Source organism: Manis javanica, chromosome 13, assembly GCF_040802235.1.
Source record: "Manis javanica isolate MJ-LG chromosome 13, MJ_LKY, whole genome shotgun sequence".
NCBI classification, from domain to species: Eukaryota; Metazoa; Chordata; class Mammalia; order Pholidota; family Manidae; genus Manis; species Manis javanica.
The window spans coordinates 45250797-46404229 of NC_133168.1; the positions used below are offsets into that span (position 1 = coordinate 45250797).

Sequence of the window (1153433 nt, forward strand, 5' to 3'; positions counted from 1 at the left end):
CTAGATAAACATTCCACTCTGCTCATTCCTCTTCAGAAAATGAAATTTTTTTTTTGAGAGGGCATCTCTCATATTTATTGATCAAATGGTTAACAACAATAAAATTCTGTAGAGGGGACTCAATGCACAATCATTAATCAGCCCCAAGCCTAATTCTCAACAGTCTCCAATCTTCTGAAGCATAACGAGCAAGTTCTTACATGGTGAACAAATTCTTACATAGTGAATAAGTTCTTACATGGTGAACAGTGCAAGGGCAGTCAGTCATCACAGAAACAGAAAATGAAATTTTTTAAAAAATTAAATACTTTCTATTTTTTACCTGTTTTTGATAGTTGAAGGACTGGTAGAAAAGCAACTCAGGTATTTGCTGTATGGAGTTTAAATGTTATGTATTTCTTCTCCACAACAGTTAAGAAGAAATTAGTTTTACCTTTAATATGGAAAACTTAAATGAATCACTGCTTTTATGATCTGTCTTAACATTTTTTTTATACATTAATAAATCTGGGCTCTTTAATTTTCCAATTAATGTCTGAATAAAAATTTTCATGAGAACCAAAAACAACTCATGTTTAAAAGCCAGAATAAGAAAGGTGGTAATAGAAAAACTAATGTTCAGTGATGACCAAAAGTAGTTGACTACTTCAATTCTCAAACTTGACATTGTCTCCTAATAGCGAAGTCTTGTTTCAGGGAAGGTACACAGCTCATTGCAGTTTAGGAAATATTGAGAGTTAAAACTGGTTGTGGCACATAATGCTCATGTTGTACTAATAACTGTGTACATCCAGATGTGCAGCAGATGATCTCAGTTTGAGAATATTAAGCCTGTGGTAGATAAGTGAAAGTTATGCTATGGTAACTATATTTTCTACCAATCCTTTTAAAAAGGTGAATCCTACCAACACAATCATCGTAGGTGCTTCATGCATTTCATTTCAGGGGAAATTGATGGTAGAACCAAATTTTAACCTTGTACATTAACTCATTTCCATGCTGCTGGTGTCCCAGGGGTCCCAAATTGAACACCAGGGATTCTGGGTCCAGGATTCAGGCAAGTCTGGGTCTGTTCCGCAGGTGGAGATATGGCATGCCATGATCTTTATTCACGAAGGCCAGATGAATCCGTAAGGAGGAATTCATGGCAAGGAGAAGGGCTGAGAACTATGCGCAGCCTTCAGAAATTCCAGCAGTGACTTCTAGCTGTTTCAGCATCAAGGAAAGCCACTGCCCATGAACTGAAACCTGAGGGTTAAGGGGCAAAATGGTGGGCATTGCAAGAGCACATTCTTGGAACATCCATGACAAATGTGTGTGGGGAGGAAATCCCAAAACAATGGAAAGACCTTGAGGGGTTTGACTCTTAGTATGGAGATATATTTGCTTTGTGTCCATTATTGCTGCTCTGGTTTTATTCTTCCCGTTGTCACCTAGAAAACACAAGTTGCATTTATATCCCTTTTGAAAAAGAACAGAGGAGTAGTTATCAGATGGCATACACCAAAGGCACATACACGTGGGGTTCTTGTTCCTGCCTTTAAAATGATAAACATTAGACATACCATTTAGAAAAAACAGCAGTTACCAGGAAATCAATTAGCCAAGATGAAAAAAAAACACCTGAACAGCATTTAATCTTCAAATAAGAATTCTTCATTCTTGGGTCACACTGATGAATGAGGTGTCACTTAGATTGATTTAAATTGCAAATGAGCATCAGACACACATGATAAACATGTCCTTTGGTTTTACACTGCTTTCTTAGCATCGCCTTTCTAACACTTGTATCTGACCTGGAACATATTTTTGAACCACTCAATATCAATTTCAAGATTAAAAAATTCTACACACTTCACAGCCCTTCCTATTACATGAATGTGTAAATTCAATTCCCTCTCAAGATGAAAAAACAAGGGTTGGCTTCCCAAAATATGTTTTCATTGGCTTTAGGGAACTAAAACATACCAGTCTAGATGACTAATATTTCCTGTAAAATAAAGATAGATAAACACTTAATTAAGTTCTGGCTCAAATATAATTGTTACCTTGGAAACAGTTTGGGGAATAAATATGGTTACGCTAATGAAACTCCTCATGATTCCCACCACTGATCAGTTTATTAATTAGACCAGGTCATCCTCCTACCTTGTGCTACCCTTTTTGGAATATTTAAAGGGTTAAAAAAAGTTCCTAAGAGTACACTGAAAAGGAGGAAAACGGGATAAATCTTAAATTAGTTACTTTCGGCTCTCATAAGGATTCCAGTTGCAGGAATAGGTTAAAAGTGCTCTTTAGCTTATTTACGAATTTCAAATATCCTTCCTACCAGATTAGGCAGAAAACAGAAGAGTTGTATATACAGCGTTTTGAACTAAAAATTCCTAATGCAGTTTCTCTGAATTCCCTCTTTGGAGGATTCAAAACTGCATGTACCCAAGAGAAACAAGAGAAACCAAAATCCTACTAAGCAGCCGGCGTTTTTCTGGTTCCAGCTCTGAGTATAGAGTAGTTTCGTAGGAAGTCCCACTAACGCGTGGCCCGAAGGGCAGCCTGCCTGCTCTGGAGGGTTGTGTGGAGGCCGAGTGTGAAGTCTAGGCGCGAGAGCGCATCTCGGCTCTGAGATCACACCCACTCGGGGAGTGCGTGTGAGCGAGCGCGTGTGTACGTGTGGGGAGGTGTGCGCCGAAGGGGTGGGGTGGGGGCAGCGAGAAGGGCTCTAGGTGAAGCCGGAGGAGAGCGAGGTCGCCCGCCCGGGCCTCTCCCCCGGGGGCCGCGGTGGCTCGCCCGCACTCCGGCTGCCCCTCCCCGTGCGCGCCGCGGCGGCGCCACAGGCCCCTCGGTCCTTTGGCCACCGCCCTCCCGCCGCCCGTCCGGCGCGGCCCGCAGCGGGGACCGGCGATGGCGCGGGACTGACGGCCCCTGGCCCCGGACCCCTCTGCCCCGCGCGGGGGCTAGCGGGGGCGCCGGCGCCGCCCCGATCTGTATGTGGGGCGGGTGCCCTTGCGCCCGGAGCGAGCGGCCCTCGGCGCCCCCGAGGCTCTGCCCCGCCGCCCCGGAGGACGACCAGGAGGAGGAGGAGGAGCAGCGGGCCGGGCCGGGCTCCCCGCGCGCCCGGGGAGCACGGGCTCCCTGGAGGGAGCTCGGGGCGTCCCAGCCCCGGAGGAGGGACCCGGAAGCAGAAGCGGAGCCGCGAGGCTAGCCGAGCCGCTGCCCCCGCTGCCCGCCGGCGCCGGGTGGGGGTCCCGGCGGCTGGATGGGCAGCGGCGGCGCGGGCCGCGGGCGGCGATGGGCGAGGAGCAGAGCACGGTGAGCGGCGGCAGCGGATCCCAGGAGGCGCGGGCCCCCGCTGGCGGCGCCACGGGCCACCCGGAGCCCCCGAGGCCGCGGGGGGACAGCGCCGGGGCGCCCGGGCCGCGCGCCGCCTCCGCGGAGCCCAGCGGCGGGGGCTGCGGAAGCGACTTGGGCTTGGCGGACGCGAGCGCCGTGGAGCCCGCGAGGAGCGGGGGGGCCCCGGGCGGGAGGAAGAGCCCAGCACCAGGGCAGCCCGCGGGACTGGCGCTCACCGGGCCCCTCAACCCCCAGACTTTGCAACAGCAGCTGGAAGAGGAGAAGGAGGAAGCTGGGCACCGAGACGAGGGAGGGAATGAACAGCAGGAGGCGCCCCCCGGCGAGGAGCTGGAGCCCAAGGCCCGCGTCGGGGCGGCCGACGGGCTGGTCCTCGACGTGCTGGGTCAGCGGCGCCTGCCCCACGCCAAGGGGCAAGTCTTCTGCTCTGTGTTCTGCGTGGAGAAAGCCCTGCCTGAGGCCCCCACCGCGGAGCAGCTTTCGCCACCTGCATCGCCACCTCGGGCTCCGCCGGTGACGAACCCTCCCAGCTCCCCCTCCGCCTTTCCCAGCCCCCGGCTGTCCCTTCCAACGGATCTCCTGTCCCCCGACGGCGGCAGCATCGAGCTGGAGTTCTACCTGGCGCCCGAGCCGTTCTCCGTGCCCAGCCTATTAGGAGCTCCACCCTACTCTGGCCTGGGTGGGGTGGGGGATCCCTATGCGCCCCTCATGGTGCTGATGTGCCGGGTGTGCCTGGAAGACAAGCCGATCAAGCCCTTGCCCTGCTGCAAGAAGGCCGTGTGCGAGGAGTGCCTCAAAGTCTACCTGAGCTCTCAGGTAACCTCAGCCCCTGCCCCCGCTCCTGTCCCCGTACAGCATTCCGAATCACCGGTGAGGAAGCACAGCTCCCAGCCAGCCGCCTGCTCGCAGGCAGAGGTGATGAGACACCCTTGCGAAGGATCTCTCTCACTTTCTCACTTGTCCGTTGTTGCTGTGATATTATTATTTGTGTTTGTCCTCTATTGGGTAACTTGACTGGAATTTAATTCTGCTTGAGCTTCAGGCTTCGGCTGCCAACCATGGAAGGAAGAGGGTACAGTGACCTGCCCTCTGTGCATTTCTTTTAGTGAATTGCAAGGAAGAGTTCGCTCAAAGAGGAGGGCAATGATTGTGCCTCACAGGCCTGGTATCCCAGAAACTAACAAATAGTGGGCATTTATTTATATAACTAAATATGTATTGAGTTAGTGAAAAGAAGAGTTGGAATTAATATTTCAAGTCTCTAATAACTGAATTATTTATTTTGCTCCATTTATATATTCCAGAAAAGCGTAATTTATTTATTCCCTGGCCCTTGCCCACTTTTCAGTTTTATTTTTCCACAGTAAAGTTGAAGTACTTTTCCTCACTGAAGTTTTACGCCAGCAGAGTAATTTATTTCTTGAAGAGGGAACAAAACAGAATAAGCAAAACAAAGCAAGGCTAAGAGGTTTAGCAAAACAAGCCCTGGTTAAACTTTCTTCCTCAGCTCCTTATTTGAAAGCTCGTTGTTCCTTTCCTTGGAAAGCTTATGAGTGCAATAGACCTGGTTTACTTCACTGATGGTGAGTGTGTTTTTCCAGCAGTACTCAATCTTCTGTTTCTGCCAGTGTTTTGCACAATCTGGAATGCCCTTTGATCCAGAGTCTGGTTGTTGTAGGCCTATTCATCTTTCAGAAACCCTGGCTGTTCAGGTGCCAACTTTTCTGTGAAGCCTTACTTCACCCTCCAGCCACTGCTTATATGCTCTCAAAATACTTCTGCATGTCTTACATGCACTGAACTGGTTCCTTATATGTCTGTTTGCCTTGCTTGACTGTATGGACGAAGTCTTAGAGCCCCTGTGTCTGATTATTTCATGTTGAGTCCCTTTCCTGTAATAGTGTTTAATAATCTTGGCTGAAGCAAACTGAATAGGATTCCACAGTGTAGTTCCTCTGTGTTTTATGGCTAATCTATGCCTGTGTCTAGACTGAAAGTGTGTAGTGTGCCCAACTGAAAATGCAAAGGGAAATTTAGACAGAATGGAATGTTACACAAACAGTAACTTGGCTAAGATGGTTGAGATTATCCACACGCCTGTAAAAGACTATGATTTCTCTTTCATGCTTTATCCACAAACGTATTTAAAACCAGAGGCATGTCTGCTGCTCATTGTGGTAGTTTCTATGACATCACTGTCAAGCAGAGATTGGTGCCATCCATGTGCAAAGCCCTGTGGTGGGATTCAGACACTCTCAAAATATGGGCCCTGCTCCAATGAAGTCACTGAGAGCAGATGTGTACACAAGATCAATACAAAGTGGCATAAAATGAAATGTAAACAATAACAATAGTGGGTAATATTTAATGTTAAATGCTGTATATGAATACAGTGGGTTTAGAAGCTCAAGGGAGGTAGTTATTGTGGACTGGGGTCCTCTACAGGGCAGTTTGATTTCCTTAGGGTAGGCTTTTTCCTCAGAGAAGTTACATAGTATCTGAAGGTTGTCTGCAGGATTTATGATTGTATATTCTTGACCTACTTCCAATGTATTTCTCAGAACTTTCAGTAAAGAATTTAACTTCGTTTCAGTTCAGTAAAGGATTTTACTTTTTTTAAAATGATAACAACAAAAAGATGAGTCACACAAGCCAGGCTTGCTTCCACCTCAGGGCTTTTGCATTTGTTTCTTTGTGCCTGGAATATCCTACTCCATGTCCTCCCGTTTGCTTGCTTACCCCTCCCACTTCTCTGTTGTCTACCAAACGACCTCACTGACCATCCTTTTTAAAGTTGAGTCTCACCCCACTCTCCCAGTCTCCTTTCCCACATTTTATTTTCTCCGTGGTACTCTTGTATACCTAGGTTATTAATTTCCACGAAGACAAAAGTTTGCATATGATTTGTTCATGGTGTATCATTAGCACCTAGCACGTTGTCTGACATAAAACAGATGCTCAACTAACAGTTACTGAATTTATGAAGAACTAAGTGACAAAGAGAGGATGCAATTATCCCCAACAATCACAGCTGAAAAGTAATACTCTACTTGGGCTCTAAATTCCACTCTGAGCTTCTTGATATTTAGCACAAAAATTTAATACAAACAGAAGTAATAGATTTGCTGAGTTTGTTGTTTAACTTAGAAATAAAGAGTTTTTAGACAAACTTTTAGCTTATATGAAAATGACATTTTCTTTCAGTTGGATAGAAATATAGACTTGTGGTTGTAATATTTCTGATCTGCGTTCATTCTAAGGTCCTTTCCACTCAAAGGGTCTGCGTGTCCATGCCACTTACCCTCTCTGTGCCTTAATTGTCTCATCTATGAAAAAAGAATGGCAGACATGATCTGTAATGATCCACCAGTGATGAACTAAAATTCAGACTGCAGATGTTTTGTTGCCTTACTAAACCAGATCACAAGGGCACAGTAGTAGTTTCTTTCTCATTTAATAAGCTTTCTTACATTTGACAGAAACACATATGTCAAGCCTGAACTTGCAGGGCTCTTAAGACCTTTGAAATAAAATGTTGTATTTGAAATAAAAAGTCACCAGTGACTTTTCTCCATTTTTTGAGTTTGTGTCAAATAGTGCATTATTTAACATCTTCAAGGAAATGAAGCAGAGTCCCTGTTAAGCATTTTATACAAACATTAAAAATGCATACTCAGTGTGAGTTGGAATATTGCCTGGTTCGATTAATATTCTCCTAAAAGGAGACACTGAGTTCTTTGAAAGAAGATATGAACATGGAAAATGGGAACTTGGATTTTCAGGTGAGCCTTATTTCCTTTAGTGCCAGGTACTGAATATGTGGCAGAGGTTGATGGATAGATGTCATTATTTCCGTGTAGACATAGCAGTTTAGGTGGTGATTAAATAACTTCATACTATGGTTAAAAAATAGTAGTTTTATTTTTCAAAATATAATTCTTTTCCAGTTACCGCAGTGACAGGGGCTGCAGGCAACTCTTTGTGGAATGACTTTTAAGTACAATAGATACCATTCAGTTTCCGATCGCCACATTGAAGGGCAGAACTTAAAATTGATAAATTACAATCTTTGGCACTGCATAGGTGTTGACTTAGAGTCCTTAGAGCACCATGATAGAGGTAGTGGGAGTCATGCCGGTTATATCGCCTGGGTACCTACATCTTTGGTATGTAATTCTGGGAGAGCACTGCCCCATGACATAGGTATGCGTGAAGACCAGAGCCGAAGCACACAGCCCCAGGGATGTCTGCAGTTTCCTGCAGGTCACCCAGCCATTGTAAGTGTCGACCTTCTCAGCTGACTTGGCCTTCACCACAGTTTCCTAGAGGAAAGATTGTTGCCTTCTTTGTTTCAAAGAATGGTGGTCCACTCACTTCAGAAATCCTCCACAGATGTATTTTCTTTATGATTTTGGTTTCAGACAGTATAATCTGTAGAAATATGAAGTATTACTACTTAATACTTCAGGTAAGAAAGGAGAGAACTGGGTCTACTAAGGGCTTTCTAAAGGTCACAGCTGTTGTGGCTTTCCTTACTCTGCTTCACAGTGCTCATAATTTGCAGATGAATTTGAGTTGGAATGTATACACCTGTCAAATGAGTATTAATAGAGACAGGCAACACATTTCTTCTACAGATTGTGTACAAAACAGCTGCTAGGTGGTAATGTCCTAAAATGACTGTCTACTGTAGTCACCCTAGAATAAGTGACCTAGGGGTGAAAGCTTATGTATCCTATTATTAAACTCTGAGTCATGCAGGCCTTTATGGGTAAAAGTATAACCTACTTTGCTTTCTTTAAACTTTAAAGCAACCTGTATATTTTGGGGAACTATCATTCAGTGTGGAGTTTGAATGGTGCCATCTTCACACAGGTGAATTTACAGATCCTGTCATGCCAGGTGTGATTTTTTTAGCCCTGGAAATGTGAAGAATGAAACTGAAATCTGTTAAATCACTCTACACATTTGAAAAGTGAGAATTGAGGCCTATGTAAGCTTATTTTGTACACAGAATTTGCATATATGTTGCATGGTCACATGTACTGGGAGGGTATGACATTTGTTTTCATACTTTCCTGACTCATGCCCTTACTTTCCTCTTCTGTCACTCTAATAATTGCTTTTTCTTTCACTTTTCAAAATCTGATTTTAACTGCAATTGATTTCTGCAGAGGAATCCCCTGTCAAGGACTGAGCTCTTGGCCAGCAGGACCTGGTGTGGTGCTTGCCTGGATGCTTCCCTGCCCGACTTTTCCCCCTGTCAGGAGGTGGGGTGTTAAAGAGCAACCCTTCACCATGGTACACCACCTAAGAGATCTCAGATGACTTGACTAGTACTAGTACTGCTTACCCAAGGCTTCAGCTGAGACCTTGACAGTGGTGATTTTTCTTTTCTCCTAGAGCAGAGCTCAGCTTTTATACTTGAAGGCTATTTCTTACTCCTGATGTGAGAGACAGAAAAAGAACATTAGAACTTGAGTGCCCATCTTTTTGTGAAGCATTTGTGATGGGTGGTATAGATGGATACCTGAGCGGTAATTTCTTATGATTAACTTATTCATTTATTAGTATGCCATTTGTGCATTTAATGAACTTTTATTAAGTACTTGTATGCCCATTGCCATGAGATATCTATCAATGTATTAAATTCTCTCAGTGAGCCATTTTAGAAACTTGTTGGAAGTATTTCATCCCCTCCTTTATCTGGTGGCATAAATAAGCTTTCCTTTAAGTTGCCCAACAGCTGTGGGTCTCTTTTTCTCTTCTGCTTCCTTTCTGGGAGGATTGCATTAAACCAGATCTGGAATACCACCTAGCCTTTTAGTAAGCACATTGTAATTGCTCTTATTATGCTTAACCCAAAGTAATATATCCATTTTTTTTATCAGTACACATATTTCTCAGAGCTCTTTCTAATTGTTGGAAATATAGTATTAGTAAATATCTTGCTTCTTTCAAAGTATTTATTACCTTAATTTCAAAAGAAAACATAATTTTACTAAGTTCATTTTGAATAATTTATGACAATATGGCAAATCTTTAAAGTTGCAATACTTTTTGAAAAAATTATTTTGTTGAAATTCACTTTGTCAGAAGGGTGTTATATGATAAACTCAATGAACCTTTCTAAATCAGGTTCTGGCTTAAAATAAAAATTCATCATCTATAGGAAAATAATTCCTAGAATATATCATTCTCTTTCAGCCTTATCAGTATTATTTGCCCCATCAATTTTGAGGTAATTATATTTGAGTTTCTAAGTTTCCACAAATAAGAACAACCATTTATTATACATATTGTATGATTTAATTTTTTTAAATAGCTCTTACATACCAGGCACTGTTTTAGGAGTTGGAAATACAGAGAACTCAAACAGATAAAAGTCCCTGGTTACGTGGAGTTTATATAGTAGGCTGGGATAGACAAACACTTAAAAAGTAAATTATTTAGTACATTAGGAGATAAGAGCTATGAAGAAACAGAAAAGAAAAGTGTGATAAGAAATACTGGCAAGGGGGTTGCTCTTCATATATTCAAACTTTGTGGGAGTTTTTAGGGAGAGTTTGTTTTACAGGGTGACTTTTAAGTAAAGGTCTTGATGGCAGTGAGGGATGAGAACCCAAGGATATCCAAGGGAGTGGCACATCTGAAGTTGCAGGGACAGGACCCTGCTTGAGGGTGACAGGACCAAGAATGGCAAGGTGATCCGTGGGGCTGAAGCATAGGGAATGAGCTAGGGAGCTGTAAGAAGAAAACAGGAGTGGGCAAGTTGTTTGGATGGGACTGTACAACCAAAGAGAATTTGCATTTCCTCTGAGTGAGATGGGAAGCAATAAGATGGTTTGATCTAACCAGATGATATGATTTAGCCTTTAAAAGAGATTACTCTGGAGATACACTGTAGGATCAGGAATGGAAGTGTAAAGACATCAAGCTTAGAAGACTACACCAGTAATCTATAGGAGAGAGGATGTAGTTCAGACTAAGATGATAGAGGCAAATATGATTTGAACTGGTTGAATTTTGAAAATATTGTGAAGACAGAGCTGGCAGAATTTGCTGATGATTGGGTGTGGGACGAGAGAGAAAGGATGACTCAGGTTTGGAGACCAAGCAATTAGAAGAATGGTGTTGCTGTTTAATATGAAGGAATACTGTAGGAGGACTAGGTTTGGGGGAAATTAGGAGCTCGTGCTGTTTGAAAAGCCATTTAGACATTCATGGAGGGATGTTGAGTAGGCAGTTGGCGTCTGGCATTTAGAAGAGATCTGAATAGAAGATATGGATTTGAATGTTTGGGCATATAGATGATATTTAAAACCATGAGACTAGATGAGGTCCCTGGGGAAGTGATAGTAGATAGCGAAGGAGGATGGAGGAGTGAGTCTGGGCCCACAGGTGTTTAAAACTATTGGTCCTGGGATGTATGAAGGAACCAGCAAGGCATCTCAAAGGGTGTGGGCCGGTTACACAAGAAGAGAACCAAGGCAGAGTGGTTACCCAGAAGGCAAATCCGGTGTTTTACAAGGGACATCATCATCTTTGTCTAGTGCTTCTCATAGTTTCAGCAGGATGGGGATTGGAATTGACCTTCAGATTTCCCAACAAGGATTTGTAACCATGAACAGTGCTGTTTTCCTCGACATGCATGGGGCTGGCTTTCTGATTAGAGTAGATTTGAGAAAACAGGAATAGCTCCACGTCTGTACTGTAGGTAGTGGAATAGTATATAAGGAAACTCAAGGCAGGAGATTAAATTACCTGCCTCAAATCACACAGCCAAGAAATGGCAAAGGTGGGATTATATTCAGGTCCACTTGGGTCTAAAACCCATGGCCTACCACTAAAGGTAATAGCTAATAATTAAGAGAGACAGAGTACTCAAGGAACAAAAAGAAGTATGTTTCTGCATTTAATGCTCTGCATTTAATATTTATGAGCTAAAAGTATTTATTTTTCCATTAAGTTTATATCTGTGTTGTACAAAATTACAAGTTTTTCCTGTCCAAGAAGGAAAGGAAAATACATGTTTTGAGAAAGTGGAAGGCTCTTGTCCAGATCCAGAGAAAGGTTTCTACCAAACTCAGCCTCATCTTCATTTAGAAACATTAAGAGGAATTGAGTTTAGAAACTCTGAGGCTTGACTTACTGCCAAGTTTTAGTGGCAGCATACTCTTCTGTTTTCTTCCTAACTCTCTGGCCATGCCTTTTGTTTCCATTTGAGCTTTCTCTTATCTTACCATCCCTTAATGCTGGTGTCTGTATGGTTCTATTAGGAGAGGACCCTCTTTCTGCTCCTCTCTCACTTTGTATATTATTGGTGGGACCATCTCATGCACTACCACTGTGTCAAGTAATACCTCTGTGCTCTTGCCTTCCACATCTTTATCTTGAGCCCAGGCCACCTTTCTCTCCTTCAGTACCATATAGCTGTCTCTCCCATGGACATTTCTGCTTGACTGTTCCACCCAGAGCCACTTTAAACTTCTCAAAATTAAATCCCCTCCTCTTCCTTCCCACACCACTAATGCCTCACTGCTCCTCTGGGGTCTTTTTCCCATCTGTTGTAACCAGGTCAGACACTTGGGGGTCATTGTGTTCTTCCTCTTCCTCACCTTCCATATATAATTAATCACCAAATCCTTTCAATTTTGTCTCCTAAAAATATTTCTATATTCTTCTCTACTTTTCTCCATTTTTACTGGCATTTCCCTTTCTTAGGCCTCCACACTTCTCTCCTGGATTCCAGCCACAGCTTCCTACTTCATCCCAGGACCATTTCCAATCTCTTCTCCATACCACAGCTGAAGGGTTCTTTATAAGATGCCGGGCTGGACTTAGCACTCCCCTTCCTAGGCTTTCAATGTCTGCCTCTTGCTTTTAGAATAGACTCTAAGCATAGTTCTCATGTGCCTGAGTGATCCGACTCCTGTTTATCACTCCTGATTTCTTTCTCACCATATACCTGCCTAAGCCTACAACCATATTAAACTTCTTTTTGTTCCTTGAGTACTACGTCTTTCTTAATTATGAGCCTTTACGTTTAGTGGTAGGAGGTTCTGTCAAAGGGGAATCCACTGTCCCCCCTTATTCCCTCTGCTCTGTTTGCCTCTTTCACACTTACTCTTTCAGTCAGGGCAGCAGGCTTCTCACATGGAGGCGGGCTTCCCAGAGCCAGCTGTTCCTTAGGTAGTCCTTCCTCTGAGAATTTTTCTTGACCCCCTCTCCCCCAATATCTGAACTGAGCAGCCATCCAATATTCTTTGACAACCCTCTTTCCTCATGGTGAGATTCTTCTAATTTCACTGTATTAAATTGCCTGTTTCCTGCTCTCTACTCCCATTAGACTGTAAAGCTTGATGCATCTTTTTTGTTGATTAGTTTCTTAGCTCTTAGCATGTTGTAGGCATGGAATGAGTATTTGTGGAGTGGACTAATTAATTTTGTCCATAAATAAATAATACACTGGAGGCTGGTGTTGTCAATATGTAAAGTATTAGAATCGATAGCTAAAATGATATTTTGAAATGAAAACCTCAACAGTTCATTGCCTTGCTTAAAATCCTGTAAGACGTTGCCGTAGCTTTATATGAAATTCCCAGTTCATGACACTGCTGGTGAGGTATGACCTCTGCTCTCCTCTTCAGTCCCTTTCCCTTCACTACAGCTGTCTTCTCTCTGGCCATTGTATGCTTCCTCTGGTTAATTTCTCCTCATCCTTCAGATCTCAGCCTCCCTTAAGTCGCCAGACTGGATCAGTCCTGCTGTTAATGATGTTGGAGTCCTTTATCATCTGCCACCATTGTATTTTTATCTCCTTCTTTAATTATATGTTTATGTCATGATTTGATGTTTGATTCATTGTCTTCCTCTCCCCACTATTCTTTGAGCTGCATTTCTTTATTTTTTAGTTTAAGGAATTTTTATTACTGATATTGATATTGCTTATCTTTTAATTCTGGCATTTCTGTTTGAATCTTTTTTTTCTTTTTTTTTTGGTATCATTAACATAAAATCACATGGGCAATACCGTGGCCACCAAACTCCCCCCACCACCAAGTCCCCACCACACACCCCACCATAGTCACCATCCATCAGTGCAGCAAGAGGCCAAAGAGCCACCACCCATCCTGTCTGCACCACACTGCCCTCCCTGTGCCCCCCACCATGCCATGTGTACCAATCATAATGCCCCTTATTCTCCTTCTCTCTCCCTTCCCACCCACCCTCCCCAATCCCTTTTCCTTTGGTAACTGTTAGTCCATTCTTTGGTTTTGTGAGTTTGCTGTGGTTTTGTTCCTTCAGTTTTTGCTTTGTTTGTATGCTCCACAGACGATGGAAATCATTTGGTACTTGTCTTTCTCTGCCTGGCTTATTTCACTAAGCATAATATCCTCCCGCTCCAACCATGTTGCAAATGGTAGGATTTGCATTCTCTTATGGCTGAATAATATTCCTTTGTGTATATGTACCACATCTTCTTTATTCATTCATCTACTGATGGACACTTAGGTTGCTTCCATATCTTGGCTATTGTAAATAGTGTTGCAATAAACATAGGGGTGCATAGGTCTTTTTGAAACTGGGATCCTACATTCTTAGGGTAAATGCCTATGAGTGGAATTCCTGGGTCAAATGGTATTTCTATTTTTAGTTTTTTGAGGAACCTCCATACTGCGTTCCACAATGGTTGAACTAGTTTACATTCCCACCAACAGTGTAGGAGGGTTCCCCTTTCTCTGCATCCTCGCCAGCATTTGTTGTTCCTAGTCTTTTCTTTGTTGGCCATCCTAATTGGTATGAGGTGCTATCTCACTGTGGTTTTAATTTGCATTTTCCTGATAATTAGCGATGTGGAGCATCTTTCATGTGCCTGTTGGCCATCTGAATTTCTTCTTTGGAGAAGTGTCTGTTCATATCCTCTGCCCATTTTTCAATCGGGTTATTTGCTTTTTGGGTGTTGAGGTGTGTGAGTTCTTTATGTATTTTGAATGTTAACCCCTTGTCAGATATGTCATTTACAAATATACTCTCCCATACTGTAGGATGCCTTTTTGTTCTGCTGATGGTGTCCTTTGCTGTACAGAAGCTTTTTAGCATGATGTAGTCCCAATGTGTTCATTTTTTATTTTGTTTCTCTTTCCCAAGGAGATGCATTCAGGAAAAAGTTGCTCATCTTTATATTCAAGAGATTTTTGCCTATGTTTTCGTCTAAGAGTTTTATGTTTTCCTGACTTACATTCAGGTCTTTGATCCATTTTGAGTTTACTTTTATGTGTGGGGTTAGACAATAATCTAGTTTCATTCTCTTGCATGTAGCTGTCCAGTTTTGCCAACACCAGTTGTTGAAGAGGCTGTCATTTCCCCATTGTATATCCATGGCTCCTTTATCATATATGAATTGACCATTTATGTTTGGGTTTATATCTGGGCTCTTTAGTCTGTTCCATTGGTCTATGTGTCTGCTCTTGTACCAGTAACAGGTTGTCTTGATTACTGTGGCTTTGTAGTAGAGCTTGAAGTTGGGATGTGTATTCCCCCCCCCCCCACTTTATTCTTCCTTCTTAGGATTGCTTTTGCTATTTGGGGTCTTCTGTGGTTCCATATGAATTTTAGAACTATTTGCTCCTATTCATTGAAGAATGCTGTTTGGTATTTTGATAGGGATTACATTGAATCTGTAGGTTGCTTTAGGCAGGGTGACTTTTTGACAATATTAATTCTTCCTATCCATTAGCATGGGATGTGTGTTTCCATTTATTGGTATCTTCTTTAATTTCTTTCATGAGTTTCTTGTAGTTTTCAGAGTATACGTCTTTCACTTCCTTGGTTAGGTTTATTCCTAGGTATTTTTGAGCTGTTTTTATAACCAGCACTTAGCACGGAGCCAAGAATAACGTAAATACTCAGTAAGTATTTGTTAGAAAACTGAGTGAATGAGTGAAATTAAATTACAGTAAGTTTAGGTTTGTGGAAAAAATTAAGTAAATATTTGAACCTGAATTTTTGATATCTTATTCCACAATATATTTAAATTTTGAGTGCAGTTGAATGCTGTAGCCTGAGTCTTTATCCTTGCATCCCATCTATCACTGAAGTGCTTCTTTAATTATAAAACCTATTCTGGTTGCTATGCCTCCTGCTTAACACATTCTTCCAGAACCTAGGGGCTTAAGATAACCATCTTATTTTGATCATGACACGTGGGTCAGGAATTTGGGGAGGGCTCAGCTGGTCAGTTCACACTTGGGATTTCTCACGTGGCTGTAGTCAGATGTCAGCTCACTCACTCCCCTGGCAGCTGAGGCTGGCCGTTGTCAGGGAGCTCAGCTGTGCTGTCTGCAGGAGTGCCTACACCGGGCCTTGCCAGCATAGCCTCAGGACCGCAGGCTTCTTAACTGGAGGCTGGCTTCCCCCAGAGCCAGAGAGTCTCAGGGAGCCAGCTAGAAGCCACCTAATTTTTTTTTCTGTGCTAGCTTTGGAAGTCATTCAGCATCACTTGGGCAAAGCAGTCACAAGCCTGACCAGATTCAAGGGGAAGGAACTTAGACCCCAACTTTTTTTGTGCAAGTGTCAAAGAATTTGAGGCCGTATTTCTAAACCATACTGCTTTAGACAGAAATCAATAATGTTAAATATAGGTAGTAAGCCTTTTGATCTGAATTTTAATCTGTTTTTAAAAAATATTTCATGGCTTATCAATCATTTAAGTACATTTTTCCAACTTATATCATTATATTGATTAATATATTTCACTGTTGTGTTTCTACATGCTTTGTCTTTTAATAATTTAATAATAAAGTTGACTTAGTCTTAAAGTTTACAAAAAAGCCATTCTCTTTTAAAATGAAATATTTTAGATAATTCCATTGAAACTGCAGTATCTCAAGATCAAGGTCAACTGCTAATTATTCTGATTATTAACACCACTTAAAAGTATTCTATATAATTTCCTTTCCATTACATCAAAATTTTACCTTCAATAGTGATTAAAATATTGTTTGTAAAAGTTGAGTATCTTTCTGAATAAAAAGAGTTAATATAACAGATACTTCTGTAGTCCAAGCATGTTCTATACAAAAATAATATAATATCTAATGACACCTTAAAATTAACAACCCTAAATTAATCTTTGTTAAATTGGTCCGCCATTGGATTTTTATTGGTTATGGTATTGCAGTTTGTTTGGGTCATTTTATTATTTGATTAGTGTCATCTCAAATAGGTAACCATTTAAATTTCCAGAAGTATGTGTATTTTTCTCAGAAATCTCTTCCTGGTGGAGGACCTGTGTTCCCTCAAACAGAGGAGGATTATTGCTTTTACAATGTGCCTTTTCCCTCCTGGTTCAGATAACTAAATTCTAGGCTTATTCATTCATGTGAATGACTAATCCCTTTTTAAATCTTCCTAAGCTATTTACCTCAATAATATCCTCTACTGTAAGATTCAGAGGCTAATTATAGACTACCTAGCAAATTACTTCCCTTTTTATGTTGGTTCTTGCCTTATTTCCTCTCGTGATTATTGGCCATACTCAGTGTTCCTAAAGCTCATTAGCTCAGAGTTGTATGTGGCAAGTTAAATCCCCACACCCTTTTCCCCTGGTTGCTTACAGTTTTGAACAGCAGGGTAAACAAAACAGTTGCTTATAGTATTTCACCAGCATTTTGTTTCCTTTGATAATGCTATTTTTCCCAGTGTTCACAGTTTAGTGTATTAGTTTATGTCTAATTAGAGCTGTTGGATCAAATCAGAAGAAACTTTGATATGGCCTGATCTTGGTGGACCTCTTTTATGTGAACATATGACCTATATAGGGAAAGTGGGTTTCTTTACATAGTTCTGTAGAGAGTAGAGTTTTTAAAATTTTCTTCTCAGAGATGCCATTGATGGGATATAACAAGTGCAATGAAGAGTTCTCATTTAATCTTATTTTTAACTAGTTTTACTCTTAAATGTTTTTTTTCCTTGTGTTACCATATTCCTCTTCATGATTGTTTGTGAAAGGAACACTTTGAAAATAATAGCCTCCTAAAAATAAATATTCTGTGTGTCTGCTCTGTTGGTGCTTTATGTTAAAATTATGTGTGTGTATGTATGTATCAAGGACTCAAGATTATTTGTCTATCACAAGACTATTATTTGCTGATCTTAGTTTGTAATCATCTAAATATAGTAATTTATAGGTACATTTGTGTTTCGGGTGTAGTTTTAATCAGCAACAAAAATACCAAAAATTAATATCCATTAGGTTTACCTTTTCTTGTTTTTACTTTTTAATATGTCACTTTTTGGGTCATTGAGCCATCACTCTTAAGATGAAGGGTAGCTTAGAAGAAATGCTTGGAAAGGAAATACTTGAAAGAATAGTAATTTTTTCCCCAATACTTTTGCTTTTGTGTTTTCATTATTATTATTATTATTTTCAGTTTTTAGGATTTCTGAAAAATAATTTTTGAGATATGCTTTCCTTTTTAAAATCACTATCTTGACTATAGACTTGAAAAACTTGGAAACAGAATTTTTTCCTGCTTGAAAATCATCCAAATAAATTGTTTCAGAGTTTATTTTCTGATTAGTTGCAAGAAGAGTTGATTGGCATTAGGGAAGATGTGATTCTACTAACCGAGTTTCAGCAACAATCATTGAATAATTGGTAAATAAGACACAAAAATAAGCACCCTTGACCCTTGAACAATCCAGGGGTTAGTTCAGTTGTGACACCTAGCCAGTTGAAAATCCCATATAACTTCTGACTCCCCAAAAATTTAACTACTGATAGCCTACTGTTGATCAGAAGCCTTACTGATAAGACAGAGTCACTTAACATGTATTTTGTATGCTATATGTTTTACTATATCTTTACAATAAACTAGAGAAAAGAAAGTGTTATTAAGAAAATTATAAGGAAAATACATTGCAGTACTGTAGTTTTTATTGAAATAAATCTGCATACAAGTGGACCCTGCAATTCACACCCATGTTGTTCACCAGTCAGCTATATAATAATTTAGTAAGCACTGACAACAATATACTTTTTTGCTTCTCTGTATCTATATGAAGTGTTTCAGTAATGACAGTCATTAAAATAGTGTATCAAAATAAATTGCACGTAGACCTTAGAGGGCCAATATCACTAAATGCTGAACCAAGATTTTTAAAAATAAGGAAGCCAGTTCTAAAACATTGTTTTTAAAATTGAAAACGTTTTATTAGTGAAAGTAAGATATTTTGTATCATTAATTAATAAAATTAAATTTAAATTAAGATGCTAAAAAAAAGCACTGGAACTTTTGGATTGTTTCATTAAAATGTCCCTTTGGCAAATTATAATCTAGAGGAGTTGGACAGGGCCTTGTTGTTTTGTTCAGGGTGCTAATGAGGCCATGGTCAAGCAGGCTGGCTCCTTGCAGGCTGGCTAACGACATGCTGATCTATGGCCATAAACTACCCTGAACCCTGCATAGTCATATACCTAGGTGACTGCCTCTGATAATACGACTGTAGGTGAGACAAGATGGAAAAAATACTATTAACCTAATCACCACTTCTGGAAAAACAAATTGAAGCATATGTTCCAAAAGATTATTAGTGAATTGAAGAGATTTTTTATGTAGTCTTTTCCACTGGTCAAGACTTTGTTTCACTGTGGGCAAGTTATAGAAGATCTGTTCTCTAGTATTCAGTTGGTTTAAAGGAATCAAAGGGAATGGTTTTTTTTGCAGCCCTCTGCGTTCAAGAGGCCCCAAGTTGTACAACTTCAATATCAGCTACAGACTTTATTTTTCAAGCAGCATAGGATTAATCTCTGTTCAACTTGATTCTCTGTCATATTACATCTGTCTGGGATTGATTTGCTTGTTGGTTTGTTTGATTGGTTTTAATTGTTTCATTCCAGAGGCACCAGGTAAAAAGTCCCTAACCAAAACACACAAAAATCTTTTGAATAGGTGTCCATAATTGTTATTTTACTGATCATCATAATCAGTTTAGCAGAGAAATTGAGCTACCTATTTTTTTTTTTTGCAATTTTCTGTTTTTAGTCTTTCCTCAATTTATTCTCAACTGTTTATTTTCATCATTATTTAAAACAAACAGGAACTTTCACCTTCCCCTACCCACAGATAACAAAGGTCTTTCTGGTTGACTTTCAGTTCTTAGAGGAAGTTATTAGAATTCTTTGATAATTCTACTTAGTTCTTGTTCTTTGTAAAATTTGTTTTGATGACTGTCCTTTGTTCCCTCAGTTAATTCCTATCTAATTACTGGCTTCATCTCTCCTTTCTAACTCCTGTTTCCTAACTGTGCTCACCTTTGGTGTCACCACTACTTCCTCGACCTTAATGGGAAAGTCGCTGCGGTCATGACTTAACTGCACAAAGGCCATTTTGATTGTGGCTGTCCTTTGCTGTTTTAGTAAGAGTACATTGATAAAGTAACTACTTAAAGATTTGCCTTGTTAATTTTTAGATTTTATTTTATGCAGAGTAACTAAGCCCTCCACCCCCATACTTTCATTTGTTTATTTCATGGAGTCCTGAAGTGTTTTCTCTAATTATACTGTGTTATTGATCATAAAACCAGAAGCAATTCATTTGAAGTAATAAAATGTCATGTGATTTTTTTAAAATTTATGAGACAACCTCAAGTATTTATCTTTTTAATAATAAATTTGTTCTGTTTTCAGGTTGCCTAGATTTTAGAAGAACTTTAAGTCCTATATATTTGTATCATGACACGTTTTACAATTATCTATATAACATCACTGGATAAAAGTAATTTAAGGATCAGTAGGCTTCACTAAATTTAAAATATTTCAAGTTAGGTAGTGTGAACAGTTGCAGACCCTGGGTAGTTTCTAGAAATATTTTAATAAGTATAAAACAATTAAGAAAAATTAATTTAAAAATTGGACTTTATGTTTAGAACATTCTGTAAGTTCATAATAACTTATTTCAATTCTTTGCAAGGATTTAACTTTTTTCCTGCTATATTAATCTTCCCCTCAAGAATCAACTCATTTCAGAGTGAATTCAGTGTTTTTTTCTCTGTAAATGTGAATGGGATTTAATTTTTGGATCTCAACACTAACTTTTTCCTGAGAAGTACCTATTGTATTGAAAAATAAGAACTAGTTCATAAGGTAATACAAGATAATTTTCAATATTTATTTCACTTTATAGATACTTTGGTATTTTCTATAGCAAAAATGTAGTTGATACCTCATGGGAAAATTCCGTAGTCTAAACCTCACCACTGTCTGCCAAAAAAACTATTCCTGGGTTGCATTCTGTATAAGTAACACATTTTATGTAATAGTTTCTAACCATTGTTATCTTGTAGAGTATTTATCATTAATAATATGTTTCACATATGATGCTATAATAGGTACTACTTGGAAAAAAATTAAACAATTGCTGTACCTACACTCCAAAGGCTTTAGAAAATTCTTATGTGATATGAAACAATTGTTACCCAAGTCATCTTGGGTACCAACCTCACTGATAAATTTATAAGGAAAAAAATGTCAAAAGTTGATGATGTTATGGATATGAAAATAATTTACTCAGTTTTGGTGAGAAGAATGGAAGTGTATTTTCATTAAGCAAGTTCTTTGCATAAGATTGAAGAACTATAAAGGGAATTATTTATTTCTTTGGCTAGCAGGTTTGTTATCTGATGAGAAAACGGAAGAAGCATATGTAACTGTCATAGCAGAAAGGCTCCTTTTTAGGATGCTTCCTTTCAAAGGTAAAGAAGAGCTTTCTATATATTTCCTGTTAATCTTTCAGCCTCCACCCTCTCCCAAATATGGGTTCTTAGCTTGGTAGTTTTATCAGTTCATGGATTATCTTCAGAAGAGTTGTGAATGCCCTGAATTAATCAATGACTCCACTGATACAAGAACTTCTTTTACTTGCTCATTCAAAACAATTTTCCAACATCTATCCCTTCTCCCTCCAATTTCATGGATTGACAAACATTTTCAGTAGAGGACAAGATAGTATTTTGGGTTTTTGCAGGCCAAAAGGCAAAAGTAAAGCATTATTACAAAAAAACACACAAATTTCCACATATTTTTATTGACAAAATTGAAAATATAATAATAATAGAATATTTTTATTTTTAATACAATCTAATAAGCAAAATGTAATTCTTTCTTTTGGGAGAACATTTTGCCTAATTGGGCTAAAAGTTAGGGTTCCCTATCATCAATATTAATTGCAAATATTAATTGTAAATCAGTGCTGATCTGTTTGGAGATTTTACATATTTCATCTTTGAAACATCTTTTCACACAGATATCAGCCCACTAGCATATGTATATCATTACATTATTTGGAAGTCCTTTATGTGATTGTTAGATTTTTCTCTAATATTTGCCTCTTAAGGTGTCATTACATTTCAAATTAATTTCACCTCAAGGGTAGGTGGAAGCTCCTCAACTGCAGTTAAGTGGATTTTTAAAAACATCTTTATTGAAATGTATTTCACATATCATATAATACACCTATTTAACGTGTATGATTAAAAGTTATTTAGTATATTCACAAGGTTGTGAAATCATTACCTCTAATTTTAGAACCTTTTAGTTCCCTAGAGAAACCCTATACCATTAATTAGCAGTACTCTCACTGTTCTGCCATTAGCATACCCATACTCTCTGCCACTACCGCCCCCTGATCCTAAGAAACCACTAATCTACTTTCTGTCTGTACAGATATGCTTATTCTGGACATTTCATATAAATAGAATCATATAATATCTTGTCTTTTGTGGCTGACTTAAATAGATTTTGAAATATGGAAATTTCCATTGCACTGCGTCAAGTTCCAAAAAATGCTATTGGATTTGTAGTTTGAGCTCAGAAAGCATATCTGCTCTGAATTTGTGTCAGAATAGAGATCTTGTTTCTTGTTTTGTTTAGACAGTGTGAGAAGTTTATAAGGCACTGTGACATTATTTGTGACTCATATGTTGTCAGAATGATTTTACTACAGTGTAACTTCTGCATATATATATATACTATAGTTCCTATGATTTTAAGTCCAATTCATTTAATAAATATTATGGAGTTTTCAGCCAAAGCTAATTTCTAAAGACAGTTGAAGATAGTTCTTCACATTCAGAAAAATTTCAACCTGACCTGAGCACAAAAAACTGCAATTAAACTTAATGACTGCTAACCCATCAGACTGTTGTGTGGTATGACAAGTCAGGATATTCAGCTTCCACTCATGACAAAATTCAGAGTTATGGTTAAGACCATGAAAGTGACTAAATTTCACTGGTGACACTTCCTATTCAATAACGTGATAGATTTGAATATTTTTCATTAAGTTCCTGATGATGAATAACACAGTGTGTAATCATAGCCTTGAAACACTTAAAATTTTCACTAGCTTTGTAAATTTCTCAAACTAAGCCTTTTTCCAATCTACACTTTTTACGATCATCCATTATAACATATCTTAATAGATTCCACTTCAGGTTGTACCAAATTTGCATTTCATGAACTTCTTTGAAAAATCCTTACATTTAGTTATTCCATGCAGACTATTTATAGAGGGTAATTTTTCTATCACTTCAAGCTCAGCATAGACTTCTTAAATAAAATAGCAACAATTAAACAGTATCTGCGCATCTATTGACACATAAAAAGTCAAGGAAAATGACTTGAAATAATTTGTTTTGTTTTTATTTTTACTTAGATATTTTTTATTGAAGTAAAATTGACATAAAATTTCATACCAGTTTCAGGTATACATCACAGTGATTCAATATTTTTATACATTACGAAATGATTCCCATGATAAATTTAGTTACCGTCTGTAGCCATACAAGATTATTATGATTGACTATATTCCCTGTGCTGTACATTATATCTGCATGATTTATTTATTTTGTAATTAGAAGTTTGTACCTCTTAATCCCCTTCACCTATTTTGTCACCCTCTAAAACCTCCCTTTTCTGGTAACCAACAGTTTGTTTCCTGCATTTATGAGTCTTTTTCTTTTTTGTTTTGTTTGTTCATTTGTTTTGTTCTTTAGATTCTGTGTATAAGTGAAATCACATGGTATGTATTTGTCTTTGTCTGACTTATTTCACTTAGCATAATACCCTCTAGTTCCAACCATGTTCTAGCAAGTGACAAGATTTCATTCATTTTATGTCTGAGTAATATTCCATTTTTGTGTGTGTGTCGTCTTCTTTATCCATTAACCTATCTATGGACATTTACGTTGCTTCCATATCTGGCTATTGCAAATCATGCTGCAACAAACATAGGGGTGCATACATCTTTTAGATCAATGTTTTCTTTTCTCAATTTGCTGGATCATGTGGTAATTGTATTTTGAATTTTTTGAGGAAACTCCATATTGTTTTCCATTATGGCTGCACCAATTTACATTCCCACCGACAGTGTGTAAGGGTTCCCTTTTCGCCACCTCCTTACCAACACTTATTATTTTTTGCCTCATTTGATACTAGCCACTCTGACTGGTGTGAAGTGATATTGTAGTTTTCATTTGCATTTTCCTGATTAGTGATATTGAGCAACTTATGTGCCTGTTGGCCAACTGAATGTCCTTGTAAAAATGTCTATTCAAGTCCTCTGTCCATTTCTAGATGGATTTTTTGGGGGGGTTTGATATTAAATTCTGTCATTCTTTATATATTATGGATATTAACCCCTTATCAGATGTATGATTCACAAGTATCTCTCTATAGTTTGAAATCCTGGAGTCTGATACTTAGAGCTTTTTTTACTTTCTTAAGATTGGTTTTGCTATTCTGGGTCTTTTGTCATTCCATACAAATTTTAGGATTATTTGCTCTAGTTCTGTGAAAAATGTAATTGGTGTTTTGATAGGAATTACATTGAATCTGTAGATTGCTTTGGGTGGTATGGATATTTTAAAATATTAATTCTTCCAATCCATGAGAATGGAATGTTTTTCCATTTCCTTATGGCATCTTCAGTTTCTTTCATCAAGGTCTGTGGTTTTCAGAGTGCAGGTCTTTCACCTCCTTGATTAAATTTATTTCTCCATATTTTATTCTGTTTGATGTGATTACAAATGGGATTGTTTTCTTAATTTCTCTTTCTGATAGCTTGTTATTAGTGTATAGAAATACAACCAGTTTCTGTAAGTTAATTGTTTCCTGCAACTTCACTAAATTCATCTCTTAGGTCTAATAGTTTTTTGACAGAATTTCTAGGGTTTTCTAAATATAGTATGGTATCATCTGTAAATAATTACAGTTTTACTTTTTCCTTTCCAGTTTGGATGTCTTTTACTTATTTTCACTACTTAATTGCTCTGGCTAAGACTTCCAATACTACATCAAACAAAACTGGAAAGAGTCAGCATCCCTGTCTTATTCCTAATCTTAGAGTATGATGTTAGCTGTAGGTTTGTCATATATGGCCTTTGTGATGAGATATGTTCCTTTTCTACCTATTTTGTTCAGAGTTTTTATCTTATAAATGCATATTAAATTTTGTCAAATGCTTTTTCTACATCTATTGAGATAACCATACAACTTTATCCTTCATTCTGTTAATGTGGTGTATCGGCTTGACTGATTTGTGGATATCAAACCGTCTTGCATCTCTGGAATAAATCCCCCTAGATTTTGGGTTATGATCCTTTTAATATATTGTTGAATTTGTTTGCTAATATTTTCTTAGGATTTTTACATTTATGTTCATCAGGGATATTGGCTTGTAATGTGTATGTGTGTGTGTGTGTGGTCTTTGGTTTTGGTATAAGAGTAATGCTGGCTTCATAAAATGAATTTGGAAACATTCTTTCCTCTTCAATTTTTTGGAGTAATTTGAGAAGGATATCTACTAACTGGTTTTTAAATCTTTGTTGGCATTCACTTGTGAAGCAATCTGGTACCATACTTTTGATTTTGGTGAGTTAAAATTACTGATTTAATTTCGTTGCTTGTAATTGGTCTATTCATATTTTTTACTTCATGATTCAGTCATGGAAAGTGGTGTCTTCTAGAAATTTATCCTTTTTTTTTTCTAGGCTAGTTTGAGTTGACTTTTTTTATTGATTTTCCTTCCAATTTCCTCAATTTTTTTTGAGCAGTGTTCTTGCCAAAGACTAACAGTCTTAAAGTTTATTTTCCCTAGAAACATACCTTTTGCAGCTATAATATAACATAAGCTTCATTAACTTATGACTGGTAAACAGCTTTCTTTGCTTGTCTAACAAATATGCTATATGAGAACTTAACTTTGGTTGTAGCCTCCTTTAAGTTTTACATTTTGCAAAAAAAATTCTGCTGTGATAGGGTATTCTGTTTTAAATTTTCTGATTTTTCTGGCCAATGCTTTTCTATGAGGAATATTTTGATGAGTGTTTTGGCTGGTAATGTTGACATATATTGTGTTCTTTGAACATTGTTATGGTGTTATTAAAACAAACAAAATGCTTTGCCATCTAATTCAATAACAGAATAGTCTACATACACTCCACACTGTGCCTCCAAAGAATGACATTTGAAGTCCTTTATATCCTCTTTTGACCTATGCATTGGTAATAAAAAAAGCGTCATTATAGTAATATGTACAGCACTTCAAATGATGTCAGTTTATCAGTCTATCACTGTGATTCATTGTGTACTGAGCAATAGTGGGAATCAATTAAAATATCACAATGATCTCTTATTACATCTCAATTCTGCTGTTGTTGAACAAAAGTGGCCATAGACAGTGCATAAATGATAAGCATGGCTGTGTTCTAGTAAAGCTTTATTTGGAGACATTGAAATTTGAATTCAGTGTACTTTCATACATCATGAAATATTATTATTATTTTGGTTTTTCTCAACCATTTAGAAATAATAGAAATCACTCTCAGCTTGTGGGCTATACAAAACAATTAACAGGCCACATTTGAACTATGGACCAAATAGTTTGCTGAACTCTGTCCTATAGTGTTGATTTTCCCTTTATTGGCTGTTTCTCATCAATATACAAACCAGCTATTATTGCTCTTTTCTTTAAAAAAAAAAAAATAACAGCAAAATAAAGACAAATATAAACTTGCATGGCCACATTTTCTCTTGCAGCTAGTGTTCCTTTTCTCTGCTTTTCTTCAGTTGTTTCTAAAAGTTCTCTATACTCCCTATCTCTTATTGCCTTTCTTACATTGTCTGTTGAACACATTTTAATCAAGCATTGCATCTACCTCTCCACTGACACTGCTTTACTAAAGGTCACCAGTGACATTCATATTGCTTAATCTAATGGTTATTTTTGCTCTTACATTACTTGATTTCTCAACAGTTTTTGACATAATTGATCACTCCTTCCCTTTGAAACACTTTATTGTCTTTGCTTCATAGTCCCTTGGTTTGCTTCCTTGCACACTGGAGATATATATATAGTGTGTGTGTGTATGTGTGATTCTTTGTTATCTTCCCCTTTTGAGTTACTTTTTAACTTTTGATTTAACTCTAAACAGTCTTGATCCTCTTCTGTGTTTATGCTCAGTGCAGTTGCCATCTTATCCAATTTCTGGCAAATATTCTCTATATGCCATTGATTTTCTAATTTATATCAAGCTGAGGCTGTTCCATTGAACTCCAAACTAGTTTATCTATCTGTGTAATACATCTCCACTTGATGTGTAATAGGCATCTCAAATTTAGTATGTCAAAAATTCCTCTTTGTACAGATTTTCCTCTAAACCTGCTCTACCCTATTTTCCCCATCTCAGTTGATGGCTATACCATTTTTTCTGAGGCTTATACAAAAACTTCTGAATCAACTTTGACTATTTTCTTTCTGTCATGCCGCATTTGTACATTTCATGCACTATTATTGGCTCTACGTTTAAAATAGAGCCCAGAATCCAGCCACTTCTCATCATTCCCACTGCTATCACTGGGAACCAAGCCACTACCATTTCTGACCAGGAATCTGGCAGTACGATCTTAACTATTTCCCCTGCTTCTGCCCTGGTACCTGTACAATGGAATCAAAAGTGAAGCAGGAGGGATCATTTAGAAATGTAAGATCTGACATGTTACTCCTTTACAATGGCTCCTTAGAGTAAGGAGTGAAGACCTCAGCGGCCTGAAGGCCCCAGACGATCTATGGCCCTCTGCTCCTGGCTGTTTCCTTCCTGACCTCTCTGATTCCATCTCCCATTACTCCCACCATGGCTCACTCAGATCCAGCTTGCTGGGACACTTTGTTGAACATCATCCATATCAAGCGCTTACTCACATTAGGACCTTTGCAGTAGCTATTTACTTTCTATGGGTACATTCTTACCGTATTTATATGGCTAACTCCTATCTGAATCCAGTCCTTGCTCAAAGTCAGCTTTACCAGTATAAATGCTACCAACCCTCATTCCCTCACCGGCATCATTCATCCTTTCTTAATCTGCTCTATTTTTCCATAGCCTTATTATCTTCTAATAATTTGCAGTTTTATTTATTTATTGCACTTATTTTAATTGTCTTTCTCTCTCTGCAATATTATAAACCATGAAGATAAGGATTCCAGTCTGGTTTATTCATCACTGAAGCCTGAACGCTTGACATGTGGTAGGTACATAACAGATATTTGTTTTAAACATAATCCTGAATATGAGTTTGTAAATCATTTTTCTGGATCTAGAAGTTTAGAATTTTAGAAGTTACTGTAAACTGGAAGGGATTTTATATTAGCAGTAGTCTCTAGACCTGTGCTGATAGCCACATGGTACTGTTTAAATATAAATTTTAATTAATTAAAATTAAAGACAATTACAGATTCAGTTCCTTAGTCTCAGCAACAATTCAAATGCTCATGCAACCAGTGACCTCTGACAGGTAAAGTCACCACTGACTTTCATACTGCGTTCATATATATATGAAATATATATATATATATATATATATATATATATACACATATATATATATATATGGTCTATAGTAATAGAACTTCCCCATCATTGCAGAAAGTTCTATTGCACAGTGCTAACTCTGGGCCCTCGGGGTCAAGTGGATTCCCCAAGGTCATTCAATCTACTGGTTCAGAATAGGGATTGAATCCAGGTGGCCCAAATGATTGATGAAAATTATAAAGCAGTGCTTTTCATATGAAGGTGCTGGGGATCTTGTTAACATTGCAAATTCTGATTCAGTAGGTCTGGGATGGGGCCCACATTCTGCGTTTCTACCAAGCTCCAAGGACGTGCCAATGCTGCTAGTCTGGGGCCTCGCATTTGGAGTAGTAAGGCTGCAGAGCAATTCCTCTTGATGTTATTTTAATAGGACATTTATTCATTTTTATCACTAAGATTTTGTAATTAAGATAGTATTTCCTAAATAAAACTGGCTGGTGCCTTTAATGTTGGTCTCACACATGGCCACATATATCAAAACATGTTCCCTGGTCTTAGATGAAAGCTTCATGAATAATACACAGTCAAGTAGGGGAAAGCAAGAAACTGAGAGGCTATGGAACATCTTAGGAAAGTACCTGACATAAAATACTTTACATTCTTAATGTTGTGTAGGTGTAATATCATGTAATGGCTACTCTGCTGATTCTCTAGAGTGAAATAATGGATTATATTAGCTCATTCTGTTTTATATAATGAATAATGGGAGGAGGGGAGGCTTTTCTCATTGAAATTGGCATTTTTTGTTCTGAATTTGTATTTGGTTTTGGAAAATATGAAATTAACTTTTGAATGATAAAATTACATTGGGGTTTTCTAGTAACTTTGTAAGGAATAATTATTCAGCAGGATTTTTTTTTGCTGTATTATAATTTGTTGTCAAACTAACTCTAAAATACTTGGAAATTTCATAAACTTATCCTTACTTGCTAATAAAACTGAACAGCCTCTTTTACCTGAAACAATTTGTTTCTTTGATGATATCATACATAGTTAGATATCACAAAGCCATTGCTGTGAAGTCTTCTCAGTTCTCCAATCTAATAGAAGGTTGTTAATTTTATAGGATGAGAAACCAATATCATTGGCCCTACCTATACTAGGATTATTTGCAAACTTATAGAACATTATGGAATCATAAATATTATGTAACAGTGAACTTCAAAATGAAAAATGTACATGATATCATATGAACTTTCTTTTGCTTTGTACTGCTAGGCCAGTTATTCCTAAAGCTGACTTAACATCAGAAATGCATGAGACACCTATTAAAAATAGACTCCTGGGCCCAGCCCCAAGAAATTCTGATTCAGTAATTCTGGGATAGGGCTCACCAATCTGTATTTTTAATAAGTATCTTGAATTTTCTGGTTAAATTAATTAATATAAATAGAATGCTCAAAATAAAGTTATTTTATAATGCACTAATAAACACTAACTCTCCTCCTCTCCTCTTCCTTCTTTTTGTTATTAATATTAACACTATTGTCAAACTATTGTCAATAGCCCCTCTGTTGACCAACATAGTTAGTTCTTTTCTCTAATGGAAAGGCTGAGGAATATGTGAGAATAAGATTATTCCCTAATTGCACAAATATTTGTCAAGTGCCTTCTAGATGCTCCATGCACTATTCCAGGTCCTGGCAATGCAAAGATGAACGTACCATCTTTTGAAGCTGAGAAACTGCAGGCTAGACAGGTAGGCATATAAGGAAGAGCACTTGTCCTGCATTGTGATAAGTGCTACATTAGGGCTGGGTGCCTGGGTGCCGGGCTGCACACAGGAGGGATAGGTAGGTGTTTGGCAAGGGGTGGTTGGTAAAGCACATTGGGCCACAGGTGTGCTCCAAGGGTAAATAGAGGAAGTTAGCTGGATATAGAAAGAACTGAGTAGAGTGTTTTAAGTCTGAGAAAACTACATACAGGTGCAAGAGCATAGCTATCCATTGAATTAAAGTGGCTCAATGGAAGCAGGAGATACTGTAGAGAGGTAAATAGGAATCAGTCACAAAAAGCCCTGTAATCCAGGGCAAAGAATTTGGGCCTTCATCCTGCAGTCAGTGAGCAGTCATTGAAAGTCCTTGAAACAACAATGGTTGGCATTTTAGAAAACAAACCTTTATCCTAGAGTGTGGAGAGAAGATTGAAGAAAGGGAGGGGTTTATGATAGAAGGAAGAGGAAAGAGCAAGGCTGGAAAAAGGCGTAATTTTTAAATGTTAGTCTAGAGAAAAAAAATAGCATGTGCATTGTGTGTCTTATGAATCTATGTATGCATCTTCTTATTATGGAAAATTATAAACATACTGAAGGAAAGGACAGACTGGTGTAATCCCCATGTGCCCCTCATGCAACTACAACAGTTAGTGACTCATGACCAATTTTGTTCCATCTGTATGCCCACTCACTTCCCCACCTTTATTATTTTGAAGCAAATTCCTGATATAATTTTGCCTGCAAATATTTCAGTATGTATCTCTACAAAGTAAGGACTCTTTCTTTTTAACATAACCATAATATGTCACTACACCTAAACAACTGATTTCTTAATATTTTTATCTAGTCAGTGCTCTAATTTTCAAGTGCCTCATTAAGTGCCATAATTCAAATTTGTAAGTGAAACTACCAACAGTGCCCAGACTTCTGACTCCAAATCTATGAAATCACTCAGGTACATTTGCTGCTTCAAATTTAGATTAAAAAGTTAGTTACTAGCATGACTTAATGTCGCTAACAAAAATTTCTACAATCTGCTTTTAAATGTTTCCTGAAATTAATGTTTGCTGAACTGCCCAGTATGGCATTATACTCCCAATTATGCTTTCATCTTCTTAGGAGTAAGAATTGTACTTGAAAAACTGTACACTTGTTACTTGACTCTGAACTGTATAGGTCTGTGGCTGACTGCTGATGGCCACAGGGATTTGGAAGTCGCTGTCTGAAAGAGATAGCCTTGAGATAGTCGTAGAGTACAAGAATATTTGATGATCCCAGATGCTATTATTATGCAGAAAGGGAATCAGAAGTACTCAAATACTATCTAAGGAAAACATAAATTTCCATTAAGAAAGAACTGTAACAAGATTATTGCTAGTTTTTTATTGTATTTATAACCCTGAATAGGGGGATGTTTGTGGCTTGTTACTTGTACTTTTACTTCTTGAGTCACAATTTTTGTAAGAGGTAGTGTATATTTTATTGCCCGTCTCTAATCTCCTTTACAAAGTTTATTTTGTTAAGTATATATAATGGACTGTATATAATGTATAGTTAGAATTTCAAAAGCTGTAGTAAAATGAAAGCCTATACAGTCAGCACTATCTATGCCTGAGAGCTAGAGCAACAGCCTGCTATTGTTCCGTTCCATTCATTGTGGTGCCCTTCCACAACATATTCTGAACTCTCTGCTTCAGAGCTAATCAGCATCCTGGATTCTGTTGAATCATTCATTAATATATTATGTATGCATCCTTAAGCAGTATTGCTTATTTTTGCCTGTTTTCACCTTTACATACATGAAAACATATATTGTATATTCTCTTATGGCATGCATTTTTAAGTCAAAGTTAAATTTCTGAGATTCATCTGTATTGAAGTGTATGATGACAGTTTGGTCATTCTCCTTGCTGTTTGGTAGTTCATTGTATGAATATACCACAAGTTACTTTGACATTGGACTATTGATAAACAGTTGAATTGTTTCTCTTATTGTCGTTGGCTATTTCTGTTACAGGAAATGCACATATACAGGAATTTCTCCAGGTTTTATATCTGGGAAAGGTTTTGGTGAGTCATAAGATGTGCATCTTTAGCTTCACTTGGTATTGCCAAATTGTTTTTCAAAGTGATCAGGCCAGTTGATACTTGCTGTCAGAGCTGATGAAAGTTCTCACTGCTCCATAACCTCCGTGGTAGTTTGTAGACACTTTAAGTAAGTGTTTTTCAAATCTGGTGGGTATGAAGAAAATCTCATGGTTTAATGTATGCATTTCCCTCATTTGTAATGAGATGGAGCAGATTTGTTTGGATGAGTATGGTTCATTTAGTTTTCATTGCAGTGCTCTGTCATGTCTTTGGCACATTTTTGTTTGTCTCTTTGGTTGTCTCATCCTTGATTCATAAGAGTTCTACTTCTGTACTCAGGACACTAATTGGGAGTAATGTTTATTGCAATATCTTCTCCTTTGTCTGCACTTTTTACAATGTTATTTTGATGTTTTAATTCTCTTAATCCATTGCCACCTGAGTTCTGCCCCTACCATTCTACTGATAATGCTTTCTTCAAGGTAAGATCTATTATCAGAGGTAGGCAAGAGTGTTGTAGAGTCTGAAGCTTACACGATGTGCATGTATTCTTTTTATTTTTAACTTTTGGGTGATACATATACCCCTTTTATTTATTTATTTATCATTATTTATTTATTTATGTTATCATTAATATACAGTCACATGGGCAACATTGTGGTTACTAGATTCCCCCCACTATCAAGTTCCCCCCAAATACCCCATTACAGTCTTTCCAACAAGTATAGAGTTACTACTTGTTGCATGTGTTCTTTAAGACAAAGATTACTAAGGTGTGAAATATAAAAATCACATGCAAAAGAAAATGGTTAGAATGAAAAAAATCAAAAATTACAATTTTAAACAACTGACAAATACTACAAGTTACAATTTTAAAATATACATAACCGCCTTGTACGGTCTTCATATGACTTTTTATCTGTCTTTTACTACATACCCTTTACCTTTATATGATGAAGTTTTGTAATATAATCTTGGAAGACGTAATATGAAGAAAACCCATATTTTCCTCAAGTACTTAATTGTGATATGTTTTTAGTATTGATAGTTGGGATGTATGAAGCATATTACCTCCTCATGCAGACTTGTCTGTAGTATTCCTGTAAATTTATCTCCTACAAATGCATTCATACCAGTAAATTCCAAGTCATATTGTTCCTTTTGAAGAAGAAGTACAGTGTGTTTTTAATTGCTAAACTGATTGAAGAGAACTTCTGTTTTGACCTAGGCATAGAAAACAAAACCCTGCTTAAAATTTTTGTGTTTGACAACTACAAGGAGTTTTTATAGATAATTTATGGCTTCATATATTTCAAATCTTGTTTCTTCTCCATTATGCAAAATTTTACCCTGGGCTCTAGAGGACATGATCACTTTGTGACACAGTCCTTGTTCCTGGGTACCTAAATAGCATGACTCCAGGTGAGTCAGTACAGAAGGAAGTAAGAATTCCTGGAAGTCATTTCTACCCTGGGTCTCTACCGATTAGTGAGGCATATTCAAAATTGACTGCAGATCACATAGACATATGCCCCAAGCTCAGAATAATTATATCCCCAACTTCAGTTCTCCTCAGGCAAATCTGAAAAAACAAACAAAGCAATAAAAACACTCACTCATAGCTGCAATCACAACAACAGACAAACAATGGAGGAGAAATCAGAGTAGAAAGTGACAGAGGTCTTAACCAATTACAGCTAAAACATAGTATTTCTGCAAAAACATCTGACCAAATGAATACATTCCTGGACCTTGAAGGGATCCTGGGCGAGTGAGAGACCCTGACATTAGTCCCAGAGTAATGCTCGGTCTCCTGTCTGCTCACACTGAACTGCTCCTTGCTTGCTTTTATGTTCTCTTCAACTCAAGCTTTGTTACTTTCTTGCCCTATCTTGACCCTGCCTTCTCAATTAATATATTTCTCAATGATCTACTTTCAGACTTTTATTTTTCCAACCTGTAAGTATTCCTTTGGCCACATGGATCCCCTCACTTCAGCTGCTGCTTTTCTGAGGCATGGCTCCAGAATTTCTGTTTAGCCTTGAACTGTCTTGCAAGCTCCAGGGTCCTTTTCTGATTGTGAGTAGGGACACCTTCTAAGAGATGCTCCTCCTAGCATACCTTGTATTAAATATGTCCAGAAGGAAAGTTTTTATATTTTCTCCAGAATATTCACTACTTCATCCTTCTGTGTTCTTTTCCTTGTCACTGTCATCTACGTCCTCCTACTCAGCCTCAAATCCTGGTCATCTGACTGTAGCCTCATTTTTTCACACTCTGCTTTCCCCCTTTGGCCCTCCATTATCATCTTATGGATGACACCATAAAGGTAGGTCATGCTCATCTGCCTTTTTTCCCTCGGTCCCTTTCTCCTGTTTCAGATTTTGTAACAGATACAAACTGTCATGGAATGTGGACACGGGGAGTGAAGACTGATGCAACTAGAGTTTTCTTAAATGCAAATTGTAAATCTATAAACTCAGTGTCCCCAAATTCAAAATTCTCTAAATGCCATTTTTCCATGCACATTATTTTTTTATTAGTCATAGAACATATCCAGTTTATAGTAATTATCTGTCTAATGAGATTATAAGCACCTAGACAACTATAGGCCTGGAGTTGGCAATGCCTTACTTTTACTTCCAGGTTGAATTGAGTCCTTCAAATGTGCTTTTGGTGCCACTTTTGGTTTTCAAATATAAACATACCTGTTTATACCTTTACATAGAGACTAGAACCTGCAGTTGATTTATAGCAATATTTGATGTCAAATGCAACTTCATGTCTCAAGGTAACTTAGACCCTCTGATGAATGTACAAAACATGCTGCATATTATGGTGAAGACAAGCAGGGCCTGCTGGCTCTCTTTAGCTCTGGTTCTCAGTCTCCTAGTTGAGTCCTGAGAATGGGTGGTCTTGGGATACTTAATTTTAAATTTCCTCTTATAGGAACGCCATTCCATTCTTAGCCTGCTCGTGACCTCAGTGGCTAGCCACAGGTGCACAGGGAAGCTGGCGCTTGGCGCCGCCAAGGATTCTGTGCTTCCTCAGCTGATGTGCCCCGCAGATTTCTTCTCCAGTTTCACTGGATGCTTGCTGCCTTGTGAATACCTCAGAGTCTATCTCTTCTCTCATCTCTCCCACTTCTTTTAGAAAAATAGCAAATACGAATAGTCTTCTTTTTTTTTTTCCTTCCAAAGTTTGACACTGTAGTTCATACTCACTGATTTGTTTAGGGTGGTATTCCAGGAGAAGCACTATACTTAGCCAGAGCCTTAAACTATGTCTAGCAGCAAAGGCAGGCCAGCAGAACATCCCACAGGGCACCACATTTACCTAAGCTTGAATGTGGAGGGGAGCCCTGCAGGGCTGCTCTGAGCAGCGGAGGAAATGATAAAGACCGCCTTGGAATGTATGGAGCAGTATTAACTAAAACTGAGAAACATTCATTCCCCATTTAAAGGAAAAAATTGTCGTGGACTCCCTGCTGTTGACTTAACACTACAATGTACACAAATAGCCAGCCTTATCTTTCACATACTTTATGCTTAATCCTCTCACACAGTTCCATAGCTATAAAACTGAAACAAATTATAACATAGATCTCAACACCTGTACACAACCAATAACTTAACTACAAATTAACATGATCAGTTTAGTGTAATGAACATATTTTTTTTCCTAAAACTTAATCAGTGAAGAGGAATATTGTCCTTGTTCCTCTGCCCTTGGTCACGTGATGACAAGTCTCTCAAATCTTTCATTATTTAATATTTACTTTCTGCATTTACATCTCAGTTCCTTTCCCTTTAGCCCTTGCTAATTAGTACAGAACCTTCCCATGTTGTGTCATTATTTTGATCTTAAATCCATATTTTAATTTATTTGAGAATTTAGAAGCTAAAGACAATTTTCTATTTAAATGGTGGAAGACATGAATCATCACTTGAACTGGAGTTTTGTCTTTAAAAACTGGTTTTAGAATAAACAGTACGGTGGGGATCACTGTGTATTGGATGTTGGTTTGAGAAATACTAACATAATTTTGTAATACATGTGTTATATATAATATAATGTATAAGTGAAAGGCAGGATATTAGGGATGTCAGACAACAGTTGTAATCTGTTCACTGTCCGATTTATATGAATATAAATGCTGTAAAGAAAACTTCCTTATTATTTTTTGAAAAACACAACTGTTGATATTTTACATCCTTAGATTTCATTCTTTCATGATTTCCTAAGGAAATTTTGGTTCTTGCATTAATTGAGTATTCTGGGAAAACAGTACATTTCAGATTTGTATGCATACTGAGAAATAGATAATCTAGAATATATTTTATTTTAATATATTGGCTGAAATATGGAGTATCATCATGTTTTAAAGGGAATGGACATAACTTCATAATGCAATGCATTTTGAGGAAGTTTCTGTATTGCAGTTTGAGTCAGGCTTTGGAGTGCGGCAGCATGCTTCTTTAACAGGAAGAGATCCTGAGTGGATTACTGTAGCAGAGTAATTTTTTAAATCGAGTGAGCTTAAATCTTAGGTTTGAAGAGTCACATATTAAGCATTTCTTGTTCTTCCTTTGGTTTTTAATGATAAGCTATGAGGTGTTTCAAAAGTATAGAAGTATAATATATGAGAGCTACCATTGCACATAATTAAAAAATTCCAAACGACCTTGGAATATAGAGTACGAAATTTTCAGTCATCGACTCAGAGATTGCCTTTTGCTTATTGATTTGACATTTTGAATAATATTAATTTTTAATTGTCCATTGATTTCCCTACTGATTAATAATCACCTTTTGCTGATATATGAGACTTTTCTCATGAGGGAAATAAAAGAAGGCAAAAGTATTCTGAAGATGAGAATTCTTTTAAGGAAGGCTGAGTTCAGTATTTATGTGAAGTTTTCAATAAATGTTCTTGTATTCTTAATGTGTTTTCTTGCTTGTTATCCATATTTTGTGTGTTTAGTCTCTCCCTATACTCCACTCCTGCTGCCATATACTTTTAGAGGCTATGCCTTTGAGGTCAGTGGTAATAAAATTGTGATTTTTAGGTTTGTTGGACTTCACTTCAGAACTACAGAATGAAGGATCTGGTGAACGCTGGGACACATAGAATTCCATCTTTATGTTTCTACTTGTTAATATCTTACAAAATGATAGATAAAGATGTAGTAATATGTTTTGTCAATTAGTAATACAAATAAGACAATTGAAATAAATAGAAGTAAGTTAGCTTCTTCCTAATTGTTATTTGTAATTATGTTCTTTTAGTGTTAAAATATAAAGTTACAGTTTGAATCATAGTCATTACAATTAGGGATTATTGCTTCCTAGTCCAGAATTCACACACTTGTCTTGGTTTTCTCCTTTGCTTTTACAGTTCTGAACAAAGTATAGGATTTCTCCCTTGTGCTATAGGAATGCATTGTGATGGAACCCTCCATGCATCACTGTGTGGATTTTGTATTATTTGTGCTGACAGAGGGAAACAAAATGATAATCTGTTGATGCTGAGTGGTGTGATTCATAACAACGATAAGGTAAAAATGCCCAGCAGCTGAAGGACAAATGTCACACGCATCGGTTATCCCTGAGAGATGAGGGAGAATTCTGGGGCAGACCTCTAGAATTAGTTTCCATCAAGGCAGTGTGCACTAAGATAATTTTTGCAGGTATATTTTCAGTGCTTTTGTATTCTAAATATGAAATAAGATCTTTCATTACAGAAATTCTCACAAACTCCAAACAGATGGTCTACGTTGAATTATTTTGGTGGTGTTAGAGAGTCAAGTACTGGAACAAATAATAGTCCCCACAGTGGCATACTTTGCTTATCCCAACTAGGACAGCTTTGTCTAGTTGTTAGCTTCTTAATGAAATGAAGTGTCTGTCTGTCTGGTCTGTTGCTACTGTGAGGAAGCTTGTTTGGCTGCTGAGGAATTTAGCTGCCACTTTCCAGGCACTGGAAAAATGTGCTCATTGTGGATTAAGTAAACCATGACCTCAGGTTTTCTAATCCTCCTCCTCACAAACTTCATGATTTCTAACCGGCCCGAGTGGCTTTGGAGTACTGTTGTACTTTTGATTCCATCTCAGCATCTGATTGCTCTCTGGGCCCCACTGCATCTCCCTGGGGTACTTGGAAGAATTGCTTGCTTCTCTGTGCTTCGCTTTGGTTTCATTTCCTCATTTACTTCCAATCTGAATACCTTCCATCCAAAAGGTTATTATTTCTTTTGACATTATTTACTCTTACCCTATTTTCTTCTGTTACTTTCTGTTGTCAGCTTAACTCACGCCCTGGGCATTTTCTGTTGGAAGTCTTTCTGGGCCCTCCTCCCTCTTCTCGACACATGACTTTCGTGCTGGCTTATGAGACTCTAGATCCTTTGTTATAGTGGAATCTTCCCTATTACATTATTTTTATAACTAAGTACTTAATGTATATTGTGGGATCTATTTGGTGCTATTACATGTAGATGAAGGAGGCAGTCTCACTGGCTCTTTTAGGCAGAGGAGGCTATTCGTTCATTGTAATAGTTCTGGATCCACAGAATAAGGCAGACGTATCAGCTAAGTAGGAGCCACCAGGATGCTGTGGCATCTGGAAACCTTATTATAGGATAAAGAGAATGTGAAAAAATTTTTCTTTTTAATTGAAGAGATTAATTTGATAACAGTGGTGACCAAAGATGGAATGGACTCCCTTAGTAAGTAGTGTGTTTCCTGTCATTCTCTCTCTACAAGTTCACACGCACACACACACTTACACACACATACACTTATGTTCAGACATGTACACGTGGTAAGAATCAGATATGTGTGTATAGTAGGTGAGGTTTAAGATCCCGATTTTCAGCGTTGCAATCATATGATGTAGTGGTTGGTGCTGGCATTTAGTGCGTTGATCGGAATAAAGCAGAATCCTCATGTTTCATCTTTTTCTCTTACTTGAATATGTTTCTATATTTGTTACCAAAGTGTGAGGTCCACAGCTGGGATTGGCATTGGAGGATTTATACATTTTAAATCAATCTAAAATTCATTCTTACATATGATAAGTTTATTCATGTGTATAAGTTCAGGTTAGAAGCAGAATAGAACAGCTACATATTTCTATAATAGCTGATAAGAAAAGGAGGTTCGCATATCATAGTGGAAAACATCTCTGGCTCTGGAGTCAGAGGGATGTGGATTAACTCCCAGCTCTGCTGCTTGTTGGCTTGTGACCTTGGAAAAGTTATTTCACTTCCCTAAGCCTCAGGTTCCTCTTGTAAAAATGGAGATAGTAACTAGTACATAAGAAACACTCAACAATTAGTAGATAACATTATCATTATCATCACCATCCAAAGGTAATTTTAGCAAAGGAAAATTAAAATATTTATTGAGTGTCTGTGAGTAGCTATTGTCAAATCTCAGACTGCACCTGTTATTTTATGCTTTTAGTACTCAAATCTCTTGTTGAGATAAATGGCTTTTGGAGAAGAAACTGAGGTTCAGAGAAGTGAGAAGACCTGTCATGGAAACTCAGAATTAATTGATCCCAACTTCTATGTCTGGTTTGATGTTCTAGCAGCCAAATGATGTCACACTCTGCAAAACTCTGTGCTTGCAACACATGTTTTTAAGTTAGATTTTTGCTTCTAATCTTTTTTATTTAATGGTGAGTTAAAGTTTCTTTCTTTAAAATTCAGCACTCATCAAATAAGGTTATCTTTCTTAGAGGTAGTTTTGGATAAAATCAAGTAGGAAAGTTTCAGATAAATGTATAAGTAATCCAAAACCAGTTATTCAAAGAGACAAGACATACCAGTGACATTATTTCCCTTTAACTTAGGACCTGCCTCCAGCTGTATTTCTGTTCTTGAGGGACAGTCCTGGTGTGAACCTAAGAGTAGGCAGGCAGCTGGCGCAGGCACAGCAGTCATAACTGCATTTCCTCTCCTGCAGCCTCAGCTCCCAGCTATGCCAAAGTGCCTTTTCCTCTGTGCTCATCCCCAAACCACACCCACCAGCTCCCAGCCAGGTTCGTTTTCCTGTGACTGACGTGTCCCTGGTAAGAGGGTCAGGGGTGGAAGTTGAAAGGAGATAAGCAAAACAGTGAGGGCTCCACCCCTGGAGAGAATAAATGCCCAGCAAATTTAAGATAACGAAAATGATTTTCTTGCTTGGCTAGGAAATGTCCCCAAAGGCAGGCACAGAAGCATCCTAAGCCGTGATAGCATCACTGGAAGAAGAACAAAGCTCTTAGTGAGGTTCTGTGAGGGGCCTACTCTATTTTGTTGATCCTATTAGGTTCCTGCAAGTCTTTTGCAGAAAGGAGGAGGTAAAATTGTAAATGCATAAATATATGCAAAGGACACAGGTCACAGCTCATATTGAAATGTTAATTATGATTTATTTCTTAGAAAGTTAGTTTCATTACTTTATAGTCAAGCCAATATACAGGTTTTTTCAACAGTTGACAAAAGGGAGGAAATAGGTATTTTCTAAAGGCCTGTATGTGGGATTTATACCTGCAATAGAAAGGACTGATTTTGTACCCTCAGCCTTCAACCTGGTGCCTCAGGTCACTCAGAACTAAGTGTTTGAAGCTTCTTGAAAAATCAGCATATTGAGACATCAAAGGATAAAAAAAATTCCATGCAAAAATGTTGATTCTGCAATTTAAAGACAGATATATCTTGCATAACATAAGGGTACAAGGTGAAACTCTGTAGTGTTGAGAAAGCAGAAAGACTGGCTCTTTTGCAGGCAACATAGTAAGAAACTTGATCTCTGCAGGAAAATTTTTGGTGATAAAAGCAGATATCTGGATTGGGTTTCCATAATCACATGATGACTGGAAAGTGGTCATCACCTAAGCTTCTTATAACAGATCTTCAAAGAAAGCTTCCTTTGAAAATCTTTTGAAAGAATTGTTTTTCATAAATCCAAACATTTGAAATCTTGAAGAAAAATCTAATCTTCAAGCATTTTTAAGATGCAATACTCAAAATTCACATGCCATGTTACACTCTAAATATGAATTTGTTATTCTCTTTTAATCATATACAATAGAAGCTTTCAAGTATAGTTTGCTAGTTAATTAAATAGTTTTCTATAGAACATAAGGTATTTAAGCATAATTAGTAATTGAAGGAAATTATTATGAATGTGGCAAATTCAGACTTCATTTATATCACACTTTCTAGGAGTAGTGTTTAAAAGGCAGGTAAAGATGATTTATACTGTGTGCTATAGTCTGGAGAAATAGGGAAGAAAAGGTGTCCATTTATAAGGACCTAGTAATGGCATTAATTTAATAGATATTTTTTGAAGCACTCTTCCAGGCCCAAGAAAGTGCTGTCAAAGTCTGCATTATCTCCGTCAACTCCTGCACAAGATCAGAAGCCTGAGAATGCTGCCTGGGAGCTCCTACTTCATTAGAGAGGGCTTTTGCCCATAATGGTGTCATTTATGGTGTGAATGAAGGATTGAGCATAGAAGTACCATATCCCTTTATGTTGGAGATGTTTAAGTTTTATTTAATGAAAAGAATTCTGAAACGTTTTTCTGAAGATTCTAAAATTTACATTTTAACTGTGATATGGGATTTGACAAATTTCAGTTAGAGTTACCAAATACAAGTGGTTAGTAATACTCCACTCCTCACTACAGGGCTTAGGAAAAGAGCAAAGTGTATAACCTCACTAACCTAGCACAGTCACTAGCATGATATTGTCTTAGTATATATGTATTAGTTTTCTATATATCATGTAGGTGTAATTATTGTGTAGAAATGTCTATCCTTTTTTCACTTAGCTTTATTTCATGTTATTTTCCTAATTTGCTCAACAGACTTTATTATTAATTTTAATGGAATCATGTTATTCCACCAAATGAATATATAACGATTTAATATAGTCTATTAATTAAATTTATTTCTGGGTTTTGATTTTTATTATTAAAATTTAATTCAATAATGAACACTTTTGTATTTAGAGCTTTGTCAATTTTTGGACCTGGTCTGTTTGGGTAAGGGCAATTTGAATATCTATATATATTTGATATATATATATATATATATATCTTCATTTACATAAAATTAAATCCTAAATCGTTTTCTACTAATTCACCAATTTTATCTTCAACTTTGTTGAGCCTATGAATCAACTTGTCAGTTATTTCAATGACTATTATTTTCATCTAGAATTTCTATCTACTTCATTTTCACCTCTTTTTAAAATTTTCATGCAGTAGCCTTTTTCTCACCTAATAGTTTCTATTCTTCACTTTATCAATTTGAACAATTAAAACCTACTCATCCTAATGTCTTTTTCCATTTGATATGCTGTCCCCAGTACTTGGGTGCAGAAATCTCTTGTTTGTGGTAACTAAAGCTTTTCACATCTGGGTTTTCCTTGTTCTTAATCTTGTGCCTTGTTATGATTTTAGGCATTTTTACTGGGTTGTTTTCCAACAAACATCCCTGTGCTCCAGGTTAGAGAGTCATACTTACAAAGAAGTTAAGCATTAACCAATCCAGACCAGTTTCACTCAGAGTCCATGAATCGTAAGAGTCCTGTGAGTCTGGACATACCAGCCCTGAGCTCAATCCAGGCCTTAGTTTCCAGCTTTTTGGAATGGCTCATTTTCTACTCTTAGTGAAAGATGAAGGGAAGCCTCTTGCCCTTAGTAGGTTGTTGGTTAGTCCTAGAAATGGAGCAGGTGGCTCTGTGCATTTAGCTCAGGTCAAGATCTCCTTGTGATCAGATTCTTTCCCCTCTTTGAGTGCCCTCAGCTATTGCCATGTCTGGCTTTGGAGATCCCTCTTTCTTCTGGATTCTGGAGATTTCCCTTTCTTGGTTTCAAGCTTAATTAGGCAGCAAAAATGTTCTATTTTATTCAGTATTTTTATGTTTATGTCTGATGGGGAGATTTTTCCTATCAGCTCATATTATATAGAACTGAAGTCACCAAATTACTTTCCAGAAAAGGTTTACAGTTTACTATGTCACTAGCAATACACAAAACTATTAGTTTCTTCATAATGACAGTAACATTCAGTGTTATCATTTTAAATGTTTTTTTCCTGATTAAGTGGTTAAAAATGATATCTTATTACATGCAATTTTATATAACTTGTTCACAAAGAGCAAGGAAATAGGTATAGTATGCTTCCCAGAGCAGAGGTGTCAGAAATGTGCATATAGAATATTTATTCTTTGACCTTGCACCACTTTTTCTCTACTTATATTCATGGGTCTGTTGCTCGAATTCGTGTAAAGGCATGGGATAGGGAAATCAAGTTTGTTGTGTAACTAATTTTCTTCTCATCTACACTGACATGACAGTTCAAGAAAGGAATGAAGGTCAGTTATGCAGACAAAGAGGGTACATTCATTTTTGCAGCAGGAGCCCAGACATGTTTCTCACAGTCATGGCACCTGGATGGTAAATTTTTTTCACTTTCTTAGAAGCAGAAGTGATACTCATTCAGTTGATGCCATCTCTTTCCAGGAAGAATGAGAAGATGAGAGAGTAAGATGGAGAAAGGGAGAGGAAAAGAGTATCTGCTATAGAGAGCTGCATCCATGCAATAATGCATCATAAAGCCACAGGACTTTGGTTCAAGGCAGCTGATTATTTCACTGAATTATAACTAGATGTAGTCTTTCTCACTCTTTTCTTCCTTCCTTCCCTCCCTCCCCTGCCTTTCTTCTATCACATCTCTTGTGCTATTCCTTTGAAAAACATAGACACATTTTTTTAAGCCTTTGCTTTTCTAATTAGTGTCAGAGATGAACTGCTGACAAGCTTCATTCTCTCTCCATGTATATTCACTGGGATAAATTTCTGCAAAAACTGTTTATACCCTTGCAATTTTATTTCCAGTTGATCTTACTCATGTTGTATTATAGAATCTTTAAAAATATTCAGATCCCTGTATTATTCCACTTATTTCAGACTTAGTTTGCAAATAGGTTTTTTTGGTCTGTGTCTGTCTTCCTCCACCTTGTTTGGATGATGAAAAGGCAGCTCAGGATTCTTTTGCACTAAATCTCAGGGTCAGGCAGGTGTTCCGTCTGCAGGTCAGGCTTCCACAGAAAAAAAGAAGAAAGGGCAATGTTGGCTGGCCACCCTCAGGATGTACTGTGTGTCTTCTCTGTGTCTCATCCACTTTACATCATTTAAGTGAGCAACATTCTCTTAAATTATTTTCCTGGAGTGTTTGTGCCTTAAATGATTCACCTCTCACTTGAAGATGGTGTTACTAAGTAGCAGATACAGAGCTAGTAGTGTGACCAGAAATTATTTCCTCTTCAAATAGGAGCTGCCAGAACTTAGTAATTCACCATGTTTTTGTTTATTTTACTCAGGGCTTATTAGTAGTTAAATATGTCAGCTTTATTTACAATTGATTTTTCTTGTCATAGTGTGATAATTAAATATAATGTAAGGAAGAGTGGGAAGGAAGCTGGTGGCATGCAGAAACCTCCTCCCCAAACCACACATAACACAAAAATGTACCAAACGCAACCAATCCTGAAAGAGCAACCTGAAGACTGCAAAACAGACTCCTTACATCTGGGGAAAAGAGACCTTATAGAAAAGGGTAACGTAGCAAAGCCATGATCCAGCAGGACCCAAGCCCTCCCCACACTCCAGCTCATAGGCAGGAGGAAGAGAAACAGAGCAGGGAGGGAATAGAAGCCCAGGACTGCTAAACAACCCCCCTGGAGATCTGCTCTGGAGCATGAACTCACACTACATGGTGCTCTGGGGATTAGTGAGGTTGGGAAGCAAAGACAGGCAGAATACCCAGAGAGACTGAGATTCCAGCCACTTGGGGAGGACAGGTACCCACAATTGGCCACTCCAGGACAAAAGAAAAGCAGAAACTTTGAAAGACTTCCCAACAATGAGAAGGGTGATAAAGGAGCAAAGATTACACAGTTTGTTGCTCAGGAGAAAGGGCGGGTGGACAAAATCATCCTGGCATACTCAGCTCAGCATGTTGGGAACTTTCAGGTACTTCATATGCTCCATCCCCTTGGCTGGCAGTGCAACTCTGAGGTTCCCCAACTGTGATATACAGCCTGCCACTCCTTCCTCCCGGCAAGCACTGGTTGACACATCTGCTGCTCCTGCCATCATGCCAGGTCAGCTGGAGGGTGACCCGGCCTACAGCAGCTATGGGAGCATAATGAAGAGTCTCCTCCCTGCATGCTTAGCCCACTGGACCTGGCAGTGAAGTGAGCACTGCATCTGGGATGCAGGAAAGAGGTCTTTTTTGCCAGCAGGCACTGGCGCCGCTTGCATGTGACCCCCGACATCACTCTAGATGCTCAGTAGCTCCAGACAGTAGAGCTTCTGCACAGTAGAGGGCACCATCTACACAAAGTTATTATTCCATAGTCATCACTAGAAAAATGAAACAGCAAAAAAATTTTGGACAAAATATATTCAGCCAACACTAGAAAGAGGGCTAAGTGAAACTGAAATCACCAATCTTCTTGATAAAGATTTCAAAATAAAAATCATAAACATGCTCACAGAGCAACATAAAAATATTCAAGAACTTAGAAAGGACTTCAGGAAAGAGATAGAAACTTTGGAAAATACAGTATCTGAAATTAAACATACAATGGAGGGATTTAAAAGTAGATTAGATGAGGTAGAGGAGATGATAAATGAAATAGAAATTAAAGAACAGGAAAACAAAGAAGCTGAGACAGAGAGAGAAAAGGATCTCTAGGAATGAAAGAATAATAAGAGAACTATGTGATCAACCCAAATGGAACAATATTCACATTATAGGGGTACCAGAAGAAAAGAGAGGAAAAGGGACAGAAACTCACTTTTAGGAAATAATTGCTGAAAACTTCCCCAATCTGGGGAAGAAAATAATCTCTCAGGTCATGGAAATACAGAGATCTCCCAACACAAGGGACCCTAGAAAGACAACAACAAAATATATAATGATTAAAATGGCAAACATCAAGGACAAGGATAGAGTATTGAAAACAGTCAGGGAGAGAAAAAAGATCATATATAAAGGAAAGCCCATCAGGCTATCAGCAGACTTCTCAGCAGAACCCTTACAGGCCAGAAGGGAATGGCATGATAAGTTTAATGCAATGAAACAGAAGGGCCTTGAACCAAGAATACTCTATCTAGCAAGATTATCATTTAAATTTAAATCAGGGATTAAACAATTTCCAGATAAACAAAAGTTGAGGGAATTTACCTCCCCAAAAGCAGCTCTACAGTATATTTTAAAGGGACTGTTCTAGATGGAAGTGTTTCTATGGCTAAACAGCTGTCACCAGAGAAAATAAAAACACAGTAAAGGAAATAGACCTCAATTAATTACTAACGAAATGCAAAATTGAATCAACTACCCACAAAGTCAGTCAAGGGATACACAAAGAGTACAGAGTATGACATCTAACATATAAAGAGTGGAGGAGTAACAAGAAGAAGAAGGGGTGAAAAAAAACCTTTAAATTGTGTTTGAAATCACATAATAAGTGAGTTAAGATAGACTGTTAGATACTAAGGAAGCTGTCCTTGAACATTTGGTAACCACAAATTGAAAACCTGCAGTGGCAAAAAGTATGTATCTATTCATAATAACCTAAATGTATATGGTCTGAATGCACCAATAAAAGACATAGACTTACAGAATGGTGAAAAAACAAGATCCATCTATGTGGTGCCTACTAGAGACTCAAATCAAACCCAAAACATACACAGACTAAAAGTCAAGGAATGGAAAAAGATATTTCATGCAAATGATAGGGAGAAAAAAGCAGGATTAGCAGGACTTACATTGACAAAATAGATTTCAAAACAAAGAAAGTAACAAGAGACAAAGGAAGATATTGCATAATGATAAAAGGGTCAGTCCAACAAGAGGATATAATCATTATAAATATCGATGCACCCAACACAAGAGCACCTAAATATATGAAACAAATGCTAACAGAATTAAAGGGGGAAATAGAATTCAATGCATTCATATTTGGAGCCTTCAACACAACACTCACTCAAAAGGACAAGTTGACCACACAGAAAATAAGTAAGGAGACAGAGGCACTGAACAACACATTAGAACAGATGGACCTAGGAGACATCTGTAGAACAGTCCACCCAAAAGCAGCAGATACACATTCTTCTCAAGTGCACATGCAACATTTTCCAGAATAGATCACATACTAGGCCACAAAAAGAGCCTCAGAAAATTCAAGAAGATTGAAATTGTGCTAACCAGATTCTCAGACCACAAAAGGTATGAAACTAGAAATAAATTATACAAAGAAAACAAAAAGACCACAAACAATGGAGGTTTGAAAACATGCTCCTAAATAATCAATGGATCAATGCCCAATTAAAAACATACCTCAAACAATATATGGAGACAAATGAAAACAATTCAATACTCAAAACCTGTGGGATGCATTGAAGGCAGTTCTAAGAGGAAGTATGTAGCAATACAGGCTTACCTCAAGAAGAAGAACAATCCCAAATGAACAGTTTAAGCTCACAATTAATTAAACTAGAAAAAGAAGAACAAAGGAGACCTAAAGTCAGTAGAAGGAGGCACATAATAAAGATGAGAGCAGAAATAAATAAACTTGAGAAGAATAAAACAATAGAAATACTCAATGAACCCAGGAGCTGATTCTTCAAACAAATAAACAAAATAGGCAAACCCTATCCAGACATATCAAGAAAAAAAGAGTGTACACACAAAAATAGAATCAGAAATAAGAAAGAAAATATCACTACAGACACCACTGCGATAGAAAGAATTATTAGAGAATACTATGAAAAATTATATACTAACAAATTGGATAATCTAGAAGAAATGGACAATTTTCTAGAAAAATACAACCTTCCAAGACTGTCCCAGGAAAAAACAAAACCTGAACAGACCAATTACCAGTGGCTAAATTGATTTGGTAACCAAAAACTACCTAAGTACAAAGTCCATGGACCAGATGGCTTTACCGATGAATTTTATCAAACATTTAGAGAAGACCTAATACTCATCCTCCTTAAAGTTTTCCAAAAAGTAGAAGAGGAGAGAATACACCAAACTTATTCTATGAGGCCAGCATCACTCTAATACCAAAACCAGGCAAAGACACAGCAAGAAAAGAAAATTACAGACCAAAATCCCTGATAAACAATCAAACTTTCACTGTTTACAGATGATATGATATTTTACATAAAAAATTCTAAAGAATCCACCTCCAAACTACTAGATCTAATAACTGAATTCAGCAAAGTTGCAGGATACAAAATTAATTCACAGAAATCTGTTACATTCCTATATATGAATGATGAACTAGGAGAAACAAATCAAAAAAACAGCTCCAATTTCAATTGCATCGAAAAGAATAAAATACCTAGGAAAAAAACTAGCCATATACCTATGCTCTGAAAACTATAAGACACTCATTAGAGAAATTAAAGACACCAATAAATGGAAATACATCCTGTGCTCATGGATAGGAAGCATTAATATTATCAAAATGGCCATCCTGCTTAAAGCAATCTACAGATTCAATGCAATCCCTATCAAAATACCAATAGCATTCTTCAACGAACTAGAACAAACAGTTATAAAATTTATATCTAACCATAAAAGACCCCAAACAGCCAAAGCAATCCTGAGAATGAAGCACAAAGCTGGTGCGATTACACTTCCTAACTTCAAACTCTCCTACAAAGCCACAGTAATTAAAACAATTTGTTACTGGCACAAGAACAGACCCATACATCAATGGAATACAATAGAAAGTCCAGATATAAACACACACATATATGGCCAATTAATATGGGAGCCATGGATATACAATGGGGAAATGACAGCCTCTTCTACAATTGGTTTTGGCAAACTGGACAGCTACATGTAAGAGAATTAAACTGGATAATTGTCTAACTACATACACAAAAGGGAGCTCAGGAAGGGTCAAAGACCTGACTGTAAGTCATGAAATTATAAAACTCTTAAAAGAAAACATAGGCAAAAATCTCTTGAATATAAACATCAGCAACTTTTTCCTGAACATATCTGCTTGGGCAAGGGAAACAAAAGCAAAAATGACCAAATGGGACTACATCAAACTAAAAAGCTTCTGTATACAAAGAACACCATTAACAGAATGAAAAGGCATCCTACATAAATGCCTTTTCATATCTGATAAGGGCTTAACATCCAAAATATTTAAAGAGCTCACATGCCTCAACACCCAAAAAACAAATAACCCAATGAAAACATGGGCGGAGGATCTGAAGAGACACTTCTCCAAAGAAGAAACTCAGAAGGCCAACAGGCACAGGAAAAGATGCTCAACATCACTGTTCATCAGAGAAATGCAAATCTAAACCATAATAAAATATTACCTCACACCAGTTAGGATGGCCAACATAGAAAAGAATAGGAACAACAAATGCTGGCGAGGATGCGGAGGAAGGGGAACCCTCCCACACTGTTGTTGGGAATGTAAATTAGTTCAACCTTTGTGGAAAGCAATATGAAGGTTTTCAAAATACTAAAAATAGAAATAGCATTTGACCCAGGAGTTCCACTTCTAGGAATTTACCCTAAGAAAACAGGATCACAGATTCAAAAAGATATATGCACCTCTATGTTAATCGCAGCAGTATTTACAATAGCCAAGAAATGGAAGCAACCTAAGTGTCCATCAATAGATGAACAGAAAAAGAAGATGTGGTACATATACACAATGGAATATTATTTAGCCATAAGAAGAAAACAAACCCTACCTTTTGCAACAGTATAGGTGGAGGTAGAAGGTAATATACTCTGTGAAATAAGCCAGGCAGAGAAAGACAAGTACCAAATGATTTCACTGATTTTTGGAGTATAACAGCAAAGAAAAACTGAAGGAACAAAACAGCAGCAGACTCACAGAGTCCAAGAAGGTACTAGCAGTTACAAAAGGGGAGGTTTTGGGAGGGGGATGTGGATCGGGAGGGAGGGAGAAAAGGATTAAGGGATTTATAATTAGCACTCACAATATAGTTAGGTCATGGTGGAAGGCAGTACAGCATGGAGAAGACAAGTAATGACTCTATAGCATCTTACTACACTGATGGATGGTGACTGCAATGGGGTGTGGGGTGGGAACTTGATAATATGGGTGAATGTTGAAACCACAGTGTTGCTCATGTGAAACCTTCATAAGATTGTATATCAGTGACACCTTAATTTAAAAAAATTATCATCACAAAAGCAGTTTCTTTTTCTTAAATTCTAAAAGGTCCACTATTTTTATGGAAATAGTGAAAACTACGTGAAATTCAATGTGAAATAGTTTGCATCAGAAGAATATAAAGTGGCTACATGTTGGGTGTGGAAAGAAACAGTACAATGTATGGGCTGATGTGGCATCAAAAGTTATAATACTGCATTAAACAGCTGTGTTACTATAACTGTCTTCTAAATAAGCAGTTCATGATGTAGCTGAAGAGAACATTATGTTTTGCAGATTTGAATGCCTGTATGTACCAATGTGTATTCTTCTGATGCAAACTATTTCATATTGAATTTCACTTAGTTTTCACTATTTCCATAAAAAATAGTGGACCTTTTAGAATTTAAGAATAAGAAACTGCTTTTGTTTAAATATATAGTGGCTCTTAGACCCAGCTATCTAATGCCTTAAGCAAATTTTATAGAAAATGTTTTTTGTTTCTTCGCTCCTACCTCCCCCATTACATCACATATTAAATCAGGGACTCTGAGGGTCAGGCACCTTTAGTAGTCTCCCTGATGCTGCTGTACTTGGGTACAGCCGACTAGAGAGATGAGAAATGAGCTATGATCAGCCAGTTCCAAAGTCTTCCATGGTACCTAAAACTGGGCTGCTAGATTCATGATTTCAATTAAGATATGTCTCCAAAAGACAGGGGTAAAACTGAGTTATAACCTAGGAATGTTGACACACTAAGCTATTGGCATGCCAGACACATTCACACAGACTCTTTGGACCTAAATCACTTTATAAAAGCAATACTTTGAAGGTAGTACGGTGGTGGTGATAAAGGAAACATATCGAAGGAAGCTGAACACCAAAGACAAATTTTTCTTCAAATGTTGTCTAGGGTTTACTCCACAAAAAATTTAATCTTCAGAGACAGTAGAAAGCTAAAGACTAAAGACAAATACTGAGTGTAACTGGGCACTCACCTTCAGTGATACAGGTCATAAGTAATAGCCATCATTTATTGATTATCTGCTGTGTACCAGTCTGTCCTATTGTCTGTGATTCTTCAGTTTCTTGTCCTGAGTATCTGAGTCGTGTTAATTAACACCCTTCTTCATGTAATTACTAAAAAATTACTTAGGTAATATTATAAAGCTTCTGATGACATCATTAGTGTGGTTTCATCTTTCATTGAGTAAGATACAGAAGTTTTACACAAGAGAACAAGGAAACGTTCTGAAAAATCAGTTTCAATTTAAAAATTATTGCTTAGTAGGAACCAAGTATTATTTCTTTTATGATCTTTTTTCATATAGTTCTCTATCTGACGTTGCATTGTTTTTTTTTGTTTCATTAATCTACAATTACATGCAGAACATTATGTTTACTAGGCTCCCCCCTTCACCAAGTCCCCTGCACAAACCCCATTACAGTCACTGTCCATCAGTGTAGTAAGATGCTATAGAATCACCACTTGTCTTCTCTGTGTTGCACAGCCCGCCCCGTGCCCCCCAAACATTATACATGTTAATCATAATACCCCCTTATCCCTCCATACCCACCCATCCTCCCCAATCCCTTTCCCTTTGGTAACTGTTAGTTCATTCTTGGATTCTGTGATTCTGCTGCTGTTTGTCCCATCAGTTTTTTCTTTGTTCTTATACTCCACAGATGAGTGAAATCATTTGGTACTTGCCTTTCTCCACCTGACTTATTTTACTGAGCATAATACCCTCTAGCTCCATCCATGTTGTTGCAAATGGTAGGATTTGTTTTCTTCTTATGGCTGAATAGTATTCCATTGTGTATATGTACCACATCTTCTTTATTCATTCATCTACTGATGGACACAGGTTGCTTCCATTTCTTGGCTATTGTAAATAGTGCTGCGATAAACATAGGGGTGCATCTGTCTTTTTCAAACTGGGCTGCTGCATTCTTAGGGTAAATTCCTAGAAGTGGAATTCCTGGGTCAAATAGTATTTCTATTTTGAGCATTTCGAGGAACCTCCATATTGCTTTCCGCAATGGCTGAACTAATTTACACTCCCACCAGCAGTATAGGAAGATTCCCCTTTCTCCACAACCTTGCCAACATTTGTTGTTGTTTGTCTTTTGGATGGTGGTGATCCTTACTGGTGTGAGGTCATATCTCATTGTAGTTTTAATTTGCAGTTCTCTGATGACTAGTGATGTGGAGCATCTTTTCATGTGTCTGTTGGCCATCTGAATTTCGTCTTTGGAGAACTGTCTGTTCAGCTCCTCTGCCCCTTTTTTAATTGGATTATTTGCTTTTTGTTTGTTGAGGTGCATGAGGTGCATTTTTGTTGAATGTCAACCCTTTATTGGATCTTTCATTTATGAATATATTCTCCTGTACTGTAGGATACCTTTTTGTTCTATTGATGGTGTCCTTTGCTGTACAGAAGCTTTTCAGCTTGATACAGTCCCAGTTGTTCATTTTTGCTTTTCTTTCCCTTGCCCAGGGAGATATGTTCATGAAGAAGTCACTCATGTTTATGTCCAAGAGATTTTTGCCTGTTTTTCCTAAGAGTTTTATGGTTTCATGACTTACATTCAGGTCTTTGATCCATTTTGAGTTTACTTTTGCATATGGGGTTGGACAATAATCCAGTTTCATTCTCTTACATGTAGCTGTCCAGTTTTGCCAACACCAGTTGTTGAAGAGGCTGTTATTTCCCCATTGTATATCCATGGATCCTTTATCATATATTAACTGACCATATATGGTTGGGTTAACATCTGGACTCCTTATTCTGTTCCACTGGTCTAAGGGTCTATACTTGTGCCTGTACCAAATTGTATTGATTACTCTGGCTTTGCATCAGAGCTTGAAGTTGGGGAGCATAATTCCCCCAGTTTTATTCTTCCTTCTCAGGATTGCTTTAGCTATTCGGGGTCTTTCATGGTTCCATATGAATTTTAGAACTATTTGCTCTAGTTAATTGAAGAATGCTGTTGGTATTTTGATAGGGATTGCATTGAATCTGTTGATTGCTCTTGGCAGGATGGCCATTTTGATAATATTAATTCTTCCTATCCATGAGCACAGGATGTGTTTCCATTTACTGGTATCTTCTTTAATTTCTCTCATGAGGTCTTGTGGTTTTCAGAGTATAGGTCCTTCACTTTCTTGGTTAGTTTTATTCCTAGGTATTTTATTCTTTTTGATGCAATTGTGAATGGAATTGTTTTCCTGGTTTCTCTTTCTATTAGTTCATTTTTAGTATATAGGAAAGCCACAGATTTCTGTGTATTAATTTTGTATCCTACAACTTTGCTAAATTCTGATATTAGTTCTAGTATTTTTGGAGTGGAGTCTTTAGGGTTTTTTATGTACAATATCATGTCATCTGCAAATAGTGAAAATTTGACTTCTTCTTTACCTATCTGGATTCCTTGTATTTCTTTGTTTTGTCTAATTGCCATGGCTAGGATCTCCAGTACTATGTTAAATAACAATGGGGAGAGTGGGCATCCCTGTCTTGTTCCTGATCTTAGAGGAAAAGCTTTTAGCATCTCACTGTTTAGTATGATGTTGGCTGTGGTATTATCATATATGGCCTTTATTATGTTGAGGTACTTGCCCTCTATACCCATTTCGTTGAGAGTTTTTATCATGAATGGATGTTGAATTTTGTCGAATGCTTTTTCAGCATCTATGGAGATGATCATGTGATTTTTGTCCTTCTGTTTGTCTATGTGGTAGATGATGTTCATGGATTTTCGAATGTTGTACCATCCTTGCATCCCTGGGATGAATCCCACTTGGTCATGGTGTAGGATCTTCTTGAGGTATTTTTGAATTTGGTTTGCTAGTGTTTTGTTCAGTATTTTTGCATCTATATTCATCAGGAATATTGGTCTGTAATTTTCTTTTTTGGTGGGTTCTTTGCCTGGTTTTGGTATTAGGGTGATGCTGGCTTTATAGAATGAGTTTGGGAGTATTCCCTCCTCTTCTATTTTTTGGAATACTTTAAGGAGAATGGGTATTATGTCTTCTCTGTATGTCTGATAAAATTCCGAGGTAAATCCATCTGGCCCGGGGGTTTTGTTCTTGGGTAGTTTTTTGATTACCGCTTCAATTTCGTTGCTGGTAATTTGGTCTGTTTAGATTTTCTGTTTCTTTCTGGGCCATTCTTGGAAGGTTGTATTTTTCTAGGAAGTTATCCATTTCTCCTAGGTTTTCCAGCTTGTTAGCATATAGATTTTCATAGTATTCTCTGATAATTCTTTGTTTTTCTGTGGGGTCCATCATGATTTTTCCTTTCTTGTTTCTGATTCTCTTGATGTTTGTTGACTCTCTTTTTCTCTTAATAAGTCTGGCTAGAGGCTTATCTATTTCGTTTATTTTCTCAGAGAACCAGCTCTTGGTTTCACTGATTTTTTCTATGTTTGATTCTTCTCAATTTTATTTATTTCTTCTCTGATCTTTATTATACCCCTTCTTCTACTGACTTTAGGCCTCATTTGTTCTTCTTTTTCCAATTTTAATAATTTTGACTTTAGACTATTCATTTGGGATTGTTCTTCCTTCTTTAAATATGCTATATACTTTCCTCTGAAGACTGCTTTTGCTGCATCCCACAGAAGTTGGGGCTTTGTGTTGTTGTCATTTGTTTCCATATATTGCTTGATCCCTATTTTAAGTTGGTCGTTGATCCATTGATTATTTAGGACCATGTTGTTAAGCCTCCATGTGTTTGTGAGCCTTTTTGCTTTTTTTGTACAATTTATTTCTAGTTTTATACCTTTGTGGTCTGAAAAGTTGGTTGGTAGGATTTCAATCTTTTTGACTTTCCTGAGGCTCTTTTTGTGGCCTAGTATGTGGTCTATTCTGGAGAATTTTCCATGTGCACTTGAGAGTAGTGTGTATCCTGTTACATTTGGGTGTAGAGTTCTATGGATGTCTGTTAGGTCCATCTGTTCTAGTGTGTTGTTCAGTGCCTCTGTGTCCTTACTTATTTTCTGTCTGGTGGATCTGTCCTTTGGAGTGAGTGGTGTGATGAAGTCTCCTAAAATTAATGCATTGAATTCTATTTCCTCCTTTAATGCTGTTAGTATTTGTTTCACATATATTGGTGCTACTGTATTGGGTGCATATATATTTATAATGGTTATATCCTCTTGTTGGACTGACCCTTTTATCATTATGTAATGTCCTTCTTTGTCTCTTGTTACACTCTTTGTTTTGAAATCTATTTTGTCTGATACTAGTACTCCAACACCTGCTTTTTTCTCCTTGTTGTTTGCATGAAATATCTTTTTCTATCCCTTGACTTTTAGTCTGTGTATGTCTTTGGGTTTGAGGTAAGTCTTCTATAAGCAGCATATAGATGGGTCTTGCTTTTTTATCCATTCTATTACTCTGTGTCTTTTGATTGGTGCATACAGTCCATTTACATTTAGGGTGATTATTGAAAGATATGTACTTATTGGCATTGCAGGCTTCAGATTCATGGTTACCAAAGGTTCAAGGTTAGCTTCTTTACTATCTTACTGTCTAACTTAACTCACTTATTAAGCTATTATAAATACAGTCTGATGATTCTTTATTTCTCTCCCTTCTTATTCCTCCTCCTCCATTCTTTATATGTTATGTATTTTATTTTGTGCTCTTTTGTGTTTTCTTTGACTGCTTTTGTGGGTAGTTGATTTTATTTTTTGCCTTTAGTTAGTATTTGGTTGGTCTGCTTTCTTTGCTGTGGTTTTATTTCCTCTAGTGACATCTATTTAGCCTTAGGAGTGCTTCCATCTAGAGCAGTCCCTCTAGGATACCCTGTAGAGGTGGTTTGTGGGAGACAAATTCCCTCAACTTTTGCTTGTCTGGGAATTGTTTAATCCCTCCTTCATATTTAAATGATAATCGTGCTGGATACAGTATTCTTGCTTCAAGGCTCTTCTGTTTCATTACATTAAATATATCATGCCATTCTCATCTGGCCTGTAAGGTTTCTGTTGAGAAGTCTGATGATAGCCTGATGGGTTTTCCTTTGTAGGTGACCTTTTTTCTCCCTGGCTGCCTTTAATACTCTGTCCTTGTCCTTGAACTTTGCCATTTTAATTATTATGTGTCTTGGTGTTGTCCTCCTTAGGTCCCTTCTGTTGGGAGGTCTGTGTGCTTCCATGGTCTTAGCGACTATTCTTCCCCCAGTTTGGGGAACTTTTCAACAATTATTTCTTCAAATACACTTTCTATCCCATTTTCTCCCTCTTCTTCTGGTACCCCTGTAATGTGGATATTGTTCCATTTGGATTAGTCACACAGTTCTCTTAATATTCTTTCGTTACTGGAGATCCTTTTATCTCTCTCTGTGTCAGTCTCTCTGTATTCCTGTTCTCTGATTTCTATTCCATTAACAGCCTCGTGCACCTCGTCCATTCTGCTTTTAAGTCCTTCCAGAGATTTTTTTATTTCTGTATTCTCCCTCACAACTTTATCCATTAGCTCTTGCAGTTTTCTCTGCAGCTCCTTCAGCATGGTTATGACCTTTATTTTGAATTATTTTCCAGGAAGATTGGTTAAATCTATCTCCCCAGGTTCTCTCTCAGGGGATGTCTGGGTTATTCTTGTCTGTATCAAATTCTTCCACCTTTTCATGGCAATATAGGTAATCATAGGCAGTTGACATGTGTGCCAGCTGGGAGAACAAAGTCCCTTCCTGCTTGCCTAACCTTCCCTTTCTGTGAGAATAGCAACCCCTAGTAGCTTGTACTGGGCAGCTGCAAACCAACGGGGCCTCTGAGTCTGGCTGGGGCAGCTGCAGAGGAGGCCCTGCATGACTGCTGTGGCGTGGCTGGTCTCAGGCTCCTGCTCCACTATGGTGGGGCTGTGCTGGAGGGGGAATGGGTGGGAGGTTGTTTATTGCTGTAAGGGGCCTCAGAGCTGTGCTGCCGCCCAGAGTGTTAGGGTCTCTGGAGTTCCCTGGGATTCCCAGCTGATAGATGGCATGTGTTGGGACCCTTCCATCCAGCTGTGAGGCTCCTGTCCTTTAAGACTTTCAAAAAGCTCTCGCTTTTCTTTTGTCCTGGGGCGCCATCTTCGGGGACCCACTCGCATGTTTTACTGTTCCGTTTCCCTAATATTCAGCACAACATGCACTGTGTGTCTGCGTCCCGGTGTGGATGACTAGGGCTGGGTATTTAGCAGTCCTGGGCTCCCACTCCCTCCCCACTCTGACTCCTCTCCTCCCACAGGGGAGCTGGGGTGGGGGGCACATTTGGGTCCCGCCACGCTGTGGCTTGTATCATGGTGATATAGGTAGTCATAGGCAGTTGGCGTGTGTGTCAGCTGGGAGAACAAAGTCCCTTCCTGCTTGCACTCCCTTCTTCGTGAGGTGCAGAGTCCTCACAGGTATAGATGTAGCCTGGCTGTTGTGGTGTATGTTCTGGTCTCTCTTTTAGGAATAGTTGTATTTGTTGTATTTTCAAAAATATATATGGTTTTGGGAGGAGATTTCCGCTGCCCTACTCATGTCCCCATCTTGGATCCCTGTTGCATTGTTTTTCTTTCCTTTCTTCTTCCTCCTGTATATCTACTTCTATCAACTATAGTATTTAAAGAAATTCTTCCTGTTAGGATTTAAGCTTCTAGCCTTAGTTTTTTGGTGCTGAGTTCTTGTCCTATTCCTCTCTCTTCCTATGCATGTCAGTGGGAGTTAAAAGGATCATATCAGGAAATGCAGGACAGAGGTCATTTTTAAATCAAAAGCCACTTTCTCCTTTTAAAAGGGCACTCGTTGAACAACTATATATTGATTTTGATTAAATAAAAGAGATAATCAGAGATAGTTTAATGTCTAGTCCTTTAAAAGAGAAAACATACATAAAAGGAAGCAATAAGAAACTTCCAAGGAATAAGAAGGTAGTGAGAGATTCTAGGTGTTTCCACATATTTTAATTATATTTAAATTTGTATACTAAAATAGAAAGCATTATAAAGACCTGTCCTGGTAAGCATAACAGGATGAGGAGTTTTAAGTTTGAGTATTTGACAGAATTTGGGAAGATTTGCAAATTAACATTCACTGAAAAATGTAACTACAATGAATATGACATTGTACTCTATTGTATCTACAATGTGTTTTTATATATTGATTGTATTAACATTGCATATACCTATTATAGGTAGTGGTTCACAATTGTATATACAGCTTTTAGCCTTCTATTTAAACTACATTTTGAAAGTGATTATAATTTAACATAAGCCTCATTGATAAAGGTGTGTTTATAACTAGGGTATCTTACATATTCCTAAAAAGCATTAGTTTTATGTTTTACAAAAATTGATTCTATTCAGAATTTTCTAAGAATTTTTTCTCATATTTTTCCTTGGTAGCAATTAAAATTCTGTTCTACTTTTGTATGTATCATTAATATTTGAATAGATTAGAAGTAATGATTTGGTTTAGTTTCATTTTTGGTTTTATTGGCAAATCTATTATCATCTTTGAATTTCTTACTCATGTGCATTATATTTTGATGACTATATTGCACTTCTTTTTTATATGCCTGTTTCATACTCATTAAGTTGAAGGTATCCTTTCAGAGCTTTGAGTAAAATATCTTTGAACAACACATTCATTTGGGTAGTTTTTCAGGTATAGAACATTAAGTGTTTGTTTCTTGAAAACATTTCTAAAAGTTTATTCTTAAAGGCCCATAGAAAGAAAAGATAGAAAAATATTTTAAATAATCGATACTTAATTTTTATTTTTTCATTGGTTCTGCATATATTTATAGAACATTTATTATATACAACAAAACTGTTTGTGGTTCTAGGGATATAGCGTTAATCAAAGTGAGTCCTTGCTCAATTTTTGGAGCTTAGGTTCTAGTAAGAAGAACCTGATAATAAATATATATAACAGGAAGGTAGTGATAATGGTTATTGCTAGAAGAACAAAAACAGAGTAGGGATTGGTAAGGTAGGTGTACCTGTGTGTGCATGTGCTGTTTCTGAGAGTGTGGTAGGCTTCATGGATGTTGGATGGCTCAGAAGAGACATGGGTAAAGCTAGACAATGAGGCATGTGAACACCTGGAGGAGGAGCCCTCCAGGAAGAAGATGAGCAGGCACAAAAGTGCTGAGGCCAAAGCATACTTGGGCTAAATACATGTCTGGAAGTATTGGCTGTTTTTTAATGCAGGTTTATTCATTGCACAGCTCTGATTTGTCTGCCATATGTAATTCATATTAAATAATACAGTAAAACAAATGTACATTAATTCTGAGAGAAGGGATATAGCAAGAATATCTATGTACATTCACTGAATTTTAATCATTCAGTGTGTCATCTCACTGAAAAACAGGTGGAAAGAGCACAGGATTTTTTGTCCAGCAGATCAAAGTCCAAATCTCTGCTTGGCCTTTATTTACCTACTGGATAATGTTTATAAGGTAAATGGCATATAACAGCACCAGTAAGTAAAATCAATTCTTTTTTATTGCTATAAAATAGAAAATTAATTTGTGAAGTAAGTATAAACCCTAGAAATATAATACCCTCCAGGTTACATATGCAAGTTATTCTAAGTCAACCAGTCTCTACTTACAAAAGGAATTATATGTAAGAGTTCTACTCATCACTTATTTAAATGAGAACTGTCTCTGGACCAAATTCAAGACCAGTATGTTATACAATTGCAGAAGGCACTGTACACATAGACAGCTCCAGGTAGTACCATTCCTATTATATGCCCTGGATTTGGGCAGAATGGATGGCCCTGACTAACTTAACTGATCCCAGAATAGATTGGAAGCTCTTCTATGCTTTTATCAAAGTACCATTGTAGAGTAGATATTGTAGAGATTTTAAATAATAATGATAGTAATAACAAATAATTGAGTTTCTACTGCATTCCAGGCTCTATTCTAAATGTCCTGCATGGATTAGCTCACTGAATCCTTGGAAAAACTCTATGAGGTATGTACAGATGATCAAACTCAGGTACAGATAGAAAAATCAAATTATAATTTGTATACTACTTTCCCCTATTTAATATTGTGAAATTATTTGGTACAGCTATTAGTTGAACAGTATCCTTTCTGATGATGGAAGTAGGATGTGAGTTCCTCCCTATTTCTGATTGCATCATCCAACCATAGACAGATTCATCAGACTCCAGAGATAACTGGAGCCAGTTTTTGTCAGAAACAGTTCAAACACCAAACCCAAACCAAACTTATCCTATTGTTTTAGATGCTTCGCATTCTGATGGGCAAGTAGTAGACTTCCATTCTCCAGTGACTTATTCATTTCCCTAGAGTACCATTTTCTGAAGAACCCATTTCTGTAATGAAGGGAAATTACTTTTTTAATTAAAAATTCATACTATTTTGGTCAAGGTCCTCTTTTACATACTTTATAGTATAGTATTGATAGAGACTTTGTAATTGGCTGGATTGAACCTTTGAGCAAACCCAATGCTGCTCTTTGATAAAACCTGTTGGCCCTGTTCTTGGTATTGCTGAGGCCTCCTGAGCCCTGAGATGAACCAGTACTGCAGCTACATATATTTATCAGCCACATGTTTTCATCTTCACAGAAAGCCACCAAGTGCCATTTAAACACCTGCTGTCTGAAGCATATAGACTTTCATCTGACTCTTAGCAGCCACTTAGCAGTTTTCTTGACATGAATGTGTATGCTATCTAGTTTTTATTAGAAGGTCAGCAAAAATTGTTGTTTCCAGAAAAGGGAAAAACGGGACACATTAAGGTGTCCTGTCTGAAGTCCTATCTTCAGAAAACTACAAGCCTGGGCAGTGTTGGGAAGGAAGAAATTTCCTCTACTCCTTGAGATTCTTCTAGCTGGTCTAAAAATCAAATTGACATAAGACAGATTAACAGGAGGAAAAGTTTAATTAAACAGGTACAGGGAAGCCATAGACGTGGAAGAATGAGGTATATATGTCACCCTGAACCAAGGAGAAGGGAGTAGGGGTCTGAGACTTCGAAGGAAAAGGGAAATAATTCACAGGAATATGGAAAGAATAAATGTTTGGTAAACAAAATACTTGATGTGCCACATAGAAACCACAGAGTTCAGAGAGATTGTAACAGACATAGCCACATTCCTCCCTGTCTGCCACCCCTAGTTTACATTATAATACAGCTCTCTATCGTGAGAGCTCTCCTCCTGGAGGAGTTCCTCTGTCTAAATTCTTTTTAGTATTTGAGGGTGAGAGGTCGAAGTTTCTTTCTAAGTCTTTTGGGCCTTGATGATTTTCAGCTCGAAATGATCTGCGTGTCACAACAGCACATCCTGGTGTGGCCTGCCCTCCACCCCCACAGCAGCTTTACTTTACATCCTTGCAAAAACTCTCTTCACAGAATTAGTGTCAATTTTAAAAATAGCCATGTCCTAGATGTATCAGAGATCTTTTTTAAAAGTTCCTACAGCAATTTTATGAGTGTTCCTAAGAAAATAATCAGAATACACACACACACACACACACACACACACACACACACACAAATACTCATTGCTATGATATTCATCACTATATTATAAAATAGAGAAAACTTGGAAAACTGAATGATGAATGGCAGATGCTGGTTAAATGAGTAATAGGACATCCATATATGCAGACACTTTAAAAACATTTTAGAAAGGATATGTGGTTATAATAAGTGAAAGTGCAAGTTATTATAGTGTATAGAGTTTTATTATGGGTTATGTTTGTTCTCCTTGGTTCTTATCCTCAATGCAACAAAGACTTGAAAGGCAGAGACACAATAGTGAAGCAGAGCCAAGTTTTATTTGAATACACTCCAAGGGAGGAATGAGCCAAAGTCAAGGTACACATCCGCCCCAAACCTTTAGGGGAGGGTCTTCTATCAGGACCTAGCTGGGAGGCACTTCTTTGATTGACAGTGAAAGAAAAGGAGTGACACACAGCAGCAATTCACCGGAGAATTCCGCTTTATTAGGGAAAGGTGCTGGGTTATATAGGAAGGGGCATGAATTGATTGAGGTGTCACTTCTATGGGGCTGGTGGCTGTTGGCTAGGTGCTGGGATTGGGAGGGGGGCGAGAGGGGATTGAGCTTCAGGTGGCGCCGGCGGGAACCAAGGACCCCGAAGAGAAGCTGGAAGTTTGCCATCTTACTGGTGGGGGCCCTTCATTCCCCCCTTTCTCCTCTATGGGGTTGTGGACGTTGCTTTCTCTCTGGCTGCTTCCTGCTGAACGGGGGCAGAGAAGGGAGTGAGGGCTTGAGGACTGGGAGGAAAGGGTTGATAGGACTCCCCACAGTAAGGATGAGTAGATGTGGACTTCTTCAGGTTGGAAATCAATGAAGGTTCCCTATAACCATAGGTCGAGGACCTGTTGATTCCAATGGTGCCAAGAGGATATGGGTGTCAGGAGCCAGGCGTCTGCGGCCATTGTTTCCGGGAACAGTTTCCAGTGGAGAGAGAGGTCCATCTCAGCGTGTGGTGAGGAGGTCACGTGAGGGTGAGGGATCTTCTGTGGCCAGAAGCTGGTAGTTCCTGAGTAAAAGCTGGTTGAAAGCTTGATTAGAGATTTTTCTGACTTGGGATTTGATGAACTTTATTATACAGGGTAAGAAGAGACAGGCGAGGAGAATGATTATTATGGGGCCTGCAATGGGCCAGAGCCAGGTGAGGAGGGGGTTTGTTAGTATTGAAGAGAATGGGTTGGAATTGGAAGTAGAGTGGAGGCTGGAGGCAAGGTCGTTGAGTTTGGTAATGTCAGTTTCTACAATGCCAGATTCATTGATGTAATAGCAGCACTCCTCTTGAAGGAAGACGCAGGTGCTGCCCTTCTCGGCTGTAAGCAGATCTAAGGCCCACCGGTTTTGAAGGGTGACCTTAGTTAGCGAAGTGACCTGTCTTTGGAGAGAGGCTAGGGAATCGGCAGTGGATGTCAGGGCTCCCTCAAGTTTGGCGTTGAGATCTCTAACTGCCCGTAGAGAGTGACCCAAGGCTTCTCCCGAAAACCCTGCCCCAATGGCTGAGGTGGTCAAAGAGATACCGACCATGATGGGAAGGAAAGCAGCCCTTTTTGTGCACGAGGGCAAGGGAGGTTGGAGCTCAAGGAATTCTGCCATGCTGTAAAGTGTAAACTGTGGGATTAGGGTGACGAGAATGCAGGGTGTGCTGGAGTTGGGAGGCAGTGAAGTGCACTGGAGGGGGGTGGAGTTGGGCCTACACAGTGGTGGATGGTGAGATTATCTGTGTATTCTGGTTCCCATAGGGGTATGTCTGCCAGGGGGCAGAGGGGATGTCTTTCTGCATGGAGGGAGTAGTTGGAAATATTAAGGGGCACAGCGGCCAGCAGTGGGCGCTGTAGTGATGCGCACAAGAAACAATTGGTGGTGTTAAGGGTGTGGTTGAGAAAGATGGTGGTGTCCTGAATGAGCTGTAACGAAGAGTAGGAGAAATGGGAAGAGGGGCGGGGATAAAAAGATGAAGAGGCGCCGTCAAGAGTTTGGATAATGACTTTTTCGGAATGTCTGCTGTCTGATGCAACTTGAGAGATCTGGGAATGAGAGGGAACATACTTTTGAGAGATATGAAGGGTACCGTGGGGGGTCGAGGACCCCCCGTAGTAAACTGAGGCTGTGACTCTGGCAGCCCATCGAAAGTCTCAGGGATCTGGGATTGATAAGGAGAATGAGCCGTTGGGATATTTCATGAAACGGTTGGAGGAGTAATACTGTGGGTACTGGAAGTTACCTATGTAGTGAATGGCGCAAGACCAGTAGGGACATCTCCTGTAGGTGTCTGGCCATCGCCTGCAATAGGCTTGTTTTTGGTCATAGAGGAAGCAGAGGTAGGGAGAATAAGGGTAGCTGCTAGTGAACACTTCGGTGGAGGGAGGAAAGTGGAGGTATAAAGGCTCAGAGCAGCTTTTCAGAGGGCAGTCTGGTGTGGCAATGAGGGCAATAACTTTTGTTTGATGCTGTATGTAAGTCTCTCTGACTTTGAATCGCCATACAATGGAGGCCGGGGTGGTGGGGAAGACAATAGGAATGAGGAAAAAAAGAGAGAGAGAGCAGTAAAGGAGGAAAAAGTCATGATTCGGGTATGGATGGCAAAGGGGGTGAACGGGATTTTGGAGGAAAGAGGACAGTAAGGTCAGGAGTCTGGAGGGAGGGAGAGTCTGCAAACTTTTGTAGGTTAAGAGATCTTTTAGGTGATGTGGGGACAGAATGGGAAGGGGTGCCCTGAATGTCAGTTTATGAGCTTCTTTCTGCAAGAGCTGTCTAGCGGCTAATGCTCGTAGGCAGGGGGCCCATCTCCGAACTGTGGGGTCTAATTGCTTGGAGAGATAAGCTACTGGGGCAAAGGATGGGCCGTAATATTGGCCTAGGACTCCTAGAGCTTGACTGGACCTCTCATGAATGTATAATGAGAAGGGCTTCGACAAATCAGGAAGATGGAGAGCTGGGGCTTCTACAAGAGCTTGACGGAGCTTAATGAAGGAGTGTTGGGGTGAGGAGGATAGTGGTTCTTTAGGAGGGCCCTTGCTGAGGTCATATAGGGGTCTTGCCAACAGGGAGAAGTTAGGGATCTACGCTTTAAAATATCTAGCCAGGCCTAGAAAGGAAAGGATTTCTGTCTTGGTTTTGGGAACGGGCAGGTCAGAGAGGAGCCGTTTTCTGTCTAAGGTAATGGACTTTCTTTGTTGAGATAGGAGGAATCTGAGGTAAGTGACAGGAGGGGAAGAGATTTGAGCTTTGACGGGGGATACTCGGTGGAAGCTAGAAGGTTAAGTAGGGAGGCTGTGTCAAGTTGAGACTGTTCCCATGAGGGACTGCAGAGTAGAAGATTGTCCATGTATTATAATAAGGTGGACTTGGAGTGATCATGATGAAACTGTTTGAGGTCCTGAGCTAGGACCTGTCTAAAAATATGGGGACTATCTCGGAAGCTTTGTGGCAAAACTGTCCAAGTGAGTTGTTCAGAATGTCTTGTGTATGGGTCCGTCCAGGTGAAGATGAAAAAATCTTGGGAGCAGGGGTCTAGAGGGATAGAAAATGGGTCCTTGAGATCTAGGACTGAGAAGTGGGATGCTGAGGCTGTATGGATTTGGAACTAAGGGATGGATAGGGACAATGGCTATGTTGATGAGGCAAAGGTCTTGGACAAGGCAGAAAGTTCCGTTGGTTTTTTTTAACAGCTAATATGGGGGTATTAAATGGGGAGTGAGTGGGTCTGAGGTAATTTTTGTTTAAGAGATCTTGAATGATGGGTTGGAGGCCTCTGAGGGCTAAAGTGGTTAGGGGGTATTGGGCCTGACAGATATACTGAGAGGGGTCACATAATTTGATAGAGGCAGGGGGATATAGGGCCACGGAGGGGCTTGTATATGAGGGCAGAACCGGCGCTTTCATTGGGAAGAGGGGGGTCGTCAGCTATGAGGGCCACCAGAAAGGGAGTACTGGGGGCTGTGGAGTGGATATAGTTATGGAAACGTGGAGGAGGGAAAGGATGTCTCATCCTAGTAAAGGGATGGGACACTGGGGCATAACCAGGAAGGAGTGGGAGAAAGGTATGGGATTGTCTTGGATCGTGCATAAAAAGGGGGGGGTTTAATAGGAAAATCTGTTTACTTCCTACCCCGACTATAGAGTAATGGCTGGCGTGGTAGGGCCCCGGTATTCTCGCAAGACTGAGAAGGTAGCTCCTTTATCTAGGAGGAAGGAGATGGGGCGACTGTCTACTGTTAAAGTAACCCTGGGCTCCTGTTTGGTGATGGAAATGGTCGGGCAAGAAGCCCCCGGGCCCCATCAATCTTCTTCTGCCAGCCCCACTATGGCGGACTTAGGATGGGGGTTGTTCGTCCAGCCTCCCCTTCGGGTGGTTGGGCAATCAGACTCCCAGTGGCCCTTTTTGTGGCATCTGGGGCATGGGGTGGTAGAAGATCTGGGGGAGGGGCACGCCCTCGACCAATGTCCCTCTTTTCCACACTTGAAACAAGCTCCTGGGGGGGCTTGTTTGTAGAGGGGCGCCCAGGTTGTGGTTTTATCAGCCAGGCCAACATCTGGAAATTGGCATGATCAGCCTTTTGTTTACGGCGTTCTTTCTCCTCCTCCCGGTTATGGAAGACTTTAAAGGCCACTGTTAGGATCTCAGTCTGTGGGGTAGTGGGGCCCTGTTCTAACTTTTTGAGTTTAGCTTTAATGTCGGGGTAGCTTTGAGCTAGGAAGTATGTCATAAGGACATGTCTTCCTTCAGGTGTTTATGGGTCCAGGCTGCTATACTGTAATAGGGCTTGAGTGAGTCTGTCTAAGACCTCAGAGGGCGTTTCATCTCTCTTTTGAATTATGTCTTGGAGCTTTTGAAAACTGACTACTTTACTAGCTGCCTTTTTCAGACCTGCTATTAAGCAGGAGGCAAAAATATCTCGAGAGCGGAGACCTACGGTGGTGTTATAATTCCAGTGTGGGTCTTGTTCGGGGACAGCAGAGGGGCTAGGGGGATAGGTGGGGTCAGTCCTGTGGGTTTCGGTAGCGTGCGTTTGGGCGAAGTCCCAAACTCGTCTACGCTCTTCAGGGAGGAGAGTATTGGCCAGGAGCATGAAAATGTCATGATGCATGAGGCTGTAAGACTGGAGGGTCTATTGAAACTCCCTGATGTATGTCATGGGATCAGTGGAGAAGGAACTTAGGCATTTCTCTAGTTGGGCTAAATCTCTTAAATGCCTTTGGATCCTTCTATCTCTAGGAGGGGGGCGATAATTTTGGGAGGTTCTCGGGACTAAGTCTGAGGGGGACTGAAGGGTTCTGGCACAGTCTGTGGGGGAGTGATGTGGTCTAGCTGCGCCTATTTAAGCAGGTCTTGAAGTCCGGAAGGGGGGCAAAGAAAATAAAGATAGAATCAGACCCACGTGTTGCCAGCCTGCAGCCCAGCTGCTTGCCTCTGCTGCTTTAGTTGGGCTTGAACTCATGACTCTGAGGTTAAGAGTCCCATGTTCTACTAACTGAGCTACAGCAGGGCTCCAGTTAATTGCTTATGGAATGCATTGTTCTCTATTCCTGCCACATCAGCAAGTGGGGGAAGGGCATAGCTAGAAGCAGGGGCGGTGTTTCTACACATCTTCAAGGTCTCCCTATTTTCAGAGTGAGGAGTCTTGGCAAGATATGTTTTTGTGGACAGATAACTTCCAAGGACTGCACCGGTTGTTCTCTAGCTTGTGCTTTCCCATTCTGCGTTCAGACATGGGGGAAGGTGCTTTCTCATTCTCCCTACAAACATGTGAGAAGACAAAGGCGGTCCCTAACAGGGGAGAAATAGGTGATGAGGGCAAAGACGGAGGAGGCCCCCGGGACCTAGTTAAAGGGGGTTCTGAAGGGCTCAGGCTTAATCTGCGGGGGACGAAGGCAGAGGAGGTGAGATGGGGGAGGAGATGGTGGGGGAGGAAGGGAGAAGGGCTTTTGTAGGAGAAGAAGGGGAAGGGAGTGAACGGGAGGCTTCTGTGGGGGCTGTGGCTTGCAGGCTAGGAGAACTTGGGAGGGGGCAGGGAAAGGAGGAGGCAGAATGCTTTGATATAGGGAATCTCCTTCTATTTTTTCAGGTGCTGGCAGTAGTTAAAAAGATCACGAGTGATGTTAGGATCAAGAGTTCCACCTGCGGGCCATTGGTTGTTATTGTCTAGGGGGTGTGTCTGCCAATCTTGGGAGCAATATTTACAGAGAAGTTTTGGTTTTATATCAGGCGTCAAGGAGAGGGTAGCCAGATGCTTAAGCAGGCATTCAAGAGGTGAACTTTCAGGGAGGGATGAGGATGCTCCCATGACTAAAGGACAGAGAAGGAGACAAACAGGGGAAGATGAACGGAGATCCTCGGACTGGAAGCAGACCGCAAGGAGACAAAGGGCATCCCCAGTGATCCTTTGTGGTCTGCGGAAACTCGTATACAAGTCGGAATTTCTTAGGAAGTGTGGGTCGTCACCCAGACTTCCCTAAGAAGGCAGAGTGCCAGAGTCACGAGGTACCTAGCGCTAGGAGTTTTCGGTGGACGGAGCAGAAGGGGGGGGGGGGAGGGAGCTTTCTCATCCGCAAAGGAGTCACCTCGTTTATGGCTGTTGGAGGGGGTGCCTGAGAGTCAGCCGCCGTGAAGGCCTGAGGTGGGGATTTATGACTGTTGGAGGAGGGGCCTGAGGGTCCGCCGCAGCTGTGAAGGCCTAAGGCGGGGAGAGTTCCCTTCTCATCCCCGAGCGTCAGGGCCTTGCCGGACGATCACGGTCAATGGCACTGCGATAGCTCAGAGAAGAGTGGCCCACCCCGAGGAAATTTTGCTTAAAAAGTTTCAGCACTGATGGAAGGGATGGTGAATGCGTTTATGACTGTCGGTGGAGGGGCCTGAGCGTCCATCGCAGCCGTAAAGGCTTGAGGCGGCGATTTATGTCTGTTGGAGGAGGGGCCTGAGGGTCCGCCGCAGCTGTGAAGGCCTGAGGCGGGGAGAGTTCCCTCCTCGTCCCGGAGCATCAGGGCCTTGCCAGACGATCACGGTCAATTTCACTGCGATAGCTCGGGGAAGAGTGGCCCACTCCGGGGGGAAAACTTACCTAAAGGCCAGAGAAGAGTGGTGAGTGTGATGAGCCAGCGCCAGAAAAAGAGGACGAGGGCAAGCTGCTGCTGGTGTTGGGGAAAGACGGGGCCCAGTTGGGGTGTCCCGTCTCCCGGGTTTTGGCACCAATGAAAGGAAAGGAGCGACACATAGCAGCAATTCACCGGAGAGTTCCGCTTTATTAGGGAAAGGTGCTGGGTTATATAGGAAGGGGCATGAATTGATTGAGGTGTCACTTCTACGGGGCTGGTGGCTGTTGGCTAGGTGCTGGGATTGGTAGGGGGGCGAGAGGTGATTGGGCTTCAGGTGGCGCCGGCGGGAACCGAGGACCCCGAAGAGAAGCCGGAAGTTTGCCATCTTACTGGTGGGGACCCTTCAAGTAGTGAGAGGTTTAAATAAAAAGAAATTCTTAGGGAGTGATAAAGAGAAATATTTATTCACTTTTTAGAAGTGGTTACTGCATATTTCCCTTAATCAGGTTTTCTGATGAATTTTAACTATTTTGGGTTATACCAACCTTCTAACAGTACACAAACAATAGAATTAGAGTTTTTGTAAGTAAAACCACTAGCCGTTTCTAATGCTAGTTGTTGGAGGGTTTATGACAGGGTAGCATATAAGTATTTAAGAAAAGCTTTATATTCTTCATGGAGTGATGGGAAGAGGGCTCCTTACTTTGTGATTAGCATGAAGTTCAGAACCAAGAGTGATACTGTTTTATTTTAAATAATTTAAGTATTTAAATTTTAATTTAAATAATTAAATTAAGTAAAATTTAAGTATTTTAAATAATTTCTTAGTTAAGCCTTCTGCCTTACAATTGAGGAAAGTTACAATTATCTTTATTTTCATAATATCAAGTGACTTGCTGGAAATTCAGAAGGTACTGGTATTGAGTAAAGAATTAGAGATTTAGAATCTTTTTTTTCAGAATGCAGCTTAATTCATACTTCATTTTGATACAACAGAATGAGCTCATTGTATTATTACAAGGACAAATCCTGAATACAAAAATTTTCATTGAAAACATAACATCCTGTTTGCTTTCGCTGAAGGCTTTCCAAACACATTAACATTCACAAAACTTGACTTTTTAACTCACAAGAAGAATGAGAACAAGGGAAAAGACAACAGTGGACCAGAAATTTAGACCCGTTTTTAGAAAAAATATGAATGGAGGGATAGCTGATTTAACAAAGCTACTTGAAGCTGAAGATGATTTTAAAAAGGGATACCAACAAGAAATTTTTACAAAGAATAGCAACTAGAAACCAGCTGCTGCAGAGGCTTGTCTGCAGCAGAGAATCTCAGTCTTTGGACTACGAGGCACCAGATTATTTAGGAGATGTTGGTATGTTGTGGGACTGTAAGTAAAATGAGCTGAAAATCTGAATAAGGAAGGGAACCCCACCCCTCTCACCTTTCCCAACCGTGCATAGTTCAGTGATTACCTCTCTCCCAGAGTCATGGAGCCTGAAGGTTTAGCAGGCATGCAGCAGGCTCATTCTGATGTGGTAAAGCATTGCACTGAACGTAGGGACCTGTGGGCAGTTCCACCTACAGGATGACAAATACCCTAAAACCTGCTTGGCCACATACTCCAGCACAGGCATGAGACTGAAAGATTGCTCTCTGGAGAAAGTGTATAGCCCCAGAGAAAATACTTAAGGCTATTGACACTTGGTGATTTCCCAGCAAAGAGGCCAGCTTGCCGCTATTACAGCGATGCAGTCAGCCCTTGTGGCGGGCTCACAGGCTGCCTCACTCTGAAGTATGGGTTGCATGACACCTCTATGAGGATGTTCTCCACCAAAACAGGGAAAATGACATGCGATAGTAACATGGAATCCAGGAAGCTGTGGGCTTCAACAGAGGAGAAAGCAGTAGGCTTAGCACCAGTCCATGTTGGGACAGGACAGAGGGCTCCGGAAACGGTGAACTAAGAAAGAAGAAAAGGAATTTGATGGACTGGTTCATCTGATTATGTGGAAAATTATCTTCAGCAGAAGTTTATAATGCAATTGGAGAGTTTTAAGAAACATTAGTGATAGAGATATATAAAACTCAAAAATAAAAAAAAAACAAGGAAAATTTTAAGTCCTAGGAATGCAGTAGTTATATAAGAAATGAAATGTCATCATAATATATTGTTAGGCTTAGCAGTAAATAGTAAATATTAGTTCCAATATTCTAAATGCATATTATTAATTACCAAAACTTGTGCTGTAATTCTATTAGGAGAATGGAAATAAGTAAAATGGTGAGAAAGGTATGAGAGTTCTCAATTCAAATTTTGTATTATAGGAAGTCCATAAATAATCTCTAATATGGGAACATGAGCACATTCTTTAGAAATATAAAGGTAATAACGAAAGAAATAACTAAGAGTCAAAACTGTTTGCCTTTCAGGAACAGGGGTTATAGTTGGATGTCTGTTTTTATTATAATCTACCTTGTAAAAATCATTTGACTCTTTAAAATAATACACATATGTAATATCGCTAAAGAGAGTTGGCAATCATATTTTCATTTTTAAGTTGCCTAACAAGTACTGCTGTGATCCAGGGAAAATTACTCAACCTTTGAAAAACCTTAGTTGCATCATTTACAAAATGGGAATAATGTCAATAATTATAATAATAATATCTCATATGAATGTTATGAAGAGAAAAAATGCATACAAGGCACATAGTATAGTACTTGGTACATATTATTGATAGTGGGTTTTATTAATATTATTTTAATATTTTACTACAACTGTATTTGGCTCTCTAATCCTTTAAGTTTTTGATAGGCTGTGGGAAATTAGATGATACCTGGAAAGCACTTTGGTTTTACTTTATTACCTTTAAAGCCACAAGGGATAAGTTTTCAGCTAAAGATTGTATCATTAATACAGTTCTTACTTCTAAGGCCAGTGAATTATTTATTACAATTCTTTGTTTTGTTTTCTATTTTAAAGTCATAATTTGTATACTCTGTTATAAAGTAGGCTTTTAGCTTATATCTACTACTATTGCTAAACATTTAAAAATTTTAATTCTAAAGCAGATTTTCATGATTTCCACGTATAGAGATAACTCTTCCTTCTTGTCAAGTGCGTAGCACATTGTTAGTGCTCACTTGATGAGTAAGTGCACATAATGACTACAACTTGCTTTAACTAATTTGCAAATTGTGTTATGTATTTGGTAATGTAAAATTTTGGATATTTGTGGCTTTTTAATTTCTGTGCATGATTAATCTGGTTGTCAAAATCTATAACTGAGTACCCCTTACAGAGAAAACTATCAAGATATTTAGTACTAGTGTGGGTATTTGGGGACTACTTTTGTCACCAATTTTCTGTCTTGTATGCTTTCTTTGAGATATAATGGTAATAAAACATATTAGTTTCAGATATATGATATAATGACTCATAATTTATATGTATTTTGAAATAATCATAATACCAAACATTCAAAGAATAATTAATACCTATCCTTTTCAAAGTCTTCCAAAACATTTAAGAGGAGGGAATGCTTCCAGATTCATTTTATGAGGCCAGCATTGCACTGATGCCAAAACCAGACAAAGACACAGCAAAAAAGAAAATTGCAAGCCAGTATTCCTAATGAACATCGTTGCAAAAATCTTCAATGAAATATTAGCAGATCAAACTCAACACAATACATTAAAAAGATCATATATCACAATCAAGTGGGATTTATTACAGAGATGCAAGAATAGCCCAACACCCACAAATCAATCAATGTGATACACCACATTAACAAAATGAAAGATGTAATCATCAGATCATCTCAAGAGATGATGAAAAAGCATTTGACAAAATTCAACACCCATTTATGTTAAAAACAACGGAGTGACTCTACTAAAGCAAAGTCAACAAAAGCAAAAATACATGGGACAACATCAAACTGAAAAGCTTTTGCACAGCAAAGGAAATCATTAAGAAAATGAAAAGACAACCTACTTAATGGGAGGAAATATTTACAAATCATATATATGATAAGGGGTTAATATACTAAATATGTAAAGAACAATATGAATCAAAAGCAAATACCATAATCTAATTAAAAAATGGGAAGAGGATCTGAATAGACATTTTTTGAAAGAAGACACAAGACCAGTGGGTACATGAAAAGATGCTCATCACCACTACTCATCAGGGACATGCAAACCAAAACTACACTGAAATGCCACCTCATACCTGTTAGAGAATGGCCATCATAGAAAGACAAGAAATAACAGGCATTGGCAAGGACGTAGAGAAAAGGGGAACCTTTTGTACTGTTGGTGGGAATGTAAATTGGTGCAGCCATTATGAAAAACAGTATGGAGGTTCCTCAAAAATTTTAAAATAGGATTACCATATTAGCCAGCAATTCCACTACTAGATATTTATCTGAATAAAACAGAAACATTAATTCTAAAAGATATATGTAACTGTATGTTCATTACAGCATTATTTACAATAACCAAGATATGGAAACAACCTACGTGTCTATCAAGGGATGAATGGATAAAGAAAACGTGGTGTGTATATACAATAGAATACTACTCAGCCATAAAAAAGAAAGAAATCCTACCATTTGTGACAACATGGATGGGTGCCGAGGGAATTATGCTAAGTAAAATAAGTCAGACAAAAAAGGGCAAATACCATACAGTTTTACTTATATGTGAAATCTAAAAAATAAAACTCATCGATACACAGAATAGAATGGTGGTTGCTAAAGGAGGTGGGTTGGGGACCAGGTTAAATGGGTAAAGATGACTAAGGTGGTCAACTATACAAATTACAAATTATTTATAATTGTACATTTAGTTATATAGTAACTATATAATTGTATGTTAAGTATGTAACAATATATTAATACTAATATATAATAAATTATATTAAAATTCTGATTATAAAGTAAGTCCTGGAGATGTGTTATATAGAATAGTGATGATGGTCAATAATACTGTAGTGCATAGTTGAAAGTTGCCAAGAGAATAAATCCTAAAAGTTCTCCTCACAAGAAAAAAATTAGTAACTTTGTATGGTGACAGATGGTAATTATTCTTATTGTGGTGATTATTTTGCATTGTATACAAATATTGAATCACTGTGTTGTACACCCGAAACTAATAATTATATTAGTCCCTCAGCACTAAAAACTAATAAATAACATTCCTTTCCCTCAAAAAAAATTAAAAAGAATGCCAGCTAATAATAATAATAAATGTAGGGGGAACAGTAGAACTAGAAACTCTCCATTTCTCAATCCCCAATCAATGTCTGATTCATGAAAGAATCATCAATGGATTGTAAAACCATTGAGTTAACTGTTGTTGGGGAACAAAATATAGTTTTATGGTCAAATATAAATTACAGATTACATATTAATTATAAAGGGAAAATATTTGTTTACAATAGAGACCTGCCAGACATCACCATGACTAAGACTTATCATCACCAATTACGGGCCAAGAAATTATGTGCTTCTTGATCTGTCAAAGTGGGAAATACACATCGCCAAAAATGTTTAACTTGAACTTGATTATGGGGAGATAATGAACAATTTCAGAGTGTGGGACATTCTACAAAGCAACTGGCCTGAATTTCTCAAAATGTTAATAACAAATTATTTTTATAGAAACTGGAGGATTAAAGCAGATGAAAGAGAAATGATAACCAAATGAATTGTATGATCTTTGGTTGGAAGCTGAATAATTTTTAAAAATTGGGAAGAACATTTTGAGCAAGAAATGGGGAAATATAAATATGGAATGTCTATTAGGTAGAATTATGGTATCCATGCTGTTTCCTGATGAAATGATTATATTGTGATTGAGTAAAAGAATACTCCTGTAATTTTAAATGGTTAAGCAAAAAAGAAGAAAAAACTAAGGCAGGGTGGGAGGGTGTGTGGGAGAAAGAGAGAGAGAGATTCAGATGGAAGGAAATAATTTGAGAAGCAGATTATGCCATGCATTCTTTTTTCAAAAAAGTGCTTTAGTAAATTCCTTGCCAATTCAAAGACTTGCGGAAATTTTGATTTTGCAAAAGAAAGGGTGTGGAACTGAAGGCCGACTAGCATGTTTCCTAAAACGTGGGATAGATCTTAGCTCAATGTTTTGAAAATATGAAAAACTCTTTTCAAATAATACTAAGCCATCAAAATGAAAATCTCTGTAGGTTACTGATTCAGGTGGACATCCCTCTCTTTCCCTTTAGAATTGCCTGTTACCATCTGTTTATTGAGAAAAAAGCAACAAAAATCCTCTGCTAAAATAATATATATTAAAGTAACAATATATTGCCAAGTTTGCATATCAGGTCAGTCAAAGTTTGCTTCATAGCTCAGTCAGGATTTTGGAGAACTGCACACTAAACCTGGCCAAGGACCACACTGCTGCGAAGGCACCCCACCTCCTTCAAGAGGTCAAGTCCTGCTCTCTCTATGTTGTTCTTCACGCGCAGGGCTGCTGGTGAGTTTCCCGTGCTAGGCTTCCCGTCACCAGCAGGACTTTAGACAGAGCTGTTGATAAACTGCTACCAATGCAATTAAGAGACGCTCTCTGGCTTGGTGTCAGACATCTGCCAAAGCTTTGATTATTCTATTTCGGTTTATTTTGACAAACAAATGCTAAGTGTTTACTGTATGCAGGGCAGTATCCTGGTGCTCCCTAGGATATCAAGATAAACAAAATGTGGTATGTGCCTATGAGAAATAATATATAATACAGGGAAAAGAGAGTTTGAGACAGTTACATCAATATGTATTATTGACAGGTGGAGAATGAGAAGTGATTAAAGGGGCATACAAGCAATGCCGTGTGAGCATTTGGTATTCAGAGGTCCCGTGACTTTTGGAACTACCGTCCAGGTCTTTTTCAAAATGGAGGACTGGAGCCCAGGCAGCCAGATGGTTTGGGACATTTACAGAACTATGATTCATGGATGTGAGATCTGGTTGCACTTTTTTTTTAATTGCTCTGCTTTCTGATGTTAATTATTGTAACTAGGCTGCCAAGTAAACATCTGTTCAGGGTTGGATTCTGGATACAGGCTTGTTGCTTTGGCTCATCTTGCTGGAAACTATTCTTCACATGGAATATTATATAATTTCCATGAATACTGCCTGGTATATATAGAGCATCAAACTAGTATAGGTTGACACGTGGCTAGAAGATACACATCAAAGGAGAGAATAATAAATAAATACACTGATGTATATTAAAGCTCACAATAAATTTTTAAAAATTTAGACCACACACATTAAAGTAATAATATTGACATTTTTGCTTATCAAATTTAAGCAAAAGTTGTTGTGTTGTTTCAGTTTGTGTGCTTGTTTTAGGTATGGTAAATGGTTATTGTCAGTAAATAACAGCTTTTATAAAGCAGCTTGACAATGGGTGTCAACAGTCTTATAATAATCATGTACTTTGACTCCTTAATTCCAGTTCTGGGAATTTATCCTAAGGAAATCGTCTGAAATACAGAAAAAGCTTTATGCATAAACTGATTCATCACCACATTATTTATAATAGCATAAAAGTGGAAACAGCCTCCACAGGTTAATTGTAGCCTCTCTACATTCTGACATACACAACACTCAGGAATAATGATTACACTTGGCAATAACATGGAGACTACTTAGGTTAGGTTATGTGCAAAGGCAAGATACTGAAGTGAATTTAGAGTGAACATAAATAAATATAGTATATTCTAGAAGGAAATATATGAAAATGTTAGTATTGATCATATGTGCATGAGACAGCCTAATTTTCCCCCCTTTCTGTTTTCTAAATTTCTTTTACAAAACCATTTTTCAGCTGCAAAAACACAAGTGTCCCTAAGACTGCTATCAAACACCTCCCCACATTCCAGGTCCCCAGTATGGCTGATAACTGTTTTTCTGCCAGTTCTAGCAAGTGAGGCCCAAATGAAATCTGATTGATTTAGGGGAGGGAAATGTTTCTATTCTCCCTCAAAAAATGAGATTAATTCAAGAGGTAAAGTGTATATAGTTCCACTATATATGGTAAGGATCCAGTGAAATTTAGGTCAGCCAGTAGCACTTCTGATATATTGATATATACATTTTTATATATATACTCTTTAATCAGAACAGTTTAGGACCACTTTGAAGGAGCTGTATTAAGAAGAATGGGCTAACCAATGGAAAAGGCCAGAAGTGTTTTCTTCCTTATATCCTCGCCGTTTTCCTCTCAGTGAGCACATTGGGTACAACAGTTGAGCCTCTGACCAGCAGAGAATGTGGCTGTTCCCCTTAAGGGAGGATAGGCTTCTGGTCCGTGTGTAGTCTCTGCTCTGGTAGTTTTGACTGAACTTTTCTATATTCTTAGAATAACTGATCAGGGCCAATTTTGCTGTCAACACCTCTCGACTCCCAAAAACCATGAAAATAGTCTGGAATACAACATTAATTGCTCTACCTACAAAGCCACATCATACATTAGACAAAACAAACAAAAGCACATTTCCTCCCCTATGATAGATGCTATACTTGGGGTAATGTCCTCATGCTCCCCCTTATCATCTGTATCTCTGCTCCCTGCTTGACCCTTAACCTCTGTGGTTGGAGAACCATTACCTAATCATTATCCAGAAAACTAACAGCTGTATTAACCTCTTTTTGAATTTCAACAAATATTTATGAAGCACCTATTCTGTGCCAGGTGGTGAGCGAGGTATATGAGATGCAAAAATAAGCAAGGCACCGTTTCTGCCCTCAAAGAGTCTATTTGATAATGGAAAAGCATGCACTTACTCTGGAATGTGATAAATAAAATGACAGGAATAATCACAGGCTCCTACAGTTGATTAAGAATCACTTGAGGGATTAGGAAAGTTTTCTGAGAGGATCTGACATTGAAGTTAAAATCTGCAGAATTTAGGCAAGAAAAGTGTATGTGAAGAACATCCCAGGTCAAAGAAAGAGCATGTTCCAGAGTCAAAACACAACATGACTGGGACAGAGCCTGTATGTGTGTGGGGGCAGGTGGGGGTGTGTGGGGGGCATGGCAATAGGAAGTCCAGAAAAGTTGTCAAAGTGTGAATCAGGTCTTTATTTCTCACACTAGGGATTTCTCACATTATCTGAGCACAAGAGTATTATTGAAGTATTTTAATAAGTAGAGTATCATGATCAGATTCATGTTTTGCAAAGAGTACCTGGACTAACCTAATGGCAGTGGCAACCAAGAGATGTAAGTGGTTCTTTGAAGTGTGAATAAAGTAGAATTTTGTTGATTGGTTGAGAGAGAGAAGGCAGAAGAAAGTTGGGAGGAAATAATACTTTGTTTTCTGGTGTCTGTGCTCTTCACTATAATAAGGAACACAAAGTAAAGTGAGCTGTCAGGGTGAGATGGTGAGATGATAAGTTCAGTTGTAGACTGAGTTTGAGGTGTTTGCCTGGAGATGTCAGGTAGGGATCACACAAGCTCAGAGATACAGTCCGGAGGTTTACCTAGAGAAACTTTCAGCATAATGCATGGAATTGAAACCATGCAAGTGGAGGAGTAACACTCAGAAAGAGTACTCAATGAGAACAATCTGTTCTTGGAAGCTTGGAGACTTGGGAAGCTTTAAGGAATAGACACAGGAAAAACCCACAAAAGGGCCAGGAGGAGTACTGAGGGCCGAGAGAGTGTAATGTCCTAGCAGTCAGGAAGGAAGCAGTGGTCAACAGGGTCAGTACTGCAGAGGAGGGAAGTAAGATAAGGGTTCACAAGGACACTTAGTAACGAGAATGTCATTGTTAATTTTGTAGAGAGACTAAAGTGGAGGCATTAGACAGATAGCAGAGGGTTTTTAAATGTCAGTACAGAGACAAAACATTAAATAATTTAATCTTTCAATTAGGTTGGCTGGAAGTGGAAGAAGACGTAGAGACTAAGACGCATGGGGTCCTAATGATTTATTTTGCTTTGCCTTTATGATGGAAGAAACTTAAGTATGTTTATATGCTTGACGGTCTGAAGTACCAGAAAGAGTTGAGATCCTTGACACAGCAGGTAGAAATATTCATCTGGGGAAGCTTGGGACGTCCTGCTTTCTAGCGAAGAGGAAGGAAGGGATGCAAGAGAATTCACTTCCTTATGTGTGGGAAACAGAAGGTTGAAGGAGTTCTCATCTGACCATACTGAATTTTACCCTGTCAAGTGGGAGGTAAGGCTGTTGACTGCATGTGTGTCAGTCAGCTGGAAGGGAAGTTTGGGTGTGAGATCTTGAGGAGAGCAGTGAAAATTAGAAATGGTTCATACTTGAGGAAGGGCTGCCCAGATGGCCCCAGAGAAGGGCTGCTGCTCTGTGATGACAGCCCAGGTGAGCTTGGCAGCATTTGCTTGTCTATAGGACTGCCCCTGTAGAACAAGTATTAAGGCAGGACTGCTTATACTCATCAAAGTGTCATATTTAGAAAGGCATCGAGTGCTTTTGATGAACATCAAAGAATTCTCAGTGGCCACTGGCAATGTGGCATTATTCCAAGTGGCTAATTTTGCCAAGTCCAGTTGGGCCTGCAGGGGCAGAGTGACGGTGTGTCTAGGCTCTGGCAGTGACCAGGTCTGAATCAGAGCTTCAGTACTTTCATTCTGTGTGACTTTGGGCAAATTACTTATTTTTCTGTGCTTTGGAATCTTGGTAGGATCTTTATCTGGAAAAAACGAGGTGATTGATAGAAAGTGCTTAAAGCACTGTGACTACTAAGCATTCAGTAAATGTTAGCTGCTCTCATCATGATTCAGTTCACTGTGACAAACCATGTGATTCTCTATAGAGCAGGAACATGTCGTCAGCACTCCACTTTTCTGTGACAGAAAGAATGACAAAAGGCACCGTGTCTTCCTGTTTTGATAGGATAAAGCTAAAACAAATATTAAAAACCTTTCTCTGAAAAAATAAAATAGAAAGAATCAATGTTAGATGTTTATCATGGCAGTCTATTTAGTAGGCAGGTTTCCATAGTCAATCCCTAAACTCCCCAGGAATTGCCCTGCTTTCCTCGGTTATCCTTGACACCATGGAGGGCCAGGTGGGTGTTTGAATGATAGAACTGCCCAAATGTCTCCCTTACTGGATGAAAAAAATTAAAACAATTAAAAGAGAACCATGATGTACTAATAATACAGTAACATTACTTTCACATGCAAAGAGTAAGTATGTAGTAAATGAATTGTTGAATGATATGGCATCATTGGTAATATTGTTAATGAAATTTATAATTTGCCTATTTATATTTTTGGTCTGGTACCCTCTTTGGCCTGGCACTTATTTATGTATATGATGAAATCTAGCAACCTCTGCTACCTAAAAATGCACAGGTGAGCAACACACAAAAGATAACCTTAGGACCCAAGGTTAGGACCCTCCGATGTATATATACTCTATGTAACTCTGAAAGATGTCATTTTTAGGATTATGGCAAAATTTATTGTAATTAAGTACAAAGAAGAGATAAGAATATATAATAAAACTGGAAGTCATACTAATACAAAATAGCATTAGTACATATAAAGTATTTATGTTATATACAGACATATCTTGTTTTATTGAACTGCACTTTATTCCACTATGCAGATACTGTATTTTTTACAAATTGAAGGTTTGTAGCAACCCTTCATCATGCAAGTCTATTGGCACTATTTTTCCAACTTCACGTCTCTGTGTCACATTTTGGTAATTCTCACAAGATATCAAACTATTTCATTATTATTATCATTTGTTACTGTAATCAGTGATCTTTGAGGTTACTACTGTAATTGTTTTGGGATGCCATGCACCATGCCCATATAAGATGGCAAACTTAATATATGTCGGGTGTGTCCTGACTGTTCTACTGACTGGCCATTCCCGCATTTCTTTCCCTCTCTTCGGTTGTCCCTATTCCCTGAGACATGATACTGAAATTAGGCCAACTGATAACCCTACAATGTCTCTAAGTGTTCAAGTGAAAGGAAGAGATGCACATCTTTCACTTTAATCAAAAGCTAGAAATGATTAAGCTTAGTGAGGAAGGCATGTTGAAAGCCAAGGTAGGCCAGAAGATTCTGGCACCAAACAGCTGAGTTGTGAATACAAAGGAAAAGTTCTTGAAAGAAATTCAAAGTGCTGCTACATTGAACACTCAAATGATAAGAAAGCAAAACAGTCTGTGACTGATATGGAAGAAGTTTTAGTGGTCTGGATAGAAGATCAAACCAGCCACAGCATTCCTTTAAAGCAAAGCCTAATCCAGAGCAAGGCCCTAACTCTCTTTAATACTATGAAGGCTGAGAGAAGTGAAGAAGCTGCAGAAGAAAAGTTAGAATCTAGCAGAAGTTGGTTCATGAGGTTTAAGGAAAGAAGCATCTCCATAATATAAAAGTTCAAGATAAAGCAGCAGCTGCTGATATAGAAGCTATGACAATTACCCAGAAGATCTAACTAAAATAATTAATAAAGGTCGCTACATCAAACAACAGATTTTCAGTGTAGATGAAACAGCCTGTTGGAAGAAGACACCATATAGAACTTTAAAAGCTAAAGAGGAAAAGCTTGGCTTCAAAGTTTTAAAGGACACCCTGACTTTCTTGGTAGGAGCAAATGCAGCTGGTGACTTTAAGTTGAACTCACTGTTCATTTACCATTCCAAAAATCCTAGGACATTTAAGAATCATGCTAAATCTACTCTCCTCGTGCTGTATAAATGAAACAACACAGCCTAGATGACAGCACATCTGTTTGTAACATGGTTTGCTGAATATTTTAAGCCCACTGCTGAGACTTACTGCTCAGGAAAAAGATTCCTTCCAAAATATGGTGATGTAACTGGTCACCCAAGAACTTTGATGGAGATACACGAGATTCATGTTTTCATACCTGCTAATGCAACATCCATTCTGCTGCCCATGTATTTAAGAAATACATTTCATAAGATTATAGCTGCCATAGACAGTGATTCCTCTGATAGTTCTGGATGAAGTCAGTTGAAAACCTTCTGGAAAGGATTCATCACTCTAGATACCACTAAGAGCATTTGTGATTCATGAGAAGAAGTTAAAATATCAACATTAACATGAGTTTGGAAGTTTATACCAATCCTCATAGATGGCTTTGAGGAGTTCAAGGCCAGTGGAGAAAGTGCAGATGTAGTGGAAATAGTAAGAGAATTAGACTTAGAAGTGGAGCCTGAAGATGTGGCTGAATTGCTGTCATCTCATAATAAAACTTGAATGGATGAGGAGTTGCTTCTCATGGATGAGCAAAAACATGGTTTTTGAGATGGGATCTACTCCTGGTAAAGATGCTGTGAAGATTACTGGAATGACAACAAAGGATTTATATTATTCCAAAAACTTAGTTGATAAAGTAGTGTCAAGGGTTTGAAGGACTGACACCAATTTTGAAAGAAGTGCTACTGTGATCAAAGAGTGTCACGTGCTACAGAGAAATGGTTCATATAAAGAAGAGTCACCTGGGGCAGCAAACCTCATGGTTGTCTTATTTTAAGAAACTGCCACAGCCACCCTAACTTCCAGCACCCACCACCCTGATCAGCCAGCAGCCTTCAGTATCTAGGCAAGACCCTCCACCAGCAAAAGGATTATGACTCACTGAAAACTTAGACAGTGTTTAGCATTCTTTGGAGAGAAAGTATTTTTTAATTAAGGTATGTCCATTTTTTTTTAGACATAATGCTGAGACTACATTAAAATATAAACATAACTTGTATATGCATCAGGAAGCCAAAAAATCCATTTAACTCCCTTTATTGAAATATTCATTTTATGTGGTAGTCTAGAACTAAACCCACATTTCCGAGGTATGCCTCTATAGTATTTACATAGTATTATATAGTGTTACATAAATTTTATATGTGTGTGTGTGTGTGTGTATATATATATACTCTACATAAAAACATTTAAATTATATCATGTTCTCCCTTTACACTTTACCTATGTTTGACTTATAAGAGAAAGATATAGAAGTTTTTAAATAACTTGATTTTCAGTATTACTTATGAATATTTACTAAAATATTATGTATTCTATTTTCATATAGCTAACAGTATTCTAATATGGTCTCTATCTTACAGTCTTCCTATATACTTTATTTTAGCTAGTTTTCTTAAGTGAGCTGTTAATTCAATCAAAAACTTCACATTTGAAGTATCTCGATTCTAATGCATGAGCAATATTTCTCTTGTAGGTCCAGTCCAGAGGTTTTCTTGTTGTATTGCAGTTACCCAAAGAAATGAAAAGGCTTGGTTGAAACAGAGTAAGAATTTCTAAAATATGCTTGCAGTAAATCAAAACATTCAACACGGAGTATTCCAGTCCTTTTTCAGTCTAAATACAAAACTCTTCGGTAAGAGTTTATGATACATTCATTCACCATGCAAGTCTTTCTTGGACATTTCTTTATTTCGGTCCTACTTCTAAAAGAGATTGCTATACTCCCAGAATGAGATTTCTCCCCACTTTTGGAAGTATTAAAATTCAAACATCAAAAGAGAAGATAGTTTTTTAAAATATAAATATTATTTTTTCATATACAAATATACTTTTTGCTCCTGGGAGATATAAAGGAAAGTTTGATCATGCTACACTAAACAGTATTTTATATCTGGAAATAATGAATATAAGCCAAGAAGGAGAGAATTATATTTTTCTTTATTGAATCTAAACTCCAGGTAATGAACAAACTATTCCTAGAACTGGGTGAATGGTGCACAAAGACTCTTTGTTTTGGCATGAACAGGCCCTGTTGAAATTGCTCTTTTAAGTTAAAGAACTATGTTAACTTGATTTAACATCTAGGAAAGCACTGATGCTTGCCAATACTGAAAGAGTAAAACCTTTAGGAAAAAAAAACAAAACATTCACATGGTTATTAGTAAAATATAGAACGTGTATTTTTTAAAAGTGTCAAACTTGAACTACCTTCAAGTTTATAAGTAATATTGAAAGGAATGATTTTGTTCTATTTGTTAAATAGTTTTCAAGAGAGGTTTTGGATTTTTAAAAAACACTAATTTGACATCAGCTTTGTGGAAAGAACATTGCTTTCTGTGGATTAGCTGAGATGAGAGCAGCAACTGCATGGAGTGAGATGCCCAGAGGGCTTGGTTTACTGAGGACATGGCTGCTTTTTCCACTGCACACTACAGAGGCTAGACAAAGCCCAGAATCCACCAGTGCAGTGGTCTATTATATAAATCGAGACTACCGAGTGTATTCAAAACAAACTTAAAGTTCATAATTCAGTTTTGCTAAGTAGAATCGTACTCCTGTAATTCTCAGCATGGGTGTTTTCAAGACCAATCCAAAATGTTGGTTGCTGGTTTTGTTTTCAACTCTGAATCTGTCATCTACTGTAATTCAAGCAAAAAAACAAACAAACCTGTGCAATCAAAATTTTAGTAAAAATGGTTGAACACCACATAGGAAGAAAAAAAATCCCACAATCTGAAAAATTAATTTTTAGTGATCCTTTTTTCTTCCCTCTCTGCTCATGTCTTTTCACATATGCTTTTACTTACAATATATAAATACAGTCTTTATTATGTTTCCTTATCTAACATTATCAGATCCATCTTATGTATTGTTTTTCATATTTTTTTCTTTTTAAGAAATAAAACAGTCATAATCTCATTGCAATCCTTTTCATTTTGCATGGTTTAGCTAAAGTACCTCCTTTTCTGTGGAGAGTCAAAACCAGTTCTCCTTTGTGCTTCTCTGCTTGAACTGTGGGTATTTATGTCCATGTCTTTCTCCCCTGATAAACCAGAAACTACTTGAGTGTAGCAGTTTATCCATCTTTAAATTCTCCTCAGTAACTAGTGGAGTGCCTTGCCCATGGACGCACTGAATAAATATTGGAAATTGAATAAAAACTAATCCATAAATCATACACAGCAATGTGATTTAAAAAAAAGAAGTTAAAGTGAGGAAACACAGCAAGCCATCAGAGGAAGAAGTCAAGGAAAAGAGGAATAAAGTGGCAGTATTGACTTCTGATGAGGTAGAAGTAGAATTTAAGTGCAAAAAACAAACAGGAAGTCCATTTATGAAGTTGTGTTATAAGCCTTTATGCAGCAACCAATATTGTAATTAAGTATATAACCAAAAATATGTAAACTAGAAGTGCAAAGATATTTTTGGAAAAAATTATACTGAGCAATTTCAAGACTCCTCTTTCAGAATCAAATCAAGTATATAAATAATTACTGAGCCCACAAATGAATTGATTTAAACCATCAAAATTGATTTAATAGAAATCTATATAGAATCTTACATCTTGATTAGAGTGAAAAACTTTAACACCCAAGAATCATTTAAGAAAAGATATAATTAGCTAGAAGTAAAATCTTAATATTTTTTAAATGAAGATTTATAGTTCACTTACTTGGTTCATAATCAAGCAAAGTTGAAAATAAACATTAGGAAAAGTTACCAAAAATGTTTTAACTGCATAGAAATTAAGAAACACTTTAGGAGAAAGTGAAATAGATTATAAATTGCCTAGAAAATAATGAAAACAGAACATTTCAAACCAACATTTTTTGCACATAACAAAAACTTTTTTCATTACAAAAGAGTAAAAGGAAATAAAGGGACTAAGGAATCATCTTTAATAAACTAGAAAAAAAATAACAACATTAAGCAAAATCAGGAAGAGTATAATACTAAATATAAAAACCCAAAGAAAGGAAAACAAAAAGGTAAGAAAGCAAGAGAAAGGATAAGCAGACTCAAAAGTTAGTTATGTTAAGAAATAAAAGATTAATTCTTTTGGAAGCCTGATCTAATGATCAAATATAAGAAAGACAAGGTGAGAAAAATACACAAGATGAGAAAAGAGATAAAACCACAGAGAGAAAGAGGTAGAAAATAAGAGAATATTCAATCGCCACAGAGGTGAAACCCAGTGAAATAGGTGCTTTCTTGGAAGACATACTCTGTCTTCTTTCATAACTGGCCCATTCAAGTTTCCACTGCTCCTTAGGTTAATTTTGGTAATTTATAATTCCTGGGAGCTTGATTCTTTTCTTTTCCTTTCTTTCCATTTCACTGTGGTTGAGGATAATCCTGTTTCCCCCAGTGACCAGGTCACACCTGTATGATGACTTTGGTTTCTGGGTGCTACACTTTTACAAACCAACAAAACTAGGAAGAAGAAAAAAAATTCCATCAATGTGTGAGGAATAGTGAAAGAAGTGGAGATGTTTTCCCCATGAGAAAAGACTGACGGGATGTGATAGTTGTCTTCAGGTATTTGACAATCCCTTCCCAACAAGAGTGGTAAAACACATCCTTTAGGATCCAAGAGAGTATTAAAAATACCTTGTTGTGTACAGGGAGAAGTTTGGGGAAATACTGCATTACTCTTCTGTGCCAACATGACTGTTTTGCAATAATTTTCCCTGCATCTTATTCATCTTAAATGTGCCCACACTTGAAGCGATGGTACTAATCTACCTACTAATAAACCCTCAAAATCACTTATATTTCAATATTTCGCTTTCTTACCTCATTTTTCAGAGTTGTTAAAAGAATTTACTATGATTTATGGAAGGGCAGATTAGTTTTCCATAACTAAGCCACCAATGTCTTTTGCTTTTGTTTGTTCTAGGCATTTTGGGGATATTTAAGCATATTTTTGAAGGCCAAGGGAAATAAACCAATGAAGAGGGAGAGCTAGAAGTTATAAAAGGTTTCTTGTGGTTTCTGTAACATTTTAAAGTTTAAAGTTGTTCCTAGTCCCTGAAATTTTCACTTGTCCCTTTTTATTGAAATTAGACCTCTGGAAAAAAAAAGAAATATACATATATATATATATATATACACATTTGACTTCTCTCTATATGTATATGACTTCTCTCTCCCATGGAGTAATGCTAATTTTTACTCTGTGGACCTGGATTAACTAAAAAATTTCCAATGCCATTTCATGTCTAATACTGTGAACTGTGTACTTATATTTCCATAACTATGTATATTTCCATCCTTGATTAAATTTGTAAGAAAATGAGAGCACTTTTGATGTAAATGTGTAAGGTTTGTCTTTCTTAATGTACTTTAACATTCAGCCCTACTTACTGGCATACAGTATATTCAGGTAATTTGTAAATTTAATCATCTTCTTTTAAATATGTACTTTTGGAGAAAGAACACTGAATTATGAATGAGAATAATGAATTATAAATTATGAATGATTACAGAATTTTAAATGTTCTTCTCAAATAAGAAATAGGAATAAAAGAGCATTTAATTTATAAAATTAACTGTGAAATACTGCTTTCTAAATACCAAGGAAGATAAATATTAACAAACTTCTACTGAGCATTCTGTAACCATCAAGTACTGTTCCCAGTATTTTATGTGAATTAACTTATATGGTCTTCTAACAACTCAGTTTGGTTGGTATACTCCATCTGGATTTTAGACAAGTAGATGCTTGATGAAAGAGAGATTAAGGAATTAGTACTGAGGGACAGAGCCAATTTGAGTCTGTCATCTACTTTTTAAAATACTATACTCCTTAGCTTTTTTAGCTAAAGCCAAAACTTTGGAGAGCTCAAATGCAACTTCAGTCTTTCTGTAAGTTAAGCATATCTTATAATTACAGTTTTAGAGATAGTAGGAAATTCTAAAGGTGAATTGGTCCATTCTAAGAGCTGATTGTGTACATCTCTAGTTGTAGTATACTGGAATACTGGGAAGTTATTGAAAAACCATAAACAAAAAAACAAGGAAGCTCTTCATATCATATGTGATATAAAAATAACTCAACAGTATAGCTTTAAGTAAAGAAAGCAAGGTGAAATTATTTGGTCACATTTGGGTAAAAAGAAACAAGGCATTTTTTGTATATGCTTAAAGAGTTTGTTGAAGAAAACAGCAACCATTTGGTGGGTTGGATGGGGGAAAACAGTACAGTTATATAAGAAAGAATTGCTAATTTATATCTAGTTTGTACTTTCTGGTTTTTGAACCATGGGAATTTGTGACCTCATTGTAAAAACTGAATGAAACCTTAAGAATTTATACTTAAGTAGACAAGGAAACATGAAAGTTCTGGTGAGGGAAAGAGGAAAGAAGTTTAACATAAAGGGATGAGTGTTTGTACAAAAATACATTTGGCATGAACAGAAATGTAATACTGCATTAATGATACAGTTCTTGCCTTCACTATTTAAACATTACTTTGCTGACTCTTAAGTGCTAGAAGAACTCTGTAACCTCAAATTACATGTCACTGTGGTGCTCTTGGTCGTGTCCCTGACAACTGCATTTTCACATGTTTAATGGTCATTTGAACATCCTCTTTTGTGTATAGTGCCTTGACCATTTTTCTCTTGGGTTGGTTGCCTGCCTATTTCTTACTGATTTGGAAGGGTTCTTTACCTTTATTGTGAGTGAACCAAACCTTATCCTTTACATATTGCAATTATCTTCTCCCACGCTAGTTTGCAATTTCACTCTCTTAGCACTGTCTGTTGGTGAACAAAGGTTTAGTTTTACTTAGTCCAATTTATTTTAAAAATTTTATGGTGTTTTTAGTGTTATCTGTAAGTCATAAAGATATTCTTGAACATCTCTAGGAGGTTTATTGTTTTGGTTTTTACCATTACATCTAAAGTTTGGTTTGAGGTAGGAGTCAAGACAGGTTTTTTAAATGGATATTTAAGTGAGCCAGCACAATTTATTGAAAAGGCACCATCCTTCCTAATGCTCTATAGTGTCAACACCTCTCGTGTCCATATGTAAGTGGGTCTGTTCTGCACTCTTTCCTATTCTATTGTTCTATTATCTGTCATTATCCGTGTGCCATGTGGAACATCCTCGCTAACACTTGTTAATATATGATAAAGGAGCTGTGAATATACAATGGGAAAAAGACAGCCTCTTCAACATCCCTCCTACACTTTTGGTGGGAATGTAAATTGGTGTAGCCTCTATGGAAAGCAGTATGGAGGTCCCTTAAAAACCTGAAAATAGAAATACCACTCAACTCAGTAATCCCTAAAAAACTTCTAGGAATTTACCCAAAGAAGGCAAAATCCCGGATTCAAAAAGCTATATGCACCCTGTTTATTGCTGCCATTATTTAAAATAGCCAAGATATGGAAGCAACCAAAGTGTCCCATCAATAGATGAATGGATAAAGGAGAAGTGGTACATATATACAGTTAATATTATTCATCCATAAAAAATAAATCCTGCCATTTGCAGCAACATGGATGGACCTAGAACATATTATGCTACGTAAAATAAGTCAGGCAGAGAAAGACAAATACCATATGATTTCATTTATTTGTGGATCCTAAAAACAAAACAAAATAAAATGAACAAAATAGCAGTAGACTCATAGATACTGAGAAGTGGCTGGTGGTTAACATCTGAAAGAGTTTGTGGTGGATGGGTGAGGAAGTTGAGGGAGCTAAAAGGGAACAAAAATGCTCAATCTAATGTAAGTTGGTCATATGGATGGAAGTACAGCATGAAGAATATAGCCAATGATTCTGTAATATCTTTCTATGTTGACAGTAACTGCATTATTTGGGGTGAGGATTTAGTAATATGGGTTAGTTGAACTGCTGTGTTGTATACTTGAAAGCAATATAAGATTGTATATCAGTGATATTTCAATTTAAAAAGATATTATTTTTTAAATACCATTTTCAATTGCTTGCACATTGATGTTTGTATTTTCACCTATTCAGCAGACTTGCTAAATTTACTTACTAACTCTATTAGTTTATCTGCAGAATATTTTGGATTTTCTCTATATATAATTCTGCAATTCTGCAAGAAATGGGAGATTTTATATCTTCAGTTATACTTGTTTATTTTCATTTCTCTTTTTCTCTTCTTGCACTGTCTTTGAGCTCTAGTCAATGTTGAATAATGACACCAGTACATACTTGCCCCATTTCAGTCTCAAGAAGAAAACTCCCCAAATTCCATCATTGTGTATATTTACTATAGGTTTTCTGGTTGATAAACTTTATCAGATTAAGGAGGTTTTTCTCTCTTCCTAGTTTACTAACATGAAGGAATGTCGAAATTATAAAATACTTTTTCTATTAAAATAATTGAGATTATTGAAAAGATGGTGGCATAAGAGGTGAGACAGAGGCCTCCTCCTAAAACTACATATAATACAAAAATATAAATAATACAACTAATCTTGAAAGAGCAACAGGAAAGAAGACTGTGCTAGACTGCATACACCTGGAGAAAAGAACAGACCTCATGGAACAGGGTAACATACCAAAGCCGTGACCTTGTGGGACCCAAGCCCTTCCCCCACCACAGCTCACCTGTGGGAGGAAGACAAATGGATTGAGAAGGGAGGGGAGGCCTGGGAATGAAACTGAAAACCTAGCCCTGGAGATCTCCTCTGGGAGCACAAACCTACATTGTATGATTCTCTGGTGATTAGGGGGGATGGAAAGCTAAGACAGGCAGAGTAGCTGGAGAGACAGATTCCAGTCCCATGTGGAAAATGGATCCATATCTGGCTGCTCTGGGGCAAAAGAAAGGCCAGTAAGTCTGAGAGACTTACTAACAGTGAGAGGGCTGCTAAGGGGGTAAGGATTACACAGAGCTTACTGCTCAGGAGAAAGGAGAGGTAGACAAAATTGTCCAGGTGCACTCTGCCCAGGAGGTTGGGAACTTTCACAATCTTCAGGTGCTCTGGCCCCATGGCTGGCCACGCAGCTCCAAAGTCCCTCTCTGTGATACACAGTCTGCTATACCTTCCTCCCAGCCAGCCTGCACCAGGCTCGCAAATGGCCAAACCCTGACCTGGTGTCAGGCCAGCCAGAGGGAAGCCCCACCTACAGCAGCTACAAATGCAAAGCATAGGGGCTTTTACCTGTGTGCTCAGCCCACTGGTTCTGGCAGTGGAGACAGGCATATAAACCAGGAAGCAGGAAACAGCTCTTTCCTTCCCCCAGGCACCAACACTGCTCCCGTGTGACCCCCAACATTGCTGCAGGGGCTGAGGAAGCTCCAGAGAGTAAAGCTTCTGGGCACCAGAAGGTGCCACATTCAAATATGAAATGTCAAAGGAATCTGGTTCAAAGCAAAATCATACATACACTGGGCAAAGAGTCAAAGTAAACCAATCTCATGAATCTTTCTGAGAGAGATTTCAAAATAAAAATTATAAATATGTTCATGGAGGTACAGAAAAATATTCAATAACTCAGGAATTAATTCTGATCAGAGATGCAATCATTATGGAACACAGTATGTGAAAGGAATACACAATGGAAAGTTTTAAAAGCAGAGCAGATATGGTGGAGGAGAGGATAAATGAAGTAGAAATAAGAGAAGAGGAATACAAAGAAGCTGAAGCACAGAGAGCAAAAAGTATCTCTAAGCATGAAAGAATATTGAGAGAACTGTGTGACCAATCCAAATGGAATAATATTCACATTATAGAAGTACCAGAAGAATAAAAGAGAGAAAAAGGGATAGAAAATGTCTTTGAGGAGGTAGTAGCTGAAAACTTCACCAATCTGGTGAAGGAGATGGTATCTCAGGCCATGGAGGTGCACAGATCTCCCAGCACAAGGGACACAGGAAGACAACACCAAGACATATAATAATTAAAATGGCAAAGATCAAGGGTAAGGACCGAGAAAAAAGATCACACACAAAGAAAAACTCATCAGGCTATCATCAGACTTCTTACCAGAAACCTAACAAACCAGAAGGGAATGGCGTGATATATTTAATGCAATGAAGCAGAAGGGCCTCGAACAAAGAATACTTTATCCAGCAAGATTATCATTTAAATTTGAAGGAGGGATGAAACAATTCCCAGATAAGCAAAAGCTGAGAGAATTTACCTCCCACAAACCATCTCTACAGTGTATTTTGGAAGGACTGCTATAGATGGAAGTGTTCCTAAGGTTTAATAGCTGTATGAAAGGTAATAAAACCACAGTAAAGAAAGCAGAACAGTTAATTACTAAGCAAATGCAAAATTAAATCAACTAACTCAAAGTCAGTCAAGGGATAGATAAAGAGTACAGAATATGATACCTAATATATAGAGAATGGAGGAGGAAGAAAAAGGAGAGAAAAAAAGAACCTTTAGATTCTGTGGGTAATAGCATACTAAGTGAGTTAAGTTAGACTCTTAGATAGTAAGGAAGTTACCCTGGAACCTTTGGTAACCATGAATCTAAAGCCTGCAGTGGCAAGAAATACATACCTATCGATAACCACCCTAAATGTAAATGGTCTGGATGCACCAATCAAAAGACACAGAGTCACTGAATTGATAAAAAAAAACAAGACCCATCTATATGCTGCCTACAAGAGACTCACTTTAAACCCAAAGACATACACAAACTAAAAGTGAAGGGATGGAAAAAGATATTTCATGCAGCTAATAGGGAGAAAAAAGCAGGAGTTGCAGTACTTCTATCAGACAAAATAGACTTCAAAACAGAGAGTTATGAGACAAAGAAGTACATTACATAATGATAAAGGGGTCAGTCCCACAAGATGATATAACCATTATAAATATCTGTGCACCCAACACAGGAGCACCTACATATCTGAAACAAATACTAACAGAATTAAAAGGGGAAATAGAATTCAATGCATTCATTCTAGGAGACTTGAATACTCCACTCACTCCAAAGGACAGATCAACCAGACAGAAAATAAGTAGGGATGCAGAGGCACTGAACAAGACATTAGAACAGATGGACCTAACAGACATCTACAACCAAAAGCAGCAGAATACACATTCTTCTCAAGTGCACATGGAAAATTTTCAAAAATAGATCATATACTAGGCCACAAAAAGAGCCTTGGTAAATTCAAAAAGATTGAAATTGCACCAACCAGTTTCTCAGACCAGAAATATATGAAACTAGAAATAAACTACGCAAAAAAATGAAAAATCCCACAAACACCCAGAGGCTTCACAAAATGCTCCTAAATAATGAATGGGTCAATGACCAAATAAAAACAGATATCAAGCAACATATGAAGACTATTGACAACAAAAATTCAACACCGCAAAGTCTGTGGAATGCAGCGAAGGCCTTGCTAAGAGGAATATATATTGCAATACAGGCATACCTTAGGAAAGAAGAACAATCCCATATGAACAGTGTAAACTGACAATGAAACTAGAAAAAGAAGAACAAATGAGGCCCAAAGTCAGTAGAAGGAGGGACATAATAAAGATTAGAGCATAAATAAAGAAAAGCAAGAAGAATAAAAGAATAGAAAGAATCAATGAAAGCAAGAGCTGGTTCTTCAAAAAAAAAAAGTAGATAAACCATTAGCAAGACTTATCAAGAAAAAAAGAGAGTCTCACATGTAAACAGAATGAGAAATGAGAAAGGAAAAATCACTATGGACACCACAGAAATACAAAGAAATATTAGAGAATACTATGAAAAAATATATGCTAACAAACTGAATAACCTAGAAGAAATGGACAACTTTCCAGAAAAATACAATCTTCCAAGTCTGACCCAGAAAGAAATAGAATATCTGAACAGACCAATTACCAGCAATGTAGTTGAATTAGTAATTTAAAAACTACTGAGGAAAAAACCTGCACACCAGATGGCTTCACTGCTGAATTTTATCAAACATTTAGTAAAGACCTAATACCCATCTTCCTTAAAGTTTTCCAAAAAGTAGAAGAAGCAGGAATAATTCCAAAGTTATTCTATGAGGCAGGCATCACTAATACAAAAACCCGGCAAAGACACCCTGAAAAAAAGAAAATTACACACAAAAATGGACATAGATGCAAAAATACTCAACAAAATATTAGCAAGTTGCATTCAAAAATATATTAAAAAGATCATCCACCATGATCAAGTAGGATTTATTCCAGGAATGCAAGGATGGTACAATATCCAAAAATCCATCAACATCATCCACCACATCAATAAAAAGGACAAAAATGACATGATCATCTCCATAAATGCTGAAAAAGCATTTGACATCCATTCATGATAAAAACTCTCAACAAAATGGGTATAGTGGGCAAGTACCTCCGCATAGTAAAGGCCATATATGACAAACTCACAGCCAACATCATACTTAACAGTGAGAAGCTGAAAGCTTTTCCTTTAAGAGCAGAAACAAGACAAGGATGCCCACTCTCCCCACTTTTATTTAACATAGTTCTGGAGGTCCTAACCACAGCAATTAGACAACACAAAAAAATAAAGGGCATCCATATTGGTAAGGAAGAAGTTAAACTGTCACTGTTTGCAGATGACATGATATTGTACATAAAAAACCCTAAAGAATCCACTCCAGGACTACTAGAACTGATATTAGAATACAGCAAAGTTGCAGGATACAAAATTAATACACAGAAATCTTTTGTATTCCTATACACTAACGATGAACTAGTAGAAAGATAAGTCAGAAAAACAATTCCATTCACAATTGCATCAAAAATAATAAAGTATTTAGGAATAAACCTAACCAAGTAAATGAAACACCTATACTCTGAAAACTACAAGGCACTCATGAGAGAAATTAAGGAAGATGCCAATAAATGGAAACACATCCCGTGCTTGTGGATAGGAAAAATTAATATTGCTAAAATGGCCATCCTGTCAAAAGCAATCTATATATTCAATTCCTATCAAAATACCAACAGCATTCTTCAATGAACTAGAGCAAATAGTTCTAAAATTCATTTGGAACCATAAAAGACCCAGAATAGCCAAAGCAATCCTAAGAAGAATAAAGCTGGGGGGATCACGCTCCCCAACTTCAAGCTCTACTACAAAGCCACAGTAATCAAGACAATTTGGTACTGGCACAGGAACAGAACAGTAGATAATATACCATAGAGGAGCTATGGATATACAATGAGGAAATTACAGACTCTTCAACAACTGGTGTTGGCAAAACTGGACAGCTACATGCAAGAGAATGAAACTGGATTATTGTTTAACCCCATACACAAAAGTAAACTCGAAATGGATCAAAGACCTGAATGTAAGTCATAAAACCATAAAACTCTTAGAAGACAACATAGGCAAAAATCTCCTGAATATAAGCATGAGCAACTTCTTCCTGAATGCATCTCCTCAAGCAAGGGAAACAAAAACAAAAATGAACTCATGGGACTACCTCAAATAAAAACCTTCTGTACGGCAAAGGACACCATCAACAGAACAAAAAGGCATCCTGCGGTATGGGAGAATATATTTGTAAATGATATATCCGACAAGGGGTTAACATCCAAAATATATAAAGAAGTCACATGCCTCAACACCCAAAAAGCAAATAACCCGATTAAAAAATGGGTGGAGGACATGAAGAGACAATTTTCTAAAGAAGAAATTCTGATGGCCAACAGACACATGAAAAGATGCTCCACATCGTTAATCATCAGGGAAATGCAAAGTAAAACCACAATGAGATATCACCTCACACCAGTAAGGATGGCCATCATGGAAAAGACTAAGAACAAAAATGCTGGCGAGGATGTGGAGAAAGGGGAACTGCTGCTGGTGGGTGTATAAGCTAGTTCAACCATTGTGGAAAGCAATATGGAATTTCCTCAAAAAACTAAAAATAGAAATACCATTTGACCAGGGAATCCCACTCCTAGGAATTTATCCAAAGAATACAAATTCTCAGATTCAAAAAGACATATGCACCCCTATGTTTATCACAGCACTATTTACAATAGCCAAGATATGGAAGCAATCTTAAGTGTCCATCAGTAGACTAATGGATAAAGAAGAGGTGGTGCATATACAAAATGGAATACTATTCAGCCATAAGAAAGAAACACATCCTACCATTTGCAACAACATGGATGGAGTTGGGGGATATTATGCTCAGTGAAATAAGCCAGGTGGAGAAAGGCAAGTGCCAAATGATTTCCATCATTTGTGGAGTATAACAACAAAGCAAAACTTAAGGAACAGAAGAGCAGCAGACCCACAGACTACAAGAAGGGACTAGTGGTTACCAAAGGGAGGGGTTGTGGGAGAGCGGGTGGGGAGGGAAGTAGAAGGGTATTGAGCGGTATTATCTTTAGTACACATGGTGTGGGGGGTTACAGGGAAGACAGTGTAGCACAGAGAAGGCAAATAGTGAATCTGTGGCATCTTACTACACTGATGGACAGTGACTCCAATGGGGTATGTGTGGGGACTTGATAATATGGGTGAATGTAGTAACCACATTATTTTTCATGTGAAACTTCATAAGAGTGTTTATCAATAATACCTGAATAAAACATTTTTTTAAATAATTGATTTACCTCTTTTATTAATGTGTGTTATAGCGATTGATTTTTGGATGTTAAGCCAGTTTGGATTCTTGGAATAAACCCATTTTGGTCATGATCTATTATCTTTTTCTTTGATTTTTCAGTTTTCTTTGCTAATGTTTTGTTTAGAGCTTTTGCATCCATGTTTATGAAGAGATAGGTTAGTAATTTCGCATTCTTGCAATTACCTTAGTATTGTTAATTGAGTTCTCATTGTACTTAAAGAGAAAAATGTTAGGTTAAACAACAACTAAATAATTAATGAAATATTAGCTTTCTATTCAGTCATGCTGAATGTATTTTTCTGTGTACAATAACCCCTTTATGTTACTTAGACATTTTTCCTCTTTCCTCTTACCAGAACTTTCATGCTTCCTTGTCCATTTAAGTAAATTTGTAAAATTTTAATTCAGTGTTTTGAATGAGGTCATAAACTCTCATATTTGAAAGCTAGAAAGTATGAACTAGATATAAATTAGCAGGTCTTTCTCTTACAACTGCATTTTTTTCCTCACATCCATCCCACAAATGATTGCTGTTTCCTTCAACAAACTTTTTAAGCATATACAGGAAATGAATATATATATATATATATATATATATATATATATATATATATATATATATATAGTTGGTATCAGGATTATGAAGCCCTCATATAACAACTTTTCCCCCTATTATTTAATGTAGTTGTGTAATATTGATGTTATTTATCCTTAAATTTTCTTAAATTCTTTAATGTTTATGATTTATTTAAAATCTATTATTTATGTATTATATTTATAATATAAATGTATATTAATCACAACCTTGACTTAACACTGATCATTTTAGTATTACCACAAATGTTCTTCTTCAGATTGTGAACAAATTGAAGTATACATTATTAAATTATTACATTATTAAATTAATTTCAACTATACAACATAGTGATTCACTGGTTTTATTAAATGCTCACTGCAACTAGTGCAGTTACTGTCAACATAGATGTTACAGAATCATTGAGTATATTCTTCTTGCTGTACTACCATCCAGGTGGCCAGCTTGCATTATGATTATTTTTTGGGTCCCTTTATTCCTCTCACCCTCCCCACCCACCCAGCACTCCACCACCCCCCATGGTATCTACCAGTCACTTCTCAGTGTCTATGAGTCTAGTGCTATTTTGTTCATTTTATTTTGTTTTGTTTTTAGATCCCACAAATAAATGATATCATATGGTATTTGTCTTTCCCTGCCTGGCTTATTTCACTTAGTGTAATTCCCTCTAGGTACATCCATGTTGTCACAAGTGGCAGGATTTCTTTATTTTTATGGCTGAATAATATTCCATTGTGTAAATGTACCACTTCTCCTTTATCCATTCATCTATTGATGGACACTTTCATTGCTTCCATTTCTTGGCTATTGTAAATAATGGGGCCATAACATAGGGGTGCATATATCTTTTTCAATCAGAGAATTTGTTTTCTTCATGTAGATTCCTAGAAGTGGAATTATGGGGTCACAGGGTATTTCTATTTTTAGTTTTTTGAGGAACTTCCAACCTGCTTTCCATAGTGGCTGCACCAATTTACATTCCCACCAACAGTGTAGGCAGGTTCCCTGTTCTTCACATCCTTGCCAACACTTGGTATTTCATCTCAAATTCAGTGCATCTGGGGCTCAAGTTTTTATGTGGTTATGTCTTTTTTACTGTTACTTTTAGGATACTTTCATTGTGTTTAGTGCTTGGCACTTTTACTTGCTATGCTCAAGTGTGATTTTATTTGTAATTATCTTGCTTGGGGTTGAGATACTTTGAGGATGTTTGGCTAGATGTTCTTCATTAGTTTTTTGAAAAATTCAAAGGCATTAACACAATGCTCTGTAATAGCTGCTGAGTAATCAAAAAAGCTTATTTATCAGTAAAGCAGCCAAATTCCAATAATCACAGTTGATAAAGTTATGGGAAATCAATGAACTTGAAAATGAATCTACCTGTATGGTGCTCCACAAAATAATTAATGCACAAAAAGTCCTTAGAACAGTGTTAAGCATGTAGGAGGTGCTGTACATTTCATGATTGATGTTACTGCTTTTGTTGTGATAATTTCTTCTCTGCCATATTAACATGTTCCATTTATAAAGACATAGGAAATCTGAAATCCCTTAGAATCAAGTGATCAAAAGCCTGAGGCACCCTGTCAACTACTGTGACCAACTTTTAAAACCAAGGTCAAAGTCATAAACCATACACTTGATAAATTGAGCTTTGAAGTCCAAGGTCTATACTTTCTCTACCCTTTTCTTTGGAGGATTTAATTAATTAATCTGCCACTTTTCCAGAGGTTCCCCTCACCTGTGTCACTAAATTACTTCTAAGTTCTCCCTGGTGGCAAATTAACCATCTTGCTTGAGTGTTAAGTGGATAATAGTGTCTTACTGATGCCCGTGGAGATTGTTTCAGAGTTAAGTAATTCTGTCTTGCAAGAATAGACACGTTTTTGCTCAGAAGAATTGAATAGCATAGTTTTCAGCAATATAAATAAAGTGATATTAACACTGAACACAACAGAAACTTAAAATAACATTGTTTTAAGTATATTAAGTACACAAAATCCTGTGAACGTAAGTTACATGAGATGTAATTTAAACTGGTAAATTGATATTAAAGAATTACTGTCATTTTGGAAGATATTTGGCATCATGGTGGTTTTTTACAAGACTTATTTTCATTAGACCCATGCTGACATATTTATGAATGAAGTGACATTATGCCTGGTATTTGGCTCAAAGTAATAAGGAAGGGCTATACAGGGTCAGGGCTCAGAAAAAAACAAGACTGGTCAAGAGTTGATAATTGTTCAAGCTAGACAATGGGTACTTAAGGATTCTTACTACCAATTTGCCACCTTTTGTATATATCCCTAAGAAAAAAAATTTTTTAATTGTGTAAAACATAAAGTGAATTAGTACTGTACTACCCCAAATTGCTAGTAGACCCTCTCAATCCAAATCTAATTGCTGAATCCTGAAGTCCTGTGAAGGTAGAATTCATGGCTTAAGCTCCTTTCTGGACCTTTGTCTCCTTTACCTGTAGTATTGTAGGAGTTCAGCATATGCTTTTTGGATGAATTAATAATCTTTATTCTTGCTAGTATAATCTACAGTGAATCATTTGTAGCAAATATCACATATCTATGTAAACTATATTTTATTAAAAACTTCTCAGTAAGTAGCATCCATCCATCATTAGGTTATTCAAGCCATAAATGTAGAATCACCATGTTACATACCTTCCTTTACTTCATCCTCCACTGCTGGCCCATCCTCAAACTGGCCTGGTTCCACCACCAGAATGCACCCCATATCTGGTTATCTGCTGCTTCTCAAATTCGACTATCTGTCATCTACTGATGACATGTACAATGGTCAGATGCCACTGGTAATAGGGACAGGTACAACCGAGGGTCCTATTCTCCCATTCTCCGCTTGTGTCTTTTGCAGTCCATTCTCCAGGAAAAGCCTGAATGGTTTTGTTTTGTTTTATTTTTTATGTAAAGCAGGTTATGTCACGCCCCCTTATAAAACCAGTTAGTGATTCACATGAAACGTAGACTACAGTGCTTATCACAGCTGACAAGGCCTCTGTCTTCTGGTTCAGTTAGTATGTGTTCCATTCACTGAATGCAGATCCGTCAGGCATCATGTGCCCTAGGACCATTGTCCTTATTTCTTTTGCCTGCAGCCTCTTCCCCAAGTTCTCTGCATGACAGGCCCTTTTATTCTCAGTTCAAGTTGTCACCTCTTCAGAGATACCTTTCCTGATGTGTAGCTCCCACATGACTGATTACAACCTGCCTGGTTTTTTGCTTGTTTATCATACATTTCCTCAATATCCTCCAATAGAAGCTCCCTGTCTGTCTGTGTGTCTCTCTCCCTGCTCATCTCTCCAGGGTCCATCACAGTGCCTAACCTATAAAAATCACATTTCATTGAAATCTAAGATGTGATCAATTGTAGGAAGCGGTATTATATTATGTGCTATCAAGAAAATAAAAACACTGCAAATTAAACTATAGCCCGAGGCTAAAGACTATTGATTGTAAGACAACCTTGACTATTGAGATATTAAATTGTTGAAAAAATGCATCCTGGAGTTGATGAAATACTACCTTGTTGAGTAAATAAATGAATTCACTCTGCTTAATCAAAGATAGACATGTAACAGCCAAGAGTTCATAGGTCATGAGTAACATTTTATTAAGAAAAAGGTAAAGGGGACAGTGTTACTATGAAGTATGAGTAATTCAAATGATTGTATGAGTAATCATTCCAAACTGCCAGTTACTAGCTTACCAGCAATGATTCAAATTTTACAGGTCTTGAGTGGGCCAGAAAACTTGAACTCTCAGCAAACACTTCAAGAGACTCATGTGGTTGTCCTGGAAGTAGATTAAGGCCCTATACTGTAAAAGGAGGGAAGATGGGACAGACATAGATTGGGAGAGTTGGTAGTGGGAAGATGAGGGAATATGCTCATCTTGCTACTTTATTAAAATAAGAGATAATTTAGCTTAGTGTAGTGGGGTAGGAATTTTGGACCTTTCAGAAAGAAGAGGAGATATGGAACAGGCCAAATGCCAAGAGGATGAAAGTATAAGGAAATTGTATGTTCTACAGAAATGGAGTAGATCTCAGGCAGATTGGAGAAACACTGAAGAAGAAGTCAACGTACTTGGTCGGATGTAAGATGGTAGGTATCCCAGTGTGGTGTGGACGTGAACACCCACTGCTGGAGGAGTGACAAGACAACCTGCTCCCTTGAGCTGCCTTGATTGTTTTGGTTCCCAAACTACATTCCACTTTTAAAAGACATGAACATTTCTGCATGACTGTGAAATGACTGCCTCCATTGTTATTATTTATATAATTAAAATAAATATAGGTGAGGGAGGCCAGACTAAAACGCTGACCTGGGTGTAAACAATTCTGGCTTCTACCCTCTATAGTATATTGGTCCCCAATAAACAAGAGTCACTTGAGATTGCTCGCCTGAGTGTCTTCTCAGTGACATGGAAAGAAGTTATCTTTCGCATATGGAAAACAGAAGCTCCTAGATAGCTTCACACTCTGCCTTCAGACTGCTCTCAGTTCCTCTGTACAGCCATATCTTCCCATACTCATACATTGTGGTTCAGTCTAACTGCTTGTCTTTCTGTCCCTCTAAGGACTCCAGCTTTAAATTAGGTTGCCTGTACCTTAGGATAGCATGCATTTGATCAGTTGGGATGGGGGGAAAATGTGAGTATCCTTGCTGTAGTGTGATTTTATATAGTGCGTGCTTCCTTACAGTGCTCCAGGCCTTTGCCTGTGTTGTATCTTGTGTCTACTTGAGAGACTTTCACTCTTGTCTGGCTGAGTCCTCCTACTCTTAAGATCTTGCTTGAAAGCTTTGTCCCAAACCCTCTTCTGAACCTCTCAGGTGTGAGGTTACCAGGCCTCCCCCAGATCCTAACCTGAAAGTCTGTACTTACCTATCAGATGTATTCACCACTTGGTATCGTAATTACCCTGCAGTGACAGGCCCTTGCAAACCTTCAGCCTAACTCAGTACCTTGCTCAGACTCAGACTTGATAAATGTCCACAGGATGTTAAGAGAAGAAGCAATTATTAATTTTTAAAGTGTTTTGCCCATTTCATGAAGCCAATTTCTTAAAATGTCACATGTGGTTTTTGTCTCTTAAAAATCTGAGGACTTCTGTCTTGAGCTATAATTGAAAATAATTTATTATGAAACATAATTTAGGTTATAATAACAAGTGTGATAATAACTAACAAGGGTGATAATGATAGAAGTGTAATACTAACAGGTGAAATAATAAAATCTGATTCTTACAACTCAACACCAAAAACAAATAATCCAATTAAAAATGGATGGACTGGAATAAACATTTTTCCAAAGAAGACATACAGGTGGGCAACAGGCACAGGAAAAGATGCTCAACAGCACTAAAATGCAAATCAAAGCCACAATGAGATGTCACTTCATACCAGTCAGAGTGGTTAGTCCTAAAGAGACAGGAAATAAAAGTATTGGTGAGGATTTGGAGAAACATGAACCCTCATGTACCGGTGATGGGATTGTAAATTGGTGCAGCCACTATGGAAAACAGTATGGAGATTCCTTAAGAAATTAAAAATAGAAATACCATGTGATCCAGTAATTCCACCTCTAGGTATTTACCCGAAGAAAACAAGATGCTAATCTGTAAAGACACATGCACTCCTTTCTTCACTGCAGCATTATTTACAATAGCCAAGATATGGAAGCTACATAAGTGTCCATCAACAGATGAATGGGCAAAATAGATGTGGTACATACATATACACTAGACTATATGTGGTGCAAATATAGTCAGCCTTAAAAAAGAACAAAATCTTGTCATTTGGGACAACATGGATGGACTTAGAGGATATTATGCTAAGTGAAATTAGAGAGAAAAATGCAAATACCATATAATTTCACTTATATGTGGAATCTAAAAAACAAATGAACAAACAAACAAGAAACAGCTTCATAAATACAGAGGACAAACTGTTGGTTGCCAGATGGGAGGGGGAAAAAGAGGATGGGCAAAACAGGTGAAGGTCATTAAGGGGTACAAACTTCCAGTTATAAAATAAATAACACACAGGGATATAATACACAGCATAGGGAATATAACAAATAATATTGTAATAACTTTGTATGGTGACAGAAGGTGACTCCACTTATTGTGGTGATCATTTCATAATGTCAGATCACTGTGTGGTATACCTGAAATTAATGTAATGGTGTATGTCAACTATTCAATATAAAAGAGAGAATTCATTCTGGAGAAGGATGGCAGTGATAGTTGCATAACAACATGAATGCACTTAATGCCACAGAACTGTACACTTTTAAGTGTAATGACTAAAATGATAAATTCTGTTATGTATATTTTATTACAATTTTTAAAATAAAATACTCTTAATAGAACAAAATGTTTTAAAAGTCAAAAAATCTCATTGTAACTAGAAGCAGACTCATCAAAAAAAGCAGAAAAAATTTCTTGGGGCTAATATTTGGAAAACCTCTCTGAACCATGGTTTGCACAATAGTAGCATAAAATTATGCAGCAGTTGACTCTTTCAACAGGTCAGTACTACTAAGGAGTTTTATCCGAAGCCAGACTCTTTCATTTCATTATCAGTCTGGCCCCTGTCCTTTACTGGTATTAAATATGTCATGGTCATGATTCTTCAGCCTATAGCTTCTTAATAACCTTTCCTCGAGTCTGTGCCAGAGAAACAGCAAAGTTAAAAGAAAAGTTACTATGAGCTTAGGGTTTTTTTTTAATTGCTTTGTGGTGATGTTTTTCTTTTCCTAGGCCCTATAACTTTGCCACATTCCTCTTTGTCTTCACAATGGGCTTCTCTTATTAAGATCAACGTGTTTTGTGTTCTCGGAATGTCAAGTTCACCCAAGTGAGAAAGAAACGGTTTAACATTTGTTATTCGGAGCTCTCTTCACTATCGTCCTTTGCCACATTTTAACAGCAAAAAGAGGGGGTGATGCCATGAATATAAAGAACTCTTGTTCACTCCTTATTTTTGGTACTGCTTATTTCAAAACAGTTTATTTTATTCATCTTTTAAAATTTGGTTTTCTCCACACTTAGTACTTTGGCCTTATACTGTAGTCTGTAATGGTAGCCGTAACTAGACTCCCATGCCGATGCTGACTGTAGCATTCCAGTGTATCCTTCTGTTTCCTAATCTAACTCTGTGGTCCATTGAAGAAACTCATTTTATAAATTGCCTCAGTAGTCACCAAACCTCACATGGGATATTTTTTACACCACTGTGATTGGTTTAATTTTCTTACTGGTTCCTGTAATTCTGATAACCTAAGAACTGTATGTTTGTGTGTGTGTGTGTGTGTGTGTGTGTATGTGTGTGTGAGACCAGAGTCTCAGGTGAGTGTATATATGTATATACACACATACACTGTCAAAATCTTTTTTTTTTGTCCTTTTAAAGAGGTTAAATTTGCCCTAACTTCAGAGCTGAGGTTAAAAATCTAAAATACTTTTCCATCCCAGCTGTACCCTTAGTTGGCACATTGTCTGAATGCTTATTCACCCTGCAGTTTCCTGAATGATGGGATGATAATTTGCTTTGGTGAGCCTGTGGCTTAGGTCCACTTAAGTTCAGAAATATAAAGATGAGAATGCTTAAACACACTATAGATCATTTTGGAAGTATTACATAGTTAGTAATTATTTGGTACTGCCTAACGGAGGTACCAAAGTGATTGCCATTTATTATGTTGGGAATTATGAAAAATGACAGATAATTTTTTACAGTAATCATGACATAAGCAGTACTGTATGAAAAGAAGAAGGGAAACTTAATAACCAATGCTTGTTTTGTTTTGTTTTTTCTCTCCTGCCTGCTCTTTCACACAGGTACAACTTGGCCAAGTAGAAATCAAATGCCCTATCACAGAATGTTTTGAATTCCTGGAAGAAACAACGGTTATCTATAACTTAACACATGAAGATTCCATCAAGTATAAGTACTTCTTGGAACTTGGCCGCATTGATTCCAGCACCAAGCCATGTCCTCAGTGCAAGCACTTTACAACCTTCAAGAAAAAAGGACATATTCCCACCCCTTCCAGATCAGAAAGCAAATACAAAGTAAGTATGTTCACCAGAGCTGTGGGTTAGATGTCCCATGATGGGAGCAGCCGATTAGGCCGGCTTGTGCTGGGCATTCAGTGGGCTTCCTTGCCTTACCAGAATCTCAGGTGAGTGTATATTGGCTACAATTCTGAAAATTGTGGTTTGGGGAGGTTGATGATAAGAGAGCACTATTGAAGATTTAACTAAAGCTTTTCTTTGACTTTAACCATGTTTAAAATTGATCTAATACCTTAATTGAAAGGCTTATCTTTAAGGTATTTGTCATTATGATTACTAAATATTAAATTAATACTAAGAATTTTTTTTTAATTTTTGTATAAGCTTGATTTTTTCCAGTGGACCCAATGTGAGATTCCTCTGGCTCTGTCTATATAATAAGTGAAAACAGTATAAAATGCTATTCATTCATTTATGCAGCAAATTCAAAATACCAGTGGATGTTAGGCAGTGTAATAAATTTGGGGACAGAGAGGACAATGTGGCATAGTCCTTGTTCCAAAAATATCTAATCAAGGTGAGAGAAACATATGTTCTTAAATGACTTCAATATGAGTAGTCCAAAAACAAACAAAACCATGAAACCCAGTATGCTTGTGCTTTGAGAACACAGAAGAGGAATATGGGCTAGAATGTCAGGAGAGGCTTCACAGAGAAGATGCGGTCCCCAGGCAAATAAACAGGTGAACAGGAGAGAGCATTTCAGAGCAGGGGATGAGTAAGTGCTCAGACCCAGAGGCCGAGGCAGGCATGTTGGTAGAGCAAGTGGGGAAAAAGGAGGGAAGAGGCAGCCAGGCAGGTATTTAATAGCAGATCATGTCTAGTCTTTTATGCTGTGCTCAGTTTGAATTTGAGTCTGTGTGCATTACAGAAAGGGCCTACTGGCAGCATTAACAGAGGATGCAATAGGAGGGCAAGACTGAAGGCAGGAAAACCCAGGAGGGAGTAAAGCATTGGTTCCCAGCTCTGATTATGCCTTAGAATCCCCTGAAGATCTTTTAGACACACCAGTGCTCCAGGCCCACCCCAGAACAGTCATCTTGCAAATTTTTGAGCCTTACTAGGTGACTAATAAGCGGTAAAATTGGGAACCTTTGTGGTAAATGAAGCAGAAAACGATGAGGCTTGTGGCAGTAGTTTTCATCCTTGTCATTACAGCAGAATGGCAGGATGGAGTGGTTTCAAAGGCTGTTTGAAGTCATCTCCATTTAAGGTAAGTTTCTGCCTGTGCCTTGGAAGCAGTGGTCACTATGTTATTCATTCTGCAGCTTTGGGGGGATGGAATTCAGCAAGTATTTCCCTGCACAGTTGCAGTGATGAGCTAGAGTAAGTTAGTCAAAACCTCTTACTGAGCAATTAATCGGCCTTTGAAACTGCTTGACTCCCTTAGTTAATTTTTTTATTTTCCGTTTTTGTGCAGGCTAGTCTCTTTAAGGCATATGAATCAGAAAAAATACTTTTTTACTGTCTAAAAGGTGCATTTTTAAGGTTACACAATTGTACAACTAAAATAATAACCTCCCTATGATTTTACCTCTGTCCTCAAAGCAATAGAATACTTTCATTTGACTCCATATATTCTTACTGTTTTAAGTTATTTTTATTTCAATTATCTGTTATTGATGTCATCAGAAATTACTAGTTTTAGAAGAACTTGTTATTCCATAACTTAGGATATTTGATTTTTTCTAAATTATGTTTAGAGTTATATAATTTGTGTATATTATGTATTTATATAATTAATATATATATAATATGTATAAAAAAGACTACACTGTTTTGGACTTTGGCAATTAAAACATGTTTACATAATTGAATCAAAGTAGAAATGATTTTTTAAATATATTGTTCTTATGAAATGAGTAAAAAAATGAGTAATATAAGGTGCAATTATAGCAACAGTAAAATGTGATAGGTCTTATTTCATCCCAGATCACCAAAACATGTTGTGATGAGCATAATGTATCACAATGCACATGTATTAAGAGCAAAATAGGGAAAAGTTGAAAAATGTATGATCCTCTATTTGTTTAATTCTGAGTAAAGCAAGGGCACTCTGATAACTTTCCTCAGTGTCAGGATTCCTCCAGTGTCTATCAGTTGGGTTGTAGGAAAGAAGACAAGTAGAGAACAAATGGATCAAGGTCTCAAATCTAGTAAACTCTGTTTTATACTTTCTATGAGCAAATAAGAAAGAAATTTGCTTTGGTGAGAGGAGGAATTCAGTACAAAACAAATGGTGATCATGAGGCAGTTAAAATCCTTGAAAATGGATGAGGGTTGAAAATCTCAATAGTAAGTGAAAATATTAGGCATCTTTCAAGAAAAATAAAGCTACCAAATAATTTGGGAATGATTGTTGTTACTCTTTTTACTCTTGTAGAAGAGATCTTAGCAGAGAAGCTACATAATCCCCCTGTTCTATATTGTACAAAGTTCTAGGGAATAATTCAAACAATTCCTGAAGCATTGATTTTTACTATTTTGTAAGCCCCATCATTAAACTCCAAGCTCTTACATTACATTACTACGTGATTTCCATGCCCACACCTGTCTGGATGTTATGCTTAAGGAGATCACAGATACGGATATTCCAACCACTTGATGATTACACTATACCACCTGAAATGGAGATTAAGATCTTTGTTCTTTGCAGTGAACCAATGGATATTTTTAAGGTTTGCTTTATTTTTTTAAATGCAGTTTCCTGAATAACAGAAACCACTTTTAAATTAGTGTAGTTTATCATACCTTTAAGAGTGGTGGATTCAAGTACTAGAATGCAATAAATGGAATCATAAGGAAACAAAGAAAAGAGGTTACTACTAATGTCTAACATGTCTAAGCAACTTAAAATCTCTTCATAATAATGTTTACAGCCTAAAGTAGGTTTTCTATCTGTTGATAAAACCCTTATTCAATATTATAATTCAGTATTATCCTTTTAGAGTCATTGAGTTACAGTATATTGAAAATGCCACTCTTTAAGCATTTGTTATGGCTACTGTCAATTCAAAAGTACTTAACATAGAAAGTTAAAATTACTTCAAAATATTATAGCTATTTGATAGCAAACACTTGTGAGTGCATCTCAAATGAAATTTGAGATTTAAAATATAATATTTGGGGATTTCATTTGAATACGCTTTTGTAAATACCACTTGTTAAATGTTTTGTATTCAGCAGATGGAAAAGGGGTAAACAGTATGAACAAGCAGTAACAAGAACTCTTTAGTGCCAGTTTATCCTTGCAAGCCCTCACTCAACATCTTCCTTCTGGCAAAAGTTTGAGTAAATAGAGCTTTTCATTATGTTCTGAACTCCATCAAATTCATACTATATCAAGTAGAAAAAGTATATTTTTATACTGAGACAACCTTGCCTTTGATCAAATCCAGTCTTTCTCATTCATAATATTTGTCTTCCTGTCACTGAAATAGTCATGAGGCCAAAAAGGTTGACCATTCTCTTTCTACAGGTTGATTTCAATTTCCAATTGGGAATCTAACTTCTAACCTCAACAGATTCTGTAATTTATTAGTACAACTCCGACTACATATGAACACAGGGAACCAGTGAGTGATAGGAAAATAGAGATGTCAGTGTTGTGGCTTTAGTGGAGTTCATGTGATACCTGGAGATAGACATAGGATGAGCACCTGAAGATTTTCCTCACAGCAGTTACCACCTAGGGTTTTATGGTGTACCGTGTGGTTGACTGTTTAAAGCCTCTCCCACTGGTCTGTAGAAGGCCAGGTCCAGGCTTATTTACTGATGATACCATCCACCAAGCACTCTGTCTGTTAAAGCAGGCTCTCAAAATATATTTGTTGAAGGAGCTAATACATGGCCCAGTGCAAAATAACAAAGTGTATTGTAATAAATGTGGGTGGAAATGGGGAGAGAATAGGAAAAGAAAGGACAGGAGAAATTGGATAGGCTTCATTAAATGAAGAGTAATCTCATTAAATTAAATTAATGAGAGTAATCTCATTATACTAAAGCCTTAAAATGTTGAATTTGCCAAGCTGGAAAAAGTAGGTCAGAGCCCCGGCTTCCTGCTGGATTTAAACTCTGAGCCTGCCACATAGTAGCTCTGTAGCCTTGAGTACAGTTTCCACATCTTTTACTGGGGTTAGTAATATGACCTGTCATCGGAGTGCAGGAAGGATTAAACGAGATCACACATAGAAAGTGCGCAGCACATGCCTGACCATCCATAGTGCTCAAGACGTATAAGGAATTATTGTGCTCGCTATCATCATTAGGCAAGGGCTGTAGAATGAGCAACACTGAGTGACTGGGAAGGGGAGGGAGGAGTTAAGAATAGAAAGAATATCTATTATTCACCCCTCTCTCTGACCTGTCCAGTACCAGAAGGTCGTCTCTTTGGACTGCTTCTCCATATTCCCTTACCATCTTGATTTCTATCTGGGCTCAGCCAAGGGTTGGTACTGGCATGAGATAGGAGGATGGAAGGAGAGAATAGTAGAAGCATTACTTCTTCCTCTCCTCCTACTTCAGTGTAAAGCTCATACAGGAGCTGCGTTCTTCTGTGATGGTAGTTTCCCTCTGGGCGGTCCCTCCCCCATGTTTCTAACTCTCACTGGGTTCCAGAAACTTCTTTCCTCCCTTGTCTCTGTGACCCTAGGGGTAGCAATGGCCTCTCACTATTTCTGCCTCTGGGGGCCTGCCAATCCTTTGCTCAAATCTCAGCTGCACCTCTTCAGTTGTACTTCCAATAAACAGTTTTCATAAGCAAACAAGTAAATAAATAAAATGCCTAAGCTTCCTTCTAATAAGGATGATTTGGGAATCTTTTGCCCTGTATAAAAATGATTAAAGCCTTCCTGTGGAAGTGTAGTCAGCTTGCTGCTTTGCTCTTCGATTTTTCCCTGCCACCATCACTTTAAGTTGACAGTGTTCACAAACTGAGAATCAGATTGTGCATCAGCCAAGCAAGATCAGTTAAGTTTATGATGCAGAGTGATTTCTCTTGACATTAGTGCATCATTGATGTCAGAAGCCGATAGAAAACAAGTGTGGTTTTTTGAATGATTGTTGCTAGCATAGGTTTGTGAGGGAGGTAAAGAAGAAGTCATCTATCCTGTTTTAAAGAAGCCAGCTTAAACCAAGTGTGTGTTATATGTGTTACCTTTGAAAAAATGTTTAGCACTAGACTATGATACAGGCCTGCTAACTTTTATTAGGGTGCATTTCTCCCTCTAGTTACTAATGAGGTGCTGTGCTAAAGTTGCTTTTTGTTTACTTTCTTGATGCATAAATTAGCCACAATACTTTATACAGTGTTTATTTGTGCTTGAATTTCTAACATCCAAAACCAAATCTTGGAATTCATTTACTATTTTAGCCTACATCTGACCTTAGAAGAACTATAATAATTGTAATAATCTAGGCTCACAGCAATGATACATTGACCTGCAGTGGAATTGAGGACTGTTTTTTTTTCCCACTTCATTGTGTCATCCCTTGGATCTTCAGCCCAAGAGACAAGTTGAAGAACCATTTCTCTGCTGACCTGCTGAAGAGTGAATAAGAGGAAGCCAAGTCTGACATTCATTGTAAAATAGGCTGGAAGATGTAAGAACTGTGCCTCTCTCACCTACCATACTCGGTATTCCCATCTTGCCATATTTACACTCTCAGGTCTACAAGGGAACCTAATGCAGCAGTCTATATGTGAATAAATGCTCTCTACAAAATGCCTGCCAGGTGGCCATTAGACACTGATTGAACACTTCAGTTATTAAGGAACCTGGTGCTTTTAAATCATTCCCTTTCATTTTGAAATAATTCATTGTTATCTTCAGGTTGAGCTCTATCTTTCTCCTGCTTCCACCCCTTGACCATGGAGAATAGTCCCATTTCCTCATATGTGCTATGAAATTAGATGCCCCTTCTGCTGCTTTATGTGGGTAGATCTGTGAGATATTAGCCTTATTTTGTTGTGTTTAGAATAGGGTGACCTGTTGAAACAGGATGATGCCGTACTGCTCTGGCAAGTGAGTTAAAGCTACACAAATAAAGGCAGAACCTTCCAGTACCATTTATATTCACCTACGAAGAGGTAGGTCCTCACACAAGAAATAGACAGATTACTTCTCTGGGCCTTGCTTTCTAGGTTTAGAAAGAATCTGTAAATGCTTAATGGTGTTGCCAGGCAGTAGAAGTAAGATGGATTAGTATGAAACAGTGATTCTCAAATTAGGGAGAGAGGACTCTTCAAAGGACAAACCCCTATTCCCAACTTCTAACCTGCTGCCCTGGAAGAGCCTGCTCAGTGAAAAATAAAAGCTAGTATTGAAGTGAATATTTTATGTAATAAATTGTGTCTCGCATATGTGAAAAGAGCCTGAAACCAATGTGAAAAGAGCCTGGAAACCAATGTGAAGGAGACTGGTAAGGTTATTTATATGAATAACCACTGTATCTCCATATAAGTTATCTTGTCATGTATTACTCTCTGAATTTCTGTCCTCATTTGGTCCACAACCTTTAGGAGAATTTCTCTTTCATTTTCCTGCCTAGTTTCAACTATACTGTGAGAAATTAAGGGAAGGGTCACATGGCCACATTTAGACTGTGTTCAGGGAACAGTGCCTCATAAAGCCCATGTGTTACTGGCACTACATTCAGGGAGAGATTCCCCAACTAGGAGGTAGAATCTCAGGGAATAAGAATCAAGGTAAGAGTCAAGCCATGTTTTCCTATGTGAAGAATTTCCCTCCACTGGCACTCTTGCTTTAGGATCTGATCTTTTAAGGGAGCAGACAGTGCTACCCCAAAAGTATTTGAAGTCATGTATCAGACTTCTTTTCTCCTCTGTATAATACCTGCACTTCTTAACAATCTCCTCTTCAAGAAAACCATCATAAGTTGTTACAAAACTTTTTTTAATTGCAAGATATCCCTATTATTTACAGTGATCCATTTCTTTAGGACACACCCTAGTCTGACAGCCGGAAGTTTTACGTGTTTCATATACGGAGCTTCTGGACCACGGTGTATTTTGATAGAAACATCAGAAGTATAAGAACATTAATCTGAGACTAATTGGACCCTGTTTATTGGCCACTTCAGTAGGGCTTAGGGTTGAGCCAGCTAAAGTGACATTTCCGTTCAGGCTTCCCTTGAACACTTGCTGTTTCTCCAGTGCACTATGTGCTCCTCCACCTCCAGAGGCCCAGCTGGGTCCTCCGCCTGCAGCGTTGTCCCATCACTTGCTCCAGTGACAGTCCACTCACCTTTCAATGCCACATTCTCTCTGAACACTACCCTTCCAGCTTTCCTGGAAGCACCTTTTCCAAGGCACCCACTTGTTTGAGCTTCTTCTACTCCAGCAGTTCTCACATGGCTTTATAGCTCTTGGGTTTATATCTGCTTCCAATTAAATTTATTGAAGATAAGTATTTTCATTTTTTTATGTATCTAAAATCAGTATAGTCAGGACCTGCTACTTAAAGGTGATCAATAAATATTTGTTGAATGGGCAAATGAATTGATGAATATTTTTCATTATTGAATATTTTGTCTTAACCTGAAGTTGGAAAAATGTGTTAGCTGCTATTTGTGATGCTTCATTTACATATAGATGTTATTTGATATTTTGAGTTGAATAAGAATGATTCTGTGATTTATTTAAAATAATTATGTACATAGGAGTGTATAGAATATAGGCCAGAAAAGACTTATCTGTTAGTTTTTTGTTTTGAACTCTGTTTTTTATTTTGTGGATTATACCATTAGCTTGCAGCATGTAGTTTGGTTTAACTTGTCATCCGAGTGTCATTTAGCCCAGGTTTCTGGAAAAACTAAGGGAATTCAAAAGTCAAAAATGTAGTATAAAGTTCTTTTATCTTTCATGCATTCTGGGATAAGTTCATCAAGGTTCCTAACTCTGATAACTTTATTCTTGAAATACTAGCATCCCTGCCTCTTGTAGAAGAGTTTGCATGTTAATCAAGATGCTCTGCAAAATGTCATGTGGTAAAATATTTAGTAAACATCATCTGGTAATCTAAGGAGTAATAATAACTATCTCAGCCACTGGTCATAGATGAGATATATTTGTTTTCTTTGAATTCATTTAATGTTAGCCAATATATAATACTTGCTGTGTGCAAAATAATTCATTTTACAAATAACTTAACTACTTTGTGCACCTACCATATGCCAGACAGCCTTGGACCTCAGTGCACTTGTAGGCCATTAGGGAGATTAGACGTATGCATGTCTAATGTGAGTTCTACAAGAAAGTTCCTGAATCTGGTTGGGAGAGAAGGAAAGACACCTTCAGCAAGTAGCATTTAAAATTGCAGTAGGCAGATTGAACCTTCTCCGATTACAGGAGGCAGAGATGTTCTCTCTCGCAAGCCATCTCAGGGGATAAGCTTACTGTGTGGCTCCAGAGGAAGTAGGAAGGTCAGGACAGCAGTGTTGGCAGCCACCCAGGCAGGCCTCTCGGAGAACTGGGCCTCTGTAGCATGGGAGCCCTTGTTTGGTCTGTCCAGATGTGACTACCTGTTGTCCCTTCTCCAGTGACCTGCACTTGGTCACTCAGCTTTCCTCTGGTCATGCCTCCATAGCAAGGGGAAGAGAGTGTGTGTGTGTCCCCACATCCCTCAGGAGAGGAAGTCTGTCTCGGTGAGTCTCCATAGACCTTGAGCCACCTGCTGCATAAAGCTCACACCAGCCACCGCAGAGGCTGCTTGCCAGCCAGGCGATGCGTGTTTATCGCAGGGACTCATCCCTGGTGTAACCAGCTGTGGCCAGGGAAGTGGGGGTCCCAGGATAGAGAGCACCTGGGAACCTTGTGAAAATACAGACTTCGTTTCAGTAGGGCTGGGGTGTGACATGAGTTCTATGCTTCCAGCAAGCTCCCAGGCAATGATGATATTGTTGCTCCTCCAACCACACTGAGCAGCCAGGATACAAGATGGTGATCTCTGTGCGAATATACTTTCTCCGCAAGCAGGCACTCTGTGCGGGCATTTGTAGTTATGAGGTGGCATTTAATGCAGAGGAACAAGTTGAAAAGAGGAGGAAGATGTGGTGATGCTGTCTGTATGTGTTTTATGTAAGGCCGATTTTAAATACGGTAAGGTCAGAATGAATAAAGCACCTTCAGACAAAAAAAAGTCAGTACTGAAACAATTCAGGGGTAGTGTCTGAATAACAGGTCACTGGACTTGGTTGGCTGTTAGTCCTTTTATTATTTTAATCCACAGCAAAGCGATAGTTACCAGTGAGAGACAGGAGTATCATGCAAGTAATCAAGTGTTGACAGGCATTTGGGCTGAGATCTAGATGTTGGAAGTCAACCATGTAAACAGTGAGGGAAGAGTCTCCCATAGAGAAATCAGCAAGTAAATCCATCCAGAAAACTTCAGATTTAACTTTTACAAGATAGGGATCTGCTGACTTTTACAAGATAGGGTCTGAATTTAAATTACACCTTCACTTGAGAGCTTGCTGAAAAACCTTTCCACAGTTTGCCGCCAAGTCTGTGGTATTGGTAAGGCTTGGCAGTAGGCTCTCAGTAAGGCTTAGCCATTCATTATGGGAGATTAGGAGCCAGAGGCCCTGATATGGACACCAAGTATCAGGTTCTTTATCACCCCAATACCTTAGGAGAATCACACATTTCTAATTGTCTGCATTAGATGTGATAGCTCAGCACTTGGTCAGAGATCCTTGAGTCAGAGATCCTTGGGGTATGTGTGAGAAATAGAATTTATTGGCATTCTATTATAAACATACAAAATAAAGAAAGACAAATCAAATGACAAATCTTCTATGTCAAGTGAAAGACAAATATTTTCAACAAATGTACACATAGCTCCACATAGTGAAAATACAAAGACATCTTTCTGATAGTTTGCTGGGTATAGGCCACAGGCCCAGCATGCTGGTATATTTCTAACAGGATTCTTTGTGTTATTTTTGTGATTAATCTCCCTTGGATTAATACAAATCAGGAGTATCCATCTTTTTAGATGATGCTTGATAGCCAATACTGGCATAGCTGTTTGTTTACCAGTGTGGTTTTCATCTGAAGAAGCATTTCATTGAAGAAGTGGCTTTCGTTTTATAAAGTGAATGAAGCCATTGGTCAAAAGAGCAATGAAATGCCTGGGACATTGGCTGTCCAACAGAAAAGTGGATTTAAGGGCAGCAGCCTGCATGTGAGGCTTGGGGGCACGGTGAACCTTTGGGTTTTTCACTGTACTTCAAGCTGATGTTCATAAGGCCAAACTTATTGCCAGAATATCTCAAGTGTTAATTACAGTATAGTTTACAAAAAGCCAAATCATCCATGCCAAAGCAATTCTTTCCTCCTTTAGTAATAGAATAGTCATGTCTTACTGTAGTTTATGTACTGTAGAGGGGGAGATCCTTTAAACCTGGACAAATTATAACCTTTTAGCTAATTTCCCCAAGAATCACCATTCTTATACTTTTGGGCACTTCCAGTGTATCTACTAGTACTTAATATTACTTTTCTTTATACAGATCCAGTGTCCCACTTGCCAATTCGTCTGGTGTTTCAAGTGCCACTCTCCTTGGCATGAAGGTGTTAACTGCAAGGAGTACAAAAAAGGAGACAAATTGTTGCGTCACTGGGCCAGCGAAATTGAGCACGGGCAACGGAATGCCCAGAAGTGTCCAAAGTGCAAGGTGAGATAACCTTAGGAGGAAAGGAAAGAAGTGTGTGCATCTGGGTCTCACTGGACACTAATATTTATGATGTTGACGTGAATTATTTGTATAACTTTATTAATGCTGGTGTGGAGAAAAAGAATATTTGCTCCTTCATTTAGAAGAGTAATTATATTACATAACTCAATTGAAAAGTCTATATATAAACAATGTATATTATTATTTGCATTACATTTTGGAATTTAAGGAGGCTACATGTAAATATTGGTCTTAAACTTCAAAATTCTTATCTTCCATTTAAAAATGTAGATGCATATACAGGGAAAAGCTAGTATGAAAATGATGTAAAACCATTCTTTTCTAGTTTGCCACATGTGCTATAATCACTTCTCAATGAGGCAGGCTCTGAATCTTTATAAGCCTTTGCTTTGCTTTCCCTCGGCATTGCTTATCACTTTAGGATTACATTAAATTGATCATTTGCTTTGTGTAAATCAGGCAAAGTAGAAGCTAGTAGTTAAAATCAGAACTTAGGGATTTTATGAATCCCATTTTTTTTTTCATTTTTCTCTAGAGTATCATGCAAGTAATCAAGTGTTGACAGGCATCTGAGCTGAGATCTAGATGTGGGAAGTCAACCATGTAAACAGTGAGGGAAGAGTCTCCTTAGAGAAAGCAAGTAAATCCATCCAGAAAACTTCAGATTTGACTTTTACAAGATAGGGGTCTGCTGAAGTTTTAAACTTTTCTTTAAAGCTCATTTTAGAAAATTGTTTATGTGATATGTATACTCTACCATACGTAGTTTCCACTTTTGCCCAAATTTCTTTTTAGAAATCATATCTAAGGTGTGCCTAATTTTATTTTAAGAGAAATTCTGCAATTCCTTCCCAGAGACTTAACACCAGATAAATGATATTTGAATTATCCAAAAAAATTTTTATTAATTAGTTGTTGTAAATTGAATTTGAAGGTACAAGTATATTCTGAAACCTGTTAATGAACATGAATAAAATGCATAGATTCACTATACCAAGTTCACATACCATTTTATATGTATAGTAAGTAAAAGTGTTGCCTAAAATAACATTTTGCATTCTTAGCAAATGGAAGAAATTTGTGAAATAATATAGATGACCTGGTTCTCTTAAAAGTGATGTGCAAAGGTGTTTGAGCTAAAGCTTTCTTCATTTTTCTTGTGGAAGGCAAATTCATCCACAGTCACCCTTTTGATTATAGAGCTGTTTCAGATCACTGCTCAGAACACTTTCCATCCATCAATGAACAATGAGAAAATGAGGCCTTTACCTCTTTCTTTTGCCTTTTCAGTTTATTGAAAGCTACTGCTCAGTTTCAAAGTAAATAAAGGCCAGTAGGAATTTGGGAGTGCTGTTAAGTCATTCTATTTAACACTTTGTTCATAAGTATATTTTATATATCTCCCTGGAAAGCTGTAAAAACAATTACCAGTTAGCCTGGCTCTAAGACTGTATGCTGAAAGAACAATACTACAGCATTATATACTGGGGAAATACTGAATCAATTGAGGTACTACATAAAAACATGCAATCATTACTGTAATCCCTCAATCTGACATTAAAGGGATTCTAACACATGGAAAGAAAAAGCAGCCAACTGTAAGGAATTTACTGAATGCACTAACAACTTCCCCCAGTTTTAACAAATACAGATAAACAGTTAAGAGAAAGCATACATATTGGTTGCTTTGTAAAGTAATAGCTAAAAGGTTGGAGATTTAAAAGGAATTACCTTTTAAGTAGCTGAAAGGAAAGGAGTCAAGGAGCCATTTAATCAGTTTACAGGACTACCATGCAGCAGAAAATCTACTTTCTGGCGAGATTCAGGTTCCATAAAATTTATGTCAACTGAAGTCATATTTTATGACTTATTTTAAATAGAGTGATTTCAGTTTTCTTTTTCATTTAAGCTTGTGGCTTTAAAGCTATGCATTTTCTGAACTGTGTTTTTCTTTTTGGACCTTAAAATTATATTTTCCCACATGAAACATTTCTATTTTTATAATCGAAATCCATGAGGAGATATTACTTGATGATACACTATTTATTTTATACTCCAAGGCTTTATTTTCAATAAATAATCAATTAAAATTTATAAATATAAAAAAGGAAGATGCTAGGAGCTTGTGACAAAAAATTTCACACCGTGCTTCCAGGTGAACAATGCAAATATATATTTGCTTGTGAATATTTTCAATGATCATAATCAAATGCATTTAAAATTTTGTTATAACCAAAGTATACTTTTATTTTTGTACCCTGGGTAGGTACATTTGTTTGGATTGATTCATAATTTAAATAATTATTTGCTTTGTTTATATAGGTCACATAACATATGGTAGAAATTTGGAAAAGGTGTGGGGAGGTGGAAATTCATCCAGATTCCTGCTGTTCCAATATAGTCACTATTACCATGTCAGTGTGGTCTCCTCTGTCTGTCCCCTATTAAAGTAACTTTTTTTTTAAGTTCTGATTGTAGTATGCAGATAATATGCTATCCTTTCTTTTTCCACTTAACATGACATAGTTTTTAGAACATTTATTTTATTTTAATACCCACTTTTCCCAGTTCCTGGAGGGTTCCTCCAATTTCTTTATGCCCTCCAGGCAATATGTATTGTTTGGTATTAGTTGCCTGCCAACTCAGCACATGCAAAGCTGTGGGCAGGTGCCTAGCATGTCCCCTCAGAACTGCCTTCACCACATGTGTCCTCAGTCTGAACTCACCTGCAGTTCTGTAACCATAGACTGTGTGTTTGCAAGACTTCCTGCTGGAGAGCGAGCCAACCTCACCTGAACCCACACAGGAAGATGACTAGGGGACACGGTTAGAGATAGAGATTCACAAAATATATTCACAAAATATATTCAGGGATGGGAGAGTTGTACACAGTATGTACCTTTGTGGGTAGACACCTGTCTTACCAATGGGTTTCAGCACGGGACAAGTTCTCTATGGATTCAGTGTGACCAAGAAAATGGCAGCAAACGTTCTTTGGGGTGAAAGGATTTATTACCGGGCTTGTTCTCCTGGAGGTAGGTCAAGCGCTAGAGTCTCTGCCTCTGCCCAGAGTACTGGGCCAGCTCTCTATATAGCTCAATAATAGCTTATTGCCTACAGGTGTGGAAGCGGTATCCTAGCAACAGGACAGTTACATCATCAGGTGGTTTAAGTTCAGTGAGGATCCTGGCCATAGGAACCCCAACTTCCCCACAACACCCTATTCCCAAAGGGATTTAGGTTTGTTTCACTCTGATAGCCTTACCCCTGTATCCATCTATAATAGCGGAGTCTTGGGAAATGGCTCAAGGTTACCATAAATCAGTGAACATTCAGCCCCTGTGTCCACCAGAGCCAGAACACATTGTACATTCACAGGGGACCACTGGATAGGTATTTCAACATGTGGCCTTTCCCCTCAACCAAACCGTGTCCCCTAGTCATCTTCCTGTGTGGGTTCAGGTGAGGTTGGCTCGCTCTCCAGCAGGAAGTCTTGCAAACACACAGTCCGATCTTGTGCCTCTGTCTCTGGCCTCTGCCTCTTCGTTCTCAGTGGATGAAATTTCTGCTCTGGTTTCAGTATTGCCATAGCTCCAGTAAGATTCTATTTGACTTCCCATCTAATTTCCTTCTGTCTGCTCCTGCTCCTATTAAATCAATCCATATCTAGGTGCTTTTAACCTTCACAGGACCCTTTAAATTCTTCCTCTGAGTAGCAGACGTCATTTCTTTTTGTGCTTTCATTGATTAAGCCTCTCCCAAGTCTGCTACCATATTGGTAACCTCACTTGTGGGCCACTGTAAGTGAGGGGCAAGAATAGCCACTAGAGACCCAAAGAGGGATGTGGGAGCCATTTGAAGCATAGCATTTCTCATCTCTGCAGTAAAAGGCTCCTCATCTGTGCCAATATTCTCTGTACTATAGATGGCTTTTTTCATGCCTAGCTCCTGTAACACCTATTAGAGCTCAGCATACTTCTGCCATCTATCAGGGGAGGATGGTAAATCACCCTGATTGGGCAACACAGCATGAAGTGCAGCCATAAGGTAATTGAGGAAGGAGTGATTTCCTGAGGTCTGATGTGCATATTGTAATCTCTGCCTCAAGGCAGGCTGAACTGTCAGGGAAAATAGCTTTCCCATCTCTGATCCAGACAAAACAATTCCATCCCCTCCTATATTCCACAGATGCAGGAGCCAAGCTGATATTAACTCTGACAGCTTCTGCCTAAAATGGGAGCCCAAATTTACCAGCTCAGCCTGAGTATAGGGGTGGAGCATCGAATGCTCCACAACCTGCAGAGGGGGCTGCATCTCTCCTGGGAGAACCCTCAGTTGCTGTGTCTTTATTTTTTTTACAATCACCGGGTGTACTTTCAATAGAGGAGGGGTCAGTACCCCCAGCACCACCCCCTCATCCTTCCCCAGCTCCTTCACTTCTGGGGCTGATGGTACCTTTCTCTTCACCCTCCCATAAGGGCAGTCTGTTCTGTTCCTTGGTCAACAATGAATCCTCCCAACATCACCAATTGTCTTGCCAATGGTTTTCAGCTCAGGCAAGTTCATTATGGATTCAGTGATATCGAGGAATGATAAGGAATGTTCTTGGGTAAAAGAGCATATTACCTGGCTTTATTCTACTGGTGATAGATTGAACACTAGAATTACATCTGCATCCAACAGTCTGCAGGTCTGTAATCCTCCTTTGTCTCTGCCTCCATCCAGAGCACCAGGCAGAGCTCTTTATGTAGGACTCGGTCAGTAATAGCTGATTGCCTCGGTTGTGGCAGCAGTAGCCTAGCAGTAGGCCAATTACATCAAGTAGTTTAAGTTCAGGTGAGGATCCTGGCCATAGGAACTTCAAGGTTCCCCACAGGGTCTTTTCACTAGACACCAAATCTTGCTGCTGCTAAGTTTTCAAGAAAACTAAGTGCTCATATTGGTGAGCATTCAATGACTGTGCTTTTGTAAAATTTGCCTATCCTGGCAAGGCTTGATAATCTATTAATTCATTATTTTAATTGGTATTCCAAATAAACTATCTTTTCTTTCATTCACTCATAAATATCATTTCTCTTGTAATGAGTTGATACCTTTTCTCAAGTAGTAACACCAATTTAATATATCATATACTATTTTGAAGAAATTTGACTTATGCTGAGAAATTAAAATTATTATTTATAATTGTGTTTTGGAAGATAATTGGGATGAAAGTCACATTTTTTCCTTCCAAATATATCAAGATACTCATTCATAAGTATGATTTTTTAATGCTAAGGTAAAAATATGCAAACACTTCTGGAAATTATTTATAAATAGGCATTTTTATGAAAAATTAGTAACACAGTGTCTTACCAATGGGTTTCAGCCCTGGGCAAGTTCACTATTGATTCAATGTGACCAAAGAAAATCACAGTAAAATGTTCTTGGGGCGAAAGGGTTATACCCAACTTTATTTCCATGGTGGAAGGTCAATCACTAAAATCCCATTCACTCAGAGTGAGTCTGCACGCAGTGAGCCAGTTTCTGCCTCTGGGCCTCTCTGCCTGCACAGCCACCCTCTGGGCCTCTCTGATTTCTCTGGTGTTCTTGTGCAACCTCTGCCTGTGCTTCCCTCAGGAGTTTGTGTTTTTCCTTGATGGCCTTTTCTTCCTTCAGAGCACCTGGCAGCACTACTGGTATTCTTGTGCTGCCTTCTCTAGTTATCAATGCCATTTCCTTCTTCAGTGAATCCACAGCAGTTGGCAGCTTGCGTTCTCATGCCACCATTTCTTGCATCTTTTCAGGAGCATGTCCTTCTCTTCTGTAGACTTTTTTAATACTGTGAGAAGCAGCCAACCCACAGTCCCTGCTGCCTCACAGGCACTCTGTCTCTCAAAAGACCTACTTACTATGCCAGTTGCCACCTCTACTGCCTCATATATTACCTCCATTTGCCTCCAGTACTGGAATGGGGCACTGGAATGGGGCCCAGCCCTCTAGGAGTCAAGCCACCTCAGAACACATACCCTTTGGGGGACAATCCACTGTCTCCCCATTCACAGGGGCAGCCCGGTAAAGCATCCCTCCCATAAGGGCAGCCTGTCTTTTTCCTTGGTCAACAATGAATCCTGTCAACTATGTCAATTGTCTTGCCGTGTGTTTCAGCCCCAGGCAAGTTCACTATGGATTCAATGTGACCAAAGAAAATAACAGTAAAATGTTCTTGGGGTGAAAGGGTTATACTCAACTTTATTTCCATGGTGGAAGGTCAATCACTAAAATCCCATTCACTCAGAGTGAGTCTGGATGCAGCAAGCCAGTCTCTGCCTCTGGCCTCTCTACCCACATAGCCATCCTCTGGGCCTCTCTGCCTACACAGCCGTTCTCTGGGCCTCTGTCCTTGGCACTGCCACCAGTCCAGCCTCTGCTCTGCTCTCCTGCAGCCTTGCAGCCATGCTACCTTGTCACCCAGACCACCAGGTGGAGCTCTTTATATAGGGTCAATAGCAATGCATTGCCCACACTGTGTAGTGAGCTAGTCAACCAGGGCCAGGTGAGAATCCTGGCCACAGGAACTCTCATTTTATCCACACACAGTGAGATCAACTTTACTTGACCATTTTTATTTGAATCTCCATCTTGCCAATGGGTTTCAGCCCCAGGCAAGTTCACTATGGATTTAATGAGACCGAAAAATGACAATGGAACATTCTTGGGGCGAAAGGGTTTATACCCAACTTTATTCCCAAAGTGGCAGGTCAGTCATTAGAATCCCATCTACTCAGAACAAGTCTGCACACAGCAAGCCGGTCTCTGCCTCTGGGCCTCTCTACTCCTACAGCCATCTCAGTCTCTGTCCTCAGCACTGCCACCACTCCAGTCGCTGCTCTCCTGCAGCCATGCAGCTGTGCAGCCATGCTACCATGTTGTGCAGAGCACTGGATGGAGGTCTTTATACAGAGTCAATAGCAACATATTGCCCACACTTCTACAGTAAGCCAGATGACCAGGGCCAGGTGAGAATCCTGGCCATAGGAAACTTTACTTTATCCACAATCTCATTGTTTCTTAATTCACAGTATTCTTCAGTCACTTATTCTACACTGCTTTTTAATTTAAAAATTTGTTTCCTATTGTACATAAATTATTAACCTACAGAAAATATATATTAATTTTAAAATGTCTTTCTTAAACATAGTTAACACAAAACTAAATCTAGTACATGATTATTTTAAGTTAAATTTTAAAGTCAACAGGAGATTTAAACTTTATGTAGTTATTAGAATATTTGTTCAATTTCCATGTAAAATTCATTTTGATACTATGTCTCTGTGGGGAAACTTGAAGTTCCTATGACCAGGATCCTCACCTGACCCTAAACTAATTGATGATGTACCTGCCTGTTGCTAGGCTACTGCTTTTACACCTGTAGGCAATAAGCTAGTATTGACTGAGGCACTATATAAAAAGCTCTGCCCAGTGCTTTGGGTGGATATCACAGTGGAGGTAGATCATAGACCTGCAGACTGCTAGATGCAGATGTGATTCTAGTGTTTGACCTATTGCCAGGAGAACAAGCTGGGTAACAAACCCTTTGACCCCAAGAACCTTCCATCATCATTCCTCGGTCTCACTGAATCCACAGTGAACTTCCCCGGGCTGAAACCAATTGGCAAGACAGTTTTATAGCACAGATTAGAACTAAACTCTGAGTCAATAAAAAAAAGAACTACCAAGTCAAAGAAAATGCAAAGTGAGATACATTCCTAAAAATTAATAAACATAAGATAATACAACAGAAAACAAGTAAACACCATTGTAAGCAATTCCACATACACAATTTAAATTGTTATTGAAGCTTTTTGGAAATAGTATTGAGTCAAATAGTGAGTGCTTTTTTTTGTATTGTGGTAAAAAACATAAAATTTACCATCAACTATTTTTAAGTATAAATGGTGTTTTTTAAAATTTATGTGTTCATTTGAAAGCTTGAAATACACTATTCTAAAGTATAGAATACACTTAATAGCCATTTATTTGGCTGTTTATGATAGCATAACACATCAATAAATTAAAGAAAATAATCTATTTAATTATTTCCTTGTTTCCAGGAAGTGGCTACCACATAGTTTTATTGTTCAATGCATACTTTTTTAAGTCTTTTTACTTAAAGGAAATTTTTTAAAAATATTTATTTCAATTTATTAGTAAATGTGTGTCAGATAGTAGCAAAATCCCAGCTAGATGTTTCTATGGCCTGAATAATTTTAAATTTTAGAAGAATTAGAAATCTCTAACATTATTCTCTAATATTGTAATAAGCATCATTAGAAGTAAAAACACTTATGAAGCCTTAAAGAACGTGGGTGGGAACTTTTGTAAGAATGATTGATGATCCAGTCTTCTAGTTGTTCCTCAAAAGGGTTAATATTAGTCAATTAGTGTTAATTGTCTTAACCAGGTTTTGACTCTTAGCCACTGCCTGTCTTTCCTTTGTGGAGTTTTGAACTGTTAAAACCCCATTTTTCCAAAGGCCATATTTCTGCCTTCAGAGAATATTTTTTAACATATGTACTTTCAAAAGAGAGGTGGACACAACTCAGGCCCTTTTACCCAATCATTTGAAGCAAGCCAGGCTATAGCAAGTAGGAAATTCAAGTTAAGAAACAATTATATAAAGAAGGTAGTATGCAAAGGAAGCATTATCTCCTCAGAAATATTTCTGAAGAGGATGTTACAACTTGTCAACATTAGGTGGTATTGAATCCATGTGTGTCTGTTACATTAGTCTCTGATTTTTTTAAAGTTTTTAAATAGTTCATGACTAAAAATAAATAAAATCTAACAAGAGAACAGAAGGACTATAATTTCACAGCTTTCTGGAGCTGTTTGAACATCTCTAAGTACACAACCTCTAAGATTTAGCTGTTATATTTTTTCCTTCTTCATGTCGAAGTTAAATGTGAAATTCTGGGCTTACTAAAGCAAAGCTGGGGTTAGAATTTCTCAAAATGGGTTATACTTTTTTTGTTTGTTTTTGGAACAATAAAGGGGAATTCCTTAAACATCCACCCAATTACCTTCTTCCTTAATGTCAGATAAGAGAAACACTTGTATAAACACTTTGTAATCTAGTCACAGAGAACTAGATTGCATGCTGCTGGACCACCCTAACTTTCCTCTTGTACAAATAATCTTACATCTCTATTTAAAACATTTTGCAAGACATTGAATAGAGATAATTAATTAGGAAATTACTTATTTTCATAGGCTAATTTATAAGCAATAAATGATTTATGAGTTAATGGGTGATTATGTCATTTATTTTTTGCCAGGGTCAACATATTACCTATTGCTAGGTGGTAAGTCAGTCACTATTCTTTTTTTAAAAGAAATGCCAGGATATGAACAGGTTTTATTAATAAAAATGTCTTTGTACAATGCTCTTTCTTTGTTGTGTTAGCACAGTAACAATAATAATAATATTTATTGTCTAACGTATACTGGTATTTACTATATCAGTCTCCTTTGCAGTTTTCTGCATATATTATCTTACCAAATCCTCAATATGATACTAAGATGCAAAGTTCCAGTGTGTCATCCAGATCTTAATTTTAAGTGCCTTTCAATAAAACTTTAACATAGTACACAGTAATAATAAAATGATAGGCTCAGTAGCATTAGGTTATATTTGTTTTCTCATTTAATTCTCAGAGGAAAGTTGTGAGTCCCAATAAAAACCACAACATACTACCTCACACCTGTCAGAATGACTAATGTTAAGGCACTGTTCATGGGAATGTAAACTGGTACAGTCACTATAGAAAACAGTATGGAGTTTCCTCAAAAAATTTAAAATAGAAAAACTATATAATTCAGTAATTCTCTTCTGGGTATTTACCCAAAACAAACGAAAACACTAATTTGGAAAAATGTACAACACCCCTGTGTTTATTACAGCATTATTTGCAGTAGCCAAGATACAGAAACAACTTAAATGCCCATCAATAAATGAATCAATAAAGATGTATATACACACAATGAACTATTACTGAGACACGAAAAAGAATGAAATCTTGCCATTTGTGTCAACATGGATGAACCTAAAGGGAATTATGCTAAGTGAAATATGTCATAGAAAGATAGATACCCTGTGATTTCACTTATTGTGGAATTTAAAAAATAGGATGAACAAACGAAAACTAGAGATGGACTCATAAATACAGAGAACAAATTGATGGTTGCCAGAGGGGGTAGGGATGGATGAGTGAAATAGGTGAAGGGGATCAAGAGGTACAAACTTCTGATTATAAAATAAATAAGTCATGAGGATGAAAGGTACAGCACAGGAAATATAGTCAATAATATTGTAATGACTTTGTATAGTGACAGAAGGTAACTATAATTATCCTGGTGAGGATTTCACGAAGCACATAATTTTTGAATCACTCTGTTGTACACCTGAAACTAATATAATGTCAACCATACTTAAAATTTTAAAAAAAGCACAACAAAGTTGTGAGGAGGGGGTAATCACCATCATTTTAAGATGTAAAAACAGTTTCAGAGAGGTTAAGTCGACCAAAAAGGAGACAGGCAAGGGAAAAATGAATTATATTCATTCATAATTTATTGTGAATTTGGAATTAAGGGAAATTACTTGTCAGGATATTTCCCTTCGGATGTTTTATTATCAGAAATCCTCTTATAGGATGCTTTGGGCAGGAATATATTGATTCCGGAAAAATGATTAATTTGCTCCTATTCATATAAAATTAGCACAGAAGACGTGTGTTTTCTGTTTATAATGCGTAAATCTGGGCTCATCTGTCTGAGCTGTAGCTCTGTAGCCTGTGGTTGCTGAAGGAAGAACTTGGAGTATTAATGTGCATTCTTTCAGATAATCCTGCAATTATCTAGCACTTCACACACCACTACAAAAGCACATTAAGGGCTGATGACTGCTTTCAAATAGTGCCCATTCAGAAAGTTAAATGCCTTCTCCTTGACCACTGATTACCCATTTTAATGCTCCAGATTGCTTGAAATCTCTAAATTTGGAACGTTGGTCATCACTGCTCTGCTCTCTTGGTGTGCCAAAGTCTAGGCCTTATTTGTGAGAAGAGCTTGATTGCTCTATGGCAGATACTTTCTAGGATATAAACTGTTTTGCGTCCAATGCCCTATTTTTATGACAAATTATTTTAGTATTTGTTTACTATCCTGAGATTAAATTTATAATACAACTACACGTAACATTTCATGTAAAAATCAATATATTGTCCTAATTATAATATAAAATGGAAGTAAGTGAAAATAGAATAATATAATAATACATATTCAACATGTAAATGCTCAGGTACAATGACAATAAAAGACATAAAGAAACCATCAGAATTTTACATCTGTTTATAATGCAGAAGTTTGGATTTGGTTTTAAGAAACCCTGGAGCAAAGCTTAAATATTATCAGTACCTATCCTTTAGGAAGAGTTGTCTTTGTTGTATTTTCAAAAATATATGTGGCTTTGGGAGAAGATTTCCACTGCTCTACTCACGCTGCCATCTTGGCTCCACCTCAGTACCTGTCCTTTAGAGTTGACATTTTAAAATGAGAACAAAAGAAGTGTATTTGTGTGTATATATATATATGTGTGAGTGTGCATATGTATATATGTACTTCTGTTGCTAGAAAATTCAACATATGTTAAAATCATGCAAACCTATTTTGGCCTTGTGTATATGGAGTTCGACTCTAAATACAATCAATCTTCCCTCAATTTACATAGTAACTATATAACTAAAAATCCATTATCTATTAAAACCATGAAACAATTATTTTTTGTTTATAAAACCATGAAACAATTACTTTTTTATTTATATATAAAGTGGAATTAGGTCCTATATCAGATATTTATAAACAATTATATGACCAGAACCTGAATCGTTATTGTGTAGGGTGTCCCAAGCCTCAGAACAACCACTCTGACATCAGCTACTTTTGTGACAACCAGACATTCTCCACCAAGAAACATTCTGCAGCATCTCTGGGGGACTGGGAGCCCCTGTTGAGAGCCTCCGTTGTAGATGAAGCCTCCTGAGAAGGATGAAGTCAAGTGAGCTGGGTGAACCAGAGAATGTGGGAAGTGAAAAGCTGCCTGTTTCTCTGTGGAGACCGATGGGGCCAGTTTTACCTAAGGATCTAAAGCTTTCTTAGATGATTTGTTTATTCTCATTTATTTTCATTTCAAGTTTTAAGAGTTCCTTTTTCTTCTGCAGCAAACTCAACTTAGAATTCAAAGCAGGGAGCAAGTTTCACTGTACCCTCTGCCAATCAGTGGGCAGACCATAAAGGTTTGGGAACCTATGAGTAGAGATACATGTCCAATGCGTGTCGGCACTTGCCTTAATAGACTTCTCCAACACAATGTATTTTCTCTCCCCAAGATGGTTCTTCTCATCTCAGTAAGTGGGAACCCCAACCTTAGAGCTGCCCAGGTCAAGAATCTGTTATCATCCCAGCCTTTCTTTTTCTCACACTCCGCAAACTCTCAGTCATAAATTATAGAGTGTACCATCAGAGTATATTCAGAAGTTAACTTCATCTCAGCACCCCCACTCATTAGTCTGGTACAGTACATGGTCATCTTACTCTTACTAAGATTTCTGCAATCACCTCCTGACTAGTTTCTTGATCTTCATAGTGTTCCTACCCAGCGCCAGAACGAGGTTGTTAAACATAGTCATATTGCATCACCCCTTTTTGCTCAAAACCCCCCTTGGCTCCTGTCTCAAGAAGAGCAAAAGCTTGTCCTTATAATGATCATATGACCCATCACACTCTGGACATGCCTCTACCGCGTTATCCCTCTGATCTCGTCTATTTCTTTGACCCTCCTCCAGCCATACTGCCCTCCTTGCTGTGCTTCAGAAACATCAGGCATTTTACCTTCTCAGGGTCTCCATATTTGTTTTTCCCTTTGTCTGGAATATTCTTTCCCCAGATACCTGCACAGCCTGCTTTCTCCCTTCATGTCGTTGAGCAAAATTCAGCTCCTCATTACCACCTTTCCCTAGCTCAATAGGAAATATACCCATAATATGCTTCATTTTTTCTCCATAGTACCATATTACTTATCACTGTGTAAAATAGTATATTTATTTTGCAGCTGGTGAGAGCAGGGATATTTATCTATTTTGATCCTTGAGGTACCTTTAGCATTTAGAGAAGCTCTGGGCACTGTGAAGCACTAGAAAGAAATTGTTGAATGGACAAATGTCATTTTTCTTTCCTCCTTTTATGGATTATGTGTTCTGTTAAATGTGGTCCTTTTTCTCATGAAACTCACAAAGGAGGATACAAGTCATTACACAGACATTGATTTTAAAAAACTGCTGCATTTCAATAGGGTTTTGCATGAGTATTATAAGAGGGTTCATGGTAAAAGGGACATCCAATTCATCTTGGGGAATCCATGGAGAGCTAGGTTGTTGAGAGTTATTGGATTTATTTTGGTATGATGAAAGGTACCCAGGAATGGTAGTATTACAACTTAAAGTACAGGGGCACAAAGCCAGGAAATGTGTGCTGTGTACAGGAGCCACAAGCACTTTGTGGTTTCCCTAGAGGAGGAAGTGGTGAAAGGTGGGGCTGCAGAAACAAACAGTAGCCTAGGCTTTGCATACAATGTTAAGAAAGTTGGATTTTATCCTCCAGACTAAAAAGTTGTAAATGGGAATGGTGATAACAGACCTATATTTTAGCTTGGTTGCTATTGATTAGAGGAAGGTAGATAGACATCTTGAAGGAAATGACAGTATGCGCTAAGCTAAGTGGTCAAGAGGCTGAGAAAAGGAGAAGGATTAGCTAAGTATTTTGAGGTCAAAACTGTCTGACCTTGATGATTACTCAGCTGTGGAAGGTAATGAAGATAACCAGCAGATATTTAGCTCAAGTGTCTAAATGAGTGGTGATACCATCAACTGAGATAAAATAATGGAGATGGACCTAATTTTATTTTTTTATTGTTGGTCTAAGGGGCCGTGGCATAATGATGAACTTGGTTTTGCTCATTTGATTTTGAAATGGCTGGTAAAGCTTATAGGTGCATATGACCTGCAAATAGTGGCTACATGAATGTGCAACTCACAGGCCAGGTCCACAGTGGAAATGAAGATACGAGATCCAGTGGAGGGAAGTTGAAACAATCTGAATGTAGAAGAGATTACCCAAAGAGTATGTGTTAAGTGGTGAGTCATGGGTGGAATTTAGGGATATGTGAAGAAACAGGAATCTAAGAGAAGTAAGAGGAGCACCTGGAAAAAAAGGTGTCATTGAACCAAGAGTGTATCAAAGGTCAGAAGGAAATAGTTATTAACTGATGAATTGACACTGAGAGACACAATAACATAAGAAATAAAAACATGTTCATTGGATTTGGCAGTTAGAGAGTCAGGGATAATACTCACTTGTTCTTTATATTTATTGAGAACGTGCAATGCAACAGGATGTTGGCAAGTCCCTGTAACAAATTAACAAGATGTACATGATCTGAGTTCTTTTAGATCTTATCAAATGAGAGAGTAGAGGGCTTGAGCAGATGGACACAGATAATTAGTTTTAAAATGTGAAGTGAGAAATGATCTAACAGAGCTAGTACGGGTTACTTCTCACCTCATGGATACAGTGCCATGAATGTGCTGTGTTGGGAAGGTTCTTCTGGCCACCAGCTCCTCTGGTGAACTGTATTTTTTCCTTTATTTCCTTAGAGAATTTTCTTCAGGTCCTTAGACCAGATGAAGCTCCTCCTATTAAGCACTTTCTTCATGCCCTGTCCTCTTCCTTCACCACAGATGTCTAGCTTATGAGTATATATTTATCTGTATAATTGATGAATGTCTGTCTATACCTTCCACTACAGGCTCCTTAAGGGCAGGAGCCATGTCAGGTATTATCAATGAACTAATAAGTATTAGTTGTGTGAATAAGTGAGTGAACGTTTTCTGGAGAGAGAAAGCTGTTCTGGATGTTTCAGCAACATGGGGTTGCAGTCAACTCAGCAAGAACTGAGGGTTGAGGAGAGAGGATTAAAGATGGCAGCATGAGAGGTAAGACAGAGGCTTCCTCCTAAAACTGCATATAATACGAAAATACAATTAATGCAACTAATCCTCAAAGAGAAACAGGAAAGAGGACTGCCCCAAACTGCATATACCTGGAGAAAAGAATAAACCTCACGGAACAGGGTAACATGCTAAAGCCTTGGCCTGGTAGAACCCAAGCCCTTCCCTGACTCCAGCTCACTGGCGGGAGGAAAAGAAATGAAGCATGGAGGGAGTGGAGGCCTGGGACTGCTGAATACCTAACTCCGGAGATCTGCTCTGGGAGCACAAACCTACCCTTCATGGCGCTTGCATGGTACTCTCATGATTAGGGGGTTGGAAAGCTAAGACAGGCAAAATTCCTGGAGAGACTGAGATTCCAGCCGCTTCTGGAAAGCAGGAATTCATATGCGGCTGCTCTGGGACAAATAAAAAGGCATGCAGTTTGAGAGACTTCTTAACAGCAAGAGGCTGCTAAAGGGGCAAGGATTGCACAGAGCTTACTGCAAAGGACAGGCACACAAAATTGTCTGGATGCAATTTGCCCAGCAAGTTGGGAGTTTCCACGATCTTCAGGTGCTCCAGTTCCCTGGCTGGCTACACAGCTCCAAGGGCCCCCTCCATGATATGCAGCCTACTGCACCTTTCTCCCTGCCAGCCCCACCTAGCTCGCAAACCGGCAAACCCTATCCTGATGTTAGGCCAGCCAGAGGGAAGACCAATCTACAGCAACTACAAATGCAAGCACAGAGGCTTATACCAGGGTGCTCAGCCCACTGGTTCAGATAGTGGAGACAGGCATAGCAGCTAGGAAGCAGGAAACAGCTCTTTCTTCCCCCCAGGCACCAATACCGCTACCCTGCAACCCCTGACATTGCTTCAGGGGCCGAGCAGCTACAGGGAGTAGAGCTTCTGGGCACTAGAGGGCGCCATATACAAATATGAAATGCCAAAGAAACCTGGTTCAAAGTAAAATAATGAATACAACTCCTGAGAAAGATTCGAATGACATCGACCTCATGAATCTTCCTGAAAGGGATATCAAAATAAAAATCATTAACATGTTCATGGAGGTACAGAAAAATATTCAAGAACTCAGGAATGTATTATGGTCAGAGATCCAATCATTGAAGGGCACAGTGGAGGCTATTAAAAGCAGATTAGATACAGTGGAGGAGATTATAAATGAAATAGAAACTAGAGAAGAGGAATACAAAGAAGCTGAGGCACAGAGAGGTAAAAGGATCTCTAAGAATGAAAGAATATTAAGAGAACTCTGTGACCAATCCAAATGGAACAATATTCGCATTATAGGGGTACTGGAAGATGAAGAGAGAGAAAAAAGGATAGAAAGTGCCTTTGAGGAGGTAACTGCTGTAAACTTCCCCAATCTGGGGAAGAGGATAGTCTCTCAGGCCATGGAGGTGCACAGATCTCCCAACATAAGGGACCCAAGGAAGACAACATCAACACATATAGTAGTTAAAATGGCAAAGATCAAGGATAAGGACAGACTATTAAAAGCAGCCACAGTGAGAAATAAGATCACATACAAAGGAAAAGCCATCAGGCTACCATCAGACTTCTCAAAAGAAACCTTACAGGCCAGAAGGGAGTGGCATGATGGATTTAATGCAATAAAGTGGAAGGTCCTCAAACCAAGAATACTTTATCTGGCAAGATTATCATTTAAATTTGAAGGAGGGATGAAACAATTTCCAGATAAGCAAAAGCTGAGAGGATTTACGTCCCACAAACCATCTCTACAGTGTATTTTGGAGGGACTGCTATGGATGGAAATGTTCCTAAGGTTTAATAGCTGTCACCAGAGGTAACAAAACCACAGTAAAGAGAGTAGGACAGCTAATTACTAAGCAAATATAAAATCAAATTAACTATCTCCAAAGTCAATCAAGGGAGAGAGAAAGAGTACAGAATATGATTCATAACATACAAAGAATGGAGGAGGAAGGAAAAGGAGGAAAAAAACAGAACCTTTAGATTGTGTTTGTAATACCATATCAAGTGAGTTAAGTTAGACCCTTAGATAGTAAGGAAATTAACCTTGAACCTCTGGTAACCATGAATCTAAAGCCTGCAATGGCAATAAGTACATACTTATTAATTATCACCCTAAATATTAATGGACTAAATGCACCAATCAAAAGACATAGAGTCACTGAATGGATAAAAAAACAAGACCCATCTATATGCTGCCTATTAGAGACTCACTTTAAACCCAAAGACATACACAGACTAAAAGTAAAGGATGGAAAAAGATATTTCATGCAACTAATTGGGAGAAAAAAGCAGGAGTTGCAGTACTTGTATCAGACTAAATAGATTTCACAACAAAGAAAGTCACAAGAGACAAAGAAGGATATTACATAATGATAAAGGGGTCAATCCAACAAGAAGATAGATATAACCATTATAAATATCTATGCTCCCAGCACAGGAGCACCTACATATGTGAAACAAATACTAACTAAATTAAAAGGGGAAATAGAATGCAATGCATTCATTCTAGGAAACTTCAACACTCCACTCACTCTGAAGGACAGATCAACCAGACAGAAAATAAGTAAAGAGACAGAGGCACTGAACAACACATTAGAATACATGGACCTAACAGGCATCTACAGAACTCTACACTCAAAAGCAGCAGAATACACATTCTTGTAAGTGCACATAGAACATTTTCAAAAATAGATCATATGCTAGGCCACAAAAAGAGCCTCGGTGAATTCAAAAAGATTGAAATTATATCAACCAGTTTGTTTCAGACCACAGAGGTATGAAACTAGAAATAAATTATGCAAAGAAAATGAAATATCCCACAAACACCTGGAAGCATCACAACATGCTCCTAAATAAACAGTGGACCAATGACCAAATAAAAACAGAGATCAAGCAATATATGGACACAAATGACAACAATAATTCAACACCACAAAATCTGTGGGATGCAGCAAAAACTGTGCTAAGAGGAAAGTATATTGCAATACAGGTCTACCTCAAGAAAGAAGAACAATCCCATATAAGCAGTCTAAACTCACAATTAAGGAAACTAGAAAAAGAAGAACAAATGAGGCCTAAAGTCAGTAGAAGGAGGGACATAATAAAAATTAAAGCAGAAATAAATAAATCAAGACAAATAAAACAATAGAAAGAATCAGTGAAAGCAAGAGCTGTTTCTTCAAGAAAATAAATGAAATAGATAAACCCCTGGCCAGAATAATCAAGAGAAAAAGAGAGTCTACTCATATAAACAGAATCAAAAATGAGAAAGGAAAAATCACTATGGACACGACAGAAATACAAAGAATTATTAGAGAATACTATGAAAAATGATATGCTAACAAACTGGATAACCTAGAAGAAATGGACAACTTTCTAAAAAAATACAACCTTCCAAGGCTGACCAAGGAAGAAACAGAAAATCTGAACAGACCAATTACCAGCGGCTAAGTTGAACTGGTAATCAAAAATCTACCTAAGAACAAAAGCCCTGGACCAGATGGCTTCACCACTGAATTGTATCAAACATTTAGTGAAGACCTAATACCCATCCTCCTTAAAGTCTTCCAAATAGTAGAAGAAGAAGGAATACTTCCAAACTCATTCTATGAGGCCAAAACCAGGCAAAGACACCACAAAAAAAGAAAATTACAGACCAATATCCCTGATGAACATAGATGTAAAAATACTCAACAAAATATTAGCAAACCAAATTCAAAAACACATCTAAAAGATCATCCATCATGATCAAGTAGGATTTATTCCAGGGATGCAAGGATGATACAACATTCGAAAATCCATCAACATCACCCACCACATCAACAAAAAGGAGGACAAAAACCACATGACCATCTCCATAGATGCTGAAAAAGCATTTGACAAAATTCAACATCCATTCATGATAAAAACTCTATAAACAAAATGGGTATACAGGGCAAGTACCTCAACATAATAAAGGCCATATATGACAAACCCACAGCCAACATTATACTTAATAGGGAGAAGCTGAAAGCTTTTCCTTTAAGATTGGGAACAAGACAAGGATGCCCACTCTCCCCACTTCTATTAACATAGTACTGGAGGTCCTAGCCAAGGCAATCAGACAACACAAAGAAATAAAAGACATCCAGATTGGTAAGGAAGAAATTAAACTGTCCCTGTTTGCAGATGGCATGATATTGTACATAAAAAACCCTAAAGAATCCACTCCAAAACTACTAGATCTAATATCTGAATTCAGCAAAGTTGTAGTGTACAAAATTAATACACAGAAATCTGTTACATTCCTATACACTAACAATGAACTAGCAGAGAGAGAAATCAGGAAAACAATTCCAATCACAGTTGCATCAAAAAGAATAAAATACCTAGGAATAAACCTAACCAAGGAAGTAGAAGACCTATACTCTGAAAACTATAAGACACTCATGAGAGAAATTAAGGAAGATACCAATAAATGGAAACACATCCCATGCTCATGGATGGAAAGAATTAATATTGTCAAAATGGCTATCCTGCCTAAAGCAATCTACAGATTCAATGCAAATACTGTCAAAATACCAACAACATTCTTCAATGAACTAGAGAAAACCATTCTACAATTCATATGGAACCACAAAAGACCCCGAATAGCCAAAGCAATCCTGAGAAGGAAGAATAAAGTGTGGGGGACTACACTTCTCAACTTCAAGCTCTACTACAAAGCCACAGTAATCAAGACAATTTGGTACTGGCACAAGAATAGACTCATAGACCAATGGAACAGACTAGAGAGCCCAGATATAAACCCAACCATATATGGTCAATTAATATATGATAAAGTAGCTGTGGATATACAATGGGGAAATAACAGCCCCTTCAACAGCTGGTGTTGGCAAAACTGGACAGCTACATTCAAGAGAATGAAACTGGATTATTGTTTAACCTCATACACAAAAGTAAACTCGAAATGGATCAAAGACCTGAATGTAAGTAATGAAACCATAAAACTCTTAGAAGACAACATAGGCAGGTAATCCCACTCCTTAGAATTTACCCAAAGAATACAACTTCTCAGATTCAAAAAGACATATCTACCCCTATGTTTATTGCAGCACTTTTTTACAATAGCCAAGATATGGAAGCAACCTAAGTGTCCAGCAGTAGATGAATGAATAAAGAAGATGTGGTACATATACACAATGGAATGTAATTCGGCCATATGAAAGAAACAAATCCTACCATTTGCAACAACATGGAAGGAGCAAGAGGACATTATGCTCAGTGAAATAAGCTAGGTGGAGAAAGACAAATGCCAAATGATTTCCCTTATTTGTGGAGTATAACAATGAAGCAAAACTGAAGGAACAAAATAGCAGCAGACTCAGACTCCAAGAATGAACTAGTGGTTACCAAAGGGGAGGGGTGAGGGAGGGCGGTTGGGGAGGGAGGGAGAAGGGGATTGAGGGGTATTATGTTTAGTACACATGGTGTTGGGTATCACGGGGAGAACACTGTAACACAGAGAAGGCATATAGTGGATCTGTGGCATCTTGCTGCACTGATGGACAGTGACTGCATTGGGGTATGCGTGGGGATTTGATTATATGGGTAAATGTAGTAACCACATTGTTTTTTCATGTGAAACCTTCATAAGAGTCTGTATCAATCACATAAAAATTAATTAATTTATTAATTTAAAAAAATAAAAAAGAAGAAAAGAAGACAACATAGCAAATATCTCCTGAATATAAGCATGAGCAAATTCTTCCTGAATGCATCTCCTCGGGCAAGGGAAACAAAAGCAAAAATGAACTCATGGGACTACATCAATCTAAGAAGTGTCTGTATGGCAAAAGACACCATCAACAGAACAAGAAGGCATCCTACAGTATGGGAGAATATATTTGTAAATGACATATCCGACAAGGGGTTAACATCCAAAATATACAAAGAACTCACATGCCTCAACACCCAAAAATCAAATAACCTCATCAAAAAATGGGCAGAGGATATGAAGAGACAGTTCTCCAAAGAAGAAATTCAGATGGCTAACAGACACATGAAAAGATGCTCCACATCACTAATCATCAGGGAAATGCAAATTAAAACCACAATGAGATATCACTTCACACCATGGCCAGCATCGAAAAGGCTAAGAACAACAAATGCTCGCAAGGATGCGGAGAAAGGGGAACCCTCCTACACTGCTAGTGGGAATGTAAGCTAGTTCAACCATTGTGGAAAGCAATACGGAGGTTCCTCAAAAAACTAAAAATAGAAACAAGATTTGACCCAGGAATCCCACTCCTTGGAGTTCACCCAAAGAATACAAGTTCTCATATTCAAAAAGACATATGCACCCATATGTTTATCACAGCACTTTTTATAATAGCCAAGATATGGAAGCAACCTAAGTAAAGGTGCATCAGTAGATGAATGGATAAAGAAGAGGTGGTACATATACACAATGCAATACTATTCAGCCATAAGAAAGAAACAAATCCTACCATTTGCAACAGCATGGATGGAGCTAAAGGGTATTATGCTCAGTGAAATAAGCCAGGCAGAGAAAGACAAATGCCAAATGATTTCCCTCATTTGTGGAGTATAACAACGAAGCAAAACTGAAGGAACAAAATAACAGCAGACTCACACACTGCAAGAAGGGACTAGTGGTTAGGTTACCAAAGGGGAGGGGTGTGGGAGGGCGGGTGGGGAGGGAAGGAGAAGGGGATTGAGGGATATTATGTTTAGTACACATGGTGTGGGGGATCACAGGGAAAACGGTGTAGCACAGAGAAGGCAAACAGTGAATCTGTGGCATCTTACTTGGACAGTGACTGCATTGGGGTATGGGTGGGGACTTGATAATATGGGTAAATGTAGTAACCACATTGTTTTTTCATGTGAAACCTTCATAAGAGTGTATATCAATAATAATACCTTAATAAAAATTAAGAAAAGAACTGAGGGTTGAATATAAAAAAATGGTGTAAGAAATCTCAGAGAACAAGCCAGAAAGCAATTAATCCAATTTAGAACAGGAAATCAGTTGATTTCAACATCTTCCAAAAATAACAATGGCGTATTATAAATATATATAATATATAAATATATAAATGTTATATAGAAATATAAAAAATATATAATATTTAAACACACATATATATAACAAGCAATAAAATTTGTGTGGAGTTAAATATTAAGCAACATGATAAATTAGGTGGTTATTTCTACTCTCAATTAGGAAAAAAGAAAAACAATGAGAACTTTCAGGAGAAACAAACAAACAAAAAAAGACATGTAAGTTTCATTATGAGGTGTAAATCTGGCATCACTGAATAACTGAGAGTGAGCCGGGATTCACATTCACATTTTCTTGAATTTTACATTCACTTAATGAAGTGCTTTCTTAAATCATAGCCCCAGAAAGGTGCAGAGGGGTCTTAGAATCTCTGTTTTATTTTCACCCTATATATTATACATTTTATAGTTGGACAAGAATTCTAGGTGCATAATATTTTTTATTGGGTCTTTGTGTATATGTTTGCTGTTTAAAAATCACTATTTGTGGAGAACTGGTATAGTGAGCTAAGTAAAGAACTCACTAAAAATTCATTACTTCTGGCATTTTAAAAAACTTTCCTCCTAATTGTTGCTTCTAATCAGTTCTTCCCAATATCAAACTGTTGAGGCAAACAAACATATAAAAATACGTTTAAACATAAATAGAGTAAATTATTTATTGGTGACAATAATATATAACAGTTAACTTAGTTACAATTTTCTGCTTAAAGAATAAAATTAAGCCTTCATTTCTTGGTGAAAGTGGAGATAAATACACATAGGCAGATGTGTACTGTTTTAATTGTAAAATCATTGGATACTTAGCAGTACATTTGTTGTTACTCTTATACTTTATGATTAAGTAGAATCTATATAAAAACAAAAAGCTGAATTCTAGTTCTATGTTTTAGATACCTTTTGTTCATTTTATTTAAAAAATGTATACAACTTACAGAGGGCAGGTAAAATATGTTTGTGTATGTTTTTATGTGTATGGTTTTTATGATTAACCTTATTACAGGTATTGATATGTCCTGTGAAGAATGTCATAGGCTCACACATGGTCTGTCTTGTCATTTCTGTCTACTCTGATATAGACTTAATATCAGACGCTTATTATAAAGAAATACTGGCATATTCTCAGCATTTCATCTCATGACTTATAAGTGTAGAGAGGTATAAATAACATTCAATGTTTAAATATCCACCTCTTTAAGTATCAGGCATCCTTATTTATTATAGATGGAGAGAAGAAACCCAGTGAGTAATAACAAATGACATCTGTGGTTTATGAGCAATCAATTTAATCTAATGGATTAGGAGTCTCTCATCTGTCCTACCCCATCTCCATCTCATAAGTAAAAACAATTTTGATGATAAATTACATGAAAAATTAGTTTGTTTTTAGCAGAGTGAAACTGATAAATGTTTTAAGCTAGAATAAAAAATAAAGACAGCTTCACTGAGAATATGAACTTTACATCTACATAATTTAAACCTGAGTTTTAAGGCTCTGTGTTGTGAAAACAAAGATGGCATCATCCAAATGTGACCTTTAAAGACATATTCAGGGAACTCAATTAGCTTATGAAACTTACTATCCCTGGGGTGTTAGGAGTTCAAAATCACAACTTACTTAGCAAATGTGAAATGTAATGTCTCCTGTTGCACATTACTTTGCATTGTTACAATTCATTGTTCTGTGTCAAATTATAAAATATATATAATCAAGATATATTCACAATAGCATTAAAAGAAGCACTGTATCTTTGGCAGTTGATAAATTATTAAACCATTTTTCATTATTAAATTATCACCTTTATGTGTGTGAAATATTCAAATTAGTCAATAGAGCATTATAATCTTGCAATGTGCAAGGTTATCATAGAATATGGTCAGAGCTTAGAATTTTATCACTTCCTGGGCAGAAATACCATTGGACCAACAATACTCAAGTTGGCTACTGTGTTCAGAATATTATTTTAGAAATAAAGATGGTTAAAGGGGCTAGATATTCCAGTCTGTGGTTAAAAAACACTAGATATTCCAGTCTGTACTATTTAAATGAGATAATACATATGCCATATAAAGATTTTAGAACCCAGTGAAGAAATATTACAAGCATTTATAAAATGGCAGTGAAAATTATATGTGAAATTTTGAGGCAAAGAAACTGTCAGTGACAAGTTTAATTTAGTCGAACAAGTTACCTGTTAGAAAAAGTTTCAATACTGTTTTAAAGGAAGCATGTGAATTGGTCCCAAGGGTGGCTAAAATAAAGATTCAGGTATGCCCTGCCTGAGAAAGCAGACATGTTTTATCTGATTAGTGCGAAGTTTGTGCTGCAAATGATACTATTGACCCTCCGGTTTTATCTGTAAGTTATAATAAGAAGCTGCTTGGCATAATAAAGAACCAGACTTAAATCAAAATCCTTTCTTCATTCACTCCAGCAGATTACTTTTGGAGCTCTGGTTAAGAATGCCAGTTTCCTGTTGTGTTTTATGAGGTTTAGAGGTACTAATCCATGTACAATGCTTGGCACATAATGGTCTCTAAACAAATATTAGTCCCTTTCTCTTTATAGGTCACATACAACACTGTTCTATGTGACCAGGAAATTTGTTAAGCTTTATTATCTCCATTTTATGATCAAATACAATACACGGTCAAAGCTAATCGAACAGTGAAATAACCTTTATTTTCAGTGCTCAGCGCTTGTCTATGAACATGTTTTCTCCTAATTCTCAGGCGACTGAAAGAAGGATCAGAAATAGTGCAAGATCCAATAGGCTCTTTGGCCAACAATATTCCTTAACTCCACCTACTGTGCTCAGCGCGCATGGTCACAAGAATCATTCTTCAGAATCATTCACGGCAACAGACACGGCAGAGGAGAAGTGCTGGACTCGGAGAGAAATTGTCAGGAAGCTCAAAAGCTTAAACTTCAGAGACCCTCCCCTGTAGAAGTCTCTTCTTAGGCTTTGTATCTAACTTGTATTTATAATTTCATTCTTCTCCTTTAAGAGGGCACTTCAGATAAGGTAACCTCCAGCCTCATAAAACCTGGATCCACACTCTGATTGAACTGCCATGTTAAAGAAAAAAAAATTTCAATGTAATTAAATAGGTGAGTGGCCAATAGCAGGAAGAGCAAGTTTTGCTTCCATTGACCAAGTATTTGTTAGGAACCCTTGACCACAAGCCAGGCCTTTTCAATCTAGAAAGGTGTTCTCTAGTCTAGCATCAGTTTATGAATTAGCCATATAAATACGTGAGAATGGGGACCACCTGGCAGTTGAGGTGTGCACTGACATTGATGAGGTATTTGAATTCTCACATTTTTAGGTGGGTAAAGGGGAAGGGATATAGATGGACCAATCTGACTCAGTATGTGCCCAAAAAATGGATTAGGCACTGTACTGTACATACATGATCACATTTTTATTCTCATATAAGTGATATCATTTAAATTAAAGCTTGGGAGATGAGAAGTAGCCTCTGTTTATATAGCAAGTGGAGTCAGAATTTGAACACAGAGAGCTTCTTGAAATTGAAGTCCAAGTTCTTTCAAACTCCCTATGAGACTGACTCTTACCTGCCAAGAATTCAATCAGCCACTGGGAGATAATGGACTTGTAACCTGCAATCAACCTAATGATTTTGAAAACCTAACATCCTGCCAGCCACCTAGTAAACTTCCCTTTCCTAGTTCATTCAGTTAATCATTTATTAAATGCCTGCTGTGTGCCAATTACTGTGTTGCCTGTAATGTGCTACCCTCCAAGTAGTTATTACTTCTTCAAAATTGCCATCATTACCTAGAAACTCTACCAATAAATAGCTAGATGGATGCATGCATGCATGCATGGATTCTTAAACATATGTATTACTTAGATGAAACTTTCACCATCATTATGATTAATATCCGTTGTTCTTTTAAAAACAGCTTTGGAAGTCATTTTAAGATTCATGTTTATTCCTTTTAAGTTTAAAATTTTGACTAATTATAAAACTGAAATACTGCATATGGTTTGGAGTTAGCAACTTCAAATTTTTATTCTCAAAACTATAAAATAAGGTGATTATTTTGAAGTGCATAATTTTCTTCTCTCTCTACCTTTGAATTTCTTCTCTCTTCACATTAAAGGCCTTCTCATTTATATTTTACCCCATTTCCATGATCAGTATTCAAAAAATGAAAAAATGGAACACCACTAATCATTTGAAATATATAATTATAACTGCACTACTGCAGAAGCTCAGGAAACTACACTGTGTTTCAGGGGAAGGAGAGCGTGATTTCACATGAAATGCAAAGTGCACTGTGGCCAAGGCCTAACTGAAATGTACCCAGCAACCACTGGAGGGTTTGGCTCCCATGTTGCTTGTGAGGTTCCCAGTTGCATGAAACCGTTCACTGACACACTGGTCACAAAGCAAAGTCATGGGTAGAAACTCACAATAATCAAAATGGTATAGGCGTTTAAAATAAAATTTATAAGCAAAGAAATTAATTATAGATAAATCAATATACAAATACAAATAAATAAGAGTGACTGAGTGACTTGAATGCAATTAGGTGCCTACTCTCTAGTGAAATGGGAAGGCTGTCTCTGGTGATCCTGTTTCAATCACGTGAGCGTTTGACCATGTAAGCAAATATTTTTTTATTATAAAATAATGTTAAGTTCTTTTTCATAATTATTCACATAATGAACAAAGCAAGCACTTATTTGAGTGAAAGATGACTCCAATATAGTCCAGTGTCCATGAGGATTCTGAGTTAAGCACCCAGTTTTATCTCAGAGAGTAGTATCTTGACAGTAACATGGCCTCAGTGCTTGAGACAGTGACTACCACTTAGGGTCTGTGGTGGGCTGTTGAAGGGAAAATCCTTGTTACATTATACATGAAGCTGTATTTACATGTAACTTGACTGCAATAATAGAGGAATGTTGCACAGATGCACATTGACATTCCAGATGCACAGGTGTCATTCTAGAAACAGTTCTGTAACATATTTTCAAATGATATTGTGGTTGGAAACCAAAATGGTGTTGCAAATACACTCACAGCTGCTATCACTTTCTTCTGCAAAGGAAGATTTCTATTCCTTGATATTTATTCCAGGAAGTTTTGCATAATCCTTTCTTTTCAGGAATACTCTTCATCTCTTCTTATTTCCCAGGTTGCCTGTTCTTGCAGATCACAGCATAAACAAAATACACTTTCACAGCATTTTAAATTGCCTCCTAACCACTGAGTTAGGTGGATGTCTAGAAAGATAAGTGAGTTTTCTTTGGGATCTGTTCATTGATGTGTTAGCCAAAATAAGCCAGAAGCTTGAATACCTAAACTGTTACTGAGCTTCACCTGTGTTAAATAATTTGATACAAATATGATCTTGGAGAGTGTGACTATAAGCAGACTGACAGCCTCAGGAATGCTGTGTAAGGCTTTTATTAAAGTAAAACTGGAGTCATTCCATAACACTTACTAGATTTTACTTAGAGCATTTTTCATGACCTGTCCTTCCTTTTCCCTCTTCCGCCGATACAGATCCACATCCAGAGAACAGAAGGGTGTGACCATATGACCTGTTCACAATGTAACACTAATTTTTGTTATCGATGTGGGGAGAGATACCGCCAGCTCCGTTTCTTTGGAGACCACACATCAAACCTCAGTATATTTGGATGCAAATATCGCTACCTCCCAGAGAGACCTCATCTAAGGAGATTAGTGCGAGGGTCGGTCTGCGGTGAGTATCCAACACAATTTAGAGGAATCTTCTCTGGAAAGTAAGCAGTGACACTACAGCATAAAAATACAATACCTATGACAGTTCTGTGCACCTTCCAGATATTTTAGGGGACCTTTGCCCCAAAATAGACATAAGATATTCTCTCTCCCTTTGAGTTTAAAATGAAAAACTTAAGTGTGTTAGAGAAACACTACTTAAAGGAGCAAGCAGATTTTGTTTGAGAAACAAATGACTAATTGCACTGCAGAAATGTGAAGTCATTTAAATTTCTGAGACCTTATTGTAAGTCACTTGTTGAGAGAGACAGTGTCACGTTAATTTTTTGTATTGGCAATACTTGGCAGCAGGTCTTAACACATACCCTCTATTCATTCATGGAGGATGTGCAGCACAGTTCCAAAATTCACATGTTTCAGAGCCCCATAATGGAGTCCCATTATACCCATATAGTTTATAAGTCATTGTCTATATTTTATTGTATTAATAATTGTTATTAATAGCTAACAATTATTGAATGTCTAGCAAATGCCCTCATTGCATTTAAGCCTAAATTATATACCCAAGTGCAATGTCTTTTTGCATTGAATTTTCTACCTCCGTCTTCATCCTCAACAACACACAGTCTCGCACACAAACAAACATACACAGAGGTTCTTGCCCTGGCCTAATGCCACCACCTTTGTGTGATACATTGTTCTTCTGACCTAATATTTCTTCTTCCAATAGCTTCCTGCTCCTCTGGAATGTACCCGCTGTGCAAGTTTTCCTCTCTTTTTTTTTCATGATGCAGAACTCCATTAGTTCTTTCTCTGGCAGTTTTCTTCCTACATATTTAATATTTTTTTAACATCTACATTTCCTCTCTCTGCCTACTTTTGGCAAGTTACTTCATGAAAATCTCTTTATATCTCTTGTAGCCTCCATCACTTCATTACTATTATAAATGTGTCCTTCCACTAGACTCAGACAATGGTAATCAGAACAAAACTTGCACTGATGGTATATATCTATCAGGTAAAAAATAGAATATATGTCTTAAAATTCACTTTAAGCACCATCATTTTCTGAAATCTTGAGTGATCTCTAAAAATATCCTTACTGAACTTTATAATTACACATATATTCCACAGCCAATAATACTCAATATTGTCAAGATTGGCTCTAATGATTTTCAGTGTTTTACTGTTTATTTGCTTGTAATAGTTTATATTATAATTATATAACCAGTATTTACTGATTAGTTAAATAGACTTTGGAGGAATAGTTAGGGAATCTGACTCCTATTTATAAACAGTACTACCATGAAAAAACTAATTGCAAGTTAAGTTTTGAGCTGTAACCTATTTGTAAGTCTGTATGTACAGAAAGCAATCTAAAAACACAATACCTAACATTTTCTGCATTGTTAGTTCCTTTCTTTCTTTCTTCAGTGCCATTCTGTGGCAAGATGTTTCTACTTTTTATTGTAAATAATGTCTGATTTGAACATCAGTTTTTTTTCTTTTTTGTTTTTCTTTTTAATCATTCTTCAACAAGGGAAGCTATTTCCTGCTCTGTTTGTCCAATAACATTTCACATGCATCCTCCTTGGGTCCTGCCACGGTTCACTAGATGCCACTAGAATCGTCTTCTCAGGTCACACAATAGTTGAGTTATTTAACAACGTGCAGAATGGACAGTCCATAGACATTGTCAGCAGGGGAATATTTTCTCTATACAGTCTATTCGGTTTTACTTAAAAATTTTGTGGTGAGCTTTCTGTCAATGGTTTTCTTTTTGGTCTGTTTTGTACTCCATGTGTCAGGACCAACCTGACAAGTAAGGAGCAACTGGCTTTAAGAGAAGCTCTCCCTCCCACACCTTGTCCCACCTCCAGCACAGCTGCCTCTGTGTTCTATTACCAGTAACCCCAGGGTTCCCACATCTCCCATCCACACAAAAGGCAGGAAAAGCAGTTACGCTGTAATCCACAAACTTGTCTCCACCTGCCATAAGAGAGAAGATGGATTACAGCTAAGCTCTCCCACCTTCCGTTCTTGTGTGGTGCAGCCCACTTTGCTCCCTCGGTTTGGGATCACAGCCTCCAGATATCCCTGGACAGAGATAGAGACACGGCCTGCTCTTCTCTCCCAACTGGAGGATGGGAAACATGAGACCATGTGCCCAGCTACAGATCAGATGTCCTGCTTCTAGAAAATAAGGGAGAACTGAGATATGGGGATGAGTACCAGCAGACTCGTACATAGGGGCATCTCCCCATTAGGAAACAGCAAGATCATTCAATGAATGGTACTGGGAATAAAAGTTGACCAAGAGAAAATGCTTAATTTTCATATTTTTCTATACAAAAATTTTTTAAGTGTTAAAGCATAATATAATAAAGAAAACCCAGGTATTCAACTGATTTCTAGAGGGCAAATAGTTAATATGAACAAAAGCAATAGAGCCTCCTCTAAAAATCAATAACCAATTTTTTAAAAAAGGTGAAGAAGTCTGAAACCAGAATTAGGGAAATACCAATAATCAATAAACATGCTCAAGCATATTCAATGTTATTAGTAGTCAGAAGAATGTAAATTAAAATAAGATGAGATATTTTTGACTATTGATTAGTAAATATTTTGTCAAGTTAATACTAAATGCTGGACTTCCATACTCTACTGAATGAACTGGAAATTTTGTGCAGTTCGTTTGCAGAGAAATTTGATAGTAATATGAAGACATTTTAAAACATAACAAGTCTAAGCTGAGAATGGTTTATTTGCAAGTATAATTTAAAAAATCAAAAAATAAAAAATTAAGGGCAAGATTTAACTAAGACATATGGATATGATAGAATATTATTTCAGCTATTGAGAATGGTATTTTAAAAGAATTGTTAATGATCTAGGAATAAGAAAGAGCATGCATAATCCCCAAAGACAGTTTCAAAAGTAGACCTTAAGTTTATATTGAACATTGATTGCATGATTGCAATAAGTATATTGCTTTTCAAAGAGGGAGAGTGTGTATATAGTTCTTCAAATTCTGTGATGTTTTAGGGGAAAAAAAGGTATAGTTACTTTGCCATTACTTTCATTGCTTTTATGAAATACTGTTGATGATAATATAAAAAGGAAACATGAATGAACATATATATCCTAAACTAAACTCTTACACATAGCTTTAAGAATGTACTTAGTATAATTATTTTTGAGATTGAGTGTTATTTCGTTGGGTTCTGTTATTGGTAGAAAATATAAGTAAAATCCATGGTTAGACATTGCATCAAATGAACAGTAATTTTTTTAAACTAGATATTAAAAGTTGTGTTTTCTATCTGGTCATGGTGCCAAAGACCCTTTCCTTTTTTTTTTTAAATTTTTTATTAAGGTATTATTGATATACACTCTTATGAAGGTTCACATGAAAAAACAATGTGGTTACTACATTTACCCATATTATCAAGTCCTCACCCATACTCCAATGCAGTCACTGTCCATCAGTGTAGTAAGATGTCACAGATTCAGTTTGCCTTCTCTGTGCTACACTGTTTTCCCCGTGATCCCTCACACCATGTGTCCTAATCAAAATACACTTCCATCCCCTTCCTCCCTCCCCACCTGCCCTCCCACACCCTTCCTTTGGTAACCACTAGTCCCTTCTTGCAGTCTGTGAGTCGGCTGCTATTTTGTTCCTTCAGTTTTGCTTCGTTATACTCCACGAATGAGGGGAATCATTTAGCACTTGTCTTTCTCCACCTGACTTATGTCACTGAGCATAATACCCTCTAGCTCCATCCATATTGTTGCAAATGCAAAGACCCTTTGTTAAGAAGAGAAAAGTTTATGTTTTTCTGAAATTCCCGACAATGGCTGCATTATGTTTCTGTTTCTTTATGTAACTGGTTCTTTCAAATTACTCTCCTTAATTTGTGGAATGGTGTTGCTGGTTTATTCTTAAACAGCTATGTGATTCTACCACAAATCCCTCCATTTCTTCTTTATCTCTTGTTGTCGTTGGGTTGAGCCAGCTATACTGCTCTACCAGCTACACATGCCTTAAGATCAAGATTACTGTGTAACAAGATATTAACTACTTTTTTTGTACTAGAAACTTCAAATTCAGTGAGATTCCAATTGTAAATTACTCTCTGCTATGTTTATATGTAACTAAAGTTTATTATAATCGCCACCAAGCTACTCATTTAGAAAACAAAATGCTAGTTGATGCTATTTGACATCCTTAACAACATTTAGCCTTCTTATAAGTACTTCCTTTTAAATTTGTTAAATGAGTCACTGAAATAACCTTCAATACATTGTATTTTTCTAGTAACTCTGTCTAACAATAAATAGTATTGAAACATCCCATTTATATTGCTAATTTTCTTTAGACCCAGAAAGTAAATAAATTACTCTTCAGATGTGGGATTTAACAGAAGCTCTCTGTAGCACCTACTAGCTCTCCATTTTGTAAGCTAATTCTATTTTCTCCTGCCAACTCAGACTGTTACTCCTTTTTTAATCTTTCAGAATTTTCACAGTTGAAAATGAAGAGATCTAAAGGAAAAGCACAAAGATAAATGGTCCTGGTACAATAAAGTAAGCCAGGATAGCTTTGGAATTCTTTTGGTTATAAAGGATAAATGATTTGTGAGATATTTGACTAATATACCCAGGACTTTAGTGAAGTTACTGAATTTGCATATGTATATTTGTTCTGCACCTGATACATTTCCTTAGATGAAATACTACCTTAATTATAATCAGACTTCTTAAAAAAATAACATACACTCTAGTACTAAAAAGCATTGATGAAATTGTTTGGCAAATTAGTTTTAAAACTCTTTAAATGATTTTGCCTTTTTTTTTTTCCAGCTGGAAAATTATTTGTTGCACCTCTAATCCTAGTCTTGGGATTAGCACTAGGGGCCATAGCGGTTGTAATCGGTAAGAAGCACTTATTGTGTAACTGAGATTAGAATTCTCTGAATGCCATAGAGAGAATGTGAGTGTAAATGTAATAATGTGAGTGAGTTATTAAGTGGATATTGTATCTGTTCCATGTCTTCTTTAGACAGGATATCAGCATATGATTTATAGATTCAGAGGAGTGTGTTTCATATGGAAGAATTTGTATGACACTTTCAATCTATGAACACTTTGATTTATGTATCTTATAAAGCATTATTAACCCCCTTTCAACATCAAGGTTAGTACAACAGTTACTTTAGTGAAAGAGTCCAGTGGATTTTCCAATTCTGAATAAAGTTTAGAGCATCAAAGAAAAGAGGCCCTGGTATACCCTTGCGTGTTTGACTTGTTCAAGTGAAAGGGTGCTCCCTTTGATGTACATGAACACATTTACTCAGCATAAACTTGAGCACTGACAAATAGGAAATGCATCAGTGATTTGTATAGTTTTATTAACACAAGTATATTATATGTATTTTAAAGCAGTAGTTCTCTGACTGTAGCATGCTGGAGAATAGCCTTGAGGACTGGACAACTAGGTTCCTAGTTTTTACCCACAGTTTCTGAGTCAGTATGGTGGTAGGACCCTTGGATTTCTAGTTCTAAAAAGCTCCCAGGTAATGCTGATTCTGCTGGCCTAGAGACCACACTTTGAGAACCATTGCTTTAGAGAAATTTTAATTAAATGCTATAGATAAAGGTTGCTTTGATAATTGTCCCACATAGTAGATGGTATTTCTTTTTTTTCCTAACTATATAGCAAGTAATTTGTATGTGCAGGACAGATAGAATTCTAAAGCGGCTGACATTTAAAAGTCAGACTTTGTGAAGTGGGTACTATTATCTGCATTTGAGATGTGAGGAAATTAAGATTTATCAGGATCTTCTAAGTGGTAGAACTGGGAATCAGACTTGACATTTGGCTCCACAGGCCAGGTTCTTAAGTAATGATGCCATCCCACCCAAAACTGCAGTGTGAATAATCAATGTGCAAATGATATGACTAGAGGTAATAGAGAATACTTAAGCCTAAGGTTTGACATTTTGCTAGAAAACATTCCATATTCAAACTGGCATCACTGAAGTTGTTGAAAGGGGGAGAGAGAGCTAAGAGAGCTATAGAGAAATAGTAAAAAATAAAATCTCACTGAAGTAAATAAATTTCATAGCATCTTTCCTCTTCATTTTTGTATATTGCTAAATGATGATTATTTGTAAATAATTTACAAAATGAAAATTTGAAAGTGGGAAATTTTCAAATATATAAACCTAAATGCCTCTCCTCCTAATTAGCTTTCATCTTTTTTTATCCCCAGGTTTATTTGTATTTCCTATCTATTGCCTTTGTAAAAAACAGAGAAAACGATCACGGACAGGAATGCACTGGTAAAATGCAGATGATTTCATTTACTAAGCTGGTGCAGGTAGGAGCTATATGGAATGGTACAGCCATCGGAGTCACATCTTGAAAAACACTGAGAGGAACCTGCCGTCTCATCTCGCCATGAGTCTCTGCAGGCTGCACTGCCTCTGGCTCCAGGGTGCTCCCAGTATGGCATCCTGTCCTTTCCTTATACACATTGCTGCTTTTAAAACATGGTCACTTTCATAAACTATCAACATCTGTTATAATAATTCTGACCTTCTTAATGGTTCTTGGAAGAAAATATTTTAATTGAGAACCAGTTATCCTCAGAATCATCTGAGCGTGCCTGTGCTGGGCACTGCTTGGACTGTCTTTGTACCTGAACCTCCCACCAAGGCCCTCTTCTGAGGCTTGGTGCCAACAGCTGAAGTCCCGCCTGCACCAACGTGCAAGGCCACTTGTCAGAAGGTAAAGGCTTACTGTGTGCACCTGTGTTCACCTGTGGCCAAGCAGTATAATTCCTTCATCCTTCAGATACTATAATTGTCAAGAATTTCAGTGTCCAAAAGGGAACTAATGAAACTAATGAGAAGAATCATGAGTTACTGGTGTTTATGTGTAGGGATGTGAATGTGTGTATATTTGAACATCTGTATTAAGACTAGGTCCAATAACCTGTGCTTGTCAAATTCTATGCCTCTACTCTAGTTTTCCACATTTTCATAGACATGTTTAAAGTCGATTGTTCCTTTGTGGGCATAATTTGATGATGTGCTGAATTAAAGTCAATGTAGACAACAGGCAGTTTCAATGTTGATCCTTTCTATTTCTTGCTCTCTCTCTCTCTCTCTCTCCCCTTCTTTCTCTCTCACACACACACAGAAATCTGTACAGTGTCACCTCAAGGATTTTCAAACTGTATAAACTGACAAAACCAATAGGCTGCTTTTAGGAAATTCGCAAGATCTGAACATTCTTTTCACATTTCTTATATTTTGGCAAACATGCTTCACCATATGAATAAATCCTTTAGGCAGAATTAGTTAATTTAAATAACAAGTGTGCTTTAGAGGGAACTGCTTAAGACTTTAAACAAATCCTTATTCTTCTAATTTTTAACCAGCTTATAATTACAGATAATTCTGCTTTAGATCAAGGCTTGATTATTTAAAACCACAACTTTCACCATTGCTCTCTCTCTCTCTTTCTTATTTGTCCCCAGTTTTTCTAGTTTCAACATTGTTTTTCTTACGTTTACTGCTCAAATGCATAAAAATGTATTGCTATCTTCTTATGCAGGGGTAATTTGAAAACAAAACTTTTTGTGTTCATGGGTTTATCAAAAGTATAAACTGCTTTTGGAGAAGGAAACAAAAAAATGAAGGTGATAATTTCAGGAAGTTTTACCAATCTTTAACGTTAAGGAAAGAACAAGTAACTAAACTAGGTTATTCCTTTGTTTTCATTATAAATGTTCATCAGTTCATCAGTAGAATGGAAGTACAGACTCCTAGGAGTTTCCACTTGTCTCCAGATCCTTAAAATTAGCTATCTGCATAGATGTAGCATTTATATATCAGCAGCCTTTTCTGAACTGTAATAAATTATATAATAAAACATGCATTAACATGGATAGTTTATCTTGTTGGGTTCCATATAAAAAATATTTATGATTTTTATTTGACCTAAGAAGTCCATGATAGTGAAGTTTACTTGCATGGGCACTTCCATTTTTCTAAATAACACTCCGAATACCTATACTACAGCTTCTGGACTAGTCTATTTCTAGCCGGAGAAGGTTATGCCATTTATGATTTTGGAATGAAATATTTCTAAAGCATAACATAATACCAGGAAAAGTGATACTGTGGTTTCACAAATTCATACTTCCATTCATCCATCCATCCAACAAATATTTGCTGAGTGGCTCTTCAATGTGCTTTAGTAATAAAACTGAGAGAATGAGAATTTCTAGCCTAAATCCATGTAATTCTGTCATAAAAGTGCTTAATTTTTGTAAGTTTGTCTTTCTTAGACTTAGATGTTAATGATATGTGAATATAATAAATTCTAGTGGATATATTTATGTATATATGTGCATGTGTATATATATAAGCATATATATGCACATCATTTCTATATCTGCATGTGAATACATATGTCAGATACATATGTACCAACTGGTTAAATAATGTACTCTCTGGTCTTAGATAATCTGTTTTCTTAGGTTATTGTATCTGTTGTCTTTGGCCTACTCAGGGATTTTTATTCCTTTCTTTGAATAACTTATCTTTTGGAGATCTTTTTATATTATTTGGAAACGTTCCAATTTTCCAGTTACAAAGTGGTATCTGTTATCAGTGAAGGCTCTATCATCAATGCTTGAGATAGTATGCACAGTGCTGCACAGGATTTTCATTTTTCTATTGCATAGATTTTTTTAATTAGGGTGTGCGTTTTTCTCTTTCAGAGTTGGTGTATATTAGGCTCTTCCCTGCTAGTGACTTAAATTAATTATTTGTGAATTTTTTACTAAATATCATTAAGATCAGAAAAAGAGAGAAGAAAATTAAAAGGATTATTTATATGTTAGTGCCAACATTGAAGGTAAAACAATAGTAATAACTTTTGGGATAAATCCTAAAAACTACTTGAGAAGACAAAGCATGCACATACAATAAATATCTTCCTATTCAAGGCTTGTAATTTTTGTACATTTAATGTATATACTCAAAGAAATCAAACCATATAGAATTAGAAAGTATAAGCTCCTCTGCTTTATCCCTCCCCTTATTTTCTAGGGGTAACCACTGTTAATGGTTTGTTATGTGTCCTTCCAGACAATTTCTACAAATATACAAATAAGTGTGTGTCTGTGTGTATATTAGTTTTATACAAATAGAACAATAATCTACTGTCCTGTGACTATTTTTCATTTCATTATACATTGGTAGACACCTTTTCATAAGCGTTTAAATAGTTGTGTGGGGCTATACTTTAATTCATTTAATTAGTCCCCATTGAATGGATATCATGACTGTTTCCACTTCTCTGGTACACGGCATAAGTGAAGACCCTTTATATATATCTTTGTCACTTTATTGGAACATTCCAATAAGTTTTTAAAATTTGGTTTTATAAGATATTTATAATAAAATTTTAATGCATTTTCAGTGAATGAGATCATAGGAATAATGTGTTTGAGATCCTTTTCTTGGAGAATGAGAAAGATTGTGTAGAAGTGTGTAATTTTTAAGGAAAAGCATCTATTGCAGGATAATTTCACCCCTGCTTGATTAGCCAAATAAATACCTTGCCAAAACTTTAAAATATTTTATTCCAAAAATATAAGCTGCAATAGATGTCTATAAGATACATGAGAAAGATGCATTGATATTTAGATTACCTACTTTTACTTGAGGGATTTAAATGAAATAGCCAAATTGATAATGTTTGCCACAGTTTCTAAACCCTATCCATGTTCATGCATGTTGCACTACAAAGGAACTTAATTATGCCATTGTGAAAAGTAGGAAGCAATGTGTTGGCAATTGTGAATGATCACAATTATCCATAGGAAAGTTAATTTCACTATATGTAAGTTACAGTGGTTTGTTGGGATGCTAATAAATTTGGAATGCCCTGAAACCTTCATTTTATAGTGAATACCCCCCATAGATCCCTAAGAAATTCTGTATATGAAGTTAAGAAATGTAGAGGGGTCAAACCTTTTAGTACAAGCAACATCCTGTTGCCACCACCTTGATTTTCTGATAGGTGCTACTGTATCCTAAAGGTAGACCAGACAGAAAAACAGATAATTAACACCGGTCAGCTTACAACCTGATATCTTTAATTGTACTTACTCTGCTGTGGAATCAGTATTCAGTGGTGCCTGTCAGGAAACTACCCGTCCCTTGCCGCCCACCATCTCTTGAGTCCCAGGGCCCAAGTTGAACCTTTATCTTTCAATCCTACTGTCCAAATATATGGTCCACAACTCCCCTAAAATACCTTCAAAACACTGTAATATCTTCTAGTCCCAGTGACCCTCCCCAACTTCCAACTCCTCTGTTATTCTAAGTAGCTATTCTTCACTAAAAGAGGAGGAGAGAAGGAAGGGGTGACTAACTCACTCTGGCATCTGCAAATCATTAGCATTTCTCACTGATCTTTGTCAAATTAGAGTATAGCTGCCAAGACATTGATCTAGCTTCTCCCTTGTTAAACATTGCAGTTTTTAACATTGGACTTTTATGCCTGTTAAATTCATAATTATGAAAAAAAAAGTTAGTGGCTTAAATAACATTAATTGGTATACTTCATTAAATAAAAAAATAAAAAAATTCAATGCAAGAGCTATTTTATATTTTAATTTTATAAGCAAGCTACGCATATGCCTTAATGTGAGTCTTCCCATTAGATTATATGCCTATCTTCTCATTTTTGTAACTGAAATCTACCCCAACTATTGAAAATAATTATTCCTGTGGTCTTTATTGTTTTGTGTTAATGTCTATTATAAATATAGCCTTAAAATTTAATAATGCACTTTAAAATACTTGTGCCATTTAAGCAATTTGATTTTGACAAGAGTTAAACTGATTACATATATTTTGATGGAGATGGTAGAATAACAGTGTTAGCAAATATCTGTTACCTCTTGACATTTTGGAGGGTAATCAGAAGCTGGAAATTTGAAACAAGTAAAACATACCTGAAAAAAATGTAGCTGAGTTTCTGAAGTTATAGTAATCCTAGATCCTGGCATCAGCAGCTTAAATATAGCAAGTAATTGTAATTAATAAATGTTACCTAACAACCTAGCTGGAATCTTTGCTTAAAACTTAATTTCTATTGCAAATTTTTATCTGCATTTTCATTTTTTTATAAAATACATAAAAAATTCCACTGACTAGAAGCATAGTAAATCAAAACAATTACCAACAGCTAGTTTAGCATATTTTGTTTTTCAAATCATTGTAATTTAATCATGACATTTTCCTTACCTATGGAAAATAAGTTGCAAAATTCCCTTTTTAGTCTGTATACTTATAACAATTACTTTAGTAAAACCAAAATAATTTTTTAGAACCATTAAAATATGGTCTGAACAAAACCAGAGTTCCCAAATTGGGACATATTCAAGATCACCAGATATTATCTTTTCAGTGCAAACCAATGAAAGAAACTTTAAAAGAGAAATGCAGCAGAACTCCTTTGTACCTTCGGTTTTGAGGATAGAACTAAAACTTTTCATAGCCAACTGTTGTGTGGGACTTCTGTTGTATATCACTGTTGTGAGGCTGGAACTTTAGTCGACTTTATCTAAATCCAAGAAGCAGAGAGTCACAGTAGTGAGATTTACTGTTTATTTGGAGCATTAGCTGAAGCTTTCTTATATCACATACCTTAAAGATCGCCATGCATAGTGCCAGTTTTAGAAGCATGTAATTATGTGCATTCCAGACTGTATTCTTTTTTGGGGATAGAGAAGTGACTGTTTTGAGAATAACAATATGGACTTGAAAGATGGTTAATTCTTTTTAAAAAAACATATGCAGAAGATTGCCCCTGCCCTTTCTTTTGCCACTTACTTTTATCTTATAAAAGAAATTTCATTAGATATATTTAACTCTGCATCACTTAAAATATACAGTCTTATGAGCATAAAAAATATTTTTTTTGCTCTTCAGGGCTATCCCACATTTTTGCCACTCTGTTCCATCAAATATCTTTCTTCCCTGCTTGTGAAGTGATACTTATATACTTCAACATCAAGTTCCTGTTTTCATTTATATTTCCTAGTTATCTTTGCTTTTTTCCTCTTCATTCCCCTTCCTATCTGACCAAGTGTGTTACACCATTAACTCCTTTGATTCTAATTAAATGAAATTCAGACACACAACTAACTTAACCTGAGCTTATCGGCAAATTGAAATGTATCAGGAGTACCTGGAATGCTGTCCCTCTTCTTGATAGGAGGTGGAGAATCCTGTCCAGTCCTCTGACAAGAAGTAAAATGAATGAGAAGATGTCAGGTGCATCAGAGAGCCTAGTAATTCTCTAAAACCAAGCTTCAGAAATTGTTTCGCAAATATTGTAATTATTTTTTTTGCATATTAGTTGGAGAGAAAGCATGTGTGGACATTCATCCAACCTGACCCTGAGTCATTCATGAGTCATCCCAAATGGCCAAAGGTACAGTTTTTGGTCTGTGTTTCAGCAAAAAGTCCTACAGCTTGGACTTGGGGCTTGATTATATAATGTGGCATTTGTATATAAGACTCAATCATGGATTCATACTCTGTGAACATTATTAGACTTTTTGATAATCTAAAGTAAATCCAAATGAATGTAACTGATATTAGCCCTATTTCAGAAAACCTGTTTATCATTTGCAAATGTTACTTTTTCATTGATATTTAAATATAAGCCACGCTCAAGATATATTTAGTATAGGTTTAGTACATGGTATGGAAAAGTTCAAGGGAGAATCAAACTTGAGTAGTAAAGAGCCCAAGAAGTTGCTGAAATAATGCTGTTTCAGATTCTTCCTTGTAGCTGGCAGACTGTGCTGTTGATCACTGGCTCCCTGCAGAAGTTTTAGGTGTTCACCTCATACCCCAGCTAGGAAAATAGTCTCAATAACCCAGTCAAGTTCTTAAAAACAGTTTTTTTTCATTACCATACCACTTTCTCTATGCCCAAATATAGTTTTATTGTTTATATCGAGTAAATACTATCTAAATATTCAAAATGAACATCAATTTTTTTTCAGTTTATAGAAAATTACCATGCTTTATGTTCCTTTCTAAAGAAAGCTCTAGATAAAGTATCATGTTTTTTTTATCTGACTACAAACCCTTTTTTCAGACCCATTCTTTTTAAAGTTCCACATGGCAATAGCTTAATTTTGTTTTGATCATTTTCATCATATTTAAAATTCTGTAGATAGTATTGAAAAACATAACCAACCTTACAATTCATATGAAATGTAGATCAGTAATTGGTTTATATATATATATATATATATATATATATATATATATATATATATATACATGTATTACCATTTACCTTCAAAGGAGGAGCTGTTACAGATTTTAAAAATCAGAATTAATTAACAATCTTGTTGCTTATGAAGGCAATTATTAGCTTAGTAAGTAAATTCTGAGGAATCACAAATAGTTTTATGTAGACAAAACACAAAAACAGTGGCACTAAAATGTTACATTAACACATTATTCATTAAGGACCACAACAGTTAGTTATTTTGTTTCTATTTTAAATAAAATTGATTAGAACGTATGTTCATGATACAAATATATACATATACTTTTTACTATTGCAAAACTGTGGGACAATTAAATTATTCACATTCTCTTTTTTCACAAAGACTGCTAAGAGGAAAACATTTAGGTTTTAGTCTGTTATTACTGTCTAATCAGAAATTGCATTTGTAAGGAGTAATTGTCATCTATTTGAATTTCAGAATATATCCCATTTTACTTATATTCTCAAGAGCAAGAATAAATGCAAAGAAATCTCTTAATTTTCAAGAATGCCTTTCACTAGTAGAATGTACCAGATATTATCCATTGTTTTATTACATTACATATTTTTCATTTTCTGCAAAATTTGTAGCTCTTTTCCAAACAATATTTTTCATGTTTAAAATGAGCCTGGTTGAAAAGAGAGTTCCTTTACTTTTTCAATGATATTGGACAATATGTAATTTTATTTTTTAATTTTTCTACATTTCATTAGCCATACTATTTGGTATTCATAAAAGTGTTGAAGAGACCATTTTAGGTAAGAGGCAGGTAGAAATAAAGTAAGAAACAGACAATATTAACACTATATAGAAATCCCTGAAAGAAAATTAGAAAGGAAAAAAACAAATTCTGTTGAGATGAGAATGTTGGAAAATAAAGAGTATTTAAGACCCTCATTTTTTACATTTTAGTCAACTTATTTCCAAATAACTATTTCATGCTCTTGATTCCATGAACTGTGCTTTTAGCATAATATATAGTTTCCCCTACCATTTTAGTGTTTATACATTAATTACTGAAAAGAAAGGAAGAAATTATTGAATAAATGCCAGGGAAACTGGGTTTAATTCCATTTTCCAATAGCACTAATGTACAGACAGTTCTTTAACCTTCCATATGGTGCTTTGTGTGATGAGAGTTTATATAACATTTATATATGTTATTAGTGCCTTATTTTTTTCACTTTATTTCTTATCTAAAGAGCCATATATTTTTTGTGAGTGTTCCTTGGTCCCTCTATTTAAAGTCCTGCTGAGACCATGTATCTTCAAAGATGTATATAGGCTGTATTTGCTACCTTAATCCACAGTATTATCTCTAGGACAGCAGGTTAGTTAGCCAATCAATGTGTTTTTGTTAAATTCATTGTTCATTTTTAAAGCTAAAGGATATTAAACACCACAAATCAAAGCCATTGTAATTGATGTATTTGTAAGCCACACACACAAAAAGAATGCTGATCATTAAAGTTTAAATCAGGAGTTAGAGTGGCTATCTTTATATATAGCTAAAACTAGGACAAAAATATTCTGTAAAAAGCATTAAAAATCCAAGTAATTTTAAGGTACTTCAGGAATTTGATCAGTCTGCTACAACTTGTCTTTGGCAATACATTATCAGTAACCTAGTTCTACACAAATGCTGAAAAACCATGGTTTTTGATATTTACATGTAATTATTCATTCACAGTGGGCTTTTGGACATCAAGAAATTTTGTACAATATGTTAGTTTGTTCTTTTTGGTGTTTGTGTCTTATGTTAGCTTTATACAAAGAAGCTTGTTTTCTTGTATTCTTTGTGTACCATAGTATGTGATTCAACTCTTCCTGATGAATGTATGATGAATAGTTAAAATAAATCATGGGTTTAGAAAAGACAAAGACACAGGTTGTATATGCAAATATGTGTAAATATTGGACAAAGAAAAAAAAGAGGGAAAAAAATCTTCCTGCCAACAGATACATCCTGCTGGACAGGACCTGAAAATTAGTAGATCTTTTTTTTTTTAAGAAGTGAAATTTTTAAATCTATTACCTCAGTAATTTTCAGTGAATATATGTCAGTGTACTGCTCCTTCTTAGTAAATACAGTCTCACTTGCTGCTGGCGGTAAAAGCAACCCACGTGTCAGATCACACGAAGTTTAGGGGCAAGTCTTTGAAAAGATGGATACCTTGTGATATTCTGCAGTCTAATATTGGACTTTTCATTAATGTCCCTGTCACCTTTCACTGTGGTTGGGTTTTCTTTTTTGTCGTTTTGGTTGGTTGGTTTAGAATGGAAAGATAATCTTAATTATGAGATCTGAACTCATGGAAGACTACAACGATTGCTCACTCTGGATGAAAAGTATAAGGGGAATCAACTCTTTCAATTGTCGCTGTATGAGCTGTTGTATAGATTCCTGTGGAGTGCTGTGTACTCGCATGATGTGTGAGAAACATCATGGAGCGGCATCTAGCAATGCCTATTAAAGGTTTTTAAAAGAGAAGACTCTTGCCTTTTTTCTTGTATTTTTCTTGATTTGGAATTTAAAGAAATCACAGGGTAAAATTTGACAGCACCAATACACTACGCGACATAAGTAAACTTGGAGAAAGTTCTGGAAGTCATTTCGGAAATGACTAGATTCTAAAAATGGAGAAGCAGGAACGAACAGAAATTCATGGGTGTGTTTTACTTAGAAGGTGGATAGTGGTGCGTTGCTGTGGCATGTTTTGAAGAAAGCACACTGAACAGTGAAGATCAGTCTCTAGACAAAGGGGGCTGGACTGAAACAAGAGAAGTAAAAGCCACTAAAGCTAAATATAGATGACTACCCTTTAACTTAGTAATTCTTCTCCTAGCTCTCTAAAGAGGGAAATAAGGGCATTTATTGACCAAAGACATGTATAAGAATTCCCATCATCAGTAAATTGTATATTGGGGAAGGGGGGTTCTAGTTCAAATGGCAACACAGGAAGATACTAGCCATACCTATTAAGCTCACCTCCTCCTGCAGACACACCAAATCGACATCTATGTAGATTTACTCTGAAAAAAGAAACAACTTACTCTGAAAAAAGAAAATTAAAAACCGGTGGGGTGACTCCTTCACATCAGGCAGACAGGAGGGTAACCTCATCAGGAAAGGCTGAGCCAGACCTTGCCATAAACCCCACTCTGCAAGACAACCCACAATCATGAGGAACCCGAAAAACCACACTTCTGCCTGAGGCACAGAGGGTCTGCACCCCACATTGGGCACCCCAACATTTGTGACAGGAACCTAGACAGATGAGTCCCCAAACCATCTAGCTTTGAAGATCAGTGGGGCTCATTCCCATGAACCTCACGGGTTGTGGCAAAATGAGGAAGGTTCTTGAAGGGCTGAGCACAGACTCACCCCACCGGGGGGCACAGCTCTGAACCCACCCTTGAAAAGCACCTCAACTTGTCTGAAAGAGCCTCGTTCCCTAATTTTAGAGCATCGGTCTGCGGGGCGGGGGCCCGCTGGGACTCTGGGGCCACAGGCTGGCGGGCACCGTCTTCCTGCCCCCGCCGCCTTGTTAAAGCTGTCAGGCGCTGTCTTTCCCTGTTCCCTCTTCCGCAGGTGCCATCTGTACGCTCTACAGCGTCTGGTGCCATCGGGCATATGTGCTCTCTCTGCTGTGGTAAAGCCAGGGGGCACCATATTTTTTTCCCATACTTTAAAAAAAAATTTCCTTTTTCCATTTCCTTCTTTCTTTCTTTTACTTTTTTTCTTTTCCTTTTTTGTCCCCTTTTTTGGTAGGTGCCATCTTTGCACTCCCCCCTGCCTAACTCCAGCCACTGAGCACTACCCTCACTCTGTCCCTCTGCCACATTCCACACCACAGTATCTCCCGGAAGGGAGCTTCTGCGTGTGTCTGGGGGTCTTGTTTTTATGTCCGCTTGACCCAGTTTGTGTAGCTGCCACGCACTCTGGGCCAGGGTGCTGGGACCATAACAATCGGAGAGACAGCTCCCGACAGGCTATACCACTCCAAGGGCATTGCAAAGAGAGCTGCCTGCAACACACCCCCAGTCTTTCTGAGGAAAAGGCCTGTTTGCTTGTGTAGGAGCTTCAGCCTGAGGGGCAGGTTTCTTATTTGACATGCACACAAGGGCCTATGGAGGTGTTCTCAGGGAACAGGGCCAGTGGGAGCAGTCTTTGAGCTTTGACCTCTGCCTGCTAGAGCTCATTAGTATCTTCTAGAAAAGAGTTTATATTCTTGTCTGGTGCTGACTTTTCTGGCTGTGACCAGGGGACACCTGTACATACCAGGCTCTGGTGACCAAAGGGATTTATACTTGCAGGTCCCACAGGACTATCGCCAATGGAGAAAGTGTTCTTAAATACCTCCACTTCTGGGGCACAGCCAGGGGAAGCAGATCCAGTAGTTAATCTTTATGTGAAAGCAGGCTTTTAGCTTATCATAGCTAATAGAACATTTCTGGACATATTGTAACTAATAGGACATATCATAGCTGTCAGGACATTTCTGGAGGCCAGGGCTTCAAAACCGAAGTGTTGTTTCCTTCTGAAGGCTCTGAAGGGAATCTGTTTCATGTGTCTGCCCAGTTTCTAGTGGCTGCCAGCAAAACTCGGCATTCCTTTCCTTGTAGAACTTTCACTTGAGTCACCGGATCAAAGGCCCAGTCTTGTCTAGCGTGACCTTGTTATAGGCTGAATTATGTCCTCTAAATTCATATGTTGAATTCTTAACCCCCAGAACCTCAGAATGAGACTATATTTGGAAATAGGACTTTTAAAAAGGTAATTAATCCTAATTCAGTAGGAAAAATCACTGGAGCAACACGATGACATCCTGTGGCCTCTTTGTTAGCCCTGCAGAGACTAGTCTCCTAGGGTTACCAGATTGAATATGGGACGCTCAGTTAAATTTTAACTTCAGGTAAACAACAGTACTTCTAGTATAAATATGCCCCAAGTATTTTATTTATTGGAGATACGTAGGTGTGTGTGTGTAATAGATGTGTACACACACACATATATGTGCATGTGTGTATATACATATATATATTACACATCAGGCATAAAAGAAAAAACAGAAAGGACAGGTATTAGACACAAGCAGACAAAGCTACAAATTTAGGCTCTGCTTTTTAATTTAGCTCAGGGAACTGGGAAAATTACTTAACCTTTCTGTACTTCAAATTCCTCATCTGTGAAATGAGAATACACTTACCTCCCGGGAAGGTGGGATTTAAATGCCTGGCGTGCGGTGCCTCAGGAACTAGAACACAGCAGTCAATGGTTCCATACATATTTTTGAGGTAATGAAAGAACACTTTCCCTTTTTCCCTACATAGAATTCTCTGGAAGACTGAAACAGTTTCCAGGCATACCTAAAACAGGACCTCTGACAGCCCAAAGCACAATCTAAGGAGCACCCCAGGCTTCCATAAGAAAAGCCACTCCACATCCTCTGTTTCCCAGAAAAACCTAGTTCTAGGATGCAGGGTCATTCTTTCTCTGAGCTGTCTACCAGTTTGACACAGGCACTGTTTTCCTTCTAGAAAATGTGTGACCATGTGTAGGAGCTTTAGCCTGAGGGGTTAGCACCTCCTTACATTAAAACCAGAAAGTCACCTAGCCTGAGCAGCCTGGTTCCACATGTTGCACTGAAATTAAAAGTACCCTTCTACGTGTGAAAGTTATCCTGATTTAAATGAGTCTGAGCAGTTTTTAAATAGCAAGATAGGCAAACCCTATATCATTAGAAAATCACTTGAGTGGCACATTTATTTCCTAGAACTGGCATCAAATTTTCCTGGTCTTTTGCAGTATGCATTTTTTGTGTAATCAAGTGATAATAGTGACAAGTATCTAAAGAGTCTTATGTTATGGACATAAGACTGTTTCTTTTCAGATAGAAAAATCATTGTAAAAGAGACGACATTTTTTCTTGATGCTGCTATTGCAACTAGGGGATGTACCCTTGACTTGCATTCCTAACCAAAACCCTCACGTCTGGTAAACAAGTTGGTCTGGTGTAGTGAGAAGAAAATTGACTCATGAGTCAAAGGCCTCGATTCTACTACCTGCTGTGGGTGCTGTGGCCTTGGACCAGGGGTTCAGCCTGTCGGTAGTCAAGTTTCCCCCCTTGAACCAGCTCTCTAACATGCTATGCCACATTATATGGATAATAATATGTAATGACATCAAACTACAGCAATTAAAAAACCTCTTTCACAACTTTATAAAGTTAAATTTTGCTTGAACAGCTGCACAATGGGAATAAATATACTGTGGATACTGTTAGGACTGAAGGCCCACAGTAGCGTTCAATGAATGGTAACTCCCTTCTCCCTTCCCTCAAGTAAATCACGCCTGACCCAGAGAATGTTATGAACAATCACTGGGTTGTAACTGTGACCCTAAGTTAATACACTTCTTATCCTGGGCATTAAGTCAAATTAACACAATATCGGCTTGTCAAATTGGAATTTTGGTTTACCAGGTTACCCATGATTGCATACTTTAAAAGACATTTTAAGGGCTGTTTCCCTTAGCAGATCTATTATTTAAATTGGGCACAGGAAGTGCCAGTCTGAGGAGGACAGCCCCAAGAACTCACCCAGGCATTCCACGGAGGAGGTTGGATGATTTTCTCCCTCAGCCAGAGGCACAGAGGCCCTTTCAACACCCAGAAATAGATCTCCTATTGAGCCTCTGTTTATCTCCTCTGACCATAAAAAGCAGCTGGCCCTGCAGGAAAGGCTGGCGGCTGCAATTAACTCCGAGAGGCTGTAAGCAGGAATCCTGAGCAACAAGAATAAAGGCTGCTCAAAGAACTTTTGGAGTCATGTTGTTAGCTCATTGCTAGAACCATTCAGTTCCCCAAGGAAATCTGTGAACTAAACACCACACATCACTGTTAAGTTTCCTGTAACCACCAGAGGCACTCAGAATCATTCCATTATTCTCAACAGTTGTTTCATTGATGATGATTTTCATTGATCAATTGATTGATCCAGTTGTTCTCACCTTCTATCACTTTGTATGAAACTTTGCTCAATATTTAATTAACAGTAATTATGCAACTGTAATGCCGAACCAGAATTTTTTTTAAGGCCACTGGAGGCAGTAAGAGGTTTCCTTCCAAACATTCACATATCATTGTTCAACAATTTCCAGGTAATTAGGAGACAGCTTCAAACATCTCTCATATTTTTGCCAAGAGCACTTAAGAACACTACTATTAGTGCTTAACGTCTGTACAAGTGAATTAATAAAGATCTGGAAAATTGCAGTAATCTAATTCATTAGACACGTGTCCAGCAGCAGAAAGTATGAAGTACAACCAAATGACCATCTGAAACCTGTCCCTAGATAGCCATTGCAACTTAACTTGCTGCTGTAATTCTTAAATAAACCAAAAAAGGCCCAATTTAATCCAAAAACTTCTTTGAGGCTTTACAAATGGGCTTAAGGCTACTGGTAGCCATTTTTTATTATAAAATTCTAGTTCCTTGCACAATATTTTTATTTCATCTATTTTAAGTTTGTTTTGTAAAACAAAAGCAAATGTTCTGAAGAGTACTGGCTCTGCTGTGAGGCTTGAGGACCTCAAGCCCCCTGCAGCTGATCTTTCCCTGCTTTCAGAGCCACAGAAAGAAGGCAGGACAGGAAGTCATCGAGGGGAGAGAGCTGGAGAAGGAGAAGTGAATGAAAAGAGGAAATCTCAGCACAGAAATAGAAACTAATAACAAAAGAACCAAATGAAAAATTCAGCATTGAAAAATGCGTTATTTGAAAAAATTCACTAGATTAGTTCAAGAATATAACAGACAAAGCAGAGTAAAGAGTCAATAAACTTGAAGACAGATCAATAAAAATGATTCTATCTGAAAAACAGTAAGAAAAAGGATGGAAGAAAAATGGATAGTCTTGAAGATCTGTGGGACACTATCATAAGTTCTAACGTGTGTGTGTACTTGGAATCCCAGACAGAGGGGATCGGAAGATGGATTACCAAGGAACATGAAGAAACTTTTTGGATGTTCATTAAGTTCATTGTGGCAATGATTTATACGTAAGTAGAAATGCATTCAATTGTACAATTTAAATTTAAATATGAGTTTAATGTCAATTGTACTTTAATGGAATTGTTAATTTAAAAAAAATTTATATATACCCACAAAGAAAGAAGAAAAATAAATGTTCCTACACCCAAATAAGATTAGAGTGATTTTAATTTTTTTCTATATATTTTTATATTTTCTAAATTCTCATCATGTCTTTCTTTTGTGTACAAATTCTAGGTTTTAAAATTGGGAAAATGAAAATTATTTTTTCTAAATAAATAACTTAAACATAGTATTATTCATCTGGTTAATCAGAAATACCTATCTTACCATACTTAAACAGGCCAAACCTGAGCCAAAAATAATATAACCCAATCTATTACCCAGAGAAAGAGAATAGATTAAAATTACCTTCAAAGTTCATTATTAAGTATAGATATGAAAATCACTTAATTATACTTTTTTGTTATTATAATAGCATGACAATTGTTTCCATAACCATTTAAAAGAATATGTGTATTCTTAAACATATTACTTGCCCTATGTGACAATGAGAAATTGTTATTTTGTGAATACAGGAGACATACATAGCTCAGTGATTAAGTGGAGTTTTATTTCTCTTTGGTAATTTGCTGTTACATAAATCTTACATAGAAGAAGCCCAAGGCAATTGATTTTATATATTATTGTACTGCAAGTATTTTCTCCTTTTTAAAAGGCCCATTTGGATGTTATCACATAGCTATTTTTTTTCTTTAGTAGAAGTTTCAATCTAAGCTAAACAGTCTTCATTTGCAGTTAAACTAAAGAAATGGCAAATTAAGTATTTTGTAGACAAAAATTTAACCAATAACCTAGTCAGTGTTGTTCGTGGAAATTCCATTTCATCAAACCATTATCATCATATATCAGCTGTGCCCCCCAGAAAAAGCAGAATCCAAGATTAGATCTTGCTTGACAGTAATAGTTTATTTGGGGCTGTGAACCAAAGGAACAGGAGTGGCTGCGACAATGAAACAGGAAAAGTGGGAAAGTTCATCCAAGGTTGCACTGTCAGGGTCCTCTGAAGAGCCATGTAGGATGCGCCTCAGAACTGCTCAACCCGAAAACAGAGAGGAGATACTTATCCACCTGCCCTGATCTCTCTTAGATCTGCTCTGTGGTACAGTAACTCCCTTCACACCCAGCTGTCTCCAGAGGGCATCCAGTGAAGCAGAGGAGAACTCCCCAGATGGAATCTAAGGCAGGTGCTGCCAGGTTATGCTGGCTGGCGACTGATCGCCTCCATATGGCTGAATAAAAGGATGGGCTGAGGAAACGTTAAGAACACAAAAGGCGTCAGTACAAAGTTGTAGGGATAAATATACCAGCAATGAAGAGAAAGAAGTCGATTTCTTAGATGTTTTAGACAAGAAAAATTGTATTAGCCACACACACACAGACACACACCCATGCACGCACACATGTGCATGTCCTGGAGCTGGCTTCTATCAGCCTGTGAGAGTCAATTACGTTCATCTCTTCCAGACTCCATGTTCAGTAACTTCAAGTCAATAGTCTGAAATCAACAAAGATGGGAGGAGTGTTTACACTATAGAAACTGACAAACTCATAAACTAGAGAGTTTTGTTTTTTGGTTTTTTTGGAGGTAATAGAGCTGGTTTAGCAGTCTGCTACGTGTGTGTGTATGTGATGTGTGCCTATACATACTCACATTTGTAAGTGGTATTTTGGTCAAATAATAGAAATAAATCAAATTCTATAAAAAAAAATAGTTCCATAATAGAAACTAATGATAGGAGACTCTGTAAAGAAACAGACTTGAAAATTTGAGCAACATGTTAACGCCACCACTTACCAACCCATACCTAATTAGAGAAGAAAAAATAAAAACCTACTAGCACAGATAATAGTAATATTATAATTCTTGTAACTTATTATGGGGTGAATTTATGGGGTGAATTGTGTCCCCCAAAATTATATGTTGAAGTCCTAACCTCCAGCACCTCAGAATGTGACTATTTGGAAATAGGATCTTTAAATAGGTGATTAAAACAAGGTCACTAGGGTGGGCCCTAATCTACTATGACTGGTGTTCCTATGAGGAAAGGGCACTAGGTGGACACAGAGACACACAGAGGAAGACCAGTGAAGACCCAGGGAGGAAAGGGTCATCGGCTGAGGTAAGAGGCCTCAGTAGAAACCAACCCTGCCAACGCCTTGACTTCAGACTTCTGGCCTCCACAACTGTGAGAAAATAATTTTCTTTTGTTTAGGCCATCCTGTGGTACATTGTTATGACAGCCTTAGCAAACTGATAAGCCATTCCAGTTGTAAGTCAGTGTGACATCAAAGGGATAGTGCCTTCAGGGGACAGAGGGTGGACCTCAAGCCCCAGGCAGCCCTGGGGGGAAGGCCTGAGACAACTTCTACAGCCTGACTAGCGGTCTCATGAAAGTTCGCAGACATTCAAGGGGTGGGCCACACAGGAAGAGGAGCCTGCCAATACTTCCAAAGTTCCTCATTAGAAAACAAGTGTGTCATTAGGGAAATGCAAATCAAAGCCACAGTGAGACAGCACTAAACAACTGTTAGAATGCCAATCATCAAAAAGACAAGAAATAACAAGTATTGGTGAGATGTGAGGACAAGGCAACCTTTGTGCCCTGTCAGTGGGAATGTAAACTGGTACCTTTACATTCAGAGTATGGAAAATAGTATGGAGGTTCCTCAAAAAGTTAAAAATACTATATCAAAGAGATAGCTACAGCATTATTCAGAATAACCAAGACATGGAAACAGCCTAAGTTTCTAATGACAGATGAATGGATAAAGAAGTTGTGGTATATATATAAAATAGAATGTTATTCAGTCATAAGAAAGAAGGAAATCCTGCCATTCGCAACAACACAGCAGACCTTGAGGGCATTATACTAAATGAAATACATCAGAGAATGACAAATGTTGTATAATTTCACTTTTATGTGGAATCTAGAACAACAACTCATAGGAAAAGAAATCCAATTTGTGGTTGTTAACGGCATGGGGTGGGAGAGGGGAAATTGAATGAAGGTGATTAAAAGGTACAAACTTCCAGTTACCAGATAAATAAATACTAGGAATGTAACATATAGCATGGTGGCTATATAGTTAACACTGATGTATGGTATATTTGACAGTTGTTAAGAGAGTAAATACTGAGTTCTCACCTAAAGAAAAAAAGTAGTATTTCTTTTCCTTTTGTTTCTTTTTTTTTTTTTTTTTTTTTGATATTATGTCACAATACATGCAACTCAAATCATTATACTGGGCACCTTAAACATACAGTGTTCAATAAAACTGGGAAAACAAAAAAGGTGGGCTTTTAAAATTAAAACAAAGCCATTTAGGGCCTAAATTCAGACTACTGAACTCATCGTATTGTTTATAACTTCTTACAATTCGCAAGCTCTTACTTATAGCTTAGGATCCATAAGTGTCAATGAATTTAGAGGACCACCTGGTAACCACAGGTGGAAAGGATTGTCACAGGGAAGTATTTGTTCACAGACAAAAGGGAAGAACTTAAAGCCAACTATTTAATTCTATAATTATACTTGCTGTCAGAAACAAGGGCTATTCTATTTATGTTTTTCCCAAGCTATTCATTAGTAAAGTAAATATTTTAATGTAGGATGACTGCATTTTAAATTTCACAATTTAAATTTCTTTCATGATGTTTCTACTGTAATACAAACCAAAATGGAAGCCTCTTGTGGGAAACACTCTAGGTTCTTGTAAAATGCTCTTGGTGCCTCAATCAAGGGATAGTTATTAGAGCCATATTATAATTGTTATCCTGGAATCTGTCTTAGGTTCTTTCTCTCTCTCTTTTTAAATACAGCACCATATTGGTCCTGATACAAAGGTGTTTCATCTTTGCATTTCAAAAATAAACCAGTCATGTAACCAGCAATGGAAGTTGGTTTGAATTTATACTTACCTCATTACAAATCACTTTATATCCTGAAATAAGCTTCTAGTGTACATTGGTGAATTTACTTAGGTCTAGTGGCTTCATTGTTTTTTTCTGATAAATATACATAAGTAAAGAAATTCTTATTAGGTGAAGCACATGACTTTAACTTCCAAAGCTTGTGTCATCATTGTTATGGCTTATATATGATGATTCCTTTTGAAACTTTAACCTAACCACACTGCTATGTGCCTTACATGATTAATATATTAAATGGTATGTATTCTTTGCACCTGAAGAGAGCAAGAATAGATGAAGGGATAGAATTTATTCTAAGATCTTTGAAAAGTTGTTTGAGTTAGCTTCAGGCAGACTTGTCTCTACCAGTAACTGCCTTACCATGTAATCTTGGGCAAATTAATTAATCTCTCTAAGCCTCAGTTTCTTCATCTGTAAACAAAGAATGCAATGTAACCTAACTCACACGGTTTTGCAGATTGTAACAGATGACCTATATCAAAGCCTTAGCACAGTGCATGGAAGAATGTAAAAGTCTAGAGATAAAATCAAAACAACAATAAAGCATTGTCATTATCTGCAATAATCTCATCTATAAAATGGAGATCATAACAGCTCATTTTAAGGAATATTGTGAGGAATAAATGAGTTTATATACATAAATTGCCTAGCAAAATGTTTAAAAGGTAATCAAGTAATGATAGCTATTAATCGTCATTGGATTTGTTAACATTAAAATACGGTCATCTCTTACATGCATATGTTTTAAAGTGCTTATGATTTGGAGCCCTCTGGTGTTCACATTGGGCACTGTCATTTTGAAACTAAGTATTAAGCTAATTTAGATCAGTATTTCCTCAAGGTATTATCATTTGCATACTATTTTACCATGTCCAAAAGAGCTGGTTTTTAGATATTTTTATTTAAACTCATTTATTTATCAAGGTAATATCAATATATTTCCCAACCCAGTTTTTCTATCATTAGGATAAATGTAAAACCAGTATGTTTTAACATAGATTAAAATAAATACGTAACTATGAACATAGAAAATTTCAATTTAAGAAACAGCCAAAATCATATCTTACACAAACTTTGGGAAGCCTTATTTTATGTTGATAGATTTATAAAGTGTTAGGGAAGATTTCACAAAGGAAGCAGGTTTTTTAAAATTGAATCTTAAAGAATTATGACATTGCTCTGATGGAAAAAAGGACAAAGGACTTTCTCAACAGAGATTAAAGTACGTGGAAAGTCAGAGAATTGTGGAAATGTTGTGTCAGTACAGAAGCTGCAAGATGTTACAAATGCACCCCAGAGTGCAAGTGAGTCAATTGTCTGGAAGTGAGCAGTGCCTGAACAGAGGTGGGCCAGCCACACTGGGAAGGGCCCCTGTGTCATGCAGAAGGGACTCATTTCACATAAAGTCATCATTCACCAAGAATAGAATTCCATGAGTAAATGCTTCCCCTTAGTACCCTCTGAAATATGTATATATGTGTGTGTGGTGTCAAGTTCGGAAATGCTGAGTTAAACCAAGTTAAGCAGTTGCTTTTATTGCAGGAATTGCCATAGCACTGTAAACCTCTAAAAGTGCATTATAATATGCAGATTTCTCATGTGTTTGATCTTGGAGTAGTTTATATTTTTAAATGTTGTCCTGTTTGTTTTATTTGTTTTAGAAATTTTGAAAAATTTCTAAATTTCTAAACATGGCCCTAGGTTATGGAGAGTTCTTTTTTATAAAGATAGTAGTAACATGGTTAGATTTGTATTTTAGAAAGATGGCTGGTAACAGAATGTTGGCTGACTTAAGAGGAAAAAAAAACCTAGAGGCTGACAAATGAGTTAGATTATGGCTGAACCACTGATAATTCACATGTAGAAAACATATCACAGTCACTGCCTATGTGGTGAATTTTAAATTAGGAGAGCTAAAAATAGTTTTATGGTGTTACAGATTTAAAGACAGTAATTTATTCCTTAAAAGCAAAAAGAAGACTCATTAAATAAAGTAGTGGACCTTACTGGAAGAAATGACACAGCCTCAGAGACAGGAACTAATGTAAGTATAGACTTCTTAGAACAATCTAGAAATATCACATGCCAAGCAGAAATTAGTACAATGGCAAGCAAATCTGAGAAACAGCAAATAAAGAAAGTCATGATAATTGAAGAAAAGGTATAATGAATGTTCAGCAGCAACACACAAATTATAGAAAAAAAAATTCCCTTTTATTTGAATTATTGCATACTTTTAAATTCTCTTGTTGCTCTTGTTGTAAATGACAGATCTAGGTGCAATACTTCAGCCTACGAAATAGTAGAAATCAATTGTGAATCTTATCATTGTGAGTTACCAGCACCAGAGGATGTATGTATTAGTGCAGCAAAGTGTTCGGCAAAAGTGAGTTGGAAATAGGGAGAAATGGAATTTAAAAAATTGCAACAACATAGGAAGCAAAACTCCTTAAATACCTAAGAGGAGTGAAAAGGGAAGAAATCTTTTATCTATAAGACATTGAATTATTCAATCAGTTTGATAGTTCCTGTTTGCTTCCAAATTGATTTTTTTCATCAGCATTTAGAGTGGCTGCTATAATCATTTGACAGTTATGGGCAATAATTATGAATTTTCCTTACTGAACTGGTTTGAAATGTCATATTGCTTATGAGTTCCTGTAGCTTGTCAGTTTGTGCTAATTCTCTTCACTCTTCCAGTGAGTGCTTTAAACTGTTGACCCAGCTCATGAATAGAGCAGCATTTTTCTTACTCCTTTGAAAAAGACAGGTGATTGGTTAACAGATGTCAACTAAACAGATTGCTTAATGCAGAAGCTAAGTGTCCTAGCACAGATGTAATGTCAACGTATTTTCTTCTTTTTTTGAAATCTTTCATGGATATCATACAACATTTATTTAAAGGGAATTTAGTCCATAAACTTGGTTTTTAATTTATATTTTCACTGACCATTCCCTAATATTATAGAACCAACTTTGATGGTAATTTTTTAACTGTTCCCAAGAATGGAGGAAAATAAAATTAGAAGGTGGAGGCAGCCAGCCATCTTTGTTAAGAGCACAAGCTGAGGAATTTATCTGGGTTCATATCCCAGCTTCCCTGTTATTAGCTGTTTGACCTAAGCCATTTATATAATCTAACACTCAGTATCTTTGTAAAATGGGGATAATAATACCTACTTCCTTTAAAAAAGGATATTTTATGCACACATACATGTGTAGGATTTTTGTATTATTTTTGCACAGTCCAAATATAATTGTTCATACTTATTTAAGTCAATATTATCAATTTGATTTTTTATTATAAAACTAAAATTAAAACATGACCTCTAAAACTATAATGAAACCAACTATTAGTCCAGATTTTCCTTGGGTTCCCTATTTAATCTTATCTTTAGCCAATTTCCAGAATAAGCCCTCTGTTTCAGTGGGGCTGGTTTTAGCTCTCCAGCCTGCCCTCACCTACACCATCCTTGCACCTGTCTCTACGGTTTTCTCTGTCTCTTTAGACAGCCCTTCTTTCTCTCCACCAACAATCTCACCCACACAGATCTGACTGTGTGGTAGTCCTCTTACTTGTCCTTGGATACCTGCCAGACATTGCTGTTAATCTTACCACCAGGCACTGCTTTAACCTTCAAGGCATCCAGAACCGTGAAAGTATGAATTTCTGTTTTTTAAGCCACAAAGGTTATGGTAATTTGTGACAATAGCCACAGGAAATGAATACAATGATTAAGGAGCAAGAGATAATAAAAAATAAGGGAAATGAAACTTGCAGAAATGAAAAACATAACATTTACTACTATACATCTGTATTATAATTATATGGCATAATATAAATTTAAATTATGTAATCATGTAAATTTATAAATTATATAAACATAAGGAATAAAGATTATACACAGTTGAGAGAATTAGTGACCCACAGATAGAACTGGAGACAAATAGATGGCATATATAAAAGAAAGCTTAAAACACATGGAGGTTTGAGCATAGATTACTGTATAAAGCCAATATATAAAGTGATGGCAGAGAAGAGTAAAGAATTAGCATTTAAAATAATTAATAATTGAGAATTTCTCCAGACTTGATGGAAGAGTAGCATAGGAAATCCAAGCATAAAAATATTAAAAAATCCAAACATAGACAAATATTGAGAAACTACAGAACAAAACACCAAAGAGAAAGAGATTATTTTAAAAGCAGCCAGAATAAAAATAGAGATGTCTTACAAAGAAGTAAAATTAGTGTGATAGCTAGCTTTTCAATTGCAATGCAAGGTGTAAGACAATAAAATAATATTTTAATATGCTGAAAGAAATCAATTCCAACCTAAAATTGAATAGCAAACTCTTTCAGAAACCACTGATGAAGGGACTTCCAAAAGATGCACACATCCCAGAATATCTGAGATGCAAGAAAGTGAATTTAAAAAACAAGTGTATAATGATACAAAACAATAATATTGTTTAACCTGAGAGTTAAAAATAATATAATGGAACTGCCATAATGGGTCATAATTGTATATATGGTGGGCCAGCAGTGATAAAGCTTTCTAAATTTTTTGTATTATGCAAGAGGATAAAAGTATTGCCTAGCTTTAGACTTTTTAAAATATGCATGTTGAAATGTAAAGGATAATCACTAAAAGAATAGAATTATGGCATATATACTGAAACAATTACAAAGAAATACATAGACTATATGAAAAGATAAGATTCAAAACCAAAATCAGAGAATAAAATGCATACAATGAGATGATAGAAATAAATTAATATGCATAAGTAATAAAAATTAATTCCAAACTTATATAACCATGCTGGAATGTATAAATACGAAGTGCTCTCCAGCCGATTCTATGAGGGTAACATAACTTTAGTATTAATTACTGACAAAATATGATTTTTAAAAAGTTGTTCTGGATGGATATTGCCTATTAATTTTTTGCATCTCTACAAATATTTTTCTATGTCAGAAGCTAGAGGGGTAAAAATTATATTTCTCAGAGTTCATTACTGGTAGTGTACGGATGTGATTAAGTTTCCCCAATGAGATACTATCAAATGACTTTTAGAAGATGCAGGAGAGATGGAAGGCATCTTCCTTAAACTGTACTGTATTTCTGCTGGTTAGCAAGGTCCTATACACTACAGAAGTGTTTGAGTACACATTCTTCAGCTACAGGCTGATTCATTAGTGGTAACAGTTGCTCCAGAATTGGATAATGTAGCTTCAGTGATGGAGTCAAGGTGGTACACCCTTAATGGGACATTTAATTTTCTTTGGGAAGGCATTCCAAGAACCTCAGATAGAGCCTCCTCCTTTGGTATTCCCAATGACTTTGTAAGATCCTAATGCTCTATATCATATTCTTTCCTACTTTACTATCTTAAACTGTTTCTGTTTCCTAGCTGAACCCCGATTTATACCCAGATCAACTGCACTCATAAATATAGATGCAAATATTCTAAATGAAATAATATCAAACTAAGTTGAGTTTATCTCAAGGATGCAAGGATAGATTTACATTATAAAATGCATTAATATAATCCATTACATTTAAAGACTCAAGGAAAACTATAGTTATCTCACTAAATGTAGAAAAATCACTTGAAAAGAATTTAACATACATTCAAGATGGAAACCTAAGAAGACATGGAGTTGAAAGGAATTGCTACCAAAATCTTACTATAAATAACATCCTAAATGATTAAAAATTAGAAACATTGCTTTAAAATCAGAAAGAAGAGAAAATGTCCACATGTTTAATATTGTACAGAGAAGGTTTTAGAAGATAGGTATAGAAAGTGAGATAGATAAGAGAGATATAGGTGAATGATAGTTAAGCAGATCTATAGACAGACAGTTGTTTTTGAAGATTAGATGATTATATATTTAGAAAACCCAAAAGAATACAAAACAATCTTAAGAGAGTTTAGCAAGTTAAGTGCATGAAAAAAAATCAATATTATCCACTGCTTTTCTAAACATCAAAAAGCTGGAAGCTGTAATTTAAAAAGACACTTACTAACAGCAACAAAAAACACCAGGAGCTTGGAATGAATAAAACAAAAAAAATTCAAGTCCTTTATTAAGAATATGATAAGCTTTACAGAAAAGCATTACAGAAGACAGAATAATGGAGTTAGTTATTATGATCATATGAAAGGCAAAATATTGTTATTTAAAAGAAAATAATAAGAGTATATTTATAATTTCAATAGTGAATGTTTTCTCTTACTGAACAGAGAAACACATAAAGTAAATTAAATTGATCATCTCATTATATTAAAATTAGAATGCCTTTCAATTAAAAAAGAAAACAAGTGAAAAGAGAAGCTACAATGTAGGAGAAATATTTGCAATATATATAACTGACAAAGGATTAGTGCAAAGAATGCCCAAATCTAACCTGAAAATGAAAACAATTCAATAGAAAAGTAAACAAAAGACCTTAACAGGGAGGTACATTACAAAAGAGAAAACAGAATAGTCAGTAATCATATAAAAATATACTCTATCTTGTTATCCTATGTAATGCATATTAAGACTACAGTGAAATGTAATTTTATACCTACTATATTGGCAACACTGAAACATTCCATTTACATTTTAAAATGTTCATAAAAGTAAACAAATACTGGAGGCAGAGCCAGGATGGCAGCGTGAGTAGAGCAGTGGAAATCTCCTCCCAAAATCACATACATTTTTGAAAATACAACAAAGACAACTCTTCCTAAAAGAGAGACCAGAAGACACAGGACAACATCCAGACCACATCCACATCTGCAAGAACCCAGCACCTTGTGAAGGGGGTAAGATACAAGACCTGGCCCGGTGGGAACTGAGCACCCCACACCCCAGCTCCAGGCAGGAGGAGAGGAGTTGGAGCGGGGAGGGAGAGGAAGCCCAGGACTGCAAAATAGGCAGCCCTAGCCATCCACACCAGAGTGCAGACACAGTGCATACGTGGGGTCCTGGATACTAGGGAAACAGGATAGTAAGACCTGTGAGTGGGTCCCCACAGCTGGCGCCCTGCAGACAAAGAAAAGCGAGTGCTTTTTGGAAGCCTTAAAGGGACAGGGACCCCACCACTAGAAGGAAGCATCTGGGACACTTAGTCCAACAGCAGGGAATCTGGGGAACTCTGGGCACTATAAACCCCGGGCAGCAGGGAGAATGAAGGACCCTCACGGAGATAAATAGCCTCCCGGCTGATAACTCTCCAACACAGCTCCACCATAGGGGATAAGCAGCCCGAGGCATGCGACGCCCAGAGCAACAGTGGAGATAAACTCCATAGTGGCCGGGCAAGAATCAGAAGCTCCGTCTGCACGCAGCTGCCCAGCACAAACCACTAGAGGTCGCTGTTCTCCCAGGAGACGAAGGCTACAAACCAGCAAGAAGGGAAGTTCTTCCAGCTGTCACTCGTCCCAGCTCTGCAAACTATTTCTATCACCATGAAAAGGCAAAATTACAGGCAAACCAAGATCACAGAGACAACACCAGAGAAGGAGACAGACCTAACCAGTCATCCTGAAAAAGAATTCAAAATAAAAATTATAAACATGATGACAGAGATGCAGAGAAATATGCAAGAGCTAAGGGATGAAGTCCAGAGGGAGATCACAGATGCCAGAAAGGAGATTACAGAAGTGAAACAAACTCTGGAAGGATTTATAAGCAGAATGGATAAGATGCAAGAGGCCATTGATGGAATAGAAACCAGAGAACAGGAACACATACAACCTGACATAGAGAGAGATAAAAAGATCTCCAGGAATGAAACAATATTAAGAGAACAGTGTGACCAATCCAAAAGGAACAATATCCATATTATAGGGGTACCAGAAGAAGAAGAGAAAGAAAAAGGGATAGAAAGTGTCTTTGAAGAAATAATTGCTGAAAACTTACCCAAACTAGGGAAGGAAATAATTGAACAGACCATGGAAATACACAGAAATCCCAACAGAAAGGACCCAAGGAGGACAACACCAAGACATATAATAATAAAAATGGCAAAGATCAAGGACAAGGAAAGAGTTTGAAAGGCAGCTAGAAAGAAAAAGGTCACCTATAAAGGAAAACCCATCAGACTCTCATCAGACTTCTCAACAGAAACCTTACAGGCCAGAAGAGAATGGCATGATATATTTAATGCAATGAAACAGAAGGGCCTTGAACCAAGGATACTGTATCCAGCATGATTATCATTTAACTATGAAGGAGGGATTAAACAATTCCCAGACAAGCAAAAGTTGAGGGAATTTGCCTCACATAAACCACCTTTACAGGGTATTTTAGAGGGACTGTTCAACAAGGGAGCACTCCTAGGACTAAACAGATGTCACCAGAGAAAATAAAATTACAGCAAAGAAAGCAGACCAACTGAATACTAACTAAAGGCAAAAAATAAAGTCAACTACCCACTAAAAGCAGTAAAAGGAAACACAAAAGAGCACAGAATAAAACAACCAACATATAAAGAATGGTGAAGGAGGAATAAGAAGGGAGAGAAGAAAAGAATCTCCAGAGAGTGTATATAACAGCCCAATCAGCGAGCTAAGTTAGGCTAAGATACAAAAGAAGCTAACATTGAACCTTTGGTAACCATGAATCTAAAGCATGCAATGACAATAAGTACATATCTCTCAATAGTCACCCTAAATGTAAATGGACTGAATGCACCAATCAAAAGACACAAAGTAATAGAATGGATAAAAAAGCAAGACCCATCTATAAGCTGCTTACAAGAAACTCACCTCAAACCCAAAGACATGCACAGGCTAAAAGTCAAGGGATGGAAAAACATATTTCAGGCAAACAACAGAGAGAAGACAGCAGGGGTTACAGTACTAATAACAGACAAAATAGATTTCAAAACGAAGAAAGTAACAAGACATAAAGAAGGACATTACACAATGATAAAGTGCTCAGTCCAACAAGAGGATATAAACATTCTAAATATATATGGACCCAACACAGGAGCACCAGCATATGTGAAACAAATACTAACAGAACTAAAGGGGAAAATCGACTGCAATGCATTCATTTTAAGAGACTTCAACATGCCACTCACCCCAAAGGATAGATCCACTGGGCAGAAAATAAGTAAGGACAGGGAGGCACTGAACAACACACTAGAACAGATGGACGTAATAGACATCCATAGAACTCTACATCCAAAAGCAACAGGATACACATTCTTCTCAAGTGCACATGAAACATTCCCCAGAATAGACCACATACTAGCTCACATAAAGAGCTTCAGTAAATTCCAAAACATTGAAATTCTACTAACCAACTTTTCAGACCACAAAGGTATAAAACTAGAAATAAATTCTACAAGGAAAACAAAAAGACTCACAAACACATGGAGGCTTAACAACATGCTCCTAAATAATCAATGGATCAATGAACAAATTAAAATAGAGATCAAGGAATATATGGAAACAAATGACAACAACAACACAAAGCCCCAACTTCTGTGGGACGCAGCGAAAGCAGTCTTAAGAGGAAAGTATATAGAGGTCGAGGCACACTTAAAGAAGGAAGAACAATCCCAAATGAATAGTCTAACATCACAATGATCAAAACTGGAAAAAGAAGAACAAATGAGGCCTAAAGTCAGCAGAAGGAGGGACATAATAAAGATCAGAGAAGAAATAAACAAAATTGAGAAGAATAAAACAATACAAAAAATCAATGAAACCAAGAGCTGGTTCTTTGAGAAAATAAACAAAATAGATAAGCCTCTAGCCAGACTTATTAAGAGAAAAAGAGAACCAACACAAATCAACAGAATCAGAAATGAGAATGGAAAAATCACGACAGACTCCACAGAAATATAAAAGAATTATTAAAGACTACTATGAAAACCTATATGCTAACAAGTTGGGAAACCTAGAAGAAATGGACAACTTCCTAGAAAAATACAACCTTCCAAGACTGATCAAGGAAGAAACACAAAAGTTAAACAAAACAATTACGAGCAAAGAAATTGAAACAGTAATTAAAAAACTACCCAAGAAAAAACCCCCGAGCCAGGCGGATTAACCTCAGAATTTTATCAGACACACAGAGAAGACATAATACCCATTATCCTTAAAGTTTTCCAAAAAATAGGAGAGGAGGGAATACTCCCAAACTCATTCTATGAAGCCAACATCACCCTAATACGAAAACCAGGCAAAGACCCCACCAAAAAGAAAATTACAGGCCAATATCCCTGATGAATGTAGATGCAAAAATACACAATAAAATATTAGCAAACCGAATTCAAAAATATATCAAAAGGATCATACACCATGACCAAGTGGGATTCATCCCAGGGATGCAAGGATGGTACAACATTCGAAAATCCATCAACATCATCCACCACATCAACAAAAAGAAGGACAAAAACCATATGATCATCTCCATAGATGCTGAAAAAGCATTTGACAAAATTCAACATCCATTCATGATAAAAACTCTCAGCAAAATGGGTATAGAGGGCAAGTACCTCCACATAATAAAGGCCATATATGATAAACCCACAGCCAACATCATACTGAACAGTGAGAAGCTGAAAGCTTTTCCTCTGAGATCAGGAACAAGACAGGGATGCCAACTCTCCCCACTGTTATTTAACATAGTACTGGAGGTCCTAGCCATGGCAAGTAGACAAAACAAAGAAATACAAGGAATCCAGATTGTTAAAGAAGAAGTTAAACTGTCACTATTTGCAAATGACACAATATTATACATAAAAAACCCTAATAACTAAACTCCAAAACTACTAGAACTGATATCGGAATACAGCAAAGTTGCAGGATACAAAATTGACACACAGAAATCTGTGGCTTTCTTATACACTAACAATGAACCAATAGAAAGAGAAATCAGGAAAACAACTCCATTCACAATTCCTTCAAAAAGAATAAAATACCAAGGAATAAACCTAACCAAAGAAGTGAAAGACCTATACCCTGAAAACCACAAGACTCTCTTAAGAGAAACTAAAGGGGACACTAACAAATGGAAACTCATCCGATGCTCTTGGCTGGAAAGAATTAATATCATCAAAATGGACATCCTGCCCAAAGCAATATACAGATTTGATGCAATCCCTATCAAATTACCAGCAACATACTTCAATGAACTGGAACAAATAGTTCAAAAATTCATATGGAAACACCAAAGACCCCGAATAGCCAAAGCAATCCTGAGAAAGAAGAATAAAGTGGGGGGGATCTCACTCCCCAACTTCAAGCTCTACTACAAAGTCATAGTAATCAAGATAATTTGATACTGGCACAAGAACAGAGCCATAGACCAGTGGAAGAGATTAGAGACTCCAGACATTAACCCAAACATATATGGTGAATTAATATTTGATAAAGGAGCCATGGACATACAATGGGGAAATGACAGTCTCTTTAACAGATGATGCTGGCAAAACTGGACAGCTACATGTAAGAGAATGAAACTGGACCAGTGTCTAACCCCATACACAAAAGTAAGTTCGAAATGGATCAAAGACCTGAATGTAAGTCAAGAAACCATAAAACTCTTAGAAAAAAACATAGGCAAAAATCTCTTAGACATAAACATGAGTGAACATATCTCCCCGGGCAAGGAAAACAACAGCAAAAATGAACAAGTGGGACTATATTAAGCTGAAAAGCTTCTGTACAGCAAAGACACCATCAATAGAACAAAAAGGTACCCTACAGTATGGGAGAATATATTTGTAAGTGACAGATCTGATAAAGGCTTGACATCCAAAATATACAAAGAGCTCACCCACCTCAACAAACAAAAAACAAATAATCCAATTAAAAAATGGGCAGAGGAACTGAACAAACAGTTCTCCAAAAAAGAAATTCAGATGGCCAACAGACACATGAAAAGATGCTCCACATCGCTAGTTATCAGAGAAATACAAATTAAAACCACAATGAGATATCACCTCACACCAGTAAGGATGGCTACCATCCAAAAGACAAACAACAACAAATATTGGTGAGGTTGTGGAGAAAGGGGAAACCTCCTACACTGCTGGTGGGAATGTAAATTAGTTCAACCATTGTGGAAAGCAGTATGAAGGTTCCTCAAAATGCTCAAAATAGACTTACCATTAGACCCAGGAATTCCACTCCTAGGAATTTACCCTAAGAATGCAGCACTCCAGTTTGAAGAAGACAGATGCACCCCTATGTTTATCGCAGCACTATTTACAATAGCCAAGAATTGGAAGCAACCTAAGTGTCCATTAGTAGATGAATGGATAAAGAAGATGTGGTAGATACACACAATGGAATATTACTCAGCCATAAGAAGAAAACAAATCCTACCATTTGCAACAACATGGATGGAGCTAGAGGGTATTACGCTCAGTGAAATAAGCCAAGCAGAGAAAGAGAAATATCAAATGATTTCACTCATGTGGAGTATAAGAACAAAGGAAAAACTGAAGGAACAGAACAGCAGCAGAATCACAGAACCTAAGAATGGACTAACAGGTACCAAAGGAAAAGGGACTGGGAAGGATGGGTGGGTAGGGAGGGATAACAGGGGGGAGAAGAAAGGGTGGTATTATGATTAGCATGCATAATGTGGGGGGTGGCAGAAAGGGGGGTGCTGTGCAACACAGAGAAGACAAGTAGTGATTCTACAACATTTTGCTATGCTGATGGACAGTGACTGTAAAGGGGTTTCTGGGGGGGACCTGGTATAGGGGAGAGCCTAGTAAACATAATATTCTTCATGTAATTGTAGATTAATGATAACAAAAAGAAAAGAAAAAGAAAAGGGGGATTAACTCCCTGATAGGAGAAACTAACCACAAATCAACGATTAATGCATGCTTTACATATCCTTAATTTTGATCTCTTAAAGGGTGTCAGATGATCAGCTATGGAAGTACATTTTTCTGATAATATTCCTTTCTCTTAAAAAAAAGCAGTTCCTGTGTGGTGATCTCCAGTAAGTTCTTCACAATGGTACAAAGGGCATATCAAAGTGTGGGCAAAGGGTTTGTTTGTGTTTATACAGAGGATCAAAGCCTAATTTGGCTACCCAGAAAATGAATTAAGATACGATATGAAGAAAAACTTCCAATATCAACATCCTCTGGAAGAGTCATTCCAGAAGATGATCATCAAAAAACTTCAACAAAGATCCTGGTGCTATTGCAGTTGTAGCTGCATTCATCCCACCGGTCCTGGACTTGCCATTGGAATGAAGAAGGAGATATCTAAGCTGGTCTGTCCATACAGAAAAACAACAAATTTGACTGGATCTATACTGTCAAAAGTCAACCAAGAATTAGAAGAAGTGCAAGTTGCAGTGCTCCAAAATCGTGCAACTATAGACTATCTACTGTTAAAAGAACATATGGGATGTGAACAGTTCCCAGGAATGCGTTGTTTTAATTTGTATGATTTTTCTCAAACTATTCAAATTCAGTTAGACAATATCTATCATATCATAGATAAGTTTTCACAAATGCCTAGGGTGCCTAACTGGTTTTCTTGGTTTCACTGGAGGTGGCTGGTAATTGTAGGTCTGCTTTTGTTATGTAGCTGTATTACTATTATGTTAATGTATGTACGCAATTTAATTAGTAGTTTAAAACCTATACATGCTTATGTTACTCTATAAGAAGATATGTCGAAGAAATAATCAATCTTCCCATCTTTTCTTCCTTCTGCTACTTCTATAGCTTTTCTTCTTCCTTCCTAATTACAACCCTTAAGTAGAATTCGTGCCTCATATAGAAAATTACCAAGTATCATAATTCTTCCAAGTAGTAATGATACCTCAAGACAAATGCTGGGCATAGAAGCCACAGGGCATAAATCTGCAAAGAAGTAAAAAGCTAACCTTTTCAAAGAACATTGCTTCTCTCTCACTTACCAACTTTACATTTCCCTGTATGGCCCCAGAAGATGACTGGTTAGCCAGAGACGGGTAAGATTCCTCAAGGGAGGAACAACCTAAGACAGGCACAGTTGCAGGGGGGCCATCAGGTGAGAAATTGGGGATTAACAGAGGTGAGGCTTAGAACCTCACACCCCCTGTTTTGAGAGAAATCTTCTGCATCTGTGGATGTTTTGTTGCCCTTGTCTAGCTTGGATTAATACTTAGTCTATAGGCACAGACCTGATCATCTACATTTGCCCTCTTACAGCACTAAATTATGTTTTCTATCTTTATCTTGCATCTACCTACCACTTTAGCATTTTATTTAGAAAAAAATAATAATAATAAGGGAGAAATGTGGGGTTCACATATAAATCAAGTATAAAAATCAAATGAATTATCATATCTGAGTTGATTGTTTATAGTTCATGAAGTAAGAACTTGTTCACCGTGTAAGAACTTGTTTGTTATGCTTCAGAAGATTGGAGACTGTTGAGAATTAGGCTTGGGGTTGATTAATGATTGTGCATTGAGACCCCTATACAGAACTTTCTTGTTGTTAACAACCATTTGATCAATAAATATGAGAGATGCCCTCTCCAAAAAAAAAAAAAAAGAAGTAAACAAACACTGGTGAGGTTTGTGCAGGTCATTGTAAAGACCAATATTAATCATATTAGCCCATTCCACTGTATAGCCATTATAATTCACAGAGCATTTTTACATGTTGGAAAGGATGTGAAAGAATTCTTACACACTGCTAAGAGAGTATGAGAAGAAATGGAAACAATTTTTAAAGTAAATTAGTATTATGTTATCAAACTTAATATTTGATATCCTTTTTCCATTCCAAAGTATACATTTAAACAAAAATGTTACATAATTACACCAAAATGTTTTTTTTAATGTGCATAGTAGCCCTGGTTTATGATAGCAAAATAAAACAAATGAGATTTGAGGAGTTAATGGATACATAAATTATATTATGTACTTAGCCCAATGAAACTGACATGTGTTCCTTTCTTTAATATAATTTAAAAATGTAAATGTTTATTTTATGCATTGGAAAACGAATATGCATTCATTAAAGCACAATGGAAAAATTGAGAAACCAGGTCACTCATAGTCCCATAACTCAAACAACCATTACTAACTTGTATTTCCTTCAGTTTTTGAAAAACATTAATTCCCTAACTTTAAACCTGGTTGAACCACATTTTTTATACAATTTTTACCTTGGTGCTTTATTTGGAGAATGTTATATTCTTTTCCATGCTGCCATATGTTTTTAATTTTATTATCCACTCATTGGAATCATAATATTAAAAGACAGTGAGTGAACATATCATTTTATTTAATAATTCTCCCATAGTGGAACTTCTGGATTTAAAATATTTTTATAATAACTTTCCAGTAATAAATTTGTGTGCATAACTTTTTTCTGTGCTTAGAAATGACTGTAAGATGGATTATCATAAACAGGATCACTCAGTCAGTATTACTTATCAAAACAATTGTTTCAATTTACTCTCCCACCTTACCCATCTCAGGGAATGTTGGCATTGGGTTAGTAAGTGGGATCATACTGTTGTGAAATATAAAATTATAGTTTTGATGTTGTTGTTTCTAGTCTGTGTGAATGATTCCACCTCTCAACTAGTTGTGCAAGTTTGAAGTCTAGGAGTCATATATGATGCTTGCATTTCACTCATCTCACATACATAATCCAATACTGCATCTTACTGCTTTTACCTTCTAAATATTTCTCAAGTCTCTCCATGGCTTTCCATTTTCACAAATAATATCCTTCTCTCTTCTGATCTGTTTCCAACCTTGCAACCATCTTTTAAAAATCTTTTATTTAATCATGAAACATAAAAATAATTGTGAAAAGCACAAATGATAACATAAACCCTATGTGCTTGCTACTCAGTTTTATCATATTTTTATATTTTCACCAATGTTCTGCCATTTTTTAATAACACTTTACAGAAATTGTTGAAGCCCTGTGCACCTCTACGTGATCCCATTCCCGTCCTTTTCTATAGCTTGTCCTGAATGTTGTGCATCTCATTCTTAGATTTCTATTATACTATTGATAAATATACCTTTATCAATTTTATAAAACACTGTTTTGTGTGTTTTCAAATTTGCCTTTTCATGAACTTTGCCCATTTTTATTGGGTTAATATCTATTTATCTTGACTTGTAAGTAACTAAATTGTTCATCCTTGACATACATTCTAATGGTAAATGGTGGTTTTAGCTCTCTTCCCAGTTGTGTGCGTATGGGTGTGTACATACATAAACAACTGCACAGTATTTTAAAATTCTGTATATATTTTAAACCTGGTAGAACATTATTTTTCTTGTATTATACAGGCAATATTTATTTTGCTTCACCTCTCATATACACCATTTGGTTTTCACTCATTTGTGCATTTCTGACCTTCCATTCTAGATTTATTTTTTTCTTCCTGAATAATATCCTTTCCTAGTTCCTGAAAACTTGACCATCAACTCTTCTAGGCCAGTATAAGCTAGCTCCACTACTCTACTAGTTTCATTATTATATTTTCCAAAGTTGAGCCATCCATGGATTCCTGGGTTCAGCCTTGATCAGTAAGGTGATAAATACAAACATACACATTTAAATCTCTGTTGACTTTTCTTTGCCTTCATTTTATTTAGAACTTTTAACAATGATAGTAATTATTTTGCATAGTTCTCTTTCCTAGGACTGCCTTTTTTGGGTTTTGGCATCAAGGACATAGCTATACAAGGTCTTTTGGAGCTAGAGATGTCATCCCTTTTTCTAATGTTGTAAGTTATTTTCCATTTGGTTTATTTTTTATGGATAGAAGTCCTAATTTTTGAAGATAAATACAATCATCTTTCCCCTTATGATTTCTATAACATATAAATTTTGAAATTACTCCTCAAGCCTCAAAACTTACAAATATTCAATGACATTTTCTTCTGGCTTCTCTATTGTTTAAAAATATTTTATATTTTAGGGGTGGAGCCAAGATGGCAGCGTGAGTAGAGCAGTGGAAATCTCCCAAAACAACATACATTTATGAAAGTATAACAAAGACAACTCTTCCTAGAATAGAGACCAGAGGACACAGGACAACATCCAGACTACATCCTCACCTGCGAGAACCCAGCACCTCATGAAGGGGGTAAGATACAAGCCCCAGCCTGGCAGGACCTGAGCGCTCCTTCCCCCAGGTCCCAACAGGAGGAGAGGAGTTGGAGTGGGGAGGGAGAGGGAGCCCAGGACTGCTAAACACCCAGCCCCAGCCATCCGCACCAGAGCGCAGACACAGTGCATGCATGGGGTCCTGGATACTAGGGAAACAGGACAGCAAGACCAGTGAGTGGGTCTCTGAGGCCAGCACATTAGGACAAAGAAAAGCGAGAGAGTGGATTTTTTAAATTATTTATTTAATTTTTAAATTTTTTTGGCAAGTGCTTTCTGGAAGTCTTAAAGGGACAGGGACCCCAAAATCGGACAGAAGCAACCCAGGACACTTAGTACAGAGGCAGGGAATCTGGGGATCTATGGGCACTCTAACCCCCTAGGCAGCAGGGAGCACAGAGGCACCTCACGGAGATAAATAGCCTCCCAGCCACTCCTGCTCCAATGTGGCTCCACTATATTGGAGCAGGAGCCCGAGGCAGGCCACACGCACAGTAAATGCGGAGATAAACTCCATAGCAGCCGGGCAGGAATCAGAAGCCCGGTCTGCGCATAGCTGCCCAAAATAAGCCACTAGAGGTCACTGTTCTCCCAGGAAAGGAAGGCCACAAACCAACAAGAAGGGAAGTTCTTCCAGCTGTCACTCGTCCGAGCTCTGCAAACTTTCTATCACCATGAAAAGGCAAAATTACAGGCAAACCAAGATCACAGAGACAACACCAGAGAAGGAGACAGACCTAACCAGTCTTCCTGAAAAAGAATTCAAAATAAAAAATATAAACATGATGACAGAGATGCAGAGAAATATGCAAGAGCTAAGGGATGAAGTCTGGAGGGAGATGCCAGGAAGGAGATTACAGAAGTGAAACAAACTCTGGAAGGATTTATAAGCAGAATGGATAAGATGCAAGAGGCCATTGATGGAATAGAAACCAGAGAACAGGAACGCATAGAAGCTAACATAGAGAGAGATAAAAGGATCTGTAGGAATGAAACAATATTAAGAAACTGTGTGACCAATCCAAAAGGAACAATATCCATATTATAGGGGTACCAGAAGAAGAAGAGAGAGGAAAAGGGATAGAAAGTGTCTTTGAAGAAATAGTTGCTGAAAACTTACCCAAACTGGGGGAGGAAATAATCGAACAGACCACAGAAATACACAGAACTCCCAACAGAAAGGACCCAAGGAGGACAACACCAAGACACATAATAATAAAAATGGCAAAGATCAAGGACAAGGAAAGAGTTTTAAAGGCAGCTAGAGAGAAAAAGGTCAACTATAAAGGAAAACCCATCAGGCTCTCATCAGAGTTCTCAACAGAAACCTTACAGGCCAGAAGAGAATGGCATGATATATTTAATGCAATGAAACAGAAGGGCCTTGAACCAAGGATACTGTATCCAGCACGATTATCATTTAACTATGAAGGAGGGATTAAACAATTCCCAGACAAGCAAAAGTTGAGGGAATTTGCCTCCCACAAACCATTTCTACAGGGCATCTTACAGGGACTGCTCTAGATGGGAGCACTCCTAAAAAGAGCACAAAACAAATCACCCAACATATGAAGAAGGGAGGAGGAGGAATAAGAAGGGAGAGAAGAAAAGAATCTCCAAACAGTGTATATAACAGCTCAATAAGAGAGCTAAGTTAGGCAGTAAGATACTAAAGAAGCTAACCTTGAACCTTTGGAAACCACGAATTTAAAGCCTGCAATGGCAATAAGTACATATCTTTCAATAGTCACCCTAAATGTAAATGGACTGAATGCACCAATCAAAAGACACAGAGTAATAGAACGGATAAAGAAGCAAGACCCATCTATATGCTGCTTACAAGAAACTCACCTCAAACCCAAAGACATGCACAGGCTAAAAGTCAAGGGATGGAAAAACATATTTCAGGCAAACAACAGAGAGAAGACAGCAGGGGTTGCAGTACCAATATCAGACAAAATAGACTTCAAAACAAAGAAAGTAACAAGAGATAAAGAAGGACATTACATAATGATAAAGTGCTCAGTCCAACAAGAGGATATAAACATTCTAAATATATATGGACCCAACACAGGAGCACCAGCATATGTGAAACAAATACTAACAGAACTAAAGGGGGAAATCGACTGCAATGCATTCATTTTAAGAGACTTCAACATGCTACTCACCCCAAAGGATAGATCCACTGGGCAGAAAATAAGTAAGGACAGGGAGGCACTGAACAACACACTAGAACAGATGGACGTAATAGACATCCATAGAACTCTACATTCTAAAGCAACAGGATATACATCCTTCTCAAGTGCACATGGAACATTCTCCAGAATAGACCACATACTAGGCCACAAAAAAGAGCCTCAGTAAATTCCAAAAGATTGAAATTCTACCAACCAACTTTTCAGACCACAAAGGTATAAAACTAGAAACAAATTTTACAAAGAAAACAAAAAGACTCACAAACACATGGAGGCTTAACAACATGCTCCTAAATAATCAATGGATCAATGAACAAATTAAAATAGAGATCAAGGAATATATGGAAACAAATGACAACAACACAAAGCCCCAACTTCTGTGGGACGCAGCGAAAGCAGTCTTAAGAGGAAAGTATATAGAGGTCAAGGCACACTTAAAGAAGGAAGAACAATCCCAAATGAATAGTCTAACATCACAATGATCAAAACTGGAAAAAGAAGAACAAATGAGGCCTAAAGTCAGCAGAAGGAGGGACATAATAAAGATCAGAGAAGAAATAAACAAAATTGAGAAGAATAAAACAATACAAAAAATCAATGAAACCAAGAGCTGGTTCTTTGAGAAAATAAACAAAATAGATAAGCCTCTAGCCAGACTTATTAAGAGAAAAAGAGAACCAACACAAATCAACAGAATCAGAAATGAGAATGGAAAAATCACGACAGACTCCACAGGAATACAAAGAATTATTAAAGACTACTATGAAAACCTATATGTCAACAAGCTGAAAAACCTAGAAGAAATGGACAACTTCCTAGAAAAATACAACCTTCCAAGACTGATCAAGGAAGAAACACAAAAGTTAAACAAACCAATTATGAGCAAAGAAATTGAAACAGTAATCAAAAAACTACCCAAGAACAAAACCCCCGAGCCAGGTGGATTTACCTCGGAATTTTATCAGACACACAGAAGACATAATACCCATTCTCCTTAAAGTTTTCCAAAAAATAGGAGAGGAGGGAATATTCCCAAACTCATTCTATAAAGCACATCACCCTAATACGAAAACCAGGCAAAGACCCCACCAAAAAGAAAATTACAGGCCAATATCCCTGATGAATGTAGATGCAAAAATACACAATAAAATATTAGCAAACCGAATTCAAAAATATATCAAAAGGATCATACACCATGACCAAGTGGGATTCATCCCAGGGATGCAAGGATGGTACAACATTCGAAAATCCATCAACATCATCCACCACATCAACAAAAAGAAGGACAAAAACCACATGATCATCTCCATAGATGCTGAAAAAGCATTTGACAAAATTCAACATCCATTCATGAAAGAAACTCTCAGCAAAATGGGTATAGAGGGCAAATACCTCTACATAATAAAGGCCATATATAATAAAAACACAGCCAACATTATATTGAACAGCGAGAAGCTGAGAGCTTTTCCTCTGAGATCAGGAACAAGACAGGGATGCCCACTCTCCCCACTGTTATTTAACATAGTCCTGGAGGTCCTAGCCATGGCAATCAGACAAAACAAAGAAATACAAGGAATCCAGATTTTTAAGAAGAAGTTAAACTGTCACTATTTTCAGATGACGTGATATTATACATAAAAATCCCTAAAGACTCCACTCCAAAACTACTAGAACTGATATCGGAATACAGCAAAGTTGCAGGATACAAAATTAACACACAGAAATCAGAAATCTGTGGCTTTCCTATACACTAACAATGAACCAATAGAAAGAGAAATCAGGAAAACAACTCCATTCACAATTGCACCAGAAAGAATAAAATACCTAGGAATAAACCTAACAAAAGAAGTGAAAGACCTATACCCTGAAAACTACAAGACACTCTTAAAAGAAATTAAAGGGGACACTAACAAATGGAAACTCGTCCCATTCTTTGGCTAGGAAGAATTAATATCGTCAAAATGTCCATCCTGCCCAAAGCAATATACAGACTTGATGCAATCCCTATCAAATTACCAGCAACATTCTTCAACGAACTGGAACAAATAGTTCAAAAATTCATATGGAAACACCAAAGACCCCAAATAGCCAATCTGAGAAAGAAGAATAAAGTAGGGGGTATCTCACTCCCCAACTTCAAGCTCTACTACAAAGTCATAGTAATCAAGATAATTTGGTACTGGCACAAGAACAGAGCCACAGACCAGTGGAATGGATTAGAGACTCCAGACATTAACCCAAACATATATGGTCAATTAATATTTGATAAAGGAGCCATGGACATACAATGGGGAAATGACAGTCTCTTTAACAGATGATGCTGGCAAAACTGGACAGCTACATGTAGGAGAATGAAACTGGACCATTGTCTAACCCCATACACAAAAGTAAATTCAAAATGGATCAAAGACCTGAATGTATGTCATGAAACCATAAAACTCTTAGAGAAAAAAATAGGCAAAAACCTCTTAGACGTAAACACGAGTGACCTCTTCTTGAACATACCTCCCCGGGCAAGGAAAACAACAGCAAAAATGAACAAGTGGGACTATATTAAGCTGAAAAGCTTCTGTACAGCAAAAGACACCATCAATAGAACAAAAAGGTACCCTACAGTATGGGAGAATATATTTGTAAGTGACAGATCTGATAAAGGCTTGACGTCCAAAATATATAAAGCACTCACCCACCTCAACAAACAGAAGCAAATAATCCAATTAAAAGATGGGCAGAGGAACTGAACAGATAGTTCTCCAAAAAAGAAATACAGATGGCCAACAGACACATGAAAAGATGCTCCACATCGCTAATTATCAGAGAAATGCAAATTAAGACCACAATGAGGTATCACCTCACACCACTAAGGGTGGCTACCATCCAAAAGACAAACAACAACAAATGTTGGTGAGGTTGTGGAGAAAGGGGAACCCTCCTACACTGCTGGTGGGAGTGTAAATTAGTTCAACCATTGTGGAAAGCAGTATGAAGGTTCCTCAAAATGCTCAAAATAGACTTACCATTAGACCCAGGAATTCCACTTCTAGGAATTAACCCTAAGAATGCAGCACCCCAGTTTGAAAAAGACAGATGCACCCCTATGTTTATTGCAGAACTATTTACAATAGCCAAGAACTGGAAGCAACCTAAGTGTCCATCAGTAGATGAATGGATAAAGAAGATGTGGTACATATACACAATGGAATATTACTCAGCCATAAGAAGAAAACAAATCCTACCATTTGCAACAACGTGGATGGAGCTAGAGGGTATTACGCTCAGTGAAATAAGCCAAGCGGAGAAAGAGAAATACCAAATGATTTCACTCATCTGTGGAGTACAAGAACAAAGGAAAAACTGAAGGAAAAGAACAGCAGCAGAATCACAGAACCCAAGAATGGACTAACAGGTACCAAAGGAAAAGGGACTGGGGAGGATGGGTGGGTAGGGAGGAATAAGGGGGTGGAAGAAGAAAGGTGGTATTATGATTAGCATTCATAATGTGGGGGGTGGGATAAAGGGGAGGGCTGTGCAACACAGATAAGACAAGTAGTGATTCTACAACATTTTGCTATGCTGATGGACAGTGACTGTAAAGGGGTTTGTTGGGGGGACCTGGTATAGGGGAGAGCCTAGTAAACATAATATTCTTCATGTAATTGTAGATTAATGATACCAAAAAAAAAAGAGAAAGGAAAGGGAGATTATTACCTGATAGTATAAACTAACCACAAATCAATGATTAATGCATGCTTTAAATATCCTTAATTTTGATCATTTAAAGGGTGTCAGATGATCAGCTATGGAAATACATTTTTCTGATAATATTCCTTTTTCTTAAAAAAAAAAAAGCAGTTCCTGTTTGATGATCTCCAATAAGTTCTTCACAATGGTATAAAGGGCATATCAAAGTGTGGGCAAAGGGTTTGTTTGTGTTTATACAGAGGATCAAAGCCTAATTTGGCTACCCAGAAAAATGAATTAAGATACGGTATGAAGAACTTCCAACATAAACATTCTCTGTAAGAGTCATTCCAAAAGATGATCATCAATCTTCAACAATGATCCTGGCGCTGTTGCAGTTGTTGCTGCATTCATCCCACCGGTTCCTGGACTTGCCATTGGAATGAAGAAGAAGGTATCTAAAGTGGCCCGTGCATATAGTAAAACAACAAATTTGACTGGATCTATACTGTCAGAACTCAACCAAGAATTAGAAGAAGTGCAAGTTGCAGTGCTCCAAAATCGTGCAACTATAGACTATCAACTGTTAAAAGAACATATGGGATGTGAACAGTTCCCAGGAATGTGTTGTTTTAATTTGTCTGATTTTTCTCAAACTATTCAAATTCAGTTAGACAATATCCATCATATCATTGATAAGTTTTCACAAATGCCTAGGGTGCCTAACTGGTTTTCTTGGTTTCACTGGAGGTGGCTGGTAATTGTAGGTCTGCTTTTGTTATGTAGCTGTATTACTATTATGTTAATGTGTGTATGCAATTTAATTAGTAGTTTAAAACCTATACATGCTTATCTTACTCTACAAGAAGATATGTCAAAAAAATAATCAATCTTCCCATGTTTTCTTCTGCCCGCTACTTCTATAGCTTTTCTTCTTCCTTCCTAATTACAACCCTTAAGTAGAATTCGTGCCTCATATCGAAATTACTGAGTATCATAATTCCTCCAAGTGGTAAAGATACCTGAAGACAAATGCTGGGCATAGAAGCCACAGGGCATAAATCTGCAAAGAAGTAAAAAGCTAGCCTTTTCAAAGAATATTGCTTCTCTCTCACTTACCAACTTTATATTTCCCTGTATGGCCCCAGAAGAGGACTGGTTAGCCAGAGATGGGTAAGATTCTTCAAGGGAGGAACAACCTAAGACAGGCACAGTTGCAGGGAGGCCATCAGGTGAGAAATTGGGGATCAACAGAGGTGAGGCTTAGAACCTCACCCCCCCTGTTTTGGGAGAAATCTTCTGCATCTGTGGATGATTTGTTGCCCTTGTCTAGCCTGGATTAATACTTAGTCTATAGGCACAGACCTGATCATCTACATTTGCCCTCTTACAGCACTAAACTATGTTTTCTACCTTTATCTTGCATCTACCTACCACTTCAGCATTTTATTAAAAATAAAAATAATAATAATAAAAAAAATAATAATAATAAGGGAGAAATGTGGGATTCACATATAAATCAAGTATAAAAATAAAACAAATATTCATATTTGACCTGATTGTTTATAGTTCATAATGCGTGATCAAAACCAAAAGTTTCTGTGATGACTGCCCTTGCACTGTTCACCATGTAAGAACTTATTCACTATGTAAGAATTTGTTCACCATGTAAGAACTTGTTCGTTATGCTTCAGAAGATTGGTGACTGTTGAGAATTAGGCTTGGGGTTGATTAATGATTGTGCATTGAGTCCCCTATACAGAATTTTATTGTTGTTAACAACCATTTGATCAGTAAATATGAGATGCCCTCTCAAAAAAAAAATTTTATATTTTAATTTGTATGGCATTCTTTTGAAGCTAAAAGAATATATACATTGAAATTTTTCAAAGTTCATTTTTTAAGTTCATGTAAAGCAATGATAAAAATTCTTGGATTTTTTTCTTTTTAAAAACGAACTTGAAACTATGTTTTCTTTAGTTCTGGTAAAACCATTTCGCAGATTTTTCAGAATATAATATGATTGTTTTATGTTTCGCTACTTTTGAAAAGTTTTTAGATCAGTAACTCTGTATACATGAGCAACAAATAATATTTATAAACTTTTTATACATAGGATATGTGTTTGATGGGAGTTAGTGAATGAAAAATGTAGGTAATTCCTGAATTAATTTTGATTTAATAGTATATGGGATATATTTAGCTTATTTCCCATACAATTTTTGTCATCAATTTATTGCAGGGAAATTCCCTGGAGAAATAGATTTTTCCTCATTTATGGACAACTGACTACCAAAAAATAGTAACTGTTGAGAGACATTCTCTGCACAATTCTATAAGTGCGTTTTCCCTACAAGCTTTTATTCAAAAGTTTAAATATTAGAATATTAAATATTAAAACACTGAAATATTTGAAGAATTGAAGTTTACAGTGCTTTTAAGAATTTTTCAATTCCAAAATGATTCTTCTAAATAATTATTAATTATGAGTTTATTTTAATTTTCTTTCATAAATAAATTGGAATATTGGACACCATACGGCATTTCACATTAAAAATTAAGTTGCTTCATTACACTCGGTAGATTGTAACATCAAAAATTCATATTATTCATTTATTTACATCCCTAGCAGAGCAGACTTTGTGAGTGTGCTCTTAACTGAGACAGGTCTACCACCAGGCAGGTCCTTGAATTTGACATAAATTGGCTTAACAGAGCTTACTTTTGGTATGTTCTTATTGACAAACAGCACAGTTTTTACGATCACTTTTTATTGTCTTTCACGTTTATTTAAGACCCAGTTTTGATTATTTCAGAGTGTAAAAGTCACCTTGAAGTTTTAGAAAACAGCTATCATGGCCCCAAAACAATCCTTTGCCATTTTGCCGTGTTGCTCATGATCTGTCCTGTGACCGTGGACAATACATGTGTGTGTGCTGTCATCAAGATATCCCTCAGACTTCTGCTTAGCAAAATAAATGGGCCTCCTGGCTCTTATAACTGTCCTTAAGAACCTTATCAATAATCTTTGCGACATTCTACTTAATCTTTCTTTTATTTTTCAATGTCACTTATAAACAATGAAGCCAGAAAGGTACATTGTGTTTGAAAAGAATTGGGACAACACCTGACTTTCTGTTTTTGTTTTGCAAGAATGGTATTGTAATAACCATTCATCTGGAGGTCAAACTCTGGCAAGGGCAGCCATTGCAAGCACAGCCACTAACCACAAGAGCCCTCAATCAGCACTAATCAGCACTAAGCCATCCTGTAGCGGTAAAGAAACTGTGCCTTTGAGTAAATAATCAAAAGCCCTCTAAGGAATGAGAACGCTGAGTAATGAGGGGATTGACTTTGAGGTAGAGGTCTTCATCTTGTGCCATGTTGTATCTCTCTCTTGGAGTTCTCTTGTTTTCCATCACTCCTGCTGTGTCCTGTACCGGCCTCACTCTAGTTGACAAAACATTTTGTTTCTTTCCTTAGTGCAATTGAAAGAGTTGAACATTTTTTAAAGGAAACATAATAAACTCTAAACAAAAGAAAATAGCAAAAAATAAACAAAAGAGAAGCAAGTAGTCTGAAAACAGCTAATTTTGCAACTACAGGTTCTGGAATCCAAGGCAACCAAATGCTAACCATGGCATGACTGGTGCAAGCGTAAGCTTCTTTCTTCCCAGTGTCTCATATTCCTTGTGTCTGATAGTCACATTCCAACTTATAGACCATATAAATCTTCCCAATCTTCTTTGTACCCTTCTCTCAAGAAAAGAGATGGGGCTAAGAACACTGACCCTCTAATGTCAAGTGTATCCCTGGGCAGAACCAATAATCAGTTCAACCTCAAGAAAGAGAAAGAACTTCTAGTATTTTCCACATGCAGTTTTACAGAGTGATAGCCACATGAGTCATTCTGCATTATCTTGTTCTTCCCATCTCTCTTTGGGGATGAGGGAAAGCCCTTCTTAGTCTTTTCTTGGACAATAGTATCTGTTTAGGCAGCAGAGGAGGAATGACTAGTGACAACAGAAAGAGACACGAAAACTCCAAGAGCAGCTCTCTGTGGACGTGATGGGCCAGTCCCTCCCAGGCTAGGATCAGAGGGCAACCTTACACTGTAGGCCTTGCTATGTTATACAGAGTTACAGTTCCTATTCTTAATGATTCTGGATCTTCAAGAAAGAATTAAATCCATGGTTCTCACCTGGGGGCAACTTTGCCTTCCAAGAGATATTTGGAAAAGTCTGGAGGTATTTTTGATGGTTGCAACTAAGGAGTTGATACTGGGCATTTTGTGGGCAGAGGCCAAGGCTGCTCCTATATATCCTGCAACACAACAAAGAATTAGCAAGTAAAAAAATGTCAATAGTGTCACAGTTGAGAAGCCCTTGGAAAACTAATAACATTTTAAATATATTTTAGGGATTGATATTTAAAAATTATTATAAATTTTAAAGTTTTTAAGTTTAAAGAAGTAAACTTTAGTATTCATGTATACAGGAACCTCAGGGTACAATTAAATAACATGTCTTTTTTATAATGAAAAATAAAGTGCCTTTATCCTCTCAATTTTCTGAACATCCATGTATAATTTCTGGATCCAGGAAATATGTCTAGAAATTTTGGAGGAACTTAGAAAAAACAAAATGTGTCCACTAGGTTTTTGTAAAGGGTTTTATGTAGTATAACCAATTCATTAAGGAGTCATAAGTTTTTGGAGGGATAAACACAAAATACTGATGCTTTTCCAATAACCATTCCCTCAACTGGCTTGAAAATGGCTCCTTTACACACGGCTGGTCATGATTCATTAATTTTGGTTAGTTCTGGTTAGTAGAATAATCTTATGCTAGTATATGATTGTGGGTTAAATGGCAGAATTTCCAGAATCTCCCACCTGACCTTAGTCCATTTACACATGAATGAGTGTTGACTGCTACAGCCTCCTGTTGATCCAGGGCAAAGAGTGGAGAGAAAATTCTCTCCTTCCCTCCATTCCTGGTATGTGATTGGTCTGGCATCTGCCAGTCACCAAGGCCCATGGAGTTCCTCCTGGAACATGCGGATCAGAAGAGCAGAGCGTGAGTGGCGGCCAGAGAAGATGGACCGCGCAGGGCCTACCTAGTGATTCAGGCAAGCTGTGAGCAATAAAAAACTTTTTCTCCTAACCTATCTGTTCCCTTGACTTATTTCAGTTTCACCGGTTGAATAGGGGATTCACACCAGGCTGGGCATTGCAGTTGAAGTCTTGGGGCGATGTGAAGAGTGAAGAAGGAGGCGGGAGCCATCATGAAGGGTGCTCAAAAGAAGCTACTTTATTCTGCACAAAGCTGTACCTTTTCTACTGTGTTAGTGCTGATTTATGGTTAAGTAAGTAGTAAAAATGCACATGCATGTGGCCTTCATGGCCAGGTATCTGGCCTTCAAGGCTCTTACCTAGTTCTTTACTCATGAGTAAGAGAGCGGTGTTTTCACAGTTTACAGACAAGGCCAGACACTTCTGGGATGAAGCAGCAGACAGCTGTCCTCATAGAACAGTAGGGAGAGTTGGGAAGTGGGGGGCGGGGCTTTCCCCACACAGCCTTCTCCCCTGTAGCTACAGTGATCTGGGCTTCTCTGTTGCAAAGTAAACCTTTTCTCCCCTCTCTATCACTGCCTGGAAACTCAGTCTCTCTGTCTCTGTGTGCATGTGTGTGTGAATAATAAAGAAAAAGCTAGTCTAATTTTTGCCTTTCTTTCTAGGTACTAGCTTCTCTTTGTGGAGAGGAGGTGGGCATTGAGAGGAAGAGATAAATCATATGACTCCGTATTAACTGGGTGAGGCTGACTGACATGCAGGCTTCCCGGGACCCTGGCATACCCCAGCTGATGGCCTCATGCTGCATGACTCTGATGCTCCCATCTTGGCTTTCTACTTCGGTGGTCCTGGCAAGACTGTAGCCCACTAATCTCCGCTGGCTTTCACAGCAACTCTCTGACTGGTGGACATACATAGGAGTCATATTCCAATCCTCCCAAGGACTGGGAAGTTTGTGGAGTCCCAGTGCCCTCTCTGAGAGCACCTCACCAAACTCTGCCCCCCATTTCCTTTTGCCCTGCATAGTAGCATGAGTGGGAAATGCCAGCAGGTTCACCAGCCAGGGGAGGTCCACACAGACACTAACTGCCTCTCCCTCTGTGCAGCCCCTCCTGTCTTCCTGAGTGATTCGGTGGCATCCCTCCCTTCGCATGTGGAGCCTCTTCCTCCAGCACCCTGGGATGTTGGCTCACTCGCTGGTTTTCTCTTCCCTAATTCCACATCCCATATGGGGCTCAAGGGGAGTAACTCCTAGATGCTTTCTTACACCACTGGAGTGAGAAATTTAAGATACTCTGTCTCTAACATTTCTCAAAACTGTCTGGCCCTGAGTTCCCGATGGGACTGTCAAGGCCAGGTGCTCTTTGCCCTGATGAGGGTAGGGAAAGGAAGGGAGGGTAAGATACACATGTCTAAGCTCTCCTTCAAACTTCTCTTTCCTCTCAAACTCCCCTGGAAGCAGGGGCAAAAAAAATCCTTCCTCTGCCTTCTCACATTTCTTTCCATTATTTTCTGTTGAACTGAGTAGCAACTTTTAAATTTAAAAGCTGAGAATTTAGTAGCTTTCATCTTTGCTGTGGACAGTTTCTAGAGCAGTCCTTCTCAATCTTGGAAACACATCAGTACTACCTATGGAGATTAAAAAAAAATAAATCAAGTCAAAACATCTGGGGAGTGGGACCCAGGTATCAGAAATGTTAAATAGCCCTTGTGTAGTGATGAAGCATAAGAGGGCTGGGAACCCCTGGTCTGGAAACTTGGGCGCTCAGTGGGCTAAGGAGGGGGAGAAACCATCAATTAATATACCTCATATAGCATCCCACCACAAAATGAAGAAACCCAGCCAGAGAGAGGCTAAAAATTTTGCTTCTGGTTACACAGCTAGTTATTTTCAGTGTGAGAATCTCATGGAGCCCCAAAGCCCATGCCTTTATCTTGTACTTAGCACCCAGCACAGTCCCTGGCAGAGAGAAAATATTCAATAAATATTTCTGAGCATCAATATTTTATGATTATAAACAATGATAAAAGACATTAAGAGGGGCAGCAACTTAAAATTTTATAAATCAGGATAATGAGTCAGTGTTTAGATGAAGGTTAGATGACTCAGGCTGGAAACTCTTTATTTTTAGCTCCTTTTAACATCTGGCAGTCAACTTTAACCTGGTGTTTAATTTTCAGGGTAGAGGGGACCAGAACAGCTTAATAGAACCTAAAACTAATTTAATCACTGATTTTGATTTGTTACTTGGCACTCATGGTCACTATCACTAAAAAACATTTAAAAGCCCTATGACTGGTGTTCTATAGAGCAATTTTAACCTCAGTGATTATAAATCAGGGACATTTTCAACATAACAAAAGACCCTGTTGTGTTTATACAGGTGCCAGAAAATCATGAGTGCTCTTTCTTTCAAGCAAAAATGTAAGACTCCATTAATTTATTAGTCTAGACTGTGACAGTAACATGGATAAAACAGAACCTACTGGTTAGTTAATTGTTTATTCAGTGAATCTTTTTTGAGCTAGGAATTTGTATAAGTCTCTGAAATCAGGAAGAAGGAGACCCACACTTGACCCTGACAGACTTTAATATCTATAGTGTAAGAAAGAAAAAATATATCACTGAAAAAAATGGCAGACCATTCAAGACCAAATGTATATACATTTTATTTTACAGATGAAGATGTGAAGAAAAGGGGAGATAAGTGATGGCTAAAGACCTGAGGAGGTGAGACATGAGCTGGTACTTCTTCATCTCTGCCATGCTTTCTAGTCCCTTGCCAGGCCAGGCTTAGAACAGAACTGCAAGTTTCTAGTCTTTTCAATGAAAACAAGACTGCTTCATTCACCTGCAGGCATGGCCTATGGGTCTCAAATTAGAAAAGATATACACAGTTGATGCTTATTATTTGCAGATTCCGTATTTGTGAACTTGCCTCCTCACAAACACGTATTTGCGACACCACCGCCAACAGAAAGCTTTTCGTGGTCATCGCAGACGTGGGCGGAGCCTGAGAAGCGCACACCTTCCCGGCTGACGTCAAACAGGGCTAAGCTCTCCCTTCGTGTTCCAACTCTCTGTGAACAAGTGCCCTCTTCACAGACTACAAATACACCATTTTTGTACTTTTTGGGTGGTGATTTCACTCTTTATAATGGTCCACAAGCTAGGGAGAAAACATGTAAATTAAATAAGCTTAGTAAGTTTTATTCAGATGAGGTGCAGTACTGTTGGCCATGATCTCAGTGTTAATGCGGCAACAATATGTATTAACTAAGGTATCTAAACAGAGACAGACATAAAACAAGGTTATATATTGATCAGCTGGCAAACATATTAGGCTCAGAGCGTCACACGAGCCAAACTCTGTATTTCCCTAGGAGCAATGGTTTAGTATTGAAAGCCCACCCTCCTTCCTCTCTCCCTGGGTACCTGCCCTGGTACAAAGACTTCAGGGCCTACTTAGCTCCGCCAGGCACTTACTGGCCCGAGTACGCGCCCGGAGCCCAGAGGGGGAGTCCCCCGCCCGATGCGCCGAGCGGCCGGCAGGTGGCGCGCAGCGGCGGGCTCCTTCCCTCTGTGGTGTGGGCCAGGTGGACTGGAAGGGGCGGAGGTAACCACAAGCGGCCAGTGGAGGCCGCCCCGCGGGACCCCACCCCCTCCACGCAGCGCTCGCGACTCGCGTGCAGGGGAAGGCGCCAGCTGCGTTCAGAGCGGCACCACCACTGCCTGCCACTCTGCGAAGCGCTGCCGGGGCGGCCGCCGCGCTCAGTCCGAAGTCGGCCACCATGGAGGCGCAGGCACAAGGTGAGTGGTCGCCGATCGCCCTGAGGGGCAGGTCCTCCGGCGCGCAGAAACGCACTTTCCCTGCATTTCCTAACTTTGCTGTCCGGCGGAGTGGATCGGTGCTCTCCCCACGCGGCCGCAACTCTACTCCCACCTGCGCCTGGGGGGCGATTCCTGCTCCCCAAACTCAGGAATTGCTGTGGGGCTAGGGGCCAGTGAAGGAAACGTGAAGCGGAAAGGTCCCTCCGCAGGAAATGGGCCCACGCACTGCTCTACCTCTTTTACCAGATATTCGCCCCCTCATCCCCACCCTCACCCAGCTTCCCGAACCGCGCTGGTGCCCAAAAGACTTGTTGTGCAAGGTCCGGAATCCGCGTGGCGTTCCTCTTCCCTGGGGGGAGTAGGAGCAGCGCGACGCCTCTCCCCTCGGCGGCGGGCTCGCGGCCGGCCGCTCCCCAGGGCGGGCTGAGCTCGGCGCGCGCCTCGCAGCCGGCCGCGCGGGGACCTGCCTGCCGAGGCGAGGAGAGCGCTGCCCGCCCGCGGATCTCCAGCAAATCGACACCTGTGTCCACGGTCGGGAGGCGACCTCTGCCTCCCAGGCGCGCGGGGCGCCCGGCCGCGGGCGGGTCGCCTGCTGGAGGAGCCCGCGGCAGCTTCACAAAGGGCAGCCTCGTGTCTTGGGGTACATTCGGACCGGCGGTAGGGAAGCCCGATGGACTTGTGCGGGAATGGGAGTACACGAACTGTGGGAAGGAGCACTGTGGGAAGGTGGGAGATGTGCAGCGCATGTGTGGTGGGAAGGACCCTAATTTTGGAGTCTGTCCTGGGAGCAAAGCAAAGAAGGGATAGGATGCGGAGTTCAGCATTTTCCAGCTTTTCTAACAATCATCAACCGCCTTTCTTCCACACGGCAGGAAATTCTGTGATGACTTTAAAAATTTTTTAAAGCCCATTAAAAAAAAAAGGCAGAAGTTGATGACCCCATGCGCTCTCCATCTAGGGGCAGAGGCTTCGTGAATGAGCGGTCTGGCGACATGGGCCTGGAGCCACCCAACAGGTTGTTGCCAGGATTACAATTGTCTGAACGAATAGCCGGAATCATCCTAGTTCGTGCCGTCAGCCAACATCCTGAGCATAAAGCTGCCTCTTCCAGTATTTTTTCCCCATTATCTAAATAGGAAAGGAGAATTTCTCAGCCAAGGGGAGGTGTTGTCAAAATGAAAAGCGCTGTTCAGCCTGAACTGAATGAAGCTGGTGGGTACGACACTGGAGCTTTCCAGCCTGCCTTGCAAATTAAAATTATTTAAATGGCGACAGGGGCTGATCCCAGACTACTCAAAGAGGGAATTCTGGGGCCTAGGCATAGGTATATTTGAAAGCTTCCTAGGTGATTGTGTTACTCTGGTTGGAGAATAACTACAGCAGATAGAAGTGTTCTTAATTCTGAAGACATCTGAAGTACCGATCGGAACCACTGGTGTCACTGGCTTGCTTTACTTACGAAATTTACTTAACAGATATTCCAGTGCTTTACCTTGCCAAGCACTGTGCTAGGAAAAGCAAACAGACTTGATTTGTTCTTTGTGAAATTTACAGTAGAGGAAGAGACTGATTCATTTGAGTTTCTCGATCAGTAAAATGCAGCTGTGTTAATGATAGGAAAGAGGGCCATAGGAAGCAGGGAGAGCCTGAAAAGCTTTCCGTCTAGTAGGTGATAATCAGAACAGCAAAGATCACTTACTGGTGCCCCTGTTTCTGTTCTTTGTGTTTTGCATATGTTGACCCATTTCGTCTCACAGGTGTCTCATGAGAGAGGAAGTGTTCATTTTCCCATTCTCCAGAGAGGAAGCAAGCATAGGAAGTAAATTCCCTGTAACATTTCCAGGTAATGAGGAACAGAGTACATGCTGTGACTGCCCAGCCTCCCACTCAAAGCCTACCACTTTTATTTATTTATTTTTGCAGATAAAGCTGTGCATTTATTAGAAAACAAGAAAGATTATAAACATATTTAATGTTCTACTTATTCATTTTTATTGCAGTATCGTTGATGTGTACAACCTTACATGGGTTTCAAGTATACAACACAGCGGTTCAACAGTTACCCATATTATTAAATCCACAGCCCCTGTTGGTTACTATCTGTCAATACAGGAAGATGTTACAGAATCATTGAATCATTGACTGTTCTTTATGCTGTACTACTATCCCCATGACCAACTTATATTATATTTGAGAATTTTTGTGCCCCTTTGTGCCCCTCAACCTCCGCACCTACCCATCCCAACTCCTCTCCTGTGGCAATCACTCATGGTCACTTCTCAGTGTCTGTGAGTCTATTGTTATTTTGTTCATTTTGTTTTGATTTGTTTTTAAATTTCACAAGTAAGTGAAATCATATGGCATTTGTCTTTTTCTACCTGGCTTATTTCACTTAGCTTAGTACCCTCTAGGTCCATCCATGTTGTGGCGAATGGCAGTACTTCTTTTTTATGGCTGTATAATATTCCATTGTGTGTATGTACCACATCTTCTTTATCCATTCATCTGTTAATGGATGTTTAGGTTGCTTCCATAACTTGCAAAGCCTGTCACTTTTAGGGGAAAGAGGAAACTGAAGTCCCCTCCTTCCTCTCCCTTACCCCTTTCCTGCTCTCCTCCTTCCCCTCATGACTGGGTGGAACCTCAGTGGGTGGGGAGGACAAGTTAAAAGGCACATGAAGTTGCCCTGGGGAGACTTGGATTAGGGTGATGGCCAGCCAGGAGGAGAAAAGTGAACAGGTTTAAAAAATACTTAAGAAGAAAAGTCAAAGTGACTTGTATTGGATATGTAGGATGGTGGTATCTAGGATGACCACACTTAAGAGTTTTATTTAATGAAGAACTTAAAGTACTACAGAAATGAATATTTAGGAAGATAACATTCACAACTTAAATCCTCATTTCCCCAGTACTTTTAGTTCTTCATTTTCAGTCTTTTCTTTGTCATTTCATCAGCAGACATATTAAGCTCTTTAAGAATAAAACTTTTCATGAAATCTTTATATTAAATGGAAAATCTCTCTACTTGGCTTTTTTTTTCTGGCTAAATGAATTAATTACCTTGTAGATTCTAAGAAAGTCCTATGGTTTCCTAAGTGTGTCTCCATCATCAGCACAGTTTATTTTAAAATTATTCAGAATGGGGATGGCTTATCCTTCTGCCACTTGATATAGAGATAAGCAAAAATGAATGAAGTTAAGTAGGTAGCTACAGAAGGGATATCCCCTTCTATTTTCCAAGAGAACCACCCAGGTGCTGTGGACATGGTTTGCACACATTGCTCAGTAAGTGTAGCAGCAGGTCCCAGAAACTCTTCTGTAAGTGAAATCCTGCAAATATGTTTTTTGGCTTTGTAAAAGAGTAGATGACTTCCGGCAAAACAAGAAGGCATTCTGGGAAGTTGGTGGAACAGACAATGCAGAAGTGGAATTGTGAGCAGAGCAATTCACTGCGGAGGGGCTGTGGAACAGTGTGGACTGAGAAGCCCACAGAAGGCCAACATTTTTAGTTGCTTTCCTGATGCCAGGAATTTTACTTTAATAAAATTGGTATATTAGAGGATAATTTGGTTAGGATTATACCATTTTTCTGAATCATGGCAGTCCTTTAAAATAAAAAAAGTTCCTTTTTAAAATTTTAAACTTTTTAAAATTAAAAAATGATCTTTTTAAACTACCTTTCCGTATTTTATTAGCTTAAGAAATAACTGTTTTTGTCTTTCCCAAAGTCTTTAATGTTGATAGGAAAATTTTCTCTCCACTGAAAACTTGTTTAAAGTCAGATTAATAATTGTATTAGTTTTCTATGAATGGTAAACAAATTACTAAAATTCAGTGACTTAAAACAACAAAGTTTGTTCTCACGGTTCTGAGGCAAGAAGTCCCGAATCACTACCCCTGGACCGAAGTGAGGCTGTCAGCAGGGCTTCCCTTCTCTGGAGTCCCTAAGAGAGAATGCGTTCTTGCCTCTTGTGGTTTCTGGCGGCTGCTAGCGTTTTTCGGCTGCGTCATTCCAAACTCTGCCTTCATGGTGACATTGCCTTCTCTTCTAGCAAATCACTTTCTGCCTCTTACAAGAATGCTTGTGATTTCATTTAGAGCTCACTCAGATAATCCAAGATAATCTCCCCATCACAAGATCCTTAATTTAATCACATCTGCAAAACCCTTTTACCCATTGAAAGGTTACATTCACAGGTTCCAGGGAATAGGACCTGATATCTTCCTATATTCAGACAGTCCACTCAGGAGGATTTTCAGAAGTCCATGAATGACATAAAGTAATAAATTCTGAATAATCCTACCTGTTTGAATTCCATTCAAGTGAAAATGTCATATATACCTTCCATTATGCTTTGCTCACAGAACACTTATTTGTACTCATTTGTTCCAGGAAGAACTCCTGGCAGTTTATACTGATATAGCTCACACAGCAAGGTTATGTAAGTTACAAGTAGGTGAAAGAGAGTAAAGAGGGGTAAGAACAGAAAAATGAAACAAGGAATGAAGCTCTAGAAAAAGGAGAATAATTATATCCTTTTTCTTAATACTGCCTGGAAAACAAATTCTTGCTTTGTAAACAAAGTATGTTATTTTGTTACAAAGCAATAAAATAACCCCTCCTCTTGCCAAATAGCAACAGGTCAAATCACTTATATTGTCAGGATCAGAATATAGAAAAAGCTTATTTTGTAAATTTCAGGCTATATAATCATAAACCTCAAACTATAGGAGTTAGATGTTATACATTTGATTTATGGTTTTTAAAAATATTAAGAGTTTTTTTTGCTGTCTTCAAAGCTACTTCCTATAGCTTTTTTCCCTCTAAAAGTTTTTAAGTAGGTAGTGATGTATTCATTAGATGAAATCAATCATTTGCAGTAAATCTTACACTGTTGATTTAAATTTTTTATAAAATCTAATCATGCAAATGGTAGATATTATAGTACATTAGAATCTATTTTGAATTGCCTTCCCTGATATACTCCTTGTTAATATTCTGGGTAGGCATAATCTGAGAAGTTGCTTCAAAAAACTTATGAGCAAAGGAGTCCATTTTTGTGGCCTATGATAAAGATTTTGTACTTAGATGAAGTAAAAAAATACTTAAGCAAATATTGATTTTTTAAATAAATATTTCAACAAATATTTGATTACTGTAGTAATAACAAATATTCAACAGGCAATTACTATTGAGAGGCAACAAGGGATAGTGGTTGAGATTCCAGAATCAAGGCAAACTGCCTGAATTTTAAATGATAGAATTAAATAATAATATTTAATTATTATTATTAAATAATAATCACTTACTATTAATATGACCCTGGACAAGTTAGTTGATCTCTTTGGCCCTTGGTTTCCCCATGTAAAGTGAAGATAATAATAGGGCCTATATCATAGGATCATAATGGGGATGTGAAGAGTTAATACATACAAGGTTTTTGAAATAGTTCTCAGAGCATGGTAGATACTATGTAAATGTTTGCTGTTGCTTTTAGTAACATATATCAAGAACTTTACATGCATTATCTTATTTCAATCTTTATAATAACACCTGGGGATAGGTAACCCATCACTTTTTAGACTCTTTTTAAAGACAGGGAAACTGAAAGTCAGAAAAATTATGTGAGGGAGGCAGGACTCAACTCCAGGCCCATGTGAGTCCAGAGTGTGGGCTTCATCGCTACACGCCAGCATCCCGAGTATGTGCTGGGTAACATAAGCCAATGAGAAACAAAGATAAGTTTGATGTGGGTCATCTTTCCAGGGAGGGTAGCTGAGTCCTCCCTATGGGTGATGCACATAGAACTCACGGGATGACATATTTCCATCCCAATGGGAGTTTTTCAGTTCTAGAGTGCTAATTAGAACCAACTCACATTGAAGGTGATAACAATAATATTTTAGTGTTTTTTTTTAATGCGAGACACCATGTCATGCACTTTAAAGAAAACAGCATGTTATTTGATAAATACAAGAAGTCATGAGGAAGGTAATGTTATTTTCATTTTACAGATAAGAACAGTGAATAACAGAGTAGTTACACAAATTTCTCTAAGTCATGCTGCTTCAATTTTTGGAACCTGGATTTGAAATCAGAATGTTTGAGTTCATCCCTTGGGACTTTAATTACTATTTCACACACACCCTTAAATTGGTATGCATAAGACATCATTGTGCAAAGTAATATATTTTGCTTTTTGTTTTATACAGTTAAACGGGTTTTAAAAGAGCAGGATTTAAATGTACTGTGCATCCCATATAAGCACAGAGTGGAGGTCTGAGAATATGAATATGACCCAGAATTCCTGACGTCTGCAAGAATAAGCCCCAGGATACAGCACACTGGGGGATGAGTGCTCATGTATCAACAGCTTGCTGTTTTAGTTCTGTTTCTGAGGTGCATAATTCTATAAAAGTCACATGACATGTGATTCTTAAAACAGTATAGAATTTTATTACTAGCTGCAAGGAAAAGCTACCTAAGATGTGGAAATATTCAAATATATTATTCTACTTGGTGTTCATCCTTATCCAGTAATCTCAGGACTTTAAAATAAATAAAAGGCATAGGATCTATGTGCTTGTTTCCAGAATGTAAGATCTGTACTCTTTAGATTCTGGCTGATTCAGCCTCAGTCCCCAGCCTGGCTTGCTCTCCACACATGCAGATATTCACCATTTCGGCAGTTCTGGGACATGCCTAGTACCACTTTGAAGCCACCTCTTAAATTTACTGAGTTAGGATGCACTTAAGATCACATAAAGGGTGACCCCCATACTGTAGGTTTTCAAGCCTGTCATTCTACTTTTCATTGAATAAGAAATAATTTATTTACAATATAAATGTAATTTATTTAAAATACGTGCATTAAATTAAAGATCATCATTAATGCACCAGGGAAGACAGCAGAACATTTTAATGAATTTGAGCTGGTTAAAAGAAAGCTTTGGGTCCTCATGGAAAGATGAATTTTAAATAGTTTCTCACAGTATGAGTAGTTTATAAGTGTTGCATTTTGATACATAGGAAGTGAAATTCCCAGAATAAAACCACAAATCTCCAAGAATACCCCTTCATCACCAACATATTGCTTCCTTTTCAAAAGGCAGAAATCTGGTGCTTGCTGTTTGTGCTGTAGCCAGATAACATGTCATACACTGAAAATGTGTGTGCATGTTACACCTCCTCTCTAAACTTACCTGTGGTTATTTGTACCTTATACAAATTACATTTTCTCTGACTTGTATCTAAAATATGGACTCTTTCAACCCCTGGAAATAGGAAAATGCATTTTTCTTATAATTAGATATTTCTTTTGTCAATAATAGTAAGTGTTCCTGGAAGCAGAGTTGGTTCATTCAGAAGGAAAAGACCACTTGGGGTGAGAGGTGGTGGGAAGGCGTGTTTTCAGATGTGTCAGTTTCAGAGTCTCTTGTTAAATATTTGTTTTTCATTGGTTTCCACCCCACCCCTCTGCACATGAATGAGCTGAGAGTAGCAATAATGAGAGCTGAAAAGCAAATTGTCTCTAAATATTTGCCAACATTTTACATTCCAAAATGGATTCATTTCGACATGAAGACATCATGGAAAGTTACATGGAAAGATGGTTTCCCTGACTTAAGAGGACAGGCCAGGAGGAAAGTGGAATCTTTGGAACCTGGAATTTCTCTTTGATACTCCAGGGCCCTAGCTGGAGTTTCAAAATGTCCATGCTTCCTGCAAGTTTGTTTCAAATGATTAGAAGGCTCTTATGAACACTCAGCACTTTCTCCTCTTTTTCCCATTTACTGACAAGAAAAATGTCTGTTTATTGTGAGCCCGCTGGGTACCAGGCATGGTTCCAGTCATTTAGAAGGTACTCCATCAGGTTCCCCTAGCCCATTCTCAGTTATACCACTCCTGGAAGAAGGAAGCATATTCTGAGGTTTAGCACTTGCATTTTTTTTTTCACTTGGATAGTTTGGACAATATGTAGAAATAAGAATACACATTCAGAAATTTTTTGAAATACCGTCTTGCTGTTTTGAAATAAGTCTGCATGCAGAAGATGTGAGGGAAATATCTACCAGCCAGAAGGTAGGTGGTTACTTCATGGCCATGCTGAAGGTGTGCACATTATGGATTCCCTTGCATACAGGAGAAGAGCATCACCCCTCCTTTGCAGAAATTGTTTTGGCATCTACAAGGAGAAAGGTTTTGCCCTTACAAATAGGCAATCTAATACATTTGAAAGCAAATATTGTATTGAAAAAAAGGGAGGTCGGTTGAGTAACAGTAAACAGAGGTAAGGCATTCATCTGAAAAGAGGTTTAGATACACATTTGGAAAGTACTGGAGTCACAATATTGCCCCCGCAGCTGCTGTTGACTTAAATTCCCTTGATTATGTGAGGAGGCTGCTGAATGACTTCATTAAGAAATCTGAGCGAATAGCAGATCAGTGGTATCTAACCTACCATTTTATATCTTACTACCCCAAATCTTATAATAAGATACAAATATACCTTCTTACGACCTTTGCTAATGTAAGGTGTGAAACAAAATTCAGCTAAAGTACTTTGTTCTCTTGGTTTCCAAGACACCGACCTCTTTCTTTGTTTTTCTCTATTCACAAGCCCTGCCTTAGTCTGCTTTGCTTGTTATCTGCATTCACTCTCCTGGTGAGCTCCTCATGTCTCATGACTCACCCCACCTATACACTAGCAACTCCAAAATTTATTTTTCCAACCTGGACCTGGCTCCTTCAACTTCAGACTGCCCACTTGTTGTGTCTGTGTGAATGTCTAATAAGCATCTCGAACTTAACATGTCTAACATTGAAATTCTGATCTCCTTCCTCCACATTATCCTTACTTTTCCTGAAGTTATCCCCTTATCAGTAAGGGATGTAGAAGTCCAAAATCTGTCCCCCGACAGGTTTTTGTGTTTTTGTTTTTTACCCCACACTGTACACCATTTGCTGTCCATCATGCCGATTCTACTCACATGATATGCGTAGAGTTGAGCATCTTCCCACCTCTCTGCAATGTGCCCTGGTCCAGGCCGCCATCAGCTCTCAGCTGGGTTTGAGCAAAGTTTTCCAGCTGGTCTCCCTGCTTTGACCCTGGCCCATCTTCAGTCCATTCCCAGCATAGTAATGGGAGTGAGTTATCCTCTCAAAACATGTAGCATCAATGCCACTCCTCCCTTGAAACTGCAACAACTTCACATTTCACTCAGAATCAAAGTCAGAGTCCTTAACAGTGGCCAAAAGTAAGGACTCTGTGATCCGTTGGTCCCTCCACCCTGTTTCTTCCCTGACCTCATGCACACCTTGTTAATTTCCTTTGCTTCCCCTTCAGATCCTTAGAGCCCTTCAATTTATTAATGTCTCTGCACCAGAAATTCTTCCTCAGGTATCTCCCTGGCTTATGTCCTCATCCTCGTTGCCCTTAGACCTGGCAGCTGGACCCTTGTCAGGAGACGGTTCTCCATAGGTTTGTCAAATGTCTTCACAAAATGGTGTGTGCAAAGACATTAATACCTAATTTTCTTGACACTGCCTTTTCAAGGATGTTTTGCATAGCAGGCATCCTTGGAAGATGGAGACCTCTCCCCTAGGGGCAAGCTGATTTACTGTCCAGGATAATAAAAATCAGGTCTCCCTCCAATCCTATGTCAGGCAGACTTGCTAGCCCCTCCTATATAAAATTGGTGCTTCCTAATTTTGTTGTTACTTGACTGAGACTCACCTCTCCCTGTCAACAGGCAACACCTGTCTCTCATCACATCACCCTTTTGGAATTAGGACTTGGATCTAGTGCAGTGATGTTACTATGGCTACTGTTATTGCTGTGAGTAATTGTCTTTTTTCTGTGACCCAGAAGACTTGTATCTTCTGCCAGCGTCCGTGAAGCTGGCAGGCTAATTTGTTTGCTTGCAGGTAGGGTAAAATCTGACCCCTCACGATTCCTGACACTTTTTCTGAGCCATTAACTTTAGAGGGCCCCATTTTTGCCTTCTGTCTGAGCCTCATCTGGAGGAATAGTCTATGGGCCCACATAGAACCTATGTCTCCTCTTCTAGACCATGCACTGGATACCTGGGACTCTGGAATTCTCTACCCAGCAGTCCTCCGTGCAGGCAGACCATGCTGCCAGCATGACATTCCTAACCCCAAGAGACTGAGTGCTGGCAGTTTTAGGGGACGGTAGGGGAAGTAACTCAGATGTACAGGCTAGGGTTCTGGTTCTCAAAGTGTTATCCCTTGACTAGCACCATCAGCTTCACCTGGGTACTTGTTCAAAATGCTGAAGCAGAAGCTTTGGGGGTGGGCCACCTGTGTTTTTAACATACCCTCTAGATGCTTCTGCTGCACACTCATCTTTGAGAATTCTGGTGTTAACTCGCTGGGCTTGTTTGCCCACATACATGTACATAAAGTTCCCATTGGTGCTTGCAGTGGAGAGACTCCAGAGTGACTCCTGGTATTCACACCCTAGGATAATCCCTTCCCCCAGATTTTGGGCAGGACCTGTGACTTGCTTCTAAAACTAATAGAATATGACAGAAGTGATGGGATGGGACTCTTTTGATTATGTTACTTTAATAAGACTGTCTTAGCAGACTAGAGCCGAGACTCTCCTGGTAGTTGATGAAGGCAGTAGCTCTGCTGGAGAAGCTCACAGGGAAGGAATTGAGGGCAGCCTGTAGGAACTGTGAGTGTTTTCTAGGACCTGAGGACGGCAGCAAAAGCCTAGGCCTTCAATTCTATACCTCCCAGGAAATGAATTCTGCCAGCAACCTGAGTGAGCCTTGAAGCAGATTCTCCCCTAGTCAAAGCTCTACGTGGAGAATGCAGCCTGGCTGTCCCCTTGAATGCAGCTTTCTGAGACCCTGAGAGGAGACCCAGTTAAGTTGTTTCCGCTGCACAGACACTTGGAGATAATAAATGTGTGTTGTTTAAAGTGGCTAACTTTGTGGGGATTTGTGATGCATTGGCTGATACTGTGCAAAGTCTGGAGGAGAAGACGAGCTGAGGGCCCTCCCTGGTGCTCTTGCCTCAGGCGCTACACGTTAGTGATGATTCCGCCCTGGCTTCTGTGTAGCAGCTTGCCCGTCCCCTCACCACACACTATTTCCCTTCTCTAATTTTTGCCTTTCTTTCCAGCGCCTATCCCTCTCTCCCATGCCATGTATTTTGTAATCTCAAGCACCTTGTGCCTTTGTGTAGATGGGGGCGTGAGCTCACAGGGGACACCCAGGAAGGAGAAAGGGTCCTACCTCCTTGGTAGCCTACAGCCCCTCCCCCTTCTCCCCTTAATTCCAAGGCTGCACTGGCTCAGTCCCTTGAGGCAAAGGACTTTCCACTTGGAGTCAGGCATATGGTCCAAGGAGGGCTCTGGGTGTCCTCCCCAACATAAATTTAAATTGTTCTTGGAGTAGTTAGTTGCATTCTGTTGTTTCTGTCATTCACCCCCTTTTGAGAGGCAAGCTCATGTGGAGAGAAGGCCCTGGCCTGGGGGTAGGGGACCTGTGTTCTGGTTTGAGCTTTGCCACCCCTGTCATTCACCAGTCCATTCCTTCATTTGCTTACTTCTGACCTAAAGGGTTGGATCAGATGCCCTTGGAGGTCTTGACTAGCTCATTCTTAAGAATCTTGTTCAAATTCTTCCATATCATGTGTTGCTTTAAAGAAATATATATGTCTGCACGTATATATGAAGCTGCTGTTCCTTGAACTATGTTTGCTTCCATTTTTATGTGGAAAGTTTCAGCGAAGTTAGATATTTTCATTTTTGAATGTAATTCCTAAAATTTTACTCTGGATGCTGGTACTTCTCATTTAGAGAATGACTGTATACCGACATAAACTATTTCTCCAGCCTGAGGAGATAACTGTCATCATGTGGGGAGAAGTCAGAGGAAGACCATAGAAGAAAGGAAAATGAAGGTTCTGTTATATGAAGGGACTCTTGCCTACTGCTGGAGAGCATGGATATTGTTACATCTACAAAATGGTGAGAGTGGTGGCCACCCAATGGTTTTTTGATGATTGAATGAGATGATGCATGTGTGAAGTGCTTATGACAGCGTTGGGTACTGTTGTGGCAATTAGAAGGAAAAGAAAGATTTATCTATTAATTTCTTATGAAATATGCCTTGGGCAACCCCCTGTGCTGGGCTCTGCACAGATGTTTGGGGAAACAGGTGAATGAACTGAAGTCCTTTCTGTGTGAGCTTACCACCATTTTTTTTGGTGTAGCGCTTGGGTGTCAAGCTACTATCTTTAATGCATTCTTTTATCAGAAAATTCTTTGGGTTTTGTGCACCACCTACCCCAGAGTTAAAAATAGCTTTCTGAAACTAAGGAAAATGAGTAGGTTGAAAATAAAAATAAATACGTAAGTTAACATAATTTGGACAGCTGGCCTGTGTGCTAAGTTCTTTTCTGGAGCATAAATTTTACCTGCTAATGCACGCTGAAATATTGCTAACAAGAGCATAAGTATTTTAAATGATTGCCCTTTTGGTTCTTTTTTGTTTACTTGAATAAAAGTTAAAAGACAAGCATATCAAGCATGCAAAGCAATTTTCACTGTTTGGGTACATGCTGAGGATGAACAGGTTAAGTTTTTTGCTTAGTAAATCCTTGGGGGAAATGCTGGCAGTGCTTTTCAGTTAACAGATCTTATTTCTGTTCTCATGGGGACTGGACGTTGATTATTACAGTGTAGCCTTGTTGAAGGAATGCAAAGCCAGTGGAGAAAGGTATGCATTCTGGATGGCAGGACTTTGAAAAAATCCTGGTGTCTGTTGCCAAGCAGCATGCTTGAGACTTCTTAGTATTCTGAAAAGCTTCTAATGACAAATGCAGATTCCTGCTCTTGCTATTTTAGATACTTTAAAAAAAAATAAGGCACAAATGAAAACATTTAATATATGTGTATGCACATATATATATCTATTACATATATATATACACACATGCACACACACATATGACTCCATTGCTGTCTATCCCCTTCACTCTGCTCAATTTTTTTTCATAGCACTATGACATCTTGCTTGATTATTTGTTTTCTTTTTCCCCAATGAGCATTTAAGCTCTTTGAAGGTAGGGATTTTGACTGTTTTCTTTATTGTTATATTCCCACTGTCTAGAAAATGATTAGTTCATAGAAAGCACTCCATAAATACTTTTGGGGACAATGATGAATGAATCAATAGTATTAAATAGATAATATCGTATATGATCCTGGCAGGATGTGATGAGGGATGGACATTTCAACTTTTATAAATAATAAATGGTTTTAAAAATTTTATACTATCACTTTTCTTAAAAGCCACTCAAATGAAAGAAGCTAGGGTGATAGTAAGAGCTCTCAGTCCTCCTTCATTGCCATTACCTGTCATTCCCAAATGTTGAAATCCTGAAGACGATATTAAGCTTAGGAGCTGGTGTGTCAACATAAAATTAGAAGCTACAATAGAACTAAATGGCTCTTCTTAAGAAAAGGAGAGTGACAGGGCTCTGGAGAAGGTAAAGGGAACCATGGGAAGTGGAAAGGAAAGGGTTCCCAAAGACTGAAACCTGGAGGGACAAAAACAAGTAGACTGGGAGAGAGAACAAAACGCCTGGGGGCTGAGGGCAGCTTGGGACAAGAGATGCTTCTAATGATGTTTTCCTGGGAAATGCTATAAGCCACCTCCTAGGACTGTCAGGGTCAGATGTCCAAATGACCCATGTGCTTTGGGTGCCCATGTGTTTCTGGCTGTCCTGGTGCAAAGGTTCCATCAAGGTGGCAGAGGGCTGAGGAGAACCCTGCAGCCCACTCCCAGGGGAAGGGTCTGCCTGCACAGCTGATTTTCGATGCCGTTGAAAACCTTGCATCAGCAACATCTGTTCAAATTATTTTAACTAAACAGATGAAAATTTCATTTACAGAAATTGAAGCTACAGTAATCTGGCAGCATTTTCTTTTATAATGCACTTGTGGCCTGCTCCGCTTAGCTAGTTTATAGAGATTTATGAGAGAATATGTCTGTATCCTTTGTTGCTTGAAAACATTGTTCTACATGCTGCAAGTAGACTTTGAGTTAAACTTTTGAAACACTTGATTTCCTTCCCTGAATGTGCCACCTCCCTGTAGTCCTTGCCGATATCCTGCTAGGTTTGAAATATTAATGAATATGAATCCATTCATCTCCAAATTTTGCTGATTTTTCAGTGGAAAATATTTTCAGCTTTATTGAGAATTTAGGGCAGAGGAGATCTACAGAAAAGTAGGTGATGTGGGTATTCTCTCAGTTTTGTAGAACTCAAGATGAATTCTATAAGATGAATATTTGAGTTACCATTAGCTTTACATGAATGAAGTAGCATCATTTTTAAGTAAGCTGCCAGAAATTACTGTGTAATTTAAAAACATATCTTTCTTGTAAAATTAAATCTTAAACAGGTTTCATAATTTTGATCATCAGCTGCATGTGTAGGTTCTATGTAATTACTATCATTGTGCTACAGAACTATCTCTTGACATTCCTAAGAGATAGGATAAAGGCTGCTACTAACACATTAGCTTTTTGAGCTCTGGGATACATTCATCAACACAGTGGTGAAGTGCTCTCTTGACCAAGCTAGCTCACCATTGGACATTTTCCTGGACTCCCCATTTCCCAAACCCACTTTCTACTTTCCATGTAAAAGCATTAGCTCAGGTGGTTTCATCCACCTTAAATGCTTTTTCCCCATATTTTGACTTGTCATGTCCCACCCAACTACTAATGACTTCCCCGCTCCCCACTTTCCCACTGGAAGTAATCCCCTTTTCTTCTTTTAAATTTAAAATTCCTACAGCATTTTAAATCCCTTTCATGTCCTTCAGGAGCAGCAGCATAATTTAGAGTTGGGAGGGATGTAATAAATGATCTCACTCCATCTCCTCATTTTGTAGGTCAAAGCACTCCAAGAGATTAGGGGACAGAGCTGGTTTCCTGTAAGTGGGGGTGCTACAGCAAGAAGCTGGGTTTCTGCTTCACAGCCCTGCGACTCTCTCTGCTCCCGGCAGCCTCATTCATTAAAGTCAGATTCAGAAAACTTACACTTTTAAGTTCAGCTTGCAGATCTTACTCTATTTGTAACATTAGCAAGTGTTATTACTTCTAAAGGGATTTTAAATAATATGATATTAACTGATATTCAAATTTAGCTGAGATACTCAATTCCATATTTAAGTACTTCAATTTTCTAACTGGCCAAACTTCCCAAGTACTTAAATCTTACAAATGTAAAAATTGAATATACAAATATATTATCTAAAATTCTCTTCAGTTTCTAGTATTACTTACAAATTTAGTAGGGCTTCCACTTAAAAATCACATTTAAATCAGTTACCTAAGTAAAACATTTAAAATTGTAATTACAAGTCTGATAGTCTTTCAATATGACCAGACTCTCTCAAATGTAAGATAAAATGCCAAATATTCAGATGCCTTCCTACAGAAACACTAGTTCTATGGTTTTGGTTTTTCTCATTTCTTCATTCATCTGTTTTCTTCCTTCAGTGATTATCTAAAATATCTATGTGCCAGGCACTGTTCTAGGCTCTAGAAAACACGAGCAAAAAAAAAATGAAGATTTCTCCCCTCAGGAAGTTCATGTTGTAGGAAAGAGGCAAATAAAACAACACAAGTTAATAAAAGGTGTAGTATACTAGATGTAGGTAAGTGCTCAGGAAGCCAACAAATGGATGCAGTGGGGATGGGAAATGTGGGTAGGCAGCTGTGGGTAATGCTCTATCTCTTTGGGACTGTGCTGCAACAGACTCTACCAGTTGACTGAGCTTACTGCCTAGGAGAGGTATGGCATTCTGAGTACATTTGAGGGACCAGAGACTTGGGTTGGGACATTGCCTGGATGCCCACCAATGACCCTGGTGAATATAAAATTGCTGTGTCCACAGTTCTGTGACTTCTAAAAGGAATCCTGCAGCCCCCACGCCACTTGATTGGATTTTGTGTTTCGTTGGCTCTTACAAGGTGCCAGTGTGTTTTCCACCACCTGTAAAGACTTTTTATGTAACCCTGAATTCCTTTATATTCTTCAGACCTCTCAATCTGAACAAACATATGTAACTTAATTCTGACCTTCGCTCAAGGTTTTGTCCTGTAATCTGGACTCAACTTCCCAGTCTTCTGATCAATTTTAGCTCCCCAGGAGACAGTGAAATTCAAGAGGTAAAACACTGTCTTTAGCTCTGTTTTGTTTCCCATTTAGCATCATTTACTGTAGAGCACAGCAGGTTACTCAGGTAGACCCTCCATATATAAAGTTTAAGGGGGTGCAGTGCAGCCCAAAGACAGAGGACTTGCCCCTCTCAGCCTTCTCGTTGCAGGGATCTGTTCAGAAACTGGACTCCCTTGAATGTGAATAGGACTTACAGTCGTCCCCAAGTGCCTCAAAGTGCTTTGCAAACTAAGAACCACTATATGTAAATGCTAGGTTTCCTTAGTATTGTGGTTGAATGTTTATTTTAAAAATCGCTTAAAACATTTCACAAGCAGATGGTCCTTTTTCTGTTTAGATTTTACAATAATGTGAGTTGTACTACTGTTTTGTTTTTACAATGCTGGTAATTTTATGGTACCTGTTATATATTTAAGGCTGAAGTTCTTTTTCACAGGCTGGCTTCAGTGTAGTAGAATTATCTTTCATTTTTTTCCTCTCATTCTATGGTGATAACTTCTTTTTCCTATGTTTTCAATTTATCCACTCTGAAAACCAGTGATTTTTCTATGGATGGAAATGCTGAGAAGGCAGATTGTATTTAAAGCGAGTCTTTTCTGCAGGATACCATTGTTTGAGCATTCTAAGAAAAATTCAGATGCTTTTTAAGAGTCTGTATTGCTCGGAAGAGCAGCATTTTATGGGCAATCTGGTTGAGGGATGTTGTTCGAAAGCCATTTCAACGAGAAAAGTCACTTCTACTGCCTGAATCCACCACCAGAAAGAACTCTAAAGTCCATTCAGACACCACCTTGTCCTCACCTTTAACCCATAGCTCTGCTTACTGCTGTTTTTCATTTTGCTCTCTATCATGTGGGTAACTGTTACACTCAGTGTCTTTGTGGAATCATCAAAAGTCTCAGTTTCCCTCTGTTTTTTAAAGTAACTGCTGCACAAGCCCTATTTTACTTTGATGTAATTATTAGTTCATCACACAAGATGTCCTAAGCCAGTTTGTCTCCTTTATGGAAGGAAAGTGGAAGGAAGGAAAAGAAAGGCAGTCTTGTACTAATGCATTTTCAAAGACAGATTTATTTGGAAAGTGGGTCTTTTTCCAGAATTATCTACCACCTGCTCTGGTTAATCAGACACAGTGCCAAGCTTGGTTTATAACTTTTTTAATTGAGTACAGTTTAACTTTGAAGGTCCTGACATTCCTGACACATAAGAATTTGCAAATTAAATGTGGTACATAATTTTTAAATATATACATATGTATTTTAATATTTAATATTTAAAAATATATTTTAAGTGTTAATAGACGCACATACACACATATATATACACCCAGATGTTTCTTAATTAGAAAACAAAGAAGAGCTGTTAAAAAATGTAATTAATTTTTTAATTGAAGTATAATTGATATACAATATTATTTTGGTTTCAAATATAAAACACAGTGGTTCAAGTTACACATACATTATTAAATCCTCACCCCCAGTAGTGCAGTTTCTGTCTGTCAGCATAAATGTTACAGAACCATTAGCTATATTCTCCATGCTGCACTTCCATCCCAGTGACCAACTTATGTGATTTTTTGCCCCTTTATTCCCTTCCCTCTCCCCACCCACCCACCCACTGCAAGCCCTCCCCTGTGGTAACCACCAGTCACTTCTCAGGGTCTCTGAGTTAAATAAAGGAGAGTGTTAATTACCTCTGTTCCTGACAATTCAGCTTACAATTGAAACATGAAGTGGGTTTGTTTAATTAACATGTATATAAAACTGTACCCTGGTCCTTCTAATGATACATTTGGTATCAAAAGTGTTTTCTATTTACTTGGTCAGAATTCTTTTAAACAAGAAAAGAATCACACCAGTTCCCTGCTCTGGGAGCCCACAGAATTATAGCCAAATGAGTTGCTATTCCCAAAGCCTTTTATATTAGCAAACTGCCTTTCAATGCATCTAATTATTAGTATTCACAGTATTTTCTGTGGTGTGAGAGAGGATGGTGTTGCCCTTGTGCGATTACAAAGCTAGAACCAGAAGCGGGGGAAATAATGACTTAAAGTCTTCTTAGAAGGTGGGTTCAAACCTACAGTTAAAAGAACTAGAAAGGTGGAGAATCTGACAGCAGTGAACCAATAAATATGATATCATAATTTATTTATTTATACCCTTTAGTAATTAATTTGTAGTAGCTAATTAGCAAACTGGCAATATGAGATCTAAATGATTAGCAGAAGTAATGTTGCCAAGACCAAAATTCAGGAAGACAAAGAGGTCAGAATATAAGATACTTCTTCAGGAGCCCTGAGGTCTGTTACTGAGTTCTCTTGGTTATTCCTGTCTAAGATGCTCAAGAATTGTCTCAGCCAGGGTACAACAAAGAACTAACACAGTTGGGGAGTTTAACAGTAGTGTTGAGGCAAACTAGCAATTTTACCTTATGTACATGCTGTCTGTTTTCTAGGAAAAAAAAAGAGAAGAAACCAGACTGAGACTCAACCAGAGACATTGGATTTAAATATCAGACTAGCTATAGAATTTGGATATTTTATGCTAGCATCAAGGACAGACCTGAAAAGAAGTTAGCTATATTATGATAATACTAATCTACTGACAAACATATGGTGAACATCTTTTGTGTGCTAGGCCCTGTAGATTATGGAGATGCAATGATAAACTAGAACAGATGCTAACACGTGTCAGCACAAATAACTGAACATCCAGGCTTTATCAGGGTACCTTGACATGGTGTGAGCTACTGATCTTTGAATAGTTTCTCTCTTCTCTCAGGTTATCAAAGGTCAGGATTTTCCAGGAGAACTGGAGTGAGTCAGTATTGGATAGTGAACTGAATCCAGGGTCTAAGCATTAGGGAGATCCTGGGGGCAGTTGGGTCCCTGGTCCTTGGCAGGTGGACCAGGGACCACTCTCTCTTGGTGGCTCCCATCTAGATCACTCCTTTGGGGCAGTTTTTCCAGGCATGGCTGACTCTAAGACACTTCTGGCTTCTGGAGGCACTACTGCAATCCTCTGTAGCAGTATTTTCTGGAAACCAATGAAGCATAACAACAAGAACAACAAGAGTCCCTAGGAAGGCAGGTAGGTATAGATCCTGAGTCACTGCTTGGGGGCCTTTATTAAGCCAGTATTTATAGTGTCTATTACTTAGTTAGGCATTGTACTAACCAATTTTAACAGCAACTATACCTTCTCTAAGGCTGATATGCAAATATCAAGAGCACATGGAGGCACAGGAGAGATATGTCAATCAACCCTGAATAAATGCACAGTGCTGTGTCACTTTTGATCATGTATAAGCCAAGCTGCCTTCTTCCAGAGTCGTGAGCTGAAGTCGTGAGCAAAGTGCTGTAGGAGTTGCATTTTTAGAGAGTGAGATGGAAGAGAAGTGGCTCCCTCAGTAGTAGTCAGGGGAGGACTGTTGAGGGGGTGGTTTTTGAGAGTTGGTTGAAGGTAGAAAGGGAGGGAACCCACCATCTGGATGTGTGATGACATTTCAGGTGTTGCTTTTGGAATGCATGGGAAGGACATTAAATCTGGTTGAACAGCTGAGGGTGTCAGGATTGTAGGAACACTGGCTTGTGTGTCAGACGTCATCATCCCTACAATTTCCTCATCTCGGGACCCTGGACAACATAAGAGTAAACATTGCCAGGGAGGATCTTTTAATCAGATTAAGTGTCTTCTGTATCAAGAGTCCTTTTAGCTCTTGTGTTCTTTAATCTTCTCCAAAACACAGCTGTGCAGTAGGTGACTGTGTCTCTATATCATAGATAAGCAAATGGTAGCCTAGAGAATTTAACTTGTGCACCAAGTATTCAAAAATTACTGTATCTTTGTGTGTGTGTTTGTACACCAGATGTAAATGCACACACATATATATTGTGGGGATTAAGAATGCAAGGGCTGTTATTTTTTTAATATTTCATGCAATTACTGTGTTAAAAACTCTCTGGACAGCCAAAAAGACAAATTCTCCTGTTCTGAGGAATTGCCAAGAGAATCAATCCTTATATAATAAATATGAACAAAAAGAGTGTTTGGGAAAGCAATGTTAAAGATGCATGTATAACACTGAAGGCTCCAGAAGTTTCGAGGTGGCCAGCCTTGGTCAGAACTACACAGGAGAACCTCTTGGAGGGTAGAGCTTGGAGCTAGGTGTTGCACTTAGAAATGATGGGTTCAAATATTTGAAAGCAGCACAGATAGATGGAGAGTGCTGGTGAGGCTCCCTGCACAGACTGACGTGAACATTTCTCTGTGTGACTCCATTGGGAGATCCAAAGGAAAGTACATTTCGTATGGGAAAATATTTATAAAAATCTGTGAAGGTGACTGTAGAACAATCAGACAGGGAACAAGTTTTAGCAGCTTTTTTTTTTCCTGAAAAGCCCAATCCTGGCAGCTTGGTTGATCGATGTTAGGTCATTGTTAATAAATGATGATAGTGATTGGAAATGTGTAACTCAAGAGCTAAATAAACAAGGATTCTTGATACAGAAGACACTTATTGAAAGGAAAAATCTAAAACTGAAAATACTAAATTGTTATTATCTCATTAAAATCGGGGAGTTTTATGGGGAGAAAAGGGGAGTATATCATTCAGGGTCCAGTTGTAGAGGACACAGTCTACCCATCTCTTAACAGGAGCCATGTTAAATGGCCACGGAGTCGTAGTGTGGCTGAAGTAGTAGAACCTAGACTAGGCTTTCAAGGGCAGCTCTTAAAACGTCCCCGGAGCTGTGGCCTCATGTTGGTGCAGCCATGGTTTCTGTTAAGAAGCAGCTGGGATCAGGCAGTCACTGCCATCAGGATCTGGCTCAGCGCCAAGCTGCTGCTCCAGCCATTGGCTCCAGAGCTGTGCTGCACCTGCCCATCTGCACCAGCAGAATGACTGCATCACACCGTCAAGTGGGGACCTCAGCCATAGGAAGCTTATGCCTCCAAGACTGTGCTTGGTTGTGGAAACAGCAGGAGGGGATGAAGTGCAGCCCCTACCTTGCTGGTCTCTCTAATCTGCTGGGAAAGCTTCTGACTGACCAACCCCAAATAACATATGGCCCTCTAGTTCCAAGAGCATCAGCTTCTGGGACTTCGCAGTAGAGGCAAACAGCTCCTTACAGAGGGAATCCAGGTTCTTGTCTTGCAGGGGCAAAGGGGGAAGCAATGTAGGCATAACATATCTGGAAGGGAGAAATACTTGTTGGTATAAGAATGCAAACATTTGATTTTCTCACATTACCAGTATTAGGCATTTTGTTTTCAGAAGATTTCAATGTAAGTATTTGTGAAGGGAAGGCAACAATTTATAGAATTGAAAAAGTAGTAGAACTTTCAAATGAACAAGAGAGAAAAGGAATGAACTGAAATTACCAAACCAGAAAAATAGTAATGAGAGAGAAAACAATAAAGCAAATTTAAAATATAAAATAGGAAAAAAAATCAAATACACTTTTGTTACCTTAAAATGTAAAAGATCTAAATGCCCCTATGGAAAGAGAGAGACTGTTGGTATAAAAATAAAAGCATAGATGAGAGTTTCTATGAGAAATATACTTAAACAATATTTTTTAATGGTTAAGGGAAAGAAAGGGATAGGCAAAAATACACAGGGCACAGAGCAAACAAAATAAAAGCATGAGGAGCAATAGTTAGATTGGAAAGAAACACACACAAAAAACTGAAAAGAGGAACAATCTGTGAAATCATAAACTTCTATGCCTGACATAGTAGCTAGAAATATATAGTCCAAAGCTATGACAATTTCAGGAGAACTGTTAAATAGTTCAGTTTTATAGTGGTGTATTATAATAAGTGGATAGTAGATAATAGGTACAGACAGAAGGATCTTGAACAATCCAAATAAATTGACTTCATAGGATATATTCTAGAACTTTATATAGAACTTCACATTCTTTCCTTAGCTCCCTTGGTGCTATGAAACACTTAGAAAAATTACAGTGAATTAACTTAAAATATTCTGAAGAGCTTTTAGAGAACAAGTTCTTTAATTATTGTCCAACAAAATTAGAAATACATATTAAAACATAACACCAGTTTTTAACAACTTGGAAAGTAAGAAATACTTTAGGGCCAACGGCAAAATCAAAATGAAATTCTGAAGTATTTCAAAAACAGTGAAAAAGAAAATACTCTGAAATCTATGAGACACAAAGGAACTATGAATAAAAGATATTATTTCCAAAACTAGAAAAAATACACTGAGAGAGAACTGTAAAAGATGGAAGCAGAAATTAATTAAATAAAAAACAGCAATGAAAAAATTGTAGAGAGAATAAATCCCAAAGTTAATTTTTGGAATACCAACCCACTGTGAACCTATTTCTAGAAAAGAAGAAAGTTAGAAATGGAAAAAGAAATATAAAATACTGAAAAAAGATTAGAAGCTGGATAATACCATGTATAACTTTGATAATATAAATTTTAAACCTAGAGCAGGGATGTGCAAACTTTTTCTGTAAAGGGACACGTAGTAAATATTTTTGTGGCTTTATGGATCATATGATCTCTATCACAACTACTTTATTCTGTCAGTATAGCACAAAAGGAGCCATAGACATTTAAAAAAACAAATGGACATTTAAAAAACTATGATCCAATAAAACCATATTTACAGAAACAGACAATGGTTGGAATTTGGCCTGCAAGTCGTAGTTTGCTGACCCCTGGACCGGAGGAAGGATAGCAAAATATCAGCTACCAAAATTGATCCAAGGAGAACTTAAAACTTCAATAGATGAGTTAATAACTATATTTAATGTAAGTCCATTTAAAGTCCCAACAAAGATTTTGTAATTGTATGAAAGCCTCTTTAAGTACCTATAAAAAATAAAATGTGGAAGATTAGGCAAGACATTATGATAAAGACAACTGGGTCGCGGGGGACAGTCGCCTGTGGATGATTGACATATACTGTAAAGTCACTCTCACCCAAGCAGTATGGTACTGACACTATAGATAAATACCACAAAACAGAGTCGAGAATGGATCTTAGAATATTCTGGATTTTAATACATGTAATTTAGCGGGAAATATGCTTTATTTAATAGCAAGTGCTAGTACAATTTACTGTCTATTTGAAAAAAATTAAATTTGATTCTTATCCTATGCCTTACAAAATTCTATATGGATTAAAATCTTTACTATAAGAAATAATATTTAAAGCAAATATTACAAGAAAAATGAGATGACCATGTACAGTGTAACTGAGGAGACTTTTCAACCAAGAGAGGAAACACAGAAAGTGTAAAAGCAAAATAATAGACATTTTATCCTATATAAACTCAAAAAATGTTTGCGTGGCAAAAAAGCAATAGGCGGGAGAAAGAATTTCATCACATATAGCAGTTAATAGATTAATAGCAACTAAATATGAAAAAATTAATAATTTGATACAGAAAAATAGGCAATAGAAAAACAAGCAAATAATTTGAATGGACAATTTACAATAAAATCAATCCAGTTGCTGCAGCGGAGCTTAAATTATGCTAGGGAAATGCCTGTTTAAGTATTATACACCGTGGAAAGGCAAAAATTTAAAAGTATGATAATGACAATTGCTGAGAAGGTGGGGAAAGAAAATGCTTCTAAGTGTTGCTGGTGGAAGTGTGAATTACTTTAATCTTTTTGGAAAACAATGGGGCAACGGCTCTTCGAATTTAAAATTTTCTCTGGAATGTTTCGGAACTGAAACTGCCTTGTGTAATGATACATGCACAGAGATAGTCATTGTGGCACAGATTACAGTTAAGTACCTCCCAATCCAGAAAAAAGTGAAATAAATACATGTCTATCAAAAGGGCTATGTTTAAACACATTCAGGATTTGCTTATGCTGAAATATATGTCAGTCCCTTAAAAGAATTAGTTTTAGCTGCACCGTTTGCCATACATATTCATTTTGAATTGTTAATAATAGCAAGCTACACAAGGGAATATAAATATGGTGCCATTTTTGTTAAATAGTGCCAAAAAATGCATGTGTATGTATAATTATATATATATATATGTATGTGTACACACACATACATTGCGAAATAATAAAGTTTTGTGTTATCTTAAATATAGAAACTCTCCAATCTATTTTTATAATTCCTCTTACACCAAGGATTTTTATGGTGCTGAGGAACAAAGATACTTTAGCTGCAGGTTGCAGGGAGGAGTAAGAATTTAAGAATAATGAATAAGTATCTTGTTTGGGAAGTTTCTCTTGAGAAGCTGGCCAGGCTCTATGACAGTGTCACCTGTTGAATTAGATATCTCATAGTCATCTGAGAAGATTGCCCATTGCGCCAGAGCCTTCACAGCTGGGTAGATTTTGGGACAAGTTACCATAGCTGAGAAAACCAGTGACTCCGGTGGAAACTTTACATTGCCTCTCTCTGCTGTTAAGATATCTGGGTCATCAACTTGTTATCTAAGTGGAAAGGCACATTTTTATCCTTCAGTGGATCTGTCTTCTTCCTGTAATAGATGTTGATTCTTCTTTCCACAGCTGTGGTCTAAGTATAGCTAAACATGGCCTCACTCACCCCATTTAATACCACCCTTACCTTTTGGGGAGAGAGATTATATTGATAGTGTATAAAAATTTAGACATCATATTAAACAGTAAAATTAAATATCCTTCTTGGAAGTGTGTTTCAAACTTTTCCAACCTTGATACAGAGTAACAAATAAATTTCCTATTGCAATGTGTTATGTTGATGTGGGCATGAATATGTGTGTAAAAATGACTAACTGAAAGAAAATCTTATGAAATATTCCTTGTGCTTATGTGCATTCCTAATAATTTCTAGTCCATTTTAGTGTATTTTAGTTTACTTAAAAAATGCTAGTCACAGCCCATTAAGTTGACCTGGTGACCCACTAAATGGGGTAGTGACCTGCATGCAATTTGAAAAATATACTGCATCAAAGGACTCCTATCAAAACCAAATGCATGACATTCCATGGTTAGAAGATTTCCACTGGGCTGGCACTGAGGTCAAATCCAGACCAAAACATGCTTTGCTTCACTTAGTATATGCAAATAAAGTCAGCTTCTGTGGAAGACATTGTCATAGCTGGTTCCTTAAGGTAGTGCTAAGTCTTAGGCATAGCATTGAGAATCTTTCAGAGAATTATATTAAACTGGGGACAAATGCTTTTTTACTGCTGTGGCAGATGCCTTAGGTAAATGAGTTTTCTCCAACGACTGGGATAATCATGAGACAGTCATGTCATTTTGGTATAAATAGAAGGCATCTCAGTTGATTTCACCTCTGTCCTAAGCATTCTTGAGTAATCTTTCCCAATTAGACTTATATGCTCAAGTACATACAGAAAAATTCCCATACAAACTAAACAATAATTAAGTATATGCTTTTATAATAAATTACACCAGTTGGGCAAACTGTTAATTAACTCTTCTTTGGATCAGTAGAGATCAGTTGTACACACTGTTCCAAATATAAAATTTGTATGGGTCATAAGCACAGAGGAAGCTTATGTGCAGGCATTTAAAATGGAAGTGTTGGAAAACCTGACTCATACTTTGATTGCAAAGGAGAATGATGTGTGTTACATCTAACTGGATTTGGGAGCAAAGAATTTCAAAAAAGGCAGAAAATGGACTCTGCGTATGGCATCCTTCACAGTATACTAATTCAAGAAGTGTGTAAAAAATATTTTGTAGACATGCATTAGGGAAGAAAAGCTGTTATATCCTGCCATTAACTTTACTTTTTAATTTAACATTTTTTCCCTCATGATTAGCACTAGTGCCTTTGATTTTATGTTGTCAAAAGGTAGTTCATCACGTGGGCAAAGAGCAGAGATGAGGACTGGCGATGTCCTCATTGCGGCACTCTTCCATGAGACTCCTTTCACTGACTTGATCGCTGTTTCCTTTTTACTCTTAAGTAGTTCCAAATCTGACATTATAGTAACTTGACTTTGTTTCCTTGTTACATGAATATTTGAAATACACTGAGCCGCCTTTGCTTTCAAGTTATTGAATAAGCATCACAGAAATAAGAAGATGAAGTAAAAGCAATAGTAACACTATCTTACCATCGATGAAACACATACCAGAAAGGGTATACTGAGATACAGAAAGTCATATTATAGGTAGTCCTAAAATTCCCCTTTCCATTTTCCTTCCCTTATTAGAATTCTCTGTCAACATTGCAGTTTTGGGGTTAGGATAGAAAGGCAGTGTAGGTAGAGCTTGCTCCTAACACATTTGCCATTTCTTTTGATAGCTGAAAACAATCTCGAAGTAACTGAGAGTGTTAGGCTGGAAACAGTTTCTATGAACTATATTGGTCATAATTTGAAATATTTCTACCAGTGAAAGGTAAGAATTAATAGGCTTTTTCTGGCAAAAAATAAGACCAAACTTGTGGCCAGTCCCAAGTGGAGCAGACCTGCCCTGGTGCTCCATTTGCAGAATAAGTCCTAAGTTATCCCCTGAAAACAGTACTGAAGAAGGTGGCATGTGGGAGTCACTGCAACAGTCAACCAGATGACAACAAATCAGTGAGGCTGAGAGCAATCAGCATTACATCAGTATTCTTTAGAGTTTTAGGATATACTCTATAGATTCGCTTTTGCTATACCGAGGAAACAATATGGAATTATCCATTACTGTTGTCTCCACTCTCCTGACCGATAACACAGATTTGTAATGTATCATGTGATGCTCCATGGAATCTTAATATTATTTTGAATTCAGTTGTCTTCTGAACTATATAACATTTTCTCTAAAATTGAGTATTCCTCACTGACCTTGGAGTTTGGTTTTGTTCTTTGTGTGTGTGTGTGTGTGTGTTTGGTTATTTTATTCAAATTGTATTTTCTCCATTTCCTTATTCTCAGTAATATTCCTAGCCTTATTTCCTAGGGGATGATTTTGTGGAAGAACACACTATCCTTTGACACTTGCGTGTCACTTGTCTACTTGCTTGATGTGTTTCTCTGAGCAGACAGCAGTTTTTCCAAACTTCTTTCCTAAATGAAGGAGAGAAAGAAATGTCTTTTTCCAGGTTCCTTCAAAACAGGGATTTAATTCTTTTTCACATTCAAAAGGAAATGGTGAAGGAACAACGATGTGTTCAGAATTGGGTGAATGGCATATTATACCCTCTAACTGCAACAGTGTAGAGGAACCTACCCATTGTGAAGTATCACTGGTGCAACATTACAGATGCCCGAGAACATCCGGGTTTTCCATTTTGGCTGGCTCTTCACACATGTACTTTGTCAACACAGAGAAACAAGATGCAGATATTCCAAGTAGAAGACCAGATACACTCTGGTATCCCTCACTTCCTATCATCGGAGAAGAGAAAGAACCAAGTAAAGGAGGAAACGAATGACTCTGGGACATTTCAGTCCTCAGTGGCCTTTCGGTATCTGATTTTTTCTCCCTCTTCCCTCTGTTCATTGGACACCAACCTACCCTGTCATGGTAAACTATTATTATTATTTTAATAAGGTAAGTCCAAGAAAAATAAAAAAGAAACAGTATTCACGTGGTACAATAACATATGGAACTTTCTAGTCTAAGGCAGAAGCGAAGTAGAATCATAAAAGATTTGAACAGAATTAGGAGTGAAGGACCTCACACAGCTACTACATGATCCTCAGCTTTGCTGATCATTTCTGTAATGTACTATGGAAGGAGAAATTGATATCCTCTTGTCATTGTTCCCTCAAAACAAAGGTAGGAGAATAGTCAGAGGGGTTGACTTGACTCCAAGTGGAAATTTTTGTTTTCCTGATAAACCTGACTAGCACTCAGGACACCAGACTTTTAGCTCTAGGCATATGACTATCACCCCATCATACTGACACCTGCCCTTGATGCCAAGGGTTTCAGAACCCAGTTGATTCTAGCAGCATTAAGTTTTTGGGGGTCAATTTGTAGCAATCAAAATTTAAGAAAAAGGGAAAATCGTGCTTTCCTTTATCTGGCAGTGCCTCTGCAGGATCTCCAGATCTACGTGCTGGTAACTTGAAACATAGTGGGAGGAGACATGGACATGCAGAGTGATGTGATTCATTCAGACCTCCTCCCTTAAATGGAAAAAAACCCGGTGGCCACCACAGGTTGTGCTACTAGCACCCCAGGGGGAATAAAGAAAGAGTTGGTTTTTTTGCACAGCAGCACTTCACACTGAGTCTTCACTCCCATCTTCATTTCTAAGGATGTAAGCATCAACTTTTCCCCCTTTCTTAACTTGCCAGCTAGGTCTGAGTCTACCTTTATGAGAGTTGACAAAAACCCAGAAAGAAAAGAGGATATTAGTTGTGGTTCCAAACACCCACCAAGCGCTCTGCCATGGTCTGCCTTGGCGGTGGACCTGGGTCCGCACTGACCCCTGTGGGGCTCGCCTCCTGCATGCTCTGTACCTGACTCATCCACACAGCTTGTGGATAAAGCCACGTCCACATGTGGCCTATCACTCCAATGAGAGCTGGGTCTACCACAAGTGTCTCACCTGATTTCTTATAAGATTTTATTAGTATCCTTTCCTCCGTGCAAACATTTAATCATAAGGGCACTGACTGTACAGTTCAGCTCTGCTTGGCTGGTTGTTCGTAACAGTGTTGACATCTATTCATTATCCTTACATGTTTGACATTCGACATTGTACCCGACAGTTTACACAATTTAATCTCATTTAATCTTCTAAGCAATTGTTTGTGATAGTTACTATTATTTCTCTATTTTGTAGATGAAGAAAGTGAAGCTTAGAGAGCTAACTGAGATAAACCACGATTGTTCAGCTACTATTATGCTGCCAGGATTGGAGTCAGGTCCATCTTATTTCAAAGGCTGTATTCTTAAATGATACTGTGATTCTCAGTTTAGGGGGTGGGGCTTGGGGCTAAGGCCTATCTCCCAGTGGGGCGTGGCAGGAGGATTTAGGAAATATTTTTTAAGCTCTCATGTTTATATTTTCCTTTTCCTTTGTCATTCCCATTTCCCTCCTCCCTCCTACCTTGTCCCCTTCTTTCCCTATTGTGTTACGCTTTCCTGGGTAAGTGGGGTGGGAAGAGTGCCTGTCCTCACCATTGAAGGTCACTGCCACACTGAGTCACTGAGGGGGTATTCCATAGCCCTAGGAGTACTGTGATGGAAAAACAGCTGAGAACCAGTGGGCTGAAGGAGGGCTGGCAAATCCCCAGACTCTTCTGTGACTTCCTTTGTGATGAGTTCTCCCTGAGATGGCATAGCTTCAGGTGACACACACAGCCGCTGGGTGCCTTGTGTGTATGAAAGACATATGTCTATAAAAATATGGTATTTGTCTATAAAATGCAAATCTACATGGAAAATATGTAAAACATGCATGAGAACACATATACATGTGTGAGAAAATACATATGAAAAATACACATATTAGATTCTAAGTATATATTTCTTCTCCCAGGTCCTGCATCAGTGTCAGCAAGGCAGCAAAGCTGCTAGATGTTCATTAGGCAGCAGCCCTTCTGGGCCTTGCAGCTGGGGAGTTGGTGGGGATGAAGGCAATGTTGGCTCTCAAGGAACTCAATGCAAAGTGCTTGTGTTTTTCTTAAATAAGGAATAAGGATAACACTTGTAATTCAAGTCATAGATCCGTTCTCTCAGATCATCATGATTCAGAGAATTCTGTGGAAAAGTTCTGGAAAGTATGAAAAAAGCTAATACAAGGCCCCATGCTTTTTAGTCCCTAAGAACTGACTTGGGACCATCTTTGGAATTCAAACTTGTTTACTCAAATATAGGATTAATATTATGTGTGACTTTTTCTTTTACCTTGGCAACTCTAATTTAGAAACAATTAGAAATGGCAGTTGACATCAGGGAAAGATCTGGGAGAAATTCCAACTCTGGGTCTCATCATTTCTGGACTTTTTGTTTAAACATGCAAGGGCCATTTATAACAGCCTCTGAAGCCATCTTTCAGGTACATCGTAGTACCAGGAGAGTGGTGTTTTCTTCTGTAAGCATATACCTTATCCTGTCACCTTCCTGCTCTGAAGCCTCCTATGCTTCTCACTGCCTCTAGTCTCCTTTACATGGAATTCATGGCCTTCTGTGATCTAGCCCAAGTGTCCTTTTTGGTGCATTTCATACCACCTTCCCCTAGAACCCTAGCCTCTGCTCATGAAGCACCTCTTCTTTCTTTTACCATGTCTGACCTTTCCTGACTCTGATACTTTGCCTGTGTTCTTCTCTGCAGGATCTCCCTTCCCATATCTGTCAAAATTCTCTTATTTTGTTAAGACCAAATTCAAACAACATTATCTCTATGAAGTAGAATTACAGGATTAGCTCTTGGAATTAAACATTTCTAACTTGTGCTAAACATTGTCCAGACCTTGGCTAAAGTGTTTAATATATTCTGTCTTGATTTATAATTAGCTGGGTACACTGAGGATGTCTGCTGTGTTCTTCAAAGGTAAGAAGCATGTCATGCATTTTTTATATCACCCTTCAATGAAAGATTTTGTATAAAATGAGTAGTTTTTAAATAGTTTAACTTTAGATCCATAGAAAAGGTGTTTATATGAAATTCCATGATAATACAATACAAATAAGCATTGTCATCTTGAGTGTCTCTAATCAGCATTTCTGTTTTTTGATCCTTTGATGTACCAAGCAGATTTTAGTCTTCGGGCTTTTGAACTGCCTGTTGCCTCTTCCTGGAAATTTCTTTTCTTTTGGATTTTTACCTGCCAATTCCTTCTTGGGGCTTTCTCTGACTTCTCATTATTGGTCCTAGGTTGAGACAGAAGCCCTGTGTCCAGTGACTCTGTACCTGATGTCCCATAACATTTCCACAACCTGGTAACATGCTTATCTGCTCCTCTTGTGTCTCTTGAGCATCATGAGACTATAGGCCCTGTCTGCTCTGATAGTAATTATATTTCCAGGATCTAGAACAGTGCTGGACTCACAGTGGGGCCACCTACAGCATATTATATTATTTAAAATCAGTGTTTTCAATATCGGCTGCCCATCAGTGTCACCTGTGGGTCTTGAAAAAACATAGATGTGCAAGGTTGACCTCAAAGATTTCAACTCAGTTGGTCTGGAATGATGCCCTTAAATTTGGCTCTAAACATATGAATCATTGAAGACCGAGGAAACAAGGAGAAGTAAGCTTCCCGTAGTTTCCAAAGTTGTTGTTGTTTTTAAAACTTTCTGTATTTGATTTTACATCTTCATTTTCTACCCTTAAACCTTGTGGCTGTCACAGAGAGTACTAAGATAAAGCATTAATGTACATTGGCCACAGAAACATCTGGGGGCTGTTCCAAAGTTTTAATTACTGTTTCAGTAATAAAAGAGCTTAATGACACTTTTAATGTTGAAACAAGTTTGGGTTTGTTTGCCCTACAAATAAAGGACATATTAAATGTTTATCATCTGGGCTTCTGTCCAGTACAAGTCACCAAATTATTTTTAAGAAATATACCACATTAAATGCTTATTTTTCCATTAGCTTATATAAAGTACATGACATTGAACAAATTGAAATAGATGCTTATATTCTCCACAATATGCACTTGGGTGTTTTATCGGATTCCATTAAAACTGTATGACAAATTTCAGTGAAAGTAGAACGTTCCTTTTTTCTCATATTTGTATATTTAATATCAGAACCCAACGCGACCACTTAATCTCTGTGAACATCAGTTTTCTCGTATAAATGAGGGATAATGACGCCTAACCATAAAATCTAATGTGCGTTAAACCGCTGGCCTAGAGCCTGACCCATTGTGGCCACAGCGTTAGCTCGCACCAAGCAGCCACAGTTGTGGAAGTGCACGCAGAGCTCCCTCAGTGGTTCTCAGCACACGGTGTAGTTTTGCCCCGCAGGAGACGCTGGGCAATGTGTGCAGATAGTTTTACTTGGGGAAAAGAACATAATGGTGTCGAGCTGGCAGATGCCATGTGTGTTACTGATTATCCTGCAATGCCCAGGACGGTCTCCCACCACAAAGAATCCTCTGCCCCATATCTCAACCCCGTCAAATAGTGTTGGGGTTGAGAAACCCATCCAGCTAGAAGTCATGGTAAAAAGGGACAAGGCTGGCTGGTTTTTCTCATACTTAGTAAAAAGGACATGTTAATGTACCAACATTACTGACATCTTTTGGGGCTTAAGGAGACAAAGAGCCTAGAATCCAGACACTACTGTGAGAATAGAACTGATTCTGGTGAAAGAAACCTTTTCCTTGCTCTAAAGATATAAGTTTTGCTGTGTGTTTTCTTTTTTTTTTTTAATTTAAATAAGCAGTCTAACTAGTCAACTGACTTCTTGAACTACAGATTGAAAGATATAAAGCTGGGTTTTGTTGATTTTAATTTTTGCCAATCATACAGCCTAAAAAAAGTTTTGTTAGATTTGTGTGACTTCCTAAATAATTATTGATGTTGCCAAGACCCATAGGACTGTCAAGTGTTAAATTCTGTGTTTAGAAACTTATTTCAATGTACAAGAAACTCTAAAGGAAAAAGATACTAAATTTAGCTTGCCTTAAATATACAAGTAAAATGCACTAAAACTGAGCACTTATACCATAAAATAGCAGAAATCAGATATTGATGAAAATTTTTAGATGACTGAATACATAATGCTTTGGAGTCAGGGCAGTTTCTAAAGCTTGGCTCCCATTGTGTTTCTACAATGTTCCATTGTCAGGTGAAGTCTCATAGGCAATGGATTATCACCTTGCTGCCTGGATCAGGTCACCTGGGACACACTGGGGAGCCGGCCATCACTGCCGCGTTTTATCCGTGCTGGCAGTCTGTGTTAGACTTCTAAGGTAGCACATTTCTGAAGAAATATACATTTCAAAGCCACTGATTATTATTAAATCTCTTCTTTCAGTCATTTTACTTGCAGACTTTTGTTTTTCAGTTTTGTTTACCGTCTGGGAAGGATTTTAAAAGAGGACAAGGGCCCTTTCCTGCTTCTATGTTTAGCATGCCATAAATGCCACTAATAAATTCTTAAGATAGTTTGATCTTGTATTTTTTTTTCAATAGACCTACATTTAGTCATTGTTAAAAATATGTTGAAAATTGACTACATGTGTACAAAATTGTACTGGCCATAATCTGATTTAAATACATGTTTTCCTTGAAAAAATCTGCACTTGAAATACAAGAAATGTTTTCAGAAAATAGAGACAGAAGAAACATACAGTTTCTCAATGATTCGACATGACCTCCTTTTTAAATGTTCCTTAGTAGTCATTCATCTCCAGAGTGAGCAAAGGTGGTGTCTTTGTGGGTGGGGGACGGTCAAGCAGCTTCAGGTGACTTGCCATTGCAGTGGCATGTGAGCACTGTCTGAGAGACTGGGAGTACGGGAACAAATGTGGGTTGTTCCTGTCCCCGCCCAGCTGGTCTCCAAGACACCATCCCCTCAGCCACCTTCTGAAATCTGGGCCTACTTTGTCTATAGGTCCAGTTTGTGTATGTTAAGATTTACTCATTCCTATTCCTTCAGCCATTCTATATTTGAAATAAAATCGTCATTCATTGGCTTAGAAGAATGTGCCTCTGCCTCCTGCTGATAACAAAACTATAAGGTGATTTCATGTGTAAAGTGAATTAATGAATGGTTTATACATATACTGTACATATATTGCACTTTGGTGATGGCATTGAGAGTTGAAAAGACTTCTTTTTAGTCTGGTATTTGTAAAAATCTGTCATCTCTGAGTATGGAGTTTTGAAAAGTGGACTTTGATTTTGCTTTTTAATCGCAGTTTGTAAGACAGTTTCTCTTCCAAACCTGTGACACTCATGCTCAAAAAGAACTGACTGATCCAGCGATCTTCCTTGTTTTTTTCTGTTTTCTTGGGGATTTTTGGCAGGAGGTTTCAGTAATTCTCTGTGATTTCACAGGTTATAAAATTGTACATCATTTTCTTTCAACTGTATATTCACTTTTTCATAGTTTTGAGACCCTATTATATGCTACAAGTGTGCTAAGTGCTGGAGATTCACGCATGATTGAAGAACTCATAGGGAAGGACTACAAAGCACTTAAGTTCAGTGTGTTCTGTGCCAGATTGGAACCAGTGAGCACAGACATGTAAGAGACAGGAGAAAGCAGTTAATTGAGAGAAAAACTGCTCACAGGAACCATTTGATCTGGGCTTTGGGGCTGAAGCGAAGTTGGACATGTGAAGATGGTAGGAAAAAGCATGAATTGTCAGAGTAGCATGAGTAAAGGAGTAGGAGCCGAAAGTGCCCAGGGCTTGAAAATGACTGGTAAACTGGTGTGGTCGGCGAGTAGGATGCCTGAGAGAGAAGCACCGCAGGGCCGGTGTGGAGGGGCTCCACCTGACCTCGCAGCCCTGCTAAGGGGGCTGTGGTTTATATGGTATCTGGTGAACCGCTATCAAAGGCTCTATTGATGTTATAGACCAGCTTTGAGTGGAAAAGGTATGATTAGGGGCCCCAAGGAATCCCTCTAGAAAGATCAACACTTTTGTCTTAATATATGGTATATTTTAGAAAAATTGAAGAATATAGGAAAATAGTTCAAAGTAAATGAAAAACATTACCTGTAAATCCATTTGCCAGTAATAATTCATTTTTAGGATTTTTGTGGATTTCTACTAGTGTTTTTCTGTGTATAGAAAATAAATACTTTAATACAGTATTTAATACAAAATTTGAAACTACAGTGTTGTATATTTTGTTTAACATGATAGTTTGAACTTCTAATATTATATTTGTTTTTCTGGGAAATGATTTTTTTATGATGCGTAATGTTCCCTTGTGTGGATTTACCATTAAATATATAAACAATCCTCCATATTTAGATATTTAACATATCTCCCTTTTTTTGTTATCTTCAATATAGTTTGCTGATCATCACAGATAATACTGTTAAAGCCTAATCATACCACATCAGTATATTGTGTATTTGTTCACTAATTTTACTGACGGGACAGTGATAACAATACATGTGTTTGACTTGAATGAGAATAAGGCATTTACTTGGATGGTCATGAGACTAATTTGAGTTAGATGTCAGGAAGGTCTCCCTTATTATAGCAATTATGAGACAGTAGTTGCAATCATGGCCCTTCTGAACCTGGAGTCTCATTTTTCTGGATATTTTTGAAGTGAACAGCTGGGAGATAAGTATTGTCTTTCTTACGAGAACTAAGGTAGACTGTGTTTTATGTCTGTAACTAAGATTTTCAACTTCTGTAATCCTTTTAAATTTTATTTCCATTTAAAATGTAATATAAAATACAAACTTGGAAACATTTTAACAGTCACATGTGATCTTGGTCCATTCAGGCTGCTGTAACAGAAGTATCACAGACTGGGTGGCTCAGACAAGTACTGATTTCTCCCAGTTCTGGAGGCTTGGAAGTCCAGGGCTGAGGCGCTGCGCATGTCATGTTTTGTGAGAGCCCACTTCCTGCCTCATAAATGGTCATCTTACTGTGTCGTTATGGCAGAGAAAGGGCAAGAGCTCTTCCGGGGTCTCATTTAGAAGGGCCCTAATCCCATTTATTCCCATTTATGAGGTCTTCCTCTCCTAATCTCCTAATACTATCATGTGAGGGATTATGATTTCAACATAGGAATTTTGCAGAGACGCAAACATTCAGTCCATTGTACATGCTTATTGTAACCACTCAAGTAAAGCTGAGTATGTTAAACAGAGTTCATCTTTTCCTTGCCCAGTCTCACTCTTTTGCAGTAACCAACATGAACAATTCAGTATGTATCTTTTCTCATCTTTCTCTTTGATCATACAAACATGTGGACATTCATGTCGACATATAAAAGGCACTTTTGTTGAGCAGAGTATTATGTGCTGGTTATCATGCCCAAGTAAGTAAAACAGTGTGGAGCACACCCAAGGGAAGACTCCAAACCCTTCTGTCCATTGCATCTTGGAGTTGGAGTTGCCAAGGAAAACAACATGGTAGAGAACTGGATGGAACAGCACTTTACTTACATAGAGAAGAGACAGAGCAGGATCACCTGTGTTAAATTGTTTCCATAGTGTGCAAGATGTGTCATGGCTAAGCAGCTCTACTGGCAGCCCCCAGCTTTCTACCACTACCTATAACGGGAGACCCAACCGCACCCCTGGGAAGTCTGAAGTACTGAAAACTAAGGGCCATTGATGCAGGTGCCTTAAGTAGAACAGAAGAGCCCTCACTGAGCCTAAGATAGGGAAAAACAAACCCTTACAAGGTGATAAGCCAGCCAGGCTATGAGGGTTTTTTATCTCTTGCTAACGAAACATTCCAGGACCAAGCCCTTGCTTATTTGTACAAGTGGGGGGTCCAAAACTTCATGCATGAGACTGCCTTTCCCAACAATTTTTCCTCTTCTCTCCAAATGTATCCTGTAGATGTGATTCAGCAACTTGCTGTACACATTTAATGATATGCATTCCTATTCATTCAATACATGAGTGCAACAAACATTCCTCCTGGTCAGTCTATGTTTATCCAGTTCAGTATTTTTAATAACTGAAAAAGAGTACACAGTGTGGGCGTATTGTGCTTGTTTAAATTGTTGCCCTACTGATGGGCATCCAGGTTTTTGTAGTTTTCTACCACTACCAACACTTCTGTGGTAAGTTCCTCTTTTTCTGTCAGATTGATTCTCAAGAGTGAGGTGGCAGGGTGAAAGACTTCCCATCAGCTGGCACAGTCCAGAAGCCAGCAGTGTACTATAGGACCTATTTCTCCACAACTTTGCCAACACAGGCTTTTCTCCCAGCTCCGCACTTTTGCTAATTTCGTAGATGAAGAATGGTATCTTTGTGATTTTAATTTGCATGTTCCTTAATACTAGTAACGTTGTCCTTTCACATTTTATTTGGGCATTACATTTTCTTGTGTTTGACTTGCCTTCTTTTCTAATTCTTTCATAGTTTATTTTTGCTAAATATTTCATGATTCAGAAATATGTATTTCTCTCTCCTTTTGCATGTATTTTCCTTCTCACATTTCAGGAGAAAGATTTTCTCCTGGACATTGTCAGTAGCTGCTATTTGAAATACTGAAGATTTGATAAACGACACTGGGGAAATGAATGCTACCAAACTGATTGCTTAAACTCAAGGAACATTGCCCACACCTCTGCTGATGCATTTTGAATGATCAGGCATCTGAGTCTGGCTGCGGTGCCAATAGGCATGAATCCAGGCTGTATCCTGGCATCACTTTCTAACCCTCACTGGAGCCTTGACTAGAGAACTTCGTAAAGCTTGCGGCTCTCTGAGGAGGTCTTTCCTACTATTTCCCCCTTTCCTTAAGTGTGCCTTGGGGTAAAAAGTTACATTTTGTTCTGCTTGGTGTTTGTAATGATGTCTTCTATTACAGAGGGAATGAATTACTGTTTTCCTGAACTTGCCCTAAAGGATGCCCCGGCACTTTACAAAGACCAGTAAGCATTCAAGGAATGACTGGGGATAGGACTGTAGCCTGTCCCAGCGAAGTCACCACATGAACAGCTTGTGTCTGTCTCCCTGAGAGGTTGGGGGGAGATGAGAAATGGGTCCCAGAGCCCTTGACTGCAGCTTGAGTATCTCAGAACCAGTCACGACACAAATGAATGGAAAATCCCTTTCTCAAGTCTATTTCTGATGGTATGAAAAGGAGGAGGGGAGATGGAAGGAGAAAAGAGAAGGAATTTATTTCTTTAAAAAAAAAGAAAAAAAATGAATGTTTCTCTTTGTTAATTTATTAATCTCATTTATTACTTTGGAGTTTTCTTGTGTATAAATGAGACTGTTACCCTTCTTGCTCAAGGCAAACAACTAAGGCTGTGTATTAAATTAGGTTTATCATTTGTGAGGTTTGGCTTCATTTTCTAAATTCCATAGGAGGTACATTTGAGTGTGTATATTGGATGGGGGGCATTGTGAAATGAGGTGAGGATGCAGAGAAAAGAATGATTCAAAGGTTAATATAATTTACCTGTGTTTGGTTTTACCTCTATTCATTCCTGAAATAGTTTTATTTTTCCTCATGCAATGTAGGAGTTTATTCAGAGAAAGAAGTTCCTAGAGTCTATCCATCAGGAATGTTAGCTAGTTTTGTTTTTCTGTAACTATTTGATTAGTTTTTTTATTCACAAATTTGTGACTGCTGTTTTCTTATGACTTTATTTTGGGTTGTTTTGGTCTGAGTGGTAGATTTACCCAGTGTGTGTCTATTCTGTGTGTGTCAAACTGTGCCTTTCCAAAGGAGCAAATAATGGTTTGAAACATCCCAAATGCCTTAATCTTATACTTGAAATTTAGGTGATTGGGGCAGCTAAGATTTGTGATAAATATTCGACATCTTTTAATTGAAAATGGACTTGATGCTTTTCTCTGTAGTTTTGAGTGTGGTCACTGATATGCTCATAACCAGCAGCAGCCATTGGTGTGGATAAGGCCATGTGACCTCACATAGGGAATAAAAACCCAGGTCTGAGCAGCTCAGTCTTTGATTGTGATTCAAGTTGGCCCCACTGGAGTGAAGTTCAGAAGCTGTCTCCAGAGGAACACATCATCTGTAAGGAACTTAAGCTTTTCTGTTTTTCTGGCTTTCACTTTAGAAAACCTGATGTCTTCTAACTTGTCCTCTTGACCTATGTATAAAACAATGTTTTAAAATTTTTCTACAGTGTTGACAATTAACTAAAATTTTTTTATTGATATATTCTAAATAACATCAATTACTACAGCTCTGTCCTGATGACATGAAGAGACACCTTTCTACCACAGGTAGTTCCAGGTATATACCAGTTTTCAACTTGCTCAGATGTTGGATAAGATCCTGTTGTAGGCATCTTCTATTAACCACCTGCAGTTAACAGTCTAGGTCACCCATCCTGTTATGAAGATCCTAATTCATCTTAGTCTTTCTCAGTTTACTTGTAGCTTTTCCAAGGAAGTAGAGAGTTTCAATTCATTGTATTTGGGAACAGAAAGGCATAAACTCAGGCAGAACCTTGATAGAATGAAAGCTAGCTTCTGGCTTAATGTAATCCTTGAAGGGACTAGATATAGTAACAGCAGTGGAGTGGCCATACCAAATCAGTTGATACACCGATGTGTGCTGAGTGCTGCTTTTCTGTCACATGGTATTTGTTACTCCTGTCAGTGGCCATTGCATTACTTGTAAATCTTGGTCATTTTATCTTAAAAAATACAAAGAGGGAGATGCTCACTGGCTGAATATGAGATTTAATTTATAGGCATTTGAATGGTACATGTGTAAGGTCATGATAGCTAGTTAAATTATCCCACAAATATTTACTGAGCAAATATTGAAAGTAAATAAGGTACTTCATAATCCAGAGGAGAAGGACAGTGAATCATGCATTTAAAATATACCATTAGTGCTGCAGGATCTTCAAGTTACCTCCCTTTATTCTTCCCAATATTTTACCAAATAATCATTTGCTTTTCATTTGATTTTTTCAAGTAGATTTTGTTGTGAGGAAGTAAAGAGAACATAATTTTCCAGAAGATATTTGGTCTACCTGGCAAATCACTCCCCCAGAAGATTTGTTAGTACAAACTAGCACATAAAGAGGTTGATCACAATGTGAACTGGTGAAATGAAATTTCTGGACCTAATAAACCACAGATGACAGCTTAAAATGGGCATTTCTCAAAAATGCCAACCTGGAAATTCCTGCCTAATGGCTGGCTGGGTTTACACAATAATTGAGCCTGTGTCTTAATGCAATGGTATTTTCTGTACTTAGCCCAGTAAAATGATACCATGAAGGAAGTCACTCCCATGGCTTGGTGCAGTGCTACTGTAGCCATCTGGTGGGCAGATCCTATCCATTGCTCCAAATTCCCACAGCTCTTAATACCTTCAAGGAGCACTGTCAAGGCAGGGATTGGGCAAGAGCTCAGAGAATCTGTGGGTAACTCCTTGGGTAAATTGGGCCAGTTCTGGCCCTGACATTCATATCCCTGAAGATTAATAGGAGTCCTTATCAAACCTTAGAAACAGAAATAAAAATTTAGGTTTATGTGCATCTGTAATTGGTTTAAGCTCCTTGAAGACAGCCTGCTCTTTAGGGCCATGCACTACTTACTTAACTATTGGGTACTCTGTACTTTCTGTTATCCTTAGTATTCTTCTGGTAACCTCATCACTATGTAATGAATCTGAAAATTTTATATTAATGGTATGTTTCCTCTTGGAGTCAGAACATAGACATCTTGTACATATAGATGAATGAGAAATGGAAGAAGATATTTTCGTATATTGATTGATCTCTGTCTGTAATAGCATGTCACTTCCATCTTCAGCCAAAGTTAAGTTTTGGACAGTCACAAATTTTTCTTTATAAAGACTAGAGTCAGTTTTAACCAGTGTCTAGCTGAATGATCAAAGTAGCATATTAAAAAAAAGCGAAGAGATGGAGTATAAGAATTTAGTCTGCTACCACCTCAAAAGAATCTTCATATAAAATACTTCATAAAAAGCATAAAATCTTCCTTTATTCCAATCAGTTAGTGCACTCTCAGGCTGAGCATTACAGATATGACTTCTTTTTTTAGTTGCATTATTAAATGAAACCAAAGCTTTAGAAAACAATGCTATTAATAGTGGTGACTCATGTGTTCTTCATATTTTAAGTAGGACAATAAACTTTTAGAGGACAGTGTTTGAAATATTTTCTTCATAAATTTGTTTAACTATAATTATACCTAGTATTATATGTCTTAATGCAATTTATAATGCAAGTTGTAATTTAGCTTCTATATATAGTATTTAGAAACAATGTATATGTAGTAATATATACACATGTATATATGTATAAAATAATATGGATATATATATATAACAAAGTTAACACTTTAGATCAATTTAAGGCATACAACCTATTATTCTAGTGTTGGCAGGTTGGTAGGATATTCTCAGAAGGAAACTATGGAGAAAGAGGAGAGAGACTTTCAAGAGTGATAGAATAACACAAAAGCATTGTCCTAAATAGAATGTGACTAAGAGACACGGCATATGATAGCCTGGCTGGTTTCGAGGTTTTGGCAGGAACATCATAAGCAGGCTAGTTGGAATCATCACTTGCAGCCAGTCATGGAAGGTTTTGAATGCTAGTATAAAATTTTTCAAATTTAGCATGGAAGCTCTTCCATCTATTGAAGGTCTTTTGAACTGGGTTCTGACTTGATGAAAGTATTAGTTTGAGTGTTGTATAGATTTCATGGTTAGGAAAAAGGGTGCATGCAAGGAGATAAAATTTAGCTAAGACTTCAGCAGTCTAGTGGGTAGTGATAAAAGCCTAAATCACTGTCACAACAATGAAAATTAGAAGGATAAATATAACTGATAGTGAAAGGATACAGAAAGCATCATGAAAATTTGAGAGTTTGATTTTCTATCCTTGGGGATTAATTCAACAGACATTAGTTGAGCAATTACTGTATGAGAGTTATGGGGAGGTGTGGGAGGATTTTGGATGAAAGCCCAGTCTGGATTCTTCCCAGTGCTCAGCAGTGGGGAGGCTGCATTTATTAAAGCTACAGATCTTGGCCTTCAGTAACCTCAGTCTTGCTGAGAAGAGGTTTTGATGGAGGGTTTTCTGAGGAGGGATAGAAAGGCATGTTAGTTCCTGTCTGACCTCTGTGTAAGGTGTTGTGGTCATGTTGAAAAAAACATGAACTCTGGAACCTGATATATTTGCATTCAAATCTTAAGTCCACTACTCATCAATTGAAAAGTTGGATAAGTTATTTTACATTCTGAACCAGCATTTCTTCATTTGAAAAATAAGAAAATATCATCTATAGAAGATGATTATCCATAGGTGTCTTGTGTTTCTATCTTGCAAGCAGAGATGCTGATGGCCTTTTTTCTCTCTTCAAGCATATTTATAGGGAACAGCCTTGGAAAATAGAGATAGTATCTCTGCTTAGAGCAGAAGTCAGGTTTGCATGTCTGGTAGATGAAAGATAAAGTCTCCCTCCAGGGCAAGGGTCAGTCAGGTTTGCTTACTACCTATTTTAAAAGATTTGAAATTCTTGGGCTCTGGGTTCTTCAGCTGTGATTAATATTTTCCATCTAGGCCCCTCAATGTCACCCCCATTGGGACTTGGTGGCAAGGGGAACAAGCCTGAACATGATATTCATACTGTTTGCTGTGCTGTGAGCCTCTAATCCATGGGTCTTCTGCATTATCTTGGATACTGTAGCTGGCCAACTTGTCAGCTTGCAGCTGATAAATTCTGAAACCTTTTATCACCTGCCTAATGTATTTCTGGGTAAGATGAGACAAAATACAATATGTAACACATCAGACACTTAGCATGTGGTTAAAAAGAAAACATTATTCTACTTCTTCCCTTAAGAGAGTAATTGACCAATGGCTGAGAAAGTTCTCATAGGGATAGCAGCAACTAAACCCTTATTTTTAATATGGCTTCAGTGTCAGAGCAGATCCTCTGTCCTAATTTCAGGATATAATTTGGCATCTTTCAGAGAAAGGGACCTGAAAAAGTTTGAGAACAGAAGATTACCGTGCTGCCTGGTTGCAGATGAGGGTCTGGTGTCCCTCGCTAACTTCTGTTAAGGCCAGAAGATGTCATGGAGAGCAACAGTAGCAATTCTGTATGAATTTTACTAGATTGAGCCAGGGTTAAGGAGGGGTAAATGTGACTTACCTGATACGGTTATCTGTGAGAGAGGAAGACGGATTGCGGCCTGGGGAAGAGGAGAGAAACTGCCGTCTCCGAGAATGTCAGTCTGAAGGCAGGTGGAAGAAACTGCCCCTGTGAGAAGGGCTTACAATTTCCAGGAGGGACAGGCAGAGGAGGGAGCGTTACCCTTTCAGTCTCTTGCGCTTCTGTAGTCCCCTTTGCACACGAGTGTTACTTCCAGCTGACTGATCTTGGGTCACTGTTTTCAGAGACCTTTTCTCATCAGTAGCTCTAGGCACAGTTAGTGCACTGTGCTCTTAGCTGTGGTCTGCCCTGCATCACCATGCTAGGACATGCAGGGGTGCCAAGGTGAGCAGGCTGGCTTCCTGTCATTCAGTTGCTTGCATTCTACTGTGGGAGAAAAGAAATGTTGTCAAGTAGTCTAAAACAAGGCAGAAAGGTGTGAGTGCCTGAGAGTGGCACAGGCACTTGATAAGTGCTGCGGGCTGCCGAGACCAGTGCTGGCAGCAGTGCTGAGGGAGAGCCTGGATTCAGAGCCCTCGTAGTCTCCAGGGGCCCCTCCAACCCCTCACTCCAGGCCCTTTCATCTCCCTAAGAAGGGCCTATGCCAGTGAAGAGAGCCTTTACGTTCAGAGGGCAGGAATGAATAGGTAAGCCCTAGGCTGTAGCTCAAAGCCAGAAGAAGCCCGCCCACAGCCCTTGAGGGGAACTGCTGAGAACTTCCTTCAGAGTCTCAGAATCTTGTTTCTACCATGTACCTCTTCTCTGACAGAGCTTTACTTATTTCCCTGACACAACTGTGAACTTTGAAACTAGACTTCATCTGTGTCAGGCTTCTTGCAAAACAGACCAACTTGTTTTAGATCCTTGGCTGTGGGCTTTCCCCTAGTGACCCTGATGGACATCGACTTGGAGACACAGAGCCCTTGGGTGCCCACCTATGGCTTCATGACCCAATGGAACCATGGGCTTGTGCAGTCAGGAGGCCCTAACTGTGAAGGGCCTGGCATAGTGAGTTTGGCCCCAAACACTGGAGTAGAGAATGCTCATCTGTTATTTCTCAGGGCAGGAAAGATAACACAGCTCCTTAAGACAGGCCTACAGTTGTGGGGTCTGTGCCAGTCTTCTCCAGCGTGACTACTCAGGAAACTTCAGGCATGCAGTCTTATGCCACCTCCAGGAAACTCCTGGTTGGCCTCTTCAGAGAGATTCACTGTGGTTCCAGAGTGTCTCCAGCTCTTTTGGTTTAGCTAGAATCCCTGAGCTTTTCTCTCTGCATGTACAAGGATGTTTCCACATATCCTATGGAAAGGTCAAAGCTTAATAACCAGATCTGCCTTCAGAATCCAAATAGAGACTGTATCCCAGCAACTGGTAGTTACTGTGGCATCTGTCTCTGAGAATCTGAGTGCCTTGAAGAATGCTGCTGTGTGGAAAAGCTCGGGGGGGGATGGTGGGATAGCTCAGCTCCCTGACAGTGAAGGAGGCCGGGCTCAGAAAGCAAAGGAGATCGCCACTTAATGGGGTAGGTATGTTAGCCTCCTAAACCACTTACATCAGAGAAGATCTTAAAGACTGTACAAATGGCAGAGTGACTTAAGGTTTAGAGAATGCCCGTTTGGGGCAAAAATTATTTATCCAATTTTTAATTGATTTTGAGGTCATGGCAAGTCATTGAAATCATAGTGCTAAATTTGGTAGAACATTCTTTTACCTGAATTCTATAATATTATAATCTCTAATGCAGTTTATTTGTTTAAAAAAAAGATATTGAGACTAACTCAAATGAAAAATGAGGTTTATTTTCATTTTAAGGGTAAAGAGAAAAGCTCATGGAAAATTGGGAGAAGTCAGACAAACAGGACAGGCAGAATTATAAGTTCCATGAAACCAAAGACCTACACAGCACTCGGTAGATGTTCAGTAAATACCTGTTGAGTGAATGACCAAATGAACAAACACAGGACCTACGGTAGCTGTGAGGAAGATTTAGGCCTACATTCTGCTAGTACCCGACTTAACTACTCCACTAATCCATCTTTTGTCTCTTAATTAAAAATCAGGAAAGGATCCTAAAAGCTACCCCTGGGTTCAATGTGCATCCTAGTCTACTCAGCAATGGCCAAAAAGAGTAGGGCCAAAGGAACACAGAGCCCCTTTCTAGGTATCAGGAGGATGAAACAGGAAGGATAAGCAAAGTATGGCTGGGTGTTTATGTCTCTCTAGGGCAGTCACTTTGTGTGTGATTGCCTGTGACCAAGTACTGGTGTTACTTAGGGTGTCGATGTGAGTGGCTTGTTTCTGCAGTGAATTTTTTTTAACTCTTTGAGCACAGAATAATAGTTTCTATTTTCTTTTTTTCCTCAGAATTATTGTTATAAATGAGGTAAATTTTTATACTTATTTTTATAAATAATTCTCATCAAAGAAGAATGTCACTCAAGTATGACCAGAATGGAAACTAACGTGTGCTGATTATTAAATACCAGTGTTAACCTTAAAAATAAAACTGTCAATTATTTTTCTAGCAAGAATGGGTTTATTTGGGAATAGCAAAGAGTAGCAATTCAGGACATGCCAAGCTAAAGCAAAACCATAGTCAAGTTCTGAGAACAGAGAGGAATGCTCTTTTGTAGAGGAAAGGGCTGATTTGGGAGGGCTGTCCTAAGTAAAAAGTCCTTTGGAATAAACTGGGAGTTCTTTGTATCATGGCTTCTCATTGGCTTAGTTGTGACTAAATCTCATTGGCTGGCTGTTGTGGGCATGAGAGCTCCCCCAGCTGACCACCCCACTTTGATGGTGGGTTTCCCTTTCTTAGTTTTCACACCAGGCACTGTGCTAGGTGTTTTGCAAAACTATAACTCATGACAACTTACCTTTATGGGTAGGCATTATTATCCCTATTTTACAGATGAGAAGACCAAGTTTCAAATCTTCATAGTCACAAAGTTAGAAAGGGATAGATCTGGAATTCTTCCTGAAATTGGTTCTTTCCCAAAAGGTATACTCTTCCCAATATCATATATTCTTGCAATCACCTGATGAATCTTTAATCAAAATATTGAGGTAAATTCCCCAAGACAGAGCCTGGTCTCTTCCGTAAGCCCTTCATTAGTCAGCTGGAGGAAAAGAGGCCTGAGGAGTGTAGCCACCGGGGGAGTGTGCAGTTGTGGATTACAGGTGGGTTTGAGCAGTCCAGCTCTAGATACATGATGGGACCAGTTGGGGACCTTTGACATGGTCTGGTTCAAAGTGAGATGAAAAACAGATGAGAAGAGAAAGTTGTTTGAAAGAAAAAAGTCAATTACGAAACTGTGATCTTATTTATAGTTGTATGAATATACATATATATTAAATTTTATATATCTATGTATTAGGTTTTTCAAATAGAAGATTCCAAAGATTTTAAGATACCTGTTGTTTTATGTACCACTAAGAAAAAAATGCTTCTAATTTAAGACATCTTTGATTGTAAGAGACTTCCTTAACATTTCAGAGATGTTAAGATGTGGGGGGAAAAAAGTGCACTGCATTATATAGGAAAAGATCTGAAAAGTTGTGCATGAAGGTTTTATAGTGGTGATCTCTGGAAATCAGAGTATGATTTGTCTTTAATTATTGCTTGTCTCGATGTGCAAATGTCCGACAATGCCTCTCTCTCCCTGCTCCACTGGTCACACCGTTCTTGAAGACTAGAGATAAGTGATCCCACCCCTGGCAGAACCAGTCATATAATCTGTTGGCATGTCATGCTAGGGGTCAAGCCTGGGTTTTAGGATCTCGGAGTATTAGGTCCCCTTGTATTGTTCTTAGCAACTGAGGCCTTTGCTAAAACTCCGGGGCAACAGGATAAAACACATTTAAAGCTCTGTTAACTGTGCAGGTGAGTCGGTAATAGGCTAGATACAAGTTTTTGGTAAGTGAATGAGAAACAGTTAATAATAGAGGTGCATAAGAAATAATATTTGTTTTTTTGTGGTAGGTTTAGTAAATGTGCAAAAAGGATTCTTATAAATTTGTTTTATATCTTTAATTTCTACCCTCCAATTAGTATGTATTATTTTGCTGTGCACTTAAAGATAATCATAAATCCAACAGTAATGATGTTAGCTCAGCATTTTTTTCCCCTGAGGCACCAAATGGAGACATCTTGAAGTTTCATGTTAAAAGAGTCCCTGTGGTTATTTTTACCAAGCATCATGAAGAAAATATAATTAAGTAATAAATATTGCAGCTTTAAATTTATTATTAAAGCCAGGGTAAATTTTCAGTTAAGCAATTTTATTGCATTCTTTTATTAAGTCCTGTGATAAGTTTATATTGTCTTGGAAATACTCACTTTTCTTGATTTGCTTAGTTCTGTAGCCAGATTTATTGGTTAATACCTTAGTGTGGGTACACACACATATGCATGCAAGATTATTCATCTATTTAAGAGAAATTCTGTAACTTTTATATATTTGCCAGCAATGCAGGATATGGTCACTCATCTGAAATCATAGTTCCTAATCATTTTCACTCATAACTGTCTGCGCTGTTTCAGTCATATGCATGAAGCCATGGCCTAATCCACTGGAGTGCTTGACAGGATGCATTAAAAGTATGTTGATACTATTGGGTGATCTTGTTTCAAGGTTGAAGGAGGCACTTTAATCCAAAGCTCCTCTATTGATTTGTACTTGCCAACATATTGTTTTCGCTCCTTGTTATGGTATAAGAAAGGGCCTTGGAGTCAGCCTAAGTCTGAGCCCAGCAACTTAGGATGAGCCAGACCCTGAACGCAGGTCCCGCAAGTGAGGGTTCCCATCAGGAAGGGTAGGATGGGTGCACTTTGACTTCTCACTTGTATCTGGCTCAGTTTGCTGTGTCATTCAGCCCTGCATGTGGGACTTGAATGAGTCACGGCCAGTTGTAGGTATAGTGAAAGCAGGCATATGGTGGTAGCATTTGACAAATACTTTAAGATCTACTGGCTTCCCAAAGATTTCACTTGCCCATTGGAGAAGCACAGTTCCTGCAGTAGAGTCAGACCTGTGGCTGTTACCTCGATTAAAACGTCTACATGTTTTATTGCTTGTAAATGATAATAAAACAACCGTCTTTAGGTGCACAACACTCCTATAGTAAGATCACAAAATTTATCCATGCTATGTGCATATGTGTGCATATATGTGCTCCATTTTTTTTTGAAACTATACCTAATTTGGGTATGAACCCTTAGGCTTTGGATAGTGAAGAAGAAAAATAGGTTTAGTCCATTCCAATGCAAAATTTTTAAAGTCCTTTTAAATAATGTTCAATTCCTCAGTGAAATTACCCTGTAGCTCAGATTTCTCCATTGTCAGCTCCTTCTTTCCTGTCCCAGCTAAGGGGATATCTGGTATATGGAAACAGAAAGAGCCCATGTAATGCTGTGTATTTCCCACTGGCTTTCCAGGCAGCTGGGTGCATGACGTCCTTTGATGTTGCTCTTCCCTGCCAGTACTTGTGATCATGACTTCTGTAGCTGGATTTGGGCACAATAGCCCTTCCAAGCTGATTCAGCCTCACCTTGGCGCTCACTGGTGGCAGATTCTCTCCATCTCTTCCATCCAGATTTCTGGCCAGGACCAGTAATGACCAGCCCCTGCCACAGAGGCACCATTATTTGTCTTTCTTTTTTACTTTAGGCAGAATCTATTTTTAATTGTTTTGTCAAATCATAATAAATATGCAAAAGAATATTTACAAAATAAGTTTAAAGTGCAGAAAATACTCATTCACAGAAAGTCGGTGTCCCAGAAGTGGAGCATTACCACTGACCCTATAGAGACTTCTATGGGTTTCCCATTCCCATGTCCGCCCAGCCCCAAAGAAAACCATGGTGTTGAATTTTTAATCATAGCCTTGCTTTTCCTTACTATTCTATTCATAAGCAGTATTCTATTTAGTTTTGCATGTTTTTGGACTTCATTTAAGTGGAATTATACTTTACTCTTCTTCTGCAACTTGAGTTTTTCACTCAGTACCTTGTTTCCAAATCTTATCCACGTGGCATGCATAGCTGTAGTTCACTCATCTCGCTGTTACCATCTTCCAGGTGCAAACGCACTGTGATATACTTAGGCATTCTTGTATTCAAGGACCTTTGCATGACTTACAGTGTTTTGCTACCATGAAAGGTATTACTAATGACCTCAGGTACTCATGTATGAGTGTGTCAGGCAGATACATAGGCTTGGAAATCCTGAATTGTTGGGTGTGTGAATGTTCAACTTAACTATATGATGCTGAATTATTTTTCAAGTTATTTGATATCTGTCTTATTCTTGCCATCAGTGTAGGAAAATTCCTGTCTTCCACAGAGACATCAACATTCAGTGATGTCCGACTTCTAACTTTTTGCTAATCCAGTGGCTGTAAAATGATTCATTTGTATTTCCCTTAACATCAGCGAGGATGAGCATGTTTTCTTGGGTTTATTAACCATTGTGATTTCTCCCAATAACAAATCTGTTCAGGTCTTTTGGCCCATGTTTCTATTGGATTATTTCTACTTTTTAAATTGGTGTGCAGGGATTCTGTTTATTCTGGGAATTAATCTTTTCCTAATTATACCTGAAGGAGATATTTTCTTCCAATTAGTGGCTTATCTTTTCATTTTCCATATGGTGTGTTTGATGAAGAGGCATTCATAATCTTATCCATCCTTTCTTTCATGATTTGCCCTTTTCTGTGTCCTATTTAAGAAATCCTTTCCAACCCAGAGGTTCATAACTATAAATTCCTATATTGTCTTCTAAAATGTTTATGATTTAGTATCTATGAATGGTATAAAGGAGTCCAATATTATTGTTTTCAACATGGATAACTATTGGTTCCAGGACAGTTTATTAAAAGACCTTCCTTTCCTCACAGGTACATAAATGCCAGCTCCATCATCACTTAGGTTATAAATGAAGCTTCCACCTCTGTGTGGGCCTCTTTCCTGAGTCCTTCAGAGAACATGTGCATTTGAGTTGTCCAAGTGCTGAGGGTTCTACTAGAGAACCTCTTTATTCTTTTAAGAAGGCATTTCTCTGACATAACAAGTTGGAAGTTGTACTGCTGTTCCAAGGTCAGTCTGTGGCACAGTGATGTCATCCAGAACCCAGGCGCTTCTGCATTTTCCCTCTGCCAGTATCAGCATGTCTGTGCTGGTCCCTTACTGCTGCAGCTGCTCCTGGTTCTGTATCTGCATCTTTCCATATCTGTATCTGAAGTAGAAAAAAGGTCTTAGTACTCTCTCATTGGAGGTCCTTTGGAGCTCCCAGGTAGTGGGCATTCAGGTTACAAGCTCATACAGAGTCCCGGTCGGGATTATGAACTCGGGTTGTGAGCCAGTTTTTGTCCACTCAGTGCTGGGTATCAAGGCAGGCGGTTTGCCTTCAGAGCCCTGCAGACAGCAAAGGTATTTATTCCCAGTTCTGAGGGGGATAGCCCACTGGGGACACGGATTTATGTAAGGATCTCACTTTGAACTCTCCTTAGTGGCCCTGGGCTTTGTCCTCTGCCCCCTGCACCCCTTGGGACAGTGAAATTCCACAGCTGGAATTCATCCAGTGGTAATTGTTGAACAATGGAAACTTGTTTACACCTCTGGCTTCCCGCTTTCACGTAGTTTTTTTGATTTAGTGTTCTTTACTTTCTGGGTAGCTTATCACACATTTGCAAAGATGTTTTCCTCTGGAATTTTTGATTGTTTTTCAGTGAGAGGGTCAGTTGGTGTATCTAGTCTTCCATGCTGCGGAAATAAAAGTTGGCTGAACTTGTTTTAAAAGCTGCATTGTGTTTTGCCAATCTTGCCTAAAGGTTTGTTGGCGCGTGAACCACTGCAAGGACGAGATGAAGACACAGTAGCCAGTGCTGACTTCTCCAGCACGCTCTCTGAGGAGGAAAAAGAAGAGTTGAAGGCGGAGTTAGTTCAGGTATGTGTAGCAATCTTCTTACTGCTCTTTTTAGCTCTGGATCTTGAGAGTTATTGGTTTTCTATAAGTCCCATATTACAATTATGCTGTCTTTCATTTAATGAAATTTAACAAATGATACATTGCAGGGTGATTTGTTTTCCCAGTGTATTTTTGTAATGCTAACTGTTCATTACCCATTGGTTATATAGCAAAACAAATGGTTATGCTGCTTAAGCAGCAGTTGTAATTCATTGTAAATATGTACCTCTTATTCTTTTCACTATCATAATATTATGGGAACAACAAATCACACACTTGATGGAATACCTTCAAGACCTTGGTATCGGCACAAGCTCCATTTTAAGAGCAGTTCTTGTTTTAGGCCAGCAACTTAGCTTAACAAATACTTTGAATAAATTACAAAACAAATTTAATTTTGTAATGAAAGAGTCAGTCATAGAAGCTACTGAATTTATTACTTGTATAGTCTTTTGCAGAAGAATAAAGCTGTAGGGATAGAGACGAAAGCTGTGATGTAAGTACATTGGGTCATGTGTACGTGCTGCGGGCATGTGGGCCTAGAGGTCTGGAGGATGCCCGGCTCATCGTGAATACAGCTGTTCATTCAAGCCTTTTGTTTGTAGCTCCTCCAGCCCTTAAACACTTTGCTGAGGAGGGTTATGTTGTAGAAGGGAAGGGCTGGAGAAACGGAGCTGTCAAGCAGAATAAGCAGTTGGGCAAGGGGGAAGAGGCCCACATTCCTCTCCATTCTTTACTCTTAGCTCACAGGGCAGAAAGCTACTGGTCCAGCTGGAAGCAAGGCTCTGGCCTTTTGCACAGGCTGATGCAGCTTTGAACTCCAGCTTACGCTTACGTACCTTGTCCACTCTGGACTTGCCAAGTTCGCATGTTGACAGTGTGTGTTTATAATAGCTCATAATACTACTAAAGACTTTTCAGGTGCTTTCACAAGACACACCCTGAACTAACTTCATTATAAAATAGAAGAGCAGCTTGTTCTTCTGGTACACTCAGAAACCATTTCAGTTAGCACAGGGCCTCAAATCAAACAGTCTGTTTCTGTAGCTGTGTCCACCGTGGCCACTGAAGCAGAGCTGCCGAGTTTCGTTCAGACTGGCCCCACATACGAGAGAGCATAAGCCAGAGTTGGCCTTAACAGAGAATGTACAAGCTCCACATTTTAAGGCCCGGAATTCTCGTTCATGACCGGTTCATGTTAGTTGTGGTGTCCAGAATTTATATTCTGCAGACTGGTGTGAGGAAACTGATTCTAGCTATACTTTAATTCCTTCACTGTTGTAATCCAAGCTTGAGTTTAGACACAACCTGTAACAGATTAACTTTTATAAAATGCCTCGGTTATTTCTGGGTTCTCAGGTTACTGGATCACATGTATGTACATATATCAATGTATTTTTTTGTGTATTTTGAATTTTCTAAATGTTCAACAGTGAGAATGCATTACTTTCATAGTTACGGAAATCTTCATTCTAAATGGTTCACCCATGAATATAAAAAAAACCAACAGTGTTTCCAGAAATTCCTGCCTCATTTGGCCACATTAATAAAGCTTCCAGTGTGTCTCATTCCTAAGACTTTTTGAACCTGACTGTTGAAAGCAACAGCAAATTCCCTGTTACTGCTCAAGTTACGAGGATTCATGCTTTCATCCCTCAGTATGCATTATCCACCACATTCCCTGTCTCTTATTTCTGGATTCTTCAGAGCTGAATACTGGTATCTTGCCAAAGGCAGCCTCATGCCTTCAGAGGCACATGGACACAGCTGTATTCCCCAGGCCCAGGGGAAAAATAAAGGAAGTGTATCTTCGCTGTTTTCCCTCATCACATTTATATTTCTTCTCCCCCCACCTCAGGCCACCTCTGCTTTAGGCTTATTCTTTTCTTAAATCTGCTTTCCTTGCCCCTTCTACAAATGTATGCTGATGTATGTGTGCATTCTACCCCCAAATGAAGTTCTTTCCTATCGCACATGCATTCAGATCACCTCTGATGCTAGGGTGTAATTCTAACAAGGATGCACATTGTCATCTCAGCAGCCCCACGACTGGCCCTAGGCAGAGCTGAGACATCTTTTAGACAACTCAGCTTTGGTGCTTCAGCTCTCTGTAGACATTCTTCCCGGGCCTCTGGTCACAAGCTGCACCTCTCTGTGTTTGAAGGATGATCCTACTGGGTCTCTTAGCCACGTGACTAGCAGGATACCTCATAGCTCAGCCTATTAGATTGCCCTGGAGTCAGGCAATCAATTGCAGCTATGATCCAAAGCAAGACTTTTGTATGCAAGGGCTTCTGACTACTTTGCTTAAAGACGGTTCTTGGGGTATGTCAGGGGTCCAGTCTCCTCTTTGATACACTCTTCTTCCTAGTTTCCTCAGATCCTTCTACTGCCTTCCGGCTGTGCAGAATGCCTCCACACTGCTGTATCTTGCACTGTTTTTTTGGTTATATTCCTTGAGGATACCCTTAGACTTCAGGCACACTCATAACTCCATGCATGCATAGTGCCAACATACTGCTCTGTGCTTACCAGTTGTTGGCAATAGGAAGACCTGTCCTTATGGTGGAAAACATAAAATAAGGCAGTATTGTCCCAAAGCCTATGTCTAGACACAGTCTGAATTTCTAAAGAGGAATCTGTTTTTAACATAGTTCAGCCTTTAGTTTATTTTTGTGGTCAAGCAATATGTGTGTTTCTAAAAGTTCCTTCAGTGTGAGGCCTGCATCACCCCTGATCTGGTGCAGTTTTTTGTGCACAGATGGTGTCTAATGAACTTTATAATTAACTTAAATTATTTTTTAGCTTCAACAAATATTTATATTTGTAATACCAGAAATGGAATATGTTTTTATTTATTATCAATAATACAAAGAAATACTACTTTGTTTCAGATATTTTTCATATTAGCCTTATTACCAGCTACTCCTGACCATCTGAGGTCTGTACACATCTATTCTGTGGGCATTTTTTCTCTTCTCTCTCCCTTTTTAAATAAATGTGTTCATTATTTCTGTGCTGTTAACATCCCGCTCCTACTTTGATTTCACTAAGCTGCATTTTATGTTTAGTATTCCATAATGTGATTTGGCTTTTGAAAAGAATGAACTGTTGTCACTAGTACTGTAAATTTATGATCATATAACAATACTGCCAGTATCACCTAGACAAAATGACTCGAGAGAAATAGGCATTAGTAGGAGTAGGAAAAATACCAGACAGTATTGTCAGGCATGAAGAGCCTATTTTCAGGCTCCCTCCATCTCATTTTTGGGTCTTCCCTCGTCCTTTGGTGTATGGGTCCCCAAAAAGAACACACACAGTGCCCTCCAGGCACCTGTCTCTCGGACTTACAGAGAAGTGCCCTGGGCTCTTGACCTTTCTCTCTCAGTTCCTTCTTTCAAGACCTTTATTCTCCCTGGACTGATCTAGTGAATAACTAAAGTGTTCATAGCCAATCATGTCTTATTGTAACACCCCTCTGTATTAGGGTTTCTCCAGAGAAGTAGACAATAGGATATATATATGTATATAAAAAGAGATTTATTATAAGGAATTGGCTGATGTGATTGGATTATTGGATTGTACATACACACATATATCAGTATATTCTGAATTTTCTAAATGTTCAGCAGTAAGCATGCATTACTTTTATAATAAAGGAAAAATAAATTTTCAATCTTCTAACATAAATATATAGAAGCTAATTCATTTACCTAATTCAGATTTATATTTTTTACATTTTTATTGAGGTAAATTGATATGATGTAAAATTAACTACTTTAAAGTGAACAGTTCAGTGTCATTTAGTGCACCAGTGTTGTGTAACCACAAAGTCTACCTAGTTCCAAAACATTTCATCGTGCCAGAGGAAACCCTACACCTGTTAAGCAGTTGTTTCCCATTTCCCATTCTTCCCTGCAATCACCAGTCGCTGTTCTGTCTCCACTGATTTACCCATTCTGGATATTTCATATAAATGGAATCATATGATATGTGACCTTTTTTTGTTATGTCTTCTTTCACCTTAGCCTAGTGTTTTTAACATGTTGTATAATATCTAAATACTTAATTTCTTTTTATGGCTGCATAATATTCTATTTTGTGTATGTACTGCAATTTGGGCTCTTTTCACCTTTTGGCTATTGTTAGTAGTGCTGGTATGCATTTGCATATACTTGCATATATATGTATGACGTTGAGCACCTGTTCTCAGTTCTTTGGGGATTCTATCTAGGACTGGAATTGCTGGGTCATATACTAATTCTATGTTTAACTTTGTGAAAAACTTCCAGTCTGTTTTCCACAGTGGCTGAATTATTTTACGTTCTCACAGTAATGTATAAGTGTTCCAATTTCTCAATATATTCACTAATACTTCTTATGTTCTGGTTAACCCATATTTAAATTATCAAGTTTAAATATATAATCTTAGGCATAAATATTTATCCTGCCAGGAGGTCCTCAAGGAGTCAAGAAACCAAAGAACCATATATTAGTTTCCAATAAAGAAGTGGTTAAAATTAAAGGGGAAAGGATATATTAAATGCCTTAATTAAAGATTTACCTACATACCTCATTCCAAAAGGAATTTGACATGGTTTACAGAGGTACTTTACAATGTAGAGTTTCTATACTATGTGCATCACAATATCTGGGAAGCTTACCAAATAATGTATGTAATGTGATCCCACCAAATTTAAGACAGCAAGATCTCAGTGTATTAAAAGGGGCATGTATCTGAATCTGCATTTTAAATATGCCTTCTGATGACTTTTATGTTCTGAAATTGAGAACCACTGGTGTAACTAGACCAAAAAATCTCAGTCAACTGAGGGATTCTCACCATGATCATCAATTAAAGCACATGTGATTAAATGCCTTTCTTTTGTGGCAGGACTCTGCTCTATAGCAAGAGATGTGGTTGGCCATTTTCAGTCTTACAAATTAATATAATTAAAAAAATTTTTTTTTAACTTCTGGAGTTTGATAGATATTTTGGCTTTTATTTTGATCACTGATACATATACCGAAAGCTTTCAGAAGTGTGAGTCAAACTTCTTATTGAATTGCTGAGAATTTTATAATAGAAACTAAAAATAGACCCAATTGAATAATGGAGTTCATGGCTCCATTATTAGAAGTCTCTCCCATAAATGCCTTTTAACATGTGATTCAATTTTTAAAGTATTAAATGTGGGATTAATATTTCTTTCTTTAGGGTGATGTTTGGTAAATTGGTAACTTCAGTGTTTTTCTGAATCACTTTTGTGGGATCAAGAAGGATTTCACTGGAAAACTATGACTCCTTTGAATACTATCCCCCAATAACTAATGAATATCCTACTGCTTCCCCAGTTGTGAATGAATGGGGTTCCAAAGGTAGGAGGTTGGGAATATCAAGACGTTTAAGCCTCTTTCTCCATCTCTACATTTATAATTTATTCCTGCAAGTTAAAAAGTGCCCATTATTTTTGTTACACAGTGGAAAGTACAGTAATACCTGATATATCCAAAAGACCAAACTGCCAGTAATTTCAGTCACTCAAAACATATTATTGATCCAGAAGAAAACAGAAAAGGTCTTAATACAAAATAAAAGCATCGTCCATAGTAAGACAACTAAAGATACAGCCTTGATATCTTACTACACTGATGGACAGTGAATGCAATGGGGCATGGGGAAGACTCAATAATACGGGTAAATGTAATAACCACATTGTTTTTCATGTGAAACCTTCATAAGGGTGTATATCAATGATACCTTAATAAAAAAATTTACAAAAAGATATAGCCTTGAGAAATACTACGCATCATAGTGAATGCAGGCCACATTGACACAGATGAAAAAGTGGAATATAACATGGTAGCGAAAGAAAAAGCTTTCACTTTAAAGTAACAGTGTGTTCTCATTGAATGGAGAGATTATTAAAAGCATTATCCCTATTGGTTGTCCCAAAGTATACTTCTTTTGCAGTAGTGAGGATATTTCCTGAAGGCTCTTGCTCATCTAGAAAAGATAGGGTGCTGTTGATTAGAACATGTTTGAAGAATGTGTAATTCATTTAGAAAGACTTTAGGAAGATTTCCCTAAGCATAAAAAATATTCCATAGCATAAAAATGGTTAATGTTCAAGTACTAGGACATTTTCCTGATATTAAGAACTCCCAAGAGACTGTTGTTTTCTCCTGTGGTTTTTAAAATGGTTCTGATTCAGTATTTCTGTCTGTTTTGCCTAAGTGATAATTTGTGTATTTGAAGGTTCACAACACTACTCCTGTCTCTTCACCATTGATGTAAAGTCTTCCTTGCACTAACTAGTAAGAGGACTAATTTTTACAGAGGCACATGTCTCCCTTGGGATGCTTATCTAGCAGTAGTGTCTCCACTGACCCAGGGAGCACATTTACAAGATGACTGACAGGGTTAGTAATGCAAGTAGGTCAAAAGTAGAGTGACACTTTGAGTGTGAATGAGACACTGCTGCTCACTTTTTCATTTTTTTTTTTTAAATAAGAAATCTAGTAAAGTGTCAGGCTTCGTATTACCTCCGTGCATGTGGGATTCTAAAGCAGTAGTAATGATTCTCTTTTGACTTCACAAAGAAAGTCACAAGTATGTATACTTTTCAGAAAACAAAGGTGTAAATTCAAGCACTACTACCAGGGTAATATCATATAAAATACAACAGAATAAAACAGGGGAGTTGGAATCAAAGATTTTGTGGTGGTTCAAATTGATTTTCATGGGGTATGGCAAAATCACAGTCTATGCCCTTATCATTGCAGCTGTGTGTGGTTGGCAAAAAGCAAACAGTATTGACTAGTGACTCTTGAAAGGAAGTTGTTTATAAAATAAGACATATAGGACAAAACCAATTGTTTGTTAAAAAATTTTATCTGAACACAATTGCAGAAAAACATTTGGGAGAAAAGAAACCAAAAAATTAAGCGGTGGCTGTTTCTAGTAGATTACAGGTGATTTTTATTTTGTTTATATTTTGCTATATGAACTATATGAAGGAAGGATGAGTGTTTTTTTACAAGGAGCGGTGATTACTTTTATAATCATTAAAAGTTAAAAAATGTTATTCCTATTTTTAAATATTAGATTATAGCGCTACAAGATGTGTTTGCTATAGCCAAGCACAGAGCTGGGTGAACAAGAGGGGACAGAGGCTGCTTTGGAGCGCTGGTGTTTGTTTCTGCAGGTCTCACATCTTTCCCACCGTTTCCCATCCTATCTGTAGCTCGAAGACGAAATTACAACATTAAGACAAGTTTTATCAGCAAAAGAGAGGCATCTGGTTGAGATAAAACAAAAACTGGGCATGAACCTGATGAACGAATTAAAACAGAACTTCAGCAAAAGCTGGCATGACATGCAGACCACTACTGCGTGAGTATATTAACCAAAGTTTTAAAAATCATTTAGCCTGCTGCCTTTGCCTCTTTTATTTATTTATTTTCCATGAGGCTGATGTGGTCCTTGTGGCTTGGAGAAATAATTTCTCTAAAAGTCGAAGAAAGAAATATGAGTACTCATAAATGTGTTGTATTACGTGGACTCTAAAATAGCTTCATGACATAAAACTTGGTTCACCAAAATCCTGTTTTCACTCAGACTACTTTTGTGGGGTTGTATAGTTTACAGTTTTTTCTCTTTATTATGTCTTTTAAACATTTTGTTAATCCACGTTTTTCTTTATGTTCTCTCATAAAATGGACAGGTGCTGGTTTTTCCTCAGAATACTTGGCATTCACTACTATTTTGAGTTGCTGTAAAGAATGGTTGGCAGTTTTAGTCAGACTTTTTGGCCATTAATTTAAAAAGAAAAGCTTCTATGTCTCCTGTTTTGGGGATGTGCTTTTCATTCTTGCTATTTTAGGGAATATGTAGAGCTGAGTTAATGCCACATGAGATAACAGAAAATATGTATGTTGCTTTCTATCGCTGGTTCCTGACACAGAGCTCCTTAAAATCCTTGGAATTTCCTAAGTGATAAGAACTCTAGGGCATCTTTTATTCTAATATTTGGATTTTGACCCTGGTTCTGACACAGCTCCTAAAACCCTCGGAATTGCCAAGATGATGGCAGTATCCTTTGTTCTAGTGAGGCAACTCTTGGTGGGCTCCAGGATGGGGGCTGGTCATCAGAAAGAACAGGACATGATTGGAAGCTTGGAACTTTCAGCACACCTGCCACCCCACGCCCATCCTCCAGAGAAGGGAGAGAGGCTGGAAATACAGCTCGTGATGGATCGTGCCTATGTTAGGAGGCCTACATCAAAAATCCAAAAGCTGCAGGGATTCAGGGAGCTTCTGGATTGATGAACAAATACATGGAGGTGCTGGGAGGGTGGCACCAGGAGAGAAAGCAAGTCTCCACGCCCTCCAGTGTGGTCATGCTCTATCACATAGTAGGATGTTATAGAGTCATTAACTGTATTCTCTGTGCTGTACTACCCTCCCATGACTTTTCTATATTGTGATTGTGAATTATAGTGCCCCTTAATCCCCTTCTTCCTCCCAACCCAACCTCTCCAACCACCCCCAACCCCTCCCCATTGGTAACTACTAGTCTATGAGTCCACTGCTGTTCTGTTCCTTGTTTGGCTTTGTTGTTATGCTCCACAAATAAGTGAAGTCATTTGGTACTTGTCTTTCTCTGCCTGGCTTATTTCACTGAGCATAATACCCTCCAAATCCATCCATGTTGTTGCAAATGGCAGAACTTCTTTTCTTTTTATGGTTGAATAATATTTTGTTCTGTATATGTACCACCTCTTTTTTATCCATTCATCTATTAATGGACACTTAGTCTGCTTCCATAGCTTGGCTGTTGTAAATAGTGCTGTGATAAACATAGGGGTGCATATGTCTTTTCGGATCTCTTTGAGTAAATTCATAGGAGTGGAATTACTGGGTTAAATGGTATTTCTATTTTTAGTTTCTTGAGGAACCTGCATATTGCTTTCCACAATGGTTGAACTAATTTACATTCCTACTAACAGTAGGAGAGTTCCCCTTTCTCCGTATCCTTGCCAGCACTTGCTGTTTCTTGTCTTTGGATTTTGGCCATCCAAACTGGTGTGAAGTGATAGATCATTGTGGTTTTAATTTGCATGTCCCTGATGATTAGCAATGTGGAGCATCTCTTCATGTGCCTGTTGTCCATCCATATTTCTTCTTTGGAGATGTGTCTGTTCAAGTCCTGGATTAGTTTTGAAAGTACATGAAATTTAACTGTTGTGGTACTTTTCTAATGATGTAAAATATTTTACCTGCCAGGTGGTCTTGTACCAGAGGGAGGAAGGTGCCCGTATTATGATGTGATTTTTCTGCATTTTGTTCATTGGTGGGTAGGGGCTGATAGAGAAGCAGAGGTTTCCTATCTCTAGCACTAACCTTAGCCCCAAATTCCACCATCGAGAAATGTTTGTGTTATGTGTTTTTTTTACCCGTTTGGATGGTAAAGATGGTACACTCTTAATATTAAATAGGAATCAGTTTTCTCTTTGCTGGTACTTTTCTCCCAGGCATAGAGAGGCCTGGGAGTAGGAAGTTTCCAGGGACAGACAGAAGTTATTTCGGTTTTGCTGGCAGCCTGCTTTGCCTCTTGGCTCCTGAGAACGAGGGTCTAAGATCTTAGTGGAGGCGCCCTCTGTGCAAGGAGTTTGACAAGGAACCTGCAGTCTCCCACTGCCTCCCTCAATTTCCATATAGAGGGGAATGTTCTCTCCTGCATACCAGCCTGTCAGCCATGTCTGCCTCTTTGTTGGTCTACCCCAAGGGCTCATCCAGACAGGGTCAGGCACAGACCAGAGCAGGGCAGGATGGAGCCAGGCAGCCCAACAGTTTATCTCCAGAGGCTAACAACCTTCCCCAACCTGGTAACAGTTACAAAAGAAGATAAGAAACCATGTATTTTGTTGATGTTTATCAATTAAAAATATATATTGCACCATATAAGCAATCTCCTGAAAAGGTTAGCTGGATTTTAGGCACTCAATTAACTGAGCTTATCTGTCAGTTGTTTTAGTTTCTGTCTTTGCACTTCGGTGGCCTATACCAATTAATGGCCCTGATATCAGGAGGCTGAACACCTTCCAGTTCCCTGGGTCTGGTCGCCTCAGTATTTAATCCTGGCCTGAGGGCTTCCTGTTGCACTGATCCTTCTAGGGGGTAAGAACCAGGCGGGACCTTTCTGCGTGGCCTCCCTAATCACACTGCAAGAATAGGCTAACCAAATGGAGGGCAGGCCAGTCCTGGCTTTTCTGGAGGCAAAGAGGAGCAGGGACTGCCTGGCTAGAGGGGGCAAGTCTGCCCTAGGTCTGCCGGGGTTAGGGTGGGAGGTGGGGAAGTGAGGGGAGATATTCTTAGTCATCCTGGGACTAGGAGTTAGAGCAGGCAAGGTCAAGGGAGACCTGTAGCCTTTTTGCACATGAGAGAATATGAAGTTTCTGGTTTCCCCATGTTTGAAAACAAATTAGTTTTATAGTCAAGCAGTACACTTAGCATCAGGCTTTCTGTTGAGTGAATAGAACAGACTTATATTTCAGTGTTATGCAGTTTAAAGCCTAGTCAGGAAAACAGTGTTCTTTTTGTTTATTTTACAAATTATTACAAGTAGCCAGTTAAATTAAGTGTGAAAATTGATACGAAGGAAAATACAAAGTTTGTGGGGATGTAAAGCAGGAGACTGAGCCTTGCCTGGGTTTTCAGGGAAGGTTTCCCAAGGTAATAAATGGTAAGCAGAGTTGAATTTTAATCAAGACAGGAGAGCCGGGAGCTGCCTCCTAGAGGCACAGCCTGGGGAAGGATCTTCTCCCCAGGGAAGGAGGCATGCATTAATATTGTGGAGGTAGCAGGGAGAAGTGACAGGGGTCACGTTGCACAGGGCTTTGTGGCATTGTTACTTGAGTTATTCTTTATCCATAGGCAATAGAAAGCCATTTAAGAGGTTGTGGCAGTTTATTTACCCAGGTCTTAGTGAGCATCTGCTATTAGGCATTTTTACAAAGGGCTAATCTAAGTCCTTAGGATGTAGGGTTCAACAACACGGACAGAGTTCCTACTATGAGTGTTGAAAGAGAAAAGAGCAAGAAAAAGTAACCAAATATACAGATGAGGGTCAAGAGGTGCTGTGGTGAGAGTAGCACGAGGTAATGTGCCAGAGAGTGACTTGGAGGAGAGGACAGAAGCTGCTTTGATTGGCTCCCAGTCAGGGAAATCCTGTCCTGGGAGGTTACTTTGAGCTGACACTTGGATGACCAGAAAGATCCAGTCTTATAATGACTAAGTGGGAGCTTTCACTTTGAAAAAACATGTTGCTTCAAAGACCCTGAGGCAAGAACTAGTTCTGCAGGTTTCAGGAGCCCCAAATAACTGCTGTGTCTGGAATGTAGTGAGGAAACGGGATCAGAGGCTCGGGGACCCTCGGGCAATGTGGAGTGAAAGAAAAAGAGGGGATGCAAACTCAACAGTCCAAGCAGGTTTATTACTAAACCTGACAGGGATTCCTCTGTCCTGGCCAGCAGAACAAAGGAAAGGGGTCTCTAACAGACCAAGGGCTTTTTATGGTCAGGGTTTTTGGTGGGCTCTTTGAGGGGAGGGGTCAGAGGAAAGGTGGGCTTGTGGCTTGCTGACGTGTCCTCTGGAGAATGCTTGGAGAATGCTTGTAGCGTAGGTAAGATGACACACCTAGGTATCTCTGTGATGGTGGGTGAGCTTATTCGAAAGGTGGTACTCAGGTCTGGATTCTGTCATTCCTGGCTCTGAAAGGGTATAGGAAGACAGGTTGCTGTTCTTTTCTTGTCTATTTCCTGGTGAGAGAGGGTGATGAAGGTGATCTTCTGATATTTTGAAGCAGAAAAGCTATTTGGAGGTGTTCTTTATTAGTTGCTTGGGAGATGGCTACCATTTGATCCTGTAAAAATCTTCGGAATAGGTTACTTAAGCAGGGGAGGAAAAGAAGGAGGGTGATAAAGGCGAGTGGGGCCAGGAGGGGTAGAAGATAACCGAGGGTTGTTGAAGCTGAGACTGTATGACTTAGACTGGGCTGGGGAGAGAAGGGTTAGAGCCCAGTGGCTGAGAAGGTTTGAGAGGTTGTATGAGGAGTGTACCTGTAGGGGCTGGTGGAGGTCAGTTTTGGGGCTTCAGAGGTAAGGAGTGTAGCCTGATGCTAGGACATATAAACAGAGAGGCCAGCGTTTTATCACAAGGTCGAGTTGTTTGGACAAGTAGGCAACAGGGTGGAGGGAGTCCCCAGCTGATTGTGCAAGTAGCCCTAATGCTTATCCCTTTTTGCTGGTTAAGGAAAGAAAGATTTGTTAGGGTTAGGTAGAGTCAAAGCAGGTGCCTTGAGGAGTGCTGGCTTAACATCCTAGAAAAAAGCAGGAATTAAGTCTGTCTCTGGGACTCTTTCTTGGGGATTCCCATAGGAGGCCTCATAAAGGGGTTTTGCAGTGAGTGAGAAGGTAGCTAAGAAACTATGGAAAGGAATGAAGATCTTGCTTTGTGCTGGGGAAAGATAGATGATTAATAGCTTATTTTTGGAAGGTGGGTATGCAGCTAGTAGGGGTGAGGTCGAGACCAAGGTAAGTGACTTTCTGCTGTACCAGCTGAGCATTGTGTTCTGAGACACAGTATCCCTCGTCCCCCAGGAATCTAAGGAGGGAGATAGTGTGGGATATGAAATCATTTTTTGAGGTGCTGCAAAGCAAGAGGTCGTCGTCATATACTGGAGCAGGCAGCTAGGGGTGAGTTCGAGACATAGGAGGTCCTTCTGTAGTGCTTGGCCAAAGAAGTGGAACAATATAAAGGAGGAGTTTAGGCTGGTGTTTCTATTAAGCCTTTCATTCCAACAACTGAGAAAGAGGAAGGGAGCAAAGGTCCTGAGTATTCAGTAAGCACAGAGAGGTTGGCTCCCGTGTCGATCAGGAAAGGAACCTGACTTCCTGCCACCACCGTTACTCTGGGATCCGCTGGTGTCGTCGTGGAAGGGGCCTTGGGATCCAGGCCCTCTCATTCGGTTGCCGAAGACAAGACCAGTGAGGACCGCTAGGTCCTCTCTAGACGTTTCCCGTCACCTGGAGGGGAGAGAACTCAAGGGAGGAGCTGACTTGCCTAGAGGGCAATCAATTTTCCAGTGACCCCACTGTCTGTAGTTCAGACAGAGCTTTGTAGGAGGCCTGGGATTAGGGCAAGCTCTTGCCAGGTGGCCCTGACTGCCACAGCAGAAACAGTTGCTAGGGTTGTCAGTGTGGGATGGAACCTTTTGCAGGCTTGTCAGCGGGAGGTTGAACTAGGGAGGCCAGAATCTGATATTTGGCTTTAGCTTGTTTTTCTTTCTGAGTTTTTTATTCCCCATCCCAGTTGTTGAAAACTAAAGGCAAGGCCTACAAGCTCTTTCTGGGATGTTTGGGGCCCATTTTCTAATTTTTGGAGCTTTTTACGAATATCTGGGTGAGACTGGGAAATGAAGTGTAGGTGTAGGAGAATAAGGCCCTCAGGGGAGTTAGTGCTGGTGTTTGTGAATTTGATCAGGGCCTCTGAAAGGCAGTTTATAAAGAGGGCTGGGTTTTCATCTGCCCCTGGGTAATTCATAGTTGAATTTATCAGGGTTTTCTGAGAAGGACCCATCTTTTGTTTAATACGCTCCAGATCATTAATTGAAAAGAGACATGTACACAAATGGGCCTTTCAGTGCATGCTACCTCACAGAGGGGTAGGATAGGGCGAGAAGTAGTCTGGGGAGGTATTGGGTGGGAAGGAGAGTGCGAGAGCATGTTTGAGGCTGAGGTGGGGATTGGGTTAGAAGAGGCGCACTTGCTGGCAGATCTCAGAGAGGAGGGGGGGGGAGGGGTGCTGTGGGGAGCCGACAGTGGGGAGGGATTTGGACTTTGCTGGGGCTGCTGGTGGGGGAGGAGGAAGATAAGGTGGAGGGTAACAGAGGAGGGAAGGGCGGGTATAGGCACGATGTTGTCAGGGTAAGGGTAGGGTGTTTTTGTTCAGCAAGAACTTTAGAGGGTTTTTGTTCGGCTCTCACCTGAGCTCTTAGAGTCAGCAAAAGGTGTAGAGTATGCAAAAGGCATAAAGAGTGTTTTGGCCAGGCAAGCCTACCGGAAATCTGGGAGCCTTGTCTGGGGACAATAGGTAGGTCCCTGGGGAGACTACTAAACTAGTTAGGAACTATCATCTCCAGTTGCCTGGGCTGAGGCTGGCAGCTGTGAGAAAAAAAGAAGAGAAAAAAAAAAACCCTGCTGTGCTGAGAAAGGTTTTGGTCCTAGGCTATGTTTCTCCTGCAGGCTGCGGGCTAGGTCGGAGAGGTGGGCTCTCAGTGAGGGGGTCAGAGTTAAGTGGCAAACAAAGGAAGATTGCTCAGGGAGGGTGAAGGCTTGGATTTAGGGAACCTCTGACCATTTGTCAGTCGTCTGGAGGAAGTTACTAAGATCTCGGAGAATTTGGAAATAGAAATTGCCCTGAGCTGGCCAGAGTGACCCATTATTATTGAGGCCACATGGAAGTAGAGTAAAAGACCAGTTTTTTTGTTTGTTTGTTTAATGTCTCCTTTTAATCCCAATTGGGAAAGATTACCTAGGAGATTGCTGAGGGGGTGTCTCCCCATGTTTTTGAGGGAGAATTGCCCATTGTGGGAAGTTGAGAAAGGGTGGCTGGGGTTTGGGGATCAGGCTGGCAGGACCTCCCCCTGCAATTGTTTTCCCAACCAGAGGCTCCCGGAACTGGATTTCTCTGCACACCAAAAGGAAGCGTCCCCCCAGTCAGAGTGCAGGGGTCCCCTAATGGGGTTCTCAGCTGGAGAACAGAAAAGGGGACTCTCGGCACCAAGAGAAAGCCAATGAGAGGGCAAAATCTTACCCTCCTGGGAATTGCAGCCGGTGGTGGATGTGTAGATTGAGGCCTGGCAAGATGGCCCCTGGACTGGAGTTCACGAGGGGGTGTTGGATGAGGGAGGGAAGGGAAACGGGACGAGACACAAGAGGCTCTCAGAATCCAGGCATTAGCCCAGGACGAGCTGTCGCTGCCCACTGCTTCCTAGGCTGCAAAAGAGCCCCTGCTCTCGGCTCCTGCTCTTGGGTTTCAGCACCAAATGAAAGAAAAAAGGGGGGATAGATAAAAAGAGGGGATGTGAACTCAACAATCCAAGCAGGTTTATCGCTAAACCTGAGAGGGACCCCTCTGTCCTGGCCAGCAGAACAAAGGAGAAAGAGTCTCTAACAGGTCAAGAGGCTTTTTATGGCTTGGTTTTTCAGTGGGCTGTTTGGGGGGAGGGATCAGGGGAAAGGTGAGCTTGTGGCTTGCTGACATGTCCTCTGGAGAAGGCTTGTAGCCTCAGTAAGATGACACCTAGGTCTCTCTGTGATGGTGGGTGGGCTTATTCGAAAGTTGGTACTCAGGTCCGGATTCTATCAGGGAGGACCGGGAATTTTATTCCAAGGACTTTGTATGCCATTTGAGGAATTGACCTGCTGTAATTCACTCTGAGTACATTGTGTGATATAGATTGTGGAGAAGAGACAGTGGTGGAAACTGGAAAATCATTTATGAGACCATCACAGTAGTCCAGGTGGGTGATGATAGGGAGAGTCATGGACAGAGGGGACAGGATTTGGAGGTCGAACCAATGGGACCCCCTGGTGCTTTGGGGGTGGGGGATGAGGGAAATGGATAGAATGTGACTCGTCTTTCACTTGGGCTGCTGAGTGAATATTGGCACTGTTTATGGGAATGTGGGTATAGCATTGTGTTTAAGCCAGGTTAAGCTGTGATCTCCAAGTGCTTTGGTTGAAATCTAGGTTGATTTGATTCCCTGCATCCGTGAAATGAGATCCTATCAGTACCTATCCCCTAGGTAGTGAGAATTCAGTAAGTTAATATTCATAAAGCATGCAGAACAGCATCTGGAACTTTGTATGCCTGTTTGGTGTCCTAGGAATCAGGTCTGGTGGAGAGATCCAAGAATTCTGTTTTGGCTTGTCTACTTAAATACCCAGTAGAGAAGAAACAAGTTTATCTATTATGAGGGCAACTCGGAGGAGAAATCAGGGATGGATAAAGATGGACCTTTGGGAGTCATCTGCTTACTAATGTCATTGAAAGCTACAGGGCTAGATGAGATGTCCTCGAAGATTATTTAGTAAACACAGATGAGCCTGGACTCCTAACTGCTTTAGGAATGATGTGAACACTTCCTCTGTGAAGAAGAATCAACTCCTTTCTTAGGAGGGAGGTGTAGTCTATCAGCAACATAATTTCAGGAGAGCACCTTTCTCCCACCCTTTTTTTCTTGGCGGCTGAGGGAAGGGAAAATTATCACATGCTGGTGGTAGTGGTGGTGGCGGGGGTGATAACAGAACCGATTTTTCCTCTGAATTAATTAAATCTCTGCTGTTCACATCCATGTTACCCCTTCTAGGACACCATGTACACCTCATCTGATGGAAATTTTGATGTGAGGAAATGATGAGCTGGGGTAGGGGTAGGTTGGGTAGAATTAAATTCCAAAGCACCAAAAAGAATTTTCACTGCAAAAGGACTGCAGGTGATTCCCAAAGGCAATACTTTGCATACTGATTAAGTAATCATGACCTATTTAGCTTGATTTATAATGAAAAGAAAGTCTATGATATGTTAATGAAAGTTCTTGGCATATTTTCATCTGTGGTAGGATTCCAACTGGAATAGGACCAGAAGAGTAGGAATAATTACATAGCAGACTAAATTATCTCCTGTACAGAAAGATAACTATACAGTAGCAGGTCGAGAGATCATCTGTGTATGGAACTTGTTGTTGCCATTTTCATGTCATAGTTTTTAATGTGCCTTGATTTGAGAGAATCTAAAAACACACATAAAAAACTCCCCCATCCTTCTTTTTCTTTTTTCTGTCTCACTCTTTTCCTCTCCCTCCCTCCCTCCCTCCCTCCGTCCTTTCCTCCCTCCATCCTTTCTTCCCTCCCTCCCTCCTTCCTTCCTTCCTTCCTTCCTTCCTTCCTTCCTTCCTTCCCTCCCTCCTTCCTTCCCTCCCTCTCTCTCTTTTTGTTGTTGTTCTCTGCTGCTTCAAAGAGGAGTCACAGGGCAGGTAGGTGGCTTTGGGGTAGGGGTCACACTGGAGGAGACACTGAATTTCTTCTGTAGATAAAAGGAGCAGGAATTCAGAAATGCAGCATTGGGATGGGCCATTCAAACCGATGAGGTTCATTTTAGTGAGTGTTCGACCTTTGCTAACCCGTGAAACTCTCCTACTAATAACCCTCCCTGAGTTGTGTCACATACCACATGGTAGGTCTACAAGTGGAGAAAGCTTTTGGAAAGGAATTTAAACCATTTTTAGAAAGTTTAGTAACTTCATCTTACGTAAAGAGGAGTAAAACTCTAACATTCAGCACTTAAAAAAATGCACAGTGCTTGAAAATGGAAGTTTAGTTTATGATTTATTTACTCTTTGATTTTGTGCTTATATGACTTCCAGACCATTATAATCAGTAGTGATTATTATCTCTTCGTATGAGAATCCTGTTGTAACACTGCTGAGTTCGGAAATGTCCATAAAATTAAAGACCTAATTTAAAAAGATGACACAGCCATTCTTCCCCACAGTTGCCCATTCTTCTTAATCTTCCTGCTTTCATCCTATCATACAAGGCAGGTAATAGCTGCTGCTTTTCTAGATTTAGTTGTAATTCTGTCTTGATAACATGTGCAGAGAAACTGCAGAAGAAAATAAGCCTAAATATTTTTTGTACTTTTTCGTGAAATGCTGCATATGCAACCATTAAAGTAATAATCTCTTTTAAATACCATAATAGAATGTATATTTGTGCCATAAAATATCTTCTTGCAAAAAAGACTGTTGAAGTTTTTAATTTTTTCTTCTATTTGTATGGAAAGATGCTTTAATTCAAAATATTTTAGAAGATGACATGCTTTCTCCTCTTGATTTTCAAATTAGTAATACATGATAGCAAGAGGAAAAGCATGAAAAATCTACAGAATGCATTTTATTTGCCTTGCAGAGACCCTTACCTCTCACTACTTGTCAGTATGACAGCCAAACAGCTAACCTGCCCTGGCTACTGAATGATGCCCATTCCTTAAAGAAGATGTGATATATGCATATCACATTACATATATATATGTGTGTGTGTGTATATATATATATGTTGCATGTGCATATATAGTATATATGTAATATATATGTATATATGATGGAATATTATTCAGCTATGAGAAAGGACATCTCTGTGGCAATATGGATGGACCTTGAGGGCATTACTCTAAGTGAAAAAAATCAGACAGAGAAGGACAGATACTGTGTTGTATCACTTACATGTGGGTTCTAAGAAAAAGTCAAACTCTTGTATACAGAGAGTAGAAGGGTGGTTGCTGGGGGCTGGGGGTTGGGAGAAATAAGGAGTGGTTGGTAAAGTGCAAATTTTCAGTTATAAGATGAATAAAGCCTGAAGATCTAACATAAAATATGGTGACAACAGTTGATGACACTGTATTGTATAATTAAAATTTGCCAAGAAAGAGGAACATCAGTGTTCTCACCAAATATATATATATGCACATAAATCTGTGAGGTGATGGATGTGTTAATTAACTAGATGGGAAGAATCCTTTCACAGTGTATACTATACATATATCAAATCAGCATGATGTTCACTTAAAATATCTTACAATTTTATTTGTCAATTATTCCTCATTGAAGCTGAAAAAAAAAAAAGTATCCATTCCAGCCAAACTGAATCTCTGAGAAGTAAAACCTATTTTCCTGTTGACTTGCAGTGAAAAATAGGAAGTTCTTTTTTTCAAAACAAAAACTTTTCCCAGTAAGTAGTCTTCAGTGAGTAAATGCATATAAAGTATTCAGTCAATGTGAACTGCTGTTTGCTGTCACGGTTACTCCTTTGACAAAGAAGGTTCTTCAGCACTGGACCGGTGTTGGCCTTGGTGGGAAGTGCAGGTCCTGACGAAGCTGCCATTTGCTGGGATCGCTTTAGAGCACACAAGGATGGATTTCCTTCCGTGCACCTAAGGGCCTCCATCACGCCCCTCTAGAGTTAGAAATGTCACACTGGAGAGTCCTGACTTTGCTGAAGTCTCAGAATCAAACTGGACTCTGTTATCTTCCTCTGTCCTCATGGGGCTCTTGCTCTGGTTCATTCAGGTACTGGGGATACAATGATGGTGAACAAGATGTGAACCTTGCCTTAAGGAAGTTCAGGCGGGTCACAGAACAGATGTGAAAACTAATTGCAACACAGGAGAAATGTTTGCAAAAAGCTGTACCAAGGGGGTTGTGAGGAACACTGAGGAGATGCACGTAACACAGACTTCTTGAAGCATATGTACTCCTAATTTTCATGCCTCCTGATGGACAACAGCCTGAGGATATCTTGACTTTTGACTTCTATTTCAGGAAAATGCATTAGTCTCCTATTTTATAAATTATGTAGGTCATCAGTTGTATAACTTATTTAACTGAAAGTAAGAGATACTAGTATTCTAAAATGCTAAGTACCATTTCCATTTAAATTATAAGGTTGTCAAGTCATTCAGAAGATTGGTATTTAAGTTGTTCATTATTTGGATATTGTTGAAGATAATTTTATATAAGGTTGAAAACAGTTCTAAGTATTTTAGTACAGATACTGTACAAAATTCCATGGCAACAATAACTCCTTTATTGTTAAAGGGAGTAAAATGCAAATACTCCAACATCCTTAGAGGCTATTGTGGCCTGACCCGGCTCATGGGGTCCCTGGTTACTTTTTTCTGGGCAGTCACCTCCTCATGTATAACCCTCTCTCATTGCCTACCCCCTCGAAATCTCTTTCCTTCAGTTATTGGTCTCTATATAATGTATATATGCAATGACTATTCATTTCTTTCAAGAAATATGGTGGCTAACTTAGGGAAGAGGTGTAAAAATATGGGTAAGAATGTGCATCTTAGAATTCTTGAAATACAATACTGTTACTTCTTTCCATGATCACTGGTGCTATAGCCAGTTGACTGAACTCATCCTCAAATGTCTATTTTTTCCTGGGCAGCAAGATACTCTGATAGAAGGTAGGCACGCTGGTCCTGGCTTTAAAGAGCCACAACTCTTCTGAGCCTTAGCTCAATCATCTGTCATTTGAAGGAACTAAGTTCTAGTGTCTTTCAGATTTAACATTATGTAATTCTCAGAAATAAAGAGTTGGTCCTAAAAATCTCTCTTTAGCTCTCCTTTGAACTATCCATGTGGTTGAATTTTAACTTCAAAGTTTCACATAGATATAGAGTCGCGCTTTTCACAGTGAGGACATAAATGTCACTAATACATCATTAAAGTAGTCAGATGTCTGTATACACCCACCACACATTTTGATATAGAAGTGTGTTTAAAATACAATGTAGCTAACACTTACTGCTCCCTAAGTCTCTAGCTATTTTTAAATTAAACCATTGAATACAGAAAGTGCTCACAAGTTACCTCTTCTCAAAATCAAAGCATTCTCAAATACATAAACTACATGGAACAGTTCACAGAAAATCAAATATTTGTTCTGATTGTAAGAAGTGGCTGAAGAAATGCACGACCAACACAAGAAGGGATTTTCTAACTAGTACCCAGCTCCTGGTCACACAGAGGCCACAGAAATTGTGAAATATTTCTTTACTTTTCCTTTGTCACCTCTCAAGCCTTACAGAGTCAGTGCGGGTTGGTGCCAATGGACTTGCCTCCCTCCTCATTCCTCGATTCCCATTTCTACCCTTTCCCTTCCCCCCAGAGCCTAGCCCTATTCTATTGACAGCCATTGGCCAAAAGCCCCTGAGTCCTCAGCCCTGACTGGTCAGGGAAGGGTGGCTTTTACAGTCTTTCTAAGGATGCAGGCTTAGGTCTTTTTAATTCTTCAACGTGGAGCATTTACAACAAAACCCTTTTACTGCCAAATGAGATAGGATCACGGAGCAGAACCTCAAGGCAGAGGTCTTGTTGCAGTATGGGGCCTGGCACAGTTGAGGAGGCACAGTTTTCAGCAATAGTTGAGGAGGTCGGAGTGGCTGTAGCAGCGTGGGCAAGTAGGAAGAGGGGATGAGAGAGGGGTTAGTGAACCAGCTTGTGTGGGATCATCCTAAGGCCTGTCGCGTGGACTTTGACTTTTACTCCAAGGGCAGTGAGGAGCCGTGCAGGGGTGTGACACAGGAGTGGGATGCTCTGACTCCATGTTTTAATTGATCACTCGGGCTGCCCTGTTGAGAAGGGACTGTAGAGAGAGAAGGGTAGAGGTTGGGGGACTAGTTTGGAGACTGTTCATGTAGCCGGGTTAAATGATGATGGTGGATTGAACCAAGGTAGAATGCATGGAGGTGCTGAGAATGTATGATACCACATACATGCAAGTTATTCTAGGTCTATTTTGAAGGTTGAACCAACAGGTCTCTTGATGAATTGGGTATGGAGTGTGAAAGGAGTAGAGGGAACAAAGAAGATACTAAGTCTTCTATTTTGTGTTTTTACTGGGTTACTCTGTTTCCTTACCAATATGCATGAGGAACTTATGTGTAGAGAAAGGTTTTCCTTGGTATTTTTCAGAATTGTAATGTGAGTAGAAAGAGCCCTAAATTCCAGTCCATAGTGCAAGAACATGTTTCATCTGTACTTTGTACTGTTTCCTTCTATTCCATTGTGTACAGATTCCATGTTTTAGAGGTATTTTTCATAGGTCTGACTTCACAGCCCCATTCCTACTTTGTGAAAACTTTGTTGACATCCTAAAAATATAATACTAGATTAGGAAGTCCACTTTTTCCTTTATTTATTTGTAAATAAATCCTTTTCTTTTTAAGGCTAAAGCCACTGCCTTTAAATCTTTCTTTTAAAGACTTTCTAAGCCTCATCAATGCAAGCATTCAGTGCGTTCCTTTAGGACCGTTTTATAGCAAGTTTCTTCTGAAGAATTTTCAGCACAGGCCCTTTCAAGATCATCCTCAGTAAAATTTTGTAATAATGACTGATATTTTACTGTAACTACCTTATCACTGGTAACAAGTTTGGTGTTAATATTTTATTTCATGTGTAAACTAAAATTCCGTGGTTTCACATGATCAAACTGTCTTTTGCCCATGATTAAAAACTAAAATCATGTAGCAAAATGTAAAAATAAAATTATAATTTGAATAGGCTGATATTCTTGTGCCATCAAGGAAAATGACAGGAGGCAAACACCATAAAAGCTGTTCCTGCCGTTTGCCATCCACCTTCTTGCTTCTCATTTCCTGCTTGACCGAGAGCCATCTGGGGCCTCCCTACACGTCCTACCCACACAACTCTCTCCAGAGACACAAATTATCTCCTAGTGTCCAGATAAATGTTTGGCATTCACTCCCCTTGGTCTTTCCATATAGGAAATGTCTGTTTAGTAAATGAGTATTTGGTTTGGTTTTATGACCTAAACACTATATAATTTTTACATTTCCTGAAAAGCAGGCAGTGTGTAAATAAATAACATATGGTGCTGACAATATTATAGACTCACTCCTTCCTGCTAACAAAAAGAACAGAATAGAATTCCATATTGATAAAGTGATTTCAGCACCAAGGAAGACCAAGGGGCATGTTTTAAAGCATGTCTTTTGAGTCTGGGTGTATATTTAGGACTAGATGACTTGTGAGAGATGGAAGCGATGAAGGGATATGGGAAGTTCCTACACAACTGATTTCAGATGATATAAAGTCTCCTCAGAGATACCACATACATGCAAGTATTCTAGGCTAAACAGGTAGCCTTGGGGAAACTTAACCTGGGAGCAGCATATATTGAAAGATGATGATATGTACATTGTAAGAATTACTTTATGTTTAAAAAAAAACTATATGAAACTTTTGTTTTCAGTTTTGAAAATGACATAGAGCACTTAAGGTGTACCATATATGACTTGACTTACATATGTTACGAAATGCTGAGCAAAAATTTTGCTGATTTCTTTTTATTCCCTTAAGTTAGGTGCCTTTTGTTTCCCACTTAGTTAAATAAGTCTTAGCAATTTCTCAGCTCTATGAATACACTGCCATCCTTTCCATGACCATGCTTAAAACCTTAGGCCAGTCTTTCTGTGTTTATCTATCTGTCATTTATAACCTCCTGTCAAGTCTGACCTGTCCGTCTCTGTAATTCACCGCTTTTCTCTGTTCTTACTGCCACTTCTCCTAGTTCAGAGCCACAGAAGAGCATTGTCTTTGATCATACATTCATTCATCTAGTGTTTATTGAGTTTCTCCCAGAACCCTTTGCCAGACACAGGGGACACAAAGATGAATGGCTTCCTGGTCTTCAAGGAATCAGTCTAGTGGAGAGACATAAGCTTATGAATGGATATTGAAGTTCCTAAAACTGTTTTGAAATAAGTCATTATATTATCTTAAGATTTTGTGCCCTTCTCATTCCCAGGAGTAAGCATTAGAAAAATAAGTTAAATACTAGTTATATTTTGCCTTTTTCTGGTTAATTTTACCCACATTGGCAGTAATAATCTTAAATTTCCCTTTGAAGTACACATTCTAGAATTTCTGTGTTACCTTTTATGGGTAAAATTGTAGTATTTCCAGAATATCTTGCCTGGCTTTAGCACATCTGCATATCAATAGGCATTTGGAGGTGGAAAGAAGTGGCTTCAGTGCATTTGCATCATTCCTCAGGGGTGGAGAGAAATCCATCTCCATATCAACTGGGCAACAGAGGGCTTATCTGTGTACCTGAGAGGTGAGGGGAGTGTCGGTTTTGCTTCTGCTGGAGCAGGAACTAGAGAAGGACCCGGAGGACAGTTTGTAAGCTGTAAACGAATATTAACTTTATTTCTCCCTTTGACTGATTTCGGTTTTAGAGGTATTTTGCCCCTGGATTTCCTCTCCCCAGACCTACACCTTTAATGGCTATAGAGCTTTCATTGCCAGTGTCTCTTGGTAGAGTTAATACACTTATTTAAGAATAGCTCTTTACTTTTAGAGCAGTTCCACTATATGTGATTAAAAACCCAATCTGCACACTCAAATCTGTACTTGTATATATACATTTTTCCTGAATTCAGATGTAATGGTCTAACTTTCCCTCTGATGAGTGGCCACCAACCAGTCATCCCCAAACAATGAATAGAAGCAATTACTTCTGTAGGTCTTTTTTTTTTTTCCTAAATACACTTAGGAATTTTCAAAGAGAGAAGAACAGTGAATGTTCTATGGGCAATCATGATATGTAAACTGCATTACAATTGTTCCTTTTTACCTCTAGCTACAAGAAAACACATGAAACTCTGAGTCACGCTGGGCAGAAGGCAACTGCAGCTTTCAGCAACGTTGGGACGGCCATCAGCAGGAAGTTTGGGGACATGAGGTACTGTGGGCAAGAACCCTGGGAACTGTGCTCACACCAGAAAGCCCTTGGCTTTCTGGGAGAAGGGGAGCGTTATCTATCAGCTCGTCTTCCTAACATGTTGGAGGTTTTTACTGGGTTACATTTTATGTGGTTGGTAGTGATGGGTGACTGAGACAAATTTTTATATTTGGACGTTTGCTGCCTAAAAGTCAGCTTGGTAGGCCTGGGTCCAATGATGTCCTTTCCACTAGGACCCAACTGAGTAAGAATAGATAAACAGTGCCTTTTATCACTAGTAATGAAGGAAGATTTCAAAAGAATGCAATATATAACTGAATTTTAATCATTGTAATTTAAACAATATATTAAAATACGCATTCAGTGAAATATGCTTTGATAAACTAGGTTATATTTTAGTATACATCCATTTAGTATGTTTTTTCTATGCTAAATAGATACATATTTATTCTTCTATTCCCAAAAGGTACCATATGGTATATACTCCTGGTAATTTTTTTTCTTTACTTAGGCAATATATTGTGAATATGTTTATAAATGTTTATTACATGTTCATTTTTAGTGACTTTAATATTTTCTAGCATATAGCTGTAACAAAATTTTAAACAAGGTCTCTTGCACATATTGGTTATTTTCAGTATTCACTATTATGTAAAACTAGGGTGAACATCATAATTTTGAACTAAGAACCAAATGTCCTCACTATAGGTACTAGCAAAACAATGCAATATTGATGATTTTTATTTTTATATTTCATTGTAGGAAGTTTTCTAATACAGAGCCATTATTGTCATATTTTTTTGCTTATTTAAATACCTATTGTAGTTTATTTTGAATTTGGCTGATATACTTAGATTTTTCTTCATAGACCAATTTTACTTTTCTCTCTAGAAATCAAATTCATTTTTAAAAAACATTTCAAGGCTATTTTAAATTCCTTCTTTAAAAAAATCTGTGCATTACAAGTTATTTTTTGACTTTAAATTGCTGGATTGTGCCCAATCATGCACCATCTTAACAACTTGGCATTCATGAGACTAGAGTTAAGTGTACATGAATCTGAGTAACTTGTTTTATCTTCATATTTACTAATAATGCAATAATGAAAAGCAATTGAAATTCTTCAGAGGCCACATGTGACAAATAGGTACCTTCTGGATTATTATTGAACCCTAATTTTATTACAAATAAAGTTTGCAGTCATTTTAATGGCACTAAAACATTTATCTAAATTAATTAAATAATTCCTTTAAATAAGAAATACCCTATTACTTATTATATCCAATAAAATATATTTTGTTCTCCATATACTTAGTTGAAACCTTTCACTCGAACACTGGGAGCTCAGTGTAATGCTAGCATGCTGTTTCTCCAACTTTAGGGACTTGAAAAACACCTCTGAAACTTGTTTAAAATATGTATTTCCAGATTCCTCCTCTCTGAGATTGTGCCTCTGTAGGTCCTGGGTGGAATTTAGGAATCTGCATTTGTAACCAGCTCCCAGGTGATTCTACTTCAGGTGGTCAGGTTATGAGGAGGCCAGATGTACTAGCTCACCTGGGTGTTCTCAGTTACAAAATAGGAATAAAAGTAACAACAAGCATCTAGTTGATATAAAAGTAGCAGAAAAGAGCCTGCCATGTATTAAATACTCAATAAATGCTAGCTTTTATCTTTCCTAAGTGACTGAGTTACAAGGTGGCTGGCTGCACGTGATAGAAATTAGGGAAAGTCCGTTAGCGAGAATGCACTGTATTCCATAAAGACTCCTCATTTTTCTAAGTGGAAAACAATGAAGACTGTGTTTCACATATGTAATATGTTGACATATTCATGTTTATACACTAATTGGATATAATATCAAGGTTGTGCTAACTTCTTTTCCTTTTGTATCAATGTGGTATTGTTTTAGCCTAATGGATAACCCATTTCCCAAGAGTTCCAAACTTTTCATTAATTACTGCAATATATATATATATATAGAGAGGATACAACACTTTCATTCATAAACTGGCTAAAAATATTGGGAAGTGTAGCCTATGTTACTAGAGACTTACACATGGTCCTGTAATATTTTGTAGAGTTTGTAAAATTCAGAACTATATTTTCCTCAAACTATAACATCTTATGATATTTGCATATAAATGAAGATAATCCCTGTGAAAGCAACAAGTTTTACAAAGAATTTTTGGTTTTAAATTATGCTGGAACAAGGAATATATATGTCATATATGAAAATTGCTTAAGTTTAATATAATAAATATTCTTATGTGAGGAAAATTTAGTAAGTTTTTATTCAAATTAATTTGCCTATTTTAAAATAAAATGGGGAAATTTAAAAATTTTATTACAGACATTTTACTTTGAACCCCTTTTTGGCTTAAAACGTATTATATTCTATATTTTTGTAGTTACATTATAATATTCTTTTGTGCATTCTGGGGACAAATTTCTGAACTTGTTTGAATCAATAAAATTCAATACCTTTCAGTTTTTCTATAAAATAATTCCAATACTTACAGGCTTTGAAAGTCTAGAATTTGGGCCTTTGAAAGCCTAGAATGAAAAGCGTTGTTAAGATTTAATTTGTCTTATAAAAATAAGTAGTATTTCCCAAGCTAAGATCGCCATTTCTCTGGATCGTCATTAAGTGAAGTCCCCTTTGCTCGGGCACAGCATTGCTCTGTCTCCTTCTCCATTTTTAAAATAACACTGTTAAAAGCTGCCTAACTGAAATGTCTCCTGTGAGGTTAAAATGGGTCACATTTATGAAAGCATGAAGAACTGCACGCTGTTGGGATCATTTTGTACCAATAATGACATCATCTTGGAAACTTCTCGGTGAATTTGTTCAAATTGCATGTGATGATGTAGTGGAAATGGAAATCTTTGGAGAGGCATATAATTTTATTTGAGAGTCCAATACTCTCTCTATCCAAGAGAATAGTAGTTAGATGCACAACTTACAGCAGGTTGGTAAAGTGATTGTTACCACACATTAAAAAGTCAGTACACTCAGAAAAAGTCATGAGTGGAGTCACCTCATCCTTGATTCGGGGCGCTTGTAAAAGGGAACAGTGGGCAGTGTGGTCATGGCTTTGCATCCTGATACGCTAACTGTGCACCTGCTCTTCTTTCCTGTGCTGCCTGGGCTGCAGATCTCACTCCATCGGGTAAGCGCTGCCCACGGGCCCTGCCGGCCCCCTGGCCGCTCCCTTCCTTCCCAGAGCCCTCTGCTGCTTTCACACTGTGGGGGTGCCCCCGCCAAAAAACTAGAACTCTTTTCCTGAGAGTAGAGGGCGCCTAATGCATTTGATTTTATTTAAGCACATATTTGCTTCATTTCTGAATCATTTATTCCCATTTCACTTGCTGAGCAATCCCTTTGGAATCCCTTTTTCTGCATCATTCGTCCCCATATAAACAGTTTCTTAGAACTGAAAGAAGGGAAAAAGAAAGTGGAAACGGAGAGTCGTGTATTTTCATGAAATGTTTAGAAAGTAAAGTGGAGAGCAGAAAATTATTTTCTCTAGATTGTCATGTTTTTCTGAATGTCTTGTAACTGTTGCTCATACGGAGGATTCACCTTCAACTTCCTGTACCTTCTGAGGTTGAAAATAAGAAAGGTTTTCGGAAGAGCACGTCTGTGAGGAAATACACAGTTGTCAGCCCCAGAGCCCCAGTCCTCTGAATTAAGCCTTCTTTTAGCTGGAATCTTCACTATATACATTTTTTTTTTGAAATTTTTCCCTAGGTAAACTGTATTTAAAGAGATGAATAGCCTGATAATGCCGACAGACTTCTTTTAGAAACCGTTTTTTAATGTATTTTCTGAGGAAATGCTTTGTCTGTAGTTTCTAAGGTGACTGTCTAGGGTCTGCCGTAAGTATGACCCGCATTTCTTTGTCCTCTCCTTCCCCAGTTTTAATAAAGTGCTGCCCATACCAGTGACCTCAGGGGATACTGCTAGGCAAGGGTGAGATTGACAGGGTGAGAAGGCTGAAGCTCTTACAATTCTCAGAGATGTTACTAGATGTACTAGTACAGATGTACTAGAATGGATGCAGAAGTCCCTGCTGCCATGGTGGAGTGTGTGAACTGTGTTTGCCTGCCATATTTCCTTGAATATCATATGTGAACTGCATACATACCTCTGGAAAGTTTCTCTGCAGTAGAATGATAAGCTTTTACCTGCCTGGGTGCTGCCCTGCCTGTCCTACTGAACAGAAGGGAAGACAGAAGGAGTTGGACTGGAGAGGATGGCCAAGCTACTGGGCTGACCTGGCTGACCTGTGGGTCATGCTGTGCAGGTCAGACATTCTCATCAGATTTCCTGGCCTACGGGAAACCTTCAAGAAGCAAAATAATATGTACCCATGTGGACCATCTACTCTTCCTTTATATGCTTGGAAGTGACTGTGGCCCAACCTACCCAATGAAAACAAGTGTCATCTTGGTGGGCTGAGCAGGGAAGACTTCAGACAGTTGACACTGCTGTTTTAGAACTCTGAATGGGGAGTTTCTCATGTACTAACATTGTGCTGTCTTCTTTTTTCTTTCTTTTTTCCTTTAATCTGCTTTTGCCCTGAAGCTACTCCATTCGCCATTCCATAAGTATGCCTGCTATGAGGTAATGTGTGTCAATTTTACATAACGTTAATGCAGATTGTGTATGAAGCGTTACTTTCTTGATACTTAACTTTGTTTTTTCCCCTTTTATATGAAAGGAAGTGCCGTGACCAGCCTTAATCTGTTTTCTGATGGCCTTCGGGAGAAAAGGCTGACAATTCTACAGAATATGGTGTAATGCGTTTGGGCCTTTGACCAGACACACTGACTTAAATCCCAGCTCTCCCGGCTCATGGGACCTGAGACAGGTTTCTTAAATCTGTCTTAATCTCCATGCTCTTGTCCCTATATTAGGAGATAGAAGACCTATTCCATATGTTTGACATGAGATGTGAACAAAGTAACCTGTGTAAAGCAGTAACATAAGGCCTGGAACATTCCAAGCATACTTACAAAAGTGGAAATATATTTCTTATTTCAGTAGAATTAAGTGCAAGCCTGGGAGAAAGTTTCAAAGAAAGAATAGGAGACTAAGGGGGTTATAGTTCTAGAAAGGATATCATTAGGATTTTTTAAAGGTCGATATTAAGGTGAGGTGCCTAATGAACAAAGAAATGTCATTAAAATTACTGGCTGGATAAAAACTTCCGAGAAAGACATTCCCCATTCAAGTTTGCATAGCTTAGTGATAACAATCAGATAAAATCACATGAATAGTAATCAAGGATAGAGGAATGAGTGTTAGATTGGGAATCAGAAGATGCGGGTTGTAGCCCAGCTCTGCAAAGAACGAACTTTGCGGCCTTGGTAAAAATCACTTCAGTGATACCCATTTCATCAGATTTAAAATAAGAGGCTGGAAGCAGATGACCTACCTGCTCTTCTCGCTGTGTTTGTCTTGGGTTGCTATGGAGGTAGGGGAAAGGTCAGCCCCTGGGCCCTCCCCCACTTCAGTTAGAACTGTGCCCCTTCTGCTTCCTTGCTATTACCTAGTGTGGTATGAGTATGTTACAGAGGGGTTCTGTTACTCTGCATAGTCTGAGACCACTGAAGACAGATGCTTTCCAGTGTCATTGGCAGTGCTAAAAGTTTGTAGTTGTATATGACATGATTAAATCTGAGTAAATGGTTTCTCCCTGTTCTCCAGCATGCAATTTAGTGTAATTTAGAGGAATGTCTGCTTTATTATGTCTGATGATGTGACTTCTACTCTGGGGTTATTGGTTACTTTGGAAATTTAACCACAGTATTTCATTTCCCTAATTTGGTGGTAAACAGAAGCACACATTCAAGCTTGTTTGGTCCATCTTTGGATGACTTGCTCTCCGTGCATAAGAACACTCAAATGGAGTAGTGTAGCCTGTGGCTCTGAGCTCCTATACCTGTAAGCTTTTAAGGGTGGGTGTCCAAGGAAGGCTTGCCAAAAATTGACATGGTTTTGGTCTGTGAACAGGAATCAGTTGTCTATTGGCTTATGGGTCTTCAAGTGCAATTCTCATGAGCTTGCCTAAAATTAACTTAAAAAAATGATTTTACTCTTCTAACATGTACCTATGAACCCTTAGGCTGAACTGTCTGCCCATTGTAGTCCTGAGGATGTGGTCACTTGAGGATGTCAGGCAGTCATGTGTGCAGGCTTGGCCAAATAAAACCTGCAATGGAAGCAAGGTGCCAATAAGTGCATCCTTTTGATTCATTCAATTATAAGTTCAATTGTAGTATTTCATCGTGAAACAGAGGTGTGTTATAGGATTCCTCATAGGAATTTGACTCATGTTTGAAGCATATACAAGGCATGATGCCATACTTGGGCCCTCTGAAATCATAATTGTTAATTCATACAGCTTGAATGCGAATGCATTTCTCACCATCTGGAGTGTCAGTCTGAGGAGGCAATCCCTCACAAAGCCAAATTGATTCAAAAACATACTTCCTCTTGAAAATATTAGAACCATGCTTCACCCCACAACATATAATGAGGCTCATATTTTACAGCCATTCTCCCTTATGACAATTCTCCAGGCTGTTCCCCTCATTTTTATTTCTTCTGCACTCAAGAGAGACTAACAAGTGGCATATCAAATATAGTAACATTCAGTTGAATTATTTGACCTGAAAATGGTGGCCATTGTTGCTGACAGATGAACTGGATACAAGATTTAAGATACATTTTTACTTCAGTTCCTGTTTCTTTTGTTGAACTTGGTGATATCACTTTTAATGGTAATCATGTCATTAAATCATAATGTCATGTGGCCAATTCCAGTACAGGAAACAAAAAAGCACCAAATGGAGGAGTATCTACTGCTTAAAGCAACAAGATGGTATATAGATTATTTAACACAATGAATGAGTCACACATAAAATGTCAATAGACTGCAGAGTGTCTGGTAAGAGAACAAAGTTATAGCCCCTCTGGGAGGAAAAATAACATGTGCTCATATCATAACACTGTTTTGATCAAGCATTAGACAAGTAATGGGTATATTTCAACTTGAAATAATGAGAACATTGACTTTCAGAAAGACCACTTTATGGAAATTGACAATATGGTTACTTTTAAGGCATGGAAAAGGAAAAAAGTGTGAATCTTTTTTTTTTCCCCCTTGAGCTATTTCTTTCTCTTCTCACATTCACTGAACCAAATAACTTTAAAAATTCCAAGTGGAGAAGCTCAAACATGATATTCTTCAGGTAGACTTTCCATCGTTTCCAAAAAACTGGAGGTGGGAAAAGGAGCGTTGTGCTAGAAACAGTTAATTAGTAAATGAAAGGCTAAGCTCTCTCTCCTTCACTCACTGGAAATGATTTACAGCGCCCTAGAGAATGACTACAGTTACATCACTGCCAAGTTTATTATTATTTATCCTACAGTGACTATTTATTCTACAATTGAGTATCTCACTATGGTACTTAGCAGAATTCCCTGTCAGGTTCAGGTTATGGTTTCTGGATCTAACGTAGCAGAAGTGAAATATGTTTCACGACATGGTTGGAGCAGGTGGCAAACTGGCAGCACTGATGCAGAGATGACGTTTACAAATAAGAGCACAAAGCCCCACAGCATGGTTACTGAGACAGCCAGGTCTTCGGAGCTGATCTCTCTTTTTTTTGTTGTTATTTTAGGAATTCTCCTACTTTCAAATCATTTGAGGAGAGGGTTGAGACAACTGTCACAAGCCTTAAGGTACAGATGACATGAACTTTGTGTCATTGGGTCCATTGAATCTGGACAGCTTAGTCACCACTGCGGTTAGTTCCACAGGCAAGGCCACTTGTTTCCCCTGCAGCCAAGAAGGCAGATGAACAGAGGCCGGCAGTCCTTCACATTTAAATATAGTAATAAAAGTGGTATTGAATAGTGTTGCTGTCTCCTTTTAAAATTGTTTGCATGAACCATTTTGGGGGTGAATTGGTCATTAAAGGAAATTAGGGTCTATGTTCATCACTTTACTGGTTGGAACTCTTAATGCTATTCTCCAAAAAGTAGGTATGTGAGAGCAGATTGCGGGGGGATAGGGTAAACAATATGTGAATTCTGAATTTAGAGTGTGAGTGAAATTTAGTAACAGCCCAGTGCTCCTCTGGTTTGGACGTGACCAGCAAAAAGCAGCCTGCTCCATGTGTTGTTATACTGCCATCCACTACCCATCATCCACCTAGTCTTGTTAAGTCAACTCATGCACTGAGCACAAAATAGTATTGTTATCATGGAGGGGAAATAAGGCTGAGTCATAAAATGTACCATGTAATAATAATGCACTTGATCCTTGGGTTTAAACTGAAAATATGCCTGTTAACATGGTAGATGCTAAAAAATTTCATTGAATTTATTGTTTGAACATGGATAAGTTAATCTACAGGAAAAAAAAGAGTAAAAAGAAAATTAGTCTTAAAATGTATAGAACTTTTAAAGCAGGAAAAATCATTGAAACTACTAAGATTTTTTTTGAAGGTACCACCTGAACAATGACTTAATTACTTCTTGATGTCATTGGTACCATTATCACTATTTTGCATATAATCCATTTTTATATGTCCCTATTACTGGAAAAATTAGGAATACATATGGTCTTTAACCAGATCCAGAGCAGATCTATGCACATGCTGGTTATGTAGGTGCCTCTGAATCTCGAGCACCGTGCTCCTCTCACATGGGCTGTCTGCTGAGAGTCTGTGTGTAAGTCCTTTGCTAGAGGTCCCTGATGCTGTGACTGATTTTTACCTGGAGGATCTTTCCCCTTAGGGGAGGGTCTTTCACATAGTTTTCTACCTCTACTTTATGAGGCCTTTGATTAGGTTCTTATAGCCCAAGAGTAAATAATAGGTATTTTAACCTTTCTTTATATAGTGTATTTTCTGTATAGTATACTTTTGTGTTCTAAATCTTCTCTAACATTTCTATAACTTTCTTCAGTTATGGATCCTGATATGCACAGGACAATGACTCATGAATCAGTAAGGAGGGGGAAATTCCTTGCAAGTCTATGTGCTGCATGTCCATTCACATACTACTTTAAGTTGATTTTTAAAACACCACTTAAAGGGATCATATTAATATTTATGTTGTATTAGAAACAGTGTTCTGCTGCAAAGTGAGGTCCTCTCCATCTTCTCACACAATCTGACACACACCATGTGGCATTTGCACCCAATTGATTGGTCTTCTTTTATACCCAAATCTGGTGATAGCTTGATTTTCCATGAAAAACTTCCAATTCATCATAATTGTACAAAATTTAGTTCTTTCTGCCTACATTCTTGTAATCAGTGTATTATTTGATGACATCTCAGCTAGTTTCACATGAACACTTGAGCATAGTTCTGTTTCATCTAAAACAACAAACAAGCAAGCAAGCAGACCCAGAGCCAGCTCTTGTAAAACCATATTTGGTATATTCTGCCATGTTCCAGTGAATCATAAATAGCTACACCCTTCCAACCACTGGTCAAACAGACCATATTTGAGTATTCACCTACTCTTTGATGAACACATTGCATGGCCTGAATTAAAATCTTAATAGAAAAAGGCAAGATATTTTCTTTAGGTTCTGTCAACCAGCTGTTTTATTATGAGAGATTAGGAAACCCAATTTAGTAATTCAAATAATGTTATGCAAAGAACAATCGTAATTCTGGGGACAAATTCTTGGTCAGAAAAACCATGATGAAGGGAAGGGTCCAGGGGAAGTTCATTGTTCACATCTTTGCTTAGGCAGTAAGATTTCTTTTATTCTCCTCCCTTTTTTGCCAAATTGCTTTCTTTAAAATGGTTCCATCCTCCTTAATTTTTCTATTTTGACTTGAGGAAATCAAGAACTAGGAGAAAGAATGCAACAAAGCCCAAAAGGAAACATCAGTAACTGGGATTCACCTTATTCAATCCTGTGTGTGACTACTATTGCAGAAGAAAGTGCAAATAAAGAGGAGAATAGGAACTATTAGTAAAGTAGATTTACAATGAATTAATCTTGTTTCTCTTAGGGAAGAAATAAAGTGAAAAATCACGTAGTTGTAAGCAACCCCCCACTTCTTCCTAGTGCTAAGATAAAAGAGTGGAGGAGGGATCCTTTTCTTTGGGCTGGAGGTCCACAAACCAAGGCTGGTGGGCCAAATCTAGCTGGTGGCCTATTTTTGAATGGTCTGTGAGCCCAGAGTGTATGTTTTTTAATGGTTGGCAATAAGTCAAAGGAAGAATGATACTTGATGATGTTTGAAAATTAAATGAGATTCACAATCAGTGTCCATACACAGTCTTTTTGGAGCACAGCCTGGCTCAGTCACTTGTGCACTGTCTTTGGCTGCTTTCCACAACGGCTGCTTTGAGGATCTGTGACAGTAATTATGTGGTTCCCAAGCATAAAATATTTATTATCTGTCACTTTTCAGAACAAGTTTTCTGACCCCAAGCAGAGTGGAAACATTCAACTTAGTAACTGAACTTAAAGAGGCAGAGAAAGATGTTCTAATAATTGGAGAGAAGTGTTTGTTCTGCATTGACTGGGCTGCCTTTAAACCCTCATTCAGTTTTTTAAAGGATGAACCAGGCAGTAAGCAGACACATCCCCCAGGGTGGGTTATGTTCTTGTGAAAGGTCGCTTTGGTGACAGGAATAGGCAGCATTTTGGGAATTGCACCATTTTCTCTATACCTTTCTCTTCCTTGAAGTGTTTTTCCGTGTTACTAATGGTTAAAGGAAGATCAATGTGACCATTAGTAAAACTTGCATTATGCATTTGGACCATTAGATATTCTTTTGAAAGACTTTTTAATGACCGATTTTCAGAATACTTTAACCATATTAATTATAAATAGATTTTTTTCCTGATTCTATTTGTATTAGCCAACAGCAAATACACAAAAAGGGAGCCTCGTAAAACATTGTAACTTTGCATTTTAAGGGATATTCCTCCTTATAAAGGCAACTGCTTACAAAAATGTGAAAAGACTAGTGCTTACAATTTAACTCTCAGAGACCAATAGTCATGTTCAGTTGAGCAGCACTGCCTTTTCAAAAGATATTTGTCAGAAATCCAAATTGCCTTGCTTAATTCCAAATAGAAAAATCTAAGTTAAAGTCATTTAACGATGTTCATACATTTTTTAAATCAGGGAATTTATCTAAAATCTAGTTCTGTTTTCATTTCTACATCAGTTCTCTGGGTGAGTGGGTGGACAATGCAAATCCACGGATCCAGATATGCTCTTGAAGGGACTGAGATTCTTAGATGGAGGAGAATAGAGAATTGCTGAAGTTGTACAGGATTGAAGTTTTCGACTCCCATTACAGAACCAAGTATGAATGACATCTGCTACTCTGCTAAAGGAAATTAACCTCTCTGCAGCCTTTACTACATCTCCCTTCAAGAAAAATACAATTGCTGAAATTGAAAGTGATCAATCTTACAAAAACACTACAGAAATAATGAACTAACTGCGTTTTTGTGTGTCTGCACGTTTCAGACGAAAGTAGGCGGGACGAACCACGGCGGAGGCAGCTTTGAGGAGGTGCTCAGCTCCGCGGCCCAGGCCAGCGCGCAGAGCGCAGAGGGCGGCCCCCGGAGGGCCCAGGACGGGGAGCTGCAGTGCTAGGGCCGCCCGCGGCGCACACCCGGAGAGGAAGACCAAAATCCCACTGGGAAAAACACAGGCCTTGACCTTGTTCTTCAAATGGCCTCACCCAAAGTTTAATAGAATGATTTCCATTTGTATTTGTGTTGATGATGAACCACTTGACCATCACACCTCATTGACTGTCATCTTTTAAAATGCCCCCTCTTAAGCAGGTACGGTGGTTGGTCATAACCCTTATCTTTGTGTAATTCAAGATGTGTTTTCCCATCGTAGCTACTATTTGCTTTATTTGCTTAGACCCCTTTAAGATATGCATGTCTTTGAAGGCTAAGTGAACACCCCCTTTTAGTTTAGTGGGATCAAGGAGCTCTTTCTGACAGTCTCCAGCAATGGGTTGACCTGCTGCATCCAACTGCTTGTAATCACTCTTAACTCTATTAATGTATGTTTATTTAAGCAATTAAAATAATGGATTTTAAATGATGACTTTGAATTCTTAATTTAAGTCTTCAAGGCTGTTGATGACCTTAAAAGGTGGTAGCTATAATTCTGGAGCTGCTCTTTTAAATCAACTTCTGTGAATTTGATGAATAGGCGAGTGGATATTATTTAAGTAATTAGAACCTCAGCTATCCCAGTAAAATAATCTCCAATTCTAAAACGCTCTGATCTACATAGAGTAGTTGTTAGCTCAGGCAGGTAAGGGATATCCCCTGAAAAGAGGGTTGCCAGAAAATGGGAGAAGCAGAGTTCTGCAACCTCTTCCAGTTTACAAATTGCCACATGAATGAGAAAAGCATCATATTAATACAGATTGTTGCAGTAACTTTTATAACATCATCAGCTGCTCCTTCTAAATAAGGATGTACATTTGTTACTAGGTAGCAGAGATAAATTCTGTAGATACATTTTTTAAATGCACACAGAGTAGACCTACTAACTTAAAAAAAACAATTGAATATATATATTATCCTTATATATATTAGTATATTAAGAATTCATTTTTAAATTTCTAATTAAGCAGAAGTGGATATATGTGATATAGTGAAATAAAGTAAGTCTGAAAAATTCTGTTCACATTAATGGAGGACATTCCATACACCTAGCTGAAAATCAAGCTGGTTTAGGGCCACATAATCTCTGAGGCCTGAAGTCTTAGCAGAGGTCTTATGTGTAGGGCTATAAACTCGAACCAGAGTGGACAAAGAAGCCCTGCCAGTAGAAGCTTTGGCATTTTCCCTAATTATATTTCCTGCCTGTTGGTTGAAGCCAAACCCCATCCAGCTGGCCTGTGACTGTGTTGCTCGCCCACTGCTATGTGCTGACACCCAATCTCTCTGTGCCTAATCTGTTCTTGCCTGGTGTTTTTGGAATAGTCACCTTTTGAAAACTCACAGCCGCCACCTTTTTGACCACATTCAGCACACTGCATTGTACTGGAAAAGTAGTCAGGTTGCTATAAACAAGTACCTTCATTCACCAACCAATTTCTGCACACAGTGATCTCAGCCTTACCATCTGAAACATACTATTAAAATAGGATAAAAAAACAATCAAAAATTAGTATTAATAGTGCAACACTTCAAATATATTTCAGCTGTTTATTTTAAACCAGTTTTCAAAAATGCTAACTTAATCAGTTTTGTAGAGTATATTCATGTCACCTTTACTAACTGAAAAGGGTATTATCAGAGTGACATAATGGCCACTACATGGTAGTCTTTTCTCACTTTGTCCTAAGATGTGTGTGAATAAGTCATATCACTCTTTAAACGAATCAGTTGTTGGTAAGCGGGTAGTCTTAGCGTAGAGGTTTCATTTCCTCACTGCCTAATCACTCAAGAGCTGGCTATTTCTTACTGCAAATGTGCACGATCATTGTGGCTTGACTGGCTCCTCACTTTTCCTATTATGTTCAGCTGGGCTCAGTTCACATAGTTTGATGTGTTCTGCAAGTGCTCCAAGGTTTTCACATACGATGGCCATAACCTTTTATTAACAAAATGACTTCAGGTCAACACTACATGAAATTACTCCACAACAAATGTTATCTCAGTAATCGAGAGTTCCAGCATGAATTGTGATGACAAAGTAAACAGGCTTTTTAAAAAGCAAGCAATTCTGTAATTCAACAATTTGCCTCCTTTTAAGTGCTGTTGCTTTGATGGCAAATACTCATAAATTTATGCTGCAACTTTATAACTCACATCTCATAATTACTGTCTGTTGGTAGGTGATGTCAGCAAAGCAATCTGCTTTTTTACCCTAAATGACACATATTCTTATAAAGTTGTTGCTTGGACCATAGAAAACAGAACAAACTGCATGTTTTATTATGGAATGTCTTGACATGCTACGCCATGCACTGTAGTCAGCATGAGAACACTGGGAATCTAAGCTGCTCCGTCATAGTTCATTGTTACATAATTAGCTATCAGCTTGGAAGTTGTTGAACTTCAGTATAAAATGGTGCATAATGTTGTGAACTTTCACCACAACACTCACCTATTATAAAATTGGAGGGCAGCTGTGATAAAGGAAGATGGTGGTAAAGTTTAAAGTGATTTAAATAGAAAATGTAAAAATTTTTGAGTCTGGTATTCAAATATAATTTCAAAAGCTTAATGTTACTTTTGATCATCTCTATTTAAGAATGGTCAAATTCTTTATTCTACATTTCTGCCTGACTTTAGTTCATACCATACGGAGTATCTATCAAGGCAAAGCCAAGATTACATAATCATGTCTCCCAGAGAAATCATCCCTGGTTTCACTTTGAATATGAAGACTGGCAAATTTACTTAAATAAAAATGCTGTATACAAAGGATGCTTTTCTACAAGGCACTTCAGTCATTTATCTCAAAGCATGTATCACTAGACTGAGGTGAAGAGGTTGGACACTGTCAGAATCAACATTTTTTGAATACAAGGGTATTAAAAATTACCTAACAGCTGGTGAAATGCCAGTCCACAGGGAGAAGCAAAGAATTGCTTTTGGGAAAGAACCCCCACCCCACCACAGCCAGCCCAGGGATCCTGGCAGGGAAAACTGCCCCAAGGTGACCCCTCCTCCTCCTGTGCAGCCCAGGCTTCCATCCTCCTTTTTTGAGTGCAGTGGTTTCTCTTCTTCATTCTAAGGAGATAAGAATTCTTTTTTGTTCGGTTCAACCAAAGAATAATTACTCACTTTGCATCATAATAATAGGATGTTACTCAGAAGACCAATTCCAGGCAAGTAGCAGGTATCTGAGGAAAAACTTTAAGTGATAATGAGATATTTGTAGACATTGACCAATGAGTTCAGTAAATGTCTTCTGTATTTATCCTTCATTTTGTTGCTATGAAGTGGTATTTATAGTACCATTACATTTTCTATTTTTAAACATACCCCCTCAGTAAGGAAGGTTTAGGGTTAAATGTGAACCCTCATTTGGTAGGCAGATGGAAAACTGACATAATGATTAAATGACTAGTATTATTAAGTCTGCCTCAGTAGAGGCTTCCAAAGTGTCTCTGAATTTGTGAAAATTACAGCAGGCAGAAAATCCCAAATAAAACTCCAAAGCCACAGAAAATCTGGTTATAGATATTTTAATTTTATCTGGCGTTATTTTGTGTGCATGTTTTCATACCAGAAGACTCTGAAATACTGGTAGATTGTGTCCAAACTAACCATATCTCCAATAATAATCTGACTTTGCTGATTTTCAATCATTTACCATTTTCTAAATACTGTTGCAACGATGTGACAGTATTCTGATGCAGCGGCATTGCTCTTTCCAATGCAGAGCAGTTACATGTACACGTGTGAGTTGCTTCTAAAGAGATCATGCACTTTGCTTCCTGCAAATTGGGTATCCATGGATACTGCGGTTTCCAAAGAAACACTGCCTAGAATTCTCACCATGCCAGCCTAAAGGCCTTCAAATGAAAACTGACATTTGAATTAAAGGTACAGATATCATTTATTCCACACCAAAATACTGGGCAGGTTTACATGGATGGCCTTTTTTTCCTCACTGTTCAGTGGTTGTGCATCATTTCTTGTGCATCATTTAAAGGCAAGCAGGGTGGATTACTTACCCTTGGAAGGGAAATGGGGGAAGAAATGGGGCCTGAGTGTTCCCTACTTAAGGTCCAATGACCCCAGCAATACTCTTCTTACTATATATTTCTCACCTGGTGATCAGTGTTCTTATAATCAGGTCTTAAGTTCTGTACCCATCAGGGAAAAATGCACAGAGGAAGACAAGTGGCACTGGAGATTCATGCCCCAATTTATATCCTCAAATGACAAAAAGCACTAGGGGAAGAGGTGGAACCTGTTACCAGTTTACAAGTCTATGATCAGGGGCTAAAGCAGGTCCTCCTAAAATGAGAAATCTGTCTCCACAGAGTGATCATTTGAATAAAGCAGCATTTCATCTAAGGAGAGAATGCATTACAATACATTCTTTTTCCTGGGTCCTTGTAACTAAGCTGAAGAATCTGTTCTTAAAAGCAATCATAATTAAATTTTCCATCTTTCAATGGATACGGTTTTCAGAGATGTAGGTTATTAATTCAGAATAAGATGGTTTAACTATCTCCAATAAATATTCCAAAGTTTAGGGTTTTAAAGATGTATTTATTTAGTTGATAGAAAGTAAAGCCCCCCCAGCCACCACCACCAATGCCCCCAGTCTTCATCAATGGCGTTTTCATGGCCACATTCTGTTCCATGGCTTCTTTTATTGCCCAAATTACATCATGTTTTTTTGCTGGACTCCAAGCAACTGAAACTAAACAGACTCACATCTGGGGACATCAACAAACCAACAAAACACAGTACTATGAAAGGGAAAAATAAAACGTTTGTTACAGAAGTGCAGCAACATAGACATCTCAGCATCCTGGTTCACGGGGGGCACCGGAGGCTATGTTAGCATTTCTTTCTGCCTCAAGTTCAGATACAAGCTCTACTATTTCAGGGTGACTGAATTTTCCTGCAAGGCAAAGAAAAAGATATTGATGGCAGAATACATCAATTTCTCCAGCTTGATTCCAGGGCTCTTGGGCTTGATTCTATGATCCGGCCCATACTTCACTCCAGTGCAGAGTAATACAACTCCAGGTCCTGGAGAGTGGCCAAAGGGAACCACTAGGACCTTATTCTCTGTCACCCCAGATGCCACTGAGCATAAGGATAAGAACTGGGCAAAGATTAAGATTAAGCTGTCAATTAAGCTGAGTTGGGGGAAATGTCACCAGGCAGTGTCTGAATGCTTCTATCAAGAACTAGGGCGAAACTGGAAGGGCAGAGCCTGGATAGCTGGAAACACTCCCTGCCCATTCCACATGGAGGGGAACAGAGCACCTACATATAAAATAACCAGTAGGAAGACCAAGGAGTCTAGACTTTCCCAGGATGCAAACAAGAATGCAAACATGTCTTACAAATACCTCCACACTGAACCCTGCTCCTTAGCCCTCCCCAGATTTCTGCCCTGGGCAGCAAGCTCCAAGGTGTCCTATCTCAGGTCAGTGGCGGCTACCACAGGGGACTGTTAAACCCACTGCCTCTTCCCTGACTCTTCTCTTCCCGGTGCCTCCTGTTGCTTACCGCTTGTCCACATTCGACTGTTACATTTATTCCCTATCCTCAACCTCTTCTCTCAATGTTCCCTTCACTTTCTTGCCCTGGCTGACACCTGGCTCATTCTGAGGATACAGCTTTCCCTGCAGCCCTCTCATCCACTGACCTTTTTCTCTCAAGTGTGGCAATTACTCCCAGGCCTGGGCCTGTCCATGCTCCTAGCTGCTTCCAGGCCACCCTCTGCCCCACTGCGTAAAGGCCCTGCTGTCAGGCTACAGCGGCCATTCCACCACAATTGCTCTTATTGAAGACACCAGTTACTTCTGTGCTGCCAAATCTAGTGGCTACTCCTTCCCTCTTGAAAGTTTCTTCCCTTAGCTTTGGGGACCACTGCTCTTCTTCTCCCAAATCTATTACTCCCCCATCCTTCCCATCTCGTGGCGACTCCATTCTTGGTAGCTGCTCAGGCCAAAATCCCTGGGCTCCTCTCAAAAACAACAAACACACAAATCCTGTCAACTCTGTTCAAAACAGACCCATATCTGACCACTTTTTTCTTTTTCTCCCACTACCTCCCTGGTCTAAACCACAGATGTTTCTCAGTAGGATAGTACGACAGCCCCCAACCAGTCGCCCTGCTTCCACTGAAGTGACCTTTTCAAAATACAAGTCAGTCACAAAACATTAGTTTGGGCTTCCTATCCTCCAAGGGGGTCCCCATCTCACACAGAGCACACCCAACATCCCACGCTGGCCTGCAGGGCCCTGTGGCCTCAGCCCACATCTCCAGGGCCACCTCCCACCCTCTCTTCTCATCCACCCAACTAGCCATACAGCCTCCATGCTGCTCCTCAACATACTCGGTTTCAAAAGAGAAAAGACAGAAAAGGAGAACCTTAAATTGTAACTGAGTCAGAAAAATAAAAATAAAAGTAGTATCAAACTTAAGTCTTTAAGTCCCCTTCAAAATCCTCATAATGGTCACTGTCTACATCTTCATCCCTCTCTAATTAAATGTCTTTTTTTCACACATTATTGAGATAAGTAAGAAACCATTTCTTATGTCAGTTACACTATTTATATTTATAAACTATTTTAATAGTAAGTAATACACCAGAGTGGAAAGTGCAGTGGATTTTAATCTCAACTCAGCTATGGGCACATCACTTTCTAGGCTCAAGTTTCCTTCCTCAATAAAATGTGGAGTTTAAACTAGATAACCTTCCAGCTCCCACATTTTTTGATTCTACTAGCATTCTAATGTTTCATTTTATATTTTTCACTGTGAATGTATCAAAATAGAAGACAGCCATGTTAAAAGGAAAAGCACTACATAAATATTCCTTGTATGTTAGTCATATTAATGATGAAATATGCTACCTTGAAACACAATCATTGCTTATAAGATAGGATGGTGATCCTTTTCTGTCAAGAGTCAGAGAGTAAATATTTTAGACTTTGTGAACTATAGGATCTCTGTTGCCAACTACTTAACTCTGCTGCTATAGCACAAAAGCAGTATAGACAATACATAAAGAATGAGTGTGGCTACTTCAATAAAATTTTATTTACATAAACAAGCTGCAGGCCAGTTTGGCCTGTGGGCTATAGTTTACTGACCCCGGGTTATAATGCTATTCTACTTAACTGAAGTCAACATTTTTTAACACCACCCGTTAGGGACAGATGAGACAAGACGGGTCTTGGCCTCAAGCAGCTTACTATGGGGTGGTGAGTAAGTGCGGGCTTGGGAAGAGGCCCAGTGAGGAACATCATTAAGGAGAATGCAAGTCAGACTGAGAACACGATGGCATGCCACAGCTCGACTGCAGACCAAGCAAAAATGAAGGGAACACTTAGTTTTGACAGGGAGGATTAGGACAGGAAGCCAGAGATAGGAGAGGTCTTAACCTGCAGAGATTTTTAGGTCACTTCAAGTCAAGATTTTATTTTTTAGGAAGAGAAAAGGCACAAAGTTTTAAGAACAAAGATGTGATGATACTTGTATCTACAAAGGAGGAAGCCACAGACATGCAGGATGAACTAAAGAGCCTACCCGGTTAAGTGGGGAGGTTATAACAATGGTCCAGTACAGAAACAATGAGGGCCTTGTCAAGGGCAGAGGTAGCAGGGCTGGTGAAGAGAGAAGGAAAATCCAATCAACTTCCCTGCAGTGCAGATCATACTTTGGGGCCTAGACTGTGAGCTGGGAACCACCTCTACTGGGTGAGGCCACATGAGGGTCCAGAGAGGCCCCAGAAGGATGATCTCTAACAGCACTCTCAGGGGAGATGGAGGCCGGACTAAGCCCAAAGAGCAAACAGGGAGGAGAAGCATTTTAGTCCAGGGAGCAGCATGAACACCAGGGGACACTGGTGGCCGTGGATGTGAACCTGGCATTAGACTAGAACCCCGGGCAGCAGTGCTCTCCCACACCAGCCACTTCTCACTGGATCCTGCCGTCTTCTCTGTACACTGCTCCAGATGAAAGGGTCAGAATATAGAGTCACCAACAGAATGTTAGTCCCTACACTAGCAGTGAGCCCAGCTGAAATGATGCTTGTTGAAAACAGCATCGAGTACCTGCTGTGGAGTCATAGAAGTCCTGCAGTCGCCCGGGTTTCTGCTCAAGGTCCTCGTATTCGGATGCCTGAAGAATCATCTCACACTGATCCAGCTGCTTCACAAATTTGGCTTCTGCACTAGATTGGGCCTCATACTCCTTTAAAGAGACAATTGAAACAGCATGATTAGGCCTGCATGACAGGGTATTCCAGGAAAATTCTGATTCCAGTACTTGAAATCAAAAGTCACAGCTAAAACCACATTCTGTACTGGCCACATTTCTCCACCAAATAAAAACCCTTCAGAGAGGCACTTCACCTTTAATTTCACAGTTTAACATCAGCACTCCATGCAAGAAGGGTGTGCTCACAATTCCACCAGATGCCTCGAAACTCTCATTTGTTCAAATTGCCATTTCTAAGCATTTTTTCTTCCTGTTTAATATCTTGTCCTCAAGATAATTATTCTTCAGTCCACCTGACTGGTAGAGGTCTTTTTAATGTCAAGCTAATACTTTATCTTATGTTTCTCAAATTACTTCCTTCTCCATTTAATGTCAGGTTTCCTTTTAAAGTGAATTTCTAGCTCTCTTATTTAATTGTGGTTGCCATTTTACACTGAATCTCTGTCTTTACTTTCCAAACAGAGAGGATTTAATCAAGTCTCACTGGGTTAAAACTCTGGAGGACCAGTCAGGATCTATGAACTCTTCATGCGATAGTACATGTACATTTGTCGGTGGCAGGGAGGTGGTGAAGGCAGTGGATGGGGAAAAGCTTTTTTACCTTTCTTCCTCCCAGTGGCCCCGCCCTCCTCAGTGTACACCTGAGACAAGAAGCTACAGGAGGTCTGCTTCTTAGAGCACGACACCCGTCATACAACCATGAGTCCCAATTAATATGTATAGAATCATTCTTCTATTAGAAAACTGAAGTGCTCCTAAGTGGTTTCCCTGCAAAGTTCTTACGTATAATTAATTCCACCCAGATGTGTTCAGATAATGAACCTGTCATGCTTTCTTGGCAAGGTGATGTGATGCGAATCACTGAAGGTTTCTTGGCTTTTTATTATTATGCCTTACTCTTATAAAGGAAAGTATTTGGATTTCGTACAGCTTAAAATTATACAGGGAAATCATCTTAATATGAAACTCATTACATTTTATTTCATTTTAAAGGCACTTAAAAATAATTGCATTTTATTTAAATATTTTTCACATTTATAGTTATATGTTTATATTTCATAAATTCAAGTTCATTATTTAACAAAAAGAAATGGAATACTAGAAGGACAGCAGTCCAAAATTTTTCTCTGCTGTGAGAACTAAGATTTCAAGACCATTAGGAAATACTGTGTTTTATGAAAATTCTGATGAAATTACACATTTCTTTTAAAAATATAAATTGTTGGATTTTACCCCCCAAAATAATGGTATAGGCATTCCAATTTCACTTTCCAACAAGGAAGCAGGGCAGAGAGGAGAGTCCTACAGACAGCTCTAGAAGAAGGAGCCATGACATCTTTGGGGAACTTACTGCAAGTGGTTCCTAATGACAGGATGGAGACTTAAGTGCCAGGGGAAGAGGAGAGAGAAGACGCTGATGATGGAGGAGGAGCCAGCTCCTGCAGGGCCTTGTGGTTTATGCTAAGGGTTCTCAGCTCATGCTGCAGCTAATGGACATCCCTAAAAGGTTTCAAGCGAGAAGGGTCATGATCAGATTTGTATTTTAGAAAGATCCTTCCAGCTTCATGTGGAAAATGGCCAGACTGGAAGCCTGGTTCTCAGACTCTGTACCACTATCAGAGAAGTCAGGAAAATCTGGTCTGGCCTAACATCAAGGCAAGGAAGATGGGGAGAAGTGGGCAGACATGAGAAATGGTAAGGATGAAAAAGTGAACCAAAATGTGAAAGCGAATGAAAGGAAGAGTTGAAAATGACTTCTTAGTTTCTGGCTTGGGTAACTAAAGAGGGAGTAAAAGAGAAGAAACACAACAAAACACTGACAGAGCAAAGAAACAGCAAAACCAAAACCTCACAAACATTTATAACAAAAAGGAGGGACATAACATCACCATGAACAGCAAAATATACATGAGTTGGGACTAATCACCTCCAGCCATAAGCCCTGCATTAGAGCAGTGTCTGTCTGGGAAAAGGGACAGGGGAGCGACAGGGTCTGTCATACCTGAGAACAGGACAATCTCAAAATCTCAAATTTTAAAAACAGAGGGAAACACTGGGAGGGATCTTGCCTACTCCAGTACCAGCTGATAGAAGTCCAGCTCTGTGAATTCACCAATCTGACCTGCTGGGGGTCTTGTCCAGGACAGGGCCCCACATGAGGAGAAACTGCTGGAAGTGGAATCAAAATTGAGTAGGATAACGATAACAGAGATGAAGAAAAGTCCAGATAAAAGTGAAGAAGGGTTTGTTCCCACAAAGCCAGGATCTCTAAAAGCCAGCCCACTGTATTTTCTTAACACTACATTAAAGAAAACAAAAACAACAAAACAAAACAAAACAAAACAGAAAAGGAACCTCTGTGAAGTTAAAAAAAGCTATCTGAACCAAGTTTTTTTCTAAAAGTTCAGGAAAACTAATTGCGTATCAACATGAGCCACAGAAAGAGCAGAGGTCAGATCCCACACAAACTTACATCTCTTCCGAAAATTCAAATCAGAAAGACATTCTCATAATTTTAAAAAAGGATCAATTCTACAATAAATTATTTGAACAAGAACTAAGAGATATTAAGAAAATGGTAAGCCACAGACCATAAAAGAGATAAAAGAAAGGGTCATTTTAGAAATGAATGCTAAGCAATAAGGATGACAGGGATAGTTAAACATGATAAGCAATGTCTTAAAAAGAGAAATCAAAGTTGAAAAGGAGGTTAGTTTAAAAATAAAAAAGAAATGAAAAAGATATAAAGGATTTGAGAGAAAGCGACAAATATTGATGATAGACAAAGCAGAACCAACATACAGATATACAGGAGAAAAAGATATATAGGGGGAAGAGAAAGCCAAAGAAAAAGGAAAAACTATATTTAAGAAAATTTCTTGAAATCAAAAGAAATTTTTTAATTGAGTGTTGAAAATGCACACCACGTACCTAAGTAAGGATATTAACCCAGAATGACCTGCACCAAGACAGTCTAATAAAATTAGCATGTAAAAAAATTCCTCTGGCCACCTATGCAAAAAGGAGCACCTGATGTAGAAGGAAAGTAAAATTATGACCAGACAGTAACAACAATGCACGATGACAGAAGAAAATGGGAGATATTCAAGGAAACAAACTGGGAACCAAGGATTTTATAGCAAGTGAAACTGATCTTCAAGTATAAAAAATATGGAGCAACTATTAAAAAATAGGCAAGATTTAGAAAATGTCATTCCTGTGAGCTCTTCTTGAGGAACCTACTAAAGAACCAGCTTGGAACATGGGGAGAGACTAAGCTCTGGTGCTGAGTATCAACTACACAGCTACTTGTAGAACTAAGATTAAGTAAGATTTAAGAGAGGTTGTAGTATGTAATGGTTAAATATTTTGACAGTATAGATACAGTATAAATATTTTTAAAAAACAGGGAGAATGGAGCTAACACAGGCCAAACAACTTTATTAAGACTGTAAATTTCAGTAATCAGAATTGATAATGGTGGTTCTGAGATGGGGACATGTGCAAAGAACAATAAAGCCTATATAACCAGGATTCCTGATGGAGACAAAGGATATTTGACATAATACAGAAGAGGTTAAGTAAAAACCGTGTACTGAATCTGAATTGGAATGATGACTACGAACTCATAAGGCATTTTACATATACACAGATATCCTAGCTTAGCCCATCAAAAAGCACGGACAGAATAACCAACTCGGTAGCAATAAGCATACCTAGTGCCCAGATTGTGATCTTGAAATAGAACCTCCTATTTAAAAATAAAAAGCAGAGTAGGTTTGGCCAGAGCATGTTCAAGATGAGCGAGGCTGCAATACCCTGCCATTCCTGCTGTCAAGGAAGCAAATTCAGGTGTTTTTACCCCACTTTTCCTACATGAACTGCAATCAAAGAGCAGATGAGGAAGAATTATCTGCTAATATAGTTACTGCAACTATTAAATGAAAACAAAATAAAAACAGTATATTACTGTTCTGCAATCCCAAAGGATTAAAGGATATAAGCATCAAGAAAACCCAGACGCTACGCACCTCACTCTGAAAGGAAGCAACACCACCTCCAGCTTTACCCAGAGGACCCAGCCTCTGGATCCGACCTGAGAGAACAGGAGGACAGAGGTGCATGAACTGCATCATGCGTATGCAACTGGCGAACCCAACTATGGGATACTCTGTAAGGACAATGGTCTGGATTCATGAACAGGTAACTTGTAAGAAAAAGAAAGGGACTGGGCAGGGAGCAGGATTTACTCTCTTTAATCCATAGATTAAAAGAGACTTAGAAGACATACTAAGCTTTAGTAAATCAGCAAGATTAAACTAAAATATCTAGGAATGAACAATTGGGTGATAAAACTATGAAGAAATCCAAGTGATCACTATGAAAATCAGGGTAGTGGTTTCTTTCAGAGTAACAGAGGGGAGGAAGGTCGTGTTTCATGTTTCATTCAGAGCCTAGGAAAGGGGGTCTGGGGTGAATGGCAAAATCTTGATGGGGAGGTAGTTAAAAGGATGTTACCTTCTAATAACTCATTATGCTATCCATTGTTTTTATGTGGTTTTTCTATGTTTTATTTTTCAATAAAAAGTTTTTAAAAATGATAAAAATGGCTGAAGATAATGAGTATGACTGTGAACCTACTGAGTTGGACATTTAAGTGGAGCTGTCCGTTGGGCTGTTAGATTTATGAGTCTGGAGCTTAAAGGCAAGATTTTCAGGAGAATATATGGAATAATCAGCATGTGATCACTGAATCTCAGGAGTGTGTAGAGAGGGCCAAGAACACCGGCGTCAGAAAGAAACGGAGGCTCCGAGTTGGGCCAAGAAGAGGAGCACTTGAAGAAACCCGGAAAGAACAGTCAGAAAGGCACAAAGAAAATCAGGAATGAGCAATATCACAGCCCTGGGGAATGAAAAAACTTCAAGAACGAGTGGCAACATCTTCTCTGCAGCCAGGGTGTCAGGTGGCACGTGGGCAGAGAAGGGCGTGCTGGCTGGAGCCGCCCAGAGGCGGTCTGTGACTGCGCAAGCGCAGTGCGTGGGGGCCACGACACTGTGGGGGCGTGAGGAAGCAGTCAGGGAGTGTGGGCGATGCCTCACCTATTCGGTCGTGAAGGGAAGTAGAGAAATGTGGCATCCAGGAAGGTTTATTTCAAAATAGGGCATGTGACTATGTTTACAAGGTTTACAAAAAGCTGAGAAAGTTCCCATCCGAAAGCCTCTATTTTCTCCATGAAGGAGGAGAGAGTATTTGCTGTACAACTGGGAGAGAAGTGGCAAAGGAGTTGAAGAGAAGTTTGAAGAGAAGGACAGACAGCCGATGTTGGTCCAGAGAGATGACTGCCGGGTGCCACTGAGGAGGCACTGGCCACCCTGAGGCTCGGCAGAGCCTGGGGGCTGTCTGGGGCAGTGACTCGTGTCTCTGAGGCCAGGACAGGAGGGGAGGGTCCATCCCTACAAGCAGCACTCGGCAGCCTTCAGGTGGGCTTAGGGAAGACAAATAACTGAAATGACTCATATTGGGGTTTTGCGGAACAACAGGACAATGAATTCAAGTAGGTGAGAGATACAAGTTCTAAGTCCTGGAAAAGGGGGGCTCAAGGGAAGGGAAGCATGGAAAGGGGGGGAAGATGACACGTTTCCTCCTCCCCTTGGGGAAAGTGTGGCTGAGGGGCTTCGTTCACAGAAAGTTTATCTTTTGCATCTCCCACTATCCCACCTCCCAGCGACTCTCCCCAGGGCCGGATGCTTCTGTTGCCCTACATCAAACTCCCCCACCAAATACTGCACCTGTGCTCCAAAGGATAGAACAGCCAGACATTTTCGAAAGAGTACGTCTTAACCCAACCGTATTTCCAATGGGCTGAATGTCAGCCAACGAGGAGAGAAAATGTGGGGTGGGAACTAATCCAGGGCCGGCAGGTGTGCCAGGCATTTGGCGGGGTTTGGGGACAGCTTCTGCTATGCCTTGGGATTCAAAGGGATATTTCTTTAAAGAGAAATGCAGGTGGTCAAGTAGTCAACTTTCTGTGATACTTTGAGGAAAAAAATAAAAATGTTTTTCCTTGACTTGCAGAGAGTTGATTTCACACTTGCATAGAAAAAGATAAATTATAATCAAGGATATTTAATTGCTTCAAATAGATGTGACCCTCTGGGCTGATAGCTATATATAGTGGTGAATAGCTGTGATTAACATTTCAGAAACCAATCAACTGGCATTTTCTGTTTAACTAATACTATTCTAAGTTCTGGGCACAGAATGCCCATATTTAAAAGCAATATAAGAACACATGGACTGGAGACAAAGGAAAAACAGAGCTTACTATGTGTTAGGCAATATTCTAAGTGTTTTACCAATATTAATTAATATGATTTCCATACAACCCTATAAGTATATGGTTACTATTGCCATTTTATAGAAGAGGAAATTGAGGCACCGACAGATTCAGTAGTTGCCTGTGATCATATAGCTAGTAAGCAGGAGTCAGTATTTGAACCCTGAATATCTGATAATGAAGACCATGTACTAATATGGACATGAATTATTAAAATGCTTAAGTTAATATGAGAATCTATGTGCTGGATTGAATAGCGTTCCCCCAAAATTCATGTCAACCTGAAACTTATGAATGTCATCTTATATAATAGGGTGTTTGCAGATGAATCAATCAGATAAAGTTCTACTGGATTAGGATGGACCCTAATTCAATAACTTGATGTCCTTATAAAAAGAGGGACATTTGGGCAAGGTACTGACACAGGGAGAACCATCTGACCATGCAGGTGGACAATGGAGTGATGTGTCTACATGGCAAGGAGCGTTAAAGCTGGAAGTTTGCCAGAACCTAAGGAAAGGTGACAAGGACCCCTACTCAGAGAGCCTGGTCCCTGCCAACACTCCATTTTGGACTGCTGGCCTCCAGGACCGAGACAATAAATGTCTGTTGTTCTAAGGTACCCAAATTTGTGTTAATTTTATACAGCATCCCTAGGAAACTAAGAGAGTCTCTTGCTACTAAGAAGTAACTGACATGGCATCATGAACACAATAGAACTATAAATGCTTGTTCAATCAACCAACATACAGCACAAGCATGTAAAGGAACTGACAGACTGGGAGGGAGCCTCGTGGCCTAGCTTGGCCACGCACCAGCTAAGAGACCTAGGGCAAGGCAAGGAGCTTCAGCTCTTAGACTTCTTATCCAGAAAATGGGGTTTCTTTCAGTTTTAATTTACAAAATCCTAACAGATACAATAAAGAGCCAAAGCCAGAGTATAGAGATACTGACAAAATAGATTGAGAATATAATTAAGTAGCCACTGCACAGAACCAAAGGTATCAGACACAGAGAGAATAAGAGACACACACACTGAAAGAAAATTAGTCTGCTACTGTATAAAGTGCCACAAACTAGGTGACATAAGCACCAGAAATTCATCATCTCATAATTCTGGAGGCCAGACTTTGGAAATCAAGGTATTTGCGAAGTTAGTTCCCTCTGAGGGCTGAGAGAGAGGTATCTGATCCTGGCCTCTCTCCTGGGCTTGTAGATGGCCTTCCTCTGTACCCACCAGCATGTGTTGTGTACAAACGTACACACACACACGCACGCATACTCTTTACTTGAGAATAAACACTGAGTCCTACATAGTATACTCAGTCTGGACCTCTGGGACCCCTACTGACCTGAAGCAGCACTTCACTCATAGGGTGTGTGAACTGGTTAAGGAGGATTTAAGAGCCCTATCAAGTATTTTCTTTGAATACACTTATATAATTGTCTAAAAAATACATTGCTGCTTACTTATATGGTCCTCATTTTACCCCTCGAGCCCTTAATAGAAAAACAAAACGTGAATTCCTCAACGATTTCAAAATATGCAGAGATGAGGTTCCATGCCAGAGAGTAAAAACGCTCACTTTTCTTCTCTACATCAGTCTCTGACATCCCACAGTATTACCAATAAAGAAATTTAACCCATTTTTGTCTTCTAAGTTGCTGGTTGGCCTGGCAGCACCAATTCTAAAGAAGGACTGTCACACTCTAGGGTGGCCCTTGTGTACTTGTCCTCAGACCTTTTTTAACAAGCTTAATTATTTCAAACAGTAACTTTGACAAGATCATAGAACTGCTATCTGACTGGGTGTTAAAAGTTTTAATGTTCTGTGTTTTATATTTTTCTAAGTCCAAAGTCTAAGTAACTGCCATAGCATTTCCCTTTGAAAAATGCTGTTGTGAAGTGTAAATTTTGCAATAGCTTTACTGAGCCAGTTGTTGACAGCTAAGAAAATAATTTAACAGATAATGCCACAGTGTTTACGATAAATAAGAGGCACAAAGGTACAAATTCTTGTAAAAGGTTTTCATATTAGGAAGGTCTTTCCTCCTTAAGAGATAATACGTGGGATTTGTTTCATAAGCTCACAGGCCAGTTTTTTTCCTTTCTATATACGAAATGCAAATGTGGGTAAAATGAAGGTTCCTGTGGCCAGGATTCTCACCTGGCCCTGGTTGGCTAGCTCACTGCACATATGTGGGCAATACGTTGTTACTGACTCTATAAACAAAAAGCTCTGCTCAGTGCTCTGGGTGACACAGTGGCATGGCTGCAGGACTGCAGGGGAACAGAGCAGAGGCCAGAGTGGTGGCAGTGCCAAAGACAGACTGGGACGGCTGTGGGAGCAGAGAGGCCCAGAGGATGGTTGTGTGGGCAGAGAAGCCCAGAGGCGGAGTCCGGCTTGCTGCATGCAGACTCACTCTGGACGAGATTTTAGTGATCGACCTGCCACTGTGAAAATCAAGTTGCGTATAACCCTTTCACCTCAAGAACGTTCTACTATCATTTCTTTGGTAACTTGCTTGGGGCTGAAACCCACTGGCAAGACAGCAACCCAACTCCACTCCATTATTCCCCAACTCATAGTGTCCCAAGAGTTAACTTGGAAGTACACACTTTGGAAGAAGGGACCCTTTCTTCCTGTCGTACCTAGTAACAGATACCACCTAGCCAGGCTACAGCTAGACACATGCATTCTTTGCCAGATTAACTTTTCACAATTATTTGACAAGGTAAGTACTAAAGGCCTACAATCTCTCACTTGAAATTCTGAGGCCAGAACTGTTTGTTTTCAGCATTCTTTTGCTTTACATAAAAAGAATACGGTACATACAGTATATATTACAGGAAACCTCTAGTGGGGTCTAAGGCAAATCGGCTTACCAAACAGATGAATAAATTCTACATTAAAAAGTATTCATTTTCACACCAAGGGGATGAATGGGGACTCTAAATCGCCTCTTGGTGCCGCAGGTAAGATTGTGCTGCTGAATGAGGTCAGGTGAGGCCAGGTTTTTTGTTTTCTTTAAACTGGCTCTGTGAACTTTGTAGATTTCCTCATTGTGCCTAAGGCCCTGTGGGCTGCGTTACTCTCATTTTCTAGAAGAACTGGCTGACTGGAGCCAAGGAACTCACCCAGGGCAGGTAGCCAGGAAGTGGGATTCAAATCCAGGTCTCTCCGGCTGCAAGTCTCTGCTCTCTGCATCTCACCTTGTTGCCTTAAAAGGGTTATTTCATCCCAGCTAACAACAGAGATGGCAACACACTACAGAATCTGACCGCTGAGAAAATGGCATTTGTAGATAAATATCTGTTCAGGGTTTCAACCCTGGGCACTTCCCACCTTGTTCCCATCTTCCCAAGTCAAGGAAAACTGGAGCCAGCACAGGAGGCAGTGGGAAGGGAACTCTGCCAGTGTGAGGCTCAGGGGACAGCAAGGCTGTGGAAGAAGAGGGGAGGATCAGATCAGGATGGGAGAAAGGAGTAGGGCTCTGAAACACGTGAGAAGTGAGAGTGAGAGGCAGGGCCGTCCACGAGTGACGAGTGGGCCCAGCTCAGGAAAGGCCAGCGTGGACTGGAGGGATGTGGGAAACTAGAGGGCTCCCTCTTCACAAATGAAGAACAGCACTAGGAGTGCTGAGCAATGGAGCGCCCTGGCTCCCCTCTCCCTGCAGCCAGCCTGCCCCATAGTCCTCGTTGTCAGCGGCCCTAGGACGGGGCCCCTCTTCTGCGCTGGGCCTCATGGCTGCTACATCTCCTTGGCCTCCCTCAGCCCTAATACCAGTCCAAGCTTTCACAGATGGGCAACAGACTCAGAGAGGGGGGATGTGCCCAAGGTCACTGGGCCAGGAAGTTATGGGGGCCCATGTTCTTTTCAAGGACCAGAAATAGGCAGGTGGGTGGGTGTGGGGTTGGCAGGGTGTGGGATGAGAGCGAGGTATCAAGGAAATCCAGGGGCTGTGAGTCAAGATCCATACCAGGCATTATGGGGACAAGGCAAACGAGGAAATCGGAAGGAAGAAAAATTTTATTAGACATGAGAAATTCCTGCAGCAGCTGGGAGGTGAGAAATAGACACAAACCAGAAATAAAGATAGCTTAAGATAATCTCAGTCAACTAAAACACTGGTGAGCCTTATCCATCACATATACTTACTTGCCACAGTTCATAGAGCTCCTTTTTGAGATCCTCTGGGAGGAGCTGGGTTAGCTGCTTCATAGCTTCCTGTAATATCAAACCATTATTTTAATTATGTTCACATTTATCCTAGTTAACCACTTGTCTACAAAAGCCAAATAGCAGGCTCAAACTCTTACAAATAACTCCCAAAGGGAGGGGAAGTACTGGATAACATTTACGGCTCCCAAGGACGGCAGTCGTGTACATTAAACAGGACGTGTGTTTATTCACCTGGCCTTCAGTGAGCACTCTGTGGCCTGCAGCAGTGCAAACACAAGGGACAATGAGAAGGATGTGAGATGATGATAGATCAGAAGTGAGGCCAAGGATTTTATATATTGTCAATGGATCACAAGATTCCCACATAAATTTCACTCATAAGCATAGCAGAGTTCAAAACAATCTGACAGTAGGGAAGATAGGAAAGTAACACTGAATTACAAAGTGCAAAGAAATTTTTTGTATACTAAGATATTCACTTTCTACTGCTAGTATGTTTTTATTGCAAAATGTAAAGCTCTACACAAATGGGCAGTTATTGTCATTAACACAAAGGAAATTTCATAATAGCATTTTGTAGGCTCATGGACCCAACAGCTGAAAAGGGGTATTAAAGGGTAATTAGCCAAGCCAGCCGTATCGTATCTGAATGCTTCAATAGCACCACTGAACATTTCTTGCCTTTCCTGCATAAATACATCCAGTGGTGGGAACCCAGCTTGTCAAGAGGTGGCCCACATGAGCTTTATAAAGGCAGCACTAACAGAAAGCACATTCTTACATAAAGACGAAAATTGTTCTTCTAGTCTTCTACTATTCCTGGCCCCATCCCTCGTGCTTTCCTCCCTCACACCCAAACACAATGTTAAACAGGTGGACAGAGACCCAGGTGGCCAAAATTTCTGGGCTACAGTCATTGGTCCAAGGCTTGGCCATGTAACTCAAACCAACCACTCAGGAGCCAACTACTTGATATGTCCTGCAGAGGCCAGGAGGGAGAAGCCACAGGTAGAAGCCTGAAAGAGCCAAATCCCAAAGCAAAGCAAAGAAAATGAGAGAGTGCAGGGTGTTGTCCACATACATCTAGTCTCTAAAGTCCCAGGAGACACCCTCACTCCCATCCTTCTCTTCCTTCATTTCTGTGTTTCTCTAGCACATTAAAATACCACATTTTGGGGGCCTGAAGCCAGCAATTTTACTTTCAAATTCTTTCCCCATCCTCAATCTACGCCTCTTGATCTGCTTCAGTTCTTCTGACCAGAGGGCAGGCACCTCACACAGGATGCAGCTGTGAGAACCGTGTTTCAGCAAAGTGGTTTTATAGAAGTGGCAAAAGTCTCAAATAAAATCAAAATAACCAAATAGTGAGTTGAGAAAAACAATGAAAATAAATATGGGTATTTGTGTGTACATTTATTTATTACTGGGAGGGAAAAAATATTACAGAATACAACTACTTCCAGAGCAGACCGTACTTGCCAGGGTCAACACTGCTCTTGTAATAACACTACCATCTTGAATGGACAGTTCGCTGCATCAGACCACACCTCAGTGACATGAAATCTGGCCTTTTTTGTACCTGCATTCTCCTTTGTTTTGTTTTCATAAATCACAACAAAATACTTGAGAAAACACTTTGCACTTTTGAAAATTAAAGGTGTCCTTATAAATGGATTGCCTTTCTCTGCACTATTCCAGAAACACAAGTTTGCCCACTGCTTTTGTTTGAAAAGAATGAACTGAATAACGTACATACAGGTATATCAAAACCTAAACTTTTAGAACATAAACCTAAAAGTCTTGCTTTGACAAGGAATTATTTTCTTCCCTGTAAGGTGAGACACCAGCACCAAACAGTAATGGATGCGTGGTCTGACCGAGGTGCAATAGCACCTCCATCCCTCTAGATAATATTCCCATAAATGCAGCGTAAGACTGAATTGGCTTTTTGGAGATCACATTCAATTACTAACATATTAATAAGCTTCCTGTTGGCTAAAACCACCATGTCCTTTAAAAAAACAAAATAGATAACAAAACAAATATGTTGTTGATCTCTTCCTGAAATTCAGTAATGATTTTCTGGATCTCAACTCAGTGATATCATTTGCTATTATACAATGAGTACTGCATTTTGAGACCTCTTAGATCATCAGTATTCCCTGACTGGCAGCATATGACACAAAATCACGACTACCTTTTTAGGTGAACCCTCTGACACCAATTTCGCTAAGTGCAGGGAACATTGCTGAATATGCTAGACTTTCCCCTCCTTAGTAGTGAGCCCTGCCACTTCTACTTTTATACTGAGTCTCACCTTGTTCACACATAGATCTATAATGATAATTTTCCTAGCTTTTTCCTGTTACCAAAGCATGTCAAGAATCTGCCTTAAGTTCTGAGCTTGATAAGCTTTCAGCAAATGTCTTGTGTTGGCTTTGTGACAAGCACCCAGAGAGCATTATTCATCATTCACATGGCATTGGTGAGGCTGATCAACGAAGTAGTTAATTGCTAACTGTAGATTTAGATGGGGTTTGAAATCCGGATCACCAATTACTAGCTGTGGAACCCAGAGTAAGTTACTTAACCTCTTTGTTCCTCAGGCTTCTAATCTGTAAACCAAGGACAATAATGGCACCTACTGAAAGGACTGTTATGATGATGAAATAGTTAATATATATAAAATAAAGTGATTATCTGGCACATAAAAAGCACTCTATATAAAGTGTTCACTGTATTTTTTATTCTCTCCATTTTGCCATGTATTCTCCAATATATAGTTCTCCTTTAAACTTCTTTGTTCTTTAGTAACTTCTAACAGCTTTAACACTTGCAGATATATATACATACTATGTTTGCCTTCCGATTCAGTTTAAGTTTTTCCCTCTACAAAGGAATATAAACTCATATTGCTGTATTCCAGCTTCAAGTTCCGTACCACTAGTTCTGGATGATCCTTAAGAGACATTATTTACCAACTCAGTTTATAATATGAAGTTTATTTTATGTTTAGAAAGGGGGTCAGACTGTAACTACTGCTTTAGGCCCTTCAATTTTCTCTTCTATACTTTCATTCCCCCTTTCATCCTAACACCAACTCTCATCCAAAACAATTAGCCCTCCAGGTTTATCAAGTATTTTCCGCGCTCCCACTTCAGCTTAAAGCCTTCCTAATGCAGCTGGCAATCCTCTGGGCAAAGGTTGCTTCGTGGTTCTCATTATGTACATCCATCTCGAGCCAAGAAAGCTTCATTTAATTATCTTAATGCATGACTCAGACATCCAAGTCTTGTTCATAAACACCATCTACATAGAATTGTTCACCTCCCAGACCTTTCTCTCTGTCCCCAAATTGGAACCAGCAGCAGGAAGAGGCCATGGAGTATCAGCATCCCTAAGCTTTTGGTGTCTTGTTCATGAACATGAACTTGTGGTTCTTTAAGCTATTTCCCTGGTTCCTTCTGATTACAGCATCTACTCCCCTGTGAATCAGGAGGAGTGGGCAGTAACCAGGAGGTTTAATGAGGCTGGAAGTGTTTTCACCATTGCAAGATTCAGCGTGCAGGAAGGAGCAGCAGTCTGATTGTTCACCAGGGCTCTGTGCACCCCCAGAGGGCGTTACTAGTCAGGACGCAGCTCTTCACAAGACAGTATTCCATTTTCTCTCATCTCCAGGAGCTGGAGTGCCTTCCTATGGACTCTTTTTTTCTTCAGAAGGTTATGACTCCCTCCTCTGTGCAAGAAGCCTCAAATTGCTGTGTGCCCACATCGGGACGGTTGTCTCGTCCCTCCTCCTTCCTGTGTGTCACTCTTGGGTCTCTGATTACCCTGCACAGTTTCTCATCCACAAAGGTTGATCCAGATTCATCTTCAATGAAACTATCATTATCCACAAATGAGCTGTATAATTGAGTTTTTTCCTGTTCTTTTTCCAGATGTCATATGTCATTATTCAACATCCTATGGTTCAGGTCTAATTCCCTTCTGTAACTCAGTATCTTGAGTTAATTGGTTTCTTTCTGTATTAATTCTGCCAATCAATCTAGGATTTGTTTATTCATGACAGTCTAGACTTCTACAGAGAAAAATTTAGCTTCCTCCCTTTTTGCAGGCTGCTCTGATGCTCAGCCTGTATTCTGGACCTGTATTATGGCAGGAAAAACACACTCTTCCCTTGTTTCTAACATCTAGGATGTGTTGGAACCCCTAAACTGGTATTCTTTGCAGATCTTCCTGCCTGTAAGAGGGGCAAAAACGCTGTTGGCTACCTCCCCAGCTCTGAGAACAGCTATTTAAGCCCACCTGCCCTTTAAACCATCTTGACAAAGGGTTGGTTCACTTAGCAATTCAGGATGAGTTTCTCTGGCCTATAGTAAAAGCAGTGTGCAATAATCCCTGAATTGAGAATAGCCTTCCTGGGTTTTCCAGCCTCTGCTGCAAATACCTCTTCTTCTTTGATTTTAGGCTCTGAGTTTAGAGCCCAAATTGATACTGACTGACCATTTTATTTTTGTTTTGTCCATTTCGTACTACAACAAATATTTTTCTTTACTTGAAATTACTAAATTAAAGGACTAATTTAAAATTCACCAAATAATAATTATGGTAATGGTCATACTTGTGATTTCTGGAGCTTAACTACCATGGAGTATTCCTTCAAGTTCCAGATAGTTCCATTGTTCTAATGAAAGCCATACTATCTATGTCTGAATATAACACAGGGACAGGAAACTATATGCTGGGAGCAGGCATATTTTTCCATTCTAGTTTTAAAGAAGATTGAGAACAAGTAAGAACCAATTTGCTGCTTACTCCAGGAACTCCTTGCTTCTGGGAGGTAAGACTTCAAACCACCAAAGAGAGATCCTAATAGCACACACTAAGAGCTTACTCTTCAAGACCCTCTCTAAGACTCTGCCTCACCAGCTCCTGCCAACCTTAGGCTATTATGTCCTAAACTCTGTGTTCTCTCAACTGGTTACCCCTACTGTAAGATCCAACTAACCATCCTCCAGCTCAGGTCCTAAGACTCTGTTACTATGCCTTCCTGACCATCCCCTTCCTACATCATTACCAAGACGGTCCAGGTGGTGCTCTCCCTAACTGCAATCGGTCTGATCAACAGCCTTGCTTCGAGGCTTTTCCGGAAATCTCTTATGGAGTCAACAATCAACACTGACCTCTTCTCGCCTATGCTTCTCTTCTTTGGGGATGTTATCTGCTGGTGCTATGTCCCCAACGATGCATTCTGCCATATCGTGAACCAGGGCTAGGCGTACACATCTGACCAGGCAAGAAATGGTGAATAATTACACAGTTATATTCACTGCAAGTTCCTCCTCTATATTATTCTGAAGTTACATAATATATTTTTCTTTCTTTACCCTCACAGAGTACTTAAATGTAGTATTTTCTAAGGTAATTATATTCTGCAAACCTGCAATGATGCTGAATCACAACTACTAGTTAATATTCAACATAATAATTGTTATAATGAATTGTTATAATTGTTAGCATGAGTTTTTTTTTTTAAATGCTAGTTCCTCAAATCTCACTTTAAAAGATTGATAACTTTACAAAGCCAGGAGATGAATCTGGCTACAGCATTTACTTAGAGATACAAACTTCAGAAACAATCATTTCCCCAATAAACTAGTTAAGATGTCAAATAAGGCCCTTTATAGAGAAATGGGTGGAGCTGGACAGATCTACGTTCAACTATAGCAACCAACATTTATTAGCTGTGTGACCTTTGCCAAGTTACTTAATTTCTTTAAACAGTTTTGTAAGCTTTCATTTTATTATCTGTAAAAAAAAGAACAGTAATACTTCATAAGGTTGGTATGAAAAGTAAACTTGATAATTTACATTTCTGGCATATGCTGATCATTCAACAAATGGCTATGATTATTAGTGATAATGATTAGCGATTATTAGTGATAATGATTAGCGATCAGGATAATCATCTTCAAAATAACAAAGGCAGATAATGAGATAAATGCTCCAGAGGGCCAGCTTGTTTTTATGTTCCCATTATTACCAAAAATGGTAGAGGCCTAACAGCTTCCTTGTAGGTGTCCCTGCCTACAGTCTCTCTCTCGGGCTAGTCTTAAGTTCATTTCCATTCAACACCACGTTCATCTTGTACTGTTTGCCAAAATCTCAGCTCCACATCATCTGCAGAGTAACACAGCTCCTCAGACTCCCTGTTGAACTGTTGCTGCAATCATACGGTTTTACTTATCATTTGCAAAGTATACCTTTCCTTCCCCACCACCAGGGCTTTGGTGTCTATGCCATGCCCTTCCCTCTGCGTGCTGTCTTCTACTTCCCTACCTTGTCAACCCTTTAAAGCTCAATTCAGATTTCACCCCCAACATTAAGATCACTCAACAACAAGTGATCTCTCCTGTTAGTACACCTTGCTAATTCTCTAACGTATTTTGTGCCTTTTGTAGAAGCCACTTTGGGCCTCTGTAATTCATTTGACGTTTATATACCGTCTTATATTTCTGGCAAACTTTGTTCTGTGCTCCAAAAGCATTTTAAACACTTGCTAATTAACTCAAGCAGGAAGGATACCTCTTTCTCAGCTCTACTTTGCCAGTGCCATTCCAAAAAGCCACATCACAAATGGGTGCTACTATTCATAAAAGGAACTAGCTAAAAGCAAATAGAGCACTAATATCATGAGAGAATTTTAGATATGACACACTCTCCCTCATGGCCCTGGAGGCCTTAATACCACAGTGATGTTTCCTGGAGGCCAAGCGATACTTGTCAAGAGAAAATCCTGAGTGCAGTTTACCATACTGAAGCAATCAACACACATAGTTCTCCTTCCCACATCCTGAATCAGTATGGTTCACCTTAAATAATTTTTCTTGACACATAAAATAACCTACAAGAATTAGACACAGGCTTTAGCATGGAAAATGGTACACATCCCTATACCAAAGATCCTTACAAGCATCAAAGTTCATGTCAGCTTACCGGTCTTTGTTAAGATGGTCATCTTTGGTCAGCAGAGCCATAACTGCCATTCTGTACATGTGATCTGATACGCTCTCTGGCCTCTCAACATTTCTGTATACCCAGCCAGTCCGTGGGACTCTCTGATGAAAATGAGGAAGAGAAAGAAATTTATAAAAATACATGTTTTAACTGTCTGCTATGCTCTTCAAGAGAAGTCCAGGGTAGAGTGCACAGAAGTAGGGTTACTGTTTCAGAACATATTAAAAAATGCCTAACTGACCAAAATGATCAATATCTGGAATCAAATAAACCAGTGAGGCCAGAGAATGAGAAGGGATGATTCGCCAAGTATTCAGTAGGAAAGTCCAATAACCAAGTTAGTCTGCATTACTGATACATAAATTACAGAACATATACAAGTCCTTCAGCCATAAAACCAAACTGTCAACTATTTTATCTTTTATATTACAAGAGTTGGGACATTTTGCTTTCAGTCCCAACGAACACAAGTAGAAAACATTGTGGTGAAAGCTCTTAACTTATTGAATAAGTAACATACTTCCAAATTCTGAAGCAGGAAGGTTAAAGGCATTGCTAATTGTCACCACGAGTCCTGACTCTTCTCTTTATTCAGATCATGAGGTGACCTCGTGAGACTGCAATTTTCTCCTCAAAGTCCACCTTTCTAAAGTGTTGTATAAACAACAATGGTAGTGGCATTAAACAGTTAATGTGCTTTGAACTTAAGGAAATTCTGCAAAATCATTAAGTGGGCTGGGGTGGAGACGCACATGATGCAAAAACGGCGTGTACTATACAAGATTCTCTGTTAAAGAAATAAGTTTTGTTGTGTCCGGAAATAGCTGCGAGACAGATTTAAAGCACCCACTTAAAATCTGCCCGCCCATCCCCTGCTCCAGGCCCCACCCCAACCGCCCGGCTGCAAGGCCGCGAGCACCAACTGCACCAGGAGAGACGCGGGCCGGGCCGTGGCCCCGCACAGCACCGCGCCGGCGGCTGTCCGGGGGCCCCGCCGCGCACAGCCCCAGGCCGTGTAGACGTCGCCGGCCGGGGTCGGCCCCGCTGTCCGGCCGCGCCCTCCCCGCCGACGCGCTTTCTCCGCCTCCCGCCGAGCCGCGTGTCCGCCCACGGAGGCACCTTCCGGCTCAGTCCCTCGGCGGGAGGGCGGGGGCGGCCGGAGGCCGCAGCCCGGGGGGACCCCGCAGCCACGTCGGCCCGCGGCCGCCCGAGCCTTACCCCGCGCGCGGCCCGGCCTGCCACGAACGGCCGCTCACCTTCAGCTGCCCCACCAGCCGCAGGAACTGCAGCAGGTTTCGAGCCCCGCCGCCGCGCCGGGCCGCGGCGGAAGCCAGAGCCATGCGGCCTCCGATCCGGGCAGGGGCAGGGCGGAGCCGGCCGCGGGGCCGCAGCCTGACGCTCCACCCCTTCTCCGGCCCCTCCGCCTCCGCTCTCCGCCCTCTCCGGCCTCCGCTGCCCCGCGCTGGCGTTCGCAGGCCCCTCCGGCCGGTTTGCCACCTTCCTGCCTCAGTGGCTGCCCCTTGGGCATGACGCCGCCCGTGGCAGACGCGGTGTTTGGTGCGCACTAGGCACGCCTTAGTTGTTTGCTACACTCCACTGAATTCCAACAAACTTTTAAAGAGATTACAGTGGGGGGCGGGGTGGAGGTGGAGTGCTAAGCAGTACTGCACCAAAATCTTGTCTTTTAGCAGCTCAGCTTCTGATTGGGGGAACAGGATAAGGCACCCTACTTCAAGGTGGGTTATCTGTATAAGCATTTTAGCAGAGGCAGGAGGAAAAGTGAAGCAGGGATGACAAGTACTGGAAGGACTTTGGAGATAGCGGTAAACCGGCCAATTGGTTAAAACAATCCTGTGATAACATCACAACCTCCCCAACATCCCAAGTGCTGAAAAAGCCCCTGTGCCAAAAAGTTGGTCAGGATCTGCCTTAATTCCCTCAACAACCAATGGTGCCGATTTTTAAAGACATTTTAGGACCCCCTTCACTGAAGGACTCAGGCAGAAAGCGTTGTTGTCTGTATGAGGCAAGGAGGGAGTAGGGAGACCTGGAGGGGACTTGAAACAATGATTTTGGTTTGGGCCTGGGTGGTGGTGATGAAGGTGGTGAGAGGTTGTTGAATTTGGGGTGCAGTTTTAAGTTGAGATAACAGCATTTGTGACAGACCGGACATGAGAGTATGAGAGAGAGGAGTCAAGGATGACTCCGCAAATTTTGGTCTGACCAACCGGAAGGTTGGAGTTGCTTTTTACTGAGCTGGAGAAAACTCCAGAAACAGTAAACTGTGGGAAGGGGAGGAATCTGAAGTTTAAGACGTGCTTGAGATTTCCATTAGAAATCCTAGTAGAGATATAAATCTGGAGGTCAGGGTAAAGGTAAAAAAACTGTTTTATTGAAGTGTCGTTGATATGCAACCTGATGATGGTTTCACATAAGCAACATTGTGTTTTCAGCATTCACCCATATTACCAAATCCTCACCCTCTCTGTTGAGGTCACTGTGTATCAGCATGGTAAGATGCTGTAGAGTCATTACTTGTCTTCTTTCTGCTATACTGCCTTCCCCAGACCTACCTATATTGTGCCTACTAATTATAATGCACCTTAATCCCCATCACCCTTCCTCCCCACCCACCCTCTCCTTTGGTAACTGCTAGTCTTCTTGGAGTCTGTGAGCCTGCTGCTGTTTTGTTCCTTCAGTTTTTTTCTTTATTCTTATACTCCACATATAAGTGAAATCATTTGGCACTTGTCTTTCTCCGCCTGGCTTATTTCACTGAGCATAATACCCTCTAGCTCCATCCATGTTGTTGCAAATGGTAGGATTTGTTTTCTTTTTATGGCTGAATAATATTCCACTGTGTATAGCTGCCACATAGTGCTTTGATAAACATGAGTGCATGTGTCTTTTTGAATCAGGGCTCTTGTTTTTTTTCCAGTAAATTTCTAGGAGTGGAATTACTGGATCAAATGGTATTTCTATTTTTAGTTTTTTGAGGGACCTCCATATTGCTTTCCACATGGTTGAACTAATTTACATTCCCACCAACAGTGTAGGAGGGTTCCTGAGGAAAGTAAAAAATTTATTTAATTGTTATAGTAGGAAGATAGCCAGACAGGAGCAGGGAGGGGGTTGGGGACTTTGGCTGGTGTTTACATTTGGTTAGATACTTGTTTGTATTCTAAAGATTCCATGTAAACTGTTCTCATGGGATGTGGGGAGGGAGGGTATAGATACCAGACCTGCCAAAACTGACTTGTTCCAACATGGAGGAGACGTTGACTATGACTTCACCTCAAAATATATTATATGCTCATTAGCATACTGAGAATCACATCCCTTGTCACCATGACAGTTCCAAGGCAGATCATCTTAGGACAAAAAGAGGGTGTCACCCTATTTCCCAGAAACCCCCCCCCTTCCCCAAAACCCCACCTAACCTGATGAATATTCAACCCCTTCTTAAAACTCCAGCTATGAGACCATCCAATCCAAACCTGCTGTGCTGCTCACGTCTGGAACATGCCCACACTCCCTCCTTGACAGTGCACTTTGCTTTATTAAACTGCTCTTTGCTTGTACCTGCTCAACCTGCCCATGAATTCTTTCTGTATCAGAGTCAAGAACTCTCTCCCAGGTTGAAGGCTCACCTGTCACACAGGTATATCTCCCAGCATTTGATTGCTTGACAATAATCAATATAAAAGATGTTTTGTGAAACTGTGAAACTGGATGACACACTTGACTGGCAAGTGTGGATGAAAAGATGTCTAAAGCCTAAGTCCTAGAGCAACCCAACATTTAGAGTTTGGAAAACCAAGAAAAAGAATCAGTGAATAGGAAGACAACTAGGATGGTTGTGTCCTGGACACCAAATGAAGAAAATATTTCAAGAAAGAAGTAATGTGGTTGTCGTGTATTGGTTTGTTATGATTTCAGATTCACTTGTTTATGACAAAAATGAAACTATTTTTAAGAATAAAGTTATTTTGGTTAAGAATGAAGTAAACTGTAACAGGATATCATCATCTCATCTTGTTGAAAAGCACTCAGTAGATCAATGGGCTGACCATGTATTAAAAATGGTCAAGAAGATGGAATAGAAACTATTTTTATGGTGGTAGGTGGTGCTAAATTAAGGTTAGAGACAAAGTAATGAGGTCCCTTGGAAAACAGAAATAAAGAAAGTTCCAGTAGAATAAGAAAGATGAGGATGTTTGACTTGCAGAGGGATATAATGAGGAACATTCTAGAGATGGTGCCATGAAACATGGGACTGCAAGCCAGATGCTAAGTGCTCAGTGCAAGCTGTAATGCTTCCTTCTGGGTGGCTGTGTCCCCTGCTTTGTTAACAGTGCCTTGATTTCCTTTGAGCTCTTCCTCATTTATCCAGATTTTATTCAGTCTTCATGGGTATCTCTACTTGTCTGCAATTTTCTTTACAAAAGACTCTTGAATTCTCCTTGTGTAGTGCGCTATAAAGTATTTCTCCAGTTGCCTAAGTTATCAGGAGTTAGAAGGACATTAAGTTGCTGAAAAATTATGAGTTGGACATACATAGTTTTTTTTTAATAGATCCTATTTTAAATATGATAAGAGTTTTTAAGAGAATATTACTGTCTAAAAAATAGTTACGACAATTCAAAACATACTATCAACTTGTTTTTCAAAACTGTAAATATTCATCAGCCTTGACATAAAAAATACCAAGAATAAAGTGACTATAGTACATAGAATAATGGCCTCCCAAGAATGTGCAGGCACTAATCTCCAGAGCCTGTGAATATGTTATGTCACACCGCAAAGGGGAAAGACAGCAGTTGGAATTAAGTTTGCTAATCAGTAGAATTTTAAAAAGGGACATTATCTTACATTACCCAGATGGGCCAAATGTAATCATAATGGGCCTTAAGGTTGGCAGAGGGAGACAGAAGAATAAGTATCAGAGAGATGCCAAGAGAGCAAGACTCAACTGACCATTGCTGGCATTGAAGATGCAAGAGGTCATGAGCCAGTGAATGTGGGCAGCCCCTACAAGGTAGAAAAGGCAAGAAAATTAGATTTTCCTCTTGAGCTTCTAGAAAGGAATGCGGCCTGGCCAATACCTTTATTTTAGCCCTGGGGGCCCCAGTTTGGATTTCTGACTTCCAGACCTGTAAGATAAAACATTTGCACTGAGGTTAAGAAACCACAGTCCATAGGTCCAAAAAGAAAATGCTTGCAATTAAATTCTTCATGCTATTGACCAATTATAATTGGCAGGAAAGTGATACTATGTTTATATTTAAAAAGTGAAGAAATAAAGTAAACAAGTTTCACATGTAACCCCTCTTTTTTCAGTAGCATAGAAAAGCTTCCAATCTTGGCCTTGCCAGACACTCTGGAAAGATGAGGGGATTAGAGGAAGGCTTTGATCATTTATGAAACTAGATGAAAGCAGAGCACGTCAGCTCACAGAAGATAAATGCACAATATTAAGTCTGGGAGCAAAGGAACATCACAAAAAGAATGTTTGTTCAAGGGAAAGAGATTGGCTTTGTTCTATTTTGCCACTCTTGCCTGTGGTGCAGTACTGCAGTATAGCAGAAAAAGAGTACACATCACTTTCTCCAGAAAACCGGGACACCAGCTGCAGAGCCAGGTCAGCTTTCTGCTATGAGCAGCAGCCGAGGGAACCAAGTCTGTCGTGGCTAAGGGTGATTGATGGCCAAGACTTTGCCTAGAGTGATGTGCCTTCTGCCCAATTAACCTTAAGCAGAGCCAGTTTAGCTCAGAGCCATTTGCCATTAGTAGGTATGTTAGAGTCACCCCTGGACACATCTGGATTGCAGAATGGAGAGGGAAATAATCCCTTAAAGTTTTCTAGTTAACCCTCATATCTCCACAGATGACCGTCTTCAGTGGCTAAAGATTTTCATAATTATACAGGAATCTTTGGCTAGTCTGTCACCCCATCTTTGTCAAATGGGACAGGCTTGAACTTTAAGAATTCTTTTACTTTTCAGAAGTATGTATTTGACATTATGGAATATTTTTCACGTAGTTTTATCATGATGGTGATACTAAAGGGAAAGATTCTTGAAGGTAGTCACTGTCTGATCCATCTTTAATCCTCACAGCCTAAAACCTACCATGGCATTCCCCTAGATATGGTGACAAGAAAATGGTGGTGGGTGGGGGAAGGATGTAGAAAGGAGACCATCAGGAGTTTGTAGAGTGGCACAAATCAGGAGCTCAAAAATGTTAACTTAATGAACAAAACCCTTCTATTTGGGAGATGTTTCTCAACTTCTACCAAAAGAAATGTTGTTGTTCCAAGGGTCACAGCATTTCTACAAAGCAAGCGTATTCAGGAATGGGACATGCCCCTTCCCCTCCTGCATGCCCAGGTGCGGCTGGGGTGACAAGGAGTTGGGGAGAAAGTATATCACTGCCAGATGGCCCCTCCTGACTCCAGAGCCGAGACCTGTTTACCACCTACCACCAGAGCCAGAGCAACAGCCTGTTCTCTAACTTCCTGTGTCTTCCTATTCGTTCTTCATTTGAGCTTTTAAACTGCCTTTAAAACAGGAGCAGCAATGGACCTATATGTGCCCTCAACTGGTTCTAATTCTCTCCCAGGTCCATTCTCTCCCAATAAATGACACATTGTAGAAGGTGTTTTTTACAGCTTGACTTGTTAATAAAGCTTCTGTAACAAAAGAAACTTCTGTAACAAAAACTAACAGGGCAATCATGCTTAAAACACAAAACCCACAAAAATATGAGTTAAATAAACAGTGCTAACTATAAAAGGAGCTAGACCATCAAATTTTTCAAGTGCCTTCTAGTTCCAAAATTCTAACCTCTGCAACAAGATTCAACACAATGGAAGGATACACTGCTTCAGACCTAGACGATTTTTCCCCCCATTGCTGGAGTTAGTTTGTCTTCATAGATTCTACTATAAACACATAAATGAATAGTTGAATCTGATCATTTTCTCTTTCCAGGGATCCAGGACTGAATGTCTCTCAAGTACGGTACGAGTCCTCACTTCATGTCATGGTGAATAATGTTTAAATGGCAGTAACTGTCAGTAAGCTGAACTATCAGACAAAATATTCTTCCTAAAACGTTCGTGACTAACAATGAGCATTTTCTTCCTTCTTCAGATGGGGAAAGACTATTCTGAATGGAGATCAAGGCCACAGTTTAACTTCAAGTGTCAAGACTTATCCCTGATTCTTTTGTGATTGATTAATATGTTAGTTAACTGCTGACTAGTTGCTAATTAGCTGATTTATAAGCTCAGAGAGGATCTAACTATTAATGTGGAAGTAACAAGCAAAATAGTAAAGTGCTGCTGAACAGATTCGTGTGTGTTGTTCAGTATGGGTGAGATTGAAGGGTGTGGGAACTATCAGGGCGTTATCATGTTCTCAAAAAGACAAGAAGGAACAAATTGAACGCTCCTTGGGCAATTCACCACTGCTTACGAAGTCGCCACCTGTAGTATTAGGAGAAAACCACTAAGTGGCGCCATCGTACCGATGTTCTTTTTCGTCGGAGAGCTGAAGCAGCTGCGTCTTTATTTCGGACCATTTTTTGTTCTTTGGGCTCAGTGAAAGCTTTCTGCTCTCACCACACTTGCTGGTTTTTTCTGTATATCTCTTATCCTGTGTTTTTCTTTAGTTTTTGGAAATCTGAGCCAACACCTAGGACAAGCACAGAGATGATGGCCATCACGGTGGTAATAATCATAATCAACAACTTAAAGCAGAGAGGTACTTACAGTGATGTTTTATTGAAAGCTTATGTGTTAAGGGCTTTCCAGGTCTCATGGGAGCTCTGCAAGGGTGCCTTTATTTTATAAGCAAAGAAACTGACAGAGAATTGACGTTGTTCAGAGAATTGAAGCAACTTTCCCAACGATACTCAAAAAGTAGGAAATAGAGGTACAACATGAATCCAAGTTTACAGAATGTCAACATATTAATGATTTTTGGATCATTCTTGGAACTTAAATATTGGGTATAGTGAGAATACACACATCCCTCCATCAGGAGAGTTGAGGTGACTTCGGTTAATTCACAGGGCTACTAAGTGACAGACAGTGGATTTGAACCTCAAATTCTCATCCTGTAACCATTGCCTTTCTCCTGCAATAGCAACACCCTTTTATAGTAAATAATATAAGGTAAACTTCCTTCCATTGGTACTCAGAATACATTATCTCCAAAAGTCACTGTTAAAAGTCCAGCATTCTGTTTAGAAAAACTGTATGAACATCAAATAACATATATAAGCATATATTTTACGTCACTTAAAATTCCCAGAGTCTAGCCCTTATAAAGTTTGCTATCTAAAAGAGGAAACAGAGTAAAAATAGAGGAAATAGAGCACAAGTTACCTGTAATACAAATGAAAAAAAGTATATATGTTACTTATAAGTCCATGAAGTTTACAAAGGATCTGAGATTATTACAAAGGATCTGGGACATTTACTAAGTACAGAGTCAAGAACACATTCTGAGGTCAATTGTTCTCTTGGAGTAGAATTTTCCTGTAAGTGACATAGTTCTGAAGATGAGTGGGGAGGGCAGAATAAAAAGCAGATGTTCTTGGGCTTAGCCATCAAATTCATGAGTCCTTACTATGGATGATTTTGTTTCATAATACTTGAATTTGCTCTACGTCTTTTGATGTGAAATCTCAGCTAGAACTCTGTACATAAGTAAAGAAGACCTAAGTAAAATATTTTGAGGGTTAAGAGAACTATCCAAAATTCATAGAATCATAACAGCAAGAGCCAGGAATCTCATAATACTGATTAATACAAACTAAAGTTTATTTGTTGCAGGCTGGATATTCCACTTGGCACCTGGCATGAATCACTGTACTTAATTTTAATACAACCCAGTAAGATGTGCACTAAATTAATATTCCCTCAGGATGTTAAGTTTAGGCAGGTTCAGTGACTCAGCAGAGGGCACACAGCTAGCAAGTGGTGAGGCTGAGATTCTATCCAAATAAACAGATCAAAGAAACCAGCTTTTATCCTGTAAATGCACTGCCTCCACTTAAAATGCTACATGGCAGTGAGCAAATGCTCTGGCCATTGTAATACTAACTTAGATTTTATTTCCAAGTTTCAGAAACCTTTCAGGTATATTATTGGATTTGATGCTAACAACAATCCAATAAGAAAAGCAGTCTATATTTTCTCACTACCCATCAAGCCTCCACCCCTGCCGACACACACACTCCTTCACCAGGAGAGTTGAGGTGACTCGGGTTAAGTCACAGAACTGCTGAGTGGCAGATTGGATTTGCACCCAAAGTTCTCATCCTTAGCCCATTGCCTTTCTCATTCAGTATGAACACCCCTTAACAGTAATGATATAAGGTGAAATTTCTTCCGTTGCTACTCAGAATACATTATACCCCAAAGTCTCTGTTTAGAGTTAAGCATGCTATTTAGAAAAACTGTATGAACATCAAATAATACATAGAAGTATATGTTTTAAATCACTTAAAATTCCCTAGAAAGGAAGAAGAATGTAAAATGCTTTTCAAAAATTTTGCATGAATGATTTTAGAGATATATGCAATGATTTATATAATTCTATTAAGAATCAAAATCTGTGCTTTTTGTGTTATGAATAGAGAGATTTGTACTTCATTAATACGAGCAGAACATAATAAAAGTATACAGATTAAAACTATTCAGAAACAGCCTAAGATATCACAATGAGTTTTCATACAGTTCCAATTTTTTCTGTACTCTGTAAGCTAAAAATTTCTGTGAATCCAAGTGGGGGTAGTAACCCAAAGGAAAGGGCTCAAGGACAGTGGTCAGTGGGTGCAGAGTCAGCAGTAAAGTATATGAAGTCATGGGGCCACTCTGGACACCAGATTCCTCACTTGTAACAGGAGGAGCCTCAGAGACTTCTAAGAGCCCTTAAGTGCTAAGTAAGGCATAGTTCTTCATCTGAATAAAGTTTTGAGACTTGTTTTGTTCAGTAGAAGATCCAAAATTTTTAGGAATGACTGAGAAGTAGACTAGGAATTTTCCATTTGTCTTTTGCAAAAGTGAATTTGTAGATGGTGAAAAAAAACCCCAGAAAACCCAGCTTTTATTTTCAAAGCACAGGGTCACCACTTCCTGGGTGCTTCCATTAAAATGGGCATGATGTACAGTCTCAGGTACTTTGCCATTGTGTGTAGAAAAGGTGATTACTTTGGAAAAAGAAAATACTAGTGACAGTGCCTCTGACTCTGGCCCACAGAGGACACTTCCGTTTACTGATGAGAGGTGGCGCTCTTCACCAAAAGATCATCACAGCAACCTGATGGTTGGGCACGAGGTCTAACCACTGTATTACTTTCCTTTAATAGGCCACAGATGTTCAGTATAAGTGAATGTGGAGCATGGATATCCAAAAAGTGATTATCAAGGCACCAGATTCCCTTGGATGATAAACTTTATTCAGAGTCAAAAGAAGGAGAAAGAGAAGAAAGAGGGATAGGAGAAGGAGAAGAGGAGGTGGGGTAGAGAAAAATCTTAAAAGACTTCCAGTGTTTCAAGAAATGTGGGAATTCTCTTGGGCTGCTTTTAAGCTAATTTGAAATTTGGGGTTCCAACTTTGTGACAAAGAGGTGGGCATAGCTTTTGATTCTGTAGGTAGAAGGGATTGGGTGTTTAAGCTCTATAAGCCACAGCTCTGGTTTGATATGTTATCAGCATTCATACAGTGCCCTCGAGAGACCGTGTTCTTGGAGACTTTCAAAGGTACAAATGCTATTCTTAGTGAAAAACAAAAACAAAAACAAAAAAACTGAACTAGTATAAATAGAAATTAAAAACTTAGGATTTAATAAACAGTGGTTCAGATTGAACCCAACTCCCTGAAAGCAACGCACAAGGATTTGGCCCCTGGTTTAAACTGATGATATTACAGGGATGCATCTTTTTATACCCTTCAGGTAATGAATCTCTTCACGGTCATGAGACAGAAAGTGCTGGACTTTTCCCTTGGTCTGGAGCCAAGTTGGCTGTCTCTGTTAACCTCACAGGTCTGGACAAGTCCCCAGCTTATATACCAGGATCCCCAGTTTAGGCTCAAAGTCCTTTAAAGGTGGAGAGCTCACCATTTCATATGATAGCCCACCGTGGACAGTGCTTCTTATTAATCTTTCTACTTACATTAAAAAGAAATTTGTTTAAGGTTTTAAAGAATTTGTCACCAAAACAATTCTTCAGGAAGCATTTTGAGCATCTGCCACCTTTCAGGCCCAGTTAGGCTTTAGGAATCAAAAGATGAAGAATTAGGTATAGTTCAGCTGATCATGTGGAATTTATAATCCAATTTAATAGATCTCTCAGTTTTTTCCATCCTAACATTCCTCAGAACTAAGCCTCGGTCCCATGAATGACAGTGGCACTCTGCTGCAGGTACATCATCCTCTCAGCTGAGATAGGCCTGGAACCTGAAGGGTTCCCTAAGGGACGCTACCTCCCACCACACCCGCATCTAAGAATCTCTGCTCTAATGGTTCCCTTTTCCTGCAGAAGTCCAATCCTGCTCCAACAGGGCGGCAGTTCAAATTTTTGGAGACAACAGTCATCTCTCCTTCTCCCCACCCCAATCATTTCTTCTTCAGGAAACATGCCACAGAATTCAAACTATGATTATTTTTGAAGAAAAGATTGGCTAAAAAAAAAAATCTGTTGGTCTGTATCTGTGGAAAGGGGAACTGAACCCAGTCATCCAAACCAGCAGATGACGAGGGACAGAGGTGTTGAGCAGGGAGAAGCTGGAGCCACGTGCAGGGCCTGTGTGGGGCGGGGGTAGGCGCGGGGCCTGTCACCGGAACACAGTCTACAGGCCAAACGTGCGAGGAGCCTGGAGAAGAGAAGGGAGAGTGGATGGACTTACTGCCCCATCTGCTTGTCTTCTTTTGTTCTAAGGCACAACAGATTGTTCCTTGATGGGCATTAGAAATGAGGTAAAAGAAAGCACACTCTGTCCTGATTGGCAAAATTTAAGATTGAGAGAGAGAGAGAGAGAGAGAGAGAGAGAGAGAGAGAGAGAGAGAGAGGAAGAAGAAAAGACAAACTAAGATAAAAATCGTTCCAGCTTATATAGCTGGAATGTTTATAATGTAAAGAGACAGCTGCATTAAAGGATTACGCCCCACTGCCTGATTAACATCATTTGATCTTTTGCTATTGAAAAGACCCTGTGTGTTTTCAAAGGCAGTGGCCTTCTTAAATAAAACCAGGAGGCTGGGTTAGCAGAAAGCTGTTAAAAAACAACTCATTTTTTGTTTAGCAACCTTTTTGTCTTATCTGCTTGATAATCTTCAGTTTCCTTCTTTGTGTTATTGGGGGTCTGCATCTGAATCTGAAAATTGAGGCTCTGGAAGGTTTGATATGACAACAGAAAGCAAGAAATCATTAAGACCTGAATCAGTCAGATCAGACTTTCCCCAAGAGTATTATCTCAGGGGAGCCTCTTTTCCTGTTTTGTGCTGAGTTTATTTTTTTAATTCTTTACTCTCCACCCCCAATCACAATTTCAGCAAGAGAGATTAGCACATCGTTATACCATAACGTTTTTATGGTTTGCTTTCTACCTTGTTTATCAGCTTTCTGAAAGTTTCAAGTGACATTGGTACTCTTACGAGTTAGAGATTGATCGTCAGGAAGGCAAAATTTTCCATAAGCCGGCCTGGTGCAGCACGCTGGTGGGGGGAACAAGAGCATCTGCACAGCTGTGCTGTCATCCCAGGGTGGCCAGGCGAAAAGGTGGGAGGGCTTCTGGTCGTCTGCGAGGACCAAGCAGTCGTCATAACTAGTTCAGTCTCTGTGGCCCATTCAGCTCTTGGCATCACTGCCAAGCCAGCCAACAAAGGAGCATTGTAATCCTGACAGTTTCCCAGCATTGACTGGACAGGCGCAGACCACCAACCAGCTCCTTTCGCTTCTACTGTTCACAAGTGAGACCATGAATGGAAAAAAGTCAGTGGCAAAATCCCATATCCTGTTGAAGTCTGTGTGTGCATGCTTTTCGAGCAAGTGAGTTCTTCAAACTGGTTATCTTCATACCTGATTCCTTTTTCTTTTTTGCTTTCTTGTTTTTAAATACAATTAGTTTGAATGATAATGCCTAATCCTCATCACTGCCTACCAAAGATTAGGTTTGAGTTTTTCAAAAATTAGCAAAGGACATACAATACTTTGGAGAATGGGAAGTGTAATAAAAATGAAATGTCAGAAATGTAAAAAGATAAGTTGAGATAAGCTTCTAAGATAAGCTTCCAGCTAGTGCCAGAAGCCACTGTGATGCTTAAGGAATTGAATTTGGGGGTATAAGAACAGAGTTTTCAGTTATAAAATAGAATCATTTTAACTCAGTTTCAAATTTTGGATACACACCCAAAAGTCTGTCCTCTCTGTAGACCGAGCCAAGGACATCTCCAGCTCTGATTTTAAAAATAGCAGTAAGTAAAATAAAATATTTAAGAACAAAGTAAATTCAGAGATATGTATCGATTGAAAGTCAGGGGAGATTTTTAACAATCAGATAAAATGATCTTTTAATATGCTTCAATGGGAAATGTGGCATAATTTCACTTATTTAAATTCCCTTCCTTATAAGTACAAGTTACAATGTTCCATGAGATGTTATATTTACCGATCAGTTATCAAATACTCAAACAAATGATATCACTCCATTCTGGTGGGGGAATGTGGAGTGAGAATGTGGTGTTTACATTGGATCCATAGTTTTAGAAAGCAATGTAGCAGAACCTTAATAATAGTCTACTTCTTTGACACAGTTATACTACTTCTAAAATATATTTTATGTGTTTACACATTATGTACATACAGATACAATATTCTATTAAAGGAAGACTAGGAAAATAAATACAGTACTATTCATCAAAGCAAAAATAGAGAAAAAAGAAAAAAAGCTCCCAAACAAAATGAGAACAGTAGAGTTAATTATGCGGTTGTTAAACCTAAGTAAATCTACAGGGTGGGATACTATGTAGCTATTAAAATTGATATATCCAAAGATCCTTAACAATATGGTAGAATGCTTATGTAAATGTTAGGGTAATTCAATAACTGGTAATGATCTTAACATATGAACGTGCAATAAAATATTAATGGTCATTGTCTTGGTTGGTGGGATTTTGGTTGACTTTTCATTGTATATCTCAATATTTTCAGAATTATTGCCAAAGAGCATATGCCATTTTCTGTAATCAAAAAAAATTATTGAAAAAAATCCTTCTTTCTTCTGCTGTAAAAAAGGTCTAATAAAGACTGAATTTCCACTTTCCTTACTTTTAAGGTTTTTTTTTGTTTTGTTTTTTTTCCTTAAACACAGTACAAATGAATCAATACTTAACCAGTTACCAGGAGACCCTGCTGAGATCAGTTCTGATGTTGATTGGATTGACTTTCATTTCCTTTATTTCCTTCCCAATCCATCCCCAAAAGTATCCAACAGGTTAAGCAACAAAACCTGGGATGATTCTTCTCCTGTTACCCCAGTGTTTTTGCCTGTGGGCTTGTCTGAGGTGGGTCACCATGGACAGAGCTGCGTCAAGAGCTATGAAGAATCCAGCATGCTGGAGCCTGTGCACCGGGAGACAGGTGCTTTTATTGACAGCTAAGCCACAAGCTGCTCCTCATGGGAAGTCCAACCAAATGTCATAGGTATGAAACTGGTGATATCAGAGCTCTTTTGCTCTTTTGCTTCCATAGCCCAACAGTTTTTCACTTTTGTTCCATTGATAATATACAAGTTTTTTACTGCTAAATTCCAAGAGGACAGGAATGCACTCATTCAGCAGCAATCTTTGAACACCAATTGTTTTCTATGGGGCTATTTAGCCTGGTGGTTAAGAGCATAAGCTTTGGAGTTAGACCCAGATTGATAGCACTTGGCTTAGATGAAGGCAGGAAATGGATGGTATGTGGTGATCAGCACCAGGCTCCATATTTTAGAAATCCCTGTTTTGGATGTTGGCCTACCAAAGAGTATTGCAGGGTCAAGGGACATACTCCCACGGAGCCTGTGCTCCCTGCATCTGCCCTACCTTTTAGACCATCACCCAGATACCAGGGACCCTAGAATTTTCTGCCCAACAGCCCAAGTCAACTTCCAGTCTGCTCAGGCATCTTCTCAGTTCTGTTCTTCTAAAAGTGCACTGTCTTACAGAGGGATCACTCACAGGCTAATGGAGGTTGGGGGACCCAGGGGGCAGGCATATTTTGAATGTGTGAAAGGAGATTGGCTGCACAGACTGGTACAGAGGCATAGTGAGGATTGGGAATGTGTAACACAGTGCCTAGCATGCAGGGGATGCTCAGCAACAGTTCTATCTGAAATATTCCCTTAGTATCTTACTATGTGATATTTTCTGCTTTATTGTCTCTTTATTTATTTATTTAATTTTTTATTAAGGTATTATTGATATACACTCTCATGAAGGTTTCACATGAAAAAACAATGTGGTTACAACATTTACCCATATTATCAAGTCCCCACCCACACCCCAATGCAGTCACTGTCCATCAGTGCAGCAAGTTGCCAGAGATCCACTGTGTGCCTTCTCTGTGCTACACTGTTCTCCCTGTGATCCCCCACACCATGTGTACTAAACATAACACCCATCAATCTCCTTCTCTCTCCCTCCCCACCTGCCCTCCCACACCCCTCCTCTTTGGTAACCACTAGTTCATTCTTGGAGTCTCTGAGTCTGCTGTTATTTTGTTTCTTCAGTTTTGCTTCATTGGTATACTCCACAAATGAGGGAAATCATTTGGCACTTGTCTTTCTCTGCCTGGCTTATTTCACTGAGCATAATGTCCTCCAGCTCCATCCATGTTGTTGCAAATGGTAGGATTTGTTTCTTTCTTATGGCCGAATAGTATTCCATTGTGTATATGTACCACCTCTTCTTTATCCATTCATCTACTGATGGACAGTTACTTAGGTTGCTTCGGTATCTTGGCTATTGTAAATAGTGCTACAATAAACATATGGGTGCATATGTCTTTTTGAATCTGAGAAGTTGTATTCTTTTGGTAAATTCCAAGGAGTGGGATTCTCGGGTCAAATGGTATTTCTATTTTTAGTTTTTGAGGAACCTCCATATTGCTTTCCACAATGGTTAAACTAGCTTACATTCCCACCAGCAGTGTAGGAGGGTTCCCCTTTCTCTGCATCCTTGCCAGCATTTGTTGTTCTTAGTCTTTTCGATGCTGGCCATCCTTACTGGTGTGAGGTGATATCTCATTGTGGTTTTAATTTGCATTTCCCTGATTATTAGTGATGTGGAGCATCTTTTCATGTGTCTATTGGCCATCTGAATTTCTTCTTTGGAGAACTTTCTCTTCATATCCTCTGCCCATTTGTTAACTGGGTTATTTGCTTTTTGGGTGTTGAGGTGTGTAAGTTATTTATATATTTTGGATGTTAACCCCTTGTCAAAAGTGTCATTTACAAATGTATTCTCCCATACTGCAGGATGCCTTTTTGTTCTGTTGATGGTATCCTTTACAGTACAGAAACTTTTTTGTTTGATGTAGTCCCATGTGTTCATTTGTGCTTTTGTTTCCCTTGCTCAAGGAGATACATTCAGGAAGAAGTTGTTCATCCTTATATTCAGGAGATGTTTGCCTATGTCGTCTTCTTAGAGTTTTATGGTTTCATGACTTACATTCAAGTCTTTAATCCATTTTGAATTTACTTTTGTGTATGGGGTTAAACAGTAATCCAGTTTCATTCTCTTGCATGGAGCTGTCCAGTTTTGCCAACACCAGCTGTTGAAGAGGCTGTCAATTCCCCATTGTATGTCCATGGCTCCTTTGTCATATATTAATTGACCATATAATGTTGGGTTTATATCAGGGCTATCTGGTCTGTTCCATTGGTCTATGGCTCTGTTCTTGTGACAGTACCAAATTGTCTTGATTACTATGGCTTTATAGTAGAGCTTGAAGTTGGGGAGTGAGATCCCCCCTACTTTATTCTTCTTTCTCAGGATTGCTTTGGCTATTCGGGGTCTTTGGTGTTTCCATATGAATTTTAGAATGATTTTCTCTAGGTCATTGAAGAATGCTACTGGTATTTTTATAGGAATTGCATTGAATCTTTAGATTGCTTTAGGTAGGATGGCCATTTTGACAATATTAATTTTTTCCTTTCCATGAGCATGGAATGTGTTTCCATTTACTGGCATCTTTAATTTTTCTTATGAGTGTCTTGTAGTTTTCAGAGTATAGGTCTTTCACTTCCTTGGTTAGGTTTATTCCTAGGTATTTTATTCTTTCTGATGCAACTGTGAATGGAATTGTTTTCCTGATTTCTCTCCTGCTAGTTCATTGTTAGTGTATAGGAATGCCACAGATTTATGTGTATTAATTTTGTATCCTGCAACTTTGCTGAATTCAGGTTTTAGATCTATTAGTTTTGGAGTCGATTCTTTAGGGTTTTTTTTATGTACAATATCATGTCATCTGCAAACAGTTACAGTTTAACTTCTTCCTTACCAATCTGGATGCCTTTAATTTCTTTGTGTTTTCTGATTGCCATTGCTAGGACCTCCAGAACTATGTTGAATAAAAGTGGGGAAAGTGGGCATCCCTGTCTTGTTCCTGATCTTAAAGGAAAAGCTTTCAGTTTCTCGCTGTTAAGTATGATGTTGGGTGTGGGTTTGTCATATATGGCCTTTATTATGTTGAGGTACCTGCCCTCTATACCCATTTTGTTGAGAGTTTTTTATCCTGAATGGATGTTGAATTTTGTCAAATGCTTTTTCAGCATCTATGGAGATGATCATGTGGTTTTTGTCCTTCTTTTTGTTAATGTGGTGGATGATGTTGATGGATTTTCGAATGTTGTACCATCCTTGCATCCCTGGGGTGAATCCCACTTGGTCATGGTGTATGATCCTTTTGATGTATTTTTGAATTCGGTTTGCTAATATTTTGTTGAGTTTCTTTGCATCTACATTCATCAGGCATATTGGTCTGTAATTTTCTTTATTTGTGGTGTCTTTGCCTGGTTTTGGTATTAGTGTGATGCTGGCCTCATAGAGTGAGTTTGGAAGTGTTCCCTCTTTTCTACTCTTTGGAAAACTTTAAGGAGGATGAGTATTAGGTCTTCACTAAATGTTTGATAAAATTCAGTGGTGAAGCCATCTGGTCCAGGAATTTTGTTCTTAGGTAGGTTTTTGATTAACCGCTCAATTTCGTTGCTGGTAATTGGTCTGTTCAGATTTTCTGTTTCTTCCTTGGTCAGCCTTGGAAGGTTGTATTTTTATAGAAAGTTGTCCATTTCTTCTAGGTTATCTAGTTTGCTAGCATATAGTTTTTCATAGTATTCTCTAATAATTCTTTGTATTTTTGTGGTGTCCATAGTGATTTTTCCTTTCTCTTTTCTGATTCTGTTTATGTGTGCAGACTCTCTTTTTTTCTTGATAAGTCTGGGTAGGGGTTTATGTATTTTGTTTATTTTCTCGAAGAACCAGCTCTTGCTTTCATTGATTCTTTCTATTGTTTCATTCTTCTCAATTTTATTTATTTCTGCTCTTATCTTTATTATGTCCCTCCTTCTACTGACTTTGGTCCTCATTTGTTGTTCTTTTTCTAATTTCATTAATTGAGAGTTTAGACTGCTCATATGGGATTGTTCTTCTTTCCTGAGGTAGGCCTGTATTGCAATATAGTTTACCCTTAGCATGGCCTTGGCTGTGTCCCACAGATTTTGCAGTGTTGAATTATTGTTGTCATTTGTGTCCATATATTGTTTGTTCTCTGTTTTTATTTGGTCATTGATCCATTGGTTATTTAGGAGCATGTTGTGAAGCCTCCATGTGTTTGTGGGATTTTTCTTTTTCTTTCCATAATTTATTTCTAGTTACATACCTTTGTGGTCTGAGAAACTGGTTGATACAATTTCAATCTTTTTGAATTTACCAAGGCTTATTTTGTGGCCTAGTATATGATCTATTCTTGAAAATGTTCCATGTGCACTTGAAAAGAATGTGTATTCTGCTGCTTTTGGGTATAGAGTTCTGTAGATGTCTGTTAGGTCCATCTGTTCTAATGTATTGTTCAGTGCCTCTGTGTCCTTACTTATTTTCTGTCTGGTTGATCTGTCCTTTGGAGTGAGTGGAGTGTTGAAGTCTTCTAGAATGAATGCATGGCATTCTATTTCCCCTTTTAATTCAGTTAGTATTTGTTTCACATTTGTAGGTGCTCCTGTGTTGGGAGCATAGATATTTATAATGGTTATATCTTCTTGTTGGATTGACCCCTTTATCATTATGTAATGTCCTTCTTTATGTCTTGTGACTTTCTTTGTTTTGAAGTCTATTTTTTCTGATACAAGTACTGCAACTCCTGCTTTTTTCTATTAGTTGCATGAAATATCATTTTCCATCTCTTCACTTTTAGTCTTTGTATGTCTTTGGGTTTAAAGTGAGTCTCTTGTAGGCAGCAAATAGATGGGTCTTGTTTTTCTGCTTTATTATCTTACTACATGATATTATCAAGAGAGATAGATAAAAAAATTACCATGAGAATCCCAGCTTCTACGGAGGGACACTCTTAATTCTTGGTTTCCAAAATGGAATCTTTTTTTCAGTAACTTGGCTATCGTTGGCCCAATTCCAATACTCTGTATTCAAGCTAATTTTATTCCTCCCCTACTGGATAAACTATTCTTCACTTACCCCATAAAAACATCATGTTATACTTGTGAGACAAAATAGCTTCTGTGTTCTGCCACACATGGAAGAAACTGTTGTATTTCAATACATAGCATATTTCTCTGTGTGACTAATTTGAGTGCAGCACTAGGATTTGTTACAGTGAGGTATGAATTTAATTGAATGATACATCTGAATAATGATAGATTCTCTGTTAAATTGAACACGATCACAAGACACAGTCTCCTGGTAACTTATATGAGACAATTTTTTAAGGCATTATTTTGGTTGAGACTAAACAGATGTGAGCATTACTGAACTTACCTCTAGGTCACTGTATTCCCGAGCAGGTCATTTACCTTATCACTTTGACTTCTTTAATGCCAGAGGCCTGAGCATTCATGAAATGGCTTACCAATGTCCTACATTTATCCCATATAATTAAGAGGTGTGATTTTAAGATGAAGCTTTAAAACTGGAGAGAAAAATGTTGAGGATGGTTAGGAAGTCACTGTTCTCTTTTATCTCCTTTTCTCTGAGTTTAGCACTACTTAGTTCTAAAATCCCATTTTGGTGTTTGATTTAGAAATGTGAATTTCATTCCTGGAGATCACAGAGCATGGAATGGGTGGGAATGATTAAATAATAGTGGCAAATTTTCATAGGGGAATAGCAGCTTAGGACCTAAAGCATGGCTGAGAGCTCAACCAGCTCCCCTTTGAGAAATATTCCAAGAAATGTCATCACTTAAGCTAACCAATCCTAAAAACTCAGCTTTTAAGGACTTAAGCAAGAGACAACTCTCACCAAGAGACTTACCCTTTCCTACATTGTACCTGCTGGGGAGGAAGCTTGATATTGTGGATCAAGTGTTTATTCCTCAAGCCTTGTTTGTGCAGCCACTGTGTGCCAGGCACTGAACTTCAGTGGAGCTGTCCTCGGTGCAAGTGGAGTAGGCGGCTGACCTACCACAGCCTCTCCCGTACTGGAGGATTTATTGAATTGTTCCAGGTTCAGGTTGAGGTTATTCAGGTCTGCGACTTTTCCCTTCTGGCTTTACTCTCTAAACCCTGAGTCTGAAATGGTTTTCTTGCCCTAAATCTCCCCTGCTAGAGCAAAGCAGATAATTGAGGCACTTTGCAAGTCGTTCAGGACTAAAAGCTGCTTAGGAAAGAAAGTATCTGCATGAGTCAATGAAAAGTAGCTGTTTTATTTGACTGATTCTGAAAAATAATTTCAATTATTTGTCTTTTGATTTGTGTCTATTGAGATATAGTTTATATTTTTTTAAGTTATTAACTTAGTCTCTTTGCAAGGATTGGCAGTGAAAATAATTTACATTAGTTTATCATCTCATTTATTGCTATCATTTTGCATACTGGTTGCAGTCTTTTCTCCAAAGTGGACTCAACTTGGTGACTCCAGAATAGGATTCTTTACTATTATAAGGATCTAATTGGTATTCTATGTAATGATGTTCTGCATGGTTTCAGAATGCAATATCTTTTTACTCAAGGTGGGTCTCTTCACAGCTGATTAACTATGAACATAGAAGAAAAGTTTCTATTTTTAGTTTCTTCAGCAGATAGATATGCTTGGTAAATGGTAGGTGCTCAGTTGACTTCATACTTTACAAATATAGAAGGAATTATGGATACTGAGTAAATTGATTAGCAATTCAGTTAACTAACCAGCGAGTTAGGATCTAGTTAAAAGGACACCTGCTAATTTTGTAGTGCCCACCTTACAAAACTTGTGGTTAAAAGAAGGAGAGTGGAATAATAGCCTTCATAATGTTATTGTGAGGATTTGTTACTGTAATGAGTATAAATTGCTAAAATGCTTGAAACAAAATAAGTAACAAGAAAAAGAAACTGTAATTTTATTAAGAAATATATCATTTTGTGCTATACCTCATAAAAAGGAATATGAGTGGATTGTATGCACACTGCCTTCAAAAAATAAAGTCTCTCTAAAAAAACCCCAATGAACTTGTAAGGAAACTTGAATATTGAGATTTTAGCTTTCACTGAAGCTTTCAAGGCAGTGCAGCAGGAATTTGAAGTTTTGTTTAAATTTTGTGAGCGTTGCTATGCTTTGATGACCCAAAGAGGGAAGAATAGAGTCTACAAAGACCGAGCATTTCTTCTAGTTCTTCTAGTTCTCTTGGTGCTGTTATTCTCATTATTTTGTCTCAAAATTCTCATTTTTGATGGTTCTATTGCTTCACCTTAGAACTAATCAGTTATTATGATCTCCTGTCAAATCCTTTCTTTCTGCTCCCTTATTCACCACCATAATTGGTGTTTAGATCACTCTCACTTATGCTTTGACTATTGTAATAGTTCTCACTGCCTGCAGGTGCAGCTGGAAGCCCTTCCTCCACAATCCCTGTCCATGAGGAGTGGTGTGACCTGGTACCCAGGGATGGGACTGTACCTGGAGGACATGTGTTAAACAATCTCAGGAGATGCTTTTGCAACTGCTTGCTCTCATGTCTCTGATCACACTTCTCAGAGTACTCTTGCCTGACCATGAGAATGGGAGGCTAGGGAGGGTTAAGAATTGTGACTTCTTGGCACTTTCTGGTCTAAGCTCTAATCCTACCTGTAGTCAGCTAGACAGAATTCTCCACACAATCCATCCCTCTGGCTTCAAACAGGAGATATTTGTTAGGAGTCAAGACTCCATAGTATTCAAGGACATGCTTTTGCTTAGCCTGGTCCTTTGTCCATAACTTCTTGTGGGTCCAAAATAGTATTTGAGGATTCCAGCTCCTGACTCAATCATTTCTCTTAAATTCATTTATTTTTCCTCAGAGTCTCCAAATAGATATTCTATCGTTATTTAGCTCCTTTCTCAACTTTTCAGCCCAGATTATTATAATTTCTTGAACATGATTTACTGCTTACTCAACAAAATGTTTTACCTGCCATTGATTAAAGGTGAAAGACAATCACTTTTTGCATGGAATTCAGGCCCAAGCTTAACCTTTCAACTAATTTCAGAGTTGTCTCATCTTCCCCCTCCTATCATTGTGTATAGCTGGTATGACTCCCAACTTCCTCACACCACCACCACCACCACCACTACCACTACCCCTGCGTGAGCAAATCCACAGAGAGTGGAACATTGTGAATTAAGGACACAGACTCTAAAGCTGGGCTGCTTAGATTCAATTTCCAGCTCTGTCACCAACTCACTGTGTGAACCTTAGACAAGTTCCTAAACCTTGTACCTTGGGAAAAATAATAATGCCTACCTCACAGGTAATTCAGAGGATCAAATTCTTTAATGAATATGAAGTACTTTAGATAGCGCCTGTTGTATATAAGAGCTCAATAGCTGTTAGGTATTGCAATATTCTCCTCCTCTTCATCTATGTTCTTTAGTAGGTATTTATTAGATCCTGTCTTATGGAACTAGTTAATTTAATTGCTTTTTGTAAATATTGAACACACTCATAAATAGTATTTTTAGCATATGTGAGGAACAACTATAAAACCAACTAAATCTATCTCTGTGACCAGTCTTTGGAGATAGACTATTATTAACTTCCAGAGAGGCCCTTAAGTGTTCCTTTCAAATCTCACTCACTTTTGTCCTCATGCCTATAGGTAACTTCCAGACATTTTTCCTTAAATCAGTAGTAATTATCAATGTTAGTAATTCAACATATAGTTTCAAGTTTCTTTCAGGAAAGCTTTCTTGAATTATAGATTTTAGTATCTGTCCTCTCCATTATTTTTATTTTTTTCCTTGGGGGCTTCCACCTGCCTGTCTTCCATATCTTTTACATTTTCATGAGTCTTTTTTATTTCTTTTGAATTTCAAATTCCTTGTTTTTTAATTTTAAGATGCCTTTTTTTTACATAGTATGTATGTTTTAATACACATAAATATATTTTTAAAAATTAAAAACAAAATTAAGAGTGGAAAAAAAGGACCCTAGCATTCCAACACAATTATTTTTATGTTAACGTTTTCCCTTCCAGTTTGAGTTGACATGCACATTTTTATTTTTTATTTTTATTTATTTATTTATTTTTTTGGCCATTAAGGCAAGTTTTTATTTCAAGCAGTTCATCTTACATTTATTCTGTTCATCTTTTGCTTATTTGAAAATGATGTACTCGTGTCTGGACATCAGAAATCTTGCTCTGCTTCCTAAAAGAGATTTAAATTGAAGAAAGCTATTTTGAAGTTATGTTTTTATAATAACACATTTGGTGAGCACATTTGGTTAAGTTTTTTAAAAATTCAAATTTACTGTAGCAAGTGTTTTAAACTCATCTTTAGATTTTTTACTCAGTTATTGGTTAGGTATGGTTTTTTTTTTTTTTTTTGAGAGGAATCTCTCATATTTATTGATCAAATGGTTGTTAACAACAATAAAATTCAGTATAGGGGGGTCAACGCTCAATGTACAATCATTAATCCATCTCAAGCCTAATTCTTGTCAGTCTCCAATCTTCTGAAGCATAACGAACAAGTTCTTACATGGTGAACGAATTCTTACATAGTGAATAAATTCTTACATGGTGAACAGTACAAGGGCATTCATCACAGAAACTTTCGGTTTTGATCATGCATTATGACCTATAAACAATCAGGTCAAATATGAATATTCGTTTGATTTTTGTACTTGATTTATATGTTGATCCCACATTTCTCCTATTATTATTATTATTTTTATTTTTAATAAAATGCTGAAGTGGTAGGTAGATGCAAGATAAAGGTAGAAAACATAGTTTGGTGCTGTAAGAGGGCAAATGTAGATGATCAGATGATCAGGTGTGTGCCTATGGACTAAGTATTAATCCAGGCTAGACAAGGGCAGCAAAACATCCACGGATGCAGAAGATTTCTCTCAAAGCAGGGGGGGTGAGGTTCTGAGCCTCACCTCTGTTGATCCCCAAATTCTCACCTGATGGCTCCCCTGCGACTGTGCCTGTTTTAGGTTGTTCCTCCCTTGAGGAATCTTACCCGTCTCTGGGTAACCAGTCATCCTCCGGGGCCATACAGGGAAATGTAAAGTTGGTAAGTGAGAGAGAAGCCATATTGTTTGCAAAGGTTAGCTTTTTACTTCTTTGCAGATTTATGCCCTGTGGCTTCTATGCCCAGCACTTGTCTCGAAGTATCTTTACCACCTGGAGGAATTATGATACTCGGTAAATTCGATATGAGGCACGAATTCTATTTAAGGGTTGTAATTAGGAAGGAAGAAGAAAAGCTATAGATGTAGCATATGAAGGAAACATGGGAGGATTGATTATTTCTTTGACATATCTTCTTGTATAGTACCTTAAGTATGTATAGGTTTTAAACTACTAACTAATTTGCACACACATATTAACATAATAGGAATATGGTGACATAAACAAAGCAAATCTATAATTACCATCCATCTCCAGTGAAGCCAAGAAAACCATTTAGGCACCCTAGGCATTTGTGAAAATTTATCTATGATATGATGGATATTGTCCAACTGTACTTGAACCATCAGACAAATTAAAGCAGCCCATTTCTGGGATCTGTTCACATCCCATATGTTCTTTTAACCATAGATAGTCTATAGTCATGAGATTTTGGAGTGCTACAACTTGCACCCCTCCCAACTCCGGTCAAATTCGTTGTCTCACTGTATGCACATGCCAGCCTAGACATCTCCCTCCTCATTCCTATGGCAAGTCCAGGAGATGGTGGGCTGGATGCAGCCACAACTGCAGCATCGTCTGGATCCCTGTGGAGGATTTTTGATGATCATCCCCCGGCACAAGTCCTCCAGAGAGTGCTGATGCCGGAAGCTCCTCCTCATATCGTATCTTAGTTCATTTTCTGGGTATCCAAGCTAGGCCTTGATCTTCTGCATAGAAACAAACAGACCCTTTGCCCACACTTTGACATGCCCTCTATACCACTGTGCAGAACTCATTGGAGGTCAGCACACAGTAACTGCTTTTTTTTTTTTTTAATTAAGAGAAAGGAATATTATCAGAAAAGAGTACCTCCATAGCTGATCATCTGACACCCTTTAAGTGATCAACATTAAGGATATTTAAAGCATGCGTTGATCTTTGATTTACCAATAGTTTTATCCTGTTAAGGAGTAATCCCCCTTTTCTTTCTTTCTTTCTTTCTTTTTTTTTTTTTAAATTTTTAATCTACACTTACATGAAGAATACTATGTTTACTATGCTCTCCCCTATATCAGGTCCCCCCTAACAACCACATTACAGTTACTGTCCATCAGCTTAGCAAAATGTTGTAGAGTCACTACTTGTCCTCTCTGTGTTGTGCAGCCCACACTCCCCTTTCTCCCTCCCCGCCATGCATGCTAATCTTAATACCCCCCTTCTTCATCCCCCCCCTTATTCCTCCCTGCCCACCCATCCTCCCCAGTTCCTTTCCCTTTGGTACCTGTTAGTCCATTTTTGGGTTCTGTAATTCCACTGCTGTTTTGTTCCTTCAGTTTTTCCTTTGTTCCTATACTCCTCAGATGAGTGAAATCATTTGGTATTTCTCTTTCTCCGCTTGGCTTATTTCACTGAGCATAATACTCTCCAGTTCCATCCATGTTGCTGCAAATGGTTGGATTTTTCCACTTCTTATGGCTGAGTAGTATTCCATTGTGTATATGTACCACATCTTCTTTATCCATTCATCTACCGATGGACATTTAGGTTGCTTCCAATTCTTGGCTATTGTAAATAGTGCTGCGATAAACATAGGAGTGCATCTGTCTTTCTCAAACTTGATTGCTGCATTCTTAGGGTAAATTCCTAGGAGTGGAATTCCTGGGTCAAATGGTAGGTCTGTTTTGAGCATTTTGATGCACCTCCATACTGCTTTCCACAATGGTTGAACTAATTTACATTCCCACCAGCAGTGTAAGAGGGTTCCCCTTTCTCCACAGCCTCGCCAACATTTGTTGTTGTTTGTCTTTTGGATGGCAGCTATCCTTACTGGTGTGAGGTGATACCTCATTGTAGTTTTAATTTGCATTTCTCTGATAATTAGCGATGTGGAGCATCTTTTCATGTGTCTCTTGGCCATCTGTATTTCTTTTTTGGAGAACTGTCTGTTCAGTTCCTCTGCCCATTTTTTAATTGGGTTGTTTGTTTTTTGTTTGTTGAGGCTTGTGAGCTCTTTATATATTCTGGACGTCAAGCCTTTATCGGATCTGTCATTTTCAAATATATTCTCCCATACTGTAGGGTTCCTTTTTGTTCTATTGATGGTGTCTTTCGCTGTACAGAAGCTTTTCAGCTTAATGTAGTCCCACTTGCTCATTTTTGCTGTTGTTTTCCTTGCCCGGGGAGATATGTTCAAGAAGAGATCACTCATGTTTATGTCTAAGAGGTTTTTGCCTATGTTTTTTTCCAAGAGTTTAATGGTTTCATGACTTACATTCAGGTCTTTGATCCATTTTGAGTTTACCTTTGTATATGGGGTTAGACAATGGTCCAGTTTCATTCTCCTACATGTAGCTGTCCAGTTTTGCCAGCACCATCTGTTGAAGAGACTGTCATTTTGCCATTGTATGTCCATGGCTCCTTTATCAAATATTAATTGACCATATATGTTTGGGTTAATTTCTGGGGTCTCTAATCTGTTCCACTGGTCTGTGGCTCTGTTCTTGTGCCAGTACCAAATTGTCTTGATTACTATGGCTTTGTAGTAGAGCTTGAAGTTGGGGAGTGAGATCCCCCCTACTTTATTCTTCTTTTTCAGGATTGCTTTGGCTATTCGGGGTCTTTGGTGTTTCCATATGAATTTTTGAATTCTTTGTTCCAATTCATTGAAGAATGTTGCTGGTAATTTGAGAGGGATTGCATCAAATCTGTATATTGCTTTGGGCAGGATGGCCATTTTGACGATATTAATTCTTCCTAGCCATGAGCATGGGATGAGTTTCCATTTATTAGTGTCCCCTTTAATTTCTCTTAAGAGTGACTTGTAGTTTTCAGAGTATAAGTCTTTCTCTTCTTTGGTTAGGTTTATTCCTAGGTATTTTATTCTTTTTGATGCAATGGTGAGTGGAATTCTTTTCCTGATTTCTCTTTCTATTGATTCGTTGTTAGTGTATAGGAAAGCTACAGATTTCTGTGTGTTAATTTTGTATCCTGCAACTTTGCTGTATTCCAATATCAGTTCTAGTAGTTTTGGAGTGGAGTCTTTAGGCTTTTTTATGTACAGTATCATATCATCTGCAAATAGTGACAGTTTAACTTCTTCTTTACCAATCTGGATTCCTTGTATTTCTTTGTTTTGTCTGATTGCCATGGCTAGGACCTCCAGTACTATGTTAAATAACAGTGGGGAGAGTGGGCATCCCTGTCTGGTTCCCGATCTCAGAGGAAATGCTTTCAGCTTCTCGCTGTTCAGTATAATGCTGGCTGTGGGTTTATCATATATGGCCTTTATTATGTTGAGGTACTTGCCCTCTATTCCCATTTTGCTGAGAGTTTTTATCATGAATGGATGTTGAATTTTGTCAAATGCTTTTTCAGCATCTATGGAGATGATCATGTGGTTTTTGTCTTTCTTTTTGTTGATGTGGTGGATGATGTTGATGGATTTTCGAATGTTGTACCATCCTTGCATCCCTGGGATGAACCCCACTTGGTCATGGTGTATGATCCTTTTGATATACTGTTGAATTCTGTTTGCTAATATTTTATTGAGTATTTTTGCATCTACATTCATCAGGGATATTGGTCTGTAATTTTCTTTTTTGGTGGGGTCTTTGCCTGGTTTTGGTATTAGGGTGATGTTGGCCTCATAGAATGAGTTTGGGAGTATTCCCTCTTCTTCTATTTTGTGGAACACTTTAAGGAGAATGGGTATTATGTCTTCTCTGTGTGTCTGATAAAATTCCGAGGTAAATCCGTCCGGCCCCGGGGTTTTGTTCTTGGGTAGTTTTTTTATTACTGTTTCAATTTCTTTGCTTGTAATTGGTTTGTTTAACTTTTGTGTTTCTTCCTTGGTCAGTCTTGGGAGGTTGTATTTTTCTAGGAAGTTGTCCATTTCTTCTAGGTTTTCCAGCTTGTTGGCATATAGGTTTTCATAGTAGTCTTTAATAATTCTTTGTATTTCTGTGGAGTCTGTCGTGATTTTTCCATTCTCATTTCTGATTATGTTGATTTGTGTTGACTCTCTTTTTCTCTTAATAAGTTGGGCTAGAGGCTTATCTATTTTGTTTATTTTCTCAAAGAACCAGCTCTTGGTTTTGTTGATTTTTGCTATTGTTTTATTCTTCTCAATTTTGTTTATTTCTTCTCTGATCTTTATTATGTCCCTCCTTCTGCTGACTATAGGCCTCATTTGTTCTTCTTTTTCCAGTTTTAATAATTGTGATGTTAGACTATTCATTTGGGATTGTTCTTCCTTCTTCAAGTGTGCCTGGATTGCTATATACTTTCCTCTTAAGACTGCTTTCGCTGTATCCCACAGAAGTTGGGGCTTAGTGTTGTTGTTGTCATTTGTTTCTATATATTCCTTGATCTCTATTTTGATTTGTTCATTGATCCATTGATTATTTAGTAGCATGTTGTTAAGCCTCCATGTGTTTGTAAGATGCCTTTTTAATCTAATTCTTTAAAACATGTTTTATAGCAGCCTTATTGAATTTTTTTGAATTTCAAAATTCCTTGAATTATTTTAAAAATATTTTTAAGAGCTTTATTGAAATATAATTCATGGAATTTACCCATTTAAGGTGTGCGAGTCAGTGGTTTTTAATGTATTCACAAAGTTGTGCCATAATTATGACAAACAATTTTGGATTATTTCTTCATCCCCAAAAGAAATCCCATATCCAATAACAGTCACTCCCCACTTCCCCTAAGTCCCGTTAACTCACACAGCCCTTAGGCAACTACTGATTTACAAATCTAAAGATTTGCTCATTATGGACATTTCATATAAATGAAGTCATAAAATATGTGGTCTTGATAGTAGGTACAAGGAGGGAGCCAAGATGGCGGCATGAGTAGTTCAGCGGAAATCTCCTCCCCAAAACATATATATCTTTGAAAATACAACAAATACAACTATTCCTAAAAGAGACACCAGTGGGTACAGTATAACATCTGCGAGATGTTACATCTACATCTCATCTGCTAGAACTCAGCATCACACGAAGGGGGTAAAATACAAGCCGTGGCCCAGTGGGACCCGAATGCTCCCCCACCCCAGACCCCAGTGGAGGAAAAGAGTCAGAGTGGCAAGAGAGTGAAAGCCCAGGACTGCTAAACAACCAGCTCTAGAAATCCACATAGGGAGTGCAGACACACAGTGCATGGGGTGCTGGATATTAGAGAAACGGAAAAGCAAAATCTGCGAGCAGGTCCCTGCAACCAGTGCCCCTGGGACAAAAGAAAAGCGAGTGCTTTTTGCAAGTCTTAAAGGGACAGGGACCCCACAGCTGGACGAAGTCATCCTGGCACACTCAGCCCAGCACCTGGGAATCCCAGGGAACTCTAGGCGACCTAACCCCCTGGGTGGCAGTGCAGCTCTGAAGTCCCTCACGGTGATAAGCAGCCTGTCAGTTGTTCCCCTAACTGGCACGGACCCCAACACACCAGCTCAGTAGTGGGAGAGTAGCAGTGCGTGCTGGGGATGGGCCCAGGAGCGGCGCCATGGCAGTGGCCTGCGGCCGGCCCGCATGAGTCGGTGGTGGCAGTGACAGAGTGGCCCGCGCAAGCTCACAGCGGTGGTGCCAGAGGGAACCAGGAGAGGCCCACCTGCGCTGACAGTGGAGGTGACAAAGGGCCATGGGAGTGGCCCATGGGAGCTGGTGGTGGTGGCGGAGGAGAAGCCCAGGAGCAGCTGCACCCCCAGCAGCCACCCAGAATCTCAGCCCAGCACACAGCCGCCTGGGCCAGACCCAAAGGCCACTGCCAGCACACAGCTGCCTGGCAGGGGTGCTGCTTTCACAGGAGAGCACACTCAGCGTGTCTGCTACTCCCCACAGGGCTCTGCGCTGTTCTGATGGAAACCCTGCTCACAGTAGCTTAGGGGATTAACCCAGAGGCTGCTCCAGGGGTGCAGGTAACTGACACAGACAGCGGAGAAGGGCAAGGTGACCAGCAATCAGGAAAGGACTTTGTTTTCCCAGCTGACACATAGACTACCTGCCCACAGCTACCTCTATCACCATGCAAAGGCAGAAGAATTTAGTCCAGTACAAAATAGTCCAGACAACCACTGAGAGAGGACCTGGGGAGATAGACCTAACCAATCTCCCCCAAAAAGAATTCAAAATACAGGTCATAACCATGCTGATGGATCTGCAGAGAAATATGCAGTAGCTAAAGGAGCAAGTACAGAGAGAGAATACAGAAATAAAACAATCTCTGGAAGGGCTTAAGAGCAGACTGGATGAGGAGCAAGAGGCCCTTAATGGAATAGGAATCAGAGAATAGAAATGCAGAGAAGCTGATGCAGAGAAAGATAAAAGGATCTCCACGAATGAAAAAATATTAAGAGAACTGTGTGACTAATCCAAACAGAACAGTATTCTCATTATAAGGGTACCAGAAGAAGAAGAGAGAGAAAAAGGGATCAAAAGTGTCTTTGAAGAAATAATTTCTGAAAACTTCCCCAAACAGGGGTAGGAAATAGTTACTCAGACCACAGAAGCACACAGAACTCCCAACAGAAGGGACCCAAAGAGGACAACACCAAAACACATAATAATTAAAATGGCAAAGATCAGGAACAAGGACAGAGTATTAAAGGCAGTCAGAGAGAGAAAAAAGGTCACCTAGAAAGGAAAACCCATCAGGCTATCATCAGACTTCTCAACAGAAACATTACAGGCCAGAAGAGAATGGCATGATATATTTAATGCAATGAAACAGAAGAGCCTTGAACCAAGGATAATGTATCCAGCACGATTATCATTTAAATATGAAGGAGGGATTAAAAAATTCCCAGACAAGCAAAAGTTAAGGGAATTTGCCTCCCACAAACTACCTCTATAGGGTGTTTTAGAGGGACTGCTCTAGATGGGAGCACTCCTAAGGCTAAATAGACGTCACCAGAGAAAATAAAATCACAGCAAAGAAAGCAGACCAACCAAATACTAACTAAAGGCAAAAAGTAAAATCAACTACCCACAAAAACAGTCAAAGGAAACACTAAAGAGCACAGAACAAAACACCCAATATATGAAGAATGGAGGAGGAGGAATAATAAGGGAGAGAAACAAAGAATCATCAGACAGTGTTTATAATAGCTCAAAAGTGAGTTTAGTTAGACAGTAAAATAGCAAAGAAGCTAACCTTGAACCTTTGATAACCATGAACCTAAAGCCTGCAATGGCAATAAGTGCATATCTTTCAATAATCACCCTAAATGTAAATGGACTGAATGCACCAATCAAAAGACACAGAGTAATAGAATGGAGAAAAAAGCAAGACCCATCTATATGCTGCTTACAAGAGACTCACCTCAAACTCAAAGACATACACATACTAAAAGTCAAGGGATGGAAAAAGGTATTTTATGCAAATAATAGGGAGAAAAAAGCAGGTGTTGCAGTACTAGTATCAGACAAAATAGACTTCAAAACAAAGAAAGTAACAAGAGATAAAGAAGGACATTACATAATGATAAAGGGGTCAGTCCAACAAGAGGATATAACCATTATAAATATACATGCACCCAATACAGGAGCACCAGCATATGTGAAACAAATACCAAAAGAAATAAAGGAGGAATAGAATGCAATGCATTCATTTTGGGAACCTTCAACACACCATTCACTCCAAAGGATAGATCCACCAGACAGAAAATAAGTAAGGACTCAGAGGCACTGAACAACACACTAGAACAGATGGACCTAATAGACATCTATAGAACTCTACATCCAAAAGCAACAGGATATACATTCTTCTCAAGTGCACATGGCACATTCGCCAGAATAGACCACATACTAGCTCACAAAAAGAGCCTCAGTAAATTCTAAAAGATTTAATTCTACCAACCAACTTTTCAGACCACAAAGGTATAAAACTAGAAATAAATTGAACAAAGAAAACAAAAAGGCTCACAAACACATGGAGGCTTAACAACACGCTTCTAAATAGTCAATGGATCAACGACCAAATTAAAATGGAGATCCAGCAATTTATGGAAATAAATGACAACAACAACACAAAGCCCCAACTTCTGTGGAACGCAGTGAAAGCAGTCTTAAGAGGAAAGTATATAGCAATCCAGGCATATTTAAAGAAGAACAAACCCAAATGAATAGTCTAACATCATAATTATCAAAATAGGAAAAAGAAGAACAAATGAGGCCTAAGGTCAGCAGAAGGAGGGACATAATAAAGATCAGAGAAGAAATAAACAAAATTGTGAAGAATAAAACAATAGCAAAAATCAATGAAACTAAGAGATGGTTCTTTGAGAAAATAAACAAAATAGATAAGCCTCTAGCCAGACTTATTAAGAGAATAAGAGAATCAACACACATCAACAGAATCAGAAACAAGAAAGGAAACATCACAACAGACCCAACAGGAATACAAAGAATTATTAGAGACTACTGTGAAAACCTATATGCTAACAAGCTGGAAAACTTAGAAGAAATGGACAACTTCCTAGAAAAATACAATCTTCCAAGACTGATCAAGGAAGAAACACAAAATCTAAACAAACCAATTACCAGCAATGAAATTGAAGCAGTAATCAAAAAACTACCCAAGAACAAAACCCCTGGGTTGGATGGATTTACCTCAGAATTTTATCAGATATACAGAGAAGACATAATACCCATTCTCCTTAAAGTTTTCCAAAAAATAGAAGAGGAGGGAATACTCCCAAACTCATTCTATGCAGCCAACTTCACCCTAATACAAAAACAAGGCAAAGTCCCCACCAAAAAAAACTACAGACCAATATCCCTGATGACCATAGAGGCAAAAATACTCAACAAAATATTAGCAAACCAAATTCAAAAATACATGAAAAGGATCATACACCATGACCAAGTGGGATTCATCCCAGGGATGCAAGGATGGCACAACATTCGAAAATCCATCAACATCATCCACCACATCAACAAAAAGAAGGACAAAAACCACATGATCGTCTTCATAGATGCTGAAAAAGCATTTGACAAAATTCAACATCCATTCATGATAAAAACTCTCAACAAAATGGGTATAGAGGGCAGGTACCTCAACATAATAAAGGCCATATATGATAAACCCATAGCCAACATCATACTGAACAGCGAGAGGCTGAAAGCTTTTCCTCTGAGATCGGGAACAAGACAGGGATGCCCATTCTCCCCACTGTTATTCAACATAGTACTGGAGGTCCTAGCCATGGCATTTAGACAAAACAAAGAAATACAAGGAATCCAGATTGGTAAAGAAGTTAAACTGTCACTGTTTGCAGATGACATGATATTGTACATAAAAAACCCTAAAGACTGCACTCCAAAACTACTAGAACTGATATCGGAATACAGCGAAGTTGCAGGATACAAAATAAACACACAGAAATCTGTGGCTTTCCTATACACTAACAATGAACCAATAGAAAGAGAAATCAGGAAAACAATTCCATTCACAGTTGCATCAAAAAGAATAAAATACCTAGGAATAAACCAAACCAAGGAAGTGAAAGACCTATACCCTGAAAACTGCAAGACACTCTTAAGAGAAATTAAAGAGGATACTAACAAACGAAACTCATACCATGCTCCTGGCCAGGAAGAATTAATGTCATCAAAATGGCCATCCTGCCCAAAGCAATATACAGATTCGATGCAATCCCTATCAAATTACCAACAGCATTCTTCAATGAACTGGAACAAATAGTTCAAGAATTCATATGGAACCACCAAAGACCCCGAATAGCCGAAGCAATCCTGAGAAGGAAGAGTAAAGTGGGGGGATCTCACTCCCCAACTTCAAGCTCTACTACAAAGCCACAGTAATCAAGACAATTTGGTACTGGCACAAGAACAGACCCACAGACCAGTGGAACAGAATAGAGACTCCAGACATTAACCCAAACATATATGGTCATTTAATATATGATAAAGGAGCCATGGACATACAATGGGGAAATGACAGTCTCTTCAACAGATGGTGCTGGCAAAACTGGACAGCTACATATAAGAGAATGAAACTGGATCACTGTCTAACTCCATACACAAAAGTAAATTCAAAATGGTTCAAAGACCTAAATGTAAGTCATGAAACCATAAAACTCTTAGAAAAAAACATAGGCAAAAATCTCATGGATGTAAACATGAGTGACTTCTTCATGGACATATCTCCCCGGGCAAGGGAAACAAAAGCAAAAATGAACAAGTGAGACTATATTAAGCTGAAAAGCTTCTGTACAGCAAAGGACACCATCAATAGAACAAAAAAGTGTCTTACAGTATGGGAGAATATATTCATAAATGACAGATCCGATAAAGGGTTGACATCCAAAATATATAAAGAGCTCACGCACCTCAACAAACAAAAAGCAAATAATCTAATTCAAAAATGGGCAGAGGAGCTGAATAGACAATTTGCTAAAGAAGAAATTCAGATGGCCAACAGACACATGAAAAGATGCTCCACATGGCTAATCATTAGAGAAATGCAAATTAAAACCACAATGAGATATCACCTCACACCAATAAGGATCGTCAGTATCCAAAAGACAAACAACAACAAATGTTGGCAAGGTTGTGGAGAAAGGGGAACCCTGCTACACTGCTGGTGGAAATGTAAATTAGTTCAACCATTGTGGAAAGCAGTATGGAAGTTCCTCTAAGAGCTCAAAATAGAAATACCATTTGACCCAGGAATTCCACTTCTAGGAATTTACCCTAAGAATACAGCACTCCAGTTTGAAAAAGACAGATGCACCCCTATGTTTATCGCTGCACTATTTACAATATCCAAGAAATGGAAGCAACCTAAGTGTCCATCAGTAGATGAATGGATAAAGATGATGTGGTACATATACACAATGGAGTATTATTCAGTCATAAGGAGAAAACAAATCCTACCACTTGCAACAACATGGATGGAGTTAGAGGGTGTTATGCTCAGTGAAATAAGCCAGGCAGAGAAAGGCCAGTACCAAATGATTTCACTCATCTGTGGAGTATAAGAACAAAGAAAAACTGAAGGAACAAAACAGCAGCAGAATCACAGAACCCTAGAATGAACTAACAGTTACCAAAGGGGAAGGGACTGGGGAGAAAGGGAGGGAAGGGAGGGATAAGGGTGGGGAAAAAGAAAGTGGGCATTACGATTAGCATGTATAATGTGGGGGTTGGGCATGGGGAGGGTTGTACAACCAGAGAAGACAAGTAGTGATTCTACAGCATCTGACTATGCTGATGGACAGTGACTCTAATGGGGTTTGTGGGGGGTACGTGTTGAAGGGGGAGTCTATTTAACATAATGTTCTTCATTTAATTGTAGATTAATGATACCAATATAAAAAAATTATTAAAAAAGTATATGTGGTCTTTTGACACTGGCTCCTTAACAGTTAGCAAAAAGTTTTCAAGGTTCATCCATGTTATAGTATTTATGAGCACTTCATATGTTTTTATTGTTTGATAATATTCCATTTTATGGATATACAACATTTTATTGGTCCATTCATTTATCAATGATGGGTATTTTGGTTGATTCCATTTTTGTTTATTTTGCATATTGTTTCAATGAACGTTTGTAGCAGTTTTTGTATAGACACATATTTTCATTATGCTGGGATGTATACCTTGTCATGGAATTGCTGGGTCATATGGTAAATCCATACAATCTTTGGAGAAGCTATCCCACTGTATCCCAAAGTGACTTCATCCTTTTACATTTCCACCAGCAGTGAATAAAGATTTTAATTTTCCTACAACCTCACTAGCATTTGTTAATATCTGTCTATTTGATTATAGTGATCCTGGTGGATATAAAATGGTAGGTCATTGAGGTTGATTTTCATTTCCCTCATAGATAATGATGTTGAGTACCTTTTCATGTGTTTATTGGCCATTTGTATATATTTTTTGGAAAAATGCTTATTCAGATCCTCTGTCCATTTTTTATTGTATGTTGTCTTTTTGTATTGATTTGAAAAAATTCTTTATGTATTCTAGATACCTATCAGATATATGATCTGAGAATATTTATGTCATTCTGTGGGTTGTCTTTTCACTTTCTTGATAGCGTCCTTTGAAGCACAAAAGCTTTTAATTTTGTTGAAGTCAAGTTTATCTAGTTTTCTTCTGATGCTAGTGTTTTTGGCATCTTATCTGAGAAACCATGCCTGATCCAAGGTCCTCAAGATTTATGCCTTTATTTTCTTCTAGAACTTTTATAGCTTTATCTCTATCTGGGCTTTATAAAATCAATTTTGAGTTAATTTTGTTTATTGGGTGAGGTAGAGATCAAACTTGATTCTTTTGCAGAATGGATATCCAGCTGTCCCAGTATCATTTGCTGAAAAGCCTATTCTTTCCCCCATTGAATTGCCTTGAAATATCAATTGACTGTGAATGAGAAGGTTGATTCCTGGACTCTTTATTATATTCTGTTAATGTATATATTGATTCTGTATATATTCTTATGCCATTACCATACTTTCATGATTACTATAGCTTTCTGGGAGGTTTTGAAATCAAAAGTATGAGTCTTTTATATTTTTCTTTTTCAGGCTTTTTTTTTTTTTTTGGCAAGGGAGAGGAGGACCCTTCTGAGCTCCTTGCATTTTCATATGGATTTTAGAATCAGCTTGTCCATCTCTGCAAAGAAACCAGCTGGGATTTTGATATACATATTATTCTCATCAGTGTTATAGCTTTCAAAGTATAAAATGTGGACTTTAAAAAAAAATTATTTCTAAATATTTTATTCCTTTAAAGCTATTGTAAATGGAGTTATCTTCCTAACTTCATTTTCATATTGTCCATTGAAAATGACTATAAATGTAATTGATTTTTGTATATTGATTTGTGTCATACAACCTTGGTGAATGTGTTTATTAGTTCCAATGGTTTTTAGGTGGATTTCATAGGATTTTCTATAAGAACACATCATCTGAAGTAGAGATAGCTTTACTTCACTTTCAGTCTGGATGCCTTGTAGTTCATTTACTTGCCTAACTGCCCTGGCTAGACCTCCAGTACAATCTTGAGTAGAAGTGGTGAAAGAAAATACCTTTGTCTTGTTTCTCATTTTTGAGGAAAACCAATCAATCTTTCACTGGTAATTATGGTGTTAGTTGTGAGTTTTTCATAGATGTCCTTCATGGTGGAGAAAGTTCCATTCTATTTCTCATTTGTTGAGTTACCTCATTCCTGAAACATATTCTCTGTTTTTACTTGCTTTTACCTTCTCTAGTTTAATCTTAAATTACAATATTTTTCTTTCATTTCTAATTCCTTAATAATTCTGTCCCCTTTCTTTTCAAATTTTCCTTTTCTCCAGTCACACCATTTTTTAGTTTTCCCTAATTCTAATTTGTCATTCTTTATATCATCTATCACTGTCATTTCATCTAGATTACATCTAAGTATTAGATTACACTTTTTATCTTTTTGTGGGCATGTCTGTTTGACAAGTTTCTCTTGTTCATAGAGATGTTGCTTTGCTCCCCTCTTTCTCGCATTTCATAACTTTGTATCGGATTCCACTCTGGTATTTTTCTGATGCTACTTTTTAAAGGGAAATGAGTTTTCCACTATTTTTAGAGTTGTGGTGGTAGTTCTGGATAGGATAGCTTTTCTAGTTTGATGATTCTGTGCTCCCTCTTCTGTTTCTTTCATGACACTTATCTGGACCTTCTTTCCTTCCTGTTGCCACTGTGTGCCCCAGCTGGGTTCTTTCCCAGCAATTTCTTCTCACTGGGAAAGCCCCTGGAAGGTAGCTTTGGTGAGACTTTCCAGCGTCAGCTATTTTCTCAGATGGCTGTGGACCTCCACTGAGAGCTTGTTGGGCTTCCCCTATTATCAAAGCTGCCAGATGCTCTGCTGATTTCCCTCTGCTTCCTCCTGCCCTAAGGATGTTCCTGTGTGAGTCCGCTTTCCCCTTGTATTTTGGGGTTTGCAGGCGTACATTTTCATCTAGTCTGCCGCATGTGTTGCCCATGAGTTTCTGTTTTTTCTTATCATGGTTTCTCTGACTATTCTTTCTGGGGGATTCAAGAATATTTAAATACTGTATCTCTATCACTGCCATCTTTCCAGAATCCTTGTACAGTACATCATTTATAATCCTTTCTGATATGAAGCACATTATAAAACAAGTGAATAAATGAAACTTTAAGTTCACCTTCATATACTTTATAAGCCTTTATGCTACATGTAAATAATATACAGATATACTATAGTCAAAAGAGAAATATACCTATGCTTTTGTAGTTCCTGAAAAGCTGCTTGCTTATTAATTAGCTCTTTAAAGATGTGCTTTCCCCTACCTGTGTGTCCCTGAGTCCATCCAAAATGAAATAGAAAATGGTGTTTGGGGTCATACTGTGATTATATTCAGGGGCCTTTTACCAGTCTTTTCCAAGAGACTTAATGTCAATATCATAAATACAGACATATATGAATTATCTATAAGCTTCAATGTTTCCTTTATTGGGTGTATTCAAACTGAGTAGTGTACTCTGGTAACACTGTGTGTGAGTGTCAAGTAAGAATTAACCACTGGGCTTCTACATCCATTATATGCTCTGAGAAATGACATTTGCACATTGCTGCAACAGTCATTTTGCATTCACTCTGAGTCCAAGACAGGGTGATATTTTTCTGTCATTCTTTTACATAAAAAGTCATTCTCAATAGTTTTTTTTTGTGTGTGTGTAATATATTTTTCTATTTCTAGAGTAGCATTCAGTTTTTCTCACTGATTTTAATTAGTTTCCATCTGACCACATTTCTAATTTACTGTGATCACTTGGAATTCAGAATGTATCTTCAAAGGCAAAGGATAACAGTTTTGTCCCCTAGGTATTAATAATTAGGCTTATAGTCAATCATTCATCCTACTGATGAAGTAATTCAACAAAGTGGAATCAGAAGTGTTTAATTTTCTAAACTTAACCATGTATATTTGCAACTTAATTCCATACTGTTTCATGAAACCCTTTAATGGAATAGTTGTGACGTAATCATTAAGTTTGCTTTTGGAGTCTGTGTAGACAGTGCCCTGGCATGCATGTAATTGTTACTAGTCAATGCTGTGGAAGGAAGAGAGGTATGAAGGAAGGAAGGAAGGAGCTGTTATTTACTAGTACGTAGATGAGCATTAAGTGATAATATATTGGAGTCTGTGCAAAATGGACTAAGAAAAAAATTTAGGGCTTATTTTTTATTCTAATGCAGGAAAACACCAAGTGAAGGTACACAATATTTACTTGAGTAAACTACTTAAGAACTTTATGTTGTACAAACAAATGCAATATCAGCAAGTACCCCTCTGATGTGGGAGGGAGGGGCTGAGAAAATCAGATTTTTTTTCAACAGAAAAGTTCAAGGGTTAAAATTTTTCTTTTTTTATTATTAAAATTTTGCTTGTAATTTGGGAAACCCTGGGTAAAGATGTGTGGCAAAGATCAGATTAGGTTTGCCTTCCTACCCAATAACACAAGTAAAAGAACTATGTCCAGAAAAGAGCTTTGAGTGTGATTACTGGCAATGAATATGACTGAAACAAAAGGACGAGAAGTCTAAGATTTCTAAGATTTCAATTGAGCACAAAGAAATTCCACAAGATTACTGTAGATTGGTAGTGGGATTGCTTCTTCCATACTATCAATTTAAGTGGATTATGCAGATGTTCTTAAAGCTAACACATTATCAATTAAAAACAATTCCCTGGGATTCTTAGAGTTCCTGGGATTTGTTATTTTACAGCTCATCTTTGAAAAGGACTTAAAACTGTAATTGCTGTATCACACTGGAAATCTATCCCTGTCGTAAACACTAAGATAAGATTTTAATTTTCAATGGCTTTTGTTTATCAATGTTGCAGTATAGTCAAATCTGAGGATTCAAAGGCTTATTTTTATATACCTTGGGAGGCCAGAGAAGAATTTTATTTGATACATTGCTTTCATAAATCAGCAAGTTTATGTTCCCGTCCCCAACAGGAGCATTATCATAGGTATATTTTAAATAGAAATATTATATAAATATGTATGAGTCTATCTTCAGGCTTTTCAAAATGAAAAGCTCTAACATAACCTTATAGATTTTCAAGTTGGTGTGATATAATTTACTTCTCAACTCTCTTTCTACTTTACTTAATCATTGAGGTTTCAGTACTATTTAGCAAACTTGAATCTGCCACATGGCTTCCTTGCTGCATGTGCTGACTGTACAAGTATTTTAGACTCAAGTACTGTAGGTGACCAATATCTGGGTTTCCTGAGCAACCTGTATCTGTGCCCACCACCCATCATAGTTCCTCTCACACAGCTGTAAATGTGGTGTGGTTTTTCTCTTGCCACCTTGGGGCCATGACCAGTTTGTCAATTTCTATATCCCTTAGCCTAGGACTATTCCTGGAAGTGATGAGGCACTCAGTAAGTATTTATCAAATCAAATAAAATGTACACTTTATGGAATAATCTAGAACTTTCCTTCAGTAATGACCTTGGTTCTCATTATTTTATAAAATATGAAGAGTGATCTGTCTCTTTGAAACTGAAGACAATAAATTATAATATAAATATACAGAAAGAAGAAAACACTTCATGACTATAATGTGGTGGACACATTATTTGATGGTCTTTGTACAAGACACTCTTTGTAAACTGGTGTGAAGAATTTTTCATGAGTGTGTATCTTATGTCCTGACAAGTCATTGTGATGACATTAGGAAGGTGATAGGGCTAGCAGAATGACTCAAAAGTGAAACAGATATTGCTATAGGGGTATTTATTGAGTGACTCTAGAGAACGTCACAAATGGGTGAAATTGTTGTTCTTTTTCAGACAGACTTTACAGTGGTTTAATAATATGTTAGACTTGTCTTATTGTAGTCCCTGGGGTCAGAAAACCGGATGATCAAATTCACATCTTATTTCCTGGGTACTTTTTGTTAGATTATATCGAATAGCATAGCTACAGTAGTTTTTATGCCTGTATCACTGTCATTTTAATTTTGAAACTTGGCTTTAGACTCTTGAATGAGAAATAACTTAAATATGACAGCCTTAACAAACATAGCTGCCCATGACTATATCATGACAAATGCCTGTGATGGATTTGTTGTGCAATATGATTGTTTTCCTACCAAGTATCAAAACAGTAATCTGGCCAGTTTTTCCAGTCCTGAGCACAGAGAAACACAGATTGGGTAATGTTTTTATTAATTGAATTTCAGTAATGCTTTACCAGTTCTATGTAGTTTTACTCCTTCCCAGGACTAATAAAAAAAGGTGAAATATACATTTTGAACCAGTAGTTCCATCTTAGGGAATCTCTTCCGCAGTTGTAAAGGTGTGGAATGTGCATAAAGGCTTGTGATTAAGGAAGCTTCCTGGAGTATTACTGCAATGGTAGCAAACAGCAAATATCCTGACTGCCCATCTATCTGGCAGTGTTTATATAAATATGCTACAGTCATGCTATAGATCTGTATGTTTATAGACAAAATTAAAGATAAAAATAGAGTCATACTGTATATATCTTTCTCTCTTTTTTTTTAAAGATAGATCTTGGGCATCCCTCCAGGTTAAGAAATAGTTGTTTATTCTTTTGCATTCTTTTGCATTGATGTACCATATTTTATTAACTCATTAGGATGAGATTTGAGGGAAAGAAGATAGAGATTATTATTTTTTCCTTAAACATCTCTTTGACTTGTTATAATGATATATATCACTTTTGTTATATATCTAATAAAGTTTAGAATGTGATAGTAAGTGTTAATTCGAAGAGGCTGGTTTAAAGACAAAGATATTTAGAATTAACTCTGAACATGATGAACATTAAAGATGGTTAAACAGTTTGGTGACAAATTTAAGATGTGACCTTTGTTTTGAAGTCAGATCGAATAAAACATAATTAAAGACAGTGTCTCGGAGCTTACCACCTGTTTTCTTGAAGGAGTTTTATGGTTTCAGGTCTAACATTCAAGATTTTAACCTACTTTGAGTTCATTTTTGTGTATGGTATAAGATAGTAGTCTAGTTCGTTATTTTGCATGTAGCTGTCCAGTTTTCCCAATGCCATTTATTAAGGAGATTGTCCTTTCCCCATTGTATATTCTTGCCTCCTTTGTTGTAAATTAATTGACCATATATGTGTTATTTCTGGGTACTCTATTGTGTTCCATTGATATATGTGTCTATTTTTATGCCGCTACCATTACTGTTTTGTAATTTTGCAGCCACAGAGTGTGATGCCTCCAGTTTTGTTCCTTCTCAGGATTGTTTTGGCTCATCAGGTCTTTTGCTGTTCCATACAAATTTTAGGGTTGTTTTTTCTATTTCTGTGAAAAATGCCATTGGTATTTTGTTAGGTTTTGATTGAACTGAATCTGTATATTCCTTTGGGTAGTATAGAAATTTTAACAATATTAATCTTCCAATGCATGAGTACAGAATATATTTACAATTATCTGTGTTTCCTTTAATTTCTTTCATTAATGTCTTATAGTCTCCAATACAGGTCTTTCACCTCCGTGGTTAAATTTATACCTAGGTATTTTATTATTTTTGATGCATTTGTAATTGTTTTCTTAACTCCTCTTTCTGGTAGTTCATCATTAGTGTATAGAAATACAAAAGATTTTTGCATATTTGTTTGGTACCCTGCAACTTTACTGAAGTTTTTTTTATTAGTTCTAACAGGTTTTTGGTGGAGTCTTCATGGTTTTCTATACACAAATCTTGTTGTTTGCAAAAGTGATAGTTCTACTTCTTCTTTTCCAATTTGGAAGTTCAAAAAATTTTTCTTGTCTAATTGCTCTGGCTAGGACTTCCAATACAATGTTGAATGAAAGTGTCAACAATGAGCATCCTTGTCATACCATGGAAAATAGTATGGAGTTTCCCAAGACAATTAAAAGTAGAACTACCATATGATCTAGCAATTCTGCTTCTGGGTATTTACTCAAAGAAAACAAAAACACTAATTCAAAAAGATATATACACCCTATGCCTATTGCAGCATTATTTCCAATAGCCAAGATATAGAAATAACCGAAGTGTCCATCCACAGATGAATGGATAAAGAAAATGTGGTATATATACACAATGAAATACTACTCAGCCATAAAAAAGAACTCAATTTTGCCATTTCAATACCCTGGATGGACCTTGAGGATATTATGCTAAGTGAAATGAGTCAGAAAGAGAAAGGCAAACACTGTGATCATGGACTATAGAGCCAAACAAACAAAAAAGAACAGAATAAAACTCATGGATACAGAGAACAGAGTGGTGGTTGCAAAGGAGAAGGGACTTTGGAGAGTGGGTGAAATGGGTGAGGGGGTTGAGTAAAGAATTCCAGCTGTGAAATGAATATGTCTTGTGGCTGTGGTGTGCAGTACAGTGACTATAATCTATTGTCACTATAAACTATTGTAGTGCATATTTGAAGGTCGTGGAAGAGTTTATTTTGAAAGTTCTTATCACAAGAAAAACATTTTTTATGCCTTTATGATGACAGATGATGGTGACTAGACTTATTATGGTGATCATTTCACAGTGTATACAAGTGTTGAATCATTACACTGTATACTGGAAACTAATATGATGTTGTAAGCCAATTATACCTCAAGAAAAAAAAATTAAGATGTGACCACTAAGTAATGAATATGCTTCTTGTTTTTAATTTTCACAAACTAAACTCAAAAGTGTTTCTAAAAGAACAGTTCTATAAGGCCTTTAGGTAAATGCACTATCACTAGAATAAACACATGCTTCCAGCATCAAGGAAAATAATAATTTGAATAATTAAGTTCTACTGTTTAAAAAAAATTGGTCTCAAAACATTATGGTTACATTTACTATGCATCTGCATATGTGTGTATGTAGAGCGTGATCTTACTATATGTGAATTATAGCAGAAAAAGGAGAATGAATCCATACATGACATATTGACCAATAACACCCATCACTGAACAGCTAAATTATTCTAACTTACATTATTCTCTTACATTCTTTATTCATTATATTATTACATCTTTTTTCACTGTCATTGTTACTTATTACTTTGGCTAGGTAGTCTTGTGATTTTTCATTATTTGGATCTCATTTAAAAAATCATATTAACATACTTTCCCTTATCATCCTGTCCTTGTGAGACAAGCATTTTAAGTGCTACAAGGAGGTGCTGTTACTATTACAAAGGTTATTATAGGAAGGATAAAAGGGCCTGGCTGGGAACAGTAGCCCCATACACGAGAAAAAAATATTACACAGTTCCAGAAGCATTGTAACAAGAGTGGAGCATACATAAATGATCTCAGGTCACCAGATTACTGCAGAGAGCAGAAGGAAGCACATGAGCCCAAGTTCCCTCTATGGATATAAACTGGGAAGTACAGACGAATCTGCAGCATGGTGTACTAGGAGAGAACAGGGTGCAAACGTATCCTGTGACCTGGTTATCTACAGAACACTGGGACCGAGTCCAGCTACTTTGATCCTCTAGAGAAGCGAGATGGCTTCTTTGTGTAAAGCTAATTTAGTAGAGTTCATGGGGAGTACAGAGCTGGGTCCTACAGAAGGTTGCACAAGGACCTCACTGCAGGATACTCATGGGCCTGAGTGCATGACATTCTCCTAATCAGAAATTTTTTATCTTGCCTGTATGCTGTTTTTTCTTCCTGAGATGCCATTTTGTCACTCCCAGAACAATTCTAAGACTAATAATACAAATAATACCAATAATATACTGTGTTCTGGTAATTTAGGGGGTTCTGTGGCTGTTTCTGAAGTCAGAATATAAGCAGTAGTCTTTGTTCAAACAGTAGTCCTCTGTCCCCCCCAGCAGATGATACTGAGGTTGGAAATCCTTACAGCATTCCAGTGGAACCATTGTATCTTGGATGTGTCATTATGCCAAGGCCTAGGAGCTGTGGAACATATTATCTTACCAAGAAAGGCCTGCCTTATACTGGTTTGGCAAAAATGTTCTTCCTACTGAGAGTCCCAGAGTGTGCCTTTCAGAGTAATAGATTACGTTACCAACAGCCGTTATGACCTCAATGAAAGATGCATGCAGCCAAGAGCAGCTACATGTACTGTCAGTTAATTAGTGTTGGTATTCATTAAAAGTGGGAGTGAGAGCCCGGAAACAACCCATTACTCATTGTGAATGGAGTCATGGGACAGCATGAAAGCTATCCAGACAACCACTGAATGCAAGAACTAAGAGGCAGAATAGAGATCAGGAAATCAGTCACTGGTTATAGTTCTTTCCTCCAGGTACACACACTCACACAAACATGCACACTCCCACCCTGAGCCCGTGCTCACATGCATTTCTGTTGGCTCCCGTAGTTCCTGCTGGTCTGAAGTGTGTTCCCCGCAATGAAGGTATGTTGAAGTCTTAACTCCCAATGCCTGTGAATGATCTTATTTGGAAACAGGGTTTCTGTAGATGTAATAATTTGAGATGAAGGCATACTCAGTTTGAGCGGGGCCTAATCCAATACTAATGGTGTCTTTATAAGAAGAGAAAACAGAGAGACAAGGAGGAGGATGTCATGTGAAGACCCAGAGGGAAGCTGGCTGTGTGAAGACTGAGGCAGGGATCAGAGTGAGGCCACCACAAGCCAAGGAATGGCTGGGGCTCAGAGAGGTGAGGCAGGACACTCCCCAGAGGACACAGAGGGAGGGTGGCCCTGCCACACCTCCATCTCTGACTAGCATCCTCCAGAACTGTGGGACAACACATTTCTGCTGTTTCAGCCACCAGTTTGTGGTATTTTGTTATGACAGCTGTAGGAATCTAGTAGAGCTCATTTCTACAAAACGGGCACCCTTACACTCATGGCACACATGTTTGTATCTTCTGACACACTTTTACACTCATGTTGAGTCTCAGTTAAGACAATTTAACTAAAACACATCAGTTCATGCATGCCTAGTCCCATAAAATCAAGTCAGGCAGCCCTGTTTTGATTAAGTTGAAAGATGAGTCCAGAATTGCAAAGTGGACAACTCCTACTTTGTGAACTGCTTTGGAAATAAGGAAAATGTATACGTTTTGTTATGATTCACAACCCAGTAAACAGCTGTGATAGAAGCACATTGAAAATCTTTACGTAAAATAAATCTGTCTCATTGCTAACTTAGTTTTGGAACCCCGAAAATGTTGCCTATGAAGAAAGTAATTATTTTGGGAGCACTTAATGTGGGAATTTTTAACAAATATGAAATTCTGAGAGAAAAGAAGGTTGTCAGTGTTCATAGCAGACTTAAAATACATGATTTTCCTGTCATCACTGATCTTAAATGACTGTCTTAAATAAAGACCATTCCAATATTTTGCTTCTTTAAAATAATCTGTATGTTTTGCCTTTATACATATTTACTTCTTGCAATGGTCATGGTAGCTTGTATTTGTGTGTTAGACTCCATGGCAAGCATAAATAACACAAAGTAGTCCTTGTCACCAAAATTCATAGGCTATAGCTAGTGCTCCCCGATTCATACCTTCTGCCCACCATACCCACCATATTTTTTCTTTGAGCTCTTCACTTCTGAATCCAACTGTCTACTGCCACATCTTCATTCAGATATCTTAAAGGCATTCAGACTCATCATACAGGAAACAACACTTTTGATATTTTCTTGTCACTAATTCTCTTTCATGCTCCCTTTGATACCATTATTCACCCAGTATGAACAAAGTCAAAAACTTAGGCTTCAGGCTTAACATCTTCATCTCCCCACCACACTCCATCACTCCAACTTTATCTAATAAAACACAATTATTTATTTTAGCTCCTAAATAGCTCTGGAGTCTGTCCCAATTTCTCCATCTCCTCTACCAGTTGTTTAGTCCAGGAGATCAAGATCTTTCTTCTAGATTACGGCGGCAGCCTCCTAATGGCTGGAAGGGTAACAGGCACACTACCTGCACCCAGCCTCTTCTTTACACTACAGCCAGAAGGGTGTTTATGGAAAGCAAATCTACCAAGATGCTATCTGCCTGCTTAAATATACCCTGGTTTCCAAAAGCCCTTAAAGTAAATCCTGGAATTCTTAACTTGTTCTAGAAGCCCTGCAGGCTCATTTAAGTCTCAGTTTACCTTACTCACCTCATTCCTTATACTCCAAACATGGTCCCTTCTTACGGTGTAACAAAAGTGTTGTGTTTCTCCCATCACCAGGCATCTGCATCTATTGATTCTTTTGTCTAGAATCCTTTTCTCTCCTCTTCTCCTCCCTGAATTCTTCCAGTTAATTACCACTCATCATTCAGGATTCTGCTCAAACAGCATTTCTTCAGAAAAATCTTTCCTGACATCCTAGAACAGATTAGAGCCCTGATAATGTACATATTACTTCTTATTCATTCAACAGTTATTGATATTATTTCATACCAGGTGCTCTTCTAGACACTTGGCTCTATCACTGGATATGAAGACAATGCCTCTCTTCACATAAGCTTATGATATGGTTGGAGGAGATAATATACAAATAAATGAACAAGAAACCACCAGGTAGTGATAAGCTCAATGATAAAAATAGGACTGAGTGAGGCATTAGGCCTCTCTGAGAAAGTGACATCTAAGCTTCAACCTGAGGGTCTGTAAGGAGCTATGGATATGAAATTCCATGGGAAGAACCTTCACAACAGAGGCTTTAGTGGTGGAAGGAAGGTGAGAAGAGAAAGATGGCAAGGGTGCAGGTGGAAGGAGATTAGTTTATGCAGAACAGCTCATCTGGGGCAGGATTATGCAGGTCAAGGTATGGTGTTTGCACTTAATTTTGAGTCTAATGGGAAAGTGTTAAAGGGCTTTAAGCAAGGAAATGATTTGCTCTCATTTACATTTCCAAAAGATCACTCTGGCTAATATCTGTAGAAGGATTTTAGATATACAAGTATCCAAGTAGAGCTATCAGATGGGGCTACTGCAGAAGTCCAGGCAAAAAATAATGGTGGCTCAGACTAGGAGATTAGCCATGGAGTTGGAGAAAGACAGACACAGAAGATTTTACCTGGAAGTAGAAATTAGAGAATTGCTGATGGATTGGATATGGGGGATAAAGGAGAAAGAAAACTCAGGGATGACTTTTTGGTTAAACAACTAGATGAATGATAGTAGCCAATACTGAATAAGGGAAGCTGAGTAGGAGCAGGAATAGAGGTGCGGAAAAAGAGAATTCTGGCTTAGGCATGCCACATTTGAGATGTATGTTAGATGGCCGAGTAGCTGTGCCAGGTAGTCAGTGGTTTCTAAGAATTTGGAATTTAAGGGACAGGTGATTTCTGGAGTCACACATTGGAAACTATTAGCTTATGACCATAGGCCTACATGGAACATGAAGAAGGACCAGGATTAAGCTCTGGGACATAGCAGTAGGTAATTTTTTATCTTTTCATTGAGTATCCATGTATCCATATATAGTTTAAAAAGCCCAGGAATTTTCAAAAGAAATGAAGTTTTGGAGAGCAGGGAACAAGGAGAGATAGTTAAAATATAAACACAAATAATTTTCACTGGCAAGGCATTTTCAACTCAGCCTTGGGGTGTATATTTGTATAAACTCGTGTATGTGTACGCTTAAGGGTCAAGCTCCAGCACGTTCATTTAGGGTACCAGAGGCTTGCATCAAAATTCAGGCTGTATTCCATTTCTACAGCCTGATATCCAGATTACCCAGAATTACATCTTTATGCCATTAGACATCTAATGCAAAGTCATCAAAGCTTTTAGCTTTCCCCAGAGTTCCCCCTGGGAGGAATTTCTGCTGAGAGCCTGCAACTTAAACCTAATGCCTGCCAGGAATGAACCGTGGTACAAACTTCAGGGAGGGCTTCCGTTGTCAAAACAATAATAGCTCTAATTTTCTCTCCCTCTATATACAGGAAACGAACCCTTCCTTCCTGTCCTCTGTCCATAGCAGAAAATAGATAAGCCAAGCAGATGTCGATGGATGGCGGAGGAGTACGTGGGACTACAGCTGGAGAGAAAATAAGCGCCCGAGACAGTCTTGGGAGTGGGAGTGAGGGGCTGGTGGGGGAAGGTGGCAGAGCCGTGTGTCCTGATTTCTAGCGCGGGCAACACCCCTTTGCCTTTTTTCCTTTCCCTCCAACTCTCCGTCTCTTTCAAGCTCTTTCCTTCCACTGTGAGACATAAGAACTAAATATGGCCAGGGAAATCTCCAGCAGTCACGGTATTTTTAAACTCTTGTGCTCTCCTGTTTGCAGACTCATGTGACGCAGATGAACTGGATCCAGAGTTTCTCATGGGAATCCAGGATACTTCGCCACCACTGCCGGCTTGGGCTGCGTGGGCTTTTGGCCCTTGTTAATGCAGCCCCTGGGGTTTCATTTCACATCTTCAAGACTTGGAAAGCAGCAGACCCAGTGAGAGCACCAGGATTGTGCCAGGGAGGCTGTGTTTATGGTGCCTCCATGAAGGATGGCCACCGGGAGGCTGTGAAAACTCCTGCTCCGGCTGGAGGGCAGATTGCTGGGCATCTTAATGCTAACACAGCCACTGCAGGAGGAATTCGTTCCTGCGATGTTCTAAGAGCCCCTGCATGGGGAAGTCCTCGTTGCTGTTGCTGTTACTTTGTTTTGCTGTATTTGACATTATCCAGCTTTAGATATTAAATACGTGCCCTGTCCCTTCCCTTCCCATTAGCTTGACTGTTTCTAGTGATGGTTTGTTTCTCTTCCTGACACTCTCTGGGGTTCTTTTCTCCACTGAAAAGATGTTTCAAAATATCCAGGCATAGAAAATATGTTATCTTATTTAAGAAATAAATTTTTTTTTACAAGCAGTTTCTTCACAAGAATTAAAATGTATTTGGGGATGAAATGAAGATAGAGGAATCAGTCACGTAATTACTGAGTCAGAAAAGTACCCTTATCACAATGATGGAATAATGAAATTGTCACTGTGGCTGTTGTTCCTTGACTGAATGCTAAGTGTCGTTAGTTTTCTAAGTTATGCATTGTGTAACTCTGGGTATCACACTACATAGATTTAATTTAATATGATTTTCTGACAGGTGTAAGTGAAGTGTCTTGAAGGAGGGTTACCTTTTTCTGTTTTGTGCATAGTGACCTATAGACTAACACCCACTTGATTTTCTTATCACAGTTTACCTATTACAATCACTTTAATTTCCTGAGGGCTAATTTTGATTCAGATACTAGTATAAGCAGTGTTGTGCTCATAATCCAGCCCTGATAAAAAAAAAAAGCACTGTATTGTTGTGTTGGCCGATTTCCATGGTGTATATATTCCCCCGACAGTCAAGCTCAAGCTGCCAAAGTTCTTGAAACTGAATACTGGAACGGAGGAGAGATGATTACAATTGACTTTCTTGAGCTAGTATGAATCAGCCCCAGCATACCACTGGTAATAGGAATGAACTGGCATTAACTGCTTTGAGTATTAACAAGTGTTAGTTATTTTATAAAATGACAGTTTTATTATTCACTGTCATACAGATAAAGAAACTGAGGCAGGAGAAGTTATGTTACTTTGCCAAAGGTGAGAGAACCAGTAAGCAGTGGAGCCAGGCTTTGAGCCCCAGCAGCCTGGCAGCAGGGCACCATACTTAACCCCACACCATCCTGCAAGTGGTAGTGTGGGTGCTTAGGGAATGATTTCCAATTGAGGAAATGTCAATTTCAAGAATTATGTACTCCTTTAGACATTGTTTCCATTAAGGTTCCATCAGAGAGAGAACTAGTAATGTATGTATGTACTGTGTGACATGATGTATTGCAAAGAATTTGCTTACCTGATTGCGGTGGCCAGTTGGGCAAGTCTGAAGTCTGTAGGGAAGGCCACCAAGAAGGGCAGGCTAGAAAATCTTGAGCAGGAGCTGACACTGCAGTCCGCAAGTGGAATTTCTTCCTCAGGGAAGGTCTGTTCTCAGGGTCTTTCAACTAACTGAATCAGGCTCACGCAGATTATCTAGGATAATCTTCCTTACCTAAGGCAAACAGATTAAAGACTTTAATCATACATACAAAAATACGCTCACAGCAACATTTATATTCATGTTTGATTGAATAAGTGGGGATCATAGCCTGGCTAAATTGTTGTAAGTTTAATTGTATTTCTTAAAAAATAATGTTGAAGTCCGAACCCCTGGTATCTGTGCTTGTGACCTTATTTGGATGCAGGGTCTCTACAGTTGTGATCAAGGTAAGATGAGATTGTAATTGGAGTAGGGTTGGCCCTTAACTGAATATGACTGGTATCCTCATAAGAAAAGAATAGAAATTAGAACACAGAAGTATAGAGAGGTTGCCATGTGACAATGGAAGCAGTCGTTGGTGTGATAGATCTCAAGTCAAGGAATGCTGATTGCTGCAGACAACCTGAAGGCAGGAAGAGGTAAGGAAGGACCCTACCCTAGAGCCTTCAAAGAGGGTACAGCTCTCCAGAACCTAATTCCAGGCTTCTGGACTCCAGAACTGTGAGACAGTAAATTTCTGTTGTTTTAAGCCACCCACTTTGTGGTACCATTTTTATGGCAGCCATAGGAAACTAACCTAAGAAGGATCTTAAAAATAATACTAAATGATAATAAATTCAGGTAATGTCTACTTCATTAACATCTAAAACTTCATTTCTATTAAAAAAAAAAAAACTGGTATGCTTACCACAATTTTCTTGGGCAATCTCAGCAGTGACATCTTTGTGGATCCTCCTGGGTTTGACATGTGTCTATAAACTAATTTGAATATCTTTTCCCTCCCTATGTTTTATTAGTTTCAGGTATACAACATAGTGATTCAACATTTATATACATTATGAAGTGATCACCATGATAAATCTATTGAATAGTTTTTACTTAATTAAATATATGCTAGAAGTTATACACATTTCTATCAAAACAAACACTTGAGGAAATATTTCTCTTAAGCCAGTAAGATTGATATTGAAAAGAACTTATTTAGTAAGGTTCTGAAATAACTATTCATGGATAAATGAGGAATAAATTCATTCATTGTTCTCAGGGCCAGTTATTCATTCTTTGTACTTCTATTAGTCTAAAATATGCTTGTTAAGGGCTAAATATGATTTGGGGGAATAGTCATACTCATTGTCAGGTGTAGTGGGAAACCAAAATGGATTTCATTAATTTTTGCCTACAGCCTATAAACTGTTTCTGAGGGTCTTTCCAAAGAGAAGAACCAAAAAGATTTTCAGCAATCATAGTAGCATTAGAAGAAATGTATAGAAACATCTCACAAGGTGACATATTTGAATGTCACAGTCCTTTTGACACATAAATTTTGGCATAGCAGAGTTTTTTTGTTCATTGTGTAATTTTATAATCACACCCATAATGTCATTGCAGCAGGCCAAATTAATTACCATACTATTTGACATAATCCAGCTAAAAATATTTTACCTACAGCATTCTATACAGTTGTGCAAGACTGCATTAGATCGATTCCAAAGCCCGAGGCTCATTCACTCACAGACAATAATTGTAATGTTAAAATTCTTCCCACGTGTATAACAATCAAATTCCATCCTGCATGTTTAATGCCTTCCACTATATATAATCAAGTTTACTGAGTACTTGCTGTCTGTCAATAGATACTGTTATTCATCCCCATTTACGACATATGAGGAAGTAAGTACAACTAGGTAAAGTAACTTCCTAATCACACAACTAAGAAGAGGCAGAACTAGGACTCAATTCTAAGCAGTTGTTTTAATGTTCTTGGTATGTGAATAGCATGGAAATCACATTCAGCAGAATTTAAAGCATTCCTGTATTCATTTAAAAATAGTGTTCAGTCATTAGCATTAAACCAACATCTGTGGAGACTTTACTTGGTGAGTACACAGGTTGATTGTTTAAATGCAAAGTGAAAAATAAAAAGGATTTTATCCAATTAAAGGGCTAGCTAAAAGCTAACTAAAGCTGAAAACCTCACACACCTTTCATGCTTCATTTTAGTTGAGTGTCTACTATGTGCTGTCCCCAAGAACAGCAACACATTGATTGAAGGCCAGAGCAGCAATAAATTGGTAGACTGGGTGCTGAAGAGGGGCTGCCTCCACCTGAATTTCCTGGATGGGATGATTTCAGGACATAGAGTGCCTTTACTTCATAGATCCCAGGGCAGGGCCTTGCAAGACTTAGTCATGTGGATGGAGAGCCGGGTCCCCTTTCTCCAGCTAAGACTCCTTGGACTCATGACTCATTGTGTTTGGAAGGAAGTTAAGCAGCAGAACAACTGAAGAAGTTGGCTACTTGATATGCTGGGATACACTGAGGTTACAAGCATGACTGGTAACCATTTCTGTTTGTGTATTTCTTTGGTTCAATAGACGAGCCTATCAAACATTTTATTTCAGAAAAGGAGGGATAAAAGAAAGCCCCAGCAAGCTCTGGAAGTGGCCAGTTTTAGGACATTAGACATTCAGCTGACTTCCTCCCTATTTGATTCCTTACAAGCATATCTGCTTCAGAAACATGCCACATTACAGGGATGATACTAGAAACACTTGGACATATTTCAAATTGAGTTATCTTCATTCCTTTTTATTTGAATACACCATGAGAAAATTGAGCTCCAAAATGCTCCTCCTGGGTATGCCTTGACAAAGAGCATTCTTGTTTCCCTGCAGCCAAGAGGACTGTGAGAAAGGGCAAGCAGCGCCTGCTCTATTTTCAGGAGGAGCGCTCCACTGCAAGAGTGGGTTTTCTCATGGCTGTCAGTTGACAAGGGAATTCCCTGGGTCAAGCCTATAGTTAAATCAATTGCATGCCTATATGGGAAAAACTCTGCTTATCAAACTTCCAAGTGTAAATACATGAGTCTGGACTCTTTCACATACATTCAGGTATTCAGATTATTTCAGAATGTATTTTAAGATTATAGCCATTAAGTATTTTTAAAGCTTCTAAGGATAAATCAATTGCATACTTTTCAAAGACACTGAAAAATTAGTTACCACCCAGACTGTTTCTCTACATGTTATGGTTCATGCCCTTTAGATCTATGATGCTTCTTTTGACCATTACTTTTAGTTCCCATACTTAGAACTAATGGAGTCCCTGGGCCCTACTGGTATGCTCCTGCAGTGCTTAAATGTCTTGCTTTGTGACTGAATTTCCACTGGACTTAGAATCTGTCAACTTGCAAAAAATCCAATTTAAAATTTATTTAAAAGAAGATAACTGCTTTGACTGAATTAAATCTAGGGTAGATTTAATCTAGTCACTCCCTCAAAAATTGGCTACTGAATAACAATCATGTCTTAGTTGGCTGAGCTCCCATTTCCCCACCTTTCCATTGCTCTAGGCAAACCTGTTAAGCCATGGGCATCAAACATGTTCCTGGTCATCTCTGTGCTTTACCCAAATGTAGATTGTTGTCCCTCTTTACTCCTGTGGAGGAGGTGAATTAGAGAACCAGAGGCTCAAACTTTCCAGCACTCAGGGATGCCCACCTATGTTATATATTTTTATTTTAGGATATGTATAAATTAGGAGTAAGTTCAGCTACTTGAAACAGAGATCCACCTAGAGTGAATTAAACAGTTTAAGGGTGCATTACCTCACATTAAAAAAGCCCAGAGATATTGGGTACAGACTGGGATGGTAACCCTATAATAATATCAGGGACCCAGCTTCTTCTCTACTGCTGCTCTGCCATCAGTTCTCAAGCTCATGACAATGCTGACAGAACTACAGGCATTCACTTCACATTAGATGAAACACTAAGAAGAGAAGGAGTGCCCCTCTCTTCTAAAGAACTTTCTAAGGCTCTACACAGCATCTCCTTCTCCTTCTCATTACCCTGAATCTTGTCTCATGGCCACATCAGGGAAACTGGGAAATGTAGTTTTTTAGCTGAACACATTCAAGACTGTTACAAATGAAAAGGGGGAAAATGGCTATTAAAGGCTATGAGCGAGTTCCTGACACAAATAGTATTTAAACTAAAGTTATAGAAGAAAAGTTTTTTCACTCATTCAAATTTCAGTAAAGGAATATTCACTGGTTAAGACACTGACCTAGGCACTGGGGACTCAAATACCAAAATGGCACAGTTCCTGCCCTCAAAGATACTCTATAGTCTAAGGGAGAAGATAGTCATGTTCATGTCCATAGATGTCCACATAATAGAAGTAGGTATAGGTTTATGTGAGAATAATTAGCATAAGGTCCCTCCTCAGGCAAGGAGGAGAGAGAGAAAGGAAGAAGTCTCTACAAAAGCCATGAAAGAAAACTTTTGGGAAAGAAGAAGTAATCTTCAGTGACAATATGTTGGGCAGAGGTCAAATAAAGTACAGACAGAAAATGGGTTCATAAGGCTTGTTAACAAAGGTCTTCAGTGAGCTGGAGGAACACTTTCAGAGGTGTGGACCCAGGAAAACCAAGTGGGGTGGGTGTGAACGATTAGTGATGAAGCAGAGAAAATAAGACTCTTTTAAGAAACTTAGCTAGAAAGGGAAAAAGAGAAAGAAAATGGCAGTTAAAGAGGTCAGGGTAGGGAAAGGCTTTTAAGGATAGGAAAAATATGAAGGTATTTCAGTACTACCAAGAAAATGCAAAGAGAGAGAGAGAGTAAGCAAGAGACAAGAGACTTTAGTCTTTGAAATGGTGGAAATGAAAGTAAAATCTAATACCAAGGCAAGTAGTATGCAAGAACATGGTCATGAGGAACATGTCTAGAGACGATGTCTGTATTTTCTGTGAAGTAGAATTTACAGTTTTGAGATAGAGGATGAGAGCCATGGAGAAGGGCGATACCATTTCAAATAGCTCTGACTGGCGATGAGAATGGCAAGAGTGGACAAAGGAGGAGAAGGAAGAAGGGGGAAGTGCAGAAGGGTGTGCTGGGCAAGCCCTTCTCCCACACCGTCCTCAGCCATTAAGATCCTCACCAGAGAGGTAATTACTACCATTAGTTTCTTGTGTATTTTTCCAGAGTAGCTATACCAATACAAGGAAATGCCTGTATTTGTCCCTTCCCCTTTCTTTACATAATAGTGCATATAATACACAACATTCACCATATTTTGAGAACTTAAATATACACAGATGTCATACTAATCCCCAAATCTCCATCATTAACTCCTCTTTGTTCACTTATGACCAAGATGACCATAGTTCAGAGACGATAATTGTTTTGCTCAAGATCCATAGCTGATGAGTAGCAAAACAGGAAAAATGGATTCCAGAATCTAACATGAATCTGGTATTTAATATGCAACTGTATTCCCAACCAGAAATTAAATCCAAGAGAAAAATACACTTGGAAATTTAGCAGCAAAATGACTGACATAAATGCTCCAACTGTGCATTCAGGTATGAGAGCAACACCAAAAGTGAGACTGAGCAGAAAGAGCCAGTGAGGTAGATGGAAACTCGTGAGGAGGTGTAGCCCTGAGCCCTAGAGAGGACCGTTCCAGAAGGAGCATAGTGGTCAGCTGGGCCAAGTGCTGCTGCGAAGTTGAGGGAGAGGAGGCCAAAACAGCTTCCACCGGTTCTGACACCAAGGAGGTGACCAGCGGTTTTTGCAACGTGGATTCAGGAGATTGTCTAGGACAAAAGGCAGATAAAAGGAAGTGGAAAGTAAATAGTGGAGGAAAGGAGCTACCATGGATTGAATACTAAAAATTTTCCTCTGCAGGATCAGAGAAATGGGGCAGTGGCTGAATGAGTTTGTAGAGCAAATAAGGGTGCTGCTTCTCAAGACTGAAATTAACTGAGTATGTCCTGATGTGATGGGGCTTACCCCACACACGTTCCTCCAGGAAGGCTGACCTGAGTGTCTGTGTGCGGGTCTGGCACGCATCCTGCCTGCCTGAGATGCAGCTCGAGCACATCTCTCTCGAGTCTGTGCAACACTGAGATTGCAGGGAATGTAACAGCAAAATCAGGCTCTGGCTGTCACTCGGGAGTGGGTCTCTCCTGGGAGTGGGCAGCAGGTTAGGTTCCCACTTACTGAGCTTACAACATTCACAAAGTGTGGGTGCATGCATCTTTAGAAAAATATGATATATTTAGTTCAAAAGATAAGAAGGCAAACGTCCCCGCTCACTCCCCTCTGCCCCGAACCCCAAACACACTCGGTCTGATATTTGACTTGTGAAAAAGTAAAACATCCTCTTGGAAATTGTTCTTCAAAATGGAAAACATTTTGCTCTGGCTGGAAGGTGCCCTGGGTGGCACACACACTGTGCAATACATTCTCGAGATTTTCAATGTGAAGAGGGTGTGGTTACAAAGAGGGAGCTCATCACTGTAGAGTCCTAAACAAGCTTTTAACTCCAACGACGCCCAGAATGTTCACATGACACCTCTTACTAGCTTTGTTGGCTCCAAGAATGGATTCACCTCCTGCCTTCTCACGTGCTTTCTCTCCCGCAGCGGCAGCGTGTTGGCAGGGCTGTGTGAGGCTCATACCACTGCGCAGAGAGCCACCACACAGCCCTCGGCTTGTTCCTAGGACAGCAAGTACTACGTAAGCAGGGTGTCTCCTCCGAGCTGTGCACACTCGACTTCAGAGCCTGCTGGTGACCCGAGAGTGATTTCAGAAGGAAGGGCTGCCTGTCAGTTCTGAAGAAATGGTATCAAACAAACCAACTGCTCCCAGGCCTCTGGGTCAGCCCATTGTGTCCGTCACCACTCCAACAGCTGATTCTTCTGTCCTCTCTTACCATTGACTGGCAAGATTAGCACCACCAGCAGCAGGTGAGGGAAGATGTGGCCACAGTAGGGGCTGCGTGCTGACAAGGAGAGTGTGGGAGAGCTGCAAGTACCTCTCCATCCTCCTGGCTCGAATTAAATGACTTCCTTTTCTCGGGCTAAAGACAGGTCATGAGGGATAAAATTATCAACCCAGGAAAGAGATGATGTTTATAGCTTCTGCTACTTTTACGAAAATAGATGAAAGGAAAGATTGTTTTTTCCACTGTTGGTAGCCTGTGAACTTCCTCAACACAGTGCATAACTTGCTTCTTCTCCCAGAAATAGGAGAGCCTAGGGGACATTGTGTGTTACGACTGTTGGGTGTATTGTGCATAATGTTTACAAGGCAAAGCCTTCCAGTGTTGAAGGCTGTTTCACTGCAGCATCTTCCCTCACTCCGTCCTTCTCTCTCTCACTTTCTCTCTCTCTCTCTTTCTTTCTTTCTTTCCTTCCTTCCTTCCTTCCTTCCTTCCTTCCTTCCTTCCTTCCTTCCTTCCTTCCTTCCTTCCTTCCTTCCTTCCTTCCTTTCTTTCTTTCTTTCTTTCTTTCTTTTTCTTTTCTTTCTTTCTTTTCTTTCTCTCTTTTCTTTCCTCTTTTCTTTCTCTCTCTTCTTTTTTCTCTCTCTGTCTCTCTATCTTTTTCTTCTCTTTTTTTCTTTCCATCAGCTTTATGAGTTAAAATTTTCATTCCATAAAGTCACTCGTTTTAGGTATAATTTACAGAATTTTGCAACCATTACCACCATCCAATTTTAAAATATTTCCATTACCCCCAAAACAACCATTTCTGTCTATTAAGCAACCATTTCCCATTCCTGACTCTACACAACCACCCATCTAAATTCTGTATCTACTTACTTGCCTTTCCTGGATATTTTGTGTAAATGGAATCATACATTTGTTTGTTTGTGTCTGGTTTCTTTCATTTCATATGATGTGTTAAGTTCTATCCATGTTGTAGCATGTGTGAGCACTGAATTTCTTCTTGTTGCTGAATCGTATTTCATTGTATAGACACATCAAGCATATGGGCATACTGGTGGGTATGAAGTGGTGCTGCAGCCTTTCATTTTTTTTTTCCTTTCAGACACACTACTATTAACATTAATTACAGCATCTAATGAATCCATGGTTTCCCTGGATGTTTAACAAGGGAATAAGGGATTACTCCAGCTCCTAGGCAATTCCAGGCTTTGTTTTGATGTCCTTTAATCTTCACATACACATTTGTTTTCTCTAAATATGTCACTGGAATAGTTTTCTAAAGTAATAATAATTTCATAATAACAACTAATCTATAATACTATGAGGCAAGCACTATCTTAAGGGCTTTACATATTCATTCAAGCTTAATAATAACTCCATGATTTAGGTACTACTATTATCTCTATCTTACAGATGAGAAAACTGAGACAGAGAGAGGAAAAGTAACAAGGCCCAGGTTTCAAAGTTTATGAGTGGGGGAACTAGCTTAGGAGCTCAGCAGGCAGGCTCTGGAGCCCATGCTGACAATTATCAGAGGATACTGTTTCATCAATCAGCGCCACTCTTTTGAGTTATCAAATAGCTGCAGTTTTCTCCAACATATTTGAATGTTATCACAACTGACTGCAGCCTTACTTATAGGAGATGGATTTGGGGAACTGAGTCCTTCTGGTTGTCAAAGTACTACCTAGTTTTGCTAGCCTGGTGGGACACATTCAGAGATAAAGATATCAAATAAAATGAGGAGAAAATGATGACTTTAAAAGGGAAATGTTGTAAAAGGAATTATGCCTTTTAAAGATCAATCTTAATGAACAATTCATTTTTTTCTCTAATTCTCCTAAAGAAGAAGAAGGAAGGGGAAAAGAAGGATCAGTTTATCATGACTACCTTCTGGCTCCCATACAAGAAACATTCCTTATCTCCCATTAGAGCAGTACATATTGTGCATTTATGTTCTTCAGGACATCCATATGTAGAGCTGAGAAACAGACTATGCCCACCATCTGGTTTGTAACTCCAGAGCACTGGTAGATAGAATGCATGTCAGGTCTTCTCTGTACCAATTTTCAAGGCACATGGTAACCATGTTGAGATGTTCTGATCTGACTAATGCATCCAGAGGCCCTTCTGTTTTCCTTGCAAATAGGTGGGAGATGAGGCTTTGAAAAATGCAAGGTTTTTTAAAGCTGGTTTTAAAAAAACCTGATAAATTAGTTAAATTCAGTAATTCTAATTCTGTTTTTCCATGCCTGTATAATTTCCCCAAATGAGTCTTATGCTCATCTTGGGTCATTAATAAAAAATTTAAGTTGTTTTGATCATGTTCATGAGCCTGTGAGGAATTTCTTGAGCTTCCATACTCTTTTTATTAGTTTTCTTTATTTCTTTCTTTTTTTAAATGCTCATAGCAGCTTTTCTTGTAACAGCCAAAAACTAGGAAAACCCAAATATCCTTCGATGGGTGAATGGTTAAATAAATGATGGTATGTACATACAATGGAATACTACTCAGCAATAAAAGGAACAAACTATTGCTCTATGCAACAACTTGGGTGATTACAAGGGAATCATACTGAGTGGAAAAAATCCAGGGTTATATACTATAGGATTATATAGTTGCCAAGGGTTAGAAAAGACAGTAGGGAAGGACTACCTGTGAGTATGAAATGAGAGCAAAAGGGATTTTTAAAGATTATTAAAGATTATTTAAAGAAGATATTAAAGATTATTAAAGACCACTAATTTTCAGCCAGGTACATCTGCTTGCTATTTACTTAAGTTTTCATGGAGTTCTTTAAAATTTTGTCTGTCACTCCAAATAAATTGTTTAAAAATTCACTGGTTAAAAATGAATATTTCTCAATTAGTTCACAAGTTTTTGAATGTTTGTTTATCCTGAACTGATTTTAACATTTTTTACCTGTTTCCCTAGCTAATTAGCTGCAACATTTGTAAATTTAATTCTATTATTGATGCTTAACTGTGTGATTGCTTTACAAGAGTATGCATTTTAAATTCTTTTTATTTATTTTTTAGCTGAAATACAGTTGACATACAATATACATATTGGTTTCAGGTATACAACATAATGATTTGACAATTACATTACTAAATGCTTACCATGATAAGTGTAGTTGCCGTCTGTCAACATGCAAACATATTATAATATTATGACCATATTTCTTATGCTGCACATTCTTTTTATTTTTACACTCATGAAAGGAAAAATAAAATGTCTAATAGGGATGAAGTCCTCACTATTTTTACTGTGGTTCTTGATGGATATTGGTGAAAAGAGCATACATACTATAATTGTTTTCCTCATGTTGGAAAGAAAGCAGCCCTAGAAGAGCACTAGTATAATGTGCAAGAAAATGAATTCTGGTACAGTCATTCAATAGAATGCCATTCTGTCATTTTTTTATGAAAGCAAATTGCACATGCAATGTACATTTTGAAAGTGGAAAAGTTAAGTTGAAGAACAGCCTGTGTAGTGTGATTCTATTTGCATGCAAATGGTATATAAACATATGTCTTAGCTTACACAGAGGAACTGTTTGGAAGGATACACACCTGTTAACAGCAGCAGCCCTGGGGCACAGAATGAGGCATTTCATATAACACTCTGCTGTTTGATTGTACTAAAATGGGAATGCTTATTTATTATTAAATGAAATTCTGTGTTTCAAACTTACAGAGATATCTGTTTGAAGTTCAGCCTATCTGTTGAGTTCATGTATCTCTTCACACACTTCCGCTCATCATCAATGCACTGGGCTCGCTCTGTGGAGCATTCACGCAGCAGTGGGCTCTGAGACCACGATCATCACTCTAGCCCACTGGGCTGCCTTTGGCCTTTCTCCTTACCTGTCATTCATCTCTGACCTTCTAGCCCATATGGTACATTGACTCAGAAAGAATACTATTTAGGGTCAATGGGTTTGCAGTATCTTCTAGTTACAGTACATTTTGAAGAGAAACATACAGACTTTGTCCTAGATCAGACTTCAGGTAAGCAAATGAAGCCAAAAAGAGCATTTCTAGGAGGATTTCATGCTTGGGAAAGGTTGCTCGACTAATTCATATTGAAGCATATGTGTTTTTAACTATGCTTGTATTCAATAAAATCTAATAGCTGAAGAGGCTTTCAATATTCCCACATAGTTCTACTATGGGATTTAAGCAGACATTTTTGCTTATAGACCGTATTATAAACTCTTATTACTTGGGCTTTGTTAGTTCATTTGGCTTCTGCATAGCACTACTAAGCCCAATATTCCAATATTAGCTGTTCTCCTCAGTCTTTCCGTGACTACAGACTACACAAATGCTTGCCTTGGTCAAAAGTAGGTGTGGTGGGATGCATGCCAGGGTCAGCACTGGAAGGAGCCGGCACACAGATGCAGCTGTTCTCTTGGCACTTTAAAGAGTTCTTTATTTTACTTTAAGTAGGTCATTCATAAGCAAATAGTGTCAAAACATTATTGGGAACTTCATGGGCATTATCAAGGCTACATCAGTTAAGCAACTGATTATTTTGCCCGTCTTCTCTCCCAGGACATATCAGAGGAGATATACAAAGACAAGATATGTAGACAAATTACTAACAATGCATAATAATTTACCCAAGAGTGATACAAGTAAGTGTTAGGTGTCATATTTTCTCTGAGAAGCTAGCCAATCTTCTTAGTAAAAGGGATATTTTCCCTGAACTTTGAAGGACGGGCAAAGTTTCAAGAGAGAAGGGAAAGGTGTCTTGGATTGAGGACACAGTAGAGAGGCAGGAAAGGCATGAAGCATTTTCAGGGAATTTTTGATGGGTTACTTTTACTGAAGCAAGGAGTTTGAACAGAGTGGAGGCAAATAATGTTAAAGGCCTTGCAAAGCCTTAACTAGCCTACTAAAGAGTTGCACATTTTGCTCTAGAGAATAGGGAAATGTCTTTGAGAAGATCAGCATATGACAAAATGGCCGCAGCAGGCCCCCTGGAGAGGGGCGCAGATCTGGAGAGGGGGCGACAGTAGACCATGGCTACGACTCGGGCAGGAACGACACCGCCTGAGCAAGGACCAGGTCCGTAAAAACACCAAGGAAAAGATCACTGAAAATGGCACAAAGGGAGAAAGGAAAGCACTTCATAGCTTGTAGGATGTGCCAGGCAGGGCAGAGGGCAAACTCAGGACGACCTCAGATCTGCAGATCTGCAAGACTATGGTAATGTTTTTAATACAGTAAGTAAATTAGAGAAACCGACGACGGGAGAAAAGAGCAAGTTCTGTTTTTGATATGTCTTATTTTAAGTGACTGGAGAGTCACTTAAATTTCAGGAGGCATAGGCCAAATACACATTATGCATCCATTTTTTTTAAAAAATTTATTAAATTTCATTCACTCAGGGTCCTTCCTTCCCTTCCCATCCAGGAAAAGTGAGCATGAGTCACACTCTGAAAAGCTCCTGCCTGGAGGAAACTGCTGATTCTCCTTGTGTGGGGCCAGCTGTTTCCTCGCAGTCTGACAAACGAGGTAACTTGAAACTTCCAAAGGCGGCGCAGGCGTCTTTGTCTCTCCGCGCCAGGTAGGAGGGAGGGGGCCAGGCCGCCGCCCCGCGAGGTGGTTGCAGGCCCGCCCGCCTTATCTGCGGCCGCACTCGCCTCCCGCCGGCATTCCTGCTGCTTTCCGGTCCCACGGGACGGCTCTGAGACTCCCCTTCAGGGCCACGAACACGAGGCCGCCCGTACCGACAGCCAGCTTGCCTGCCGCCGCCCGCGGACACTCTTCTGGCAGGTGTTTTCAAAGTCCCGGGAGCGCCAGCGACCAAGCGCTCCCCGCCCCCCACCCCCCACGCCCCAGGGCTGGAGGAGAGCGGGTGGGCTGGGGCGCCCAGCTGCCGGCCTCTCCGGAGAACAATGCGTCTGTCACCCGTGAGTGATAGGGCGGCCAGGGCCGCCAGGGAGGCACAGGTCTGCCCGGCTCCCACCAGGCTGGCTGGTGCACCTCCCACAGCTCTTGGGCAAAGAGCCAGCGGCAGGGGCCTTGGCAGGTTCTTGACAAGGACAGCCCGGTTAAGGGGGATGCACAGGAGGAAGGGGAGCCGCCAGGCTGACTTGTGCCCTGAGGAGGCCCCCGGGATGGGACTGCACGGGCGGGGTGCAGCCCCTGCCTTCAGCCTCCCGGGTCTCCTGCCTTCCTTCAGCTGCCACGGGAGGGGATGGGGCACAAGGGCTAGTAAGCCCTTCAGCCACTGCGGGGAAGTCTGCCCGAGGGGGAGGTCGTGCTGCCTGATTATGGCGTGGCAATCCTGCTTGGGCTGTTCCTGGCTCCAGCCTGAACCTGTGCCCCTAACATCAGGCAGTCCCCTATGCTTACCCTGTCACTCAATTTCCCCTTTTCATCAATACTCCGATGCCCTCCAGGACATAAACCAGAGGTGAGGTAGCAAAATATCCGTGACTCCCACCACCTGGGAGAACGCTGGTGTTCTGACTGATAGATTTTAAAGAACTAGATCCTGTTCATTACGTTCAGTTGTGGAAATAAGCATACACACAATACACACATTAGTATACATTCTAATATTATCTCACATATATGTGTATTTACGAGTGAACTGTAGACAGTAATTTAGGATCAGATAAAACGAATAAACAAGACACATAACTAAATTAATCAGGGAAATGCATTTAGTTGTAGTCGTAAGATTATTTATGCTTTAGACACGGCCCCTCTAATATTTCCACTTTTGTTTAACAGTCACTAGGAACATTTCAATTCTCTTGAATCCAGGTCAACCTCACAAATCCTTTGTTCCTGGGATGGTGATGAGGTTACAAAGAAAATGCAACCTTCAGATCAAGGTTCCACAGTTAAGTTAGGGACAGAACTGAAATGGTCCCTAAGGGTCTGGATTCCCAGTTCAGTGCTCTGTTTAGTATAATCACATGACTTATGCATGACAGGATTCCACAACTAAATCACAATTCTCTAGAAGACAAGACTATGTCTTATATCTCTACATCTTCTCAAAACTGAGAACTATGCCTTGCATACAGTTGGTGCTGAATAACTGCTGCTACTGAACAAGCTGGTTTCCCTAAAATCCCAGAAGGAAAATGAGATGAACAAAGAGAAATAGGGATTCATTTAGTGTTACAAAGGGGGAAAGAAACCCATTACTCTACACAATACAAGTGAGGCTGAAGAAAGCAGCAGGCAACCCCTGTAAGTGGATAATAATGTAGGAATTCTGGTTGTATTAGCACCTGGTGTAATTCTCAGAGATGTATTCATGGCTGCATAAAGGTCATAAGTGAGCTCATATGAGGTAAGCTTTAAGAGAAGTCTAATAGATGATGATTTTGGAAAAAATCCTGGGAAAGAAAAAAAAACTTCTGGCTTAATTTTGCAGTTCTATTATTATAAGTAGGTCACAGATAAAAATGCCCTGTGTCCAGAGTATTCCGAAATAAAATGGTTGCCAGAAGGGGCTAAAAAATGCTATAAAATCATAACTCAGATAAGCGAGACTCTGACGGCTCTAATCAAGAAAACATAACTGCATCTTAAACTAGTTCCAGAGTGGAGGCAGTTGTGGCTCTGTTTGTAGCAGACAACGCTCAAGCTATGGCTCTGTCACCTCCTTGATGACACTGGACAAGTTATGTAGGGTCTGAGCTTCTTGTATTATCTAAAACATTGGGAGAATAGTAATAGCTACCTCCACTTCATCACAAAGTTGTGAAAACCTGTGAGACAGTATATTAAAGGATTATTTAAAATAATACATTTTCATAGGTAAATTATTTTCAAGGTCTTTTAGTATTTGGGCAAAAAAGCCCCACTGATATACTGTAACTTTCCTTTATTGTCATACAAAATCTGTGTCAGAACATGAAGACATTTTAAAAGATGTATGATATTAAATCATAAGTGATAAAGAAAAGACATGTGGTCTACATACATTCATGCTTTAAAAAAAAAAAACCTTATGGAAGAAATATTCTGCCTGCTAGCCACATGGAAAATCCTGTTTAGATGGGATTTTAAATGTTCTTCCTTTTTTAATTTAAAATTTTTTTCACATTTCTCTATACACATATAGTTAAACATAAAACTTATCTTTGGTTTCAATTAACTAGGTGTGTAGCAGCTTAAGAAGTTTTATTGCCTTCTGGAATGGCAGGATAAATAGATTTTAAAGGATCCTAGTGATTTTTCCTCTCAGGGGAGCAAAGGACTGGGGATAATGAGCTCAGAGATTCCCTTTACAGTGACTTTGAGTTGTTGCTACCATTTGAATAAGGACAGGGAAAGGGCATGGTGAAAAGAGGTGTTTCAACTTTCCCACTCAAAATTATGATGGGAGCATTGACTCTACTCAAAGGAAAAAACTGAGAACAGGGCAAGACAGCAAAATAACATTGGTGGATGATGGCAATTTCATCCTAAAAACTAAATAACCCGTGCAGCTCCTCTGAAGGAAACATGCAAATAGGCCTAAATTCAAAAGGAAACAGTGCAAATACACATTCAGAAATCCTAAGGAGACAGAAATATAGGAAGAAGTGGGTGTGTAGGTGGAAGGGACTGGTTAAGAGCTAGGAAAGGGAAAACAGGTGTTGGTTGTTGATTTGTTCTGTTTTTCAAAAGGGAAGAATTCCTAATGATTGTAAATAGGAGAATAAAGCACAGAGCCCCTGAGAAAACCAAGGTGAAGGTAAGAGTTTGGAGAACCAAAATATGAGGAATATGGAAATGTCTGAATGGAATAGACAAGACTTTTAAAAAGTGTAATGGAAAGCTGCTAAGATTAGAATGCCAAAGAATGGCGATTTATTCACAGAAGGTAGTGGTTTTGAGAAGACAACTGACACTAAATGTTCTTAGAACAAAAGAAAAAATGGAATCAAAACTTAAGAGAAAAGACAGCTAAAGTCATGTAAATTAGAAAATGGCGAAGTGATAGAAGAAATTATGTAGAAAAACTGCACATCATGGATCACTGTTTAATATGGTTTGGTTTCGTGGTATGTCTGCAGATTTGACATATTATATATATATATATATAAAAAGAGCAGCAAGTAGCTAATTACAATGGGGAGGAAAGGAAAAGACATCAATAAAACCAAATATAATTTAAAGATTTAAAAGAATTTTTGGATGGATTTAAATACTATTGAAGTTTTAAAAGTGGACTAGGTGTAAAAGGAAGAACACCAAAGCAACTTGTGAGTGATCATTTTAATCTAATGGTTATCAGATGTTAAGTGCATTTCTGCTCCAAGGCATTTAAAAAATATTCAAATAGTTAATATATAAAATTTTTGCTTTACAATCCATGCTTCTATGTAAATAATTGGGTTATTTTTTGTTGATACTGATATTTAAGCTATCATATATTGATTTTTTTTTGTATCATGGGGAAGATATCACAGGAAACTAAGAAAGCAGTTTTATGGAAAAGCTTTCTAAGCAATCAAAGGAAATAATGATAAATTAAAATTTTGTGCACTTGGTTTTTATTTGTACCTAAAATCCCAGGCCAAAGTGTCAGTTGTTACATTCCTGTTAAATTATTTACTTTACAGATCGATGAGTAAATTGATTTAAGTCCTGTTTTCCTACAATAACATGGATTGTTTTGAAAATCAAGTAAGTATTAAGCTTACAGGTGCTCTGAAAACATGCTCAGTCACTATGTGACAGGCTCACATCACAGCTCGTAGCCACTCTGTGCAATAATCTGCAAATGATAAAGACTTTACAGGGCAGACCCACATGGGTACTTGTAGAAAGGTCCCTGTCAGACACAGCAGGTGTCTGTGACATCTGAGAATGGGTTGGCAGAACTGACATGGTCAGTAGCTCAGGAAGCCAATTTATAGACCCAGAGGCAGGATCCTGTGGGTGACTGACAGGGCAGGTAGCCCTTGAGGCTTCCCCAAAGCAAATGGCCCTGGATAAAAAAGAACACCACTTAACCATGAACTGCTAAGTAGCTTTAAGGAGAAGAGAAATGCCAAGTGTGGAATGGAACTCCAAGACGACAGCTACTCCTGGGCAAAAAACAAGCCATTTAAAAAACACCAAGAAAAGACCTTTGAGACCACTGGGAAATGTTTCAACTTGAAATAAAACAAAAGAGTGAATTTAGCAAATAAGCATGGGGTGTAGAGATTCTCTTCTCAGGCTAGGGTTCTCAAAGCCTCATACGCATGTACACACTCACAAACACGGAATAAATGGGGAAGAACTCTCTTAGCTGGAGTAAGTAGCACTCATCTCTACAAAATGAAGTTTTAAAGCTGTAACTCCGGGGAAAATTATGTTCCCAGTCCCAGGCAAATTACCTTTGAAGCTGAAATCAGTCAAAGGGAGACATAAAGTGGGAGAAACCTGTTTATTGCTTACAAGCAGTCATCTACTTCTGCTTGCCCATGTCTCTCGCAATCTAGCTGCAAATAGTTACCCCACCGAACCTCTCCAGTCCAGATATGCCCTTGCTTCTCTGACCCTTGTAATCACCTATCACCTATTGATATAGAGATGGACTACTTCTCTCCACACCTTGGAAACATCTACTGATATGGAGATGCTCTAAGGCCAGGTGAGAGATTCTGGAAATATTGCAATTTTACCTGCACACAGTAACATTTAAAATTTGATTATCCGTCACCATTAAGGACATTTTAAAAAAAGCCTTTAGGAAACTGGCGGTAAGAAAGAAAAAAAAAGGTTTGCAGCAACTGTATCAACATCAGTAAAAACTCCACATAAGAATTACTTTATAGTTAAACCTGGTGTCTATTCCTATTACTAGGTCTCAGTGGATGCAAGAATGGCTACGGAGAAAGGAAATCCTCATTCTGCATGGTCTGCATTTGAATCTCCTATACTTCTGCACCTTGCCAATGTGTCAGATTGCTCTCAGTCTAGCTGGATTCCATCACAAAGATAAAGTCATTACTCAAGTTGAGGATAATATGAATAATAACAATAGCTAATACTTATCAGGCACTTATCACATTCTGAGCAGTGCTATCCTATTACATGCTTTCACTCCTTTAATCCTCACAATCCTATGAGGATCTATGCCCCAACATTTGAACATATCTGAAATCAGGGTGCATCTTACAGTGATGCATCACTGAGTTGTACTTTCTTAGTTGCATATAAATTAATGATGCATCTTACAGTCAATGAGGCCTCAGAATTGAGGACACATAGCACTTTCCAAATTTTACAGTTTCAAATTAAGGTTAGAGAGGTTGTGAAACTCATCCAGGGTCACATGACCAGTGGAACCCAGGCAGGCTGGTGCAGAGCAAGCACTAGAAGCCATTCTTGCCTCTGGAACCCTGAGTCCTTATCAGTCTCCATGGCCCCTTTTGGGGGAATCTCTCAAAGAAACACAGCTCTCCCTCAGGAATAAAGAAGTTCATACATTCTGCATTTAAACTCCCCTCTGAGTAATATGAAAATCTTCAACTCTAAAAACCTAAGATTAGGAAAGACCAGTCAAAATTATTTTGTTTAAAAATAAAGAAGAAAGAAAAAGACAGGGAAATGAACCCATAGTGAAATAATCACTCCTGAATTTGTCATATATATATATATATATATATATATATTTGGCTTTCAAAAACAAACATTTATTTCCTGTTTATATTATATGCCCTGTAGAGCTTGGCTTTGGCTTTGCTCCAGGTATTTTTTTTTTTGGTATCATTAACATACAATTACATGCACAACATCGTAGTCACCAGATTCCCCCCATTATCAAGTCCCCCCCACATACCCCATTACAGTCACTGTCCATCAGCATAGTAAGATGCTATAGAATCACTACTTGTCTTCTCTGTGCTAAACTGCCTTCCCCATGCCCCCCCTGCTATATTATTTGTGTTAATCATAATGCCCCTTATTCCCTTTCTCCCTCCCTTACCACACATCCTCTGCAGTCCCTTTCCTTTTGGTAACTGTTCGTACATTCTCGGGTTCTGTGAGTCTGCTGCTGTTTTGTTTCTTCAGTTTTTCTTTTGTTCTTTACCCCACAGATGAGTGAAATCATTTGGTTCTTATCTTTCTGTGCCTGGCTTATTTCACAGAGCATAATACCCTCTAGCTCCAACCATGTTGTTGCAAATGGTAGGATTTGTTTTCTTCTTATGGCTGAATAATATTCCATTGTGTATATGTACCACATCTTCTTTATCCATTTATCTACTGATGGACACTTAGATTGCTTCCATTTCTTGGCTTTGTAAATAGTGCAGTGATAAACATAGGGGTGCATATGTCTTTTTGAAACTGGGATCCTGCATTCTTAGGGTAAATTCCTAGAAGTGGAATTCCTGGGTCAAATGGTATTTCTATTTTTAGTTTTTTGAGGAACCTCCATACTGCTTTCCACAATGGTTGCATGAATTTACATTCCCCTTTCTTCACATCCTCACCAGCATTTGTTGTTTTTTGTCTTTTGGATGTTGGCCATTCTAACTGGTGTAAGGTGATATCTCATTGTGGTTTTAATTTTCATTTCTCTGATGATTAGTGATGTGGAGCATCCTTTCATGTGTCTGTTGGCCATCTGAATTTCTTCTTTGAAGAAGTGTCTGTTCATATCCTCTGCTCATTTTTTAATTGTATTATTTGCTTTTTGGTTGTTGAGACATTTGAGCTCTTTATGTATTTTGGATGTCAACCCCTTAACAGATATGTCATTTATGAAAATATTCTCCCATACTGTAGGATGCCTTCTTGTTCTACTGATGGTATTCTTTGCTGTACAGAAGCTTTTTAGTTTGATATAGTCCCACTTGTTCATTTTTCCTCTGTTTTCCTTGCCTGGGGAACATGTTGCCCATATGCCTGGGGAGATATGTTCATAAAGACGTTGCTCATGTTTGCATTCAAGAGTTTTGCCTATGTTCACTTCTAAGAGTTTTATGGTTTCATGATTTACATTCAGGTCTTTGATCCATTTCAAGTTTACTTTTGTGTATGGGGTTAGACAGTAATCCAGTTTCATTATCTTATATGTAGCTGTCCAGTTTTGCCAACACCAGTTGTTGAAGAGGCTGTCATTTCTCCATTGTATGTCCATGGCTCCTTTATCGTATATTAATTGGCCGTATATGTTTGGGTTAATGTCTGGAGTCTCTATTCTGTTCCACTGGTCTGTGGCTCTGTTCTTGTGCCAGTACCAAATTGTCTTGATTACTGTGGCTTTGTAGTAGAGCTTGAAGTTGGGGAGCGTGATCTCCCCCACTGTATTCTTCCTACTCAGGATTGCTTTGGCTATTTGGGGTCTTTGGTGGTTCCATAGGAATTTTTGAACTATTTGTTCCAGTTCATTGAAGAATGCTGTTGGTAATTTGATAGGGATTGCATTGAATCTGTATGTTGCTTTAGGCAGGATGGCCATTTTGACAATATTAATTCTTCCTACCCAAGAGGATGGGATGAATTTCCATTTATTAATTTCCTCTTTAATTTCTCTTAAGAGTGTCTTATAGTTTTCAGGGTACAGGTCTTTCAGTTCCTTGGTTTGGTTTATTCCTAGGTATTTTATTCTTTTGATGCAATTGTGAATGGAATTGTTTTCCTGGTTTCTCTTTTCACTGGTTCATCATTAGTGTATAGGAATGCAACAGATTTATGTGTATTAATTTTGTATCCTGCAACTTTGCTGAATTCTGATATTAGTTCTAGTAGTTTTGGATTGGAGTCTTTAGGGCTTTTTATGTACAATAACATGTCATCTGCAAATAGTGACAGTTGAACCTCTTCCTTATCAATCTGGATGCCTCTTATTTCTCTGTGTTGTCTGATTGCCGTGGCTAGGCCCTCCAGAACTATGTTGAATAAAAGTGGGGAAAGTGGGCATATTTGTTTTGTTTCTGATCTTAAGGGAAAAGGTTTCAGCCTCTTGCTGTTAAGTATGATGTTGGCTGTGGGTTTGTCATATATGGTCTTTATTATGTTGAGGTACTTGCCCTCTATACCCATTTTGTTGAGAGTTTTTATCATGAATAGATGTTGAATTTTGTCGAATGCTTTCTCAGCATCTATGGAGATGATCATGTAGTTTTTGTCCTTCTTGTTGTTGATGTGGTAGATGATGTTGATAGATTTTCAAATGTTGTACCATCTCTGCATCCCTGGGGTGAATCCCTCTTGATCATGGTGTATGATCCTCTTGATGTATTTTTAAATTCGGTTTGCTTATATTTTGTTGAGTATTTTGGCATCTATGTTCATTGGGGATATTGATCTGTAGTTTTCTTTTTTTGTGGTGTCTTTGCCTGGTTTTGGTATTGTAGTGATGCTCGCTTCACAGAATGAGTTTGGGAGTATTCCCTCCTCTTCTGTTTTTTGGAAAACTTTAAGGAGAATGGGTATTATGTCTTCTCTAAATGTTTGGTAAAATTCAGTGGTAAATCTATCTGATATGGCAGTTTTGTTCTTAGGTAGTGTTTTTATTACAGATTCAATTTCATTGCTGGTAATTGGTCTGTTTAGATTTTCTCTTTCTTCCTGGGTCAGTCTTGGAAGTTTGTATTTTTCTAGAAAGTTGTCCATTTCTTCTAGGTTATGCAGTTTATTAGAATATAGTTTTTCATAGTATTCTCTAATAATTCTTTGTATTTCTGTGGTGTCCATAGTGAGTTTTCCTTTCTCATATCTGATTCTGTTTATGTGTGTAGATTCCCCTTTTTTTAAATAAGTCTAGCTAGGGGTTTATCTGTTTTGTTTATTTTCTCAAAGAACCAGCTCTTGGTTTCATTAATTTTTTCTATTGTTTTATTCTTCTCAATTTTATTTATTTCTTCTCTAATCTTTTTTATGTCCCTCCTTCTACTGACTTTGGGCCTCATTTGTTCTTTTTCCAGTTTTAATAATTGTGAATTTAGATTATTCATTTACGATTGTTGTTCCTTCTTTAAATAGACCTGGATTGCTATATAATTTCCTCTTAAAACTGCTTTCACTGCATCCTGCAAAATTTGGGGCATTGTGCTGTTGTTGTCATTTGTCTTCATATATTGCTTGATCTCTGTTTGAATTTGGTCATTGATCCATTGATTATTTAGGAGCATGTCATTAAGCCTCCATGTGTTTGAGAGCCTTTTTGTTTTCTTTGTACAATTTATTTCTAGTTTTATACCTTTGTGATCTGAGAGGTTGGTTGGTAGAATTTCAATCCTTTTGAATTTACTGAGGCTCTTTTTGTGGCCTAGTATGTGGTCTATTCTGGAAAATGTTCCATGTGCACTTGAGAAGAATGTGTATCCTGCTGCTTTTATGTGGAATGTTCTATAGATGTCTGTTAGATCCATCTGTTCTAACATGTTGTTCAGTGCCTCTGTCTCCTTATTTTCTGTCTGACTGATCTGCCCTTTGGAGTGAGTCTTGTCTTGAAGTCTCCTAAAATGAATGCATTGCATTCTACTTCCTCCTTTAATTCTGTTAGTATTGTTTTCACATATGTCAGTGCTTCAGTGTTGGGTGCATAGATATTTATAATGGCTATATCCTCTTGTTGGACTGACCCCTTTATCATTACATAATGTTCTTCTTTGTCTGTTGTTACTTTCTTTGTTTTGATGTCTATTTTGTATGATACGAGTACTACAACCCTTCACTTTTAGTCTGTGTATGTCTTTTGGGTTTGAAGTGAGTGCCTTGTAGGCAGCATGTTTGATGGATTTTGGATTGAACAAGTTTCTTCTGCCTTTTCATGGTCATGGGAGTAGTCACTGGCGACTGGTGTGTGTATCAGCTGGGAGAACAAAGTCTCTTCCTGCTTGCCAGTTACCTTGCCTGTCTCCACTCTCTGTGTCAGTCAACCACACTCAGCAAGCAGCCTCTGGGTTAATCCCCTAAGGTGCCATGGGTGGTGTGGCCATAGAGATGGCCTGCGGTGCTGGTGGGGGTCACAGAGAAGTGGTGTGTGTTTTGCCTTGAGAACAAAGCCCCTTCCCAGTTTCCACACCTCTCACTGCTGTTTTTCTGGTCAACCGTGTGCAGGGAGAAGCCTCTGTTTTAAGCTGTGTGGTTGCTGTAGGTGGGGCTGCTCTCCAGCTGATCTGCAGCAATGGTGGGGACAGCTCGTTTGCTTGCATGTGCCAGTGTGGAGCAAGGAATGGCAGACTGCTTATTGCTGTGAAGGGCCTCAGAGCTGCATTGCCAACCAGGTGGATAGGGCACCTGAAGTTCCTTAAAGTTCCTAGCAGCCTGGGCTGAGTGTGCAAGGACGATTTTGTCCACCTGTTAAACCCGTGTCCATTTAAGACTTTTAAAGCACCTGCTTTTCTTTTGTCCCAGGGCCACTACCTGTGGGAACCTGTTTGCAGTCTTAGTCTCGGATTTTGCTTTTCTGCTCCTAAAATATCCAGAACACCATGTAATGTGTGTCTATGCTCCTGGGGCAGATTACTAGGGCTGGGTATTTCACAGTCCTGTACTTCCACTCCCTCTCCATTCTGGTTCTTTTCCTCTCGTAGGTGAGCTGGGAAGGGGTGAGTGCTCAAGTCCCACCGGGTCACGTCTTTGTATCTTACCCTTTTCCATGAGATTTTGGGTTCTTGCAGATGTAGCCTGGATGGTGACTGTATCTTCTGGTCAGTCTTTTAGGAATAGTTGTATTTACTGTATTTTCAAAATATATATGATTTTGGGAGGAGATTTCCACCACCCTACTCATGCTGCCATCTTTTCATGCTCTGGAATTTGTCATATTTCACTTAAATTCTATCTTCCAATTTGAAGAACTCAACTTTTAGACTAGCACACATTTGGTAATCAGAAAAAGACATTCATTTATTTAATCAACCTCCAAATGTTCATTTGTGTTTGAAATTGTAATGAATAACCAATAATAAAAATATGGATTGTTTTTTTGTTTTGTTTTGTTTTACATTTGTTTGTCCTTTTAACTGTAAATTAAGTGGATCAGACTTTTCTGTGATTTTGAGTTAAATTTAGAAAAAAATAAACAATGAGAACATAGTCACTATATTATAGAAAGCATTTGACTACTGGCATTATCTCTGGTAGCTCTCTTATTTATTTTGATTGTTAAATCACTTCATTAAGTGTCCCCGCAAATTCTGTAAAGTAACATCACTAATGAATAAATGCCTGCATGTTCACATTTGATGTTCCTGAAATTTAAAACAAAGAACTCATTGGATTCACTATTTTGTATTGTTTCATGTTAAAACCATTTATAGGGCAGTTATTTGTATTTCATAATAAACTTGTGATAAATTGCATAAATCAACCTTGCTACAATTTTAAACAAATTTTTACTTCTAACAAGCATGTGTATGCCTTAGCAAAAGGAATTTAGAAAGGAAACAGTGTAGATACTTACTCTGGCTTCTGTCTATTAGAAAACATTGGATGGATCCCTTTATTGATAATAAGCTTACAATATTGTTTTGAGGTTAACAGTTATACAGGCAATAATCATTTATTAATCCCTTGACATGCGTCAGGAGATAAGCTGGGCATCGATGTCCACAAGTGACTGGAACAGAGATCATGCCCTCCCTGGGCTCACAGTGCAGTAAATAGAAATACTGTAGGACATCATAGATGAAAAGCACACTATAGAAGTCAATTCCATCTACACTCAGTTGCGCATAGTTGCAGTTACTGTGACTTATTCTCAAACTGCCTATCCTTCCACAGCTTCACATCATTACCTCTTCTGAGAATCTGTAAATTACCCACTTGCTCTCTACTTCTTTGAGGCATTGTCACTTCTTTGGTGTATTAGTATCTTCACTGATTGATTGTGCTCACTACTTAACTGCCTAGCCACAGCTGCAAGGGAAGGACATTTAAAACTTATTTTTAAATACAATATGTTCAAATTTCAGTAAAAATGGATGTATAATCAACATGATGAGAGAAAAAAAATGGCCATTTCTATATTCATGCTTTACACTGCATTGGACTAAATGCAGTGTCCATTCCAAACTCCTCCGTGGGGAACAGTAAGGTATGGTAACTTTCTCACATTGTATTAGAACTAGTAATGTATTTGCTTGGTTTAAAAAATTCAAAAGGTATAAAGCATTTCAAAATATTAAAAAGGTACAAAGTGCATTCCCTAGCTGCCAGTAGCTACCCTAGCAGATGAAGCTTCCAGAGATATTTTATGCATATACAAGTAAATATCTTCTTTTTTCTCATTCACTCCTTTCTTTTCCTTCCTCTCTCTCTTATTTTAAACAGAATTAGCAAAATAAAACAATACTCATTGTTCTTTCCCTTGAAATTATTTTTATTTAACAATGTCTTTTGGGGATCTTTCTGCAGCAATATATGGTAAAGTTGGCCATTTTTTATAGCTATATGCTATTTTCCTGAATAAATACACACATATATTTAATAGTTCTCTCTTATGATAACTTTTACCATATGCCATTTCACTAATGCACAAGTATATTTATGAGAAAAATTCTTAAAGGTGGAAATGCTGAGTCAAAGGATATACCCAACTGGAACTTCAGTAGACTCTTGACCAACACAGGTTTGAAGTACACAGGTCCATTTATTATGTGGAAGTTTTTCAATGGATGTATTGGAAAATTTTATGGAGATTTGCAGCAATTTAAGAAAAAGTTTTTTTCCTCTAGCTTACTTTATTGTAAGAACATAGTGCATAATACATGCAACATACAAGACACTTATTAATTGGCTGTTTATGTCATTGATAAGGCTTCCTATCAAAAGTAACCTGTTAGTAGTTAAGTTTTTGGGGAATCAAAAAGTGTAGTGGGTTGGTGCAACTAACCCCTGAATTGTTCAAAGGAAAACTATATAATAAATATTGCTAAGCACCCAAAGATCATGTACTTAGTTTGATCATTAAAGAGTGCCTTGGGACTCCAGTTAAAATATTCAGCAATGACAATATCAGTATGATTTCTATAGTAACAAGAGTATCTGGTTTTCAGTTATTTTGTTATTTTCAAGTTATTCATGTTTGGTCTCTTTGCAGACATGATCAAAGGATATCTGCTAAGCACAAAAGTACAATGATACCTGGATAGTATAGGAAGATCTCACGATAATGGTTTAATCTTAAAGATACATAATTTGTATACAGAAATGCCTATTGTACTTCACTGTCTTCTTTCATCTTCTTGATCATTTTGGCCACTAATGTTCAAAACAAATCTGTCTTTAGTTCAGTTACTAAACTCTGTAGGATTTCTATAATGTTTTTGCATGCAGGAATTAGAGACAGTAACACAATTTAGCCTCTTGCTGTGGAAACCACAAATTTCTAAAGGGCATCGTGCCTGGACATCACTTCATAGAGAATATGCTCTGTCCCCTGGGTGCCTTGAAGACTGCCTGCATGACTTGCTACATCATGTGGCCTTTGACGGTAAACTTAAATTTAAACCAGAGACGAAGCAGGGTATTTTGCTGCTTAATGCTTGAAACCTTCCAATTTCTGTGACAGTGCTTTTTCTCACTATACCATCCCCATGGTTTGTCATCTAAGCATTCCTGGTGAAACCATTGTAAAAAGGTCAGCTTGCACCAGATCATTCAACATGGGCCAAGTGGTCCAAAGATTAACAAATTTGGCTTAAGAAAATAAGTGGCAAGAAAGAACATTGGTTGCCTATTTGTCATCAAAATTCTACCTTATGTGCAAGGATCATGGGAATCTGCCTGTTCACCTTGTGGTGACCAATTAGGTAAAAGAATCCCCCAATAAAGATGGTTTTGCGATGTTAGGTGGTGACTGGATAACGGTGTGCTGTGTAAGGAAAATGTGACTCCATATTTTCATGTGTTGCCTTGAAGAAGCGAAGGGAACACTTCCTTGGGAAGGAGTGGTTTCTCCTGCCTGAGAGAATTTCTTTGTCAGGAGAAGCCAATCCCTGAAGTTTATTTGATGTCTGGGAACCTGTAACATGGCAGTGAACTCCATGATTCATTGAGCAGTGAAATCAGCATCTGAATTTTCCCCTTCCTTCTCTTAGCCTGCTGCTTTGTTTCTTGATCAGCCAGGAAAGCCTCCTTCAAGGACACAGCTAATCTGGAAGTGATAAGACAGCCAAAGAGCTAGAAGGGCCAAGTTGTTTTAAATAAAAGGATGGCACTGCATGACTGCACACCTCATAGCCAACATTTTTTTAGCCGGATCTTGCAGCAACTTTGGGTTGAGGAACGTGAAAATGAGGGTCCATCTAGGCCTTGAGTCCCATGTGTAATGCAGAAGCCCAGGCTCCTTTGAATGGTTAATAGCTGCCAGGGCCAAAATAAAGGCTGAAGACAATCATCTCTACTCAGTGCTGACCTATGCAGAGAAACAAGAAAGGTGAGTAATGAATGTGATCACAGGAACCATTGAAAATAATAGGGAAGCAATAAGTCACTTGGAAAAACAATGGAAATGAAAATAATGGGAAATTATAAAAAAGAGGTGATGAATCTAAAATACATTAACAGGAGAATGAAAAGAAGGAAGTGGCTGTGATGGGACCAGAGGGGAGAGACTAATGAAAGATGGCCCCTCACAAGGAGCTAACAGCATAAAGGGGCCTGTGATGATAAGCCTGAAATGCGAGGTTATTTTGTTTTTTAAAACCAAGCAGTGAGCAAAATGCTTTGGCTTTTCAAAGATAAAAGGAATAAATGGAAGTAAATTGGTCCTTACTGTGACCCAGACCTCAGTCTCTCACAGGCAGCTGTCTGTTCACTGTACTAAAAACACTACAGCCCTTGCTATCAATAGAAGCTTCCAGCTGCTTAGGTGAAATGACAACAAAAGCACACAAATGAGTTTGCTGGCCCAGAGGAAGAGGGACGCACAACCTTTACCCTGGAGAAGTGTCTGGCTTCCCCCATGGAGTGGCTCACCTCTCCTTTTTGGACGAGGCAGAGGGGCGACGGAGTTGCACCTCTTGTTCTTTTCTCATGGCGTGTACGTGGGCCTATGCTGTTCAGGCTAACTTCTCATGCAAAAGGGGCTGATTTTGAGTCATTAGAAAATCACATATGGTTTTACTTTCAATAACATCTGGAAAGCAAGGGGTCAAATATTGTCTCAACAAGATGTCCTGGTGAACCCAGGGAAGGAGCAGATTGTTCTCTGGGAAATTAGTAGGGAGTGAAGTAATCAGGGCTTGATGTAAATATACTTTTAGTGAGTAATTAGAATAATGTTTCTTTTCCTTCACTCTCCTTCTCAAATTACCTCTAAGAAGAGAGGTAAGGACAGAAGAAATAGGAAAGGAGGGCAGAAGGAGCTACTGGAATGATCACAAGAATTTAAATAACATCACAACCTTCTAGTAAGAGCTGAAAGCTCTTTTGATCCCATTTAACTATGTGTCTTGTGTCTTGGTACTGAGTGGATTCTAATTAATATTTTATGTTTAGAGAATTTAGAAATAACTTCCATACATTCACAGTATTTTGTTTCTCAAGGCATCATAGTTTTTATTTAATTTCACATGATTTAATAACATAATCTTTGTCACATTTACACAAATGAAAATTGAGCTGGCAATAAAGAAAGCATATTCTTGTTATAATAGAAGCAGTTTATGACCAATTCCTATCCTCCTTAGAGTTGGCGCTGAGAAATGTGATAGCACCATAGAAAGATGAAGCAGGGATCTCTCCCTCCCTAAACATATAACAAGTTCCCTCAAGTCTAATCCCCCCAGCAAGGGATCCCACATTTTTCATTAATATAATACAAAAACATATGGTTAAGAAAAGAAAAAGAACATAAAGACATGAGTAGAAGAGCTACAAAATTCAAAGAAAACACATTCATAGCTCATACCCACATCTAACTGCCTCAGAAATTTCAATGAAAATCAGATGTGATTTTCAACATGTATTCTGTTTTTTAAAAAATATGAGTGAAATACAAGGGCTTCTCTGTGTAGTGGTAACAGAATTTTCTTTCCTTGGATGGAATTATAACTGCATAGGGTTATTGCAAGGATTAAAATTAGATAACATTTGAAAACTGCTAAAAAAACTACATACATTTATATACACAAATTATGAAAACAAATTTTTACTCTTCAGGAGATGTAGATATGGTTATAGAAGAGAAGAAATGATAGATTTATTTGACCCACATGTGTATCAGTCTTAAGACCTAAATTGAAAATTTTTTCTAAGAGAAAAAAAAATTCCTATGAGCCTTTTCTTTTTTAAGACTATGTTCTTTTTTTATCCCTAAAAGTAAATTCCAGAGAAAAGCAACCTGGTATTCATTTTGTCTGTGTGTCAGTAAAATACAAGTGGGAAGGCCCTGCCCATCAGTTTCCTAGGGCCTTAGGAAGCACTGGGATCAAGATTAAAGGATGGAAGGAGGGAAGGAAGGAGAGGGAAGGAACAGAGAGGGAAAGCCCAGCAAGCAAGACCCAACAAGCAAGTCAACCTTAGTTTGCTGCTCTCCTGCTCTCCACACTGCAGCCCAGCACCACAATTTGGGAGTAGCCTGTTTTTTAGTCTGAGGCTTTGACTTCCTTTCATCTTTCTGAATCTGAGCAAGTTCATCTTTAGAAAGTACTTAGGGACTGAGGACTGCAAAGACTCACCCTAAAGAAGACAAGATAAATGACAGGTTGGGGAAGGGTTTCTTTCTTTCTTTGGACTTCAGACCTTTGAGAACATTTTCACACTCATTTCTATTTAAAGCAAAATATAATTCTTTTACTGGAGTTGAAAACCAGAATCATGACATGAGCAGGTAAGAATATCTATTTTACATTCATCTGCATGTGATGGCAGAATGCCGGAGAGGAAGGAGGCCACCACCACCCCAACCTTGTTCTTCCGAAAGGCACAGTCATTCCTTTGATCAGCAACTATTTGTTGAGCACCTGTTTAGTGCCATGCATTCACTCTCCAGGCACTAGGGATACAGCAGTGAACAAAAAAGATAAAAATCTCCACTCTCAAAGAACTGACATCCTTTGGAGTGGGAGGTTGGATAGGAAACTGGAGATGATCTGAAACATCATTTCTTTGTCAGAGATTATTTGCTGTAAATATTCCTACACGTACTTATATAGGGTTAAATATAAGGGTAAGATATGAGATTTTTTAAAAGTTCTAGCATCATGAAAAATGTTTTAAAAATTCTGGAACATTTGAGAAAATTGGAATATATGCAAAACATAAGTTTTAGTAGTTCTAAAACAAATCTAGTATACTTGAAACCAATATAAGATTGCATACCAACTATAATTCAATAAAAAAATCCAAAATGATTTTGTTAGTTTGAAAAATAGAAATATGTATATATAATCTAGCTTTTTAAAAAAGTTTTTAATTTTTCATACTCATTGATTGAAGTCTCAAGTGAAACATGAGTAAGGAAGAAAAATATTTTTCTAAACTATTTCACAACAGAGTAGGCAGTTGGAGGAAAAAGTTCTTGAAAATATTTCCCCTTACTTTTCTAGCTTCATTTTTGTTATGTTCCCATAAAACCTATCCCAGCACCTTGCCTTTTGTAGTTTTTCAGTGAATATATGTTGCATAATTATTTTGTGAGTATAAGACAAATTCTTGATTCAGAGAGCACCTCCATTCATTTTAGGAAAAACACTGTATTGATTTGAAGGAGAAAACTATTATTATATGATTTAGAATGAACTCTAATCTTTTAATTCTCAGGAACCTAAACTTACTGTTAGGCCACTGTTTATAGCTTATTCAAAATTTATTGGCAATGATGACATTGTTTCATTTTATAATCCACTAAAAATGATAGTTACTATAAAATTCTCTCATTATTCAGTAACTCCAGAAACCCTACACTACTAAATTACTTCAAGTATGACTTGGTCTTATTTAGCATTATTTGAGAAATAAATGGTTTGCTTCATCAGTAGGTAGGACAAAGGGATAATGCTCTGGAAGGCACGAAAAAATCTGAGCAGAGCCAAAACCAAAGAGTAAACATAATCTTGAAGAAGCTATGATCAGAGGATGGGGTTTATTTTGTGGTCCAGGACGTGGAGTGTTAGGGGTCAGCCAAGGTTGATTACTAGGATCCAAGTGGAGGAAATGCTGGAAACATGGTTGAGAGATGGAGCAAAAAAATCTGTAACTGTAAGACTAACCCAGGAACTGAAGGCAGGCACACAGGATGCCACAGAAGTTAGGGGATGCTTCTTCAAACCAGCAGTGCTTTTAAGTACCTTGCCATGTCCTGCTATGCGTCATCATAAAGTCACTGCCTAACACCTGACTACTAAGTCTAATGGATTTTAGTTTGGGGAGGAAGTAGACATTTTTCCAAAGAATTGCCATTTGGTTCAATGAGATGAATGGTTTTAGTTATCTGTTGTTGTGTGACAAGGTAACCCCAAACTCGGCAGCTTAAAACAACAAATATTTACTAACTCATAGTTTCTGTGGGTTAAGAATCCAGGAGTAGTTTCACCGAGTGTCGCAGGATCACAAGGTTTCAATCAAGGGGTCAGCCAGGGAGAGTAGGAGAAGATCCGCTTCCGAGATCATGCTCCAGGCTGCGGGCAGCCCTCACGTCCTTGCTGGCTGCTGGCTGAATTCCTCTGCCCCTTGCCACGTGTGCCTTTCCATAGGGCAGCTCACAACATGGCAGCCAGGCTTCCCTCAGAGCAGGAGAGCAAGAGAGAATGAGTGGGTAAGATGGAAGTCATAGCCTTTCTAACCTAATCTCAAAGTGAAGCCACATCACTTTTTCACTACTTTATGTGTCAGAAGTGAGTTATTAGGTCCGGCCCCCGCTCAAGCAGTGGGGATTTTACAAGGGCATGAATGTCAGAAGGTGAGGATTACTGGCAGCCCGCTTGGAGGCTGACTACTACTCCACAAAGAAATCGATCCCGTTAGGAATTTTAGAACAGAGCAGACAACACTTGGTCATGCAAGGAACAGGTATTCACATGCCTGAGGTAGAAACTGATGTAATCTCAAAAATTATTTTCACCCCTTTGATTCTATTTGCTGTAATGAAATGGGTTCTTTCTATTTTTTTGGTCAGTTCTTACTGATACAGGATGGCAACTGAACCATTCTCTCCTCTATTGTCACACAGCAGCCTAAGTCTAAACTTTCTCTAAGCAGTATAACATAATGGTTAGGAGACAGATTGCTAAGCTCTGAATCCTAGCCCTTGATTTACTAGCTGTTTGATATGCCTCAATTTTGTCTTCTGAAAAATGGGGATAATACTTGTACCTAGGGTTGTCAGATGAATTGAGTTAAGTGCATAATGCAGACTCAAGTATGTATTATGTGATCAATGAACATGAGCTAACTAAAGAAATTTGACTTGTCCTCCAAGAGCAACTTTTTTAGAAAAAGGAAGTTGTTATTTTTTCATATGAATGCTTATATGGCAGTTACATAGACTCCTCTTTGCTGACTTCCTAAAATGAGTCTTTATCATATAGTCACACTTATAGTGGGGTGACTCAAACACCTTTAGCATTGTGGCCAAATAATATATTGTGAGTATAGAGTCAGCCAAGGAGATAGGGACTTCATCTTCTATGATATTTGAAGACTATATTAATCCCTTCACCCATTTATAATATGCTTATGTTTTAGAAATTATGTCTCAGATATTAATCTTTTTAATCTCCATAAAACAGCTAGAATTCAAATTGGAAAAATTTCTTTGATATCTTCTTAGTTGATTCTTTGTAATCCTAGGTATTTTTATTTTAAAAATGCTTATTCTAGAAAAATTAGAGAAGACAGTTAAAGTAAAAAAGAGGGATAAAGAAAAAGTAAAACGAAGAAGAAATACACTAATAATCCCAATACTGGTGGTCTATTCTTAGTTGTTTTTTAGAGCATTTGGCTTTTAACCTTAATAAAATATTTATTCAAAAAAAAAATTCACAGAGTAAACAAAAAGTAAATTAGTTAAAATTAAAAAAAGAAAAAAGAGAAGGAAAATACTCGTAACTCATATTCATAGAGAACCACGACTAACATACTTGAGTCTATTCTGGGCTATTTGTGTATAATATGTAATAATATTATACACATTATTTTGTAATTTGTCTTTTTTTCACTCAGAAGTACATTGTGAGCAAGTCAGTTTACTCTAAACAGAAGCAAACCAACAGGGGTTGGGGGAGGACCCTGTTTAGAATATGAAAACGAAGAAAGTTCATCGATTCAGAGAGGACAGGGAGACATGGAAAACAATAAGACTGGGAAAGAGATTTGAGAAGCAAAGGGGAGGAGTTATTTGGCGTCCCAGGAATTGTTGGATTGAACTTTTTTTTCCCCCCTGAAACATGCATATGACTGGAATAGCTGGCTCTTTGCCCTGGTCCAGGAAATCCAACCAGCATGGAAACCAGTGACAGACTTCTCATGCTTATATTTTATGCATTTGGTGACTACCATGTGCGAATAGAAGAGGGTCCTTGAGAGTACATTCTGGTGAACACCTAAAATACATACTTTCAGAATTCATCTGCATAAAGACCACAGAGATACTTCATTTGGGGACTGATATGAAAGAGCAAATACTCATAAAAAAATACCTTTCCTTCTAAAAATAACACCTCTTGAAACCCATATAATCAGCTAGTATGACATTTTGTCCAACCTGATTGGACATATCATTCTAATTCTAACCTACTTTTAAACTTGAGCACAATAATGTATTTTCTAACACTTTCAATGAAAAATAAAATAAATTATTAAAAAATAACCTAGGCGGGAGCCAAGATGGCGGCGTGAGTAGAGCAGTGGAAATCTCCTCCCAAAAACACATAGAGCTATGAAAATATAACAAAGAAAAATCTTCCTAAAATAGAGACCACAGGACACAGGACAACATCCAGACCACATCCACACCTGCAAGAACCCAGCGCCTTGTGAAGGGGGTAAGATACAAGCCCCAGCCCGGCGGGACCCGAGCGCCCCTCCCCCCGGCTCCCAGCGGGTGGAGAGAAACCGGAGCAGTTTTTTTTTTTGGCGAGCGCTTTTTGGAAGCCTTAGAGGGACGGGCCCCCGTTGCTGGGGAGGCAGGGTGGCGGGACCGGTGAGGAGGTGCCTGGGAACGGCGCCGGAGGACAAAGAATATCCCGCGTTTCTCCCTGCGAGACCTGGGGGCGGGTGCCTGAGACCGGTGCCTGAGGACGGAGGAGGTCGCGCGTTTTTCCCCTTTTTTTTTTCTCTTTTTGGCAAGCGCTTTTTGGAAGCCTTGAAGGGACGGGGACCCCAGTGCTAGGGAGGCACGGTGGCGGGACTGGTGAGCGGGTGGCTGGGACCGGCGCCTGAGGACAAAGAATATCCCCCGTTTTTCCCTGCGGGACCGGTGGGCGGGTGCCTGAGACCGGCACTTGAGGACAGAGGAAATCGCGCGTTTTTCCCCTTTTTTTTTTTCTCTTTTCTGCGAGTGCTTTTTGGAAGCCTAAAAGGGACAGGGAACCCGGTGCTAGGGAGGCAGGGCGGCGGGACTGGTGAGCGGGTGCCTGGGACCGGCACCTGAGGACAAAGAATATCCCGCATTTTTCCCTGTGGGACCGGTGGGTGGGTGCCTGAGACCAGCACCTGAGGACGGAAGAAATCGCGCGTTTTTCCCCTTTTTTTTCTCTCTTTTTGCCAAGTGCTTTTTGGAAGCCTTGAAGGGACAGGGACCCCGGTGCTAGGGAGGCAGGGCGGCGGGACTGGTGAGCGGGTGCGTGGGACCAGTGCCTGAGGACCAAGAATATTGAGCGTTCCTTCCCTGCGGGACCGGTGGGTGGGTGCTTTTTGGAAGCCTTGAAAGGACAGGGACCCTGGTGCTAGGGAGACAGGGCAGCAGGACCAGTGCGCGGGTGCCTGGGACCGGCACCTGAGGAAAAAAAAAAAAAATCGCGTGTTTTTTCTTTTTTTTTTCCTTTCTGTTCCCTCTCTCATTGTTGCTGTTGTTGTTTTGGTTTGGAGAGTGCTTTTTGGAAATCTTAAAGGGGCAGGACAGGTCACTTAGACCAGAAGCAGGGAATCTGGGGATCTCTGGGCACTCTAACCCCCTGGGCAGCAGGGAGCACAGAGGCCCCTTACGGAGATAAATAGTCTCCTGGCTGCTCCCCCTCTAACGAGGCTCCACCATTTTGGAGGAACAGCCCCAGCCAGGCCAAGCCCACAGCAACAGTGGAGATAAACCCCAAAGCAACTGGGCAGGAAGCAGAAGCCCTGTCTGCGCACAGCTGCCCAGCACAAGCCACTAGAGGTCGCTATTCTCCCAGGAAAAGGCTACAAACCAACAAGAAGGGAAGCTCTTCCAGCGGTCACTTGTACCAGCTCTGCAGACTATCTCTATCACCATGAAAAGGCAAAACTACAGGCAGACAAAGATCACAGAGACAACACCTGAGAAGGAGACAGACCTAACTAGTCCTCCTGAAAAAGAATTCAAAATAAAAATCATGAACATGCTGACAGAGATGCAGAAAAAAATGCAAGAGCAATGGGATGAGATGCAGAGAAAAATGCAAGAGCAGTGGGATGAGATGCAGAGAAAAATGCAAGAGCAGTGGGATGAAGTCCGGAAGGAGATCACAGATGTCAGGAAAGAGATCACAGAAGTGAAACAATCCCTGGAAGGATTTATAAGCAGAATGGATAAGATGCAAGAGGCCATTGAAGGAATAGAAGCCAGAGAACAGGAACGTATAGAAGCTGACATAGAGAGAGATAAAAGGATCTCCAGGAATGAAACAACACTAAGAGAAATATGTGACCAATACAAAAGGAAAAACATTCGTATTATAGGGATACCAGAAGAGGAAGAAAGAGGAAAAGGGATAGAAAGTGTCTTTGAAGAAATAATTGCTGAAAACTTCCCCAAACTGGGGGAGGAAATAATCGAACAGACCATGGAATTATACAGAACCCCCAACAGAAAGGATCCAAGGAGGACAACACCAAGACACATAATAATTAAAATGGCAAGGATCAAGGACAAGGAAAGAGTTTTAAAGGCAGCTAGAGAGAAAAAGGTCACCTATAAAGGAAAACCAATCAGGCTAACATCAGACTTCTCAACAGAAACCCTACAGGCCAGAAGAGAATGGCATGATATACTTAATGCAATGAAACAGAAGGGCCTTGAACCAAGGATACTGTATCCAGCACGACTATCATTTAAATATGATGGTGGGATCAAACAATTCCCAGACAAGCAAAAGCTGAGGGAATTTGCTTCCCACAAACCACCTCTACAGGGCATCCTACAGGGACTGCTCTAGATGGGAGCACCCCTAAAAAGAGCACAGAACAAAACACACAACATATGAAGAAGGGAGGAGGAGGAATAAGAAGGGAGAGAAGAAAAGACTCTCCAGACAGTGTATATAACAGCTCAATAAGCGAGCTAAGTTAGGCAGTAAGATACTAAAGAAGCTAACCTTGAACCTTTGGTAACCACGAATCTAAAGCCTGCAATGGCAATAAGTACATATCTTTCAATAGTCACCCTAAATGTAAATGGACTTAATGCACCAATCAAAAGACATAGAGTAATAGAATGGATAAAAAAGCAAGACCCATCTATATGCTGCTTACAAGAAACTCACCTTAAACCCAAAGATAAGCATAGACTAAAAGTCAAGGGATGGAAAAACATATTTCAGGCAAACAACAGTGAGAAGAAAGCAGGGGTTGCAGTACTAATATCAGACAAAATAGACTTCAAAACAAAGAAAGTAACAAGAGATAAAGAAGGCCACTACATAATGATAAAGGGCTTAGTCCAACAAGAGGATATAACCATTCTAAATATATATGCACCCAATACAGGAGCACCAGCATATGTGAAGCAAATACTAACAGAACTAAAGAGGGAAATAGACTGCAATGCATTCATTGTAGGAGACTTCAACACACCACTCACCCCAAAGGATAGATCCACCGGGCAGAAAATAAGTAAAGACACACAGGCACTGAACAACACACTAGAACAGATGGACCTAATAGACATCTATAGAACTTTACATCCAAAAGCAACAGGATATACATTCTTCTCAAGTGCACATGGAACATTCTCCAGAATAGACCACATACTAGCTCACAAAAAGAGCCTCAGTAAATTCCACAATATTGAAATTCTACCAACCAATTTTTCAGACCACAAAGGTATGAAAGTAGAAATAAATTCTACAAAGAAAACAAAAAGGCTCACAAACACATGGAGGCTTAACAACATGCTACTAAATAATCAATGGATCAATGAACAAATCAAAATAGAGATCAAGGAATATATAGAAACAAATGACAACAACAACACTAAGCCCCAACTTCTGTGGGATGCAGCGAAAGCAGTCTTAAGAGGAAAGTATATAGCAATCCAGGCACACTTGAAGAAGGAAGAACAATCCCAAATGAATAGTCTAACATCACAATTATTAAAACTGGAAAAAGAAGAACAAATGAGGCCTAAAGTCAGCAGAAGGAGGGACATAATAAAGATCAGAGAAGAAATAAACAAAATTGAGAAGAATAAAACAATAGCAAAAATCAACGAAACCAAGAGCTGGTTCTTTGAGAAAATAAACAAAATAGATAAGCCTCTAGCCCAACTTATTAAGAGAAAAAGAGAGTCAACACAAATCAACATAATCAGAAATGAGAATGGAAAAATCACGACAGACTCCACAGAAATACAAAGAATTATTAAAGACTACTATGAAAACCTATATGCCAACAAGCTGGAAAACCTAGAAGAAATGGACAACTTCCTAGAAAAATACAACCTCCCAAGACTGACCAAGGAAGAAACACAAAAGTTAAACAAACCAATTACAAGCAAAGAAATTGAAACAGTAATCAAAAAACTACCCAAGAACAAAACCCCGGGGCCGGACGGATTTACCTCGGAATTTTATCAGACACACAGAGAAGACATAATACCCATTCTCCTTAAAGTGTTCCACAAAATAGAAGAAGAGGGAATACTCCCAAACTCATTCTATGAAGCCAACATCACCCTAATACCAAAACCAGGCAAAGACCCCACCAAAAAAGAAAATTACAGACCAATATCCCTGATGAACGTAGATGCAAAAATACTCAATAAAATATTAGCAAACAGAATTCAACAGTATATCAAAAGGATCATACACCATGACCAAGTGGGGTTCATCCCAGGGATGCAAGGATGGTACAACATTCGAAAATCCATCAACATCATCCACCACATCAACAAAAAGAAAGACAAAAACCACATGATCATCTCCATAGATGCTGAAAAACCATTTGACAAAATTCAACATCCATTCATGATAAAAACTCTCAGCAAAATGGGAATAGAGGGCAAGTACCTCAACATAATAAAGGCCATATATGATAAACCCACAGCCAGCATTATACTGAACAGCGAGAAGCTGAAAGCATTTCCACTGAGATCGGGAACCAGACAGGGATGCCCACTCTCCCCACTGTTATTTAACATAGTACTGGAGGTCCTAGCCACGGCAATCAGACAAAACAAAGAAATACAAGGAATCCAGATTGGTAAAGAAGAAGTTAAACTGTCACTATTTGCAGATGATATGATACTGTACATAAAAAACCCTAAAGACTCCACTCCAAAACTACTAGAACTGATATCGGAATACAGCAAAGTTGCAGGATACAAAATCAACACACAGAAATCTGTAGCTTTCCTATACACTAACAACGAATCAATAGAAAGAGAAATCAGGAAAACAATTCCATTCACCATTGCATCAAAAAGAATAAAATACCTAGGAATAAACCTAACCAAGGAAGTGAAAGACTTATACTCTGAAAACTACAAGTCACTCTTAAGAGAAATTAAAGGGGACACTAATAAATGGAAACTCATCCCATGCTCATGGCTAGGAAGAATTAATATCGTCAAAATGGCCATCCTGCCGAAAGCAATATACAAATTTGATGCAATCCCTCTCAAATTACCAGCAACATTCTTCAATGAATTGGAACAAATAATTCAAAAATTCATATGGAAACACCAAAGACCCCGAATAGCCAAAGCAATCCTGAAAAAGAAGAATAAAGTAGGGGGGATCTCACTCCCCAACTTCAAGCTCTACTACAAAGCCATAGTAATCAAGACAATTTGGTACTGGCACAAGAACAGAGCCACAGACCAGTGGAACAGATTAGAGACCCCAGAAATTAACCCAAACATATATGGTCAATTAATATTTGATAAAGGAGCCATGGACATACAATGGCAAAATGACAGTCTCTTCAACAGATGGTGCTGGCAAAACTGGACAGCTACATGTAGGAGAATGAAACTGGACCATTGTCTAACCCCATATACAAAGGTAAACTCAAAATGGATCAAAGACCTGAATGTAAGTCATGAAACCATTAAACTCTTGGAAAAAAACATAGGCAAAAACCTCTTAGACATAAACATGAGTGATCTCTTCTTGAACATATCTCCCCGGGCAAGGAAAACAACAGCAAAAATGAGCAAGTGGGACTACATTAAGCTGAAAAGCTTCTGTACAGCGAAAGACACCATCAATAGAACAAAAAGGAACCCTACAGTATGGGAGAATATATTTGAAAATGACAGATCTGATAAAGGCTTGACGTCCAGAATATATAAAGAGCTCACACGCCTCAACAAACAAAAAACAAATAACCCAATTAAAAAATGGGCAGAGGAACTGAACAGACAGTTCTCCAAAAAAGAAATACAGATGGCCAAGAGACACATGAAAAGATGCTCCACATCGCTAATTATCAGAGAAATGCAAATTAAAACTACAATGAGGTATCACCTCACACCAGTAAGGATAGCTGCCATCCAAAAGACAAAGAACAACAAATGTTGGCGAGGCTGTGGAGAAAGGGGAACCCTCCTACACTGCTGGTGGGAATGTAAATTAGTTCAACCATTGTGGAAAGCAGTATGGAGGTGCATCAAAATGCTCAAAACAGACCTACCATTTGACCCAGGAATTCCACTCCTAGGAATTTACCCTAAGAACGCAGCAATCAAGTTTGAGAAAGACAGATGCACTCCTATGTTTATCGCAGCACTATTTACAATAGCCAAGAATTGGAAGCAACCTAAATGTCCATCTGTAGATGAATGGATAAAGAAGATGTGGTACATATACACAATGGAATACTACTCAGCCATAAGAAGTGGAAAAATCCAACCATTTGCAGCAACATGGATGGAGCTGGAGAGTATTATGCTCAGTGAAATAAGCCAAGCGGAGAAAGAGAAATACCAAATGATTTCACTCATCTGAGGAGTATAGGAACAAAGGAAAAACTGAAGGAACAAAACAGCAGCAGAATTACAGAACCCAAAAATGGACTAACAGGTACCAAAGGGAAAGGAACTGGGGAGGATGGGTGGGCAGGGAGGGATAAGGGGGGGGGAAGAAGAAGGGAGGTATTAAGATTAGCATGCATGGGGGGAGGGAGAAAGGGGAGGGTGGGCTGCACAACACAGAGAGGACAAGTAGTGACTCTACAACATTTTGCTAAGCTGATGGACAGTAACCGTAATGTGGTTGTTAGGGGGGACCTGATATAGGGGAGAGCATAGTAAACATAGTATTCTTCAGGTAAGTGTAGATTAAAAATTAAAAAAAAAAAGAAAGAAAGAAAGAAAGAAAAGGGGGATTACTCCTTAACAGGATAAAACTATTGGTAAATCAAAGATCAACGCATGCTTTAAATATCCTTAATGTTGATCACTTAAAGGGTGTCAGATGATCAGCTATGGAGGTACTCTTTTCTGATAATATTCCTTTCTCTTAATTAAAAAAAAAAAAAAAAAAAGCAGTTACTGTGTGCTGACCTCCAATGAGTTCTGCACAGTGGTATAGAGGGCATGTCAAAGTGTGGGCAAAGGGTCTGTTTGTTTCTACGTAGAAGATCAAGGCCTAGCTTGGATACCCAGAAAATGAACTAAGATACGATATGAGGAGGAGCTTCCGGCATCAGCACTCTCTGGAGGACTCGTGCCGGGGGATGATCATCAAAAAGCCTCCACAGGGATCCGGACGATGCTGCGGTTGTGGCTGCATCCAGCCCACCATCTCCTGGACTTGCCATGAGAAGGAGGAGGGAGATGTCTAGGCTGGCATGTGCATACAGTGAGACAACGAATTTGACTGGATCTGTACTGTTGGAACTCAACCAGGAGTTGGGAGGGGTGCAAGTTGTAGCACCCCAAAATCTCATGACTATAGACTATCTATGGTTAAAAAAACATATGGGATGTGAACAGATCCCAGAAATGGGCTGCTTTAATTTGTCTGATGGTTCAAGTACAGTTGGAAAATATCCATCATATCATAGATAAATTTTCACAAATGCCTAGGGTGCCTAAATGGTTTTCTTGGCTTCACTGGAGATGGCTGGTAATTATAGATTTGCTTTGTTTATGTCACCGTATTCCTATTATGTCAATATGTGTGTGCAAATTAGTTAGTAGTTTAAAACCTATACATACTTAAGGTACTATACAAGAAGATATGTCAAAGAAATAATCAATCCTCCCAAGTTTCCTTCATATGCTACATCTATAGCTTTTCTTCTTCCTTCCTAATTACAAACTTTAAATAGAATTCGTGCCTCATATCGAATTTACCGAGTATCATAATTCCTCCAGGTGGTAAAGATACCTCGAGACAAGTGCTGGGCATAGAAGCCACAGGGCATAAATCTGCAAAGAAGTAAAAAGCTAACCTTTGCAAACAATATGGCTTCTCTCTCACTTACCAACTTTACATTTCCCTGTATGGCCCCGGAAGATGACTGGTTAGCCAGAGACGGGTAAGATTCCTCAAGGGAGGAACAACCTAAGACAGGCACAGTCGCAGGGGGGCCATCAGGTGAGAATTTGGGGATCAACAGAGGTGAGGCTCAGAACCTCACCCCCCCTGCTTTGAGAGAAATCTTCTGCATCCGTGGATGTCTTGCTGCCCTTGTCTAGCCTGGATTAATACTTAGTCCATAGGCACACACCTGATCATCTGATCATCTACATTTGCCTTCTTACAGCACTAAACTATGTTTTCTACCTTTATCTTGCATCTACCTACCACTTCAGCATTTTATTAAAAATAAAAATAATAATAATAATAGGAGAAATGTGGGATCAACATATAAATCAAGTACAAAAATCAAATGAATATTCATATTTGACCTGATGGTTTATAGGTCATATTGCATGATCAAAACCGAAAGTTTCTGTGATGAATGCCCTTGTACTGTTCACCATGTAAGAATTTATTCACTCTGTAAGAATTCGTTCACCATGTAAGAACTTGTTCGTTATGCTTCAGAAGATTGGAGACTGACGAGAATTAGGCTTGAGATGGATTAATGATTGTACATTGAGCATTGACCCCCCTATACTGAATTTTATTGTTGTTAACAACCATTTGATCAATAAATATGAGAGATGCCCTCTCAAAAAAAAAAAAAAAAAAAAAAAAAAAAAAAAAAATAACCTAACATACACATTTGACAATTTAAATAGATTGGCTAAGAGGAAAAAACAGAAAAAAAATTCTCCAAAAGACTAATTTGAAGAATGAAAAAGAGATATTATTAAATATTTTACAGACTTTAAAGCAATAATGAGAGAATATTATAAACACTTCTATGTTCATAAATTCAACAACTGGAGAAGCTAACAGGCATGGGTTCTAATCAAAAGAGGTAAATGCATAGAAAGGAGGACATTTCTTCATCTTAGACCAGAAGAAAGTAAAAGGCAGAGGAAGACTAAAAGCCCAGAGATAACTGAAGGGTCCCATTTTGGATGACTTCTGGCAAAACTAAATAACAGATCATTGTCCTAGAATGAAGCAGGAACAGGGCTGGGGATAAAAGGGAAATAGGGATTAGTTTTTTAGTAGTTAAAACTAGATTTCCTCCTTTAATGGAGAAACAACTAATTATTGATATTACAAAAGAAACAAAAGAGGCACCTTTATATAATCCTTACACAGGATTAAAGAGGCAGAAGTTCTCATAATAACTGGATCTGGAAAACCTTACACATAGTCAAATCTTTACCAGTGATACGTAGCAAAATCTCTCATGATTTCTGACATCTAAGGAACATAGAATCATGTCACTGCAGCCTGCTTATTTTTCTGCTGAGACATTGTAGTTAGACGTTCAAATTTTATAATTCTATTCTGTTTCTGAAATGGTTTCTGAAGGATTTTTACAAACAAGGCAGTTTGTTAAAGAAGTCAGTGTCTGCTGAGAACTGACTGGTGGTTACCATGGAAGAGGGCCTGGAGTGGGAGGGTGGGGAGGGTAAGTGGGATAAAGGGGCACAAAACTTCTCATCATAAAATAAGTTGATCACGGGGATGGTAGTACAGCATGGAGATTATAGCCAGTGACTGTAACATCTTCCTATGTTGACAGTAACTGCACTACTGGGGATGAGGATTTAATAATAGGGTAACTGTTGAACCATTGTGGTGTATTCTTGAAAACAATATAAGATTGTGTATTAACAATGCTTCAATAAGAAAAAGAAAAGAAGTCAGTGTCTGGATGACGAAAGGAAAGCTAAAAAATTGTATTTTCTAAAAATCCAAGTAGCAGGTATATTTCCACCACTTGGTTGCAGCATTCCTAAATTCCTAGTTGCAGTGTATTTTACTTAATTGAATCTAAAGCTGGGAAGCACATTGCCTATCTCATTCAAGACCCTAACTTACAGATGAGAAAGTCACATAGCTTCTCTTAGCTCACAGATGTTAAGTAATTGGCACAAGTTCGAATAACTTATCAGTGACAGAGCCATAATTTAATAATCACATCATGCATATCTTTCATTAAGCATTCTGTGTCCTGTATTATGTTAAGTGCTTTAATGTCACAATAAACTCTGATGAGTAAACGGTATCAAAGAAGTTAAGTAAATTGCCAAGATAACCAACTAGTAAATGTCAGGGCCAGAATTTGATTCAAAGCCAGCCTGAGTCCAGAGTCTATGCTCCTATCCAATATGCAAATATCTTGTTTGCCCCATTTGTACTGTGTTTTTTTCCATTTCCATTGATAAAAATGAAAGCCAAGCCCTGTCGAAACTTGACTGATAGATTCGTAGGGAATAAAAATGGGTGAGATCAATAAAACAGCTTACATTTTGTACGTCAGCTTCTGACTCCAGAAAATCTAAAGGGGGTTTTAAAAAAAATAGGTTTTCCTCCTTGGTGGCCCTGCAATCCTATACTTCCTCTTTCTCAGGCTACTTTGCCTTAAAAAACTACACATCTGGGGTACTCATGGGCTCAGAGAACCAGATCTAAATCTTTTCCCACTCATAAATGGGCTCCCATAAGACCAGTGTTCTTCCAACTGAGGATTGTGACCTATTAGTGTACTATGAAATCAAGTCAGTGGGTCATAACTAATGTATTTTTTAAATTAAATGAAATGAAGTGCATTCTCTCTTTTACTATTCAACCCCACTAATATTTTAGGCTTGAAGGAGATTTTCTTTGATTCATATTGGGTGGCCTTGGGTAGAGGTATTTTCTGTTTTTTTAATTTTGCTTGAGTTAACATTCATTCCATATTTGGTTTACTGGAATCAGCATAAATTCTGACCAGAAAAAGTCCCTTGTAGAGTGTTCTTAAAAGAAGAGACCCATTTTCTTATGAGCTATTTATGCAATAATTAACTTAGGGTGTTGTGGTGGTCTTTCCAACTTTCTCCTTGCCAGGGTCCTAAGAAACTATGGGCTTTTCAGGTTAATCGCACCCAGGTTAATTCCTGCCTCCTTTGGGCAAGGCTGAGCAAGTGTCTCCTCAGAGCCTGGAGGGCTCTTTGAAGCCTCAGCTGCCAGAAAACATGGGGCTGGGAGGATGAGAATCAGCTGGAGTTCAAGTGTTAGTCCCTCCCCAAATGGAAAAACCACATTGAAATATTTGTCCTCTGTGCTTTGTTCCTAAAGCAAACAATATTTAGCTAAGTATGGTGTAAAGGGTTACCATTGGCCACAGCTGATAAATAAACTGGTAACCACAACGATGAAGGAGAAGTGGGGGTATTTTGTGGTCTTGGAGGGGAGTTGAAAGCTCTCTTTCAGTGGCGACAGGCTATGAAAGATGAAAATCATCAAAACAAGGAACTAAATCTTTTCTTAGATCAGAAACTTTGCTGGCTGCAATGGGGAGCAGTTTTTATTTTTGGATGATTGCTTATTAGCAGGTAGAGGAATCTGTCAAATAATTTTTCAGACAGATTAAAGGCAGAGGTATAGCTGAAGTCTCATTTTTTCTGATTTCATTTAAAATTGTAACTGAAAAAAGATATTTTGGGGCCCTAATAAAAATATAAAAATTAGTCAGATGACAAGATTTTCCTAACTAAAGCAAATTAAATGGGGACAAAATAAAAAAAAAAACAAGGTACTAAATAAGGGAAGGTGTGGGTTCACATAAATTTAAAACTTTACCTTTGTATAATAGTTCAAGTTAATCCAAAAGAATCCATTTTTCTACCTTTATATTGCAAGTCTTTCCTATTTACTAGGCTATTGGTTTTATAGGGTTTTGATGAGATTTGATTTAGAACTAGTGGCATACAGATTAGTGTTAAAAAATTATACCAATTTTTCACAGTGTATACTGATCAGGGGCTTATCTAAATATACATTTAGTTGTCTAAACAACAAAAATATAACTGTCAGTAATTTTATATCTTAACCATGTGTATCAGATGTGTTCAAAAAGAAAATTGAACCAGGAGGAAAAAGCTCATGAAGTTCCATTTATATTAAGTTTTTGAATCATTTGTAATTGAAATAGGATTGTGAACTACTTGTAACTGTGGTAATGTAGAATAGCATGACCATCCAAAATGACCAGAAAACACCTACAATGACACCTACAATACCCATAGCCTGCAGCAGTCTTAAATTTTTTTCTAGATGTAAGTAAAATGTTCAAGGTTCAAAGAGGAAAACTTAGTGTTCACTTTGTCCATATATAACTTTAATAATGTTATAGATTTATGTAATGGCTCCTTTCAGTCCTTCTTAGTCTCTGGATTTGAATATCTCATAATTTTTGTCTTTTTATTTATAAAAGTGTATATATAACATTTTGGTATATATTCTTTTAGTCTTTTTATATATATAACATTTACATATTTACATATGCTTTTTGCCTTACTAATTCCTTGGAATAAATTCCAGATGGCAAAATGCTGGGTCAAAGATATCTTCCCCATTGATTTAAGATACTTCATTTATTACATGCTAGGTTCTTATAGATTATGGTTAGCACCAGGTGTATATGTTCTGCTACATTCATCCATTCGCTGATTTCAGCACTGTATAAAATTCATATAGAATTTTAACATTTAATAAAGTAACTATTTTTTTGCAACAAATATTCTTGATGAAATTAATCTCTTTGGTTTTATAAAAAAGTTTTGAATAATTTTTAATGTTCCAAAACCATACAATTTTTTGGAGGGGAGTGGAATTTTTATTGGAATTCAGATAAACATATAAATTAATTTAGGAAGAATTAATATATTCTGTCCTTCTGGCATTATGATGCATTTCTTCATACAGCAAAACTTTTACATCTCAGTAAATATTTATGGTTTTCTTAACATAGGTCTCACATATTTCTTGATAAGGTATTACTAAGTTGTTTTACTATTAGATTATTAGATTTTTATTATGCTGCATATGTTTCTTATGCTTTATAACTGCTTATAAGTGACATGTAGCTTTATTAATTATTATCTTGGGTTTCTAAAGAGCAAACCATATTATCTACAAATTATGACTTATTCATGCATAACATTTATTAAGCATCTACTATGTGCCAGCCAAGCTTTTCAAGCACTGGGCACACAATAGGGGGAAAAGGGTAGATTATGAAGGTTTTATTTCTAACAGAAGAGACAGACTATAACCCAACTTAAAGTAACATACAAATTAGGATAGATGATGCTTAAGGCAAAGGAAAAACAGATTTATATAAATATATATTTATATCTATATATAAAATACCCAGGATGAGTAGTGCGATTTTAGACAGAGCAAAAGGCCCCACCAAGAAAGTGTCTTCTGAGTAAAGAAGTGGCAGTAAATCATGAAGTAGTGGTAAATGAGATTTTAGAAATATGTAATAAGGGATCAGATCAAGATGGGATAATAACTTGGACCAAACTATATCCTTAAAATGGGGATAATTGATTTAATACTTGAAATACTTTAAAGAGGTACTAGAAGGATTTTCTGATGCATTTCATGTGAAATATAAGAAAAAGAGGAATCAAGATGACTTTTGGTCTGAGCAGCTGGAAGGATAGGTGTTCATTAACTAAAATAGGAAAGAGTACAATCCACCTGGAAGAGATTTAGTGGATAGCATGAGGTAGGAGTCATTTTTAAAAGTATAAGGATCCAGTTGATTCAGCACAATTTACTGAAAGGACCCTTCTTTATACACTGTACTGCAGTGTTACTTTTGTCAAAATCAAGTGACCATAAATGTGTATTTGTCTCTTTCTATTTGTTTCCATTAACCTATTTTTCTATTCTTACACAAAACCCACCATCTTATTTTCTGTAAACCATAATAAGTCATAATATTTGGCAATGCGATTTCTCCAACTCTGTTCTTCTCGAAGATTACCTTTTATAACTTTATATTAAGTCTTATATATTCATAATAAATCTTAATATCCAACATGTCATTCTTTCAACATCAATTCCTCCTTGATGATTCCTCTTATAACTTAATAAATTTTAATAATCAGTAGTATAATTCCTTCTGTTCTGTACAACTTGTTAGTCTTATTCAATTTTGTAAAAATTTAGAAGCAGCGTATCACACTTGATATTTTTACTAGAATTATGTTGAATCTTGAAATCAGTCTGGAGATAATGAACATATTTACAATACTGAGTGTTTTAATCAAGAAAATATCTTTAATGGAGGAAATAATAGCATGTATTTGCACTCAGAATAATTAAGTAACCAGGGAAAAAGAATGATGCAAGATGGGAAAAATTGCTGGGGCAATGTTCTGGAGTGGGCAAACGGGGATGGGGTCTAGGGCCCATGCAGCATGATTGACCTCAGCTAAGAACAGGGCCTGTTTATTATACCAAGATAATAGAAGCAAGAATAAGTGATCACATATGCAGGTAAACTTACCTTGAGGGGACCTTGTAGAAATTCTCTCGATTTCTTCAGCTTAGTGAAACAGAAGCCTGGTAGCATTAAATATCATTATGTTGTTCTTGATTTTAATGAGAATGCCCCTCGTAGGTCATCATTAAGTATAAAGACAGCTATTTTGTCATCTTTTCAAAGTGTGTTTTCTAAGATTATCAGGAAAATGTGTCCTTTGTGCCTGTATCTTTTGAGATTGAGCTCCATTTAATTTACATATTTTTACTTTCTCTTGTTATGAAAATCATCTTCCATAAATTGAGTTTTTTAGCTTCTTTCAGGCCTCCTCTAGATCTGTTATGTTTCTTCTGATGTGTATCAATCAGGACAGCATACTCTAGTGTGAATTCACCAGGTTTTATGCAAGGAAAGGATAGGAGATATGAGGGAGGTGGTGGTGTGATTCTGCATCTTATTTACCCCAGACAATGCTGTTTAGCCTTTTTTGTCATGCCAGGATGTTGGTAGAGTCAGCAATGATTATGCTTGCAGCTAGTTAGAGTTTTCTTGGTAGCTTAGAGACAGTTCAATTCTTTTCCTCTAAAAAACGTTACCTTACAATTGCTCACACTGTCACATTTCTTTTCATTATGTACTTAAAAATTTTTTTCATGATTTTTGTCCTCAAACATAGACTTTCATTTCCTCACCAAAGTCCGCATTCTATAACACTTAATCAAGGTCAGAAAAGAAATTGCGTAAGAATTCCTAATGCCAGACTAAAATCAGGGTCAAAATTTGAAGAGTTAAGTCTAGGTTGTCAGAGTTTTTGCCAGTGACCCTAGTGAGTGATACGTACTGACAGGGTGGCTGGAGCAGAGCCCTGCTGGAGTGGCAGGCTCACACACACTTAAGAGGCAAGTGGACTGTTACGTCAACCGTTAGACAAAGATGCTGAGGCTAAGGTGGGAGCCATGGGTGTAGAAGCGGGTGGAGGGAGTGGAGGATGAGAACTGATGCCAAAGAAACAGGCAATGGGAGTAAGTGATAATTGAACTAAGAAATGAATGGGAAAAGAATGGGAGGTGAGATGAATCCAGGAACCAGAGAACAGATGAGGTAACATCAAGACCCAAATGGGCTTGTCTGATGAGAATGAGTCAGTCAGATACAGGGCCCATGAAAAATACAGAAGCCAAATTTGTCAGAAGAATCGAAGAGACTGGGATTTTCTTCATGAATTGTGTCACAGGTATGTTCCCTTTATGGAAATTCTAGCCAGTGCTCCCATGGCTAAAGTCCATTTCAAAGAACAAGGACTTTATACGTTACACCCATCAGTCCACAGATTAAGCATGGATATTTTCCTCCCTCTAACAGGACTCCTAAATATTGTTCAGTCTCCAATGATGATATGAGTCCTGAGATAAGTGAGTCTATCTTTTTAACACAGTCCTTTCTCCTATCACAAGCCATCTAATTGAACTTATGCTATCAGTTTCATTTTTTCCTACAATATGAGGAAAACTCTACTGGAAAGTGAGAAAATGAATGCCTCCATTCTTTCTTCCATTCTCCAAATGCTTTATTTTCATAAACAATAAAAGCAAATTTCCCACCCCAACTATAAGTATTTGAATTAGCAAATGTTTTTCCCTTTCATTTTTCAAAGTCTTTATGGTACAGACTGTGGTGTGTCTTAGACCAGAGGCATTCCTGTGCCAGACACTGGTTTGGCACACACAGTCTTCAGCTGTCAACTTGTCCACAAGGAGATCCAGGCACTTCTTGCTCCCATTCTGTTCTGGGTGTTACACCAGATGCCTTTACTTTTTGGAGAGCAAACTTGCATGAAGCATCAGTCCTAAACCCAATTGTGTGAGATGTGGAGTGAGTGGCCAGGTGTGACATTCCTTACAGCTTTCTCTCACCCAGCTGAAGACCTGAAGAAACCAGGCAGTAAATCTTACTTCAACGTGTGTACATGAAACACGTAAGTCAACATGTACATAAATCCTCAGGTGCATGTGATGTTTCACACTCTTTAACTTGAAAAAATACTTGTAAATGTGAAAACCCATTTAGAAACTTATAAAAATAATCAGGCACCAGTCTTGGTGAAATTCCAGGGAAATGAATCACTTGTTATCACTATTTCCCAAAATAATTGATATGTTAAAAAAAAAACCAACAGCTTACACTATAATTTTACTATCTCTATCACACCAATGAGAAGCTCTCATGGAAAACAAATATAATCCAGTGCTGATAGTAAAATTGATAGGTCTTGTGTTTGCCAGATAGACTGTCACACATTTTGGGGGCAATATAATATAAAATAAGAGGAACTTTGTGTGATACAACCAATCACTGTATGGATTCAAATACAGTTCAGGTTATGTTATATTTCCAAAACAGAAAATTGTTTACTTAGAACTGTGAAATAATACAATTTTCCTGGGAGGTGGCTCTATTCCTGCCACCATTAATGGTGGACTAAAGGTCTTTCACTGCACCAGAATCAGCCATGAAAGAGGCTGACCAGATGGTTTTCCATGAAATTTGTCCTAATAGTCTCTTCAAAGTTTTACTTGCTCTCAGTAACCTTTTTATCTTACTACCAGGCACTGAAATTCTTACCATTAGAATACTTTGTTTGCACTAAGGCTTATCTCCAGATTCTTAGAAATCACAGAATCATGGTAACAGAAGATGATCTCAAGGACTGTGGAAGTCTCAGATTTTATACTACTAGCACACTAACAAGTTAGCCACAGTTTCTTGGACACTGGCAGAAGTCAAGAGACTCTTGGGACATAGTCAAAGGATAGTTTGTTATTCATGGTCATAGCAGCAGCTAAAATATCAGCATTTGCTCTAGTTCTCTGAGACCCAGTTCCCACAAAGCAATGCAAAGAAGGCCATGTGACTCCTGAACATTCACAGGGAGGAAGGGAACCCAAATATTTTATAATGGGCAGCAATCTTGCCTGCTTTTTGCTATGAAAGAGACTCTATCTTTGATATACTAGATAATAAACAAACTTACCTTACTCTGGTAAGACACTGTGAAGGCAATTGTAATGTACATGTGTCTTTTCTACTATTTTCCTTCTGGAAACTTTCTTTGCATAATCTAATTATCTCCATTTTCTTCAACTATCCTGGTGACATTCTGTTAAATGCAGTCTAGTTTGTCTACTTTCTAAATATACTGGCTCCAAAAATATTTTAGGTGCAGTCTGAATAAAGAGCCCAAAGAAGAGTAGAATAGAAAACAACTTGTAACTCCTTTGTTTGCATACTGTACAGGCATGTTAACTTATTTAAAAGCTACTTCACACCTCTAATGATTAAGAATCAACAACCAACTCAACCAACTGAACTTCTAAGTCATTAATGCTGAACACCATCAGTCTTTCTGTTGCTTTAAATTATAGCCCTCCATATTTATCTCTGTAAAATTCAGTCTTAGATTTATTTCTTCTTAAAGTTTCTAAAAAATCTTTCAGATCCAGCAAACAAAATAAATTATTTTTCCCAGCCTCAAAACATCTGAAAATTTAATAAGTGAATTTTGTATAACTTAATCCGACTCTTCAATTAAAATGTGGAGGAGGACAGAACTGAGCATAGGGTCCTGCATATTCTATTAGAACCCCCCATTAGGGTTTCCTTGATGAATGCTCAGTTGTTTAGCAGGAGAATCTACTTATAAGCCTTCTTTCCCACTTTTTCTGGTTAAAAAGTTCTGATGGAAATCTTTAGACTACTACATTTCCAAATTCTATCTTTCTGTCAATTTTGCTAACTAAAGAAAAGAAGTTAGTACACTATGACGTGTCCTTACTGAATCCATGGTGGCACACGGTAGTCACTGCCTCATTTTCTCCATCATCTAGAATTATTATTTTATACATGTAAGATGTGTATTAATACAATGTGAAAGACATATAATTACTGTGTATATATAATTACAATAAAAATATATACTATTTACATATAATTGTATTATAAGTACATAAAATGTGTTACATGTAATTGTTATCATAATCATAAACATTATAAAATCACAATTCATAAATGTACATTTACATATAATTATATTACAATTACATATAACATATGTATGTATCTCATAACATGATTGTATATAATTATATAATATTTATATTTTTTATTTATTATTTATATTTATACATGTAATTATATTACATTGTAACATAGAATTATGTACTATATATTTATATATCATATAGTCCATGTAATTATAATGATTGTAATATTATATAATCATAATATACATTTACATGATAAATATATATGATAATTATATAAGTATATATTATATTAATATTTATTTTATATATATAAAATAATGAGCTTCTAAATGACAGGGAAAATGAGGTAGTGACCACTGTTTGTGACCATGGATTAAATAAGAACACATAATTTGGTAGACTAATCTAACCTGTTCTGAGTGTTAGTTATGTATTATATGTAATATATAAAAGTATTAATATATAGTATTATAAAATATTATATATTGTATATAATATATAATTAATACAATGTATAGTATTACAAAATACTATATATTGTATATAATATATACTTAATACAATAAAATATATAATATAACAACACTCAGAACATAGATTAGTTTACCTAATTATTTAGCTGCTACCTTTTTGAATGAGTTTTTACCATCAACATCAACATCAACAAACATTTAGTAAATTAAATACATGCTGTATGTTTCTCTATTCTGTGATTTGTCTTAAGGAATAACATAAAGAAAAACTTTCATTAGAAGAAGAAATTCCAGAAAGCATTCAAAGACTGGAGAGGACTAGGCAAATTAGTGAGAGGAAGGGCACAGTAAGGGAAATTTGCCAAAGTGGAAAGAAGAAATTGAGTGAGAACACATCATATTTAACCATTTTAATTCAAATCTAACCTGTCTTTTGAGAATTACACTATTTTTTTTTCTGGCCACATTACACTCCCTAAAATTACTCTCTCTACTATCATTTGTGTTCTTAAACTGTATCTTTATGTTATTGTTTCCATGTGTGTATCATTTCTGGTGCATAGTCCTGGAAGGCAAGGACCTTATCTCATTCTTTAGTATTTTGACCTCCTACAGCTCAAGGATATATGGATCATCTTATGTAATTGGTGATAATTTTGGAATTTAAAATTTCAACTTTGGGGTATTACAAAACAGAGACTATTAAAGCCAGAAGGATTCCTGGACACTGAGACCTAAAACTCTGAATGAGTTGCCCAAATCACACAAGTCTCTATGCATTCATTCACAGAAGTGCTTCCCTCTAATTCCATTTCTAGCATTGTCTTTCTTGGATATCCAAGATTTGTCTAAAATCTCTGTACAGGATACCTACAAGGCAGCAATGCCTAATATAGTCATTTGACTTGGTGGAACTATTTACATATTAAGAAAGGTACACTTTGATCCGAAAGTCTGGATAATGCCTTCTAAATCATGTGCTGGCATTTACATAGACACAGACATAAACATATTCATTCTTGAGAGTCAGTGGGTGTTTTTCCTCATATATTGATATTTAGGATCTGAGGGTATATATTTTGAAGGGTCTCTTTCTTAATTCTTTTTATTAGCAATTGGGATAGTGCCAAGAATCACAAACTGAAAGTCATCATTTCATTAAAATGACCCAAAGAAAAAATCAAATTGTTCTGTAGACCCAGGAAGGCATAGCTGTGATGTATTTATAAGCAGAACTAACCAGAAGATACAGTTTCTTTGATGACTGCACTGGTCTAAGCTCTCTCTAATATGACTCATGGAAACAACCAGTCGTTGTGGCAATGGCTTCACCAGCTGGACTTATAAAATCCCAAGGATCTCATATGTCAACCAGACCGCAGCCCTTCCCTGTCTTCCCACATAATGATCAAGATCTAGTGCATGCCTTCTACATGCACATATCAACTTGATTTATTTTAAAAATCATCCTTTACAAATCATTGTGAAGTTTTATTAGTTTATGTATTTTTAGAAATTTTCCAGGGGGGAAGGAACACCATAACATCCATCCTTTGCCCAAATCCCATCAGAAATTCTGGAAGTACACTATTAAGGACCCTATAATAGCTACTTTCTTTATGTTTACTATTCCAATTTTTAATTTGTAAGAAATATCCTGGATGATTTGTAAGTATAGCAACACAAAGAATATACTGTTGCAGGAATTTAGTAATGGTAGGTAACAGGGAAAAACATTCAAACATCTCAGCCTAGCTCTGTAACTTTTCTATCATGAAAATACCTGGATAGCCTTCTCTGGAGTTCCTATTCATAAACTTAGGATTTGTCATCTATTGTTCCAAGACCTATGCAAACAAGAACATATTTAAATGTGTTTTGAACTTTCTGGAGAAAATGATTCTGGACAAGTATGTCATTTTGGAATTGACTTTTTTTCCTTTCAGGAGGAAGAAAGAAGCCAAGCAGCTCTCAGTACTCAGAAACACAAAACACAAAAACAAACAAACAAACAAAACAGTGGGGCAAAGGCAGTGGCTGAAAGAGAAAAGCAAAAGAGACTGTGTCCTTATTTCATGAACAGAACTCCCTCCTACCTGGGGCCACATAGACCCCAGGACACCCTTAAGGCAATCAGGAAATGGGGAGCATGTCTCTGTGAGCTGTGCAGCTCAGTGCCTTATGTTACCCGGAGGCCAGTGTCTTCGTACAGATGTTCTGAAGGCTGCTCTTGCCTGCTGCATCTGGAAGTCCAGCTGCGGCAGTGACCAAACCATTTTCTAGGGCAGCCTACGTGGAAAGAGAAAAATTGAACCCAATTTTATTTTGATTACCATGGAACTTCTGTTTTCTCCTCAAGTTTTGATCAAGGGCCAACCAGATCTTACTTTAAAAATTAGAAAACACCCACGACCATGGGAAAAGCTTTTATATTCCAAGATAGGGCCTGAATCCCATCTTTTAAATAAACCATGTTATAAAACCTAGAAACTCCAAGTTTGTAATAACAGTGAGATTATAGGGGAGGTGGGAGGCATCTCAAAAATAATACAACAGTAGATGTTCATATATTTGGTTTAATGGATTAAAATATAAAAGATCAGGAAAATGTGCAAACTGAGCCTAGTTAAATTTTTGAAATCTTGTAAAATTCTCTTCATCTACTTTTATGAGTTTTCTCAACTTTTATTTGAATGATTTTCTAATTTTTGAAGTGTTGCATGGAAACAAAATCATTTAGTTTTTGATAATTATTTCCATAATTTGGAGTTCAATCATTTGGGTCATTTGTCTCATGTTGAAATGAAATATACTCCAGTAGTCTAACACAGACAAAATGTAAGTGTTCCTCAACTCATCATCTTGCAGCTACGCAGGTTCTCTACACATGATATAAAGAATCAGCAAACAATAGCAATGAGGACAGACATTAACCACTAGCTAATAAATCATTTCAAACTCCTACACCAAGCCTATCCCTACCCTGTTAACATATCCCTGGCAAATTTTAATCAAATTATTGAATCCAAGATTATATAATTACTAATACTAATTAGCATTACTCATAGATAAATATTACTCATAGTTAGCTGTAGTATATTTTTTTGTTTATAAGCTTTCATTTGCAAATCTAATTTGAACCACACAAAATCCCTCTCAAATACATTATCTGGATTCACATGTATTAGTCAGCTCAGGCTGCCGTAACAAAATACCACAGACTGAATGTCTTAAACAACACAAATTTATTTTGTCACAGCTCTGGAAACTAGAGGTCCAAGATCAAGGTGCCAACAGGGTTTGTTCCAGGTGAGAACTCTTCCTGGTTTTGAGATGGCTGCATTCTCCCCAGGTTCTCACACAGCCTTTGCTGGGGTGCGTGCGGAGACGGAGACCTCCCTAGCCTGTCTTCCTCTTCTTTTAATGCTTTCAGATTAGGGCTCATATGACCATACTTAACCTAAATTACCTCCTTAAAGACCCTATCTCCAGTGAAGTCACACTGGGGGTGAGGGCTTCAACATATGAACTTGAGTTGTGGGGGTATCGCATTTTGCATATGAGACAACAGAGTGCATACTAGAGCAGACTAAAGAAGTGAAGTGTGTGAGCCAGGGTTTATCCCAAATTTTTGATTCTCTGTTCCTGGCTTTTGTTCCATTCACTTGTGATGAGAAACAAAAACTTTATGTATGTAAAGAGCCCCTGGCTTTTCAGATACTGCAGAGGATGAGCTATAAAGAAAAAACAAAACCATAAGAGTTTAAAAAATAATTATGAAATTGATAAAGATTTTCTATAAACCTAAGGATCCAAAATGAAAAAAGATAAATCTAACTACCTAAAAACATTAAAGGCTTTTAAGACATAAAATAAATAAGAAACATGCATTTGCAAAAACACGAGAGACTGGAAAGACACCTAAGGATCCAAAATGAAAAAAGATAAATCTAACTACCTAAAAACATTAAAGGCTTTTAAGACATAAAATAAATAAGAAACATGCATTTGCAAAAACACGAGAGACTGGAAAGACATTTAAGGTGCATTTGACAGATGCAAGCTAATTTTCTTAATATACAAAGAATTTTTATAAATCACTCGTAAAAATATAACACTTCAAAAATTGAGGAAAGGACATGAATAGGCAGTTCATAGAAAAAAATGTAGGTGAACAAGATGCATATAAAAATAAGCTTACCTTCTCTTATAATTAAAGAGATGCACATTAAAATGACAAGACACCGTTTTCTACCTAACAGACCCACAGAGACAAAAATTGTTATTAGCAGGGATGTAGGAAAATTATCTTTTTATTATACACACAACTGGTGAAAATATAAATTAGTGCAATCCTAACAGAATGTAATTTGGAAGCATCTGTCAAAATAAAATAAAGATCCTTTCACCCAGCATTTCTACATCTGAGAACTGAAACTTCATAAACGATCTCACACATAGGGAAAGTTGAATATAAAAAAATATACAATATAACATTGTTTTGGTGTTAGTTGCTAGGACTGCCATAACAAAATGCCACACATTGGGTGGCTTAAACAACAGAAATTTATTTTTTCATAATTTTGGAGGCTAGGAGTCCAAGATCAATATTTTGGATCTCCATTGTCTTTTCTGAATTTTCCTAAGTTAAATACTCAGCCACTTGATAAATATTTGTTTTTAAAACGAATGAATAAGTGGAATGAAAATTGGTAGCTTTGTGCTCAAAGCATAAATCCCCTGACAATGTAAAAAAGATATCACACCCATGGTAGACTCTGCTTTCACAGTCATATTGGTAACTATAGAGAGCCATAACATTTTCATTATTCTCAAAAAGAATTTTCTGAGATTACAAAACATACACAGCTTAGTTAGTAACATTTATTCAAAACCATGAATCATAGGCCAATCCAAGAGAGGAGAGAAAATACTAGATATAAAGTTTGACCCCATGATAGCTGAGCCAGCAGGAGTATCTAAATTTCATCTAAATGAAACATATATGAATAGATGGATACATAAGATTACATATAACAAAGTTGCATAACAAAGTTAAAGTTTATGGAATAATGTGCATGAAAGCTGTGGTGGGGGAAGGAGGTCATTGGTGTGAATTGGGTGACCATATGACCATATTTTATGACCAAAATGAGGTGCTGATTAGACTTCAGAGCATGCCCACATTTACTGTTATCTCCCCTGTCTCCTCAACCCCATTGCAATCGTTTTCATCCACAGTTTCATTACAGATTTCTTAATTGCAACAATGAAAGTATTTCCATGTAGCAAACACATAGAGAATTCTCCCACAGGCAAAAAGATACAGGGGTACAGTTAATGTCTTTTTGGGTAATTGTTTGTATTTCATTGAGACCTTTGCCTAATTACCCTGTTCTACTCTTCAGCAAAATTTATTGTTGAATTTGTGTTCCTGGTTGTTAAATAGTAATTCTCCTTTGTGTCCTTTTAATGAACCACCACATATTTCTGTGATGGTAGGTGTTTTGGTCAAATACAGCATTCTGGAGAGATCATTGTTGATTGTAAGCACTGTATTTTAGCTTGGTCCTACAGAAAAGATATGGCAAGAGGAATATGATAATTAGGTCTATGCTAGATCTTAAGGTTGTGTATGGAAGGCTTGATGAATGTCTTTTTGGAAAGTGGCTACTTGCTGAAGAAATTTGCATGACATCTGTCAGGTGATCTTATCCAGCACCACTTAGAGGACTAAGGTGGCCATCACTGGCATCTCAGAGCCCTGAGTTAAAGTAGTTGGGGGAACAGTGTGCCAGCTGAGAAAGGATCTTATAAAGAGCATAAGATTGTGCAGGGAATGAGTACAAAGGAGTAGCTGACATTGCAGTGTTTCCAACCTATATCTAGAAGTTTTGAACTTGCCCTAGGAAGAAGTTACTATCTTTTAAATCTAAAAGTTTCCTCTGATCCTTTACCTGCTTTCATTTCACCTTCCATTTCACACATATTTAGAATGAGAAAGCAAAATAGATAAATCAAGAAGTCAGTCTTAACATATTATAATGTTGCAATTAAAACAATACTCTGAACATTCTTTTATATATGAAAATATAAATTATACAAAAATATGATAATGCTATATTCTAGAGTAAACTGAATATCAAACTTTAGAAAATGCTCATCAAACTGTAACTTCCCCTAAAATATAATTTCTTTATTCTTCTTTCAGAATTCTCTTTATATAGTATTGTCTTCTTTTACATTTTGATGTGCAGTCTTTTGTCATTTGCGACTAAGATCTCCCAACAGCCTTTTCAACTATTCCTATCCTAGTCTACTTCCTCTAGTTTCCTGTGTCTCCTCCTAGTTTATTTATGAAAGAAATGTTTTTTTCAGAACAACTGTGATCAGAATTGCATTATTTATACTTCAGACACCTCAAAATCTTTGGACTATGAAACAAGTACATAGACTAGATGTCTGTGGCCAACTGCATTGAGTCAGGCACTTAGGCATCTGATTTACTTTGTTAAATATATCATAAATAAAAAATAAACAAAAGAAAAACAGTTGTTACCTATAAAAAAATAAACAAAAGAAAAACAATTTTTACACCATGAAAAACATAGATCAACCTGTGATGCTTGATAAACAAAGCAAAGGAGTTTTGTTTTGTTGTTGTTTTAAACATTGGTTTGCTGGAAATAATTCTAAGAGGTCCTCTAGTTACTTTTTTTTCAGTCAAGACCTACTATTGATATTGCTAAATGACAGAGAAGTCTTACCCATAATCGCTTAGTCATCCTCACTTTGTTAACAATCTTATTCAGCAAAACAATTTTGCAGCATCTATTAAGCAACCCCCATGCTACTGGGACAGGGCTAACAAGGTGAAGAGAAGAGGGGAAACACGACATCCTCCCATGAGGAGATAGTTCAGCCAGGGAGCACTGACTTGGGGCTGGTCTCTAAGTGAGATGAGCAGACAAGAAGATGTACTGGTTCAAGGAAAATGGAAATAGTGACTTTAACAATGTTGAGTTTGAGGCCCTAATGAAGGAGCCAGCAGGCAGCTGGATGTGCAGACCTGGAGAAGTTCTGACCTAAAAAGATGGATAATAGAGTCACTGTCATAGGGGGCCACTGAAGCTGTGAGGGTAGGAAAGCCACACAAGAAGACCATGTGGAGTGAAAACCAGGCTTAGAACAGATTAAACAATTAAAAACCTAGCTGGCCACTGTTATTATTCTGATTGTCTTGGTTACCTACCTACATCTCTATCATCATTCTCTTAGTTTAAGAATCATCTTCACCTTCACACTTGATGAAGTAAAAATATGAACTTATAAACTCAAAGTTTTAAAAGTCCAGGTAGACTACCTTGAAGTTGGCTGGATCCAAGTGTTACAACACCATGGCCAGGAGTTGGCTTCTTCGTATCTTTCAGTTCTATCATCCTCCCAACTGGTTTCATTTCAAACAAGTTCTCTCTGTATGGATGTCTCCAGGAATTCCAAGTTTGTATTTTACCAGGATCAAACCCCAAAGAAAGAGAGCTTCTTATTCCCAAACATTCCAACGGAAGTCCCAGAACTGACTTTCATTAGACCCACTTGGGCTACATATTGTTTTTTAAACTCATAAGTTGTCCTGGTAGAGGAAAATCTTCTGATTGGTCAACTGAATGGCCGGGTTCCTCAGAGCTGGTCGTGAGGTCAGACCTACTGCTCCAGGACCAGGGTCCTTGGTCTTGTTGTGAGAAAGAATTCAAGAACGGACACAGAAAATCCACTGAGCACTAAGAGTTTATTTCGAGAATTCGAGTTTAGAGAAAGGAGAGAGTATGCCCCTGAGAGTTGGTGTGCAGGCAGACCCAGAGGCATTGCACAGAAGAAACATTAGGGAGCCTTTTTTATATGAAGGGAGGTGAATATTCACTAAGAGAGATTAGATTTCAAAGGGAACAGGTGGAGTCTTCCTAGAGTTCGGGCTTGCTCCACACTCACACACTCATGTTGGGCAGGGAGTTTTTTGACTATATTTGGTTCTCCTTGGAACTGTCATAGTGAGGGAGGTGTGATTTTTACTATGTTAATGAGTGTAAAGGTTTCTGGAGGTGAAGTCAGGGCCAACTTCTCCTCCATGTTGGAACCAGCCAGTTTTGGCCAGTCTATCACCTGTACCCCTACTCTCTATCCTATGGGAACAGCTTGAGCAGAATGTGTAGAATGTAAGCAAGCATCCGACTGAAGTCCCCCTCCCCCTTTCCTGCTCAAGTCCAACTATCTACCCACTCTAACACAACCATGCCATCAGGACCAAAAGAAGAGCAGGAATGGCTCCCCAGGGGAAAATCCGAAAGGGGAAAGGATATTGAACAGGCAAAAACTAGAGGTACCCTTTATCCCTTCCAAGTGTAAGGAATAGAAGGTAAATAAAACATAGTATCAGGAGGTGAGAGAGGTAGATGAGTGAGGAGACAAAGAGAAAGTGATGGGAACCCCAGGAAAAGTACATGTTAGGGAGTTTAGCCAGGGAAAGACACGTTTATATGTAAGCCTGCTTCTTTTGTTTTGCAAACTTCAGTGGAAATAAAGTCACTCTGGATTATGTAATTTATTATCTTTGATACTCTTGGAGACCATATTCAGTCAGAGGTGTGGGATTTTATTCTATAGGCCAAATAATACTGATTGCTTTAATCTGACTTCCAGGTTCATTTTTGATCATTTTAAACATTTCTGGACTCTATTCTAAATGTATCTCTAAATTTCTCAGGTTCTTAAATTTCATATTCCTGTGCTAGAATTATTGCTTTAGTAAAGGATCACCAGTGATAATAAATACATTATTCTAACTCCACACTCCAGATTTGTATATATGCTTTTAACAATACTTACCATGTTGAATTATATGAAACTTTTAATCTGTTCCCCTCTGAGTTTTCTTATAGCTCAACTTCACATCTCTGTTATGGAGGCAAAAAGAGAAAAAAGCATGAGCTGACAATATCTTCTAGGATCTACTAGATTAATTTTTAAACTAAACTCCCACTGCAGTGAAATCACTTCTGATTTGCCCATTTCAGTTTTTAATTTTTGGCCTTATAGCTATTAAGTTAAAGTTTCAAAATATTTAAATTACCCAATACATAAAGACAAAGACTATTGCTGCTATGCAAAAGGGTATAAACCTGTGAATTCAAAAGCTCTGGGGAAAACTTTTTAAAAACATTCTGTGATTAACTGAAATTTTGAAAATAGAACTTGGAACTTTGTAACTTGTCTTCCAGTCTGTATTTGCTACCATGCTCCATATCTAAACTGAATTTGTCAGTGAGCACCTAAGAACTGATTTAGGAATCGTAATGCACACAGCAGACCTTGTAGAGATACCAAAAGAGAACAGGACCAGGAGTTAAGAAACCTGGCTTTGAGATGCAACACTGCTTCCCATGTGACCTTAGAGAACTTACTCTCTCTGAAACTCAGCCTGTCCTTCTATAAAATGGAATAACCATTACCCAAGAATTGAGGCAGAAATTCAAAGACATAACAGAAATGAAACAGCTGGTACATAGTATTAACTCATCCAATGTTACTTATTCTTTCTTTTATACTTCTTCAAGGCTTTAGGCCAAATGCAGAGAGAGAGAAAATGTAATTACCTCCCTCAAGCAATTTATGATCCAGTTGGAAAGATTGTATATGAACTTTGAGTGATATTTTACAGGAAGTTAGAAAGAGGATTATCAGGGACAAGCATACTGATGCAGAGTTCATGTTGAGTATGGAATGTGAAGTAGGCCTTAAAGATGGAAGGGCTGCACTGTTGGGGTAAAGGGGGAGGATCCTACCCAAGTGGAATGAGCTGAAGGAAGGCAGAGGTGTGAAGAATTTAGCTGCATGCCCTTCCAGCATGAGAACATGATTCTTTCCCCAGGATCATTAGCAAATAAATAAATAACCATAAAAATGATCTATTTCTTTAGCAAATAAATAATGATAAAAATGATCTTTCTATTTCCTTGCACCCATGATGACTCACCAAGTCATGATTCAAGAGGAAGAAACTCATTTTCTTAAAAGCTATTCTTTCCTACCATTAATCAACAGAAGTGGATTATCAGAGAAAGCACTGAGTGTATTTCCTCTTTAAGCATAATCTGGGGAAATTCAAGTGGGTGTCCTGAGCTCATAGTTGTAGAGAGAGGTTTTATGAAGGATTTTTGAAACATGGGGAACATCTAGTCCAAACATTCTGGTTTTTAGCCTGAAAAAAATGGTACCTAAACATACAGAGTGACTTCTCCAACACTACCAACAAGTCAGATATGTAAAGACCTAAGGTAAAAACCCAGTTCCTCTTGGCTACTGAATTTCCTGTTCAGGAACACTGAACTCTAATCTAGTAATGGCTGGGTGAGTACTTATTCATTCATTCATTCAGCCATCCATTCAATGAATTTTTCCTGAGTGCCTGCTACTCAGTATAAGGAATAATATTATGTGGAAATATATGAAGACAATCCAAGTGAGTACAAACAGAGGCCATTTGTTTAGAATTTGCTATAGCAAAGGAGTAAGTCACCATCACTTGTGTCTAGTAGAGACTCCAAGGCATGCAGGGAATGAGAAAGTGAAAGCAGAAAGACTACAGATACACTCTGATTAGAGGTTGTTGGCATCGGGAAGCTGGAGGTGGGCTGAGTAGGACTGGGGCATCTATATGATAGGTTTGCTTTCTCTGGACTGTTCTGAGTTGGAAGTGAGAACAAAATTAGAGAAGATGGCAGTCATCCACCTCGCCTGACCACTCTCTGATCACTCTGGGCCATTCTGGATCAGGAGGTTGCAGTTGGACTTCCTGAACTGGTTGCTGCAGAGGCTGAGGGTCAGAGTTCCATTGTCATAGGTGGTCTGGCCATTGTCCATATTTATATTCAGTCACCTCTGTGCCCAAAAAGCTTTACTTCCTCTCATGGAGTTTACAGTCTACTAGGAAAGGAAGGTGATGAATAATTGCTCAACCAGGCCTTAGAAAATGATAGAAATGAAAGGTTTCTAGATGTGGAAGGAGATCCCTAATTGTGGGCCTGATGGATCTGAGGAGTCAGGGAGATTCCCAGAGCAACTCCTTCAAGCTGGGCCCCAAATATCAAGTAGAAGTTATTCAGAAGTAAAGAGTCAAAATGTTTTTATTAATAGTATTTGTGATGTTTATCAAATACATCTGTCAAGATATTGCATTCACTCAAAAAGAGTATTCGTTCCTTTCATCACTTACAAGTGATGGGAATCAAACAACTCAACACTTTATTTTTTGTCTCTCACAGCAACAAAATCAGAAGGGCTCTCATAGTGAGCGTCTATTGTGTCATTGTGTCTTAAAACAAAGCCCGATCCAGAAAACAGCCCCATTTACCAGGAGAATAGTATCCTGACCCTCCTTGGACTCAATGTCGTTAATCAAGTGTAAATTTAGCTCCCGGAAAGTCTCAAAAGAAAAGGAGAGACAGCCTGGCCCAGAGAGGACCAACTTTGGAGAGCCTCGCAGGCAAGGAAAATAACCGCCAAGTCGACTCGGGCGGCCTGTAAAAACAAACGGGGCTGATGAGCAGCGCGGCCACCAGGAAGCCCCCAGCAATCAGACGCAGCCGCGGTGTCTCCGGACAGCGCAGGGCCAGCGCCCCCGCAGAGCCTGTGGCTGTGGCTCGGCCGGCCTACTGCCGCCCTCCTGAGCCGCGCGGCTCAGGTAACACCCGGAGAGGCTGGGACAGGGAAGGGGAGGGTGGAAGCCCGGAAATTGCACAGATAAAGGGAAGACAAGCAGAGCTACTGTCCCTATCTACCCACTGATAACCTATAATGAGGGATGGAGAGAGGCTGGGGCAGGAACCAAGTCAGCAGGCTTGAAGTGGGGGCCGGGGCTTTGCAGGGGCACGTTAGTTCCAGCCTTACGAATCAAAGCTATTCCCACTTTTTGTTAAGTCAGAGGACCTCTGAATATCAATCTATTTTGTGGCCTTTACCATGAGTAGAAATAAATTTTATTTTTCAAATACATTTAAAAAATATTTTTTTAAAAGGCTACCTTGAATTTGGTAAACACTTACATGGATAAACAGTGGGTATGTGTAGCTGCCAAACAGGGCACAGCGCTCCCCATGTCTGCCCATCCCTTCAGGCTCCCAGAAAGGAAGCGCTGTGCTGAGTGACTGGAAGGAAAGGAAAGGAAAAAAGAGAAAAGGGAAACTAGCATTTATTAAATAGTGACTAGTTAACCATTCTTGGGTAGGAAAGGTGATATTCACTGACCCTCTTTTATAGAAGAGAAAACAGCCAAGTTGGAGAAATTCAGATACCTGCTGAGACAGGGACCATGGGCTTAGACAGAGTAGGGTGAGGGCCTCCCGGAAAAGCAGGGCGGAATATTTACAGTCAGAGCAATGTAACAATGGGCAAAGAAGTCCCTACTGAAACTCTGTGCTAAGCATTATACAAAGTCAAGGTCACACTAATTCTCTAGGGTAAAGATACAGACATCTTCAGTGAGATCAGTTAGAGGTCAAAAGGCAGGGAGCAACTTGGCCTGGAATGTTTGAGTGTTCTGCAAGGGTATCAGCATAACCTGTGACCCCGCTGTCAGCCCTAGCAATCAGACTAAGACCCAGCCCACCTTGAGGACAGGGCAGGTGGTACAAGTCCACACCCCTAAGCCTTTTTTTGATGTTCTCGAAAAATCCTGAAGTGCCTATAATACCCTCTAGACAATGCACCACTATGGGCTCTCTTGTCCCCTCCTGGCGTGAGCCAGGAGCTCTTTCCTCTCACTTTATTTCTAAATAAAAGTCTGTACCTTGTTCTCCTGCCTTGAGTGTTTGTGAAGCTCATTCTTCGGCTTTGTGAACAAGAACCCTGGCATTCACTGCCACCCGTCCTACTATTGTTACATGGGAGACCAGGGACTTTTAAAATTCACAGCACTCTCCACTTCCTATGATCCTATTTGCTAAATTAATTAAATGGGGAGGCAGTTAGACTAAGGTGGGTCTATTGCCTTAGCAGCCTAAAGAGCAAAAAATAAGGTTAAGAAATCAAAACCTAAGGACAGCCAATTACAGCCCACTAGGCTTTTTCAAATACGGCAACCACTTAGGCCATGACCAACCAAACCATGTCCTTGCTTCGCTTCTACCTCTTTAAAGTCCTTCTCTCTGCTTCTAAATACTTCCAGGTTGGTGCTGACTGATTCAAATCAATTTTTGCTCAAATAAACTCTTAAAATGTTTAATATGCCTCAGTTTATCTTTTAACATACTTACATCTGTCCAGTTTCACTGGGGGTGTATCAGGAGCTGGTTGCCCGCATCAGGTGCACATCGGTGAAGGAGCTGTGCACCTTGCCCCTGGTAGGACTTTGGGTCCCTTTATGTCCGAGGTGCTATTGGCAGGAGGCTGCCGTGATGAGTGACGGCAAGGGGTGGGTCTTCTCAGAGATAGAGGGTTCAGAACTGCCGTGTGAGCCGTAGACTGTAGAACTTTGGCTAAAAGGCACATTCAGTGATAACACTAAAGGATTTGAAATGTAATCTATTTTCTGTCAGCATCTGAGGACTTCTAAATCTTTTCACCCAGAACACTAGCTTTCAAATATGCTCAAATTCCTCCAAATCCTTCAGGGATCCTGAAGAGCAATGGGCAATCTAAGGGGCCCACTTCAGGCTGGAGACCCCATGCTCACTTTCACCAAAGGTACTTTTTGTTGGTTGGCCCATTTCACTTGTTGGATTGCCTTGATAGATTTTGTTGGAACAAAGTTGGCTCTGCCTTAAAAAAAAAAAAATTTAAAACCCCTATACTAAATAAATGTAATGCCTGGCAGGTGATGGGAAGATATTTGTTGGCTGAGTATAGATTATTTGAGCCACAAATGAGTCTTCTGGATCAATCATATTTAATTCTCACTTAAAATAACAACATGAGATAGTATTAGAAACAGGCGTTTTTATAGAAGATGAAACCAAGACATCATTAATTTGGCCCAAGCTGGGAGACTGAGCAAACCATGCTACTGTTGCCTGACCCATATGTGGGGTTCAGGAGATCCCTCGGGGCCAGCGGGTCTGTTACCTACCCAAGACACTCAACTCACATTTTCAACTTTGGAGTTGCTATTAGACCCTTAGATGGCCTTTTCAGTTGAAAACTAATGATCCTCATGGTCTCTTCCACTCTGAGAGAACAGGGCTATTGTAAGCCTCTGAGAAGCCATCTTTACCATGCACACAATCTCTAGGAGTTTCCCCTACCCCACACAGCTGCAGAAGTAGCTTTCTCAGACTTATTTGTTGACCCTGACAAGAGGAGAAACAGGACAGGTAAAATGCCCTGTAGGGGGAATATGACAGTGATGAGCAAAGAATGATGAAGCAGCAGCATGTTTCTCATCCAGGAGGAACAGCAATATCTACCATGTATTGAACCTTTACTAAGAACCAAGCACTCTGTGATTTACCCCTATGAAGTAGTTACGCTAACCACTTTACAAAGAGAGACTGTGGAGTAGTTAAAATACTAGAACAGCTCTCCATTTTAATTTGAAAAGCACCTGAGCACATTGCTGTGGTTCTAACTCCCTGGGTAATCTGGCTCACCCCTTATCTCTGTCCTGATAGTTCTCTTTGCACTCTCCCTGTTGCCAGCCCAGCTTCTGGGTTTTCTTCCCGTGCCTTGACTGGCCAGGATGACCTTGGGGCTTGCTGTCCTGCACCTGTCCCCACTCTCCATCTTTGCGTGGCTGGCTCCTTCACTCTTCTTGGGTTTCGACTCACCTGAGAGGCCTCAGTTGTCCACCTAATACAGCAGCCTGCCTTTCTGGGTCCTTCTCCATCTCACTTTCCTGTTTTATTTTGTACTTACTCTATTTTTATTATGTATTGACTGATTTTCATTCATTTCTAATTTATTTTTAAAGTCCTGACCACCAGTCTCTGAAGTTTACTTATTTGTTTCTTTCTTTATGTTTGTTTGCCTCCTCCATTTAAGGCAAGTGGCATGAGACTTCATGTTTAAGATTTCACGCCCAGCATTTTCATACATATTTGTTGAGTGAATAAGTGACTAACTGAATGTTAAATAGTTGATGCGAGGTCACACAGCTAGCGCAGGCTGAGCCAAGCCATTAATCCAGGTTTGTCTGCCTCTATTCTTAGGAAACTAACCTCTTAAAAAGTAGGTGCCAAGAGTGCTGGAATTCAAGATAGGATGATGCCAAGTGAAACAGCATTTCCCATTCCATAATATAACTGGGGCTAGAGCTGCCCACAGTCTGCAGCAGTGTTTCTCAAAGAGAGATATCAGTTCACTGGTATCAGAATCACCTGAAACACTATTAAAAGTGCAGCATTTCAGGCCCCCCTCAGACCTACTGAATCAGATTTGGAGGTGCTATCCAGGGGTTAGCTTTTTTAACAAGGCCTTTAGAAGTTTCTCATGGCTGTAAATTTTGAGAACCACAGGCTTAAAAAAGTAGTGGCTGCACTGCTTTGTTTCTTTGCACAGGTGATGTTATGTAGATATGCATCACACAGATAGATATATGTTTTTTGACCTGGGCAAACACCTAGTTCTCAGGACAACTCAGTCTTTTGGAGCAGGGACAAGATGGCCCTATCCTGGTAGGAATCTGGGCCCTGCATCTATGATACAGTCTTCTTCTCTATATCTTCTGCCCTTTAGTTTTTGCAGTCAGAGATGAATGTGTTTGTCTCTCTCTTCTGCAAATCATCATGGAACCAAGCCCTCTTTGGACAATGAATCTGATTAATGAAAGAAAAATTTCAATTCAGAGACTCTAAAGGTCTAGGTGAATTCTTAGAAGAACTGTATTTGGAATTCCTTTATTTCTCTTGGGAGCACATAGAAATCAATAGTCCAAATAAGAGGCATGGACATTTTTTTATCATTAAGAGACCAACTTAAGAAGTCTACAAGCCCTACAAATAATGACTGTTTTTCAACTACCTAAAATGTGCACTCGAAAGGCTTGCTGACTGATCTTGAGAGCCTACTGCCTTATGCTTTCTTAGCAGTGGTGAGTTACCTGCTCCACTTTGTTCCTTTAAAGTTTAGTTTACAAATAAAAATAAAGCAAAGCCCTTTTGTCTGTGGAGAATTATGCTACCAGATGGTATGATCTGAATGGCAGAGCTTTTTCTATGTAGCTCAGTGTTTAGACTGCAGGGTTGGAAAATCTTATATCAGAATTCCAGTCAGTTGACCTCAACAGCTTCCACTTTTAATTGACTGGGAGCACTGATTTTTGCCTAACTTGAAACCAGAGGGGAAAAAGAAGTTTCACCTGAAACTTGGCCCAGAATTCTTTGTGGTTTATCAATCATGAACACACACACCCAGGTTCAGTTAGTGTTCAGAACAAAAATTAGACAAGGAGAGTTTTGCTATGTTTTCAAAAAAAAGTGCTTACAGTTCTGACCAACACCCTGTGTTCTAAATATCAGAATGTACTCCTGGGCATTTGAACAAATGGGTGTATTTTAGAACAGAAAATCAGGCAGAAATCTTACATATCTCATCTGAATATTCTAGATTTGTTTGAAGGGTTTTGCTAGTGACTTTTAAAAGGACTTTTTAAAAATGCCTTGCTCTGACATGTTTTCTGCCCTCAACTGTATAGTTTTAGTATCTCTCCTTCACTCATCACGTTTTGGAAGAGGTTATTCATGTCTTTGCCATGTTCCAACCCTGATCCCTTCCTGGGACCCCTGAGCCCTCTTAAACCATGTATCCACTGGGTACTATTTTGGGTTGTAAGTGCAGAAAACCAAAGCCAAAGGACTTGAAAAATAAAATAGCTCCATTTTGTTGATATCCTCTCAGCTCTGCCCTGATGTCAACTTAGTTCTCACACCAGCTTTCCTGATGACAACAAAATGTCTTCCACCAATACCTGTGACTATGTGCTCCCTAATTTATGTCCACAGTCCATGAGATATAGATACATAAATTGATTTCCTTGCTTTTTTCACCTAACATCATGTCTGGGAAATCATTCCTAATTTTATATCTAAAGCTGCTTCACTCTTTTTTTAAGACTGTATGGTCCTCCAGTGTGTGGATAAGCCTTATATATGTAAGGAATCCCTTAATGATGGACCTTTAGATACTTCCTAATCTTTTGATATTGCAAGACTATTGCGCTGAATGTATTCATAAGTACATTTTTAGCACAAATGCCAGTATATCTCTAGGATAAACTCCTGGAAATAAAATTGCTAACTGAAAGAGTGCATGCATTTAAAATTTTCTTAATATTTCGGCATGGAAAATTTCAAACATATACAAAAATAGGAAGATTATAAAACATAGTGAGTGACACCCATGAGTGCATCTTCTGCCATCAATAGCACCTGTTCAACCTTGTTTCAGTCTCCTTTAGTTTTTTAAACATAATCAAATACCATGATCAAATGCATAATTCTTTAATATCATAAAAAAATACTCAAATGTCCCTGATTGTCTCATACTATTTTGTGCAGTTGATTGGAAGGAGAATTGCAAGAGATGGATATACAAAAATATATTAAGATCAAAATGAGTTTATAAAGATACACTTAAAAAACTCATCTGTGACTTTTGAAGGATGCATTTTTTAAATTTTCTAAGTACCATTACATGCTTCCTAAATAGAATGATAATTATAATCATTGTCATCATAAAAATCTCATCAAAAGTCAAGCAAATAAGGAGAATCTTATAGAGGAACCAAAACAATATGAAGAGTAAATTAAGTGGAATTTAAAGCTTTCTCAGCAGTTTAGGTGAAATAGGTATTACAAAATCTAGACTTCTCATTCTGTGAATAAATTCAGAAGATGGTAAATAATCTTGAGTACCAAGTGGGATTAATATATGCAGTTGGGAGTTGCTCAAATGCTATTATACACGAGCAATAATAAATAAATAAATAAATAAATAAATAAATAAATAAATAAATAAATAAATAATGAATACATTCCTGTAAGTTAAAATTCTTTTGCATTAATAGTACATTTTTTAATGTTGCTAGGCTGAGGGGGAGTTATGGTTATCTCTAGAGCTGTCAAACAATGGAAGGGAATTCTGTTTGAAGTGTTGAGCTGACTGAAAATTTTAAGCAGTTTTAATTTATCTGAATATTAACATCCAAGGAACTAAAAATCAGTGGGAAAATGTTCTACAATCTCTAAATTCCTTACAAACTTTAAATCTGTGATTCGCTAAGGATGAATATAATGACAGTAAGAATGTCTTTCATTTCACAGTAAGATCTTTGACGTTTTTACTAGTAGTCATAAAATCTTCGTTATGGGTCATCTGGAAATGAGATGGATTTTTATCATTTTTGAATAGTTTAAATAAAATTTTATTTTCTAGGTACTTAATGTGAAGGACAAAATTATCTACTGAGACTCCTCTTAACTCTGAGAGAGAAGTCTGAATCATTTAGGAAGGAGACTTCCTCTTCTTTCTCCTAAATAACTTGGTTATTGATTTTTGGAAGTTTCCTAATCTCCCCATGGGGAGAGACTTCATATATTTTATTCAAAGAAATTATAGAGAAATATAATTAACACTTTTAATTACAGAAAAGGATGGAGAGTGAGGGCAAAAAAAAGTTGAAAATGGAGGGAAAGAGAAGCAGGTAGAGTTCTGTGTTCATCAAAGCCTACACAAGGTGTGTTGTGAGGACGAGAAAATCACCAGGGAAGTGAAGGAGGGCTCAAGGAGTAAGGGTAAAATATGTTCTTACAGTTGCATCTTCATAAAATTTATGGGGGAAATTACAGAAGATTTTTAAATGGCTAAAAGAGATTACTGGATATCCTCTCCATGGGAAGGAATGTATGGGAATTGTCTAGTCCTACAGGGTTGGGTGCCTTTGTCTGTTGTTGACTCAGTTTATACAGCTCATAGAGAAAGAAGTTAACTTGTACAAAACTGCAAATGTTTCTGGCTAGAGCTATGTAAATGATTCTTGTTCAAGGCAATGCAAATGAATTTTCTCAGTGTGCTCATCAGTTCAGGCTGCTGTAACTGGCTACATTATACAACAGAAAACTAATTCTTTCACAGTCCTGAGGCTAGAAGTCTGAGATTGGAGTGCCAGTGCGGTCAGGTTCTGGTGAGGCATTCCCTCTGCAGCTTGCAGATAGATGGCCACCTGCTTACTGCATCCTCACATGAGAAGGGAGAGCATATATGTATCTCTGGTATCTCTTGCTCTTTTATAAGGACACCAGTTCTGTAAGATTTTTATGACCTCGTTTAACTTTAACCACCTCCTTAAATGCCACATACAGTCACAGGAAGGGTTTGGGTTTTAACATAAATTTGGGAGGTGAAGGCACAATTCTGTCCATAGCACTTAGGTAGATAATATATTATCTCTGCATGTCGAATCATCATTTAAACCATTTGTAACACTTTACCAGGTCCTTCAATGAATAATGATTTAAATAAAATACTTAATATGTGTTCTGTTTATATTTGTGTGTATCCTATCTCTTTCATAATACATTCTTTAACAAGAAGATCAGACTCCATTCTTAGATGGCAGCTCCTAAACTTATTGAAAAGAGAGGGACATTTTAAGCTGCTTTTACTTCCCAATTCACTGGAGTCACTTTCCTTGGCTGAGAGAACTCATCTGGCTTTTTTCTATAGCTTGTAGACTAGTTACTAATTAAAAAGCAGCTGGACAAAAACACTGAGATGTAGAAGTTCTTAGGCCTAGATCCAGGTCGACTCCTACACATCATACAACTTGATAAAGTCACTCAATCTCCTGGCCTTAGTTCCTTCATCAGTATAATAAACAGACTGGGATAAATGTTCTCTAATGTCTCTGCCAAATTTTAGAATGTGTTGGTTCCTAGATAAGTGCATATAAATGGTAGAAAGGGTGGGATTAGAGGAACGAAACTTTCCCACTTGCCCAGACGAAAAATATTCTAATAAAATATTCACCTTCAGGGATGTCTGCTTTCTCCACACCCTGCCAGGTAAGAATGGGTTTGGAAAGATTTTCTTTCTCTTCTCTACCCCCATTCCTTCACACAGCTGCTTCCTACCCTCTCTGAAGAAGTCACTAACTCCCTTTGTATTCAGGTTTCTCCATCTGTGAAATGTGAGGCTGAGTGCCCATCGGCCTCCCAGGGGTATTCTGTGTCCGACTCCATTACAGAGCATTCACTATGCTGAGCATTATCTACAGCCTAAGTTTGGCATTTCCTTCCGTTCCTTTCTTGATCATAATTTGATCCTAACTTCCTTGGTAGCCTCTCATCTTTACAATTTGTCAGTAGTTCTAATCCTGTTTTAACAAAATTTAGAACTATGGCGATCTAATGATGTCATTGATAATGAGGTGGGGACTGGCAGAGAGCCTTTTAAAAAAGTGTGTTCTAATAGTGAAGAAAAGAGTCTAAAAACAAACAACAAAAACCCACACATCCATAAAACAGGAAAAAGAGCCCATCAAAATAAAATAATTTACACAAGACAGAGTTGCCAGATAAAGAATAGGACACTGAGTTAAATTTGAATTTCAGATAAACAGAGAATAAATTTTAGCCTAAAGTATGTCCTAAGCAAGGGACATGTCCCACAACCACACTAAAAAAAAGTTCATTGTTTATCTGAAATTCAAATTTAACTGGATGTCCTATATTTATATTTATTAAATCTGGCAACCCTAACAAGCTTTCTGTTCAGCAACTTCTGTCTGAGATAAACTGAGGTTCTAGCGTGGCTGGGCTTTTTATAGTTCTTCAAATATTAAACAGAGAAATACTCCAAAGCTGACTGAGGGGAAGAGGTTGAAACTTCCCCATAGTTTTACTGTTAAAAAATATGTGGGAAAACAGTAGATACCATCGTGTTGAACTTTTAATGTTCATGGCTATTTGGTCCTAGAAAAACAAAAAACAGTTGGCATTCTGGGAGAAGTTGTAGCTCTTGTATATTTAGTAGAAACAGTGCAAGAATTTTCTAAAGGCTATACAAATTATTGTCTTTGAAGGATTCTGGAGACAGTATGGGAGGATACAGGCATTTTCACGAAGGCTTTGGTTTTAAAGCACAAAGTGCTGGGGATGACATTTCCCAATAGTGGGCACCACCTCTGGCCTCTCCATCGATGACCACATGGTAGCCCCACAGCAAAGGCCCGAGCAGGTCTCCTTCAGCACATATGCTCACTCATGTTCCCCACACCACCTGAGCTGTCACATCCATTGGTGGCATTTGTATGCACCCTCCATGGTAACATCAGGGCTGAACTATGAGGAATGTGAAATTCATTGACTAGTGTGACAGTTGGAGAATCAGTTTCTTCCTTTGCTTTGCAAAAACAGAAAGGCCTTTTCTGTAATGTTCTTCAGCAAACAGAATAATCAGGGAAAGATGCAAAGAAGTTGTTTCCTAGCCCAGAGCTACTCAAAGGATGCTCTGCTTTCTAGTGCTGGTCTGTGAAATACTTGTCACCATTCAGTGCCCAGAAAATTACAGAAATTGAAAATAAGCACTTAGAAACCTTATAGTTACCTCATAGGGTAATATCAACTCTGTCGAACCTAGTAATGAAAAATTGGGGCTAGCATTGTGTATATATATATATATATATATATATATATACACATATACATATATCACAGTTACTATAGTATCACAAAAGTATCAGTCATTATTAGACACTTTTCCACAAAAGTACCAGTCATGAAATTATCAGATACTTTTTCACAAAAATATCATATCAGTCATTTTAGGACAATCACATTGCCAAAGAGGAAAGGCACACTAATTTTGATGCCCTTTAAAACAAATAAGATAACTCTATGAATGGCTTAAATTAAAATTATTAAGCTTATCAATTCAGACTTTCAATAAATAGTAACTACAAACAAGGCACTTTGCTAGACACTACAGATAGAATAAAGAATAAGACAGATATAGTTCTCAGGTTCTCACTCTCACAGAGTACATACCAGGGAAGAAGACAGATAATAAAATCACAACAAAGTAAGTATGAAAACAGAAGATGGTATGAGAACACACTGTAAGAGACCCTGATCTGGTCAAAGATTCTGAGAAACACTTCCTAAGGAAATTGCATAAGTTCTATTATGTATACTAGCCTGAAATTGAGAGAAGAGATCTAGCTGAAGGTATACATGTGGAACCATTATTCAGAGATGTTTATTTAGGGCTCAGGAATGTATGAAATTGCCTAGGTGGAAGGTACCATGTGAAAAGAAGGGAAAACTGAACCTTAGAGGTCTAATAGCTAAAGATGAACCGCAAACCAGATGGAAGTAAAGAAGCAAAATGAGTGAGAAGAACTAAGGAGATTGTAGAGTGCCTGGAGCCAAAAAGAGGTTTGGAGACACAAGGAATGACATAAGATGTTAAATATTGTCAAGAGGTCAAACAAGAACTGAAAAATACGCATTGGATTTAGCAAAGTGAAAGCCGTGTTTTGGATGGAAGAGGGTCCTGTGAGCTGGTGTGGAGGTGGGGACGTTTCCAAAACCAGGTTGCAAGAACAAATAAGAAAAAGAACACAGTGATTATAAACAACTCTTTCTAGAAGTTTTTCTGTGGAATGGAGGACAATGTAGGACTGTGGAGGGAAATAGGGGGTAAAGAAAATTTTATCTTACTTTTAAGATGAGATAACAAATATAAATGCTGGATGTAAGGATGTTATAGAAAGCACAAGTTTGGAGATAACGAAGACAGTAGGGGTGAATCAATGGCAGACTGTAGGAGAGAGAATCCCTATGTGACTTAACTCTCATCCTTTTTCTAATTACAAATGCCTGTTCTCCACTAGTTTCTAAACCTCTTGAGGAGAGAGACCCCATTTCTGTGGTTCATCACTCTCTACTCAGCACCTGGGCTAGTGCTTGGACATTAAGATGCTCAGGAAATATTGAAGAGAACTGGACACCAGGAGAGGGTGTGTGTCTCTGACACATGGAGGGATACCTCCTCCTTTTTAATGAGAAGGCACTGAAGGAGGACTATGAAGAGGAAGGGAGAAATGAGGGAGTTTCCAACTAATGCCTTTTTTTTCTCTGTGAGATGAAACAGTAAAACAAGAACAGGAAGTTGGTAGGATAGAAGGCTTGAAGAAAATGATGATTTTTGACACTATTGTGAAACAAGATTTACAGATAGAGAACAAGTGAAGAGTAATACATGGCAGTGTGTGATGACACAACTGAGTTGTGCTATATGTACGTATATGGAGCATATTTCTTGGAGTAAAAACTGTCAAGGAGGTCAGAAAGGAAAAAACCTTCCCATTGACTCTGAAGATTGAATATAGGTCAAGAAGAAGGGACAGGACTATGGGATTAGGGGAACAGCCTGGGCACAGGCTCAGTGACAGAATTTGGCCTTTTGAAATCTACAAAAATAGCAGCTAAATTGAGCTGGAGTTCCTGTCAGGTGTTGAAATGAAAGAATTGGGGGTGAGGGGCAGAGAAAGGCAATAGAGGTTCATGAACCTCCTTAGCCATTTCATAAAAAGCTTGAATTGCCTTTAAAGTCTCCAACCTCATGCTAAACTCTTCTCATTTTAGATTCCCGCTGTCACCTTCCTTTCCTCTCTTCTGCTGTCCACCACTTTTTCAATCACTGCCTCATTTATTTTAGGACTTTGGCTCAGGTTTTCCTTCCTCTTCCAGTGCCTGGATTTGCTCTGGTGACCTCTATGCAGAGGGGACAGACTTCGATCTCCTCATCTCGAGGGACTGGCACCTTCACTTCATTTCCTCAATCCATCTTAATTGTTACACCTCTAGTCTTGCCAACTTAATTCTTAAATTTCAATATCCCACATTTTTAGTGTTACCTTAATATAAACCAATTAACGTAATTGAAATTCAAGATAAAATTGTTTCATATCACATTGCCTACTATAAAGAGTACTTTAATTTCTCCTTGATATCATTTACTCCTTATCCACACGTTCATCAATTTTTACATATATACCATAGTATTTACAACAGAGTTTCGTAAATTGTACTTGATCACTTAGCATTATATCAGAAGAATTTTTAAAAAATTTCTTGTCTATTGTTTTTCAACTTACAAATATCTTCCTTTCTACTGTACCTTCTCTGGAGGACCTTGAGTTAGCAGCTTAATATTCATACTTCTTCATGCTCCTATGAATTTATAAACACATTTATAAAGGGTTAGAGAATTTATTATTTTTATATAATTGGGATAATACTCTATATATTTCTCTGCAAATTAACAACACATTATGGACATCTCCCCAGGTCCACAAATATAAATTTAACTCATTTTTAAAAATAGCTGCATATTATCCTATAGAGTGGATATATCACAATGGATTTACTATTGTAGTACTGAAGTATATTCAAGTTATTTCTTCTTTTTATTTTGGATGTGACAAAAAATTCCAATAAATATCCTTATTATATATTTTTTCATATCACATTGGTGCTTTTATTTGCATAAAAGATTTCAGAGAGTAAGGTTTCTAGGTGAAAATATTTCTGTATTTTTAATTTTAATAAATATATCCAGATTATGTATTTAAAAAAGTATTGTTTTTCACATGCCCTCTCACTGACAACTAATTAGAGTACCTTTTCTTCCATATCTTTATCAGGCAATGGATATTATAATGTTTTAAATTTTTTGTTTATCAGTTAGATAAATGATATTTGCTTCAGTTAGATATGGTCAGCTCCGTGTAATAGACAATCCAACTAAAAGTAGTTGAAGCACTAAGGAATTTATTATCTCACATAACAAGCTCAGACGAAGTGTGGTTCAGAGTCAGTTGAGAAGCTCACAGATGTCATCAAAGATGGGGTATCGTCTGTGAGTCCACCTGCCATCCTCAGATGTTGGCAACGTTTCTCCTCAGGGCTTCAAAATGGCTGGAGCCATTCTATGAACCTCATGGGTAAGCATGTGTACTGGTGAAGAGGATCTTATTTCTCCCATATGATTCTATAGGTTAGTCTAGGAAGCCCCACGGGAGATATCCCCTCATTTATCATTGGCCAGGTTTGAGTCATGCATGACTAAAGTAATAAGGACACTGAGACCACCGTGAATGGCTTATACTAATGGTTCTCAAAGCACTGCTCCCAGACTAGCAACATGAGCACCAGCTGGAATTTTGTTAGAAATGCAAATTTTAAGACTTACCCAAAACCTAATGAATGAGAAATTTCAGGAGTGGAGTCCAGCAATCTATGTTTTAACAAATCCTGTAGATGATTGTGATATACACTAATGTTTGAGAACCATTGGCTTAATAATTTGTTCCCCAGGGCTGAGGAAGGGATTCAGTCTTTCTATCTGAAAAAAGAAAAAACATCTAAACAAAACTGATCTCTGTTAAAGGAGAAAGAAGAAAAAGGATAAGAGGAGAAGTATATGGCTCTTAAGTCAGCCCCAATGTTTTCCATAATATCGTACTGCTCTTTATTTTGTGTTTTCCTGCCTAATTTCACAACCTCCTGTCTTTCTACCTATTTCACTTTCTCCCTACTGGTATACCAGATGCAACTTTAAATTCAGTTTTCATAACCATTCTTTTTCTCTATTTTGGTCCCCTCCTGATCAATCTTTAACTAGACTCCTTTGTAATCACTTCAGCTACTTTCACCAGCAGCCCTTGTCTCTGGACTATTCACCACTCTGTACCTACATACTTTAAATCTTGCCTCAGTCCAGCAATGCGCCTTTTCTGCAACAGAGAAATAGCGAAGAAAATCATTCAACATTTGTTTCAAATCCCATGTGTTATTCTCAAATGCTGCTTGGAAATCTCACATCTTGGCTTTCTCTAGTTTCTCATGGTGACTATTCCTATTCCTCATTACTTTCATTTTGATTCTTGCCATACTACTGTTTTTTCTCTCTCAGAAAATACTCTTGTTTCTGTTTCATTGGGGGAAAAAAGAGGCCATATTGCATCTCCCCAGCTCCCTTCAAAAAACATATTTTCCCTACCTCCAACTCTGCCCTGCTCTACATAAAATACACATATGTCACATATGTACACGTGCACCACATACCAGTGAATGTATCCTCATCCCAACCTATCCCTGCTTTTTATTCTCCTTTCTCTGTGAAAGGTATTACTTCTCCTGCCTTCCTAGAGCTAACCTCCACATTCGTTTTTTGATTCAACTATGACTGCCTGTATTGGCTTCCTACTGCTGCTGTAACAAATGATCATAAGTTTAGGGCTCTAAAACAACACAAATCTATTCTCCTACAGTTCTGGACATAAAGGTCTGAAATAAATTTGGGCTAAAGTCAAGGTGTTGTCAGGGCTGGGTCCTTCTGGAGGTTTCAATTTGATTACCTATGAAAAGATGACCTTCAAATTTTTACTTTTGAGGAATGTCTATCCACCTGCTGAGAATCTCCACCTGTATGGCCTAAAGGTATCTTGAATCTGCCATGTCCAAAACCAAATGCCAAAATTGCTTTTCTCCTTCCTCTATTTTTTGGCTCTTTCATTGGAATCTGTCACCTAAATCAAGCTAGGGAATAATTTTAAATCTGTACTCTTACTCCCTACAATTAATTGTCTACTGTAGCAGATACAATGGCAGATATTTGCTTGCTCAATATCTATTCCAATCTTCTTCTACTGTTTCTTCTTGTACTAAAAGTCTTGAAAACAAAACAATGACATTTCTCAGATCCCTTGAAGCTACATCTTATTGTGATTTAGGTTCCACTAAGCATATATATTTGTGTAAGGCTTAATTAAAAATTGAGTTTAAAAGGAAGGGAAGCAGGACATTAAGTATCCTTTTTGCTGGTGTACATTGAAGTAACATTAAAATAGCATGATTCTTCCATTGGCTTCCAGAATCATCATATAGTTTTTAGGCTCAGAGCAAGAGAAGCAACTTTTTTGGCAGCCAGTTCTGTTGTGACACTGAAAAGTACTTCTGAAGTTCACTCTAGAATCTGATTCTTTAGCCCTTCCAAACATTCTGCAAGCCATTTATACTCTGCTAAAACAAAACAAAACAAAACAAAACAAATCACCCTTTGTGCTTAAAATGCCCAGTGTGGACTTTGTTCTCTGCAACTGAATCTGACAGATACAGCTACAAAACTGTATGGCTGTTTATTCTTAAATATATGTTAAGTTGGTTCATGCCTATCCATTGCCTTCTTTCAGGCCCTTAGCATTTCTTGTCTTGGCTACTGCAACAATCTTCTAATTGGAAGAACTAGTCATATCTCTACATATGCTTTGACTTCTTCTAAGATACTTCATCCATAGGGTTAAACACAAGGGTCTTTATTGTGGTAGATGAATTCCTTTTTTCTCAACTCTTTTCTGTTGGTGCAACCTCGCCTCCCACTGAGCTTCCAAGCTCCTTTAACACCCTGACCGTGAGGCTCCAAACACAACTCACTAGGTCAAGCCTGTGTGATTCCCAGTCTGTGTCCCACCTTGCAGATATTTAAGCTGCCTTCAAGGTCCGGCTCCACTATTTCCTTTGCTGTAAAGCTTTCCCTGACTCACTCTGACAGAGGTAGACCTCCTCTGTGCACTGCACTGTTATTTATCTGTTTCCACCTGTCTTCTTGAGGCTTCATTAATTTGGGGACCATTATTCACCTCTCTATTTCTGTGCTCATGCAGGACCTAATCCAGATAGTAGATATGCCCTCAGTAAACATTTGAATAATGAAAATACCAGTCACAGAAAGAGTGTAGTACAGGAGAGTGGCTGTCCAGCCTCCACTATCAATAAATATTTATTGAGAACCCCCTAAATTAGACCCTAGGGATATGAGGGTAAAAGACATTCTTTCTTATTTATTTATTTATTTATTTATTTATTTATTTATTTATTTATTTTAATTGAAGTATAGTTGATATGCAATATTATATTGGTTTCAAATATGCAACACAGTGATTCAACAGTTATACACACTACTAAATCTTCACCCCAACTAGTGCTGTTACTGACTATATTCTCTGTGTTGCACTTCCATCCTCCTGACCAACTTTTATTATAATTAACATTTTGTGCCTCTTTATCCCCCTCACCCAACCCACCTACCCACGCTAACCCCTCCCCTCAGTGTCTGTGAGTACACTGCTATTTGGTTCACTTTGTTCTGTTTTATTTTTAGATTCCACGTATAAGTGAAATCATACGGTATTTGTCTTTCTCTGCCTATGTCACTTAGCATAATACCCTCTAGGTCCATCCATGTTATTGTATATGGCAGGATTTCTTTCTTTTTTGTGGTTGAATAATATTCCTCGTGTATATGTACCACCTTTTCTTTATTCATTCATTCATTAATGGACACTTTGGTTGCTTCCATATCTTGGCTATTGTAAATAGTGCTGCAATAAACATAGGGGTGTATATGTCTTTTCAAAACAGAGGTTTTGTTTTCTTCTGGTAAATTCCTGGAAGTGGAGTTACTGGGTCATATGGTATTTCTACTTTTAATTTTTTAGGAACCCCATACTGCTTTCCATAGTGGATGCACCAATTTATATTCCCAGCAGTGTAGAAGGGTCTCTTTTCTCCACATCCTCGCCATCATTTCTTATTTCATAAAAGACATTCTTTCTTAGAACTTATAGTCTAGTTGGGGAGTTAGTTAAAGAACAAAATAATGAAAATTGGTAATATATCTCCTGGGAGAAGCAAACAAAGGGATGAAGAAGAACTGGGGATCTGAGATTACTGAAGGGAGTCTCAATTAGGGGGTACAAAATTAAATTTGTATGTATCCAGGGTCTAAAGAGAAAGCTCACTAGAAATTAAATTCTTTATAAGATTCCTTGCTGAATGCTCCAATCCTTGCCTTATTCCTTCAACAGTAGATTCACTGTCCTCACAGAGTAGATAACTTTCTCTAGCATTTCTTCAGAATGAAATTTCCTTCCTGACTCCCCAGGCTTCAATTACTCAGTCTAAAATAATGTCTTTGGGGCTTCTGTAGGACAGGCCATCATGGGGCTAAGTCAAGTCTTGGCCCTTTGGATTTCTCCGTGTCAGTGTAGATTATTCTTATGCCTCTTAGTGCTTGGTTGCTTAGTGGATGCTGATTAGATGGAGCTCTCACCTCCTTTCACTCTGTCTTTTTCAAACACACATACACACACTTATATCTACCAAGGCAAATATTAGTTCTTAGGGTTTAAATAAGGAAAAGAAACAGTTTCCTCAAAATCCTGCAACTTGCAAGATTGTCTCTCTCATAGTAAAGTTAAAACTTCCTATTGTCACTGAGCATCTTCTATGTCCCAGGCATATACTTCATGCTGGGGATACAGAAACAAGTTCCAAACAGCCCCTACTTTCCAACACTGAGTCTCATCTACCTCAGAAAATTCTTTTGCATCTCCAGCCTTTTCTATCTGCCTCTATTCCTTTGTCTGTCTTCTTTGCTTACCTGCAATGGCTTCCTCTGACTGTCCTAAGCTTGTGGTTCTGTTCTCATCCTTGTTACAATAGACCTCATTTTATTTTTAAAGTCTGTTTCCTCATCTAGACTATAAAGAGCTTATTTATAGTCTCTTTTCCACAATGATCCTCAAAAACTGAATCTTTTGCTCAGAAAAGACTTTTTGGACCAAGTGCGATAGGACATGCCTAAATTCTGCAGTCTATGAAAACTGTGTGGCACCATTTCTGTGTTCTCCTTAGGCCTTGTGACATTTATAACAACCACTGTGTCTTCTTTTGGCTTTCTAACACCAAATTGGAAATGGTTAATTTGGTGAAAGACACTATGAGTGCTAAATACATGTTAAATAAATAAATAAACAAATACACATACATACAGTTGACCCTTGAACAACACAAATTTGAACTGCATAGGTCCACTTACACATGGATATTTTCCAATAAGTAAAATACAGTACAGTAAATGAATTTTCTCTTCCTTATGACTTTCTTAATAACACTTTCTTTTTTCTAGCCTACTTTATTGTAAGGATACAGTATACAATACATATAACATACAAAATATGTGTTAATCGACTATGTTATCAGTAAGGTCAACAGTAGGCTATTAGTAGTTAAATTTTTGAAAGTCAACAGTTATATGTGGGTTTTCAGCTGCCCAGGGAAGTCAGCACCCGAAACCCCCAAGATGTTCAAGGGTCAACTGTAATGAATGAGGCTATCATAAAGTGAAAAATAAAATGAACAAGTATTTGAAAGCAGAATAAAAACCCTCCAAAGAGAAGTGACTCACCTATTCCAAATCTCCTAACAGGAGAAAAAGAACCCAGCATTTTGGTAGCGTCCTTCGTTTTTACCACTCCAAATATAAAATAAATATAGAGATCTAAATACGTGGCTAAAGAAGGCTACTAAAACTTGACTCAAATGCATTTGTACCAGAAATAACTGAACCTTTTGGCTTTCAGTTGTACAGAACCAGGTCTTATTCTTTTCCTAAAACAAGGTCTGTACATGGAGTTGCTAACTTTTGAGTCGTAGCTGGAGCCAATTTTGAATTTCCATTCATGTTATGATGCTTAATTATGGCTTAATAAATTAACACCATCAAATTAACCCTTTTTTGGAGATTTGAAAAATCCCAGATATACATACAGTCTTTAAGAAAAATCTCACCTAGTTGACAGTGTTCAAAGTCCTGACCTAACTCAAAATCTCTTTTCCACAAGGATCCACAGGGAAGACTGCATTGAGGGTAAGCTTTTAAGCCAAAGGCATCTGGGTATATTTGGATAAAAACCTAAAGAACTTTTCCCAAAGGGCAGTTCATACTCGTCTCTCCTTTTTGCCAATGTGATCACGCAGAACCCAGTGGGTTTCCAAGGCTAAAGGACCAGCCACAACTTCTCTGTAAGGCCAAGAGTACCATTGCCTGGCCACACCACCAAACTCAAGGGCGTGTCCTTTCAGGCTGAAAGCTGTGTTTGTCTTCCGATCCGCTGAGACCCGGGAGACAGAGCTGCTTTGACAACCGCCCTTTCTCTGAAGGGTCACCTGCTGCTTTGCCCAGGTCAAGGGAGGTCAGCTCCTCCAGAGGAATTTTTTTTAAAAGGAGGCAGGCGTGGGTCTGCCCATAAAAGGATCTCTTTGAGGGTGGAGGAAAAAAAAAAGCAATGCATTTTGTATTTCCAGTTAGACCCTCTGGAACGAGGCCGCCCGAGAACAGGCCTGTGAGCAGTTCTTCCTGGAGGAAGGCCAGCAGAGGCAGCGGGACGGTTTTCACAGGACCTCTGGCTGCCACCCCTCACCCTGAGGCAGCCCAGGCTGGAGCCAGGGAGGCACCTCCGGGCCCCGCCCCCACACCCATCCCCACCCCACCCGGGCCCCTGCTGAGCAGCTGCCTCTTGACAGGATCGAGTAATTTGGGGTCAAGAACAGGAAACCAGATTGACACAGACAAGCCAGATGAAAAACGGACATTTGCTGATGACCATATGGCGCCTTCACTCCTCTTGGCTGCCTTCCCTCGTTCTGAAGAAGTCAAGACATCCAGACACCCCCCCACCTTTCCCACACAACTGCCATTTAACTCAATATACCTGCTGCACGAGAATTCCGTCACATTTGACACCAGCAGCCGCCCGTGCGCCGTCCCTGGAGCTGCCGTTTCTGTCTCTGCCTCCTTCTCTTCCCCCTGGAGGCCTCAGGCACATTTAGTGAACAGCCAAGTGTGCTGGGCCTGAGCAGCGTGGGAAATCAGGGGCCGGCGCGTGGGCAGAGCCCAGGGGGCCAGAGGAGAGAGCCGCGAAGCCGCTGCAGGCTCACGCCTGGAGGAGCGAGCCCTGCTACCCGGCCAAAGCCCCCCGCGGAGGAGATGTGCTTCCCTTTCCTCTCTCCTGACCCCCACCCACAGCCCAGCATTTAAAAAACCTAGTTTGAGAGAATCTGCTATTTCAGAAACCAAAATAGTAAAAGAAATGTGAAATCAGAAAGAGCTTCCAGCCAGCCTTTCAGAGCCCTCTTGCTCCCAAATGGCTAGACCTCCCCTCCCCTCCCAAAGCTGTCTGAAATAGAACACTTTTCTTTACCACGCTGACTGATGCTTTTCAAGTTTCCACTTTCATATATAAAAACAAATGGGAATACCTCTAACAAAACCTGAAGGTGCCGCAAGATTTCGTGCGTCACTCTGGGGTCATGCTTTGTCTCCCCAGGGCAGCAATGCTATCTTGCTTTTCTCCAGACCCGGTTCAGATATCCCCTTCTCTGTAAAGCCTTCCAGGTGCCCTCAGATACCCCCTCCCCTCTGTACTCTAAGTACAACTACTATTTAGCTGTAATGAAGTTCTTTAGCTATGACCAGGGAAGCCTGGGTTTTGAGGCTCTTCTCCAGGTGCTGCAGCAGGGAAGTTTCCTGCCACCGGTAACCCAGTGACCCTACCGCCAGGCGCAGGCATTTGCTAGTGGCTGGAGGATGCTGAACCTAACAACTCAGTGGCTGGCACTCATATGTATGGCTGCACCTGAACAGCACTGTATAACAAGTCCCAAGCTGCCGGCCCTGCTCTGCCGCTACCAAGGGGCAGCATGCTCAAAGGCAGTGCACTCACTATCCTGGAGATTTGGGACCATGGGTTCCAGAGACAAGCCTGTGCAAGCAAATGCAGGAGGAAAACAAAAGACCTCCCCCCTCACTGGAGTTAGTTTCACTAACACTGCCTTTTGTGCCACCAAGTCTTTATTAGATTTGCTGGGTGTTTTGGAATTTGCACATGTTCTTATTGTTGTTTGTCGGAGCCTGGAGTGGTCTCGTCTCTCAGCTCTCTCATTCGTCAGAGGCTGATGGATGCCAGTTACTGCTTAGCCGCCGGTAGGACGGTCTTTGAGTGAACCACATCTGAAGGCGCTGGTACTGGTAAAGCATTTTTTTAGTTGAATAATGCAAGACAGTACATTTGGGGAGGTAGAAGGCATGCAGTGGGAGTTCAGAAGGAAGACAAAGAGGAAACAGACTGATGACTCTGGTGGGAACCAGGGTGGTATGCGGCGCCCCTCATATAGAGACAAAGATCCCAGCAAATTACCACAGTGCCAAACAGAGGGCCATCACAGACATAATGGAACCACAGCCCTCCTTGGCCCAACAATTAAGAAAAAAGTCACAGTAGATGCTTTGGTCATTTTCACCCAAGAGAGTTGAAAGACATGTTTAGATTCCTCTTAAAATGCAGTTCAAATATTTCTTAGGTAAAGAGATGGAGGATGCATACTTCCCAGGGCTGTAGTCACTATCTCAAGTGGTTGAGAGAGTCCCTTTCTGGACTTAATTATTACCCATTGCACTCTTACTTGTTAATTCCCCCAGTTCCTCAAATGCCACCTAGAAGTCTCCAAGTTGCTTAGACTTCTTCCCCCTTTAAATTCCAATTGCTTCTCAGCAAGCCTATCTCCAGCATGAGGGACCTCTGTGCAGCTCTTTGGAGCCTGCAGCTCTGCTGCTGGATGGTTGCTAAAGAGGTGGATTACAGCCCCCGTCTTTGCTGTTTCATTGGCTCATATGCAGCTGCATGACACCACCAGAGGAAGCGAGCTCTTGATGGACATGGTTTTGCACAAATTCCCTCATCAGTTGCTTGTTGTTTTAATGGAGAAATGGGGAAGGAAGGGTAAGGCTCATCTAGACTCTTCCATGCTGCAAAGCTGCCCGATAGCTTACAACAATACATTGCAGATGCCAAGGACCTCTCAGGCTATGGATGTATTGTAAGACTCTTCTGAGTTTGTTCTAAGTCCCCCTTCTCTCTTCCTCTCCATGCAGTACCTCAGTTATGAACCTGAGATTAGGCTGAAGACAGATCAGGAAGCGTCAAAGGTTACTTAGCCGGAACTCATACAGGGTGCTTAGACACTGCCGTAGGAAACAGTGTTCTTTCAAGCATCCAAATAAAAAGTACATGAAAAGGTTTATGAATGAAAGGATGTAAATTTCCTATAATAATGAGAAATCACCTCTGGAAAAATTCAAGTGGTTTTGACAATACAGGACAAAATATATACCTTAGACATATAATATTGCACTGGCAATCCACAGGACGCGCAGTATCCATGAACTTCCAAAGTGACACAGGGCTCCCCTCAAATACTGAAACTGGAAAAGTACAGAATATTTCTCAAAACAGAGCCTTGTGTTATAAAACTCTGTGGTAGTCTTCCTCAAAACAGTCCCCAAAAGGCTTAATATGACTTTGTGACATAGCAAAACCTAAAAGAAAAGAAACCATATAAAATCTGCAGAATCATTATATATAGTAGGAAGCCAATCTGAGACTGGGAATTTGCCCATGCTTAAAGCCATCCTCTGCCCTGAGACCCTGAGTTGTTCTATGCAACCTTCTGCCTCTGAGGTATCTCAGTGATAGCCATTCATTAATGTATTCATTTATTTCGAGAAATGTTTACTTGAGCACCAACTATTTTAGTGCACCATGCTAGACATTGTTGGATTCACAAAAGGCAGTAGTCATCTAAGATTTATTGAGCGACTACTAACCACTGTGGTAAGCGTTTCTCATGCATTTCTCACTTATTGCGGACAATCCTACCTGACGAAGCATTTTGTTGTTGTCGTTATTTCAACCTACAAATGAAGAAACTCAGACTTGGGCTGGCCAGTTTACTCATGGACACAAACCTATTAAGGAGTTTGTGTGGAATGTAAATCCAGGTGGTCTGACCCCAGAGCCCATGTTTTAACCACCACACAGCACTAAACAGAGGCATGAATGGCCCTCAGGAACTTATGGAGAAGGAACTAATGGAGGAGACAAAGCATGTCCGTGTGTAGATACACTACAAGGCATTGTGCAACAGGAGGTTGTGGGGCAGGACTAATCACTGGTGCCCAAGATAACTGTAGGTAGGTGCAGAGTGAGGTGGGATATGAGCTCTGTCTTGAAGGATAGGTGGTTTTGTCACTATCATTATCTCATGTCAGACCTGAAGAAAAAAGTAACTTGTGATTGTCCTGCTCTTTCTATGTCATGGAGTCCCTAGGGGTTCAGCTCATCACTGTGCTTCACCAAGTCTTTTGCCAAAACATTTTAAAAGACTCCTGAACTCCCTGCCTCTTTGGTTCCCAGAACTGCCAGATTGACTTAAGGCCAGGAATGCCTGTGCTCTGGAATTCTGCCTCCTGGCTTCCAATGCTTCTCATGGCTGAGCAGGATGACCCCAACTATACTCCCAGGTTACCAGTCCCTTCCCTTAGGAATTCACCATCCTGCAGGAGAGGAAGGTACCATTACACTGTAATTAGCATGCCGAGGGCACTGTGGGCTCTAGGTGAAGGGCAGAAGAAGACCTCACAGGACGTGTACCCAGCTCTGCTTGGAGAGGCGCAAATGGGAGAGTCTTCTAAGCAGAAGGTGCATTGTGGCAGTCATAGAGAAAACACACCATTTGATGAAAGGAAATAAAAAGAGAAGACATTGAGAAAAGACACCACAGAAGAAGGAGTGAAAAGGAGATAATGTAGTGTAGTAAGGTGGTCAAAAAGAAAAAATGTTTCAGGAAAGAAGTGCAGTGTCTAATACTGCAAGAAGGTAAATGAGAACATCAATGACAATGTATGGAATTTCTAGGACAGTAAATTGTAAACCTCATTAACTTCCCCCAGAGCAGGGTAGCCAGTAAGGGACTCTTATTTGCTCTGTTTGCTTTTGCCTTCCAAAAGTCATGCTGAAATCTCTTTGGCATGGTATTCGGAGATGGGGCCTGTGGCGGGTAGCTAGTGCAAGAGGGTGGAGCCCTTGAGAAGAGTTAACGCTTTTCCGAGAAGGGTCCTGAGAGAGCCTGCTCTTTCTCTCTCCCTGCTCTCCCCCATGTGAGGACAACACAGCAAGAAGGTGGCCACCTGCAAAGCTCTAAGAGAATTCAACTCTGTTGACACCCTGATTTTGGACCTTCCACCCTCCAGAACTGTGAGGCATTAATTTCTGTGGTTTAACCCACCTTAGACTGTGGTATCTTGTTATAGCAGCTTGACAAAGAGAAGGACTGAACTGGCATTTGAACCCAGGGAAGACTCCAAAACACACACTCTTTTAACATATTATTCTATGTTTCAGGGAAAATGGTGACTGGGCTTTGAAAACAGAAAGTGCAGTGTCACTAAAGAAGGAGGTGAAAGGCAGAGTGAGCGAGAAGGTGGGCTGACATAACTGCCGATGCCTGGGCAGAGGAGCTGGAAGCCCCCTGAGGAACGTGATACATGGCTCAATAGCCCTGGTGGTATTTTCATGCTCCCTTTTGTCATGACTTTAAAACTTTGTTGGCAGCTTTTTTGGAGAATCTTTCTTTTTATCTGATGCAAGCTTCACACTTTCTCTGAAACTTTTCAGCTAATCCTGAGGCTTGCTTTTGGTGCTAATTTCTTCTTTTACTATAGCCTCTTCAGACAGTCCATTTTGCTCCAATGGTAAGCATCCTCCCATTCACCTACCTACACATCATGCCTTTTGCTCCTTTCTGTTTCATTCTGGGAAACAAAATCAACAATCTAGCAGGAGATTTTAGTCATTTAGCATAGAATTTCTGGCTTGTAGCTCAGGGGGTTATAATTCTGCCTTTACGTTTGAATCAACCAGGAGCCTTTTTAAAAAATGCAGATTTCTGGTTCCCATCCCTGAATGAGAATCTCTGGAAATGGAGTCCAGATATCCCTGTTCTTAAAAGTTGTGCAGGTAAACCTATGTAACTGGCCTGGCACTTGTCCAGGGCCAACTGTTGGGAGCCATAGCTCTAGCTTCTGAGTCAGTCTTCTATTATTTAGACTCTTGTTTTCTGAGCTTTGAGAGCAAAGCAGAATCACTCTTAACCACGAATGTTTTATTACTATAGCTCTCTTGCTTAACAGAAGTCACCTCACGTGGCTTGGGAACACTGTTCTCCATCAGAGCACAGTGGGTTGACCCTGAATCTACTGCAATTTTAAAATCATATCATAATTATATTGTCTGTCTCCTACATTTCCCTTGTCTGGGGCCCAAATCTCTCCTCATTAAATTGTTCATGTTTTGTCTTAATCCAGAAAGGAGCACTGTTCCATCCTAGTTTATTCTTGCAGTCACTTGAAACCAAAGTTCAGCTGTCTTTGCCTTTATTCATTTAGTCTTTACTATCCTTCTGTTTCAGACTCACGTTCTTGACCCAAATGGTTGTCAATGTCCACTCTTTGTCTCTAAATTCACATTTTTTCTTCATCTGAGCTGTATATGGCTTATACTACCTTTAACAGGGGTAAGACTGGACCAATGGCTGTAGTACTGAACACTGGGATGGTGGAAGTCTGATAGGTGAGGAGGGGAAGCAGAATCACTGCATGAGTCTAGGGAGTCTAGAACTTTTAACTACTTTCTAGTGAGTGCTTTAGCCCATGCAAACGATGCTTTGAGGGTAAGGGCTTGGGTCCCTCCTTGCAGAGCTCTAGAGGGAGGGGTCAGAAATTGGGGTAGTTTCTTTGGGATTTAGGGGGTTGAAACGGAACCTTGAAAGCTTCACAGTGTTTAACATTTCTGTGGGATGGAGCTTGGACTGAATTCTGTAACTTCTGATGCTCAAAGAGGGATCTATGCAACACCCAGAAGAGGGAGGGCTGAGAAATGAGGAAATAAGCGGCTGACACTGTGAGGCAGGACTGTGCTCTGATGGAGAACAGGGGTCCCAATTAAGAGTTAGAAGCCCATGGCATTTCCAGAAAATACAAATTCCAGTTCCCTGTGAATGTGGTATGATGGTAGAAAGGTCTAGGGTCTGAGAGAAGCAAGGGAAGAGACTCCAGGGGAAGTAATGGAAATCCTTTGAAAATGTATTCACAAACTCCTACCTCCACACTTATGAGACCAGACTGTGGAAATGATTCTTGCTTTCAGCACATCAGTGGTCCTAAGATCAAATAAAACGAGGCTGAAAAATTGAAAAATTAAACATCTAAACTGAAAATGTTTCCTTTTTTCCTTTTAAGAAAATGCTTTATTTAATTCATTTAAATGGAACAGGGAATTCCAATATTCAACCACCACAATGGTCTTAATTTGTTAAAGATGTTTCTTCTTATGTTGGGGATCATCAGATTCAGGAATGTCAAAGCTAAACTAGGGCTTATTACAAAAATAAGAATTTCCCAATGACCTCCCCACTTCCTCTCCTTTTGGTTTCTTTATGAATGAACTCTTTGGTGAGCCAGACTGCAATGATGCTCTCAGAGCTCTTGATAATATGAAACTGAACCCCAGAATTAGTGTTCTCTAGTCTATAATAATTTTCCTCTTGGTATCTTAAAACTTCAGACCAAACCAGTAGATTGTTTCTATTTATTTAATAAGTGATGAGAGAGTCTTAACAGTTTATAATTTACTAGCAGAACTTATTTTTTACAAAAGATATTTATTTTAAAACTATAGTGAGAGTTAGTCGTATTAGTCAAGGAGAAAATTAGATTGAACACAGCTTTGCACACATTCAACAATTTGGGCAGTTCGGTTGTTCAAAAACAATGTAAACCCATGTAGCTGAAGACGAAATGTTTCTGGGCTATTTAGTGGTAAAGTCAAGGTTACCATTATCACAGATACAACTTCTGAAGAGAAATATCTGTGGACATAAAATGAATTTCTTGACATTCAGCAACACCTGCCTTCCCATCCCCAGTCAATTTCTAGCAGTCTTACAAATGGATGTCAGTAATCATGTACCAATAGCCAGGAACTCACAGCAGTGGATAATTAGAGGAAAGTTTTGCCCTACCACTATCCAGTAACTTGAAAAAATTTGTTTAAATTAAATGATTAAATGATATAATTAACTGGTATAATCAAGTAGATGGTTCTACTATAATCAGCAGATTATCTAATTACTATTGGTTTAATAGCATTTAGTGTCTACGATTATCAGATAAAATGTTTCAGTGACACTTAGAGTCTAAAAACATCAGCTAAAATTGTTCTGCTTTAGGCTGCATGTGAAAAATAGGATATGTGTGAAGGATACAATACATCTACATAACCAGGATATAAGCATCAGTAGGGCAAACCTCCTTCTGTCAATTCTTCTGTGTCAACTGGAAACTTTAAGTTAAAAGTACTGGCTGTTGCTAATTATCACTTGCTTCAGTTTCTTGTGGAAGTTCTTCAGTGTTAACATAGAATTATGCCCATATCTGTCTTGGACTAGAATAAATGGGTATTTCTGGAGCATATCTATATCTATGACTATCCAACTTTTTACACAGGCATGGTGATTTTCCCTTTACTCTCACTCCCTTCTTATTACATTTCCATGAGGTATGCATCTGTGTGTATGATAGGATATATTCCCTTAGCATCTGGCGATTGAGAGCAACAAAAGATGTCATGAAAAAGATTTTTTTAAAAAAGAAGCTAAAATTCAATTCCATTACGTTATTAAGAACACACGACATGACCAGCATTAATAATAGATGATGAGGAAAAAGAATGTGTAAGACAAAGCTCCTGCCCACAAGCAGTTCACCAAGTGGAAGTGCACATTCTTATACAATAGAGAAGTTAGTATGAGAAATAATAAAATAGTTACAAAGTCTTGGTTTCATGAGAAGATAATGGGAAGTACTATTTATTCCACCTGGCAATGTCAACAAGAGTATTTGGATACACAAAGAAGGGACAACTCCTAGCATCTCAGCATTGAAAGGAAGGTCATCTGGTCTAGGGGTTCCCATAGACCCCCCTCAGTAGAGCCAAAAAGTATTAAAAAAAATCAGGAGACATGCATCACATTGTACATTTTTATTTTGCCAGGAGTGGTCATTAAAACACATAATAGGCAATTGTCTAGGATCTATTGTTCTCACAACCTATTGCTACATAGCAAACTACCCCAGTATTTAATGGTTCATAGCAATAGCAATTTATTATTTCTTTCAATTTTCTAGGTTGCCTGAGAATGGATACCTCACATGGTGTCAGCTGGGATAGCTGGAAAATCAAAAGAACCTCACTCACACGTCAGCTTAGCAATTAGCTGGGGCTATCAGCCTGGGGCATTGCTTTCTCCTCCACAGGCACCACTCAGCATGGCTGCGTGGGCTTTCTCACCAGATGGTAGCTGACTCCAAGAGCAAGCACTCTGTGAAGGGAGAGTGGAAGTTGAAGATCTCTGAAATCCCAACCTCAAAAATTAAATAGCATCACTATTGCTGTGTTCTGTTGCTAAATACAGGCCATAGGGCTAGCCTAGCTTCAATGGGAGGAAAAATAAATTTAGCCTTTCAATGGGAGAGTGACAAAGTCACATTGCAAAAGGACATGTGGGAGGGGCACTATCATTATGGCCATGTTTGGAAACACTATCTACCACCTTTCATTTTTAAAAAGATAGGATATTTTAATACTGATATATTCAGAAGTACATAATCCCAGACTAAAAGATGATCATTTAAACCAAATAAATTGACCTCAGTGAAAAACACTATTTTGTTTATATTTTTCTCTAATCACTAAATACCAGAGGCAGATTTGTCAAGGACTGGCATGGGCTCAAAGACCAACCAAGGGCTGGAAGCCAGTTGTTTAGGACAGCAGCTTTCACACCTACTGACTGACTCACTAGAAATACATCTTACCAAACCTGTGAATGCACTCAAATACATAAAACAAATTGAAGTTTCACAAATGTTGCACTTCAAGTCGTTGCTCTTCTACTTTTTCCATTTCACTTAAAAAAAAATTGCTCTGTTAACATCCCACTAAATTAATTTCAAAATCAATGTGGTTTAAAAAAAAAAATTCTTAACTATTGCCACCATATTCTCTCTTTATCGAGCACCTTGAGGAATGACATGACTGTCTACCACGGAGGTCCTGATTAGCTTGAAAAGCTCCTTTTGTTAGAATATCGTCCTTTTAATTTTGGCAAAATTTCCTTCCTTTGGCTTCCATACATTCTTTTTAGGGGCCTTGTTTAATCCTTCTTCCACTTGAGAGATCTTCCAGTATTTGGGGAAAGTGGTCATAGGCCTCAAGTCAGCTTGCACTCAAGCTCATCACCTCCTGCTCCATCAGTTGATCTTCAGAGAACAGCATCCTCAGTTTCATAGGGAAAAGAACAAGAGAGGAGCTCTGAAGTCAGTCTGCTGGGACTTAAACATTGGCTCCGCCTCCTATTAGTTGTGTGGCTTTAAGGTACTCAACTTTTCATTGCCTCAGTTTCCCTGCTTGTAAACTGGAGTGTAATTATAATGCCTAGATCATGACTAAGAAGTTTAAATGAGAGATGAATTGCTTCTTGTGGGTAAAATGCTTAAAAAATTATTAGATATTATTTTTATACTTATTATTCTTTAGTTTTTCTATGTTTCATTTAATATTCCATTGGCACTCAAAATAGAATACCATATACTGTGCATTAAATATATATTATTTTGTATCTGTGAAATATTTAATGATGGATACCTAGCACTCGGTGTTTCCCATGTGATATGTTAAGTGCGGTATGGAAACAGTATCTCTTTTGTGTATGAGCATTCTATGCTTCTCTCAGTGCAGCTTAAGGTGCCATCGCTGTTATGGAGACACTTTTTGTTTTCACTTAAATTGAACTAATTGGTGTCCAAGATCCCTTGTTTTTCACACATTTCTGCTAAGCCAACTCTCCACTCTCCTATATTTGCACATTTGTTTTTCTGGACCCTGTTCATTTTTATCTTGTTAAATTCAGGCTGCTGCTAAAATCTGTTAAAATAATGTTATATTCTAATCCTGCTATCCAGTGAATTTCAAAATTTTTTGCCTCCATGTTGTCTGTAGAAACAATGAGTCAATCTTCTGTATCTTCACCTAAAATATCTTACATAGATAAATATATAAGAGAAACAGGATATGGCCAAAGCCCCCACAAGGCACCAGAAACACCCTTCAAGACACCAAATGGTCAGGAAAGATTCTCTATATCCAATATTTTGACCAACTGCTGCCACTGAAATGACTGGTTAGCAAACGTTATTCTCCTCTCTATCATTTTATAAGCTCTGATGAGAGATCTTGTTCTATGGCTTTTTTAGAGCTCAATCATACATCTTCCATGTTTCCCTGAAATAACATTCTGGTAATAACACCATCAGCAAAAGAAATAGAAGCATCTCTGGTACCATCAGAAGATGTGGTTCTGTCATCTGCTGGCTGAACCTCTGGATAAAATCCAATCCAGTTCCATGGTTCTGAGACTATTCACTGATCACCCGCCACGTATCTAAATGCCAATGTGACACCTCCACTTTTATGTTTAATAGTTATCTCAATATTTATATCTTTTTATTAGTTAGGCTAATTCTAGGAGGAGGGGGAAGACGGAGAGGAGAGAAACAAGAAACTGAAAACATCAGACCTTAATGCAACAGAGTTTTGTGTCTGGTTCGTGTAACTGTTTAATGCATGTGTTCGTGGATTGTTGGGGAACTTTCTTCCACATCGTGGGTCAGAGAACCAAGATCATTACTGCTTATGGCTCACTATTCCTAGAGCCTCAATGTCTTTGGCTTCCAGCTGAGGAAATGGAAAGAGAGCATGGAGAAGTCACCCCCATTTCTTAAAAGCCTTGACCAATAAGAAATACACGTCATTTTTACTCACATGGCACCAGGGAGACCAGACACATGGCTGTACTGAGGTGCATAGAGGATGGCAGAAAGTGGGCTCTGGAGGGACTACTGCCCTGATACATCGCTGCTCTGGATGGAGTGCAGATTCGCTGGACAGTGAGCTGTGTCTGCCAAAATGTTAAAACACACTCCGAATTGTGCCCCATTTCAAATCTGCCCTTTCTTTATTTAGTTTCTGATCTCAGTAAATTGTACCTTCAGTTCACCCATTGCCCTGGAAGCCTCTTGGAAATATCCTTAACCCTGTTCTCCTCTCCCTCTCCAGATCAAATCTATCATTAAATCTTGCTGACTATGCCATAAGAACATACTCAGAATCTGAGCACCTTTCATTTTCTCTGCTGTTAAACTCCTACTCTGAGCCTGTATTAGTTATTGCCACTTCTGAGCCTATGTTATTATTATTTTTATTATTATTATTATTATTATTTGTATCATTAATCTAGAATTACATGAAGAACACTATGTTTACTAGGCTCCCCCCTTCACAAGTTCCCCCAACATACCCCTTCACAGTCACTGTCCACCTGCGTAGGTAAGATGCTGTAAAATCACTACTTGTCTTCTCTGTGTTGCACAGTCCTCCCCGTGCCCCCCCCACACTATACATACTAATCGTAATGCCCTCTTTCTTTTTCCCTGCACTTACCCCTCCCTTCCCACCCATCCTCCCCAGTCCCTTTCCCTTTGGTAACTGTTAGTCCATTCTTGGGTTCTGTGATTCTGCTGCTGTTTTGTTCCTTCAGTTTTCCTTTGTTCTTTTACTCCACATATGAGTGAAATAATTTGGTACTTGTCTTTCTCTGCCTGGTTTATTTCACTGAGCATATACCCACTAGCTCCATCCATGTTGTTGCAAATGGTAGGATCTGTTTTTCTCTTATGGCTGAGTAATATTCTTTGTGTATATGTACCACAACTTCTTTATCCATTCATCTACTGATGGACATTTAGGTTGCTTCCATATCTTGACTATTGTAAATAGTGCAGCGATAAACATAGGGGTGCATCTGTCTTTTTCAAACTTGAGTGCTGCATTCTTAGGATAAATTCCTAAAAGTAGAATTTCTGGGTCAAATGGTATTTCTATTTTGAGCATTCTGAGGAACCTCCATACTGCTTTCCATAATGGCTGAACTAGCTTACATTCCCTCCAGCAGTGTAGGAGGGTTCCCCTTTCTCCACAACCTCGCCAACATTTGTTGTTCTTTGTCTTTTCAATGATGGCGATCCTTATTGGTGTGAGGTGATATCTCGTTGTGGTTTGAATTTGCATTTCTCTGATGATTAGCGATGTGGAGCATCTTTTCATGTGCCTGTTGGCCATCTGGATTTCTTCTTTAGAGAACTGTCTATTCAGCTCCTCTGCCCATTTTTTAATTGGATTATTTGCTTTTTTTTGTTGAGGTGTGTGAGCTCTTTATATATTTTGGATGTCAATCCTTTATCAGATCTGTCATTTATGAATATATTCTCCCATACTGTAGGATACTTTTTTGTTCTGTTGATGGTGTCCTTTGCTGTACAGAAGCTTTTTAGCTTGATATAGTCCCACTTGTTCATTTTTGCCTTTGTTTCCCTTGCCCAGGGAGATATGTTCATGAAGAAGTCACTCATGTTTATGTCCATGAGATTTTTGCCTGTTTTTTTCTAAGAGTTTTATGGTTTCATGACTTACATTCAGGTCTTTGATCCATTCCAAATTTACTTTTGTGTATGGGGTTAGAAAGTGATCCAGTTTCATTCTCTTACATGTAGCTGTCTAGTTTTGCCAGCACCATCTGTTGAAGAAACTGTCATTTCCCCATTGTATGTCCATGGCTCCTTTATCGTATATTAATTGGCCATATATGTTTGGGTTAATGTCTGGAGTCTCTATTCTGTTCCACTGGTCTGTGGGTCTGTTCTTGTGCCAGTACCAAATTGTCTTGATTACTGTGGCTTTGTAGTAGAGCTTGAAGTTGGGGAGCATGATCCCCCCAACTTTATTCTTCCTTCTCAGGATTGTTTTGGATATTTGTGGTCTTTGGAGGTTCGATATGAATTTTTGAACTATTTGTTCCAGTTCATTTAAGAATGCTCTTGGTAATTTGATCGGGATTGCATCAAATCTGTATATTGCTTTGGGCAGGATGGCCATTTTGACAATATTAATTCTTCCTAGTCAGGAGCATGGGATGAGTTTCCATTTGTTAGTGACCTCCTTAATTTCTCTTAAGAGTGTCTTGTAGTTTTCAGGGTATAGGTCTTTCACTTCCTTGGTTTGGTTTATTCCTAGGTATTTTATTCTTTTTGATGCAATTGTGAATGGAATTGTTTTCCTGATTTCTCTTTCTATTAGTTCATTGTTAGTGTATAGGAAAGCCACAGATTTCTGTGTGTTAATTTAGTATCCTGCAACTTCGCTGTATTCCGATATCAGTTCTAGTAGTTTTGGAGTGCAGTCTTTAGGGTTTTTTATGTACAATATCATGTCATCTGCAAACAGTGACAGTTTAACTTCTTCTTTACCAATCTGGATTCCTTGTATTTCTTTGTTTTGTCTAAATGCCATGGCTAGGACCTCCAGTACTATGTTGAATAACAGTGGGGAGAATGGGCATCCCTGTCTTGTTCCCGATCTCAGAGGAAAAGCTTTCAGCCTCTCGCTGTTCAGTATGATGTTGGCTATGGGTTTATCATATATGGCCTTTATTATGTTGAGGTACCTGCTCTCTGTACCCATTTTGTTGAGAGTTTTTATCATGAATGGATGTTGAATTTTGTCAAATGCTTTTTCAGCATCTATGGAGATGATCATGTGGTTTTTGTCCTTTTTGTTGATGTGGTGGATGATGTTGATGGATTTTCGAATGTTGTACCATCCTTGCATCCCTGGGATGAATCCCACTTGGTCATGGTGTATGATCCTCTTGATGTATTTTTGAATTCGGTTTGCTAATATTTTGTTGAGTATTTTTGCATTTACGTTCATCAGGGATATTGGTCTGTAGTTTTCTTTTTTGGTGGGGTCTTTGCCTGGTTTTGGTATTAGGGTGATGTTGGCTTCATAGAATGAGTTTGGGAGTATTCCCTCCTCTTCTATTTTTTGGAAAACTTTAACAAGAATGGGTATTATGTCTTCTCTGTATGTCTCATGAAATCCGAGGTAAATCCGTCCGGCCCCAGGGTTTTGTTCTTGGGTAGTTTTTTGATTACTGATTCAATTTTGTTGCTGGTAATTGGTCTGTTTAGATTTTCTGTTTCTTTCTGGGTCAGTCTTGGCAGGTTGTATTTTTCTAGGAAGTTGAGCATTTCTCCTAGGTTCTCCAGCTTGTTAGCATATAGGTTTTCATAGTATTCTCTAATAATTCTTTATATTTCTGTGGGGTCCATCGTGATTGTTCCTTTCTTATTTCTGATTCTGTTGATGTGTGTTGACTCTCTTTTTCTGTTAATAAGTCTGGCTAGAGGCTTATTTATTTTGTTTATTTTCTCGAAGAACCAGCTCTTGGTTTCATTGATTTTTTTCTATATTCTTCTCAATTTTATCTATTTCTTCTCTGATCTTTATTATGTCCCTCCTTCTGCTGACCTTAGGACTCATTTGCTCTTCTTTTTCCAATTTCGATAATTGTGACATTAGACTATTCTTTTGGGATTGTTCTTCCTTCTTTAAATATGCCTGGATTGCAATATACTTTCCTCTTAAGACCGCCTTTGCTGCATCCCACAGAAGTTGGGGCTTTGTGTTGTTGTTGTCATTTGTTTCCATATATTGCTGGATCTTCATTTTAATTTGGTCATTGATCCAATGATTATTTAGGAGCATGTTTTTAAGCCTCCATGTGTTTGTGAGCCTTTTTGCTTTCTTTGTTCAATTTATTTCTAGTTTTATACCTTTGTGGTCTGAAAAGTTGGTTGGTAGGATTTCAATATTTTGGAATTTACTGAGGCTCTTTTTGTGAGCTAGTATGTGGTCTATTCTGGAGAATGTTCCATGTGCACTTGAGAAGAATGTGTATCCTGTTGCTTTTGGATGTAGAGTTCTATAGATGTCTATTAGGTCCATCTGTTCTAGTGTGTTGTTCAGTGCCTCTGTGTCCTTACTTATTTCTGTCTGGTGGATCTGTCCTTTGGAGTGAGTGGTGTGTTGAAGTCTCCTAAAATGAATGCATTGCAGTCTATTTCTTCCTTTAATTCTGTTGGTATTTGTTTCACATATATTGGTGCTCCTGTATTGGGTGCATATATGTTTATAATGGTTATATGCTCTTGTTGGACTGAGCCCTTTATTATTATGTAATGTCCTTCTTTATCTCTTGTTATTTTCTTTATTTTGAAGTCTATTTTGTCTGATACTAGTATTGCAACACCTGCTTTTTTCTCCCTGTTGTTTGCATGAAATATCTTTTTCCATCCCTTGACTTTTAATCTGTGTATGTCTTTGGGTTTGAGGTGAGTCTCTTGTAAGCAGCATATAGATGGGTCTTGCTTTTTTATCCATTCTGTTACTCTGTGTCTTTTGATTGGTGTATTCAGTCGATTTACATTTAGGGTGATTATTGAAAGATACGTACGTATTGCCATTGCAGGCTTTAGATTCATGGTTACCAAAGGTTCAAGGTTAGCTTCTTTACTACCTTACTGTGTAACTTAACTCACTTATTGAGCTATTATAAACCCAGTCTGATGATTATTTCTCTCCCTTCTTATTCCTCCTCCTCCATTCTTCATATGTTGGGTGTTTTGTTCTGTGCTCCTTTGTGTTTCCTTTGACTGTTTTTGTGGGTAGTTGATTTTGCTTTTTGCCTTTAGTTAGTATTTGGTTGGTCTGCTTTCTTTGCTGTGATTTTATTTTCTCTGGTGACATCTATTTAGCCTTAGGAGTGCTCCCATCCAGAGCAGTCCATCTAAAATACCCTGTAGACATGGTTTGTGGGAGGCAAATTCCCTCAACTTTTGCTTGTCTGGGAATTGTTTAATCCCTCCTTCACATTTAAATGATAATCATGCTGGATACAGTATCCTTGGTTCAAGGCCCTTCTGTTTCATTGCATTAAATATATCATGCCATGATCTTCTGGCCTGTAAGGTTTCTGTTGAGAAGTCTGGTGATAGCCTGATGGGTTTTCCTTTCTAGGTGACCTTTTTTCTCTCTCTGGCTGCCTTTAATACTCTGTCCTTGTTCTTGATCTTTGCCATTTTAATTATTATGTGTCTTGGTGTTGTCCTCTTTGGGTCCCATCTCTCAGGAGTTCTGTGTGCCTCCATAGTCTGAGCAACTATTTCCTCCCCCAGTTTGGGGAAGTTCTCTGCAATTATTTCTTCAAAGACACTTTCTATCCCTTTTTCTCTCTCTTCTTCTTCTGGTACCCCTATAATGTGGATATTGTTCCTTTTGGATTGGTCACACAGTTCTCTTAATATTGTTTCATTCCTGGAGATCCTTTTATCTCTCTCTGCTTCAGCTTCTATGCGTTCCTGTTCTCTGGTTTCTATTCCATCAATGGCCTCTTGCATCTTATCCATTCTGCTTGTAAATCCCTCCAGAGATTGTTTCACTTCTGTAATCTCCCTCCAGACATCTGTGATCTCTCTCTGGACGTCATCCCTTAGCTCTTGCTTATTTCTCTGCAGCTCTGTCAGCATGTTTATGATTTTTATTTTGAATTCTTTTTCAGGGAGACTGGTTAGGTCTGTCTCTGCAGATCCTCTCTCAGGTGTTGTCTGAACTATCTTGGACTGGACTAAATTTTTTTGCCTTTTTCTTGCTGATAGCGGTGGCTGTAGGCAGGTTGTGGGTGTGTCAGCTGGGAGAAGAAAGTACTTTCCTGCTTGCTGGATGCCTTGCCCTTCTCCGCTGCCTGTGTCGGTTACCCGCACTCCTGGAGCAGCCAACCGGTTAGTCCCCTAAGCGGCTGCGGGCGGGTTCTCCATCAGAGCATCGCAGAGCCCTGCAGGGAGTGGCAGGCATGCTCCTCTGTGATAGCAGCACCCCTGCCGGATAGCTGTGTGCCAGCAGTGGCCTTTGTGTATGGCCCAGGTGGCTGTGCATTGGGCTGGGATTCCAGTTGGCTGCTGGGAGCACACCTGCTCCCTCTGGATCCCCTGCAGGTGTGCGCGGGGCTCTCCCGTGCAGGCCTCTACCATGCTCCTCTGGCTCCACTGCCACTGGTGCGCGTGAGCTGCATCCAGGCTGTTTGGTCACAGCCACTGTGGGCTCGCACAAGCCTCTCCTGGTCCCCTCTGGTACCATTGGGGCACGCGATCTGCTCTCGGTCCCTTCTGGTGCTGCCGCCCCCGGCACACGCTGCCACTCTCCTACTACTGGGCTGGTGTGTTGGGGTCCGCACCAGTTGGAGGAACGACTGACAGGCTGCTAAGTGCTGTGAGGGCCTTCAGAGCTGCGCTGCCTCCCCGGGGTTTAGGACACCTAAGGTTCCCCGGGATTCCCAGCTGCTGGCTAAGTCTGCCGGGACGACTTCGTCCAGCTGTGGGGTCCCTGTCTCTTTAGGACTTGCAGAAAGCAGTCACTTTTCTTTTGTCTCAGGGGTGCCGGTTGCGGGGACCTGCCCACAGGTTTTGCTTTTCCATTTCTCTAATATCCAGCACCCCGTGCACCTTGTGTCTGCGTTCCCGGTGAGGATTTCTAGAGCTGGTTGTTTAGCAGTCCTGGGCTTTCACTCCCTCCCTGTTCTGACTCCTTTCTTCCCACCGGGTTTTGGGGTGGGGGAGCATTCGTGTCCCGCCTGGCTGTGGTTGTATCTTACCCCCTTTGTGTGATGTTGAGTTCTCGCAGATGTAGATGTATCCTGGCTGTTGTACTGCATTCACTGGTGTCTCTTTTAGGAATAGTTGTATTTATTGTATTTTCATAAGTATATATGTTTTGGGGAGGAGATTTCCTCTGAACTACTCACGCTGCCATCTTCCCATGATCCTATGAGCCTGTTATTTTCATTATTTCCCTTATAGTTGCCTCCCAACAAGCATTTAGTGTTGTAGTGGTAAAGTGGGAAGAGGAGAAGCATTCTATATTCCTTTAATTTGATCTCAGTCTTTTGGTGAACCTGTGCCCCTTGGCTATGAACATCACAACTATTGATGGAAACTCTCCTAACCTCAGATGGGACAAGAAGGCTGGGGGGCTGAATTTAGATATTTCCCTTCCCCAGATGGGTAAGGTTCTGATAAAACCCTAGTTAAACTCTAGTAAAACAGTTTCTCTTGAGGACAATCCTTGTTAAGAAGAACTGAATGCTCTGGTGTATTTCAAAATGGTTCCTTTCCCTCTCTCCCTGCAGGAAGCACAAGGGGATTATTCTCTGATCTTCATGATGAGAACCTAGCAGAGCTCCAGGAAGTAAAAGTCACAAAATGTGGGGCTCCCTGGGAGTTTTTAACTCACCACCTTGTCTATAGCATGCCTCCAGCTATCCATCAATTACAGTTACATTTACTCACCAAGCCTCTACCTGTGGCTCCCAGTATTTCACACAGAAGTGGGTTTCTGCTCCAGTACATTATGATTCTCTGCATCTGCCTGTCCGTCTCTCCAATTTTGGAGACAGTAGTTTCCCCTGTGAATTCACGTCTTTGATGAAGTTAAGAAGAGTTACTCACTTTACAGCTTGTTCAAATCTTTACTTGTTAGGATGGAACATTGACTTTCAAGCTCCTTATGGGCCAGACTGGACACCAGAGGTCCTCCTGATTCATTTTTATGGCAGGTATCATCACTATCTGATAAATTAGTGGTAGCTTTTAATCCTTTTTTTCCCAGTCTCCCACACTGAAATGGAAGTCCCATGAGGGCAGGAAACTATTTTATTTTATTCACTATGGTCTCTGAACTCACAGCAGCACCTTGAACTTTTTTAGGTTTTCAACAAAGCAGGTGGTCAATTAAAGCTTTCTGAATGAATGAAAGAATGTCAATTTTTGCACTAATCCTAGTTAAGCCATATCAGTTTTGTGAGGAACCTCAATCAAAAGGTGGGGCTGGAAAAGCCTCATTCACAGATTTGCTGTGTGACTTAAGCTTGGTGAAGATTCAGTGTAAGGGCCAGGAACACACATGACCTGCAGCGGGTGTCTGTGTGGGGGGAGGCAGGTTTCTGGGCCTATTTGTTTCTCCTCATCCATTTCATCTGAATCATACATGCTGAAAAAGAGAAAAAGGACTTAGGCTCCAGACAGACCTGAAATTACCCTAACCTCCACAACTGACAAATAGGTTCAAGTGGGATAAGGTGTGGTAAATGTTTTGTTTGCTCATTTTAGATAATGTTCAAGAAAACCTTTTAATTTTAGAGTAGTTTTAGATTTATAGAAAAGTTGCAAAGATAGTACAGAGCATTTCAATACACCCTATACCACGCTTCTTCTGTTAATAGCATCTTATATTACTGTGGTGCATTTGTTAGAACTAGTGAGCCAGTGTTTATCTATTATTATTAACTAAGCTCCATTATTGGTTATTTCATTAGTTTTCCCCAAAGGTCCTTTTTCTGTCCCAGATATCATCTAGGATGTCACGTTACATTTAGTCATTATGTTTCTTGAGTTCCTCTGGACTATGACAGTTTCTCAGACTTGCCTTTTTTGTGATGACCTTGACATTTGGAGTTTGAGTAGTATTGGTCATGCATTTTGTAGGGTATCCCTCAGTTAGGATTTGTCTGATGGTGTTCTCATGATTAGACCAGGTTACAGGTTTTGGGGAGAGAGATCAGAGAGATAAAATGCTAATCTCAACACCTCATATATTACAGAGATGTATTATCAACATTATTTAATCACTTTTGATGTTACCCTTGATAACTTGGCTGAGATAGTGTTTACCACATTGCTCTATACTGTACTCTTTAGAAAAAAGTCACTAAATGTAATCTGCATTCAAAGAGTGGGGTGTTACCTGTTCCATCTCCTTGAGGGTGAAGTATCTGTACACATTATGTATAATTATTTTGTATAAATTTGTCCCTTCCTCCCTCCCTTCATTCAATCACATATTTAGACTGTGGGCCAGTGGATATTTATTTTACATTTTGCATTATAATCCAATGCAACTTTATTTTGATTCATTAATTATACCACCTTTGGCCTTTGAATAATCTTTATGTATATAGACTCCTATGTCTCTTTGACATACCCATGTCACTTTATGTTAACACTTCCTTATTTTCTGTCATTGTAAGATGATCCAGGTGTATTCCCTAACCAAGCCCTAGAACCAGTCATTCCTCCCAAGATCACTGATCCATTATATTGGAAAATGTATTAGAAGCCAAGATCTGGTTGGGGATTTTGCTCATTGATACTAGGATATAACTGTTTCTAGCTCCTCATAGTAGACAGATCTGGGAAATACAGGTATGTATACTAACCAAGTATATACACATATCTGTGATTCTTCCATTTGGTTCCATCAGTATCTACATTAAGCTAACCATGAGTTCATAACCATGTCTCCAACTCTAATCCACTACCACATGGTTTATTCTAGCATTGAATATAATATACCTAAAGACAAAACTCTAGCAACTGTGTGAGATTGGCTAATACAAGAAAAAACTGGAGACTATATAGGGGCCTCACTAACCCAAATGAGAAACTTCAGAGTCCTATTTTGAACAATCCCTTGAGACGCAATGAAGGAGGCCATTGTAAGACTAGTGTGACTTAGTGAGCATCTAACATGGCACAAGCAGACATTAAATAAATGCCCACTGTATGCACCGGCAATAAACAAAGAACTGGGGTAGATCCAAACTTAAGAGACCTTACCTTTTCTTCCATTTATGCATTGAACAAATATCTGTTGACAGCCTGCTCTGGAATAGGCACAGAACCGTGCTCTAGGGACGCAACATTGAACGAAACAGATGTGCTTCTTGCCCCTTGGGGCACTAGACCATAAATAAGGAGAGAAAGAAACAGTAAACAAATAAATACTTGTATAAGTATATGGTTGCAAAACGTGCGGAGGGCTGTGAAGGCAGAGAACATGAGAGAGATTAAAGGATGAAGTAATTGGGACTTACAATGTTCTTTGTTGCCCCTGAGAACAAGGGAACAACCTCAGTTTTAACAGACAGGTTTAGATTTGGGCATTCATAATGATAAAGGATGCTACCTGTTGGAGTGCCTTACCAAGGAGAAGTGGGATACTGTGTACTCTGCCTTTCTGAGAAAGGCTAATTGGAAGAGATGTGTTCCTTTATTAATCTTTTTACTACAAGTCATTTTCAGTTCTGCATTTCCAGGATGGGAGAGGGGCCCAGATGCCACTCTGGTGCCTGGGTTCTTCATGTGGTTTGTCTCTAGAAGCCTAAAAAACAAGCTCTTTATCCCCAGCATTTACAGGAATCTCAAACTGGGTTACATAAAAAGAGCAATTTATTTCCACGCAGCAGCACAGGAATAGAAATGGCAGTCTTATTTGCTGACAGGAAAACTTTGCCTAATGTCACTTATTACAAACAGAATGCCTTTTGTAAACGCCTCAACACACTTATTAAGTATATATCTCTGTGTTTTGAGAAAGTCTGGGAAGTGGTTTGGTAATTACAGCCCAGAGTTAACACAGTTTACCCCCACTTATTTAGCTCCAGTTTTCAGATTCCCACTGCTTCACTGGGACTCCTGTGGACCATTTTGCCCACATCTTTGCCTTCTTGCTACTTATCTTTCAAACCTAGCAATTATCAGTCTAACCTTCACTGCCACCATAGGGCCCAAGCCTCCTGACCTTAAAGACTTGCCAGGACTCAGCCTTAAAAGCCTCTAGTTCTTAGTTGCCTAACAGCTCTGTTCCCTACACTCAGATTGTGCAAACCTCATTCCAGAAAATCTCTCTCCCAAGCTGTGTGCAGCACGTACTTATTCATCATTTATTTAATGTATCCCTGCCCTCCATAGTTCTCTTTTTTGTCTTCACTGTCCTATACGGAACTCATGATTTTTTACCCACTCTGCTCTTACAAAGCACCCCACTGCTCTCGCTCTGTTTCTAAGCAGCCTGTTTACCTCTTGAGCCATCAGGGTTGAGATGCCTTCTCTGCCTTATCTGTGCTGTATCTAAATTCTACCCTGATTTTGCTGGAAGGCAGTTTGGCATAGTAGGTAAGGGTGTAGGATTTTAGGACAGACTTCTTTAGCTGGAATCCAGATTTGCTCTTAGCAGCTTGAAACCTGAGGCAAGTTTTACCTTCTCTGAGCTCAGTGTTCTCACTTGTATAATGGTAATAATGATAGTACCTATCTCAAAGTCATTGCGAGGATTTGCTAAGGTAATATGTAAAGTGCTTAGAACGATGCCATGTATGCCCTGGAGAAACATTAGCTACAATTAGTATCATAAGCATACACTTCCTAGGAGCAATGTGACTCCGTTGCTGTGGAAGCTCATTCTGTGTTAGACATACTGGATTTGAATTCCACTATCACCAACTCCTTGCTGTATGACGCCGGACACTTTCATCTCCCTCTGAGCATTGTTTTCCTCCTCTGAAAATCTAGATAGTAATAGTACTTTCCTCATAGAGTATTTGTGAAAATTCAAATGAGATAATGAATATAAAGTACACAACATGGATCCTGATAGATGGTTAAGAAAAAAAAAAATGAAATGAAAATTCTACAACTGAACAATGAAATTACAAAAAAGCAAGAACTCACTAGTTGGGTTTAAAGATTTGATACCATAAAAGAGAGAATTTTTGCATTAGAATATAACTCCAGGTTGAGAACACCTCCAGCTGGGAGCACAGTGAGAGGGAAGAACGGGATGTACCGAGAAGAATGTTAAAGCAGATGGGACACAGAGAAAAGGTCTAACACGCCTGTGTTTGCACTACCCAGTTAGATGGAAAAGAAGTTAAGGAAGATGTAATATTTGAGTAATTATCAAGCATTGCATATTAAATATTCATCACTTTCCCAAACTGATGAGAGGTGTCAAACCACTTCAGGAAGCTCTAGATATTCCAAGAAAGGTAAATACCAAGAAATTCGTACCTGGACATCAGAGTAAAACTGGAATAACAGGAACAGACACTTCAGTAAGTAGCCAGCAAAACGAAACATATACTTCTACAGGAACAACAATAAAATTTCTATTTGACTTTTCAACAGAAATTATAGAAGCCAACAGAATAGAATTGTATCTTTAAAATAAAATGCTAACCTAATATTCTATATTTGAAAAAAATATAAATCAAAATTGAAGGGAATGTAGTTTTCTGACAAATAAGAACAGAAAATTGTTATCAGTGCCCTCACACCAAAAATACAGTAATGGGAATTCTTTAGGGAGGAAGAAAATTATCCCATGTAGGAAATTCAAGATAGAATGAAATCAACTAATAATAACAAAATATTGGTATATGGAAATTTATTTTTAAGTTACAATAATCAGAGAGTAGAGTTATGACATAAGAATAGACAAATAATCCAATGGAAAAAAACAGAAAGCCCAGGAATAGAATATCCATGAACAGGTCTGCACATATACAGTCACTTGATTTATGACAAAGGGGCATGTTAAAGGTTGAATTGTGACCCCACAAAATATACATTGAGGTCCTAACTCCTGGCACCTCAGAGCGTGACTTGATTTGGGAAGGTGGAGGCTGCAGATGTAGTCAGTTCACACAAAGGCTTACGGGAGTATGGTGGGCCCTTAGTCTCTATACCGGTGTCCTTATAAGAGAGGCATTTGATCATAGACACAGACATGTGTGCGAGAAAACCATGTGATGAGCGAGTGTGAAGTGCTGCAGCTGCAAGCTAAGTAATGCCAAGGACACCAACAGACCACCCGGAGCTGGAAGGAGGCAAGGAAGGATCCTCTACTAAGGTGTCACAGGGAACATGGCCCAGCTGTCAACTTGACTTTGGACTTCTAATCTCCAGAATGGTGAGACAGTAAGTTTCTGTTGTTATACATCAAATGGCTATGGTTCTTTGTTAGGGCAGCCTTAGGAAACTCTTACAACACCACTGCAATGAAGTGAGAACAGTGACCTTCCTGCAAAGGGTGCTGGGTAAATTGAATATCCATATTTTTTGTTTAAATGTATCCTAATATCACACTAAAGAGGATAAGAATTTTACTAAAAAATTGTATCTTGATATTTTATGGATGAAAATATTCAAATGTCAATACATGAAAAAGTGCTTAATGTCTTACTTTTTGGAAAAATACAAACTGAGTTGCAATGAGATTCTACTGTATATCCTCCAGATTGGCTAAAATTCAAGATAAACCCAACATTAATATGCATGGATGGGGATGAGGAGTGACTGCAACTCTCATACACTGCTGGTAGAATTGAAACTGGTACATCCACCTTGGAAAACAATTAAGTGTGTCTACTAATACAGAACAAACATACATCCACTGAGCCACAAATTCCATTCCCAACAGAAATGCAAAATATATGTATTAAACAGCATGTGTAAGAAAGTTCATAGCTTCATTACTTGTAGTAAATAGTGAAAAAACAAACATAAAAGCCAAAGCCAACTGTCCATCAACAGTAGGATGGATTAGAGAATTGTGGTAATCTAGCAATAAAAATAAATGAAATAAAGCTACTTGAAGTCACAAGGATGACCATCAAAACATATTGATTAGAGATAAAAAAGCAGGTACAAAAGAATATATAATGCTTGATTCTAAATACATGAAATGCCTGAACAGGGCAATTAACTTATAATGATAGAACTCAAAATAATGATTATCTCAGGGAGGGTATTAATGATCTGAGGGGCCCAGAAAGGCTTCTGGGATACTGTCAATGTTCTATTATTTAATTTGGTTGGTAATGCCATGTCTGTGTTCCCTTTATAAAAATTCATTGAATAGTCAATGATTCTGTAACATCTCACTATGTTGATGGATAGTAACTGCACTAGAGAGGGTGAGGCTTTATCCCATGTAGGAAATTCAAGAATAACTCAGAGTCTGCTTGATTGACCTTATCCTTTGTACGAGTAAATGCATAGGGAAATGGAGCAACTTAAAAATATCTGTATTTTTTTTCTTGTTCTTTTTTGCAACTGGTAGCATGCTGAGGTGGGCAGACTTGCTTGAACCACTGTGTTGTATATTTGAAACCAACATAAGATTGTGTATCAATGATGCTTTAATAAAAAAAATTCATTAAACTGTGCCCTTATGATTTGTACTTTTATGTATATATGTGTTCAGAGATATTTACAAACACAATGCGGGTGTATTAATTATGTGTTACTCTGCAACAAATTACCTTAAAACAACAGCTTAAGATATTTATTCTATCGGTCAAGAGCCCAGGCATGGCTTTCTGGGTCCTCTGGCTCTCTCTGGGTCTCTCACAAGGTTACAGTCCTTTCAAAGCTCAAAGAGAAGGATCTGCATACTGGCTCACTCCTGGAGGTGTTGGCAAGCTTCAGTTCCTTGCAGGCTGTTGGCTGGAGGCCTGTGTTCCTCCTGAGCTGTAGGTCAGAGGACCCTCTCTATTCTTCGCCGTGTAGGCCAATCCATAAAGCATCTCTCAACATGACAACAGACTGTGCCACAAGAGAGAGTGCTAGCCTAAAGAATATCACAGTCCTTTGTAACCTAATTGTGGAAGTGACATCCCATCATTTTTTGTCATATTTTATTCATTAAAAGCAAGTCGTTAGGCCCATCTCACACGTAAGGGTGTGAGTGCTAGAAAGCAGGGGTCCTTAGAAGTTATTTTCCAAGTCTGCCCACCTCAGCATGCTACCAGTTGCAAAAAAGAACAAGAAAAAAAATACAGATATTTTTAAGTTGCTCCATTTCCCTATGCATTTTCTCGTACACAGGATAAGGTCAATCAAGCAGACTCTGAGTTAAATGGAAAATGCCTATTCCTGTTTCCTTTTGGTTGTGTAGATGGAGTGATTGTGATTTGTAAGTGACCACTGGTCTTCTTCCAAAATAAATTAAATTAAATTATATAAAGAAAAAATATCCCCACACACAAAAAAAAGGGTAGAATACTTTGTTTTAATGGGTTTTGAAGAGACTCTGCCCCAGTAACAAATGTTCTTAGTTATCCCACCACCCACTTGAAAAGCAACTGGCATTAGGGGAAATAACAGTGTTGTCTGGCCTATTGCAGGAAGCCTCATTTTAATGGAATGCACACATTACTGCAAAAGAGGGAAGAAGGGAAAGAAAATGAGAAAATGGCCTTCAACAACTGCTTTTAATGGAAATGCATGATGGTCCCTCAACCTCTTCTTCATGGTTTTAAGTCAATGATTCCCAGAGAGCATAGCTGAGGCGGCAGTAAAAAGACTTCATCTGAGAAAGCTGTGTGCAAGTTCTCTTCTTTGATGCCCGGTGAGGGAGAATGTTGCCATTGTGTGTGGGTTTTTGATATGTAGCTTTGAAAAGACTACTAAATCCTTCCATGAAAAGGTTGAGTATTGTGCTCTTTGCTGAGTAAAGAGAGTTGTTGTTTTTGAGTAAGACTGATATCCCACTCAAAAATTTCCCTTGTTCACGATTTGCTCTTTCCTCAGGAGGCACATAAATGTACCCTTTCTTTTGCATACATATATTTTTTTCTATGGAAGGCATGACTATCTGTTCTTTAACGGAAACAGAGACATCAGAATGAAAGGGGAAAAATCATGGAAATGCAGGTAACTTTTTTTAAGTTTGAGAAAAAATGAGGCAATTGATATGTCCTCTCATTAGGCTAGAGCTGATATACTGAAGTTGCAGATGTTGGAGGCTGGAGTCTGCAAAGACCATTTCATGCCAGATTCTTGCACTCCCAGGGCAAAAGAATCCAATGGAAAGTGCATGACCATGATCAAATGCAGAAATCCAGTTAACTGGACCTTTCAAATAACTGGGAACTTTTGGTGCTCAGCACTGCTAGGAAAATAGTAAGAAAGCGAATGAGAGCTGGGGATTGTTTAAACAGCACGCTGCATGCCACAGTCAGGAAAGGGACACTCCGGTTTTTGCGCTTCCCAAAGTCAGCTGAAAATCATAATTATCATGCAAGCTGTTTCAACCGTTGATTTCTACAGCCTCATCCAAATCTGTTAAATGCGAGTCTCTAGGAGTAAGGTGTGAGCATCTTCATTTGAAAAGAGCCATTCAGGTGAGGAGTTTGGACGTTGTGTTTTTATAGGGAGTGTGAACACACTGTCACAAGGGTTATATTTGTCCATGCAAAGCAGAGGCTTCCAGATTACAGTGATAATCTAGATTCAGAAGCTTTCCACCCAAGAGCTCCAGTAATCAAGGTAAAGTCAAAAATTTCAGTTGTGCAGATAATTGCCTGAATTTCTTATTTTATATACACAAAGTCCAGAGGAAAAAGGACACTCCTCATTTCCAACCTTTTGCTGAAAATTTCTTCCACAAATATGCTGCTGAATGACATTTTGTTATGTTAAAGATCCCTGTTTTCTACTTCTCACAGGATATATGTTAGTATTTGAACCATCTATTGAAGGGAACAATTAGACCTCCCTAATTACACTTTCCATACAGTTGTCATCTCTCAGTCTCCCATTTTCCAAATGAAAACAATCTGTCCCTCTCAGTTTTCCTTTTGTGCCAGGCAATTGGAAACAGGAGCAATCTTAACTTTCCCAGAAATGCTTACATTGCAGCCTTCAGACTTCAATCTCCAGGCCTCATAATAATCACAGCTGGCTGGATCCAGGCTTGGGTCTGCAGGCTGGGCCGGAGGAAACTCACTCCTTTTCCTTTCTCTCTCAGAAAAGGGAGAGCCACAAAAGTTTTAGGAAACCTGTCCAGGAACTACCATCAGAAGGATCTTCCTTTTCTCTAACCTAGATCACAACTGCATCAAGGAAAGCCCATCTCCTCTGGTTCCACTAAACAATGCTCATTTTCAAGAAATGCACACAGATCATTTAAACATAAGACAGCAGTGTTGCACCTGTTGATAAAGAAACTTCCTGGAAGCCTTTTTCCATGTTCATTCACCACTGTGTCTTCCTACCAACAGAATGTATTTTTTCAGTCAGTTTGAACAAAGTTATGTTCTGAGTCACTGTTAATCCAAACGCTAAGCAGCTTCACACCTCAGGCACTGATGAGTAATATGCTTCCATATCCAGCACATTAAAAAATCCAGATCAGCTTCTCTCACATTCAGCAGCTGCACCAACCTAAAAGTTACTGGCTGTTAGTGCCTCTGCTCAACTAAGAGGAACAGACAGAAGATGTAGGTAACAGACTACAGTCTTTGCAAAGCATTTTACTTGTGTCCTTGTGCCTGCTGTGATGGGAAAAGCCCAAGAACTTGGGAGTTTTGCAGATGCATTTGGAATCCCCACTTTGCCATCTCCTTGCTGTGTGACCATGAAGTAACTTTATCTTGCTAAATCTCATTTTCCTCATTTTAAAAATGGGAGTAGTACATCCAAATAAGTCTTAGTGTTTGTGAGGATACGGTTAGAAGATGAATGTGAAAGAGCTGTGTAGACTTCCAGGCATTGTCAGAGTATATGGAGTTGTAACTGACCACTTGTTTGGTCTCAGATCATGCTATGCTATACCTAACACTGGTGGACACACTGTTTTGTGTGATATACATATGTTTCAAGATTTCCTTAGCAAATTTTTCATGCATGAGTGATGCATTGAGTGATAAGCTTGGGACCTGAAGATATGGAAGTAAAAATAATCCACCACTTTATGAATATTTCTTTACTTAGCAGTATGTCCACAGTACGAACCCACCCTTGATTGATTATATTCATTAGACAAATATTTATTGAGTGCTTACTATAGGTGATGTGCTGTCCCAGATCATAGCAAGCATCAAGAATTTATGTAGATTATATGGTAAGTGGTGATAAATACAAATGGGGAAGATAGACAGTGTCCAGTTTTACTTCATGCAGGGCTATTATGGAAACCCTCTCTGATAATGTGGGGTTTGAGCAGATTCTTGAAGAAAAGTGCATGATACAGGAGAGGAGGAGAGGATACAGGAGAGGAGGAGAGGATAACAAGGCTATCAAGTAGAAGAGTTTAGAACAGAGGGAATGGCAAGTGCAAAGGTCTGAGGCAGGGGTACGCTTAGGATATCTGAAGAAGGGTGGGATGCCTGAGGTAGGAGCCCAGGAGGATGGGGGAAAGCGGTAGGAGGAGGGTCAGGGAAGCAGCTTGGGCCAAACTGCATAGGGCCAAATAAGACCTTGTCAGGACCTCGGTTTTTACTCTGTTAACATGAGAAACCACTTGGAGATTCTGAGCAAAGGAGTAACATGATCTGACTCAATGTGTAAAAGCACTCTGGCTGCTGTGTGGAGAATGTTTGGAAGCTGAAAGGATAGTTAGGATCCACTGCAGTGATCTAGGCGAGAGGTGATTGTGGCTTAGAATGGGGTGGCGGTGGAGGAGGTGATGAGAAAGTGTCAGGTTCTGGATGTCTTTTGAAGAACTGACAGGATTTGCAGATTGTCAATAGCCATGTGGTAGGAGAGGAGGAGAGGATAACAACTTGATTTAGCATTTTTTTGCCTGAGAACTGGAAGTTTGAATCTATAATTTACTAAATGGGAAGACTGCAAGTAGGCCTCCAAGGTGGAATGGAGAATCATGAGCTCCATTTTGGCCGTGTTGATTCTGAGATGCTTATCCATAGCCACATCATATACAATAGTAGTTAGACATGTAAGTATGGAGTTCAGAAGAGGGGTCTGGGTTGGATACAGGAATGTGAGGTCTTAAGCATTTGGATACCTGTAAACCCATAGAAGCCAGATGAAGTCACCTAGAGAATGAGTATAGACAGAGAAGAGATGTCCAAGTCCAAACATTTTTCCTTTTCTGTTTCTAAAATTCCACTTTGCTTTTAATCAAAAACCTGTAGAGAACCAGTGCTGTGTGCTCACAGGCTCCTCCGTGCATCATAAGACTTTCACGGTGCCGGCACAGCCCCAGCCTGCAAGCTTCTTCCCTACTTGTTAAGGTGTGCTCCGACTGACTGCCGCTGACTATTTTCTCAATCTTAACACACTCTCTCCTGCCTCTGCACCTTTGTTTGTCTTGTTTTTTCCACTGTAACTGGTCATCCACATTTCTGCCTATCGAAATACCACCATTTTCCCGAGGCCATGACAGATGGAGTGATTCCTATTGTTCCGCCACCAGATCTGACCTCTGACTCTCTCTCAGCACCCACTGTATTCACTGGGGCCCATGGCAGATATGGCTGACTAGATCACATGGCGCTCATGCTAGCCCTTGTTTGGACTGCCTTTTTGTGCTGAAGAAGCTGGAAAACTCAAAAACTACTAACCTCAGACTCCTCAGCTAGGGTTTCTACCAACGATCTAGTTTCCCAAGTAAACATCTGGGTTCACATGAGTCTTGGAAAGCAAAATGGCCATTGTCAGATAATTGCTACACCCAAGGAGGCACCTCATCCTTTGGAGGCAGCTGTGTAGAGTCTCTAGCGTCACCGGTACTGAGTAGAAGACAGAAAAGGCCACTACAGTGAGATTTTCACTGAACAGTTTTGTGGTGTGGTTGGACAGTTCTGCTGTATAGCATCCAACTTTGGCCTTTCTGGAAATTCTGTAAGCATCCTAATATTCTTTAATAAAACCTTTTATGCTTCAAAGTAGCTTGAGTGAATTCTGTTTTCTGTGGTTAAACATCCTGACCAATAAAATACCTTTCTTATTATGGCATACCATCCTGCCCTGCTGTATGGTTTACTGTACTTTTATTATTTTCTCTGGATTGTTTAGCTCCTTTAGGACAGGACATAACTGTGTCACACTCTCCCTTTGCACAGCACAGCACCTGTGTGTCAAGGGGCCCCAGGGTGCCACAGCAGAATCACAGGGGCGCTACCACTATTTTAACACAGTGATGTCTGTTGAGCACTGTGCAAACTGCTGCTGTTAAGTTGTTGCGACTTTTACTTTATCAATGGAAGTGCTTTTGCATGTTGTAAAAAAATTTACTGAGATGCTAAATGAATTATGAACCATGAAAGCTTGATAACTGTGTCCTGGGGGCTGAACAGAAATAAATGTTTGTCTCAGCTGTGCTGAGATGAGACTTGGGGAATAATCCTTCTCAGTTCAGGAATGAAAGGAAATCTGGCTCATGTGGAAAACAAGACAGAGAGAATCGAAAAACAGGACTTAATTTGGATTTAAATTGGGGAGCATCTCAAATACGGACTTCAATTTTGGTCAAAGATCACGGGAAATGCTCCAATTCCTGCAGCAGGCAGAGGATCCACTGCCCATCTTTGCATTAGTGAAACCATCTCCTGGAGTCGGCTTGCCAGCTCCCTCTGTATCATTAATGCCACAGCATTGTAGCCTTTCATTGGTGAAAATGAAGCCCAGAAAGGAGGTCAAATATAGGCAGACAGCCTAGCTGAGACTATGATGATGAAAGGCTGTGTTCTGATTGTTGGCATGCCAGCTTATATCTTTTGCCAAATGATATTTATACAGCTGAGAGGACTATGTTAGTTTTATGTTCCTTCTGCACAGGAGTCAGAGCCCATTCTCAAGAAAAGGAATGCATATGTTTCTCAATATCCAAATGAGCTCCCCACCCTCAGACCCTTAAGTGTCTAAACAGCACTACTTTGGCTAAGCTGGCGTGCTCCTCTCTGGCCAAAACTCTGATTAGAATCTAAACTTTAGATGATTATACTCCATAATCAGACTTGAACCATGTTGGGGTTTTGTAGCATGTGAATTCAGTTCATTATGGTAACTGAGGTGTACGATTCATCGGAAGGAGCTAGAGCTAGTGCAAGGAAACATTTTATCAGACAGTTTTCAACACAGCCAGAGTTTCCTCAGAGCTCGGAACTGTGGTCCAAACCTGGGACCTCATCTACCCAAAGCAGCAATTAGGTGGCTGAAAGGCAACCCACTAAGTCAGCTTGGATTTACCTCATGGAAATGTGAGTCAGCATTCCCAGGGAGGCAGTAGGCAGGCCTGTGGGGCTGAGAGTCCTTACAATGAGACTGTGAGGCATTGACAAGCGTCTTCTATTCCACAGAAAAAAGTAAAGTTACAAGCAAATTGTCCTATAATCAGAGGTCTCCAAAGATAAGAAAGTGGCATCTCTTAAAATCATCATTACAGAGCTCCCACTCTTTGTGTTTTTAAATATTTAATCTAACATCTATTTAAAACAGTGTAGTTCTTGGGAACAGAGCTTCAGAGAAGACAGTGGAGGGGGGGTCCTGGAAACAGAGTTTTAGTTATTTGGAAAAAAAGATGTGTCATCTTATAGTTATTCTTTTGTCTTCATCTTTGCAGAGCAGTGTAGAGTAGATGATGGCTGAGAATCTGGAGAAGGAAAAGCAATTGCTTGGTTTTCCTCCCCTTGAGAACCAAATTAAGGATTGCTTTTTGAGAGCCAAAATATTCTGCTTATACGGATGCTTGTCTGTGGAAAAAGAAGAAAATGATTCCTGGTGATCTATTTATCAGCTGTTTATCAGCTAAGAATGTCGCTAGGACAGAATCCCAAAGAAAAGCAGGACCAAAACATGCAAATGTTTACTGGGCAACCTTTTTGCCGAGATGGTGATCATACCTGTGTTGGTGATGCCTGCTGCTTCACAAGTGGCAGAGTTTCTCTTTACCTTGAAACACTGAAAGCAGCCAGACCTCAAATCATAAATAAAAAATTAGACATGCCTCCATGGCCCTTGAGAGGTCACTGAGTTAAACAATTTCGCACTTATTTTAACGTGAGGTCTTTGTGTCACGCCTTCACTTTCTCTTGCAGGGGATCACCCATTATTAGAGCAGGTTGAGAATGGAAAGGACTCTAGATGAGGAGTCATCAGACAGGTGGCCCATCTGGCACCGTCATTAACAAGGGTGTGACTGTGGGCACCTCAGTCCAACTTTCTGAAGCACAGTTCACTCCTCAGTAATGGGACAGGGCAAAATGAAAATGTTTTCTGGGATCTTTTCCAAACTGGACAATTTCTGATTTTAAGAATTTAAGAATTCCCTCTATTGGTCATTGTGCCCCTGGAGCAGCCTTTTTCCAGACACCCTCCTGTCTGTTAGCACTGTTTCTCCCCTCCACACATACAGCCACACACTAGACTCTGTACATTCTTGTTTAAAAGTCAAATCAAACTCACTGAGATGGTACCTGTAAATGATTCATCTCACCGTCAATTGAGCCTAACAGATGTCTTTAGATTTTTCTACAAGACCCCAAGACCAATAGTCCAGCTTACAAACTAAACCAACAATGTCAACTAAATGAACCAACCAGTTAAATCATTGAAGGAACAGGTGATTTGTTGATTTGATTAATCAATGTAGTGGCAATGGTTCAACCAGTCTCCCTGTACAGACAGCTTGTCTCAAAGTTAAAGAGCTGGGAGAAGACACCAGGCAGGGGGGTAGGCCCAGCTATGAGTCTTGACTGCACTATTTAGTAGTTGCATGGCCTTTTAGAAAAATTAACGTTATCTATCTGCAACTTCTTCAGATGTAAAATAAAGATGATATTATATAACTTAAAGGGTGGTATAAATGATGTGTGTCCAGTACTTGGCATAATACCAACTCATTTTCTTTCTTTCTTTCTTTCTTTTATATCCTACCAGGTTAAGAATTCCTTTTATGGCAATTCTGGTAAGTGGGCATGAAGGTTCTGGGAAAATTTCTCCAGGATAGAGTAACTCACTACGTGACAGCCACCCAGACAGCCAGATGAAGCTTAACAAGGGAAAAAGGCAAAAGCCTTCATTTGGATTCAAAATAGCAATTACAAAAATTTTAGGATAAAGAGAGACTTCCATTATCATTCAAACAAACAGGAAAAACAGGCTTACAGTGATCTCATCTTATTTCAGAGATGAAATTTTAGAATTGGCTGTGTGTGTACCTGAACAGTATTCTTCTCTTCAGTATCTGTGAAATCTGTAAACCAAGATGCTTCCAGAAACAGAGATCTCACTACCTCCTAATAAAGCTGTTCCACAGTTATGCAACCTTCACCACATTAGTACTAAGACCTTCTTGTTTATTCCTAATTTCCACTTGATGTCTTAACTCTTCTCTTTGGAGCAACTTAGAATGTTCATCCCTTCACCACATGCAGCCCATCACATACTTGAGGAAGAATATCATAGCTTCCAAAAAATCCACTCTTTCCCAAACAAAATTACCTAAACTTTTCCCTGCAAGACATCATTCTCTGTGACTCTTCCTTGGGAGATGGAGGGTCAGTGAGTAGAAGTGAGTCATTTGCATAGAGGAAAAAGTGAATGTGTGCTAAATCAAAGTGGCAAGATGCTGGGAAAGGTTTAATGTTTGGCACAGTATTGCTTATTTACCCTAAAAGGCATTCAGGTTTAAATAAAAATAAATAAAATAGTTCAATCCTACCTTAATTTATCCAAACCTGTATAGATTTCCATACATACCTTTAATTTCATGATGTGTGTACACACACACACACACACACACACATATCAAATATTGAAGACTGATTTGGGGTCTTTTTACAGGGGAAAAATTTTTTGAGCTCTTTCAGACCAAAATGGTAACACAAAACCAAATGTCTTCTGTAATAATTTTTCTTGCAACAGATTTGAACTGGCTCAAAGATCAGTTATAAAAAAGAGAAAACATCATTTGCTTGTGAAGCATTATCAAGTTAGAGGGCTCAAGAATAGATTCCACAAACTGTAAGTGTTGCAAGGTGGCTGAAAACTTTTCAGAAAACATGTGGCCTAAAATCTAAAGCCCAAATGTATTGCCTTAACATGCAGTAAGTGGCAGTGGCATGACCAGTGAGGAGAAACAGGACAGTGTTCTGAATAACCCCCTAAGCAGGAGTGTGGATGGGCATGCAGGGTCTCCCTGTCAAGTTGGGATGGCGCCATGGCTCTAGACCTTGCTTACTGGCTGACAATTTGTCCAGAGACAAAGCAGCAAATTTCCTTGGCTTCAGATTCTCCAAACACCCATGCTAAACACTGCTGATGGGCTGAGAAGCAGCAATGACCCTGGTCTAAGCAGAGAGCCCGATGCCCTCAGAGGTGCCACCACCTCAGCTCTGGGAGTGTGTCCACCCCTGGCCCAGCAGGTCCTCTTGGCCTCTGCAGAAACACCCACCTTGGGGTTTTCATTCTGGGTCTGTACCACTTTGTGTTGACATTCATTAATGCTCGAGTTTTTTGCTTTTTAAAAAAGTACAGATTTTAAAATAGACTAGCTATTTCACTTCAAGGAAATCTTAAAAAAGAAAAGAATGAAGGAAATCCAGTATAATCTGGGCCTTGAACACATGGCTTTCGATGCTGATGTTGGTGCACTGAGTTCTCCTCCTCCTTTCACATCCAACCCATCAAAGGATATGACCAAAGGTCTCTCCAGGAAAGCAAAACAAAATATATGTCACCTAGGAGAAGCTCCCTAAGATCACAAATTGTAATCAAGAAGTACCTGTTCCTGCTCCCTTTTTCCTCCTGTGCACAAATGCACCGAACTTCCAAAGTCTCCTGCTGAGCACAATGTTCTGAATCTCAGCCCAAAGATAAGTCATACTTCTTCTATTCCTGAAAATAATGATGTAAAATACCCAACATTTATTCAACAAATATTTATTAAGCATCTCCTATGTATCAGGAATTATTCTAAGTGCTGAGGATGCAGCTGTAGACAGAACAGAGAAAAATGTGCATATTGGAAATCAATACTAAAGAGAAAAGGGGAGAGGGTTATGAGGTGCTGGGTGGAGAGCACATAACCTCTCTGAGCAGATGGCTTTTGAGGAAACATCTGAAGGAAGTGAGGGATCTATCCAAGCAGGGGAGGAAATTTGATAACACAGGGAACAGTAAGTCTGGAGGACTGGTGGTGGCAGTGTGCCTAGAGGTTCAAGGACAAGGACACTGATGTGGCTGGAACAGAGCGAGCCAGGAAGACTGGGAAGAGATGGGGTCCCTGAGGACCGGATGATATGGGGCTTGGGGCTTGTAGGAAGGATTTGGGCTTTTACTCTGAATGAGATGTCCCGCCACTCGAGCCTTTTAAGCAGAGGAACGACAGGAACTGACCTATTTTTATGGAATTGCTCTGGCTACAGTGTTGAAAATACACTGAAGCTGGGCAATTTTGGAAGCTCCAGGTAGGAGGCACCTGGAATGATCCAAGTGAGATATGGTGGTGGTTCGGAGCAAGGCGGAGGACAGTGGGGGTGGCGGGAGGAGGTTGAATCCCGAGTAAAAGAATCAAGGATGACATCAAGGATTTGGGTCTGGGTAATTGAGGAATGGAGTTGCTACTAACTGGGACAGGAAAAGCAGCAAGAGTTTTAAAGTTGAAAGATAACATGAGCTCAGTTTTTAGACATGTTAAGGGTGAAAATCCTTCTAATCTATCCATTTTTTTTCTTGCTCTCTGATATAAGCTCCCTTTCTTTTACACACACACACACACACACACACACACACACACACACACACACACACACACACAGTTTTCTATGCAAACTCAGGTCTTGGGAGACCTTTGATCCTGAAGGAATCATCTCCTGCTGAATGATTTAATTCCAGGAGGTCCAGTTGTAGTGGTTCCATTGTCCTTGAACATGGAGATTTCTAAGTTTGAAGGCCAAGTGAGAAATGGCCTGGAATTTCTTTAACAATCAGCAGGAAGATTTCTTAGTTGCTTATCTTTTTATTACCAGTGGACAAACATCTGGGTTGTCAAACTACAGAAAGCCCAATGAGCCCCAGAGGAAATGTAAATTTCTGGCCATCAGTTCTGGATTATGTGGGATTCCCTGAAACCTGTAGGAGTGTCACAAGTAGAAGGGATGGAGACAGTCTACAAAACATGGAATAAAATTATTGCCAGGGAATCATCAGATATTATTAGGAGAGAACATCACTTATAATCCAATTCTTTCCTTATTCACCTAACCAACTATTCATTCAATAGACACCTTTAGAGAATTTACTAAGTGGCCAGCACTAGGATACAAAAATGAATATTGTGGCCCGATCTTTCTTTCAAGGAGCTCAAGCCAGCTGGGGAGCTGGGATATAAACCTAGCAATGTGACATGTGGTCAGAGAAGGATGTGAGACTATGTTGGCACTAGAAAGGCAAGAAGGACATACCTGCCTGGGCTGAGAGAGGAAGTGATGCTTGAACAGAGTGTACAGAAAGAGAGGATGTTCCCCAGGCAGGGCAGGGGAGAGGAAGCAAGTGGGGAGCACATTCCCTCAGATAGAACAGCCTGAACAAAGAGTGAAGCAGCAGGCACACTCTCAAGCTTGCAAATTAATCCACAGTAATGTGGCATAGGCGGCAATGGAGAGAGAAGGCCAGCTGTCAAAGGGTCTGGTTTGAAGGCAGTCTGGATTTACCCTATACACAGAGGGGGACCCTCAGGCAGGGAAATGGCATTTTAGAAAAATCACTCTAGGACAGGAGGCAAGGAAATGTCCAAGATACTGGACACGTACAAGACCTTGAGGACCTTGGAAGTCCTAAAGTCAAATACATTTTATAACTTTTATTCTGGTCAAATATACTATAGGTTTATTATGATGTTTCTCCTGAGCAAATTGACCAATGAGGATACTTACACAGTTGCATTTGCCTAGTATACTTGGCTGTTGTCTGTTTCCACTGTCACTGAATCAAACTTGAATGAAAAATTTTATGTTTGTCTTTCCTATATTTGAAAGATGTGTATGTGAAAAACAAAGAAATATTTTGAAGGTCTAGTCTCTCAGAATGCTTCTTTGATTCTAGAAGCTACTCAGTGTAATTCATCTACTTTGTTGCCTAAATTCATTTCAATGAATTTACATTTAGAGAAGACTTATATTAGCGATGAAAACAAAAATAAAGGGAAATTCAAGTTCTCCATTAATTTCATATGTATATTTGAGGTGTAGACAGGTCATTAAAGAGCCTTTATATTAGAATAACTGGTTTGGAAAATACCAGGTGAATATATAGTCCAACATTTCAAAGAATTGGAAAAAATTTTTTGCACTTATCTTAAAGGTCACTGAAAGACCTTAAATATGTCATAAACATTGCTAAAAATAGCAATAAACTTTTGGTGATTGATCTAGAGTAGGTATAAGCAGATACATGATAAATAAATAAGCAAAGCTCTTTAGATGCCTGAGACCCTCTAGAGTCGCTGAATTAGTGGTTTTCTCACAAACTAAGCAGCCAGCCTTTAAAGGCACCTTGGTGCAGGGCTCTGCTCTCAGTGGGCCTTGTCACCCACCAGTGGAGGGGTTCAGATAATTGGGAGGAAGTTGTCACTCTGGAGAAATGAGAAATGAATCTAGTCATCAGGCATTATTTCTCTTTTGTTGATTCACACTGCATCCAGCTTGTTCTCTCAATCATTGTGTCCTAAATCCTTTGAAACAAGATCTCCAATACCTTCTTACCAAGGTGGAAATGCCTATAAAGCCCTCAGGCATTTTAGAGACCTTTTTTATAGCTCCCTATTAAAACAATAAAAAATTAAAAACTGCTCACGTCTGACAAAGACAGCCTACTGCAGCGCACCACTGTTTCTCTTCTGATGTGCTCCTCATATGTATCTCTACATCGGTGGCCTGAGAAGGGGTTCCAAGCCCATTCTCTTCTCTCTAGGCAGTGAGGTGCCTCTGTCATGCCATCCTTCCTGCTTTTGCAAGAATTCTGAGATAGTTGGTGGGATGATTCGGAATGGAGGAGGAAAGAGGAATTCTAAGCAGGAGAACCTTTAATCTAAGCACCACTAGAGCCACTATCGACCTCAGTGTGCAAGGGAGAGGCCATCACAACTATTACTTCCTGTCTCTATAATCCTCCACTCACACAAGACAGATGAGTATAGGAACATTATGGGCCTGAGGATGCAGAGAAAACGTTCTCTTATTTTATTCCACCTAACTTACATTAATTTGAGCCTGTCAAAGGGAATATATGGATCATTTCAACAAAAACTATGGAGTTTGCTGAGTAAATCACAAATGTAATCAAGACAATAGGAAGAAAGAAATTAAGTGTTTTTGAAGCATCTTTTCAAAAAGTAAGTTAAAATATTAATATTAGTTAAAAATTTTTGAATACATATAATTTGCTCAACACATACATGTTAAGTACTTTGTTTACAGTTTCCCACTGAATCCTCAAACAGTCTGAGAGGTGAAGGACTTGTCCAGGAACATAAAGTCTATATATAGCAAAATTGGGATTCAAATGTAGGTCTCTCTATGCTCAATACAATATATGTCCCCCTGAATGTTATAATAATATTGTAGATCTTGAACAAATATTATTAATACTTTATAAATGATTCATATCATTATACATTCTTGAAAGTGAGACAACTGTTTTCATTTTTAAATGAATGTAATCTGGGATTTTCACCACTTCAGACTATTCCATTTCATTATGTATAATTTGTATGACTCTACCATAAAATGCACATGTGCTTTCCAAAACCCAGAAAGAAAAATAACTAATTTCCAGAAAAGCAGTCCAAAAATTAGTATTATCTTGTTTTTCTTTAAATTGTATTCCATTCGTTCTAATAGCCAACTAAGATTCAATGCCCAAATAGTCACAGTGAAGCGTAAAATATTGTAACAGGAAATAAAGTAGACAGGATTTCTGCTCCCTAGAAGTTTAAAATCTAAAATGCCATGTGGACACACACCAATTCACAGAAGAGGAAACCACACACCCCACTGTGCAAGAAGCAAGTGCATGGAGTGATAAATGCACACATCAGCACACAAATGATCCCTAAATTGAACATCTAAGTTTTCATTGTCTAGGACATTGTACCAAAAAGCAGAGCAATTCTCACTCAGATCTGGGAGGATCTAAGAAAAAAGGAAAGTGAGAGATAACTTTTCCCAGTAGAGAGACTGCTGGGTGAAGCCTGGGAATGGCTCAGATGAAAGAGTGGGTCCGTTGGGCAGAACGAGATGGAGCGAATGCGGAGGAGATAGGTCTGGGCAAAGTGAAGGAGCATGAAGTTAGGGAAGGGATCTGTTACAGACCCCAGGGATCAGATAAAGGTCCCATAATAGGGCTCGAGCCGCCTGGCCTACATAGAGAGCTCCCAACTGAAGGCTGCAACAGATTTCAAAGGGTACGATAACAGGGAGTGGGCGGTAAAGGCCTCGGCCTGATTCTATCATTCGGACCGTCAGGTCTGAGGTGGATACAGTGGGCCAGTGAGAAGAAAGTGGCCACGGTCAGGTCTGAAGGCTAGTTACTCAGGAAATAAAACCCATTTGTCCACGTAATGTCACTTCTTCAGATGAAAAGGACAGAATTCAAATCTACACTAAGACCCCTTTCTGATTTATTTAGATGTTGAGGCAGTACCTCCTGGCATAAAGTAGGGCAAAAGTATGGAGATGGAAGGGAAGTGTGGTTAGGGAGGAAGGAAGGCTAGATTGCAAAGGGCTGAGGTTTAGTGTAGAACCTGATATAAAATATACCCATGACTATATTTTATTCTCTGCACTGTGTTCCTTGGTGGTATTCTATGTCCATTCTGATGAATGAAAAACATTCAGACCCCACCTCCAAGCCATTACTATTAGCAAACTCTATTTCTTTATTCTGCTTCTTTATAAAAGTTCATGGATTCAGTCTGTACCACATTTGCATTTGTTTCCACATTACTTTAACAACATCTTCTGTGGTTAGGAGGTAAGGATATGGGGCCAGACATGCCTTGGTTGAAATTCTGCTCGGCTCCTTACTAGCTGGTGAGGAGGAACTTAATGCCTCTAAGTCTCAGTGTCCTCAGCTGTTAAAGGGGATGATGATAATATCTACCCGCATGGTGGTTTTAGGGATTAAGTAAGACAATGTATGTGAAGCACCTAATAAAGTGCTGGCAAGCCACAAATGCTCAAAGAATATCACAGATTGTAGTAATTTTCTCTCTGTTTTCTATCCAGAAGAACTTCAAACTTCTTAAAAGTAAGCTCAAAGTTTATGCTGCATCAGCAAGATGCTAAACCTGTCTTCCACAAATAGTGGGGGAATTGAGAAATAAAAAATACTGTGACTATGTTTTTGCTCCCCAGCAAAGACAGTAAGTGATTCTGTACATCACTCATGCAGCAACAAATACCCAGTTACATTTTTGACTGAATGGATTGTTGGCTTCTGAGAGAAGAGATTTAGAAAGTGCTATAGATTCAGAAGTTTAAAAGAATTAGGACTCCTGGACAGCTTGCAGAGGTGTGGTGATGTTTGATATCTAGTTGGTCATCCCCGTTTTCCTTCTTCTCTTACTTCACTGTGGCAATGGTCTATTTTAGATAGCTTTTCATCTGACCTGCTAATAAGTTCAAGCACTTTCATCTCAATAAACTCAATTTTTAATAACAGGGTCCTGTTTTGAATATATAGCACTGGGCTCTCATTCCTGGCGGGTAATGAATCCCTGTCTGTGACCTGCCTAGGACTCTAGTAAATCTTTGTGAGCCTTACCACAATGGTTTGGTTCAGTATATTCCTCCACGATTGAATACATTAAAACCGAAACAAAACACTGTCATACATGGAAGAGTTCATAAAATCCAGTCCATGAAAGAGAGTCAGCAATCTGTCCAAGTCACGTCCCGGGCTTTTTGTTTTTCAGACTTTCCCAGAACATTGGCTCTATGTTAATAGAGACACTGTACATAAAACTCAGAAAGGAAGGGGTCGGTTAGTCTACAGGAGACCAGAACCTAGAATGCCGCCCACACCTCTGTGAAATACCAAACTTGCTAAATCTGCTATTGTCAGCGGGGATCATATGGCTGATAAAAATCACAGGGCTCTAAAGTATGCATACTCAGCCCTCTGGGGTTATTACTAAATAGGCCTGTGAAGGTGTGTTTTTGCTTTTTGCATGAACTACAAGGGCAAATGCACCAAAAAACAGTCATTTGCAAACATATTCTTTTGCCCTCTGGGTGATGCATTATTATTATTTTTTTAATGGAAGATGAAAGAATTTGAAGTTCTGTGTAAGAATAGTTATCCTCATTTGCTTACTTTTTTTCAGAATTATCACTTCATATGCTTATTTAGTGTTATTAGCTATATTTTTAAGCAAAATGATATAGCTGTAGAACTAGAAACTTCTTAAGAAGGGAAATTGATACTTAGAAAATTTTAAGTGATCAATTCAAAGCCCTGCAGCCAGTGAGAGTTAGATGTAAGATTAGGACCCTGTTTTCCCTCTTTCAAATGCAGTGTCTACACCCTGCCAAGTAGCCCAACTTCAAAAGCAGAGAAATTAGGGTGTCCCCACATGCCCTGAACTCTCACATTCCTCAAATCGGTATAAACCAACCCCATGCCCTTCTTTCAAGTATTTCCTACCTTATCCTGAACACCTCAGGTTGTATAAGGAAATCGGAGGGACTTCAAACAATTTCAGCACATTTCATCAATACAGAAAACAATTTCAGCACATTTCATCAATACAGCTAAAAAACAAGACTTCTCATGCAACTGTAGTATAAAAGCACAGATATTCTAAAGGCAAAAAATATTAACAATGTATCATGATCCCTCCTGGTCTATGTGAGTACCACTCTCCATCAAAGGCCCAAGCCAGAAGCAAGAGTGGAGCAGCAAGTGTAAGGGAGAACCTCGCAGTGTGACGGGGTAGAGAGAGCGCTATGGGAGAACGGAAGAGGGGTGCTAAATTGAGGTCCTGGAAAGCTTGCTGCAATGGATGATGAGGATCTAAAGACGAGTAAGAGTTAGCCAGAGCAAGGGCTGATTGGGGAAAGCACCCCATTCACAACCAAGTCTGACTGTTATTCCACCACTAACTAGCTGAAGGCCCTTGAGCAACTTACATAATCCCCTGAGCTTCCCTGTCCTTCTCTGAAAATGGAGATATCAATAGTAAACACCCAAAAAGTTTTGTAAGGTTTCAATCAACACATAGATGTAATATTCTTATGAAAAGCATTGGGTACATAGTAGATATTCCATAAATTTTAGCTATGATGTTGATGATGATGGACTAGTATGTTCAAAGAATCAAAACAGAGGTAAAAATTGCATAGCTTGTTCCTGAATGTTCCAGGAAAAGCAAATACTTCAGACAATCAGGAGCAAAGAGGATGAATGTAACTAAAGTGAACTGTACTTACCTCTCCCAGCTGTGGTATAGGCTAAAAATTGTGTATATCACTGTCGCGACCCTTCAGGGACCGAAGCAACACGCCCAAGGTCTTGATTCTTCTCTAGGCTTTATTGTCTAATCTCTCGCGGTGGTTACAGCAGTTGTCGGGAAGCTCTTCTCCCTCCCAGCGGGCTCCCTTATATTCAGTCACCCAACCAATCCGGGACAGTATCATGCGTGACCTTTAAGCGGATAGGTGTCATGCGCCACTCTAAGCGGGCAGCATGAGCTGTGCACGGGTACGGAAGTCTGCTGGGCCAATCCCCAACAGGAAAGAGGGGAAAGGGTGGTGAGCAGGAAATGGACGCCATCTTCTCCAGCTGGTGACGAGGCTAAAATACCAGGTCTTAGAACTACCACTGGGCAAGGGAGCTGCGGTGGATCAGCCCCGGGACCAAGCCCTGGCCAGGTGCCTGGCCCTCACAATCACTCCAACTAACATAGCTGAGTACCCCTTAAAGCTGTTTCCCTTCAAAGGGTTGATGGTGGGTTCATGGCAGCCTCATTTGAAGGTATGTGTGGATTAGGGCAGCCAATCTCAGAGTAGAGAAAAGATTTAAGTGCTAAGAGAAAGGTGAAGTGGAGCCCAGGAAGTGGCAGGGATGGTCAGCCAGAGCTGGATTTAGACAAGTGGCCCCGCACCTGGGAGTAGTACTATAATAGGTTTATGGCCCCAAAATTTCCAGGAGCACTGGTCCACAGAATTTCCTCAGGAGCATCATTTGAAGGATCTGAAGTTCTAGGGCTCAGAACACTAGCTGCGGCTCTTGACTTGGGAACGGCCCTTCTGGGCAGACTGCCCATGGACTGACTGACACTCCCAGGCTTGCTGTGTCTCAGGCCTGGGGCCATCCACGAGTGGGATCTTTGGTCCAGGGAGGTTCAAGTTCTGGAATGCTTATGACAGTTTGACTAAATGGAGTTGATTATAATTATCTGTGGCATGGGCATGTCAGTTTACTAAAGAGAGATGGTTTTGCTTCTAATACAGAAAAATAAGTAGTTTATAAACTGAGGTGAAATAACTTTTTCCAGGTTTCACAGCAAACCTAGGCAGAATTTGGCCTAAAAGGCATACATCTTACCCTCAACCATCTCAGAGCTATGGGGACTGTCCTTTAACAAGAGAAAATGACAAGTCCAAATGACTTAAACAAGCATCTTCGGAGAAATCAACAAGATTCCCAAGTTTCCAATATTAGGTGTGCAGCCATCTGCTATAAACCGCATGTTGTGTCTCCCCAAAGCTCATATGCTGCAACGTGATCCCCGATGTGACAGTGCTGGAGGGAGAGCCTTTGGGAAGTGATCAGGTCATGAGTATGGGGTCCTCATGGATGGGATTAGTGCCCTCAAGAAAGAAACCCCAGAGAGCTCCCTAGACTTCTTTGTGCCATGTGAGGACACAGGGAAAAGAGGGCCGTCTCTGAAGCAGGAAGTGGGCTCTCATCAGACACCAAATCCACTAGTGTGTTGATTTTGGGCTGTAAGAAACTGAGAAATTAGCATTTGTTGTTTAAGGCACACCGTCTAAGGTATTTTGCTTGAACCAATGAAAATATGATCTGTGTTAGAAACAACAAAATGCCATGTGACTGGAATGCTCTTATATCCTCTCTGAATCTCATGTATGGAAGGATCCTGAACCCTCAGGAATGCGTGGATGCCAGCAGAGCCCTTCCACTGAGACCCATCTCCTCTCACATTCCAGGCAGAGGGGAGTTTACAAGCGCCCTTTCCTCCTCTGCTTCCCTCTGCTCCTCATCGCACCCCCGTCTCTTACAGGGTGGCTGAGACTCCCCAATCCTGCTTTATCTTAAATTTAAAACATATTCCCCACCTGTTTGCCCCATACAGGAATTTTGTGCTTGCTGGACTGCAGGTATTGTATTGAGCCATTTTCATTTAATGGACAGGATGTGTTCAGAGCAGTCTAGTGCATTATGTAAAAGCCTTTATTAATCACTCCATAGTGCCACAGTGACAGGCATTCAGTGCCCAAAGCAAATACTGCAAACCAAGAACCTTAATATAGAGGTGGGTATAAAATTATAATAGCCAAGTGGCAAGTCCTCGGTGCATTTAGAAGATCACAAGAGCATAAAAAGAGCTTCTGGTACCTCTCTAATTGTTTTTAAATTTTTATTTATGGTCATATTAAGCAGTTCTCTGAGAGCTCAAGCCATTTAAATTATGGTGATTCTTTCTGAGGGCTTTTAACCATAAGGAAATTGGGAATTAGTCCCTTTGCAGAGGACACAGAGGTGCCTGAGTATTTCTTACCAGGCAGTGTTCTTTCAAATGTGCTGAGTGGACAAGTGATCAACAGTTTGCAACCTTTAGTGTGCCTCAGGACCTCCTGATGAGCTTAATACACTCAGAACACTGAGCCCACTCCTAGAATTTCTGATGCAGTAAGTCTAGGGCACAGCCTGAAAAATCTGGATTTCTAGCATATTCCCTGGTAATGCTGATGCTACTGGTCTGGGAACAATACTTTGAAAACCACTAGTAGGGAATATACTTTATCTAAATGTACCAAGCCATCTGTTGGATAGGGTTTAAAATTGAAAAGGATATGGGTCTTCCAAGAAGCACCCCAGTCCCTCCACACTCTTCTAATTAGATGCTGCTAGTGAAAAGTATCCAGTGTGTGTTCCCCATCATTACCATGGAATAACATGTAATACATAGAGGGGCTGTGCCAAGTAATTGCATTAAGATGTGAATCCAGCAAAAATTTTTCTGGACCATTCAGGGAAATTAGAAGATAATCACATTTAATTTCCAAGCAAGCCGAGTGATGTTTTCCTCTAATAAATCTACACCTCAATATATCCCATTGTAGAATGAGGAAGGAATAACTATGTATAATTTTGACAATGAAGGAGGTTTCCCTTCTGCCTAAACTCTGAGGTCTCTTGATTTCATTTCAGCCTATCCTTCTTTACCAATAGATCATGATTCTTCCCAAAACAACTTTTATTACATAAGTACTTCTAATATAACATACCTCAGGATGTTCCCTCAGGAAAATTTCTTTTTACATTTGTTAATTCTCAGTCTTAGGTAATTGATTAAAGTTCCTATCTTGTTTGTACTGAAATTCACTAATTCTTTAGACATTTATTTTGAAATAATTTCAAAAACACGAAAAAAGTTGCAAGTATGGTATAAAGAACTCCCATATAACCTAACATGCAAATAAATGGAGTGTTAACGTTTTATCACTCTCTCATTTGATATATACTGGTGCTGTGGATTAAGTGCCTGTGTCCCACAAATTCTTATGTTGAAACCCTAATTCCCAGTGTGGCTGTATTTGGAGATGGGGGGTCTGTAGGGAAGTAATTGAGGTTAAATGAGGTCATAACTGTGGGGCCCTGATCCAATACGATTAGTGTCCTTGTGAGCAGAGACGTCAGACAGCTGTCACTTTCTCCATATGGCCATCGGGGAGCATATTGAAAAGGCAGCAGTTTTCAAGCCAGGAAAGAGTTCTCACCAGAACCTGACTATGCTGACACCCTCATCTCAGACTTGCAGTCTCCAGAACTGTAAGAAAATAAGTTTCTGCTATTGCAAGCCACTCGGTGTGTGATGTTTTGTTATGGCAGCTCAAGAAGACGAAGAAAACTGGCATCTTACCCTTGTCTCTACCTATGTTTATGTCCTGGTCTATGTCTCTGTCTATTCTATGTCATCTACTTCTATCTGTAATGAAGAAAACTCACAAGTTTCTATCAATACCACAAATTCTAATCCAAGGTCTATTCTGCCTTCTCTCTTTCCATGTTTGTAAATTTAATCTGCAACAGTGAGGCACCTGGCTCACATTATCCTCCATATAGTTAGTTATTTGCTCAGTCCCCTGTGTATAACCAATACCCCGGCCGCAAAGCCTAAGGCCTCAGTGCTGGCTCTCCTGACCACAGTGAGGTGGGTTACCTCCTTGCTCCACTCTAGCCAACATCAAACTAATCCTCAGTCCTGGACACAGCTTTCATAAAAGATGTAAGATTTTAAACTTAAATTTAAAGAATGTGACTAGTTTTACATTTTAAATTCATTTTTTTTTTAGATAAGTATTTTTTATTGAAGGGTAGTTGACACACAGTATTAGATTAGTTTCAGGTGTACAACACAGTGATTCAACATTTATATACATGATAATTCTAGGTACCAGCTATCACCATACCAAGTTGTTACAATATTTTGACTATATTCCTTATCCTATACATTACATCCCAGTTACTTATTTATTTTACAATTGGAAGTGTGTACTTTTTTTTTTTGTGAGGGCATCTCTCATATTTATTGATCAAATGGTTGTTAACCACAGTAAAATTCTGTATAGGGGGGTCAATGCTCAATGCACAATCATTAATCCACCCCAAGCCTAATTGTTGTCAGTCTCCAATCTTCTGAAGCTTAACGAACAAGCTCTTACATGGAGAACAAATTCTTACATAGTGAATTAGTTACATGGTGAACATTACAAGGGCAGTCATCACAGAAGCTTTTGGTTTTGATCATGCATTATGAACTATAAACAGTCAGTTCAAATATGAATATTCATTTGATTTTTATACTTGATTTATATGTGGATACCACATTTCTCTCTTTATTATTATTATTTTTAATAAAATGCTGAAGTGGTAGGTAGATACAAGATAAAGGTAGAAAACACAGTTTAGTGTTGTAAGAGAGCAACATTTTAAATTCATTTTAACTTTTTCTAATCCTCCCAATTGTGTATATTACATAAATTTCAGTAGTCATGTTTTTTTTCAATATGAGAAAATTCACCATTGTATTTTTCATTGTGAGGAATTATACTCATAAGATCCATTTGAGGGACTGGCAACTATGACAGAAATACATTGGAGCCATTTTTAATCTCTTGTAAATTATCATATCTACATTTAACAATTTTAGTCTGATATTGAATACTGATTTTTAAAAATTAAGTGAAATTTAAAAATAAATTCAAATATATAAAAATAGGAGAGTAGCTATGGTCAGAAGAAATGACAGATGGTGAAATAGTGGATCAAATAATGGAAAAAAATAACCATCTCTTCTTTCAAGGTAGTTACAGAAACTCGCTTCTCCTGTATTGAAAAAGTATGCTTCTTGTTAACAGTTGAAAACTTGTGAATTCTGATACTATCTCACTTTGAACAAGTGCATATTAGGCCAACAGGGCTGTAAAAAATCCATTTTACCCAGCACAGTGATATTTTAATTTATTCTATGTTTCTGAGTAATATATGGCAATAACATAGAGTGAATTAATCCCATGTGCTTGGACAAGTTGGACTTGTCCTATTGATTATTTTCTCCAACTCTAAAATTTTCTATGCTGTACATATAATTGAACATGTAAGTGCCACTATACAAGCTTGTCCCAAAACCTAAAATACATAATATGAATATGCATTTCATCATTCAGCTTGATAGACTCACCAAATTTCAGTTTCCTTTTTAATATTTGCCCCCTTCTGGATCAAGTCATTTAATCAACCTTTACAAATATATTTAAAAAAAAATTTTTTTTGATCTCAGCAAACCCAGATACTCTCAGAAGCATATAATTAGAAGATGCATGTATAAGGCAATTCATGGGTTTTATGGGAGAGAAGGTCTAGGAAATGAATCTAAAATAATGATCAACCCTTGAGTTTACAGTCTAACTGGGAAACTAAGAGATAAGAATTTGGAAATGAGCTCTATGGTGAAGTATTAGGTTGGTGGTGAACTGAAGTCCCACAGCTATTGAGAAAAGTGTAATGTGGCGATCTAGTTTGGCTTTCGAGCTGGCTGGGACATGGGGAAGATTTAGGCTTCAGAGGAGAGAGGGGCTGGGGGAAAAGTGAAGCACTAGAAGCAAGAATGAGATGCTCTCAGAGCAAAGGATTTTGTTAGGGAATCTAGAGAAGTAAGAGTAACAGAAATCTAGGGAACAGAAAACTCATTTCACTAATTTTCAGGAATATGTGATTTGACATCTGATTATGTTAACGAAATAATAATATAGGAAAGAGTATTGGAAAATACTGAGTCCTACAGTAGTTCTCAACCTTTTAATAACCAAGAACCCATTTTATTATCTCTTTTGCAAATTCCTGCCATGTTACATTTGACCGTAATTTCTCATCTTCCTGGAAAGTAACGTGATTGTTCAAAAGTGTTTTTTTTTTTTAATCCTTCAAAAGCAAAGAATTTTGCCACCTTAGTTATTCTGAGCAGTTTTATCATGACACAAACTCCAACTTTATTAAGCTTTTTGAAATATTAAGAATATTTTGAGGATTCTCATTGTTCATGGACTCTAAGAAGTTGGAAAGTTATCTACTTTAATAATTCCATTTTATAGATAAGGAAATAAGAGGCTCAGAGAGGTTAAGTAACTTACTCAAGGTCACACAGTCCTTGATGGCTGTCACAGAACTACCTCATAGTCTTGACAATAATTCAGAACACCTTCCTTTATCTTTCTTCTTAGCTGAGAGCTTTTTTATATTCTAGTTTGTATTCTTTCTTTTCATTTATGGCATTAATTCTTACCCCAAAAGATTTAAAACTCTTTGAGAAAATGGAATGTCATCTACTTTTTTGAATAATAATAATAGCAGTATGTGTGAATTATCCCTAAACAATAGACTCAATACTGAAAGCTTTTCAGACATCTAACAACTCTGTAAGACAGGTACTATCAGTCTCACTTTACACATACAGAATCTGAGCTTTATGAACGTTAGTTGCTAAAAATCACATGTGTAGTAAAGACCAGAACAGAGGTTCAACCCCAGGCATGGCTTTCTTCAAAGCTTTTGTTCTGTCTACCTAGCTAAGCTGCCTTAGAAGGTAGTCACTGAAATATTTCGACATTCCCTAACTTAGTTGGAGGGCTGAGTCCTATGATTTTTTTGAGGTCCCTTACAATGCCTTGTTTTAGAGAGAATAAGTTTAAAAATTTTTTTAAAAAGCATGCATATTTGTTTTCTGATATCAAAAGGTACTACAGAATTTACTAAATTTATCAACAGTTTCCACTTTTCTATTTTTAAAAGACAGTTGGAAATAATACTGAATCAGGGAATTTCACGTTTCATAAAATGTTAAGCATTCATTTTATCATTTATTTCTTTTCATCAGTTCTGTCCTTTACAGGCAATACTCCCAGCAGCAAAAATATCCTTACTTACTTGGAATTCTTCTGTTCATCTGCAAAGCCTACTGGGTAATATTGGACATCTTTAAGAACCATGTCACTTCTCTTGAGGTGTTAATGGTCACCAGCCAGGAGCAAGGTAGCCAGGGCTGGGGCCTGGGCCACCACAGGGAGAGCAGAAAACCTTGCAGAGATGCCTGACCCTTCCAAGTAGGCAGGTTTATAGCATTAGTTGACACTGAAATGATAGTAAACATTGGGCTGGAGAGAAGGGAGAACATCAAAACTGTGTGGGCAGGAGCGAAAGCCATTTGCAAATGCAGAGTTGTTTTGGCCAGAGAAATGCCAACTGAGAAACTAGTGGTGCCCGCATGCATTTAATTGAATGCAGAGAATTTAATCCTGAGACACCTTGTGGTGGAACGCACTCTGTTTCCTGCCAGATCTGGCAGTGCCCTGTTCTACTATTGTCTCATCCTGGGGAGGGAGGAGCTTCAGGGGCAGGGGTCACCTCTGCCTTACTCCAGGAGTTGCCATTAGTGCTGTAGAGGCCAGATCCACAGTTCCAAAATCCTCTCTCACAATTATTGATGCATCCTCTAAAGCAAACTTTTTTCTTTCTTTTCTGTTTTTTACTTTTGTTTCTAACATTTGCTTTAAATATGCTACACTGTGTAGTGGTTTTAACCCTAGTCATGCATTAAAATCTTTCTTCTGCATTCTTGGACTTTTTCAACCACATGAATTTATTATTTAAAAAAAAATCACTCCAGGGCTCTGAAATTTTAATTTAATTGGTCTGGAATGGGGCCTGGGCATCAGTATTTTTAAGCTCCCCAGTTAGTCCTAATGTGCAGCCTAATGTGACTCTCAGTCTGGGATCCCCAGGGGTCCTCAGGAACTACGTTGAGTATTTCAAAAGGACTGAGGACAGCCATATATTTTACCCATGATCAACTTCCTCCGGGTTCACACTGTCTCTTTGCTCTTGGCTGAACTAAATCAACACCTTACAGAAAAAGCTTATCATTTTCTGATGAGAAACTGACTAGCAGTTTCCAAAATAAAATAAAAATGGAAAATTCATTATTCATTTACAAATACAGTTTTTAAATAGATAAAACCTTTCAAAACATAGTCAATCATGGGAGAAAATAAAACAGATACTTTCAGATGAAAATGTTGGGAAGCAATCAAGCAATCTTGGGAGGTTATCTTTTAAAGGAATTAAATTTAGCCTTTGAACACACAACAGATAAATGAAAGGCATACCAGAAAGGTGCTGGGAGGCAGGGGGGGAGCCTTTTAGGGGGTTTTCTATTTATCCTGATTGATGTGCACTCAGATATGCAAAGGATAAAGGGGGTGAACCTTGTCTCTGATCCACTTACATTGTCTTGCTGTGGGAAGTAGCACAGCACGCACGACACCCCCCACCCGTCCCCCTCCCCCGCCCCTCCATCACCCCAGGTCGTGTCTATCAATCCCATTAGGACCAGACCCTTCAAGACCTGTCTGAGAAAAATCACAGAGGGAAGTACTAGAGATTATTTCTATTGTCTGCCAAGTTGGTCTCTTGCTATCATCAGGAAATGTTTAACATAAGTGAATCTTTAATTAACTTCAAAAAGTGCCTGTGCTCCATGTCAGCTATGTAAACATGGCAGAACAAAAGTCACTAATGTTTGGCAAGAGGAGTTTTCAAAACATCAGTTAGAAAGAGTTGGGATGGCTGATGAACAGCCCCTTGGCAGCAGGAATAAATTGAGTGCTAATTATGAGTATCCCTCTTACTTCAACAAGTATTTGTTCATGATTATACACTGGAGAGGTGAAATCAAGCACATTTCTTTTGTTGTTGTATTTCATTTGTCCATATTTTCAATAAATATTTAAAGAGAATATACCATGTGCTAGACACTGTTTCAGACACTAGAAATTGAGAACTGAGCAAAATAAATAAAATTCTTATCCCCATGAAACTTAGGTCCTAAAAGGGACTGTACAGCTCAGAAGTCACTACCAGTCAAGAGGAGTGCCTAGCAAAGGAGCTCTTACTTGAAATTTTATTAAAACAGTTGTAATTTAGACTTCTAAAAAAAAACATGCATCCTTTGAATATACAAAACTAAAGCATTGTTCTCAGCCCTTCACAAGAATATTATTAATTCACAGCTTCCCATAGTTTGAGTTGATTTAATCAAAACTAACAGAGGAAAACAGAATTTTATGTTCTTAGGTTCTCTACCCACAAGCCAGCAGTTACCGGCCAGGAGCTTGAGTCATTCAAGCACAGCTTGCTTCTTTGGAGATGATAAGCAAGACAATGCACTGTGTTTATGGACTTCGAGGCGAGAAAATAAAGAAAAGCACTCTTAGGAAACCTGAAAAGAGTTTGCAGACCAGTGAAGTAATTTAATGAACAGCGACATTACAATCAGATAGTTACAGGTAATAAATATTTGCTGAATATTTCACAGGGCAGCTAGATTCCATAGATAGGATGACATTGTGTCCCTTAAGACCTTAGTACTTTGTATGTACAATTGTACTGCATAGGATACATTTCAGGTCTCACTTTCAATTGGTAATCCCTTGAAAAAAATTTGTATAATGTGTCTATGGCTGAGTGTAAAATTATCTTGGGTAAAGCTTCTGTGAGAGTATTGAGGCAAATGCTAATTGCGCCACCTTCTTGGCTGAGTGTTTTTTGAGGAGCAGTTATAAAGCCAGAGAAAATGGTTGAGAGTCGCAAAGCATTCTAGCAGCTGAAACCCTAGTCTTGAGATAAGAGCTACCTTGCCTTAAATGCAGTGAATGGCAGCCTGGGGACAAAGAGTTAATGTGAAGAAGTGCAACCAAAACTTCTTCAGAAGGCCCCACACCATCGCCACATTGTTTGCGTATTTAGAAACATAGTTTTCCAAGAGTATGGGCTTTACAAGGAAAGCTAAACGTTCACTTTACAATGGGGGTATCATGAAGAACTATTAAGAAATTGGGAATGCTTTTTCTTAAACAAACCTTCTTCCATTTAAAATTTTACTTTCAAGGGAAGAAAATATACATGTTTTTATGCTTTAAGAACTGATGTAATGTAAATAATAAAAATATTTGGTCAAAAAATAATAGAAGCTTACAAATTTGGCAAAAAACAAGGTAAATGGAATGGGGAACCCTCCTACACTGCTGGTGGGAATGTAAATTAGCTCAACCATTGTGGAAAGCAATATGGAGGTTCCTCAAAAAGCTCAAAATAGAAATACCATTTGACCCAGGAATCCCACTTCTAGGAATTTACCCTATGAATGCAGCAGCCCAACTTGAAAAAGACAGATGCACCCCTATGTTTATCGCAGCACTATTTACAATAGCCAAGAAATGGAAGCAACCTAAGTGTCCATCAATAGATGAATGGATAAAGAAGATGTGGTACATATACACAATGGAATATTATGCAGCCATAAGAAGAAAACATATCCTACCATTTGCAACAACATGGATGGAGCTAGAAGGTATTATGCTCAGTGAAACAGGCCGGGCAGAGAAAGACAAGTACCAAATGATCTCACTCATCTGTGGAGTATAAGAACAAAGGAAAAACTGAAGGAACAAAACAGCAGCAGAATCACAGAACCCAAGAAAGGACTAACAGTTACCAAAGGGACTGGGGAGGATGGGTGGGAAGGGAGGGAGAAGGGGAGGGAGTAGAAAGGGGGCCTTACAATTAGCATGTATAATGTCGGGGGTGGGGGCATGGGGAGGGCTGTACAACACAGAGAATACAAGTAGTGATTTTACAGCATCTCACTATGCTGATGGACAGTGACTAATGGGGTATGTTTTGGGGGGGACTTGGTGAAGGGGGGAGTCGTAAACATAATGTTCCTCAAAAAAAAAAAGTTAAAAATATTGAATGGTTAAAGAGGGAAAAAAAAAAACAAGGAAAATGGCTTTCAAGTGTCTACACACAGAAATGTTAGGCAAGTGTACCAAAAAATGTACCTGGATACTTTGGAAATACCCAATCTCACTGTTCTCATGTTAACAAATAAATGTCTAAGCTGGGTGTCCTTCAGAATAATAAATATCTAGGATATTTTATCCCTTATGTGGATAAAAATTAACATTGATCATGTTAAAGCATGAAAAGGGTTGGCAGAGAAAATACAGGACACCGAATACTGTATGGATATACTTACACTAAACAGATTTTTGCTGTTTATCTGAAACTCAAATATAACTAGACATTCTGTATTTTTGGTTGCTAAATCTGGCAACCCTAAAAGAACGCATCCAAATTAAAAAGAAAGTTACTAAAACTTTTGAAACATGTGAAGAAAATATTCAGCTAAACTGTCTCCATAAATGCTCTTAAGGTGCTATGAACTGAATTGCATCTCCCAAATTCATATGCTGAAGCCCTAACCCCCAGTGTGGCTGTATTCAAAGATAAAGCTTTTAGGAGATAATTAAGGCTAATTGAGGCCATAAAGGTGGGGCCCTAATGCCACAGAATTGTCGGAGCTATAAGAAGAAAAAGAGTCACCTCTCTCTCTCCATGCACATGCACCGAGGAAAGCCACGTGAACACGGAACAAGGTGGCCGTCTAAGGTCAGGGAGAGAGCCATTACCAGCCCCCAAGCATGCTGGCACCCTGATCTCCAGCTTCACCCTCCAGACTGTGAGAAAATAAACTTCTGTTGCTTAAGTCACCCAGTCTATGGTATTTTGCCATGTTAACTCAAGCTAAGACACAAAACCCACAACACTTCCCCTTTGCAATTGTCAACACACTTATAATTACAGTAATTTCAGGATTTCCCTAGCAGATCATAATCTCCATGATGGCCCGGAGGGCGGAGAGCAGCTGGCTTGTCTTTTGCTGTATGCATAGTACGATATGCATGCTTGTCTTTTTCTGTATCCAGAGGCACGAGAGCATGGTGCCTCTGGCTAATAATAGGGGCTAAGTAAATATCTGTTGACTAAATGACTATTGAATGAATTAAGAAACTAGAAAGAATAGACAGAAATATGTGTTCACTACAGTGTTATTTATAATAATAATGAAAAATGAAGAAAAATCTGAATGTCCAAAAATAGGGGAATGTTTAATTAAATCAGTGAAAGTACAATCATATAATATCTCATGTAGTAAAAAGGGTCTTATGAATATTATTGTTAAAAGCATGATAAAATTCACATAAAATCCTGTTGAGTGAAAAATAGGATCTATATGTATCTGTATACTGCAAACACAAAGAAGGGAATGTTTGGAAGTAAATGTAATTGTTAAGAGTGGCTGTCTTCAGATAGCAGAACTAGATTAATTCTTTCCTTATGATTTTTCCGTACTTTACCAGCTTGCTACAAGAATCATGATTATATTTTAATCAGAAAGAAAATTAGCAGTCATTTGGCATGATTTATACAGATTGAAAACATGCCCTTTGCAAAATTTTACAGCAAGGAAAGCAAAGCTGAGTTGGTCAAAATCGTTATTAGTGCGGGGCTTAGAAGAAACATTGGAAAAACACCTCAGTATTGAGACTAAACCAAATAAACACCAGTCATTCATTGAGTATATGCAGTAATTCCCTTTTCCAAAGTCCTCAGCCTCCTAAAGCCCCTTTGTCAGTATCACACGCTTACACATTAGGGCCTACTTTGCTGTTGAGTTTACCTGGGTGGCTTGAGCACCATGCCTTTACCCTTATACTAAGCAAGTCTCTCCTAGTTCATCTGTCATTGAAAAAAATCATTTATAGAATCTGTGGTCTGAGGGAGACTTTCCCAAGGATTAAATTGTGAGTATACCTAGAATTCAGGGAGCTTCTAATTTTACTTTCAGAATGTTAATACCTTTGAGACACTTGGAGAGAATTAAGAGATACAAGAACTATTGATGAATTTCTTTTGTATCATATATATTATTTGGAGGATATTGTTTGACAAGAGTCCTAGAGTTGTCTTTACATTTATTGGAGTGTAAGGATTTACAAATATGGAAAAACATATTCTTGCAATGGAAATAATTTGCCCCTTAGGGTGTATTTTATTTCATTTTTTTGTTTGGGGTATTCTTATTGTTTTGTAGGACTTCACTGTCTTTCAGCCCCCGAAAGATGAAGTGCTGTACACATACAGCATATTATTACTTCATTCATTATTCTATTGTTTTATAATTGTTTGTGAAAGTTCAAATCAACAGGCACTCATTGAATACCTGCTATCTAGAAGGCACTGTCCTAGGTTTGGGCAATATAAAGATAAATTGAGATGAACCTCTCTAGCTGCTCTGGAGAGATCTTTGCCCTAGTAAGGGACACAGTCCTGTAAACAGACAATGTCATTATTTATAAGGACTAAGAAAAACCAGTTAGCAGGGATTTGGGAAAGACAGGAAAGACACTGTAATGGATGCCACTTCTTCAGCCTGGTGTACCCAACTCCCAGCTGCTTAGTGTTGGCTATTAGAGGATCACAGCTGCCCTTTTCTCTGAAGTCTTTCCTTTGATAATATGGCAACTTCCTCTCCTGGGGGAGGTGGCACCAGCATTGGTGAGAAACTCAGTAGTGGCTGTCCTCTGTAGATTATGATTGATGAGAGGAGATTCTACTACAGAACTGCTCCCTGATAGAATTAGGGATGAAAGGATCTCAGAATAGCAGAGACCAGATGACAGCCCAGAAGCAGGGTGGGCACAGCAGGTGGATTCTGTTCATAGGGACTTATGGAGCGTGGTGTTCCTAGGAAGAGGCTGACGGGCAAGCAATAAGGGTCTTGCTTAACATATATCAATCAAAATATATCATGAATAAATGAGCAGAAGACTAAGGTATGCCACCTCAATGGAAAATCATGATTCCTACTCAGTTTACATGCCTGATGTAGTTCTCAGACTCACAACCTGTTGCTTGAAGTTTCAATGAGAAAGGATCTTGCAACACAATGGAAAGTGTATACAGGAGTGATTCCTCCAGTCTTTCTGCAGAGGAGCCTATGGCCATTTACTCAGGTAAACAAACACTGGGAAAAGTGAGCTGTGAATCAGGAAGTTGACTATGATATATGAGGATTCAAAGTATCATCATGAATCCTCCTTTTAGAGAAGGGCTATATGTGGGTCAGGAATTTTAGCCCAGGTCTATCTCAAAGTGAGTCCACAGGGTCCATTAACCCATGCTGTGAAAAACTAAGTGAATATCTCTGAAATTTCCAAGATATTATATCAAAAACAATACCATATCCTACCGGGGAAAGGATGGATGGATCACGGTCTCCATCAACTCCATTTAATTCACCAGCAATGACATGACTGAAAAGAATGACTCAGCCAGTTAATGTCAATCAAACTCTGAACACCACCTCCATGACTAACAAGGTCTTGGAAAGTGTGTTACAGGATGGAATGAATTTCATGTGAGAAACAACCGGCTATGAATGGTACAAGGCATAGAGTATTGTAGATGTTGTAGTGCCCTTCCAAGGTCCCTTTTTTCCAGGTCAGAGCACTTGTCTCACAGCTACTGTTTGTTTGCTAATAGCTCACAGCTTCCGCTTACCTGGAAAATTGTCCTTGACCAAATAAGATTTACCTCTTCTGAAAGGTAATACAACCCCCTTCACATGAGCAACCTGCAGTCAATGACTGATTGACACCGGCAACAAAAGGCTGACCCAAAGGTGTGGTGCAATTACGCTCCAGAGCTCTCTGTGGGATCAGACTAAAGATGGCTCCACCTGAGACTAGGTGTTTTGTTTAGCTCTTTACCTGCCCTATGCTACTTCCTCACTCTTTTTCCAAAAAGGACTCCCTCAATAAATCATATGCACCAGAATTCTCATCTCCAGCTCTGCTGCTAGCAAACATGACCCGAGATAGAACTTCAGCTAGTTCTTGTTGCCAAGAACTTTTTAAAGGCAGTGCCTAATATGGGACTTAAAGTATTAAAAAGTAGAAAAAGTCAGAAATGGACATTAGTTCATGTATTGGCTTTAATATTATTGTGCTTAGCCTTCTCCCATTGAGGATGAGACTTTTCAAAGATGATACAGTTCCAACTGGTACTCATAATGGTAATCTGGAATTTATTTTTCAGTTAATTGCAGTAAAATCCATTGTGTAGAATCATCTTTCAGCATGAGAAGAGAAAAATGATCATTTCTTTTTGTGAAATATACACTAATTAATTTCTCTATTTATTTAAAAACTTTCTGAACACTACTTTTAGCCAAGCAGTGTGTTACCTGTTAAGAGACACAAGAAGGAACCTGACTGTTTCCTGCCCTTTCAGAGCACAAACTCTAGGATTATATCTGAGACTTCCTCAGTTTGTCTGGGATGGTGAGAGCAGGGTATGCCTCTGGGCACAGAAGGGAGAAAAATGGTGACTCTCTGAGGGGTGGAGGTGGAGGGGGGGGTGATAGTTTTCCCAAGTACATGAACCATTTGTAGAGAATTTCAAACAGTTACCAAAACCAAATAGAAGTCAGTGTGCCATGTCTGGCAGTCCTAAACAATGGTGCTGTTAATGCTCATTCTTACCCCTATGTCACTGAAGAGAATCCCAATATAATTGCCCTTTGGCGTCTGGTGAAAACCCATTTCCTGGGTTCATGGACAACCATTTTGCTGTGTCCTCACATGTTGGAAGAGCTCCCTGGGGTCCTTTTCCTAAGGACCCTAATCCCAGTCATGCTTTAGTCCTTGCCCAACCTTAGGGGGTCACAAGAGCTTTGGTCACCACTTTAACAGTGGTTGGAAGGAAGGGTTTACAGCAACTTGTTTTAAAATTACCTTAAGAGTCTCCATTCCTGAGTGCCTCCTGGGGAAAGCTGAGACGGTTAGTTACGGTTAAGACTCGATTTTGTGCCAGGCTGGGGTGGGGTGTGCGGGAGGGGTTGGATCAGCACACAGTGAATTTGTCTCATTATAAGCTTGTATATTGTATCAAGAGTGAGGAGCTTTGGAGAATGTATAAAGGAATAAATGAAAAAGGGGAACAAAACCAAACCCCTTCTGTAACTCAAAGGAACTTGACTTCTGTGGGCTCTGAGAGAAGAGTTGATCTCGTAACCTGTGCTGTCAGAGATATGTTGCTTATTCTGTCAGGGAGAGTCAACAGGCCAGCTGTTCATTCCTAGGGATTTAGAGGTAGTCACTGGCTTAGATTTTACCATTAAAAAGATAATTAAGGTGCTCAACAACTACAGATTGTTCTGTAGTTATAGGGACTTCTTCCTGTTCAGCAAGCTTACATAACAAGGCTATGAGTTTTAATACCTTTAATTCTTTACTGAAGAATTAAAATTCTCCCATTGCACAAGTCATCAGAATGGGATAGAAAATGAGGAACGACCAATCGGGTTGTTTTTCAACAGTGAAATTTATTATGCTGTAATTTGGTACAGTATTATACTCAATTAAGAAACACTTAAATAATATGGATTATATTTATATTTTGGGTAAATTTTTATACATTCAACTTTTCTTCAGAAGCATCAGAGTGAGAACAAAGGGAAATGAGAAGATTATTTGGGAAAACTTAATACTGACCTGCAAATACTACATGACTATCCAATACTATAGCCAGTAACCATGTGTAGCTAGTTAAATCAATGAAAATTGAACTAGACTAAAATTTCAGTTGATTGTATGCTCTAGCCACAATTCGGAAAATATTTTTTATTCTGAAATAATTGAAGGCTCACAAAGAAGTTGCAGAAATAGTAGAGAGTTCCCATGTACTCTTTACTGTGTCTTCCCCAATAATGTCTAACATAACTATAGTATAATTACCAAAGCTAGCAAATCAGTGTTGTTAGCATACTATTTAAAGTAAATGACAGGGATTATTCTGATTTTTACTGGTTTAATGTGCACTTTTTGGAGGGCGTATAGATCTATGAAATTGTCTGTTATCACATATAGTAGATAGGTCTGTGTAACCATGATTAGGATTAAGATTTAAAATTGTTTCATGACCCCTTCATGGTCACACCTGCCCCCAAACCGTAACACTTGGTAACTGCTGAGGTGTTGTTCAACAGTATAATTTTGTTATTTCAAGAATGTTATATATGTGGACCTATATATTATATAACATTTAGAGAACGGCTTTTTATCATGCAGCATAATGCCCTGGAATTCTATCAGGTTGTTGCATGTATCAACAGTTCTTTATCCTGGGTAGTATTCCATTATATGGATGTCTTAGTCCATCTGGGTTGCTGCAACACAATGCCATAGACTGGGTGGTTTACAAACAGCAGAAATTTATTTCTCACAGTTTGGGAGTCTGGGAATTCCAAGGTCAAAGTGCCTGCAGATTTGGTGTCTGGTGAAAACCCATTTCCTGGGTTCATGGACAACCATTTTGCTGTGTCCTCACATGTTGGAAAAGCTCCCTGGGGTCCTTTTCCTAAGGACCCTAATCCCAGTCATGCTCCACCTCATGACTTAATACTTCCCAAAGGCACACCTCCAACTATCTCCTTCACACTGGAGATTAGGATTTAACATAAGAATTGGGGAGTGGGAGTCACAAACATTGTCTACAGCAATGGATATAACACAGTGTATCTTTATCCATCCGCCAGCTGAGATTCATTCCAGCTGTTCTCTTTTTAACTCTTACAAGCAAAGCTACTATGAACATTCATGTTTAGTTTTGTGTTGATTTTCTGTCTAGGGGTTTATTAATTGCTGATTTATCTGTTAATTGAAAACCCCACCTATAATTGTGGGTTGTCTAGTTCTCCCTTCAGTTTTGTCAGTTTTTGTTTTATCTTTTAAGGTTCTGTTGCTTAGATAGAGCATATACATATTTAGGAGTGTCATCTGTTCTTGGTTAATTGACCCTTTTTATAATTCTATAATGCCTTTTCTTGTCCTTTTTTTTCCTTTGCTTTGAAGTCCACTTTGTCTGATATTAATATAGACATACCAACTATCTTTTGATTAATGTTTGCATAATAGATTTTTTTTCCATTCCTGTATTTTTAAGTTACCTGTATAACACCTATATTTAAGGTGAGTTTCTTGTAGACAGCACAGAGTTGGATAACTTTTTAAATTCATTTTGCCAGTCTCTGTCTTTTAATTGGTATGTTTACATCATTAACTTTTAAAGCAATTATCAATATGTTAGAATTTAGGCTTCCTGTTTTATTATTTGTTTTCTGTTTGTTCCCACTGTTTTTTGCTTGTGTCTTCCGTTTCATACCTTCCCGTGGGTTTGTGGACATTTTGTCAGGGTTCCATTCTAACTTACCTATAGTGACTTTATCTCTCTCTTCATATAGTTTATAATACATATAATCAACTTGTTACCATCTATAACTACCCATATTTTGCCATTCCAAGTAGAATGTAGAAATCTTATCATCAGTCAAATCTCTACTCTCCCCATTTATGATATAGTTGTAAATGTTATTCCCACATACATTGGGCAACATGTCAGACCATGTTATCATTTTTAATCATCAAATATTTTTAATTTAAGAGAAAAATGATAGTTTATTGTATTTTCTTCTGCTGCTGTTCTTATTCTTCTGCTGTTCTTTCTTTATTCTTGATGTTCTTTCTTTATCATTTCTTTTATGTTTGAAAATTTTCCATTAGCAATTCTTTTGGAGCAAGTCTGTTGGTGACATATTCTCGCATTTTCTTTCATCAAAGAATGTTACTACTTCACCTGCATTACTACAGGATATTGTTTGGATATAGAATTCTGAGTTATAGTCTTTGTTTTTCAATCACTTGAATAATGTTGTGCCTCTTCCTTCTGGCCTCCATGGCTTCTGGGAAGAAACCCATTGTCTTTAAAGTCACTAATCCCCTATCAGTCAATTTTTTCCTGGCTCATTTTAAGATCTTTTTCCTTTGTTTTTAGTTTCTAGAAATCTGATTATTAGTTGTCTAGATGTGGATTTATTTAGGTTTATTCTGCTTGAAGTTTGCTGAGCTTATTGAATCTGTAGGTTTATGTCTTTCACTAAATTTGGGAAATTTTCAATCATTATTTCTTCAAATATTTTGTGGGCTCTCACTCTTTCTCATTTCCTTGTGGGACTCCAATGACATAAATTTTTGATCTTTTGTTATTGTCCTATAGGTCTCTGAAGTTCTGTTTATTTTTTCAAGCGATTGTATATCTTTTGTTCAGAATATATATTTTTAATTGCTATACCTTCAAGTTCTTCTGTTATTTCCATTCTGCTATAGAGCCCATTTAGTTTTTCATTTCAGATACTGCATTTTTCTGTTCTAAAATTTCTTTATTCTTTATATCTCCTATTTCTTTGCTGAGATTTTCTCTTTTTTCCCATGAATTTCAAAAGCATTTGCAATTGCTTACTGGAGTATTTTTATGACAGGTGCTTTAAAACTTTGTCATTTAATTCTAACCTCTGAGTCATCTTGCATTGCACATGTTATTGTCTTTTCTCATTTGAGTTAGGGTTTTCCTGGTTCTGGGGTATAATGAATGACTTTAGATTTTGAGTATTATGTTCAAAGAACCTGATTTCTTTTTTAAGATCATACATTTTACCAGGCAGTCAACCCTGAACAAGTCTTGACTCACTTTTGTAGACTGTGGTTTGAATGGCAATTTAGTTTAAAAACCTTTGATCTGCCACCTGTGTTCTTCGCAGAGTCCAGTCTGAAAACTGAGCGGTATTGCTCACTGCAGTTCAGTTCTCTAAGTTTTCACTATGTTTCTTTTGGTAGATTTCATGCACATGAGCCATTTTTCTGAGAGGAGGCAAGCAATCCAGGACTTCAGTCATAGAATTAAAGGATTCCTTTTTCTAGCTTGCTTTTCTCCATAATTCTTCCCAACTCTCTATTTTGTTGTTGTTGCTTAGTGCCACCATAGCCACATTTTAAGCCCTCAGTAGCCACATATGACTAGTGAGTTCTGTATTGGACAGTGCAGATAGAAAAAGTTCCATCATCGTAGGAAATTCTATTATATAGGGCTAGTACAGATGAAAACCTTTCTTTCCCCAAGTTTAAATCATTCCTGTTTCTTATAATGATGATAAATTATAGAAAGAAACAGAAGTCATAAAAACAGATAATGAGGGTGAGAAAAAGGGGGTAAAATTGTAATATTCCAGAATATTTCACCTGGCTTTAGTGCATCTCCGTATTAACAGGGGCTCCTAAGGGGTGGAGAGAAGTAGTTCATCTTCATATCAATGGGTAATTTCCTGGGCAACCAAGGGATTATCTGAACCTGAGAGATTGGAGGGAGGCCTGCTTGCTTCTGCCAGAGCAAGAGAGAGAAATGGCCCCCAGACTGCAGTTTGTAAGCAATAAAGAGGTTTTAAACTTTATTTCTCCCTTCAATGGATTTCAGTTTCAGATAGGTATTTTGCCCCAGAATTTCCTCTCCCTGGAGTTACAGAAAGAAAGATGAATTTTTAAGCCTGAACATTTTTTAAACAGTGGTAACAAGAAAAGATAACAGAGAGACATTGAAATTACCCAAATGGAATAAATCTTAGTCAAAAAAGCAGCACAAGCTCCTAAGCACAGGCCCTTTGTGATATTTCTGGTGCTTAAATGTCATATGTGCAGAGACCAGGATGTCTTCTGAAAGTTGTGTTTCTAAACGGTAGGTGTGGGCTTCAGTTGTCATTCCCTTACCTCATTCTTTGTAGTAAGAGAGATATTTACTATCAGAATCTTAGAGAGCGAAGTCCACTTTAAAATAATGTGGAATTAAAATACTACTTCCAAATAATGTTGACACCAAAAATACACACTTGGGTATGGCAAGGCTAGCCTCCTTGCCAATTTTAGACTTGTGCAAGCTAATCAAGCCCCCACAGGATTCCAGTTACCAGATTCTCCCTCCTGCCGAGGCCCTGAGGAGGAGGCAACTCTGTGCTTTTCTGGTTGCTGAGGAAGAAACATTGTGGATCTCTGCCCTTGTTCATCCTTCAGTTTTTGGACAAGAGAGAGAACTCAGATGTTGTCCTGACACCAGGACTAGTGCAGAAACAAAGGCAATTCATAACCTCAGGCTACAGGAGAAGAGATAAACTTTAGGCAGGGAATTGAAACTAGAGATCTGAGCAGTAGAGAAAGAGGTCATCTAAAAGGCAGTTGAGGGAGTGGATTAAAGAAATGAGTACCAAGGTACTTGTAGGTCAGGGGAGATTTGGGATAATCTCATAAAGGTAAAGTTCCTTTCTAGAGAATTTCTGGAGCAGATATTAAGGGATAGAAATGGGATGGGGCAAAAATTGCTTTTTTCAGAGCAATCCAGATGAGACAGGGACCATGGGCTTAGACGGAGTAGGGTGAGGGCCTCTGGAAAAAGCAAGGCAAGATATTTACAGTCAAAGCAATGTAAAAATGTAAAGTCCCTATTGAAAATCTGTGTTCAGCATTATGCAAAGTCAAGGTCACACTAATTCTCTAGGGTAAAGATACTAGACTAGAAATATAGACATCTTCACTGAGATCAGGTCAAGGTCAAAAGGCCAGGAGCAACTTGGCCTGGAATGTTTGAGTGTTCCACAAGGGTATGTCAGCATAATCTGTGACTTCACTGTAAACAGCCCTAGCAAACGGACAATAACCCAGCCCACCTTGAGGGCAGGGCAGGTGGTACAAGTCCACACCCTAAACCCTCAGTTCCCCAAAGTTCCTCAACTGCCTATAAATCCCCTAGACAACGCACTACCCTGGGCTCCCTTGTCCCCTCCTGTCATGATCTAGGAGCTCTTTCCTCTCACTTTATTTCTAAATAAAAGCCTCTCCCCGGCTCTCCTACCTTGGGTGTTTGTGAAGCTCATTCTTCGACTTCGCAAACAAGAACCCCAGCATCACAGACACTAGTTTCTCCTCATAGAATTTCTCAAAACTATGGTTGTTCTAGTACACAACTCAGAACAAATTTCCTGGAAAGAAAAATGTTTAAAAAGGTGCTCTTTGTTCTTATACCTTATGCCAAAATTTCTCTAAAATTCTCAAATTTCATCTCTGTGCTTCTCTACCCTTAGCATCAGGGCATAAGTGACATAGCAAGCATTATATTTGATATGTGTATATTTTCACTACCAACATAGTATTTAAAACAGAATTCAATCTAATTATTCAAAGAACAAGTTTCCAATCCAAATATGATTGAAGAAAAGGGAATACAACCACACAGAAGTGGAAGAGATAGACTAAGCCGAGGTGAAAACTAATAGTATTATTGGTCTTCTCATTAACAGTCATAATAAGAAACTTAACAATAGTTTCCAGGATCAACAGAGTTGTTTTCCAAAATGATGTCAGGATGGGAGTCACAGGAAACCAGAAGGGATTCTTATTTTATCATTTAGTAATTCCATTACCCTGGAAAAATGACCTAAGCTCTCAGCATCAAAAAAATGAAAGTAATCATAATGCCTATCTTGCAAATTCATTATTAGGATTAAATGAGATAGTGCATGTAAGGCACTTAGCATAACATCTGTCACAAAATTGGCACATACTGAATGTGACCTTTCATCCTTTCTCTCTGACTTGTGATGCCATCATTTCTGTTGATGTGTCTGCTCATGCCAGGAGGGGACAAAAGAGCCCAGGGTGGTGCGTTGTCTAGGGGATTTATAGGCAGTTGAGGAACTTTTGGGAACTGAGGGTTAGGGTATGGACTTGTACCACCTGCCCTGCCCTCAAGGTGGGCTGAGTTATTATCTGTTTGCTAGGGCTGTTTACAGTGAAGTCACGGGTTCTGCTGAGATACCCTTGTGGAACACTCAAACATTTCTCCAGTCCTGCATCCATGCTGCTATCCAGGGCCCTCTTCTCTTCTTCTGGGCTCCCTATTCTCTTGCATACAATCCCAACTACTATAATAATTATGTGTTTTTTAATGGGCATTGTTTCAATTAATTAACATGATATATTTAAATAACATGCCTAATAAAGTAATAGAGTTCACCACCAACTTTTTGACTCCTGCAGTTTCCTCATTTGTCCAGTAGGTCTGCTAGTGAATGGTTGCTTCAAATTTACTGGACTAACTCAGTGTTCAAGTTTATTTTACAGTGTTTATCTTTATTCCCAATTATTCTAACCCACAGAAAAAAAGCAAGGCCCTTAATAAAATGGAGCATGAAGTTTCAATTTTCATATGAGTCACACTTGTGAATAGTGTATTCTTTTGTCTTGGGCCAGTGCATGTTGCAAATCAAAAGGAAATGGAAAGAGTTCTGTGCACGTAAACAGCTGGAGCACAGTGTTAGGTCGATAGTATGGAAGAACCTGAAGCTTTTCTTTCTGTCTGTGTAGAGAAGAAAACTAAGGAGCATCATTTTACACCCATGGGAAGGTTTTACTGGTTTATAAACATGACAAACCTTTCTTAATATTGGTGCTTTGAACTTGCAGAGTGCCTTTCAGCAGTGGATTCCAAAGCACTTCGCTGACAATAAGCCCCAGGACCCTCGAGACAGAGGCATTATTTCCATTTCATAGTTAGGGAAAGAGATGCAAGGAGTGACTTGCTCCAGAACCCAGGAAAAGTCCCAGCCAAGCTAGTATCTCAGAACTCAGACCAAATCTAATCTCCAGGTTTCTTTTGCCCCCACATGATTATTTTATACAGGAAAACAATGATTTCAAACGTATATTCACTTACGGATAATAATAAAGATAAATCCCTTTCCACCTGTTTTAACAAGTTTTTGAAATTTTGCTTATTTTTACATTGGCAGGATTTTCAGATGATTAGCTCTTGGTGTCTTTTATTTTAAGTGTCTTAAGGAGGGGATGAGAGAGTTCGGATAACCAAGGCTATTTCCACTGCTTTGTCACTAAGTTCAGTCTCTTCGGATGGTGACCCATGGGAACTATTCCAATTCTGAGAAAGGTAAATATGTTGGTTTTAACCTGGTCTTGGAGTAGGGGTTGGGAATGGCTTCAAAATGCAAAATGGCAGAATTTATATCAGGTCATTTGGGTCCTGATGCAAGAAGATCCCATGAATATTTATGAACATCTGCAGAGAAGTACAGATGGGGATAATCTTTGAAAGAGAAAATGATGCTCCATTCATAAAAGCAAAGAAAAAGTGCAGGATAAGTCCACTGGAAGAAGGGGCGATAGAGGAAAGTCAAGATTGAGAAATGAAAAGTGAATCGGTAAGGCTGATATAACCAGGGCTAACTTGCAAACAGATTTCAGGGGAGATAAATAACCTCGCAGGAACAAGGAGAATCAATGAGAATAGGCAAGTTGGTGCTGGGGCAAGGAGGATCAATAGGTGGTGGTGTGTTGCGAGGAAAACAATAGTATACACTAATGTCCTAGATACTAAGATAAAATGAAATATATCCCTAGTTTCTAGATGGGAATTTGTATCTATTTAATTGTCTAATGTAGGTGCAACAGATCAAAAAATAACTGTAGATCATCATTAATATAAAGACCAACATTTCAACTATCAAGACTATAACTGGACTAATAATTTAACATCATTACCCATGCAGAGAACTGCTCTAATAAGGCTTTCTCATTCCCCCCATCCCATCCTACCCTCAAAGGCACAAAAACTTTTTGAGACAAAATAGAGTCTCCATCCAGTCTTCATCATCTAAGGGAAGCATCAACTTTGGTGGCTGGTAAGTCACTCCCTGTTTCTTCTTTCTTTCCCTTGTAAGATCTGGAAACAGGAAGGGGATGATATTTATTCCTTGGTGTTCACAGAACAGTGGTGGACACTAAGGCTGTATTCTACTCTGAAAGTTGGCCACAGCAAGCAAACATTCCCGCAGAGTATCTATAAAGCTGGTGCTTTCATTTTTGAACATCCAAGTTATTTTTCTTGTGATTTTTAAAGAATTAAAGGTGAATTGGCATTTTGGTTAAAGGAGAAATAAGCCCCACGGAGCCAGAAGAGTCCATGAGACCCTTGTCCAGATATATGCATGATTTGGAGTCTGAGGAGGGGGGAATGCAATTTGATAATGTTTTTACAAAGGGCCTTATGCATAAAATGAGTAAAATAGGGAGACAATCTTACTTGCACTTCTGTTCAATACTCAGTTGTATCATGGAACACTTGTGTCTGTGTCATTATACAAACTCATATTTGGGGTTTAAGTGTCCATTTGATACAGAAACAAGAAAAATAGCATAGTTTTGAGCAGATCTTCTATAGCACTTTGGCTCCTTTCTTCTCCATGGCCTTCCTCTTGGAGAAAATCAGACATTGAGCCATGGTCCCCATACTTGTTTAACAGCACTCTATGCCCAGCACATACGCAGACAATACATTATCTTACTAGCATATTTCTTTCATATAATTATTTTATAGCATTGACATATTATGAAATTAGTCACTGAGCACCATCAGTATTTTGGTTTAGACAACAGTTTGAAATCACCCTTAGTAGTTCACTTTGTCATTGTTTTGTTTTGGTTGCACAGGATTGAGAAAAAGCCGAATTTAACCACATAACTCTTTAGAAATGGTGAAACTTTTTCACAGCTCTGCTTGCAATCTCACTGCATGCTTCAAGAGTGAGTTGAGGAGGGACATTTCATTTCAAAAACTGTATGACCAACAGTATGTAGCAACTGTTCATTCTTTCTCACAAATGTGAAAGCTGGAACAGAAGCACCGACATCTACAGTAAGTATCCCAAACTGTATCAAACAAAATAGCTTGTTATTTATTTTTGTACAGCTGTGCAGCTATATTTGGAACAGAGCTGACCCCAGTACAACTGATGTTCTGAGCAGATCCCCAGGCCTGCCGTGGTGTGTCACCAAGCCCCACATTCACACAACCCAGTAGTGTAGTTGGATGGTTTAAATGAGAACACATGAGCAACCCTGAATTTTTAAGAGGACAGGTAAGCAGCATTACATTCCTAATCAATAGCACATTGAGGAGAAGTAAAACTATTTTCAGAGAAGGCAGGAGAAGCTGTATACTGAATCCACACAAACATGAGTTAACCTGAGATCACAAGTTAAGGCATCAGTGGTATTGAAAGAGTTAAAACTTCGTATACAGTGCATTGACTATGCATGCCATTTATTTTTTCAAATAGTTAAAGTACATGTCTAGAATATAATCCAAATCAAATGTGTGTGACTCCCTGAATCACTTTGTAGAATTCTTGTATTTGGCACAGTGCCCAGCACAGAATTAGTTATAAATATTCGTTGACTGGATAGTAAATTCTAGTTTGAAAATTCACTCCTGTAATATAGCAAAAGCTTCTCAAGACTCCCTCTGCCTCTCAGATGGAGGAAGGTAGAAAACTAAGTTGTTCTGTGGTTATCTGCCTTTGGTACTTAATCTCCTTTAAACCCTCGCTCATGACTGCTTTACAAGAGTGGTTTCCACATGTGTGTCTGCAGGTCTGTAAAGGAGGTCTGATGATCCCAACATCACAGCTCAAAATATCAAAACAAAATAATACTTACCAGGGTCTATGAATGAGTAAGGTATGGAAGTGAGATTCAGACCATAGGATCCCCAAACCCACGCTTCCTGTACGCCACCTCTGCCTTTGGCCCTCTCCTCTTCTCCCTCCATTTCCTATTTTTCTTTCAAGCTGAGAACACTACGTATAATTTAAAGCCTACTTGGATTTGGGTATTAGTCAAAAAAAACTATCATGTCTACAAATCGCACTTGTTCATGTATAAAGAATTGAAATAATAATGCTTATTGTTTATACTATATATACACTATGTAATAGAAGTTAAAATATATAATATAGTGTATCTACCTATCATGTGTATAGAATAAGTTTCTTAAGGCTTGGCATAAGGTGCATCTCTTACCAGATGAAGGAATTTCACAATAAGAGCTTTCCTATTCAGAAGAGAACATTTTATTCTTTCCTCTGAAATTTTTCCTTAAAGAAGTTGCTTGAATGTTTTCTTACCCTAGAAAATGGAGAGTGTACTAACCAAATAAATGTAGAGTATTAAAATTGCCCCACTGATAATTTTGCTAAACCTCTGAAAAGTCATTTCTGTTGCCTACATAAGACCGGAGACAATTGTCAAGGATCAGGGTTTCTCAGCACACAAAGTAGGCTTTGTCCAGTGGATGTTTTCGTTGGGCTTTTTCTCCTCCATAGAGTGGTAACAAAAGTATAACTTTCCCATTTTTGTCCCTGAGATGGGGTTTTGAAAACTATTGAGGGCAATTTTGTGCCTTATCTAAGCCTCTCCTGATGGGTCACTTAGGAGGGAAAGCCCCGCTTCTCTGCTCCCCGGAAGGAAGGAGGGGCCACAGCGGGGACAAGCAGCAGTTCTCTGCTTAAAGGGATCTGGCACGTTTGCATAAAGGAAGATGTTTATCCCTGTTTATAGCACATCCCTTCCCCCTTTATAATTCCCACGGCCAATGTTACTTTTTATAGCACATCTGACTGTCTGGGAAGGAACCACGTTTTCCATGCCTTCAAAAGCAAAGGGAAGGGTGAGAAACCTTCCATAATGCTATCTGTGGAAGAATTTCTGCCTTGCAGAATTTACAAAGCAGGAAGACTGTGTGTGTTCATTCAAGCACATACATGCAGTATATATGATGTGAAGCATATATGTGCAGCATATGTGACAGGAAGAATCAAAAGCTTTTTCTTTACATACTCTTGCAACCTCTTTGCTATATTGAATACATTGTCAAATGAATATTAATTTTTAATAATGAGTTGATTCAAAATTATATTCTCATGTTATTCTTTGTGATATAGTAAATTGGGAGCCTCCCCCTGTCTTTGAGCTTTAAAAATATCCATGGAAAACATCAAAATTCCTGTGACCAACTTTTACTTTTATCATTGACATTCTGATTTCAGTAGAAAAAGAAAGGAAACTTGCAAGCAGAATTGAATTTTAAGAGGATGCAGGGTATCTTTTAGAAAGATTTTCTTAATTATTTGGATTAATCTTTACTTTCAACTCCAGATAAGAAATAGGATATCCCATATGGAGGATCTGTAGCATGAAGGGAATTTTTTGCCAACCAGGAAAGGCTCCCAGGGTCTGAGTTATTAAAGTTAAATTTATTGGTGATTATGTTTATTTCCTGTATAAAATGAAACTTCAAAACAAACACTTGAAAAAGTCAGAAGTGAATTAAATGTCATAGTTTTTGTAAATGTAAAAGAAGTGGCCATTTTCAAAGGGCCTCCTAACTTGGCAGATTGAATAAAATGAATGTGAGATCTTACTGTTAGCCCCTGACAAATGCTGACACAGTTGTAGACAGACAGACAGATACACACACACACACACACACACACACACACACACACACACACACACTGTTCAAGAGAAATAATAGATAAACTGCCAGGAGGTATGTAGCTTAAATTCCATCAAGGGGCTCTTATGACATGATAAACCAAGTGACTAGAGTTTGACTACTTGAGGCTGTCCCTACACCTTCTGGATGGTATTAATTCCATGTACTTCTCTGTAGCCCTTCCTAATTGGTTAACATGTGTGAGATGCTATGCATAACGGAATCACTTAACCATCTGCATCTCACACAGGCCATTTCAAATGCAAAATAAAAATTCTCCTGAGAAGAAGAGAAGCCAGCAACTGGCTCCACCTTACAGTAATACAGTATTTTGCCTTCTCCAGGACACTGTGACAAATCAAAACAGAGAGGAGCAAGGCTGCTGCCTCAGCAGTCCCACCTCTGGAAGAAGGGCCAGGTACACTGAATAAGCTGCATGCTGCAGACAGGGCCTTGGTCTGTATGTGGAATTTTAAGTTTGGGTAAAACTAAAAGCCAGGGCTTCTGCAAGTATACAAACTGGTTTCTTCTTATACAATAGATCTCCAAAAAGTTCAGCTGTAACAAAAGTGACCTAACACCAGAGGAAACATTTATCCAAATCTGCACTGGTCACCCATCAGAATCCTCACTCCTTCTGGTGGTTAGAAAATACTAAAATCAGTGGCCTGCCATGAAGGTACCACAATCAGCCAGTTTGTTGAACTTTTTCACTTTTCAGTTTGTTTGTTACAGTGCTATGTGAATGCAACTGGAACCCACGGTCATCTTGATAGCAAATCCAATCAAAAGGATGTTCCAATACTATACAATGAATATGGTATACACGTAATGCTCATTCCTTATTCAAGCCTAATACATCGAAAGAGCACTGGACACTGATATGCACATGAGGCCAGGCATGTTTCCATGTGTCTCCGAATCAATGACCTGCCCATACTTAGTTGTAGTGTTCAGAGACCTCAGCACAATCCTGGCAGCTCCGAGGACATGCTCATAGAGGTCTGTTTTCTAGAAACTGTGTGAATTTAATTATCTGGGTGCTTGTTTTCTTTGGGTGTGGTGATTGGAAAAGGTGTGAGAGAAAGGGTGATGTTCTTAGTAAAGAGGATTGGAAGTTACCAGGAAATACGTAGGTGCACATGATAAGACAGGGTGATAAAGTCAGACTACTTTGTATAATCAACTGTAAGAGGGCCATCATTACTCCTAAAAAGTAGACTTCTAGAATGAATATATCTTTGCGCCACCTCCATCCCAATCATCTCGTGTCCTTAGTGAAAATGCCCCTTCTTCCTGCAACACCATTTCCATCCTCCTTGCCTGACTGACTCCAAATGATTCTTGTCTGAACTCAGAACTGCTCTAAGATGGGGACTATTTCACTGATATCACCAGGGCTTAGCAGAAGGTCTAGCAGATATTCATGTTGAATTAATTAATGCTGATTTTAAGAAAGTGGAATTTCATATGAGTCACAACTAACTCTGAAATAGTTTATATCATGTGTTCATATATCAGGTGGGTCTGAGAACAGCATATTGTCTGATGGCCTGAGCACCTGAGCCAGTGCTTACCTCTGTTCATAGATAAGGGAAAGGGAACTAATGTCCAGCAGGCACTAACTATGTGCTAGGTCTGATGATGGGTGCCCCACTAGTGTCTCAGGTTAACCTCACTAACCCACTAGAGAGAACAACTGTTAGCCACTATGGAGCCAAGCTAGCAGAAGCTCCAGGTGGTTAGGTTGCATACCCAATTTCTCAGAGCTACAAAGTAGCTAAAGAAAGATGAATTACACCCAAGTGGCCCTCTGGCCACTGTTACAAGTTGGTTGGATTTTATCCATAATGAAAGTATTTCATTTATCCTGGACCTTCCCTAGAAATTAAGATAAAACCTGAGGGAAGTTCTCTATATAACCCATCTCCTGGGTTTTCCAGTTAGGCAGACAGGCTATTCAAAAGTGGCCATTTCCAAAGCAATGCTTAGAGCAGATGGGAAGGGAGCCCCCTTTACCTGGAACTCATTCATCCCTCGCTGGGCCCAGGCCAAGCCTGAAAGGCCACAGGGTGACTCTAGTAGAGCTCCAAGTTTTAGGCAGATAGCTAAAGTCTGGGACAGAGCCTAGATCCCACATGCAGGCTGGAGTTTCATGGTCAAAGGCCTGTCACTCTGTAAAGGAATAAAGAAACCAATAAAGGAGCCACAGGCCATTTTCTAAGATGTTCGGAGAAAAGAGAAAACAGGTTAGTGGCCATGAATAGAGGAAAAATAAAAGATATCTTTTCTAGAGATGTGTATGTATGGATGCATGCTTAATTCTAGGGACCCAATACAGAACAAAATTAAGTCTCTTTGAAATAAGTTCTTCCTCTGGTTAAAGCTCCCTGTTTGAGGAGTGTGTAGCTGCATAGTTCATTTATACTTGACACGTTTGCTGACTATTTCAGAGGTCCTGACATTTACATAGCTAAGATCCCTCAGGGATCAAATGGGAGGAGAAGCATGACAGCCCGGGACCATGCATTCTATCAGGTCTCCCTCCTTAAGATGAGATCTTCCGGGTACAGAGCAAAGTTTTATATCCCATTGCAATTACATCTCTCCTTTACTATTTTATGAAAATGAAATAAAAAGGCTGATATGAATTATAAAAGGAAGCAGTCTAAACCTTAATTAATATTGATAATGGCTCTTGAATGATACCGAAATTTTTCTTTAAAAATTGGGATTTTAGGTTTGTATTTGTGCCCTTAGGGTATGAATATATTTAGGATACAACTTGCTCCTTTTCAGAAACACACCTTACACCAAACTCTGAGACTCACTCTGCTTACTGGTTTTTCCATGCACATTTGTTTTTTATCACACATGCTTTTTTGAAGCTTTCCAACTATATTTACACAGGGTTGGGGGAAGCAGTAAGCAGTTGCATGGCATGGGAAAATACACCAAATTCTGTAGTGTTTTAACAGGAACTTCACCTGCCAAAGAAAACTGAGTGGAGTGAAATGTTTACTGGCCGGTCGCTGGTCAAGTGGGAAGAGAGATGCTATCCTCCTTCCCACCTCAAGGGGAACCATTGGATTAATGAGGAGCTGACATATAGGAGTGCCTTCCCCATTCTTAACACCCAACTCTCTTTTAAAATTTCATAGTCTCCTTCTAAAACCACTTTCTGTGTCACAGAAGAATTGCAGGCCACATTTTCCTCATCCAGGATGACTCACCCAAAGCAGGGCCTGTGGGATATTTTTTTAGTAAACAGTGTTTGCCTCCATCCTAAGGCTCTGCTAAGCAACACTCAGAATTGGCCAGCAAGGGGCAAAGCTCCCGAAGGCAGCACAGGATTGTTCCAGTTCCAGCCTACAGCACTGGCTTTCCCTTACCCGCCTCCCCACCTCTGGAGAGGGAGTGTATGTATCCATCATAGGCAGGCTTGGCAATGTCCCTCTTCCTTGCATTGACTACAGAACTGACCAAATCCCCCCAAATTCCCTCTGCCTGAATGCTTTTCCCTCCATTCCATCATGCTGCTGCCCAAATATCACTTAGCTATCAGAAAGGCCTTCCCTGACATCCCACATAGAAGAGGACCCACTGACACGAGTTCTCCCGGCCTTACCCTGCATTGTTCATTCTTATAACCCCAGCTTGTTGCATTTGCTTGTTGGCTGCTTTTTCCCTGTTGGAATGTCAGCTCCCTGTGGGCAGGACTTTGCATTTTTTTGTTCAATGCCATATCCCCCAAGGCCTCGAACAATCTCAGGACATTATTAAATTATTATTTTTTTATTTATTTAACTCTAAGGTAATCATATAGTATAAATGAATTGTAACTTAATTATGAATTATGAATTAAAATAGGACACCTCTAAGAGATTTGTCTTACAAATCAATTGATGAATGGTAAAAGGCCTTCACCAAGAGTTTCAGCAATGGTTCAGGCCATTATTGAACTTTTGTGGTATGTTGTCCTGAAACTGTGTGTGTGACCTGGAGGCAGGGCATTATAGCACAGGATCTGGTTGACTTCTTCCAGGCTTGAGGGAGTCTAGGGTGGGTAAGTGATGGGTGAAAAGGTAACATCCCCACAAACTCTGGCCCAATAGCAGGTTTAAAGTCCTTCATCTGCAAACAAAACCCTCTAGGAATGGTTCCATTTGACTTTCCAGCCTTCTCACAGCTGACCCTTATAAAACATAAGTCTGAACTGCATGGGTCTACTTATACACACATTAGTTTTTTCTAAATATATTGGAAAATGTTTTGTAGGTATGCAATAATTTGTAAAAGCATTCTCTCTCTAGCCTACTTTACTGTAAAAATACAGTACATAATATATATAACATACAAAATATGTGTTAATCAGCTGTTTATGTTATCTATATGGCTTCTAGTCAACAGTAGGCTGTTAGTTAAGTTTTGGGGGAGTCAAAATTATATGTGGATTTTTCCACTGTATGGGGGTCAGCACCCTTAACCTCTGCATTGTTCAAGGTACGTTCTCAGTCAAAGTGGGTCACTTTCTGTTAGGTGTGTTTACCCTACTGTTGTGCTCTATTTACAATATTTTGTTTGCTCTCAAAATGTTCTTTCTACTCTTCCTGGCCTTCCTGGCAACCCTTGCCTGTCACCACACTCAAATCTCATCTTGCCCACCCTCAAGGCCTCCTCTGTGAAACACGCCTTTGCAGAGCTCTTCTCACACACCCACCATCATAGTCATCACGACCACCCTGACTGAAAGGAAGCTCACCTCTCTCTTCTCACTGTTTGAGATCCTCATCTCTGACTGCAGTAATACTCTTTACCAGGCATTTGGGTTTGGGTTGGCTGTTGTGTTGTTGTCAGCTTATTTATTTGTTCTTGTATGAGCCTTAGCTTTGCAATTAGACCCAGCAGCAGTTTTCCTAGTTTTTATTTATCTGCCTCTACCCAGTTCCCATACCCAAAGCATTTCTAGTTCACAGAGATTCTCAGCTGCAGGGAACACATCTCAAGGTGGGGAGGAGCAGAGATGAGGGTAGCAAGCATCTGAGTCTATGGTGGGAAAGAGTGTATATAGGCTAAAAGAATTCCCCATCTCTGCCATCCCATCTGCAATTTCTGACATCCCAGAAACCTCCCAACACTTGAGATTCACCATATTAGACTAGAAACAGCTTGTGTATTATTTACCATTGCTGCTACACTTTCTAGCACAGTGCCTTGAATACACTGGTTGCAGAAAAAAATGTCTGACAAATGCATAAATATATGCATAAAAGCCTTTCTGTTCCCTTGCACCTAGCACCAACAGGATCCCAGGTTTGAAACACACATCCTTAAGGCAAGCTATAAAACATCTTCACCTTTAATCCTTATCCCCCACCCTAGTGTCACCCACACCCACTGACTAAGCATTTATCTTGGGGCCCAAAATGCCATTTGCTTGTTGATCAAAGGCTCTGGGAATGGACAGCAGGAGTAGAATAGAATGGCAGCTGCACTCAGATACTGCCCACACCCTTCCTGTTTGCATCAGCCCACCCTAGGGGCTATTATATTTTCAGAAGGCTAAGCAGAGCCGCTCCTTCCGTGGTTCTTGCAGACATTTTGTGGGTCTGAAGTGGTAGCCCCTAGCCCATGGAGTCTGCTTTCAGCATTTCATTGTCCCTAGGCAAGACGCAGATAGCAGGCCAGACGCTCCTTTCCCCTTTCCTGGGATTCTGATAAGGCAGTGAAAACAGTTCTCTATTTTCCTGCACAATAGCTGAGTTAGAAGAATGGGGTGGAGCATAAGTGATAACCAGCCAGATTTGTTGCTTTGTGAAAAGAAAGGTAGTGGGGAGGGCATGAGGGAAGCCTGAAAGCTTTGAGTTTTTGGTCCCGGTTGTACAAGTCAGCCACCCTCCAAGGACAATGTCCCTTTTCCAGCTTTATAGCCTTATTTCAGTTCTGTAAGGGAAAATGCTGCCCTTGGGTCAGAGGGCCACAAGTATCTCCTCCTGAGGTTGGCTGGGCCACCTGGGAGTCTCTCATGTGACCTACTTAACCAAAGTGTAGGTTGCGGGTTTGAATTAAGGGAGAGGGTGGAAAACAAGAATGTCTTCTTGTACATTTAACCCATTCCAATCACATTTCTTACCCTTCTGAACTCACCCGCTTGGTCAATTTCATCTCAAGATGCATGTAGGCCAATGTGGGGAGCTTCATCAATTCCACATGATCTTGGTTTACCCTAAACTTAATTTCGCCCCTGATCAGGGGCTCTTTAAGTAGACAAAATATTTTGGAGTTTCCAAGTTATTTTGCAAGAGGAATCCTTCAAGATATAGTTGGTGTTTGGTACACACTGGTAAAGAAACATGGTGAAGCAATAGGGAATTACCGTGTCCATCTGGAACTGAAAAAATGAGAGGAAGCTCAGAAATAGGACTTGAAGAAAAACGTTTCTTATGGGAGCACACTGTCTTTGAGGCTGATGCTGCCTTTCCTCTGCTGCCACTTGCTCTCAGACATGGTGCAGTTGATGGAACCCTCAGGCTTCATTTTCTTTGTCAGAAAATAAGGTAGTTTCTGTGAGGCCAATTTAAAGAAGGTCTAGGGTAGAGTCTCAATATTGGTACTGTTTTTAAAAGCAACCAAGAGGGATGGCTATATGAGTGTATACATATATCAAAATTCATCAAATTGTATATACTAACATTTGTGCATTTTATTGTATGTACTTCTATCTAAAAAGGTTTAAAAATTTCTGAAAAAATTAAAAGAAACAAAAATAAAAAAATAAAAGCAACCAGTGGTTCTAAAGCACACGTAGGGGGGAGAATCAGTGAGTAAGATAATCTCTAAGGTATCTGAGGGTTCTAAAGTGTTATAGTTCATTGTTTAGGGTCCAAGTATCTCTATTTTTAAAAATTTAGGTATAATTGATACATAACATTGTATTAGTTTCAGGTGTACAACTTAAAGCTTTTTGTATATATTATGAAATGATCATCACAATAAGTCTAGTTAACATCCATCACCACCAAGTTTCTCTTGTAATCCTTCTATCATTACATAAGGACCTGATTCACAGCCCCTTACTGGCCCCCACATCTTTCTGAAATGGATGGAGAGAGAAATTGAGCAGCTGGGTGTTGCTTCTTCTCCCACTCTGGGACATAATAGGCGGTGCATTTGCTCAATCACCCAGGGATCTGATTTCACAAAGCATGCACATTTGGAGGGCTCCTGGGGAATTAAAGCAGTGCCATATTCATGAGCTGAACTTACCCAAGAAAAATATAAAACTCCCCTGAGATAGCAGCAGTGTAGAGAAGAGGACATGGCAATATGAGCAACCCCACTAGGCAATTTAGACTTTAATCCATTTTTCGCTTTGTAAAAAGCAACACTGAACAAATGCAACCTAATCAGTTGCCACCTGGAATGTGCCTCCTCCACTGTCCTTGAGGAAGCACTTGATTGCCTTCAGAAATCTCATTATACTCACTTCCGGCTTCCTATATTGCAATATAAATCATTCTTGCAACCACTCCGTTCCTCTCTGCCTCCTTGCATCAAGCTCCCTGGACTGAGTTTCCAGGCTCCCTACTCCTGTCATCACCCAAAACTTGCTCATCTTCCCCCAGGGAGGCTCTGCCACCTGGGGTCTCTTGGTGACAACTGCCTAGGGAATTACCAACAATTCTCAAGTGGTTCTAAAGTCAAGTGTGCAGCTATATAAACAGAAAAGGAACCAGCAACATAAAATTAGGTAAAATGTCAAATATCTCCTACAGATGGAATAATTAGACAATAAAAGCAAAAAATAAATATGATTATGTTAACTCAGATCTTTAGATAAAAATCTCAGGAATTGGAAAGGATTCTATTAGCCATACAGGCTAATTCCCAAAGGATGCTCTTTTTAACATCATCAGCATGTGGCCATCCAGGATCCAACTAAACATCCAGGGATAGAGTTCACTTTCTCACAAGACACCCCATTTCAGTTTGGATCTATTTTAATTAAAATCCAATTGAATTCAAATACCAAATTGGAAGCACTGTGAGTAATAGTACAGCCCTGAAGAAAACATCAGGTCATGACACAAAAAGAGGAAAAACATAAATTGGGGAGGAGGGTTGTAGAATGCGTAACGGTAGTCTGAGCTATTATTTATGATTTTCCCTTGGAATCATTTTGAAAATTCCACATTCACATTGCCTTTGCATATCCCTACCTAGATAATGAATATTTCTGTTCAGCAGCTTCTGCTGTTAGATTTAAAAAAAATTGATGCAGATAAAATATCTCAAAGAAAAAAATTGATACAAACCTCTTCCTAAAGTGAGATTTTTTAAAAATACGGAATTTGTTCTTTGAAGCTCCAGCTATTTAGTAAACATTAGTTCATTTTTGTATTTCAATTAATTAGATGTGAAGGATAAGTAGGGACTATCATAATTATCTCTGCTCTCCCCAAATTCTAGACTGATATAATTGCAAGAACACTGATATAAATATGTGTAGCAAATATACAGAAGTAATCGGAGTAATAGAGTACCATTTTAGACCTACCTGATCCTTAAAAACAAAGTTTTAAGTCAAGATTCTGTTAAATAATGTAGATGAAGAAAGAGAAGAACTTATTGAGGGGTAAAATTTGCTCTTTGGGATTAATTCCAGATCTTAATGCATGGATTTTACTCTTTCAACCTGAAAATACTAGCTGTGTTAATCGAGATAGATATCTCATGCACAGATTGTTTTCAGTATAAACCAAGATGGGTTTATTTTCAAGTGCAATGGGTCAATGTAATGCTCTGAAATTATTTTATTTTGCAGGATAGAAAAGAAAATAATAATAATAATAATAATAATAACAATACATTCACAGGGCATTCACTATAGGCCTGGGAAAGTACTGAGAAATTATTATGCTATTTATTATAGCTATATATCATATATATATATATGAGTTTATTTGTTATAGCTAATAAATACTATCTCATTTAAAGAAATCTGCATGATTTGCTTTATCCAACCACTTTCCAGGTACTAGAAAACTGAATTAATATCCACCTAGCTTTTCAGAGACATTATATAAATGTGGCACTTGAAACTTCTGAGTCACATCTATAATCTCTTTACAGTCCTTTGTGGTAGACAGGGCTGATACTGATAAAATGAAGATGTGGTGGTGAAAATGCCTAATGACAACCAAATATGGACTAGCAGAGCTAAAAATAGAAGCTAAGTCCTACTCTGTCTTCCATCCTTATTTATAAAATGAGGAAAACTTGACGGTTGTTTTCAATTTTCTTTTTAGTTTCAAAATCCCTACCCTATAAATCTTTGCCCAAGACTAAGAGATAAGCAGCTTGACTAACTTCCAGAACATTTAGAAAAGAGTGCCATGTCCATCAGCTTTCTGTCAAATCTAGACTCATCTTCACTTTTACAGATCTGGAAATGAGTCCTAATTTTAGAGATTCACTTTAATTTAACCAAACTAGCATTGCTGTACATGCTCAGAGGGTTTGAGAGGTAAATGGGCTCAAGTTCCCAAGTATCCTAAGTATCCTTTGGAAAAATAAGAAAGAGAACACCAACTGGTAGAAACAGAGAGGTCTTCAATAAGTGCAGTGAATATGAGATGATGTGCAGGGGCTGCTCTTCAGTCTAATGAATGAAAATAACTTTTTTGCAAGGCTGAATTCTGCAGGTGAACTCTGTAAGTTTTGAGAACTACGTCAGAGAAGCATATCCTAAGGAAAAGCTTCATCTGTTTGGTTGGCTCTACATTATCCTTGGTGTCCATCCAGTACTCAGCTCAGAGATGAAAGTCAATGTGTTTTTGTGTTTTTTAATGATTGAATGAATGAGTAAATCAGAAATTAATTTTACAAATCAATAGTGTTATAAATGTATCTATCCACCTGCTCAACAAATTTTTATTGAATATAACTCTGGACACCACCCCTCTCCATGTGGAGTTTGTAATTGAATGAAAGGGACACCCATTAACTAATCACACAATTACTTTGTGACTCCAGTGGTGATTTTCCCTTCCACTCCCTCTGTCTCACACCCATTTTCAGGTCATCTAGTTGACCACTACCCCTTAAGCTGAGGGGCTCCTTCTTGCCCCACCATGGGCCATGGGCCACAACTTCTCTGGGTGCTGTTTACTGAGGACCCCTATACAATCTCCTCCTCCAGGACCCATGAGTGGATGGAACAGTATGAGATAGGCTTCACCCCCATGTGCTGCTCCATCTCTTCCATTCTCCAATCCTAACCCACAAAAAATGTATGGGTACGTACATACCACTGACCAGTTAGGCAAAATTAAGAGGAATCACAAATCACAAACTATATGCTAAATATGGCTCAACTCAAGGGGAGATCACCCCAAAAGTGAAACCCTCTCCATGGGGGTGAACTTGTTCTGAACCACATCCTCCTGGGCTCAACTAGTGCACCCTTTCACTAGGAGAGCCCCTTCTTCAAGTCTCCATCTACCTTTTTGGACACCATGGACAGGGCATACATGTTTTTATTAATTAGAAATACATTTAGAAAACAGCAATAGCCATGGAAAAAAACAGTGAATGTAAAAATGTGTTGTCTTTCTTTCTGGTGGCTTAGGAGGAGGGCAGTGGAGATTATAGGGCAGCTCTAGCCATCACTATCCACACAAACTACCCTTGGAGCTGCCTCTGGCTGAATCATTTCCCCTGGGGGTGGGGGAGGAAGACTTCTCAGGCTAATTCCTCAGGAATGGAAATGATAGGATTCTCCAGACAGTGGCCCTATTCCTAACATGCTACCCCCAAAATAGGGAGTAGGCAGAAGGGATTCCTATTGCTCTGTCAGAAAACTTCCTGGCCCCTTTCTGGGAGAAAGTTCTGGAAGAACGACCAAATGAATGCTGCAAGTGGCCAAGAGGGTCAGCAGGGAGGGCCCAGCATGAGAAGCCTGAGAACAGGAAGGCTGTACTTGGCAGCAATAGCACAGACTGGGAGATCCATTAACTTGATGTCCTGTGCCTTTCCTGAGTACCTAAGTGCAGGTGCTGGGCTGGGGTCATGGAGCTAAGCCATGGGCATGGACGAGTAACAGAAGGAAAGCATGTAGCCCCTCTTATAAGGATGTCTACCTTATATACAGGAGAAGGAGCAACTGAGGCAGGGATCCATCCTGGAGAAACCAGCTCCTGAACCAAAGAGGATTGAGCAAGCTTGCAGCATCAGTTAGAAATGCTGGGATTCCACCTTTGGGCAAGAAGAGAACTACAGAGCAGGCAACCCCAGAAATTAGCCTCAGTTCCAGGACAGGAGCCTTGCAGTGTATTGTCCCTGTCGTGTTATACAGGAAGGGAGAAGGAGAGGCAGGCAGGGGCCAGGCAGCTTGCTCCGGACTCCCACAGGATCGGGGGCCCTTCACGGAGACTCTAAACCCAGAGCGCTAGTCCGTTCTTAGGTTTCCTTCTTGGCCTCTCCGCCGCCTCCGACTTCAGGAGCCCCCAGTGACGTGGTCACCGAAGTGCCACAGGCGCCAAGGTCCTGGCTCCGCCGCTCTGGCAGCAGCCCCTGCCCTGACCACATTCTCCCCGGGGCCCAGTGCCTGCTTTCTCCGGCTTTACCTTTGTTTTCCTAGTCTGTCCCTCCCCAGGCTTGTTTGTGTTAAGAAACCTCTCTCTGTTTCCTGTGTCTCTGTCATTTCCTCCCATTCCGATCTACCCGGTGACACTGAGGGCCATTGTTTTTCTTTCTAACCACATGCTAGTCTCTGGGAATGGCCAGGAGGTGCGGGACAATGTGGAGGAAGGCAGGTCAGCCGGAGCTGTGTTGGAACCTCTCTCACGCACCAGAATAACACAGTAAACTGGTGGGAGCGGTGTTTGCTTGTCAGCTAGGGAAGAAAGAAACTCAGTATCAGGAGACAGCTTCTTGCCGATTCATCCTCAGACACTATCTAAATGAAGGTAAAGGACGTTCCCAGAAGCCAAGACTGGGGAGGTCTGATCGGGTTGATAACTATTTTTGGGAAAGGAAGCCATGCCTGTCCCATTAAATTTCTGTTTTTTTGGCCTTTTCTTGCTACTTTTAAATTAACTAAAATATCAACTGAACCTTATTTAAAGGGAAGTTAAACAGAGATCTGAAACCAGGCACTGGACACAGGGATGCAGAGTGAACCCACTTAAGACTGGATTTCCCTGTGGTTTTATTCAATGCTCCCTTTGACCATCTCACTATTCAACCAGCCTGCATTGCAGTGTAAGGTAAATGACTAGGTTCTCCTGGCAAGTTTACATCAGACAGGTTCTCACAGGAGCTTGGATGCTGGGCTGAAAAGGCCATTGGCCCAGGGAAAGAGGAATGGGAGGTCTTTTTATTTACCATGGGAATGCTGATGCCTGGATATGCATCGATTTCCAAATACAGAAGGAAGGAACACTGGCTGTCTCCCACCAAAAGACTAAGGGACACATTGGCTTAGTTTTGTAACCCAGGGCTTTTATTATTTTTTTTAGCTTAATTTCAACAAAGTGAAGTGAGCAAGATTTGATGTAGCACTTCAGCTTGGTTTTCCTAAGAGATGTATTGAAAAACACTGTTGGACGGTCACCTAGCAGGAGTTTATGGTACTATTTTGGTAGCATTTGTTCCGTTAAACTTTCATGGTTTTTGCCAGCTCCTTTCATTATACTTTTCTCACCAGTTATGACACTAAAGGTCACTCATCAAAGGGATTTTGTTTATTTCAAGTTTTAAAGGGCAACATGGTTGCCAGGAACATGTAAACATCCAGGTTTCTGTTAGAAGAGAAGAAAGTCATAAAGCAAATGTAATAGAAACATATCAAGTTTCCTTATTTCAAGCAAAGTTTGTGTTTTTCATTAAAGGATTTAAGCATGTTCCTGTGGCACCCCCGTGCTGCAAAGCAGCCAATCTGGGGACACAATTTAAATATCTGTCAACTAGTCTCCTTTTACAATTTAAGAAAATAACAGGCCCTACTCTTTAGGACCAGAAGCAAATTTAAGTTGGAATATCCTTTTCAGGGACCCTTTACCCCAAAAATCAAATTAGTAAAAGTAATTTTAGAGGAAACATTCTATTAAAAGTAGAGGGACATTCTTTTTAAAAAATGGGGAGATATTTCTTTCTCAAAGATTCTTTTACTGTTAGGATTAAATTTTACTCTGTACTTGGGTTTAAAACTAACTCTAGAACATTCTAAAATATTTAAGGATGAAATGAAATGGTTTTCAAGTTTTGCTTTAAAATAAAAAAGAGGTGGTTAGTGGAGTTTATATGAAATAAGACTGGTAAAGAGTTAAAAGGTCTAGGGATGATGGGTACAGGAGGGTTCATTATAGTATTCTTTCTACTTTTGCATGTTTCAACTAATCTATAATAACAATTTACAAAATAAAAAAGAATAGTGGCAGGTACAAATAAATGTGTTTTCCTGTATAGAAAATTAATGTTATTATATCTTTATTTAGTTTCTTTAATCAATTAACTTTACTACCATGCCACTCTGATGCTGACTTTTGCAAAGGTCCGATGTATTGAAACTGTTGGAAATCTAGAAATATGAGCAGGTAAACCATTTTTCAGATGTCCAATGAAAGAAATGTAAATCACATCACTTCATGCTTGACATTATTAACTCAGTTAACTGTCCAGTCTGAATAGTTTCCATTCCAGACCCTCTATATGCTCCTTCTTAGAGTTGGGGTGGCCTCTTCCTTCAAAGATTTCCTTAGAGGTCTGTGGTAATAATACCTGGAGTGTCGATTATTTTCATTACTTTTTATATTTCTAACTAGAATAAGATTTTATAAGGAAAATCTGAGAAATATTGGTGAATCTGAGAAGTATTGGTGAATCAGTCTGAGAAATGGATTTTTCCACCTCTGGCTCTAGAACAAGCAAGGACACACAAACTTAGTTGGGAGGGCTTCACCATTTGCTTCAGTGGGGGGAGGTCTTTTTATGAAAAGATAAAGCTGAGAAAAAAGAAAGGCCATTCTGCTTCCAAAGACAGTTCTTGAGCCACGCAAATTTGATGTTCTGGGACTGTCACACATCTCAGACCTGTCAGTGTTCCTTCTCAGTGTGGCTGAGGAAACAGTCTTATGAAACAAGATTTCTCCGTCACGGGTTTACCTGTTGCTTTCTGCAACATCTCCTTCCCCAGGTATTTCATTTCCCCCCGTTTATCTATTTTACCCAAACTACATTTATATACACATATGCAAAGCAAGCATAAAATAATGAATCGTTGAGATAATTTTCTCATTTTCAAAGCGCCCCGTGACGTGATCCTCAAAACTTCTGTAGTCTGCAAATACTGCATAGGAAAGTAAGTTGGGATCCTGGCCCAGAGTCACTTAATCAGTCTCATTATGCAGTTCCAGATGAGGAGTAGGCAACCTGACTCAATATTGTTGTAATTAAACATTTATGGTATTTAGAGTTTGTCCTCCCAGATGAGATTCAACAGCCATCCTTTGGCATTGCATGGGGAAACAACTAACTTTGGTGTGCACTGTATTTATATCTCAGGCCATTAGAGAGACAAGCTGTCCACTAAACTGAGCAGAAATAGAAAAGAATCCCTGCCTCTGCGTGGGTTAAATAAAGATCAGAAGTTACAGCCTCAAAGGACTGAATGGACCTCTCCCCAGACACTCATTCTATTTATCTAGAATCTTAATCCCAGTCTGCACCTTTTGATCAGGCAAGCTCCAGACCAAGGATGACTTATTGGAGGGGCTGGAATTTGCACTGTGTCCTATGCACTCCGTCTTACTGGCCACTTGTAGGCTGGATTATGGGACTAACACTTCAACACTCACAAGTGGATGTCTGGGAGAGGCTCATGGTGTCCATTACAGGCGAGGTGCCATGAGTCAAGTGGGAGGTCAAGCAGAACACACCAGAAGGCCTCCCGCAGCTTCTGTGGCTCTTTCCAGCTCTCCATGTTAACAGAAACATCCTCCCTCATTCACTACCCAGCAGCAGGTTAATTTTTCTCTTGAATGTAGGCACAAAACTGAGTCTCTGAGTCTTCCTTCCCTTCGGCACATCCTTTCCTTTTCAAAGTGGTCTTGTCCTGCTGGGTCACTGGCTTCCCGTTTCACCCTAGGTGGCGGTTCCCACCTGTGCAACAAGCTGGTCCAGGTCTTCTAATCTTCCAGTCCGCCTGGATTCTCTGTTATCAACCTGTAGGCCTGCTGTCTCCAAGGGCCTGCTTGCAGGGACAGCAATAGCTCCCAGGTCCTTTCAGTTGTTCAAGTTAAACTGGATAATTACTAAGATTAATTAGTACTGTCTTTCCAATCTGATTTTCCCATCATATGTGCCCCAAACCCTAATTTAGAGCCACCCTTAGTGAAAAATTGTAAGAGAAAAGATACATAAACCTCCTCTCAACCTTGTCCCTCAGGTCCCTACCTCTCCCACAACTCCTACAGCAGCAGAAGCCCCTCACCGTGAACCCCACCTGCCATCCTTGCATAGCTTCTTCTCCAGAACTTTCTTTCCACCTACCAGAGTATCAGAAGTTATTTTTCCTTTCATGGTATTCCTTTCTGTCCCATCCCAGTGAATGGTGGTATGGAGAACAAGTTTAGAATACTAATTAGCAGAAACATGTTAATAAACATGACTAAATGGTGTGATACCTTCTGTTAGTATTTTAACAGTGATTTAAACAAAAGAAATGTTTTTATGAATTTTAATAAAACATAAGAAATTTTATGAATTTTAATTCATAAAATCATAAAAAATTTCAATTGCATAAATGTTTTTAAGAATTTTCAAGTACCAGGGAGATGACTGGCCCAATAAATGCATTATTTTTTAGGGGTAAAGGTTCCTTTCCTGTCATCTCTTTCTGTGATCATACCCAGCCCTTGCTCTATGGGTCAATCCCCTGATTTGTTTACCATCAACTTTTCCTAAGGTCACACATTGTCTACCCTCCGGTCAGCTGGAGCTCACACCTCCAGACCAGATGGCTGTCATTAGTGCTGCTGTTTACCTGGGGTGGCAGGACGATACCCAGGAAGAGCCTGGCTTTGGAATCAAATGGACTAGGTTTCCAAGTCCCACCCAAGTTTCCAGGCCCAAGTCCACCACCTGTTAGCTTGGTGATCTTGGTAAGTTATTAACTCCCCTGAGCCTTCAGTGTCCTCATCTGTAAAATGGGAACTTGTCACTTTCAAGTTGAACAAACTAAATTAGACAACACATATCGTTGTTTAATGAAGCAATTTTCTTTAACGCTAGTTCCAGTCGTTCTCTGAGACACAGTTTTTGAACATAAATGTCATCTAACAACTGCAGTAAATATGGGTTAATCTGATTGTTGTTTAACTTCTCATTTTTCACTAATAATTGCTTCATTCAACACTGTAGAACCAACAAATAACAGCATACCTATTGACTTTAGGTGCTAGAAAACTCAGGAAGATACTGAGATTGTTTGAAATTCAATTTTTGGCATATTCTGGACTACTTGGTGTCTTCATGGGGAGCTTAAAAATAAATGGAAAAGATGTGGCAAGTGAAAAAGTGGAATGTCTTAATAACATTCTTCCTGCTGAGGACAGGAATTGCCTTCACATTCAAATTTTCAGTATAAAAGCTAGTATAGCTTTTAAATAGCATAAACAGTGGGGTTTCAACCTGTCCCTTGAGAATATTCTGTAAGATAGCAAGGCTCACTGTTAGGAAGACTTTCCAAACAACACACCTAAATTTTCCCTGCTTCTTTACAATTCCAGAGGGTCCTAAAATATCCTTGAATGCCTGATGTGCTGATATGTAGTATTTCTGTGTAAAAGCAGTTATCTAAGCACACCTTGGAAAAAGATAACATTTGCTAATTTTTAAAGCTTATAGGAAGGAAAATATATTTGATGAAAGCTGTACTACTCTAATACTAGTGATTGTTGTCCTTCACACAATGTCTCACAATTTAACTCTATCAATTTCTCTTTTAGAAAGTTTATGCTTTCCATCAAAAAGTCAAAACTTTTCTGCTTCCTGGACTGGGAAAGGCGATGCCAATATTTTCTTTATTTCATCTTGACTCACTTGTAAATCCCTGGCATGCTAGTTTACTTAGAAAATTTAAAATGACAGTAAAAAGGGGAATATTATTTATTACCCCCAATTTAGAGTGGAGGATTCAAGACCCCATGACATTCTGGATGTGCCCAAAGTTGTCCAGACATCAGTGGCAGAACTGAGATCCAAACCCCAGTAGAGCTGATACCACTCTGGATTTACCGAAGTTGGCAGCATGGACTGGCCTCAAGGGAGCCAGTCACCTTTTGTTGTTCACTTCACCTGAACCCTTCCAGAATGTGCTGTTGTCACACATGGTGTCAAGTGGGAGAGTGAGAGATAGAGCAGTACACACACGCTTGCCAGAAACCAGCATGCCAGAGGGTACACCCTCCAGGAGTAAGGGTTGACTTCTGTGTCTCTGTCCTTACAGAACCTGGTCTCCGCATCTATGCTTCAGCTGGAAAAGCCAACACGTAAGTTCTTCCTTTCCCATGTGCTCTTTCCCATAGGCTCCCCCTTCAGGCTTCATTCACTTTTGGTAACCCTCATACCTCTTTTCCCTCACTCAAGAAATCACAACTAGTCTTTTTTTTCAAAGTTGTTCACTGTCCATTCCTTTATTTCTACTCCTGATGCCTCCACCCTGGTCCTGTGTTTTATTTCATATCTAGGTTCTTGCAACAAGATCTGAACTGCTTCCTTAGTTTCCAGAACCCCACTAGCACTACCCTGAACACAGAGATAAACTCACAAGCACACCTCCCAGCAGATTTCCTATGGTGCATCCAGATTGCTTGGCCCAAAGTCCTGCTGGTGTGGTGGAAAGATGAGTGGGGTCACGATGTGTGGGGTCAAAGGACCTGGTTCTAGTACTGGTTCTCCCACTGACTAGTTTTTTGAGTTTGGCTGAGTTATAGAAAGGTTTAAGTGAAAAGCTAAAATATAATAAATAATAAATCAAGTGAAGTGGGTGCCCAAGGCTCCTATCAGAATAGCCCAATCTGCTAATTTTCCATTAACTGCACTACCTAAGTCCATTCTTTGCCCTGCTCCATGCCCTGGAGGGCTGACCCCTTGGACAAGTATCACTGGATTCCCTTCAGTCAATGGGAGGCAGAAAGAGATGGGAGCAAGGGAGGAAAGAAAGTGGGGAATTTGTTCCCTGCTGACTCCCTCCTGGGGGGCAGACTGCTGTGAGATTCCAGCACTCATTGCACTCCAGTAACATGATCCCCTCCCACTGCCTTCTCAGACCTCAGAGTGATGCAGTCCCCGAAATGTGGTTTCCAGACCAGCAGCATCAGCATCATCTGGAAACTTGTTAGAAATGCACACTGCCAGGCCCCACCCAGATTTACTGAGTGAGAAACTTAGAGGGTGGGATCTAGTGATCTGTGTTTTAAAAAAGCTCTCCGGATTCTGATGCCTAATAAAATTTGAGAGCTACTGCCCTAGAGGAGAGTGTAGGGCCTGAGTCTGATTCATAGGTCGGGGGGTGTGGCCCAACACGGTGCATTTCTAATGCTTCCCAAGTAAAGCCTGAAAGTAAGGTCCTGAAAATACAATTTAAGAACTGCCGTTAGATCACCTGCCAAGCAGCCCTCATCCTAGTAAGAAAAAGCAAACCTTCGCTCACTTGTAGATCTTTCAGTGAGTTTACCTGGAGTAGCTGCTGTCTGAGGTGATACCAGTTCTCTTTGAGACCTCACATTCCCCAACATCCCTACACACACACACACACACACACACAGAACTACAGGCATAGAAGAAGAGTTAAATGTCAGTGTGGTATAGAAGAATTGCAAAATTTACTCTTGAAGGAGACCCAGCTCATTAGCTGAAGGAATTATGAGACCTTGAAGATTTTTACAAACAGTGTATAAGTTTGCCAGGGCTGCTAAAACAAATACCACAGACAGGGTGGCTAGACCAAGAGAAATTTATTTCTCACAGTTCTGGAGATTGGAAGCCTGGGATCAAGCTGTTACCAGGGCTGACTACATTCTGATGCCTCTCTACTTGGCTTGTAGATGACTGACTGTCTTCTCTCAGTCCTCACAGGGTCTTTCCTCTGTGAGTGCCTGTGTCCTAATCTTCCCTTGTTATAATACCAGTCATACTGGATGAGAACTCATCTATAATACCTCATCTTACCTTAACTATCTCTTTAAATATCCTCTCTCCAAATACAATCACATTCTGAGGTATTAAGTCTTAGGACTTGAACGTATGACTTTTGGGTTGACTCAGTTCAGTTCATAACAAGCAGGATCTTCGAAAACATGGGTAGAAATATATGGGCCCAAGGAATACAAAATATAAGATTGGATGGGATCAAATGTATTGATCTGTATACACTCACCTAAGTCTAACAGAGTGGGTCTCAATCTTGGGAGCATATTAGAATGACCTTTAAACAACACTGATGATGCTGGGGTCAAACCCCAGAGATTCTGACTTAACTTTTCTGGGGTGCAGCCTGGGCATCAGGAATTTTTTAATTCTCCCTGTTGTTTCTAAAGTTGAAAATCTCTGCAGAATAGTTTCCTTAACTGGTCAATTGAACCAGCAAATAAGGCTGAAATATCACAACTGCCTTTGGAAGAACAAGGAATCCAAAAGCTTGGAAAGGTGGGAGTGCTGGAGTGGATCTATTATATACAACCTGCCCAAACACCTCCATGCTGTCCCATACCTGGTCCCACTGCAGAAGATCCATATGATGTTCTCCCAATTAAAAAATGCCTTGGTGAGAGAAAGCTCTACCGTAGGAAACTCTAAAGATGCAGATCAGGGGGGATGCTGCTGTGGAACTGGGACCTGATTTCAATGGCAATAATGGAATCCTGGTGTGGAGACTTGGAGGGAGTAGTTACCATTATAAGCTGCTGAGACAGGGAGATGTGATCATAGTGTCAGACTTGGAGGAATCTGGGGGTGACTTATTGATCACAGGGTCCTTAGGAATGGGGAAGATGGGCAGTTTACTAGGGTACTGATTGATTCACATATCTGAAAAAACTCTAAGTTTAATCAGCAGGAACCAGACTAGTTTACTTGGAGAAAACTCTACATGTATAGATGCCACCCCCACCACTGTCCCTATCAGCTACACCAGATAGGAATGCAAAGGTCCTCACAGGGTCTTTCCTCTGTGAGTGCCTGTGTCCTATTCCTCTCTTGTACTGCAAAGGAAGAAGAGTGGGTATTTTTTTAAATAGTATCAAAGTGACACTGTTATGTCCTAGCCTTTCCAACCCCTCCTAGGTTGAGAATGAATGGATTAAGTGGTTTTTATAGTGGGCCTTCTTAGGCCTAAGACTTTGGGTAGAGAGGGCGCTGAGTTTCTCAAAATCAGAAACCATCTCTCATCTCTTTGAGAGTGTGTACACACTGAATATACAAAGACACAATAGACACTGCTAAAGTTAACTAAAATCGACCTGAGAGAGAGCCTTTATCAATTAACATTTTTAGTTGCAAGAAACACAAGCTGTGACTAACTTAAGCAAAAGAAAGGAGTTTGCTGAAAAAACTCCTGAAGAGCTCACAGATTGGAAGGGAAGGCTAACCATGCAGCTGGGAGGGGCAGGAACTAGGGCAGTGAGGATCCCCTGCACTGGAGCTAGTGGACCCCTTGCACACTGCTGCCCCTCCAACAGCCTTCAGTACCTGCGTGTTTGCAGGTCCCAATTCCCGGGAGGCAGTCTTTGCGGGAGGCTTGGCCTACCCCTGTGTTCCCAGCTACGGTGGGGGCAGGGGCACAACAAAGTCCCGTGCGATGGGGAGAGGACATTTCCCCAAGGAGATGAAGAACAGAAGAAAAGTAATAGTTGCCTATCGCAATGGTCAATAGCTTTTCTATCTGATTGTCTGTATAATCGACTTCTTGACTCACCATTGATATGTCATCTTATTATCTGGTTGACAAATGATTTTCACATATATTATCTCTAATCTAATCTCATTTTAAAACTCCTAAATTAGGTTTTTTTTATTCCCCTTTTATGAAACTGGTTCTAAGAAAAGATGTCAGAACTGAAATCCAGATCCTCTAATTACAAACTCCAAGTTCTTTTGTTATGTAACTCTATTCCCTTTAAAATATGTTAAAATTTAATTAAAATTTAATTATAAGTTAAAATATATATTTTGGAATCAGGTGTGGATCAATTTGGATTCTGTGTATACAGAACTTTTCCAAACTACAAATGTTCCCTAATGATCTGAGCAATGAGTAGATACTACTTCAAGATCATAATATGCTAGGTTTTATTTAATTAAATTCAGTGGATTCACTTAAGCACAGAGGATTATGCCTCAGAGCTAGGAAATCAAATATATATGAGATCCAGTCTCTGTGCTCACATAGTTCAAGTTAGGTCACCTAAATAAACAGAAGCAGACATTCAATAAATAAGTACAATAGAGATGGTTTAGGAACATTGTATTTTATTTGTCTATTTACTTAGATTCCCTAGACACCAGACCTCTTGGGGGTCAGGGATCCTGTCTTTTTAGCATTCCCAGCACTGATTGCAGTGTCTGGGACAGTGTAGATTCTCAATAAATATTTCTAGAATAAATAAATTAGTGAATTCATGAAAAAAAGTGTAATGGAAACTCAATTGAAAGAAGGATTGTTTTCATATCTGTATTAAGGAATGCTACATTTTGACAAGTGATAGGGTAAGTTTTTAAAGAATCTGTGAACATAACTTATCTGCTGGCTGAGTTATGCCTTGTAAGCATGCATACAGGATGTACAGGCCTCATGCAGAGGGACCTTCTTTGTCCTAGAGAAAAGTACTTATGCATTGTTTCCTCACAGCAAATAGATACTTCTGTTTAACTAATAGATCTCCAAAAAGTAGACTTAGTTTAGTTCTTTAAGACCTGCTTCAAATCTCCTCACAACCACTACTTTTTAATCTGCACCTCCTCCAAACACTACCACAGTCCTAATTTTCTCAAACTGTCAATCTGTACCATGTAAATTGCCCATTCTAGGCACTGTTTTATCATTTTTTTCTCATTTAATGTACACTTATTCATTTATTTGTGTAATAGTCTACTAAGTGTAGAACCATCTACAGGGTTTGCTCTGTGATTTGGACCTACAGCCCTCCATCTGAAATGTACAAGGCCTCCATCATTTCTAAGCTCAATACTTACCCCCAGAACTAATATGTTGTTCATCAGACAGTCAACAGAATGCTTGCCATCTGACAAACTAAACCGAAAATAACTGCTCTCCTAGAAGTTAGTTACAAGGACAACTACTGTCTTGGTTTGAGTCAAGCATAGGCCCCAGATGATCCATCCACTCTAATGTGTTAAGGTGCCAAAGGAACAAAACTCCGGAAGCAACAGGATGATTGAGAGTCACTTGAAATACTCTGATATCTTATTTGAGGTCACCAGTTGGAAAAAGGGATTCTTGAAATACCTAGATCTAGAAAGCTTGGGAGTCCCACCTATGGTATCCAGAAACCAAATCCAAAAACTTAATTTTGTGCTACACAAATTAAGCTGCTGTTTTGGACACACTTTGAAGGAAAACATCTTTGGTGGCCAGTCTAAACATTTGTCTCTCAACTCAGAGTTCCTATTTGCTCCTAGACCAAAATATGCATCCCAAATTGCATACAAAGCTGTTAATACACCCAAAATAGCCATGGAGGAATAGTCTTCAGAAGCATGTCCAAAGGCACATGTACAAGCAAAGCCCTTTGGCCACTTTGCAAAACATGTAAAGTATCATCCTTAACTCAAAACATATGGAAGGAGCCTTTCACTTCCTGGGGAAGCACCAGGCTTCTACTGGTATCACTGGGAAAGCTCTGCCACAGGAGAGGCTCAAGGGGAAGACGCCGTGGTCTGTGGGAAGCACACGGGTGGTCCATCTCCTCTCTCATTGCCCCATGTCTCAGCAATGGGATTGCCACCTCAGTTGGCATGAGTTGGTACCTGACATTGCCTAATGAAACTTGGAAACTACTCTATTCTCATCATTCAGATGTAAACTTTCTCATGTGGGAGATTGGGGCCAGGTAAGGTCCATTAATTAATTATTAATAAAAATGTAATTCCTTAAATAAATAAAACTTTCAGCCTCAAGATTGTAAGCCCCAGATTTTCCATAAAGATGAGAGAATGAAGTAAGTGTTCTGTTAATTGTTCTGTTAACTCCACTTGCACAAAGTTGTGTATATTCCATATTGACCACCAACTTCAAAAATTTAGAAGACAATATGGTCACCTTGTATTAAAATCACAGAGAGCAAAACCATTCTTAATTCAGAAGTGCCTCAGAATGTAATGTGCCTCAGGGTCACCATTAAATATGTCGTTTTTAAGAGCTGTAGAAGAATAAACTTACTCCCCACAACCTACCCTGGGATATACACTTTTAAACAAATTCTTCATGTTAAGTGAAATACTTGTGATTTATTTCTTTCTCATAAAATGGAGCTCAGTATATGGAAAACAAATCCTATTGGTTTGAATGTGGGAATCTGGATGCAGGAAGTTAGATTCCCAAGTCCAGATATAATCAGCCTTTTTTCTGTACATGTTTTTACATGGTTGAAAAGACTGCATGGAAAAATTATATTCTTTTTTCATTTAACAGTCTCTCTACTATGAGCATTTTTACATGTCATTGAAGTCCTTTATTAACAAATTATAATTGCTATATAATATTACAGCAAGTAGATAAGTTAGAATGCATGTCCCATTTTTTGACATTTAATTAAATTGTTTCTCATTTAGGTATTATAGTGTTGTGATAATTACAATGTGCTAATCTTTGTTCATTTCCTTAAATAATTTTCTAGAAGTGAAATAATGACCAAAGTGTTTGGTTCTCAGATGTTAAGTAAAGGTATTGTGCTGATCATTTCACAATATATACATATATCAAATCATTTCATTTTCACCTTAAACTTCTGTAGTATGTCAATTATATCTCAATAAAACTGGAAAAAAAGACCAAAATGTTTGGTTACTGATATATATATTCTCCCCACAAGTTTACCAATTTATTCTTTCTCTCTATAAAATATATGATATAAATAAATATATGTGACATGCTTATATATAAGCAATTTATATATAAATGAGTGCATATTAAATACACATATGTAAAATTTTCCTAAATATGTACTAATTTATTCTCCATTAGCAGTATTTGAAGTGTTCCTCTTACCACCATCATCAGCATTGAAAATTCATTTAATTGATCTATTTTATTTCAAGTTTCAGTCATTCCCCTCTCTCTCCTGCTGGTTTGTCTTGTCAAATCCCTCAATCTCTCATTGATTACCTGGTTGCATTGTTCTAAATTCAACCTTTGAAAAAAAAAATGTTATAAACCTACAACATACTATTATGAAGTTATATTGTCTTTCTGCAATAAGACAGGGTTATTCTTGTAATTCTATATGGTTGGGGAAGGATGTTGTCACATAGATGGTACCCAAAAGCTCTCAGCTTCTCTCCGATATGTTTAAAACATGGCAAGTCAAGATGGTACACTTAAGTACTTTCTGCAGGAGGGATATATTTGGGTTTTCATGACGCTTAGAAAGTCTATCTGAAAATCCACATTGCTTTTCAAATTACTATATTCAAATATTGTAAGACCAAAAAAGGAGACATAAAAAGCCCAACAAAAAACGTTAAGTAAATTTGTTTTCTCTTTTTATTTGAATGGATATCTCAACAAAGGAAAACTCTCTGTCAAACTGAAGAGGACAGAGCTGTATATCTGCTTTGCTCCCTTCTCAATGTCCAGGCCCCCTGAATGGTGGAGGGCTGTTTCAAAAGGCAATGAAGAAAAGGTTCTGGAGATGAATGGTAGTGGTGGTTATACAATAATGTGAATGTATTTAATGCCACAGAACTGCACACTTAAAAATAATTAAAATGATACCCCCCCAAAAAGCAAGGGAGGCTCTTTCTTCTTTGCTTCTCTTGAGCCTCCCACAGTCTGTTAACCAACCCATGTGAATATGCCACAGCTTGCTAGCTGCTGCTGGGTGTGAGAGGGTGAGGGACCAGGTGGGCTTCAAATTATCTGAAGACACTGGTTCAGAAACTCTGCCCCGGAAATTAGCAGCAATGTGAGTACAGATGTTCCTCAACTTACAATGAGGTTACATCCCAATAGACCCACCATAAGTTGAAAATATCATAAATCAAAAATGCATTTGATACGCCTAACCTGCTGAACATCACCACTCTGCCTCGCCTGCCTTCAGTGTGCTAGAACACTGGCATTAGCCTACCATTGGGCAAGATCATCTAACGCAAAGCCTACTTTATAATGAAGTGTTGAACATCTTATGTAATGTATCAAGTACTGGACTGAAAGTGAAAAACAATAGTTGTATGGGTCGAGCACGGTTGTAAGCGTGTCGGTTATTTACCCTTGAGATGGTGGGGCTGACTGGGAGCTGCGGTTAGCTGCCACTGCCCAACATCACCAGCGAGGATTGTACTGCATACGGCTAGCCGGGGGAAAGGACAACATTCAAGGATGGTTTCTACCGAAAGCATATCGCTTTCACACCACCATCAAGTAGAAGATTGTAAGTCGGTGACCATGTACAGATGTGAATGAATATATTTGAAAGAAGAATACCCAAAGAGTAGCAGTTACTTCTTTACTACTGCTTGGTAGACTGGGAGACAAGTTTCATGTCCTGACTATAGGCAAAGTCACTATAAATTCCAAAATGGGCAAATTTCTGGAAATGTAGTGTAAAAATTGAAACTAAAAAAATGAATCATTTACAGAGATGAAAACAGTAATTGTATTTCAATTATATAAATAAAGCAAATGATGCAAAAGAGTCTAAAATGCAGAGTTCAACTTTTTAGAAAGATCTATTTAACAAAAAACCTTGTTTTGTTTTTACAAATAATGTCCATTCCCACCTTCTCCATAAGAAGCCCACAAAACTCAACTTACTTTTTGGTAGAAAAGTAAATAAAATGACTTTTCAAAATTATTACAATGTTATAATAGTTCTAAGATTATGTTAAAGAATTAAAGAACCATTTTAATAAAGAAAAATTAAAACAGTAAAAAATTTACTTAAGATCTAAGAGAGGCTAAAATGGCTGGAGCACTTATTCAGCCAAGTGCTTACCAGTATTTACCCTTCATTCTTTATATAGTCCCACCATTGCCCCATTTTACAGATAGGGAAACAAGAGCGAGAGAGTTTGACAACTTACCCAAGGCCTGAAATTAGCTGTGATGCTCTTAACCTGTGGACAGTGCTGCCTCGCCACACTGTGTCCAGAATCACACCCTGTGCCTAAGATGTCTGAAACCTGAAAGGAGAAAATCGTGGGTGAATTTGAGCCTTAAAAGTGTGTGCTGGCTTTTGCAAGCCTTATAAGCACCTCTTAGAAAAATGACCATAATTCATTTCTAAAGAAAGTTAAAAAGCGAGCTGGTTTATCTTCTCCTGCCCTCAGTTTTGGGCAGCTAATTAAACAATTGCCATGCCTTCAGATTTAGCTCATGATTCAAATAGTTTCCTGGAGGCATTAGTTGGGCTCTCACTGAGGAGTGGTGAAGGAAAGAGTGCTTGACTAAAGGCTTGGTCCAGGAAGGCATCCTTCTCTGCATGCTTGCATCAGGGACACGGTTACTTTCCAGCCTAGCACACTGCTGTTGGGATGATAATGTGGAGGGTGTGCTGTACAAAGTGAAGTTCATCCTTTTCAGATCCTGCCCATTCGAGAGGCCAGAGCCCTTAGCAGACCCTATTTCCTGTGTTTTGAAAGTCTGTTCTTTGCCCCTGCCCACCCCTGCCTGCCACCACCAGCCCCAGGCTTCCTGCCCCTGGTATAAGCCTAGAGAGGAATTAGTGAAGTCGTCAAACTTCTACTTGCTGCATACAACAAAGGCAAGCACGGGATTTCTTTAGGGAGTGAAGAGGGCCAAAGAATAGCTTCACACTGGAGCCATCTGCAAATGTTTGGAGACTCAGACCAAATCTGCTTGGGAAGGAGGGCTGGGGCGTTGATAATGTATCAGTGCTCTGTGCTACTCAGCTAAACAAGCAAGCACCCTTGGGAAAGCAGCCAGCATCCTTTCACCTTTCCTCGGACAGAGAGCCACTGACAGCACATCCTCCCCAACGCTAATGACTCAAGGCTGACCATTAATGGCCAAGTTATTTACTTATTTCCTGAGTTTCCATCTTTAGGACCTCTTCCACATCCATAAAACAAAAAATCTTTATGCTATATTTATTTCCAATAAAGTGTTCCAATGTCAATATGGAAATCATGACTCCAGTAGTGGACAGAGTGTGGCCAGCTATCACGGATTCAGGTTCTTTCTACATAAGCAAACATGAGCAACAGAAAGAACACTGAGACTTCCGGGCCTCGCCGTTAGCAGAAGCTGATCGCAGAACTCCCACAGGTTCACATCTGGAAAAAGGAGACAATGCTCCTAGCTCTGCTTTTTCCACCTGGGTGCTGCACAATCAAATAAAATAATGTAAATAACAGTGTAATGGAAAGTGCTGTGTAAAGGATCCATCTAGGGCTATATGAGTAATAAGCTATTAGCATCTTACCAAGGTGATTAAGGAGGTGCTCTGCTTATAGGAAAACTAGACAATGACTTCTTAAGGCTGTTTCCTTAAGATCTCATAGTTCTGTAGTTAAGCAAATGAAAATAAACTTTGACATTTAATGCAGTAAGATTGTCATATTCAATGAGCCCACAGTAGCTCAGGCCAGCCCACAGTGTTCACATACCCCTCCAAACACATTGCCCATGCTATTTACACGATTCACAAGGAAATTAATCACATGTTACTTAATGGTGTAATCAGTTGTTATTTGTCTCTGTTTTTAATGTTATTTTGTGCATACAAATATATGTCTCATTAAATTCTCCTAAAGTCTACTTGGAAAGATGAGATGTCAGAACAATTTAATGAGCTTGTTGTGCATGTTAAATGAGATTATATATATCAAGGATGTAGTATGGAATCTAGCACATAGTAAGAGCTCAATAAATAGTACTTAGTATTTTCTTTCAGAGGACCTAACCTAGATTTAGGTCCAGAGTATACAAGTTAATGATTAACCACGGCAAGAAGAAAATACAACGCTGTGGAATATTGTTTGAAAACTCCTTTGAGCAATAATCACAGAGGACTTAAAAACAAAACTGCAAGCCCTCTATGAAATGACATTCCCAATTGCACAAAAATATTTAAGAGTCAAGAGGGGGTGGTGATGATAAACATAGGCTTTGGAATCAGACAGACCCTGGATTGAATGTGACAACTCTCACTAGATAGAAGACCTTGTATTATATCATAATTCTATCAACTCCAAATGAGAATGATAATATATGCCTCAGCATTGTAAGTAAGAATGAAAGGAATCAATGTCTGAGAAAAACTAACACAGGACCAAATAGTAGTGGTTACTCTTATTATTGAGAGCCCAGCAATTTTGTATGGGTAGTCTGTTAGGACAGACATTAACATATCTACAAAGAAAGAGAAATGAGAACTTGGTCTGACAATCTGTTACTCCACCAACCCAATCTTCACACTTTGAGAATTTAAAAAAACACATAGCATATATATGAACATGCGTAATGCATATATTTTTCTGGAAAAAAAAGTTTGAAATTCTAGAAAATGTATGTTTGGTTTTTGAAAAGTTTGTCTTTCTGGTTTAGACAGAGATTGGATTAGTGGCCATCAGGGAAATGCAAGTCTAACCACAATGAGATACCATGTACCCATTAGGATGACTATAATAAAAAAGACAGACAATAACAAATGGTGAGGATGTAGAGGACATTTTGGAGCCCTCACTTACCACTGGTGGGAATGTAAAATGAAGCAGCTGCTTTGTAAAACTGACTGGCCAGTTCTCAAAATTTTAAGAGTTACCATTAGATTTAGCATTAAAGTTACCATATAACCCAGCAATTCCACTCTTAGGAATATACTCAAAAGAAATAAAACATATGTCTATACAAAAACTTGTACACGGATGTTCATAGCAGCAACATCAGTAATAGCCAAAACAGTGGAAATTATCCAATTTCCATCAATTGATCAATGGTTAAACAAAATGTCATGTAGGGATGAATCTTGGAAATATTATGCCAAGTGACAGAAGCCAGTCACAAAAGGCCACCATATCATGTGAGTCCATTTATAAGAAATGCTCAGAGTAAGCAAATTCACAGACAGAAAATATGTTAGTGTTGGCTCAGGCTGGGGAGTCCAGGAGTAAATAGGGAATGATTGCTGGTAGGTACAGGATTCCTTCTGAGGTGGCAAAAATGTTTGAAAATGATTGTGCAATAACTGTCCAAATCTGTGAACATACTTAAAAAACTACTGAATTGTATACCTAAGTGGATGATTATTATTTAGATAATAAATTTATAAAATAAATAAATGTTGCATAATAAAGAATGCTACTTAATTCTAATACCAAAAGAAGATGACTTGTGGTAATTTAAAACTTTCAAAAAAGTATATCTATGAATCTTTGCTCAAAAGAAAGAGTTTTTAAGATTGAAATATCTTCAACATCCACATTTATTTCATTCACAGGGCCCATGTTTAATTTCTTCCTCTGTTAAATTTGTATTTGATTTTATTTTAGAGGATGTGATATGCCTCTTACATTTAGGATTTGGTTCTTGCTTTACCTTTTTGAAAAAGACTTTTTTCAATGTGACTAGGAAATATTTAGTAGCAGTTGAAACTACACCTAAAAACAATCAAGGTTGAAAGTAGATTTGAAATCAAAATAATTTTATGTCACTCATTCTTCATTAAAGTTGTTTAAAAAAAATAAAAGCAATTTTCAAAACAGTCTATTAAAACAAAGATAACTTCAAATTTTAAAATTCTGCCAAAATCCAATACTTGTTTGAATTACCCCATATTATATGTGTTTCAAACTGTTTCAGATTTCTTCAATCTGTCCAGTGTTTACCTTGCTGCATTCTAGAAAACAAATTAGAGGAAATAAACCATTTAAGCAAAGAATCACACAGTTAATACTAAGAAGTACATGTGTTTCATCCTACAACTTCAAAAAAATATTCAGTTGTTTAAAATGTACTGAGAATTCTGTGAATTGAACACATTCTTATGCACTGTGCTTTATTCTCTCACCTTATTTAGAAAGCTGGGCTGGAAAAAATTCACATTTATATGTGAGGAATTTTCCTAACACTTGCTTTTGATTAAGGACCCAGATCACAAAGCATCAGCTAACATGGATTTACATGGAGCTTTAGAAAATAGGTTGACTTTCAAAGAGGTGATACTTTTCCAAATGAATCATAAAGTCTTTAAAGGTCAACAAAAAGATAGAAATTTCAGATTTTTCTCCCACCACAATAATTTGGCATATTTTAAGTATTTTTGTAGTCATAGTACTATAGAAATCTGGAAGTCATTTTGATTTTAAAAGTTAACATTTTCATAGACTCATAAGCACAGAGAACAGACTGGAGGTTCCCAGCGGGAAGGAGTGTTGGGGGGTGGGTGATACAGGTAAAGGGGGAAAAATATTTTTTCTTCTTCAAACATTTCATGAGAAAATTTTTTAGATATGTCATTGTGGGATTTGATATCTTAATCTAGGCAATAGTTACATGAGTGTGTATATATGTCAAAATTCATATATACACACTCATATACTCATACAAAATTCATATATACACACCAAGCTATAGACTAAGATTTGTGCATGGTATTGTATGTACCTTGATATAAGAGATTCTCAAAAAATAAAAATGAAAGTTAACACTTTAGTTTCTAAGTGTCAATTAAAAACTATGGTTAATATTTCATTTTATTTAGAGTTGTTACACTGAACACTAATAAGGTAGTGATAATGGAAAGTACAAAAATACCAACTAGGTACAGCTTAATTCCATATTGCTGTATGCATTATATACAAGGAAAATTTATTGAATATATACAACATATTTAAAAATTGCCATAATGCTATCCACATATTTTTCAAAGACAAAAAACCAACTGTTCAAAAATCTAACTGAAACCTCGTTTCACACATGCTCTTCAAAGAAATCAAATTGGAGTTCTCAAATTATTTAGATAAACTGATTTATAATTACCAAATGGAAATAGAGCTGAGATGCATTTCTTTTAAAAGCATAAAAAAGCCCACAGTTGTATTTATTATTTAAGCATTTTTTCCTAGCAATAAAGTTAGGGCCAAGCAATGTCAGTGGAATGAATTATTTTAACAGATGTAAAGGCCTTGACGACAGTTATTTTCCAGGTCTAGGGTCCCACAATCACATCTCTGAAAGATTTTTTACATGAAGTGTTTGAAGAAGTGGTGGACGTGTCACTGATCTCTGAGGTCCATTCTGGGTCTCCTTTATGGCAGGGGTGGGGCAAATAGGGGAGAAGAAAAGGTGATGCTGATAAGAGAATCTGAACCAAATGTTGTCGCATGCTAGAAATGATTAGATGCCCTTGTCATAGAGCTGTTGCAGAGGTCCGGGGTGAAAGAGGGGAACAAGAGGTCAAGTGTGGGCACATGAGTTAAGCAAAAAAGTTTGTGCTGGGTAGTGGAGGGAAAATGAATCCTTAATCTGCTCTTAAATCCTCTCTCCTTTTCCTTTTTAAATATCCTTTGGTCCTGCAATGGAGAGAATGGAGGTGGCTCTTGATGTTATTTATTAACACATATCAGGTTTAGCTACACAATATGTTTATAATTAAAATAAAAGCTTTAGCAAGAATATTCTGTTCTTTTCCTTTGAGATGTTCAGAGCATGGGCTTGGGGCATGGCTACTGAACTGGCCTTCATTATGCAAAGCCTATTTTTAAATGTCCACATCTTATCACCATAGTTACTTTTTGATGGGAAACATATCTTACACATCCATTCAATAACTATGCATCGGTACCTGCTAGATGCCAGGCCCTGTTCTAGACAGTGAACAAACAGAACAAAATCCTTATTCTCATGTTTACAAAATAGTAGCAAAAGCAGGCATTAAACAAAATTAAATGAGTAATTTGGGTGTCATGTTTCATTGACTTTTTAACACATACTTCGGAACATATTTTAACATATATGGATTAGTATACATTTTAAAATTGGTGGTGAAGCAAATGTCATTTTGTTATTTTTTCTTTATGGTGAGCCCTATATAATAATACCAACCTTCAGTGATAGGTTTTAGGATTTAACAAAATACATTAAAGTATTAGAAATTGATAAATACTTTCAGAGAAGAAGAGCAGACACTGGGATATCATAATTTTTAATAGGTGATTTGAACAGTCTCACTGAAAAGGTGTCCTGGAGCCCAGGCATAAAAGGCAGAGAACCAGCCACTAAGAGAATTTCAGGAAGAGGAGACTGCGAACGCCAGTGCCCTGAGACAGGAGGGTGCTGGGTCATGCTCTTGGAAATGCAAGACCAGTGTGCCTGGAACTGGACAGCGATGAGGACAGCAGGAGTATAGGGTTAAGTCAGACACATTACAAGGAAGCCAGGCTTGAGCAGGCCTTGCAGACCATTGTGAGGCCTTTGGCTTTGACTCTGTGATGGAGCCATTGGTGGGTTCAGAGCAAACGTGATATAAACTATAAGTAAAAGGTAAAGAAGCTGGCTGCTGTGCTGAGAATAGACAGACCTAAGGGGATAATCCAGGTGGAAACAAAGAGGCCAATTAAAAAACTGCTGTACTATGTATGCCAAGTAAACCATGACCGTGACTAACACCTGTGCAGGTGTGAGATTTTGAATAAACAGACTGACAAGATTTGTGAGGTTTGAGAGAGGAAATAAGCCACGGATGACCCCAAGGTTTTGGCCTGAAAAACTGTTACCATTAGTTATTCTGATTGTAAACCAGAGATTACTCATATTAAATAAACAAGTTTACAACTCAATAGAAACTGGTGCATTCAAAACTAAAAATTTGAAATAGGCACATGAAAAGACACTCCACACTGCTAATCATCAGAGAAATGCAACTTAAAACCACAATGAGATACCACCTCACACCGGTGAGGATCGCCAACATCCAACAGAAAGAAACAGCAAATGCTGACAAGGATGTGGAGAAAGGGGAACCTTCCTACACTGTTGGTGGGAATGTAAATTAGTTCAACCATTGTGGAAAGTAATATGGAGGTTTCTCAAAAAACTAAAAATACAAATACCATTTGACCCAGGAATTCCACTCCTAGGAATTTATCCAAAGAAATCAAGATCCCTGATTCAAAAAGACATATGCACCCCTGTGTTTATTGTAGTACCATTTACAATAGCCAAGAAATGGAAGCAACCTAAGTGTCCATCAGTAGATGAATAGATACAGAAGATGTGGTACCTACACATAGTGGAATATTATTCAGCCATAAAAAGAAAACAAATCCTACTATTTGCAACAACATGGATGGAGCTGGAGGTAAAATGCTAAGTGAAATAACCCCAGAAGTGAAAGACAAGTACCAAATTATTTCCCTCATTTGTGGAGTATAACAACAAAGCAAACAGCAGTTACAAAACAGCAGCAGACTCACAGACTCCAAAAAGGGAATAGCAGTTACCAAAGGGAAAGGGATGGGGGAGTAGGTGGGGGAGAGATAAGGGGATTGAGGGGCATTATAATTATCACTCACAATATAGGTAGGTCACGGGGAAGGCAGTACAGCACAGAGAAGCATGTAATGACTCTATAGCGCCTTACTGCACTGATAGACAGTCACTGCAATGGGGGGGTGGTGATGAGTTTAAACCATAACGTTGTTCATGTAAAACCTTCATAAGATTGTATATCAATGATACTTTAATTTAAAAAAAACACTAAATCTCTGAAGTAGTAATGACTGTAAGAGTTCTGGCACTGCAATACATGAGTGCCTTACCAAAGAGGGGGAAGATGGACAGAGGGCAAGAATAAAGGGGAATTAGCTTCATTATACAAAGTGGTTCTTGTACATTATCTCATTTAATCCCAATAACCAGTACACAGTGCTGGGATTACTCTCCCCTTTTCACAAGTAGGGAAATTAGGCTTTAGGTTGGTTAAGTAACTTACCATGTTTGCATAGCTAAGTTTATCCTTGAGAGCTCTCTGCTTGGAATGGCTGCAATTCTTTAACCAAGCTTTCAAACCAGGTATCCTACTCTTTCAGTTTTCTCACAGCTTCCAGTTCTTCTCTACTTTGCTCTTCCAGAGGAATTAAGGGACTTTTTACCCCCTGCAGATCAGTGGGAGAATATTCCAGTAGGTACCACATAGCGTTCCAAAAGGATCCTTTAGCTGATGTGCTTCAGTGTCTCAGGAGTGTCTAATATTTCACCAAGCAAACTTCCTGTCCACCCAGGGCACAAGCCTTTATTCAACACCTACCTGTCTTCTATACTTTGTTTATTTCCCAGTACTCTCCCTCCAGATATTCTAATAGCCTTTGCCCACATTACCAATCACCATCAGATTCTCAAACCTGTATGATACCATGTCCCATCTAGCAGTGACACAGGAGGTCTTCAAGTAGTGATACTTGCCCTTAGATGGGGAACCCACTCCAAACAGACATACAGAGTCTAGAGTAGAATGAAGAGTGAGGGCTTTGTGTCAGCTAGAAATTTGTTCAGATCCGAGTTTCTGACACTTTTTGGCTCCATGTGGCCTAACTTTTTGAACTTCAATTTCTTTATCACTTAAAAAGCAGAAAATTGTAACTGTGTTACAGTGTTGTGAGAATTAAATAGGACAGTTTGTAGAGCTCCTAGTATAGGGTTTGATACTAGGAAACACTTCCTATACATAAACTATTACGATCCTGGCTCCTCTCCCAAGTAATGCAGTAGTAGGGGACATATACCATGCCCTGTGAGTACCCGGATTGCAGTGGGATCTCTACCTTCAAAATCCCACATTTAGTTTTCCAATACTGCTTTTCCTCTTAGAAAGCTAAGGCTGTGTACTTTTTTCCTTTATCTATGGCCACTCAGCCCAGCCGGTGAAATGTAACTAAGTGGAGGTGAAGTCATGAGTGAACAAAGCAGCAGGTAGTGTTGGAAAAACCAGCACTGCTGGAAAACGGGGGTAAAACCCACATGGGGACTGGTCACACCACCTCTATTTGCTCATCAGCCCTTTGACCCATGGATTAGAACCCAAACTTCTGAGAATGAGCTAGTCCTGTTTGTGGCTTCTAACAACTATTGTCAGTTACATAAACATCTGTTTTGTAGTTAGAGATTTCAAAAAAAGACAGATTCCCTACTCTCCTCAATGTTTCCCACGTGGTTGATTCCCACATGAATGTCATTGTTGCTGTCGTTATTTCATGAAGGTGATCTTTTAGGAGTCAATTCTCTTATTCCATGCTCCTGGGTCATCAGTGTTAAACCAAGGACACAGGGAAAAGCAGCCCAGAATGGAGCCACCTCCCTGCCATCTGTTGTCTGTGCTGACCTACAGGTTGAGCACTTATTAGCACCTCTTTCTGCCAGAAGTCTTAGTTAACAAGATGTCCTATGGGCTCCTCAGTCTCAGTGTGTCTAAAACAAACATCCCTGTCACCCCTGCCTGCTCCTGCTCTGGTGTTCAAAGCCCGGATTCAGATGTGCTCATCGCAGAACCCTGGGCCATCATAGCAAATCAGGCTTTGCATCTTGTGGATTCAGTGATTCTCTTTTGAAATATCCAAACTACTTGCTTGTCTTCATGCTCACTGCCTCATCACCACTCAACTGGCATACTGCAATTGCAATGTCCAGTCTCTCCATACCCAACTATCTCAGTGGGCAGAAACTATCATTCTAGCCCTGATTTAAACCCAGGCTTTCTGTACCCACCACAGTCAAAAACTACCATACTGTCCAATACAGTAGCCACCAGCCACAAGTGGCTACTGAACACTTGAAACATTGCCAGTCTGGTGTACTATCAATATAAAATGTGCTTTTAAGTGTAAAAGACACATCAGACATCAGAGGCTTGGTATGAAAATAAGAATATAAAATATTTCATTAATTTTTATGCTAATCACATGTTGAAATGACAACACTAGGGCAGTATTTGAGGTTAAATAAAATGTATCATTAAAATCAACTTCACTTGTTCCCTTTTGCTTTTTTATTGTAGCTACTAGAAAAATTACAATTACATTTGCTGCTTGCATCAAAGCTCAGTTTCTCAGTGCTACACTTGTACCAAGTCCTTCCCAATAAACAGCTATTCTTTCTTTCTCCCTGAAACTTCCTTCATGAAGTCAACTCCTACTCATTCAAGATTTAATTAAAATATCACTTCTGTGAAGAATTTTTTACCTTTCCCTTTGTAAGTCCTTGTAGCACTCTAACTGATTAAACATTTATGTAGAAATTTATTTCTTGAATGTCTGTCTCCCTGCCTCACCTGAGGGTTTCAGCCCCAGGCAGGCTCACTATGGATTCAGTGAGACTGAGAATTGACAGCAGAATGTTCTTGGGGAAAAGGGTTTATAGCTGGCTTTACACTCAGGGCAGTAGGTTGAACACTAGGATCACGCCTGCATCCAGCAGTCTCCAGGTCTGTAATCCATCTCTGTTTCAGCCTTCGCCCAGAGCACCAAATGGAACTCTTTATATTGTGACTTAGTCAATAATAACTTATTGCCTACTGGTGTGGAAGCATTAGCCTTGCAGTAGGCCAACCACATCATCAAGTTGTTTAGGCTCAGGTGAGGACCCTGGCCACAGGAACTTCCATTTTCCCCACACTCCCTCACTAGACTGCAAGGTCCAAAAAAGAAGAGATCAAACTTTGTTTTAATTCCTTACTGATCTTATAAATCTTCTTTAATATCTGGGAGACATAATAAGTATTCAATAAATTCTACTTAAAAAAATGAATGAATGGGACATTCTGATTCCCCTCCCAGGTATTATTGATGGTCTGAGCAATAAACTAATCTTCCATTCCCCATCTGGAACTGTTGAGACAGAATGTATGAAGCAAAGATGGTCTCTCTCTAGCTCCCCATTTCCCTCTTCACCAGTGAGGTTCAGTGGGAAGCTGAGTCTCTATCCCAAATAGTGTTACCATAAAACCATGTGATGTTGTGGTCAATGTATATAAAGGAAACTGTATTTAAAAAGTAGGTAGCTTATGGCAGTGGAAACAAGCACAGCTGCAGGGAAGCAGGAAACAGCTCTTTCCTCCCCCCAGGCACCAGTGCCACCTCCCTGCGACCCCTGACATCACTCCAGGGGCTGAGAAGCTCCAGAGAGTAGAGATTCTGGGCACTAGAGGGTGCCACATACAAATATGAAACATCAAAGGAACCTGGTTCAAACCAAAATCCCACAAACACCAGAAAAAGGGCCAAGTGAAACCGAATTCATCAATCTTCCTGAAAGAGATTTCAAAATAAAAATCATAAACATGCTCAGGGAGGTACAGAAAAATATTCAAGAACTCAGGGTCAAAATTAGGACAGAGATTCAATCATTAAGAAATTCCATATCTGAAATGAAACATACAATGGAGGGATTTAAAAGCAGATTAGATATAGTAGAAGAGACGATAAATGGAATAGAAATTAGAGAAGAGGAACACAAAGAAGCTGAGGCACAGAGAGAAAAAGGATCTCTAGGAATGAAAGAATATTGAGAGAACTGTGTGACCAATCCAAATGGAACAATATTCACATTATAGGGGTACCTGAAGAAGAAGAGAGAGCAAAAGGGATAGAAAGTGTCTTTGAGGTGGTAATTGCTGAAAACTTCCCCAATATGGGGAAGGAGATAGTATATTAGGCCATGGAGGTGCACAGATCTTCCAACACAAGGGACCCAAGGAAGACAACACCAAGACATATAATAATAATTAAAATGACAAAGATCAAAACAAGGACAGAGTATTTAAAGCATTTAGTGAGAGATAAAAGATCACCAACAAAGGGAAACTCAACAGGCTATCATCAGACTTCTCAGCAGAAACCTTACAGGCCAGAAGGGAGTGGCATGATATATTCAATGCAATGAAACAGAAGGACCTCGAACCAAGAATACTCTACCCAGAAAGATTATCATTTGAATTTGAAGGAGGGATTAAACAATTCCCAGATAAGCAAAAGTTGAGGGAATTTACCTCCCACAAACTGCCTCTACAGTGTATTTTGGAGAGACTGCTATACATGGAAGTGTTCCTATGGCTAAATAGCTGTCACCAGAGGTAATAAAACCACAGAAAAGAAAGTAGAACAATTAATTACTAAGCAGATGCAAAATCAGGTCAACTACCCCCAAAGTCAATCAAGAGATAGACAAAAAGTACAGAATATGATACTTAATATATAAAGAATGGAATAGGAAAGAAAAAGAGGGAAAAAAAAGAACCTTTAGATTGTGTTTGTAATAGCATACTAAATGAGTTAAATTAGACTGTTAGATAGTAAGAGAATTACCCTTGAACCTTTGGTAACCACGAATCTAAAGCCTGCAATGGCAATAAGTATATACCTAATGATAATCACCCTAAATGTAAATGGTCTGAATGCACCAATCAAAAGACATAGAGTCACTGAATGGATAAAAAAACAAGCCCTGTCTATATGCTGCCTACAAGACACTCACTTCAAACCCAAAGACATACACAGACTAAAAGTGAAGGGGTGGAAAAGGATATTTTATGCAACTAATAGGGAGAAAAGAGAGGAGTTGCAGTAGTTGTATCAGACAAAATGGACTTCAAAACAAAGAAAGTCGCAAGAGACAAAGAAGGACATTACATAACGATAAAGGGGTCAGGCCAACAAGAAGATATAACCATTATAAATATCTATGCTCCCAACATAGGAGCACCTACATATATCAAACAAATACTAACAGAATTAAAGGGGGGAATGGAATGCAATGCATTCATTTTAGGAGACTTCAACACACACTCACTCCAAAGGACAGATCCACCAGACAGAAAATAAGTAAGGAGACAGAGGCATTGAACAACATATTAGAATGCAGAGAAAGGGGAACCCTCCTACACTGTGGTGGGAATGTAAACTAGTTCAACCACTGTGGAAAGCAGTATTAAGTTCCTCAAAAAAAACTAAAAATAGAAATACCATTTGACCTGAGAATCCCACCCCTAGGAATTTACCCAAAGAAAACAACTTCTCAGATTCAAAAAGACATATGCACTTCTATGTTTATCGCAGCACTATTTACAATAGCCAAGATATGGAAGCAACCTAAGTGTCTATCAGTAGATGAATGGATAAAGAAGATGTGGTACATATACATAATGGAATACTGTTCAGCCATAAGAAGAAAACAAATCCTACCATTTGCAACAATATGATGGAGCTAGAAGATATTACGCTCAGTGAAACAAGCCAGGCAGAGAAAGACAAGTACCAAATGATTTCCCTCATTTGTGGAGTATAACAATGAAGCAAAACTTAAGGAACAAAATAGCAGCAGACTCCCAGAACCCAAGAAGGGACTAGCGGTTACCAAAGGGGAGGGTTGGGGGAGGGCAGGTGGGGAGGGAGGGAGAAGGGGATTGTGTGGTATCATGATTAGTGCACATGGTATGTGTGGGGTCACTGGGAAGACAGTTTAGCACAGAGAAGAAAAGTAGTGACTCTGTGGCATCTTACTATGCTGATGGACAGTGACTGCAGTGGGGTATGGTGGGTGGACTTAATAATAAGGGTGAATGTAGTAACCACATTGTTTTTCTTGTGAAACCTTCATGAGAGTGTATATCAATGATATCTTAATTAAGAAAAAAGTAGGTAGTAAAATAGAAGTTACCACCTGTAGACTGTGATAAATTACATATGCCTATTGTAATACAAAGAACAACCATTGTATACTCCACTATACATCTCCAAACACTACAAATAAATCAAGATGAAATGAATGAATGAATGGAAATTGGTTCTCAGGAATATTTAATTTCAGAAAACCTTGCTTTCAACAAAAAATATTGCATATAAATTTTTTAAACCCATCATAATTACATGTGACAATGATTAGAAGATTTTTTTTGTAAATCACTGAACAGATGATTAAAATTTTTAATCATGAAAAAGTATAAAATCAGTGTAAATAAAAAATGAAATCAACCTGTGACTAAAGCAGAAAGGGTGGTCATTTCATCAGCAGGATGATGTCCTGATGCCATCATTTCATTCATGTTACTATAGTTTTTAAATTTACTGACTCTTAACTTGATCCAAAGCAGCTGTTTTCCCACACAGTCTTATCTTTTTCAGCATGGAAAATAAAATGGGGTTAAAAATGCAACCGGATACAGCCCAAATCTCAGAGAAGCTTTGGGTTCAAAGAGCGTATGTGCAGCACCAGAAGCTCATAAGCTCATAAGTTTGGTTTGAAGGCAGGATTCTCTTGTTCTTTCAATACCGAAGTCATTAGAACAAGGTGGAGGGCTGCTGCACACAGACATCTCCACAGAGAGCCAATGCCTGACCTCCCTCATCATCCTTGGCCAGGAGGAACTCTTCAAAGTGAGGTCAGCTCTGCTGCTGGCTCACCCAGTGACTTCTGGTCCAAGTGGACAGACAAAGGGACACTGCCTCTTAGAAGATCGAAGTCCCAGCTTTACTCACTGCTCCTCTTGACCCTCCTGCTATAGAGGCTGATGGGGTGGATAATGAGGGATGGGGAAGAAAAGAGGAAGGGCATTTTAGCACAATGCAAATCAGGGCTAGGTCCCCAGGAAATGCTTCTTTGCTGAGGTATCACTGGCCAGGTAGCTAAAATGTAACTGGTATTTGCCTTTAGAAAAACCAGCTTGGAGAGAATGCAGGGTTGCCACAGGCTATAAGATGAACAGAAATTTAATCTGGAGAGGGGCTCCAACAGACAGAACTGCTCTTTTAAGGTCTCTCCTCCCTGCAGAAGCCTCTGACTCCCTCTTCACAGTTGTCAAAGCAGATGTCAGAAGGAGGAGTGGGGGCACCTGGGCCAGTCCATGTTTCTCAGAGGAACTTGCTTTCTGCTGCGTTGACATCATTCAACAACTTTCAAGCCTCCAGGTTGGGGATGTTGGCCACTCCGACCCTTGGATCTGTACTAGTACCCATCATCCCGGTTTGCCCCAGGCATGCCTTCCTCTGTTTTAGCATTGAAGTTCCCATTGCCAGGGAGTCCCTCATTCAGGGAAAACCAGGACAGATGGTCACCCTAGCTGTGGAAACAGCAAGATTTTACAATTGACTCTGCTGTTTGTGGAAGGTGAGTATAGTGAATATTTTCCCTCACCCCAGAACTGTGAATGTGACCTGATTTGGAAAAAAAGTCTTTGCAGATGTGATCAAAGACCCTGAGATCCTTCTGGATTTAGGGCCGGTCCTCCATCCAATGACAGATATCTTTACAAGAGACAGAAAAGGAGAGGACACAGGCACACACAGGAGAAGGCATGCGAACACAGGCAGAGGTTGGAGTAATCCTAACACTTGCCAGAAGCTCAAAGAAGGAAGGAACAGAATCTACTCTAGAGTGTTTGGAGGGAGCACACTTTGATTTGGGGGCTTCTGGTCTCCAGAACTGTGAGAGAATAAATTGCTATTGTTTTAAGCTACCTAGTGTGTAGTAATTTGTTACAGCAACCAAGGAAACTAGGACAGAGAGCCTGGTGCTTGGGCGTCTCCCCTGAGGCTATGACAAATTTAGATTTTTCTGTGAAGACACTGGATGGCTAACAGGTAAAGCAGATAAAAATATGCTGTCAACTAGGCCGAGAAACAGCATTAAGATGACTCCTTAGGAATCACCAAGAAGTTTAGCAGATTGACTTTTTTCATAAACTGGTTACATACAAATTTGCCTTAGAGTAAATTAATACTGACCTCCCTCCAACACATACACAAAGATATATATCCCCTCAGAACAACAACACATCGACTGGGTCTCATATTTTTACCCAGTGTAGGTATAGTCTGATTTTTCATTTTAAAATTTTCACCCAAGAATTAAATTTCCCAAGGTAAGTTCCCAAAATTAGAAACTCTTTTTGCATCTATTGCCAAAAGATTCCAGCTTTCTAATAATGTGGCACATTTGGGAAGGGGATTGACTGTGACATTGGAGTCATAGTCCTGGCTCTGGTGTTCAGGACAGGTGATCTCGAACAAGGCACTTTGTCTCTTTAGTCCCGTTTTTTATCGCATGAAATCTGGGGATTCAAATACATGATTTCAAAAAGCTTTTCTTATTTTAGCATTCAAGAGATATGGGTCAATAGCCAGATTTTAAATACTTAAAAATATCTTATTACCACCTTAAAAAATCTTCTCTCCATATGAAGAATTACATATGAATGGCTCTGGGCAAACCTACTTTTGTTTCAGATGAAGGCATCTCCTGATTTTGTTTCCTTATGTACCTACATACCTTTCTTTATGTATTTTTTCAACAGAATGAGAAGGGCCAGAACACTTTATTGAGCAAAGCATTATGCTGAAGTCATTACAATTTATTATCATTGAAAGCCTATAAAGGCTCCAATTGAGAAGGCAGAGGGAAAATGCACGAAATACATGAAAGCTGCAATAAAGGACATGCCCGCTTGAAAGGTACCAAGAGTCTCTTCTGAAGCGGGAAGGATCAGGGTGACCAGGAAGTGCATACTAGGACAAAACCCCCCAAAGTTTCTCCAGGTCATCTAGCTCCACCCTGAGCCTCACCCCGCTTCTGTCCCCTTCCAGCCCTGCACAGCTCTCAGAGGTGGTGGAGCAGGCCAGCTGGCCCACCCCTCTGGTGTGAGCTTGCTTTCACTGGACAGACTTTTCTGCCTCCACAAAGTGATATACAGTGCCTTGCCCTCAGAGAAACGGCATGTTATATGACCAGCAAATTGTATTCCCAGCTCCAGCTGGTTCATTTTCCTTTCTGGACACCCAACTACAAATTTTCAGTACTGGTGCACCTGCTTTATATAAGAGACAATAAATTAAGAATTCTCAATACACCATTATAAACCCACTTCTCCCACAAAACTCTATTTGCTTGAAGTAACAGATCATTGAATTCCATAGCCAGAAGTAATGTCTAACTTTGGTCCTGAATTCCAGCATACTTAAATTCTGTCACTAGTAACCAGAGCAATGATCCAATGTGACATATGACGGCTCATCCTTTTATCACTTTTCTTTCCACATTTCTCATTTGGATGACTGTTGTAAAATGGCAAAACACCAATAGGTAAATAAAAAATAAAAAGGAAAAGGGAGTGAGGAGGAAGAGAAATAAAGTTCCTGGATAATCTGCAACCTGATTAATTAATCCCTGAATAATCAAGATCTAAAGCTACAGGAAGCCCAACAGTGATAGAAAGAGGGAAATGAGCTAGTCACAGTACAACTGCAGAGGCCAACAGGCCCTGTGCAGGCAACCTTCTCAGCACCACAGACTGACTATTCTGACATCTACCATGGATCATGGATTCTGAGGAACAAAATTCACATTAGGAAAGCAAATGGGGGACTAAGAAACAACCCCTTCCTCAGGTAACTGGCTGTCCATAATTACAGACATCACTGAAGAGAGGAAATAAAACTGAAAATCACCACAGAAGCTGCCAAAACCCCAGCCAGACTAAAACAAAGTCAGATGGCATGGAAGTCTTACATCCCTGAATGAAAAATGACTAAATAAAACCAAATTTTGTCCCACAAGAAGAACGGGTAAAACTCTAAACCAATTAGAGAGACTCCATCATGATCAAATATGAGACACATAATTATTACGTGGAACAGTAAACATTTTAATTATATAACTAGATACAAATGTAAGGTTTTTGTTTTCTTGTTTTTGTTATGCCTTTATTTTTCTGCTTTCATGGTCAGCAGCCTAATGGAGTGATTTAATTACCTCAGAGTCAGTCAGTTAAGCTCCCTGTCTGAAAACTGCCTTTTCACAATGCCCTGGACTGACCTTAAGTGAAACTCAAGCTCACCCTTTGTGCCCAGGGCTTTCCTGACAACAAAAGAGGTATTGGTTCTCCTTTCCCCGCATACCAGCCCTGGGCACACTTCCCAGAGCCGCCCCCTCCTCCCTAAGTCTCCTTCCTCTACCCATTCCCGGCCCCCATTCTACCCTCCAGCTCAGTCCCCATCCCCAAACCCCCACACACAGGGAAAGGGATGCCACATCTGCCAGCTTGTTCCTCTCGCCAACACAGAACAGGAGTGTGGGGATTGTGCTGTATTTTTAGGCACATAAAATCCCTATCTTCGCATTGCAGTGCCATATGTAAGAAGAGGAATCAGAAACACTGCCTGGTGGAATGGGCTGGGCAACCACATGGACTGCTAGAAGACAGACAATTAGACTAGAAGCCTTCAGATTCCTCTCCTTTGATTCAGATCTGGGTTAACGAAGGAGCAATACCTTCTACAGAAATGGTCATTAATGGATAGCGATGGATTTCTCTAGTGTATCTTCACTGGCTTTTTCGCCATAAGCCACACTGCACATGACCCAAACCAAAGTCAGGGCGCATCTGAGAGCTACCTGATTCTTTGAGGGTGAGAACAACGTTCAGGATCTTCTGCCTCCATTCTGCACACAAGACCAATCCCCTCCCTCTCAATTACTATGTTGGTGCATTCAAAATCTCTGTTAGGAGCTCTGGGCACAAATCTTGAGTAATTATGCTTTCCAAAAGTAGTGATAAATCATAATATTGAAAAGCTCATGGAAAAGAGTACCATGGGTCGGGGGGGAGGTGGAGAAAGGCATCATCAACACTTTTTCTTCAATTGTTAAATATTGGTTATTCCTTGAAGTGCTTACTTTTTAGTTCAATATACTTTCTGTTTCTATGGCTTAAGGCCTACAAAAAATATCTAACATAATGGGACTTAACAAATAGATACTGAAATTTCCTAATTAAGACCCTTTTGTGTTCAAAAATGAATACACTGCATAACGATTTAAGGGTATCCTTTGATAACCCTGAAACATGATCCCACAAATAGAAACCCTGGGAACAGATTCTATGGCAGTTTGACCCTGCCATGATACTAAAACATTCCCAGTAACAGAATTTTGTAGGCTGTTTCAACAATTGCCTCCTCCGTAACTGCTACAAATTCCTTTTATAACTTACTTCATAGAAAAAGCTGTCAGCAGGTGTACATGTTCATTATCATTGGGAGCTCCTAATGCAGGGTTCAGTATGCTTACAGATGAAAGCACAAAATTTTGCTTTTCAAGGAGGTCTGCAGCATTGGCTTGTGGAGGCTGACTCGCGGTGGTGGCTTAGTTTCTTCTCTCCATAAAAGGATCCTGGTGCACGCGTTGCTCTCAGAGGGAGATGATGATTAGAAATGGGCATGATGATTGAGCAATGCGCTAGCCTGAACTGGTGGTCTTTGGCATGGAGAGAAGGGCAGCCGTAACAGACAGATATGGCATTCTTACTGCAGAAGATGAGCAGGATGATCAACACACTATTAAGATCTGATAAAAAAAGAAGTAACGGATTTAAGCTTATAGCATAGGATAATTGGGTTCACAAAGTGAAATAAAAGTCTGTATTTCTGTGCAAATTTTATAAGTGATTTATGAAAGCTGTAGAATCTATTTCTACACATTTTTAAATGGATTTTTACTCCATTAATGTGAATATAACAGAATAACAGCAGCATGAATTTCCAGGGACACTTGCAACACAATTGTTTTATTTCAGTTAAATGGCTTAAAATGACAGAAAGAGTTCAAGACTATTTATATTCAAATAGTCTCAAACAAATACGGCCATTTCCAATTGCATTTGAATTGTGATTGCAGTACTGGAGAACAGTTATTTTGTACTTAATCAGTAATAAACTGTTGAGCTGTTTAAAAATTAGCTATTTAACCCAATACAGTATGGCTTTCTGATAAGAATCTACTTACACATACTTAGCTCCAAATATCCAAACACATAGCAATCCCTTCCTACCAATGCTGCTCTACATGCACCTGTTGCCTCTACTCTTTCAGTTGGATAAGGCTTTGGAAGGATTTCCAGCAGGTACAAAATATGCTGAAATCAGGCAGTGCCTTGATCTAAAGAGATAGGACTTTGAGGTCTTTGATCACCTTTACAAAGGACTCAAGGTTAAAGGAGATGTTGGTTTTGCAATTAGCATGCTTACTTTTGTAAAAATCAAGGAATAAATAAATATGCAGGTAATAAAGCAGTATTGAAATGATCAGCAATCGGACTCTACTGTCTCATCTCCCTTCTCAGTCTCACTCACTCCCTTCCTCTTCCACAACCCCTACCAGCCATTCTAGTCTTGCTAGCCTTCCCTGTAAGGAACTTGCTGGCTTTCCCTGATTACACCCAGCCCCTTGCTCCTGCCTGATATTGCTCAGGCTGGTTCCCCTGCCTGGAAGACCATCCATCCCTTCCTTTACATGATGAAATTGCATTCATCCTCTAACACCCAGCTTAGCATCACATCCTCTGTAAAGTTGCCTTTGACCGCTCTTGTGGCCAGCCGACCTGAGGCCAGTAGAGCACATCACTTCTGTCCTGTGTCCCCAGATTCTGGGATCCCCTTTCTCTTATAATACCTTTCCCATGCCAGACTCCTTAAAACTAAGTCCATTTCTCATTTCCATCTGTTTCCCATAGACTTCCCTAAAGGCTAGAACATGGGAGAGCTCAAAAACATGGCTGAGATGTGATAAAAAGCATCTAGCTTACTTCTTTCAGTCACTACCCGTACAAATAAAATAGCCCGTTGCTGCCATTAATAGTCTCAGCAGGATCCTAAACTGTGGATGGGGCTGGCAAGAATGTCATGGGGCACTAGGACCCAGCATATCAACTAGGGGTTTAAGAAAGGACTCTGGTACAAGCAAAGAATCAGATAGCCAGAAAGGAAATACAAAACAAGGGTGAAATGGGGCCAGAGACAAGGCAAAAGCAAGTAGAGAGGAGGCACCTGGAAATCACCTCCAATCTTTTTGGATTGCTAGACAAGACTAACATCAGATCTCACCAGCTAACGACAAAGCTTCCTTCCTCAAGGAGACTGGCTCATCCTTCATCTGAACCTACAGAAGGAGGCATCCATGATTTCTGCTGAGATAGAAAATCATGGAGACTATTTTACAATGAGAGGTTGTTGATAGTGTCTCCAATATGACAAACATTATCTCACCATATACCAAGTCAGTCAGACCACATCTGGAGTGGTGTTTGGTCCTGCTATATTGTATGGGGTCATTTCAACAGGCTTAGAAGCTGTTTTGCTAAAGTAAAAGATGTATCTACATAACACTGACCCCTGGTCAGAATAATGAAATGCTCTTTAACCATGAGTCCAAGGCAGGCATCAGAGTGATTTTTACCACCTTATCAGGTTTGTTGTTAACATTGAGATTGATGATTTGTACCTAGTCTTGGTGAGAACTTAGTTGGCTTTACTCATGTGCGTGGTTACACAGCAAGAAATATGCTTATGTGACCAGTATATAAGGCACTCGAGTCAAGAATCCATTCTGGGCTCCCAGGTTCCTAAATGTTCTGTGCACATGTTGGTTCCTGATCCAAAAAGCGAGCATGTCTAGAATGACCTTACAAAAGGGAGGATAATTAGAATCTGGCCCAGACTGTCCAGCCCCTTCTTGTGGCAACCTTTGGCTGTGATAGGTATCTTCATTTTAATCTTATTGCTATTTTGTACCTTTCTGCATGCAATAGAGAGTAGATTCATGAACATTGTTGTTTGGGGTCCTGTGAATCTTCTTTAGCAATAAACTCTGTGGCTGTCACCATTATCATACCTGGCAACCCAATTTTAATAGGAATTGAATCCAAAGATGAAGGCCAAAATGTAGAACAACCAGAAACCATGTTACATAATGAAAAATTGAAAGAAGTAGAAAAGCCTCATTTAGAAAAAAAGATTTGAAGAATTGTAATATGGGATAGGGTTTTGTCTCTGTCTCTTCCAAATCTAAGATTGCATTATTAATTTTCACATATCCCTAGAAAGCAAAACAAAGCAAGTAGAATAATATTATTTAGAGGCATTTAAATGTGAGAATGAATTATCTATTAATGTTGGGGCTATTTGAACTGGAATTGGCTTCTTTGTAAGGTTGAAAGTTCCGTGTCTCCGGAATGTTTACGACTGGATGACATTTTCAAGTATGAATAGATAATACTATGTCTTCCTTTTGAGATTAGACACTCTATTTTCTACATTCCCATATTCAATGCTATTATAATTTTAAGATTTGTGAGTATAGATAAGAGTCCCTATTATAATGACATCAAGATTCATTAATGTTATTCACAGTACCCATAAAAAATTACTTTCATTCCGTATGTCTGAATTCACTGTGCACTGTGTATACTAGGCCCCACCCCCCAAACTTACAGCAGAGGTGAGCATCTAAGATTCAACTTACTACTAAAAAGCTGTCTTATTTTCTCACTGATTTTCTTGAGATTAAAATGAGAGTGCAAAAGGGAAACTGTAACTGAGAATCTCCACTACCTCTTGGGTGGCTGTTAGCATGACGCATCCAGGACACATGGCAATGTAAGGGAGAGTGTCCGGCACATGCCAGGCACTGAGGGGAGAAACAGTTGCCTGCCAGAAAAAGCCACCTTTGCACCACCCTGCACCTAGGGCCCTGGGGTACAGCCTGGTTCTGTGCGGAGCACACCAGATGGACCCATTAGGTCCAAGCACAGATAAACAGACAGGAGGCACAAAAGAAGACAGCCCTGCTGGCGGGCGTGAGGCTTCCCGAGGTGGAGAAGTGCTGTCACCTCCCTCCCTTGTGCAATGGTCCTAGGGGCTGTAGGCGGGAGGGCAAGGGCAGAGGTGGGGATCAGCCAGCAGCTGGAGATCCGGAGATTTGCAGGGTGGTGGGTGGGGAAGCAAACAGGACTGGAGCCTGAGTAACTAGGACCTGAGGACATTTTGAAAAGGCCAGAGAGGATGATGGGTCCTAAAACAAGGCCAGGTCACAGGAATATTCCACGTGGATGCATCCGGGGAGGGTGAGATTCTTGAAGAGGGGACACAGCTGTTCCCAGCTTGGCAGAGCAAGGGAGGGAGGGCGCAGGTGCCAAGCGAGTTCTGCGGCCATCGCCCACCCTTCCCACTCCCACAGTAGTACAGGAAAAAGGCTGGGACCTTTTTCCTCAGAACTACTTCTAAATAAATTACAGTTGGCCCAGTAGGTTTCCATTTCATTTAAAAAGATAGACCTCATGTCCAGGAGCCTGCTTGAAAAACCCCTCTACACAAGGCCTCAATGCAAGTACTACCTCTTTAAAGGACTCAGGGAAAGAAACAGGCAGCCCCGCACTCCCCAAACCTCCACTCCCCCACTGGGGCATCACGATCCATCCGTGGTCTAACAGTGCATAAATAACCAAAGAGGACACCTTCCTCATCTTGCTTAAGCCAGTGAGGTGTATATATCTTTAACAGATCCAAGACACATCTCAAACTGAGAGTGTAATTTCATGGTAATAACTTGTTTAAAGTGTTGCTGATTGCTTCCTATTTCTCCCCTGCTAATGACGTTTGCACCTTTCCAGTGTTCTTTTTGTATGGGCTGCTCTGGCAATGACCCTACAGGAGGCTGTTTGGACAACACAGGGCCTTTCAACAGGCTGCTAGGAACTACACTGGACACTCCTGAGATCTGAAAAGTCACTTTCCTATAGATTCAAACATTTTTGGAAAAAAGTTTTTTTTTCACCCTCGCCCAATATATCACTCCCTCACCATTACTGCTACACCTATAGTGTATACAGTCAGGGGGCAACTGAAAGCTCATTTGCTGTTCATAAATTTCCTGGTGACTGAAACCACTGAGAGAAAGGTGGTGTGGAGTGCCTCAATATATAGCATATAAAAGAATACATCTCGTGTAGTCTAGAAGTCCAGCGCGGAATGTCTTGGAAAGTGTGTTAGCAGTCAGAGAGTCATGTTAATGAGTCATGTTTTAATCTCTATTTTTAAAGCAACTCGTGTTTGCCAACACTGGCAAAGCATTTTCTTTCCCTATTGGCAATGGCCTCAAATTTGAATGATGAAGTAGCTTTTTCCATACTTTATGGAGAAAAATAAATAGCATGTTCCTTATGTCACCAGGGAATGTAATGCACGAAAACGCCTGGGAGTAAGGGACACACACAGCAAGTTAGCAGCGCTGTGTTCTAACCCATCGTTCAGCCTGTCTTCTCTTTTGGTTTCAACCAGTCCGTTTTCCCAATTACTCACCTTCTTCCAGCCATTGCTTTTTGGGCTCCCTGCGCACTCACCTCACTTGACTGCTATCAGAGGCAGGGCAATCCTGGGATCAGAGAAGTGGACAGACAGCAAACACCCCGGGCTATGTAGGGTCAGGTACCCATTCACCTGACCAAATTCGCTATTTCAGCCCAAAGGTGAGTGATCCAAGATATTTCACATGCGTCAGCAGCCACTATGACAACCCAGGCTTTGAATCACAAGGCAGTAGCAAACCCACCTAAAGTAAGAGATACCTGAAACCAGACCCAGGAAATACGTGTGCAGGAGGCAGGGAATTCGATCCACACTGCTAGTTAACAGCTCAGGCAAGTCCTAACTTCAAAAAGAGAGTGTTCCCAACCTTCAAGTCTATCATCCCAAAATGTAACATGGGGAGAGTTTTCCAGAGTTGTCACGTCAAGATTCCTTTCTACACTTTTTGGTTCACTTTCAGGAAAACCTTCTTGTCAGGGTCCAGTGCATTCCTGCTGCTATATCCTTCCTGTTAGGAAAGAAAGAAACTTTCATAGTCTCAGTCTCTGGAGAAGTTCATCACCCCAGTTTGTTCCATACTAATCATGGATCAACGTCATCATGTGTAGGTTTCATTCATTCGTTCATTCTTCTAGCAAACATAGGTACAATGCCTACTGTGTCCCACAGTGTTCAAGGTGCTTGAGGTACATCAATGATCCCTGCCTTCCTGGCACTTTTCTTCCAGTGGTGAGTGGGAGGGACAAGACCCCTGTAAGTAGGGTGCTTCCTATGTAGAGTCAGTAAGCGATATTGAACAATTGACTAGGGTAAGAGCATGGACAGGCAAGCTGCAGGACTAAGGTAGTCATCAGACTGGATCTTATCAAGCAGAGATGTTTGAGGCAAGTCCTAAAGGAGTTGAAGGAGTTTTCCAAGCTCCAAGGCATCTGGGAGAGAGTATTAAGGACCAGCCAGAGCAAATGCCCTGTGACCAGAGCAGGCCAAGTGTGACCCTGGAGCAATAAGGAAGCCACTGGGGCAGGATCTGAGGAAAATGGGCAGGGTGGTAAGCAAGGAGGTCAGAAAGGTGACAAGGGCTTCACAGGCCTTGGATTTTATTCAGTGCAAAGTGGAGAATCATCTGAAAGTTTTTGAGTAAGGAGTTGAAGGACCTTCTATTTTAAAAGGATCTCTCCGGCTGCCCTTTTGAAAACAGACTTTGTGTATGTGTGTGTGTGTGTGTTGGAGGGAGGGCAGGAAGAAGCAGGGAAAGGAGTTAGGAGTCTATTTAATCCAAGCAAGCGATGTTGGCTGCTCCACCAGTGTGGTAGCAGCAGAGATGATACAAAGGAATCCGAGTCTGGAAATACTCCAAAAGCAGCGCTGGCCAGATTTCCTGATGGGCTAATGGTGAGATGAGAGTGAAAGAGGAGTCAGTGATGACAGTTTTTTGACCTAATCAGCTATAAAGATGGAGTTTCCATCACTAGAGATAGGGAAGACAGCAGGTGGCAGAAATTGGATTGAGATCAGAAGTTTAGTTAAAATACATTGAGTTTAATAAATTTCATCATTTAATAATGACTGTAATATATTACAGTAATATCACATGCTATCCTATTGTTTTACAGATTGTAACCATTGAAGTTTGTCCCTTTTGCATGACTAAAGTCACAGGAAGATTAAAGCTGAAAAGCAGCTTAGGATCTGCAGACAGTGATTCTATGGACTGATCTTATCAGTAAGTTAAGAAAGTACACTATCTTATTTTGGAGGAAAGCATTGGATATTAGACAAACTCCATACTTGAGGAAATTGACCCGCTTGTTCTGATGAAAGTGATTTCTTCATCCCCTCAGTTGCCCTGCCAGCCTCACACTGGATTTTCTGTGCATGGAGCGTAGTGCAGATAATGACAACATGCCACTGCTCATGGTTGTGGCTCTTTGGGAAAGCCTACAAAAGCTGCCAGACCCAGAACACAGAGAAATAGGGACTTCTCCTAAAAACTAATAGTTTCCATACTAAATTAGTCTATACTTACATCTGAAGTAGTAGGAGCAAAAAGGTTTCATCGGTCAAACAGTGTTGTTGGAGGTAAAATATATAGAAAGTCTGGGAACTCAAGCAAGAAACTCTATAGGGTGGGTAATTTTTGTGAGGCTACAAGCAGGATGAGCAAAGAAAATAGCTAGCCATTCTGCCTCTTCAGCACATGGGTCTCATCTTAACCAAATTTGGAAATTAGATCTGGGCTGTTACTGCTCAGGGAGTGAACTCACTGAAATGGCAGTGGTGTCCCCACTGGGTGTTATTCCTAGGACAAAGGACCATAGAGTTACTTCTTTTTCTCTGTTCTTCTCTGCAAAACAATGGCTCCAATAAAATAGATAATTAATTCTTGTCAAGTGAAGAAGAAACTAATGACTCTTTTGACTCCAGAAATTAAATGGAATTTCACTGCTGCATTATATAAACAACTGGATAACTGGCTTTAAGAAGAGAGACCTAACAATTCTGCAGCTCAAGGAGCCAAGAAATGTATTCCCCTCTTATGTAATAACTCCAAGGTCTGCATTTCAGGCCAGCAGGCAACTCTGATCCTTGGCCATTCAGGAACCCAGGCTGATGGCAGGTCTGCCATATTCCAAAGGAGGTGTTTGGGGTCACAATTCCTGGAGGAAATGGGAGAGTAGAAGTTCAAGGCCAGGGAGTTCCTCTTAAGCAAGTTGTGCACTTCATTTCTGCTCACCTCTGTTGGCAGGAGCCAAGACACATGACCAACCCTTGCTGTAAGGGGTGGCCTGCTAGCTTTAGCTCTATTACTAAGGAAGAAGAGGAGGATGCAGTTTGGAAGGACACTCAGCTGTTTCCACCCCAGTGGCATTCTTCACTGTAAGGTGGGCTGGGTACTCAGCTACAAGGAAGGGAAGACACTTGTCTGAAGAAAACTGCTCTGTAAAACTGGCTTTTTGACCCTATTACGACCCCAGCTTTCCTAACCTCAGTAGAATTATGAAAAGGGCACATATTCCCCAAAATTCATATTATTGGGGAGTTTAAGAATTTTACCTTAAACCGTCTAGCTCAAATACCAAATCTCAGACTCTAGGATTCCATGATACCAATTTATTTGGACACTTGACCAGTATTGGGGTCTGTAGCTTGGGTAACCAAAATAAGTTTCTTAGATATATCAGGAGAAACTACACACATACACAATAGCTACACCAACACTAACAAACATACCTACTAACCTTTTGCTGGAAAACTTGCCATTTTTATACTACTTGAATGACACAGCTAATAAGTTTGAGGTCACTCGACCATGTACTATGGACTAGCAAAGGCTCCAATTTAACCAATAGTCTGAGAACAACCAAGGTTAACAAAACACTTGGAAACCTTTACTGGAGAAAAGGTTAACTTGTAGTAATTGCTAAGCTTTATTGAGTGTTTACTACATGCTAGCATTTTATATCTGTCAACTCATCCTAACCCTCAAAACTGGCCTGTAAAATCAGTATGAAGATGTGGAAACCAAAGCTCAGAGAGGTACCTTCCCTAGAATCTCATAAGTAATGACTAATTGAGCCAGAATATTAATACTTTCTGACTGTAAAATCTATGCTTTTCCCTTTACACTACTCTAACTATTCCAGCAGTAATTTGTGTTTGAGACACAAGCAGAGACCAAAATGCATATAATAAATTGGGATTATCCTGTGGCCCCAAGGTTAGATTATTCTGGGTGGTTCTAGTAGAGCCAGAAAAGGGGGAAGACACTGGAAAGTAGATTGAGGTTGAGAAGGGACAAGAGCTTTACAACATCCGGCTGACTGATGGTGTCAGCTGCCAACATGGCAGTGAGTTCCCCAGGGCTGGGGATATTCATGCAGAGGCTTGGACGGTGTTCATCTGAGTTTCTTCCAATGGAAAGTAAATTTGGTGACTTCTAAGGTCACTTCCAATTCTGTGGTTCCTCCGCTCTAACTTCCAATGCATAAGATGTCATTTTGCTGTCTTTGAAATTTTTGACTTACTTAGGATAATCACAATTTTGGCTCTACAGACTTAGATAACCTATTACCTGTTTTCTGAATCCACTTTAATTCCTGTCATGATGGCAGAATATAATATAAGAAACAGCAGAGCATATAGGTTGAAAGTTCATTTTTAATCAGGTAATTGGCACAGTGACTCTAAAACTTATCATTTAATGTGTCATTTAAGATCTGCAACCTTCCGTTTCCCCAACTGTGTAAGGGAGTAATTAAGTCTTTTCTTACCAGAATATAGTAAGGACTCATAAATGATTATTATTTTTATAAATAACAACATAGAATTCAGAGAACATTAGAAAATCTCAACCACACCTTTCATCCCAGAATTCTTGCTCTACTTTGGTAAGACACCATCTGTAAGTGGAAGCCAACCACATGCACAACCTACCACCTCCCTGCTGTAGTGTTTGGCTAATTGTTTGGTGAGAACCCAAAGTTTACTGCCTTCTCCTCATGTGCTGCAGTAGTGATCATGGCGAGGCAGAAGGGCTGCCATCCTTGCTGCATGCAACCAGTAAACATGAAAAGCAGGCAAGATCTTTCTCATGTATCACTTCTCTCAGAGAACAGGTGTGCGAAGTCTGGCCTGGAGTGAATAGAACCTAAAGCTAACTCACAAGGTATACCTGGAATAAACTTCATGCAACCTGCTCTAGATTTTGGGAGACAAGTTGATGTAAAGTCAAGGAGAAGAGTTAAATACTGAGGAAGACTGACAGAACATTATAGTTTTGTGGAAGGTGTAAGAATATGCTTTAATAAGTATGCATATTTTAAAATTGTCCCTGTCCTATATTTTTGTTTTGTTTCATTTGCCTAAGACATTGAATTTTACATGCATATATATATTAAGTTTCATAATTCACATGTTAAATATATTTGTTCTGTTGATATACACACATTTGAATCATTGGAAACTTTAACAGAACATTTTCTAGGTACCATGTTTGATAAGTGATATGTCTCTTATCTTTGATGGGCTAGGAACTATTTCAGTACTTTATATGCATTGATTCATTTAATCTGCAAATAGTTTATGAGGAAGATACTTTTATAATCCTTTCTTGTAGATGAGGAAGCATGCACAGGGAGGTGAAGTAGTTTGCCCTGGATCACACAGCTAGTCAGCTACAGGATCTGAAACCAGGCAATCTGCCTCCAGAAACTACACCCTAATTATTATTTCTGGTTGTCTGATTCTGACCAAGTCCCAGGGAAATCTCAGCCAAGGTGAGCCACCCCTGAAAGGTGCAGCTGGACAGAGGTTCCAGAGGACCACAGCTGGCTGTGGATTTGCAGCAGGCTGACGTACAGTGTGCACTGACCACGCCTCATAGCTCCTCCGGGTGACTTTCCATATACTGACTAGTGTTTATATATTTGGTTTCCCCAGCTGCAAGTCACAGCTGCTCATCTGTCAGGTACATTACCATTATGTCCATAAATGACAGCCTCCATTACCGTATTGAGCTCTAACCAGGCCCACCTCTCTCCTTGATAATGGTGCCTTGTAGCAGTATGGATGCTGGGTCTGAATCCTGTTTCCACAACTCACCACTTGTATAACTTTGGCCTTGTGACCTTACCTCCTTGAGCCTCATATTCACATTTGTAGCCAGAAGGTAAGACTTACAGATTGCAAGGGTTTAAGGTAATAAATGTAAAGCATACAGCCAATTCCCCTTCCCCGTAATGCCTAACATTTGAACTCTATTCATTCCTTATTTCTGAGCTGGATTTTCTTCTTGCCATATAAGAATGTTGGAAACATACAGATAACAGCAATTTAATTTTACTTTCCCTTATTTATTAAAGTTGAAATATTACTATTTTGGAAGAGTCATCACTTCTCAGCAAAGACATTCCTTGATGATGCTGGAATGTCTTCACGAGTGGTATCATGATGCTCTGTTCAAAATCTCTCTTCCGTAAGTTTAAAAAACTGATTATTTTAAAAACAACTTAAAAATTGATTTTTTAAATTATAGTTAAATGCACATAACATAAAATGTAACATATTAGCCATTTTTAAGTGTACAGTAGGGTTAAATACATTCACACAGTTGTGCAACCAATCTCCAGAATGCTTTGTATCTTGTAACACTGAAACTCTATAGCCATGAAACAACTTCCCATTCTCTCTTCCAACCCCTGGCAACCACCCTTCTACTTTCTGTCTCTAGGACTTTGACCAGTCTAAGTGCTTCATGTAAGGGGAATCCCACAGTATTTGTCTTTTTATAACTGGCCTACTTCAATTAGCAAAATATCCTCAAGCTTCATCCATGTTGTAGCTTGTTTCAGCATTTTCTTCCTTTGTAAGGTTGAATAATATTCCAATGTGTACATATAGCACATTTTCTTTATCTACTCATCTGTCAATGAATACTTGGGATATTTCCACTTTGCACTATTTATGCGTATGCTGCTGTGAACATAGATATAAAAGTATCTCTTTGAGACCCTGCTTTTAATTCTTTGGGGTATACACCCAGTGGAATTTTTATTTTTGAGAAACTGCCATGCTGTTTTCCATAGCAATTACATGATTTTACATTTCTACCAACAGTTTGCAAGGGTTCTGCTCTCTTTACATCTTCACCAACACTTGTTGTTTTCTGGTCTCGTTGATAATAGCATCATAGTGAATGTGAGACAGTATCTCAGTGTGGCTTTGATTTCCATTTCCCTAATGACTAGTGATGCTGACCATCTTTTCATGTACTTCTTGGCAGTTTGTATATATTCTTTGGAGAAATGTCTATTCAAGTTCTTCGTCCATTGTTTAATCAGCTTGATTTTTCTGCTGTGGATGATGTGTAGGAGTTCTTTATATGTTCTGGATATTATCTTCTCAAAGATGACTTGCAAATACTTTCTCACACTCTGTGGACTTCCTTTTACTCTGTTTGCTTCTGTCCTTTAATCTTACAGAGTTTTTAATTTTGATGTAGTCCAATGTATCTATTTTTCTTTTTGGTGCCTATGCTTTTGATGTCGTATCCATGTATAAACTGATATGTTATGCAGAAGGCTAATAAGACAATCACTACCTCTTTGCAGGCTGTCTCAGAATCTAAAACCTTTGCCACAAACATTCCCAGGGGAGCTTTGTGGAACTGTGAGTAAATAAACAGAACAAACCCTGTCACAGGAGCACCACTGAGGCTAGTAGGCATAAAATTGGAACCCCTTGTTTGTTTATTCGGCAGCCTGTGCCTGGAAGCCAGAGTGCACTGAGCTCTCGGGATTGTGCTTGAGAAGTACCTGCTGCTCAGCCTGCCTGCTGTCACAAGCCAGACAGGCAGCCCATGTGGAGGGTCATGTGTCAGTGAGTAATCACCAAGAAAAGCAACTCTCTGAAGGGCTGATCAACACATCAGGGGCAGGACACATCACAGGGACATGTGGATGCGTTTGCGTGTGTGTGCGCATTTTAAGTACCTATTATGATCTGTCAAACATGATCAAGTGTCTTTAATTAAGTGCCTGGGCCAGTCTGTATGCACACATGTGCAACTGTTCATTTCTACCCACTTGTAACTTGATAAACATTTTCTATGGAATTGCATTTTAATTTATTTACCTAAGCAAGTAAATAAAATACATGTTGAAAGAATTTTTCCTCTTTTGCCCACTCTTGGAATTCCAGTAAACATTTGTATATTTCATATACATCCTCATATATGCATACACACACTCTGTCCAATTATTCATGCTGCCAAATTAGAATTTAGAATCTAGAGGGAGGTGAACAGTCACTTAACTGTCCAATATCTTCAGTGAATTTTGTGTGTTTCAAATGCTCTGGCTAGTATTTGAAAGAATGTATTATGTCTAACACTACTTCTCTTAATTTTTAATTCTTTGTATATTTCAGCATGAATTTAATCCATCTGATTCTTTTACTCTAAACTCATCAAAGTGGTACTTGGTAATTGATGTTTGATGTCCAGAGTGGCTTGTGGGGTTTTAGGTCATAAAGATTCCCTCCTGCATGCCCATCTGCCCTTCCCCTCCCATCCCCACAGCACTAGCTATACTCAAGAGGTTATATTTTATTTACCTGACATAGTTTCAAATGACCAGAAATGTGTACTTGAGCAAATGTCAAAGCTGTCCACCTTCTATAGTCACGATTTGGGAGTGTAATAAAGTGCAAGGCCCTGAGGGCTGTGTGTGCTCAGCGGGGCCCAGCTGCTCGGGAGGCAAGACCACACACTCCCTGTTGTCCCTGGCTTTGGGTCTGTATGCACAGTGATGTCCTGAGACACTGCTCTCCATGACGGCTACAACTGCTCCCATGCACACAGCGCACACACACGCAGACATAAATGGGCCCCAAGACAAAGAGATGCATGCAATCTTTCTACGATTACTTCAAAACAAGCTCTTAACTCAATAAAGCCTTCCTGTGTCAGGAAAACAGCACACTCCACTACTCATACTTTCACAAATTCTACCAGTAGGAAACTTGGTACCATCTTTTAAGCCTTGGTGCTTCTGTAAGTCGTTTGAAGACCAAAGAATGCTTAAATACTTCACATGAGAAGAAAGGTCAGTCTATTGTTTCAAAAAACATGGCAGAATTTTAGCACCAGATGTGGTCTTTAGGATCACATAATCTTTAAAATGTCAGCTGTTCACGTTTCTTAGAATAGTAACTTGTCCGTTTTGTTACTGTATTTGTTCTTTCTTTTAAACATTTAGTGACATATGGACATGGCCTGAGTGGGCTCTTCCATTCACTCAATAAACATTTACTGACCACCTACATGTGTCAGACACTCTGCTAGGCCCCGGGGCTTTCAGAAGGCAAGCCTGTCCTTGAAAGAAATACCATGCCCTCCCTGCCTGTTGAAAGCTCAGCACTCACAGTCCTTTCTCTGCAGACACTGTGCCCTCGTGAGCCAGCTTCATGCGTACACACACAGGGACAAAGCACATGAGAGATGAAGGGCTGCCTAGCCATCAGTCACAAATGCCTTATAAAGAGTCTCTTAAGCTTAAAACCATTCTTCTTTCACAATATCAAAGACCAAATGAATGAACATTTGTATAAACTGTGGTACTCTAAATAATCACAGTGCATCGCCCTCTCAACCTTCTATGCATTGAACAGTTTACTGGTACTTCTACATCGTAATGTGAAGGTGGAATCTTGAGAAGGGAGAAAGTAGTAGTCCATACTGGCAACTCTGACCTTACGGTACTTCTTTTACTTTCTGGAAATAGAAAGCTTCTGCTTTTTGAACATTTTCTAGCTCTCCCATCTCCCTAACAACTTCATTCTACTGTCATACCATAAAGGAAAAAGTTTCAGACTACTAATTCAGTGAGGTCATCTGAATTTTTAGGTCCTTGAATAGGAATCATACTGTGAAAAGAATGAGCCTAGCTCAAATCAGACATGCTGAGAGCTTATCTTGCCAGGACATAGGCTCCCCTGTGGGTGGAGGAGATGACCATCACTGCCTTTTTCCCTTCTCCACTGAGTCAAGCAGATGTGGTTAGTCACTGTGCAAGAGAATGTGTGGACATGTAAGTATTTGTGGTTGCCAGGTCCAAATCAGTCAGGCAGTAAATTCCCTGGGAGCCCCATTAGACACTACATTTTGCATTCACCCACCAAATGGGTGCACATGCCCCTTAATCTGTCTTCCTGCAGGAGGGCTTCCCTGGCACCATGTAGTCCGAACTTGAGGCCAGCCTCTCCCTGGAGCACCGTTCTGTGAGTTATAGCCTGCAGCATGGGGGCTGAATGGAAAACAGCCTCCAGAAACTCAACTGGAAGGGCTGACCGGAATTCAGCCTGACGCTGAGAATGGCAGGAAAGCTTCTATTATTCTACTTCATTCTATCTGCTGTGAGGCAGCTCGGCGCCTGGAGTCTGACCGAGCTTAACTCATTTCCCTGGATTTCCGAGTCACAGCCACAGTGCCTACTAAAGCCAAATACCTCACTCCTGAGGCTCACTACATTTCCTGATATAGGATGCACTTGCCTGTCTCCTGGTGACCTTAAACACTAATAAAGGAGTCATAATATGACCTAGACAAGACTTGGAAGTCAACCAGAATGCCAGTGATTGACGGGAGTGCTTTCAGTTTATCTACTGTTTGTCCTGACACTCTGGCATGGTTCTTTTTATTATGATTGCGGGCGGGGGAGGCTTAAAAATACACTGCAGGCGTCACTCTCCACATCGGTGAAGGTTAATCCGAAGGTGTGGCAAAAGAAACTCTGTGTTACATACAGACTGGAAGCCCACAGGCTCCAGCTACGATTTTTCTTTCTCTTCCCCCAGCTTGTTGGAAGGATGGCATTGGCACTTTGGAAACAATTCTCAAATGTGAATTGCCCAATGCTGCTCCCGGGGTTAGAACAGCAAACACTCTCGCTGACTTTCTGCGTGGCTGACTGCTTTGGTCATGTCTGCTTGCCCTCCCCCAAATGCTGCTATCAAAGTGAGTAGCATTTCTGCAGAAAGATCATGAATTCACGGTCCCACCCTTTCTTCTTTTAGTCTTTATATATTTCTTCCTAAATAAGATAAATGTCTGATCAAAAAAAAAGATCAAATGTCTGATGCATGATGTGGATCTATAATTAAAATATATACTCACATTGCAAATCAGTTCTGAGGGGGATGACTGGAGTCATAGCTCCCATTTGTTGCTTGTCATGTTCAGTGTCTTTCAACTCAAATTCCTCTTTTTTGAAGGCGGCTTTTTATATTTCCACTACTCCTCTCTCTGTCTAGTTAGTACATTTAGATTCAGCTGGTCAACTTATATCAAACCAGACTGGGCACAGAGGCAGGCTACCCAAACGTTGGTTGCCCTTTTGTATTTGGAAAGTGTCCACTAACTAGTCAACAAGCAGGGAGTTCTTTTGAAACCCGCCCTGGGAGTTTCAGTTTTCCATCCCCAGGGACGAGTGGCCTAATATATCATGACCAGAATTGTCATCCTATATGAGCAAAAGCAATTGGGGTCAGACACTCCACCCAGGGAAGCAGGGTCAGACCAGAACAGCATGGTTATCCTCTATGATAGCTGCCTCAGCAGAAAAGCTCTGCAAACATCCTGGTTTCTGGGCTAACCTGCCAGGGGTTTACTTCTTACTAAGCCCTTCCTGAACTTGTTTATATGCTAATCCTCTGCTACATCTTGGAGTAATGGACTTTTAATTTTAATACGTACTGTGTGTTAAGTTTTTCTATTATCACCTTATCTTTCTCTCTTTCTATTTTACGATGTACATCTGGATTTGGTAATTTGATGAGTAAGTTATTCTAATAATTTCCTTCAACTTATATATTTCTAATGTTATTTCCTTTTAGCACTTATATTTCTATGTTGAAGAATTCCATAATCTGTTCTATTAGATTCAGATTTAACTAATACTTTTGAGTTCCCACTATGTGCTGGGTACTGTGGTAGATTCTTTCTTAACAGTAATAATAATAATAATAATAATGATACCACCTAATATTTATTATGAGCTTACTGTATGCTAGGCATTGCTGAAACACTTTTGGTAAATTATCTTATTTAATTCTTACAAGAATCCTATGAGAAGATTTATCTCATTTACTCTGAATAACCTTACGGATTTATACTGTGATCCTTACTATACAGATGGTAAGTCTAAGGCTCAGAGAGTTTTAAGCACTTTGCTCAAGGCCAAGGACCAAAAACCAAGATTCATACCTAGATCCTTATCTTTCTATAGCAGCTTTCATCCCACTTAGCTACCTTGCATAAAACCATAAAAAACTAGTTTTAATTCTATTGGATGCTTGCCTCACCTAACTAATCCTTAGACCTGGGTTGTTCCTAACATATTATATAGATATTTTGAAAGGAAATTTCTGAATTGTTCTTCTATTGGTCTATTGTAGATTGATGCTAACACAGAGAAGTTAACCTGATACAGTCTCTGAACACAATGTAATTGTAGAAGAGCAGATCCAGCCATCAAATACACAATATGGTGCAAATATACTTTAATTCTCATCAACTAGCAGTTTGTAAATTCCATGTTCTACACAAACAGTTAATACAAAACCATGGTTAATACCTCAGGAACTTACTTTAATACATTTGCTATGTTTGATTACTCACACTTTGTTTATGGGAATGTCATACTATATTAGTGATCTTCTACTGACAGGAAATTCTCCATAAAATAATCTGGAACAAGAAATTGAAATGAAATCTTTAGAATTATTTAAATATGTGCATGTTCAAAGGACTTCTTTCACTTTCCTTTAAATTCACACCTGTTTCCTTAATCCGTTCTTTTAAATGCTCATTTTCTATCCTTTTAATCCCCCTTGAACACCCTCCAAATTCTGTTTCTCAAGCTGTGGATCCCAGAAATGGTCACAAGTTACCAACATTGACTAAGACACAGAGACAAAGATTCTTATGGTATCTCCTTGTATTCTGAATTCCCCATATTGTGCTTAACAAAGCGTTATACTCTAATATGTTGCCTCTTTACACTAAAAAGTAATCTCCCCATCAAAAATGTAGATGAAAATTTACAAGTGCATAGTCTAGATTTCTTCTTGAATTAGACTACTTTGCCTTTCCCACTTAATCTCAAATCTGGGTAGCTTTTATTTTTGCCTGCCCATCAGTGTGGAGGCAACTGCGTGCTTTATGTTTGCTCTGTTCCCGTTTTAGATTTTCACTTTAATCATGATCCCAAGATCATAACCTATAGAATAAATATTTCCCAGGATACCACAGGAAACTAGTAATAATGCCCCTCTCTGAGTTCATCATAGCCCAGTCCCCAAATGTAGCTTGTGCAAATTTCAAATGGAAATAACATTATCTGCAAGGTGCTATCCACTTCTTTCTTAAATCAACAAGTTCCTAACAAATTTGATGTCATCTGAGAAGGAGAAAATTGGGCATGGAAACCTGATCACTTCAATCACACAACCAGCCTTGCCTCAATGCACAAGGTTCCCCCAGTTGTTCTTGTGGAGGAAGAGAGCAGGGGTGATCAGCTGCCCGTGGAGCTGTGCTGTCCTGTGGTATCAGTGGTGCACACCCTTGAACTTACAAGAGTTTGTCTTCTTCCAAGTGGCTGATTCAGACACAGTCCTGTCTTTTTCTTTCTTATTTTTTTATTAAGGTATCATTGATACACACTTATGAAGGTTTTACATGTAAAACATTGTGGTTACTATATTCACCCATATTATCAAGTCTCCCCCATATCCCACTGAAGTCACTGTCCATCAGTGAAGATGCCACAGTTACTATTTGTCTTCTCTGTGCTACACTGCCTTCCCTGTGACACTACACATACCACCTGTCCTAATCATGATACCCCTCAATCCCCTTCTCCCTCCCTCCCCACCCACTTTCCCCCACCCATCCACTTCGGTAACCGTTGGTCCCTTCTGGAGTCTGTGAGTCTGCTGCTGTTTTGTTCCTTCAGTTTTGCTCACAGTCTTGTCTTTTTAAAAATAAATGCATCAGGATGAAAGCACTAAAGTCATTTGTAAAATCACCACTGCAATGTTGCCTGGTTATTTCTTCACAGCTAGTTATCCCCCAAATAAAAATTTTCACTAGCATTTCATCAGTCACATTAATTGAAATGCTAAGCTAAATATTTTGCCATCTTTACATGCATTGAGAACTAATAAGTTGATTTCTACTTTTGATTTTATAAATCTATGTGAAATAGTTATATTTCTTGGTCTTGGTTATATGCATTACAATGATCAGAGACTATTAAGCCACGGTAATGTACAATAATTATTTCAGCTTTAGCCATAAAGATCATTCCAAGGATAAATTGAGATTTTCTATAGATTTGTAATCATTAATGCATATGATATAGAAATATCTTTTTTGATTTTCAAATTACTGAAGCCACCTTGGGCCTCCTGTCACTTCAGTTTTTGCAAATGCTCGATTATTGTTGCATTTGTTTCAGACTGTGGTTCATGAAAAGGGTACATTTTTTCCAGGTAAGGAGAGGTTTATACATTATATTTCTCCCAAAGCTTAGTATCAGCAGTGAGAGTTCCACATTTTTCCAGAAAAACTGTGTGTGACCTAAAAGAAGTTTCAGAGATTATCTACATGAGTATTGCTCAGATTATGCTCTGAGGAGTCCTACAGGCTTCTCAACCACACCTGAGCAGAGGGCCAAGGACACAAGTCAGGGTCAGCTGGAATAGGGGAGGGCTGGAGACAGCTGCACAGTCTGAGGCCCTCAACCAGAGCAGGCTCCAAGTTTGATCCTTTCTACTCATTGGAATTCTGCATAAAGTTTCACTTGAAGAAAGATTCATGTGCTCCCAGGAATATGAATAATATTGTGCATAATAAAAAAGACAAAACCTAATGGACAAATGCCTCAATTTTGTAAGCAAGGACTTGAGTTTAGAGAGAATAAATGATTTGCTCAAGGTAACACAGCCATTAAAAATTGGGTTGAATTAGGGATTGCTAAAACTTTAAAGGGTATGTTTAATTGAATCACTATTTATCAAAGGCCAGCAAAATGTAAGGTACTGTGCTAGGTCTCCAAGGAATAAAGAAAATAACCTACAACCCTAGGTAGAAATCTAGTACAAAATGCTAAAGAAAAAACACTAAAGATCACCCCACCCAACCTACTTGTTTTAAGGGCTTAACAGTCTTCTCAAAGCAATGTTTCAAGTAAAAGGATCAGAACAGGAATCTGACTCTTCCTGCTTCAATTATACTGCACTTTCCACTATGCCAGGGCACCCCAAATTTTGTTCATGAACACCTCCTCTCTCAGGATGACCCTCCACTTAGAAATCCAACTGAATATTTGCATTTAAAAGGTCTTAAAAGTCCTACAGTTAAGAAAATGTGCTGAAATGACAGTTCCAATAATTACCATTCATGCTGTATTTGCTTCCCAAAGAACACAATTTGAGAAACTCTGCACTATACTTCTCCTCTAGACTTTACTAGATTTGACACTGAACTCTAGTGGGATCTTCTTTTAAAAACCTCATTTCCATGGTTTAGTGATAAATGAGGCTTTAGAAACATCATCTCAGTGATGTGTTAGATCATATAGTTAGATATATTCTTTATATGCACATATTTGAATGTTACAGAAAATACTGTGGATATATGTCCAGATAAGTGTGAAATAAATGCAATATACGAAGTGCTAACAATGCATTGTTTTAGTTTAATATCATTTCATACTTGTTCGTGTCTGACACAGAATCCCAATGCATATTTATCTTCTTCCTAAATATAATGCATGCATTATAATTCACTGGGAATACTGAATTAATTTTAATAAGGTAAGGATTGGAGACTACCTCTGCCCAGTTTTCAGAGATAAAATGACTTACCTGCAAAACGAAAATCAGTTTGCTTGTCTTATAAACACATTTATCTTGGTGCATTTTGTTTAGGACAGTATGCTAAAAATAAAAAGGAATAAATAGCAAATTTCCCCCCCAAATTATCAGGCAAGGTGCACCAAACCAAAATAATACTGTAAATCTTGGGAGAGAACCTGTTCTTGCAAGATTTGTCAACCAATTTTTCAAGATCAAAAGTGTTTATATAAGCTCATGAAATCTTGGATCCTTTCCCAGACTAAGCCTCCAACACTTCTGAGGTTGGCCCATCACCAATATTTATAGTATTCCTGGCATTTCATGGGATGGATTCATAGGTCTCTATGATAGGCAGGCTTCTTAATATAAAGGAGTGCTGGAACAATTTGCTATGTGTGAAAGGCAGTCAGACTGCACTGGCATTTTGCATCAGGAAGGAAATGATTTGCAGGTACCATGAACCTGTTGTATCTTGTCAGCTTTGTTAGCTGAGAACATCATTCAGGAACCATTAGTGCACAGAGGCCCATGCTGCCCACCTGACAAGCACTCCTTGCCAAGTGATTTGAGTCCTGTGTTTAGGCAATGTTCCTTCCTGTAGTATTACCTTTCCTTACTGGAAGCTTTCAGAAACAGGATCTTCAGTATGCAGATTCACTAACCCTTTATAATAAGACCTAATGTAGTTCCTTACACTTAGTAGGCCTTTATAATAATAACTTTCAACAAATTCACGCACTCACCCAAGTTAGAACACGTAAGCTAACAGTAAATCCTGAGCTCTCTAGTAACACAGACCCCTAATGATTGATTATCTACAGTGACTTTCTTTTCCACAGTCGGGTCATTCTTAATAATGTTTCTAAAGATTGCATAATTATTGAACTTTGATTGCCAATGGCCATAGGTGCTCTTTTACCCACCAAAGTAGGATTCTCCCCTAAAATCATTGTTATTTGATCCCTTCTAAGAAATCCATTCCCCTGGATAATAAGGGTTCATACCTGCAACATTATGCTCAAGGCTCTCTAACCTCAAAAGTTTTCACTTGCAATCAGGTGTAAGATGCTGTTAGAAATGACAGAGATAGTGAGATAGGGGTCCTGCTCTAAAACAGCTTCAATCTCACAGTAGAAACAAGACAAACACAAATACAGGCAGTGACACTTATAAATCATCAATTAGTGGAATTTGATAGTGCTACTATAGGAGTGAGGATTTGGGGGCTTACTGGAAGATTGATAATTGAATGTGTCCATCTGCCCTTTGGACAATGACGATATAAACAAGTAGACATCCTCATTCAACATAAGATTTAAAGCTGAAATCGAGGCTCAGCCCTGTGCCCCAGCTTCTTCCAGCTCTTGCCTCACTGTCCTCCTTCCTGAAACATGTGTGCTTTCTCCTCCATCATCCCAGCAGTGCCCCAGGCCTTACCTTTCCTTTCACCAACCTCATCCAGCCTAACTTGCCATAGGAACTTGACCTTTTGCCCCCCCACCCCCAGTCCTGCAGCAGGATTAGAAAGGGACCAATTTAACAGGAGAGTGAGGCAGTGAGTGCACCCATAACAGTAACCCCAACAAGGGTGCTCTTCCCCCAGCTGGTCACCACATGTATTAATGTGGTTGATAACTTACAACTTGCAGTCCTGCAACATGTAGCAGGCTTAGACTACTTGCAAGGCAGCTGCCAGGCAACCTGGGAACAGCTCTTAGCAGAGAAACATTTCAGGTGGTGAGCAAGAGTCCAGCCCTATCAGAATATGTCCTGTGAGGCAAGGCTGCCGGTTGACAGGAATAATTACAAGGGCTGCCTAACTGCCATGGCAAGAGAAACTTCACCCAAGTGTTTTCAGGTAACTGCTAGCCCTGGCCTGGCTGCCTTCCATGGGCCCCACAGCACACGGCCCCGTGTGAAGTGGATGTTTTACAGCAAGTTACAGCAGCGCAACTGTTTGCACTAGAACTTACCCAGGTATGCCAGACAGCTGTGCCAAAGCATGCCTTACTGTTGCATTAATTCAAAAGCAACCCACAGAAAAAAAACATTTGACCCTGACTGCCAGTTTCAGTCATTATCAGGAACTGATTACTAAACTCAATTAATAAAATGTTTCTGAGTACCAACTATGTGTTTGACCCAGGAAATAAAGGAGGTATGGACCCTAACTCAAAGATAGGGACATTACCCCAACCCTTAAGCTATATCCTATTTAGAATGGACACATACACATGAACACATACATACACACACACACACACACACACACACACTCCAATGGTAAGTGCAAAAATAGAAATAAGTAAGAACTAAAAGAGACAGATTATTTCTGGCTCAGACAGGCTTCCCAAAGGTGATGGTATTAGAACTGAACTTTGTAGGATAAACAGAAATTCTCCAGGCAGAAAAGAGAGGGAAAAGGTCCAACAGATAGAGGGAACATAATGCTCCAAAGTGTGAAAATATGCAGTGGTGGGAAACAAATGAGTAGATCAAATTTATTGAGGGTAAATCTTGAGCAGATGAGTCTGGGTGAGCAGTTCCTGCTTGCAGACCCCTAGATGCCAAGCTAGAAATCATACCCCATACAGCACAGTGGGGAGATATTACAGGGCTATGCAGGGTGTGATGTGATCAGGTTTGTTCTAAAAGTTCGCTCTGGCAGGCCCTGCTGGAGGAGGACACTAAAGATAGCTCAAAGACCATTGTCACAGTCTGGGCATGAGAAAGTGAGGGCCTCCACTGACGATGTTGAGGAAAGAATAGTTCTGCCTGTGGGCTCACAAACACTGCAATGGTGCACTCATTCCTTCTGCAGCCAGACTTTGGGTTTTGATGTGCATTGATTTGTTACTGAGTAAAGACCATCATGGTCTCAGAAGGAAGTATTACTAGAAGAATACTAAAATGATAGAATGGTAGAATAATATTTAAATTGAAAAAATCCTAACATGTCTATTCCACTCACTCATTTTACCAACAAGTTAGTTAGTTGGTAACTAATGGCAAATTGCAGTCTGGCAGCCAGATCCCCAGCCAATGAGACAGTGAGTAGTTTTGTAGGGTACTGTTATGGATGAATTGTATCCCCCAAAAGACATGTTGAAGTCTAACCTCCAGTACCTATGAATGTGACATTATTTGGCAATAGAATCTTTGCAGATGTACCCAAGATGAGGTCATTAGCATGGGCCTTAATCCAAAAGGACTGGTGACCTTACAAGAAGGAGATAGCTAAGTGATGGCATAAAAACACAGGAAGAAAGCCATGTGAAGATGGAGATTAAAGGTATTCAGCTGCAAGCCACCTAAGGCCAAGGACAGATGGCCACTGCCAGTATTTAGGATGAGGCTAGGAAGACTCTATCCAGAATCTCAAAGGGAGCATGCCCCTACAACACCTTGATTTCAGACTTCTAGCCTAAATAACTATGAGAAAATAAATCTTTGTTGTTTTAAAGGACCTGTCTGTAGTGCTTTATATGACAGCCCTATAAGACCAACACAGATTTGGTGAAGGTTTAAATGTTTTGCATATGCATATCTCTATGCTTAGAAAAAGTCCCCTCTTGAATAGCTTCAAAGATAATGCTTAATGTAGACCTGCATTTTAAAAAAATAATAAAACTATAAGCATTACACCCTATAAAGGGCTTTGGTTTAATGGTAAATCTCATGTTCACAATGAAAAGATTTTAGCAACTAAAATTTGAGTATACTTTATAAGCCATTTAATCCCTTATCATTTAATCTTTACATCAGTTCCAGGGGGTGAGAAGACAGTTCATTGTCCCAAAGTTGCCAAGTGTTGGAGTCAAAGCCAAATTACAAAACTTCTAGCTCCAAATCTGGTGCTCTACCCTGCATCCTGCCCCATTGGTGGCTTTAGTATCTTCTCTCTGGTGAGAACCATTCAGGAGAAGCTGAGGTTTTAAATGGGGATAATATCTGCCCTGGGATTGCTTATGTATGTGCTAAGAAGAGTTGTCTTGAACTATTAGGGCCAGTGCCAGCAAGCAGTTCTAATCCCAGGAAAGAAATGCTACTGATATAATGAAATAATGTAAATAGTCTAATTCATTCCGACAAACGTTCATATTCAGAGCATTTGGGAGTAGACCAGAAAAAGCCTATAAAATGACATATTGTTGCATCTCCTCCCCAGCTGTCTCCTGAGTTGGAAGAAATAAGCTTTTCTTAGAGGAGGAACATTTATAGCCTTGAAAACCAGAACCAGCTCAACTTCTAGACAAACTGGGCCTACTCTTGTCTGAAGCATCATCCTATCTCAATTCTCATTGTGGGATTTTATGATTGGTAAGGAAAATCATGCCTTGGGTAAGTGACACATTCAGGTTTTGTTATTTTTACTTTGGAGTTTTCATTCATTCATTTGTTTTTGAGCCACTGGAGATCTTGTTTAGGTAATTGCAGGGAGACAAATAATTGACCAACAATTAAAAAGAAGAGTAGGAATCAATTCCTGGAAAATAATGTGATGTATGGACCCCAAAATGCCATTCATCATAAATGGGCTAACAGTGTTATGGTAAATGCAGCTGTGTCTTGTATCTGGCCTCATTTGGGGACAGGGGAAGGAGAAAGAGGAATGAAGCCTCTTTACTTGTATAGATCAGTGAAAGACAGCAGCTTTCTAATAACAATCCAGGGGATCTTTATTAAAGTAGCAGGAGAGTGTGACATCCAGTCTCAGCTAGGAGGAGACCTTGGCACAACACCAGCAAAGCATTGTGTTCCTAGATTCTACAATGCACAGAGTCATGCTCTATTTGTTTATGTCCTGAAAGTACTTAAAAGTCAAGGATAGAGACTCAAAGTTCAATCTCATCCTTTCATGTTTCTGACTGGACTGAAGGCACGTACGTACATGACCAATCCCCCATCCAAGCCATAAGTGTGTGGACTGTTTCATCACAGGACAGACACCAGAAACACAGCAAATAATGTCTGTCTTCACATCTGTACTAAAGTGTTTCTCCACGGGAGTTGTGGTTCCAGGTGTGTTAAAGTGTTCTCCAGACTAAGGATATTTGTGCAGACTATGAAGAGTTTGGGTTACAGCTTTGAATGAACTTCTTACACGCTCACATAGCCTTCTCTACCCTTCCTCAACTCAGGTCCTTCAATGAAAGTCAGGTCAGTCATGTTACAGTATAACTGGGAGGAACCTCCAAATTCTTCGGTCACCCTGGAATTTCATGAATCCTTCATTATTTTAAATAAAGAAGTCATGAGTTGCATATTGAAAGTCTTTTTCTTTCCTTTTCCCTTTTTTGAGGGGAAGTAATGGATTTTTCATTTTAATGTTTATTGTAACAGGGCTTGGATTTGCCCTATAGTTTTTAAAGTAACAATTGCCATTCCCCACCCAGTATCCCCACATACTTGCAACTGTTTATAAAGATTTTATTCAAAAATTCCTAAGAGACTGAGCAGTTTCATAGGGATAATTGAGAAGCAACAATTTATGCCCCACAGGTTTAATGCAGATAGATTTTTGTGGTTTTAAGAGTTAAATCTCCAGAACCCCCACCTCTTTACATCTGTCCCCACTTTGGAGAGAGACTCCAACCTTGGGCTGTGCAGAGCTGTCCCTGAATGCGTGCCCACAGCTGACCCCAGCAGCACCACACACAGCTTTTGACTTTCCGCCCTGGGAGCTCCTCTGCCCAGATTTCCGGGAGAAGGGCAAGCCTGCCCGCTTCCCTGCTGCCCCAGAGCTGTGAGTGACCTCCCAGAAGCACAAAGCAACTGGCAGAGCAGTTGCTGTGAGGTCTGAGACTCCCCCAGCGCTGAAGCGGTTAACTGGTAGGACGACCCAGAGAAAGAAAAATAGACTGAGAACTGCCCTGTGCTGGAGGAGGGCTAGAAAACGAGGCTGTCGCTGTTGTTTTCATTGTGTGCACTCTAATCAGGGAGAGTAAGAACAATGATGCATGTAATGCTGATTTTGGACCGCGTCCATGCAGCTTTTCCCAGGCTAGACAGCCTTGGGAACCACTGATAGAGTGGCACACCAGGGGCACAGCCTCAATCACCAAGCCCAGGGCAGGGCAGCCTTTTCTGTGGATAAAATATGTGAGGGATGACAAGAATCTTCCCAGCATGGGAAGTGGCAGTAACGAAAAAATACACAACAGGGGAAAGCTGTGATGGTTTTGCATCTCGCAGCCTGGCCACGGGGACATGATATTTGAGAGATAAGAGACTTTTCCTCCTACCCACCCCATCCCATTTTTCTTTTTTGTTTGTTTGTTTCCCTTTTTGCATTCAACTTGCCCTCCCTTTCTTCTCCACTCCCCTCCCCCAAACTCCCTCCAGCACACTTTGAAGCAGAGATGAAAGCCCTGAGCTGCGGCTGCTGGCACCAAGCAAGCTCAGGGAGATGACTCAAGTGTGCTTTAGTGTAAGATGTTGTACTTTCCTCCCAAGGAAAGGGGGGAAAAAAGCAGCTTGAAACAATGCATTGCATTTTGCTGGAGAGCATAGTTTATATATCTAGGACTCAAATGTGGTCCTAATTTTTCAAAGCTTTTGTCTTCAAGGATAAGGGAACAGCTAAAATGTGGCATCCTCCCTCAAAGTGGATGCATATAACTGCAAGGGTTGTAGAGTGGCATTGTTTAGTAAAATAAAACAAGAAAGAGGCACAAATCAAGCACGTGAGCTTCTTAGTATTGATACAGCAGCAGACTGTAACTTTCTCAAGTGTTGTTGAAACAGCTCCCTTCCTTTTAAATAGCACGTTCAAGCTATGCTTTATTAAATAATTTTGAAGGAATGACTTTCACACATTTAGTTAGTTATTCAGTTATCAGATTTCACAAATGAAGATTCAAGACACCCAGTTAAATCTGAATTTCAGTTAAATAATATTACATTTTTAGTATGTGTGCCATGAAATATTTGGGATAAACTTATGCTAAAATTGTACTTGCTATTTATCTGAAATTTAAATGTAACCAGGTGTTCTATATTATATCTGGCAACTCAATTTGTTTATGACAGTTTTTAAATCTATTCAGCCTGAAGAGCTTTGTTACGTGAATTTATTTGACATTCATCAATTTGAACATAAAAACAGTCAACACACCATTCTCACTGAAACACAGACTGCCTGTATGTAAGACCTTTCCATGCTCCTGTCCATTCATTCCCTAAATATATACACATATACACAACACCCTGTACTACCCCACCTCCCCATCCACCCATTCACATATATCCCTTAGAGGTTTGAAAAGGATTCTATGTATGTGTTTTTCCCTCAGAGGAAGAACTGGCTAATATGTTGCTTAGAGCAATAGGTCATTATTTATAATCAAGTCCTATCATGGAATGTGCATATAGCTCCCACTTGGCCGTTACTTAAAACTGTAGCTATTTTGTCAAATAGCAATAGCTCAGGAGATCTAAATGAGGCACATTTATTTTTGGTTAAAATATTTCCCTCAATGTACCTGCTCAATGCCCTGAAACATAGGATTATTATTTTAATGTTACTTTTTAAAAATGCACTTATAGACATAAAATCAACCCAAAGGAACTAGTTCAAAAGCTCAGCTTACTTGGTCCTGGATGTTGTTTGCAAACTGCTCATGTCCAGAACAGGACCCCACATGATCTTGTGTTCACTTAAACTTGGTCAAAGTTAAAGGCATGGGATTTTTGCCTCTCATAGCTGCTATCCCTGAACATAACCTTTGAGGTTGGTGAGCTACCAATTCATGGGGATTGAAGAGGAGACTAAAAGAAAAACTAAGCCTGTGTGGAGGACAGCCCTGGGGGAAAAGACTCCAAGTGGTTTGAGGTCTCTATATGTATGTGAATTTAAATGGTGCACAGATAAGTGATGAAAGTTGCATTTAAATCTGTAGCTGAGAGATTGTTGGGTGTCATCCAGAGAGTCAGGTCTCCTTTGGACAACCATTTTTTTCCGTTCTATACTAATATTATCATTTTGATTAGGCAAAAAATTACTTTGTTAGAAGAAGTGGTTCCTATTAATCAGTTTTTCAGTGTAACACTTCTGTTTCCTCTTAAACCAGCACCAGAAAAGGATTTAGGCAGAAATTTCCTGAATATCAGCATACTTTTTAAGAAAAGTATGAAGTTTCATACACTTGATAGACTTGAACTCAGATAACTTTTACACAATCCTAGATAGCATTAATGACCTTTAATCATCCAATTTTCCAAACATAATTAAGACAATGTCCTTAAGTGAACTCAGAAATTTACTTTATTTATTAAAAAAAGAATGGAAGAAACATAGTTATTCACTTTATCCCATGATACACTCATCTATGCTCATTCCCATCTCTACCCCTATTATACAGAATGAGGACATGGGCACCCAGTGAATCCAGGTACACATTTATCAGTGAAATAGCATGATGTTTGAAAGTCTGGAGAATTCCATCTAGTTTCAAATCTGATGCTAATAACTACATAAACTTAGACAAGTCTGCTTTCCATTCCTGGCCAAAAGACTGAGAAATAAAAAGATGCTTAATTTCTTTGAAAAACGAGAATGTAAAACCAGCTGCTCAAAAATTCCTTCTTATTCTGAAATTCTGATTCTGTATCATTTCCATCAATAGGGCCTACTTTCTACTCCAAGTAGCAAAAGGCAGCGATTGCACCAATTATTGCACTTAATTAAACATATTTTATGCACTTAATTAAACTTTTTTAATGGTAATGGCTTATTTTTGGAAAACTTACACCCAAACAGAACACACTTTTGAATAGAATCACAGAGAAGCACATACAGAGGAGTGAACTTGTCAACTATTAGGGCTAGAAATCCACTACTTAGGGAAATAAGAATTTGTGAATATTGCACTTTGGACACTGAATTTTCAAATAAGCATAACTCGTGTATATAAATGGGTACCTATTCCAACAGATGGTGTGCGATTTGTAGGCATCACAAACACAAACATTTTAGCTGCACTGGAATACAGACACCCAGAGAAAACACATGATTTTTTTAAGACAGCAAATGACACTATCATTGCTTTCAGCAGCATAATCAAATATAAAAGGACTTGCATCAATTACAGGATTGATATGCCATATGGAAAATGCAGTTCTTCTAAGAAAAAATGCAAAATATGGAGACTGGGAACCAGGAACCAATCAAGGGAATATCTGAAAAATGAAACAAGCATTTAGTTTGCTGATTAGAACCAGTACCCACGGATTATTGTGGAAAAATCACTGAAATCATCCATAGGGTTTAGGGAGAATAAAAATGACAACCTGGATAAAGGGATAGTGGGAGAAACTGCACAACAAAAGCACCATGAAGGAGCTCTTAGAGTCCTGACATCTCTTCTGCAGAACGGCAAGCCTCCTTTCCTCCCTCTGCAGCTGCCTGGCAAATGGAAGCAGCCAGGTTCTGCTCAGTCTTCCCAAATTCAGACTTCAGAGAGCTGGAGGCAGAGTGATAGCCAAGGAGGGATGCACTCTTTCTCTCTTCCTACAGATCTCCTCTTTTTCTGACATGTCATTCCAAAGACCTTTTACAACAAAATCACATAAAGCGGCGTATACCAAGTTATGATGCATGACTTTACTGCTGCCAGAACTTCGCTGGGATTAAAGCTTTTACTTGCTTATGCATTTTACCCAAGTATTTGTTTGGAGGAATAAATAGAGTTTGTTGTATAGCACACATGGTTTATTTTACATTTGTTTTCTTATTTTGTTTATTATTTTTAAGAATTAACCATGTTGTCTTGCCAATGGGTTTCAGCCCCAGGCAAGTTCATTATGGATTCAGTGTGACCAAAGAAATGACAGTAGAACGTTGTTGGGATGAAAGGGTTTATTACCCTTTTTGTTTTCCCAAGGATAGGTCAAGCACTAGCGTCTCTGCCTCCGCACAGAGTACCAGGCCAGCTCGCATGTAGTGCAATAATAGCTTATTGCCTAAAGGTGTGGAAGCAGCAGCCTAGCAACAGGCCAGTTACATCATCAAGTGGTTTAAGTTCAGTTAGGTTCCTGGCCATAGGAACCCCAATTTCCCCACACATGTCCTCTAAAATATAAATAGAAACCGAGAGCCTGTCTATAATAGTTTCTCTCTCCAATACTAAATTTTCTACACTCAAAGCTAAAGCTTTCAAATATTCTTTTTCATTTGGCTGAATTATTATTCAAGTTGGTTTCCTGTTGCCAACTGTCTCTCAATATGCAGAAAATGTACTCAATATTTCACCTAAGATGGCTATAAAAAGTCCATCAGTGGATCCCACTTCCTCACTGATTTCCATGTCAAAAACTTAGAACACTGGTTTGTCTCTTTTAAAGGGAGTGAAAAGGTGACTCCTAAGGGCTTGCCCAAGCTCCACCTAGCCAGGCAGGAGGACAGCAGAAGCAAAACGGCCCTACAGGTGTTTATAAAAGAGCCTCAAAGTTTCTCTCCTAAAAAGGAGACTGAATACCATGCACTTGGGACACGGACCTGACTCAGATGAAAAAGTTTCCTTTTTCTCTAAGAACCTGAAAATCATTCTGACCACCATAAGATGAATATTGTAGATACCCCACCCCACCCTCCTACATGTTGGCAAGAAGTGAAAGGACCTGGGACACACATGCCACCAGCACTGTCCTCTCCCTCCTTGGGAGGCTGAGAGGCAAACAGGCGTCATGTCTAGCTTGCTTTATCTCAGACTATAGTCCCAGAGGAAAAATAATTTGTTCTCTTAATTAGTAACTATTTAATGACTACTAAGTGAGCACATGTTATGTACCAGAAACCATGCCAGGCAGATACAATGGTGAGCAAAGCAAATGTGGCCAGGGCCATCAAGAAGCTCATAGTCCAGTAAGAGAGCTATTGTTAGCCAACTGATCACTCAAATACATGGATAATTTAAAATTGGTAATTGCTGTGAAGAGGTATTAGAGACTGTCACGAGGCTAGCATTAGCCCTGATTACTGGGTGGAATGAGGGGCACATCAATTAGCTGAAAAACCTCCTCCAAAACTCTGCCCAGCACGAATTTAGTAAAGCGCATCTACTCAGTACTTATAAACTTCTGTCACAACCCAGTAACACAAAATATTAATTTCTTTCATTTCCACACATGGGAGGGATTGATACATTTTGTATGGTATCAGTTTCTTTCTAATCTGACATTCCCAGCTCCCACAAACAGTGTTGTCTACATTACAACAGCCTTGTCTGTTCCCAAGTCCTGAAATACACTTCATTGGAAGATTCTCTTCAGCTTTAGAAAGTTGCCCTCTTTATTTTTATGTGAATGGGATGATTTAAAACCTTCTGAATTGCCATTGTACATGCTTGTGACATTTGTAAACTAACAAATCTTTAAAATCAATTTTAAGAACTGGAAGAATAACCATTCAGTCCAGAAGATAAAAGATCCAAAGTAGCAAACTGTGAAATTTCATGTATATTAGTAAACACTTTTTTCTCTTTATCATGTGGGAAAATGGGTGATAATAGATGCCAAAATATTTGCTTCTTTGAGATTATAGAAGCTTTCAGTGACTTTAAAGCTCTTCGCCTCTGTTTCATACCTTTTAAACATGTAAATGAATTTAGTTCCACCATCTTCTCAGGTGTATCACAAACTTTTTTCAAAACTTATTAATGATAATGATGGTAGTGCTACCATCATTAATTTTTTCCAAACTCTAGCACAAAACATTAACAACAACAACAAAATTATTGCTGCTACTGGTAACAGCAGTCATAAACTCTGCCATTTGTTGACTGTGTGATCTTGGGCAGGTAACTTACTTTCCCCATGTGTAAAAAGACTGAATTAAGAGCTATCTTACAAAATTATTATCAAGGGTAAGGATAACCTGTGAAAATTGTCTGGAACTTATAAACATTCCATGAATTGCCAAAGATGGTAGTGATTTTTATAAGATTCAGGTAGTTTAACTTAGCATCCAGGTTATGCAATTTCAAATAACTGGAAAAAAACAGAATCCCATATGTAAATCATATCATGAAAATAAGAAAGCATCAACAAAATAATTTTTCATAAAGTGGGTAGAACATTCAACTATGTAGTTAGCAAAGTTAAGAAGTTCCTACCTGAAGCTATACTGCTCAGGTAGAACGAAACAACTGAGCTCTGAGAATGAGACAAACAGAAATAGACTTAAAATTACAACCAGAAAGATTTCTGGTTGTGAGACATCAGAGGTGGAGGCAAAACAAGACCGAGGCATCCCCTTGGTGGTTCAGTGAGTGGAAGTTCTGAGTTTGGTTAGCCGGCAGCTCACCAGAAGACTAGGTGAAAGAGGAAGAACTAGAGAATCCATCAGGGTCCCAATGACCCACTGGAAGTTGTCCTTTACATCTAAAAATGAAGTTAGGCCCAAATAAGAAGGACTAGTATTGGATGCCACAATGCTGCATGTGGTTATCATTTGATCCAATAGAATAATCTTTTCTCCTAGCTTGTGGGAGTTGCTGCTACCAACGTAAGTTTCCCATGATTAAGTCAATCAGAGAAGAGGGCAGAGCTACTATGACTGGTTTTATTCTTACTCACTTTTCAAAGGACATCTGTCCCAAAGGACAGTATGCTTTGTAAGATAGTTCAGTTTGGGTTGCTAAATGGTCAAAACTAGTTAAAGTTATTTTCAGAAACCATGATTCTGCCTTTTTGCAATGTAACCCCCTAACACATTCTGCATTTGGTAAATAGATACCAGTTTCTTTAAAATTGTGTGTTGTTTATTACTTAAAATGACCTACAAAGATAGCCCACTGGAAATATCAAGCAGATTTCTAATAATTTAGAAGCAAATGCTTCCTGATTTAATCACTTGGGGGAAACTACCAAATTTTCATTTTCTAAACAAAACTTAAAGCTATTTCTGTTGCAATTGTGTAACATATGGTATGCATACAGAATTCTTTAAATAGGATTAGGTTAATCCATAGCCTTAACATTAAAAAAAAATCTGACTCTTAGCAGCATGGTATCCAAATGTGTGAGAAAGACATACAAATGGTCCTCGCCACCATGACATGCTTAAGGAGTATGTATCAAGCACTTGAATCTCAACTAGATGCCATGGGTTTGCATATTTTAATATGTCTTTTCTTAGGAAACCTGTTTTTCTGAGGAATTTACAAATTGGCAATGAGGCATTATCAAAATTCAAAAAGTATGTGTATATACATATTCACTTTATATATATATATATATTAAGTATATGTATATATGATTCATGTGTGTGTCTGTCTTAAAACCCAATTCTAAGAAAACAAACAACCCAATTCAAAAAATGGACAAAAGGTTGGAGCAGACACTTTACTAAAGACTTATGCATAGCCAATAAGCACATGGAAACAAGGTTCACATCATTCATCATTAGGGAAATGCGAATTAAAACCACAGAGATACCACTACACCCCTCTAAGGACAAAAATTAGAAAAACTGACCATACCAACTATTGATGAGAACATAGAGGAACTGGAACCTCATACACCTGTGTTGGTGAAAATGTAAAACAGTACAACTGCTTTAGAAAACAAGGTCTCTTGATCAATCCATGAGAATGAGTCTGGGAGGAATGTTAAAGGCTCCACAGTAGCACACCGCAGACTTCCAGGGAGCACCACTCAGTCTGTGTGCACGGTCCATGTAAAAAACATAATCTGGGGGGCCATATGTGGCATATCCTACTAAGGAAGTTGGTTTTGAGGTGAGGACTCAGACATCGCTGGGAGTAAGGTGGGGGTGGGTGAGAACAATACATTTGAAAGCTGAACAAGGAAGACCATTCTTGAGGTGTGTAAAATCAGTTTTGCCTGCTGACTGTTGCTTAAAAGTTACTAGAAATGAAACGAAGGAATGTGTGATTTTAAATAGGCAGGTACCAGTGACATTCACCTCCAAAGCTGGCAATAAGGAATGGACAGGCTCATTCAATAATATTAGCCAACAGTGGATTTAAAAAAGAAGAAAATGAGATCAAATAAGTAAATTTCAATTAAGTGACATTGACCTTCAGAAGATACTGAGGGCCATAGAAGAGTATAGCAAATAATTTTGTAGGGATAAGGACACGGTTAGTGCACATAGAGAGGTTGTGAGTAAAACTGCAATATTTCCAGAATCTCTCACCTGGCCTTAGTGCATCTCCATATCTATTGTTAATTACAAGGGGAAGTGAAGGCATATCTGGACCGGAGAGGTTGGGTGGGGCCACTTTTTGCAGCTGGGTCACAAGAGACACCGGCCAGCAGAAGTAGACAACTGCTTGTAAACAGTAAATGAGTTTCTCCCACTTTGTTTCTCCCTTTGACTGATTTTGGTTCAAAGGTATTTTGCCCTGAGGCAGGAAGGAGGCCTCAATGAAACTAAGACTCTTGGGCATCTGTCTGCTGTATGTTGATTTCCTGTAGTGGGAAAGCTAACAATTAACAGGACAAAAATAATAGCTGCCATGTTTTGATACTTCGTTAACTGCAGGATTTGCTACTCAGCATTAAACACTCTCATATTAACCCAATGTAATCTTTACAACAACCAAATGAGATAAATATTATTGTTCCCATTTTATAGAGGAGGACATCAAAGGTTGCACTTAATGAAACTTGCCCACTGATGCACTGCAGGGAAGGGGAGGAGTAGGGACTTTTACTCAGGTCAAACTACTCTTCCATTTATCCAAAACAGAGACCAGGAATATAAAGTTCCATTCTACAAAAACAGTAAATAATATGATTACAAAACTTCTACTTAGGAATTAATCATCACAAGTTAACAGAAAGAGAAAAGGACAGAAGAGAAGAGTAAAAAGTGGAGAACACTTAGCAGTCTGTATGCATGACACTTGTCACATGTCACAGTTCTCCAGACTCAATCCAAGACAGCGGGGTAAATGGTCACTGTTTAATCTGCCTTCCAAAAGGATTTGCAATGCTTTCTAAATACAGAAGCAGCGTTTTTTTTTTTAACTTCAAATTGCACTTTTGAAATGAGGTTTTATTTTTCCCAGAAACCCTGGAAATTTTGCATGGATGAGAAGGAATGACATAAGCTTCACATTTTACTTTACAAAGAAATGATTACAATGCTTCTTAACTCAGGACTCACATTAGAATCACCTGAGATACCAATACCAGGGCCTTATTCCAGATCAGTGACATTAGAATCTCTATAGGGTGGGCCTGGCATCATCATATGTTTTAAATGGCTCAAATGTTTCTAATGTGCAGCCATGTTTGGGCACAGAGTTGGGAACCTTGTGGATCACAACTAATTTATTTAACGAGTATCCCACAAATCATATGATATTACTATGTGATGGCCTCATTTCTGTCTTTGAAAACTTTCAACTGCCTCATCCTTCTGTTCCTAAATTCCTGTCCCTGTCTCATTTAAGGGGAGACCAACTCTTCCCAGGTTTCTCCCACAACCTACCTCTTTAAATAATGACATGGGACTCTAGATCACAGTTCAAGTATCCTGCCTTGGGAAGAGGAAGCAAGGGCCATGAGAGGGAGTTGGGTGGGTGGGCTCTGCCAAAAACAGGCCACATGACAGTTTCTCAGGTGTTTGGTTTTAAAGTAGCATCTTTGTAAAAGCTCAGGAAGGAAACATACATGTATAATATCTGCACCAACATAATGTCCAGAATTTTTCAAGGTTCCAAAGGTAAGTCAAAACACTGAAAGGTCCTTCTGTTTCTACTTTATCAGAAAATACTTGACATCATTCAACACTGAAAGTGATTTGAGGTTTGCTTTCTCCATTTCTCGCACCCCATGCACCCACACAGCATGTACTTCACACTGCGGCTGGGTGCAATGGGACTAGGTAACAATAAGAAAACTCTGGTACAAATCTAGCCTCTTACACAAGTAATTATGTTACCAGCAGCAATTCCACAGTGACCTGTAGAATTGGGGAGTGATAATACAAATGCTACTTACCTCTGGTACTAAGTCAAAGAGGAAATAACACATATGAAAGCATTTTATATGGAACCTCTATATATGCAAATTGTTTTCATTGGTTTTTTTTTTTTGCATTTGCATTACATGGGTTTCAGCAGTCCACCTTTAGGCAGGAATGAGGCTAAACCTCCTGCCATCCTTAGACTAAGTGGAGCCAACTTTTGACAGCTTCCCACTGGCCTGCTGCCAGGTACTGTGGCATCCTCAGTCTTGCCTTGTGCCCCCAGACCAGTGGAATGACTAAAATAAAATGTAGGTGATCTCATAAAAAAAGAGAGAGAGAAATTCAATTATAACACTAAAAACCATCATTAACAAGAGAAGAGCATAAGAGAGGAAGAAAGGAACAGAGAGGAGCTAAAAAAAAAACAGGCAGAAAACAATAAACTGGCTATATGTACATATTTACCAATAATCACCTTAAACATAAATGGACTGAATGCACCTATCAGGAGACATAGAGTAGCAGAATGGATAAAGAAACAAGACCTATCTATATGCTGCTTACAGGAGACTGACTCATTTCAGACCCAAAGACATACACAGACTAAAAGTGAAAGGATGGAAAAGATATTTCATGCAAATAATAGTTAAGAAAAAAGCAGGATTAGCAGTACTTATATTAGACAAGATTGATTTCAAAACAAAGAAAATAACAAGAGACAAAGAAGGACATTACATTATAATAAAGGGGTCAGTCCAACAAGAGGATGTAACCATTGTGAATATCTATGTACTCAACATAGGAGCACCTAAATATGTAAAACAAATACTAACAGAATTAAAGGGGAAAATAGATTGCAACACATTAATTTTAAGGGACTTAATACACCACTTGCATCAATAGACAGATCAATCAGACAGAAAATAAACAAGGAAACAGAGGCACTGACCAATACATTAGATCAGATGCACCTAACATATTATCTACAGAACACTCCACCCAAAAGCAGCAGGATACTCATTTTTCTCAAGTGTACATGGAATGGTCTCCAGAATAGATCACATACTAGGTCAGGAGAAGAGCCTCAATAAATTCAAAAAGATCGAAATTGTATCAAGCAGTTTCTCAGACCACAATGGTATGAAACTAGAAATAAATTACACAAAGAAAACAAAAAAACCTACAAATACATGAAGGCTAAACAACATGCTTTCTAAATTATCAATGGATCAGTGAACAAATTAAAACAGAAATCAAACAATATCTGGAGACAAATGAAAACAAAAACACAACAGCCCAAAATATGTGGGAGGTGGTAAAGGCAGTTCTAAGAGGAACGTACATAGGCTTATCTCAATATAGGCTTATCTCAAGAAACAAGAACAATCCCAAATAAACAGTATAAAAACACAACTGAGGTGTAGGTGATCTCATCTTCATCTTCCACTTGGGACACTGGCTTGATTCAACATTTGCAATTATTGAGAATCATATGTCCTCGGTGACAGGGCACTCTCAACTTACTTTATTTATCAAAATCATAAAGCACTTTTTAAAGAAAAATACTTACATTTTCTTATATTCTGCAAACAGACACACACAGACTCTCGGGTACACTCAGCAGCCTTTGTAGGGCTCTTCATTATTTTGGTACATTGTTAAGCCCATGAGGAACATTTTTTCTACCTCCTAAAAGAAATTTGAGAATTAAGATAATAAATGAGAGAATTCATACTCTTTCTTGAATTAGCCAGATCACAAGTTAAACGATTCTGACAAAGTGGATGGACCATCTTCTGCACTGCCCAATATGGTAGTTACTACCCACATGTGGGTATTGAGCATTTGAGAAGTGGCTAGTCCAAATTGAGATGCATTATATACCAGATTTCTAACAGCTAGTTCCCAAAATCCAAAAATACAAAATATCTCAATAATTTTATATTGCTTACATGTTGAAATGGTAGTATTCTGGACTATCAGATTAAATGAAATATATTACTAAAATTAATTTCATCATCCTGGTTTTTGCTTTTTTTGAATGTGCCTACCAGACAATTTTAAATTACATATGTGGCTTGCATTATATTATATTGTACAGCACTGATCTAGATTTTTGTTTTACCCTCAAGAAAACTACTACTCATACTTTTCCAGTTGCCTCTACAATGTCCAATAGTGCTTGTAGTCTTAAGGATACAATCATAAACAGGAGGAACTAATAGGAAAATTCACATTCAGATGTTACTGGTTATATGTATGTATGTTTCTGCCAGTAGACCTAAGAGGAAAAGACTTCCTCAGCTGCACTGGTAGCTCAAAATAAGAGCTATTCAACAGCTAGAGCAGTAGTGTAGAATAGCAATCAGCACCAGCAGCATCTGGGAACACTTGAGCAACACAAAGTCTCCAGCCGCACCCAGATCCTACTGAATCAGAAACTGGGGGGAAGTGAAAGCTGTGCTTTGATAAGACCCCTGGATGACTCTAAGGCATGCTAAAATTTAAGAACCATTGTTATAGACAACTTAAGGCCTGAGATAGGGATTTCCCAGATCCAGTATGCTCAGTATTACCAAACACACTAGCTTTGTCTAATAGTTGTAACTTTTTGTCAACAGACCACACAGTCCAGGCAGAACAAACAAAGACTTAAAGTGAGATCAACTTCCATCAGTTTAACAAATCATAGTCCTATTGCTACCAAGTTGAGAGGTCATTTTTTGTTAAATTTAAAATAATATCTTGCACATAATACTCAATATCTATTTGATTATGAATTGCCTTTCAATATGTTCAGACATTGTAAGACATGAAATCATGAAACTCTTGAAGAAAACAGGCAGAAATCTCTTGAACATCAGCATGAGTAATTTTTTTCTGGATATGACTCTCCAGGAGAGGGAAACAAAAGCAAAAATAAACAAGTGGACTATATCAAACTAAAAAGCTTCTGCACAGCAAAGGAAACCATAAATAAAATGAAAAGGCAACCTACTATATAGGAATATATTTGAAAATCATATGTATGACAAGAGTCTATTACCCAAAAAATATAAAGAACTCATACAACTCAATACCCAAAAAAAACGAAAAACAAAAAACAAATAACCCAATTAAAAAATGCACAGAGGACCTGAAAAGACATTTTTCCAAAGAAATACAAGTGGCAAATAAGAACATGAAAAGATGGTCCCCATTGCTAATCATCAGGGATATGCAAATTAAAACCACAATAAGATATCACCTCACACCTGTTAGAATGGTCACTATCCAAAAGACAAGAAACAAGTGTTGGTGAGGATGTGGAGAAATGGGAACCCTCCTATACTGTTGGTAGGAATGTAAATTGGTGTAGCCACTATGGAAAACAATATATGGATATTCCTCAAAAAACTAAAAATAAAAATCCATTCGAGCCAGTAATTCCACTTCTAGAAATTTTGCTAAGGAGAACAAAATCAATGATTTGAAAAGATATATGCACCCCTATGTTCATTGCTGCATTATTTACAATAGCCAAGATATGGAAGCAACCAAAGTGTCTATCCATACATAGATAAATGGATAAAGAAGTGGTATATATATATAATGGAATATTATTCAGACATAAAAAAGAAAGAAATCTTGCCATTTGCAACAACATGGATGGACCTAGAGGGCATTATGCTAAGTGAAATAAGTCAGGCAGAGAAAGACAAATGCCATATGACTTCACTTACATTTGGAATCTAAAAACAAAACACAGTAAATGAACAAAACAGAAATAGACTCAGACATTTAGAAGTGCTGGTGATTACCATGCCATGGGGGATGGCTGGGACGGATGGGTAAAATAAGTGAAGGGGATAAAGAGTCACAAAATCTCAATTACAGTGTAAATTAAGTCATGGGGATGAAAGTACAGCATGGACAATATAGTCAATAATTCTGTAACATCTTTCTACACTAACAGATAGTAACTACACTACTTGGGTGAACGTTTAATAATGTAGATAACTGTTAAATCAGGTATGTTGTATTCTTGAAACTAATTGACTATACTTTAATTTTTTTAAGTGTCAGATATTTTATAAGTGAACACAGAAAAAAATTGCATTAAATGTTGTGCTAGACACTGTTGGTGACCCTCGCAGATCACCTTACTATCCAGTGTGCCCATTCTCCTAGCTGTTTCCAGTGGTGAGCTAAACGCTTAGACCTGGTGTATTCTTCAGGGACTTGCTCTGAGCTGACTGGTGCCACTTCACTGGGAACATTGGGATGTTGCACCACCACAGTCACCACTATAACCACTGTCATCACTTTCACCACCATCACCACCACCATTACCACCACCACACCCGTAGGTGACCAATAACTAACTGTTAGGAAGATATGAAATCCTGGACCCTCTCCCCCAGCCAGGCACAAAAACACATATACATGAAATTTTGCATGAATTCTCAGAAATTCTGTTAGCTTTCCAAAGTAAATTCTAGATTCCAAGTACCAAACTTGTAGATTATAGCAATATGACCCCATCATTTAAAGGATTGCAAATTGCTTGCATTTAGTGCTGCTAAATGAGTGCTAACAATATTTTAAATTCCTGGATTGTTCTTCTGTGTTTATAATATGGGGCAAAGTACCCTACCAGTGCACCCAGAGGCAGGCTTCTCAGTCTCTTCTCCCAGGCTCTGCAGACCATCCTTTCCTGAGATTCTGTCTACCCACAGTGTCCAAAAGCTGAGCTAGACACCAGGAAGCCAAGATGATTCACAGTGATCTCAGCCCACCCCAACCCCAAAGGAGGCAGACTCCAAATCACAGAGGCCCAGTTTTAATGCTATTTGTAATTAATACTACCTCCCTCCTCCCTATTACCATCTAAAACATAACAAAAGTCTCATCTCTTCAATCTCTCGTCTCCATACTACTCTCTGCTTCCTGTCTTCTCTCTGATCTTTCACAGTCTTCCACTCCTCCCTCTGGATCCTCCATAATGAGATAAACTGTAGCTTTTTACTGAGTACTCATTTCCTTCACTCTTTTTTGCCTGAACTGAAACAGGACTTTTCTTTCAGACACAGAGTAGAGCAGATGCCTCTATCTGTGTCCCATGCTCCATGGACCAGGAGGCCAGGTCAGTAGGAAAACTGACTTATTTTGTTTGCCCAGAGCAGCACTACCCTCACCTTCTGGCATATTCCTTCCCCTACCAGATCCCTCACCTCATTGTTCAAAAAGAAGCTGTACCTTCATCATTTATTTTAGGAAATTTCATTATGTATCTACTACTGAGGAGATGATTTAAAATTTTCAGCTGATAAAATAGAAAACAGATAACTTTCAGCTGATAAAATAGAAAACAGATCAATATAGCTGCACTAAGTCAGGCTTCCTAGGAGCAGACCCTGAGCCGGGGATCCAGTTATACCTGACTTATTGTGGGGACATTCTCAGGAAACTCCTGTAAGGGAGGAGGTAAAGACGTCTGGGGAAGGAGGTGAGCTAAACAAGGATGTGGTCCTTGCCTGATCATGGGCAGATAGGCCTGTGGTTTAAATGTCACCGCAGAGTTCTCCCACCTTAAGGCAGAAAGGGGGCCACACACCATTCAAGGTGTTGGATATATAGCAATAAACCAAAAATCCCTACTCCCATGAGGCTGCCATTCTCCTGGGGGAGGCAAGATAAACAAATATATATGTCAGGAGGTAACACATGTTATGAAGAAATAGGCAGGAGAGGCTAGAAATGAGATGGGCAAGAGGCATTGCTTTGGAGAGATGGTCAGGGAAGCCCTCTCTGGGTGGTGCTGTGTATATAGAGACTTACAAGAAGGCAGGGATTGAATCATACAGGCACCTGGAGGGAAGCATTCCTGTGGAATGGCAGAGGCAGAGGTGCTGAACCAAGAGTACATTCGATACATTCAAGGAAAGGCAGGAATGGGGACATAGTTGAAGATCTGGCAGGGAATCTGATAAGTGAAACCTACAGGCCATAGCAAGAACTTGAGTTTTATTCTAAAGACAGTCTGATAAGTCCTACCTCCCTGGACACAGTAATTGGTCTAGGACTGGACTATTGATCCTAACTGGACCAATCATAGCATTGCCCATCCTTGGCCACATTGTTAGAGCCAACAATGGGCACCTAACTGGGCTGTACTGGAGTTCTCCCCTGAAATTTTGCACATTAGAGCTAAGAAAAGAGGGAGAATTCTTCTTATATGGCAAAGCTGAAAAATATGAGCTGGCATATTTTTCAGCCTAAAGGTGAAGAGATGCAAAATGAGTAGTAGAGAAAGATAGGGCCCTTGGTGGGACATCCCAGATTCCAGCCATCCAGGGGCAGTTCTAACCACCTCGCCTCATTGGGGCCACATTTACCAATGAATTCCCCCTTGGTCTGAACTGATTGGATTTTAATTCCCATCACTTGGAAGTCATCATTCTCCTAACTCCTGGTGTCCCTCCAAACTTAATCCTTATCTCACCAGGAAGGAAAAATAGCCACCTGCTTATGCCATCCATTGATAGCACATACCATTTTTTTCTTATTACTTATTACTATTACCTACAGACTTCCCAGAAGGGTGCAGCATGAAAGTACCAGAGGACACTCTTTGATGTCTAGCCATGTAGACTAAAAATATATTAATTTTTTTCTTAAACCTTGCTTGGCTTTTCGTCACTTGCCGTGGAGACTCTACAAATAACTAATTCAAGAACTTTTACCTGTGCTGGGCCAACTGCCTTCAATTTCTCTGAGTAAATATTACATATATGTTTTATTTCATACCAATATATATTTATTACTTATATCTCCTCAAGCTTTTTCATACTTCAAGCATGCTCATGTTTCTAATTATTTACCATCCACACTGTCTACAACTTCTTAAAAAAATTAAAGCACATATATAGATATGCTTCCATCTTAAAAATTCTATTTCCTTCCTCTCTCCTTTCCTTCCCTCTGCTTTCAGAGAATGAGCTCTCCTATATACCAAAACTCCACCCAGTGTTAACTCAGTTCCCTCCCTGCCCTTACCATATTTCCCTGAGAAATCCTGTCTCAAGCCTAACTCTTCATTCTCTAAACAGGCTCCTTTTCCTCAGCCTAAAAGCATATTTTCAGCCTAAAAGTGAAGAGATGCAAAATGAGTTACAGAGAAAGATAGGGCCTTTGGTGGGACATCCCAGATTCCAACATTACCTTAATTCTAGAACAGGTGGTCCTCTGTGGTAGCAGCATATCCAGACTTCCATTCTATTTGGGACGATGAGATTGAACTTGTGATGCTGGAGTTTACTTAAGATTTCTGATATAGAACACTTCAGGGGAATAACGTTACAGGGTCTGGCCAAGCAAAGAGTTCACTCAAGTAAGGTAAAGATGGAAAAAATGTGAACTAGGAAGCCCAGGAAGTGTGAAGCCAGAATATTCCTATTTCTATCACCTAGAAAAGCTACTTCCCTTTATGCTATGTCCTCCAAACTTTCATCCCCCAGTTTATAGATCTGGTCTACCCATCTTCACATGTGAGCTCACTTACATCTCACCTACGAGACTATCTAGCTATAAACTGGTAACTGAAAAATTTTATCCAGACCAGATCTCTTCCCACAGCTTCAGGAACTTCAATACCTCCTTATATCTCAATATGTCAATTTATATGCCAGAGTCAACATATCTACAATTGAACTCACCATCTTTCTCTCATTTCAAACCTGCTCTTCCTCCTTATATTCCTTACTTCACTTACTGCAATCCACCTAGTCACCCAGGCTGGCCAACCATTTTCCAGTCCTGCTAATTGACTTTCTAAATATTTCTCAGACTTCATGCCTGCCTTTCCACCTCATCACCCAGACCACTGCAGTAACCATCTAAAGCAGGCCCCCCTCGGGTCCACCCTCCACTGTGGCGATAATCTCCTAACCAAATGCAGATGTGACCCTACTGCACTCTGCCACAAAGGTGTCAATGTTTTACGGATCTAACTGAGACTAAATAAATGTTTCTGGTCATACTGAGTTTTACCAATTATTAGGCACTAGTGATTGTCAAATCAAATGGAAGCTTTTTTTTCCTTCTGGCCAGTTTGTCACCCATAGTACCTTTTTCCTCCATTAGAATGCCTGACTATGTCCAGCTCTTGTCCATCAATGGTTGACAGTGTTTTCGTTTCTTTCAACTTTCAGTTATTCATCCCTCTGTCCATAAAGTTTAATGAACACATCAATTTAGAAATGAAGGAATGGGTTAGCAAAGCAATGGAATCATATGAATGTAAGGTATGAGATTAAGATCAATATGAAATATCTGGGGGTGAGAAGGCCTACACTCCAGCATGCTTGGCCCTAGCCAAACACAACTTCCCATGAAAACCCCCAAAACACTTGAAAAGTTTCCAGAAAATGGATTGAAACGTCTCTGCTGACTTCAAAGGGCTGTTTAAAATGTTTTGATGAGCTATGTGTAAATGAACATGCAGATTAAATTTCCTTCTAAGTCCACATGCTCTTAAAACATTGAGGGGAAAGTACTCTGCCAAACATGCTCTGGATTTGTCTGAACTCAAAGCAGTTTTCAATATTTAACAAACCTAAATGTGGCAGGGTTCACCCATCCCTTCCTCAGTCTCCTTCCTAATTCAAAACATGGTCACCAGTCAGCAAGTGTCAGTAAGAAAGGGAAACATGCAGGGGATGAAAATAAATGGAGACTGCTCTTCTGTTTATCTAAAGGATAAGATGACTGTCTTAGAGCTATGGAAGCTAGTTTCCTTCTTTGGATTTTTGATCAATTATTTAATCACTAAGTGTATATTTTTATTAAAGTATCATTGATATAAAATCCTATAATGGTATCACATAAATAGCACTCTGGTTTCAATATTCACCCATATTATCAAGTCCTCACCACCTCAACTGGAATCACTGCATATCAGAGTAGTAAGATGCTCTAGAGTCATTACTTGTCTTCTCTGTGTTGTACTATCTTCCCTGTGACCTACCTATATTGTGTGATAATTATAATACCCCTCAATCCCCTTCTCCCTCCCTCCCTACCCAGCTTCCCCAACCCCTTTCCTTTGGTAACCACTCGTCCCTTCTTGGAGTCAGTCAGTCTGCTCCTTTGTTCCTTTAGTTTTGCTTTGCCATTATACTCCACAAATGAGTGAGGTCATTTGGTACTTGTCTTTCACTACCTGACTTATTTCACTGAGCATAATACCCTCTAGTTACATCCGTCTTGTTGCAAATGGTAGGATTTGTTTTCTTTTCATGGCTGAATAATATTCCATTGTGTATAAGTATGACATTTTCTTTATCCATTCATCTATTGATAGACACTTCAGTTGTTTCCATATCTTGGCTATTGCAAATAGTGCAGCAATAAATTAGGGGTGCATATGTCTTTTTAAATCAGGGATCTTGTTTTCTTCAGGTCATTCCTAGGAGTTGAATTAATGGGTCAAATGGTATTTCTATTTTTTAGTTTTTTGAGGAACCTCCATATTGCTTTCCATAATGGTTGAACTAATTTACATTCCCACAACAGTGTAGGAGGGTTCCCCTTTCTCCACATCCTTGCCAGCATTTGTTGTTTCTTGTATTTTGTATGTTGGCCATCCTCACCGGTGTGAGGTGATAGCTCATAGTGCTTTTAATTTGCATTTCCCTGGTGATTAGTGATGTGGAGCATCTTTCCATGTGCCTGTTGGCCATCTGAATTTCTTCCTTGGAAAAGTGTCTATTCAGATACTCTGCCCGTTTTTTAATTGGATTATTTGTTTTCTGGGTGTTGAGGCATATGAGTTCTTTAAATATTTTGAATTTTAAGTCCTTAATCAGATAAATGATTTACAAATATATTTTCCCATATTGTAGGATGCTTTTTTGTTCTACTAATGGTGTCCTTTGCAGTACAGAAGCTTCTTAGTTTGATGTAGTCCCACTTGTTCATTTTTTATTTTGTTTTCCTTGCCCAAGGAGATGTGCTCAGGAAAATATTGTTCAGCTTATATTCAAGAGATTTTTTGTTTTCTTATGTTTTCTTCTAAGAGTTTTACAGTTTCATGACATACATTCAGGTATTTGATCCATTTTGAGTTCACTTTTGTGTATGGAGTTAGACAATAATTTGGTTTCATTCTCTTACTTGTAGCTATCCAGTTTTGCCAACACCATTTGTTGAAGAGAGTATCTTTTCCCCATTGACTATTCATGGCTCCTTTATCATATATCAATTGACAATATATACTTGGGTTTATATCTGGGCTCTCTATTCTGTTCCATTGATCTATGGATCTGTTCTTGTACCAGTACCAAATTGTTTGGATTAGTGTGGCTTTTTAATAGGGCTTGAAATTAGAAAGCATAATCCCCCAGCTTTGTTCTTCTTTCTCAGGATTACTTTGGCTATTCAGGGTCTTTTGTGGTTCCATATGAATTTTAGAACTATTTGTTCTGGTTTGTTGAAGAATGTTGTTGGTATTTTGATAAGGATTGCATTGAATCTGTAGGTTGCTTTAGGCAGGATGGCCATTTTGACAATATTAACTCTTCCTACCCAAGAGCATGGGATGTATTTCCATTTATTGGTGTCTTCTTTAATTTCTCTCATGAGTGTCTTGTAGTTCTCAGATTATAGGTCTTTCACCTCCTTAGTTAGGTTGACTCCTCAGTATTTTATTCTTTTTGATGCACTTGTAAATGGAGTTGTTATCCTGATTGCTCTTTCTGCTAATTCATTGTAAGTATATAGGAATGCAACAGATTTCTGCGTATTAATTTTGTATTCTGCAACTTTGCTGAATTCAGTTATTAGTTCTAATAGTTTTCTGGTGGTGCCTTCAAAGTTTTCTATGTATAATATCATGCTGTCTGCAAACAGTGAGAATTTAACTTCTTCCTTACCAATCTGGATGCCTTATATCTTTTTGTGTTGTCTGATTGTCCTGGCTAGGACCTCCAGTACCATGTTGAATAAAAGTGGGGAGCGTGGGCATCCTTGTCTTGTTCCTGATCTTAGAGGAAAATCTCTCAGGTTTTGCTGCTAATTATGATGTTGGCTTTGGGTTTGTTGTAGACAGCCTTTATTATGTTGAAGTACTTACCCTTTATACCCATTTTGTTGAGAGTTTTATCATGAATGGATGCTGAATTTTCAACAATTGTATTTTTGAGCACCTACTGCATACTATGCACCATAAGGGAATCAAAGAGTTGTGTGTCTATTCCCTTGAGTTTCCTGAGAGATAGTAAAATCCTTTCTTTTGCAATATTAAATATGGCACCACTCCCTGGAGGACAGTTATCAAGTGCATACAAACCATGGGAAAAATGGAGTAGGAGGAACAAGAAATGTTCACATTTCCTACAGAGAAAGAAATGGACACACTCTGGCTTATGTACTGCTGGATACTGCTGGATAGCTGAAGGGCTGGTGTCCTCAACCTAGTGTCCTGCCCAGCACCTGCTGGTCCTGCATGTTCTGGATCTCAGTATCTCACTTTTCTGGCTGGAGCATCCCAGCTTGTCACTGGAGTTATTAAAAGTTCAGGTTGCTATTCACTGTTGAATGCCTCAAATGGAGAACACCTAGCTTGGACATTCCCTTTGTCAGCATAAAGTTTTGTGAAAAAACCAAGACAAGCTTAATTTGCTGTTTTCTAGCTTTAAAAAATTATCAGCTCCCCCATGTTGACAAGATATGCTCAAAAGCCTCTATCCAAGCTCTTGGACTCAGGTTTTAGGAGACTGCCTGATTCAGACATGGTTGCTACTAGTTAATATTTTATTGTTTCTAAGTCCTTCCACATTTTCCTGATGGGAAATAAAATGTGATTGTCTCACTATCACCCAAGACAGACTCACAAAAGAGAGCAGGACAGCTGAGTGACTATCCTCAAAATCTTCAAAAGAGAAAGAGAGATTACAGGATATGGAGCCCTTTGATTATAGACATTATGAGAGCAAGGACTTCACATTCTATTTCTTTTTCATGCTTCCCTCTAATGCCTAATTTTAAAAAAAACCCCATCCATTAACTAACAAAATTGTCCAACACTAAAATCAAGCTAAATGAGGGAAGGGCAATGTAGTGGAAGAAACTGAGGGAGTGGAGTCCCAGAGGGAAGACTCCCTGGTGACTAAATACAACCTTTTCACCTTCTCTTGGTATGTACTTTGTTAGGCATTTTTAGCAAGGTAAGAAATGAGAACATTCCCCACTTGAATGATGAAACACATTTAACTCCAAATCTCTAACAATCCTTGGACAGATCAAAAACAAAAATGACAAGAGAATGAATGAAGGGAAAAGGACTGTGTTCTAGAAGAAAAAGAGGGTTTTGGTGTGGTTTGTTCCTATCAGTTCTTTCTTCAGCCATTATCGCAACAGCAATTGAGTTACATTAGACACTGTGAGAATGAATTGTGATGCTGGCAGAAGTCTCATGTTAGAGAAACACTTACCTAAATCAAGGGTTAAAAAAAAGCTTAACAAGAAGGAAAATGCAAAATGCACACCAAAAAAAATCCCTTTCAGAATGTGAAGGCTTTATTATGTCCATTTTGAGTGGCGTTGCTTCTATGCCACAAATTCCGAGGTTATATGCTGAATTCTCAATTTTTGACCCGCTTTTGAGTTTCAGAACAAAGACCAAATCAGATTTTGCCAGAACATAAATTGCATCCCAGGAGTAAATCAGGCACCTCTGGAAGCAGCCTTGACTTTTTTAGGCCACCAGGACCACTGTAACTGAATTACTGCTTCCTTGGAATAAGTAGACTCTTGTCTTGATCTGAAAGAGCTAATTCAGTCTCTTAAAGGGTCAAAACTAGTATTTTTTTAATATATGGGAAGCCTGTGGTTCAGCAAGATGTGTCATAGTGCTTTACCTGTGGTTCCTTCAGTTCATGTTGGATCAAAGCCAGTCTGGTGGCCAGAGAATGGGATATAAACCTGTAGTCGAGTCCAGGACTTCATTGATGGATATATTCCTGAAAGATCAGTCCTGTCTCTCTCTTCATGCCTCATTACTTATCTGTTAAATGCAGCAGTCCTGAGTGGAACAAGGGGAGATAAGCAAGCAGGCAGATGACCAGAAGTTCTGGCCCTTGTGCAGTAAGGCTATTAGCTGTGGTCAAAATAGCATGAAGACACAGCTGATCCACAGAACAATAGCTAAGAGCCGTCTCCTTTCCTAACTTAGCCCAACCTTGATCACAGAAATGTGGTATGGTTAATTTTCTGGTTGAATAAAGATTCATAAGCACTACATATATACTTAGAAAAATACTAAACAAATCAAGAAAAAACAATTTATATATATATATATATATACTTATTTATTAAGTAATTAAAGTTTCTAGAGAAAAATTTAATATCCCTAACACTTATAAATAATAAACACCTTCAAGTATCACCACAATAAAAAAGAATATAAAAAGCAATAGGATACACTAAATAATACAATAAAATTTTTGGATAAGAGTTACATGTTGAGTGTTTAACATATTCCAGAAATTACTTTAAGCACTTGGTATTTTAAATATCTTATTTGTTCATCACATGGAAATACATATTCTCAGAATAACAAACCTTGAGAGCATCTGGAGAATAGTGACCCTGAGTCCTTTATTTTTATTCTTCATATTATATCTCATTTGTAAACATTTTTACTTGGAAAACATAAAAAACACAAAAGAGACATTCATGATTCCACAACTTAATCCCTACCCTGAAAAGTTACATAAAATCAGATACTAAAGCACACCTCTTTCACACCACCACCCTGAAACAGTTTGGGGTGGTCTCTTTCTGACTTTTCCTATGTTTATAAACTATCTCTACACTGAGAAAGAGAGAGAAAGAGGGATTCTCTTTCTTCATGTTCTCCCCTTTTTTTTTCGTAAGTGCTTTTGCAGTTTTTAATAAATCCTTAACATATTTGAGATAAACAACCATAGAAACTCTTCACTGTTTTTAATGGTTGTGTAGTATTTAAGTGTATTACAGACTGTAAACTAGTCAGTCCTTCCTGTATTGATGGACAGCTAAATTCCTTTCTACTTTTTTCTATCACAACCTAAAATAAGATGAAAAATCTTACATACATATGCATTTTCTAATTCTTCTAGGCTCTGGAGCAGATGGTGAACAGGGAGATAGATCAAATACCTCCCATTTTGCTCACAAAGGAACTGATGCACCCAGTCTTGGACCACAGAGACTAGCTTGATGTAAACTGGAGGCTCCAGAAATTAGGGAAATTAAAAATCAAGGACACACGTTTCACACCAAGAGTTAATGAAGTGCTTAGCATGATACGTGTTGCTAACAAAGCCTTGTTACAGCAGGACTTTGGACAGAGTGGGAGGCTAATCCCAGGTCCTAATCCAATGCAAGACCAGCCAGGGTGGAAGCATGGAGCTGGGCCTATGGTCTGATTACAGCCCTTGAGGATAGAGGACGGGGAGGGCCTGCAATTCAGACCAGAAGAGAACTTTACAGGAGGTCAAAGCAGAAGAGGCCCAGCCCCTAGCAGCGGCTGAAGGTTACAGATAAGAACATGCTCCGAGGTGTTTTGAGTTATTGCCTGTGACCCCTCTCCTTTGTCCCCAAACCTTCGATGGAAGCTGCTACACACCAAAGCCTGTGGTACCAGTACCTCGGGGAACAGAGCTAGAGAAGGATCATCCCAAGTTCTAGGAGTGGCAAAGGCAGCAGAGGCCAGGGGTAGGTGTTGGAGAGGGAAGCAATAGCCAAGAAGCAAGCTGGTGCCTGGCCAGATCCAGAGCAGAAGAGATCAGACTGTTACCCGAATATACTGGAGGAAAGAGGCTTGCAAGAGGGAGGCAGAGTCCAGACCCTTTGCTTTCCTGAAAAAGGGACTGGGATTGCCCCTACAGCACTGGCACAGACGCAGATGTGTAGCCCTGTAATCTTAAATCTTTTTCATTTCATTAAATGTACCAGCAATACATTCACCTCAAAATCTCAGAGCAACTTTAAGAGGATTTTTAGTCACTCATTCCTTGCCAACACAGATCTTAAACTTTACTTACCACATCCCTGTGCTAGCTCCAACAACTGGCTGCCAGTCCTTCCCCCGTCCACTAGCCCCTCACTCATGCTCTGCCCCATCTGCCACGAAGCCTGCCTCCTGGTGGCCCTGAGCCACAGCTGCCTCCTGCCATCTGCCAAGTGTTCCTAGCAGCAGTCCCTGCCCATTGGGCATGGAGGTAGGAGGACGGGAAGGCGAGGACTTCTTTGTCCCTCTCCTGGATCTCTTGTTCTCTCCCTCTCTGTCTCTCTGTCTCTGTCTCTGTTCCTGTCTCCCTCTCTCTCTGTTGTCCCTGTCTAGTCATAAAACAAAACTCATTTCTCTTTAGATCCTCCAATAGCTCTCTAGGCTCATATTACTCAGGAAAATATTGCCCATCAGGCTTTGATGTAGTGAAAAGACAGAGAAAGAAACTGGTGAATTCTCTAGGGAACACCATGTCCAAAACTAAGATTCTTGCAGTTAATCCTTCCATATGTCCTTGCTAACAAATATTGCAGTAAGTAATCACACCACTCCTTTGGGCTTAGTCGAAGAACCCAGAGAATATTATCTCCAATTCCCTCATGACCACCACCAGAAAAAAGCTTGCTTTTCTGATACTCTGATTTTCTTATAGCATAGAAAGAACAGCTCACTGGCTTTGTCTTGCTCATCTTTTATTCATTAAGAGTCCAGATTTAGGGTGTAGTACTGCACTCCTGCTCTCGTAAGATCACTGTCACACGGAGCAGGATGTCTGGACTGCACACTGCAGGTCGTGGGCTACTGGGCAATGACTGGCTGCCAGGAAAATAAAACTGTTTGTGAAATGAGAGGACTTGGAGGAGGTAATTTGGCAGACTAGAAAGTGGACAGATTCTCTCCTCTTGACTGTCAGTTTCCTTGTCACATGGACAGAATCACATCCAGCAGAAGAGTAAATCGGTGATGTTTGCAACATGAGCAGAAAATACCTGACCCATGAAGGGTGCTGAGGAGTGTGGGCATTCATTGCTTGGGCCTGTGAAGCTCTGAGACTTGTGGCAGTTTACCACATTCTTATCCTTCCATCTCACCAGGATTATGACTGTTTGATAAACATTTACAGAATTACAGACAAGCGCTGTGGTTTCAAGTAAGAAATGAATAATAGAGAGACAGAGATGCGTGTGACACTCATTGGTGTCTTCTATGCCCCAGCACAGTACTGGAAGCTTCATGTAGCGTCTTCATTTGAGTTCCTTGGAAACTGATTTTGAGACAGAGAACTGCATTGCAGAACATTTATTGGGGCGTGTTCTTGGGCGATACACCTGGGAGGAAAAAAGGAGGCTAGTATCATGCCGAGAGAGAAGCTGATCCACAACGAAGTAGCAGCTGAAACTTCAGCTTCTTATATGGAAAACTTTGGAGCTAAAATGCCTTCAGAGTTACTCCAATGAGATCAGGGCAGAAGTTTGGGTGTCCACATAAGCCAGTCATTGGCCAGAGACTACCCTCTGGGAGGGAATAAATATAACCTTGGTTGAGGCAGTTCCATGCCACTGAGGGCAACTCCCATAGGGGCACAGACGTGAGCCCTCAGCAGTCAATATTCCCAGCACTTGGGTGCTTGATTCCCATGCGTCATTCCTAAAGAGGGGATCACGGCAGAAGGCCATAATATCCACTATAGTCTCTGCCTTGTACCATTCAGATCCACTTGCTCCTCCCATCTGGGAACACCTTGCCCAGTTTCTGGCTGATCTTATTTCCTGGGACCTTTCAGAAAGGACAGGGGGTGAACCAAGCCACTGTTGCTGCAGCCAACCTCAAAGCTGTAACTGACGGTCAGCATTCCTCCCCCATCTTCCATTCAATATTCCTCTCACTCTCAACTAGTATTTCTGCTGGTCTAGGCAACCTGCCTGGTAATGGTGACCCAGACCCTCATCCCTGTTCACCACGTTCATGGCTGATATGCCTGTCCATTTACTGTTTCAGCTGGGCATGGGGGCACCAAACATTCTTCCCTGCATTCACTGACAGCAGCCCTTTCATCTCCTGATCGTCAAGGTCAATTACTCCTGCCAATTACTCTTTTCTGTTGACCTATTGGCAAAAGGAAACTGAAAGGACCAGATGTCAGCCATGGCTTCAAGTTCATGGTACTTCTACTGTGCCCTGCTGGAAAAATTCTCTCTCTGGGAGCTAGGACCTCTAGACCCACAGGGTCTAGAGATTGCAGGTTACATTTTGGAGGATGGTGCCCCAACCTCAGAGAATATTTTCTCTAGGGGAGCACCTCACTTAGGTATTTAAATGGCTATCACACCACTCTATCAGGTCAGCAGCTTCTAAGTGTGATGGGATCTTCATTTTAAAGAATGAGCTGCATTTTCCAGTAAGCAACTTGTTACTACTGATATATCATAATAACTAAAGTCCATAGTTTACCTAAAGGTTCACTCTTGATGTATGTTCTGTGGTTTGGGACAAAAGTATAATGATGTTTACCAATCATTATAGTATCATACAGACTAGTTTTACTGCCCTAACAATCCTCTGTGCTCTGCCTGCTCATTCCCACCCCCACCAACACCTGGCAAACACTGACTGTTTTACTGTCTCCATAGTTTTGTCTTTTCCAGAACGTCATATAGTTGGAATTCTACGGTATGTGATCTTCTCAGATTGGCTTCTTTCCTTTAGTAATGTACATTTAAGGTTCCTCCATGTCTCTCATGGCTTGGTAGCTCATTTCTTTTCAGGGTTGAATAATGTTCCATTGTCTGGATGTACTGCACTTTATCTATCCATTCACCTACTGAAAGACATCCTGCTGGCTTCCAGGTTGGTTGTGGCAGTTATGAAAACAATTTCTATAAAAATCCACATACAGGTTTTTTTGTGGGTATAAGTTTTCCTTTGGGCAAATACCAAGGAGCACGATTGCTGGGTTGCACATAAAAGATTTGATTGTTGTCATTTGTCTGATTGCCAGAAAGAGAAGAAAGGGTACATCTTAGTGTGAGGGGAACAAGCCTTCCCCTCATTGCTGAGGTTTCTGCATGATCTTCAAGCAAAGTAGACCAAGTCTCTTCTAATAAGGGAAAATAGATCATTCTTGCAAGCCCAGCAAAGTGAGAGGAATTGGGGATTTCAAAATTCAGAACTGCATTTATCCAGATAGCCATAGCTCAAGTCTCAGAATTCCATTCCTCTCCTAGTTAGGCCCTAAAATTGGCTGAGAAAACCTGCTAGAATGTGAGTCCAACCATCTTGAAGCTCCACTACTCTTATGATTAATTCCTAAATGTGGTCCTCCTCTCTGCCCTCCAATTGCAAGAAATTAGCATTTCCCTAAATGCTGCCAAAGAGGCCCTGTAATTTTAATATTCAGCTTTGAATTGGTAATTAGTCACCTTAAGCCTGTCATTAGTCCTCTTAGATGAATCAGTGGTGCTCGGCAACAGCCATCCAATTCCAAAGTCCCTATGGTTACAGTTTCTGTCCTACTTTTCAATACCAGCCACTATATTTTACCAGCCAGTATATTCCTCCTTCACAATATCACAATCCAATTTCACACTAGTGAAAATTTTAAGAGTTACACCAGCACAACATGGTAGGAACTGTATACATTCCACTTACAAGTGGTAATAGGGTCCTCATTGCCATTCAGCCAGCAAGGGATTCTTCTCTTAGAGTCTATTTCCTGTAACCATCCCTCATGCAAACGCCCTTCTACTAGGTTCCCTAGAAACAATCTCTGAAAATGGAATGTTACATGCAGATTTTTTTCAGGAATATTCTTGGGAAAGACCTGTCAGGAAGTAAAAGAGGTAGGATTGGACAGAGGGAGAACCCTATCCATGAAGTTACATGTGAGCTTCATCAGATTTCTACTCTGAGCTCTAGAACTGGGATGGCCCTTCAGAGTTATGTTAAAATGAAGCAAGGGGGACAGGCCTATGGATCCTTACAGAAGCCAAGCTTGGTTGCAGGTCACCATTTGGGAGATGTCACCTTGGGTGAGACAGTTCTCTGCTGCTGAGGGCAACTCCCAGTGACAAGAACAACTTGGGGCCATTAGCAGCTGTCACTCTTAGGAGCTGAGATGGAGAAGGGGATCTTGGGAGAGCTTTACAGCATTCACTACACATACATTATCTCCATCACACCCAAGGGCGACCAATAGTTTCAATCCTAATTGCTATCCATGCCTCCAGGACAGTCTGGTTTTTTTTGTGCATTACTGAGGAAGAATGGAGGCTCAGGGAAATTATGGTTTTGCCAGAGGTAAAATGAGTTAGGGACGGAGGCAGCAGGATCAGGAAGACACGTCAGGTAGGCCACTGTGACTATCAAGGAAGTGGCGGAGTCACGGTTTTCAGCTGAAGGATCTGAACTGTATATAGGAAGTCTTTAGAAGAACTTCAGCATTTGGAGACTAAAAGTCTCAAGAAGCCCATTGTCACAGCAGCAATGGAGGGCTCTGACACAATTTCTCAGACTCCTGCAAGAGGGCTTCTGCTTGCTTCTAAGGGGAAGCAGCTCCGGCCAAGTCTCCCAACTCCCATCCTTCCAGAACAGACTTATCATGAAAGGGCCCCTGCTGGCCTCTGTCTAGAACTCTCCACTGTCCATCTTCTGACAGTACCATGTGGCCTCATGCCTGCAGGGTGCCAAGGGAGAATGCCAAATATCTAGGACTCTCCAGTCTCAGACTCCACCTTGTTTTCTCCTTATCTTCTCAGTATTGGGCAGACATCATGGTCATGGTCAAAGTCAGTGACATCAGCCACAGTTCTTAGTCTGGGAAAATGTTTGCAACATTACGTATTGCTTCACTATTGTCTAGTGAGGTACCTTGGGAGAGAGCCACAGATATTGCCACAAGTGTTACCAGATACTCCTTCAAAGCATAAAAATGTGAATTAGTCCAAGAGTTTGCTAGAGATCCAGTTTAGTGGCCAGGCTCCACTTCCAAATCATTGTGGTCAGTTCATTTAGCTGATGTTAATGAGGCTCAGAACCACTGGTTTTTTTGTAGTGTAGACCAGTTAGCCTTGCTGTAGTCCATATTCCCGAATCCAGGTAGCTTGGTCCCAGATACAGACTGGGTCATTGGGGAACAGAATAGGCTGTGGATGGACTGCAAGGGAAGGTCAGAGTCCAGATATCACCCCCCTGATAGCAGGCCAATGGTGTTGACCTCCAGAGAGAAGGAAAATTACTGTGAGGGACTGTGAGTCCCTAATAATTATTTGTGAAATTAATGGGCAAGTTCCTGAAATGGAGTATTCTTCTCTGCATGTCACATGTCTGCCCACAGCTTCTCTGTTTCCATGTTGAATCAGAAATTGATTCTGAGCAGAGTTTTTCCTCCACTTCATCCACTGGCAAAAACATATCATGTCTCAGCACACCAGGGGACAGCCGGGGACCTGCTGGGGAGCGTGAGCTGGAGCAGTCCCTATGACAGCATGTGCCACTTTGCCTTAATAAAAATTACCAAACTGAAAACAGATGACAGCCACAGATGCTGAGAAACCGAGACATATAAACAGTTTCCTTTTCTTGGGGCCATTTTTTTCTCATTTGGTTGGTCTTCTTGTTGACCAGTTGGGTGTGTGTGTTGCCCATGTGTTAATGAAAACTGTGGGAGGCTCTTGGCCCAGTGCTGTGCAAGAGGCTGTAGCCTGAAGGAAAAGCTCCCTGGGACACTGACCAGACTTGATTAAATGGCAGGGTGGTCTGCTCTAGAAGAATCCACTTCACACAGGGGGCCTCCTTTGATTATTTCTACTTTTGTCATCAGAAGGAAACATGGGAATCTGGTCTATTTTCCTGTGTGGTACCAGTTCCCCTGTCTTGCACTCTTTCCCCTTAGGTCACCCTATCAGTCAACAATATTTATAAAAACCTTGTCATAGGCAGAATGCCAGCATTAGCTTCCATGAAATGCAAAGAAATATGCAAAATGATTCTGGCGTTTGAGAAGCATATGGACTAGTATAGGAGAAACCACCCAGAAGCATGATGCATCCCGAGATTTTGTGACAGCAGCAGCAAACCACAGTGTAAGAGGTCACTGTACATTGGAAACCAATGAAGCACAGGCAAAAACAGAGTTGGGCAGCATTCAGGGAAACAGGTCTCCCAGAAGAGGTAAGCTTTGAAGAAATCATTGGTAATATCTCCATGTACTATATCCCAAGTGGCAAATAATCCAAATTATCAAGCTCTTTGATTCTACCTTCAAATGACCCAAGGTTTGTGTCATTTTTCAAACCTGCTTTTCCTACCAACAACACCAAGCCATAAAGCACTTTGCTCCTGTAATTATTTTAATTGGCTCTCCTATGTCCAGCCTCTCTTTCATTTCATCTCTTTAATGTACAATTGGCAGATTTTCTTTGTAAAATTTAATAACTTCCATTAAATAATTGGCCTGCTCAAGAACCAGTAATGACTCCATAGTATTCTTAGGGGCAAGTATCAGGACTAGAGAATCCAGGTAGAATCTACATGTAAGTCAGCACGTAATAGCTAAACAGTATTGAATAGTATTATAAAATTATTGTTATTATTTAAGTAAATGTTTAGTAAACTTTATGTACTTATTTTCATAGAGTTGGTTTCATCATTCATAGAGAACTGAGTCCTGAATTAAGAGAATCCCTTCAAGCCATGAATCTAAATCAAGTAGAAGTAAACAAAATTTAGAATCATTAGTCTAATATAGAGAGTGGGAAAAAAGTAAGACATACTGCTCAAGTCTAGATGTACCATCCTTTACAAAGATAACCACCACCTAGAGGGTAAACTGATAAACCAACAAGCAGGGAAATTCTCAGGCTAAAAAGAGCTAATATTTCACTTAACATAATCCATTAACTTCTCTAGCATAGCAAGTGACACCATATTCTTTTCATCCTGGAAATTTTTTTCACTTGATTTTCTCAGAGATAGAAGCAAATCCTCCTAAGAATTCCTAGTGTCAAATGAACTAATCAAATCAAGAAGAGTCCATAAACTAAAAAGAGCTGGAAATTTTTTTTTAATGCAATACTTAAGAAAACTAAAATAATTAAAACAGTGTGGTATGGGCTCATAAACAGACAATCAAATTAATGAAACAAAATACATAAAGTAAAAAAATAGATCTTAGTCACCTCTAAGAATTTAGGATATATGACATTTTAAACCAGTGATGAAAAGATGGTTCTCAGATGAAAAGGTAGCCACCTTGGGGATAAGAAATTCTTGTTTTCCCCCTTCACCTCTAATTTCAAAACAAAGTTCAAATAAATATAAGATTTAATATATTAAAAAATGAAACAACAAAAGTTGAGAAGAAAATATGCAAAACATATTTGGGAACAAAATGGAGGGGTAACTATTTTAGAAAACAGTGTGTTAGTTCCTCAAGAAGTTAAACATAGATGCCACAGGACCCTAGGGATGGGTATCCAAAAGAATTAAAACTATGTGGTCACCACAAAAACATTCATGTGTGTGAATGTTTATAGAAGTATTATTTAGGCAGTATTATGTATAGGCAAAAAGTGAAAGAAAATATCCTAAGGTCTATTAACTGATGACTGTGTAAACAACTTACACACAATGGTATATCCATACACTGGAATATTATTTGGTCATAAAAAGTAATAGAATACTTACACATACTAGATTGATAAACCTTGCAAACAAAATGCTAAGTGAAAGAACTACTGATACATGCAACAGCTTGGAAGGATCTTCAGATATTTATCCTGAGTGAAAAAAAGCCAGTCTCAAAAGATTACATATTGTATGATTCCATTTATGTAACATTCTTAAAGCAACAAAATTTTAGAAACAGAGAACAGATTTGTGGTTGCCAGGAGTTAAGGATGAGCTGGAGGTGGGAGGGAAGTGGTACAGAGACAAGAGAGTAACTTGAGGGATCCACTGTGGTAATGGAAATGTTCTGTGTCTACATTGTATCAATGTCAATATCCTGGTTATGGTATTGTACTAGAAATGTGCAAGATGCTGTCATTAGTAGAAACAGTAAATGTACATGGGATCTCTCTGCATTATTTCTTACAACTGCAGACAAATCTATAATTATCTCAAAATAAAAAGTTTAATTAAAAAAGCAGAAGTTGGAGAAGTCACTACATATGACAATGAAACACAGCTGTAAAAGAAAGATTGATAAATTTGACTTTATAAAAATAATTTTTTAAAAATCTATATAGCAAGCATCATGTAGGTATAGAGTAATCAACAAACAAAAACCTGGGGAAATTTTGGTAAGGAATATCAAACACAAACCGTGTTTACCTAACATAAATTTCCTTTAATTCCTCACTAAAATAATCCCAATTTTGCTTTAGATTGCCATGTGTTTCCCCAGCCTCCTTTGCAGCTAGGGGTGAGCATAAGACACAATCAAGCCTATAAAACATAACCAATGTCTCTTGGGAAGCTCCCTCTTATAAAAAGACAAAGTATGGCAAAAAGGGTCTTCCTGCCCAGAACTTGTTCTCAGTAGCTAGTGGAGCAGGGCCATTTGAGATGTGAGGGTGCAGGCCATTTACTAAAATATAAAAAGATCTCACCAGTATAGTTGATTTTCCTCCATATTCAGAGATTTATCCTGAGTGAAAAAAAGCCAGTCTCAAAAGATTACATACTGTATGATTCTCTCCATAGAGAGAAAGAGACTATCTAAGAAGCTGTTTTCTGTCTATTCCAAGAAAAGTTTTATGCCTTTCCTGTACACTTAGCACCCATCTAAGCAATCAGCTTTCCTTCAGTTTTCCCTTTTATACTTCAGACGGCCTGAAAGAAAGAACTAGCCATGTATGGCATTTGTCAGGTGACCCACCCAGGCGGGCCCTTCCCTGGAGGGCACACATCTCTTCTGGTCCCTGTCTTTCTAGCACTCTGAGCTCTGATCCTTGGGAAACTTCTCATCGCCTGTAAAACGCTCATTCCGCACTTCCCTGGGCAATATAGCTCATTTCATATTCACATCAAACAGATTTGAGATTTCTAAAATCCTAGCCAATATCAGAATGGGTTATTGTTTTGTAAACTGAAACATAACAAAGTTTTAGAAATATACAAATCAGTCTTATGGATTTAAATCTGGAAAGAAATTAGAAACAACCTGTATTTTAAAGAGAGAAATGTAGCCTAATCAGGTCACTCAGAAAGTCTGCAGCAGGGTCAAAAGAAGATTTTTTTGTCTATGCTATTTTCTGTTAACAAGCTATTAAACACTTTTTATTTTTAAGTGTGTATCTTCACTTTGGACTCATAATAGAAACACCAAGCACGACTTCACAAGGCAATAGGAAATCTCTTTCACACCTCAAATGAACCCCAAAGTACAACTTTCAGATTTTGATAAATATATTAAGCATATTTTTGGTTTTTCAATTTATTTTAATCAATATTACCATGTTAACTTCCTCCTTTAATTATATGATTTATAATAAAATGTTATTTTAAGTTATTTATAAATAACTTAATTATTTATAATTATAATTATAATTATTTATAATTAATTATAAATGTTATTTATAATAAAATGTTGTTTTAAGTTATTTTTATTGCATAAGTGAAACCTTTCATATTGTCATATTATCCTATATTGGTAGTATCTGTGGGTTTCTGGTATCTTTGAGATCTAAGGTAATTTATAGGAAAATATAAGCTACACTGAAAAATTCATATGGTAGTTAACTCTTCCAGAAGCTGAAAAAGGCAAAGGAAGAAATGCCTGTAAATAAAAGCAAATCTACAGTCTTAGTGTGCACTACTGATTTTTTTTCTGAGTCTAGGCAAATGGAGGAGCCAATGTCAGCTGAAAGAACTAGATACAATATTACAGCCCCTAATCCCTTTGCTGAAATCCACGTGGCCGTATATATTTGAAATCTCAGAATTTTGAGATTTACAAAGGTAAAAAGCACATCTGTTACATATTACATAACAAGCCAGCAGAGTCTGGCACTGTTCCCTATAATCAAACACATTAATATTTCTGCAGCAAAAAGCATGAATATTCACACTAAGTGAAGTAAATAAGACTATAAATAAACTCACTTCAGTTCAAGTCAGGCTTTTTACTAAACGTGTTCAAATCAATTCATTTTGCCATCAAATAGAGTGTGGGGGAAAAACCTACTTCTTTTTTTTTCAAAATTTATATTTCAGAGTTGTGTCTGAAGGATTATGGACCTAACATATTGCCATTAAAAATAATCTTGTTTTGAGAGCCTCCATATAATTAACTTGCTAAGCAATTCTATATTTTTGCATCTCTGAGTTTTGAAAAGCATAAAACGTTTAGGCATCTGTGTTTTTTTGTTTGCTTAATTTGGGAGCTCTTTAACGAGAGACTAGCACATACTTCACTTTGAACAGTGAATGTGCTTGATAATCAAATAATGCTTTCTATGTGCTTTGGAGGCTGGCTGTCTATTCTTGTCAAAGAGATGATCATTCCAGAATTGATGTGTTTTGTAAGTAAGAATTTCTTACAGTGTGCTTCTCTGTATAGTGTAAAGCAGCAAAAGGCAGACCAAAGTGTGTAATCTGTAACTATGAAGTAGCAGGCGTGGTTTATCAACATTCTCTTTGGTTTTTGGGGAGTGATCACACACACACACACACACACACACACACACACACACACACACACACCATGCTGATCTCAAGTTCTCAGAATGCAGCTATTGTAAATATTGTTACTTGTCATGGGAGCTTCTGACTTTTCTGACATAACCACTGATTTTTAAATCCCTTCCTTTTTCTAGGGCTGTGATAACATGCACCTCATTTTATTTGTGTAGCATTGTATTAGTAACTTATTCAATCATTGTAGCTAAGTGTTATAATTATTTCATAATCTGGCATTTTAAAAAACAATGTTGTTTTCAAATTAAATGACTCAGGGTTTGAATGACAGTATGAGCTAAAAATATGACTCCAAAGAGTTTCTCATCTTCTAGCTAAAAGGTCGCTAAAAACTCTAGGAGACTGACCTTCTTTCACTTTGAACATCAGAAATAAATCCTTATATTGTATAAGCCTAGTGGATTTTGAAAAATTATCCTACATATGTAACAGATTTCCAGCAATGTCAACCTCATTTGAGACACTGAATTTTGTAATGTAAATACAGAAAGTACAATTTAGAGTTGGAAAGAAATCTGGAGGTCCACCCCTTCTTGCACAAGTAAGAGAACTGCAGACAAGCAAGGTGGGAAACTTTCACAACATACGTTCTCAAAGGTGAGAAGATCAGGTAATTAGACCATTTCAGGAGACCTCTCCATTGAAAGCCTCAGATGTGAGTTGAATTTGGTCTGGCTTAGCTATTGGAAAAAACAGTAACACATGGAGAGGCCCCCTTGCCACTCTAGTCAACACAAACATCAACTTAAATGAAGTATACGGATTACTGTTTTCAGAGCTGTTGCCATGGCGTTGTGTCCTATGAGAGAGGAAACACTGAAATGACTGATTTAAAATTTCTAACTCTATGATCTGCTTAATAAGGACAACCGCTGTTGCTGGTTTGAAATGATCATGGTGTCACCATTCAGAGCTCAATGGATCTCAAAATGCCAGAAACTTGACATGGTCTGTTTTTCATGTTCCATTCCCAAGTTAAGCTTAATATTGAACACAAGAATATCCTACTCTTCATAGGCATTTTCCCTTGCCTGTCAACAGAGAGGCAAATGTTTAACAGTGACTACCTGGTGGGAGAAGATGGAACATCCTCTAGATTGAAACATTGCTTCTAAAAGTATCAGCATTTTAAGAATTCTATTGTTATTTTTTAAGTATTTTTATTTTGAAAGAATTTTAAATGTACATAAAAAATAATAAAAATAAGAATAAGGAATCTCTATATATCTATTACCTGTGTATGCTAGTTGTTTAAATTGTTTATATCTTTGCCATTTGTTGTATCTTTCTCTCTCTCCCAGTCATTTGAGAGTAAGTTGGAGACATCAAGTCCTTTTACCTCTAAACTTTTTACTGTACACTTCCTAAGAGCAAGGACACTATATAACTATAGTACATGTATTAAACTCAGGAAATTTAACATAGACACCATGTATTAACTAATTGCAGTTACCTTTAAAAAAATTAAGTGCTGATTTTATATGCTTTCTTCAAGTCTAGTTTTAAAGTGATCATGGTTTTTAAGAGTGACTTTTCAGTTGATTGGTCAACCAATCCCTTTTCCAATCAGCATGCCTAAAAAGTTATAATTTAAGTAGCATCCAGAAGTTGGTGCATGTGCAGACTTACATATAACTGTGCACTCTAAGAATGCTTTGTCAGTCCTGGGCCAGCCACTACAACTAATACCCAGTAACGAACTCCATCATAGGAAGAAGAGCTGTATAGTCACATGTGGGCTAAACCTTGTTGACTCCCTGGAGATCTGTTGCTTAATACTTGACTTTTCTGCTCATAATATAAAAGTAGGCAAAATTAAATAAGAAGGATAGAAATTAAGTAAGTAGGGAACATATGAAGAGTCTGACTTATCGGGAGTGCTGAGTTTCTCAACTAAGAGAGAAATTTCAATCTGGGGACTCAGTAATTCTCTTTCTCAAATTCATTCCAGCATTCACTGACTCCAGATTTTGGTTTTTTTTACTACTGTGTTTTTCAATTTTAAACTCTGCAGTTCCTGGGGGTGACCCATTCATCAAATACTTTACCCTTCAAATTATTACTTAAAAGATGCCTAGAATTAGTCATTGATATAATCCCAGCAGCAGTATTTTTATTTATATCCTGTTTTACTTAAAAATTAATTTGTGAATGCTAAGATACATAAAATATGCAAGAAAAGTAAACTTAAAAAATAATGAATTAAAGGAAAAAATGTGACAAGAAGTGAAGCTAGGACACCATGGAAAGTTCCCTCCCCAGCCTGAACTTGAGCATATAATAGGTAGGTACTCAATAATTATAGACTGATAATGAAACACAAACATTTATTGAGTGTTTTTCATGTACTAGATCCTTTCTCTAAGGGCAAAAAAAAGCATTATTTCATTTAATCTTCATATTCATCTCTGTGGGAAGTTCTAATTATCATCCCCATTGCTCAGATGCTTACCCTGAGTGTCAAACGAGCTAACTTGTAGATAGTGGCAAAGCTGGGCAACAAGGCCAGATAGTCTTAACTCCTGGAAGTTTAACTACTATACCATGCAGCCTCCAAAATTAACCCTTATAATTGCGTCTAGTGAAAAACTTGGTAGAGGACAGAGAAAGAAGTCCATCTCAGCATCCCTCAGCTCTGCCAAATGAATGAAAGGATGAAGGTAGGCCTTATAACATCAACCAAGAAACAGACTTAGCTATTACGATTCACAGTCTTTCAGTAAAAAGCAAACAACTTCTTGGGTGAAGCATATATGGATATTTGTAATTTACTGGTACAAACAGGATTAAAGGACAAAAAGGAAATCCTAACAGTGAAAGCACTGAGTGTATAGATAAACATAACCAATCACATGTTTTTCTTTAATTATGGAGAAGTCAAACAAATATTAAAATAGAATAACACAATGAACCCACATATACCCATCACCCAATCAACCATCATCAAACTCATGGCAAATCTTATTTCTTCTGGACTCATCCTTTCCCCTCACTTTCTACCCCAAGTATATGATTTGAAGCAAATCTCAAGCATACAGTTTCATTCATTAATATTTCATTGTGGATCTCTTAAAAATAAGTTGTATATTTTCTTAACCACAATACCATGACTACATCTGAAAACATAATGATAATTCCTTAACAGCTGCTTGGTGTTTAAATTTGCAATCATCTCTTGAATTGCATCATTTTTTAAACGTTTGTTTTCTTGTTTGAGTCAGAATGTAGATAATCCACACATTGCAATTTATAACCACTTCTTTTTAACACAGAGAAATGAGTTGATTTCACTGTACTTTATAATAGAAAGTACATTAGCCCAGGATAAGAAGTCACGTGGTAAAAGATGTAGGTTCAGGTCCAGTCTCATCCGCTTGACTTAGAACAAGTCACGTTCCCTATGTCTGTAAAAGGAAGTGAGTGGAAAGACAATTTCCAGAGTCTCCTTTGGTGAGATAATGACATGTCAGACCATTCTAATTTATGAATGAAAGGTTCAAGACAAGAGAGTTAAATGAACCACTGACTCAGACTTACAATAGAAAAATTTATTTGTTATAATTCATCAACTCATTCATAAATAATACCTTAAGAATCTTCAAGGAACATCCCTCAAGTTACTTGGAGCTCTGTAGTTTGTTCCTCTTCAGTGACTAATTTCCACCATAAGTTTTAGAGGCCCAATGCTGTACCACCTTGAGTATAATCAAAACTGTTTAAAGAACCCACTATTTGTTTGTTTGGCTTCTGTTTTTGTTTTCTTAATAGAAGTATAACTGACATACTATTATGTTAGTGCCAAGCTTACAACATAGTGATTCAACATTTATATACATTACAAATGCTCACCCCAAAAAGTCTAGTTATCTGTCACTCTACCAATATTACAAAATTATTTGCTATATTCCCCATGCTGTACCTCTCATACCTGTGATTATTTATTTTATAACTGGAAGTTTGTGCCTCTTGATCCCCTTTACCTATTTCACCCATCTCTCAACCACCCTTCCCTCTGGCAGTGATCAGTTTGTTCTCTGTATTCATGAGTCTGTTTCTGGTTTTTGTTTGTTTATTTACTTGCTTACTTTTTGTTTTGTTTTGTTTTGTAGCTTCTACATAAAAGTGAAATTATATGGCATTTGTCTTTCTCTGTCTGACTTATTTCATTTAGCAAATACCTTTTAGTTCCACCCATGTTGTCACAAATGGCAAGATCTCCTTCTTTTTAATGGCCAAGTAATATTCCATTATGTATATGTATCACATCTTCTTTATCCATTCATCTATCGACAGGCACTTAGGTTGTCTCTATGTCTTTGCTATTATAAATAATTGTGCAATAAACACAGGGGTGCATATATCTTTTCAAATCGGTGATTTTGTTTTCTTCAGGTAAATACCCAGAAGTGGAATTACTGTATAATATAGCAGTTTTATTTTTAATTTTTGAGGAACTTGCATACTGTTTTCCATGTGGCTGTACCAGTTTATATTCCCACCAACAGTGCATGAGGGTTCCCTTTAAAGAACCCATTACTTTGGTTATTCTGTATACAAATAGTGTTTAGTTTCAGCCTTTACAATCAAGCTCTTTCCCTGAAGCTAGCCTATCCAGATGGTAAAGATGAGATGGAGAAGAAAAGGCAAGAGAAATACTTATTGAAGCCATTGTTCTTATTCTTATTCTTATCCTTATTCTTATTCTTATTTTGGGGGTTATCTTATTTAATCCCCAGGGAGGTTAGGTGAAATGGCAGAACAGGAATCTGAATCTAATATCACTATTTCAAAACTGGTGCTCTGTTATTGTTTAGAAAACAGAAATATTGGTCTTACCTTCAGAACAATGTTGTGAGGATTAAATCAAAAACAGAGAAATAATTTTTAAATGCCCTGTAAACCATAAAGTGCTATTCTCACATAGGGCAGAGTACATGGTCTAAGCAGTATTTTACTAGTAACTTTTAAGATACCCAGACTTAACATTGGCAAACAAGACGTACATGGTTGCCTCTGTGGGTTACCAGATAGAGTCCTGAAAAATAAATGGAGGTACCCTTCAGTTCCAATTCTTTCTCCCTTCTATACATATCTCCATCTACAAGCAACTGTCCTGAAACACATCTATTGTCTTTCCACTTTCCCCAGGATTGCCCAGTGCTATAGAGAAAAAGGGCTCCATCAATTGTTACACACAGACAACTAAGCATATAGCATGAGACACCCAGGAAGTACTTTTCAAAATACTTGATTGCATTAAAATCATCACCCTTCTCTTTCCCTATAAATTGAATTCCTACACAAACAGCAAGCAAGCTGCCATAAAATTTCAGAGTCCATGTGGCAAACCCAGCCTTATGCATGGATTTCTGTACTATGAGTGAAGGGTATTGTCAGATTTGAACTGTCCCCAGAGAAACTGGGACACCAAGCACAATTGGAGACAGGAGCAGCACATGGCGACCTGTGGTGTTCATTCTAAATGGATGACACATGAACTTCAAAGAGCATTTTACAATGCACTGCATAAAAGAATTCAAGTCAGGGGTGGCTGGAATCGAAAGACAAAACAAACATTTCCATTTGCTAGGTAGGGAGTGAACCAATTGCAGTGAGCCCCCCCCCCTCTTTAAAATCAGGGCCTGGAGTAAAAACTGTAGTGAACATGCAGAGCTCATTACTGCGCTTCCTAGTAAAGTGGACAAAAAGCATATTTCTGAAATGATGTTTATTACCATATCGTGTATTCTCTTAAGAGGTTGAACAGCTGCTGTCTAACCACGGCCTTAATGGAAAGCAAATTTAGGACTTTGGAAGCTTTTGGTGGTGTTGGGGGTTGTGGGGCTGGCAGAGAGGGAGGGTTTCCTTTCTTTCTCTCTTTTTTTCCTTCCTCCTTTATTGTTTTCTGTAATTTTGTAAAGATTTTAATACTAAATTATAGACTGGGTTACCTAACTGAAACAGTGTGCAAGCCTCAGGTAAACCAAGATATAAAAAAGGCTAGAGTTCATGTATAGATGAGGAGTTTTATTTGCCAAATTATCAAATAACTAATGGCTCCCATGCACTGACCTCAAGAGATACGGTGTTGACCATCCTAACAGAAAGGAAGGGGAATTGTGTTTCTATAGAACTTCCTGAAATTCGCTGAACACAGAGTCTGCAGACTCATTTTGCAAGCTCACAGACACACAGTATCATCACTAAGTAAAACTTTACAGCTTAATTTCTCATCCCATTCAATACATAGAGATGTTTTGGACAGGAGTCTGCTGGATTCTCAGTGCTAACCAAAAACAACCTGCTCAGAGTATGCAACAAAGATTCAACAACCCAAGCCAAAAACAGACACACCCAAGTCCATAAATGTCACGACACCCAACAGAAGAGCAGCCAGGTGACAAGTGTAGTAGCCAGGTGATACTGCACTGTGCTGGGGAAACAGCAAAATCTCTCTGAGTGGATGATAGGCACAGTGGGGACAGCAAAAGAGCTTTTCTGCTGATATGATGCCACATGGTCAACACAGGTCCTTTTCTGCTGATATGATGCCACATGGTCAACACAAGGAGACGTGGCAGTCCAGAAGTCCCAAAAATGTTATTTAAAGTACAGAATTTCAACTATACCTCAATAAAGCTGGGAAAAATTACAATTTTTTTAATTAAAAAAAGGGAGAAATACTAGTTCACCAACACACATATACACAAATTCAACTTAAAATAAAAAGCAAGTATATCATTTCAATCTCCACTCCCAGGACTGAATTTGGATTTCTTAAGCACTAATTCTATAAGCTTAGAAATAAGATGGAAAGTCAAAACAAAGCAAGGAATATACAAACTTTGTATTATTAAAAGAAGGCTCTCAGGGAAAATCAGCGCTTTGACTCAGAATAATTCTTCATGTTACTACAGGTGATTGGTGGCTACCATTAAAGTGAGAGTGTATTTGGTATGAACTGGATGTTATACAATTTTGGGGAAACTGATTGAGCCTCCCCATACTGTGGAACTTTCCAGATTCATCCCATTTCCTGATTTCTGATGATTGGTTCTCATCGTCCAACTGTAAAAGTTTGGATCATCCCAGTTACATTTTGTAGTTTCAAGAGGCTGAGCACATCTGTAGCACAGCAGTGAACATTGCAGACCTCAAAGGAAAGTCATCCACATGAGATCCATGATGTGTGTTTCCAATGTCAAGTGCAATTACTTTTTAAATGGATACTGGGATTTTAGGAGCATTCACCCAAGGCTTTCACTGGAGATTGTCTGAGTGATGATTTCAGCTCTGTTCATGAAGGGCAGATGTCCGGACCTTCTATCCACTCACTTCTGGAACAACCTGACACCCATCCCAGTCTGCTCAGCACATATGGACAAGGATATCGAGTCTATGCCTGTTCATAATCATCGCAAAAATAGGAGGCCACTGGGAGGGAGATACACTGAGAAACATCCTCCCTTACTTTACACCATGATTAATATTTTCTTAATTGCCCTTTGAAACGTACAGATTTTAGGTATAATGGGTATCAGAGCATAGCTATGTCATTGTTCATCTGCTATAACCATACATGGCATTTCACTGAGGTCTTCGTTAAACAGAAGTCTCATTTATACTGAATGCAGATGAGTCCATTTCTGTTGTCTATTTCATCATCCTGAAATTCAGAAACGGTTTAGTTCTTTTCCTTTCTCTGCCCTCATAGAGGAATCATTTCATTCACATGTGGATGTTTTTAGATTACTAATATTAGAGTTAAGAGGCTTGCCCTAAAAGTAATCATAAATGGTTTGTTGTCCACTTGGGACCATGTAGTCAAGATCAGAGCTTGAGTCTGAGCAGAATTCAGATATATTGGGGTATGTGTGGCCAAGTGGTGGAGAAGGACTCTTGGAGGCCATTTGCCTGTGGCCCATGGCATCTCCTGGGGGCACACACCACCAGGGCGGGGAGGCAGGGGCTCTGGCCAGAGGGAAGGAATGGTTCTGGCATATTTGCTCCCTTCCACCCCAACACCCACCCTGCCCAACCCTGAAGCAAGAAAACTATAAATGGATGGCAGAGAGTTCTTTCTCTAAAAACTGTAAAATTCTGAATCAGAAAGGGTTGTTTTAAAACTCCTCTAACCACATATAACACAGCACTTTCCCCAATCACCGTAAGCACTCCATAGCTGGGCACCACAGGGTCTCAGAGCATCCATGACGATACCAAGCAGAGCAGGTGGAGCCTGGAAAGAGCTGGGGTAGGGATAATGGGAAATTCATGGACAGCACCCCCAGAACTTGAACCTACATTATAGGGAGAGGGAGGAGACAAACCTCAGCAAGTGAAGAACAGAGACAGCAAAATCCAAGCTGTGACATATTACAACCCATCCACACTCACAGGTGGTGAGGCTGTTTAAGACCTGTTTACACTAGTTCATGCTCTGTAGGGAGTCTGCCTTGTCCCTAAACAATCAAGATATTGATCAGTGAAATTGGTAACAGGAAAAAAATATACTCCTTAAATTCAAGGTTGGAATTCAGGATTAAGGTTCAAAACAACCATAGGGAATTAGCCATGGTCCTACTACATATATCCGGAACTCAATGCCACTATATGGTGAGTGAGTAGATTGGTTAAGGGTTACAGGTTTTCAAGGTGCTCTGTAGAAAAGGCTGTATGAGAAATATAAATATGAATGAATGAAGGGTGAAGCAAACCTGTGCTCCAGGTGATCTTCTGGTAAGATTCTGGTTCTTGGAGGTGGTAAAAGTTCATCCCATAATTTACCTGGCCTGAAATGAAGCACCTTAGGTATGTTACTGGTGCTAATTTCAAATATAAATTTAAAATGGTAAAATAAGAAGAAGAACTGAGAGGAAATAGTGTGGGATTTAGGACTGTTTTACCAAAAGAAAGAAGAATTAATCTGAATTAAATAGCCCACTTCAAGTATTGTATATAAATGATTATCTGACAAAAGAGTAGATCAATTGACACATAACTCTGCTGTTTTTAGAATTAATTTAATTCAGTTTGACATGTACTGAGTACAGTGTAAAAACTCTGCATTGGACTGAGACTGCTCAAGTTTGTTAGATATTTATGTTATATAAAAAGAAAGGATTTCTGTGTATGTATGTCTTTAGGCAGAGAAACAGGTTGTGAGGGAACAAAATGATGTAGGACCTTTTGGTGATTTTTAAAATAAATATCCTCCTGTCTATAGAATGTACCTATTTGGAAAAAGGGGAATCTACTATATTAGCTTTCATCTAATCTAAAAATTAAAAGAAAAATTCTATTTGGACCTCTCTGAATAAACTGTAATTACATAACCTAAAACTTTAGATTTCCGCCAACATGTATGGTGGTGTGTGGCCACTTTCACCCTTTCATTAAGGAAAGCAGATTCTGGAATGAAGGAGCTCTCTTGCTACAGTCAGTAATAGAAACAACAGTGGACTTGGTGACAGAGGGCCTAAATTAGCATCCTGGCCCTGCCTCTAGGCAGCCAGGTGACTGCAAGCAAATTATATTCACATATATAAAGTTATGATATATAATTATAAATCTCTCCAAGTTTCATTTCTTGCACATATGAAATGCAGATATTGGTAACAACCGTCTCTCAAGAGATTATTCTAAAAATTAAACAGCTCCTAGAATATAAGCTTTCAGCACCTAGATCCCTGCTTAGCACGGATCAATAAGTGATCTAATATACTTATTACCATAATTGCAACAACAACAAAAAAAAGGAAACTGACAAACCTCCTTGATCTCAACTGCACTTCTGCAAACACAGCATTTTTCTCCAGGATCTTACAAGAATGTGCAATAGGCAAGCTTCCTACTGGAGCTGTAATCATAATCATTCTGGTTACTCCTATCACAGGTAGCATTTGTTGAAACTGACTATGTGCTAAGTGCTTCACATGCTTATCTCATTTAATCCTCAGAACAATGCTGGGAGGCAAGCAAAATCACTGGCCTTGCTTTTACCCAGGGGACAGGGAAGCTAAAAGACATTAAGTAACTTTTGTGAAGTCTCACAGTCATTTAGTGGTGGAGCTCAGAATGAGAATGCAGGCAGCAGAATCCAGAGCCCATGATCATTAGAAAGGGCAAGAGTCTGGAGCAGAGATGCCAAGGTTTGAGACCAGAGCTGCCCCTTACAAATATGAAAATACGAACCTAAACTAAACTCTTCCCAGCCTAAATAATCATATTCAAGAAAAATAAATCCTACCTTGCAAAGTTATTGTGATGACCAAATAAATTACTGTAGTTTACTTCCTTATCAACTTTGTGTGAGTAGGACCATGTCCTATCAAATATTTAAATCCTGAGTACCTAGCATATATAGAGATTTAGGACACTGTCAGACAAACAGAATTTAATAGGAAATTCTTTTGTCTAAACAGAATTCTATTGTATAAATAGAATTTCTGTTGGATAAAGTAGTACCTACAAATTGCTTTTTTACTATAAATTACTTTAAATTCCAATAATCATAATGATCGACAATTTTACCATATGGACCAAGAGCCTCCAAATTGTAGAATCTAAGTGATTTCTAAACTCTTCCAATGAACCTTAAATCCTTTACAATACAAAGGTGACTCTGAACACCATTGCCTATGTAATCCTGACCTAGGCCTTATAATAGGAGACAAAAAGCTGGTCACCCTAATGATCAACAGATGATTTCAGAAATGAGCTTTTTTTTTTCAAGGAAGTAGTTGAAAAATCATTAGAAAAACATTCAAAATGTGGTCAACAGCGGGGACCCAGCATGAGGCTTGAAGCAAACAGTGGAATCTTTAGAAGGCTGTTTTGTGTTCTTGAGGTCAGGGGAGCAGACACAAAGCCTGCTGCAGCCCTAAGCCGCCACAGTAGCCAGGAGCACTCCTGCAGCCATCTTGGGCTTGGCAGGACAAAGGATAATAATAAGAAAACAAGGAAAGTGATATTGCCCATAATATAAATATCACAACCATGGGCCGTATCAGTCATGATATCTCAGTTACTTAAAATAAGTGATCTGCAAAGTATCATTTGTCTAAGTCTCCTGTTCTGAGATGAGAACGTGAAACTTTGGCTAATGATAGCCTGAGGCAGCGTGTCCTAAAAAGTATGGGTCATCTACGGTGATGCAGCAGGAGGTCCATCATGAGGTTTTGCTTCTCGGAGCATGCAGCCAGTCTTCTGAGGGCTTGGCAAAATCTAGAAAAGATCCAGCCCCTGACCATTCTGCTTATGTGAATAAATATTCCAAGAAAGACAATCTTAGCTCTTCAGAGGTAATTTGGCATGTGGTTTCACTTGTAAGTCCATTAGTATCAGTCAATTCTTTCTCTTAAAAATTTCTCTCATGATACTCTGAACACAAAATAGGGTAGATTTGGAGGGAAAAATCTTTATCTGGGCCAGAAATTCCTGAACTGAAGTGTTACTTTAAAAGGGGGCAAAGGGTTACACTGGATTCACTTTCACACCGTGTCTTCTGTGGAAATAACTAGAATATGTATCAGTGTGTGTGTGAGTGTGTGCTGGCAGAGAGAATACCAGCCTAGGAATCAGGTCCCTGAGGTTCTGTTCCTGGCTCCAGTCAGCTCTTTTCAATTTCTTCATCCATAATAGTCATCACATCCATCATTCCAAACTGGACATGGAATATTCCATGCACTCCCAAATAGGTTACCTCATTTGAGCCCCTCATTATTATCCCCATTTTGTAAACTAAAAAAACTTGTTTCACAAGGAGCCAGCTGCTAGATGCAGAGAAAAGCAAATAGGATGTGGAGTAAGAAGACCAGGCTGCCCACATTTACAGTTGTTTGATCTCTAGTTTAACTTTTACTCCAAGTGCATCCTGGCACACCGTATAAATACAGACTCTGCTTCCTTCTCTCCCATGCTCAAGGACATGAACCTCTCAAGTGTTGAGGCTAGAGTTCAAATTCATATCTGTTGATTTAAAAGTCAATAAAAAATCATTCTTAGTTCAGCAGAGGAGGTGACAAAGTCTTCCCTGGACAGGAAGGTGACTCACAGTGCCAAGAATAGAGACTAGAGAGAGCTCAGAAGCAAGGAACCAGCAAGAGACTGAATCCTGCCCTAGGTGGTCCTTCTCACTTCCAATGAGTCCTGGTATAACAGCCTTCAAGACACTACTTATAAAGCACAGCATTTTTTGCATCTCCTTTTGATTATAAGAGCATCTCTAGATGCTGAATATGGAGCAGCAGGGATTTGCAGAGACTTAGATTAAGGATGTTTATTACTCTAAAATATATTCAGAACATAAATTACATAGGTCATTTCATAGGAACAGCATCTCCCCAGGTAAAGAAACATTCCATCTATGGAAATAACAAAATGAAAGTAATAACTGTTAATAATAAAAAAAAAAGTATCAGCTGTAGTTACATCACACTTATGGAACTACTGTTAACATTTTGGTACATTTACATCCAGTCTTTTTCGATGCATATGTATAGTATATTTGCTATATATAAATAGAGCATATTATACATGTGAAACTGGATCATGCTGTTTACACAGCTTTGTACTCTGCTCTTCCAAATTAACTTGTCTGTTAATGAAATTTTTCAGATTCTGATCCCCTATTGTTGGATATGTTGGTTATTTCCAATTTTTTTACCACCATAATCAATGCTGCAGTGAGCATCCTGGTACATAAACTTGGCAAAGCCTTTTTCAACTTTGAGGAAGATATTCTAGGTAACTTTAGGACATTTTATGAGTGTTTACTATGTGCTAAACTTTGTGCAGCAGTTTATGAGGATTACCTTAATCCTGTCCAGAATCTTATGAGATAATCTATAATTAATAGTCCCTTTTAAAGATGAAAAAACTGAGTAGAAGAGAGATAAGTAACTTGCCCAAGTTCACACAGATATAATAGAGCCAGGATTCAAATATATCTAATCTGCCTCCGGATCCTTGACTTTTAATAAGAATGTTGCCAGACTTGCCATGTCTTCTATCATTCTCCCTCCTTGAATGAGGACTTCCTTCCATGTCATCTGTGGTATACAGGGCTGTCCAGTTAGAGAGTCCACCTGGGACAACTTGGGAAGATTCAGGAATCTGGAGTTGCCCTTGGATTGCTCTGGGCTCAGAGTGCCATCCACACATAACCACCGGGCCTGGGAGGGGCACCCAATGGCCCCTGAGTCCATCTTTCTAACAACAGAAAGGAAAAGTCTGTAGGCTCTTCCCCTAAAGTCCACTTTTCATCTTATTACATAAGAACATGTCTTTCTTTGCTAAATTTATCTTTCTCCTGTTTTTACAACATGACTTTGTCATCATCAAGCATATCACAAATTTGACCTGTGAAGGTTAAGTCTATTGAGGAAACGCACAAGAGTTTTAGAATTTGTTTCTGGGGAAAAAACCAAGAATTACTGAAGTTATGAGTAAGTTTTTAATGACAGCCCACTTGCTATAAAAATTAGACTTTTGTTATATGCTCATATATAAGGAAAGATGCAAACAAAATATGGTAGAGGGAATCCCAAAAAGCAACCTTGCAATCTCTTGAACTGAGCACAGGACGTGTACAGGCAAGTACACAACAAGAAAGGGGTTTTCATAGGTGTAGTCTCAAAGGTAGGAAACAGCATGAAGCCCCCTAGAGGGAGGCTTGGTACAAAGGCAGTGCCTGGAGTTAATGGGATACAGCTGAAGGAGAGAAATCTCGAGATGAGTATCAGAGACTTCCTGGCGGTGAGAACTGCTGGATTAGAGAATGGCCTCCCCAGGGAAGGACGGGAAGCTCTCTCACTCAGGACACTGGAGACGCGACAGAGCAAAACAGGAAGGGGCACACTGAAGGAAGAAAGCCTGCACTAACAGAGGGTGAACTGGGTAACCTGCAAGGCCTTTTATATCTGGAGCAACTTTGATTACAGTAATATAATCCTTCAGGGATGTAGGGAAGGCTGTAGGGGATGGGGTGCTTTAAATTTTTGAGTGAACTTAATTCTGATGGAAGGTGCTAGACTGACATCCTAAGACACAAAAGCTCTCTATTCACCTATACAACCTTGATGGAGATAGATTTCCCCATGGGCTTCACCAAATGTGTCCCCAGTCCAGGCATTAAAGGAAAAAGAAAGCTGTGTCCTTTCACCCCTGACTCCTAGCTTCTCCTCCTGGCCTCACAACAACAAAAGGGTTGTTAGTATTAAACAGTGATCCTTAGACTGAATCCCTTGCTTCCTCTGCCTCACCCCTGAAAACCATAATGCTACATTTTGAAGGGACCATATAGAATTTTTTAAAGCATCCATCTGTGAAGCATTAAAATAAGCAAACTATCTTTCAAAGGATTGTGTGTGACAGCAAGCCTTGGTCTCCCTTATTCTTTCTTACATAGACAGATCTAAAGGAAAATGGATGGTAGATGAATTTGGGTATAATTCCTACATTCCCTCTGCTTTTAGTCTTGAACAGGAGCTTTTAATGTAGTTTCTTCTTCCCTTCCCCTTCTTCTTTATCTACCATCCCCTTCCACACCTTTCCTTCCAGAGAATACTTTTTGTCCTTCTTTAAATTTGTTTGGAATATTCCAGAATAGGGGATCTCAGTTATAGGAAGTTGAAGTACCTTCACCCACCAGATCCTGTGCCAGTTAATTCAGATCTCTTGTGCTCTCTCATGTATCTCTCCTGAGCTGCTTGCTTCTTATTTTCTTTCCTTGAGTTTTTTTGCACAAGTAACCTCAAAGTGCTGGCAAAGTTCTGCACATAATCCAAACAATAACATTCATCCCGAGACCCAGCTCTTTGATCTTCTTTGCAAAGTATGTGTAAATTTGGTTGTTTTGTTTTCTGTATCTCTCTACTGCCCAAGCTCAGACATCACCAGCAGAACCACATGGTTACCCATATCCCTAGTATAGGAAGCCTTGATGTCACTATGTTTTATACAGATATTTTATCTGCTTCTCTACAGGCTGTTTGAGTGGAATGCATGCTGCCTTTTCATTGTACATCAGGCTGTGTAGACCTGACCAGTTATGCTTCTCATCCATATGGATGTGAATCTCAGAGAAGCAAAACCTTCAATTTAAGTAAGAGTGTAGGAGGTGTGATCAAACTTCCTCTGGGTCTCAGGACTGATCTCAGCGATATTACCTGAGGCATAAAAGAAAAATCCAGTTTCAACTGCCCCCCATTTCCGGTAGTGATTGTTAACAAATTCCCTGCGTGTTCCAGCAACGAACATATTCAATTACTAATTTCCTATAGAAAGTTTCTCTGGGTGAAAACAAAGCCTGACATGTGGCCCCACAAGGGTTCAGATGGTGTCCTAGCCAATGCTTGCCCCAGAGGTTGGAACTTGTTTTTCCCCTCTGTTTAACTAATCAAACGAACATCTACTCAATAAGAGAGGGAGCCGAATTCATCAGGAAGTAGTTGTTACCTTTGATTTCCTGCTCCTTCATTGCAGACAAAAGCCTGCTATATAGTTACCTCCAATTGTGGTATGGTGTGCATTGCAGACCACAAGGTAGATGAGTAATGAATCCTGTGAGTATCTGCATGACCTGACCCAAGACCCACTCCCCAGTAGGCAGACAACCTGGAGCCTATAAACACATTGTTTTTAAGTTGGTGAAAAGCAATTTTAAAAAACTAGAAAAATAGAACACAATGACTTTCCAATGAAGAGTGATTATTTTCATGTCTAATAAGAATAAAGTGATTCAACACATGCAATGCCCAAGGGTAACACATGGTCAAATATAAGAAATGCACCTCAGTGAATGATTATTTCCCTATACCGACTTACTGCCAAAAGGTCTCCAGCTTCAGGACTTATGCATCTCCACACCTAAACCAGCTAGCCAGAGAAAGTTTCCTTGAGAAAGTGCCTGATGTAAACTTGTAATATAGTAGAACTATGATAACCTCTGGATGACCTCTGGAATAATTGTATCACTCTATCTGCAGACACTCAGCACACTGACTCCCTTGTACTTCCAACATTGCAGCTGAATTATCACTTGGTTAGTTAGTCCTTCAATCCTTGAACAGGAGTGCAATTTGCCAAGGGCTTTGTTTGAACTACAAGACCACACCTTCCCCAAGGTGTAGCACCATGCGTATAGTCTGTGCACTGTCAGTCCATGATCTCTAACACATGTGCCAGGGGGGCCATGGCCTTGCATGTCTATGTTTATTCCACTGGTCATGGCATGGCTAAGGTAGTGTCGTAGGTCTTTTACACAGGGATCAAGTTCTTGTCCAAAAGGAGCTGATGTCTTTATATTCAAACATTTTCATGTGATTTTCATTTTCCTTTTAACTCCCTCATAAGAAGACTTCCCATTCAACTGGATCTCTTCATAGTAAAGAAGCTCTTATTCTGAACAAATAAAGTCATAGGTCTGTTGTCCCAGAACCACTTCACATCCATTTACTGAACCCATGTCAATTTTAACCCTATTCCAATATAACTTGGAATGCCAGGGCCAGTTCTGGACATGAGGGAAATAGGTTCTCTCAAAGCCTTCTTGATTTGAACTCTGATTAAAGGCATCCATAAAATCTCATCCATAAGCCTCCAAAGACACCACCTGCCCCACGTCTTAATTTGAAATTTCTTCCAATGGAAGCCCAAGCATAACAAGAAGGTCATGGTTAAAATGTTCATAGCGACAGTTCACTTGTCCTCTCCCATTAGTGACAAACTTAACAATCCCCTTACTCCACCCATAGTTTTTGCATGTTATTTCACAGAAATAGCTTTTAAATTTTGTTTTATTTTATAGAAGTATCTTTCAAACTTGTTTTTTGGAACACTCAAAGGATACACAGACACATACACACACAGATACACAGAGAGTCTTCCCTTCTTTTTAAAGCCACTTAGTAGCTTAAAACAACCATTATATTTTGCTCATAGTTTTTTGGGGAGAACTTGGCCAGGTGGTTCATCTCTGATCCCCATGACATCCTTGTAGGGTAGCTAGAAATGAAGATTTCTCTTCTATGATGATTCTTCACTCTAATATCTGGTGCCTCCATGCTCCTTAGTCTATCTCCACATAGTACCTCTAAGATCTCTCCATGTGGCTGGGACTCTTCACAGATGATGTTCTTGAGATGTGCTTCTTGCATAGGAGCTTAGAGTTACAAGAGAGGTCATCCCCAAAGACCCAAATGGAAGCTGTAAGGTTTCTTATGATGGAGCCTGAGAAACTCCTGAATATCACTTCTGACCCATTCTATTTATTAAGCAATTCACTAAAGCCAGTCCAGTCTCAGGGGAGAGGAGAGGTAGACTCCACCTCTTGACAGGGCAATGACATACAGGAAAGGAGGGAATCAGTGGTGGCCATCTTGAATATGAACTAGTGCAGAGAGAATGCCATACTTTCTCTGTAGAACCACACTTTTCCACAAAGGTGTGAAAGCAGTGTTCTCTGTTCCTCAGTATCTTACAAAGTTTTATTTAAGAAGAACTTTTTTTTCACATGTACTCCATTTATTCATAGAATTCAGATGTAAATCCATGAGAGACTGGACTTGGATATCTATATGAGTGACAGACCCTATGCTTTACTTACAAACTCCTCCCTGTTAATAATGTGTTATAGAACCAAGTTGTCTGTTGAACTTGTTCTTCCCTCAGGATAAATTCTCCTTCAGGATGGTCCTCAATTCCCTCAAACTTCTGGAAAGTCCATTTTGCCATGTCACTAAACATACCTAGACATTACAGACTCCAAAGGTGACTACAGTCTGGGCTCAAGCTGAGACTCCTGCTATACAAGTTAGCCCAGCACAGATTCTGGCACATAGGAAATGGCCAATAAGTGTTAGTTCCAGCAGCCCCCTCCCTTCTCTGACTGTGTACTAAGACTTATGTTAAATATTGGACTGTGATTCCCACTGACAAATGATAAACATGATGCTCAGAAAAGTAAAGAGGTCTGTCCAGGTTCATAGAACGAATATGTCATTGATTGAATCTTGAGCCCAGGTCTTCTGATGCTCGCCTAGAGTCCTTTCAGCCCACCAAGGTTTACCAGAGTACATTTACTCCTTGAATTTGAAGGCATAAAATAAAGAACTGATTCTTCAGTGGAAAGGAATACAACCGTAAGAAAAATGGGGTGCCAGAGTTGGTTGAGACAGTCACTAAAATAGAAGTAGTGTGCCATAAAAATCACACCACACACTCACCAGTTTTCTCTAGAGCCAACTTTACTATATTCCCCAGAAATATTATTCCAGAGGATTTACTCTTACAAACATATACAAAGGGTGTTTTTGTGTGTGTTCAGGAGAAAGTATTAGTGACTTCAAATAATTTTTAGTCTTGTGCTGCCCACTCCAACTCCCTTTTAATCCCTCACATCCTGCTTATAGTTAATGGAATGCAGAATTCCATCTAGCCCTGCTCTGCAGATCTCCCAGCAGAATGTCACTGCTGTGTATCAGTTACTAGGTGTGGGTTTCCTCTTGCAGCAGCTTGTCTGCCTTCCCAAGGATGAAATGAAGATATCCCCAAGGAGAGAACCCAGCATCATTGCCTCTTGCCTGGTCAGCTTCCACAGACGCCAGTGGCAGCCTTTGCTTCCAGAAACAACAAGCTGCGTCTCCACAACAAAGGCAGCAGAGGCTGTAATGGGCAGTCTTCAGCTCTGTCATTTAATCAAGACCTTTTCCTGAGCCTTGCCCCAGCACCCTAAGCCTCTGGTCTTTGGTGGCCCAGGTGTGTGGCATACTCTTACAGGTGAGCAGACAAGACCAGTGTAGGCTCTCCTCTCCTGGACTCACCAGATCCCTGCGACTATGATGAATAAAAGTTACTTTCTTTACTGAAATAGCAGAACATCTGCCAAGAGGGCAAGTGACCTTAGGCTACAACCATATATATCACTTTTGTGGGCAAAATGTATAAAAATTGGCCAGAACCACGGCATTTTTACACTATCCTGGAGCAAGAAATAAATGAGAGCTTTAAATTCTGGGATGACTTTATTTTAAATTATAACTATACTCATTAAAGTATACTGTCCTTATTAAAAATATTCATGTCAAAATTTTAGAGATGGGTGATAATTTTGTCCTTGAATTAATTTAACTGTTCCTTCCTAGGAAAATAAGCTCAGTAGGATCTGGTATAACAAAGTAGCTCCAATTATATAGACAATGTATTTAACATTAGCATCACCAAAGCAGGAAGGAGCAAAAGGAGAACAACTATATTATGTTCACCTATTGCAAATAGATCATAAAACACCAATTGCATTCAATCCACTGTATGAATTTTTGAAATTGTAAGTACTCATAAAAAATTTAGAAAAATAAACAAAAAAGAGAAAACTAAAATCACCTAGTCAAACAACCTTGCCATAACCATTGCAAATACCTTGGAATATAAATTCTTTAAGATTTTGCCATATATGTGTGTGTGTATGTGTATGTAAGATCTTTTTAACAAAATTGAGAACCTTGCATGCTGTAATTTCCTATCTACACCTAACAGAACATGAATGTCTTTCCATATTAATAAACATACATCTACACTTCAATATATCATCCCACTTTAATTACAAGGGAGAAAATGTGCCTTTAAATTAAAGACCTTTACCAGTCAAGCTTAGCTTTGTCGATAATGCAATTGCCTGATATTATGTGCCTCCTGAGACAAGGTACACATATCATTTATAAAGTGTTCTTGCCTGAAAAGTTTAACCTGAATCTAATCGTGAAGAAACCCATCAACCCAAATGTGGGGCCTTCTGTTCAAAGGCTGAACTTTACAAAGGAATCAATGTCATGGAAATAGGGAGGAACAATGTTAAGGCTGAGGGAAACTACGGATTTATAAGAGCCTATGCCATGAATCAATCGTCATTGAAATTTGGATCAGAAGAAAAGAATGATAAAGAATTGTCTAGGACAATTTAAGTATATTTGTGAATGATGTCATTGAACTGGTGATATTCTTAGGTGTGGTAATGATGTTGTGAAAGAGCACACTTTTATTCCTGGGAGAGGCATGCTGAATTACTAAGAGGTAAAATTTCATGGTATTAGTAGTGTAATTTCAGAAGAGTTAGCAAAAGGGAAGAATGGGCATATATGTATTACAGAGAGAGAGGGAGAAGAGAAGGTATGGCCAGTTGTTAACACATATTCATTCATTGCACAATTCTTTCAACTTTTCTGTGGGTTTGAAATGTTTATAGTATGATACACATATTTTTATTCCATCATATTTAATAATAAAATGTGATTCTGTTATATGGATACAATAGTCTATTTAATAAGTTCCTGACTTTCAACGCTTCATTTATTCCAACTTTGAACTAATCAGAACAAATTTCAAAGGCGATTCTTATAGTTGATTATTTGCACATCTTATCATTTATTTAGATAAATTCCCAGAAGTGATTGTTCAAACGAGGCTATGGACATTATTTTTTAAGTTTTTGGTACTACTATTTACAACTCAACTGTTTGATTCAGCCCTGAATATTTTATGTGGCACTCAAGCCCCATGACCTAAAAAGTCTCTTCAAAATAATTAAATTTGTCAAATGATTAGACTTCTAATGCTGGTACTCAATATCCTGGGTTATTTATTAAAATCAGTGCTCTCACTCTTGACAACACTTAGTAACTTTCTGTGCATAACCATGGACAATTGCATCTCTACCCAAAACTGCTTTAGTTGTAACCTCAAGTCATCTTATAGCACTTAGTCACCTTTCCTGCACTCTCCTTACAATCTAATAATGTCTGTTTTAATTATTGGCAGCAACACATCTTTGGTCCTTGTCCCCAACAAATGCAGCACTTCCCTGGCCCTACCAGCGCTGAACCACCCAGCCATGCACCCTGTGTGAGACAACCTCTCTGGAGGAGACAGAGTCTTGAGTGTGGTCCTAGAGTGATCACAGCCTTAGCCACTGTCTCCAAGATTCCCCTCCCAACACTCACTTTGTGGCACACCCATCACTGTAGTAATACTTATTAAGCAGCCCAAACTTGACCCATCTGAAAGCAGTTCCCAACAGCTTTGGTCTGTTGAACAAGACATGCTTACAGTTGCAACACATTCAGATGCAGCTAATTCACTTGTTCTCTCTCTCTCTTTCTCCTCTCTCATGTACACACATACTCTCTCTCTCTCTCTCTCTCTCTCTCTCTCTCTCTCTCTCTCTCTCTCTCTCTCTCTCCCTACACTTGAGCATGAGTAGAATATTTTCCAGGATCTCACTTTGGTTAAGTGGCCAAGAAGGAAAGGAGAGTTAAGAAAAATAGACATAATCCTTTAATGCAGTGTATTTTCTGACACCGGAAGTGAAATAGCCAACCTAAGAAGCCAAGTGAATGCTGTTTTAGCTGGATCCCTTTCAAATAATAATAATCAAGAAACTTTCAAATAACTAAAATAAAGTTACCATTTATGGAAGTGATGACATAAACTCCTGCCTGCTTCATACTTCTTACAAGCTGCATGATCAATATGTTCTAATGTGATACCCAAGCCCAGATCATGTTGACTAATAACAGAGAGTTCATCCAAAGAAAATAGATAACGAGTTCTATTGAAACTCTTAATCTCTTTCCAGAGCAATTATTTTTCTTAGGAGCTCATGGGAGTTACCCTCTTTGTGGTAGTTTTGGGTGCTCCTTCCACACTGAAAACACCCTGATCCTGGCTCTTCCTTTGACTCACGTGGTCCAACCCATCACCTGCTCAACGTGGAGCCATAGTTGGATGTTCCTGAGGGGGACCCAGGGGACAGGAGCACCCAGGAAATGTGGATCCCAGAAAGGTGGGCACCTGCCCAGACTCTTTAACCTCAGGCAAATCTCATAACCTCTCAGGACCACAGATTCCACATTCATGCTCTAGCCACTCTTAACTCAAACCCGCAATGCTCCTGTGGAGTAGGTGGAAAATTCTAAACTGCAAAAGCTCTACAAGTTTCATTATTTTGATATAAATTAATTCAAAGGAGAGTACTTAGTACACTAAGATGGTTATCTGGTCTGTTATTAAGAAAAGATCTGCTAACAGAAGTCCTAAGAACTCTTATTTGAGATGACCATTAAGCCATGAGTAAAAAAAAAGAAAATTTTAGTGCCAAAGGAAACTGAAAATTTTATTAATAAAAAATAATTTTAACAAAGATGTGCTATTGTCTGTATTACACAAAACCAACATATATGCACTTGAGATACTTTTAAAGATCTCAGAGGCATATTTATTTTACCTCTTAGGAGAGCATTCAATGAGAAAACATATTCTGGAGCTGTTTGCAAGGGTGATGTATTATCTGGATGTGACCATGGGTCTAAAAGGACCGTGGCAGGAACAGTCCCCATTTAGAAGCAATAATAGGACTGTGGCAGGAACAGCCCCCACTTAGAAGCTATGTGACTTGGGACACTTTATCACTCCGAGCCTGTTTCTTTATCTGCACAACAGGGATATAAATCCTTTCTTTGTGTATCCTGTGACTGATTTTTATTCAGAAGAGAAATCCTCACCCCAATGTGGAATATCACTCAGACTACTCCAGCTCCAGAACCCCCCATAGGAATAGAGTCAAAGCCCTTACTACAAAAGCATCATAATTCAGCTTCCTGTCTAATTCTGCTTTTCTTACCCTTCCAAGGTGTTCTTACCAAAAGCACTTCCCAGCACACCTACTGTACCTGAATCTCAGAGTTTCAGAGCTGCCTCCAGGTGTGTCACACACCTCTCCCATAAACATGGGGGAGATATGCGTCATAGATGTTTATGTGCTGACTATACTTTCTAGAGGGCATCAAAACCAGGATAAGCTACAAGAAAACCTTGGCAGTCTGATTTCCAGCTCCGTCATCACCTTCTTTGGCTAAGGGATCTTGACTAGAGCAACTTAAGAAGATATATGACAGAGTCTGCTATCAATTGATGGTCTTCACATGCAGAAGCAATTTCAGTGTTTACTCTTTTCTCTAGATTCCACTTCCTTTTCCATTCTTGCTTTCTCTTCCAAATACACAAAATGTGTGTGATCTGATTTTAGTGTATCCTCACAATTGACTCACTGTCAAACTTCTGCCGTTTCACGCCTGACTCTGGCAACACTTGATATGGCATTCAAGCTCTATATCCCATAATCAATCCAATCTTATCACTGTCTTGATACTCAACTAAAGACAGAGCTACCCAGCACAGAGAATGGGAAGACTTCAAGGATGATTTCAGTTGGCTCGAGAAACAAGGGCCTCACACACTAATTATGAATTCATTTTTCAAAAGAATACCTAAGAACTCCCTATTGGCATATAAAACCCTTTATCTGGAAGTGGAGTCTTTAGGACTGTACCGAGTCTCCCATTTTACTGTGAGTTTACATCTATTTTTCTCTGGAGTCTGGTTCTATCAGCTGCCCAAGAAAATTACAGAAATGTATCAAAGATGTTGCTAAGGTCCATCTTCACCATGGCTTCTACATCCCTGAAGATTCCAAGTGCCTCAGTCAATTAGGGGACAGCAGACGGTGACCATGCGACCTGTGCCACAGCTGCTGACCGTGTTGCAGCCCAGCCCTGGATTTCAAGATAAAAGTGAAAGCCAAGCATGAAGATGAAGGGGGGCCCTTGACAATGCTCATCTTGGCACAACGGGGCCTTAGAAACCCACACTTTGCCAACTGAGCTCTCTAGTTGTGGAGTTCAATAACTACACAGATAAAATGCTAGTAGATTCAGTCTATTTTTAAAAGGGCGTGGAATACATAAACTTTTAAATAAAGGCCATAATGGTATGATCTTCATTTTCAAAGTGCCTTATTTTTCGAACTGGCTTATTTTTCCTTCTGTTCTTGCCATACCAAAGGAAGTTTGTCCAACCATGAAGAGCTCACTTCATGACTGAGTGAGATCCATCCAAGAAGCCATACTTTGGACAGTGTAATGGTGGTTATAAATATCTTGTGATTTTCCTCATAACTCTAAACAAAGAAATTCCAATGTTTTCATGTTTTCTAGCTTGGGTTTTTGTTTGTTTGCTTTTGTTTTTTCTGATTTGAATTAGTGTCTCTCTCAACATATTTCTTAGGAGGTCAAGATTTTTTATTATTTCTAGGTAATAACAAAAGAAACATAAGGGTACTTAAGGGAATAAGTTACTAATTTTTATGTTGTGTACAAGTCATGGCACTGCAGTTACTTTCTGCCTCTTTGTGTGGCTTAGTTTCCTAATTTGGCAGTGTTACATGATAGTAAGTAATCAAGCAAAAAACAATGGCTTTAGTGTGGTTTGAATAGGACTAAGGAGCCATTATTACAGTGTTTGAAATCACCTCATAATCAAGATCAAAACTAGCATGTGATTAACTGAGCTAAGGGAAATTTAAAAAGATGAATTTTTATCAGTGATAAGTTTAAACTGTATCTGGGTCTCCTGAATTTAGATGGAACCTGACTGAAAATAAACATTCCAGAACAGTTCAATTACATTTTGCTTCTAGTTAGGCCAGTAATGAGTATGAAACTTTTCCTGAATTTCTCTCTAAATCCTATCTATGCAATTCATAAAGTGTTAAAAATTAAGTAAATATTATATAGTCTTTTGCATTTGAAAGATTTAAATTTCCTATTCCTGCTAATATCATTTAATGCTACATCAATATTTTTAAATAATAACATTGTTTTGGTGAATGGAATTTTGTGCCTTTAGCTATTTTTAATTAGGAAGAAATTAAAGGAAAAAGGCTTGAAATAATCTTTATTTTCCCAAACACTGCTGTAATTGCATATTTGAAAATACATGTTTTTAATATGCAATTACAGCAGCAATCCAACTTGGGTGAATTAGGGTGAGTTCTAGAAATATTTCAAAACTTTTTGAAATGGATATGATAATTTATAGTATATGTTTCTTCATGACTGCTATTAAAGTATTTCTCTAGGGCAGAGCTATAGAAAAATAGGTTAAGAAAGTTTAAAATAGAATTGAAAAACCTTTTTAAAATGCTATCTGTAGCTAGAATTCAGTGTTGTATAATTGTGCATCTAGGAACTAAAGCTACCACAGTAAGAGAGGCATAGCAAGAGAGAGGCAATATGGTAGACCAGAAAGAGCACTGAAACAGGAGTCAGGGACATGGAGCCAAGACAAAGGACCTTGCCATGAACAAGTTATGAAAGCCAGCTAAGTCACTTAACTATTCTGCCTTGGTTTCCCATGAGTATCAAGGCCTCTTCCTTTCCCAACTCTCTGCAATTCCAATTTATTTGACAAGCCTTACTGAGAGCCTATTAAATGCAAATTGGCTTTGTAGAGATAATTTGTTACAATGCCCTTGTTTGACATGGAGCCAATACCCCAAATTACATGCTTCTATTAACACCTCACTTCTCACGTCATCTCCTTTTAATCTTCAAAATAGTGCTCTTCAGCCAGACAGATCAAGCGTCAATCACCAAGGTCAATTTTGAACGAGTAAACTGAGCCACAGAACAACTGAGTGGCTCGTCCAGCACCAGCACAGCTAGTACCAGAACTAGCTCAAAAATTCAGGTCTCCTGAGTCCAAAACAATGACCTCTCTACTTGAGCTCTCTTTGAACAAATAAAAGTACCTGGCCAAATCACTGCCCTCTTGTTTCTTTCCCATAGAACAGTGTACATCAGCTGTCCACATGTTTTAGGAAAGCTGCTGACAGTTACTTGCACAGGACTTGAGATCAGGGCCGTGGTGTGCTCCCAGCCTCTCCGCCAATATCCCAGGTGACCTGGGCCTACTTAGTGACCCACCGACAGAATAAAGATCTACACCCCTGAAGACTCTCCTGGCATTAGGTTGCCTTGCTGCCTGGGTGACTTGTGAGGGGAAATGTGTACATAGTCCTTGAACTCATGAAACAAGGGTGGATAAAAGCAATAAACTTTATAAATGAGCCCCTACCAAAGCTTTTCAAAAGAAAAGGTGAGATTCCCAATCCTTGCTTTCTTAAACCATTTTTGATGAACATCTTTTGTTTCTCAAGGAGACGATAAGGTCATTAAGACCATCCTTATGCTTGTTTCCATATTATGTTCCCCAACTGGCAGAACTGCCGTCAGATTTCTGGAGACATTGTGGGGAGAGTAATAATAGGAGACTTGCAAATGCTTTAGGAGGTATTAAAATACGGTGTGTGCTTTCATATACTGAAAATTTCAAAAACATCAAACGTTTTTTGTAGCAAAAGGCTTCAACAGGGAAATTATCTAGAATCTAAATTCAAGCCAAGGTTTATTCCCAGAACTCAACTCACACGTTCAGCCTATTTCGATCACGCTCTTCTTAGGCCCCCTTCTTCAGCTCCAAATGGGGAAACTGATCAAACGCATTCTGCACATACCACTGAGCCCACAGACTCAGCCTCCCAGCTGCAGCACTAACCTCACAAATTCCCAGACCATCTCCAGTTTCCAGAAGGGGAGGGGCTTTCTTGCCGGGAGGAATACCCCAGACACACCCACTGTTCTCAGCTTGCCTGACTTCTGCATCTCTGTCTCACACTCACTGACATGATTTTTCTGTCAAATGAGACTGTTGGACAAAAAGGACTTCTGTTTAATACTAATAGACAAAACTTCACTTCATAACTCTTCTACTTCCCTCCCCAAATAAAAATGTCATCTTCATATTCAATACTGTGTTACAATAGTTGCCTGTGTCTCAGTTGAGGTCCTGACAGTGATGAGGTGCCAGGGCATCATCAGGTTTTCAGTTAGGAAAAAAAAAAGTTGGCTTTATGTCATCTGTATATGAAGATTTTGGCAGATGAAAAAGTCAGAAACGCTGCCAATGAGGCAAATGTTTAATCTTGGAGAAAGCGCTTCACACGAACACAGTTGACGTAGAGGAAAGGGAACCACAAAAACAACAGAGCAATAACATTAAAGACTGGTTTACACACACCAAAAGAAAAGGAAATTCAGAGCTGACTTCCATATCCCTTCTTATAATTCATCACAACAGGATGAAATATGCAGATGGTGTTTCCGCTATAGAATGGGAAAAAGCATAAATTTCAAGATCAGATGAATCAAATGAAGTAAAATGTCTGGTTAGTTTCTGCACCTTGATAGTTATCTCCATTTAAGGTTTGTGTAATAGTTTATAACAATTAATCTTCCCATTTCATAGCTGAGGAAAGCAAGATCCAGGCCAATAAAGTAATTCCTTCAAACACAGAAAATCAGAACCAAAAATTGAGTTGCAACTTTTTTTTCACAGCCTGTTAAAATAGTCACTTTCTGGATAGCATGCTTTTCTCAAAAAGAAATTGGCTTTTATTTAAAAGCATTCAATTAGTCAAATAAATTTACTATAAGGCAGGTCATTGTAACAGTACTCTGAACAATGTATGTTTTAAATCAAATTTTATTTCATTTGTAATAATGTGAAAATTACTTGATATTTCTTTCTAGAGAGAAAGCCTTCTAGAGCCAATGAGTGAATTATTTTGTAAGGCATAATCATAACTAATTTTTCTGAGAATATTTTTTTACTTCCTTTTCAGTAAGACTTAAAATCATAAAACATTGACCTAAATCTCTAATATAGGAAAACAGCTTAAATATGTCTGATAAAATTCACATCTATTTAAACAAGGTTTTGTATGTATATGTTAGGAGTTTCATTTGGTTTGTCTTAAGTGATGTTTAAATTTCTACCTTGATAAAATTTGAGGGACCATCCCCCATCCACCCCAAGATTCTCTCTGTCCCTTTTTCTATTGAATTTGTTATAACCAGAATCTGAATTTTTTTAACCAACCCACCAAAAGTTATATCCATAGAAAGTGTACTGAAGTCAGAGCTCCCAGGATCCAAGTCTGACTTGGAGAGATATTCAGCCAGAGTGGCTAGATGCGGAACAGCTGGAAGATCAGGAGGTAAGTCCCCCATATGAAACAGGGCAAGCCAGTAAAGGAGGGAGAAAAAAGGGTGCGGATGATGAAAAGATGCTGAAGTTCCCATTGCAGTGGAGCCAGATCACTGCGTGTGGCACAAAAGAATCAGCCATGCAGGGACAAACAGGTCCAAACAAATAACACTGCAGGAAAGAAAGTCACGTGAAGGTCAATAAATGTTCACGTGAAAAATTTTTTAAATTACTGCTGACTCTCAACGCATAATTAACTTTAAAAGACATTTTTAAAATAAAAAGAAGAAAACCAAAAGAATTCACTATAAGCAGACATGCATCAAAAGAATTCTGAAGGTATGTGTAGAGAAAATAAAAGTTCTTACGGTCAGGATTCTATGACCCTGGACTGCTTGCTCACTACACACATGAGGGAAATACATTATTGTTGCCTCTGTATTAAAAAGCTCTGTCCAGGTCTCTGGGCTGCAGGGCTGCAGGAGAGCAGAGGCTGAAGTTGTGGCAGCGCCAAGGACAGAGACTGAGAAGGCTGCAGGGAAAGAGAGGCCTGGGGGCAGAAACCGACTTGCTGCAGGCAGACTCACTTTGAGTGGATGGGATTCTAGTGATTGACCTGCCACCGCGGGAATAAAGTTGGGTATAACTCTTTCACTCTAAGAATGTTCGATTGCCGTTTTTTGGTCTCACCGAATCAAGAGTGAACTTGCCCAAGGCTGAAACCCATTGACGAGACAGTGTTCTTCAGACAAAAGGACAATGGTCTCAGATGGAAAGATGAAGATACAAGAAGAGCATTAAAAAATGGTATGTTGGTTCACCTAAATACAAAGTGACTTTATAAAATAATAATAAAAATGGCAGACTGAAGCTCAAACCTCAAAATATCATGGGATGCAGGGAACATGATAAAACTGAAAGGACTCTCAAGAAGGATGATAATGAGAGAACCTAGGACGATAGTTACACTGGAAGGAGAAAGTTAAGATTGGAACAATGTGACTCAAGGGACAGGCCCACGTTGAAGAGTTTGTAATCATATCTCCTTTTAGTTATGAGTTGAGAATGCCTGGCTGAGCCAGCCCAGACTTTTATCTCTACTTGCTTTGTCATGACTACTTCCTGAATACGTTAGTGCTCTGACTCCATGCCTTGCATTCTAAAACAACTGAAGACACTTAGTTCACTGCACCGAAGTATTCTGCTTTGACCTGCTCTTGAGAGTTGTAGGTAAGCTTAGAAGCCTAGTAGCAATTATTAGCTGTCTTGCCAATGGGTTTCAGCCCCGGGCAAGTTCACTATGAATTCAATGTGATCAAAGAAATGACAGTAGAAAGTTCTTGGGGTGAAAGGGTTACACCCAACTTTATTTCCATAGTAGCAGCTCAATCAACAGAATGCCATTTACTCAGAGCAAGTCTGCATGCAGCAAGCCAGTCTCTGACTCTGGGCCCACACAGCCGTCCCAGTCTCTGTCCTCAGCACTGCCACCAGTCCAGCCTCTGCCCTCCTGCAGCCTTGCATCTGTGCCACTGTGTCGTCCAGAGCACTGGGGCAGGGCTGTTTATATAGAGTCAATAACGACATAATTGCATACACATGTTTAGTGAGCTAGCCAACCAGGGCCAGGTGAGAATCTTGGCCACAGGAACCTTCACTTTATCCACATTAGCTTAAAAGGAAAAATAAATAAATAAATAAAGAGCAACTCCCTCCTCTACCATTTTCCTATTAGATATCTAGAACCTAGCCTACAACACAGTCCTGCTTGATGGCCCAACTCCAGTGTGCCAGCCCAAAGTTTCCCAAGATTCGCTCAAAATCTTGCCCAAAGACTTCTCTAGATAAGAGGTCTTGAAAACTTGCAGGGACACTGACATCAGATTGTGACCATACAGCTCTGTTCATTCATCTTCTTCCAGAAGATTCTATCTCACAGAAATATTATCTTTTCCCTACAAGGCTAGGCAATGCTTACTACCGAGTTTTCCAAAATTAAATAATATATTATGTAGGGATATATATGTCACCAGCAAATCTATTAAGAAGTGTAATAGAATGATCAAAATAAGGCAAAATGATGGTCACCTCTGGGTGCAGGAAAAAGATGTAATGGAGGGGATCACAAAGGCTTTTAAGGTACTCAAAATATTTTTATTTCTTATAAAATGTCATGCATGATGAATAGTCAAGTGTTAATTTTAGTATAATTTTTACATTGTTCCTATAAATTCTATACACAATCAAAATAGAAGAAGTAAGAACAGTCACTTAGCTGCTTTATGTCCAATTCCTCTCACCAACCCAAACTTACAGTACTTAGTGTTGCCCTGCCCCTGTCTAGTATCTTCCATGATAGTCCAAACCAGCACCATTTTCTGCTTGGAATATTAAGTAATTTATCTAATTTATCTCTCTGCTTCTACCCCTGTCCCCCTACATTGTATTTTTCATATAAAATCAAGAGTGACACTCTTAAAACCCACATTGGATCTTGTCACTGCTCTGCTCAAAACTTCCAAGTCTCCCATCCAACTCAAAGAAAACTGGGAGTTCTCACCATGGCTGTAAGGTACTAAATGGCCTCACCCTGCTATCTCTTTGCTTTTGTGTGTTGACTTACCTCTTCCAACTCCAATCTCACTAGCCACCTTGTCATTCCTTGAATTCACCCAGCACACTCTTACATCAGTCTTGTTCTTCCATAGCTCATGTTTTGCTTTCTCCAGATTTCGGATTTATGACTCCTTATCAGAAAGGCTTTCCCTAATCATACATTCTTTTTAAATATTATTCCCCTGACCTGCCTTATTTTTCTTCTTAGGATGTATTAACACAGGACTCATGTATTTATTTACTTATTTCTTTATTACATTCCTCCTATAACTAGACCATCATCACTATAAGGTCAGAAACTTTGCCGGCTTTGTTCCCTGTTGAATAGTGCTTGGCAACACAGTAGGAGTCCTCTTAATAGTTGACCAAAGGATCATCCTTTATTTATCTACCTTTTAATCTCAGCCAAATTTCCTAAGAAGTCCTAGGCTTACTAGATTTCCTTGCTCTCCACTCAAGTTTTTCCAAATGATCACTGAAAGTAGAAAAATAGTATGTCAAATCAGTCAAAAATTTAGGCAAAAATTGCAAATTCACAAGAGTAAGGGACTATAAGGACACTGGTGAACTTGAAAAACCCAAATCTAGATTATGTGGTTAAGAATAAAAATAGAGTACAAAAACATAACTGCAGAAAATAAATACAACTATAAGCTATGCAGGAAATGTGTGAGTGACTTTAGTTTAAATCTACATCTCTAGGGAAAGAGGCCATTTAACTTATAGAAGAGGAAAAGACATACCCTCAGCTAGGCACAGCCAAGCAAAGTGACTATGAAAATTACTATATTTAAGTGACTCTGAAAATAAGGAGGAAGAGCAAGGAAGAGTATTTGAGATTTAAATTACTAAAAATTTTAATGCTTTTAATTGAAATCATAGACTACTGAAAACAGAGTGAATTTTAAGAAAAGGATTCACAACCATATTGGGGAAAAAAATCAAAGTTAATGCTATTTCAAAAATTTGTGTTTCATCTGTTTTTTGTGGGGTGTCTTTTTTTTTCCCAGAAGAAAAAGTTCATCCCTAAATTGGAATTAGTTGGCTTTTGCTAGCCAAAAGATCTTACTTCTATGTTCTCTTGAAAACAAACCAGCAAGCAAAAAAAAAAAAAACAACTATCAACTCAGACTAACAGGTGACAATAATTGAAAACTGTTTTTAAGGATAAAATCTTTAGACATAATATGGCTGGATTGCAAGAGTAGTTAATACCTTGATTACTTTTCCACTACACTTCATTATTTCGACATGGGTTAGTCTGAATTTTATCCTTTATCTGATGTTTTAAAAATTTAGATTTTCCATTAGGAACATAAATCCATTATCATTATTCAGCCACATTTATTCTCCATGTCATTTCTGTTCAAGATTTTTTAAATATTGACCATATGAAATTTTCCCTTTCAGGAAAATTGGACAAATGTCTTTTTGCATCTTTACACTAGAAGGATCATTTTATAGAATTAGTAGGAACAAGGTTTTATATATGTATGTATATACACACACACACACACACAGATACCATTATATATATACACATATACCATTACATATATATATACCATACATACATACATATATATATATATACCATTTACGAAACAGCTTCTGGTTGCTACTGGGCTTTAGTAGAGATGAACGCCTGATTGTGAGTCAAGAAACCTTAACTTTATCCTGCCTCTAGCAATAACTAATAGCTCTATCACTCCGGAAAGTCATTTGATCTCTGCGTATCTCAGTTTTTCTCATCTGTAAGAGGGCTAGAAAAGGACTAAAGTGGGCTCTAGGATTAAAATTATGAGTCCATAAATATAAAATTATGAGTCCATATATTATATGAATCTATATATCATCTGGCATGATTTGATGCATTCCTTACCTGAGTCTATACAATTATAAACATGTATGCCCCTAATAACAGAGCCCCAAAATATACTGAACAAAACATATCAGGACTAAAGGGAGAAATTCAACCATAATAATTGAAGGCTTTAATATTTCAGTTTGGATAGAACAACTAGACAGAAGATCAGCAAGGAAATAGAAGTCTTGAACAACATTATAGACAAACTAGACTTGACATAGCTAGAGAACATTCCATCTAATAATAGTAAAATGTACATTCTTCTCAAGTACAGATGCACCTTCTCCAGGATAGACTGGGTATAAGGCCATAAAACAAGTCTCAATAAATGTAAAATAACTGAAATCACACAAAGCATGTTCTCTGGCCACAAAGAAGTAAACTGGAATTCAATAACAAAAGGAAATTTGAGAACGTTATAAATATGTGGAAATTAGACAACACATTCCAACTATCCAATGAGGTGGAGAAAAATCACAAGAGAAATTAGAAAATATTTGAGATCTATTAAAACAGAAAAACAATATACCAAAGTGTACGGGATACAGTGAAAATAGTGCTCAGAAGGAAAGAGGAAAGATCTCAAATCAGTAACTTACACTTTTACCTTAAGAAACTAGAAAAGGAAAAATAAATTAAACCCAGAGCAAGCAAAATGAAGGAAATAACAAATAGTAATGGGAAAATGAATAAAATAGAGAATTAAAAAATAGAGGTTACTCAGCAAAATGGGTATAGAGGGCAAGTACCTCAACATAATAAAGGCCATATATGATAAACCCACAGCCAACATCATACTGAACAGCGAGAGGCTGAAAGCTTTTCCTGTGAGATCGGTAACAAGACAGGGATGCCCACTCTCCCCACTGTTATTTAACATAGTACTGGAGGTCCTAGCCACGGCAATTAGACAACACAAAGAAATACAAGGAATCCAGATTGGTAAAGAAGAAGTTAAACTGTCACTATTTGCAGATGACATGACATTGTACATAAAAAACCCTAAAGACTCCACTCCAAAACTGCTAGAACTGATATCAGAATATAGCAAAGTTGCAGGAAACAAAATTAACACACAGAAATCTGTGGCTTTCCTATACACTAACAATGAACCAACAGAAAGAGAAATCAGGAAAACAACTCCATTCACAATTGCATCAAAAAGAATAAAATACCTAGGAATAAACCTAACCAAAGAAGTGAAATACCTATACCCTAAAAACTACAAAACACTCTTAAGAGAAATTAAAGTGGACACTAACAATTGGAAACTCATCCCATGCTCTTGGCTAGGAAGAATTAATATCGTCAAAATGGCCATCCTGCCCAAAGCAATATACAGATTTGATGCAATTCCTATCAAATTACCAGCAACATTCTTCAAAAACTCATATGGAGACACCAAAGACCCCGAATAGCCAAAGCAATCCTGAGAAGGAAGAATAAAGTGAGGGGGATCTCACTCCCCAACTTCAAGCTCTACTACAAAGCCACAGTAATCAAGACAATTTGGTACTGGCACAAGAATAGAGCCACAGACCAGTGGAACAGATTAGAGACTCCAGACATTAACCCAAACATATATGGCCAATTAATATTTGATAAAGGAGCCATGGACATACAATGGGGAAATGACAGTCTATTCAACAGATGGTGCTGGCAAAACTGGACCACTGTCTAACCCCATACACAAAAGTAAATTCAAAATGGATCAAAGACCTGAATGTAAGTCATGAAACCATAAAACTCTTAGAAAAAAACATAGGCAAAAATCTCTTAGACATAACCATGAGTGACCTCTTCTTGAACATTTCTCCCTGGGCAAGGAAAACAACAGCAAAAATGAACAAGTGGGACTATATTAAGCTGAAAAGCTTCTGTACAGCAAAAGACACCATCAATAGAACAAAAAGGAACCCTACAGTATGGGAGAATATATTTGTAAATGACACATCCAATAAAGGCTTGATGTCCAAAATATATAAAGAGCTCACACTCCTCAACAAACAAAAATCAAATAATCCAATTAAAAAATGGGCAGAGGAACTGAAAAGACAGTTCTCCAAAAAAGAAATACATATGGCCAACAGACACATGAAAAGATGCTCCACATCACTAATTATCAGAGAAATGCAAATTAAAACCACAATGAGATATCACCTCACACCAGTAAGGATGGCTTCCATCCAAAAGACAAACAACAACAGATGTTGGCAAGGTTGTGGAGAAAGGGGAACCCTCCTACACTGCTGGTGGGAATGTAAATTAGTTCAACCATTGTGGAAAGCAGTATGGAGGTTCCTCAAAATGCTCAAAATAGACTTAACTATTTGACCCAGGAATTCCACTCCTAGGAATTTACCCTAAGAATGCAGCACTCCAGTTTGAAAAAGACAGATGCACCCCTATGTTTATTGCAGCACTATTTACAATAGCCAAGAACTGGAAGCAACCTAAGTGTCCATCAGTAGATGAATGGATAAAGAAGATGTGGTACATATACACAATGGAACATTATTCAGCCATAAGAAGAGAACCGATCCTGCCATTTGCAGCAACATGGATTGAGCTGGAGGGTGTTGTGCTCAGTGAAATAAGCTAAGCAGAGAGAGAGAAATACCAGATGATTTCACTCATCAGTGGATTGTAGGAGTGGGGGAAGGGCTGAAGGAGCAAAACAGCGGTGGAATCACAGAGCCCTAGAATGGACTAACAAATGATCAATTTTTTTTTAATTTAAAAAAAAAGAAAAAAAAACAGAGGTTACCAACAAAACCAAAAGTTGGTTCTGTGAAAACATGAACAAAATTGACAAACCTTTAGGTGCAGTCACCAAGATAAAAAGAAAAGACTCAAATTACTGAAATCAGGAATGAAAAAGGTGAACCCTGTTATCAGTCTTACAGAAATAAAAAGGATTATAAGAAAACACTATGAATAATTGTATGCCAACACATGAAAGACCTAGATGAAACGGACAAATTCCTAGAAAGACAGTCTACCTAAATTCAGTCAAGAAGAACTGGATAATCTGAAAGGACCTATAACAAATCAAAAAGTTGAATTAATAATCAAAAACTTTGAAGAAAATATCAGAACCAAATGTCTTCACCAGTGAATTCTACCAAATGTTTAAAGAAGTAATATGAATCCTTCCCAAACTCTTCCAAAAATAGAAAGAAGTGCTTCCTACATCATTCTATGAGGGCAGTATTAACCTGATACCAAAACCAGAAAAGCTACCACAAGAAAGCTATGGAACAATAGCTCATCCTTCCAAATACAGATCCAAAAGTTCTCAACAAAATACTGGCAAACTGAGTTCAACAACACATAAAAACGATTATACACCATGACCAAGTGGGATTTATCTGAGAAATGTAAGATTGGTTTAGTATATCAGAATAAATCAATGTAAGACACCATATAATAGAATAAGGGACAAGAAGCACGTGATCACTCAGACACAGAAAAACATTTGACAAAATCCAAGACTCTTTCATGATAAAGAAAAAACAAAAAACCCACCCAACAAGCTAGGAATAGAAAGGAACTTCCTCAACCTGATAAACAGCATCTATTAAAAACCCACAATTAATCTCATATGTAATTGTAAAAGACTGAAAGCTTTCCCCTTAAAGTCAAGAATGAAACAAAGGTATCCACTCTTGCCACTTGTATTCAACATTGTATTGGAGATTCTAACCAGGGCAATCAGACAAGAGAAAGAAATACAAGGCATCTAGGCTGTAAAGGAAGAAGTAAAACTATCAATACTTGTAGATGACATGATCTTGTATGTAGAAAATCCTAAGAAATCCACCTACAAAGAAACTTATTAGAGGTAATAAATGATTTTATCAAGGTTGCAGAATACAAGTTCAATGTACAAAAATCAATCATATTCTATACATTTGTAATATACAATCTAAAAATGAAATTAAGAAAACAATTCCACTTATAAAACCATTAGAAAGAGTAAAACACTTAGGAATAAATTGAATAAAAGAAGTATAAAATGTACACACTGAAAAATACAAAATATGATAGAAAAAAATTAAAAGTACCCAAATAAATGGAAAGATATTCTGTGTTTATGGATTGGAAAACTTAATATTGCTAAGATAGAAACATTCCCCAAATTAATTTGCAGATTCAGCACAATCCTTTTCAAAATCTCAGCTACATTTTCTGCAGATATTGACAAGCTGATCCCAAATTCATATGGAAATTCAAGAAACTCATAATATCCAAAACAATCTTGAAAAAGTATAACCAAGTTGGAGGATTCACACTTCCCAATTTCAAAACCACAGTACTTAACCACAGGCTACAGTGGTGAAGACTGAGTGGTACTGGCATACGGATAGACATATAGAACAATAGAGTAGAATTAAGAGCCCAGAAATAAGCCTATACATTAGTTATCAGTTGATTTTGACAAGGTGCCAGGATCACTGAATGGGGGAAAGAACAGACTTTTCAATGTATTGTGCTGGAACAACTGGATACCCAAATTTAGAAGAATGAAGTTGGAACCCTATTTAAAAAACATACAAAAATTAATTCAAAATGGATCAAAGGCCCAAATGTAAGTCTTAAAACTATCAAACTCTTAGAAGAAAACATGGGACTAAATCTTCACACTATTGGATTAAGCGATAATTTCCTAGATATGACACCAAAACCACAAATAACAAAGAAAAAAATAAACTGGACTTCATCAAAATTAAAAATTTTTTGCTTCAGAGGACATTATCAAAAAGTGAAAAGATAAACCACAAGATAGGAGAAAATATTTACAGATGACGTATCTAAAAAGGATCTAGTTTCTAGAATATATAAAGAATTTTTACAACTCAACATTGAAAGACAACCCAACTGATAGATGAGCAAAGGATTTGAATAAACACTTCTCCAGAAAATACAGGCATACTTCCTGTTACTGCATTTCTCTTCATAGGGCTGCACAGATACTGTTTTTACAAAGTGAAGGTTTGTGGCAACCCTGCATTGAGCACCAAAAGTCTATAGGCCCCATTTTCCCACAGCATTTGTTCATTTCATGTCTGCATCACATTTTGTTAATTTTCACAATATTTCAAACTTTTTTCATTATTATTATATTTGTTATGATGATCTGTGATCAGTGATTATGACTCACTGATAGCCCAGATAATACATTAGCAGATTTTAGCAATGAAGTAAATTTTTAAATTAAGATATGTAGATGTTTTTAGACATAATATCAGTGTATACTTAGTAGACTACAGTATTGAGTAAGCATAACTTTTAGATGCATTGGGAAATCAAAAAATTCATTTGACTCTCTTTATCACAATATTCATTTTCTTGTGGGGTAAATTTCATATGTGAATTAAACTTCAATTTAAAAAATCAGAATCTGAGAGTAATAAGTTATATAAAATGCCCATATTGTGGGGCATACTCTACTGTTACAGGACACAGGTAAAGTGAAAAAGGACAGGTAGAGGTATATTGCTAGGAAAATGAACAAAATCAACATTTTTTTCCTTCAGGAAGCAATTTTCTTATGTATCCATGACAAGGAGGTTAGTGACTATTTCCAGAACTCATGTAGACTTGTGAAAAATGAACCCTAGTGCTTAGATATACCATTTGTGGTTTTACGACCAAGAAATGCAAGGTGTTTAATTCCTAAATCACACTTTTTAATTAAGCAAACAAAAGTCATGGGATAGTTATATTTAATTTAAAATCTGTGCCCCTCCTCAGTGAGGCCCTTCAGCCAAAGATGTGCTATGACATTTTCCCCTGTCCTAGTTAGCATGGACTTCTGGGCTGAGAGAAAAGAGCAGATCACTAAAAAAGAGAAAGTAAATTTATATTCGAAAAGTCTCTACTTGGATTTTAAAAAATGAAACTTCCAGCAGTTTTATATTTTTACTATAGAGGAAGTACATACCATTTCAGGATAGTCTCACCTCCAAAAAGGAAGGGAGGAAAAAGCAATGGGAAGGGGGCAGAGAGTGGAGGCGGGTGTCTATCTTTAACATGATGTCATTAGAAAAAGACAGAGCTAAAGCAAAGTGTTTACATTTGTTTAATTTTAATAACATATATAGGCATCTGTTATTTTAGTGTCTTAACTTTTCAATATGTTTGAAATATTTCAGAACTTAGAAACTATTTTTAAATTATTTGATATTAAAAATATATTTGCCACTGCAACAATATTTTCTCAACATAAACACATTTTTTATGCTTTATTTTATTTTTTAAACATTTTCTGGTCGTAGTTAATAATAACCGAGTACTGCTGGCAGAAAGTCCTTAAAAATATATTCCGTCAGTCACGAAACATTTATTCAGGCCCTAGCATCGCACCATGTGCCAAGTGCTATGACAGGGGCTCATGAGACAAAGATAAGAAAGACACAGTCTGTGTCCTCAAAAAGCTCTTGCTCATAGGTAATTAAGAGCACTGAGTGGATAATCCCAATACAATTTGGGAAGTGCTATGACAGATATATGCACAGGACCCACAGACTCGGGGAAGACAGTGACAAAACAAAATCGATCACATGTACTTTCCAAATTTCCCTGATGTGTTGACAAATACTGGCTACATCAACCTGGGGGGAAGGGAAGAAGAAGACAACAAAAAAGTGTTTATTTTATCTAGCATGGTGACACAACCCACCAAATGTAGGCTATAAACTGTACATTTTTCTCCTGGTAATTTTTAAAGCTTTAATTTTACACAGTTATTTTACTCAAATGCACTTAGCCAACTATGAAATTTTTGCATACTTGTACTAGGGAAACTTTTAAGGCTAATGTCTATTTTTACTACATGGAAATCATCATATCTGAATTATTTCATTAAATCTTCATAATATCTCTGGGAGGTAGGCTGTTATTATTCCCATTTTACAGATGAGAAGACTGAGCCTCCAAGCAACTACAAAATTTGCCTGTGTTTGCAATTCCAGTTAAACAGAACCCTTAGCCATCTCTTCATGCTACATCAGTGTCAGTTACAGAAGAGAAAAATAAAAGATCCATAGAGCCCTCTGTTAGCACAGAGAATATTTTCATCATGATGTTTGAAATTCCATCCAATTTTTAAGATTAAAAAAAGCCCTTGAAATTATTTGGCTTATTATATCTCAGTAACAGAATGCTTGTATGTCTAATTCTTAACTTGCAGAGTGTCCACAGGGAAGCCAACTAACAGCATTGGTTTTCCACTCTAGTAGGACAACTGGATTTGGTTCTGCTCCGTTCAAGTGGTCTGCTCACAACTCTTAACAGGATGATGACTGATGTTAAGAAAGAGACCTTATTGAGACCTACTGGCTGCTTTATAAAGAAAACCCAGAGGGATCCCATTCCTTCGTGGTGCTGGGACTAGGGGGACACAGATAGTGCCATTAGCAGCCAGCAGGGTGTAACAAAAAAAGGACAGAAAGAAAAGGCACGTATTGTTTAATAGAGATCAGCTGCCAAAAAGACACTTATCAGAAGCCCTTTGTTCCCAGGGCTGGGAGGATTTGCCACAGACTCAGCACACAAGAACGCAATAAGCATCACACAGATGGAAAACACATCAAAAACCACAAGGAGCCCAAGAGGCCGGGGAGAGAGCCACCTACGAAGGGGAGCGCAGAAGGGTGATTGTCCCAAGCGCTCGCCAGCGTCACACCATGCCAGACTCTCCCGAGACAACAGCTTCAGGGCTGCCACACACAGAACTGTTGCTATTTAAATGAAGTCTGAAAGAAAGGGCCGAGCTAAAGTATTTTTCTTTTTTTAATGGGTTTTAGCTCAGGTCTGAGCTAAGTGGGCTCCTGTGTTCCCCAGTGACCCAGCCACCTGAAAGGCTACACGCCCACGGGGACCCTTCCCCAACCCATCAAGTGTGGGAACAAATTTGGTTGATTCTCTTCCAGAGGGATCTTGGCAATCACACAGCAGGTTGTGCCTCCCACACAAAAGCGGTTCCTTGTATTCCAGTGACCTTTGCTTCGACCCTTTGCTTCCACCTCTGCTTGCCTTCCTCCGACACTGTGTTATATATGGCACTGCTCTGTGGGCCTCACAGACTTCTTCCGTTCCTTATTATTTGACTGAGACTACGGGTCACAATAATGACAGTGACAGTCCTCAAAGAGGCCAGGCTGGGGGGGGCATCCAACTCCCTGACACTTTACTTCATTAGAAACAGAACAAAAAGCAGGAATTCTAACTGGGTGTCCTGGCTTTGAAGTTTACTTAGCTTCTCTCTTTTCCTTTTTTTTAAGAACACAAACAGAAGGCTAATTTCGCAAGAGTTTCTGAAAGCAACAATCAAATAGTAAATTACCTAAACAAAGTGACCTATTTACTTGTAGGGACAAATACAGAGCTAAAAAAGTATAAAAGCACTCTGTATGAAAGTGCATGTATCAATGTTAGTTAAAAATTGAACTAAATAAATTTAGTTTACATTCTTTATTTAAAATTCTGAGAACTACCAAGGATAACTAAGGTCAATTTTAGGTTTAGCTTCTTAATTTGTATGGAAAAGCCATAATTCAGAAAATGATGCTTAGCATGGTCAACAATCTCAGGGAAAATAGGACCCCTGAGTTTAGGGTTTCTTACAAATACAGCTGTTCTGTAATGGCTTAGGATTCCATGTGGTTGTGATATTTCTAGAAGGAAGGACTAAGTCAATCCTGATGAAACTTTAAAAGATGCCACCAAGTCTAAATGTTTCAACGTCAACACTTCGACTGCTAAATCATTCCCTCTGTTTTAAAGGAGTGATTATTTGATTGGCAATGGAGGTGGAGAGAAATCCTTCACCAGTAATGCATGTGGGCACATCATCTCCATGATTACATATGAAAGAGGATGGGATCTGGGGAAAGACTCCTGATTCATTCAGACACACAAATCATCCAAAGGAGGGGGCTACCCTGTTTTCTCTTGAACTCTAGTAGGAATTTCCCATGCCATAATTGTATTTGTTATAGTACAATGATCAAAGTCAATAAATTCCTCCATCTATGCCCATTCAAGGAAACCATATGGCATGACTAGGAGAGTCGCATGTAAGACTGGTTTGTCATATACATGATTAAATACCCATGGGGGAAAGGAACATTGCGGAGAACTAAAACATTTAAAAGAAGAGACTATAAAACAATGAGCTCCAAGAGACACGTGGATATATATTCTACTTAAAACCTAAAGTGGTGGTCTATACAGAAAACACACTGCAATATGATCATGAGAGGAAAAGAGGACAAATTCCTAAAAACAGTAGGTGATTTTGCTCATCATCTGTGTACATAGAACCATTTAGGGCTGCATCACAAGTCAGGGGTTCTGGGAGACAGATATGTCGATTCTGAAATCCATTGATTATCAGACAATCTTATTATCCAGTGTTCTCTTGGACTGCAAGGAAATGTTTACCATTTAGTAAAAAACAATGAGCTAGTATTTTCTTCCCTTTCAGACTGATGAAGATCAGAAAGTTTGCTAATAATTCCCAGAACTGGTGTAGACACAAAGAAACATACACTGTTGGAGAAAGTAAGATTTTAGAAATCATCTTTGACTATAGTCATCAAGACTTTTAATTTGCAAAACAATGGCCTCATAATTACATGGCTAAGAATTACAGAACAGGCACAAGATACCCATGTGTTATATGCCCATGAGTATCCACTGCAGCATTTTTCTTTTGTTTTAGCAGAACTTCAAAGAAATCTGAATATCTAGCAATACAGAAACAGACACATGAAATAGAATAATCCATTCAACAGAAAAATATGCATTCAGTAAGTTAAATAAATTACCTGTTTCAGTGTCCAAGATTTTAAGTCATAGAATATGAGTCCCCTTGTGTAAAACAAAGAAAGAGAGGGAGGGAGGAAGGAAGCAAGGAAGGAAAGAAAGAAGAGAAAGGGGAAAATTTTAAGTATAGGCATACCTGATAATGTTGCTTATAACAAACAAAAGTAACATAGAAAATTTCTGAAAATTTACATTAGAAACAGATTTTAGTAATATACTCCAAAAGAGGGAATTTGAAGAGGAAAGGAACTTCATTTTTCATTTCATATTCTTTGTTCTATTTGACTTTTTTCTCTTAAATAAGCATGTAAACTTACATAATTTTTTTAACTAACTTTTTTTAAGACATATCTGCAGCTCAGTTTTCTCTTTTTTCTAATAAACCTTTATTGAAGAATAATTTATATACAATAAAATCCATTGATTTTAAGTGAGCAATTCAGTGAGTTATGAAAAATGTGTACAGTCATATAACTACCATCATAATCATGATAGAGAATATATTGCCATCACCCCTAAAATTTGCTCCTACCCCTTTGCTACCAATCCTGTAACCCTATTCCTGGGTCTCAGAAACCACCAATCTGCTTTCTATCACCAGTTTTTCTTTTTCTAGAATTTCATGTAACATAATCATGTAAAATGGAATTTTGCATCTGGCTTTTTTCACTTAGCATAACACTTTGACGAGTCATCTATGTCATATTTATCAGTAGTTTGTTCCTTTTTATTGCTGATTAATATTCCATTGAGTGTATATATCAAAATTCATTAATCCATTCACCAACTAATGGACATTTGGCTTCATTCCAATTATTGACTATTACAAATAAAGCTGCTCTTAGTATTCAAGCACAAGTCTTTCTGTGGACATATGTTTTCATTTTTCCTTGATAAGTACCTAGTAGTGGCATTGCTGTGAAATAGGCTGATTTCACTGATTTTTTTCTATTTTCCTCTTTCTCTTTCATTGATTGCTAAACTTTACTATTTCCTCCCTCTGCTTACTTGGTGTTTAATTTTCTCTTCTTTTCTAGTTTCTTATGGTGGAAGCTTAAATCAGAGATTGCAGAACTTTTTCCTGTCTCTAATAGAAATTAATGCTTTAAATTTCCATCTAAGTACTGCTTTCACTGCATCCCACACATTTTGGTATGCTGCGACTTCATTTTTATTCAGTTAAAATAATTTCTAATTTTCTTCATAACTTTGTCTTTGGCCCATGTTTTTCTTTAATTGTTGTTTAAGTTTCAAATATTTGAAAACTTCTCAAATAGATACCTTTCATTTATTGATTTCCAGTTCAAAGCCATGGTGATGAAAAAACATATTTGTATAATTTCATTTTTTTAAATTTATTGAGATTTGGTGTATGTTCCAGAATATGGCCTACCTTGGTGGCTAATCCATGTGCACTTGAAAGGAATATTCATTCTGCTATTGTTGAATGAATTGTTCTATAAAGGTCAATTAGGTTAATTTGGCTGACAGTATTGTTTAGTCTTTCCCTCATAAATTTTTCTGTTTACTTATTGTATCTACAAAGAGGGTAATCAAAATCTCCAACAATAAATGTTTGTCTAGTTCCCATTTAATTTCTGTCAGATTCATTTCATTTGTTTTGCAGCTCTTTTATTACATGCATTATTTTATTACATACATTTAGGCTTGTTAAGTCATCATAATGAATTTACCTTTTCATCATTATGAAATATCCCTATTTATCCCAGGCATATTCCTTATTATGAAATTTACTTTGATAGTAATATAGCAAATCCAACTTTGTTTTGATGAGTGTACACATAGAATATCTTTTTATGTCTTTTCACCTTTATACTATCTGTGGCTTTATATTTAAAGTGGGTTTCTTATGGATGGCATATAGTTAGTTGAGTCTTAATTTTTTTTATCCAATATGACAATCTTTGACTTTCAATTGGAGTATTTAGACCTACAGTGTACAATATGACTGCCACTGTCCACATGTGGCTATTGAGCACTTGAAAGATGGCTACTAAAATTGAGATGTACTCTAATTATAAAATACACACAAGATTTTGAAGACTTAGTCTTACATGAAAACAAAACAGAAACTATCTCAGTTATTTATCTCATTGCATATTGAAATGTTATTATTGTAGATGCTTTGGGTTAAATGAAATTATCAAAATTAATTGCACATTTTGTTCATTATGTCACTAGTAGAAAAATGTATATATGTGCCTCGTATTATTTTTCCATTTAACCAAACTAATTTAGACAATTTATGTTTAATATTATCAATGTGGTTGGGTTCAAGTTTACTATGTGAATTTTTTGGGACTCTTATTTCTTAGGTTCACAGCAAATATAGGAGAAGATACAGAGATTTCCTTTATATCTCCTGCCTCCCTACACACACGCAGTCTCCTCCATTATCACCATCACTCACCAAAGTGGTGTATTTGTCATGATTGATGAACCAACATTGACTCATCATAATTGCCCAAAGCCTATCATTTACCTAGGGTTCAGTCTAGGGATTATATGTTCTATAAATATAGACAAAGGTATAATAACATGTATCCATCTAATGATCATTATCATTAGATAATCTATCATCATTATATTATTGTACTTTTACTGCCTAAAAAATCCTCTGTGCTCTGCCTTTTTAGCCTTCTTCAGCCTCAACCCTCGAAACAACTGGGTTTTTTTTTTTGCTGTCTCCATAGTTTTGTCTTTTCCAGAATGTCATATAATTGGAATCACACAGTATGTAGCCTTTTCACATTGGCTTCTTTCACTTAGTAACATGCATTCAAGGTTCTTTTTTATCTTCATGGCTTGATAGTTCATTTCTCGTTAGAGCTGAATAATATACCATTATCTAGACATACCACAATTTTTATCCACACACCTACTGAGGGACATGTTTTCCAAGTTTTGGCAATTGTGAATAAAGCTGCCATAAACATTATGAGGAGACTCTCATGTGAACGTAAGTTTTCGATTCTTTATGGTAAATACCAAGAGTGTGATTGCTGGATCATATGGTAGGAGTATGTTTAGTTTTTTAAGAAACCAGCAACTATCTTCTGAAGTGACCATACTATTTTGTATTCCCAGTAGCAATGATTAGAATTCCTGTTGTTCCACATCTTCCCCAGCATTTCCTTTTGTCAATGTTCCAGATTTTCATCATTCCAATAGGTAGGTAATGGTATCTCATTGTTTTAATCCACATTTTCCTGATGATGACATAAGATGTGGAGCATCTTTTTATATGCCTAATTGCTATTGGTATTTTTTCTTTGGTGTGGTGTCTTTTAAGGTCTTTGGATCATTTTCAATCAGGATGTTCTCTTTTAGTTGTGTTATGTGAGTTCTTTGTGTATTTTGGATAATAGTTCTCTATCAGATATCTCTTTTGCAAATATTTTCTCCCAGTCTGTGGCTTCTCTTTTCATTTTCTTGACATTGTCTTTCACAGAGCATAAAAATTTCATTTAATCTTAATGAAATCCAATTTATCAATTATTTCTTTCATGGGTCATGCTTTTGGCGGTGTATCTAAAAAGTGATTACTAAATTCAAAGTTATCTAGCCTTTTGCCTAATTGTACTTCCTTTGCTCCTTCATCAAATGCCAGTTGACTATATTTGTGTGGATCTATTTCTGGGCTGTTTTATTCTGTTCCTTTTATCTCTTCTCTTCCTTAGCCAATACCTTACTGCTTGATTACTGAGCCTTAAAGTAAGTCTTGAAGTTGGGTAGCATCATTCTCCAATTTTGTTTTTGGCTATTTGGGGTCCTTTTCCTCTCCATATAAATTAGAAGCAATTTGTCAATATCCACAAATAACTTGCTGGGATTTTTATTGGGATTGTATTGAATCTATAGAACAATGTGGGAAGAACTGACATCTTGACTAATATTGAATTTTCCTATCCATAAGCATGGAATATTTCTCCATTTATTTAGTTTTTCTTTGATTTCGATCTGTATACATTTTATTTCCTTTTCTTGCCTTATTGCCTTAGGAAGGGTTTCCAGTACATGTTGAAAAGGAGAGGTGAGAGGCAACATCCTTACCTTGTTCCTGATCTTAGTGAGAAAGCTTCCAGTTTATACACCATTATGTATAATATTCACTATAGGCTATTTGTAGCTTTTATCAAATTGAGAAAAAGTTCCTCGATTCCCTGTTTACTGAGAGTTTTTATCATGAATGGTTTACTATATTAAAATGTATTTCTTTTTGTCCCATCTGTTTTTTTCTTTTTTTTATTTGTCTTTAACTGCCTCTCTTCAGATTCACTGAAGATCATTTTACTTTATTTTCTCTCCTCTATTGACTTATTAACTATACCCCTTAATTTTTTTAGAGGATCCTCTAGAGTTGGCAATATACACTTATAATTTATCATAATCTACCTTCAAATAATATTTACTTCATGCATATTGTAAGAACCTTAAAACAGTAGGCTCTTTTATTTATACTCTCTTGCCCTTTATACTATAACTATACTTTTTACCTTTATATGTTATAAATCCCACAATACATTGTTAATTATTTTTGTTTAAACAGTTATGTTTTTTAAGGTTCACATACTTTTTTTTTCAGAATAATTCTACTTCTAGAAACCTATCCTAAAGATTTAACTAAACGCATTCAAAGTATATTCATTGGAATAGTATTCATTAAAGTAAAAATATGACAACCTAATAATGATCTACAGTAAGGGAATTTTTAAATTATTTTATATCCTTACAGAGAAATATTAGATAGCTCTTAATGTATATGTTGAAAGACATTCAAGGACACAAAAAAATGCTTATGATATAAAGTTAAGTGAAAATAAGCAGACACCTCCTTGAACTGCAACTCTGTGCTCTTAGTTCAGCCTATCACCCAGGCTCCATTTGGATTCCCTTCTCTGGGCTGCAGCCTGGAAATTCTCCCAAGCAGGACCCTGGGGAAATCACAGAGTTCTCCTCATCATTCCCCTTCTCTCAAGAATCACTCTCTTGAATGGCCTATTGACTATGTCTGAAAACCATGGCATCACATATTTTCTCTGGTTTTCTAATTGTTTAAGGTGGGATGTATACAGATCTCTGTAATAGACAAAGATTGATAATTTGTAAATAACAGGAATATAAAATACAGATAACACCAAAACTCTCTGAATATATTTTACTTTTTATGAAATTTCAAAATCTTAGATTGTTTCCTGGTCATCTTTCTAAGAATCACGTATCACATATTATAGTTCTGCCAAATGACATTGAATATATACAAGCTTTTGAGAGAGAATATTGCATCTTCACTTCAAATCTCACTGTAAGCCAACATCTACCTACAGCCACTACAACTCTCGATTTTCACATTCTTTGAAGTGCTGATTATGTTCTGCTTGCTCATCAGATCCATCTTCGGTGCTTCTCTGCTTTTTTCTGTCTTCCAGTTAGGTTTAACCAAGAGAAGGCCCTGGGAGGAGAGCCAAGGGTGGGAAGAGACAGTGATCCTATCCATATACATCCTTTTCCATCCCATGATTTGGAAACAGCTGCATTCCTCTAGTTATGGCCAGAGCTCCTAAAAGCAGTTCCTTCCCTGTGGCTTCAAAACCAGCCAGGTTCCAATAACACCACTCTCTCTCCTAGGTTCTTCAAGTCTAGGGATGAAAATGGTTTGGCTTTCTGTCACTGCTAGTTCCTGCGTGTATCACTTTCCCTTGTTTTTGTTTTTGTTTTGCCTGCTTACACTGTTGTAAACAACCTCTTTATTAAATATTCTTGGGTTAATCTTTTAGTGGGTCATTCATTTCCTGCTGGGGTCTCTACAACTTCAGGCCACACTATTAATGCTCCATCTCTGAAATCACACAACCTTCCAGTCTCTGACTACAGCTTCCTGTCCTTTCAGTTCTTCACTTCCCTCCCTCTCCTGCTTCTCCCAATCTTTCAGCATCTTTCTGGCTTCATTTCCTTCTCAATTCAGCCTAGATTCAATAGTCCTGTCATGTCACCAACTTTTATGTCACCACTTTTTAATGGTTCTCTTCATTTCCAAGATATCTGACTCCTCAGTTTTGCAGTCATGGTTTTAAAAATACTCTGGGTCTTTATCTATAAAATGAAGAGTTGGATATCCTCATCTCTACACAGGATAACCATTGCCCAACTGGATCGCTTGTGAGGGTGAAAAAGAGAACTATTAATTAGTACACCAGGACAACAAGACAGTCTCCCAAAAACTGGGCATGTGACTATCTATCTCTACAGACTCTTCCATCTCTAGAATGCTATGGTTATATTACACACATTAAAACCAGAAAATCGACCTCCATTTCTTTTTCTGGAATCATGGGCTTGCAGCTAAAAAGATGTTCTACTTAGTGAACACAACACAATACACGGAAAAAGATAAGAAATCAAAGGTAAAGAAGTGGAGGCTGAGAAACATAAAGAGAGCACAAGAAGAAGAGTTGGACTAGTAAATGTTCTTTCCAAATCTCAGGGTTATAAACAGTGGCCCTCAAGGAAAGGCCCTGCTTTTTCTAACGAGCAAGTGGAAATGAACGCACAGAATAAACTACCCATCTGGGTATAAATGGAAAGCCTGGTGCCCTTTTGCCTTCTTGCCTCTTCTATCCTATTTTCAGTTTTCAGTCCCCGACCCACAGATACCCGTGCTCTGCCCTGTGTGCTGCTCGTATCCCAGGACAAAAAGGCTCCTCTGCTGGCCGGGCACAGTCACCGTGGTGGCTGGGGGTCGTGAACTCCCAAGCTGTGGGTCTTGGCACAGTTCCATGCCTTATCTGCATCCTGGTGCAAATCAGTCCCTTTATCTAATTAGCAGCCTTATAAATAGCCACCTGCCCCAGAGCTTAACCATTAAAGATGCAATATTGGCTGAATAGCTTGAGACAAGTGGTGAGGATAACAGAAAACTGAAAGCTGATCTTAGTGAGGCCCTTTCTCTCCTGGCTACAGGCACCTGCACGCCCTGGCCCACCCACAGAGCAGGAGTTCAAAAGGAGGCCAAGAACAAATCGCTTCTGTCTTTTCAAGGCTCACCTTGAGTGAGTCTCCTGATCCAGTAGCCTCCCAGGAGCTGGGCCTGCTGAACTCTGCCTACAGGACCTGCATGACCATTCCTGTTCAGGTGCCCAGCTGTCCCCTGCCTCAAAGCTTCCTCTCTGAAGCATCCAGTCCCGTTTCTGTCTCTGGAACTTACCCATCTGCCCTGGCCTGCTGCAGTCTACACCCTGGTCCTGATACATTAGAACTAGCTACTGATTTGTTTGAAAGACTGGATTCTTTCTAACTTGTTTAAATGCTAAAGCTTTCTTGTGCTAATGAGACCATACTCTAAACTCATATTACCCAGGTGTTAGGTTCAGAACACTTCCAAAAAAACGGACTAAGGACAAAAAACAAAATTATTTTTATTCAGCATTCAGTACATAGAAACAATTATCTCCCTATATTCATTCTGCAGATACTGATGAGTCTAGAATTTTAAAAAGTTGAAACCAATGCATTCTGAAGGCGTAAAATGTGGTGAATCTGGCTTTTGCATCCTGAGCTGAATTTCAGAAATGATACCAAGAGCTGGAGGTAGATGAGGGTACCAGGATGACAGAGGTGTTCAGCCACCATGTTACAGGGGATTTTGTGGTGCCACTTTTGAGTGTTTCTGTCTGTTATGAAATTCAAATAGGATTTCAAGGCAGTCATCCACTGTGAACTTCTGGAATTAAAACAGACTGAAAATGCACCCAGTATTCTCCTTTGTTCTGAGGAATATTTGTTCCACATGTACAGAACAAGCACAGGTCTCACTGTAATTTTATTGTCATGTCATGATTTCAAAGTTTCTTACTTTCTATTATTGTGCTATGTATTTATACATCCAACAGAAACCTATCAAACTGGAAATAATTAGCCATGCTCTACTGGCAGTGGTCAAGTATAAAAACTACAGAAAAAGACTTAAAGGAAGGAAATTTCTGTTAAGTCTTTTCATTCATTCTTTTTGTTAGCACAAGCTATGATGCATTTCATTTTGTTCCACAATTCATTTCATTATCAGATTAGTCACTCCGGTTTGAAATGATAATAAGCAATAGGGTTTCTCCTACTTCCTTCGACAGGCTATTCCAGAGGCTAGCAGATCTGACTGATACAGGCTTCTTGATATTCAAATATAGTCTCTTTTCTTGAAGTTTCCATTGTTCCTAGTTATTAATTTATATTTTTAAATAAAATATCTTCAGGGTCTCTGCAAAGAAGTCAGTGTTCTGAATTTGTGCAAGCAAAAATGAAGCCAGGCTTACATTGCCACCCTGCCCACTATGATTCCCCAAGCCATTCCAGGAACAACCAGATTAAATTGCTGAGCTCTGAACCAAAGCCTAATGGCTGTTATTTAGGTTTCTTTTGAGAATGGGAGAGATTACAAACTTGAAAATAAGAGCAACTTTTGTTGAAACTTCCACTTTTCTTCTCTAGCCCTCTTGAGTAGGGGTCACCAATGAATTGCCACTGTATTCCACACAGATTGAAATATTCCTATGCGCATTGATCTCTTTGACCACTTCTAATGATTCTTACCTGGTGTTCAATTATAATCTTATTAAACAAAAGTGTTCAGTACTTAAGGAGGTGATGACTTTTTGGTACATAATAACCTGTTTAATGTCTGGTTTCTCTTCAGATTTTAAACTCCATAAAGGCAGGGACAGTTCATTTCTCAATCACCACTCCATCCCTGTGAACAGATGCTTCTTACAGGGAGGAAGTGTGCAATGGCCACTTTATTGTGTAGAAACTATGACAATGACTAAGTTAAAATTCTATGGCTCTTGAAAATTACAAAGTAGGATTTATAGTCCCAGTGATTTCTTAATAATATAACTATATTATCATCAATTAATGAGATAAAAACAGTGTTGGGGCTTCAAAAAACAATGGAAAAGATATATTTGCTGAACCTGTAACTCTAAAAATTAAAGAAAATAGAAATTTCCTAAACAAACATATCATTGAAAGGATACCCAATTTGAAACTTGTTGAGTTATTCAGAGGAAGTATGTAAGCCTAAAATGCATCCTTCAGAAACACCTGAGATAAATAGTGATTTCTCAGTTACAAGGCATTTGGGATGTAGCTTTTGACTTAACGACAACTTTCCTAACTAGAACAATTTATCATTATGATGAATAAATACAGAATCACTTGTTTTTTCTCCAAACAGTCTCATCTTTCTTCTCTGCAAACACCACAGAGGACACACAGAGGGCAGGAGTGCAAAGGAGGTCTGCAATTTGGAAATGGCCCAAGACAAACTGAAATTTTCTGAAGATACATTAAACTGTCAGCAAAGAGCTCCATACCCAGAGCTTCAACTACGGGAAAACCCCACAGCATGCTACAGTCACTGGTTCCATAAGCTGTTTTAGAGAAGAGGGCAGAAAACAAGGGGTTATTCACATGATTAAAATGTGTCCACCTAAGCCCTGATAAAACTTCCTCATGAGTAGAAAATTGGAATTATTTCCCTTTTTCATCCCAAATTAAGTACGCATTCCCCTGAGCAGCTCAGCCTCTAGAGCACTTGCTGGACCAATACAGATACCCACATCTGCTCTGAGACCTGCAGTACAAGGTCCTGCCTCCAGCCTAAAAGAACATCCCAGGAAAGTGACATCTAAGATCTGGGACTGCAAGATGGTTACTGCAAGTAAGCAGTTGGCCCCAATTCTTCCTGAAGCTTCTCCTTACATAGACATCCTAGCTAGTGGTGTAGAATCCCTGGCAGAAGTGTGGAGACAGCAGAGGTTGGAGACAAAGAAAGCCAACTGCTCAAGATTGTCCCATCTCCCCTTATTGTAGGGTGACTAAGCCAGAAAACAGAAGGTAGGTGAGAACTATCTACCCTCACATGCCTATTAAGCTCCTAAGGAGTAATTCTCTGGTGACTATATTGACTTATATATTTATATTTATGCCTTAGGAACATGAAAGTTAAGATGGTGGCATTACATAGAAAATAAAGAACAGATGAGGCCATAGAGTTGAACAACTTTAGTCACCAGGGTTCATTCTAGTTTCTGCTTAGCTAGTGTGTGAATATAAGCAACTTAATTCACTTCTCTTGAAACAATTTCCTCATATTCTAAATGAGACAGATGAGGCCAAAATTTTCTAAGATTACTTCTGGCTTTATAATTATACAGTTCTCTGTCCTAAGTAATGAATTTCTATGAATGTTATATGTAAGCCAAATAGAAAACTATGCTGTAGGATATTTGATAATGATAAAGAATCATGAGGGAAGTGTGTTAGTGAGAATTTGCTTCTCTTTTCTAGTCATCCTGCAGGAATTCATGAAACAATAGGATGTTTTAATATATAGGAATGTCTGCTGAGCTAAAGGGTACAGGCTTCCTAGACATGAGTTGTAACCAAGAAAATAAAACTCAAGAAGAAAATAGAAGCATTAGGAAATTTTTACTAGGAAGGAACAAATATAAGCAGCAGGGGTTGGGAAAATGAACAAAAGTAAATTTATAGGAAACAGAGAACTGAATAGCTCTGAAATAAATGTGAGGGTCCAGATATATCTGAGAAAATGTTTCATGGTCAAAACAAAGGACAGAAAATTGACTCAAGCCCACCATGATGCCCATAAGCAGGAAAGCCCTTCAGCTAGGGCTGTAGGCAATCAAAATTTTTAAAAAAGAAAAGTAGTCAGAGGTAACCATTAATATTTCAGATGGAACTATTTCTCCTTGAGCAAAGGGACTATGTCTTTTTTATCTACTTGTTTCCCTCACTTAACCCAGGTTCTGGCACCCTGTGGGAGACACAGAGATGTGCCACCCAGTTGCCCATTCAAGGAAAGACTTGCTGCCCAGCAGCTGGGAGTGTGGTCAGCCTCCAGCTGTCAGCTGAGTCAAGGTTGGCCTCAGCTATAGACCTGAGGTCATGCTTTTTTGGAAGCCTGAATCCAGTACAAGCAAGAAGAGAGGAAGTGGTACTGAAGGGTAAAGGCCTAACAGCTCTGGTGGGCAGTTCTGACTCCACAGCTCCCTGCCAAGTGAGCTGAGGTTTTGTCAGCCCTGCTTTGCAATTTGACTTGTCTCTTGGTCCAGTTCTGTTTCCACCCCCTTCTTTTCACAGATGTTGATCCCTTCATAAACCTCTTGGACTCCAAATTTCCTCTCAGCATCTGCTTCCAAAGAACATAACCTGCAACACACCCATTATATATTCAATAAATATTTAATGAATGAATTAAAAATTCCTTTCCCCCAAAAATGTTCCCATTAAGACAAATATTAATTCCTTTGTCTTAGTGCTTCTGCTCTTGTAAACACTTATGAGGTAATTAGCATGTTTCACTTATTGTTAACTACTGTAAAGGAAGCCCTGAGGGCACATTCTGATAGGAAGAAAAGAAGAGAAAGCAGGAGAGCAATGGTCAAAAAGCATGGAGAATTAAGTTCCTGGATCCAGTCCTCATTCTACCATTTGCTAGATGTGTGCCCTTGGACAAACACCTCAGAGGGCTGTTTTGAGAATTAAATGAGTTAAAATGTAAAAATGTTTTGGCTAGTGAATGGCATGAAGTAGAGCACCCAATGCCTATTAACTATTTCTATTTCTAACTTCATATTTTTGCTATCGAGCAGGCCTAGCCATATGTAGACATTAAATATCAAGTCAGGAAAGATGAAGAATGACAAGAATAAGTGAATGAATACAAGCACTACTAATAATACAGTCAGAATTATATAATTTATTGTAACACATTCACCTTCAATCTAGTCTGGGAAATGGGTTTTTATAATCTCTTGCATATATTTACATCACTTGAATTACCACATTGCTTTATAATTACCTGTTTTTGTATCTATTTCCCCCCTCACTTCACCATTGTAAGATCCTCAAGGGTAAGATATTTCAACGCATGAATCCTTCTGTCCCCTTTCCTTTATCTATTCACTTATTTCTTCATTCATTAAACAAATAGTAAGCACATGTCATGTATCAGACACTGCTTTTTGGCAATAAAACAGCAAACAAAAGTTCCTGCTCTCTGAGAGCCTACAGCCTACATGCTGGTGGATTACAATAATAAATAAACAAATAGTCACTATGTTGTCTAATGAAAGGTGCTATAAAGAATTACCCAATGGTGAACTCAGAGTGGATTTTCAGCAAATGTTGAATTAACTCATTTAACCAAGAGAAAAAAGAAATAAGAGCCAAAGGCCAATAAAAGACATTGTAATTGTTCTTTCTGCTCAACTCAGAATGGAAGAGCTATGTAGGACACAGATGGCTGGGACAGAAGACACTCACTATATCTTTTGCAGTTCAACTACTCAGAAGCTAAGCAAAGTAAAACTAATGCAGAAGAGCAGGGGAATCTTGGAGGTCACTTAAAGGTGAACATTATTTCCTTATTTATGTTACCTGGGTGCGGCTTGCATGTAAATTTTCACCCTCAAAAATTTTTCGCCCCTGTGATTATAGAAAGATTCCATTATACTAGCAGAAAAGCAGCTCAAATTTTCAATGACCCTATTAATTATCATTATCATCACGATCATCATCATTACCATAACAGGCAAACATTATATACCTATTTAAGTCACCATAATGCTATAGTCACCCTTATCATTCTCCTGTCTATATCATCGTTTTGAATACATCCTTAAGACAAAATGAAAATGGCACCTTCACTGTCACATGCAATGATTTACAAATTCAACTTCTCCTTGGTTAACTGAAGGACAATCTCTTCTACAAATGAATAGCCAAATAACACTAAATTGCTTCAATATACTTTGATCTCTTCTTATAAATACCTTGATCAATGTAAGCTTCTCACTTCTCCCTTAATGTCTCTCCTGTAAGTATGGCCTTAAAATCTGAAGACAGTTTGGCAAAATTCAGGGCACTTTTTTCTATTCAGAAAATCTTACAGGTTTTACATTAGACTGTCTTATCCAAAGTAGTTTTTTTATGTGTATAAACAAAGCAGATGAGATTAGAAGGAAACAGCACCCTAAAGACTGCGCACCACCATTACTGCTTTGTTCCCCTGTTGGAACAATGGATAGTAATGCTCTTCATCATCATATTCACCCTTTGAAGTCCTGTCCAACTCCCTGAATCCACCCTCCACCATGACCACACTATCACCCTTCTGCCATTCCCTATCCACCCAACATTTCTTTCCACCAATACACATTTTTGCTACCACTTCTGATACCAGGTTTTGAAAGGAGAAAATGATAAACAACTTCCTAATTCTGTACTCTCATTTAAAGTCTCTCCCCTTTTCCACTGGTTCTTACTCACCATATCTCCAGCTCACCTCTGACCTCCACTGCTCCCCAGCCATTTCATTGCTAACTTGGCCTGCGTCAGAGGAATGATTCATAGAATCATAAAACTCAGGGTGGAAGAGATCTTAAAGGTCAGCTAATTCAACCACTCAGCTAAGTGGAAAAACCAGCTCTTATTTTCATTCTTTCTTCCCGGACTTCCCAAACTCAATTGCAAACATAAGAACAGTGTGTCTAGCTGTTATGAATGCCCTTTTTTGGGTATCTTTTTAAAACCAAGGTAGATGCCTCTCTTGCTGAGATAGTTTAGGTAGAGTCCTATCAACAGTAGACAATGGCTTACAAATGAGGAAACCTACAATCTTTTTAATACAGAGCTGGTCACTCTTTCAAAAAGTGTTTTTGAAGGTGAGCATATTTATTTCAATTACTCCATTTATTCCATAGGACCACTAAATACTCTTCTCAGAAAACATAAATAGACAATTCATCAAGAAAAGATTTAAAAATGGTCAATAAACATATTAAAATGTAATCAGCTTCATTCATAATAAGATAAATAAATGTCAATTAAAATTGCAAAGACATAATATTTCCCTTCTATCATATGGTAAAATTTTAAAACAGGCATCATACATTTCCAGTGGGTGTGTACAGAACCTTTATGGATGGGGATTTGGAATATCTAACAGAACTACATGTGTGTTTACCTTTTGACCCAGCAATCCCACTTTCAGGAATTTACCCTGAAAATATAGCACCAAAAATATAAAAATATATCTGTACAATATTATTCAGATTATTCATCATAGTATTGTTTATAATTTTTAAATATTGGAAGCAACCTAAATGCCCATATAGAGGAGAGCAGTTGAGTAAATGATGGCACATCCACACAGTGGAGTACTATATAGTGGAAAGAAAGGATGTGCACCATCTCTAGGAGCCAATGCAGAGTGCTCTCCAGGATAAATTGTTAAATGAAAAAAGATACCTACAGTAAGTTATTTTTGTGTAAGAAAGAAGAGAAATTTAGAAAATACGCAAGTATCCACTCATTTGTGCACAAAGAAACGCAGGCAGGATAAAATGGAAACCCACAAGACTGAATGCTTCATATACTTGTGAACACAAGGAAGGAGGAGGATAAAAAATGGAATATAAACAAATGAGCCAGTTTGAGGGGGTCAGACGGGTGAATTTACTCAAATCACTTTTAAGTAGAATAGTTGGACTATATACCTTCAGACTAAACACAGAAAGAAGTATTAACAATTATTGAAGCCCAATCAGCAGGATTTTTTTTTTCTCATAGATATCTATAGGTTAAAATTCTGAAACTGCTTTCTGTATATTTTAGGATTAAGCAAATAAGTAAACATGTTGTGGTCAATGGAAGCCAGACTTCTCATTCACTGACAGAGATACAAATGTGGAAATGAGGAAAATCTGAATGATCCCTGTGACATTTCCCAGCTCTGTCTGCTGAGAAGGCCTTGGAGCAATGACACCCATTCTCCTCTTACAAAACAAAACAAGTCTGGGGCAGGGAAAGTACAGCTTGAGTCTGGAATATCTTTTCAGGGCAGAAAGTAAGAAAGTGCTCTAAGAATGATGTAGGGACATATCAAAAGGACAAAGAAGCCAGCTTGAAACGCTACTCAGTAATTAAATCTTAGAAATCTAAGCATCAAAATTATGATGGTAACTTATTATCACCCACTGAATAAAATAAGAATCCATGAGTCTATAGTGATATACATACACATATGAAGAGAAAGCTCTTCCTTATGGTACAAAACTAATTAATCAATGTGAAAGAAATGATGGACTTGAAAAGTCACCATTTAGCATCATTGAAATAGCTGATTCCGCTAAGAATAATTAATGGATGCTAAACTACTATGTAAAAATTGATGAGTAACAAAATCTCAAAGTCTCTCCCATAAGATACTTAATTACCTTGATAAAAACAGTAACTTTTCAATGGAGAAATCTGGCAGACAACATCTTATCCAAATGATCAAATATCATCAGTAATGGTGCACATTGACATCATATGCCCCCTGATAGGAAACAGTGAAAAGGATACAGCACCTCTTCTGTGGAATTATTGATGAAAATGCATAACCTAAATCTAATCATAAAGGAAACATCAGACAAATTTAAATATACTTCAAAAATGTCTGTGTCAGAAAATACGAAGCAATATTGAAGAAATTGTTCCAGGTTAAAGAAGACTAAACAGAATGTAATGTGAGATCTGGCAGGTTGTTTTGCTTTTGTGTTTGCTTGTCTGTGTTTTATAAAGGGAATTACTTAGACAATTTGAAAACTCTGTTTCTTAAATAATAGTTATGCATTAATGTTCAGTTTCTGATTTTGATTATCACACTGAGGCATCATATCTGCAACTTCAAATTTTTATCTTTTTGAGAATCTGAGTGAAGAGCATAGGGGAATCCTTTGTAATATTCTTGCAACTTTTCCGTAAGTCTGAAAATATGTCAAAATAAAACATATAAGGAAAAAGACTATTACCCTCATGTAGTTGATCCCTCCATTCCTTTTGGTCATTTACCATATGCTCCTCCTCTGCTTCATCCTACGTTCCATTCTGTGGGGTCTTCCACCCACTCCTCCTGGTAACAAAATTGAGAGTTAGGGTGGAGTGAGCAGCCTTTTGATTCTTCAAACTCTCAGATGTAAAAAGTAGACATGCTTTTTTGTTGCTTCCATTTACCAAAACCATCCTTCACACAGAGCTGTAGTTGTTATAGGTACATATGCTCCTCTCATTATGTCACCTATGTGACTGCAAGAATACAATGTAGGACATTTGGGCCAATTCCAATTCAGAAGGCCTTTATGGAAAAAGTAGTAGTTACCAAGTTTTATGGGTACATTCTACAGATATCAAAGCTAAAGGAAATGCTCCTCTCATGGAACAGTGTTCTCAGGAAAGAAAAATGTGGTAAGTGCTTATAATAATAGCACTTATAATTGATTTATATACTTTGTGTCAAGGTAACCCAAAGGACAGCACAACTAACCTCATAGAAGTTGATAATTAAGTCATAGAAGCAACAGACGAAAAAGCTATAAAGGACTCTTAAGCTAATTGCCTTTGTCAGACCAACATCTTAAATCTTGTCTGTGGTATTCCTGACTGGTGAGCATGGAAAGGGATGTAGTGTCATCTCTGTGCCATGGAACTAACTCCAAGGCAGGGTCAGGGAAAAGACAGGGAACTGAGGCTGGAGAGAGGTGACCAGACCAGCAGATCTAGCCTTCTACCTCCATCCACCCAGAGTGCCCCCACTTTATCTTCAAAATACAGACTTGCCACATAATATTTAATTTGATAAAAGTTATTGGTGCTAAAAAAAATGAACTGAGCATGAATTTTAGCATATGATCTCTCGTATTGATGTGAGTGAGCAAGTGTTTCCAACTGGAATGTAATTCCCAATACCTGGCATCTAGGTAGGTATACAAAAAAATTGCTCAATAGGCTCTGCTAACAAGAGTTGGCTTATGTAAAAGGATAATTATTGCTGCAACATTCATAAGGGGGAACACTGATATGACTTAAACATCAACAAATGGTTAGATAAATGCTAAGCTGAGCCTTATTTTGAATGTTACGAAGGGATTTTTTTAAGGAGGTAGATTTATATGTGCTCATATAGACAATTGTCCCAGATACACTGTCAACTGTAAATATAATTTTATTAGCATTACAATGCTAGTGAAGTGTGAATCTTGATTTACAAACACTCATACACAAGAAAGGTGATTTTTAAAAATAACAAACTTTATTTTTTAACCTTATTTTTATGTGGTAACAAAAAATTAATTCCTAATAGTACATTTGAGCTCCAGGAGGGCTTATCTAGAGCCAAGATGTGGCTGAAGAGACATCTTGTCCTTCTATCAATACTGGTATCCTCGGATCCATTCTCATCCATCTCTCATCCATCTTAGGATCATGCCAGTTATTTCTGCGTCCTCCCCTTCCCGGGTCTGGTTCTTCCAGCTATTTCCATGCTCTTCCCAAGAGTCATTCCTTTCATGCTAGGCTGTAGGAAATTCTGAGGGACTGTGTAGAGTCAACTGGGGCTAGACACACTCCACTGGTATTTCTTCTGCTCCCAGGGCCTTGCCGTACCCCCTGCCTTCAAATTCCCTAGACCTGCTTTAGTCCTGTCTCTTCCCTACCAAGCTCACCTGGGTTGGGGAGACGGGGCAAAGGACCCTCTTTCTCAGGAACCCTCAAGAAATGACACTTCATACAGTTGTGTGATTTTGAACACTTCACAAAGATACTTGTTTGGGCATGAACAGGACTGAAATCTAGAAAGTCAGACCCTTGGCATGGGGCCAAGGCTGCTGGAAGTGGGGGCTTCTGTCTTTCTACAAAGGTGCTGTCAGCCATCTAAGCCACTGCCCCTGGGGAAGACCCGTGCAACAAGGCAGTTTATTGTAATTCATTCACCAAAACGTAGCCTTTTTCTAATTTTCAGAAAGAAACAGCATAAGCTGCCACAGGTCCTTTCTTCCTCTCTGCAACTTTTTCTTTTCCCAAGAATTGAAATCTTTTTTATCTAGTCTTGAAATCTCTCAGACTTCTTCTGGCTTATCATATATTCTCCCAAATCTCTTTCTTTCCCTGTATCATCTTCTATTCTCACAAAGGACAGAAACTCAAAAACTTGAGACTCAAAAGTTGTTGACTCTTTTTTATTATTGCATCCAGTTGGGTCACCTTTTCCCTGAGGCAATGAGTGCAGAATGTGCTAGCTGATGGAATGGGTGAAAGGCCCAGACCACCAGGAAATACAATGGGGAAGAAAAGAAAAAAACCTCAGTTAATATTTCAAAATGTCATCTGCCATTGTGTGTGCTTAGTCTAGTTCTGGAAGGCTACATACCTCCCTAAATGGTTAGCAGTAATTCCCCTTAGGAGTGCTTTGGATATGAGACTTCTATTCTTTGCTATATCAGTTTCTGCATTTGAATTGTTTTATAAGGAGCTTATGGACTTCTGCAAATTTTTTTTGAAAGACAAACTTTTCTAAAACTGGAAAAAAGGAATGTTCCTGTGTACTTTCAGTGATGGTATTCAGAATTATAACCTGTTAGCCCTCCCTTCTCATGAGTGTTTCATGGTACACCTACCCCTCTACAGTAGGGTTAATCTGTGTTTAAGCTCTTGCACATTGTTTAAATGCTGACATCAGTGTGAGTTATGGGAATGGCAGTATTAACTGATGGAAACAATATGGATTAAAAAGACTATAATTTGCATAATTTAATATGATTTACCTCCCAGGTGGGGCTACAAAGCATCCCATGACTGGAATATGGATTTCCCACTTCCTTTCACAGATGACAAAGGGCCGACACTTAACACATAATAAGAGTGAATCCCAAAGGGAAAAGGTGGCCCAAAGTAACAGAGCTGCGAGAGCTGGGAGAGCTGGGATTGAAGCTCCAGGCCTGCAGATGTCAGGCCAGTGCTCTTTCTGTGCAGAACATGTGTTCTCAGTTTGGGCTACTTCTCTCCTTTAATGAATACAGTGAGAATGGTGAGCAGAGGCGGATTTATGTGAATGAAGTGTAAGCTTCAGACACCTCGTTTGCATGGGCCCTTCTAAGATCCTGGGAGGACTGTAGTATTGGGTTCATAACGGCACATGATTTTGTAAAATGTGCAAAGTAATATTTCTTTTCAGAGCAATTGGTTAAGTTCACTGTCTCTTTCCACTGCAGCTTCCCCTCACCCTAGGTGGCACCGGGTGGCCATATGCTTTTTTAGGGAGAAGTAAGGGGCAGTTGATTAAGCTGCAGATACATACAGCTTCAGTACATTGTCATATATTTACATGGTTCACAGTTACTTCCATGAAAGCTATTGCCAGCTATCCCAAGGTGGGATAGAATCTAAGAACACCCTTGCAGCCCCCTGTGTCAACTCTCCTGGTCTCCTGACACAAAGGGCCAGAGGTTGATCCCTACATAGCTTGGCTCTGACAGGATGTGGTGGTGGGCAGAAAAGGTTGAAATGTATGGAGCCAGAAGCTAAGCTGCAGAAAATTCTTCCAATCATCGAGTGCATAAAATTTTAACAGAAGATTTGGTTCTCATGAATATCTAATCAAAACAGATGTTTTCTCTTGTCAGGAATATACTTGAGAATGCAGGATATACAATTATAAAAGCTTCCCATTTCTCACTGTTTATGGCAATTGTGTGAAATGAAATTTACCAAAATTGCTAGGTTTGAAGGGAATAGATCTGTAACTACAACAATTCAACAACGTAACAAGAGGTTACCCAATTTGACAACAATTATAAAAATGTACATATTAACTAATAATGATGGGGCTAAAATTTTATAAATTATCTGTAACTTTTGTAAAATATTCAGTCAACCCTCAATTATCTTTTTGTTCTCTCCACAGAACATAAAATTAATATTTATTAAAGAACCAAAGAGTATACAGCCAAACAGTATTTTTTGAAACTATTATAAAGATGTGACAATTAATTTAAAAATTGCTCCTTTTCAATTTTTTTGGTATTTGAGGCTCTATGGACTTTTTAAAATGTGTAATTTGTGTTATCTCTTTGTACCAAATTTGTATTCTTTTTATGAAACAGGGCCCCTTAAATTGTATGTGCTTTAGGAAGCCATTAAACCCAGATTCACCCCTGATGGTGAGCATAGTTTCAGGTTTTCTTTTGAAGCTTGCTTCCAGCAGCTCCTCTGAACCTTGCATTTTACTGACTTCCCATCCCACTTTCCTCTATTTCTCCTCTCCCTCAGCCTTAAAGGTAACATACACAGTAGCCTTCCCAAGATACCTTGTCAGAATTAATTGTTCTTTTTTCAGTTTCTATGGCAGCTGGTATTTGCCTCTGTCATCATACTGATCATAATCTGCCCTGAACTAATTTATTTATAAAATACATATTGAGGACCAGCTGTATGCTGGGTGCCATGCTGAGTCTCAGTGCCTCCCTTAGACCAGGCTTTGTCTGGGCTCCTGTATTCTTGGAGGCCCTCCAGCCACACCCCTCCAAATGGGCTTAGGGTATGCAAGGTCAAGGGGACATGCTCACCCAGATCATATCCTGGTTACCTAGGATTCCAGGATACCTTGGTTAAATCCACACTGAGTCTGCTTCTGTGTGGGCCTCCTTCCTTGGTCCTCCAGAGAGCCAATTTGCCTCTGGGCTACTCCCTCCTAGGGCCACAGGAAGCTGTTATTGCAGTGGAGGAAAGAGGAGAGGGTACAGAGCTTGAATGAAAAGCTGGAGTGTCCATGAACGTACACGTGATCCCACAAACGTAGGAGTTGTAATGGGACAAGTTAACAGTGCCAATTGTATTCATGCCCCAGATTCCACAAATGACAGCTATGGGTCTATTAACACTTTGGTTGGAATTCTCTATCTTGTTTTTATCCCAGAGGTTCCTGAACTTTCAGTGCTTTAATTTTTTATTGTTGCTGTAATTTTTTGTCATGACATAATTGGGACAAAAGAAATGCCTAACAGTTCCATTTATTAAGTAATTAGGTCTAAACAACTAAATAGTAGTGAATCATGTGGTGTCTGATTATTTACCTCAAAAACAACGTCCTGCAGCTATCCTGTGAATTTGCCAGAGACCTATGGTTCCTCAGTGCAGAGTTTGAGAACTGTGGTTTTATCCACTAGATTATGAGCTTCTTTGGAAAAGATGTGTGTCGTTCATCACGGCAAATTGTATTTTCCAAACATCACCACATTTCCAGCCCCACATGCTTTTCTAGAAACTTACCACTCCCTCAATGAAATATGAAGTCACTTCTTTTCCCCTTGAATTTGGAGGGCTTGGTGACTCACTTGTCATCAGAAGGATGCAGCAGCAAGGACACTGCATGACTTTCAAGTCCAGGTCATAAAAGGTGATACGGATGCTACCTTGTTAGCCAGAACATTCTCTCTGAGCTGCCATGTAAGCAGCCCAACTGCCTTGAGGCCATCATGCTATAAGGAAGCCCAAACGAGCCCACTCAGAGAGACCACATAGATGGGCCCTGAAGCTGCTTAGAGTCCTTAGCTCTTCCAGCCTCCTGCTCTTCCTGCACCAACCACTATTCGAGTGCAACCCTACGAGACCCAGTGTGATAACCGCTCATCTGAGCGCTTCCTGAACTCCTGTCCCAGAGAACCTGTGATCATAAGAAAAGGCCTGCCGTTATCTTAAGCCATCAACTTGTGGCTAATGCGTGGCAGTTTGGGGTGATTTCTTAGGTAGCAATAGTAATTGAAAAACTTTTTTTTTTTATGCCTTGACAGCACAGTATTTTGAATATTTTGGAAGGTCAATAAATGTTCATGAAACTGAATGGAAAAAAAGAAAATCTCAAAGTACTAGTGATTAATCTAAACTTCAGATGATGAGAAGAACAAAATTATAGTTGCCTATATTGAAAATAATCGAACTCTGGTTAGATGTATACTGATGTATACTGATGCCAAAGCAAACCTTAAACACCAGGGTTTGAGTATTTTTAGAGTTTTCATAAATCCCTTAGGTGAGTCTGTTTCCTTGCCTTTTGTTTTTGTCCCCTGACAACAAAGGGTAGGAAAAGAATTCTAAATACTCATTTGCAAACTCACTATATCATGAGGTCACCACAGGGATATGCTGAATTATCAAAACCAGTTAATTGAGGATTTTAATTAGTCAATTCAGATTAAGCAAGGTACTACTATAATTGGTTGATTCCAAAGGCAGCCATCTGTTCCCTTTGTATTAATATTATGTCATGTAGAGTCTTGCAAGGAGAAGAATTTGTCAAGTAGAAATTATCTTAACATTAGTAAAAGGTGAATGCTTACAAAATAAAAGGAAAGTGCTAAGGGGGCAAATAGGAGAAAAGAAAAGAAAAAGCCTAGGAAGAAAGGAAACAGTCCAATTATTTGGTATGTTAAGAGAATAAAACTGAATTTAACCTTAAACATCTGTTTGTGCCTAGTGTTGTTTTTCACTGGAGTGGAGGGAGGTAATTAAAATGCCATGTAGCTGCTTGCCTTGTATGCATTTGTAAGCATAATTCAAACTCTTATGAATTTGCCCTCTCAAAGAAATAGCTGATTAGAGAAACAGAACAAAACCTCTTTGATCCCTCTTGTGATACAACCAGGTCATGAGAAGCAGAATTCCAAATATATTCTGTTTTGGATGACTCTTCATGGAAAATCTGACTTAAAACCAATGCAGAATATAAAGCTAAAGATTTGATGCCATGATAAAGCAACTCTGCAAAGGTTACACATGGACATTTTTTTAACATGACTATTTTTTTCTAACTTCCTTTTGAACAGTACCTAAAATGTACAAAGATAAATGCTGGGTGTGTATAAAGCTAGAAGAATTGCTTGTGTCATGCAAAACAACCCATAGCATCTTGGGTTCTTGGGGAGGAAATAAAGGACACTTAGGAGTGTCTGACAAACTGCAACCTGTTTTTCAAGTAGTTTTTGTAATCTAAAATACATTAATGTAATTTTGCCTTCTGGTCAGAGGAAAACTTTCATGCTTTTGGAATGAGTTGTGCCTCTCTCTAAAAGCAAAAACTTAATCAAAATATTTTGTGGAGAATCTAGTATATTTTAATATTCACCTGTAAGATAATACTATTAGGATATGTCTCAGTGAAGGTTTTCTTACACAGAACAGGTAACCACATATAAACCAGTTTAAAAAACAAAAGGGACCTAATGGCATGTATAACTGTGAGGTTCAGAGTAAGGACTGGCTCAGGAGAGGGCCAGGGCTCTGCTGTTCTGCCATTGTCTTGGTGTTGTCGTTTTCCGTAATGTTGTCTTCAGACTTCCCTCGTTATTCCAAACAAGTCTACCAGGAAGGTGGGTTTAATGTGTTCTCGCTCACATCTCTCATTGCTCATTGACTGAACTTCCCCTGTACCAATCCTTGGGGACTGGCACACACCCACACATAAGCCTATAGCAAGCAGAAGGGGAATGTTCTGTACTAATTCAGGGCCCACCCCTGGCCTGGAGTCAGTTCAGTCCCGCCACAATTAATGGCTACAAGACAATGCTGAGGGGTGGCTCTCAAAAGGAAAATCTGAATGCTGCACAAGAAAGGACAGAAAAGGGGTAATGGACACTGGGAAGAGAATTACCGTTCACTATGCCTAATTGCTATTAGCTGTCACAGCAGCTCTGTTTTCTGGATAAGTATAACTATGGGCAAGTATAAGATTTTTGCCAGAAAAAATAATCTTTCTAAATGTTTTTAAAAATGCAGGAATACATCTCCTCAGGCAAGGGAAATAAAAGCAAAAATGAACAAATGAGACTACATCAAGTTAAAAAGCTTCTGTACAGCAAAGGACAACATCAGTAGAACAAAAAGTCATCCTACAGTGTGGGAGAACATATTTGTAAACAACATATCTGACAAGGGGTTAACATCCAAAATATATGAAGAACTCACATGCTTCAACAGCCAAAAAAGCAAATAACCCTATTAAAAAAATGGGCGGAGGATATGAACAGACAATTCTCCAAAGAAGAAATTCAGATTGCCAACAGGCACATGAAAAGATGCTCCACATTGCTAATTATCAAGGAAATGCAAATTAAAACCACAATGAGATATCACCTCACACCAGTTAGGATGGCCAACATCCAAAAGACTAGGAACAACAAATGCTGGTGAGGATGTGGAGAAAGGGGAACCCTCCTACACTGCTGGTGGGAATGTAAATTAATTCAACCATTCTGGAAAGCAATATGGAGGTACCTCAAAAAACTAAAAATAGAAATACCATTTGACTCAGGAATTCCACTCCTAGGAATATGCCCAAGATAAACAAGTCCTCAGGTTCAAAAAAACATATGCACCCCTATGTTTATTGCAGCACTATTTACAATAGCCAAGATATGGAAGCAACCTAAGTGTCTATCAGGAGATGAATGGATAAAGATGCAGTACATATACACAATGGAATACTCTTCAGCCATAAGAAGAAAACAAATCCTACCATTTGCAACAACATGGATGGAGCTAAAGGGTATGCTCAGTGAAATAAGCCAGGTGGAGAAAGACAAGTATCAAATGATTTCCCTCATTTGTGGAGTATAACAATGAAGCAAAACTGAAGGAACAAAACAGCAGGAGACTCACAGACTCCAAGAAGGGACTAACAGTTACCAAAAGGAAGGGATGGGGGAAGGTGAGTGGAGAGGGAGGGAGAAGGGGATTGAGGGGTATTATGATTAGTACACATGGCGTGGAGGGCGTCACGGAGAAGACAGTGTAGCACAGAGAAGACAAGTAGTGACTGTGGCATAATACACTGATGGACAGTGACTTCAGTGTGGTATAGGGGGGACTTGATAATATGGGTGAATGTAGTAACTAACCACAATGTTTATCATGTAAAACCTTCAGAAGAGTGTATATCAATGATACCTTAATAAAAAAATTTTTTTAAATTGCAGGAATAATGAATTTTCCAGAAACAAATCAAAGAATCAAATTAGGAGGATTTTCACCAAGGAAAATGGTTATGGAAGTGGTTCTGATTGATTTAACAAATACTGAGTGCTTACACGTACCAGGGGCCATGCTGTATTCTGGACACCAAAGATCTCTTCATTAATTTTTATACACTAATTCGACATTGTCAAAAAAAATGACCTATCAAAATAAAAAGCTATTAAGTTGTTCCTCATTTTAAAGAGTAATCAGACACATATATTATAAGAAATCCTATAAGTTTAAAAATGACCAGTACTGAACCTTTGAAGATAGCTGACATTTTTATTAGTCCATTCAGTATCAATGTGATATGAATAAATAAATAACATTATTTCTGGTAGGTCAAAAACGCATTAACTAAAGATTTAAATAAATAATATGTATGTGATTCCTTTTAGGTTTTTAGAAATAAAAGAAGGATAGAATATATCCTTGGTTACCGCTGTGAATTACTCATGATAGAAGGGTCCCATATCAAGAACAATGATGAAAATACAACAAAAAGTATAATAAATTAGTCATAGGGATGAAAGTACAGCATAGGGAATATAGTCAATAATATTATAGTCGTATCTTTGTATAGTGATGGATGGTAACTGCACTTTCTGTTGTGAGCATTTAGTAATAGACATAATTGTCAAGTCACTCTGTTGTATACCTGAAACCATGATAATATTGTATATCAAGTATATTTTATATAGCTGAAGGGGAGCCAGTTAATAAATAACTTTTGCAGACCAAAAAAGAAAAAGTGGACACTGTATATGTGTAAATCATATAAATGCTATATACTATTGCTATTAACTTTAAAGCTCAGTTCTCCTCTAGCAGTAGGGTATAATCTGATGAAGGGCTCCCAAATTTCTTATTTGCCATTTAATTCCCTTCAGGAGTCAGATCGAACCACCCTGACTGAATCTGACCTCAACCTAAAGCTGTTTCTTCATCACATGACATTGAGCAACTCAACCCCAGAACTCTGAGTGCCACTGGGTGTGTGGTATACAGAATGAACCTTAAGAATTAGATTCTTTGGCATTCAAGGGACTCATGCCACTCACAAATTTCTCTCTAACAAAGAATAGCCTGTATTTTATACATTAGTTGAAAACCTGGCAGAAGGGCACACAGGGCCAGCTGAGCACAAAGCTGACTTCGTATCAGCAATGAATGCATGCTGAGCACCCACTTCCCACTTTCCGTATTTCCATCTTGCCCCCACAATGCCAACTTCTGTTCAGAAGATCATTTTTACTGAACACTTAACCTCCCACAAAGTGATAGTGTGTAAGATTTATATAATTAATGTTTGTAAGGGACTGTTATAGCCTTGTCTGAAAGATGTTTTGGAAGAGGACGGGATTGTTGATACTGTGATGTTCTGGATTCCTTATCCTTATCAAGACTGCTTCTGTGAGGAAAAGCTACATAAATGATAGGTGGGACCACTTTTATTCAGCACAGTTACAGGTAGCAAAACACTGCTACAGGGCTCAGGCAAGAATATGTCCCTGGGCAACATCAACTTTATAACCATGTATCCTGTCAATCCCTAAGAATGCAGTCATAATACTTTATAGACCAGGGATAATGTTAATTCTATCCTGCTTATTACAGGGTGCTTCATACTGGAAAAGTTCAAGGTACTCTGCAAGCACCATAACTTAGCAAAGCATGAAATGAAAGCTACACATAGGAAAATTGAGGCATTTTGACAAATTAAAACATTATCTTTATTCAGTCATTAACCAAGAGGGGTTGACATTCAGTGCTACAAATACTTTCTCCCATACAGACTACTTTTGTTGTTATTTAGGAAATGAAGGAAAAGGAAATTGACCCTCACTGAGTGTATACAATGGACCATATATTGCTAGGAGGCTTCACATTATTTATCTTATTTGATCTTTGAAACAACTCACTTAGTATATATATTTTACAGTTGAGGAGACTAGGCTTAGAGGAAAAATTAAGATGGTGAGATGGCATAGGCTACTAAGTAACAGAGCCAAGAATTTAAGCCAGGTCTGCTGGATTACAGAGCTCTTCCCACTATACATATAACAGTAGAAAAATAAACACCACCAATCTAATTATTTCTCTCTTCTAGGAGCTTGTCCTAACCTTTGCAAAGAACACAAGGAAGATAGATTTTTACAATAAATTATTCCTAGAAAACCTATGAAGCTGTTGAATATCATGCCATCCCTCATTTCTCTTTTCCATCCCTGACCTGTGGACTAGAGTGCATAGTTTTGCATTTGATTATTTACAGGAAGTCTCTAATTTAAAATAGTACTTGATTCACACCTACCCACTGCTAATCAGACACATAAACCACTTCTAACACTTCCACCATCACTGGAGACAGTAACATCTTTACTATGGTAGGAATTCCAAAAGGAGAGAAAATTAATGGATTCATCTGTGAAAACAGAGAAAATTCCTGACAAAATAGGAATGCCTTACAATAGTGTGTATGGACAGGCAGACTCAACAAGCTCACCAGTAACTCAAAAATACATTACCCTTATGCAGAGGGAAATTTAAAAAATACTTTGTTATACTATTGGAATTTTTTTGAAAGTTCATAAATATCCTTTTCCTAAAATATGCATTCCACCAAAAGGGCTAAGAGGTATCTAACATTTGCAGACAATTCAGGTTGTTTCTCCAAAATCTCTATGAGATCAGCTACACTCGGGAAGTGTCTGTTTTTATTAGAGAATGAAGATAGAAACAGCTAACTTTGAAGTATGGGCAGCATGAGGGAAGGAGAGGTTCAAGGATCAGTGTGCAATGCTTGGTTTGGGCCAGCATGTGGGCACTCAGTACTAGTAACCTGGGGAGAGAGGACTGAAAGAATCAAAGGTACATAGAAAGGAACATGAGAGGAATGTTAAGAGGACATTAGGGGACTTGGGGGAGGTGCTTGACAAAATGATCCTAAAATTCTTCCTCAAGTATAAATATAAGGGACACCACCAACTGATGAATGGATATTAAAAATGTGGTATTACGTACAACAGAATATTATTCAGCAATAAAAAGGAATGAAGTTCTGATAGATGCTACATGGATGAACCTTGAAAACATTATGCTGAGTGAAATAAGCCAAACATAAAAGATATTATGACTTTTCACTTATATAAAATAACTAGAATAGTCAAATTCATTGAGAAAGTAGATTAGAGGTTACCAGGGCTGGCAGGGGAAGGATTATAGGATGTTATTGTTTAATAGGCAAAGAGTTTCTGCTTGAGGTGATGAAAATTTTTAGAAATGGTGGTGATGTTTGCACAACATTGCAAATATAATTAATGCCCCTGAACTGTACACTTAAAAAATGAATAAAATGACTTTTTGTTATACATGTTATACCACAATTTAAAAAAGAGTAAATAAAAAATAGAAGAGACAAGTCAGAATAAATTAAAGGATAAAGCAAGAGGAATGAAATTACTCTTTGCCTTACTAATTATTAAAATGCATTGTTTTACAATTATATATAATTAAAACAGTGAGATACTGGCACAGAAGCAAATAAATAAATGGTATCAAATAGAAAGTCTACAAGGAGACCTGATTATGTACATATGGATTTGGTAGGCAATGAAGGTGGAATTTAAGTCAGTAAAAAAGTAATGTATGAGCACCAACAGTCAATTCTGAGACAATTATTAAGCCACTTGAAAAGGGAGCTGCCTCCTGAAGCAGGAATTCTGCCAGCTTTCTGCACCAATTATTCCCCAAGAAAAAGAGTGATACCTGGTACATTGTAGGCATGAAGCTGATGTTTGTTGAATGAACACTTGTTCATTCCTATATAACAAAATATACCCAAATAAATTATAGATTGAATAAAGATTTCTTTAAATGGGAAAAACATTAAGTACTGATAAACTTGAAAAAGGTTAAAACCTCTATACATACACTTCAAAAGGTGCATAAATAAGATTTAAAAGAAAATGATAAAACCAAATATATATGTATACTTGTAATATGTGAGACAAATATCATTTCTTGATTTATAATTAGCACTTACAACTCAGTAATAAAAAGACAACTACCTCAAAAGAAAATTAAGTATAACAGTCACCTAACATTACAAATAGCCAATAAGACAATGAAAAAAATTACATCATTAATAATTTTTAAAAACTAAAATTAAAATGATAGATATTATTTCACCCATCAAGTTGGCAAATATCAAACTTTCTAGTGTTAGTGATGATTTAGGGAAATGAGTATTGTCACACATTGCTGGTAGGGATATATAAACTGGTCCAACAGTTCTGAAAGGTAATTTGGCAGGAAGTATTTAAAATATGAATACCATGGGGCTACCTGATTCTATTTCTAATAATTTACACTAAAAATAATTTAAAACATGCACACATTTTTTACATTTCAGCATTGTTCATAATAGGAAAAAAGAGTAAACATTTAAATGCCTAAGAAGGAATAGTTAATAAATTTATGATACATCCATACCAAAGAATACTATACTATCAGAAAAAAAGATGACAGACTATTTAATAAAATGGGGAAATGGTTATTATATTTAGTTTAAAAAACAGCTTACTAAAGAGTATTAGGTAAAATGATCCCATCTTTTGTGAAAAGGAAAAAATATTAAAACTGCAAGGATAATCATCAAAGCACTAATGATTGTCTTTGATTATCAGATTAAATGGCAATTGGAGTGTTGTTACTTCTCACACAATTTACTAATTTCTCTGCAGTGAACATTTATTGCTATATACTATTAAAGCAATAAAACATGCTTTTGACTTTAAATAAAGAAACAAAAAGTAACAGGGAAATTGGTCCCCTGTTCTCAGGACCCATGATTAGTTCATTAGCTATAATATCTGTCTCTTCCATGTATCAAGCATGTTACTAAACACTTAACACCTATTATTTTATTTGATCCTTACCCTTTTATTAGGTATCATTAACCCCAAAGATGAGATACTGGGTTCAAAATGAAAAGTGAGCTCCAGGCAATGAAGTTAGTGACAGAGCTAGGAATGGCCTCTGTGATGTCTGATGTCAGAGCTTATGTTCTTAACCACAACCTTTCCTGGGACCTGTTGTGAAGTAGTTAGGCTTTTTAGGGTAGACCCAAAAAACAAACCAGTATATATTGCAAAGTTTCTATTAGAAAATGTTTTGGTACTCCAAATGACACTTATAAGAGGTCTTTGAGAAACAAATTTTTCTTGAACTGTTCATCACTTTTATGTGTTTGCACTGTCTGTGTCTGCTGCAATCTTGGAGGCAATATCCAGTAATAGGTAAGAACACAAGCCCAGAAGTACATTTCCTGGGTCAAACATGACTCTACCCCTTAATACTCATAGAACCTCGGACAGTTACCTTACTGGGTCTGATTCCTCAACAGGAGAATGAAAATAATTGTCCTACCTCAAGGAGTTCTGGTGAGGATTAATAAACTAATTAATCCACATAGTACTTGGTTAACTAAGTGTCTGACACACAGCATGCACTTGATAAATGGCAGCTATTCCAATCATTAAAGTATTCTCTGGATAGTAAATTCCCCAAGGCCAAAAATCATGTGGTATATAGCTTTTGATTTCCCTAAAGAGCTCAGTAGATGATTGATCAATGGATTGAAGCTGAATGTCAAGTAATACCCAATGGGAAATCTTAGGAAAACTGTTAAGTTTTCTGCTCTTATCAGTAAGTGCCCAGCTTATTAACCTTTGTTCACTACTAGGAGCCTTATTTTATTCTTTTCTGCAATGAAGTGACCAAAAGAAAATCTGTATTTTAAGGCCATCTTGAATTTTCTTGTAAATATTTCTGCCTCTTATTGAATATTTAAGTGCAAGTTACTTTAATTTCAACAAGGCCTTTCAGGGAAGGATGCAACTTTATGAGTCTAAAAATATAAGCCACCTGAATTGTACATCCTAGATGTTTATTTATGGCATCCTGTATAAAAATAACTGTAAACTCTTTTAGCAAGCAAGTAGCAGGAAAGAATCATGACTCAATCTTTCACTTAAAATATTTAATCTGGATAAAGCTGAGATAGCAGTGTTCATGTACTAACTGTCACTTTGAGATCAATGCAGCTGAAGCTCTCACTTTAGAAAGTTCTTTTAATCCTTGAGCCTAAAACTGGGTGCTGATTTTAATTATGACATGATAGTTTTTTAAAAAAAATCTGTAAATATTGATGTGCAAGTCCTTGCATCATTCTGTGAATAGTTCACAAAACAGCAGGTGAACATGTTCTTTCTTCTAAATTGAGTCATTTGACCCAAGGAACAAATAAACCCAAGGAATCCAGGTAAAAGCTATGAGTTCCCCAAGACTGAGTTAACAGTCTTACCTGACAGTGTTCGTCTAGTGGCTAAATGACTTGCACTAAGAAACAAAGAATATCAAAAATTCCACTTAAAAAGACAAATTGTCCTGGAATATTTCTTTTATGTAAGGTTTTCAATTCAAATTAGTGATGACAACTGAAACAAGGAAGAAACCTGGTTGGATCAATCAAATGTATCATGTTTCTGAACATACCACTTCTCTTAAAAAACTCTAATGACTCTCAAATTACTTCAAAAGAAGACACCCAAACTGGCATGCCACTTTCTCCATGATTTGGCTACAGTCTAATTAATTTTTCCAAGACAATTCTCTCCCTTCTCCCTTTCTTTTTCTTTTTCTTTTTCTTTCTTTCTTTCTCTCTCTCTCTCTCTCTCTCTCTCTCTCTCTTTCTTTCTTTCTTTCTTTCTTTCTTTCTTTCTTTCTTTCTTTTTTTTTTTCTTTCTTTCTTTCTTTTTTTTTTTCTTTCTTTCTTTTTTCTTTCTTTCTTTTTCTTTCTTTCTTTTTTTCTTTCTCTCTCTCTCTCTCTCTCTCTCTTTTTTCTTTCTTTCTTCCTTCCTTCCTTCCTTCTCCCTCCCTCTCCTTCTTTCTTTCTTTCTTTCTTTCTTTCTTTCTTTCTTTCTTTCTTTCTTTCTTTCTTTCTTTCTTTCTTTCTTTCTTTCTTTTTCTTTCTTTCTTACTTACTTACTTACTTACTTACTTACTTACTTACTTACTTACTTACTTACTTACTTACTTATCTTTCACTCCAACTAAGGATCCCCTATCTTTCCCTAAGCATCACCTGCACTCTTCAGCCTTCATGTGTCTTTGCATATGCTGATCCCTCTCCAAGAAAGTGTATTTAAGATTGTAGCTATTCTGGACATCCTTCAAGGCTCTGCTCAAAAGTCACTATTTCCTTTAATTCCATGATTATATCAAAGGATATCTAAGGGGTTAAACACACACCCCTTTCTCACAATGTTTAACAGCAATACAAAGACATCCCAATTAACATGATGATACCTAACTAAAGAGTGTGCTTGGTATAGAAAAGGAAATTGATGTCAGAAATCCTTGGGCCACCCAACCCTTCTAACAGGACTGTTGTGTCTAATCCTTACACAAAAATGTTTGAGCTGTCACCTTTGAATCTCTTCCTAAAAATTAATCTTCTCTCTCTTTATGCCCATACCATGCAGTCTTCTTTTAACTTTGGCCTTAAATAAATCCCATCTTGTTTAACAGTTGTTTGTGTTAGACTCCTATATTATTTCCTCTACTATTTCCTGAGGACAGGGAAGTCTTGTTCACCAGGTATCACCCACACTGCTTAACAGGGAACACTGCTCAAAAGAGGTGTTCAATATTTTAAGTGGCCTGAAAATGAGAACCAACAAAGAGAGGCACAGTCTGAAAAAAATCAGGCCATGATTAATAAGTCAGTCTTGTTACTTTCAAGGACACATACTAACAGTTCTGATAGTGATCTCTGTCCATAATCACTTTGGTTTCATTTTTAGATAATTTTTCCACCACAGTTCTATTCATTTAGTCCCCACTGTGATGTTCTCAACATTATTAGTTCTCAAACTACATTTTTGAAATGAGAACAGTGTTTCATTGCTAAAATTAAAATGGAATTCTTTACTGAATTCACACTCCAAAAATAGTAATTTATCATTAGAATTCTTCAGTTTTTTATTTTGCTGACTCTTTTGTTTGTTATCTCAACCAGAATCTTTGTACACAAGTATACAGGTAGTTAACTTATCAGTATTTCATGGGTTCATGCAAAGGGAACATGTTCTACCTGTGCACCAGAATCATCTCCCAACCCTTTAATCTTATTTCCTTTGCACCAAGAATTTCAAAATATTAAATTGCCCTTTTCTAAGGGTCTACATTTTAAAAATTGCATAAACATTTTAAGTTAGATAATAGAATAGACAAAAGATGAGACAGTTCAGTATCTAAAATAAAATAAACTGAAATACCATGAATGCAATTTTCAGAAAAAAAGAAAATACACTTAAAAATTGTAAAATTTACAAACTCCATTTACAAAAATGGTGGTTTAATTACAAAACACAGAATTTTCCTGTCTGATTTGAGCTACTGGCCTGTGCCAGATATTACCATTGCCTTTTATATATTAGCAATCAAGTCATGTCAATTAAACTTTCATTTTGTGTCTTTTATAGCTGTCTATGTATAGATACTTCTATTTGTAGATATACCCATAAATAGCCACACACATCATATATATCAGTTTTCTATTTTCTATTCATATCTTGAGCTTCCATTTTGTAGACTTGACTAATGCTCCTGTTAAGACTGTTATTCTAGAAAAATCCTGATAGCCAGCCTTGACAAGTAAATCCTGTAGTGCTGTGAGTTTTGATCCATGATTAAATAATGCTCTGGAATTCTCAGATTGAAAGTGCCATGAAAAAACATAGTGTGCCTTTTGTACACATTCAAGGCATAGTACACAGCCCTTCTCCATGCTGCAGCTGGGTATGGCTGCTCTGCTAAGTACTACGATGTTTTCTTTACAAAGATACTGTATTCCCTGAATAGTTATACAAGTACTCTAAGAACTGCTATTTTTCTCTAAAGTATAAATTTAATAGAAATGCAATAAATTATTGCATAAGACATATCTTTTAGGCTAATGTTTCCAATGTATGATTACATTATTAAATTCTTTTGAAGGCTAAAGTCAGAGAAAAACAAACTTCTAGGCTGTGCCTTTCATCCAACAGATAACAAGAATTAGTTAAATTTTTATCTGCTGGAACTAATACAACCCTCTCTAGGAGAAAAAAAAAGACTTGCTATTTCTCTATTTCTTGTAAAATATGTACTTCAATAGGTTTGCAAAACATGAAGGTCCAAAAATAGCCTGTATTTTTTTTCCACTGAAAATCTAAAATTAGCAACTTATTTCCAATCTGTGAGGGTTTCCCCCTCAAAAAAGGCATCTATCAATTTAAAAAGCAGATAAGGGTATAAATGAGCACATATCTAACAATAATGTACTAGAAAAGTGTTAAGAAAATACAGATGTTATTTGCATTCCAGTGGGAATTACTTTTAGTCTTAAAAATTTCCACAGCACTTGACATTTCTATAGAAACCTGTGGAGCATCTCTCTTTCTTTCACTTTCATCAAGTAATGCCAGCCAACCAGATTCAGGAATCTTTTACATCTTTTCTCTAAAACCGAAAGCAGAAACTTTCCTATGGAGAATCCACATTTTTGTAACTCTTCGAGGCACTGGTCCTATTAATGTCAATTAGTTAATCTTGATAGCTTACTAGACCACTTATTCAGCTATCCGAAGATAAACTATTGTCTTCATTTATGTATGTTACTGTCATGTTATCATTAATATGCTTAGGGGAGAATTTTAGACAAAATTATTGCTTTAAATAAAATAAAAATGTAAATGTCTTTGAACAAGGCAATCGTGTAGTGTTTTTAGAGTGCAACAACGGGATAAAGTTTTTCTTTTTTCAAAAACAATGTGCTTCCTCTTTTCTGATTATAAGAATCAGAAAAATCACTGTTTCTCTTTCTGACTTGGCTGCCAGGAAGCTTAGGGCTAAACTAAGGGCTCATTCACAGTCAAGACTTTCCTGTTCATATTTAAGCATATTTTCATTTTTTCATGATTTTTTTAGCTCATATTTGCTTATTTCTATTTTATTATGCCAATGTCATCGAAATTCTATATGCATAGTAAAAAGCAAGGAGTTCACTGATTTCAGTTAAGAAATTAATTCCAATACTGTATACCCAGTACATGCCAGGCACTATTCTACAGGATAAGGATGTAGCTACAAAATTATTTTCATGAAAGAAGTTAATATCCTTAAAGGGGGTGGGAGGGAATCTATCATTCAAACCAACTTCAAGAAAACAAAAGTTTAAAAGAATTTCCTTAAAAGAAAAGACTGCCTACATCAATTTACCCTCAGAGAAGTTAATATAGTGAGTGTAGTTATCTTTTGACTGTTGCTTACAGGAATATGGAAAACTGATTACTTAATTACATAACCTCTTCTCAAGGGTCCAGCAGTAAAAGCAGACTTCATCCTTGGGCATGTACTAAGCACTAAGAACACCACTCATGAAATAAAAGCTTTTAAATAAATCACCCCTTAATAACAGATGAATTTAAACATTCTAACTTCTAAGAAATGGAGTTTTGGGCTTAGATTTCCTACTTCAGAGTTTCTGATCAAATAAGTACATCTATTGGGTACAGGCAAGAGATATGATGCACTTTGTGTGGCTGATCAAGCAAAAATACTTGTTAACTGGTAAAGTAGTTCCCTTTATAGATGACTTTAGAGTTAGTGGGCCTAAATGGGTCCTCGCTTTCAGCTTTGTTTTGCTTTACTAGCTTGCAAATATGTTGTATAGGGACCCTGGGTTGGCCTGCCTGCTGCTGCCTCATGTTGGAAAGGTAGTGAAATTTACAAGGATCTTGCCCTTGGCCTCCACTCTCAGGGTGCAGCATTCTCACACACTTTAAAGCGTTGCCAGCTCACAAGAGCCTTGCAGTCAGGGAAAAGACAGCCCAAGAGGCTGCCCACAGATGCACGTGCTTGACGTGCTTGTCACCTGCCCCAGTAATTGTCAATAAACTAGCTCTTCTCAGGGCAACCTGCTTGTCTTCCTTTTGCAAGAGAAAACTGGGTAAATAATTATATTATTTCAGATAGGGCAAAATATGGGACTTTTCAATTTGAGCTATGTGCAGTTAGGCTTCTCAGAATGCCATAAAGGTCTTTAAATAGTACGGCTGCCTGTATTTCACAGAGAAGCTAAGTTAAAATGTCTTTAGAGTGTCATGCCTTGGTGACTTTCTAAGAGAAGCCAAACACTAGGGTGACACTTTTTAAGTAATTGTAAGCAGCATCTCAAAGTATTCAAGAGAAACCACAAACAACAAAACTGTAACAATTGATCTTGAAAAAATCAGAGTGTTCTAATGAAGGGAAAAGCAGACCGACAAGAATGAAAAGACCCCAGGTTAGATCCCAAAATGCTGCAAGGAGAAATTTAGAATTACAGCAAAGTAATCACTTGATTAACTTATGCAACAAAACTCAAAGATTATGGGACAAGAATAGTCAAGATAGCCAAATTTATAAATACAGGTGCAAAAAGTGTAACTTTACATTAAATCGGTCGGGGAAGATTTGAGGAGGGGTATCAGGACCTGAGTCTGACGTTTCCAGATCTAGGCATTGGAATCTCACTTTCACGCCTTAAGCACAGAATTAAATCACTTGCGAGATGACCAATTTCAACTTCGGGAAAGCAGCCGATTCTCCCCTCCGTTCCCTTTAGATTCGTTGTCCTGGGCTTTCTTCCCTAATGGCATTTCGTTTCCTAACGGCATTTTGTTTCGTACCTTTTGGTCCAATTGTCTCATTGTACAAATCTTTGAAAAGGAGGAACTGCGGTTTGCTCTGAGCAGACATTTTTTCTTCTGCCCGGGCTCTTGGTAAACCCAACTTTCGATGAAAAGGATTGAGCTGAGGTGCGATGAGGCTTGAAATCCCGCGGTTCTCTCATTCTTTTCTTTCTCTCCTCCTCCACCAGCCCTCCACCTCCCCCACTCCCCGACAATCCACAGTCGTTTTTTTGTATGCTGCGCGTTTTAAAGAGCTTACTCCCTCTGCTTTTCCCTCCGACCCGAGAGACATTTTCAGTGGCAGACAGACCAGACAAGGCGCCTAACCAGCGTATAGGCAAATCGATATTTGAGGGGAATAAAAGACACAATCGAAAAATCTCATGCTGCCTAGTTGCGATTAAGTTTGGCAGATAAGTATGTCACTGTATTATTCTGATAGTGTTCAAAACGCCGAGGACTTCTGCCCTCTGCATTCTTGTTTATTTAACAGACATACAGAGTTTACCATATACCGGCACGGTTCTAAAACGCTTTTCAAATATGACCCCCTTGGCTTAAAAATATTTTTAAGCGATATTAAACCCGCGTGTGCTTTTGGAACGTCCCTGCTATATTTTTCTTTATAAAATGGTACAATGGTTAAGTATTCAAAGACAAATATGGAAACTATAACCAATGGCTACTTTATTGCAAGCAAACCATTTCCCTCTTCGCAGTTTTTCGCTGTTATTGTAATCAAACACACTAGTAAAATGAGAAGGAGTTTTTCTTTCTTTCAATCACGATCTCAGGTTTTGCCTCCGGCTTTTGCTTTAATTCGCTCTCGTGTCAAAAGTTAATTGCACCTGTAGGCATCCGCTTTCAAACTACGTGCAGCCCTAGCATAAAGTTGTTAGGTTTGAATATGCGCCAGGCCGGCTGAGGCGCGTACACCTGTGGCCTGTGTGGAGTGGCCCCAGGCAAGTCAGCCTTGGAGGTGGGCTGCGCAACCCGCGCTTCGGCTCGTCACTCCTAGGGCTGCAGGGACCCGGCGCCGGGTGGCGTCGGACAAGATCGGAAGCCTGGGATGCCGCTGGCTCAGCTCTGCCCAGGGCGCTCAGCGCGGCGGAGCAGCGGTCGCGCAGAGGCTCGGAGACACGCGCTGAGGCCGAAGCCAACTGGGGAGTCACCGCCCCCTACGGGCCCGACATCCTGAGCTGACCCTGTCCAGCCCTTCCAGGCCCCGCCCGGCCTCGCCGTCTGTGTGCTTTGCCCGGAGTTTAGTTTCAGAAGTTAGGATGGAGCGTTTCGGGTTTCTGTTCACACGGTTCTTGCAGGCACCGCGGTGGGGACCGCACAAAAGAGATGTGGGCTTGTGGGGAAGGGGTTTTGTGTTTTAATGAGGGCTTAACACGCGGGCAGCAAGTCCTTCCCGCTCTAACCCTGCCAATCCCTGCTCGAGCTGGATTCTTCACGTCGCATCGTTTGCTCTTCTCCCCGCCCCGCGCGGTTCTTGTCCAGCAAGAGACTGGAGGCCCTAAGCAGATCCCCCCAAAATATTAATCAGCCAGTAGCGGAGGGCTGTAGTGATTCACAGACGCCCCTTTCTCAGAGGCTTTTCTCCACCACGCACGGAGCTATTCCGGCGCAACAAGTCTCGGGCTCGACCTCAACCAATCTGCCCGCCTCTCTGTACCACATCGCCGGGGCTGGTAGCAGAAAGCGTCTCCCCTACTCGGTCTGTTTAGTTCCTGCCCTCTCAGAGGCACCCCAGAATAGCTTGTTCAAAAATATCGCAGGGCTTGGAGAGAAAGAGTAGCTTGAAAACATGTTTTAGAATTTTTACAACCTACGTTGTGCAATGTACTAAAGACTGGACATGAAGTCGTACTTTAGAAAACAAATTCAATTTCCCAGCGCGATTTTTCACGTCCGAGATTCTAATTCACTCTACCGCTGCGACTGCACACAGGAGGGGAAGTGGAGAGCTGCTATGATCTGGATAATCCAAGCCCGAAACACTCAAATTTGCGGGACTAGGAAAACTGTCCCAAATACCTAGACCATTGCTATAGTTTTTCCTGACGCCAAAGTACAAAACTCCAGCCCACCCTCTAGTCAGCGGGAACTACTATCCATAGTCCCTGTAGCCAAATGGAAATAACTGATCATAGCAAATCGAACATAGTATGGTGATCGACCTCAGATCCTCCGACCGCCAACAGTTAAGTACCTGGTCGGGGAAACTCATGTCCTTTTCTGTCCACAGAGTAGTCTCAGGAGATACCAGAGAGAAGCGCAACTTTAAGGTTTTCAGAGGACTAACGTGACCGTCAGGGTCAACCAGTCAGCAGTTTTGATCCAGACAAGGGACAGCTGAGTGGGGCGGTTAGGTTAAGCCACGGCGCCTGCCGACGTCACACACTTTGCTCACACTCAGCCACGCGTTTGGGGTTATTCTTTAAACTCAAGACAGAAACTTTACCGGAGACAGCAGGGGGTGAGGAAACTCGAGGTCCAGAGCACGCCCCTGCACGCCCTCCTCAGCGCGCCCTCCCCTGTGCGCCCGTGCCCGCGCCCGCGCCCACTCCCTGCCGGAGTTAGCAACCTCGCGCTCACTCTCGCAACGGCTTCTTCCATCTGGAGCGCCGCTCCTGGGCCCCAGGTGCGCGCAGCGTTCCCACGCCTCGGGGGCAGCCTCGCAGCGGACATTGGAGAGCGCGGCCCCGCCCCTCCGCCCAGCCAATCGCGGGCTACGCCGACCCCGAGGAGGCGGTGCGCGGAGGGGCGGCGGGGGCGCGAGCGCAGGAGGCGGGCGAGGTGGCCCCGCCCGCGCCGGGGGTGTGGCCGGCGCCTGTTCTTGCCGCAGAGCGGGACTGCGGCGTGGGAAAGAGCCGCGAGGAGCAGAGCGTGCCGCCGCCGGAGCCGCGCCTGCCCAGGCCGGGGGAGCAAGAGTCGGAGGGAGGAAGGCAGCCTGGGAGGGCGCTGTGTCCCGCTCGGCGTCCGTGGCTACGGCCGGGTTGCGCCCCGCGCCGCCTTGGCCGTGATGAAGCGCCCTTGCGAGGAGACGACCTCCGAGAGCGACATGGACGAGACCATAGACGTGGGGAGCGAGAACAATTACTCCGGGTGAGCACGGGCTTGGCGGGAACTGCCTGGAACCGAGACGTCGGGAAGCTTTGTGCACTAGTCTCCTTGGAAATTCCGAGAGTCCTCTCGGCGGCTTCCTAACCGACCGGGGAAACTTTTGCCTGAGACACTTTGAGTGGTGGGCTCACGGAGCGTGCGTTGGGGTAGGGCGACGGTTGTCGATTTTCACTCTAGGGGTGGGGCGGAGAGGACGAGGTACGCAGCTGAAAGAGTCAGGAGTTGGCGAGGGAGGGTCCCTGGCTGTCAGCGTTGGGCGCACGGACGGGCACGTCCCGGCGACCGGCGACGTCCCTGCCACCGAAACTGCATCGCGGAGCACTTTCAGAATGCGCCAGGCGAAGAAAAAAACAGCTGGTTTTTTATTTTTAAGGAGACTATAAAAATATGGCTTGCTTTTGGGAGAAATTAAAACAGTGATCGATGTCAAGGCAAGTAGCTTTCCAGGTTTACCGTTTGTGAGCTGGATGACGGGAGAGTAAATGACAGATACAAGGACCTTTTGGGGGCATAGATCAGTCTTTTTGGCTACTTGTTCTTAAGTCTGGAAAAGATCGGTGTCGTGATTACAGAAGCCAGACCTCCACTTCTGAGTGACAGAGGGAGATTACCGAGGCATTTTAGTCCCAAGGCGGGTCAAATGATAATTGCTTCTAATTGGCATCCCCAGCAGTCCCTTAATTATTTATCTGCACCTGCCACTCAAAGAGGAAAATTTTTACTACGTCTGGAAAATTGGTTTTCCTTCAATATTCTTAATCCTGATAGTACAAACCAAAGCGTGAAGTCAGCAAGAGAAAAATACTTACAGAACCTTTGCTTGCAGAGTGTCTTCTAAATTAAAGTGTTGTCGTGTCATGTTAAAAAATGAGATCTGTAAAACAGAAGCTGTCAAGTGAAAGGCGAAACCACTTGAGAAGGAATAGGGATGAGAGGGACAGCTAATTCAGAAATAAGATTCAGAGTGAGAAGGTGAGGTAACAAGATCCTGGGTGTGTACAACTTTTCTGAAATGGAAGAGAACAACTAACAGGAACCTGGAGAATTTGAGAGAACAGACAGAAGCATACATAGTCTACCAGAATTGTGAAGAGAAACGTATGCAAACTAGAAAGAGTCATAAAAATAATAAGTGACAAAATAATGGTTTGCTGGAACTTTCAACGTAGTAAACCCATTAGTAAACTCAGAGTGGATCATAGCTCTTAGAGGTTGAAGCTTCATTGGGAAGCTGAAAGGTGCCTCCAGTTTCATCTACTGAGTAAAACATTTCCCTAGTAGTTCATCTAATTTAAATTTTCCTATCATTGGCATATTTAATTTGGGCCTTTTTTTAAAAAAGATGAGTATACAAAACATTAAATCTGTTATTTTTTTCATGTTCTGAAATACGACTAAGTGAAGTTTTGAAACAGCAAGTTAACGTCTGTTTAAAGATTGTGTCTAGGGACAGGTTTAACCTGTGATGACTATATAATCTGTCTGATAGTGGTGCCAAACTTGGCCCTTATTTTACAATTGCTTTGCTTTGTTCAGTGTATCTGATGGAGAGAGGAGGAGGGATGCTATTCCGTGTTAGGTGACTTTGAAGCAACATTTACAAGTGGAATTAGGAAATACTAGTTAGTGTCTAACTTCTTACCCAGATGGCCCCTAACTTTTTCACTGGTAGACTCAAAGTTGAAGGATGTTTTTGCCAATGTTTTGGCATCCGAATTACTCATTAAAATTAAAAGAAAACAAAAAAGCATCATTCTTACCTGAAAAGAGATATAAGAGCTGAAAGCAAAGTATATTAAGAGACAAGCATAATTAGGAATAAAATACCGGCCTGAACTATAAAATCACTCTGAATATTTAATAGATGCCATCAAATACCCAGAAGAAACCATTGTTATGCTAATACAGCACCTGACTTACTCTTCCTATTTCATAGGCAAAGTACTAGCTCTGTAATTAGATCGAATTCTCCAACAACAGCATCTCAGATTATGGCAAGAAAGAAAAGGAGAGGGGTATGTGATTTTTTTTTTCTTTTTATTTCATGTAATCCAGCCTGAAGTGTAACAGTTTGTACTTTTCCATTATGAGTAATTTTTATCATTTGTGTAATTATAAACTTTTGTTATTATATTGCTTTCTTTGGGATAGATAATAGAGAAAAGGCGTCGAGATCGGATAAATAACAGTTTATCTGAGTTGAGACGACTGGTGCCAACCGCTTTTGAAAAGCAAGTAAGCTACCCTCATCCTTGACCACCCCCCACCAAAAAGCTTAAAAAATGTGATTCTCTCATCTGGGAATGTGGGTTCTTGTTAAAGCTCATTAAAATAATGGTATATGTGCTCTGATCTGGCACAAAGCAGCTATTTCAATAAAATGCTTTGTTGTGGCAAAACTATTAAAAACATAATCCATCATGAAGTTGAAAAACATTTCCATTCTTCAGCTTATTTTGCCCTTAAGGGTAACAGTGTTCATGCTTTCTCTGTTCTTTCTATGAATACCAGTAGTGGTTTTGTTTAAAACCAAGCTATACGTAGTATTCTTAAAAAAAAAAAAAAGGTATATGTGAAATTTCATTTTTGTCTCAAACTATTTTTTTAAAGTGAGCTTTTTATTTTAAAAGTAACTAAAGCCCAGAAAGTAGTCTCTAGTTCTATTTTCTAAAAAATAATTATAATAAAATTTATTTGTGAAGCTACTTGGTTTCATTTTTAATACCTGAGTTAACAGAATGATGTTCAACTTGTGCTTATCTTTTTGGAAGTTTCGTAAAAATCAAACTAACCATAAATCCCTCTTTTCAGAATTCAAATTATCTAGTGGTTTTGTACACTTAGAAAAGGTTTTGTACACTTAGAAAAGCAGGAAACCAAATGTTTTAAGTCTTTCTTTGTCATTTTGGAAAAGTTGTGTTTCTCCTCCTACCACGATGTCTAAAGGCACAGATTTCTAAAAGCACCCTCAAAAAATACAGCTTCATACCCTTGTTGAAAATACTTCCAATTCAAATATGGTATAAAAGAGCAGTTGTTTGTTTATTCTATTTTATTGCTTACTTCATGAATCACAAACATAAAGCAAGCCCTACCCAAGCCCTTAGAAATTATCCACCAACTGCAATTTTATTAGTCACTTTCACTGAAACTACTATACATCTTCATGGAAAAGTTGAACAATGACAGAATTCAAAATGTAATATGCCACTGATTATACATTTTTTAGAGAAAAAACCCACATTCTATACGCTGCAACTGTTTTTGATAATCTAAATGCAATATGGAAAGTATAGTTTTGATTAGGAGCGTTTTTCAGTGACAATAGGTGGAAAGTGAAAATATCACTAATCAATGATGTTTTGTTTTGAGTACGGAAATGTCTAAAGTTAGGAGGAACAGTTTGGTGACTTTTTATTTCCCTTGGTTTGTTAGATTTTTTTTTCTTTAATATCTACTTAATACTTAAAAGCGAAACTCAATTGTTTGGCAGTTAGTTACCACGAACACAGGCTTTCCCTGTGTGGGTAACTTTCCTACCAACCCTAGTGAGCTGGCCCTCTCACAGTATGATTAGAAGAGGGTGCATTCGAGCAGTTTAAATAACTCTGGCATTCTCACCATGTACTTGGGTGCTGAGAATTTTTACGAAACAAGTAAAGCATAGGAACCTGAAATAAACTTCAGTTTCCTTTTCAAAAGAACATACTGATTTAATTATTTAGCTCTTCCAGGAAATTAGAAGTCACCCACTACCCCCTAAGACTGTTTGAGGTGGTACATTAATATTCTAATTGGTTTCCAGAGGTTGCCTTGTTTTAAAAAGGGCAGACATAAAAATATATTCCCAAGGCAATTTTATTAAGAACTATTTTTAAGGGTTCAAATATCCTTAAAAGTGTTATCTGATGCTTACTAGATAAGCAGTAAGTTGGACTTTCTTGTTTATGATTTTGGAATTCACAGTGACACCTGCTGGTAATTTTTTTGGGGAAAAATCCTTTAAAGTCCCTTTTTTATTTTTGGTTCTGCTTACCAGTGATATAGCATGAATTACCTCAAAGGCTTATTAAAATTTTCTATTTTTGGAAAAATCTACTTCTAACAATAATTTGCTAAGATCCTATCTCCTTAGCCTCCAAAGTTGGATTTAATTAATCAAGACTTCAGCATAATGGACTATTGGATGTTCCCTAATAAAGTATATTATTAACCACAGTAGAGATTGGATGCAAAGTTTAAGATTTTTACAACTGTAGTAGTTCTGTGGGAGTGATTGTAGGAGTATAATTATTCTTATAATTGGAAAATTCATTATGCCTTTTAGTCTTTAAAAGCTAAAATAGCCAGTATCTGTCATTAGGTGTAACATAATAGTGTTTTCCTGTCAAATTTGGAAAGAATTCAGTTACTTTAATTAAAAAAGTAAAACTTAAAACTTTCTAGTGAGACAGAAAATTGAAAATTCAGTTTAAAATGTTTCAAATTAGTTTCCGTGGGGCTTATAAGACTTCATTATTTATTTATTCAGGGATCTGCAAAATTAGAAAAAGCTGAAATATTGCAAATGACAGTGGATCATCTGAAGATGCTTCAGGCAACCGGGGGTAAAGGTAAGTAGGAGACTTTTATTTTTCCCCCCTTTCAACCTTTTTCTTTTCATTTTTTACCCCCAAGATTATAGGAAAGTTATAGTTGAACAGTTCTCTATCAAGCTAAGATAGGTTGCCAATAAAGCCGTGGAAATCAATGCTAATGGCAGGATTGAACTCGTGGGAAAGAACTTCTGGAACAAAAGAAGCACTTGACCCTGAGCTTGTGTTTGCTTTCATAATACTGCGGGAGGAAGGCTTCATTCACAGCAGCCTAGTCAGAGGTTTGTTTGGGACTTCAGAAGCACATGCTGGGATCTGTACAGAAAGACAAAACAAACACAAACACCCAAACATAAACAGGAGGTTAGAGGCAATCTTTTTCTCTTCCTCTTTCCCTTCCCCTGAGCCCTTCCCCCCATTCAGTCAGAGGTAGGACTCAATATAATGCAGCTATTCCAAAGGAAGTAACTATGATCATTTTCACTGTGTATTGATATTTTGGTTGGTCTGAGATTTAGACCAGACAGAGCATTTGAAGTACAGGTAGTGACTCTCTGTACTGGAAACCATTGATGGAGCAGAGTCGTTCTTACGGAGAGCAGACAGGAGCACGTGCCTACGCCTAGTGCCCTGGATAGGTGTCTTCAGTACTGGATAGTGATTTAAGGAAGAATCGTCTAGAGGGTCAGGGACAGACCCACACCAACATGCTAAAAATAGGCTTGAGATTCTGAAAGCTGTAATAGCCATTCAGATTTCATTATTCCCTCTTTTCACAGCCACTGAGATTGGATCTTGTGCTTTTGTATCTTTTTCACCCTTCATGCAGGCCTTTGTTAATCATCCTAGCGAAGGGTGGTACTCAGTATATTTGACAGCTAGGTAAGGAGACAGTACCAGGAGAGGCTAAGTGCTGCGACGACACCCTGCAGGCTTCTCTGTGCTCAGCGTTAGTGTTCTGCTGCATCATAGCAGAGTTTGCCCTAGATCAGGGCATGGGCAAGGCATTGAAAGGAAGTAGCTGTTTACTAATTGCTATGGAAGAATTTTAGTATTTAACTCCAGGATGGCATACTATTCAGCACCTGTGGAATATCGGCCCTGACCCTCACTCTTCTACCTGTGTCAGGTCAGAAGTGATCATTGTAAAGGGAAACCCACATGGTATAACTTAACCTTAGTTGCACCTTCTCAAAAAACCATCCTGAGTGAGTATGGAATTGTGATTTTCACTCATTAAAATATAGCATTCAGTGTAGGATGCAAACATTCTTATGTAATAGCAGAGAGAACTGGATGAAATCATAGAAGCTGAGGATCCAGCCCAGCTTGGCCACTCTCTCACCTTTTACCCAAGTCAAAGTGCTGCACTGAGGTCTATATTATCACTCTGAGGTCTGATGGCCCCTCCAGTCCCATGATTTCATCCGTACACCTGCCAGCTCAGGATATTAGGAGACTGACTGAGTTAGTTATGGTGCAAGAAAATTGTTTGATTGCTTTACTTCTTGGCATTGTTAGCCCCAAGGCTAAGTGTTCTTATCAGGGTTTCACATATTTGGCATCAGCTGTACTTCTAAAGAGAAATATAGCTCATATGCCTTATTATAAAAACTAAGTTCCATCTCAGTTGCTATTCCTGGCTACCTGAACAGTCCTAAAATTAGTCTCAGAATATTTTTAAGCAGACATTTCCAAGCAAGCTTCACACAAGTCATCATCGCCTGACTGCTAGGTTATTACAGAGGTCATCATGCAAGAGAATGTGAAGGCCTTGAAGAAGGGGTGGGCAGTATAGGACCAACACCTGCTATGGGGCCTTATACTATAGTGGTGAAGGGTGTAGAGTCTGTAGTTCAACTGCCAGTTTCAAGTCTTGGCTCTGCCATTTATTAGCTCTGTGACCCTAGATAAATTACTAAGCCTTCTTGAGCCCCAGTATCCTCATTTATAAAATGAGGACAGTGATAGTGTCCACCTCACAAGTTTATAAGTTTATTCCCTTAAAGCCATAGAGCAGTGATGGTACAGAGGAAGTGGCATGAACCCAAGTGCTGTTATTTTTGGCCCAAGATCCATTCACAGAAGACAGCAGCTCGTTATCGCTTCCCTGTGCATACAGCAGTGTAATAGGTATTACATGATTTATATTCCATAGTATGCAACAGAAGACTCAGCCTTATACAATGACATAAATAGTTAGCAAACCACAAATTTCAATTACTTGGTGCTCACTCATGAAAATCCTTGGAAACTCCTGGATTTCCAATTCTGTTGGTCTATTATTTACAATCTTAGTATTGCAGTAGTTTCTAGAGAGGATTTAGTAGAGCAACGTAAATTTCTAAATCCCTCTAGGATTATAGACCCTGTCTTCTCTGGTGGTTACCTGTGTCCTCCTCTCATGAAAGTCAGAAGCCTGCAAAGCCCCACAGAGAACCCTGAGGACTGTTATGTGGAATCTTTCTTTGGAGGCATCTTTTTCAGGAAGAGCTTTCTCTCCTAATCCCAGGGGACCTGTTGCTAATTATGCTGAAGTCCAGGGATGGTAACAGTTTTTGTTCCTCAACTTCTACACTTCATGATATTCTCTTACCAGCTTTGTGCTGTTGTTGCTTGTTGAATGGTATATATTTTTGCTCCAGTGTTTTTTGACTTCGAAATTTCTGCTGGAATTCTAGCTTTTGGACTTTGAATATTGTGACTGCTGTTTTTCAGAGTGCTTTGATCACAGAATAAGATAGTCTAATTTTTAACAGATGATAAATGAAACAGGTAATGCTTTGATCTGTAAAAACATAAAAAAGATAATGTGTAAATACCTTAGATTAAAATAACCTTGTTTGAACATGATATTTTTGCTTTATGTACACCCACATCCCCAAACTGAGTACACTTAACTTTTAATGTGAAAATTGCTTTTAAAATCAGTTGGAAATGTGACAGAATCTGAAAAGGACAAGTTTGTACAAATTAGAAGCCAGCCATTCAAAGTGGTGAGATTTCCCAAATGTCTGATTATTATTTTATACCCTAAATTAGCACTGATTAATAATCAGACATTACTATTTTCTATTTTAATGTATTCTCATTGGATAAAAAAGGTTCTTATAAATGTGACTCAGCTCCAACCATTTTTATGGCAGTAACGTTAGGTATGAGGGTTCATACATACACACTGACAAAATTGATACACATGTTTTCTTGGGTGGATGCCAGGAAAAGGCAAGCTAACCAATGAAGGAAATTTATTCAGAACTTAAGAAAACTTAGTTGTAGAAATCTCTTATGAGTAAAGTAGTCTTATATGACAGAAAAATAAGATGTTTATTTTTATAAATATCTATGTTTACTGCTGCATTATTATATCTATGTTTATTGCTGCATTTTTTATAATAGCCAAGATACGGAAGCAACTAAAATGCCCATAAGTAGATGAAATGATAAAGAAGATGTGGTACATATACACAATAGAATATTATTATGCCATAAAAAAGAAAGAAATCCTGCCATTTGCAACAACATGGATGGACCTAGAGGGAATTATGCTCAGTGAATAAGCCAGATGGAGAATATGCCATATGATTTCACTTATTTGTGGAATATAAAAACAAAACAAAATGAACAAAATAGCAGTAGATTCATAAAAACACTGAGAAGTGACTCATGTTTACCATGGGGGAGGGAGGTAAAAGGGTACACAAATTCTCAATCATAGTATAAGTTGGTCACAGGGATGGTAGAACAGCATGGAGAATAGAGCCAGTGATTCTGTAACATCTTCCTATGTTGACAAATAGTTAACTGCACTAGTAGGGGTGAGGATTTAGTAATATGGGTAACTGTTGAACCACTGTTTGAACCACTGTGGTTTTACATACTTAAAACCAATACAAGGTTATATGTCAATGATATGTCAATAAAAAAACTAAGTTAAAGAAAATAACAATTTTCATATTAGTAGCCAATATTTTAAAAAATCATTGTTTTAATTTTTTTCATACAAAGCAATGACAAGATGTTTTCACTTTGTTCATAAGAAACACTGAGAGTCAAGAAACATTTATGAATTTATTAAGAGACTGTAGCACATTTTTAAAGAAGGTCCTCAAGCTGCTAAGATGTACTTCACGTGTCTGCTACAACTGCTCAAAGAGTTAGGGTGTCTCAGATAAGCCTTTGACTCTCCAATACATGTGACAGAGACAGAGAGACTGGCCCTCTGTATTAACTGTGAAAAAGTTTAGTAGGGCATTTCACCATCTACATACAAAGGGAGAAACACCTTTTTTTTTTCTGGAAGTGTTTGAAACATGGATGTTCTTAGTTTTTTTCCCCACTGTGATGTGTGGTTGCAAGAACAACTTAGTATACATAGCATTACTAGAGTTGCTACACATATGAATTGCAAAGTATACTTTATTCTATAAAAATTACAACTGCAAGTACCTGGCAATGTGTTCAGAAAGGATGGTCATTGGACCTAAATCTCACGAAGGGCAGAGTGGGACATGGTTGTTGGGTACTCTGACTAACTGTACTGTTTTCTCCCTCACTCTCTCTCCGGTCGCCCACCTTGCTAAAACCCCCATTTAGGCTACTTTGACGCACATGCTCTTGCCATGGATTTCATGAGCATTGGATTCCGAGAGTGCTTAACAGAAGTGGCACGGTACCTGAGCTCCGTGGAAGGCCTGGACTCCTCCGACCCCTTGCGGGTGCGACTGGTCTCGCATCTCAGCACGTGTGCCTCGCAGCGGGAGGCGGCGGCCATGACGTCCTCTCTGGCCCACCACCACCACCCGCTACACCCGCACCACTGGGCGGCGGCCTTCCACCACCTTCCCGCAGCCCTGCTCCAGCCCAATGGACTCCACGCCTCCGAGTCAGTGCCTTGTCGCCTCTCCACAACTTCAGAAGTGCCTCCTGCCCATGGGTCCACTCTCCTCACCGCCACATTTGCCCATACAGATTCTGCCCTTCGGATGCCATCAACAGGCAGTGTCACCCCCTGCGTGCCACCACTCTCCACCTCTCTCTTGTCGCTCTCAGCCACTGTCCACGCAGCAGCGGCCGCAGCCACTGCAGCCGCACACAGCTTCCCTCTGTCCTTTGCGGGGGCGTTCCCCATGCTCCCGCCAAGTGCTGCAGCCGCGGTGGCAGCCGCTACGGCCATCAGCCCACCCTTATCCGTATCAGCCACGTCCAGTCCTCAGCAGACAAGCAGTGGAACAAACAGTAAACCTTACCGACCCTGGGGGACAGAAGTGGGAGCTTTTTAAGTTTTCACTGACTTTTTGCAATAGTACCTGAATGCCCTTCATTTCAAAGTCAGCTTAAAACTTCTGCACCCTGAAAGTAGCCATGTAGATGTCCACAGATCCACAAAGGAACAATAAAGCTATTTGAGACATAAACCTCACAAGTGGAGATATGGTATCTTTTTTCTCTTGTATTGTTTAAGGCAGCTTGGTAATTGACATCAGCAACTTCTGAAATCTTCACGCTTGTCTCCATTTAGAAGTTTCTTGGATAATAAATGGACTGTCCCATGTACAGGGTGTCAGTATGTCTAAACTGGGGAAGAAAAATGCCCTGACTGAATTCTCTTGAAACTAGATGGATCACAAATGAGTGTTTCATAAGTACCTGAGCTAGTGAAGTTTTTTTCTGAACATGTAAAATTGCGCAAGTAAAGAAACGTGTTCAGGTTCGGTTAAGAAAGGAAAAGGACAGAAGTCTTGGATTATGTTGTAAACATTTTCATTCAGTGCCAGAGAAGAATACTCTAGGCCAAATACAACAGGTATTTCTAGGCCAAAAGGATTGCTGAAAATAATTTTCAAGTTGAAAGACCTAGTTTTATCTTAATTTGCTTTCTTTGTGCAGACTTGCCAAGTGGTACAGACTTAGCAATACATTGGTATAAGCAATTACTCCCATCAGTGCTCAGTTTAGTAAGTATTTCTGCCCTGCCTGCAAGCCCCAGGCACTTTTCACTGCTCAAAATTGGGTGCTGCTTTATATAAACCTTACATTTACAGAGTGTGCCTACAAGCAGTTGCCTACTCTGCACCCACCAGAAGCTCTTTGATTCATGCCAACCTGAAAACTCTACAGTTTGTAAATGTTTTGGTTAATTTATTGTCTCATTTAGACTATTTTTATTATGTATTTATCGTCTTCATTTTTTTTTGATAATGTGTAATATCTATTCTTGTCACCTTTTGGGGAAATGCTGCATTTCTGGAGGTGGTAAGACAGGGAGAGAGCATTGGAAAGAGAAAAGCAACAATTTTTAAATGTTCTTTGTTAAGTTCATGATTGCGTATGATCCCAAATAGAGATGAATATATGCAATGGGATGTACATAGATTATTTTTGTTCATGCCTAGACTAGTGCTACATAATGGTGTTTTTTTATTTTGTTTCATGACAAAATAATCTCTTAAATACATTGAAATTGAGCACATGAGATTTATGTTTGAAAGAAAGACACAGCATGTATTATGCACTTCATTTCTCTGCTGTGTGGAGAAAGCAATAAACATGAGAATGTTAAACATTATGCAAGTTATACTTTTAAATATTTGTTTGAAATTACTGTACCTAGCCTTTTTTTGCATTACTTTGTAACCTCTTTCTATGCAAAAGTATACGTATCACTAATTAAATGAAATCCTTTTTTGACTATTTTTATGCGGGTGAGTTGCTTTACAGAATGGCAAATTGACAGGAATGTCAAGCAAGGCCTTCCTTCACTGACAAATTTAAGCCATGGCTTTTCTTTTTCTCTTTCAAAAATCACTTGATATAACTCACAGCTTTCTTGAAAATAACATTTATCTGAGCTTGTAAATCAACTAAGCATAGCCAGGTATGACATTTGGAGGCAGGAAGTGATCAGTTTCTTCTGCCTTTTATTCTTAACCATGATTCTAGGAAAAGTGCAAATACATGCACTCCAAATAATAGTATACTGAACATAGAATAAGCTAGAATGTGTCATACAGTTTGCAATTCAAAAACACCTGTAGAGTGTTTTTAAAACATCACATACATACATGATAGGTGTATGCTTGCTTCCTGATGATAAATCCTCTAGCTACCTCAATGAAAATTTCTTTTGATGCTGTAGAAATTATGCAGATACTCCTCCTTCATCAATGAAGCTTAAAAGATTTTCTGAGTTCTTGAACCTACTGGGCCAAACGTGAAGAGAAGAATGTTTTTATTAAGCATATCACTTATGCTCAAAGTTAAAGGATAAACTGGGAAGCTTCTTATTTTTGAAAAATGAATTATATAGTTTAATTTCTTCTGTCTGTAAGTAGGTTAAAAAAAATGAGCAAAACCAAATCACTTTGTTTCTCCTGTCTATAAGCTTTGTGGTTATAGCTTCCATTAGCTCTGATACAATTAGGTAACAAATAGGAAAATAGATTTGGTAGTATTTGAAGTTTGCTTTTCAGTTATAATTTGTATACAACAGGCATAGAAATAATTTTTATTTTAAAATCATCTTGGCCTAACAGTTGATTCTGTGCATATTGTCAGTGTTCAAAGAACTTAATTTCCTTTTTTGGAATGTAAACTGTTAAGAGATCAGAATTTTAGAGGGGTTTTATGTATTTTAAGATAAATATTATTCCTTTTTCCTTTCCTCCTTTTCTGATTCTTTCTGTGTTTTTCTTACTTTTTTCCTTCCCAGTTAAATAGAGGTTGTTATTTTTCAACGTAATTGATTAAAATATTTGCAAACCAACTTGTCACATAATTGCTAAGGGTTGTCAGAGTTCCTAGAGATAATCATTCTCAGTAAAGGACTGAAAAGTCATTTCAAGTTAATTGGTCCTTGTTCAATGTTTCACATCATCAGCTTTTAACATCACATTTCACAGTGTTAAAAAAACAAAGTTAAACTAAGTAAAATGAAAACATCAAATTGACTTCATTCAGTGATTCACAAGTCAGGCGGCATCCCATCTAGCAAATAGCAAGTTACTGTGAGAAGTTACACAAAATGGAAGGCCTTTATAGGTGGAAGGGGGCAGAAAAAAGACATTTCTAACAAAAAGTAGATTGCTTCAAGCCAGGTCACCTTCCTTTGGGGGAAGAGTAGGGGCCAGCCAGGTAGATTACCTCATGAGTGCTGACCAGGTAATTCTAGGTTGACTGGTTAAAGGTCACGTGCCTGGGAGAAGCTGAAATTACTATTAGGTTACCTGTTAAATCTTGGTTTGCTGATGTGGGGCTTAGCACAAGGGACTTCATTTTGGGCCTGTTGCTTCTTTTGAACCAGTTTCTATTAAGTTTACCACTGAGTTTTCCATCTCTGATCCATTGTTTCATAGAAGTGTTGTTCCACTTTTAAGTGTAACAATTTTCATGTTTGCTACTGAAATAAAAAACTCTTACGGCTCGAGGGAGAAGAACTTTTTAGGGTTTGATTTTCTGCGGACTTTTATTTGTAAGAAAGGTAGTCCCAAAATTAATTCAAAGGGTTTTTGGTGGAATAAAAGGAAAAAGGGGACATTTTTAGACATTTGGTTTTCCCCAAATGTTAAAAGCTGTATGTATGCATTGTGTTAGAAATGATTAAAGAAGACAACGTAGGTGATACAAACTTTTTTTAACACTTCATGAAAAGTGGGCAATCTCCTTGTAGAGAACTACAAAATGAGGGTGAAAGGCAGGAAGCTTTTATAGGCTAAAGAATAAAGAACAAGGAAGAGAAAAAAATAGAAAATATCTGATTGGCTGGGGCCACAAAGGAATACTTGTTTGGCATAAGAAGGCCCAGAGTTGGCTTGGCATTAGGGATTGGCTGACTGGATATACTGTTTCTGGGCAAGTGGAGCCTTTATAGGGATGTGAAAATTATCTAAGGTTCTGTTTGCAGATAGGGCACCCTGAGGAGGAACAACTCCATCTTGGCCTAGAAATTCATATCAGCACTAAACAGAACACAATTTTGTATTTTCAAGAAGTTTTTATTGAATAACTATTGTGTGCCCAGCACAGTGCTGTATATGTCAGGTTTCAAATGGTGTGTAGTTACACGTGTAAATGTGATCTTACAACTGGCAGGCATAGGTATGACTGCCACCCTTGCTGTTCATAGGGTCCCTCAAAAGGAGGAGGTGCCCAGAGAGTGAGGAAAGCGTTTCTGGGACTGGCTGGGCATGATTCTTGCTCTCCTTGGGATCTTTTGCTATCCAATATATATGATATTTCCTATCACATTTGAAGAAACATCAGGGGCATTTAAAGTGATGTTGAAACATAAAAAGTCCAAATGTTAACTAAAGTGATAGCTCTAACGATGTAAATGTACATGTGTGTTACCAATCTCAATGAGGCCTTTTGGATTATCTTCCTTACATATACAACCTGTTCCTTCTGCCAATCGTTAATACAAAACAAGAGTAACCACCTTAGGTAACATCATCACAAAGCATATGATTTTAGAACTCTGTTTCCATAAGCCTGAGACGTCATCAGTTGCAAGGTATACTCTTGATTTGAGGTCCGTTTTTAAGGAAAAGAACTACCACAGCATAACTTTACACATTGATCATAAGGCATCCCAACTTTCAGAGTATAAAAATGAGAAAGTAATCTTAGATTTGAGGCAATCCTATGACATAATTCTGTACTTGAATGTGATTTAGAAATCCATAGCTAGAGATGTACATAGACTAAAATGTGGCTGATTGAGCTTACTTTAAAAGTATCTCATCAGGATAGGGTCCTAGTCAAGTCAAAGAATCTGGATTGACTTTGTAACCATAATGATCTAAAGATAGATGTTTTTTAAGCTTTTCATGTTTTTATTGCCCAATAGGATTATTGCTAGTTCTACATTTTACTGAAGAATGAAGTTTGACTTCCCCTTGTAATTCTTTTAAGATCTAAGCAATAACTGAGATGGTGAATATTTCAGCAAGTACAACAAAGCATTTCAGCAAATGTGACATCATAAAGTGTGACTATAGCTCATATTCTTTGGAAGGATAAGTCTTTGAACTTGGATGGCAGATCTTAAACAGAAGAAAAGCCCCCTAGATTACAGACGCAACCTTGTATGAGGGGCCAGAAGCACCTGAGAAATGGCTCTCTAGGTACCAGACAGCACTTTTTCCCTCGCTTCTAACTTCAAAGGAACAGACAGGATTGGGGTTGGTCAGAGAATCCAGTCCTCTGCTGTAACTGACAGAACCAATACCCACTGTAAGTTACAAATCTGACAAAGGAAAAAAAATGTAATACTATCAACACTGCTCAATTATTCTCTCTGCTAAGCTTTGTGCTTAAGTGTGTGAAGTCTGTTATCTCACTTTAGGCTCATAACTATCCTATAGAGAATATTATCTTTACATATTAGGAATTGGAGAATAAGAGGTTAATTGTACAAGGTCATATGTAGCAGGTTGAGCTATGACTCAACCCATGCCTGTCTGATTCCTAAATCCATTACATGGACCTGCAGGCTGTGGCTTTGGGCACTGTGTTTTTGGACTCAGACTCATTCAGACTAACCGAGAATATTACAGCCTGTCTGGGTTCACTTTGAATTACTGACGAGTAAATCTGTCTAGAGGATTAGCATAAAAATGCCTACCATCTCACAATGAATGTATGAAAGAATGAAAAAAAATAATAACTCCACTTTATTCTATCATATAACATAAAAGGAAATTATCTCGGCAGTTCCCTGTAACTTTCAACTTTTAAGCAGGTCACATCTAACTTACTTAATCAGTGAACTTAGCTTCTGTAAAGGCTACCAGAGACTCTTCTATAATTTTATTCAAGCTGATTGACACAGGGGAGGCAAGATGGTGAAGTATTTTAAGACTAGTAAATTTAGTTTGAAAAAAAATTCACAGTCCTCCATTGGATGTAAAAGGTAAGAGTTATTTTTTTGAGGGAAGAATACTAGATTATTCTGAAAGCTTACAAATTCCAGGGCCATCATGTCATAAAATAACATTCTTCATTTAGCCTATGAAGATCTTGCCCAGTAAGCCATTCACTTTAACAATTCTCATTTTCAGGAAGGACTTTTTAACTAACCTAAGTTCCTCAGCCTACAGTTAAGCATGTTTTCTAATAGCAGCTAACAGTTTATATGTATATAATTTTTCAGAAATGTTATAACCAGAGACATTTTTATGTGCCTCTAAGATCTTAGTCTTCTGAAAACTGAATATTTTGTTTCCTTGACTTCTACTGTCATTCTATTAGTGTGTAGGAATGAAGAGATTTATGCACATAAAATAGTATATGCATGTAATAGAATGCCTCAGGCTTCTTTTTCAAAGGATAGAAAGAGGTTGAGTATCTTTGGCAAGTTAACTCTAAAGTTTCTTGTATTAAGTTTGCACTGTGATAGTTTTGTGTTTTCCTTGTAATGAAAAAAAATGTCACATTTTTCTCATGAGGGAGAAAATATACTTTGCAAAGAATGGCAATTATTAGTCATAATGTTTCACTTCTTTAAGTGGGGTGATAAATTTTAAATTGCTCGTAAACTCCTAAAACAATTGTCTTACTGAGTTAACCCCTCCTTTCCTGATTATAAGCCATCAAGCTGAATGTTATTTACTATACTCTAAAACTCTGCTTCCGAGATCCTTCATCACTTTTTTTAAAACCTTTTCCTTTAATCACAGAGAACGTGAAGGGTTGTTTTTTTTTTCCTGCTAAAACAATGTAACCAGAGCTTTGTGTCACTGCATTGTGTAGACTTTCTCCTGAACTAGCAACAGCAGACCTGTTCTCTGTCTAAGCCAGCCTGTCTTAGCACACCTTCTTTAAATAGGCTTCCCTTGGCGTCCAGCAAGACGATGGAGGTGTGCTCACAGTCAGGAGGGCACACACAGAGGCACACAGGCCATATTTTACTATCCTCATAACACATTTCTCTATCAGAGTCACAAACCACCTCCTAAGCAGGAACAAAGTCTGTCACATTTTTTGTCCCACAGAAAGCCACTGTTAGATTTATTTTATTATTTTGACATCCTCCTGACAGCAGACAGATAAGCAAAGCATAGTACAAATGCATGGGTGTAGTGACATCATCAAAATTCTCATAAAAATGGCCGGATGTGGTACCATCCACAAAGTCCAGAACCTGGCGACCGCCATCAGAGGAAGGCACGGCCAAGCTCAGTGCATAAGCATTGCCTGTGGTGACAAACATCCTCCACTGTTGCAGTATGGATGCTGAGGAGGCTTGATGGGCCATTGTGTCCCCTGTCAAGGTGAGCAACCCCCACCAAAGATCCATGAGTCCATTGCTGCTAAATCATTAAGCAGGTATAAGGTGCATGTGTTGCACCAAGAAAACAGACTTAAACACCAACTTCCTCCTGACTATGACTATCATGGGAACGGGTCTCAGCAATAAACCCATGAATTATCTGACCCACACTGACCAGTTCTCACAAGAGGGCTACAGCTTTGATGTGACAGTGAAGCCCCAAGTAGGCCCAAGAGCAGGAGCCACAGACAAAACAACACAGGAGCAATAACTCAATAAAATGCATTTAGCCACTTCTTCAAACACCAAGGTCTGGCAGGCGGCTTCCTTGCCCTGAGTATCAGGACCAAAGTTCACCACTGTTTGTCTTCAGGATGTGACATAGTGAGAGAAGTGGTGAAAGTTACTTGACTAATTGTTCCTTTTAAATAAATTGCTTAGGAGTGAAAATGCTGTAAGCCCATCATCTACTGATACAGCAAAGACATGTTAACAAGAGGTTTGCTTAATGACAGTACAATTCACATCCACATTCAGGATAATGTATATTTAAATTGTTAAATCTATTAAGCAGTTTTGCTTGTTTAAAGATGTGGGAGTTTATTAAAATTCCTGGTATGTGACTGACCACTTATAAATAACTTGAAACCGATTGATAATTCTAGTGAATTTATCTCTCCTCAATGCTTATAAGTCATTTTTAAAAATCTCAGCCTTTCACTGAGTATAATTAAATAGTGTGATGACTAAAAGGATAAGTTCGGAAATCAGATCTGGATACATTTTAAGATGTATTAACTGTGAAACTTTGGACAGATTACTGAATCTACATAAGTTTTCCTTTTATCTAATTAGTAAAATAGGATTTAAAAAAAAACAAAACCTGTTTTCTGAGGATTTTCTGAAGATTAAATGGGATAATGTTAAGATCTGGCACATAGTATACTATATCAATAAATTATAGTGTAACTTATTCAAATCTATTTAAAATGTAAGATCCAAAATAAATCTTACTCAGTCCATTCACACACCTTTATTCAAATACATACCAAGGTGGTCCCTCAACATCTGTTCTCTTTATATTAAATTAGTAGCATGTACATATTTCTTTTTATGAATATATTTATGAATTTACACAATTTTATAGTTAGAAGAACATAATTTAGACCTTCATAAGAACACATTTTAAGAACATAACATAGTGCTTCATTTTGCAGATGAAAAAAACTGAGGCCCAGCCAGGTTAGACAATCTTTGCCCCAGTAAATTACTGCAGATCTCCTGATTTCCAATACTCTGTTCTTACTGAAACAGCATAACTGTAAACATTTTCTTTCATATCTTTTACATTTTAGGTACCAAAGGTTTTTAACTTTTTGTGAATGAACTAAATAGGTCCCTTTCTTTAAGATAAAACATTGTGTTTCCTGTCTTCACAATGCTTTGTAGTCTAATTCAAAATAAATGCAATGGAGTCATGTTTCTTTGAAGGAAAAAATCTTCCTTCAAAGGAATCTAATGAATATGCCTGATATTGGAATTATATGTTTTTAAATGATGTCCTCCACTGGCAAAAAGCTAATCACATGTAAGTGAAGAATTGTGCCACTCTAGCACTTAAGGAAGAATCTTTCATCTCCACTAATAAAGCAACTGCCTCCACAGGGACTGAGCTTAGGCTTTTAGCTGCTGTTACATTCATCCTTCTTTCTGTAGCTTCCTAGTACTATTAGTAAAAAGATCAAATTCTTAACCCCAGGCTCCAAAGCCATGCCAGATCTGTTCCCTGCCCACTTCTAGTCCTCTCCTCTCCTTTCTCTACTACCTCTGACTTGCCATTCAGCCATCCTGGCTTTCAGCCCCTGGTATTCTTGCTCTCTCCTGCTATCCAAGGTCTTGCACATGTTCCTTCTACTTACAATATTCTCTCCTTTTTACCCAGGCAATTCATCTTCATTTTTCAGCTCTCAACAGATGAATCACTCCTCTAACATCTCCAACTGGTTCAAAATTTACTGTGGCATCCCATGAACCACACACTTCTCCTTTATGGAATCTTTTAGTTGCAATTTAAATTTGTGATTATGTAATTATTGCCTGTCTTTAATTCTAAACTGAAAGCAAATGATGACTATTTTTCTGTTCATCTTTATGTCTCCAGGGCCTCTTTGCCCTGTGCTGGTACAGCAGGGAAGCTCAACAAATAAAAAATACTTGTAGACATTGATACTTGTAGACATTGTAGAATGCATACAAGAATGTGTTACTGACTGAGGAATGGATGGATAAATGTCATATCCTGGGCCTGCTTACTGGTCATATTACATTCATTTGAATTGCTTCCCTCCAAATTTAATCTGATAGCACAGTATATATGCAAGCAAAATCAAGCACATTGAAGAAATGAGAAGAAGCTAAAAGAAAAAAAAAGTCCTCTGCTGCTCCCTATGAATACAAAATAACTAGAATTTAAATTAATTCTGCCCAACATTTACAAAGCAAGTAGGGATTACTTAATCAGATTAAATGTGGGAATAAAATGCATGAGACAAGGATGCCACCTTGTGGTTTATTTTTGGATTTATCATTTTCGAAATGCCTGAAACCTGTACTTTAGGAGAGCACCATTATAAGTTAAGGCAAGAGAGAGGAGTGGAATTTTGCTCAACTAAATATTGCTTGCATGCCATTTTACCAAAGAGTTTACTCAAACATTTAATTTGTTCCTTTTTGTATTTTATTTTAATTAAATATTGAATTGGTAAAGAAAAATAGTATAAAATACAAATAAATTATAAATAATCAAACGAGAACACTTGTGTACACCCAGTTTAGCACTACCAGTACTTTAAAAGACCTCTCTTCCGTATGCTTCTTGCCAAATCCTTGCTTCGTCTTCTCCATTAGCCAGGAATAACCACAGTCTCTTTTATTTATAGTTTATCACCTATGTATATACCAATAAATATATAAATATATAAAATACAATATTTTAAATTCAGCATTTTAAACTTCATATAAAATGAGTTCATTCTGTATTAGATTTGCTTTTTAAATTAAATAGTATTTTGGGGGGATTCATAATGTTAATAAAAGGAGCTGAAATCTGTTTTCACTACTCTGCAGTATTTCGTTGTATGACTATACTACAATATATTTAGCCACTCTACTCTTGTTTGACATTTGGGTTGCTCCAGTTTAGTTCTATTATGATGGTTCTGTTGTGAACCTTCCTCTATAGAGCTGGTACACCCATTCAGGGATTTCCCAGGGGTTAAATTGCTTAATACGGGAAGCTCCAACTTTACTAGATAATGTCAAATTGTTTTCCAAAGTTATTTTATTGCATCAATTTACACTCCAACCATTAGCGTGTAAGAGTTGCCTGTATCCTTGCCAACACTTGACATTGTTAGATTTTTTTTTCATTTTTGCCACTTTAATGGGTGTAAACAAAATCCCTTTTGTTTTAATTTGCATTTCCTGATTATGAAAGAAGTTGAGTCTCTTTTCAAAGGTTTATGGGTTACTCAACATTTCTGTGAGAAGTGCCAGTTCTAGTCCTTTGCATCATTCTTTCATTTATCCACTTGAGTCATATGAATTGCTGTTATGTGCCAAGTACTGTGTTGGCAAGAGGATACAGGATGAATATGCCGTCATGGAGCTCTTGGCTTACTATTACTATACTGCCTTCAGGGATCATACTAATTATCAAAACAAAAAAAAGAAACAGGCACTATTTTTGCACTTATATGATTATCACTTTGCAAAGCAGAAGTATATTTTATAACTCTGACCTCAAGGAACTTATAAAACCATAACTTATACAAAACAAAGCAATAATATAAAATACTATGTATTAAGTTATGTGTGTTGTGTGTGTGTGTGTATTTAAAATTGAAATTCAGGGGATGTAATAAGCAGAATAAAAGCTAATTGATCCAATAGATCTCTAGTTTAAATTTAAATTGTTATCATGTAACTAGTGTAAAAATATTTTTTCTACAGCCTACTCACTAAAGGAGTTAGATTGAAAAAGAAACATTTTAAGTCAATAAAATAATGGAGATGTAGCAAATATCATTTTAAGTAAATAAAAATTGAACTGAAGAAAAAAATACTCCCATATATCAACATGCTTATCCATAAATGCCAACATACTGTATTTTCTGTTGAACTTACTTCTAAATTAAAAGTTTTATACATCTTTCTGCAGAATCTGGTAGTCCTCAATAAGCAGCCACTGGGGCTGACATTCAGCAAACATATAATGAATAAAATTCAACTGCACATGTGAAAGAGAACCAGAAATGTCATATAATTCCTCCTTGCTTTGTCACCCTGTTTGTAAAGACTACTCTAAAGAAAATGCTGTAGTGTCCTCTGAAAATTTGTAGTGTGGAAGTCTTAAAGAATACAAGATTTGGGTTTTTGGGTAAATCCAGGTTGGAATCCTGGCTCCTCCACATACTTGTGTGATTTTAAGTAAGTTATATAAACTACGTGAGTTTGTGTTTCCTAAACTACAAAACAAGGTAAAGTTTTATAGTTGATGCCCTTATTGCAGATAAAAGTGCTTAGTTTAGTGTTTGGCATCTAAAGAACTCAGTAAGAGATAGACATTATTCAGAATGATTCAGCTTCTTTTTTTACTTATTCTTCTCTCATAGAAATATAGAGCTGTGGTTCAAACAAAATCACATTATGAGGGGTTTAATATGTACATGATTGTCCTCTAGTGAAATCCTAATGATGCTGGGGTTCTTGTACACGAAGCCAAAGAATGAGCTCCACAAACACTCAAGGTAGGAGAGCAAGGTACAGGTATTCTCCCTGAGATACCAGCATCTTGGTCTGGTGGCATATGAAACAAAGCCACCTGCTCAGCCCCCAAGGTGGGTTGAGGTATTATTTGCTAAGGAGTAAGTTAAGAATTTCTAACTTCTTAACTTCTTGGGTATTAAAATGCAATCTTATCTTTAAGGTGATCCTTTTTGCCTTTTACTGTGTTGTTGACGGCTGGGTCTGCATGCTAAATTACTTTGCCCAGTTTGCAAAATCGAAACTTCATCAGATCTGAAGGAGGAAAGACAGCACATACGCCTGGGCCTTTTAGCATGTTAAAGTGAATCTTACACATGATTATAAATGATTAGCATAACATAAACATGTGCTACTCTTCTTAATCTGGAAAATATTAACTGATCTCACTGAAGAATGACTCTAGAGTTGAATGTTTAACACAGAGTTTTAGTAGGGGGTTTCCTTGCATGTAGTTGCATTGCTGTGACTGCAAATATCCTGCCTTGCTTTTTCTGGAGGCCCTCAACCTACTCTGACTACACCCATGGTCCCTGTCTCACTAACAATCTACTTCTTGGTTTTATTGATTATGTAATCCATTCATTCAGAACCAATGTATGTCAAGCACTGTACTAGATGTTGGAGGAAGTCCTTCCCTTCCTTGTTCCCCACCCTTCCTTACTCTCAGGCATCCTTACAGTTTTAGTATATGTTAGCCCAACCCTGGATGAATGACAATTTTGTATTTAAAATAAAATAATTTGAAAAGTCCAGAAAAATATTCTTGTTATGCAGCAATTAACCTTTGCTTTCTTTTGTGCAGGGAAAATATTTTCTACTCCCTTATCTTTAAGGAACCTCTTCATATGTATATTTCTGCAAAACAGTCCTTCAGTATTTCCCAGTTCTTCATAAGCACGGAAGGGAGCACTATATTCTGGCTCTACAAGCAGCAACTCTGTGTGTAGGTAATGTGATACATTGTTGTGTCTAACTGACCGTATTATTCTAAAAAAGTGTGCTTTGATTAAGAAAAACAATAGAACAGTAAAACACAGTAAGAATGATACTGAAACCAAATAAATTAAAATTCCATTAAAAAAATTAAAGAAGACAAAACTGAAAGTTTCTGTGATATGACTGCCCTTGTACTGTTCACCATGTAAGAACTTATTCACTATGTAAGAATTTGTTCACCATGTAAGAACTTGTTCATTATGCTTCAGAAGATTGGAGACTGTTGAGAATTAGGCTTGGGGTTGATTAATGATTGTGCATTGAGTCCCCTATACAGAATTTTATTGTTGTTAACTACCATTTGATCAATAAATATGAGAGATGCCCTCTCAAAAAAAAAATTAAACAAGAGAAATGTACAGTATGCTGTTAATGACTCTACTGCAATCTCCAAACTCTTTCTCTGACTTCCTTGAGACTGTTTTGTCCTGTCTTTCTTCCTTCAGACTTTTCTCCTTTGTCCTCCACTAGCCAGAGCCAAGACTGCAAACTTGGCTCTTTTTAATGCTATAATCAATCTCTTGGTGAGCATTTCACCCTGGAGGCTTCAGTTTTTACCTCAGAACTGTATCTCCTCCAAATCTGTCATCATTAGTGAACAATTTCACCCCCTATACTGGACACCTTCCTTTGGATGATCCTTCTTCAGTCCAAATGCAAATGCAACATGGCTCCCTGCTTTGCCTCTCTCCCAGTCAGCACCCTTACCAAATTAATAGGCCAGAGTCAAAACTTTAATCATTTTCTCCTTTAATGCCTGTTCAGCTCTGACAGACAGTCTTATTGCTCTTTGCCTGGCCCTACGACAGTGACTGATATGGAATGAATGTCATAAATGTTTTCTAAATTGGTAAATAAAATGAATGAATGAATAAGTGACAATACTGAAGCATGCAGTGGAGGCTATTAGCATCTCAGTTGTACAGATAAAGATCCAGAGGCCCAAAGAAGCTGAGTCTGCTTTCCCAAGCTAATGCAATTGATATTAGCCATCAGCATTAATTCAGTCTCTGGCTCCTCAGCAAGAATGTCTCTTTTGCTTTCCTAAGACCTTTTTTTCTTCTCCTTATTTGCCCTTCCTTGTTATTTAGCTCTTAAGTTTGTTGTCTCTTTCTCACAGTGGTCTAGACCCTCAGCACCTTGAATCATGTTGATAACAGTGGCCTCAGAGACCACCTTGCTTACTGTGGTCTGGCTTCCCCCAGTCTACTCTGCACCCAATAGGCGTTTTTTCACCCTCGCCTTCACTTAATGACCTTCATCTTCACCTTGACATTTTTTACAATATCCCATTCTCTTTACTGTACTTCTTTCTTGAATTTCTTCTCTGTTTATAACTTCTCTCACTGCTACTTTGCTGTTTCCTTTTTAGTTATTGTACCTCTCCCCATTCTGTTCTGTTAGATTTTCACTTGGGTTTATTCTTTAGTCTTCTGTCCTTTTTTTTTTTTTTTTTACAGATTTTCCTTTCGAGAGTGTTTCAAACATCTCAAACTTCTAAGCCAATAGCTCTAAAATCTATAGCTTTAATTCTAAATTCCATCCTGTATCTCCAGTCACTATTTGGCTGTGCTACCTCTGTGGGAATCCAACTGAACTTACTTTCTGGGCCCAATCTGTTTCCTTGCCTCAGCCTCCCATTACTTTTCACACCACTTCAACTTTACTAACCAGACAGAACACAAATTATGGACTCATTACTGATTCTGCCCTATTCTTAACCCTCTATCATATCAGATACTAAGGCTTCTTGTGTTCTGTTTGTCACTACTTAGATTGTCTTACAGTCCTCCATAACCTGGCACCAACCTGTCTGACCTGGCCCCATGCTGCTACTCCCTAGGCCAGGTCCCCTTCTATCAACCTAATGGAGTCATCCTTGTTGCAGACACCAGGCCTTGGTCCTCCTATATCCCCATAGATGAAAAGCCCATTCTCTCTACTCAGGCTTTCCAGATCCTACTAGCCTTTAACTTAGCTTGGGAAGCAGATTTCAAGTTCTGTTTTCATTCTCATGCCCACTTCCTCTAACTTGCCTTACCACATTTTTTTTTTTTTTTACAGATTTTCCTTTCCTTTACTTTGAAGTGCCCACCACATAGCAAATAGTAAATGCCTATTTTTTGTTAATGGCAATAACAATATTGAATATATTTCTGTCTTAATTCCTCAATGAAAGATTCCTTAAATCCTAGGGTCACATCTTCTTTCCTCAGCCCTTCTGGACCACTAATACATACTCATCATTTTCCCCCTCCAGACCACTCTTAGCACAGCCAGAAGGAAAGTACAACAAAGCCATTTTAGTTATAAGCAAGTTTTCAGTCCATTTCTATGCTATTGTGAAATTTCAGATTTAAAATGAAATGGTCAAAAACCCCACAGTTCAAAAAATGTTAAAGGTTAGGATGTTTTTGAAATTTCAGGATTAAAAAAAAATTAATGTCTATATAGCACTATTTCTTTTCTCTTTGACTCCAGCATTTCCATATTTTCTTTCTCCACAGTCCTACTTTGCCCTGACTGTAAGATTTCCTAATGATACTTAACTTCATATTTTGAGATGCCTATATGGTTTACCTACTGGGAATTGACATGCTTGATGCAATAAATTTGCCATATTTGTGTGAATCTCTTAGATAAAAAAACATAACTCATAGAATAATTAAAATTGGACTCTTAAGAGATAACATAATCAGTCGGTTACTTGGTAATTAACCAACAACATATTTCAAAAGAGATCTTAGATTGAAAAAGGAGAACAGGATAAGAACAGTCCCAGTATACACAATCTACAAAGTACATAATGTGAATATATAGAACTTGGTTCTAAGAATGATACAAAGTAGGTATAATCCCTTCTATAGTTATTTTCCTCCTTTTGTTAGTTAAACACAGTTCAAGAGTAAACAGCCTTTAAGAAATTAATGCTTGTCTACACATCGAAAATATCTTAAAAAGCTGGGAAGTGCAACTTTGAAGTGGCTTAAGTTTTTGGACAAATGTATTTATTTAAGAATACAATCTGGGATGTTTGTGTTGTTTATTTGATTGTAAATAATATCTGTAAGTAGGTATGGCATGTTTTAAATCTTGGATGAAGTAACATCTTAAAATTAACTGGATTTTTATGATGCAAAAAAAAGGCAACAGCCATAAAAGAAAAAAAGCTTGTTCCCTGACCGGGAATCGAACCCGGGCCGCGGCGGTGAGAGCGCCGAATCCTAACCACTAGACCACCAGGGAGGTTAAGGATATGTCTTCTTGAGTTCTATTTGTTTCCTTAAAACAGGCTATATAAACCTGGCCAATAGAAAATAAGATTGTTACCTCTAGGCTCCACCCATTGCTCCTGTTCTTGGCTTCAAACTGTTCTAAATTAAGGCAAATTCTCGTATCTTCCAACCAAGCTCCGCAGAGATTCTTAAGGAAAAAAGCTGGACTCTCTAACTCCAATCCTCTTCCGAGAGTCATGCTGGAATAATTACTTGCCATGCAAATGTCTAGACCTATACGAATGTTAAAGTACTGATCAGAACCTTGTAGTTTGCTTTACTTTCTGAATCATGTAGGTGCTCTTTCTAAATCTAACTGCTATTTCTCTTTTCCTCTCAGGCAGATGTTAAATCCAACTAAACATTTTAGTAAATGTAACGACACATTGCCACTGGCCGAGAGCATTTCACTTTGCAGAGCTGAGTGAAACGTCCTCGGCATCGAGCACTTGCTCTGTAAATGAGAGTGAGGAAGGACCTTGTGACTTTGCAGGACGCGACTATTTATCTATCTATCTATCTATCTATCTATCTATCTATCTATCTATCTATCTATCTATCATCGATCGTTCAATCTATCATGATGATTACTTATTTGGGGATCAGGCCAATGAAGCTGAGAGCTGTGGGAGATGTAAAGAACCAGGGCATCTGCACCCGAATTCAAACCCACCGTGTTTACATTATCTTCATATTGTTCAGGGTTATTATCCAGGCAATTGCTTCACCTCTTCCCATTCTGTAGGAGACACGGCCAGGAAATGATGCAATTATCAAAGGAATCAAGAAACATTACAGCCCAGCCTGAACTCAAAAAGCCTCATGAAATACGAGCAGGAGGCAACAGGATGTAACTCAGCTTTGGAAGTACCAACTGGTTGAACAAATGTAACCCAAGAGACCCCTCTCAGCAGCAAGATGGAAGGAGGCTTAAGTAAAACAAATATAAATTTGTAATGAATTTGCTTACAACGTCCGATGCCACTCTGAATTACAGCGGTCATCCATCATCACAGAATTTATGTGAGCCTGTGCTTGAGTATTGTTTGTTTTTAGCAACTCGGAGATGGATTTTAGGTTATTGATAGAATTTGTCTAAATCGTTTAGACATATGCAAGTAGGAAGATTAAAAAGACATTAAAACTAATAAATAAAAATGGAAAAATCACCAGAAGAAATCTCTAAATTTAATTATATTTTAGATAGGATACACACCTTTTCCCTATATCAAGGAATTTTTAGGAAATGGAGTTCAGTAGGTGGAGCTCTTACTTCTCGATTGGGGGTTACTAGGGCTTAGCGTTGGAGTGTATGGTTTTGAATAAGAAGATAAAGCAGATATAAATTTTAAAATTATTTTAAGTTTTAACAGGTTTAAACACAATATTGTACAAAAAATACAAAACATACAGTGAAAACCGCCATCCCTCTCTTATCCTCTGATCACTCATCTCTTCTTGCCAGAGGCACTGGTGTTGTTCTTCTGTACCCTCCTTTGTATATGTATGCATATACAAAGTAATATCTATTTTTCCCCCAAATTTTTATCTTGACACTTTCCAAACCTACAGAAAGTTGGAAGTATAGGAAAATGAACACAACATATACCCTTCATCTAGATCTGTGCTGTTGGATTTAGTAGCATCTACAACATGTGTCTATTGTGCATTGAAATGTGGCTAGTGAGAATTTAGATGTTCTATAAGTGGTGAAATCATACTGGATTTTTAAGCCTTAGTGTGAAAAAAAAGAATGTAAAATATCTCAATTTTTATGCTGATTACATTTTTAAATGATAATTGAATATATTGGATTAAAATATTATTAAAATTAATTTCACTTTCTTTTTACTTTTTACTTTTTTAATGTAGCTACTAGAATATTTAAAATTATATATGTGGCTTGCACTATATTTCTATTTTACACTTCTGATCTAGATTTACCAGTTATTAATATTAGGCCATATTTAGTTTCGCTTGATCTATTATTCTGAACCATTTGAGGTTAGTTGCACATATAATGGTACTTAACTTCAAAATACTTTATTATATATTTCCTAAGAACAAGCAATACAATTATCACACTTAGAAATTTAAATTTAATACAATATTATTTATTATGTAGTTAATAGTCAAATTTTCCAGTTGTCCAAATAACACTTTTTATCCTTTTTCTTTTATCCAGGATCCACTTAAGGATTATACATCACATTTACTTATGTTTCTGTAGTCTCCTTCCTGTAATCTGAAATAGCTGCCCAATCTTTTTTTTCTTTTTCAACATTGACCTGTTTGAATAGTGGGGGACTGTTCTTTCAGAAAGTCTCTCAATTTAGGTAAATTTTTCATTGGACAGGAAACTCACCTTAAGTGATGTTTCCTTTTCAGGGCATTACATTAGAATGTACATAATGCTGATGTATTTTGCATTATCTCCACTGGTGAATGTTGCAGGCAGAAAAATGGCCCGCGTGGAGATGTTCCCTGTCTAATCTCCAGAACATGAGAATATGTTATTTCACATGGCAATGGTAACTTTGCAGATGTGATTAAATTAAGGATTTTGAGACTGAGATTATCTGGGGTTATCAGTGTGGGCCCCAAATCATCACAAGGGTCCTCATACATGAAAAAGAGAGGCAGGACAATTAGTGTCCTCATGATGTGATCTGAAGAAACCTAACCTGTCATTGCTGGCTTTGAAGATGGAAGAAGGGGATCCTGAACCAAGGAATGCAAATGCCTCTCAAAGCTGAAAAAATTAAGGAAACTGATTGTCCCCTAGCGCCTCCAGAAGGAAAACAACCCGGCCAACCCCTCGATTTTAGCCCCCTGAGACCCATGTCAGATTTCTGGACGACAGAACTGTAAGACAGTAACTATGTGTTGTTTTAGGTCACTAAGTTTCTGGTAATTTTTATAGCAGCAATAGGAAACTAATAAGTTTGATTGTTTGGGGAAGGTGTCAACCATATTTTGTTATTTTACACTTGTGATAAACAAGTATCAAAAAAAGCTAATACCACTCAAGGAAGTAATATTTCAAGAATGTATGAATCTTCTGTTCCTTAGCAAACTTTCACCCCATGATTTCAGCATCCACTGATGATCCTTGCCTGAAGCAGTTATTACTATGGTGATTGCAAAATGGTGATATTTTAATTTTATTATTGTCATGTAAAGAGGTTTCCTTCCTCTCCTCCCTCTTTTTATTCTCCATATAATTTTTAAATATCAGTTTGGACTTACATTCTTTTGTTTGTTTTTGGGATTTTATTCAGCGTGCTACAATCTATTACTGTCATTATTCATTGAATGCAGAATTGTCCCAAATTTGGCCAGAAGAGGTCCCTCTAAGATGATTCCTGTAGTCTTTTCACAAGTCCCTATAAATTTTTAAGCAGTACTTTACTTTCTGGCACAAGATGCTCCAGGCACACCCTGCGCTTTATAAATTGATTTAGGGAGAATTAACATCTTTATGCATATGTCTTTTCTTTTTAAATTAATTTTTAAAAATAAATTTTTACACAAAGAGGGGCATATTTTGCGTACTCTTCTGTGATTTTTTTTAAATTAATATTTTTGGAAGAATGTCCACTCTTTACATAAGGAGTTTTCTCATTATTTTTCATAATTGCCTGGCATTCTATTGTAGAGATATTTTATAAAAGCACTTTTATATCATTGGTCATTTAGACTATTCCAACATTTTGCTGTTATCAAAGTACTACAACACATAACCTTGGCACAACATAATTTAGCACTTAGTTTTTATCGGTTTCCCACAATTGACTCACCTTACAGAGTGCCAATTTCTGATTTGAAAATGTTGTTATATACTAGAAAAAAAATCACAGAATACCATTCAAATTCAGTAATAGTTCTAATTTGTTGACAATTTGATTTTTCAATTTGATTTCAGCCTGACTCAGCTACTCTCCTTCTGTTCATTAATTAGTTTTATTCGCTGAACAAATATTTACTGACTAGCATGTCAGGCGTTAAGTTAGGTACCAAAGATACAAGGTGAATAAAACAGGATCCGTAACCTTGAAGCTTAGTCTAATAGGGTTCAAGTAAGTAAGTAATTACAGTATAGTAGAATAGCTGATAGTAGAAGAAATGCATGACTATACTTTAATGTTTATTTAATGGATTAAAAATACATCATTCATGACATACTTTGCTGATGGGAATGTAAAAAGATACAGCCACTCTGGAAAATAGTTTTGTAGTTTCTTATAAAACTAAAAGTGCTCTTACCATATGACCCATCAATTGTACTCTTGGGCACTTAACCCAGAGAAATGAAAATTTATATTCACACAAAATATATACACAAATGTTTATAGCAGCCTTATTTAGTCCCAAACAGAAACAACCGAAATATCCTTAAAATGGGTGAATGGTTAAACTGTGGTACCTCCCTATGGAATAAATTTCAAAAAAGGAACAAACTATTGATACACAGAACAACTTGGATGGATCCCAAGGGAATTATGCTGAGTGAAGAGAAAAAAGCCAATCCAAAAAGTTACATATTGTGTGATTCCATTTACATAGTATTTTTAAATTATAAAGATGTGAACAGATTAGTAATGACAGGAAATAGAGATTTGGTGAGAGTAGGATGGATGTGACTATAAAGGGGCAGGTTGTGGGAGCTTTGCAGTGACAGAACAGTCCTGTATCTAATTGTGGTGGGGGGCAGAAGAATTTATACAGATGATAAAATTGCATAAAAGATACACAGACACAAGTATATGTAAAACTGGTGAAATGTGAATAACCTCTAAAGATCATACCAATATCAATTTTCTGGTTTTGATATTATACTTTACTTATGCAAGATGATACCATTGGGGGAAAAACTGGGTGACAGGGATGGGAGGAAACCCAGGACTTACCTGTACATTTTTTTGCAACTTTTTGTGAATACATGATTATTTCCTTTGAAAAACTCACTTTTTAGCTCACTGTAAATTTCTTTCACCTAATAAACCCAAACAATACCCACCACTTAATGTCACTTTAAATTTAGGGATTCATTTAAATTATATCTTAGCACCAGTGTCTCAGTACCCACTTATTTGAATAAGTTTTTCAGAAAATGTATTTCAAAAGTTTTTCAAAAAATATGTAATGAATTCTAAAGCTATTGAACAGACTATTTTTAGCAAAAATAAGACAGCAGAAACTGTCCAGGAATAGAATTAACTGTGAATAATAGAAAAAGGCAAAATTATTGAGCGTAAGCTAAATTATCAGTCGGAAGTTCTACATGTTCACAGCACCCAAACAACAATCTGTTTTTATCTATGTTACTATTTCTTTCTTAATGCACTCTGGCAGGCTCCTCCTTTCAGATAACAAGGAGATTTCTACCTCCTCTTTAGACTTTATAACGAGCAGAGAGAAGCACTGAACCTAGGCCCATTCATAAAAGGACCTATTTACATTCTTCTCAAACCCAAGATTGAATGTATGACATGCTGAACCAAAGACCCCAGTTATGAAAATGAGTCCCTGACTTCAACACTATTAGATAGTGAACTCTATTCTGCCTCTCTAGGTACGGGATGGCTACCTACAGAGCTCCACAGATGTCATCATTATTTGCCTCCTGTGGAACTTTTATGTCTCAAATCAGCCTAAGTCAGGTGTGTGAAAGGTGTTTTTCCTTGTGCTAGAAAAAGGATAGGTTTAGCCACTAGAGTGAGCTTTCTTGGTGCTAGTAAACTAAACTCATCCCCCAATCATAAATCTCCTTTCCAACACTTTACGGAGAAAAATTGCTAAGAAGATTCAATCCTTTGTGTGGTTGTGAGCTCATTGTTACGCAGGGAGCCTTTCATTTTGGCCAAGTGTTACAACAGTATTTGCCAGTGTTCCTGGAATTCCAGTTCCATGAGAGATTACCAATGTTGTGTTTAAAAACAGACATACTACTGGCCATATTTTCATTACATATTATCTTTCAGTAGACATGTAAGAAAAATAGTGAACAAATTTGCAGTAACAGTTTCTATTGTTTGGTGACATTTCTCAGAGCCATGGAATTTCTCCCCAAGCCTTCCAGGAGCCTGCTTGCAAGAACACCTGATGCCTGAAACTCAGGGATCCAGTTGCCTTCCACTGGTCCAATCCTTGTCCTCTGGAGCAAGAAGTAGGAGGGCAAATGCAGGACCCTCTTTTCTTCCTTCAAGGGCTGAAGGGGTCTCTGTTTCTTTATATGTACCCCAAAGCTTCCTCATACAGGGTTCTTTATCCCAGAAAAAGTGAGATGACAGTAAATTGCCCTGTAAGAGCCTTAACCATTCAACAGAGATAGAAAGGTCAGTTTTCATAACAGAGGCCCCCATATGCACAAAGTCAGTGGAGCATTATAATTTTTTTATTCACCAAGCACCATCTATTAGCCAGTTACAGTGAGGAGGCTAGGGATGAAATTTTAAAAAAACCTTTATTACAATAATGTGTATTATTACAGTAATAGCTAACTTTTCTTGAAAGTCGCATGCTAGACTTCAGCCTAAGCATCATTTATGGATTATCTCATTTAATTCCTTTATCCATGCTGTAAAGTTGGTACTGTTATCATCCCCTTTCACAGACAAAGCAACAGAGGTTAAGTAATTTACCTAAAGTCAGCATATGGTGAAGCTGCAGTCTGAATTCTTAAAATTTACCATAGTCTTAAGAAGTACACATTCTAATGAGGTTTGATCTATAGTGCATTAAGATTTCCCAAATTATTTTATTTATTACATATTATCTCCCAAGAGCAGCATTGTCCAGAAGAATTTTCTGCAGTAATGACAATGTTATATTCTTCACTGTCCAAAAGAGTAGTTACTAACCACATGTGGCTCTTCAGCACTTGAAATGTGGTAGTGGAATGAAAAACCATTTTTAATTTGGTTTAAATTTAAATGGTCACACGTGGCTTGTGTGTGCTGTACTGGACAGCACAGACCTAGAGGATAAGGAAATGGTTTTATTTCCTCTGATTTCTTCATAAAGACAAGGCGTGGTCAAATCAATAAATGCTGAGTTAATGAGAATGAATGAAGAATGTTTAAGGGGGGATTTTCTCCTCCTCTAAGCTGGGAGCAGAAATCTTTATTATATTGGGATTTTCACTGTAATAAGATGTTTTAATAAGCATATAATACAGCATGCAGTCCTAGAGGAGTTCATGAAAATAGCTGGGGATCCTTAAATTTCATGCAATGTTTTTGAAAGGTTGCAAACATTTTGTAACCAATGGCTACTACTTTTAAGATATACTGTTATATCTTTAATTTAAAAAATCACTAATTTGCTTCTTGACAAAACATGGGGTTCACAGAAAAACAAAAGGGGACTTCTGGTGGCAAAAAGGCAGAAACCCTCAAGAATTGCAACTCAAAGCATATTTTCTGCAGAAACTACATTCTAAGGCAGACCTCTTCATTAATTTTGTTTAGGTGAGCAACTGCCAAATCCTCATTAAGTGACTTCATTCTATCACTTACACAAATACATTCCTATAATCGAGTTATTCTGAATTTGGGCAAAATATCATGAAAAATATAGGTAGCTTTTGAAAATAAACTGGGGGTCTAGATCAGTCAGAGTGCCTGGAAATGGCCAAGTCATGTGCTTGTGTTTCCTGACCCCTACCCAGTGCAGAGCCTACCCTGTTCCACACAGGACCTCCACTTTGCTTAAAAGAACTTATCTCAAAAAGTCTTAGCGGTTTTATCACAGTTTGTACTGTTATGGAACATGTCTTCTCTTTGCCTGTTTTTAATCAATTAGCCTGAGACTTCAAAATCATGAAAGCACTCATCAAAGAAGTGTGAGAGTGGCTCAGTTGCTCTGGAGATCCCAAGCCATGAACCCAAACGAAATCAGCTCTTAATATTTTAGGAGCCTAATTTCCCCTTGACTGTATTTTGCGAACAACACAATGCCTAATGAAAAAAGAAAAATACTCAATTCTTCATTCAAACCGAAAAGATGTCAATCTGAGGCCCAACTTGATACAAGCTCAGCACAGAATTGGGCAATTACTCCGTTATTTTGCAAGACAGTGACCACTTAAACTGAAATACCAAAGCCACCACCGCTAAAATTCTTTGCTCTACCTTCATGAGAGGCTGTGACAGCATCAGCAGCCCAAGGAAGGCCACTATCTAGTGTGCCAGTGTGGATGGTCTCTGACACACCAGTGTTATCTATCAGACCAGCTGCAGGCTCTGCCTTGGGGTTTTCTGTTAGGGAAAACCTCACGGCCAAAACCTCCGAGTCATCTTGCAGTGCTGATCATGGGACCGTAGAGGCAACAGCTCCAAGTAGGGACGGGGAGCTCCCAAGTAGGGACGGGAAGCTCCCAGGCACTGCCCTACTGCTGATGCAAATCCTCCCAACCTCGGCTCTCTCGGGTCTCTGCCAAAGGACGGCCTGCAGGGCCCAATGGCTACGTCCCTATTGTTGTAATGATTGCAGCTTGGCAGCATCCTGGATGCCGAGTCCGGGACGGGAGCAGGAGTGGGAGGAGATGGTGGGCCACTTTGCGAAACGCAACGCCGGAAAGGACTGAACGATGAATTTACTGTGGCCAGTGGTCCCTGAGCTGGAAGGGAACTTGAGGCCTTAGAGCTCGGAGAGACACTCTGTAACTCCAGCTCTGCTCGCAAAGCCCTACTTCCCACTTACGGTGGTGACCACGGACGGCCAGCCGTAGGGGAGCGAGACGCCCCAGGCGAGGTAAGAACACCCTTGCAGGTTCTACCGCCTGGCGTCCGGCCGCCGGGGTGGCAACGCGCTCGCTCGTGGGAGGCGTCACAATGGGCCGAGGCCTTCGGAGGCCGCGCGCGCGCGCTCTCTCCGGGGCGGAGTCGCCGCGCCCGGGTTGCGGCTGTGCTGGAACAGCGGAGGCTGCAGCAGCCGGGGGTGGCAGGGTGCCCAGCCTGCCAGCTCGGAGGTCGCTCGGGCGGCGAGAATGCCGCGGTTGCAGCCCAAGCCGCAAAGCAGGGCCGCCGAGCTCCCCGGCTCCCGCCGCGGCTGAGGGGCGCCGAGCGTCGGGCAGAGCTGGAGGCGGGCGCCTGCCCTGCGTCGCGCCACCCGCAGCTCCCCGCCTCCGGCCGGCCAGTGATCTGCCGCGGTCGATGCACTGACAGCGAACGCAGCTGCAGGGCTGGCAAAGCGCCGAGCTTGGGGAGAGGCCTGAGGAGTCCCGGCTGCGGCTGCGTCCACTAGCTCCCGACGCGGATCCCCGGGGCCGCGCGCCTCGGCGCTCCTCCTCCTGCCGCTGCTCCTCCTCGGCGCCCGGTCCTCTCCCGACCCCTCCTTCCGCCCACCCCAGAGGATGCGCTGCCCCGCCCCGGGCAGCAGAGGCCACAGTTCCCAGAAATGCGTGCGCGCGATCCCCTTCTCGCGGACCCAAGGAGCCGGCGCCCCCGCCCTGTAGGTAGGTGGGTGAGGCGGGGACCAGCCCCCGCGCGCGCTGCGGCTGATGCTGCCGCTGGGGAGGGGCAGGGGGCAGGGGCCAGGCCCCGCCAAACTCGCCTCCCGCCGGGGTTTGGTGGGGCGCAGAGGTGTGCTAATGGCGCTGGGCGCCAGCCCCCTGTTCACCTGACAGCCTCTCCTGGCGACGGGTGGCGAAGGAGAGCTTCACCCTTCCCTACCCCACCTCTGGACCCGGCGGGGCGAGCGCTGCGGGCGGGGGTGGGGAGGACCAGTTGGCCTTTGGCTCGTGTGTGTGTTTTTTGGGGGGGGGGGGGCACCGTTGGATTTTCAGCAGCTCAGGTATAAATACGCCACGGTGTTTTTCGACTGGACAAGCAGATGCGTTCTTCCTGTTTTAGCCAAACGTGTAGCCACGAAAAGCGTTATTTTAGCGGCATATAAAAAGTCGCTGTGGATTTGTGTATTTAAGAGCTGGCTGGCTGACTGGTATTTAAAATTGATGGCCCAAACCCTTAGAGTCAACATTTTGGGGTCACTTCTAGGGTCCTTCTAGAAGTCTTATTAGTCCGGAGATAGATGAGGCTACTTGGAAGCCTCCAGTTTACGTGAAGAGATGTGTTAACAGTGGCAAGTTTGATACAGGTGTCGGAGTTGATATCTGCTGGAAGGATGCACCAAATTGGCCAGCAGAGGCAGCTTTGGGCATATTTTAGCTTCCAACTAGGTGTTAACAGTTTGTATTTCTGAGAAACTGGTTATGAGTTATTTCTTGTCCAAGTGTAAAGTTCAAACATCAGAGTTTTTGGCAAGATTATTCACAGGCTATCATTTAAAATTTTTTTTATATTAAGCAATAAGGTTTAAAGTTCTGGAAAGTGGATTATTGTAAGCTCCAGTTCTATATCAACCTGTTAAGGTTTAGAGTTTTGGAAAATAAACTGGTGTAAGCTCTGTGAGGACATTCTTCGCCTTGTTCAATCTGCAATCCCCTGCCTCTGATGCATAATGGACTGTCATTACTTGTTTGTTGAATGAACTGTGTTCCACGCTTCATCTAAAGACAATACAGGATTAAAATGTATTTGTCCTGTGGCTATTGACATTTAATTGGATATTAAAAATTGCTTCTTTGTGTAGTCAAATACTGTTATCTTAACATCTAAATTTGAATTTTGACATTTTTTAGGACCATATATGCCATATATACTATATCCTTCTCTATTTTGTTATTAAATGAAGTAATTGTCCCCAACTCCTGTATAAATTCATTTCATGTCTGAGCTTACAGATTTTCCAATCTCATTGTTAATAAATTCATTTCAATTAAACTTAATTTTAAAAAGTGCTATTCATGTTTAAAAGAAAATTCCAAGTTACTCCAGAGGTAACAATGATTTGGTTAATATGTGACATATTAACTCATTTTAGAGTTGAGTTGTGGTTCATCTAATTAGTGTATTTTATTATAGGTAAAGGAAAAAATAAAACATTAAGTGTTCAAGATTCAAAATATATGGTATAATACGCATTTTCAACTGTATGGGTTTTCCTCAATATATAAATATCAATTTCCAAATTTGACAGGGTGGTGGTATAATCAGTGGTTTGGAAGACTCAGTGCCTTTCTGCTTTTACATTTTATGGTATCTTGAAAATATCAAGGTTAACTGCATCACATTTCATTTGCTTTATTTTTACACTATGATATTTCCTGTTCAGATTTTTTATTTTTCTGTTATGTAAGTTGTTGGAGTCAGTATTAATCTCTCTTCAATCATAATTTTGCTTAACAAAATTACCCGAGAGTCATCCACTCATTTATTTTCTTTCTCTCCTTTCTTTCATTCCTTTTTTGTCATTTAAATACCTCTTCACCATGCTGAGTATGTATTACCCCCAAAGACTTACTTTCACAAAACTGTAGTAAGCCTTAGTTTCTCTATTGCTTCTCCAGCCTACTTGGATACTTCCTAGATGGTGAGGAAATAACACTTCCATGTAAAAGGTAATATGATGGGGAGAGCAAAAAGAGGGGCAGTTTATGAAAAATATGTTGGGATTTAGTAAAACTAAAGTTTCCCCATGAAATAAAGATAATTACATTTTATACATTTTAAATTTGTTATAAGGGATATTGAGCACGTAATTTACTTTGTTCTTCCTTGATTGCTTTAAACTTCTCAAAAGAGCTTTCTCCTATGGTTATAGTAAACTTTTTACTTTGCTATAGGTCATAAATACTTATTTGTTCATTTGACAAGTAGAAGTTGAGCACTTAGGCTGTGCTGGTGCTCTTGGCCTTGAAATTGAGCAAATCAGAGCAGCTTTCTAATCTTTCTGATCTCAAAATGAGAGAGGCATTTTTGTGTGTGTGTCCTGCTTGCAAATGTTCAGTGTGTCTGTGATTGGGTGACTCACTACCTGGATTCTGTCTGGTGAGCCCCCAGCAGCCCGCCTCCACATGCACCACTGGAATGCAAGTCCAAGACCTGAATTTACTCTATCTTATCTTTATATATCTTCCCCAAGTTCTGTAGCTGAAACCTCTTTTTCTTCCTTGCTAAGTGTTATTTACTGTCCTTTCTTTATTCCAGCCCATAATTTTTGTTGCTGTTTATATCCCAGTAGGATCCACTCAGTTCACAGCTTTTAGAACCAAAATTGTTATGATTGTGGAAAATACATAGAAAAGAAATTTGTATAATCTTGAATTTCAAATTGAAGAAAATTTCAAATTGAAGAAAATTTCTTGTGTACTAATTTCCCCTCAACAAGGGTATAGAATGCCTTTGTTTCTGCACATGCCAGAAAATATGATTTGTCTGCTTATAAAGTTGATCAGAAGCTTAATTGAGGAAAATGATATTTACAAAGGGTTGGCAGAACAAAGGCCATGACATTCACCCATTCCCCTCCAATTCTAGGTGTTAGACCAGGAGTCCAGCCAGATCATCAGAACTATGTACTTTGGTTATGTTGTTTCATATCCATTCATCCATCTCCCTGAGTTGTGCTTACACTGAGGGATTCTATTAATAATGACAGTCACAGGAAACTTACTGATACATTACTTAAGAGATATTATTAAAAGACCATGTTCCCTTCTACAGTTCCTGTTTGAAGACCCATGCAAGAAATTCCATTCAGTTCTAAATACCAAAGAAAACTTTACTTCCCCTAAACAATTATTGTGTGTCTTTTTTTCATCATGCAAAACTAGACTCAGATAATTGATTATATTTCCCTTTCTGATTTGACAACTAGGAAAAACAGAGTCAAATTTCCAACTCAATTTTAATAACCCTATAAAACCCATGACCTAATATTGATGTTCTAACTTTCCATTTGATCTTGAGTTTCTGTTCTACCTTGTTTTTCTTGATTCTAATTTTTATCTAATTATATTTTCCCACTTTATTGAATTTAATATTTTAAGCTGAGTCACATCCTTTGTTCAGTAAGGCATAATATACAACATAAAACCTATAAATGAAAACGTGCAAAATCGATCTCTGGACACATGTTTTTGATTAACACTGGTACCATTAAATATGTTTTGAACAAGAATTGCAAGTTTAGTTTATTTGAGCTTACATAGCCAAATGGAAAACAATGTTACATGGTTTTGCAAAACTGAATTGCACTTATTTTTAACTATTAAACTTTGACCACTTATTACTTATTTAAAATTGGTAACACCACTCAACTTAAATCAATTCATTCCATATAATAAAAACAAGTCATCTTCAAAGGGCTGGTAGCCTAAACTAGCTTAACACTTACAACACCAGATCTCACATCTGACCTCTTACACATCAGTAATTTATTTTGTTCATCTTTGTTTTAATACATAAGATATAGATTATTCTTTGAGCCTCTCTTATTTACCATAAAATTTAGAAGATTGAGCCCCGTAAGTTGATCAACCAGACTTTCTTCATTATGGTGTTTTCATAACTACCTGCTGAGTTGCTTGAATTTAACCAGGTAAATAGCTATTTACATCTATATGATGGCAAGTTCAATTTGATATATTTACCACCCAGGTCAACAGAGAGAGTGCCTTTCTCAAGGGTCATTCATGGGTGCAATCGAGGAGCCTTTGGTGTAAAAATAACCTGAATTCAAAGTGCAATTTGAAACATTGGAGGGAGCTTGGAGGCAGATGTGGGCAAATTTTTACAAAAAGGCAGTTCTATAACATGAGGGCATTCTGATAACCTCCATGTCTTTTTAAAGAGAAATTATTTTTAGAGTAGGCAGTATCTTCATGTGATTCAAAAGACAAAAGGATTCCTTCTCATCCTCTTTCCCTAATTACTTGCTCTTCCTATCCCGTGGCAAGCAGTGTTACCAGTTAATTGAGACTCCTCCAGTGACGTTTTATGTATATACAAGCAAATATGAACATTCAGCCTGCTGGATTTATTGCCTCACCATTTATTTAGTTCCCTTCTCTCCATTCCCCCTGCCCTTGTTTGATTCCCCAGATGCTTTGGACTGTTGCCTACATTTTACTTTCATTCCACATTTCAACCAGTCGTCCTTTTTAAACTTCCTTCTTCAGACCTTCCAAAGATTTCCATTCTGCAAAGGAAGGAATCCACCATGAATCCTAGTCTGGTCTCTTGGACCCTGAGGAATCCATCCCTTGCCCCCTACCCCTCCCTATCATGTATTTGGCTCACAATTGTTCTTAACTCATTCCCTCTACCCCCCACCCCAACCAAATCATGGACCCTTTTAAAAATCTGATGAAAGTGTGCAGTCTCATCACACACCACAGACACCATCTTGCCTCCATGCCCTTGTTTATGGATCCCAAGTTAATCTTTTCTATGTTAGCCATACAAAACTGATGGTCACTTTCTGCACATGCATAGCATATGATTTTTCTTCTCCATGCTTCCTCTACTTAGAACACTATGTCCTCCTATTTTCATTAGCAAGGCCATTCATAATTGAGATGCCATAAACTCATGGAGCCTACTACATGTAATTTAGTGTTCCAAGTAGGTTTCCCTAGTGGGAACAGCCATTTCTCATAAACAGCAAGATTGCCTTTCTAGTAAAAATTGACTATGATTTTGGATAGCCTGCTGAAATTGGTTAAAAGAAAAAAAAAACCCAAGTTGAAGGGTTTTTTTTAACCATTCATCCCTCTTCTACTCTCCCCTCTCCACTAATAGGATACATGTCTATATCATTTTCTTTAGCATCTCTGCCTTACTTCACTAATTCTCTCTCAAGCACTGTGTTAACACTCATTGAAAATAACTTTCATATTTATTGTGGCCCACATCTGGGAGGGTGTCTTTTATTCCTGCACCCCGTTTGCCTCTGTAGTTGTAATACAATGCAGCAAAAGCCTTCTAATAGGGTACTACTGAAGTTTAGCGGTCTAATAGGAGATAAGGTTACTCTTAAGAAATTAAAAGTATTAAACATTGACCCTGATATGTGACATGAACCATCTAGAGAGAGTTCCATGCTGATAAGTGATTCCAAAGTAGGTGAATGAGGTATTTTTAATTCCAAGCCAAGTAAACAGAGGGTGCCTAGATGCTCAGTTTTATTGCAAAGTATCTGTCATAAGGTAATTTGCTGTTGACTGATTAACAGAGGATTTATAGTAAGAATTTGAAGTTTTTGTTCAGCCCTGTTCATGTGCAATCCTCTGATTTGTGGGCAATTCTGACCACTAACCAGGTATGCTGTGTAGAATAGGAAAATTTCATGAGATGGCTCTGTGTGAGTTCCCTCAAGATTTTTCATTGTCTGTCTAATTCTGACCTCACTAAGCAAGCATGAGATTTACTGATTTGTTGCCCCAGGCATATTGATACCAGGATTTGAGGGTGTCTTGAGTATAATTAAGAAATATTCCAGCCACTAGATAGTGGGATAAAGTACAATTTCAGGCTTTCAGTCTGTGGGGAGGACCTGTAACAGTTGAGCCCTCAGCCCTAGGTCCTGGTGATTCCCCCAAGGAACTGCCGGCCTGTAGGGTCCCACTGAAACAGCTCTTGACAACTCTCTAGTATCTCCAGTCACAGCACCTATCCAATTCAAGGTAGTCTGTCTGAACTCTTTAAAAAGCATTCTAGTAAGGAATAGTAGTCCATTCAGGCTGCTACAAAATACCGTAGACTGGATAGCTTATAAACAGTGAAATTTATTGCTTACAGTTCTGGAGACTGGAAGTCCTGGAGGGTGCCAGCATGGTCGAGCTGTGCTGAAGGCCCTCCTCCAGGTCACTGACTTTTCACTGTGTCTGCACGCAGTAGCAGGAGATAGGGAGCTCTCTGTGGCCTCTTTTATGAGGGCACTAACCCCGTCACAAGGGCTTTGCCCTCATGACTTAATCACTACCCAAAGGCTGCCCCCAATACCATCGCTTTGGCATTTGTTTTTTGACGTGTGAATTTCGGGGGTGTGCAGAACACAGACCTTCATTCTACAGCAGGAATGGAAAAATTGACAAAACAGGAAGTACACATGGCTAAGACATGAAAAAATATTCAACTTCATTTGCATCAAAGGAATGCAGATTTTAATTAGATTTTAAAAGTCCATAGCAATGCCAGCAAAGTGGAGGTTGGGTCGTATTCCTTTGTCGTGGATGGCCAGAGGGCATGTTGGTGTACCTCAGAAGGAAAGCAGTTTAGCTTATAGAATCCCTTCGCACCAGTGATTTTTATCCTTTGAGTACATCCTAAGAAACTCGGGCTTAATTTCAATGATAAACACATTGTCTCTGGGAGACAGGTGTATGGTCTTAACTCCTCTGAGGGTTAAGGGGTTAAGAACACGAATGCTGTAAGCAGTTGCCTGGCTTGGGGTCCTGGTCCACCATTTACCAGCTTTATGAATTTGGGCAAGTTAATTTCTCCTTGGTTTTCTCATCTGTAAAATGAAGATAGTGGTATCTACCTCCTACATTGTATTGAGAATTAGTTAATATGTGTAAAATATTTGGAATCCTGTCACGGAATAAGCAACTATAAAAGTATTAGTTATTATCAAGGGTGGTACTGTGAAAATTTGAGACAGATCCAACAAGGAAGTAATTTTTTAAAGTGATAACACACCAAACTGTATGTACACAAAGATCCTAGTTTTATTTTAAAATGCACCTGCATAGGAAAAAAGACAGGACAGTGACAAAATACCAAAGCATTTTTCTCCATTGATGGGAGCATAGGTAATTTCTATTTTCCCAGTTTTAGTTGTTATCCATATGTGTTACAGTGAAGAAATTATTAAAATTAATGTTACAGGATTCTTATATTCTCACCATTTCTTTGCAAAATGCATATTCATTTTGACATATTTTACTTCCTTCTTGCAAAGCTATGAATATTTCACTTCCCCAACAAATTTACCCACATACCATCTGCTTGGTATTTTCCTGTATTTAGCTTGCTTGTTTTGTGTATACATCAGCCTCAAGGCTAGTTCTTCAAGAAAAAGTAGAACCAAGTGAAATGGTTTATGGGATTTCTGTAGTGGTGGTTCTCTTGGAAGTTTAAGCCAGAGTGTGCTGCTTAGGTGATAGTGGTACTGTATCCTCGCCAGGTTCAGGCACTCAGTCTTATTATCTTCCACTCCCCACCTGCATGAACTCAGCACAACAGCCAGGCGAGAATCCTCAGTAGCCCTCACACATGGGGTAATTCCTCCCTCCAGGCCTGGGCTGCCTTCTCTATGTGAAATTTCCTTGCACATTTTTTCCTTTACAGCCAATATTCTGTAACAGATTGATACCTAATTCCATGAACACTTTCCAAGACTCTACCCCTGATTGTAGCTCTTTTAGCACTTCACTATTTGTACCATCTATTAAACACTGGCTTGTTTTATGGCTTAGGAGCTCGTAGGTAAGTTGATAGGACTTGTGTTTTATCTTCTCCTATGTCCTTCAGTTTTCTAGCACAGTGGTGTCCACCTACAAGCACATGGAACAGGAAGACTGAATGTTGTGTTGATAACATTCTTAAGAGATGATGCATGAGTTTTCTATTCCCATTTTTCCCTTTGCTCATCTGTCAAGATATGAATGTTGCATCATTTGGTTCTTTTAGTCATAGGTATTTGCCTGAAAATTTAATAATAAGTTCTCATTCCTAAAGCCTAAAAACTACAGGGTCAATTGCATAGGACACCATATTTAGCAAATGCATTTACAATTGGGGTCTAATAGTATACAAATGAATCCTAGTTGCAAGGACATCTGTGTCATCAACTGTAAAATACTGCTTGTTTGATCAAGAGAATTTCATGAATTTGCCAGAGAATGTGTTTAAAGTTCATTAAGTGCGTTAGATTCTCATAGATCTTGCATTTCCTGGAGAGGGCCAAATCCTAGGAAATGTTTTCACATATCTGCTCTGTAGTCTATGGAAACCGCTGGTTTCCCAGCCAGGGTTCATGTGCCCCATGAGGATATGGGAAGAAATCGTTATAATGTTTGTATCTTTTCATGACTTTTGTTTTATAATGAAATATGTTAGTGCAGAAGACATGTTTTCTAATTCAGTAAAAAATATTCAATTTAGGATTTCAGGCTCAGATACTTTGATTGATGTGGAATATAACTTTTAAAACTGGAGACCACTAATCTAAATAAATAAACCGAAACAAAAGAACATATTATTCCACAATCTGAGTCATTTTCTGTTAGATATATAGCCATAACAACTCAAAAATCAACTTATTAAATATAAATTCTTGCCCAGCCTAAACTAGTAATTGTAATGTGTGTGGGTGCATGCATGCTCATGCATGTAAAATGTAAGACACATTCCCTGCCTTAGAGAGCTTAAGTCTGATTGGAGGAAATGTGGGCATGAGGAGTAATTAATTAGAAAATGGTACAAGAGAGCATAAGTGTGTGTGGGAAACCTGGCAGTATGACTTTATTAGGCTAAAATCACTGAAGTGTGCTGAGAGTAGCGTAATACATGGTGATGTTACATTCCCAGAATATTTCAAAACCCCTTTTATGTTAAGATTTTTCGTAGACAATCAGATCAGCTCTTAGTTCACCTACTCAAATAAGCAGTGCTTGAATTATCTCCTGGGTACAGATGTTAACTGTGTGAGCTTTCTGCTCTAATAATCAGAATAGTGTTTACCAATGCTCACAAATACATGCCCACATTTCCTTTAAATTATAAGAAAAGTGGCAGAATAGACATGATGGGAAAGTAATATAACATTTTTGATGCAGTATCCTTTTGGAACAGTGAGAGTATATAAAATTTAAAATAAGTGCATTAGTTTCCTAGGGCTGCTCTGACAAAAGAACCACCAACTGAGTAGCTTAAAACAATAGAAATTCATTGTCTCACAGTTCCTGAGGCTAGAAGCCTAAAATCAAGTGTCAGCCAGGTCATGATCTCTCTGAAACCTTTGGAGTAATCCTTCCTTGCCTTGTCTGGCATTGAGTGACTTGCTGGCTGTTCTTGACATTCCCTGACTTGCAGCTGCATGACTGGGGTCCTGCTTCTCCCATCTTGTAGTGTTCTCCCTGTGTGTCTCTGTCTTCAACACGGCCGTCTTCTTATCAGGACTCCAGTCACATTGGATTAGAGGCCCACTACACTCCAGTATGACTTCATCTTAATTAATTACATCTGCAGTGACCTTCTTTCCAAAAAGGTCACATTCGGGAATATGTTGGATACAAGGTCAACATTTTTGGGGGGATGACACAGTTCCACCCATAACAGTAAGTTATATCAAAGTTGATAGATCGATATACCAAGATATGCAAAAGTCACCCTTGGTGTCAAATGATGCCTTCTTATAGCTAAACTTCCAAAGCCATGCATATTGGTTATGGGGTGTATGACAGCTGGAAGGAAAGTCAGCTGTCTTGGCTATGTGTGTTAATTGCCTGCTTCTGTCTCTGGGCTTTGGTATTCTAGGCCTTGGTAGAATTATTCTTAGAGACAACAATGTATACTATGTGGCTGTGATTTTTCTGGTAAAAATCCACAAAGTAGTTTGTGGATCAGGATATTTCTTAGGGTGTATGGGATGTTTTTTGTTCTGATAATGCTGCACAACAGCCTCCAAATGTTAATGGCTTAGAACCACAAATACTTATTTCACATTCATGAATCAGCAGGTTGACTACAGTTTGGCTACTCTTGGCTGGGTCTGGCGGGGCTGGGCTGGACTCCAAAACTGGAGTAGGAGTTCAGATCTGTTCCACATGTCTTTGTCCTGGGACCTGGAATAAAAAAGGAGAAGCAGCTACCTGGAACATACTCTTCTGGTGCAGAGCAGAAACTTCTCAGGCCTCTTCTTAGAGCCTGAAGTTGAAATAGGTCCACTTAATCCTCTGTCTCTTGGTCAGAACAAGCCACATGGCCAAGTGGGCCGAGATGTGCAATTGGCCCTGACCAACACAGGTCTGAGCGCTCAGCTCCACTTACATGCAGATTTTTTTTCAATAAATATATTGTAATTATTTTTTGGATATTTGCAGCAATTTGAAAGAACATTTACTTTTCTCTAGCTTACTTTATTGTAAGAATATAGTATATAATACATACACAGAAATGTGTTAGTTGACTGTTTATGTTATCTGTAAGGTTTCTGGTCAACAGAAGGCTATTAGTAGTTAAGTTTTTGGAGAGTCAAAAGTTGTGTGCAGATGTTTGATTGCACAGGGGTCAGCAACCCTAACGCCCATTTCCCACTGCCCTTGTTGTTCAAGAGTTACCTGTACACTCTGCCTGCTACTGCAAAGGTGGCATAGCAAAGGGTGTGGGTATGTAAGTCCCTTTCAGGAAAAGAGTGCATAATTGAGAACAGCAATCCAGTCCACCAAAGGGTTGTTTTCTTCTGGGTTCTACAAGAACTTTTATGTTGAGAAACTTAATAAACCTTTAAAAGAAAACATATTTAAACCATAGACTTGGTTTCCTAACCCAGTCTCCTGGAAAATTATAGTTGGAGATCATGTAAGTAACATTTGTTCCCAAGAAGAGGTCATAGTACTTCCCAGTGATGATTTAATTTTGTGTTAGGCCGATTGCCTGCCCCTTACACACTACTCATTATGCCTTCTTCCTGAACCCGCCTTTGTGTATTTACCCATTTTAGTCTATACTAACCAAAGCACTATGTGCCCATTCTGTCCTTACCTCAGACATCTGAGGCAGAATCTGGTGGTCCTCTTAAGTGTGCTCTGCGAGGGAACATTTTCATTAAGACTAAAACTACTTCTGGTTTACAGATGGGATTGTTGATTGCATAGCACTATTGAAATGTAACCATGAATGGTTGGTTGTTTTTGGTATTGTCCCCTTCAAACACCTTCCCTACCGTGCTGGCCCAGGCGACCTGGCCCTTTTCTTTCCATTAGCACTTCTCTGTGCATAACACATTTTGGCATTACTTTTTATCATATCCTTTTTTTCTGGTGGTTTTATTTATGTAAATTTTATCTTGTCAGATACAAAAGTTTGTATGAGCACCGTTAGTCCTTTTTAATTTATAGATTTTGGATAAATAGTACCATGGTAGGCATGAAACAGGTTCTTAGGAAATGCATGCTGAATTGAAGAGATAGCTTGTAAATATGTGACAAGGCACTATTTTGGAATAAGTATAATTTGTTTATTGCCACCTGTACTCTTTATGTCAATAGATACACTGAAAGTACATTAAAAAGAGTGTTAATTCAACTATTTTTTATTTTGCATTTTTACAAGGATGAGTATGTGCCAGTATATTTTGAAAATGCATTCAATTCCAAGTGCAATCCACAAGAGACCAAAGAAGCCTGTGGCATTTCCTAAGTGAAATGGTAGCTCACCTGATAGAGTGAACTTTGTGTCTCTTAGTAGTCTCAAAAGACATTCAAATTTAATTCTTGAAAATAGTGTTTGCAGCCCTCATACTACATGTTCTTTGGAAAGGCATTCCACTTATTATATCTTATCCATCAAGTTCTATTGGTTTTGTTTACATCAATTAGCTCTAATTCAGACCCATCAAATAGTCACCTCTTACCAAATAAAGTAATAAAAGTAAAAAATTAGTAAGTTACTATTACTTACACTTATTTCTGTCCTAAAATTGGAGGAGTTGGAACATAGTGCAAGACCAGTGTGCTTGCAATAGTGGTGACTCTGCAAGGCCTTGGGGGACTGAGTTCTGTTCCAGTAGAGAAATTGTAGGAGAGTAGAGTTTATTCCTTTTGGGCCAGGGGTGGAAGACATCCGTGAAAAAAAAACGTACAGACCAGAGATCCTAGGATTTTAGCAGTGAGTCTGTTTGATGGTATTAAAATGAATTTCAGAAGTCATTGAGGACAAACTTTCACCTATTTCTTTCTTGATGCTATTTGGACCCTGCCACCTTTAGATTCATCCTAGAGGTCATCTGAAGTGATATTGTAGTGCTGGAGCAATAATAGGGCTATCCTCAGAAACCCTCTATGGGTAATGCAGGCATCAGATTTTTACCAGCTCTTGTGAGCATAGCCAATAAGTTGTGATTGATGGTGAGAAAGACCAGGTTTTCTCTAGCCGTTGAGAAATGAAATCAGCAAAGTAGACTGTTCTGTTTTCATTGCCTCCAATAATTTTCTGCATGACTGCATATTTTCCCCCTCCAGTCTTTGTATTGAGGTAGAAAACTGTTCAAAACAGAATTCCTATACCCTTATGAGTATTAATGACAGAGTACATGCAATATACTCAAAATTTCTGGTAGAATTTGTATAGAATCATAATTTTTAGTTCTAAGGGGGACCTAAAATTTTAGTCCCTAGCAAAAAGGAACTTTTATAATTTAAAAATCAATAAATTTTTTAAAAAGATCTAAATTTCCTATATTCACTAATTCCATTTTCACTGGAAAAATAATTGGATTAGCAGATTACGTTCCAAAACAACAGAAACAAAAAAATAGCCAACTATTAAAGGGAAATATGTCTGGCATATTTAAAGTTATATCATTGCTTCAGTTCTTAAAACTTAAGAGCTATTTAATTTAATTTAGTGAATTAAGGGACCGTGCTTTCCAGTTAGCTCCTTAAAAATCTAATTCAGTACAATGAATATTACTTGAATGCATGGACATGTTCATGGCAACATGTTTATTAATGAATAGTAATGGGTGACCTGAATACAGTTCAGAGTTTACATCTGAAAGGATAATGTCCAGAAGGTGATGTTCACCCTCTTATTTGTTTTAATGGTGGGTACATTTAGGAGGAACCAGGCAGCTGAAGTGAAAGTTCTGTGCAGTAATACAGCCTAGCATTAGAGGCCATTATTAGTGGTTCTGACTTTGGCATAAGACATAGTTGATCATTCTGACTTTTATGGCTGCTTGACCTGAAATAAGTTCTTTAGCCTTTCTAAACTTCAGATTCTTTATCTGAAGAGGATTAAGAATATGAACTCCCTTATGTAGTCATAAAGATTAAACAGTGTGTTAACAGCATTGAACAAAAAAATTTGTGCATATGATTAGTGTTCAACAGATATTTAACTCTTGCTGCCTGCTGTCATCTTTATATTCCCCAGAACTACCTAGCTTGAGTTAGTTCACTATATGATTTTTCTGTTTGGAGCAGATTTGAATCTAGCTGTCCAGGTGTTGAATGTAGGGATAATTTTCATTGCTTATGTGGGTTTGTTGAACTCTCTCTCAGTGGATAGAATTTTCTGTTCCATGAGGCATTAGACTCCATAGTCGCCTTTTGAATACACTGAATCTCTACAGCAGGCCTTTTTTACTGATAAGGGAACTGAGGGCTAGAGAAATTGTGTAACTTGCCCAAGGCCACTACATACCTTGGAGATGCTGGAGTTTAGATTCTAGCAGACCTGATCAGCTTTAAAGGTAACAGGGGTCGAAGGAGTTAGTCAGGTGAAGCACAAGGTGTCTTGGAAACTGAGAACTTCTCATGTGTAAAGTTTAGAAAACTCAACTTTGAAGGAAATTTTGAAATTAAAAAATGTTAGTTAAAAAAATTATTTAAAATGTGAGTTTAACCATAGAGCTTTTCTTGCCTCTGTAACAGCAGTGAGTATCCACCAGCAGGGTGAGTTTGGTTGGCACAGGGTTTCGGGAAGCACTGCCAGCATTTAGTTGTGGGTAAGCAGAGGTGCCAAAGTGCTGGGGTGAGTGGTCCTAGACAAAGGAGAATTATCCCCTCTGCTTGGGAATTTCATGTCTTCTGTAGAACCTGTATGAATATTTATTGGGATATTCCAAAGAAAGGGATTTGTTCTACATTACCTTGGATAGAATACCTGTTTGATGAGTATTTCTAGCACTAGTTTTTATTCTAGTTTTATTCCAGTGTTCCATGCACATTACCCAGCACCTCTCATTCCCTCATATCTGTTTTCACTTTCCTGTACTTCTCATTTGTAGAAAATAGTTTCTGATCCTATAGCTTAACTTGTCCTAAGTCTTTCATTATGTCTTCTAGTGAGCTTGTGCCTGAGAACTTAGTGAAATACTTGTTATAAATCGCTTTTCTTTGTTGGTATTATATTGACTTTTAAAACCTAAGAACTTACATATTGAAATACCTGTTACCAGTTACTTCTCTTTTGGCATTATATTGATTGCACAAAATTAAGGGTGTCAGATATATTATCTGTGAACTTCATTTCAGTATTATAAAGGCCATAAGATAATTATGTATTTATTTAGCTGAGGGGTGTTGATTTTGATAAGGTTGAGAACTGCTAGTCTACAGCAATCTCATGAAGTGGTGGTTCAGCTTGTGCTCAATCACTTTTGGAGACTAGGAAGCCACTCTATCTGGAGATAGCTCTTTGTGTCTGTCTGTAAGGCAGTTCTTCCTTATGTTGGGCCAAGACCCCTCTCCCTCTCTAATGCCTGGTGTTAGGTATACTCCCTGAAGGTCGATTGGGCCTAAGTCCTACCAGATAACATCCTTGAGGTATTTGAAAATAGCTCTTATTTCATCCGAAGTCTTTCCAGACTAAGCCTGACCATCTCCTTTGACTAATTTCTTAAAATTTCATTTTAGGTCACTTAACCATCCTGGTACTCTAATTTCCTTACATTTCTCCTATAGTGTGAGATCTAGAATTAAATGTCATCTTGATATATCATTACCCTCAAAAAGGGTGGGACAGACCCTCAGAATTTTTTTTATTCTGGGCTGATTGCATTAGTGGGTTTTTCTGGGAGGGGTGGGGCATACCACTGGGTGTATGGATCTTACTGTCACCTAACACTGCAAATCATACTCACTTATGCTAATGCTGAGCTCTGCTTCTCTCATTCCTTAGCACCTCACCCACATGTAGCACCTGAGATTCAAGTGGTGTAAATTCTACCTTTCTATAGACAGCTGAGTTCTGCCTAAATCCAAATGCTCCTACCCAGAAGTTATTTATCCCTCCAGAAGTCCAATAAGGAGGCTCCTATTTTCATTAAAGTCAATGGTAAATTTACTGATGAGGAGAGAAGCTAATAATGAATACTGCATTAGCTATTAATATCCTCCCTCCAGGTTGTGGATGGAGGTCAGCTCCCAGCTCCTGGTTGAGGTCAGTCAGTTGGTCATCATGTACCTTTGGTACAGTGGTTCAGTGCTTTCCTTTGCCCATCTATTCCAGAAGCATCCATCCATGTCCAGCCCCCATTTCTCCATGTTATCTAAAAGTAGATCAGGAGAAATGTATCAAATGTTTTTTAAGTACAGTTACACTGTATTTACCTCATTTCCTTGATGCACTAGAAGAGTAACTATGTCCAAGATGAAAATTTAGGTCACACTAATATTCCTAAACCACCATTCTCTGAGCTTTCTCTCCTCTACCAGCCCTGTACTCCAGCCATACTGCTCAGGCATCCCTCAGCACCACACATTTCTTCCCAATGGCTGCACATCCTCATTCAGCTTGATAAGCCCAATTTTTCCTGCATTCATCACCTGTGAAGCTTCCCGGACACTCCTTCCTTCCTCATTGCTTCCCCTCTGTGCTCTGCCAAGAGCAGAGCACCCATCACGTACTTTGCCAGATACTAAGTTTCAGTTGCCTGACAGACCTGAGCTTCCTGGCCCATACAATTGCTATCTTTACCTTTCTATCTCCAGCAGAGTCCTTGGTCCATGGTAGATGCTTCAACAACAAATGTGTTTGTTGTTCTGCTGAATGGTTGGTTTTCTGTGAACATTCTGGATCTCAGGGTTCACTGCCTCTTTGGCCGGGTCCTTACCCACCTGCCTTTAATTATCATTTCTAAAGTTTTATTGGGGATCTATGTGATATGCTCCAGTGTGTATGTTGCACAATCTGTTTTCTAATTTCTAATCTGTTGAAAATTGAAATGTATATTTGCCTGTTGTCAGGCTTCTGGCACTTTCCACATCTTTAGTAATTCCTGACCCACCCAGTGACTTTAGAAATCTCATTTGCACACTCTTTTAATAAAACTTGTAGAATGACCTAGCTAGCCCACAGATGGGTCTTCACTTAGAGGATCTAGGACCTTTGATGAAGTCTTTGCTCATCTTACATAAGAAAACACAGAAGCTCACATTTGTTTAATTCTTTTCAGATTTAATTTTAGTTCCCTAAGTGAAGAATAATGGAATAAAAGTTGATGAGTTTTTTCCCATCATTTTATCATCCATTGGCTTCATCCCATTTTCCCAAGTAGTTGGCCGCTGGCCTCTCCTTGATCATCACCTTGTTCCAGGCATAACTTTTTAGCTCTTTGTTGCCATTAAGTGCTTTTTTCTGTTGTTTTGTTTTTGTGATACACATTTGTTTTTGGGAGGCCTTATCTCCTGGAAGTTCCCCTTACATGTTTATGGTGTACTTTTTTTGTATCTGTTTCTATGTCTTGCTTCCTAGGTTTCATTTTAGAGGGTATTTGAATTTCTGGCCTTGGTTAACAATGAAATTTCAGTAACCTTCCTTTGTTCTGATGATAGTGTGGCTTAGAGAAAGACTGAACACGTGTGATATTTCTTCACATGCAGAGTGTTTTCTAGGAGGAAGTGTCTGGATAGAAAGGTAAATTTTGGTCTGTTCCGTAAGTGGGTGAACCTAATGTGACCAAGCCTCAAAGCATGTTCTTGTCATTAATTCATTTGTATAATAGGGAAACATGTTGCTGGGAAAACAGTTGATGGATATTATGGGTACACTGGCATCTTTCTAGTCTGAACTGGTTATACCTGAAAGTACAGTTGGTGGGAGCTGCAGTGTGTTAGGTGGGAAGCTATGAAGCCACCCTGGGCTGTGGGTCCATACTGGTTTAATGTTGTTAGGGAATGTCTGTGATAGCTCTTAAGTTCTTCCTAAGTGGTGCCCTGGTCTCCAGCAGGGAACACTTCACTGGTAATACAGAAAGTACTTTCACTTCAACACAGCACTTAAGAGGTAAGGGTTTTGTATGTGCTTCTTTTATTTGAACAATGAACTGAATTTAGGTTTAAACTGACTATCCTGATTTAAGATTGCAAAAAGAAAAATTTAGGTAGACGATTCATCTTGTGCTCCCTCATAAAATTCTTTTTTGGTCTGTAATGTACAGTAAATGCAGGAGACTCTGGTAATTCAGTGTTTGGATGATTCTCGAGTTAATCAATGTGAGGAAAAGTCAACATTAAAAGAAAGAAGGGCTTTTAGGAAGTCCATTATGACCACTTTAATGGAAAATGTAGTTCCCATTAGAGATTGATTTAAGTAAGGAACTCTGGTTCTTCACTGAAGCATGAAGGCTGCTGTATGGTGCTCTGTGCAAATCATTTTTAGAGCATCCTTTGCTCATCTCTTTCCAGTTAATCTGTTGGTGTGTCTAGACCTGAAGGGACTGCATCTGTCTTGTTGAAGGAATATGAAAATTCCCCCAAATTTAAAAGAAAGATTAGTATGCTTCTTATTTATCAAATAGAATATGAACAGGAAGAAAAGCTTTGCCAGTTCCAAACAGACACAGCAGCACCAGATGTCAGTTCTTGGAGCATTTTATCTTTTTCTCTTGTGTTTATTTTTGCCAATATTTTTCCACTAGAACCAAATATTAGTTTCGGACTCAGCTTGCAATATAAAAATTTTCCAATTAGGTTGTTATGACTTCATTTTTATTCATGAGGGGAAATCTAATAAACAGATCATTATATATGGTGGCATGCAGGAGAAGAACTTTAAAATAAACCACCTGGCCCGGGACAGGGTGCAGGCCTGGAATTCTAATAATTTCTGGAGTCGGAGAGAGGCTGGCTTGAGTCTGCATCCCTGATCACCAAATAACTCTCAACTTGGGAGAGGTCCTTGGATTTATATCAGTTTTCCATATGCTTGACTTTACCCCAAGTCTGGATTCATTCCTTGATTAGCTTTTATGTGGAGTTTTTGCCTCCTTCTGTGTTAGGCAATAGCGAAGTATTAGGAAAATGTGTAACATGGTGGGTTTTGACTTGAAGGAACTTTCAGTTTCTTGAGCTGAGGAGGCTACGTGAAGTGACATTGTCACACTGTGTATGATGAGTGATAGGTGACATGCGAAATGATCTAAGGGAGAGAAAGAAAGAGGGTGGTCAGGGAAGGCTTTAAAGTAGAACTGGGCCTTGTGCTGAATCCAACCAGAAGCAGAAGCATAGCACAGTTACTTCAAGCTTGGAAAAAGAGTAAGGATTAAGGTGCAGAGTGGGAAGAGCCCAGTGATTCAGACCACAGCGTGAGGCTGAGCTCATGAGAATTAGATACTCAGCCACCGTCTTTTCTTTTTCTTCTTTCTTGCATCCCTCACCCTGACTCTTGAGTGAGTGCTACCTTAATTCACTGAGGCACGGCTTCTGACCCCAATGCTCCATGGATCCCGTCCTGTTGGGGGTCTTCGTGATCCCATCACCCAGCAGCCATGAATGTTGGTTTGAACCTGCAGAATCTAGCTGAGGCATTGGATGCTGTTGATTCCATACTGTTTTTTTCTAGCTCATCTCCAAAATGCTTCCCAGCTCCACAGGTTATTGAAAGGCAGTGAAGTGTATGCCAAAGTGGATTTCAATTCCTGCTCCACCATAGCTGGTGCTGTGAACTAGGAAAATTAATGTCTCTCAGCCTCAGTTTAATGGAAATAAGGACACCTAACTCATAATCTGGTTGTAAGGATTTAAAGAGAGAACATGTGGATACTATGTTGAAATAAATGTCTTATGGGCAGACATCACGGTTGCTTCCTGTTTCCTATCTGGCAGCAACTCTGTCCTTGCCTGAATGTGCCTTGTCCTGTTAGTGTCCATACCTATGCTCAGGTGTTCCTGCTTTCTAGAGTGCTGTCTCTCCTCTTTACCACTTTTTCTGAAAGATTTACTTCATCCCTCTGAAAGATTTAGCTCCTCCATCAAAATTGAATTTTGTGTCTCCTGGGTTCTTGGTAGTAGTCTTCGGACATTTCCAACTTACTACCCAACATTTTAGTTATTTGCATGTCTTATTTTCCCTACTTCTCCATAAGTGCCTTGAGGGCAGAGCCCAGGTCAGGGACACGGAGACAAACTACTGAGAGCTGATAATGTATCCCCCATTATGTTCATACAGGGCCTTGTATATAGTTGTCATGCTTCCAGGGTGTTCTCATCATTGTATTGGCTTTTTTTTTTCCTCTTAATTATCCACACAAGCTGATGATTTCTGAATCTTTTTCCCTCACTGCACTCCTGTGCTTTAGATGAATTCAGATGTCTGGTGAATGTCTCCGGCTGACAGTCTATCCCATGGGCACCTCAAAGGCAACGTGGCCAAAACTGATCTTTCATCTGTTTGTGCTCCCACGTCCCCCACATAGTCTTCCCCCTTTGTGCAGATTGTATCATATCTGTGGTATCTCAGTCTACACAGCCCCTGAAGCAGACATATGGAGGGAATTCTTTATTTCTTCCTTTTGCATCTTATCTACATTGAATGAGTGACCAAATGTCAACTCATTTGCTTCCTAAATATTTCTTGAAGTCATTCCCCCTTTTTCTATGTCACATCCCACTGCCTGGATGTGGGCCCTCCCCTCTCAACTAGTTTTGCTGTAATTTCCTTCTAATATATCTACCTCACCCTGTTCTCAGGCTCCTCAAGTCCATCATTTGCAATCTGTGTGTGTCACACTCCCTCATGTAAAACCCTGTGGTGGCTTCCTTCCATGTATATCAGGGAAGAGAAAATTAGTTTTATTTCATGGTGATAGGTTTGGTAACATCTCCTGGGGGAGGTTGCTTTCAGGTTCAGCTTGATTGCTTAGTGATGTCCAACAGTGGCACAGTGAAGGGGGAGGGCAGCACGCAAAACAAAGGAGGATTAAGTTCAAGCTCATTAGTGTGACATAAAAGGTCTCCCATGACCCTAATCCTGCCCCTACTGTTGCCCTGCTTCACATTTAATCCTGGAGCCACAGGGACATAGCATGTTGTCTTGCTTTGGTTCAGGCTGGGCCTGCTGCCCTGTGCTCTTTAACTAGGCAGCCCATACTTATCCTTCAAGCCTTGGTGTGTGGTGGGGAAGGGATGGAGTGGATCTGCATAAGGCTGAGTGTTCTTCCTTTGGCTCTGGTGGCACTTGTGCATCCTCCATTAATCGTAAATCCCGTGTCTCCTCACAGAGACAGTAAATTTCAGTAGGGCAAATCTCCTGTCTAATTTTTATTTGGTCTCTGATACCACATTATTTTTCATGTAATATGTATTGTGAATTAAATTGTTTATTGAACTGAAATGAATGAGTGAATAATTCTGATTGATGAACATTCTTTGCTTTGATAGCCTTTCCCTGTAAAAAGACAGGTTTTAGGAAAGGTTTATGTTCTGTAGAACACTAGTGCATCAGGCATTAGGTAGACATTAGAAATTTTTGAGCAGGGGAGTGGCACGATAAAAGTGGTATTTAAGGAAGATTGACCTGAAGACAAGCTTTTATTATAGGTTTAAACTGCTCCTGGGAAACACATGTGAGGTAGCAGGGGTGCAGAGAAGCAGAGGCAAGCACATAAACCCATTTTGAAGAATACCTTACTGAGGGTTTGTACTTTCATTTCCACATTTGCTCAAGTGGGATGTGCTTGCCGGCATATTTCAGAAAATAAAATAGAACACTGATGTTATTTTTAAAGAAAGAACACTCTTGTAAAACACCTAAGTGATCCATTTTTCATAATTATGTATGAGACATATTTGCTATTAATTACTTGAAAAAAGTGGATTATATGAATTCAAAACTTGTTTTTAAATTAGTTTTGCATAGCTGGCTTAACATCTTGCAAGGCCAGTGGTTTTCATTTTATTACTTTTGAAATAATTATTAATTATGAAGAAAAAACTTCAGTTTAGTTTTCCAGCTGCCTTCTTTTATTTTATAGTTTCACATTTCCGTTCTCATTGTAGGCTTTCCCCCCCATGAGCATTTGTATTTTGTATCTGACTCACGTGGCTGTGTTTACTGGTTAGTTTATCTTCCATTTGTTGTAGGCCATGTAGCTCCACTCTGCTTTATTCTTCATATTGGCCATTATAAACCTTTTAATTACCAGTCACTTTGTTATTTTATTACAGGGTTATGACTCATTGATAAAAGAAGAACTTTTTCAAATACATTGCATTTTTGATGGTGTATTATGGATACCAAGGAAGAGAAGAAGGAACGGAAACAAAGTTATTTTGCTCGGTAAGCATCTGCTTTGCAAATTATTATCAGTACTTCAAAAAAGTGTTTGAGGGGACTTTGTCCTCAAATGTTGCTTGGCATTTTATTGTTTTGTGACTGTTCATAAGCAGAGCAGGTAGCCAGTCCTTTTCTTACTTACATGAGACCAATAACATTTGGTTCTTCTCTATTTTGACAGTTCCCCCAGGCCGGTGCTGCTCAGGGAATCTAGCTGCCCCTATCCACTGCAGTTTACTCAGAATCTCACATTCAGCAACCAGCATTGGATTTTAAATACCAAATGCTTAGTTCTTGCTGTCCTGTAGCTTAATTGGTTTAGCTGTAACTAAAAATCTATGACATGTTTAAAGCTTATTACCTTGTGGGGGAGTATGTTACTAAAAAGAATTTTTGTAGGTAGGTGAATGGGTGAAATTCTAATCATTGGAGCCCATGTCATTTTTAAAGCTTGAACTGATCCAACACAGATATATTGTTGATATCAGAATGGTCTTCATTTAGTATATGATCAGTTACATTTATGGATTTAAGTATCTATGTGACAGCTGCCCATTAATCATTATGAATGATCTGCTAAAACATTTATTAATCATTTTAAAGGTGGAATATTTTTAAACTCAGAGAACATAGGCTTAAAATCATCAGTATGGTCTTGTAAATTGAAATACTTCTTAAGAACTGAATGTTGACTCACCACATACCCAGCCTCCAATCTTTGCTCATTAAAGTTACATTTCCTGTTTTACAAATATTAGCTTTAGAAACTGAGAAGCAGTGTTTTCTGTTGAAATTTTTATCCAGAAATTAAGCTAGGTTATAGATTGTTAATGATGAAATGAAGGAAATAAACATTTAAAAACTACTGTGTGCCTGTTATTTTATTTATCTTTACAATAAACCTATGAGATAGGTTTTTCCCCTGTTTTACCAATGAGGTAACTAAGACTCAGAAACTTAAGTACTTTGTCCATTTCATACAGTGTAAGAGTCAGTATTCAAATATAGGATTGTCTCTGAAGGGCATGCTGCAACTAGTAAGCCATGAATAAGAGTTTTTGGAAAGCAAGGGTTAAACCACTAATTGTAGTGAAATGTTTTCCAGTATTAGGATTTCAGCAAGTAGTAATATTGGAGAAAGAAAAAATCAGACATCTAATGGGGGAAATGTTGGAAAGAGGACACTTAGAATAAATAAGAACTGTATCATGATTTTTTTAAATGTTTTATTATGAGGTAATTGTCAGTTCACATGTCATTGTAAGAAGTAATACAGAGAGATATCCTATGCTCTTTACCCAGTTTCTCATAATGGTAACACCTTATATAACTATCCTGTAATATCACAACTAGGAATGGACATTGGTATAATCCACTAGCATTATTCAGATTTCACCAGGTTTATAAACACTCTTTTGTGTGTTTGTGTGTATTTAGTTCTATGTATTTTATCACACTTGTAGATTTATGTGGCCATCATCACAATCAAAATACAGATAACTCCATGAAAAAGCTCCCATGTGCTACCCTTTTGTAGCCATATTCACTGCCTTTCCTCTACCTGCTATTTCTGAAAACCACTAATCTATTCTCAATCTCTAATCTGTCACTTCAAAAAGATTATATAAATGGAATCATATAGTATGTAACCTTCTGAGGTTAGATTTTTTCACTTAGGACAATTCCCTTCATGTCTTACTCCATCTGGACTGCTCTAACAAAATACCTCACACTTGAGTGCCTTTTAAACCACACATTTATTTCTCAGTTCTGGAGGCTGGAGGTCCAAGATTAGGTGCCATCAGGGTCTGTGTCTGGTAAGAGCCTGTTTCCTGGTTCAGATAAGGCTGTCTTACAGCTTGTAACTTCACATGGTGGAAGGGACAAAGGAGTTCTCTCAGAACTCTTTTATAAGTGCGTAAGTCTCATTCATGAGACTCCATACTCATGAGACTCAACACTCATGACCTGATCACCTCCCACAAGCCCACCTCCTAATACCATCACCCTGGGCATTAGGTTTCAAACATTCAGGCCATAGCACTTGAGGTCTGTCCAAGATGTTGCATGTATTGATAGTGTGTTCCTTTTTATTGCTGAGAAGCATTCCATGGTATAAATGTACCACAATTTTTTAACTATTTACCCATTGAAGGACATTTGGGGTTTTTCCAGTTTGGAGCTATTATAAATAAAGCTGCTAGGATCATTTGTATACAAGTTTTTATATGAATATATATTTTAATTTTCTGGGATATATTCCCAAGAGTGGAATTGCTGGGTCAAATGATAAGTGCATGTTTAATTTTAAAACAAACTGCCAGAGTCTTACAGTGGCTGGACCATTTTCTATTCCTTCTCATCAGCAATGTATAAATGATCCAGTTTCTCCACATCCTCATCAGTATTTGGTATTGTCAGTCTTTATTTTAGCTGTTCTGTAGGTGTGTAGTGATGTCTCATTGCGGTTCAATTTGTATTTCTTCAATGAGTAAAGAAGTTGAACATCTTTTTATTTCTTATTCGCCATCAGTCTTCTTCAGTGCACTGTCTTTTCATGTCTTTTGCTTGTTTTCTAATTGGATTGTTTTACTGTTGAGTTCCAAGAGTTCTTTATACATTCTAGGTACTAGTTCTTTGATATTTGATGAATATTTTCTCCCAGCTTATATAGCTTTTCTTTTCATCTCTTTCATAGTGTCTTTTGCAAACCAAAAGTTTTCATTTTGATGCAATTCAACTTACTAGATTTTCCTCTTATGCATAGTACTTTCGGTGTCAAGCCTAAAAACTCTTCCTCCAGCTTTGATCCTGAGGATTTTCTTTTTCTTTTTTATTTCTGTAAGTTTTATAGTATTGTTTTTTATATTTAAGTAAGTTATTTACCTTGAATTGATTTTTATATAAGATGTGAGTTTAAGTCAAGGTTTTTTGTTTTGGGTTTTGGCTTTGCATAGTGATTTTGGCCCTACAGTGATTTCAAAAACTGTGGTAGTGCCTTCTCAGTCTGAATCCAAATTGATTCCAGTAGTAAGAGTAGCTGGTGTTTCATGAGCAACTTGCTCAAAGTTACTTCTTGTTCCTAAGTAGTGAAGGGGGCCCCTTAAACTGAGAATGTAAGATGAAACTGTTCTGGAAGAACAGCATGGTTTTTCAGTTTAGAAATGTAAATTTTAATAGTTTTGGTTACCTTGACCGCTTATGAAAAGTATTTTTATCATGAAAAGGAAAACATACACAAAGATTAAGTGTGACCTGAGGAGCATAAGGATAGCAGGCCAAGGACAAATCAGTGGTACTCGTATTATAGTAAGTCAACATGATTTAGTTACTAGGAAATGAGGGAGAGAGATTGAAAGAGAGATAGAAAGAGAATAAATAAATGTGTAGTTTAGCTGTTGCAGTGCAATGGCAGCCAAAAATGTCAAGCTATTAAAACAAAAAGCAAACCAGAAAAACCCTCTATTGTTGGAAATGAGGCAGCAAAAGTTATAAATCTTTTCAAATACTTTCGACTAAAATTTCCAACAGGACTTATTTGAAAACCAATTTCTGACAACATAGGGTCAATTTCTCTGGAGCAGTGTGCATAAGGGCAGTCCAAGCAAGATTTCCAGAGAGAGGTATAGAGGCAGGTCAAGGAGAAGGACAAATTGATGCAGTTACCCATTTGACACAGATCTCTACTAGTGTGCAGAGGAAATCAAAAGATAAATTTGTCCTGATTTCTGCCTGCCATTATAATGTGTCTGAAACCCTAAAAATTATATTTTAAACTCTGTTCTCTCCTCTGCCCCTATCCCTTTCCCCTTCCATGTAAGTAGCCCCTTTTTACTTGGTACACTATCTCACCATGTGGTTTCATAAACATTGCATGATTGTATGTGATAAATAATCCTTTATCTCCTGTGTCGATGTCTGCCACTTCCCCCACTGAATTTAACATTAAAGGAAAGTTTCACAGACCCTGTTTTAATAATTTTACATTGAAATTAGTGATTTGAGAATCACCCTATACTTCCTTTCTTCTACTTTATCTTGAAATATGCCTGTGTAACTATGTCTATAAATATAACTGTGTAAATATGTCAGTGGAAGGGTGAATTAGCATTGTTACTAGATGGATTTATTCTAGATGAGCCCTAAGGAGTTTTCAGGCTCTCTTGGCTGTGGCCCACCTGGTTATCAGGATCTTCAGTGTTATTTTGTACCAGTTGTTTATTCCAGATGGAAGGAGTCATGAGACCTTTTCCCATGCTTTTGCAAAAAACTTGTACATACAAAATTAGTATATTATATATGTATGCATTAATTCTTTGATAGTCAACAGGTCTTGAAACCAACTGACAATCTGAATTATTAAAGCAAATTATACTGCCTGTACTCTCTTCTGGAGTGATCATTATTCATGACAGACCCTGCTCCCTCTTCCTTCCCTTGTAGTTAGAATGCATGTATTTTCTTCAGTAATACTACATAGGGCTCTTCTCCCATGCTCATATTGACATTATTTGACTTTTGTACAATTGAGAACCTATTTAATGATTTTTGTATAGCTCTCTTTATGTGTTTAAAAATTCTTTAAAAACATATTTTTCAGGATCAAAGGTTAATTCAGGATATTAAGAATATATTTTTAGTTAACCCCAAATGGTATTTTGCAGGAGATGTTCTTTTCTCCTGTGATAAGGTCTGGTAAGGCCTGTGCGTGGACACTGAGTGAGAGACTCATCAGCGGACTGTGTGTCGTTCACATAGGTCTCTTCCTGAGACTTGCTGGCCTCTCCGTCTCTTTCCTGCTTATCAGGAAAAGCAGAACTGCCATAGCCCCCGACTCTTTTTACCCTCCCCCTTCAGACCCAGTCTCCTCAGTACAGAGGAGAAAGATGCTCTTCTTTACCCCGCTACCCCCAACCCCAAGGGTGCAGAGTGTATAATGCGTCCTAACTCTGCTCCCACTCCTCTGACCCCTCCCGTGTCCCTGGCAGTTCTTCAGCCCTGAACCTCTCACCTATCAACACAACACTGAGTGTTTGAAGACCACTCCAGTGTACAACCTTGGCCAAGTTTTCTAAATTTCACCTTGCATTTCTTCAGTTGTTAAGTATGGCTAATAGTGACCCTCTAACAAGATGGTTTCAAAGAAAGTACCATCCTGGTCCAGGAAGCTGCACAAATGGGGCACAGCAGGGAGGGCCACTGCTGAGCCAAGGCTAGGCCTTGTCCACACTGATTGAGATTGGACCCCTTCTTCTGGGAAGATGATCTGGTGTCTTAAATTTGAACCCACTGGATGGCCTTTTCATTAAGTACACATACTAAATGGCATGTCTCTTGTTCAAACCAAACCAAACCAAGATAGCTGTGAAGATTGAAGTAACACATACAGAGTGCCTGGCACAGAGAGCACTCAGTCACTCGTGACCTTAGCTTTTATGCTCACCTGTATCTTTATCTTCACCTAAAAGAATCATCCTCTTAATACCCCACGCCCTTCCTATTACTGTTGCTATTATTCACATCAGGAGGCAGGAGCAATTAGAGCAATCCAAAGTGGATTCATACAGTTTGGCAAAGATGCATTGTGGTGAGTACAGCTGGGTTCCGGAATACCGTGAAGTGGAATTAAACAGTATAAGGGGCTTGAAGAATTCTCAGGCACTCTTTTATTTAACATTAGGGCCTGAAACCCATGAGGTGAAATTGTCAGTGATGTGCTGGCCCCATACCATGGCATTTTATTTATATATATGTACATATATAAAGTTTATATAAGCTCTGTATATTATATAAATATGCAATTATATGTATTATATATCTAACTAGTAAATGGAGCCGAACCTCTGGTGTTGCTTGGTGCACTCTCATGCCTCAGGTTGGTGTGCCAGAGACAGACCCCTCGGCCCTCAGCGTGGCAGGACAGGGTAGTCAGAGACCTGGGCTGGTCACCTTAGCTGTGAGCAGACTCTTAATCAGGATGCAGTGTATTATCCTTTTCTGGGCCTGCATTGATGTAAATAGATTGGGAGAACTGGTCCAAATGATAGGCATACCAAGCCTCTGATATAAAAGAATTTCACCCTCAAATGTGATTTCACTGCTATGGAGATTTAGATTCAAGGTGATTGGATAAACTTCAGGAAGGTGTAGCAGCATTTGACCCCAGCTCTGTCCTCCATCCAGAGCCTATGCTTTGCAGTGCTACCCAGGCAGTGTGATAACTTAGTGGCAGAGTGGCGCCTGTGGCATACAGCTTTCCTGAACTGCTGCTACTCAGAGTGTGCTGAGTCAACTTCTGTGGGCAGTCCTGGCAGCTTAACATTAATTGACACCATTGTAAATTAATTCTCAGAAATGCATCCTGAATTCTCTGTGGCCTTTTGAAAAACAAATTTGTTTATAACTTGAAGACATGCACACCACATTTTGTCAACTTCATCCATCCAAATAATATCAGAGTGTTCGCCAACCTGGACAGTAGGAAACCTGTCTGTGCCCCACCTATGTAGGTCAGGGTTTTGTGTTAGTGATCCACTTTACTCAGTAGGATTGTGTCTTGTTTAAAAAGAGTAATTGCCTGTAATACAAATGAGTGCAGAATTACACTTGGACAGAAAACCTCAGCTTTCCCTCTTGGCCAAGTACAAAGTCTAAGTTCCACAGGAAGGTGTCCCCTGTGCCTCTGGCTGATTGATGTCAGCTCTGCTGAGGACAAAGGGAGTGCTCCCCCTCCCCTGCCCCACCGAGGCAGTCTTTGAACCTTAGGAGAGTGCTCTCGCTTTGTAGGATTCCCGTGGCTAGGAATGAACATGCCACATGGGTGGAGTGCTATGGTGCGAACTTTTGCCCTTCCTTTGATTAATAGTCTGTAGATTGTTTTTTCCTGCTGGCAATGGGCCATTAGAGAAGAACTTTTATATGTCCAAGATTTGAGGAGAAACTTTATTACCAGTTGTTGGATTCAGATATTTGCAGGTTTTAATTGAGTTACACAGAAAGCAAATAGAACTGTTTTAAGTGCCTGGTATATGTTAACTGTATACCTAATTAACATTTGGTTAATATTTTATACTCTGTTTTGCTATGTCTACTGATTCTAATAAAAGTTAATAATAGTAGCATTTGTTCGGCCTTTACAATTTCATGTGCATTATCTCACTTTACCCTCATACTGATCCTGTGATAGTTATAAATGCAGATGATGAATCTATAGTTCAGAAAGTTAAATTAGTTGCCTCAATTCACTTAGCCTTTAAATGGCAGGTCTGAGCCCTGAATCTCAGTCTGCGTTGTCTATGTCTGATTATTTTTCTTTATTCCATGTTGTCTCAGTTTACATTGCATTAAGTATTAATTTTTACTTTGTCTCAGAAGGGGATTAGAGCATGTTCTTAGTGTTATAATGTGATAATTGGAAAAAATTATATATGAGTTTCAAAGTAGAATGTTTTAGTTGACCTTATTGTAAACTATATTTGATTTCAATTTCTAAGAACTGTCCTAAATGACTGTTGTTGTTACTAGGGACACGTGCTTGTAGTGATCCATATAGCACTGCCCAAGGACACTCTTGTGTGTGATCTTTGTAGCTCTTGTTTATGTGTTAATAGTCAATCTCTCCCATAGTGGGCCTTCTGGAGGGTGGGGCTCTGCAGTAGTTCAGTGCTCCTTCCATGAGCCTTCTTAAATAGTGGCTGACATATAGCAAGTGGTAAGTATTTTTTGACCAACTGACAGACTAAGACTATTCAAAACATTAAAATATTTTTAAGTTAAATAAAGCATAAAAGTAAATAAAAGAAAATATTTTAAAATATTTGAAATGATTAACTATTTAAAAAATATTTTTACCTAAGCATAGTTGGTATGCAATATTATACTGGTTTCAGATGTGCAACATAGTGATTTGACAATAAGTATAGTTTCCATCTGTCATGATACAAAAATATTGCAATATTATTTACTGTATTCCCAGTGCTGTACTTTCATCACCATGATTATTTTATTTTATATTTAGAAGTTTGTACCTCTTGACCCCCTTTACCTATTTTGCCCATCCTCCCACCCTTCTCCTCTGTTGTAAACACTGGTCTGTCTTCTGTGTCTGTGAGTCTATTTCTGTTGTGCTTGTTCATTTGTTTATTTTAGATTACACATATTAGTGAAACCATATGGTATTTGTCTTTCTTTGACTTATTTCATATAATGTAATACCCTTTAGGTCCATCTATGTTGTCACAAATGGCAAGTTCTTTTTGGATAATATTCCTTTGTGTATATGCACCACATCATTATTGATTCATCTATCAGTGGACATTTAGGTTGCTTGTATATTGGCTGTTGTAAATAATGCCACGATGAACATAGGAGAGCATTATGTCTTCAGATTAGGACTTTGTTTTCTTAAGGTAAATTCCCAGAAGTCAGATTACTGGGTTGTATGGTATTTCTGTTTTTAGTTTTTTGTGAAATATCCATACTGCTTTCCATAGTGGCTACATCAATTTACGTTCCCACCAACAGTGTACAAGGTTTCCCTTCTCCACATCCTCACGAACACTTATTTCTTGCTTTTTGATAATAGCCATTCTGACTGGAGTGAGGTGATATCTCTTTATGGTTTTCAGTTCATTTCCCTGATGATCAGTGATGTTGAACATCTCCCCATGTGCCTGTTGGTCATCTGTGTGTCTTCTTTGGAAAAATGTCTATTCAGGTCTTCTGCCCATTTTTCACTTATTTGTTTTTTTTGGTGTTGAGTTATATGAGTTCTTTATATATCTTGGATATTAGCCCCTTATTGGATATATTATTTGCAAATTTATTCTGCCATTCAGTAGGTTGTCTTTTCATTTTGTTGATGGTTTTCTTTGCTGTGTAGAAGTTTTTTAGTTTGATATAGTCCCACTTGTTTATTTTTGCTTTTGTTTCCCTTAGCTGGGGAGACATATATAGAAAAAAATTACTAATGCTGATGTTGGAGAATTTACTGCCTATGTTTTCTTGTAGGACTTTTATGCTTTGGGGTCTTATGCTTAGGTCTTCAATCCATTCCACATTTATTTTATGTATGATGTAAGACAGTGATCCAGTTTCATTCTTTTGTATGTAGCTGTCCACTTTTTCCAGCACCACTTATTGAAGAAACTCTTTTCCCCATTGTATGTTCTTGCTTCCTTTGTCATATATTAATTTACCAAGTAAGTGTGGGCTTATTTCTGAGCTTTCTATTCTGTTACTTTGATCTATTTATCTGTTTTTGTGCCAGTACCATATTGTTTTGACTACTGTAACTTTGCAGCATAGTTTGAAATCCAGGCACATGGTATCTCCAGCTTTGTTCTTTCTCAAAATTGCGTTAGCTCTTCAGAGTCTTTTGTGGTTCTATACAACTTTTATAATGATTTGCTGTAGTTTTGCTGTAGTTCTGTGAAAAATGCCTTTGTTATTTTAATAGAGGTTGTATTGAATATGTTGATTGCTTTGGTTAGTATGGCCATTTTAGCAGTAATAATTCTTCCTATCAATGAGCATGGAATATCTTTCCAGGTGGAAGACCTGTATTCTGAAAACTATAAGACATTGATGAAAGAAATCTTGACATTTGCAACAACATGTATGAACCTAGGGAGTACTATTACAAATGAAGTAAGCCAGAGAAAGGCAAATACCATATGACTTCCCTTATAGGTGGACTATAAAAAAAAAAAAACAAAGCCACTATTTCCTTATTAATTTTTTCTGTGGGTAATCCATTCATTTACATAGATGAGGTGCTAAAGTCTCCTATTATTATTGTATCACTGTCAGTTTCTCCCTTTATGTCCTCCCACTTCATATATTTAGGTGTTGCTCCATTGGGTGGGTAGGCATTTACAACTGTTGTATCTTTTTGCTAGATTGAGCCCTTTATCACTATGTAATGTCTTTCTTTGTCTCTTATTACAGTCTTTGTTTTAAAGTCTATTTTGTCTGTTATACCTACTGTTACCCCAGCTTTTTTCATTTCCATTTGTACAGAGTATCTTTTTCCATCCTTTCATTTTTAGTCTATTTGTGTCTTTAGGTCTGAAGTGAGTCTCTTATAGACAGCATATGGATGGGTCTTGTTTTTTTATCCATTGAATCACCCTATGTCGTTTGATTGGAGCATTTAGTCCATTTACATTTAGAGTAATTATTGATATGTATATACTTATTGCCATTTTGTAAAACATCTTTATGTAGAATATAAATGATTTATGAGGCTTAATTGGTATCACTACAAATTGTTCCATTTTCAGCAATTTCATTAATCTTTAAAAAGACTAAGAATAATTTAGAACCATTTCCTGTGAAAAAGCTGCATGTGTCTTATTTGAAAATATTACTAATTGCTAATTAAACTCTTGAATGAGCTGTTAAGGCTTATGTTTCCTATTTCCTTGGTTGAATTCAGATCAGCAACCTATAAGGGAACATTTCCATATTGCTTGTCATTCATTAATGGGAAAAAAAATCTATGGTCAAGCTTGTATGCTAATGTTTTTTGTTTGTTTGTTTGTTTTTGTTTTGAGAGGGCATTTCTCATATTTATTGATCAAATGGTTGTTAACAACAATAAAATTCTGTATAGGGGGGTCAATGCTCAATGCACACTCATTAATCCATTTCAAGCCTAATTCTCGTCAGTCTCCAATCTTCTGAAGCATAACAAACAAGTTCTTACATGGTGAACAAATTCTTACATAGTGAATGAGTTCTTACATGGTGAACAGTACAAGGGCATTCATCACGGAAACTTTCAGTTTTGATCATGCATCATGAACTATAAACAATCAAGTCAGATATGATTATTCATTTGATTTTTATACTGGATTTATATGTGAATCCCATATTTCTCCCTTATTTTTTTTTCCAGATATGATTATTCGTTTGCTTTTTTTTTTTTTGAGAGGGCATCTCTCATATTTATTGATCAAATGGTTGTTAACAACAATAAAATTCTGTATAGGGGGGTCAATGCTCAATGCACAATCATTAATCCATCTCAAGCCTAATTCTCATCAGTCTCCAATCTTCTGAAGCATAATGAACAAGTTCTTACATGGTGAACGAATTCTTACATAGTGAATCAGTTCTTACATGGTGAACAGTACAAGGGCATTCATCACAGAAACTTTCGGTTTTGATCACGCATTATGAATTATAAACAATCAGGTCAAATATGAATATTCGTTTGAATTTTATACTTGATTTATATGTGGATCCCACATTTCTCCCTTTATTATTATTATTTTTTTATTTTTAATAAAATGCTGAAGTGGTAGGTACATGCAAAATAAAGGTAGAAAACATAGTTTAGTGTTGTAAGAGAGCAATTGTAGATGATCAGGTGTGTGCCTGTAGACTATGTGTTAATCCAAGCTAGACAAGGGCATTAAAACATCCACGGATGCAGAAGATTTCTCTCAAAACAGGGGGGGTGAGATTCTAAGCCGCACCACTGTTGATCCCCAATTTCTCACCTGATGGCCCTCCTGCGACTGCCTGTCTTAGGTTGTTCCTCCCTTGAGGAATCTTACCCGTCTCTGGCTAACCGTCATCTTCCGGGGCCATACAGGGAGATGTAAAGTTGGTAAGTGAGAGAGAAGCCATATTGTTTGAAAAGGTTAGCTTTTTACTTCTTTGCATATTTATGCCCTGTGGCTTCTATGCCCAGCACTTGTCTCGAGGTATCTTTACCACCTGGAGGAATTATGATGCTCGGTAAATTTGATATGAGGCACGAATTCTATTTAAGGGTTTTAATTAGGAAGGAAGAAGAAAAGCTATAGAGGTAGCATATGGAAGAAAACATGGGAGGATTGATTATTTCTTTGACATATCTTCTTGTAGAGTACCTTAAGCATGTATAGGCTTTAAACTACTAACTAACTTGCGCACACATATTAACATAATAGGAATACGGTGACATAAACTAAGCAAATCTATAATTACCAGCCATCTCCAGTGAAGCCAAGAAAACCAGTTAGGCACCCTAGGCATTTGTGAGAATTTGTCTATAATATGTTGGATATTGTCCAACTGTACTTGAACAGTCTGAGGGAAATCAGACAAATTAAAGCAACCCATTTCTGGAATCTGTTCACATCCCATATGTTCTTTTAACTGTAGATAGTCTATAGTCGTAAGATTTTGGAGTGCTACACCTTGCACCCCTCCCAACTCCTGGTTGAGTTCCAACAGTACAGATCCGGTCAAATTCATTGTCTCACTGTATGCACATGCCAGCCTAGACATCTTCCTCCTCATTCCAATGGCAAGTCCAGGAAACGGTGGGATGGACGCAGCCACAACCGCAGCATTGCCCGGATCCCTGTGGAGGCTTTTTGATGATCATCCCCCGGCATGAGTCCTCCAGAGAGTGCTGATGCCGGAAGCTCCTCGTCATATCATATCTTAGTTCATTTTCTGGGTAGCCAAGCTAGGCCTTGATCTTCTGCATAAAAACAAACAGACCGTTTGCCCACACTTTGACAAGCCCTCTATACCACTGTGTAGAACTCATTGGAGGTCAGCACACAGGAACTGCTTTTTTTTTTTAAATTTATTTTTATTTAAAGAAAGGAATATTATCAGAAAGGAGTACCTCTATAACCGATCATCTGACACCCTTTAAGTGATCAACATTAAGGATATTTAAAGCATGCGTTAATCTTTGATTTACCAATAGTTTTATCCTATCAAGGAGTAATCCCCCTTTTCTTTCTCTTTCTTTTTTTTTAATCTTTAATCTACACTTACATGAAGAAATCTATGTTTACTATGCTCTCCCCTATACCAAGTCCCCCCTAAAAAAACACATTACAGTCACTATCCATCAGCATAGCAAAATGTTGTAGAATCACTACTCGTCCTCTCTGTGTTGTACAGCCCTCCCTCCCCTTTCTCCCTCCCCCCCATGCATGCTAATCTTAATACCCCCTTTCTTCTTCCCCCCTCTTTTCCCTCCCTGCCCACCCATCCTCCCCAGTTCCTTTCCCTTTGGTACCTGTTAGTCCATTTTTGGTTTCCGTAATTCCGCTGCTGTTTTGTTCTTTCAGTTTTTCCTTTGTTCTTATACTCATCAGATGAGTGAAATCATTTGGTATTTCTCTTTCTCCGCTTGGCTTATTTCACTGAGCATAATACTCTCCAGCTCCATCCATGTTGCTGCAAATGGTAGGATTTTCCCTCTTCTTATGGCTGAGTAGTATTCCATTGTGTATATGTACCACATCTTCTTTATCCATTCATCTACCGATGGACATTTAGGTTGCTTCCAATTCTTGGCTATTGTAAATAGTGCTGCGATAAACATAGGAGTGCATCTGTCTTTCTCAAACTTGATTGCTGCATTCTTAGGGTAAATTCCTAGCAGTGGAATTCCTGGGTCAAATGGTAGGTCTGTTTTGAGCATTTTGATGAACCTCCATACTGCTTTCCACAATGGTTGAAATAATTTACATTCCCACCAGCAGTGTAGGAGGGTTCCCCTTTCTCCACAGCCTCGCCAACATTTGTTGTTGTTTGTCTTTTGGATGTCAGCCTTCCTTACTGGTGTGTGGTGATACCTCATTGTAGTTTTAATTTGCATTTCTCTGATAATTAGCGATGTGGAGCATCTTTTCATGTGTCTGTTGGCCATCTGTATTTCTTTTTTAGAGAACTGTCTGTTCAGTTCCTCTGCCCATTCTTTAATTGGGTTATTTGTTTTTTGTTTGTTGAGGCGTGTGAGCTCTTTATATATTCTGGACGTCAAGCCTTTATCAGATCTGTCATTTTCAAATATATTCTCCCATACTGTAGGGTTCCTTTTTGTTCTATTGATGGTGTCTTTCACTGTACAGAAGCTTTTCAGCTTAATGTAGTCCCATTTACTCATTTTTGCTGTTGTTTTCCTTGCCCGGGGAGATATGTTCAAGAAGAGGTCACTCATGTTTATGTCTAAGAGGTTTTTGCTTATGTTTTTTTCCAAGAGTTTAATGGTTTCATGACTTACATTCAGGTCTTTGATCCATTTTGAGTTTACCTTTGTATATGGGGTTAGACAATGGTCCAGTTTATTTCTCCTACATGTAGCTGTCCAGTTTTGCCAGCACCATCTGTTGAAGAGACTGTCATTTTCCCGTTGTATATGTCCATGGCTCCTTTATCAAATATTAATTGACCATATATGTTTGGGTTAATGTCTGGAGTCTCTAATCTGTTCCACTGGTCTGTGGTTCTGTTCTTGTGCCAGTACCAAATTGTCTTGATTACTATGGCTTTGTAGTAGAGCCTGAAGTTGGGGAGTGAGATCCCCCCTACTTTATTCTTCTTTTTCAGGATTGCTTTGGCTATTCGGGGTCTTTGGTGTTTCCATATGAATTTTTCAATTATTTGTTCCAATTCATTGAAGAATGTTGCTGGTAATTTGATAGGGATTGCATCAAATCTGTATATTGCTTTGGGCAGGATGGCCATTTTGACGATATTAATTCTTCCTAGCCATGAGCATGGGATGAGTTTCCATTTGTTAGTGTCCCCTTTAATTTCTCTTAAGAGTGTCTTGTAGTTTTCAGGGTATAGGTCTTTCTCTTCTTTGGTTAGGTTTATTCTTAGGTATTTTATTCTTTTTGATGCAATTGTGAATGGAATTGTTTTCCTGATTTCTCTTTCTATTGCTTCATTGTTAGTGTATAGGAAAGCTACAGATTTCTCTGTGTTAATTTTGTATCCTGCAACTTTGCTATACTCCGATATCAGTTCTAGTAGTTTTGGAGTGGAGTCTTTAGGGTTTTTTATGTACAGTATCATATCATCTGCAAATAGTGACAGTTTAACCTCTTCTTTACCAGTCTGGATTCCTTGTATTTCTTTGTTTTGTCTGATTGCCGTGGCTAGGACCTCCAGTACTATGTTAAATAACAGTGGGGAGAGTGGGCATCCCTGTCTGGTTCCCGATCTCAGAGGAAATGCTTTCAGCCTCTCGCTGTTCAGTATGATGTTGGCTATGGGTTTATCATATATGGCCTTTATTATGTTGAGGTACCTGCCCTCTATACCCATTTTGTTGAGAGTTTTTATCATGAATGGATGTTGAATTTTGTCAAATGCTTTTTCAGCATCTATGGAGACGATCATGTGATTTTTGTCTTTCTTTTTGTTGATGTGGTGGATGATGTTGACGGATTTTCGAATGTTGTACCATCCTTGCATCCCTGGGATGAATCCCACTTGGTCATGTTGTATGATCCTTTTGATATACTGTTGAATTCTGTTTGCTAATATTTTATTGAGTATTTTTGCGTCTTCATACATCAGGGATATTGGTCTGTAGTTTTCTTTTTTGGTGGGGTCTTTGCCTGGTTTTGGTATTAGGGTGATGTTGGCTTCATAGAATGAGTTTGGGAGTATTCCCTCCTCTTCCATTTTTTGGAACACTTTAAGGAGAATGGGTATTATATCTTCTCTGTGTGTCTGATAAAATTCCGACGTAAATCCGTCCAGCACTGGGGTTTTGTTCTTGGGTAGTTTTTTATTACCGTTTCAATTTCTTTGCTTGCAATTGGTTTGTTTAACTTTTGTGTTTCTTCCTTGGTCAGTCTTGGGAGGTTATATTTTTCTAGGAAGTTGTCCATTTCTTCTAAGTTTTCCAGCTTGTTGGCATATAGGTTTTCATAGTAGTCTTTAGTAATTCTTTGTATTTCTGTGGCGTCTGTCGTAATTATTCCGTTCTCATTTCTGATGCTGTTGATTTGTGTTGATTCTCTTTTTCTCTTAATAAGTTTGGCTAGAGCCTTATCTATTTTGTTTATTTTCTCAAAGAACCAGCTCTTGGTATCATTGATTTTTGCTATTGTTTTATTCTTCTCAATTTTGTTTATTTCTTCTCTGATCTTTATTATGTCCTTCCTTCTGCTGACTTTAGGCCTCATTTGTTCTTCTTTTTCCAGTTTCGATAATTGTGATGTTAGACTATTCATTTGGGATTGTTCTTCCTTCTTCAAGTGTGCCTGGATCGCTATGTACTTACCTCTTAAGACTGCTTTCGCTGCATCCCACAGATGTTGGGGCTTTGTGTTGTTGTTATTTGTTTCTATATATTCCTTGATCTCTATTTTGATTTGTTCATTGATCCATTGATTATTTAGAAGCATGTTGTTAAGCCTCCATGTGTTTGTCAGCCTTTTTGTTTTCTTTGTAGAATTTATTTCTAGTTTTATACCTTTGTGGTCTGAAAAATTGGTTGGTAGAATTTCAATATTTTGGAATTTACTGAGGCTTTTTTTGTGAGCTAGTATGTGGTCTATTCTGGAGAATGTTCCATGTGCACTTGAGAAGAATGTATATCCTGTTGCTTTTGGATGTAGAGTTCTATAGATGTCTATTAGGTCCATCTGTTCTAGTGTGTTGTACAGTGCCTGTGTGTCCTGTCTTATTTTCTGCCCTGTGAATCTATCCTTTGGGGTGAGTGGTTTGTTGAAGTCTCCTAAAATGAATGCATTGCAGTCTATTTCCCTGTTTAGTTCTGTTAGTATTTGTTTCACAAATGCTGGTGCTCCTGTGTTGGGTGCATATATATTTAGAATGGTTATATCCTCTTGTCGGACTGAGCCCTTTATCATTATGTAGTGTCCTTCTTTATCTCTTGTTACTTTCTTTGTTTTGAAGTCTATTTTGTCTGATATTAGTACTGCAACCCCTGCTTTCTTTTCACTGTTGTTTGCCTGAAATATGTTTTTCCATCCCTTGACTTTTAGTCTGTGCCTGTCTTTGGGTTTGAGGTGAGTTTCTTGTAAGCAGCATATAGATGGGTTTTGCTTTTTTATCCATTCTATCACTCTGTGTCTTTTAATTGGTGCATTAAGTCCGTTTACATTTAGGGTGACTATTGAGAGATATGTACTTATTGCCATTGCAGGCTTTAGATTCGTGGTTACCAAAGGTTCAAGGTTAGCTTCTTTAGTATCTTACTGCCTCATTTAGCTCGCGTATTGAGCTGTTATATACACTGTCTGGAGATTCTTTTCTTCTCTCCCTTCTTATTCCTCCTCCTCCTCCATTCTTCATATGTTGTTTGTTTTGTTCTGTGCTCTTTTTAGGAGTGCTCCCATCTAGAGAAGTCCCTGTAAGATGCCCTGTAGAAGTGGTTTGTGGGAAGCAAATTCCCTCAGCTTTTGCTTGTCTGGGAATTGTTTAATCCCGCCATCATATTTAAATGATAGTCATGCTGGATACAGTATCCTTGGTTCAAGGCCCTTCTGTTTCATTGCATTAAATATATCATGCCATTCTCTTCTGGCCTGTAGTGTTTCTCTCGAGAAGTCTGATGTTAGCCTGATGGGTTTTTCTTTATAGGTGACCTTTTTTCTCTCTCTGGCTGCCTTTAAAACTCTTTCCTTGTTCTTGATCCTTGCCATTTTAATCATTATGTGTCTTGGTCTTGTCCTCCTTGTATCCTTTCTGTTGGGGGTTCTGTGTATTTCTGTGGTCTGTTTGATTATTTCCTCCCCCAGTTTGGGGATGTTTTCAGCAATTATTTCTTCAAAGAGACTTTCTATCCCTTTTCCTCTTTCTTCTTCTTCTGGTACCCCTATAATATGAATATTATTCCTTTTGGATTGGTCACATAGTTCTCTTAGTGTTGTTTCATTCCTGGAGATGCTTTTGTCTCTCTCTATGTCAGCTTCTATACATTCCTGTTCTCTGGTTTCTATTCCTTCAATGGCCTCTTGCATCTTACCCATTCTGCTTATAAATCCTTCCAGGGTTTGTTTCACTTCTGTGATCTCCTTCCTGACATCTGTGATCTCCCTCCGGACTTCATCCCATTGCTCTTGCATTTTTCTCTGCATCTCTGTCAGCATGTTCATGATTTTTATTTTGAATTCTTTTTCAGGAGGACTGGTTAGGTCTGTCTCCTTCTCAGGTGTTGTCTCTGTGATCTTTGCCTGTAGTTTTGCCTTTTCATGGTGATAGAGATAGTTTGCAGAGCTGGTACGAGTGACAGCTGGGAGAGCTTTCCTTCTTGTTGGTTTGTGGCCTTCCTCTCCTGGGAGAATAGTGACCTCTAGTGGCTTATACTTGGCAGCTGTGCCCAGACAGGGCTTCAGCTACCTGCCCAGTTGGTTTGGAGTTTATCTTTGCTGTTGCTGTGGGCGTGGCTTGGCTGGGGTGCTCCTCCAAAATGGTGGAGCCCTGTTGGAGGGGGAGCAGCCGGGAGGCTATTTGTCTCCATAAGGGGCCTCTGTGCTCCCTGTTGCCCAGGGGGTTAGAGTGCCCAAAGATCTCCAGATTCCCTGCCTCTGGGCTATGTGTCCTGTCCTGCCCCTTTAAGACTTCCAAAAAGCACTCTCCAAACCAAAACAACAACAGCAACAACGAAAGAGAAGAAAAAAAAAAAAAGGGAAAGACGCGTGATTTTCTTTGTCCTCAGGCGCCGGTCTCAGGCACCCACTCACCAATCTTGCTGCCCTGTTTCCCTAGTATTGGGGTCCCTGTCCCTTTAAGGCTTCAAAAAGCACTCGCTAAAAACAAAGGGAAAAACGCGCAATTTTCTTTGTCCTCAGGCGCTGGTCTCAGGCACCCGCTCACCGGTCTTGCTGCCCTGTTTCCCTAGTGTTTGGGTCCCTGTCCCTTTAAGGCTTCCAAAAAGCACTCACCAAAAAAAAAAAAAGGGAAAAACGCACAATTTTCTTTGTCCTCAGGTGCCGGTCTCAAGCACCCGCTCACCGATCTTGCTGCCCTGTTTTCCCTAGTATTGGGGTCCCTGTCCGTTTAAGGCTTCCAATAAGCACTCACCAAAAAAAAAAAAACCACTCCCGTTTCTTCTCCGGCATCAGCCTCAGGCACCCGCTCACCGGTCCTGCTGCCCTGTTTCCCTAGTATCCAGGACCCCACGCATGCACTGTGTCTGCGCTCTGGTCCGGAATCCTGGGGCTGGGTGTTCAGCAGTCCTGGGCTCTCTCTCCCTCCCTGCTGACTCCTCTCCACCAGCCAGGGGCTGGGGGGAGGGGTGCTCGTGTCCCGCCGGGCCGGGGCTTGTATCTTACCCCCTTCGTGAGGTGCTGGGTTCTCGCAGGTGTGGATATGGTCTGGATGTGGTCTGGATGTTGTCCTGTGTCCTCTGGTCTCTATTTTAGGAAGAGTTGTCTTTATTATATTTTCATAGATATACGTGGTTTTGGGAGGAGATTTCTGCTGCTCTACTCACGCTGCCATCCTGGCTCCCAGACCTGCTAATGTTTTTTAACTGTAGAATTAGATACTTATAAACATCTAGATGTTAATAGACTCATGTTATTTGCTTCATTTTTAAGGAACAGGAAGAGTTACTTAATTGAATTCCATGTAGAATACTGCTTTTCAATCCATAGGTTACAGCCCTTTGGGGTGTCATGAAATCAATTTAGTGGATAGGAACCAGCATTTTTTTAAATGGGCTAGAATAGAATAGATTAGTCTGGACCAAGCTAGACTGAATAGAAAATATCTGAGTGTGTTATAAGCAGTCAGAATAAATTACATTTCATGAAAATTTTGTTTTAAACATTTATTAGTATGTATATCTTGAATCAAAACTTAAAATTATTATTTTTTATTGTGGGCCACAATCAAAAAGTGACTCAGTGATTTAAAGGAGTTAGGTATAATAGGAATGAGGTTAAACAAATATCTTTGAAAATTATTTATCTAACACATTAACAAATTGTTCAAAGACAGCTCTACAAAAATACCTATTATATAAATAGAAATGTACTTTCCTACAGTACAGTGTAATGAATCCCTATAAAACTAATTTCAGGGATCAATGACGTGAATGAGTCTCTATAACCTGAAATCACAGGCTGATTCGGGCTGCCCCAGATTTTGGAGTGAGACCCAGTGAAGCTGTAACCTAATGAACCACCACATAGAACTACTGTGGTCACAAAGCTTGAGCAACTTTTGTTTATTAGCTTCTTGTACGTTTCTTCTCTGTAGAACTCCTTAGTAGCTGTGGGGCCTTGGGTATAATTTTCCTTTCTTTAAAATGAGAGTAATAATAATAATACCTAGCTTATAAGATGGTTGAGAGGACTGACTGACTTAAAATATATACAGTCTTTAAGCATTAATAAAAACTAAGCACTAATAAATTTTAATATACAAGCATGCCTAGAAGGAATACAGGAATAAGTAAGAAAAAGTAAGAATACATACAGAGGCACAAAATTTTATGTAAATTCTCAGGGAGTTTATATATCCCTTGGAACTTGTCCATGAACAAGCTCTGGTCACAGCGTTCAGTGGAAGACCCAGGGCTCCAGATTCCCAAGGTACAGAAAAGACTGAAGCACATGGAAAGTAAATGATTTAAGCTGCCCCCTCCTTTTTTAATTTTGTTGCTGATAGTTGAGGGAGACTACAGCTGAACTGATTCCTGAATTTGGTCTTAAACCTGGCACTGTATCTTGAGATACTTTTGTCTCATGTTTGAAACTTCTAATTGTTGGTGGTGCAAAGACTCTTCAGCAAGAAAAAATTGACTTCTCAACCAGAAAATACTTTGTGCTCACAGCTCTGAAGTTTTATACCTCATGCTTATAGTCCATCTGTTGGTGATTTTAGTTGAAATTTTCTTTTCCCCCAAAACTTATATCTGAAAATTCCAACAATCCTCACCCCCTCTACCCTCATAAGTCAATTGTTAATTGAATATCCTCCCACGCATCTTCCTAGATTAGTCTTCCCGAGACAGTTCAGATACGTCACTGCTGCATCCCAAATTCTTCTCTCCAGTTCGAAGTTCTGCACAATATGGCTCATTCCTACTTTCCTGGGTGTTTTTCCATCTTTGATTTTCTGTACATTTTGTACACTCCTTATATAATGAACTTTCATTATGCAGATAGCTGCTTTTCACTCTCCTCTCCTTATCTATAGCAATGTCAAAACCATCACTCTGGCAAACCTATCCTTATTTGTGACCCTGTGTCCTTGAGGCCTTTCCTATTTCATTAAATCTCCACCCACCCCCCACCCCCCACTCTCTTTCTCTCTCTCTCTCTCTCTCTCTGTCTTACACACACACACACACACACACACACACACACACACACACACACACACACACACGCAGCTACCTGTGCCCGCCCTTGCCACTGGACTCCATGAGCCCTGCTAGGCTTCCTCAGGGCTGCTCTTGGGGCCCATCATATGGTCTGTCTTTGGATATACCCAGTAAACTCATTTTCTCTGCCTTATTTATTGTTATTGTCAGTTCTTTTTCATTTTTATGTTCCTCACAAGGTCTGACTTTGTTCCCTGCACCTAACAGTCACTCACTGTGAATGATAGCTAACATTTGCTGAACATTTATAATGTGACAGATTTATTTGCATACTCATGTCTTATAATTACCCCATGAAGTAGGTCCTCTTATCATACTAATCACAGATAAAAGATGCTAACCTTTATTACAGATGTTATGTAATTTGTCCAAGGTCACATAACGCTGACGTGGCAGATCCAGGAGTCAACCCCACTGTGCCTGGGCCTCACCTTGCCTGCTCTTTAATCACGTGTGCTGTTTTCTTCATTTAACTGTTTTGAATTGCATTTTGTAGAACCTTATCAGTTATCCATACAAAGGTGCGACCCACTGTTCTAAATAATTAAATGTATTTACGTACTAAACTTGTATTTTCTGATTTTCAGTGCAAAGATATTCTTAGGAACTTCAGAACAAACTAGGGAATCTCTGCTCTTTCAAGGAAGCTTTGAAAGTTCCTACCTACCAACAAAAATGTCAGCTGTCTCCTGACTTTCCTTGTCATTTTTCGAATGTGGCAAGAATTCCCCTGTTATTTCCTCTCTAGATTCAGAATTGGAGACTGTAACAGCTGAAATTCTTCTAGTTTGGGCATTTTGGTTGTAAAGGTAATAGCCTTGTTGGTGCTTGAATGGGGCATGTGTTCATGCATTTTTACTTTCCTTTTCCTTCACATACCATTTCAAACAAAGTTTGTATAAACAAAATGGTTAATGTCCCATTTTTTTCTGTGTTCATTTTGTGATATATTATATCTGAATGTGCAGTAGCCCTGCCTACTTGTTTTAGCTTTTTGCTTCTTACATAAATGAAACTGGTAGTGAAAAGGTAACAGGTCAGGTTTAAGGACACCTGGCAGTCCATGGTTTGCAAATGTGATTCAGCACCAAACAAAGTGGACTGATACGTCAGTATGACTATAGAGCATGAATCCAGGTGTCCTAGAGACAAGAAGGGAAGATGAGTTAGTTGGATCGGGGGATCTCCTGGCTCTCTTCCCAAAGCAAGACAGAATCTAGCATCTTCCTAGGCAGACATAGTTAAGAGCAAGAGGGAGGCCTTAATAGTTCCGTTACTAGACCTGTCCAATTGATTTCACTTGAAGAAGAATCAAAGATTACTTTGAGGTGGGGTTGTCATGGACTGAAATGAGAATCATAGTTTGATGGTTGTTAGACAAGACTTGTTTAGATATAAACAAAGAATATGAAGTAAATATTGAAGAACAAGAATAAGAATAAGAATAAGAATAAGAATAGAGATTACATCAAAATTTTAAAGTGGTGTATCCATGGATATGTGACAGACCAAAATATGATCATGTAAACTTAGGGAACAGTTAAATTAGAGGCCAGTTCTTCATGCTTTTAATATTCTTTTCTATACTGAAAAAAAAAGAAACCTGATCATATTTCTGAATCATGCTATGGTGTTTAAAAAGTCCAGTCTGCACTTTTATTTTCAAGAACACATCTTTTATACACAGCAGAGTAGATGCAAAATTGATTAATTCCAGTTTTGGATAGGTGTCCTGATTTAAATCAAATGACTGTTATGGATGATCTGAGCTAAGTCATTAGTCATTCTATTAATCTTTCATGTGAGTGTGAGAATATGTTACTGGTGATTATGACTACCATCGTGCATGGTTGTCACAGTTTAGAGCTAAAAGAGATTTTGGTTTAGAGGTTGCATAATATATCATTGAAAGCAGATGAATTTTGATATTTTAGATTGATTTTGTTAGCACAGCAGAAAGCTGAATGGTAATTTGGTTATTTCATTTTCAGAAGGTAATTGAAGCAGATGCTGGTGAGGCTCCATTTCAATGACTCCATCAGCTTTTTTTTTTTTTAAGTGGAGAGGTATTTCCTTTTTATTTTGCTAAATCAACTACTTTCACTTCAGTAGAGAATAAGATATTTTTTAAGCACATCTCTGAGCTTATATACTTAGGATTTCAGGATGTTTTTCTTTAATAAGAATAGATGTATTAAATGAAATAAGATACACACTGTATATATGTAAACATGTATTTTTATGAGTATATGGATATTTAAAATACAGAGATCAGTTATACAAATACACATATATTTATTTTATATTTAAGTGCAGTTTGTACTGTCTTAAAACATTATTGAAAGTTTAAAATTGTAAAATTAATTGAGTTACAAACCTAATATATGTAATCTTTGCTTTCTTCTTTTTATTTTTAATGTATAGAAAAACCTTTCTGTGATTTTGAGTAAATAGCTATTTTGGTTTTTACGTTATCTGATGCAAGTAAGATACTAGAGACATCTCCCAGTTCTTTGACTTAGTCAAATGTATGACTTTAATATAATGTTTATCCTTGGATTTTAAATGTATTATTGTGTGATAGGGAGAAACTTCTGCATTGCTTATATCTTAGACCTTATGTGCCTATACACATTAAGCACCAAAGGTTGAGTGGTGAACACAACTGTGGGCCTTGCTCTGATGAAGATGACTTTTTAGCTCTTATGGGGATTACTTTTCACAAAGTCATTAAACAAGGAAATACATAAATGCACATGTCATTAGAAATTGCAGTGTTTGCAATGAGGGAAAAATAACAGGATGTTATAAAAGAACTGCAAGGGCAGTGCCCTCTTTAGGCAGGAGTGATGTCTGTGGGAGACCTCTGGAGAAAAATGGTATTTAAACCAATCCAGGATCAAGCAGGAGTTAACCAGATGATCTGTGTGTTTAGGAGAAGGGCTAAGGAGGAAGGAAAGGAGGTGACTGTTCTAACTCTAGGGGATACACTTAGACTCAAAGACTTAAAGTGTGAAAAAGCTTGGCAGATTCCTGGATCTGCAAGGAGGTCAGTGTGGCTGAAACTGAGGGATTTTAGGGAGGAGAGCATGAGAAGGGTGGAGGGGTAGGCTGGGGCCAGTCATGCTGGGGTTTGTGGCCACGGCTAGGAATTTGAATTAAGTAAGTAGAGGGATGGAGGTGCCATTAAATGAAATGGAAAAACCATAAAAATAATGGTTTTGAGAGGGAATCTAAAGAACAGAAGTTTGGATGTGTTAAGTTTGCAACACCAATGAAACATCCCAGTAGAAGTACTAGTGTGCAGTTGCTTATGTCTCTCTGGAGTGAAAACAGAGTGGTCTGGGCTGGGATAGAAGTGGAAGAATTGATGGAATGTATGAGATCATTTAGGAAGAGAATGTATGTAAAGTGAAAAGAGAATAGCTAAGGAATGGGGAACAGAATTAGATAATTCCTTTCTTCAGTGGTCTAGTAGGTGAGATCCAGAAAAGGTGGAATCACTGCTCTAAATTCCAAGGGAAGAGGGCAAGAATTTTATGAAGAAAATGATCAGCAATTTTGAAAGCAGTAAGAGGTAAATTAAGGTGAGGACTGAAAAGTTTCCATTATGTTTAGCCAACTTGGAGGTCACTGATGATTCAATAAAAGCAGTTTCAGTGCAGTGATGGGAGATGCCAGTTTAATGTAAATGGTAAGTAAGAGAATGGAGACAGAGCTTCTGGGCAATTCTTCTGGGAACCTGGCTAGGAAGGGGAGCCAAAAATTAGGCCATGGCATTAGGGAGATGTGAAGGTCAAGGAAAAATAAGCTTTTAAAGATGGAAGAAGAGAAGATATAAGAGCATGTTTATCAGCTAATGGGAATGATCCATCGGAGGTGGATGTCCCTCAGAGAGGCCAGCTAGATGACTGACCCTTATGAAAAGTAGTGAGGTTATTAGCAGAGCAGTAAGCAGGAGATGAGCCATACCAGGTCCATCCAGGGCCTATAACCTGTTGCAGAATTTTGCTGTGTATATTGGTGGCACTGTCCCCATCACTTCCCAAATAGTGATATTTTCCTCTTTTTGACAGGCAAGGAGACAAGCTTGGGGTGATTTAGTAATTTCTGTTACACAGCTAGTAGATGTTGAAGCCAGTATTTCTTTCTTGTGTCCAATTCCAGTTGTGTACAATAGATGTACAAATCTAGAATTAGAATACCTCGGTGATATTAACTGTTTCCTTACTGATACAATTTTTAAAAAATAAGCTGTAAGTGGCCAGATTTAAAATATTAGTGTTTCAATAAAATTATCTTAAGTGAGCATCAATTGTTTATGTTTGTTTTGAATGAAGAAAGCTAATCTTAATGCTGTGGGCAGTGATATCTGTTTAGGAACTTGATGTACAATACAGTAAGTTTGATGAGAACAGCTAGTTGGGCCTGTTGTACTATCCTCTTTATGTACAGAAACAAGCTGCTAGCAAATATTCCTGGATTTAAACAGTGTTCAGTGAGTGGTTGTGTCTGTACAGCTCTGATAACAGCTGGTAAATTTCTTTTCCTGCAGTCAGAATTCTGAGTATCTCCATGACCTTTGTAAGCACAGTATTCTGCAATGACTAAATTTTATAGGCTCTAAGAGTAGGTCTGGGATGGAGAAGCAACAGGTAATACAGTAATTAGGTAATGCCTGTGGGCCTGGAAGAAATGATATTTTAGAAAGAAAAGACAGCATTTCCTTTACTAGGTGTCAAGTTCATGTTAAGTTGATACTTCATTTTTCTTCTTTAACTCATCTTCTTCATACAGGCACCATGCCTAACCTCAGAAACAAAATCTTACAGTTGAAAGACAGAGGTCATCCGGGCTACCACACCATGGCCAGAATCTCTGTTGTGTCTGACAAATAGGCTTTTTCCAACCTGGGTATGAACTTTTCCAGCTACAGGGATGTCAAAAGGACTCACAAGGCTACTTTCAAGCTTTTCTTGAAAAGGTCTCATGAGTGGAAAATTATTTTTAATTTGTCTTGTTAAAATGTATTTCCTTTCCACATATTCTACTTATTCCCAGTTACTTAGGATCCACATAGGATATATCAGATCCCTTCTTTCATATGTTTTTGTCACATGTGTTGGAAGACATCATCATGTTCTCCCTGAACCTTTTCTTTTCCAGGCTGAATATCCTAGGATTCTAAATCTCTCCACCTAAGACAGATTCTTCACCATCTTGGTGTGGTATGATAATGCATTTATAGGAATATTACTTACATTACAACAATGTAACTGTTATTTATTGACAACAGTTATATATACATATTGGGGGAAATGTATGTTTCCTTGTGAATTGGAATTTTAACTTTGCTTATTTGTTTTCCATACATTCTAATTTTCCAGGAATTTTGGGGCCTGATTTTTTTCCACTTTTCTTTAAATTAAGGTATCGTTGATATACAATCTTATGAAGGTTTTCCATGAGCAACATTATGGTTTCAACATTTATCCATAATATCGAGATCCCCCACCCCACCCCACTGTAGTCACAGTCCATCAGTGTAGTAATATGCCACAGAGTCACTACTTGTCTTCTCTGTGCTACACTGTCTTCCCCGTGACCCCTTCCACACCATGTGAACTAATCATAATGCCTCTCAATCCCCTTCTCCCTCCCTCCCCACCCACCCTCACCCACCCCTCCCCTTTGGTAACCACTAGTCCCTTCTTGAAGTCTGTGAGTCTGCTGCTATTTTCTTCCTTCAGTTTTGCTTCTTTGTTACACTCCACTAATGAGGGAAATCATTTGGTATTTGTCTTTCTCTGCCTGACTTATTTCACTGAGCATAATACCCTCTAGCTCCATCCATGTTGTTGCAAATGGGAAGATTTATTTGTTTCTTATGGCTGAATAGTATTCCATTATGTATATGTACCACATCTTCTTTATCCATTCATTTACTGGACACTTAGGTTGCTTCCATTATCTTGGCTATTTTAAATAGTGCTGCAATAAACATAGGGGTGCATATGTCTTTTTGAATCTGAGAACTTGTTTTCTTCGGGCAAATTCCTAGGAGTGGAATTCCTAGGTCAGATGGTATTTCTATTTTTAGTTTTTTGAGGAACCTCTGTATTGCTTTCCAGGACAGTTGAACTAATTTAAATTCCCACCAACAGTGTAGGAGAGTTCCCCTTTCTCCGCATCCTCTCTAGCATTTGTTCTTTCTGTCTTTTGGATGTTGGCCATCCTCACTAGTGTGAGATGATATCTCACTGTGGTTTTTATTTGCATTTCCCTGATAATTAGCTATGTGGAACATGTATTTATGTGCCTGTTAGCCATCGGAATTTCTTCTTTGGAGAAGTGTCTGTTCAGATGCCTGATTTTTAACATCAAACATATTAGCTATCCTTCCCAGCTTGGGTCATGAATAGCATGCCTTCTATGTCCTTATCCAAGTAGTTAATAAAAATGCTGAAATTGAGAGCTTTATACATTTTGGCACATTAGTAACCATCAGTAGATTAAATAATTATCTTTAAGTCTTTCACCTTGCTAAAAAACAACTTGTTCTAGTTCACTTAACCAATTTCTCTAGCCCAGTTGTCTCCATCTTACTCTGAAGAAGGTAGTGACAGATATTTTCAAAGGCCTTAGTGAAATCTTAATATACTACCTCCTGTGACATGCCCATCAATATGCCAAATCTAGCAGCACTATTAAACAAGAAAATTATGTTTGTTTATATCACTCACTTTAGTGTGCCCATGGAGGCTCTACCAGTCAATAATTCATCTTCACTTAATCACAGATAATTTGTTTAATATCTGTCAGTTTATTTTTCTGGGAGTCTGTATCAAGCTGCTCAGTGTGTCGTTTGTAGAACCTAGGTTTTTTGGATTTTTTTTCCTTTTGAAAACTAGGATTTTTTTTCTACTTCCAATCTCTCTCTCCATGCTTCTTCAGAGATTACTCGTAATGGTACTACAACTCAGGGGTTGCTCCTTATAGGGTTAGAGACTTCATCCTGGCTTACCCTTTTTTTCTTAGCCCTGATGCTTCATCCTTTGAGTTTTCCAGTTAGTCTCTGGCAGAGCTGCAGAATAGGATTGGACCAGCTCTACTTGCTCTCTCTTATAAGTTAACATCACTCTGTGTGCCATAGACAGTGAGCCTATTGCTTCTTGCCTGCTAATCCTCTCAACATCCCTAAAATGTCCTTGTTACCTTTTCCGTTGCATTGTTTACCAACATCTGCTCATTCTGAGCTCCAGCTTTCCTATGTTCTTATGGGTACCTGTCATTTGTTTGCTGCTTTTTGAGCATTAGTATGTGCCTTTCTCTTACATATGTCCTTTGGAAACTTGAGTTTATCAGGACACTTTTGTGTCTTGAGATGCTTTCTACTTTGCCTCTTCAACCACTCCTTTGTGATAGAGTGAACAGAATTTGTTTTGGAAGGACATACTATCCCTCTTTAGCCAGTTTCTTTTTAGACTCTGGCCATGGGATCATATTCATCAGTGAACTTCTGTAGTAGTGTATGGTCTGGTGTAATACAGGATGCTTGTGCAGTAGTAACAATGGGATAAGTATTGTAAACAAGGTGACTGCCAAGTGCTAAGGGTGTGGGCACAAGAGGTGACTGTCCGGAAGAGCCTGTGCATCATTGCAATTGAAGTGACGTGGGCTGCCTTCAGATGCCATAAAGAGAGAATGAAGGAGGGGAATTGCACACACAGGGATACTGTGTGCAGATGCACAGACATGTAAAAGTGTATGGGACTTGCATGTGACCAAAACGATAGAGAGATTCCATATATTCTTTCAGAGAAGCCTAGCATGTGGATCAGTTCTTTTGCACTATCTGCTGCATACTTCCATATCTTTTTTTGATTACCATCACTTTCTTCATCTGGAGGGTATGGGGAAAACATCATTGAAGACCCAAATCCATGAGATTCCTATCCAGAACTTCAGAATTGCTAAGAGTCATTTCAGGTTTCCTAGACCATGTGTCTAGACAAGTTACTCTTGATTGATGATTTTGATAACTCTTAGGAAGTTCTTTGTCACTTTGTCAACTTGTATACTAACCCTAACTAACCCTACCAGGGCAAACTTTGGTTGCATTCATTCCCCCTGACAACAAGGAGCTACCAAGTACTTTTCTTTTAAGTATTAAATGAATCAAAAAATAATTACTAAATTATTTTTATTACTTGCCAGGCAAAAGAACACACACCAGTTCACTGGTCGTGCTAATTAAGGATTGAAGTTTGCACCATAGACAGGAGGAATGAGTCCATAGCCTGTGAATGATTGGTTTCAACCAGTCCTATTTTTCACTGGTCAGTAAAGAGCCTTCAATTATGGCCTATAAGCAAAGATGTTCAAAGTTCATAGTTTTTTTTAAATTCATCTTTGACTGGTGGGCTGTTCAAAATTCACAAACAATTTGTAGTGAAACTCAGTACCAGGTTTATCTCCTCAGGTAGAGCTGCTAGGATTGGGAAGTTTTTTGAAAGGACTTAGGAAGAATGGCTACGATCTCTCAACTGCTTTCATTGTTTCCTGTGGCCAGGCTGGCCCGCTCTCACGTCTGTAGAACGTTGCCACACTGCTGTGGCCCAGCATGGCATGGTCTCTGAGCCTTCTTTTGCTCTGCCACATGTTTCTACCCACCAAAACTTACTGGTTTCAGTTTCTCTCTGGAGCTTCAGAATAATTTTCTTACTTATATCCTACGTAAATTATTTTCCAACTTCTAGAAACTGTGTTTAATGAAACATTAATTTTTTTCAAAATTAAGTTTATTGTTCATTTGAGGTCATAATTTTAAGTGATACTCATAATTTAAACCTCAATGAAGAGAAAAAGAGAAATTAAGGAAAAAGCAGAAACTAGGAAAGAGAAATGTACTTTTAGTGAAAATCATATACACACACACACACACACACACACACACACACACACACACACCATTTAGTTGTCTAGGCAGACAACTGAAACTTTTAGAAGAAATGAAGGAGACTGGTTTTTTGTGTCAATCAGAGTAGAGGCAGGAGATGTTCTGGGGGCTTTAGTCCATCCTCTGGTGCCACTGTCATCAGCACTTCCCACATGCCACCCCAAATAAACAAGCAGTCCTAATACAAGGAGTCGGCCTGCTTGGCAAATGTAGCTTTAAGACAAGGTCCCAAGTCTTCCCTTATCCCTCCAAAACTAGTTCTGTCCCACTTCCTTCTGGGGAGAAATTATAAAGTGGCTACTAAATACCTCTTTCCCTCTGTCTTTTCCTTCCTTTTTAATGGTTCTACAAAATTGTTTCCTCTGAAAAATAGTAATGGACATTAAAAAAAAACTGACATGTTAAGCTATGAAGTTGCACTATTTTTGAAAAATCATAATGCACACAAAAATATTTTGATAGGCAGATAATTGAGAAATGATGAAGAATCTTTAAAAATAAGATGTACTTTGATACATAGTGGGAGAGTATAAACATGTGGGTGGCTTATTTTTGTTTTTGATAAATGCAAATGTTTAGCTTTAACCATGAAAAGCTCTCATGAAACACTTATCTTTGTGTTTGAAGCCATCACTAGATAAAATCAAAGTGACTTAAAAATATAAATAATACTTATTAAATACATGTGGACATAGTAGAGTTAGTCCTCTACAGCTATAAGAAAATTCTAAGAAATTTCACACAAAGACTTTAGTTTTCTAAATAATTAATCCCCATATGATTTATACTTATTTAGTTGTTTATTATTTATTGACATTTAGGCTAGAAAATATCTTAAAAACAACTTGGGCTTAATTATTGGTAGAGAGGAGTTACTGAGCCTTGAGGAGTTGTTAATCAGAGTTACTTAGTGTCTAGTTAGGGCATCATTCATTCATTCAGCAAACATGTATTTTACTTCTGGTGTGTATTCTAGATACTGTGCTAAGCATTGGATATGTAGTGATGATAAGACAGAGACATTGGCTGTTCCCTCCTGGAGCTTGCATTCTAATGGAGGAACCAGATATTAAACAGCTAATTACAGTAGTAATGCTTCAATCCCACTACATGTAAGTGCTACAAAGGAGAAGTAGATGGCAGCATAGAGACTTAGCAGGAGGACCTGACCAATTCTGAGGATCAGGGAAGGCTTTCATGAGGAAGTAACATTTAACCTGCTCTCTGAGGGATGATAGGAATAGCTAGGTAAAGGGTAATGGGGTTCATTCTTGGCAGAGGGAGCAGCATGTATAAAGGTCGAGGGTAAAATCAATAAGAAATAGCGACGGTAGAATGTGGAGATAGAGAGGGAGCAGGATCCTGGGTCCAGGTTTCCACTTGAACAGCTGAGTGGACTGAGGTACTCCAGTAAGCAAGGTGATACCTCAGGGAGATGCAGGCAGGCAAATGACAGGCTTGTTTGGGGTCATCTTGCATTTGGTGTGTTTGTGCAAAGGGCACATGGAGTGGTGGAATTGGTGACTGGTAAGCAGGGGAGGAGCTCAGAGCATACTTCTGAACTGGGGTGTGAAGTTGAGACTCATCAATTTAGGAATAAAAATGGCCAAGGGGCCTGCTGAGAAGACAGTGTGAAGAGAGAACTCCCAGCCCTGCTCCATCCCTAATCTTCCCTGTGCAGTAAGCACATCTACCCAGCAGTTGAAACCCCAAATCTGAGAGTTGGTTTTTACTCTTTTTCTTCCCTCACTTTCCACACCTAATCCATTAGCAAACCCTACTGACTTCACCTCCAGAACATACCTAAATCTTTCCACATCATCTCCTAATTACTACCATCTCTCTTCTGGATCACTACTGTGCTTTAACTGGTCTTCCAGGTTCCATCCTTGCCCTTTGCAATCTGTTCTCCAGAGTTGAGCCAGAAAAGAACTTTTAAAACATTAGGTCATCTCATCCTCAGGATTAAATCTTTGAGTGGCTTCTCACAGCCCCTGAAGTAAAATCTAAGTTCTTGACCCTGGTATAAAGCCATGTATTTCAGCCTCTGCCAGCCTCTCTGATCTTTTATCACTGTTTACTGGACACTACCTCCTAGCCGCCGGTGGCCTTCCTCCCTGCATATAAACACAGGGAGACTGAGAGGTTTCAACAGGAGGAGGGTTTGGTGTCAAGAAAGCCAGATGACTTCTGGTCAGCAGTGCTCACTGCAGCTGAAGAGTCAAGGAAGGTCAGAATCAGAGACTGTCCCCTGAACCCTCCTAGTCCCTGACCCACTGCGCCCCCCATCGCTGCTGCTCCCTGTGTGGGGCACTTCTGAAAGTCAGCTGCTCAGGGACTGCGGCTCCCTGGGATGAACGTGCAGTCCTGTGCCAGTAAGGAGCTTGTCATCCTCACTGTGCAAGGGAATGACACACTGAAGCGTTATTCTTGTTCAAACGACAAGTAGAGAATAGACCCACCGAAGTGTAAGGGAGAAAGAATACATTTCCACTGATGGCAGGGGCCTACCCTTTTCTCATGATTTAAAACAATAGTAAGTGATAATGATAAGAAATTCAAACAGTGTGAAACAATGTAGCATAAATGATTTTAAAAGTCTTCTGACATTCTTTTTTCCTCCTCTCCTGCAATTTCTAATCCCCAAAGGTAATCTGGGTGATAGGATCATATCTATCCTTTCAGAAATATTCGTGCATATAGGATCCTGTTTTCTCCCCCAGCCCCATAACTAGACTCTTACTGGTCTTTAACTTCCTTTTTTTTTCTTACTGCTGTAAATAGACATTTTTAAGATGACTCCTTATTTTTTGCTGTTACAATGTTGCATTGAATTGTACTCTCTCTATATATATCTTTGTGTTTTTGTGCAAACATTTCTGTAAAATAAATCCTAGCAGTGATCAAAGCCTATTATGCAGTTAAACTTTGGATCGTTATTCCAAATTGCCCTCTGAAAATCATGCCCCGGCTTGCACTCCTACAAACTGTGTTTTGTGGGATGTTTCCGTTCTGCTGTAAGACACATACTTTGAGCAAGTTGCTACTTCAGTGATGTGATGATCTGTGCCAGCTTCTCCTTCCTCCTTTCTTCCATTTCCTGTCTTTTTGCCTTTCTTCTCTCATTTTCTGCCTCCCTTTCTTATTTTTCTTGTTTCTCTCCTTCATTCCTTTCTTTTTTCTGTTCCTCTTTTTCTCCCATTTTCCCTCCCTCCCTTTGTTTTTCAAGCCATCCATCCATCAGTATTTACTAAGATGCTGTTCACACCCTGGAGAGTGTAGTGTTCTGTAACAGCTCTAAGGAGCTCATGGTATCTGGAGAGAGAGGACCCCAGAGTTCCACGCCTTCCTGCTCAAGCCCCAAGTGAGATACTGCAGGCACTGAGCCGTATGTTCATTTGAGAGCAGCTAGTATACTGAGAGTGCAGACTGTTTTGTGTGGGGAGTAATGAAAAGTACTGGAAGCATTTAGCCTGGAGAAGAAAAAACTTGATGGGGTGGGCATGCCGTCTGCCTTACATCATGAAGGGGCTGCCTTGAGGAGCAGAATTCTTAGTTCTCTGGGATAGTAAGGAGGAGACAAACCTACGGATCGGAAATTTCCAGGCAAATTCTGGCATTCAGCAGAACAAAGAATTTTACGAATGCCGTTTATTTATTTATAATAATTGTTTTCTGTGTCAGTTAGTGCTCCTTATGATACAAGAAGAATAAAACCTCAGAGAGTAGGCATGCCGTTAAGAACAGCGGGCTTTGGGGCTCGTGCACTGCCTGCCTCAGCTCTGCCCCTCCTCATTCTCAGACCCCACAGTGAGCTCTGGGGGTGGTTCTGGACTCTCACTGTGAGGGTATGAGAAGACTGCTGTAGCTCCTGCCTCTGAGTTGCCGGGGGAGGAAAGAGCAAGAGTGTTTTCTGGTAGCTTATTCATTTGTCCAGCTTGGTGTCGCTCTACTGGGACTGAAGTGAGAAGTCCCACGTGGGAAAGGTTGTACAGGAGGAGGAGCACACAGTGGCCAGTGGTCTGCTGTGCTCACCAGGTCATGCTGAACAGGAACAGCAGGTTTTCCTGCTCTGGCAAGTGGGACAGTTCACCGGTCAGCCTTGGGGCAGCCACCAGTTCTGTGCTGGGTGGCCCACTTACCACTGACCTGACCGCATTGACCTCCTGGGAGCTGCACTTCTCTAGCAGCCCATTTTCTGATGTCATAGGTTTGCAGACCTAGGGATTAATTTATGGGTTGAGTAACTGCAGGTCCATTTGGCAAATTAGGAGTTTCTTTGGAAATACAGTACAATTTTTTTTAAAAATGGCAGGCTTTAATTCTATTTTCTTTGGCTAATACATAGCTAGTAACCAGAACCATGGACTTGTCTGAGCCCTGGTCTTTGGATGGAGATAGAACTTGGCTTGGGAATTTTGGTCTCTTAGCAGTGGGCTGATGCTCAGCCCATCTACCTTGCCTCCAGAGCACTATCCTCTCGGTCTCTGCTTTAGGGCAATAAAAACCAGTGACCTGAGGTGGGGAGGCACTGTTTATTTGCCTCTGATGAGCCCTGGACTATGTTCTAACTGCATCAGAGCAGTGGAGCCATCATCCTGTGTGTCTGGCAGAGGGAATAACTGGAGGTGTTTGGGAGGGGTCCGAAGAAGCTCATTCTCTTACCCATCCTCAAGACAGTGAAGTCCCCTACTTTCCTTGCACTAATTTTAGTGTAAGGCAGATAATTTAGCTTTTCCACCTTTGCCAGACTCCAGGTTACCAGGCTCTTAGCTGTTGCAAGCCACAAGCAAAGGTTTTCTTTTACCAGACAGTTTCATCTGGCTCTACTTTCAGAATATCAGTTACAGCCCAAAAGCTTGTCTCTTTCTTGTAAGATCTTACTAATAGCTGAAAGAAATAGGTAGGTCACTGCAGAATTCTAGAAATTCTCTTAGGCCCCTAAGAATGAAGTCCTTATGACACATGGTCTGGTTTTAGGACACAACAGTCATCCATTTGATTATCCCATGACAAAGGTGCCCTCAGTGCTTTGATTGACCCGAGTCAAGTATTTCATCCCTGGAGCTGGAGTGGATCCCTACCCAGATAAGGTATGACAAGTGGGGGGAGGATATATTTATTGAAAAATTGTCCTTGATGTCAGACTAGGAGGAAAAGATGATAGGCCAGAAAAAGTCAACTATAGCTCTCTATAGTACGTCCAACACTGACCTACGTGTTGAGGTTAGTTTTTAAAAAGAAGAATGATCTATGTTGCGTCTCAGTGAGTTTCTAGGCAATTGGAGTGTTTTGAGAGTCTGCAGATACAGTAGTTGATTTCATCATTGGCTGATTTGATGAGGTAATTGTTAAGGAGCTTGTTACCATATGGTTATGTTTTATAACTTATTCTACTTAGAAAGCAAAAGCTAATTTGTTTATTAGCTTAGTTATACAATTAATCATTGTATCATCTTAAATTATAATTCTTTCACCATTTTAGAATTTTCGATACTGTGACAGCTTTATGTAGAATTCTTAAAACCCAATTCAGTGTTTTCTTTAACTTCACAATTCCCCTAAAACAATATCTGAATACAGAAGAATTAATATATTGATGGAAGAATGCCTTATGTTTTGTGTGCATGGTAGTCTTACTAGGGATATAATAGTTGATAAATGCTAAATTTTAGTTTTTGCCTGTGCCACTGTGAAATTGTAATGTATACGTGAGTTAAATACTGAGTCTTGCTTTTTAATAACTGGAGCTTCATTGCCCTAATTCATATAAACAGCAATAAAACTTTCCTTCCTTTGACTTCCATTTGAACTGTAGCTAATATACTCCCTGCAGAGAATCTCAGTAATAGTTAAAAACATATTTTCCCTCATCTTATAAAATATTGTTATCATTACATTTTTGTTTTCAGAAGGCTTCTTTAATCTCAGCCAAAATGCAGTCCAGCTGAGTTTTTTCATGGCTTAATCCAAGAACATGGAAATCCACAGGAAATTTGGATGATTATTGTTCCAATATTATAAAGGTTTAAAATAGTTTTATAATGTGTATTAAAATTAAAAGGAATTTCTAAGATCAGAACATTTAAGACTATAAAAATAATTGCAGATCTATGAAAAATTACTTTGCCTTTTTTCAACAAGTATTAAAAAATCAAAAAGAAAGTGTAATCAAATCTAAGTGTAAGTTTCTTGGTAAAGATTGTTATTGAAGATGGTGATTTGAATGCCCAGTTAAGGGCATGTAATGAACTCTGTTGCAACTCTTTGTGCCAAGAGCATATTAGAGATGAAGAATTCATGATAGAAAGTCCACTTTATTTGGTGGAAATGGGCAGGTGTTCAAATGGTGGGGACATTGTTAGGTCTCAGAGTAGTCATCCTCCTCAAAACAGCTATGTTATTCTGTAAATTAGTAGATTGGTGTTGGGTAGAGTTTGATTTCTGTCAGTATAAGAGACATTTCAGAGATCAGTCCCTTTATTCTATGTGACCTGGTCAGAGTCAAGGATTTTATCAATTTGTGAACTTTGACACAAAACACTTAGACTACTTTATCATTCCAGGACTGAAGTTTGTTAAATTTCTTGTTTATTCATTCATTTATTCACCCATTCATGTCCCACCTTATTCTACAAAGACTTGAGGCACTTTATAAAAACTATACATATATTATCCATATATAACCAGACTTTGGCTCATTTTGGCCAAGTCCCAGCATTGTCACATTCAAAGAAGTAATTATGACAGAGAAAGTCATTGAAAATAATTTAAATATTTACTTCACCTTTCAGAAAACATCTGAGAGGGGAGTGAATGCATTATATATAATAGAACTTTTTTTTAAATTATCTTTCCTCAATCTCTCTGACCTTTTACATGGCTATCAGCTATTTCCCCAAGCTCTCTCCTTCTTGAAACCTATACGAAAGCCCTCCCCAAATCCACTCAGTGTATTTCCTCATATCCTTACCTTTACCATTCCTTCTCTCTTCTTCTTTAGATATCTGTTCTATTTCCTCTCCCACTATATGTCCCTCTCTCCTCCTGATTCATTTCTCACATTTGTGTTAATAATCCCAGAACCAGAGAAAGGAACAAAACTCAGAATCAAACCCAGAGCCTCTGTTAGGAGGCATATCAAGAAATGAGGTTGAGATCATCCAGATGTTAACATGTTTCTCTTTGTTACCTTTATAAAACAATTGTAAAATACTAAAAATGGAAAGTTCAGACCAGGGAACATACAAATTGGGATGAAACTGGGACACCAAACTGCATGTTGTTGGTTGTATATTTGACTCAGAACTACTTCCATCATCAATGTTATAAAAGGACTTCTTTCCATAATTCTCCCTGTTCTTCATGGTAGAGCATATACTCATTTCTCAGGTGACAGAGCACTTCCTTGCCCTTAACTCTCAAATTATGTGGAACTTCACATCCTACATAAAAAGATTATATATGATAAATCTTTTTATAAAAATTATCTTTCCTCAATCTCTCTGACCTTTAAAACTACTAAAAAATGTAGTCGTAATGTCTTTAACAACATCCATAAAGGCAATTTATTGCAACAAAGGTGCTTAGAGAGGATGTGATGCCAGTAGATGACTCAGGAAAGAAATTCTGCAGTTGGCCAACACAGTATGGACTAAGACTGCAGCCTTCCGATGGTCTGAATTGAGCCAAGAATAAAACTTTATGCTGTCTGTAGCAAAAACTGCAGACACTGACCTCAGAGACCAAAGTGGTGACATAAACAAGTAGAGGATAGGTGGTAGCTGCCAGCCTGAGGTGCAGGGCACTGCAGGGAAGGAAAAGGCTGGCAGCTGGAGAGCACTTGTCCTTCTGAAGGAGAGAAGCTGCTGCTGCTCTGCTCTGTCCTGCTTTTCCTTGTGGGAACCCAGACCAGTGCTATTTTGTCTTCTTATTCTTCAGGTGAGCTTGAAAGCCAGATTTTTATGTGCTGTGTTTCCATTTTAAAGGTTCATCATTCAGTCATTTCAATTTTTAAAAAATGCTTGTGGGCCAAACAGAACAGGCCAGCAGGCATTCAGTCATCCATCTCTAATCGGAGAAAAAGGTAGCCTACATATTTTTGCACAAGTCTTTATCAGCCTAACATCCAGCTTCACTGTTGTACTCAAGATTGGTTCTCTGACAAAGTCTAGAATCTGGCATTCTCTGATTCCCCAATACCAACTGAGCCCATTCAGTTCCAACACTAGTGTCGGATGCTGTAGGTTTTAGTGCTCAATCCCTCAAGAGTGCCCTTACTCAGATGCCAGTCTACTGATCCAGGATCCCCAGTACACCCATTTTTCTGTCCTACTTGGCTACAAATTTGGGAGTTCTCATGATCCCTCCTCAGGCTAGACAATTCACATGAACAACTCACAGGACTCAAGAAAACACTTCATTTACATTTACCAGTTTATTATAAAAGACACAACTCTGGAACAGCCCAGGGGAAGAGATATGTAGGGCAAAGAATAAGGGTGGGGGTGTGCAGAGCTTCCGTGCTTTTCCTGGGCATGCCACCCTCCCAGCACCTCAGTGTGTCCAACCCAGAGACTCTCTATATGCTGTCACTTAGGGTTTTAATGAAGGCTCCATTGTATAGACATAATTGATGAGGTCATTGGTCAGTAGTGATAGAACTAGATCCCCAGCCTATCTCCTTCCCCCAGAGGTCTTGGGGTGGAGCTAAAAGTTCCCAGCTTCTCATCCAGGCTTGTTTCTGGTGACCAGTGCCTACCCTGAAACTATCTAGGCTCCTCACACATACAGCAGGAGTCATCTCATTGGCATACAAAAGATACTCTTGCCATTTAGGAGATTCCAAGTGTGTTAGCTCTGTGCTAAGAACTGGGGAAGGACCAAATACTAATTTTTTGTTACGCCACAGGTGGGGTTTTTTTGGTTAGTTAATACCAAACTCGTATACTTGGGAGATGACCACCGATGGGGGTTTTTGAAGAGCTGGACCAAGACTGCTATGTGGTGGGATGGTCATCACCCTAGAAATGGGCTTTCATAAATTGAAGGCAAAGCCAGGATGTTCCTTCAAAATCTATTTTTGGTACACTTACACTTGAGTGAATTGCTCCAGAGTTCTGCACACTTTTTCAAGAGCAACATTTTAGAGTCAGTATTATTAGTCTCCCACAACCTGAATCCTAGTTCTGAGCAATGTGCCTTCCCAAGATATGGCCAGTACATATCAATTAGAAAAAATACCTTTCAGACATTGAATGGACATATTGAATGTAACCAATTAAATTGAGAGCATTTGCCATAATGATTTTTAAAATATTATATCTGACATTACATTATTCTTTCTGAAAGTACTTGTAATATCAGGATGAGTGATGTGGCCACTTCTAATTTATGACATTGAAATAACATCATAAAAGGTTACATTTATAGGTGTGTATCTAAAATGGTTCAAAACCAGTTAAAATTATTAGAATATATTTTAAAAGTTGGAAGGAGAGAAGTTGAGTTAAAAGTATTTTGTAATTTTTTTGCCACTCATAATTGTTTTCTGTTAGCAAGCCATTTAAGCTGATCATAAATGTTACATTTAATTCACTAGACTTTCAGGAGAGTATTAATTTATATGCTGATGGTTTATAAACTGATTGTTTTCATGACTGTATTTTTTTAGTCTTTATATTCCTCCTTGTTTCTATAGTTTAAGCAGTTAACAGGAAATTAGGTTAAAATCTGAGAACAAAATCCCTGGCATTGTGTTTCTGCTTGAAAAATCTTAAGGTAGCTATGCTTTAATTAGTTGCTTATTTTGCTCAAATAACTTCAAGAAATCAAAATATTTGTTTCGCCAGATGAATTGTATCCCTGAAATATACTGCTGATATACTGAAATATGTGTGTCACTGAAATATATACTAATGCTATTTCCTGTAAAAGTCATTGGAGAGTCAGAGCATATGATACATTTTGAGTAAAAAAATATTTTTTAGAAAATTAATTGACCAAAAGAGAAAAGATTTCAGGGAATACTAAGAAGGCCCTCTAATTAAATATATATTTTTTATTTATTTATTAATTAGAATATATTCTAATTAAATATTTCTTTAGCTTTGTAAGTGATCATAAACATTGAATCATTGATTTTGATGATGATTAAAGTGATCAGATATAAAAATGAGATTGAGCCCTTCAGAAATCCTACCTGTTAAAATTTTCCTTCCAATACCCCACCTCTAAGAGACTGTTTTGGAGTCACCCACATAAAATGAAAGTTCATGTCTGTGACATTTCCGTTGCATCTTGAAATTTCAGGATAGTTCTGAATAAACTTTTTGGTTTTTCTTTAGCAATATGTGCTTATTACCGGTCACTGCCATCAGTGAACTTCTTCAGGTAACAGACAATACATGGCATTGACCTAGTAAGGATTTGGACATGGGAAACCCTGCAATGATAAAATGCTCAGTTTACAATTATTTATAACACAAATGCTAATTTAGCCAGTGTGGTAGACTGAAGAATGACCCTCCAAGTTATCCAGCCCTGATCCCTGGCCTCGTGTATGTTACCTTATATGGCAAAAGAGACCTTGAATGTAGGATGAAGAATGTTGAGATGGGCAGATTATCCAGTATTATCTGGGTAGGTTTCTAAATACAATCTCATTGTCCATATGAGGAGGAGGCAGAGGGAGATTTGAGAAGGCAGTGTGTCATTGAAACCAGATTCTGTGCAGCTAGATTTGAAGATGGAGGAAAGGACCCAAGGATGCAGCCCTAGAAGCTGGTAAATGCATAGAGGGAGCCTCCACAGGGAGTGTGGCCCTGCATTTGATTTCTGACTTCTGAACTCCAGAACAGTAAGTATAAATGTGTGTTATTTTAAGCTGCCAAGTTTGTGGTAATTTGTTGCAGTAGTTGCCGGAAACTAATACTTGCCAGTTAGTTCAATTATATCAAGTTGAATAAACCACATGCCTAATACCACTGTAAAGCAAAAGGGAATTTAAAAACTTCCAAAACTTTGTCCGCTCTTTACATTTCTTTTTGCAGATTTTGGTTAGCTTGTGTGTTGCTGTGTTTATCAGTTTATTCTTGACTGATTAGCAGTAAAGTTCATCACAGTTACAGGAGTTTGCTAATTACTCTTGGGTCAAGACAGTTCTCTTACCACCTGGAAAAACTTCCCTTTTCTGGCTCCCTTCCTCTGTTTGTAGTAAGGTGTATCTATTACCATTGTTTGTGCTACTGATTTCCCAGTAACTTTTTCAGGCTGTGACTCAGCATCCTGATTTTTAGAAAAGGGAGCCAGTCTTCCACATGGGCAATCTATATATGCAACAAAAGCCTGTCTTGTTTCATAAACACAAGGCAAACAGTCTACACCATAAACATCCACTTTGGGACAGTGGCATCATCATCCTGGTACTGAGGGGAGCACCTAATGTTCTCTGAAATGTCCCGTATGAACCCACCCCAAGGCTCCTCTGAAAGTGTGACATTGCACTTGAATTACGAGTCCCCTAAGGTCAGCTATCCTCATCACTGTTTTAATAGCACAGAGAAATCCTAAAAGGGGAAAATTTTTGTGTTTTTGTCCCTGATTGGCATTCTATTTAGCGGTCTTTGTTAGAATGCCATTGCTTCTCAAGGCTAAGGGATAGTCCTTTTTGTGTATGTGTGTTCACCTGTACTGATAGACTGTTAGTTACTGAACTCAAAGCCAAAGGATCTCTTTGTCCTCCTGTGTTGGTTCTTTGTTACCAGAGTATTTCCATTGATTACTGATGAATTCTCTTGTTGGGGTGGGAAATTCCCCCAAAATTAGATAAAGTGAAAAAAAGAATGCATATCTTAAAAAGGTAGCACTCGAATCAGACAATAACTACAGATATTTCCAGTGATTACTCCTAAATTTTGTTTGACCGTAATCCCAAGAGAGAATTTTTATCAGGTTTTTTTTTTTTTAACTATTTTTCCCCTCTGGTTTTGTTTGATATTTTTGGCATATATCGTAGTTGGGAATTGACAGTGGATAGTGAAAACTGCCCTTTTGTGAAAACAGAAAATCAAATGAAATAGTAGAAGTGATGTTCTTCTAAAAATAATAAATAGATTTGTACTGGAGACTAAATTCATAGCAGAGTTAAATAAAATTAATATTTTTGTATACAGTGAGAAAAATGTGAACATATAGTTATAATAATATCTACAATTTATCAGAAATCTTCTTTGTCGTGTCACACTGCTTTACATATTCATTTTCTCAGATCTTGAGAAATTATGAAGTAATGACAACAGCTGCAACACGACACTTCGGGTTCTAGAGCTGTTACTGGAAACCAGATGCAGATTGTATTTGATAGTAAAAGTAAGCTTTCTGTGTGTGCTCATCAGTTTATTCATCATGAAAGACCATTTCAGACTACTATTTCAAGAACAAAGAACCTGAGGCTTAGATTTAGTAATTTACCCAGGGATATATACATAAGGTGGAAAAATGAGGATTCTAATGCAGATGTTTCTGGCCCACAGATTTGAGCTCATCTGTGGTAACACCCCCATTTTCCCAAGTCTGGAAATGGCAAGAGTTAGCTTTAGGCAACCAGAAAAAAACATAGACTCTGAAGGTCAGAACAGTAGAATGTCAAGGTTGCGGTGGAACAAACAGACCAGCCTTGTGTGATAAGGAAGGGAGTTGGGGCTGCATTACAGGAATTCACTGTGATAGCTGGGCCCATGGGAAAAATAAACCAGTGGCAGAGAGATTAAGTGAAATGTTGCCACAGCTGAAGATTTAAAAATGTATTGGCCTTATAATTTCAAAAGAAATATAAGCTTACTGTACAAAAAATTCAATACTAAATTATATAAATGTAAAGTAACAGTTGCTCCTCTTCTCTTTTTCCTACCAAACCACCATTTTCTCACATCTGTGTATCTAAATCTCTGTGTGTGTGTGTGTGTGTGTGTGTGTGTGTGTGTGTCTAATAGTTGGTTTGGGAGGGTTTTACTTTATTTTTTGTTTTATTCCACAAAAATAATGTCACACTATAATACTTTTCATAACTTTTTTCATGAAACAGTATTACTTCGGCATCTTTTAGGTTAGTAGTCTTATTTACCTACAGGGAAAATTTTGAGTAGAAGTAGTTGAATTAAAGAAGACTGTATTGAGGGGGTAGGCAAAATGGGTTAAGGTGGTCAAGGTACAGACTTAAAGTTATAAAGAAAGTCCTAGGGATGTAATGGAGCATGGTGACTATGGTTAATAGTACTATATTGTGTATCTAAAAGTTATTAGGAAAGTAGATCATCTTAAAAGTGCTCAACACAAGAAAAAGAAAATTTGTAACTGTGTGATAGTGGATGTTAGCTGGCCTCCTGTGATCATTTCACATTATTTACATATATTGAATCATTTACAAAAACAAATACAATATTGCATATCAATTATATCTTAAAAAAATGCATAGCTGTCTTGTGGTTTTCAAGTCAGAACTTAGCCCTCACCTGCTTGAATACTTCCAGTGATGGGGAGTTCACAACTTTGTGAAGTAGCCAGTTCCATTATTGGATTGCTCTGTTAGAAAGTCATAGTGAACTAAAGTTGGTGACTTTATGACTTTCATTCATATGCTCTCTGAAGTTCCACTGACTAAATCTCATCCCCTCTTCACTATAACTGGATATATTGAGAAACAAAAGGGTATGCTTAAGGATATTTTTTAAAAAAACTAAACTAAAAGCAGACAAAAAATTAACAAAAAGAAGAGTATATTGCCCCCATGGTAAGTCCATTTTGACATTTTCTGTTTTTCTGTTAGCTGCCAATTGTAAAGCAGCGCTTTCTTGTCTCTCTCTTTTTTAAACATCCTATGTATAGGAATGGTGCCTATACAATGGTCCGTATGTGAATGGTTCTGTCTTGGTCTTTGAACTTTTCCAGGGCTGGAAGTTCTGCAGTTGGAGGAAAATATACTCTGCTGAGAGGAAGCACAGGGACATGCAGACTCTTGGGAAGGTTTAGTTTGGATTTAATTAATTTTTTTAAATGTTTATTTTTACCTTAAAACAGCTTTAGCACTTTTCTTAATCTCAGCCAAGTTTAAATTGTTTGAGCCAGACAGGACCTTGAAAATCATGTTCGCCTCTTGTTTTTATTTACTTTAGAAGCCCTGGAGAGTTTATCGTATTTCCAAAGAAAGTCACAGCTGATTACACAGAGAGCCCAGCCAAGAACCTGAATCTTTCCTTCCTGTAACTGTGTTCCCCAGTTGAAGCCCACTAGATTGCCAGACAGTTCTCTCCTGAATAGCTCATAGAATTTCCAAAGTCCAGTGAATTTTATTTTAAAGTCAAGTATACATATATACCATAGAACTCCTCAGGACAAGATCTGGGAGGCCCTGTGGCCACTGGTTCAATATAGCTTAGCGAATTCCTACTGCACCACTTAACTATGCTCTGTGACCTTGGGAAATGGCCCTAATTTTCCTCAGCCTTCCTTTTCTTATCTGTAACATGGAGATAAGATTGCCTACCTCATTGGGCTTTTGTGAGGATAAGATAATATTTGTAAAGTACATAGCAATGTAGGCTCCTGGTTCATTAGTCAACTCAACAGTATTTGCCCTTATAATTAAGCACTCAGATTTTCATAATTCTTTTCAAAAAGTAAAACTGAATTTTTAAAATTTGACTGTATGTAAATGTTGAATTATTCTTATAGTAGGAAGAAGACTTCAAGGGCTAAATAACTTAAATATTTTGACTAGTAATATGTGATATAAAATCCAAAAGGTATAAAAAGAACACAATGAAAAATAATTTTTCTTACTCTCTCTTTCCCCTGAGCTACTAACTTTCGTTTGCTGGAAACTTACTTTACCAATTTTTTAGTGTGCCATGGAGACATATTCTATGCATAAATTCAGTAAGTTTTAAATATTAAATGATCTTTATCTTCACTCTTCTCCCTAGTCTTTTCCTAGTAGGGCAGATAGTCGAATCAGTAGCTAGAGGTCAGTACTGTCCAGGTGTTTGTTCTGTGTTGTTGGACCAACTAGTACATGAGTATATTGAGCAATTTAATGTGGCTCTTACATCTTACAACTGAAGAACTGAATTTTAAATTTTTACTTAATTTTAATTATATTAATGACCACAGGTGACTGGCTAGCGATCCTATATTGGACAGTGCCATGCTAGATATAAAGTTTATGTCTATAGTGCTTTTTACAGAAACACATGGACCTCAAATTGTGGAATTAAAGAATTTTAGATATTTATGAGTTATATTAATTCAACTTAAAAGAATCATATTAAGTCTATAGTTTTTTGTTTTTATTTTTTTATTTTGGTATCATTAATATACAATTACATGAGCAACATGGTGGTTACTAGATTCCCCCCTTTATCAAGTCCCCACCACATATCCCATTACAGTCACAGTCCATCAGCATAGTAAGATGCTATAGAGTCACTACTTGTCTTCTCTGTGCTATACTGCCTTCCCCATGCTCCCCTTACGTTATGTGCACTAATCATAATGCCCCTTAATCCCCTTCTCCCTCCCTCCCCACATGCCCTCCTCATCCCCTTTCCCTTTGGTAACTGTTAGTCCATTCTGGGTTCTGTGAGTCTGCTGCTGTTTTGTTCCTTCAGTTTTTGCTTTGTTCTTATGCTCCACAGATGAGTGAAATCATTTGGTACTTGTCTTTCTCCACCTGGCTTATTTCACTGAGCATAATACCCTCTAGCTCCATCCATGTTGTTGCAAATGGATTTGTTTTCTTCTTATGGCTGAATAATATTCCATTGTGTATATGTACCACATCTCCTTTATCCATTCATCTACTAATGAACACAGGTTGCTTCCATTTCTTGGCTATTATAAATAGTGCTGCAATAAATATAGGGGTGCATCTGTCTTTTTCAAACTGGGATTCTGCATTCTTAGGGTAAACTCCTAGGAGGGGAATTCCTGGCTCAAATGGTATTCATATTTTTAGTTTTTTGGGGAATATCCATACTGCTTTCCACAGTTGTTGAACTAGTTTACATTCCCACCTGTGGTGTAGGAGGGTTTCCCTTTCTCTGCATCCTCGCCAGCATTTATTGTTCCCATTCTTTTCTAGGTTGGCTATCCTAACTGGTGTGAGGTGATACCTCATTGTGGTTTTCATTTGCATTTCCCTGATAATTAGTGATGTGGAGCATCTTTTCATGTGCCTGTTGGCCATCTGAATTTCTTAAAGAAGTCTATAGTTTTTAATACATTTTTAATTGTATGTAGCTAATATATTTTCTTTTTAAATCAAGTATCTAAATAAAGGAGATGGGCAGTTCTTTTGGCTAACATGCTGTTAATCAAGAAAGCTGTAAAACCACACATTCATAGGAAAGCACTGGCTAGGAGAGATCTCAACCAAGTCACAACTAGCCTCATTTAGCCATTCATTCATTCAAGAAATACTTATTGAGTATCCCATGTTTACCATGCATAGGCCCTCAGTGCAGTATTGAATAAAACTAGACCAAATGGCTGCCATCATGCAGCTTTCCATGCAATGCAGATGAAAGTCTCCTCTCATCATTTGGTCCATTTTGTGTTTCATTCCCTTGGTTGTCAGCAAGCAGCAGAAGAGACCTCAGCAGAAACAAAGAAAGGAACTTGCTCAAGGCCCTGGCTTTGATTGCTGCCAGTACCCTGGACTTAACTTCCTTTAGTAAAGGAAAAAGCTTCAGAAGAACAGTTTTCATCCAGCTACTGAAGATGGCTTTCTTTAGCAAGCCACCTTATTTATTTCTTCAGTCTCCTAACTCTGAGTTGAGATACTAGTAGGGAAGAAATGAGGTGTTCATGTGACCTACAAGTGCACACAATTTTAATGTAAGAAAGCCAAGAGATTCCAGAATAAGCCCTTTAATATCCCTTTATGGGAAAGTACAAATAAGCTCAGAATCCTGACAGTGAGCCACACTGCCTCATCTTCTGCACTGAGAGATGATCTGAATAGTATAACTCCTCCTGTCTTCTGGCTTTCACATTATCCTCTTAAAACAATGATTGCTTCTTAAGGCTGCATTGCATTTAAGTTTTATTCTTTTGTACTTTTTTGCATTTTCAAAATTTTCTAGTATGAATGTGTGTTGTTTTCACAATAAAATGAAGAATAATTAAACTGTAATAAAATAGTCCTATCAGAGAGATGGTAAAAGCCTGAAATGATTCAGTGGGAGCAGAGGAGAAGGTAATTTTGAGAGGAGAAAATTCAGGAAATAGAATTGGCAGGGCTTGATTATAATAGTGAGAGAAGATTGAAAAATAAAACACTTATTTTATGTAATTGTGATCTCTTTTTTTATTTTTAAAAAAACACCTTGATTTTGAACTAACTTTAGATTTAACAGAAAAGTAGCAAAAATAGTACAGAGCGTTTCCTTATCTCCTGTACTTGATTGCTCATGTTAACGTCTTTCATAGCCACATTGCAGTTGTCAGAACCAGAGATTTACCTTCTGTGCAATGCTATTTTTTATTTGTTTGCCTCTTCACTTTTTGTGATTTTAATGAAGTATCATTGTTATACAATCTTATATTGGTTTCAGGGATACAACACAGTGGTTCAACAGTTACCTCATATTAGTAAATCCTCACCACTAGTGCAGTTACTATCTGTCAACATAGGAAGATGTTACAGAATCATTGGCTGTATTCTCTGTGCTGTACTACCATCCCTGTGACTACCTTATATTATGATTGAGAATTTTTGTGCCCCTTTTGTCCCCCATCACCCTCCCACCCACTCACTCCAACCCCTCCCACATGGTAACCATCAGTCCCTTCACAGTGTCTATCAGTCTACTGCTATTTTGTTCATTTTGTTTTCTTAATATTTTTAGGTTCGACAAAGAAGTGAAATTGTATGGTAGTTGTCTTTCTCCATCTGGCTTATTTCAGTCAGCCTAATACCCTCTAGGTCCATCCATGTTGTTGCAAATGGCAGGATTTCTTTCTTTTTTACTTCGGCAGACAAATTAGGACCAAAAAGGCCCTCCCACAAAACTGGTGTTATAAAGAATTTGAATACAAATAATATTCCATTGTGTGTATGTACCACTTCTTCTTTATCTACTCATCTGTACTGATGGACACTTAGGTTGCTTCCCTATCTTGACTATTGGAAATAAGGTGGTGATAAACATAGGGGAACATATATCCTTTTGAATCAGGGGTTTTGTTTTCTTCAGGCAAATTTCCAGAAGTGGAATTACTGGGTCATATGGTATTTCTATTCTTAGTTTTTTGAGGAACCTTCATACTGCTTTCCACAGTGGCTGCACCAATTTATATATTTTCACCAACAGTGTAGGAGGGTTGCCATTTCTCCACATCCTTGCCAGCACTTGTTATTTCTTGTCTTTTGGATAGTGGCCATTCTAACTTGTGTCAGGTGATAGCTTATTGTGATTTTGATTTGTATTTCCCTGATGATTAGCAATGTGGGACATCATTTCATGTGCCTATTGGCCATTGTGATCTCTTTTAAAGAAAGATAAATGCTGCATGATGAAATACAGGTGAATTTTTTTAACATGTATTTATAGCAGTCATGTTAAATATGTCTCATTATCTTGAATTACTCATCTGTTTAAGATGATTTGTCAGGTTTTTTTTTAGCTCAAGTGTATATTTGGGATCATTAAAAAATCTTAGGTGAAAGAAGGGGAGTTGATTTTCTTATATAACCTGTTGTTTTCAGTTAACCTTAATTTAGTGATAAAAAACCCTATTGTGAGCATGCCCTGATAGATACTGACTTGACAAAGAAAAGAGAAGCCTGAAAAGATAAAAGCCTTAAAAAGGAATATTTGAAGAGCATTAATTATACAATATTTCTCAGGCTGGCAGTTATTCCCTCTTAGAAAAGGTGTTGAAAATATATTCCCAGGCTCTGAAGGAAGTGTTTTACAGTTCTGAAGGGCTTCCAGAACTCATATATGATTTCCAGTTATAAGATCAATATGATGGGAACATCATATTGATAACCTGTAGAGAAATAAATTGTCAGGAGTAAGCACCCTAGCCAAAACAAAAGATGTAGCTGACTATAAAATTATTGGAGTATTAAATTGTACTGTTTTCTGTTAAACAGATTTGTAATTGCTGTTGTCTAGGTTTTTTTATATATACAACAATGATGTGGCTATATGCGTTGACAATGATGGTCTGTGTGTAAAAGGGGAAAAATGAATAAAACAATGTATCCCATTTTGTTACTTTCACATGTGAAAATCAGTCTCTAATGAGATGTCCCTGAACAGTACTGCTGTTCATCAGAACATGTGCCCTAGATCTGAGTAAGTTTAATTATCATGGGGACACTGAAATGAGGCCATTTAAATCAATTTAAAGGGAAATATTCAGAAGATTAAGAAACAGCTTATCTCAGGCTGCATAGATGTCTCTTACTCCTATAAGAAATCATTTTTGGAATGGACAGTAAGGTTCATTTCAAGCATGTTTTTGAAAGCCCGTATATCAGAACATACCAGCCATTGCCAGCCTTTTGAATGCAGAGATCAACTCTTTGCCTAGACCTCTCTAAGCAAAGTGCTGATCTCTGATTAGATCTAGGTTACTGCATATTAATTTCAGCCTCAAATAGTAATCTTGATGAAGAGAGAAATTTTTTTTATTAGGAGCATTATCTGACTCAATATTGCAAAGAGCCACCTACTCTTTCACCAGATTAAAACAGTTTAGAATCAAGATAGAATGTAAAAATGTGTTTATGGAATTTAATTCCTTTTTATGAGTCTCCAATTTTATCTAGTCTGTATTTTTTTTAACAAGTAAACATGAAAAGACAGCTAAACTAAGAGATGCCAAGTATATTCATCTGCAGTTTTTTCCAACTGTCCTTTCTCCTAGTCCATATACTTAACAGGTAATGAAAATCTAAGAAAGTGGCTGCCAGTGTTCAATGAATAACAGCCTAGCTGAAATATTTTCTTAAAATATGAGACCTTCATCTCAAAAGCTGAATATGTTATATATCTTACCATACTTAGTTCTCATGTCATTGTATGATCATATTAAGGAAAATCTTACTATTTCTGTTTCTGTTTGTATATATAATATGGTGGCATATATTATCTCAGTTGATCATAATAAAAGACCTGTTAGGTAGCAAAGCCTCAGCAAGGGACCTCTCCAGACTGTTAAATTGATTTGTCCAATATCACAGAGCAAAGCAGCACAAAATCAAACCTTAGTCCCTTTATTTTCCTACAGTCATCTCATTTTTCTCCCCAAACATTTATTTATCTTGCCCACCATAAAATTGTGTAGTTTATCAAGAGAGCAAAGGAAACAGGCATGTGTCAGAGATAGCTGACAGTGCCTAGGGGGAAATGGAGGGGAAGAGGATCCTCATTTTTAAAAATTTTCATGAGTAGACTGCCATGTATAATAGAGGCCCAGACCCTTGTTCTTGAGGTCTGGTCAGATAAAAACATTCTTCAGAAAAACTAGTAAGTACAGAGTGACACATCAAGTACATACATCAGCTGGAAGAGACTTTGTGTTGCTGGGTTTCAGTGAAGTATGATAAACTTCATCTCTTTAACATTTTGGGAGTAAGGAATTGAAAACATCAAATATGTTAACTAATGTGTCTGCCATTACTAATCATAATGATAACTACATATTGTCGTTGTGGTATGCTCTTCCTTCAGTACTACTATTACATGTGGAAAGAAAAGGATTACTCAGACCTGAACCGTTCCACACCTTTCCAAGCCTTTACACTCAGCACAAGAGACAAGTATAAAGGACTGATCTTTTTACATATGTTCCTGCCCATTCAGACCAAAGTATCACTGAAAATCACTCTTTTTAAAATAAAATGTAATGCTCCAAGCATGGCATTATAGTAGGGTAGCTGTATATATTGATTAAAAATACTCAGCGTGTAATAGCCATGTAAGAATCTAGTTTTTTCTCAGGCTTAGAGCATTTCCCGATAATTTTTTGAGACACAAATACTGAAATATAAAATTCAAGAAAGGCTATATAGGTCTCCACATAAAGATTTTTAAATGATTAGGAAAGAAAAAAAAGGAAAATGTAAGTAATATAAAGAAAGTGTTTTTCTATCAGTTCATTAGTTTTTCAATATCCAACAGAGTGAAATTAATATAATCCTTCCTAACACATCATTTGCAAATGTTTTTCCTTTTTTCCCCCTCATTCCTAGATTGAAAAAGAAAAAACAAGCTAAGCAAAATGCAGAGACAGCCTCAGCTACTGCTCCAAGGGCTCATACTGGAAAAGAAGATCCTAATACAGTCATTTTAGAACAAGAGAAGTGCAACATTGCTGGGGAAGAGGAATATGTTACTGATGAGAAAAAAAAGAGAAAAAATAATCAGTTAAAGGAGATCAGGCGTACAGAACTAAAGAGATATTATAGTATTGGTGAGTATTGGTGGCAGTACTGCAGCATTTTCATTTTAAAATTCCACAATAATTTTTAAAAGACTGATTTGTAACTGGTCATACTAATAATAGTAAGAGTTTAATAAACTCTTGGAGCTAATAAGCACATGGAGCTATTATGTTCCATGTACGTAATCTTGTATAGAGGAATGACAGCAAAATAATGTTGATTTGTCTTGCTTAACTTTGTGTTCCCAGTGTCTAGCGCAGTGCCTAACACATAGTGTGTGCTAATAGTTATCAATGAATGGTCACTTACCCTGTATGATAATGTTTTTCTTAATGTGTATAGATATATGCATAAAAACGATAGAAATGCCTGCACTGCTTGGCATCAGCTGGACAATAGAAAGTGTAAGAGACATGGCCTTGTATCTATCAGTTTGAAAAAAAAAAAAAGACTTGGAAATTTTAGGTAAGGAAGTTTTTCAAATGATTATATGTTTCTCAGAAGAGTCTTTACATCTGAAACTGCAGTAGCAAAAGTGGGGTCTAGCATGATGGAAGCAATAATCCTGCTTTATGTGGGTCATCAATCATCTCACACCTGGTGCTCCTGTCACATGCAAGAATGTTCAGAAACAAACACAAAGAAAGGGGACCAGTCATCAGAACTCGACGTGGCATACAGGTTACAGGACACTCAAATCACTAGCATAAGACAGAAGCTTGAGGGTTTCTCCGGGAATGGACTGCAGTACAGTGTACATGCGTGGTTTCACAGGGACTTGTTCACAGGGCCCCAGACTTGGTCCCAGTTTATGCCAAAGTTATTGGGGAACAGATCTTGTCTCCCTGTTTAAAATAACTGTCTAGCAGTGCTCATCAAAGGTAAAATGGGCTGCCACTGGGGTGGCAATAAGTGTGCTTTGCTGGCATTGCTCCCACTGGGGCAGGTGAGACATCTGCAGCACAGCAAGTGTGGTTCCTAGTGGTCCAGTACTAGGCTGTGCTGAGTACATCATGTATTGCATGGCTTGATGGATGCTTCTGATCTCAAGCCATTCAGTATTTAATAAAACGCTGTAACTGTCACCCTATTGAAAGAAACTTGTATGTGATTAATACACTTCCCCTTAACATTTAAAGGGGTTGAGTATTATCCCTTACTCCCCAGAAGAGGAAGAAGATTAAGGAAAATAGCATATCACATCTTCTTTTACATATGATTTGTACATGTTGGCCATTTGAAAATGGTGTGGTTTTTATAAGCCGTGCAGTTTAAAATACTGTCTTTTTTCATCTTTACTTGAAATGTAGTTGAGTAAGAAGTACTTTAAAGTGGAAACATTTTACTCTGCACTTTTTCCCTGAAGGAGGCTGATAAGAGTCCTGTCCACTGAGGTTTCTTTTTAGGCATGATGCTGTACTAACTGTGGACACTGCATTAGGATAGTGTTGCATTCTGTTACATGTGTAACTCTTTGAGTCTATAGTTCCACAATACTCTTCACTCTTACTCTTACCTAACTTTCACATGACTTCACAAAATCAGTTCAGTCATCATTTCTTCCAGAAAGCCCTCCCTGTCCCTGGCCTGCTCCTTAGACTTCCCTTCTGCTTGTCATCATGGATTTACTTATCTGCTTCCTATTTATTATTTATAGACTGTCATGACTTGGACCCTCTATTATTAGCTTTTTGTAGTATCTGTGTTACAGATGCTCTTTAAGTGTGCATTGAGTGGGTAGATTAATATGTAGATTAATGAATACTCTTGTTTGAATTTCATGAAAATCCTGGAAGGATATAGGTGTCAGTACAATAGTGGGGTCAGAATTATCTTGTGACTTTATTTGGGGGCAGCAAGAGATGCCTTCATAGCTTTTCATCTTCTCTCAAGAATGGCAATGGTAACAACTGGTTTGCACCATTTCCTTAGGAGCATCCAGTACTTGTATAAAACCACTAGGTGGGCCATTGAGTTCCAGGATTCCTTGTCCCTTTTCATACATAACTCTAGCTGACACACCTGTTGGCAGGTTTGCTTGATCTCATAGGGCTGACCTGGCATATTCCCGAGTCCGATAAGGATGTTGTTCTGTACCACTAGGTGGCGATTGAGACCTCAAGTCAGAGCAATTCCAGTTCTTCACTGCTTCTTTTGGTGGCTCTACTCTGGGGACAAGAGATGTTAAAATGGGAGCGTCTTGTCAGCTACACTAAGGATTTGGACTTTATCCTGCAGTTAGTGGGCTTTTGGGGCATCTCCGTTAATCTGTTTTAAAATGATGAATCTGAGGACAGTGGGTGGCCATGAGTCTGAAGGCAGGTTGTGCTGATTGGAGACTTGGGCAGAGGAAAGAGGACACCCTAAGGATAAATTTTGCTCACAGAAACAGCAGTGTTTGGTGACCAGTGTAGTGTGTAGGGGGAAAAAAACAGTCAAGAATTGACAAACTAGAAAACTCAAGAAGGAAGGTAACGAATTTGAAGTTGAAGATGTTTTTGAGGTGCCAGATGGATTTGTGTAGGGGGGCCTAGGTTGCAGGTGAATGGCCCAGAAATTGGTGCTTTTAAGGTATAAGGTAAATCCATACATGTAAAAGAAGTAATCCAGGAAATGCACTGAGTCAAAACCAAAAGTTAATGGATCAAAAATAATAATGAATTATTAGAAAAACAAACTGGAAGGATGTCTTGCCAATGGGTTTCGGCCCCTGGGCAAGTTCGCTATAGATTCAATGTGACCAAAGAACATGACAGCAAACGTTCTTTGGGGTGAAAGGGTTCATTACCTGGTTTATTCTCCCGGTGGTAGGTCGAGCACTAGCGTCTCTGCCTTTGCCCAGAGCACTGGGCCGAGCTCTCTATATAGCGCAATAATAGCTTATTGCCTAAAGGTGTGGAAGTGGTAGCCTAGCAACAAGCCAATTACATGATCAGGTGGTTTAAGTTCAGTGAGGATCCTGGCCATAGGAACCCCAACTTCCCACACTACTCCTCCAGGATTCTCACTTTACAATCAACACACTTTCAATTTTCTGCAGTGGTCCCTGTGTGAGAAAGCTGGAGCACTGTAACCAGATTCCACAACAGCAACAGAGGATAACAACAACTTAGAGATAATAACAAAAATTAAGATACAACACCATAGCATGGTCCATAAGTGGACTGACCATCCCTGCAGACTATTGGTATCTGACTTTAGTCTAGATTTTAACAAGCCATTGTGCCTCTCTATCTTGCCTGCTGTGGTAGGATTGTATGGCACATGAAACTACCATTTGATTCCCACCTGTTGCACCCATTCTTGCAGTGTATGTCCAGTAAAATGGGTGCCCCGATCACTCTAAATTACCTGTGGTCGGCCATAGGCATCAAAGAGACACTCCAGGCCTCTTTTGGTCATCTGCTGGTCTGCACAATGGGTAGGAAAAGCAACCAGACATCCAGTAGCTGTGTCCACACAAGTTATGGCATGCTGATATCCTTCTGACACATGTAGAGGCCCAGTAGTCAATCTGCCATCTGACGAGGGGTATCAGGCCCTTAGCTATTGTCCCATGTTGCTGTATAACTTGGTGTAAGTCCCTTTTGGAGCACATGTCACACTCCTGCCGGGCTCTACTAACTTCTTCAAAGGTCAAAGGCAAGCCCCATCGACAGGCTATAGCCCACATTGTCTTTTACCTGACATGCAACAAATGCTGATGTAACTATTGGGCTATATCAGAGGCAGGCTTTCCTTCTAACCAACATATCTGGGCCAATTTATCTGCTTCATCATTTCCTGTGGATGCCAGTGGTAAATGACCTGTCACATGGTATACTGTAATTATTTTAGTCTGACCACAGACCCATAAATCTTGCCACAGTTCTTGTCCCCAAAGGGGTCAGTGACCAACCAGCCAGTTAGCATGGTAGCAGGTTGGTAGCCACAGGGTCAAGCCCTGATAGACAGCCCAGCTATCGGTGCACACAACTGTAGGGGAGGGCTACTGGCTGATCACAAGCCCCATGGCCTGCAACTCTGCCCACTGGCTGCTCTTTCCCTCACCATCTTCCATCCATATATATTGTCTGAGTCTAAGGATGAAAAGCTATGGTCCTCCATTTTTGGGGGCTTCCCATGGCCAGAGCGGTCTGTGTACCATGCATCTTTGGGTATAGGGGCTCTTCCCTTCCAACAGGAACTCTGTTACTAATGGCTCAAAAGCAAGTTCTTCCTGCTTTTCACTAGTATATGTCACTGGCCCCAATAAGTGTTGGAGTTCTTCACTCAAGGGCCTATTACAGAGGGTACTAAACTGCTGTAGGTAAGCACCCCACTTGGCCAGTGTGGGCATTTGTGCCACACGACTCCTTGGCTTTTGGGTCCAATCTTGTATGCACCCCAAGATGGGATAGGTGGTTATTACCTTTATCGGGCCATTCCAGTGATGGGTTTTGTAGCCAGCAAGGCGTGATACACGGCAGGCAGTTGTTTCTCTATCAAAGTGTATCGTACCTCTGCCTCTTTCCAGAGTTGTGACCCGAATCAAATAGGTTGGCGAGTTTGTTCAAGCCACTGCCAGAGACCCAAGCTATAACCATCTTCAGTCACATGAACATACAGCTCACAGGGCCTTAATGGCTTTATCACACTGAAGACCTTCAAGGCCATGACTGCCCATTTTGCTATAGTAAAGACAGATGCACATGTCTCATCCCAGTCCCATCTGATGCTCTTTCGTATCAACTGGTATAATTGCTTCAGAATTTGTGCCAAGTGTGGGATAAACACTCTCCGGTAGCCTGGAAGACCCAGAAACTCCTGTAGCAATACTATAGTTGTAGGGACAGGAAAAGCCTGGACTTTATCTATAACTGCTTCTGATATAACTTTGGTCTTACCTGACCAGACGACCCCCAAGAATGTGACAGACAAACCAGGTCCCTGAACCTTGGTACTGTTCACAGCCCATCCTTTCTCCTGTAGATGTTGTAGCAGTCTAGGTGCTGCACCTTCTAGATCTGAAAGAGAATGGATGTGAGCATGACATCATCAGTATAATGGTACAGCTGCACCATTGGCAGTTTCTTCCATGTAGCCAAGTCCTGGGCTACAAGTCCGTGACAGATGGGGCTGTGGAGGTATCCCTGTGGAAGGACGGTGAAAGTCCATTGCTGTCCTTCCTATGTGAAGGCAAACTGTTCCTGACTTTCCTGCTCAATGTCAATGGAAAAGAAGGCATTAGCAAGATCTACCACATAATGGTATGTTCCTAGTTCACGGCTGAGGGTATCCATCAGGTCTGCAATAGAGGGGACAGCAGCATGCATAGGGGGTATGACTTTATTCAGTTCTCTGTAATCTGCAGTCATATGCCAGGAGTCATCTGGCTTTTTTACTGGCCATGCTGGGGAACTGAAAGGACTATGGGTGGGCTTTATAATACCCACCTTTTCCAGCTCCTGGAGAGTTTCTCCAATCTCTTTATGCCCTCCAAGCACTTTGTATTTTTTGGTATTAGTCAACCAGCAAGGCACAGGCAAAGCTATGGGTGGGTGCCTAGCATGTCCCCTCAGAACAGCCCTCACCACACATACTCTCAGTCTGAACTCACCTGCAGTGGTCTGCAGCCATAAACCCTGCAGGATATCAATACCCAAAATATACTCAGGGATAGAAGATATCTGCACAGTATACTCTTTTGGGGGTAGATGCCCTATTCCCAAAAGGATTTGGGCTTGTTTCACTCTGATAGCCTTCCCCCTGTATCCATCTATGATAGTGGGGGTCCCAGGGAACCACTCAGGTTTACAATGAATCAGTGAACATTCAGCCTGTGTCCACCAGAGCCAGAACACTAATGTTCACTGGGGACCAGTGGATAGCTATTTTAACATGTGGCCCCAGTCCCCTCCTGGTCCCTCAGAGCAGGTACCTCAACCTTCCCCTCAGTCAAACCATGTTCCCCAATCATCTTCCTGTGCGGGCTCAAGTGAGGTTGGCTTGCTCTCCAGCAGGAAGTCTTGCAAACAAACAGTACGGACTTGTGGCTCTGTCTCTGACCTCTGCCTCTTTGGTCTTAATGGCTGGAACTGCTGCTCTGGTTTCAGCTGTTGCCATAGCCCTAGTAAGATCCTATTTAACTTCCCATCTGATTTTCTTCCATCTACTCCTGCCCACAGTAAATCAGTCTACATCTGGATTCTCATAACCTTCATGGGGCCCTTTAAATTCTTCTTCTGAGTAGCAGACCTTATTTCTTTCCATGTTCTCATTACTTCAGCCTCTTCTAAGTCTCCTACTGTATGTGTCACCTCGCTGATGGGATGCCCTAAGTGAGGGGAAAGAATGGCCACAAGAGACCCAAGGAGGGGTGTGGGAGCCTTTTGAAGCACAATATTTCTCATCCCAGTAGTGAAAATCTCTTCATCTGGGCCATAATTCTCTGGACCTTGGATGACATTTCTTATGCCTAGCTCTCATAACACCTGTTGGAGCTCAGCATACATCTGCCATCTAACAGGAGAAGACGGTAGATCACCCTGATTGGACCACACAGCAGGAAGTGCAGACATAAGCCAATCAAGGAGGGAGTGACTCCCTGGGGTCTGATGTGCATTTTGTAATCGCTGCCCCAAGGCGGGCTGCACTGTCAGGGAAACCAGCTTTCCCATCTCTGATCCCTACAGAACAATTCCATCCACCCCTAAGTCCCACAGACGCAGGAGCCAAGCTGATATTGACACCAAGGGCTTCTGCCTAAACTGGGAGCCCAAATCCACCAGCTCAGCCTGAGTATAGGGGTGGACCATAGAGCGCTCCACCACCTGGGGAGGGGGCTGCTCCTCTCCTTGGGGAACTTTCAGCTGCTGAGTCTTTATTTTCTTTATAACCATTGGGTGTGCTTTCAATACAGAAGGGGTCAGTGCCTCTGGCACCACCCCTTCATCCTTCCTCAGCTCCTCCATTTCTGGGGCTGATGGCACCTTTCTCTCCCCTCCCCTGAGTGCCTCTGCTACAACCTTTACCTTTTCTACTGTGCCTCACAGCAATGCTAGCTCAGTCTTCAGCAGCTCTCTTACCTTCACCTCAATGCTTTGCAGCTGGTGTTCTCTTGCCACCTCTGCCTGTGCTTCCTTCAGGAGTTAGTCTTTTTCCTTGATGGCCTTTTCCTCCTTCAGAGCCCCTGGCAGCACTGCCATCTCATTATATAAGTAATCTGTTACCTCTTCAATGGCACCTTGCTGCTGGCCTTCTTGTGTTGCCTCCTCCCACATCAGTGCCACTTCCTTCTTCAGGGAATCCACAGAATTTTGAAGCTCATGTTCTTGTGCCACCATTTCTTGGGTCTTTTCAGGAGCACGTCCTTCTCTTCTGTAGACTTTTTTAATACTGTGAGAAGCAGCCAACCCACAGTCCCTACTGCCTCACGGGCACTCTGTCTCTCAAAAGACCTTCTTACTATATCAAGGGCCACACCTACAGCCTCAGGTGTCACCTCCACTTGCCTCCAGTCCTGGGGTGGGGCCCAGTCCTGTAGGAGGCAGCCAACTCAGACCACATATCCATTGGGGGACAGTCCACTGTCTCCCCATTCACAGAGGCAGCCCACTGAAGCACCCTTTCCTTAAGAGCAGCCTATCTTTTTCCTTGGTCAACAATGAACTCTGCCGACTTTGCCAATTGTCTTGCCAGTGGGTTTCAGCCCTGGGCAAGTTCGCTATGGATTCAATGTGACCAAAGAAACTGATAGCAAATGTTCTTTGGAGTGAAAGGGTTTATTACCCGGCTTGTTCTCCCGGCGGTAGGTCGAGCACTAGCTTCTCTCCCTCCGCCCAGAGCACAGGCAGAGCTCTCTATATAGCACAATAATAGCTTATTGCCTCAAGGTGTGGAAGCAGTAGCGTAGCAACAGGCCAGTTACATCATCAGGTGGTTTAAGTTCAATGAGGATCCTGGCCATAGGAACCCCAACTTCCCCACAAAGGATCTATAACATGATGTTGATAATTGTTTTCATGGGGTACAGAAATTGCAAGAGCGTTTTGTTTTCTTCATTTTTAGCATACTACACATTTTGTAATTATTTTTAATATTAATCAAAATATGGGAACTGAGTAATAAACCAAAGGACTTTTGCAAAAGAACATTAGACAAATGTAAAGTTCTATAATCAATATAAAGGCAAGTAATTATTTTCTGTAGGTATCTATTCCACATCTGTAACATTACCTATCTCATCTGAGGAAGTATATTTTGACAAAATAATGTTTTTATCTGTGCCTCATGTAAACTTTGGTTAAGAATGCTTTGCTATCTCCTGTTAGAAGAATGTAACAGTTGAGATACTGGTAAAAGATATTATGGAAAGATTGAGTCACCTCATTGTAACAAGGTGGTGCCAATTCTAAAAATGTTTAGTTTAGTTTTGTTTTTGAGGGGAGGAGGAGAAAGGAAGTGGAGTGATTGTATCGAGGCAGATGGCATCAGATAAATCTAGATCCATCTCCTAATATAGCACCTGGCATACCATAAGCATCCAAAAGAAGCTTCTAGAATAAGTGAACCCAACCCCTCTGTGCTTGTACTTGTATGTTCTGATAGACTGAACTCCCTTTTCACTTATTCTATTTATTTATATAAACTCTTAAGGAACTGTTTGATAATAATGCATCTTAATGTATGTTTCAAAATTAGCTATTAAGTTATAGTTAAATTTGACACAAATATATTGAAATGTTTATATATGTATCAAAAATGTTTGGTCCTTATTACAGTATCAAAATATATTAACTGGTATGCATTATGTCACAAAATTCTTTTATATTAAAGGAATACATTATTCCTTAATCTTAGAATAGTGCACATTTTTTGCTTCTGTGTAAGTGGAGATAGGAATGGGAATTTTGCAAATGTGGACTATATCTCAATGGGTAAGTTCTTCAATTGAAACATGTATGCAAGTGTCAGATATGAAAGAAATGGAGAAATTTCATAAATATGGGAGGCAACCCTAAATTGGAACAAAATATATTATTATGGCTTTGTAGTATTTTAATACAAAACATAAATGCTAAGAATCCTGAATGATAAAGTAGATATTTTAAGAGAATTGGGAGGTTACTTCAACAAAAGAAAACACTATGTTCTAAGAGTATGGCCAGTTTTGTGATTACTACAAAGATTGATTTAGAGCAAACCTCTGCAGTGTGAGGAATAAATTGAGTTTTTCAGTAATAAATTTGTATTCCCTATATTAATCATTTCAACTCATAGTTTTCTCTCCTTAAGCCAAAAAAACCTTAAGAATAAAATACTGAATTAAATCCTCTACTCTCCTTAGTTAGGCTTTTTGGTTTTGCTAGAACATTAAAGTAACTAACTACTGAGTTATTTTCCACAATGGCAACCCTGACACTTTCCTTACATGGATTATTTTTTCTTAGGGTTTTTTAACTACATGTGTGAAGATTTCCTATCTGTCACTTACCTTTGTTCCACATGGCAAGTTCAGAAGCCATGGCTATGTTATTTTGATAGGTTAATCCCCAAACATAAAAGTAGGTCAAGCCACAACACAAAATAACTTTGATCTTCTGTTCAAAAGTAGTGATCATTCTGGTACTTCAGAGCTCAAAGAATCACAGGATATAAGGATTAAATGGACTTTAATGTGAAAGAGGATATCAAGAACCCAGTTAATGCTTTGATTTTTAAATCAGTATATAAAGATTTGAGGAACCTGGATATAAAATAATTGAAATTGTTAGGATGGAAATAATTAGGGCTGTGCTTTAAGGGGCCATCAAGAAAGTCAGATTGTTTAAGTGAAGTCATGCCATGAAAACTAGGTGGTAACAGTACAAACCTAATGATTGTCCTCAGAAGGTACCAGAGTGTTGCAGAAGCAATGAAGTGGTAAGAAAGAAGATGACAGATATGGGAGGCATGGGTGAAGAGTGTTTTTTGGAACATTATATGTACCTCCCTTTATTCAAGCTTCCATTTATAATACTTTAGTAAATCTTTTTCTTCATATATATATTATCCCTTATCTTGTTATATTTATTCCTACATATTTTCTAGTTTGACACCATTATACCTGGAACTTTTCCAAATACATTTTTATCACAAGTATAAAAGACTATTACATCTGGCACCTTTAATGAACAATTTTATAATTTCTGGTTATTTGTATATGTTGGTTCTTTAGGTAGACAATTCATCTGACAATCAAATTTTCATTTAATTAAGTTTGAATACTTTAAACTCTTAATTGTTGCTTTGACTAGATTCTCAAACAAAGCTGAGCATAAACCACGATAGTTGAAATCCTTGTTTGTATATTGGTATGTTTTACTTTAAATATTTGCTTTTGGTTTCTGATACTTTTAATATTTGTTTTTGGTTTCTGATCTAAGAGCTCATCTGTTTACTCAGGTATGCTTTAGGAAAGGTTAGAATAGTGCTTAATTTCTAAGGAGGCCATTGGTGAACAAGTGCACCTGGAGTGCATTCTGCACAGGTGTTACCTTATGGTGCTCGGAAGGGGGGCCTCCAGTGAGTGCCCGGGATCCCCTCTTCATCCTCAGGGTTTCCAAACTGTCTCCATTATGTTTGTAGTGTTTCTGCTTTCATCTCCACTACAGAGTTCATTTTTATGCCCTTAAGTACTTGTGGTTTAGCCTTGCATCACATTAGGTTAGCCTCTTTGTTGTAATTTAGTTGAGTAGAAGATACTGTGCCCAACAGCCTTAAAAGCTTTGCTGGAATTGCTCTTAGGCACTTGTCTTGCACAGAACAACAAGAATAAAGGGAATAGAGTGGAACTCTTGCACTGCTGTGGGTATCTCTCCCACTGCATACCCCAGAACCTCTCTTCTAGGAAGCTGGGGTGGAGGTCTCACGAGGGCCTGAGCTCAGGCTGCATGTAGGTCACTAATGAGCGACTGTGGACCTGGATGTGATATCGGGAAGTCGTTCAGTTTACATTCTTACAAGGGAATTGCTTTTGATATATACCCTTTAGGGTTCCATTGCTTTTTCAGAAGCATATTTCTGATGAATATCAAAGAGTAACTGAAAGATCTTCATAATATTAAGAAGTTCCCTCCTATTCTTAGTTTTCTAACAGTGGGGGATTTATTTAAATTTTGTTCTTTTTTTAAATAAACTAATGGCTGTTTAACTTTATCATATGCTTTTTAAAGGCACCAAAGTGATCAGATATGGTTTTTCTTTAAATAATTCATAATCATCTATCATATTAATGTTATATAACTCCAATATTTCTGGAATGAAACCTTTTTGCTTATGGTTTGTAATTCTTTTAATATTCCACTCTATTCAGATTGCTGTTTACTTATGTTGACTGCATTATTATCAATAATAATAGCATTTGTTAAGCACTTACTTGGTGCCACACTCTGAGATAAATACCGTGTCCATCATATCACTTAATCAACATTATGAGATAGTTCTTCATTTTATAGAGAAAGACACAGAGACACAGACATTTTCAAGTAACTTTGTTAACTTGAGAATGAGAATGTGTCAGAGTTGCTAGTTGAACCTAGCTCATTTTACCCCCAAACCAAATTATAATTCCAAAAATGTTTGGTGACATAAGAGAGGCAGCACATGACCTGATTTTATTGTTAATGTCATCAAACCGTGATTGCCAATGCATCAGCTCCCAGAATAGTGATATCTCTGTCGTTGGAAATAGGTTTTCCTGTTTATAAGTCACAGTGCTGCTTTCTTAGAAAGATCTAGAAAGACATAGACAATTTTTACCTCTCTGGATCCCCCTTATATAGATGCCATGGAAACTGGAAACTGTTCTCCCCCTTAAGACACGGTGTTGAGTATCCTGTGAGATTTGTCTCCTGTACCCCATTCAGATGGTCTTACGCTAGAGATGGAAGAAAGGGAGAGCGTGGTTGTTCAAGGGAAGTGAGGGAAAAGGGGACACACATAGTAAGTCTAAGCCAGTGCAGAGTTGACCCTGATATAATTTGAAAACCTGGAAAGTTCTGTTTGTGCTTATTCACATAATTGATAACAGAAAAAAGGCTATATACTGTCTTTTCTTTCCTTCCTGTATCTGTGTAGAGGTTATGGAATCAAGACCCGGGGAATTCACAGTGTCTGTTGTTTCTGTTTTCAAGTACGATAATGTATAATGTCCACTGTCCTGACTTCCCCCGGTCCCCAGTGGTTTGTGGCAGGAGCCAGATGCTCAGGTTTAGAGACATTGGTATTGCCGCATTCTTGGTGGTTTTTCTCAGAACCAGAAGTATAAAAGAATAAGTTTGTGTTTATGTTTAATATAAGCCACTAAATTCATGGTAATTTGTCACGGTAGCAATAGGAAACACCACCTCATGCCATTTTCCTAACTCAGCATCCCAGCGCTCCTCACCTGCAGGCTGGCTTCAGCTGCCCTGCTCATGCCAGCAGCCCCACTGGCCGCCAGTAGAGTAGGGTGCTTGCTCACTCCTCACACGGTCTGTCACCCTGTGCTGAGCCCCCCGACCCCTGGTGAGCCCTTGTTGTTTCTTCTTACTGCTGCTTTCAACATTCACATTATTGGAACCTTCTCTTTGCCACAGTAACTTTTCCAAATTTTACAACCCTTTAGCCCATACATTTTAGCAAATGACCTTATCCCTACGTTTCTGATGAGGTTAACACCATCTGTCTTGAGATCACTCCAGTTTCACCACAGGAACTGTTATCCATTACCAGTTACCAGGTTTCCATCTCTTATCTACTGTGCAGCACTTGACAGCGTCAATACAGCCTTCCTTTAACTTTTTGCCGTGGCCTCTACGACATGACGCTCACTTCCTGGACTTTCAGCCCCCCACGCTCATCAGCCTTGCTGCTTCTTACCCCTTCCTTGGGTTCTGTCCTCCAGCCTCAGATCTTACGATTCAGTCCCCTGGCATTTGTGACCTCATGTGAGACTTCACAGATCACCACTGCAAAGGAATCCTCCCCTTTCAGCCTTCATGCCCCTCTGGGCATCCTCCTGAACATCAGCTTCTTTTGGCCTCAGTGCACTGAGGGAGAGGAGTCTCCTTTCAGTTAGCTTGTATGTAGGCTTTCCTCAGATGCAGGAGCCAGAAGCCTTGTGCTCCAGACACTCATAACCCTCCTGTGGGAGCAGCGAGGGAGGAAGGGGGTTGAGGGTCCACAGGGGTTCCCCCTCCCCATTTCAGCCCCCACCTCCAGGATCTATGAGACCCGAGGTGGGCGAGGCTAAAGGGCCTATGTTGCATCCCCTAGGGTTTTTGTCGTTTTTTTCATAGCTGCTCCCTCATTGGTTTGGGAAAAACTGGCTCTAAAGACTTCTTTTCAGAGTGGGAGCAAATAGGAGGTTCAGTGGCTTTGCTCTGAATGGCTTCGGAGGAACACCTGCCAACTTTCCCCTCCAGCAGGAGGTACTTTGACATCATTTACTTCAGGTTCCTGTAAGTGGGAAGTTGGGGGGCAGCGTTAGAATTGGGGTAAGTAAAAAGGGTCTAAGGAGGCCTAAAGCTGAAAGTAGACTTATCAGTGTCACTGGGGGACAGTTCCAGATAGTTCCATGCTTAGTTAGCATGGTCATGATCTCCACTTGAAACACTGGAATCGCAGCCAACCACCCTTTCCCGAGGCCTCAGCCTCCTCTGCAGGGCCAAAACCTCCCCAGTGCTTTGTGGACTATGTGCCGCAGAGCCCTTCTAGTAAGGTCCACAGGACTCCATTGAATTGTTACACATAGTTCACCATCTTATAACTTACAGCAAAAAGATATGTAGGAAGCAGTAAGAAACCTTATTTTGTGCTATAATGACTGAAGACATTAAATTAGGTCCTTGGAATTTACCAATTCTGTGCTTTCTAGACTGAGTCCACTGTAAAACACATTGTTAAGTTTGTGGCTTTAATGGTGTGATACAATTTTCTGGTGTGATGTTCCATCAGTGAAAATGTTGCCTGGCATCAAGTTGGTCAGGCTCATTGATCTATATTGGGAAGTTCATTCAAGCATATACACCAGGTGTCATATTATGGCACATTATATTCAAAAATGAGTATATCATGGTCCTTACCTCAAGAATTTAAAATCTTAGACTCTGGAGGGAAGACTTTTTTTGATCCTTTTAATATTACCATCTGTGACATTGTTCTGGCCTATCCACCTATGTCAAAGGAAAGTAATTTAATTTTTGTACTAATTCGGGTGTATTTAGTTATGTTTATCCTGAACGGTTCAGCCAGCACCCAGTCTTCTTTCACAGCTGGGCAATATAGAACCTCATGACTTGGTGGCTTGGAACAGTGCCCCCTCTGGGACCAGGGATAATTATACACAGCTTACAGAAGGGCATGGATCAGAAGCTGCCACCAATAGGAAAGGAGATTAGGCTCTAGAATAGGAAGCACCTACAAAAGGATGTGAAGAGACTGTTCTCAAAGCAAGAAGACCTAAAGTTACAACTTTTTATGCTGACAATGAGAAAGGCAGGAGTGCAGGGCAAAGAGAGTGGAGCTGAGATATTAAAAGGAGTGAATGCCAGTTAGCGCATAAGAATTATAAAATACCATGATGGAGTTTTTCAGTAGTCTATGTAGAATCTCCCAATCTACAGAATCTGGAGATCTGGAGATCTAAACGACATAATCAGTAGTCTCATCTTCCTGAAGTAATTTAGATATGGCTACCTGAGGTAAGGAGGGGATTTTTTCATAGTCTAGAGAGATCTTCAGAGTCTTGCAGTTCTATGAAGAGATCTGATTGAACCTACAAATAACTAGGAAGGGACTCTAATGGCAGCATCTATTGTTTTCTTTTGTTGTTTTTTAATATTAAATAATGTAAAAAAAAATCTCAAAAGCAGGTAAACTCCATGTAAATTAACTATTTTCACATTTTTGAGTTACCTTCCAGTTCTCATCAGTATGCCCATATTTGTTATGTAAATGCAGTGATACTGCTGATCTGGGGGGTGGGGTATGGGGGGATGTAGGAACTCAGAGTGCTGAGTCAATCATACTTCTCATCAGTTCATGGTATGTCATCACTGGTCAGAGCTGAGCTCCTTGTTAATTATTCATTAATTCCCTTTTATACTCATTCGCCACTCCCATTTGTCTTCCTACTTCACACCATTTTACAGTGTTCAATGTGTACAGGTTTTTATTTGGATATGGCCTTGAAAAATGTGTGTGGTTGTGTGTATCTCTTTTAAATATACATAATATTGTTCTGTACATACCAATCTGTTTCTTGCTGTAAACATGTTGCAGTGTATATTTCCTGCTTATTTTTAATTACTACCTAGTATCCCAGAGCACATCTACTTCATTTTGCTTTCTCTCCAGCACCCCACTGACACAGATGATGCTGTTAGGTACACCCTCTATAAGTCACTCTATGCTCTACATAAAGCACATACCTCCTGGGGAAGGATGTATAAATGTGAGTTCAATTGCTGAGTGATATGGGCTCTGTAGACTTAATTTGCTGGAATGACTGTACCAGTTTACATTCCTAGTAGTTCACATGTCTGCCAACCCTAGAATTATCCATCATTCTGATTATTTTTTTGCCATGCTAATAGGTATAAAATGATACCTTGTCTTAATTTGCTTTTTTTTCTGATCACATACAAATTAGTTAATTCAGTTTTATATTTTTTGTTACTTAAAGTATTGTAATTATCCATTGTAATATTTCTCTCTGGTTTCCAAGATCTGGGTTGCTATATTAAGATGTATTTAACAAGAACAAATAGGTTGACTTACAGATAGCTGCCAAACTATTAGGTTGACCAATTTTGACTTATAAAAACAGCAAAACCTATAGTGCAACTTAATATGTTGTTGCACATATAGGTTTTTCCAGGGTTTTATGATTATAAATAATATTCTAGTAACCATATGCTGTGACACATAGCAGTTTAATTTTTTGTTTTTTTCCTTGGTAAACTTACTCTTAGGAATTTATCCTGAGTCAAAGAATGAACAATGTTATGGCTATTCTTACATACTGACAGATCATTTCCTCATGGATGTATTGATCTACATTATATATCATTTATATCAGGATTGTACTAGTTTTACTCTAACTTCACCATACATTAATTATCATTGAAACTATCACTTTAATAACTTTAAAATTTTACCTCATTGTTATTTGTACTGTTTGGTTACAGTTAACATTAGTCATTTATTCAGGTGTTCACTGATGAAATATATGTTTTTTTAGGAATATGGTCTATTTGTGCCCTTGGTCCATTTTTCTATTAGTGTTTTGTTTTTTAGTCAATTTGAAAGTGAATTTTAACAAACTGTAGATTACTCTGGCCTCCAATCCTGAAAATGAAATTTTCATTTACATATATTTTGTTCTTCAGATGACAATCAAAACAAGGCACATGATAAAAAAGAGAAGAAGATGGTGGTTCAGAAGCCACACGGTACCATGGAATACACTGTAAGTATAAACATTTGTTAATACTGGACTGACATGTTTCCCCCTGACACATCCTGCCTCTGCGCTGCACTCCTCTTGTGTACCCATTAAATAATGGAGCTTCTGAAGTCCTGCTTTAGGTCATCTCTCTTCCCTCCATATTTTTTCCCTGGGCAATCTCATATAAACCTGTGACTTGAATGACTTATGGTATGCCAGTGAGGACCAATTTGAGGTCTCTGTACCGGATAGGCTTTCTGAGTTCCAAAACCATAGATTCAGTTGCCTATTCAACATACCTACCTAGACCTTCATGTCTGGTCTTTTTTCTAGAAACAATGGCTCCATCATCCACACATTTCTACAACCCAGAACCTTCTTTCCATGATAATCCATGTTCATTCTTACCTTCTGACCATCCACCAATTCATTTTACTGTCTCATAAAATCATGTTCCTTTAAATAATTTATCTCAGCTTAACATTTTTTATGCAATAGTGTGATGGTTATTTTAATGTCTGTCTTGTCCCTTGATTCATCTTCCCATGGAGAGAGACTAGACCCCTTCTTGGCCAACATTGTATTTGTGGTGCTACTATCAGTAGATGAGTAATTCTGTGCCTGTGTCCATTATTGCACGTCCACATTATGTTCCATGTGCTTATCTCTCTCACTATACCATGAGCTCCTGGAGGCCAGAGTTATGTCTATTTATCCTAGGTCTGGCATAAAGCAGGCACTCAATTATGGATGTGTTTTAATTCAGTTTGAATAACATTATTGAGGAGTGTTCTCTAACTTCTAAAAGGAACTGAAGTGCTGTTTGCCACTGTCTGGTTGTTTTCCTCATATGTATTCATTCTCTACTCGTTATTTGTGTGCCATGCCAGGCTCTATATCAGGCAAGCAGCAAGGCCGGATCCCTCCCTGGCATGTTTGTTAGAATGGTAAATCTCCTCCAGGCCTCTGTAGCAGCACATTGAAGAGCTCTGGCATGGGCATTTCATGCTCAGTGCTCTGAGAACATGTCTAGGCATCTTTCTGTGGTTCAGAGGCCTCCTAGTCCTTTCCAGAAAGTTCAGGGTGATTATATATCTCACGTTATCACTGTCTATAACATGTTTGTGATCTCCTCAATAACTGGCACAATGCCTCACCTCATAGCAGGTATGCGAGGAGTATTGAATTGTCGTCATACAATATTAATTCTAAAGCCATGCATGTATCCAGGAGTATGATTCACAAGCTCCTCCAAGAAAATGAGGTATGTTGTTTGCTAGGAGATGCTTCACACACATACTTAACAATGTAATAAGAATAAAAATCAACCCCCATATTAATTGATATAAAGAGGTGATCAACTTAACAATACAGATATGTCTTCCTGTTTGAGATATATGTTATGGGGATTAGTTTTCCTTGGCAAGTTATTTTGTGTACTTGTCATTGGAAATAAAAGTGATTCATAACTTTGCATTTAGAGAACCATGCTAGGTAGCACTTACCAGATTGCTTATATTGCTGCACAGCTGTGGATGTTCAAGCATTCTGTTTAATATCAAGCATTTAATTGATACCAGTTTCCCTCCTGGGGCCTGGGGCTTGGTTCTTATATTTACATATCAACTCTAGATTATTTCCCTGAGCTCCCTATGTACAGTATCTTATACAAGTTTTTTTCATTAAAACCATGAAGCAAATTTATTGTGAAGTAAGTGCTCTAAAAGAAAATACAGTTGTTTCTGTTTGGTGGATAAAGAAACTGAGACACAGAGCAGTTAAGCCAATGGCCCAAAGTCACACAGCAAGTCGCAGATCTGGAATCCAGATCCAACAGTCTGGCTCTGGTCTAGTCTGCATTCTCATTAATCTGTATCCTGAACTGACACTAAACCCTGGACTGGATTTATGTAAATCTAATGCTAGAAAAGAATATATAAAAATACTTGTCTAATTTTTAGTAGAGATGATTTTGCCCAATGTAGAGGTAGGGGCATATGTTGTTAAGTTTTTAGTGATTTTTTAAAAAATATATGTATTTATATCCTAATCTGTTCTAGAAATGCTTTGAGGTAATTTTAGTGTAATCTGTAACTCATCCGGTTTTGATACTAAGGGCAGTCGTGGGTTTAGTTCAACATCTGTATCTTTTTACCAGTCCATAGCCTCCTGCAGCCCCCTCAAATCTCCACCTAATTAAAGGCTCACCTGGTGGAGTCAGTTCTGCTTATACAGACAGCCACAGCCTTGACCCAGGTCTATAGAAGGGATCTGCTCAGTAAAGTTCACCAGAGTGACCCTGTACAGGTAGTCTGTCCTGGGGCACTGACCTCACAAGGGGCCGCAGGCTTCTTTTGAATGGAGCTTTTTTACTCTGAAGTTTCACATGACATCTTCTCACTGTCCTCTTTATTCCTATTTCTCCTCTATTAGAAAAGAAACATATGCACCTCAGATATACATTCCAAGTTCTATAAATTTAGAGAACATTAATTTGGCTGATCATTGGAAATTGCCATTTTAATGACAGTGAACAATTATTGGTTGCTAATCTGAATTTCTTTCAGAGTTCCTTGCCCTTTACCATATTCATTTGTCAAATATTTGAGTGCCTTCTATGTGTTGAGCACTGTGCTGAGATTGGGGAAAACAGCTATTAATAGGCCACCATCCAGGAGCCTATAGTGCAGTGAAGAGACAGGCAAACAGAAGAGTGAGAGTTCCACTTCCCCTTTCAGTGGGCACTGTATGTATGTTTTATTTCTTTTCTACTTACAGTTTGTTATACCTTTGGGCCTCTACTCCACACTCCCAAGCTGTGCCAAAGTTAGTTTAGAAGTCTATTAGTGGACAGTGAAATTTGAAGATAAGGGAGCCCAGAAGTGAATTGCATTTAAGACTTTGCTTTTATGTGGATTTATTAAGAACTGAGAAATGGTTAGGATGGCCAACATCCAAAAGACAAACAACAACAAATGTTGGCGAGGATGTGGAGAAAGGAGAACCCTCCTACACTGCTGGTAGGAATGTAAACTAGTTCAACCATTGTGGAAAGCAGTATGGAGGTTCCTCAAAAAACTCAAAATAGAAATACCATTTGACCCAGGAATTCCACTCCTAGGAATTTACCCTAAGAATGAAGCAGCCCAGTTTGAAAAAGATAGATGCACCCCTATGTTTATCACAGCACTATTTACAATAGCCAAGAAATGGAAGCAACCTAAGTGTCTATCAGTAGATGAAAGGATAAAGAAGATGTGGTACATATATACAATGGAGTATTATTTAGCCATAAGAAAAAAACGAATCCTACCATTTGCAATAACATGGATGGAGCTAGAGGGTATTATGCTCAGTGAAATAAGCCAGGTAGAGAAAGACAAGTATCAAATGATTTCACTCATCTGTGGAGTACAACAACAAAGAGAAAAATGAAGGAACAAAACAGCAGCAGACTCAGAGAACCCAAGAATGGACTAACAGTTACCAAAGGGAAAGGGACTGGAGAGGATGAGTGGGGAGGGAGGGATAAGGGGGAAAAGGGGGAAAAGGGATATTACAATTAGCACATATAATGTAGGGGCTTGGGGACACGGAGAAGGCAGTATATACAGAGAAGACAACTAGTGATTCTATAGCATCTTACTACACTGATGGACAGTGACTGTAATGGGGTATATGGGGGGGACTTGATAGTAGGGGGAGTCTAGTAACCATAATGTTGTTCAATTAATTGTATATTAACAGTATCAAAATAGATATATATAGATAAATGTAAAAAAAAGAACTGAGAAATGAATTCAATTTCTTTTTCATAGTATGTATGTATGGAGCTATTTTTCATTCACTCATTTCACCAACTGATTGATGTTATCCAGCAAAAGGAAGTCCACTTTGTTTTTGGCTTTTTGCTTTATATTTTTAATCTTGTTTGTTTGATTATTCTAGGCTGGAAGCCAGGACACCCTGAACTCCATAGCACTGAAGTTTAACATCACTCCCAATAAGTTAGTGGAACTGAATAAACTTTTCACACATACTATTGTTCCAGGCCAGGTAATTATTTTCTTGTTGAATATTGCTATAGAAATTTTACATTTCTCTTATAGTGCCATTTTTAATGCCTTACTGTTAATGTAGTAGGTTATCATTAGTGGTAATGTGCATTTGTTCAGTCTTTCCTCTCCTGTAGATCCAAGAATTCTGACAGCTTATGCAATGCTCAGAGAGGAATGCTTTGCAAGTCATTAACATAATTTACTTAACTGTCATTGGTTTATATTATAAATGTTCCCAAAGGACATCAAGACAAGTTAATTTAATGTGACTTTTTTTCCCTGTAGAATATCACATAGATGTTCTTAGAATGCTTAATTTAGAGTTGTAGGTTTCAATTTAGTCTATTCCTGGAATATAGTATAGCCATCATTTTATTTTAAATTAGTCAGAATCTTTGTCATTTTTGTTTTGGTTTGATACCATGACAAAAATAGTTAATTTGGCCATAGGCAGAGACATTCAGGAGGACCATCTAGAAAAGGCCACACAAATTTTTTCCCAGGTTTTTGATGCTTCATTTGTTAAACTGAAGGAAATTGAAAATTGGGTCCTTCTGCCAGTTGGTTATTCCAGCAAAACTTTTGTAGCATTTTCTACATAATAACATTCTTATATTTTTACTATAAAACTACGTTTAGCTAATAAATGTAAATGACCCAGTCATTGGTGGCTCCTAGCTGAGGCCAAGTTTCAAGTCCTACCCATAGAATTACTCCATTGCCACGAGCACATTATGGTTCCATTGTTGACTTACTCAAGGATTTTCCTGCATCTCTATGTTATGGTGACATTTAATTCTTTTACAATAGATGCAGCTACTTATATGTACAGATTCATTCAGGAAATGGGATACTGTTCTTTGCATTTTGTCTAAGGGCAGCTCATGAAGGCAGGAGGCCATAAATTGGCCAGTTTGTATTACTGGGCATTTAGTATAAAGGTTTTTATCAAAAAGACAAATTCATATACCCAATAATCAGGGGAAATATGCATAAAATTTTTAAAAAATCAATTTTCATCTTTAGGAAAATTAGTTGTTGATTTCGATTGCCTTTCCGGGTTTCTTAAAAGCTGGGGTATTGCTGTACCTGAACATAGCAGGGAACCTAGGCATGTATTTACTAACTCAAAGCTAAAGATTATAGTTGCTGGAACTTAGTAAAATAATTTAGGGTAATTCATTATTTCTTTTACTATATCCATAAACAAAGTTTTGGTATTGGATCAAGGTCCAGTAGCCAATAGGAAGTGTAAGGACTCTTTTAATACCATCCTACTGTAATGGTAAATATGTCAGAAATAGGAGCCCCAAAGCTTTTGTTGGGATTGGCCTGTAGGAGCTGTTTGACTTGGGCAAGTCACTTCCTTTTTTGAACCTCAGTTTCCTAATCCCTGAAATTAGGGATTGGGCCACATTCTCTTGGACCTCCCCTCTTGCCTTTGCTGTGCTGTCCAGCCCTTGTATAATTAAACACTCACGTGCTATTAGCTATCCCAGGACCCAGCTGCAATCATGGTTTTGCTTGCAAAGAGAAGGAACCAAGAGGAATGAAATTAGTGGAGGAGCTTTTCAAAAATGGTAGATGCCATTTTGCTGTCAGAGATTTTTAAATGCTCTGTCTTGGTACATGAAGTGGATCTGGTAAGTCAAAACTGGTTCTATCTGCATTTGTTCCAGAAAATGTGAGACTCACCCTTGTAGAGACTGACTTGATGGTCCTTTTAAGGTAGGAAAGGAAATTGGTATGGCTGAGTGGTGACCATGTGTAAGAGACGATTGTCTGAGGACATTACCTGACAGCTTATGGCACTAAAATCTTACTCTAGATGTTTTGCTGCTTTAAAAACCAAAAACAGCCCAGTTTGGAAAAGATAGCTGCACCCCTATGTTTATTGCAGCACTATTTACAATAGCCAAGAAATGGAAGCAACCTAAATGTCCATCAGTAGATGAATGGATAAAGAAGATGTGGTACATATACACAATAGAATATTATTCAGCCATAAGAAGAAAACAAATCCTACCATTTGCAACAACATGGATGGAGCTAGAGGGTACTATGCTCAGTGAAATAAACCAGGCAAGGAAAGACAAATACCAAATGATTTCACTCATATGTGGAGTATAACAAAGAAAAAACTGAAGGAACAAAACAGCAGCAGACTCACAGAACCCAAGAATGGACTAACAGTTACCAAAGGGAAAAGGACTGGGGAGGATGAGTGGGAAGGGAGGGATAAGGGGGAAGGAGGAAGAAAGGGGGCATTATGATTAGCATGTATAATGGGGGGAGGGCACCGGGAGGGCTGTGCAACACAGAGAAGACAAGTAGTGATTCTACAGCATCTTACTATGCTGATGGACAGTGACTGTAATGGGGTTTGTTGGGGGGACTTGGTGATGGGGAGAGTCTAGTAAACATAATGTTTCTCATGTAATTATAGATTAATGATACCAAAAAATATAATAATAATAAAAATAATAATCAGAAACAGTAACAGACAAATTTAAAAAACAGAAATATAAAAATTATTTTAGGAGTTCCTGAGTTTGGCTATTAGTTCAGATATTTAGAACAAATTTGAAGGCATATGCAAAGAGTGTACTTTCTCAGGTAGCTTATCTTAAGCACACTCAGAAGTGACTTGTGTGTGTGTGGTTTAAAATGTTTTTATATTCATAGGGCACAAGCCTAGAAAAATGTCTAGGCTGAAATAACAACAGCTTTGTTTGATGGTACAGAACTGTCGGACTTCAAATCCCCCATTTGCCATGTGTTGCAACAGACCTGGAGTTCTTTTCTGAAGTTAATAGGAAAACTTCACCCCTCCCCATGACCCAGGCCCATTTTCATGTTGAGGTAGCACATGTCTGGCTTAGCTTCCCAGCTCTCCATGGTCATCTCTGCCTCTAGTGCAGTGAACTGTTAAAGCATAGGAATTACCTCTTGGATTTGACACCTAGAACATGTCCGGCAATAGAATCTCAACCGTGTTACCTAATACTTTTCAAGAGCTCAGGTGCAAAAAAAATATGAGTGGACAATTGCTTGGAAGAAATGTCATCCATCTCATTCCTCTAGTCTAAATATATAAGATAAATAAGAGAGCTGTTTACCAAGACAGCATCATTTTAGTGCTCTGTAAATTGCTTTTACGGAACTCTAAACTTTTTTCATTTGCCACAGAACCATACTGAAGATGTTCCAAAGAACAGTCCTCCCAAACTGACTATTGTATTACTATCAGTGTGTCCTCAAGAACAGGTATTTCAATGCAGGACACATTTTTTTATAAGACTTCATGGAAGAATATTTGTATTTTGGAGAAACTGGTTTTGTTTTTATCTTATGGAAGTTGTATTCTACTCACTAATGGTATCTATCCCTCTGATTTGGTTATTTAGAAACTCAGAACCAATTTTATGGCCCACCTCTCACCAGGTGTTTGGTGACTTGGGACTCTGTATATTCAGTACTAATCAGTCCTGAACTTAATTTCTCCCTGATGTTTATTTTCCTACCTTTATCATAATGTTTTGTTGTGGCCTCCAAGTTTTTTTCTGTATTAAAGAGAGATTTACATAATTAAAGTTAAAACAGAGAGATGGTTGGAAAGATGAGAGTAACATATAAGTTGTTACATGATTAGTTCTGTATTCTCTGTTTTATAACATTAAAGGTGGTTATTTTAAGATTGTATTTTATATACGCCAAAATGTAGCAGGTCTCATCTAAAGAGTGTTGAATGACAGGATCATAATCATATTTAGGGAACTAGGACATTTTGCAGAAGGAGGCAATTTGGAGGATTTTAATTTTTGTTTTTCGATAACCCAGACAGTGATGGAAGAGGAAGCAATGGGAGCATTGACATTAATGTGTACAGTTTATCATATCAAGACCTTACTTCATTAGCACTCAGGGTCTGCTCAGAGTTAGCAAGCCTGGATTTGTTCCATTTCTTCCAGACACAAGAGTTATGTTTAGAAGCATGCCCTGCTGGTCTCTCTTCTATTCCTTTTTACTATTAGTACCCTTCCCTGGAAGGCTCTTCCCTCCCTACCCAAATCCCTTTTGGTGAGTTCCTGCAGCTTCTACAGGTATATTCCGTACCTTTGCACTGCACACACTCATATTGTTGATTATTGTTTCATGGATTAGTCTAGAAGGCCCCAAGTTGCTTATGAGTTCCATGAAAGCCAACGAGGTCTTAGTCATGCACCTAGCATTATGTTGATGTCGACAGTAACTGCTTTAAACACTGTTGAGTGGTTTGCCTGATTCTTGGTACTCACATAGCCTCTCTTTCCATTCTCAGGTTCTTTTTGTGCCAGATGCCAACTTTCCTTCCAGTACCTTACGGTTATCATCCAGTCCTGGTGCTACTGTCTCTCCTTCATCCTCAGATGCAGAATATGATAAATTGCCTGTATGTATGTTGTTTATGCACTGAAGTTCATGTTTATACAAAACATTTTTGAGTTGTAGAATTCTGCATGTTATTGTTCATGGGATTTCACCTGAAATTTCCCCAAAGGACTTGGGTAAGGGAATTGTCTTCAATTGAAAGAATGTATCCAATCCAGAAGAAACCTGTTAACATTGAAGGTCTCAAGGCAAAAATGCATGCCTTGTTTACATGAAAGTATGAAGGTAAACTCTCAAACTGGTCATTTATTTATACAACTTTTACTCCTTTTTCTAAAGGGAATTTGAAACCATAAATCAAATGTGAATTTGTTCAGTTAGGTTATGTTCTAAAGACATTTTATAAGTCATTTTTCTGGTTTCATACATAGGCGATTTAAAAAAATCCTAGTTTGATTTGGATACTTATTGTTATATTTGCGATACTGTTGAAGGACATTTGCCTTTTTTATGTTAAACAGAAATAGGTCATTTACAGAGAGCGTATGTAACTTGATTTACATAAATGATTTGTTTTGAAAAAGTGCTTCTATTTGATTTTGGAAAATTTTGCTTTCTAAAGGATGCTGACTTAGCAAGAAAGGCATTAAAACCCATTGAAAGAGTCTTATCATCCACGTCTGAAGAAGATGAGCCAGGCGTGGTAAAATTTTTAAAAATGAATTGTCGATACTTCACTGATGGAAAGGTATATGGCAATGTAATTTGTTTCCTTTTCTTGGACTCTATGGAAAACTAAACTAGGTTCCACATTACTGAATGCAGGCTACATTCAAATACCTCACCCAAAGTTTCAGCTTAAGATTTCACAAGTGTCCATTTGTTTTTCCTGTTGGATTCCTTATAGAAGGAAATGTGATCATTGAGTGGAAATGTTATTCTTTGTTGACCTTGGATTTATCATTTTATCTCAGTTCTTGGCTTATAAGTTGTTAAGGAGACAGTATAGTATGTGTTTAAGAACAAATTCTGGAGTCAGACTCTCTGCTGCTGGAGATGCTGGCATTAAACATGTCTAATAGGTTGTGTGTTTAGTTTTTGGGTTGTTTGGTTATATACAAAGAACAAATCCAACGTGTAATAAATCTCTAAAGCAGGGGTTATCTTAAAATATAATAAATTCCTGTGCTCATAAGAGAGACTTCATACCAGGTTCCAAAAGATAGGAAAATGTTATTGATATGCAGTATGACTTTTGCAACCAAGAATAAGTAATACCTGAAATGCAAAACTTCTTGCAAAGATGATCACTTAAGTAATTAAGAGTATCAAAATAAATTATTTACCTAAAGGGAGTCATCTGTATCATGCTATCTCTGGCAGATAATATCCCTGTGGCCATCAAGGTCTATAATGTAAATTGACCCAGCTCCAGGCTTTTAAGTTCTGCCAAACTACTGGTTTTCAATTTTAAATCCCATAGTTCAGCTGTTTACTTCTGGCTGCAAAAAAATGGCATATTCCTACTTGCGCCTAATTTGCTGGAGGTGGGCTTTCTAAACGTTCTAGGAATGGATATTAGGATTGTTCTTTGGCACCATCACTCCAGGACACCTGCTGCCTAAGCACGGTGCCATGGACATGTGGTGAACGTGCTGAGTGAACTGTAAAGCACCCAGTTCTCGATCAAGAAAGCACTTGAGAGGCCCCTCTCATCTTACAGCCAGGGCATTGGGGAATCTGAGACATATATGTGTAACCCAAGATCCCACCCTAATTTGCAGCAGCTGGGCCAGAAGCAAGCTCGGTTGACTGCCATAACTGAGAAAAGTCTATTTTCACAGCCTCACAAATCATACCCCGCATTGCCTATTTTTCCAGCCCTCTTGAAAGGGATGTGATTATCATATAAGATATTATGGTTCACTGAAATCAATAGAATGGCAGCGTACGCTCATCCAAGCTGCTGTAGTGGTTGCATTTCCACCTGTGGTGATTCTGTCCTGTCCCTCTCTCCTGCAGGGTGTGGTCGGAGGCGTCATGATTGTCACCCCTAACAACATCATGTTTGACCCTCACAAGTCCGATCCCCTGGTCATTGAAAATGGGTGTGAAGAGTATGGCCTCATTTGCCCCATGGAAGAGGTCGTTTCCATTGCCCTCTACAATGACATTTCCCACATGAAGATCAAAGATGCCTTGCCATCGTAAGAGACCTTTCTTTGTTTACTAGGAAAAAAGGGGGTGTTGAGAGTATTAAATACAGTTAAAAAGCAAAAGTGTTGGCAGGAGTGAGAGATTGTGTAGAGGTGAATTTGAAGGTGGAAGATTTGTACACTAAATTCAAGAAATAGAGAAATGAGAGGAAATGAAAATAGTAAAGTTAATGACAGGGAAAAGTTGAACATATAAAAATGAAAGGAGAAAAGCAAAAAAACCACATAAAAATGGTATTTGTTTAGCTTCTTTTTCTGAAAGCAATGCTTGTTCTTAATACATGTATAAAAGATGAAGTTTCTATGAAAACATTTGATTACCAGTGGGAGAACAGTCTTTCTCTCTCAGTTTAGTTGTTAAACAGAATTATGCGCTTCTACATTCAAATTCTAGGATCAGCAGTCTTTCCAACTCATGTCTTCCCTTAATCCTGCATGAAGGAAATTTGAGTGGACAGTGCAGAGGTCACTGCCCCTGTAGCCAGATACTTTAGGTGATGAGTAAATGGGGAGTAAGACTGGTTTGCTTTTTCTCTGAACTGTAGGTGAGTATTGCTTTCGTCATGATTATATTTGCCTTGTAAAACTGAAGACTGGGGTTTTTTGGGGTTTTTTTTATAAAAGAGAAGGAAGCTCCCCATGAAGAAAGAGAAATAGGGTTAAGAAAGCTCAGATCAGTTCACTTCTGAGGATAATCTGAGTCTGTCATTTTGTCAGTGTTTCTGTTTCCCTACATATGCTAGCACTAAAAATCTTTAGCAACCCTCAGGGATGGGGAAGTAGAGGCAAAGCAGGGAGTCCCAATGGTACACAGGGAAACTAGTTCTTGGGACTCACACAAAGAAGGGAAGGTAACTAGAGAATGAACCCAGACAGAGTCCTTAGGCATTTACCCTGGCAGGTCCTCCTAAACTCTTAAAGTCCTTTACATCTGACCCACTTGGCCCTTACCCAAGTCCAAGCCAAGGAAACCACCACCAGAGCATAGACACTGAAGTGGTTTCTAAATTCTGCCACAAGTGCCCAAGTAAGGGGTTCAGGAGGCCACGTGGCAGGCCAGCAACCGTGCATCATGATAAGGTTGTAGCCACACTGACTGGGTTTCCCCAGCTCTGCCCCTAATGGCTCCATGACCTGCATGAGCTACTCAATCCCAAGCCTGTTTTCTTCTCTGTAAAATGGAATTGATAGTGTTCTTCAGCTTACAGAGCTGTTATAAGAATTAAATGTATTGACATACCAAAACCCATAGAAAATAGCCTGATGCCCAGTAAGTGTAGGCTGTTATTTGAACCTTTAATTCATATCTGAAATGCTGTTCACTGTTCTGTGGGAATCTTGTTATCCTTGTGGACTGAGGCTTCTGATGCATCTTAGTGCCTCTTGTGTGGCGGATATGTGAAAGTGAGTGGGCCATGGCCCCTGCCCAGACACATAGACAGAAGTGGTAATTCAGTGGCACTGTACACATAGAAGTACACAGAGCATTTCATGAGAACCCGGGTGAGGAAGTGTGCAACTGCTATGGAATGTTAGATGGAGGCAGAGAAAAAGAGGTGAGGAAAGGAGTAGTTTTGGAAAGAAGGAATGAATATTGGGTTTTCTGCGATGAGAGGAAAGATAAGAATAGGTAAAGATGTAGTTCCTTTTGGAAGTGGGTGGCCAGGCATTACGGGCATTCTTACCCAATGATGGCTGCTAATGGAGTAGTGCTATTGCCTATCTTCAGCTTAGGATGTTAAGTATCCTTTTTAATAATAGAAAGGGAAGATAGAACCTTTCTTGACAGAAACGTTTCATTGTGAGATTGTCTGAGCTCTGGAAGACAGTTTTAATGCTGTAGCTGGAGGGAGAGAGAAGCATTAAGAACTGGCTCCTTACATGCTGAGTTTCTTTCAGAGTCGTGCCCTATTCCTGCTTTGGTTGCAGATGTAGAAAGACTGTTCAATCTCATGAACAATATATGTACCAGTGAACAAGATAGAATCTGTGAGCAGAATCAGTGTGAAATGAACTTAGTATGACTTCAGAATTCCATCAATTGTTTAGAAGTTAAAAATCGCTTTAAATTTCATTCCTAAAAGTTGAATGGTAAAACAAGAAGTACAAATTGTCTAGCTGCAATATACAAATACTTTTTAAAAGTGTGTGTGTGTGTGTATGTGTGTGTGTGTGTGTGTGTGTGTGTGTGTGTGTGTGTGTAAAATTTCTCCATCCTCACCCTCAGACTTGGTATTTTTTTCTGTATTTTTTATCACTCCAACTGCCACAGAGAATAGGAAGAGAACAACTGAAGAGATCATTGATCATCATTAAGAATCTGGCTGAGTCTAGAAAACATTAACAATCGGGCCAGTTGACACCTCTGTGTACTCGGCCCCATGGTGCTTGGCAGCTGCAGTGCAGAAGAAACAGATGGCTAAATAAATCCCAGCTTGGATTAGATACAAACAAGAAGGGAAGGGCAGACATGGTAATATAGGAGGCTGATTAGAGTACAGATATGTTCTTTGTGAGGGTCAAGCTAGGTAAAGAAAGAAGAGATGAGAAAGGGGCTTGGAATTTCATAGAAGAAAGTTTTGCTTATTAACCAAGTATGTGAAGAGCTGTTTCTTTGTTGGACTTATTATAGTCTTTAATATGCCAAATTAGATTTGGGGTCCTAAAATGGCAATTATGCCACATTACATTAACTTATTTGACTCTGGGATTTATTATCTCCTGGGATGCTAGTGTTGGGTAGAACATTTTTACGACTGCAGGTTCCTGCAGAACAGACACTTGTCACAGTAGTTTTAGAGCATAGGGCATTAGGGGCTTACTGAATGCTTATTGAATTGAAATTAATTATGCATTAAAGAGGCTTTTTAAAGCATTTATCAGAGGCTAACTGTTATGTATGCTGTTATTTTCTATTGGATAAAGCATGGCTGTTCCATGTAAGTGATTTATTTACAAAATAACTTTGGGGGGACAATCTTGTAACTTAGAACTTCCTGGTACTTTGTTGTTTTATTGTCATTAATTATTTCAAAGCCAGAATAATAAAGTATTACCTGAACATGATGTAGCCTTTTTAGAAAATAAAATTATTTTTGAAGTCTGAAAAATGTTAGTTTTATAAAGGGTTTTTATCTCTGTTTTAACCTAGTTTCAATAGTAAGGTAAGTGAAAATATGGGTTGCTCAAGGTATTTCCAGTCATAGTTTAAAAAGTATGTTTCTTGACCATTTATATTAAACTTTGGAAAACATGTTTAATCAATATTTTTGTATAATTGAAATCTGGGTAGTAAATCATCTGTTAGTAAGGAAAAATAACTGACTGTAGCCCGGGACAGTACATTTCACCCAATAAACCAGTTGCTCATTGTCATAAAGTAAAATGATACTGTTATAAAATGAAAGGGTTAAGAAATTAAACCTAAGAAATTTAAGTATTATAAGAGCTTATTTGATTTACTTTTCTATAAATTTTTAACAAAATAGAGCAGGTGCTATATGTCTACAATAATAGTGGAAGCTTATTCTTGCATATCTCTCAGGAGTAGAATGATGTCTGTTAATGGAAGCATCAGATCTTAAGCCATGAGACTCAAAATTAGGGTTTGGGGTCAGTCACTTTAGAGAGCTTAGTTAACTGAGTAGCTACTCAGTCAGTGAGTCATTCAGAATTGATGCAGTTGGTTTTTATTCTATTTTATAAAAAGGAAAGGCTTTGACTATTCAAGGTATTTTAATCCTAGTACTAAAATATTTCCTTTCTTTCATGAATATCAGAAATATCATTTCATCATTAAAAATCTAGTGGGTAACATCTCCACTTTCATAAATGGCTTCAAAAATCATTCATGTACTTCTAGTAGGATATGCAACTTTCATGGTTCTTTGTTTTACCACTTCTTACACTTGATTTGTGTTTCATTTTGAAGTCAGTTTCTTGTTTTCATTTCCTGATTCTGAAATCATTTGAACATAAATTTAAGTTGCAATATATTTATGTTTTAGTTTTTGGTTGGGTTTTATTTTGGTCTTTGCCTTTCCTCCATTTTGTTTTTGGTTTTGTTTTAACAGTCCATGTGCACCCACCATTTTTCCCCCAACAGTGACCTACCTCAGGATCTTTGTCCTCTGTACAGGCCTGGAGAATGGGAAGACCTGGCTTCAGAAAAGGATATCAACCCATTCAGTAAGTTCAAATCTCTCAACAAGGAAAAACGGCAGCAGAATGGAGAGAGGACCATCATTTCAGATTCCGAATTAACAAGCACTTTGGAGAAGTCAACAGAGTACACACATATGAAGCCCCCAGACAGCTCTGTGTCAGTCAGTTTAAAGAAACTGGAATCCTCTACTGAGGCAACCGATGGTTCTCCCAGAGTGACCAAGGTCTGCAAGGAGCTTTCTGATACTCACACTGCATTTGAATCTATAGCCAAAGAAAATTCCCTTTTAGGGGAAGATGATGACTTCGTTGACTTGGAAGAACTTTCTTTTCAAACTGATAGTGGACTAGACAAAATAGACCCCTCAAAGGAGTGCCTTTCTCTTGACATGGAAGAGCTAAGGAAGGCTAAGTCACAAATAGTCGCCTCTGCCACAGAAATGCAGGTGCAGTCGGCCCTGAATTTGTCAGGACCCGAGAGTGATGCTGAACTGAAGGGGGCCCTGGATTTAGAAACGTGTGAGAAGCAAGATATAATGCCAGAGGTGGGCAAACAGTCTGGTTCCCCAGAAAGCCAGGTGGAAAACACACTGCATATACATGAAGATTTAGATAAAGTTAAACTGATTGAATATTACCTTAATAAGAACAAAGAAGGGCCACCGTTATCTGAAAATTTGCAGAGGGCAGAATTAAGTGATGGCAGAAGTATTGGGCAAGTGGGAATAGACATCACCCTTAGTAGTTCTCTTCCCCAGGCAGGTGATGCCCCAACTGAGGGCAATAAAGAGCCAGATAAAACGTGGGTGAAAGACAGAGCACCCCTCCCACTGCAACTGGCCTCTTCTACAGAAGAAAATAGGAGTAAGGAATCTCTAGACTTCTCTTCGGAACCTACGTTGGACAACAACTGTGAGGGTGCACAAATGGATAATAAATCTGAAATTCAATTATGGCTATTAAAGAGAATTCAGGTACCCATTGAAGGTAAGTTATTTTTCTTTAATATCTTTATATTCTGTCATCTGGTTGGCTTTCTGAAACTTGCACATGCATTAGCAAACATAGTACAATTACTTGAGAACAATGTTTTCTCAATAGAGCTTATCTTTACCTGATACATTAATTGGGAAAAAAATTAAGTATGCTATGTATTTTGGAACTTGAACTATGACATAGATGACATTTTGAAAGTAATTTGCTTTTCTTTTACTCTTTCAAGTAACTCCCCTTTTTACCATGAACTTCTAAATCTAAAGGAGTTTGAAATGTTTTTGTAGATAACTCAGTTCTAAACTGAGTTGCCATATGGTGTGATCGAATCCTGGGCTGCCATCCTATGCATTCTTGTGAATTGTCACAACTTCCCACTATTTGCTATTGTGTTGTTTTTTATGCTGTTTCCAGGATGTAGCATCTCATGTGATGTGGAACACCCTGAAACTTTCAAAGCTTTTTCCTTTTGTGCTAAAGAGGGTCTGAAAATTCTAATTAGTCCTCTAACATGATGGTGATGTATGTTTCTGCCATATGTTTTGACTTGCTATCACCAAGAGGGGACCAGATACTATTCTTTGTATGTTGATAGACATCATTAACACCAATATTGTCAATATTGAGGAAGATTTTTTTCATGTGTGATTTAGATATACTTCCTTCAAAAGAAGAGAAAAGCAAGACTCCACCCATGTTTCTGTGCATTAAAGTAGGAAAACCAATGAGAAAATCCTTTGCCACTCACACTGCAGCCATGGTTCAGCAGTATGGCAAACGAAAAAAGCAACCAGAATACTGGTTTGCTGTTCCTCGGGAGAGGTGAGTGTGGGCTAAAATGGAAAATGCTGGGCAATGAGATTCTAATTGCATCTCATTTTTTTTTTAATCTTAAAATACTTATTCTTGAATAAGAGATTTCTCTTAATTTTACATTTTAAAATGTGTAGAAAGGTATTTTTTGAGTAGCTTTCTGCTGAAGGGTGGTTTCGGTATTGCAAATTTGAGGTCATCTTCATGCTGAACTGCTTTTATAAGTTTCTACCAAAGTGGAATTTTAAATGAAGGAAGATTTATACATTCTCAGGTGCCAGTAATTAGAAGTGCTTTTCTGTTAATAAAGAAGGAATATCATGGAGTGATTCCAAACCCCTCTAAGTGCAGTAGAGAGGCATGATTGTCATTTTTAAAGTGCTAATATTCTGGGTAACTAAAGATTGCTTTGGCCTTATGGAGGGAGTGTGACTCCCTATGATAGCATCATAAGAAGTGTACCCCAAGATCACTTGGGTGGGTTCTAGGGGCTGTGCACATCTAAGGAGATTTGTATTTTTAAACTGCCAAAAAAGCAGTTTTATTGGTTATATTGTAATCTAGGATAGCAGGGAGAGTGGCATAGAAATTCTTCATTAGTACATTCAAAGGACATCTTACAATAAAAATAATTAAGAAATACTATTTTTAGAAAAAATTATGTTTTCCTTTTGTATGTGTGGTAGAAGAAAAATGTCTTTACAGAGGCCTCACAATTCATTTTCAAAATGGCAAAAACCCCACACACATTTCTCTTCTTCCCACCTAGTCATCGAACATCATCATCTGAGCAGACCTTTTGGCTAACGGACCTGCTGAGAACAGTACACTCAGCAAGCTATTAATTTTGATAGTTTCTTTTCCCTGTGTTAGACACAAACCCACATTAGCATGGTTGTTAAATGTAATTTATGTTAGGTTTATGTGATATACTCCTCTACCTATTCCTATAACCCCCTCCATACCTCACTGAAACTTTAAACTAGGGATATGGAGGAGATAAAACAGAAAATGTATCTTTTATTATTTAAAAATATTTTAACAGAAGCAATATGAATTTCTGAAGCTCTGTTCAAATCCGAGTTCTGGAATCAAATTTCACATTGGACATTACCTTAGGGATGTAAGCCAATTGCTAATTTTTTAGGCAAGGAAAATAGCACTGAAACTTTCAACCACACTGTGGGTAATGTGGACTTTCCGGGTCCACCAGAAAAATGACTTATCAATATGTCACTTTTTCTCTGGGAAAACTGTTTATAATGTAAATAAATTGTTTTTTTGTGTCTGTTGTTATCTTTAATGATACCATGTGCACCAAGGACCATTCTAGAATAAGTATAGCAGTCCCACATGTACAGTTATCTTAGTGTCATTCTTTAACCCAGAAGAAATCTGTGATGCTGAAATAGTGCTTCTCTTTGACCTCTTACACGAAGTTTTTGTGAACTTTTTAAAGAAGGTCACTTGTTGAATTCCACTATATTTTATCTTATAGTGTCTGTGACTTGCCTTTGGTTAACCTGACATAATTAGTTTTCTTTCTTGAGCTAATTATTAATCAACCAAGGATTTTCTGGGAAGCATTATATCTCAATGTGTTAATGATAGATTCTTTTGTATAGATGTTAGGAACTTTTTCTTTAATTCTTCCTTTATAGATTTTTTTATGTAGGTGTTAAGAATCTTTTAATTTCTCTTTAAAGTATTTCCCTGTCTATGTATCCTAACGGAGGCCACATTTTAGTTTAAGGTTGGAAAAGATGGAGCAGTCCTACAGTTAATTCCCATCCAGAACTCCAAATGCACAGTAAGAAATAAGAAATCATTATTTATGAAAATCTTTCAGACATAAGGTTCAATAAAGTCCTTAAGGAGCTAAGAAGTGGCATACAGTGTTTTCCTCACTCTGAAGATAATTTCTGGACTCCCTTGGTAATCAAACTGAGCATTTTTTCTTGCCTTTGTTTACCAGATCCTTACATCCATTAGAGTTTCAGCAGCAGAGTGAAGTCAGGGTGGCAGTGGCTCCCTTTCTAGGTTAGAGTGACCTCTCATAGATTTTCAGGATGTGACTGCTTACTCACTGGTAGGTCTCTGTCTCTTAATGCACCAGTGCCCCTTGTCACAGGAGATTAGTATTTTGATACTGCCATAAACTCACAACTGTGTTTTGCTGTTCTTCTCTATTATCCTATACTTGTTTAAAGTGTTTCTTTTTCTCCTTTTTTGTTGTCATGTACCAAAACATCCCTTCTTCATTTACAGTGTGCTCTATGGCTTCATTAATGCTATCCCAAATGAACAGTTTACAAAGTAAGAAAATGGTGAGTGTGGAAGGCAGGGGGAAGCAGTGATGGGAACCTCCACATAGACTCTATTTATCTGCTTTGTTTTTGTTTTTTATGTTTTTTCCCTGGTAATCCTTGGTCTTAAATTTTAGATACTAGAAATTAGAGCTGTGAAGTAGTTAAAAACTGCCTAAGTACTTCAAAATAGTTTTGTTTAACTTGGTTGAAGTTTTCAGAAGGGCTGAGACCTTCACGAACCTAGGAGAGCTGGTGGTTTCTTGCACACCTGTGCACCACTACCTGAGACGTGTGCACATTTACTGAGGATTAAGTGCATGTCAAGCTTCAAACGCCCCCCCCAACCAAGCTCCATTGCAGTTCGCAGAATTAGGTACTTATTTTGCATCAGCAAAGGATAACAGTGTGGTGCTTGGGTGATTTGTGAAGTGCTCAGAGGTTGATTTATAAACCTGAGACATCCAGGCTCTTCCTAGTCCCACTCTTGGTGCTAATTCAAACATGCAGACCACGTATCATTTCACCTTATTCCAGTCATCTCGAACAGGAGTTCTCTTCCTTGGCACGATTGATATTTTGGACTGCATGGTTCTTTGTGTGAGGGGATGTCCTCTGTGTTGTAGCACATTTAGCAGCTTCCATGGCCTCTCCCCATGAGTGGCCAGTAGCACCTCCCCAGTTGTGACAACCAAATGTGTCTCTGGACGTTGCCAAATGTCCTCTGAGACAAAATCACTTCACATGAAAAACCGCTGGTCAAGTATTGGACCATTTGACCCAGGCCTATACACCATTCTGAAAGTGATTGTGAGCCATACCAGCCAAATAATGTAGGCATTCGACTACCTAACACTTGTTTGTACTTGATTATATTTGTAGCATTTACACATCTGCAAATACTTTGTTTCCTTTACTAAACCCTATTTCTTTGGCAGATAATTTCATTAAAATTTTTTTAAACTTATAATTAATCTATAGTTTTATATCTGTAGAAGCAACACCACTGCACCTAAAGAGATATTTTATCTGGAGGTAGTCCTAAAATGATAAGAGTATACAAACAGCAAGGTTGATGGTATTGGCAAGCATTTATTTTTGCACCTTCACTTTGCACAGGCTTATGCTAGAAGCTTTTGGAAATTCAGGAAGACAATACATGCCCTGTCCTGGAAGAGGCATAGCATCTTAGGCTGCCCTGCTCTGGCCAGTAGAATAATGAGCCACAGAATCAGGCAGTGATGGAGGAGAATCCTGAGGAACTGTGGGCTCTAGAGTGGGACACTTTATCCAGTTGGAATATAATTTGTTAATTTAAAAAATGAGTCACTGTATTAAGTAACTAGATCATATGTGAACAAACACTTATTAAGAGTGCATACGTCTGGGCGCAGGTACTGGACTAGTTTTAGATAAATAAGACAGGGACTCTACACTGAGGAGCTTAGGAAAAGCTGTTGAAATTGTGCCTAGCACTTTCTAGAGACAATCTATGTGATTGTATTCTATAGATTTGGATACTGTTCTATGTAAGAAATATAGTTGCCTTTTGTTTTACTTAATATTAAGAGATTTCCTTTTTTAGAAGGAATAATTCCTGTTCAAATTCAAACTCCTCATCTCTTAATTATTTATGGTCTCAGTCTCTGAAATGTTTTATAATAATTGACTTCATATTATCCAGCTTTTAAAATAAGTTGGTAATGGAATTCAATAGCAGGAATTATGTAGAATTTGCTAAGTCATGCATAAATGGTAAATCCAAGCTGAATTAATTGTTTAGTGTAATTTGTGTATTAAGTAAGCTAATAAGAGGAAGGTTACTAAGGGGAGAGGAAGAGCCTGTGGGCAAGTAAAAAAATTTTTTTAATTTGAAAATAATTATGCCAAGATAATTTTAATAGCACTCAAACACACAGACATGTTTTCTGGGGGAAGGGGAGCAGAATCTTTTGCAATTTACTTTTTTCCCCATTTAATATGTTCGGCACATTTTCCATGTCAAATAGTGTGTTATTATATGTATATAAACTATATAGTTAGCACTACTGTTAAGTTCTCTTATTGATTTAATCATGCTCCTGCTTTATGTATTAGGTTGTTCTAAATTTTTTGCCATTATAAGCAGTGCTATTTAAGCATGTTTGTAAAATTGTTCAGATAGTCAAGTCAAAAGGGCACATGAATGTGTGTGCCAATTTATACACCCAGTATAAGAGTGCCCTTTTCCCCACAGGCTGACAAATCTAAGTAGTAGGAGTCTTTATGTTTATCAGTTTGGCTGATAAAAAAGGAAGCAAATATAGCTTTGAAATGTTTTATTTTAAAGTTGAGTAAGTGCTTGTTACATAACAGTTGTTTGCTATAAAGTAAGTTCAGTAGTACCCTGAGGGTTTTTATTCTGCATGAATCCTTTAATAATAAAAAAATTGCTTATACCGTGATATACAAATATATATATATACTTAATAAAAATTACTTAAAATACCATGTTTGTCTAATCAGCTTCTAATCAAGATCAGCAATCCCTTTGAATTATATTAGATGTATTTTGTGCCTGCCCACATTCAGAATAAATTCATCATGTACTAAGTTGATTCTGTTTTAGAAAACGTATTTTCCTTCATAATGTCAAGGATAATGGAAATTCCCAAGAACTTTATTAATAGTTGGGTTTTTTGTACTTTCAAAATTGAAATGAGTAATGCATTCACAGCATGTGGGTATTTAAAAGTTGTTTTTTAACAGGTGCCATCCGTGTCATACATGTATTTCCCAGAGCCAATTTCTGTGAGAATAGTAATACTTCCTGTAATATATGTGTGGCCTACAGAGTTATCCATGGTCACCTTCCCTCCACACAGTCAAGACCTTTTAGAAAGGGTGCCTTTTCTTTAGGCCAACATTTCCCCCAGAGAGACTCAATGGGAAGGTCTTCCCATGGCCAAGTAATAGGTATTTCATAGTTAACTAAATTCTGTAGGTAGTTTTCACCTCTATCTGGAGTACAGCCTTATGCTCATAGTTGTTATTCTCTTAACTGAAATACTCTCTTTACAAAAATTTCTTAGTTTTACTTTCTGTTCTCTACCATTTTTCCTGGTACCAGTATAATAGAATGTAATTGATTTTTTTAAATGTATCTTTAATTACATTTTAATTCTGTGAGATTACTTGGATATCCATATGTATATTTACATACTATTATAGTTTTATCTGTTGGTTTTAAATTCTTTACTTTAATAAATGCAATTTGGAATTTATTTACCTTTTTCACATTTCTGATAGGAGCAGCCATACATATGAAAACTAGGTATGTAACCTTTCAGCCATCAAAACCATAGTGTATGGTTAGGGGTGACTGACTAATGGCAGATTCTAGGCAGGATCTACCCTTTATCTATCTTTGTATCTTTTATCTTTCAGAAATGTTCACACTTTGTTTTGAAATAATTAGTGTAAAGCCTGAAAATAATGAGTCCTGAGCTTTCCATGATGTGCCATTTATCTGAAATCTTAGTCATTTTAAACTATGGGTCTAAGCTGCCTTGGACCCTGATATAATTCCAGCAGCTAAATTGCAACTTTATAAAATGCATCAGATTATTCTGATTGAACACATTCCTTAGAGATGATGCTCCAGTGATATCTTTACCACCCAGAGCAGGATCACCACTTTTTTTTTTTTTTAGATAATTATTTTTTATTGAAGGGTAGTTGACACACAGTATTACATTAGTTTCACGTGTACAACACAGTGATTGAACATTTATATACATGATAATTCTAGGTACCAGCTATCACCATACCAAGTTGTTACAATATTTTGACTGTATTCCTTATGCTATACATTACATCCCGGTTACTTATTTATTTTACAATTGAAGTGTGTATTTTTTATTTATTTTTTTTTGTTTGGGCATCTCTCCTATTTATTGATCAAATGGTTGTTAACAACAATAAAATTCTGTATAGGGGACTCAATGCTCAATGTATAATCATTAATCCACCCCAAGCCTAATTTTCGTCAGTCTCCAATCTTCTGAAGCATAACGAACAAGTTCTTACATGGAGAACAAATTCTTACATAGTGAATAAGTTACATGGTGAATAGTACAAGGGCAGTCATCACAGAAACTTTCGGTTTTGATCATGCATTATGAACTATAAACAGTTCAAATATAAATATTCGTTTGATTTTTATACTTGATTTATATGTGGATACCACATTTCTCTCTTTATTATTATTATTTTTAATAAAATGCTGAAGTGGTAGGTAGATGCAAGATAAAGGTAGAAAACATAGTTTAGTGTTGTAAGAGAGCAAATGTAGATGATCAGGTGTGTGCCTGTAGACTATGTGTTAATCCAAGCTAGACAAGGGCAATAAAACATCCACGGATTCAGCAGATTTCTCTCAGAATAGGGGGGGTGAGGTTCTAAGCCTCACCTCTGTTGATCCTCAATTTCTCACCTGATGGTCCCCCTGCGACTGTGCCTGTCTTAGGTTGTTCCTCCCTTGAGGAATCTCACCCGTCTCTGGCTAACCAGTCATCTTCCGGGGCCATACAGGGAAATGTAAAGTTGGTAAGTGAGAGAGAAGCCTTATTGTTTGAAAAGGTTAGTTTTTTACTTCTTTGCATATTTATGCCCTGTGGCTTCTATGCCCAGCATTTGTCTTGAGGTATCTTTACCACTTGAAAGAATTGTGATACACGGTAAATTCGATATGAGGCACGAATTCTATTTATGGGTTGTAATTAGGAAGGAAGAAAAAAAGCTATAGAAGTAGCAGGCGGAAGAAAACATGGGAAGATTGATTATTTCTTTGACATATCTTCTTGTAGAGTAACATAAGCATGTATAGGTTTTAAACTACTAATTAAATTGTGCACACACATTAACATAATAGGAATACAGTTACATAACCAAAGCATACCTATAATTACCAGCCATCTCCAGTGAACCCAAGAAAACCAGTTAGGCACCTTAGGCATTTGTGAAAACTTATCTATAATATGGTGGATATTGTCCAACTGAACTTGAACAGTCTGAGAGAAATCAGACAAATTAAAACAACCCATTCCTGGGGACTGTTCACATCCTGTATATTCTTTTAACAGTAAATAGTCTGTAGTTGTAAGATTTTGGAGCGCTATAATTTGCCCTCCTCCTAATTCTTGGTTGAGTTCCAACAGTGTAGATCCAGTCAAATTTGTTGTTTTACTGGTATGCACAGGCCAGCTTAGATATCTCCTTCTTCATTCCCATGGCAAGTCCAGGAACTGGTGGGATGAGTGCATCTACACCTGTAGCAGCGTGTGGATCTTTGTTGGGGTTTTTTGATGATCATCTTCTGGCATGAGTCTTCCACAGAGTGCTGATGTTGGAAGTTCTTTTTCATATTGTATCTTAGTTCATTTTCAGGGTAGCCAAATTAGGCTTTGATCCTCTGTATAAGCACAAACAAACCCTTTGCCTACACTTTTATATGCCCTTTATACCATTATGTAGAACTCATTGGAGGTCACCACACAGGAACTGCTTTTTTTGTTTTGTTTTGTTTTGTTATCATTAATCTACACTTACATGATGAATATTATGTTTACTAGGCTCTCCCTTATACCAGGTTCCCCCTATAAACCCCTTTACAGTCACTGTCCATCAGCATAGCAAAGTGTTGTAGAGTCACTACTTGTCTTCTCTGTGTTGCACAGCCCTCCCCTTTCTCCCACTCCCCCATGCATGCTAATCTTAATACCCCCATTCTTCTTCCCCCCTATCCCTCCCTACCCACCCATCCTCCTCAGTCCCTTTCCCTTTGGTACCTGTTAGTCCATTCTTGAGTTCTGTGATTCTGCTGCTGTTTTGTTCCTTCAGTTTTTCCTTTGTTCTTATACTCCACAGATGAGTGAAATCATTTGGTATTTCTCTATCTCCGCTTGGCTTATTTCACTGAGCATAATACCCTCCATCTCCATCCATGTTGCTGCAAATGGTAGGATTTGCCCTTTTCTTATGGCTGAGTAGTATTCCATTATGTATATGTACCACATCTTCTTTATCCATTCATCTATCGATGGACATTTAGGTTGCTTCCAATTCTTGGCTATTGTAAATAGTGCTGCGATAAACATAGGGGTGCATCTGTCTTTCTCAAACTTGATTGCTGCGTTCTTAGGGTAAATTCCTAGGAGTGGAATTCCTGGGTCAAATGGTAAGTCTGTTTCGAGCATTTTGATGTACCTCCATACTGCTTTCCACAATGGTTGAACTAATTTACATTCCCACCAGCAGTGTAGGAGGGTTCCCCTTTCTCCACAGCCTCACCAACATTTTTTGTTGTTTGTCTTTTGGATGGCAGCCATCCTTACTGGTGTGAGGTGATACCTCATTGTAGTTTTAATTTGCATTTCTCTGATAATTAGCGATGTGGAGCATCTTTTCATGTGTCTCTTGGCCATCTGTATTTCTTTTTTAGAGAACTGTCTGTTCAGTTCCTCTGCCCATTTTTTAATTGGGTTATTTGTTTTTTGTTTGTTGAGGCATGTGAGCTCTTTATATATTCTGGACGTCAAGCCTTTATCGGATCTGTCATTTTCAAATATATTCTCCCATACTGTAGGGTTCCTTTTTGTTCTATTGATGGTGTCTTTTGCTGTACAGAAGCTTTTCAGCGTAATATAGTCCCACTTGTTCATTTTTGCTGTTGTTTTCCTTGCCTGTGGAGATATGTTCAAGAAGAGGTCACTCATGTTTATGTTAAGAGGTTTTTGCCTATGTTTTTTTCCAAGAGTTTAATGGTTTCATGACTTACATTCAGGTCTTTGATCCATTTTGAGTTTACTTTTGTATATGGCGTTAGGCAATGGTCCAGTTTCATTCTCCTACATGTAGCTGTCCAGTTTTGCCAGCACCATCTGTTGAAGAGACTGTCATTTCGCCATTGTATGTCCATGGCTCCTTTATCAAATATTAATTGACCATATATGTCTGGGTTAATGTCTCGATTCTCTAGTCTGTTCCATTGGTCTGTGGCTCTGTTCTTGTGCCAGTACCAAATTGTCTTGATTACTATGGCTTTATAGTAGAGCTTGAAGTTGGGGAGTGAGATTCCCCCTACTTTATTCTTCTTTTTCAGGATTGCTTTGGCTATTCAGGGTCTTTGGTGTTTTCATATGAATTTTTGAATTATTTGTTCCAGTTCATTGAAGAATGTTGCTGGTAGTTTTATAGGGATTGCATCAAATCTGTATATTGCTTTGGGCAGGATGGCCATTTTGACTATTTTAATTCTTCCTAGCCAAGAGCATGGGATGAGTTTCCATTTGTTAGTGTCCCCTTTAATTTCTCTTAAGAGTGACTTGTAGTTTTCAGAGTATAAGTCTTTCACTTCTTTGGTTAGGTTTATTCCTAGGTATTTTATTTTTTTTGATGCAATTATGAATGGAGTTGTTTTCCTGATTTCTCTTTCTGTTGGTTCATTGTTAGTGTATAGGAAAGCCACAGATTTCTGTGTGTTGATTTTGTATCCTGCAACTTTGCTGTATTCTGATATCAGTTCTAGTAGTTTTGGGGTGGAGTCTTTAGGGTAGGATCGCCACTTTTAAAACCTCAAAGGGGAATAACAAATTAACTCACCAGGCCAACTATCAATTTCCCCAGTTCTGCGTCAGAGATACCCAAGAGGGCAGGCATGGTGCTCAGTTGGTGCCCTTCTTAACTCTGTCCTAAACATGGTACTTTAGATGGTACTTTGCCTAGGTTTTCTCACTTTATTAATACTCATGATAGTTCTGTGAGGCATGTGGTGGTATTTCCTATTTTATAAATGAGGAAAGTGGGACACAATTGTTTTCAACACTCAGATTCGCAAATAAAAAATCCAGAATTTATACTCAAATCCATTTGACTTCAAATCTCTCTCCTAAGCAGACACCAGAGCAGGCTGAAACTATATTAATCTTACCCTGTATTAATTGTACTCTGTATTTGGGCAGACATATCCCTGAAATGGGGGGTGGGAGAGGGATACTCAAAGAAAAGTCATTTCCTGGCTCGTGAAGGAATGAGCATTCTGCAGCATCTCCCTTTTGTTCACCTCCTTGGATGTTGCTAACCCACTCTCCATCTGGCTAGGTGCAGCTCAGCGATTATAGGGAGAGGCTGTGACTCATACTCAATGGATGATACTCCATGGGGGCTCATTAATTGAATTAAGGTGGTCTAATCATTGTATGGAAATAAAGGATGACTAAAATATCCTTTCTCTGATAATAGATGTTTTAACTTAGTTGCAAGCTAATTCTACTATTGGCTCATTATTAGAATTAACTTTTATGTGTTACAGTGGTTATCTGGCCAAAAACAAGCCAACACAGAAAAAATTCCACCTTCTGAAGCCAGTATCACAAGGTCCAAGGTACCTTATTTCACATGACTCCTACCGTAAACACAGTACCTTGAATCTAAGCTGCCACTTACTATTCTCTAGTTCCTCCCTTTAAAATGTATTTTGGACCTTATGGCCACAATAATCTTCTAAATAGACATTTTTATCGTGTCATATTGCCACAGAAAAAATATCTTAAGCCCTCAGGATTAAAGTCTAAGCCCCTTCTTCATTTTTAGAAGCCCTTTGCAGACTGGCCTACCTTTCTAGTTTTTCCTGATGTGCCTGAATCTGCAGCTTTACCGAGATTGGTCACTTTACGGGCTTTGTCCTGTAAATCTAGGATCTTTCTAACTTGGATCCTTTTAAAACTGCTGTGTTCCTGAACTTGGGTGGTTCCTCACTCTCCTCTATGTGTGCAAATCTGTTCCCCCAAACAGCTCACCCTACAGTGATTTCTCCCTACACTAGCAATTACGGTCCTTTCCCAGTCTACACCTGATTGGTAAGCACCTCACAGGCACAGAGGCATTGAGGGAGGAATCAAAGTCTGGCACCTTTTCCCGTACAGAAGCAATCTGAGTTTCTAAATTCAGAAAGGTTGACTAAAGCCTGTGCAGGAATGTATTCTTTTTCTCAGATAAGAAACTCTAAAGATAGCATAGAATTCATGGCTTAGATCAATGGGGGCCAAACTTAGCTTTGTACTAAAACCACCTAAGAGCCTGTAAGCATACCGAGTACCCAGCCAGGAACTTCCCTGAACATCTTGATGCTTTGGATTTGGGTTAGAATGCTAGGATCTATTAGGCAGCCTCCATATTGTGATAATCAAAGGGGCATTATTTTGTTCTTATTTAACATTCTGTAGCATTTGACATCACTGACCATCATCCATTTCTTTGACACCCTCTTCCCTTCTATCAACCCTTCCCAGTCTTTTCTTCCCGTTTCCTCATTAAATGGTACCCCTTAAATGACCTCTCCTCACTATATATACAATTGCCTGCACCTGATTATTTCTTTCTCATATGCCAGTCATTTCCAGCTATCTTCAGTCTAGAACTTTTCTACTCAACCCCAAACACATACATCTAGTAGTCTTCAATGTTAGAATTGATCCATGAATCAAAGTCAAGACAGATCAAGCCCTAAATAGGGTTTCTTATTTCCACCTTTGTCCCTGCCACTGTCCCCACAGCTCCGGCCTCCTGTTCCTCCATCATAGTAACTGGTACCACCAGCCATTCAGTACCCAAAGCCAGAATGTGGGCCTAATCTCACACTTCTCAGTCATCTCCCTATACTGGTCAAACAATCACCATGTCCAGCTTATTCTATCCATTCAACATCCTTAGGATCTCTTGCTCCCATTCTGCCCCTTCAGTGGACAGCTGGCCATGTTTCCATGTTAAGAATGTGAATCAGATTTTTTGGCTGGCTTGCTTGGGATGCCCGACATCCCCCAGTTACCTGCCCACTGAAATGCATGTAAAAGTTTAAATGTTACCTTTCAGAAATATTCCATGTCTGGTTTAGATGTACTGTACTCCTGCCTCTGTCATAGCACTTCACTCTTGTATGGATGTGGACTACTTGTGGCTTTTTTCCTATTGGACACACCTTCTGAGGACAGAGACCAAGTCTTAAAAACATAGTGTCCTCATAACAGCGTAGGTGTGCTACATAATATACTCCAAAATGTTAGTTGGATGCATGAACAAATTAGCCTATAGACTCATAGATAAAAATGTTTAAAAACTTATTCTTTATAGTTAAAATGATGCATAGATTTTATATATTTAGAAAAATGCAAAACAAAAAGAAGGGGGAAAGCTCATAGTTCATTACACAAAGTTAACTACAATTTATTTTCATTTTTGTAGCCTGTTGGCCTTTTTTCCTATGCATGGATTAATAATTGTGTGTGTGTGTGTTCATACACACATATACATACAAACACATTCACTATTTTATAAACTACTTTTACTTAAAAGTATCTTTCTCAGACATTTAAAATCCTATGCATGCATTTAGTGAGCATGCATTACTTTTCTAATGAGAAGTAAATTCATAAGAAAGAAAATTGATTTTCTTATTAACTTTAATACAATGGGAAGACATCCAAATCCTAAGGACCCTGAAGACTAAACTCTTAAGAGCATTTTCCTTACAGAAAAAAAAAGGAATTAAAGGAATCACAAACTGACCTAGTTTTCTAGCATGAAATTTTTTATCATAGTTAATGCTGAATTTTCTGATCAAAAGTCACCTTGCTTTTAATAGGATCAGGGCTAAATGAAATCTTTAATGACTGTTAGCGCCAAGACACTTGAATAGTCTTTAAAGTACTTTGCTTTCTACAGCAGCTTAGACTGTGGTTAGCCAAAACAGGTTTATTTCAGAATACAAACCCCCCAAAGCAAACCAGTGCACTCTGCTCTTATGTATGTCTGAAGGTAAAAATGTGATTAATAAAGAAAAAACAGAAAAGGTCTCTAAACAATCCCTGAAGAAATTATCTTCTCTTTGTATTTATCGCAAGTTTTAAGTTTTGGAAAACTACTGAACCAAATATGAGTTATAGGATTACTAGTCATTTATGTCAATATTGTCACTTCTTTCTTTAAATACCTTACAAGGTTTTGAAGTGATACTGCTTCCTCTCATTCTTTTCCTGGTCATTTTACCTTTTGTTTCATCAACTTAAAAGTTCTAGAAATTCATCATCAACTTCGGAGGCACCCTACTAGGCAGCCATCCTTCAATAATTTCAGTAACCTACTTTGGCAAATGCCTTGAGTTAATCAGTGACTAAGAGCCAGACCTAAGCTCAAGAAAAAAAATCCGCCCCTTTGTAAGTGAGCTCTTCACTGTGGTGGCTGTGTTTCCTGTGGGAGGAGTGAGCGCCAACACTTTAGAGGATAGCTTGTGGCCTGTTTCTACTGCAGGATAATCAATCCCTGCCCATGGGTGCTGCACACAGTGTTTGGGAGTAAGTATGCAGAAACAGTAATTATTGCAAGCCTGAATGCCTGCAGGAGCCAAACAGAAATGGAGGGTGGAAAGCTCAGGGGCCAGTGTTACCACCTGCTCTAGGGAACAGCTGGGGCGAGCTCTCTCTGTACCTCCAACTAAACGTTGCTGTGTGGGAACATGAGCCTGGTGTTACCCATCTTCCCATCTTTTTCAAAGAAGTTGAAATATGGATTATGTGTGTCAGATCTCCCCAGTTTGTGAGTATTAGCCACTGTTTAATTAAAAAAATAATAGGAGTCCAAAAAGAATGTATCTGCTTCTGAGTCTGAGCTATCGGCTGCCTGCCGCAGGCCTCCAGTGTTGACATTAATATAAACTTCTGGCTTTTACTTATTTTTGAGCAATCCTGTTTATAATTGTAACTGTTATTTTGGCCAATGATTCTTAAAAGAAACTTCCTATTGTTTTTGGTGAACCAAACAAAGAAGTATATTTAGATGGTACTTTGTAAATAAAGGTTTCTTTTTATAGACACACTGAGACCATTAAGGATGGGCATTACATCAGGGGATTACTAACCCTTGGTTTTGTTCAGAGTTGCAGAGTACTGAGGGGACCTTACAGGGCAAGGAACTTACTTTTTTCATATACGGACCTCTGGTCAGGCCACTGAGGTAGGTTTTAAAAGATGATACCTTTCTAGGAGCAGCCTCTATGGTCAAGAGTACTTTGCACCGCTGGGCTTCTGTGGCTGGGTTCAGAATGAAGCCTGGGGAGGTTTTAGACTGAAGTGCATTGGAATACCTTTAACTTACAGTTAACAATACAAGTGAGCAGTGGGGCTGCATATATATTTATGTCAGTACTCTCATAGTCACATTCTCTCCCCTTCCCTTTGCCTTATTATTTTCCATTCTCTGTGCCATAATGTAGTCTGAAGTATGTTTTTAATGTAATAGCTATTAAATTATTTAATACTTTCTGCTTATGATTTTTAAATCAAGTGGGTGGCTTGGGGATGATACTAGGCTGTGTCTAGTATAGCCCTAGTTTCTTTTCCTGCCAGTCTCGTGACCTTTGCTAAGACAAGAATGCCGTAGCCGCTTCTGGGTTGTTTTGATCAAATTTGCTGGCTTATGTGGTGGCAAGATTGTAGATCACATGATGGAAGGAAATTTCTTAAAAATTTGCCTAGAAGCAGAGTGAATTTCCTTATACATTTAGGCACCTACATGAGGAGCTAGGTTTTCTCATCTTGATTTCAGAATCTCAGAGAGATTAAGGAACTTCCTCAAAGCCTCCATCTGGAAATACGGGAAACCAGTTTGGAAGTTCAGTTTTTAACTTAGACGTGTACTTTTTTTTCTTTTCCTTTTTTACCTTTATTTCACAACTATGTTTTTTTAAAAAAAGAAAAAGAGCAAGAGTAAATAAAATCCCACCGTAACTAGTAGTCCTTTTGAATAAAATAGATTATAATTGTACCTAAAGCCTATATACCTAAAGTGTGAATCACAGAAGGTTTTGTTCCATGCATCAACCCAGATTTTTTTCATCAGGTTTTATATCCTCTAGCTCTTCAGCTTTGTCAGTGACGGGCTTTCATGAAACTGGAAAACCAGGACAGCTGGAGGGACCATAAAAGAAATGGTAAAGCATAGTAGTGGAGACCACGACCTGACCTGAGGTTGACCCTCCACCTCTAGCATACTGTGCGGCCTCGGGCAAGTTAGGTAATCTGTGTAAACATCTGTTTCTTCTTCCATTAAATAGGAATGGTAATTAGAGTGGCTACCTCCTGGGGTATTATGAGAAAAAAATGAGCTTATCCCCTCACTAAGTGTAAGTTAGCTGTTGCTATTACTTTGTCTCCTACACTCTGCAGTGCTTTGTTGCCTTTGGGGTAAGGCTTCTGCCTTCCAAGAACCTGTCATTTACCTTGGAATTTCTTTTTCAGGGTTGACAACATTTTTTGCTAAATGGGGATTTTTATCTTAAATATGATGTCTCCTCTGGGGTGACTCCCTCAAGGAGCCTTATGTGGACAATAAAGACCTTTGAGGTTTATGAAGAAAGCTAATTAAGCCAAATGTGCCATTAGACAGAAAACACAAAGCCCAGGTGCTGGGTTTTGGTACTAACTGCTGCTGGCTGGGTCGGAACTAGTTTGGTGCCTGGAGGAGTGCGTATGGCAAGCTTGTCCCCACATCCACTGGCACTTTATCACCTCTTGGCTGGATCACTGTTGTAGCCCTCTCAAGAAAACCTTTGTTTCCAGCCAGTCCTATCTTTTCCTGTCCTTCCCTACTTGGCTGCACACCAGTCATTCTAAACTGGATTTAGCCTGGCCTTTCCCTGCAGAAGCCCTGGGTGTCACCTCCCCAGTGTCTGCTGTGGTGCGTCTCAGGCTCCAGACATTCCCACACAGCCTTCACAAATATCCGTGTATCTGTGAAACATCTGTCCTGCTGGTTACTTCATAGTTGTCTTTAAAGTTAGACTTAAATCATTCTTGTTTTCTAGCCTTTTCCTGAGCAGCAATGTCTGTGAAATCAGGAACATAATGTTAGTTGTATTAACTACTAAAGTTCTTTAAATGAGTGTGTAACTATTAATATATGTCCATCTTTGTACCCCCTGAAGTCACAGGAGCTGTCCCTGGCATACTTTGGGAAACAGGGGTCTTGGAATAAGGTCCAAGCCTTTTTATCTTGCATCCAGGATGTTCTGTGAACCAGGGACCCAGCCCCCAGGTTTTTCATTTTCACCTCTTGTCATCCCATTAAGCAAAAAAAATAAATCTCACTCTTTCATCCCTCCTGTCAGGAAGCCTCCCCTGCCTGGTGAGTTCCTGTTCAACACATCCAGCTCAGGTGCCCGCTGGCTTCTATCACTGTGTTGTTGACACTGTGTTAGGATTTGTTGTTGACTCCCCACAACCTTCGCACTCTAGGGCAGATCCTGGATCTCCTGCATCTCGGCAGCCCTGTCCCTGTTATAGAAGGCTCTGCCAGAACTCACCTGTGACTTGATTGCATTGCCCTTCTTCCTCTGCCGTATCCAGTTTGACCTCCTTCCAGTATCAGCCTGCTCTTAAAATGCCATCTTTATGCATGGGTTCCCTCTGGCAGAATCCCATTCCCCTTCCTCCTGGTACTGACTCTGCCTGCTCCCTCAGCACTCAGTTAACAGTGGCCCTGGGCAAGGCTTCCCTGACCCCAGCCTGAGATGATTCTCCCCTGGATTTACCTCTGTCATCACTCTTCTTAAAAAGTAATAATAAAGGAGACAGAAAAGAGGAGCAGCATGAGCACAGAGGCCAGAATGGATGTTGGAGCAAAGATGCAGGAGCACATGGCTGGAACACAGAGTACATTTTAGGGAATGGCACACATAAAGCTCTCAGGCACCCCCAAGGGCAATTAGCCCTAAAACCTACAAAGATATTAGGGAAGTATTTTACACAGCTGGGCAAAGTGATCAGATTTGCATTTTATAAGTTCATCTCTGCCTCTGCCATGTCTCCTTGGCTTCCTTCCAGAACCACTTCTGCTTTCTCCTTAAATATTAACCCTTTTCTAGAACCCACTACTTGACCCAGTTCCCTGCTCACTATGCCACACCTATTGCTTCAGGACCAGTTAGCAGCCCACGTGGTGATAATTACTGATAATTGTGTCTGCTCGGCCTCTGGCCGGAAGATAGTGCTCTGAGGCAGATGAGGCCCAGAAGTTCTGTGACTCTTCAGAAGCCACAGGGTGACTCACTGAGTGAGTTTCAAAAAAGCCATCAATGAGCTTTTACAGATCAAGACAAATGACCGCCAAATTCTGTTGAATTTGAAAGAATTTTTGGAGAATATCAACTCTCCATAAATCTGAGGCAGTTTAATAATGGGCATTACTACAAGGTTAATAAAATCAGAAAGAAAGAATTCAGAAATGAAAAGGAGTTGAAAATATGCTAACCCTCAATGTTAACAATATACTCTGGAAGGAAAATAAGGTACAGGAAGGGAGTTTTAGGAAGAAACAAAATTCAGAGGCTTTGATTTTTTTTTTAAGGATATGGAGTTGCGAGTAGGTTTACAGGAGTCCCACAAGGAGTAGGACTGTCAAAAGTACAGAGAGGAGAGTTAGTGTGGATAAAGTGAAGGTTTCTATAGCCAGGATTCTCACCTGGCCCTGGTTGGCTAGCTCCCTACACACGTGTGGGCAGTACATTGCTATTGATTCTGCATAAAGAGCTCTGCCCAGTGCTCTGGGTGACATTGTGGCATGGCTGTTGCAAAGCTGCAGGGCTGCAGAGCTGCAGGAGAGCAGAGACTGGAGTGGTGGCAGTGCCGAGGACAGAGACTGGGGACGGTGGCAGGGGCAGAGAGGCCCAGAGGCAGAGACCGGCTTGCTGCGTGCAGACTCGCTCTGAGTGGACGGGATTCTAGTGACTGACCTGCCACCATGGGAATAAAGTTGGGTATAAACCTTTTCACCCCAAGAATGTTCCACTGTCATTTTTCAGTCTCATTGAATCCAAAGTGAACTTCCCCGGGGCTGAAACCCATTGGCAAAACAGTTAGGATGGGTAGAAGAGGAGTTCCTTCTTCTGAAGAGAAAGGTCACTCAGAGGGAAGGCAGAGGGAAGTGCATTATTTGAACAGTGTGTTGGGGAGCTTTCCATTCAGAGATGGAGACAGGCAGGAGAGCAAGGTTGAGAACTGAGAAAACAGAGGTCTGAACAGTGACTGAGAGGGTAGTAATGGAAGGAAGCTGGAGGTGAGCAGGGAGCCCTACCAGGGAGGGTGTTCCTAGCCAAGCTGAGGTGCTTTTGATTTTTATTGGATCCGTTAAGTACGAATAAGCAAACCCAGCAGCATCTGTCATCATCATCGTAGAGAGAAGAGTTAGAAAGATAATTGTTCAGTTTCTGTGGGAAGGTGTTTGAAGGGCAGCTTTGCTGCTTGTGTGCTTCTAGGAGGCGCCAGTAAGGTGAGATGGAAAGATTGGCCTCGCAGCCTGTGAACCCAAGAGGGCGCTCATGGCTGGGGAAGGAGGAGGGGTGGAGGTCAAGGTGAGAGCAGAGCCAGTACAGGCTAGAGGAAGGAGTGGGCGAGGCAGCGGCAGAGAGCCAAGGAGGGGAATTTTCAGAACTTGAAGCCTGTTTCCAGAGGGTTGACTTCTGGGAACTAACTGCCAGGAAAACCCAGTTAGCCAAAAAGAACCATTCCAAGAATTAGGTTAAATAAACTTAAAGTTACAGCCACTCTAATGTAGAAGGAAAAACAATGAAGTCACATCGTCTTCCTCTCTCCTTCCAATTAAGTAGTAAATATAATATAAACAAAGGACAGAGAATTGAGCAGATGTAGAGCTCGAAAGAGGGATATTGATTCCTTCCACTCTGTCTTCAGGAGCCTAAAAGGTAATCTGATTGGTTCCAAGTGAACTTTAACTTTCCCTTGTGCAACAGGCCATTTCCTCATCCCGCTGCTTTTCTCTCAGAGGCGCAGTACGAAGGCCTTCTCTACAGGAGAGAATGAGGGGGTTTTATGTGGGGGGCTGTTGTTGAGGGAAATCAGGGTATGTCAATGCCCCAAATGTCTGAGAGAAGAGACATGATCGCTTCCAGTCGGGGTGCCCTACTGCAGAACATTCTCTTAAGGTTTCCCATCCCACCTCAGCTGAGGCTCCCCAAAGCTGGGCTGACTGGCTGACTGCCCAGGTAGAGCCCACCACCTGAGAGAGGAGGGAGGCCATTCAGGGCCCTGCCTTGCCTGCTGTAGCCAGTGGAAAACTGCTCCCAGAAACAGTTGAGGTGGGGTGGCTCATGGTGCTCCCCAAGCACAGACCACAAATGCTGTGATGCTACTGATGGAAGGTGTAGGAGGGGAATGGGCACGGGCAGCATGTGCCCTAAGGGCTACCCAGGGCATCTCACTAACATTACGTTTCATTTATAAAACCCAAAGCCAAGGAGGTAGGTGACCTATACTGTAAGACCACCGACTGTGGACAGGTACAAAAATGTCCTGTCCCCTGTGGAGTTCAGAATTCATAAAAAAGAGGCAGTCAGCTCTGACTGGAACATTTCCAGGGATTGGGTGTTTGGGCACATTATTCAATATGCTAAGTCTCAGTTTCCCTATCTATAAATTGGGCATGTAATACTTGTGCAATGTAGGAAACTTGAGGCAGGGAGTCCCATCTTTTCTTTTTAGGTAGCTGATGTTTTATCAACATTTCTTATAAGGTCAGTTCTCTCTTTAAAATTAAAATTTTTATGACTCTAAACCTGTTTTCCATGGTATTTTGAGAACACTTTTCTCTTCCTTTCTAGATACTTCTTCCTGTGGTAAGTCTAACAAGCACAGATCTTACCCAGTTTGAAGGGCTGGCCCTGGCTACTCTTGGCCCACCCCTGGCTGCTACAGAGTTAAGCCACTCACTCTGGCCACAGACACCCAGAGGCTTCATTCACCACTCACCAGAAACTTGGCAATCCCAGGAGAGGAGGCTTGGGCTAAAGCCCCCTTATGTGGAATTCCAAGATTCCTGCCCCAGACTGAGATATTTCTTATAGTACATACAGGCAAGAATGGTTTATGCCAAAACTGACCCCCTTCCCCAACCGTATTCCACTTGCTGTAGCTCCTAAGGAACCCACACATAGACATATGAAATACATAGCCAATTCCTTCCATACTATGCTCACAGTGGCAGGTGGTTTGGTCTAAGTTTTCCCATCAGCAGCACACCATGCCCAAATTAACCTCCTAAAATAATCGTGGCATTCATATGAATCCCAGGTCATCAGTCTATCCCAGACAATTCCCTCTACCCCCTTGAAGAGTTTTTTCAAGGGTTTAAGGAAAAGGTGTTGTCCTTTCAATGGGTGAACCTCTGTTTAGGGCCACCTTAATTCATCAGAGATGCTCTAATAATCTTGAACTTTGGGAGAGAAGAGTAGTAGGAATGATATTTCTCCTTCCCAAGGAAATCTTCCCTCTCACCTGTCTTCCATGCCATGGGAATGAGTTGTCTTCATCAGGCAGGGCAGTCGAGTTACATCCTCCTCCAGAATAATAGTAAATTCTACTCTCTTTGCATCTACATAACAAAAGACTGCTCAAACAGTCTCCCCAAGCAACTTAATCCTCATCACCAAAAAGTGACCAATGATTACTAAGAAAAGATCTCTCCTTAAAATCTTTATTGACCTGCAGTTTTCACAATTTACATTTCCTTATAATATCTAAGAAGAAATGAGATCTTAACTCCAAACCTGTACCTCATCCCTCGTTCCCTTGCAGTCTTGCACAGGGTTATATGTCAGCATGAGCTTGTAGCATTTCTTGGAATGCTACTTCAGTGTTCATGCTTTACAGTGACTTCACTTATGAGGGTGAAATGTTAGAGGACAAGAGAGCAGTCCGTCATATAAAGTGGTCCAAAAGGTGATAAAAATGTGTCTGTCATGACCAGGAAGTTAACTGGGCAACAATCAGAAATCAGTGTGGAATAAGGGGAGGACTTTGTTGCATGGCCGAAAGAACACTGGTTGCTGCCTCAGGAGATCTGGTCCAGGCCGTGATGCTGATAGTATAGACTTCAGAGGTCCCATTATCTAAGGAGAGTTTGTTGGATTAAATGATATACTATATCCCCACCAGGTCTAATATTTCATGAGGTAAGCTCTGGGAGAGCAGGTCACTGGCACATAGTGGGTTCCCAGGGAGTATTGTTGAAGAAGCAATGCCCTCCAGCAAGGGACCACCAAGAACAAACCACCTGAAGTTGAACAAGTTGGACTGATGTGTTGCAACCAAGAGGAGCCCACACCATGGGACCATGGAGCATCTCACGAAGAGGGTGCTAGAAGGGAGTTAACAGGCTTAGGAGGAGTTCTAGAAGGTGGGACTTTGCTCTAGATTGGATGCTGTCAGGAAGCAGGGTCTTGTGATTGGGTATCTAAATCTTATCTAGAAGGAAGGAAGACTGGAGAGGCTAATGTGTAACTGGTAAAGAAGCAGTCATTCTTATTAGATTAGAGGAATGTTTGGTCTCATGTTTGTGTCTGGACAGTGTCCATGTTTTTGTTTGTGTTCAGATACGAGAACCTCAGAGTGCTTTTATTTTTATCTTGACTCATCATGGTAACAGAGTGGCTTTGTCTGATACTGATTCTCTGAGAAGTTGTATGTAATCAACAGGGCTTAGCTATGAGTGCCAGACCAGCTCCTGGCAACACTGGCACCTATCTGATTAGGACCAGGCTAGCTCCCAGGTACCAGGGACTGCTTTTCTCTTTCTCCCAAGTCAGCTAGCCAACAGTTAGTTAGGAAGCCATTTTATCTGAGTGCATATGCCTGTAATGAATGTCTCCCTTTCCAAAAATTGGAGCAGAGCATATTTGATTCTCAACTCTATTACAAAATACAATTAAGATGGAATAAATCTTAACTGCTAGAAAATTGAGAGAGTTAGAATTGTATACTTATTAAACTTCTCTGGAGTAATGATTTATTTCATTTTCTTCTTGGTCTAAGTTAATTTTTAATGGGAAATTTCATAGTACATGGTAAAAATAGTTCAGAGATTCAAAAGAATATACACATTGCTAGGGGAAAGCAAAAAATGAAATCATCCTTTAAAAGTGCAACATGGTACTATATATATCAAAATTATAAGTGAATTGCCCCTTTGGCAGGACAGTCCCACCCCTGGGAATATATCCTACAGCTGTACCTATACATGTGAGAGATGATTCATGTATGAAGTTACTCATTATAGCATCATTTATAACAGCACAATCTTGGAAACAGCCCAAGTGTCCAGCAATAGAGGACTTTGTATGGTAAACTACATAGTACGGTAAGTACTGTATAGTTATAAAAGAAAGAATGAGGAAGTCATCTCTTAATGTGGAAAGATATCCATGATATATCATTATATGAAAGAAGCAAAATAAAGAATAGTACTATATTTTGTAGAAATGGAAGACAAACAGAATATATATTCATGTATATCTACATAAGTAACACTACAAAAACAAAAAAATAAAAGTGATCAACTGTAGGAGAAAAGGGTGGGTACAGAACGTGGTGGACAGGGATATAAGGGAGAAGAAAACTTATTTGCTCTCTTTTTGATGCTTGAGTCATAAAATGTACTACCTATTCCTAAACTAAAATAACTTAGAAAAAGATATATATGATATAAAACATGTATTTCTCTAGAGGCGACCATGTTGATCAGTTTCTCATACAGCCTTTCACAGTAGCCCATTGAATTAGTCGAGGATTTCCAGAGAAACAGAACCCGTAGGGTGTGTGTGTGGAGACAGAGAGAGAATAAAAGATTCAAGGAACTGGCTTTCATGGCTGTGGGGACTCGCAAGTCTGAATTCTTCAGGGTAGGCTGACAAGCTGAGGACCCAGAGAAGAGATGACATTAGGGTGTCAGGTCTGAAGGCCATCTGGAGACGGATTTCCTTCTTGCTCAGGGGACCTCAGTCTTTTTCTCTGAGGGCCTTCTGACTGATCGGATGAGGCCCACCCACATTATGGAGAATAATCAGCTTTACTGAAAGTCTGCTGATTTTAAGTGTTGATCATATCTAAAAAATAACCTTCACAGCAACATCTAGTATTTGACCAAGGCCAAGCCAAGTTGACATATAAAACTAACTGTCACATCCATATACAGTTCTAATACTTTCATCTATTCTTGTAAAAAATAGAAATAGCCTATCATACACTCATCTGTGTGCCTTGTCTTGGGTGACAACTCTCCATGTTTTGAAGGGGTAGGAGAAATCTCAAAGGAAATATACCTTTGTAGTATATGAAAATTGGTAATTCTGTATTATGGAACAAGAGGATGATTAATATAAAAAGGGAAGCAACAGTTTAGAAACACATTCGATAGTGGTTAATGTTTGTATTCGATAAAGGCTCCCACAGATTAAACAGAACATTGATTCCACAATCACAAAGAGCTAGTTCACAAAAAAAAAGAAAAGAAAAAGCCAGGAAGAAACATTTGAAAAATGTTCAATCCACTAACATTAAAAGAAATGCAAAGTGAGATAATAAACTCATTTTTTTTAAAAGGGAAGAACAAGATCGTTATGAAACTTAGACGTAAATTGCAGTGCTGGTGTCAGAGTAAACTAGTTAGCCTTTCAAAAGCAGTTTGGCAGGATGAATCACATGCTATAAAATCATGCCCTTTGGCCCAATAATCCCTTTTCTGGGAACTTATCTTGAGGAAATAATTGAGAAGATGGTAAAAGGCAGAGACCGTGAAGATGTTCATTGTAACATTATTTGTATGAAGAAATGAAAACAAGCTAAGTATCCTGAGAACAAAGGAATACAGAATTATGGTGTATTATTTTCATACAGTAAAATCAGTACAAAGACTAGGAAGATGGCCAATGTGCATTATTTAATGTTACATATAATAAATGATTCTGTCTTGGCTGTGGTGACAATGAAAAGAAAACTGTATACATTTGGACAAGAACAGACAGGATAATGGAAACCGAAAAACAATTTGATATCCATTGGAATGTCAGTTGTAGGTGACATTTCTTTTGGGTTTTAGTTCTATGAATATTTGTCTTAGTCCATTCGTGCTGCTATAACAGAATACCATAGAAAGGATGGTTTATAAACAACAGAAATATATTAATCACAATTCTAAAGGCTGGGAAGTCCAAGATCAAGATGATTGTCTGGTGAACGCCTGCTTCTTGGTTCTTACATGGATGTCTTTTCACTGTGTCCTCACCTGGTGAAAGGGGGCTAACTAGCTCTGTGGGGTCTCGTAAAGGCACTGATCCCAGTCAGGAAGACTCTACCTTCATAACGTAAGTGCTTCCCAAAGGTCCTACCTCCAGATACCATCACATTGGGAATTAGATTTCAATATATGAATTTTGGATGGATACCAACATTCAAGCTCTGGCAATACTGTTTGGATAATTTTATGTCATTATAAGTTTTTTAAAAGCAATACATTAGTATTGTCCCAGGCTTGAACTGGAATCTGAAAAGTATTTTGTAATTAGAAAAGACTTAGGAATCCTTTGATTTTACTTTTCACTCCCCACTGCCCCTTAATGGTTGCAGAAGTGAAATCCATGGTCAGGGAGCTTGTGACTCTCATGCCTGAGGGGATATTGTAAGTGCCAGAACCAAGAGATACCCTTCTCTGCTTGCCAACTAGCCATTTCTCTACTGATTAAGCCTGGAGAAATGTTTCAAAACCTTCCGATGTTAAGTATGTATAAGAGAACAGAAAAACTGCAAAGAAACTACGTTCCTGTGTCAATAAAATTAGGTCTTTTTCTAATATTAAAACATAGCTAGTATTATTCACTTTGTAGTTGTTAAAGGTGTTTATTCCACTACAGTCATGCTTCAGTCTATATAAAGGCCCACTGGAGTATTGTTTATCTGTGTTCCCAGCTAAGGCTTCAAAGAAGTTTTTTTTTTCTAAAGAATGTAAGTGTTCAATAAATTAAGACCTAATGAGAAAAAAACATCTGGGGTCAATATTTCATTGTATTTTTCAGTTTTATGTCCCATCTCTTGATCTTTTCCTCAGAAAGACAGTTTCTCAGTGTCTGTGAACATATGCTTTTATTTGTTGACCTCTTTTCTGAGTTTGGAATGCTTTAGTAAAGATCATCTTCACAGTGTGAAATTTCTCAATCAGCAAAATGAGTTTACCAAGCAGGAAGAAGATGGGTTTTACGTACCCAAAGCCCACTGATGCCTGCCAGGTGTGCAGATTTGTTGTTAACTCCTATGATGAACATGTTTTGCAGGGTGGATCACTTGTACACCTTCTTTGTTCAATGGTCTCCTGACGTCTATGGGAAAGATGCCAAAGAGCAAGGCTTTGTGGTGGTTGAAAAGGAAGAACTGAATATGATCGACAATTTCTTCAGTGAGCCGACCACCAAGAGCTGGGAGGTGAGTATGTAAAAGAGAGCTAGACCATCATGGCCCTTAAAATACAGTATGCAGTCAAAATATTTTGTTTCCAGATTGCAAGAACTTCCTGGCTGGCAAGAAGTTAGATTTTCTGTGCACCTTTGAAGTTAACTGGGGGAAATAACCTTATTCTTCTGTTCAAAGCTAGTTATGTATGTCAGCATACCCTCACCACCACCACCAGGTCATTTCACTCCCCTTTTTTAAAATTGCTGCTGGGGACCCTTTACATACAGAATGAAATTCAAGTTCTTTCATTTGTCTTGAAAAGCCCTTTTTCATTTTTTTGAGCACTTAACAAGCCCTTCCCATGTTAGAGGCACAATGGATGAACTAAATAGAATTTTGCATTAAGGAGTATAGATAAATCATTGCTATAAAATGAGATAATTGCTATTGTAGGTGAAGTGCCAAGTGCTGTAGGAGCATATAGGCAGGCACCTGAATGGAGCCAAGCATATCAAGGAAAGCTGTCCAGAGGGAGGGATCTGAGCTGAAATCAGAAGAAATGGGTAGTATAGGCAGGTAGGGTGGAGTGGGACATGGACCATGTTCTGGTCAAAGAGAGAAGTCTGTGCAGAGGAATGATCCAGGGGAGAAACAGTGTGTGTGGAGCATTTGATGAACCAACAAAATTGCAGTGAGGCTGGACCATAGAGTGCAAAGATGAGGCATGGCCAGAAGCAAAGCTGGAGAAATAAGCAAGGACAGGACCTTTGGTCATGAAGGACCTGGGAACCATGTGTTGGAGTTTGGTTATTTTCCTAAGGAAAGCTGGAAGGTACTGAGCTGTTTTGTGCCTGGAGAAGTATATGCAGATATGCATTTCAGAGGGCTCTCCCTTGCTGGCAGATGTTCAGTAGATTGGGGTTGGACAATACTTGAGGCTTGAAGACCCCCTGGGAGGCTATTGCTGTAATCAGTGTTGTGAGATAACAGTTGCTGAAAGAATGGCAGTGAGGATAGAAAGAACTAAGTCCTTTGAAAGATAGTTAGAAGGTGGAATACACAGATTTTGTGAGTAATTAATTACATGTGGAAAGTAAAGAAAATGTTTCAAGAGGTGGGTAATGGTCAAAAACGACTAATGCAGATTAGTCAAATGATTAAGAACTGAGGTATGCCTTTCTGGATTTAAAACCAAAGTTGGTGACTGACAAAAGCAGTTTCATTAAAGTGATAGGTTCAAAATTGGATACCAATGTTTCAAAGAATGAGTGGGAGATGTGTAAGTGGAGCTAGTAAAGATGGGCAAAGAACTCAAATATGGTTTTAAGGAATAAAAATGAGATGGATAGCTGTGAAAAATGGTAAGGTTGGAGAAGATGTCCCCTCTTGTGGGAGAGACTTTAACCTTTTGGATGATGTCATCAGAAACTATACCAATATAGTAGAAGGTAAAAAAGAGAAGGGAATGGGAATAATCAGGAGAGTGGATCCCTGATAATCCATAGGGATGTGGGTCACGGATAGCACTGGCCTCAGATATAAGGTTGGGCTATAGAAAAGAACAAGATGTGTGCAAATAAAATGTCGATTCAGTTGTGGTAAATCATGTCATTTCCATTCTGATAGTTCCTTTGCAACAGAAGTAGGGAGCATCACTTAGAAGTGAAGGAGGAGTTATAGGAATATGAAGAAGGTATGAAATGGCAGCTGTGGAAACAAGGAAGGACATTAAAGAACTGCACTAGGATGGCAGCTGGGTGTTGAAGGCCCTGTTGGGGTCTGTCGGCGGACATTGTAGTGGCATATGGCAGCCACAGCCTCGTGAGGAAGGGGTGACCAGGTGTGCAGAGGCCTGTGCCTCGGATCTAACCCCTCCTGGAGTGCCAGGCCCTTTGGTGTGTGTTTGTGCTCCCTCTGCCCTCTCTCCATCGCTGCCCCTAGACAGATGTGTGGCACTTGGGTGTGCCCACACACAGTTTTCTGTGGTCCAGCTGGTTTGTCCCCTCTGTGATGCTTGCAGCCAGAGTTCACTCCTGTCCTCCCACAGCTCATGGTTCATAGCTCTAGTATGTTGCCCAACAATTTACTTGTTACATGTTTGTTTCCCCATAGTTCATAAGCAGCTGTGTAAAACCATGGTTTGAAGATATTTAAGCCTGTTTACTGGTTCTGCCTCCCTTGGCTTTTTATAGCAGTTCTGTTTTTTACTTTTTGTCTTCCTGTCTTTAGATGGTCTTTCGGAGTCAGCTTTGATCATTCTTTCTTTCTTTCTTGGTGTTCCTGGGAGTTTATCCCCAACTCTCTTCTTTCTCATCTGTTGGATGAGCTCATTACTCTTGTGGTTTACACTGCTGACTCCCACATCTGCCTCCCTCACACACCCCTCCCTCACACACTGCTGCACTAGCTCATGGATGCCCCCCAGGCCCTCCACAAGGCAGAGATGGTGTGGCATTGGTGTTCCTGCTAAGGGACCCAGGAGTCTCAAGTCTTGTCCTCAATAATCATCCCTGCCCAAGAGGCCCCCTTGAGATATGTGCACAGAGGAAGCAAAGCCAGGAAAGGTTCATTTTCTTTCTGAGGTTGTGGCCTCTTGCCCTAATATGGAGATGCAGAGAGAAGGTTTAGATTGCACTGGGGACTTAATTCTTTCCTGATGAGACCTGGATATCTTGAGCTGAAGCAATCCTGTTCAAGGCCTCTTCTGCCTCTTTCTGCTAATCCCAACCTTGCATCTCAGCTCTTGACAATTCCAGTGGGAGAAGACACCACACCTACCAGCACCAGAGAAAAAGGAGCTGAAGAGGTATACAGAGAGAAAAAGGATCTAGACGACAGTAGAGTGGAATTGGGTAGTCAGCCCTGGGCCTTCTCTGACTGAGCCACTGAGTACCTTCTACTACTAGAAGGTAGTCCTCAGAGCTGTAGTAGAAGAAGAAGAGAAGGAATGGAGGAGGAGAAAGAGGCAGATTGCCCTGTTCCAAGCTCCTAATGCTTCTTCTGACCTCAGCACACATGGGAAGAAAAGATAACTAGAGACAGAGGTGACTGGACTGTTCAGGCCACCTTAACCCTGTTTTCCTGCCATGTGGAAGAGAGTCTGAAAGTGCCGTGAGCAGGAGGATGCTCCCTCCTGTGCTGCAGCAAGCCCTGCTCACCACGCTTCCCTGAAAGCCGGCACTCCAGCCGCACTACCCGCCTCATGGGTGGGGAGGAGAAACCTGCAGTCCCCTAGAAGCTAGAAGGTGTCTGATCCATGGCATGTCCAAAACAACACCACATTTTCCCCCAAAGCTTGCTTCCCCTCAGATATCGGTGATGCCCCAAATGCTAGATATTCTCCCAAATTCTCTTCCTTAGTCATCCTATCTACTCAGTCATCTCCAGCTGGAATATTGTTGGTTCTGATCTTACACTGCACAGGGACCTCTGGTCCCCTCCGTCACCACTGCCCTAGTCAGCCTGTCTGCTCCCTTCACTGGAAATCCCAAGGGCACCTCCAGTCCCAACCCAACCACCAACCCTGCTCCCGTAAGCAATCTTTGGATAAGCTTTATCTTCTAATTTTATAAAAGTAATAACTGCTTGTGATAGGAAACTTGTGAACTACAGAAAAGTACAATACAGAATATGTAAGAATAATACCTGACTACATTTAACACATTTACATTTTCTTAAACTCCTTTCTTCTATTTTATTTTAGGGTATTTTCTTCGGGGTAGAGGTGCAGAGGGTATTGAGTCTTGCTTTTTATTTCTGCAAAATGTATAGTTTTCTATCTGGCTTTTCTCACCTGACATCTTGTGAGGATTGTGTCATATTAAAGATTCTTAAGCCTCATTCTAATGGTTGTATAATATTTTAAATCTCAATTATAATTTATTTAGCAATTCCCCACTGTTAGGAATCATGTTGGTTCATGTTTTTCACAAGAATGAGATGATCTGTAATTCTTATTATTCTCTTAGTTTCCTGGAAGTGAAATTACTTGGTGCAAGGTACTAATCTTTTAAGGCTCCTAATTTTTTATATAAAAAGACAACTTACCAGTAGAAAATATTATTATTTTTCCTTTCTAAAAATTTTTGCAAATTTGAAAGTTCAGAAATAACATATTTGCCTTTTTATTTCCTTGATTACTATTGATGATAGAACGAATACATGAATAAATATTATATATAAAAAATATATATGTCATTTGTGTTTTTTCTTCTTTGTGATGCCCACTCGTTTCCTTAGCCCATTTTCCTAAAGGAATCTCAATAGTTTTATCATAATCTTAATCTTAATAATTATAGTCTCATAATCATAATTGGAATAGTTTTAGCTCTTTATGATTAAGGATATTTATTCTTTGTCTCCTATATTTTTGACAGGCTTTTCCCAATTGACTATTACCCTTTTAATTTTATTTATGGTTTTTGTTTGGTTTTTGCCTGTAGTGTTTTTATGTATAGGTGGCCCTGTAGTATCAATTTCAACTCTTCAATCTACAGTTGATTTATTGATATATGATAGGTAATACTTTTAAGTTTTTTAACACTAATGATTTATGATGTATCTGTCATATTTAAAGGTCTTATATATGTTCTGTGCTATTTTAACTTGTTTGAATAGCACAAGCATGATGTTACACTCCATGTCTGAAAACCTCACTGGCTCCCCATTGCCTATAGCAATCATTTCCCACCTGGCCAATCATCAAGAGCGCCACTTGGTGAATTTTTTTTAAACTAACTTCTAGATCCTTACCACTAGAGAAATTAATTCAGTAGATATGAGGGAAGAATGTCAGACTATTTTTAAAAGCTACTAGATGATTTTGAAAATCAGGTTTAGAAACACTGGCCGGTAGTGTAAATTCTAAGCCCCTTTGTGGCACCAATACTCTTAATTTCATCTACTTCTGCTCCCTCCCCGTCTCTCTACCTCTTGCTCTCTATTCTCAAGCCATAGTGAACCTAGAACACGTATCTTGCTCCTGCTGAACCCTCCACCTGGACATCTCTCCACACCCAGCCTCTGCTCTCAAACTGAAGTCCTATCTCCTCTGAGAATTAACCATCTCAAAGCTCTCTAGATGGCCCCAACCTCCTTTGAGCTGCTACTATTAGCATTTGTATTACATGGAATGGCATCCATTTATTTACAAATGTATCTCCTAACCCACTTGAGACTACAGATGGCTTTGTGTGCGGGCCTGGCAAAGCATCTGGCACTTGCCATTATATAGAAAGCACTCAACAAATAGCTGTCATGAAGTGCCAGGTACTGAAGAGAATGCTGTCTCACTGGCACAGAATCTAAGTGATTCTGCCCCAGGTTGTACCCAGGCTCTTGCATGGAGAAGTTCTGCCTGACTGGTGTGGTCACTAAGAATCTGCCGGAGAGCTCGCTGGGACTGGACCCCAGTATGAGCTATGCAGCAGCACTCTGTCTGACCCCTCAACAGTACCCGCAACCAAAAGGCCATTCAGGATCCGGAATAGTCACAAGAAGATCACAGAGAAGTGATCCAGTGGTGATCTTCCCAACTCCTTAACAGCTGATCTGGGAGGCAGAGGGAGACCCATCATGCTTTCACTCATTACAATTAATATTCTAAAAAGTAAGAAAGTAAATATTTGCCAGCTCTTCTGAGAAACTGAATCTAAAGTAACATTTTTCTAAGCCTCTGATAAACCCGGATGTTCTCACATCCTTTTCAGTTCCCCCTACCCAACAAACACGACAAGATACTGAAGTGAAATACCATTGTTCTGAGAATAACGAACCTACCTCCGGGAAAAGCTCCTTTTCACCCTTCAGGCTGATGTCAGAGAACAAACGTAAAGTTTAAAGTGGAGGTTTAATTTTAGAGAAGGTCCTGAAAAAAAACCCTGAAAGGGCAGGGCTAGAAAAGCCAGCTTGGCCCTAAGGACAATTAGGAAGAAAAGTATAAGAAAAACAAAAACAATACGGTTTTGTTGTACTGTTAGGAAACCACCGTTTCAAAGGTGAAAGTGTCGTCTTACTGTCTCGCAGCTATGCCTGGCAGGAAGTGTGTGTTTGCTCGGAATCCTAATTTGGGCGTGTTCCTGTAGAAATGTTGAACTCCTAAGGGAAACAGAAACTCAATCATGCAGGAAACTAGATACAGCAAAAACAGTTGTAGCTCAGTGTTGCTATAAGTAACAGTGGTGTGGAGGCCGATAAAGAAAAAAACCTGTTCCTCATTAGAAAGCAAGCCGACAGCTCTCTCTCTATTACCATGAGAGTCCGAAGATTACCCTTGAACATTCAGATTTTCTATTGTGCCAGACCGGACCAAGAGCCTTTTGTAAAGGTATGTTGGAGTTTCTGAGAGTTAATAAGGTGCTGGTGAGTCCTCAGAGATCTGCCACTCAGAATGTTTTGAAATGCTTCCTAATTAGAAAAGATTGTACTGACATTTCAACAAGAGCAGTTATTTTATTTGTTTCGATGGGGTTTGCTCCTTTCCTCTGGAGTCAAAAATCCATATTTGATATTTTTCATTTCACAGCCTATTTTGTACATGAGTTAAATGTAGAGTTCACCAAAAACATGTGCTTTATTGAATATACTTAAGGTGCTGGATTTGTGATTCTTTGACAGTGTGTTAAGTAAATGCACTTTGAGAAGATGGTATAATTTATACACTAATTTGCATATCTGTACATCTGGCTGAGATGATGGCTGGTGTCTATCACTGTGCATTTTGGAAATTGAGAAGTGCATTATCTGACAGCTTTCACTAGATGTAACTTAAATGGTTTTTCTGTAAAATGCTGAAGTCATTAATACTGATACCCAAATACTGGTGAATTAGTCACTACATATATATACCTCCTTCAATCTCAGAATAATGCAGCCATTTATCCAGACTTTAGGAGGGCCTGCAAAGAGATTTTTAAGGTGAAATTGACTTTGGTAGTATATCTTACAATGAAATAAGAAATGTGTACAACATCCTGTTACTCAGTTTTGAAGCATGGACTAAGTTGATGGTTTTTGAATTAATGCATAAAGAATCATAACCTAATCGTAATAGAGAATAACGCTTGTGTCTGTGGTGTTGCTCCTGGTAGATGTTACCATTTGTTATTTCTATCAGGGTTGGTTACTAGTTGCACAGCGCTGAGAGAAAACATTAGGAGTCTTGGTTATAAAACTATTCTTGTATTTCCAATTACCTTATTTATAGAAAACTTACAGGTCGATCTCTGATTCGTCACTTAGCAATTCAAATTCAGATACAGACGAAAGGAGAATAATTTAGGAAATGTCAAGGGGATGTAAGATACTTGTGGAGTTATTGTATAATTCTCACTTGGTGACTGAGCAATCAGCAGTAGTAGCAAAAGTGGAAAACCTGTGACTTTAGTTGTCACATAATAGGTGCTTCAGCTAGACTGTGTTAAATTCTGCATTTTTTTTCTCAAATTGAAATTGAAATTAGCCATTTCCCCAAAGTCCTGGTTCAATTCATGTTCTGCTGCTAGAACTCCACCTGTTAGGGGCAACTGTGTAACAGGTCATTTTTTAGTAGGTGAAGGAAAAGCAAATATGCCTTTTTTCACGGCTTGTTTCCCCCACTTCAGATCATCACCGTTGAGGAGGCCAAGCGCAGGAAGAGCACCTGCAGCTACTATGAAGACGATGACGAGGCGGCCCTGCCAGTCCTGCAGCCCCACAGTGCACTCCTGGAGAACATGCACATTGAGCAGGTGAGTTCTTGCTGGGCACACAGGATGGGCATATTCCAGGCCTCAAAGAGCATCTCCCATCCCTGACTGAATTGGCTCTTCTCATCAGGGGAAAAGCAGATGTAAGTCTTAAAGAAAGAGCACAGCAACCTAACCAAGGCCAGCGTCCCTCTCCCTGTTAGCATGAGGTTATGATAACATTCCCTGCCATCTTCTCAGGGGTGTAAGGATTTGGCCAGACACTACATCCATCTCCCAAACCTGAATGAAAAGCTGTTTCTCGTCTTCAAAACAATTTCATTTTATTGAGGTACATACCATAAAACACACAAGTCTTAGTGTACTCCTCGATGAATTTTGACATGTGTATGTACCCCTTTAACTCTCACCAGATCACGATATCAAATATTCTCACTAGTTTTCCCCTCCTTCACCTGTTTCACCCAACCTCCCAGCCCCGTCTCCTGCGGCAACCATCAGTCTGTTCTTTGTGTTTATGAGTCTGTTTCTGTTCTGTTTGTTTTGCAAAACAGTTTTTAAGTGTCTTACCATAGTGCTAACACATTCAAAATGATCCAGATTTATCCTAGTGATTATTGCAGAGTTCCAATGGTTTTAATTTACCAAGCTTAATAAGAGTCATATAGTAAATACACTTCATTTGTTTTATGACAACTGCATATGACTAAGAGTAATTTTCCTTTTTCTATAATTTTCTTTCTTCACTTAATGTTTTTTGAAAATCTGTTACTTCAGTTTTATGAGATATTATAATGTGCTGTATTTCAACTTAAGTAAGGAATCTCTTGCACTTCTCCACTTCTCCCATCAGTCTACTTAAAAATTTGAATTTCAGAAACTTTAAAGAAACATCACATTCACCTCCCTCAGTTTACAAATAAGTCTCAGGTCCAGGAAAGCCAAGAGACTTGACCAAGCAGAGATGGGGTTCATGCTGAAACTAGAGCTGATATTAAGCTTTCTGAAGGTTTCAGCATTTCATAGCCTCCTTTGTTAGTATTTTTGAAGAGATATACATTATTGATATTTATGGCAGCCCAGTTTAAGCTAAACATTAATGTAGGTGACAGATACAAATGAGATGAGGGTAGAGAACATCTGACTTAGTATAAACCACCTGTGTTTTCTTGTTGTTATTACTTCTGGAGGAAGCTGCAGTTGTCAATAACAACTCTGATCCTATGAACAAGAACAACTGGAGAAATGTGAACTGCTTGGTGAAAGGTTGAAGTGTGAAGGGGAGAGCATGTGTCTAGTTCATACCCCTCTATCAAGCCAGGTGCTGTATCTCCAAATAGGGGCCAAGTGATGCCTTGGTTGGGCCCCTGAGAGGGTGGTTGCCCTGTGTGGCATCTTGGCCAAGGTAAACACCGTCAAGCCATGACTTCCCCTTCCCTTTCTTGATTTATGGTGGCAAATGTTTGCCAGAGTAATGGAGAGCAATAGGTAAGAAGTGTGATTTTGAATTTGAGTGCCAGGTACTTTTATGCTGCAAATTCATCAGTGATCTGTGGATGAACTGTATTTTTACATCTCCATCTTTGGATTTGTAGCTGGCCCGTCGCCTTCCAGCAAGGGTGCAAGGGTATCCATGGAGACTTGCATACAGCACATTAGAGCACGGAACCAGCTTGAAGACACTCTATCGGAAGTCGGCATCACTAGACAGTCCTGTCCTACTGGTCATCAAAGATATGGATAATCAGGTGAGACCTATTCATCTCATAGAAAACATTTTTTAATGAAGATTTTCTAACTTGCACAACAGTAGAGACTCTAGTACAATGAACTCCCATCACCCAGATGCCACAGTTCGGACTTCGCCACATGTATGTTATATGTCTTTCTTTCCTTTGTTGGTTTATCTTTGCTGAAGTATTTTGAAATAAATCCCAATTATTATGTTATTCATCCATACACACTTAAGAATGCATGCCTAAAACAAGAAAATGGAACTTGTCTCCAAATCCAGTCATATTCTAAGGAATTTTCTTCCTGTGCACACCATACAGTGAGAAGCTATAATGGTCATCTACAATCTAAAGCTGAGAAGTTGGAGAAAAGGCAAATCTTGATTGAGAGATAGTTGCAGAAAGAAGTTCTGGTGCCATACCAAAACTTTGTCCAGGTGGCTGAAGCAGTGCCCATAAACCTTGCCTGTGTGGCTGCTGAGATGCAGAGCATCTGTGGTGTGCTGTACCTGAAGGGTCCCATTATTAGGAAAAAGCAGGATATGCTCTGTGCCATTGCTTATTGCACTTATGCTTGTGTTATAGTTGGTCTGGGAAGCACTGGTGAGATCTAGGTATTACCCTTATCTACCCTACACTAGTACTTCTTCCCTCTGTCAGCTTGGAGTGTGAGTGAAATCTGTCTGACTGTTTTTCATATTCTATCCAGTCAGGTTTCTGCTTCACAAAAGGAAGTCATCTTTTAAGTCTGCTCTTTATTCATTTCATTTTGGTCTGTGTTATAGCAAGAAGAAATTCCTTTAAAATTTTAAGACGTAGGTATCATTCTTTTCTCTTTGTGACACTGAGGCAGGTTTTACTCAACCACCATTCATTTATGCATCCATTCAGAAAATGTATAATGAATGCCTGTTAAGTGTGGGGCACTATTAGGCATTGGAGACCTTGCTATGAAGCCATATGATTGGAATCATTTTAAAGGAAATAGATCTTTGTTGTCATAATCTGTCTTGGGAAAAATTAGCAGAGCAGTGGGGGTGCTGAAGGTACTGACTTTTTCAATCATGATCTTTTCTGGGACTTCACTGCAGTATAATTATAGATGATGAGTTGTGGGGAGTAGTTTAACTATTATCATCACTCTCATTATTTCCTGATTGATGACACTTTATTAAATCCTGAGCCAACCCAAATAGTGAGTAGAGTCAAGTTAAAAGTTAAAATAATAATAACAAAGGTTTAAATGGAATTACTTGGGAAGTTATTGAAATATTTGAGAAGCTGGGTACCAAGTTTTAGATGAGATATGGCTAGATGGTTTTAGGCCACAAACACAAACTCTAACAAGTATAGATTAGTTCTCCTTTTAATTCACGAAAAGATATCAAACTTGTTGGGGAATGGATTGGCAGCACAGAGCAGGTATTGATGAAGCACAGATTCACCCAGCTTCCTGTCAGTAGATAAGTAAATGAGGCCTATAACTGAAGGTTACACTATTTATGAGAAGCTGTAGTCTTAATTGAATTTGCTGCCCTGGAGGCACTTGTGCTGTTTGAAGACACCTGGATACTAATTCTGCTTTCCCCACCCTATATACCCACAAGGCAAGAATGTGGCTTTGCTGTGTTTGAGAACATGATAGAACAACACCTGTAAATTTATCTGGAAATGAATTATGTAAAATTCAAATAGTAAAGTATTATAATATGGAGAATGGCAGCACTGAGGAGCTCTGCAGAATCTATCCTCAGTGAAATAACCGTAACTGGTGGAAATTAGGAAAACAACAATCGCTTAAAGTTTCTGGAAAGTGTCCTAAGGGCATACAACAAGTGATGAAACCTTTATTTAAAACAATCTAATAAAGCTCAGTAATAACACTGAGAATCTGTGGCACTTGAAACACAACTGTTCCGTCCCCTGCAGCCCCCAGTTCACTGACAGAAGCTCTGCTCTGGACACATGTGAACAAGAAGATGGGGCGTTCTCTCCCCTCCAGCTCCCAGGCAAGAGTGAGGATATACCCCCCTCTAGGAGCAAGTCCCAGCACCTCTTATAATCTATAGCAGAAGATCTGTATTTCAGCTAAATTCCAGGCAAGTGTGGCCTAGAGGTAGGGGGCTCTCTTCTCTACCCAGCCCCTACCCACAGGGCAGATACTCTACCTTAGGCTGGCAGGCAAGAATATAGGGGTCTCTAATTCCCTTGCCACAGCTCTTAGGGCAGAAGTTCTATGCCAGATGAGGCAAGTCAAGACCAGCAGCTCCTGCCTCTGCCCAACACCCTGCTCCTAAAACAAGATTGTTTCTCTGAACGGAGCAGGACACTGTGTAGCCCCCAGCTCCAGAGCAGAGCCACTTGTTCCTAACTCTGTGAGAAGAGGCGGATAAAACATAGAGTCTGCTCACCTCCTCCCATAGAAAAACCATATGTAGAAAGTTACAGTTCCATATATACAAAGGTCTGAAAAATACCTGAAGACTCACAGAATAGTTCTTCCGCAACACAGGACAAAAAGAAAAAAGCCACATGGAGCTGGGAAGGAAGGGCAGAGAAGCTGTCTTGCCAGGATGCACCTTGCCCCTGAGGTGGCCTACAAAAGGGAAGAATATCACACACAGCTCTTCTCTGGAGAGTAAGGGGTTTGAGTCCCCCACTGGGCACCCTAGTCTACACCACAAAAGAAGCCGCTAAAATGACTGGATTCCAAAGCCGGTGAGGCTAATGTCTGGGTGAGCAGAAGGCTGCAGGAATCCAAGAACCCGCTCATGAAGGGCTTGTGTAGACTTACTTGCTGTGAGTCCCACTACTGTGGTAGTAGCTTCAGAAGTGCCTATGCAAGGTATGAAGGAGATTGGTTGACTAGTCTTAGGGAGTTTATTGAGGGCAGGGATCTGTTGGGGAGCTCTCTGGGAACAGAAGTGCTGATGGGTGCCATTGTTTTTATGGTCCTTCCTTGCTGGCCTGATGCTGTGGGGTGCCATTTTTGGAAATTTCCTTTTTTTGGTGCTGCTCACCCCCCTCAGCCTTCTCCTGTGGCCCTGCCCCGCCAGACTTGGCCCAGTGCTCATCTACCTTGGCCCCTGCCCTGCCATACCAGGTGCTCAGGCTTGCCCCAGCCTGGCATTCATCAACTACGGCCCCTGACTCACCAGACCCAGTACACTGGCTCATCCTGGATAGGCACTCATCCACTGTGGCTCTCACTCCACCTCATTCAGTGGTTGGCTTTACCCAGCCCAGGCCCCCTCCACCACAGCCTCCAGCCCCTGCCATGTTGTGGTCTTTAACCACCATGGCCTCCACCCCACCAGACCTGGTACTACTTGTAAAAGTAATGGTGAATGTTAAAAGACAAAAGAAGTAAAATTAACTAAAACTATAATAATTAAGGGATGCATAAAATAAAAAATATAAAATGTGACTTCAAAAATACAGAATGTTGAGTGGGGTAAAAATGTAAGGTTTTAGAAAATGTTCAAATTTTATTTGCTTAAAAGAGACATATATGCTGTATGTCAACCTTAGGGTAACCATAAAGCAAAATCCATAGCAAATACACAAAAGAAAATAAGAAAGACTTTTAAACATAACACTAAAGAAAGCCATCAAACCACAAGGGAAGAGAGAAAAAGATAAAGAAAGGAATAAAGAGGAATTATGCAAACAGCTAGAAAACAACAGACAAAATGGCAATAAGTACATACCTGTCAATATACTTTAAATGTAAATGAACTAAACTCTCCAATCAGAAGACATAGAGTGGTTGAGTGGATAAGAAAACAAGACCCATCTCTGTGTTGCCTATAAGAAACTCACTTCAGAAGTAAAGACACACACAGATTGAAAGTGAAGGGATGGAGAGATTCCGTGCAAATGAAAATGAAAAGACTGGTGTAGATATACTCATATCAAATGAAATAGACTTTAAAACAAAGACTATAATGAAAGACAAAGAAGGGCATTACATAATGACAAAAGAATCAATCCAGCAAGAAAATATATTTATAAATATAGATGTACAAAAATACATAAAGCAAGTATTAATGGACCTAAAGGGAAAAATTGACAGCAATATAATAACAGTAGGGGAATTTAAGACCCCACTTACATCAATGGTTAGATCAACCAGACAGAAAATCAATCAGGACACTTTTTATCTTAATACATTAGACCAGATGGACTTAATAGACATATATAGAACATCCTATCCAAAAGCAGCATAATATACATCTGTTCAAGTGCACATGGAACATTCTGAAGGACAGATCATGTTAGACTACAAGACAAGTCTTAATAAATTCAAGAATATTGAAATCCTATCACCATCTTCTCCAAACACAATGGTATTACACTAGAAATCAATTACAAAGAAAACAGGAAAAAGAAACACAGAACTGTGGAGCTTAAACAGCATGCTACTGAACAACCAATGGGTCATCAAAGAAAACAAAGAAGAAATTAGAAAATACAAAGAGACAAATGAAAACAGAAATATGACATACCAAAATCTGTGGGATGCAGCAAAAGGAGTTCTAAGAGGGAAGTTCATAGCAATACAGGCCTACCTCAAGATAAAAGGAAAACTCAGTCTAACCTTACAACTAAAAGAACTAGAAAAAGAAACACAAACAAAGCTCTAAGTTAGTAAAAGAAAGGCAGTGATAAAGATCAGAGCAGAAATAAATAAAATGGAAAAGATCAATAAAACCAGGAGCTGGTTTTTTGAAAAGGTAAAGCTGACAAACCTTTAGCTAAACTCACCAAGAAAGAGAGGGCTCAAGTTATTCAGAAATAGGAGAAAAGTTATAAGTGATACTACAAAACAAAGAATTATAAAAGACTACTACTACAAACAATGATATGCTAACAAACTGGACAACCTAGAAGAAATGGACAGATTCCTAGAAATACATAATATTCTAAACTGAATCATGAAGAAATGGAAAATCTGAATAGACTAATCACTAGTAAAGATAATGAATCAGTAATCAAAACCTCCCAACGAACAAAATTCCAGGACCAAATGGCTTCACTGGTGAGATCTACCAAACATTCAAAGAATATAGTAACCTTCTCAAACTCTTCCAAAAAATTGAAGAGGAAGGAACTCTTCCAAACTCATTTTGTGAGACAAGCATTACTTTGATACCAAAACCAGACTAGGACACCACAAAAAAAGAAAATTACAGGTCAATATCCTTAATGATCATAGATGCAAAAGTGCTCAATGAATTATTCAACAGTACATTAAAATGATGTACACCACTATCAAATGGGATTCCAGGGATGCAAGTATGTTCAACATCTGCAAACCAATCAACATGATACACCATGTTAACAAAGTGAACAATAAAAACCATACTATCTCAATAGATGCAGAAAAAGCATTTGACAAAATTCAGCATTCATTTATGATGAAAAACTCTCAGCAAAGTTGGTAGAGGGAACATACCTCAATATAATACAAGGCCTTATGTAACAATGACTCGACTGGAATCTCTTCTACTTTTATTCAACAGTATACTGGAATTCCTGGCCACAGCAATTAGGCAAGAAAAAGAAATAAAAGGCATCCAAATCAGAAAAAAAATGTAAACTGTCACTATTTGCAGATGCCATGATACTATATATTGAAAACCATAGAGAATCCACCAAAAACTGTTAGAACTAATACATGACTTAGTAAAGCTGTATGATATAAAATCAATCTGCAGAAATCAGTAGCATTTCTATACAGTAAAAATGAACTATCAGAAAGATAAATTAAGAAAACAGTCCCATTTACAATTGCATCAAAAAGATTAATATACCTTGGAATAAATTTAACCTAGGAAGTGAAAGACCTATGCACTGAAACCTGTAGGAAACAGAAGGAAACAGAAGACAAAAATAAATGGAAAGATATTTCATGTTCATTGATAATAAGAATCAATGTTGTTAAAATGTCCATACTACCCAAAGTAATCTACAGATTCAGTGCAATCCCTATCAAAATTCTAATGGCATTTTTCACAGAACTAGATTAAAAAATTTGTATGAAACTATAAAAGATCTTGAACAGCCAAATCAACCTTGAGAACGAACAAATCTAGTGGTATCACACTCCCTAACTTCAATCTATATTATAAAACTATAGTAATCAAAACACTGTGGTATTGGCATAAAAATAGACCCAGACCAATGGAACAGAATTCAGATTCCAAAAATAAACTCACATTTACAGACAATTTATGACAAAGAACCAAGACCATTCAATGAAGAAAGGACAATCTCTTTAATAAATGGTGTTGGAAAAACTGTACAGATACATGCAAAAAAGTGAAACTAGACCACTGTCTGACACTATCCACAAAACTTAGCTCAAATTGGATTAAATGCTTGAATGTAAGACCTGAAACCATAAAATTCCTAAAAGAAAACAGGCAGTATGCTCCTCAACATCACTCTTAGCAAATGTTTTTTGAATCTGATGTCGAAGACAAGGGAAACAAAAGCAAAATAAACAAATGGAACTATATCGAACTAAAAAGCTCTGCCCAGTGAAGGAAACCATCATCAAAGTGAAAAGGCATCCTACTAAATGGGATAAGATTTTTACAAACCTTACATCCAGCAAGGAGTTAATATGCAAAATATATAAAGGACTCATACAACTTAACAAAAAAAGAAACAAGCAACACAATCAAAAAATGGTCAGAGGATCTCAGTAGACATTTTTCCGAAGATATACAGATGGCCAACAGGCATGAAAAGATGTTCAGTATCACTAATCACCAGGGAAATGCAAATGAAAACTACAATGAGATATCATCTTATACCAGTTAGATTGGCTATTATCAGAAAGGCAAAATAACAAGTATTAGGGAGAATGTGAGAAAAGGGACCCCTCATATACTATTGGTGGGAATGTAAACTGGTGCAGCCACTATGGAAAGCAGTATGGAGATTTCTCAAAAAGTTGAGAATAGAAATAACATACAACCCAGCTATTCCACTTCTGGTCATTTACTGAAGAATTTCAAAACACTAATTTGAAAAGATATATTCACCCTGATGTTCATAGCAGAGTCATAGCATAGTACATAGCATAGTACAATAACCAAGATACAGAAACAACCTAAATGTCTATTGATGGATGAATGAATAAAGCCGATGTGGTATACATACACACTGAAATACTCAGCCATAAAAATAAAGAAATTTTGCCATTTGCAACAATACAGATGGACCTTGAGGATGTTATTTTAAGTGAAATAAGTCAGAAGGAGAAAGACAAAAGCAGTATTATTTCACTCATATGCGGAGTCTAAACAAAAAAACAAATGAAACAAAACAAAAACTCATAGATACAAAGAATAGATTGATGGTTACCAGCAGGGTAAGGGGTGAAGGGGTGATGAGGGAATGGATGACAGAACTCAAATTATGCTGAGGGCTGCTAGCTAGGCTTTTGGAGATGATCACTTTGTAATGGGAACAGATGCCAATTATAATGTACAACCGAAACTTATATAATGTTATATATCAATTTTATCTAAAAAAAATTTTAAGTCTTTTCTAATATATTTGGAGAAAAAAAAAAAGACATAGAGCTCTGAAGCTCCCCCAAAGGAACTGACGTTATTTAGAAGAGTATGGGGAAATTCAGGCTGAAGGGCACTCTAGAAAACAATGAAAATTTTTGTGGTAAACAATTAAGAGGAGGCTTGTATCTCCATGAAGGCAGTAAACTAAACTTTAGACCATCTAGTTTATGAGCGAGAACCAGAGAAAGAGCCAGAGCCAGCTAAGGAGAGCCTCCTGGAGTCATAGACTGACCAAAGAAACTACCCCTGCAAAGGGCCCAATTATAATCAAATCAGACTGTAGAATAATTTATATATTATAAGGCATTGTGGAAAATAACAGAACAATCACCAGGCAATTAATAAAGTCTGATTTTAATTAATAAATGGTGTTGGAAAACCTGTTCAATTCCAGTGAGGTATAGAAATGTTGCTCCTGTACTGTTCTATTACATCTTTCTTTCTGTGGTAATTTTGTTACACATACTATATTAACATATATTACCAACCCAACAGTAAGTTGTTAATGATTACTACTTTATATAACATTTTTCTACTAAAGGATATGTGAGAAGTAAAGCAAATATACATTTGTAGGTTTTCTTATATTAACCTTTCTTTGACCACTTCTGGGTGTCTTAATTTATTCTGGTGGAGTCCTTTGTTCTGTTATTGCTGTATATATTAAATTTTTATATTGTATAGATTTAATACCATCAGCACATATTATGTAATTTCTAAATAAATTGATAGAAAAAAAGAAAACAGACAATTTCTTACATAACCACAACGCTATATACCTAGCAAAACTAACAGTAATTCTGTAGTATCATGCAATCCCCATTCCTAAAACAGATTTCCATGATTGCTAAGAAAATTTTAGCTAAGAAAGACTATATTAGACTCCTGCAAAGGGCTAGAGCATATGGATGGCTTTTCTCACTGATCAAAAAGGGACCCACTTTCTTCTACCCATGTCTACTGCCTTTCTTGTCATGTTTTAGCACATCCTTTTAAAAATAGGTGGCTATCTCATTGTATTTTAGTTTCTTTACTTCAGGATCACCAAAAGAAGGGAAGTTAACTTTTGATGTTTTAGTTTGTTCTTAGCAGCTCTAGGGAAAGGCTTGGTAGTAGGAAGCACAGAGAACTTTGGTTAGAAAGAGTTTCCAGACTTTTACTCTGCCTAATTTTTAGTATTTCAAGTTGCCAGCAACTGAGTGTAATTTGTGAAAAAGAATTTCCACAATGATTATAATCTAAAATACTTTTGAAAAATTATAAAACTCTTTTCCAGATAACCTCCATTTAAAGCAATGTTAAGTGGGACTTGAAGTAGAAGTATATTAGGATCACTTAGAGACATTTTCAAAACATATATGCTCAGTCTTGCCAACTCTCATCCCTGTAAGTACTGATCAGGAAACTGAGGCAGTGGACATGCATATTCTTAAAAATATGCACTTTCCAATCCCCAAAACAAGAAAAAATTGAAAAAATCATTGATTCAGATACATTTAAATTGCCTTTAATGTCCACAGTATTGTGGAATTGTTACTTTTTTCTTGAAAGCCATTTCAAACTATATTGAATCAATTATGTCAAAGAAATGGTGTTAATAAGCATATTGAGAATTCATTTTTACAAATCAATAGAAAGAAAAATTTATTTTCCCTAGGGAAATACTGACCACGATTCCACTTGTAAAACACAAGAGATGATCTTGTTCTCTTGAACACTCATTTCTGTGTACAAGATGCATCTTACTGTTTAATGTTCCCAATATGTCATCTGTATTCACAAAAGGAAATTTGTGAAGTCTTTTAAAATTGGAACAACGGTTGGCCTTTGACAAATAAGTTCTCTGAGCCACTTGAGTTCCAGTTAGAACTGGAGACATTTTATGTATGTTTGTTGGTGGTTTTTTTTATTTAAGAGCTCCAAGTTAGTAATGATCTTTGCTAAAAGACGTATACCTCTCTGAACAGAACATGAGATCTCAGGACAGGATTGTGTTAAAAATATTTCAGCCTTTCTTTGGGAGATTTAGGTTAAAAAATAGATAATGTTTCTGTCTTCTTTTGACAGATTTTTGGAGCATATGCAACTCATCCTTTCAAGTTTAGTGACCACTATTATGGCACAGGCGAAACTTTCCTCTACACATTTAGCCCTAACTTCAAGGTATGGAGGTGGGGGAAATACCCAAACTGCCAGTGTCACAGCGTGAAGAGTATCAGCGGGGTTGGAGGTGGGAGGTGGGGGGCTGTCATTGGAGCAACAGGCTTACTGTAGCCTGGACTCCTCTGGCCTGGGTCAGCACCATGTGACTTGTAGCACACAGACTGCTCTGGGTCCCTCCCGGCACCCTGGAAACTGCTCTTTTGGGTGGTCTCAGATATCGGGATGGATTGCAGGTCAGAGCCAACATGTGCCTAAGGGGTCTTTCCTGCTTCATAACCCCTTTGGAGACGGCCTCCTTGTGTAGAAAAGGTGTGGCAGTCAGAAGCTGCCTCAGTTAGTGGGTAGTTCCCTTCCACACGGAGGTACTATCCTAATATTCCTTCTTTGCTAATTCTCCAGATTAAAATGTTATATTCTGTCTTGTATTTCTACCCTAAGGTCTTTAAGTGGAGTGGAGAAAACTCATACTTTATCAATGGAGACATAAGTTCTTTGGAGCTTGGAGGTGGAGGGTAAGGTTTCTGGTTGTTGTTATTAATTTGCTACTTGACCTGAGAGGGTCTGTTTTGACCCAGGTAACCATAACCTTTATGTCCAGTGATTTTAGCTAGTCCATGAGCTTAGATTAATTAGGACAGTGGCCTAACACATGTCCCTAAGAATCAAAGATAAAATGACTTAGGTGTCTAAATGAGGGACTGCTACTACTTGTCTTCTAGGTATGACAGGTTATTTAAATTAAATAAAGGAAATGTAGCCCTTCTTTTACAAGCAGGTTAGTGTGTTATCTGTCTACTTATAAAGGAAAGAGGATGAGGCAAGGGAAGACAGAAAGTGTGCCACAAACAATTGAAATGTTTTCACCTTTTTGGGGCTTTTTTTAACCTTTTCAGGGGCCGATTTGGTTTATGGCTAGATGCTGATTTATACCATGGACGAAGCAACTCCTGCAGCACTTTCAATAATGATATCCTTTCCAAAAAGGAAGACTTCATAGTTCAGGACCTCGAGGTATGGACATTCGAGTGAAATTCAGACTGCCTTAAAATATAACATTAAAAGACTGGGTTCAATCAGGCCTCCTAAAACTGGCTGCAAGATGAAGCTCCAGCTGAGACTGCCTCATCCTACCATAATACTTTCTTTCTGCCATCATCTCAGAGCATGATCACATTGCAGAGAGATTCGGAAAGGTACAGGTGGACGGCAGGCAATGAAGAAAGAAATCTGAAGTCCAGATTGTTGGAACACTTTATACTTCCGCTTCCTTCCAGTCCATGCAGTGAGGAATCAGAATATTTATAGATGTATGAGTTGAATGCAATTTTTATTTTTGGTAACTGTGAAAAAAAATACTGTGGAAATATATACATGCCCTGTATATTTATCAACATAATTTTCATTACCAAATTGTACAGCATACTGTTGTTTGCCATGGAAAAGGTTAGTCTCATTTAGAAAAAATGAGAGTGCATAGCACAAAGGGAATGAATAATTTTTTCAAACCTGTTTTATTTATTATTTCTAATATTGTCTGAAATGTGTTGGCAGTTATTTTCTTTTAATGTGTCAAATCTTGAAACAAAGAAATGTATACATTTTGTGCTATGTTTTGGCACCAAACCTACTTGTTTGATATAGTTTTATATTGAATTTTTTTTGCCCTGATTGTTTAGGGTGATAGGTCTTACGCAGCATATGTATGCATAATTCTGAATTTTTAAAAACACCTTACCATTGTTCATTGATTTGACTATTACAGGCCAGCTTCCATTTAGTCATTAAAAAGACTTTGAAGTCATTAAAAATAGTTTTACCCACTCTGAACATAATTGTGTAAACAAGAATAAGCCATTTCTCACCATCGTAAGTTGATCTTTACATGAATGGACACGTTTATGAGCCTAGATTTAGAAAAAGCCCTGCTTTCAAAAAGAAAATGTTTTGTTTCTTATAAAGTTGTGTGTCTTAATAACAAAACTTTATTTTCATAGTGTTTTTGGCATAATTTTCCCCAAGTTTTTACATAATGAACAGCCTCTATTTTAAGATGGACTAAGTGTTTTAATTTCTGCATATTTTATATCAAATGAAGAGTGTCAAATTAGCCCAATTGTCTTGGTTTCTAGATTATTTTATTTAAGAAAAAGCAATGCAAACAAATGCATTCATACAAAAATTGGAATAAAAAATAAAACCTATTTTTTAACACCAACCCATTTTCACATCATAAAATACTTTTTCTTAAAAAAAAGAAAATAAAACCTCCTTAAAAAGTTACCATTATTGATTGCCGAACTTTCATGAAAGCCAAAGACTGCTAATGGAAAAAATTTTCAAGTAATAGCCAAAGCTAAGAAGTGGTCTATCATAAATTTTATATTCCTAGTGTTCTCTGAAAGGAAAAATTAACAAGTAATATTTATATACCTACATTTAAAAAAAATAAAACCATTCCTAGAATGTTAACCGTAAAATGGTAGAATATTCGCTTTAGATTATTCTCTTATTTTAGAGTACCTATAAAAGAAAATAAATTGCCAAGTGGCGTCCTGTCAGATCAACAATGATTTTACTCCACTCACATTCCAAGCAAGTTTAAAGGAATGATATAAAATCTTAAATCTGTAACTTGGGTGTGCATTCACCCAGTTTCTCCTATTGAGAATTCTTGATTAACAGCATATTGGCAGTTTAACCTTAATCTGCTTGTTAAATAATGTGTTGGTGTGAGATACCAGTAATGTCTCATGATGGTCACGTTCGCCATTTATGCCATTTGCAACTATATGCTATTAACAAACAAATGGCGATTTTGCATATAGTTCACTCCTGCCTAGTTTAGTCCATGATATTATACTTGTGAGAGCATATCCAGATGCTGTGTTCTCTATTTAAAACAGTATTGTCCAATCAGAAATGTGTGCCCCTTCATTTATGGATACTAAATATATGTAATGCAGTGCTAGCCCAATATTTTCAATAAAGAATTTATGCATTCAGTGTGATTTTTCTTTCCCAAGGATTCATTCAACAGGTACCTGTTGAATGCTAGCTAGTTTTTTCACTTGTGTGAAGGGATAATGAAATATCCAAGACTAAATATTAGGTCCAGTGCTTACGTTTTTATTGCTGTCTTGGAAATTCCCTCTTTGTTCCCTGTAGCCACCCCCTCATTCTCTCATCAGTTCATGAAAACTACTGTTATAGTTAGTAAAGACAACTCTTTGTTCTACCAGTTTTCTGTTCTTAATCCTTCTAGCTGTTGTTTGAAGAGCAACCTCCTCTTTTAACATCTCACTCTTGACTTACTTCCTAATTTCTATGAGAAACACCTTTCCTTTGATCAGTTTTCATGATCTTAGACATCCTGTGTCCTGGTCCCTAAAGATGTAGACTTTTTACAGTCTTCATTGCTTCTCAATTTCTCAGTTCATGAGTCTACATCAAAGGTTTGGGTGAGGAGACAGCCGAATGAATGTCTCTGTTGAACCAGACTATGTTGAAAATGATTTAGATATATCTCCATACTGAACTAGTGTGAGAAATATTATTGCCCTTCATTTGATTTCCCTTTCCTTTATTACTTTTCAGGGTTTAAAGGTATGTGAAACAGGACTAATAAAGACCTTTTGAGGAAGGCACTGAAAATCTCTTAAACCAGAAAAAGAAACTAAGAACTTTCCTTTTGAGGAAGGCACTGAGAATATCTTAAACCAGAAAAATATTCTTAAGATGCCTAACCTGTTTTTACCAGTATAATCAGATAAGAAAAGGAGGGCAGAAGTCAAAGGAAGTCCCAGAAACTCAAAGTTGGCCACACTTGGGCAAGTATCAAAAGTGGCCTTTGACCACTTCTTCCTGCCCAATCAGGTCACACACACTTTCTCAATCACACACCCTAACCTCAGAGCATCACATCCTCTTCTCCTGTCTCCTTGCCTGTGACCATTACCCATAATCACCCCATGGTGTCTTTACTGAGAAAATTAGGCTTTACAATTCACACCAGAATCTAAGGCCTTTCTGCCTTGCGTTCATTTCAAATCTCAAGTTATTCAGAATAAAAACTAGATAGGGCCTCTCTGTTGTGGTTAATCAAGCAATCAAAATTATTTTTCTTGTTAGAATACCTTTGGAGACCTATTTATTTTCTAGATCAGGGCTGTTCAATAGAACATTCTTTGATAATGGAAATGTTCTATGAATTTGCACTGTGTTTATGGTAGCCACTAGTCACCATATTCATACTGATCACTTGAAATGTCACCTGTGTGTTTGAGGAACCAATTTTTTAAAAAATTTTAAATCATCTAAATTTAGCTACATTTAGCTGGCCAGTGGTGGCCATATTGAAGAGTACAGCTTTAGACCAAAATAAAGATTTGACTCAGCCAATTCATATTTCAGCATCAGTGAACTCAGACTGTTATTATCACAAGCAGAGAGCCTTTATTTCTAAGTACTTTGATTTGTTTCTGCCATTATGGATCTTCACATAGCTTGGCTATACCTAGAGTGTCCCACTGTTGAAGCTGATGAAGCAACCAGATGGCTGAGTTCCCTGAGAGTCTTTCCATACTGAATACTGGGATTTCTATAGAATTATTGATCCCCATCTCTAACTAAAGCGAATGAAAGTCTCTCCCAGTGACCAGCAATCTCTCAAAGATCTCCTGCATTGGCTGTCAGCATGTGTTTTGTTCCTATGCTAGACCACGGCAGCCCTGTAGGATTCTCCATCCCTCACCGGGTACCCATCCACAATGCATAGCCACAAGAAGGAGAAAAAAATTCATTATTTACACAGAATTGTACATCCAGTTTCAGAATCATCAGAGAATAAGGGACCACCAAGAATGCCTCAAATAGTTCAATTCAGTGACCAGTCTTCCTTACTAAGCTGGCCAGCAGGGATGCCCACCAGCCACACGCACACCTGAAGAACCTGTCTGCCTGTAAAGTCTTCCTTATCAGTCTAATGGAATCAAGGGTGATCAGAAGGCATAAGAGAAGAAACTAATGGAAAACCATAGTGTCTTATTTACCCATCAACAAGAATCCATCATTCGATCGATCACTCCATCTCTAAGGTTAGAAAAAGTAGCCTTGATAGAGCTTACCATAGCCCTTGAGGAAATGCTAAGCAAGAAACACCAACAAGAAACACATTCACTTTCAACAAACTTGGATGGCAAGGCATGTCTTCTCATGTCTGTACAGACAAAAAAATCCTCCATACCTTGACATACTTTGAAAACATTGAAATTCAGCCAATCAGTTCAGCTTTTATCCCCAGAGCAGTCCTTGGCTTAACCTCAATATCCACTGGCTGGTAATCAGCTACATTTTACCTAACAGCTAAGATCAGTCCTTTCATCTCTGAAGACTTCAATTAACAATAAGTATAGTTCTACACAGATTCACTGTTTTTAAGGATTATATTGACTTTGAGAGAGCTGTTAAAAGGCCACATAATCCATACTCAGCGAGGCCTAGTCTTGTTCTCTTGCAGTATCCTGTTTCCTTATTAGATCCTTCAAAAGGTCTAGAAAGTAGATAGATTTGACCTGGACTGTCCCAGGAGAGATGAGGGCATTTGGCATAGGTCCTTTTGAGCAGGTCATACAATCAGATCACCCAGGTCTAACTCAAAGCTTCTAAAGACTTCCAAAGGCAGCAAAGCATAGTGGTTAAATAAAGCATGGATTACCTGAGCCAGACATTCTGGGCTTGTATCTCTGCTCTAGAGCTTACTAGCTCTACAACCTTGTTTAAGTAATTTAACCTTTATGTGCTTCACTTTCCTTATCTACAATACGGGTATAGTAATAACCACCCCACAATTGTATGATGACTAAAACACTGAGGGCCCAGCACAAAGCACTACTAAATGTTAGATAAATACAACAATGAAGGAATTCCCCCTTCAAATGGAAAAATCAACCAATGATGTCAGAGTTGCAAAGGAAAGTTCTTCTAAGACAGTAACTTATTTAGCTATGAAAACCTTTTTCAGACATATTGCAATGGCTTCCACTGGGCTCTGTAGATATTTTTAATTGAGGCTTTGTTTCCTTTTTTAATTAAAAAGTAGTACACATTCATGGTAAAATTTTCAGACAGTACAGAATGGAATTCAGTAAAAGGGAAACATTTCTCTCCCAGAGGTAACAATTACAAAACTTCTCTGTGCTTTCTTCTAGAGCATTTCTATGCATATACATATATTTGTATCTTCTTCATATAAATGGAAGCATACTATACATACTGTTCTTCAGTTTGACTTTTTAATTTAACAATATACTGCGAACATTTTGCACCAGTATATGTAGAATTACATCATTCTTCACTGCATGGTCTTATCATTATTTAAATAGTTCTTCATTAATGGACTTTTTTTTTCTGGCTACTACAAACAATCCTTAGTGTTCATCCTTGTATACAGAACTTTATACATTTATAAATTGTATATTGGTGAGGTAATTTTTGACAGTGAGTCAAAGAGTGTATGCACTTTTAATTTTATTTTATATTTTATTTTTAATTCTTTTTTTAGAATTTTTTATTGAAGTATCACTGATACACCTTTTTTTATATGCAGTCTTATGTTGGTTTCAAGTATACAATACAGTGATTCAACAGTTACCCACATTATTAAATTCTCACCTCCACTAGTGTGATCGCTCTGTCAACATAGGAAGATGTTACAGAGTCACTGACTATATTCTCCATGCTGTACTACCATCTCCATGACCAACTTACATTATGATTGAGAATTTTTGTACACTTTATATCCCTTACTCTCCCTACCTACCCACCCCTTCCCCTCCCCGATGGTAACAACCAGTCACTTCTCAGTGTCTATGAGTCTACTGCTATTTTGTTCATTTTGTTTTGAGATCCACAAAGAAGTGAAATAATGCAGTGTGGCTCCCAGCAGAAGGGGGTTCCTTGCCTGCAGCAAGTTCTCTATCGATCTTGTCAGACCTAAGGAAGAAAAGGGTTAGAGGTGGGGAAAGGTTTATTTTTTCTCATGGCTAAGTCTCTCTCTTAGCACACTCTCCACCCCCTCCCACTTGGCTTCAATTCACAAGCTCTGTCACTGTGGCTGGGGCTAGCATTTGGTTTCCTCCACCTCTTGCTCCAGGAGGAACTTTGTGGACGTGGGCATGTCCTTGTTGACTGGCAGGCTCCTGACCAATTATGTCCCAGGAACAGAGGGGAGGAAAGAATGGCTGTTACTCTCCACTCCTTAATCTGGATTGGTTGGGTGACTCTGCTGTGGTGAACATCCCATTGATGTGCAAACAGGCTCTTATATTCATATCACTGTCAAGGCCAGGTGAGAAATTCTGGTTGAAAATTTTCATTGACCCCACATATGGTATTTGTCTTTCTCTACCTGGCTTCTTTCACTTAGCATAATAGCCTCTAGGTTCATCCATGTTGTTGCAAATGGCAGGATTTCTTCTTTTATGGCTGAGTAATATCCCATTGTGTATATGTACCACATCTTCTTTATCCATTCATCTATTGATGGACACTTAGGTTGCTCCCATAATTTGTCTATTGTAAATAATGAGGCATTAAACATAGAGGTGCACATATCTTTTCAAATCAATGATTTTGTTTTCTTCATGTAATTCCCGGAAATGGAGTCACTGTGTCACACAGTATTTCTATTTTTAGTTTTTTGAGGAACCTCCAGGCTGCTTTCCACAGTGGCTGCAGCAAATTTGTATTCCCATCAACAGATTGGAGGGTCAACTTTTCTCCCCATCCTTGCTTATTATTATTTATCTTTGGATAGTGCCCATGCTGACTGGTGTGAGGTAGTATCTCATTGTGGTTGTGATTGGCATTTCCCTGATGATTAGCAATGTGGAGCATCTTTGCATGTGCCTGTTGACCATCTTTATTTTTGTTCTCTGGAAAATTGTTCAAGTCCTCTGCCCATTTTGGGTTTTTTGTCTTGTTTTTTTTTTTTTTTTTTGGTGTTGAGGCATATGAGTTCTTCATATATTTTGGATGTTAGATAAATTGTTCATGAATGTATTCTCCGATACTATAGGTTACCTTTTGTTCTGCTGATCATGTCCTTTGCCGTACAGAAACTTTTTAGTTTGATGTAGCCCTACATGTTCATTTTTTATTTTGTATCTGTTGCCCAAAGAGATGTGTCCAGGAAAAAATTGCTCATGCTTATGTTTAAGAGATTTTTGCCTATGTTTTCATCTATGAACTTCATGGTTTCTAGTCTTACATTTAGGTCTTTGATTAATTTTGAGTTTACTTTTGCATATGGAATTAGTAATCCAGTTTCATTCTCTTGCATGTAGCTGTCCAGTTTTCCCAACATCAGTAATTGAAGAAACTGTATTTTCCCTGTTGTATATTCATGACTCCTTTACATATATATATATATTAATTGACTGTATATGTTTTGCTTTATATCTGGGCTCTCTATTCTGTTCCATTGATCTGTGATCTGTTCTTGTGCCAGTACCATACTGTTTTGATTACGGTAGCTTTGTAGTATAGCTTGAGGTCAGGTATCATAATACCCCTAGCTTTGGTCTTCTTTCTCAGGATTGCTTTGGGTATTCAGGGTCTTCTGAGGTTCCATATGAATTTTAGGATTATTTGCTCTAATTGATTGAAAAATGCCATTTGTAATTTGATAGAGATTACACTGAATCTGTAAATTGCTTTGGGCAGATGGCCATTTTGACAATATTAATTCTTCCTATACATAAGCACAGGATAGATTTCCATTTATTTGTGTCTTCCTTAATTTCTCTCATGAGTGCCTTGTAGTTTTCAACGTACAGTCTTTTACTTCCTTGGTTAGGTTTACTCCTAGGTATTTTATTCTTTTTGATGTAATTGTAAATGGAATTGTTTTCCTGATTTATCTTTCTGTTAGCTTGTTCTTGGTATACAGGAATGCAAGAGATTTCTGTGTATTAATTTTGTATCCTGTAGCTTTGCTGAATCCAGTTATTAGTTCTAATAATTTTTTGGTAGGGTCTTTAGGGTTATCTATATATAATACCATGTCATATAGTGACAGTTAACTTCTTCCTTATTATTTGGATACTTTTTATCTCTTTATCTTGTCTAATTGCCATGGCTAAAACCTCCAGTATTATGTTGAGTAGAAGTGGTGATAATGGACATCCTTGTCTTGTTCCTGATATTACAGGAAAAGTTTTCAGCTTTTCACCATTGAGTATATTTTCTGTGGGCTTGTAGTATATGGCCTTTATTATGTTGAGGTATGTACCCTCTACATGTATTTTGTTAAGAGTTCTTATCATGAATGGATGTTGAATTTTGTCAAATGCTTTTTCATTATCTATTGAGATGATCATGTGGTTTTTATCTTTTTGTTAATTTGTTGTATGATGTTGATTGATTTGTGAATTTTTTACCATTCTTGCATCCCTGAAATAAATCCTACTTGGTCATGGTAGATGATCCTTTTGATGTATTTTTGAATTCAGTTTGCTAATATTTTCTTAAGAACTTATCTATGTTCATCAGGGATATTGGTCTAAAATTTTTTTTCTTTTTTTTTTTTTTGTAGTGTCTTTATCTGGTTTTGGTATTAGAGTGATGCTGGCCTCATAGAATGAGTTTGGAAGTATTCCCTGCCCTTCTACCTTTGAAATACTTTAAGAATGGGTAGTAGGTCTTTTTTAAATATTTGATAGAATTCAGCTATGAAGCCATCTGGTCCTGGAATGTTGTTTGTTGGGGGTGTTTTGATTACCAATTCAATATCATTGCTGGTAATTGGTCTGTGCAGATTTTCTGTCTTCCTGAGTCAATCATGGAAGGTCGTGTTTTTGCTAGGAATTTGTCCATTTCTTCTAGGTTGTCCACTTTACTGGCATATAAGTTTTAATAGAATTCTTTAATAATTCTTTGTATTTCTGGAGTGGTATCCATTGTGACTATTCCTTTTTTTTCTGATTTTACTTATGTGGTCTCTTCTCTTGATAAGTCTAGCTGGGAGTTTGTCTAGCCTGTTTGTCTTCTCAAAGAATCAGCTCTTGATTTCACTGATTTTTTTTATTGTTTTATTCTTCTCTATTTTATTTCTGCTGTGATCTTAATTATGTCCCTTCTTTTACTAACTCTGGGTTTCATTTGTTTTTCTATTTCTAGTTTCTTTAATTTTGAGTTTAGACTGTTTACTTGGGATTGTTCTTGTTTCTTGAGGTAGGCCAGTGTTCCCTCTCAGAACCACTTTTGTAGCATCCCACAAATTTTGGACTGTTGTATTTTTGTTTTCATTTGTCTCCATATATCACTTGATTTCTGTTTTGACATTTTCATTGATTCTTTGATTATTTGGAAGCATGTTGTTTAGGCTCCATATGTTTGTGGGCTTTTTTGTTTTCTATATGTAATTTATTTCTAGTTTCATACCATTTTCATCTGAGAAGTTGCTTGATACAATTTCAATCTTTTAAATTTATTGAGGCTTTTTGTGGCCTAGTATGTCATCTATTCTGGAGAACATTCTATGTACACTTGAGAAAAATGTATATCCTGCTGCTTTTGGGTCCTTCTGATTTAATGTGTTATTCAGTGCCTTTGTTTCCATTTATTATCTCTCAGGTTGATCTGTCTTGATGTGAGTAGTGTGTTAAAGCCTCCTAAAATGAATGAGTTGCAGTCTGTTTTGCCCTTTAATTCTCTTAGTACTTGTTTTACATATTTAGGTGCTCCTATGTTGGGTGCATAGGTATTTATAATGGTTATATCCTCTTGTTGGACTGACCCTTTTATCAATATGTAATGTCCTTCTTTGCCTCATTACTTTCTTTGTTTTGAAGTGTGTTTTGTCTGATATAAGTACTGCTACACATGCTTTTTTCTCCCTATCATTTGCCTGAAATATCTTTTTCCATCCTTTCACTTTGTCTGTGTATGTCTTTGGGTCTGAAATGATCTCTTATAGGCAGCATAAAGATGGGTCTTGTTTCTTTATCCATTCTGCCACTCTATGTCTTATGATTGGTGCATTCAGCCCATTTACATTTAAGGTAATTATTGATAGGTGTGTACTTACTGCCATTTTATTAAGTGTTTTCTGGTTGTTTTTATAGTTCTTCTCTGTTCCATTCTTCCTCTCTTATACTCTTATTTGATGGGAGTTTTTTTGCATTGTGATTGGATCCTTCTTAAAGTTTTTGTGTATCTGTTATAGGCTTTAAGTTTGTGAATACCATAAGGTTCATGAATAACTTCCTAACTATATGTCAGTCAGTCTATATTAAGGTGATGATTGTTGTATTTCAAACACAATCAAAAAGTACTTTTTTCTTCTTCTTCCTCCTTCACACTTTATGTACTAGATGTCATAATCTGCATTTTTTTGTGTATCCCTTAACTGATTTTGTGTATAGTTGGTTTTACTAGTTTTGTGTTAATTTTGTACTTACTTGATAAGTAATTGGTCTACTACCTGTACTGTGGGTTTTTTTCACTGCTGAGAACTATTTAGGTTTAAGAACATTTCCATGTACAGAAGTTCCTTTAACATATCCTGTAGTGCTGGTTTAATGGTTGTAAATTCCTCCAGCCTACATTTATCTCGGAAATGTTTAATCTTTCCTTCAAATTTGTGTGATAATCTTGATGGGTAGAGGATTCTTAGTTGAAGGTCCTTCTATTACAATACATTGTGTATTTTATGCCACTTCCTTCTGGCCAATAAAGTTTCTTCTGAGAAGTCTGCTGACAGCCTGATGAGAGTTCCCTTATAAGGCATCATTTTTCTCTCTTTGGCTGCTTTCGGTACTCTTTTCTTATCCTTAATCTCTGTCATTTAAATTATTATATCTCTTGGTGTTGCCTTCCTGGGGTTCCTTTTGTTAGGGGCTCTCTGTGCTTCCATGACCTTGGTATCTATTTCCTTCCCCAGATTGGGGAAGTTTTCAACAATTATTTCCTAAAAGAGACTTTTTATTCCTTTGTCTCTCTCTTCTACTTCTTGTACCCTTATTATGCTAATATTGTTTTGTTTGGAGTTGTCACACAGCTCTCTTGTCATTTTTTCATTCCTAGAGATTCTGTTTTTTCTCTGTTCCTCAGCTTTGTTGTATTTGTGTTTTCTAATTTCCATTTCATTAATTATCCCCTTTACTTGTAGCAATCTATTTTTCATTCCCTCCATTATAAATTTAATTTCAGCTACTGTGTTCTTCAGCTCTGACTGGCTCTTTTTCAGCTCTTGTATCTCTTTGTTGAAGGCCTCCCTGAGATCTTCAATATTTTTCCACTGTTCAGTGAGCATATTTATATCTGTTACTTTGAAATCTTTATCAAGAAGATTAGTAATCTCCATTTCATCTAGCCCTCTTTCTGGTGTCTTATCCTGTATTTTTGTTTGGAACATAGTCCTTTGCCTTCTCATTTTGTGTTTTTCCCTTCATATTGGACGGATCTACTATGCTTTCTGGTCTAGAGAATAATGGCTTTATGCAGAAGGCATCCCGTGCTGCCCAGAAATTCAAGATTGTTTACTATCCAGTGCCTGGTTCTCCTCTGTGGTGGAGCCCCAGTTGCTGCTGGTAGGCTATGGCAGGGCTACCTTTCTGTCTGCCTGTGTTCTCAGCTGGCTCTTTGTGAGCAAAGCAGTGACTTCTGTTGGGATTATTGTAGGCAAGACTGCCCTCTGCCTGCTGTGCAGTGATGGTGGGGGTACTGGGCTAATGAGGTGGTTGGGAAATGACACTGGGACATGCACAGAGGTGGTGAGTCATGCAGCAAGTAGCTCAATGGTAGGACACACAGGCACATGGTGGCAGCAGGCACCTGCAAGGAGGTAGGAGCAGTCAGTCATGGCTTCTGCATTCACCTCTCTACTTAGGCTGAGACAGGGTGAAGAAAGATGTGAAATCTTCCCTCTCCTGCCAGGCAGAAAAGTCTGTTGCTGCTGGGCTGAGAGGGCAGTTGGCTGGTGGTGCTCAGGGAAGCACCTGGGGCTGAACTGCCGGTAAGAGTGGAGAGTGTTTGGAGTTCCTGAGAGTGCCCAACCTGTTGGGCCCAGGGAGGGTGGGGAGGTGTCTTCTACCTAACCTTCCTCCTATGGAGAGAGTGCCATCCATGCCTCACCCCTCTGGCACCCCTTCCCCTGCTGGCAAATCTTTCAAACTACCACCTGTCTTTTGGGTCCTGGTGGGACTGGCTAAACATGCTTGTGCTCCACAAACAGCTGGAGTCTCAGCCTCCCAGAGTGCTCCAACTCTCTTTGGTGTTCAGCCCCTAATCACCAGAACCCAATGCAATGTGGATTTGTATTCCCAGAGCAGATCTCCAGGGCCAGGTGTGCAAAGTTCCTGAGTGCCTGTCCTCTCCCTACTCTGTTCCTCTTCCTCCTGCCTGTGGGCTGGGATGGGGGAAGGGCTTGGGTCCAGCTTGATTGTGGATTTGCCACTTTACCTTTCTCTGTGTGTTCTCATTCTGCAGTCTTCAGATTGTTTTCAGGTTTAGTTGTATTTGCTGTAGTTGCTTCCTTGATGTGTATGTAGGAGGAGGTTTCCACCTTGCCTTCCTACTCTGCCATCTTTTTTTCTGATTTCTGCACTTTTTATTTTAAAAGATAGTATTTTCCCCTATCAAAGTTGTACTAACTTGTTTATACCAACTGTGTATGAGTGTGCCAGTTAGTTACCTCACACCCTCACCAATGCTGATTTTATGTTGATTTTTTAATCTTTGCCAAAATGCTATCTTATTTCAATTTGCATTTTCTAATCATGACTGATACTGAACATCTTCCCACATGTAGTGGCTATATCTGCACATTTTTTTTCTGAATATTCCACCCATGTCCTTTGTTCATTTTTTAATTGAATATTAATCATCTTACTGATTTGTAAGTGGTCTTTGCATGTTCACAAAATTAGCCCTTTGTCACACACACACGTATATAGTATTTTGCTTGGTTTATATTTTTAAATATGTGTAATTTTCTTATACAAGGCATTTCTTAATTATGATTTATTTGCAGTCATATTTGTCAATTTCCATTGTAACTTCTGGGCCATAATTTTTTAGATCAACTCAAATTTATTCAGCCTAATTTTCACTCATCACTTGAACACCTTCTTAAATTATGTGTTAACACCATCCTCCACCTTATCTAAAAATGCATCCTCTTGCTTATTCTATGATCAGCTTCACCCCTCCTCATACTTCAGAATATTTAGAAATAACCTCCTCCACAATCAAGTCCACTTTGCACTAGCCTATAATCATCCCATCAACACATGACAGTATCTTCAGGAATGGTTCTGGGACAAGAACTGAAGGTTCATCTCAAGTACCTTACCCCAGTCAGTAAGCTAAACCCTGTCACAATACCTTGCTGAGGAACAATTGATATAAACAATAATAACAGTGATGAAGAAAAAAATTTAAAGGACAAATAATATTTATTTATCATGACTCTCACCCTTCTTTCTTATACAAATTATTTATATCTTCAAAATGAAAACAGTATAGTTATTATCTCTGCTTTAGTTATGCATATGAAAGTGCCTTAGAAAACTTAGAGATGAGGAAATGCATTTTCAGGAAGTAAGGTAACTTGCCTGCAGTCACAGAGCCCATGAGAGTTAGAGACAGAATATGTTATAACTGACCCCAGGGCTAAGCTTTTAACCACAACAGTATGCTAACATATTCCAGTCTCTCCACTACCTTCACTGCTTGGTTACCTACAGTCTGCTTAACCACCTCAGGTGCCAAGATCCATAGCCCTCCACTCTAGAAACTCCTTAATGGATGGGAGCTCATCTCTGCCTAACCAGGTCTTATCCATCCCTCTATCCTCAGTGCTTGGCAGGGTGCATGGCTCCTAGAAGGTATTTGATAAATGCTTGTCAGGTTCAACTGACCTGAAGTGTATAACTAAAGGAAATGGCTTTGCCCAACATTCCACAACTAAGCCACATTGCTGGGACTAAAACACAGGTTTTGGATTCCTGGCTCTCCTTCCCTTTCCCCTACACAATTCTCAGTCACAGGTTTACAGGAATCACTCTTAAGACTGCAAAGCAGGAAGGCATGATCTTCCCTCTGGCTGTTCAAGTTCTTTCCTTTGCATCTTAGGGGTGTAAGTTAAAGACTACGGAGGAGTTTTCTGGGAGTGTAGGGGTGTTGTTGCCCCAGGGAGAAGAATTCCTTCATTTTAAGATCTCTTGATTATTGGCAGTCTGAAAAATGTAGACTAAAGGGAAGTTCCAGGGCCTCAGGGCTTTAGGGTGTTGGCAATGAGTCACACTCTGTTTCCATAAGTGAAACCTAAAAAATGGTTCAGAAAGACATTTAAATGAAGTTCAGACTATCTACTAAGTTTAAACTTGGGTGATGGGGCAAAAGTATGTGATAAACTGGGTTCTCCAGTCCTAACTTGTGTTGATTTAGGAAAGAAGATTTATCAGGCAAAAATAAATCAAGAAGGACATTTTATAAGAAGTATTTTTCATAAAATAGATAATCTAGGCAAGGTAATACAGTGTCTGATACTATGTAAGCATGCAATAAACATTAGCTAGATCCTGGACCCTCCACTGATTAGCAAGTCACTTAAACTCTCTGTGCCTCAGTTTTCTCTGTAAAAGGAGAGCAATCGTACCTTAAAGAGATGAGAATGAAATAGATTAATATAGATAAAGTATTAGACCAAATACATTTACTCGTTAGAGACATGCTTTTATCTTTTCCCTTCAGCACTTTTTCTAAGATTTGTTCATGTTATTGTACCTGTACTTCATTTGTGTGTGCGCACGGTTAAAATATCTCCATTTGAATATATCACTATATCATTTCTGTCAGTGGAAAGGTTGCTTTCAGTTTTGTGCATTTTGTTCTGTCTTCTCTGATTATTCTCTTGAGGCCTATGTTAAAGAGTCTCAGTGGGATGGAACTGCTGGACCCATGGGGCACATGAATAGTTGGCTTTACAAGATAACCCCACAATGTTTCACTGTGGTTACCCATCCTGAGAATGCCTGGTCCAGATCTGAGAGTTAGATTTCTTTGTTTTTGCCTTTTTCAAGGGTGTGCGATGTTATTTCACTGGAGTTCTAATTTGCATTTCCCTAAACTGCTAATGAGGATGGAGTATCTTTTTATATTTCTTGGCCATTCATGTTTTCTTGTTTGTGAGATGTCTTTTTTTGCCTTCTGCCTGTTTCTTCTAGTCTGTTTTCTGGGAAAGGGTCATATGAAATTCTTGCTGTGTCTGCCTTAGAAGTAATAAACTTTAGTCAGTCTGATGAAGAGGACAAATAGTTAAGATGATGGTTTCGGAGTTTCTCAGGCCCTATAAGGGTATTTTCTCAAAGGTCTCCCTTAAGTGAGCAATGTCTGGAGAGAGGGTTGAGAAAGGAGGATGTTTGTTACTTTGTGTTTTGCTTTGTAGATTACGGCATGTTGCTGGCACTTATTTATTTGTGTGAGTTTTTTTTTAGAAGAAGCATTAAACAGTTCAGTCTTGTAATAATAGTAAACATTTAGTGAGCACTTATGTGCTAGGCACTATACTTAAGCACTAATATAAGCCAGGTACATTATATATATATTATCTCAATTATTTTTCATAATAACTTGTGATAGTCATGAGATGAATACTAATATTATTACTTCCCAATCGAGGAAATGGAAGCTCTGAAAAATTAATGACTGCTAATTAATTGGGATCACTACTAAATCATAGAAATAGGCTTCAGAGTGAGGGAGTATGACTCCCCAGCCCATGCCCTCACCTCTCAGATAGCCACAGGGGATAACAAGTTAGTTGGGAGTATAACAAAGGTAAAGGGAAGACATGGTGGGCCCAGAAGCAATTCAGAGAACTGATGGGCCTTTGGGGTCTATGCTAGGTAGGGAAGGACGTGAAAATGGGAGGGCAATTGAAGGAAATGAAGAAGGATCTAGAACAGAAATTATCATGAAGTCAGAAGAGAGTGAAAGTTGCTGGGACAGGTGCTTGCAAAGGTGTGAAGAGTCATTGAAGTCTGGGTTTTCAGAGCATCTGGGTAAACATAAAGCTAGGATTTTGCCACAGGAATAAGTTGCATTGAGGAGGAATGGAGGCAAAAGGCACTGGATACCAGGTGCTTGAGAATCTGTGAATCATGGACACTGAGCTTGTCTAAGTAACAGCAGGAGTTTGGCAGCCTTTGTGGGCCAGGTGCTGAAGCTTTCTGTGAATCTGAGGGAGTGACCTGGAGCCAGAAGATGATGGCGATTATGCTTCATGCTACGGCATGCAACTCAGAGTGCAAAGGGTGGAAAGTTGCACGCCGGTAGGAGTGGAATCACCTGAAACTGGCAGTTACAAGCTGGAGAATGCCAACACTGCTTCCCCATCTCACTCAGCATGTTAGAAGGAGGGAGAAAAAAAAACAGTTTTTATTTGCCAAGGCTCATGGGGGATGCCAGGTTTCAGTTAAGGCAAGAAGGTGAAGGCATGGTTCTGTGAGGAGATTAAGGATGCAGATTAGAGTGCTTACCATGGAACTGTGGCTTTCACAGGGGAAAAAGTTTCAGAGAGGTCAGAGGTGGAAACAAGTTGCAGGGTAAAAAAGCATAGGAGAGTTTGGGTATGAGTAAGGAGAAATTTTTTCTTTACAGGTAACTAATAACAAGAATGAATGGTGTGGATGAGATTTGTTGGCCTTGAGATAGTGGAGAAATGTGAGTATGAATTTCACAAGAAAATTGACGTTAACTTCAAGGTGATGGAGGTGTACTGATTTATACAGGAGCTGTTCTCTGTTGGTTTGGGGGCAACAGGAAGTGCTTCTGGTACTACCAAAAGGGCTGGAAGATGACCCCTCATCATCACCCAACTAATTATCCTAAGTCAGCGATCCATCTGTTCCATTTTCTCCATTTCTAAAAGAGTAATATCCATTTCTCTGAATTGTCATAAGAATCAAATTAAGTTATGTATATGAAAGTGCCTTAGAAAACTGCAGAATTTCAGACAGGGTAAGTTTAGTGCTATTTCAGTGTTAGTCACATCAAACTTTGTGTATGCTGCATTCTTTATCAGAAATTTCAAGTCCAAGTGTAACCTTGTTCCTAATAAAAAGTAGGAATTACTTTCAATGATTTGTTTAGAGGCATGACTTTTTGGAAATCATTATGAGAAAAGGCAGTAGTGTCCGCATCATATTCTGCAAAACAAAATAATTTACCAGAAATATAGCAGGAATGGAAAAGTCCTCATAAGGAGAGGGATTTTTTCTTTTGTCATTCTCTCCATTACAAATGATCTACATATTTTCCACTAAAGAACAACAGATCAGGACTTCTCTTGAAGTCCTCTAACAGAGGTCAAACAGCCACAAGTTGAGACTCTGGGTCACTAGCCAATATTTGTTCAGAGAGGACTAAGTAAGGCAGTTTAATAGTCAGAAACTGGAAATTTCTTTCCTTTCCCATACACAAGCCTTCCTCCCTCCCCTTCCTTTGCCCAGGCATTTCACTCATTCCAACCCATGGAGGCCGATACACATGCAATATTTAGCACCAGGCAAAAGCCACTTCAGCCTTAAGTATTTCCTTTTATACTATTTTTCTTAAGGAGAGAGAAATGTGTTCATGCTTGTTTTTATTATACTTTCAGAAAAACCTAATATTCTTGAGACACTAGTGAAATAGCAAAAAGTTTTCTTTACTAAATATAAGCCAGGGAAGGTCTTTGTTCAAGAATTTATGTTCAAGAAATATCTATTTAGGATGTAAAAAAAGGGTATCTATTGTTGAGGTACTTTATGAGACTAAAAGAGATGCACCAACACACTTTCCAAATCCTCACTGTATAATGGAAACACTATACTGTATCAGATGTATAGCCAGAGCAGCTCAATAGTCCTTCTCAGCCACAAAAACCAAGAAGTCTGCTTGAAAATGTCCCATATATTCTGACATCAGAGTTGAACAACTCAAATATTTATGGAATGAGATTATTTTGAAACAGAGAATGATTAAAGGAAATGAAGTTTTTCTGGAATCCTGAACTTAAGAAATCTGTTGTAATGTTTTCTTTATGACAAAAGTAATATATTTTCATTGTTGAAGATGTAAAATGAGCAGATAAAACAAAGGGAAAATATTAAGCCGTAATTTATCCATCCAGAGATCACAGTGCAAATAAATATATTTGGTATGTAACCCTTCAGGCATTTTCTTCCAGATCCATATGCATATTTAACAAACATGGACTCTCTTACTAGACATACCACTTTGTAATCTACTGAACATATGCCTGTGTCCAAGCCCATGGTTAAGGGCACAGGCTCCTATCAGGCTTCTTGGGTTTGTGCCGAGCTCTGTCACCAACTAATGGGATGACATGGGGCAAGATGCTTAATCATTCTGTTGATAGCGGTGAAGGTTCTAAGCAGAGGAGTGACAGGTTCTAGAACTCTTTGAAGGATTAGCTTGCTGTCAGCCAAGATCAGACGTCTATGAATAAAAGAGGTTTGTAGTGAGATCAGCATTTCAATCAATTGGACATCTGAGTGGAAATATCAAGTATGTGTTTGGATTTTGATTTGCAGAAAAGTATATGGATAGAGTTAGAAATGTGGAATTGTGAGCATATGGATATTTAGAGCTTTGAGACTGTATAGGATCAAGGGAGTAAATGTAGATTTAAAAAGAGCAAGGAATGAACATGGGCACTCTTGACACCAAGCAGGTAGAGAAGAGATACAAGGAAAGAGAATTCAAAATGTGACGGAGGTGGAGTTACTTGGTGGGGAATGGATGGGGAGCTAGTGCAACTTTTTCAGGTTGTAGAGAATGATGACACTTGAGTAGATGAACTTCAGTGGTATGTATTTACTTTGCTATTCACTCTGCTCCCGTGCTCAGACATTCTTGCTTCTCCGCCTCTTGTGATCTTTATCAATGTAGCTTATGGTCTCTGATATTCTTTGTGGACTTTCTTTTTTCTTGTAAATAATCTGTTCGGTCTGTTCATACTTGCTGCTTTTATTCACTACCATTGTGTCTTAAACCCACTAGAATCAGGCTTCTTCTCAACTTCAACAGTGAAACTGCTTTTATCAGCTTTACCAATTATCTCCACTCAGATCCCAGGGCTCTTCTCATCCTATCAGCAGCCTTGGACAGAGTTAATTCCCTCTTACTTGAAACAATTTTTGCTTTACCTCCAGCACGTCACTTTCTCCTGCTTCTTCACAGGCCACCTTTCCCACATATTTGACCGTTTCTCATTTCTCTGATTCTAAATGCTAGAGTGAGTGCCCAAGCTCAGTCCTTGAAACTTTTCTATTTATGCTTACTCCTTTGGTGATCTCTTCTGATCTCATAAATATAAATACTATATGCTAAAAGATTCTAAAACTTATAACTCTCGCCTGGACTTTTCTCTTGAACTTCAGTATCCTATATCTGATTACATAATGGCATTGTCACTTAGATGTCAAATAGGCATCAGTAGTAGATTTTGTTCAAAATATTTGTTGCCCTATTCAGTCCTAGGGTTATATGGAATCCTAGTCCATGGATGTCAGTGTTGGCCACGTGACGTGCTTTGGTCAATGACATGTGAGGAGTGACATGTGAGGTTTTGAGGAGAAGCCTTAAGAAGGCCCCATGTACTCTCTCTTCTCTCCGTTCCAACACCAGAATCATCCCCGGTCCTTCAGCCTGGGTCATGGGATGAAGTCCACACAGCCAAAACAACCTGCTGTGAACACAAACATGAGCAAGAAATATACCTTTTTGTTTTAAGGAATTAAGATTTTTGGAATTGTTTACTGCAACAATCTTAGTCTAAACAAACTGATATAGCATCTCAAAGTAATATGCCCCAAACTGAATGCCTGGTATTCCCTGACTCAGACCTGCTCTTCCCAGAGTTCCCCATCACAGTAAACATTAGCTTCAACCTTCCAGTTTTTGTAGTAAAAGCATTGGTGTTATCCTGGATTGCTGTCAGCATCTCACACTCCACATACAGGCACTGGGGATACTCTAGTGAAACAAAACAGACAAAAACGATAAAAAAAATTCCTGTTGTGATTACATTCAGTGAAGAAAAAACAGACAATAATAATTATATTAAGTTAAATATGTAGTAAATACTTATATATAATATTACTATATAATATTAAATATTTGAATTTCAATATCTAGAAGGTAATGGATGCAATGGAAATAAGAGAACAAGGGGAAGGGGATGGGAGCGCTGGGGGTGAGTGAGTAAGTAGGTCAGCACAGTGGTTAGAGTGACCTCATTGGGGAAGAAACATTTGAGCAAAGACTGGAAGGAGATGAGAAGAATAATCTGCATGACTAGTCATAGAAGGAGTGTTCTAGGCAGAGGGACACCCCGTGCAGGGGCCTGCATGTGGGAGCATGCCTGGCTGGCACAAGTTAACCAGAAATCCAGAGTAAGCAATGAGAATATTGGTGTGACTCATGTCAGAATGTATAGAGGTGGGCAGGTGGCATATAGTGTAGAGACTCATGGGTCCTCATTGGTAAGTACTTTAGCTTTTACTCTTTGTGGGATTTGGAACCATTGGAGGTTGTTGAGCAGAGGAGTGACATGATTCAACTTATATTTTAAAAGGACCACTCTGGCTGCTGTGTTGAGATGGTGGGAGTAAGGGTGGAAGTCGGGAGACCAATTAGGTTATTGAATAATTGACATGAGAGGTGATGGTGCTTAGTTAAGGTTGATAATAGTGATAAGATCAGATTCTAGATGTACTTTAAAGAATTTCCTAATGGATTGGGTATGAAAAATTAAAGAGAAGCATCAACTATGATTTCAAAATTTTTGTCCTGAGTAGATGGCAGAATGGAGTTTCCCTTAACTAGGCTGCTTGCAGGTTTTGAGAGAGCAAGAGGAGCTCTCCCCATAGGAGCCCAGCTTCAGACATATTTATAACATCTGTTAGACATGTGTATGGGGTAATTTAATAGGCAGCCGGATATTCAAGTCTGGAGTTCAGGGAAGAGGTCTGTACTAGGGGTATGCATCTGGGAGTCATTGACATATATATAGGGTGGGAGTGAGTTTCTGAGGAGAAGATCCTTATCAAGTTGTATACATTAAATGTGTATAGATTTTTTTGAGAGACAAGAACCTAGGACAAAAAGCTATCACCCATGAGAAAGGTCTGGAAGCAGAAGAGGAAAAAACCAAGGCAACTGAAAAGGAACAATTCATCAGGTAAAGGAGAACCAAGAAAGTGTGCTGTCCTGGAAACCAAGAAAAGAAAAGCTTTTCAAGGGAGAAAGAAAGATGGGCTGTTGCTGAAAAGATGAACACTGAGAAGTGCCCATTATGTTTGGAGACATGCAGGCCCATGGTCACCTTGACAGAGGAGTTTGGATGGAATGGTGGCAGAAAAAGCCTGATAGGACACAGTGCGAGGAGAGGTCAGGAGAGGTGGGGGAGGGACTGGGGAGAGCATCATAAACTTATTGGGGAGTTTGGTTGTAAAGGAGAGCAGAGAAACTGATCAGTAAGTGGTGGGGAAAGTGTGGACAAACAAAGGCTTGTTTTAATTATGGCATGATGTTCAAAGCTGGCTTTGAATAAATGTTTGATAACAGTGATGTGACTTACATCCATGTCCTAAATTGTTTTCAGGTAAGATGACATCCTTTTACGTCATTCTACATGCACCACATTCATGGTTTTTCCAGTTGTGATTTTAACTGAAAAAGTTGCTTAAAAAATGAGAATGATGGGTAAATTCACCATTAATCAAGTTTATAGTTTTTTGTATTCAGTTTATTTAGTAAACACTTCAGCAAATAAAAAACTTGCCATCTAAAATTGAAAACATCATTTTCTAAAGTAATACCAAATCACTAATTGACTTGTTTATTCTAGATAGCATCATATAGGATACATGACTTTGTAGAAGCATAATTCAGTCTGTCTTAGATTGGAGCACTAACGCTCCTGTGTTTTAATGAAAGTGAACCATCTGATCATTTAAATTGTTTTACATACCATCATTACCTATTGGTAATAATTGTTAATATTTATTGAGAGCTTTGTGCCAGGCTGACAGGCTTTAGTCCTCACAATAATGTTTGCATTAATTATTATTATTATCCTCATTTTATAGATGAAGAAGCAGAAAGCCACAGCACAGAAGGGTAAATAACTCAGCACAAGTCTTCACAGATGGTGAGCTGTAGGGCTAACTCTGGAGCCTGCTCTGAAGCAGGGCTGCTGTCAGCCCCATGTGGTGCCTGTATAAATTTAGAAAACAGCACTCCATTTTGCAAATAAAATTTAAATAAACCCACAAACTCTAATGGATGTCTCCCAGTGGAGCTTTTCAGAATGCCAACTGGCAGCAGCTCGGCCTGTGTGCAGACACTGACTATTCTTTTTGCCTGTGCCCACACCAGGATGCACACTCCAGGCAATTTTCAAATACTTGGTGTTACTCCTCCAACTTCTGGGGTAGGCAACTATATCAAGTTCAAAGTTGGGGAATGAGAAGCAAGTCTTTGAAAGTGCTAAGTGAAAGAAGTAATCACAGCTGTCACTAGGAAGGTAGGGCCAGTAGAACTTGTACAGGTATGTATACCAGTATGGAGGTGAATGATCTCCTGAGAGAGTATATGTGTGTGTGGCCATATGCACTCAATATGGGTTTTTGTAAGAGTCAGCTCTCCATGGTTCCAGAACTTGGCCAGGAGGCCTGGAATCTCCAAGCCTGCCTGTACTTTCATATGTTAATATTTAAGATGTGAATTAGCAAATTCTTATTTGTGATGTTCTTGTATAGTGTGCAACCTGAACGCTCACATGTGTCAACCTTTTTCCTAATCACTCCTGTGTTCATTAGACAGTATCAAGTGTCCACCTACATGCAAAGCACTGTACTAAGGCACTACAGGAGATCCAAAGACACCTATTATTTTTATCAAGGAACCTAATTTCCAGTAGGAAAAATATGCACATAAATAATACATAATACAAGTGACGAGTTCTACAAGAGCAGAGTTGAAAAATTGCTGTGTGGTTTTACAAGAGGAAGTGCTTCTTTCAGTTTGGTTAATTAAAAACACTTCATGAGGGAGGGAGATAATATTTGAGGAGTGGCTTGGAAGGTGGAATTTGGATGTGCAGATATGGAAACAAGGATATTTCAGAAAGAGGGAACAGTGCAAATAAAATCAGAGTGAGGTGGTGGAGCCAAGGTAGCGGCATGAGTAGCACAGCAGAAATCTCCTCCCAAAACCACATACGTTTTTTAAAATACAACAAATACAACTCTTCCTAAAAGAAAGACCAGAAGACACAGGACAACAGCCAGACCACATCCACACCTGTGAGAACCCAGCGCCTCACGAAAGGGGTAAGATACAAGCCCTGGCCTGGCGGGACCCGAGGCCCCTCCCCCCAGCTCTGGGTGGGAGGAGAGGAGTCAGAGCAGGGAGGGAGAGGGAGCCCAGGACTGCTGAACACCCAGCCCTAGCCATCCACACCAGAGCGTAGATACAGTGCATGCATGGGGTGCTGGAAACTAGGTAAACAGGACAGTAAGACCTGTGAGTGGGTCCCAAAGCCAGTGCCCTGGGGACAAAGAAAAGCAAGTGCTCTTTGAAAGTCTTAAAGGGACAGGGACCCCACAGCTGGACGGAAGCATCCTGGGTCACAGTCCAGCAGCTGGAAATTCCAGGGGAACTCTGGACACCCTAAGCCTCTGGCAGCAGCACAGATCAGAGGCCCCTCATGGAGATAAACAGCCTCCCAGCCATTTCCCCTCCGATGCGGCTCCACCATATTGGCGCAGCCGCCTGAGGCCAGCCACGCCCAGAGCAACCACAGACCTAACTCCATAGCGGCCCGGCAAGAATCAGAAGCCCTGTCTGCATGCAGCTGCCTAGCACAAGCCACTAGAGGTCACTGTTCTCCTAGGAGAGGAAGGCCACAAACCAACAAGAAGGGACGTTCTCCCAGCCGTCACTTGCGTCACCTCTGCAAACTATCTCTATCTCTATGAAAAGACAGAAGAATTTGATACAGACCAAAATCACAACCCATGAGAAGAAGATAGACCTAAGCAGACTTCCTGAAAAAGAATTCAAAATAAAGGTCATAACCATGCTGATGGAGCTGCAGAGAAATATACAAGAGCTAGGGGATGATGTCCAAAGGGAGATTACAGAAATGAAACAATCTCTGGAAGGATTTATAAGCAGAATGGATAACATGAAAGAAGCCATTGATGTAATAGAAACCAGACAACAGGAACACATAGAAGCTGAGGAAGAGAGAGATAACAGAATCTCCAAGAATGAAATAATATTAAGAGAACTGTGTGACCAATCCAAAAGGAACAATATCGCATTATAGGGGTACCAGAAGAAGAAGAGGAGAAAGAAAAAGGGATAGAAAGTGTATTTGAAGAAATAATTGCTGAGAACTTCCCCAAACTAGGAGAGGAAATAGTTGCTCAGACTATGGAAGCACACAGAATTCCCAACAGCAGGGACCCAAAGAGGACAACACCAAGACACATAATAATTAAAATGGCAAAGATTAAGGACAAGGACACAGTATTAAAGGCAGCCAGAGAGAAAAAAAAGATCACCTACAAAGGAAAACCCATCAGGCTATCATCAGACTTCTCAACAGAAACCTTACAGGGCAGAAGAGAATGGCATGACATATTTAATGCAATGAAACAGAAGGGCCTTGAACCAAGGATACTGTATCCAGCATGATTATCATTTAAATATGAAGGAGGGATTAAACAATTCCCAGACAAGCAAAAGTTGAGAGAATTTGCCTCCCACAAACCACCTCTACAGGGTATTTTAGAGGGACTGCTCTAGATGGGAGCAATCCTAAAAAGAGCACAGAATAAAACACCCAACATATGAAGAATGGAGGAGGAGGAATAAGAAGGTAGAGAAATAATCATCAGACTGTGTTTATAATAGCTCAGTAAGCAAGTTAAGTTAGACAGTAAGGTAGTAAAGAAACTAACATTGAACCTTTGGCAACCACGAATCTAAAGCCTGCAATGGCAATAAGTACATGTCTTTCAATAATCACCCTAAATGTAAATGGACTGAATGAACCAGTCAAAAGACACAGAGTAATAGAATGGATAAAAATGCAAGACCAATCTATATGCTGCTTACAAGAGACTCACCTCAAACCCAAAGACATGAACAGATTAAAACTCAAGGGATGAAAAAAGATATTTCATGCAAACAACAGGGAGAAAAAAACAGGTGTTGCAATACTAGTATCAGACAAAATAGACTTCAAAACAAAGAAAGTAACAAGAGATAAAGAAGGACACTGCATAATAAAGGGCTCAGTCCAACAAGAGGATACAACCATTATAAACATATATGCACCCAATACAGGAGTACCAATATATGTGAAACAAACACTAACAGAATTAAAGGAGGAAATAGAATGCAATGCATTCATTTTGGGAGACTTTAACACACCACTCACTCCAAAGGACAGATCCACCAGACAGAAAATAAGTAAGGACACAGAGGCACTGAACAATACACTAGAACAGGTGGACCTAATAGACATCTATAGAACTCTACATCCAAAAGCAACAGGATACACATTCTTCTGAAGTGCACATGGAACATTCTCCAGAGTAGACCACATACTAGGCCACAAAAAGAGCCTCAGTAAATTCCAAAAGATTGAAATCCTACCAACCAACTTTTCAGACCACAAAGGTATAAAACTAGAAATAAATTGTACCAAGAAAGCAAAAAGGCTCACAAACACATAGAGGCATAACAACATGCTCCTAAAAAATCAATGGATCAATGACCAAATTAAAATGGAGATCCAGCAATATATGGAAACAAATGACAACAACAACACAAAGCCCCAACTTCTGTGGGACGCAGCGAAAGCAGTCTTAAGAGGAAAGTATATAGCAATCCAGGGATATTTAAAGAAGGAAGAACAATCCCAAATGAATAGTCTTAAGTCACAATTATTGAAATTGGAAAAAGAAGAATAAATGAGGCCTAAGGTCAGCAGACGGAGGGACATAATAAAGATCAGAGAAGAAATAAATAAAATTGAGAAGAATAAAATAATAAAAAAAATCAAGGAAACCAAGAGCTGGTTCTTTGAGAAAATAAACAAAATAGATTAGCCTCTAGCCAGACTTATTAAGAGAAAAAGAGAGTGAACACAAATCAATAGAATCAGAAATGAGAAAGGAAAAATCATGACGGACTCCACAGAAATACAAAGAATTATTAGAGAATACTATGAAAACCTATATGCTAACGAGCTGGAAAACGAAGGAGAAATGGACAACTTCTTAGAAAAATACAACCTTCCAAGACTGACCCAGAAAGAAACAAAATCTAAACAGACCAATTACCAGTAACGAAATCGAAGTGGTAATCAAATAACTACCCAAGAACAAAACCCCCGGGCCAGATGGATTTACCTCGGAACTTTATCAGACATACAGAGAAGACATAATACACATTCTTCTTAAAGTTTTCCAAAAAATAGAAGAGGAGAGAATCCTCCCAAACTCATTCTATGAAGCCAACATCACCCTAATACCAAAACCAGGCAAAGACCCCACCAAAAAAGAAAACTACAGACCAATATCCCTGATGAACATAGATGCAAAAATACTCAACAAAATATTAGCAAACTGAATTCAAAAATACATCAAAAGGATCATACACCATGACCAAGTGAAATTCATCCCAGGGATGCAAGGATGGTACAACATTCAAAAATCCATCAACATCATCCACCACATCAACACAAAGAAGGACAAAAACCACATGATCATCTCCATAGATGCTGAAAAAGTATTCAACAAAACTCAACATCCATTCATGATAAAAACTCTCAACAAAATGGGCATAGAGGGCAAGTACCTCAACATAATAAAGGCCATATATGATAAACTCACAGCCAATATCATACTGAACAGCGAGAGGCTGAAAGCTTTTCCTCTGAGATTGGAAACAAGACAGGGATGCCCACTCTCCCCACTCTTATTCAACATAGTAATGGAAGTCCTAGCCACGGCAATTAGACAAAACAAAGAAATACAAGGAATCCAGATTGGTAAAGAAGAAGTCAAACTCTTACTATTTGCAGATGACATGATATTGTACATAAAAAATCCCAAAGACTCCCCTCCACAACTACTAGAACTAATATCGGAATTCTTCAAAGTTGCAGGATACAAAATTAACACACAGAAATCTGTGGCTGTCCTATACACTAACAATGAACCAATAGAAAGAGAAATCAGGAAAAGAATTCCATTCACAATAACATCAAAAAGAATAAAATACCTAGGATTAAAGCTAACCAAGGAAGTGAAAAACCTATACCCTGAAAACTATAGGACACTCTTAAGAGAAATTAAAGAGGACACTAACAAATGGAAACTCATCCCATGCTCTTGGCTAGGAAGAATTAATATCATCAAAATGTCCATCCTGCCCAAAACAATGTACAGATTCGATGCAATCCCTATCAAATTACCAACAGCATTCTTCAATGAACTGGAACAAATAATTCAAAAATTCATATGGAAACACCAAAGACCCTGAATAGCCAAAGCAATCCTGAGAAGGAAGAATAAAGTGGGGGGGATCTCAATCCCCAACTTCAAGCTCTACTACAAAGCCGCAGTAATCAAGACAATTTGGTACTGGCACAAGAACAGAGCCACAGACCAGTGGAACAGAATAGAGACTCCAAACATTAACCCAAACATATATGTCCAATTAGTATATGATAAAGGAGCCATGGACATACAATGGGGAAATGACAGTCTCTTCAACAGATGGTGCTGGCAAAACTGGACAGCTACATGTAAGAGAATGAAACTGGATCACTGTCTAACCCCATACACAAAAGTAAATTCAAAATGGATCAAAGACCTGAATGTAGCTCATGAAACCATAAAACTCTTAGAAAAAACAGAGGCAAAAATTTCATGAACATAATAAACATGAGTGATTTGTTCATGAACATATCTCCCCGGGCAAGGGAAACAAAAGCAAAAATGAACAAGTGGGATTAAATCAAGATAAAAAGCTTCTGTACAGCAAAGGACACCATCAATAGAACAAATAGGTATCCTACAGTATGGGAGAATATATTCATGAATTACAGATCCAATAAAGGGTTGACATCCAAAATATATAAAGAGCTCACACACCTCAACAAACAGAAAGCAAATAATCCAATTAAAAAATGGGCAGAGGAGATGAACAGACCATTCTCTGAAGAAGAAATTCAGACACATGAAAAGATGCTCCACATCACTAGTTATCAGAGAAATGCAAATTAAAACCACAATGAGATTATCACCTCACACCAGTAGGGAACGCCACCATTGAAAAGATAAACAACAACAAATGTTGGTGAGGTTGTGGAGAAAGGGGAACGTCCTACACTGCTGGTGGGAATGTAAATTAGTTCAACCATTGTGGAAAGCAGTATGGAGGTTCCTCAAAATGCTCAAAATAGACTTACCATTTGACCCAGGAATTCCACTTTCAGGAATTTACCCTAAGGATGCAGCACTCCAGTTTGAAAAGACAGATGCACCCCTGTGTTTATTGCTGCACTATTTACAATAGTCAGGATATGGAAACAACCTAAATGTCCATCAGTAGATGAATGGATAAAGAAGATGTGGTACATATGCACAATGGAATATTGCATATGCATATGCCATAAGAAAAAAACAGATCCTACCATTTGCAACAACATGGATAGAGCTAGACGGTATAATGCTCAGTGAAATAAGCCAGGCGGAGAAAGACAAGTACCAAATGATCTCACTCGTATGTGGAGTATAAGAACAAAGGAAAACTGAAGGAACAAAACAGCAGCAGAATCAAAGAACCCAAGAATGGACTAATAGTTACCAAAGGGAAAGGGCCTGGGGAGGATGGGTGGGAAGGGAGGGATAAGGGTGGGGAAAAAGAAAGGGGCATTACTATTAGCATGTATAGTGTGTGTGGCCGGGGGGCATGGGGAGGGCTGTGCAACACAGAGAAAAGAAGTAGTGATTTTACAGCATCTTACTATGCTGATGGACAGTGACTGTGAAGGGGTATGTGGGGGGGACTTGGTGAAGGGGGGAGCCTAGTAAACATGATCTTCTTCATGTAATTGTAGATTAATGATACAAATAAAAATTTAGCAAATAGAATCCAGCAATATATTAAAAGGATCACGCTCAAGTGCAATTTATCTAAGAAATGCAAGGTTGGTTTAACTTTCAAAAATTAAAAATGTAATTCACTGTACTAACAGGGTGAAAAAAAAAAGTTCATGCTTCACTGATGGGCAGTTCCTGCAACGGGGCATGGGGGGGACACGATAATATGGGCAAATGTAGTAACCACACTGTATTTCCATGTGAAACCTTCATAAGAGTGTATATCAATAATACCTAAAAAAAAAAATCAGAGTGAGGTGAAGGGGTACTACATGCATGAAAATAGTGGATACTTCAGTTGGGCAAAGTAATGTGCTGATTCTGAACCCTGCGTTGGGTCCCTGAGGGGCTATGAAGCTATGACAGTGATTCCCCAAACCACTGGCAAACCACAAAAGCAATGAAGAACGTCTTGAACACATAGGTAAAACTAAAAATTATATAACTTTGATTAATACAACATAAATTCACTCAATGACATTACTGAATTCAACAAAGAGGACTATTAGTATGTGTTTTCTAAATCAACAAATACCAAGGGTACAACTACTATAATAAGCTAGTCTAAGAAATTTTTCTATTTTAAAAAAGGAGTTCTGTGTTCAGACAGACTGGTGGGTTCTGGAGTTAGATCTTTATCCAAACTCAATCACTATTACTAATTAGTTGTGTGGTATGGGCCAAGTCTCTCGAGTTTATTTCTTCATCTCTATAGTGGGGATTATAAAACCAACTTTGCTTATTTTGACAATTAGAGAAATACCTGACATATTTTAGGTGTTCAACATAAAATGAAAAGCTGAGGTTGAATCATTGTCCACCTTTAATACCAGTCTAAGGAATTGGTATTTTATTTTGGGCACAACAGTTACTGAACGGTTTTTGTTCCAGTGACAGGGTAATCAGTTCCTTAACTATGGAAACCTATTAGGTTATTGCAGAAGTGGAGGTGAGGCATAATGAGGCACTGGCAGTGAGTTTCTGGAATATTTCAGACCATAAACTATAGGACTCTGCATTTACCTGTTTATGAGGGATGTCAGATAACAGCCACTATTTTGAGCTAGCTGGTACTGTTAACAAAAAGTAAACAGAGATGTGAAGTTCAGTTTGCAGCTAAGATTATTGTGACTGAAAATTAATACACAAACCATCAAACACGATGTCTATTGAAAAGAAAATATTTTGTTCATTCTCTTTAGAAGAGCGGGTTTTTAAAAGCTTTTTCTTTAACGAACGGTGTAATACACTCGGGGTCGGATTTATTACAAGCTTGCGGAAAGGCCCTCCAAAATACCCAAGTGCCACTTAGCCCGACGTTAGAGAGCGCCGGTGATGTCACTTCTACGTGGGGCGCCCTAGGGCGTCTCGGCGGACGTCTTGCGTCATTACCAGCGAGACGCCGCCGGCGGAGCGACTCCCGCCGCCGCCGCCGCCGGCTCCTCCCGGTAGCACCATCGCGCGTACTCGCGCGTCCCCTGGTGGCTGCCGGCTTCGAGGTTGGCCCCGGCATTGAGGCCCAATACGGAGTCGCTCCCTCTGGCGTCAGCCTGAATCAGCGCGTGCGCCCAACTCGGCCCCCCCAGCAGTAGGCGAGGGGCGACTCCTCGAGGTAAAACCGAAGAGGTGCAGAAGGCGGACTCTGCTCCGGCCCAGTCGTCCTGGCGAAGCGGAGACTCGCGGTCACCGGGTGCACGTGCCATGGCGGAGGAGCAGGAGTGCGGTACCGCGGCATCAGGCTCTGCCTGTCAGGCGGCAGCAACTGTGGAACCTGCGGTGTCGTCAGCGGAGGCCGCCGAGGTGATCGCACGATCGCCGAAGCCGGAGGACTGCAATAGCAAGTGCGTGTTCTGCCGGATCGCGGGGCGGCAGGAACCGGGCGCGGAACTCCTCTACTGTGAGGTGGGTAAGGACGCGCGACCGGGAGGGCTGGTCGGCGACGCGATCCCTGCGCAGCCCCACAGGGACGCCTTGCCACCGTGTGACGCCAACCTTTCAGAGCTCCCGGGAGGGACGGAGGCCTCGCTCGTGTGGCCTGGGGTGGGGAGACCCCTGGTGGGTGAGGCCGAAGCAGGCTGGGTGCCCTCGCCGTGATGACGGCCTTGCTGCTCCCCAAGTGGGAGTGTCTGCAGCGGCATCTCTGATGTTCCGAGGGGAGAAAGCGTGGTGATAAAGCCAAATACTTCGAATTTCTAGACAGTGCTTTTAAATTCTGCACACTGTAATACTGATACTGTGGAGAAAACTAGTAGAAGATAGGTAGTGGTATCATGAAAAGCTCGTTTGGTAGAGCGACTGGAAGTAAACGGGGGATAGTGAGTCAGAGGCTGAGCTACTATCTAGTAGCCTCTGATTTTCACTGAAGCGTTCAGTTCCTAGGAGTGTTGTCAAATTGGAATGTGTGCACATTTTCATAGCACTAAAATTTTGTCCCGGGATTTTAAAAGAGATACCCAGTACATGCTTGCCTCTACCAGCTACAGTTGTCTTAAAAAAAACAAACAGTTTTTCGAGAGAATCCAAAAGCTCCAAAGATTGTTTTTTGGAGTAATCAGTATTCATTTGTTAAAAGTTAATTAAATGCTAAACACCTGTGTTGGAGATTCAGTGGTGAACAGGATAAAGAATAGTTCCTGTCCGTATCGCCGACAGATGAGGCAGCTCATCGCAACGCCCTGTGCTGTGGTGAAGTGGTTTTACCACCTGCAGTATTTTGCAAAGCTGTGGGAGGGGCACCTAACCTAGATTTGAAGGGCTAAGGAAGGCTTTCGGGAACAAGTGAAACATGAAGACAGAAGTAGGAGTTGACCAGGTGGGAGAATAACGTCGTAGGTGTAGAGCACCTTGAGAAGTTTGGTTCATGCTATAGAGCTGGCAGAAATTCAGTCTAACTGGAGCATAGAGTTTGAAAGGATGAGGGATGAACGGTGAGGCTTGAGAGGTAAACAAGGGGCCACATTATTTATGGTGTTGTCATATATGTAAAGGAGTTTTGTCTTTAACTGAAGAGTGAAAGAAACTTTCACAGTGTTTAATGCTGGGATGGGAGGAGGGGCTTGAGTAGTGGCATCAAGAGGTTTGGTCTTTGAAAGATCATCCTGGTACTATTGTGGAGAATAATTTGGAGAGGACCAGTGTGGAGGCACGGAGACCTGTTAGGAGGCTACTGATGAAGTAAAGCTGCCTGATGAAGGCCTGAAATAAAAATGTGGTAGTGGGAATGAAGAAAAGTGGATCAATTTAAGGATATTTAGGAGTTAAAACAGGCAGAACTTGTTGATAGCCTAGGGGTTCCCACCCGAGGGTACTTGCTCCCCGAGGGGATATTTGGCAATATCTTGAGACACTTTTGATTATGACAGCTTGGCAGGGGAGTGAGGTGGGTTACTGACACCTAATGAGTGGAGTCCAGCTTTGCTACCATTACACAATGCACAGGACAGCTCTGCAACAAAGGATTATCTGACCACAAAATGTCAACAGTGCCTAAATTGAAAAACCCTGATTTACTAAATCAGTGTAAGAGAATGAGGAAGAGAAGTGGGGAAGTCAAGGATGATTTACAAATTTCTGGTTAGGGTAAATTGGTAGTGGTGGTACCGTTTCATTAAGATTGGGAATATAGGAGAACAGATGGCCAGGAGAGTGGTAGGAAGTAGCAAAGTGATGAGTTCAGTTTGGAGTTGAGGAGTTGGAGGTGAGTGTGAGGCATACAATGGTTAGATAGTCTGGCATTCGGGAGAGCTTGGGATCTCCAGCCCAGGTTGTGGGAACTTCCAGTTCATAGATGGAAATTGAGAAGAGGAATTAAAGAGATCGCCCAGGAAATACATATGGAGTAAGAAGTTGAAGGGGGCTTACACAGAGCACTGAAGAACACTAACTTCATAAGGGAGGGGCAGAGAAAGAGGACCTGGAAAGGGGATAGAGAAGAAACAGAGAAATAGAAAACTAGGAAAGCTAAGAAAAGCCAGTATTTTCTGAAGAAAGAATTTATCAGCAGTTTCAGCAGCAGCGTCAGCTTTCCTTAGTCAAGTCTGAGTTAGGTGATCCCCCTACGTGCTTGTGGAAAGGCCGGGTTAGATCAGGGTTGGTTTTGTCCCCAAACTGACAGTCACTGACTTCAAGGAGAGCAATGGCTTTGTTGAGGCAGAAGGTAGATGGCGGTCAAATGAGAAGAATCTGGGGGTGCACAGTTGAAGACAGTAAACATGGACAACTTTTCAAGGAAGATGGAAGTCTTGGGGAGGACAGCAAGGCAGTGGTAACTCCAGAAGAAGCTGGAGGTTAACAGAAAGCTTTTTAAAACAATGAAGACTTTGATGTGTTTAAATTTTTTTCTTTGTTACGAACATTCTCAGAGTAAACTATATGAAGAGACTGGGGACATTTTTATACAGGAAATTAGACATGGTCAATCTTTTAACTAATTTGTACCCTAAATAGGGAGCACAGGATGAATATATACAATAGTTCATATAATACAGAACATAAACAAGAATACATGTTTGTGTTCCAGTAGTACCCCAGAAAGTTGCATATCTCTTTCAAATTAAATCCAAGATGATTTGATATACTAGTTAAAGGTTAAAGGTCAATCTTTTTAAAAAGAGAATAATCATCTAATATTTGTGTTTTACATTAAATATATAATATATATTTATTCATATATATATTCATTATAAACATTTAGAAACACTTGGGTTTATAAAGTAAGGTATACTTGTAGTTAAATGCTGAGAAGAAAATTTGATTTGGAATTTGGAGTTGCCAGCACTATGTGGGGTTAGCCTGGGAAACCTTTTCAGCAAAAGCTAGAGATGAACCCTGTGACTCTTATGCCTCTATACAGTGTTTCCATATTACATACTGCAGAATTAAAAGTAAGCAAAGACTAGAGTGTGTATTCTCAATGGGGAAAATACCATTCCCAAAGGGGTGAAAATTGGTTCTTGGGAGGCAGTATCTTACTCATGTATAAGGCAAAAAGATATATGCAGAATATGTAAACAGATAAAGAATATTGAGGTAAAGAGATAGAGTGTCTGTGGTATTAAAATACGAGGGTGGAATTAGGAAAAGTCTTAAAAATGTCCTTAGAAGGGCAAAAAAAAAAATGGTTGAGAAATGCTGGGCTAGATGTTTACTTTCACCTTACTTGAAACCATGCTGAGGAAATACTAGTTTAGGTTGAATGTTCTCCCCCTTCTTTCATCAAAATTGCCCTATACCTCAGATGGCATAGTACTGAAATGTTTGTTAAAATTTTAATTCTCTTTATTGCTTTAGATATTAGTCAGTGCTTATTTGCAGGAAAGGAAAAGCATTCTAGCTGTTTTAAGCAGAAATTAGGAATTATTTGCTAAAAAAGCCATGGCAAGGGCTGGAGGAGTAGGTTCTAGAAATACAGCAAAGAGTAACAGCCAGAACAGCACTGCAGAACTGGCTCAGTGGGGAGCTGTTTTTCCTGTGCCCCAGTCTGGGAGGTAGGAGTCAGGCGACTGTCCTTGGAACTTGAACATCAGGAAGATGTCTCCGTAGGTGTGATCTGGAGGTTGGGAAGCAGAGTTACTTCCCAGTGGAAGTACTATTGTAATTTTGGGTTGGACTCTGCTTTATTGTGCAGGGCTGTTCTACCAATTGGTTTGCATTCCTGACCTCTGGGCACTAAATGCCTGTAGCATCTATAACCAGAAGATCACCTCTGTATTGCTAGTCTCTTTTGAGAAACCATACTGTTTCAGGGCCATACTATACCTGCAGGGTCCACACTGGTAGTCCATGCTAACAAAAATGGATGTTTCATGCCCTCTTAACTCCCACGAAGCTAGTGACCATTGGAATTGGGGGAAAAGAAAGAAAAAAACTGCCTCTGTAATCTTAGAGCTGACCACCTTTGCCAGCTGGAGCTAGCAGAAACGTCAGAAAGATGGTTTTGCGTTAGGTCAGTTTTTTTCAAAGCAAGTACAACTAATTAGCAAGATCTGAATTCCATCTGGGATTTTTTGCTTTTTTAGTGTCTGTAGTACAGAAGGCACAGGAGAATTTGGAATGAAGGTTGAGTACCAATCTACCCTGCTCACCATAGTTTATTTGTTGTATTTAAGTGGAAGCTTAGCCTAGATATTAGATTCAATGGTGATAAAGAAGTAAAGATAGATTAGCTGTGTAATTTAATCTAAATCCAACCTTAGCATTCTCAAAAGGGGTTAAAAATTGATTTTCTTTCCTATGTCAGGGACAGGGGCAAAAAATGTTAATTCTTTATATATATTATATTCAGGTCTACTGTATAGGATATAAACAGATACACTAAATATAGCTGTGGTATTACAATATCATGTGAGGGGGCAGATAGGTAAAAAAAAGTCTAAAGAAGTTCCTTAGGTGGGTAATAATGAGAAAAGGTTGAGAAACACTCTTCTAATCAAACAATGGCCATAATTCTAACTTTAAGAACATCTTTTGCAAGAGCAGACTGAAAAATCATGGAAAATCCATCTCTGTTACTAGAAAAGTATCTGAAAATTCATAATGATATACCACTTTTTTTAAAGGGGTAGGGGAGTGTTGCTATTTCAGCAAACTGTCATTTATTTATTCAACAGTTTTTACAGGCTTACTATATGTTATTCACATGGAGTTCAGAGAAGAATATGATGTGTCCTACACTTTAGAAGCTTGTCTGTGATCTAAACTGAAAGCAGACAATGGAAAATTCTCTTTTAGGGGTTGTCATTAGTGATGGATATTCAAAATTTTGTATTTTAAAGTCACTTGAAATCATTTTTTCTTTGTGTGGTTATGCTACCAGTATGACACAGTTAGGTTCATGTGTTTCTATTTGTTTTAAATTTTTAGGGACTACTTATTTTTTCTTTTTAAGTCCAACAATGTATTTAAATATTCACATTTCTAAGTCAAAATTGTAAAACAACATAAATTTGGAAAAGTCTAACGTCCTTTCTCTTTTCATCTCTACCTTGTTCCTATTCCCCATTAAGAAACTTTAAAAAAAGGTTTTTGGTTTATCCTTCCATTGTGAGTAAATAGGTAGGTGTATGTTTATTTTGTATTTCCCCCTTCTTACACAAAAGATTGCTTAACCACCCTCCTACTCCTACTTTATTTTTTTAAATTTAGGCGTATATTCCAGAAATGATTTCATAAGTATATAAAGATCTTCTTCATTCCTTTTTATAGTTAACATATTACTCCATTGTATGGATTTATCAATAATTATTCAACTGGTCTCTTACTTGACTTTGGACACGAGTTATTTTCATTCTTTTGCTGTCATAAATCATGCTACAGAAAATTGTCTTACACATACATCATTTCATACTTTTTGCCAGAATTTCTTTGGAATCGGAGGAGAGTCTTTCTTAAAATGTCTAAATAATGGCTGGGTCAGTAATAGCAATGGAGAAAGGGTGATATCAAAGAGCCAGTTTCAAAATTTTAGAAAGCTCAATGGAAGTTTAATTCAATTGCAGATTGCATAGGTTAACTATAATGGCAAGTTTCTTTGCTTTTGATGAGAATTTTATCTTTTGGTGATGATGACACATGTTGATTGGTTGTGTTAAAAAACAATTCTTCAGAGCAAATTTAAAGATCAAATTGGCTTTATTCAATGATTCATCAATTGGGCAAATAGAAAAGAGCTGTTAAGGTGCAGAAGAGAGAGGTTTTTAAAGGCAAAGAGAGAATGGAATAAAGGGCATTATTAGCAAAGAATGCATTGTTATAAGTAGGTTACCCTCCTTCGGGGGATGGCATTGGTCTGGCACTAAATTTCCTAGTGCTTGTCAGGAAATTCTCATGTCGACTGGTTAAAGGTTACATTCCTGGGGGGCTGAAATTGCAGTTAGGTTATGTATTAAGTCTTGGTTTGCTGACAAGGGGCCAGTAACACGAATGACTCCATTTTGGGCCTGTGGTTTTCTTTTTACAGTAGTTTTTTTACTAATTAGAATTGGGGAAATTATGTATTTATATAAGAAATTTATTAAAACCTTTCACAATAGGGATTTAGGACCCAAAGAGAACTGGACATTTGGTCATTCTTATGGCTGAGTCATAAGTATAAGACAGCAGACTTTTGAGAGTTCTTTAAATTTTTTCTCTTGTTATCCTTTAGACTGGTACTTTTTAGTTCCATAAATCTAAAGCAGTGTTATACCTGCTTTGAGGTAAAATTCAGCTATGTTATCTCAGATTAATTCTAATCAGAATGTAGTCTATACCAGAAAGTATTAACTCCAGATTTCAAAAAGGGGAATGCCATAACTGAGGGAAAATAATAACACACATAAAGTTGTCATTTTATGAACCAGTCTAGGAAGTACAGTTGTGGCAGTTTTGTTGTACTAGATTTGATTCCCAATACTAATTATTTCTCAGCTGGAAGCATTAAAGAAATAATGGAAAACCTTAAACAATCAAAAACATCGTGTCCCTTGGGCTTATCCTTTTCTAAAACATTCCATGGATATCAATATTTAAAGTTATAATTAGACAGAAAAGCTATAATAAAAATGGATTAAAATTAATATAATTATCACATTTGTTATTTTAGGGTTAGTAATTGGGGTTTCCCAGGTCATCTAACATTCTGGGATTAATAGATATGTACACATATGAATATATATACTCAAATACAAATAAGTGTATATACATACACATGTAAATATTTGTATATGTACCCAAACACAAAACTGATCTGAGCCTTTATCTAGGAATCACAGTTAACCCATCACTCTCCCCGGTATATCAGAAGATGTTCTTATGGGCTGGGGGAGTATGTAAAGTATATTATCCTTAGTCACTGCTCATGATTTTGTTTCTACTGAATTTTCTGTCTCAGCCTCAAACTTTGTCTTGCATTAACCAAAGAAAGTAACACAGATTCCTTTTATTTTATTTTCCTGACATATTAACACAAAGCAATAGTTGCTGTAGACTTTTTCTGAAAGTTTGGGGTAATAAAAGATTCTCATTCTTCAAGCACAGCATTAAATCCCTGTTTCTGTAGGTGGGCACCTTAATTTAGTTCTCATTTATGTACTTTCCACCAAGCTTTTGGCACATTCAGTTTACTCATCACTATGTTTACTGTAAAATTTTAAAAGTAACAGTTTTTCCCCCTCTTCCTATAGGCAGTTTACATTCAGTAGTTGGAAAAATAGTCAAGGTTTTTGTATTGTTTTGCCCTGACATTTTAGCAGCTTCTGGGTTGAAGATCTGTAAGTAAGGACAGCAGCAAGGTCACCATTTGAACTGTATTTTAATAAAGTGATATTGTGGGCATATTACAGAAGTCTTTAAGTAGGATGAGGGACACATAGCACAGTTTTGCTGCTTTTCATTTAAATAAATCATGGCTCTACTGGGGGCCAAAGTAGACGAAGTCTCATTAACTGTGTGGTCTTATGGGAGGTCAACTTCTCAGTTACCTGAAGATAAGATGAACAGTATGGATACTGAAAGGAGTTTCATGGTGCAATATGTACAGTTGACTTTCACCATTATTCTCATTGAAACCAAGATGGCTAGCATGGATTTGAAGCTCTTGTTCAAATTGAGTTTTAAATCCTGGAATGGAGAACTAATGAGCAACAGTGCTTTCTGGGAATTTTTTCTAGGGGAAACTATACTTACTGATACTGATTGTATTTAATTTGGGTCTAAGTTTTATATAAGATATTAAATAAAGTTATTTAGGGAATAGAGATTTTTCTCTTGGGAAAGCATAAAACTCAAATGTTAATAGGTAGAAAGACTCCTTTTTTCACTTTTCTTTTTCTCCTTACATTACTGTGTGTACTATGTGAACCAAAAAAACTGATGAAATGGATTGGAAACTTAAACTTAGATTAGGGTGGGTAAAATTGTAATATTTCCAGAATATCTCACCTGGCTTTGGTGCATCTGCATATCAATAGGTGTTCCTCAGGGGTAGAGAGTAGTTCATCTCCATGTCAGTGGGTACTACCTGGGCAACGGAGGGCTTATCTGAATCTGAGAGGTGAGGGGGAGGGCTGGTTTGCTTCTGCTGGATCAGGAAAGAGAGACGGCTCCAGACTGCAGTTTGTAAGCAATAAATGGGTTTTAAACTTTATTTCTCCCTTTGACTAATTTTGGTTTTAGAGGTATTTTGCCCCAGGATTTCCTTTCCCTGGACTTACAAATAGTATACCAGAGTTTGTTTTTGGATTTCAAAGGCAATTTTTAATGCCGTAAACATAAAGAAAAAACATGTATATATATATTTTTTATATAATTGCTGTAAAAAATGTTTAAAAATGTAACCCCTGGATATGTAAATGCCAGATGATATACTTGTTATAATTGAAGAACATGCCACTTTGAAAAAAATTAAATATAAAAAAGAATTTCTCAAGCTTGCTAGGATTCTGTAGTCAGATCTTTAAAAGTACATATTAAATGTGAAAATTCTCTAGGGTAGAGATAGAGAAATATAAAATGAAATAAAAATACTCTGGGATTCTTTTTTTTTTATAGATAATTATTTTTTACTGAAGGGTAGTTGACACACAGCATTAGATTAGTTTCAGGTGTACAAAACAGTGATTGAACATTTATATACATGATAATTCTAGGTACCAGCTATCACTATACCAAGTTGTTACAATATTTTGACTATATTCCTTATGCTATACATTACATCCCAGTTATTTATTTATTTTTTTATTTTACAATTGGAAGTGTGTACTTTTTTTTTTTGATCAAATGTTTGTAAACAACAATAAAATTCTGTATAGAGGACTCAATGCTCAATGTGTAATCATTAATCCACCCCAAGCCTAATTTTCGTCAGTCTCCAATCTTCTGAAGCATAACGAACAAGTTCTTACATGGAGAACAAATTCTTACATAGTGAATAAGTTACATGGTGAACAGTACAAGGGCAGTCATCACAGAAACTTTCAGTTTTGATCATGCATTATGAACTATAAACAGTCAGTTCAAATATGAATATTCGTTTGATTTTTATACTTAATTTATATGTGGATACCACATTTCTCTCATTATTATTATTTTTAATGAAATGCTGAAGTGGTAGGTAGATGCAAGATAAAGGTAGAAAACATAGTTTAGTGTTATAAGAGAGCAAATGTAGATGGTCAGGTGTGTGCCTGTAGACTATGTGTTAATCCAAGCTAGACAAGGGCAGTAATACATCCATGGATGCAGCAGATTTCTCTCAAAACAGGGGGGGTGAGGTTCTAAGACTCACCTCTGTTGATCTCCAATTTCTCACCTGTTGGCCCCCCTGCGACTGTGCCTGTCTTAGGTTGTTCCTCCCTTGAGGAATCTCACCCGTCTCTGGCTAACCAGTCATCTTCCAGGGCCATACAGGGAAATGTAAAGTTGGTAAGTGAGAGAGAAGCCTTATTGTTTGAAAAGGTTAGTTTTTTTACTTCTTTGCATATTTATGCCCTGTGGCTTCTATGCCCAGCATTTGTCTTGAGGTATCTTTACCACTTGGAAGAATGTGATACATGGTAAATTCGATATGAGGCACAAATTCTATTTATGGGTTGTAATTAGGAAGGAAGAAGAAAAGCTATATAAGGAGCAGGTGGAAGAAAACATGGGAAGATTAATTATTTCTTTGACATATCTTCTTGTATAGTAAATTCAGCATGTATAGGTTTTAAACTACTAATTAAATTGCACCTACACATTAACATAATAGGAATACAGTTACATAACCAAAGCATACTTATAATTACCAGCCATCTCCAGTGAACCCAAGAAAACCAGTTAGGCACCTTAGGCATTTGTGAAACCTTATCTATGATATGGTGGATATTGTCCAACTGAACTTGAACAGTCTGAGAGAAATCAGACAAATTAAAACAACCCATTCCTGGGGACTGTTCACATCCCATATGTTCTTTTAACAGTAAATAGTCTGTAGTTGTAAGATTTTGGAGCGCTACAATTTGCCCTTCTCCTAATTCTTGGTTGAGTTCCAACAGTGTAGATCTAGTCAAATTTGTTTTACTGTATGCACAGGCCAGCTTAGATATCTCCTTCTTCATTCCCATGGCAAGTCCAGGAACCGGTGGGATGAGTGCATCTCCTCCTGTAGCAGCGCGTGGATCTTTGTTGGGGTTTTTTGATGATCATCTTCTGGCATGAGTCTTCCAGAGAGTGGTGATGTTGGAAGTTCTTTTTCATATCGTATCTTAGTTCATTTTCGGGGTAGCCAAAGTAGGCTTTGATCCTCTGTATAAGCAGAAACAAACCCTTTGCCTACACTTTTAGATGCCCTGTATACCGTTGTGTAGAACTCATTGGAGGTCACCACACAGGAACTGCTTTTTTTTTTTTTTTGTTATCATTAATCTACACTAACATGATGAATATTATGTTTACTTGGCTCTCCCCTATATCAGGTCCCCCCTATAAACCCCTTTACAGTCACTGTCCATCAGCATAGCAAAGTGTTGTAGAGTCACTACATGTCTTCTCTGTGTTGTACAGCCCTCCCCTTTCTCCCACCCCCCCATGCATGCTAATCTTAATACCCCCCTTCTTCTTGCCCCCCCTTATCCCTCCCTACCCACTCATCCTCCCCAGTCCTTTTCCCTTTGGTACCTGTTAGTCCATTCTTGAGTTCTGTGATTCTGCTGCTGTTTTGTTCCTTCAGTTTTTCCTTTGTTCTTATACTCCACAGATGAGTGAAATCATTTGGTATTTCTCTTTCTCCGCTTGGCTTATTCCGCTGAGCATAATACCCTCCAGCTCCATCCATGTTGCTGCAAATGGTAGGATTTGCCCTTTTCTTATGGCTGAGTAGTATTCCATTGTGTATATGTACCACATCTTCTTTATCCATTCATCTATCGATGGACATTTAGGTTGCTTCCAATTCTTGGCTATTGTAAATAGTGCTGCGATAAACATAGGGGTGCATCTGTCTTTCTCAAACTTGATTGCTGCGTTCTTAGGGTAAATTCCTAGGAGTGGAGTTCCTGGGTCAAATGGTAAGTCTGTTTTGAGCATTTTGATGTACCTCCATACTGCTTTCCACAATGGTTGAACTAATGTACATTCCCACCAGCAGTGTAGGAGGGTTCCCCTTTCTCCACAGCCTCACCAACATTTTTTGTTGTTTGTCTTTTGGATGGCAGCCATCCTTACTGGTGTGAGGTGATACCTCATTGTAGTTTTAATTTGCATTTCTCTGATAATTAGCGATGTGGAGCATCTTTTCATGTGTCTCTTGGCCATCTGTATTTCTTTTTTAGAGAACTGTCTGTTCAGTTCCTCTGCCCATTTTTTAATTGGGTTATTTGTTTTTTGTTTGTTGAGGCATGTGAGCTCTTTCTATATTCTGGACGTCAAGCCTTTATCGGATCTGTCATTTTCAAATATATTCTCCCATACTGTAGGGTTCCTTTTTGTTCTATTGATGGTGTCTTTTGCTGTACAGAAGCTTTTCAGCTTAATATAGTCCCACTTGTTCATTTTTGCTGTTGTTTTCCTTGCCCGTGGAGATATGTTCAAGAAGAGGTCACTCATGTTTATGTCTAAGAGGTTTTTGCCTATGTTTTTTTCCAAGAGTTTAATGGTTTCATGACTTACATTCAGGTGTTTGATCCATTTTGAGTTTACTTTTGTATATGGGGTTAGGCAATGGTCCAGTTTCATTCTCCTACATGTAGCTGTCCAGTTTTGCCAGCACCATCTGTTGAAGAGACTGTCATTTCGCCATTGTATGTCCATGGCTCCTTTATCAAATATTAATTGACCATATATGTCTGGGTTAATGTCTGGATTCTCTAGTCTGTTGAATTGGTCTGTGGCTCTGTTCTTGTACCAGTACCAAATTGTCTTGATTACTATGGCTTTATAGTAGAGGTTGAAGTTGGGGAGTGAGATCCCCCCTACTTTATTCTTCCTTTTCAGGATTGCTTTGGCTATTCAGGGTCTTTGGTATTTCCATATGAATTTTTGAATTATTTGTTCCAGTTCCTTGAAGAATGTTGCTGGTAGTTTTATAGGGATTGCATCAAATCTGTATATTGCTTTGGGCAGGATGGCCATTTTGACGATATTAATTCTTCCTAGCCAGGAGCATGGGATGAGTTTCCATCTGTTAGTGTCCCCTTTAATTTCTCTTAAGAGTGACTTGTAGTTTTCAGAGTATAAGTCTTTCACTTCTTTGATTAGGTTTATTCCTAGGTATTTTATTTTTTTTGATGCAATTGTGAGTGGAGTTGTTTTCCTGATTTCTCTTTTTATTGGTTCATTGTTAGTGTATAGGAAAGCCACAGATTTCTGTGTGTTGATTCTGTATCCTGCAACTTTGCTGTATTCTGATATCAGTTCTAGTAGTTTTGGAGTGGAGTCTTTAGGGTTTTTTATGTATAGTATCATGTCATCTGCAAATAGTGACAGTTTAACTTCTTCTTTACCAATCTGGATTCCTTATATTTCTTTGTTTTGTCTAATTGCCGTGGCTAGGACCTCCAGTACTATGTTAAATAACAGTGGGGAGAGTGGGCATCCCTGTCTAGTTCCCAATCTCAGAGGAAAAGCTTTCAGCTTCTCACTGTTCAATATAATGTTGGCTGTGGGTTTATCATAGATGGCCTTTATCATGTTGAGGTACTTGACCTCTATTTCCATTTTGCTGAGAGTTTTATCAAGAATGGATGTTGAACTTTGTCAAATGCTTTTTCAGCATCTATGGAGATGATCATGTGATTTCTGTCTTTCTTTTTGTTGATATGGTGGACAATGTTGATGGACTTTCGAATGTTGTACCATCCTTGCATCCCTGGGATGAATCCCACTTGGTCATGGTGTACGATCCTTTTGATGTATTTTTGAATTCGGTTTGCTAATATTTTGTTGAGTATTTTTGCATCTACGTTCATCAGGGATATTGGTCTGTAGTTTTCTTTTTTGGTGGGGTCTTTGCCTGGTTTTGGTATTAGGGTGATGTTAGCTTCATTGAATGAGTTTGGGAGTATTCCCTCCTCTTCTATTTTTTGGAAAACTTTAAGGAGAATGGGTATTATGTCTTCCCTGTATGTCTGATAAAATTCTGAGGTGAATCCATCTGGCCCGGGGGTTTTGTTCTTTGGTAGTTTTTTGATTAACCACTTCAATTTCGTTGCTGGTAATTGGTTGGTTTAGATGTTCTGTTTCTTTCTGGGTCAGTCTTGGAAGGGTGTATTTTTCTAGGAAGTTGTCCATTTCTCCTAGGTTTCCAAGCTTGTTAGCATATAGGTTTTCATCGTACTCACTAATAATTCTTTGTACTTCTGTGGGGTCCATCGTGATTTTTCCTTTCTTGTTTCTGATACTGTTGATTTGTATTGACTCTCTTTTCCTCTTAATAAGTCTGGCTAGAGGCTTATCTATTTTGTTTATTTTCTTGAAGAACCAGCTCTTGGTTTCATTGATTTTTGCTATTGTTTTATTCTTCTCGATTTTATTTATTTCTTCTCTGATCTTTATTATGTCCCTCCTTCTGCTGACCTTAGGCCTCATTTGTTCTTCTTTTTCCAATTTCGATAATTGTGACATTAGACCATTTATTTGGGATTGTTCTTCCTTTTTTAAATATGCCTGGATTGCTATATACTTTCCTCTTAAGACTGCTTTTGCTGGGTCCCACAGTTGTTGGGGCTTAGTGTTGTTGTTGTCGTTTGTTTCCATATATTGCTGGATCTCCATTTTGATTTGGTCATTGATCCATTGATTATTTAGGAGCGTGTTGTTAAGCCTCCATGTGTTTGTGAGCCTTTTTGCTTTCTTTGTACAGTTTATTTCTAGTTTTATGCCTTTGTGGTCTGAAAAGTTGGTTGGTAGGATTTCAATGTTTTTGAATTTACTGATGCTCTTTTTGTGGCCTAGTATGTGGTCTATTCTGGAGAATGTTCCATGTGCACTTGAGAAGAATGTGTATCCTGTTGCTTTTGGATGTAGAGTTCTGAAGATGTCTATTAGGTCCATCTGTTCTAGTGTGTTGTTCAGTGCCTCTGTGTCCTTACTTATTTTCTGTCTGGTGAATCTGTCCTTTGGCGTGAGTGGTGTGTTGAAGTCTCGTAGAGTGAATGCATTGCATTCTATTTCCTCCTTTAGTTCTGTTAGTATTTGTTTCAGGTATGTTGGTGCTCCTGTATTGGGTGCATATATATTTATGATGTTTATATCCTCTTGTTGGACTGAGACCTTTATCATTATGTAATGTCCTTCTTTGTCTTTTGTTACGTTCTTTATTTTGAAGTCTGTTTTGTCTGATACCAGAATTGCAACACCTGCTTTCTTCTCTCTGTTGTTTGCATGAAATATCTTATTCCATCCCTTGACTTTAAGTCTGTGCATGTCTTTGGGTTTGAGGTGAGTCTCTTGTAAGCAGCATATGGATGGATCTTGCTTTTTTATCCATTCTATTACTCTGTGTCTTTTGATTGGTGCATTCAGTCCATTTACATTTAGGGTGATTATTGAGAGGTATGAACTTATTGCCATTGCAGGCTTTAAGTTTGTGGTTACCAAAGGTTCCGGGTTAGCTTCTTTACTATCTTACTGTCTAACCTAACTCGCTTATTGAGCTATTATAAATGCAGTCTGATGATTCTTTATTTCTCTCCCTTCTTATTCCTCCTCCTCCCTTCTTCATATGTTGAGTGTTCTGTTCTGTGCTCTTTTTAGGAGTGCTCCCATCTAGAGCAGTCCCTGTAGGATGCCCTGTAGAGGTGGTTTGTGGGAGGCAAATTCCCTCAACTTTTGCTTGTCTGGGAATTGTTTAATCTCTCCTTCATATTTAAATGATATTCCTGCTGGATACAGTAGTCTTAGTTCGAGGCCCTTCTGTTTCATTGCATTAAGTATATCATGCCATTCTCTTCTGGCCTATAGGGTTTCTGTTGAGAAGTCTGATGACAGCCTGATGGGTTTTCCTTTGTAGGTAACCTTTTTTTTCTCTCTTGCTGCCTTTAATACTTTGTCCTTGTCCTTGATCTTTGCCATTTTAATTATTATGTGTCTTGGTGTTGCCCTCCTTGGATCACTTGTCATGGGAGTTCTGTGTACCTCTGTGGTCTGAGAGGCCATTTCTTCCCCTAGTTTGGGGAAGTTTTTGGCAATTATTTCTTCAAAGACACTTTCTATCCCTTTTTCTCTCTCTTCTTCCTCTGGTACCCCTATAATGCATATATTATTACTTTTCGATTGGTCACTCAGCTCTCTTAGAATTCTTTCATTCCTGGAGATCCTTTTATCTCTCTCTGCATCAGCTTCTCTGCATTCCTGTTCTCTGTTTTCTAGTCCATTAATGGTCTCCTGCATCTCGTCCATTCTGTTTTGAAGTCCTTCCAGAGCTTGTTTTATTTCTGTATTCTCCTTCCTTAGTTCTTGCATATTTCTCTGCAAGTCCATCAGCATGGTTATGAGTTTTGTTTTGAATTCTTTTTCAGGAAGACTGGCTAAATCTATCTCCCCAGGTTCCTTCTCAGGGGAAGATGTAGCAGATGCCGAAGCTGTCTGGGTTAGTCTTGTCTGGATCATATTTTTTTGCCTTTTCATGTTGACAGGTGCTATGACTGTCAGCTGGGAGGGCCAAACTTTTCACTTGCTACTGGCCTTTCTTTACTGGGACAGCTGCGACCCCTAGTGGCTTGTGTTGGGTAATTGCGTGTAGACTGGGTCTTTGTGTCTTGTCCGGCCCATATGGAGGAAGCTCCCTTTCTGAGGGTGGGGCTTGCCTTAGGCTGCTTCTCTGCTTTCGCAGCGCCCGGAGGGGTAATTGCCGGGGGGGGGGGGGGGGGGCGTTACCTCCGTGAGGGTCTCAGAGCTATTGCCCAGGGGGTTAGTGTGCCCGGTTTTCCCTGTAATTTCCAGCCACTGGACTGTGACCTTTGTTGTTTCCATCCAGCTGTCTCTGTCCCTTATGTCTCTGTCCCTTTAAGACTTTCAAAAAGCACTCGCTTTTCTTTGTCACATGGGCATCAGCTTTGGAACCCGCTCAGAAATCTTGCTGTCCTATTTCCCTAGTTTCCAGCCCTCCATGCATGCACTGTGTCTGACTCTGGTGCGGGTGGCTGGGGCTGGGTGTTTAGCAGTCCTGGGCTCCCTCTACCTCCTTCCCTCCGGGAGCTGGGGGGAGGTGTGCTGGGGTCCCGCCGGCCGGAGCTTGTATCTTACCCCTTTCACCAAGCGCTGGGCTCTCGCACGAGTGGATGTAGTCTGGCTGTTGTCCTGTGTCTTCTGGTCTCTCTTTTAGGATTAGTTGTATTTGTTGTATTTTCAAAAATATATATGTTTTTGGGAGGAGATTCCCACTGTCCTATTCACGCTGCCTGTTGGCTCCGCCCTCTGCGATTCTTTTAATCAGCTTCATTCATAATTGTTTTCCTGAAATTGACTTATGAAAGTTTTTTTATTCTCTAGAATAAGTGATCATTTCATGAAGGAAGGTAAAGCTTATCTTTATGGGCTTAGTGAATACAATTTCACTATCAGACTGAGATTTATGATGTATAATACATGGCAGAAGAGCATTAGGAGATTAAAAAAAATTTACAAACACATGATATATTTTGTCCTTTAGAATGAAGACCTAGTGTGCTTCAAAGATATCAAGCCAGCAGTGCCTCACCATTATCTTGTGGTACCAAAGAAACATATTGGAAACTGCAAAGATCTAAGAAAAGAGCACATAGAACTGGGTAAGAAAATTGAAGTATTCTTCAGGGTTATGTCATCTTGAGTTAACATACATGATGGCAGTGATGGTTAAAAAGAAAAAGTCTAGCCAGGTATTATGAAAAAGGAGCATTGTGACTTTTTGAAGCTTTCATTGTAAAACATTTCAAAATATACAAAAATAAAGAAACAGTATGCTTTCCATTTATTCACCACATCAACATTTATTAACTTGTGGCCAATCATTTTTTATCTGTTAACCTTCTCCCACAGTGGATTTGAAGCAAATCCCAGATATCATGTTATTTAATCTTTAAAATCACTAAAAGATAATGCCACTTTATGTTTTTAAATGATGGCTTTTCTTGATTCTGAAAATGAAAGGTGCTATGAAAAATTATAAACAAATAGTGTATGATATGACACATGAGATCATATTGCCTGAGAGTGAGACCATATTGGTACCTGCCTTTTAGTTTCCTGTGTAGATGAACTAACACCAAAGTTTAATGTGGCTTTAGTGAACTTTTAGCTTCTGAAAAGGACATTCTGAATCTTTTCTCTTACAGGATTATCCTTTATTTTCCTATTCATGATTTCTGCGACTTGTCAGGTATCATTTACTAAGACATTTCTAAGTTTACTTCAAAGTTGCTTTGATAAACCTTTGTCACCAGAGTCTGGGATTAGTTTGACTGATACTTTTAAAAGCCGACCAGATAGATAAGTTAGGTCAGATTTTTTGAAAGTGAATAAGAAATCTCTTTGATGGGAAACCTTGATGTTTAGTTCATAGTGTTTCAATTGCTGAATTACCTGCTTTAAAACTATTCTTTCTAGATATTACAAAGTTCCTTAGTCATCTGAAGTTCTCTCAATACATTTCACACTCATTCCAACAGATGGAGGCCAATATACATGCAATATTTAGTACCAAGCAAAGCTTTAAGTATTTCCTTTTATACTTAAGGGGGAGAAATGTGTTCATGCTTGTTTTTATTTTTCTAGTATTTTATTTTTCTTATTAAAAGTTTTTGTAACTGTTGCAAGTCAAATGTTACTAAGTTTAAAGAAGGTGGTGGGTATTTGGGTTTCATTATACTGTTCTTTCTGATTCTGTGTATATTTGAGTATTTTCATAATAAAATGTTAGAAGTTCTTGCAGTTAATATTTTATACAGTCTATAAAGTTGGGAAAATAATAAGCACATGGAGGAGCTCAATAGCACTATTAAGGCAGGTGATAGAGGGCAGCAGGCAGAGTTCAGGTCTCCTATAAGTTTCAAGGCCTTTGTAAGTTTCAAGAAGCTCCAAACTCAGCCATTCAAAAACACACTTAGATGGACTTCAGCTCTGATTGGTTATGCCCTATGCAAATGAAGCATTGTACTTTCAGCCAGTCAAGAGCGGGTTGTGATGTTACCAGTTCAGTTCTCTATTAGATCCATGGGGTGTGAGAGTTTTGCTCTCAGGAGGCAGTATAAAATCCAGACAACATAGCCCTTACAGCATCCTTCCTTGGAGCCCCTCCTAAGTAGCAGGAGCTTTCTTTTTTGGCTCATCAAAAGAGCTTTGCTGGTTGCTCTGTACTCTTATCTACTGGCTTCATTTTTTTGTCACCTCTGAGACATAATCCTGGGAAAAACAGCATCTCAACCCATAATACTATTGAGCACTCTGACTGTAACTGACATTTATAAAACTCCACCTAACTACAGAATACACATCTTATTAAGAGCACATGCTCACCAAGATAAACCATATTCTGGGCAATGAAATAAGTCTAAATATATTTCAAATTATCAAAATTTTATAAAGTATGTTCTCTGACAATGATGGAATTAAGTTAGAAAAATAATAAAATCTAGATATTTTTAAATTAACACTTTTAAATAACGTGTACATAAGCAGGTTAAAGAAGACAATATTTTGAACTAGTAACAAAAATGCAACATATCAAAATTTGTGGAGTTTAGCTAAAGCAGTGCCCAGAGGAAAATTTATAGCTTTAAATACTTATGTTAGTGTTAGGGGTTGAGTTCATTCTCCTTGATTCTTGTCTCCACTACAACAAAGAATTGAAGGGCAGAGACACAGTAGTGAAGCAGAGCAAAAGTTTTATTTGAATGCACTCTAAGGAAGGAATGGGCCAGAGTCAAGGTAGACAAAGGCAGGTTGAATAAAACAGAAAGGAAGGGGTAGCTCCTTAATGGGAACTTGCAAACTCAAATCAGAGCTTTTAGTGGTCCCTCCCTACTTGTCTGAAATAGGACAGAGAGAGTGAAGACTTGTGCTTAAAGTCTGGAAAATAGAATAAAATAGTAAATGACAAAGACATCACTGGAAGAGCATAGAGACAAAATGTAATAAGTTGAGCAGTAAGAAGTCTTTTAAAAATACACACTCCAAGAAAGTGCAGGCAGCATCAGAGAAGAGCACACTTAAGGGCTTAGGATTCTGTCTCTTAAGGCTTTCAAGAATGGGATAAAGGTAAAAGGTTGCAGGGTGGGAGGTTGGGATAGGCTTGTTATGCAGTCTCATAATGTCTATCTCCAGTGAGAGACAATATGTCATTATCCACAGTCAGTCCTCTAGATAATTCTACAGGATAAACTACCTGTTCTTCTCCAAGACAGTGGCTACCCCCAAGCACCAGGAGCATATCAGTTAAGACTGCTTGCCTTATTCCTATACACTAGCAATGAACTAACAGAGAGAGAAATCAGGAAAACAATTCCATTCACCATTGCATTAAAAAAAATAAAATACCTAGGACTAAACCTAACCAAGGAAGTGAAAGACCTATACTCTGAAAACTACAAGAAACTCATGAGAGAAATTAAAGAAGATACCAATAAATGGAAACACATCCACGCTCATGGATAGGAAGAATAAACATTGTCAAAATGGCCATCCTGCCTAAAGCAATATACAGATTCAATGCAATTCCTATCAAAATACCAACAGCATTCTTCAACAAACTAGAGAAAATCATTCTAAAATTCATATGGAACCAGAAAAGAAGAAGAGACCCCAAATAGCCAAAGCAATCCTGAGAAGGAAGAATAAAGCTGGGGAATCATGCTCCCCAACTTCAATCTCTACTACAAAGCCACAGTAATCAAGACAATTTGGTACTGGCACAAGAAAAGATCCATAGACCAAAGGAAGAGACTAGAGAGCCCTGATATAAACTCAACCATATATGGTCAATTAATATATGATAAAGGAGCCATGGACATACAATAGGGAAATGACAGCCTCTTCAACAGCTGATGTTGACAAAACTGGACAGCTATATGCAAGAGAATGAAACTGGGTTATTGTTTAACCTCATATACAAAAGTAAACTTGAAATGGATCAAAGACCAGAATGTAAGTCATGAAACCATAAAACTCTTAGAAGACAGCATAGGCAAAACTTCTTCCTGAACGTGTCTCCTTGAGCAAGGGAAACAAAAGCAAAAATGAACACATGGGACTATATCAAACTAAAAAGTTTCTGTACAGCAAAGGACACCATCAACATAACAAAAGGCATCCTACAATATAGGAGAATATATTTGTAAATGACATATCCAACAAGGGGTTAACATCCAAAATATATAAAGAACTTAGATGCCTCAACACCCAAAAGTAAATAACCCGATTAAAAATGGGCAGAGGATATGAAGAGACAGTTCTCCAAAGAAGAAATTCAGATTGCCAACAGACAAATGAAAAGATGCACCACATCACTAATCATCAGGGAATGCAAATTAAAACCACAATAAGATATCACCTCACACCAGTAAGGATGGCCAGCATTGAAAAGACTAAGAACAACAAATGCTGGCAAAGATTGGGAGAAAGGGGAACCCTCCTACACTGCTGGTGGGAATGTAAGCTAGTTCAACCATTGTGGAAAGCAATATGGAGGTTCCTCAAAAAACTAAAAATAGAAATACCATTTTACCCAGGAATCCCACTCCTTGGAATTTACCCAAAGAATACAACTTCTCAGATTCAAAAAGACATATGCACCCCTATGTTTATTGCAGCACTTTTTACAATAGCCAAGATATGGAAGCAACCTAAGTGTCCATCAGTAGATGAATGGATAAAGAAGAGGTGGTACATATACACAGTGGAATACTATTCAGCCATAAGAAAGAAACAAATCCTACCATTTGCAATAACATGGATGAGCTGGAGGATATTATGCTCAGTGAAATAAGACAGGCAGAGAAAAACAAGTGCCAAATGATTTCCTTCATTTGTGGAGTATAACAATGAAGCAAAACTGAAGGAACAAAATAGCAGCAGACTAGAGTTTCCAAGAAGGAACTAGTGGTTACCAAAGGGGAGGGGTGTGGGAGGGTGGTTGGGGAGGGAGGGAGAAGGGGATTGAGGAATATTATGTTTAGTACACATGGTGTGGGGGATCACGGGGAAAACAATGTAGCACAGAGAAGGCAAACAGTGAATCTGTGGCATCTTACTACACTGATGGACAGTGTCTGCATTGGGGTATGGGTGGGGACTTGATAATATGGGTAAATGCAGTAACCACGTTTTTTCATGTGAAACCTTCATAAGAGTGTATCAATAATACCTAATAAAAAATTTTTAAAAAAAGACTGCTTGCCTTGCCTTAAGATAGATTGTTGGCTGATTACTAAAGAATATGCCTGTAATCTAACTTCCCAATCCTCTCTTAAAATAGAATCTTAGCCTTAAGATAAGTCCCTCTTGTTCTTATTATGCTATTCACATCTCGGCACCTTTAGGAAAATTAATCATGATGCTTGTCCCTGTCTCTGCTCTATCTCACCTGTGTTAGCTAGAGCAGGTCTCAGGCTCAGCCCAGATTCAGAGCATGTGGAGTGAACTCACATTATAAAGGGTGTGAGTCCTTCAGAAAGGTTTAATGTGATTAACTCCCTGAGTTCTTGGTGGCCCTCACCCTCCTTTCATCCTGCCCATATCTGTCTTTCTGCCTAACAATACTGTTAAAATAATTTAAACAATTGTATCTGTTGAAAACTATTTTTTAAAAAACTAAAAGCAAAAACTGTCTTTTGCATTTACCCCATGTTTCATATCTTGGGAGTAAAATACAAGATATAGTCTAACTTGAATTAACTTGAGCTTTTGAATCTTTTTTTTTTTGACATATTACTAGCCTTATCATGGAAGTCTGGCAGCCTCCAGGCTCAAGTCTGACTTAAAGAAGTAAACATTAGCAACTACTTTATGTAAGAACTATAAGCCTTATTATAAGAACCATTATTCTCTGTGGAGTCTCTCACTTCTTCCCCTTTCAAATGTTTGATTACACCATTCAGAAACAAAAGAAGTCTAAAGTTTGGCCTTGTGCTTTGAAGATCCCAGGTTACCAAAATTTTCCTAGTGAGGAAGCATATTCCCATCTGAAGGCCATAAAGCACTGAGAAAATAAAGATGGTAAGGCAGATAGAGTGCGGAAGCCAAAATAATTACAGAAACATTTGGCTGGTCAAGACTAAGCTGACAGGAGAGCATTTCATATCCCTAATTAGGGCTCAAAGACAAATTAAAAACTGTCCTGTTTTTCTTCTTAATTCAAACAGTTTGGTCTCTTTGTGATTAGAACTATACCTCAGAAGGGAAGAGATGTTCTAAATACTCACTTGAAAATACCCGTCAATAGTTGTTGAAAGCCAGCCTATGTGTAATATTTTGTGACAAACTGCAGCTTCATTTCAGTTGCTGATAAGAAAACTTCTCAATAACTTAGAGCCATTGAATATCTCTTGTATTTAAGCATTTGATAAGACTTTTGACTAGGACCCTAAAAGTTAAAATTAATAATAATTTAATGAACCTAATGTCTCCTATAATGTAATGTTTCTTTCCTGTTTTCTAGTTGAGAACATGGTAGCTGTTGGAAAAACCATTCTTGAAAGGAATAATTTCACTGACTTCAAAAATGTAAGGTATGATTACTTCCCAGTAGAGATCATATATGCAATTGGTTTTTCTGAAATGTAATTTCCTCATGGAGAAATGAAAGCAGAGGTGGCTAAGTTCATGGTTTTAAGTGCAGTTTTCCTGAGTGAGCATACTTCATTAGTAGGTTAAATTTAATATCAAAACTTCTACCTCTCATGTCTCAACATCTAATAATCACCACTTGTATTTTGGATGGACATGTGTATTCAACAGCGGTTAAGTAAAATAGCTACAAGTCACCTTCTGTGTTCAATATATGCATTCTTATAAAATTGTGTGTAAATTGAATATTCTTAGTAAATACTCATTTTGTATAATTCAGAAATATATTATTATACATTTAGCATAAAATCAACTTGAATTCATTGCCTGCTGAACTGAACTGTGGCATTTGCCAAAGTTTGAGAAAAAGTAATGTTCAATTTGGCAATTGTTTTAATCAATCTAAATAGTCTTTTGTTTTGTAAAGATTTCTGGCTTTGCCTTGTGTGACCAAAGCATTACCAAGGCAGGTATAATGGAGATTACTTCTAACACCTCTGAACTGGAATTCAGAGACCTTAATTCTAATGCTATCCATGCTACTTACTGTGTCCTGTGGTTGTTCTGGCTGTGTTACTTTAGCTAAATTGTTTAACCGCTCCAAGAAACTATCTGCTCTGCCTACCTCTAGCTCAAGTGAGACTGTGTGTATGAAAATCTTCTGAAAAGCATTAAGCACTGTTCAGAGGAGCAGATGGTATTTTTGACTCTTTGGCCCAAAGCAGTACCTTCCCTTCCCAGTCACTGGAGTGCTCATTAGAAGAATGAACATTTTACAAACATCAGTTTGTAACTGATTTTTAAGAGGCTAAATCTATTAAATTTTTTTGTTTTACTAATCAAAGGAATTATTTTACAAATGTTTTATGAGGCAAATAATTATGAATAATTATCATCTAACTTTCACTATTGTTTTAAACAAGAAAAATGATAGTTTCTGTAATGATGATATAATTAATCTCACAACAGAAATATGGGTTGATAAGATGACCACTTTACACTAAAGGAGAAAGCATGCTGTCTACTGGCTATTTCTTGGAATAAAAGAACCCTATTTCTATTTGTGTCCTGTAATTTTTTTTTAAAGAATCATTGCAGAGACATCTAAATAAAGAGAATTAAAGCTTAGTGTGATATGGACTAAAGTGCTAAGACATAAAGCCAACTCAAGAGTTCATAACGGTATTCTGAAGCATAATACACAGCTAAAGCCTTCCTTGATGATGAGTTTTTGTTTCTGTGAACTTCGCCATGCAAAGAACTGTGTGGATACTCTTAAGTGTATAAAGAAAAACAGTCATTACTAAGAGATGTTTGAGTGATAATGTGATTGCTCTAGGAAACCTATTTTAGATATCTTTAATATTTATGTGTCTTAACAAGAAAAAACAGCTGTAAGCCATTGTAGAACTGATTTGCCAATTACCTTTTACCTTTCTGTTTTAGAATGGGTTTCCATATGCCACCGTTCTGTTCCATTTCCCACTTACACCTTCATGTTCTGGCACCAGTCGATGAGCTTGGCTTCTTATCAAAGTTAGTTTATAGAGTGAATTCCTATTGGTTTATCACAGTAAGTGTCACTGTTATACTAGCAGTGTTCAAAAATATTTAAAATAATTGTCTTTTTTGTTGTCTTTCTCTTCTTGGGAACAGTAGGCACTTAAGAACTCTCATAGGCTTGATCATCTGTTTTAACATACTGCTTGTACATATCCAACATAATAGTTTTAATTTGGGGGATTTCCCAGATCATTAGATCTGTAGAAAAACAAGCCATGACTGAGTCTCTCCATTGCAGGTAGAGGATAATGATGAAAAACTGTGGCATTAGTAGTTCGGAATCCAGAGTCAAATCTGGATTATATTCTGGCTACATTAGTTACTTGAGGGACCATGTGCAAGTTACTTAAATTTTTTAAGGCCCAAGTTCTTTATCTATAATCTGCATATAGGTAATAAAGCCTACATCTAGGGTTGATAGAAGGATTAATAAAATAATTTACATGTAAAGCACTTGACATTGTACCTTGCAAATAGTAAGTGCTCAGTAAATGTTAACTGCTGCCTCTATCATCATCATCAATAATCATTATAGAAATTGAGTTTTTATAATTTTTTATAGTCCCTTTAAATTCCTTAGAAAAGGGCTCCAGTACTAATATCAACTTCTAGGTCTGAAGTTGAAGATTTGAGCCTAAAAAGTTGCAGAATTCTATTTTGCTAGGGCAAAAGTAAGATGGAATTCAGCTGATGATCTGTCTGACAGGCCTGTGGTCTGACAATCAAGCCTTGGTTATAAAGCAACTCTGTCCTTCCAGGGCCACTTGACTATTATCTTACCAGTCTCTTATTTTATGTATCCATAGTGATAAGGTGACCTGTAGTTGCTGTATCTGAATAATCATCAAAATACAAATTAAATAATTAAATAATTACCACTAGTTAGTGCATATTGTTATAGCCATAGTACACAAGAAATTAAAAAGCATATGATTTCTAGAAACTTCATATTTCAAACATCTCTCTCTAAACTTATCCAGATGATTCTATTTAATTAAAACATATGCTTAAGATATTTATGTGTGTATATATACTTAAATAAAAAAGTGGGACATTCTGCAGGACAGATGGTGTGGGCTCTTTAAAAAACCAGTGTGATAAAAAAGGGATTTTTAAAATTTGTATATGTTTTTTACATGATGTATGCTTTCATAATAAAAATTATTAAAATGCATTTTTGTGATGTTTTTAACTATTTCCTTACATGACTTTTTAGTTAGGAAAAAACTGAATGAACAAAATTATAAGATCTGTTAATGGTTCATCCTGGGAATCTGAACTCTTAAATCCATCAGTATATATTATGAGACTTTGAAAAAAAAATCAAGATAAAGACAAAGTTTATTTCAAAATCTCTTATATAATGTCCCAGATATATAAAATAATTGAGAAATGTCTCTGAAATTATATAATAAGATTTCAGTTTTTTATTTTCTTAGATTATGTTTTAGAGCAGTTTTAGGTTCATAGCAAAATTGAGCAGAAAGTACAGAGTTCCCATGTGCCCTCTGTCTGCATATACTTATAATCTTCCCTACTACCAACATCCTACAACACCACAGTGAATGTTTGTTATAAGCCATGAAACTATATTGACACGTCATTATCACCCAGTGTCCATAGTTTGCATTAGGGTTCATGTTGTACATTCAGTGGGTTTGGACAAATGTATAATATGTATCTACCATAATACCTGTAGTATCATACAGAATAGCTTTACTGCTGTAAAAATCTTCTGTACTCTGCCTATTCATCTCTCCCTCTCCGTTAATCCCTGATAATCACTGATCTTTTTAATGTCTACAGTTATGCCTTTTCTAGAATGTCATATAGTTGGAATAATACAGTATGTAGCCTTTTTAGATTGGCTTCTTTCTCTTAGTAATATGCATCTAAGACTCCTCCATGTCTAGTTTACTTTTTAAAATTTTACTATTATATTTATTTTTCTTTCCTTATTGAAACTGTTTAATGAATATGCAATGTGGATGAAAATCTGCATTTGTATACAGTATTGAATACTTTTACTATAGTTTATAAAACTATTTCATTGAGAGATTTTTTTCTGTAAGATATTTTTAGGAGCAGAATATGTAGTATCCAGCTGTTATGCTATGGCTAATCATAATAGGGATTTATGATTAGAATTAGATTAAATCACAATAGGGATTTAGCCATTAGAATTATTTCATATAAGCTATGGTAACTAGAATTTTTTTAATGTGTGTTTTTTTTAATTATAGGCTGATTGTTTGATTGAAAAACTAAGAACATGAAAATGTCAACAGTGGAAGATTTTCCTACTCTTGGCTCAACATAAACCAATATTTTGGTCCCTCTGAAGTCCAATTACAATTGTAAGGTTTGCTGAGTTTTATGAGAGGCTATTACTGTCAGCCTTAAATCTTTTCTGAATGTCTGTTTCCTGAGATCTGTAATATGGTTACATAATACTTTGACTTCTTTGTTTTGTTACTTGTCTAGAGCACAAGATACTATAGGTAAAATCCCAATAAAACAAATTCTGTTAATCAAGAAAGGCTTTGCATTTTTTTGAAAAGTTCAAATAGTTTCATTTCTCAATAGTCAATTATAATAGTGATTTACTTATGAATACACTGGCATAGAAAGTACTTTGTTGGAGCTTTTTTACTATGAAGGAGAAAAAGAAATGAATTATTTTTTGACAGTTCTATAATTTTACACATAAAATTTCAAAATAAAGAGTGCCATCAGACTACATAGTGATCTCTGATTTTGCTAATGGGGAGATTTATATATATATATAATATATATATATATATTATATATATATATATATCACTTCTTACACAATTTCAGATACTGGTTTTCATATCTTAAACCCTTGCACCTTTGTAATAAATTGTTCCTGAAAACTATGTAGCATCTATAAAATAAATCCTAACAGTGAAATTGTAATCAATTGGCAGTCCAAGAGAATTCACTGTAATGGAATTTTACCTGTAAGAACATAAATGGAGAAGAAAAATAAAATGTTTGTATCAATGTACTAAAACTAGCAGAAAGTGTTGTTTATTGCTTGCTTATTGTACAAAGGAAAGTTAGAATTAAAAAGTGGTTAGACCTAGCTTTTATCATTAAAAAGTTCTAATTTGAAAGTAGGAAGAGACTTGGATAAGAAAATTTAATTTAATCACAATGTTAATATTATTGAAATATCATTTTATGATATATTTCTTTAGGAATTGTCCTTTGATGCTGATCTACACTAACAATAGTGATTGTGAATAAAGAGTAGGTACTGAAAGCTAGTCCTGCATTGTGCTAGTGTATAATAGTACTATGTTTGTTAATATAAATGAACATAAGAATTTAAAGTATGGATATTAGAAATGGGCTGAGATAATGTTTTCTTTTATATTTTTTGTATAATATTAAACATAACTTTAGGTAATGAAATACTTATTACAATGTTTTGTTATAACATCTGCAATCAAAATTGTTTAGTTCATTTGTTTATTTATTCATTCAGCAAACATTTGCTAAGCATTTACTGTGTACCATTTAATGTGTCTAGATACTGCCAGGATCAGAAAATACAAAAATGAGAAAGGATAGTCTGCCTTCAGTTAGTAAGACAAGGGTAGGACAAAACCAGTGATTACTGTTTAGCTTGTTAAGTGCTGTAATGGTCCACAGAAGAGTCTGGAGAGAGAAACACTTTTGAGAGCAGATGGCAGTGGCACTGAGTGTTAAAACTCAGTGTTAGGCAGGTAGACAGTGGAGGTGTATGCTGAGAGACATGTACTTACCTTGGGTTCTGCTTCCATTATTATTTACTTTACAAGTGAAATGAAAATCCAAATTCCATTTTATTCATTGGAGGTGGAGAGAAGCATTTGGAAGCAGGTATTATACCTATATAGATTAGCAGTTACAAGTTTCCAAAATCAGTTAAAATATGACGAACTTCAGAAAAGGAATTTTTCAACATGTGCAACATGTATTATGTGAATTTGGAAAGATGTAACTGACTATATTATTATGATCACATGGAAGGTATTTAAGGAATTCTCAAATGCCTTATGACCTCTTAAAAAGGTGATTAACCAATTTATTTAATTTATATAGACTTATACCCCATCATAGTAAGTTTTTCTTCTTTGTTTTAGAAAATACTTGGAACCTCACATTTTTAGTAGTGGTTCTCTTTTACCTGTAAAGATTAACAATCAAATTACTACAATTAAAATTTACTTAGCCTTTTCAGTAGTTTAAGTATTTGGTAACTCTCTAGCTATCTATAACATTAGTTCAGCACAAAGCTAATTCATAATCTGTCCTTAAAATATTTAAAGTAGTCTCTAGAGCATTATTTAGCATGTTGTAGTCCTATTTGCTTGTAATCGCAGAACTGTAAAATTATTAATAATGAGCTATTTCAAACTGTGCTTACTTAGCTAAAAGAATGCTGAATAAATATGGAAAAGTACTGTGTCAAATTTTGCCTCTCTGGACTTTTTTTGTTTTAAGGACGATGTTTTTTAAAGCAGTTTTAGGCTCATGCAAAACTGAGAGGAAAATAAAGAAATTTTCCATATACTCTCTTCCCCCACACATGCAGGGACTCTCTTATTATTAATATTCCCCACCAGAGTGGTACATTTGTTACAATTGATGAACCTACATTATTAATGCATCATAATCACCCAAAGTCCAGTTTATCTTAGGGTTCACTCTTGGTGGTATACATTCTATGGGTTTGGACAAATGTATAATGACATGTATCCATTAGTATCATACAGGGTATTTTCACAGCCCACAAAATTCTCTGTACTCCATTTTTCCCTCCTCCTTCAAGCCCTAGCAACCATTGATCTTTTTGCTGTCTGCACAGTTTTTCCTGTTCCATAATGTCATGTAGTTGTAATCATACAGTATGTAACCTTTTCAGATTGGCTGCTTTCACCTAGTAATATGCATTCAAGTTTCCTCCATGTTTTTTCATGACTTGATAGCTCATCTCTTTTTAGCACTGCATAATATTCCATTGTCTATGTATACCACAGTTTATCCATGTACCTGCTGAAGGATATCTTGGTTTCTTTCAAGTTTTGGCAATTATGAATAAAGGTGCCGTAAATATCCATATAGAGTTTTTTGTGTGTATATAAATTTTCAGCTTCTTTGGATAAATATGAAGGAACATGATTGCTGGATTAAATGGTAAGTATGTTTAGATTATATGGCAAGTATATGCCAAATCATCTTCCGAAGTGGTTGTACCATTTTTGCATTCCCACCAACAATGAATGAGAATTCCTTTTGCTCCACATCCTTACCAGAATTTGGTATAGTCAGTATATGGGATTTTGGCCAATCTAATAATTGTAGTGGTATCTCATTGCTGTTTTAGTTTGCATTTCCCTGATGCCATATGATATGGAGCATGTTTTCATATGCTTATTTACCTCTGTATTTCTTCTTTAGTGAGGTGTATCTTAAGGTTTTTGACCCATTTTTTTAATCGAGTTGTTTGTATTCCTGTTGCTGAGTTTTAAGATTTTTTATTTTTGTATTTTGGATTATTATCAGATTTGTGTTTTGCAAATATTTTCTCCTAGTTTATGACTTGTCTTCTCATTCCCTTGACATTATCTTTCACAGAGCAGTAATTTTAAATTTTAGTGAAGTCATCATCTTACCAGTTATGTCTTTTCACAGATCATGCCTTTGGTTTTATAGCTAAAAAGTTATTGCTATGCCCAAAGTCATCTAGGTTTTCTCCTGTTATCGTCTAGGAGTTTTATAGTTTTGCATTTTATATTTAGGTCTATGGTCCATTTTGAATTAATTTTTGTAAAGATTGTAAGATCCATGCTGAAATTCATTTTTTCGCGTGTGGGTATCCAGTATGCGAGCACCATTTGTTTAAAAGACTCTTTACTCCATTTTATTGTCTTTGCTCCTTTTCCAAAGATCAATTCACCATATTTACTTGGGTCTACTGCTGGGCTCTCTGTTCTGTTCCATTGATCTTTTTGTTAAAATCAATACCACTGTCTTGATTAATGTAAGCATTATAATAAGTCTGGAAGTTGGGTAGTGTCAGTTCTACATTATTATTATTATTATTCTCATTCAATATTGTGTTGGCTATTCTGGGCCTTTTTCTTCTCTAAACTAGATCAATTTGTTGATATCTACTTGCTCTGATTTTGATTGGTATTGCATTTAATTTATAGATCAAGTTGGAGAGAACAGACATCTAATAATATCGAGTCTTCCTATCAATGGACATAGAATATCTCTCCCTTTGTTTAGTTCTTCTTTGATTTTTTTAATCAGAATTTTATAGTTTTCCTTTTATAGATCTTGCATCTATTTTGTTAGATTGATACCTAAACATTTTACTTTTGGGGGTGCTAATGTAAATTATCTTGTGCTTTTATTTTTTAATCTCAAGTTCCACTTACACATTGCTGGTATACAGGAAGGCAAATTGGCTTTTGCATATTAACTTCATATCCTGTAACCTTGCTAAAATTGCTTATTAGTTTCAGGATTTTTTTAAATTGATTCTTTTGGATTTTCTCTCTAGACAATTATGTTATCTGTGAACAAAGTTTTATGTCTTTCTTCCCAATACGTATACCTTTTGTTTCCTTTTATCATCTTATTACATTAGCAAAACCTCCCAATATGTTAAAAAGGAGCGATGAGAGAGGACGTCCCTACTTTGTACCTGATCTTAGTGGGAAAGCTTTGAGTTTCTCACCATTGGGTGTGATGTTGGCTACAGGTTTTTCTTGCAGAAATCCTTCATCAAAGTTGAAGAAGTTCCCCTCTCTTCTTAGTTAACTGAGAATTTTAATCATAAATGGATATTAGATTTTGTTAAATGTTTTTTCTGCATATTTTGATATGATTTTGTGATTTTCCTTTTTACTTATTGATGTGATGGATTACATTAATTAATTTTTGAACCAGCCTTGCAAACCTGGGATAAGGCCACTTGGTCATTTGAGCTTTTTTAATAGTACTAAAGACAGGTTGAAAGAAATTTGCTGTATAAATTGGTTGATCCTAATGAAAAGTTCACTGGCAGAGATTTAGACATACTTCTTTTTTTATATAAGAATCCAAAGTCAAGAGCAAAGCTTTATTATTACAAATCTCATACAATTCTAGATTTAGATGTCAAATAGTCATCTACAAAATTTGATGCCCACACTTTAATTGAGTGTTCACAACTCCAGTTCATTAAAATGAAGCTGATACCTGTTGGCTCATCTATTTAAGAATCAGCTTTAGTCAGCAATATAAACAGAAAAAACAGATCTCTGATTCTGTTTTTTTTTAACTTTTAACTAAGTTTAAATAATCTTAATTAAAATTGCTAATCCCACATAGGTATTTAAAGCCACATAGGTAGAAATGGATCCACAGTCAATAATCATCCATTTATTAAACCAACTGCTAAGTCAAATATTTTTCAGGTAAACATATTTTCTACTGATATAAAACAGGCACCTCAGGCTTAAAATGTTCCCCCTCCCCTACACATTCCTCAGTTTTCCTCATCTTTGTTAATGGCAACTGCAATCTTTAAATTGCTCAGGCCAAAAATATTGCAGTTATCCGTGATTCCTCTCTCACACTTCACATCTAACCCATTAGCTAGCCATCTCAGCAGTACCTTCAGAATATATTCAGAATTTGACCACTTCTCACCACTTCTATAGTTGTCATCTTGGCCAAGTTCTCATCCTTTCTTGTCTAGATTATTACAGTTAGCCTCCACACTATCTTCCTGCTTCTGTCCTTGCCCACCCTACACATTTCTCAACACATTTGTACATCAATAAATGTAACATGCATGTCTGAGTGTTTTCTCAGGCCCACAGTTCCCAAATACTTTGTCTTCAGAGACACAAAAAGTTCTGGCAAGATGTTTCCTTGAGGGGACTTAAAAACCAATCCATTCCTCTCAGTGCCCAGTGTCTTTGCCTAATTACACTCATCCTCTCTCGCCTTGAATATTGCTAGAATCGCTTGGCTGGGCTCCATGTATCCAGTTGCTTCCTTTCTAACACAGCTTCCATGAGATTTCTTTCTAAATTACTGACTTGATCATGCAATGTTTTTGCTTATGAAAACCTGTTTACCCTCAAAATGATTCATCAGCCATTTCAGCTTTATCGCCTATATTTGTATCCCATGTACCAGCCATTTTTTCCATCCCAAGAAAACTGAGCACACCTTTGAAAATCTGTTCACTTTTTTTTTTTGAGAGGGCATCTCTCATATTTATTGATCAAATGGTTGTTAACAACAATAAAATTCTGTATAGGGGACTCAATGCACAATCATTAATCCACTCCAAGCCTAATTCTCATCAGTCTCCGATCTTCTGAAGCATAACGAACAAGTTCTTACATGGTGAACAAATTCTTACATAGTGAATAAGTTCCTGCATGGTGAACAGTGCAAGGGCAGTCATCACAGAAACTTTTGGTTTTGATCACACATTATGAACTATAAACAATCAGGTCAAATATGAATATTCGTTTGATTTTTATACTTGATTTATATGTGAATCCCACATTTCTCCCTTACTATTATTATTATTATTTTTTTAATAAAATGCTGAAGTGGTAGGTAGATGCAAGATAAAGGTAGAAAACATAGTTTAGTGCTGTAAGAAAGCAAATGTAGATGATCAGGTGTGTGCCTATAGACTAAGTATTAATCCAAGCTAGATAAGGGCAACAAAACATCCACAGATGCAGAAGATTTCTCTCAAAACAGGGGGGTGAGGTTCTAAGCCTCACCTCTATTGATCCCCAATTTCTCACCTGATGGCCCCCCTGTGACTGTGCCTGTCTTAGGTTGTTCCTCCCTTGAGGAATCTTACCCGTCTCTGGCTAACCAGTCATCTTCCGGGGCCATACAGGGAAATGTAAAGTTGGTAAGTGAGAGAGAGGCAATATTGTTTGAAAAGGTTAGCTTTTTACTTCTTTGCAGATTTATGCCCTGTGGCTTTTATGCCCAGCATTTGTCTTGAGGTAACTTTACCACTTGGAAGAATTATGATACTCGGTAAATTCGATATGAGGCACGAATTCTATTTAAGGGTTGTAATTGAAAATCTGTTCACTTTTAAAGGCTATATTAAAATGTTACCTCTTATGGGAAGTATTCCCTGATACTTCCCATCTCCAACCACAGCAGTATGAACTGTTTCTTCAGCTTTGGTCCATTTATTTTCCTAGCATAGACCTGACACATGTAGCCAGGAAATAATGGGGTATCTCTTGCCACTGAATATTGACTTTTTTTTCAAGCTGGGGAATCTAATTTTTTATTTATTGTTGTATCCTCATTGCCTTATCCAGTGAGATTCATATTACTGGTCAGTAAATACTGTATTTTAATCTCTGAGTCCCTTAAAATGCTACCATAACAAGCCAAATTTTGATTTGAGTCCATGATAACCCTTTTTTTCAGGCAACTTTCCAAAACTCAAGAGTATGACCTGGATGTCAGTTGGATCTCTGTGGTCTTCATGGCAGTGTCCATGACCAGCATAACCCAGGTGCAAAGCCTCTTCGGGTTTCTAAAGAATCCACCCACAGCAAGTGTTTCAAGCATTGAATAACCAAGCTTTTGCAGGGCAACTGCAGAGTGTCATCTAGTTTCTGCCATCTTGCTAATTCTCTTTCCCTCTTCTTCTCTTTCCCTTGCCTTTGGAATACATTTCTTTTCTTTTAGCATTAGAATTTTTAAAACTTTCTCTGACGCCTTAGTTCTAGCCAACATGTCTGGCCCACAGGAAATTACCTAACTCAAACAGGCTGTTCTACATATTTTTTGAGCTAAGGAGATTCTCTCAAGATTCTCAATCTAGCTTAAGAAAAGAGTATTTCCTTCTTGTTACAACTGAGAAAAATATTTACAGTATTTTGCAAATTTATCACATAAATTCTCTCTCCAAAGGTGAGTAACAAAAAGGCAAAACATGCTATTTATCTGTGGTACCTGGGGCTCAAAGCCCATCTATACATCCCCATCTCTCCCAAGCAGAGATTCCCATACCTCAGTGTGCCACCCTGTAGGCTTGTTTAAAACAGATTGCTGGGCCTCACCCTGAGTTTCTAATTCAGCAGTTAGGGCAGGATTTTGCATTTCTAAATGTTTCTGATGATAATGATATTGCTGGTGGTCATTAAAATTAACAACCAAAGAGCTTTTAAAAAAGTCTATGTTCCAGTTGCACCCCAGGCAAACTAGATGTGAATTCCTGGGTGTGGATAAAATGAGAGTTCCTGTGGCCAGGATTCTCACCTGGCCCTGGTTGACTAGTTCACTGCCCACCTGTGGGCAATACATGGCTGTTGACTCCATATAAAGAGCTCTGCCCAGTGCTCTGGGTGCAACACAGTGGCAGGGCTGCAAGGCTGCAGGAGCACAGAGCAGAGGCTGGAGGCAGTGCTGAGGACAGAGGCCCAGAGGATGGCTGTGTGGGACAACTGTGCAGAGAGGCCCAGAGGACAGCTATGCAGACAGAGGGGCCCAGAGGCAAGGGGAGAGACGAGCTTGCTGCATGCAGACTTGCTCTGAGTGAACGGGATTTTAGTGACTGACCTGCCACCTGGAAATAAAGTTGGGTATATCCCTTTCACCCCAAGACGTTTTGCTGTCAATTTCTTTGGTCACACTGAATCCATAGTGAACTTGCCTGGGGCTGAAACCCATTGGCAAGACACTGGGGATAGATTTCAGGCCTCATATTTTTAAAAACTCCAATGTGCAGCCAAGTTTAACATGCCCTGTGGAATTGAGTGTCTTGCCAATGGCAAGCTCTCTTGCTGCCTCCTTCCGCATCAATGCCATCTCCTTCCTTGGGGAATCCACAGATGTTTGCAGCTTGTGTTCTCATGCCACCATTTCTTGGGTCTCCTCTGTAGACCTTTTTAAGACTGAGAGGCAGCCAACCCACAGTCCCCACTGCCTCACGGGCACTCTGCTTCTCAAAGGATCTGCTTACTATACCAAGGACCACCCCTAGAGCCTCAGATGTCACCTCCACTTGCCTTCAGTCCTGGGGTGGGGCTCAGTCCTCTAGGACGCAAGTCACCTCAGACCACATACCCATTGAGGATGATCCACTGTCTCCTCATCACAGGGGCAGCCCACTGAAGCATCTCTCCCATAAAGGCAGCCTGTCTTTTTCCCTGGTCAACAATGAACCCTGCCAATTTTTGCCAATTGTCTTGCCAAGGGGTTTCAGCCTGGGGCAAGTTCGCTATGGATTCAGTGTGACCAAAGAAAATGACAGCAAAATGTTCTTGGGGTGAAGGGATTATACCCAACTTTATTCTCACAGTGGCAGGTCAGTCACTAAAATCCAATTCACTCAGAGTGAGTCTGCATGCAGTAAGCCAGTCTCTGCCTCTGGGCCCCTCTGTCTGCACAGCCGTCCTGCACAACCATCCTCTGGGCCTCTCTGCCTGCACAGCTGTCCTCTGGGCATCGTCCCACACAGCCATCCTCTGGGCCTCTGTCCTCAGCACTGCCACCACTCCAACCTCTGCTCTGCTCTCCTGCAGCCTTGTAGCCCTGCCACCATGTCATGCCCAGAGCACTGGGCGGAGCTTTTTATAGAGAGTCAACAGCTATGTCCTGCCCACAGGTGTGCAGTGAGCTAGTCAACCAGGGCCAGGTGAGAATCCTGGCCACAGGAACTCTCATTTTATCCACATCAAGTAAAACTCCTTTTTGGGCTTGTTACAGTACATGCTCAGAAAAACCCCTTTCGTGGAATCATGAGACTATCTGTCATATATATATATATATATACATATATATATATATATATATATATATATTCATTTATTTATAATAGTTTTTCTACTATGGGAAGCAAATGGTATCAAGAGATGGTGATTACTGGGAAATGTACCTAACTAAGAATCTTTTGTCCTTTCCTAGAAGGTAAGATGCACAACTACTTTGAGACTGATAATATCTGCAAATGAATTGCCAAAGGCTGTCTTTGTTTAGGAATTATGTTTACTTCTTATATTTTAGGAAGGAAAGGAAGGGAGAGAAGCAAAGCGAGAAGGACAAAGATCTGGTTCAAGTGAGGCAACTGCTCTGTGAACTGCTCTGGCTCATTAGTTCTGCCCAAGAGAAGTAATAAATGGGTCACATTCAAAGACCTGCCAAGCTACAAAGCTGAAGCCTGGAGCTCTGTGGATGATATTCAGGTTTGCTTGGCCTTGCGTTTGGAGTTGAGTAAAAGTAAAGCCAGACCTTTTTTGTATATTAGTCTTGATCTCATTGCAGAAACAATAACCAAATCAAGATCTGGCCTAAAGATGAAAGGTACCCCTAATTTTGGAAGGCTCTAGATTAGGCTCTCTTGCCTGAGGGTTTCAGCCCTTTGCAAGCTCACCACAGATTCAGTGCGACTAAGGAATGACAATGGAACATTCTTGGGGTAAAAGTGTTTATACCTGGCTTTATTCTCCCTGTGATAAGTCTGAGCACTAGAATCATGTCCACATCCAACAGTCTGCAGGTTTGTAATCCTCCGCATCTCTGCCTCCACCCAAGCACTGGGTAGAGCTCTTTATACAGTGACTCAGTCAATAACAGCTTACTGTCTAACAGTGTGGAAGCAGTAGCCTAGCTGTAGGTCAATTATATCAAGTAGTTTAGGGTCAGGTGAGGATCCTGGCCGTAGGAACTTCCATTCTCCCCACAGGCTCCTTTTGGAAAACTATCTCTATTTTAGTTGCTCACATATGGGGAGAGTTGTTCTCCTCTTGCCTAGCTCAATTAGGCTGACATCTTAACATCTGCCTGGAAATGTATGGCTTTTGATTTGAATTATGGCAGCATCAGAGTTTAAGTATGACAGAGAGAAAGTTGAGTCCCAGCCCATTTTTCTTCATATTTTTTCTGGGTAGCAAATAAGTAGGCCTAGTTCACTATTAAGGCTTCAGGTTTGTTCTGGAGCATATTTTGACCAGTGGAGATTATCTACTTTTCTCCACTTCTGGAGATCTTGCTTGTAAATATGACCTCAAGGAGCTGAGTCATACTTACATCAACTGCAGCTGCTTAAATTTGAACTGGTACCTCTGAGTCCCAACTTGCTCAGTTTTGCTCCCTGAGAGCACCCAGAGTTAGTTCTCTTGCCTCTTCCTGAATTATCTTCATTAAGACTGAAGATACTGGAGACCCTTCTGACAACTCATGAAATCACAAGTTGTTCATGAATGCTCCACTATAGTGAAGTTTCCATATTTCTTATATAACTTGCTCGAATAAAACTGTATTTCCAAACTATTTAAAAGCCCCTTGTTTTTTTAATTTATCATTGCAAAAGTCTTCTAGTCTTAATACATATCAAGAGAACTTTTCTACCTCTCATTAATGCACAAATTCCTATGGTTCTTTGTGACACCCAAACCGTTTTCAAGTGTTACTCAGCCTGAGACAGATGTATGGGCAGTTTTAACATTACACATGACCTCTGCTACTGGGACCTGTTAACCCTCTTCATTTCCTTTCTTCCTGACTCTGTCCTACTTCTCTCAACACTGTAGTGGCCTGTTATAAACATAATTTAATATTCTCCTTTCCAATTCCTTGTCCTCCCTTCTCTGAGGCTTTGTAGAGAAAATCGAAGTTCCATGGCCAGGATTCTCACCTGACCCTGGTCTTCTCACCCACTGCTGCAGTGGTGGAGAGGTCCAGAGGCACATATCAGTTTGCTGCATACAGACTGCCCCAAAGGCAGATGTGACTTTAGCATTCAACCTGCTACCATGAGAATAAAGCTTGGTCTAAAACATTTTTTTACCCCCAAAACGTTTTGTTGTCACTTTTCGGTCTCACTGAATCCAGAGTGAATTTGCCTGGGGCTGAAACTCTCAGGCAAGACCGACATATTCTCAGAATGCCTCCGGTTTTTAAAAAATCGGCAGCCTATCCCAGATGCTCCAATGATGCACACTAGTAATGTCACAGGAGTGGCCAGTCTCTGAGGGGTCTTCTCTGGTAATGAAGCACCAATGGAGCTTTGGATCAGTTCCCTGAAGACAGACTATGAACTTCCTTGCCCCTTCCAGTGTAAAAAAAAGTCTCCAATGGTCGTTTGAACACCAATTTCCAAAGCCCTTATTTTCCTGCTGCCCCTTAACTATCTAGTTAAGCTTGAAAACACTGAACAGGTCTGCCCGTGAGTCCCCCAAAGACACTTTAACTGATCTCAAGACGAACACCACACTATCCCTGTTGGTTTGTGCAGGGTCAATTTCTACTTTCACTGACCATATATCCAACAGTTTGAGATTCATGATGTAGATTCTTTCCTGCTCATTTATGGAGTAGAGAATTAATGGGATTTAGTTATAAACCTTTGCTCAAAGGATCTCATGTGAACAATCAGTGAAATTTGAAACCATCTGGGTTCTCCTAGGCCCTGTATTCTCATTTGGTGTCTCTGCACAGCTTCATATTAATCTAGGCATGAAAATCAGCAACTCTGTAACATCCCTAAAATGTTGCTCCATCAGTATTCTTTGTGTTTGCTAATTATGACAAGTTTTGGGGCTGGGGCATATCAAGAACTGCACACCATTCCCCTAACATTTCCGTAGTTCTCTGTCCCACCTTGGCCCCTCTTCTCAAAGTGTAAACAACGTCTTTTTGTCTCATAGAGTATCTTATCCTATTCTTTGAAGCCTTGGGGCCAAGAGACATCTATGCTCCTGAGAGACTCACCTCAAGGGGACCTCTCAAGACATTTTCCTAACAAAGGCAATTTGCTTGTTAAAGAGGAATTCTCATTCTCTTTAAGAAAAATCTCCTTAGATACCACTCATTGGCCCCATACAACATGCCACATATTAAACACTTTATACATTTTTCCACTTAATCACAACAGTATCTTGAGGGAGGCAATACTGTTCCATTTAGATAAAACTGTGGCTCAGGGAGGCTGAGAAATTCACTTAAGAGCACTTAGATGGTGAGGAGTGGAACTGAGATTTGAACCTAAGACTTGACACCACAACCCAACTTGTTAACCACAACTAAGCATCAACAAGGTTCCTAGCACATGATGCTCAGAATATGTAAGATTAGTACTGTTATGTACTATTTGCAACATTAGGGCAGGAGGAAAAAGAAATAGCTCTTAAAGCAAAAGATTCAGTACTCTCAAAAACAACATATATACATAGAATATGCAAATTATTAAAATTTATGAATATGCTATTTTATGTGCTACTATGAAGTCTGTGCCAGTGTGAATAGTTAAAAAGCAACTTCTGTTTTAATATACAGTTGGCTGTGACTGGTCGTTGTGAATCTAATCACACTGTAATAATTACTGAGCACTTTGAGAATGTTTTGTTTTCTGTGAGGTATACAATCAGCTGTAAAGAGATGATCTAGGTCCTCAAGTGCTTATTTTAATTGGATTATTAAGCATGCAGTCCCTGAAAAGTTATTTTGTGGGTAAAATTATAATATTTTCAGAATATCTCGCCTGGCTTTAGTACATCTGCATATCTGCTCATCAATAGGCGTTCAGAGGTGGAAAGAGGTATGGCTTTAGTGCATTTGCATCATTCCTCAGGGGTGGCGAGAAGTTCACCTCCATATCAATGGGTAATTACCTGGGCGATGGAGGGCTTATCAGTACCTGAGAGGTGAGGGGAGGGCCTGTTTCACTTCTGCTGGAGCAGGAAAGAGAGAAGGCCCCGGACTGCAGCTTGTAAGCAATAAACGGATTTTAAACTTTATTTCTCTCTTTGACTGATTTCGGTTTTTAGAGGTATTCTGCCCCGGAAATTCCTCTCCCTGGACTTACATATTGCAAAAAAACAAAAGGTATACTAAACGTTAAATGAGAGGTCCAGTAAATCAGTTACCAAAGCCTGGCAAAGGTCAGAGAAATTCCTTTTTCACAGTAAAGGTGAGATTTCAGACTAGTTTTGAAGAACTAGGATTTGAGGAGTTGTAGAGAAAGTCGGAAATACTTTCGGGTGAGAAGACCGAAGGGAACTACACTGTTTCATCGCAACCCGCTCCCGACGGAACCTCAGCCTGTAACCGAGTCGCAGCGGAGCTGGGATACCACAGCGGCCACCGTCTATGCTTCCGATCGAGGAGCTCCGGGACCGCGCCTCCCTACCCTCTGTTTCCGGCCCTTCAGGCTCCGCCTCAGCGGAAACGGTTCTGTCAGGGGGCGAAAAGGTGGGACACCGCGCCCGCCACGCAGGCGCACCGTGGCCTGCTGCAATGGCGCTGCCGTGCGTCCTGAACAGGTACCTGCTGCTCATGGCTCAGGAGCACCTGGAGTTCCGCCTGCCGGTGAGCCCGCGGCGCCCTCCCCCGCTTCGGATGGCAGTGGGCGGCGCGGTACGGGTTGGTGTGCGGGTGGAGGCGGTCGGGGCACCTGAGCGCGCGGGCGTCCGGGGTGTGCGCTGGTCTAGGACAGCGCGCATCTCCGGTTCCGCCGCGCCTGGGACAGGGACGAGCTCCGCGGAGGGTGTGTGAGAGAGAAGTTAGGGACCGGCTCGCAGCCTTGCTAAGCCTTTTTCTTTGTTCTTCTGCCCGGTTCTGAGTTAAGCGGGTGAGTACGACCAGTTCTCTTCCTCCAGGAAGGAGCTCTTCGTCTCGCGGAGTATAGACAGCCGCTCAGTGCAGTGTCTTCAGTGTCAGATATGCGGGTCAAACTCCGTGGGGGAGGGTGGTAGGGGTTAGATGATGGAGACGTTGGGAAATTGATTTATTCATTTAAGAAACATTTACAGAGTACGTGTAGTTGCATGTGCTGGACACTGGGAATATAACGACGACAAAGACAAGTTTATGTTTTCAAGGTGCTTAGTGTTAAGGCTAAGGGGTGAGCAGAGGCATGGACGTAGCATTATGAAAGAACCTTGGTAAGTGCGGTGACAGGGAGATGCGCCGGGAAATACGAGAGCAGTAAGGGGAACCTAATCCACCTGAGGGGTCGGGGATGTTGGCCTTTAAGGTGGCTTCAACGAGGGTCTAACACCTAAACTGTAAAGAATGAGGATAGCCGGGCAAGGAGAGAGAGAAGTAAATTAGAATTGCAAGCCATTCATTATTACCGGATTACGAAATATGTTAGCAGAGAGAAACAAGAGGAACAGGAGAGGTGATAGGGGCCAGACAACGCAAAACTGTGAATGCCCAGCAGCTTGGAAGTAAAATTTATTGAAGAGTTTTAAGGAAGTGACAGAACCATATTTTTCTTTTGAAATCACTTAGGCAGTTTTATAGAGGAAAAATTGGAGAAGACTAAGTCTAGAATAGACCAGTTAGGAGTCTGTTGGAATTACTAATAGACTGGAAGAACTGAACTGTGGCAAGGCATAAGAGGTTGGGATAGACTGGGAAAATTTTAGGTGATAAAAATAATCAGGGCTTGATAACTGATTGAATGTGGGGAGAAGAGGGACCAGTCAAGGATGACTCCTGGGATGGCTCTAAGGGTGTCTCCATTTAAAGTAGAGAGCACAGGCAGGTATAGGATTTAAATTTTGGTTATGATGTATTTGATGTGCTGGTGTAGCATTAAGTGGAGATGACTGACCATGAGGCAGTGAATATATGAATATACCTAGAGCATGATAGAGTGGTTTGGACTCATAATAAATATTTGGGAGCCCTCTTCATATAAACTCTAGAAGAGCACATGGTGATATTTAGAGAAAGCATTGCATCAGAAGAGTAGTGGGCCAAATACTGGTGCTTGGAAGCATCCATAGTAAGGAGATGTGAGAAAAGAGGAGGTCATGAAGAAGACAGACAAATGTCAGAACAGGAAGGGTGTGAGGCCACCGAAATCAGGGGAGTGAAGTTTTTGGAATTTTGTTAGAGCTGTTGTGCAGTTTTGGGGAGGTGGAGCTAGATTACATGGTTTAGTTGTCACTGGAAAATGAGGAAGAGGAGAGAGAGTAGACTGCTCTAAACTAGAGCATCAGAAGGGAAAGCAAGAGATGGGTTAACAGTTTGAAGGGGACCTACTGTAAAGGGAGAACCTTGGCCTTGGAGAGATTGGCATATTTGTGGACTGAAGAGAAGGGGAGAATGGATATAAATTCACAATGAGAGGTGTTGGCTTTTCAATAATAGACGGAGAGAGTGGGCTAAGAAGAATTAGGACGGGTGAGGGGTCGCTGTCTGAGGGCCTGCTCTGTAAGTAATGAATGAGTCAAGGTTATTTCTTGGGAGATGGGGGACCAAATAGTTAAATGGAGGAATTGAGAAGAGTAGTAAAATTTGAAATAGTCGTTGAGAGCAAAGGAGGGAGCTGACAAGATAAACAATTGTATAGAGAAGAACACAGGTGTTAAGAGTAGTGCTGAAAACTCAGCTGAAGGTGAAGATTATGTCTTTATAGTTGTACCAATATTCTGTGATCTTCAGCTGTGCTGAACTCACCTTGAGAATTATGAAGACTGGCATACATGCACAGACCTTAATTGATAAAGGATATGTTCTGTGGGTAAAGATGACTGGAAAGAACTCCACTGAGAAACAAGCAAGTGTAAAGGTGCAGAGGGATGGTTGATTATGGTGGTGTGGGACATGTGGGGAGGGAGAATGAAGCAGTGGGCATGAGGCTAGAGAGGTGGGTAGGATACAGATTTTAGAGTGTTTTGAACCATTGCAAGGAGTTTGGATTCTATTTTAGTCTTAATAGGGAACCATTCTTTTTTCCTTTGTAAACCAGGAAGTGACTAGTAATCATTTATGTTTTAGAAAGGTAATTCTGAAGTTCCAGAGAAAGGATACCGCTTAGATGATGCTGGAGTGGAAATAGAGAAAGGCCAAGAGTGTCTATGATCAGGCAGTGCAGTGAGAATGGAATGATGAGGCTTCAGATTTAAGAAAAACATCCTTTCTACTCGGTGATACTAACTTTTTCTGCCTTCTTAATTTCTTCTTAGTCACTGTTGTACCCTGGTGCCTGTTGAATTGCCCAAAAGCTCAGTTCCATACATCCTTATTGACCCAGCGCTGAATCTCTTTAGTTTAGTATTCAAGGTCCACCATTGCATGGTTCTCTCCTCTCTCTCCACCCCTCCACGTCCCAGTGCAGCCAAAACTGACTCCCATGATTCCTTGAATGATGCTTTCATTTCCTGTATTGGCCTCTACTCCCTTATGTCTCATTTGCATGTGACCTATTTCAGTCTTCAGTGTGTTGATTTTATTTATTCATTTTTTTTATTATACTTTGTCTAAAGACCTTTAAAATTAACAGAAATTAAAACCATATTTTTGCAACTGATACTGTGTTCTTTTTGGTAACATCCCAAGCATTGATCATTGACTTGACAGAAACCACGAGTTGAAAAGCATTGCTTAGCCTTTCTTTTTTTTCTTTTTGTAATTATTATTATTATTATTATTTTAATTCAGGTGTGATTGATATACCCTCTTATGAAGGTTTCACATAAAAAGCATTGTGTTTACTACAGTCACCCATATTATCAACTCCCCCCATACCATCAGTGTAGCAAGATGCCACAGTCACTACCTGTGTTCTCTATGCTACACTGTCCTTGCCGTGACCCCTCACACACCATGTGTACTAATCATAATACCCCTCAATTTTCTTCTCCCGCTCTCCCCATCCACCCTCTCCTACCCCTCCCCTTTGGTAACCGCTAGTCCTTTCTTAGAGTCTGTGAGTCTGCTGCTGTTTTGTCCCTTCAGTTTGGCTTCATTGTTATACTCCACAAATGAGGGAAATCATTTGGTACTTGTCTTTCTCTGCCTGGCTTATTCACTGAGCATAATACCCTCTAGCTCCATCCATGTTGTTGCAGATGGTGGGATTTGTTTTCTTCTTGTGGCTGAGTAGTATTCCATTGTGTATATGTACCACATCTTTATCCATTCATCTACTGATGGACACCTAGGTTGCTTCCTTATCTTGGCTATTGTAAATAGTGCTGCAGTAAACATAGGGGTGCATATGTCTTTTTGAATCAGGGATCTTGTTTCTTCTGGTAAATTCCTAGGAGTGGAATTCCTGGGTCAAATGGTATTTCTATTTTGAGTTTTTGGAGGAAACTGCATACTGTTTTCCACAGTGGTTGAACTAATTTACATTCCCACCAGCAGTGTAGGAGGGTTCCCCTTTCTCCACAATCTCGCCAACATTTGTTGTTTGTCTTTTGGATGCTGGCCATCCTAACTGGTGTGAGGTGATATCTTATTGTGGTTTTAATTTGCATTTCTCTGATAATTAGCGACGTGGAGCATCTTTTCCTGTGCCTGCTGACAATCTGAATTTCTTTTATTTTTATTTTTGGCATCAGTAATATACACTTACATGAGCAACACTGTGGTTACTAGATTCCCCCCATTATCAAGTCCTCACCACCTGTCCCGTTACAGTCACTGTCCATCAGTGTAGTAAGATACTATAGTCACTACTTGTCTTCTCTGTGCTATACTGCCTTTCCCGTGCCAACCCCCTACATTATGTGCAGTAATCATAATGCCCCTTTTCCTCCTTCCCTCCCTTCCAACCCCTCCTCCCCAGTCCCTTTCCCTTTGGTAACTGTTAGTCCATTCTTGGGTTCTGTGAGTCTGCTACTGTTTTGTTCCTTCAGTTTTTTCTTTGTTCTTATACTCCACAGATGAGTGAAATCATTTGATACTTGTCTTTCTCCGCCTCTGAATTTCTTCTTTGGAGAATTGTCTGTTCATATCCTCAGCCCATTTTTTAATCAGGTTATTTGCTTTTTGGGTGTTGAGGTATGTGAGTTCTTTGTATATTTTGGATGTTAACCCCTTGATGGATATGTCATTTACAAATATATTCTCCCATACTGTAGGATGTGTTTTTGTTCTATTGATGGTGTCCTTTGCTGTACAGAAGCTTTTTAGTTTGATGTAGTCCCATTTGTTCATTTTTGCTTTTGTTTCCCTTGCCTGAGGAGATGCGTTCAGGAAAAAGTTGCTCATGTTTATATTCAGGAGATTTTGCCTATGTTTTCTTCTAAGAGTTTTATGGTTTCATGACTTCCTTTCAGGTCATTGATTCATTTTGAGTTTACTTTTGTGTTTGGAGTTAGACAATAATCCAGTTTCATTCTTTTACATGTAGCTGTCCAGTTTTGCCAACACCAGCTGTTGAAGAGGCTGTCATTTCCCCATTGTATATCCATGGCTCCTTTATTGTATATTAATTGACCATATATGCTTGGGTTAATTTCTAGACTCTTTATTCTGTTCCATGGATCTATGGGTCTGTTCTTGTGCCAGTAGCAAATTGTCATAATTACTGTGGCTTTGTAGTAGAACTTAAAGTCAGGGAGCGTAATCCCCCCAGCTTTGTTCTTCCATCGATTGCTTTGGCTATTTGGGGTCTTTTGTGGTTCCATATGAATTTGAGAACAATTTGCTCTAGTTCGTTGAAGAATGCCATTGGTATTTTGATAGGGATTGCATGGAATCTGTAGATTGCTTTAAGCAGGATGGCCATTTTGACAATATTAATTCTTCCTATCCATGAGCACGGGATGTGTTTCCATTTATTAGTATCTTATTTAATTTCTCTCATGAGAGTGTTGTAGTTTTCAAAGTATAGCTCTTTTGCTCCCTTGGTAAGGTTTATTCCTAGGCAGTTTATTCTTTTTGATGCAATAGTGAATGGAATTATTTTCCGGATTTCTCCTTCTACTAATTCATCATTAGTGTATAGGAATGCAACAGATTTCTGTGTGTTAATTTTGTATCCTGCAACTTTGCTGAATTCACATATTAGTTCTAGAAGCTTTGGAGTGGATTCTTTAGGGTTTTTTATGTACAATATCATGTCATGTGCAAACAATGACAGTTTAACCTTTTCCTTAGCAATCTGGATGCCTTTTATTTCTTTGTGTTGTCTGATTGCCATGACTAGGACCTCCAGTACTATGTTGAATAAAAGTGGGGAGAGTGGGCATCCTTGTTTGTTCCTGATCTTAGAGGAAAAACTTTCAGCTTTTCACTGTTAAGTGTGATGTTGGCTGTGGGTTTGTCACCTCCTTAAATATGGCCTTTGTTATATTGAGGTACTGCCCTCTATACCCATTTTGTTGAGAGTTTGTATCATGAATGGTTGTTGAATTTTGTCAGATGCTTTTTCAGCATCTATGGAGGAGATCATTTGATTTTTGTCCATCTTTGTATTGTCACAGTGGATGATGTTGATGGATTTTTGAATGTTGTAGCATCCTTGCATCCCTGGGATGAATCCCACTTGATCATGATGTATAATCCTCTTGATGTAGTTTTGGATTTGGGTTGCTAATGTTTTGTTGAGTATTTTTGCCTCTATGTTCATCAAGGATATTGGTCTGTAGTTTTGTTTTTTTGTGTTGTCTTTGCCTGGTTTTGGTATTAGAGTGATGCTGACTTCATAGAATGAGTTGGAAGTATTCCCTACTCTTCTATTTTCTGGAAAACTTTAAGGAGAATGGTTATCATGTCTTCTCTAAATGTCTGATAAAGTTCAGTGGTGAAGCCCTCCAGTCTGCGGTTTTGTTCTTGGGTAGTTATTGATTACCAATTCAATTTCATTGCTGGTAATTGGTCTGTTCAGATTTTCTGTTTCTTCCTGGGTCAGCCTTGGAAGGTTGTATTTTTCTAGAAAGTTGTCCATTTCTTCTAGGTTATCCAATTTTTTAACATAAAACTTTTCATAGTATTCTCTAATAAGTGTTTGTATTTCTGTGGTATCTATAGTGATTTTTCCTTTCTCATTTTTCATTCTGTTTGTGCGTGTAGACTCTTCTTTTCTTGATAATTCTGGCTAGGGCTTTATCTATTTTGTTTATTTTCTTGAAGAACCCACTCCTGCTTTCATTGATTCTTTCTATTGTTTTATTCTTCTCGATGTTATTTAGAAATTTATTATTTCCACTCTAATCTTTATTAAGTCCCTCCATCTACTGACTTTGGGCCTAATTTGTTCTTTTTCTAGTTTTATTAATTATGAGTTTAGACTGTTCATATGGGATTGTTCTTCTTTCCTGAGGTATGCCTGTATTGCAATATACTTTCCTGATAGCACGGCCTTCACTGTGTCCTGCACGTTTTATGGTGTTGAGTTATTTTTGTCATTTGTCTCCATATATTGCTTGATCTCTGTTTTTTATTTTTTGGTATCATTAATCTACAGTTACATAAGGAACATTATGTTTACTAGACTTCCCCCATCACTAAGTACCCCCCACAAACCCCATTACAGTCACTGTCCATCAGCGTAGTAAGATGCTGTAGAATCACTACTTGTCTTCTCTGTGTTGCACAGCCCTCCCCCCACATTATACATGCTAATTGTAATGCCCCCTTTCTTCCCCACCCCATTATCCCTCCCTTCTCACCCATCTTCCCCAGTCCCTTTCCTTTTGGTAACTGTTAGTCCCTTCTTGGGTTCTGTGTTTCTGCTGCTGTTTTGTTCCTTCAGTTTTTTTTTTTTGTTCTTATACTCCACATATGAGTGAAATCATTTGGTACTTGTCTTTCTCCACCTGGCTTATTTCACTGAGCATAATACCCTCTAGCTCCATCCATGTTGTTACAAATGGTAGGATTTGTTTTCTTCTTATGGCTGAATAATATTCTATTTTGTGTACCACCTCTTCTTTATCCATTCATCTACTGATGGACAGTTAGGTTGCTTCCGTTTCTTGGCTATTTTAAACAGTGCTGCGATAAACATAGGGGTGCATCTGTCTTTTTCAAACTGGGCTGCTGCATTCTTAGGGCAAATTCCTGGAAGTGGAATTCCTGGGTCAAATGGTAATTCTATTTTGAGCTTTTTGAGGAATCTCCATACTGCTTTTCACAATGGTTGAACTAGCTTTCATTCCCACCAGCAGTGTAGGAGGGTACCCTTTTCTCCACAATCTCGCCAACATTTGTTGTTGCTTGTCTTTTGGATGGTGGCGATCCTTACTGGTGTGAGGTGATATCTCATTGTGGTTTTAATTTGCATTTCTCTGATGATTAGTGATATGGAGCATCTTTTCACGTGCCTGTTGGCCATCTGAATTTCTTCTTTGGAGAAGTGTCTGTTCAGCTCCTCTGCCTATTTTTTAATTGGATTATTTGCCTTTTTGTTTGTTGAGGTGCGTGAGCTCTTTATATATTTTGGATGTCAAACCTTTATCGGATCTGTCATTTCTGAATATATTCTTCCAAACTGTAGAATGCTTTTTGTTCTATTGGTGGTGCGTGAGCTTTTTTTTTGTTGTTTTTTTGTTTGTTGAGGTGCGTGAGCTCTTTATATATTTTGGATGTCAAACCTTTATCGGATCTGTCATTTCTGAATATATTCTTCCAAACTGTAGAATGCTTTTTGTTCTATTGGTGGTGTCCTTTCCTGTACAGAAGCTTTTCAGTTTGATATAATCCCACTTGTTCATTTTTGCTTTTGTTTCCCTTGCCCAGGGAGATATGTTCATGAAGAAGTCGCTCATGTTTATGTCCAAGAGATTTTTGCCTATATTTTTTTCTAAGAGTTTAATGGTTTCATGACTTACATTCAGGTCTTTGATCCATTTTGAATTTACTTTTGTGTATGGGGTTAGACAGTGATCCAGTTTCAATCTCTTACATGTAGCTGTCCAGTTTTTCCAACACCAGCTCTTGAAGAGGCTGTCATTTCCCAACTGTATGTCCATGGCTCCTTTATCATATATTAATTAACCATATATGTTTGAGTTAATGTCTGGAGTCTCTATTCTGTTCCACTGGTCTGTGGCTCTGTTCTTGTGTCAGTAATAAATTGTCTTGATTACTGTGGCTTTGTAGTAGAGCTTGAAGTTGGAGAGCAATATCCCCCGCACTTCATTCTTCCTTCTAAGGATGCTTTGGCTATTCAGGGTCTTTGTTGGTTCCATATGAATTTTTGAACTATTTTCTCCAGTTCGTTGAAGAATGCTGTTGATAATTTGATAGGGATTGCATTGAATCTGTAGATTGCTTTAGCAGGATGGCCATTTTGACCATATTAATTATTCCTAGCCAAGAGCATGGGATGAATTTCCATTTGTTAGTCTCCTCTTTAATCTCTCTTAAGAGTGTCCTCTAGTTTTCAGTATATAGGTCTTTGATCTCTGTTTTTGTTCATTGATCCATTGATTATTTAGGAGCATGTTGTTAAGCCTCCATGTGTTTGTGGACTTTCTTGTTCTCTTTGCGTAATTTATTTCTAGTTTCATACCTTTCTGTTCTGAGAGCCAGTTGGTACAATTTCAGTCTTTTTGAATTTTATGAGGGTGTTTTTGTGGCCTAGTATATGATCTATTCTTGAAAATGTTCCAAGTTCATTTGAGAAGAATGTGTCTGCTGCGGCTTTTGGGTGTAGAGTTTGTTTTGAACCAGTTTCCTTTGACATTTCATATTTGTAGGTGTTGCCCTCTACTGCCCAGAAGCTCTACTCTCTGGAGCTGCTCAGCACCTGAAGCAATGGTGGGGATCACAGGTGAGCGGTGCTCCTATGTGTCAGGAGGAAAGAGGCCTTTCCTGCTTCCCCACTGCAATGCCTGTCTCCACTGGCAGGGCCAGTGGGCCAAGTTCTCAGGGAGAAATCTCTGTGCTTTACACTTGTAGCTGCAGAGGCAGGGTTGTCCTCTGACTGACCTGGCACAATGGTGGGGTCAGCTGGTTTGTGAGCTGGTGCCAACCAGGAAGAAGTTGCAGCAAGCTGCATATCATGGTGAGGGGCCTCAGAGCTGCGTGCCAGCCAGGGTCATGGAGCTCCTGAAGCTTCGCTCCTGGAAGTTCCCAACCTCCTGGGCAGAGTGCGTCTAAACAATTTTGTCCATCTGTCCTTTCTCCTGAGCAGCAAGGTCTGTCAATCCTTGTCCCTTTATCAGCCTTCTCACTGTTAGGAAGTCTCTCAGACTGCCTGCCTCTCTTTTGTCCCAGAGCAGTTGGATGTGGATCCCTCTTTTCCACAAGCAGCTGCAATCTCAGTCTCTCTAAGTGTTCTGCCTGTCTTAGCTTTCCAACTCCACTAATCTCCTGGGCACCATGTAATGTAGGTTTGTGCTCCCAGAGCGTATCTCCAAGGCTGCGTGTTCAGCATTCCTAGGTGTTCACCACCTCCCTGCTCTGTTTCTCTTCCTCCCCCTGGTAAGATGGGGTGAGGGAAGGGCTTGGGTTCCTCCTGATCACGGCATTGGTACTTTACCCTTTTCCTTGAGGTCTGCTGTTTTTGCCAGGTATAGACAGTCTGCCACAGCCTTCTTTACTGTTGCTCTTTCAGGATTTTGATATATTTGCTATATTTTCATATTATATGTGGTTTTGGGAGGAGGTTTCTGTCTCATCTGTCAAACTACCATTTTAATCCTCTATGTTGATTTTATATAGTCAATATTCATTTAGATTTATTCACACGTTTATTTTATTTTAAATTTATATTTTTTACATGATTCTTTTACAACTCTGCAATTTGTTTAATAGTTTTTCATCCTCTGCCAAAATCCTCAATTGTGTCTTTTATCCCCTTTAATATAGAAAGCATAGTTATGTTGTCTATAGTAAAATATAGAATATGGAAAGTAGAAATATATTCTATATAGAATATAGAAAATATGGAAGTAGAAAGCACAGTTAATATGTTAAATATGATAAAAAGGGTCCTGTGGGTCTATTTATTTTGTGTATTGTTTCTCTTGGTTCTTTTATATGTGTGATGGATTATTCTTTATATATGTATCAGAAGTATCTGAAGATTGAAGAAACAACATGAGGCCTAGGATGATGTAAATCCTCTAGAAGAGGAAAGAACCACATAGGAGCATTAGCAACCTACAATCACTTGAACTCATTTTCAGGCATTCAGTTCTGATTCTGTTCTGATTCACACATACTTCTAGGGTGTGTAGCTTTTTGAGATCCCAGTCTAAACTGGGTGGTTTATCAAGCCTACTTTCCTCCCCACAATGGATGGCCCTAGTTTTTGTCTGTCTCCTACCAAGCTATCAAAAGAGCTCTTCATCCTCATGGCTTCTTTTGGGAGTTGGTAATGTCCCGGCAAGCAAGTGGCTGCAGCTTAGATTTCTGTCCTCTCCTGGTTCTTGCTTTGACAGTTCTTGAATCTCTCCATGCCTTTGAGCAAATATCAGGTTTTTCTAGATCTTATTAGCAGGAGGCTTAATCTGAATTACCTGGTTTGCCATCCTTGAAAGTGGAAGTCTTCTTTCATCTGTGTAGATTCTGTGTTTCAAGGCTGAAGTCAGTTTTCATTGAGACATTTCTTATAAAATAGGTAATTTTTTCCTCCCTTGTACTCTTATGTAATACTTTTTTTGCTTTTACCTCTTTAAGACCACTCACTGTTTTACACCCCACATTTCGGTTACTAGGTTAAATGTTTTGTTTGTTTTACTAGACTTTAAGCTCTCTGAGAACAAGTATGTATTTATCTTTACATAGCTCAGTGACATATGAATTTTTAAATAAATACTGAATTGGGTGAAAGATGGCTTCAGAGAAGAAAACAGGACCGCCTCCACTGCTGGGCCATCAGTTGTATTGGAACTGCTGGGCAGGCAAGCTGTGAAGAGCAGCTGTCTTTATGATTTCAAATGAGAGAGCAGGAATGTAAGTTTGGTCCAGTGTTACCTCTGTAGAGTTAATCAAGGCCAGTTTTAGTTGGCAGCTGCCTTATTGTACAAAAAGTGAAGTTCAGATCCCTGGATTTTATTGCTTGTTCTGAAGCAAACTAAATGGATGAAAAAGTGAGAGGCTAAAAGCACTGAAATGCTCATGTGAGTTAATCAGGCATATTTTTATATCCAGTATAAATTATTTTGTTCCTAATGTGGAAAGAGTCTCAACTAGAAAATGAATTTGCCATAGCTAAGTAAGTATTCAGTGTTTTGCTTTTTCCAAGTAAATTGATGGTGTAGTTTAATACATATTTTTCTTTTAAATTTGAAACTTGAGTTAGTCACATTTATTTTCAATGTTAAGTTGTTGATTAAGTTTTAGGCTAATGCTATGCCATGTAATTTCCAATAATCCATCACTTTTTTTTTAACTCATAGAGCCTTTTTTATAAGCATGTTTATGATTTTTAACAAGTTGATTTCATAGCATGCTTTAACATAGAATGAACAATCATTCTAGACCAAGTAACTTAATCTGTAATTGCATTTTTTCTTTTAAGTATTATAACTGTTAATCTTGCTTGATTTCTTAAGCCACTGGACTTCAAGGACCATGTTGTGGCCACCATCCACCATCATCTTGATTCCCTTGCTAACAGTGTGGGTTCTGCACTTGTTTATAGATCCCCTACCTCATGAAGGAGCTTTTACAGATGAGGGAACTGAGAGTTAACTGTCTTGTATAAATCCACATAGAGCTAAATGTCTTGTATAAATCCACATAGAGCTAAATGTCTTGTATAAATCCACATAGCTACTGTTTGGAAGAGCTGAAAATCAAATTGTGAGTCTGTTTGACTCCCAGGTCCAATGGTGCCTCCAAATTAAATTTGTGTCACCTACCTTGCAAAATGATTTTGGGGCTAGCTTCAGTGATTTACTATCTATGCTAGTTCTTGGTCTGTCTGTATAATTCAACTGAATTTAGCCCTGTAGATATCAGATTAAAAACAAAGGGTTTGTTGCATAGACAAGAGGAAAAACAGAAATGCTACTAACCTCCCATTCTTTTGGTCTTGAGTAGAGGGTGTTCATAATCTAAGTATACTTTTTCTAGTGACTGTGACTCCTAATGTCAAAGGCCCTTTTTCCTAGTTTGCAGCAAACTTTCCTAGTTTAGGCCTCTGTAGGCAACCAGCAGTGGGGACTCTTGTCTCTAATTAGATTAGCTCTTCCGTAAGACCTGTACAGAGGAGTGGGATTCTGCCTGTGTTGTTGAGGAGACAAAACTTGTTAGTAGTACAAATCATAAAACTTATATAGTCATTTTATATTTATCAATGCAAAGTAACTGCTTCATAGAATATACATATTATCTAAACAGAATTCAACTTTGCATACCTAATGCTTTAAAATTAACTATTGTCTTCTCTTTCTAGTTCTGTAACTTTATCCAGAAAGAAGAGGGGGTTAACTTAACTGTAACTTATATTTAAGATACCACAATGATGCTCCCTAGTTAATCACTTATTTCTTCTCTAAAATCTTCAAATTATCTGTTTCATTATTCATTTTTGTCAGTCAAATGTCAGATTTAATTTGTAGTTTTTGTCATCTGTTTTTTCCTTTTCAGAATCAGAGTGTTTTCTGACTCTTTTGGCAGCTCTCCTGTTGTCTAAAATTTTTCAGAAATTACTTACCATGTAAAATTTTTTCAGACCCCAGAGTTGTAGTCTGATGTTGAATTTAAATACCTTGGTAGATCATTAATCTTATACCTATATTAATAGACTTTGAGTTCCCTGTGTTAAAATGTGTTTTCTCTATAATATTTTCAATATAGGAAATAAAGTCTTTACTTTCACTTTTTGGTGGTCAGTTCACCAGTAGCCAGGACACTTATGGAAAGGTAAGTTGAATTCATATTTTTTCATGAGACCACTATAAGTATACTTACAAATAGAGCCTTGGGTTTCAAGAGAACTAAATCTCATATTTATATTTGTATAGTTATTTTCATCTGTTTCTAAGGGCAATGAAATAAAAAGGATATTTTGGGGAAAGGTTATGGTTTGGGAAAATCATTTAGGCTTATTTCCAGTATTCACTTAGTCTGTTAGTTTTAATTTTTCATTTAACAGTTATACCATAATTTGTATCTATCTCTTCATTGAAAAAGGACTCTCTTCCACTGATGAGGTATAATTAGAATTAGAATTTAGAATTTAGTAGATTTCAGTCTTATATTGGGAATTATTTTAAAATTTCAAATTGTGCATGTATAATAAAAGTGAATTTTTATTCTGTATTTATCAGTGTTTTAGAGAAGTTTGGAAAATAGAAAAAGAAAAACATCATTCACAATTCTTCCTCCTTAATATGACTTGTAATTTGGGGATGCTGCCATCCAGTCTTTTTTCCCCCTCAGTTGTAATACTATTTATGAACTTCTGCAGTTTATTTTTCATTTGATAGTATTAATATAGGGACATATCACTACATAGCTTTCATCACTAAGTGGGCTATGTGTAAAATTTTCCATAAATGAGCTCCATCATAATTTATCTAACAATTTCATTTCATTCAGATTGCTGTTAAAATGTTCTAATAAAAGTAATACTAAACTGACCATCTTTTTCCTCTTTGGAGTATTTTGGATTTTTCTGTAGAGTAATGTAAATACTGGAATAAGAAGGACTGGGTGTGGCATGGAAGATTTCTTGGCAAAAGATGAGAGAATTTAACTTGAAAATCCCTTTATGTTGGATTTATACTCCTGAGTGACTTTTACTTACTGAAAGAGGAGTAAAGAGGGAGAGTGTGGATATAATTGGATGAGGGTATGGATTGAGGTCAGGGTTCTGCTGTATCTGACAAGGGTCTATTGGGTGGAGATTAAAAGTGCCTGTAATTTGGGTGTTGAGACAGGGGATTATGACGTGATCCCTCTCTCCCACCCAATGCACCTGGAATGTTTTTCCTTAGAAAAATAATAAAAATCAATAATAATTTAATAATAAACTCTATGATTTTTCATCATAATTATTTCAGAGAGTCCCTTCCCCACCCCTCCCAGGTAGCCACAACTATCTAGAAAAAGAGGGATCAAAGAAATATATTACTTAGAAGTTAAAAGTAAAATAGCTAGCTATGTTGTAAAGAATGATTAACAATCATAAATTCTGAGATTATGCTTTGGGGTATAATGTGCATTAATTCTCTTGGTCAAACAAACATAAGGGAGCAAATACAAAATTAATTTTAAATAATCTTATGTTTGCTGATCTTTTCACTTATAGAGTCATTTATAAAAGAGTTCTGACATCATACTGTATTATCCTAACAGGTTGCCTAGTAAAAACAATTTATTTTCTTACTACTGGAACAATTTTATTTTGGTTAGAGTCAGATTGGGTACTTTTTCATAAAAGTAGCAAATAGGAACCTTTCCTTACTGACTTTTTGAATAAAAGCATATGAGGCCATAAAAACACTTAGAAATAAGTTGTATATTGTTATTTCTTTCAGTCTCCTTTTTGGATTCTTACCATTCCCTCTGAAGATATTGCCAGAAACTTAATGAAACGGACAGTGTGTGCCAAGTAAGAGAAACTTACAGTGTTCGCCTGCAGAGTGTACCCCATACTTCTTGTAACTACTTTTTTCTACTTTTTGTTATATTGGTAAAAAATAAAAAGGTTGGTTGTTGAGCGGAAGCACAGTTTAGCTTGCAGTTACTGCATTTACCACTGGATGGTGGTGGGAGAACAGAGAGTTAACTACTGAAAACTGAGGGTGAGAATCTCAGTGGTGAAAAGCAGGAATATTTATTTTCAGTAATTTTTAAAAACTTCTATATTAAGCAGGAGTATGGTATAAAAGATGTAAATGCTATGTTTTTTCTTCTGTGTTAAGCAGGAATATGGTATAAAAGATGTAAATGTTATTGGATAATTGCCACATTTAAATATAACCAAAGTGTTGAAAATCTGAAAATGTTTTTTCTGATAGGTGGTTTTTAGTAGATGAGCAGATTGGTCAAGTGTAAGATGACGAAAAATGAGGTCTACCATGAAATATGTTTTACTGTTTGATTTGTTAGAGGAATTCTAATTATCATATCTTGGTATGGAAATGTAATGATGTTCATCATTTATTCTGTAAACCAATTTTTTCCTTAAAAAAAAAAGCTATGACAAATATCCCAGTGCCTCTTTCTCAATTACATTCCCCTCCTTCCCTCAAAAGATAGTTTCTTAAAGCATTTTGTCAGAAAGGTTTCATTGCTACTGCTGCAATCAGTGAAATATTTCAGATCATTGTGGATTTTATATTAAGTTGACATCCTTGCTTATTTATACAGAACCTGTGAGAAATGTGGCAATCTAAATAATTTTTATAATTTCTAAAATAGGGATCATGACAGTTAAGTCAGATATATGAAAACTGTTTATTCTAAAAATCTGTTATGAAAGGTAATACTATAATGTCCCAATTATTTCATATTTTGTTCTAAGTTATCTTTATGGTATAGATCCTATGTTAGGGATAAATATCTTGGGATTCCTGTTTGCATTTTTATATCTGAGATGCAGTATATCATAGTGGTAAAGAGTATGGAATGTGGAGTCAGATGGATTACATTTGAATCCCATCTTCATCAGTTGCTGTATGATGCGGTAGAGTTATTTAATCTCTTTGTGTCTCAGTTTTCTCAGCTACTTCATAGGCTTCCTGTGAGGAATAAGTGAGTTCGTACTAAATGGCCTTAGAACAGTCCCACGTACTTTTGAGTTATAGTAAGTGTTAGCTATTAAGTTTATTGTTTTTGCTTATCAGGGTTTTCCCTTGCCAGAGGTTGAGTTACCTATACTTTCCCTCAATTAAAGCTTCCAGGAGTCTTTTTTCTCCTCTAAGTTTCATGAGGGCAAGTGAGCTTTTTCTCTGCTGTGTCCCAGTGCTAGAACAATTCATCATATAGAAATCCATAGTAAATATTTGTTGAATTAATGAATTTGACCGAACTTATTATTATTTAAACATTAAGAAAAAAACAATTTTGGGATATTCATTTAATTTTTTTTGTTATTCTTGCCTTTTATTCTCTGTTTTGTGTAGCTGAGGTCTGAAGTGATGAGTAGAATTGCTGCAGAGGCCCTCTGTTTATAAATGTAATAGAAAAGAAAGGAGGAATTCATTTTCAAAGGATGATATTCATAATACTAATGACAGCATTAATTACAATTATACTTTGAATTTAGATGCACAAAACTGTACTTATCTATAGAGTCCCATTACAGCTAATTCTAAGAACTGAGTAATTGACTGCAATGAAATTTTCCTTGTAATTGTTTAAATGCTCCTTGAAGTCAATGGAAGCTTGAGAATATTTTTTTTACAGTTAGAGTTGTTTTTGTAATAGTTCTAAAAGTAACTATTGGGTACTAAATGCTATTAAGTAATTGCTAAGTATTAATAATAATAACATTTTTATTTGGTCATTTTTCTTTTTGTTTTATAGAGAAGACATTGGGAAAAATTGGCTTTCCTGTGGCTTTTTAACCATTTTACAAAATAAGTGATTTTATTGCATCATTTGTTTTCTAGTATAGAATTTAATAATGAAAACTTGGAAAAATCTTGATTTATATTGTTTCCCTCCTTCTGTATAGAGTTCAACTCCTATGTGTGATTTGAACTTAAGGTGTATCTCTTTCCCAGATGCATATGTCTCATTTATAGCTTAGAAAACATAAATAATGATTGTTTTAGGGGAGCAAGCATAAAGAAAAAGTGAAATAATTATTACATGTTACTGCATGAACTAATTTATTTACTGAGGTTAGTACTAATCATTTATTTCCTAGGTCCATATTTGAATTATGGGGTCATGGAAAATCTCCAGAGGAGCTGTATAATTCTCTTAAAAACTACCCTGTGGAGAAGATGGTGCGTAGTGAACTGTGATTTGTATAGGCGTATCTGCAGATTCTGTAGAAATACTAAGCTTAAAGAATTTATCTGCTTTTATTTTAGGTTCCATTTCTACATTCAGATTCCACCTATAAAATAAAGATTCACACATTTAATAAAACTTTGACACAAGAGGAAAAAGTCAAACGAATAGATGTAAGTCAATTTAACAAACACACCCATGAGATAATGCAGCCTAGCTTCTGTTGATATATAATATCGAATGTCTAATGCATATTTGTAGCACACTGTGACTAAGTACTTTTCATGTTTTGTCTTAATTGAATGCTGATACCAAACTTCAAGATAGGTATTATTATAAAGCACTATTTTTCCTTTTATATTTTAGAAAAAAATTTCTTGGATATTTATAGGACATTAGAGTTACTTTTAATTTTTTTAGGCACTTGAGTTTCTACCATTTGAAGGAAAAGTGAATTTAAAGAAGCCACAGCATATATTCTCTATTTTGGAAGATTATGGTTTGGACCCAAACTGCATCCCTGAGAATCCACGTAATATTTATTTTGGTAGATGGGTAAGCAAGTGTTCTATTGACCTATTTCAGTTTGTTTCTTTAAAAGCTGAATGTTAGGTAATTGTATTTAGCTTTTTATATGTAAAATTTATGCAGCTGAAGAGTAAGAACTAATGTGTGAATTAAAATCAGTGAAAAATATGTGGTTATGTTCTGTTGTTTATCTAGAGATTCCTGTGAAGTGCAAAAGGCTTGTTAGATAGGACCTCAGTAGGAGGTGGTATACCTGGAAACATTAACATGAGGCTTGTCATAAAGTCTTAACTGCTTTTGTAGTAAAGCAGAAAAAAGGCAGAGTGCTGTGCTCACTTGTGGAGCTCTCCAGTCACTGCAGAGCAGTTCTGCCCCCTTACCTGAGGCTGTGAATCGGTGAGTAGAAGCTGTGGCTTATGTTACAGAATATTGTTATATAGGAGAAAGGAGACGTGGGTAAAGCTTACCACCAACTCCTAGGCTAATTGCATTCAAATTCGATTCATTGATTCGGTTTGAAAAGTCAAAGTAAATGGCAACCCACTAAGAAATAACTTACCTATCACATGTTTTTTTAAAGGAACAAGTTTATAGCAGAGATAAGTGGAAAGAAGTTATCATCAGGATACTGTGGTTTTATTGTAACTATCTTACGTCTGTTCTGTATAGGTACACTAATTTGAAAATATTTCTGATCTAGATTGCAGATGGACAGAGAGAGCTTATTGAGTCATACAGTGTCAAAAAGAGACACTTTATTGGAAATACAAGCATGGATGCTGGTTTATCATTTATTATGACTAACCATGGAAAAGTGAAGGAAAATGATATTGTCTTTGATCCATTTGTTGGAACAGGTATTTTTATTTTACTGTTAAGTAGAGGTGTTGCTTGTTTATATTATTCATGGTCATAATAATATTTTTGCTAAAAGAATGGACAGAATAATCTTCTAATTTTCATTAGGTAGTGCTAAAAGACAATAACACATTTGTGTAATAACCAGGGTATAACACTTTTGCTGCTTCAAGGATGAATGCTGGTAGAATTTTGTGGGTTTTTTTTCTCGAGTAAAGCACTAGGGGGAGCATACAATACATTGTGATACCATACATAGTGGAAATATTGTAAAGCTATATAGTTTATTTAAGTAGTAAAACTTGGGGGAAAAAAAAGACTTAAGTGACCTGATAAAAAAATACATGTTCATCTGTTAAAATTGAAAACCATATACTTAACGTAGAGAAAAATGGTTAATGTGTGCTTGTGTTTGATTTGGTTTGTGGAAGTTTAGTAAGTCTGAAAATAAGAAAAATGATTGCTATCAGTGGGCTGGAGTCTTGTTGCTGAGACTACCACGTGGGTTCTGTATACAGCTTGATTGGGTGTCCTCATAATTAACTTTGTGTGGAAGTCCTAAAATGCCAAGTTTACTTCATTTCACTCTAAAGACATTTTCCTGCTTTAACCCATTACTAGGGATTATTCATATTTAGATCTGTCTGTATAAATTCATTGTGATTCAGATTGTGTAGGAACAAATTATGCTTGTGCTTGGAATTTCTCCCTGTAGCCATCATTTTCCATCAGAAACTTTGTAAGTAGTGATGACGCAGTAGCTAACATTTGTTGAATAGGAAACAAATCAGGTACTGAGCTATGCAGGCTAATGTTATTCTCCAATTTAGTTCTTAGAACTAACATGGGGATACGTTTTAAAGTTCTCCTAAGAAGAGTGTGGCACAGAGAGAGGCTAAATGACTTGTCCAAGGTTATACAGTGTATGAATTTTATAGGATTCAAATTCAAGCTTCTAACTCCAGAGCTCATGCTCTTAATTACTATGATAGAGCTGTCTCTCTGCTTTAGGCTCTGCCAGCCAGCTATTACACCATAATTTAACTTGAGGAGTATGACTACATGTGATAAGGAAGAAATAGTATCAAGGTCAAGAGATTTCTAACTGATGGGATGGTTTTCTGTATTGTTGAATTAATCCGCTAGTGAGCTCTTCTCTTAACCCTTGGTCTCATTTGCTTTATCATTTGTTTTCTCTTTATGTCTATATACATAGTATTTTCTTCTGCACCATTTGAGAAGTAAGGTGTAGCCATTACATCCCTTTACCCCTCAAATACTTCAGTATATATTTCTTAAGAATAAGGATAATTCCTTCCATAACCATAGTATACTTTTCAATGTTAGTCATGTACTGTTAATAAAGTACTTTTATGTTCATATTCCAGTTTTGGTAATTGACCCCTAATGTCCTTTCTACCATCTTTTTTCCTTTCCAGTCTAGCATCAGATATTGTATTTTGTTGTCAAAGTTTTTTTGATACCTTTGATGTGAAACATATTCAAAGCCTTTCTTTTTCTTTTGTGAAATTTGCATTTTTGCACTATCCCTCCTGCCTTTATTTTTTCATCTAGAAAGTTCTTCAGTTTGGGTCATTCTGTGTATCCTCATGATCAGATTTAGGTTATACATTCTGGGCTGAATTTCTACATCAGTGAATTATATCCAACATGATAGCTATCTGCCCCTCACTGCTATGTTAATTTTGATCAGCTTGTTAAGATGGTATTTAATTTTTTTCATGATATGATTACTATTTTTTTCCCCTTTCAGTTAACAGTCAATCTGTGAGAAACATGTTAAGACCTGTAAATATTCTGTTCTGCACCTAAATCCCCCTTAACCCTGTCAAGTTGTCAGATTTAGCATCCATTGATGCCTCTTGCCTGAATCAGTCTTGACTGTAATAGTTACAAAGGGATGATTTTATAGCTCCAACACTCCCTCCACATTTACCAGGTGACACCCATTCTGCTCTCCTATGTATTTATCTTTTATTAATATAAACAGGTAGATTTCCCAGTTTTTCCTCCTGATGGTCTATATGTGTTACTTACCTTAATTATTTTGTTACTCAGACTGTCCCAGATTTGTCTAGTAAGAGCCCTTTTGCATTAGACCTTTGGGACATACATGTTCCTATATTCTTTTTTTGTGTGTGCTTCCTTACTTTCTGGCTCATCTCCTACTTACCCAAACCATGGAATCAGTCATTTCTCATAACCCTGTTTCCTTTAGTGGGGAATGGTATTAGAGATGAAGATCTGAGTGCTAGGTATCTTTTTTTCCAGACCCTTTCAGCAGATAAACTAGGAAAGATATGTGTGTATATATATAACATGCATGTGCAAATGCACATACTCCTGCATACATACTGTATGCATATAGACGTACATGCACATATTTTAGAAATTGTGAATTTTGATTTCTGTTGTAAATTCCAGTCTGTCCTGACGGATATCTTTCTTACCTATTCCCATTACATATTTATATGTACCTTCTCTACAGTGAGAATGCTGATTCCTATCAACATCAACACATTTACTCTTTTATTTATTCTTACAATGCAGCTAAAGTAGTTTCAAAATTGCTTTGTCTAAACACTAAAAAAGAAAAAAAAAAGATTCTACTTAAAGGATATTTTTTTCAGGATATATATTCAGTTCTCTACCCTGCCTTAGGGGCAATAAAGTCAAATGTTGTATTTTCTTCTTCCCCTTCATTTAAAATTCAGTTTAAGTTCATTTTATCCATTCTTCTTCAGTTTTAAAGTTCTGTTCCTTCCCATTCTTGTTGATTTACCTTTATTTTCAAATATGTAGATTATTTGCATCCAACAGTCAGAACTATAGAAGAAGGTATACTCAGAGAAATATCACTCCCTTCCATACCCTTTCCATCCTGCTCCCCATTCCTTGTAGGTAATGAACTTACTTGTTTTCTAATTGATTTATCCTGGTTTTTGAAATGACGAAAAGCAGATATATGTATGTTTTCTCTTTTCAACCTTCTTTTACAAAAGGTACAATATATGTTTTTAACTTTGCTTTTTTCACTTGATGGGATTTCCTGGAAATCACATTCTGTTCATAGAGATTGTCTTCATTCTTTTTTTTAAATTTTTTTTATTTTGATATCATTAATCTACAATTACATGAGGAACATTATGTTTACTAGACTCCCCCCTTCACCAAGTACACCCCACAAACCCCATTACAGTCACTGTCCATCAGCGTACTAAGATGCTGTAGAACCACTACTTGTCTTCTCTGTGTTGCACAGCCTCCCCGTGTCCCCCCCACATTATACATGCTAATCATAATGGCCCGTTTCTTCCCCCCCTCCCCCCCCACATTATCCCTCCCTTCCCACCCATCCTCCCCAGTCCCTTTCCCTTTGGTAACTCTTAGTCCATTCTTGAGTTCTGTGATTCTGCTGCTGTTTTGTTCCCTCAGTTTTTTCTTTGTTCTTATACTCCACATATGAGTGAAATCATTTGGTACTTGTCTTTCTCCGCCTGGCTTATTTCACTGAGCATAATACCCTCTAGCTCCATCCATGTTGTTGCAAATGGTAGGATTTGTTTTCTTCTTATGGCTGAATAATATTCCATTGTGTATATGTACCACCTCTTCTTTATCCATTCATCTACTGATAGACACTTAGGTTGCTTCCATTTCTTGGCTATTGTAAATAGTGCTGCGATAAACATAGGGGTGCATCTGTCTTTTTCAAACTGGGCTGCTGCATTCTTAGGGTAAATTCCTAGGAGTGGAATTAATGGGTCAAATGGTAAGTCTATTTTGAGCTTTTTAAGGAACCTCCATACTGCTTTCCACAATGGTTGACCTAATTTACATTCCCACCAGCAGTGTAGGAGGGTTCCCCTTTCTCCACAACCACACCAAAATTTGTTGTTGTTTGCCTTTTGGATGGTAGTGATCCTTACTGGTGTGAAGTGATATCTCATTGTGGTTTTAATTTGCATTTCTCTGATGACTAGGGATGTGGAGCATCTTTTCATGTGTCTGTTGGCCATCTGAATTTCTTCTTTGGAGAACTGTCTGTTCAGCTCCTCTGCCCATTTTTTAATTGGATTGTTTGCTTTTTGTTTGTTGAGGTGCATGAGCTTTTTATACATTTTGGATGTCAACCCTTTATTGGATCTGTCATTGATGAATATACTCTCCCAAACTGTAGGATGCCTTTTTTATGATGGTGTCCTTTGCTGTACAGAAGCTTTTTAGCTTGATATAGTCCCACTTGTTCATTTTTGCTTTTGTTTCCCTTGCCCGGGGAGATGTGTTCATGAAGAAGATGTGCATGTTTATGTCCAAGAGATTTTTGCCTATATTTTTTTCTAAGAGTTTTATGGTTTCACGACTTACATTCAGAGCTTTGATCCATTTTGAATTTACTTTTGTGTATGGGGTTAGACAATGATCCAGTTTCAATCTCTTACATGTAGCTGTCCAGTTTTTCCAACACCAGCTGTTGAAGAGGCTGCCATTTCCCCCATTGTATGTCCATGGCTCCTTTATCGTATATTAATTGACCAAATATGTGTGAGTTAATGTCTGGAGTCTCTATTCCACTGGTCTGTGGCTCTGTTCTTGTGCCAGTACCAAATTATCTTGATTACTGTGGCTTTGTAGTAGAGCTTGAAGTTGGAGAGCAATATCCCCCGCACTTCATTCTTCCTTCTCAGGATTGCTTTGGCTATTCGGGGTCTTTGGCGGTTCCATATGAATTTTTGAACTATTTTCTCCAGTTCATTGAAGAATGCTGTTGGTAATTTGATAGGGATTGCATTGAATCTGTAGATTGCTTTAGGCAGGATGGCCATTTTGATAATTCTTTCTAGCCAAGAGCATGGGATGACTTTCCATTTGTTAGTGTCCTCTTTAATTTCTCTTAAGAGTGTCTTGTAGTTTTCAGGGTATAGGTCTTTCACTTCCTTGGTTTGGTTTATTCCTAGGTATTTTATTCTTTTTGATGCAATTGTGAATGGGATTGTTTTCCTGATTTCTCTTTCTATTAGTTCATTGTTAGTGTATAGGAAAGCCACAGATTTCTGTGTATTAATTTTGTATCCTGCAACATTGCTGAATTCTGATATTAGTTCTAGTAGTTTTGGAGTGGAGTCTTTAGGGTTTTTTATGTACAATATCATGTCATCTGCAAATAGTGACAGTTTGACTTCTTTACCAGTCTGGATTCCTTGTATTTCTTTGTTTTGTCTAATTGCCGTGGCTAGGACCTCCAGTACTATGTTAAGTAACAGTGGGGAGAGTGGGCATCCCTGTCTTGTTCCCAGTCTTAGAGGAAAAGCTTTTGCTGTTAAGTATGATGTTGGCTGTGGGTTTATCATATATGGATGGCCTTTATTATGTTGAGGTACTTGCCCTCTATACCCATTTTGTTGAGAGTTTTATCACGAATGGATGTTGAATTTTGTCGAATGCTTTTTCAGCATCTATGGAGATGATCATGTGGTTTTTGTCCTTCTTTTTGTTTATGTGGTGGATGATAATGGATTTTCAAATGTTGCACCATCCTTGCATCCCTGAGATGAATCCCACTTGGTCATGGTGTATGATCCTCTTGATGTATTTTTGAATTTGGTTTGCTAATATTTTGTTGAGTATTTTTTCATCTACGTTCATCAGGGATGTTGGTCTGTAATTTTTTGGTGGGGTCTTTGCCTGGTTTTGATATTAGGGTGATGCGGGCTTTATTGAATGAGTTTGGGAGTATTCCCTCCTCTTCTATTTTTTGGAAAACTTTAAGGAGAATGGGTATTATGTCTTCTCTGTATGTCTGATCAAATTCTGCAGTAAGTCCATCTGGTCCAGGGGTTTTGCTCTTGGGTAGTTTTTTGATTACCACTTCAATTTCGTTGCTGTTAATTGGTCTGTTTAGATGTTCTGTTTCTTCCTTGGTCAGTCTTGGAAGGTTGTATTTTTCTAGGAAGTTGTCCATTTCTTCTAGGTTTTCCAGCTTCTTAGCATATAGGTTTTCATAGTATTCTGTAATAATTCTTTGTATTTCTGTTGGGTCTGTTGTGATTTTTCCTTTCTTGTTTCTGATTTTGTTGATGTGTGTTGATTCTCTTTTTCTTTTAATAAGTCTGGCTAGTGGCTTTTCTATTTTGCTTATTTTCTCAAAGAACCAGCTCTTGGTTTCATTGATTTTTGGTATTGTTTTATTCTTTTCAATTTTATTGATTTCTTCTCTGATCTTTATTATGTCCCTCCTGCTGACTTTAGGTCTCATTTGTTGTTCTTTTTCCAATTTTGATAATTGTGATGTTAGACTATTCACTTGGGATTGTTCTTCCTTCTTTAAATATGCCTGGATTGCTATATACTTTCCTCTTAGAGCTGTCTTTGCTGCCTCCCACAGAAGTTGGGGCTTTGTGTTGTTGTCATTTGTCTCCATATATTGCTTGATCTCTATTTTAATTTGGTCATTGATCCATTGATTATTTAGGAGCATGTTGTTAAGCCTCCATATGTTTGTGAGCCTTTTTGCTTTCTTTGTATCATTTATTTCTAGTTTTATCCCTTTGTGGTCCGAGAAGTTGGTTGGTAGGATTTCAATCTTTTTGAATTTACTGAGGCTCTTTTTGTGGCCTAGTATGTCATCTATTCTGGAAAATGTTCCATGTGCCCTTGAGAAGAATGTGTATCCTGCTGCTTTTGGGTGTAGAGTTCTGTGGATGTCTATTAGGTCCATCTGTTCTAGTGTGTTGTTCAGTGCCTCTGTGTCCTTACTTATTTTCTGTCTGCTGGATCTGTCCTTTGGAGTGAGTGGTGTGTTGAAGTGTGCAAGAACGAATGCATTGCATTTTATTTCCTCCTTTAATTCTGTTAGAATTTGTTTCACATATGCTGGTGCTCCTGTGTTGGGTGCATATGTATTTATAATGATTATATCCTTTTGTTGGATTGAGCCCTTTATCATTATGTAATGTTCTTCTTTATCTCTTGTTACTTTCTTTGTTTTGAAGTCTATTTTGTGTGATACTAGTACTGCAACACCTGCTTTTTTCTCGTTGTTGTTTGCATGACATATCTTTTTCCATCCCTTGACTTTTAGTCTGTGCATGTCTTTGGGTTTGAGGTGAGTCTTTTGTAAGCAGCATATAGATGCGTCTTCTTTTTTATCCATTCTATTAGTCTGTGTCTTTTGATTGGTACATTCGGTCTATTTACATTTAGGGTGATTATTGAAAGATACGTACTTATTGCCATTGCAGGCTATAGATTTGTGGTTACCAAAGATTCAAGGTTAGTTTCTTTACTATCTATCTAACTTAACTCGCTTATTAAGCTATTATAAACACAGTCTGATGATTCTTTACTTCTCTCTTCTTATTCCTCCTCCTCTATTCTTTATGTGTTAGGTGTTTTCTTCTGTGATCTTTTGTGTTTCCTTTGACTGCTTTTGTGAGTAGTTGATTTTATTTTTGCCTTTAGTTAGTATTTGGTTGGTCTGCTTTCTTTCCTGTGATTTTATTTTCTCTGGTGACATCTATTTAGCCTTAGGAGTGCTTCCATCTAGAGCAGTCCCTCTAAAATACCCTGTAGAGGTGGTTTGTGGGAGGCAAATCCCCTTAATTTTTGCTTGTCTGGGAATTGTTTAATCCCTCCTTTGTATTTAAATGATAATCATGCTGGATACAGTGTCCTTGGTTCAAGGGTCTTCTGTTTCATTGCATTAAATATACCATACCATTCTCTTCTGGCCTGTAAGGTTTCTGTTGAGAAGTCTGATGATAGCCTGATGGGTTTTCCTTTGTAGGTGATCTTTTTTCTCTCTCTGGCTGCCTTTAATACTCTGTTCTTGTTATTGATCTTTGCCATTTTAATTATTATACATCTTGGTGTTGTCCTCCTTGGTTCCCTTCTGTTGGGAGTTCTGTGGGCTTCTCTGTTCTGAGCAACTATTTCCTCCCCCAGTTTGGGGAAGTTTTCTGCAATTATTTCTTCAAATACACTTTCTATCCCTTTTTCTCTGTCTTCTTCTTCTGGTACCCCCATAATGTGGATATTGTTCTGTTTGGATTGGTCACCCAGATCTCTTAATATTCTTTCATTCCTGGAGATCCTTTTATTTCTCTCTGCCTCAGCTTCTCTGTGTTCCTTTTTTCTGATTTCTATTCCATTAATAGCCTCTTGTACCTCATCCAGTCTGCTCTTAAGTCCTTCCAGAGATTGTTTTATTTTTGTATTCTGCCTCCCAACTTTATCCTTTAGCCCTTGCATATTTCTCTGCAGCTCCATCAGCATGGTTATGACTTTTATTTTGAATTCTTTTTCAGTAAGATTGGTCAAATTTATCTCCCCAGGCTCTTTCTCAGGAGTTGTCTGGGTTATTCTGGTCTGGATCAAATTCTTGTGCCTTACATGGCGATAGAAGTAGTCGTGGACAGTTGGTGCATGTGTCAACTGGGAGAACAAAGTCCCTTGTTGCTTGCTGGTTGCCTTCCTTTCCTGCGAGAATGGTGACCCCTAGCGGCTTGTGCTGGGTAGCTCTGCGCCGATGGGGCCTCTGAGTCTGGTCCGGGCAGCTGCGGAGGAGGCTCTGGGCGGCTACTATAGGTGCGGCTGTTCTCAGGCTGCTCCCCTTCTATGGCAGGGCCGCACCAGAGGGGGAATGGATGGGAGTCTGCTTATTGCCGTGAGGGGCCTCAGAGCTGTGCTGCCTCCCAAAGGGTTAGGGTGCCCGGAGTTTCCCGGGATTCCCAGCTGCTAAGCTGAGTGTACCAGGATGCCTCCGACTGGCTTTGAGGCCCCTGTCCCTTTAACACTTTCAAAAAGCACTTGCTTTTCTTTTGTACCAGGGGTGCTGGCTGCGGGGACCCGTTCGCAGATATTACTGTTGCGTTTCCCTAATATCCCGCACACTACACACTGTGTATCTGTACTCCCAGTGTGGTTGACTAGGGCTGCGTATTTAGCAGTCCTGGGCTCCCTCTCCCTCGCTGCTCTGACTCCTTTCCTCCTGCCGGGGAGCTGGGGTGGAGAGGGCACCCAGGTCCCGCTGGGTCACGGCTTGTATCTTACCCCCTTCACGAGGCTCTGGGTTCTTGCAGATGTAGATGTAGCCTGGCTGTTGTCCTGTATCTTCTGGTCTCTCTTTTAGGAATAGTTGTATTTGTTGTATTTTCAAAAATATATATGGTTTTGGGAGGAGATTTCTGCTGCCCTACTTATGCTGCCATCTTGGCCTCACCAGCCTCCATTCTTTTTTATAGTTGTACTCCATGGGTGTATGTACTGTAGTTTATTCAAACACTTTTCTATACTTGGACTTTCCAGTATTTTGCAGTTACGAATGATGTTTACAGTGAATAATCTTGTGCACATATACTTTCATGATGTTTAGCTCTAAGGTAAATTCCTAGAAGTAGGGTTGATTGCTAGGTTGAAGAGCGTATGCATATGAAGTTTTGTTAAGTGTTGCCAAATTCCTCTCCATTATACCATTTTGCATTCTTGCCAGTAATTTATGATAGTCCCCACAGCCTCACCAGCAGAGTATATTGTGAAATTTTTGGAATTTTGCCAACCCACTGTGTGAAAATGTTATCTCAATGTAGTGTGAATTTGTATTTCTCTTATTGTGAGTGAAGTTTAATAACTTACTGTATTTTAAGAATCATTTTTATAACATTTTTTTGAGTTATTTTTCATGTATTTCTCCTGTTTTTTCTATTGAGTTTTTGATCCCCATTTTATTTCTAAAATACTTTGTTAGGGGTATTAGCACCCCCTCCTTTCCCATTTATTTTTTTAAATGTGTGTGTGTGTGTGTGTGTGTGTGTGTGTATGAATAATATTTTCTCCCAGTATGCCATTTATCTTTCAAATTGCATGCAGTTTGTCTTTTACCATGCAAAAACTTTCCCAATATACAAGTTTTAGAAGAATTCAGATGTCTTCTTCTAGTACTTTTGTAGCTTTAATTTTTTTCCATTTAGATCTTTAGTCCATTTGGAGGTTTTTTCCCCCTGTGTGTGTGTGCTGTGAGGAATGAATTTAATTTATCTTTTTTCATATGCTAAACACTTCATTAATCCTTCATCTTCTTCTTGGGATTTAGAAAGTTTTTTTGTGAATTGAGAATTCTTTAAGATACGTACATGTATGTAATGTTTAATATGCTCATGTGCATTAAATCAAACCATAAATTTAAAAATAAGAATTGCTCATATAGGTAAAATTTCTCTCCTTGATATATGAGGGTGGGTGTATTATGAAATGCTGATTACCACAGCAGTCAAGATATTGACTACTATCAGTGTGGCAAGCATAGGAAGATCTGCCCCTAATTAGCTGTAGGGCATCTTCTTAGAGCAGACAGCATATTTTGGTCATTTGACTTTATATAGTACAATTGATGGAATATTGCAAAGAGGAGAGTCTTTGCACAGATGTGGCTAAAATTTATAATTTGTTATAGTTTAAGCACATTTTTAGTACTTCAGCCAGTTTTTAGTGCTTTTCTTTTGAAATTTATAGTAGCTAGTAATGGTGAATAGACACAGTTCTTAAGTATAATTTGTCTTCTTTCTTGGGCCTTTTTGTCTCATTGATGGGTAGTACCTTCTAAAGGATTGGAGAAATAAGTAGCCTTGTGTCCTCTTCCATGGCCATAGTTTTTCACAAAGTATATGACAACATTTTTTTCTCTTCCCTTTTTTAGTATTTTTCTTTTTTAAAATCAAGGGTATCCAGTCTCTTTTCTAGTTTATAGGTGCAAAATCGAATTACATTCCCAAATGTTTTAACCCCTGATTACTCATGACCTGTGATTTTTCTCAGGGTAATAGAGTAGAAAGCTTCTGGGAAACTTAAAGGAGAGGTATCTTTCTCTACCTAAATACCTTTCCTTTTTGTTTTGGAAAGTCTGTTACTGTTATCTAGAATGACATTATGAGTAGAAACATACTTTCCTTTCCATTTTAGCAAATATGTTGGCTCTTGTTTTAATAAGTTCTTTTTTTTTTTCTTAAATCGTGTATATCTGGTTTCCTGAGGGAGAACATGCATATCTTTGGGTCATCTCTCAATAGGTACAGTTCCAATAAGAGTGTGGCTAAAGGAACGATCAGCATGAATATAATGAATACCTATAATGACACAGGCCTTTCTGTGCTGATACAAGACTTGTGAATGGTATACAGCTTTTATTAACTGGATGTGTAGCTTTCCTTACTTAATTTGTTTAATAACAAGTTTTACTTTTGTTTATCTAATTGGTAAGCTAAATGTATATTTGATTCATTAGGGCTGACCCCAGAGGAGGAGGTAGTATGGTAGAGAGACAAGAACAAATAGAATGAGTTTTAAATTCTTACTCTATCACTTAATTTGTCACTTTGGGCAAGATTCTTAACTAGTTTAGGCCTCAGCTCCATCTTTTGTAAAATGGTAATAATATATTGTGAGGATTAAGTGAAGTTATATATGCATATGAAATTCTTAGGAAGTTGTATGGCACATGGTAGACATTCAGTAAACTGTAATTGTTATCATTTTTTAATTATTCTTTTGCTAAGAACTTAAATGGTATTTTTGGTGAAAGATGTTAGATATAGCATATTGAAATGGTGATGATGAACAATTTGGCCATGGATTCTTTTTCTGCTCCCTTCTTTGGCTAATTTCCAAGATATTCATAATTTACAATTGTAGGCAAGTTATGGCAGCATTCAAGGAAATTGAGGGTTAAAATTGTAAACTTCTAATTCTTTGTTTATAGTGAAAATAATTGGTACACGTGTTTGCCAGTAGCTGTAGGTAGTTGTGATATGATTTTATGATATAGCTCTGTAGATAGAGCTTTGTTTCTTTCTCCCCTTCCCTTCTTTGAGTCAGTTCTGTTAGTAAATGAGAATACACTCAGGAAGCTATTGTATACTCCTTGGCCTCTTCTACCTTCAGATGAACCACAGGTGTAAGGAAAGGAACATAGCTCCTTTTGAAATTTTATCATTACAAAATGATAGATCTAGAAGCCAGGTGTTGGGAAAGTGTCCTGGAGACTTCAGACGATGAAAAGAAAGTTAGGAGGTCTCGAGACAGTTGATCCTTGTAGGTCTGTGTGAGTCTGTGCTTCACATTTATCCACAACTCTTTGTTGTCCGCTTTTCCTGAATTTCATAGTTTGTCTAGTAAATTTTCTATTTTCTAGCAATATCTTTTTGCTTAGGTTCCTAAATTAATTTATTTGAATTCCTTTTTAAAAGGAATAAAATAGATATAATAGTATCTCCATTTTTCCCCTTTTCTCCTTTTCTTTCAGCAAAACAAAAGCCCAGTCTCTTCTTTTTACACTTTCATAAAGCTCTCTACTTAAATCTCTAGAGATGAAAATCATAAATTAGTTTCCATATCATAAGTAAATTCCACATATTATGCCCTTTTGCCTATATCACCCAAACCTTAAAGTGGTTACTATTTAATGAGAAATTAAAACACTGAGTTTGTGGTATTTTCACACTTGATAGTGTAATAAGAAATTTGGTGAGTCATAATTACCTGCTCCCTCAACACTTCACCCCTCCTTTTTTATCACCCCCTTCTTCTACCCAAAAGCTTCCAGGAAAACTCCAACTGAGGTATAACTAAATACAAATAATGCCTCCATTTAATGAAAAAACAACTAGATGATTAACAGTTATTACTCATTGACCAGTTCAGAGACACTAATTTATGCTGATTTTATTTAAAACTTGAAAAGCTTAGGGCACCAAGTTAACTAACAGATGCAGTCTAACAGATTGTTCATCTCCTTTCAGCAGTGTATTCTAAACTGGGTCTTCTCAAAACTCAGTTTAACCAAACGGATAAGGTTCTGTTTAAGGAAGCCCAGGAAAGCTTTTCTGTTCCCCTTGACAACTAGTTCTTCTAGGTGAGTATCTGCTTTAATTGGCAGAATTGTAGTAATTCCTCATAATTTGGGTGACATGATTTTGAGTAGTCCAAGTGATCATATATGGTACCTTTCCTAAAAATGGACTGTTCCATTTATACAGTAATAATTATGAGGTCCTACGTCTCACACAAATAAATGTCTTTTGTGGTTAGTGTGAGGGAACCTAGGTTTTGGTTTCTGCTCTACTTTTAGTCCTCCATTTCTCTTCTTCTTGGATCCACTGGGAAGTAGTCAGTTACATTATTTTTCATGAGCAAAGTGTTTTTTTAAGTACATGTTACTAGACTGTTTTAAATGGCTATGGAAGGAACACCTTTAATTTATATAAAGATCTTGGCCCTCTGGAGGTACTACCCATCTTAATTTTAGAGATTACATTTTAAAAGGATATAAGAAAAAGAGCCAGAGTTATTTTCCCTTGTCTGAGTCTTTGCATAGTCAAATAATGTACTTATTTCAGTTTGACAAGTCTTTCTACAGTATAGCTATTAGGACTTGCCCAAGCAGTAAGAGTATTTTAATTTGGATGACTAAAAAAAGTGAAGTTAAGTGAAAACTGCAATTTTTAAAATATTTAATTTTCTGAATTTTTTTCCTTAAGCAGTTAAAAGATATTATTACCTTTTCTGTTAAAGGATTTCATTAATTTTTAAATCTTTTATTAACATTTTTCTTCATATATGAACTGGTCACACCTAACAGATTACTTACTTATTTCAGTCAAACTGTATTGGGAATTTGTTCTTACTTTGATCACAGCACTGGGTAAACATTGTATTGATTATTTTTGTGTAGGTTTGATAATAGTTATTCAGAAATCCATATTTACAGTTTAAAATGAGATAATTTCCTCACTAGTTACAGGAGTAATTATTTCTTGTCCTAATATTTTCATTTTTGTAAGGATTAATATCTTACATGTTATTTATGTCCCCTTTAGTTCTTTGAAACTCTGTGACTTCAATGGGAATTGAGCCTATTTGCAGGATTTATTGCTGGTTCTTTGTATATGTTTATTTCTAAGGAAGGAGGAGGATGCTTTGTATAGACCTCTCAAAATAAGATGATCATGTCTAAATATATGTTATTTTGACCAAAAAAGATAATTTTCCCTAAGTTGTGCTGTTTAAAGTAATGATGCCAGTGCATGTATTAATTCCCTGCTTTGTGGGTGATGTGATGAGCACAGCTTAGGGGGCTGATTTTTCAGTTCTGAGGCCTGCTGAGTATGGCCAGGACCAGTCTAGTTCTCAGGCACTCCTGCTTGCAACTAGTTTATAAGAATCTGGGTCAGTTTAAATAGGGGAAGAAATAAGAGTCTGGGATTTTCTGATTTACAGATCATAATTGTGTGATTTTTTCAGGTGGCCTTCTGATAGCATCTGCTCATTTTGGTGCGTATGTATATGGGACAGACATAGACTACAACACAGTTCATGGTTTGGGTGAGTAGACGCTCTGGAGAGTGTTACAGTCTTAGATCTTTTATCAAAGGTGCCTTTAAAATAATAGAATATTTTTATATGGCATTAAACATCTATTTTTAATGTTAAAATACAGAGTTGTAATATAGTTTTACTTATTTTTACAACTATTAACTTCATTGGGTATCTGCTTTTTACAAAGTGATCCAATATGTGCAGAGATCTAGGGGAACACTAAGATGAGGAAGAAAAGCCCTCCCCTCAGAGGTGTTTGTGGTTTTCATAACAGAGATATTTAAAACATGAGGCAAACTTGAAGGTTTTGAACTTCAGGACTGGGAAAGAAGAGAAAGGGACTAGCCCTTTTGTAATCAGTATGTCCATGTTAATAAGACATACAACTTCTATTTAAAGAATATCAACATTCTTTTATTCATAATCATGCATTGAGTGTATACTGGATTAATTTCTAGTCCTTGAGTGCCATATACATTTTTAATTCCATAACCAACCAGAACATCTTTGAAACAGTTAAGGTGGCAATAACTTTAAAGATTCTGCATTAGACTGAGGGTAACTTGAGATAAGCTTCTGCTTGCTTTTGAGGCAATTTTGGAAAATATTTTAAAATTTAGAATGTGAGGTTAGATGGAATTGAATCAAACTGAAAAAATATTTTCTTAAAGCAGACTACTATTAAAAATGCCAAGTTTAATTGATGATATTGACATTGTATTTATCTTGGTATCCCATTATTGTAACTCGAATCAGTGCCTAAAGCACTCTTCCTTTTTCTCACACAGTGTAAGTTTCTTATAGGTGAGAATTTATTATACTTTATTTTCTTTTTGCTGATGCAATTTGCTATATTGTACTTGATGACCTACCTTGACTACAAAAATTTAGTAAAATGTATCATAGGAAACTGAGTTACATTTTATGAGGTTCACCTCAGTGGGCTAACCAGAAAAAGATAGTATTTGTCTGCAGTATGCTAGAGTAGACAAAGTGCTAAGGAAGAATTATTGCTGCTTGCTTTTAGTAGAAGCAGTATGTTTACTTTAAGGAAATTGACATATATTAATTTATTTGTATTTTTGTTTATGAAAGTTATATTATAACCTGCCAGAGGAATTGAGTAGAATTCTGATTGAGGTAGGATTTCCTCAGGGCTTATCCAAATGCTGGTAGATGTGTCCTCCATTTCCCATGCTTCTAATCTCTTACTGTATTTTCAAATATTCTCAAGTTTCTCCTACTTTAAAAATACAAACCGTTTTCTATCCATCTTATAGGGCCCTCTAGCTACCACTTTGTTTTCCTCTTCCTTTTGCCAAACTCTCTTCCTCCTGCTATTTTCTCGCTTCCACACCTACTGAAAATTCTTATTAAGGCCATAGATCTATGGCCCTTGTCAGTGTTGACCTTTGTAAAGCCTCCTTGTTTTCTTAGACAGTGTCTCATGGATGGTACTTTTATTTCTTTGTTCCACCTCAGTCTCCGTAAGGACCTGCAATTTTCTTTGACCTGTGTTTACATGCTGCTTTTTTCTGGGCATCTCTCTTTGACACCTCCTATCACTGCATGTTGTCAGAGTCATATTATTCTTCTCCTTTTGATTTTTAAGTTTTGTTTTTGTTGTGAGTAGATCATAATACACAAGAGTATATAAAAATAGAACATTTGTGAAACTGTCACGTAGGTTAAGGAAAAATGTCATTCATTCTTAGAAATGTAACTTAAGTTTATATACTGATACTCCCTGAGTGTATAAATTCTGGCATCCACCTCACTGAATATCTCTTTCTGAATGTTCTGTAGTTACTTCACGAACAAGACTGATATTCTGAAATAAATTTCATTTTTCTCCTAAGCTTGTTTTCTTCCTGGTCTCTCATCTTACTTGATGGTATCATCAACCACTTGTATCTCCTAAACTAGATCTTTTGACTATCTTCCTTCAACCTTCACTGTAACTTTTCATCTGTAATGTCTCCATTTTGCCTCCCCTCTCCATAGTTACAGGTCTACATTTTCCCATGTTAACTCTCTTCATTTCTGTTTCATCTGATTCATCACTATTTCTACAGAGGACTGTTTGCTGCTGGAGGAAAAGGAACAGTTTTCTGTTTAACTCTTTATCTTCTGTATATGCTTTGAACTCAGTTAAGTATTGAGTGAATGTTTTAAGGCTTAGAAGGTGACAGAACAAGATTAGGCATCAGTACATTTTACTGTTTAAAATATTTTTTTGTCATAATTTTTATAGCAAGTTGAAATAAAAACAAGTTTATTTGTATAAAGAAGATCAAGATTTTAAGTGAAAGCAAGTTTTATTTGTGTAAATGTAGGTGTAAATGAGTTAAACATTAGTTTTAGCTCAGTAACAAGACATAAGAATGCTCTGTTTGATTTAGTATTTTCTTTCTTCCTTTTTCTTTTCCCTCAGGAAAGGCGAGTAGGAAAAACCAGAAATGGAGAGGACCAGATGAAAACATTAGGGCAAATCTTCGTCAGTATGGTTTAGAGAAGTATTACCTTGATGTCCTGGTTTCAGATGCATCTAAACCTTCCTGGAGGAAGGGCACATATTTTGATGCAATAATCACTGATCGTAAGTTATTTATATGTAAAAGTAGGAGTAGGATTAGTTTCCTGAAGTCATTTACATTTAAATTTATCAACACACAAAAAATGCCAACTGTACTAGTATTTCCCCCACCTCGACCTCTTCACATAGTGAGAAGGAAAAAAATTATGAATATAGGGCAGGATACCAAGTTAAGTAGCTAAGAGTTTGTTTTGTTTTTTTCAACTATATATATATATAAAACAATATATATATATTGTTAGCCCTTTTTCTCTTCAGCTTATTTCTTGAGGCATACATTTTTATGTTTGCTTTATTTTTTTACTGTAATTGGTTATTAGTATACCAACTGGAGCTGAAATGTCATTTGCAGTATGGTATCAGATTTCAAAGAAAGAGTCTTAGATGTCACACATTTCTCCATGTGTAAGCTTTTGTTTTTGTAATGCTTGTTTTCACTGGCATCTCCTTTCTAGAGTTACAAGAAATTTGGGATTGTATGAACCACTGGGCTTGTGAACCCGCTGAACTTGAGGAATGTGCATGAGAACTTGTTTTCCATTCCTTGTGAGTTCTTCGGCTTCTAAGGCACCCTATCTAGGAGTAGATCTGCCTTTTCAGTAGTATTTGGCAGGAAATCTTTAAACAGTGGCAAGTGTATCTCAACCCTTTCATCTCAGCTCCCTTCAGTTCTTTTATAGCTTAGATGGCTACAGATCTAACAAAAGAAAAATTACCAAGACATTACAATGGCAGTATGAATATACTTTATGAAAATTTGGTAACTTCTACTAACAATCTACTTTATTTGCTCTGATTCTGTATGTATATATAAAATATGTAATTTAGTTTTGCAATCAATTTAGAGTAAGTTGTGTACATTGTGGCTCTTTACCTCTATACTTCAGTGTATGTTTCCTAAGAATATGGATAGTCTCTTAAATAACTGAAGTACTGTTAATCAGTTTTGATAAATCAGTACAATAGTTCAATATGTAGTCTGGCATCCAGTTTTGTCAGTTGACCCAGTAATAGCCCCTCTTTATTTGTTCCCCTCTAGTACAGTATCCAGTCTAGTATGAGTCATTGCCTTTAGTAATCATCTTTTAGGGCTCTTTTAATTTGTAACACTTTTACAACCCTTCTGTCTTTTATGACATTGACATTTTTGAAGAACACCGACCTGCCTGCCTTCCCAGTGTTTTAAATAGAATGATCCTCATGTTATGCATCCTTAGCTGGAACATTGCATAGATGATGTTCTGTCCTTAGGCTGTCATATCTGAAGGCACATGATGTCCATCTGCCCCTCACTGATGATTAGGTGACTTTTGACTATCTGTATTACCTGTGTTTTCTGTCTAGCCCCATATGGTATTAGAGAATCTACAAGAAGAACAGGTTCACAGAAGGAAATACCAAAGGTAATAGAAAAATGGTAAGTAAAAGTTAAATGTGGAGAAGCAGCATGTCCTTTCTTAAATTCACTTAACAATCTTCAGTTTTTTACTGATTTTGAAATTTTGATTTCTTTGTCTAGTCCAGAAAGCCATGTGCCTGTTTCCTTGAGTTACCATCTGAGTGATATGTTTTTTGACCTGTTAAATTTTGCGGCAGAGACCCTTGTATTAGGTGGAAGACTCGTCTACTGGTTACCAGTATACACACCAGAGTATGTAATATTAAATTATTTTATTTTATTTTTAATTCCCTTTTTCTTATGGTATTTGTATATCTAGCACAATTTTTTCCCTATCTGTAATTGTATTCAGGGAAAATTTCTTTGTATTTAATCTTTCTGGATCGTCTTCATTTACTTACAATGTGTATAAAACAGGCCCTTTCCTTTTATTGATTGAATTGCTATTACTTTTTTATTTTACATCAGGGGTTGGCAAACCACAGTCTGTGGGCCAAATATGGTCCTCAGCCTGTTTTTGTAAGGCACTTGAGCTATGACTGGATTTTACATTTTTAAAGGGTTGTTAAAAAAGAAAAAAAAAAACAAAGAACAGTATGTGACAGAAACACATGTGGCCCACAAAAACTAAAATATTTACTATTTGGCCCTTTAGAGGTAAGGTTTGCCAACCCCTGTTGTACACCACACTTAGCTCAGTGCCTGATATATTATAGCTATTCATTAGCTATTTTGCCAGACCACAAATATATGTTAACTTTTAACAACTTAGTTGACTAATTGATCTATCTACTACTAACTAGCTTTAATATATATATTGGCTATTATGATCACCTTAAATGCAGTAAATCTTTTTTAAAAGCTAATACCAAAATAAAAACTATGTACTTATATTTAAAGCCATGATTATGTTCAACATTATTGATTTGGGTTTTATTATTCAGTAAGTATTAATTATAAACAGAGCTATGTACATCAATAATGAAAGGCAAGCTGTCTTAAGCAAGAAAAGATCTTTTGATTTGGAAGATAGTGTCATGCTCAAAATTTGGCAGTTTCTTCAATCATAGAAATCTCTTATTCATTTCTGAACTTACTATACATAATTGTACAAAAAGCATTTTAGAACAGTGTTAACTTATCTGTCTTTTCTGTGAATGGGTGGTCCCTCAGCCTAGGAAGCTGTGCTGTGTTTGTTGTTCATTTTACAAACATTGTATCGGAACTTACCATGGCTTAACTTTAGTCACACATTTGTTTATCAGCTATAAGAATGTACACATTTAGGCCCAGACCCCTTAATACCTTATGGTATCTTAGCCTTACATTTTGTTACCAGTGATAATCTCATTTAACCTCTTCACTTTAGAAATAGGGGAAACTAATTCCAAGGAGTAAAATGAATTGCCTTTAAGTTAAAAGCTAGCTAGCAAATTGGTTTCTGTGTTCCCAATGCGATGTCTATTTAACGTAACATCCTGCCAGATCTCAGATACCTGGTATGTGAAGTGATGCGTGGGATTTATTTGTATTTTCAAGGAAGAGCACATTTATTTCTATACAAAAGTGGTTCCTTCCTTAACCAAACTGAACTCCAGCAGCAAGCTTACTTTTTAATTCAAGGTTAATGCTAAATTTAAAAAAATTTATTTTGAAATAATTTCAAACTTACAGAAAAGTTTCAAATATAGTACAAAAAAATTCTCTCTCTCCCCTCATTCAAATTATCCAACTATTAACATGTACCTATTTCACCTTCCTTACCATACCCATTATATTAATCATATACCCATTACCATTAATCTCTTTCGGAACTATTTGAGAAGTTGCAGAAATGATGCCCCGCCCCCGCTACATACTTCATTGTATTTCTCAGAAACAAGAGCATTCTTGTCAAACTACCATTAACAGCCCTCCTTTCCCTCTCCCCACCAAAGTCTGGAAATGAGTAAATCAGCATTGATAACAGTGCTGTCCAGCTCATAGACCCCATTCAAGTTTTACCAATTGCAGCCCATCCAGGAAAATGTGCTGCATTAATCCAGCATGTCATTCTCTTCAGTCTGGAATATGTCCTAAATCTTCCCTTATCTTTTGTGTTCTTGACAGTTTTATAGAGTACATGGCTTATACTCTGAAGGTTGACCCTCAGCCAGGGTCCATCTGGTGTTTCTTCTATGACCAGGTGCAGGTAGCTCTCTTAGGCAGAATACCACAGAATGATGCTGTGTTGTGTGTGCCCGGCATTGCGGGGCACACACAGCCCCTGCTGGAGATCTTAAACTACGTCATCTGGTCATATTGTTCTCTTGGGTTCCTCTACTGTGAGTCATCATTTTCTCCTCTGATTAGTATTTTATGGGGGATTATACCCATAAAATTATATCAGTATCTTTTTCTTCATCAAACCACTACTCACACTGATACCATTGTTGACAACCACCATGATGATGACTTTCCTGGTCCATCATTTCTTCTGCATTTGTAAGTTGCTATTCTACTGTAAGGAGGAGTTTTCCTCTCTTTCCCATTTATTTATCAATTTATTTTGGTATGGAGTCATGGATTCCTGTGTTGCTCATTGGGCTATAACTTATTACCATCATTATTTATTTCATTGCTTAGATTGTCCCAGATTGGATCAATGGGAGTCTCTTTGAGGTGATCCTCTGTCCTTTTGAAATAGCCCCATTAGTCTTTTTGTATCTTAACTTTCTGGCATTTCTGACCGCCCGCTATTTTGTAGATGATTATTTAATTATAATTGAAATTAAATGTGGTTAAGAATATCTTTTGTAGTTCTTTTATTTATTCCTTTCTCTATTAAAAGTTGGAATCCCTTCTAATTTTATAATTTTAGTATTTTAAAGACCTTAAAAATGGCCACATGGCCACAGATATCTCTTCAGTGACTTCTTAACTTGAATAATTTTCAACAAGGGGAAATTTCCAAATGCATTTAACCAAAGAATATTTTAGAAGTAGAAAAGGGAGACATGTTTTTATCACCTTTTTTAAATTTAGATATTTTTTCAAGGGACAGATTTCATGTAGGTATGTGACTGGCATGCACATTGGACAACTACTGCAGCATTTACTTCCCTGACTTACTCTTCCCTGGAGAGTTATTTCCAGGTTCTCTGATGTTCATTACTGAACTTCTGTAGTGGCTTCTCCTTGCTTTCAGCCTAAAGTGATCTTAATGAATTATTAATTATTATTACTAAGTATTATCTTAATAATGAACTAGTTTGTCTTGAGTTTGTTAGGAAATGAACTGTTTTCACTTCTGCAGCAGGCATCATCCATAGTCTTAACCTTTTTAAAATGACAGTTTTACAATGAATTTAAGACTAAAGTCATCTGTAAAAGTTTGAAATAATGTTCTTGTTTCTGAATTAAATAATTTAGAATTAGTTTGTGTACTACTGAAAATGTAGCTTTTTATTGGACTAGGAATACAGAATTCTTTTTAAAATTATACCTTAGAAAAGCTTAATTTTAAGACTTTAAAATTTTTGGTATAGTAAAAATAGGCTTTTAGTCCCATTATAGTGAATTAATTTACTTAACCAAGTCCTGTTATATGATTCAAGTTTAAAAGTAACCATTATAAGTTCAGGTATTATTCTTTAAACCCAGCATATTTTGAGAAGTATAAGACATAATTAAAATACTACCTAAAAGCTTAGTTGTGAAGAATTGTCAGAGGGTGATGATTGAAAAATGATTTTCACACTGTTTGGCATATTAAATCGTGTTGAAGGAACTGCTGCTCAACAAACTTCTGTTTTTCTTCTTTTAGTCTGGATTTCCCAGACTCTAGTATATTAGATTTTTTTTGTGAGCATCAAGATACTCTATACTTTAAATCTTCTCACCTTTGTTTATTTTGTCCCAATTGCTTGGTATATACTCTTTCTTCTTTCCTCAGTTAGTAAAATTCTAGTCATCTCTCAAGGCCTGAGTTAATTGTCACAACCTCTGTGATACTTTTTCAGTGCTTCTCAGCAGAATAAGTTCTTCATCTGTGTTGCCACAGTAGCTTATTCTTGTCACTCATGAGACTGATGACATAAAGTTACTCTACTCTGTATTTATGGGCTTATTATTTGCAATATCAGGTACGTGCAGGTGACCCTGAAGGTCTTTATAATATTCATTTGTACAGGATAACAACTTGTGTTTGATGTTACAGGAGTTACTGAGCTACTGAGTGTAGCTGTTTGGCCAGGTTCCAGATATCCATGTGGTAGTGTTTTCTAATTGTCATTACAGATAACTCTTTCAAAGTGATTAGAAACTGGTTCTTTGTGAAAGATGTCCTTTAGAAATCTAGCTGCTTACTGCTCGTGATAAAAATAATAACTAAGTCTGCCCCAAAGTAGAATTTGGGGATAAGTTTATTTCCAGTTTTATTGAGAAATAATTGGCATTCGTCACTGCATCATTTTAAGGTGTACAACATAATGCTTTGATTTACATTGGGGATAACTTTTAATTGTAGTAAAATGTAAAATGCTCAGAGCAGTGACAAGATGTTTTTTCATCTCTTATTTAGGAAACAGGAAAAAGTGAGTCCTTAAACTGTTTTCAGTAAGTGAAGTCAGTGCAAAATCTGTTTCTCAAATGGGAGGTGAAACTGGTGACATTTGGAAATAGCTTGATGTGTGAAGATTCACAGAGACATGAGTAATTGTCAAAACTGATTCATGGAAAAGCTAGGGACCTATACACACAATTATTTTTCCGTTTTTAAAAAAATTGAAATTTAGTTTATATAGCATGAAAGTCGCCCTTTCAAAGTGTACAACTCCATGATTCTTAGTACGTGCACAAAGATGTGCAACCGTCAACCACTATCTAATTCCACAACATTTTCATCACCCTAGAAAGAAACCCCATGCACATAAGCAATTACCACTGTTTCTGCCTCCAGCAGCTACTTACCTATCTATGTGAATTTGTCTATTCTGGCTGATTTAGGTTTTAAATTGTAGGAGGATAGTAGTAAAAATGGAATTAAGATAGCAAGCATATCATGTCATCAGAATAGCCCAAGCCAGATTTATAGCTTCTATAACAGCCTGCAGCCAGTACATTGAAATATATTAGTACATATACAGTAAAGAATTTTTTATTAACTGCTGTTTTTAAATTTTTAGTATGGCATTTTGGGAGTATACTGTTAAATTGGTTGGTTCTAGTATAGTAGAATAGTGGTTTAAAACAAGTTGGTTAATGATAATGATGACCCAAACAATATTACTTCATGCTTAAACTCAATGTTCAAGTTGTAAAGATGATCTAAAACATATAAAGACATGTTTTTTCTGTGAAGCTAAATGCCTGGTGACTTAGTTTCAGCAGTTTAATAGTATTCATGTCATAAATATCAATTAAAATTGTATTGGTATTGTACATTTCATTTTGGTTTATATATATTTTTTTGTTTTATAGTTATGTAAAGGATATAAGCCTAAGGAATTTATATTTGTATATTTTTTAAGTTACATTTTAATAAAAATACTTTGTCAATTCTGCCAAGAAATAATTTTTTTTTCCCTTTTGGAAAAGGGATATTACTAAGTTTGACAAACACTGTTTCAGACATCTACAAACCCTGTTGTTTTAGGCTTAAGGTCAAGGCTGTATCTTCTTTCTGTTACCACTTTTTATTTTGGTCTGTCAAGCATGATACAGAATGTGTTCCTTCATATTGAAGGAACTTCAAAACAAAAATGTTTTGTACGAACAATCCAAATTTGACGTCAACTAATACTTATAAGAAGTAGTACAACATTTCTGACTATATAGTGAACATTAGAAAATTATTAGATAAGGTGAAATCTGAAATGGTCATTACTTGTTGGAAAGCCCAAAGGAAGGAGGCAGAGAATGACTTCAAGAGAATTCTTTCCACTGATAATAAAGTTAAGTGCATTATGAATGTTGCTTGGTAAGTGGGTGATGAAAGTTTTGAGTATGTGGTTGAAGTAGTGAGGGAGAGCTTGTTTAAGGTCAGAGAGACCTGGAGAAGTCAGTAAAAGAGCAGTAGTGTAGATAATTTTTACGTGTTAGAACAGGTTAGCAGAGATGGTGGTCCTTTACATGAAGTGCTAATGGGCACCTTTCTCATTTTGGATTGGATCCTTAAAATTTCCCATATAGAAAGGAATGAAGAATTGCAGAGGAAAAACAGAACCTGGTCATCACAGTGTTCTGAATGGCACCCATTCTAGTGTGCCTCTTTCTCTGCTATTTCCGCCACATCTGTCACCTGTTTTCTCTGCCAAGACTGATACCAACAACCTGTCAGACATCAGGTTCTGAACTACTACTGCAGCCTGACTGTCCTGCTTTCTAAGTGTCATCATCTCCATTCACATAGTATGTGTGCTACATGGAGCAGTCACCACTGCTTATGATCACAGCTTCAGTTTTATTTCATGGTTAAGGTGACCAGAGGGCTGATGTTATCTGTAGTGTTTTAGTGGTAGTTTTTTTTTAAATAATCTTATAAATAACTTTAGCCCTTTATTAATAGAGGTCTCAGGATGGCATTAAAATTTTGTAAGGGCACTTTATAGTGGAGAATATATGCCATAGTGGACTTTACACTTTGGGAATTTATAAAAGTCTCCAGATGAATCAGTCCCTCATGAATGTCAAGGGGTTTTTGTTGAGTGCATTTCTGTCTGTCTTATGTGCTCTTGTGGGATGCTTTAGGGTGGAATCGTTGTCTTGAATTTTTGTGGTTTGAAGTTTGACATTCTTCAATGAAACATACCTGTGTTCTCTCATTCTCATTCTACAGGTAAAAGTTAAACTACTTTTTTTAGATGTGGTAATATTAAAATACTTTGCTTTTTAAAATTACTGATTGTCTATGGATTCTGTGGACAGTTAACATGTGAAATAAAATGGTGCAGCATGTGGTGGGAGGACATACCATGCCTGCCTGGATAGCCCCCATGAAGATCCTGTGTGGGGTGCACATGTGAGTGTTCATAACAGTCAGCTCTTTTTTCTTCAGATACACTGAAGAATTGGTACCCTGGCACCCTTGCCTGAAACTCATTAGCAACTGTGAGCAGAAACTTTCCAGTCACACATCAAGGCGCTTGATAACAATGGAAAAGGTGAAGAAATTTGAGGTAAATTATCCTAGTATTTTTCAGATAAATTCTGGGAGAATTATAAATAGAGTTTTCTAGTTTTCCTGTAATGGAGCTTGATAGTGTTAGTCCTTGATTTGAAAAGAAAAATATGTCTGAATTCAAGAAGGGGCAGAAATTCAAGAGGTTTGCGGCATTTGATGCAGCTTAGAGGGTAGTAGGATGAAGAAAATGAAGAAAAGAAATAGAAGTTGACCTTCATTCTCAGACTTTACTTGACATCCTTGTCACCAACTCAGTTATAAAGACAGCACTAATTAAAAACTGTTGTCTAATTAGTAATCTACTAGTTAACATTTTTCTCCAAAAGCAGAACCTACTTGACTGTAGGCTACTGAATCAGAAATGTCACTTGATATAAGGGAGAAAGTAATTTCTACCAGCTGTTCAGGCCCAGCATGAGTTCTTTCTCTGACACACACCCACACAATTAATTTAAACTTGAGAAGAAAGAACAAAACATCTGTTATTTCATGTAATAACATGAAAAATCCAGATCAGAATTGATATGAATAATGCCTGGTAATGGAGCTTAATTAAATCTACAGAATGCTCCTTGAGTTGTACTTGTATGGAGTGACAAAGCATTTCCAAATTCACTAAAAACTTGTGTGAGCCCCATCTTTGCTTTGAATCTATAGGACGAGCAGAAAAGATGTTTCTGCCTGGTGATTTTGTCATACTCCCCTTTACTCTGCATTTGATTTTTTTTCATCTAATTCACAGCTAATAGATTCTTTCATAGAAATGAAAACTGATATTTGTACAGTGCTTTTTGCATGTATTTTATAAGTTTTTGGGTTCTTTTAATTTCCATTTGCTATCTGTCTCTAATTTAGACCCTTATTACCATATACCTTAGTTTATGCTGGTAGTCTCCTAAATTATCTCCTATTCATTTTTCACACCTGTAGTTCTTATTTCTTAACCTAATCTTCCTAAAATACTGCATTTATGTTACTTCTTTGTGCAAGAAATTTAGTGATTCATTTTTATTACTGAATAAAGTTCAGAGTTTTCTATGTAATAGTAAACTTACCTTAGTAGGCTCCAGTATCAGAGCATTTCAGAAAGCTAAGTTAAATGTAATATAAGTAGTTGCTTGGTGTCCAATCTGTGTGTGTGTTTATGTACAGGTATATGTGATGTACTTAAAATGAGAATCCCTAGTAGTCATTTTTAAAACAAGTGAAGAAGTTTATAGTATTCAATGACAGATACCCTTGGGATGGCTTCTTCTACACATTTATGTCATAGTTACTCAGCATGTCCTTGAAACTTCTATATTTATATTTAAGGAAAAATGTTAAGCAGATTATTTTGCTTTATGGTAACACTTTGCTTTTCTTCAAATTGTATTAGTGGACTTTGCTGCTCACATTTATACCAGACAGGTCACTTAATGATTGTTTTTTTTGTTCTGATCCAAGAATGATGATTTATCCTTCAACATTTAAAAAAGTATGAGTGGTTTCCAAATTGTTTGATACAGTGACAACATTCCACAGGGACAAATTTGAATAGCCAACATTTATTTGGATATACAGTAGAAAATCTCTTAACTAACCTTCATTTCACACTCAGTTGATTCATCAGTACTGGCCATTCCTGGCACAATGTCTGATGCCTATATGTCAGGTGTTTTCAGCTGGTGAGTTGCTTGATCTCTACTATATTTCTACACTTCTGCATCTACCAATTGAAATGTCTGTTTACCATGAGTCTGTTGGGTTTGTTCTGTGAGCTGTTTATGCCAGTTTTTTAATGGTGATTATGTAATCAAATTAAATACTTGTTAGACAAATAAAATGTGAGTATATAAGAATAAAGTTGTAATTTCTATAAAAACTAAGTTGATTATTGTAGAGAGATAGGATAAAGTGAGTTACTAAAAAAAGACTCTTGGATCTGGGAATGGGTGAGATGACTATAAAAGGCTGGCCAAAAGTTAATGCAGTCTTGATTTTTGTACCCAAACTGCTTTGTAAGAGTCTTTTAAGTTCTTGTGTAACTTTACAGAAGCCAAATCTGGAAATCTTTATAGGTCTTGATTCTTTATCAAAAGGTGGATAAATTAATATATATTTTTAAGATAACTAAGATGCTTACTGTATTTTCAGAACATTTTTATTTTTTTCTGCTTTGCTGACTATTCCATGAACCAATTGTGGTATGAGTCTGCTTGGGCTGTTGTAACAGAATACCACGGATTGAGTAGCTTAAATAACAGAGATTTACTTCTCACAGTTCTGGAGGCTGGAAGCCCAAGATCAGGGTGCTGGCATGTTTAGTTTCTGATGTGATCTTTCTTCCTAGGTTGCAAACAGTGGCCTTTTTGCTGTGTCCTCTGTGCTTACACACTCCTGCTATATTTTCCTCTTACAAGGACACTAGTCTTGTTGGATTAGAGTTCTGCCCTTTTGACCTCATTTAATTTTAATCACCTCCTTTAAGGCCCTATCTCCAAGTACAGTCATATTGGAGGTCAGGACTTCAACATATAAATTTGGGAGGACTCAATTCAGTCCATAACACCAATGATTACCAATATCTATCATGAGTAAGAGGCTTCTGTTGTTATGTTTGAGTATGCTTTATTCATCTTTTCTCAGTTACTTCTCATATATATATATATTTTTTTTCAATATTTTAAGGGAAGAAAGGCATTTGATAATTCAAGTAGTATCATTGAAATTTTCAGATTTGTAGCATTTAATGTAATTATTTGAGTTAGCAATAATAGTCATAGTAGCTACCATTTATATGCCAAGCACATGAGTATCACATGTGAAAAACAGAAGTATTACCTGTCAATTTTGTAGTTTCAAGTCTTGATAATAGTAAGTGAAATGAGTAAATCAGCATTCTTTATTTTATGTCTCCATAAACAATACTTGCACCATATGATAGTTATTTATGACAGTTTGAAACACTGTTCCAAAGAATTAGAAGGATGAAGATTAAGAGAAATGACTAATAACTAACGGAGCCACATAATGAAACAGTCATTTCTACTTAATAGCAAAATAGTAAGACTTGCTGTGGACTTTTATTTACTTTCTCTAAAGTTTAATTTGTTTAAAGACGTCTAGTATTTTTTTCCAGGTTTATAATGTTACTCTGAGCAATTTATTTGATATGCATAAGAAGTAGAGAATGATCTAAGGATGCTTCTGAGAATTTTTCTTACAACAAAAATGATAAATAAGGATATTCACCTTAGATTTTTGAAACTTATAAAGGTTAATTTTGGGTGCTTTTATCATTTTACTTTTGTCCTTTTCAAATTGATTTCAAAAGACAAGGAAAGCTTAATGTTCAAGTAATTTTTTGAAAGGGTCTTCACTTTACAAGATCAAATTTAACCAGTGAATTTTAACTAGTATGGAGTTTCTGTAATTGAAAATACTTTGTTAGTTAAATTAATCATGTTTGTTTTTTAATTACTTCATTTCTACCTTCTGTTTGTATGGAGAGGAGTGTATATAATTGCAGCAAGATCCCAGTGCTTTATAATGCAAGTGATGACATAAAATTGTCAAACAGTTCTCTTACATGTCTAACAAATTATTCTTGGGCTTGTTCAGCATTGTGGATTTTGGCAGTGGAAGACTATTAATTTTAGATTTTTACACTTTTGTATACTGTACCTCTTCATTTTTGATTTGTCACTTGTTTGGTTTAACTTCAGTAAAACTTTCTGCTCATTCGATATGTTGTTCCAGAGTGTTCTGCCTCTCCCCCTTTTAAAATGTAAATTTAAGTTTTAAATATAAAAACTAAAGAATATGGATATTTTATAAAAATCTGTATCTTACATTATTGGCTATAGTTTTTAGACCTGCTTACTGTGAATTAGTAGTAAGAAAAAAATTCTTGCCAACCTTAAAATTTCAAAGACTTCTGATACTAGGAGACAGTTTTTTTTTTTGTCATTATTCCACATTGATGTAGTCTGAAAGCTATAAGTGAATGATAACACTTTTATAATTCTTTATTGTTTACAAATCTTTCATATCCAGCGGATCTTACTGTTTGTCCATTTTAGAGATGAGGAAGTGGCCTAGCCTAGCCCAAGTCACTTAAATGGAAAGTTGCAGAGTTGAGACCAAAATTCCTCTTTGTACTTGAAATTCTGTGTCATTTTTGTATGTTATATTGCCTCCTTACCAGAATGCATTTCTACCTTAGAATATACCGTGATTAGAAGGCAAATACTCTTAGGTGTCATATTACCAGTTTCTTTTAAAGATTGTCTTTCCTCATCACTCATGTATCTGTGGGTAAAATGTCATTTGTTTTACTAGGACTCATTTTTCCTGTTGATACATAGTTCATGTTACTATGTATATAGTTTGGTCACAGTGGTTACTCATATAAAACGTTTTTTCTCAGATAAAATTCATTGGAGAAAAATGCTGATCTCCAGAGTTGTCCAGAACTGGTCAGAATGTGGGTGTGATATCTGTGTCTTTAGTGAAAATCACCTAAAACAATAGTCTCTCAACCTTTCCTATCATCTACTTAGACAAAAGAAAGAGTGTGCAGAGTAGCTGTTTTCAAGACTTCCTTGAAATCTTTTTTAGACACTCATGCAAGTTTTAGAGTCTGTACTACTTGTTAAAATATAAAAAATTATTTTACATTGCCATTACACTAATAGGTCATCATGTGCCCTGTTTGTTTTGTGGTTTGTTTACCTTACATCCTTATATTCTTAGTGATTTGAGAAGTACTGAAGTACAGTTAAGTTTAATTCTAGATATTATATGGACATTAATTTAGACTAAAGTTATAATGTGTAATGAGTTGTAATTATTTTTTACAGATGATTAAAATAGAGAATATTGGGAGGTCATAGTAGCAGGTGATGAAAGTTAATGGATTAAAAAAAAAATTTTAGATTGAATGAGAGAGTCCAGAAACATGGAGCTGATGAATACTTCATTAATCAGAATGGAAAGTAGCCAAAAATTGAGGTGTTTGACTAGAGGACTAAGAGATTTTGACATGGTGGTGGGAGAAAGAATCATTAACAATTATAACAACATGTTTAAAATGAGGAAGGGAGAGAAGAGACACCAAGATCACTTGTTCGAGAAAATTATGGTTTTATTTATTTATGGATGGTTTTAAAGTGGTAGGAACTAGTCTTTGTGATAAGTAGTTTACATGTTAAAATGATAGTAAAGTAGTGTTGCTAATCATAAACTGTGGTGTTTGCTTATATAACGCTTGTGTGTATTCTCATTATGCATTATCCTCTCTTAGGATTCATGTTGTTAGTTGTTTTTTCTTTGGCAGCTATTTGAATTAAAGGTGGTTCCTTCTGGCTGACTTTTCTTTCTGAATCATTTTGTTTTTTACGTATTTCTTGCCAGGCTGGTGGATATTTTCCTTTGTATTAGAGCTATGAAAGATTAGAATTAGGAAAGTATTTTAATCATATAACTTGCCTGATGGGAAAGAGATACTACTTTGTTTATCAGTGAAAAAAATAAGAGAGTGATGCTAAGAACATGGTAATTGAATATGAATTCAGTCTGAGTTTTAATACGGTAAAATATTCATTACCATCAAACTGTGTGTGTATGAGACACAGAAAAAGAGAGAAGAGAACCTTTTTAAAAATTATTTTACATAGTAAGTCAGAGGTAACTATTCGTGTTATCTATGAATTATATTTTAACTTGAGAGGTTTGAAAAAGACTTATAAAAACAGAAGCCTGGTGGTGCTGCATATCATGTTGTATGAATTCAGTTTTAAGGATCATGTCATCTTCTCTGAATGAATTGCTTTTGCTGTTTAATGTTATTTTTCCTTGAATCTTAGGGGGTCATCATTTGATTTTCTTCATACTTCTGAAACTAAATGTTTCTGCCAAACTGGAGTTTTTGTTACTGCCATTGTAATAGTTTTAAATTACTGATTCTTCTAAACCTAGAAAAGCAAAAGTCTATCCCTTACCAGCTGCAGGAAGGCAATCATTTAAGATATCTGGATCCTTCTACTTATGGTGATATTTGGATATGACTTATTTGTAGAGAAAAGTAGTTCTCTGAAGGCAAAGAGAGCATCTGTCTTTATGCTTCAGCTCATACGTTCGTATTTTCAAGCTGTGACAGTGAAACAGTCTTTAATATACTGATGCTATAGAATTTTAGGCAGGGAGTCAGTCGTAAAGTAAGTATGATCTGGGAGTCCAAGGTACGAATGAATGAATGGTTTAGGGAAATAGAAGTTTATTTATGGAGTCAGCATAATCCTCTGGAGCTTTTTAAGTTATTCACAAATGACAAATTTTCTATTTTGTATAGTTTTTTGTATTTTTCTTTGTTTATCATATGGTTATTTAACTTAGTATTCTTTCTAGTGTTTTTCAAATACAAACATGAACTCTTACATTGTCTTCACATTCCATGGTCCACCAAAAATCCATACTTGAGATTTTAACAAATATTTTTTTGCTCCAAACATAAGCACACTGTTTAGTGAATATTATAAAGTGAACCTCTCTGTGACTGCCCCCAAGGTTATGATCACGGAGTAATGCAGATCCCAGAGGCACTCCTTTGGGTGGCTATTTATGATCATAAACACCTCCCACTGCAGGTGTAACCACACTAATCTTGACTTTTATGGTAATTATTTTCTTACTTTCCTTTGTAATATTACCACTATTGTATTAATCCTTAAAAAAAAGTGCTTGTTTTGATCTTTATATAAATGTGTGTGTGTATTTTTATTGATTTTTTTTCTTTTAATGAATTGTGACTTTAAAGAAGTACCACGGAGATGAATAGTCTCCAAATTAAAGTGAGAGAGTATGTGTGTGCTTGCCTGGGCACATTTTGGTCTATTCCTCATCCTTTGCTGCTTAAGAAGGTAAAATTCCTCTTGGTTTCAATTAAATATTTGATATAGTAACAAATAAGTTGTCATTATACTTTTGTCTGGTGTGTTGGCCCTGTATTATTTTAATATTTAAGTTTTGAATTTTTTAAAGCTACAGATTTTAGTCTGGAACATATAGTAAATACTCATAGTTCTCTATCATCAGGACACCATGAGTATCCATGATAGTCTTTTTACAGTTAAAAAGAAATTATGTGCTGAGTGCCAGGTGTCAAAGTTCATTCATTAAATGTCATTCATTTTCAGAACTTTAGATAAGATTTTAATATATTTTTAAATATTTTAATAGATGTTAGGTAACTTAACATCTTGAAGAGTAATGATATCTTTTAAAAGTACAGATTACATGAATACCTAATTTAGGGATGAAGATTTCCAACATTACCTTGTTCCCATTAAGAATAATGCTAGAGGTTTCTCTTAATAGTATTGGATGCCAGACTTTTGACCTGCTTGTCCTTACTTTGGGAATGGCCCAGTGCTGTTTATAGTTGTATAACTTTAGCACAAGTGGTTTCTATAGCTACTGTGCCGAACCAGATGTAGAACAGTGGGAAGCTTTGATAAGGGGAGCAGGATTTTTAAACAAAAGCCGGACATGGGTAATTACCCTGAAGCTGAACCGAGGCCCATTATATTCAGAACTGTCATTTACGTTTCAGTTCACTCTTAGCTGATTACAACAGAGAAAACCTACCCACTGTTTGACTCTTCTATCTCTTTGCCTTCTTTGTCTCACCTTATTTAATAAGGTCTATCATAGCTTTAATTTGTTTTGTGAATCTAAAAGTCTATCTTGACAAAATCAGATGGAGTCAGTTTGGTGGCTTTCACTATGATGACAGCATCATTCATTTGCACTTATCATAGAATAAGTTTCATAAGCCATTTGTATTCAAGTGTTTGCAATGAAACTGCTGTTTTGTATAAACTACCGTCACTTTGAGAATATAAATGGCTTAAGGTTAATACTAGTGAGGTAGAAGAAATCATTATCTCATTATCAGGAGCTGTCAGTAAGTAAAAGAACAACTTAAACCTGACCTATAATTAAATAGAAGCCATTTGGTTTTCTTCTGAATGGCTATAGAGTTCTGTCACTTCAGTCCCTGACTTTCTAGGGGAAAACTGTTTTAAACAGTAATTTTATAAATTGAATATCATTAGGTATTTTCACCAAAGTTTGGGGGATTCCATAAAAGTAACTGGGTAGTAAAGGGACATAATGAGAAATAACTTAGGCTTTGGTCAGAACGTGGGAAGGGACTGGTGTGAGCAATGAGGCTGTGGAGTTAAGCAGGGGATCCTGTTCGTAGCAGAGGATGGGGTGAAGGCAAGAAAGTTGAGGAAATTTGTACCTGATCACTTCTTTTATCTCTATAAAGAAGGATGTTAGTTTTTGCTGAGAGTGACTAAACATATTAAACTCTTGAGGACAGGTGAATTTTTGGAAAAGGTGCTATAAGAAATTAGAACTGTTTTAATGATTTTTACATTCATGTACTTTTCACATCTTTGTATGTTCTCTTTCCCTGACTTGATTATATGTTCCTTGAGGGGAAAGCCATGGCTTTTGTCACTCAGCATGTCTTTATGGGACCATTTCTGTAAGGTGATGAGGCTAAACAGATTAAAATGGCACAGCCCTTATCCTTAGAGAACTTAACACAGTGGGAGAAGTGTAATGTGTTTGGTTTCTTAGTGCTCTGTGCAAAGTGCTCTGTGGACACCAGAGAGCACCTACTAGAGGAAATGAGGTGTGAGAGTGGTGCATTTAGACATTTTAGCACAACTGAAATACGATTTGGGGGAGGAATGGTTGGAGACGAAGTGGAACACCAAAGGGATGCCTCGTGTTGAAGGTGTTCACCTGGCCTTTAATATGCAGGCAAATTTGAGATGTGGAAAGATACACTTATGATACCAGAGTAGAGGCGCCTGGTGTAGTCCTGCAAAGATGGTAAGGCTGTAAACTAAGACAGGTGGAATTGGAGATGGTAGAGGAAGTGATGGAATTGAGAGTTCTTTGGGGAGGTAGACATGGCAGGACTTGACTCATTGGATAATTGGGGTGAAGAAGACAGGAGTTAGGGATTTTCAGAAATCTGGCTTGAGATAATTGCGTGGAGGTTGTTGTATTGTACGCATTGTTAACACTTCCCCTGGAGGACATGGTGCAATGCTGAGTTCTGTGCTACTGCGGTCATCTCCTGTCTGGTTTTCCTGCTTCTGCAGTTTCTCCTGCCATTACATTTTCTATACTGTAGCCAAAGTATCTTTCAGAATGTAAATAGATAATGACACTCCAATGCTTAAAAGTCATCATTGATTTTCTGTGGATTTAGAATAAAATCTGAAGTCTTTTACATAGCCTTCAAGGCCAGCTTGATCTGTTCCTGGCCTGTCCGATTTTATTTTGTGCCACCATTCCTTTTGTTTACCAAGCTTAGCCACACTGGCCTGCTTTCAGTTCCCAGAATGAACTGAACATGTTCTGTCATGGTCTCGCATTGTGTGTCCTCTCTTACTGTGTGCCCTAGAATGTTTTTTTCCCCTCTCTTTTTATGAGTTAGTTTAATTCATCCTTTTGGTCTCAGATAAATGTTACTTCTTTAGGGGAAATCTTTCTTGCCCATTCTTTTCTTCCCATCTGACCAGGTGTCTCCTTGCATTCTTGTGGGCCTCTTTTCTTTCCAGTGTTCAGTCACAGCTTGCAAGTATATGTTTGGGTATATATTGTCTAATGTCTAGCTCTCACTAGTATATATGCTCTGTGAGTTCATAGACCTGGACTGTTTTGCTCACCAGTCAATAAATATTATGAAAAGAATACAGTGATTATTTGAGGCCCTTTAGAATTGGAAACAATTGAATTACCCTATCACTTTTCAAAAATTGGTGTAACATAAATGTTTTAATCCTGTGATAACTAGACGTCATTTTTCATAAGAAGCAAACCAAAAAGTGGCTGAATTGCCATACTGTGGATAATCATGACACCTTCCTCTCTTTAAGGAGATGATAGTAAAGAATGGCAAATCTCTGAGACAAGGCGGTGATTAGAAGCATAATTTCATCTAAGGGAGTTCTCAGTGAAGAGTCTAGCACCCTTAAAAGTCTGCAGTTTAATGCTTAGTTTTGAGAAACATTCTGACATGAATGTGTTCCCGTAGTATGATCCAGAGTGTCTTTCATTCCATTTAAAAGTGCCAGTTTCAGGTGTTAGCACAGAACATACAGTTTTGTTTCTTTCGTGAAAATTTGTTCTCCTTTAGGTTAAAATACATTAAATTGTAAGTGTCTGAAGTATTTTCCTTTTAATGTCTTTTTTGTTCATGATACTCTATTTTTTATATAGAGTTAGTTGTAAAAATAATTAAGGATTAACCTATTCATGTTAATTCAAGGTCTAATTTATGTACTTGTTTTTCTAGAGAGTAATTTGCAATTCTAGGTTGGATATACATGACAGTGATACACTTTAGAATTACCAAGGTGAATATGTATATTTGCACATCATTCTTTAAAAAATGAAATGGTCTAGATAAATGCTAAAATGCTCCCTCTTACAGAAAAATGACTATCCTGGGCACGTTGGTGCTGTGAGTAGATGTTTACAGCAATCAGGACTCACAAACTGTGAGGGAAACAGTGCTTTGTCAGATGCACGGTCAATTCAGCTTTAAACTATCTTTATCCTCATCCGGAAGTACTGTAAAGAAGGATTTATCTTCCTTAGCCAGCAGAGGGCAGTATGCACATGAAAGTACACTACCAATTGTTAGGCTTCCTTTGGTTTCTTTGGCAAGTGTGTTAGAATTCCTCAAGTGGTTTATGTTTAGAATTAGCAGTACTGATAGGACAGGAAATAGGCTGGGTGGGACAGTGGTTAAAGTTCTGTCTAGAAGTTTAGATCTGAAATATGTGCTACCATAATGTTGCTGTTCAGTGAGGAATGTCCTCTAAATGTCAGACTCTATTTTGAATGACCTATTAATCTACCATGTGGGAAGTTAACTCTTTCACTCTTGTCTTGATGTAATTCCTACTAAAAAAAAAATGTGATGGGAAAAGCATAACCTTTGAAGTCTGAGCTAGGTTACAATTTAGGCAATGCTACTTACTAGTTGTGTGACCCTGGTGGCAGATTATTTAAACCCTTATCTGCAAAATTTAGGTAGCCATCTAATAATTTAGGAGAGGATGCAGAAAATTAAATAATTGACTTAGATAAAACCCATAGTTTTAAATATACATTAGTTATTTTCTTGGATTAGAACTTGTATATTTCTTGTCATATTTACAATTTTGTTTGATTTACAAGGTTAAGTGATAGGTCTGAAAGCTGTATATTTCCATTATGTAGCCATCTGTAGCTAGCATAGATTTTTCTACCAAAACTCTTAATTCCTGATTATAAAAATGATGATAAAAGTGTTATCTACAATCTTAATATTTTATTCATATCTTCTTAACCACTTTCTTCCAAAATTTAACCAGTGGTTTTGAAATTTGGGTAAGGTAGCATGTAATCTTTCATCGCCATAGTTCTTGGTGTTTCCTAGTTATTTGTGTTATTATTTTTATGAACTATTTCTTACTAATTATAAATTGATAGAACTCAGGTTTTATGATACATAGATGATATCATGACTCATGACTGATAGTGATAGATGTGGGAGTGTTAGAGAAACCGGAAGTCAAACATTGGGACAAGCTTGAGTTAAAGAGGGACATTAAGGGTTGTGTTGCTTAAGGACACTTCTCCTTTTAAGTAAACACTTTGGCTTTTGAGATACTGGGTTGAAAAAAAAAATCTGCATATATTCTTGGTTGAAATGGGCAGAGAATGTGAATAGAGAAGAGTCATAGAAAGGTGATGAAAGTTTGTAGAGTTGAATATCATCATCTCAGGTGACCCCTGGTGAGCTAAAGATAGGGGGAAAGAAGAAAAGAGAGGAAATATCCTTTGTCCTTATCTTCAGCATCAAGGTGACATAAATTCTGAATAGGGCAACAATATATTTTATATGGGCTAGGGTATATTTTAACTGTGTATTGTTCACAGGTATATGATATTTATATGCATGATATGGATGTGATAAATGTGTGGTGGACCAAAAATATACTGACTGCCTTATGTGGAACATTTTATAAACTGTAACTTTGCCACTCAGATGAAAATGGTAGCCAGACTCTCTGGAGGGCCTGATTTCCCTTGAAGCAGCACTTAGGCCTCCCGGTAGTGGAATGGCTCTGCCAGAACCCTGGCTGCGCGAGGGGTCTGGAGCTTTTGGGTTCTCCAGGAGTGTGTGTTATGCGCATCTTATTTCATAATCAGGGCAGTCAGTCTTGTTGGGTCCAGCATAGGACCCAAATATATACATCACATTGATTCTTCTCTCCTCCTGAGAGATAAAGAAAATAGGAACCTCCCTACGGAGGTTGCATTTCTAAGGTTACTAGTCTTTCCCAACTTTCCAGTAGCATGTATTTCTCTGCCTCTAAGTCTCTGTAGTCCTGAACACATAGTCTGTTAGAGGCTTATTTTGCTTTTACTTTATTCTGAGGGAATCTTGAGGTAAATGATTCAGATGAAGAATGTCATAGGTAGTAACATAGTTTCCTGATAACCATTAATTAGCATAGGTTTTAATCATTACTTTAATCATTACTGTAATTAGTACCTTCTGTTCATTACCAGTCTCTCTGATCTTTATGTTCTCTTTTCTTTGTCACCTGTTTGCCCTATCTGTGTCCTTCCAGCCAAAGACAAGCTATTTTGTTGGTTTCCTCATAAATGAAAGAGAGAACTTGTCTTCCACTGGACTTCTGCTTTTGTCGCCTGCTTCCCCTGGTGAGCTGCAGACTTGGCAGCTTAGGTGGGGTAGGCACGCCAGCAGCTGAGCCTGAGAGAGTTGCCAGCCTGTTCTTGGCTGCCTTACTGTGACTGTACCTTCTGAGCTTGCACTCTGGAATCCCACATTTCTGCCCCATCTTCTCCTCCTCACCACTGCAGCTCCAGGACATTCCCTGAAGTAGGCCACAGTACTTTTCAATACAGAGGTGCTCTTGCATGGCCTAGAGGAGTCACAGGAAGAAAAGATGACAGAGGGCGAGCTGGGAAGAACCTCATTGCCTGACTGTGTTCTGATCCCTCTTACATAGGAGAGGAAAGTGAGAGGACATTCAGCAAGAAGAGGTGCAATGGACTCTAACTCCACACGCTAAGGGAAAAGCCTCAGAATTGGGGAAAGCTTGAACCCATTTGGATTTTAGTCAGGAATGATGATCTACTAGATTTGCATTTTAATAAAATGAGTTTGGTCTCAGTATGGAGAAGAGACTGAAGAGGTAGCCACTGAAGGCAGAGCAATTAGTTGTTTAGGGAGAAAACAAGGAGCGATGAGGAAGACTTAAACTAGTACTGGAGTTAAGGGTGAAGAGAAGGGTGTTTTAGATATTTAGGATGCAGAGTCTAAGATTTTAGGACTGATTAAATGTCAGAAGAAGAGGGAGAGGAATATGACCCAGGTTCCTGATTTTTTTTTGTTAAAAGTACCATTGATACACAATCTTATATTGGTTTCAATAATACAACACAGTGGTTAAACAGTTAGCCACATTATTAAATCCTCACCCCAGCTAGTGCGTTTACCATCTCTCAACACAGGAAGATGTTACAGAATCACTGGCTATATTCTCCATGCTGTACTCCTATCCCTGTGACCAACTTATATTATGACTGAGAATTTTTGTGCCCCTTTATCCCCCTCACCCTCTCACTCCAGTCCCTTCCCCATGGTAACCACCAGTCCTTCTCAGTATCTGTGAGTCTTCTGCTATTTTGTTCATTCTGTTTTGTTTTGTTTTGATATTCCACAAGTAAGTAAAGTCTTATGGTATTTGTCTTTTTCTGCCTGACTTATTTCACTTAGCACAGTACCCTCTAGGTCCATCCATGTTGTTGCAAATAGGAGGATTTCTTCCTTTTTTATGGCTGGATAATAATCCATTGTTTATATGTACCACTTCTTTATCCATTCATCGCTTGATGGACACTTAGATTGCTTCCATATCTTGGCTATTGTAAATAAGGCAGCAACAAACATTAGGGGTGCATATATCTTTTCAAATCAGGGATTTTGTTTTCTTCAGGTAAATTCTAGAAGTGGGATTAGTGGGTCATATGCTATTCCTGTTTTTAGTTTTTTGAGGGACCTCCGTGCTGCCTTCCACAGTGGCTGTACCAATTAACATTCCCACTAACAGTGTTGGATGGTCCCCTTTCTTCACATCTTTGTCAATGCTTATTATTGTCTTTTGGATAGTGACCATCCTAACTGGTGTGAGGTGATACCTCATTATGGTTTTGATTTGCATTTCCCTCATAATTAGCGATGTGGACCATCTTTTCATGTGCCTGTTAGCCATCTGTATTTCCTCTTTGGAAAAATGTCTGTTTAGATCTTCCACCCATTTTTTAATTGGGTTATTTGTATTTTTGGTGTTGAGGCATGTGAGTTCTTTATATATTTTGGAAGTTAACTCCTTATCAGGTAAATTGTTTACGAATATATTCTCCCATACTGTATGTTCCGTTTTTGTTCTGCTGATGGTGTTCTTTGCTGTACAGAAACTCTTTAATGTAATCCACTTGTTCATTTTTTATTTTGTTTCCCTTGCTTGAGGAGATGTGTCCAGGAAAAAATTGCTCATTCAAGAGATTTTTGCCTATTGTTTCATGTCTTAACATTTAGATCTTCGATCAATTTTGAGTTTAGTTTTGTGTCCACATTCCTGATTTTGATGACTGGGTGGAGAAGGATTCAGAAAGCTGTGGGAAGTAAAGTAGTAGGAGAGATGTCAGCGTCTGTATGTAGCTTTAAAATATAACCAAGTAAAGACATTTTTGCCAGGATTATGTTAGTTCAAGAAGTAGAGAAGTTTTCTAGACATCATATCTGATACAAGGACAGGATCTGCACACCTGGAGGAGTAGATGATGGCATGTCCCTTCCTTTCATATGACTCTTCAGTCAGATGTTTGATAAAAGTTGAAGTGCATAAGCCAAGGTTAAATGCTGGAACATTGTTCTGTATTATTGCTGTCCAGGTACATTCTTGAGATGTGGACCAGACTCGAGTCCTCTAAAGTTAACTACTCCTTGGGTTGTGGTATCCCTCAGGCATCCCCGTGGCTCCTTATATTTCCTCCTGGTATGAAAATTCCGTGTCATTGAAAGTAATCCTCTTATTAGAACTAAATTAATAGTACTTCTGATCCAATTCTGTTCCTTTCTGCATGGATAACCTAGCTCAGCCGTGAAAGCCTTAGTTCATCACCTGTTTATTCTCAGAGTCATACTCCTGCTTCTTGAGTTGGGGAAAAGGTTAGCTGTTTTAAAGCAAACCTCATTATGTTGTACTTAAGAGTATAGTCTATAGGTTTAAATAGACCTGTGTTCGGATCCTTGCTCTGTCACTTATCAGCTGTGTTACCTTGGGTCTCTCCTCTTAAATAATTCCTCATCTGTAGGTGGTCTGCTTATCTCTTAGAGCAGATGAGTTTATAATAGCTGGTGCATATAAGTGTTTAGTATAGTTTTTGGTCCATAATAAATACTAGGTAAATATTACTTACCTTTTGTTTGGTATTCCTTAGTTGTATATCTACAAGTTAACTCGGTAAAGTTTATCTTTTATCTTCTGGGAGTTATATATCCCCATTAGCATGTTTTCATGCTTTTGAGGGAATTTGGAACTTTAATATACTTACTGTCATAAAATTTAGGTAACAAACTTATTTGTGTGAGAGAGAAAGAGAGAATCAAAGTAGTGGGCATGTTTGATAATTTGTTTTTTGTGTGATTTTTGAAAAATGCTCTGTGACAAAATAGTGTCTGAATAAACAAATCAGCCAACAGTTGTATTTTGGCTAAACCTAGGCTTTTATTAATGGTAGATAGGAGGGAAAAGATGAAGATGCTCATCTCATACAGGAATAAGGAAAGATAAAAAATATTTTGAGGATTGTTAAATTCCAGATATATTTGTAGTTGCCATTTTGGTAATGAAACCAGGATAAAAAGTTAGGCTGCATCTTTTCTAAGTGTGTTTCCACACCTATTCTCAAAACACATTAATCCAAATGGAATTGCATATGAATTTATGGAAGTACATGGGAAATTAGATTTTATTTCTAATTAGATTTTGTTTTTATGGTTTGAAACATCTGGTGAAATTAGATGAGAAGCTGATGGATGTTTCAGTGCTTTATGTCAGTTTTCTTATCCCTCAATTTACTAAGCTGAAATTAAAATATTTTAATCCAGATTGATATACATATCTAATGTCCAAACGTCAGTCTGAGCACTATTCCTTACCTGTCTCTGAAATCTAAAAGTGTGGAAATCACTTGTTTAGCCTGTATCTTCATCTGCTGTGGTTAAAGTTGCTGGAACAGTTTATTTCATCAGCTGCGTGTGGATATACCCACAGTTTTGTAGCTGTAGATGTCACCTGCATGCAGTGCTTTGGTGCCCTTTATCTTTGGAGTAGACGCTTCCTGGTTTGATAATTCTCATGGTCAGTGGTGATCTCAGTTTGTGCTGAACTAGGGATGAGGAGACGCACTTGTTGTCTTCACTTGTGCTGCCTGGGGTATTTCTTTTTGCCCTCTCTGGGTCTGTATCTTCCCAGTAAAGTATTTGTCCTCTCTGCAGAGGATTGTCGTGTGGGTCAGATGAGGTGAAGCTGGTGAAAACACTTTAGATATCAAACATGATACAGATATAAAGCAGTGGTATATTTCTAATTCAGATAATAAGAAAAAAAATGCACCAGAGGGTGAGATTTTGCTTATGGTAAATGACTGGTCTTTTGATTGCAAACTAACTGAAGAAATAACTCAAACATCTTTATTTTCTCTATTTTCCAACAACCAGAACCGGGACCAGTATTCACATCTGCTAAATGATTACTTTCTGCCATACCAAGGTCATAATTCCTTCCGTGAGAAGTATTTCAGTGGGGTAACAAAAAGAATTGCCAAGGAAGAGAAATCTAGCCAGGAGTGAAAATTAAGATTTTGACAATGGAGAAGGAATAAGGATATGATAGAAAATACATCTGGATGTGACCTTTCATGTATGATAAAGAAAACATATACTGTTTTAAATAATTTTATGTAACAAAATAAATGCTGCCAAGTAAATCAAGCAATTCTTTTACAGTTAGCTTTGTTTTATAGACTGTTTTGTTGTATGTGGTCTTTTGAACCTTATTTAATTTATATTTGTACTTCCAAGTATTATGGAAATTGAGACAGTTATATTTTTGATAATTAATTTACAAAGGAACCAATATTGTCTTTTTAAACAGATAATAGCTGGGTATGTTTAGGAGGTTGGGAATCGTGGTTGGGAATTTATTCATTCAGTAGATTTCTTTAATTTGGTTTTTGATTGTAATTGATTTATACTGCCACTAATAAAGCTCACTGAGGTTTCCTAAATTCATGTAGTATTCAGTGTTTTTCCTGGGGGATGCAATGAAATAACTGAATTTTTATTTATGAATTCCAGATAAGTAAGTGATAACAGTGATAACAGTGATGATAAGAAAGCAAGGACCTGCCAACCTGCAAAGACCCTGAGGCCCCCTGAGGCCTGTCCATGCCTAGAGCTCGCCTGCGTCCTGGATTGGCTCCCGCATTCCTAAACCTTGACTGTTGGTCAAGTTAACTACCCACAAGTTTTGGTTTAGCAAGTAACAACACAAATCCTTGATGGTTCCTTAATGGTATTAAGCCTAATCAGAGCTCTTTGAAATAGGAACTATATTTTTCTTGAAGGAGCTTTGCCAAGTCTACTCTGTGTCCATCATGAAAATGTCTCTTGTCAGAAAACCAGTTTACCCATTAGTTCAGGATGTTAATAGCTTTCTTGCTTTCAGCGGTTAGACAGACCTCAGCAGGGTGGAAGTAAACGAATCCTCTCCCTCTGACCAGAGCCTATTTTTATTTATGCTATTATTATTATTTTTGTGTTGCAGCTGGCTTTTATAGACTCACCATGTGATGTGCATGGCTTAGGATCTCCAAAGACCAGTGCTGCCCGAGCTGAGAGGGAACCAACCATCTGCTTAGTTTTCTCCCCTCTTTATGTCCTACATCTCTGAATTTCGGCTGTAGGTCTCAAATGTTTCAGTGATTGTTTTGTTTGGGTTTCTGGATGTGATTTGTGGTACTCTGGGGGAAAATCTACAAGTATTCAAGGATGATTTATTTTCAGTATTTCCGTCATAAACCATCTTATTTAAATTTTTTTGAGGTTATATGGGGGTGAATTTGGAACTTTGTAGCTGACTAAATTTGGAATTTGAGATTTTAGCCTTGCCCCACTTTTTCGTTGTCACAAAAGGTAGTCCGAAGAGTTCTGGGAAAGTTACAACATTAATTTTAATCACTTTGCCCTTAAAAATTATCCAACATTAAAAATAAGTTCTAATTATTTATTATTACCACTAATTGAGGTCTTCTAATCTTTAATTTTTCTTCATTATTTTGAAGCGTATTTCATATTTACTGGTAAGTTCAGTCTCTCATTCCTGAAATGTCACTAGGCCGAGAGTGTCAGTTTGTTTGGATATTTTAAAGTTGGTACTCAGATGTGAAAAAGAAACCTGAACACTTTAAGCCAATTTCGATTTTAGCACAGAAGTCTCAAATCCTCTTAATTTAAAAAAAGAGACTTTAATTTCTGGCATCAGGATCGTAGTACTTTCTGCATAAAGTTTTAGCAGATCATTTCCAGGTTTGCTTTAGTTTTATGTATGTTCCTCATACATGTTCCAGGAGGAATATTATCTAGTGGAATGCCTGCATTTTGGATGGCCCTATAGTATGAATTAACAGTATAATCTGTGAGTGGACCCTGGATGATCCCTTGGCTGGTGTCTTAAATGTTTATAATATGACAAAATCTATCATTTTGTTTTAGGCATATATTAAATATCCATAAAGTCTGGATAGTTATTTTGCTGGTATTGCATCAGAAGTAACCTCCTTCCTAGGCATTCTGGTGGGATATTTTTTTGCTGTGATAGCTGGGAGGGAATAGTAGAGTAGGTGGTCTTTGGTGTATTTAGGCAAAGTGGCCAGCAGTTCTAAAAAATTTTAATTTCTCAGCCACTTCCTGCCCAGAGTGACCCATGTTGGGGTAGCTCACCACTAACTTCCTTATGACTAATTCTTTAAATACAAAGATTGAACAAATAAAACATTTTAAGCTATTTAAATCCTGGGAGGTAAGTCTGTGTTACCACCATTTCCTTATGGAGAAAAATTTGACTTTCCCTGCATGTTTAAGAAGAGTGATGATTACAACTAACAGAACCTTATTTCAAGTGTGGTAGGGGAAAGTAGATATGAGTGAACATGCCAGATGCGCTGTAGTGAATGTGTTTATATTATTGGATGAAAAATGTGCCTTGAAAATTGGAGATACAGAAATAGCTTTTTATGTAATATGCTTTATGCTCTTTTTGTAATTAAGTTAAAGAAGCAATGATTTTACTTTTTTTAATATTAGAAATTAGATGTTAAGGTTGTGTTATCTAGATGCCAGTATAAGCAAATCTGTCTGGCTCTTGAATCAAAGGCCTTAGTTGTTTGGGGTTAGAAGAATTGCTGACATCCTCTGCTGGAAGTATTATCAAGTACTGCTAATCCAAAGTGATATGAAATAGAATGTAATGTTTATGTGTTGAAAATTGAAGGTGACTTTTTTTGGGAAATGAACTTTCTACATCATTTTAATAAATCTCCCTTGAAAAAGCACAGTGGAACTAAGCTGATGTTAATGGTTCTAACAGAAAAAAGAAAACAAAGCTATTTGTAGATAAAGCAGGGCATCAATAAATAATTTCATTAATGGAGCATAGGGGTGGAAATGGAGGTGGGTGTGGCTTAGAAAATTGATGACCTTATTGTTGATTTTCCTGTTTGACCAAAGGGGAATAAATTACACCAGAATAAGGACCTTGGCTCTTTTTACAAGAGTATGGTTTTGCTCCATTATAAAGTTATTTAGAAAACTAAACATTTGTAAGAATCTTTTTTCTTAGAAGGATTGTATTCATAGAATAAGTAAAGTCTACTTTCATTTGCAACTCACCCACTGCCATTTTTCTCAGATATTTATCAAGTAATGTGGTTTGTAATCCAAACAAAAAAAGTGCCTTAATCCAGAACATGCACATGAACACAATAACACTACACTGATGATGTTTGTACTTTACTAAAACATTGAGATCTTCTCTAAAACAGAGTGGTTTGAGAACATAAAGTCTAGAGTGTGAAGAATTGTAATGGAATGATAAACATATCTGTGATCCTATCTAGCCATAGAATCATAGAGACAGCACATTCTTGTCTATCCTTCGGGATGAAAGAACTTGCTAGGGAACCTGACCCTGTCCCTTAAAAGAGGTCTGCCTCAGGATGTTCATATGTTTCACTGTGTGGGATAAGCAAATTGACATTTAGACACAACTGAGACCAACCTGGAATTTGGCTCTTACCCCTTCCTTCATAAGCCATTGTAGACAGGCTCTTAGAGGGATGGAAGCTAAATTGTCATGCCGTTTCTTAAGAAGCCTAGGTCATGGAACAAAATGGGGCTTAATAGATGAATGGGGCTTAAGATAAGCCAGTTTCACTTTATGTAACTGCTTGCCCTATTTCTTAGGATTTTAGGATGTGCTTAGTATATTTTTTGTTCTAGAATTTAAATGTTCTTCCTGAGATAATCACACTGCAGTGATGCCAAAGTGAATTGCCTAAAAAGGAATCAGCTTTGACCTCTATGATTTTAAATTCTCTCCTTTAATCAAGCTTTTCTGGTTCCCCTGAGGGCTTATCGGAAGAACTCTGTTTTGTCTAACATCCAGCAGTAAAGATTAGCTGGGCTTATGTGTGAAGTTAGTTAAATAAAAAAAGGGGGAATTGTACGGAGGAGAAAATTAAAATTGAAAATTGAAATGGTATTCGAGTTGGGCTTTGATAGATTGCCCAATTATTTCATCTAATGTGTCATAAGTTTGTGAAGTGGATCAAGATGGTCAGAGCTGGTATTGGTGAGCTTTAGAAACCTGTAAAAATGCCTTAATATTTATTTGTTTATAAATCATAGCCTGGAGTATCTCACCACAAGTCTGAGTGCTTCCAGCACAACAAGTAAAATGTTTCGGCATTATTTCATTTTTCTACAATTTACACCTGTTGGGAGACAATTCTCCACGGATGTCTTGCATTTCTGTGTTTCCGAGGAATTGCTGACCCACTGTGGCCTAGACTGTCTTTTTGGGGATGTGTAAGCCCCACTGAAAGAAAGAGTGCCTCTACCTCCCCTACCCCCAACCCCTTCTGAAAAGCAACTATTAGCAAACTACTGGACCCTTGTCAAAATTGAACACTTGAGCCATCTGACCTGATACTTCCCTTGTAGGGTGGATCAAACACTCAGGACTACCACGGTGAGAAGAGTCCAGAAAGCCTCGCTTGTTGGATGGAATTGGTATATCTAAGAATTTAGCTGGCTTAACCCCATTGCATCTTGGATTACATGAAAAACAGGCAGCTGTCTGGGGAAAACTTTATCCCTCATTCATTGCCTGAAACAAAGGGATGGACTCAGTGGAACCCTGGATTTCTGAAGGTTACATTTCAGAGGTTTAAGAATACATTTGGGTTGTATTTAGAAGATTGCTCTAAATGCCTGCTGCCTCCTTCACTGATGGGTTGGCTAAACTAAAACCCAGTGGTGTTCAGTGGGCTGCTAAAGCTGCCCGATCTCAGCACCAGGTATACAGAACTGAAAGTGGATGTGGTTGGCCTGGTCAATGGGCTGAACTCAAAAGCCATTTTCATAATTCCAGCTAATACCTTCCTTGCTGAACCTTGTTATACTTTTACTGACTCTCAGGGTATTGCTAATGACCTATGGTTTGGTCTGTCACTTGGAAAACTACAGATTGGCAGATTGAAGACACCCATTCTTAGTGGTTACAGACGGTGGAAACAGATTGTGGCTGCTGACGGAACTGTCTGGGTCATTGTCTGATGTGCCCAACTAGAAGAATAAAGCTGCTGATTGAGCTGGCACCACCCAGGTTGTCGTCACTGTTGCCTGGATCCATTGTCCCAGACGTGGCAGTACATTTATCCATAGACAGGACATAATGTAAAGGACTGGGTTTCTGGTGCTGACTGCCATTTGGTTCTAAACCTGGGACTCTCGCCAAAAGCTGACCTGGTTGCCTTGTGGTGAAGGAGACCACATTGCATGGGGTGTGGCCCAGCTTGCTTCTGGCAGATTGATCACTTCAGGTCTTTGCTCCCACTCAGACACTGTGTGTCACTGCTTTGACAGTTTCTCAGGTTACAGTGTTGCTGTTCCAGTCTGATCAGTTGACTCCAGGCACACCACTTTGGCCCTTGAAACTAATCTGGGTCAAGTATTTGGCTTTCAGGACCATTTGGTATGATAATGGTATTATGCCTTTTATTGCAAAAGCCGCTCAACCATGGGCTGATAGTCAAGGTATTGGATAGACTTCCCATGCTCCCTTACCATCCACAGGCAGCTGGAATTTTTGAGCTTTGGAAATTTTCTCTGCATTCTGTGTTTTCTCTGGCAGTCCTTTACCAAGCCCCCTCAGAAAGGCTCAATACATTGCTTCAAGTTAGCTGTGAGTACTGCAGTGTTTTGTCTTTGGCAAGGCACCAAAGTCTTTTAATTGGTGTGGATATCAACTCAGAGACAATTGATGATTAATAGCTAATAGCTTGAGTCTCAAGCTGGGAAGATTTTCCAAAACAGCACCAAAGAGGCAGCTGTGGCAATGTGGTCCTAAAGGACTCTACCTAGTATGCTTTATTGTTGATGTTGAAGCAAGAAAGTCAACATTCTAGCTGATATATTTAATTTACTTTTCTTTACATTTTCCTCCATATCCCAAAACATGTTGAAAAAAATGTGTTCTTCCTTATTTTAATGGTAACCTCTGTTCCCTATACAAGTTGTATGTGTTACTCTACTTGTTACACGTGTTCTAATGCTTGCTTGTTGATGATTGGTTGATTCAGAGGCCTACAAAGAGCCTGGTGTGTAGCAGAACTACATGTCTTTCAGAATCTCAGAAGTGTGAAGAGTGAACTGAGAATCAACAAAGTAAGACTGGAGAATATGGCTAGAAGGCTTCTATCTACCCTCTTCCTGCTCTGGGGGACCAAGGGGAGCTACCTCAGGATTTTCAGTGGGAAGGTGGTGTTAACAGGCTCGGTCTGACTGTCACCTTTTTGGTAGTGGTTTGGAATGGAGAGAGAGCGAGAAGCTAGAATGCTAGTCCGAATGTTGATGCAGTCATCCAGGTTAGGGATGTAAGGATCACAAGAGCAGTGCTGTAGGGGCTGAGTGGAGAATATTTAGAAGGTGAAATGAGCAGGTCCTGGGAACTGACTGGACACAGGGATGCGGAGTGAGGAGTGATGTCCAGGGTTCCAGGTGGGTGGCTCTGTGGATGGCACAACACAAATGGCAGAAAGAGGATGTGTTTTGGTCCTGAATGTGAGAAGCCTGTGGAATGGGCACGAACTGCACAGCAGGCTGTTGGGCTAGACGGTGATTGCATATGCGAGGAGCAAAAGATCCCTGTAAGATGCCCTGTGCACAGAGTTAAGATGCCCTGTGCACCTGCGTGATACATGTGTTCAGCAAATGGAATCGGTATGACCCAATGCTCAGGAGCCTGGATCAGGCAGCTCCAAGTTTCTCACAAGAGATTTGTACTTGAATTACCAAGGAGGTAACACTACTCCGTTGTGCTGCCAGAGGCAGCAGAGAGCGGCACTGGCCTTGGGTGATTAGTGCCTGCCTGAACTGGGCTGGTCGATTGACTCCATTTGTTGTGTGAGTTGGTGTAAACTTGATGACCTGTTAGTACCACTAAGAAAAACCTGCTAAAGAAAAACACCCAGGCCACCAATGTTTGGACTCAGGATGTGGAAAAAGAAAAACTCAGAAGAGTATTTTTTCTCTTTGCCTTCTTTAAAATTAAAAATATTTCCCCTTCCTTTCTTATTTAAGTAAGTATATAATAGCTTTTGGGCAGCAACATGAAAATTACAGAGTAGGTCAGAATATGGGGAAAATTTTAATTAAATTGGGGGGTTTTTCATTTATTAAAAAATGTTAGGCCAAAAATCCCAATTTTTCCCTTACCCCCTTTTTATGTGTCCTTATGCATTTGGCAGAGTTCATGACAAAACCTCTTTCCAGCTGTGGACAGTCGAAAAGCCTTTTCTGAAGCTCCTACTAATTTGGATTAAACTGACTGGTTGAAAGCTTCATGCATAAATTCTGCCAGGAAATGTCATAAGGTCCCTTGACATTTAATTCAGCAAACACCCTTATCTTTTATAGCAAAATAAATTAATAAAAATTTATTTTTTTGATTCTGCTTTTGTCAGCTTTTTTCTTTCTTAGTTATGGAGAAACACATCAAGAGCCTGAACACAATAGAACTTCATTTTTGCCTTCACTCTGGCTTTCTCAACCTGAAGAGAGGATCTTTCATGATGCTAAGTGGGTTCCTAAGGAAAGAAGAAGGGGAAAACCAGGGCTATGTGATGAATAAGGCTTCTGGTGAAGACATGACATTTCTCTCCTGGCAGTAAATGGTTCAGGATACTCAACCCTACAGCCAGTGATGTCAGAACCAAGAGCTGTGTATCAGAACCCGAAGCTGAACGTTGATGCCTATCAAATTGGTCTCCGTGAACCTGGCTGTCATTCTCAACAATGAATAAAATACAGCCTGTCCTTAATGCAGTGTATAGATCAGGTGCTGGGGTGGGCAAGGTTGACAGAGAGGTAAGTGGTCAATAAAACAGTGGTCAGTCTTTCCAGAGGGCAAGCCCAGGATGAGCGTGAGAGGAGCTCTTAACCACTTCTGTGGTAGGGTGTATAAATCATGCATTTCTGATATTTTGGTTTTCAGGAGAAAACCTGGAGAGATGGCTCCTTACAGGGTCAGCCAATTTCTAAAGGGAGTAGAGGACTGGCCTGCAAATATACCTTTCATATGCAAACTATGCAGTCCAGGGACTATATACTCCACTATCTCCTCTCTCTAGCTCTTAGGCACTGGGCCACTATCCCCCTAACCACTTCAGGGCCAGACACCCCAGAGCCCACTGGAACTTCAAACTAGCCAACCCCAAGTCTGCTTGCCAGGCCTTGCCTGTTCCTTCCTACGGCAACCCCCATAAAGGCCCTGGCACACAGTATCACCTTGCTCCCCTATGCCTCCTGACCAACTCTGTGTAGCCCTGCATGGCAAAGGCATGTCCTCTTCCCTTGGGAACTTCAAGGAACAAACTGTTTTCAAAGGCAATTTTGTCTTCTGATTGTTTGGTCTCACTGTACCTGAACAATCAAAATGAACATTTTAAAACGGATGGGAGAGGATGACATCTAAGAGACTCCTGAAGAAAGAGTGGAAGTGGCCAGTGCTGTGAAGTGTGAGGGTGGGAAGGGCATTCCGGGTGGAAGGATCAGTATCTGGAAAAGCACATTGGAGAAACAATTCAAAATTCCTGTGCCTGGAGCTCAATGTGTTGAATGAAGAGAAGAAATGAAGAGAAGCTGGAGAAGAAATGAGGGCCAGACTTAACATGCTGTGCTACAGAGTGTGGACTGGATGGAGTCTGGGAGAAGTTTCCTTAAGATAATGTCAAGGCTATTAAGGAAGTTTTAGCTTCTTACAAAATGGTGCCCCATGGTTAACATGCTTGACTTCCTGGACAGAGGGTTTCTGAGGTCTGTGGCTTTACCACTGCATTAAAGTCTGTTTATCTCTTGGTTCTGTGTTTCAGTTAATGACCTCTGAGTTGGGTGAGGCACACTCCTAAGGCTGCCTGAAGCAAAGCCTTCCCACCTCAGTCTCAGTTTCTTCATCTTAAAGACTTCTTAACTTCCCATTTACACTGTGTAAGAGATTTTCTGGATAAACACAACAGAAACCTCCCTGACCCTGATTGACAGATAATGGCTCCAGAGCCAAAAAACAGCCTCAAGTTGGCCTCCTGCAATGAAGGAGATAATATTTTATTGATTTTGCTCATTGCAGTGCTAGCAGTGTGGGCCTGCAGAAGAACAAGCTGATGAAAGTAGAGATCGTGGGTTGCCAGCTTGTGTTTGTCCTTATTTCTAGGGACAAACAAACCCTGTCTCCGAGAGCTGTTTCTCTAGACCAAGACAAATGAGCTGTTGAAGTGTCATGATTATGAAATCCTAACAATATAAAATAAAGGATATTTTACTGATCAACCCCAAGGACTCTGTCATAAATAAAAAAACATTTGTGATTCCAACACTTATTTCAGAACTTTACTTGGGGGTCCATTGTTCTGTGTCTAAGATGTGGAGTGTCCCCTGGAAGAAGGTGCTTCAGAACCCTGGAACCTGTCTCTCACATCTCCTTGAAGTAGCCTACCAAGAGCATCTAGCCCTTTTTTATTTTGGTCACCATATTCTGCTGGCCTTTTAAAAACCCTTCAGTGAAGTGGAAGAGAGGGAGGGCAGATGGAATCCTTACAGCCCATCCTTTCCTCCCTGTTCCCAGCCTGCTTCAACACTTGCTGCATGCCCGATGTATCCCAACCACCTTGGACACAGAGACGGTGCAATGTGTATTTCTTAGGCTGAAAGGCTATATATGTTGTCTTTGTTTCATCTGACTTTTGTTAAATTATTAAAAAATCATACTTTTCTGGATCCCAAACTCTCATACTTAAAAAAAATAAAAAAACAAGACTATATCACTTTCAATATACTAGAGTCTGGGTGAAGTACTAGTGAGGTTGAATGGTAGGGATGTAGGGGAGGGGTAATATGGTCAATCTGAAAGGAATTGAAAATTTTTCTCCTTTAGCATATATTACTTCTTTTTATGCCTTAACCATTTTCATTTAAGTATCCATATTTCCTCTTATAAAGTTCTACAGCCATCGTTTTTCATGCTTCCTCTATAAAGTGCTGTAATCCTTTTTAAGATTTTTAATGTAAGCTTTTTGAATAGGCAATAACGTGGTTTAAAAATTCAAAACAGTTCAAAAGGGTATGCCCAGTGAACAGTTTCTCTCTCCCCTTTTTTCCCTCCCAGCAGATCTCTCAGCTGCCCAGCTCCTTGCCTTGGAGACAACCACTGTCACAGATGGCTTAGCTCAATGTCAGACGGCACAGGGTCGTTCAGATGTGAAGCCATAATTGCAACACCCTTGTGGAACAATGGCAAGAACAAAGGACCTGGGGTTCCAGGGTCCCATCAGGACAACGCTGTGTTCATCTGTGCCTATTTCTCACTGTTAACATACAAATAATAATAATAATGTGTCCTTAGCTGTCTCCCTTGGACTGAGAATCCACTGAGACTATGCATACAAATGCATTTTGAAAAAACTTTTATAAAGGAAGAGAAAACCCAGAGCCTAAAGCTAAACTCGTCAGGCAGGTTTGTCAGGGGAAGGAGTTGAATTGTCCAGGGTATTGCCCAAGAAACTCATTTGATTTCTAAGCTTCCAGTGAAGACATGCATGTGAACAGGCTGTTGGGCCCAACAGGGAAGCATAAAAGGTGGATTTACTTCCTGTCAGTTTTAAAATCCTCTCAAGTTCTCGCATCTCTGAGCAGGCTGATGGCCTCTTTTGGATGCATTACTAAGCAAAGAGTGTGACTCCTTTTGTAGCTGCTGATCCAGCTGCCTTTGGGGTCAGCAAAGCCTTATTTCGTGGGCTGCTTGATTTCTTTGTAGCTCGTAGAGTGATTTCCAGTCATGGAATATATGGTCAGTGTGAAAAATATGTGAGTTGGGAGAAAATACAGACTGCTGGAGGGCTCTTACTTCAGCCTGATGGCACCATTCTCCCTGAGGCAAAGCTTGCCGTTTACTTCAGAGGAAGCTGCACTTGGGGAAGGAATGCAGACTCCAGTGTGCAGTTAAATGTGCACGTGTGAAGGGGGAACTGGCCTGATAGCAGGGCTGGAGCCCTTGTTTATCCATAGGGAGATAGGAAGCGGAGAGTGGAGATAAGGCAGGCTTTCACTTGTGTGTGCCTGCACCTGGCCCCCAAAGGGCTGTGTCTCGTGCAGATAGGAGCCCGGGGTCAGCCCTCTGGGTCTTGTGTGGTGCCAGAGAGCCTTGCAGTGAGGTGGAGGGGACCAGCATCCTCTGGTCGGTGACTTGGGCAATTCTATCAAAGGAACCCTAAGCTTATGCCCTTTGTAAGCTTCTTTCTTTTTTAAGAGACAAGTATTAATTTCCAGAGACTCAGTAAATGATAACTTTGTTTTGAGTACATTTTTCCTTTTCAAAGCAGCCTAGGCAAGGCCCAGGATGCCTGGGAGAGTGTCCAAGGTTGGCGAGCCTTTGCTGTCTCCTCTCTCCCTCTTTTTTTCTTCTCCATTCCTCGGGGGGAAGAATTAAATTTCCTTCACAGATGACAGTCCGATGGGTCTATGCTTGTCTTGACTTCCGGATGCTGGGAACTGAAGTCTTAAGTCTTTGGTTATCTTGGAAGTTACTTATCTTCCATGTATTAGGGAAATAGCTGATACTTTTCAGAGTGTTTTGGTGAATTACATGGGAATGTCTGGGTGGTCACTGATTCTGTTGTTCTATTAGGGCATCTCTGGAGAAGTTTGGAGATCCTAATGATTGGAAGGGATTGGTGGCTTTTTGTTCAGTGTTGAATATAAATCAGAACTCTGAACGCTGTAATTCTAATTCTAGGATAAATCACAGTGACAAGGAACAAAACAGGCTTGGTTAAGTAAGTCCCTTTAAATGCACAGACACCAAAAACTTTGAAATGGGTTTGGTAATAATTAAAATAGATAGTTAAAATGTTTCTGCCCAGGCAGCAATTAGTCTTTAAGAAAAACGAAGAAAAGGTGTCATTTATACCACCCACCATCTGTGTGCTAGGTGGTTTTAGCTTTATGACTGCAGTGGGACTCCAGGAACCTAGATCAAGACCTCCTGGCCTAAGAGATTACCTCCTTATTGCCTTGGTTGTCTTCAAAGTCTTCTACCAAAGCCTCTTTGCTAAAGGGCAGGTGGGGATTGGGAGACTTAGCTCTGCAGTTCATGTTTCAAAAGGATGGGGCCAGTGCAGGTGACCGAGCTGGCTGGTTTTCTTACTGCACCTCCAACAGCCCTAAGATCCTGCTGTGGGTCTGTCCCCTTGTACTCCTGGATGGATCAACTCCTTGCACTTCTGCTCTCTACTGATGGCCACTCTTTCTCCCTCTTGATGGACGAACATGGGGCAGATAACAGCTCTACTCTAAATTGAATTATTTACTGGATTTCTAAGTTTCTGTTCACTTCTAAAATTCTAGACCCAGAAAGAATCCAGAGGCGGGCAAGCCAGAAGTATATTGCACTGTTTGGGGTACCCCTTTTACTTTCTTAGTATATTTTGGACCAGGCATCATGTGGCTAAAATGAGTATCGACGGCTCTTATAAACAGAACCAAAACATGAACAGTAGGAAAAGCAGTTAGTGACTAGAAGGCAGAGGCTGTGAGTGAGGGAATTCAGTGAGCTACAATACTGATGATAATAATTACTTGTATAATTACTAGTACATACTAAATATTTAATAGGCTGACATTGTGATGGGTGCCTTGTATAATACCTAATCTTCATAACCAATCTATGCTCTAGGAATTATACCCATTTCAGGAAACTGAAATTTATAGAGTTTAAACAAAGTGAACAAGTTCATAGTGAATAATGTTAGAGGTGGGATTTGAACCTGGTGGGGTTTGGTAAGATCTGTATTTCTGACTAATATGTGTTGCTACCAATGGCCATTAGCTCCTGTCTCCCATAGACTGTAGGTGTCTCCAGGGTAAGGCCTTGGCCCATTCCTCTTGGTGTTCTCACTGCCTGAACATAATGTATTGGCTATATGGAATTAAATCCTCCTTTCACAAAACTACAAGTCCTCCACTGACATGGAATAGCATACTGTCGAAAGGCAGCTCTGAGAAAATGTTCAGAAAATGTTTATCTGGAAGAAAGGAAGGAAAAAAAAGTCATGGTCAATGGAAGTGGGGGAGAGAACTGTTTCTGCTGACCATAATGTCTTCACTCACCAGCATCCTAGGGAAAAGGAGCAGACAAGGACCACCAAGAACCAGAGAAAGATTGTATAACATATATATATATAATATATTTAAAGATTATGTAAACCCTATGCATTTATTTCAAATGCATTGTAACTTTTACTCTTCAGGAACAGGTTCTGTTTTTTTCTTCCTGTCTTCATGCCGTAGACCCAACCTAGACCTGGTTGCAGGATTTTATTATAGTTCTTAAATTCAGAACCTTAGGTCAAGAATTCAGGTTTAAAAATTGAGAAGTTGTTTTACCCTCAGGGTTAGCTACTCCATTACCTATAGGCTCTAAAAATAATGCTTCACCTCAGAACCTGACATCCACTGTTCTGTTTTGCTTTTATCTTATCACTGGCTCTCCAACTGAAGCTGTCCACCAAGGGAAGTGAAATGCCAGAGAGGGTGTGTGTGGTGCCCCCACCTCTCCTTCAGGCAAGTAAGGCCAAGTGCAGTATAAGAACGCTGTTGACTTTGAGTGTCTAAAGAGAGAGAATAGGCCATTCACTCTGTGCTCCAGTCACTCAGTGCAACTGTGACAAGGTGCAGATAAAGCCCCTCACAGCACCCAGCAGGTCTGGGTTGGCCCTGCTCACAGGATGTGGCCAGTCACTGCTGGAGGTGAGGACAAGTCCTGGGCTCTGTCCAGCAAGCCCACAATGGGTTCATTTCAAAGTTTCCCTTTTTTCTTTTGATTGGGAAATGAAGCCCCTGACTCTAATGACAGACAATGCCCCATTTTTAAGGGCTGGGGGAAGTCGGTATATTAGATTTCTGAGTTGAGCAGCATTTTGAGAACACAGCATAGACTGCTTGTTGTCCTCAGATCAGAGGACAAATGCATTGTTTGTGTAGTTTCTGTGCTCAGGGAAATGGGATCACTTGGTGTCTTAGTCTTTTTGGGCTCCTATAACAGAATACCATAACTGGGTAGCTTATAACCAACAGAAATTTATTTCTCATAGTTCTGGAGGCTGAGAAGTTCAAGATCAAGGCTCTGGCAGACTCAGTGTTCGGTGAGAGCCCCTTCCTGTTTCATAAATGGTTGTCTTTTTGCTGTGTACTCACATGGCAGAAGGGGCAAGGGAGCTCTCTGGGGTCTTTTTTATAAGGGTACTAATCCTATGAACTTTCCAAAGGTGCCACTTTCCAATATCATATTGGGCTTAGCATTCAACCTCTGAACTTTGAGGGGACACAAACATTTAGTCCATTGTACTGCATGAAATGGGCTGAATGAAATCTGCAAGATTCATGTGAGTGGGAAGTTTCAGTCTCTTTCCCAACCACATCTTCTAAAAGTTGCCAAAGAGTGAGTGTCCTCTTGTTACCAAAAGGGCTAGTGGGAAGTACAGAGACTGAGTAAGGGACTGTGTGATGTGACAGGAGAATCATAGCCACAGGTCTTTGCAAAGTATGGGGAGGCTCAGTCTTCTGGTACTTTGCTATTAATCAGCTTGGACCCAGAGTTTGTAGAAATGCTGAATCTCAGGCCCTATGCCAGACCCACCAAATCAGAAACTGCATCTTAGCTAGATCCCTGCATGATTTATATGGAATTAAAATTTGATAAGCACTGCTCCAAACTCAAAACAAATTTCCATTAATACCATATATGTTGCAACTCTTGTCTGCTAGCAGAGAAGATGACTAAAGTCATTAACATAGTTGTTACTTTTGTTATCAAGGTTAATCATTTGTTTATTTAAAATGAAATGGCCTGCCTTCTCTCAAGCCATTTATTGTGCATCAGTAAATCACAGGCATTTAAAAGTTTTTTCAACATGCTGCGCAATTCTTAGAATGAACTAAGGATCGGTCAGTTCTTCTAGCCATTGATGTCTGTAAGCATTTCCAACATTTGAATATGCAGGTGTCCTGCCCAGACACCTATTCCCCTCATTTCCTGTAGCACTGTCCTGTGTCTGTGGGTTAGAGGGGCTGTCAGTCAAGGTCCCCTCCCCTCCAGTGGCCAGGGGTTGGCATGTGACCACAACAGATGCTCTCTGATTGTGAGACTGAATGAAGCTTTCATTTTGTTGGAATAGGCAGAAGGACCACTCTGCCTAGATCCCAGAGCTTCTTGATTGCTGTCCTGCCTGAAGCCTGGGTATTCAGCTCTTTCTTCTGCAGTGATTCTGTATTCTTACAGTTCAGTTCATTTTTATTTGCCTAAGATAGCCAGAATTCTTTTCTACTTATTCAAACCAAAGAGCTGAGCAAAGAAATCTAAATGTAGTTCATGGTGTGGAAAACCAATTTTGTTCTTAACAAGGAGGGAAAGCACTTAATCACTGAAACTTTCCACTTTTGTTTCATTGATGGGGTTATACTCTGCAGCCAGGTATAAAAGAATTCTAGGTTGTTCAAATGTTAGTTGTGATTTTTCTCCCTTACCTTGCTGCAGTTTGTTAAATATATGTGTGTGTCTGAAAAGGCTGATGTTCATCAATAATCATCAGGATACAGGTAGTTGATACTTTTGTGGCAACTTCAACTTTAACCTCAGTGTGTTTTTTAGTTTTTAAACTTAGGACTTTGGTCTTCAGGTGATCTCAGTATATCCAAAGTTAAAAACTAACCAGAGGACAAAAACACATGTGTAATTTATCAGTCTACCACATGGTAAACAGTAGTGTTAGTACAGACCAATCCACTAAATGACCACCAAAGGATATTACTTAGCTGACAGATTTTAGTTTTATCTATTCATAGAGCTGCATAGAAATTCACATACCTTTTCCATAAATTTCTTAATTTTATTAGTGCACCCAAAGGACTGAAAGTGACACAGATTAGTCAAATTAATAAATAATACTGCTTATAAAATAATCAATTGAATCAAGCCTGGCAGATAACTAACAGGTAACCTGTATTTTTAAAATTCTTTTAGAAAAAAAATGAAATCCTGGACCAAATACAGGTAGATTTAATGTCCAAAATAAATAATCAGTACTCTTCAGCCATTAAAAAATATTGTAGATTAATATTTGTTGCATGTGTGTTCATACTGGGAAATGGAAAAAGGGTATATGTGTGATTGTATTTTATAATCTGTTATTCATAATAATGTTACATATAAATGGAAGTATTCCAATGTCTTGCAGTGGTTATCTCTGGATAGTTTTATTCTATCTTACTTTATTTTGTTGGTTTATTTTCATTCCAATTTTACTTCCCAATTTTTCTATAAAAACATGTTTTGATTTAAAACATGGAAAAAGTAAAAGATTATATTTAGTTAAAAACATATTAGGGATTCAGTGACTTTGTAAATTCATATGGGAAGATAGCTCAAGGGTTAGGTATCTAGACTAAACCTTGGCAAATCATGTAGAAATTATATAGAAAAATACTAAATACTCCTGAGAATGTGAGAAAAGTCTTATTAGTTATTATTTTTAATTAACCAAAATAAATGGAACTTAAAATGTGTCTGTAACAGTTCTGTTTAATTTTGGAAAAATGTCCTGCATTTGGGGATTAAAAGAAAAAAGAATAAATTAAACTTGTGTCATAACAGACATTTCTGTTCTCTAGACCAGAACTCAAATTTTGCTGTGCAGACGAATCCCCTGGGATCTTGTAAAGATGCAGATCGGTCTGGGATGAGGCCTCAGAGTCTGTACTTCCGTCATGCTTCCAGGTGGAGCCGGGTGCTGCTGGTTCACGGACCATGCTTTGAGTGGCAAGGGTCTCTAGACAGAAGTTGTCATTCTTAATGGTGTTGAAAATCACTCTGAGCCAAGGAAAAATAAACAATCACTGAGCAAAAGCTTTTACAGCCCAGGGCAGAAAGCTGGGAGGATTTGAACCTTCTGGGCCTGGGACTTGAATGTTTCGTCAGAGTGGAGCTGAGGTCAGAGGTGTAGGAGTGGAGTGAGGGATGGGCTGTTGGATCAGGACATAAGGAGGTGGGTGGAAGGGGGACCTCAGGAGGAGGGAGACCATACCACTGACACGGCTGTTCCTTACAATGTTAATTGGTATGATTTTCCTGAAGATGCCAGTGCTGGCTCCTTCTCTCAGGGGACTAGAAAGAGAGAGATGTTGGCAGCCTCTGGAGAGGATCCTTTAGGAGAAGATACATGGGGGTGGGGGGAGAAGGTAGTGTTTATGTCTGAATGTTGGTGCTGACTCCTCAACAAAAGTGGGTCTGTCTGGTGGAGGAAGAGAGGGGCCAGGCAGTAAGGTGGGACCCTTGACCTCTGGTATGTCTCTGACAATCTGCCTGTGTGCCAACAGACACTTCAGATTAAACCAGAGCTCCATGGACCTGTTTTAAGAACATGTCTACAGTTCCAGAAGGATTAATACTTTCTCTTCTCAAAATGGGAATTAGAGAACCTTTAATATACTGCTGCTAGAGTAGCCCAAAGCCATAGGCTCCTGGATTGAGGTTGTATAGGAGAAATAGAGGCAGGAACTACTAGATCTCATTTCCCAATTGACTTGCATTCTGGAGCTGAAAAGGCAATCTCATAAAAAATTAACTTGCCTCCAAGATATAATAAAAGTTACAATTAAAGTTATAATTGTAATTACATTCAAGTCCCAGACTGAGAAGGCTTAAGTCTTCTCAGCTTTCTGCCCAGGGCTATAAAAGGTTTTGCTTAGTGAATTAAAGTTATAATTTTTATTACAATAGAAGTTAAAATTAAAATTAATCCTTTGAAATGGTATATTTCGTTAGCTGTGACAACTTCTGAAAAGATAATAGTAATAAGCCATAACGTGCAAACTCTGTTTTGAGAGCAAACACTAGATCCAAAACAAGGTTTCTGTAGGCCAAAAAAATTATGGAAGTTAGGAGGCCCTGTGGCTTATGTTCCACCTCTTAATTATTTGTTTAACAGTCTTAAGGTCCCACAAAAATGTCTGTTAGAATTTTGACTGGAAGACTTTCTTCATTCCCTCTTTTTTGTCTCCATTTTTACCACATGAGTCCCAGGAGAACTATTTCTTTTCACCTTATGAGTGACAGTTATTCCAGGCCTCCCACGTTCAGGTGCACGACAGCTGTGATGGGCGTGACAGCAGCCTGGCACTGGCTTCTGTAGGAACCAACCTCCAGGCCAGCAGGTGAGGTGCTCTGTCTCAAGGGCTTCTGAGTTCCTGACCTATGGAAAGGGTCAGGACTAATTTAGGAGGTGAGTCGGCATATCTGGAGATTCTTGCCTACGTGGAAAGGGGACTCCAGCAAAAGACAAGAGTCTGCTCACATGTGGGGGGAGAATTTAGAGTCATTATAATTTAAGGTATTACGGTGTGTACCTGGGAGCTAGTGAAATCCAGTCATTTTGGTTCCATGATGACTGAAAGAGTGAAGGGTTTCTATTGGCTCCAAAACAATGCCAAGTCATAGAAGATGCTCATGAGTTACCTTCCTCCCTCCCCTTGCTTTGCCTGAACTACCTGTAAAGCTGTGCTTAACTGAGCACACAGCAGGACCCGGCTGTAAATGTCAGACATGATGCTGAAGAAGCAGTAGACCAATGGCTTGTAATCTGTGATCAGAGACAGGGAATTCCTTTCGAGCAGACATATTGTTTGTGATGCCAAAGACACATGAGCAACCACTAAAATGCCAAACTTGTGTTGACTGTGTTTTGCTTTACATTTACTATTCCTGGAAGAATTCTGAAAACATCCTCAAATCAATAATCACTTGGGTTTCTGGTTTCTACCTATTTCTTTTTCAAATGAAGCAAACTTCTAACTAAAACAACAAAACGCCAACACTGAATTACACCAAGGTGTTCCTGCTGGCTTAGCTGCTTTGGGTCCTTGTCAGAGCTCTGCAGCTGGGAGCATGCATCACACTGTGAAGCTACATGTGTCCTGACTCTTCTTTGTTAGTAGATTCATGCTAGGAACTCTCCCCCTGCTGCTGCCATCAGTGTCTCTGTTTCCAGAACCTGTCATCCCGGACCTGCCAGCATTTTGAGACATCATCTCTGGTTACGGGAGACTTTTAAGGAACAGTTTTTCTTTTGTTTTTTGAAGGCCATAACTGTCGACTTGAAGGGAGAGACTGACAATAGTCTTTGGTTTCTGTAGATGAAAGAGGTTTCTTCTCAGTTTCATTGAATCAAAAAAGGATTGTCAGAACCGCCCCGTTAAAATTATCTCTATTTTTGAAGAGTCTTATAGAGGAGTTAAGATACAGCTACTTCCAAACTGGTCCCTCTGGGTGACCTACAAAATCAGAACCACATGAATCAAAATAAAACCAAACACAAAGATGACACATGAGTAATAGCTATGGATTCTCTTTCTTTTTCTGAGTTCTCTGGATAGAAGTGTAATTAGGGAAGAAAGACCAGTCTCTGGAGACAGTGATCAAGATGCCCTTCCTATCAGAGAAAAAAGAACTTTTGCTTTCTCTCTAGGCTTCCCATATCAGAATCAAGAGACATGCTGGTGTCTATAGTAGTTTCCAGTTTGCTGCTAACTTTTAGAGTCCAGAGAACTTTGGAAGCATGCAAGAATGTTGTCTTTCTCCAAAATTTGAATAAAAAATGACTTTCAAATAGCATTCCAAGAAAGGGAGGGATGTTTGCAAAATCAGATGGATTCATGAGATCAGAAACCTAAAATAAAGGAATGAAAGTCTGAAGGTAGAATTCCAGGAATCAGCCAATTGATGGGAGAGTTTACATGGGTTTCTCTCTTTCCTTATCTTTTCCCTTCCACCCTTTCCCCCCAGAAGTCAGGAATTAGTGCATGTCTTCCAGGAATTTACATTCTAGTTGGCAACACCATCACACATAAATGGAATTTGAACAACACTTATAATAAAATAGTACCATTCAGCATTTACTTAAACAATGTGCCAAGCATCTTATATGCTTTATCACATTTAATCCTTGCAACAATTCTGTGATGCTAGCAGTAACATTCACATTTCTGCAGATGGAAAGCTGAGGCTTAGATTAAGAGCTTGCCTGAAACCCACTTCTAAGTGGAGGGGTCAAGCTAGTGTGATTTACAGTCACTCTGATAATTCAGCCCTGCCCCGTGCCTTACAATCTCCAATAATTTGGGTTGTAACAGAAGGAAATAAAATGCTAGTGAGGGAAACCTTGTAGAGTTGATGGGACTTGAGTTGGCCAACAATATATGGAAGAAGTGGGCAAGTGAGGTCATTTATGGCCTTAGTATGCCCTCAATTCTGATCAGTTATTTGCCTTCAGAAGGAATAGTCATTCTCATTGCCATACATGAGTGTTTGGAGTTTTAGTAGTTTTCCACTCTAAGTAGAAACTGGTTATCATTAATCATTGCATGCAGCCCTGTTTCCTCTGGAGACTTCTTTTGGATGCCCAATAAATCTTTCTAATTAGCTGTAAAAATCATGGAAGTCGACGTCATCTTTTAATCATAAGCCATTTGAGCCTTTGTGTGATAGCTTAAATTCTTATTTTCCTTTCCCAACTAGATCTGACTTTATGACATTTTAGTAGAAGATCTCCTGAAAGTCCACAGAGCTCAGGGAAGCAAAGCAAAATAAAAAAGCAAGCAATGACACATTGTCAGTGTTTTATTTTCCCATGTGTTGGTGGGATATTAAAGATCTTTGAGATCTTTGCAGATAATTCAGTGCAGGCCTGGTTCTAAGAATAAAAGCTGGCATACTGATCCATGAGGGAGAAAAAAAGTTTTGTTTTGTTTTTTTCTTCTCAGAAGCTAAAGTGGATGCTTCCAAGAGCTAGGGAGACAAATATGGGATTAGAAGTCACATTATAATTGGCCTTTGGTATTAAGATGTTGCGTCAGAACAGGTTCAGAACATAATGGCCACAGCTGGAAAAATCAAATCTCAGTTCAAGTTTTCTCCATATCCTGGCATATCAGTGCCTCTTAAACTTCAGCATGCATCAGAATCATCTGCAGAGTTTGTCACAGCACAGATTGCAGGGTCCCAGGCCAGAGTTTCTGACGCAGTAGGTCTCTGTAGGGTGGGTTCTGAGATTTGCGCAGCACACAAGCACTCAGGTGATGTGGCTGCTGGGGCAGGCACCAAATTCTGAGAGTCTGACATCCAGTCCCAGCTCAGTGTTAAACAGCTATGACCCGAGCACTTCCTAGTGTCTTTTTCCTTGAATCACCTGTCCCTAGTCTAGAGCAGGTTTTGGAACATCTGGGATTCCAGCTGATAAAAATATTTATTTCATTGTTTCTCCTAGTTTGGGATTTGCCTTGCTCGGAATGTTGGTGAGGATTTTCTGTTTCTGGGGAGCTCTGAAGATGAACTAATGTTGCTTTTCAGTGTAAGGTCATGCAGTGCCTGCCCCTGAGTCTGATCCTCAGATGAATGTGGAAGCTGAGATGTTGAACATAGTGCCATGAAGCCTGATCATTACTGTCAGCACTTATATTTTGGAAAAAAAACACTTATTTCTGAAAATCACGTACTTGTGTTCTTGTCTTTGTATACTCCACAGCATTTAATAGAATGTCTTGAGTCTGGTAGGTGTTCAGTAAATGCATATTGAGTTGAAGCATTGAATTATAAATTTAAACTTGGTGCCAAGAGCTCATTTGTAAAATAATATCCTTTGAGTAAATAGAAATAATTAGAATTTTATACACTGTATGTGAATTAGAATCTGTAAACAATTTGGAGCACAAATTGCCTGTCTTCTTCAGTCTTTATAAAAGTTGAATGTAATAATAGAGCATTTGGAGCTCAGACCGTGGAGGATCCTACATGAGGAGTGTTAGTGTGCCACTAACCAGGATTTCTAGAAGTAACTTTCTGCTTCATGCCTCTTTGGAAAGCTTTTTACTCAGAGCCACTGATGGCCTGGTCCCAAACATAGTTGAAAGTGCAGTTTTGTATTGTAGCAGAAATGCTGTGAGCCCCAGCCGAGTACCAGTTCAGAGGGAGCTTTGCCTGCTCTGAGCCCAGGAAGATGGGTGCTCTGCCCGAGCCTCCAGTGTCATGAGGAATACAGTGAGACATTATTGAAGCTGTTCCTGCATAAAGTACAGTCTGCATCGCTGGACTCAGCACACCAAATACATATTGATAATTGCATTTTCTATTTTTAAATGTCAGGGCAAGTCAGTTTCTTTCTTTACTTAATAAATAAAGTCCTCTAATGGGACATTATGAATGACCCAGTTTTGTTATCCATTCTCAAATGGGCACATGAATGACAAAGTAAGTCACAACATAAAACCATTTTGGAAATAGTTACTTGCCTGGTATTCAAACAGTTCATGAAGCTAAGACATCTCTTCCTGGGAAAGCCCTTTCCCCACTCCCGCTCCGTGTGCTCCTGTGCTTATGGCTTACACATCTCTTCAGACCTTGTGCACCAAAATCACCTGTTACTTGCTGCTCCTTTGGATTGCAAGCTCCTTGAGCGCAGGCCATGGGTTTCATTATTTATCATGCAAGCACACTATTTGTTGAATGAATAAATGATACATTTTTCATGAAAAATAAATGATAGATTTTTCTCATCAAAGTAGACTTCTTTGAGTAGGGATAGGAATACATAAGCTAAAATATTTTGAATACTGCCTATGGCTAAAGGAAATTATCAGAAGGAACATAATATTGGAGAGAAAAGACACAAAAGCTATTACTCATGTGTCATCTTTGTGTTTGGTTTTATTTTGATTCATGTGGTTCTGATTTTGTAGGTCACCCAGAGGGACCAGTTTGGAAGTAGCTGTATCTTAACTCCTCTATAAGACTCTTCAAAAATAGAGATAATTTTAACGGGGCGGTTCTGACAATCCTTTTTTGATTCAATGAAACTGAGAAGAAACCTCTTTCATCTACAGAAACCAAAGACTATTGTCAGTTTCTCCCTTCAAGTCCACAGGGCCAGTTTATGCCTTGACATCCCCAGAGAGTTTAGGAGTTAGCACTTAATTTTTTGTTGTTATGCCCCTGGGGCAATGCCTCTTTATCTTTACTGTTAGAGTAAAATGTCTTTCACTGATTCTTTTTCTTAAGAATTAATTTTTTTTACATGTTCTTTTCCTCAATTATAGGGAAAATGCATTCAAAATGACAACTTTTTTCATTGTCTTATGTCAAAGAAACATAGGTAAGTATGAACTTAAGTAGGCAGAATCCTTAATAACTGGATCACTCCTGAACCAGACTTTAGGGAAAAAAGCAAATACAAAGAGCAAAATATTAAAGAATTATTTTCAATACTAGCTGCCAGGGAAAGTCCAAAGTACTTTCTCATTTGATCCATTTCTTCATTTATTGAAGTATATAAAAATAATTGGATTTCATGGTGATGTTCTAGCATCAAACATTTCTTTACTTCTTAAAAATAATAGCTATCCAGAATAATACATTTTAGAAAGGGTCTCAATAAAATCTCAAAAGTCATTTTAATGTAAACTGAACACTGTTTAGAGAATCAAGGTTCCTAAATATAAGTCCAAATGCCAATTAAGTGCTCTGTATGAAGAAAACACTGTCAGCAAATTACTCTTGGAGACACATGTAGGACACTTTGAAATGACGGCTTTTCTGAGAGCAAATGACTGTGTGAGATCAGTAAGTAACACTTTATTTAGCTGTGATTTCTCCTCTCTCCATGGGGAGATGCTGAGATGTGGGAATGTATTAGGGTGATTACTCCTAGTGCTGCAGCAGGCACATCCCCAAGTCTCAGTACCTTAATACAATAAATTTTGTTTCTTGCTCACATGGAATCCAGTTTGGGTTGGGGAGCCCTCCTCTATGTGGTCCATCCTGCTTGCACCACAGTCTCCAAGTTCATTGTTGCAAAGGAGGAAGAAGATGGAGAAAGCACATGGCCCTTAATTGTCTTGGCCTAGAGGTGACACTATCACTATAGTTCAGAGTCTATTTGGCCAGACCTGGTCACAGGGACCCAGATAACTACAAGGGAGGCTGAGACATGCATGTGAGCAGATAGATGGTTGGTGAGCATTTACTGCTTCTGTCACAATATCCTTGGGCAATTAAATTTTACCCACCTCCATTTTCATGCCTGCTTAGTGAGCTACCAAAGATGATGGGATGGGGAGTAGAAGGTGGGGGGAAATGAGATAAGAGGACATCTGTAGTAGGTATCTACTATTTTCTCTGGGAGCAGAACCCACATTTCTTTATGAGAACCACCTGTCTCCCAATATCAGATCATATCGTTCTGGCTTGACCTTGCCTTCCCCTCCAAGGCTTGCATGTGCCCCATGCCTGACCAAGCAGAGACAGACGCGAGAGATGGGAGAGCCCTGCTGCAGGCCTCTCTAGCTTCAAGGTCTCTGTTGCCTACAATGCCAATAGCTATGCCAACATTGTGCCACTGGTGGATATGCTTGCTTGAAAATGGAGCCAAACAAAGAAATTGTAGAGCCAAGAGAAAAGAGACAGAATCTGGATGACATTGATAGGACTCCTGTGGCAAGCAGGGCCAGTTTATGCCTTGACATCCCCAGTGATGCAAGCCAGGGACTCCCTTAGTTGGAATTAGGATGAGTTGAGTTTCAGTATCTGGTAACTAAAAAAGAACTGGCAGGTATCACTCTACAAAACTTCAAAACAACATCCTTACACTCCTTTGTCTTGAAATTCAAATAACTAGCAGTTGCCTCAGAAGGTACTGATAATTATAACCTACACACTTACATTGCAGAATTGTTGCTTTTCTAATACAGATACCATGTAAATGAGGAGCGACCTGTCCCTATGTGTTTCTTCTAATCCTAGCTGAACTATTATTAGCAGTTCTCATAATTGCTCATGGGGTGATTACTATCTGAATCAAAATGGTTTTGATAGCGTTGGTTAATCATTTCCTCTTGTGGCAAATCAAATATTTAAATCAGCTTCAAGAATATTGAGAAATTCCCCTCCATGCTTATCACGTCTATGAAAATCAGGCTACTGATCTATAGAATGTTTTGCAAATACCTAAAGCAAATCGGCTTACTGTTCTCTGTGGCCATGGGACCAAGAGGGTATTGGCCTCATAGCCAGAACCAAGCTTGGCAGTGTGTGTCGGGGGACTTGGCACAACACTTGGGAAAGATAAGCAATAACTTTCTGGTGACCCAAACTGTCGTAACCTCACGCTCTAAATCTCATGACATTTGCTTACTTTCTTCCCAATAGGCTGATTAATTATTTGTCTTTATTTAGTGTTCTTAACCAGGAGCCAAAAGAAGTTGGAGCAGCTGGGGCCAATTTTTAAATTTAAAACTAACAGAGCAATTTGGCTGTCTGACGTGGAACTGAAGAGTGACTTTTCTTTAACATTGTCATCACCACAGTGTCCAACCTGCTCTGTTCCAGATGTGTAACATCTGGGCTTTGAAGAGTGTGATTAGGAAATCAAACAAGACACGTGGACATCCAAAACAAGATAAGAGGCTCCAACAGATCATTTTCCTTTCTTGTGCAGTTTTCTTCATCTGATTCTGTCAAAGTTTGCTGGAAACCTCTATTTGCAAAGCAGAATTCCTTGTCTTTCACAAGCAAGACAGCAAATGTAAAGAAAGTTTTATGATTCCAGATAATTAAATGAACTGAATAAGAATCCACATGAAAAATCCCCTAAATCCCTCCTCATAGAACATCCTTAGGCAATAAGGTGAATTAAAGCAAAATCCTCTTACTGGCTAGACAAAAAGTGTTACTGGCCCTAGAGGGCTGAGTAGGAGGAACCGAGTTTCCTCTTAGAAGACATTTCCTTTCTCCCCAGACTAGGGCTGTTTTTCCTCCAACATATATAAAGTAAACACTATTTTCTTCTCTATGTTAGAGTGAAGATTTAACAACTCAGTTGGCAATTTCAAATGACAATAATTGATATATGGCAGCTTTGGGAAAGGCTAATGTTAAACTTTAAGTAGGATTCTCTAGGGGTAGAAAGAGGTGGATCATTTGACTGTTAGCCTGTTCTTCATTAAAACCCTCCTTCTTGTGTGGTTAACATGATCACCTCATGTCTAAAAAATCCTAAAGTTACATAAACCAAGTCTGGGTTGAAGCGGGCTGTCCCAGTTGAATGTAGACAAAATCCTAATGACAGAGCAAACCTCCTTTGTTAACTGATCATTGAGTATTTTTTGAGGATACTTGTTGTGCTCACATGGTATTAAGTGAATGGGGGCAGCAGATCAAGTCCCTAACTCATTCACAATCTAGTTGGTGAGATAATATGCTCCTCATTCTGGCTTTGTTGCACAAATTTTACGTTCATTGGCAAGAATATTGACCCATAATCTATCCCACTCTTAGCACAAACAATGGTTAGTAGTAAAAAGGCACCATAGCTTTAACACTATGATATGTGATATAGACTAAAACTCTTCAGGAGCTCAGAAAACCGGCTGCAGTCATGATAAATGAGAGCAAGAGTAAGGGATTTTCTGGGATTTAAGAAAGGTTTACTTACAGACTGTGCACCTCACCCTCTAGATGTGCCTGTAAAATATACACCCTTAGTCATAAGATAGACTGGTTTGGGCACATGGGTAGCTCAGTGCTAATGCATCATCCCCACCAAAGAGACAGCATTTATACGCTCCTCATTCTGGCTTTGTTGTTGGAACAAATTTTATGTTCATTGGCAAGAATATTTACCCATTATCTATCCCACTCTTTCTTATTCCTGTAAAAGAGATCTCTGAAAGGTAAGCTAGTCCCTTTCCTGAGGGAAGTACAGGACTCAGTGATGGAGAGGGCACATTGGGATTGTGAGAATTGCCTGTGAAATCAAATTTAGGTAAGAAGATAGCCCAGCAGCCATATGTAAATTGTTCCCTCATGTTGAAACAATAGTGTGCACTGGATAATTCAATAGAAAACATTAGCCATTTATCATCCTTAATTATCAGTCATCTCTAACTGCATCTGGTTTGCATTTTTTATTAGAAAGGTTTTTTTTCCTTTTGAGTCGAACCTGGGCATTTTTTTTCTTCTGTTCCTGATTTCATTTTGTTATTCTTTTGAAAATTCCATCACTAATTCCCATGATGTACGGAGGTTTCTATTTCATAAGGCCCAATAAATCAAGCAGCTACTCTGTCGTAATGTCGCCCTAACTGCGCATTTGTCATAGGCCCCGGTTTGTGGGGTTTACTTAAGGTTAGAGAGTCAAGCTGCTTGGAGGACAGACTCAGCCGGCACCGGGGTACGCACGTAGCCCTGCCAAAGTCACCAGAGGTATACAGCTCAGTCAGCTTGAGGGAGAGCAGCTGCTTCAGAAAAGTCAAGTGGCAAAATCCTGACCCTGGAACATTTTGAAGTTTGTGTGCTCTTGACCTACAACTCTGGACAGTGCATAGTGGCTGAGGTGCACTTTTGTGTATAGAACTGATAAGTAATAGTCTTCTCCCTTAAAATAATAGTAACAGTTAATATTTGTCAAGAATTTTCTACATGCTCTGCATTATGCAATGTGCTTTTATGCATTGTCGCATTTAATCCTCACAAAACCCCCTTAAATGAGGTAAATCTTATTATTTACATCTTTCAGATGAACAAAGGATGACCTTAGAAAGGGGTAGTTATTAGTAAATTTCTCAACTGGGGAATCCCTGCACCATAAAGTAGAATAAACCAGAACCACAAACCTGCATGAGGTAGGTCTATGTTAGAACCATTTCTTCAGAGAGAATCATTTTTACCATGAAAATCCCAGGACAAAGTTAGTAAGCTCCTTGTTTTTTCTCCCCATCACATGGGGTTTCTTTTCACTGAAGCTGTAAATTTATGTAGAGGGCAACAGGTACATAGCAATCATCAGAGTGCATTGGGCTGCAGACATCTTTGGTGGTAGCTAAGTGACCACGGTGTCCCCAGGAATGAAAGATGGGCAGTTTACTCAAGTCCTACTTGATCTGTGCAATAGAAAACCTCTAGACCTGGTGGAGAAAAACCTGACTTGAGTTGCCACACTATAAGAATAAAAGGCACTTACCAGTCACTTGAGCTAAACCAATTTACAGCTTCAGAAGCTCTTGATTGAACAAAAACTAGGTCCCCTTGAGGAAGGATGCTTCGTTATTATGTCAAGTGAACACCATGAATCTTCCTGCAAGTCTTTTCTCAAAGGGACCTACAGCCTTTGGATGGATGATTATGCACTGTGTAAAAGGAAATACCCTTTTAGGAATTACTAGATAGTGACCCGAGATTATGTTAATTCCTATGACCTAAACTACCCACTGTAGCCCACCAGTTACAAAGGGGTTTTTTAGCGATCAGAAGGTAGATGAAGTCTGAGCCCAAGTTTAACTGGTGGTAAGCCCAGTTGGTTAATTGACTTGTGGTTATTTCCCCGGCTCCTGAATGTGTAAGTGGAAAAATTGGAATGTATAATTGACAACAGTCAGAATCCCCACACTGGCTCTCTGACCCATGGAATAAGGGCCATTATGGCAGGAGGGACAAGGTTCACGCCCCTGGGATTTCCACTCCCTACAAGTATAGTACACTAAAAGCAGTATCACATCCCTGTGGGAAATTGCAGAGATTAGTGCCACTATCAAGGACTTGAAAGATGTAGAGTGATACCTATCACATGCCATTTAACTTGACTATTTGATCTGCACAAACATTGACTGTATCTTGGAGAATCAGTGTGAATCATAAACTTAATCAGGTAGTAACTGCAATTGTAGCTGCTATCCAAAATATGATATCTTCACTGGAACAAACAAACAAGGCCTTGGAACTTGGAATGCAGCTATTGACGTGAATAATACATTTTCCTCCAATTTGCAAGGACCACCAGAGGCAGTTTGCTTTTCTCTGGCACAGCCAACAGTAGACCTGCACACTCTTTGAGTCAAGGCTATGTCAGTTCTGCTCTCTGCAAAATACGGTCTGCAGAGAAATTGATTGTGTGTCATTGCACAAAACATCACATTGGTCCTCTACGTTGATTGGATCTGATCAGCAGAAAATAGCAAATCAGATGCTTTAGTAAGAAATAAACAAGAGAGTGAGGCATGAATCCCACAAAAATTCAGGGGCCCACCATCTCAGTGAAATTTCTGGGGGTTCAAGAGTCTGGAGTAAGATGAAAGATGAGTTGCACCTTGCTTCATCTACCAGGAGAACGGAGGTGCAGTGCTTGCCATACGGTTTTTAAAGAATGTTTTGAGGTCATGTATACCAAGTTGAATGTGCTATACTAGGTATGTGCAGAGTGGCTGTAATGCTGCCTTTTTTTAATGTGAACCAGACAAGAGAAGGCTCTGCAGCAATCTGGCCTCAGTGCCTGCCACTCCACCACCTGAGACTTACGATCCAGCAGATCCAGTGATAATGTGCGCCCAGCAAACAGAAGTGGTGTCTGTGTGGAGCTTTTGGCAAGCTGATCTCTAGGCTTGTGGAGCCAATCTATGCCTTCCTTTGTATGTAATTATTCTTTTGAACATTATAATGCAATAATTCTGGCTTGTTCATGCACCATGTAGAGAATGAAGGTCTAACCATACAACGCTAAGTGACTGGGTGACTTGAGCTTCCCATCATGCACAGGATGTTTTCTGACTTACCTAGCCAAAAGGTTGGGTGTGTACAGCACAAGTTATCATCAAGTGGAGATGATGTATAAGACCCTGAGCTTGGGCAGGCCTAAAAGTTACTAATAAGTTGATCTAGCGGGAAATTCAGTCTCTTTCGAAACTGATCTCCACTGCATTGCCTCCTCGCTCTCAGTTCATGCCTAAGATCTCTGCTGCAGTTCTTACTACCAACTGAATCAGGAAGAAAAATCTTGAACCTAGCTTACAGATGGTTTTGCATATTGTGTCAAAACCACCAAAAGTGAACAGCTTTAACACAGCCCTACATAGGGATGACTCATATATATATATATATGATGTAATATATTGTAATATAATATGAATATATTATTGTATATTTTGTTGTAATTTCAATACTGTATATTATAATGTAATATCAATTGTGTATCATAGCATATGTGTGATAACGTAATATCAATTAACCATTCCCTATGTGTTCTCCTCTTTGAAGACTTGGTTGGCAACCTGTAGAATCTTGCCCTAAATTATTATCATGTTCACTTTGTATAATTTGCTTTTTATTTTGAAAATTAGTCTTAAGGCATGTTCTCTATTCTCTGAAATTCTTTATTATCCACTTTATCTGTTTTATATCAGCTTTCTCAGTGTTCTAGAAATGAGCAAGGAGACACTTATTTCATTTTTGTTTTTACCATTTTGGAATTTCATATCCTCTTATTTAAATTATTCTCTAGGTTTTAATTCAGTGATCACAGTTTTCAGCAGATAATCCAGAAGCAGGGGCAAAGATTCACCCTAATCCATTGATCTCACTTTTCCTTTAGCCACTGATTTTGCTCAGCATTATTTTTGGAAGCCTCAGCTTATTTGGAGAGCTGCACTTCTGCAATACACTTTTAGTCCTTGACCAATTGATGGCCCATCACCATTTCTCTCAATCAGGTGATGCCAGGTGCCACTGTTGAACTTACCAACAGTAGTTTGGGTTTTTCCTAGGGCACTCTCCTTTTCCCCTGGCCCCCATTCACCTAAGTCTAAGCATGAACATCTTTGGTTCTGGGATATTTCTGTGATCCTTTGCACTAGATTTGATTCCTTAAAATGAAGTCCTCTGCTGTTTACCCCCATAGTACTCTGTACCTTCCTTTTCTGAATTTCAGCAAACTTTCATCATTGTCTAAACATCTGTCTTTTCCACTAGCCTGCACATTACATAGGGCAGGAAATCTTATTTGGTTCCTGACATATGGTACCAGCTAACATATGTCAGGAAGTGCTCTAGATTCATTAGTTATTCATGAAATGGATAGTTACCTGTTCTTATTTCATATGAGGGCTAGGCCCTTTTAACATTTTCATTTGGTCTGCTGCCATTTCAAATTCCTTTATCTTCTAAAGATATAAAATGTTAGAAAAACGTTCTAATGTTTGAAATGTGAGGTAGCATAACATATTTAATATGAGGAAGGCTGCTTCCTGTGCCCCTGAATGTGACTCAGTGTCCTCCAGGTACTCATGAAGGCCTGTCGAATCGGTAAACTGTAATAAGCCAATCCTTGACAGAATGGAGTTCTTCAGTCAGTTGACATCCTGACTGTGTTCAAGCTGATGCCTGCCTGTTGTCTCTTTTTTAGACTCAGAGTTTAAACAAATAAATAAGAAATGGTATGAGAAGTTAGTGGTTTTAGTAACTGGAAGATGTCTATAGATTACTCACCATAAAGTGTACCTTTTCTAACTTCTGATTCCTGTGCTGATTTATTTAAAAGTAATAGATTCAAATTAAGTAGTACTCCATTCAGATACCACCCAAATGCAACCACAAATGAAATTTTGCCCATTTTATTCATTGAATTGTGAATTAATTACTTAAACTTCTGTTATTGCATTCAATACATTTGTTGGGCTTATTTGTGGGCAAAATTTACTTAAGCCACAATGAGAGAGAAACATTTAGTTAGTGACATCACATCCACGTAGCTGCTCAAGCTGGACACCTAGACATCCTTGACTGCCTTTTCTCTGTTCTTGTATCTATCGTCATCAAATCATCCCATGTATTCTGCCAATTCTACTTCATCCTGCCTCTTAAATTCATCCCTTTTTCTACATATGAATTTCTGCTACCGTGGTTCATAGTTTCATTATTTCTCACTCAGACACCTGCATCTGCTTCATCTGTTTTTGCTTTCCTCCAACCGTTCTCCACATCACAGCCATGGTAAGCCAGATCATGCATCTTTTTACCTGAAGCATTCCAATTGTCTATAGAATGAAGTTCATGCTTGGATGTCACATACTAGATCCTCTATATGTGGCTCTCATTCATCTCTTAGTCTTATCTTGGGTCACTTCTCCCATATGCTAAGTCTCATTGCATCTCATGACTTTAGGCCTTTGTACACATGGCTTCCTCTGCCTGAGGTTACCTTTCTTACTTGTGCAGCTAAAACCTTTTGCTTTTACTATAATTGATGCACCACTTAGGGATGGATTACCCTCCCTCTGGGCTCCCGTAGCTCCCTGTGCGTACCTTTGTCATGGAATTATTCACATTGTATTTTAGCTCTCTCTTTATTCTGCTGTCTCCTCCCTACCCCTTAAAGAATTAAAAGTTATTTGGAGTTAGACACTGAGCCTGATTTGTGTCTACCATGGTCCCTGACACAGAGAGGGTGTTTCAATAAACATTTGTTGAGTGGACAAATTAATGAACAAAAGGAAAAGCATAAACATCCAAAAGTTTCCTAATCTTTATTAGTTCACAAACCTAGTCAAGTTAGTAGTTTTCCAATTATAATCCATCCTAAGCTCTGTGCAGGAACTCACTTTTGTTCTAGCTGAAGACACTGTTCTTCAAAGACACAAATGACATTAAATGTTGTGTAAATGAACCCTCTGGAGTGCAAGAGAGAATATTATATTGGAAAACATTAAACAACATGAAATAAAAAGCAGATCATTTCCCAACCACAAATTGCAAATTAAAGAAGAAAATTCCTCAACCAATATTAAAACCTACTTTAAAGTAAATACTGCCGACTTTTTAAAGGGAAGACACAGCCAAATCCAGGGACCAAGGCTGTAGGATGAAGACAAATGGCAAACAAAAGAACATTCACCAAGAACTTAAAATGTCGGGAAGCCCACGTGGACAATGAATGAAAATGAAATTTAGGAGTTTTAAGATGACTAAGTTTCTACAGGGTTGTTCCATAGTATTTGGTTTTGTTTTTCCCTGTAAGCTGATCTCCAAGACTTTTACTTGGCAGAAGAAACTACAGCTATCATTTCATCATGGTGTGTGTTTGCTCACATCCTACACAGGCACAAAATTATGACAGAAGGTGAGCCTCAGAGGAGGTCAGGCACAGGCTGTGCATGCTGTTAACTTGGTATCGATAAATAGGCTCAGATAGAAAGATAACTTGAAAACTGGTTTCTTCCTAATGTCCATCCCCAAAAGGATATGTTGAAATTCCTTCCCCTTTCCTCTCTGTTTTTACAAATCTTACCACTTTAAGACCTGTCTCAATTTCTCCCAGCTTCCTTAAAATCCCCCAAAGATATGGTCACTTTGATCATTTCTCCTGACCTCCCTGAAAGCTTTAGAATCAGACTATTCATTTGTTCATATTATTTTGTTAGTTATCACTAATTATATTTTTGTGTGTAAATATTGTCTCCCTAATCAAATTATTCCCTTTGCCAAGAATTGCCATTGACTTTCAAAATATTCCTGACATTTATTAGCACAATGTACAGTGTACATTAAAGCATTCAGTAAACATTATTGTTAAGTTGAATTAAATTAAGCCAAGGACAATTTTATGGTGTTACTTTCCCCTTGCAAAATTATTAACAGCAACAAAAATCAGAATGTAACCATCTTCAAGGGTCCCTGTATATAACAAACATTTTCTCCTTATTTTCCAAATTATAAGTGGGCATTACATTACACCACTAGTCTTCAATCCTGGATTCACATTTGAATCATGGGGAGATTTAAAAAATACAGATGCCAAGGCTGCCTCCTAGACCAGTTCAACCAGAAGACACAAGGGACAGTAAACGGATCCCAAGTTATTTTAATATGCAGCCAGGGTTGAAAAGCACTTTGCTATCCCATCAGCTGATGAGTTAGTCACCTGACATCACTAACCTATTAAGGCTATCCTTGGCAATAGCTCTTGTTGGGCTTCGTCTATTTTAAGTGTGCCATGCTGTTCATTAGCTTTTGGGCTTCTTAAATATCTCAAGATCCCCTTCTTTGGTGTGTAGGTACTTTTCCTTCACTCATATATTTATAATAAACAATAAAAGCAACTTTTAACTAGTGAGTAAAATGGGACAGCCAAAGACCAAGTAGTTTAGGGTGTTTGATGAGAACAGAAGTTTAGGTTGTTTTTATAGGAAAAAACAGAATTGAATTATTTTCCTAGAAAAATCAACCCCAAACCTTTCATCTGAAATCCACATCATATTAAAAATCTAAAATACCTAGTTATTACTAAAAAATGAGAATTAGTTTTCAGTTATTTGGACAATTCCATCAACTCCTAGTTTTGTTTGCATTTAGTCTGTTGTCGTCTTATTCTCTTCTCATGTTTAAATTATTTATTGAGCTCTTATTACATGTCAGACTTTCAACAAAGCTCTTAATTATCAGGCTACCATTGGAGGCTTGTGCTTCAATAACACTGTTTTATACACAAGGAAACTGAGTCTTGAGAAGACAAGAGTCTCACCCAGGGTCTCATAGCTACTGGAAAACCAAGGCAAGATTCAACCCTGGTTTGTGGAGGTCCAAAGTTCTTAACCTGCACATGTGCTCCAGGAATAACTTCTCCCACCTGGTGCTGCTGAGAAAAGTACTGAATGAGACACTTAACCTGAAGTCCAAGGGTGATGGAAAAGAAATAAATTGTAAGGCGTTTCCTCTTCATTTAAGTTCAACTGTAAGTCATTTATGAAATAGTGTTTACTGTCTGCTGTAATTGTGTTAGTAAATTTCCACTAGAATGTGTTTGGATGATCTTGTAAATATCAAAGAAAATTCATGGGATTTTTTTCCCCCCAGTATTAAAAGATGGGGAAGAGCAGCAGTGTGCCTTTATGCATGGTTGATTTATAAGGAAATTATAGAATATATTAAAACAACTGTTCTAATGGTTGAATCCAATGACAGTCCAACTACCAGTTCTAGAACATGCTGTGCTGCTTCATGCCTTAGTGATTGTGTGCATGCTGTTCTCTCTGCTTGGCATACTCTCCGTCCTCTTGATCACGTTTGCTTGTCAGATTCCAGCCAGTCCTCCAAGACGCTCAACTCTTTCAGCATCTTTTTGTTTTGTTGAATTTTTTTTACTGCCGCCTCCCTGCTGGAAGTTGGGGGTTGGCACTAAATAACTTCTTTCCTTTGTCTCTCTGTTTCAGGTTATACCTTTTGGCTTGCTCTGTTATAGTTTCTACAGTTTCCATGACAATCCTTTCTCACTTGTCTCTCCTGTGAGGGTGGGAAGCTTTGAGGCAGGACTGTTTCTTGATCCTTAATTCCCACTGCCTAGTATGTGGTATGTGCTCAATAGTTTGTTGATTGAATTTTTGAATGTATTATGATTTACACAGATTGAAATTACATAAGAGAACATTTTATGGAAGTTGAGCACAGTGTTCATCCTGATCTGATTAGATTTCTATTCCATTTGAAAACCTGTCACCTCCCAAAAAGTTTTAAGGGAAACATAGGTGTATACATAGAAACAAACACATTTACTCTTGGGCAAAGATAAGGCCCTCTCTGAAAGCAGTTAGTTGATATACAGTGCCATTGGTAGCAGTGTTTATGTATGTGGGTATGGATAATTATAAGTGTTGCTCTCATGTAGCCAGTTATCTCTTTGGGGGGTGAAAATTTGATATTTTATGTAATATTAAAATTTGATATATCAAGACATCCTTATATCACTGTTGGTGCTAGTACATAAGACTGGTTGAATCTGACTTTCATCTGTGGAATTTCTGTGACTAAAATTACCACACTAGGAGAGAACTAATCCATCCATGTGGGGTGTGAGTGTAGTTTGTCAATATGGGAAACAGCATCTGAATCCAGTCTTTTTCTTCAAGACTTTTCTTTGAAACACATGCACTTTCTCATATTGAAGAGGGATATTTGAGGCAATGTCTCTTGGTTGCACTGGGCCAGGTCCCATCTGCCTGGCACTAAGAGGGTCCTCAACCCTAGAGAACATGGTGGTCTAGAGTGGCAACTTGATTGTTTACATAAAAACTTAAGGAGCATTAGTTACCTTCTTTTGTGTTGAAGTGGAAAAACCCAAAAGGTTATCTCTCAGTGTAAAAAATGTTGTGCATTTTGATGGCATACTAATTGTTTTCCTTCAGTGTTTTCTGGCCTTACAATGATCATATGGAAATTCATTCAATTTCTTGAGATCTTTTCAGTTTGCTCACATTCTGGCTTTTTAACTTGTTAATACATATCCCATGTGTTCAAATTACTCAGAAGGGAGGAGTTGAAAATAACTCATCACCTACATTTATGAGTCCTAAGAAACATTTAAGTTGTATGCAATCATATGATTTCAAAATTTAAGAAGCTCTGCAAGAAATATGAAATGGCCAGTTAAGGTAGTTTTTATTATTCAGATAATTCAGGTTTAGTCTAATAAAGACTTTATTTGGTATGATTAATCATAAATGCTTGCTTATAGTGGTTGAGTTCTCTGTGAAGATTTAGTTTTAATTTTAATTCAAATTCCACACCTGGTTTTCTAACTTTGTCAGAGGAGGAACTGGAGAACACAGTGAACACAGTCTGGGCCCTTTTGCTCTTCTTAGTTGTTGGTTCATATGTTCATTTTGTTGTATTTGGAGACCAAGGTGACTGTGAACTGCATTTGTCTTGGTGATTTCTAGAAATTTCAGGAGATCTAACCAATCCAGTTGTTCTGCTTCCAAAGATTTATTTCCTAGCTGATCAATTGGATACTGAAATTCTCACAAATAAGCAAAAATAACACATTCTTAATCTGTGGTTCAGAAAGTATGTGAGCTCTGCCAGTCTTGGTGGAGGCAAATGATGCAGGTCTGGAAATCATGCAAAACTTCTAAGTTTACCTCAGTGTACTCTGGACGCCCTCATTTGAATCTCATGTGCTGGAATTTGCCTGTGTGAAAAGGATTCTTATATTTTAAGCTACCCCATGAACTGTTTCTTACTTATGAAATATTTCCACATTGCTTATTTAATGAAGGTGGGAAGAGGAAATATTTTCCTAGGAAGGTACTAAATTATTTCCTTACAAGTCCAAGCATAATTTTGAGAGTTTTATAAGTTGTTTTCACATTTGGCTGGTCATAAATCTGAGTAAGATAAAAACACATAACAAATGAGTAATTTCTCCTAACATGTCAAATCCATCATATTGCTTAATTTATATGCAAAGCATACTCTCTATATGCTATATATATAGAATGTTAAGATAAACTGACTAGAAGGATAGCTAGTTCCAATACAAGTATGCATGATGAGATGTCTGGAGACCAGTAGAAGGGACTTTAACTACTTTCTTCTTATGAGTGCAACAGGGTTCCAGACAAGCTAGAGATGCTACTGCTTCAGTCTTCAGTACACTGGCCAATACTGTTTCATGCAGTCCCCTACTGCAAGTAAAACGACATATTTTCTTCCTAGTACTGATTGATTAGTTGGGTGCTAGGACTCGCTCAAGAAATTAGAAACAAATAATAAGATGAACTTTCTTAGAAAGTTAATTTATGAAATTAGCACATTAGCCAGAGTACAATTAACCAAACACTTTGAGTAATAGATATGGATATATCTCCTAAAGCTAGTAAGTTAATTTAGCAAGTTCATAGGACATAAAGTCAATATTTAAAAATAAATTACATTTCTAAATACTGACAACGGCTAATTGTACCTCTTCTGAGTTGGTAGACTTACCCAGGATGCTCACTCAGCCCTTGGAGTTCTTCCCAAGTATGATCTGAGCAGCAGGAGGACTAAATGCTTCCTGAAACTGTGTTCTTAAGCTGACTTTCCGAGTGGTGTGTTCTTGAGCCATTGGTCCTTGATCCATGGTTACCTAAGCAAGTGGCAGAATGGAGAAGGTGATTGTATACAAGGGATGCCACTAAACAAACCAGTAGAACTGTCTTATTGAGCGTGGCTTTACTCTTTTTCTGTGTGTGTGTGAAATATGCCTGGGGAGAGTATCCTCATTTTCATATTCCTTTAATTTTTAATTTTTTAATTTTGGTATCATTAATCTACAATTACATGAGGAACATTATGTTTACTAGACTCCCCCCATCACCAAGTCCCCCCCACATACCCCATTACAGTCACTGTCCATCAGCGTATTAAGATGCTGTAGATCATATTCCTTTAATTTTATTGGTGCTTCTGAGTTATAAAATCTCATGTGTCACTTGGAGCATGGTTCTGTCCTTAACTCCTTTGTGGAGGCAGAACCTCTGTCAAAGAAGAGCTTATATCCGATTGGATGGAGAGGGAAGTTCCTTTGGGAGGGAAATTTTTTCCCTTAAAATTGTTCCAATGTTATATGGGACTATTTTATTTAAATATATATATGTATATACTGGTAAATTTATGTGTCAGTGCTGACACAGTTTCAAGGAGCTATATATATATATATGTATATTAATGCCCTGGTCACATGGATTTGATACTTGCAAATTTGCCATAGAGAAATAGAAAATCTCTGGTCTGTTGTGTCTTCCAATAGCTTTTTGCCCAAACCATGGAACACAATAGGCATGTCCGAGGAAAGTTCATCCCCTGGTTGGTGAGCATGGAGAATACCAGGGATCTCATCTAGTCCTGGCCTGGGTTTGAATGTACAAAGTAACAAGACAATGGTTCCTTTTTGTAGCTTTTAATTACAATGTGTGAGCTGAATGTTCAAGAACATTCTTGGGATGAACATTGCAGGTCCCATTAACTGTGGTCTATTTTGTACTTGATTAATAACAAGTATGTCATACAGAGGCTTTTCAAAGACACTTCACATGCGTTTACTTCACCAACACATTCAGCTTCATTTTACCCTCACAATGATTTTGTAAGGCAGGTGGAGATCTGTTTTTTGAAACAGTGAAGGAAGCCTGGATTGAGAATCAGATCTAGATTCTAGTAACTACTTTTATGGCCTCAAGGTCCTCATGTTCAAAATAAGATGCCTCTGAGACTGATTATTTCCACTCTACATAAAGATAAGCTCATAAAACACAGGAGGTTAAGTTCTTTCTTCACAGTCACACTTCTCCTTGGAGTGAGGGCTGGCTCTAAGTTCATAACATTCACCTCTAAAACTTAGGGACCACATGCTGGGAACGTCAGACACAAGTAAAGTTTGGAAATGGTTATTAGTAATAATCAACATGTGATGGATGAGACTGGCCTTCCAGTGTGATCTTTTAAGCATCAAGTCTTCACGGAGAAGTATAGACCTGGAAACCAATTTCTTCAGTTAAGCCTGATCAAGAGTTAAATTATTTGTAGGACTTCTCAAGGTTTTAAACATAGTCTAAGGGAGAGGAAGCTATGGCCATTGAGTCCTTGTGGGAGATAATTTCCTAGAGTGAGTTGACTGCATAATGCCAGAATTACTGGATGACCCTCTTTATTAGGAATATTTCATTCCTTTGCTTTTTTCCCCTTTGTTTGCCATATATCCTGCTGATACCAACTTGGCTTGCAATCTAGATTTATTTTATTCAGTCATCAAACATATTCTGAGTCTTCTAAGTGCTAGGTCTATACATTCTGAGATGAGAAATGTGGCTTGTCCCTGTCCTTGTGGGGTATGTGGTCTCCTTGGGGTGAAGAAGGGGGAGAGAAACCAAGCATGAAAAGGTTATTTTAGAATGGGATACCTACTACAGCAGATATGACCAGATTGTAAGGGGAGAAACTAACTCATCTGGGTCCAAATTTAAGTGGGGGAGAGGAAGGAATCAGAAAACTTCTAGTGGGAAGTGACACTTAATCCAAGTCTTGCCATATGAGGAGAGAACTCTACATTGGGTTAGCCATTTCTAAGGCATGGAGGTATAAAAATGCATGGCTTATTGAGGAAATAATTTTTTGATTGGAGTAGATTTTGTGTGATTAGAGCTTGGGTTTTGGGGGCTTATGGATATGCGTGGGAGGAAGAAGAGATAAAAAAAAAACAAAACTCAGTTGTCAGCTTGATGTCAACTGAGTACTAGGCCAAGGCTTTTCTGCACAGAATGATGAGCCAGCAGAAGGAGAAGAGTTTTCTTAGTAGGGGAATTCTAATACTCTTGAAAGTTATAGAGGAGAGTATTTTGGTTTTTGGTGTAGTCTTTCTTTTGAGCCAGTAGACCCATAGAATTCCAGGTTCACTGGGAACTACCTGATTCATCAGTACAAACTGGAAAAGTGCTATTCTAGTTTACCATTCAGTCTCTTTTAAGTCTTACTAGTTTCAGTCTCTATTGGGGCCTGATCAGTTCTGGGTAATTCCAGAAAACTGTATTTTCTGTATATGCACAATGGAATACCATTCTTTGGATACCTTTGTGATATTTCCTATATGTCCTTAAACAGCTTATCTCTAGCTCTCAGTTGGCAGCAGGGTGACATTAAGACTCCAGATTCTCTTAGTCATAGCCAATTGCTTATGTCATTGGGTCATGCTACCTCTAATTTTAAAAGTCCAGATAAATTAGATTTCACTCTCTTCTTTCTAAGAATCAAATACTTTAGATAGCATGGTGATCATGGGCTTTAGGGCTTTGTTGTTGTTTGTGGCCTGGTCTTTAAACCTCTGTAAATCAGAATGGGTTTCATTAATTTTTGTATTCCTCCATCATGCCTAGACTGGTCTTGTGCATGTAATAGGAGCTAAAACATTCTTCACTGAATGATGATTTGACAATCGTATTTCTCCTATAAATAATTTTTTGGTTGCAACTGGCATCTGTCTCTTGCTGTTTTGCATTATCTATTAATGTGAAATTGATATAAATCGATCCAACTTTATTGGAGAATTTCCATATGAAGAAGCTTATTATATCAGAGCTATGAAAGACTAAAATGTTTTGGAGAACAGAATTCAGGGCAGTGAGTCACTGCTGCAGATATATGCATGAGGTTTATAACCACAGTCAGAGGCTGGGATCCTTTGTAATTACAGGGCATGTTACTCGTTTCATTAGACTCTTCTAACCTACTGAGATTGTTTTCCTTTCAAGCAGCATAATTTTTATTTGATTTTAATATATCAAAACTCAAGATGTCTAGATCACAAATGAGTGTGTTGTTGGGCAGGCCAGTCTGGGGAGATCTCCCTGCCTGCTAGGTGAGACCTCAATGCTTGGGAGGGTTCTTGACTCTGATACAGAAAGAATTCATGAGCATGTTGAACAGGTACAAGCAAAATAGTAGTTTAATATAGCAAAGTGCACATTCAAGGAGGGAGTGCTGGCGTGCTCCGGAGGTGAGCAGTGCAGTGCAGTTCAGGTTGCATGGTTTTACAGCTGGAGTCTAAGCAGGGATGGACTATTCATCAGGTTACATGGGGTTTTCTCAGGATAGGGGGGATTTCTGAGAAATAGGGTGACACCCTCTTTTTGTCCTTAGATGGTCTTCCTCGAAACTATCATGGTGCCAAGGGGTGTGATTTTTGGTATGCTAAAGGGCATGATGTAATGTACTTTGAGGTGAAGTCAGGGTCAACGCCTCCATGTTGGAACCAGTCAGTTTTGGCAGGTCTGGTATCTATACCCTCCCTCCCCACATCCCGTGAGAACAGTTTACATGGAATGTTTAGAATATAAACATGTATCTAACTGAATATAAACACCAACAAAAGTCCCCAAACCCCTCCCTGCTCACGTCTGGCTATCCACCTACTATAACTAGTGAGTTTTTATTTTCCCCAAATGTGTGATTTCATGGTGATGGTTATGAAATAGAGCAATGTTCTGATAGTATTGTCGGGGGAAAAAGTTATTAACTTTAGGGTTCTAATAGCGTACCTAGATTGGAAAATGACTTTATCTCTTGGGAAGGTAATCTCCTGGCCTACGCCTCTTGTCTTTGTCAGCACTCTTGGTGTCCCACTAGCTGCTAAAAGGCAGCAATAAATAATGCTTACATCACAGGACTTACATTTTATATTAAGAAAACCATATAGTAATAAGTGCTAATTATTTTAAACTATGCTGTAACTCCTCGGAGGGGGAAATATCTTCCCAGTCTGGGGAAAATTACCTTTGAAGCCAAAATCAAAGGGAGAAATAAAGTGGGAGAAACTCGTTTATTTCTTACAAGCAGTCATCCACTTCTGCTGGCCTGTGTCTCTCATGGCCTGGCTGCAGAAAGGGACCACACCCAACCTCTCCAGTGCAGATGTGCCCTCTCTCTCCCCACCCTGTAATCACCTATCGATATGGAGATGGACTACTTCTCTCCACCCCTTGGAAACACCTATTGATACGGAGATGCACTAAGGCCAGGCAAGAGATTCTGGAAATACTGTAATTTTACCCACAAATACTCAAGAGAAAGAAAACTTCTAGAGAATATAATTTCAATGTGACGAGCTGATGAGTAAAAGGAACATTTTACACAATTTAACTTTTCTTACCTTATGGCAATAATATATTATGGTGCTTGTCTGGGAAATATGACATAATTTTTATTTTATTGCATGCATATATTGAGTGTGAAACTTCCCTTTATTTTTTATGGTTTTTGAAGCATGATTCAGGAATCTTTAAAAAAGTGTTTTATAACCTGGTTTTTCTCACCCTTTCTAATCAATTGAAATAAAAAAAAATCTGAACTTGAACTAAAATTTCTTCATCTCATCTTTACCTCTTTTGCCTCTAGAGATTTAGTTGGCTTATAAAGAGTAAAATTTGCTTAAGCTCTTTATTTCTGAACTCTTTCCTTTACATTTCAATATGTGTGTGTTCTTGGGGCAAGGGCTTTTGGGGGTGTGGGCAGGAAGGAGAGGAAGTGGAGAAAAGCACTTAAAAATGCCTCTTACCCTGTTAAAGAAACATCTCCAAACTCTTTGTTTATTCTTATGGTAAGTGGTTTTACAAAGTGCTGGGTAGGATAATTTCCCTGAAATTTTCCCTGGATTTTAATGACCTGAGGAATTATTCAAAATTTCTTCCAGAACACTAAATGGAAGGGCGTGTGGTCTAGTGTGGAGTTTCCCGATGGTTTTTCTGGACAGGTCACACCTCTAGACTCGGCAGGCCACCCCAGAGAAGACGGCCTTCTTTCTTCTCATTGAAGAGCCAGATAGCTCTTTTTACCCCCACTGTTCCCTTTTGAGGAAATTATTGATTGTATTTGTGATGCCGGGGTTCTTGTTCACGAAGCCGAAGAATGAGCTTCACAAACAGTCAAGGTAAGAGAGCAAGGTACAGGCTTTTATTTAGAGATAAAGTGAAAGGACAGAGCTCCCGGCTCATGCCAGGAGGGGACAAGAGAGCCCATAGTGGTGGGTTGTCTAGGGGGTTTTATAGGCAGTTGAGGATTTTTCAAGAACATGAAAAAATCTTAGGGGTGTGGACTTGCATCACCTGCCCTGCCCTCAAGGTGGACTGGGTTGTAGTCTGATTGCTGGGGCTGACAGAGGAGTCATGGATTATGCTGATACCCTTGCAGAACACTCAAGCATTCCAGGCCAAGTTGCTCCTGGCCTTTTGACCTTTAACTGATCTCACTGAAGATGTCTATATTCTTAGGTATCTTTCCCTAGAGAATTAGTGTGACCTTGACTTTGCATAATGCTTAACAGAGTTTCAATGGGGACTTCTTGCCCATTGTTACATTGCTCTGACTGTAAATATTCCACCCTGCTTTTCTTGGAGTCTCTCACCCTACTCTGACTACATCCACCGTCCCTGTCTCATTTGGTGCCCACTCACTTTTTGTCTCTGCTGCCCTCCACATCTTCTTTGCTTCTGCACTCATTTCCTCAGTCGGGTGCAGCCCTTGGACAGGTGTTCCTAACAAGGTTGTATGTTGGGGAGGAAGAAGAAATTTCCTCTCTCCCTTGAGGTTCTTCTAGCTGGTTGAAAAATCAAATAGATGTGAGACATATTAAGAGCAGAAGAAAATCCAAGTTTAATTATGGGGAAGCCTTAGACATGGGTTCCAAAAGTAGTCAGGGAGAATGAGGTCTATATGTCATCCTGAACCAAGGAGAAGGGGGTAGAGAAATGATTTACACAAATATGAAAGAATAAATGTTGTGTAAACAAAATACTTGATGGGCCACGAAGGAACATTGGAGCCCAGAGAGATAATTAAACAGTTTTGTCGCATTCCTTCCCATCTATCAACCCTGGTTTACATTTTTAGTCTAGCTTTCTATGCTGATGCCTGTCCTCCTAGAGCAGTTCCTCCAACCTCCTCCTTATATAGGAAAGAAAGTAAAACTATCTTCCTGAGTCTTTTGGGCCTTGATGGTTTTCTGCTCAAAAAAATCTTCATACCAAAGTGGCACATCTTGGAGCCACCTGCCTTTGGTTTCCATAGTGGCAAGCTCTCTCCATAATGCCAACTCGCAGTCCTGTCCACCCAGAACTTCCTCACCCTCTTTACAGTCTGTCTTCTTTTTGTCTCAGGTGCTATTTAAATTTCGAAGAATTTTTCAGTGTGAATCATGTCTCTCCTCTTAGACACACTTGCCTTTCAATTAAAGGTATGTTTCTGATGCATTCTTGTGATGTAAGGAAATGAATGGTGCTTACCTTGGATTCTATAGGGTCTGAACTTATTAAAAGTGTGCCTTGTATCACTCCACATAAGCCACACTTACTGCACAACTCTTTTCCAGTCCTGTTCCAACCTCCTTCTCTTCCCACCAGTAATTCTATGTCTTTCCCCAGGCATGGTTGCAGTAACCTCCTTTTTTTATCTTTCTTGTTAGAAATCTTCAAAATAAGGTTGAAGGGGGTGAGGCATTATAGGGTGGAGAACAGTATAGCTAATCGAAGCCTCCTAAGGATGCCAGTCCCTCACTCTAGTGATTCCATGATGATCAGTTTCCCTGTTTGTCACATGGGCTTAGGTAAACAGATGCCTTTGCCATTTTGCTGTTTCATGGTTCAGTAGTTTAAGACATTTCCAAAAAGGGGATTTGTTTTAAAAGGAATGGGTTAAAATTATGGGCTTAAACTACTAATTAATTTAGAAAATGTAGGCATTCAACATTCATTCATCCCACAAATATGTACTGACTACCTCCTATGTGCCATGCACATTTAGTATATAAATAAAGTAGGCAGCTGTTCACATAGGATTAAATTTACCAAGATGTTGCTTCCCAACTTCCCTCTTGAGAGTTACTTCTCACTGCTAGAAAGTTGACGACATTCTTAAATTAGTCATTATTAGTGTCTTCCATTTGGTTGCCCTTCAGGAATATATTGCATTAGTGTATGCTGTTTTGAATGTGTTGTGTTTTGAATTCACAAGGGAAAATTTCCCCAGATTTCAGTGAAGTCTTTGGCATAGCATTAATACTAAACCTCTCAGCTTCCCTTACATGTCTCTATATCCAATCACACCACCTGTTCATCAAAACTCTGTCTAGATTCTTACTCTACATATTCCCTGTTAAGATGAAAATAAATTCTATGCATTACTCAAAACTTGTCCACATGCATGAGAATTGATGATTGACTTTCAGTGTATTGCTAATTGTGATTTAATACAAGATCTTCCAGATAATTCTGATTAACTTCATGAATGGCAAGTTGGATCCCTGTACTTTCTTTATGATGACAGCAGTTAGAATTTATTGAAGTCAGCTGAGCTGGGTCTTCTTATGTGTAGTATCTCATTTAATACCATGCCAATCCTAGGAGGATGGTTCCATTTATTTTTCCCTATTATGCATTTTAAAAGATGGAAACTTAGACTAACTAATAATGATAAGTCAAATCTAGTAGACTTATTTGAGAGCGTTACAAAAATCAAATTCTTCTTTGGTGTCTGAGACATAAGTGTACAGTAAGAGATTTTTTTCTGGGTATATTTTGAGAAGAAAAAAAGAAAAGAAAACACTTTGAGGATTGTAAAAGCCTCCCACATCTTAAGAGGGCAGGATTAGACCTTAGTAAAAAAATGTAGGTATTATTAAATCTGTATATATCTGCATATGAAGCAACCCCTAGTATTAGACCATTTTTCTCTAATGAGAAAATACTAAAAGCAGTTTTGTGGCAATTTGAATACATAAAGATTTTTAGGGATAGGTAAAAATAGGTAATTTGTGCCTATAATATGATGTGATTGGTTAATTAGTTATGTATACTTATTTGAGATAAAATAATATATTGATTTCAGAATCAGCATATTTATATGAAATAATATGTAAAATAATATATTGATTCAGAACTACTCCTTTTTCCACCCTTATATTTCTTGAGACAATTTCACTTAAGTGTCTCACATTTCTTCAACATTAGTGTCCTTCTTATTACTAGAACTTTTTAATGACTGATCAAATTTTCCAAAGAACATCGTCTTTACCTTTGCCTATTTGAGTTACATTGCTTGATTTTGTGTTTGATGCTGAGACACTGGGAATTTTATTCTTTTTGTAATTTTGTGCTTTAATCATTTACTATAAAGTTATTTTCAAAAGGCCTGCTTATAATATTAAATCTGTATTAAATTTCTTTGCCTCCTATCTCATCTTAAAAAATCAGTTCTTTTGGACGAACTGTATAAACATCATCTGATGTAATTTCAGTCAATGTTACTTTGTTGTTCAAACTAAAACCACTGGGAAAGTGCTGTGTAATATGAGGACTTTGTAAGGCCTTCAGCATACAGTGATTCTCTTATTTCTGAAGATTGGTTTCAGAGGAAAAATGCAAGCTTGGTTTATATTCATGTTCATATTAAAGTTCCAGAATTGTCACTTCTGAAGCTTAACTATAATGACTTACAGAGGTAAAATGATGTGGAAACTTTACATCAGGTCCAAAGAATCCTATGTCTATGTCTATGTCTATATGATCCAATATTTTATTTTAAGCTCTTTGCTTACAGTGAAGACACCAAGGCCAAAGATAAGATGGTAACAAAGTTCCTTGGGTAAGAAGAGTGGATGAAATAGACACATGGAGGGTCAAACCTGAATGAAAATATGTTATCAAAAAGGAAGCACAGAAGTTGTCCTTCCTAATTCTGCTTGAAAATCATGTGAATAGATATGGTTGTTCATGAGTCCACCACACACCAGCTTCCTCATGCTTCTGTGTTCTCATCTTCTGTGAAAAACAAAGTGAGGTCACATAACATATACCTTTATCAGGTCAACAAGAGAGCTGACGTCAGTTCATGAAGAGCAAACTCCACGTGGCATCATCTGGGAGACTGCTGGAGGGATGGCCAAGCCAAACAGGCTCTCTTCTTTGGTAAAAATCATGCAGTTCCACATTTGACAAACACGTTTAAGAGCTGCATATGGCCTCGCACTTTGCTAGGCTTTGGATGGTGGTGGTGGTGGGTATGGTTTGACATAAAGAAAACTAAAAATCCTTTCCCATATTTCAAGGAGCTTATGGTCTAGAAGGGCGACAAGCCTCAAGATGTAAGACATAAGAGGAGTTTCTAATTCCTGCTCTCTAGGAGGATAATTAGGCTTAAGGCTTAAAGTAGAGACACTTCAATGAGGGAAGACAGAGCAGGTCACTACTCTGGTAAAGAGGTAGGATGACAGAAGGTGGTACATGGGTAGTTCCAGAATCAAGAAAAGAAGTGGAATAAGCCTTTTTTTTAAAAATCCAAACTATTGAAAAGGAAAGCAATCAGACTTCTGAGGTGAGCTTTGGGATTGGAAAGAAAGATGTGGTTATGGATCTGGAAGAGATGGACTTGTGTACCCATCTGGGCATTGGGCCTGTTGGGCAGTGGGGACTTTGGAAGGGTCTGGCTGAGTATGTACCTGGCAGGTCTGGGCAGCCTGGGTGAAGTGTGGTGCCAAGGGGGTAGCACTGCTTAGCAATTTCCCCCTCTTTCCAGGGGCCATGCCAACCGATGGTGCTTTTTGCATGCTTTGGATTGAATGTTAGATGAGCCTCCTCTTAGGCTTATTTAAGCCTCCTAGGGTTTTCAGATGATACCTCTATATTTTTCAACATTTAAGCCAGATACCAATTGTCTGTGTGAAGACACACTGCTTCTCAAATAAACCAAGATGCCAAATGTATGTGTAATATTTGACCATATGTGAATATTCCAGTAAACTCTTGGGGACTTATGTTTCAGTGTCAGCACTAAACAACAGGAAGACTGTAAATTCCATCAGCTAACCAGAAGACTCACATGTGCCTCATAGTTATAAATATCCAATAGATGTAATGCATTCTAAATTTGACTTTTTAGTATGATAGAGTTGTTGCATGCTCTCTCCATGGAGGCAGTGACAGCTTGCAAAAATACAAATTGATCAGACTGCCTCAGGTTATTACTGTCATTATTGATCATAGCATTTGGTTATTGTGGAGAAAATTGCAAGTAAGAAACATTTCTCAAGATGTATCAAGAAAGAAAAGAAGAGAAGAATGTGCAAGTGGTAGGCAACAGATATGTTAAAATACATGAAAGGTTGAACCACTTATACTAACTAGGTGAGGAAAATTCCCCTAGGGCTGGATGGGGTGGGATTAAATGCTGAAGCCTCAAGCAAAATATTTCAAAGGACACTAGATAGAGTCTAGGATTTTGAGAAATGTCTCCAACCCTTCCCCACTCCCATCAGCCTCCAGAGATGCCTCCTAATCATTGAAAAACAAAAACACAACACAAAACCAAAAATGATTTACTACATGCAAAGCTTTGTTTTGGACCTGGTTAGAGTTAAGAAGGTAAATTAGACAGGCCTCTGTCCTCAAGTCACTGATGGTTTAGTATAAGGAATCTCTATCGTCATCAAAGTGCCTGACAATGCAAGTCAGGAAGCAGGAGTGGGAGACAGCATTTCTTTGGAATGGTGCCAACTGGGAGAGAGGCTGAGATGCTCAGCTTGTCTCTGAGCTGGCTAAATGATTCGGTGAAAAGGGAATTTACTCTATTGAACTGCACTCTCTTCTAGCAAGTATCAGGAATCTTATTGTTAGAGCCAACATCATTTTTTCTTGTTTTGCTTTCAAAACAACTAATGAGGAAGATTCTCATTCCTCTATTACAGTGGAGGGAACCAAGGTTTAGAAAATAAAATGACTTGCCAAGGTCATATAATTGTAGGGTCACAAATTTCTTGATTACCACAGAAAATTGCACTTTCATTCTACAGAGGTCGGGTGCACTAACCATTTTCTAATGGAGGCGTACCTGTGTCACAGATGTATTGCTCTTCATCTCTGCTGAAGCAAGCCCTATCCATCCTGCAAGAACTGTGGGACTGGCTCAATTCCCATCATAAGCTCTTCCTGGCACCCAGTCAGCTCGTCCCACAGAGCACCTGGAATGCATATGCCTGCCTCATTTATTCGGCAATTGATCATGAACTGCCCTGAATAACTACCACTTATCATACAATATTGTCTAACTTTGCTTAATCTTTCCATCCAGATTATAAATTCCTTCATGTTGGTGGCTTTGTCTTTGGGATTAAAAGTAAGTCTTCTGTAGCATCTGCTGCTGTGCACATTGTAATCAATTCTTCTGTGTTTATTTGAATGGAAGTTATGTTGGCTATCTATTGCTGCTTAACACACATGTATTATCTTACAATTTCTGTGGGTCAGGAGTTGGGCATGTCTTAACTAGATCCTCCGCAAAATTGCAATTAAAGTGGCAGCTAGGGCTTAGCTCCCATCTGGAGGCTCAAGTGGTGATGGATCTGCTTCCAAGCTGATTCAGATTGCTGACAGAAGTCATTTCCATATGGAGAGCCCTCATGTGAAGCTGAGGGCTCTAGCTTCTTGTTGGCTGTCACACGGAAGGCTGCACTCATCTCCTTGAGGCTATCCCCAGCTCCAGGCACATGCTTCCTTCCCATATGCTTTCTTCCAAAATTGCAGTTTTCCTCTTTAAAGCCAGCAGCTGAGTGTCTGCAGAGTGAGTCTGTTAATGAGATGGAGTCCAACATAGTATGACATAATCATGAAAGTGACATCCCGTCATCTTTGTCATAGTCTACTAGTTATCCACAAGTCACACATCTGCCTACTCTCAAGGGAGTGGAATTATACAAGGGCTTAAACAACAAGAGGGGATCAAGAGAGGACCACCTTAGAGTCTATCCACCACAAAAGAGAAAGAAACAGGAAATGCACTCATATCTGAAACTTTATTTCAAATTCATTTAGCAAATCAATAGTGGTACTTGAAACAGAATTCAGAAACCTAGTTCTGAGCTTCTTGTTCTAAGTGCTAAATGATCTCCATAAATAGTAAGAAACCCTGCATAACTTAATTATGCAGCAAGTTATGGCTGGTGGAGATAGAGCCCAGGGATGTATCAACTAGGCGTGTGTGTTGAGATAACTTGCTGTGAAAAGTCAATGTCTAAAGTAAGTTGGTCAACTCAAACTTACTCTTGCTGGACCTGAGATACAAGGCCATCTACTGGGAGTGGGTAGCAAAGACCTGGGTATTTCATGGTCTGGGTTCGTTCAGTGTCTCAGGGAAATAAATTTGAAAGGTCTGTGTAGTTTGTCAAAACCTCAGCCTGGCAGGGCAGGAATATAGCCTAGTGAGAGATTCAGTTGGTAGCAGGAAGCTGAGATGGGTCCACAACTATGAAGAATGGATCAACATGAGGTGGGGTTGAGGCCAGATTGTGACTCAGTGGGCCCATCCCTGTCTCACTAGCATTTGGCTGCCTGTATGGGCAGAGAGAAGGCTTTTAATCGACTCCCTGTGAAAGGCTCCACTGAAGAAAGGGACTGACAGTTATCTCAAGAAATCTAGGCTCTGATTCCCTATTGATGCATTTATGGGGAGCAATACACATTTACATTTTGTTTTCCCCTGGATGTAAGGCACATCTCCTTTACTATTTTTAATAACATTTCTCTTTTCTCTTCTTCCTCTATTCTTTAAACACATTAGTTTTCATTAAAATCCTTAGATTTCTATCCACTTTTTCTTTTTTTCACCAAAACCTAATGATAAAGATATAATCCTTTCAATTGAATAAATGGGATCAGACACACTTTTCTGCATATTACTTATTTATTATACAACTTCCTATGCCTTTTAAAATAACACATGTTTTATGAGTTCTGTTTCCCATGACTTGTTTTTGGAGCTGATCCGAGAAGGAGTTATTCTCCAGACATGGCACCATTGACCCTCATTCAAATTACATTTTTTATTTATTTTTAAAAAGATATTTCATTCACAGAATCCCCACTGAGCTGTTTATTGTGGAAAATTAGGGTCCGTAAATCATCCCCCTCAGAAAACCATAAATTTTATACAATTGAAACATTCCATGGACTGAGCTTGGCACTTTCATGAAATCACTCCTTGGCTTCCCATAATTTATGAGCTTTCCCCTATTCTCCCTTCTGCTCCATCATCACCTTGCCCTCCCAGCAAGAGTGGGGGGTGGTACCATGCCTTTAAATTGCTCACTGGGTTTTATTGAGTATGATTTGTGAGCAAATTTGTATGAACCCTCAATATTTCAACTTATCCCAAATTATGAACAATAAAACCTTTCATTTTCTTCTGGCAGGCAGAAGGGACATGAGCTGATTACCCGGGAGGTAGTTCAGCATGATCACTGGGGCAGAACAGAGTCCCTGGAGCTGAAACGCATGGGTTGGAGCCATGGATCTGCCAGTGGTTTCCTGTGACACCCAGGCCTCAGTTTCCCACCCGCAGGTGCAGATGGGTAATCTTTGAGGTTCCTTTTAGCCCTCACACATTCTACTCTTTGGAGATGCTTCTTGGAGTGCTACTTCTTTTAAAGTGTAGTTAGGAAAACTAAGATAATCTCAAAGGTTTGATGTGCTATTTTGGGTATGGGTGGTTAAGTCTCACTTTTTAGAGGAAAGGAGAGAAAGCATGATAGTAATAGAGAACAAGGCTCTCCTGATTGTCATCTGCCAGGTTTGTACTGGATTTTGAGGGCTTGGAAACCAGGCGTTGCATCTTATCTGACTTGGAAAGCCTTTCTCCTAATATATGGAACCTGGTATGTGGGTTTCTGATACAAACATTGAATGAACACAGAGAATCATAGGTATGTTACCTGCATTAACTCAAGTGCCCAGAATAGTGCCAGACATGCAGTAGTTGCTTGATACATACTTGTTGTATTTCCAGTAAGTGGTCTACTTGCCATTATTAGGACGTTGGAATTTCCCTATGTCCGTTTCTTATCCAGTTGACATCTTTATTGTTGTATCTAGTGTTTTTCCTCCTGGGAACTCCAGATGGGTCTTCTAAGAAATTGCTAGCTTTATGGCATCACGAGTACTTACAGTCTTGGAAAGAGTTTTGCTGCTACAGAAACAGGTCAGAATTAGAAGATAGGAGGGGTATGGCAAAGTGGCCGAGTTTGAGCTCTGGAGTGAGACCTGGGCTTTTAAGATGTATACCTAAAAGCACTTTCACCTTGGGTAAAATATTCCCCTTCATCTCCCCACTTAGCTCCACTCTCTTGATCTGTAGAATGGGGGTGGGGGTCATAACTGTACTTATTTCTCAGGGTAGAAGTGTGGATTCAAAGAGGTCATCCACACCAACTACTTCACCCAGTCCTGACATATTTACTATATTCAGTAACAGTTATGACTTATTTTTAATTATTATTAGTTATGTTGGTTTATACATCAGTTAATTGCTACAGTGTTTACTTTTGTGCTAAAGTTCAGATTCTGTAGTGGCAATGTAACTATAGTCCTATGTAAAATTTGTTGTAATTTAAATTAGCCATTTCTTTAGTTTTTCAGAGTATTTTTTGAGTTCCTTGCATTAAAAGAACCATTAAAAAGACTCTTTCTTTTAAAAGAACCTCACTAGTTTGGATGGAGAGTGTCACTTGGATCTCTTGTTATTCTGAAATAATAGTTTTTGTGATTCCAGGCTTTTTGGAAAAAATGAGACTAAGGTGCTGTATAAGAAGCGCCTGCTACTTTTTTTCCACACCATGGAAAATTTCCTTTCCAGCAGCTGTCAGTTGACTTTGCTTACGTGCAACTATAACACACTACTGTTTAATAAAGACTATCTTCAGAGACAGCATGTAAAGCAGTCTGAAATATTCGAAAATCAAGGTGAAATCCATTCTCTTTTCTTTGATCTGTTTACAGGATACCCTGACAAATTGAACTAGAGTATGTGTCTTGGAACTCTTTGCCCCCTAAATACTAAAAAATTTAAATAAGCAATGGAATTGGTGGTGCCAGAGGATCTAAAATGATGGCCACCCAGCCCTTGCTGATAAAATACGGCTTGCTTAATGACATTTCGGTCCTAAATCACCACGTCAGGTTAGTCTGCGGCTGAGGGGTTGCACAAAAACATTCCTTCAGGACCATTTAAAAAGGCTGAATAAGCAAAGGATCTTGTGTGACAGCGCTGTGAATATCAAAAGGGCGGTTCAGGTACACATATTATTGCCTGTGGCTCCAGGCCCAATAGCCTTTTCTTCATAGAGAGAGATTCCCTGGACAGAAAACAAATCTCTTTCCAAGTTAAAGAACTTTATCAGATTTATCTCTCATTGTCAGATCAGCATGCATGAAATAAATGAAGTCTGCAGCATGATTCAAATTAGAAGGAGAGCAATTTACAGAGCTCACTGGCTTCTCGTAAACCTTATTAATGTTTGGCATGGGGTGCCAAAGAGCCATAAAGAATCATCCTGTTGAACATTTATATCTGCTTAGTCTCTTATTATATGTACTCAACACAGCTAAAATAGTGGCAGCCAGAGCATCTCGTGAGCAGGAAATGAGAAAGTTACACATGTTTTTGTCTCATAATCAAATATTCTTCCCTATCTTTTAAAAGTCCCCCACTGGGAGGCAAAGTACTGTTTTGTTGGTTTCATTTTTCCTTAAGCTGTTGCCTGTAATTTCCATTTTGTTTTAGATTTGTCACAGCCCTAAAATGGAATTAAGTTGCTTATTTATGCTCATGTCTTCTGTTATTTTGGATTTGGGGCATTTCTTAATTCCGTCATGGCTATATAGTTGCTTGAATTCACATTCTCTTTTGAATTCTAGCTCCATGGTGTCCTAATGATGTGAACACATGGATAGTACCAATTTATTTGTTTATGAAACTAAAATTTTCTTATTTCTTTAAGCTTCTCAGTATATTTGAGCTAGTAAGACTAATAGGTGACATTTGTTGAATACGTCCTATGTGGCAGGCACCTTACATTTTAATTTTATTTAATCATCATAACAACCTCATGAGGTAAGTACTATTATCACCTTCAGCTTAGAGATGAGATAAAAAAAAATAGTTGCCATGGGACACACTGCTACTAAAAATACAAGCTTTTCAGCCAGGAATTGCATTCTAACAGCATGCTCTTATCCACTGCACTGCACCAACTCTATAACATTAATGTCCAGTTCCTTGAACATGACACCTTTGGTAGAGTGAATGATAGAGATGATAGGAGGAGGATGGGAAGAAAGAAGGTTAAATGTAGAAAGAAGAACATGGAGTTTTACCAACAGTGGAACTAAGGGACTCTTAGTCACACAATTGGCTCTTGTTGAATTGAACTGAATTGAACTGAATTGCCTCTCAGGTGCCTTGTTAGTAATGGACAGTGTTGTGTGTAGGCCATGCAGGCATTCCAAGAACTAGAAAAGGATAGTCTTCCACTATAGATGATTAGATTTTGGGGGGGGGATATTTTTTATTTGAAATAATTTAGACTCTCAAAAAGGCTACAAGAAAAGTACAAAGCACTCCCTTCTCTTCACCCAGACTTCCCCAGTTGTTAACATTTTACCTCATTTAAAAAAATCATTTTCTCTCCATATAGATACTTAATATTTTATGAACCATTTGAGAGTAAATTTCAGAAACAATGGCTCTTCCAAGTGTTTTGGTGTATATTTTCTAAGAAGAAGTAAATTCTCTTACAGAACCACATCATAATCTCCAGGAAATTAATACTGATTCATTGCTTATATCTAATTTATAGATTTTATTTATATCTCACCAATTGTCCCAATAAAAATATTCGGGGAGGTGGTGTTTAGGGACCAGTCTAGGATGACAAGTTGCATTTAGTTATCATGTCTCTTTAGTCCCTTTTAGTCCGGAACAGTTTCTATCTTTGTCTTTTTTGCATTTTGATGATTTTTAAAAGAGTATCAGTCAGCTACAAACTATATTTCAGTGTTGAGCCTGTCTGCTGTTTCCTCATGACTGGTTTGAAGTATGCACTTTGTGCAGGAATAACACTGAAGCAATGTTGTGTTCTCGGTGCATCACATCAGGAGGCACATGATGCTAACTTGTTTCATTACTGCTAATATTAACAGGTATCTCTATTGTAAAGATATAATATTTCAACAGATTAAAGTTAAAATTTGATTCAGATGCCATTTTTCTGGGAATTTGGGTCAGAGCAGTCCATCACCCAAGCAGCTTTGAGTGTTCTGAAAAAGCTAGCTTGCTGATCTGTAAGTCTCAGGACCACTCTGTAGAAAGTGCTGATTCAGCTGGGATAGTCCTTCTGGGAGAATTAACCTAGGTCACATCTCCATCACCAGAATTCCAAGTTGTGATTCTGTTTGTACTTAGGAAAGTACCTTGATAGGTGGTGAACCTTTAATGAGATAAACAGTATATCAAAATATTTATGTGTCAAAGTAAAATATGAATTTTTAACAGCTTCAGATTATGAGTGAGCAGAACCATTTCTAGTCCAAACCAGTTGCTTTTGGACTAGAAATGGAGGATGTGGTCAAATTAGGTCTGTGCTGTTGTTGGGCAAGGAGGTAGATGGCCTCATATCTAGTCTAGGGGCTCAATTCCCTGCAGCAGGATTGGACAAAGTTGGAAGGGCTGGCATCTGAAATGCATCCTTCCCCTGGAGTGAGGAAGCTCAGTTTGGCAGAACATTATCTCCAACAATAGGCAGGAAGGATTAGTGCTAATACATTTTCTCCCACCATGAGGCAATATGGGATAATGCTATTTGTGAACATTTGGTGATTGTGTTAAATGATGGAGGATCTGCCAGAAGTCCACCAGTGTGTGTGTGTGTGTGTGTGTGTGTGTGTGTGTGTGTGTGTGTGTTCATGCATGTCATAGGGAAATGAGGGGTGTGTAAATGGGGGTGGCACAAATAGAGAAGAAAATCAGAAGAGGAAAGACAAGTGAGCACCCAGTTATAAAGGATATGGCCTTAAGCAGATGTACGGACTGGTACTCCAGCCCAGGGAAATCAGAAGATTATAGAATTGAAGTAGAAGACCAGGTCTGGGCTGGTACCAAGTGTGACTTGAAGGAGGCTCCTGCAAGTGGGGCTAGAGAACTAGTGAAACTTTTAGCTTACAGTCTGCAATGGTCCTAGAAATTGAGGAAGAGAATCAAAGAATTCTAGCTGGGATAGAAGCAGGGGACAGAGTCTATGGACCAGGATGACCGGCTTATGCTGTTAAAGAGCTGAGGCTCCTGATCAGCAATTACGTAATCAGTATGAGTGGTTTACTCATCTCATCGAAGCTACCCTCAGTTGGTTTGCATCATTGTTTTAGGGGGGTGCATTTCATGAAAATTTCTCTATTTCAAGGTTGTTCTTCAATCATGTATCATTTGTGCAATGCTGTTTGGGCTGAGAAATATACAGCATGATTTGGTCTGGGCTCCATGTCCTTCTAAGAAATAGCATAGACTAAGAAATAGAATTTCCTTTCTATACCTCTGAGTTGGGTGAAAGTGGGAGGAGAGAATCAGAATGCCCAGTGAAATATGTATTGTTAAAGAACTGTGTCAGAATAGAATTATTTTTAGAAAATAATTGCTTTTAAAAATCATCACCCATTCTTACCCTCTATAATTCTGTTCTCTTTCAGCTTCCTTTATTTTAATCCTTTTCTTTTCCCATGACATTTCCTATTCATTTAATTTAAGCAATGTTTCTAGAGATCATAGCAATGAGGTATTGTATAAACATATAATGGGACAAAATGGAAACCCTTCCTATGGAAACAGAAACCATAAAAACACACGTGTGTGTGTGCATTTGTGCATATGTTTGTGTGTATGAAGCTGTTTTGGGGTCAAAACTTCACAGAGCTCGTGCATTGGGAAAATGAAGTGTTTCGCTGTGATCACATTCTACTTGAGTCTATTGTTTTTGTCATCGTGATTTAACATTCATTGAATGTCTATAGTCCCCTGGACAGACCCTGGAATTAGATGTCAAACCTGCTTAGTGGATTTATGCTTGAAATTAGATAGCAAAGCCACGGAGTGGAAAAAGATAGTACTTCCAAAACAGAACTATTGAATAATGCATTCCCAGAAAAGGTAGGTAAGGAGAAAATAAATTTGACCCAGGCAGTTAGGAATGAAGCAAGCATGGGAAGACTTCAATGTCTAGCTGAAGGATGGTTTGTGCCATTTCCAAGAACCCTGGGTGGGACTTGCTGCATGATCCAATACTTCAGTCCTCTGCCACAGCTCAGACCCCATGGGGAGGAATCTTGATGAGACTTCCTGTCTTGGATAATAATAAAAAGCTGCCCTCTCTGTAGGCAGGTTTCAGGTGGAAGTCCTACTCTACCATTTGCATGACCGATGCAACAAATAATCAAGTCCTCAACCTTTGAGGGAAACCCTAGGGGGATTTATTATTAAGGATATAAAGGTCATCCAAAAATAAAAGATGTAATTTCTTAGAATAAGTTTTTTTCTCCTGTAACATATGTCTCAGATCATCTTTATTTTGCTATTTCAGATCCCCCTTACACTTTTCATATTAAATGTCTTTTAATAACAAAAGTAAGCTGTGCATTCTTTATGGAAACTGCACAATATTAACTTTGCTAATTACATGGCTGCTCACTTTTCCAGGACCAGATCACCTCCCATTTGTTTCCAGCTACTATGGCTACCATGTGCTTTAGAGCAGGACAGAAATAATAAACTGCAGGTTTCCACAGTAGTCACGTGTTATCTCTGCAACTTAAACAGGGAATTTGCCATCTGAGTTCAGAGGTACATCATCCCAAGATAGAGTGGAGTGAGTTGGATTTTCGCTGTGACCTGCCTTTATAACCACTGGGGAATTTCAACTGGCATTTTGGGGCCAAAATGACCCAAGTTCAGATACCTGGTATAGAAACTTTCTGAATATATAAAATCTTCAGCAAATAACTCACCTGACTCTTGGTTCTCTGTGTATAAATTGAGGATGAGTCCTAATTTTTAGTGTGGCTCTGAATTTTAAATGAGGTGATACAAGATGGGGCTTGGTATAGGGTAAATTGCTAATGAATGGTGGTTCTTAGTTTCTTTTCCTTCCATTTCATGCTCTTCTATATTCCTAAGTAGCTGAGAAGGCATAAAAGATGGCATTCGTATAAACCTTACTCTAAATATGGAATAAAAAGCTCCAACTGGGCCATGTTCTGCAAGGAGATTTGCTGTGTTATGGAGCTACTATTCCCAGCACTAACCCCGCCTCCCATCTCTCCTGGGTTAGGGAACTGTGCCACCACCTGCTTATTGGAGAACAGGGCTGTTTGTTCAGTGTTGCATATCTCTGGATTCCAGAAGTGACCTTAAATTCAGTCAGTCAGCAGCCCCTTACGGATGTCTCCTAGGAATGGCAAGAGTGCTTCAGTCTCTCTAGATCTGTGAAGTGATTCCTCTGGTTATATCAGCTACTTAGGTTCTTGCATCTGCAAATTCCTGCTGTCTCTTCTTTATTTCAAGGGTTTTCTATTTGAATGCTATTTCACCTCAAACAGCCTGCTGCATTCTGACATAGTGGAGATACGGAGCTTCCCTCAACTAACAGCTTGGCTAGTTGCCAGCCAAGAGTTCCTCTAGGATATTTTGGCTATGGGATAAATTACAGATAGCCTAGCCTTGCTATCTGTGATGATCATTTGTTGTACTAATAATAACAATCACTGGGTACATAATTGGTTGTCTCAAAATGTGAACTTTATTAATTATCTTGCATTCTGCTTGGCTGCTGGCAACTCCATCCAGACTCTATTTCTTGGCATTCTCTCATCTGTCATTTCCTCTACTAATCTTCAGCCGTCTACTTTCTAATATTTCATTGTCTTTATTTCAGCCACTAGCTTTTACTGTGATTTTTTACTGAACTAGAGATTTAATGTCCTTCTCAGCTGTGATGAAAAGAAATTCAGTGTCCTTGAATCAGCATCTTCTTCTCTCTGCTGTTTTTCTATGTCTGCTATAGCCCAGATAACCTATCACTAAGGTAGGTTGTGTATTGATGGTCTATTGAATCAATTCAGTATACCCTATTGGACCTTGGTCTGAACTGGTCAGGCTACAGGCTGGTAACAGGACACAGAGGTGAAACCCCCTCCTTGCCCTTTAGGAACTCACATTCCAGTTGGGAAGCTACACATTTAAACAAACAGCCATGATACAATGTGCTAAGCGCTATAATCGAAGTGCTATAAACTAAGTGCTACAAACAAAGTGACTTTTGGGGTGTAATGTGCTGGCTTCCATAAAGACTGGAGAAAGTTAGAGTGCTTTCACTTCTAGAGTAACCATCTGTTTGCCTGGGCAGTTCTAATAGGGCCTCTTTCACTGCTGGTATCTCCATTTGGATGATAAATTGCATGGTCTTCCTATTTAAAAATCAAGTACCAATATATGAGGCTAGTTTAATTTGAGGACAATGATATTCCCATTTATCAAGAAGTTTTGGGTTGCTGGCTTCACATTAGTAGCTGAGGCATTGGAGTGGTTCCTGATCTGGTAATACCAGAGTGATACTTGTACTTTTTCATAGTACATCAAATGTATGGTGCCACTCCTTTGCCCCAGCCCATTTGTGTTTTTTAGTAAATAGGTTCAAGAATAGTATGAGCTTTTAAAGGCATTTTTTCCTCACCCATTTGAGTTTTAAAGTAACTCCCTAAGGAGTTGACTAAATATCTTAAAAAAGGATCCAAACCCAGATTTTATTCTAAATCCTCTGTCCTACTCTGTCTTAGCATAGTCAATGCCAGGGAGACTTGCCTGCAATTGTTCTTTATAGTTTAGCTTCAGTGTGAAGGTTAAAGCAAATGCTGATCATGGAGGAATCCAGATCTGAATTCTATGTGACTCCAAGAAATATAAATTCAAATCAGCATATGCATGAGAGATTGTATTGATTTTATAGCCATACTAGAATTCACCCATCCATCCATCCATCCACCCATCCATCCATCCATCCATCCATCCATCCATCCATCCATCCATCCATCTATCCATCCATCCACCCATCCACCCACTGAATGGATAAAATCCACACTTACTGAGTGATAACTGTGTGCCAGCCAATCTACTATGCACATAAGATACAGTGATGATTTATGCAGATGTCTCTCTGCCTATAAGGAACCTAAGGAGTAGAACCTCTAAAACTGGTTTTAATTTTATCTATCTGCTTTGTGTCTTCTCTACAGATTCTCACTACCCAAAGTATGGTCCCATTATGAGCATCATCAACATTACCTGTGTGCTTATTAGAAGGGAGAAACCTTAGGCCCACCCCAGACCTTCTGATTCAGAATCTGCATTTTCAGTAGATCCTCAGATGATTTGAGCAGATTCTGACTCAATAGGTCTGGAGAGGGCCCAGAGGTTCTTCATTTCTAACAAGCTCCCAATTATGTTCTGGCTCTGGCCCAAGGAACACACTCTGAGTAGTAAATGACTGAACCAAAGTTTTTCAGACTGTGGGTTGCAACCCACTAGTGGGTCATGAAATCAGTATATTAGGTGGTGACTAGCACATTGAAAACTATGTTTAAAAGGGTCTAATTGAAAAAAATCATAGTGAATTTTATTTCATGATGGTAAGTATTGTTTTGTGAAATTTGTGTCAACTTCTTATACACACAAACATACACAAACAGTGGTATATGTACTGAGCCCTGATGAAAATGTATTTCTTTATATGGGTCATAGCTAATAACAGAAAGTTATTGCTCTAGATCAGCATATCTAGGCACAGAATAAAGTCTAGAATAGAGAGCTCACACCAAAGAGATTCTATTAACATTAGAATCAAGCAGAATTCTAGCAAGGACTCCCAGGAAAAGGTAAAACATTGGTACTAGGTACATCCTCTATTGGGCTGGCAATTTATGGACTGATTAGATCATGAGATGCTGTATTTAGTCATATATGCAAGTTGACATTAGACGTTTGCTTGATCCAATATTTTGGACCCTGGGCTCCTTGGGGGCAGGAACTGTGTGTTACACCTAGAGGCTAAAACAATGCCTGTCCCATAGCAGGAGTTTCCACAGTATATTGTGACCTTTTTAATGCTACTCGACACACCAGTTGTCTTTTCTGCCTCTTCTTCTAGGAACCATATCTTACTTATCTTTTTTTTTCCAGTGCCCAATTCAACATCTAGCAGATAGTAGATATTCAGTAAATTCATTCATTCAATAACTATTTTCTCTATTATTCTGCACAGAGACTATCTGTCAGCTATGTTCTAACATTTCTAGAAGATGTGCAGGTGAACAGGCTTGATAAATAGCAAAACTGTGAAAAACAATACTGTAACCTAAATGGTATCCCATCTGCATAGTTATCCAGTGGAAACAAGTCGCTCTTGGCACTGAGTTTTATGTGGTATTATTTTACTATTTCCTTTGCTCCTCCGGCTTTCCTCCTAAAATTTGGTGTCTGCCCCATCTCCCATCGCCAAGCATTTGTTACTTCGTGTGTGTTTCTTCCATAGACTGTGTTCCTTACTTTACTAAGGAGGGAGTTGTTGTAACATGGCGTAAATATCCACCTTCCTGCTGCCCTGCCCAGGGGCATTCAGCTTTATCTGTGCCATGGTCAGGGAGGCTTCATGGCCGAGTGCAACCCAACCACCAAACCTCTCCCTCTTCTATGACTGCTGGGGCCAGGCCGCTGTGCTCCGTACTGTCCGCCTCCCCTGTGGTTCCCAGCTTTGGCGGTCTGTCACCATCACCCGAGGAAATGTTAACTTCCGCATGCCCAGGTTACATACACTCCAAATCACTGAAGTCGGAACCTCTGGGGGTGGGACATAGGCTGTAGAGGTTGCCAAGCTTCTCAGGTGATTCCAGGGTGCAGAGAAGATTGACAGTGTGTTAGGCCAAGACTGCAGCCACTTGATACATGAAGATTAGGAAGTTTCTTTAGCCCTCAAAATAGATTCATATGTCTTCTAGTCTGTACTAGCCCTGCTCAAATCTGACAATATTTACATTGTTGTTTGGGGAAAAGCACTTAAAATGTATATGTTACCCAAGAGGGGAAAAGCATGAACTCATTACTTGCCTTAGCACCTGTGCTGTTGTTAAGCCTTTTCTCTCTGCTACAGAGGCACTTCCGTATCCACTTGTAATGCTGGGGATGGGACTCTGCAAATGACAATTTTTAGACATCTGGCTTCTCGAGGTGGCAGGGCGATTGAGGAAGAACTCAAGGCTGCGGGAGGGAGAAGAGACTTGCTCCTCCCTGTCTGCTTCCTGTTCCCATCAGTGACCCAACAGTGCCCTTTCACCGCAGAGAGGCAGGATGTCCTGGTTCCCAGCCTCTTTGCGTGCTCCCAGAATCAGTCTCACTGCACCCCCAAGAGGTACCAGCAGCCGTCAGGTGTGGACCCCAGCTTGAGGGGCTCCTCCTCCAAGATTCTAGGGTACCCTAATCCCCTCTGGTTATTACCTATGTTACCTTAGAGTCTCGTCTTTTTTTGTTTTTGATCTTCTGATATATATTTAAGCGGTTGCTATGTGGAAATACTGTTCTTTTCTTCTCTGACTGGTTCTGATTTTTACAATGCCTTACTTCAAATTAGTGTTCGGATTATCTAGTTTAACCAGCAGCACTCCTGCTGTGAGGTGGGCTTCCTAGGGAGGCAAAGAACAAGAAGGCTCAAGTAGCTTGTCTCCATATGGGGCAATGGAATTTTGCTGGAAATCTTTCTAGGGGCCAAGGGTGGGGTAGAAGATCTTAGAATGAAAAAGAGGTGGACAGACCTGGGTGATGTAAGTCCACTGGATACAGCCATTCATAAATTTGTCAGTTCTGTTTTAACTGAGAAAGTCTGAGAGTATGAATCAGAGATTAATGGTAAGCAAGAAAGAATCTATGGTAATCCACAGTAACATTTGTTATAATGCAAACCTTCTGGTCTCCTTCCCATAAGCCCACAGTTCATTTTTTTTTCTCTATTTTTAGTCTCATCTCTAATTATAGGGTAGTGCAAATTGTTAATCTTCTGTTGGGGGTAGGATTTGCTACTCCTACTGCCAAACGTATCATGTCTAAGACATCCTATCTGCTCTAATATAACATATAGTAAATCCATGTGGATTTAAGTCTCATTAAGATGATAATTTAAGTTCTACTTTATTAGATTTGTCCACTTTGGTCAGCCTATCTTAGCTCTAAAAATAAGGGAGTTTCTATTCCATCCAGGTGTCCCTACTGTACCTAATATATCTTAATTTTACAACCATTTTTAAAAAGCAATGAGTTGATTCACATACTATAATGAATGGACTTTTCATGTTCTGGAGGTAGAGTTAAATTCTCATACCATGTTCCTACACTCTTCACTGTCTTGACACTACACTATTATTAACTTTCTTTTTGGAGTAATTTTGTGCTAAAAATGAAAAAATATTTAGTTACCTCCTGAGAATTTTTGCAAATGTAATAATGTAAAGAAGATCTAAGGCTTCCTAAAGTACGGAACCTAGGATCAACCACTAGCCTAGGGGTTTAACTCCAGACCATGACTCAAATTGTTACAACAAAAAATTATAGAAGTGGACTTTTGGGGGCTACTTATCAATAACTGAAGCTGCAAATACTAAACCTATGAACGTCTAGGTGCTACTTTACCTTAAGTGTACTAACTGTCCAGATTATGCTTTAGATTTTTATATTCTTTGCCAAAGGAAAGGGGTAACTATCAACCAGTATATTTGGGGAAAACTTAGTACAGCCTGGATTCTCTAATATGAATTTCACATCTCATGGTCTCCAGTGAGGTCTTTATTTCTTGCTTCTGATAACTTATTCTTAGCAGAAAAATTTTAGTCTTGATATCTATGGAATTGGCTGAGCAATAATGCAGCTTTCTTTTCCTAATCCAAAGAATCTCATCTACCTTTCTTGGGTAAGTCTGTTTCTCTGGAGGGTCAGCATTCTTTATGGTGTTGGAAGGAATGTTTGTACTTCTTTGACAGGGAGAGTCACTTTGTCCTCTGAAAATCGCTTTCCTACTGTATGATAGCAATCAGAGAATAATCATCCTTTTTCTCCCACCTTGAATGGGTAGGTCAGGCTATATTGTTAATATTATCTAGTTTACTCTTTTATTAACTAAGTTAGTTTGAGTATATTTGTCTGATCCAAACCTTGAGTTCAACCTTTCATTATGACCCATGATTATTTGGTAGGAGTCCAGATCTATTCTATTCATTAACTTAAAAGGAATATGGGTGGCTAAAAGTAACCCTGCCATCTGATTGGGAAAACAAAACAAATCAAAGTTCAATGACAGTAGAGCCCTTCAAAATGTATGTCACCAGTAAGCAGTGAACAGAAGACAAGTCACTGAAAATGGAGTTCGGAAATGTAGAGTCTAGTCACAACACTACCACATATTAATGGGCATGTCACTTAACCTGTCTGAACCTTAGTTTCCTATTCTATATTTCAAAAAATAAGTTACAATATACATTTTGTCTACCTTACAGACAAATTCTTAAGAGCCTGGTAATTCCCCAATCCTCTGTTCAGGTTTAATTTCAGGTTTACTTTCAGGTTTGATTTTGGAACAGAATCAAATCTGTTCAGCTTTATTCTTACAGATTTGATTCTTGAGTTATCTTTATATTCTGCTGCTGTCAGTAGATTTACCATAAATGTTTCCTGAGAGTCTCTCTCTTGAAGAGATTCAGACCCCAGTTAAGTTCATCCCAATTAAAAATAGAACCCTGAGATACAGCAGCTGTAGCACCTCTTCAGGCTCTTCAAATAACATTGATAACTAAGTGCCTGCTACTGTGGAGACAGCGCCCACAGAACCAGCAGCAGGCCTCTCAGAACATGATAACACCCTAAGTGGCTGTCAGTCCTTACCAATTTCTAGTAGTTCAGAGGGTACTGCCTTATCTTTGAAGACTCCTAAATGCTCCTGGTAAGAAAAAATGGCATATTCTTTATTTTTAAAAAAACCTCCCACCCACAACAACAAAATCCTCTAAAACGGTATTAAATAACAGGGATGCAAAGTCATGATAAAGTCCTACAATCCGAATGGAGTAGACAGCTGTAGGAATGTTGGTATCTAGTAATGTTGGGGGTAAAGAGCTGAAGAAGCAAGCATCAATTCCTAGGGAGATAGAAGAATTTACTTCCTTTCTTCCTACTTCTTTAAGAAATTACCAGCTTTTACATATATGACTCAAAAATTGAATTCTTTTCTAATGGATTGTTTTCTGGCTTTGTTTTTATTTTCTTTTCATTCTTTAAGGAGATTTTGAAAACTTCCCTTATCTTTTCCATAATAGAAATTTTGACTATTCAGAAATTATCAAATGAAAAATTATAGAAGGTACTTTGTTTATAAGACAAAGCTCAGAAGAAGATCTTGTTACCATATTTCTGTAGCCATTCTCTATGGAGATTCTCCCTCCCACCCTCACCTTTCTTACAGCTAAGTTGCATGTATCACTAATCATTAATAAGCAGAATGACAACTATTTAGACTGCCAAGACTCTATAAACATTTCCTTAGGTAGGTAAGATTTTTATGTACTTTCCCAAAGGGCCAAGTTGACAGACATGTTTTTGCTTTATTTCCACAGAGCTCTGGATCCAAATCCCTGGGTCAGAATATATGCCATTCATTTCCCACGTTTGGTTGTGTGATCCCTCTGAATGCTGGCCCAAGAGAGTCCTTTCTGATGAGACTTTCAGAACTGTCATTAGTCACTAGATAAGCATGTGACTGTGGGCCATTTGCAAAATGAAAGCTCCCCAAACGGAGGCTTGTCCTTTGTAAGAAGAACAGGTCCAATTTTCCTCAAAATCTCATGGCTGCCTTGGGGTGTGATTTGAGAAATCCGAATATTTTCTCCTAAATATTTTTCCTGTTGAGCCCTACATTTTCACTAATGGTGCATCGCTCCTGTGGGTTAACCTAGCTTTTCCAGGTCATCTTCTTTAAAATATGGCCATAGCTTTGGGAAAGGTCCTGACACCTTAATTTGTTTGACTTCATAAGATCCTTTTTCCTTTGACAAAACAGAGTAGGATGAGAAAAGTAGGTGACTGGCAGGGAAAGGATTTTGAATGAAGAAAAATGATGTGCAGAATGGAAGATGAAGTGCCAATGTGCCAGTGAGTCGGCCTGGCTCTCTATTACATGTCTTGAATTTATAAGGGAGGATTCAATGTGCCATGTACTCTATCAGCCTTTGGACAGCTTCCATGCACATCCAGCTGAGTGTAAGTTGAGAATATCTTTCTGGAAAAACAAGTTGGAAATATTTATCAAAGAAATAAAGAATATATATATATTATTACACACACACACACACACACACACACACACATATATATATATATATATACACACACACACACATACACATCTATATGTAATTCTACATAAAGATGTCCACATAGGCTGGGGGTGGTGGAGCAGGCGGGCAGCGGCAAGGCTAGTGCCCTGGTCTGGTGCTGGGGCCGCTGGTATTTGAGGAAGATGGCTGTGTGGTGTGGACCATGCACGGCTCCAGCTGGCCCAACTCCGCTGGGCTGTGGCATGGAGATGGGGAAACTGAGGTGGGGCAGGGGTAGCATGGGATGAACCAATACTTTCAATTGCAGGACTCTATGCTAAAAAAAATAGTAGTGAGCAAAACTGGATCCAAAGATGTTAACTGGGACATTTTTCATAATTCCAAAAATAATGGAATAAGTTAAATGTTTATTAATAAGAGAATGAATACCTTGGAATGAATTTATGCTATAAAAGTGACTAAAACAGTCATACTAATAATATTATCTCAAGCATGTAAAGTACATATGCATACATAAAAGAATAGGATTTCAATTACTGGTCATCCATAAGTGGTTATTTTTCTTTATCCCTTTTTGTATTTTCCACATTTTCCACAATAGTCACTTATTACATGTAGATGGAGAAAAAATGTTATTAAAAATTTCATCCAAGAGCGAATGTTTATGTCAAGATTAAAACCTAAAATATGGATGTCCTTTGTGGAGGTTGACTGTTGCTATACAGCAGTTTCCCACGGGATAATTAAAGATGTCAGACTTTCCCTTATGTATGGGTCCTTTATGTTCAAGGGCTGTAATTCTACATAAAGATGTTCACATAGGATCAAATTTGACACCTAATGTTTGATTTTGAATAGTAGTGTATCTTGCTGTGGCCAAATTTGAGATAAAAACAAGTTGGATGGAGTTAAACATGAAGAGATATTTTTTAAGCCTTTTTCTTAGAACTGGACAATGGCAGAAACATGCAAGAAGCCAAGGAAGCCTGGAAAGAAGGCCCTCTCAGCCCAAAGATACATGTAACAGTTTATCTATTCATGGGACAAACTCTTTTTCCTGTATTTTGGTCCCCATGTTACAGGCATAGCTGGCGTATCTGAAGAGGGTGTCTGGACTCACTGTCTTGGCAGAATTATGGTGTTGTTTCCGCACCTGGAATGTGTCTCACACTTATCCCTTCTCTCATTGTTTAGGAACAATATTGAGTGAAAGCTGTTGAAGTCTCTACTGCTGCCCTTCCATGAGGGTGATCTGCACCGTCTCTGAGCCTCCATGGCAGTTTTAACATTAACTTGCTATTAGATTGCCAATAGATTGGCAGCCTAACTTCTTACTGGATTGTCAATTTCTTAAGCGCAATGGCTGCTATGTCTTTTGTCCCCCATGCCTTGCCCTGTCTTTGCAGAATTGAACTTTTTAATTTAATGAATCAGGTGTTACTTTGGCTGGCCCACAGTCTGCCTCCCTTTCTTCATACAATTTGGACATGATCCCATCTAACAGCTCAAAAAAATCACTGCAAGCAAGGGTAACAATGGATTTTTCAAAACTTCTCCATGAGATGTCTTTCTAGACTAAATTATTTACAAATGGAAAACATGGAGCCCAGAGCTACAAACTATTCATGATATAAATTACCAGGGCTCTCCACCATGGTTTATTTAACTTTAGTGTTATGGAAGAATGATGTGGGCTTTAGTGTTAGAAAGAACTGTGTTTGAGCCGAACCTTGACACTTAATTGACATTTTGGGCAAATGATTTACCTTCTCCATGCCTCAGTTTCCTCATTTGTAATATGTGGAATTAATTAATGGCTGTCTCTCAACATTGTTTTGAAGATTATATGAAGTGATGCATGAAAGTACTTAACATAGTATTTGGTACACAGATTTAAGTCTCTGTGTTCATGAGACAGAGGATCGTCATGTCCTGAACAATTTATGCCCTCTTAGAAAGCCAGGGCTAAGACCCCCTAGACTTTACAGGGCAGTATTTAATTAATTCCTAGTTCTGTAGCTCTGAAGTCACTAATCTGTTTGTATAACACAGACTGCCAAACAGTGACTCCTTTGAAAATCTTGAGGGAATACTGAGCTGGAATATTGAATAAATTTCTACAATGAAGACATACTTTGCTGTAAGTATATAATCAATGAATCTTTTATATCCTCAAAGCAGGAGAGTTTAATGGCTCTAGAACTGCTTGGGCTAAGAATCCTACAGATGTACTTGATTTGTTTTTGAGAGAAATTCTTATCTATAACATGGAATAATAATAATAATAATAATAATACAAATACCTGACACATAGAGCTGCTTCGAGAATAAAATGAGCTTATATCTGCCAAGCACGTAGAACAGTGCCTGGCACATTGTAAGCAGTCAAACAAAGCTAGCCACTCCTAATAAACCAGTTTAAAAGGTGGAGCTTTTCAAGGTCTGTGTTGAGAAAAGTATTCTGATAATGGAATGAAGCTTTTGCTGTAGTCCTTGGTGCCATCTTTGGGCAGGGGGAGAAGGGGACACATGCTTTGGAGACTTGTGCCTCGCCATGGTTTGGATCTGTTAACAGCACTGGTCAAGGAGCACAGCGTGCCGAAAGAGTTGCCAGACGCCAAATGAGATAAGGAGCGTCCTGTGAGCAGCGACGGGCTCTCACACTCCCAGCAAATAGACAAGGAGTGATGGCTCTGTCTCAGAAGTCTTGTACTTCAACCTTGACACCACTGATTTTTTTTCGGGTGCTGCTGACCATATCAATAAACACAGGAACCTCCTGATAAGGAACATCTTTACTTTCTGATGTAATTTCTACTTCAATTCACAACAGGGGTATTGAATATAATAGAAATGAAGTGGTACGCTTGAGTGGATAACCCAATAACTAGATTATCTGATGTGAAGAAATAAAGGAAAAAGTATAATTCGATCTATACATTATGATCTATACATTACGGCTAAGTCCTTGGGATGTTTCGGGGACTGTCCTCTTGCATCTAGCCCTTTACTTTCAGATACTGAATCTGCTCTAATCATCTATTTGACTTTTTTTTCTTCTTTGTCTTTTTATGTTCCATCTCTTTTCTTTTGTTCTTCTTTTGAGTTTTTAAAAAACTGAATTTTAGTTCTTTTCTTTTGAGTCTGTCAGTTTCTCTGTAGAGGGATTTCACACTGTATGGGAGGTATAAGGTTGGATGTTAATTGTTAGAGCTGAAGGTGACATGCGATGTAGAAGTCTCACTGCTCAGTATGCAGACTTTCACTTAGTTGCCCTCTTGTTTGGTGTAGGTGTGACAGAATGCAATAACGGTGCCAATTCTTTACACTTTTTGCTGAGTGACTCTGCAGTTCCTCTCATAGAGGTGGAATCTCTTTCTCCACGAGTTAAATCTGGGCTGGCTTGTTACTTACTTGGGGCAATAGAATGTGGCAGAATTGACAGTGTGTCACTTGCAAGCCTAGGACTCCAAAAGCCTTGTGCATTTTGGTCTGTCCTCTCATGCCTGTCACTGGAACAAGGACATTTTGAGCTATTCTGCTGAAAGATGAGAGGCTTATGGATCAGAAGCCTAGATTAGCTGATCAATCTTCCAACATTCCAGCAATAAATCATTGTTATTGAATACCCCTGTGGTTTTGTAGTTGTTTGTCACAAAGCATTACTGCCATAACATAACTAATACTACAGGGTTTCATCCTCCTCAGGGCGGCAAACCTCTTTGGAAATTAACCTCCTGCCTTCTGCCCAGTTTGGGGAGAAGCCACCAAGTGTGGCAGGTAGAAGGGATAGGGTTGACTAATTGCACCTTATACTAATCTTCACCCAATCTTCTTTGAGTCACATTCTGGGTCCACACCCAGCAGTCTCTGATACAAAAATTACAGAACTTTTTCAGGGCTGCCTTGTTTCTTTTCGAATCTCCCTCCACAGGCACCAGGTTTTGGCCTTCTCCTATGGCTCGGTCATCTGCCCAACCGATTTCTGGTGTCTGAGGTTTTGTTGCTCACTCTTCTCTACTGTTGTATCCTCTGTGGTTCACTTTGTCCTTGAGGACTTGGGCCCTTTAATTCTCTTCCTCTCACTTAGAGGGATTTTAGGAGAAAATGGCGATATATGTGTGTGTTTCAGTATATCATAGTTAGCCAGAAATATCTCCAGTTATTTTTTTCTCCCCAATTCTGTCTTGTTTTTTGTTTTATTTTGTTTATGAATGTTCATCTGATAGATATTGATTTACTTCAAGGTCTTAAGTGACATGTTATAAATATCTCTGAATAATTCATTAATGTAATGATAATGGGCTTCTCTCCCAATGATTTTTCTCTTCTTTACTAAATCTCATATATTAATTCATTCAATGGCTATTTAACAAGGTCTACTATGGACCAAGTCTTGTGCCAGCACTGGTAAAACAGTGGGGAACAAATTGGATGTGGTTCTTTTCCCTAGGGAACCAATAACATAGAGATGTACCCACAATCTTCCCTAGGCTACCTAATAAATATTGTTGAGGCCACCCAACAGCTTACCTCCATTGCTCACTGGGGTTTATAATGTGGGGAGCCAGTTTAAGAGTGCAATCACATAATTGTCAGCCTAAATATTGGACACTAACTTAATCTTGTTAGGCACTGGCATCTTTAGTATAGTGGGAAGTACTAAAAAAATTAGAATATCCTGTCAGTATTTAAAATCAAGACTACTGCCCTCTTTCTCCCTAATACACATACACACACATGCATAAACATGCATGCACACATGTTTACACATCTGATTTCCAGCTTCTTTTGAAAAATCAAAGATACTACAACACTGGGCCAGCTTCCTACATGGCCATGTCAAACAGAACTCATCAGGGGTTGACATATATAGGTGCAATGTGATCTATCCCATTTACCAAGTTACTCACCATTTCCCATCATAGTAGATATGGCTGTTTTACACATTTACCTTACTTGTCTGGCCTCTGTGGACATTTGCATTTGCCACCTGTTCTGGAGATTGAGAAACTGGAGTCCCATTTAAGAAATATTCCTAAGGAATATTGAATTGGCCTATAACTTTCAAAGACATGATACATTTTATTATTTTCCCCAGATGATGTTCTTTTTCTATTATTAATTGGGTTTCCCTAAATATGAATGTATTTGTATATTTTTTAAAGTATTTCACATTTTAAAGTGTATTTCAATATTTAATTGTTTCAGCAGTATTTGGTAATGACTGGGTTGCAGATTCTGAACAGATTTTTGGCCTTATTAGGTATTTAATCGCTCACCTATGTGATTTCAGCCCTTTTTGCTATACCACTGTACCCAATTGCTCTGATCTTCAGTGCCCTCTAAATTCTTTCTGCCCTGTTTTTACTTTCATTTAGTCTCCGCACAGTTCTGAACTCATGACTCCACTTTTTGAACCTCATGCTCCCCCTTCAGAACTAGTCTTTATATTTGCTTTCCGTGGTATTTGGGCTGTGGGCAACCCTTACAGACTCCACCCTGGCTCATTGTTCCAGTTCTGAGTACCTCCCATTAACTGTGATGGTTCAGCAGAACTGTTTACCCTGCCTCTGAATCTCTGCGAGCCTTTGGCTGGTCCAGCCTTGCTGAGGTCCACCCCTCCCAAAATCAAAAGAGGGGGTTCAGGTACCCTGTAACCCTAGAGCCCAGTAATAGTTAACATATTGAGCAGAATACTCTTGAGACAGTAGGATTGATTTTAACACTTAAAATGAACTTTGTAATTGGTTTCCACCTTAGGAAACCCATGAATTGGGATTGATGTTCCTCAGATATGATGTGGTACCCTTATATTTTGCCTGATTCCTTAAAGGGACATGAGGTTAATAGAAGCAAACATGATCCTGGGTGTTACAGCAGGAGGAGAATATTAGAAGGAGATTGACAGCTGGTCTCGTTCTTCCCTGCTGTGTTCAGTCCTCTTCTGAGCATGGTGTTTTGATTTGCACACCTGAACAGTGAGGAAGATACAGCTAAATTTGAGGGTGTCCAGAGGAAGACCTTCAGGATGGATTGTGGGAACACAGGGATGTATGATGTGAGGAGCAGTTCAGAAGTCTGAGAAGAGTAAAGTTGGAGAGATAAGACTCAATGAATGTTTGTGGTTTTGGAGAAGCGAAGGCTGGGGGGTAGTTTGAAAGAGGACAAGGAACGTATTTACCATCAGTGCCATCAAACTGTCATGTGGGAGAGAGAGCACATGACTCCAAGGGAATGAACTTGGTTCAATGGGTTGGAACCCCAAAGGGACAAATCTGGGCTCTTTTTTTTTTAAAAAAAAGAAGAAGAATTCAAAACTGTAATTTGCTGCCTAGAGGGAATATTCTTGACTTCTAGGCATCTAAGCATAAAGTGACTGACCACTTGGTGGGGATGTTGTAGAAGGGATTGGCTCATGGATGGGATGATTGGACTAGGTGGTCTTTAAGGTTTCTTTTTATCCTGAGATTCCAGAGTGTTTGAAAATTTCATGTCAGGAGATTCCTGCACAGTTTAAAAACTAAAATCACTGTTTTGCATGTTTTCAGATAATCTAGAACTGATTTATCTCTGCCTATTATAATGGTAATGTTGAAACATTAATGTGTGGATATGTTCTGTTTACTCAAACAGCAAATTAGATCTCTCTTTTTTTTTTGTCGATTAGTATCAATACATTGTTCAAATAAATTTGGCTTTTTTTTACATAAGTTAATCACTTACCATCAGTTAAGAACATATAATATCAGCTTTGCCCCTTAATTTCTGGATTAAAAATACTTATTCCTTTTTTTCTCTCCCTCCTTCCAAATTAGTTGAGAAAGGACATAAATAACCCTTTTCATATTATCATGAGAGTTAAGAATATGGTAAATCTGGAAAATCCAGTTAGTCTCATTTCTTTACATGGAATGATCCTCCACTCTATTATTTTTTCTCCCATAGCCTTACTTCATCATCTCAGTCTGAGTTCTTTCCAATTACTTCCATGTCCCAGGACTACTTCTAAGTTTTGACTAGAGAGCCGTCATTCATGAACAAGTTTGTTTCCCCCTGTGGATGGCAAAAAGGAATCTGTCTTGTACAGTTTTGTAATCCTCATGATACCTATTGCCCTCTCCTGTCTAAGTGATTCTCAATAAATGTTTGTGGTTTTAAGTAATTTCTATCATAAACTCATTCCATTTATTCACCACAAGTCTGGCCCAGCAGTTATTTGCTAGCGCTCATTAAATATCCCCTGTGAGACTGTGATGAACTTGCTTTGGAAGTTATAGATCACTGCCATTATGTAAGCAGATGACCAGCCTGATGGTGCGGAGCTGAGAGGAACATGGCAGAAAAGAAAATGCATCTGACAGTTTTTTTTTAAAGATGGCTTTTAAGTGGGGATGGCCTTTTCTTGTGGTTGGAAGCCACTGTTTCCAGTGCTTATGCAGAGTTGTAAAAGAGCAGAAGACACTTGGATCTAGTCCCAGCTCTACCACCACTTAGCAATGTGGCAGTGGGCCAAGCACTGAGTCTTTCTGGTCTTAACTTCCTCATCTATAAAGTAAGGGAGCTAAAATTCACTGGAAATCTATCCCTTACCAGCTCTAATATTCCTTGACAGTAAGTTGAGAGACTTCCCTGATCTCTGACATTACACTCTTTTTCTCTGCTCTTTACAATGCGCACAATTTAAGACAAGCTATTGAGTCTTTGTGTGGCTCAGTGTCCTCCCTTATAAAATGGGTGATTACTATTTCTTAGTGTTGTGATCAGGATTAAATGAGTTGATACAAGTGAAGTGTTGAAACAGTGTCTGATGCAAGAAATAGCACCAAATTAATGTTAGTTCTTTTAAGTTTGCTACTTTGCTGAACATATGTTAGTCCATCTCCAGTTGTTAAAATTACAAACTAATTCCTGAAATGGTGTCTGGCACAGGGAGGACACTTGTTAGTGGCTTTAAATCTCTTTTCTGTCATTCTGCTTTCAAGCATCATTATATAAAGTTGTATTTCCACATGTTCCTAGGACATCTTGATCACTCACTCTGGTCCACAATTTGTTATCTTTACCTTCTTCTGTGATGCTCAGCATGTTTGTTTTTACACACTGACCTTTGGCTCATTGTCCTATTTTCTATGACCATGGAAAGACTTTAGCTTTGCCATTTCCATGTTCATAGAACTCATCTGTATCATGGATGGAGACAACTGGCACACAGAGATAGTGTCTTTGGGATATCTGAGTCTAATAGTTTAATAGAAGGCTCAGCATAAGAATGACCAATCTTCCAGAACCTTTATTTTGGCTTGGAACATGATGTTACACTGACATAATATCAAGATCCATCATTTCAGTTCAATATGTTAGAAGTTTAATTGAATGTATTGAGCAGTTTGATCTGTGATAAGCTCTGTTCTAGGTTTGTGTCTATGAGGAAATAGATTCCTTGAAGGTGAAAGAAAGAAAAACATGAAGGAAAAAACAATAAGGCCTTTGGTCTTTAGGAGTTTGCATCTTATCTGGTCGTGTTCCAGGTATTCTGAAAACAGTGTGCCTTGGAAGATGATTGCTGTTACAGAGAAACGCACTGCATGCAAAAGCTTTTTATATATGTAACACCCTTTAATCCTTTATCATTATTATTTGTTTTTTTTTTAAATTTAAAGGTCACCTGATTTTCAGAGAGGTTAAATAATGTGCCCACAAGTGGCCCAGCCAGAATGTGAACTTGGGCGTTTTGATTCCAGGGCGTGTGCTCTAGGATGTTCAAAGAGGAGAATGTGAAGAAGTTTCTGGGAAAGAGCCCTTGGGTAAAATGCAGAATTCCTTGTACATTCTGCTTGTTTTATTGTTAGTCTGTAGTACATCTCTGATGGTCCAAAGTGGTCCACAGTTTTCCAGCTATGAATTTTTGACAAGAGTCATGATTTAAAGCTTCAAGCATATGATTATGAGATGGTGGTTCTTGGCATTCACCACAGCCTCCCTGCTAACCACACAGCAGCCTACTCTCAAGCTTTCATCTAGAGGAGTAGAGGGATTTCTCTCCCCACATGCCATCCACATCCATGGGAAATCATTGGCAGTGACAAATGACTCTTTGAATGAATGCTCAAATCTGAGGTAAATATGAACCTTTGCTCCTCCATGAGAGGAGGCCACCATCAGAGAATTCTCCAAGAATAAATTTGAAAGACATCGTCTGAACAATTTTGGTGATTCCTACTAGCCTTCAAGAGAACTGCTGTAATTACTTAGCATGTAGCGGGAAGTGTTATTTCTTGGAGCCAAGAATATTTACATTGATATATTTATAGATATTTATATTTATTTCCTTTGGCAGACATGGACAAATGCATTTTTGAAAAGTACTTGAAGTCTGTGGAAAAACAAAGCAGAATATGTTTTGAAAAATCTACCACAGAAAGGATAATAATAGCTTCCATGTCTGAAGACAACAGACAGGCATAAAATATAAATAAATTATTTTATCCTGGACAAGAGAATTGCTGTTACAGCAAATTTTGACCCTGTCACAGTCTGGATAACTCTTAGGTTTAAAACTTCTACCCCCACAGACCCCAGTCCACGGAGGAGGATAACTGATCTGGGGCTTAGCAGTATTGGCAGGGTGGCGCATTACGGGATTTAGCTATAGAGTGTTTGCTCCCCAAGGAGAGAACTGCAGGAATTTTAAGAACTTGCATCAATTCCCTTGTGTAGAAGCAGTATGTCTAAGTATATTTCAAGTAAATCCTCAACTCAACACATAAAGCTGCAGTTACACCACGCCTTTAAAAGGAAATTAGAGCTCGGGAATGAGGCCAGACTGACCCTCACCCACTGTTTATCTCTTCAATTGTCTTGTCAGGCTGTTTCAGTCACATGTAGAGAGGCTATTCCTTTCACTGAGGGCACATTCACCTCCCTTCCTGCCCACCTCACTACTAAATCAGTGTCAGGCTCTTGATTTTTCTTTTAGGTTCTTAACAGCATGTAGCAATTTGTATTGTTTCTTGAGACATTGTTTCTCCAGCAAATCAATTTGTTTCACTACTCTTTTTGTGACATATTTTTAAACACTGATTATTGTTTTCTTTTTTTTAAAGAAAGACCTCAATTATCACCTTAGGAAGATAGATTTCTTCTGGTGACTATAAGTTAAAGCCTTAGTCTTTGATAGGAGACAGGAAATGCTGGTGAGAATGGGGAGAAAAAGAATCCTTGTACCTGTTGGTAAGATTGTAAACTGGTAGAGCCACTATGGAGAACTGTATGAAGTTTCCTAAAAAAACAGAGCTATTTCCAGCAATTCCTCTTCTGGGAATATATCTGAAGGAAATGAAAATACTGTGTTGAAGAGATATCTGTATCTCCATGTTCATAGCACATTATAATAATCAAGACAAGGGCATAACCTAAATGTCCATTGACAGATTAATGAATAAAGAAGTTGTGATATATATAATGTATACACACACACAAATATTATTCAGTCATTGAAAAGGAAGAAATCCTGCCATTTATGACAACATGGTGGACTTTGAGGACATTCTGCTAATAGGTCAGACACAAATACTGTGTGATCTCACATGTGGAATCTAAAAAAACCAAATTTACACAAAAAGAGATCAGATCTGTGGTTACCACAGTCAGGGAGTCGGGGAGAGGGTACTGGGTGATCAAAATATACAAACTTCCTGTTATAAGATATATAAGTACTAGGGATGTAAAGTACAGCATGATGACTAAGCTAACATTGCTCTATGGTATATATGAACGTTATTAAGTGAATAAACTCGAACAGTTCTCATCACAAGGAAAAAACTATTTTTTCTTTTCTTTTTTCTTTTGTATCTCTATGAGATGATAGATGTTAACTAAATTTAGTTTTGTAATCTTTTCATAATATATATAAGTCAAAAATCATTGTGTTGCATACATTAAACTTATATGGTGCTGTGTGTAAATTGTATCTCAATAAAACCGGGAAGGAAAAAGCCTTGTATTTACTCAGTCTGTTACACCTTCAGAGCAGAATAACTGGATATCTTAGATGAGGGTGAATGATAATTAGGGCAGTGTAGTATCATCATGATGAGGGTCATTTATTCATCTTATTGGCTGTTTTCCAAAGATAATCTGGGAGAAGGTGGCAATAAATAATCATTGTATCTGCTTCAATGGTGAGATTCCATGGGTTTATGTGGAAAAAATGGGATAGCCACACAGATAATTTCAAAAATTCATAAAGCTATGGTTTATTTGATACCTACAATTTTCAATGGTTTTAGCCCCAGTCCCATGTTAAAAGTAAATTTCACAGTCCATAGAGTTTAAATGACAGCATTATCGCGCATGGTGTGGGGTGGCAACTTTGAAGACAGCCATAACGCACAGGTTGCACAGGTTTAGGACCTGTCACCTGGTGGACTCCATTCTGGAATGGCCAGTTGCCTTTACCTCTAGTTATCTGCATCAAATAAGCACATTTTGAACTGTTCTAAGCAGGTCAAGACTACTTGACTTATTCATGTGCTTTGGTGTTTCTCCATTTGACCTTTCATCTGTTAGCTGACTTTGGTTAAGTCAGAAGTCATAACAGAGGTATCCTGTCATTTCATCTTGTGGTCAGGTCCTTTATCTATTTCCATGTGTATCTGTGCTAGAGTCTTACTGCCTACTGGTGACTAGTGAGAAATATCTGAAATTGAACCAAAAATTGTTTTAATTTTTGTACAGTGGTGACCAATAAGCATTCATCTATTTGACTGAAACTGATCACAGTATCAGGTTATGATCTCTTCAACACAGTAATGACACTATAACTGTTTTTAATGACTTCCAACATAGTAAGAAAATTTAAGAGCTCAGAACTAAGGGTGGGTATGGTTGAGGAATTACAGTATAAAACCCATATGTTTTAGAGTTGGTTGTACTCTAGGAGGTTGGAAGAACTCAGGTATGTTTTGGGTTAGTCCAGTTTCTCAAACTATTCCTTTCAAATGTTTTCTTTCAACCAAATCTGAAACACATTTTGCCAAAACCTTTTTTCCCTTAATTTTTAAAGCCATGTGTATTTAAAGGGACATTTAATCCATATGTTTTGGCTCATTTACACTTAACTCATCAAGATATTGTTTTTAAGAGCTATTTGAGCTCCACGAAACCCGTTTTATAAGTCTTTTCTTCCGTAGTACTAGGAAGTTGTGTTTTGCTGGAAACAGAAATTGAACCCACAAAATAATGAAGCTTGGATGAAAATTGAGAAGGCACAAGAATTTTGAGAGCCCCAAACTTCACTTAGAGAAGTGTGTTTTTCTCTTGCAGTTTTTCAGTTTTTCTTTTAAGTACCAATATGCTTTGCCAGGATGCTAAATCTGATCCTCTGTTAAGTCTTTATTTCACAGTTAAATGTCTGAATGCTTATTGCCCAAAATATCTCCTTTAGTGTAAGGGATAAAACCAAGTTCAAAAAATAAGGAGAATATAAAAGAGAGTCAGCTTGAACCTCCTTTGGAGGTTGATGCAGAGCTGTAAATGTGGACCTTCAGGGCGCTCTTTCTCTTCCCACTAGTGTTTCCATGGAGTTCTGCCTGCTTTACCCCTTAAAGGTCCTTCCGCTGTGTTTCAGGGAGATGGAGAGCTACAGCTGCACAGGATCTTCTTAAGTATGTGTCTATGCACTTTGCACCTTCAGAATCCTCAGATTTTTCCTACTGGGTAGAGGGATGACTCTAGGGCACTTAATTAAACCTACAGTAGGATTGCCCATCTGTCTAGTATTTCCCAGGAAGCTGAGGTTATGAAGACATTTCTGGAGAGAATACAAGAAAGTCTGTACATGTCTTACATAGAGTATACATAGGCAGTGTCTCTGAAGAGTTGTGAGGGTGCTAAAGCCCTCCAGGTCAGTAATGACCTGAATTTACAGTTTCATCATCTCAAGGAAGAGTTGAGCACCTTTGAAAAAAGTTTTGCCCATTGAGCCTCAATATCCAATGAAAAAGAATAATGCTTTCTCAACAAAAACATGTTCTACAACTCAATTCATTCACATGCCTCAGAATTCCTTGAGTAAGATTTCTGGAGTGCATTGAGTTGTTGACTCTCCTTTTTGTATTTTTGTCTCGTGTTTGAGTGGGCGTAGGACTGAAAATCAATCTATTTCAGTTAGACAAGATGTGAGTAAAAATTAATGTGATTTTTATAGTTCATAGTAAAATAAAAAATACATGCAATGATTAGCTGAATATCAGTTGATATAAATGAAAATCTCTAAGATCTTAACAGTCTGAACACCAGAAAGTAAATTATCTTTCTTAAGAGACTGGCTTTTACTACAGGAAATCAAGTTTATTGTGCAAAATTCATGGGATGTAATGAGTTTGATAGGACAGTTTTGTGTGCTTTTTATGTCTTCCTTTTTAGAATGAATATGTGTTTTTCTCTCTCAACATTGCATCCAGAGAATATTTATCATTTGAAGCACACACTGAGACTATCCCTGATGATTAGGTGTTGTGCCTATAAATAAGTGAGTCATTGATCTATATGGAATTCTTGAAAAGTTTACTAAATTATTTTTAAGGCAAATATTTTATTTGGAAACAGATGTCATCATTCTGAACTTTTCAAGGCCTCTGACAAGTACATAAGGGAACCTGGTTCCCAGATGTCTAATATCTCAGAAAGACAAAGAGAAGTTCAGTGACATAATGATCTTTTCTGAAAAAGAACATTAAAAAATTTAGTTGTCATAATCTTGAATAATGAATTCCATTTTTTTTTCATAGTGAACCTATTTCATTTATATGAATTTATGGCCAGTTTATTATTTGTTATACTGTAATGTTAGTGAAATTGTGAGGAAAATTATATACTTAGACATGTATATGTATTTATCTACAAGCCTTTTTAATCTTTGGCTTTAATATTCCTTCATTTCATTGAATGACATTTAAAAATGTCAGTAAATCAGTTTTCATAGATTTTAACTCAAAACAATAAAGCATGCTTAACAGCAAAGTTAACTTTGATGAGCTTATATTTCTGTGCTCCTTTATTTTCCTGTTGCCATCCTTGAGTTAAATAATAATTCAACTTCAAGAAATAGTAGGAAGTTATTCAAATAAATGTAGGAATGGTTGAAACTATTTCTTGTGTATTTTCAATTTCATTAATTAATTTCCAATAATACAACTAATAAGTATATCCAAGCTATAAAAACAAAAAAATATATTATAGATAAGGCTATAATTTCCTTTGATCATCACCATCAATTCTGGCTCTTTTTTTGAGAAGTGGCAGTAATATTTAATTTGATGCATATCTTTCCAGATCATTTTATTTTTGTTTATTTGAGACATATTTATGGCCAAAGACCATCCAAAGCACTTTTTTTATAAAAAAGTGTGTATTAAATTAAATCCTATTTAAGTATATGTTATTCTGCAACTTCTTTGGCCACCCTGATAAATTTTCTAATGACCTCTACCAATTTACAAGTTGATTTTTTTAGATTTCTTTGGCAGGTGATCATTTCACACGCAATAATGATGATTTATCTTTTCCCTTCAGATTTCTCTCTCTCTCTTTTTTCTCCTCTTTTTTCTTGTCTTGGATAGACAAAGATAGAGAATAAGCACTGGAGAGACAATGATGGTATCTTAATACTATACCTTACCTCTATACTACTTCTAATATTTCATCCAGCAAGGGTGGTACTTATTATGTATTTCCACTAGTGGCACTTTATTAAGTTAAAAATTTTTCTTCTATTCCTAGTTTGCTAAGATAAGAAAAAATTAGGTGTTGAATTTTGTCCTTTATATTTTATTTTATGCCTTTATATTACTTAGTTTTCATCTTCTAATACAAAGAATTGATGAATTTTCTAGAATTGAACTGTCCTTGCATTACTAGATAAATCCAATTTGGCCTTGATAATTTTTAAAAATACACCTAGCACATCATATTTGCTAATAGTTTATTTATATGTGTATATAAATAAATGTATGTGTATATAAAAACATATATAGTATATATGTAATTATATATATATATTTACAAAAATATGTATGTGTGTGTGTGTATATATATATATATTAGGTGTATATGTTCTCATTTAAAAATGTGATTGGGCCATAACTTCTTTTCTGCAGTTTGTCTTATTTTGCTATTGGTGCTGTATTTGCTTGGAAAAGTGAGCTGGATGACATCTCATATTTTTCTTTGTTCTGGAAACTTTATATAATATGAGAATATTTGTTTTTTAAGGGTGTGATAAAAGTTCCAACTAAAAGCTTGGGTCAAGTGCCTTTTGAAGTATAATATTTTGACTACTAGTTTAATTTCTTCAATGGTTATTAATTTGTGTAATTCTTTTGAACTGTTCTTTGAGCCAATTTTGGTGATATAAGTATCTTTTCTGGAAAATTTCCATTTCAGCTGAAGGTTCATCTAGGTAGGCTAAATTTGCCACCTGAAAATGAAAGATGCATTATTTCTTTCCTACATCTCAGTCTAGGAGTAGAGAAATTGCTTTTTTTGTCAAATTAATTTTAACTTTTGCACCAACAAAACAGTCTATATATTTATGCTCTCTAGTTTTTGTGATGTCTCCAGTGAAGTTAGTTATCTTGCTGTAAGAAATAATGCTTTTTTTAAAAAACCAGGTGTCAATGTATTTAAATAATGCGACCCCCAACTCCAGATTCAAGAACCAGAGACTTCTAAAATGCTTCTAATTTTCCTACACATTGTGCGTCTCCTCATCAATAAATGGAAAATAATGCCTTGCTATCCCATGTGGGTAGCCATAAAGCATACAATGATTCTACTAGCCTCCATCCAAAGTTTTATGTGTTGTTATAGGGATAGCTTTTTATTAAAAAAATTTATTTAGTGTAAGCTGTGTATTTGCATAAGAGAGTTTTCTTCTATGTATAAGTAATTGGAATTGAATCTGGGGTTTGGGCTGTTGTCTAATCATCCTAATTAATTAGCAGGGTAAAATACAAGTTGACTGCTTTGTCTAATTTGAGTTATCAAACTTAATTAAAAGAGAAACAAACAAACAAAAAGTGGTTGTACCTAGTTAGTTGTTCTAATCAATGTAATCTCAGTCAAGTGGTTAAATAGTCAAAAGAATTTGGGTTTTCACATACACATTAAATCAGTGAGAATGGTTTAATGACTTGCTAGTCATTTTATGAAAGTGGCAGTCTGAAGATACTGTTCAGGCATAAACCTATAGGTTTTTCTGCTATTGCAAAATTTAAAATGTATTTGGCATAGAAGTTTCTCCAGTCTAAGCCTGTCACCCCAGCAGGACATTGACGGTAATGTCAGAAAAGGTCAGGAGAAGAGGTCAAGGATCTAAGCTAGATGTTCTGTTAAGTCTGGGACACATAGTTAACTAACCGAAGTCCTTCTTTTGGAAAAGGAGATTATTTATGGTGTGTATTCAATATCAGCTCAACAACCTCTCTCCAGCAACACTTGCTCAGTTCTGCCCTCTATTTTTGACCATCTTAACAAGATGCATATCTTTTATACTAAGAATAAATGAAATCCAGCCTAATGAATTAAATAACTTTTTATTCCTCTTAACATTTAACATTGCCTTACGACTTCATTACTGCAAGACCCTTTCTACCTCAATTTCCTGGTCAATTTTGAGTATTCTTTTCTCTGTTATACTCTACCAGGGAAAGAGCTTTCAATTTTTCCTAGAAGGACCATTTGTTACTGACCTAAAATCTCAGATTTAAGACACAAGATTAAGTGTTTGAAAGTTTGTGTCCTTTTTATATTTCCTTGCATTATTCTCCTGAAAAAAACCTTTGCCCCGTAGCAACAAATAGACATTTTATTGGCAGGGGTGATGAGAAGGTTTCTATATCTCACCAGTTCTTCTATCCTGGAAGAGAATAGAATGGTGTTATACAGTGAGAAGGAATAGTAAATTGCAGAAAGAAACCGAGGAGTAATTGTTAAGAAAACTATGCTTGCTTATTTACAATAGCCAACATATCAAAGCAACTGAAGTGTCCATTGATAGATGAATGGATAAAGAAGATGTGTTACATATGTATGATGGAATATTATTCAGCCACAAAAAAGAAAGAAATCCTGCCATTAGAACAACATGGTTGGACCTAGAGGGTATTGCTAAGTGAAATAAGCCTGGCAGAGAAAGACAACTACTATATAATTTTGCTTATATGGGGAGTCTAAAAACAAAACTAAAAACAAAGGATAAGAACATAAATAAACTCACAGACACTGAGAAGGGACTGGTGGTTACCATGGGGGAATAGTGACAGAGGTTGGATGAAATAGGTGAAGGGACAAAGGGGCACAAAACTGTAGTCATAATATAAATTAGTCATGGGATAAAAGTACAGTGTAGAGAATATAGCCAATAATTCTGTAACATCATTCTGTGTTGACAGTAACTGCACTAGTTGGGAAGAGCATTTAATAATGTAGTTAAATATCAAATCACTATGTTGTATATTTGAAACCAATATAAACTGTATCAACTATGCTTCAATAAAATACAATGGTAATAAAAAAATAGAAACAAACAAAAAATAAAAATAAAATCATGCTTGCATTGTCTTATGCAATGCAAGGAATATAAGGAGCAGACTGTTTACCTTAACCATGGCACGTTCTTGAGAGATCCCTGTAAGAGGCGGACACAAACACTGGATGTATTGTGATTGCTCTGTTGGCATTTGGCTTTGATTGTGTTTGTTTTAAATTGTGATTTCTCAATCAGTATCATGTAATTTAGTTTTAAATGAGTGGATTTTCTAAGTAACTCTAAATTTGAATTTTATACAACAAAGGCTGCAACTTCCAATTTGTAGGTAGAAATGGCATCAAAAAATAGAAAAAGAACCTGGATTGTATAATTAGAAAACCCACATTGAAATTCTAGCTCTGATATATTTTAGCTGGGGAAATTTTATGAAGGCACAATTTCTGGATTTCAGTATATGCAGCTGTAAGAATAATAATATCATTGAGCTATCGTAAAGACAAAGTGAAATGTCCTTTGTAAAGGATTAGTAAGATGTCCAGCACATAGAAGACAGTCATATCTATTAGTTCCTCTTTTCTAAAGTGGAGACCATTCTGTTCCAGGCTCTAATTCTAATTTCTAAAGCAAGGAGACCATTCTGTTCCAGGCTCTAATTCTCATAACTAAACGACTTTGGTAGTTCCTACAAATGTTCTGACCCCCAGTTTTCTTTCCTGTAGAGTTGGAGGAAGTATTTTCTCAAATGAAAGATCTGTTTTAGAGAAATTTTGTGGCTATCAAATGAGAAAATAATAAGCAATAAACTTTGAAAATTAGAGTAGTAAGGAAATATCGACCATGAAAGTAGATATTAATTCAGGCAAAAACAATAAATAAACATTCAGCAAAGAGGAGTTCTTAATATCCAAGATCATATTTCATTACATTTACATTTACATTTATCCATGGTCATTTTCTAGGTCTATGTGCAAGTAGGATTCTAAAAAATGATTTTCTGACTATTGATGTTCATTCTTTTACAAATATAATTGCAGGACACTGAAAGCCCTAGGGATTCTTGTTCCTTGTTCCTAAGAAACAAGAGCACATTGAATCTTCTCTTAGAAAATACATACAAATAATGGCAAGATCGTTTTGACAGAAAATAAATAGAAAATTTTAGGTTAAAAGAACAGTGAGATTATTTACCAAGGTCAAATGAAAATAAACACTGCTTGAAGATTTTTTTTTAAGGTAATACTCATCTTGAGATAATGCTACTTGAAAGAATAAATTTGCTTGAGTAGCAGATTTTTTTCATTTTGTTTTATTTTTTGATAATTGCATTAGATTTGGAAAAGAAATAATTGTCTCTTAGTGTCATATAGATTCTTTCTGAGCAGTAGACCTGATTTCCACTGACCATAGATAGCTACCAGTAAAGAAGGGTTGTACTTCTTTTCTTTTTCTGTTTGGAAACTGGAGTAACTCATGGCATCACTTTATGTACTTCGGTTTTGCTTGGTTGCAATAGAAAAGCTTTGTGCTGGTAAGTGCAGAGTCCGTGATAATGCTTAGAAATACTTTGGGTTAGTGTCTGGGCTCTAGGATGGGACCACTTGACTCACTGTGCTCCGAGCTGGAACACACTGTTTTATTCCACAGCCATCTAGATGGATGAACAATTTACCAGCTAAGGCAACAAAGCGTTTGAGGTAGACAGAAAGTAATTAGTTTTTAATGATCTTTTGGAAGTCACATGAATAGATTGATTTCTGTTTTGATCTTGCTTGAATTAATAGCTGCTTTTGAGTCTTCAATCCCACTTCAGCGAGCATTGTTTCTCCATTTTACGGTCTGGTGCTCCTGCAGTTCAGGTTTTACACCGACCATTGTTCCATTTTGTAAGGCCTGGCCTGGTGTTTTTTGTGTTCTTTAGCTCTAAACATTGTTTTGGTGTTTTCCTTTTATTTCTATAGCTGTTTCCTCTTGGGAATTTGATGGGGTTATTATCACTTCCATGGAACGAGCATCCTAGTCAATTCACTTCTCGCTGAAGATAAGCTCTGGGCTCCTTGTGCAAAAGCGTTTCAGCCCTGTCCTTGTTACAGCTCAGATTTTTCCTGCCCTCCTTTTTGGATTATTTGAATTATTTGGCACCAAGGACTGAGGCTGCAAGTAAGCAGTTGGTGTGGCTGGAGTGGTGGTTATTACCGAGCTTTTGTCAATAATAAATAGTAATTTGCTTCTCCCCAGAGCTTTCCAGACACTGACAACATCCCTAGGTTTTACTGTCACCAACTCCCTATTTCATTGTCAGACAGATGTTTACATTCCTCTACTCTGCTTCCCAGTTGCCCATCCAATTCTGAGACTCTTTTCCTTATCGGGAAGGTGGTAAAGGCTTACAATTTTTTCATTCTTTGTGTTTGTTTGTTTGTTTTTGGTCAATCAAGCTATGCATGAGTATTGTTTAAGAATTACTTTTTAAGATAATATGGGAAGCAAAAAATATCAGCCAGATTCCTACCAATCAGACTTTTCAACATTTTTAAATAGACTTCTTGGCTTTTCTATAAATTATATTTTCAATATATGACTATTTGAATGCAGTTATGCTTCAAATAATTTTTCACTTAAAGTGATCATCTTTCCATGCCCCCAAAATTATATATCTTCATAGTAATTTTTAGAAACTGCTAGCAAAAGTATTTTATCTTTATGGTTCTGGGCTTTAGGATGGCTATAGGAAGAAAATAGAAGTGATTTGAAAATAAGAAGTAAGAGAAGATCAAATAAGCCCTCTAGAAAGGAGAAATGAGAAGAAGCAGGCTTAAAAAGGTCAAAAGAAAGTTACGTTCTGGTGTGAATTGACAGATTTTAGAACACTTACAAACACTACACTTACTGCATGTGAGCTGACGTTTTGGCAATGGAATTCATGAGTGCCGGGGTTCTGAAACTCCTCTGGTCTCTCACCTCCCTTCCCTCCACAGATCAGAGGAGTGAGGTAGAAAAAGAAAGAGAATGCAGGAAAAAGGTGGAAGATAAGATGCAGGAGCCAAGTTGGAAAAGAGAGAAGGTGAATACTGTACTAGCAGATTGGGGAGAAGCCCTAGAGAGGACAGGGGAGAGAGGGATTCAGGATATTTACAGCCAACATTCCTTTTTAGCACCAGGCACCCAGTGGAGACAAGGCCATTCATCCTTGTCATAGACCTGGCTGCCCTGCTTCTCCTGCTGCCAGGCGCTTTGTTCCCAGAAGAAGGGACTACCGGGGAATGTAAGGGGATAGGGTGGGGGAGGTCAGCAAAGGCTTTTGTGGCCAGCACCCCTGGTCCATGTCAGGTTAGCTTACAGCCATGTCCCTTTGCCTTCTCAGTCTGTTTTTTACTCTTTGGGTTTCCGTTTTGTGTTTGGTATACGATAGATGGGTATTTCTAGCTCTCTATTTCCTCTTTTTAGCCAAGTGTGGTCCTTTAAAAAATTTTTTTTAAGATCCTCTTCTAATTATGTTTTATAAGATACTGTAATTTTTTCCTCTAATCCTTTATGTTCTAGAGGTCAAAATCTTCTGATCTTTTAAAAGCAAATCTCCCAGCATCTGAATGAAGGTTCGTATTAATCTGTCATCTTTGTGGTTTTAGTATTTTATTGGCCGCTTTCCCACAGGATTATTTTATTCCACGCATTTTATTTCATGAAGATGGATGAGTATGGCCCATTCATTAAATCCTGGAGAACCTAACCTTCACCAAAAGGACAAATGGTGGCTTTCTTATGTGCCAGTGTCTAAGTTTGGATACACATGATGGCATGCATACATCTGTCCAGTGACCTTGGCATTTTTCCTTTGGCATTTAGACTTTTGGCATTTTTCCAAAATAAGGAAGGAATTGTAACAGATGCATATTGTTGTTGTGAATTCAACCTCATCCATACTCCAGCGTTAGGAGGATACACTGAGTGTCCTCATCACAAGATATATTTTGTGTAACACTGACTACGTGCTCCGGAGGAAAAAGAAGTGGCAGGATTAGGCAGTGGATTCAAATTTCAGCCCTTGTGTTCTTCTCACAAAATGATCTTCTCACCATAATGTGGTTTCATCATGTGTTTAATGAGAGTAGTATTTACCTCACAGGGTTGTTGTGGTGGCTAAATGGCATTTTTGTATGTGCCTGGTGCATAATAAGGTCTTCATAAACAGAAACTGCTAGTTATACTATGATTGTTTATATTAATAATAACTGTTAGGCATAACTTCAAGATCCTTATATTCTGTTTAGAGGTTAAACTTAGCATGACATTCATCACTGAGAGGAGACATAAGTGTTAAACTGTAAGTTAACAGCCGTATTTTCAGTTGTAGGCACTCCAGTGAAGGAAAGATTTATGTGGGCCTGCAGATGGGGAAAAAAAGACTTCCCTGAAGAGGTGAGGACTGAGTGAGGCCTAGGAGACTAGGTAGAACCTAGAATACACAAAGGGAATTTAAGGTTGGGGAGAGAAAAGGTTGGGGAGAAAAGTACGAGTAAAGCATATAATAAGAAAGGGTAGGGGTTCAGAGCTATTTTTCTGTTTTGTTTTTTTTTTTTGGCAGTCTTTATTCTTTCTTTTTTCCTTTTTATTAATTCCCTTTTATTAAATTTTATTTAATGTTTTTTAGCTGTTACCTGTACCAAAATAATAAATATGCTTATAATATCATATTATTTTAAATCTTCATGAATCTTGGGAAGTTTCAACTGTTGCTTTCAAAGTGTGCCATTTTAGAATTAATTCAGTGGAGCTATGTTGGCAAGACTGCATATGTTTTAGGCAAATTGAATTTATATTCTTAGGGACATTAAATTTCTAAGAAAAAGCACTGCATTTCAATGACCAGTAAATACCATCTAGTGATTGTGTTGGCTGATCCTCCTCCATTCCTTAAAGAAATCACATGGAGTGGCTTACTGTAGTAAGACAGTGCTACTAGAATGTTCTGTCCATATGGTGATATCTTGTCCTCAGCACACCCTCAGAATTATAACTGTGCAGGAAGCTTTGAGTGGAGCCATGCACGGAGTCAGAGTGCTGAGGCCTCTAGAGATGAAGCAGGTTAAAAACATAATCCAGAATTTCATTGTGATTGTAAATGGAAAGTTAGGGTGGTTTATTTTTTTTCAAAATATGAGTGAGTGTGATGTTCTGTATAATAAAATTCAGAGAGAGGGAAAACTAGATTATACGTATGATTTACTCATTTAGTTCTTTGTTTTAGAAACATCACTGTTTATTACCACTCCTGGTATTTCCCTGCTGGCCAACCACTTGTCCTCATCCATGGCCAGAGCCTGGCCAGCCAGGCCACAGAGTCCCAACCAATACTGCCTCACTGGGTGGAAGGAACGTGGCCTCCTCCAACATGCAGCCTATCAACCCCAGTGTAGGAATGATCAAAAATATCACAAATGCATTTTACACTTACTTAAGTGTAGGGCAGTTTATGCCATCTATTTAATTACATACATTCTTTCCCAAAGTACTTTATTTTCCATGGAAGCCTCTGTAGTGAAAGATTATACTGGTCACTGTATCTGAGCATCACTTGGAAGCATATTAGGAGAGGCAATATAGCTTAGCATGTTTGAAACTAAACAGATGTGGGTTGAGTTCTGTCTCCACCACTTATTAACTGTATGATTTGTAAGTTATTTAAGCTCTAACTTAGCTTTCTTCTAGGAAAATAGGGATAATAATAGTATTTATTGCAAAGTTTTTTTTAAAAAATTAAAATTAAAAGAGAAAGTGCGCTTAAGTCACTGAGTAGAGTGATTGATACATAAGACATCACCATTAAATGAGATTGATAATAGATAATAATAGTGTTATTAATAATAAATTTAATGGTTAATATAGTTGCATTATTAATGCATTGTTTAATAAAGAGACTGAGTGTGGCTGTGATTTACAAACCATGACATAATTATTGTGGCAAAGTTCAAAACAAGTAGGTGGTGGCTGGTAGCACTTCTGACCTTAATGTATATGGCCAGACAGACTTCAGTGGGTGCTAACTTTGGAAGAGTTAGGGCCAGTGTTTCTGGAGAACCAAATGGATGGTTTGTCATAGCACAGAATGCTGTGTCCAGTAAGCCTGAGTAAGTAGTTCCCAATTCTCTTTCCTTGCCTGTCACAGCCATTTTGGCTTTAGCATTGCTACTATGCAATCGCAGAATTAGTCACCTTCTAAGAGAATCACTTTGCTAAGGAGCATTCTTCTTTTTCTTCTTTTGTAACTCTGTTGAGGTAAACTCACTGTGCATCCACATTGGGCTAGACACTTGGTGAAGCACTTTTACCTGTGTTAATATTGTACTTAGCATCTTCCTCTGACGTATGCATTGCCACCTGTATTTACAGACAAGGGAACTGAGGCACACTAGCTTGTCCAATAGTAAATGGGAGAGCTGGGATTAAAACTCATCAAACTGAGTTAAGTGTGTGTTCTCTCCAATATATTAGTTAACTGATGCTCATATTGTTTAAGCACTCCTTTGGAAAAGGGCAGGGAAAAGAAGTGGCTCTCAGTAGAGCAGTGCTGCCCCCGTAGGGAGTGTTTGAAAGTAGACAGAGCAGCTTTGGATCCGCCCAGTGACCAGGGTGAGAGGCGCTGTGGGATTTGGGAGTGGGGACCATGGCTACCAAATGTTCTATGGTGCTCAGGACGGTGTGATGAAGGATCGTCCTGGAGTGCCCTCACGGAGACACAAGGCGCTAGGTGACTCGGAAATGTCACTCCCATCTTCTTCTCAAAGTGGTTAAAAGAGGGCCATATCTGTGTTAGTGATTATATTTTGCAGTTTACACAATGTTTCTTACAGTGTAGGAAAATCCAACCCTCACTTTCCAAGCAAGACCAAATTATTTATATTTAGGTGTTTTGTTTATATGCCCTTTATGGCAATTTATTAATCGCTGTATCCCATGCCACAAAAACATGAGTGTGGACAACATTTTGGTCATTGCTGGTTTTATGGTGCCCAGCATATGGTCTGGTTAATAGGTGCTCAAGTAACACTTGTTAATATGAGTGCACAGAGGTTTCTCTCTCATTTATAAAACCCAGGAAACAAGCTTGAGAGCTTGGATTTGTTAGTGCTTTGTGCACTTTCTCCCTGCCTCCCAAATAAGCAAAACAAGATACCTTGGTTGGCTTAAAAAAAAATTAGTGTTCCCATGGTCATTAAGTACATTGCATGTTCTTCCTGAATTCTTGCTCCTTTCCTGACTAACAAATGCCCTGATAGCTCAGCGGCCTCATTTGGTGACCACCAACCTTCCAGGAAGCAAAGCTGTGCTTGTTGAATCTGGCTGAGCGACTGGTGCCTTACAGAGATTAGTTTTCACTTCAGCTCTGTTAAGTCTTAGCTCCATTTTCCCCAATGGGTACTTTGAATGATACAGCTATTACCAGAGCCAGGATCTGGGTTCAGCATGGTTGGCCAGGGTAAAGCATCATGTCTGATTTTTCAAGCAGGTACTTAATTCCCTAGAATCATTAGTTCTCACCTTCTACCTGTTAACTTCGAAAGATAATCGATTTTGCCTCATGGTATTTATATATACATCAGGGATATTTTCCTCTTTCTTATCATTTAAATAGGCTTTCCTATATTGTTAATGTGTGGCACACTTGAGGTTGGCACTAGCACTTCTCAATTACTAATTAAACACCTCAATGCTCTTTAAGAAAGAACTACATCATTTTCCATTTTATTTATGAAACTTCAGTTGTCATGTGATTTGCGTAAGATTTCCCTAGCAAGTAAGCTGAGGGGTTAAAATAAGAAGTAAACATCCTTGATTCTAGTTATTTGGCTTTAATGCTTTAATGTTTCAGTCCCTTCTCCCTCTTTCTCCTTTCTCCTTTCCTTTCTTTCCTCCTCCAAAGGAACGTCATTGTTTTCTTTCTTCTATCCTTATATAAAATTGTAGAGCATAGCAAATGTGGTCAGTAATTCTGTAACATCTTTCTATGTTGACAGATAGTATGACCGATAGTAACTGCACTAATTGGGGTGAGCATTTAATAACATAGATAACTGTTGAATCATTATGTTGTATACTTGAAAGCAAATAATATTGTTTATCATCAACTATACTTCAAAAAAAGAGAGAGAGAAGCTCTTAAAACAAAAAAATCCAATAAACAGCAACAAAAAATTGCTAATTTTCTCACTATAATGCTCGTCTTAGACTTGGAGGGTAGACCCAAGTAAAGACTGGTAACTTAGGTGAGCCTGGCCGCACTGCGGGACCTGCTCACACTCTCCCACCTGGCCGTTCTCTCTCCCACTTTCTTAATACCTTCTTGTATCAATTTCTGACCATTTCTGTCTACTGTCTCCCAGCTTCTTCTACCCTTTTATTTATTCTTATAACCCTTTCTTACTAAAACTTTTTTTTTTCCTGCCGCAAGCACCATGTATTCTGGTTTTCTTTTGTTGTCTCTCCTTCTTTGGGGATGAGGTAAGTATCCTGGTGAGGTCTGGGTGCCCACATAAAAAAGTTAAAAATTGCTAGCTGAATGACACTTTATGACTTTCTGAAATGCGAACTAAGTTGTGGTGTGCTGTTTCCTTTTGGATTAATGCAATTTCATAAAATGTCTGAAAACAATCAATCGGTATACTTATGAATTTTTAAAGCCATTTAAAGAAAATGTGCACTGGACAAAAGGACCGTGGACATAAATATACTTCAGTCTCTAAGTGGGCTAAGAGAATTGCCTTTAATTTGATAATCTGTTTGAAAAAAAGGCAAGACGTTAACTTGGGAAGTCACTGCCCTCCACCCTGGAATCCAAGGATTACTGGCATTAGGAGGAAAGATTGCAGGTTATGTTTACTAAATGGAAGGATTACTGAGACACAAATGCCTCAGGCTCAAAGAAGACAATGTGAATTAAGAGATTACAATGAATGGAGAGTGGTATTAACTGTCTTTGCAAGATTGAATACTTGACAAAAGAAATAATAACAACTGTTTTCTCAGGTCAACTGTGTGGTGGTGTTGGAACTGAGGTTGCTTTTACATATTTTTTTCCAATTTTGGCCCCCACATCTTTAGGTTCTGTGTGTTAGTCTAGGGAGAAAGATAGCAGCTGTGCTGATTTGGATATTCTTTCAAAACTCAATCTTGATCTGCTGTGTCAGGACTTGCACTTTTTGACCTTCCTCCATCATTGCTGTTACAGCACAATAGTAAAGAGTGGTGTAGGAATTGTACCTGAGGCAGTTATGGAAAAAAGTGCAAGGTTCTTAGACTGATTTTTGGATATCTGGAGTCCAAACCCAGTTCTGACTCAAAGAATAGAACTGGATTTCTCAGACCCTCAGATAACTTCATCTGCAAAATGGAGGGAATGACGCTAGATGATCTTCACAGTTCCAGATGTTGCCAACAGTGTAGGTAACTCTCAAATATCGGCAAACATACTAATTGGGAACACTGGAAATCTATTCAATCGCTCAATGATACTGTATCTTGAAAATATCAGACAAATGTTCATGACTGTTTTTCCTTTAAGGAGACTACAACATTTATGAGATTTGTATAGATCCTATTAGGACAACTGATTTCATTTTAAAAGTGCTAATAACTTTCTTTTAAAAAATAATAAAATGATCTACATATAAAACATGAAACACTTAAGCATTTCTCTAAAGTGTGTCTCAGTCCAAACATTGCTAGTTCATGGGAACCAATAGGCAAAATCTTGACATTGAAGTAAACTAAAATATGTTGTCTGATCTAGTTTTAGGTATTCTAAAACTAGGTATTTCCTTCAATTCCAGAATTCCTGTAAGAGTTAAGTCACATTTCAATAATGTACTTAAACTTGATTTAAGGTTGAAATATATATATTATAATATGAATTATAGTATTAGTATATAACTAAGAAGTTACTGTTACTTTAAGCGTTTCTTTAAAAAACACTAGGAAACATTTTTAGTGGTTGTACTTTCCTTACTTAGCTGGGTTAATCTCTTAGTTGCTAAGGGCAGATTGATTTGTTTATAAACTTGTGAAACCAAATCTGCACACAACCACATCACAGATCCTAAAGTGGGAAAAGACCACTCAAATTGTCAGTCTGCATCCACTCACCACTTCAGTCTTATTAATGTCTAATTTAAATTTTTCAGCAATGTATTCCACATTGCGTGTTTCGCACATTGTATTTTTGAATGATGTGCTGACAGTGATTGTTAACCATGTGTGTGGGAGTGGCTGGAAAGACCCCATGTGCAACCAGGATTTCTTTCCCAGGGACGTACCCTGGCTGGCTACTGTCAGTGAGTCTTTCTTGCTGTGTTGACACTGAAGCTTCCATGTGCGGTCTGATGTGTCTGACATGGCCTGGCAAGCCAAACATATTTTGCCTTCTTGGTACTTCTAGTGCTAAGGAGGAGTGTGTGCCACCCTTAGATTACTGGAAATTAAAACTTTCCCTTGATATCTGCCTCTTTTTAAAAGCCCCCTAATTTTGGAATAAATAAAACCAGATCTTTCCACTGCCACTTATCTAATGAGCTTTCAGCTTTTATAGTGCATTGTTATCTATCACATGGAATTATATAATTTGTGAGATTTAAAATTTAAGTGTCATATTTAGTTTTCTTAGCAGTGTTTATGATGGCATTATTTTCTTGAGAGTGTCAGATATCAGTGCTAAAAGGTAGTAGAGCTTGTGTGTGTGTGTGTGTGTGTAGTGTAACTTTAAAGAGTAAGTGAGGTGACTTTTTGACAGGTGATAGCATTAACTCAAGTATGGAAATATTTTATCTACTGTAGTAGATTGAAATTTACACTCCACAGTTGAGGAAAGCAGAAATTTGATTTTCTTTTCAACCTTTGTTTTGCTCACAAGGTCCTGCTCTGCCTAGAGGAGATAATTTCTCCCAGTAGTAGCCTCAGTTTGATCCAGTGATTTTTTTTCAGCCAAAATTAAATATATTAGACACTGTTCATTTCAAAGCTTAGTTGCTTTCAATAAAGGGTATCTGGAAGGATTTCTTTCCATTTTCCTCAGTGGCATCTGGGAGCAAGCAGAGAGGTTACCTGTGGTCAAGGCCAGGGCATGGGGACTTGACTAGAATATACTTGCTGTCAGGATCCATGTGGGTCTTGCTCTGCGGTGCCTGGCTTATCTGGTGCCAGCATATGACTTTCTTTTGAGCATCCTGCTCATTTCCATAACTGTTGCTTTTGTACCTTTGATTTTGAGAGTCCTGGTCAATGCTGAAGGTCTTTTCTGACCCTGGTTCTGAACCCCTCTGCATTCCCCCCTAGAGACCATGAGGACTTCTGTTTTTTAACTCCACACCTTGCTGGAGAGTGACCCCTGTGGGGCTGGTCCTTCAGTTCACACCTAGGCACCTTCCTCCGCTGTGGAGACTGTATTTCACACCCTCTCCTGCCACCATTTTGGATGCTATGCCTTCCATATCCAGGGCTTCTCGGTAAGGTTTGTGATGGGCCTGGTCTCTGCTCAGGAATGCAGAGATTCAGCAATGGCTCCTCAGATACCCCCAAACCTGCATGGGTGCTTCTCATGTCCACCAACCTCTTGATCCCTGGATGGGGAGGAGAGAAGTGAACCCCTCACATCTGATACCTTGACCTTCTCTTCCGCTTGCTATTTCTTCTAGCACAGAAATGGCTTTTCCTTTTCTATTCCTGTCTTCTAAGAATTGACTCTGGGTAATAAACTCTTTCTTTTCTACTCTAAGGCATTTTAATTAATGATCTGAGTCCTTCAGGCTTGGCTTTTATATACAAAATGCTCAATTTTGGGAAGTTTTAATAAAGGCCTTTTCTTCCTCAGGAAAGCCTGGCTCCTGCTAAATCAAAAGCCTTGGCATTCAGGGAGTAGTCTTGCTATGGATCTAAAATTTTGTAAAACTGTAAGCTGATTGATGACTGCTGTTCCTGGCTGTGTGTTGCCCTTCTCTTGAAGCAATGAACTCCAGTGAATTATGAGGGTGTGGGGACAATGGGAGACACCTATAAGAATATGAGGGTTTAAGGTTTACCAGGGATCGAACTACACATTGGTTTAATATTGCAAAAATATTACAGCCATTGCATCAACATCATCTCTAAGTAACCAATTTACTGTGGAGATTTTATAGACAGGTCTGAGGAAATGGAATGCAATTCACATTTGGGTTTCTATTAATGAACATTGTATTTTGTTAAAAACAGGAGTCACTTTAGTCTCAGGAGTCACCTTGTTACTCAGCCATTTTCTTTCTTTTATAATTCAGTCTTTATAATTTTTAGTTGTAAAATAAAATGCAGATACAGACACCCCCAAAATGAATATATATATTCATGAACTGCCTATCATAACCATCATCAGGTCAAGAAATAGAATTTAGCAGCCATCCACTAGCTCAGTTAAATGCTCTGTCCCCATCAGAATTCTCCCTTCTGCCTCATTTAACGATTATTCTGAATTTTACAGTAACCACTTCCTTGTATGTGTGTGTTGGTTTTAACATTCGAATGTGCATTCATAGGTACTGTAGTTTAGTCTTGCCCATTATGTAAAATTTGGTTTTAAAGATTCTTTTAAACTACAGTTCCTCCTTCTATCTCTTTCTTTTCCTTACAGTGTTTCTTGTTGAAGATCTGGACTGTCGCACCTGTGAAGTTTCCCACAGGCTGATCTTGCTGGTCACACACTCACGGTGAAGTATGTTCCTTTGTCCTCTTGTATTTTCTGCCAGGTGGCAGCTGGATCCAGAGGTGGTATCAGACTCAAGTTCAATCACTTTGGCAAGACTGGAGGGAGCATTTGGGAAGATTAGTGGAGGCACATAATTTCTGATTGTCTTTTTATGATGTTAGTAATTGATGTTTAGTGCCTAAATTGATTATATAAGATAGTCTTTAGTGCCACTTTTATACTCAGGATCCTTAATGTATTTGCAAGTGTCAGAGAACTGTGGGTAAGTGGGACATAAGCGTTCCCAAATGGTACTGTAATTTTCTAAATTTTTACATGTGTTTTACTTACTTTCGTATTTGATATAAATCAAGTTGTCAAAGCCACATCAAGCTTGGGGCAAAAGCAGAGCACATTCACAGGCAGAAAACAATTTATCTGGCTCTGTCTTCCACCTGCTGTTGTGGCTCTTCTCCTACAAAGGTCTCTTGCTCTCATCAGTTCCCAGGTAGTATGCCCTGTTTGCTCTGAGAAAACAGCATCTCAGCTACTGGCACATCTTCCTGTCTCTTCCCTTGTTACCCACACTGACTTAGATTCCCTTTGGTCATATCTTCTTTAAAGCATCTGGACACCATGAAATCCCACAGGGTAGCTCCTTCATGGCAGCTGCAATTGCACTGATCTGGGTAACATCTTCCATTGATGCCCAGGGGCAGAGTCTGCTAATTGTTCCCCCAAATATCTATTTTCTCTTCCTCCTGGATATACAGCTAAGCTCCATTTCTCAATTGTTGAAGCTTGATGTGATCAAGCAACTTATTTCCAGACAATGCTTGATATTTGGGAGTGATCTGTGCCATACCTGGGAAAGCTGCTTTGCCCTCTCCATGTTCTCTTTCCTTTTGTGCTGCTTTGATGCATAATGCATATTATGATGATGTCCTGGGGCAGAGGTCTGTACATTTTTTTCTGTAAAGAGCAAGAGTCTAAATATCTTAGGCTTTGAGGGTCATATGGCCTCTGTTGCAACTACTCAGCTCAGCTGTTGAATAATAACAGCCATAAGCAATGGGTATATGCAGAAGGGCAGCTGTGTCCCCATTAAACATTACTTACAAAAAGAAGCATGGGCTGTGGTTTGCTGGCTCCTGCCTTAGTGGTTTGCAATGCCATGGATGGAAAGAGCTTGGACACTGAGTATGAATGAGCTGCTTGTCAACTGAAAATACCCACCTTCAACTATCAGGTGAGGGAGAAATAAATTTTTATTGTATTTGATTCAGATGTGAGTTACCAAGGGCTGCCATAACAAAGAACTACAAACTGGATGGCTTAAAATAATGGAAATTTATCATCTTATCAGTTCTGGAGGCTGAAGTCCAAAATCAAGGTGTCAGCAGGACTGTCCTTCCTCTGAAACCTGTGGGGCAGAGTCCTTCCTTGCCCCTTCCTAGATTTAGGTGGCAGCTGTCCATCTCCAGTGTCGCTTGGCTTGCAGCTGCGTCACTTGGTCTCTGCCCCCACTGTCACATGGCCTCCTCCCTCATGTCTGTCTCTGCATCTCTTCTCCACTAAGGACACCAGTCACTTTGGGTTAAGGACCTGTCCTACCTTAATTTATGTCTTATGACCTAACCTTAATTTATGTCTTAATTGCATCAGCAGAAACTCTATTTCCAAATAAGGTCACATTCACAGGTACCAAGGGTTAGGACTTCATCGTATCTTTTGCAGGGCGGGGCAGAATTCAATTTACAAAAAACTGGTATACATTTGTCGGGGGGCAGGGTGTTTATTTCCAAGGCCCGCTGGACTGTGACCATATCAGTGGATGCTGCACTTCACTGATTTTGGGAAAACTTATTTTTCACACCTTTGTACATCACCTGATGTGTCTCAGAATTGTGTGTACGTGTGTGGGGGTGAAACAACTTATTTCACATGAAGAAGAGCCACCATCTTTCTAAAACCCAAACCGAAGTCTGTGGAGGCTGGAAGGAAGCCAGAAGTGATAGGTAAGAAATGAGCCATCTCGGCAGCAGACAGGCTTTGTGCCCGAGCACTGCTGCTAACGGGGACTGCTCAGCCAAGTTTCTACTCGGTTCCCTGAGCATGAACTCTCTCCAGGAAGTTCATTAGTCAAATGTACTCTTGGCAGAACCACTTTCTTTTCTCCTGACACTTCTGCTACCATCACCACAGAGGGACCAGACATGTTTAGTCCAAATCTGAACACAGCAGACACCCTGGCTGTGTGTACTTCTACCGAGAGCTAGAACATGTTAAAGACAAATAAATGATAATTAGAACTTCACCTCCATCTCTAACCAACAGCCTTCTTTTAGGTGAAGCTTAACAGAAGTAACTGGTTGACAGGAGGCTGTCAGGACACTGACTTGGATCATTTCCTTCAAGCAAAATTTGGAAACCAAGGTACAAAGCAAAGCGAAGGAAAAGGTAAAAAGTCCGTGTATGGTACACATTAATAGACACTGCCTGGTAAACTCATTATTTTAGGTCTTAACACATTAATCTGTTATTCTGTGGACAGCTCAAATAAAACATAAAATGTGGCACCAGTGAATTCTGAGGAGACGGTGTTCTTGTGTGTGTGTGTGTGTCTGTATTTGTATCTGTGTTTAATCATTAATGTTTCTCAGGTTTATACAGATGGTCAGCAATAAAAGTATGTTTCCTAATTTTCATACACTTAACAGGCCAGCCTTCTTTCTCCTACCTTGGACATGTGTTTCCAGGTAGGCTTGCTGATTTCTAATCAGTCAGTTGCCGTATTCATTGTAACTTTGGTCTCCAGCCCTGTCTGGAAGAACTCCAGCCTGAGAGAATCTAAACATATCATTCAGAGGCCTGTGATGTTGGAAAGAAAAGAGGTTTTGGATGATTTTTGTTTTTGTTTGGACTTGGGTCAGTGCCTCCCATTTACAGCTGGAATGTGCACTGGATGGTTTCAGACATGTTTTGGAAGACTCACGTGGGCCTTATGATAGCAACAGTGGGGCTCAGGACTCGAGGAGCAGGTTGTTACGTTAGTATTTTTCAGTGAATATTGGTGCTGAGTAACGAAGCCATGGACGTCCTCTCCCTGCGCTGGCAGCTTCAGTTCCCTCAGACAATCTGCATACTCAGGGCCCGTGCCAGGGTCATACGCTCTTCGCTGTGGTTTCTCCATCAGGCTCCCTCCTAATACAAAGGGTTCACCCAAGGGGTTTCAAATCAAAATTCAAGAACCAAAGTTAATTCCTGTAAATGACATGAATGCCATGTCACTGGTGAATGGAAAGAAAATGTTCCCACTGTGTGGAGATATAGGAATAAATGCTAGCAGGGAGGTTCATTTTTTGAGAATGTGTCCTGCTGGTCGTATAGCCCATCACATGAGAATTACCACCCCCCTGGGATGAAAAGATGTCTTCTAAAAGTACAAAAATCACTCTTGCTTTATTTCATGGGGAGTCTACTTGTGGTGAATCCACTTGTCCTATACATCCTGTCTTCCTTTCAATGTCCTAGTATAACTTTCCACCTTCTTTAAAGAAAATGCATGATCTAAAATAGGATTGCCAACAGTTATTCCAGAAATTTTAAAAAGCTGAAGTTGTTATAGATGTTTAGACATCAGGAGCTTGCATGTAAGAATCTGCATCTCTTCTGTCTCTTGAGAAACAGGTGCCTGTGGCAGGATGGCACTTGCATTTCTGTACAGCAGCAACACACTGAAGTTGAGGAGATGGAGCACATGCCCTTATTACGCAGGCCAACTTTGCTCATTGACAGGACCTGCCCTTCCCAGGAGGCATTTGAATTTGCAGTGCCTGATATATATGAAACAAGCTTCACCAATTTTAATCTTCTTCCTTGAGGTTCCAAGTTGTTGTTTTTTGTTGTTGTTGCTGTTACTGTTGTTTTTTTAATTAGAAGTGAGCCACAAACCAGCGAATGGAAATGACCAGTGAAAATGGGAAATAAATGGACTCCCCTAAAGGCACAAACTAAGTACATTTGATAATAATTGGGCTTAGTGTTACCCGTGTCTGAAAGATGACTATAATGTCCAGAACTAGGTAGACGGTATACATTTTTTTCTGTAGGTACATTTCAAGGGGAGATGTTCCCCAGAGAAGGCCAATACTGCTGGTATTGACTACCTGAGCAGTTTGTTAAGAGGAAACTATGGCTTCAAAAGTCTGTATCCTGTGCTGTGGTAAAACTTGTGGTCACCTGGTGAGGCCAGCAAGTTTCAGGTCTTGTGAGATTACACAGGACAAGAAAAACAGAATGGTTTTGGATTTAGTTAAACCTTGTTCTTTCTTCAGCTCCTTCTGCCTAGAGGATGCAGTAGCCTCTGAGGAGTTCTTGCTTCCTCTCCCAAAACCATGCCCATCTTTTGGGTTCCAGTTGTTTATAGAGAAATGGAAATTTATGTTATTTTGAAAATATAATCAGAAAAAACATAAAAACCATGATAAGTGAAATACAACCTATTTTCTGTTTTTTTTTAAATACTAAATAAGACTCCTGCTTCTCTTTCTCTTTAATGTTCCACCTTCCCAGGATTTCTATTCTCTTTTGGCTTATTTTATACGGTCTTTTCCCAAGAATCCTTCTGCTCCATTAGTTCTCCTTCTCTCTTTCTTGCTGTCTCTTCTATGCTGCTGCAGTCTCCTTTTATTTAGAATCTGTGTTTAATTTTCCAGCTGTACTTTTATTCTTATTTTCCTTTTATAGACCTGGTCTCTTTTATTTCCTGTCTATTGTTATTTCATTTTTTCCCTCCTGGTGCCCTTCTTCATGTGCCATTTTACATAGTCTGCTTATTTCTCACTTCTGTTCAGTATTTTTGTTCTCTTACCATCCATTTATGCCTCCTGCTTAAAAACAAGCAAGAAAACACACAGAAAACCACAAAATGGATTCTTACTTGTGTTATTTGTAGTTATCTCCCTAATTTCTTTACACTAACTCCACACTGTAAATCAATTTTTAATACTCTAAATTGTCAAAATATCATTATAACACTTTCCCTTTAGTTTTCTAAAGAAAATGGGAAGATTTTTATGCATTTTTTTATTTTTAAAGGAATGAACGTACTTTCCGTGTCATCGTTTCTGTGTGATAACCCTGCACAGAAAAGTCATTGCGTTGGCTCCGATCCTGCTTTGCCCCATTGCCAGCTGTGTTATCTCGATAAAACCACTATGTCTCTGGATTTCAGTTTCTTCATCTGTTAAAGCTAAGGGGGAAGAACTTCCTTGCTACTCAAAGTCTGGAACTCAGATGAGTCACATCAGAGTCAGCTGAGAGCTTGTTAGTAATAAATAAACTCAGGTCTCCCTCGACACCTCCTGACTCCAAATCGGCATTTTCACAAGGTCCCCAGTTGACTTGTATGCTCACGGACGTTTGAGAAGCATGAACTTGATGATCTCCAAGGTTTTTTCTGCCCTTAATTTTGCTGAAAATAAGTGAAAAAATAAACTGAAAACTGTCTTGCTCACCTGACACAGTAAAATCATCCAAGGATCTTTAATAAAAATGCTGATACCATGGTGCCTTCCCCCAGAACAAACAATTCAGGAACTCTCGGGATAATATTTTTTCCCATGTTCCAGATGATTTTAGTGAGTGGACTTGGAACCACTGAAGTATATTACTCGAATTTTTACATCCTTTTTTGATGCGAACAGCCCTGCCTTCTTTTGGATGTGGGTGAGTAATTACTACAGGAAGAAATAAACTCTGAACTGTTTGCATTTACACACTTAAATGCACCAAAATTTATTCTGGGGTGGGTAAGAGGGTAAGGAGACAATCATTGAAGGTGACTATATGCATTTTTATAGCATTGTGTGATAAAAAAATTGAGAAGGTTGACTTATTTAGTTTTTTTCTTACTCAAACTTTGGACAATGGAAGTGTTTGTAGTAACAAGAAGGAAGTAGCCCCTGGTGAGTGAAGATATGACACTGTACCCTGAGAGCTGGGGGAGTGGGGTGGATATTTCAGTGAATGATTTCATTTCATCATAACTTGGTGCTAGTGTGAACTGGGTAAGCACAGCTAGCCACATGCTCTGCTTGGGTTATCAGTCAATTCCAATTTACTTTGAATTCTTTGAGGTTGTTGAACTGTAGCTGATTTAAGAAAAACTGAAACGATCGGAATTTTTTTTCTAAAACTTCCATTATAGTATCTTCAATGTGAGAACTGGGGAAGGAATAGTCATAGTCATGAGAGTGGAAGTTGTGACAATACTAGCAATATGGGGAAATTTTTTACTGTTACAGGTTTTCAAGTCAGAGCTTGAGAAACTGTACCTTTAAAGATTAACTTTACTTTTTTTAAGGTTATTTTTTTCTGTCCAGTGCTAAATGAGAGACACAAGCAAATGATTCCATTTCTGGAATGATCGAAATGCTTGATCAAAATAAACAAAGAGGAAAAAATGCACTTAACCATTTTTTTGTTGAGTACAGCACATTTTTTTCATCAGTTTTCTTGTCCTGAATTATTTCTGCATCATTAAGTTTAGCTGAGGAGCCAAAATTCTGTCATTGTGGGGGGTTCCTGAGGTGTCATATTGAAGAAGAAAGATATTTAAAATAGGATATCATTTTGGTGTTACTTGAGTGTCACTCCGAGGAGTCATGGGAGCAGAGAAACACACATCTGGCTGGACATCTGTCCCCCCCCAATTTTGTAGCAGAACTCCCATGCAGAGTCTTTTGCCAAGGTTGAGCCATAGCCTCATTTCATCAGCTCTGCTGAGTCTCTGGTAGTTACGTGATTCTAACTCCATTTACCCACTTAAACACACCAACATTTATTCTGGGGTGGGTAAGAGTTGCTCAGTATCATGTGAGGATCAGGAAGTATTTCCTCACAAATTTATTCTAACCCTGGTCAAAACTGTGAAATAGGAAGCTTTTGTCAACTCTAGTCTTTCTCTTATTAAAACACTGCTTCCTCTTGTTGGCAATACTTTGCATCCCTTCTGCTCCCATCTTTGTTCTACTCACAACTACTGTCTAGGTGGAGAATCTTTGCAATGACTTCTTCAAGCCACTCTATTACTATTGACTTTTTTTCTGGATAAAGAAGTCACTGAACTGACATATTTTCCTTATTGACAGGATATCTTTCTCTTACATTGTTTGGTACCTCTCCTCAACTTCCTTAATTCTTTGGTGAAGGGGAGGAAGTTGAAAATGTCCATAACTTGACTGGGGCATTCTTGTATGATTTGGGAGAAAAAAATTCCAGAATATATCCTGAATCTCACTCTCATTTTTTAAAGAAAACAACTCTGCATTCTAAAGCTAAATAAAGATGTCAAGTTTTCTCATTTTCTTAGAACTTTCTAGAAGAAAATGTCTTTCCCAGGGTTCCATTTAGATAGGTTATGGGTACCTGAGTAGTAGGTGGTACAGAAATATGGGCTAAGCTTAGAAATCAAACAAATGAGAAATAGTCTGTTTCTTTACTTTAATCCTTAGCATATTTTGTGTCTTTTTATGTCATTATGGATCTGGAATCTTTTTGATTCTGAATTATTGACACCTTCTAAATTCATGTTTATGGCTTTTGAGTCAATTTCTGTTCTAACAGCAAGTGTAGTTTGCTTGAACAGTGAGCTGGGCCTACACACTCAAATGGTGTTCAATGGAAATTACTTCTTGTGCTTCTTTTTCCTGAGGCTGCTGCTAAATTGCAGTGTAACCGCTTCAGTTAGAACATACTTCAGCCTTATGAAAATTCTCGTAGCCTCATTAATGCCGTGGAAAATTTAAAGCACAACACAAGTAGGTTTGGTGCTGGTTAGAATGTGATTTCTCCTGAGAGCATTTGGAATTTGCTGTGGGTTAATGAGAACTTCACTCACTACTCCAGTTCACAAGTTTTCTCACTGGCTAGTGGGAATTTTCCACCATTTCCAGACTGCAGAAGGAAATAAGAAATAATGGATCTGAAGTTTGAAGCTGGAAGGCTTATTTCTTGTCTAGTTATCAGATCCACATGGTTGAGTTGCCTGAACTGTCAGCACAGGCGCTGGCAGAGAGGATGGTCAGTGTTGTGACTCACACCCTATCTGAGCCAGAGAATGCTAGCTCAAATAAGGAGCCTTACAGGCGTGTCAAGATGACCCATGCCATGTTCGGGAGCCCACTCCACTTGGGTAGGCAAAGGTAATCGACCTGGCAGTACCTACTGCTATTTCAAGGCAGAGGAAACAGCATCAGTGAAGCTGCCCCCACAGACATCCCACAGGGTCTCACTGTCCCATCTGTAAAGCCTCTCCTTCTAGTCAGTATCATTGGTAATGTGCCAATCAATGTCTGAGAAGACCAAACACATTTTTGCTCGTGGACTAATAGATTGGATTTCTTTGCCCTTAGAAAGAGAGCTCTGAAGGGTGGGGGCACAGGAGAGGTGTGTTTTGCTTGCAGAGGGAGAGGGAGAGGGAGAGTCCAGAACCTGGGATGCTGTAAAAAGATGTTAGACCTTGGTAGGTGGTGCACGGAGGGGTGTTGGGCAGCCCAGATACCCTGAGGAATGATTTTTAGAGTGAGTGCTTCTCAGTCACTCCTGTGCTCTAGTATATCATAGAAGTATCACATTCCCTTATGTGTAACAGGGACTTCTTTGTAACACTTGTTACACAAGTGGGTCTGAACTGGGGCATAACGAGGTTTCTATCAGGTCCTGGGAAGGAGTATACTTTGGAAAAATCATTGGGGTTCTGTTTTAACAAAATAGGTAAGATACATGTAATTGTGTGCATCATTTACAAAAATGCAGTTATTTTTTCAAGATAGTCAAAGCTTGATATCTTAGGGTTTTGTCAACACTGGGGATGTGTAGGCTCTGAATCAGGGAAGGTTTTTTTTTTTCAAGTCAGTCTTCAGATCTAGTTTGTCCTGCTGTAGGTGAAGGCTCCTTCAGTGGCTATAGGTAGTATCCTTAGAAAGGCTAGTTGTATCTTAAACATGTGCTGTGAAATTGGTCCGGGATATATGCAAGATCAGGGATAATGCAGAACAAAAGTTTGTGGAGGATACTGGGCAGCTTGTACTAAAGAGAAGGGAGTTTATAAACTGTGGGCAGAATCAAAGAAGGCTGGCAGGAGGTGAACTGGGCCTGACAAGTATGTGCATAGTCTGTAGGTATGTAAGATATGCCATGCAGCTTCACAGTGTCCTCACTACTCTTAGGATTGGCTAGCTCCCAACAGGTATTTACTGAGCAGCACCTACTATGTGCAGGCATTATTTTAGGTGGTAGAGGTACAGAAATAAGTGAGTTGACAGAATTCCTGCCTCCAAGGGCTTTTAAGTTTGCAATGCTTGTGTATGGCAAAGAAGTATAAATTAGAGATGCTTCATGTGAAATATATGATTTGTTTCGCAAAACATCGTAGAGGAGAGATTAGGACAGTGGTTAAAAAAAGCATTGAGTAACATTCTCTCTGTTCCCACCTTTCTGTCAGGTCACTGATGTAAATGACAATTCTGGCCCTCGCTCACCCTCCCCATAGCTCTCTGGCATCCTTTCCATTCTCTAAACACAAAGGAATGAGGAGGTTACTTGGGTTACCAGATTCTGGAATTCCATGTGGAGAGAACGCAAGGAGCGCACGTGCCACGAGGAGTCAGTGGGTGGGCAGACTCAGAGGGGAGAGGCATATGGGGAGTGAGCTGCATGATAGGCTTGCCTGAAAAAAACATGCTGTGGATGGATTTTAAATCCTCCTCTAAGTACAACGCCAGCGTCAGTGACTGTTTTCTGGAAAACCAAAGGAACTCGGCATCCCCCCGTGTGTTGTGGAGACTGTGTGGCCTCCAGCAGTGAAGTTAGGAATCCGTTTTGTCGTCTTTCTCAGACACTCATCCCGGAACCCAGCAGAAGTGTTGTCCATGCACGTGGTCCTCGGTGTGCTGTAGAAGTGGGTACTATGTCACTGTGGATGCTTTCTCTGTCCCAGGTCCTAGACTGTCAGAGAAAAATAGAAGCACAGCCCTGCATTGTATTAGGTGGGAAATGTTCCTTCTCAACGGTTTGCATGAGAAGCCTTGATCCATGTCCCTTGCTACTCAAAATGGGGTCCTGGGAGCTTGTTAGACACCCAGAATGTCCATTCCACCCCAGAGTCAGGAAGTGACTACGTTTCCAGGCCTCTCACACGTCACTGCCGCCTCCCCCCACAGGCTGTGCTCAGAACAGTGTCGGTGGGTCCTGAGGGAGAAAGTAGGCTACAGGCATTCAGTTCTTCTTCATTAAACTAGGACTCCAAACCCAGAAGGGCCTAAGCCACAGAAAACAAAGAAATGGTGTCATTTCAGACACACCCGAGTCTTTGCTGGTTAAAACTCGCAAAGCCCACAAAAAGCCCCCAGACATTTTAGGGTGTGAATTTTGAGTCTGTACTTCTTGACATCTGTTTGGCTGCCGTGACCTTCAATTTACCGAAATATGGAAACTTTATTATGGCCTTCTACACATATAATGAGGAAAAGTCTAATGTTTGTCTCAGTCCCAGGCCCCTAAAGCAATACTATCCCCAACCACACTTTCCTATATAGCACTTTACACAGCCAAGTAAGCCAAGGTATTGGTTCCCTGGGAGTTAATATAAATGAAATTTCCCCTCTTGTAAAATAGAAACAATATTGAGTCCCTTGGATTATCAGATCTCTTAAGTAGAAGTCAAAACTCTTCAGTTAAAGTTTTATCTAGCTGAAGGGAATTCCTCCTGGGTGTATACCCCCACCTTGAATGGTCCTGCCCTTTCAGTTCTTTGTGGGTGAAAGTTAAAGCCGTTCTCGCAGCTTCATGCTGTAATTGTGTTTTAGGGGGGCTTCAGGGGAAAAGAAACGGTGAGGGAGCAACAGAAAATTGAGAAGCAAGAGAGTAAGAAACAGTGAATGAGAGGAATGAAGCCCTCGGCTGAGCCCCAGCTACATCTTTTCGGGGTGATAGCCCGTAAGTGATCCCTTACAGAACACTGTATCAAAAAGAGCCTATTATATCTGCAAGGTTGAGACAGCCTTCCTGGGTCGACTTAAAACTGCCCAGTCACGATATTAACACATTGCCTTCAGTCAGTGGGACACATATATTGAAATGTTTTATAACATTGACTACTTTTCTTGTGTCTGTCAGCCCTACTGTCTCAAACTCATAGCACTGTGGCAGTAAAGAACCTAGGTTTTCCTGTCAAGAATAACTGAAACAGTTGTTTTAGAAAAAGACCAAGGAAGGGAAGAATGAGACTTTGCTGTAGTTCGGTCTATTTTGAGATCAGTGTTCAGGATCCTCGCCACGCCTACACAGTTGGCTCTTTTTCTGACATAGGTTTGTAAGTTTCATGTGCAAGGATATTTTCATTCCTAGGTCTTTTTGGCTTCATCGAGAAGTCAGTTAAGGAGCCAAAATACCAGAGAAGCTGACCGTTTTTGTAGTAAGAGTTGGTTTATTTTGTGGTTGGGGCCAAAAGAGAAAAAGTTTAGAAATGCCCCCAGGAATCTGATTTAGCTGATTGCTAATTTATCTAAATCAACTTGAAAACTTTGGATAAGCATTATTTAGACAGTAAAGGCAACAAAACTCCATTCAGTCATGTCTGCCCTTATACCTGGCTCCCAGGCTGACTGCTCTCATGATTCCTTGCAATCCTTCCAGAAGCCTGAGGAGTGAGCATAATAGAAAAGGAATTCCACTTAGCTACCATCCAAAAGTATGTTTATGCTTTTGGATGGTAACTAAGTGGTAACATCAACTCATATTTTTTATTCAAGTTAATGCCCTACAGACATCCTTGTTGGCAAATTCTATTCTGGGGGATTGTTAGAACTGAAATTAGCCTAATGATTTAGAGCAGTGACTTTCCTGTCTCCTGAAATGAAGTTGTGATACTAAATGCCCTGAAGTGATTTAGCTGTAGATACTCATGAGAACTTCCCTCACCGTTGTTGATCAGAAAGACAGCCTGGTCGCCCTTCTCTTTCCCCTTTCCATCTCAGAGATTAACTGAGGAAACATTGTTAGAAGTGGTCAGTTGTGGTTAGGAAATAACATTACTAAATGCCTTTAGGTGGGTGGCATATAATCACTGACATGCCAATTTGTTCAGGAAGTAGGAATTAGCACCCCTACCCTAGTAAAAGAAAAAAAAGGACATTAAATACCTAAAAATGTTGGAGTTTGGGTTCTGTCCGTATGCAGAAAAAGGAGAGGGCTGGACAGAAAGCAACTCTGAGTCAACAAGCCCTATGAACAGTGCTAGCCCCTGGGTAAGTATCTTTTTCTCTTCGCATAAAAAAGTTAAAATAGCAGCACATTTCAATATATTCTGCCTCCTTCACTCTTAAGGACAAAGAAATTATTAAAGAAAGTATCTACTCAGCCCAGCTATTTTACATGACTGTAGTTCTTGGAAATAAACCACCAACTCAGCTCTGGAAAACAGAAAATTAATTCAATTGACCACTTGAGGGAGGTGGTGGGTTATCTTATTTGGAAAAAGGAACCCAGTTCTCTTTTAATAATGTGCAATTTTAAGAACTTTGAAAATCTGTGACCTGTAGATAAAGAGAGACCACAGGAATCCAGACAATGGCCTTTTCTCTACTGGATCCATTCTCTTTTCTATTAAAATAAAGGGAATAAAAGAGATTTACTGAACACTTGTGATGGTCTGGTTGATGGATCACTTTAAAAAGAGGGAGAGGGGCAAAGTATAGGTAGTTTATTTTCACAAATCAGTTTTAGTTTTTTTTCTGTGAAATAAATGAACAAGAAGCCCATTAAAACGGTTGTTACAATTCTTCTTTTTAATTGTTTACTCTATTAAGGTGACAATACTTGACAGTTTGATGTATGAACAGTGTTCGCTTGCCTGACATAAACATAAATTATAAAATGAGAATGCAATGATCCTTCAACCTTTCATTTACTAACCCAGGTTAAATGTAGAATTTGGAGAGAAATCAAAATTAAATTTAGTTTTACCTACACTCCAACAGCTGTTTCTTCTTGTTTAATGGTGGCTGAAGAAAAGTTAGCTGAGATGAAGGGTAAAATGGGTCAATTCCAACAAAGCCATTGTATTTCATCAGAGCCAGGATGGGAAATCAAATCATTAAAGCCAGCCCTAGTGTAAAACACCATCTATTCACTGATTCTTTTTTTCCCAGATATCATAAAATGTACTTAAACATGGTTTATTCCTCTTGAATTGAATCACAGTAGTTTATAAATCAAATTTTTCAAAGAGATTGGATGTAAAATTATTATAGAAACAGGAATTTTTGATCAATTTTAAAAACAAATTTAATGCAGATATACAGCATATAGAGTCAAATAGCATAAAATTTATGAAAAGCAGCAATGCCCTGCTCTACCACTTGTCTTCCCAACTCATAATGCACAGATGAAACCACTTCCAATTTGTTTAGCCATTTCTTCTGGTATAAAACTACAGATGTCTAAATACCATGCTTATACTACTCTTTATCATACATGGATGATTAAGCTTTAGATAATTTTTGTTGCTTCCACTTACTGGAGAAAAGAATTCAGACTTATCATCTCTCCCCATACCACTTAAAGCATACTTCCTATTTCCTCATCCTCCCAAGTTAAGTCATCATTTTCCATTGAACCTATGTTTAGTGTTTACTTTATTAGGACTGTATAAATGCTGTACAGAGCCGAGCTAAGCAGGGTGCTCTGACCTTGCTTTTCAACTATTTGTTTTCCTAACCGAGAAATTGTGTCATTTTCTCATTCGCTTATTTTTACTAACTTAGTACTGACTCATCCCTCAAATCTCAGGAAGAAGTATAAAACCCTTCTCATTGCAATCACATATAATGAGTGATCCATTAGTTTCATTTTTCGGGGTATCCATCCCCTTCTTCCCGAGCCCTCTGGCTGCCTCCTCACACCCTAGGTGGTTCTTCAGGCGACTACTGATGTCTTGGCCTGGGTCTCCCCTCCACTATCAAACTGGGGCCTTTCTCCTTATCCTTTTTTGTCTTTGCTCTGGTTTTCCCAGTCACATGCTTTTCTGTTTTTTTTTTTCTCTTCTTTTTCTGGAGCTCATTTTCCAGTTGCTTCCCAAGAAAAGTTGAATGAATGAGAGGAAAATGTCTTTCTTCTACCTTCACATTTTATTAAAGCTTGGCTTGGGATCTTGGTATTTTGGATGGAATTATTTTCCCTCAGAATTTTAAAGATGTTCTTCCATTACTTTTTATCTTCCACTTTGTTGTTATGAAGTCCCTTCAGCCAATACTGTTTTAATTCTTAATCCTACACATGGATTCTACATTTTCTCTCTGGAAGCTTTTGGGGTCTTTATTTCTGGAGTTTTGAAACAAACAAATTATGTCCTTTCCCCTCTTTGTTTATTTCCCTGAAGTCTTAATGAAGGTTTTCAATTTGGAAACACATGTCCTTTGTGATTTTTGGCATTATTTTTGTGTATTAGTTATTTCATAATTTCTTTTCTTCATTTTTTTCCTTCTTTCTTTCTATAACTCCCATTATTCATATATGAGACCTGAGCTGTTTCTCTAATTTTTCAGATTCTTTTTATTCAAGCTATTTCCCAAATCTTTCTCTGTTTGTTTCATTTTCTGAAATATTTTCTCAATTTTATCCTCCATTCTTCCCCTGGAGTTTTTTTTTTTTTTTTTGTTACGATATTTAAAAATTTTAGGACCTCTTTTATGTTTGCAGAATACTGTATATTTAAAAAACCGATACAGAATTCTTCTCATGTTTCATCAGGCGTAACAATACCTTCTTTTAGTAACCTCAAGACCTCAAGATATTTATTATAGTTTCTCTGAAGTTTTTTGGTGGACCCTGGAATGCACCATGAAGGAATCCTTCAAGGGAAGACTTGGTGTCTTCGCTACTGGGAGTGCCGTGGGCAGAGAATCTTTAACAGTGAACCCTTCAAAGATCATTTCAGCTGCAGAGGGCCACCTCCTCCGAGATCACCTCTTTCTGGGATGGTAGTCATCCTAAGAGTGTTCACATGGAACACGAATGCTTGCCATCTTGGGCTCAACTTGGGACAACCCTGGGGAGTTTTAGCCCCAGAGACTGATGCTGAGGCTGTCATGGGGCTGCCCTTGCAGCCTGACTCCTTCCCCTGCCCACCCCTGATTTTGTCCTCTCCAAGGACTTTCTCTCCCTAGTAGATCTGCACACCTAACTCCATCTTAGAGTCGGCTTCCCATATAAACAAAGCTGTGACTGTTTTTTTCTCCATGTAGTATCTATCTTCTAATTTACCTATATTCTGTTTATTCATTTTAGACTTTGACTTCATGCTAGAGGCTTTTTATTCAATCTCCTTTGAAAGTACAGTTGACTGGAAGCTTAAGTAGGTGTGGCACATGTGTCCCTGAGTCACTAGGTAGAAAGAGTTGGGAAACCAGTTGTTTCTTTGGTGTCTGCAGGCCTTTTTTCTTGGCTCCAGGCAGTTTCCTCCTTTCTCCTGCTTGGAGAACATCACCCAGCTTGGAGCTTTCCAGAACTGAGTGGAATAAGGAGCTGGGAGTCCCACTGTTAGTATAAATATTTTTATATAATACTCCAGATCTTTAGTCTGGAATCTCAGCCCCCATTTCAGCTCTGCCTGGCAAACCTACTAAACTTCTCTGTTTCAAGCTCTACAGAATTCTCTTTACTCTTATTTCAGAATTCTCAGGGTGTGAGAGGGGTAATCTCAAAGTATGTGAGCCTGGGAAATGATTTGGGACATCTAACTTTTCCTTATACAAATTTTCTCCCAGTTCCTTCCCTATCAGTTCCCCCACCCTTCAGAAGCACACCCTCAGTGCTTGATCCTTTTGAGGGATCTGCAGCAGGAATTGTGTTGTTTCTTAAGGACTTGTGAATTGTGAAGGCTCGGAGCTCTTTCCTCAGTTAAGTCAGTTACTGCTCATCCATCTACTCTTCATCTTCCAACAGTATATTGCTCACCTGCTGTGGTCTCTGCTTCCATTCTCTGTTTATGTAGGCTCAGATCTTTTTTTATTTCTTTATTGTGGTTTAAGTGGAGCCCCAGAGAGAATGGGTATACCCAGGCTTTGCTTAAACTAATTTGAATCAATCAGAGTACTCTTCCTAGACTGAATCAGCACATGTGACAACATTGATCCTGTCCTCTTTTTTAGAAACACATTCTTGTTGGCTTCCAGGACAACATATATGTCTGGCTTCTTCCCACTTGGCTCGCTGTTCATTATCACAGTAAGCATTCTACTCTCCCATTTCTCGAAAAATAAACTTAACCATGAAAAAGGAAATCAAAATGTCTGTTATCTTAAATAATATCAACCTAAGTAGGTATCTTCAGGTATCTTCAGTCTTTAGCTGAAAGACTAAATGCCAGATGTCATGCATAGTAAAAATATGAAACAATTCGCAAATGAAAAGGAATCACATACTTTTCAAAGATATTTATTTAGCACTCAGCAAGTAAAAATGGGTTTAAAATTTCTCCTTTTTGAAATATTATTGTGAATTTCAAACACTTTAAAATATGAACACATTTTAATTTACTGAGGCCTAATAATTGAGGCAGAAAAATTTAAAAACCATACAAATTGAGATTCATGCTTTCACAGAGTTGCTTTTCAGTCATGGACTATTTCTATGGACCATAGGCCTTTGCCTAATCCATTTTCTATACCAAAAAAGGGCAAGGGCATAAAAAAAAATCTGTAATGAATAAGAATAAATATGCTTGAATCACTAATAAAACTTCAAACCAGCTTTGTTCAAATAGATCATATTATGTGGTAAAGTGATTAAAGATAATTTGAAATGAAAGAAATAGGAAAAAATACAACTTTATAGAAAAAAACTTCAATGATTATATTTCTTGATCATTGACCCATGAAATCATAATTTCATAAATTTTATTTTTTGGTCATTTTAGATAATCTATACAGATAAACAATTGTGAATATTTATTAGAAATTAAAAAATATACTTGTGTATATGTTATGCTTTTCAAGTTGTAATAGGCACCAAAAAGCTAGGTATTGTGTGCAATTAGTAAATACCTTTTCTTTAAAATCCAGATCATAGTAATTGTAGCCATTAGTAAGGTAAACTTGATATTATCAGCATTCATGGGTAGTTTATCAAAGAAGCATTTAGTAAGGAAAATTTAGTGTTAGATTTTTAAACAAAATATTTCTCAAATTACTAGTCCTTAAATTGATCATTTAGAGAACATAAGCATAGGCTAGAGTTATAACGTATAGAAAGAAAAATGATACATATACTTTCAATACACTTATTAATTAATTAGTGTGTGTTTTCTTCAACAATTGCATATGCATGATATGGTTCTGAGGCAGGTGCTGATGTCACTCGGCCACACAGCTCTGTGGTTTATGAGTCTTGGGAATTGCTTGTCTTAATCTGACCATTAGAGCTCTGTCCTATTGTCTTTTCATGTAATAGGAACATGGCTTGAATGACAAAGCCCCAGTAATTACAAAGCTTAATTTAATAGTTTAAAGTGCAAAGAGCATTCCCTAAGCAGTAAAATCTTTTGTTTGGAAAATTCTAAACAAATTATATTTTACTTTATGTTTTACTATTTACGTAATGAGTATTTGCAAGAACACAGTTTTCTCAAGATTTAAAATGCTCATTGTTCCATGAGTAGGACACGCATTTAGAAAGATGAGTTTTTTTTTTTAAGGAATATTTTAGTGATTACCTCTGCTCAAAACATAAAACTCTTTTAGCACTTAATGTTATTGTAATCTTTCTTACATTATTTTTTGAATCTTCTCTATAAGTTGAAGAGTAGAAATGTTATCATCCCCAATCACTAATTTGAATCACTACTTTGAATTTAGAGTTTGTGTCTGAGTGAAATATCCCTCTGGTTTCATTATTGAGCTGGCAGAAATGTGTCACCTAAATCTTTATCTTTCTTCTGTTAGAAAGATTCATAATCCTAAGCTCTAATAGTTGGAAGTGTATGTGATAAATGGTAGTTATGGTAGATATGTTACTGGTAGATAAAAAATGGTAGTCCCCAGTTTTTTAATTCTCTTGACAATAGCCTTGCTAAGTATTGCCACCCAACTTCTGTTTGGTTACTTCCAGTAAAGGAGAATTTTCTGTCTATTTTAGGCATATTGGGTTGACAAATCAAAAACTCTAAAGACTGAGAGATATGAAATGAAAGTGTGTATTGAGCCTTAACAGACGCTTGCTAGAATAAGGACTGAGTCCTGGGGACAGAACGTTTCTGCTTCACCAGCTGCAAGGCCAGTTAACAGAGACAAGTGTCCAGCAGACTCAAGAAACAGGGCACATTTATGAGGGGTCCCAAGGAAAGAAAGTTCTTTAAATTCACATTGACTATAGATAAGGAAGGTGGGCTAAAGCGAAGCCAAGAAAGTCCAGGGATAGGTGGTTAGTCCATAGAGAAGGCTCGTGGATGATGGTCAGATACTGGTCACACCGAAGGGGGATGCAGCAGTTCTGGGGACTTAGGTGATTGTTGAAATGACTTCATCCGGGATTGTGGAGTCTCTGGTTAGCTGTGGCCTGCAGCTATTGGTTTTCCCTTGTCTCTTTCCCTCACTCTCTTGCCCTTATGTCACTTAATTTAGGACATATCAGAATTTTTTCTTATTAAGGTCATGTTTGGGTCATTACCAGCTATTTTTCACCTTAATACAGATTGCTACCTATCAAAGTATTTTGTGGATAGGACCGTGGAGCAAGAAGGCTTAACTTTAAAAGGCTCAGGAATGTAGATGGACTAGATGAACTCTGACCTCAAAGAAAAGGGCACCATTGTTCCAGTGGGATTGTTATTGTTATTGTATAGTTAATAGAAAAGATTGTCAGCCATGTTGGCTCTGGAGGTGGGGAAAGGCGTGTTTCCCAAGATTAGACCGTCCTCGGTGTCCTGTGAGTGGAGAATGTTCTGGGATCCGGTCTGTTTGCAGAGAACTGAGGCACTGAGACAGCTCACTGAGCCACAGTGCTCACTCCCCTTCTTTTCTCTTCTTCACGGATTCCTTTATTTTAATGACTTTTTGTCAACACTTAGAGGTAAGGGATACAATCTGCTAAAAACAGCAAGTCATCCTGTCAGACAAAAGATACTTTAAGAGCCAACTCCGTGGGATAAAGGGAAATTTAGAAGAAACTGTAGACAGTTCCTGCTATCAATGAATTTACAAACCAATGGAGATAAAAAAAAGGAGACAACTAACTTATAAATAAAACATGTAAAACATGAAAGCTTTTATAACTTTATAGAATGAAGTATTACATACTGACAAAGACTCCAGAACACACAGATTCATCAAAGCATGATGGGGTTGAGAATGTTTCTGCAAAAGAGAGGGAAGGAAGATGATTTTTCAGGATTGGGTGAAAGCTTTTGGAGAAGGAAAAGGTGTTCTTGATAAGAGTCAGGGCATCCTTTGTGACCCTCAAGTCTCCACAGAGTAGAGGGTTAGAATATTTATCTACGCCCAGAGCCTTGCTGTCTGGGCAGCATGTCTTCTTTACTTCAGCTTTCTGGCGGACTTTTCCTTAAGAGAACTGGGACTCTTCCCACCACTCAACGATCTGGCACAGACTTGCTTTGCCTTGCACCTGAGATAATGGGGTTTGATCGTTGAAAGTCTCCAGCAGCCTCTTTTTGGAGTCTTTCCCTATGGGTTCTGTGCTTGAGAGGAGGCTTGGGCCCCCACCCCGTACATAGCCCCTCTGCTGTTTTAAGCTCCTTCCCTTGGGCACCTGCAATGAATGAGGCAATATCTCTCCCCTTCAAGTGAGATCTCTGCCTTCACTCCTGGTGCAGGTAGGCAGTCAGCTCTAAGAATTCACTCTTACAGGAATCATTTTTAGGGCTCTCCTGAGTTGAGAGTGACTGTGTCCAGGGAATGAACTGAATCATTGCCTTTGTCTCTTGCTCCTCTGACCACCTTTGGTATTTGGTAGTCTCTGCCCAGTTACTGTTTATTAGCCTGGCTGCACCCACTGAGAATACCTTTGTATATTCCGTAATTAAAAGCCCAATTTCAAGCTCATTTTAACTAGGGCTGTTGCACTTCACACAAGTGGACTTCACTTACCTCCCCCATGGGGAGGTGAGATTTGTGACACTGGGAAGGCTTGACCAAAAAGGAATTCATACACCCCTCCTCCCAACACTGCTCACCCACACACTGCAGGCTTCTTGGACTGATTTATGACATTTCCTAATATAGCAGGGGTAAGATGACTTACTTTGAAAATAGAATTAAAACTTTCCCTTTTTAGGAGCAAGCACCACTTTGGCAACACCATCAGCCCCAAGCACATTAGTTCTTGTGGTCAAAACATCAACGGGGTGCTTTGTTAACAAAATGTTCAGGTCATGATAAGGCCAACAAAGAAACTGTAAGACTTTATGAGATGAATCTTTCCAAGTAGTGCTCCAAGTCAAAAGTACTGAGAGTAAAACTTTCTCCTGTAAACAGGGCCTAAATGAGCTGGGGTAAGAGTTTTCATGAGTGAGCAGAGGTGTCAGGGTGTTGTACTGGCCAAAATAAGGCACCTCATGAAAAGTAGGGAACGACTGATAGTCCCACAAAGTGCACAGCTCTCTGAAACTTTCAAGTAAAGGATCTGAGATAGGCTCACTAATTAGCTTTCTAGGGCAGCGTAGGAGAGTGGGGAGCCCTTTAAAGACGTCCCAGGGAGTGCTGAGTGCTGGAAAGTTTATTGCTGTGCTCATAAACAATGGCACTGGACAGGGAACTGAAATGAGATCCTCTGAGCTGCAGGGCACCTGCTCTGGGAACTCATCTTTATGGAACCTTCCTCGATGCTAAACCATGAGTACTTTCCTACTCCAGCACATCAGCATTTTAAAGGAGAACTCAAGATTGATTTTTAGTGTTTATGTAGTGCTTTATTTTTTAAGGAGGAGGTGACGATGTGGTAGGTTGTGCGTGTGTGTGTGTGGGTGACAGATGCCAACTGCCTGGGAGAGAGGCATCTTAAATCCTCAGTGCAAGTCCCAGCTCTAACTGTTAACGTATTAGGTGATCACAAAATCTCTCTGGGATCCTGTTTTGTCATCTGTAAAATGAGGGAATTGGATGAAATGTCACTTTGATTTAGAAAATCACTAATCATGTCCTACATTTACTAGTGCCCTAACACATCTTATTTGTTATAACAATCCTTGAGGCAGGCATAATAGAAAACATCGTCTCTGCCTTAAAGAGCAGTAATTTGAGATTCAGAGTAGTCAAGTGATTCGCTTATGAACCACAGCAAATATGTTGTGCAAACTGGGGCAAGAGCCCAGGCCTTTTGAATTCTAGTTCTTTCTACACCTCTCAAAAATTGTAATTTACATGGTCTAAAGACCCTCTTCAAATGGAGTACTTGTAGGCAAGGAGAGCATATTATGTATCTCCTATGTAACTACAATGTATCTGGTTCTAATTCTGCAGTTCAATAAATACTGTTCAATGAAGCCTTTAGGAGCTTAGGTGATAATGTTCTTACTTTGGAGTCCAGAGTATAATAATTATAATACTTACAATTTTTTGAACTGCTACACTGTGCCAGGATCATTATATGTATCATATCAATTATTGTTACTCATTTTATAGATGATTTGCTCACTGGTAAATCAAAAAACCAGTAGAGTAGAAATGGGATATGGGCTTAGCTGCCTATTTCTTAGGATGTCAGTCATTTGTCTCTCTGACATCTTTCTTTCGGTGCTTCCTCCAGGTCAGAATTCACACCCCCTCTAGCTCTCTTAATTAGAGGGAAGCAGCTAAGAAAGATTACAGGCCCAGTCTATGTTGCAGGAGAATAAGGTGGGACCTGTGGGACCTAAGAATAGAGGAAACCTGCCCGTAGCTTTCTGGTAGTGTTGTTCTGGAAGAGAAGTGTTTCCCCAAGAAGGGGGGCTGTGTAATAAGTGGGGAGAAGAAGGGATTCCTTTGCCCCAAAGCATGACACAGAGGCAGCAGCCTGTGAAGGAAAAAGCAGGAAAGAGAGACAGGCATTCTAGCAGCAGTCTGGGAAGACTGATGCCTGAGAGCTGTGTCCTTTTGCCTCCCTTCCCGATGCATTGACACCAGGAAACACCCTGTGTTTCTTGGAAGTCTGAGGTTTCATTTGGGAGGAGATACCTATTCATTAGGGGGAGATATCCTGGAAGTCTGAGATTTCATTTGTGCTGTAAGCCTATTGGAATGGGGGCTTAGAGTCAGAAAATAGTTTAAGATACAGAAATTAAAATTAACTTCTGGCATATCTGAGATTATAGACTGAAATATATATTTTCTACAGAAGATTTCTCAGCACTTCATGTGGAGACAAATGTTTAAGAAACTGAGTCACCATTCAGTGTCCTATACTGCAGGCATCTAAATTCAAAAAAACCTATGACCCAAGATTCAATATTATATTGATGTTTTGGCTAGCAATTAATGTCCATCACTTTAAATTAATGTTATAAATTTGATTTTCATTGGTTTATTATTTCATTTAACTCAATTGAAGTTGTAAAGTTCTTTGATTCTACAGTTTCATGTCTTATACATATAAAATACTTATACCTGCTCTTATTATGGTTGCACATTTAAACATTAAATATATCTAATATCAACATTAGGGTCCTTGAGAGTATTTCTTTCTTCATGGCCCACTGACATTGGGGGAGCAATGTTCTAAATCAAAGGAGTGATTCTAATAGTACTTGTTGAAAGCCTGAAAGGAGGAGGAATAGATGTAGGTCAGTAGGGGTGGTATTTTGGGGCGCTCCCTAGAAATGCCACCTTACTTTCTTTATTCAACATGTACTACAAATAAGTTAGCTTTGCTTTGAACTATTTATTTGGTAATAACTTAGCTTTGCCTTGAAATATTTATTTGGTAAAAAATATTTATTTATAAGTAAAGAGTAAGTCAGTAGGACTGGCTTAAATAAGCTGTTATGGTCAGCAAAGTTTCTCAGGAGAGATAATTTGTTTTCTCTTACTGATTTTTGCTTTTCTAATAAAAAATATATCTTATTCTTCAATACTTAATTTTCTTATCTAATATTCTTTTGTTTTGTTGTTCATTGCTTCCAGGGTAAAAACTTGCGATATAATAAATAAGACCATAATTTAAGGTAGTAGCTTTAGGGTTTATTAGGTCCTCTGTAATGGCATGTGCATTTTAAAAGAGTCTTCCTAAGGGAATACTTTACTCCCAAAGACTGACTTCAGTTGTGAGATTTTGGATCCTGTGATTTTCTTGGGAAATCACAGGGCCTTTTGTAGCTCACCAAATAACTTGTAGGCAACTTACTGGTTTATAAGATAGAGGGCAGAGCATCTCTGTTTATTTTGGTTAGACTATTAAAATCATATGAAGTAAATAAGATAAAATAAAATTTGAAAAAAATGCCAGTTGCAGTAGCATCAAAACAAACAAAACCTGATACTTAAGAATAAGCCTAATGTGCAATGAAAAATGTGCAAGACCCTACCTTGAAAGTTATAGAATGTTACTAAGAGAAATTAAAAAGTTATATTAGTAGAGATAAGCCATGTTTGTGGACTATTAGGCTCAGTATTCTTAAAATGCCCATTTTCCCCAAAATGACTTACAGAATTCAGTCTTAATCACAGTCTAAAAAGACAAAAACTTTTTAAGAAGAAATGATAAATTCTAAAACATTTGAAGAAATTGACAAATTCTAAAATTTACATGGAAATGTGAAGAATCTAGCATAGACAAAATCATCTTGAAGAGCAAAGTACAAAGATTTATACTACCTGATTTCAAGGTGAATCATAAAAGTAAAATAATCAAGACACTGAGTCATTGATGTAAGAATAGAATAAATAGATCAGTAAAACAGAATAGAGCTCAGAAATAGACTCACACATATAACCAGTTGCTGTCCATCAAAGCACTCAGTCAGTGGGGAATTCACGGGGAAAAGTCTTTTTAACAAATAGTGGTAGAACACGTGAATATTCATATGGAAAATGAACCTTAGCCTCTACCTCACATTATTAATAAAAATGACATGTAAAAGAACCCCAAAACATCTAGAAGAAAACACAGGAGATTACCTTCATAACCTTGAGGCAAGCAAAGATTCCTTAGAGAGTAGACAAAAAAAGGATACATTATGAAAGAAAAGTATTCATAAATAATCTTCATCAAAACTAACAATCTGTTTAGGAAAAGCCATGACCAAAAAATGAATAACTGCACCACAGACTGGCAGAAACTATTCACAATTCACACAGCTGACAAAGCATCACGTGCAGAAGAGATCATTTCATACAAATTATCAGTAAAAAGGCAACTCAGTAAGAAATGGGCAAAAGGCTTGAACAAAAACTTCACAAAAGAATGTATAAGAATGACAGATAAGGATATTAAAAAGGGTTCAACAGCATTAGTAAACAGGAAATGAAATTTAAAACTATGAAGGGTTAGCATTTCATAATCACAAAAATGGCTAAAATAAAAAAGGGTGACAATTCCCAAATCGTAAGTTGGTAGGGTTGTGGAGCAAGTGGTGCTACTATAAAATTAGTTTAAATTTGGGCTCATGTTAAATTCTGTCCAAAATTATTTATTGACAATTTTTTCTAGAAAATTTTTATTCATTTATGTACTCACTCAACAATTATGTACATAGATTTTATGATGCTTTTCAAGGGCTAGTTTACAAACTGAAGCCTTGTTAAAGTGGTCACCATATAGCTAGTGTTATTAACCATATTTTCTTGATTCCCAAACACATGTATTATCTTACAACCACTGTCAGAATACATCTGATAACTTATTTTCTCACCAAGGAGTTTTTATTGAATCAATGGCACATTTTGTAATTGAGATGCATTAAATAAATCTAGCCTTATATTCAAATCAACCAGCTCTTGTTTCTAGAAGTTAATTTGAAATGTGAAAAAAAAATAGTATAGTCAAGGACTATCTATTTCCATGTGATTTATGAAAAAAAATGTCTTAGGAGTTGGAGATCCTTATATTTTATTTATTTATTTACTTGGTTGGGGAGTTGTTGTTTCTGGTTTCTTTTCCCACAGAGACTGAAAGCAGAGCCTTTAAGTAAGTGATGAATGGTTGAAAAGGTGATTTGGTGAAGGGGCTTGGA

At 38.6% G+C, this 1153433-nt stretch overlaps 7 protein-coding genes, 3 long non-coding RNA genes and 1 other non-coding gene across 39 annotated transcripts; 7 read left to right on the forward strand and 4 right to left on the reverse strand.

Moving 5' to 3' along the window:
- The first annotated feature begins 3149 nt into the window (after positions 1-3149).
- RNF217 (ring finger protein 217) lies at positions 3150-159410 on the forward strand. 4 transcript variants are annotated; one of them, XM_036993733.2, is made up of 7 exons: positions 3150-3309; positions 3586-4164; positions 104668-104901; positions 115438-115602; positions 143337-143538; positions 148401-148472; positions 149813-159410. In XM_036993733.2, exons 1-7 carry the CDS (start codon positions 3289-3291, stop codon positions 149884-149886), a joined length of 1347 nt encoding a protein of 448 aa, XP_036849628.1. In that variant the 5' UTR covers positions 3150-3288; the 3' UTR covers positions 149887-159410. The 4 variants fall into 4 exon arrangements, with proteins under 4 accessions (XP_036849628.1, XP_036849620.1, XP_036849625.1 ...); XM_036993725.2 differs by having other exon boundaries at positions 3150-4164; XM_036993730.2 differs by lacking the exon at positions 148401-148472 and having other exon boundaries at positions 3150-4164.
- Positions 159411-200615: 41205 nt separating this feature from the next.
- On the forward strand, positions 200616-288292 carry TPD52L1 (TPD52 like 1). 4 transcript variants are annotated; one of them, XM_073219552.1, is made up of 8 exons: positions 200616-200842; positions 251628-251743; positions 259015-259163; positions 276068-276169; positions 279328-279342; positions 280761-280799; positions 283865-283925; positions 287702-288292. In XM_073219552.1, exons 1-8 carry the CDS (start codon positions 200824-200826, stop codon positions 287828-287830), a joined length of 630 nt encoding a protein of 209 aa, XP_073075653.1. In that variant the 5' UTR covers positions 200616-200823; the 3' UTR covers positions 287831-288292. The 4 variants fall into 4 exon arrangements, with proteins under 4 accessions (XP_073075653.1, XP_073075652.1, XP_073075655.1 ...); XM_073219551.1 differs by lacking the exon at positions 200616-200842 and adding an exon at positions 212739-212868; XM_073219553.1 differs by lacking the exons at positions 200616-200842; positions 279328-279342; positions 280761-280799 and adding an exon at positions 212746-212868.
- A 4127-nt stretch (positions 288293-292419) lies between these two features.
- On the reverse strand, positions 292420-315176 carry HDDC2 (HD domain containing 2). Its single transcript, XM_036993749.2, has 6 exons — positions 314933-315176; positions 313656-313777; positions 311843-311945; positions 306636-306704; positions 295972-296110; positions 292420-292798 (listed from the first exon to the last, which is right to left on the reverse strand). The coding sequence occupies exons 1-6, from the start codon at positions 315014-315016 to the stop codon at positions 292698-292700; spliced, it is 618 nt and encodes a 205-aa protein (XP_036849644.1). The 5' UTR covers positions 315017-315176; the 3' UTR covers positions 292420-292697.
- An 81-nt stretch (positions 315177-315257) lies between these two features.
- LOC140845451 (uncharacterized) lies at positions 315258-321160 on the forward strand. Its single transcript, XR_012124210.1, has 3 exons — positions 315258-315412; positions 320669-320723; positions 320831-321160. It is a non-coding gene; the product is annotated as an uncharacterized lncRNA (long non-coding RNA).
- Positions 321161-393700: 72540 nt separating this feature from the next.
- Positions 393701-710405, reverse strand: LOC108393068 (uncharacterized). Of its 4 annotated transcripts, none has more exons than XR_005054627.2 (11): positions 710196-710405; positions 686918-687018; positions 547620-547718; positions 443160-443312; positions 442086-442138; positions 431225-431446; positions 430016-430117; positions 426801-426868; positions 422119-422172; positions 420106-420206; positions 393701-396880 (listed from the first exon to the last, which is right to left on the reverse strand). It is a non-coding gene; the product is annotated as an uncharacterized lncRNA (long non-coding RNA). The 4 variants fall into 4 exon arrangements; XR_005054629.2 differs by lacking the exons at positions 393701-396880; positions 686918-687018; positions 710196-710405 and adding exons at positions 413260-415326; positions 566531-566883; positions 572044-572654; XR_005054628.2 differs by lacking the exons at positions 393701-396880; positions 422119-422172 and adding an exon at positions 413260-415326.
- Positions 710406-710583: 178 nt separating this feature from the next.
- HEY2 (hes related family bHLH transcription factor with YRPW motif 2) lies at positions 710584-722020 on the forward strand. Of its 4 annotated transcripts, none has more exons than XM_017653670.3 (5): positions 710586-710839; positions 712794-712872; positions 713009-713092; positions 715389-715470; positions 720049-722020. In XM_017653670.3, exons 1-5 carry the CDS (start codon positions 710757-710759, stop codon positions 720732-720734), a joined length of 1014 nt encoding a protein of 337 aa, XP_017509159.2. In that variant the 5' UTR covers positions 710586-710756; the 3' UTR covers positions 720735-722020. The 4 variants fall into 4 exon arrangements, with proteins under 4 accessions (XP_073075656.1, XP_017509159.2, XP_073075657.1 ...); XM_073219556.1 differs by lacking the exon at positions 710586-710839 and adding an exon at positions 710846-711288; XM_073219555.1 differs by lacking the exon at positions 713009-713092 and having other exon boundaries at positions 710584-710839.
- Positions 715477-740655, reverse strand: LOC140845452 (uncharacterized). Of its 2 annotated transcripts, XR_012124213.1 has the most exons (5): positions 740622-740655; positions 737495-737560; positions 736877-737055; positions 718049-718240; positions 715477-715767 (listed from the first exon to the last, which is right to left on the reverse strand). It is a non-coding gene; the product is annotated as an uncharacterized lncRNA (long non-coding RNA). The 2 variants fall into 2 exon arrangements; XR_012124212.1 differs by having other exon boundaries at positions 715477-718240.
- On the reverse strand, positions 736721-736792 carry TRNAE-CUC (transfer RNA glutamic acid (anticodon CUC)). The gene has a single exon. It is a non-coding gene; the product is annotated as a tRNA-Glu (tRNA).
- A 2616-nt stretch (positions 740656-743271) lies between the features above and the next one.
- Positions 743272-900361, forward strand: NCOA7 (nuclear receptor coactivator 7). Of its 11 annotated transcripts, none has more exons than XM_073219559.1 (16): positions 743272-745578; positions 767849-767960; positions 819300-819520; positions 835886-835965; positions 839893-840000; positions 844324-844434; positions 844996-845121; positions 846396-846580; positions 850695-851740; positions 852400-852568; positions 878069-878216; positions 885788-885913; positions 887467-887619; positions 897264-897359; positions 897798-897871; positions 898253-900361. In XM_073219559.1, the coding sequence occupies exons 2-16, from the start codon at positions 767911-767913 to the stop codon at positions 898386-898388; spliced, it is 2829 nt and encodes a 942-aa protein (XP_073075660.1). In that variant the 5' UTR covers positions 743272-745578; positions 767849-767910; the 3' UTR covers positions 898389-900361. The 11 variants fall into 11 exon arrangements, with proteins under 11 accessions (XP_073075660.1, XP_073075668.1, XP_073075659.1 ...); XM_073219558.1 differs by lacking the exon at positions 743272-745578 and adding an exon at positions 745752-746281; XM_073219562.1 differs by lacking the exon at positions 743272-745578 and adding an exon at positions 745752-746281 and having other exon boundaries at positions 850728-851740.
- A 28649-nt stretch (positions 900362-929010) lies between these two features.
- On the forward strand, positions 929011-959030 carry HINT3 (histidine triad nucleotide binding protein 3). 2 transcript variants are annotated; one of them, XR_005054641.2, is made up of 5 exons: positions 929011-929524; positions 946227-946344; positions 952209-952273; positions 953783-953909; positions 956143-959030. XR_005054641.2 is itself a non-coding variant. In XM_036993812.2 (5 exons), exons 1-5 carry the CDS (start codon positions 929324-929326, stop codon positions 956173-956175), a joined length of 549 nt encoding a protein of 182 aa, XP_036849707.1. In that variant the 5' UTR covers positions 929024-929323; the 3' UTR covers positions 956176-959030. The 2 variants fall into 2 exon arrangements, 1 of the variants encoding a protein (XP_036849707.1); XM_036993812.2 differs by having other exon boundaries at positions 929024-929524; positions 952209-952278.
- Positions 959031-970158: 11128 nt separating this feature from the next.
- TRMT11 (tRNA methyltransferase 11 homolog) lies at positions 970159-1041851 on the forward strand. 5 transcript variants are annotated; one of them, XM_036993819.2, is made up of 14 exons: positions 970159-970276; positions 979357-979430; positions 983411-983476; positions 985096-985169; positions 987435-987516; positions 987604-987696; positions 987944-988078; positions 988752-988908; positions 1003223-1003303; positions 1005732-1005896; positions 1007238-1007310; positions 1007413-1007544; positions 1014329-1014449; positions 1031334-1041851. In XM_036993819.2, the coding sequence occupies exons 4-14, from the start codon at positions 985147-985149 to the stop codon at positions 1031463-1031465; spliced, it is 1194 nt and encodes a 397-aa protein (XP_036849714.1). In that variant the 5' UTR covers positions 970159-970276; positions 979357-979430; positions 983411-983476; positions 985096-985146; the 3' UTR covers positions 1031466-1041851. The 5 variants fall into 5 exon arrangements, 4 of the variants coding, with proteins under 4 accessions (XP_036849714.1, XP_017531716.1, XP_036849721.1 ...); XM_017676227.3 differs by lacking the exon at positions 979357-979430; XM_036993826.2 differs by lacking the exons at positions 970159-970276; positions 979357-979430 and adding an exon at positions 970519-970538.
- The last annotated feature ends 111582 nt before the right edge of the window (positions 1041852-1153433 follow it).

Excerpts from the sequence above, each read along its gene's own strand:
- RNF217 (XM_036993725.2), top strand. The coding sequence starts at position 3,289 with ATGGGCGAGGAGCAGAGCACGGTGAGCGGCGGCAGCGGATCCCAGGAG. Across the intron at positions 4,165-104,667 it reads AAGTCTACCTGAGCTCTCAG|GTACAACTTGGCCAAGTAGA; the intron begins GTAACCTCAGCC and ends TCTTTCACACAG. Across the intron at positions 115,603-143,336 it reads AGAAGTGTCCAAAGTGCAAG|ATCCACATCCAGAGAACAGA; the intron begins GTGAGATAACCT and ends CCGCCGATACAG.
- TPD52L1 (XM_073219551.1), top strand. The coding sequence starts at position 212,796 with ATGAAGGTTCTGTTATATGAAGGGACTCTTGCCTACTGCTGGAGAGCA. Across the intron at positions 259,164-276,067 it reads GACATGCAGACCACTACTGC|CTACAAGAAAACACATGAAA; the intron begins GTGAGTATATTA and ends TTTTACCTCTAG. Across the intron at positions 283,926-287,701 it reads CAACTGTCACAAGCCTTAAG|ACGAAAGTAGGCGGGACGAA; the intron begins GTACAGATGACA and ends TGCACGTTTCAG.
- HDDC2 (XM_036993749.2), bottom strand. The coding sequence starts at position 315,016 with ATGGCTCTGGCTTCCGCCGCGGCCCGGCGCGGCGGCGGGGCTCGAAAC. Across the intron at positions 306,705-311,842 it reads AGAAGCATAGGCGAGAAGAG|GAAGCTATGAAGCAGCTAAC; the intron begins GTCAGTGTTGAT and ends TTGATATTACAG. Across the intron at positions 296,111-306,635 it reads AGCTCTATGAACTGTGGCAA|GAGTATGAGGCCCAATCTAG; the intron begins GTAAGTATATGT and ends GTCTCTTTAAAG.
- HEY2 (XM_017653670.3), top strand. The coding sequence starts at position 710,757 with ATGAAGCGCCCTTGCGAGGAGACGACCTCCGAGAGCGACATGGACGAG. Across the intron at positions 713,093-715,388 it reads CAACCGCTTTTGAAAAGCAA|GGATCTGCAAAATTAGAAAA; the intron begins GTAAGCTACCCT and ends TTATTTATTCAG. Across the intron at positions 715,471-720,048 it reads TCAGGCAACCGGGGGTAAAG|GCTACTTTGACGCACATGCT; the intron begins GTAAGTAGGAGA and ends ACCCCCATTTAG.
- NCOA7 (XM_073219559.1), top strand. The coding sequence starts at position 767,911 with ATGGATACCAAGGAAGAGAAGAAGGAACGGAAACAAAGTTATTTTGCT. Across the intron at positions 819,521-835,885 it reads AAAGAGATATTATAGTATTG|ATGACAATCAAAACAAGGCA; the intron begins GTGAGTATTGGT and ends TTTGTTCTTCAG. Across the intron at positions 846,581-850,694 it reads ATCAAAGATGCCTTGCCATC|TGACCTACCTCAGGATCTTT; the intron begins GTAAGAGACCTT and ends TTCCCCCAACAG.
- HINT3 (XM_036993812.2), top strand. The coding sequence starts at position 929,324 with ATGGCGGAGGAGCAGGAGTGCGGTACCGCGGCATCAGGCTCTGCCTGT. Across the intron at positions 929,525-946,226 it reads CGGAACTCCTCTACTGTGAG|AATGAAGACCTAGTGTGCTT; the intron begins GTGGGTAAGGAC and ends TTTGTCCTTTAG. Across the intron at positions 953,910-956,142 it reads ATTCCTATTGGTTTATCACA|GCTGATTGTTTGATTGAAAA; the intron begins GTAAGTGTCACT and ends TTTTAATTATAG.
- TRMT11 (XM_017676227.3), top strand. The coding sequence starts at position 970,205 with ATGGCGCTGCCGTGCGTCCTGAACAGGTACCTGCTGCTCATGGCTCAG. Across the intron at positions 1,007,311-1,007,412 it reads CCAAAGGTAATAGAAAAATG|TCCAGAAAGCCATGTGCCTG; the intron begins GTAAGTAAAAGT and ends TTCTTTGTCTAG. Across the intron at positions 1,014,450-1,031,333 it reads AAAAGGTGAAGAAATTTGAG|AACCGGGACCAGTATTCACA; the intron begins GTAAATTATCCT and ends TCCAACAACCAG.